This window comes from Scyliorhinus canicula, chromosome 9 (assembly GCF_902713615.1).
Source record: "Scyliorhinus canicula chromosome 9, sScyCan1.1, whole genome shotgun sequence".
NCBI lineage: Eukaryota > Metazoa > Chordata > Chondrichthyes > Carcharhiniformes > Scyliorhinidae > Scyliorhinus > Scyliorhinus canicula.
Window position 1 is genome coordinate 106,098,848 of NC_052154.1, and position 1,153,433 is coordinate 107,252,280.

The 1,153,433-nt window shown below is 48.6% G+C and overlaps 5 protein-coding genes across 5 annotated transcripts in view; all 5 read right to left on the reverse strand.

The window, feature by feature from the left end:
* Positions 1-22,980: 22,980 nt before the first annotated feature.
* LOC119970934 (astacin-like metalloendopeptidase) lies at positions 22,981-174,431 on the reverse strand. Its single transcript, XM_038806044.1, has 11 exons — positions 174,368-174,431; positions 169,135-169,151; positions 165,173-165,321; positions 154,099-154,277; positions 130,335-130,416; positions 123,390-123,514; positions 88,304-88,422; positions 55,518-55,740; positions 55,307-55,416; positions 37,447-37,678; positions 22,981-26,724 (listed from the first exon to the last, which is right to left on the reverse strand). Exons 1-11 carry the CDS (start codon positions 174,429-174,431, stop codon positions 26,585-26,587), a joined length of 1,440 nt encoding a protein of 479 aa, XP_038661972.1. The 3' UTR covers positions 22,981-26,584.
* LOC119971593 (low choriolytic enzyme-like) lies at positions 165,252-302,569 on the reverse strand. Its single transcript, XM_038807372.1, has 8 exons — positions 302,495-302,569; positions 287,781-287,891; positions 276,276-276,372; positions 276,170-276,197; positions 243,652-243,729; positions 204,206-204,361; positions 174,368-174,485; positions 165,252-165,330 (listed from the first exon to the last, which is right to left on the reverse strand). The coding sequence occupies exons 3-7, from the start codon at positions 276,333-276,335 to the stop codon at positions 174,433-174,435; spliced, it is 375 nt and encodes a 124-aa protein (XP_038663300.1). The 5' UTR covers positions 276,336-276,372; positions 287,781-287,891; positions 302,495-302,569; the 3' UTR covers positions 165,252-165,330; positions 174,368-174,432.
* Positions 302,570-326,558: 23,989 nt separating this feature from the next.
* On the reverse strand, positions 326,559-965,600 carry LOC119971594 (astacin-like metalloendopeptidase). Its single transcript, XM_038807373.1, has 14 exons — positions 965,487-965,600; positions 887,269-887,364; positions 887,092-887,119; positions 858,259-858,336; positions 769,920-770,075; positions 706,150-706,270; positions 671,228-671,406; positions 626,011-626,092; positions 560,811-560,935; positions 538,644-538,762; positions 435,867-436,089; positions 435,654-435,763; positions 364,128-364,359; positions 326,559-328,871 (listed from the first exon to the last, which is right to left on the reverse strand). The coding sequence occupies exons 2-14, from the start codon at positions 887,347-887,349 to the stop codon at positions 328,768-328,770; spliced, it is 1,638 nt and encodes a 545-aa protein (XP_038663301.1). The 5' UTR covers positions 887,350-887,364; positions 965,487-965,600; the 3' UTR covers positions 326,559-328,767.
* Positions 965,601-990,084: 24,484 nt separating this feature from the next.
* LOC119971596 (embryonic protein UVS.2-like) lies at positions 990,085-1,119,457 on the reverse strand. The gene is made up of 5 exons (XM_038807376.1): positions 1,119,386-1,119,457; positions 1,094,937-1,095,159; positions 1,094,725-1,094,834; positions 1,033,943-1,034,174; positions 990,085-990,867 (listed from the first exon to the last, which is right to left on the reverse strand). Exons 1-5 carry the CDS (start codon positions 1,119,446-1,119,448, stop codon positions 990,755-990,757), a joined length of 741 nt encoding a protein of 246 aa, XP_038663304.1. The 5' UTR covers positions 1,119,449-1,119,457; the 3' UTR covers positions 990,085-990,754.
* LOC119971595 (low choriolytic enzyme-like) overlaps positions 1,119,029-1,153,433 on the reverse strand; it is a 312,743-nt gene continuing 278,338 nt past the window's right edge. The window contains exons 10-11 of the mRNA XM_038807374.1: positions 1,133,691-1,133,809; positions 1,119,029-1,119,597 (exon numbers count right to left, since the gene is read on the reverse strand). Coding sequence (XP_038663302.1) covers positions 1,133,728-1,133,809 — 82 coding nt within the window. The 3' untranslated portion in view covers positions 1,119,029-1,119,597; positions 1,133,691-1,133,727. The remainder of the gene's footprint in view (positions 1,119,598-1,133,690; positions 1,133,810-1,153,433) is intronic.

The following is a 1,153,433-nucleotide window of genomic DNA, read 5'->3' on the forward strand; positions in this document are numbered from 1 at the left end:
CAGAGATGAGGAGAAATTTCTTCAGCCAGAGAGTGGTAGGTCTGTGGAATTCATTGCCACAGAGGGCGGTGGAGGCCGGGACATTGAGTGTCTTTAAGACAGAAATTGATAAATTCTTGATTTCTCGAGGAATTAAGGGCTATGGGGAGAGAGCGGGTAAATGGAGTTGAAATCAACCATGATTGAATGGTGGAGTGGACTCGATGGGCCGAATGGCCTTACTTCCGCTCCTATGTCTTATGGTCTATGGACCAGTGTGATAGATTAATACTGTATGCCGTGTCCTTTGGAGATATATTAGGTCTAAACTGTCTAAACAGAGTCCATTGGAGATATGTGTTGGATTAATACTGCACACAGTGTTCATTGGAGCCATGTGTTAAATTAATACAGTATACAGTGCCCATTGGAGGTAGGTGTTAGATTAATATTGTATGCAGTGTCTATTGGAGCCATGTGTTACATTAGTACTGTGTACAGTGCCCATTAGAGGTATGTGTCAGATTAATACGGTAAAGAGTGTTCATTGGAGGTATTAGTTTAATACTGTGTGCATTGTCTATTGGAGCCAAGTGTTGGATTAATACAGTATGAATTGTGTATTGCAGCCATGTGTTACATTAATACCATATGCATTGTCCATTGGAGGTATATTTTATGTTAATAAAGTGTGCATTGGAGTCATGGGTTTGATTAATGCTGTATACAGTGTCCATTGGAGATATGTGTTTGATTAATACTGTGTAAAGTGCCAATTCAAAGTTTGTGTTTGATTAGTACTGAATATACAGCCAATTTGAGGTTTGTCTTAGATTAATATTGTATTCAATATTATTGAGTTATGTTTTAGATTAATACTGTATAAAGCATCCATTGGAGTTATTTTAGACTAATGCCGTATACAGTGTCAATTGGAGCCATATGTTAGATTAATACAGTAAAGAGTTTCCATTGGAGGTATGTGTTAGATTAATACGGTGTACAGTATCCATTGGAGTTATGCCAGATTATTATAGTATACAGTGTCCATTGGAGGTATTTTATAATTAATACTGCATATCATGGGGCTAGGGGCTGGTTTAGCTCACTCAGCTAACTCGCTGGCTTTTAAAGCAAACCAAGCAGGCCAGCAGCACGGTTCGATTCCCGTGCCAGCCTCCCCGGACAGGCGCCAGAATGTGGCGACTAGGGGCTTTTCACAGTAACTTAATTGAAGCCTACTCGTGACAATAAGCGATTTTCATTTAGGGGCTGTTTAGCACAACTCTAAATCGCTGGCTTTGGAAGCAGACCAAGCAGGCCAGCAGCACGGTTCGATTCCCGTGCCAGCCTCCCCGGACAGGCGCCAGAATGTGGCGACTAGGGGCTTTTCACAGTAACTTAATTGAAGCCTACTCGTGACAATAAGCGATTTTCATTTAGGGGCTGTTTAGCACAACTCTAAATCGCTGGCTTTGGAAGCAGACCAAGCAGGCCAGCAGCACGGTTCGATTCCCGTAACAGCCTCCCCGGACAGGCGCCGGAATGTGGCGACTAGGAGCTTTTCACAGTAACTTCATTTGAAGCCTACTCGTGACAATAAGCGATTTTCATTTCATGTCCTTTGGCGGTATATGTTAGATTAATACTGGATGCGGTGTCCATTGCAGTTACATTCGATTTATATTGTATATAGTGTTCGTTAGACATGTGTGTTAAATTAATACTGTATACCTTGTCCATTGGAGGTTTGTGTTTGATTAATACTGTATACAGTGTCCATTGGAGGTTTGTGTTAGATTAATTCTGTTTACATGTGTGCTTTGGAGGATTGGTTTAGATTAATACTGTATAAAGTGTCTATTGGAGATATGGGTTTCATTAATGCTGTATATACAGTGTCCATTGGAGCCATGTGTTACATTAATACTGTATACAGTTTCCATTGGAACCATGTGTTAAAATACTACTGAGCCATTTGTTAGAATACTACTGTATGCAGTGTCCATTGCAAGTATGCGTTAGATTAATACTGCATAAGGTCCATTAGAGCCATGTGTTAGATAAATACTGTATGAGATCCCCTTTGGAGATATGTGTTAGATACTGCATACAGTATCCATTCGAGCCATGTGAAAGGGGGGTTCTGAGTTGAGACCCCTTAAAACCGGATAGCTAGGATAACACTAGAATAGTTCTACATAAGTTAGTTTATTGAGGATTGAAACTAATCATAATCATAGAAAGTATACCCAATAATCATTATTAACTATTAAACATTAGAACAAAGCAGTAACAAATATTTAAACTCTTGCTAATAGTAGTGGCCGCAATGTATGATGGGATTTAAGCTAGCTAACTTGACCAAATTCCTAAGACAGAAAGAATCAGACAGAAATAATGTGGTCAGCAATAACACGGCCAGCTCAATAAGCAGTTATCAGTATCTTCAGCATCCTGTCCTCAAACAGAGAATGGTACAAGCACCAACTGAGATAAGAGAAATGGGAGTAGGGGAGGGACCTGAAAAACAAGATGGCCAGGGAACAGGATTGGGTTAAATCATGAGCTGATCACACAGTTACTATGTTGCCTAAAATAAAATTCATTGGTCAAGGTAAAATCGACAGCTACAAGGATTAGATCGAGCTTAATTGGGATGGGCTACTGATTTTTGGAAATTGTATAACTGTTGAACCTAGAGTAATGTAAAGCAGAGTGGTTTTGGCATTTATCCAAATCACTGTCCCTCATACGTTGACCAATCATGGAAATTGCAGCCATCTTAACCAGAGTTTCTGTCTCCGCGTGTCTTTGCGTTTAGCTGAGCCATAACTAAGAGCGGGGATCCCCACGTGAAAGCTAGCTCAAAACGCAGTCCCTGAAAACACTTCTGCACCATGTGTTAGAGTGATGCTAAATATATTGTGTACGGTGCCCATTCGAGGTTTGTGTTCGATTAATACACAATGCAGTGTCCATTGGAAATATGTGTTAGATTAATATTGTGTAGTGTCCATTGGGGCCATGTGCTAGATTAAAATGGTATACAGTGTCCATTGGAGGTATCTGTTGGATTGATGCTGTATACATGTGTTACATTAGTACTGGAGACAGTGTCCACTGGAGGTATGTGTTGGATTAATATGGCATACAGTGCCCATTCTTACATTTGTACTGTATACAGTGTCCATTGGCGGTATGTATACAGTGTCCATTGGAGGCATGAGTTTATTACTGTGTGGAGTGTCCATTGGAGCCATGTGTTAGATTAATACTGCTGCTATGGGCCAGGGGTTAGAAACTCTAAAGAATATTATGTTCACCTGACCTATAACTTTTTGTTGAATTTGGCAGGGATGAAGACAAGAGCCTTCACTTGAGGTGTGATTCAATGGTCTTCGGAGACATTTTAATCAAAATAAGCTTTATTCTAACAACTTAGTTAACATTTATATTAACACACAGCAAGAATTTTTATCAATTACAAACATAAAGATACCCCACAGCTACAGTAATATATGTATAACACTTCATGAATTCCCCCTTAATTATTCCAATTCATGGGCAACAAGGTGGCACAGTGGGTTAGCACTGCTGCCTCACGGCGCCGAGGTCCCAGGTTCGATCCCGGCTCTGGGTCACTGTCCGTGTGGAGTTTGCACATTCTCCCCATGTTTGCGTGGGCTTTGCCCCCACAACCCAAAGATTTAAAAAAAAATTTTTTTTTTTTAAATTTAGTGTATCCAATTATTTTTTCCAATTGAGGGGCAATTTAGCATGGCCAATCCACCTACTCTGCACATTTTTGGGCTGTGGGGGCAAAACCCACGCAGACACGGGGAGAATGTGCAAACTCCACACGGACAGTGACCCAGAGTCGGGCTCGAACCTGGGACCTCAGCGCCGTGAGGCGGTTGTGCTAACCACTAGGCCACCGTGCTGCCCCACAACCCAAAGATATGTAGGATAGGTGTTGGCCATGCTAAATTGCCCCTTAATTTGAAAAATGAATTGGGTACTCTAAATTTAAAAAAAAATAATAAAACTGTTCCAATTCAAAAACAAAATCACATAAACCAAAAACCCCTTTTCAAGGCCGTGGCCCAGCACTATGCATTCTCACTTGAATAAGACTGGCTTTTCCTGAGATTCTGACACCATCTCACCAGCAGGTTTAATGCCTTCCGGAAAGCAAACTATGTCTTTCAAGTACCAAAGCAGCAAGTAGCTATAATCAATGTTTTTTTTTGGAACAACTCTTTAAAATGAAAAAAGAGTGACAGGCCAACACACTTCTGTTCTCTGTCTGAGTCTACAGCAGCCAAACGTGAAAACGAAATCAAAAACAGCTCACAGAGCCATAGTCCAGCCCCACCCACACAATGACATCACATGTGATAAGACAAAAAAAACTTTCTTAAAGGGACACTCCCATGGCACTGCGTACATTGCTCATTTGAGCCATGTGTTAGATTAATACTGTATACAGTGTCCATTGGTGGTATGTGTTAGATTAATATGGCATTGTGTCCATTGAAGGTATGATTTAGTTTAATACTGTATGCAGTGCCCAATGGAGCCATGCGTTAGATTAATACTGTGTACAGTGCTCATTGGAGGTATGTGTTATATTAATACTGTATACAGTGTCCATTGGAGCCATGCATTAGATTAATAATGTATACAGTGGCAGCACGGTGGCACATTGGTAGAATTGATGCATACGTAGGTAGGCATCTACCTACTGACGACCTGGGTTCGAATCCCGGCCCTGGGTCACTGTCCGTGTGGAGTTTGCACAATCTCCCCTTTTTTGTGTGGCTTTCACCCCCACAGCCCAAAGATGTGCAGGGTAGGTGGATGGGCCACGCTAAATTGCCCCTTAATTGGGAAAAATAATTGGGTACTCTACATTTATAAAAAAAAATGTATATAGTGTCCATTGGAAGCAATAATGTATAGTGTCCATTGGAGATATGTATTAGATTTGTACTGTATAGTGTCTACTGTAGCCATGTGTTAGCTTAATACTATATAGTGTCCATTGGAGCCATGTGTTAGATTAGTACTGTATACCGTGTCTATTGGAGGCATGTGTTACATTAATACTGTATGCAGAGTCATTTGGTACCATGTGTTAAATTAATTCTGTATACTCTGTCCATTGGAGATACATATTAAATTAATACTGCAGTATGCAGGGGCTGGTTTAGCACACTGGGCTAAATTGCTGGCTTTTAAAGCAGACCAAGGCAGGCCAGCAGCACGGTTCAATTCCCGTACCAGCCTCCCCGAACAGGTGCCGGAATGTGGCGACTAGGGGCTTTTCACAGTAACTTCATTGAAGCCTACTCATGACAATAAGCGATTTTCATTTCATTTCATGCAGTGTCCATTCTAGCCTTGTTTGATTAATACTGTATAGTTTCCATTGGAGCCAGATGTTACCTTTAAACTGTATACGGTGTCCATTTAAGACATGTTAGATTAATACTGCATACAGTGTTCATTGGAGGTAAGTGTTAGATGAATACTGTATACATTAGCTCTGTTGGCTCAACATCGGTTTGTGATGCGAAACGAGGCTAGTAATGCGGGTTCAATTCCGTACTGGATGAGTTTATTCATTAAAATGCCTTCTCAACCTTTCTTCTTCTGAAGGGAAAGCAACCTATGGTCATCCGGGACTATGGCGACTTTACCTTTACTTGGTTACCATTTTATGCTTATTTCTGTTTTTTGAACAAGGCATTCTTATCTAGAATTCTTACATTACCATCCCACCCCTTAATTTTTATTGACTGTGATATTCGGCGGAATTCTCCCTTCCTGAGACTAAGGGCTGGATTCTCGATTTCTGAGACTGTAGGCGGGATTCTCTGTTTACCGACGGCGAAATCGCAAAACGTGATTGGGCGGATAATAGCTTCTGACGCCAAAATTGGTAGATGCCGATCAGTTCCAAATTTCTAGAGGTGCACATCTCCAAAAATCTGTCCTGGTCCACCCACGTCGATGTTACCACCAAGAAAGCACAACAGCGCCTGTACTTCCTCAGGAAACTAAGGAAATTTGGCATGTCCACATTAACCCTTACCAACTTTTGCAGACGCACCATAGAAAGCATCCTATCTGGCTGCATCACAGCCTGGTATGGCAACTGCTCGGTCCAGGACCGCAAGAAACTTCAGAGAGTCGTGAACACCGCCCAATCCATCACACAAACCTGCCTCCCATCCATTGACTCCATCTACACCTCCCGCTGCCTGGGAAAAGCGGGCACCATAATCAAAGACCCCTCCCACCCGGCTTACTCACGTTTCCAACTCCTTCCATCGAGCAGGAGATACAGAAGTCTGAGAACACGCACGAAGAGACTCAAAAACAGCTTGTTCCCCGCTGTTACCAGACTCCTAAATGACCCTGTTATGGACAGACCTCATTAACACTACACCCTGTATGCTTCATCCGATGCCGGTGCTTATGTAGTTACAATGTATACCTTGTGTTGCCCGATTATGTATTTTCTTTTATTCCCTTTTCTTCCCATGTGCTTAATGATCTGTTGTGCTGCTCGCAGAAAAAGACTTTTCACTGCACCTCGGTACACGTAACAATAAACAAATCCAATCCAATCCAAGGTGCCTTTTTCACACCAAATCGGGATTGTCCAGCACTCCAAAAATGGTGTAACTGTGTCACTCGCCGTGTGGGGTGGAAGTACAGTAGGCATATCATTAGCGGGCCTGAAACCCGATGCTCCGGGGCCTCCGCGATTCACCACCGCCGATGGGCCGTGTTCCCGACGGCATGGTTCACTTGTGGTTATAAAAATCGTGAACCTGGCTGCTGAGCGAGAGAGAGGAGGTAGGAAAAGGCATGGAGTGACTGCGAGTTGCCGGCCCGGACACTGGCCGTGCTGGTTATGGCGAGGGCCCAATGCTAGGGCCGGGGAGGGGAAGGGGGGTGAGGGAGGGCCGAGCAGCCAGGGTTCCCCCGCATGGGATGGAGGCGGTGCCCAGGATCAACCGCCACCATAATGGCCATCTTGCTGACTACCCACACCGTTCCCTGGTTCTACAGTGACACCAGCCGATTGGGTAAGCCTCCCTGCCAAACGGCAACCACCCATCGGGGGACCACACAGGGCCACACCCAAGGTAGGCCCCAGTGAAGGAAGTGCTAGCCAACGGTGCCCCTGGTAGCAGCGACGAGCGGCAGAACCGGGGGCACCGGTGGGGCCGGATACTGATGGGGCAGGGGTGCGGGAGTGGAGGGAGAGGGATGGGACATGCATGGATGGGGCCCGCTGTGCCAACCGGGGTCACCATGTGGCCCATGGAACTTGGACAGGCACGGGGGTATGCACCATGCTAACATGTTGGCCTTTCACCTTCTGCAGAGAATGGCATTCGGACACCAACCCGCGATGCTGGCTGCTGTGGTGATGACCGCAGCCCGAGAAGATGGCATGTGGCCGCGTGAGTGGAGTTGGCTCAGAGAGGAAGGGGAAGCTGCAGCAGAGGAGCAGGCTGCAGAGGGGCAGGTGGGGGCCGCATAGGCTGGAGAGCCAGCCTCCCAACAGGCCGAGAAGGAAGAGGGGGAGTCATGGAGGAACCGCATGAGGCCTTGTGTACCGTAACTGCTGGACCAGGCTTGCAGACAGAGACTGCGGACGAGCAGAGGGTCTGTGAGACACATCTGCAAGATCATGGCACATCTGGCACCGCAGGGGTATGAGGGAGGACACCCGCTCCAACGACTGTTAAGGTGACGGTCGCCCTCAACTTTTATGCAACGGGGTCGTTCCATTCGCCGATTGGGGATGTGTCCGGGATCTCGCAGACATCGGTGCACAGGTGCAACCATGCCGTAATATGGACCATGCCCACCAGGATGTCCGGGCAGCGGGGTCCACTGCCGTCAACGGGACTCCCTGGACCCAGGGTGTGATCGAGGGGATACATGTCACCCTGCAGATAACAGGCCACAATGGACTAACAGAAAGGGGTTCCACTCCATGAACATCCAGCTGCTCTGCGATCAACAAATGCGCATCATGCACATCTGTGTCCGGTACCCGGACAGCATGCATGTCTCGTTCATATTGGCGCACCCGACATGCTGAAGGGGCACCCACCACACCCTACCGGCTGTGGGGTTAGCTGCTGAGCGGCAAGGGTTACCCGCTGCAGTCGTGGCTGATAGCACCTATCCAGAAGCCACAGACTGACACAGAAACCAGATACAATGGCGCCCTTACAGGGTGTGATCGAGCGGTGCTTCGGCATCCGAAAATAGGCATCAGGTGCCTGCATCATTCTGAAGGGGCCCTCCAGTACGAGGCTGGGAGAATCGTGGTGGCCTGCTGTGTCCTCCAAATATAGCACAGGAGAGGGGCGATGTGCTGGAGTAGCAGGTTGATGAGGAAGGAGGATGCGGGTGAGGTGGATGATGAGTGGGACATGAGTCCCAGGCAGGCATGGAAGGCCGTACGCCATCGCCAGAGCCACGCGCACCGATCGTCCCATTGCGACATGGTTCACCGATTAGATGGGTTGCTGGCTAGGGGCACAGACACCACCATCACAGACCCACACCCCCTAAACTGCCACGCCTTCAAACCACCCGTCTGCACACCCCCTCCATGACACATACCTGTGGTGCTATGAGCTGGGGCTGCTGGGTTGGCATTGACAGCGGGTCTGGTCCATGGGATGGAGGATGATGACAACCCCTTCTTCGATGAGCTCCAGTGCTACACATCGCATGATAATGTCTGACCCATGCCCACAGTAGCACCTTCCACCTGGGTTATGGCTCCATGCGAGCTGGCTAGGCCTTCCCACTGCCCTGTCGAATCCCTGGGGTGGGATTTCTGGGGATGGTCAGGGTGGATGGGTGGGTGGGGAGCACAGTCCACCATGGGGCCTGCACTCGTCTCCCAATGCCAGTCCCCCCGGCCAGCACTGACCGAACCACCTCCACACCCATCAGACAGCGCACCGAGGCAGGTTTCAACGGTGTTAACAGGTGTTTATTGTGGAGAAATATATACAATCTGTGCTTTAGCCCCATAACTCAACTGTGCCCTGAACCCATGCCAACTTAACTAGTGTCTAACCTTCTGGCCTTAAGGACCCATACTCTACGTCGAGGAGTACCCTAGATGATACAGCAGGAGTGGAGACGACCTGCTGTGACTCCGGCCCTGTATTATGCGCCAGTATTTAGAGAACCCCAAAGTGTATCATGGAGTTCACCTGACCCACAACATTTACTAGATTGTGCTATGGGGAGCAAACGGCCCACTCTACAAGTGTGGACGAGCAGAAATGGAAAAGTATATTTTTAAGCAAAACAATGTTTATTCTATGAAGTCAAGTTAACCTTTTTAAAACATGCAATGAATATCTTAGCAACCATTAATTCAAATACAACCCCAAAGAATACAACACTAAGTAATCCTTTCAGCTTTCCTTTTAACATCCATAAGACTTAAAAATCTTTTATCAGAAGCACATCAGGTTCAAATCACAACTGTTATTAGTTTTAAATCACCAGGATTGATTGACAGTCTTTAGATTACAGAGATTTTAATACACCTTCTGGCTGTGACTGCAGCTATCCAGCTCTGAAAACGAAACTAAAACACACCCTGCAGTAAACAGCCTAAAACAAAAGTAAAAAGCTGACAGACAGCCCAGCTCCACCCACTCCCTGACATCACTGTAGTAATGAACACCCATTTCGCAAAAGTACTCTCACTACAGATACTTATGTACACACCCATTTATAAACACCCATTTCTTAAAGGTACTCTCATATGACACCTCCCCCCAATAAAAAAAATAAACCATCAACTTCATGGTTGGCTTCATTTTTCACCCGTTTCACTATCCTTTAAGAAATGCACACAGTAAATACACTTTTTTGTTTCAAGAAACAACACATGCAAACAGGTATAATAAAACAGTCCATTTTTTTTTCATTTTTCTTCCTCCAACTGAAATCCTTCTCGATTGGTAGGTTCTTTAAACAAGATCCGTCAATTTCTCTATGCCTCGGCATTTCTCTTTAAAGTCAAATACTTTAGTTCAATCTGATCACAGAGACCCTTGTAATTCACCAACATAAGAGCATTGGTTATCACAGATTTTCAGACAGCCAAATGCCTGTTGCCACTCCTCTGTCCACTGGAATTTGTTACGCTTCTTCAGCAAGTCCATCAGTGGAGTAATCACGCAACAAAACTTTTGCACAAATGTTTGATCAAATCCACTCATGCCAAGAAATTGCATTATTTCCCTTCGTCTTGAGAGTATTGAAAACTCCTCAGTAACTGTTGGTTTCACATCCCGTATGACCATTCAACCCTCTCTAATTGTATGGCCAAGGAAAGTGACTTGGGCTTTTCCAAATTCACTTTTGGCTGGGTTTATCACCAAACACGCCTCCTGAAGTTGATCGAATAACTCCATTAGATGTTTCAAATGTTCTGTCCATATCTGGCTGAAAATGGTCAGATCGTCGATGTATACCGCACAATTGGGTAATCCTGAAACGACTGTTAGTTAACCGTTGAAATGTGGCTGGGGCGTTCTTCATGCCAAATGGCACAACTTTAAATTGGTACATACCATCTGGAGTCACAAAAGCTGAAATCTCCTTCCCCCTTTCGGATAAAGGTACCTGCCAGCAACCTTTAAGTAAATCCAATTTGGAAATAAAAGCTCATTGGTCCACTTTTTCAATGCAATCCTCCAAACGTGGGATAGGATAAGAGACTATTCTTGTAACTGCACTAATCTTTCTATAGTCCACACACAACCATTGGGTACCATCTGGTTTAGGTACCAGCACTATGGGTGAGCTCCATTGGCTGCAACCCACTTGAATTCTGCCATTTTTAAGCATACTCTCAATCTCTTTGTCAACTTGTGCCAATTTTAAAAGGTTAAGTCTGTATGCATGCTGTTTGATTGCAACAGCGTTTCCCACATCTACATCATGTATAGCCATTTTGGTACTTCCCAATTCATCTCCACAAATATGCCCATGTGATATCAATAACTCTTTCAGGTCAGTTTGTTTTTCCTCTGGAAGATAACTAAACAATTTATTCCAATTTTTATCAACATTTTCGTTTTCCAATTTAATTTGAGGGATGTCAAATTCCAAGTCATCTGGATTTGGTTTGTCACTTTGAGTTAGAATCATTAAAACCTCCTCCTTTTTCTTTCCTTCCCTTTCAAAGTACCTTTCGCATATTCACATGACACACTCGATGAGCCTTCCTTCTATCTGGTGTTTTTAACCACATAATTCACCTCACTTAATTTCCTTTCAATCTGATAAGGTCCACAAAACCTTGCTTTTAAAGTTTCACCTACCACTGGTAACAACACAAAAACTTTATCTCCACTGGTAAAACTACGAACTTTGGATTTCTTGTCCGTTACCCGTTTCATCGCATTTTGTGCAACTTTTGATAATGAAGTGAAAATCGCTTATTGTCACGAGTAGGCTTCAATGAAGTTACTGCGAAAAACCCCTAGTTGCCACATTCCGGCGCCTGTCCGGGGAGGCTGGTACGGGAATTCACCAAATCACCTAGCCAATTCACCTGCTCTATTTAATTGTTCCCTAAAATTTGTTACCTAAAATTTGACACGTAATCCAATAATGTAAGTTGATTTCACACTCACCAATTATTCCTCAATCAATTTAAATGGTCCTCTAACCTCATGACCAAAAATTAGTTCAAAAGAACTAAATTTGGTTGACTCATTCGGTACATCAGTAATTGCAAACAGTACAAATGGCATTCCTTTGTCCCAATCCTCTGGATAATTGTGACAATAAGCCCTCAACATTGCCTTTAATGTCTGATGCCACCTTTCTAATGCTCCCTGCGATTCTGGATGGCCCGCAGTTGATTTAAATTGTTTTATTTCTAAGCTATCTATAACTTCTTTGAATAACCTTGAGGTAAAATTTGATCCTTGATTATATTTTGTGGGTAGTCCATATCTAGTAAAGAATTTGAGTAACTCCTCCACAATCTTTCAGCTGTAATATTATATATTGGAATGGCCTCTGGAAACATAGTAGACACATCCATTACAGTCAAAAGATATTGATTCCCACTTTTCATTTTAGGAAGCGGTCCTACGCAATCAATTCAGATCCTTGGAAAAGGTTCGTCAAATGCTGGAATGAAAATCTGCTTGAGGTTTCCCTATCGCTTGACATGTGTGACATGATTGACAAAATTTAACTCCATCTTTATGTAGTCCAGGCCAATAAAAATGTTTCTGGATTTTAGATTGAGTTTTCCTTATTCCCAAATGACCTCCCACTAATAACTAGAGTAAGATTAGGGCCAATCAAGGATAGTAGTGGAAAGTTGTGTGTGGAATCAGAGGAGATAGGGGAAGCGTTAAATGGATATTTTTCGTCAGTGTTTACACTGGAGAAAGACAATGTTGTCGAGGAGAATACTCAGGTTCAGTCGACCAGGCTAGATGGAATTGGGGTTCAAAAGGAGGTGTTAGCAATTTTGGAAAATGTCAAAATAGATAAGTCCCCTGGGCCAGATGGGATTTATTCTAGGATTCTCTGGGAAGCCAGGGAGGAGATTGCAGAGCCTTTGTCCTTGATCTTTATGTCGTCTTTGTCGACAGGAATAGTGCCGGAAGACTGGAGGATAGCAAATGTTGTCCCCTTGTTCAAGAAGGGGAGTAGAGACAACCCTGGTAATTATAGACCTGTGAGCCTTACTTCGGTTGTGGGTAAAATGTTGGAAAAGGTTATAAGAGATAGGGTTTATAATCATCTTGAAAAGAACTAGTTGATTAGCGATAGTCAACACGATTTTGTGAAGGGTAGGTCATGCCTCACAAACCTTATTGAGTTTTTTGAGAAGGTGACCAAACAGGTGGATGAGGGTAAAGCGGTTGATGTGGTGTATATGGATTTCAGTAAGGCGTTTGATAAGGTTCCCCACGGTAGGCTATTGCAGAAAATAAGGAAGTATGGGATTGAAGGTGATTTAGCGGTTTGGATCAGTAATTGGCTAGCTGAAAGAAGACAGAGGGTGGTGGTTGATGGCAAATGTTCATCCTGGAGTTCAGTTACTAGTGGTGTACCGCAATGATCTGTTTTGGGGCCACTACTGTTTGTCATTTTTATAAATGACCTGGAAGAGGGTGTAGAAGGATGGGTTAGTAAATTTGCAGATGACACGAAGGTCGGTGGAGTTGTGGATAGTGCTGAAGGATGTTATAGGATACAGAGGGACATAGATAAGCTGCAGAGCTGGGCTGAGAGGTGGCAGATGGAGTTTAATGCGGAAAAGTGTGAGGTGGCTCACTTTGGAAGGAGTAACAGGAATGCAGAGTACTGGGCTAATGGCAAGATTCTTGGTAGTGTAGATGAACAGAGAGATCTCGGCATCCAGGTACATAAATCCCTGAAAGTTGCCACCCAGGTTAATAGGGCTGTTAAGAAGGCATATGGTGTGCTAGCCTTTATCAGCAGGGGGATTGAGTTTCGGAGCCACAAGGTCATGCTGCAGCTGTATATAACTCTGGTGCGGCCGCACCTGGAGTTCTGCGTGCAGTTCTGGTCACCACATTATAGGAAGGATGTGGAAGCTTTGGAAAAGGTTCAGAGGAGATTTACTAGGATGTTGCCTGGTATGGAGGGAAGGTCTTACGAGGAAAGGCTCAGGGACTTGAAGTTGTTTTCGTTAGAGAGGAGAAGGCTGAGAGGTGACTTAATAGAGACATATAAGATAGTCAGAGGGTTAGATAGGGTGGACAGTGAGAGTCTTTTTCCTTGGATGGTGATGACCAACACGAGGGGACATAGCTTTAAATTGAGGGGTGGTAGAATAAGGACAGATGTCAGAGGCAGTTTCTTTACTCAGAGAGTAGTAGGGGTGTGGAACGCCCTGCCTGCAACAGTAGTAGACTCGCCAACTTTAAGGGCATTAAAGTGGTCACTGGATAGACATATGGATGAAAATGGAATAGTGTAGGTCAGATAGGCTTCAGATGGTTTCACAGGTCGGCGCAACATCGAGGGCCGAAGGACCCGTACTGCGCTGTAATGTTCTATGTTCTATGGTACCTCGTGCAACTCACAACACCTCTTTTCTGTAACCTACTGGCAACACTACTTGATGAACTTCTGCCCAGTTTTCATCCACTTGCTCCTGTAAAAGTTTCAATTTTCTCATCAAGACATCACTTTTACAGAAATAACACTCTGGTATACACTCAGATTCCTCTTCCCTATATGCTTTCTGATGCATCCATTTTATTTCTATATATTTCTGTTGTAACTCCACTAATTGTCCTGAACTAAAAATATCTGCCTCAACCTCCACCTGTTCTTGTTCTTTATCAACCATCTGATCAAAAATCGTTTCTGATAAGTGCACTTCAACTTCATCTTCATCCTTTGGTTTCTCCTTTTGTCTTAACCTGTGACTTTGCGACTTTGTTACTACACAATCCGGAAAAATCCTAGGATATTCGTCTTACAACACTTCAGTTGTCTGATTCTCCACTGGCTTATCAACCACCATAGGCATCACTCCCACCTGCGATCCAGCTATATGATTACCCAAGATAAACTGTATTCCTGGACAAGATAGTTTCTCTATTACTCCTACTACCACTTCACCACTCTTCAGTGGACCTTCCAACCTTACTTTATATAATTAAACACTACTCCTCTCACCCTGAATTCCACATATTACCAACTTTTCTGGCAACATTCTTCCCAAACTACATAACTCCTCATCTCTTACCATGAAAGACTGACTAGCTCCCGTATCTCTTAAAATTGTGACTTCTTCACCTACTCCTCCTGATACACATGGGTAAACTTTACCCACACAAGTAAATTCGTTGAAGAAATCTGGCACCTTCTTATCAATCACCTCTTGATCAGGCTTACAATCTTTTGCACCTCCTTCTCTTCACTTCGGCTTTCCTTTACCACTTGCACAAACCCCACTGTCTTATCCTGTTTGACCACATCAGCCTTCCCAGTGCTTTTCTTCAAGCACCAACACTGTGATTTTACATAGTCTAGTTTATTACAATAAAAACATTTGAAACTTTTCACGTCTCTTCCACCCTCCTGGATTTCTTTTCTAGTCTGAGGTACACTCTCCTTATTATCTCCCATCAGATCACCAGATACTTGAGTATTTCTCATGTCCCCAGTTTCTATCCCTCACCGGCTGAAACTGATGTTGTAAACCAAGCTTTGATTTATGAACTAATTCATAATCATCTGCCATTTCTACTGCTAATCTTGCAGTTTTAACCCTCTGCTATTCCACATGAGTTCTCAATGCATCAGGAATTGAATTTTTAAACTCCTTCAAAAGTATAATTTCTCTCAGAGCTTCATACTTTTGGTCTATTTTCAAAGCCCTTATCTACCTATCAAAATAACTCTGTTTGATCCTTTCAAACTCCATGCATATTTGACCAAATTCTTTCCTTAAATTTCTAAACCTTTGTCTGTCGGCTTCAGGCAATAGTTCATATGCAACTAAGATGGATTTTTTCACCTCCTCATACCTCCTCTGGTAGTGATGCAAACACTTCACCAGCCCTACCTATCAGATTTGTTTGAATCAGTAATACCCACATGTCCTGGGGTATGTCATTTGTTCAGCTACCTTCTCAAATGAAATGAAAAAGGATTCTACCTCCTTCTCGTCAAACCTTGGCAATGCTTGGACATATTTAAATAGATCCCCACCAAGCCTTCGACTTTGACGCTCTTTCTCACTATCCTCATCACTATCCACCAACTGTATGATTCCCTTTACGTCTGCCAATTTTAACTGACTGTCATGTTTCATGGCCATTTTCTGAAGTTCAAACTCTCTCTTTATCTTTTTCCCTGATCTGTATCTCCCTTTCCCTTTCTTTTTGTTCTGCTCGGGCTATTCTTTCTGTTTTCCTTTCTTCTATCTCTTTTTCCTCTCTCTCTCTCTTTCTCTTTCGTTTTCCTCTCTCTCTCTTTAATATTTAAGCTGCTTTAATTCTTTCTCATGTCCCATTTATTTAATTTGTAACTGAATTTTTGCCATATCAAATGAGTCAAACTGTATCTCAGGCAACTTTAAATGCTTAGCCACAAGCATAATTACCTCATCTTTTCGCGTTCTGTCAGGTAATGTTAACTGCAATGTTTTTTGCCAAACTTAACAGTCTGCTTTTAGTCTCTGTGCCTAAGGTACTGCGTGTGACTATCTCCACCCCCAAAAGCTTCTGAGCCTCTGAAAGAGCCATTGTCCGCAACACATTCCCTATTTAAACTGAAATACCATACCTGAAAAGAATCCACAATATGCTCACCCCTCACTGTCTTTAAATTCACCTAGCCAATCCAATAGACAGACTTTTATCCCCCTCGAGTCCCCAATTTGTTATGGGCCAGGGTTAGAGAACCCCAAAATGTATCATGAAGTTCACCTGACCCACAAATTTTAATAGATTGTGCTATGAGGAGCACACGGCCCACCCTACAGGTATGGTACCGCAGAAATGGAAAAGTATTTTTTTAAGCAAAACAATGGTTATTCTATGAACTCAAGATAACCTTTTTAAAACATACAGTGAACATCTTAGCAACCATTAATTCAAATACAACCCCCAAAGAATACAACACTAAGTAATCCTTTAAGCTTTCCTTTTAAATATCCATAAGACTTAAAACATCTTTTACCAGAAGCACATCAGGTTAAAGTCACTACTGTTATTAGTTTTATATCACCAGGATCGATTTACAGTCTTTAGATTACAGAGAGAGACTCTAATACACCTTCTGGCCGTGACTGCAGCTATCCAGCTCTGAAAACGAAACCAAAATACATCCTGCAGCAGTCTAAGACGAAAGTAAAAAGCTGACAGAAAGCCCAGCTCCACCCAATCTCTGACATCACTGCAGTAATAAACACCCATTTCTTCAAGGTACTCTCAGTACAGGTACTGATATACACCCCCATCTATAAACACCATTTCTTAAAGGTGCTCTCATTTGACACCTGTGACAAGGGTCCTCGTTGGCGCACGTCTCCTGGGTAAGCCCAGCCGATGCTCTGGCATCCCGGGTGGCGTTGTGCCATCCTGTTCTGCCCGCTGCCACCAGATACACCAGGGACAGGAGGGGGGAGTCTGAGGTGAGGCGCTTTTCCAGCATCTGCCCTGCGGGGGTCACTGGCACGGGCACCAGCACCTCCTCCTCCCTCACGGTGTCCGATGGCTCCTGGGCTACTCCATGGAATGGGGGTGCGAGCAGAGCCATCTCCTGAGGCCTTCCCACCACCTGGCACTATCATTCCTGGAGACCCACTCTGTTATGAACGAGGGTTTGCACGTTCGCGGCCATGGAACACAGGGTGTGGACTATCTCCGTCTGGGACTGTGTTACTAACACTGAGGGTCTGTGCCATATCACCTGTGCCATGGAGCACAGGTGACTCGGCCACCTCCCTCTGGGTCTGGGCCACATCCCTCTGGGTGTGGGCCACATCCCTCTGGGTGTGGGCCACTTCCCTCTAGGACTGGGCCACCTCCATCTCCATAGGGGCTGGTTTAGCTCACTGGGCTAAATCGCTGGCTTTTAAAGCAGACCAAGCAGGCCAGCAGCACGATTCGATTCCCGTACCAGCCTCCCCGGACAGGCGCCGGAATGTGGCGACTAGGGGCTTTTCACAGTAACTTCATTGAAGCCTACTCGTGACAATAAGCGATTTTCATTTTCATTTCATTTCATCTGGGCCACCTCCCTCTGGGACTGGGCCACCCCTCCCAGTGTCTGTGCCATGCCGGCCAGCGCCGGGACAATGCCAACAACATTCTCAGCCATGGCCTGCTCTGACTGGGCCACGTTAAGGAGCGACGCTTCAATGTCCAGATGGCTCTGGCACATGGCTGCCCGTGAGAAGGCAGCCCTGTCCTGGGCCTCGGCTCTGCCTGCACAGAATGCCCCAGCCCGTGCATACTCTTACCCATTTCTGACACTGTCGCCCCCATTGCCTCCACCGTGGATGCCACCTGTGCGGTGTCGGCCTGGGTAGCACGCATGACCGGCATCACCCCCTGCTCCTGCCGCAGATGGACTCCTCCACCTGCGCCCTCAGGTGCTGTAGGTCGGCCGTCATCCTCTCTTGTGGTCCCTGGATCTCTTGTTGCATCTCCACAGTGGCTGGGACTGGAAGTTCCAGGTGCCCCGGACCCATCTGGACGGCCGCTGGTTCCTGGGGTCGGCCTGTCCTCCGACCGCCCAGCCACTTGGCTGCTCATACCTCCACCTGCAGTACCGGATGCAATGTGTGGTGCGCATCAGAGAATGTCCTCGGAGCCTCCTCACTAATATGCCCAACTGAGGTGATAGTCTCTGAGGTGGGGGAGGGTGTTGGAGACAGCTATGATGGAAAGTCCCTGTCCTCCGACCCAAGCTCCAGGGTCTCCTGCGTCTCGGGCAGAGGCCTGCTGTTTGGGCTGCTCTCCCTTTCAGTGCTCGGCCGTCTGGGGGGCACTGGCTCTTGCACAAGCAGGGGGCGGGGGGCTCCGGATGCATCGGCCTCATCTCCGGCAGGTCTTGTAAGACTCAACAACATATATGGTTAGACAGCGGGCCGAGGTTGCATGGAGGTTGTTTAAGGGTGAAGGGGGTGAGGGACTGAAGGGGGGTGAGGGGTGTGAAGGGGGTGAGGGGGGTTGATGGGGGGTGAAGGGGGAAGCAGGAGGAATAGGGTGGCACCATGCCACCTGAGACGCTCGAGCAGTCGCTCGCCCATCCAGGACTGGCGGCCCCAGAAGACGACCGCCAACGGGGACCTAGGTCGCAGGGCAGGAGTCACAGCAGGCCGCCTCTACTCCCATTGCACCCTCTGAGAAATCACCAAGACGTAGCCTTAGGTCCCGTAAGGCCAGAGGTTAGACACTAGTTAAATTGGCACGGGTGCAGAGCACAGTTTAGTTATAGGGGCTAAGGCACAAATCTGAACATTCGTTGTCAAATTAAACACCTGTTCCCACTGTTATATCCTGTCTCAGTGCTCTGCCAGATGGGTGTGAGGCGTGGGCTGGTCTAGGCTGGTTAGGGGGGGGCGGGGGATAGGGAATGGGCGGATGTTAGGTGGGGAATGGGCGGACGTTGTGGGTGCCCTGCGCTGCCAACCATCCTCGCCCCAGAGATTCAACGGCATTGTGCGATGGAAAGGCCAGCTCGCATGCAGTGATCACCCAGGTGGACAGTGGAAAGTGCTACCGTGGGCAGGAGTCAAATGTTCTCAAACATCTGATGTGGAGCACCAGAGCTCATCGCAGGCCAAGTTGTCATCAGCCTCCATCTCACGGACAAGACCCGTGGTGTGGCTGCCAACACAGGGCCTGCACTCCATCGTGCGGCTGCCATGTATCACAGAGGGGGTTGCAGGCGAGAAGATGACCGTGGAGTGGTGAAAGGTGTGTTGGGATGGGATGCGGCATCCATACCCAAGGCCAGTGAACCCCTCCTCTCCCCTCTCCCCCCCCCCAAGTTGGTGAACCTGGAGGCGATCAGAGAATTCTGTGCGCATTGGCCCAGTCGCACACATCATGCGGCCTCCCGTTCCTGCCTAAGCGCCATGTCCTGCTCATCCTCCCCCTCCCTGGAGCCTCCTCGACAGACGAGGCCTTGCATTCCTCCTCCTCCAGCACATATCTCCTCTGCTGTGTGATGTTGTAGGACACAGCAGGCCACCACGACGAGGCAACCCTCTCAGCATCATGCTGGAGGGCCCATCCAGAGCAGTCCAGGCACCTAAACCGCAACTTCAGGAAACAAAAAGACTACTCGATCATGCTCCTGCTTGCTCTATTGGTGTCGTTATAGCGGGTCTCTGCGTCGATCTGTGGCCTCCGGATGAATGTCATCAGCCACGACTGTAGTTGATAATCCGTCGCCCAGTAGCCTACCACCCAGTTCGAGGTACGTCTCGAACATGTCAGGTATCGTCGAGTGTGCTAGGATGAAGGCATTGTATACATTGCTTGGGTATCGGGCGCAGACGTGCATAATATGCAGCTGATGGTCACATATCAGCTGCACGTTCAAGTGGAAACCGTTTTGGTTGGTGTAGAGCAGCCTGCCATATTCAGGTGCTCATAGGGGGACATGCATTCTGTCGATCTCCCCCTGGACACGGGACATCCCATCGAAGGCCGGGCATCCTGGTGGGCTCGGTCCACATTGAAATGGATGCATTGAGCCGACTGGGCATACAGGGCCTCCGTGACGGCACGGATGTGCCTGTGCACCGGGACTTGTGAGATCCCTGACAGGTCCCCACTCGTGGCCTGGAAGGACACTGTCGCAGAAAGACTACCGGGCGTGGGCATCCTCTCCATACCCCCGCAGTGCCAGGTGCGCCATGATCTGGCATATATGTTGCACTGTATCCCTGCTCAGCCAGAGTCTTCAACGGCATACCGGATCTCCATTCTGGGCAGCTGCCTCCTGTTCCTCTGCTGCAACTTCCTCTTCCTTGAGCAACTCCAGCTCGCAGAGCCACAGGGCATCCCCCTGTGGCGAACAGCAGGAAGGCACCACTGCTGGTTGAATTTCAATATCCACTGTGTGCAGGAAGTGAAAGGCCACATTTTAGGATAGTGCATATCACGGTGCTCATCCATGTCTACTGGGCTACATGGTGGCCCAAGCTGGCACTGCAGACTCTGCCCCTGTATGTCCCCTCCCTCCCTCCCTGCACCCCTGGTTCTGTCAGTGGCCAGCAGGGGTACCGTCAGATACCACTGCCCTTGCCAGTGGTACACTCTGCGGCCCTGGCCCGGCACCCCTGCAAGGGCTACAGTGGACGTTGCTCTGTGTGGGCCACCATTAGGTGGTGGCTAGGTGGGTGGGGGGTGGTGGGTATGGGCACCCATACGCCCGGTGTCACTCTGCAGAACCATGGGCCAAGGTTGTTGGTCAGTGGGGTGTGCAGCAATATGGCTGCCTTGCAGGCAATAATAATGGCAGTCCATGCCCAGACATCACCCCAGTCCCGTGGGGGGTCACCCCAGCCACTCGGCTTGTTCCCCGTCAACCCTCTCCCCAGTCCTGGCAAGGCAGCCCCACACCCCAGCTAGCTCGGCCAATGCCCGACCTGGCAGCCCATAGGCGCGCCTCTCTGTGTCCTACCTCCTCTCTCTCTCCCTCATCAGCCACAACAACAGTTTCACGATTTATAAAAGGACAAGTGAACCGCACCGTCGGGAACTCGGCCCATCAGAGGCAGAGAATCGTGTAGGCCCTGGACAATATCGGGTTGGACCGCTAATAACATGCAAATTCTATTTACTGCGTGTACGTTCTGGACTGCATTGCGCCTCTGTCGAAGTGACAAAGAGTTGCAATTTGGTGTCAAATCGGTACCTGCCATGATTGTGGTGTCGGAACCTATTCTCCACACAATCATGTTTTGCGATTTCGCCGTCAGCCAATGGAGATTCCCACCCATGGTTTGTGGGGAAAAAGGCTTTGAAGTAGACGTTCAGCCATGATCATATTAAATGGCAGAGCAGGCTTGATGGGTTAAATGGCCCACTCCTACTCTGCTCCCAGATAAATTTTTCTTTTGCATACAAGATTAAAGTTTAACTTTTGAGAAATGTAGATTTTCAAATGTAAACACTTCTAATATCAAAATTATTTTTGCATGAGAAGAATTTGAATTATCCAACAGTACATATTAAGAATTATAAACGAAACTGCACAGGAGGCAGTTTTAGCTTCAAACAGATATGACGTTAGTAGCAGATAATGAAGCAATTTTGAATCTAAATCATAGAAGTTACAGTGCAGAAGGAGGCCATTCGGCCCATCGAGTCTGCATCGGCTCTTGGAAAGAGCACCCTACTTAAGCCCATACCCTATCCCCATAACCCAGCAACTCCATCTAACCTAAGGGAAATTTACCATGTTACCAATTTATCCACCTAACCTGTACATCTTTGGACTGTGGGGGGAAAGAGCACCCGGAGGAAACCCACGCAGACATGGTGAGACGGTGCAGACTCCCCTTTGTTCTTTGGAACATTGCAGTCGGCCAACGACAGACATGTGAACATGGGAAAAATAATAAGTTAAAATTGCAGTCGGCTAACGACGGACGTGTGGACATAGGAAAAAATGATAAGTTAACGGTCAGGGTCACTAAGCAAAGGTGTTCCACAAAACAGTCAGCCAGTCTGCATTTAATCTCCCCAATGTGGAGGAGACCACATTGTGAGCAGTGAATACGGTGGACTAAATTGAAGGAGGTGCAAGTGAACAGTTGAACTGCTTCAACTGAAAGGAGTGTTTGGGGCCTTGGATGGTGAGGTTGGAGGAGGTAAAAAGCAGCATAGTAGCATAGTGGTTTGCACTATAGCTTCACAGTGCCAAGGTCCCAGGTTCGATTCCTGTTTGGGTCACATAATCTACACACAAGGTGAAAGGAATCATCAACAGTAGCATGTTGCAGTTTTAGTTCCCCAATTTGAACCTAAACCGTCTCAAGTTGTGATGGGTTCTCATTCACACCTCACAAGACTTTACTTCCTTTGATCTCACATGGAGTGTAAAATGGTCATTCAATTTTAACTTGCCGTCTTTCTGTTGGGCATGTTAAGATAAAATCAAATTTTAAACGTGAGCCATAGATTGGAGATATTTTGGGGAACTTTATTTTCTTAGATCTTTCCCCTTCAGAGATTGAATGGTTTAGGTCAAGTCCATTGTAAAACAAATAGCAGATGTCTTGTGAAAAGAATGCGATTTATCGGACAAATGAGATTTGATTATTCCATATTTTCTTGCATGTTTGTGTTTTGAAATTTTTAGAACAGAAAAGGTCATCCCATTGTTTGAAGTGACATTTTATTAGCAAATTATTTTATCACTAAAATATTACAAACTCCATATTTATATAGAATAAAGTGGGCACAGTTGGTTATTCGATCTAAGCAATTAAATGGCTTCACCTCCACTTGGAATAGACTCCAGTAGCATGAGAATTTTGATATGCTTTCAACAGCAATATCCTTGGAGCTAAACGTTCTGTTGAGTTTGGAGTCAAAGGGACTCAAAGAAAACACAAGTTGACTTCTCCTTCCCTTGGGAATTGGATAAAGGAAAAACAATATAATGCCAAATAATTAACTACAAAGTATAACTATTGTTTTTCAATTACTGCAATTAAAATAAAGGCAAGTGCTTGAGGAATACTACACATGAAAGCTCCCAAAAGTGACTACAGTTAATTTCGGATTCAAGCCTCTTCACACTCTTGCAAGTATATTTGGCTGAGAAAGGCAAAGGTTCTGACAAATATTTACAGCAATGATCCTTATGGTATCATATTAAGAGTCCTAATTTTAACCTAACCCACCCATTGGGAACAGGGTTGATTCAGTCCATAAGGCATAAATCTAGCTTTCGTCCAAAATCCAACCTACTCTCATGGGTAGGTTAGATTAATACTTAAACTTAGTAGTACTCTTTCCTGTTAAACTGAGGGTTTTGTCAATATTCCTTGAAGAAAGTACAATACCCTAACTAAATTTTCTTAAGTCCCTAAAAGGCCAGTGGAGAATTTCCTATCACTGACCCAATGTAGTCTTGCAGTGACCCTGGCTCAGTTTTCTGAATCATGGTATTATTGGGTGTATCAGAAGACTTCTGGCTGATTTTCCACGATGAAGTGAGAGCTGGATTAAAAAGTGAATGCAATGCGATAATAAGATTGCCTTTTCAGTATTGTAATAAATTGAAGGTAGTGACCTCCAAGATTTGCCCTGACCAATGATTGAATGTCTCAATAAACACCCAGGCCTTCATCATGTGTGATTATGGAAATGGAAGGCTCCATTTGTGACATGTGAAGCCATTCCAACCACTTCTCTGAAATGATCACCATGGTTGTCCTGGAGAGCTTCGGAATTGGGTAGACAACAGGGAACAGGCTGAAAAATTGGTTTCAGCATCTCCCCAAGCCATCAGCACCTGCTTGTGGGAATGGAGAAGGAGCAACAAAGGGAAATTGCAATCTGGGCAATAGTAACTACACCATCCAATTTTCTTTCTTTTACGTGAAGGAGAGCAGAGGAAACCAAAATACTTTAAGTGGGGAAAGGTGTACAGGCTCTGATGAATTTCTTTAATGTGCAATCATATATAACTTGTGGGTCTATTTATTAGACATCAAAATATTCTTAGTGTCATTTTGGGAAATAAAACTTCATCCTTTAAATAACCACATTGATGCATTTTACTTGGATACGGGATATTGGGATGGATTCTCCGTCCCGCGATGCCCGGATCGGGTTTCCCGATGGGATGGAAAATCGAGTGTCGGGTGAAAATCGGGATCGAAGACGATCCGATCATGATGTTCTGACTTCTTGCTGACACCAAGATCGAGCTCCACGGTCGCGCAGCAGCGGCAAGATGTAAATGAATGCAAATCGGTCTTAATGACCCAGTTGCATCCATTTAGTGGGCCTGGCACCCTATGCTCTGGCCTTCCATGATTCTCCGATCCCCACATCCAGGAATCACGTGGGCGCGGATTACTTGTCTCTACCAGTGTGGCCCTGGAGTGGTGGACCTCGCGGTGGGCCAAGGAGTAACTCCTTCAGGGAGTTGCCCCGGAGTCCATCCGAGAGCCACCACTTCCCCCTTCACAATACATTGCCTGCTCACCCCTCCGCTACTAGACACCCCATCCCCGAGACACCCTTACTAGGGACACTCCCCCAGGGATCCCACGAATAGGGTTACCCTCCCCCAGGGACTCCCTAACTAAAGGGACCCCTAATTAGATCAACCCCCAAAGAGACCCATAACTAAAGGGACTCCTCACAGGGTCCCCCTAACTAGAGGGACCCTCCACTGAGACTCACAAATTATAGGGGCTCCAGAGGATCTCCTGACTGTAATAACCCCCCACGGGGACCCCCTAACTAGAGTGAACCCCCACATAGACTTCCTACCTAAAGCGAGCCCCCACAGGGACCCCCTAACTAGAGCGACCCCCTACATTGACCTCCTAACTAAAAGAACCTCTACATGGACCCCCTAGTTAGATGGATCCTCCAGAGACCCCAAACTAAAGAGACTCCCTGGGATCCCCTGACTGAAGTAAGCACCCCAAGGAGCCCCCTAACGAGAGCGACCCCCCACATAGACTACCAAAATAAAGGGAGCCCCGAATATGAACCCCCTAACTAGAAGGATCCTTCACAGGGACCTGCTGACTAGAGGAACCACCCACAGAACACTCCCACCCCACAGACCCCTGTATGGAAGCTAGAGGGCAGTCCAGAAAGTGACATTGAAAACTGTTACAGGTATAACACTCACATTTAAGCTCTACATATCCATTCCTCGAAGGAGAACAGCTATGACCTGTGTTTCAACCCTTCAGATCCATTAGATACAAGCCATTCATAACTTTCTTGTCGGGGGCTATGATTGATAGCTTGTAAAAAAAATCTTCAGCTTTGATCCATTCCTATTCGTTCACACTTCAGTGGTAGGTGGTGACAACCCAGTATTTGCAAACATTGACCACATCAAAGAGATGTAAGTGCATTCCAATTATCCAAGCATGCAATTTCACTTAATTTACCTATCTTTGATGTGGTTAATGTTTACAAACATATGTGTGTATGTGCGTGTGTGGGGGACCTGTAGAGGGGATTCCTTTAGGCAGGGGCCCCTATGAGGAGTCCCCCTGTTACAGGGGTCCCTCTGGGGGGTGTACCCTGTTACTGCAATCCCTGGGGGATTCTCCCTATTCCAGTATCTCTGGTGGGACACCCCATTATTGGGGTCCCTGTGGCTGGTCCCCCTATTATAGGGGTCTCTCAGTGGTCCCCCTATTACAGGGGTCCCTGAGATGGGGACAGGTCAGGTCACCCCTGTATTTGGGGTTGGGGGGCACCCTGGCAATCTGAGGGGCTGTTGTGTGGTGGATGGGGAGCGGCTGATTTACGGTAGGGGAAATGAGGCCAATTTGCGGTGAGGTGGGGGGAGGTGGCCAGCCACAGGAACTCAATATCAGGCCGCCCACTCAAGATGACAGTCTGATGGCGGGAGTCCCTGGGAATCCGTCATATTCCACGCCATGCATAAATGCGCATAACATGGAACACTGAATTCCATCCCGCTTTATGACTGCAGGGGGATCGTAAAATTAGTGCAATTCAGTGCCGGAGGGGTCTCCCAAACAGAGACACCACCCATAGTCTCCCAAATGCAGAATTCACCCCATTGTCTTATGACCGACAATGGCAGATTCATATAAAATTTCATTCCTGGCAAATTGGATGGAATTGTTACCTCACTGAAAGCAAACACATAAATATTTTTGCTTTAATATCGAAGAGTGATTTCAGATGAATTTAAATTTTGAATGATTATGTTACATCTTTACCCTTTTCAGGGGTGTTCTCAATTCTTTGCATCAACGTGCATGAAGGCATGAAAAATATATATATGTCGAGTGTTGCTCAGGCCTACGGACATAAATTTTCTACGATCTAGAAACATCGAACAGTGGAAAAATAAATGTGACTATGGTGATTTTTATCAGTGAAATGAGCAGCATGAATGTAACATTGTTGCAGTAACTCCCCTCATCAGAGGATCCAGAAACTGTAGGAGGATTTTTATCTGGAAATAAAAGTAAAATATGTGAATTGTTTTCAAAGCATGATCATAGATTTTTAACAGAAAAAAATGGAATGCTAAAACATGAGACAAGAAATCCTGCAAATTCTCAATTGGTCTACAGATTTGGATAAATATTCTAGTTTAAGCTGAATCAGTTTTTTAACCAAAAGTTCACCATAAATTAGTTGCTGCTGTGCACTCTGTACTCCTGTTTATAAAGTCCAGATTCTTAAACCGTATTTAACCTGTCTGACACTTTAAATTTCTGTAGACACCCCAAATCCCTCTGCTCTTAAACCCTCTCCAGAACTGTATCCTTTATTTTATATTGCCACTTCTTGCCCTTCCTCACAAAGTTGGTCACTTGATTCTCTGCCTGAAAAGTTTTCTGTCACATGTCCACTTATTCAATAAGTTTGTCCACATCCTCTTGAAGCTGTCTACAACCTCTTGCGAGTGTGTGTAGTGGGGAGTTGGGGGGTGCGGTGAGATGAAGGGAGGTTCTCAGCAAAATATGTAAATTAGAATGCCAGTGGTGTGCTCAGCGACCCCCATCCGGCACCACACTGCATTGGAAACTGTGGGCATTGCACTTGGGTGGGCTGTGTGATGCCTTGCCGGAGGGTGACAGCCGGTTTGGGAGAGTGACATGGAGGAGGGTAGGGTACGGGCGTGGGGGCACCCATACGGCCAGTGTCACTCTGCAGAACCAAGGTCAAGGTGGGTAGTCAGTTGGATGCGCTGCGATACGTGCCTGGACACTGCACCTGTTTCATGATCTTTAAAAGCATAAGTGAACCTCGCTGTCGGAAATTCCAGTGAGGTGGTTGAGGTGGAGAATACCGGGTCATATCTGCTAATTTTTTTTTTCTTTTATAAATTTAGTGTACCCAATTCATTTTTTTCCAATTAAGGGGAAATTTAGTGTGTGCAATCCACCTACCCTGCTCATATTTGGGTTGTGGGGGCGAAACCCACGCAAACACGGGGAGAATGTGCAAATTCCACACGGACAGTGACCCAGAGCCGGGATCGAACCTGGGACCTCAGCGCCGTGAGGCAACAGGGCTAACCCACTGCACCACCGTGCTGCCCTTTCATATCCGCTAATGATATGCCAACAGCGTTTACTGTGCATGCGGAGTGGAATGCATTGATGCCGCCGTTGAGGCACCGGAGAATTGCGAGTTGGCATGAAACCAGCGCAAACCATGATTCCGGCATCAGAACTGATACTCCGCCGAATCGCATTTCGCGATTCCGGCCTCAGCCACCGGAGAATCCTCTCGCTGACTGAAAAACAGACGTTACCTGGTAGAAACATAGTTCGTGAAATAAAAATAGAAAATACTGGAAATATTCAGCAGGTGAAACATAATTATGTCTTGTTACGACACCCTGAGCAATTTCACGGTCAATTCCAGCCCCACTTACCTGGAGTCACAGCATAAGTGAATTAATCAATAACTCTTGTAAAAATACCCAAAGTTTTTGACCCTTGGCTGCTGAATAATTACAGTCACCAGGTTTGTAAGTTGAAACATAATGGGCTGGACTGTCCATCGGTGGGATCCTCCACTTTTCTGGCAGTGTACTCAAGCCCACGGATTTCCTTGAGGAAATCCGCATATCCAACAATAGACTGCAGGAGTCATAGACTTCACAATGGAGTCATTCTATTTCAGCATCAACTCACAGCAATGTGAACATTGGATTTACTTTTCAATTGCAGGTATTCTACCTGGAGTTGGTTTACTTGGGGACTGCCTTGGTGCCCTCGGAGATGACATGTTTGGTCAGTTCCCCCGGCAGCAGGAGGCAGAATGCAGGCAACCATAAGGAGGCATGTGCTGCATATATGCCAGATCATTAATGAAAGCCTCAAATGTGTTTTCTTCAGTTTACATAGATAATGAACCAAAGGACATCGAATCATAACTCATGTGCAAGTCAAGATTGATCAGTACGCCAGTCAGGGATTGGGGGAGTGAGTTTGGTAAATTGGCACTTGCCATTAATGCATTCAAATCTTCTCCAGTTTTTGTAGAATTTAGATATTGAGTGTCAGTGTTCTGTAAGACTGCACTTCTGCTACAAGGCTAGTCGTGAGACCATGACAGTGGGATTATGTGAAAGGAAAATCATGCTTAATCAAATCATTGAAGTTCTTTGAAAGAGAAATATTATTTTTATACTCATTCATGGGTGTGGGTGTTTATTGATGTCTCGCACCAGGCGTTTACCTAGAGAAAACGAGTTCGTTCCCCACACAGACAAACCCTGGCTGCAGACCTGCAAGTAGGCAGTGAAGTTTGATCCCGTTGTCTCGCTCTTGGAAAAGCAACAGGAGAGCATTTCCGCAGTTTTCTTAATGACTGAGTAACCCTCTTCAAGTTCAACTTTGCTCATCGAGCAATGGGGTAAGGGCGAGAAAAGGTGGCCTTAAAATAGTCTGTTCCATCACCAATCTTGCTGAAAAACTGAATTCAGCAGGCTCATCCACAAGCAGTCAGAAAATCAAAGTTTTAAACTGAATTTCGGAACATGGACTGTACAAATCTTCATGGATAATGAGCAAAACAATCGACCGGAATGCATAACTGCCTTTGTTGCCCGTGAATTCAGAAACTTAAACATTGACATCGCTGACAGACCCAAAGAGCAGGCGAAAGGTTGCTGAGGAAATGTGGCGATGGTTACACCTTCTTCTGGAGACAAAAACTCGAAGATCAGTCCCGGATGCATGGAATTAGTTTTGCCATGAAAAATCAACTTGTCAACTCTCAGAACTCACTGTTGGCATCAACAAGTGCCTCATGACCCTTCATCTACAACTTGCCAAGAAGCAGCAGGCAATGGCCGTGTTTGCCTGTGGCCCAACACTTGAAGCCAATGATGAGTCCAAAGAAGGTTTCTATTCCACCAAGTTCAAGGCTTCCTGGAGACCTGTCTTCCAACAGCAGAGAGCAGCTTTTGAAACAGAGGATAAAAGAGAGCATGGGGCTCGAGGCCTTTGTAGTATCTGATGCACAAGAAACACTCATTGGAGGCCTGGGATTTTTATATTGTGGAGTCTTCCCTGTTAAGGGGGAAACATCATCCCAATTACCAGGGGAGTTCATATTCGTTATGAGTTAATGGGAACTAGATGATGCACACTCCCCTACTTTCCATGGGGCCATAATACCTTTCAGCTACCTTCAGGCAGCAGAGAGCATCTGATCTGCAAGGGACACTCTTTCGGGACAGAGGATAAATGAGAGGTTGGGGCTCAAGGCCTTCGCCTACCTTCAGGCAACGGAGAACATCCAACCTGTGGCCACTGTTAAGTCAGCGTGCTGAGTTTGAAAGAAAATCCAAGAATGACTTCACAGGAAAGTGCTAAGCTGATTGGTTGGTGAGTAACTGATGTCCGGCACTTGTCTAAAGAGCTGAAGCTAAAAATAAAGTATTTGTTGGGAAGAGTATTACTTCTAGATTTGCTCGAGTCCAAGGCATACATTTTTACTTTAAAGACATGTGAAGGATCTCTTATTTTCAAATAAAAGATGATAGTCCGGTGGTAGTGCGAGATTGAGTTTTATTGCAAAAATTTAGTTAGTGCACTTCAAACCTACAAAAATACAAAACAGAAAAAACAGAAGCCCAGCAGGGTATAAGGAAGAAAATAACGGAAAGAGAATAAAGGTGAAGAAAGTGGGCAACACACGCCACTACGTTTATATCAGCATGATTTTATACCGACCCACTCTCTGCTCCCTATTGGCTTATAAGTTTTGAATTGTGACTTCTGAATAGTGGTCTTTAAAATCACTCACATTGGTATCTAACTTACTGGCTGTGCCCACTTTGTTACACTGTCACACTTGGAGTCTGGATTCTGCAAAACTGATGTGTTCCCACGGTATACTTTCTGTCATGTGAGAGTACCTTTAAGAAATGGATGTTTAAGCAATGTACTTTTAAGAAATGCAGTGATGTCAGAGTGTGGGTGGAGCAGGGCTTTAGCTCAGCCATTTTGAAGTTTTTAGTTTCAGTTTGAGAGAGCAGCTGAAAAGTGCCTGGCTGGTTTTCTGAGAGCTGCAGGAAGGAAAAGAGCTGGTCTGGTGATTTCTGCAAATCCAAAGACTAGAAATATATTGAATGTAACCTGTTGTGCTCCTATTTTTGAAGGGGTGAAGTCTTTTGGATGTTTAAAAGAACAGTTTGCAGGATTGGGTAGTGTATTATTTTCGGGGTTATCTTTGAAGTAAGGGGTGTTAAGCGATCCAATGTTTATTTTAAAAGGTTAAGTTGGAATAAACATTGCTTTGTTTTAAAAACCACATGTCCATAATTGTAATACCACACCTAGGGAACAAACCGTGTGCTTCAAAAGCAACAATCCATTAATGGGGGGGGGGGGGGGGGGGGGGGGGGCGTTGGTTGGACTCCATGATACATTTTGAGGTTCTGAAAACACCTCTCCCATAACATTTCCCACAGGCACAATATATTCAAAACTTGTTTTTTAACCATTTCCTTACACGTGTCAGGTGAGGACAGCCGAGTGGAATGTGTGGCCTGTCGCATTTGGGGGGGTCTTGGACCCGATCAGTGTCCTCAATGACCACATGTGTGGGAAGTGCTCCCAGCTGCAGAAATTGAAACTCGGGATTTGGAGTTTGAGCAGTGGCTGGAGACATTGGCACAAAGGCAAGGCTGAGTGTTATGTGGTACCACGTTTAGAGAAGTAGTCACACAACAGTTCAAGGGACAGCAGGAAAATAAAATGGACGACCATCAGGCAGTCCAAGAGGAACAGGCACGTAGTGCAGGAGTCCCCTGGGGCCCCATTCACAAATCGGTATTTGTAGGGAAATAGTTAAAAACCCGAAGAAATGGACGACAGCACATTTGGACCTATGAAAGTTGCTTTGGTTGCTGGTTTCAAACCAGAATTGACAAAAATGCTAAAGATTACCCTGTCCAGGTGGGAGACCAGATCTTTGCAGCATTAGTAGATCGGTGTAACCAGTTAGACCGGGATATGGGAGCTAAACTCCAAGCCATGCAGGCAGGGGGGAAAACCAACGATTCTAGCGACAACAATACCCAAGAAAAATGACCTGGAATGTGTTATCACTGTGGAAAAGAAGGTATTTGGGTGAAAAGGTGTAAAGAAAAAGGCAGGCAGAAAGGACGACAGGGAAAGAGCCCGACATCCAATCGAAGCAAGGTGGTGAGGATGGCTGGTGCAAAGATTTAAGCAGCTTACACTACAGCAACAGAAGGAGTTGCTGGAAGTTGAAAAAAACGAGGAGAGCCTACCCTCGATCTCCCAACACCTCTCCTGGCATTGATTCAACAGCAAAGGTATGGATTGTATATCACTATGAGGGTGGGTGACCAAGATATACACTGTCTCCTGGATACACGGGCTGAATTAAAATGTTTACCCTGAAGATACAAAAACTCTTTATCTCTAAATGCAAGATACAAGTTGCCCATGGGGCTGGGGGTCAGCATTTTGTCATCAGAAGAACCCAACCCATACTCATTGGACTTGGCCCACACAAATTGACCACACCAATCTCGGTGGTCCCAGTGAGAGAAGTCATTCTGGGAATGGATGTAGTAACTCAATTGAATTTCTAGTTGCATTTTGAAGATGGCCAAGTCACACGGTCTATCAGGAGCCTGAAGAAAGAGGAATTGGAAGAGCACCCAATATGGGCCAAATATAACAATGATTGTGGCCTACTCTGGATGGAACCGGCATCATTTACTGGGATTGCACAACCGTGCAGCAAGCTGTACCCCATCAGCCTTTGCTGGCATCTTGCCAGTCATCCAACAATTAGAGGAGCAAGGTGTGTTGATAAAAACACATAGGGCTGGATTTTCCGTTAGCCGATGCCGAAATAGGGAAAGGCGATTGGGCGGAGAATTGGTTCCGATGCCAAAATCGGGGCAGGCGCCGATTTGATGCCAAATCGTAATGCTCCAAAATCTCAACAGCGCCGTCAATGCTTTCTGGAATGCACGTGCACTAGATACCATTTGCATATCATTACTGGGTCAGGCTTTGTAATCTTTAGGGCCTCCGTGATTTTCTGCCTCCGATGGGCTGAGTTCCCGGTGCTTTTAAAAATCGTGAAACCGGCACGCGGAGGGGGAGAGAGGATGTATGGAAAGTATCCAACATCGCCATGGTTTGCTGTGCTGCTGGCTGGAGGGCTTTTGCCAGATCTGGGATGAGTGTGTGTGAGGATTGTAATGTGTATGTGGCTGCAGCTTGTCAGCCTCCCGAGTATCAGTCATGGACACGGCGGCTGCACCGGTGTGTTCGATTGTGTTCCACAGGGCATGGTGCCGTGCTAGCCCTTAATCGTAGCGGAATTGGACCAGGTGCGGAACCAGATTTTTTGTGGAAAAGTCCACGAATTCTGTGTTGGCGTCAACACTTAGGGCTGGATTCTCTGATTTTGAGGCCATGTCCAGAGCATAATAATAATAATCGCTTAATGTCACAAGTAGGATTCAAATGAAGTTACTGTGAAAAGCCGCTAGTCGCCACATTCCGGCGCCTGTTCGGGGAGGCTGGAACGGGAATTGAACCCGTGCTGCTGGTCTTGCACTGCATTACAAGCCAACTGTTTAGGCCACTGTGCTAAACCAGAGCATGTAGTGGGATTGAGGGTGATTTGGTGGTGAATGTAGGGATGAGGGTGGTGTGTTGGTGAGGCTGAGGTGTGGTTGACACACATAGTATAGGGAACCGTAACTAAGCGGGATGTCACTTCCTTGCCTGTGGCCAGACTGCACCTAAGTGACCTCCCTTTCCTCCGGGCCGCTGATCACGTCCAGAGCCCTCTGCTGTGCCACGGTGAAGGGCTGCAGGTCCTGCGGGCACCCTCCTGTCTTCTCCCACTCCCAGCGGCTGTGCGAGCCCTTGGGGGGGAAACATAAAACCACAGCTTTAGACAGTCCGACGTGTGCGGCCCAGGGGGTGGGTACCTGGTGGCCTCAGTGGAGAGGGCACCCAGCCATGGTGGCCGGTATAGGTGCCAGCATGTTGTGGCAGCAACAGGATGGGTGTTCAGCTGCCCTCCATGTGGGGGTTGAGGTTATGGTTAAGGGTGTGTGGGATGGAGGTTAGTGCCAGGGGCACAGTGCTGCCTACTCACCCTGGCCGCTCTGAGGAAGTTGTGTTTTTTGCAGCACCGCTGGCCGATCCGGACTACTTTGCCCACGGCGCTGACCGCTTCTGTCACGTGCGCCCAGGCATGACAAACAGCTGCGGCTGGCAACCTCCTTCCCAGGCCGGGGTACAGGGTCATCCGCTTCTCCTCTACAGCGTCCAGGTGGGTCTCAACCTCTGTGTCTGCAAAACGTGGGGCAGCGCGTCTTGCTGCCACCTTGTTGGCTGGGATGGCGTTTGTGGGGAGTGAAGTGTGTATATATGGCTGCAGCATATCAGCCTCCTGGGTGTCAATCGCGAAACTGGTGAATTGAGCACCATTTCTCATTGGAATCGATTGTGTTCCACATGACGCCGGTACTAGCCCCTTAACCGTAACAGAATCGGTCCAAGTGTAGCGCCAGTTTTGCTGTCGTGAAAGTCCATGAATTCTGCTTTGGCTAAGTGCAGAACGAAGCAACATCACACCACCCGGAACACCCGAGCAGTAGCCGGGCCCATCTTGGCTCGGTCACCTCAGAAGACACCCACCAACGGGGACTCAGGTCACAGGGCAGGAATCACAGCAGGGCGCCCCCACTCCTGACGTACCATCTGGGGATCTACCTGGGTGTAGCGCTAGAGCCCGTAAGGCCAGAAAATTAGACACCAGATAAGTTGTCACGGGTGCAGGGCACGGTTTAGCAGGAGGAGCTGGGGCACAAATCTGTATGTGTTCACATTAAACACTTGTGCACAGTTTGAGGACCTGCCTCAGTGTTCTGTTAGAAGAGTGTGAGGAGTAGGTTGGTCTGGTCTGGCTGCAGAGGGGGAGTGGGTGGCTGGTACAGGTGCGCTTGGCCCAGGGTTCAGCCAGCTCTCATCGCTCTGGTGTCCACCACTCCACCCACACCCGCCACCCCCATGCTCGCAACCCCAGGGTTTTGAGGGGAATGTGTGATGGATTGGCCTTCTCATATGCAGGGATCACCCAGGGGAATGGAGGAAAGTTATACCATGGGACGGAGTCAGATGGATCACCGCCATCACAGACAACCTGGTGGTCCTGGTCCAGATTGAAGGGGATATAGTCCAATGCCCAAGCACATATGGGATCCATCACAGCATGGATGCACCTGTGTGCGTATGTTTCTGAGATCCCACACAGGTCCCCGCTGGAGCCCTGGAATAAAAGTTCAGGGCAACCTTAACCTTGGTGGCCACTGGGAGCAGATGTCCACTTCCAAACTCCGGTGGTGCCAGGTGTGCCACCAAAATGCACAGGTGGCATATGGTCTCATGGGTTAGCCAGAGTGTTCGGCAGCACAAACAGTCCAGCAACTCCTCGAAGGACAGGAGCCAATGGTAGAAACATGCTATGAACTGGTGCCACCTTCGTATCTCTTCCTTTGCCTGTTGGACGGCCAGCATTTGAGCACAACCAACTGACCCTGCTTTTCTGGTCTGGTGCAAGCTCCTCTTGTGGAGGGTCCTTCCTGAGCTGGCCCTTCTCCTCCAGACTCCATGAGTCCGCAACATCAGCAGTGGCCAGGTAGAGAGTGGGCATAGCTGGCTGTACTCAGAAATTCATTCTCTGCAGGGGGTGGGGAAAAGAGACAGAAATGTTAGCAAGTTGAGTATCCCCTTAACCATCCAAAGCCACCAGGTTACATGGCGACTCTGAGTTGTACTGTAGTGTCTCCGTCAACATATCCCATCCCCCAATCCTGACCCGGCCCCCTTGATATGATGTCGTTAGCACTGCACCCCTGTCCTTATTAGTGAGTGGCACCTGGCCTGTGATGTGCGGATTCCCTTTCCTCACCACTCATCCATGTCAGCAGGGGTATGGTGGCTGCTGAAACCCATGTCAGCAATAGTCTCTGTGATCTGTCTTGTTTCCTTCAGTGGGATCTACTATTGGTATCCTCACTGGAAGGCTGAATGTTATCCTGCCAACAGGTGGCAACCGGGTGAGCGATGGAGAAGGTCACCGAGTGTCACCAATTGCCTTCATGCTTGGAGGTTTGTGTGTGGGCAGGTCCGACAGTTGAGGGTCAGTGAGGGATGTGTGCATCTGCTGATGCCTTAGCTGCAGTGTGATATGGGTTCAGGATGTAACACACTAGTTGTGACAGAAAGCTGGCCAGGTTTTCTGGCCGGGAACAGGATGGACGGGAGCAGGGATGTGGCGCACAGGTAGTGCTTGGGGACAGCTTGTGGGGCTGAGGGGTGGGCTAGCTGATAGTGTCACAGATGAGGACTCTGCCCTGAGGGAGGCGGTGTGTCAGGGAGGGTGCTAATGGCCATGGTGCATGTGTCCTTTGTTTGGGTGAGCTCTGCTATTCCTGTGTTCTTTGTTGGGTGAGCTTTGCTATTCCTGTGTTCTTTGTTGGGTGAGCTCTGCTATTCCTGTGTCCTTTTTTGGGTGAGCTCTGCTATTCCTGTGTTCTTTCTTTGGGTGAGTTCTGCTATTCCTGTGTTTTTTGTTTGGGTGAGCTCCTGTCTTCTTTGTTTGGGGCTGCGCTTCTGAGGAGTACACTGAGGAGTCAATCCATGCCAATAACGACTTTGTATGGATCCGCCGATGCGGTGCACAAAGTTTGATAACGCCGTCAGCAGAAATGGGAGCATGTCGGAATTAGTGCCAGGCGAAATCGTGATTTTTCACTTACACGCTAATCTTTGCCCAATCACAATGAGAATCATAAAATCCCTACAGTGTAAGGAGGCCATTCGGCCCATCAAATCTGAACTGACTCTGAATAAGCACCCCCCACCTCAGCCCATCCCTGTAACCCCACCTAACTTGCACATCCCTGGACACTGAGGTTTATCATGGCCACTCCACCTAACTGGCACAGCTTTGGTCTATGGGAGGAAACCGGAGAACCTGAAAGAAACCCACGCAGACACAGGGAGAAAGTGCAAACTCCACACAATCACCCAAGGTCGGAATTGAACCCGAGTTCCTGGCGCAGTGAGGCTGTAGTGCTAAGTACTGTTCGGCATTCTCACTGCTGGCATCGGGAAGCGGAGATTTCAGCACCTGATTTTTGTGAAATTTTACCCAAATAGAATCTAGACACTTCCAAGAGAAGGTTTTGTGAGAAGAAAAACTCAGTATTTCTCATAGAAGAATAGAATTTCTCGTAGATTCCCTACAGTGCAGAAATCAGCCATTCAGCCGATTGAGTCTGCACCGGCCCTTGGACAGAATACCCTACTTAAGCCAAGGCCTCCACCCTATCCCCATAACCCAGTAACACCACCTGACCTTTTGTACACTAAGGGGCAATTTATCATGGCCAATCCACCTAACCTGCACATCTTTGGACTGTAGGAGTAAACCGGAGCACCCGGAGGAAACCCATGCAGACACAGGGAGAAAGTACAAACTCCACACAGTCAGTCACCTGAGGCTGGAATTGAACCCGGGTCCCTGGAGCTATGAGGCAGCAGTGCTAACCACTGTGCCATTGTGCCGCCCGGGGTAACATTGATTTCTGTGATCAAGAGCATGCATTATTACTGTAAGCTTTTATGTTTTGAATACTTACTCTCAATACTTTTATAGGTAATTTTAAATCCATAGTTGAAATTTGCCCGGGTGTGTTGAAATTCTATCACAACTGCACGTCCAAAGGAGATCACATTTACTGGTAATGACACTTTATCACAAAATCTTGCAGCAACAACAGGAGGAGTAGAAGTAACATCATAAATGATCAAATGATTTTGCTCACAGTTTGTGGTGTTCAGAATGTGAAGTCTTTCGAAGTTCAAGACTATCTGTCAAATAAAAGAACAGTAAGAATTTCAGATATGTCTTCATTTGGAATGATGCTTTCCAACAATGCCTGCATGACAGATTCGAAGATATTTTATGTCAATGGGGTAGTTTCTAGTTTGGGTGTAATCAGTGCTCAAATTTTGCTAAGTCTCTTTTTTACCCTAAGAGTCCACTCAAACTCTTTGCATTTGACCAATGCAAAATATGCCCTTGGCAGGAAAAAAATTATAACTTAATAGCCCAAATCTACAGGTCAGTGATATTTAACACATTGAAATGTCACTGTCTGGGTCACTGTCTGTGTGGAGTCTGCACGTCCTCCCCCTGTGTGCGTGGGTTTCCTCCGGGTGCTCCGGTTTCCTCCCACAGTCCAAAGATGTGCGGGTTAGGTGGATTGGCCATGCTAAATTGCCCGTAGTGTCCTAATAAAAGTAAGGTTGGGGGGGGGGGGGTTGTTGGGTTACGGGTATAGGGTGGATACGTGGGTTTGAGTAGGGTGATCATGGCTCGGCACAACATTGAGGGCCGAAGGGCCTGTTCTGTGCTGTACTGTTCTATGTACTGTTCAGGGGCCTCACGGTAGCATGGTGGTTAGCATCAATGCTTCACAGCTCCAGGGTCCCAGGTTCGATTCCCGGCTGGGTCACTGTCTGTGTGGAGTCTGCACGTCCTCCCCGTGTGTGCGTGGGTTTCCTCCGGGTGCTCCGGTTTCCTCCCACAGTCCAAAGATGTGCGGGTTAAGTGGATTGGCTATGCTAAATTGCCCGTAGTGTAAGGTTAATGGGGGGATTGTTGGGTTACGGGTATACGGGTTACGTGGGTTTAAGTAGGGTGATCATTGCTCGGCACAACATCGAGGGCCGAAGGGCCTGTTCTGTGCTGTACTGTTCTATGTTCTATGAAACACCATGAGATCCGACCTTTTTGTGATTTTTCAGCCGGGACTTCTGGGCCTGGACGAAGCATTGATGGGACAGCGCAACCACCCATGAAGACGCCAGTCGAGCACAAGAAAAGATGGACGATGAGATGACACATCCCATTATCCCAACAGTAGCTGCCATATTCAGCTATGGCAGCTACTGTTGGGAAAGTTAAGTCTTTAAAGTCCTGAAGTCTTTCAGTAGGTGAGTGAGGTAGTGAGTGGATGAATGGGTGAGTAGATGAGTGGATGAAGAATAAGTGGGTGAGTGTCTGAATAGGTGAATGGATTAGTAGTTGCCTGAGTGAAAGGGTGAATGAATGATTGGATATATGGATGAGTGAGTGGCTAAGTGGGTAATTAGGACATAACTGGGACATAAATAGGGAGAAGGGTGGTTGTGTTGGCTGGAAACATAGAAAATAGGAGCAGCAGTTGTCCATTTGGCCCTTCGGACCTGTTCAGCCATTCAATATGATCATGGCAACATAATCAAGGAAATATGATTGATCGAGGAAAAATGATTGATCCATGACATGCGGAAGTACACTCCATGGTTCAGGGCATGAATTGCATGGTGCAGAGCATTAACTGCATGAGACAGGCACTTGTGAGCATCCACAAGTGCCAGAGGACAGCAAGGTTTCTGTATCTCACTTTAACTGCTCTGTATCCATGGGGGATCCCAGGGGCCCCCAAGCACTCACAGGGAGGAACTCAGACAACAGGGCATGGTAGACTGCAGGCTGCCTCAGTTGTCGATCCTGGGGAAAATACCTCAACGTAGCGGTAATGTTAGAACATAGAACAGTACAGCACAGAACAGGCCCTTCGGCCCTCGATGTTGTGCCGAGCAATGATCACCCTACCCAAACCCACGCATCCACCCTAATTGTAACCCAACAACTCCCCCCCCTTAACCTTACTATTAGGACACTACGGGCAATTTAGCATGGCCAATCCACCTAACTCGCACATCTTTGGACTGTGGGAGGAAACCGGAGCACCCGGAGGAAACCCACGCACACATGGGGAGGACGTGCAGACTCCACACAGACAGTGACCCAGCCGGGAATCGAACCTGGGACCCTGGAGCTGTGAAGCATTTATGCTAACCACCATGCTACCGTGCTGCCCAAAGGTTAAAGGTAGGAAGGTTAAGAAATTCTAATCACAGTGTGGGAATAAGTGATGTTAGGCACGATAAAATAATGAGCACTGAGTAACCATTCTATAATGTATTATATATTGTCATGTGAGAGTACCTTTAAGAAATGGGTGTTTTTAATAAAATAGTTGTAGTGGATGCAGCTTTAAGAAATGGCCGTTTATCAGTGATGACAGAGTGCGGGTGAAGCTGGGCTGTCTGCCTGCTTTTACTTTCGCTTTGGGCTGTCTGCTACAGAGTGAGTTTAGTTTCACTTTGCAGACTTGGAGCTGCCTCCAGCAAGACAAGGTGTGTTTCTGATTTCTTTCTGTATGAAAGGAATGTCTTCAGATCACTGGCTAATTGAACAGTGATAGCTGCTCTCAGTAATGAATTTAAACCTGATTTCTGTGTTAAAAAGGGTCTTTTGTCTTATGGATGTTAATAAGGAAAGATTAAGGTTTATTTATCGAATATTGTATCTGTGGGGAGGATTGGTGTTGATAGTTGTCAAGATGTTTACTGTGGATCGATAAAGTGTTAACTGGTTTCAAAAATAAACATTGTTTTAATTTAAAAGTACTGTGGAGTTCTTTTGCATCACACCTGCAGAGTGGGCACGTGTGATCCCCATAACCACAATCTATTCAAAGTTGTGAGTCAGGTGAACTCAATGATACACTTTGGTGTCCTCTAAACCCTGGCACATAACAAATTGGGGGCTCGAGGGGGATAAAAGTCTACCTATTCGATTTGCTTAGTGAACTTAAAGACAGTGAGAGGTGAGCATATTGTGGATGCATTTCAGGTGTGGTATTCCTTTTTAAGTAGGAAGTGTATTGTGGACAATGGCTCTTTCAGAGGTTCTGAAGTTTTTGGGGGTGGGAGAATCGCGGGAGTGCCGGGCGATTCCCGCCACGCCACCCTGGCACCCGTTTGTAGCAGGCGAGCGATGATTCTCCGGCCCTGATGGGCCGAGTGGCCTTCCCAATCCGACGGGTTCACGCCGGCGCTAACCACACCTGGTCGCTGCCGGCATGCACAGTGCATGAACGCTGTGTGTGTGGCCTGTGGGGGGAGGAGGGAGGATCGAGGGAGGGGCGCTCAGTAGGGGTCTGGCCCGCGATCAGTGCCCACCGATCGGCGGGCCGGCGTCTCTAAAGGATGCACTTTTTCCTCCACTGCCCCGCAAGATCAATCCTCCATGTCTTGCGGGGCGCCCGCGGGGAGGACGGCAACCGCGCATGCGCGAATTGGCGCTGGCCAACCTGCGCATGCGCGGGTGACGTGTAATTTACGCGGCGCCGCTTTCAAGCGGTGCCAAGGCCCGACGCGCAAAATTGACACGGCACCGCTCCTAGCCCCCTGGGGGTGGGAGAATAGGGGGCGAGGAGCAGCCTCCGACACCGGACTGAAACACTGCGGTTTTCACTCCGGCATCGGTACTTAGTCTCCCGATGGGAGAATTTCGCCCATGAACTCCGAGATCTCTCTGCTCCTCCACAATCTTCAGAACCTTGCCGTTAGCCCTGTAATCCGCATTCAAAATTGTCCTACCAAAATGAATCAGCTCACACTTATCAGGGTTAAACTCCATCTGCCACTTTTCAGCCCAGCTCTGCATCCTATCAATGTCTCTTTGAAGCCTACAACAGCCCTCCACATTATCCATTACTCCACCAATCTTGGTGGCATCAGCAAATTTACTAACCCAAACTTCAACTCCATCATCCAAATCATTGATAAAAATCACAAATAGCCGAGGACCCAGCACTGATCCCTGTGGTACACCGCTGGTGACTGGGCTCCAGGATGAAAATTTACCATCTACCACCACCCTCTGTCTTCTATGTGATAGCCAGTTACTGTTCCAATCGGCCAAATTTCCCTCTATGCCATGCCTCCTTACTTTCTGCATTCGCCGACCATGAGGCACCTTATCAAACTCCTTACTAAAATCCATGTATACAACATCAACTGCTCTACCTTCAACTATATACTTAGTTACCTCTTCAAAGAATACAATCAAACTTGTGAGGCAAGACTTATCCCTCACAAATCCGTGCTGACTATCCTGGATTAAGCTGTATCTTTCCAAATGATCATAAATCCTATCCCTCAGGACCCTTTCCAATAAATTACCGATGACCAAAGTGAAACTAACCAGCCTATAATTCCCAGGGTTATACCTATTCCCTTTCTTGAACAAGGGGACAACATTCACTTCTCTCCAGTCTTCTGGCACTATTCCTGTAGACAGTGAGGACATAAAGATCAAAGCCAAAGGCTTTGCAGTCTCATCGCTCGCCTCTCAAAGAATCCTAGGATATATCACATCAGGCCCAGGGGACTTATTTATCCTCAGGCTTCTCAAAATTTCTAACACATGTTCCTTCCGAATATCTACCTCCTCCAGCCTACCAGCCTGTATCGCACTATCCTCCTCAACAACATGGCCCCTCTCCTTTGCGAACACTGAAGAAAAGTATTCATTTAGGGCCTCTCCTATATCTTCAGACTCCATTCATACGTTCCCACTACTGTCCTTGACCGGCCCTAACTTCACCTTGGTCATTCTTTTATTCCTCACAGAAGTGTAAAAAGCCTTGGAGTTTTCCTTGATCCTACCCGCCAAGGAGTTTTCATGCCCCCTCCTAGCTCTCCAAAGCCCTCTCGAGCTTCTTCCTAGCTATCTTGTATCCCTCAAGTGCCCTAACGAAACCTTGTTTTCTCATCCTTACATAAGCCCCCTTCTTCCTCTTGACAAGACAGTTAACCTCTTTTGTAAACCATGGTTCCCTGACTCGACTATTTCCTCCCTGCCTGACAGGGACATACCTATCAAGGACGTGCAGTATTTGCTCGTTGAACAAGCTCCACATCTCAATTGTGCTTATCCCTGACAGTTCCTGTTTCCATCTTATGCTCCCCAATTCTTGCCTAATCGCATCGTAATTACCCTTCCCCAGTTATAAACCTTGCCCTGCCGTATGTTCCTATCCCTCTCCATTTCTATAGTGAAAGTCACCGAATTGTGGTCACTATCTCCAAAGTGCTCTCCCACAACCAAATCTAACACTTTGCCCGACTCATTACCCAGTACCAAATCCAATATGGCACCGCCTCGTCGGTCTATCCACATATCGTGTGAGGAAACCCTCCTGCACACACCAAACTATTCCATCCCCATCCAAACTATTCGAATTATAATGGTTCCAATCAATATTTGGAAAGTTAAAGTTACCCATGACAACTGCCCTGTGACTACCGCACCTATCCAAAATTTGCATTGCAATCTTTTCCTACACATCTCTGTTACTGTTTGGGGGCCTATTGAAAATTCTGAACAAAGTGATCACTCCTTTCCTATTTCTAACTTCAGCCAACACTAACTCAGTGGACAGATGCTCCTCAAACTGCCTTTCTGTAACCATTATACTATCCTTGATTAACAATGCAACTCCTCCCCCTCTTTTACCACCTTCCCTAATCTTACTAAAACATCTAAACCCCAGAACATCCAACAACCATTCCTGCCCCTGTTCTATCCACGTCTTTGTAATGGCCACAACATTGTAGTCCCAGGTACCAATCCATGCTTCAAGCTCACCAACCTTATTCCTGATGCTCCTCGCATTGAAGTAGGTAGATACACTTCAAACCACCTTCATGCTTGCAGGTCCACTCTTGTGACCTTGGTACCTTCCTTAGTACTGCACTACCGTCAACTTCCTGAACTCTAGCACGTTATCTCCTGGACGACAAATCAGTTTCCCATCCCCCTGCAAAATTAGTTGAACCCCCCCCCGGCTGAAGAGCTGTAGCAAATTTCCCTTCCAGGATATTGGTGCCCCTCTGGTTCAGGTGTAACCTGTACTGTTTGTACAAGTCCCACCTTCCCCAGAATGTGCTCCAATTATCCAAGTAACTGAAACCCTCCCTCCTACACCATCTCTGTCGCCAAGTGTTTAACTGCACTCTCTCCCTGTTCTTCACCTCGCTAGCACGTGGCACTGGCAGCAAACCAGAGATGACAACACTGTCTGTTCTGGCTCTCAGCTTCCACCGTAGCTCCCTGAATTCCTGTTTTACATCCCCATCCCTTTTCCTACCTTTGTCGTTGGTACCGATGTGTATTACAACTTGTGGCTGCTCCCCCTCCCCCTTAAGGATCCTGAAAACACAATCAGAGACATCACGGACCTTGGCACCCGGGAGGCAACATACCAACCATGAGCCTCTACCGTTGCCACAGAACCGCTTATCTGTACCCCTAACTATAGAGTCTCCAATAACTAATACTCTCCTGCTCTCCCCCTTCTCTTCTGAGCCACAGGTACAGTCTCAGTGCCAGAGACCTAGTTACCGTGGCTTACCTCTGTTGGCACCCCCCCCCCACCCCGCCGACAGTATCCAAAACAATATACCTGTTATTGAGGGGAACAACCGCAGTGGATCCCTGCACTGACTGCTTCTTACCCCCCCCCTTTTAAACGTCACCCAGCTACCTTCATTCTTAGGAGTAACTACATCCCTGTAGCTTCTATCTATAACCGACTCTGCCTCCCGAATGCTCCTCAGTTCATCTAGCTCCAGCTCCAGTTCCCTAACAGTCTTTGAGAAGCTGGAGATGGGTGCATATCCCACAGGTGAACTCAGCAGGGCCACTGACGAGTTCCTCATCTCGAACATCCTGCAGGAAAAACATTGCACTGCCCTCTCTGCCATCCTTTCCATTTATCCACTTGAAAATTACAGAGAGAAAAAAAAGCTTACTTGATTTCCACACTCCCCGCAGGTTAGAGGTGATGGAAGGGTGGAGAGATGAAAAGGAAAGAAAAGCTTACCTCACCAACTCACCACACAGTCTTTTTTTTTGGTTAGGGGCGGAGGATGGGTGGGAGACACTACCTGTGTAGTGTCTCTCCTCCGTTTGAACCTATGGCTCCTGTACTGTTTTAAAATCTCCGGCTCCTCTCCTGCGCTTTTAAATCTCTGGCTCCTCTTCTGCTTTTAAATCTCCGGCTCCTCTCCCGCACTTTTAAATCTCCGGCTCCTCTCCCACGCTTTTAAATCTCCGGCTCCTCCCGCTTTCAAAACTCTGGCTCCTCTCCCGCACTTTAAAATCTCTGGCTCCTCTCCTGCTTTTAAATCTCCCGCTCCTCTCCCGCTTTTTTGGGTAATGTTTATCTTGGGTAATGATATAGCTGGATTGCAGGTGGGAGAGATGCCTACTGTGGTTGATAAGCCAGTGGAAACTCAGACAACTGAAGTGTTGAAGGACTAATATCCTGGGATTTTTCCAGATTGTGTAGTAACAAGGTCACAAAGTCACAGGTTAAGACAAGAGGAGAAATCAAAAAGTGAAGATGAGGTTGCAGTTCAATCAGAAACGATTTTTGATCAGATGGTTGAAAAAGAACAAGAACAAATGGACGATGAGGCGGATATTTTTAGTTCAGGGAAATTGGTGGAGTTCCAACAGAAGGATATAGAAATAAAACGGATAAGAAAGCATACACAGAAGAGGAATCTGAGTGTATACCAGAGTGTTATTACCATAAAAGTGATCTCTTGATGAGAAAATGGAGACCTTTACATATGCAGGCAGATGAAAAGTGGGCAGACATTCATCAAGTAGTATTGCCGGTAGGGTATAGAAAGGACGTGTTGCGAGTAGCACATGAGGTACCAGTGGGAGATCATTTGGGAGTAAGGAAAACTCAAGCTAAAATCCAAAAACATTTTTATTGGCCTGGACTACATAAAGGTGTAGTTAAATTTTGTTGATCATGTCACACATGTCAAGTGATAGGGAAACTTCAAGCAGTAATAAAACCAGTGCCCTTAATACCCATTCCAGCATTTTAGGAACCTTTTACAAGGGTCTTAATTGATTGCGTAGGGCCGCTTCCGAAAACGAAAAGTTGGAATCAGTATCTTTTGACAATAAGGGATGTGTCTACTAGGTTTCCAGAGGCCATTCCTGTATGTAATATTATAGCTAAAAAGATTGTGGAGGAGTTGCTTAAATTCTTTATTAGATATCGATGCAGAAAATGCTGTTCCAATTAAAAAACATCCAAATAGACTTAACCCTTTGAAATTGGCACAGGTAGACAAAGATATTGAGGGTATACCTAAAAATTGCATAATTGAAGTGGGTTGCAGCCAATGGAGCTCACCCATAGTGATGGTACCTAAATCAGACTGTTTCGGTATGGACTATAGAAAGTGTTGCTAAATGTTGCTAAGTGTGCTTTACACTTAATTGCTCTGTTTTATTTTTTAAAAAAAATTTAGATTACGCAATTATGTTTTCCAATTAAGGGGCAATTTAGCATGGCCAATCCACCTACACAGCACATTTTTGGGTTGTGGGGGCGAAACCCACGCAGACACGGGGAGAATGTGCAAACTCCACACGGACAGTGACCCAGAGCTGGGATCGAACCTGGGACCTCAGCGCCGTGAGGCGGTTGTGCTAACCACTAGGCCACCGTGCTGCCCATTGCTCTGTTTTATAACCTTTGCTCTAGAGTCGCCAGGTGTCTTTATGATACCATCACGAAATTCAAGTTGAAGCGCTGATCAATAACTTAATACACCAGTTATTAAGGTTCAAATCAAACACATTTATTATATACACAGTCAATCGCTACTCATGCATAAAATACTACTCACTAGACTATTTCTAACACTAACAGGCCAATACGTAGCTTTGGAAAAGGGATCGACTAGGTCAGGGGAACAATTGGCCTCTCGTTCGAACCTGAGTCTGCAAGGTTCAAAGCTGGTATGGACTAGTGGTTAGGAGCGCCTATCTCATAGCGTGCGTTGACTGGACACTTACTTGGTTGGTGCAGCTGCTAGGCACGTCTCTCCGAGTTGAGAGTCACGGTCGAATTCTTTGAGAGCTGCCAAGAAGCTGTTAGGCCGGTCTCTCCTCGCTGAGAGCCAAATGCCAAGAAGAACAAATTGAACTTGGGGACTCTACTTTATAGTCCCCAGGGGCTTCGCGCCCTTTTGGGCGGACCCCGTACCTGGTTCCAAGTGATTAGACTGAGTTCTGATCACTTGGATCGATTTCTCCAATATTGGAGCTGTCCCTGATCGCTGGACGGTTCCTAAGTGTCCGTTGGCCTTCCTTTGTCTTGGCTCCTGTTGGCGCCGAGGAGTCTGGTTTGGTCTTGATTACTCTTAATGTTATCAATTGTTCCCGGGGATCGCTCATTACTATGCAGATGGTTTTTGGTTTCGAGTCTATCTGGGTTCTGCAAGTCCTAATATACAGGAAATTTCGCACCCGCTTGTTTTTCTGTCTTTGGCTGAATTTCCCTGCATTCTTAGCGAATCTCCATTTTAAAGTCGGGAAGTGGCCAACCCAGGTGGCTACAAAAGGTGTGTGGACTATAGAAAGGTTAATGCAGTTACAAGAATGGACTCTTATCCTATCCCATGTTTGGAGGATTGCATTGAGAAAGTGGGACAATCAGTTTTTATTTAAAACTGGATTTACTTCAAGGTCACTGGCAGGTACCTTTATCCGAAAGGGTGCAGGAGATTTCAGCTCTTGTGACTCCAGGTGGCATATACCAATTCAAAGTTATGCTTATTGGCATGAAAAACGCCACAGCCACATTTCAACGGTTAAGTAACAAAGTTGTTTCAGGATTACCCGATTGTGCGGTATGCATCGATGATCTGGTAATTTTCAGTCAGACATGGAAAGAACATTTAAAACATCTGATGGAGTTATTCGATCAACTTCAGAAGGCGGGTTTGGTGGTGAACCTTGCCAAAAGTGAATTTGGAAAAGCCCCAAGTCATTTTCCTTGGCCATACAATCGGACACGGCAAAATTGTCCACGGGATGTGAAACCAAAAGTTATTGGGGAGTTTCCAAATCCCTTGACACAAAGGGAAATGCGATTTATTGGCATGAGTAGATTCTACCGAAAATTTGTGCCAAATTTTACCCGTGTGGTTCTTCCATTGACGGACTTCCTAAAGAAGCGTAGCAAATTTAAATGGACAGCTGAGTGTCAACATGCATTTGACTGCCTGAAGGCTGTGTTAACCAATTCTTCTTCGTTGGAGAATTACAAGGGACTCTGTGATCAGATTGAACGAAAGTATCTGACTTTAAAGAGAAATGCTAAGGCGAAGAGAAATGGATGGATCATGCAGGGACCTTCTTGTTCAAAGACACTATCAATCAAGAAGGATTCCAGTTGGAGGAAGAAGAACTAAAATAGACCATGTTATTATAAATGTTTGCGTGTTTTGTTTTGTTAAAAAAAAAGTATATTCACTGTCAATATTTCTTAAAGGAAAGTGAAAAGGTGAAAAATGAAACCATCTTGAAGTTGATGGTTTATTTATTTTTTCTTGGGGGGAGGTGTCATGTGAGAGTACCATTAAGAAATGGGTGTTTATCAGATAGCTGAGGTGGGTGTACCTTTAAGAAATGGGTATTTATTGAATGGCTGCAGTGATGTAAGAATTTGGGTGGAGCTGAGCTGTCTTTCACTTTCGTTTTTGAGCAGGCACCTACAGGGTGTGTTTTAGTTTTGTTTTGAGAGCTAGACAGCTGCAGTCACAACAAGAAGGTGTATTAGTCTCTCTCTCTGCAATCTAAAGACTGTCTCCAGATCATTTGGTGATTTAAAAATAATACCTGTTTCTGTAGAGAAGTTAAACCTGATGTCTTTCTGTAAAAAGAGTATTTTGTCTTATGGATGTTGCAAGGAAAGATTAAGGGTTACTTATAGAATATTGTATCTGTGGGGATGATTGGTGTTGATAGTTGTTATGATGTTTTCTGTGGGTTGAAAAAGTGTTAACTGTTTTCATAAATAAATTGTTTTAATTTAAAAGTACTTTCGCTCTCTGTTGCACCACACCTGCAAAGTAGGCCCGTGTGATCCCCAAAACCACAATCTATTAAAAGCTGTGGGTCAGGTGAACTCCATGATACACTTTGGGGTTCTGTAAACCCTGGCCTATACCAGGGTAGGGGGGGGGGGGGGGGGGGCTCCTTGCTAGAGCAGTTGGAGAGGGTTTAAACTGATATGGCAGGGCAGTGGGAACCTATGTAAGGATTCAGAGCAGGTGGAATCAAGAACAAGAGAAAACATCAGAAAGGAGAATAAGAAAAGTGATGGACAGAGAAATCAAGGGCCTTTATCAGATAATGGCACTGTAGAAAATAGTTGGGAAGGAACAGGGTACGTTAAAAGGACTAGCCTTAAGGACTTGTACCTGAACACACGGGGCATTCAAAATGAAATGGATGAATTAGTTGCGCAAACTGATGTAAAGGGATATAATGTATTTGGGATTACAGAGGGATGGCTCCAAGGTGACCATGGATGGGAACTAAACATTGAGGATAATTCAGTTTTTAGGAAGGACAGACAGAATGGAAAAGGTGGTGGAGTTGCATTGCTGATTAAAGAAGATATTGATACAATATTGATGAAATAAATCATTACAGATGATGTGGAATCTGTCTGGGCTAATTAAGAAACGTCAAGGAGCAAAAAACATTCATCGGAGTGGTATGCAGTCCGCCAAACTGCAGTGGTAATGTTGGGAATAGCATTAGACAGGAAATTAGATATGCCTGTGATAAAGGAACATCTCTGATTATGGGTGACTTTAATCTGTATATAGATTGGGTGACTCAAATTAGTCACCGTACAATAGTGGAAGAATTTCTGGAGTACATATGGGATGGCTTTCTCGACCAGTATGTTGAGGAACCAACAAGGGAACAGGCCACTTTGGACTGGGTGTTGTACAATGAGAAAGGATTAGTTGGCATTCTAGTTGTGAGAGAACTCTTGGGGATGAGTAACCAAATATAGTAGAATTCTTTATCAAGGTAAATAGTGAGGTCGTTGATTCTGAAACCAAGGCCTTGAACCTCAATAAAGGTAACTATGATGGTATGAGGCATGAGCTGGCTATGATGGACTGGGAAACATTACTAAAAGGAAGGACAGTGGACAGGAAATGGCAGGCATTCAAGGAATGAATCTGTGAACTCCAAAAGTTGTTTATTCCTATTTGGCACAAGAGTAAAAAAGGGCCCTGTGGCCAAACCATGGCTTACAGGGGAATTTAGAGATAGTATTAGATTCAAGAAAAAACAATAGAGCTGAGGATTGTGAACAGTTTAAAATTCAGCAAAAGCAGACCAAGTGATTGATTAAGAAGGGGAAAATACAATTTGAAAGTAAACTAGCGGTGAACATAAAAACCGACTGCAAAAGTTTCTTCAGGTATGTGAAGAGAAAAAGATTAATAAAAACTAATGAAGGCCCCTTACAGTCAGAAACAGGAGAACTCACAACAAGGAACAAAGAAATGACCGAGGAACTAAATTTGTACTTTGCTTCTGTCTTCACAAAGAAAGGCAAAAATACTGTACCAGAAGTTCTGAGAAGCACAAGTTTTAGTGAAGAGTTAAAGGAAATTAATATTAGTAAATAAATGGTTTTGGGGAAATCCATGGGATTGAAGGTGGACAGATCTCCAGGGCCTGATAATCCTCCATAGTAATTAAGGGAATGGCCCAAGAAATAGTACATCTATTGGAGATCATTTTCCAAAATTCTTTGGATTCTGGAATGGTCCCTACAGATTGGAGGGTAGCGAATGTTGCCCTGCTCTTTAAAAAGTGAGGGAGAGAGAAAACAGGGAACCATAGACCAGTGAGCCTAACATTGGCAACAGGGAAGTTTCTGGAGTCCTTTATCAAGGATTTCATAGCACAGCATTTGGAAAGCAATGGTAATCAGACAAAGTCAGCGTGGATTTATAAAAGGAAAATCATGCTTGACAAATCTACCAGAATTCTTTGAAGCTGGAACTAGTAGAGTTGACCAGGGAAACCGGTGGTTTATTTAGACCTTCAGGACGTACGACAACGCAAAATCGCCGAGCAGAAACTTATAACCAAGTTCCATACACATGAGTACAGCCTCAACCGGGACCTTAAATTCATGTCACATTACATTCATCCCCCACCATCTGGCCTGGGCTTGCAAAATCCTACCAACTGGCCTGGCTTGAGACAATTCACACCTCCGGAAGTTGAAGCACTTGTCAAGAGGAAGAAGAAGGCTTATGTTAGGATGAGACATGAAGGTTCAGTTAGGGCACTTGAGAGTTACAAGTTAGCCAGGAAGGACCTAAAGGGAGAGTTAAGAAGAGCGAGGAGAGGACACAAATAGTCGTTGGTGGATAGGATCAAGGAAAATCCTAAGGCATTCTATAGGTATATCAGGAACAAAAGAATGACTAGAGTAAGATTAGGGCCAATCAAGGATAGTAGTGGAAAGTTGTGTGTGGAATCAGAGGAGATAGGGGAAGCGTTAAGTGGATATTTTTCATCAGTGTTTACACTGGAGAAATACAATGTTGTCGAGGAGAATACTCAGGTTCAGTCGACCAGGCTGGATGGAATTGAGGTTCACAAGGAGGAGGTGTTAGCAATTTTGGAAAGTGTAAAAATAGATAAGTCCCCTGGGCCAGATGGGATTTATCCTAGGATTCTCTGGGAAGCCAGGGAGGAGATTGCAGAGCCTTTGTCCTTGATCTTTATGTCGTCTTTGTCGACAGGAATAGTGCCGGAAGACTGGAGGATAGCAAATGTTGTCCCCTTGTTCAAGAAGGGGAGTAGAGACAACCCTGGTAATTATAGACCTGTGAGCCTTACTTCGGTTGTGGGTAAAATGTTGGAAAAGGTTATAAGAGATAGGGTTTATAATCATCTTGAAAAGAACAAGTTGATTAGCGATAGTCAACACGGTTTTGTGAAGGGTAGGTCATGCCTCACAAACCTTATTGAGTTTTTTGAGAAGGTGACCAAACAGGTGGATGTGGTGTATATGGATTTCAGTAACGCGTTTGATAAGGTTCCACACGGTAGGCTATTGCAGAAAGTAAGGAAGTATGGGATTGAAGGTGATTTAGCGGTTTGGATCAGTAATTGGCTAGCTGAAAGAAGACAGAGGGTGGTGGTTGATGGCAAATGTTCATCCTGGAGTTCAGTTACTAGTGGTGTACCGCAAGGATCTGTTTTGGGGCCACTGCTGTTTGTCATTTTTATAAATGACCTGGAAGAGGGTGTAGAAGGATGGGTTAGTAAATTTGCAGATGACACGAAGGTCGGTGGAGTTGTGGATAGTGCTGAAGGATGTTATAGGATACAGAGGGACATAGATAAGCTGCAGAGCTGGGCTGAGAGGTGGCAGATGGAGTTTAATGCGGAAAAGTGTGAGGTGGTTCACTTTGGAAGGAGTAACAGGAATGCAGAGTACTGGGCTAATGGCAAGATTCTTGGTAGTGTAGATGAACAGAGAGATCTCGACATCCAGGTACATAAATCCCTGAAAGTTGCCACCCAGGTTAATAGGGCTGTTAAGAAGGCATATGGTATGCTAGCCTTTATCAGTAGGGGGATTGAGTTTCGGAGCCACAAGGTCATGCTGCAGCTGTACATAACTCTGGTGCGGCCGCTCCTGGAGTACTGCCTGCAGTTCTGGTCACCACATTATAGGAAGGATGTGGAAGCTCTGGAAAGGGTTCAGAGGAGATTACTAGGATGTTGCCTGGTATGGAGGGAAGGTCTTACGAGGAAAGGCTCAGGGACTTGAGGTTGTTTTCGTTAGAGAGGAGAAGGCTGAGAGGTGACTTAATAGAGACATATAAGGGGCAGCAGGGTAGCATGGTGGTTAGCATAAATGCTTCACAGCTCCAGGGTCCCAGGTTCGATTCCTGGCTGGGTCACTGTCTGTGTGGAGTCTGCACGTCCTCCCCCTGTGTGCGTGGGTTTCCTCTGGGTGCTCCGGTTTCCTCCCACAGTCCAAAGATGTGCGGGTTAGGTGGATTGGCCATGCTAAATTGCCCGTAGTGTCCTAATAAAAGTAAGGTTAAGGGGGGGGTTGTTGGGTTACGGGTATAGGGTGGATACGTGGGTTTGAGTAGGGTGATCATGGCTCGGCACAACATTGAGGGCCGAAGGGCCTGTTCTGTGCTGTACTGTTCTATGTTCTATGTTCTATAGTCAGAGGGTTAGATAGGGTGGACAGTGAGAGTCTCTTTCCTCGGATGGTGATGACCAACACGAGGGGACACAGCTTTAAATTGAGGGGTAGTAGATATAGGACAGATGTCAGAGGCAGTTTCTTTACTCAGAGAGTAGTAGGGGTGTGGAACGCCCTGCCTGCAACAGTAGTAGACTCGCCAACTTTAAGGGCATTTAAGTGGTCACTGGATAGACATTTGGATGAAAATGGAATAGTGTAGGTCAGATAGGCTTCAGATGGTTTCACAGGTCGGCGCAACATCGAGGGCCGAAGGGCCCGTACTGCGCTGTAATGTTCTATGGATCTGTAAAGACTTAATTACCTGCAAATGCTCGCATTGATAGCATCGTATTGCATCTTTGACTTTGTCTATATATATGTTTCTGGAACATACCTCTTCATTCACCTGAGGAAGGAGCAATGCTCCGAAAGCTAGTGATTTGAAACAAACCTGTTAGACTTTAACCTGGTGTTGTAAGACTTCTTACTGTACGCAAGAGGCTGAGACCAGTGCAGTTCTGCCTTTCTACCACCAGATGGAGCTTTCACATCCATTTGAGAACAATGCAGCTCTGATTCCGGAATGAGCAGTTTTTCCTGGCCTGATTACTGCACAAGAATCTGGCAGTTTTATCACAAATGCTCCCACCTGAAGCTTCAATTCTTCAGCCCCTGACACACATAGTTCGAAGGTTACTAACCTTTGGGAAAATGGCTTGCATGTTGACATTCAGGATCTATTTCCCAGTTCTGATGACTGTCTATACTTCTTTAAACAAGAAAGTCTCTGACCAGACTAATAACCAAACTCTGCAATCTCGGACTTGACCCCTCCCTGTGCAGCTGGATCCTTGACTTCCTCACCAACAGACCACAATCTGTCAGGATAGGTAACAACACCTCCTCCACAATAGTGCACAACACCGGGGCCCCGCAAGGATGTGTGCTTAGTCCTCTACTGTACTCCCTACACACACGACTGTGTGGCGAGTTTCAACTCCAACTCAATCTGTAAGTTTGCGGATGATACGACTGTGGTGGGCTGTATCTCAAACAACAACGAATCAGATTACAGAAGGAAGATAAATCACTTGGTTGCATGGTGCACCAAAACAACCTCTCTCTCAATGTCGGAAAGACCAAGAAACTGATCATCAACTTCAGGAAGCGTAGCACGACACACACTCACATCTGCATCAATGGCTCAGAAGTGGAGATGGTCAACAGCTTTATGTTCCTAGGTGTCACCATCACAAACAGTCTGTCCTGGTTCACTGACATTAATGCAACAGTCAAGAAAGCCCAGCAACGTCTCTACTTCCGATGGAAGCAAAAGAAATTTGGCATGTCTGCATCGACTCTCACAAACCTCTACAGATGTGTGATAGAGAGCATGCTATCCTGCTGCATCACAGCCTCTTATGGCAACTGCTGGTCCAAGATCGCAAGACACTGCAGAGTATGGGGAACTCAGCCCAACGCATCACACAAGTTTGCCACCCCCACATTGATTCTATATACACCTCCCACTCCCAGGAAGGCAGATAGCATTATCAGAGACCACTTTCACCCAGGCATTGGCTTCTTCCAGACCCTTCCATCAGGCAGAAGGTACAGAAGACTGAAGACCCGCACATTCAGACATAGGAACAGCTTCTTCTCCACAGCTATAAGACTCCTCAACGACTACCCCTTGGACTGATCTGTTCCCTGTAAGGACATTATTCACGATCCCTATGCTGCTCTTGCTCATGTTTTTGCTTTGTTTGGCCCCTTGTTCCCCACTGCAACCAATCACTGTTTGTTGATGTACCATTGTCAATGTTCTCTGTTGGTTATACTTTGTCTACTATGTACGTACTGTATTCCCTCAGCCGCAGAAAAATGCTTTTCATTGTACTTCAGTACATATGACAATAAATCAAATCAAATCAGAGCATGGCATTCCAGTGTTTGCCTGCTGCCCACCACAACCTTTTGGCTTCACAACCTATTCTCCGCCCCATCGCCTTTTAATAATAATAATCAATTATTGTCACAAGTAGGCTTCAATGAAGTTACTGTGAAAAACCTCTAGTCGCCACATTCCGCCGCCTGTTCGGGGAGGCTGGTACGGGAATTGATTCTCCTGGCTGCATGATCCCGATATGCCTGCTCTTAGCAGCCGCAAGAGCTTACGTCCTACAAATGTTTCCTGAAAACTGCCCTGCTACTTAACTGTAAACTGGTTTAGCTCAAATTATTTTGGACTTATTTCAACTTATTTAGCAATATTTAAATTAGACCTGGTGGTTAAAATTCCCAAATGTGATCTGGTGGGTAGAAAATTAACTTGCCAGTGATTTCGCAACAATGCTGCTTGATGGTAAAATTTTATCTCCCACCCATCATGGCCCGCATGTTTGAGAAAGAAGTAATGTTCTTCATGATCAAATTTTTCAGTATACTTGATTCAGACCTGATACTTTCTTTTCACCAGCAGGACCCAAAAACAATAAACATCTTTGCGTTGGAAAGATCTACCCTCAATTTGTCCTGTTCTGGTTTTCAGCATAAGCCCACATCTAACTGGAAAATAAAATATATGAAAATATGTTATGACAAAATGTGCAGAAATACACAAATACATTTATAATTCAGCATGTAGGACTGCATTTTAAGAATATTACTGAATCTATAGCGGGCAGCAAAACCAGACGCTTGTAATTTCTGGTTGGAGGTGAATGTAATAAATAGTTCATTTCGACTTGACATCACAGCTGGATTCTCTGCACCACAAATTGGCCCATCAAGGATTCGTGAATGCTTATTGGCACCGTCATAAATATTTAACTGATCTGCGCTGCACCCTCCAAGTTCTCGTATCTTAAAGAAAGTAAATTCCAAGAGAATCTATAATAACAAAATGAAATCATGTAAGAAAAATTTGCAATTTCTACAGTGAACAATTATTGTATACAGTGGCACATTTCATCGAATCATCTTACTCTAATGTGATATTTGAGGCAAAGGTGATTTTTAGTTCAGATTAATGGGTACTTATTTCTGTTGTTAGAATGCACCTTGCTAATTAAACAAACATCTCGGGCGGGATTCTCCGTTTCAGAAAGTAAGGGCTGGATTCTCTGAATTTGAGGTTATGTCTGGAATATGTGTCTAGTCTTTTTTTTATAAATATTTTTATTCTCCTTTTTCACATTTTCTCCCAAATTTACACCCACCAACAATAAACAATAATCAGTAACGAATACAATCTCAATCCCCATATCAACAACAATCCCATCCTCCCACCAAACCTCCAAACAGCAGCCCACATGTTAACAAAAGCAAATAACGAAAAGGAATCAGGAATCACCCATAGTCACCATTAACACACACAGCCACCCTCCCCCCAACCCTCCCAACCCCCTAATGTTCGCTGTGATCCAATTCTCAAAAGTGCATAATGAATAATGCCCATGAATTATAGAACCCCTCCATCCTTCCCCTCAGTTCAAATTTGACCTTCTCAAGAGTCAAGAATTCCGGCCGCGTCAGATAGTGTCCCCCTGCAACCCCAATCACCATCACCGGACCACCCCCCATCAGTCCTCCCAGCCCCCATCAGTCCCCCCAGCCCCCGTCAAAGCCCGCCCGGCCAGCGGAACGGCTCCCTCCTGACTGTGGCGGCGCTGGACACAGTCCGCAGCTGCCACGCAAGGTCGACAGAAACTTAGAGCACAAGTGATCAACGCCGTCGGGAGTTCGGCCCATTGGGGGTGGAGCATTGGGGAGGACCTTCAGGTGATGGCCTGAGGCTGTCCCAAAGGCGTGCAGCGTACTCCTGATGCTGATTTTTTTGGAGGGGTCGGAGCCTCCAAAAATAGGCGCTGCTCCCGATTTCAACATCAAAAGGGATTCTCTGCCCGAACGCCGAATGCCATTTCGGCGTCGGCTAACGGAGAATCCTGAAACCTGAACTGAATAGGTGGTCTTCTGCGACAACTAAATTGGCACAGGTCCCAGAGCATTCATGATCCGTGAATGGGCTAGCACCGGAGCAACATGAAACTCGATTGATTCCAATGAAAAACAGTGTCCGATTTGCCGGGGTCAGAATTGACACTCGAGAGGCTGAGAAGCTGCAGCTGCATATTGGCACTCCGTTCCCCACACACACTCATCCCAGCCAACACGACGGCAGCACAAAGAGCGACACCTCGGTTCGCGGACACAGAGCTGGAGACCTTGCTGGACGGCGTGCAGGAGAGTCGGGCCACTCTGTTCCGCAGGATGGGAAAGATGCTCCCACCCCCTGACATTCACAAAGGCCACCAGCTGCCCAGCCCCTGTGTTGCACGCATCCATTGCCTAGTACTCACGCTTTCTGCATCCCCCCGCCACGCCAGGAAGTGACGTGTAACTGCAGAGAGAGAGAGGACTGGAGAGGACTGCTGGACCTGCGGCCCTCACCATCGTGGAGCAATGGATACTGGACCTGATCGGTTGGCATGGACAGAGGGCAGTCGCCGAGGCCGAAGTCCGCATCGGGCAAGCAAGTGAGCCCTCGCTGAGTTGTGGTGTCCATATGGCATGTGCAACATGACCGCCACACTCCTCCGGACCACCCCCACACCAACTCCTCACTAACCCCACACCACCCCAAGCCGCGATCCAATCATGCGTCATGTCTTGTGTATTGCCGGATCACCTGGTGTCCCACACCCCCGACCGCAAATGGATTCCAGTGATGAGTCGGCAACAGACAGCGAAACAAACCCCCAAATGCCAGACTAGAACACCCTCGAGCACCATTCCAGGGACGCCACTGACTTTCTGTCACAGCTGTCACAAACGCTCTCCACTATCCCAGAGACACTCACCCTGGTGGGCATGTTTCTGAAAAGATTCCTGGGGCAACATCTGGTGCGCAACGGTACAACAGGTGGAGCTAGTAACCCTAAGGGGTGGATGTTCGGAGGGCGGCCTGACCCCAGCACTAGCTGCCGTCTAGACTGTCAAAATATACATCTATGTATATAATGGAATGCAGACAGTCAGTGATTGACACGCAGGATGACCAGTAAGCACACAGAACTGAGCAGCCAATCACCAGACAGGACAAGACCACTATAAAGCCAGAGGGCACCAGTTTTCCCGCTCTCTCGGGACCCAGCCTCTGAGACAGTCAGAGCTCGTGAGCTAGCCAGTGCAAACATCATGTGGTAGCTAGTAAGTCTGGTCAGGCTGGTGTCAGGTCTCCATTCAAGTCAGCATAGTATCAACCCACAGTTGAACATGTATAATAGTTGAGATGTTAAATAAAATCGTGTTGCATCTCATCAAGTGTTGGAAGTCTGTCTTTTGCCACACTGCATCAAATGCAGTCCACATCGACCCAGCCAGCCCAACATCATGGTACCAGGTAGTGATGCTGAAAATTGACGGACCTACCTTGAGTGAATCAGCATTGACCAGCAAACAGCCATCCGGTGACATGGAAAACGTCCACCCTCCTCTGCAGCTCCGCATCGCCGGCAACCTCAGTGCAAATTGGATGATCTTCAAACAAAAGTTCCAGCTCTCTCTCGAAGCCATCGACCTCGAGGCCGCATCGGACACCAGAAAGATCGCACTATTCCTCTCCACAGCTGGGGACCACGGCATCAACATCTACAACGCCCTTACATTCGCTGAAGGCGAAGACAAGACGAAATTTAAAATAGTCCTGCTGAAGTTCGATAGCCACTGCGACACTGAGGTGAATGAGAGCTTTGAACGGTACGTTTTCCAGCAGAGGCGTCATGGTAAGGATGAACCTTTTCAATCCTTTTTGACCCATCTCCGCATCCTCGCGCAGTCACGTAACTATGACTCGACAACTGATTCCATGATCCGGGATGTTGCTCGTTTTACTGGAGTGTATTAACACACCTCCGTTAAAGGCCGTGTGCTTAACTGCTATGGCTCTGTGTATGTAATTATGCTCAGGAGTCGCCAGGTGCCGTATTTAGACACCTCACAAGTATATCAAGGTCAGGTTCAAAGTAATAAATCTGTACACCGATTAGTAAGTCCAAACGATTGATATTTATTATGACAAATATAATAAATACACATGCATACGCTAAAGAGACTAACTTACTTCTAATACTAAACAACTAAAATACTTATCTAGACAGGAACAGGCAAGGTCAGGGTGCAAGGCCTTTGTCCCGTTCTTGGTCTGCAACTCTCAGGTACTTAAAGTTGTCAGGGTCTAGCAAAGTCTGGATCCCGTAGCGATCGTCGTAGTGGCACTTACAGTTCGATGGCTGATGGCTCAACGGCTGGTGATGGAACTGGAGTCAGGATGCGATGTATCAGCAAAGCGAAGCCGGAGCGATGAAAACAGCAGAGAGCCGGAGCCAAAAACAGACCGAACCATGTGCGGGGTCTACTTTTATAGGTCCCCCAAAGTCCGTGCCCCTTTGGGGCGGTCATTTACCTGCCATGTATCGATTGGGCCTTTTCCCAATCGATATCTTCCAAACCCCCCAATCTGAGGGTCGCTTCTCGATGGGTGGGGCGGTGCCTATGGTTCTTTGTGTTGGATACTATGGTGCCGTTCTGTCTGGGCGTCTACTCAAAGTATCCATTCATACTTAAATGTTTCTATTGTGTGGGGTCTGGATCTGGATCACCTCATTACTGTGTAGATCTTGTTGCCATTTACACCTTTGGCTGACACTCTGCACCTGGCCACAAACTGGTTTCTGTACGTGCAGAATGCTAATTAGTCTTCTGCAAACTGCTTGTCCTTGCTAAGACTGTTTTCTCCCTGCAGCCTTAGCAGTTCTCCATTTTGTAGCCCAGTGTCCATCTTAGGTGGCTACAGGGATCAGATCGTTTTCGGGGTCCACTCCGAGTCCCTTCGCCAGCAGCTCCTGAAAGTCAAGCAGCTCATCATGGCCGTTGAAACATGCGTTCTCCACGAACATGCTAACAATCGGTACTCGCACATCAGGCAGAAATGGCAAAGGTAACCTCCCACGAGGCGGAACGGGTGCAGGTCATCGCACAAATGCAGGACCGAAATATCAACAAGAGTGGCCATTTTGCGCGCTTTTCCCGGGCCCCTGCGCATGCGCGCCACGATCGAGGGGACGGCGAGGCAGAAGACCAACCCGTGCAGGTGCATACGTCGTTCGACCGCACTGTGCATGCGCATTGGCGCACGGAACGCGCTGACATTGGCGGCAGGATGTGTACGAATTGTGATCTGCCCATTTAAAGCGCCAATGACCGGCAAAATCACGACGGTGTCTACAGTGTGGCAAGCTTAGCCACTACGCAGCCCTTTGCAGATCTGCACCGCTGCCCAGCATCCAGTGATCCCAGCCACGGTGCAGAAGCGTCTGTTCCACGCAGCAGGTTTTGCCGGATGTCGATCCCAACAGATCCTGAGGCTGAGTGCCTCAAATCCCCATACCGGGTGGGCACCATTGCAAAGCATGTGCTGCCTCTCTCCAAGATAGTGAAGCACCTCTCGATCCTCAGCGTGGATCCCGACGATGAGTGGTGTGCTATCCTCACAGTCAACAAGGCTCGCATCTGGTTCAAACTGGACACCGGCGCATCGGCGAACCTCACCTCGAAATCCGATCTTGACACCATCCGCATCAAACCGAGCATTCTTCCACCGGTCTGCCAGCTCCTTGACTACAATGACAATGCCATAGCTGCCAGTGGCTCATGCCAACTCGGAGCTTCCAATAAATCATTTAAAGCGACACTGCGATTTGAGATTGTAGGACCTGACAGAGCATCCTTGCTTGGTGCGCAGGCCTGCAAACTCCTGAACCTGGTTCAGCGAGTCCACACCATGTCATCGTCACAGCCAACGGCCTCACCTGATGAAAACTTCCAGGCTGAAATTGATGACATCATCACACAGTACCACAGTGTGTTCGTCGAATGGGCACACTCCCATACCGATACAAAACCCTGATCAACCCAAACGCCACCACTATGGTTCACGCACCACGTCGGGTGCCGGCACCCCTCAAGGACCACCTCAAGCAGCAGTTGCAGGACCTCCAGGACCAGGCCATCATATCACAGATCACAGAACCTACCGACTGGGTCAGCTCCATGGTCTTCATCAAGAAGCCTTCAGGGGAGCTTCGAATCTGCATCGACCTCAAAGATCTAAATCGCAACATCATGAGGGAACATTACCCGATACCAAAACGAGAAGAGTTGACCTGCGAGGTGGCTCATGCCAACCAAATTATTTACGAAGCTGGACGCCTCCAAGGGGTTCTGGCAAATACAGCTGGACGCATCCAGTCGCAAGCTGTGCACATTCAACACCCTGTTCGGTCGCTACTGCTACAACCGGATGCCTTTTGGCATCATCTCTACCTCAGAGGTATTTCACCGCATCATGGAACAGATGATGGAGGGTATTGAGGGGGTGCGCGTATATGTTGACGATGTCATAATCTGGTCCACAACTCCTCAAGAATACATCGATCGCCTCAAGTAGGTCTTCCACAGAATCTACGAGCATGGCCTCTGACTCAACAGGGCCAAATGCTCGTTCAGTCAACCAGAATTCGTCGCCCGCCACAAAGACTAAACTCATAGACTGAACTTTTGCAAAATTTTGTTACCTCATTGTTTTGACCTCTGTAAATATAGTTTCTACTGTTTCATCTGCCCTATATCTGCACTAGCGACACCTTCCTATGTATATAAGTTCATTTTAGCACATTCTGTATATAGTCACGCACATATACACGTCCACACGCACATTCACTTTACTATTTATTATCTGAACAGAAACGATGTAAAAAAAAAATTGGGGCGGTGGGGGAGATGTCATAATATACATCTAAGTATATAATGGAGTGCAGACGGGCAGTGATTGACACACAGGATGACCAGTAAGCACACTACAGAGCAGCCAATCACCAGACAGGACACGACCACTGTAAAGCCAGAGGGCACCAGTTTTCCCGCTCTCTCGGGACCCAGCCTCTGAGACAGTCAGAGCTCGTGAGCTAGCCAGTGCAAACACCATGGGGTAGCTAGTAAGTCTGGTCAGGCTAGTGTCAGGTCTCCATTCAAGTCAGCATAGTGTCAACCCACAGTTGAACACGTATAATAGTTTAGATGTTAAATAAAATCGTGTTGCATCTCATCAAGTGTTGGAAGTCTGTCTCTCGCCACACTGCATCAAGTGCAGTCCACATCGACCCAGCAAGCCCAACACATCACAGACTGGTCTCGAGCTTCTGGAAAGGGTGGTCCCATCGATAACTGAGATGCAGGCACAGAGCCAGGGACTGAATGTGGGGCTGTCAGCAACCATCCGGCATCTGCAGGTGCAATTGGAGGAGTCAAACTGCCTGCTGTGGCAGGATGTTAGGGCGACCATGCATGCCACCCAGGCTAACACCGCAAGAGTACATCCATGGTGGAGGCCTTGAGGGCGAAGGTATCGTCCATGGATCAAGATGTCCAAGGCCTACAGCACTCTGTGTGGGCGGTGACAGAGGGACAGGACAGAGCTGCCTTGTCACAGGCAGCTATGCACCAGGGCTACCTGGATATTGCAGCACCTCTCCAGAGCTTGGCCCAGTAGAGGGGGTTGCAGGCAGGGGGATGTGGGGGTGAGATGGGATTTTTGTGCCGTTGGCCTGGCCCCGTCAGTTACCCTGGAGGCAATTAGAGCTTCCCATGCACGCCACCCAGGCGCACACGTTGTGCAGCCTTCTTTGTCTGTCAGGGCCCTATGCCCGGCCCATCCTGGCCCTCCTCCGCATCGTCCTTGTCGGATAAGGCCTGGTGTTCATCCCCCTCCGTTGCGCGATGTTTTGGAAAGTGCAGCAGGCCACCATCGTGTGGGTTACCTTCCCAGCACTCTATAGTCATTTGAACCGCATCTTCAGGATGCCGATGCACGTTCGATCACACCCCCGATCACTGCCTGAGGATCATTGTAGCGGGTCTCCACGTTGGTCTGTGGCCTCCGGATACGTATCATCAGCCATTACGACTGCTGATAATTTCTGTCGCCCAGGAGTCAACCCCTTGTTGTGTTCTGTGGTCTTGCTGTTGCAATGATGCGCACAGAACATCTCGTTGTTTAACGAGAACAATGATTTATTGATGAACATGTGGAAAGATAACAAACAGATAACTATACAGATAAGGTTACTAAATGAGTTTGGTGAACTCTCCTGGAGTTGCTCTGTGTGCGACTTTCCTGTGTACACCTTACTACAAACTGGAGAGTTTTTCACATTACATGACCAATGTCTGACGCCACCAGCTGGTTGGAGGTCTGCGGTGAATGTAATTCACACTGTAATACATATTATACCATGTCACTGTTAGCTCGACATACGAGCAGTTGCGTTGCCCTACCACTAGGGGGAGTAGCACTGGGAATGCATAGGAGTTTGTACAGGGCTCCACCCTTGGCTCCACCCACGGCTCCTCCCCCTGGACTGCTGTATAAAAGATTGATGCCGAGAGCCGGCCGACCAGTTCATCCAGAGTTCATCGTGTTACAGGCTGGCTCTGTTGTAATTAGATTAAAACCACTGTTCATATCTTAAAGCACGTGTCTCGTGAATTGATGGTCTCATCAATTTAATCTACTTAAGAAACAGTAATGAACGACTATGGAATCAGCCTCAAGCCTGAGCGATTGGAACTCAACCCACAGGAGGCAGAGGCAAAAGAAATTTTTTCGCACTGGCTCCGATGTTTTAAAGCCTACCTGGCTGAAGCAAACACAGCTGAAACAACGGAGGAGCAGAAACTGAGCCTACTGCACGCAAGGGTGAGCCACAGAATTTCCATTCAACTAAACTGTATCGGCTCATATACTGAAGCCCTAGCACTACTCGACAAAATGTATGTGAGGCCTGTAAATGAGGTCTATGCATGACACGTGTTTACTACTCTCCGCCAGCGGCCTACGGAATTGCTAGAAGAATTCCTAAGAGAACTAAAAACTCTATCTCGAGACTGTAATTATCAGGCTGTAACTGCTGCAAAGCATAGAGAACTTGCTGTCCGCGATTTCTTTGTTGCGGGCCTAAAATCGAATTACGTGCGCCAGCGACTGCTGGAAAAGGGGGCCCTAAATCTTGAAGCGACTGTTGAACTTGCCACAACTATGGAGACCTCTTTTCGCAGCCTCACCTCGTTCCCCGCGGATCCCGTGACCCTGTCATGGGCCCCCGACCAGCAACTCCCCCAGGCCTGCGCCGCGCGGCCGCCCAGCCACAATGCTGCCCCAGCCTTTGTGGCCAGCCCCAGCACCCGCGAGAGCTCAAGTGGTGGTCGTCAAGACAGGGGAAAAATTCCGCATGGTCGTAGACTATAGTCAGACCATTAATAGGTTTACACTCCTCGACGCGTACCCCCTCCCCAGGATTGCAGACATGGTTAACCAGATCGCCCAGTATCAGATTTTTTCCACGGTGGATCTGAAGTCTGCATACCACCAGCTCCCAATCTGCCCGGAGGACTGCCACTACACGGCATTCGAGGCCGATGGCCACCTCTTCCATTTCCCCTGGGTTCCCTTCGGCATCACAAATGGGGTTTCGGTGTTCCAACGAGCAATGGACCGAATGGTGGATCAGTACGGGCTGCGGGCCATGATCCTGTACTTGGATAACGTTACCATCTGCGGCTATGACCAGCAGGACCACGACGCCAACCTCTACCGTTTTCTCCAGACGGCTCAGGAACTAAATCTACCATATAACAAGGAGAAATGCGTTTTCCGCACGACCAGACTAGCCATCCTCGGCTATGTCGTGGAAAACGGAGTCCTGGGCCCCGACCCGGACCGTATGCGCCCCCTCTTAGAACTCCCTCTCCCTCATTGTCCCAAGGCCCTCAAATGGTGCTTGGATTCTTTTCCTATTACACCCAGTGGGTCCCTCAATATGCGGACAAAGCCCGCCCACTCTTTAAGGCCATACTATTTCCCCTGTCAGCTGAGGCGCGCCATGCCTTCAACTGCATCAAGGAGGACATCGCCAAAGCGGCCATGTGGGTGGTGGATGAATCCACCCCCTTTCAGGTTGAGAGCGACGCCTCAGAGGTAGCTCTTGCAGCCACGTTAAATCAGGCAGGGAGACCAGTCGCACTTTTCTCCCGAACCCTCTCTGCTTTGGAACTCCGACACTCAGCAGTCGAAAAGGAAGCACAAGCCATTGTGGAGGCTATTCGTCACTGGAGGCACTACCTCGCAGGTAGGAGGTTCACCCTCATCACCGACCAAAGATCGGTTGCCTTCATGTTTGACAACTCGCAAAGGAGCAAAATGAAAAACGATAAAATTCTGCGGTGGAGGATCGAACTCTCCACCTATAGTTACGATATCAAGTATCGACCAGGGAAGCTCAACGAGCCCCCAGATGCCCTGTCCCATGGGACGTGTGCCAGCGCACAGAGTGACCGCCTAAAAGTCAGCCACAATGACCTCTGCCACACGGGGGTCACCCGGCTCGCCCACCACATTAAAGCCCGGAATCTACCTTTCTCCACTGAGGAGGGAAAAGCTGTCACCAGGGATTGCCCAATCTGTGCGAAACTGCACTTCTATAGACCAGACAGGGTCCACCTGGCCAAGGCTTCTAGGCCCTTTGAACGCCTCTCGATCAATTTCAAAGGGCCACTCCCCTCAACTAACAGGAACGTTTACTTCCTAAACGTTATAGACGAGTTCTCCCGCTTCCCCTTCGCTATCCCGTGCCCCGATATGACCTCCCACACTGTCATTAGGGCCCAGCATAGTATCTTCACCCTGCTTGGTTTCCCCAGCTACGTACACAGCGACAGGGGTTTGTCCATTATGAGCGACGAGCTGCATCAGGACCTGCTCGACAAGGGCATCGCCTCGAGCAAGACTACCAGCTATAACCCCAGGGGGAACGGGCAGGTGGAGAGGGAGAATGCGACGGTCTGGAAGACCGTCCTACTGACCCTCCAGTCCAGGAATCTCCCAATCTCCCATTGGCAGGAAGTCCTCGCTATTAGGTCCCTCTTATGCACTGCGACCAACCAGATCCCTCACGAGAGGCTCTTTAGTTTTTCCAGGGGCACCACCACAGGGGTCTCACTCCCGGCATGGCTGAAGACACCGGGCCCTGTACTCCTCAGGAAGCATGTCAGGGCGCACAAAATTGATCCCCGGTAGAGAAGGTGCGCCTGCTCCACTCGAACCCCCAGTACGCTTTCGTAGAGATCCCTGACGGCCGTCAGGACACCGTATCCCTCCGGGACCTAGCACCCGCAGGATCCAGCACCCCCACCATCACTGCAGAGGTACCCCTCACTCGACACCCCACCCAACTGCCCCCCTGCGCCCCTGTGCCTACTAGCTCGCTACATTTGTTTCGCGCACCCACACTGGCTAGCTCCCAGCGCCCCCCAATCCCCAGTCGAACCAGACAGGTACGGAGCTCGGACGGAATCACCCCCGGAGTCCGCCATCGTACCCCAACCCACAACACTCATCCAGCCACCACAAGAGGCTGCAACCCCGGTGCTCCGCAGATCGCAGCGAACAACTCGACCACCGGACAGACTCAACTTGTGAACCACCACCCCCGTCGGACTTGATTTTTTTGTAGGGGGTGAATGTGGTGAATGTAATTCACACTGTAATACATATTATACCATGTATAAGCTCGACATACGAGCAGTTGCGTTGCCCTACCACTAGGGGGAGTAGGCACGTGTCTCGTGAATTGATGGTCTCATCAAGGTCGTATTACTAACTATGTACAAAACTATTCACAGGCATGTCACCACACCCCTCACCCGGGGTGTGCGCCTTGGAGGAGTCAGGAACCGTCGAGTGTTCCAGGGTGGAAGTGTGTGCACTGCCCGGGTATCAGGTGCAGACATGCATGATATGCAGCGCGTGGTCACACTCCAGGTGCAAGTTCATCGAGTGGAACCCCTTTTGGTTTTTGAAGACCAGCCCGTCTTGGACAGTGTTATTAGGGGAACATGCCTCCTGTCGATCACCCTCTGGAACTGGTGCATCCCGGCGATGGCGGTGAACCCCATTTCCCTGGTGGGCTGGGTCCATATTGAATTTGATATCTTGTGCCTTTTGTGCATATAGGGCATACGTGACAGCGCAGATGATGCACCGAGCTCTGTGAGATTCCGAACAGGTCTCCACTCGGCACCTGGAAGGACCCCATGGCGTAAAAGTTCAGGGTGACTGTCACCTTACAGCCATCAGGACTGGGTATCCTCCCCCATACCCCAGAGGTGCCTGGTGCGCCATGATCTGGAGACAATTCGCAGTCTTCCTGCTCAGCCTGAGTCTTCAACAGCATACCCGGAACGGCAGGTCTTCAAATGACAGGCGGTGTCAGTGCATACAAGGCCTGAAGTGGAGCCTCCATCCCACCTCCTCCTCAGCTTTCCATCCTCAACAGCTGTCTACTGTTCCTCTGGGGCAGTCTCCACTGCTGCCAGGTCCTTCCTGCGCAGTTCCTCAGTGCATACCCCAGGGCCGCGGCGGATGGGATGAAGGCCACCATTCCTGGTTGTATTCCAAAATCCATTGTCTGTATTTACAGATTTGTGCCCTAGCCCCAATAACTGAGTTGTGCCGTGCACCCATGCCAACTTAACTGGTGTCTAACTTTCTGGCCTTACGGGCACCAACACCACACCTAGATGCATGCCCAGAAGGTACAGCAGGAGTGGAGGCAACCTGCTGAAACCCCTGCCCTACGGTCTGGGGCCCCATTGGCGGGCATCTTCTGGGGCGACTGGTCCTGGCCCGGCTGCTGTTTGGGTACCCCAGATGGCATGGTGCCATCCTGCACTGCTTGCTGCCCACCAGATCACCAGCGAGAGGAGGGGGTGGGGAAAGTCCAAGGTGCTGCGGTGTTCTGGCTTCTCCTCTATGGGAAACCGGCATGAGCCCAGATCACCTCCTCCCTCGGAGTACCCGATGGCCTCTGGGCTACTACATAGGATGTGGATGCCAGAGGTAACACCTGAGGCTCCCCCGCCAACTGGCGCTGCCAGTCCTGGAGGTCCGCTGTGATCTCGACCTCAGTCCGCACACTCGCAGCCATTGAGCACAGGAAGTGGACCATCTCCCTCTGGGACTGGGCCACTTCCCTCTGTGTCTACTCCACATCGGCCAGCACCACATCGGCCAGAACCTAGGTAATACCGACGACGTTCCCAGCCATGTCCTGCTGTGACTGGGCCATGCTCAGGAGCTCCGCAGCAATGACCAGGTGGATCTGGCACATGGCTGCCTGTGAGATGGCAACCCTGCCCTGGGCCTCGGCCAGCACCTGCACGGAAAGCCCCAGGCCTTGGATATGCTGATCCAAAACCGTTGCCCCCTATGCTTCCACATCGGACGCCACCTGTGCGGTGTTGGTCTGGGTGGCATACATGTCAAAACCACCTCCTGCTACTGCATGTGGTTGGACTCCTCCAACTGCATCAGCAGGTGCTGAGGAGGTTCTGCAGTTTTTACGACATTGCTGGCCAATCCGCACGATGTTTCCCCCGGCACTGGCTGCCTCTGTCACCTGCACCCAGGTGTGATGAACGGTGGTGTCTGGCAGTCTCCTTCCTGGGCCAGGGTACAGGGTCTTCCTTTTCTCCTCCACGGCGTCCAAGAGGGTCTCGAGCTCTGCACCTTGGCGCCGCATTCTCACTGCCGTCTTGTTGGCTTGGATGGTGTCTGTGGGAAGTGAAGTGTATAAATGCAGATGCAGCTTGTCAGCCTCCTGTGTGTCAATCGTTAAACCGGCAAATATGGCATAATTTCTCATTAGTATTGATTGTGTGCCATGTTGCGCCGGTGCTAGCTGGTGCCAGTCGCAGAATCGGTCCAGGTGCGGCGCCAGTTTTGCTGCCGATAAAGTCCACGAATTCTGTGTTGGCGTCAACATTATGGGGCGGGATTCTCCGTTTGCCGACGCCAAAATTGCGAAACGCGATTGGGCGGAGAATAGTTTCCAAAGCCAAATCATGGTCATTGCCCGTTTGACGCCAAATTGGGATGCTCCGGCACCCTGAAAATGGCATAAATGCATCGCTCACTGCGCGGGCTAAAAGTTTAGTAGGCCTGACACCTGATGCTCTGGGGCTTCCGCAATTCACCGCCTTTGATGGGCCGATTTTCTGACAGCAGTATTCACTTGTGGTTATAAAAACGGTGAACCTGGTGGCTGAGTGAGAGAGATGTTAGGAAATGGCATGGGATGACATCGGGCTGCTGGACTGGACACCGATCGTGCTGTCTGCAGCGGGGAAGGGGAAGGGGGGCAGTGAACAGGCCGAGCACCCAGGGTGCCCCCCTCCCCACAGGCACCCACCGCCATTACAGTGGCCACCTTGCTGACCACCTACCCCGGCCCCTGGTTCTACACAGTGACTCTTAGTGCACACCTCCCCAGCAAACTGCGCCCCCTCCCCCCTCCTCAGCCCCTAGCACCCTGCCCAATCGGCAGCCACCCACTCGGATCTACCCAGGGCCACACCCAAGGCAGCCCCCAGTGAGGGCAGTGCCAGCCAACGGTACCTCTGGCAACAGGGACGGGTGCTAGGACGAGGACCACCAATGGGGCCAAATACCGACAGGACAGAGGTGGGGGGGACATCCGTGGAAGGGGCCCGCAGTGCCAACCGGAGTCACCATGTAAGCCATGGAACCTGAATGGGCATGGGAGTATGCACAATGCTAACATGTTTGCCTTTCACTCCTGCAGAGAATGGCATTCGGACACCAAACCGCGATGCTGGCCGCTATGGTGATGGCCGCAGCTCTGTAAGATGCTCGGCGGCCGCAATAGCGGGTGCTGCTCAGCGAAGAGGGGGAAGCTGCAGCAGAGGAGCGGGCTGCAGAGGGGCAGGTGGCAGCCATGCAGGTTGGAGGGAGGGCCACCCAACAAGCCGAGGAGAAGGAGGATTTGCCATGGAGGCGCCGCACGAGGCCCTGTGTGTACCGCAACCGCATGTCATTCGAAGATCTGCCAGATGGAGACTGCAGATAAGCAGAGGGACTGTGAGACACATCTGCCAGATCATGGCACACTTGGCACCACAGGGGTATGAGGGATGACACTCGCTCCCAGCGACCGTCAAGGTGATGGTCACCCTCAACATCTATGCAATGGGGTCATTCCTGTCGCCAAGTGGGGACCTGTCCGGGATATCAGACATCGGTGCACAGGTGCATCCATGCCATCATGGATCCCCTATGTGCAAATGTGTACCAGTATATCCTTTTCCATGTGGACTACAGCGGGTCTGGTCCATGGGATGGTGGATGATGACAACCCGCTATACGATATGGAGCACTGGAGCTCATCGCAGGTTGGGGTGGGGTTGGGGTGCTGGGGATGGTCTGGGCAGGGGGGTGGGAAGGGAGGTAGGGTGGGGAGCAAGGTCTACACACTGGGCCTGCACTGGTGCACCACCCCCACTCACCCTGACCACCATTGACTGGCCCACCCCTACACCCATCAGACAGAACACCGAGGCAGGTTTCAACGATGTTAACAGGTGTTTATTGTTGCGAAATATATAATCTGTGCCCTAGCCCCTATATCTCAACTGTGCACTGCACCCGTGCCAACTTAACTGGTGTTTAACTTTCCGGCCTGACGTTACGCCTAGGTGGTTCACCAAATGGTACAGCAGGAGTGGAGGTGGTCTGCTGTGCCTCCTGCAATGTGACAAGGGTCCCCGTTGGCGCACATCTCCTGGGGTGACCTGGATGGGCCTGGCCGCTGCTCAGGCGTCCCGGGTGGCATGGTGCTGCTCTGTTTGCCCGCTGCCCACCAGATGTACCAAGGTCAGGAGGGGGGGCGGGAGGAGTCTGAGGTGCTCTGCTGTTCCGGCACCTCCCCTGCGGGAGGTCACCAGCACGTCCCCAGCACCTCCTTCTCTTTTGATGTCTCCCAGCTACTCCATGGGATGGGGGTGCGAGTGGAGCCATTCCCTGAGGTAACCCCCCTCCCCTGCCACATGGCGCTGCCAGTTTTGGAGGTCCGTTCTGGTCTTGAACAGAGTCTGCACATTCAAGGCTGTGGAGCACAGGGCGTGGACAATCTCCATCCGGGACTGTGCCACCACCCTGAGGGTCTGTGCCTCATCATGGGTACGGTGCTCTTTCCAAGGGCCGGTGCACACTCGATGGGCCGAATGGCCACCTTCTGAACTGTAAATTCTGTAATTCTATGATAAGCCAGTGACTGGGTCACTTCCCTCTGGGTCTGGGCCACTTCCCTCTGGGACTGCGACACCTCCCTCTGGGACTTGGCCACCCCACCTAGTGTCTGCGCGACGCCGGCCAGCGCCTGGGCAATGCTGCCGACATTCTTAGCCATGGCCTGTTCTGACTGGGCCATGCTGAAGAGCGCCGTTGCAATGCCCAGGTGACTCTGGCGCATGGTTGCCTGTGAGAGGGCAGCTCTGTCCCGGTCCTCGGCCCCTGCCTGCACAGAATGTCCCAGGCCTTGCATACTCTGACCCATATCCAACACTGCCGCCCTCATTGCCTCCACCGCAGATGCCACACATGAGGTTTTGACGTGGGTGGCATGTATGACCAGCACCACCCCTGCTCCTGAATATGGATGGACTCTTTCACCTGCGCCCGCAAGTGCTGGAAATCAGCCATCAACCCCTCCTGTAGTCCCTGCGTTTCTGCACCTGCATTCTGGCTGGGATTGGAAGTCCCAGGAGCCCGGGACCCGTCTGCACGGCATCTGTTCCTCAGGCCGGCCTGCCCTCTGACTGTCCGGCCCCTCAGCTGCTCCTGGATGGGGTTCGGTCTCTGGATGAAACGGTCCCATCTTCAGCAGGTCCTGTACGACACAAGACAACATGTATAGTTAGAGAGTGGGCCGGGAGGTGCGTAGTCAAGGTGAAGGGAGTGAAGGAGCTGGGGCTGAAGCAGGTGAGGTGTCTGATGGGGTGAAGGAGGTGTGTGGGGGTGGTTTGCACATGTGTGTCATGGAGATCCGCAAACAAGTAGGGTCTTGCTTGCTCTCCACCGCAAACCTCCACGTCGGTGTCGTAGTCACCACTGTTGTATTATATTGCATATACTGCTCTGCATACAAGGGTATTGCGGTAAGGCCCCGGTACTCCAGGTACGGGGGTAGATCCTTGCCTGCTGGCTCCGCCCTGTAGGCGGAGTATAAATGTGTGTGCTCACCAGGCTGCAGCCATTTCAGCAGCAGCTGTAGAAGGCTGCACATCTCTATGTAATAAAAACCTCGATTACTCTCTACTCTCGCCTCGTCTCGTCGTAATTGAAAACAATGAATCTCCGCCTCAAGCCTGATCGCCTGCAGCTGCACCCTCAAGCAAACAACGCCAAGTCAGCCTTCACACATTGGCTAGCCTGCTTCGAGACATACATAGAATCTGCGACTGACTCACCCGGAGAGGCACAGAAGCTCCAGATCTTCTACACGTGCCTCAGCTCAGACATCTTCCCCCTCATCCGGGACGTGCCGACAGACGCTGAGGCCATGGCGCAACTGAAGGAGAACTACACGCAGCAGACCAACAAGATCTATGTCAGGCACCTCCTCGCCATGCGGTATCAACTCCCTGGTGAGTCTGTGGAGGATTTCTGGCGTGCCCTCCAAATCCTAGTGAGAGATTGCGATTGTCAGGCCGTCTCGGTCTCTGAACATTCAGACTTGCTACTTAGAGACGCATTCGTCACAGGCATAGAGTCGGCCTACATCCGCCAGCGACTCTTAGAAGGGGCTACCCTCGATCTCGCGGCGACTAAAAAACTAGTACTCTCGCTCACGGTCACTTCGTGCAAAATTCCAAGCGTATGTCCTCGACCGTGCGGCTCACCCCTCCTAGACATCGTCAGGAAATGTCCTACCGTGCACCCTGTCAGCGACCATCCCCAGCCAACCCCAGGGCTGCGCCGCGCAGCAACCAAGCAACCCCGCGGGACCCAAGTGCTACTTCTGTGGACAGTCAAAGCACTCCCGACAACGCTGCCTGGCACCGAGCGCTCTGCAAGGCCTGCGATAAGAAAGAACACTTTGCTGCTGTGTGCAAGGCCTGCTCGGTCACCGCCGTTGTCCCGGCGCTCCCCATGTGCGACCCCCGGGTGCTGCCATCTTCCTCCCCGCAGACCACGTGCAGCCCGTGGGCGCCATCATCTTGCTCCCCTCACAGCACATGTGGCCCGTGGGCGCCGCCATCTTCCTCGTCATCTTGCTTGTCTCACACATGTGGCCCATGGGTGCTGCCATTTTGCCCGACACAGGACACGTGCGGCCGGTGGGCACCGCCATCTTCCCCGCCTCAAGATCACTGCTCGTCAGACACCTCATCGAGCCGCTCATCGCCTGCAACCGCCACCGACCAACCACGCCTGGCCTCCGTTACGACCGACCAGACACGACCGCACAACCTCACGACTGCGTCGGTGACGGTGAAGATCGATGGGCACAAGGTTTCCTGCCTTCTGGACTCCGGGAGCACTGAGAGCTTTATCCATCCCGATATGGTAAGACGCTGCTCCCTCACGGTCCACCCCACCAACCAGAGAATCTCCCTGGTCTCCGGCTCCCACTCCGTGGCCATCCGGGGGTACTGCACTGCCACCCTCACCATCCAGGGCATAGAGTTCAGTGGCTTCTACCTCTACATCCTCCCCAACCTCTGCGCTGCCCTGCTACTCGGCCTGGACTTCCAGTGCAACCTCCAGAGCCTAACCTTGAAACTTGGCGGGCCCCTACCACCCTTTCCTGTATGCAGCCTCATGACACTTAAGGTCGACCCACCTTCCTTGTTTGCGAACCTCACCCCGATTGCAAACCCCGGTCGCCACCAGGAGCAAACGGTACAGTGCCCAGTGTCATGTGAGAGTACCTTTAAGAAATGCATGTTTAAGCAATGTACCTTTAAGAAAATAGTGATGTCAGAGAGTTGGTGGAACTGAGCTCAGTTCGTCCATTTTGAGGTTAGTTTTGGGAATTTTTAGTTTCAGTTTCAAGAAACCCTGGGTGTGGCTGTGAGCTGCATTGCTGGTGATCTCTGCCATGAAGGACTATCTCTTAATCCTTTGGTGAAATCGGAATTGTAAAAAGGTCTCAGTATTGAATATAAATCTAATGTGCTTCTTTTTGAAGGATTTGTTAAGTCTTTTGGATATGTAAAGGAACAGTTTTCAGGATTGGGTAGTGGTGTATTATTTTCGGGGTTATCTTTGAAGTAATGGGTGTTAAGAGAGCCAATGTTATTTAAAAGGTTAATTTGAGTTCATGGAATAAACATTGTTTTGTTTTAAAAACCAAATGTCCATAATTGTAATACTACACCTGGGGAACAAGCCTTGGGCTTCAAAAACAACAAACCGTTAAAGGGGGGGGGGGGTTGGTTGAACTCCATGATACATTTTGGGGTTCTGAAAACACCTCTCCCATAACAATTGGGGGCTCGAGGGGGATAAAAGTCTATCTATTGGATTGGCTTTTGTGAACTTAAAGACAGTGTAGGATTGTTGCTTTTCCGGTGTGGTATTTTAGTTTTGGTGTGTTGTGGACAATGGCTCTTTGAGAGGCTCTGAAGTTTTTGGGAGTGGAGACTGTCACACGCAGTACCTTACGGACAGAGACTAAAAACAGGCTTTTAGAGTTGGCTAAAACATTGCAGTTAACATTACCTGACAAAATGCGAAAAGATGAGGTAATTATGGCGGTGGTTAAGCACTTAAAATACAACATTTAATGAGATACAGTCTGACTCGTTAAAAATGGCAAAAATTCAGTTGCATATTAAACAAATGAAACATGAGAAAGAATTAAAGCAGCTTGAATACAAAAGAGATACAGAGGAAAAAGAGTGAGAAGAAAGGAAAACAGAAAGAATAGCCCAAGTAAAAAAAAAAGAGAAATGGAGGTACAGATCAGGGAAAAAGATAAAGACAGAGAGTTTGAACTTCAGAAAATGGCCATGAAACATCACAGTCAGGTAAAATTGGCAGACATAAGGGGAAACGTACAGTTATCCTGGATAATAGGATGAGGACAGTGAAAAAGAGCGTCTTTGTCGAAGGATTCGAGGGGATCTATTTAAATATGTCCAAGCATTGCCAAGGTTTGACAAGAAGGAGGTGGAAGCCTCTTTCATTTCATTTGAGAAGGTGGTTAAACAAATAAAATGGCCCCAGCACATGTGTGTATTACGGATTCAAACAAAGCTGGTAGGTAGGGCGCGTGAAGTATTTGCATCATTACCGGAGGAGGTATCTGGGTCATATGAGGTGAAAAAATCCATCTTAAGTGCATATCGACTAGTGCCTGAAGCCGACAGACACATGTATGAAGCTCTCAGAGAAATTATACTTTTGGAGGAATTTAAAAATTCAATTCCTGATGTAGTGAGAACTCATGTGGAAGAACAGAGGGTTAAAACTGCGAGATGAGCAGCAGAAAAGGCAGATGATTATGAATTAGTTCATAAATCAAAATTTGGTTTCCAACATCAGTTTCAGCCTGTGAGGGATAGAAACTGGGGACATGAGAAGTACTCAAGTGGTAAAGGTAATGGAGAGCTGATAGAAGATAATAAAGAGAGTGTACCTCAGACTAGAAAGGAAATCCAGGAGGGTGGAAGAGACATGAAAAGTTTCAAATGTTTTCACTGTACTAAACTAGGCTATGTAAAGTTAGTGTTGGTGGTTGAAGAAAAGCGCTGGGAAGGCTGATGTGGCAAAACAGGATAAGACAGTAGGGTTTGTTAAAGTGGTAAAGGAAAGTCCAAGTGAAGTGAAGGAGGTGCAAAAGGTTGTACAGCCTGATCAAGAGGTGATTGATAAGAAGGGGCCGGATGTCTTTAAAGAATTTCCTTGTGTGGGTAAAGCTTACTCGTGTGCACCAGAAAGAGCAGGTAAAGAAGTCAGAATTTTAAGAGATACAGGAGTTAGTCAATCTTTAATGGTAAGAGATGAGGAACATAAGAACATAAGAACTAGGAGCAGGAGTAGGCCATCTGGCCCCTCGAGCCTGCTCCGCCATTCAATGAGATCATGGCTGATCTTTTGTGGACTCAGCTCCACTTTCAGGCCCGAACACCATAACCCTTAATCCCTTTTTTCTTCAAAAAACTATCTATCTTTACCTTAAAAACATGTAATGAAGGAGCCTCAACTGCTTCACTGGGCAAGGAATTCCATAGATTCACAACCCTTTGGGTGAAGAAGTTCCTCCTAAACTCAGTCCTAAATCTACTTCCCCTTATTTTGAGCCTATGTCCCCTAGTTCTGCTTTCACCCGCCAGTGGAAACAACCTGCCCGCATCTATCCTATCTATTCCCTTCATAATTTTAAATGTTTCTATAAGATCCCCCCTCATCCTTCTAAATTCCAACGAGTACAGTCCCAGTCTACTCAACCTCTCCTCATAATCCAACCCCTTCAGCTCTGGGATTAACCTTGTGAATCTCCTCTGCACACCCTCCAGTGCCAGTACGTCCTTTCTCAAGTAAGACCAAAACTGAACACAATACTCCAGGTGTGGCCTCACTAACACCTTATACAATTGCAACATAACCCCCCTAGTCTTAAACTCCATCCCTCTAGCAATGAAGGACAACATTCCATTTGCCTTCTTAATCACCCTTTGCACCTGCAAACCAACCTTCTGTGACTCATGCATTAGCACACCCAAGTCTCTCTGCACAGCGGCATGCTTTAATATTTTATCATTTAAATAATAATCCCGTTTGCTGTTATTCCTACCAAAATGGATAACCTCACATTTGTCAACATTGTATTCCATCTGCCAGACCCTAGCCCATTCACTTAACCTATCCAAATCCCTCTGCAGACTTCCAGTATCCTCTGCACTTTTCGCTTTACCACTCATTTTAGTGTCATCTGCAAACTTGGACACATTGCCCTTGGTCCCCAACTCCAAATCATCTACATAAATTGTGAACAATTGTGGGCCCAACACGGATCCCTGAGGGACACCACTAGCTGCTGATTGCCAACCAGAGAAACACCCATTAATCCCCACTCTTTGCTTTCTATTAATTAACCAATCCTCTATCCATGCTACTACTTTACCCTTAATGCCATGGATCTTTATCTTCTGCAGCAACCTTTTGTGTGGCACCTTGTCAAAGGCTTTCTGGAAATCCAGATATACCACATCCATCGGCTCCCCGTTATCTACTGCACTGGTAATGTCCTCAAAAAATTCCACTAAATTAGTTAGGCATGACCTGCCCTTTATGAACCCATGCTGCGTCTGCCCAATGGGACAATTTCTATCCAGATGCCTCGCTATTCTTCCTTGATGATAGACCTTGTTAATACAGGAGTTATGTAGTTTGGGAAGAATGTTGCCAGAAAAGGTGATAATATGTGGAATTCAGGGTGGGAAGAGCGGTGTTCCATTATATAAGGTAAGGTTGGAAAGTCCAGTGAAGAGTGGTGAAGTGGTAGTCGGAGCAATAGAGAAACTATCTTGTCCAGGAATACAGTTTATCTTGGGTAATGATATAGCTGGATCTCAGGTGGGAGTGATGGCTACTGTGGTTGATAATTCAGTGGAAAATCAGACACCTGAAGAAGTGTTGAAGGACGAGTATCCTGGATTTTTTCTGGATTGTGTATTAACAAGGTCGCAAAGTCACAGGTTAAGACGAGGAGAAATCAAAGAGTGAAGATAAAGTTGAAGTACAATTATCAGAAACGATTTTTGATCAGCTGGTTGAAAAAGAACAAAAACAGGTGGAGGATCAGGCAGATGTTTTTAGTTCAGGAAAATTGGTGGAGTTACAGCAGAAATATATAGTAATAAAACGGATTTTATCAGAAAGCTTACACAGGAGAGGAATCTGAGTGCATACAGGAGTGTAATTGCCATAAAACTTATTTCATGATGAGGAAATGGAGACCTTTACATATGCAAGCGGATGATAAGTGGGGTGATGTTCATCAAGAGGTATTGCTGATAGGGTATAGAAAGGAGGTGTTACGAGTTGCACATGAGATACCAGTGGGAGGTCATTTGGGAGTAAGGAAGACTCGAGCTAAAATCCAAAAACATTTTTATTGGCCTGGACTACATACAGATGTAGTTAAATTTTATCGATCATGTAACACATTTCAAGTGATAGGGAAACCTCAAGCAGTGATAAAACCAGCGCCCTTAATACCCATTCCAGTATTTGAGGAACCTTTCACAAGGATCTTAATTGATTGCATAGGACCGCTTCCTAAAACGAAAAGTGCAAATTAATATCTTTTGACGAAAATGGATGTGTCTACGAGGTTTGCAGAGGCTATTCCAGTCCGTAATATTGAAAAAATACTCAAAAGATTGTGGAGGAGTTACTTAAAATCTTTTACTAGATATGGATACAATCGGATCATGGACTAAATTTAACCTCAAGGTTATTCAAAGAAGTGAAGGATAGCTCAGGAATCAAACAACTTAAATCAACTGCATACCATCCAGAATCGCAGGGAGCATTAGAAAGGTGGCACCAGACATTAAATAAAATGTTGAGGACTTATTGTCACGATTGTCTAGAGGATTGGGATAAAGGAATTCCATTTGTATTGTTTGCAATTAAGGATGCACCAAATGAGTCAATCAAATTCAGTCCTTCAGAACTAATTTCTGGTCATGAGATAAAAGGACCACTTAAATTGATTAAGGAAAAATTGGTGAGTGAGAAATCAGAACTTACATTATCACATGTCAAATTTTAGGGAACAATTAAATAGAGCAGGTGAATTGGCTGGACAGCATTTGAAAGTTGCACAAAATGTGATGAAATGAGTCGGGTCAAGAAATCCAAAGTTTGTAGTTTTGCCAGTGGAGATAAAGTTTTAGTATTGTTCTCAGTAGTAGGTGAACCTTTAAAAGCAAGGTTTTGTGGACCTTATCAGATTGAAAGGTAATTAAGTGAGGTGAATTATTTGGTAAAAACGCCAGATAGAAGGAAAACTCACCGAGTGTGTCATGTGAATATGCTTAAAAGATACTTTGAAAGGGAAGGAGAGCAAAAGGGGGAGGTTCTGATGAATCTAACTGAAAATGACAAACCAAATCCAGATGATTTTGAATTTGACATATTTTAAATGAAATTGGAAAACGACAATGTTCTGACAAATTGGGTTAAATTGTTGAGTTACCTTCCAGAGGAAAAACGGACTGACCTGAAAGAGTTATTGATATCTAATGGGGAAGTTTGTGGAGATAAGTTGGGAAGCACTAAAATGGCTATACTTTGATGCACGATCAATGACCACTAAAGCAATGTTGTAGTCCAACTGAAGGCTTTAATAAACTAGATGTTTCCCCGAGCAGGTCAGGTACAGAAAGGAAGCTGCTGCGGCTGCATGGGCTCTTATGCCCCACCTTGCAAGGCGGAGCTACCATCCAGTCTCAACCAATAGACAACATGCATTATCCACCAATGGTATTCCAGCATTCCACCAATAGAGCATAATACCTCTAACCAGACTACCACATTCACCCCCTGTCAAAAAAAGAGTCCGGCGGGTGTGGTGGCTTGAGATAACAACTTTGTAACATGGTAGGATGTATGGTTATGGAGGTACCGTAATACCTCCGTACAGTGTTTGTCTTATGATCGTAACTACTTACAAAATATTTTACAATTTTAAAATTAACTATATGCATGTTACAGTGAAGCAATCAGTCAATTGGGGGCCCTGGTTGTCCTCTGTGATCGTCGAAGCTTTGGTGGTGACGCCGGTGGAGTTTCGGGCGTCTGTGACTCCGGGAGCGTGGTTTTGGTCTCTGTGGCAGCTTCAACACCCCTAGATGGCGCTGCTGGGGAGGCTGATTAACCTGGGAAGGGAGCATCTGTGGAGTGCGTCGGTGGGCGGGGGGGCCCAGGCGTGGCCGGCAGAAGAACCGATCCTGCAGGGAAGGGAGCGGCTGTAAGGTGCACCGGTGGGATGGAGGGTGAGACTGGTGGCAAGGGTGTGCGCGGGGATCCGGCGGGCGCCTGGTCTCGTAGGTAGACCGTGTTTTGTCGGACGTCGGGGTACTCCACGTAGGCGTACTGGGGGTTAGCGTGGAGAAGATGGAGCCTCTTGACCAACGGGTCCGACTTGTGTGCCCGCACGTGTTTTCGGAGCAGGATGGGCCCGGGAGCTGCCAGCCAGGTCGAGAGCGAGGTGCCGGAGGAGGACTTCCTGGGGGAAACAAGGAGACATTCGTGAGGTGTTTGATTGGTCATGGTACAGAGAAGCGACCGGATGGAGTGGAGGGCATCCGGGAGGACTTCCTGCCAGCGGGAGACTGGGAGGTTTCTGGACCGTAGGGCCAGTAGGGCGGTCTTCCAGACCGTTCTGTTCTCCCTCTCTACCTGTCCGTTACCCTGGGGGTTGTAACTGGTTGTCCTGCTTGAGGCAATGCCCTTGCTGAGCAGGAATTGATGCAGTTCGTCGCTCATAAAGGAGGATCCCTTATCACTATTTATGTAAGTGGGGAACCCGAACAGTGTAAAGATGCTATGGAGGGCTTTGATGACGGTGGTTGTGGTCATGTCGGGGCAGGGGATGGCGAATGGGAATCGGGAGTACTCGTCTATCACGTTCAGGAAGTACGTGTTGCGGTCGGTGGAGGGGAGGGGACCTTTGAAGTCTATGCTGAGGTGTGCAAAGGGACGGGAAGCCTTTATCAGGTGCGCTTTCTCTGGTCGGTAGAAATGCGGCTTGCACTCCGCGCAGATTTGGCAATTCCTAGTGGCTGTCCTGACCTCCTCGATGGAGTAGGGCAGGTTGCGGATCTTAACAAAATGGAAGAAGCGAGTGACCCCCCGAGTGGCAGAGGTTCCTCGTGGAGGGCTCGGAGGCGGTCCACTTGTGCGTTGGCACATGCGCCGTGGGGCAGGGCATCAGGAGGCTCGTTTAGCTTCCCAGGACGATACAGGATCTCGTAGTTCTAGGTGGATAGTTCGATCCGCCACCGCAAGATCTTATCGTTTTTTATCTTGCCCCGCTGTGCATTATCGAACATGAAGGCGACCGACTGTTGGTCCGTGAGGAGAGTGAATCTCCTGCCGGCCAGGTAATGACTCCAATGTTGCACAGCTTCTTCTCTGGCCTGGGCCTCCTTCTCGACTGAGTGGCGGATTTCGGAAGCATGGAGGGTACGTGAAAAGGCCACGGGTCTACCCGCTTGGTTTAGGGTGGCCGCCAGAGCTACGTCAGACGCGTCGCTCTCGACCTGGCAGGGGAGGGACTCGTCGATGGCGTGCATCGTGGCCAATGCAATGTCTGCTTTGATGCGGCTGAAGGCCTGGCGGGCCTCTATCGACAGGGGAAAAACTGTGGATTGGATGAGAGGACGGGCCTTGTCCGTGTAGTTGGGGACCCACTGGGCCTTGGAGCAGTGAGGGAGGGGGAACTCCATAAAGGGGTGCATGTGTTCAGGGTCGGGGCCTATCACTCCATTTCGCACTACGTAGCCGAGGATGGCTAGACGGCCGGTGCTAAACACGCATTTGTCCTTGTTATATGTAAGGTTAAGGATCTTCGCGGTCTGGAGGAATTTTCGGAGGTTGGCGTGATATTTTCGAGATACGGGAATGTTGCCCGTAAACCGTATCGGTCAACCATTCGGTCCATCTCTCGCTGGAAGGCCGAGACCCCGTTTGTGACACTGAAGGGAACCCTTAAGAAGTGGTAGAGTCGTCCATCTGGCTCGAAGGCAGTATACTTGCGATCAGTCGCGCGGATGGGGAGCTGGTGGTAGGCGGACTTAAGATCCACCGTGGAGAAGACCTTGTATTGCGTGATCCTGTTGACCAGGTCGGATATGCGGGGGAAGAGGGTACGCGTCCAGCTGCGTAAACCTGTTGATGGTCTGACTGTAGTCGATGACCATCCTATGCTTCCCCCCGGTCTTTACCACCGCTACTTGAGCTCTCCAGGGACTGTTGCTAGCTTCAATGACCCCTTCCCTCAGTAGCCGTTGGACCTCTGACCTAATTATGATCCGGTCCTGGGCACTGTACCATCTGCTCCTGGTGGTGACAGGTTTGCAATCCGGGATGAGGTTCGCAAACAGGGAAGGCAGAACGACCTTGAAGGCAGCACGGTAGCATGGTGATTAGCATAAATGCTTCACAGCTCCAGGGTCCCAGGTTCGATTCCCGGCTGGGTCACTGTCTGTGTGGAGTCTGCACGTCCTCCCCGTGTGTGTGTGGGTTTCCTCCGGGTGCTCCGGTTTCCTCCCACAGTCCAAAGATGTGCGGGTTAGGTGGATTGGCCATGCTAAATTGCCCGTAGTGTCCTAAAAAGTAAGGTTAGGGGGGGGGGTTGTTGGGTTACGGGTATAGGGTGGATACGTGGGTTTGAGTAGGGTGATCATTGCTCGGCACAACATCGAGGGCCGAAGGGCCTGTTCTGTGCTGTACTGTTCTATGTTCTATGTCGCGAGGCTGCAGACAGTGAGAGGAGGTATAGGGCCGCCGAATTTGAAAGTTAGACTTTGGAGGTTGCACTGGAAGTCTAACCCTAGGAGTCTGGCCACGCAGAGGTGGGGAAGGACGTAGAGCCGGTAATTTTTGAACTCCCTTCCCTGGACCGTGAGGTTTGCTACACAGAACCCCTTTATCTCTACTGAGTGGGAACCGGAGGCCAGAGAGATGTTTTGATTAACGGGGTGGACGGGGGGAGAACAGGGCCTTACCGTGTTGGGGTGTATGAAGCTCTCTGTGCTCCCAGAGTCGATTAAACAAGACGTCTCGTGTCCGTTGACTAGCACCGTCGTTGTAGCAGTTGAGAGTGTTCGAGGCCGGGACAGGTCCAGGGTCACCAAGGTTAATCATGGCAGCAGCTGGGTATCCTCATCGGGCGGTGTGTGGTCACCTGTACTGAGGTCCTTGGAGTCCATCCAAGGCGGCACCCACTGTCCGCACATGGCTGAGGGTGTACAAAATAGCGGCGCCCATCCATCGCACGCGGCGTTAGCGGAACAAGATGGCGGTGCCCGGAGGCCACACGTGGCCCTAGAGGAGGAAGATGTCGGCGCTCGCTGGCCGCATGGGGCCCGTGGAGAGGGTTGTAGTGGCGATCCGCAATCGCTCCCGGAGACCGCAGTGACCGCCTGGGCCTGGCATACTGCCATGAAGTGGTCCTTTTTGCCACAGATGAACGGGCTGGGCAGCGCTGTCGGGGGTGTTTGGCCTACCTGCAAAAATAGCAGCGGGGCCCCCCAGGGTTGCCGGACCGTCTTGCAGCGCAAGCTCGTGGGGGAATGGGGGGAGCCTCGGAGTCTGCTGTAGAGGGATTCCACGCTCCCCGGGGGCTGCCGCATGGTCTGGGGCGTTGGCGCGGCAGTTTCGGGAGGCCACATCCAGGGAGCTGGAAAGGGCCCGTGCCTCCTTGTGACTTAGAGTTTCTTTCTCCAGTAAACGCTGGCGGATTTGAGAGGACAGCATACCCGCAATGAAATCATCCCGAATCAACAGTTCAGTGTGGTCGTTTGCTGAAACTTGCGGGCAGCTGCAGTTTCTCCCCAACACCAGGTAGAATTCATCCACGACCCACCAGGACTTTGTCGCCTCGTCGCCAGTAGACCTGATTTACAGGGCGAATGTAATGTCCTTTCAGCAATTCCATCGCGGTATCGAAGTCGACCGTGTCCTCGATGAGCGTGTAGACTTCTGGGTTCACCCTCGACTGCAGGATCTGCAGTTTCAGTTCCCTCATGGGTGTGTTTTCTACCGTTCCAAGGTAGTTGTTGAAACACGCCAGCCAGTGCTTGAAAGTTGCCGCCGAGTTTACTGCGTGGGGGCTGAGTGTCAGACACTCCGGCTTGATTCGGAGCTCCATTCTTTAAATCTAGCTTATTAAATTGATGCACAATCAATGACCACTAAAGCGAGCTTTTAGTCCAACTGAAGGCTTTAATAAGCTAGATGTTTCCCCCAGCAGCTCGGGTACAGAAAGGAAGCTGCTGGGGCTGCACGGGCTCTTATACCCCGCCTTGCAGGGTGGAGCTACCATCCAGTCTCGACCAATAGACAACATGCATTATCCACCAATGGTATTCCAGCATTACTAGGTACCGTAATACCTCTAACCAGACTACCACATACATGATGTAGATGTGGGAAATGCTGTTCCAAACAACGTCCATATAGACTTAACCCGTTAAAATTGGCACAGATTAACAAATAAATTGAGAGTGTGCTTAAAAATGGCATAATTAAAGTGGGTTGCAGCCAATGGAGCTCACCCATAGTGATGGTATCTAAACCAGACGGTACCCAACGATTGTGTGTGGATGAGTGAAAGATTAATGTAGTTACAAGAACGGACACTTATCCTATCCCACATTTGGAGGATTGCATTGAAAAAGTGGGACAATCAGCTTTTATTTCCAAACTGGGTTTACTTAAAGGTTACTAGTAGGTACCTTTATCCGAAAGGGCGAAGGAGATCTCAGCTTTTGTGACTCCAGATGGTATATACCAATTCAAAGTTATGCCATTTGGCATGAAAAAAGCCCCAGCCACATTTCAACGGTTAACTAACAAAGTTGTTTCAGGATAACCCAATTTGTGGTAAACAGTGATGAACTGGTAATTTTCAGCTAGACATGAAAAGAACATTTAAAACATCTGATGGAGTATTCAATTGACTTCAGGAGGCGGGTTTGGTGGTAAACCTAGCCAAAAGTGAATTTGGAAAAGCCCAAGTCACTTTCCTTGGCCATACAATCGGACGGGGTCGAATGGTCACACTGGATGTGAAAACAAAAGTTATTGAGGAGTTTCCAATACTCTAGACATGAAGGGAAATAATGCGATTTCTTGGAATGAGTGGATTTGATCGAACATTTGTGCCAAATTTGTTCCACTGATGGACCTGTTGAAGAAACGTCGAAAATTTCAGTGGACAGCGGAGTTTCAACAGGCATTTGACTGCCTGAAAGCTGTGATAACCAATACTCCTGTGTTGGAGAATTACAAGTGACTCTGTGATCAGATTGAACTAAAGTATATGACTTTAAACAGAAATGCCGAGGCATAGAGAAATGGATGTGTCATGTGAGAGTACCTTAAGAAATGTACCTTTAAGAAATGGGTATTATCAGTGATGTCAGCATGTGGGTGGAGCTGGGCTGTCTGTCAGCTTTTTACTTTTGTTTTTGAACAGGCTGCAGGGTGTGTTTTAGTTTCGCTTTCAGAGCTGGATAGCTGCAGTCACAGCCAGAAGGTGTATGAATCTCTCTGTAATTTAAAGACTGTAAATCGATCCTGGTGATTTAAAACTAATAACAATCGTGACTTTAACCTGATTTGCTTCTGGTAAAAGGTGTTTTAAAGCTTATGGATGTTAAAAGGAAAGCTTACAGGATTACTTAGTTTTGTATTCTTTGGGGGTTGTATTTGAATTAATGGTTGCTAAGATTTTCACTGTATGTTTTAAAAAGCTTAACTTGAGTTCATAGAATAAACATTATTTTGCTTTAAAAAAATACTTTTCCATTTCTTCTGTACCACACCAGTGGAGTGGGCCGTGTGCTCCCCATACCACAATCTATTAAAAGTTGTGGTTCAGGTGAACTCCACAATACACTTTAGGGTTCTCTAAACCCTGGCCCATAACAGATGGATCATGCAATGACCTTCTTGTTCAAATAGACTGTCAATCAAGAATGATTCCAGTTGGAGGAAGAACAAAAATGGGCTATGTTATTATTAAATGTTTGCATGTTTTGTTTCATTTAAAAAAATGTATATTCATTGTCCATATTTCTTAAGGAAAGTGGAAAGGTGAATAATGAAACCATCTTGAAGTTGATGGTTTATTTCTTTTTCTTGGGGGGAGGTGTGAGAGTACTTTTAAGAATGGGGTATTTATAAAAATATCTGCAGTGGATGTACCTTTAAGAAATGGGTGTTTATCAGTGATGTCAGAGTGTGGGTGGAGCTGGGCTGCCTGTCTGCTTTTACTTTCACTTTAGGCTGTTTGCTGCAGGGTGTGTTTAGTTTTGTTTTAGATTTAGAAAAGCTGCAGTCACAGGAAGATGTAAATGAATCTCTGCAAGCTTATAAATGTTCATGTGGTGATTTCAAAGTGGTAACTTCTCAGTAGTGAAGTTAAACCTTTCCTTAAAAAGGATTCCTGTTTTGTCTTATGGATGTTGCAAGGAAAGAGTAAGAGTTACTTGTAGATTACTGTATTCTTTGGGGGATTTATTGGCGTTGATAGTTGTTAAGATGTTTACTGTGGGTTTATAAAGTGTTAACTGGTTTCATAGATAAACATAGATAAACAGTGTTTTAATTTAAAAGTACTGTTAGATTTCTGTTGCATCACACCTGCAGAGTAGGACCGTGTGCTCCACATAACCCCCATCTATTCAAAGTTCTGGGTCAGGTGAACACCATGATACAGTTTGGGGCTCTCTAAACCCTGGCCCACAACAACTGTATTTTCCTGATCAACTGATCTATCAATGTTTCTTTTGTGATGAATGTCGGAATTGGTACATATATTGCTTATAAAAATCTGGGGCAGTAATGGTTAAACGTCTGGGCTATGATGTGTGTGTGACTGCTGCAGTAATTTTCTTTTTTTTAAACTCCTGGTTTTAAAGACAAGTGGACACTATTAATGCAGAAAGTGTAATTAAAGGATTGTAAAAGTAATATCATCATTCACCTGAGGGCAGAGATCGGTATTTAGCATTCAATTTTACAGTAAAAATCATTTAGAGTCAGGCCCATATAGTTAATTGTAACGCAATCTAACAATAATTCAAATGTTTATTTTAAATTAATTAATTAGTGCTTAAATGTCACCCAGCGAGGTGCAGTCTGTGAGATGTGGCAGATCTGTGACGCTGGAGCTGGGATTTCCTGCGCAGTGCGGGTGTGAGAGGAGGAGGGGATCGTCGCTTCCCGGTCCTCCGACCTATGAGGGGCTTGCAGCCGCGCCACGCAAAACGCCCAGCCTTCTCCAAATAAATGGTCGGAGAATTGCATGGTCCATGGCGCCGGCCGTGTGCGGACCTGACCTGCCAGGTAATTCTCCCTGGATACCCCCTCGCCAACGCCTACCAGTCCTCCCAGCCCTCACTGAAGCCCATCCCCCCCCCCCCCCCCCCCCCCCCCGGCCAGCAGCACAGCTCCCGCCTGATTGTGGCAGCTCTGGGCACAGACTGCAGCTGCCATGCCGGGTTCCCGCATGTCCCCCGTGCTGTCGTGAATCCGACCCATTGGGGGCGGAGCATCAGGGGAGGACTTTCAGGTGACATCCTAAGGCCGTCCCAATGGCATGTGGCGCGCGCTGCGAAGAAACCATTTCAGAGCGGGCGGAGCATGCGCAACATGCATAAAATAGGCGCCGCCCCCGATTTCATCGTAAATATGGATTCTCCACCTGATCGCCGATTCTGAAATCGCCATCGGGAAACGGAGAATCTCGCCCATAGTTTCCCAAACGGAGAATTCCGCTAATTGCGTTTAGACTTAATAAGTTGGACATCACCCAATTAGTAGGATAGAGATTATGTAGTTAATAGAAAGGGCCAGGGGTTAAAGCAGTCAGGTGGTGAGATTACAGTTAAAGAAATTGCTGTGAACAGGACAGGAATTTTTTGCCAAATGCTGGCAAGTTAAACAGTAGTTTGACACAGTCAAGAATTCACAGGCTGTTTCCTGAAGGGTCTCTCTCTCTCAAAGCAGTGTCTCCAAGACACCTCGATAGAGCAAGTATTCCTGTGTTTGCTAATAGTATTTGAAAGTATATATTGAGCTGGGATATTTGCTTCATTGGAGGTAACAAGAATAGCCGTTAGAAGTTAGCATTTCACTTTATTGTTAAGCATTAACAACTACTAATTGTAAGCTATTTCTTGTATGATGTTAACGTTAGTTTAATTTTGTATTAATAATAACGTTTGCTTTAATGTAGAATATCCCTATTTGTGTGTCGAGTCACTTCTGGTGTGAAGTAGTCTTGTCCCATGGTCTTAAAAATTAAATTAAATATTGGGGTTTCTGTCCGGCACCCTACCAAATGTTGGGGTCTGGTCTGGGGTTGGTAATACTTAGCAATTTCATCCTATCAGCTACACTGCTTTCTCTAATGCCTATATCTGCGTCCTCAGCAAATTTGGACATTGGTTTTCTATTCTGTTATAAAATAATAGAGAATAGCTGAGGTTTTGCGAGATCTCTGTTAATATTTCCTCTTTTGTTATTTCCCTTACCAATCAATGCTACTGGACTGACATCCAAACAAACTACATTTCATCACAATTATCCCACCAGGCTGCACTTGAAAACTTCTCAACTCCTTTAAGTTGAATCTCCTTCCCCTTCCAAAGATTTCTAACTCACTAAGGCCGTGGTGGCTTTAATATTTCTTTACATTTCTGATGACGTTGTTTTTCAACTTTTACATACCTTATAACGGCGAACAACCCTAATTATCCACTTGCAATCAGCATTGTTAGGATAAAGTCCTGGGAAATTTGGAGAGGTAAAACTTCCAATTCTGGTTGCGAGCATGTATGCACATACATCTGAAAAAAGAAAATTAAATGTGTTCATGACACCATTGGCTTGAACTTAAATCTGGTTAGGAAATTCGATACCTGGATAATTTCTAGGTCCCATTCCAGTTCTACATTTTCATTGAACCATGCCACATGTAGACATTGTAAGTGCTGGGTCTGAGGTTGACATTCTGAGCAAGTGCGAATGGAGCCGCATGTTTTTTTAAAAAAAATTCCAAATAAGGAGCATTTTAGCCTATCCCAAACATCATTGGGTTGTGGGAGTGAGACCCATGCAGACACGGGAAGAATGTGCAAACGCCACACGGACTATGACCCATGGCCGAAATCAAACCCGATGTCATAATATACACCAGTATTTCATGGTGCAGACACATACTGATGGACATACACTGGGACCAATCAACATGCACAAACACTGCCGCCAACCACCAGTTAGTACACACACACTATAAAGGCAGAGGACTCCACGGTTCCCGCTCATTCTGGATGCTGCCTCTCAGGAGAACAAGAGCTCATCAAGTTTAGCACAGACTCACACCACTTGCTGAGAGATTCAACTAGTTCAGACAGGCTTAGGTCTCTAGTTAAACTAGCATAGTTTAAACCCACAGTTCTCGTATGTCGATTACTTAATAGTTAGTTAATAAAATAGAATTGAACCTTCCTCAGTGTTGGTGGTATATGTTAACCTCGCAAGTCTACATTATCCAACACTTCATGGTACCAGGAGTTGAGGGATGTTAGTACTTCTGAGACCTACCTACCAGTGATCAGCCTTCCACCAGTCTCACGCCATCTTGCGGAATGGACACCGTTCGCCTGCCGCCGCCCCTCCGCATTGCCGGGAACCTGGGTTCCAATTGGAAGATTTTTAAACAGCGTTTCCAGCTGTACCTCGAGGCCATGGACCTGGAAGCTGCCTCGGACGCATGGAAGTTTGCTCTCTTCCTCTCCACAGCCGGGGACCATGCCCTCCAAATCTTCAACTCGCTCACCTTCGCTGATGGGGAGGATAAATCGAAGTTCAAAACAGTCCTCTTAGTCCGACAGCCACTGCGAGGTCGAGGTAAACGAGAGCTTCGAGCGATACGTGTTTCAACAGCGAATTCAGGGTAAGGACAAACCTTTCCAGTCCTTTATCACCCACCTCCATGTCCTTGCACAGTCCTGCACCTACGGGTCCACCTCTGACTCCATGATCCGTGACAGGATAGTTTTTGGTGTCCAATCTGAGCCCCTGCGCCAGCAGCTACTAAAAGTGAAGCAGCTCACCTTGTCCACGGCCATTGAGACCTGCATGCTCCATGAACACGCGTTCACGCGATACTCCCGCATCCAGGCCGCTGAAACGGCGCGGCAAGCTCCCAAAGAGGCAGAACGGGTCCAAATTATAAAATCTCTCCAGGGCCTGGGTCTGGACGATGGTGGACATTTCGCGCGCTTTTCGCTGACTCCCGCATGGTGATGTCGAGGACCGTTTTGCGCAGGCGCGCACCCCGCTGGATCACCCCGCGCATGCGCGGTGGCTCAACGAACATGCCGACGCAATGGCGTGCGGCAACTGTGGCTCCGCCCACTTAAAGCGGCAATGTCCTGCGAAGACCCGACGCTGCCTGCAGTGTAGCAAACTGGGCCACTATGCTGCTCTGTGAAGGTCCTCCCTGCCTGCTGCTTTCAGGAGATCTGCCCAGCCCCACAGAGATGTCAGGGCCATTCAGCCTGCTATCAACGAACCTGCTCCAGATCTCTCGTCCGGCTTTTCCAGCGATGACCTGCAGGCCCCATTCCAAGTTGGCATCATAACCATGAACAGGATGTCTCCTAAGTGCGGCACCAAACCTATCCACACTCACAGCATCTACCCGGATGATGAGTGGTGTGCCACCCTTACAGTCAACCGGTCCCCTGAGGTTCTGCCTGGACACTGGCGCCTCCGCCAATCTCATTGCGTCATCTGACCTTCGCAAACTCTGTGTCCAACCTGCCATTCGCGTGTCAACTGCTTAACTACAATGGGAATGCCATCACTGCCAGTGGATCCTGCCAACTCGAGGTGACACATGGTGCTCACACAGCTGTTCTCTCGTTTGAAATCGTTGCTGCCTCAAAAGCCTTCTTGCTTGGTGCGCAGGCATGCAAGCTGCTCCACTTAGTGCAGAGGGTTCACTCTCTCTCTCCCAGCGAGTTGTCTGCATCTTCTGACACAGACTTCAGGGCGCAACTCGACTCCATCATCCAGCAATACCACGACGTCTTCGAGGGCATGGGCACACTCCCGTATACATACAAGATTCTACTCAAGCCCAGCGCCACGCCTGTGGTACACGCACCTTGCAGAGTCCCAGCGCCCCTTAAGGACTGCCTCAAGCAACAGCTCCAGGACCTCCAGGACCTAGGGGTTATATCCAGAGTCACGGAACCGACCGACTGGGTAAACTCCATGGTCTGCGTTAAGAAACCGTCCGGCGAGCTAAGGATCTGCATAGATCCTAAAGATCTTAATCGGAACATCATGCGGGAGCACTACGCGATTCCGAAACGTGAGGAACTCATGTGCGAGATGGCCCACACCAAATTCTTCACAAAACTCAACGCCTCAAAGGGTTTCTGGCAAATCCCGCTGGATGAATCAAGCAGAAAGCTGTGTACATTCAACACACCCTTTGGCAGATACTGCTACAACCAAATGCCATTCGGCATCATCTCCGCGTCCGACGTTTTCCATCGAATAATGGAACAGATAATGGAGGGAATCAACGGCGTCCGGGTATATGTCGACGACATTATAATCTGGTCCACCACCCCGCAGGAACACATCAGCCGCCTCAAGCGCGTCTTCAAGCGCATTCACGAGCATGGCCTCCGCCTCAATAGGGCCAAATGCTCCTTCGGCCAGTCGGGCATTAAGTTCCTGGGTGATCACATCTCCCACTTGGGGTGCGTCCGGATGAGGACAAGATTGCAGCAATCACGTCCATGAAAATGACTGAGGACAAGAAAGCGGTCCTCCAGTTCCTGGGCATAGTGAATTTCCTTGGGAAGTTCATTCCGAATCTTGCCTCGCACACCACAGCCCTCAGGTTCGCAAAACTACGGACTTCCAGTGGCTCCCTGCCCACGTGCTCGAGTGGAGGGAACTGTAAGCCAAGCTTTCCACGGCCCCAGTGCTGGCCTTTTTTGACCTGACCAAAGTGACTAAAATCACTACTGGTGCCAGTCAGTCTGGGATTGGAGCCGTGCTCCTGCAACGAGATGAGGCCTCATCATGGGCCCCCGTTGCGTATGCGTCACGGGCAATGACCCCCATGGAACAGCGCTACGCGCAAATTGAGAAAGAGTGTCTCGGCCTTCTGACCGGTGTCGTGGAACTTCACCAGACATGTACTCTCTACTCGTAGGCAACTCCCTGGTGAGTCTGTAGAAGATTTCTGGTGTGCTTTAATTCCTCTGGTCAGAGACTGTGTCTGTCAGGCCGTCACGGCCATGGAACATTCGAACATCCTCATGCGGGACGCTTTCATTACGGGGATACGGTCAGACTTTTAGAAGGGGCAACACTCGAACTCGCAGAAACAAAAACTGCGCTATCGATGACGGTCGCCTCGCACAATCTTCAAGCCTATACCCCCAGCCCCGCGGCCCACCCCTCCTACTCATCGTGGACTCCACAATCGGCCGCCTCACAGGGGACCCCACTCAGCCAACCCTACGCCCATGCCACGCACCAGCCAGCCAACCCCTGGGGCCCCCGATGTTACTTTTGCGGGCAACAGAAACACCCATGCCAACGCTGCCTGGCCCTTTGCAAGGCCTGCGGCAAAAAGGGGCACTTTGCTGCGGTGTGCCAGGCCCGCGCAGTCGCCGCTATTGCCACGAACCCCCTCACGTACAGTGGGCACCGCCAAATCCCCCTCCTCGGACCACGCGCGGCCAATGGGCGCTGTCGTCTTCCCCTCCTCGGACCACTTGCGGCCAGTGGGCGCCGCCATCTTCCCCTCTTTGAACCACGTGCGGCCCATGGGCTCCGCCATCTTTATCAACCCACGACACGTGCGGCCCATGGGCGCCGCCATCTTGTGACCCCAAGATAATCAGGTGCCGCCATCTTGTCTCCCAATGGCGCATTGGTGCCACCATCGTTCCAGGACCCGTGCCCCCTGGCACCCCAACGTTCGGCACCAGGGACTACCAGCCGCGACTCGCCTTGGTCACGATTGACCTATCTCGTCCACAAAATCTACCGCCTCACCAAGCGTGAAGATTGATCTCCTGCCTGCTGGACTCCGGGATCACCGAAAGCTTCATCCATCCAGATACGGTAAGGCGCTACTCTCTCACGGTACACCCCGCCAATCAGAGAATCTCCCTGGCCTCCGGAACCCACTCCGCGGTGATCCAGGGGTACTGTATAGCTACGCTCATGGTCCAGGGCGTAGAATTCAGCGGCTTCCACCTCTACATCCTCCCCAACCTCTGCGCTGCCCTGCTACTCGGCCTGGACTTCCAGCGTAACCTCCAGAGCCTAACACTGAAATTTGGCGGGCCCCTACCACCCCTTACTGTGTGCAGCCTCGCGACCCTAAAGGTCGACACACCTTCCCTATTTGCAAACTTAACTCCAGATTGCAAACCCGTCGCCACCAGGAGCAGACGGTACAGCACCCAGGATAGGGCCTTCATCAGGTTCGAAGTCCAGCGACTGCTTCGGGAAGGCATTATCGAGGCCAGCAGCAGCCCCTGGAGAGCCCAAGTGGTAGTGGTGAAATCTGGGGAGAAACACAGGATGGTTGTGGACTACAGTCAGACCATCAATTGGTACACGCAGCGCTACGCGTACCCCCTCCCACGCATATCTGATATGGTCAATCAGATTGCACAGTGCCGGGTCTTCTCAACTGTGGACCTGAAATTCGCCTACCACCAGCTCCCCATCCGTGAGGCGGACCGCCCAGACACTGCCTTCGAGGCAGATGACGGCCTCTACCATTCTCTCAGCGTTCCCTTCGGCGTCACCAATGGGGTCTCGGTCTTCTAAAGGGAGATGGACCGAATGGTCGACCGGTACGGGTGTGGGCCACTTTTCCGTACCTAGATAATGTCACCATCTGCGGCCACGATCAGCAGGACCACGATGCCAATCTTGCCAAATTTCTCCACATCGCCTCCCTCCTCAACCTCACCCATAACAAGAAGTGGGTATTTACCACAAACCGCTTAGCCATCCTCGGCTATGTGGTCCAGAACGGAGTTCTGGGGCCCGATCCCGACCGCATATGCCCCTCTTGGAGCTCCCCCTTCCCCACTGCCCCAAGGCCCTCAAGCGCTGCCTGGGGTTCTTTTCTTGCTACGCCCAGTGGGTCCCACACTATGCGGACAAGGCCCGCCCACCCATCCAGTCCACCCTTTTTCTCCTGAAGGCCGAGTCTCAACAGGCCTTCAACCGTATTAGAGCCGACATCTCCAAGGCCGCGATGCATGCAATCGACGAGATGTTGCCCTTTCAAGTGGAGAGTAACGCATCAGACGTCGCTCCAGCCGACACGCTCAATCAGGCAGGTAGGCCCGTGGCATTCTTTTCCCGCACCCTTCATGCCTCCGAAATTTGGCACTTCTCCGTCGAAAAAGAGGCCCAGACCATCGTTGAAGCTGTGCGACATTGAAGGCATTACCTGGCCGGCAGGAGATTCACCCTCCTCACTGACCAACGGTCGGTAGCTTTTATGTTTAACACACAGATGGCAAGATTAAGAACAATACAATCTTGAGGAGGAGGATCGAGCTCTACACCGACAACAACAAGATTTTATATCGCCCCGGTAACCTCAACAAGCCCCCAGATGCACTATTGTGAGGTACATGTGCCAGCGCATAAGTAGACCGACTCCGGACCCTGCACGACAACCTTTGTCACCCGGGAGTCACACGATTGTACCACTTAATGAAAGCCCACAATCTGCCCTACTCCATCGAGGAAGTCAGAATAGTCACCAGGGACTGCCAGGTCTGTGCGGCGGGCAAACCGCACTTCTAGTAGCCGGACCGCACGTGCCTGCTGAAGGCCTCCCGTCCCTTTGAACGCCTCAGCGTGGACTTCAAAGGGCCCCTCCCATCCACCGACCGGAACATGTATTTCCTCAGTGTGGCCGATGAGTACTCCAGATTCCCCTTCGCCAGCCCATGCCCTGACATGACGTCTGCCACCCTCATCAAAGCCCTCAACACCATCTTCGCTCTGTTCGGCTTCCCCGCCTAAATACACAGTGACAGGGGATCCTCATTCATGAGCCATGAATTGGGTCAGTTCCTGCTCAGCAGGGGTATCGCCTCCAGCAAGACGACCAGCTATAACCCCCGGGGAAACGGGCAGGTGGAGAGGGAAAATGGGATGGTCTGGAGGGCCGTCCAGCTGGCCCTACGGTCCAGCTATCTCCCGGCCTCCCGCTGGCAGGAGGTCCTCCCCGATGCACTGCACTCCATTCGGTCGCTCCAAAGCACTGTGACTAACGACACATCCCAGGAACGTCTCTTTGCCTTCCCCAGGAAGTTCACATCCGGGGTGTCGCTCCCGACTTGGCTCGCAGCTCCAGGACCCATACTCCTCCATAAGCATGCATGACTCTAGAAGGCGGACCCGTTGGTGGAAAGGGTGCAGTTACTCCACGCTAACCCACACTATGCCTATGTAGCATACCCCGACGGCCGCCAGGATACTGTCTCCCTCAGGGACCTAGCACCAGCAGGTTCCACACACATATACCCCTCAGCCCGGCGCCACCCTCCCCTCCCCCGCGCACCCAGCAGCACCCCCCCTCAGGACCATCCATCCTTCCGCTGCCCACGGCCGAGGCTGAAGAGGATTTCGGCACGCTCCCGGAGTCACCGAGGATCAGACCACCACCGGAATCGCTGCCACCACTGCGTCGCTCCCAACGTTACAGCAAGGCCCTGGACCGGCTAAACTGCAAGTAGTTGGGGACTGTTAAGGCAGCTTGTACTGGACTTTAAAAAAAAATTTTTTTGCCTCTGTATACTAAACTTGTTCTGTACGTAGGTCTCCGTCACCTCCGCCGGACTCAATTTTAACAAGGGGTGAATGTGGTGATCACCACTGTTGTATATATTAGGAGGTGTGTGTCAAAACCCTGTACTACAGGTACGGGGGTAGTCCCTGCCTGCTGGCTCCGCCCAGTAGGCGGAATATAAATATGTGTGCTCCCCATACAGCAGACATTTCGCCAGCTGCTGTAGGAGACCACACATCTTGGTGTAATAAAGCCTCAGTTGTATTCAACTCTCGTCTTTGTGCAATTGATCGTGCATCAATGATCCCTGATTGTTGGTGGGTGAGTGATGGGACTGTGGTTAAATGAGCAGTGTGAGATTTGGTGATGCAGTGGTCAGGAAACACCTTTTTATTATGATCCCGGACCAGACCCCAGCAGCTTCTAGGATATCAGACAGAAACCCCAATATTTTAGTTAATTTGTAAGATACTTCGCTCCAGGAGTGATTCCATGAACGAACAGAGATATCTGTTTCTGAGACTAAATGTAGCTGTAGCTGTACAAAACCTTGGTCAGGCCACATTTGGAGTACTGTGTGCAGTTCTGGTCACCTCATTTTAGGAAGGATGTGGAAGCTTTGGAAAAGGTGCAAAGGAGATTTACCAGGATGTTACCTGAAATGGAGAGTAGGTCTTACGAGGAAAGATTGAGGGTGCTAGGCCTTTTCTCATTAGAACGGAGAACGATGAGGGGCGACTTGACAGAGGTTTATAAGATGATCAGAGGAATAGATAGAGTAGACAGTCAGAGACTTTTTCCCCGGGTGGAACACACCATTACAAGGGGACATAAATTTAAGATAAATGGTGGAAGATATAGGGGGGATGTCAGAGGTAGGTTCTTTACCCAGAGAGTAGTGGGGGCATGGAATGCACTGCCTGTGGAAGTAGTTGAGTCGGAAACGGTAGGGACCTTCACGCGGCTATTGGATAGGTACATGGATTAGGGTAGAATAATGGAGTGTAGGTTAATTTGTTCTTAAGGGCAGCACGGTAGCATTGTGGATAGCACAATTGCTTCACAGCTCCAGGGTCCCAAGTTCGATTTCGACTTGGGTCACTGTCTGTGTGGAGTCTGCACATCCTCCCCGTGTATGCGTGGGTTTCCTCCGGGTGCTCCGGTTTCCTCCCACAGTCCAAAGAAGTGCAGGTTGGGTGGATTGGCCATGATAAATTGCCCATAGTGTCCAAAATTCTATGATTAACCTAGGATAAAAGTTCGGCACAACATCGTGGGCTGAAGGGCCTGTTCTGTGCTGTATTTCTCTCTCTCTGCTGTCCTCTTCACAGATAAATTTTTAAATCCCTGTTTTGAGAGAAACTGCTCTTGTTCACAGACAGATCAAAACTCACTGTTTTTACAGCAGGTGCTGGTCTGTCCACATCCCAATCTAAAACTGAATTTCAAAACTGAAAACTCAATCCGTGACTGCTTCAGTCCCGGGCTCCTTCCACTAAGTACATCATCTTACTAAGCTAAACACAATGGGCTGGATTCGGCGAGGTGGCATTCGTGTACTTTCACAACAGCAGAACTGGCGCTGAACCTGGACCAATTCAGCAACTGTGGTGGGGCTAGCACCAATTGATTCCAATGAAAAATGGTGTGGGATTCGCCGGGTCCATGATTGACACGAGGGAGGCTGACAAGCTGCAGCCGCAAATACACGTTACAATCCACACACACGCTCATCCTAGCCGACAGGATGACACTGGTTGCGCTGGAGTGTGCCCATTCCTAGTGATGGGTTGGCTGCGGCCAGAGGGCACCTAGGGGAGTACCCTGGGGGGGACACCAAAATGACCTGTGGCACTTAGTTCACAGTGGGCCTTCAGTGGCATGCGCAGCAGCATGTCTACCTTGCAGGCCGCGTCAATGGTGCTCTGTGCCCGTCCACGCTGACCCGAGTCCACCTCCAGGCCAACTCCCGCTACATCCCCTGGCCTTGGCAGAAGCACCCCCCCCCCCCCCCCGGCCAGCGGCACAACTGTCAGCAAACTGTGGCAATGTTTGTCACTTTCCGTATCCCCTCTCTCTCCCACATCAGCAAGGACGCGGTTTCACAATTTTGAAAAGGACAAGTGAACCTCGCAGTCGACAATTCGGCCCATTGTAGGCAGAGAATCGTGGAGGCCTCAGAGAATACCGGGTCAGACCCGCTAATGATATGCAAGCAGTGTTTACTGTACGGGCGTTCTGGAACGCATTAACGCCCCTATCGAGGCAACAGAGAATTGCGATTTGGTGTGAAATCAGTGCCTGCCACCATTTCGGCATTGGAACCGATTCTCTGCCGAATTGTATTTCACGATTCCGCCGTCGGCCAATGGAGAATCCTGCCCATCATGTCCATTTATCTATTCTCCAGGGAACCCTCTTTATATGACCAAAATTCCGTTAGCCCAACTATTAGAATGGTTTAATTGCACCTCTGTCTCAAAAAGCCAGCTGCCTTTCAAACCAGGATTTTTTAAAAACATGAATGCAGAATGAACCAGAATTTTAATCCTTACTGCACCAACTACATAGAATACAATGGGCGGGAATCTCCATTGCCCGACGTCGATAACGTAATCGGTGATCGGATGGAGGATCGACTCCGATGCCCAAATCAGGGCCGGTACCAGTTTGACGCCGGTCAGCCATGCTCCGCCCCCTCCAAAATGGTGACATCGTGTCACACGCATTTGCAATGGCGTTGGCCGATCGGCAGACCCTCCCATGATGCCCCATCTCTGATGGGCCAAGTTCCTGACCGCGCGGACAGGAACCTGGCGTAGCAGCTGCAGACTGTGTCCAGCGCCGCCACACTCGGCCGTGATCCATGCCGCTGGCCGGGGTGAGGAGGGGGACTTCCGCGAGGGCTGGCGGGGCAGGTGGGGGGTGGCCAGGGGGTAGACTGTGGGGTCGGGGATGGCGGGTCAGTTCCGTATGACACGACCGTTGCAGGGACGCAGCTATTTTCCAGACGTTTTTGGTGCGGGACATGGGAGTTTCACCTGGCCCCGCTACTAGCCGGTCCTGGAATCGGTGAGGGGTCGGCACCGATTCTTTTGTTGTAAAACGCCCGTGAATTCTCGGTTTGAGTGGGCACTTAGCCGCTGAAACTTAGCATCCAGACCAATATACTGCAGTTCCTACATTCATCACAATTGGAAGATGCATGTATGATCACATGTGTGAGATCATTGAATCTTTTTCAGTAATTTAGTCAGGCCCTCAGGGCTAGATCTTAGGAATCGCCTTCCTTGGCCAACTGCTCGTTTCTCAGAATGTGCCATAAATCACAGAACTGTCACGACACAAAAGGCCATTTGGCCTATTGTGGCTGCAAATGACCATTACAGAATCCATATAGAAGCCCGACAGGGCAGAAGGAGGCCATTCAGCCCATCGAGTCAACATCGGCCCTTGGAAAGAGCAGCCTATTTAAGCCCACATTTCCACCCTATGCCCATATACCAACCTAAACTTTTTGAACACTCGAGGGCAATTTAACATGTCCAATCCACCTAATCTGCACATCTTTGGACTCTGTAAGGAAACCGGAGCACCCAGAGGAAACCCACGCAGACACAGGGAGACAGTGTAAATTGCACACAGGTACTCACCCGAGGTCGGAATTGAACCCGGGTCCTGGAGCTGTGAGGCAGCAGTGCTAACCACTGTGCCACTCTGCCGCCATACGATTTAGTGCCACTCTCATGCCTTTTTCCCCTTACACATTGTTTACAATTACATAATCATCTAATGCCCTCTTGAATACCTCGATTCAACCTGCCTCCACCATACTTAAAGGCAGCGCATTTCCGACCGAACCCATTCACTGTGTGGAAAAGCTTTTTCTCACAGCCCATTTACTTCTTTTGCAAATCACTTTAATTTGTGCCCGCTCGTTCTTTTTCCTTTTATGAGCAGGAAGTTGCTCTCCATCTACTCTGTCCAGCCCCCTCATGATTTTGAACATCTCTATCAAGGTTATATCTGCTCTGCTGCTCTATTGACCAGTCCTCTTTTCCCAACTCTTCCTGACACTGTTCTCGTATCTGCTGTATGACAATTGCAGTTTCCCTTCAAGAGTGGCAGGCTTTTAAGAAATAAAGGCCAGCTGTGTGTCATGCTAACCATGCATGCACCTAGGCTGAACATGCAACAATTCAGCAGCATGTTTCATGCTGGGTTGCACTCTGTAATCAAGTTGATGTCAGGAAGCCCAGATTTTGTATGTTGCTTGCCTCATTGGGGCTAGGTGTAGGGTAATCACGCATTGCAAATCCAACCTGTGGTAACTTGAGACCACAAATAAGGTAGTTGAATGCATTATTCAAAAGAAGGAACTTTTAAAAATTAATAAATAACAAAGTTTGACAATAACGGTAGCGAACAGTAGTAACAGTAATACGTATGATTTGCCATCAATAAACACACGACGAGTGATGAACGTAACTGAGGCTTTAATACATGAAACAGAAAGCCTCCTGGCCTCAGATCCCAAACTGGATCAGAGGCGGAGACCAGCCACCTTCATACCGGCTCGAGGGGAGGCGGAGCCATCGGCAGCGGTTTATCACCTTATACATAATACAGTGGCCATTACAACAATACACGTATTATACATTATAGTGGTTTACCACATTCACCCCTTGTTAAAAAAGAGTCCAGCTGGGGGTGAAGTAGGCTTGAAGATCAAGTCTGTCCGGGGATTGACCATCCGCCGTGATCGCCTCAGTCCCGGCAGTGGTGTGGGCACCGGTGTTGAGACCTGCGCGTCCGGGAGTGTGTTGTCCTCTTCTTCACCCAGTTGTTTAGTCGGTGGAGGGAGTGATGGTCGCCGGTGGGCCTGCGGGCACCAGGTCTTGAGGTGGGTGGGTAGAGGTGGGGGAGACAGTGTCGGGTCAGGGGTGGTGGTGATGGTCACTGGTGAACCTGTAGGTGCCAAATTCTGGAGGGAGACTGTGTCCTGTCACCCGTCCTGATGTCGGCATATTGTGTATTGGCATGGAGGAGCAGGACCTTCTTGATGAGGGGATCTGATTTATGCCTCCTCACATGCTTCCAGAGGATGACGGGCCCTTGGACTGTCAGCCAGCAAGGGAGCGGGACCCCAGAGGTGGACTTCCTGGGGAAGGCAAACATACGTTCGTGCGGGGTTTCGTTGGTGGCAGTACACAGGAGCGACTGGATGGAGTGGAGAGCATCGGAGAGGACCTCCTGCCAGCGGGAGATCTCTAGACCGTAGGGCCAGGAGGATAGCCTTCCAGACCGTCACGTTCTCCCTCTCCACCTGTCCGTTGCCCCGGGGGTTGTAGCTGGATGTCCTGTTGGAGGCAATGCCCTTGCTAAGCAGGAACTGACGCAGCTCGTCCCTCATGAAGGAGGAACCCCAGTCGCTATGGATGTAGGTGGGGAACCCAAACAAGGTGAAAAGACTGTGCAGGGCCTTGATGACGGTGGCGGAGGTCATGTCAGGGCATGGGATGGCAAAGGGGAATCTTGAGTATTCATCAACAATGTTGAGGAAGTACACGTTACGGTCAGTGGAGGGGAGGGTCCCTGCAGGGAGGGGCCCAGATGCTGAGACGCTCAAAGGGGCAAGAGGCCTTTACCAGGTGCGCTCTGTCTGGCTGATAGAAGTGCGGTTAACACTCTGCACAGACCTGGCAGTCCCTGGTCACGGTCCTGACCTCCTCGATGGAGTAAGGCAGGTTTCAAGCCTTAATAAAGTGAAATAATCGGGTGACCCCCGGGTGGCAGAGGTCATTGTGGAGGGTCCGGAGTCAGTCTACCTGTGCGCTGGCGCATGTACCGCGGGATAGGGCATCTGGGGGCTCGTTGAGCTTCCCAGGTCGATACAAGATATCATAGTTGTAGGTGACGAGCTTCATCCTCCACCTCAGAATCTTGTCATTCTTGATCTTGCCCGCTGTGTGTTATTGAACATGAAGGCAACCAACCGTTGGTCAGTGAGGAGAGTGAATCGCCTGCCGGCCAGGTAATGCCTCCAATGTAGCACAGCTTCTACAATGGCTTGGGCTTCCTTTTCAATGGAGGAGTGACGAATTTTGTAGACATGGAGAGTACGGGAGAAGAAAGCCACGGGCCTGCCCGCCTCATTGAGGGTAGCGGCCAGAGCAAAGTCCGACGCATCCCTTTCCACTTGGAACGGGATGGACTCATCCACAGCGTGCATCACGGCTTTGTCAATATCTGCCTTGATGCGGTTGAAGGCCAGGCGGGCCTCAGCCGTCAGGGGAAAAGCAGTGGATTTAATAAGTGGACGGGCCTTGTCCGCATAATTGGGGACCCACTGGGCATAGTAGGAGAAGAATCCCAAGCATTTCTTCAGGGCCTTGGGACAGTGGGGGAGGGGGAGTTGCATGCGGTCGGGGTCGGGCCCTTGGACTCCGTTTTCCACAACGTAGCCGAGGATGGCCAGGCGGGTTGTGCGGAAAACGCATTTTTCCTTATTGTAAGTGAGGTTCAGGAGTTTAGGGGTGTAGAGGAAGTGTCGAAGGTTTTCGTCATGGTCCTGTTGGTCATGGCCGCAGATGGTTACATTGTCTATGTATGGGAACGTGGCCCGCAGCCCATACTGGTCAACCATTCAGTCCATTTTTCATTGGACGACCGAGACCCCATTGGAGACACCGAAGGTAACCCTGAGGAAGTGGTAGAGGCGGCCATCTGCCTCAAAGGCAGTGTACTGGCGATCCTCCGGGCGGATAGGGAGCTGGTGGTATGCGGATTTCAAGTCAGCTGTGGAGAAGACTCGATACTGCGCAATCTGATTGACCATGTCAGATATGCGGGGGAGGAGGTAAGCATCGAGCTGCGTGTACCGGTTGATGGTCTGACTGTAGTCGATGACCATCCGGTGCTTCTCCCCAGTCTTGACGACCACCACTTGGGCTCTCCAGGGGCTGTAACTAGCCTCAATGATCCCCTCTCGTAGGAGTCGCTGGATCTCTGACCTGATTAAGGTCCTGTCCCGGGCACTGTATCGCCCGCTCCTAGTAGCGATGGGCTTACAGTCCAGGATGAGGTTAGCGAAGAGCGGGGGTGGTGTGACTTTAAGGGTCGCGAGGCTGTTGACGGTGAGGGGGGGGGGGGGGGGGGCAGGGTCTGCCGAACTTTAAAGTAAGGCTTCGGAGGTGGCACTATATGTCAAGCCCCAGTAATAGGACAGCGCAGAGATGGGGAGGACGTAGAGTTTGAAGGTAGTGTACTCTAAGCCCTGTACAGTAAGGGTCGCAACACATTACCCACGGATTGCTACTGAATGTGATCCGGAAGCCAGGGAGATTTTCTGGATCGCGGGCAAGATTGTGAGGGAGCAGCGCCTTACTGTGCTCCTGGGGTCAAAAAGACATGCCGTCTCATGTCCGTTGATCTGGACGGTCATCGTCGATTTTGTGAGGTGATGAGGCCGGGACTGGTCGAGTGTGATGGAGGCGACATCGGAAGGTGGTTGGTAGGTCGGTCGCAGTAGTGGCGGCCAGCGTACGACCGGGTGAGCAGGGCTCCTGGGAGGCTGCGGAGTGGTCCCAAGATGGCGGCCCCCGTGGGTCGCGAGTGGCATTGCAGATGGCATCAAAGATGGCGGCCCCCATGGGGTCGCACGTGGCAGCTGAAATCGAAGATGGTGGCGAAGATGCTGGCGTCCACGGGTCGCACATAGCGGGTAGCGCAGCAGCTGGGGGCGGCCCCGACAGGCAGTAGGCAGCGCTGCTAGGCTTAGGAGCTTTCGGGAGAGATCGGGCCTGCCAGGCTTTCGCAAGTGGCCCTTCCTCCCACACCCGTTGCAAGTCGCGTTCCATGCAGGGCAGCGTTGTTTTGGATGATTACCCTGGCCGCAAAAGTAGCACTTCTGGCTTCCGGCATTGGCGGGCTGCTGCGTGGCACAGACTTGCGCCGTGCCCGGGTCTGGTGATGGCGGCGCCCACGAGGACCACGAAGGTGCCACGTGGTCGGAGGTGTAGGCCTCCATGTTCTGGTAGGCCACCTCCAGTGAGTTGGAGAGCTGCACTGTCTCTGAGAGGCCGAGTGTACCCCCTTCTAGCAATCGCTGGCGGATGTAGTTTGACCTCACGCCTGCGACATAAGCGTCCCTGACCAGCAGCTCCGTGTGTTGGGTAGATGATACTGCCTGACAGTCTCAGTTCCGGCAGAGTACCCACAAGGCACACAGGAATTCTGCTAGTGATTCCCCCGGGCGTTGTCGTCTCGTGGAAAAAAGGTGCCTAGCATGCACCTCGTTAACAGACTTAACATATAGTGTCCCTTCAGCAGCATTATTGCCTCCGTATACGACGGGGCGTCCCTGATAAGGAGAAGACTTACGGGCTCATCCGTGGGTGGAGGATCTGCTTCTTTTGGAGGACGGTGAAGTCTTCGGTGAAGGATCCGAGATACACTTCGAAGCAGCTTAGCCTGTGTTCGAACGTTGCTGTGGCATCAGCTGCCTGTGGGTCCAGCTCCAGGCGATCCGGCTTGAGTTATGAATTCATACTAGATGTTTAGTGTATTAAATTGATATGCCATCAATAAACACATGACGAGTGGTGAACGTAACTGAGGCTTTAATACACGAAACAGAAAGCCTCCTGGCCTCAGATCCCGAACTGGATCAGAGGAGGAGACCAGCCACCTTTATACCGGCTCGAGGGGAGGCAGAGCCATCGGCAGTGGTTTACCACCTTACACATAAAACAGTGGCCATTACCACAATACACGTATTATACATTACATGGTTTACCACAATGTATGAAAACAGGGGCAATAGAAAAACAGGTCTTGCTTATAGGTCACCCTCTTGCAGACTGAAAGCCCACCAAAACTCGCACATGCTCAGAACCCTTAAAAGATACCAGTAAACCAATTATATCGGAGAAAGGCTTATAAGAACACTCTATACTCAAAATGACAATCTGTAACACTCTTCCGCTCATGAGGACAGAAATACAACAAAAGTAATGTCTTAACTGTATGGAAGACTGCCAGGAGCTTTGCGATTGTGTCGCGATCTACGCAATACCTTTGGTTAATTTGTAATGGTTCAGCTGGAATCAGAGGTGAAGAGGTACATTGAGAATCTGAACATGAACCTTCCTCTTCTACTCCTCCAGCAGAGTCAACGAGAAAACACGGAAACACAGGAACAGCTTCCTGGTGAAAGCCCACAGCAGCATTACCTTCTGCCATATTATCTGCATTTCTGACTCAGTCATAGCGTAAATGAATATGTTCTTGGTCTGCGAACAACTTTTTCATGTTGCAGTTTCACGACCCAAGATACTGGATCACTTTGGTTCAAAATTATTCCCGGTGCAGAATTCCGAAGACGGCATGCGAAAGCAAGTTACACAAAAAGTGGCTCCTGCCAGGGGTGTTGCATTTTGAACCCTTTTGTCTGTTTTTTTTTGAGATTTTGTGTTCAACCCAGCAGGTTGGTGTGCAGAAGATAGTCAACAGAGGAATGTTAAAAGCCTCGGCGAAAAAGGCCACAGGAAATAAACACCCGGCAGATAGCCCGACAAAGGAAACAGGGGAAAGAAAAGATGGCAGAGGTGGCAACACCCATCACGTTAGAAACACAGGCAGGGGTGATGGTGCAGGAGTTGGAGAAGTTTGGACAGCAATTTGAGCAGCAAGGAAAGGAGATTAAAGAGTCATTTGAAGCCATCATCAAGGAGGCACTGGGCCCAATATGAGAGCAACTGGGCAAGGTGGCCAAAACTGTGAAAGAGCTAGGGTAGATCCTGAAGGGCATGAAGTTCAGCTTGGCACATTGGAAGCTGAAATGCTGGTTGTGGTGTAGAGGAATGAAGGCATCAAGACTAAAGTTCACATTCTGGAGAACAGGTCTAGGCGCCTGAATCTCAGAGTGGTGGGTTACCGGAGGGAGCAAATAGCTCTAGGCTAACCAAGTATTTTGCAGAAAGGTTTTCTCAATTGGTATGGCGGAGGGAATGAAGTGTTCTCCTCTCCGGAATTGGACAGGGTTCATCCGGCTCTGTAGCAGAAGCCACAGGGCCAAATGAACCTCCACGGCAGTGATCGTCAACTTTCACAGTTTCAGAGGAAGAAGTGGGTCCTGGGCTGAGCCAAGAAGAATTGGCACATTGATCGGGATGGGCACACAGTGCACATCAATAAGAACATTGGCACGGAGCTGGTGAAGCAGCAGGTAGCCTTTAATGAGGCGAAGGAGATACTGTATAACAAGGGTGTGCAGTTTGGGGTGGTGTATCCAGCGAGACCAAGAGTTCCGTTGAACTCAAAGGATCACTATTTTGTCACACCGGAGCAGGCTGAGGCCTTCATCAAGGATAAAGGTTGGGACGAGCTTCAGGAGGGCTGATGGGATTGTATATGTGAAAGTTAGGTCAGGTTGGTTGTAAATATTACAATATATTGTGTTATATCTTTGTTCTTCTTTTTCATGGAAGTCGGTGAGGGGACTTTTCTTGGGGCCAGGGTCATGGGGGATGGTAAAGCAGGTGGAATGATATGGTGAATGGAGGGAAGGGAGAGCATGGGAATGATGCTGGAATTTGGATAAGGGTGTAGGGGGAATGGGCTAGGGGGATGGTGCGGTTGGCCTTTTGTGGGTGGGACCTTGCTAGCTCTTAGAGGTAGGTTAGTGGACAGGAGTGGTATTGTGGAGGGGTTGCGACTTGTTGGACCGGCTTGGCAAAGCTCGATGAGTCTAGAATGTTTGTTTGGGAGGGGATAGGGTTAGCTGAGGAGGCAGTCTGCCAGCTTGGGGAGGGAGGGAGTAGGAGTGGGGAGAGGAGGTCACGCCATGGGCAAAACCGTCCGACTGACCAGATTTCCGGAATAAACTGCACAACTTCGTCAGGGCAGCCAGGGTGTGTAGTCAGCACTGTGCCCCTGGCACTAATCTCCGTCGAACACGCCCGTAACCCCACCCCCTGCAAGACGACCGAACCCCCACCCTGCATTACATGCCGGCATCATACCGGCCACCATGGTCGGCTGCCCTGGCCACTGAAGCCACCAACAACTCACCTTCTGGGCTGCATGCGTCAGACGGTCTAACGCTGTACCCTTTCCGCCCCGCACCTTCCCCCCACAGGAGAAGGCCACGCACAACCACTGGAAGTGGAAGAAAATTGGAGGGGGACCGCCGGACCCTCGCTGCAGCAGAGCAGAGCAGAGGGCACTGGACATGGTCAGTGGTCCCGAAGGAAGGGCAGTCGCCAGGGCAGAGGTTGAAATCACGCGAGAAAGTGAGACCCCATTGATTTGCTGTTCCCTATGGCCCATGTGTGGCCTGCTCAACCCCTCCCCACACCAGCATCCTCACATCACTCCCACACCCACCACCAACCCCAGAACCCTCTTCACCACCACCACCACCCACTTCCCAACAGACCCCCACTTCTCCCCCTCCGGCCCACGATGCAATTATGCATCTTGTCTTGTTTCTTGCAGGAGTTGCTAGTGATGGGGCAGGCCATTCTGTCCCCTCCCCCTATCCCAGCCACAGCAGCATCCTGTATGTCGACCAGTGAGGAGGACGAGACTGACTAGGATAGGAGCTCTCGCCCCGTATGCCTAGACACCCCGGAGTTTGAGTTCGGGGCTGACAATGACTTCCCGTCACCGCTGTCTCCAACAGCCTCTACCCTTCCAGAGATACTCACCTCAGTTGAGCAATTTAGTGAGGCTCTTGGGGCAACATCTGGTAAGCATCACACAGATGCACCGGTACATCAGGTGGAGGTAGGAATTCCCAGAGGGGCAGACGGTCAGAGGGCGGCTGCTGTCCAGATGGATTTCTGGCTTCTGGAACAGACGGTCCCATCAATCGTGGAAATGCCGTCGTGGAGCCAGGGACTACAAGAGGGGTTGTCAACAAGCATTCAGCACCTGCAGGTGCAGTTGGAGAGTTCTAACCACCTGCAGGAGCAAGAGGTGGTGCTGACCATGCGTGCCACCCAGGTCAACACTGCTTGAATGTATTAGGATGAAGGTGCTGCGCACACTGCCTGGGTGGTATCGGGCACTGACGTACATGATGCACATCTAATAGCTGCACGTTAATTGAATGGAACCTCTTTCGGTTTGTGAAGAGTTAGTTGTCATCTGCAGGTGCCCATAGGGCAATATTCATCCCGTTGATCACCCCTTGGACCCGGGGGATCTTGGCGATGGCAGTGAACACAGCGGCCGATTGCTGAGACCATCGGTGGCATTGCCCAGGTGCTGGCCAACATGGCCCAGATCCAGAGGGAGGTGGCCCAGTCCCAGAGAGAGATGGCATAATCACTGGCTTATGTGCCACATGCCCAAAGGTGGTGGCACAGTCACAGCGTGATGTGGCGCAGTCTCAGACGGAGGTGGTCAACTCCCTGTGCTCCACGGCCATGAGAATGCAGACCCTGGTCAAGACGAGAGCAGGTCTCCAGGACAGGAAGTGTCAGATGACAGGGGAGCCTCATGGTTTAGTTCCGCTCACATCCCCTTGTCAAGGAGTAGTCCGGGAGCTATCAGGCACCCTGAGGGAGGATGAGGCGATGGGGCCCCGACCGGTGATTCCCACAGTGGAGGTGCCAGAACACCCTAGCGCCTTGGACTCCCCTCTCCTGTCCCTGACGCATCACACGGGCAGTGGGCAGAACTCGGAGGCACCACGCCAACTGGGACACCCAAGGAGCAGCTGGGCCCATCCAGGCCCAGTCATAGAACATAGAACAGTACAGCACAGAACAGGCCCTTCGGCCCTCGATGTTGTGCCAAGCAATGATCACCCTACTCAAACCCATGTATCCACCCTATACCCGTAATCCAACAACCCCCCCCCTTAACCTTACTTTTTTTTAGGACACTACGGGCAATTTATCATGGCCAATCCACCTAACCCACACATCTTTGGACTGTGGGAGGAAACCGGAGCACCCGGAGGAAACCCATGCACACACAGGGAGGACGTGCAGACTCCGCACGGACAGTGACCCAGCCGGGAACCGAACCTGGGACCCTGGAGCTGTAAAGCATTTATGCTAACCACCATGCCACCATGCTGTTCCAGAAGACGATTGCCAAAGGGGACCCCGGTCAATGACGGGAATCACAACAGGTCGCCTCCATTCCTGATGTAAAGTCTAGGGCTCCACCTAGATTTAGTGCTGGAAGCGAAGGCCAGAAAAGTAGATAACAGTTAAGTTGGCAAGGGTGCAGGGCACAGTGTAGCATTAGTGGTTAGGGAACAAACCTGCATATATTTGTTCACATTAAACACCTGTGTACAACATTACAACCGGTCTCGGTGCTCTGATGAAAGGGTGTGAGGTGTGGGCTGGCCGCAGACGGGTGCGAGAGTGGAATGGGTAGGGGTTATGGGTGAGCTTAGCCCAGGGTCAGCAGTTCAGCCAGCGCTCACTGCTATGGTATCCCACCCCCAACCCCCCTACCTTCCTCCGCCAGCCCTAGTATTCGATGGGACCACGATGGAATGGCCAGCTTTCATGTAGGGACCACCCAGGTGGACGGTGGTAAGTGCTATTGTGGGCAGGTGTTAGACATCGCCGAACAAGGCAGAGCACCAGGGCTCATCCAGGAGCGGGGTGTCATCATCCTCCATCGCATGGGCCCGACTCGTGGTTACTGCCAACCCAGGGCCCGTACCCCGTGGTGAGGCAGGTTGGGCGGAAAGGCGTTGTGCAAGAGATGCGGTGTCTGTGCCCCTGTCCAGTCACCCCCCTACTCGGTGCACCTGGAGACAATTAGAGCGTCCCGTGCATGTTGGCCCAAACGCACACATTGTGCGACGTCCCGTGCCTGCCTGGGCCCCATGTCCTGCCCATCCTTGCCCTTCCCTGCATCCTCCTCATCGGATGAGGACTGACGTTCATCCTCCTCCTCTAGCGCATTGCCTCTCTGCTGCGCAATGTTGTGGAAGATGCAGCAGGCCAACACGATGTGGGCAACCCTCCCGCGCTATCCAGGCACCTGAATCGCATCTTCAGGATGCCGAAGCACTGCTCGATCACGCCCCAGGTCGTTGCCTAAGCGTCGCTGTAATGGGTCTCCGAGTCAATCTGCGGACTCCGGATATGTGCCGGCACAGGGAGGCCTCAAGCAAGTGCATCTTTGCACCTCCTTCTCCTCGACTTGTTGGACTATTATGCATCTTCACCAACTGCCTCCTGTTCCTCTAGGGCAGGCTCTGCTGCTGCAGGGTCCTCCTCCCTAAGGAGCTCCGGGTCGTACAGCTACAGTGCATCCCCCAGCACTGCAGCGATGAGGAAAGTAACCATGCTGGTTGAATTCCAATATCCATTGCTTGCAGGGGATGGAAGGGCAACGTGCTAGCATGGTGTGTATCCCCATACCTAACCAGGTCTAAAGAGCGACATGGTGGCCCCGCATGTCGCCCTCTCCCCATTGATGCCCGGCAGCGTGGCGTCCCCACCCCTGCGACCAAGGGTACCAGCAGTTGGCACTGCCCTTGCTAGCGGTACGCTTCGTAGTTCCCAGCCAGCACTCACCTGTACGGGCTAGTGGGTTTTTTCCTTAGGTGGGCTGCATGCTGCCTCTCCAGCAGGTGGCGTCCATTTGGGGGTGGTGGTATGGTGGAGGGTGGGGATGGGTCTGGGGTGAAGTGCGGGGGTGGTGGGTTGGAGGGTGGGGTGCTGGGGTGGAGTGTAGGAATTGCGGTACGGGAGTGGTATTCCGCAGAGCCATGGGCCACTGTGGGTGGTTAGCAGGACGACAGCCGGGAGCATCGGAGTGGGTGGAGGTTAGGTGTAGGGCTGCTGTCGGACTTGGGGGTTCGGTGTGAAGATATTGAGGGCCATACGGATTATGTACAACACAACGATAGCAGGATGGTCTCACCCTCGGCTTCGTGGGAAGCGCTGAAGGCAGTGATCAGAGAAGAGATCATATAAGGCATATGTGGATGGAGAGACGAGGGAGAAGTGACATAAACTGGTGGTTGAGTTTCCAGGGGTGATCGTGGATATTCAAGGGACCCAATCCTGGAGCTCTTGGCAGGCAGGAAAAAAACTGCAATTGCAGTTTGACCTGCTGTCCACGAACAGGGTGGTGCGCCAAATGAGGCGAGGAAAAGGAAAGGTGTATGAGTATGGAAAGACCAGTTGTCTCTTTGTTCACCAACTAAGGTGCAGAAGATGACCGGAGAGATAGTTCTGGTTCGGGATTTGGAGGGCAGGCTGGTCACTGTCTCGGATAAGGTGAATGAAGAGTGCCTTTTATGAGAGGTTTTACAAGTCGGAGCCACTGGAGGATGAGTGGGGAATGGCAGAATTCCTGGGTGGTTTTGAGTTTCCCAAGGTGGGGGAGGAATTGCGGGAGGATCTGTAGGTGCCACTGGGTTTGGAGGAGGCACATGTGTCTCTGATGGAATTCTATAAGAAGTTTGGTTCCGTTCTGCCACCTCGTGGCGCACTTCGCCCCACGTGGAACGGGAGGACGACATGCGATACGGGTATTCGTCAAGGTGACGGTGGCCCTAAACTTCTACGCTACTGGTTCCTTCCAGGCTCCGAGCGGGGACCTATCTGGGATATCACAGGCATTGGTCCACAGGTGCAGCTGGGACGTGACCGACGCCCTGTTCGCCATCGCGGACCGTTACATTACATTCCCCGAAGACCGAGCACATCAGGAAGCACAAGCCCGTGGATTCGCCAAGGTGGCCGGGATACCGATGGTCCAGGGAGTGATCGATGGCGTTCATGTCCCCATGCACCCGCCTGCATGCAACAGGTAAGTGTTCACCAACAGGAAGGGCACATACTCCATGAACATCCAGGTGGTCTGCGACCCCCACATGAGTATCAGGCATGTGTGGGCAAGGTTCCCCGGGAGTGTGCATGATGCCTACATTCCCGCGCAATCATTCATCCCCGCAATGTTTGAGGGACGCCCCTCCCGGCTGAGGGGCTGGTTTCTGGGCGACAGGGGTTATTCGTTGAGGTCATGGCCGATGACGCCGATACGGAGGCCTCAGACCAACGCGGAGACCCTATACAACGAGGCCCATGCAGCAACCAGGGGTGGTGGAACAGTGCTTCGGCCTGCTGAAGATGAGATTCAGATGTCTGGACCGCTCCGGAGGGGCCCTGCAGTACCGGCCCGACAGGTTCGGTTGCATAGTTGTGGTATGCTGTGCGCTGCACAACATTGCTATGCAGAGGGGAGATGCCCTGGTGGAGGATTCGGAGGGAGAAGCCGATGGCAGCGGTGCTAACGAAGAGGAGGAGGATGAGGAGGAGGAGGTGGAGGAGGATGGCGTGTAGCAGGGTGGGTCGTGGGGCGCAGGACAGACACGACCCGGGTGCTGGTAATGTCCAGGAGGCTGCACAACGGCACCGTCGAGGACAGCGGGCACGTGACACGTTGGTATCCGCAAGGTTCACGCATCGCGTGGGAGGGGATCGCTGAACACTACCACTTGCATCGTCAGTCGTGCACACGGACAGCACACAACCCCCACCCCCCCCACCGGAACCCCCGCTCTGCGTGCACTGCTCCAACTCGACATCACCTTACCACTGCGGCACGACGGTACAGCACTACATTGATGACATTGTCAGCGGGTGTGATCAGTGCCATGTTGAATGATGACAGCCCGATCTGCGATGAGCTGTGAGCTCAGAATCGTTAGACAAAGTCTGACTCATGGCAGTAGCTGAACCATCCATCTCGGTGGTGGCTGCGTTCGTCAGGGACACTCCATCACGTGCCCGTGTGGGGTAGCTGGCGTCGGAGTGCCAAGGACTACGGTGTTCGACTGTGGGAGGGGGGTGGGGGGGGTGGGGGGGGGGGGGGGGACGGGGAGAGAGAAAGGGACTGCACACCCGGCACCAAAGTTTAACCGCTCGTCAACCCCAGCGACACTCGGTCACCATCAGGAGCCCCGTGGCACCGGATATAGCACAGAGTCTTACAAGTTAGGTGCAACAGTGAGTTTAATGGTGAATGGTATATACAGATGCCCTAGCCCCTACAACTAAACTGTGCCCTGCACCCGTGCCAACTTACTATGTGTCCAACTTCCTTGCCTTATGGGCCCTACCACTACGTCTAGGTGAATCCCCAGATGGTATAGCGGGAGGCGGACTGCTGAGAATCACACCCCGCAACATGGCTCCCCGTCGGCACTCGTTTCCTGGGGCGACCCGGCCTTGATGGGCCAGGCTGCTCAGCGGGCATGTTGAATGACGTGGTCCCACCCTGCTCTGCCCGCTGCCCACCAGATGCGCCAGGGACGGGATGGGGGGAGGCCGAGCGTTCAGGGACACCCCGTGATGGAGTTAATGGGACGGGCACCAGAGCATCCTCCTCCCTCGCGGAGCCTGGTGGCCCCCGGGCCTCACTGTGGGACGGAGGTGCGATCGGGGAGGTGCCCCGTCGCCCCACCAACACCTGGCACTGCCAGTCCTGGAGGCCTGCAACGGTATCGACCAGGGTCCGAATGTTCACAGAGACGGAGTCCAGGGAGTGAAACATTTCTGCCAGGGACTGTGCGACCTCAACCTGTGAGTGTGCAACGCCATCCAGCACGTGCGTCAGGCGGTCGATGCTCTCCGCGACTGACTGCTGGGACTGTGCCATGGCCTGCTGGGAGTGGGCCATGACCCGGTGAGACTCGGCTAGGGCCCGTAGCGCGCCAGCAATGTCGTTTTAGCTCTGGCGCATTGCTGCCTGTGAGAGGGCAGCCCTCTCCTGGGCCATGGATGATGCGTGCACATGAAGCCCAACACCTTGCAGAACTTGAACCATGGCCGAAACCGTTTTACCCATTGCCTCGACCGCGGATGCCACCCGTGTGGTGTCAGCCTGGGTGGCTGAGATGAGCGGCACCACTCCTCCAACTGCGTCTGCAGCTGCTGGAAGATGTCCCTCATCCCATCATTGTGTCCCTGGGTTTCAAAATGCATCGGCTGTCCAGGTGGGTCAAGTAAATCCAGGAACCCGGGAACCGTCTGGGCGGCAGCTGGATGCTGGACCTGGGCTGCCCTCCGACCGTCTAGCCCCTCGGCTGCTCCGAACTCCACCTGCTGTACCGGCTCAGCTGTGTGGTGCACAGCAGACTGTGACCCAGGAGCCTCATCACTTAATTGCCCAACCGAGGTGAGTGTGTCTGGGATGGTGGATGGTGTAGGAGACAGCAATGCCGCAAGCTCTAGGTCCTCGTCCGTCAGTTGTGTCCTGGTCCCACTCATGGCCCGGCGCAGGGCGCACGCGGCCCATGTACAATTCAGCAGCGGGTGTGTCCGTTGACTGCGTCGCCGTCCTCTGTGCGTCTGGGTCCACAGACCCGGTCCTGTCCTGTCTCACGGCAAGAACTCCGGGCAACGGACAGCCATGATAGTCGTCGCTGTCTGTCCTCTGTACGTCCCCCTCCAGAGTCCCGGATTTAGAGGATGGCCATCCTGGCCGACCTCCTGCCACCCTCTGGCGTGCGATCCTCGGTGCGGGTATCGGTGCAGATGGTCGGCTCTGTGTGGCTCAAGACAGCCCTGGACGTTCGTCGGCTGGCCCTGGGGAACAGAATGATACGGGGTTAGTTAGACACGCTCGGCCGGGTGTAGGGTGGTCCAGTGGGCAGAGTGTGAGGGGAGAGAGGATGGGTGGTCCAGTGGGCAGAGTGTGAGGGGAAAGAGGATGGGTTGGGGGGGGGGGGGGGTGCAGGGTTGTCTCACTTGCTTCTGTGCCTCCAACCTCGCATTGCGCGACCTCCCAGGTGGCGGACCCCCCAGCGAGGTCCAGTGCCCTCTGCTCAAACACTGTTAGGGGGTACAGCACGGGCGAACCCCCTCCAGTTCTGTTACGCTATTGGCTGTTGTGCGCAGTCTTGTCCTGTGGGGAGGGGGGGGTGCATGGATAGAGCATCACAATTAGGTGGGTATCATCAGGGCGTTCAGATATAGGCTACGTTAATGCTGGGTGGGGGGAAAGTTAGAGCCACACCATGGCATCTCTCCAGGGGTCGCAGCGCTCATGTGGGTCTGTTACAACATTGTTCACCCCCCTCCACTCAATCTCACCCCGCCTCCTCCTCATGTCCGGGGGGTGGGGTAGGGGTGGTGAGGGGCATGTGGGGGGGGGGGGGGGGATGGTTGTGACCCAGGGGCACCCTCGTGGCACTTACCCTGGCAGCCCTGGTGAGGTCGTGGAGCTTCTTGCGACACTGCTCCCCGGACCGAGGGGTCTGCACCACAGCACTGACTCCCGTGCCAACCTCACGCCAGGCCTGTCGCACAGCGCTAGAAGGGTGGCGATGCCCTCGTCTTCGGCAGAGGATGCCCCTGCGCTGCTCCACCTCATCGAGGAGGGTCTCCAGGTCCGTAACCTCAGTGCGGCCCTCCGTGGCTCCGTCATTTTCCTCCTTCTTCTGCTGCGGGCCTTTCCGTGCGCGGATTGCGACTTTTAAGACGCGGTGCGGCATCATTCGGGCGTCGTGCGCTGACAACGCGCATTTCACGCCATGACCCCCGTGTTCCGCGCGGCTCCGATGCTAGCCCATTTTGGGGCCAGAATCGGTTGCGATCGGGGCCGTTTTGCGCCATCGTGAAGCTCAACGGAGTTCATGACGGCGAGGTCGCTCCGGCGCGGCATCAGAAAATCGCACCCATGATGTGGAGGTGCCGGCGTTGGGACTGGGGTGAGCATAATAAAAAGTCTTAGAAAACCAGGTTAAATTCCAACAGATTTGTTTCGAACACTAGCTTTCGGAGCACTGCTCCTTCACCTGATTTCACCTGAGGAAGGAGCAGTGCTCCGAAAGCTAGTGTTCGAAACAAATCTGTTGGAATTTAACCTGGTTTTCTAAGACTTTTTACTTTTCTGAAAAAGATAAGGACCCCACAGAGTGCGAGTTGTATCGTCTGATCCCCCTGTTGGATGCATATACCAAGTTATTGGCCAAGGTGTTGGCATTAAAGCAGGAGGAGCCTTGCCTTCCAGAGGTGATGGGTGAAAACCAGACCACGTTTGTGAAGGGACGGAAGTTGTCATCCAATATGAGGTAGTTGTTGAATGTGGTGCTTACCCCTATGGCCGGGCCAGAATCGAAGATAAACATATCATTTGATGCGGAGGTTTTTGACCGGTGGAGTGGGGACTGGGGACACCTCTTTGCGGTGTTGGAGAGGTTTGGGTTTGGTCTTGGGTTTATGCCGTGGGTAGGCTGCTGGATGTGGCCCCGTTGAAGTTGAACATAAGGCAGAGTGAATATTTTGTGGTTGGTGCACCCAGAGGAATACTAGATTAGGGAGGGGGTTGCTGTTTCAGTTAGCGGGAACTAGTTTTCGATACTTGGGGGTCCAGGTGGCTGGGGACTGGGGGAGGCTCTGGAACGTGAATTATACAAACCTGGTGAGTAGAGTGAAGGTGACGTAGAGAAGTGGGATAGTCTCTCATTATCTTTGGTGGGATGGGTCTAAAATATCTTGCCAAGATTTTTGTTTTTATTTCAATGTCTCCCAGTGTTCCTGGCCAAGCACTTTTATCGTACAGTTGAGCGGCTTGTTCCAAGCTTTATTTGGGCAGATAGGGATTCAGAGGGGGTCTTTTAGAGGGAGTGACAAGCAGGGATCTAGCGCTGCAACTCCGCCAGCATTTTAAGGTGGGTGGCAACCTCAAGGCTGGCTCCCATTTATGCTCATACCTGTTTGAGTCAGTAAGGCCGGATGACAGATTTGGGGAATGGAAAGAGAAAGGGCTGGAGAGAGTGAACAATTTATTCCTGGAGGGGCGGTTTGCCAACCTGGAGGAATTGAAGGGGAAATTTGGGTTGTCAGCTCGGACATGTTTAAGTACCTTCAGGTGCGGAGTTTAGTTAATAGATTCTTCCCCAAGAGGTATTGCTGATTGTGCCTCTGCCGTTCTCGCCAGCCAAGTACACCACGAGCTCTGTGGTGGTGGCAGTCCTGCAGGTGTGGGGCAGAATCTGAGGTTGGAAGGTGCCTTGGTGTGAACACCAATTTGCGGCAATCACAGATTTGCACTGGGGGGTTTGGACGTGGGGTTTCTGGGGTGGCAACAAGCAGGGATCGAGCGGTGTGGGGTCCTGTTTGTGGGGGCAGCTTTGTAAGTTTAGAGGACTTGAAGGAGAAATATGAGCTGCCCAGTGGGAACAAGTTCCGATACTTACAGGTCTGGGATTTTATGAGGAAGCAGGTGCCGTCCTTTCCCGTTTTGCTGCTCCCGGGATTACAGGATCAGGTGGCATTGAAGGAAGGAATGGGGGAGGGCAAGGTGTCTGATATCTACAAGCATCTAATGGACTGGGGAAGAGAAACGGAAATGAGAGGATGAACGGGGGCGGGGGGGGGGGGGTGAAATGGAGGCTGGGTTGTGGGAGGAGGCTCTGAGGAGGGTGATTGCATCTTGGTCAGCCTTATCCAGTTTAAGGTAGTTCAAAGGGCACATATGACGGTGGCCAGGGTGAGCTGGTTCTTTGAAGGGGTTGAGGGCAGGTGTGGGAAGGCACGGAGAGGCCCGTGAACCATTTTAACATGTTTTGGCATGTCTGAAAATTAAGGAGTTCTGGCAGGGGTTCACGACGTAATGTACAAGGTGCTGAAGGTGAAATGTAATGAGTGTACCTTTAAGAAATGGGTGTTTATCAAATAGCTGCAGTGATGTCATTGTGTGGGTGGAGCTGGGTTGTGTCTCTGGCTTTTACTTTTGTTTTGAGCTGGAAGTTGTTTGTGGCTTTGTGTTTTACATTCATTTTAGGCAGCTGAAAGCTGAATTCAGACAAGGAAGGTTCATTTTGTCTCTCTCTCTCTGTATGTTAAAAGGTGTCCAGATCACTTTATGATTTAAAAGTGATAATTGTCTTGTGTAAAGAATTTATACCTATTCTTTATTAAAAAGGGTGTTTGGCTCATGGATGTTGTTAGGAAAGTTGTTAAAGGTTACATACAGAGTAGCGTATCTATGGTGGGGTAGTTGTGTTGGTAGTTGATAAAATGTTTACTGTATGTTTATAAAATGTTAACTGAATTCATAGAATAAACATTGTTTTGTTTAAAAATACTTAAGGTCTCTGTTGCATAACACCTGGAAAGTAGGCCCTTGTGCTCCTCACAACCAAAATCTATTAAAAGATGTACGTCAGGTAAAATCCATGACATACTTTGGATTTTTCCAAACCCTGGCCCATAACAGAAGGTAGCCCAGAAGTGGTGATATTTGGTGTGTCGGAAGGCCAGGAGTCCAGGGGGCGAGAGAGGACGATATTTTGGCCTTTGCCTCCCTGGTAACCTGGGGATGGATTTGCTGGAGTGGAAGGACTCAGATCCATCGAAACCGGAGGTACGGGTGAGTGACCTGGAGGAGTTCCTAAGGCTGGGGAAAATCATGTTTGCCTTAAGAGGGTCAGTTGATGGGTTTGACCTGAGATGGAAGCCATTCATCGATTCCTTCAAGCAGAATTGAGGTGTCAGCGGGTGAGGGGGGTTTAAAGGGGTTAAAATGGGGAAGGCAGGAGCAGAATGGCAGGGAGGGTGTGGCATATGAGTAGTTATTTATTTATTATGAGGTACCTGTTTGTTCCTGTGTTGGTTTGTGTTTAGTGTTCATACAAATGCCTTAATAAAATTATTCAAAACAAAATAGATTGTTCTCAGATTTCCTGGTGATGCCAACATCATCCTTCTTGGAGAGGATTCTCTCCTGTTCAGGGTCAGAGGAGGGCAGTGGGTAGGCATGTGTGAACGGGTCAGGGGGGGAAGAGTTGAGTTCGGTGGAAGGGATAAAGGCTAAATTGGGTGGAGGAATTGGGGCCAATAGTGGAGGACAAGGGATGGAGTGAGGCGTTGTGGAGGGTGAACACCACGTCATCGTGTGCCAGAATGAGCCGAGTCTAGCGAAAGGTAATGTTTCGATTGCCCCTCACTAATGCTAGGATGAGTCAGATTTTTGAGGGGGTGGAAGATAGATGTGAGCACTGTTCGAGAGGGCCCGCACACCACACATGTTCTGGTCCTGTTCCAAGCTGTTGGGTTTTTGGCGGTCCTTTTCTAGCACCATGTTGGTGATCCTAAATATTAAGCTGGAGCCCTGTTCTTTGGTGGCTATCTTTGGTGTTTTGGATATGCTCGAGCTGCGGACTGGACAGATGTCCTTGCCTTTGCCTATAAATGGAGGGGGGAGGGGGTAGTGAGTAGGGGGGATTTTTGTTTCATGGATTGAAGGGTTGTTTTGGGGGATTGTATTTGGTTTAAGGGTTGTTGTTTGTAATATTTAGTAATTTTGTATAATATGTTAAAACTTTAATAAAAGCGTTTCCAAAGAAATATTTTTTCCAGTTACCACCTCTGGTTAACACCAACGTTCCTAATGTAGGGACGTTGGTGGTATGTAGGGGAGGTCATGTACTTGGTAGCTGCCAACAGAGTACTTGTTTTTTGCCCTTTTTCTCAGCTCCCTGGATTTTTTGATGGACACTCTTCCTATAAGAAAGTAGTGGGGTCCAAGGGTGGAAATGTCAAAAAAGGCTACAGCCAAGGAGTTTAAAAGTGGAAATTCTTCAACGGACTTGGAGGCTTTGCATCAAACTTTAGCATCCTCGAAACGTACCTCATGGCACTCGTGCTTTGCACTCCTTCAGGCTGGCTGATGATGCGCATGTTCTGCCTTCTCGGCCTGTTTTCTTGCTCTTCTATCTTTGTTCTCAGCATCTTGCAAAGGTCTCCTAAGAGTCCCAGCTCCGCCTCCAATACCACCACCTGATCGCTGTGGTCCGACATCACCCTCTCCATCTCTCGGATCTGCGACACTTGTGCATCCAAACAGCTTTCAACCCTTTCCATCGAGCCTTCAGGGGTGCCACAGCCCCTTCAATGGCTTTCGATCTGCATTTCTTTTCTTTGTTGATGGAGCTCTTCCCTGACGAAAGCCATCAACTGTTCCATCTGGAGCTTTCCAACCTGCACTGGCCCTTCCCCGTCCGCCATCTATCCAATAGCTACTGCGCCACAGGTCTCTTCCAACTCATTGGTCAGGTCTTTTGCAATCATCTGCCATGTTTGGTAACCAGCAGACATGCAACACCTGGGGTGGGGGAGGGAATCTTCTCCTCCGACCTTCAGCTACACTTCTTTGTGGTGTGTGGTGTGTGGTGCACAGCAGACTGTGACCCAGGAGCCTCATCACTTAATTGCCCAACCGAAGTGAGTGTCTCTGGGATGGTGGATGGTGTGGGAGACAGCAGTGCCGCAAGCTCTAGGTCGTCGTCCGTCATAAAATCAGCTGTGTCCTCGTTCCAGTCATATTCGAGCGCAGGCTGCACGCGGCCCAAGTCTGGTTCCACCTCAGGTGACTCTGTTGAGTGTGTCGCCGTCCTTTGTGCGTCCTGCTCGGGGGTCCGGGGTTGGGAGTATGGCACTCCTGGCTGACCTCATGCCACCCTCTGGCGTGCGGCCCTGGGTGCGGTGGTTGTGGCAGATGGGCGCCTGTGTGTGGCACCAGACAGCCCTGGACGTTCGTGAGCACGTCCCAGGGAACAGAATAATACGGGGTTAGTTAGACACGCTCGGCCGGGCGTAGGATGGTCCAGTGGGTAGAGTGTGAGGGGACAGAGGATGGGGGGTCCAGTGGGTAGAGTGTGAGGGGACAGAGGATGGGGGGTCCAGTGGGTAGAGTGTGAGGGGACAGAGGATGGGGGTCCAGTGGGTAGAGTGTGAGGGGACAGAGGATGGGGGGTCCAGTGGGTGGAGTGTGAGGGGGACAGAGGATGGGCTGGAGGGGGGGTTGTCATGCAGGGTTGTCTCACTTGGTTCTGCACCTCCAACCTCGCATTGCGCGACCTCCCGGTGCCAGGTTCCCCCAGCAAGGTCCAGTGCCCTCTCTTCAAAGACTGCCAGGGGGTGCATGATGGGTGAACCCCCTCCGGTCCTGTTCCGCTCCCGGTTGTTGTGAGCAGTCTTGTCCTGTTGGGGTTAGATCATCACAATTCAGCAGGGAACGTCAGGGCGTTCAGATATTGGCACAGGTTGAGGGGAAAGTTGCAGCTTCACCATGGCATCTCTCCAGGGGGTTGCTGCGCTCATGTGCGTCTGTGGCAACTTGGTTAACCACCCTGCACTAACCACCCTCCACTCACTCTCGCCCCCCCCTCCCCCTCGTGCCCGGGGGGGGAGGTGGGTTGTGAGGGACATGGGGGGGGGGGGGGGATTGTTGTGACCCGGGGGCACCCTCTTGGCACTTACCCTAGCAGCCCTGGTGAGGTCGTGGAGCTTCTTCCGGCACTGCTCCCCAGACCAAGGGGTCTGCCCCACAGCACTCACTGCCATGCCCACCTCATCGCACAACGCTGGCAGGGTGGCGATGCCCTCTTCTAGGGCAGATGATGCCCCTCCGTTGCGCCACCTCATCGAGGAGGGTCTCGAGGTCAGTCTCCCTGAACCTCGGCGCTGCCCTCCGTGGCTCCGTCATTGTCAGGCCCTCACTGGTTTTGGTCGCTCGCGCCCTTTTACGACGCGGAGCGGCGTCACCCGGGCGCCATTCTGGCGTCATTCGGGGGTCGCGGGCTTTTGCCGTCATTCCCCACGTGGTTCCCGCGGCCCCACTCCTAGCCCATTTCCGGGGCCAGAATCGTTCAGGAAATGGGCTGTTTAGAGCCGTCGTGAAACTCGGCCGGGTTCACAACAGCCTTCCCGATTCATCGCGGGAGCGGAGAATTCCGCCCTTAGTCTCCCGTTCGGAGAACCCTGCCCCAAAACTTTTCATTTCAGTTCATTAGGGGTTATTGCTTGAGGATTTGGGCTAAACCTTTTAGGAATGAGGTAAAGAGAAGTTTCTTCACCCAGAGAGCGGTGAATCTGTGGAATTCACTACCACAGAAAGTAGTTGAAGCCAAAATGTTGCATAATTTCAAGGAATTAGATATAGCTCATGTGGATAAATGAATCAAGGGATATGGCAGGAAGGCAGGATCAGGGAATTGAACTTGATGATCAGCCATGATTATAACGAATTACGGACCAGGCTCGAAGATACAAATATCCAGCACCTGCTTGTACTTTTTAAAAAAAATAAATTTAGAGTACCCAATTATTTTTTCCAATTAAGGGGCAATTTAACGTGGCCAATCCACCTACCCTGCACATCTTTTGGGTTGTGGGGGCGAAACCCACGCAGACACGGGGAGAATGTGCAAACTCCTCACAGACAGTGACCCAGGGCCGGGATTCGAACCCAGGTCCTCAGCGCCGTAGGCAGCAATGCTAACCACTGTGCCACCGTGCTGCCCCCCACCTGCTTCTACTTTTGATGGATGTTTCTATGTACCTTCCATTCCACATCTCAAGGATCCTATTCCATCCATGTTTATGTCCCTGGAAGAATGATCAAGTCCATGCCAAACTCCCTATTCGATGGTCCGAAGCCTCAATAATGTCCCTCGGAGACCAAAGCCTCAATGGGGATGAAACTGCCCACCTTTCTAAAGCTGCTTCACAGAGGTGCCAAGTGTGTGAAGCTCCACTCACTTTGTGATGCCTATGATTCCTCAGGGACCACATACTGAGCAACGTCCTAAAGGTAAGACCTGACTTATGCATGCCACTCATTTTCACACAGGCTTCAGGCCAATATAATTTTCCACTGGCGTGATGCAAAATTGGAAGACATCACGAGATTCTGGTAAGCAGCTGAATTAATGAGCATTCATGAGATGTTAATGCATGCAAATTGCATTCATGCACTCGTTAGTGGGATAACTAACCAGCCATTAACCCTCCATTGGCAGAATTGCAAACTGTTTTTACACTGGGGAGTTTGTGACTTTTTGGTCCCCACTAGATTCTGCTTTCCCACCCACAAAAAGACATGCTGCGAGAGGGATGGGAATATTCCATCCATAGTGCCCAACCTCAAGTGTAATTCTATGATTGGACAACACTTGCTGAACAATTCAGATTGTGCTAAGAATTGCACCGACTAGTTTAGGAGTATCAGTTCATCTTGCAATTCACTTACGGGAGTTAAAAGCTACATGTATTCAAATGTTGGGGGGGGGGGGGCACGGTAGCACATGCGTAGCACAGATGCTTCACAGCTCCAGAGTCCCAGGTTCGATTCCTGGCTTGGGACACTGGCTGTGCGGAGTTTGCACTTTCTCCCTGTGTCTGCGTGGGTTTCCTCCAGGTGCGACGGTTTCCTCTCAGTCCAAAAATGTGCAGGTTAGGTGGATTAGCCATGCTAAATTGCCCTTAGTGTCCAAAAAGATTAGGTTGGGTGGGGTGACTGGGTTACTGGGATAGGATGAGGGTGTGGGCTTAGGTAGGGTGCTCTTTCCAAGGGCCGGTTCAGACTCGATGGGCCAAATTACCTCCTTCTGCACTGTAAATTCTATGATAAATTCTATGATAAACACAGGACCCTGTCCTTTGCAGATACATAGCACATTTCCAGTCTTTTTCAGCTGAACAAAAAAGAGTGGGGGAACCACTGTTCTCCAGTTCATTCCTCATGGAAATGCCTTAACCAATAAGAGTCAATCCATGGAAATGTCTTGATAATCTGTCTGGTATGAATTTAAACAAAAGCTTGACAGTTACAGTTCCATGGAGTATTCTCCTTGACAATACCTCTGCCAATCAAAGTTCACTTGCCAACCAATTAGTATTCCGTTCTCATGCAGTTTAAATTGTTGTTCCCTTTACAATTGCTATTCTTGCATAGCTGGCCTGATAAGTGCAAGATTAAAAGCTTTAATAGCAAGACTATTTTTTCAGCAATACTCATGTACTCATGTTCTGTACTATTAAACAACCACAAGGTTAAATGATCAGCTTCAGGGGGTATTGTAGCTCCTTTTGTGAAAATTACACCGGTTCCAGAGATCTGACAGAAAATGTACTTTAATGAGTATACCTTAAATTTTACACATACCGCAGTTATACAATTTGTTAATCTTAGCAACATCTTTGTTGGAAATCCCTCGCATATGTCCAATTTCAACGCTTGGATCTGGTATTGGTAGGATAGTTGGAAACCCATTTCTGGAAAAAACTGTTCTAGAATAGAAAATAATATAAGTTATTTACATATCATTATTTATGCTCTTACTTTGATCTGTTATGGGAGTGGCGGTTTCAGAACCCCAAAATGTCTCAAGGAGTTCAACCAACCTCTCCCTTTAATGGATTGTTGCTTTTGAAGCACGGCTTGTTCTCCAGGTGTGGTATTACAATTATGGACACGTGGGTTTTTAAACACAAAACAATGTTTATTCCATGAATTTAACTTAAACCCTTTTAAATAAACATTGGATCCCTTAACATCTCTTACTTCAATGTTAACCCCAAAAATAATACAACACTAAATAATCCTTTAGTTGATCCTTTAAACATCCAAGAGACTTAACACCTTTAAACAGAAACACATCAGGTTAAAGACATTAGTATTATGAGTTTAAATCACCCAAATGATTCAGAGATAGTATTTCATGGCAGATATCACGGCAAATCCAGCTCACTGCAAACATAGACACACCCAAGCTCTTTTTCTCAAAACTGGCTTTTACTTTCAAACAGCTCACAGCAAACCAGCCAGGCATTTTTCAGCTGCTCTCTCTCAAACTGAAACTAAAAGCAGAAGTGAGCTCAGCTCCCCCCACCCTCTGACATCACCTCAGTAATATGAGCTGCTGCATTTCTTAAAGGTACACTGCTTAAACATCCATTTCTTAAAGGTACTATCACATGACAGATCTTCAGTGGAAGAATTGTGAATTTTTGGGTGACTTGGGTTGCCAAAGGCAGTTCAATTTGGATGGGTGTGAGGTCATCCACTTTGTTTTCAAGAAAGGTAAATCAGATACTTTCTAAAATGATGAGAAACTACAAACTGTTGTGGAGCAAAAACATTTTGGAGTACAAATGTGAACATCATTCAAACCCTGTGAACGGGTACAAAAAGGAACCAAAAAAACTGATGAATTGTTGACTTACATGTCAAGTGACGAGTATAGAAAGGGATTCATGTTATGTTTCAAGTTCTATAGACCTATGGTGAGGGCACATCTGGAGCATTGCATTCAGTTTTGAGCATTGCAGCTCAGAAAGAATATAGGAGGTGCAGCAGAGATTCACCAGAATGATACCATGGCTTACGAGAACAGGCTATTCGGCCATATTGAAGGGTAATATAATCATGGTGCTTCAAATGTTAAAGGGAATTGATAAGGTGAAGCTGGAGAAACTATTGTTAGTAGATGAATCAAAATTGTGTGACATAGAGTTAGGCCTTCCAGCATAAGAACATGTGAACATATAAATTAGGAACAAGAGATAGGCAGTCGCACCCCCCCCACCCCCCCCCCCCCCCCCCCCCCTGTTCTGACCTTCAATAAGATCATGGCTGCACTGATTGTGGCCTCAACTCTACAAATCTAGCTACATTAAATAATCTTTCACTCCTTATTATTCAAGAATATATGTATCGTTCCCTTAATAATATTAACTGACCACGACCCTCCAGGGAAGAGACCACACTCTGCAAGAGAAAACAAATTCTCCTCATCTTGTTATAAATGGGAAATCCCTTATTTTAAAACTGTCTCCCCTAGTTCTCTCACAAGGGGAAATATCCTTTCAGCATTCAGCCTGTTAATTCCCCTCAGGATCTTATATGTTTCAATAAGACACATGTTTCAAGAACAACTTGCATGACCTTTAATGTAGAAATATACATCAAAACACATTGATTATCAAGCCACATAAGTAGGTATTAGATGTTGATCAAAACTTGGTCAAATCGATAGGTTTTAAGGTGTGACTTAAAGGAGGAGAAGGAGGTAGAGATGTGGCGAGGATCAGGAAGAACATTCCAGAGTGTAGGGCTTGGGAGGCTGAAAATTCTGCCATAAATGGTGGATTACTTAAAATCTGAGATGTGCAAAGGCCAAAATTAGAAGAGCACATAGATCCTTTTCCTCTGAGAGTTGTAGGCTTGATGAGGTTACAGAGAAAAGGGCCTTGAAGGGATATAAATAAGAAAGAGTTTTTTAAAGTTGAGGCATTGTCAGGCCAGGAGTCCAGATTACTGAACATAAGATATTGAGCATCATTTCACATTAAGGCAGTATTTGATCAAATGTGGCAACCAAGGAGTCCCAGCAAAATTGACATCACTGGAATCAGAGGGAAAACTCTCCACAGGAGTCATCCTTGCACAAAGGAAGATGGTTCTGAAGATGGAGGTCAATCATCTCAAAGATCATTGTTGCAGGAGTTGCTTATGGTAGTGTCCTAAAGGTTCAATCACCTTCAGCTACGTCATCAATTACCTTCCGTCATAAGGTCAGAAGTGGGGGTGTTTGCTGATGACACCATTTGTAACTCCTCAGATACTGAAGCAGTCCTTGTCCAGCAGGACCTGGACAATATGTAGGCTTAGGCTTACAAGTGTGAAGTAATGATTGTGCCGCACAAATTCCAGGCAATGACTACCTCCAACAAGACAGACTCTAACCATTGCCCATTGACATTAAATCACATTCCCATTGCTGAATTCACTGCAATCAAATTCCTGGGGGTTACCATTGACCAGAAATTTAACTGGACCAGGCCTATAAATATTGTGGTGAATAGTGCTAAGGCTGTGCATTTGGTGCAGAGTAACTTACTTCCTACTCCCCAATGTTTGTCCACTGACCACTTTCCTGGTTGAGTGTAGCTCCAACAATGCTCAAGAAGTTCACCATTATTCAGGACAAAGCAGCCTGCTTCACTGACAACCCATTCACCACCTTAAAAATTCACTCCCTCAACCACCGACACACAGTAGCAGCAATAGAAACAATCTGCAAGATGCACAAAAGCAACTCGCCAGGCTCCTCAGACAGCATCTATCAAACCAGCAGAAACATGGGAACACCGTCATCAAGTTCCCCTTCAGGTTACACACCATCCTGATGAGGAAATATATCACCACTCCTTTACTGTTAATAGCTCAAAATCCTGGAACTTCCTTCCTAACAGTATTGTGGTACCCCTACGACACATGGACGACAAACAGTTAAGAAGGCAAATCACTACCACCTTACCACGGGCAATTAGGGACGGGGACTAAATGCTGGCTTAGGCAACAGTTCTCACATCCCATGAATAAATTTTAAAAAGGTGATTGGTTAATGGTAATTTGTGATAATTAGGAAACGGTGAGCTATAATTTTGGAAGAGTTCAGTTTTACAAAGGTTGTAATTTGGGAAGTCGGCCAAAAATGTAGATGGCCTGATGAATGAAGAGGATATGTGTTTTTAAGATTAGCTCTTGGTCAATAGGTTGCCAAGTTGAAAATAGTTTCTTTAGTTCTCACATTCTGGCCAGGGAGGGTGATGGAACCAAAAACATCAGCCTTCCATACTCCCTAATTCCTGCTTAATGTGATTGTGAATTGTAATGGATTCCACTCCTCAATGCACAGCTTGCACTTAACCACTTGTAGCACATCCCAATGGTCCATGCTTGATATGTTGACAGCAGTTTTGACACCTTCCCCCTTAGCCAATTCACTGTCCTGCCTTTATTCCAATCGACTGTCAAGTTATACGTTGGCTACTTGGTAACCACAGCTATCCGCTCTGGATATGGTTCATGAAACCCGTCAGGTAGCGAAGCAGGATTATTGAAGGATCTATCCTTACTACCACATGAGTAACAAGAAACAGGAGGAGGAGGTGCAAGAAGGATAGGAATAACAGAAGTATCAACTCTCAAAGCCCCTAGCTGTCACAGATTTCAGAGAGGAGTTCATCAAAGGACACTTCACCCTAGTCAACTGTGCATTTCCAGTCCAACAATCCTTATCACTATCATCCTTAGCATAACCATGTGATAATCTTCCTTCAGACCAGACTATCCCACTTCACTACAAATTTAAACAAGACCAGCAAATTTAGTATAAATGATAAATTCATCATTGTTCCTTTATGAACAGGAATAATGATGAATTATTCTCTTGTAAACTCTTGACCATGCCTTTTCATCATCTTTCCCTAGGATTCTCCAGGGGATAGGCTTTGGAACTTGCAAGGCTACTCGCTTCGACTGAGTACATTTTAGGAAGCCATTGTGAATAAGCAACTGGGCTTTACGTACTGCTTGCAAACTGCAGAAGCTTGTGTGGCTGAGAGCAGTCGGGGCCTAGCTAACTGTGTGGTACTCACTTTTTTCATTATTAATTAGATATTTTTCAAACCTAGTGTTAGTCAGGGGTTTAGAGTCTGAAACAAAGGTTGGAGGGTTGGAGTTGGGGCTTTGAAATCTGGAACTGAGAAAATGAATCAGCGGTCGGGGACCTGGAGGCCAGCAGACACACGATCTGGCAGCAATGATCATTGGAATTTTGCTTGGGGTAAATACATTTAGTTTGCACGATCCAAGATTGGTTGTTTCAAAAAACCAGTGCTGCACATGCACCAATTGCATGATGGGTGTGACAACTTAAGACTTCTTAAGGGCTGTTGGAGCTGCACTTAACAAGGCAAGTGGAGAAGTACTCCATCACGTTCCCAATTGCCTTGACAGACTTTAGGTAGTCAGGAGATGATCTATTCTCCACCTCATTCTGAGCCTCTGGCCTATTCTGATAGCCACAATATTTATATGGCTGGTCCAGTTCAGTTTTCGTCAATGTCAACCTTCAGGATATTGATAGTGGGGAATTCAGTAATGATAATGCAATTGAGTTTCAAAGGAGGATCGTTAGATTCTCTTTTGTTGGAGATGATCACTGCTTGGAATTTGTGTGGTATGAATTTTACTTGACATTTGTCAGCTCAAGCCTGGATATTTCCCAGCCTTGCTCATTTGAAAATTGACTGATTCAGTGTCTGGAGTTGTGAATGGTGCTGAACATATGCGCAAGCTTCAGCGAACACCCCCACTTTTGGCCTTATGATGGCAGGAAGGTCATTGGTGAAGCAGCTGAAGACAGCTGAGCCGAGGACACGATCCTGAGAAACTTCTGCAGCGATATCCTGGAGCTGAGGACTGACTCCAAACAACCACAACCACCTTCCTTTGTGTGGAGATGCTGGCGTTGGACTGGGATGAGCACAATAAGAAGTCTTACACCACCAGCTCAAAGTCCAACAGGTTTGTTTCAAACACTAGCTTTCAGAGCTCTGCTCCTTCCTCAGTTGAATGAAGAGGTAGGTTCCAGAAACATATATATAGACAAAGTCAAAGATGCAAGACAATGCTTAGAATGCGAGTCGTTGCAGGTAATTAAGTCTTTACAGGTCCAAAAGGAGCAACTGGAGAGAGGGATAATCACAGGTTATTGTGCCTGGAGGCGCAAATGCTTTAGGATACTTACCCAATGCCTTCACCTCTGCATGTTTAATTGCTTCCAACATTCCACCCACAAGCAGAAGTCCTGCGGACATCCTGTCTCACAATCAGGACCTGCAACATCATAATAAACTTCTGCTCCTGAGTAGTAAATTTCCAAATTGGTTTCCAACCCCATCTTAAAGTCTACCTCCAAAAAACTGGGACGATTCCATGCAATATTCCAGATGAGGTCAAACAAATGTTTTAAAAAGGTGACCTTTTCTTAGGTTGCCTGGACCCCAAACTCTGGGATGCCCTCTCCACATCTCCTTGCTCATCTCTCCTTTAAGACACTCCTTACAAGCTTCCTCTCTGACCAAGTTTTTTGTCATCTGACCTAATATCCCCTCATGTGACAATGGGTAATGCTATTTTTTAAATAATAGTCCAGCATTGGGACATTCAGCATATTTATATTGATATATCAAAATAAGGTTCTGTTGTTATTCACCATAACTTATTTGTTTTTGCAATCAATGCCTCTTTTATAAAGCACAAAGTATCCCATATGGCATTTTTTACCACTTTCTCAACCTGCTCTGTCATCTTCAATGATTTGTACACATATATCCCCAAGTCTCTCTGTTCCTGATACCCTTTTAGAATTGCACATCCGAGTCAATTTCATTAATATTTCCAAAGTGTGGTGGTATGACTAGGTTTACGTTACCTCAGAGTAGTGCTGCCATTGGCTCAGGCAGGTCATGTGTCTCTCTGCCAATTGGTTGAGGCTAGTCATGTGACTGCTCGCCGATTGGCCGAGAGGCCGGTAGCCCCTCCTATGAGGCGGGGTATAAGAACCCGTAGCAGCCGGCAGTCAGCCTTTCTCTGTAAGTCGACTGCCGGGCACACAACTAGTTCATTAAAGCCTGATATTTGGAACTTCTTCACGACTCGAGTCCAATTGATGGTGCATCACAAAGAAAAACAATTGGTCCTAATACTGATCTGGGAAATCCCACTGTGTATTTTCCTCCAGTCTGAGAGCTACTCAGTTAATTTTGCATCCATTTTACCGCTGTTATTTTTATTCCAAAGGGTTCAAATTTGCTGGTGAGCCTATGATGTGACATTTGATCAAAGACGTTTTGGAGGCCCACGCACAACATATCAACCTCATTACCCTATCAACCCTGTCTGTTATTTGGTCCCCATCAAAATCTAAATAAATTTCAAAACAAAATTACAGTAAACAGATTTAAACACTGTTGAAGTCCTGAACATTTGTTAATGACTGAAATAGAGCAGCATATTCTTCACATGAGTTGTCACTGAGATAACCCTGGAAGACTGCCTGCAAAGGGACAATTAGAAAGGAATAAAGGGATTGTTCCCTCCCTGATATCCACATTAAAAGCCATGTGCCTATCAGACTAATCAATCTTGTGAAAGATTTAGCAGTTAAATATTTACATGCAGGAAGAGGTGAGAGAGAAGGATGGGCATGATTTTGTGTATATCTATATATAGATAAAAAGTTAGTCTCACACTCACTTGCCATAGTGCATAACTGAATCGTAATCATATTCTGTGCCCAAATTATTCGTCTGCAATACGTCAAAATTATATTGTAGATCTGTAAAGAAAACATATTAAGCACTCATTAAAATGAGTCTGATTAGTTTGTTATGACACCCTGGGCGAGTGCATGGTCAAGTCCAGCCCCACAGATCCTGGAGTCGCAACATAAGTGAATAAACCAATAATTTGTGTTTAACTCTTGATTGCTCCAATGAGTTACAGACACTAAGCAAAACATTAACAGACAGTTTATTAATATTAAGAGGGACAGATGAATGAATATATATATATACATACATAAAGAAATAACAGAACAATGGTTTACCAGTCTACCTAATTCCAAAACCAGGTCCCACCCTCCACCCAGACGCACAAGACAAACACAAGGGAAGGGCTGGAGAGGATAGAAAAATAGGGTTAAAGGAAAATTTTGAGATGAGTCTTCACTGCTGTGGTTGTGACCTCTCCTTCCACAGATCTCTTATGCAGGACTGTTTTCCTTCTGTGTCTTTTAATTAAGAGAGCCTTCACAGATTTAGCTAGTCTGTAAAAATCGTCAGGTATCGACGTGCTGTTAGGTGAATTGGACATTCTGAATTCTCCCTCGGTTTACCCAAACAGGCACCGGAATGTGGTGGCTCGAGGCTTTTCACAGTAACTTTATTGCAGTGTTAATGTAGGCCTACTTGTGACAATAAAGATTATTATTATTATTCTTTCTGGACATATCTGACTGGCTCCATCAATCACAGGACACGATAGGAACTGGTTGAGTATCCTACATTCACCGATTGGCTGCTTGCCAAATCTCAAATCGACATCACAAGTTCTGCAATAGTGCCGAAAGGGACGTTTCTGGATCAGTAAATCGGAACAGGGGCGTTCCAGCTCTATCTAAAATCTGTAGTTTAACCAATAGAAATCCGAAATGGGGTCGCCATGTTGTAGTAGCTAACCAGAAGACTGCAGATCCAATCAGGCAGCAGGATGGGGATTAAAAGGGAAAGACAGACAAAATGTTAGAACATTATTTAAATGTCCTAACATACCTCCCCCTGAAAAATAAAACATTAGGACAAGGGTGTTTCATTATGAGGCATGCAAGACACATAACATCAACACATACCTGTACAAACTAGCCCCAATATAATTCTCCTGCCAGGTTTCGGCATAAGTATAATCTAACTTTTAAACACACGATAAAATACTTGCACTCACATTATGGTCTCCAAGAAATATATAAACAGTCGTTACAAGAAACGATTGCAACAACGAACGTGACAAAAACCTCTTGCGTTCTGGGTTTAAAATGTCTCTGTAAATGCAAGGAGTGAACAGTTCAGGGTGGCCAGTTCCGATTCGCGCTCCAACCTGGCTGTTGACTTCCCAGACTCTCCTCTTTGTTCCGTGAATTACATCAGGGTTGTGAGTTCCTGCAACATGTCCAACATGCATTGCTTTTCAGTTTCTAACTGAACCAGTCTCTGTGGTTCTGGTCGCTACAACGGTGATTTTGGTGATTCAAAAGGTTTGAGGTCCTCACCAGGGGTAATTAATGGAGTGACTTCTGGTGCTTCCATGCAGCTTAGTCTATACTCCATTGGCACCTTCACTATATCGGTTTCTTGCTGACCCTCAGATAACGCTAAGGAGCCTTCCTGATTGTCTCATGAACTTCTACACAAACTTTGAATGTTTCCTACAACTAGACTATGAGTAGAGTTGTCAACACTTTGAATGGTGTAGTGGGTTCACTGTTCACCAATAGATTCTTCTCACGTCATCCATCTTACATTCTCCCTTGGCCTTCACAGGGTCACCATCAGCAACAACAGCTAATGGCGACTCGACAGGCATTATTCCCTGGGCGAAAACTGTTATCCCCTCATCTGAGTTTTCATAACCACTGCCAGCATCTCTATTGTCGGAATAAGAGGAGGGGCATTGCTGATTCCATGAACATTTTGGGATTTCCTGATCTCTGTGGTTGCAGAACCATTATAGGATTTGCCAACCACTTTCCCCTTAACTCCCAAAAAAGATTGATGGCCAACTACTTCACCTTTCTGGTTATCATCTCTGCTACCTTGAAGAGGTGTGGTACACCTTCAAAAGGATATGGAGCAACCAGCCACTCGCTTGGTGTCTCTCCCCAGTCCCTACTGTCCTCGTCCTGACTAACTGACGCTGTGCAGTAAGGGAAAACCTGCTCCGGGAACTTCCTTCACCTGAAGGGAATGGCATTAGAGTTATCACAAGTGGTGATAAACTACCTTTTGGCAAGTCCAATTCACCTACCTCCTCTCAGTTACTACCTCCTTTACTAGCTTCAGAAGAATTGCTTGGCAGTGGTCAGTCAGACCCAAGGTCAAAGACAAGACTGTCATCTGACTCTTCCTCCCTACTAACACTCTTGTGTTATGGGCCAGGGTTTAGAAAACCCCAAAGTGTATCATGGAGTTCACCTGACCCACGACTTTTAATAGATTGTGGTTATGTGGAGCACAAGGGCCTACCTTACAGGTGTAGTGCAACAGAGAGTTAAAGTACTTTTAAATTAAAACAATGTTTATTTATGAAACCAGTTAACATTCAATAAAACCACAGTAAACACCTTAACAACTATCAACACCAATAAATTCCCCATAAAATACACTATTCTATAAGTAACTCTTAATCTTTCCTTGCAACATCCGCAAGACAAAAAAGAACCCTTTATACAGAAAGGCATCATGTTTAACTTCTCTACTGTGAGCAGTTACCACTTTGAAAATTACCAAATGAACATTTTTTAGCTTGCAGAGATTCATACACATCTTGCTGTGACTGCAGCTTCTACAAATCTAAAACAAAACTGAACATCCTGTAGCAGACAGCCAAAAGCGAAAAGCAGACAGATAGCCCAGCTCCACCCACACTTTGACATCACTGATAAACACACATTTCTTAAAGGTACATCCACTACAGCTATTTTATAAACACCCATTTCTTAAAGGTACTCTCACATGACACTCGCAACAAGTATTCACCATCACCTCATAACCGGACGTAGGACAAAGTCAAAATCTTTGTCTGCGTCCTCCTCCTTATCAACTTTCAAGCAATTGGTAATCAGAACTGAAATAGAAGTCAAGACTCTCGTCTAATTCCTCATCCTTACGGTCACCTTTAGTCTGAAAATGCTCAGGACCTGGTTCACTACCATGATCACTTGAAACAGGCTCAACGGCCATCAACATCTCTTTCTACAAGCCATTTATTGCCCAATGAGCTTTCCTAGCTCCTGCATGCCCATCAGTCGCAATTTCAGGCGCTAACTGCAGAACTTCCTTCGGCCTCTCTGTAACCATGGATGAAGCTACAACCTTCACTATCGCTAAATCATTCCCCAAAACTAAATCTATTCCTTCCACTTGGAATTCCTGAACCACGCCAACAACTACTGGGCGCTGACAATAAATTACGTTCCAATTCAATTTTATACAATGGAACTGGGATGCAACTTTCACCCACCCCAGCAACAAATACCTCAGCTTTCACTGAGCTCTCTAGAGGAAAGACCAAATTCTTCTACAGCACAAGAGTTTGAGTAGCCCCTGTGTCTCTTAAAGTGGTTATGGGTTCCATCTTTCCACCACCGGATGGAGCTGGATACATACAGGATGTTCAGGTCAGTGCAATATCAATCATCGGCCACCAGATGGTGTGGCACCAGGATTCTCAAATCAGTGTTAATTCCACTCCTCTACCACCAGATAGAGCTCTATCACCTTGTGAACGTACCACAGCTTCCTTCCTGGGTAAACAGTTTTATTCCCCTTTGCCTGAACTCAAAGCCAAAGGCTCAGCAATCTCCTCCCTAGCTTCCCAGAGAATCCTAGGATAAATCCCATCCGGCCCAGGGGACTTATCTATTTTCACACTTCCAGAATTGCTAACACCTCCTCCTTATGAACCTCAAGCCCTTCTCGTCTAGTAGCCTGTATCTCAGTATTCTCCTCAACAACATTGTCTTTTTCCTGCGTGAATACTGATGAAAAATATTCATTTAGCACCTCTCCTGTCTCCTCGGACTCCACGCACAACTTCCCACTACTGTCCTTGACTGGCCCTACTCTTACCCTAGTCATTCTTTTATTACTGACATACCTAGAGAAAGCTTTAGGGTTATCCTTGATCCTACCCGCCAAAGACTTTTCATGTCCCCTCCTGGCTCTTCTTAGCTTTCTCTTTAGTTCCTTCCTAGCTAACCTGTAACTCTCGAGCACCCTAAATGAATCTTCATGTCTCATTTTTACATAAGCCTCCTTCTTTCTCTTGACAAGTGATTCAACTACTTTAGTAAACCACGGCTCCCTCGCTCGACCACTTCCTCTCTGCCTGACAGGTACATACTTATCAAGGATATGCAGTAGCTGTTCCTTGAACGAGCTCCACATTTCAATTGTGCCCATCCCCTGCAGTTTCCTTCCCCATCCTATGCATCCTAAGTCTTGCCTCATCGCATCATAATTGCCTTTAACCCAGGTTCGATCCCGGCTCTGGGTCACTGGATATGTGGAGTTTGCACATTCTCCCCGTGCTTGCGTGTGTTTCGCCACCACATCCCAAAGGTGTGCAGGTTAGGTGGATTGGCCCTGCTAAATTGCCCCTTAGTTGGAAAAAATTAATTGGGTACTCTCATTTTTGCTAAAATTAAAAAAAGGGTGGTGCTATGGCTGAATTTTATGAGGGTTCTCACTTTTGTCTTTTGCTTTTGCTCCCAGTTCGCCTCAGCACTGGTGCAGTCCTGCTCCTTTCCGATTAGTTTGAGGGCTCTTTCCTCAAATGGTGTACAGCTTAGGACAGAATGTGAAAGTTTGATGAGAAGGAGTTTGATGCAGGAGGGAGGGCAGTACTTGTTTGCTTTTCTAACTTTTCCACCCTGTCGGAATTGGTGTCTGCTGTTCTTCAGGGGAAGAGGTGAGCTGTTGGTGAATATCCGCTAAGTGATCAAGGTCTATTTTCTGAAGGTTTAAATTTGTCCTGCAGTTTGTGACAAAATTAATATTTACAAGAAAATAAATAATTGAATGTTATTAGTTATAATTAGTTAAATACTGAAAGTATGGCAGGGCAGGTGATGTGTTAAGGTTGCAGCATGTGGGAGTTCATGGATACTGGTGTTATCCAGAACAAGCACATCTGCAATAATTCTCTGTGGCATGAGGAGCTTTGGTTCAAAGTAATTGATCTGGTGTTTGAGCTGTAGACACTGCAACACATCAAGGAGAGAGAGGGAGAGAGAGTTTTACGTGGACACTTTATTTCAGGAGGCGGTCACACCCCTTAGGACTGAATCGTCTGGTTTGGGAAGAGGTCAGGGACAGGAGGGTGTGACTGCAGCTGGAAAAGATAAGGGGACCTGGGGGGCAGGAGTGTCAGCCAATGCAATTGTCCAAAAGATTTAGCTTGTTTGGATGAGTGTGGGGGCTGCAGGGTAGATGAGCTAACTGACCAGCAGGTACTGGTAACCTCTGTAGCCTGCGTACTGGTATCCAACCTGTGTTCCATTCAGAACACGAATGGATGACACCTTTTCCTGGTATCCATGAGCATGGAAACTTTTTATATTGTTATCAATAATTTCTTTTTTTTTCCAGTAAAGTTAGGGGGCTGGGTTCTCCGTTTTAGTCGTTAAGTGCTGGTGCAGGCGCTGCATGTGTGGTCTTTTACAACTGAAAAACTAGTGCGAATCACTGACCGATTCTGGCGCCCGTGAGGGGCGAGCACTGGCCCCAACTTCCCATGCCGAAAACAGGCGGAGAAAGGACGGGTCCTAGGCCGTGCATGCGCACGGCTGACGAACTGCAGCGGACACGCCGGCCGTGTGCAGACCTAAACCGCCATCCGAGACTCCACAGCCCACCCCATGGCCACCCGCCATCAATCCCCCAGCCCTCGCAGACCCACACCCCCCCCAGCAGCCAACGGCACAGATCCCGGCCTAGTGTTGCAGCGCCAAACACAATCTACAGCCGCATGCCAGGTTCATGATTTTTGGGACCACACGTGTCCCGCGCCGTCAGGAACTCAGCCCATCGGGGACGGCGCATCACGGGTGAGCTAGCCGATGAGGCACCAAGGACACTGCGACTGCATGCGTCACAATGATGCCATTTCAGAGGGGGCGGAGCATGGCTGATCGGCGTCAAACTGACGCCAGCCTCAATTTTGGCATTAGAGCTCATTCTCCTCCATCCGATCACCAAACATGTTTTCGGCACGTTTCTACAAAGTACAATCTGTGTTCTTGTCGTCCAGTTTCACAGGTTTGAAGGAAGCAAGATTATCACTCTAGCAACTGTTTGTCCAAGTATCCCAGGAGGGAAATTCTCCTTCCTCAAGTACAAATTGTTTATCCTTCCTGCCTGTCTGCTTGCAGCCAACCACAGTCCAGCGTGGATCACAAGAGATCCAACTTTTCACAATTCAGTTTCTTTCAATTGGGACATGACTGACCATGGTACTTTGGTACAGGAAGCCATTCAAGTGGGGGGAACACATAAGAAGGTAGTAGTAATAGTGGACAGTAAATTGAGGGGGATTGACACTGTTCTTTGCAGCAAGGAGCTACTGTGTTGCTTGCCTTGTACTAGAGTTTGGGACTCCAGGCTTCAGAGAAACTTTCAGTGGAGGGGGAGGATCCTGTTGTTGTGGTCCATGTGGAGGCTAAAGGCTTAGGCAGTACAAGGAAAGAGGTTTTGCAAGGACAGTTTGAAGAGCTGGGAATTAAATTAAACAACACAACTTCCAAGATGTTGGGCAGGACTCTCTGTTTTAGAGACTAACTGCTGATGCCGGGACTGAATTGCGGGTGTTCTATAGTCCTGATACAGTGCCAGTCCCAGAGCCATGTGGAACTAGTGTGATTGTAATGCATGCCAGCATGTGATTCGCTGGGGTCAGGATTCTCACTCGAGAGCCTACAATCTGAAGCCACCTCTAAGCACTTCACTCCCCATACAACTCTCATTCCAGCCATGAAGATGCTACCCCGAACAGTGGCACCGAGATTCACCAAACCAGGGCTGGAGACACTGCTGAATGCCGCGGCGGATAGTCGGGACACCCTGTTCCCCGGGGTGAGAAGGGGGCTGCCACACGCCAACACAGCCTAACAATCGACGCCGGCCCCCGGATCGCCCGGCCCAGTTCCCGGAGCTCCCGACCCAACCACCGACGACGAGGTCCAGCACAACTCAATCTCGAGAGGCCCGCCCAGCGATCCAACACAGAGAGGCCCGCCCTACCTGGAGATGGAAGAAAGGAAAATCCACGTGGAGGCCCGACCGGGCCTATTTCAAGACCCAACCCCAGGAGCAGCCAAGAAAGGAACAGACCACGGGACCCAGCCCAACCGACCTCAGGAAACCCCTGCCCACAACCCAGGCCCCCAAAATGGCAGAGACCCCACGTGAGGACCCGAAAGCACTGCAAGGTATTCCCGGGCGCGCAGAATGCCGGGACCCATCCGGATCGCAAATATGCCCCCCCCCAGCAATTCCACTACCTCAGTGCCCGGGACCCTACCAGATGCGACCCCGGAAACGTAACCAGCGCCCTGGCCCTGCTAGCACCCCGGCCCCCGCCAGTCACAACCCCGGAAGCGTAACCAGCGCCCTGGTCCCCGCCAGCGCCCTGGACCCCGCCAGACGCAACCACCTACCTTGCACAACGTCAGACGTCTCCAATTGGATCCCAGGACCATCCAGCCGCAGTCGCCAACCGAGGAAACGAGAGAAACGTGGCGGTCTGCAGGTTAGACTGAAGCAACGCGGTTTCAAGACACCCCTCTCCCCAGCATATTCCTGGCAAACATTCAAGCGATCGAAAACAAGTGGGATGAACTTAATGCTGGACTTACCTCTCAGAGGGAAGTAAGAGACTGCTGCGTGCTCAGTTTCACAGAGACATGGCTCAACCCCGCCTCACCAGACTGTGCCATGCAATCTGAAGACTTCCCAATTCATGGCGGGGACCGCACAACGTCATCAGGCAAAGCAAAGGGTGGAGGGGTTTGCATCCTCATCAACTCCCAGTGCTTGGATGCAGCAACCTATTGCTCCCCGGACCAGGAATACGTGACCGTGAAGTGCCGTCCAAACTATCTTCCACGCGAGTTCACTTCAGCCATTACACAGCAGTCTTCATCCCTCCCCAGGCAGAAGTGAGGAAGGCGCTGGATGAACTGTACGCAGTTATAAACAACGGTGAAACAGAACACCCGGTGGCCTTGTTCATCGTGGCCGGAGACTTCAACAAGGCCAACTTCAAGAATGTACTGAGAAAATTCCACCAGCTCATCTCCTGTCCCACCAGGGACAACAACACTCTTGACCACTGCTACTCAAAAATCCAGGGCGTCTACCATTCCATCCCTACTGAAGGACAGAGCTGAAGCGTTCAAGGCAGACGACCCTGTCCTATACAAGAAATCCAGGTATGACCTCCGCAAAGCCATCCGAGATGCCAAGAGAGAATATCAAACTAAGCTAGAGTCACAGACAGACTCTCGGCGGTTGTGGCAAGGACTAAGCAACATAACGGGCTACAAAGCGAAGCCGAGCAGTATCTCTGGCAGCAGTGCACCCCTCCCCGATGAACTTAACGCATTCTATGCTCGGTTTGAGCAGGTAACCAACAACCCGCTATCGAGTGCCCCAGCAACCCATAATTCACCCATACCCACCATCACAGTTTCCGAAGTCAGATCGGCCTTCCTGAAAGTGAACCCACGGAAGGCGATGGGCCCGGACGGGATCCCTGGTCGTGCACTCAGAACCTGCGCGGACCAGCTGGCAGAGGTTTTCACAGACATCTTTAACCTATCCCTACTCCACTCCGAGGTCCCCACCTGCTTCAAGAAGACCACCATCATACCGGTACCAAAGAAGAACCAGGCAACGTGCCTCAATGACTACCGCCCGGTGGCCCTGACGTCAGTTGTAATGAAGTGCTTTGAGAGGCTGATCATGAAGCGCATCACCTCCATACTCCCGGAATGCCTTGACCCACTTCAATTCGCATACCGTCGCAACCGGTCCACATCAGATGCCATTTCCCTGGCCTTACACTCATCCCTAGAGCATCTCGAAAACAAGGACTCCTACATCAGACTGCTATTTATTGACTACAGCTCCGCCTTCAACACCATAATCCCAGCCAAGCTCATATCAAAGCTCCAAAACTTAGGACTTGGCTCTCCACTCTGCAACTGGATCCTTGACTTTCTGACCAACAGACCACAGTCAGTAAGAATGAACACCAACACCTCCTCCACAATAGTCCTCAACACCGGTGCCCCGCAAGGCTGCGTACTTAGCCCCCTACTCTACTCCCTGTACACACACGACTGCATGGCAAAACTTGGTTCCAACTCCATCTACAAGTTTGCTGACGATACGACCATAGTGGGCCGGATCTCGAACAACGACGAGTCTGAATACAGGAGGGAGATAGAGAACATAGAACATAGAACAGTACAGCACAGAACAGGCCCTTCGGCCCTCGATGTTGTGCCGAACAATGATCACCCCACTTAAACCCATGTAACCCGTATACCCGTAACCCAACAATCCCCCCATTAACCTTACACTACGGGCAATTTAGCATGGCCAATCCACCTAACCCGCACATCTTTGGACTGTGGGAGGAAACCGGAGCACCCGGAGGAAACCCACGCACACACGGGGAGGACGTGCAGACTCCACACAGACAGTGACCCAGCCGGGAATCGAACCTGGGACCCTGGAGCTGTGAAGCATTGATGCTAACCACCATGCTACCGTGAGGCCCCTAATGGAGTGGAGAACCTAGTGGAGTGGTGCAATGACAACAATCTCTCCCTTAATGCCAGCAAAACTAAAGAGCTGGTCATCGACTTCAGGAAGCATAGTACTGTACACACCCCTGTCAGCATCAACGGAGCTGAGGTAGAGATGGTGAGCAGCTTCAAATTCCTAGGGGTGCACATCACCAAAAATCTATCCTGGTCCACTCATGTCGACGCTATCACCAAGAAAGCACAACAGCGCCTTTACTTCCTCAGGAAACTAAGGAAATTTGGCATGTCCACATTAACCCTTACCAACTTTTACAGATGCACTATAGAGAGCATCCTCTCGGGCTGCATCACAGCCTGGTATGGCAACTGCTCGGCCCAGGACCGCAAGGAACTTCAGAGAGTCGTGAATACCGCCCAGTCCATCACACGAACCTGCCTCCCATCCATCGATTCCATCTACACCTCCCGCTGCCGGGGGAAAGCAGGCAGCATAATCAAGGATCCCTCCCACCCGGCTTACTCACTTTTCCAACTTCTTCCATCGGGCAGGAGATTCAGAAGTCTGAGAACACGGACGAACAGACTCAAAAACAGCTTCTTCCCCACTGTCACCAGACTCCTAAACGACCCTTTTATGGACTGTCCTCATTAATACTACACCCTGTCTGCTTCATCCGATGCCAATGCTTATGTAGTTACATTGTATATATTGTGTAGCCCTATTATGTATTCTTTTGTACTTTCTTGAATTCTGTTCAATTCCCTTTCTTCCAATGTACTGAATGATCTGTTGAGCTGCTTGCAGAAAAATACTTTTCACTGTACCTCGGTACACGTGACAATAAACAAATCCAATCCAATCCAATCCAATCCATCCTCTGACCGAACTTTGGGAAATCAAACCATAAGACGGTGCTCCTTCTCCCGGCATACAAGCAGAAACTCAAGTGGGAGAATCCAGCTAAGATCCAGCTAAGACTCGGGATCTGCTGATGACCCCCGCCCTCCACTGTAACTCCACAAAACCACAAATCACATGCCCAGGGATGACACTGACCTCTCATCACTGTTGTCACTGGCACCCTCCACCAATGTAGAGGCACTGTCCTCGGTTGGACACTACAGGGAAGAGAGTCCTGGACACTATCTGATGCACAGCGCACACATGTAGCGGTACATCAGATGGAGTTAGGAACCCCTGAGGGGGCATACGGTCAGAGGACAGCCCGACCCCAGGGACAAGCTGTCGTCCAGACAGGTCTTGCGCATCTGGCAAGGGCAGTCCCTTCAATGCCGGAGATGCAGAGCTCAGGACCACAGCAGGGGGTTTCAGCAACCATCCAGTGTCTGCAGGTGCAGTTGGATGAGTCCAACAGCCTGCAGGGTCAGGAAGCGGTGCTGAACAGGTGTGACACCCAGGCTAACACTGAACAAAGAACAAGGAAAAGTACAGAACAGGAACAGGCCCTTCGGCCCTCCAAGCCTGCGCGAATCATGCTGCCCGTCTAAACTAAAATCTTCTACACTTCTGGGGTCCGTATCCCTCTATTCCCATCCTATTCATGTATTTGTCAAGTTGCCCCTTAAACGTCACTATCGTCATTGCTTCTACCACCTCCTCCGGCACGGAGTTCCAGGCACTCACTACCCTCTGTGTAAAAAACTTGCCTCGCACATCTCCTCGAAACCCTGCACCACGCACCTTAAACCTATGACCCCTAGTAATTGAACCCTCGACGCTAGGAGAAAGTCTCTGACTATCCACTCTGTCTCTGCCCCTCATAATTTTGTAGACCTCTATCAGGTCGGCTCTCAACCTTCTTCATTCCAGTGAGAACAAACCAAGTTTATTCAACCTCTCCTCACAGCCACTGCCCTCCATACTAGGCAACATCCTGGTAAGTCCCTTCTGCACCCTCTCTAAAGCCTCCACGTCCTTCTGGTAGTGTGGTGACCAGAATTGAACACTAGACTCCAAATGTGACCTAACTAAGGTTCTATACAGCTGCAACATGACTTGCCAATTTATATACTCAATGCCCTAGCCAATGAAGGCAAGCATGCCGTATGCCTTCTTGACTACCTTCTCCACCTGTGTTGCCCCTTTCAGTGACCTGTGGACCTGCACACCAAGATCTCTCTGACTGTCAATAGACATGAGGGTTCTACCATTCACTGTATATTCCCTACCTGTATTAGACCTTCCAAAATGCATTACCTTACCTCACATTTGTCCGAATTAAACTCCATCTGCCATCTCGCCGCCCAAGTCTCCAAATGATCTAAATCCTGCTGTATCCTCTGACAGCCCTCATCGCTATCCGCAATTCCACCAACCATTGTGTTGTCCGCAAACATACTAATCAGACCAGTTACATTTTCCTCCAAATCATTTATACATACTACAAACAGCAAAGGTCCCAGCACTGATCCCTGTGGAACACTACTAGTCACAGCCCTCCAACAAGAAAAGCACCTTTCCATTACTACTCTCTGCCTTCTATGACCTAGCCAGTTCTGTATCCATCTTGCCAGCTCACTTCTGATTCAGTGTGGCTTCACCTTTCGTACCAGTCTACCACGAGGGAACTAGTCAAAGGCCTTACTGAAGGCCATATAGACAACGTCCACTACCCTACCTGCATCAATCACCTTTGTGACATCCTTGAAAAACTTTATCAAGTTAGTGAAACACGACCTCCACTTCACAAAACCATGCTGCCTCTCGCTAATATGGCCCCCTGCTTCCAAATGGGAGTAGATCCTGCCTCGAAGAATTCTCTCCAGTAATTTCCCTACCACAGACTTAAGGCTCACTGGCCTGTAGTTCCCTGAATTATCTTTGATACCCTTCTTCAACAAAGGAACAACATTGGCTATTCTCCAGTCCTCCGGGACATCACCTGAAGACAGTGAGGATCCAAAGATTTATGTCAAGGCCTCAGCAATTTCCTCTCTTGCCTCCTTCAGTATTCTGGGATAGATGCCATCAGGCCCTGGGGACTTATCTGGCGTAATATTTTTCAAGACGCCCAACACCTCGTCTTTTTAGATCTCAATGTGACCCAGGCTATCTACACACCCTTCGTCAGACTCAACATCCACCAATTCCTTCTCTTTGGTGAATACTGGTGCAAAGTTACCTGCACAGGTGACGTCCAGGATGGAGGCCTTGGGGAGAAGTTACCGCCATGGGTTAAGATGTCCAAGGCTTGGGATCCTCTGTGTGGGCGGTGGCCAAGGCACAGGACAGGGTGGCCATGTAACAGGCAGCCATGTACCAGGGCCACAGTCACAACGGGTGCAGGCGTTGAGGGCATTGGCCTGTGTTGGATGGTCTGAGGCGGTCCTCGAGTGACTTGGTCCAGTCCCAAAGGACTCCCACTCCATGGACACTGAGACCCTGATCGAGAAGAGAGTGGGCCTCCAGGACTGGCAGCGCCTGGTAACGGGGGAGCCCCCGGAGTTCGCTCCAGCCACACGCCTATCCCAAGGAGTAGCCCAGCGGCCATCAGGCATCCTGAGGGAGAAGGAGGAGATGGGGCACGTGCCGATAACTCCTAAGGTAACACTCTGCCGCCACCTGCCAGTAGGGCATCACACAGCCAACTCAAGGGCAATGCCCACTGTAGCCCCTATGGATTTACTGTCCGGGGAGAGTGGTGAAAATGGCCAGGGACGTGGACACCTCATCCTCCTCCCCCACTACCACATCCTGTCTGCAACCCCCTCCATGATACATACCTGCTGCACTACAGGGTGCTTGCGCTGGATTGGCAATAACACCAGATCAGGTCCATGGGATGGAGGATGATGACAATCCGCTCTGCGATGAGCTCTGGTGCTCCGCATCATTCAACAATGTCTGACTCCTGCACACATTAGCACTTTCCACCATCCACCTGGGTGATCCCTGCATGCGAGCATGCCATTCTATCACACGGTGTCATAGAATCCCTGGGGTGACGGTGATGGGGACGGTTGGGGGGTGGGGGAGGCTGGGAATCCCGGGCCACCCTCAACATCTGCCCATTTGCCTCTCTCTGGCCAGCCAAGACCAACCCACCCCTCACACCCATCTGACAGAGCACTGAGATTGGTTGTCAGTGGTAACAGGTGTTAAATGTGAACAAATATTTACAGATTTGTGCCCTAGACCCAATCACTACACTGTGCTCTCCGTGCCAACTTAACTAGTGTCTAACTTTCTGGCCTTACGAGCCGTACTGCTTTGTGTTGGTGGATCCAAGACAGTACATCAGGAATGGAGGCGACCTGCTGTAATTTCCGCCCTGCAACCTGGGTCCCCATTGGCGGCCGTCTTTAGGGGCGACCGGGCCTGGATCAGCCCAGCAGTTGCTCAGGTGTCCCAGGTGGTGTGGTGCCACCCTGTTCTGGCTGCTCCCCACCAGATGCACTGTTAGCAAGAAAATAATATATAGATTAATAAAAGATGTTCTCGGTCAAAAGCAACACATTGGGAGTGGGAAACCGATAGGCAAAGGCTCAGCCAGAAACCTTAAGAAAACTTGCACTCAGGATAATTTAATCATCTTACAGGACATTATAATAATGGGGAACGCACGTCACAAGACTATGGCCCAAGCTTGTCTGCAGGAGATTCATTGTTCTACCCAGAGCAGGGAATACAAACCCACTCATCAAGGAGTAACGGCAATATTTCAGGTTAAGAGGAACATTTTGAACATGATTTGGTAAGTTGTAAAACCCATTATATGAGTAAATTGGTTTCCCATTAAGGGGCTCAGGAAACATCTCCGCCAATACTTACTGATCAGATTGTAGTGTATGAAATTGATCGATGACGTCAATGCTTATCTGTAACTGTGAGTAAACTTACAATACATATGCATAAAATCCCTGTAAAAAGCAGAACAGACTCATGCTAACTGAAGGCAACAACATCTTCTGGATTCTCATGTTGTGCACACAGCCATGTTTCAGATGAACAAAAGTTTTACCATGTGGTTACAAATGGACTGAGCATTTCTTCCCTCCAACACTAATAAAGATTATTATGCATGTGGGAATTGAAATGTGTACATGCGGCTGCAGCTTCTCAGCCTCCCAAGTGTCAATTTCAGACCTGGCAAATCCATGACTGGTTTTCATTGGAATCAATAATGTTCCACATGGCGCCAGTGCTAGCCCCTTAATCGTAGCTGAAATTCTATGATTCTATGTATGATAGCCTAGCTATCAAAATATACACACATCAGGAGGATACCTGACACAGCCATTTCTTTATGTTTAAGTTAAAATGTAACTTACGTCAGCCTGAACTTCTACTGCACTGAAGTCTCACAACAATCCAACTCTGATGATTCCTTTCAGATTCATTTCACTGAAACATAGTTATAGAAAAGACTCATCTCCACAGTATGACAAGTCTAAACATTCGTCATGGCTAAACCCAGACACAGAGCCTCTTGCTGCTTGGGATTAATTTCCCAAATTTAGAATAAAAATCTGGAACTAAAAGTCTAATGATAAACATTGTCGATTGTGGTTCTGGTTCACTAACGACCGTCAGGAGAATGAATTCTGACATCTATTCTCACCTGTCGGTTCTACATGTGACTCCAGACCCACAGCAATGTGGTTGACTCTTAAATGACCTCTGAAATTGCCTAGCAAGCCATTTAGTTGCATCAAATTGCTAAAAAGTCTAAAAGGAACTAAACTGGATGGACAACCTGACATCAACACATGTATCGGAAACAGCAAACTCAGCTCTGCTGACCCTGTGAAATCCTTCTTACTACCATTTGGAAGCTAGATGGGTTGGCTAATTGAATGCAAGCAACATCCTGACAAAGTTATTCTCAAAGAATCACATCTTACAGATAATGCCCCAGACACCACCATCACCATCCCTCAGTATGTCCTATCTCAACATCACGACAGACCCAGCAAGGTGGTAACACAGAAGGGAGTTACCCAGGGAAGAATGACTCCGGATCATGGTATAGAACATAGAACAGTACAGCACAGAACAGGCCCTTCGGCCCTCGATGTTGTGCCGAGCAATGATCACCCTACTCAAACCCACGTATCCACCCTATACCCGTAACCCAACAACCCCCCCCCCCCTTAACCTTACATTTTAGGACACTACGGGCAATTTAGCATGGCCAATCCACCTAACGCGCACATCTTTGGACTGTGGGAGGAAACCGGAGCACCCGGAGGAAACCCACGCACACACGGGGAGGACGTGCAGACTCCGCACAGACAGTGACCCAGCCAGGAATCGAATCTGGGACCCTGGAGCTGTGAAGCATTTATGCTAACCACCATGCTACCGTGCTGCCCACTCCCTCTATCTTGATGATAATTATGAACCACACCCCCTCAGCTGATGAATCAGAACTCCTCCACATGGATCACCACTGAGCACAGCAAGAGGGTCATAATGTACTCTGGATGGGGGACTTCAATGTCCATGACCAAGAATGCCTTGGTAATATGATTACCAACCAAAATGGCTGGTTCCTGAAGGAAGCAACTGCTAGACTCGGTCTGTGGGAGGTGGTATTAGAAAAACAAGAGGAAAAACATACATGACCTCAACCTCATCAGCCTGCCTGCTGCAGAGCATCTATCCATGATAGTATTCATAGGAGTAACCACTGCACAGCCCTTGTGAAGATAAAGTCCCATCTTCAAATTCAGGATACCCTTCATCGTGTCATATGGTACCATCACCATGCTAAATTCCGAACAGACTGAGCATCTCAAGGCTGGACATCCATGAGGCACTATAGGCCATCAGCAGCAGGCTCAAAATTGTACTCAACCACAATCTGTAACATCATGGCCCGCATATTCCCTGCTCTGACAATACCAGTGAGCAAGGAGGTCATCCCTGGTTCAATGAATAGTGCAGAGATGATGCCAGAAGCACCTGGCATATCTAAAAAGGAAGTGTAAAACTGATGAAGCTGTTAAACAGCACTACATGTGTGACTAACGGGATTACCCTTAGTGACCAAAAAAGGTTCGGAGGGGTTATTGGGTTCTGGGGATAGGGTGGAAGTGAGGGCTTAAATGGGTCGGTGCAGACTTGATGGGCCGAATGGCCTCCTTCTGCACTGCATGTTCTATTAGCAACATGTGATAGACAGGGCAAAGCAATTCCACAACCAATGAATCAGATCCAAGTTCTGCGATCCTGCTGCATCCAGTTGCGAATGATGGCAGACAACTAAACAACTCACTAGATGACAAGGTGGCATTAATATTCCCATCTTCGATGATGGGTGCAGCACAACAGTGCAAGATGTAAGGCAGGCTGAAGCATTTGCAACAATCATCAGAGAGAAGTACCAGGTGAATGATCCATCCTGACCTCTTCCGAAGGACCCCAGCATTACAAGTGTCAATCTGAAGCCAATTTGATTCACTCCACATTATATCAAGAAACAGCTGAAGGCACTGGGTACTGCAAAGGTTATGGGGCCTTGACAATATTCTGGCAACAGAATTGAAGACTTGAGCTCCAGAACGTACTGTGCCCCTGTCATGTGAGAGTACCTTTAAGAAATTGATGTTTATAAATGGGTGTGTATATACGTATCTGTAGTGAGAGTACCTTTAAGAAATGGGTGTTTATTACTGCAGTGATGTCAGACAGTGGGTGGAGCTGTGCTGCTGGTCAGCTTTTTACTTTCGTTTTAGGCTGTTTGCTGCAGGGTGTGTTTTAGTTTCATTTTCAGAGCTGGAAAGCTGCAGTCCCAGCCAAAAGGTGTATTAGAGTATCTCTCTATAATCTAAAGACTGTAAATTGATCCTGTTGATTTAAAACTAAAAACAGTAGTGACTTTAACCAGGTGTGCTTCTGGTAAAAGGTGTTTTAAGTCTTCTGGATGTTAAAAGGAAAGCTTAAAGGATTACTTAGTGTTGTATTCTTTGGGGGTTGTATTTGAATTAATGTTTGTGAAGATGTTCACTGAATGTTTTAAAAAGGTTAACTTGAGTTCATAGAATAAATATTGTTTTGCTTTAAAACAATACTTTTCAATTTCTGCTGTCCCACTCCTGCAGAGTGGGCCGTGTGCACCCTATACCAGGAGGGTGGAAAATAAATGAAAAATGTCAAATGTTTTCGCTGTTATTAGCTAGGCCATGTAAAGTCACAGTGTTGGTGGTTGACGAAAAGCACTGGGAAGGCTGATGTGATCAAACAGGATAAGACAGTGAGGTTTGTTGAAGTGGTAAAGGAAAGCCCAAGTGAAGTGAAGGAGGTGCAAAAGATTGCACAGCTTGATCAAAAGGTGACTGAGAAGAAGGTGCCGCATTTCTTTAAAGAATTTACTTGTGGGTAAAGTTTACTCATGTGTATCAGGAGGAGCAGGTAAAGAAGTCACAATTTTAAGAGATACGGGAGCCAGTCAATCTTCAATGGTAAGAGATGAGGAGTTACGTAGTTTGGGAAGAATGTTGCCAGAAAAAGTGGTAATATGTGGAATTCAGAGTGAGAGGAGTAGTGTTCCATTATATAAGGTAAGGTTGGAAAGTCCAGTGAAGAGTGGTGAAGTTGTTGAAGGAGTAATAGAGAAACTATCTTGTCCAGGAATACAGTTTATCTTGGGTAATAATATAGCTGGATTGCAGGTGGGAGTGATGCCTATTGTGGTTGATAGGCCAGTGGAAAATCAGACACATGAAGTGTTGAAGGACGAATATCCTGGGATTTTTCAGATTGTGCAGTGACAAGGTCGTAAAGTCACAGGTTAAAACAAGAGGAGAAATCAAAGAGTGAAGATGAAGTGCAATTATCAGAAACAATATTGATCAGATGGTTGAAAAAGAACAAGAACAGGTGGAGGATGAGGCGGATATTTTTAGTTCAGGAAAATAGGCGGAGTTACAACAGAAAGATGTAGAAATAAAACGGATGTATCAGAAAGCATACACGGAAGAGAAATCTGAGTGTATACCAGAGTGTTATGACCATAAAAGTAATGTCTTGATGAGAAAATGGGGACCTTTGCTTATGCAGGCAGATGAAAAGTGGGCAGAAGTTCATCAAGTAGTATTGCCGGTAGGGTATAGAAAGGAGGTGTTGCGAGTTGCACGAGGTACCAGTGGGAGGTCATTGGGAATAAGGAAAACTGAAGCTAAAATCCAGAAACATTTTTATTGGATTAGACTACATAAAGATGTTGTTTTTGTCAATCATGTCACACATGTCAAGTGATAGGGAAACCTCACACAGTGATAAAACCAGCAACCTTAATACCCATTCCAGCATTTGAGGAACCTTTCACAAGGGTCCTAATTGATTGCGTAGGACCGCTTCCTAAAACAAAAAGTGTGAATCAATATCTTTTGACGATAATGGATGTGTCGACTAGGTTTCCAGAGGCCATTCCAGTACATCATATTACAGCTAAAAAGATTGTGGAGGAGTTACTTAAATTCTTTACTAGGTATGGACTACCTACAGAAATACAATCAGATCAAGGATTGAATTTTACCTCAAGGTTATTCAAAGAAGTTATGGATGGCTTAGGAATAAAACAATTTAAACAACTGTATACCATGCAGAATCACAAGGGAGCGTTAGAAAGGTGGCATCAGACATTAAGGACAATGGGCTTATTGTCAAGATTATCCAGAGGATTGGGATAAAGGAATCCCATTCATACTGTTCGCAATTAGGGGTGCTCCAAATGAGTCAACCAAATTCAGTCCTTTTGAACTAATTTTTGGTCATGAGGTAAGAGGACCGCCTGAGGAAAAATTGGTGAATGAGAAATCAGAACTTACATTATTGGATTATGTGTGAAATTTTAGCTAACAATTAAACAGAGCAGGTGAATTATCTAGACAACATTTGAAAGTTGCACAAAATGTGATGAAACGCGTCGCGGACAAGAAATTCAAAGTTCGTAGTTTTGACAGTGGAGATGACGTTTTAGTGTTGTTACTCGTGGTAGGTGAACCTTTAAAAGCTAGGTTTTGTGGACCTTATCAGATTGAAAGGAAATTAAGTGAGGTGAATTATGTGGTAAAAACACTAGACAGAAGGAAGACTCACCGAGTATGTCATGTGAATATGCTTAAAAGGTATTTTGAAAGAGGAGAGAAAAAGGAGGAGGTTTTAATGATTCTCACTCAAAGTGACAAACCAAATTCAGATGACTTGGAATTTGACATACTTCAAATTAATTCGGAAAACGAGGATGTTCTTAAAAATTGGGATAAATTGTTGAGTTGCCTTCCAGAGGAATAACAAACTGACCTGAAAGAGTTATTGATATAGCGTGGGCAAGTTTGCAGAGATAAATTGGGAAGTACTAAAATGGCCATACAATCGGACAGGGTTGAATAGTCACACAGGATGTGAAACCAACAGTTATTGGAGGAGTTTCCGATACCCTCAAGACGTAGGGAAATAATGTGAGTTCTTGGCATGAGTGCATTTGATTGAACAATTTTGTAAAGGATTTGTGGCGTGATGCTCTACTGATGGACATGCTGAAGAAGTAGCACATTCCAGTGGACAGCGGAGTGTCAACAGGCATTTGACTGCCTGAAAGCTATGATAACCAATGCTCCTATGTTGGAGTATTACAAGGGTCTCTGTGATCAGATTGACCTAAAGTATCTGACTTTAAAGAGAAATACCGAGACATAGAGAAATGGACAAATCGTGCTGAGACCTTCTTGTTCAAAGAGACTATCAATCGAGAAGGATTTCAATTGGAGGAAGAAGAACAAAAATGGACTATATTACTATAGCTGTTTGTGTGTGTTGTTTTTTAAAATGAAAAAATGTACTTACTGTGAGCATTTCTTAAAGGATAGTGAAAAGGTGAAAAATGAAACCATCTTGAAGTTGATGGGTTTTATTTTCTTGCGGGGAGGTGTCATATGAGAGTATTTTTAAGAAATGGGTGTTTACTACTGCAGTGATGTCAGAGTTCGTGGAGCTGGCCTGTCTGTCAGCTTTTTTACTTTTGTTTTAGGTTGTTTGCTGTAGAGTGCGTTTTAGTTTCGTTTTCAGAACTGGATAGCTTTAGTCACAACCAGAAGGTGTATTAGAGTCTCTCTCTGTAATCTAAAGACTGTAAAACGATCCTGGTGATTTAAAACTAATAACAGTAGTGACTTTAACCTGATGTGCTTCTGGTAAAAGGTGTTTTCAGTCTTATGGCTGTTAAAAGGAAGGCTTAAAGGATTACTTCTTGTTGTATTCTTTGGGGGTTGTATTTGAATTAACGGTTGCTAAGATGTTCACTGTATGTTTTTAAAAAGGTTAACTTGAATTCATAGAATAAACATTGTTTTGCTTTAAAAAATACTTTTCCATTTCTGTTGTACCACACCTGTAGAGTGGGCCATGTGCTCCCCATAGCACAATCTATCAAAAGTTGTGGGTCAGGTGAACTCCATGGTACACTTTGGGGTTCTCTAAACTCTGGTCCATAATACCCCTAGCCAAGCTGTTGCAGTACAGCTGCAGCACTGGCATTTACCAGGCAATGTAGAAAACAATCCAGGTACGAAAGACAGTGTAAATCCAACCCGGCCAATTACAGTCCCATAGGGGCTGTTTAGCTCACTGGGCTAAATCGCTGGCTTTGAAAGCAGACAGCAGCACGGTTCGATTCCCGTAACAGCCTCTCCGAACAGGCGCCGGAATGTGGCGACTAGGAGCTTTTCACAGTAACTTCATCTGAAGCCTACTCGTGACAATAAGAGATTTTAATTTTCATCAGTCTACTCCCAGGGCAGCACGGTAGCACAAGTGTTTAGCACTGTGGCTTCACAGCGCCAGGGTCCCAGGTTTGATTCCCTGCTGGGTCACTGTCTGTGCGGAGCCTGCACATCTCCCTGTATCTGTGTGGGTTTACTCTGGGTGCTCCGGTTTCCTCCACAGTCCAAAGATGTGCAGGTTAGGTGGATTGGCCATGATAAATTGCCCTCAGTGACCAAAAAAGGTTAGGAGGGGTTAGTGGGTGACCAGATAGGGTGGGTGAGGACTTAAGTGGGTCGGTGCAGCCTCGATGGGCCAATGGCCTCCTTCTGCACTGTACATTCTATGTTCTAATCATCAGTAAAGAGATGGAAGTGGTCAGTAAAAAGGCTACCATCCGGTATTTGCTTAACAATAACCTGCTTAGGTGCTTTCAGACACTCAGCTTCCCACTTCAATACAGACTTCAACCATGAATAAAATGCTGTACTTCAGAAATGACGTAACAGTGACGGCTCTTTGACATTTATCATCTATTAAGGGTAGAATCAAGGAAACCTACCAAAACTGGAGAGAATGGTAAACAGGCGGAAAACATTCTGCTGGTTGGAGCCATTGCTTTCACAAAGGAAGATGGTTATGGTGGTTGAGGGTAAATTTCTCAGCTCCAGGACATAATTGCAGGAGTTCCTCAGGGTACTGTCCTCAATTGCCTCATCAATGACCTTCCTTCCGTCATAAGGTCAAAAGTAGAGATGGTCATTGATGATTGCACAACATTCAGCACCATTTGCAACTCCTCAGATACTAAAGCAGTCCATGTCCAAATGCAGCAAGACCTGCATAGTGTCCAGGCGTGTGTTAACAAAGCAAGTAACATTTAGGTCACCCAACTGCCAAGTAATAATTATCTACATCAAGAGAGAACCCAACCATCACTCCTTGACATTCAATTACATAACCATCAGTAAATCCTCCACTATCCATATCCAGGTTACAATCAACCATATAAATACTGTGGCTACAAGAGCAAGTCAGAGGTTAGGAATCCTGCATTGAGTAACTCACCTCCTGACTCCACAAAGCCTATCCCTCATCTACAAGGCACAAGTCATAAATGTGCTAGAATACTCTTCACTTACCTGGATGAATGCAGCTACAACAACACTCAAGAAGCTCGGCCCCTTTTAGGACAAAGCAACTCACGTAATTGACACCCCATCAACAAACCATTCTTGTGGAACCATTCTTGTAAAACTCTTCTGCACTCTCTCTAATGCGTTCACACCCCTCCCTCCACGACCGATGAATAGTGGTAGCAGCATGTAAAATCTACAAGACACGCTGCAGCGACTCACCAGAACTTCTCAAACAGTACCTTCCAAACCAACGATCGCTAGCATCTTAGAAGGACAAGAGCAGCAGGCACCTAAAATTCCACTCACCATCCTGACTTAGAAATATATCACCGTTTCTTCACTTTCGCTGGGTTACAATCCTGGAACTCTCTGCCTAACAGCACTGTGGGGGTGTCTACACAGGGACTCCAGCGGTTCAAGAAGGTGGTCCATCACCATTTTCTGAAGGGCAACTAGGGATGGGCAATATGTGTTGGCCTAGTCAGCAACAAACATCCCATAAATGAATAAGAAAAAAAAAAAACACTATTTGGGCGCACGGTGTCACAGTGGTAAGCACTGCTGCCTTCAACACCAGTAACCCGGGTTCAATTCCGGCCTCGGCTAACTGGCTGAGTGGAGTTTGCACTCCTTATCATGTCTGCGTGGGTTTCCTCCGGGTGCTCCAGTTTCCTCCCACAGTCCAAAGAAGTGCAGGTTCGGTTGATTGGCTGCAAAAATTGCCCCTTAAGTGTCCAAAAGGTTAAGTGGGGGTTACTGGGTGATGGGGATAGGGTCGGATCTAGGCCTAGGTAGGATACTCTTTCCAAGAGCCGGTGCAGACTCGTCGGGCTGAATGGCCTCCTTCCACACTGTAGAGATTCTATTCTAAGGCACCAAATTTTGCCTGTTCCGAATATTCAACAGAAAAATAAATTAACACCAAGTTTTGCCTGTTCCAAATATTCAACAGCAAAAATAAATTAAGTTGCAATTTAAGTTAATGCCCACAAATGTTTGGTAAATATATACCAAGAATGAAACTGGATATTTAAATTTTCTTACCAGGCATAACATTCTCCAAAAATACCCTGACATATCTATTCCGGTCACTCCTACAATGCTCATGGTGGAAACCAAGTGCGTGTAGAAATTCATGTTGTATCACACCAAAATATATACACTCAGGTACTTGCAGTGATAATGTTTGTGCATTTCCGCCGTATCCTATAGATGCAAAGCACCTAAGAAAACAAAGAGTTAAAAACAAATGAATTTTGGTACATCAGCTATTAAGACAATACCAAAATTTGACAAAATTAACCTGTGCATCTCAATAGGACAGTTGGCAAATACACGTGTTGGAATTGATTCATACAAACTGCAAGAATTTCTGGTTTAATTGCCTACTCTGTGATTTTGTCCAATGATGGGTACTACAAATGCCTTTACAGTTCCCGAACATAGAGTAAAAAACTACCTGTTCCTGTTCTTGACCAGCAGCAACTCAACCTTATTTCTATTTATATTAAACACAGGCTTCACGATGATGCTTCACATAGAATCACAGAATAGTTACGTTACAGGAGGCCGTTTGGCCCATCGTGCCTGCACCGGCTCTCCAAACGACCATCATGACTTAGTGCCTATCTCACTTCGCATTTGCTTCTTTTGCAAGTCCCTTTAAATCTTTGCCCTCTCATTCTTGATCCTTTTTGGACTTCCGGTTGCGGCTATGACCAGCTAAGTCGCACGTTTGGCGGCTCCTGCTACAAAGGTGTTTTCGGGCCGATTGGAGGGCCCCAACGGCGCTGTAAGGACAAATCCCGGTGGGGGAAGGCTCCCTGAGGAGAACCAGACCAACTTTATGGTCGGTACCCGGAGTGGGGTGGTGAAAAAAGCAACAGCAGCTCCCCAAAAAAAGCGGGGGAAGAAGACCAAAATGGCGGCCGGTGGCGCACCCGAGGAATGGAGGAAATGGGCGGAGGAGCAGCAGGCCGCTCTCCTGCGCTTCTTTACGGAGCTGAAAATGGAGCTCTTGGAGTCAATGAATGCGACGACCACCAGGCTGATGGGAGCCCAGGCGACCCAAGAGGCGTCGATTCGGGAGCTGCAGCAGGAGATGACTGTGAGGGAGGAGGAGGCCACGGTCCTCGTGGGAAAGGTAGAGGTGCACGAGGCACTCCACCTGAAATGGCAGAGCCGTTTTGAGGAGCTGGATACCCAAATGAGGCGGAAGAACCTGAGGATCTTGGGCCTGGCAGAAGGCCTGGAGGGGTCAGACCTCCCGGGATACGTAGCAGAAATGCTGAGCTCCCTAATGGGGGCAGGGGCCGTCCCTTCGCCCCTGGAGCTGGAAGAGGCCTACAGGGTCATGGCTAGGAAGCCAAGAGCAAATGAGCCCCCGAGGGCGGTGCTGGTGCGGTTCCAGCGACTCAGCGATCGTGAGAGAGTGCTGGAGTGGGCCAAGAGGGAAAGGAGCAGCAAGTGGGAGAATTCGACGGTGAGGGTCTACCAGGACTGGAGTGCGGAGGTGGCTAAGCGGCGGGCCCGGTACAACCGGACGAAGGTGGTGCTACATGCAAAACGGATCAGGTTCGGAATGCTGCAGCCAGCGCGCTTGTGGGTCACCTACAGGAACCAACACCACTATTTTGAGTCCCCAGAGGAGGCGTGGGCCTTTGTACAGGAAGAGAAACTGGACTCGAATTAGACCCAGGGGGTACTTGCCGGCCGTAACCGCTCGGGTACTTTCAGCTGAACAAGCGGTTTTTTTTTTCGGCTGGGTCGGAACTGGGCAACTCTTATTGGAACGGTTTCCTTTGTTTTTCTTCTTTCCTTGTTTGGATCTTGAACTCTTGCTTTGGGTTTTTCTTCTGATGTTTTTTCCCCCCTTTGCCAACTTCCCTTAGTTATTGTTATTGTGGTTATTCATGGTTATTTATGGTTATTTATACTGCTTGGTAGAGGGCGACTGTTAAGTACATTGTTATTTGTTATCTATCTGTTATTTATAATGTTAAGTTGGGGAGGCGGGACGGGGGGGGAGAGCAGATCGGGGATATGGGCTCCTAGGGGGGGTTCTTTACAGGCATGGACGGGGAGGGGGGTGGAACTGAAGATGGCGGGGTGGGGTGTGGCAGGGCGAAAGCGCGGGCTTTCCTCTGTTTTCCCGCGCGCGGGGCAGAGGAGGGGGGAGGGGAGGAGTGCGGGGCGTGGCTAGCAATGGCGACCTTTCCCGCGTTGGAGCGGGGCCAGGGAGGAGTGGCAAGGGGGGGGAGGCCCCCCCCCCCCCGAGCCGGGGGGAGTCGGAGTGTGGCAGGAGCAGCCGGGTCAGCGCAAACCAGCTGACTTACGGGAGTACGATGGAGGGTACATCGCGGCTAGGAGGGGTCCTAGCCTGGGGGGGGGGGGGGGGGGGGGGGGGGGGAGGAGGAGGAGGGGGGTTAGGGAGGGACACCGGGTTGCTGCTGGAAAGACCAGAAACGGGAAGTGGAGGACTGGAGAGGTGGGGGGAGGGGGCCATCGCCATGGGGAGCGGGTCAGAAGGGGAGGGTCGACCCGGGGCGAGCAGGGAACAGGACATGGCTAATCGGCAGGGGAAGGGGGCGGGTCGTCCCGCGACCCGGCTGATCACTTGGAACGTGAGGGGGCTGAATGGGCCGGTCAAGAGATCAAGGGTATTCTCACACCTGAAGGGACTGAAGGCTGATGTAGCAATGTTACAGGAGACCCATTTGAAGGTAGTGGACCAGGTACGCCTGAGAAGGGGGTGGGTGGGACAGGTGTTCCACTCTGGATTGGACGCAAAGAACCGGGGGGTGGCGATTCTGGTGGGAAAGAGGGTGTCGTTCGTGGCGGAGGAGGTGGTGGCGGATAAGGAGGGTAGGTATGTGATGGTGAAGGGTAAGCTGCAGGGGGAGAAAGTGGTGATGGTCAACGTATATGCCCCGAACTGGGATGACGCGGGTTTTATGAGGCGCCTATTGGGCCTCATTCCGGGACTGGAGGCAGGGGGCTTGATCATGGGGGGGGACTTCAACACAGTGCTGGACCCCGGGCTAGACAGATCGAGCTCAAGGACCAATAGGAGGCCGGCAGCGGCAGAAGTGCTGAGGGGGTACATGGAGCAGATGGGAGGAGTAGACCCATGGAGGTTTGGTAGGCCGAGGGCGAGGGAGTATTCCTTTTTCTCCCACGTCCATAGAGTGTACTCCAGAATCGATTTCTTCGTGTTGAGCAGGGGGCTGATCCCGAGGGTACGGGAAGCTGAGTACTCGGCCATTGCGATCTCTGATCATGCACCACATTGGGTGGATGTGGAAATGGGGGAGGCGCGGGACCAGCGCCCGCTGTGGCGGCTGGATGTGGGGCTGTTAGCGGACGACGAGGTGTGTAAAAGGGTCCGGAAGAGCATTGAGAGCTATCTGGACTTGAATGACACGGGGGAGGTGCAGGTGGGGATGGTCTGGGAGGCCCTGAAGGCAGTGATCAGGGGAGAGCTGATCTCCATAAGGGCACACAGAGAAAGAAAGGAGAGGCAGGAGAGGGAGAGGCTGGTGGGGGAGCTATTGGAAGTGGATAGGAGATATGCGGAGGCACCAGAGGAGGGGCTGCTGGGAGAACGGCGCAGCCTGCAGGTCAAGTTCGACCTGCTGACCACCAGGAAGGCAGAGACGCAGTGGAGAAGGGCACAGGGCGCGGTCTATGAGTATGGGGAAAAGGCGAGCAGGATGCTGGCACACCAGCTTCGCAAACGAGATGCGGCTAGGGAGATTGGGGGAGTGAAGGAGAGGGGCGGGAAGGTAGTACAGAAGGGGCAAGAAGTGAATGGGGTCTTCAGGGATTTTTACAAGGAGTTGTATCGGTCTGAGCCGCCGACGAGGAGAGGGGGAATGGAGGACTTCCTAAACAAATTGAGGTTCCCAAGGGTCCAGGAGGGGCTGGTAGAAGGGCTGGGGGCGCCAATAGGGCTAGAGGAGCTAGTCAAGGGAATAGGTCAGATGCAAGCGGGGAAGGCGCCGGGGCCAGATGGGTTCCCGGTGGAATTCTACAAGAAAAATGTGGACTTGGTGGGACCGGTACTGGTACGAGCCTTTAATGAGGCGCGAGAGGGGGGGGGTTCTGCCCCCGACAATGTCGCAGGCTCTGATCTCCCTGATACTGAAGCGGGATAAAGACCCCGTGCAGTGCGGGTCCTACAGGCCTATCTCGCTTCTGAACGTGGATGCCAAGTTGCTGGCAAAGATCCTGGCAGCTAGAATAGAGGATTGTGTGCCAGGGGTAATCCATGAGGACCAGACGGGGTTCGTGAAGGGGCGGCAGCTCAACACGAACGTGCGGAGATTGCTGAATGTAATTATGATGCCGGCAGTGGAGGGGGAGGCTGAGATAGTGGTAGCGCTGGACAGGAGAAGGCATTCGATAGGGTGGAGTGGGAGTACCTGTGGGAGACGTTGGAACGGTTTGGGTGTGGGGAAGGGTTTATTAAGTGGGTGAAGTTGCTCTACTCGGCCCCGACGGCGAGTGTAGTGACAAACGGGAGGAGGTCGGAGTATTTCGGGCTCCACCGAGGGACCAGGCAGGGATGTCCCCTATCCCCCCTACTTTTCGCACTGGCGATCGAACCGTTGGCGATGGCACTGAGGGGTTCAGGGGGGTGGAGAGGACTGACTAGGGGAGGGGAGGAACATCGAGTATCGCTGTATGCGGATGATCTACTGCTGTACGTGGCAGACCCAGAAGGGGGAATGCCGGAGATAATGGAACTATTAGCAGAGTTTGGGGGACTTTTCGGGGTACAAACTAAATTTGGGCAAAAGCGAGGTTTTTGTGATACACCCGGGGGACCAGGGAGAGGGTATTGGGAGACTCCCCTTCAAGCGAGCAGGAAAGAGCTTTAGGTACTTAGGGGTGCAGGTGGCAAGGAACTGGGGGACCCTCCACAAGTTGAACTTTTCCAGGCTGGTGGAACAGATGGAGGAGGAATTTAAGAGGTGGGACATGGTACCGCTGTCGCTGGCGGGGAGGGTGCAGTCAATCAAAATGACGGTCCTCCCAAGGTTCCTGTTTTTATTTCAGTGCTTGCCCATCTTCCTCCCTAGGGCCTTCTTCAAAAAGGTGACGAGTAGCATCATGAGCTACGTGTGGGCGCACGGCACCCCAAGGGTGAGGAGGGTCTTTTTGGAGCGGAGTAGGGACAGTGGGGGGCTGGCACTACCCAATCTCTCGGGGTATTACTGGGCGGCAAATGTGTCAATGGTGCGCAAGTGGATGATGGAAGGGGAGGGGGCAGCTTGGAAATGAATGGAGAGGGCGTCCTGTGGCAACACAAGCCTGGGGGCCCTAGTAACGGCACCATGGCCGCTCCCCCCCACGAGGTACACCACGAGCCCGGTGGTGGCGGCCACCCTCAAGATATGGGGGCAGTGGAGGCGACACAGGGGGGAAATGGGAGGTCTGTTGGCGGCGCCAATAAGAGGGAACCATAGATTCATCCCGGGGAACATCGACGGGGGATTTCAGAGCTGGTACAGGGTGGGCATACGGCAGCTGAAGGACCTGTTTATAGAGGGGAGGTTTGCGAGCCTGGGAGGGCTGGAGGAGAAGTTTGAGCTCCCCCCGGGAAACATGTTCAGATAGTTACAAGTGAAGGCATTTGCTAGGCGGCAGGTGGAGGGGTTCCCCCTGCTCCCCAGTAAGGGGGCGAGTGATAGGGTGCTCTCGGGGGTCTGGGTCGGAGGGGGGAAGATATCAGACATCTACAAGATAATGCAGGAGGCGGAAGAAGCATCAGGGGAGGAGCTGAAAGCCAAGTGGGAAGGCGAGCTGGGAGAGCAGATAGAAGACGGGACGTGGGCGGATGCACTGGAGAAGGTCAATTCTTCCTCCTCGTGTGCGAGGCTGAGCCTCATTCAATTTAAGGTGCTGCATAGAGCTCACATGACGGGGACAAGGATGAGCCGGTTCTTTGGGGGGGGGGGAGGGGAGGGGGGGGGGGGGGAGGGGAGGGGGGAGGGGAGGGGGGGCAGCAATGGTTGTGGGGGGACATGCACGACTGTAACGCGGGCAAGTCTGCTCGCTGCTCATGTCTGAAACTGTAGGCTGCCTTGTTTGTTAAGTTGTTGCTTGGGGGGGGGGGGGGGGGAGGACTGGTGCGCGCGAGAGGGGGGGCGAGGGAGGGATATTTGCCTAGAGGGATTGTGTTGTAAATAATTTAAAAATTAGTAGGGGTAAATGTTTGTATGGAAAAACTCTTTCAATAAAAATTATTTTAAAAAAAAAAAATTCTTGATCCTTTTTATGTGTGGGAACATTTTCTCCTTATCTACTTGTCGAGCCCCCTCATTATTTTGAGCATCTCTATCAGATCTATTGTAATACACCTTCTCTCCAAGGAGACGAGTCACAATCTGAAAATGAAATGAAATGAAAAATGAATGAAAATCGCTTATTGTCACAAGTAGGCTTCAATGAAGTTACTGTGAAAAGCCCCTAGTCGCCACATTCCGGCGCCTGTTCGGGGAGGCTGGTACGGGAATTGAACCGTGCTGCTGGCCTGCTTGGCCTGCTTGAAAAGCCAGCGATTTAGCCCAGTGTGCTAAACCAGACCCAATCTCTCAAATCTATCCTCATAATTGAAATGTCTCACCTGTGGAACTATTTTTGTGAACCTCCTCTGCACTCTCTCCAATGCGTTCACATCTTTCCTATATTGTGATGCCCAGAACTGCACACAATATTCCAGGTGAAGTCAAACTAGTGTTTTGTATATGTTCGGCATAACCTCCCTGCTCTTGTACTCTATTCCCCAATAATAAAACCTGGAAGACTATATCTTTTATTGATTGCTCTCTCCACCTGCCATGCATCTGTCCACTCCACCAATATTTCCTTTTGAAAATTTGCCCTTTTGAAGTTTATCGGAGCCCCGAAAAGATAAGTCAAAAGTAGTTTCTTTCCTACTCCAGTTAGGAAATACAGCAACAAGGCAACACTCCAGGGCCCAAACGGGACCATCCTAGATGTTGGCTTCCTCTTGGGAGGCATTACAAGTGACCAAAATATGCTTTAAGGGGTTGTAGTGGGTCAACAACCCTGATGACGACAGTCACTGCTTCACCTTGGCGAAAGCTTCCTTGTGGCGTTCTCCATGCCCACACCTTGTGTTTTTTCAATTGCGCATGCAAAGGCGCAAGGCTGGTGGCCAAGTTATGGATAAATTTCTCAAAATAATTCACGAGTCCTTAGAACGACCGCAATTAGGTCGAGCTCTCAAGTGTGGGGGCTTTTTTGGTTGCACGCACCTTCTCTTATACTGGGTGCAAGCCATCTTGGACGACATGGTGCCCTAAGTACATGACCTCTTTTGCATTAAAACACATTTTGCTCTCAGAGGGAATGGTGCCTGCGGAGGGAACGGTCTCGGTCAGCAATCCGTAGAGACTGTTCCCTCAGAGATAATCTAGTTCACACTTCCCCCATACCCAACAACTCTCCCATCACTCATGGGACCTTACCATGCAATCGCAGAAGGTGTAACACCTGTCTCTTTTCCTCTTTCATGCTAAACATCCCAGGCTCAAAACACACATTCCAGGTTAAGCAGCCTTTCACTTACACCTTGTCCAATTTGGTCTATTGCATTCGCTGCTCCCAGTGTTGTCGCCTCTATATCGGATAGACAAAACGCAGACTGCGTGATCGCTTTGCTGAGCCCCTTCGGTCTGTGCGCATTCAGGACCCTGATCTTCCCGTTGCTTGCCATTTTAACACAAGACCCTGCTCCCATACCCACATGTCTGTCCTTGGCTTGCTACACTGGTCCAGTGAAGCTCAACGCAATCTGGAGGACCACCATCTCATCTTCCGGTTAGGCACGCTACAGCCTTCCGGTCTCAACATCGAATTCAACAACTTCAGATGATTAGCTCTACCCCACCTTGGCCCATTCATCAAATTTCATATTAACAGTTTTTACCATTTCTTTCCTTCTTCTCTTTCTTTATATATATATTCACTCCCCCATCTTATCCACCTTTCGTTACCCTTCCCCCCGCCACATCTACATCTGTCACAGTTTATCCTCTGATGTTAGTTTTTCTGCAGTTTGGCCTTTCACACCTTTTGTTCTCTCTGTGGACTGTCATTAGCACCCTTTCCCCTTGGTTTCTATGGCTATTAGCAGCCCGTTTGCCTGGGTTTCTGTGGCTATGACTGATTCTCACTCCACAGTATAAATGTTTCCCACTTTCTCTGTCTTTTGCTTTGACAAAGGGTCAACTGGACTCGAACTATGAGCTCTTTTCTCTCCCAACAGATGCTGGCAGACCTGCTGAGATTTTCCAGCATTTTCTTTTTAGTTTTGCTCTCTTAAGGTGGACGGACACCTGTCTTGGAAAACAGACTGACTTCCAGCAAGATGGTCAGGTGCTACTTTCGGTGGCTCCGGTGACCAGGGTGACATCCAAGTAAACTGCTACTCGCAGTAGTCCTTGGAGATGTTCTTCATGACTCTCTGAAAAATAGCGCAAGTCAATGACATCCTGAATAGCAACTTTGTATTTTCGTAGAGGACTCTGTGGGTATTAATGGTCACAAATTCTATGGAAGACATGTCTACATCCAATTTGAGGAGTCATGCGTGACTCAAGTCGAGATTAGGAAGAGTGTTCTCCAGTCAGCTTTGCATAGAAGTCCTCTATTTATGGCATCAGGTATCTGCCCAAGAAAGAAGCCTTGTTCACTGTTAGCTTGAAATCCCCCACACAAGCAAATGGTTTTATCTGGTTTCAGTACTGAGACTACAGGCCTACCCAATCTGAAAATTGTACCGGCCGGATGATTCCATTGCTTTCCAAGCAGTTGAGGTCATCATCTACCCTTGTCATCAATGTGTAGGGAACTGAGCGGGCCCTGAACCACTTCGGTTGAGCCGCAGGATCTACATGAATCGTGGCCACGGTACCTTTAATCTTACCCAGGAACTCCTAGAAAACCTCCGATACTTCCCCAGGACTTTGTATAAACCTCCAGTGCACATCCAGAAAATCCACTGCCAGTCCATAAGGAGCCTCTGCAGCCAATCACGGTTCAGCAGACTTGAGCCGGGGCCCCGTAGTATTATCAAGGGCAACCTAACGGACTGCAGTTCGTCGACAATGGGTCATTGTTGTATCCGTGATGGCTAGTGGTTCCCTTGTGTGTGTTGCCAACTTCACCTCGGTATCACTCACGTTCAAACCCTGGATTCCCGTCTTGATTTTTTCGAAATTCTACCGTCCTATCACTGAGACCGCAGCACCTGTGTTTACTTCCATTACTAGTGGGTGACCATTCACCTTGATGGATGTGGGAAACCTGCGGTCAGATGATGCAAATTAATTGTACGCACTTGACTTCGTCGGGTTGCTCCAGGTGGAGGATCCTTGGTGCTGATTGATTAGATTTATTGATTGCTTCATTGATTTATTGGGGACCTTTAAGAATAGATGCCGTATAATTTTTACATTCAGTACTAAAGCAGAAAATGAAATATCCACAAAGCCAAAGTCATGGTTGAAGATAAAAATATGAGAATTGCTGAACAAAGCTAATATTGTTTCAAAAGACACTTTCAGAAGGCCTTCGTAATGAATAGACCATTGTTCTGCAACAAATTTAGTAATAAAAATGCATCAAAAGCAAGGTTATTGCAAGCATATCTTTAAAGAAATGTCACACATGGCAGATGCACGTAGACATTTAATTAATTTGATGGACATTAGTGAATTTTGAGTAATGACCAATGCCTGGATAACATATAAAGCTTCAACTGAGAATTAGAACCAATGAAAGTAAATAAGGGACTAAACCAAAGAAAAAGATTCCCTTAAGAATGTGGTCCGTATGACTGAGAGGAGAAGAATTTTAGCCATCCAAGATCCTTGAAGCATCAGTGAAAATTACTTTCAAAAAGGCCTTTGTTGAAATGGCTTTTCTTTTATAAATCTGGATTTACTTCTATCTTGAAACTCTTCAGTATCTCAATAACGTTTCAATGTACTCTTAACAGTTTTTCAATTTCATGTTGTGCAAACGTACCAAGTGAACTATTGAAAATAAAGAATGCTTGGACATCTCAAACCGGACTGAGTACCTTATCCTGAGTAAGAGATAAGAGGCGCTTTCAGTGTTCTCAATTCAGATGGGGATATCTTGATTAATAAGAGGATTAGGGATTATGGGGAGAAAGCAGGGGAATGGAGATGGGCTACATTTCAGCCTTGATCGAATGGTGAACCAGTCTCAATGGGCCAAGTGGTCTAACTCTGCTCCTTTATCCTATGGTCCTTTCTCTGGATGGGCGTGTCCCTTGACCAGGGTGACGTGTTTGTTGGCTGACCTGCCGTTGCTGGTCCATGCGGTTCCTCCAGCCACCGGTGCCACACCTCTGTGGGTCCTTTTCAAGTGGTTCAGTGGAGATGTCTCTCCTAGCTGCAGCGACCTTCATCCAACAGGCCTGACCGTGATGGTGTTTAGGCAACGGCTGGATCTCAGAGGTTCGGTTCCTGGGGGGGGCGCCACCTATCATCATGGGGGACATCCTACGCTATCCTCCTCCATCCCTGATGTCCTCTGGGCACCCTTCTCCATACTCTCCCATGACAGGGAAATCTCAATGCTCTTTTAAGGTCCGCAGACCGTTATGCCAGCAATTTCCGCTGGATCACCCTCCACACACAAGGCTGTCTCATAAAATTTTCAGTAGGGATGGCCTGTAGTCGCAGTGCTCTTGCGTAAGTTTACGTAAGCATGACAAAAACTCAGAAATGGACTCCCACAGGGTTATCGTGTCCATATTGAATCGGTATCTTTGGACAATGACCGACAGTTTGGGGTCATAGTGGTTCATTAGGAGCGCCACCAATTCATCAAACGTCTTGGGGTCTGGGGCCACAGGATAGGTTAGGTTCTTTATGACGCTGAAAGTGGTGGTCCCACAGGCAGTCAAAAGAATCACCTTCTGGCGGTCATCCCCACTAATAACGTTCGCTGTGAAAAAATCACGCATATGCTCCTTGTACCAAGCTCAGTCTTCCAAGCTCTTGTCAAAAGCATCGAGTCTAACGAACAGTGACACTTTTGAAACAGTCCTAACCTTGCTCTTCTTTGTTGCGATGCAGCCGTGACTCGAATGTCCAGCAATGCTGCCTGTAGTTCCACACCAGGCCGGGTCGCCCCAGGAGACGTGCGCCAATGGGACCCTTCTTGCAGGGCTAGAGTCACAGCAGGCTGCCTCCACTCCTGCTATCCTGTCTGGGCAAGGCCAGAAAGTTAGACACCAGTTAAGTTGGCACGGGTATAGGCCACAGTTAAATTATAGCGGCTCGGGCACAAACTGTGTATATTTATTCACAATTAACACTGTTAACACCGCTAAAACCTGCCTTCGTGCTCTGTCTGATGGGTGAGGGCCGGGGAGAGTGGGGGGTAGGGGACCAGTACAGGCTTCGTGGGTGGACCGTGCTCCACACCCTCTCCCCCACCCCCCCACCCCGACCATCCCCAACACCCCAACCCCAGGGATTCAACAATTATCCCGACTCTGTCTCCTCTCCATCAGCCAGTCTTCTATCCAACCTAAGTTACCCCTAATCTCATGTGAATGAACCTTCTGTGCGGCACCTTATCAAACACTTTCTGGAAGTCCAGATACACTACATCTACAGGATCCCCATTATCCACTTTGCTTGTCACATCTTCGAAGAACACAAGCAAATTAGTCAAACATGATTTGCCCTTCATAAAACCATGCTGACTCTGATGGATAACGCTTCGGCTTTCCAAACGTCCTGATATTACGTCCTTGATAAATGATTCCAACAACATCTTAAACTAACTGGTCTCTAATTTCCCACATTCTGCCTCCCTCCCTTTTTGAATAAGGGTGTTACGTTAGCATTTTTCCAATCCACTGGTACCTTTCCATGTTCAGGGAATTTTGGAATATTATAACCAATGGATCCACTATTTCTGCTGCCACGTCCTTTAACATACTAGGATGCAGGCAATCAGGCCCTGGGGACTCAATTGCCTGCCCTCAATCCCAAGAGCTTGTTGAGTACTGTTTCCCTATTGATGCTGATTGTTCCAAGTTCCACTCTTTCTATTACCTTTGAATTGCCCTTTCCGACAGGAATGGTATTATGTCCTCCTCATGAAAACTGAAGCAAAGTACTGACTTAGCATCTTTGTCATTTCTGTGTTCCCCGCAATTAACTCACCGATTTTATCTTCCAAGGGACCAACATTCACTTTAGCGACTCTCTTCCCTTTCATGTACCTGTAGAAGATTTTGCTATCCTTTTTGCTCTTCTGCGCTAGTCTTCTTTTCGTGATTTGCCTTAGTTCTTTTTTATTACCTTTTTAGCAACCTTTTGTTTATGCTTGAAAGTTACAAAGTAGTACACTGCGCTAGCTTTCAAACAGCAGAACTGACTTTTTGGCACCTGAGAAATCGGAGGGACTCAGTTCGATTGGTTAACTTGTGGTTGTATTCTGCCTGGTAACAGGCAGTGATTGGGTACTACCCAAGTGGGTTGGTTTTTAGAGAACAAAGGAAAGGACATTGGATCATGGATGCTTAGAGAAGAGGCTGTGATGGGGATGTGCTGTGGTGGGGATGTGCTGAGAAGTCGCACATCAGGTTGCTGTCCTCCCGCGAACCTGTAAAATAGGCACTTTTTGCTCGTAAAACACCCGCAAGCAATACAAATCATCCCCACACCACTAACAAAACAAAGAAAGAAGAAAATATACCGAACAACAGCCAGCCCAGAGAACGAGTGGAGACCAGGAATGGAAAAAGCCTGGACAAACAACAATCAACTGATCCGACCAGCAAACGAGGTGGAAAAACCCGGACTTCGCCAGAGCAAGAGGCACCGACCCGCCGCATGAGAAGCTCCCCACACAGGGGATGAATGGAGTGTTATGGGAGAGGTGTTTTCAGAACCCCAAAATGTATCATAGAGTTCAACCAACCTCTCCCTTTAATGGATTGTTGCTTTTGAAGTACATGGCTTGTTTTCCAGGTGTGGTATTACAATTATGGACACGTGGGTTTTTAAACACAAAACAATGTTTATTCCATGAATTCAACTTAACCCTTTTAAATAAACATTGGATCCCTTAACATCCCTTACTTCAATGTTAACCCCGAAAATAATACAACACTAAATAATCCTTCAGTTGATCCTTTAAACATCCAAGAGACTTAACACCTTTAAACAGAAACACATCAGGTTAAAGACATTAGTATTATGAGTTTAAATCACCCAAATGATTCAGAGATAGTCTTTCATGGCAGATATCACGGCAAATCCAGCTCACTGCAAACACAGACACACCCAAGCTCTTGTTCTCAAAACTGGCTTTTCCTTTCAAACAGCTCACAGCAAACCAGCCAGGCACTTTTCAGCTGCTCTCTCTCAAACTGAAACTAAAAGCAGAAGTGAGCTCAGTTCCCCCCACCCTCTGACATTGCTTCAGTAATATGAGCTGCTTCATTTCTTAAAGGTACATTGCTTAAACATCCATTTCTTAAAGGTACTCTCACATGACAGGAGGATGTTCCTCCCAAGAGAGTTGAAGGAATATCGAGAAGAAACAAAATCAGACAAGCTGCGGTGAATGGTGCGCTGGCCGAAGGTCTGGCAACCATCCAGGTGGCCCTGGACAAAGCCAAAAAACTGGAGGCCTGGGAGGCAACAATTAAACATCTGGAGGGGGATGCGACGGTCCAGAGAGAAATCGGATCGTCGCCCTGGAAAATGAGGTAGCAACAAGGCAACCTGAGAGGAAAGGTTGAGGATCAGGAGAACCGATTGAGGCGGCAGAACCTGCGATTTGTGGGCCTACCGGAAGGGATTGATGGTAGAAACCCCACAGACTCATGTGGCCAAATACTGGGTAACCTGGCGGGAAGGGACAGCTTCCCCAACCCACCAGAAATCGACAGAGCATACCAGTCACTCCGACCAAAGCCCAAAACCTGGTTACAGCCAAAAACAATGTCAGGAGAGAATCCTGGGATGGGCCAGGTAGTCCACAAACTGCTGCTGGGAAGGTCACAAGAGGGCCTAATTTAACAAAGCGAAGGCCGTGCTGTATAGAAATGGCATGAGATTTGGAATGCTGTACCCAATCAAGCTCTGGGTCATGCATCACGGCAGGGAACACTTTTTTACGGTACCTGCAGGTGTTTACAAGTTCATCGAAGAGAACAGACTGGAGAAGCGGCAGCGATGAACAGCCTGCAGAATGGGACTCTTAGAATGCAATGTTTTAACAAAAAAATAAGTTATCTCCCTTTTACAGTCTGTAGAGCCAACATAAGAACTAGGAGCAGGAGTAGGCCAGCTGGCCCTTCGAGCCTACTCCGCCATTCAATGAGATCATGGCTGATCTTTTGTGGACTCAGCTCCACTTTCCCACCCGAACGCCACAACCACAAGATCAAGCCGCTACGTCTTGCGGGGCAGCGGAGGGGAAGGCGGCAACCGCGCATGCGCGGGTGGGGTTACGGGGATAGAGTAGAAGTGTTTGTGGTGTTCTTTCCAAGGGCCGGTGCAGAGTCGATGGGCCAAATGGCCTCCTTCTGCACTGTTCATTCTATGATTTGGGGCAGCACGGTGGCGCAGTGGTAGCACTGCAGCCTCACGGCGCTGAGGTCCCAGGTTCGATCCCGGCTCTGGGTCACCGTCCATGTAGAGTTTGCACATTCTCCCCGTGTTTTCATGGGATTCGCCCCCAGAACCCAAAGATGTGCAGGGTAGGTGGACTGGCCACACTAAATTGCCCCTTAATTGGAAAAATGAATTGGGTACTCTAAATTTATATTTAAAAAGATTTGATGGGGGAGGACAGGAAAGGGGGCCTGCTAGAACTGTGAGAGGTCATGGAGAGTATTAGCTCCATGCAGGGGGAGAAGGCGCCAACCAGACGGTTTCCCAGCGGGCTTCTACAAAGGATTTGCAACAGCACTGGCCCTATACCTGTGGGAGATGTTCACAGATTCATTGCCAAGGGGCACACTGCCCCACCTAAGGTAGCACAAACCTCAATCTCGCTGATACCTAAAAAAAGACAAAGACCCAAAAGAATCTGGGCCGGGATTCTCTCAGTCCACGCCGGGTCAGAGAACCACTGTGGTCTGGCCCGCGATCGGGGCTAACCGATCAGCAAGCCGGCCTCTCGGCCCATAACTCACCCATACCCACCAACACAGCTTCCGAAGTCAGATCGGCCTTCCTGAAAGTGAACCCTCGGAAGGCGATGGGCCCGACGAGATCCCTGGTCCTGCACTCAAGAGCCTGTGCAGACCAGCTGGCAGAGGTCATCCCGGACATCTTTAACCTGTCCCTCCTCCACTCCGAGGTCCCCACCTGCTTCAAGAAAACCACCACCATACCGGTGCCAAAGAAGAACCAGGCAACGTGTCTCGATGATTACTGTCCGGTGGCCCTGACTTCAGTCGTAATGAAGTACTTCGAGAGGTTGATCATGAAGCGCATTACCTCCATACTCCCTGAACGCCTTGATCCACTGCAATTCGCATACCGTCGCAACCGGTCCACAGCAGACGCCATTTCCCTGGCCCTACACTCTTCCTTAGAGCATCTCGACAACAAGGACTCCTACATCAGACTCCTATTTATTGACTACCACTCCGCCTTCAACACCATGGCCGAAATTCTCCGACCCCCCACAGGGTCGTAGAATCGCCCGGGGACCCGATTGAAAATCGCGCCCCCACCGTGGCCGGAATTCTCCGCCACCCATGAATTGGCGGGGGTGGGAATCGCGCCGTGCCGATCAGCGTGCCCACCACACCGATCGACGTGCCCCCTGCGGCGATTCTCCGGCCCGCGATGGACCGAAGTCCCGCCGCTGAGAGGCCGGCCTCTCCCGCCGCCGTGGTTTCAACCACCTCTGGTGGCCGCGGGATTGGCGGCGGAGCAGGCCCCCCGGGGGGGGGGGGGGGGGGGGGGGGGGGGTGAGAGCCCCCGCCCCGCTGGGTAGGGGAGAATCCCGGCCCATAATCCCAGCCAAGCTCCATATCAAGCTCTAAAACTAGGACTTGGCTCCCCATACTCCCGGAAACACCTTGACCCACTTCAATTCGCATACCGACGCAACTCCGGTCCACATCAGACGCCATTTCCCTGGCCCTACACTCAACCCTAGAGCATCTCGAAAACAAGAACTCCTACATCAGACTCCTATTTGTTGACTACAGCTCCGCCTTCAACACCATAATCCCAGCAAAGCTCATATCAAAGCTCCAAAACCTAGGACTTGGCTCCCCACTCTGCAACTGGATCCTTGATTTTCTGCCCAACAGACCACAATCAGTAAGAATGAACAACAACACCTCCTCCACAAAAGTCCTCAATACCGGGGCCCCGCAAGGCTGCGTACTTGCCACATACTCTACTCCCTGTACACACACGACTGCACGGCAAAATTGGGTTCCAACTCCATCTACAAGTTTGCTGACGATACGACCATAGTGGGCCAGATCTCGAATAACGACCATAGTGGGCCAGTTCTCGAATAACGACGTGTCAGAATACAGGAGGGAGATAGAAAACCTAGTGGAGTGGTGCAGTGACAACAATCTCTCCCTCAATGCCAGCAAAACTAAAGAGCTAGTAATTCACTTCAGGAAGCAAAGTACTGTACACACCCCTGTCAGCATCAACGGGGCCGAGGTGGAGATGGTTAGCAGTTTCAAATTTTAGGGGCGCACAACGCCAAAAATCTGACCTGGTACACCTATGTCGATGCTACCACCAAGAAAGCATAACAATGCCTCTACTTCCTCCGGAAACTAAGGAAATTCGGGTATGTCCACATTAACCCTGACCAACTTTTACAGATGCACCATGGAAAGCATCCTATCTGGCTGTATCAAAGCCAGGTATGGCAACTGCTCGGCCCAGGACCGCAAGGAACTTCAGAGAGTCGTGAACACCGCCCAGTCCATCACACAAACCTTCCTCCGATCTATTGACTCCATCTACACTTCCCGCTGCCTGGGGAAAGTGGGCAGCATAATCAAAGACCCCTTCCACCCGGCTTACTCAGTCTTCCAACTTCTTCCATCGAGCAGGAGATACAGAAGTCTGAGAACACGCACAAACAGACTCAAAAACAGTTTCTTCCCCGCTGTTACCAGACTCCCAAATGATTCTCTTATGGATTGACCTCATTAACACCACACCCTGTATGCTTCATCTGATGCCGGTGCTTATATAGTTACATTGTATACCTTTGTTGCCCTATTATGTATTTTCTTTTATTCCCTTTTCTTCCCTTGTACTCAATGATTTGTTGAGCTGCTCGCAGAAATATACTTTTCACTGTACCTCGGTACACGTGACAATAAACAAATCCAATCCAATCTAATGGTGACATGCATGGGCGACTGCTAAGGGAGGCCAATGGACGAGACAAGAGAGAAGTGAGAGGAGGACCTGGGGTTTGAAATAAGGTGGGGACTCTGGAACTAAGCACTGCACAGGATCAACTCCACCTCCACATGCACAAGGGAACAGAGTGCTAACGGCAATCGCCAGAGAGAACAAAAAGTGTGAAAGGCCAAACAGCAGAGAAACTAACACCAGAGGGTAAACTGTGACAGATTCTCCATCCCTTTCTCTCAGCTCCTTCGCCTCCGTCGAATTTTTCTTTCTTTATATATATTCCCCCCACCCCGTCTTATCCCCCCTTTCCTTACCTTTTGTCCCCTTTGCTTCCACTTCTCCTCCCCCACATCTATATCTGTCACAGTTTACCCTCTGATGTTAGTTTCTCTGCTGGGACCAGTTTGAGGCACTTTTGCTAGTGCCCCTCCCATTCTCGCCAGGCCAGGTACTCCAGGAGCCCAGTGGATTCAGTGTTGAAGGTATGGAACCTATGTTGGCGGCATTTTAAAATGGAAAGCACGTCCCTGTGGGCACCGGTTTGCGTCAATCATAGGTTTGCCCTGGCAGGATTGGATGTGATGTTCCGGGAATGGTGACAGGTGGGGATAGACTACTTTAGGGATTTATTTGTTGGAGGGAAGTTTGCGGACCTGGAGGAGACATATCACCTATCGAAGGGGAATGGGTTCAGGTATCAAGTTAGGAACTTTATGAGGAAGGGGGTGACTTGTTTCTGGCGCTGTCACACCGGTGCTGCAGGAAAAACTTCTGTCCGAGGAGGAAAGGTCGCGGATATATATGAGGAGCTGTTAAAGAGAGAGAGAGTGCCCCGATGGAGGAGGTTAGGCAAAATGGGAGAAGCTGGGGCTGGAGTGTGGAATGAGTTTTTGCAGAGGTTAATGCGTCCTTGTCATGTGCAAGACTAAGTCTCATCCAGTTTAAAGTGGTACACAGGGCCTACCTGACCATGTCCAAGATGAATTAGTTATTTTCAGGGGTGGAGCATAGGTGTGCAGGGAGGCGGGAAACCCATTTCATATATTTTAGGTCTGTCCGAGGTTGAGGGAGTTTTGGACGGTATTTGCAGATATGATGTCAAGATTATGGGGGCAATGGTAGCTCCCAGTCCGAAGGTAGTTTTTGGAGTGTCAGAGGATCCAGGAGTGCAGTTGGGAAGAGAGTCCGATTTCTTCACCTTTGCATCCTTCATAGCCCAGAGACGGATTTTGATGTGTTGACGGGAGTCTAAGCCGCCGAGCGTAGGAGTGTGGATGAGCGATTTGGCAGAGTTCCTGCACCTGCACATAGAGATAATCAAATTTGCCATTGGGGGTGCAAAGGAGGTGCAATGTCGGCGCACACGCGGACAGCAGAATGACCCGTTGCTTTTCAACCGGAACCATATCTAGCCCTGAAAAGTACTTCCACCTGCTCTACATATTAAGCCAGCCTTCCAACTGCAGGGTCAAAAGAATTCAGCTTCCCAATATAAAGGCATTTTGGCCTGTCGGTGGTTTACCCTCAAACTGTGGTGGCTGCTAACAAGCAGGTTCTTTCGGGTCATTCATTTTCCTCTATAATAAATTTATGTAGCAGAAGCCCCCTTCACACCCCCCTTTTGAAGCCCCCTTTTGAAATTTTTCAAAAACCATATCTCCCTTCACAAAAACTATGTTCATTCTGCCTGGTTGCATAAGGATTTTGTCTTGCTCCTAACCCCTTAATAATGGATTCTATAATTTTCCCAATAACAGGGGTTAAACTATCTCTGCAGCATATCCTTCAGGACCGCAGGTTGCAAACCATCAGGTCCAGGGGTCTTGCCAGCCGTTATTTTTCCTAGCATGTTTTCTTTTGTAAATGATTTGGGGCAGCACGGTAGCATAGTGGTTAGCATAAATGCTTCACAGCTCCAGGGTCCCAGGGTCCCAGGTTCGGTTCCCGGCTGGGTCACTGTCTGTGCGGAGTCTGCACGTCCTCCCCCGTGTGTGCGTGGGTTTCCTCCGGGTGCTCCGGTTTCCTCCCACAGTCCAAAGATGTGCGTGTTAGGTGGATTGGCCATGATAAATTTCCCGTAGTGTCCTAAAAAAAAAGTAAGGTTAAGTGGGGTTGTTGGGTTACGGGTATATGAAATGAAATGAAAATCGCTTATTGTCACGAGTAGGCTTCAATGAAGTTACTGTGAAAAGTCCCTAGTCGCCACATTCCGGCGCCTGTCCGGGGAGGCTGGTACGGGAATAGGGTGGTATAGGGTGGATACGTGGTGTTTGAGTAGGTGATCATTGCTCGTCACAACATCGAGGGCCGAAGGGCCTGTTCTGTGCTGTACTGTTCTATGTTCTATGATTTAAGTTCTCCCTTTTGCTATCTAAATTTCTTATATTCTTTCTTTTTTTGTCTTCTACTAAACGCTGTATACAAAATACTTATTTAAAGTCTCTGCCGTGTCCTTGTTTCCCATTGGTAATTTCAGTCTCAAAGAGACCAACACTCACTGTCCTCACTTCCTTTTTATAGATTGGCTTTACTGTCTATTTTCATATTTATTGCTATTTTTTGTCTCTTGCGTTTTAACTCATCCTTTGCTGGTTTCTAAATTTTCCCATTCTGTTTAACTAGGCTTTTTAACTAGCTCTAGTAGAGATCAGAATCTGACAATTAACCTGGATCATAACGTGAGAAAAACCCCCACTTACCCCATTTGCACAAAATTCCAAAGTTAGCACTCAGATTTCAAAGCGCTCTATCCTCGACTCATTCTGTGCTCCCATACGTGTACTCTCTTAAACTTTAATCTGCCATTTAAAATTTTCACTGAATACAATAAAATGTTCATTACAGATTTTCATTTTGTAACTTACCCTTTTTCTGAATTACAGAAATATAGGCAGTTTCTCTTTTACGCCTACGGTAAACTTTATGCATGTTAAAGAGCAATCTCATCGAGAGATTTTTTGATTTTCCATCTGCTGAATTCATCTACAATTAAAGAACAAAATGAAATAATAGAGTTATCTAACACCATCATAACAAACTTGACAAACATATTATTCACAATCTACTATGTAATTTACAAGTGCTTCAGTGTCAGAGGTGCGATCTTTTTGACTGAGTGGTGACACGGTGACAAAGAAGATCATGTGGTCGGAGTTAATCCCTGGGAGGGTGGCAAAGCAAAAGTGTTGAGGTAGCTACGAAGTTAGTGAATAAACTACTGTCTGTTAAAAGCCCTTGTCAGTGATTCGGGAACACAACACATCTGCATGGTGTCAGGATGTTGGCAGTATGGCACAAGGACTTGGTCGCATTGATTGCACTTGTCTTTGATCACAGAATCCATACAATGCTGAAGAAGGCTAGTTGGCCCATTGAGTCTGCAACGATCCTTCGATAGGCTTACTTAGGCTCAATCCCCCACCTCATCCCTGTAACCCCACACAACTACTGGACACTTAGGGTAATTTAGCATGGCCAATCCAACTAGCCTGAACATCTTTAGACTGTGGAGGAAACCCGACGGAAAATCCACACAAGACGGGAGAGTGTACAAACTCCACACAGGCAGTAACCCAGGGTCAGAATTGAACTCAAGTCCCTGTCGTTGTGAGGCAACAATGCTCACCACTGTGCCACCGTGCCGCAAAAATATTATGGACAGTTGGGAAAAGTGGCAATATTTACTGTGCAGTCTGGTAAGTTGGAAAAGGTACAGGCTTGTGCTTTATAAAAATTTAGCGGGTACCGAGATCATCGAAAGATTCAAGTCATTTGATTTCCAGACAAAGGAGAAAAAAAGGACCCTGAAATAATCCTAAAAATGTCTGAGAATATGTCACCCAATAAAAAACATAATGCTCGATAGACATGTGTTCCATTCAACAAACCAAAGAGCAGATGAATCAATACAATCTTACACAGCTACCTTCCACTGCACACAGTGAAATTTCAAGTTTCATACAGTGGACCAGAATGTAAGGTCACTACTAGGTCTTCAGGACAGCATTACATTGGAGTTCATTCAACGTGGTCCAGTAGTGCATGCTCTACAACTCCAAGCCCCAAAGCTGACAGTACACAAAGGTCTTTTCAACTGTGACATTATTGATAAACTGTATACCACATGAGACTAGTTGGTCCCACCAACAGCCTATGCTCCGTGAAGAGTACCAACAGCATAAAGCAAAAAGTAGTTAATGAGCTGCATTGGATGACAGCACGAAAGATTCAAAAGTTCTATGAACTTCTATAGACGAGGCCACAAAATGGGTTTTTGCAATGGAAAAGAATTATCACATGGTCAGGATACGCATTGCCCCAGTACACTTGAATAAGGTGCGGCTCAGACCTCATCACTCCATGAAGACAGTAAAACAGTGATAGCAAGGGCAGCATGGTGGCACAGTGGTTAGCATTGCTGCCTACGGCGTGATGGACCCGGTTTTGAATCACGGCCCTGGGTCACGGTCCGTGTGGGAGTTTGCACATTCTCCCCGTGTCTGCGTGGGTTTCACCCCCATAATCCAAAAAAAATGTGCAGGATAGGCAGATTGGCCACGCTAAATTGCCCTTAATTGGAAAAAATAATTGGGTACTCTAAATTTATTAAAAAATACAGGTGATAGCAGATGTGCCAAATTCTAAGATATTCAGCATTCTCAATGTGAAATGTGCATTCTTGCAGATCTCATTAGATCAGGAAATCTTGAAACTAACCACATTCATGTTTCCAATAAGTAGATATAATATTCTCCAAATGCCCAATGGGATCTCCACTGTTGTAAAGCCTAATAAAGATGAGACAAAGGCTCTGCTATAGATGCCCATTCCTGTGGGCAAGCATGGTAGTGGTGTCTTGGTCTGACAAATTATCTTTCTACATTTATCCCATGTTGTAGTGAGGTCACTGGACTGCTTTATCAACTTCTTCACCAGGACGTTGAATGGTGCTGGGGAGGACATCACACAGCAACTTTCAACAGACACAAACAAGCAGTCGCAGAAGCACCAGTGCTGCAATACTTTTTGTTGTTCGATCATCCATACTTACATCAACATGTGGCTCCCGAGCACGGCTTGGCACAGTCTGCATCCAGAACGTTCTTTTGCTTTAAGTGCTCTCACTGACATTGAGACTCAACTGCCAGGGATCTGGCCTAGGGAGTCTTACCAGGTGGAGGGGATGAGGAGGTGATCCAGGGGCTTCCCTGAGGAGGGTCGAAAATGGCAGGTGGCGGGGGGGGGGGGAAGAGAACTGAAAGGGGGAGGAAAGATTGGAGCAGCCAGACCAAGTGGCGCCCCGATCTTCAAGGAGCCTTTCCTGTTGAACTTGCCAGCAGGAAATGTCTCCAAGTGCAGCATCAGCAGAAACTCCCCACGGTCCAAATACACGGCAAAGGACATTGAATAGCTTGGTGTTTCTCAGCATTGCAGCCACCAGAAAATTCACTCATTTTTTTCCGGTTAAATCGCACCCTATGTTGTCCCACCAGAGATGAATTCGGAACTGGTTTGTGCTCCCACTGTGATAAACAATCCCTTGCCATGCAAATTTATGCATGATGGTGGATTCTGATGGGAATCCCGCGATTGAGCTGCTATTATGAGTGGAGGCTGGCCTCCCTCACGATGTACTTTCCCCCCCCCTCGGGATTTTCTAGGCCACTCCACCTCCACAGAACGATCCCGATCCCTTCCTCCACACTCCCTCGCCCCACTAAAGACCCCCCGGTGAAAGGGACCCCATCCTAGAAACCCCCTTAATTGCCAGGACCCCTGCCTGGAAGCCACCCCAATAATAGAAGCGACTGCCTGGAAGCCACCTACAATTACAGAGAGCTTTGCTTGGAGTCCCCTGCCTCAATTACAGAGTCCCTGCTTGGAAGCTCCCCCATAAGAATGGCCTTGCCTGGAAGCAAGGAAGCAGTCAAGACAGAAGCAATAAAGGGGGCAGCACGGTGGCCCTAGTGGTTAGCACAGCTGCCTCACGGCGCTGACTACGGTCCCAGGTTCGATCCCGGCTCTGGGTCACTGTCCGTGTGGAGTTTTGCACATTCTCCCCGTGTCTGCGTGGGCCTCGCCCCCCACAACCCAAAATGTGTAGAGTAGGTGGATTGGCCATGCTAAATTGCCCCTTAATTGGAAAAATAATTGGGTACTCTAAATTTATTTAAAAAAAAGACAGAAGCAGTGAAAAAAATCATTGCTTTAAAACTCTCCTGTGCTATACACGTGCTGGTTCAGGCCGAGGAAGCACCACCTGTAAATGTGTGACCTCCGCCAGCTTTCATGCACAGGAGAAGGTTTTGAGCTAGGCGAAGCAGAATCGGGACATGAAGTGGGAAGGTGTTAGTAGATCCTACAGCGGGAGCTGGTGAGAAGGCGGACGGCCTTTGGACGGGTGAGGATCAGAGTGGTCTACGCAGCAAAGCTGTGAGGGACTCACAATGCAAAGGACTTTTACGTTGAGACAGCAGAGGCATTCATAAAGGCTGAAGGCCTGGACTGAGAAGAGATTTGGAATGTGGACTTGGATGGTGTGGACTGGGAGCTTCTTCTTTGATTTTTTCATGGGGGGGCAATTATGTGCTTCTGTTTTCTTCTTATGGGTCTGTTTCTTTTATGTTCGGTGGATGCAGTCCCCCCATTTGTTTGTATGGCTGGGGGGGTTGGAGTTGGCTTTTGGTGGGAGTGTGGGGTGGGGTTTGGAGGGTATCAGGGTATGGGGGGCCAGGGTTGCCAAGGGTATGGTTGGGAGGAGGAGATGGTTCCACGAGAGCAAACCAAGGTGGCTAGTGAATGGGAGTGTGGTGGGGGGAGCGGCTGCAGTCACTGGAGTATGGTCGGGCAAGTTTTAATGGACCTGGGAGGTGTGAACAGGGTGGGGAGGCACTGATACTTGGTGAGGTGTTTGCAAAACGGAATAGGTGGGGGGATTCTGGGAAGGGGGTGGGGGGTGACAAGTGACTAAAGACAGGGCGTGTCCTGCTGGATGGGCTCGGCCTGGGGTAATGGTGATGGTGGATAGCAAGGTGAGAATGGTGACATGGAACATGAGGGGCTGGGGGACCGGTGAAGAGAGCGAGAGTTTTCTCACACTTGAAGAGTTTGAAAGCTGATGAGGTGATACTAAAAGAGACCCCTCCAAGAGTGAAGGGCCAGATGAGGTTTAGGAAGGGTTGGGTGTTTGATTTGGGGATTGATTGTGGGGCTCGGGCGTGGTGATTTTGGTGGGCAAGCTGGTAAGGTTCCAGATGGAGAGGGTGATGATGCTGGTCAGGGCAGCGCAGGCACATGAATAGCTGCTTTGGAGGGGAGGTTGGCCGGCGCCTGGTTAACATGTATGCCCCCAATTGGGATGATGCGGGGTCATGAAGAAACGCTGGCGGCTATCTTGAATCTGAATACCCATGTGGTTTGATTTTGGGCGGGAAGGATGGAACACAGTGCTGGGCTGCCAATGGACATTTCCCAGTCCATACTCACTGGCCGGGGGTGGGGGGGGGGGGGGGGGGGGGGGGGGGGGGGGGGGGGTGGTTTGCAGGGATGACTGGTGGAGATATGGGTTACCCAAGGAATCAGTAGTATCTGTTTTTCCCCCGGTGCACAAGGTGTCCTTGAAGATTGACTTCCTCAAGGGAAGGGCTGTTGTTTGGAGTTCAGAGGCAGAGTAATCAGCAATTGTGAATTTCAGATCATGCCCCACATTGGATGGACGTGGAACTGGAGGCGGACGGAGAGAGTACAAGGGGACTTGGATCCGGGGTTCTTGGCAAAGAGGAAGGAGTTGAACACGAGGTTCAACCTGTTGTCCACGACAAAGCAATGCGTCATCTGAGAAGTGCAAAGCACTGCCTATGAGTTGGATAGAAGGCAGGTCGTATGTTGGCAGGCCAGCTCTGTAAGCAAGCTGCAGCGAGGGGAACTAGTTTGGTTTTGAGATATGACGATGAGCGGGGTGGTTGGCCCCGGAGTGGATTAACAAGGTATTTGAGGAGTTTTATCGGGACTAGTACAAGTCAGAGCCACCAGAGGATCAGTGAGAGATTAGAGCTTTTTTGGGGAGGTTAGAGTGCCCGAGGTTGGCGTAAAATGGAGAACGCGGGGCTGGAGGAGCCAATGGGGGTAGCGGAAGTGAAGGCGGGCAATCGGGAAGATGCAGGGATGGCAGCGGGGTTCATGTAGGGGGTCAGGTTGCGGGGGCTGGCAAGGCGCCACTCTCGCTGGCTCCACGGAAGTATTCATGGAGGTCCGGTAATGGTGGCTACGCTGAATATTGGAGGCAGTTACGGCAGCACTTCAGGTTGGGAGGAATGGTCAAGGGTGATGTTGATTAGGATAATCACGGTTTTGAGCCTGGAGACGACGGAAGCAATGTTCCGGGGTTGGAAGGAGAGGGGGATCAAGGAAGATGAATGATTTGTTTCTTTGAGGTGCTTTGCGAGCCTTGGAGTAGGTGAATGAGAAGTTTGGGTGGTGCGGAGGAGGATTTCCGGTACATGCAGGCGGGAGAATAGCTTCCAATGCCAAAGTCGTGGTTTTGATGCCAAATCAGGAAGTTCCGGCACCTTGAAACTGCTGTAAATGCATTGCTCGCCCGCGCAGCATTAAGATACCGTTGGCATATCATTAGCGGGCCTGATACCCCTGTTCTCCAAGACCTCCGCGATTCAACCACTTCCAATGGGCCGAGGTTCCCGACGGCGTGATTCATTTTGGTCCAAAAAACCATGAACCTGGCATTATGGCTGCTGAGCAAAAGACGAGAGTGGAGTGGCTGCGAGCTGCCGGCCCAGACACTGGCCAAGCTGGCTGGGGAGGGGATACCTCTGCCAAGGCCAGTGTAGGGAGGGGACAGGCTTGGGTGGTCCCCCCCCCCCCCCCCGGTGCCCCACACCCCCCCACACAGAACGGGGTTGGGCCCCAGGCACCGACTGCTATTAGGTGGCCATCTTTCTGCACCCCCACTGCCCACCCACCTCGGGCCCCGGTTATAGTGACACCGGCCGCATGGGTGCGCCCACCCCCCGCACCCAACCCCCTCGCTACAGCGCACCCCGTCCACCCATCCGCCACCCTGTTTGTGTGGCCGGATCTCAACACGCGCGTCAAGGGCAACCACAACTCGCAGGGTCTCACTTGCTCATATATGACTGCACTCAACCCCGGCAACAGGTCTCTTTCCTCTGTGCCACCGGCCACGTTCAGGGGTTCTCCTGGCCGGGGGGGTGGGGGGGGGGGGGGGGGGGAATTAGTGCCACGGGCACAGACCAGCCAACTGGCCACTCTGGCCACCCTGAGGAGGTTGTGGCATTTCTCGCGACACTGCAAGCCAGTCTGGGCGATGATGCCCATGGTGATGACCGCCTCTGCCACCTCCATCCAGGAAGGGCAAATGGCAACGCCTGGCGGCCTGCCTCCCGAGCCAGGGTATAGGGTCATCCTTATCTTCTCCACGGCGACTAGGAGGCCCTCCAGTTAACCGTCCCTGAACCGTGGCACTGCTCTCCTTCCAGCCATTTTGTTGGCTGAGACAATGTGTGTGTGTGTGTGTGTAGGGGGGCGTTTCTGGTGGCTGCGGTGTGTGAGCCTCATGAGTGCCAATCACGGATGCGATGAATCCCGGCACCGTTTTTCTGGGAACTGATTGCGTTCCACGTGGGTGCCGGTGCTAGCCATTAAAAGTAGCTGAACTCAGTGCAGGCGTTGCGGCCGATTTTCTGTTGTAAAAACGCCACACATCCCTCTGCTGGCATCAATACTTAGTCTTCTAAAGGGAGAATCCAGCCCATATTCAGGGTGTAGGACCTGCCGGAATTACAGATGGGTGCAGAGGCAGAGCTCTTAGCCTTCACCTCGCTGATTGCTCACAGGTGGGTCTTGTTCAGGTGGAGGTCAGCTTCTCCATCCTGTAACTCGGCGTGGCGGGAGCCTGCTGGAATTTTTAACTCTGGAGGAGGTGAAATTTGCCCTGAGGCGGGTGGGCAAGGGGTTTGTTCATTTTGCATTTTGGAGAGTTGGTTACCATCGACTGTAGAGGGCATTGGGCAGAGGAGGGATTTTGCTGGGTGGGGTTTTAATGTATTCGGCGCGTTTATTTTTTTGTAAAATGTTGAAAATTTGGAATAAAAATACTTTTTGAAAAATTCCTGGGAAGAGAAAACTAGTCAGCTGGCTTTAAACCCCCTCAGATCTTTGATCTGCAAGTCTTTCACTCAGATCTCTTGGTGAAAACTGTTTAACTCGGAGGGTGATTGACAGCTTCCACCCATACACTGCGTTATTTGCATTGTTAAATTACATCCGCTTTGTGCTTAAGTGGCTCTTCAAGTAGTCAGTGTGAACTAACCAGTTAAGTGCTTTAGGTGCTCTCACTTCCTCTTTTTCTCTGCACAAAGCACTTAACGGTCTTTGATGTGGTCCAGGAGCTGTCAGTCATAGCTCAATATAACAATTGTGGTTAGTTTCACAGCCCATTTTAATGAGATCTCGCAAACGTCATGATCTGAATTCCCACCCACAATGGTGGGACCCAAACCCGCATAGTCAAAAGAGCTTAAAAGCTCACTTGGTTAAGGCAGCACAGTGGCACAGTAGGTTAGCATTGTGGTCTCACGGCGCCGAGGTCCCAGATTCGATCCCGGCGCTGGGTCACTGTCCGTGTGGAGTTTGCACGTTCTCCCCGTGTTTGCGTGGGTTTTGCCCCCACAACCCAAAAATGTGCCAGCTAGGTGGATTGGCCATACTAAATTGCCCCTTAATTGGAAAAAATGAATTGGGTACTCTAAATTTATTTTTTAAAAGTTCACTTAGTTTAGCTGCCACCAGATCTAACTGGCACCCGGCATCTATCAGCCTTGCTGAAGAAAAAAAACAGCTGACTTTTTCTAGAATTGACTCACGTCAACCACCTGGGTGGATACACCAGTTTTTACCAGACAGAAATCTATTGCATCTAATTTACAGCTGTTACAAAGCATTGCAATGTACATAGAACATAGAACACTACAGCGCAAGTACGGGCCCTCGGCCCTCGATGTTGCGCCGACCTGTGAAACCATCTGAAGCCTATCTGACCTACACTATAGAACATAGAACACTACAGCGCAGTACGGGCCCTTCGGCCCTCGATGTTGCGCCGACCTGTGAAACCATCTGAAGCCTATTTCACCTACACTATAGAACATAGAACACTACAGCGCAGTACGGCCCTTCGGCCCTCGATGTTGCGCCGACCTGTGAAACCATCTGAAGCCAGTAACACAAAAAAGGGCATCGGCTCAACAGATTGATACAAATGTTCTATACCAGCCTCCTGTCACCCTTCTTCATCTACACTCATCAGCATATTGTTGCATTCCATTCTCCTTAATGTGTTTATCTAACTTCCCCTTAAATGTTAACTATCCCGTAAAGAGATGTGCTGCTGGCAGCTTAGTATGGCAATCAATCTTCGGACTTGAGGAGTCTACTAGCTGTGCAAAGTAGGCTAGTGAATCTCAAACTCTGACTATTTATCCCAACTGTTCTTTTTGATAATGGCTGGGATTTTCTATTCTTGTTTTTGGCAGGCACCATGGTGGGTGAGAGTGGACTATATCGCAAGAATGAAAGAAACAGTTCTGTGACATTGTTAAATGAGTTTGCTATAGTGTCTTTGAGCTTACAATGGCAGTTTGCATTTCCCGCCGCACAACATCGGGAACATGTTTAGCGTATTCATTAAAAAGGATGCTTCCTGGAATTCTCCCCCCCCATGCTGAATCAATAGAGCATGCAACGTGCAATTAGTCCGACATGTTTCACAGCACCCGGCGACATGCACATTGTACAAATGTACTTTGACATTCGCTCGCCTAATTCGCAGAAATCTCAAGGCATAGAGGATTGATTGCCATGCCAACAGCACATCTCTTTAAGGGACAGTCAACAGGCAGAGCACAGCAATATTAAGGCAGGTGTAGCTTTGAGTCTGCTGCAACACCAATTCAACAGTATCATATTTGGGCAGACACATGACTCAAACGCAAGCCTGGGGTGGTGCTTGACGGTTGTATTGTGTGACTGAATTGAGAGGAGAATGGAGAACGAGCAGAAAAAAATATTAAGAAGGACAAACTCAGCTACTGAGTTCTGAGTGCCTTTTGGACAATTGGGTCATTGCACTGGGGGGGTCAATTAAGGGGCCACCAACAGATATGACTATTCGCTGATGAGGAGAAATGCCTCACTGAGACAGGTAATGAATGAAGCCTTCATTCACAATGCAGGAATCAGGAAAGATACCAATGAAGGGCACTCGTGCGAGACTAATACCGATAGGTGGCATTAATCGATCATCTTGTTTTAACTCCTTGGTCGCAGCTTTGAAATTCCCCTGAGCAAGAAAGAAGTCTAGAGCAAATGGGTAACTGGACAGACCTAAGATGCTGGTTATAATCTGTTCACAGAATGTTCATGAGAAGCCTCAGCCCACTGTCTCTATTGTTCTCACCCCACCCATTGCCCATTAATCTCAGTATCTGATGAAACAATTAATGCCAAAGAGTTGAGTTTCCTCATCCAAAGGAAGAGGAGAAAGGGTAACCTTAAAATACAACATGCAACAGCAGGATTTCTGGAGTGAATAGTCAGCTGTGGTCTATTCAAGCCGTTGAACACACAGTGACTCAATAGTCATGGAAAGAAATAGGGGGCGAAATTCTCCGCACCCGCGGAAAGTCGGCAAACCGTCGTAAAAATCGGGACCGTTTTACGACGGTCGCGAAGGCTTCATTTCCCGACGGATTCACTTCCTGGAAATGGGCTAGTAGCGCGGCCGCGTCAATTACGTGCGTGATGACGACGGAACGCGACGACGACACGAACCCGCCCATGTGACGCAGCCCGACGCCGTAAAAAGGCGCGGGCGACCACAGAATCTGTCGGGCAGGATGTCGGAGCCGAGGAGAGCTACTCCTCGCTTTGTAGATGCAGACGTCGAGGCGCTGCTCGATGCCGTGGAGCAGAGGAGGGGCATCATCCGCCCGCGGAGAGGGCATCGCCAACCTGCCAGCACGGTGCGCCAGGCCTGGCGTGACGTGGCTGCTGCCGTCAGTGCTGTGGGGCAGACCCCTCGCTCAGCAGAGCAATGTCGAAAGAAGCTACACGACCTCACCAGGTCTGCCAGGGTAAGTGCCATGAGGGTGCCCCCTAGTCACAACCATCCCTCCCCCTTAACTGCCCGGGGGGGGGGGGGGGGGGGGGGGGGGGGGGGGGGGGAGAGAGGGATTGGGGCAGAGTTATTTGAGGGTGGTTCACAAAGTTGTCACAGACCCAGCGCTCTGGCCCGAGGAGAGATGCAATCGTCTGATGACAACTTGCCCCCCCCAAACTGTGCCAGTATCTGAACGGACTGCTGATACCTACCGTTTTGTAATGATATACCTATGTTCCCTCCCCCAACAGGCCAAGGCCGGTCATAACCACCGTGAGCGGCACAAGACTGGAGGGGGTTCGCCCAACATGCACCCCCTCAGCACCTTTGAACAGAGGGCACTGGACCTTGTTGGGGGGTCTGCCACCCGCGATATCGCGCAATGCGAGGTTGGCGGAACTGCAGCAAGTGAGACAACCCTCCCTGACAAACACCCCCCCCTCCCCCATCCTCTGTCCCTTCACAAACCCTGCCCACTGGGACACCTCCCCCATCCTCTGTCCCTTCACACACCCTGCCCACTGGGACCGTCCAGCGGCCTGCCGATGCAAATCGAAATAACCCGTCTCATTCTCTTCCCTAGGGACGTGATGCCGAACGACCAGGGCCGTCTGGCTGCAGACGGAGACAGGAATCTGCCGCCACCTCACCCGGGGGCCTCACAACAGAGGGTGCTCCGATCAGCGGGCAGCCCTATCCGCCCCAACCCAATCTGCGGACCAGGACGCACAGAGGGTTCGAAGTCCACCACCACCACCAGAAATGGCCAGGGACAACCCTCCTGTCGCTGAGCAGCCCCACACCATGGACGAGGCCCTAAGCATTGAGAGCGTCGGGCTTGCGGCACTGCTTTCTCCCACCACATCCATCATCCCAGAGATACACACCCCGGCGGGCCTATTTAGTGATGAGTCTCCTGGGGCACAGTCTGGTTGGCACATCACAGCTGAGCAGGTACAGCAGGTGGACGTCGGAGCAACAGAGGGCCCGGACTCGCGGAGGCCAGACCAGGCCCAGGATGCAGCTGGCTCCCAGACGTTTTCTGAGTTCCTGGAGTTTATCAACCCACCCGCACAGCCGATGCCTCAGGAAACCCAGGGAAACAATGACGGGATGAGGGCTTCCTTCCAGACTCTGCAGACGCTGTTAGAGGAGTCGAACCGCGTCCAAGAGCAGAGAGTGGTGCCGCTCATGGCAGAGACCCAGTCCGACACCGCACGGGTGGCATCCGCGGTGGAGGCAATGGGTCAGGTTATGCAAGACGTTGGGGTTAATGTGCACGCGTCATCCTCGGCCCTGGACAGGGTTGCCCTCTCACAGGCAGCAATGTGCCAGAGCCAAAACGACATTGCCGGCGCCCTGCGGGCCATGGCCGAGTCTCAGCAGGTCATGGCCAGTCGCAGCACGCCATGGCACAGTCCCAGCAGTCGATAGCACAGTCCCAGCAGTCGCTGGCACAGTCCCAGCAGTCGCTGGCACAGTACCAGCAGTCAGTCGCAGAGACCATCAACCGCCTGACACATGTGCTGGATGGTGTCGTGCACACACAGGTTGAGATCGCACAGTCCCTGGCGGGAATGTCTAACTCCCTGGACTCCGTCTCTGCAAACCTTCGGATCCTGGTGGATACCGTTGCAGGCCTCCAGGACTGGCAGCGCCAGGTGTCGGTGGTGCGTCGGGGAACCTCCCCGCTCGCACCTCTGTCCCAAAGTGAGGCCCGGGGGCCACCGGGCTCCCCGAGGGAGGAGGAGGTTTCGGGGCCCGTCCCATTAACTCCATCACGGGACGTCCCGGAATTCTCGGCCTCCCCCCGTCCCATCCCTGGTGCATCGGGTGGGCAGCAGGCAGAAGCAGGGTGGCACAATGTCACCCGAGACGCCCGCAGAGCAGCCTGGCCCATCAAGGCGGGTCGCCCCAGGAAACGCATAGCCAAGGAGAAACGAGTCGAGGGGGGCGATTCGCAGCAATCCTCCTCCACTCCTGCTGTATCATCTGGGGATTCACTTAGACGTAGTGGTAGGGCCCGTAAGGCAACTAAGATAGACACTGAGTAAGTTGGCACGGGTGAAGGGCACAGTTTTAGTTGTAGGGGCTAGGGCACTGTAAATAATTGTTAATATTAAACGCACTGTTCCACCTTACTTGTAATACCGTGTGATTGTTCCACAGCCACAGGAATCGTGATGGTGACCGTGTGTCGCTGGGGGGTGACGGGTGGTGAAACCTCGGTGCCGGGTGTGCAGTCCCTGCCCTACCCCCCTCCCACAGCTAGCCCACGCGGGCACGTGATGGAGTGTCAGTGACGAACCTCAGCGGCCACCAAGGTGGATGGTTCAGCTATTGCCATGGGTCAGACTCTCTCTAACGATTCTGAGCTCACAGCTCTTCGCAGAGCGGGCTGTCATCATTCCACATGGCACTGATCACACCCGCTGACACAGCCATCAATGTTGTGCCATTCCGTCTGTACCCAGTGATAAGCGTCATGTCGAAGTGGAGCAGTGTACACTGAGGGGGGGGGGGGGGGGGGGGGGGGGTGGGGTTGTGGTGGTGGCAGTTGTGTGGTGACCCTCTGCATGACTAGCGATGCAGGTGGTGGTTTGGTGTTCATCGGGGACGTCACATGCGATGCGTGAACCGTGCTGCCACCAGGGCGTCGCGTGCCCGCCGGTCCTTGCCGGGTCCGTCGTGCCGCCTCCTGGACATCACCAGCACCTGGGTCGTGTCTGCGTGCTGCACCCGCCACTCCACCAGCGTCCTCCTCCTCCTCCTCCTCTGTGCTGGCACCACTGCCACTAGCTTCTCCCTTCCGCCTCCTGCAACAGGTCATCTCCCCTCTGCATCGCGATGTTGTGCAGCGCACAGCAGACCACTACACTGCGAGCGACCCCTGTCGGCCTGGTACTGCAGGGCCCCTCCGGAGCGGTTCCAGGCACCTGAATCTCATCTTCAGGAGGCCAAGGCAGCGCTCCACCACACCCCTGGTTGCTGCATGGGCCTCGTTGTATCGTGTTTCCGCATTGGTCTGAGGCCTCCGTATAGGCGTCATCAGCCAAGACCTCAGCGGATAACCCCTGTCACCTAGCAACCAGCCCCTCAGCCGGGGGGGACGTCCTTCAACATCGCAGGGATGAACGACTGCGCTAGTAGTAGGAGTCATGCACACTCCCTGGGAACCTTGCACAGACGTTCATGAACCTCATGTGGGGGTCGCATACCACCTGGACATTAATGGAGTATGTCCCCCTCCTGTTTGTGAACACTTCCTTGTCCACAGCAGGCGGGCGCATGGGGACGTGAACACAGTCGATTGACCCCTGAACCCTCGGTATCCCGGCACACTGGCAAATCCACGGGCTCGTGAGTCTTGACTTGCTCGGTCCTCGGGAAAGGTGATGTAGCGATCGGCGATGGCATAGAGGGCGTCGGTCACATCCCGGATGCACCTGTGCACTGATGACTGGGAGATCCCAGAGACTCCCCGCTCGGAGACTGGAAGGAGCGGTAAGCATAGAAGTTCAGAGCGACCGTCACCTTGATGGCTACCGGGATCGCGTTGGCCTCCCCCCGTTCCACGTGGGGCGAGGTGCGACAGGAGTGTTCGCAGATATGTATCACCGTCTGCCTACTCAGCCGGAGTCTTCTCCTGCAGGTGATGTCCGGCATTGTTAGGAAAGAGACCGGACCACGGTACACCCTCGGCTTTGGGTCGTCGCCTCTGACGCCGTGGCTGCCACCCTCACTCTCTCCTCTTCCTCTTCCTCCTCCTCCTCCCCCTCCTCCTCCCCCCCCCCCATGCTGCTCGACGACTGGCAACTCCTCGGCCCTTCCCTCTGCTGCTGCAGCTGGCCCTGCAGCCACTGCGGGTTGTGGGGGTGGATGCTGCTGCATCTCCAAATCCAGTAGAGCGGCCCCAACCACTGCGCAGAACATAGCCGTTCTGTTCCCATGCATCGTGCTAACCTACAGAAGGGTGGTAGGAGGCAGAGAAACGGGACATGTTAGACGGACGTTAGTCGACACCTCTCGGCAGCCGCCAGCCATGGGATACCAGTGTGTCCCGGTGGCCTGGTCGCGCTGCTGACACGCGGTCAGCCTAACCCCTGTCACTTTCTGCATCCACGCCAGTAAACTATGGCCTCCTCACGGGTGCGTCAGTGGCCTGTGGCCCGGAAGCCACAGGGGAACCAGCGGCCGTGTCCTCGTCACCCTGTAAACCATGGCATGCTGGAAGACATTTGTTGCGGGGTTGGACGGCTCACTCTCTACCTAACCCCCCCCCCCCCTCCGTCGCCCCCCACTGCCTCCCCCGTCGCCCCACTGCCCCCTCCGTCTCCCCCACTGCCCCTCCGTCTCCCCCACTGGTGCCCCGTCCGTCGTCCCCACTGCCCCCTCCGTCCTCTCCCACTGCCCCCTCCGTCTCCCCCACTGCCCCTGTCCGTCTACCCCACTTGCCCCCCACCTTCCGTCTCCCCACTGCCCCCTCCGTCCTCCCCCACTGGCCGCCCCGTCTCCCCCACTGCCTCCCCCGTCTCCCCCCCACTGCCCCCGTTCTGGACCCCCTCCCGTTCCCAGGGATGCCTTCCCCGTTGTGGCCAGACTCGAGCGGTGCGCTCAGCGGTGCGCTGAGCGGTGCGCAGAGTGGTGCCCTGACCTCCTCCAAGCAGTCGTCAGCCAGGCCGACTGGTTGACGAATTTAAAAAGCAGGTGTGTTTCACGACATCCAAACAGGGCGCCATGACGTCGGGACTTCGGCCCATCCGGGCCGGTGAATAGTGGGGGGGCTCTCAGTGGCGAATCTGGTCGTGTCAGGGGCGGGAAGGAGGCGTTTGTCGGGAAACGCGACTCCGACAATTTGCGGGGTTCGGAGAATAGCGGGAGGGCGTCGGAACAGCGTCGCCGTAAAAATTTCCGACGCCCGCTATTCTCCGAACCGTCGTGAGTCCGGAGAATCGCGCCCAGGACTTTTGGAGGCTCATGGAACCCCAAGTTTTTTTCTCTTAACATTGCAGAGAGACCACCACGAAGATGGAGATTGGATTTATTGCTGCTGGCAGACAGGCAGGACAGACAGAAGAAAAGACAATGATGGGAGCAGCAGGCTCTCTATTGTCAAGAGCTTCATTCTCATAAGCAAGGGGTAGCAAGGAACCCGCCACACTTTAGAGGAGAAGGCTGACAGAAATGTTGTGGAAGTGCCTAACAAGACTGAGGCTATCGAGGACATTCATATCTTTCCTGCAATTGAGCAAGAGACAGTGCCACTGATGCCTCCACATGTCCACAGATCTAGTGGCTCACAAATGCCTGATTCAAGGAATTGACAACACGGGGACTGGGAAGACATCTCGTCAGTGGCTCTGCAAGTCACGGCCACCCTTTACGACACTATTGGCTCTTTGCAGGACTCAACTGGGAACCTATGTGGGATCTCTCATGCTTCTACACAAGTGCATCCAGGAGGTATCAAAGTCCACAATTATGTACACTGGAGCTGGTTTAGCTCAATAGGGGCTGGTTTAGCTCACAGGGGCAGGTTTAGCTCACTCAGCTAAATCGCTGGCTTTTAAAGCTGGCTTTGGGCAGCACGGTAGTATGGTGGTTAGCATAAATGCTTCACAGCTCCAGGGTCCCAGGTTCGGTTCCCGGCTAGGTCACTGTCTGTGCAGAGTCTGCACGTCCTCCCTGTGTGTGCGTGGGTTTCCTCTGGGTGCTCCGGTTTCCTCCCACAGTCCAAAGATGTGCGGGTTAGGTGGATTGGCCAGGCTAAATTGCCCGTAGTGTCCTAAAAAGTAAGGTTAGGGGGGGGTTGTTGGGTTACGGGTATAGGGTGGATACGTGGGTTTGAGTAGGGTGATCATTGCTCGGCACAACATCGAGGGCCGAAGGGCCTGTTCTGTGCTGTACTGTTCTATGTCTATGTTCTAAAGCAGACCAAGCAGGCCAGCAGCACGGTTTGATTCCCGTACCAGCCTCCCCGGACAGGCACCGTAATGTGGCGACTAGGGGCTTTTCGCAGTAACTTCATTGAAGCCTACTCGTGACAATAAGCGATTTTCATTTTCATTTCACTTTGCGAGAGATGAAGCAACCCAAGACACCAGAGCAGTGGGATTTGCAGCGATTTCCAGTTTCTTACGGGTGCAGGCTACCATTGATTGCACTCATGTGGTTATAATATCTCCCTGGCAGCAGGCACTGTAATACATAAATAGCAAGTGCTCCACTTGCTTAATGCGCAGTTGGTCTGCGACCACAACAGACAAATTCTATAAATAGGGCATTGAGAAATGTTGAATAGCGGAGCAGGCCTGAAGTGCCAAATGCCTGTTCCTGCTCCTAGTTTCTATGTTTAAGTTTGCGTGCGGTTTCCTGGAAGCATTGCTAATTCCTGCACCTTAAGCAGATCACAGATCCCAAACGTTTTTGAGGGACAACACAGTATCCAGGGTTGGCTCCTCGGGGACAAAGGGTAACCGCAAAGGATGTGATGCACGACGCCTGTGGCCAAAATCCGCATCTGAGAGAAGGTATATCAACACTGATGCCACTACCCGTATATTGGTGGAGTACACCATAGCTATGTTAAAGATATTCCGATGCCTGGACATATCTGGCAGGTCATTGTAGTACACTCTCCACAGGGTCTCACGGATAAATATGGCTTCACAAACTGGTGATGTAAAGGAGGAGGAGTTGGCAGATGCCGATATGGAGAAGTTATAAATCTCCTCCAATGAGAGATACATTGAAGGGGCTGGGGTGCTGAGCTCAAGGAAGCCAAAGTTGCAGGGGAAGAGGCCATAGCACAGGCCAGATGAGAAAGGAGTGCAGATGAGGTTCTCAGTCACTTGATTCGAGGAAGAGGATGAAGAGTGAGACTGAGTATCCACTTGAACAAGTGACTTCATCATGAACCCACATGAACACCCCGTCCCTCTCTTTTCATCCATTCAGACAAGTATTTTTAAAATGTATTCCAGTCTATTTTAATTTGGCTAACACTGTCCTGAGCCATGTCTTTTGCGATGGTTAGCACCCGTTATGCTCCCAATAATTCTTAGATCTCCAAAAACTGCCCCTACATCTTCTTGTTTCACCAACATCCATAGTGGGGCAGTCTGCTACATCCTGTTGTCTGATTTTTTTCAGCAAGTCGTTAGCACTGTGGCTTCACAGCGCCAGGTTCCCAGGTTTGATTCCCCGCTGAGTCACTGTCTGTGTGGAGTCTGCACGTTCTCCCCGTGTCGGGATTTGGATGTGCTGGACACCACTGGAGACACCTGACTGGTTGGCCTCAGGGTGTATACCTCCTGATCCTCTTCCCCCTGAACGACTCCTTGAGGAGAAGGGGCACCTGGTGTGAGATCGAGGTGCCCCTCCCCCTTACATGGCCACAGCTGAATGCCACCATTAGCTACAGCGATGGAGTGCTCCCCCTCCTGTATTGCATGATCAATGTCCTGGACCAAGGTCTTCATGGCAGCAATAAAACTGCCAATGTTGACATTGATGTGTGGGCATGCTGGCACTGTCTAAACATGGATGGATTCCTCCATCATATGTTGAAATCTGAGGAATGCAGGTCACATCCTTTCCTGATATTCCCGAGACTGTTGCTGTAGTTCTGACAAATGCACAAGCACCAAATCCTGAGGCTAGTCATCTGACTCTGCAGAATCTTGGACCCCAGCAGTCCTCAGAGTGCCAGAGTCTTCTGATGTCCCTGCCTCTGTGTGCTATTGACCAGAATATGTGCGGTGCTCATCAGATTGAGAAGCCGAGCCTTATTTAGTCGAAGGCCCAACGAGGTACGTCTCTCTGTGATAGTGGAAGGTATGGATGAGTGCTGTGATGGGTCTTCGAACATGCTGGCTTCAGAACTCAAGCTGAAAGCCATTCTTGTGGGTGGCCTCGGGAACTGCCTACGAAAGAGTGTAGAGAACATTAGTGCATGGCAATGAACAGAAAAGAGGACAATGCACACACTGTTATTGTCAGTGGGGTGAGCTGGTGCAGGACATTCACTTGGCTGTTCACCTCCTCACAATCGCCACAGTAATGGTCCATGTCCTCGGCCTGCGCAATTGCTTGCTCCTCAAAAAGGAGTCATGACCCTAATGTCGACCATTCCATCCCCTGCCTAGAGCACCTCCGTATTTTTATAAGCCAAATTGTCTTGCATGAAAACGGATAGAGTGTGAGCAGGACAAATGGGTGGCATTCTTGTATGACAAGTAGAGTAATGAACGTGATGAGGATATGAGGTCATGAGGATATGAGCCTGATGGAGATGTGAGAGTGTCTGAAAGTGAGTGAGTTAAGGGTAATGACATGATGGACTTAGCCTGGCAGCACGGATGAGAACATTCATCCTCTTCCTATATTGGTTGTCGACCTCCTCTGAGTAGAAATGGCACTGACTGCCTTTACAAGTGCTTCCCAAGCCGAAGTAGTGAGGTTGGTGGACCTGCAGCTACCAAGGGGTAAAGGACATAGTGGCAGTCCTCCACAGCATCCAGCAGGTGACCCAGTGAGGCACCACTAAATTTTGGGGCTGTAGTCCTCGTCATTTTTTGAGCCTGGAGCAATCCTGCAAACAAGAAATGTGCTCTGGTGTGCTTTAAAGATGGCACCCGGAGCGAGGAAGGTGAAGGTAATGTGAGGGTAGGTGAATCAACAATCTGGTGGGTTTCATGTGCCTGCATAATTAATTTCTACTGTGGTACCGGGGGAGGCTTGGTTGCTTCTGGTGGTGATGCCGAGTTTCTCAAGCTTCCTGTTCTTGGTGTGCATATAGGTGGCGTAGTATCGTTGTCTCATGTTTGGTGGTGTTCCGCAGCTGGTCTGCTTGTCCTGAGCGAAAGTTGAGAATATGGCCTCTATCTTGATTTCCAGGTTGCGGCATCTGCTGTAGAGTTGGTGTACGAGGTGGTTGAGGAGTGTGAGAGAGGTGCAACGGCAGAGTCTCTCAGCGTAGTCTGTGTTGTCGGTCGACTTGAGTGGGTTTGTGTCTGTAGCCCTTTCGGGATCTTGTCTGCTTTCTTGCATCTTTGTAGAAACTTAATGTCAGTGTCTATATGCATGATCTTCTTGGAGATCCTCTCCACTTTGAGCCAGCAGTTTGCAGTGTCGATGGTAGCCATTATGTGGAGATGCCGGCGTTGGACTGGGGTGAGAACAGTAAGAAATCTTACAAACCTGTTGGACTTTAACCTGATGTTGTAAGAATTCTTACTGTGCTCACCCCAGTCCAACGCCGGCATCTCCACATCAAGCATAATTAATGATCTCTGCAGCTTTCAATATGATCCAAAAGCCCATCACTGTGAGCGGCTATGCAAAAATGGAAAATTCCACCCAATGAGTTCCGCATTCCAAGAATAATCTATGATGTGGAGATGCCGGCGTTGGACTGGGGTGAGCACAGTAAGAAGTCTTACAACACCAGGTTAAAGTCCAACAGGTTTGATTCAAACACGAGCTTTCGGAGCGTAGCTCCTTCCTCAGGTGATTCACCTGAGGAAGGAGCTGCGCTCCGAAAGCTCGTGTTTGAATCAAACCTGTTGGACTTTAACTTGGTGTTGTAAGACTTCTTACCAAGAATAATCTAGGCCAAGACATTGCACAGAATTCTTTATTGGCTTTAATAATTTCTATCTTATATGAAAGACTAGTTCCAGTCACTAATGATGGTGGACAATTAAACTACTGGAGGAAAAGGCTCCTTAAATATTCACCAAGTCAATAATGGGGAATCTTTGCACATGAAAAGAAAAGGCTGAAGTACTGCAACAATCTTCAGCTAGATGTGTAAAACGGACAATCCATCTCAGTCTCTTCCGAAGTGATCCATTCCAGTGATTTTAAGAAATGGCTAAAGGTACTGGATACTGCAACGGCTATGGCCTTGATAATATTCTGGTAATGGTACAGAAAATTTGTGCTCAAGAACTACTTGTGTCCTTAGCCAGGCTGTTCCAATGCAGCTCCAACACTGGCATCTACCCGGCAATGTGGAAAGTCTTCCACTTCATGTCCTGTCCACAAAAAGCTGCACAAATCCAACTTTTCCATTGGTGTAAACAAAGAACAAGGAGCAGGATTAGGCCATCTGACCCTTTGAGCCTGCTCCGTCATTCAATAAGATCATGTCTGATCTTTTTGTGTACTCAGCTCCATTTAGCCACCCCTAACCCACCTTAATTCCTTTACTGTTCAAAAATCTATCTCGCTTTGCCTTAAAAACATTCAAAGAGGTAGCCTCAACTGCTTCACTGGACAGGGAATTCCATAGATTCACGAGCCTTTGGGTGAAGAAATTCCTTCTCAACTCAGTTCTAAATCTGCTCCCCTTATGTTGAGGCTATGCCCCCTAATTCTATTTTCACCCACCAGTATCCTGTCAATCATCAGCAGTCATGGAAGGTGTCATCGAGTGTACAATCAAGCAGCATACATATAGCAATAATCTGCTCATTGTTGTTAAGTTTGTGTTCAGCCAGGGCCACTCAGCTCCTATCCTAATTACAGCCTTGGTCGTAAAATAGATAAAGGAGCTGAAATCAAGAGGGAGGAGAGAGTGATTGGCCTTGACATCAAGGCAACATTTAACCAAGTGTGTGAACTCAATGTGTATCAATGGAGACATGGGCGGAACTCGTCACTGTTTGAGTCAGACCAAGCATAAAAAAAGACAGTTCTTTTGTAGTCAGTACCAGGACATCGCTGTAGAAATTCTTTAGAGTAGTGTTCTAGGAAGAACCATCTTCAGCTGCCTCATCAATGACCTTCCATCCATCATAAGGTCAGAAGAGGGGATGTTGGCTGTTCATTTTCTGGTCAATTCAACGGGGCCTCACGGTAGCATGGTGGCATCAATGCTTCACAGCTCCAGGGTCCCAGGTTCGATTCCCGGCTGGGTCACTGTCTGTGTGGAGTCTGCACGTCCTCCCTGTGTGTGCGTGGGTTTCCTCCGGGTGTTCCGGTTTCCTCCCACAGTCCAAAGATGTGCGGGTTAGGTGGATTGGCCATTCTAAATTGCCCGTAGTGTAAGGTTAATGGGGGGATTGTTGGGATACGGGTTACGTGGGTTTAAGTAGGGTGATCATTGCTCGGCACAACATCGAGGGCTGAAGGGCCTGTTCTGTGCTGTACTGTTCTATGTTCTATTGCATAATGTTCAGCACCATTTTTAATTCCTCAGATACTGAAGCATTCTGTGTCCATGTGCAGCAATATCTGAACAACATTCAGATTTGTGCTGATGAATGGCAAGTAACATCCATGCCATGTAAATGCCAAGAAGTAGCAAAATACAACAAGGGCAAATCTAACTGTTTCCAATTGACATTAAATAACATGGCCATTGTCAACCTCATTATCAACATCTTAGCAATTAACATTGACCAGAAACTGAACTGGATCAGCCAGATAAATAATGTGGCTGCCAGAGCATATCAGAGGCTGGGAATTCTTCAGAGTAACTCACTTCCTGACACAGCAAAACCTACCATCAATCTACAAGTTACAAGTCAGAGTATGACTGAATACTCTCTGTTGGTCTAGTGAATGCAGCTGACACTCCAAAAGCTTGACACCATCCAGGGCAAAGTAGCCCACTAGATTGGCAAAATTCCATCAAGCATCTGAAACATCAGGGGTTTGCTAACGTCATGTCAGAGGTATTAAAGCTGAGGGTGGTGCCGAGTCCAGAGGTGGCAATCTTTGGTGTGTCGGATGATCTGGGAGCCAGGGGGTAAGCGAGGCCGAGGTCCGAGCCTTTGCCTCCTTGGTGGTCCGGAGACGGATCCTACTAGGATGGAGAGACCCGGAACCCCCGAAGTCGGGGGTGTGGGTTAGCGACATTGCGGGGTTTCTCAGACGTGAGAAAATTAAATTCGTCTTGAGGGTATTGTTGCAGGGTTTTGCTCGGAGGTGACAGCCGTTCATCAACTTTTTAAAAAAAAAATTTAGATTACCCAATTATTTTTTCCAAGGGGCAATTTAGTGTGGCCAATCCACCTACTCTGCACATTTTTGGGTTGTGGGGGCGAAACCCACGCAGACATGGGGAGAATGTGCAAACTCCACACGGACAGTGAACCAGAGCCGGGATCGAACCTGGGACCTCAGCGCCGTGAGGCAGCTGTGCTAACCACTAGGCCACCGTGCTGCCCTTCCGTTCATCAACTTTAAGAGAAATTAAGCTGTCAGTGGGGGAGGGGGGAGAGAGAGATAAGGAATGGGGGGGGGGGGGCGAGTAAGGGCAGGAGAACCAACGGAAGGGGGGCTGGGGAAGGTGGCACTGTCTGTCTAATCGATGTTGGCTGGGGTTTGTTACTGGGGAGTTTGTTGGTTCAATTGTTCTTGTTGAAATCTGACATAGAAAATTGTTAACATTTGTAAATGCCTCAATAAAATATTTTCTAAAAAAAAAAGCATCTTAAACATTTGCTCCCCACCATCAATGCAGTGGCAGCAGCATTGTGTACCATCTACACAAGATGCACTGCAGCAACGCACCAAAGCTGCTTTCACAACACATTCCAAACTCACACGCTATACAACCTGGAAGAACAAGGACCACTTATGCATGGGAATACCATCACTTACAAATTACCTTCGACTTGTGCTCCAGAATTCGCCTCAACATTAGCCAAGCCGTTCCAGTACAGAAATAATGCCAGCATTTATGCAGCAGTGTCGGAAAAGTGCCCAGATAAGTCCTTTCAACAAAAAACAGACAAATCCAATCCGGTGCATTAGTTAGTCTGCTCGCTTATCAGCAAAGTGATGGACAGTGCCATCAAACAGCGCTTGCAGAACAATAACCTGTTCACTGATGCTTAGTCTTGATTTTGACAGGGCTACTCAGCTTCTGATCACATTCTAGCCTTGGTCCAAACATGGACAAAAAGCTAATTTCTAGAAGTAGTGAGTGACTGCCCTTGACATAAAGACAGCGGTTGAAGTGTGGTATTAAGGAGCCCGAGCAAAATTGAAGTCAATAGAAAAAGAGGAAAACTCTCCACTGATTTTAGTTATAACTAGCATTAAAAATGATGGTTGTGGTTTTTGGAGGCCAATGATCACCACACCAGGACTTTGCTGGAGAAGTTCATCAGTGTAGTGTCCTTAATCCAACCATCTTCAGTTGCTTCATCGATGACCTTCCCTCCAAAATAAGGTTAGGAGTGCGGATCTTCATTGATGATTTCAGTGTTCAGTACCATTTAAAACTCATCAGATACATAAGCAATCCAGGTCAATGAAGACCTGGACAATATTTGACTTGGGTTGATGAGTGGCAAGTAATAGTCATGCCACACAAATACCAGGTATGAGAGAATGTAGGGCGCGATTCCCCGACCTCACGCCGTTTCGGAGAATAGCGGGCTGCACCTGTTTTTCATGCGACGCCGGTCTGACGCGCTCCCGCTATTCTCCGAAACGCGCAAAATTTTCACATCAGCTTTCCCGCTTAAAAACTGGGCAAACCCCCCGATACGGCCAAAATGCCGACTATGCGGCCCCCCGCTATTCTCCGGCCCGTATGAGCCGAAGTCCCGACGTCGTCACGCCAGGTCATGACGCCAGCTATCACACCTGCTTTTTAAAGTCGTCAGCCAGTCATGCTGGCTGACGAGAGGAGCGAGGAAGTGAGTGGACCACCGCAGTCTGGCCAGACCGGGGAAGGCATCCCCGAGAACGCAGCGACCAGTGGGGGGGAAGGGGGGGGGAAGGAGAGGGGGGTTGGGAGAGGGTGGGGAGGGAGAGGGGGGAGAGGGAGAGGGAGGAGAGCGAGCGAGAGGGAGGGAGGGAGAGAGATGGAGGGAGGGGGGAGAGGGGGAGGGAGGGGAGGAGGGGGAGGGAGGGGGAGAGGGAGGGAGGGGGGAGGGAGGAGAGAGGGAGGGAGGGGGGAGAGGGAGGAGAGGGAGGGAGGGGGAGAGGGAGGGAGTGACTCGTCCACCCCCGGTTACAAAATGGCAGCCGTCCTGCCATGGCATGACGGTCACGAGGACACGGCCACTGGTTGCCCTGTGGCTTACGGCCACAGGACACTGACACACCGGTGAGGAGGACGTAGTTAATTGCCCTTTGGATGCAGAAAGTGACATGGGGTTAGGCTGGCCGTGTATCTGCAGCGCGACCAGGCCACCGGGACACACAGGTATCCCGTGGCATGCGGCTGCCGAGGTGTCGAATAACCTCCGTCTAACATGTCGTTTCTCTGCTCCCACCACCCTTCTGTAGGTCAGCAAAATGTATGCAAACAGAACGGCTATGTTCAGCGCAGTGGTTGGGGCTGCTGCACTGCAGTTGGAGATCAAACAGCGTCTACAGCCAAAACCCGCAGTGGATGCAGGGCCAGCTGCAGCAGCAGAGGGAATGGCCGAGGAGTTGGGGGGGGAGGAGGAGGAGGAGGAGAGAGTGAGGGGGCAGCCAGGGCGCCAGAGGCGACGACCGAGGCCTAGGGTGTACCGTGCCCGGATGTCTTTCCAGACAATGCCGGACATCACCTGCAGGAGGAGACTCCGGTTGAGTAGAGAGACGGTGACACATATCTGTCACCTCGTGTCGCACCTCGCCCCATGTGGAACGGGAGGAGGACACGCGAACCCGGATGCCGTCAAGGTGACGGTCGCTCGTAACTTTTATGCGACCGGCTACTTCCAGTCTCCGAGCGGGGACCCCTCCGGGATCTCCCAGGCATCGGTGCACAGGTGCATCCGGGATGCGACCGACGCCCTCTATGCCATCGCCCGATCGCCACTCACCTTTCCCGAGGGCCGAGCAAGACAATATTCACGAGCTCGTGGATTTGCCAATGTGGCCGGGATACTGATGGTGCAGGGGGTAATCGATTGTGTTCACGTCCCCATGCGCCCGCCAGCAGGGGACAGGGAGGTGTTCACAAACAGGAGGGGGACATACTCCATAAATATCCAGGTGGTATGCAACCCCCACATGAGGATCATGCACGTGTGCGCAAGGTTCCCCGGGAGTGTGCATGACGCCTACATTCTGGCGCAGTCGTACATCCCTGCAATGTTTGAGGGACGGCCCCCCCGGCTGAAGGGTTAGTTGCTGGGCGACAGGGGTTATCCACTGAGGTCTTGGCTGATGACGCCTATACGGAGGCCTCAGACCAACGCGGAAACCCGATACGAGGCCCATGCAGCAACCAGGGGTGTAGTGGAGCGCTGCCTTGGTCTCCTGAAAATGAGATTCAGGTGCCTGGACCGCTCCGGAGGGGCCCTGTAGTACCAGCCCGAGAGGGTCGCTCATATTGTTGTGGTATGCTGTGCGCTGCACAACATCGCGATGCAGCGGGGAGATGCCCTGGTGGAGGAGGCGGAGGGAGAAGCCAGTGGCAGTGGTGCCAGCACAGAGGAGGAGGAGGAGGAGGTTGGTGGAGTGTTGGACGCAGCACCCAGACACGAGCCGGCTGCTGGTGATGCCCAGGAGGCTGCACGATGGACCCCGTGAGGACAGCGGGCACACGACGCCTTGCTGGCAGCCAGGTTCACGCGTCGCGCGCTACGTCACCGCTGAACACCAAAACCTGCATCGCCAGTCACGCAGAGGGTCAACACACAACTCCCACCACCACCACAACCCCCCCCGTACCCCCGCTCTGCATACACTGCTCCACTTCGACATCACCCTTACCACTGCGGCAAACGGTATGACACAACATTGAGCTGAGAACTCAGAATCGTTAGACAAAGTCTGACTCATGGCAATAGCTGAAACATCCATCTCGGTGGTCGCTGAGTTCGTCAGGGACATTCCATCACGTGCCCGTGTGGGGTAGCTGTGGAAGGGGATGGGGGGAAGGGACTGCATACCCGGCACCGAAGTTTCACCGCTCGTCCACCCCAGCGACACTCGGTCACCATCACGATTCCTGTGGCAACGGAAAAATCACAAGTTAGGTGCAACAGTGAGTTTAATGGTTAACACTATGTACAGTTGCCCTAGCCCCTACAACTAATCTGTGCCCTTCACCCATGCCAACTTACTTTGTGTCCCTCTTCGTTGCCTTACCACTACGTCCAAGTGAATCCCCAGATGATACAGCAGGAGTGGAGGACGACTGCTGCGAATCGCCCCCTTCGACATGTCTCCCCGTCGGCACTCGTTTCCTGGGGCGACCCGGCCTTGATGGGCCAGGCTGCTCTGCGGCCGTTTCGGATGATGTAGTGCCACCCTGCTCTGCCCACTGCCCACCCGATGCGCCAGGGATGGGACGGGGGGAGGCTGAGCGTTCCGGGACGTCCCGTGATGGAGTTAATGGGACGGGCCCCGGTACCTCCTCCTCTCTCGGGGAGCCCGGTGGCCCCCGGGCCTCACTTTTGGACGGAGGTGCGAGCGGGGAGGTGCCCCGTCGCCCCACCGACACCTGGCGCTGCCAGTCCTGGAGGCCTGCAACGGTCTCCACCAGGGTCCGAAGGTTCGCAGTGACAGAGTCCAGGGAGTGAGACATTCCCGCCAGGGACTGTGCGACCTCAACCTGTGAGTGCGCGACGCCATCCAGCACGTGTCAGGCGGTTGATGCTCTCCACAACTGACTGCTGGGACTGTGCCATTGCCTTCTGGGACTGTGCCATGGTGTGCTGCGACTGGGCCATGACCTGGTGAGACTCGGCCAAAGCACGCAGCACCTCAGCAATGTCGTTTTGGCTCTGGCGCATTGCTGCCTGTGAGAGGGCAGCCCTGTCCAGGGCCGAGGATGACACTTGCAAATTAAGCTCAACGCCTTGCAAAACCTGGCCCATGGCGGAAACCGTTTCACCCATTGCCTCAACCGCGGATGCCACCTGTGCGTTGTTGGCCTGGGTGGCTGCCATGAGCGGGACCACTCCCTGCTCCTGGATGCGGTTCGACTCCTCTAACTGCGTCTGCAGCTGCTGGAAGACAGCCCTCATCCCGTCATTGTGTCCCGGGGTTTCGAGATGCATCGGCTGTGCGGGTGGGTCAAGTAAATCCAGGAACTCGGGAAACGTCTAAGAGCCAGCTGAATTCTGGGCCTGGCCTACCCTCCGACAGTCGGGCCCTCGGCTGCTCCGACCTCCACCTGCTGTACCTGCTCAGCTGTGTTGTGCGAACCAGACCGTGACCCAGGAGCCTCATCACTGAATTGCCCAACCGAGGTGAGTGTCTCTGGGATGGTAGATGGTGTGGGACATAGCAGTGCTGCAAGCTCGAGGACCTCGTCAGTACAAATGTCCTCGAGGTCATCGGCCCAATGATGAGCGGCCGCAGGGCGTTCGCGGCCCATTTATCCCTCTCCCTCTGTCACCGTCCTCTGTGCCTCCTGCTCTAGATTCAGTTTGGGAGGATGGCACCCTTGACTGTGCTCCCGGCACCCTCTGGCGTGCGGCCCTGGGTGCGTGGTGGTGGTGGCAGACGCTTCTTTGCCTGAAGGCAGACGGCCCTTGTTGTTCAGCAGCACGTCCTAGGGAAGAGAATGAAATGGGGTTATTTAGAAACGCACGGCCGGGCGTTACGGTCCAGTGGGCAGAGTGTGAAGGGACAGAGGATGGGGGGGGGGGTGGGGGGTGTCCAGTGGGCAGAGTGTGAAGGACAGAGGATGGGGGGGTGGGGGTTGTCATGCAGGGTTGTCTCACTTGGTTCAGCACCTCCAACCTCACATTGGGCGACCTCCCGGGTGGCAGATCCCCCAGCAAGGTTCAGTGCCCTCTGCTCGAACGTGGTCAGGGGATGGAAAATGGGCGAACCCCCTCCGGTCCTGTTGCGCTCCTGGTTATTGTGAGCAGTCTTGTCCTGTTGCGGGGGGCATAGATAGATCATCAATTCGGCAGGTATCATCAGGGAGTTCACATATTGGCAAAGGTTGGGGGGGAAAGTTGTAACTAAACCATTGCATCTCTCCAGGGGGTCACAGCGCTCATGTGGGTCTGTGACTACTTGGTAAACCACCCTCCACTCACTCTGCCCCCCTCCCCCTCATGCCAGGGGGGAAGTGGGTGATTAAGTACATGGGGGGAAGGATTGTTGTGACCCTGGGTGTCACTCTGCCCCCCTCCCCCTCCCCCTCATGCTAGGGGGGGGGGGGGGGGGGGGTGATTAAGTACATGGGGGGGAGGAGGATTGTTGTGACCCGGGGGCACCTTCTAGGCACTTACCCTGGCAGCCCTGGTGAGGTCGTGCAGCTTTTTGCGGCACTACTCCCCAGACCGAGGGGTCTGCCCCACAGCACTCACGGCAGTGCCCACCTCACGCCAGGCCCGTCTTACAACGCTCGCAGGGTGGCGTTTCGAAGTCTGCCTCTCCGAACCTTGGCACGGCCCTCCGTGGCTCCGACATCTCCTCCCGTTGTTGTGCTCGCTCGCGCCTTTTTACGACGCAGAGCGGCGTCACGTGGGCGTCATTCGGGCGTCGCGGACTTTTGCCGTCATTTCTCAGGTGATTCCCACGGCCCCGTTCCTAGCCCATTTCCTGGGCGTGAATAGCTCGGGAACGGGGCCGTATCGGGCCGTCGTGAAACTCGACCGATTTCACGACAGCCTTCGCGATTTTCCGCGGGAGCGGAGAATCGCGCCCGTAACCTTTCCAATTAACATGGCTTACTACCCCACTATCGACATCCTGAATGTGACCATTAACAAAAAAACTGAATGGAATTTGTCAAAAAATAATGTGGTTACAAGGGGTTAGGAACTTTGCAGCACTGAACACACCTCCTCACTCCCCAAAGCGTTTCCACCATCTACAATGCAGAAGTCAGGAGTGTAATGAATAGTCACAATTTTCCTGAATGCTTAAGAAGCTCAACACCATTCCAGGACATAGCAGCCCACTTGATAGGGATCCCATCCATTACCTCGAACATTAACTTCCTCCACCATTTGCACACAATAGCAACAGGGTGAACCATGTGTAAAATATATTGCAGAATCCCACTGAAGCTCCATTGACAGCACTTTTCAAACCCACAACCTCTAACAGCTCAAAGGATAAAGGCATAAAAAGGATTGGAACATCATCTGAAAGTTTTCATCCAAGGCACACACATTCTGACTTGGAACTACATCGCAGTCCCTCACTGTCATTGGATTAAAAAACTGAAATTAACTTTCTAAATAGCATTGTGGGTGTGCCTTTAGCACACTGACTTCAGCGGCTCAAGAAAAGACTCACTAATGCAATTAGGAAAGGGCAAATGTTGGTTTTTCCAGTGAAGCTCTCATCTCATGAAAGAATGGAGAAAAAAATCTGGTGATACAGAACAAATGCCTAGATTCACTGCATCTGTTCCCAGTTCAAGTATCTACATGGTACAGAGTGGAGTTCAAAGCTGGGAGCTTGCTCAGTCTGCATAGTTAAGGCTCATTGGTTTAACTGAATCTTCAGAGAAATCCTTTGTCCTGTTTCTTAAATACATAAATAAACATGAGTGGCCCAAGATCAATACTAGGCTTCTATGGTTGTTCTATTTGTTTATCATCAAGAGAAAATATTAATGAAAGTAGCTTACCGTATCCTCTACCGAGTCTATATGGCACATAAACATTTCCATCTGTTGAAGACGGCCAGAAACAACTTCTTGGTCCGTTGTTACAAAACATAACACTTCTGGGAGCGTCAACCAGAATATCACCATGTTCAATTATTTGATTTTTTGTACGCTTAACTGCAAAGTGAGAAAGGCTAATTCAATGTTACAATTATTGTCAATTGTTAAAATATTAAACATGAACATCGACTACTCTTATCAAAGCTATGAAGGGATAACTAACTATATTGAATCATCCAGTCACAAGTTGATCCAACCTCCAAACAATGCAATCTAAAAGTTGATCCGTGTTTGTAAGGCTGTCTCCAAAATAGAAAGAAATTACAGAAATGTTAGTTGCTTTCCATCATTTAAATAGATGTATTTTTTAAATTTTAGAGTACCCAATTCATTTTTTCCCCAATAAAGGGGCACCTAGCTTGCACAATTTTGGGTTGTGGGGCCAAACCCCCGCAAACACGGGGAGAATGTGCAAACTCCACACGGACAGTGACCCAGAGCCGGGAACAAACCTGGGACCGCAGCACCGTGAGGCCACAGTGCTAACCCACTGCGCCACTGTGCTGCCCTCATTATTTTAATATTAATGGTGAAAGTCTTCACACAAAAAGTATAAATCATTGTGAATTAACAGATTAAAACCATCTGTTTCAATCATCTGTTACCATGCATAACATCCTCTTTCATCAACTCAACAGTTAGCAATGTGGGAAATAAATAGTCCAGCGGCCGGATTCTCCATTCCTGAAACTCCGGTGCAGGATTAGTGGAGCTCTACGTCAGCAAAACTGGCGCCGCATCTGGACCAATTCACTGACCATTGAGGGGCTAGCAGGTGCCACATGGAACATGATCGATTCCAATGGGAAATAGTGGTGGAATGGCCAGGGTCAGATTGGCACTCGAGAGGCTGACAAGCTGCAGCCACATATAAGCACTCCACTGCCCACACACACTCATTCCAGGCAACAAGGTGGCACTGGTTGTGCTAGAGTGGGCCCATCCCCTTGGGCAGATGCGCCATGTCGAAGGCAAGTGTTACTGCCTGGCATCCAAATCAGACTATGAGACCTGGACACCTTTCCTGAACACTGGGGATGTCAAAACCGAGCTGAGCTTCGGCAATGGGGATATCCCTGCAGCCAGAGGGTAGGTGTGTGGATCGGGGAGGAAATCTGAGCCAGGTTCCAGTAATATTCATGGCAGGGGTCTGGAGTCTAGAACCCAAGGGCGCCTGCGGTGGCTGGGATGGGTGTGCAGGGCGGAGTCCCCAGCTCAACCAGCCGGTTGGATGGCACCCTGAGAGAAGGCGGGGAATGAAAGGGTGGTGGAGACTTGGGGGACCCGAGGATCCCAGGGTGGAAGTCCTAACTTGTCAGTCTTTCACCCTTACCAATTTCTTACAGATATCACATCATGGATGATATTGTGGATCCCACAGCAGAAGCCCTCACGGTGCTGGTGGCAAGCCGGTTTCCACACACCAGAGAAGGCAGCGACAGTAGCGGCAAAGGAGACTCGAGGCAGTAGCCCACGTGCAGGAGCCCACCCCACACCCTGACAACCCAGCTGTCCATAAGGCCGAGGAGGGATTTAAAGCGGGAGGCCGGCAACTGCTCAAGGTGTCCAGGCATCACTGGCCGTTGGCTCTGCCTCAATAAGGGGATGGTGCAGCACCTGTGCCATGTCTTTGCGGACTTGGTACCACATGGAAGAGGAGGGTACCCACTCACGATGGCCATGAAGGTCACCCGAGCCCTGAACTTTTACGCTTCGTGTTCATTCCAGGGCTCGACCGGGAACATGTGTATCATTTCCCAACCTAGAGCCCACAAGTGCATCGTGAAGTCACTGATCTCCTGTTGGCCCGGGCAGCTGACTGTATAAACTTTGACCTGGACCAAGCCGATAAAGATTCCCGAGCAGCAGGCTTCGCCACCATTGTCAGGATGTCCGGGTTCAGAAAATAATAGATGGAACAGATGTCACCCTGCCCGCACCGGGCAGTCCAGAAGCACTCTTCATTAACAGAAAGGGGTTCCACTCCCTGAACGTTCAAGTTGTGTGCGACCACCACCTCAACATCATGCACATGTGCGCACGTTTCCCGGTGGTTGTGCACAACAGCTGCATTCTGAGGCAGTCAGAGATCCCCAACGCCTTCGAGGATCACCCCAGGATGAGGAGATGGTTATTGGGGGATAAGGGTGCCCACTGAGGTTCTGGTTACTGATGCCAGAATGAAGGGCAATGTTGCCACCCAGGCTGTCATTCAACGGTGCATCGGACTGCTGAAAATGCGGCTCCTATGCCTCAAGCACTCTCGTGGTACATTGCAGCACACCCCCAGTCACCCACTTTGTTGTGGTCTGCTATGCCCCACCATACCCTGACACAGCAGCAGGGCAACATGCTGGAGGTGGAGGAGGAACATGCCTCGTCCAAGGAAGAGCCGGATCAGAAGGGGATGGAGAGTGAGCTCGGGAGCAGCTGATGGTGCTGCCCCCCTCGGCACCCTCAGCGATACCTCTCTGGGATCAGAGTGCCTCGGCAATGTCCACCTCTGTTAGGAAAACGTTCCTCAGCAACAGAGATATAGAACATAGAACAGTACAGCACAGAACAGGCCCTTCAGCCCTCGATGTCGTGCCGAGCAATGATCACCATACTCAAACCCACGTATCCACCGTATACCCGTAACCCAACAACCCCACCCCCCCCCCCCCCCCCCCAACCTTACTTTTAGGACACTACGGGCAATTTAGCATGGCCAATCCACCTAACCCGCACATCTTTGGACTGTGGGAGTAAACCGGAGCACCCGTAGGAAACCCACGCACACACGGGGAGGACGTGCAGACTCCGCACAGACAGTGACCCAAGCCGGGAACTGAACCTGGGACCCTGGAGCTGTGAAGCATTTATGCTAACCACCATGCTACCGTGCTGCCCCAGATGTACTCTTCTGCGCCTTGACAATTCCCACCTGAGACTGGGACAAGCTCTGCAGCTTCTCCGTAAAGTCCACCCGCATCAGTCACACGTCCCACACTGACCGGAACATGCTGTCGCGGCACTCAGCCTATGCCGAGCAATGCTTTGGACACCATCACTCATGGTGCTGACGTCGTGCTCCAAGCTTTCCACTTTGGTTGCTACCCTAGCAGTGCTAGCCTCGATGCCATGCATTGCTCACATCATCTGCTGCACCCGTAGCCTTTGGGACTCCTCCAATCAGCTGTTGACGCGCTGAAATGTCACTGACATCCCCTTCTGAATCTAACGGCTGCAGCCAAGTGTCTGCATTAGCTCCGGGATAACCTTGCCCAGAGGCTTGGCATTGGAGTGGGACCCAGCTGGGTCCTGGTGTCAAACAGACCTTTGACTGTTTTTGCCCGTGGATATTCCTGCCTCCATCTGATGTGCATCAGCAACTGTGTGGTGCTCACCAGATTGTGCCCCTAATGTACCATCAATTACCACGAGACAAGAATGATGAAACAATAGAGGCTTTATTGCACAAGATGTTGTGCCTACGGCAGCTGGAACCAGAATGGGAGTGCCATAATACAATCAATATATCACTAGTGGTGTTTACCACAGCCCCAGAAACCAGTCTACTACATTCACCCGTTGAGGTGAGTCCCTGCATTGATGGGTGGTGAGGATGATAACTGTGACACCTCAATGGTACCATCCTCTGAAGTGTTCTCTTGGAAGGCGGGGGTGAGGGGTAGGCCAGATGGGCCGGCACCATCAGATGGAAACCCTGCAGGAGAATAGACATGTGGTCGGTGGGAGGGAAGGATCATTATGTCTGACATGAACAAGTCATATGTAACAGGTCACCTGGGTGAGGGCCGGTGGATCCTGACCTCTGTTGCTCAAAGGGCGATGTTGGTGGCCGCTCGATCGTCGGTCACCCCCCCTGACCTCCGGGGCCCATTCCTCACAAGGGGTGATGACTCTTATGTCTGGCACTCCGCCGCCCGTCTGGGCCCTTTCCCGCCTATTATGGGCGAACTTCTCCGGCAGGGTCGGGGAGAGGACATTGTGAGCTGCATGCTTCATGCATCGTGGGCGGGATGCTATGGCAGGGACAGGCGTGGCCACCCCAGCTGGTCTTGGGTGTGATGTGCTGTTGGGTGCCAGGGTGTGCTGGGGCACAGGCACGGTATTGTGCGAGTGAGGGGGCGGGTTGCGGTGCCAACCGTCAAGTCATCAGGAAGTTGGCGGTAGTGACAGATGGGACCAGTGCCGAGGGGCCAATATCAACTCATCTGTGCGGTCCATTGGAGGTTGTTGAGTTTCTTGCGGCATTGGGTGGCTACAGAACCTTCTATCCCTTTATCCAAATGATTAACACAAATTGTAATATTTGGTGCTCAAGGACCGAACCTTGTGGCACTCTACCAGTTACGTCTTGCCATCCAAAAAGACCCATTTATCCCATCTCTGTCTTCTATCCAAGCTAATAAATTGCCCCCAACCTCATTGGATCTAACCTTGTGTCCTAACCTTCTGTGTGGCCCCTTATCAAACGTCTTCCAGAGTACAAATATACGACATCTACAGAACCCCCATCATCTACTTTGCTTATTACATCTTCTAAGGGCTCCAGCAAATTAGTCAAACATGATTTACCCTTCACAAAACCATGCTGACACTGAGGTATTGCATTTTGACTTTACAGATGTACTTCCTCAATAATGGATTCTAACAATTTTCCAACAACAGATGTTATACTAACTGGTTTGTAATTTCCTACATCATTCAGCCTCCTTCTCTTTTTGAATCAGGGCATTACATTAGTATTTTTCCAATCCACTGGAACCTTTCCCGTGCCCAGGGAATTTTGGAATATTGTGACAATGGATCTACTTCCTTCGCTACCACTTTCTTTAACACCGCAAGATGAAGGCAATCTGGCCCTGGGGACTTGTCTGTCTGTAATCTCAACAGTTTGTTGTGTACTGTTTTCCTATTAATGCTGTTAGTTCTGAGTTCCACCCTTTCTAATACCCCTGAATTACCAGTTCCTATAGGGATGGCACTAGTGTCCTCCACAGTGAAACGGAGGGAAAATATTAATTTAGCATCTCTGCCATTTCTGTGTTTCCCACCATTAACTCTCTGATTTCATCTTACAAGGAACCAACATTCACTTTTATGACTCTCTTCCCTTTTATGTACTAAGAGAAGCTTTTAGTATGCTTTTTGATATTTTGCATTAGCTTTCTTTCGTAATTTGCCTTAGTTCTTTCTATTACGTTTTTAGTAACCCTTTGTTTATGTTTGAAAGTTTCTCAATCTTCCAACCTGCCACTGGCCTTTGCAATAAGATATACTTTAGTTTTTGTCTTCATATTATCCTGAACCTCCTTGCTTTGCCACGGATGCTTTTTTTTAACCACTCTTACCATCTTTCTTGCTCTCTGGAATATATTTTAGTTGTGAGGAATTGAGTATCTCCTTAAACAACTGCCACTGCTCATCATGTGCCACCAGCTAGCCTTCCTGCCCACTCGACTCTGGCCAAATCTGTCCTCACATCTGTCCTTACCTTTCTTTAATTCCAGAATGCTGGTTTGGACTCCACTTTCTCACCCTCAAACTGAATTTTGAATTCTATCATACTATGGTCACTATTCCCTAGAAAATCCTGAACTATGAGTTCATTAATTAATCCCTCCTCATTACGCAATCCAAATCGAGAGTAGCCTGCTGCCTGATTGGTTCCACAGCATACTATTCCACAATATAATCTCTAATACAGTCAATGAACTCTCCCTCGAGACTACCCATGCCAATTTGATTAATCCAGTTTTTGTGCATATTACAATCACCCATGCTTATTGCAGTACCTTTCTTACAAGCCCCCATATTTCTTGGTTGTGGAACAACTGTTTGGGGACAGAGGCTCCTACAAAGGACTTCTTCCCTTTGTTATTTCTTATTTCTACCCAGACTGATTCCACATCTTGAACTCCAGTGCTTATGGCATTTCTCATTACATCACTGATCCTTTTCTTCACCAGCAAAGCTACATCACCTTATTTTGCTTTCAGTCTATCTTTCCGAAATGTTGACTACCCTTGGATATCCAATTCCCTCACCTGGTAAATTTGTTCCATTGTCAAATTTCCCGACACTTTTCTAATTCCTTGTTGCAAAAATACACCCGGCCGTTCTGTCCCTCACTTTTATTTTATGGTAACCATCCGCTACATCACTTACCTGCACTCTTACTTCCTCATTTAATTTTGGTTTTCTAATTTTCATTGCAGTTGAACCCCCCCACCTCTGCCCCGTTCAGTTTAAAGCCCCATCTACAGACGTAGTTGTGCGATTCGCCAGGACTCTGGTCCCAGCATAATTCACATGAAGGCTGTCTCATCGGAACAGGTCCCTCCTCCGTCAGTGCTGGTGCCAATGTTCCATAAATTCAAACTTATTCCGTTTTTTAAAAATAATTTTTATTCAAACTTTTCACATATACATGTATTACAGAAAGGAAAAATAGAACCCCCCCCTTTACACAAATAATAAAACAGAAGTGCATAAATAAACAAACACGAACATACACCTCCCCCCCCCCACCCGGGTTGCTGCTGTTGCTCACCATCTCCTAACGCTCCGCCAGGAAGTCTAGGAACGGCTGCCACTGCCTGAAGAATCCTTGCACAGACCCCTTAAGGCAAATTTCACCGTCTCCAATTTAATAAACCCTGCCATGTCGTTAATCCAGGATTCCACGCTTGGGGGCCTCGCATCCTTCCACTAAAGCAGAATCCTTCACCGGGCTACCAGGTGCCTCCTGCACTCCTGGCTCATCTGACACCCTAAATATTACGAGCCCCCAGCCTGGCTTAACCATGGAATGCACAACCCTTGACGCGGTCTTCGCTACGCTCCTCCAGAACTCCTCCAGTGCTGGGCATGTCCAGAACATGTGGGTGTGGTTTGCTGGACTCCCCAAACTCCTCACGCATCTGTCCTCACTTCGAAAAATGGCTCAGCCTTGCCCTGGTCACATGCGCCCTGTGCAGCACCTTAAATTGTATCAGGCTGAGCCTTGCGCAAGGGAAGGAAGAGTTTACCCTTCCCAGGGCATCTGCCCACATACCCTCATCGATCTCCTCCCCCAGCTCCTCCTCCCACTTACCTTTTAGCTCCTCCACCAAGGCCTCCTCCTCCTCCTGCATCATCTGATAAGTTACCGAGATCCTATCCTCTCCAACCCACACCCCCGAAAGCACCCCGTCCTGGACCCTGCGCGCCAGCAGCAGAGGAAACTCCACCACCTGCCGCCTAACGAACGCCCTTACCTGCATGTACCTGAAGGCATTTCCGGGAGGGGGGGGGGCACGAATTTCTCCTCCAGCTCCCCAAGGCTCGCAAACTTCCCTTCAATGAACAAGTCCCCCATTCTCCTAATACCTGCCCTGTACCAGCTCTGGATCCATTTTCCCCAGGACAAACCGATGGTTCTCCCATATTGGGGACCACACAAAAGCCCCCACCTCCTCCCCTGTGACGTCTCCATTGCCCCCAGATTTTGAGGGTCGGCGCCACCACCGGGCCTGTAGTGTACCTCACTGGATAAAAGCAAATTATTGCGGATACTGGAATCTGAAACGAAAGGGAAAATGCTGGAAAATCTCAGCAAGTCTGGCAGCATCTGTAGGGAGAGAAAAGAGCTAACGTTTCAAGTCCGATGACTCTTTGTCAAAGCTAACAGACAGAGCGAGTGGGAAATATTTATACTCTGGAGTGAGAATGAAAGATGAGTCATAGCCACAGAAACCCAGGGAAACCGGGTGCTAATGGCCACAGAATCCAAGGTGAAAGAGTGTTTCCCCGCTGTTTGACCTTTCACATCTTTTGTCCTCTCTGGGGACTGCCATTAACACTCTTTCCCCTTTGTTTCTGTGGCCATTAGCACCCAGTTTCCCAGGGTTTCTGTGGCTATGACTCATCTTTCATTCTCACTCCACAGTATAAATATTTCCGGGTGCGGTACGTTTCAGCGCCGCCGTTTCAGCGCAGCTGTTTCAGTGTTGCCGTTTCAGCGCCGCCGTTTCAGCGCCGCCGTTTCAGCGCAGCTGTTTCAGTGTTGCCGTTTCAGCGTTGCCGTTTCAGCGTTGCCGTTTCAGCGCCGCCGTTTCAGCGCCAGGACATTTCAGCGTCAGAAAAAAAAAATTCTCCAATGTTGTCATATAGTTATGACAGAATTTTTTTTGGCACCAAGCAATTTACAAATCTGTAAGTTCATAAAATGAAATAAAACTCAAGTGTTAACAAAATGTTTTTATTGTAAAAGATCCACTTATAAAGATCCAAAAACAGTACATTAAAACAATTTACAAATCTGTAAGTTCATAAAATCAATCATTAAAAAGAAAGTTCATTGGACATTCATTGGATATTCATTGGAAAAAACACATTTAGTTTGTTAAATTGTGCCCTATTGAACGAAGGTAGTCAATTTCATTCCTGCTGCCATATTCGGAAACAATTTTCAATATTCTCTCATCAGCTTTTCTATATTTAAGTAATTTTAATTGAGGTTCATTGCCAGCTAAAAGTTTCTCGAAGTGCTCGTCTCTTCCCTTTTGAACATGCTTAAGGACATCAATGAACTTCCAGATAGTTGGGTGTGACATTAACAGTTCACTTTTCAATCTCCTGTTGGCCGCCTCAGCATAGTTATTTGTTCTGTCATCCCCATCTAATGTTCTTTGATACATATTCCACATCTCGGTAGGAAATAAAGGACTTCGTCTGCCTGCTCCTCGGCGATTAGGACGGCCGATATAATTGTCTTCGAAATAGTTTAAAACCGGAATTAACTCCTCTGGTAAATTACCTGCTAAAGAATCCACGTGACTGTCAAGGTCGTCAACTGGCAAAACATAGGGCAGTTATCATTTTCGAATGTAATGCAAAATCGGGATTGCTCTTATATAAACGCATGAGACCAAAACCACTTATCTGCCTAAGTATATTTTGAGACAGATGAAAAAGGCAGCCTCTTACTTCTATATTGGGGAAGGAGTCTTTCATGGCGGTAAAAGCAGCGCGTTCAAAATCACAATTGATAATGGCAGGTTCTGCGTTTGTAATCATCTCTTTTACCGTCGCAAACAACATCATATAGGTCGCATACTGTTTGTTTTGTAAAAGCGCGTACAATACAGGGTGAACTCCGTTATTTTTCCTAACCATGATGATATAAACTTGATAAAATAGGTGTGGTGCTACCGCAAATGTTCCGTCAGCATACCAAGTCGTGGAAGTTGCCATGGGTTCTAACCAACTCTCTCTCCCAAATATAATAATCCGTTCGTTGTTCGTACCACTATCCTTTAAACATAAATTTTCCTCGGTTTCTGGGGTGGGTTTATACATCATGTATTCATGAGGTAACTGAAGCTCTTGAATCGATCTTGGATTATCGGGGACCTGATTAACTTCGTCTCGTTTTCTACGAATAATTTTTCGCATTGCCTGCCTGTTTGGTAACTGTGCCATACCTGCCACGGACATTTTTTCAATGCACTTGTTGATAATCGTACTTGGAGGCTCACAAGTCTTTTCAGCCCGGAATCTCGCATCAGTTATGACCTTTTCCACTTCGATAGCAACTGCAGATGGGGGATGAGTATGTTCGCTGATCTTTTCGATCACCTCGCTTTCTAATGTGTGAATGCGGGCCTTGCACCTACCATCCTCATGGCATCGCCAAAACTTAACTTGCTTTTGTTTCTTGCTTTCTTTGTCGAAACGATATATAAAACCTTCATGACAGAACTTCTCTCTGCCTCGCTTGCTTTTCACTGATTCAGCCATGGGTTTAAAGATATGGAACTTACCAAATTTACCAAAAGAAATTTACCAAATAACTAAGTAAGTATAAAAACTTGTTAACAAAGCTCTAACATTATCTAAACAGTAATCATAATAAAACTCCAACAAAATCTAAAGACAGTTAGAACGATGAAACGACCAAATAACTTAAGTGTAAAAGCTGGTATACCTGTGTCATACCTGTGACCACACTCAAGAATGATTTCTGAATGAATGAGCGCTGAAACGTCCTGGCGCTGAAATATTTGGCGCTGAAACGTCCTGGCGCTGAAACGTCGGCGCTGAACTGTCCCATTCCCAATATTTCCCACTCTGTTAGCTTTGACAAAAAATCATCGGACTTGAAACGTTAGCTCTTTTCTCTCCCTACAGATGCTGCCAGACTTGCTGAGGTTTTCCAGCATTTTCCCTTTCGTAGTGTACCTCATCAGAGGGAGCGGCAGCGGTGTCGTCACCAGCACCCCCAGGCTCGTGCCCACACAGGATGCCATCTCCAACCTCTTCCATGCCGCCCCCTCCCCCTCCATTACCCACGTACGTACCATCGCCACATTGGCAGCCCAATAGTACCCGCAGAGATTAAGCAACGCCACCCCGCCATCCCTGCTCCGCTCCAGAAGCTCACCCTCGGAGTCTTCTTCGCCCACACAAACCCCATAATACTCCTGTTAACCCACTTAAAGAAGGCCTTAGGGATCAAGATGGGGAGGCACCCTACCTGCCAGGGAGAGCGGCAGCATATCCCAGCTTTTGAACACCTCGCCATTTGCTCAACCAGCCTCGTTAAGTTGAGCTTATGCAGGGCCCCCCAGCTTCTAGCCACCTGAACCCGCAGGTATCTAAAACTCCTTTCTGCCCTTTTTAGCAGAAGCTCACCAATCCCCCTCCCCGAACCCAAACCTCCTCAACGCCTCCCACAGGTACCCCCATTCCACACTATCAAAGGCCTTCTCCGCGTCCATAGCCGCCACTATCTCCGCCTCCCCCTCCACCGCCGGCATCATAATTACATTCAGGAGCCTACGTACGTTGGTATTCAGCTGCCTCCCTTTCACAAAACCCGTCTGATTCTCGTGTATGACCCCTGGAACACAGTCCTCAATCCTCATGGCCAATATCTTTGCTAGCAGTTTCGCATCCACATTAAGGAGTGAACTCAGCCTATCACTGTAAGGGGTCCTTGTCCCGCTTCAGAATTAGAGAAATCAGCGCCCTAGACATCGTCGGGGGCAGGACCCCCTCCTCCCTTGCTGCGTTGAAAGTCCTTACCAGCAGCGGGCCCAACAGGTCCACGTACTTCCTATAGAATTCCATCGGGAACCCATCTGGCCCCGGTGCCTTCCCCGTCTGCAGACTCGCCAGTCCCTTGACCAGTTCCTCCAACCCAACCGGCGACCCCAGCCCCGCTACCTGCCTCTCCTCTACCTTCGGAAACCTTAGCCTGTCCAGAAACTCCTCCGATGGGGGCTTAGACCGATACAGTCGCTCGTAGAAGTCTTTGAAGACCACATTAATACCCACCGCACTTCGCATCGTGCTCCCCTCTCCCTCCCTCACCCCCCGCTTCCGAAGCTGGTGTGCCAGCATCCAGCAAGCCTTCTCTCCGTACTCGTACACCGCCCCTTGCGTCTTCCTCCACTGCACCCCTGCCTTCCTGGTGGTCAACAGGTCAAACTCAGCCTGGAGGCTGCGCCGCTCCTTAAGTAATCCCTCCTCAGGGGCCTCTGAGTACCTCCTATCCACCCTTACCATCTCCCCCACTAGCCTCTCCCTCTCTCTCCTCACCTTCCCTTCTTTGTGGGCCCTGATGGAGATCAGCTCTCCCCTGACCACTGCCTTCAGCGCCTCCCTAATCACCCCTACCTGTACCTCCCCGTTATCATTGGCCACCAGGTACCTCTCTATACCCCCAGACCTGCCCGTACTCCTTCTCATCCGCCAACAACCCCACCTCCAAGCACCACAGCGGGCGCTGGTCCCTCTCCTCCCCCAGCTCGAGGTCCACCCAATGCGGGGCATGGTCAGAGATGGCTATCGACGAATACTCCGTGTCCTCCACCCTCGGAATCAGCGTCTGCTCATTACAAAAAAGTCAATCCGAGAGTAGGCCTTATGAACATGGGAGAAGAATGAGAATGTCCTGGCCCCTGGCCTCGCAAACCTCCACGGACCCACTCCTCCCATCTGGTCCATAAACCCTCTCAGCACCTTGGCCGCCGCCGGCCTCCTGCCCGTCCTAGACCTAGAACAATCCAATGCCGGATCCAGGACCGTGTTGAAGTCCCCCCCCCATTATCAAGCCCCCGTCTCCAAGTCCGGGATCTGGCCCAACATGCACTGCATGAACCCCGCATCGTCCCAATTCGGAGCGTATACATTTACCAAAACCACCCGCACCCCCTGCAGCTTACCACTCACCATCACATACCGACCACCATCACATACCGTCTGCCACGATGCTCAACACCTCAAACGACACCCGCTTCCCTACAAAAATCGCCACCCCCCCGATTTTTGTGCATCCAGCCCCAAATGGAACACCCACCCTACCCACCCCTTTCTCAGCCTTACCTGATCTGCCACCCGCAGATGCGTTTCCTGGAGCATGACCACATCTGCCTTCAGCCCCTTCAGGTGCGCGAACACACGGGCCCGTTTGACCGGCCTGTTCAGGCCTCTAACGTTCCAGGTTATCAGCCAGATCAGGGGGCTGCCCGCCTGCCTGCCCCTCCCCCCGCCGACTAGCCATAACCCTTTCCAGGCCAGCCACGAGCCCGCGCCCCCCGCACTTCCCGTTCCACCCAGCGGCAGACCCCTGCCCAGTCTTCCTCTACAGACTCCAGCTTCCCCTTGGCCATTCCGGCAGCAACCCGGTCCCGGTCCCCCCCCCCGTCCCCCCCCCCCCCCCCCCCCCCCCCCAAGCTAGGTCTCCCCCTAGCTGCATTGCTCACCACATTGCACTCCCGTGAGTCAGCCGACTCCTGCTGACCCCGGTCAATCCCGCCTCTCTGTCGACCCCCCCAGTGTGGTATCTCACCTCCGCCCTCCTTTCCATCAACGGGCTCTCCCCACCTCCCAACTCCACCCCTTTCCACTCAGCGCGGGAAAATGCCCGTGCTTTCCAGCACTGGTCCCGCCCCTTTCCGCCCTTAGCGCGGGAAAAAGCCCACGCTTTCCACCCACTCGACTCCGCCTCCTCTGGCAAAGCTCCCTTTCCAGGCCCAATCCCAATTCCCCCGGCCCGAGCCTCCCCCCCCGCAAGGGGCCCCATCCCCATTTCCAGCCACCGACGCCCACAGGCTTATACCTGCCACCCCACCTACGACAGACAGAGAAGAACCATTGCCCAACCAAACCACAAAATCCCCCAAAACACAAGACAACAGTCCCACCGATTCCCCCTCAGTGACCCCTCATCCCCGGCCCTCAAACTGAGTCCAGCCTTTCGGCCTGAATGAAGGTCCACGCCTCCTCTGACATCTCAAAATAATGGTGACGGTCCCTGTAGGTGACCCACAGTCGTGCCGGCTGCAAAATGCTGAACTTCACCCCTCTCCGGTGCAGTACCGCCTTAGCCCAATTGTACCCGGCCCGCTTCTTAGCCACTTCCGCGCTCCAGTCCTGATAAATCCAGACCTGCGTTCTCCCACCTGCTGCTCCGCTGTTTCTTGGCCCACCTTAACACACATTCCCTGTCCGCGAACCGGTGGAACCGTACCAGCACCGCCCGCGGCGGTTCGCTGGGCTTGGGCCTCCTCGCCAGCACTGGATGGGCCTCCTCCAGCTCCAGGCGCCCATCAGCTGTTCAGCAGTGACCACATAGGCACCCACATCCGATCCTTACAGCCCCTCCGGGAAACCCATAATCCGCAGATTCTTTCTTCTCGACCGGTTCTCCATGTACTCAAGCTTCGCCTGCCATTTAAGGGCAGCATGGTAGCATAGTGGTTAGCATCAATGCTTCACAGCTCCAGGGTCCCAGTTTCAATTCCCGGCTGGGTTACTGTCTGTGTGGAGTCTGCACGTCCTCCCCGTGTGTGCGTGGGTTTCCTCCGGGTGCTCCGGTTTCCTCCCACAGTCCAAAGATGTGCGGGGTTAGGTGGATTGGCAATGCTAAATTGCCCGTAGTGTCCTAAAAAGTAAGGTTAAGGGGGAGTTGTTGGGTTACGGGTATAGGGTGGATACGTGAGTTTGAGTAGGGTGATCATTGCTCGGCACAACATCGAGGGCCGAAGGGCCTGTTCTGTGCTGTACTGTTCTAACTTCTAAATTTCATATGGAGCGCCTCGTGCACCTCCATCTTCACTGCCAGGCCCAAGATCTCGTCCTCATTCTCCAAGACCTTTTTCCGGACCTCCCGGATCGCCGCCCCTTGGGCCGTCAGGGTCTCAAGCAGCCTGTCAATTGACGCCTTCATCGGCTCCAGCAGCTCTGCCTTCAGCTCCATGAAGCATCGCTGGAGAAACTCTTGCTGCTCCTGTGACCACTGGGCCCACGCTGCCTGGTCTCCAAACCGCCACCATCTTGGTCTTCCTCCTTTGGACTTTTCTCTGCTCCAATTCCACTTTTTTCGCCGCTCCACTCCTGGTCCAATCCATACAGTGCCGGGGGAATATTGCTGTCCCCTTCCCACACAGGGAATCGTCGAAAAAGTACCGTTGGGAGCCCTAAAAAGAGCCCAAAAGTCAGTTTCTAGCGGGAGCTGCCGAACGTGCGACTTAGCTCCGCATAGCCGCAACTGGAAGTCCCCATTCAAACCTATTCCTCCCACACCAACCTTCAAGCCTCACATTTACCTCCTTAATCTTGTTGATTTTATGCCAACTAGCTCTTGGCACAGGTTGTAAACCAGAGATTATTACCTTTTTGGTTCTACTTCTAAGTTTAGCCCAACCTGCTCATATTCCCTGAGCAGAACCGGTGTCCTTATTCTACCTGTTGTTCGACCAGAATAACTGGATTTTTACCCTCCCACTCCAAGTTCTGCTACAGCCCAAATGAGATATCCCGAATCCTGACACCAGGTAGGCAGCACAACCTCCGGATTCTCAACCTTGATCATGGAGAACAGTGTCAATGCCCCTAACTATACCATCCCCAATTACAACATTTCTTTTCTGTACCCCCACTTGAATACCTCCCTGCTGTGTTCAGTCTCATCCTCCCTGCAGTCCCCATTCCTGTTCACACAGGGAGCAAGAATTTTGAAGCTGTTGGACAAGGACAAGGGCTGAGCTCCTGTGACTCTACCTCCTAGATCCCTCTGCCTGCCTCACTCAAAGCCACATCCTCATGTCTCTGAACACTGGCCAAATTCAAGGTATTTAATCTAAGGGATGTGACTGCCTCCTGAAACACAGCGTCCAAGTATCTCTCCCCCTCTCTGTCATAGCGCCCAAAGTTCAGACTCCAGCTCATCAACTCAGAGATGGAGCTTGAGAAACCAACATCTACTACAGATGTGGGCATTATTCACCACAATGGGGTCCACTAGCTCCCACATCATGCAGGTACAACACATCACCTGGCCCTCAATCCTTATTTAATTAGTTTTTAATTCACTTTTTTAAATTTTCAACTGGTTTCTAGATCTCTTATTGCCTTGATCTGAAAGCAACTTATAATCAAATGTAGCACATTATTCCCTATTAACCAATCAAATCACAGCCTTCCTCTGATGTCACTGTTCAGATTTTTCCCCCCAATTCGAACACTTAGGGTGTATCACTCATCTTCCCAGCTCTCCAGTTTTCTCCCACTCCGCTCCCGATGTGAAGCTTAGCAGGGGAGCTCATATTCCAAGAGCCCCACGGGAGATCGATCGGGTCTCATGGGAGTCATAACATCACTCCTCCCTAAAGTCCGCAGCAAGTCCCTCTGGCATAGAGGGTGGGAAAGGCTGTCTTCACCACATCACCCACGTTTGTGCCTCCGGCTGTTAGGGGCTGGGTTAGGAGGTGCGTAGCTTGATGGGGAGTGTCACTTTTGAACCCATCGTCTGGGGGCGCAGTCGCTGATCGTTCCTGGCGAAGCTGTCTTCCGAATCCATGGATGCCTGAGTCTCCATGTCGGACTATGAGTCCTCCACCTTGCACATCTCAGTGATAGGGCTCCTTGGAGGTCTTGCCCCAGCTCCCCCCTTGCTGGGCAGGCAGGACAAAAAACAGCTCATCCAGTGGGGTCGGTCCTAACGATTGCGCCCTGCTCCATAGGTGGCCCACATGCTTTCGTACTGTCCCCTGCTCCATAGGTGGCCCACATGCTTTCGTACTGTCCCCTACTGTGTTTCTATCATGTAAGATACCAGTCCCATTCGTTCCACCACAAACCATGGTATTAGGACATTATTGTAAAACCTTTTGTCTGACCTGTGCTCCATTTTGATCCCCACCCTGCTGCCGACTTTGTTCTACAGTCTTCTGGATAGCTGCTACAGCATTACTCCAGCCTTTAGCATTTCTGTTTAAATTACAGTCTTTGGACACTGAAACACTCTGTCCTGATGGACTAATCCAAGACGTCTCTTTCGTTTCTGTGAGAAAACCTGTGATGTCTATTTGAAAGACTTGGCAAGCAGCCAATCCATGAATGTGTAATTCTCAGCCTTCTCCTATTGTTGCCAGTGATTGGTGTAGCCAGTCAGAAACATCTAGGAGGCAGGTCTTCTGAAGATTTCCATCTTTTGTCATCAGTTCTGTGAAGGAAGCTCAATTAGATGGTCGGGAAGAATCCCCCTGCCTCTCTTCTAGCTGAAACTGTGGAGACTTTCTTGTTTAAAAGGGCACAGACTGCCATCAGAACTGGGAAAGAGATCTTTTGAATGCGAAAGTGCCAGACGTTTTCCACGAAGTCAGTTACACTCTTGCATCTTGTCTGAAGGGCTGGGAAGAGAACAAGTTTGAAGTTTAAGGTGAAAACATTCATGATAATGTAACCAGAGTTTTGTACATAAATGAAAGTTTGCTGATTCCACAGTTAAAGTCCAGTAATTTCTCAGGGCGACGGAAGCTCCAACTGGTGGTAGAAGACCAGAACTGCGTGGATGTGAACATTCTGTGCAAAGCACTTGGAATCAGAACGCAAGCTCCCCAACAGGAAGCTTCGTCCTCTACGCTGAGCTCTTGCCACTTGGCCTTCAAAAACCGACAGTTCAGTCGGCAGTATCCTTTCCCGACTTCTTTGCAAAACGACATGACGCAACTTCGCCGAAACCGGGTCCTTCTGCGTCCAGTCACAAACTTGTGCGGTGGTGACTGACAAGGTCACTGGTGGTGATAGGGGGGGAGGGGGGGGGGGGGGGTTACATGTCAGCAATTGGAGTCATCTCAAAACATCCGCATTTGCAATCTGTATGCCTGGGAAAAACTCGAACAAGTACTTATATGCCGCTAACAGGAGGGCACAATACTCTGTTACAGGTAGATGCTATTGGCGGAATTGTCTTATCCTCTTGAACCAGCTTGAGAAATGGCTTATGATGCCTTACAATCATGAAACGATGACCGTAAACCTATTGTGGACATTCTTCACCACAAAAACGATGGCCATCCCTTCTTTCTCAATCTGAGTATGACAGTCGCTGCTTCACCTTGGTGAACGCTTCTTCTTGGATTGCTCTCCATACCCAATCGTCATGCTTTTCAACAGCCATACATCAGTGCAAGGATGGTTGCCAAGTTAGGGATGAATTTCATGCTATAGTTTAGAAGTCCTGAAGAACGACTTCCAGTGATGGAGATGTGCTGAGCAGTCGCACATCAGGTGGCACTCCTCAGAAAGACAGAATAACAGGCACTTTTAGCTGAATTTAGCCCCAAAAATCAGATAAAAACATCCCCCACTCTGAACAGTACAAAATACAGCAAGGATGTCAGGAAGCAACAGTCTGAGAGGCTGCAGAGACACCACAAACGGAGGCAAGGGACAGGAGCATCGAGCAAGCAGACCAGCAGACCCACAAGGCAAGCAATCCATGGCCATTCCCAAGAGAGGGAGGACAACGACCTGAAAGATGAACTGCCCCCTTCTCTGTCAGGTAATGGATGGATGGATAAAGACGCCCCTCACCAGGGAACCGAAGGAGACGAGGGATGACATTAAGGCCGAAGTAAAGGTGTCTGTCAAGGTAGCGGTGGCACTGGCCACTATGAAGGGGGGCCTCGACAATAAAGTAATTGGAGACCCAGGACAGCACAATAAAGGAGCTGGTGAAAGCCTTGACGGATCAGAGCGACCGAATCGTCACCTTAGAGGCCGAAATTAAGAGGTTGGTAGCGACCCAAGGGAACCTGAAAGGGAAGGTGGCGGACCAAGAAAATTGGTCAAGGCGAAAAAATCTTAGAATAGTGGGCCTGCCAGAAGGAGTTGAGGGCCCAAATGCTGGGTAACCTAGTGGGAAGAGACAGCTTCCCCAAGCCACCAGAGATCCACAAGGCCCACAGGTCGTTCGGCAAAAGCCCAAGGTAGGAAGGCAGACGAGATCGGTCATTGCCAAGCTGCACAGATACCAGGACTGGGAAAGGAGCCTTTGCAGGGTCAAACAACGAAGGCTGCAGCTGGGAGGGCACAAAATCAGAGTCTATCAGGGCATTGGGACAGACCTGGCAAAGCGCAGGGCGGAATTTAATAGGACAAGTCAGCCCTATACAAGAATGATATTAAATTTGGGATATATATCTCAGGCGGCACAGTAGCACAGTGGGGAGCTACTGTGGTCCCAGGTTTGATTCCCAGCTTGGATCACTATCTGTGTGGAGTCTGCACGTTGTCTATGTAGGTTTCCTCCAGGTACTCTAATTTCCTCCCACAAGTCTCAAAAGATGTGCTTGTTAGGCGAATTGGGAATTCTGAATTCTCCCTCAGTGTACCCGAACAGACGGCAGAATATGACGACTGGGGGATTTTCACAGTAACTTTATTGCAGTATTATTGTAAGCCTACTTGTGACACTAATAAAGATTATTATTATTGTATCCAGCCAGGCTCTGGGTAAAATACCAGGGCATGGAACATTCTTTCACTACTCCTTCAGAGGCTGTCGAGTTCAACCAAAAAAACAGACGACACAGACAACAAGGGAGACAGCGATAAAGAAGTCAGAGAGAGGCAGAGAAAAACCAATGGACAATTTTCACAGGGCTGCATCGCCTCGATATGAATAGGGGAGTCAGTTTGCAGAAAGGAGGGGCAAGTGCAGCAGAGTGCTGGAGAGGGTGAGGAGGAGATAGAGGGGATACCAACATAGCTGGGGTAGGGAGTCAGATCAATTCCAGTAAGAGGGATGCCACACTAGCGGGAAAGCTAGTGCCAGGAATTATTAGTGGGGGGTGGGGGTGCAGTGCATCTCCCACCTGGGAGAAAGTGCCTGACTAAGCAGGGGGAGAACAAAACATCAAGGGGAGGGAAAGCAGGGGGGTAAACAGGAAGAGGCAGAGCGTGAGGGAGGTTATGGAGGGGGGAACTAATCTGCAGGCGTGACAAAATGGGGGGAGGATGGGGAAGGGCTCTCGAATGACTTCCGCAGGTTACTCTTAGAAACATGGAACAATATGGCACTGCAAGCAGCCACCGAGGGTTCCTGAACAAAGTGAAACCACGGAGTGCAGGAGCTCACTCACATGGCGGCCATGTTAGGTGACCCCTTGACAAAGGTAGACCCTGGAGTGAAAGGGGAGTATCCACAAGATAAGCAGAGTTTATCCCGCAGAGGCAGAAAAGTTAAAAAACCCATCAGAATAGTCACCTGGAACGACAGGGGACTTAACGGCCCAGTGGAAATATCCAGAATCTTTGCCCACCCGAAAAGTATGAAAGCCGACGGCCTTCTTCCAATAGACGCACCTGAGGGAGAAGGACTGACTGCGACCAAGAAAGGGATGGGTGGGGCAGACATACCATCCATGTTATGGGATCGAGAGCTAGAAGAGTAGTCATACTGATAGGTAAGAGGACGGTGTTCATTGCAACAACAATGGTTACGTATCAGGGGGGGCTGTATTTCAGTGTCAGCGGGACACCTGTGGTCCTGGTCAACGTGTTCGCACCCAACTAGGATGAGACAAATACTGTGGCAGAAATCCCTAACATAGACACCCACAGACTAATCATGGGGGGTGGTGGGGAACACTATGTATAGGACCCACTGACAGAATGATCAAACTCCAAAACGGGGAAAACGGCAGAGATGGCAGATGAGATCGGTCATTGCCAAGCTGCACAGATACCAGGAAATGGGGAAAACGACTCCCTAAAAGCACAGGCTCAGCCTTAACCTTTCCTGTCTCTTGTTCATGATTGTAGTTTTCTACAAATGTGAATACACCACAGCGATATGTTCAATTGACTGCATTTGTTATTTTATGACACTCTCATAATAACAAGTGACTATTCAAGTTTACATCTGCGAACAAATCAAAGTACACAACTAAGACTCATAATATACACATTGGACTTACTTGTATAGGTACATACTTTTATATAAACAGACTTTGCTACTTACAACCAGGCGCTACGATGGAAGAATCAATCCAATCTAGTCTTTAAGATTCAAGCTGGTACATTGTAAATGTTATAATCTGCCTGAATCCTATTGGCTGGGGACAATTGGTTATCCTATGATGTATTTTAGGGTCTAACAACTAAACAGAATAACATAAATTAACTGAGGGACAAATTAAATGGGGCCGCCCATGGTAGGAGCACTGTCCAAAAATAACAAAGCGAAACGGAAACTTAACAACGTCAAATCAAAATGTGAAAAGACAGGCCGTGGTTACCCCATGATGTGTTTTAGGGCTTAACGACTAAATAGACTGAGGGGACTTCCGGCAGCGGCTATGAAGGAATAAGTCGTACATTTGGTGGCTCCCGCTCAGGTCGGACTTTTGGACTTTTTCCCCCGATCTTTTACTGGACTTTATTTGAAAAATTGATGACAGAGGCAATTGTGAACTGAATTCCTACATCGATGCAAGGAGAGGAGGAATAGACGTGCTCGCAAAGGCAGAAACAGAAAGACAGAGAAGGCCTGGGCTGAAGCTGCACCGGGAGGAAGCATAGCGAAGGACCGGACCTCTGGCTTGTCGACCCAGCAGTCAACAGAGCAGCTGATGCAAGTTTCGCAGGAGGGCTTCGCCAAGCAGAAGCAGGTCTGCTTGGACCCAATTAAAGAGACAATTTCACAGCTGGAACTTAGATTGGATGCCCAAGATCGAGCAATCCAGAAAGTAGAGAAGGTGCTGGCTGACCAGGAGGAACATCAAACTGCGGTGGAGTTGGAGGTGGGGATGCTGAGAGACCAGCAGAAAGAACTCCTGGACAAGGTGGAGGACCTGGAGAACAGGACCCGCTGGCAGAGCCTTCAGATCGTTGGGCTCCCAGAGGGATCTGAAGGAACGTACGCTGGGGCATATATAGCTGCTGGGGGATGGGGCATTCCCTCGACCCATAGAGGTGGACAGGGCTCACAGAGCACTCGCGAGGAAGCCGAGAATGTGAGACACCCCCCCCCCCCCCACCCCACCCGAGGGCATTGCTGGTGATATTCCACAGATATCTGGATAAGGAGCGTGTTTTACAGTGGACCAAGCAGGCACGGAGCTGCAAGTGGGACAACAGCGGATCTATCAAGACCTGAGTGCAGAGGGAGCCAGGAGAAGAGCGGGATTCAATCAGATCAGGTCAACCCTTTTCAAGAAAAAGGTGAAGTTCGGGCTGTTGTACCCGGCCCGCCTCACGATCACATAGGAGGAACAGTATTTCTATTTTGAGTCGCCTGAAGAAGCGCTGGACTTCGCGAAAAGGAAAGGGCTGTCGGACTGATGTCAGAGCTGAGTGAGGTAAAAGTTTGTATTTGCACTGTTTGGGGATGGAGGTGTGTTTGTTCAGATGCTTGATGTTTTTGTGTTATTCCTTGTGTCTGAATAAAGTTCGTAGTTTTACAGTTGAAGTAGATGCTTTATTTTGAGTTTGTTCTCTCGCCAGCACTTATACTATGTTACTGCCTGTCTGTGTCCTGCTCACCAGCTGCCGTTCCTATGACGAATTCTTGACTTCCTGTTTGTCTGTATTTATACATATCCCGTGCTCCCTCTCGTGATTTCTTAGTTGGATTGCATTTATATTGACCCCTTGTATATATACACAGATATGTAGATCATTACATCTCCCTTTTTTCTTTTACATATTTTCTGTAGTGTTAAAGAAACTTGTACAAAACAGTTAGATTACTTATGGTAGGTATATCTATACAAGTGGTGATGATATTGGTTATTATACAAAGACAATTAATATTTATGAATCCAATCTTAATAAAAACATTTATGAATCCAAACTTTATGAATTTGTTCGGTTGAGCTTTTTTCTGTTGTTGACGTGGTGATATTGATATTGTAATTTCTTTATGAATGTCGTCAAGTGCGCTTGTGTTTTAAGTAACCAACAAGTCATCACGAGGTAGTCAAATGGTCGAACCACTGATTTTTACTGACGTGGACTTTTCTCTGTGCTTGTGGTATCGATTTAGTGTGTCATCTGGCTTGAAAGCTGGTGTGCTTGTTTGTTCTGGAGCAAATGTGAATTTAAGAGATTTGTTGGGTCATGCCATAGTATGTTTGTATTCTTGTCATTGTTTTGGAGTGTGTTGTTGCATTGTCCTTCATGTCCAGAGTTGTGCGATGTTGTACAGGTTGTTGTTTCATTGTTGTTTCTGTTGTTTTCATCTTTGTTGTTTTCGTTGTCATTCTTGTTGTTGTTTCTGTTGTGCTTGTTGTTTGTTTTTGTTGTTGTTCTTGTTTTTATAGTGCATGTTGTTGCTGTTGTTGTCTTTGTTATGTTTCTTGTTGTTTTTGTTGTTCTTGTAGTTTTTGTTTTTGTTCTTGTTGTGCTTCTTGTTGTTTGTGGTCTTGTTCTTGTTGCGCTCAATGACTGCTCCGTGTGGATAATATTGGTGTCAGTGTCCTCTGTGGTATTTGCTGTTTCATTGAGCGTTTCTTCTTGAGGATTCTGAGAATGAAGTGATGTTGCATTGATCTTGGTGACATCAGTCATCTGTGGTGGACTTGATTCCTCTTCTTTGCTTCCTTGGTGCTCCTCTTCTGGAGTCATTTCTGGTTCATTTGCTTCATCTGTGATCTCTTTGTGCTCCTCTTCTGGAGTTATTTCTGGTTCATTTGAAACACCTTTGATTTCTTGGTGCTCCTCTTCTGGAGTGAAAATCTTCACAATTTCATTCTCTTGTGTGTCTTGGTGCTCCTCTTCTGGAATCAAAATCTTCAACATTTGATTTTGTTGTGTATCTTGGTGCTCCTCCTTTGGAGTCAAAATCTTCAAGATTTAATTTTCTTGTTGGTAGTTTAGAGTGGATGAGGTTTCAATTAACGTGGTCTCACGGGACTCATGAGTAGCCATACTCTGATTGTTGAGTGCTTCTGTACAGACAAGCTGAGATCTATCATTCTCGTTGTGATCCTGCACATCCTGTATGTTGATTGTGCTCACATTGTCACTGTTTTTGCATACAGTGGGTAGACTTATATTGTTTTCTTGTTGATTATGTGAGCTTGGTAGACTTTCATAGTCCGCTTCTGGTTTCTCAGATACGGTGGGTAGACCTTCATGGTCTTGTTCATGCATGGCGTTCACTATGGAGTCTTTAATTGATTCCATTTTGGTGTCTGTCAACAAGCTCTTTGTGGAGGCTTGAATCACTCTTTTTGTGGAGTCTTTCATCGCTCTGTGTGGAGTCATGCAGTGTTCTCTCTGTGGAGTCGATCTGCGCTCTAGCAATAGAGTCAGTCAGTACTCGCTGTGTGGCGCTGTGTTCTTCTTGGATATTTGACAGGTTTCTGTCATCCAATATATCGACAATCTGCCATTGCATCATGGTATTGGATTCATCTACCATGAGTAGAGTCGTGTGGAGCTTTGCAACCGTGTCTGAATAACGCAGCCACGTCCGAGTAGTATTGTTCGATAAACAAATCATCTCTTTTTGTTTCTGAGTTGTTATCATTCCCTTCATGTTCAATGAACAAATCATCTTCTTTGGTGTTGGATTTGTCATTGTGCTCTTCACTTTGGGTGGTACAAACTGCTTGTTTCAGGGTGCTGTAAAAGTTATTTTCAACTGCTGGTAGAAGTTCAGGCAATGTTGTGCCTTTTGAGTTGAATTTGGTGTTTTGTGCCTTTAAAAGTCTTGTTTGAGCTTTTCGGGCATTTCCCCTTTAAGTGGGCGTGGTCTGATGGTGTCATGATGCTCGTGACATAAAGCATAGGAATCGATTGCGCATGCTCAAATTTCCCGTAACTGCGAGCTTTTCTTCAATTGCGCATGCGTGACTTGCGCATGCGCAGAACCATCTTAGAATGCTGCGACTTGTGCATGCGCAGATCGTTTTGCGAACAATGTTCTGCTGACTGCGCATGTGCTGTTTAACGGTCTTCCTGCAAAACAGCTGATTTGAACTGCGCATGCGCAGACCCAGATATGCCTCTTTTGTTCCTCGGGCAGTTTAAAATGTGCTCAGATGCCATTTGTACTGATTTAGACCCGTGGAAAAGAACTTTAGTGGTGTTTTTTCTAGGAAAACACTTAAAGTTATCATTTTCTTGCAATCTGCACTTAGCACTCGCGATTTCCAGCGTTAAACCTTTCTGTTCTGGTAATGATTGGTTGAGTTTCGCATCACTCATCTCCTGTGCATTTTAGTCTCCAAGCATTGTATGTCTTATAGCAGCACTGATACTGCTGTCACAGTACTCTTCAAATGTTTCAGTATTACTTCTAATTTGGTGTTGTCTTAACCTCTCAAGTATTTAAAGCAATTATAGATTTCTCTAGCTTCATGTCCCGCTGTTGCGAGTAGCGGCGCTATTTTCATTTTTTCTGAGGCTACTTTCAAATCATAAGCTATGATATACATGTCTAACATTTGTTTAAAACCTTTCCAGCTATGGCTGAAATTACCGGTTGTGTTCAGCTGCGGTGCAGTTCCAACAAATTCCATGAAATCAGCTAAGTCTTCCCACGTCGAATGTTCGGTATGAGTTTTCTTGTCATTTTGATATTTTTTTGTCTGCATCTTGTGTAATCTTATAGTAAGCGTTCTGAAATCACCTGGTAACATGTACTATTCCTAGTGTCTGAATAAAGCTCATAGTCTTATAGTTGAAGTAGATGCTTTATTTTGAGTTTGTTCTCTCTCCAGCATTTATACTATGTTACATCTGAGCTGCCTGTCTGTGTTCTGCTCACCAGCTGCCATTCCTGTGAAGAGTCCCTGTTTGTCTGTATTTATACATCTTCTGTGCTCCCTCAAGTGATTGCTTAGTTGTATTGCATTTACATTGACCTCTGGTATATTTATATATACACAGATATGCAGATCACTACACTTTTGTTTGACCTTTTCTTCTCTGAGTTCAACTAGGGTTTTTTTCATCTCTGTTGGACATTTGTGTTGGGATTGTTTTTCATTTGAATATGTATGTATGAGCAGGAGGGTGGTGGCAAAGGGACAATAGGTGAGAGATGGTCTGGCGCCAGGGAGTGCCACCAAGCTAGGTGGGTGGGCTAGCTCATGGAAGGGCGGGGGAGGGGGTGAACAGACGTTAGGCATTATCAAAGGGGTTGATTTATTTAGTGCTGTTACTGGGGGGGGCGGAAAAATGTTCTGCTAACGAGGGAGGGACTGTTGCTGAGGGACAGAGTGGAGGTCGGGGGCGGAGGCTGCCTGGGGGCAGGCCAGTGGAGGCACGGGGCGCAGGCCACGGGCTGGTGACTGGCCCAAGAGAGGGGATGGCTGGGGGGGTCGATGAACCCCCCAACTAGACTGATCGCTTGGAATGTAAGAGGGCTCAATGGGCCAGTCAAGAGGGCACGCGTGTTCGCGCATTTGAGGAGACTAAAGGCGGAAGTGGTAACGTTGCAGGAGACGCATCTTGTAGCTGATCAGATTAGGTTAAGGAAAGGTTGGGCCAGACAGGTTTTCCACTCGGGACTGGACTCAAAGACATGGGGGTGTGGACCAATGGAGATTTGGGCAGCCAAGAGTAAAAGAGTTCTCCTTCTACTCACACGTGCATAAAGTGTACTCCCGGATCGATTTCTTCATTCTGAGCAGGGGTTTACTGATGGGGGGTCGCGATCCTGATCAACAAGCAAGTGGTGTTTGAGGCAGGTAGAATAGTTTCAGATGGGGGAGGCTTTATGGTCAGTGGGAAATTGGAGGGGGTGCAGGCGGTATTAGTAAATGTATACGTGCCAAACTGGGACAATGTGGAGTTTATAAAGAGGATGCTGGGGAAGATACCGGACCTGGATTGACATAAGCTGGTCATGGGAGGGGACTTCAATACAGTTATTGACCCTGGTTTAGACCGGTCAAGCTCAAAAATGGGCAGGATGCCAGCAATGGCGAAGGAGCTAAAAGGGTTCATGGAGCAGATAGGGGTGTGGACCCATGGAGATTTGGGCAACCAAGAGTAAAAGAGTTCTCCTTCTACTCACACGTGCAAAAAGTGTACTCCCGGATCGATTCTTTCATTCTGAGCAGGGGTTTACTGGTGGGGGTGATGGACACAGGGTACTCGGCGATCACAATCTCAGACTATGCCCCGCATTGGATTGACCTACAGGTTAGTAAAAACAGTAATCAGCGCCCGCACTAGATGTTAGATGTGGGGCTTTTAGCGGACGAGGTGGTGTGCGGGCAGTTGAGGAAATGTATTCAGAATTACCTGGAGGTCAATGACACGGGGTAAATTTCAGCAGTGGTGGTCTGGGAGGCATTGAAGCCGGTGGTTAGAGGGGAGCTGATCTCTTACGGGCCCACAGGGAGAAGTACACAGGACAGAGACGGACCGACTGGTAAAGGAGATACTACAGGTCAACAGGAGGTATGCGGAGACCCCAGAGGCAGGGCTTCTAAGGAAACGACGGAGGCTACAGACAGAGTTCCGCCTTGTCAACCACAAGGAGAGCGGTGGAGCAGCTGAGAAAGGAGGGGGGCGATCTATGAGCACGGAAAGAAGGTCAGCAGAATGCTTGCACAGCAGTTTAGAAAGAGGGAGGCAGCCAGGGAGAAAGGGAAAGTAAAGGATGGAGATGGGAACCTGGTGGGAGACTCAGCAGGGGTGAATAAGGTGTTTAAGGATTTTTATAGTCGGCTGTATGGGTTCGAACCCCCACCGGGGTCAGAGCGGATGAGGCACTTCCTCGGGGGGCTGAATTTCCCGAAGGTGGACGGGCAGCTGGAAGAAGGGCTGGGGGCCCCGATCAGGAGCGAAGAGATAGTGGAGGGTCTGAAGGCCATGCAATCGGGTAAATCCCAGGGCCAGGCGGGTACTCAGCGGAGTTCTACAAAAAGTTCTCTGGCATACTGGGGCCACTGTTGAAGAGGACATTTGTGGGAGGTGCTGGGACGGTTCCGATTTGGACAGGACTTTATTGACTGGGTCAGGTTGCTGTATCAGGCTCCTGTGGCGAGCGTACGGACAAATAGAATGACACCGGACTATTATAGGCTACACCTGGGGACGGGGCAGGGGTGCACCCTCTACCCACTGTTGTTCGCGCTAGCTATAGAGCCACTGGCAATTATGCTGAGAGCCGCAAGGGGCTGGAAGGGGTTGGTCCGGTAGGAAGTGGAACACAGAGTCTCACTTTACGCAGGCGGACCCAGTGGGGGGACTGGAGGAAACCATGAGGATTCTGGGGGAATTCGGCCGGTTCTCGGGGTACAAACTAAATATGGGGAAAAGCGAGATGTTTGTGATCCAGGCAAAGAAAAAGTGGAAGTGATTGGGGGAACTTCCGTTTTGAGCAGTAGGGAGAAGTTTTAGTATCTAGGCATCCAAGTGGCGCGGGAATGGGAACGGCTACACAAACTTAATCTGGCCCGTCTGGTGGATCAAATGAAGGAGGATTTTCGGAGCTGGGAGGGTCCAGTGAAGATGATGGTCCTTCCGTGTTCCAGTGTCTCCCCATCTTTATTCTGTGCTCCTTCTTTAAACAGAGTTAACAGAGTTATCACGGGCTTTATATGGGCGGGTAAAAAGGGGGATGATTGAGCAGAGCCAGGGAGAAGGCAGGCTGGCGCTGCCAAATTTCAGTAACTATTATTGGGTGGCGAATATAGCCATGATCAGGAAGTGGGTGGTGGGGGGAGGGTCGGCATGGAGCGCATGGAAGCGGCTTCATGTAAGGGCACCAGCTTGGGGGCGCTGATAACGGAGCCTCTGCCATTCCCACCGAAACGGTACTCCACCAGCCCCATGGTGGTGGCAGCTCTGAGAATCTGGGGGCAATGGAGGAAGCATGTCGGAGTGGAGGGAGCATCGGTCTGGTCCCCAATCTGTAATAACCACCGGTTTTCCCCAGGAAAGATGGACGGGGTGTTTCAGAGATGGCAGAGGGCAGGAATTGAGAGGATGGAGGATATGTTTATAGGAGGCGGCTTTCCTAGCTTGAGGGAGCTGGAGAAGAAATTCGGATTGGCGAGGGGAAATGAATTTAGGTACCTGCAGTTTCAGGAGTCCTACATAGACAAGTCTCAACCTTCCCGCTCCTACCAGCAAAGGGGATTCAGAAAAAGGTAGTTTCAAGAGTGGGGGTGGGAGAAGGGAAGCCGCCAACATCTATAAGGAGCTCATGGGGTCAGAGGACATGCAGACTGAGGAGCTGAAGCGCAAATGGGAAGAGGAGTTAGGAGGAGAGATAGAGGATGGTCTCTGGGCAGATGCGTTGAGTAGAGTCAACGTGTCCACAACATGCGACAGGCTCAGCCTGATACAGTTCAAGGTCGTTCACCAGCTCACATGACAATGACCCAGATGAGCAGGTTCTTTGGTGTGGAAGCCAGGTGTGGAAGGTGTGTGGGGGAGCCAGCGAACCACGTCCACATGTTTGGACATGCCCAAAGCTCAGAGGATTTTGGCAGGGGTTTGCAGACATCATGTCCATGGTGCTAAAAACAAGGGTGGCACCGAGTCCAGAGGTGGTGATTTTCGGGGTGTCAGAAGATCCGGGAATCCAGGAGGAGAAAGAGGCAGACGTTCTGGCCTTTGCTCCCCTGGTAGCCCGGAGACGGACACTATTAGCTTGGAGGGACTCAAAACCCCCGAAGTCAGAGACCTGGCTTATTGACATGGCTAGCTTTCTCTGTCTGGAGAAAATTAACTTCGCCTTGAGAGGGTCACTGTTAGGGTTCATCTGGAGGTGGCAACCGTTCGTCGACTTCTTTGCAGAAAATTAATCGTCAGCAGAAGGGGGAGGGGGGTTAGTTTAGTTTAGAGTAGGGGGTTAATAAAGGTGGGACCTGCAAAGGAGGTTGTAGGCTTTCCTTTGCACTATGTTTATAGACTTGTATATATTGTTTATTTTGTCGTTGTTGTGAAACCAAAAATACATCAATAAAATTTTATTTAAAAAAATAAATTAACTGAGGGATAAATTAAAAGGGACCGCCCCTGGTAGGAGCACGGCCCAAAAATAACAAAAAGAAACGGATTTTTTTTTTTTTTTATAAATTTAGATTACCCAATTATTTTTTCCAATTAAGGGGCAATTTAGCGTGGCCAATCCACCTACTCTGCACATTTTTGGGTTGTGGGGGCGAAACCCACGCAGACACGGGGAGAATGTGCAAACTCCACACAGACCGTGACCCAGAGCCGGGATCGAACCTGGGACCTCAGCGCCGTGAGGCGGTTGTGCTAACCACTAGGCCACCGTGCTGCCCTTAGAAACGGAAATTTAACATCAAATGAAAATGTGAAAAGAATAAAATACATCATGGTTATCCCGGGGGGGGGGGGGCGTGGCAATCATTAGTAGGTGCTGTATAAATTGAGCTAGCCAGTGTGTTACCGGCTATCGAAGGAAGCAGTAAACTGCTACGGCGTATATATTGTTGTACATAAAGTTACTTCCTGTTTGACTCTCCAAACTCATGCTGGATTCTTCTTGGCCCTCACAAAAGTATATTTCCTCACAGCTACTAATGCACAAGAACCTCTCATACTAATGTGTTCCAGCTGTCTTTATTTATAGGATAATCAATGTAACATGTCGAACTAGCAATTCCCTTCACAAGGTAATTGCCATACACAGCGATTAATAATACATTGACAGACTTGTGATTGATTCTGCGAATATCACTGCAGTCCAGCTATGTATCTTCTTGGGCAATGCTTAACCCATTTCTCTCCCACAATCACAAGTTCACATCAGCCCAGAGAAAATCAGGCGCAAGAGACATGCCTAATTTAGAACCATGTTGTTTGGAAAATGTGCAATGTAACATAAAATCGCTGAACTCCATTTTAACGCAGGTGGTCATTGCTTCTTCAGCAGGCACTGCCTTGATGTCTAGAGAGATTCCGTGCATAGTCTTGTGTGAAATGTATCTGGATCCTGCAATGGGACTGTCTGCATCATCAGCAGCTCCCTGAAGATCAGAACGCATCTACCTTGAAATATTAGGATGCTTTCCAGCATGCCAAATTGCTTTCTATCAAACAGAACTAGACATTTGCCTTTTTGCGTGGTACTGGATCAATACCATGGTGTACAGAAAAGCACACCATCCTTGTCCATTTTTTATATATACAAGCCACTCCCCCAACTACGTGTAGATAGCCCAGCCAAGATAGAGCTTTGGCCTCGAGAATTTAACACCTATCTACCAGGCAAGCCCGAAAGCACGGCTTCTCCAAGGTTCTACTGGAATGCATGGTGTCCCTGTTTCAGCCTTAACATCGCAGAACAGAATTTCCAGCCAATGCCAAGCTTGCAATCTCACCAAATAAGATTGGCAGATTCTGCATGAGGAAGTTATGTAATACTTGCAAAATAACCCAGATACCTTTCAGCTGCTACTTCACCTACCAATTGCAAGCTTTGAAAGCCCACATGACACGACAATTCGATCATATGTCCGTAAATGCACATTGTATGTCACGGTACCATCACCGTACATCATCTGCGTTCTCATCCACAAATATATAGCTGTAAGTATGACACATGCGCAATCATTGTGAGAAACGGATTCCTGCATTAGGGAAAGGAAACATGGACCAAGACCACCCAACTCTCTAAATATGCACCAGGAATAACCCCATAGACATGGCAAGCACTTAAACAACAACCATTCAGAGTCTTTCCAGAATTTTCCTTCAGCTAATTGTCTTAGGACCCTCGTGACAGAACTCACGAGACCCAAAGTCTTGCAGGCATCTAAGTATTCATCCAGCACAGCACATTTCCGCAAGAGTCAATGTAAAATTCCTCGGTGGCTGGCGAGCAGAGCCATAATTCAGTTAGCTGCCTTACAACTCCCAGTAGCAGGCAGCACATAAAATCAACGGGAAACCCCCAAGTCAACAGAAAGTTCAGTCATTTAACAAATACACTGTGTCCCTTACCACATCTAACTGGTCTTTACTCATCCAAAGCCATAAGACCATAAGACATAGGAGCAGAATTAGGCCACTTGGCCCATCGAGTCTGCTCCGCCATTCAATCATGGCTGGTATTGTCGCATCCCCATTCTCCTGCCTTCTCCCCACAACCCCTGATCCCCTTATTAATCAAGAACCTATCTATCTCCGTCTTAAAGACACTCAGTGATTTGACCTCCACAGCCTTCTGCGGCAAAGAGTTCCACAGATTCACCACCGTCTGGCTGTGGGCCGACGGGCCTGTTCTGCGCTGTAATTTTCTATGTTCTATGTTCCTCATCTCCGTTTTAAATGATCATCCCTTTAATCTGAGATGGTGTCCCCTGGTTCTAGTTTTCCTGCAAGTGGAAACATTTGTAGCTATCTGGGATGGCCACTTACAGCTAGGTACAGAGAAACTCGCAGAGCCAGGCGGATAAAATGGACAACGCAAAACCCAGGCAGGCTCAGAGCCTGAAATGTATATTTGCAAGCAAGAAGTCCAGATGGTATCGAAACTCTGATCAATTAGCATTTTGATGGGGCCGATTAGCATTTGATGGCCCATCTTCACCAGAACAAAGGACTGGTACTCGAGCGACCGGTACAGTCCCAGACATTTCGGTGCAACTCCCTGTTCACGGGTAGCGTAAACAACAGGGTCAGTGACCGCTTGGGACACGGCCAGCCATCCAGATCCCCACCCACTTATTGGTTAGGAATCGAATGGCGTGATCAGGGATCACCCAGTTAGTGGAGTCCAAACTGAAGGACTGCCCAAAAGAGCGCGAAAACCTCCAAGAATAAGAAGAAGAGTTTGTCATATGTTTGTCCTCTCTTGGACTTGACGCCCGGGCCATTATCATTTCCAAGTACTGCAAGTCCATAACAAGTCCAAGTTCAATACTCGCTACCAGACCAATGAGCCTAGTTGAGCAGCAGTTACTTCTCCAAACTCAATAGTTCAGAATCGAACAGTGGCCACTGTTCCTCTGACCTAAGCCAGGTGCCTGAAGTTAAGTACAGATTGCCTTAGTCGATATGTGTAGTTAACTAGTATGTTTATGTTGCATGACTAATTGTGTGAATAAGGTACCCTTGACCTTGAACTAACTAACTGGTGTTTGGTTCTTTGATCGATAGCTGGTTGAACCTTGTGCTGGTATCATCTGATACCTGGTGACTCTGAGCATTAGAACATAGACATCAAAAGAAAATAGAGCAAACGCACTGATTGCCATAATTGGAACAGAGCCATAGGAAAAGGCAGAGGAAAAGAAAAGGCAACACATCCTCTCCAGGCCTCGCAGTATCTTGTATGTTTCAATAAGATCCCCTCCAATCCTTCTAAACTCCAACGAGCATAGACCCAGAGTCCTCAAACGTTCCTCCTACGACAAGTTCTTCATTCCAGGGATCATTCTTGTGAACCTCCTCTGGACCCTTTCCAAGGCCATCACATCCTTCCTTAGATATGGGCCGCAAAATTGCGAAAATACTCCAAATGGGGTCTGACCAGAGCCTTATACAGCGTCAGAAGTACATCCCTGGTCTTGCATTCTAGCCCTCTTGACATGATGCTAACATTATATTTGCCTTCTTAACTGCCGACTGAACCTGCACATTCACCTTAAGAGAATTGCGAACAAGAACTCCCAAGTCCCTTTGTGCTTCTGCTTTCCAAAGCATTTCCCCATTTAGGAAATAGTCTATGCCTAAATTCCTCCTTCCAAAGTGCATAACCTCACACTTTTCTACATTGTATTTCATTTTGTCACTTCATTGCCCAATCTCCTAGCTTGTCCAAGTCCTTCTGCAGCCCCCTTGCTTCCTCAAACTACCTGCCCCTCTACAGATATTTGTATCATCTGCAAACTTAGCAACCGTGCCTTCAGTACCTTCATTAATGTATATTGTAAAAAGTTGTGGTCCCAGTTCAGACCCCTGAGGCACACCACTAGTCACCGGCTGCCATCCTGAAAATGATCCCTTCATCCCCACTCTCTGCCTTCTGCCAGTCAGCCAATCCTCTATCCATGCCAGGATCTTACCCTGAACAGCATGAGCTCTTAACTTATTTAACAATCTCCTATGCGGCACCTTGTCAAAGGCCTTCTGGAATTCTAAATAAATCACGTCCACTAGTTCTCCTTTGTCTAACTTGCATGTTACCTCCTCAAAGAACTCTAACAGATTTGTCAGACCGACCTCCCTTTGACAAAGCCGTGCTGACTCAGTCCTATTTTACCATGCACTTCCAAGCCCTCTCCATGTCATGGACGACATCTTGATCTATCTCGTGTACCTGCACAGATCTATTAGGTATTTCACAACCCGGTCCACTGTCTTCCCAAGATAGTAACATAAGCTGCATTCATGGTACCTAAGCCTATTTGGCATGGCAGCACATGGGGGAGCATCTACAGAGCAACAAAGTGGAACTAGTCTGCTGAGCCCCACTACTGGTTTCCATTCAACACCTTCCGCACACTATTTCCTTGCTTCCATTACAACTTTCTCCAGAACATCTCCATTCTCGGCTCACACTTTCCAAACTATATCCCATCGAGAATAAGATTTAAAGTTCTTAGCATTTTTTTTTGGGGGGGGGGGGGTACTTATTGATCATGAAATTAACTGGCCACAATGAATATTTTGAAGAGTTAAATACTCGAAGGCCATCGAATTAATAATGGAGGAAAAGTTTGTTCTGTCACGAAATGGCTAACCTCCCTTCGTTAAGCTCCTGTAATAGGTCCACAATATATAGCTTCAACATTATCATCAGCTAATTTCTGATGCTGTCCCATCTACTGCAGGTTTACTCGTATTTCAGGTCTCTAGAACAGATTCTGCATCTTTGCCTTCAAGTCCGAGGTGACAAAAATGTTGCCAATGTAGGCAGTAGAAGTGAAATCATATAACATTGAGGCAAAATATTCTTCCCAGAACAGCCATCGTGCCACAAAGAGTATTTATAAGTCCCATACGATGCTTCACAACAGCAGAGGGTAACAAGTGTCTCATGGTTAATGTCAAAACATTACATCCGTGGTTGTAATCAGAGATCCATCCGGGAAAGAGCAGCTCATTCAATGTTTTGTGGAAAATGTTTCCTACCATTCGCTCAGTTGCCTGACTCCAACTTACATCTATCCTCTGGACGTAATCCTTTATTTATACCTTGAGCATCCACCATCTCTCCATGGTGCTATGTGCCTGTCTTGCCAGCATCCTACTGATGGGGAAAATGAACAAGAGATTAGCGATTGTTAATAGGGTCGTCTTGAGACAGAAATTTGCTGTCGGCCACTGGAATAGGGATTCAAGCCTTACCGGTACAATGGAGCGTACTGCAGATTCATCCGCTGTCTCAGTGGATCAGCATCCATTTCCTTTTCAAGATACCCATCAGTGTAAGAGAGGATGGAGCTCCACCCTCCAGGGCCAACATCTCACTGTCTGAAGTCATATCCCCAAACCTTTGGTGAGCTACCCATTGATTCTGGAGGGAATGTCACTTCATCCTTTCTGTCCGACATCTCATTGTTCAGAGCTTCCTTCTGCTGATCCTCTCCTCTGATGCCCAATGCATCAGAATCGGATGCCACTGGGCCTCATTGCGACCGCTTTGGTGTCCAACATTCTGGATGTTCCTGATGTTGCTGACTTTAGTTTTCTGTCGCTTCGGGTTCCAGCTGTGCTGCATCATGTAAATGCTCATGGCCTTGTGGGCTTCTGAAAGTGCCTGCTCTTTTTGTGACTATGATACATTCCTCCCTGTGGAGAGTAGATTGTGGAACTGAGTGGCATGATAGAATATACCAGCCCCTGAGCACACATTTTTAAAGGCTAGCTCCATGCCTGGTTAAAGAAAGTCTTGCTGAAGTGGAGTGTTCTGAGGGAGAAAGACTGCAAAGTCAGTGACCCCATTCCTGAGGTTTGAAGAGATTAAATTGTAATTTAGTTATCACAATGTGTTTTCAGAATGCACAGCCATGTGCCCCATATAATTACCTGTCTTGAGAGTGTCGCCTGGATTGTAAGTTTCAGTGCAATTCCTGCAGATACACACACTAGTCAGAAGGGGGCATTTATCCTCGGGCCACACATTGCGGCAAATGTTCCAGTTTTAGTGCATGGCATTATCTGGCAGCAGAAAACTTGTACACATGCAAGGGAATCAAAGGGTCTCGGGGTAGATCGAAATGTGGAATATGAAACACACACTGATCAGCCACAATCTCATTCAATGGGGGAGCATTTTCGTGGGGACATGTGGCCCACTTCTGAACCTATTGCATACATTTATATGTTTGTTATGAATGCTTCAGCAAGCTTACAATCTTGAGCCGATCTTAATTCCACTGGATGCATGGGGGCAAGCTGTTTTGTGTAACACATTGTGCCTTGACCCCATCCACTGAATAAGAAATCAGGGTCAGCCCAAATATTGGCAGCTCATAAAAGTGCAGAATTGCATCAACCCTGTAATTTCACTGCATTCATTGGAGCCATATTCCCCATGGTTTAAACATGTTGAAATTGAGCCTGGCCACTAACGCTGAAATTAGCATCTCTTGAAGCACATAATCGTGTCAACTTTGTTACATGCATGAGGGTAACATTCCACCCAGTTTAAACACATTGAACATGACCATGGCCACTAAGCCAGAAATTGACGGCTCAACAAGCACAAAATCATGCCAATCCTGTGAGTTTCACGGCATTCCCACGGCGCAAATTCACCGGTCTCTACGCAAGCTGAGGCCTTAATAAAGTATTGGAAAGATCAGTGATTCCAATCGCACGATCTTATGATTTTGATTGCATTCATTGAGGGGCACATTCATAGTTTTAACACATTGACCCATCGCCAAGCGGCCGCTCACCAACTGCAGAACTGCACCAACGCTATGAATTTCACTGAATTCATGGGAGACACATTGTCTATAGTTTAAATACGTTTAAATTGACTCATCCACTAACCTAGATATTGGCGGTTCACAAAGCAAAGGATCGCGCCAACCCTGAGAATTTAACTACATTCATGGGCACACATTATCCGTCGTCTTGGCGCACTGGATATTTTGGTGCCAAGAGGAGGGAGGGCATATCTTTGCTGCATTGGTCAGGTACTGCATCTTGTGCAGGGCATGGTCAGTCCTTCATTTACAGTCACAGGAGACATCGGCAATCTGTAAATGGGAAACTGATCAGTAAAAGGAGCACATTCTATGATCTCATGAGGCGAGTCGAAGTGGGCACTGCACAGGCACTCAGGATGGGGGGGGTGGGTGATGTGACTTGGGACTTGGGACATCCACAGAAACTGTTCGGGGGAGGACAGGGATATCTAACAAAAATGACGGGTTCCAATGTTAAAGGGAAGGCATGAAGGTGATCAGAAGGAGAGCGTGCATAGGAGGCTCGTCAGAACCATAAGTGGGACTTTGGTGAGGAGGGGTTAGAAGTTGGTCTCATAGTAGAAATGGAGCAGCACTATTCTGTCAGCAGATGTATTGTTGGCATTGTAGGATAACCTTGGAAACAAGTCACTGGGGAGGGGTCTGAGGGCTTGTGGAAGAAGTCAAGTTCTGCACTTTTGGGCCAATTGAAGGAACACCCTAATAATGTTCTGATGATCAGGTTAGGAACAGTCAAATGTCAATTGAATGCGCAATTCACATGGCCAAGCTGTCCTACAATTTCTTAACTTTATTGAAATGAAATGAAAATGAAATGAAAATCGCTTATTGTCACGAGTATCCTTCAATGAAGTTACTGTGAAAAGCCCCTAGTCGCCACATTCCGGCGCCTGTCCGGGGCGCCTGATACGGGAATCGAACCGTGCTGCTGGCCTGCTTGGTCTGCTTTATAAGCCAGCGATTTAGCCTTGTGAGCTAAACCAGCCCCTATTGCATGTACCGTATGTGTTGTTTCTTGTATCTTAATAAAGCTCGTAGTCTCAAAGTTGGAGAAGATGCTTTATTGTGAATTTGTTCTGTCTTCAGAGCTTAACTTACAGCTACCTCAAATGCTACCTGCCTGTCCTGCTGCCAAGTCCCCCTTCTGTAAAGTGTGTCCTCACTTCCTGTCCCTCTGTATTTATAGCTCTCCCGTGCTCGCTCAGTTGTATTTCATCCTACACTGATACACAATCACCACATCGTAGATTTATTTTCCTTCTGCTTGCACCTCATAATTCATTTCAAGTAGTTGTTTTAAAAAAACATTTAATTTTTTAATCTATTAATGGACACTCCCTAACAGCAGTTACTCCTAAATTAATCAACTTAATGGTTTTCCTCTGATGTCATTGGTTGCCCATTTTTCAAATACAGGCAGCTTCTGAAGGCTTATGATCACGCTAGTCCAATTTCCCTCTGTTCCGCGAAGATAAGTGAAGATCACTAGTTTGTCCTCCATATATCCACTGGTCCAGTTCCTCCTTGCTCCATGAAGGCACAACCCGTAAAAGAATAATTCTCTGGTCTATTCTCTGGTGCCAGCTGATACATAGATGCCTATTTTATCCAATCTTCTATCTCCTCTCAAACCTCCAAATAAGTATTTTTTTAAATTCAGTTTCCCTTTTAAAAGGTATTGTAAGATGAACATTCATGTAATGTCAATTTCAAGGCAACTAGTTCCTGGACCCCTGTGTGTTGTCAGGGGGATGTCCTCAAATCATTATTAGAAGGGTATGCTGGGAAAACATTGCACCCTTAATCCTCAATTGACAGCAATGATTCAGGGCAGCTCATCAGCAATGATACACTTGTGGCTTTTGGGCCTCCTCTCTGTTGGATGGTGAAAACCAAAACATGCATTTCAGGATGACAGCCCTTGGCTGGCTCACATTTCATTTGCGGTATTGTTCGTATCATTAGATGGCATCGAAAGAGCAAGAATTGCCTCAAATTGCTGTCATTCTTCAGTGGACTTCAGGCTGACAGATTTAGCAGGACATTGCTGACCACAGCCAAGACCAAATCTGAGTGAGTCATAATATTAGAATGCCTAAGTGTGAATGCAGTACCCGTCCTCTCAGCAATCGTTTGACTATCATTTGAGATGACTGATAGGTGTGACAAATGGAGGAATTTTAGGAATATTGGATTTTAGTACTGGGCAATTTAAGGGTTAAAAGCCTGGGGATATAGTGTATTTGATTGCGGTGGTCATGTTTTTTTTAAATCCAATTTTGCAGGGCCTGGGAACTTTTAGGAACCAAATGGTGAAATTGACCATGGGAACATGTTTTTCAGTCAGGATAATGCACTGTGGTTTGACTGGGGATGTCCCGGGAAAGTTTGTTTGCTTTTCAGCTTGGGGAGATGATGTGATTGCTGGGTGGAGCTAAGAAATTCAGAGAGATTTTGAGAAAACTTTTGGAGAGAGTTGAAGTTTGATCTGGCAACCCTTGTTTTGACTACAAATAAAGTTTTCTCTCCCAGTATGGTAGGTTAAAAAATGAGTAATAATAGTTAAAGTAGAGCAGTCTTATCTGAAGACAAGGAAGAGGTTGAAGCAACCCAGTTGCAACAATATTTGAAGCTATTCAGCCAAAGTTTGAAGAGGTTCTAACAGGAGCCAAATCCGTTTTATAAAGCAGGTATAACTCTATGCCCTGCTGATTTTAAGATAGACTGAGAGCTGTGTGTTTCTTTTCTTGTTGCTTAATGATAAATTGAATAGTGTTAAGGGGTAATTGGAAGCAGTTATTTTCAGGTGTGAAGTTCAAAAGTTACCTATCCTGCACATCTTTGGGTCATAGAGGTAACACCCATGCAGACACAGAAGATAAAGATCGAACCCGGATCCGCGGCGTTGTGAGGCAGTAGCACCACCGTGCCGCCCCGTCATTCTTTTGATGATGTTAAATTTATGCTCTCTAGTTATTGACTGGCTGACCTTTCAATAATTCCCAAATTAAACAACTTTGTCATTTTAAATTTTTTCCAGACCTCTTCCATCTTTTCCATTCTAATGAAAACAGTGTCAGTTTCTTGAGTTTCTCCCACTTATTCACTTATTCATCCTAGTACCTTAATATCATTCAATAATTGATTAAATTCAAACCAAACTTTTCTTACTTAGTTCTTCATTGGTTTTCAAAAGTACACTGAACACATCTGGCTCATCCGTGTCCTCTTGTTCCCATGTCGAGGCATCTGTAAAATGGATTTAAAATAATAAAATATTGTTTGATTTTATGATCTCAGACTGTACAATGTTACACAACAGTCCATTCCCCCATGTGGTATATTGTAACCTATTTGGTCCAAACTTTAGAAACTGGAAACATCAGTTTTATGCATGTCTGGAGCAGCCTCGTATAATTGTGAGGTGACTTGGTTCAGGCAGAGGCAAGAAACTGTAACTCAGTCACTGACTGATATGTCTGGTGTGCAGGAGAACCATGACATTTTACAGCAAACTGGGAATATGAGTGATGTCTTCAAAGTTTGCTTTGTTCCTGCTCCTGTTAAACAGGCTCCTTATCCCTAGCTGGCAACTGTTTCACTCATACTGACAATGTGACAAAAAGTTGGACAGAGGGGCTGATTACTGTGGGTGTATGTGCGTATGCGTGTGTAAGTGCATGTGGCAGGAGGGAGAGGGGTTAATTGCTGGGTGTGTGTTGAAATGGGGTTACTTTGGAAAATAGTTAGTATGCACTAGTGTAGAGGGTTCAGGTTAGGTAAGAACTTGAAGTGACTGCAAATGTCTTTAAATGCATACCGTCAATGCATTCGAATTTACAAGTCTTATAGAATATTTATAAAGGAATATATTGTTTAATTGTTTATGAACTTTATTCTATGTCCCTGTGCAAGAGTGCAGCAGTCCAGATTTTCAAATGGATGGATTTGATCACATGCACTTTTATATCTTGATTTTGACACGTTTATGTCGCGCAAACATATTTATATCTTGTTCACACATTTTTGGTGAACCATTCTAATAGTATTCGATGATGCAGAAAATTTCAAAAATCAGAAATATCTTAGGCCCAAGCATTCCAGATTGGAGAGATGACAAAGTACCTCTCAACATTCTGCCAATGTTATTTTTCAGCTTTAAATATTGAAAGAAAATATTATTTGCTGACTGTGTTCTATCTCTCTTGGCATGCTAATACTTCCTTACAATACCTAATACTAATGTCCTATTGTTTTATGATAAAATAAGTATTGAAAATGCCACAACACTGACATAGTAACAAAATATACAATTGTATGTTATTTCCCACTGCCAGTCCCAAATCACTTTGATTGTATTCCTGAATCGCATTGCTAGTCTCAAGCCACTCGACTGGTACCATGTTTTGTTACCTGTGTGGTAGGTAACATGTGCTCCTCAGTCCTTGGTTAGTGATAAGGTATTCTGAATCCCGATGAAGAAGGTTCAAGCTCTTCCAGTCGTAACAAAAGGTTTATTGAGTAACTACAACAATATTTACATGAGTTCTTTAACTTTGATACTAGTGAGAAGGTTAACAAGATCTAACTATGGTAACTATACGTAACTCCACTGGCCATCTAAACTACTCTGCTGTTGCTTTGATCACAGTGCACCCAAGAGAGAGAGACCCAATGTGGCTGCCTTTTATACCCTTGTTGGTCCAGCCCTCTCGTGATCATGTGGTGCTACTGATTGCGCATTAACCCCTTGTATACATGCACACAGAGACAGTAGAGATATCCAATGCGGGGAGTATGTGGGACGAGAGCACGTAGGGTGCTCTGACGGTCTGGATCCAAGGTCTTGATCAGTCTGTTGAGTTGGCGGATGTGTTCCTTGGTCGAATCTGCGGGTAACTGTCTGTAGTATTCCTGGTTGTTGAGTAGTACTTCATACTTCATTGCAGTAGTCCGTTCTGTTCAGTATGACGGTGGCCCCTCCTTTGTCTGCTGGTTTGATAACGATGTTGCGGTTGGTCGTGAGAGCGCGGATGGCATTGCATTGTGCTTGGGTGACATTCACATGTCTTGTGAATGCGACTAATTAATCTGGCATTGATGCGACTCCTGACGGCTTGAGCATACATGTCGAGTCTAGGGCAGCAGCCTTCGGGAAGGGTCCAATTCAACTCTTTCCTCTTCTGTTGCCGCAATGCAGATCTCTCGGTCTGCTGTTCTGGTTCATTGGTAGTCTCCTTGGGTTCGCTGTTGGCCTCTTGGGATCTGTGGATGAATTCCCGGAGCCTCATTCGCCTGATGAATTCCTCCGTGTCTGCCGTGAGGCTGATGGAGTCCATTTTAGTGGTGGTGCAGAAATTGAGCCCTCTGCTGAGGACTTCGATTAGGAAAATTGGATGACAAATATCGTGGGCAATTCAGGGTTGAAAAATGTTTGGCTGCAGTTGTCAAGTTGTAAAAAAAAATGCTGTTGCAAAACCTTGTTTTTTTTAGCAGCCAAAGATGAACAAAGTGCCTCACACTGTGAATTGTTGGTCCATCACAGGAAAAGGAAGGCCACAACTGCAGGGTGAGAGTGAAGACCAGAAAGGTCCCACCGGACCTGCGGTCCGTCACCGCAGGAGAGCGGCGGGCACTGGACCTGGTCGGCAGTCACCAAGGTGGAGGCCAACATTCTGGAAGCAAGATGCCTCCGATGGATTGCAGAGTCCCCACAACACGTGTGGCACCGGGAGCCCACGCAAAACACATTATTCAGGATCCTTGTCCTTTTTTGATTAACAGAGATGGAAGCTTGTGACAACGTGGGCGGAGGGGGAGGGGGAGCCTCTCTCCAGCGTCTCATTGTACATTTGTACTGTCAACAGACCCAGCAGTGCACCAAGACGTTTATCATATTCGGCTGAGAATCTGTCTAGTTTCAGAGCCTTCCCAGCATCGAATTCACACATCCCAGCAGCTGCCGCAGACCTACCGGAGCCCCCAATCCTTGCGCCCTCACCTGACCAACCATCGGAAACTCCAACGCATCCAGGAATCTATGTCTCAGTTCGTCCCCCAGTGGCGGTGCCGATTGATATAGCCTTCGATAGAAGGACGCAAAGATTTTAGTAATCCCTGCTGGGTCTGTGACCACCTCTGCCCTCCTCGCTCCGAAGTCTACCTATTACCCTAGCAGCCGTCTGCTTCCTTAGTTGATGGACGAGCATCCTACCAGCCTTCTCCCCATGTTCGTATAAGAAACCCCTGGCTCAAGGCAGCTGTCTCACTGTCTCCTCAGAGGTGACCAGATTAAACTCCATCCTGTACTTCAGTACTTCATCCTGTGGATCCAGGAATCTGCAATCAACTGCTAAGATCGCCTCCACCAATCTCGATTGTTCTTCTCACTCCACCCTTAGCCTATGCCTATGCGCCTGGATCGAAATAAGTTCCCCCCGAACCACAGCCTTCAACGCCTCCCACAACACCCCAGACCTCACGTGTCATTCTCATCCATATAATTACGAATGACCCCTTCCAACCTCTGACATAATCCTTTATCCGTAAGGAGACTGATGTCCAATCGCCACTGGGGTCTACAAGTGGACGTATTTTCCGCCCACAGGGTCAGACACCACGATCGCCAAGTACTCTGTCCCCGCAACTCAAGGAATCAACGACTTGTCTAAAACGAAAAAAATCTAATCGGGAATAACACTTGTGAACGTGTGGAAAGAAAACTCCCTCGCCTTAGGCCTCACAAAACGCCATGGGTGTATGCCCCCTCCACGAGCAGCATGAATTTCGACAGCTCTCCATCCATCACCAATGTCTTCCCAGGCTTGATGTGTCTAATTTCGGGCCCAAGACTGTATTAAAGTGTACCCCTAGGATGGGTCTGTGCAAATCTAGGTCTGGGATCATGGGCAGAACCCACCTCATAAAGTCCACAGCGTCCCAATTTGGTGCATATATATTGCACAGTACCACTGGGGAGCCCTCCAATCACCCACTCCCCAAAATCTACCATTTGGATCAGCAATTAACCTCTTCAGTGAAAGACACCCTTCTACTTATTACTACGGCCACCGCTCTCACCTTCATATCCAGTCCAGAGTGGTACACATGGCCAACCTATTCCCTTGTCAATCTTATCTGGTCTGCCACCTTCAAATGTGTCTCCTGGAAAAACATCAAGACCGCCCACAGGCTCTTTAGATGAGCAAATATGCGCGACCTTCAATAGGACCATTCAAGGCCTTGAACATTCCAAGTTACCATCGAGTGAGAGAGCACCCCCCCCCCAACTCCCGTCCTCCGACAATCAGCCATATTTTTGCTTGAGCTAAATCCACCAGGTCCTCAAGCTGCACCTTATGCGGCCACCGCCAGGATTTCACTGCCATCGACTCACATATCACAGCACCTGAACAAAACTCAAACCGTCAGCTATCCCATTACCGCTTCCCACTTCCTACCCTCCATTTAAACCAAATGAAAGAAATATACAACACTCTACCCTCCTCACACCATTTTGTCTCCCACATCTCTTTCATTTACTGGTTTTCACACCAGCATGGTGGCCCCCGCACGAAGCACACAACTACCCTGAATCCGCCAAAACACTTATATCCGATCCCAGACAAACGAAAAGGAAAGTGCCCAAGTTAGTAGATATTCCTCCTCCCATCCTTCCCATCTCCCCAGCTCGTGAGCACCAGTCCCGCCTCACTTGAACAAAAATGAAAACCGAAAGGAGAGTGATGGATAAACAAGTAACAGTATTAGAATACACAGCAATCAAACAAATAACACAAATCAAGATCAAGAACATTTGAACAATTTAACATATTTATAAATTCCCAATCCCTTAGTCTCAAAGAAACCGATCTACCTCCTCTGGGGTGTTCAAGAAGTATTCCAGTTTACGGAAGGTGATCCACAGACGGGCCGGATATAGCACTCCAAATCTCACACCTGGTGGAGTACTGCCTTAACTTTATTAAAACCGGGTCAGCATTTAGCTCGTTCCGCACCCCAATCGGGGTATATCCTAATTCCGCTCCCCTTCCATGCGTTCTTCTTCACCTGCCTGGCCCACCTCAGAATTCTTTCCTTGTCCAGGAATCGATGGAGGCGCACCCAAATCACCCTCGGTTGTTCAACTGCCTTCAGTTTCCTTCTCAGCGCCCTGTAAAATTAAAAACCTCCTCACCTACCAGCTTCCTCACCATCTGTGCCACATACTCCAATGGTTGCAACCCTTCCAGCCCCTCCAGGACACCCACTATTCCGGACATTCAACCCTCACTCTCGGTTCTCCAGCTCATTTACTCTATTCCGTACCTTTTAAAAACTGCCAGCAATCAGGGAAAGCCATTGTTCCTCGTGTTCGGTGACAGACTCCTCCATTTTTTGGAGCAAAGCGCCCTTTGACTTCAACCACTGCTCAACTCTCCCCGCTGCTGCTTTTATCGGGTCAATGGCCCTTTCCAGGTCTTGACCAGTTTCCATCCTCTGCTTCTGAAATGATACGGTTAAAACGTCCACTGTGCCACAGACCATTGGGCCGGGAGCACAGGCTCCGGGCCGGCCTCCACCAAGCCTTCAGCCATGCTCTCCAGAGCCTCGCACTCTTTTATTTTTGCAAAAATCCATGTTGGACCGCTCGAGAAGTTTGTCAGCACCTTCACTGAGTTGAGCTCAGACTTCGGGATTGCGTTAAAATGTCCGATCGGGAGTTTTAGGTAAAAGAAAAAAATTCCTCGTGTGGGAGTCACCAAGTGCAAGGGCGTCTACCACATGGTCGCCACCGGACGTCCCTCACCAATACTCCCACCTGCGCCCTAACCATGCGCCTTTTGTCTTGCAGGATCACCCAAGGGTGAAGGGCCATGGAGTGTCTCCACCCCTGGCCGCAAACCTAAGACTCACCTAGCGATGAGGCAGGACCTGCTGGCCATGTAAACGCCTAACCGCAACCTCGCGACACCCCATAGAACACGTCCGGGGACAACACCGACTACTCAGTACTCTCCACTACCCCAGAGACACTCATCTCAGTTAGGCACTTTACTAAAGAGGCTCCTGGGGTACTATCTGGTGTGCACCACACATGTGCTGAGGTACATCAAGTCAAGATAGGAACCCCCAAGGGAGCGGATGGTCGATGGCCGCAGAGCCAAGGACTACATGAGGGGGTATCAGCAACTGTCCAGCACAAGCCGGTGCAGTTGGAGGAGTCCAACTGCCTGCAGGGGCAGGAGGTGGTGTCGGCTATGTGTGACACCCAGGCCAAAACCGCATGGGTGGCGTCGCGGGGAATACCTTGGGTGTGATGGTATTGGCCATGAGTCAGAATATCCAGGGTCCGGGGCAAATGGGTTGTGGCTGAGGCAGAGGACAGGGCAGTCATGTCACTGGAATTCATGTACCAGGGCCACATGTACATTGCAGTAGCGCTGCAGAGCTTGGCCCAGTCACAACAGAATACAATACAAGAGCAGGATCCAGGACTGGCAGCTCGAGATGACAGCGGAGCCGCTGAAGCTCGCACCAGCTGGACCCCTGTCCCAAAGAGTAGCCCGCGGGCCATTAAGCACCCCAAGAGAGGAAGAGGTGATGAGGCTCCTCCTGCAGTGGAGGTGCCGGACAGGTGTGAATTCCTCACACCTGTCCCTGGCGCATTCATTGGGAAGCAGGCTGAACAGGGTTGCACCAGTGACACCCAGAAGACAGCCAGGCCTATTCAGGCCCAGTCGCCCCAGCCCAGAATCCGTCCACACCCCTGCCACCCCACCTATTTGATGGGAACGTGAGATGGAATAGTCAGCAAACATGCAAAGATTACCGACGGACAGTGGAGAGTGCTACTGAGAGCAGGAGTCCAACGATGCGGAGTGGGTTGTCATCATCTTCCATCTTATGGACTGGACCCGCTGATACACTTCAGCACTGGAAGCACGGATGGGGGGTGCAGGGAGGGTGCACTTTGGCACAGGTAGAAAAAATGGTGGGGGGGTGCAGGGGAGGAGGTTATTGGATGACTGGGCGAGATTGTCGAGCCATCAATGCCAAGTCTCCTAAGTGGCCCTGGTGGTGATGACAGCGTCCTGTGCACGGCGGCCCAGACGCACACGCTGTGCAACTTCCAATCGCTGCCCAGGCCCCATGCCCTGCCCATCCTGGTCCTCTTCCACATCCTCGTCGGAAGAGGCCTCGCGTTCATCGTCCTCCTCCAGCATGTTGCCCTGTGCTGTGGATGTTGTGGAGGATACAGCAAGCCACCAAGGTGCCCCCCCACCTCCCCACCCAGAAGTACGACTGGCATCCCATGGCTTCACCTTTGGGAACATGTCTTTGCTCCTCCCCCTTATCCCAGCGTCCATGGCGTCTGATTCCCGATTTTAAATACCACAAGTGAACCACGCTGTCATTAATTCCTCCTGGTAGAGACCCGACGAATGCTGGGGCAGTTCAGTTAATAATATGTCAATGGCGCTTAGTTTACCGTTTGGATGCCCACATCGGAGAACGCATTCATGCCATGATCGCGGCACCAGAGAAAGGAATCCATGCAGTGCTCGGCGTAGCCTTGATTTTCAGCTGAAGCATTAGTATCCGCCCAATCGTGCTTTCCTCCATCCCTGCATATAGAATTCCGCTGAAGGTGTTTTCCAGCTTCGGGATATGAGTTCATTGCTGGATGGAGCTCAGAAATGCAGAGACAGTGAGTTTGGACATGCTTTGAGAGAGAGAGACTCGGAATCCACAATTCTTTCCAAGTAGGATAGTTAAAAAGACTAATAATACTTTAAAGTAGAAGTCTTGTCTGAAGACAAGGTAGAGGCTGATGTAACCTAGTTAAAGTAGCTATTTGAAGATATTCAGCCAGAGTCTTAAGGGGTTCCAACCGGACCTAGTCTACTTTATAAAGCAAGTATTACTCTACCAGGCATTTTTAAAGTGGGCATCGCAATGTGCAATGGCCGCAGCAGCCGGATTTTAACAATGCCAGCTGCGAGCGGCTTTAGAAATGAAGGCCACGATTGAATAAAAAAAATGCATGTGTGCCGGTCATCAATGCGCATTGCCCGGAGCCCAGAAAGAAACACCACCTCCTCCTGACGTCAATACGCTGACCCTGGAGAAGATTTATTTTTTAAATTCCATGCAGTTTTCCTGCCTGAAGCGAGGCAGAGAGTAGGTCACGCGTCCAGAATGCTGGTGTCACATGCTTTGGTCGTGATTGCGATTCCTCCATTTTTTTCAGCAGCAAACCAGCAACAGGTCTCTAAAATTTAAAATGGATTGTTTTGTAGGAACAGAGGGTCAGAGACACAAACAGTCCAGGATCTCACAACTAAACTGCTGGAGGGAGTGGCTCAGGAGAATACACAGCCTGACAAAGCAGTAGTGGTGTGAACTGTTCAGGAGAGTCCACACTAGGACAAAGCAGTGCTGGTGTGACCTGTTCAGATGGATCCACAACAGGACAAAGTAGTGCTGGTGTGAGCTCCAGAGGCTTTGGTGAACAGCCCATTAAGAAGCTGAAATCAAGCGCAAGTAGTATAAAGACAATCTTTTACAGTATGGGTTTATTAATTGTGCCAATGCAAATCAGGATGCAAGGTCCATGTGTGTTATATGCAGTGAAGAGCTGGCAAATGAAAGTTTAAAACCCTCAAAACTTCAAAGGCATTTGAAGTTCGAAGAACGCATGCCACGTTCGAGGTCAAAACTCTTGATTTTTTCCAAAGGGTGCAACGAAAACATAAATCATCAGCTGAGAGCAGAGAGATTAATTCTGTAGCAGAGAGATTAATTCTGCTACATCATTACATATAGTTTGTACAGTCATAATTGAGAGGTTCGTTGAAAAAGTGAAATGCATCCGACCTGGTGATAACACAGTGGCTCACCGAATATGTGATATTGCTGAGAATTTAGAAGCCCAGCTTATTTCTCGTTTAGAAATCAGCACAGGAGTTCTCAATACAATTGGATGAAAGTAAAGGGCCATGATTCTCCGACCCCGCGCCGAGTCGGAGAATTGCCGGTGAAGCCGGAAATTCCCGCCACACCACTCCGACACGATTCTCTGGACACTGGAGAATCAGCGCCAGTCGTGCACGCGCGGTCAAAGCCGCGATGGTTGGGGGCCATTGAAAGAGGCCCCCGCAGCGATTCTCCATGATCGACTGCCCGAGAACCAGCCAGCATGTTTCCAACCTGGTTCCACCCAGCAGGAGCTCGTCATGCAGCCGCGCTGGCCGTCCTCGTGGGGGGCAGGGGGATCAGACTCCCGGGGGGGGGGGGGGTCCTCCACGAGGGCCAGGCCCACAATCGGGGACTACCGATTGGTGGGCACGTGTGATCCGGGAGGGGCCTACCTTCTTCCGCACTGGGCCGCTGTGTCGCTACGCCATGTTGCACGGTGCAGTTGCGGAAACGGCACCACATACATGCACCGCCGCGGAAACAGCCGCCGTGCGCATGCGTGGACCCGCGCCGGCAATGCACTGCCGCATATCGGCGCCGGAGCTACGTGCAGCTCTCCAGCACCGTGCTGGCCCCCTGAATTACTGGGCCAAGAGACCCATTGACGCCGGCTTGAAACACTCCGATGTTTATGCCTGCATCAACACTTAGCCGGAATTTTGGCGAATCCCGGCCCAGATTTTGCAACCTTGCTAGTTTACGATAGGTATGTTTGGCACAAGGAATTTGTTGAGGATTTGCTATGCTACCTGACTTTATTAACCCACACAAATGGCGCAGAGATTTTTGAAGCATTGAATAGTTTTGTGGTTAGAAAGTGCGGGCTTGGAGACTTCCGGTGGCAACTAGGAGGGAGTAGGTCGCACGTTTGGTGGCTCCCGTTTCGGTCGGACTTTTGGGTCTTTTCCCCTAACTTTTTTGCGCTTTTGAGCGCAGAACTGGAAAGCAATAGTACTCAGGCACTGAACCCATACAGAGTTGTAAGGACTTAAGAAGACGGAGGGACGTAAACAGCAGAAGAAGTGGTCGAACAAGGGCACGGTGGAAGCTGTGAGAGAGACCAATATCGCCAGTGTCCAGAGCAAGGCGCCGACAGCTCAGCCTACAATGGAGCAGCTACAGGCCATGCAGAACGGCTTTTTAGCTATGAAGCGTGATAATTTGGAGCCACTCGAGAAATCGATGGACCTATTGGAAAAAAGGCTGGATGATCAGGCTGAGAAGCTCCAGAAGCTGGAGAAGACGGTGGAGGAGCAGGCCGACTTTCAAATGGTGGCGGACGTGGAGATTCGGAGGTTGAGGGATCAGCAAAAAATGTTCCTGGAAAGACTGGAGGACCTGGACACCAGATCCCGCCGGCAGAATATAAGAATTGTTGGCCTCCCGAAGGGGGCTGAGGGGCTGGATGCTGCCACGTATGTTGAGGGTATGTTTCAGAAGCTGCTGGGGAACGAGGTGTTCCCTTGCCCGCCAGTGGTGGATAGGGCACACAGAGTGCAGGTGAGGCAGCCGCGATGAGGGGGTCCTGCACAAGCGATGGTGGTCCGGTTCTACAGGTACCTTGGCAAGGAGCGGGTTCTGTAATGGGCCAAGAGCACACGAAGCTGTACCTGGGACTATAGTACCCTGGGTGTTTACCAAGACCTGAGCACTGAGGTGGCCAGGAGGAGGGGAGGCTACAGGCAGGTGAAGGAGATTTTGTATAAGAACAAGGCGAAATTCGGACTTCTTTTTCCGGCGCGACTGTGGGTCACGTATAAGAGTCAGCACCACTGTTTCGAGGAACCAGAGAAGGCAATGGACTTTGTTGAGAAGCAAGGGCTGGCTCTGAGCTGAGGACTCTTGGTAGAACTTTTAAGTCTATTTTCTTTCTCTCTTGCTTTGAGAGATGCTTGCAAGTTTGGACCCTTTCTTTTCATTATTTTGACCTTTTTAGGTTGATGTGTTTTGATTGCGTTGTGTTTTTCTTGTTCTTTTCCGTGGTTTCCCTGAATGTTTCCTTTTTGGGTTTCTTATTTGGTTGGAGGTTTGGTAGGGAGAAAATAAAAAAAGAAAAAGGTGTGGTTATGATGGGGGTTTCGGGGGAATTTTTTTGCAATCTTTTTCTGTGTGTGGAGGGGAAGGGCCTGGTACTTCTTATCTCTATCTGTTTGATTTAAATTGCACTATTGTAGGGGATGTCTTTGACTTGTATGGAGTATGTGTTTGATCAGGGCTGGTTTGGGGAAGTGGTTATGGATGGGCTGGGGGGAGGGGAGCCAGGGAACAATGGGTGAGAGACATGCTGGCATCGAAGCTGGGAGCCACCAGGCTAGCTGGGTGGGCTAGTCAACGGAAGCCAGGTGGTGGTGGTGGTGGTGGTGGTGGTGGGGGGGTTCATATAGTTAGACTAGAGCAGGGGACGGGTGGTAGGATGGTGTTACTGGGGGGGGGGGGGGGGGAGCTGATTTGCTGACGAGGATGGAAACTGAACATGGCAACAGTGAGGAGGTCATGGGGGGGTGGAGCCAGCCAGGAGGCGGGCAAGAGGAAGCGCGCTGGGGCTGGCCAAGGAAAGGGGATGGCTGATCGACAAAGGGGGGGGGGGGGGGGGGGGGGGGGCGGCGAAGTGCCCCCCCCCCAACCAGGCTGATCACCTGGAATGTTAGAGGGCTAAACAGGCCAATGACGAGGGCGCGTGTGTTCCCGCATTTGCGGGTTCTAAAGGTGAAGGCAGATGTAGTCATGCTGCAGGAGACGCACCTGAAAGTGGCAGACCAGGTTAGGTTAAGGAAGGGCTGGGTTAGTCAGGTCTTTCATTCGGGGCTCGACACTAAGACGAGGGGGGTTGCGATCCTGATTAATAAAAGGGTTCAATTTGAGGTGGAGGGTACTTTTGCGGATGGGGGCGGCAGATTTGTTATGGTTAGGGGTAAGCTCGAAGGGGTGAGACTAGTCTTGGTCAGTGTGTATGCCCCTAACTGGAACGATGTGGGTTTTATCAGGAGGTTGCTAGTTAAGATCCCTGACTGGGACTCACGCAAACTGATCACTGGTGGGGACTTTAACACAGTCCTGGAACCGAGCCTGGATCGGTCGTCTTCAAAAACGGTCAGGTTGCCAGCGACGGCAAAGGAACTGAGAGGGTTCATGGAGGAAATGGGGGGAGCTGATCCGTGGAGGGAGGGCGAGGGCGTTTTCGTACTACTCCAAAGTCCATAAGGTGTATTCCTGAATTGATTTCTTTGTCATGAGTAGGGACTTGTTGGCTGAGATGGTGGGGGCAGAATATTCGGCAATTACCATATCGGGCCATGCTCCGCACTGGGTAAATCTACAGATTTGTAAGGATAGCTTTCAGCACCCACAATGGAGGTTGGAAGTTGGATTGCTTGCGGACGAAGCGATGTGTGAGAGACCCAGGAAATGCATGCAGAATTACCTGCAGGTAAATGACACCGGAGAAGTCTCAGCAACAGTGCTCTGGGAGGCACTGAAGGCAGTGGTGAGTGGGGAGCTGATCGCAATCCGGGCTCATAGGGACAGGACAGAAACGGATCAACTGGTTCAGGAAATTTTACGGACGGACAGGAGCTACGCGGAGTCCCCGAGACCAGAGAGGGAGATAGGAAGGATAGCAGATGGGGAGGTAAATCTGGTGGGGGACCGGCCAGGGCTGAACAATGTGTTTAGGGGCTTTTATAGTAAGCTGTACACTTCGGAACCCCCCAGGGGACCGGAGTGGATGAGGCGATTCCTGGACGGACAGACCTTCCAAGAGTGGGTAGAGGATTGGTAGACGGACTGGGGCCCTGGTAGGTCGAAGAGGTATTGGGGGCCTGAAGGTCATGCAGTCGGGTAAGGCCCCGGGGCCGGATGATATCTGGTGGAGTTTTACAAAAAGTTTGCCGAGATAGTGGGGCCGGTATTGGTCAGGGTTTTTAACGAGGGCAACACAGAGGGGTCCTACCCCCGACGATGCTGCAGGCCACTATTTGCTTATTCTGAAACGAGATACAGACCCGGAGGCTTGTGGGTCTTACAGGCGCTAAGTTACTGGCCAAGATCTTGGCGACTAGAATTGAGGACTGTGTACCTGACGTAATTGCGGAGGACCAAACTGTGTTCATAAAGGGTAGGCAACTAGCAGCCAATCTAAGAAGGCTGCTTAATGTGATTATGATGCCCCCGGAGAACAGAGATGCAGAGATAGTGGTAGCTACGGATGCAAAAAAGGCTTTTGACCAGGTTGAGTGGGACTATCTGTGGGAGGTGCTGGGAAGGTTTGGGTTCGGGGAGGAGTTCATTGGCTGGGTTTGGCTGTTATATCAGGCCCCAGAGGCTAGTGTAAGGACGATCAGGATGGCATCAGATTATTTCAGACTGCACCACGGGACAAGACAGGGTTGCCCTCTCTCCCCACTGCTGTTCGCGCTGGCCATAGAGCCGCTGGCAATTGCTCTGAGAGCTTCAAGGGACTGGAAAGGGCTGGTCCGAGCCCGGGGGGGGGGGGGGGGGGGGGGGGGGGTGGAACATAAAGTCTTGTTATACGCGGATGACCTACTGTTATACGGATCGGACCCAATGGTGGGGATGGGCGGGATCATGGAAATCCTGAGGTAATTTGGCCGGTATAAATTGAACATGGCTAAGAGCGAGCTGTTTGTAATTCCGGCGAGGAGGCAGGAGAGTAGGCTGAAGGGGTTTTCGTTCAGACTGGTAGGAGAAAGCTTTAGATCCTTGGGATACAGGTGGACGGGACTGGGGAAGGTTGCATAAGCTCAACTTGCCCCGATTGGTGGAACGAGTGAGGGAGGCAGTTCGGAGTTGGGATGCGCTCCCGCTGTCACTAGCGGTGAGGGTGCAGACTGTTAAGATAACAATTCTCCCGAGATTCTTGTTCATATTTCAATGTCTCCCTATTTTCATCCCGAGGTCCTTCTTTAAGAGGCTGAATAAAATTGTCCTGGGATGCGTCTGGGCGAAGAAATCCCCGAGGGTGAGGAAGGTGATGCTCGAAAGGAACAGTGGGAAGGGGGGACTGCCGTTGCCAAACTTTAGCAATTACTACTGGGCGGCCAACATAGTGACGATAAGGAAATAGATGGTGGGTACGGGGTCGGTTTGGGAGCGGATGGAGGCTGCTTCATGCAGGGCCACCAGTTTGGCAGCCCTGGATAAGGCGCCTCTGCCGCTCCCGCCGGCGCGGTACTCCACCAGCCCTATAGTGATGGTGGGTCTGTGGATCTGGGGCCAGTGGAGGAGGCATATTGGGGAAGTGAGAGCATCGGTGTGGACCCCAATCTGCGGGGGGAGGAGCTCGGGAGGGGGGAGTGGGGGGGGGGGGGGTGATAGAGGACAGTATTTGGGCAGAAGCTCTGGCAGAGTAAACACGACCGCAACATGCGCCAGGCTCAGTCTGATCCAGTTTAAGGTCGTGCATCGGGCCCACAGGACAGTGGCCCGGATGAGTAAATTCTTCGAGCTGGAGGACAAGTGTGCCAGATGCGTCGGTGGGCTGGCTAATCACGTGCACATGTTCTGGTCGTGCCCGAGACTCAGGGGGTACTGGCAGGGATTCACGGACATCATGTCCCGGGTTTTGAAAACTGGGGTGGTAATGAGTCGAGGTGGCAATCTTTGGGGTGTTGGAGGACCCGGGAGTCCAGGGGGAGAAGGAGGCCGACATCTTGGCCTTTGCTTCCCTGGTAGCCCGGTGATGAATACTGTTGGCATGGAGAGACTCAAAGCCCCCGAAGACTGAAGCATGGTTTTCAGACTTGGCGAGCTTTCTCGGTCGAGAAAAGGTTAAGTTCGCCTTGAGAGGTTCACTATTAGGGTTCGCCCAGAGGTGGCAGGCATTCATTGACTTCTTTGCGGAGAATTAATCGTCAGCAGGGGCGGGGAAGGGAGGGGGTGGTAGGTCCTTGCGAGAATTGAGTCGTGGTTTGCACTATGCATTATTTGCTTTTTCTTTTGTGCAGTACTATACAATGTCATTGTTTTATATGCCAAAAATACCTCAATAAAATTGTCTATTAAACAAAAAGAAAGTGCGGGCTTGACTGGGTTCGTTGCAGAGGAATCACATGCGATGGAGCAGCCAACATGACTGGGAAAACAGCAGAGTTATAATAAAGGAAGGGTGCTGGTCAGGACATTGTTTGGAATCGTTGTTTTATTCACTGTGAGGCACTGGCATAGAAAGGGATTCCATCTGATCTTGAAGTGGTGTTGAAAGGAATTTTGAAAGTTGTGAATTTCATTAAGCGCAGTGCACTCAAAACCAGACGTTTTGAGACTCTGTGTTCCGATATGGGGGCTGAGCACACACATTTATTGTTCCACACAGAAGTACAGTGAGTAGCACCTGACCCCTTGACAGCCAGAGTTTACGAACTGAGGCAAGAAATCCACACTTTCCTTATTGAGAAATTGCCCTCGCTGGCTGATTTGTTGCTGATGAAACTTGGATGCTCACTATGTCTTACCTTGCAGGCATCTTTTCAATTCTGAATGAACGGAACCTCAAATTGCAAGGGAAGGATGATGATTGTTTTTGGCACTGTGAAGAAATCACAGCTTTCCAAAAGTCATTGAAACTTTGGCAATTGCGAGTGCAAAGCCAAAATTACTACATGTTCCCCACACTGCTATGACACATCAAGGAAAACAGCATTTGTAAGGAAACTTAAATGGACTGACAAGTCAGTTGCATTTGGCTGCGTTGATCAACAATTTTGGTCGCTACTTTTCAGAGGAGAAGTTTAAGATTTTGGGAAAGAGGCGAGTGAAAACCCCTTTGAGTTTGAGACCCAGAATCAGTTGTTATCTTGCAGATGACTCCGAATGAAAAAACTGAACTTCTGCACCTCGGCTTTGACAGCACATTAAACAAATGGGACAAGTCAATGAGGCTGTCAACATTCTGGAGTAGCGTCACCGAGGAGTGTCCGGAGCTGAGTAAAACAAGCATTGTGTTGCTTTTGCCCTTCACAACGACCTACATCTGCGAGGTTGGATTTTCCATCATCACAAAGATGAAGACAACACAAACAAACGGGCTGAATCCTGCACCCGATGTGCGCATAACCTCTCCTCCTATGAACCTGATTAGAGTGAGATCGTGAGGGCCAAGAAGTTCACCCCTCGCATTAAAGGTAAGAGAAAATGGTGGGTCGCTAATGTCGGCCGGCGTGAGTCCCAAAATAAAAATGGATTCCTGGAAAAGATTTTTGATAAATGCCCTGCTAATTTTAAAATGGGTTAAGAGCTATATGTTTCTTTTCATATTGTTCAACAGGAAATTATATTGTTATGTTAAAGGTTATTGTAAGCTGTTCTTTACAGATGCGAAGTTAAAAGTTTAATATTGTATTCCTAATAAAGTCTTGTTTCAGAAATACCAAAGCCTTAGTTTTTCATGCAATCACTTCTGGAGCGAATCATTCTTTCCGTACAGTCTGAAAATAAACCAAATATTGGGGTTTTGGCCCAATATCCTAACCACTGTTGGGGTCTGGTCTGGAATGGTAACAACATTTAATGCATTGCTCATTTATTAGCATCTTCTTTTAACTGGACAAAAGACAATAAATTCAGACAAACAAAACCATGATAGGGAAAGATGACGAAATCCATAATCCCTCATGGAGCCAGGTCCCTATCTTTAAAATTGTGGAAGCAAATAATTATGGACCTGGGATGATGATTATCCCTTGGCCTCAATGGCAGGATACAGCATTCAACATTGAGTTCAAGAAAACGTGGCAGCCCGTTCTCAAAGAACTTAACAGGAATCTTACCCTCTACTCCCTCAGCTGGACCGATGACTCGGATATTCTTTCCCTGACCTTAAATCCTCTCGGATTTCTGCCGTGCTACCCAGCTGGTTCTCCAAGGATTGAATTCGAGCTTCCGCCGAGGAAGCAACATGTTCAAAGTTCAAGATTCCCTTCCTTATTATCAAGTATTTTATTGGTATTCTGCAGCTCAACCTCATGAGCCCATAGATTTTGAGTCAGCATGCCGAGCCTGGGATCAATAATTCATATAATATGACCACAAGACACAGGAGGTCCTATGAGTCTGCTCTGCCATTCAATCATGGCTGATATCCCCATTCTCCTCATAACCCCTGATCCCCTTATTAATCAAGAACCTATCTATTTATCTCAAAGATTTGGCCTCCACAGCCTACTGCAGCAAAGAGTTCCAGGTTCACCACCTCTTTATCTCTGTTTTAAAGGATCGTCCCTTCAGTCTGAGGCTGTGCCCTCGGGTTCTAGTTTTCCCTTCTAGTGGAAACAACTTCTCCATGACCAGTCAATCTACGCCTCTCAATAACCTGCAATTTTCAATAAGATACCCCCTCATCCATCTAAACTCCAACCCTTCCAACAAGTACAGACCCAGAGTTCTCAACCGATACTCATCTGACAAGCTCTTCATTACAGGAATCATTCTTGTGAACCTCCTCTGGACCCTTTCCAAGACAGCACACCCTTCCTGAGATGTGGGGCCCAAAACTGCACACAATACTCCAAATGGGATCTGACCAGATCCTATACAGCCTTGGAAGTACATCCCTGTCATTGAATTCTCGCCCTCTCGACATGAATGCAAACATTGCATTTGCCTTCCTAACTGCTTACTCAACCTCCACGTTAACCTTAGGAGAATCTTGAACTCGCACTCCAATGTCTCTTTGTGCTTCTGATTTCCAAAGTCTTTTCCCATTTAGAAAATAGTCCATGCCTCAATTCTTCCGACCAAAGTGCACAACCTCACTTTTCCACATTGTATTCCATCTGCTATTTCTTTACACACTCTCCTAGTCTGTCCACGTCCTTCTGCAGCCCCAAGTCGGCGGTCAACATTTTTACCACATCCAAGGGTGCCTCGGAGAGCGTGGAGTCGAGACACCTCATGTGATCAGGTAACCATAATTGAAAGGGCATCTCCATCTTGCTGAATCTGCCTGTGCTCTTAATCGATGGATTTCTTAATATTTTTCAGCATATTCTTACCGGTACTCATCCAGAAATCTTCCAGAGTCGTAATATCAATTATTAGCTCAAGGATTAGGCAGATGTGTGCCGGGCAATCAGGATAAATTACTGATTTATAACTAAGTGCCGCCAAAGCCTGTGGAAAAGCAGCTACTCCTGTGCCTGCATCACGTAGTTCCCCCCGAACAAGAGGTAATTTTATTGAAACATAAATATTCTGAGGGGGCTTGACAGGATCGGAGCTGAGAGAGAGTTTCCTTTCATGTGAGCTTTCTATTTAAAACTGAAATGAGGTGCAATTTCATCTTTCAGACCCATGCTAATCTTTAGAATTCTCTTTCCCAGTGAGCAGTGTACACTGGATCATTGAATATATTAGGGGCAGCACGGTAGCATGGTGGTTAGCATAAATGCTTCACAGCTCCAGGGTCCCAGGTTCGATTCCCGGCTGGGTCACTGTCTGTGCGGAGTCTGCACGTCCTCCCCGTGTGTGCGTGGGTTTCCTCCGGGTGCTCCGGTTTCCTCCCACAGTCCAAAGATGTGCGGGTTAGGTGGATTGGCCAGGCTAAATTGCCCGTAGTGTCCTAATAGTAAGGTTAAGAGGGGAAGTTGTTGGGTTACGGGTATAGGGTGGATACGTGGGTTTGAGTAGGGTGATCATTGCTCGGCACAACATCGAAGGCCGAAGGGCCTGTTCTGTGCTGTACTGTTCTATGTTCTATGTATATTCAAGGTTGTATGGAACATATATTTTTTATACAAGTGAGTCAAGGGTTATTTGGGACAGCAGGAAATTGACTTTAAAGCCATAATCAGATTAGTCATGATCTAGCATTGGAAAGGGTGCAAAGGAGATTTACCAGGATGCTGCCTGGATTGGAGGACAGGTCTTATGAGGAAAGGTTGAGGGAGCTAGGGCTTTTCTTATTGGAGCGAAGGAGGTTGAGAGGTGACTTAATTGAGGTGCATAAGATGATAAGAGGGATAGATAGAGTGGACGTTCAGCGACTTTTTCCTTGGGTGGATGTAGCTGTTAACTATAAGGTTCATGGTGGAAGACATAGGAGGGATGTCAGAGGTAGGTTCTTTACTCAGAAAGTGGTTGGGGCGTGGAACGCACTCCCAGCTATGGTAGTGGAGTCGGACACTTTAGGAACTTTCAAGCAGTTATTGGATAGGCATATGGAGTGCACTAGAATGATTGGGAGTAGGTTGATTTGATCTTAGTTTCAGACTAGTCTGGCATAACATCGTGGGCTGAAGGGCCTGTACTGTGCTGTACAGTTCTATGTTCTAACTGAATAGTAGCACAGACCCGAGGGGCCGAATGGCCTGCCATGCTCCCATTTTTTCTGATCTGAGGAAGCTGCCTGGACACTTGATAATGAAGATTGCTTTCCCCAAGAATATCTCTATCAGTTTGTTTCAATTGGATACAAAGCAGAGGGGTCTCATGGATGGGCTTTGGGCTCCAACTCTGGGTAGCTATCTCATGCTGGAGGCTCCTCAAGCACACACAGGCCACATAAAAATAGTAAAACAGTATCCTTCCACTGATGTCAAAGAATTTGCAGAATTGTGATGATTTCCAACCACTATTTGTTCTATTTTCCAGGAACAAATCATTCTCACTCCGGCCTGTCCTCCATCCTATGTAGTAGCACGGGGGCCAGTGAGCACCTCGAGTAAGGAGGAAGTGATGGGGCCCATGCAGGCATCTTCTGCAGGGGTGGAGCTGAAACACCTCATCGCTTCTGAACCCCCCCCCCCCCCCCCCCCATGAGACACTGGCGCATCTCATGGGCAGCAGGCAAAACAGGCTGACACATCGTCCAGACAGAGGCCTTCCAGAGGACGCCAGTCAAGTCATCACATGGCAAAAAGTGAGAAAAGCAGCAGGCTGCCTCCACTTATGATGTGCTGTCTGGGATGACATGTCGAAGAAACAAAAAGCTACAAAAGAGTAGAATGATAGATGGTACTTAAGTTGGCACGGGTGTAGAATAGAGTGGAGTCATAAGGGGGGACATACATATTGTAAATACTTAATATTAAACATTTCTGCATCACCAGTCCGATCTGCCACCATGTGGCTCACATCAATACATTTACTGCTTTCCTACCAGAAAAACCAGGAACAATTGCCACAACTCAATCTGCATCATTAACACCTTTAAGACAGCATTCAAAGGATTATACACAAACTGACAAAGCAGACATACAAATTAGGAGCAGATGTAGGCCACATGGCCCTTCAAGCCTTCTCCACCATTCAATAGGATCATGGCTAGTTTGACTGTAACTTCCTGCTTTTTCCTGGTAACTTTCACCCACTTGCTGACCAAGAATCTAGCTACCTCTGCCTTGAAAAGATTCAAAAACTCTGCTTCCACTGCCTTGAGGAAAGGCGTTCCAAAGACTCAGTACCCTGGGACAAAAAATATCTTCTGATCTCGGTCTTAAATGGCAACCCCTTATTTTTAAAACAGTTGTGGATTCACTAACAAGAAGAAATATCCCCTTTACATCTACCCTGCCAAGACCCCTCAGGATGTTATATGTTTCAATCAAGTTCCACTTATTGTTCTAAACATCAGAGGATGCAAGCCTAGCCTGTACATTACTGATATTAGCATACCCGTGACTCTGTTCATCCAAGTTTTCTAAAAAAAAGTAAAAGTTAATTTGAGTCAGGATTCCATTCTGGGAACGTCCCGTCCAATAGTAACACCAAGCAGGATCGTAGCATCATACAAATAACTTGGATGAAAGATTGAAGGCATGATTGTTATATCTCTGAATACTAAAAAATATTTTTTTTATTAACAAAGTTTTCAATATAGCATCTTTACATTTATAAACTTAAAAAAGTTAACAATATTTCAGCCTTTTTACACCCACCTCAACCCAAAGGAAACATCAACCAATCTCCCTATAACCCACCGCATCTGACAGTGACCAACTCCCTGAAATAGGTAATAAACTGCTGCCACTTCAGGTAGAACCTTTCAGCTGACCCTCTCATTACATAGTTGATTTTTTTTCCAAGTGCAGAAGCTCCATAAGGTCGTTTAATCATGCCACGTTAATGGGGCAAAGTGGGTGGGGCTGAAGACTTGCATGCATAGAGGGCAGCACGATGGTTAGAACTGCTGCTTCACAGCACCAAGGACCCAGTTTGATCCCAGCCCCAGGTGACTGTCTGTGCGGAGTTTGCACATTCTCCCCGTGTCATAGAATCAGTCCTGGTCCTGCCCAGGGGTAACCTGTCCAGTTTTTATAGGTCCCACCTACACCAGAACCGGTTCCAATGTTTCAGGTATCTGAAACCCTTCCCCTCACACCACCTCTTCAGGCACGTATTCATCGGATATATTCTGCTATTTCTACTCTGACTAACATGTGGCACTGGTAGTAATCCTGAGATCACTACCTTTGAGGTCCGACGACTCAACATTCTTCCTAACTCCCGATATGCTGCTTTCAGGATCTCATTCCTTTTTTTATTGATGTCATCTATACCAATGTATACCAAAAATACTGGCTGTTCACCCTCGCCCTCCAGAATGTTCTGTAACCGCTGCAAGACCTCCTTGACCCTAGCACCAGAGAGGCAACACACCGTCCTGGAGTCCCTCTCACGGCCACAGAAACGCCCATCTATTCCCCTTACAATTGAATCCCCTATGACTATTGCATTCCCACACATTTTATTCCTTCCTTCTGCAGCAGAATCAACCTTGGTGCCACAAATTTGTTTTTTGTTGCTTTCCCCGGAGGGGTCATTCCCCTCAATAGTATCCAGAGCGATATATCTGTTTTGTAGGTGATGCACAATCAATTGCACAAAGACGGGAGTTGAATACAACTGAGGCTTTATTGCTCTAAGATGTGTGGCCTCCCACAGCAGCTGGCGAAATGGCTGCTGCACGGAGGACACACATATTTATACTCCGCCTACTGGGCAGAGCCAGCAGGCAGGGACTACCGTCGTACCTGTAGTACAGGTCCTACCATACATCACCTAATATAGGTGCAACAATGGTTTACCACACTAGGATAATGGCCACAGGAGATTTGTGCACTGCTTGCCTCCCTAGCTCTCTTGCTCTGCCTGGTAGTGATCCATTCCCTGCCTGCCTCTGGAGTCTGATCCTGTGGTGAGACCACCTGTCTATACATGCTATCCATGAAACACTCAGCCTCGCAAATGCTCCATAGTGTCCCCAGCCTCCTCTCCAGCTCTGAAAATCGCGCTTCGTGGAGCTGCAGCAAGAGACACTTCCTGCACACATGGGAACTGGAAACCTGCCTGGTCTTCCACATGGAGCAAGAAGAGCAGACCACGGGTCGGAGCTCCGCCAACATGTCTTACCCTTTAAATAAAATTTATCATTTATCATTTGAATGTCAAATAATATTAACTAGTGTAAACCAATATTAACTAGGGCCATTCTTCTCTGCTCCTTGTTATTCTCGAATATATAAATATACTCACTGAATCAGCTCTTTGTATTTCCTGGTTCTGCTTTCAGATTCACTTATCGTTTATCCTCCAAGCTTGGGTACCCTAACTATTATCTTTTTCAGTTATTTAAGTTACAGATATTTGGACACAGTCTCTAATAGCAGTTACTCACCCACCAAGCAGCTTACTGCTTTCCTGTGATGTCACTGATGATTTTTCTTTCTTCAAACACAGTGCACTGACTGAATAGCTCCTGAGCCTTGTGAAAGATATCCCGGAGCTCTCTGCTACCCTACGGTGAATCCAGCTTCCAGCTAAAGTTTGGCTTCCACCAAACAGAACCCGCATTCAGGCTATTAAGGAAGCGATGGCAAGAGCATCCAACTTCACCCCGCCTACAGCTTCAGTAAATCTGAGATCCCAAAAATAGCCAGCAAACAAACACAAGAATTCGAAACATGGTGCTGAAGAAGGAAACCCAGAAACTCACAAGCTCAGTGCAGGACCAGAAAATGTGTATTATGTGCCGGGCCCCTTGAGCACTGCTTGCACCTATTCTCTACGTCCATGAAAAACCCACACATTCGTGCCTCAGTCAACTGTGCCCTATGCACCGTCTTGAATTACATCAGGCTGAGCCTAGCCCACAGGGAGGTAGAGTTGACTTTATATAGAGTCACACTCCAGACCCCTCCCTCAAACGCCTGTCTCAACTCCTCCTCCCACTACCTTTTTATCTCGTCCACCAGCACCTGCTCGTTCAAAACCAGCCGACTACAGATCTCTGACACCCTCCCCTACATCAACCACCGAGAGAGGTCTGCCCATCACCAAGAATGGGGGGGGGGGGGAGGAAGCAACCCCCTTGCGCACAAAGTTTTGCACCTGGTAGGACTGAAACTATTAGCTCAAAGAAGCTTATACTTCTCCAGCCACTCCTCAAAACTCGTGAACTTACAACCTGAAAACAAGTCACCAAACTGCTCTTGCCACTCCTCCCTCACAAGCCCCAAAGGACAAATCCAAAACTGCCAGTGCAAAATGATAGTTCCACAAATTAGGGAGAGCATCGACATGGCACTCAGTGCCGTCTAAACTGACCCCATGGGCGGGATTCTCTGATGCCGCGTCAGCGACAGTGTCCGTGCCGTCGTGAACCCCGTCACGTTTCACGACGGCGCGAACGGGCCGTTTGCAGCATCAATTCAGGCCCCGAAAAGGGGCCAGCAGCACCGCCGCAAGAAACGCGGTGGGCGTGGTGCCAGAGCGGCATTGTCAGTGCGCGAAGCCCGGCGCTGCGTCACATTATGTGCGTGATCTGTGTACAGGCTCCGACACAGGAGAGATGGCTGCGCCCCCACCCACCCTCCACCACCCACCCCTCACCCACCCCCACCCCCACTCTGAAAACTGAATACGGGGGGGGGCCCGGAGAATCGCCAAACTTAGCCCCTCGGGCGATTCACTGGGCGGCGCGGCGCCAAACTCAATTATTCCGTTCTCGCCCGTTGGGAGACTGGCGTTGGACCGGCGTCGCTCGAAAATCCGGCGGGAATGGTGATTCTCCCAAACGGCGCATCATGGGAGAATCCTGCCCCATATCTTCAAGGTAGCCACCACCACTGGACTGGCAGTCCATTTCATTGGGGAAGACAGAAGGGAAGCCGTGACCAATGCTCTCAAACTGGTGGCTTTACATTCATTCCTCTCCCCCCACATGGACCCTGTCCCTCTTTACCAGCTTCGCACCTTTTCAATGTTCGCCACCCAATATTAATATAACTAGTTGGACAATGCTAGGCCCACTGACTGCCTAACCCTTGGTAAAACGTCCATACAGCCCATGGGGTCCAGCCCGCTCAAACAAAAGATGAGATCATCTGATTGACTCCCACAAAAGAAAGATTTCAAAAGGAAAACTGGAAGGCATTGATACAAAAATAAATTTCTTGGGAGGATATTAATTTTGACCAACTGAACCCTCGCTGCCAAAGTCAGCGGGAGGTTATCCCAACTCTGTCAAACTGTAGTCAAACTGTATCTCAGGCAATTTTAAATGCTTAGCCACCGCCATAATTACCTCAACTTTTCTCATTTTGTCAGGTAATGTTAACTGTAATGTTTTTGCCAAATCTAACAGTCTGCTTTTAGTCGTAAGGTACTGCATGTGACCGTCTCCACCCCCAAATACTTCAGAGCCTCTGAAAGAGCCATTGTCCACAACACACTCCCTACTGAAACTAGAATACCATACCTGAAAAGCAACCACAATATGCTCACCCCTCACTGTCTTTAAGTTCACTAAGCCAATCCAATAGATAGACTTTTATCCTCCTCAAGCCCCCAATTTGTTATGGGCCAGGGTTTAGAAAACCCCAAAGTGTATCACGGAGTTCAACTGACCCACAAGTTTTAATAGATTGCGGTATGTGGAGCATACGGCCCACTCTACAGGAGTGGTACAGCAGAAATGGAGAAGTATTTTTTAAAAGAAAAACAATGTTTATTCTATGAACTCAAGTTAACCTTTTTTAAAACATACAGAGAACATCTTAGCAACCATTAATTCAAATACAACCCCCAAAGAATACAACACTAAGTAATCCTTTAAGCCTTCCTTTTAACATCCATAAGACTTAAAACACCTTTTACCAGAAACACATCAGGTTAAAGTCACGACTGTTATTAGTTTTAAATCAACAGGATCGATTTAGTCTTTAGATTAGAGAGAGATTCATACACCTTCTGGCTGTGACTGTAGCTATCCAGCTCTGAAAACGAAAGTAAAACATACCCTGCAGCCAACAGCCTAAAACAAAAGTAAAAAGCTGACAGACAGCCCAGCTCCACCCACTCTGACATCACTGCAGTAGGAAACACCCATTTCTAAAAGGTACTCTCACTACAGATATTTATATACACACCCATTTATAAACACCCATTTCTTAAAGGTACTCTCACATGACACCAGGTCCCGTTTGTATACCAAGAAGGAGCCAAACCTCTCCAGCAGCTTTAGTATCCCCTCTGTACTGTAGAGTGGGTCTGTCGCATATAGCAACAGATCGTCTGCATATAACGATATCCTATGCGCCTCTCCCTCTTCCCCTCCACTTCGTGGATGACCTCAATACAATGGCCAGGCACTCAATTGCCAAGGCAAACAATAGCGGGGTCAGTGGACATCCCTGTCTCATGCCTCTAATCATTTGGAAACATTTAGAATTTAACGCGTTTGCATGGACGCTCGTGGTGTGGGCCCTATACAAGAGCCGCATTGTCGCACAGTGTTTAGCACAGTTGCTTCACAGCGCCAGGGACTCTGGTTTGATTCCCAGCTTGGGTCACTGACTGTGCGATGTCTACATGTTCTTCCAGTTTCTGCGTGGGTTTCCTCCTGGTGCTCTGGTTTCCTCCCACAAGTCCTGACAGGCGTGCTTGTTAGGTGTATTGGTCATTCTGAATTCTCCCTCTGAGTACCCGAACAGGCGCCGGAATGTGGCGACTAGGGGATTTTCACAGTAACTTGATTGCAGTATGTTTTTTTATAAATTTAGAGTACCTAATCCATTTTTTCCAATTAAGGGGCAATTTAGCATGGCCAATCCACCTAGCCTGCAAATCTTTGGGTTGTGGGGACGAAACCCACGCAAACTCCACACGGACAGTGGCCCAGAGCCAGGATCGAACCTACGACCCGGCGCCGTGAGGCAACAGTGCTAACTACTGCATCATCATGCCACCCATGGAACCAATCACTTCACTTGTCAGACAAAAAACTGTCCCTCGTCAACCCATCGGTAGCCAGTTAGCCAATCGAACTGACTTTCTCCAAGACTGGTTCCTAAGATTCACTCTACGCCAACGACTCTGGTTTATCCTCTCAAAATTACAAAAACTGGGCTAACCCACTGCACCACCGTGCTGCCCTATCGATTGCAGTGTCAATGTAAGCTTACTTGCGACACTAATAAAGATTATCATCATAAGAGCCGGGTCCAAGAAATAAATTTATGCCCAAAACCAAACTTCCCCCAAACTTTGAACAAATAGCCCCGCTCCACCCTATCAAACGCCTTCCCCGCATCTAGAGAGATTCTTTTCTCTTGTGGGAGAATAGAGAACTGGGGAGTTGTTTAAAATTAAGGGGCGGGTTTCTCCGGTCTCCGACGCTGAAATCGTGTTCGGCGATCGGCTGGAAATTCCACGTTGGTACCGTAATTGGGGGCGGCGCAGCTTTCGCTATGTTCCGCTCCCTCCAAAATTGCGTACTTGAGGAGTATGCCCCATGCCATATGGATGGCCTCAGGATGTTACCCGAGGCCCTCCCCCCAATGCTCCACCCCGACAGGCCGATGTCCCGACGGCATGGGTCTCTCATGCTATTTTTTTTGTTGGGAAGTCAGCGTGGTGGCTGCGGATCGAATCCAGTCCCGCCAGTCGGGGGAGAGCCGATCCGTGGGCAGGGGGGTGTGGTGAATGTGGTTCACACTATATATAGTTGCCAATATCACTCCTGTATATATGTTAGTTATCAACCCGTTGTAAGATCAATGCTGTATATAGTTGCCAATATAACTCCGTGTATATATGTTCACTATCCACCATTGCAAGTGCAGTTGCACTATCCAAGTTCCTTTCCCCGTTCCCTATGTGGCTGCCCCCTTGCGCCCCCGATTCTGCGAGTTCACCCCACCAGTCCCGAGCGCCAGCATCAGCCCGCCCCCCGCGCCCCCAGTCTCCATTCAACCAGGAGGTGAATGAGGCTCGGACAAGACTCGCCCCGGAGCCGGCAACCGTACCCCAGACCTCGACGCCCGCCCAGCCACCGCAAGAGGCTGCAACCCCGGTGCTCCGCAGATCAAAACGGACAATTCGTCCACCGGACAGACTGACTCTTTGAGCCATGACCCCCGCCGGACTTGATTTTTTTAACAGGGGGTGAATGTGGTGAATGTGATTCACACTATATATAGTTGCCAATATCACTCCATGTATACATGTTCGTTATCTACCCGTTGTAAGATCAATGCTGTATATAGTTGCCAATATAACTCCGTGTATATATGTTCACTATCCACCATTGTAAGTGCAGTTGCACTATCTGACCACCAGGGGAGTCGCTCTGGGAGTACGCGAGAGTTTGTAATGGGCTCCTCCCTTGGCTATGCCCAGGACTCCTCCGCTTGGGACAGATGTATGAAGATCAGTGCCTTAGAGGCAGCCTGCCAGTCATCTGGAGTTCAACGACGAATAGGCTGGCTCTGTTGTAAGTGTATTGAAGCCTCTGTTCAGATCCAACTACAGGTGTTTGCTGAATTGATGGTTCCATCAGGGGGCACATTGACTGGGGCTGGGATACTGGTGGGGGTGGTCCAGGGGTGGCGAGCCTGGCGAAAGTGGGGTACTCTTTGGCAGACCGGGTCCACGTGCGGCCGGCGCCATGTTGCACAGCGCAGTCGCTGCAGGCCGCCACCGTGCGCATGGCCACAGACCCGGCAATTCTCCGGCATATTGGCAGGTAGACCCGGGTGCTCTACGCTCCGTGCCCGCTATCCCCCCACCAGACAGGGGATCTGTGGCCTTTTTGCGTCATTTGTCCAGTCAGAAAAGGCCACCGTTTCCACGCGCGGCGTCAGCACTTAGTCTCAGAATCGTAGAATCCAGCCCCGGTGTCACTCATTCAAGACAGACAAGGAGTATTTCAGAGATGCTCATTTTTGGAATTCTCTTTCTGAAAAGGCAGTGCTGAGTCTCTGAATATTTTTAAGGCAGAGTTGATTCTTGATAAACAAAGCAGTGAAAGGTTATCAGGGATAGGCAGGAATGTGGGGTTGTGATCAGCCATGATCTACTTGACTGGCGGAGCAAGCTCAAGAGGTTGAATGGCCCACTCCTGCTCCTAATTTCTCTTGCCGAGTGGAACAATTGCCAACATTGAGCCGAAATACATGATGGCAGAAGAGGAGAATGGCTAACACTGGGCCTTGAAGCATGGTGTGAGTGGTCACACATTCGGCAGCTCCCGCTTGTGATGGTGTTTGTGGGCCTTTTCCCCAATTAACGGCGGATGTTTTTCTTTCAAATTTAGAGTACCCAAATATTTTTTCCAATTAAGGGGCAATTTAACGTGGCCAATCAACCTAACCTGCACATCTTCGGGTTGTGGGGCGAAACCCACGCAGACACAGGGAGAATGTGCAAACACCTCACAGACAGTGACCCAGGGCCGGGATTCAAACCCAGGTCCTCAGCACCGTAGGCTGCAATGCTAACCACTTTGCCACGGTGCTGCCCTAACGGCGGATGTTTTGATGGAAAAAGGTTCAGGAGTGGTGGAGGAAGAGTTTATTTCACCAGTGGATGGATTCGTAGACCAGAAGTGACTTTAGACAAAAGTAGTTGTTGGAGCAAAAACCTTTTCTTGTGACACAACGAATGACGGCAGAAGGCAAGGGATCGGCCCGACCTTCTCAAAGGTCTATGGAGCAGCTGATGGACTTCTTGAATGAGCAGTTCACCCAGCACAGAATGGAATCTCTGGAGGACCTGGCAAAGACAGTGGACCCGCTTAAGGCGGGATTCGACCGCGTGGAACTGAGGTCAGAGACTCAAAGCCAGGCGATCCAGAAGGTGAAGGAGACTGTGGGGCAGCATGAGGAGCAGTTTGCTTTGTTGGCAGGCGAGATAGGATGTTGCGAGATACTCAGAAGCGGCTTCAGGAGAAGGTGGAAGACCTGGAAAACCGCTCCCGGAGACAAAACCTGAGGATTGTGGGGTTACCGGAGGGCAATAAGGGAGCGGACGCTGGCTTGTATATAGCCAAAATGCTGGAGATGTTGCTGGTGGAGGAGGTCTTCGAACGGCCCCAGGAGGTGGATCGGGCACATAGGGCGCTGATGAGGAAGCCGCAGGGTAACGAGCCATGATGGCGATGGTGGTGTGGTTTAACCGGTTCCTTGTTAAAGAACAGATTTGAGGTGGGCCAGGCAGACAATGTACCTGGGAGGGCAACAACCTCAGTGTGTACCAGGACCTCGGTGCGGAGCTGGCCAAGAGGAGAGTGAAGCCTCCCTCTTTAAGAAGGGGGTGAAGTTCTGGATGCTGTACTCGTCCTGCTTCTGAGTGACCTACAATGGTCGGGAGTATTGCTTTGGGACACCAGAGGAAGCAACGGAGCTTGTGAGAGACAATGGACTGGCAGGAGTGGGAGGACATTGAACTTTGGAGGTGGTGTTTGGGGAGGTTGGTTCCCCCAGACCCCCCCCTTGCCTGTTGGTGAGGTTGGGTTAGGGGGTTTTCTCCCTTTTTTGTTGTTTTTCCCCCCTTGTGTTTTGTTTTTGTGCAAAGATTATGGTTGTAACGTTATCCCCAGCAGGGGGATGCGCTGTTTTGGGGGGATGGGAGAGGTTCGTGGGCAAGTGCATTGAGTTATGTTTTTTCTCTGAGGGCTATTATTCTGTTGTTTTTTTTCTCTGTCTTTGATTGTTGATAGTTGTTTGCACCAAGGTCGCACTCGAGCGGAAGGGGGGGGGGATCAGTGGGGGTTCGGATGCTAGGCGCCATGGCGGGTTTGCCAGGCTAGCTGGGAGGGCTAGTTCGCGGAAGCTCAGTGGGGGGTGAGCAGATGATTAGTGTGTTGATGGGGGTTGATATTGTGGTTGTGTGTGTGTGTGGGTGGGAGTGGGGGGTGGGGGGGGGACTTTTGGATTTCAGTAAGAAGGGGGTTGATAACGGTGGACATCCGAGGGCAGGCCACGGGCTGGAGGCTGGCCCAGGAGGGGCTACTTGATCGGCAGGGGGATGAGAAAAAGAGACCCCCAACCAGGCTGATCACAAGGAATGCGGGTGAAAGCCTGGCGCCGGAATGGGTAAATGTGCCTGAGGGGGGCGTCCTTCAGGCAGAGAGGAAGCGGTGCTACCTCGGAACAAACCTCCCCCAGTAGTTGGAGGAGGAGCTCCATAGGGAGGTAGGGCGGGACAGTGGACAAAAAAACCCTCTCGGCAGTGGCCTCAAGAGGGTCCACCATCACATAGATCCTGACCACCTCGAGCCCCTTTTAAAGGACAAGGTGAACGGCCCTCTCAGCCCCAAGGAAGAACATGACTTTCCCGTACATTTGAGAGGCTGCCATAATGGCCGAGGGTCTGATCACCCCGGCCATCGCACAAACGCACACCTCCATGGTAACAGTGGGGTGAGTGTAGCACTTTACGCCCAGCTTTCGAGTCAGCAACCGGAAAGGTGGCGGGGCTGCGTGAGCAGTGGAGGCCAAAGAGCCACCACCCCTGCATACGTAGCTCTGATCGGCCCTGCCACTGCCGTAGGTGGAGTGGCCATCAGGGCAAGTGCCACACCCATTCCAATGTGGGCTTTGTTGCGTTAGAATTTAATTGACGAAATAGGCAGTGGGAAGGGGGGATATTAGGGGAAGAGCGAAGTGGAATGACATACTCTCCCGCTAGGAAGATGGGGAAGTGAGGCAAGGAAAGGAAGAGAGAACAAGGAATAGAATCATAGAATTTACAGTGCAGAAGGAGGCCATTTGGCCCATTGAGTCTGCACCGGCCCCCGGAAAGAGCACCCCACCCAAGGTCCACACCCCCACCCCATCCCCACAACCCAGCAACCCCACCCAACACTAAGGGCAATTTTGGTCACTAAGGGCAATTTAGCATGGCCAATCCACCTAACTTGCACATCTTTGGACCGTGGGAGGAAAACGGAGCACCCAGGGGAATCACACGGGGAGACTGTGAAGACTCCGCACAGACAGTGACCTAAGCTGCGAATCGAACCTGGGACCCTGGAGTTGTGAAGCAATTGTGCTAACCACAATACTACCGTGCTGCCCTACAATGCTACCGTGCTGCACTGACTACAGTGGGGAGAGGTGAGCAACACAGAAGGGTGGGGTACCGTTGATGGAATGGTGCCCAAGGTGAGAGACTCCGGGTGATGCTGGAGGGTGGGAGGATTGGGGATCTTCAGACCAGAAAGGGGTCCAGCAAAAACACAGCCCTTCCTCCCACCCTAGGTCATCACACTAAGATACGTGACACTGGTTTGAATAAATCTTAGGCCCACGTAGGACTCAGCAAAATGCAGTCTGTGCCCTCACCCCAAAACGACCACCCAACCGAACTGATTTCCTCCCCAGGAGGGGCCCAGCACCCACTCGATATCCCCGTCCCAGAACAAGCTCACCAGATGGAATGAGGAAGGCCAGATGGAATGAGGAAGGCCTAACAGTTGGGAGACACTGAGCAGGGCCGGGCCCTCAGCCCTCAGCAAACAAACAGTCCAAAGGGGCTTTACTCCCATTTTGTTTTTGCAGCCACCTTCCTCTTGTTGTTCCTTCCCTCCTTCTTTCCTTCTCTCCTTCCTCTCTCCCCCTCCTTCCTTCCTCTCTTCTTCCTGCAGGCAATTCAGGAACAACCAGCACTGGAAGCAGCACTCTCAGCAACAGAGACAGAGAGCAGCTGCAACAACTCAAGGTGGATTGACCACGTTAAATTGCCCCTTAATTGGGAAAAACAATAGTTGGGGACTCCAAACATTTTTTTTAAAGGTATAATAAACTTGTATTGATCCAGCTGGCAGTGAGTATACAATTCTCTCTGCACTCGTCAGTTAATGCCAGCAGAAGGTGCTGACTGTATGAAAAGCTAGGTCCTCAGTTTCCAGTGAAAATTAAGAATGGTCATCCTGAACTAGGCCTGGCATTTATGATAAAAAGGAACTGATTATCAATAGACATAAGCATGTATTTTCTTTTTAAAGGAGATGCTGCGCCAAGACATTTCTCTCCCTCCTCCTCCCAAATTAGCAGTATCTTGATGTATTCGAAGCTTGGATAACTGAGACTTTTTTTATTATTTCTTTAAGTGAGGAGGTATGAGTACTGATTGGGGCTTTGCGCATTTTTGTTACTCCGCATGATGATCAAGCACTCCTAGATCAAGGATAAGCCAGTACTGCTTTTTGTTCCCAAACAAAAAGCAAATCCAACTTCAAAAGAGTATTTTCCACTTTGCACACAAACCCCAACCCCAAGCTTCTCCCAATAGGTTTGCTAATATTGTGCCAATTCTTGGAGACTACACAGCCTGATTTAGGCAAAGAACATTTCCTATCTGTAAGGCAGTTGACTTGTGATCCAGCTCTCCAGGAGCCTAAAACACTTCAATTTGTACTACTTCAATTCCTACATACATTCAAAGCTGATAATAGATGAAAAATACAAACCTTGTATGGTTAAATTCATATTGTCCACCTGCAGGAAAAGAAAAATGTGTTACAAGGGTAAGCAAACAGATTAGTAAAAATATATTTTATCTTGTTTGTCTCTTACCAATGTTAAATGGGTGCGAGTCAAAGTTAAGATCAAGAGCACTGCAATGGTAAAGTCCATTCTTTGTTCTTAGTGCTATGTGAACCTCCCGCTGTACCTGAACATAATGAAAAAGAGTTAGTTAAATGTCATTGAAATGCAGCAAGGTCTGGATACCATTATGGCTTGTGCTAAAGAGTGGCAGATAACATTTGTGCCACATGTGTCATGTAATAACCACCTCCAACAGGAGAGAATTTAAGTATCTCCATTGACATTCAATGGCATATCACTACTGAATTCCCCACCATCTACATCAATGGAATGTGTGAACAAAAACTGCAAAAAAATATGAATTTATCCTGTGGAAAAATGGTCTGCACTGAAAGCTAGTAAAGTGTCAATCATCCAGACTCTTGGAAGTATCAAAAAACACAAAGACTTGAAACAATTACTTAGATCAACAAACTCTTTTTTTTAAAATAATTTTTATTGAAAAATTTCGATTTTATACAACATTGACGCACCTTAGTAAAATACCGAAAATAACAATAATATTAACAATCATATACATTCGCCCCATCCCCATGAACAGCCCAGCATTTTAACAATGCAAATTAACACACTATAAAGTTAAAGAATAAACACTACAATAATGCACACACACCCCCCCCCCCCCCCCCACCCCGGGTTGCTGCTGCTGTTGACCAAGTTACCTATCTCTGAGCCAGAAAGTCCAGAAAACGCTGCCATTGTTTATAGAACCCTTGTATTGATCCTCTCAGGGCAAATTTGACCTTTTCCAATTTTATAAATCCCGCCATGTCACTGATCCAGGTCTCCACGCTTGGGGGCCTTGCATTCTTCCATTGTAACAGAATCCTTCGACGGGCTACTAGGGACGCAAAGGCCAGGACACCGGCCTCTTTCGCCTCCTGCACTCCCGGCTCTACCGCAACTCCAAAAATCGCGAGTCCCCACCCTGGTTTGATCCTGGATCCAACCACCCTCGACACCGTCCCCGCCACCCCCTTCCAGAATTCTTCCAGTGCTGGGCATGCCCAGAACATATGGGCGTGGTTCGCTGGACTCCCCGAACATCTGGTGCACCTGTCCTTACCCCCAAAGAACCTACTCATCCTAGTCCCGGACATGTGGGCCCAGTGCAGCACCTTAAATTGGATGAGACTAAGCCTCGCACACGAGGAGGAAGAGTTGACTCTCTCCAAGGCCTCCGCCCAAGTCCCGTCCTCTATCTGCTCCCCGAGTTCCTCCTCCCATTTAGCCTTCAGCTCCTCCACTGACGACTCCTCCACCTCCTGCATTACCTTATAGATGTCAGACACCTTCCCCTCTCCTACCCACACCCCCGAAAGCACTCTGTCCATCGTCCCCTGCGAGGGCAGCAAAGGGAATCCCTCTACCTGTCGCCTAGCAAACGCCTTTACCTGCAGGTATCTGAACATGTTCCCTTGGGGAAGGCCAAATTTATCTTCCAGTTCCCCAAGGCCCGCAAACCTCCCGCCAATAAACAGGTCCCTCAATTTGCTGATGCCCGCCCTTTGCCACCCCCTGAATCCCCCATCCGTGTTCCCCGGGATGAACCGATGGTTGCCACCCAGTGGAGCCTCCACCGAGCCCCCTGTTTCCCCCCGATGCCGTCTCCACTGTCCCCAGATTCTTAGGGTCGCCGCCACCACCGGGCTCGTGGTAAACCTCTTAGGGGAGAGCGGCAACGGTGCCGTTACCATGGCACCCAGGCTCGTACCTCTACATGACGCCATCTCCATTCTTTTCCACGCCGCCCCTCCCCCCTCCATCACCCATTTATGCACCATTGACACATTGGCTGCCCAATAGTACCCCAGAAGGTTGGGCAGCGCCAGCCCGCCTCTATCCCTTCCTCGCTCCAGGAACACCCTATTCACTCTCGGAGTCCCATGTGCCCACACAAAGCTCAGAATACTGCTGGTCACTCTCCTAAAGAAGGCCCTGGGGATAAATATGGGCAGGCACTGAAAAAGGAACAAGAATCTCGGAAGCACCGTCATTTTGACGGACTGTACCCTCCCCACCAACGACAATGGCAGCATGTCCCACCTCCTGAACTCCTCCTCCATCTGATCTACCAGTCTGGTGAAGTTATGCTTGTGAAGAGTCCCCCAGTCCCTGGCCACCTGCACCCCCAGGTACCTAAAGCTCTCCCCTGCCCGCCTAAGCGGGAGCCTACCAATTCCTTCCTCCTGGTTTCCAGGGTGCACTACAAACACCTCGCTCTTGCCTAAGTTTAATTTATAACCTGAAAAGGTCCCAAACTCGGCTAGCAACTCCATCACTCCTGGCATCCCTCCCACCGGGTCCGCCACATACAGTAACAGGTCGTCGGCATACAACGACACCCTATGTTCCTCTCCACCTCGCACCAAGCCTCTCCACCTCTCTGAATCTCTCAACGCCATCGCCAGCAGCTCGATTGCCAGTGCAAACAACAAGGGGGACAGGGGGCAACCCTGCCTGGTCCCTCGGTAAAGCCGGAAGTACTCCGACCTCCTCCTATTCGTGGCCACGCACGCCATTGGGCCTCATATAGCAGCCTTACCCATCTAATGAACCCTTCACCAAATCTAAACCTCCCCAACACCTCCCACAGGTACCCCCACTCCACTCTATCAAAGGCCTTCTCCGCATCCAGCGCCACCACTATCTCTGCCTCCCCCTCAATCGCCAGCATCATTATGACATTCAACAATCTCCGCACATTCGTGTTCAGCTGCCTTCCCTTCACGAAACCTGTCTGGTCCTCGTGCACAACCCCTGGCACACAGTCCTCTATCCTGGTGGCCAGGATTTTTGTCAGGACCTTAGCATCCACGTTGAGGAGAGATATGGGCCTGTATGAACCACACTGCTGGGGTTCTTGTCCTTCTTTAAAATTAACGAGATCAGCGCCCGCGACATCGTCGGGGGCAAAGTCCCCCCTTCCCACGCTTCGTTGAGTGTCCACACCAGCAAGGGGCCCACTAGGTCCACAAACGTTTTATAAAATTCCACCGGGAACCCATCCGGCCCCGGTGCCTTCCCTGACTGCATCTGCCCGATCCCCTTAACTAGCTCCTCCAGCTCAATCGGCGCACCCAGCCCCTCCACCTTCTCCTCCTGCACCTTCAGGAAAGAAAGCCTGTCAAGGAACCTCTCCATTCCCCTCCTCTCCCCCGTTGGCTCCGACCGGTTCAGTTCCCCGTAAAAGTCCTTGAAGACCTCATTCACCTCTACCCCCTTCCGCACCACATTCCCACTCTTGTCTCTCACTCCAGCAATATCCTTAGCCGCATCCCGCTTACGGAGCTGATGAGCCAGCATCCTACTCGCCTTTTCACCATGCTCGTACACTGCCCCTTGTGCCTTCCTCCACTGTGCCTCCGCCTTTCTAGTGGTCAGCAAATCAACTTTAGCCTGCAGGCTGCGCCTCTCCCCCAGCAGTCCCTCCTCTGGTGCCTCTGCATACCTCCTGTCCACCTTCAGCATCTTCCCCACCAGTCTATCCCTCTCACTCCTCTCGCTCCTCTCCCTGTGTGCCCGGATGGATATCAGCTCCCCACAAATTACTGCCTTCAGGGCTTCCCAGACCATCCCCACCTGAACCTCCCCCGTATCATGCACCTCAAGGTACCCCTCAATACTTGCCCGGACCCTCCTACACACCTCCTCCTCCGCCAACAACCCCACATCCAACCGCCACAACGGACGTTGGTCCCGCACCTCCCCCATCTCCAACTCTATCCAATGCAGAGCGTGGTCGGAGATTGCAATGGCCGAATACTCGGCCTCCTCCACTCTCGGAATCAGTCCCCTACTCACCACATCCGAGAGTAGATAGATCAACAAACTCTGCAACTGACCATCTCTTGGGAGCAACTGGTCTTACTTAAAAAGATGTTTGTGTTCCCAGCCAAGTTTTTTCACAAGGATTTTCACAGTAACTTAATTGCAGTGTTAATGTAAGCCTGCTTGTGACAATAAAGATTGTTATAAGTTACCAGTACACCTGATAACCAGAGCAAATATTGTTTGATTGACAGTTCAAGCTCTCTGATCTTTGCAGTCAATTTCACAATGTCTCTTAAGACCAGTTAATGGTTTCAATTATTTGTCATCTTTGAAACTTCAAAATTTGTTTATGATTCTTTGGTTTACTTGCTAGTACTTCAGTTATTTTTCCCCCAAGCAGAGGTGAAAGTGAACAAAGAATCTCAAAAATGTATTTTTTTTCTTCCACATACCACTTTTCATTGTGAACATTGGTTGTCAAAAGCATGCAGTTGGTCAAAGGGCATAGAAGTGCCAGATCCAGGCATAGGTAGAATGAGCTTTTGAAATTGCCTTTTAAAAAGCCACCTGATGCATGCTATGGTTCACCACTCTGTTAAGGAGCCATGAACCAGACTCTTTAAAAACCCTGACTTTGTTATCAAACCTGCTGTCAAGGGTGGTGCTGCTGTTGGATGACACACTGACTGTTACCTTGCAGAGGCAAGTGCCAATTTTCAGCAAATTCCTACTTCCACCCCCTTGACTATGACTCCACCATCAAACATCAAGCCATTGCTTCCAGGACTGTCACCTCTGGAGATTCCACTTCCACAACTTCCAATCTCATGATCCTCCAACCCCACTTCCCAAAATCCATAAACAGGATTGCCCCCACCGTGTCAGCCTGTTCCTGCCCCATTGAATGCATCTGTTCCTACTTTGACTCCATTCTCACGCCCCTTTCCAGGCCCTTTCCACCTACATTTGGGATTTCTCCAATGCCCTATATCAGGGTTATGCGGGTTGTGATGGGTGTTGGAACATAACATAAGAATTAGGAGCAGGAATAAGCCATCTGGCCCCTCAAGCCTGCTCCGGCATTCAATGAGATCATGGCTGATCTTTTGTGGACTCAGCTCCACTTTCCAGCCCGAACACCATAACCCTTAATCCCTTTATTCTTCAAAAAACTATCTATCTTTACCTTAAAAACATTTAATGAAAGAGCCTCAACTGCTTCACTGGGCCAGGAATTTCATAGATTCACAACCCTTTGGGTGACAAAGTTCCTCCTGAGTTCAGTCCTAAATCTACTTCCCCTTATTTTGAGGCTATGTCCCATAGTTCTGCTTTTACCCACCAGTGTAAACAACCTGCCCGCATCTATCCTACCTATTCCCTTCATAATTTTATATGTTTCTATAAGATCCCCCTTCATCCTTCTAAATTCCAACGAGAACAGTCCCAGTCTACTCAACCTCTCCTCTGAATCTATCCCCTTCAGATCTGAGATTAACCTAGTGAATCTCTTCTGCACACCCTCCAGCGCCAGTACGTTCTTTCTCAGGTAAGGAGACCAAAACTGAACACAATACTCCAGGTGTGGCCTCACTAACACCTTATACAATTGCAGCATAATCTCCCTAGTCTTAAACTCCATCCCTCTAGCAATGAAGGACAAAATTCCATTTGCCTTCTAAATCACCTGTTGCACCTGTAAACCAACTTTTTGCGACTCATGCACGAGCACACCCAGGTCTCTCTGCACAGCAGCATGTTTTAACATTTTATCATTGAAATAATAATCCCTTTTGCTGTTATTACTACCAAAATGGATAACCTCACCTTTGTCAACATTGTATTCCATCTGCCAGACTCTAGCCCATTCATTTAACCTATCCAAATCCCTCTGCAAACTTCCAGTATCCTCTGCACTTTTCGCATTACCACTCATCTTAGTGTCGTCCGCAAACTTGGGACACATTGCCCTTGGTCCCCAACTCCAAATCATCTGTGTAAATTGTGAACAATTGTGGGCCCAACACTGATCCCTGAGGGACACCACTAGCTACTGATTGCCAACCAGATAAACATCCATTAATCCCCACTCTTTGCTTTCTATTAATTAACCAATCCTCTATCCATGCTACTTTACCCTTAATGCCATGCACCTTTATCTTATGCAGCAACCTTTTGTGTGGCACCTTGTCAAAGGCTTTCTGTAAATCCATATATACATCCATTGGCTCCCCATTATCTACCGCACTGGTAATGTCCTCAAAAAATTCCACTAAATTAGTTAGGCACAATCTGCCCTTTGTGAACCCATGCTGCGTCTGCCCAATGGGACAATTTCCATCCAGATGCCTCGCTATTTCTTACTTGGTGATAGATTCCAGCATCTTCCCTACTACCGAAGTTAAGCTCACTGGCCTATAATTACCCACTTTCTGCCTGCCTCCTTTTTTAAACAGTGGTGTCATGTTTGCCAATTTACAATCCACCGGGACCACCCGAGAGTCTAGTGAATTTTGGTAAATTATCACTAGTGCATTTGCAATTTCCCTAGCCATCTCTTTTAGCACTCTGGGATGCATTCCATCAGGGCCAGAAGATTGTCTACTTTTAGCCCCATTAGCTTGCCCATCACTACCTCCTTAGTGATAGCAATCATCTCAAGATCCTCACCCATCATAGCCTCATTTATATTAGTCACTGGCATGTTATTTGTGTCTTCCACTGTGAAGAGCGACCCAAAAAACCTGTTCAGTTCCTCAGCCATTTCCTCATCTCCCATTATTGAAACTCCCTTCTCATCCTCTAAAGGAACAATAGTTACCTTAGCTACTCTTTTTTGTTTTATATATTTGTAGAAACTTTTACTGTCTGTTTTTATCTTGTGAGCAAGTTTACTCTCATAATCTATCTTCCTCTTCTTTGTGGCTTTTTTAGTAGCTTTCTGTTGCTCCCTAAAGATTTCCCAGTCCTCTAGTCTCCCACTAATCTTTGCCACTTTGTATGCTTTCTTTCTTCAATTTGATACCATAAAGTCTTTGCTCCCTGTCTACCGTAGCTAGCTCTTCTCTCATCACATTGTAATCTCCTTTGTTTAAGCACAAAACACTAGTGTTTGATTTTACCTTCTCACCCTCCATCTGTATTTTAAATTCCAGCATATTGTTATCGTTCCTTCCGAGAGGATCCCTAACTATGAGATCATTAATCAATCCTGTCTCATTACACAGGACCAGATCTAGGACCACTTGTTCCCTCTTAGGTTCCATTACATACTGTTCTAGGAAACTATCGCGGATACATTCTATAAACTCCTTGTGGTAGTCGGTATTAGGGGTATTACGGTACCTAGGTTGGAGGTACCCGATGCTGCAAGACAATTGGTGTTGGAGGTACCTGATCCTGTAAAACCATTGGTGAAGCTTGCCTGCTGATTCCGCCCAGTAAGGCGGAGTATAAGAGTCTGTGTCTCCCTAACCGCTGCACTCTGTACACTCGCTGCTGGGGGAAACATTTAGTCCAATAAAACCTTCAATTGTCCTCCAACCTCGCTTCAAGAGTTACTGATCGTGCATTAATTTATTGGACTAGATTTGAAGAATGGAGCTCCGCATCAAGCCAGAGTATCTGCAACTTAGCCCCCACGTGGCAAATTCAGCAGCGACCTTCAAACACTGGCTGGCGTGCTTCAACGGCTACTTCAGGACGGCCACAACTACACACACGGAGAATCAGAAACTGCAAGTTCTCCACTCAAGGGAGAAATCTACACACTCATTGAGGATGCGGACGATTTTGAGGCCGCGATGGCCTTGTTGAAAGGACACTACATCCGCCCAGTAAATCAGGTTTATGCCCGACATCTGCTAGTGACTAGACGACAAATCCCGGTGGGAAATCGCGAGACAAATTCTACCACGCACTCCTGGTACTAGGTAGGAACTGTGACTGTCCGCAAGTTTCAACCAACGACCACACCGAACTTTTAATTCGGGACGCATTCATTGCAGGTATGCTGTCCTCCCAAATCCGTCAGCGGCTGCTAGAAAAAGAGACATGGGCCCTCGCAAGCTCCCTAGATGTGGCCTCCCGCAACGCCTGAGCATACGTCCCCAATCGCGTGGCAGCTCCTTGGGCAGCATGGAACCCACCCGCGGCCGGTCCCGATGCATCGCCCATCCCCCCACAAGCTTGTGCCGCACGGCTGCCAGGCAATCCCGGGGGGCCCCGCTGTTATTTTTGTAATTTTGCGGGCAACCAAGCAGCCCCGGCAACGCTACATGGGCCGCTCCGCCATTTACAAAGGCTGTGGCAAAAAAGGGCATTTTGTGGCGGTATACCAGGCCCGGGTGTTCGCCGCTGTTTCCGAGAGCGAACCGGGACCGCCGCCACAACTCCCATCGCAGGCCACGTGCGTCCAATGGGCGGCAGCATTTTTGATCCCGCGTGCCACGTGCAGACCCCGGGCGCTGCCATCTTGGTTCCCAGGGACCACGGGCGATACATGGGCGCCGCCATCTTGCCCACCCCCAGCCATGTACGGCCCATGGGCGCCCCCACCTTGGCTGGAGTCGCAGGACCCCGATTCGGATGACCGCACACCACACGAGGAAACTCAGCTTCTACCACGACTCACCTCGGTGACTCTGGACCAGTCTAGGCACCAAACTCTTTCAACCGCCACGACGACTGTGCTCATCAACAGACACAAGACATCCTGCCTGATCGATTCGGGAAGCACAGAGAGCTTCATACACCCCAACACAGTAAAGCGTGCTTCCTCCCCATACACCCAGTTAATCAAATAATCTCCTTGGCTTCCGGGTCTAACTCTGCAGAGATCATGGGGTACTGCATAGCTATCCTCACAGTCCAGGGAAGAGAATTTAAGAATTTTCGACGTTACGTCCTCCCTTAGCTCTGCGCTGCCAGGCACCCGGGATTGGACCTCCAATGCAACCTCCAGAGCTTAACCTTTAAATTCGGCAGCCCTATACCCCTCCCTGTCTGCAGCATCGCGACTCTCAAGGTCGACCCACCTTCCCTTTTGACAAATCTGACCCCTGATTGCAAACCCGTCGCCACCAGGACCAGGCGGTACAGTGCCCAGGACCGGACCTTAATTAGGTCGGAAGTCCAGCGGTTACTGAAGGAAGGTATTATTGAGGCTAGCAACAGCCTCTGGAGAGCACAAGTAGTGGTTGTAAAGACCAGGGGGAAGCACAGGATAGTAATCGATTATAGCCAGACCATCAACAGGTATACGCAGCTCGCGCGTACCCTCTCGCCCGCATATCTGATTTGGTCAATCAGATTGCACAATACAAGGTCTTTTCCACGGTGGACCTCAAATCCGCCTACCATCAACTCCCCATTCGCCCGGACGACCGCAAGTACACTGCATTCGAAGCAGATGGGCAGCTCTACCACTTCCTAAGGGTTCCCTTCGGAGTCGCAAATGGGGTCTCGGTCTTCCAATGGGAGATGGACCGAATGGTTGACCGGTACAGTTTGCGGGCCACATTTCCGTACCTTGACAACATCACCATCTGCAGCCACAACCAGCAGGACCACGACACCAACCTCCGCAAATTTCTCCATACCACCAATCTCCTTAACCTGACCTATAATAAGAAGTGCGTATTTAGCAATGACTGTCTAGTCATCCTCGGCTACGTAGTGCACGATGGAGTCATAGGCTCCGACCCCGAACGCATGCGCCCGCTAATGGAGTTTCCCCTCCCATAGTGCTCCAAGGCCTTGAAACGTTGCCTGGGGTTTTTTTCATATTATGCCCAGTGGGTCTCCAATTATGAGACAAGGCCTGCCCACTAATCCAAGCCACGGTTTTACCCATCGGCAGAGGCTCGCCAGGCCTTCAGTCGCATAGAAGCAGGCATCACAAAGGCCACGATGAATCCCTTCCCTTCCAAGTCGAGAGCGACGAGTCCGATGTAGCTCTGGCGACCACCCTCAACCAAGCGGGTAGACTCGTAGCCTTCTTCTCACGCACCCTCCATGCTTCAGAAATCCGTCATTCCTCCATTGAAAAGGAGGCCCAGAAAATTGTAGAAGCTGTGCAGCATTGGAGGCATTACCTGGCCGGCAGGAGATTCACGCTCCTCACTGACCAACGGTCGATAGCTTTCTTGTTCAATAATGCACAGCGGGGCAAAATAAAGAACGATAAGATCTTACGGAGGAGGATCGAGCTCTCCACCTACAACTATGAGATCTTGTATCATCCCGGGAAGCTAAACAAGCATCCTGATGCCCTATCCCGCGGCACATGTGCCAACGCACAAGTGGACCTCTGCCACCTGGGGGTCACTCGATTCTTCCACTTTATCAAGACCCGCAACCTGCTCTACTCCATCGAGGAGGTCAGGACCGTCACCAGGAACTGCCAAATCTGCGCGGAGTGCAAGCCGTAGTTCTACAGGCCAGAGAAAGCGCACCTGGTGAAGGCTTCCCACTCCTTTGAACGCCTCAGTATGGACTTCAAAGGACCCCTCCCCTCCACCGACCGCAACATGTACTTCCTGAACGTGACGGTTGACGAGTACTCCATGTTCCCATTTGCCATCCCCTGTCCCGACATGAGCGCGGCCACTGTCATAAAAGCCCTCCACAGTATCTTCACCCTGTTCGGTTTCCCCGCCTACATACACAGCGATAAGGGGTCCTCCTTCATGAGCGACAAACTGCGTCAATTCCTGCTCAGCAAGGGCATTGCCTCGAGCAGGACGAGTTATAACCCCCAGGGAAACAGGCAGGTGGAGAGGGAGAACGGAACGGTCTGGAAGACCTTCCTACTGACCCCAGTCCAGGAATCTCCCAGACTCCCGCTGGCAGGAGGTCCTCCCCAATGCATTACACGCCGTTCGATCACTGCTGTGTACCACAACCAACGAAACACCTCATGAATGTCTCCTTGTCTTCCCTAGGCGGTCCTCCTCCGGGACATCGCTCCCAACCTGGCTTGCAGCTCCTGGACCCATTCTGCTCTGCAAACACGTGTGGGCGCACAAATCAGACCTGTTGGTCGAGATGGTCCACCTCCTTCACGCTAACCCTCAGTACGCCTATGTGGCGTACCCCGACGACCGGCAAGATACGGCCTCCCTGCGGGAACTGGCGCCCGCTGTATCACCCCCCTCACCAACTCCTCCCTCCCTCCCACTGGAGCACCCCACAGCTGCCCCCTTCCCAGGTGGATCGGTCCTTCCACTGGTCCCACCCAGGGGTGATGAAGCTACTGAAGAAGCCGGAGTCACGTTCCCGGAGTCACGGATTCCCGGGCTGGCGCCTGCATCACTGCCGAAACTGCGGCGATCACAGAGGACAACCAGGGCCCCCGATCGACTAATTGTTTCATTGTGAAATGTACTTGTAATTGAATGCTGTAAATAGTTGTGTGACATGTAATAAGGCAAGATACTGTACCACCGACGGGTACCGCCATAACCTCCACCACTGTATAACACGAGACGACAACCGCCCCGGACTCTTTTACTTTTTTAAACAGGGGGTGAATGTGGTAGTTGGTATTAGGGGTATTACGGTACCTAGGTTGGAGGTACCCGATACTGTAAGACTATTGGTGTTGGAGGTATCTGATACTGTAAGAACATTGTTGAAGCCAGCCTGCTGGTTCCACCCAGTAAGAGTCTGTATCTCCCCAGCTGCTTCATTCTGTACCTGCCCTGCTGGCTGAAACATCTAGTCCAATAAAGCCTTCAATTGTACTCCAATCTCGCTTCGGAAGTTATTGATCGTGCATCACTCCTCCTCAAGGCTGCCTTGACCGACCTGGTTAAACCAATCGACATGTAGATTAAAATCCCCCATGATAACTGCTGTACCATTTCTACACGCATCAGTTATTTCTTTGTTTATTGCCTGCCCCACCATAATGTTACTATTTGGTGGCCTATAGACTACTCCTATCAGTGACTTTTTCGTCTTTCTATTCCTGATTTCCACCCAAACGGATTCAACTTCATCCTCCATGGCACCGATGTCATCCCTTACTATTGCCCGGAATTCATCCTTAAATAACAAAGCTACACGACCTCCCTTACCATTTACTCTGTCCTTCCGAATAGTTTGATACCCTCGGATATTAAACACCCAGTCTTGACCATCCTTTAACCATGTTTCAGTAATGGCCACTAAACCATAGTCATTCACTTTTATGGCATCAATTCATTGACCTTATTCTGAATACAACGAGCATTCAGGTAAAGTACACTTATGTTGCCTTTTATTCCTCTGTTTTGAATCTTAACACCTTGATCAGTAACCTCTCCTAAGTTATATTTCATCGCTTAACTTTTCTCCTAATTTTCCTTGTTGTTGAACCCATATCTTCATGTAACAACCTGCCGCATCGCTCACCATTTACATTTTTACTTCCTGTTTTATTCCTTTTAGTATTACTGGGCCTATTTACTGAGCTCCCCTCAGTCACTGTACCTTGTACTGTCCCCCTTTTTGATTTTTGACTATGGCTTCTCTGCCTTACACTTTCCCCCTTACTGCCTTTTGTTTCTGTCCCTGTTTTACTTTCTTCAAACTTCCTGCATTGGTTCCCATCCCCCTGTCACATTATTTTAAATTCCTCCCCAACAGCTCGGGCAAACCCCCCCCCCCCCCCCGCCCCGCCCCGGACATCGGTTCCAGTCCTGCCCAGATGCAGACCATCCCACCTCCCCCAGAACCAGTTCCAATGCCCCAGGAATTTGTATTGCTCCCTCTTGCACCATCTCTCAAGCCACGCATTCATCCTATCTATCCTGATATTCCTACTCTGACTAGCTCATGGCACAGGCAGAAATCCTGAGATTACTACCTTTGAGGTCGTACTTTTTAGTTTAACTCCTAACTCCCTGAATTCAGCTTGTAGGACCTGGTCCCGTTTTTTCCCGATATCGTTGGTGCCTATGTGCACCACGACAGCTGGCTGTTCACACTCCCCCACAGAATGTCCTGCAGCCGCTCCGAGACATCCTTGACCCTTGCACCAGGGAGGCAACATGCCAACCTGGAGTCTCGATTGCATCCGCAGAATCGCCTGTCTATTCCCCTTACGATTGAGTACCATATCACTACAGCCCTGCCATTCTTCTTACTGCCCTGCTGCGCAGCAGAGCCAGACACGGTGCCATGAACCTAGCTGCTGCTGCCTTCCCCTGGTGATCCATCTCCCTCAACAGTATCCAAACCGGTATATCTGTTTTGCAGGGAGATGACCGCAGGAGACACCTGCACTGCCTTCCTACTCTTGGTCTGTCTTTTGGTCACCCATTTTCTACCTGTGGTATGACCAACTCGCTAAACGTGCTATCCACGACGTCCTCAGCATCATGGATGCTCCAAAGTGGCGGCTTCAGAGCCGCCAAGCGGTCTAACAGGAGCTGCAACTGGACACACTTCTTGCACGTGAAGGAGCCTGAGACAGTGGACGTGTCCCTGAGCTCCCACATCGCACACGAGGAGCATGACAGGGGTCTGGTTTCTCCTGCCATGTCTTAAACCTTCTGTTAACTTATACAACTACAATTCCAAAAAAAAACAAAGAAAAACATAAATATACCAATGAAAAGAAAAAAAGAAAAACTACTTACCAGTCACTTACCAGGGATAAAAAGCACCTCCTCCCCACCCAGCTTCGAATTCCCACCTAGCTTCAAATTCCCAAACTCACTCTTGGCTGTGTCTCACTCTGGCTGTGTCTTCTCTGGCTCACTGGGAGAACTCAGTGGAGGGGTCACGGAGCGATCAGTGGCAGCGTTACCATAGTGATCCAGATTGGTGGGAGATTCGTCCAAGGCCACTGCCAGCATTTTTATTGAGAATGGTAGCTCCTTTTAAATGAGAAAGAAAGGAGGTTGTGTGCAATCTGCCAGCCATAAGCGGCAGCAGTAAGCATGTCACGCACCTTGCACGTACATTTGGATGTCGAGCGCCCTATATGTACGTATTTTTTGGTGCCAAATTATAGAAACTTGTTCCAGTTTCTAGCTGCTAGCAAGCAAGGCAAGAGGACTGCGAAGATGAACTGTTTTGTTATAAGTAAGAGGCTGCCAGACACAAATAGGCAGTGCACCTACTGGCCAGGATCCCACATTGAAATCAGTTAAATCTGCTGGAGAAAGCTACTCGGAGTCCATGCAAGGGCAGAAGTGCTAGCTCTGTACAGACCTCCAGGGCCTCTGGTTAACAGCCGACAAAGAATAAACTTAACTTGGGAACAAAGTAGTATCCAGTTGATTTCTTGAGGCATGCTTTTGCCAACTTGTGCCAATGCAAATGAAGATGCAAAACTCATGTTTTCTGATATGCAGAGAAATATTGGCAAATGACTGAAGTTTCAGATTTTGAAAGACAAGTGGTGGGCGAAAAATTCCTTTGAGGTTCAGACCCCAAAGTCAGTTATTAATTTGCAGCTGCCTCTAAATGAAAAGACAAAGCTGCTGTACCTTGCATGTGACAGCACATTAAAAACATGCCAAAAGCCCATGAGGCTGTCAGCATTTTGTAGTAGCATCGCCCAGGAGCATCCAGTGCTGAGTAAAATAAGCATTCTCTTGCTTTTGCCCTTCACAATTACCTATATGTGCAAGATTGGATTTTTCGTTCTCACAAAGATGAAGACTGCACAAAAGACCTGGCTGAATTCTGCACCTGATATGCTCTTTCCCCCTCCTTCTGTTAACCTAATTGGAATGAGATTGTGAGGACCAGCAGGCTCATCCTTCACAAGAAAAAGTAAGAAAACATGCCATGTGTCGTGAAGGTCGGCCGGCATGGGTCCAAAGGTTGGCAACAAGTGGATCCCAGGGGGGGAAAAAGAAAGTTTGAAAAACACTGCCATACATCACATAGGGTTTTCACAGTAACTTGATTGCAGTGTTCATATAAGCCTACTTGTGACACTAATAAAGATTATTATTATTATAAATGTTTCATTTTTTGGTTCCCTTGGCTTGCCCCAATAACAACCATCTTTTCTTCACTATGGGCATCCAATTCCTCTACACTCTACCTCCCACCAATAGGCTCTCAGGGGTTTCCATTTTTTTCCTTGGGCAAAGCTGTGAGCATTCTCTGTCCAACATTACTCTTCTCTGCCGAGCAAAACTAGCTTTCTACTCACCAATTTCTCCTTTACTCATCCTGTTTGCTGCAAATAAAAGGTATGTGGCTATGGATACCACGTGGGCCTCAGTTATACCTGTATTTTTGTGGAGTATGTGAAACATTCCTTGTTCCACTCCTTTCCCAGAACTCTTTCTCCGTTACATTGATGACTATATTGATGCCGCTTCATGATCTTGTCTGGAGCTGAAAAATGTTATTGATTTTGCTTCCAGTTGCTATCCCTCTCACCTTCGCATAGTCTATTTCTATTTCTGGCGATAGACTGACTATCAATTAATTAAAAACATTACAGCTACCTCTAATACATCTGTTTCCACTCCCACTCCCGGTAACGGCTCCATCCCATTCTCAAAAACATGTGGACATGAGAACATGATGTGGAATTTCAAAAACAGCCCTTGGAACGTCTACCTTTTCCTCAACTGAGGTTTCTCTTCCCACCATGGTTGACAAGACACTCAACTGTGTCTGACCCATCTCCCACACCTCTGCCCTCACCCTCTGTTTTCACCCCACAAATCTCTTGACATTTCTGAAAACTCCAGCATGATCCTACCAATTAACACACAGGCCTCTCAACCCATCAGCATTCTGCAAGGTCTACTCCCGCTATGACACCCTGGTCCACTCCTCCATTATTTTCGGCGCAATTACAGAAGGTGTCCCTTCACTGCCTCCCTCCTCGCTGTCCAAGGGCCTAAATGCATCTTGCAGGTGAAGCAGCATTTTAGGTGAAGCAGCCCAGGGCTAAATCGCTGGCTTTGAATGCAGACCAAGCAGGCCAGCAGCACGGTTCGATTCCCGTAACAGCCTTCCCGAACAGGCGCCGGAATGTGGCGACTAGGGGCTTTTCACAGTAACTTCATTTGAAGCCTACTCGTGACAATAAGCGATTTTCATTTCATTTCATTTCATTTGCACCTCCTTCAATTAGGTTTACAGTATTCACTGCTCCCAATGAATCTCCTTTATACTGGAGAGAATAAACGTAAATGTGACCCAAACCTTCCAGTCACATGGCATTTCAATTCTATATCTTGCTCTCATGTCCACATATCCGTCCTCTTCCTGCTGCAATGCTCCAGTGATGTCCAATGCAAACTGGAAGAACAACATCTTCCTTTCCGATTATGCACTTTGCAGCATTCTGGATTGAGTTCAACAACTTTAGACTGTGAACTTTCACCTCCATCTTGACCCCCCCCCGCCATTTTGTTTTTGGTTCCCTTAGGTTTCCCAAATAAAACCCCAGTCCTCCCCCACAGCACCTCCTGTCCCTTATTATTCAGCTTTTCTTCCACTGAGCACTGATCTTTCTCTTTTTAATATTCCGCTTTTTTACCTTTTGCCACTTTGAACACTTCTGTCCTTAATGGTGCTATTAACAGCCCCTTTGTCTTGACATAAATGTCAATCTTTCCTTGGCTCAAACCTATCCCTGACCTTCCATTCTGCCCCATCCTCCCTCTCATAATTCATGTTGAAGTGTTATATTCGTGAAGAGGTTTACACAACAGAGAGGTCCCTTGGCGCATCTTGTCTCTGCTGGCCATCAAGGACCTATATTTTTAAATCCCATTTTCCAGCCTTGCATGCTTTGGCGTTTCAAGAGTTCATCTAAATGCTTCATGTTGTGAGGGTTCCTATCTCAATAACCCTTTCATGCAGTGAGTTCCATATTCTCACCATACTATGGGTGAATCTACTCCAACTCCCCTACCCACTAACTTACATATGCCCCCAGGTTATTGACCCCTCAACTAAGGGGAAACATTTGTTCCTATTTATGAACTTCATAATTAATTCACCTCAATTAGATGCTCTCTCAGCTTTGTCTGTTTTAAGGAAAACAACTCCAATCTATCCTGTCACTCTTGATAGTTGAAATGCTCCAGCCTCAGGGACACCCGATACCCTTTCTAGTGTAATCACAACCTTCCTATAGTGTGACGACCAGAACTGCACACAGTACTCCAGTTGTGGCCAAAACATTTTGAAAAGCTCCATCATAAACTCCCTGCTCTTATATTCTATGCCTTTGTGAACAAAGGCAAACATGTTTTCTACCCACCTACTTGATCTACCTATCCTGTTGCCTTCAGAAACCTATTGTTATGACACCCTGGGCTAGTGCGGTCAATTCCAGTCCATCATGCTCTGGAGTCATATCACAATTGAATTAACAAATAATTCTTAGAATACCCAATGTCTTTGCTCATTGACTGTCCAATAATTCCACTAACCAGCTTTGTAGGTTTTAATACAATTACTGTTTATATATAACAAAAACATTAATTAGATATTTAGTAAATATCTCTGGTTAGCAGTCATTTAACTCATGACTCCCACTTTTACACACACATATACACACACAAAAGACCGACAAAAATGGGGGGGTGAAAATAATAAGGATGAAAGGCAAAAGATAACTCTTTGCTTCAGACAGTGGTTTTTTAGCAGCTTTGCTTCAGCGCCGGCCTTCAGTTCAAGGCTTTTATTGTGGATTCATTTAGGTAACTGTGGTTTTAAAGAATGCAGTACTCACAACCTTTAGCAACTTTCTGGAGTTATATTGCTCATAGCATTTCCTGCAAAGGCATCTTCTATCACATCAAACTTTGCTTTCAGTTCATGATTTGTCTTCAGGCCTCTGTAGTTCCAAGAGAGAGCACCCAGAGGTTTTCTGGAGAGTACGTCAGCCCTCACAGTGGCCTTCAGGAGAGAGTTAACAGGATCTCTTTCACCGAGCTGTCAGAATCAAAACCGAAACCAAACTCAAGCCTTGGAACTCTAAAAGAACATCCCAGTGGATTATGATCCAATCACCATTGAGCAGAGCAAAGCCTCCTGGGTCAAATCATTTGCCAACAAATAAAGGGATAAATCGGAAGGCTCCTTACATATTGGACTTGCACCCAAAGTGCTTTTGTACTTCCTGGAGTCCTACCATTCATTTTGTATTGCCTTGCCTTGTTAGTCCTCCCAAATACATCTCCTCACACTTTTCAAACTTAAATTCCATTGGCCACTCTTCTGACCAGCCGACCTATATCACCTTGCAAATGAAGACTTTCTTCCTCGCTATTTACTGCACCACCAATTCTTGTGTCACCTGCAAACTGATTATTTTTTTAAAATTTAGAGTAGCCAATTATTTTTTCCAATTAAGGGGCAATTTAGCATGGCCAATCCACCTAACTTGCACATCTTTGGGTCGTGGGGGTGAAACCCACGCAGACACGGGGAGAACGTGCAAACTCCACTCGGACAGTGACCCAGGGCCAGGATTCGAACCCAGATCCTCAGCGCCGTAGGCAGCAATGCTAACCACTGTGCTACCGTGCTGCCCCGCAAACTGATTATTAACCTACACTACAAACTGAAAGGGACCCAGCACCGATCCCTGCACTACACCACCGGGCACAGGCTTCCAGTCACCAAAACATCCTTCAACTATCACCCTCTGCCTCCTGCCACTAAATCAATTTTGGATCCAATTTGCCAAATTGCCTGGGACCCCTTGGGCTCTTCTGTCTCCCATGCGAGAGCTTGTCAAAAGCCTTACTAAGGGACTTCCGGTTGCGGCTATGACCAGCTAAGTCGCACGTTTGGCTGCTCCTGTGAGGAAGGTGTTTTCGGGCCGATTGGAGGGCCCCTAACGGCGCTGGAACGGCAATTCCCGGTGGGGGAAGGTTCCCAGAGGAGAACCCTGAAAAATTTATGGTCGTTACCCGAAGTGGGGCAGGAAAAAAAGCGGCAGCAGCTCCCCGAAAAAAGCGGGGGAATAAATCCAAAATGGCGGCCGGCGGCGCACCCAAGGACTGGAGGAAATGGGCGGAGGAGCAGCAGGCCGTTCTCCTGCGCTTCTTCACGGAGCTGAAAGTGGAGCTGCTGGAGTCGATGAACGCGACGACCACCAGGCTGATGGGGGCACAGGCTACCCAAGAGGCGTCAATCCGGGAGCTGCAGCAGGAGATGGCTGTGAGGGAGGAGGAGGCCACGGTCCTCGTGGGAAAGGTGGAGGTGCACGAGGCACTCCACCTGAGATGGCAAAACCGATTGGAGGAGATGGATACCCGCATGAGGCGGAAAAACCTGAGGATCCTGGGCCTGGCAGAAGGGCTGGAGGGGTCGGACCTCCAGGGGTATGTGGCAGAAATGCTGGGCTCACTGATGGGGGCAGGGGCCGTCCCTTCGCCCCTGGAATTGGAGGAGGCCTACAGAGTAATGGCCAGGAAGCCAAGAGCAAACGAACCCCCGAGGGCGGTGCTGGTTCGGTTCCAGCGATTCAGTGACCGGGAGAGGGTGCTGAGGTGGGCCAAGAGAGAGAGGAGCAGCAAATGGGAGAACTCGACGGTGAGGATCTTTCAGGACTGGAGTGCGGAGGTGGCAAAGCGGCGGGCCCGGTTCAACCGGACGAAGGCGGTGCTGCATGCCAAGAGAATCAGATTCGGGATGCTGCAGCCAGCGCGCTTGTGGGTGACCTATAAGGACCAGCACCACTATTTTGAGTCCCCGGAGGAGGCGTGGGCCTTTGTCCAGGAAGAAAAGCTGGACTCGAACTAGAACCAGGGGATACTTGGCGGTCGTTGCCGCTCTGGTACTTTAAGCAGGACACGTGGCTTTCTTTTGGTTGGATTTTCACTTGGCCGTATTTTTGGACCCTTTTTTTTCTCTATACCAGTTTTTTCTCTCTTTTTTCTGTTATTTATAATGTTATGTTGGGAGGGCGGGGTGGGGGGGGGGGGAGTGCCGGGGGTATGTGTTTCTTGTGGGGTTTTTGGTTGTTTTGTATTTATCGGTGTGAGATCGGGGACGGGGGTGGAACTGAAGATGGAGGGGCGGGGAGGGGCAGGGCGAAAGCGCGGGCTTTCCTCTGGTTTCCCGCGCACGGGGCAGAGGAGGGAGGGGGGTGGGAGTAAGGGGCGTGGTCAGCAATGGCTCCCTTTCCCGCGCTGGAGCGGGGTCAAGGAGGGGTGGTAAGGGGGGGGACGTCCCCCATGCCGGGAGGAGCCGGAGTGTGGCAGGGGCAGCCGGGTCAGCGTAAACCAGCTGACTTACAGAAGTACTATGGAGGGTGCATCGCGGCTAGGAAGGGTCCTAGCCTGGGGGGGAGGGGGGTGGGGGGGGGGGGGGGGGGGGGAGGGGGGAAGGGGGGGCTACCGGGTTGCTGCTGAAAAGGCCAGGGAGGAGAAGTTGAGGACTGGAGGGGTGGGGGGGGGGGGGGGGGGCGCCATCGCCATGGGGAGCGGGTCAGAAAGGGAGGGCTGACTCGGGGCGAGCAGGTGACAGGATATGGCTAGTCGGCAGGGGAAAGGGGCGGGCTGCCCTTCGACCCGGCTGATCACTTGGAATGTGAGGGGGCTGAATGGGCCGGTCAAGAGAACGAGAGTAATCTCGCATTTGAAGGGACTGAAGGCGGATGTAGCAATGCTACAAGAGACCCATTTGAAGGTGGCGGACCAGGTCCGCCTGAGAAGGGGGTGGGTGGGACAGGTGTTCCACTCAGGACTGGACGTAAAGAACCGGGGGGTGGCGATCCTGGTAGGGAAGAGGGTGTCGTTCGTGGCGGCGGAGGTGGTGGCGGATAAAGAGGGTAGATATGTCATGGTGAAGGGTAGGCTGCAGGGGGAGAAAGTGGTGATGGTTAACGTGTATGCCCCGAACTGGGACAACGCTGGCTTCATGAGGCGCCTACTGGGCCTCATTTCGGACCTGGAGGCAGGGGGCCTGATCATGGGGGGGGACTTCAACACAGTGCTGGACCCCGTGTTGGACAGATCGAGTTCAAGGACGAGTAGGAGGCCGGCAGCGGCAGAAGTGTTAAAGGGGTTTATGGAGCAGATGGGAGGGGTGGACCCCTGGAGGTTTGGGAGGCCGAGGGCGAGGGAGTATTCCTTTTTCTCCCATGTCCACAGAGTCTATTCTAGAATTGACTTTTTTGTATTGAGCAGGGGACTGATCCCGAAAGTACGGGAAGTGGAGTACTCGGCCATAGCGGTCTCAGACCACGCGCCACACTGGGTAGATTTGGAAATCGGGGAGGTGCGAGACCAGCGTCCGCTGTGGCACCTGGATGCGGGGTTGCTGGCGGATGAGGAGGTGTGTAAGAGGGTCCGGAAGAGCATTGAAAGATATCTGGATATTAATGACACGGGGGAGGTGCAGGTGGGGATGGTATGGGAGGCCCTGAAGGCGGTGATCCAGGGGGAGCTGATCTCCATACGGGCACATAGGGAAAGGAGGGAGAGACTGGAGAGGGAGAGGCTGGTGGGGGAGCTTCTGGACGTGGATAGGAGATATGCGGAGGCACCAGAGGAGGGGCTGTTGGGGGAACGGCGCAGTTTGCAGGCTAAGTTCGACCTGTTGACCACCAGAAAGGCGGAGACACAGTGGAGAAGGGCGCAGGGCGCGATTTATGAGTATGGGGAGAAGGCGAGTAGGATGTTGGCGCATCAGCTCCGCAAGCGGGATGCGGCTAGAGAAATTGGGGGAGTGAGGGAGAGGGGTGGGAACATAGTGCAGAAGGGGCCAGAAGTAAATGGGGTTTTCAGAGACTTCTATAAGGAGCTGTATCGGTCAGAGCCGCCGACGAGGGGAGGGGGGATGGAGGGCTTCTTGAACAAACTGAGGTTCCCCAAGGTCCAAGAGGAGCTGGTAGAGGGGCTGGGGGCGCAGATAGGGTTAGAGGAGCTAGTCAAGGGGATTGGGCATATGCAGTCGGGGAAGGCGCCGGGGCCAGACGGGTTCCCGGTGGAATTTTACAAAAAATATGCGGATTTGGTGGGCCCTGTGCTGGTGCGAGCCTTCAACGAGGCATGGGAGGGGGGGGCTCTGCCCCCGACAATGTCGCAGGCACTGATCTCTCTGATCTTGAAGCAGGACAAGGACCCCGTGCAGTGTGGGTCATATAGGCCTATCTCGCTCCTGAATGTGGACGCCAAGCTGCTGGCAAAGATCCTGGCTACCAGGATAGAGGATTGTGTGCCAGGGGTGATACACGAGGACCAGACGGGTTTTGTGAAAGGGCGGCAGCTTAATACGAACGTGCGGAGACTGCTAAACGTCATCATGATGCCGGCAGTGGAGGGGGAGGCGGAGATAGTGGTGGCATTGGACGCGGAGAAAGCATTTGATAGGGTGGAGTGGAAGTACCTGTGGGAGACGCTGGAACGGTTTGGATTTGGGGAGGGATTTATTAAATGGGTGAAGCTGCTCTATTCAGCCCCGACGGCAAGTGTAGTGACGAATGGTAGGAGATCGGAGTATTTTGGGCTCCACCGGGGGACCAGACAGGGGTGCCCCTTGTCCCCCCTGCTCTTCGCACTGGCAATTGAACCGTTGGCGATGGCACTGAGGGGCTCAGGGGGGTGGAGAGGGCTGACAAGGGGCGGGGAGGAGCACCGGGTATCGCTATACGCGGACGACCTGCTGCTATACGTGGCAGACCCAGAAGGGGGAATGCCGGAGGTGATGGAACTGCTAGCAGAATTCGGGGACTTTTCGGGGTACAAGCTAAACTTGGGTAAGAGTGAGGTATTTGTGATACACCCAGGGGACCAGGAAGAGGGAATCGGGAGACTCCCGTTGAAGAGAGCAGGAAAGAGTTTTAGATATTTAGGGGTGCAGGTGGCAAGGAACTGGGGGACTCTCCACAAGTTGAACTTCTCCAGGCTGGTGGAACAGATGGAGGAGGAATTTAAAAGGTGGGACATGGTGCCGCTGTCGCTGGCGGGCAGAGTGCAGTCCGTTAAAATGACGGTCCTCCCGAGGTTTTTGTTTTTATTTCAGTGCTTGCCCATCTTCCTCCCTAGGGCCTTCTTCAAAAAGGTGACGAGCAGCATCATGAGCTACGTGTGGGCGCACGGCACCCCAAGGGTGAGGAGGGTCTTCTTGGAGCGGAGTAGGGAGAGTGGAGGGCTGGCATTACCCAACCTTTCGGGGTATTACTGGGCGGCTAATGTATCGATGGTGCGCAAGTGGATCATGGAAGGGGAGGGGGCAGCTTGGAAACGAATGGAGAGGGCGTCCTGTGGCAACATAAGCCTGGGGGCCCTAGTAACGGCGCCATGGCCGCTCCCTCCCACGAGGTACACCACGAGCCCGGTGGTGGCGGCCACCCTCAAGATCTGGGGGCAGTGGAGGCGACACAGGGGGGAAGTGGGAGGTCTGATGGAGGCACCGTTAAGAGGGAACCATAGATTCATCCCGGGGAACATGGACGGGGGATTCCAGAGCTGGCACAGGGTGGGCATCAGGCAGCTGAAGGATCTGTTTGTAGATGGGAGGTTTGCGAGCCTGAGAGAGCTGGAGGAGAAATTCGGGCTCCCCCCGGGAAACGTGTTTAGACATTTGCAGGTGAAGGCATTTGCTAGACGCCAGGTGGAAGGGTTTCCCTTGCTCCCCAGCAGGGGGGCGAGCGATAGGGTGCTCTCGGGGGTCTGGGTCGGAGGGGGGAGGATATCGGACATATACAAAGTAATGCAGGAGGCGGAGGAGGCATCAGTAGAGGAGCTGAAAGCCAAGTGGGAGGGGGAGCTGGGAGAGCAGATAGAGGATGGGACATGGGCTGATGCCCTGGAGAGGGTTAATTCTTCCTCCTCGTGTGCGAGGCTTAGCTTCATTCAATTTAAGGTGCTACATAGAGCCCATATGATGGGGACAAGGATGAGTCGGTTCTTTGGGGGTGAGGACAGATGTGTCAGGTGTTCGGGAAGTCCAGCGAACCATGTCCATATGTTTTGGGCATGTCCGGCACTGGAGGAGTTCTGGAAGGGGGTGGCAAGGACGGTGTCGAGGGTGGTGGGATCCAGGGTCAAACCAGGATGGGGACTAGCGATCTTTGGGGTTGGGGTGGAGCCGGGGGTACAGGAGGCGAGAGAGGCCGGAGTACTGGCCTTTGCGTCCCTAGTTGCGCGAAGAAGGATACTGATACAGTGGAAGGACGCGAGGCCTCCAAGCGTGGAAACTTGGATTAATGACATGGCAAGCTTTATTCAGTTGGAAAGGGTCAAATTCGCCCTGAGAGGGTCGGTACAAGGGTTCTTCAGGCGGTGGCAGCCTTTCCTCGACTTTTTGGCTCAAAGATAGGGTACAGAGGTCGCAGCAGCAGCAACCCGGGGGGAGGGGGGGGGGGGGGGGGGGGGGGGGGGTGGCAACAACGGGTGTGGTGGGTTATTTAAGGTTGTAATGCGGGCAAATTTGTTCGCAGTTCATGTTTGATGTTGATTGTTGCTTTGTTTGTTTTTGGGGGGGGGAGGGGGGGAGGGACAGCGCGCGCGGGGGGTCGGGCGGGGGGGGAGATATTTGTTAAGAGGGAATATTTTGTAATAGTCTATGGTTAGTTGGGGTAAATATTTTCATGTAAAAAATCTTTTCAATAAAAATTATTAAAAAAAAAAAAGCCTTACTAAGCCCATGTTGGCTACATCAACTGTGCTACTTTCATCTACACACCTCGTTAACTCCTCAAAAAATTCAATCAAATTTCTAAGACATGATCTCCCTTTGGCAAAGCTATGCTTTGACTACCCTTCATTAATCTTTACCTCCCTAAGTGGAGATTAACACTGTCCCTTAGAATTTCTTTGCAATAGAATCCCTATCACTGATGTTAGACTCACCGGCCTACAGTTACCTAGTTCTTCTCTACTTGAATAACCGTACCACATTTGCTGTTCTCCAGTCCTCTGGCACTTTGCCTATGGCCAAAGAGGACTATGGATTTATTGTCATGTGTACTGAGGTACAGTGAAAAATATTTTTCTGTGTACAGTACAGGCTGATCGTTCCTTGTATGAAAAAACATAGGACATACGATAAATACACAATATAAATAGGTAGGCATCAGGTGAAGCAGATAACGGGTGAAGCATACGGAGTATAGTGCCACAAACAGTATAGAAGATGTGTAGAGAGGAGTTCAGTAACTGTTGCCATACCAGGCTGTGATGCAGCCAGATAGGATGCTTTCTTTTGGGGCAGCACGGTAGCATGGTGGTTAGCATAAATGCTTCACAGCTCCAGGGTCCCAGGTTCGATTCCCGGCTGGGTCACTGTCTGTGCGGAGTCTGCACGTCCTCCCCGTGTGTGCGTGGGTTTCCTCCGGGTGCTCCGGTTTCCTCCCACAGTCCAAAGATGTGCGGGTTAGGTGGATTGGCCATGCTAAATTGCCCGTAGTGTCCTAAAAAAACAGTAAGGTTAAAGGGGGGGGGGTTGTTGGGTTACGGGTATAGGGTGGATACGTGGGTTTGAGTAGGGTGATCATTGCTCAGCACAACATCGAGGGCCGAAGGGCCTGTTCTGTGCTGTACTGTTCTATATTCTATGGTGCATCTGTAAAGATTGGTAAGAGTCAATGTGGACATGCCGAATTTCCTGAGGAAGTATGCTGTTATGAAGATGCTGTTATGCTTACTTGGTTGTAGTGTCGACATAGGTGACCAGAACAGATTGTTGGTGATGTGCACACCTAGGAATTTGAAGCGGTCAATCATAGCCACCTTTCTAGGGATCTTTGATTATGATACCCACTTTCCCAAAGCAGTAGGAGGTGGGTTCATGTGATGGACTGTGATGTGTTCACGACTCTAGTTTCTTATGGTCTTGGACCGAGCAGATGCCATACCAGGCTGTGATGCAGCCAGATAGGATGCTTTCTATCGTGCATCTGTAAAATCAGATCGCAGACGATCTGATCACGCACCTCAAAAGGGCGGGTAGGTGGTCCATGCCAGCTGCCGGTGGCTGCAGACTTAGCTCTCCGATTAGTTACTGATAGCATAGAGTCTGGGTACTGTTTCTGGGCTATAATTCGAAAGTTTCTGGGCTATAATTAGTCACGCTGCCAGGGATATAGCAGAGGGCAAAGAATGGTTGTCAATGATACCAGATATCATTAATGCCATTTTCGACGCTTGCATCTACCGAATTCAACTTATTTAAAATCAATGGAAACCAGGACTTGATGTTTCCACATAACGCAGACCGGTACACACATTGGTGGCCATGTTACAGGAGACACAAAGGCACTGCCATGGAGTAGGCAATCAGGGCACCCCCGCCATTCTTAAAAACCTCACGAACAACCCATTTACTGCTAACATCTTTTGAATTGGATGGAGGATAATAGTGAAATGGAGAAGAGTAGATGGATGAGGGAGAAAGAAAAACATTTTGACCAGAAGTTGAAGCAGTAAGAGAGGCTTCTCAACGAACTTTAAAATCGGACAGCGCTGACAGAAACAAACCCGAGGTGGTCTCCAGCTGTTGGCGGTTGTGTGGAGCTGGGAACACACACCCAGCACGGCCCGAGCTTCCCCGCTGACTGGCTCCCTCGCGCTCGCGCCTCCTGCCGTTTGCCGCCCTCTCGCTCTCGGCCGTTTGCCGCTTTTTCAAAAATAAATCGGCGCTGGCGCGCGGAGGCAGCAGCTCCCGCCTCAATCGGCCCCAGAGTGGCCACCGAACTCAGCAAACCCGAAAGGGGAAAAAAAGCGATTTGACTGGGAATTCAATGCAGTAAACACAAGAAATGTGTTATAAACTTGAGTTATTACTGGAAGTATAAACCAGAAAAATCTACATATGATGTTCGATGGTCACTGACATGACTCCGCAAACATTACCACTCAGACCAAACATCAACTCTCGGATACAGAGCAAATCCTGCCCTGTAGTGTTCTGAGTGTTTACCCTTCTGAGATTAAGGATTCAAAATTAGGAAACGCAGCACCAAATTGGGCAGAGGGGATTAAATCTAATTTTACAGTCCCCTGCTGGTCCATTTGTGTGCCTTAAAGATTGGCTGCTTCAATGATTCAAACTGGCGATTGTTTATCCAATTGAATGTATTGATTAAAGAACAGTGCAATAAGCGTGGTGTAAATGAACTTTCAAATAAATATTTTAGGAAGTATCACAGAAGACATTAAGATATAAGACTTGAGGGGCAGCACGGTGGCCAAGTGGTTAGCACAACCGCCTCACAGCGCTGAGATCCCAGGTTCGATCCCGGCTCTGGATCACTGTCTGTGTGGAGTTTGCACATTCTCCCCGTGTCTGCGTGGGTTTCGCCCCCACAACCCAAAAATGTGCAGAGTAGGTGGATTGGCCACACTAAATTGCCCCTTAATTGGAAAAAATAATTGGGTAATCTAAATTTTATTAAGAAAAAAGATATAAGACTTGTCTGACGCCGGGGACCGGTGTTTAGAAATGTGAATGGTGAGGAACCATACTGACTTGCTGCAGTGCATCTTGTACTGCACTCTGCTGTCACTGTGGTTGTGATGGGTGTAAATGTAGACACTGGCAATGGGTTACCAATCAAGTGGACCCTTTAAGGACAGTGTTGAGCTTTTTAAGTGTTGTTGGAATTGCATCAATCCTGGGTAGTGTGGAGAGTATTTGATCACACTCTTGATGTGTGTATGGTAGGAAGGCTTTGGGGAGGGTCGGCAGGAAAATTATTCACCCCAGTATTCCCAACATCTATCACCTTGCAGTTATGGTATTAGCTTTCTGGTCACTGTTAACCCCCAAAATGTTTATGGTGGGGAATTCAGCAAGATCATGTGAGAGATGATCGCACAACCTATTACAAATGTTCCCAGTAGTTGGCTATTTTTGTAAGTGGACTGACTTCAGTAATTTTTCTGCACCAAATTCTAACAAGCAGGTGCAGTTGAACAGAAGAAACAAATAAGTTACAACACAGGAAGAAGCTATGAGCTGGTGGCTCTGTCTTGCAACTGCCAGTTTACTTTATATTACTGCATTGCATATATTTATTTCCCTTTCACATTAAATATTAGTTTCTGCTTCGTATTTGTCCCACATTGGTCAGACAGATGATGAGGTGAAGCAGTCGAATTTCTGTAGATTTAAATGATGATCGCTTCTGCTGTCACCTGTTAAGGTGGCCATGATAGGATGGATCCACTTGGTGGTTCAATTGACCAAGGATTTAAGCTGAACCTAGCAACGATCCACAACAGATAGCAGTCCCTCGTCTACTTAACCTCGCTTCTCAGTTGCCTGTTTTTTTCTTTCACATCAATGATGAATTTAATTACCTTTGTTCCCAAAAAATTGGATTATTGAACGACTAGATGAATAGATGTTCAAAGTTCTTCCCTCAACCCTTATCTTTCCTATCACATGAAATATTTTGCTCATCTCTTGTAGGAAAAATGACCATGCAGAGTCTAAAACTAGAGGGCATAGGTTTAAGATGAGAGGGGAGAGATACAAAATGGTCTAAAGGGGCAAGTTTTTCACACTGTGTGGTGAATATCTGGAGCAAGCTGCCAGAGATAGTAGTGGAAGTGGAAGGGTACAATTTTGTCTTTAAAAAGCACTTAGACAGTTATATGGGAAAGATGTGTAGCCATCTGGGATGGCCACTTACAATAAGGAACAGGGAAGGTCGCAACGCATAACGGAAAAAATGGACAATGCAAGATTCAGGCAGGCTCAGAGCCTGAATGTATGTTTGTGAACGAGGAATCCGGAAGATATCAAAACCCCCAACCGATTAGCATTTTGATGGCCCATCTCCGCCAGACAAAGGACTGATACTTGAGCGACCGCTATCATCTCAGACATTTCACGCCACTCCCTGTACTCGGGAAGCGTAAACAACAGGGTCAATGACCGCTTAGGACACGCCCAGCCATCAAGGCGCCCGCCCTTTATTGGTTAGAATCAAACACAGTGATCAAGAATTACCCAATTAGTGGGGTCCAAACTGAAGGACCGCCCAAAAGAGCGTGAAAACCCCCAAGGATAAAAAGAGAGACCACCATATGTTCGGCCTCTCTTGGACCTGGCGCTCCGACAACGTCTCCTTCCAAGTGCAGCACCACCAGAAGGAAGTTCAAGTTCAAAGCCCGCTACCAGGTGGATGAGCCTAGCTGAGCAGCAGTTACTTCTACAGACCCGATTGACCCAGAATCAAACAACGGCCACTGTTCCTCTGACCTAAGCCGGGTGCCTGAAGTTAAGTACAGGTTGTCATAGTCGATAGGTGTAGTTTAACTAGTAGTGTCTATGTTGCATGATTAATTGTGTGTGTAAATAAAGTACCCTTGAACTTGAACTAACTAACTGGTGTTTGGCTTTTTGATCGATATCTGGTTGAACCTTGTGGTGGTATCATTTGATACCTGTCGACTCTGAGCAATATAATATTGATACCTAAAAAAAGAAGGGCAACCTCATTGATTGCCATATATACAGTAGGTAAAAAAAGGCAACAGATGGGTATAGAGGGATATGGGCCAAATGCGGGCAATTGGAACTAGCTTAGTGGTAAAAACTGGGAGGCATAGACAAGTTGGGTCAAAGGGCCTTTATCCATGCTGTAGACCTCTATGACACTATGACATCCAGGCAGCTTGTTTAAATATCGGTCATTATTACTTCTCACAAGCTCTTATCAGACGTATTCAAAGCCCTGTTTCTGTGTTACATTTTTGACCAGATTTTGGCCCTTATTTCAAAAACATTGTTCATCATGGCTAACGTTTCCCTGTGTCAGCTGAAGCAGATTGCTGGGGGAGCTTAAATGAGAGAACTGGGACAAACGTTATTTTTTATTATGCTAGATTTTGTCGGATTTAATGAGGCAATTAGACCATTTGTTCTTATAGGTCCCTTGCTGTTCATACTGTGGATTAAAAGCAAATGACTGCGGATGCTGGAATCTGAAACCAAAGAGAAAATCTCAGCACGTCTGACAGCATCTGTAGGGAGAGAAAAGAGCTAACCTTTCGAGTCCAGATGGCCCTTTGTCAAAGCTATAAAGCAGAGAAAGTAGGAAATATTTATACTGTGGAGTGAGAATGAAAGATGAGTCATAGCCACAGAAACCCAGGGAAATGGGGTGCTAGGAGCCACAGAAATTATGGGGAAAGAGTGCTAATGTCAGTCCCCAGAGAGAACAAAAGGTATGAAAGGTCAAACAGCAGAGAAACTAACATCAGAGGGTAAACTGTGACAGATGTAGGTGTGGGGGAGGGGAAGGGGGAAACACAGGGGAGAAAGGGTAAGGAAAGGTGGATGAGATGGGGGAGGGGGTTTAAATATAAAGAAAGACAAGAAAGAAATGGTAAAAGACAGTTAAAATGAAATGGGTTGAAAACAAATGGGTCAAGGTGCAGTAGAGCTAATCATCTGAAGTTGTTGAATTCGATGTTGAGACCGGAAGGCTGTAGTGTGCCTTACAGGAAGATCTATGTTTGTCCTCCAGTTTGCGATGAACTTCACTTGAACATTGCAGCAGGTCAAGGACAGACATGTGGGCATGGGAGCAGCGTCTTATATTAAAATGGCAAGCAACGGGAAGATCAGGGTCCTGAATACGCACAGACCGAAGATGCTCAACAAAGCGATCACCCAGTTTGGTCTCTCTGATATATAGGAGACCACATGAAATGAAATGAAATGAAAACGAAATGAAATGAAAATGAAATGAAATGAAAATGAAATGAAAATGAAAATGAAAATGAAATGTATTGGGAGCAGCGAATGCAATACACCAGATTGAAAGAGCAGACACATACTTCCCTTGCTCACTTCCAACTGTAGGACCTGCCCCCACACAAGCCTCAAGAATGGAGGTGATTGGTGGCACAGCACAAGCAGTTGCTGTTCTGCTGGCGGGATAACACACGGCCACCCAGTAAGGAGACCTATAGTAGACCCAATGGGTGAAACAGAGCAGGGTCTCCTAAGGAGCCACCGATATCCGTTGACAGGGATGGGTGGTGAGGAGAGAGGATCCCTCATCACAAGCTAATTGCCACTCACTGATGGGGACAGACGTGCAGCGTGGACAGCAACATATCGAGGGGTCTGGGTGAGAGGGGGTTAAACGTGTTGAGGGGGGCACTACAGGACAACTCAGGGACATTATGTAACCTGATGACTTTGAATAGTCAATGGAATACCCACCTGATGAACGTTTCTGTTCCCCCCACCAAATATCGGAGTACAGACAACTATGCTCGCTATCTACCTGTCCATTGCAGGCGCAGGAGGCTGAAGGAGCTGGACCAGCTCAGGGAGGACACTGCATGAGAGGAGCCTGCCCCAGAAGAGAAAGAGCCAGCCAGTGAGGCTCAAGTGCCAGATGTACAATACGTGAAGGAGGAGGTGTGAAAGAGGTGCGATATCAGGGCACGAATGTACCACTGACGGCTGTCCTTCAAGGAGCTGCCGGACCACCTGTGCTGGCTAAGACTTCGGTTAACCAGTGAGATCATGTGACACCTGTGTTATATGGTGCCGCACCTGGCATCGTGGGGGTTTGGAGGAGGACATCCGCTCCCAGTGGTCGTCAATGTGGTGGTTGCCCCGAAAGTTTACGTCTCTGGATCATTCCACGGCTCAAGGGATTTGGCAAAAGCCTGCACACAGGTGCATCTGTGCTGTGATGGATCCACTATGCTCCCAGGCATCAGAATATATCACTTCAATCTGCACCAAGCCCACCAGGATGCCCAGGCAGCAGACTCACCACCATTGCCAGAATGATCCAGAGTGATTGCTGAAATGCATGTCCCCTTCCGAGCACTGGTTCATTAGGGGTTGTCCTTGATCAATAAGAAGGGGTTCCACTCCCTGAATGTGCTGTTGGTGTGCGACCACCAGCTGTATGTCTGTGCCCGATACCTAGTGCCTAGGTGCATCTGACTACACAATGTATACATCCTGGCACACACAGATGCCTGGCACCTTTGAGCTGCTTCCTTGGGTGAAGGATTGGCACTTGTGCGACAAGGGTTATCCGCTGAAGTCATGGTTGATGACACCTTTGTAGAGGCCCCAGACCATCACGGAGACCCATTATATCGATGTCCATGCAGCAACCAGGAGCGTCATTGAACGGTGCATCAGCATTCACAAGATGTGCTTCCAATGCCTGGACTTCTCTGGTGGGGCGGTCCAAAAGAGCCCCAGGACGGTCTCGAGCATTGTGCTGGCGTGTTGGCCAGGCAACAATATGTAATGGCTGAGAAGTCTACGTTCGTCGATTGGTTGCTTGCCAAGTCGATCAAATCAACATCACCGTTTCTGCCACAGAACTCAAAGGGGACCTCTTGGTCATGTCCATCAAAACAGGGGTGTTTCAGTGTTCCCAAAATCTGGAGCTTAAATGGAAATCGCAGTGTTGCAGTAGCTAGCAAGAAGATGGTGGATTGACAGCAGTCAGGACAGGGATTGAAAAAAATACAAGCACCAAGCAGACAAAGGTTTTATGACAGAAATTTCAAACAAAAAGCCTTGAACTGAAGAAAGGTGTGCCCCAAACAACCAGCTGAAACATAGACTCTTATCCTTTTGACGTTTATCATTATTTTACACCCTTTGTCCCCCCCCCCCCCCCCCCCCACCCCGAGTTTGTTTGTCTGTCTTGTATGTGTGTAGAAGGTGGGGCAAATTTAAGTGGAGGGAGGGTTCGGAATTAGATAATAATTGACCTGTTATATTGGCTGCATGTTTAATCATAGTTATTGTTATTAATAAAATTAATTGTCTGGCATCTTTGACTTTGTCTATATTTATGTTTCTGGAATCTACCTCTTCATCCACCTGAGGAAGGGGCAGTGCTCCGAAAGCTAGTGTTTGAAACAAACCTGTTGGACTTTAACCTTGTGTTGTAAGACTTCTTCCTGTGCACACCCCAGTCCAACGCCGGCTCCTCCACATCACCATTAACATTGTCAATGAAAATTGAATTTCTGTTACTTTAACATCGTCAGCATTGGTTGAATTTCTGTTACAGTTAATGTTGTTGATGTCTGTTGAATTTATTTTACTCTTAACCTTGCCAATTCGATCTATATATAATGTTGGCTGCATGTGTATGAGGAGTGTATTGTATATTTAAAATGTGGAGCTGGAGTCCACATTGCTACAGTCCCTCTTATTCCATGAACTTTTCTTATTCCAGGGGGGAATAACTTTTCTTACAAGACTGTTGTGTAGCACTGTATCAAATACATTTTGAAATTCCATATCCAGCATATCTACTGTATCATCCTCATTGACCTGTTTGGTCACCTCTAGAAAAAACTCCAGCAAATTAGTTAAACACAATTTCCCCTTCAGAAATCCATGGTGGCTCTTCCTAATTAACCTACATTTTCCCCATCTGTGACAAATAATTTTCTCCCAATTATTTTTCTCCAGAATCTTGCCCACAGTTAAACTGACTGGTGTGTAATTGCCAGACTTATCCTTGCAGCCCCTTTTAAATAAGGGTGTAACATTTGCAATTCTCCAGTATTCTGGCACCTCCCTTGAGTCTGGAGAAAGCTGGAAGATTATGGCCAGCGTCCCTGCAATTTTCATTCACTCTTCCTTCAATATCATTGGATACATCTCTTGCAGTCTGATGTGTTGGGTATGCTGGGCCTGTAAGGACTGTGTTTACCAGAGCAGTGAGAGACTGATTACGGGCTCTGTATGTCTCAGAGGCTGCATCCAGAATGATCTGGAAAACTAGTGCCCTCTGGCCGTGTCCTGTCTGGTGATTGGCTGCTGTGTTCTGTGTGTTGATTGGTCTTTCAGTGTGTCAATCAGTGTGTGTCTATGCACCATCATATACGTGTGTGTATATTATGACATCTCCCTTTTAAAAAAAAAACACATGTGTACGTGGCAATAAATAGTGTGGTTTGTGAATGTCCCAGACTATGTGGGGAATATGTGAGCATATTTACAGGGCCATATACAAAATTGCTAACATATTTACACGGGAAGGTGTCTAGTGGACTGTGTGTAACATAACACAGAACATGAATAACAGTATGTACAAACTAGTGAATGAATAAACAGGGTAACGAAACAATCAGTCCATGAGTTTAGAGAGTTCATAAATTCAGGCAGTTCATAAATTCAGTCTCTGTGGCGGGCGACAAATTCTGGTTGACCACCTCAAGGGTGGGTCAGGGGCCGCCTGCTCTGGAACGGGTGGGACTGTGTCAGTCGCAGAGGGTGGCAACAGAAAAGGTAGATCTGCGAGCTCTTGGACGGGCCTGTCCTGAGGGCGAGGTACATAAGAACATAAGAACTAGGAGCAGGAGTAGGCCATCTGGCCCCTCGAGCCTGCTCCGCCATTCAATTAGATCATGGCTGATCTTTTGTGGACTCAGCTCCACTTTCCGCCCCGAACACCATAACCCTTAATCCCTTTATTCTTCATAAAACTATCTATCTTTACCTTAAAAACATGTAATGAAGGAGCCTCAACTGCTTCACTGGGCAAGGAATTCCATAGATTCACAACCCTTTGAGTGAAGAAGTTCCTCCTAAACTCAGTCCTAAATCTACTTCCCTTATTTTGAGGCTATGTCCCCTAGTTCTGCTGTCACCCGCCAGTGGAAACAACCTGCCCGCATCTATCCTATCTATTCCCTTCATAATTTTAAATGTTTCTATAAGATCCCCCCTCATCCTTCTAAATTCCAATGAGTACAGTCCCAGTCTACTCAACCTCTCCTCATAATCCAAACCCTTCAGCTCTGGGATTAACCTAGTGAATCTCCTCTGCACACCCTCCAGCGCCAGTACGTCCTTTCTCAAGTAAGGAGACCAAAACTGAACACAATACTCCAGGTGTGGCCGCACTAACACCTTATACAATTGCAACATAACCTCCTTAGTCTTAAACTCCATCCCTCTAGCAATGAAGGACAAAATTCCATTTGCCTTCTTAATCACCTGTTGCACTTGTAAACCAACCTTCTGTGACTCATGCACTAGCACACCCAAGTCTCTCTGAACAGCGGCATGCTTTAATATTTTATCGTTTAAATAATAATCCCGTTTGCTGTTATTCCTACCAAAATGGATAACCTCACATTTGTCAACATTGTATTCCATCTGCCAGACCCGAGCCCATTCACTTAACCTATCCAAATCTCTCTGCAGACTTCCAGTATCCTCTGCACTTTTTGCTTTACCACTCATCTTAGTGCCATCTGCAAACTTGGACACATTGCCCTTGGTCCCCAACTCCAAATCATCTATGTAAATTGTGAACAATTGTGGGCCCAACACGGATCCCTGAGGGACACCACTAGCTACTGATTGCCAACCAAAGAAACACCCATTTATCCCAACTCTTTGCTTTCTATTAATTATCCAATCCTCTATCCATGCTACTACTTTACCCTTAATGCCATGCATCTTTATCTTATGCAGCAACCTTTTGTGTGGCACCTTGTCAAAGGCTTTCTGGAAATCCAGATATACCACATCCATCGGCTCCCCGTTATCTGCTGCACTGGTAATGTCCTCAAAAAATTCCACTAAATTAGTTAAGCATGACCTGCCTTTTACGAACCCATGCTGCGTCTGCCCAATGGGACAATTTCTATCCAGATGCCTCGCAATTTCTTCCTTGATGATAGATTCCAGCATCTGGCCTATAATTTCCTGCTTTCTGCCTACCTCCTTTTTTAAACAGTGGCGTCACGTTTGCTAATTTCCAATCCACCGGGACCACCCCAGAGTCTAGTGATGTCTGTTGACCTGGCAAAGCATGGCCAGGAAAGGGGGAGGGGCAGTTGCTAGGACGAGAATGCTGAGTGAAAGGGGCCCTCCAAGGGCTGAAGAATGTGAAGTAAGCCCAGTGCTGAGGAATGTGAAATGAGCCGATCAGGATATATGGCCAGGTCAAGAAGTGTATAGGGATAGCCTATGGGAATTTTGCATTCATTACTGTTGCCTTATTTGGTCGTATGTATGGGAAATTTGATGCAACTTGAATGTGTCTGTACAGAAATGTTTTGTCCCTTTGTTCACTCGCTCTTGAAGATCCAGGAGACAAGGTTGTGTCCTGCTCTCCCAATAGAGTGAGTCACCCAGCTAGCTGGTTAAAATAAACAATAATTGATACCTGCAAATCCGCCTCAAATTTTATTGAGACCAGACTGACAGCAAAAGAATCAGGATTGTCAGCATTGGCCGCTTTGCACAGGAGTCGTTTGACAACGTGCACCCCCTTCTCAGCTTTGCCATTAGCCTGGGGGTAGTGGGGACTGGAGGGGACATGCGTGAAATTATATCGACGGGCAAAATTGGACCACTCCTGACTTGCAAAACACGGGCCATTGTCGGACATAGCCATGAATGGGATGCCATGGCGAGCAAAAGTCTCCTTGCACGCACGGATGACCACTGCTGACGTGAGCTCATGTAGCGTAATTACCTCTGGGTAGTTAGAGAAGTAGTCCACTATGAGGACATAGTCCCGGCCTAGTGCATGGAAAAGATCAATGCCAACCTTGGTCCAGGGGGACGACACCAGTTCATGTGGCTGCAAGGTCTCCTTTGGCTGAGCTAGCATGTTGAGCAGTTGAGAACGGCATTGACAATTTCCTGGTTGATGCCAGGTCAGTATACTGCCTCACAGGCCCACCGGCGGCACTTCTCCACCCCCAGGTGACCCTCATGGAGCTGCTCAAGGACGAGTTCCCGCATACTGTGTGGAATGACGATCCTGTCCAACTTGAGCAGAATTCCATCTACCACTGCCAGGTCATCTTTGATGTTGTAGAATTGCGGGCATTGGCCCTTGAGCCATCCGTCTGTTAGATGGCGCATGACGCGTTGGAGCAGAGGATCATTGGCTGTTTCACGACGAATCTGGATGAGTCGATCATCCGTGGCGGGCAGGTTAGATGCGCAGAACTCAACATGAGCATCAATTTGGCACACGAAGCCCGATGGCTCGCAGGGCGTAGTGACAGAACGGGAGAGTGCATCGGCGACGATGAGCTCCTTACCCGGGATGTGGGCCAGTTCGAAGTCATACCGCCTGAGTTTAAGAAGGATGCATTGCAGGCGCGACGTCAGATCATTAATGTCCTGTGGTCCGTTTCGACCATAAATTTAGGGAGTCCATAGACGTAGACATGGAATTTGACAATTCCCGTGAGAAGGCCCAGGCACTCTTTTTCGATTTGCGCATGGCGTTGCTCGGTGGGCATCATTGCACGCGATGCGTATGCGACTGGAGCCCATGAGGAGGCCTCATGAGGAGTACTGCTCCAATACCGGACTGGCTCGCATCAATGGAGATCTTCGTCTCCTTGGCAGGGTCGAAGAATGCCAATACTTGGTGAGTTTCGCCCTGAGTTCTCGCCATTCTCCCTCGTGAGTGGGGAGCCATTGGAATTCGGTTGTCTTCTTCACCAGATTGCAGAGAGCCATGGTGTGGGATGCGAGGTTGGGGATTAACTTTCCCAGGAAGTTGACCATGCCCAGGAAGTGGAGGACCACCTTCTTGTCCTCTGGTGTCTTCATTGCATTGATGGCCGACACCTTGCCTGCATCCCGCTGCACGCCAAACTGTGAAATATGGTCGCCGAGGAATTTAATTTCTGTTTGACCAAAGGAGCATTTGGCTCTGCGTCAAGTTGAATCTGCCATACCCCTTGGATGCGTCCAGCTTTGTGAAAAGTTTGGCGGGAGCCATCTCGCAGGTGAGTTCTTCGCGCTTTGGGATACGGTAGTGTTCCCTCATAATGTTGCGGTTCAGGTCCTTGGGGGTCAATGCAGATGCGTAGTTGGTTTCTTAACACACACCATGGAGCTGACCCAGTCAGTTGGTTCTGTTACTTTAGATATGACGCCCTGGTCCTGGAGGTCCTGCAGCTGCTGCTTGAGGCGGTCCTTGAGGGGTGCCGATACCCGGCGAGGTGCGTGAACCACAGGCGTGGCATTTGGCTTTAAAAGAATTTTGTACGTGTATGGGAGTGCGCCCATGCCCTCGAAGACAGTGTGGTATCGAGTGATGATATTCTTCAGTTGTGTTTGAAAGTCGGCGTCCGGAGATGCTGAAGCCTCAGCAGGTGACATGGAGTAAACCCTTTGGACGAGGTTTAGGATCTTGCATGCCTGAGCACCGAGCAGGGAAGCTTTAGTGCACCCTACAGGGTGGGGGCAGAGTGGTGTTTAAGGAACGGTGCGACACCACAAGCTGGCATGAGCCGCTGGCAGCAATGGCATTGCCATTGTAGTCGAGAAGCTGGCAAGCGGATGGCAGGATGGTTGGCTTAACTTGGAGGCTGTCAAGGTCCGACTGTTCAATGAGGTTGGCTGAAGCGCCGGTGTCCAGCCGGAATCAGATGCAAGATTTGTTGACCGTGAGGGTGGCACACCACTCATCGTCCGGATCAATGCTCAGCACCAGGAAGGACTTGGCTTTTCTCTTCTGAAGCACCTTGTGCTTGGTGATGATGCCCACCCGGAATGGTGATTTGAGATCATCGATGTCAGGGTCCGGAGCCATGTCGGAGTTGGAATCGGTGACCGATGGTTGGACGGTCCGGACGTCCCTGCGCAGCTGGTGGGAGCGACGAGAGGTAGTTGTTTGAGCAGACCTGCATAGGGCTGCATAGTGGCCAAGGTTGCCACACTGGAGAAAGCGTCGAGATTTTGCGGGACATTGCCGCTTTAAGTGGGCGGAGCCACAGTTGTTAAACGTCGTGACATCAGAACGCTCAGTGCGCCACCACGCATGTGCGGTGTGGTCGTACGTAGTGCGCGCCTGCGCAGTTCGGTCTGCGGCCTCGCCGTCTCCTCGGTTGTTGCGCGCATGTGCGGGAGCCGGAGAAAAGCGCATGAAATGGCCGCCCTCATCCAGGCTCAGGCCCTGGAGCTGTTTTACGGCCTGTACCTGCTCTGATTTGTGGGGGCCTTGCCGCGCCGTCTCTGCCGCTTGAATGTGCGAGTATCGGTTAGTGGCATGCTCATGCAGAACGCAGGTTTCGATGTCTATAGCGAGGGTGAACTGTTTAACTTTGAGGAGCTACTGGCATAGGGGGTCCGAGTGCATACCGAAAACGATCTGGTCGCGGATCATTGAATTGGAGGTGGAGCCGTAATTGCAGGATTGCGCGAGGATGCGAAGGTTCATCCTTACCCTGCAGACGCTGTTGAAAGACGTAGCGTTCAAAACTTTCGTTGACTTCGATATCACAGTGGCTGTCGAATTTGAGCAGGACTGTCTTGAACTTGGACTTGTCCTCACCTTCAGCGAATGTGAGGGAGTTGAAAATATGGATGGCGTGGTCCCTGGCCGTGAAGAGGAAGAGAGCAATCTTCCTGGCGTCTGAGGCAGCTTCCAGATCTGTAGCTTCGAGATACAGTTGAAACCTTTGTTTAAAAATCTTCCAGTTCACACCGAGGTTGCCGGCGATGCGGAGCGGCGGGGGAGAGCGGACGCTGTCCATACTACCAGATGGCTGATCGCTGGTCGAAGGCAGGTTATTTTAGGGTAGGTCCATCAAATGCTAACATCACGTACTGGTACCATGATGTGTTGGGTGTGCTGGGTCTGCGAGGACTGCGTTTACCAGAGCAGTGAGAGAGACAGGCTACCAACACTTGTAGAAGTACAATTCTATTTTATTTAACTATGAGCTGTTAAACATACTTGCACTGTGGGTCAACACTATGTTAGGTTGACTGAAGACCTATGGCTAACCTGACCAGACTATACTTCTAGCACATGGTAGATGTTCATGCCACTGATTATGGGCTCTGTCTGTCTCAGAGGCTGCATCCTGAATGAGCGGGAAAACTAGTGCCCTCTGGCTTTATAGTGGCCGTGTCCTGTCTGGTGATTGGCTGCTGTGTTCTGTGTGTTGATTGGTCTTACAGTGTGTCAGTCAGTGTGTGTCTATGCACCATCATATACTTGTGTGTATATTATGACACCGTCTTGGTGCCTTGTCAACAATCTATTTAAAACTCTTTCCTTCACAATTTTGAACCCTTCCAGAGACAGAGGGTTGGATACCCCGGTCACCCAGCTGCATGTTTCTCGGTGGCACGCCGCTCTCTGGCAATGGGATTCACTATTCCCACCGCTTGTCAATGGGATTTCTCATTGAAGCCACTGGGAAACCCATGTGCGGGGATGTGCTGCTGGTGGGAAAAAAGAATTTCAATGGCCATCAAATTCCGGCCAGGGTTTCCTCATCTGTCATCATTGCCTAGATAACGGCTAACTGCTCGATAAAGAATGATGCAAAATATTAATTTAATACCTCAACTATATCCTCTGCCTCCATGAGTAAATACCTTTTTCTTTCGGCCCCAATCAGCATTCGTGCTCTTGTTACTACCCTTTTACTATTTATGTCTATAGAAAACCCATCGGTAGCCAGTTAGCCAATCCAACTGACTTTCTCCAAGACTGGTTCCTAAGATTCACTCTACGCCAACGAGTCTGGTTTATCCTCTCCAAAATACAAAACCTGGGAACACACTGTCCTGGCAAAACTCTTCTGCTTTAAGGCACATCTTGATTATGGGTTCATGGACCAAAAATAATAAAATAAATGGGTAGATAGGAAATAATGTCATAGGCACAGTATTTATTTTTTATTTGAATTTATCTCCTTTTTCATTCAGGAAGCTCTGGAATTACTTGCTCTATCTTTTCCTTTTGAGGGAATATACCTTGCCTGTGCCTGAACTATTTCTTTTTTGTAGGTCGCCCATTGTTTGACTACATTTTTTCCTGCCAGCCTTTGGTTCCAGTCCATCTCATCCAGCTCTGTTTTTGTACCTCGAAGTCAGCTCCCCCCAGTTAATTTTTCTTACTTTGGATTGCCTATTGTCTTTTTCTGTCATAATCACCTGACATTACAAGAATCGTTGTTTCCTAAATCTTCCCCCACTGACACTTGATCTACTTGTCCCACCTCATTTCCAATCATCAGGTCCAACTGTGCATCTTTTCTTGTTGGATTGGATACATACTGCTGTAGAAAGTTTTCCTGAAAACAATCTCAGAACGTATGGCCCTCTCCACCCTTTACCGTACCACTGCCCCAGTCTACATTTGGGTAATCAAAGTCGCCCATTATAAATTAGTCCGGAATATTTGCGTCTGCTTTCTCTGCTGATTTGTTTTTCTCCATCCTTCCCACAAGTTGGTGGTCTATAGACTACACTACTCTTTTGTTCCTTAGCTGTAACCAAATTGATTCTGTCCTTAAACCCTCTGAAAAGTCCTCTTTCTCCAGCACTGCTGTACTTCCCTTAACCAATACCCCCACCCCTCCTTCCCCACCTTCCTATCCAAGAATATTCAACACTCAGTCTTGCCCTTCCTTGAGCCAGGTATCTGTTATTGCAACAGCATAACATTTCCACATTGTAATCTGCGCCTTCAACTCACCAATCTTATTAATTACACACCATTCATTCACTCGTCATTCGCAGTAACACTGATGTAGAGGACATCACTTTCTCCCTTACTCTGACTTCATCTATTAACTTACTATTCTCTATACGAGTGTTATCTGTCCCTCCTAATGTTTTGTGCACTGTGGCATTCCCTCCAATATTCTCTCTTTGCTCTCAGACCCCTACTGAGTTGGTTTAAAGCCCTCTCAACAGCACTTGCACGTGCAGATGAAGATAAAAATAAATACAACATGGTGCTACAAAAATTAATGATCCCGATTTTTTTATGAGCGCTACATGTTAAGAAAACGGCCGCAGTTAAGAGGAGAGTCAGTAGATTCCAAAATTTGGGACAGAAATTAAATCCATGCCAACCTCAGGGACACAATCATCTCCACCATCTTCAAGAAAGGAAACAAAGCAGATTGTGGTAACTACCGAGAAATCTCCCTCTCCTCCATCGCTGGGAAGCTCATCACCAGAATCCTCGCTAGCTGCCTTCTCCTCGTCTCTGAAGAAATCCTTCCGGAAAGCCAGTGTGGCTCCTGAACAAACTGTGGAACAATGGACAGGATTTTCACAACTCAACAACTTCAGGAGAAATGCCAGGAGCAACATCAACCATTGTACATGGCATCATTGATCTGACCCATGCTTTTGACTCAGTCAATCAGAAAGTGCAAAGGAAGACCCTGTCAAACGCCAGCTGTCCAGAGAAATTCACCAACATCCTCCGACTCCACAATGTCAGCAAGAGTCCTCATTGACGGAAGTACGATAGAAACCTTCAAGGTTAAGAATGGAGTCAAGCAGGGTTGTGTTTTCGCCACCACCCTATATTCATTGCCACCATTCTTCATCTTGCCAAGAACCAGATTCCCAGTGATGTTGACTTTGTCTGCAGGATGGATGGAACCATTTGAATTCTAAGAAGAAAACGACACTGACATCGCTCACGGAACCTCAGTATGCGGATGATAACACCATCTCCGTTCTCTCAGAAGAGAATCTCTAAGCCATGCTTGGTGCCTTCATGGAAACAAACTGAAGAATCGGTCTCAGCCTCAACCTCAAGAAGCCCCAAGTCCTATACTAACCCACCCCAAGACAAGATCTGGTCTCTCGCTCCAACAAGATCAACTGAGAAATCCTCCCAAATATGGAACACATCCCTACCTGGGAAGCCACCTCTCATCTCAGGCAGAGATAGAACATAGAACATAGAACAGTACAGCACAGAACAGGCCCTTCGGCCCTCGATGTTGTGCCGAGCAATGATCACCCTCCTCAAACCCACGTATCCACCCTATACCCGTAACCCAACAACCCCCCCCCCCCCCCCCCCCCACCTTACTTTTAAGGACACTACGGGCATTTTAGCATGGCCAATCCACCTAACCCGCACATCTTTGGACTGTGGGAGGAAACCGGAGCACCCGGAAGAAACCCACGCACACACGGGGAGGACGTGCAGACTCCGTACAGACAGTGACCCAGCCGGGAACTGAACCTGGGACCCTGGAGCTGTGAAGCATTTATGCTAACCACCATGCTACCGTGCTGCCCAAAGATCTGACATCATATTCAATCCTCGAGTGCTACCTTTGGATATCGAAGGATGACATTCTTCAATTACTGCAACATCCATGCTAATACTAAGACTCTTGTGTACAAGGCAGTGGTCCTCCCAACTCTTCTATTTGGCTCAGACACTTGGACTATGTACAGATGCTAGCTCAAGCCCCTGGAGAGGAACCATTAATGCTGACTGACATTATCCGCATCAGCTAAGAGGACAGGCATCTAACAGCATAATTTAAGGAGCAACAAGGGGAACAACATCGAGGCCATGTTCATCTCAAACCAATTTTGCTGGGCTGGCCATGTGCTTAGGATGCCAGAGTCCTGACTGCCAAAGCAAATCTTCCTTAACCCAGCTCCAGAAAGGCACCCAAACAAGAGGACGAGAAAGGAAGCACTTGAAAGACACCCTGAGGGCTTACCTCAAGAAATGCAACATAAATGTTAATGCCTGGGAGACCCTTGCTCAGAAGAAACCTACCAGGAGAAACATCCCATTTTAAGGGGCACAATTCTCCGAGAACATCCAACGGCAAGAGGAGGTCTGGAAAAGGAGCCTGAGAAAGAAATGCCACCAATCTCTTGTCCAAGAACAAATTCCACATCCCAGAAATATCTGCCAAGTTTGCAGTTGGAGATGCGACTCCAGGATTGGGCTCATCAGCCATGCAAGGACCATAGAACTCATGATCAGTGACAAAGAGTTTCTTAGATGGACAATGATACTCATTAGCGAGTGATCATCGAAGAGGAAGGCATCATGACAAACAGTCCCAATGATTATTGATATTTTAAGTGGATTGCATTATGAACTTTATTGCCTACAACATTTTACAATTTCTACCTTCTGTGTTCAGGTCCGGCTAGAGGTTTCTGTCACACGCAGAGCACAAGATGAGCCTTACTATTGCAATGCTGTTAACCCTATCCCTTATATGCATTCATTTAATATTGGTAAGAGATGAGCAAGATAAAGTGTCCTTAATTTGCACTTTCTTACTGGCTATTTATACTTATTGACTGGCTATTGTAACATACTTTTCTTTTCCTGCAGGTAGACAATATGATTACAAGATACGTTGCTTGTATAAATTTGTTTTTTCACTTATTTTCAAATTAAAAACAAAATTATAAGAATGTATAAATTAATTAATTTTTAAAATTATTTTGGAACTACACTTTTAAAATGATATCAAAGCCTTTGAAAGGATGCAGAAGGAATTAACTAGGATGAGAGACTTCCCGACCTGAAAATGTTAACATCATTTTGCTTTCAAATGAGCACCATTGATTCAATTACGACTTGGCATCAACAGCTCTAATTTTCGAATTTGGAATGAATCTGACATCAAATTTGATAGTGTTCTCAAAGCGATCTAGTACGTTCAAAGCTTTCTTGCATGCTCAAAGCTATCAATTGTGCTCAGCAGCCTGCATTGAATAATACTTAAATAATATCTGAATTTATTCAATTTTTCATTTCGTCCAAAACATTATCCTGCCATGCATTGCATGCTTCAGAGCACCACTTGATCCTCATCAGTGCAGAATTCATCTTAGTCCCGGAATCTGTGCTTTCCACCCGTTCACTCCCCAAATCTCTAAACTTTCACTCCTTCCCAATCTCACTACCTAAATTCTCTCCTTCCCACTGCATTCTCTGGGTTTAAACTCTTCCCCCACCCACGTCTCTACACTCAGGGTCTAAACTCCACTCCCATCTCCCCCAAGTCTCTACTCTCTCCCCTTTTCGCTGTTGTCTTCAAACTTCCTCGCCCCTCCCCAGCCTCCAAATCTCTCCCACTCCCTGCATTCTTCCCCTCCAGCCTCTCCCTGCCCCTCAAAGTCTTCCCTCTCCCTACAGCCTCCAAACTCTTCCTGTTCACACCCCAGTCTCCAAACCTTCCCTTTCCCTCCAGATTCTCTCCCTCAACCCAAATTCCCCACTCCCTTCCAGCATTCCCCTTCCAACCTATCATCCTTCATTCCAAATGCTCCCACTCTATTCAGCGTCTAAATAATCCCTTTCCCTCAAGTCTCTTCCCCCTCCAAATTCTTTCCCCCTGCAATGTGTTCCCTAGAAATCCTTTCCCCCACCACTCCAGAATCTCTAAGTTTCAAGCTCTCTCCCCACCCACACTTCGCTACCTCCAGTCTCGAGGTTTTGGGGCCCTGCTGCACTTCAAGACCTTGGTCCTCCTGAATTCTCTTTCTCTTCCCCTTGGCCTCACTCCCTCACCCCGACTGATTTCCCTCGACTCCTGTCTGACTTCCCTATGAAGCCAAGGTCCATGCTGTACCTACACTGACTTCAGATTTGCAGAAAAACTGGACCTGTCACTTGCGGTTTCCATCTGGCCCTAAAAACAGAGATTTTCAGTTGGTTGGGGGAGGAGGAAGAGAAGAGGTGAGGGGATGGAAAGGGGAGAAAGAGGGAAAATGGGAAGAGTACAGGGGAGAAGAAAAGAGGAAGCATTGGGGAAAAGGGACAGGAAAGAGCAGGAGGGATGACTCGGTTTGATTGATTTGGCCGATGGCCAAAGAATTGGCCCAAATGGCTGTGGTCGGCCTGGTAACGGGTGGTCCTTTGATCTGATCCCACTGAAATACGTTCAGAGCTTTAAGGTGTTGGTCGTTCTGGGTGAGTGTGCTTAACACTCAATTTGGCTCTGTTTCTTTACTTAGCTCTGGAGTTGCCAGGTGTCGTTAAGATACCGCCACAAGGTCAAGGTGAAGTTCAAAGCAATAAAACCATACACCAATTAGTAAGTCCAAACAACTGAGTTTATTATAATACAATTATAATAACTACCCATGCACGCGCTAAAAGGATTAAACTTATTCCTACCGCTAAATAAACTAATACTTATCTCGAAGGAACTGCTGGGTCAGGGAACGAGGTCTCTTGCTCTGCTCTGGTCTGCAGACTTCAGGTTGGTATAAGTTAAAAGGGGTCAGGAGTGTCTATCTCTGGTAGCGATCGTTGTGAGGCACTTACTTGTTGGCGGCTGCTGTCCGAACCCTCTCCTCTCTCTCATTCAAGGTTTTCTTGGCAAAAGCTGGTCGAGGTGCTGGTCCACGGAGGAGTGTTGGTCAAAGAGAGAGAAGGGCTGGAGGGCTGGATCAGAAGACTGAACCATGTGTGGGACCTGTCTTTTATAGGTCCCAGGGGATCCGCGCCCCTTTGGGCGGACTCCCTTACCTGCTTGGAATCGATTGGGTCTCTTCCCAATCGATATGTTTGAATCCCCCTATAATGGGACAGTTCCTCGGTCACTGGGCCGATTCTTGGGACTTATTGTTTTGGGCTTCTTTGGCGCCAAAAAGTCTGGCCTTCCATTCAATGTATCGATCTGTGTTTAACTTGTTTCCATTGTATCTGGGGATCGCCCGGTATCGCCTCATTAGTATGTTAACTGGTTTCTTTTCACAGTACTGTCTGGTTTCTGCAGCAGTCAAAACTGGTTTCTGCAGCAGTCCAAATATACAAGTGCTTTGCAAGCTGCTTGCTTTACAACATGTCCATTTTCCCTGCATTCCTTGCAATCTTCCATTTTGTGTTGGGCAGTGGCCACCCCACATGGCTACAAAGGGTTGAGTTTTGATTTCAGTTTATCTCCTGATTACTCAGAGGAACAAATACTGTCCTCTCCCCGCTCCGTTTTTCTTCAGAAAGGCTGTGTTTCTGAACTGGCAGGGAACCTGGATGAATCTATGTACAGGAGAAACATTACAGGCTGTGCCAGCAGAGTCCAGAACCAACCAATTCACCCTTCATAAAAAGCTGTTTTAATACATTCTGAAACTAAAGAGAAGGTCATTACAGGCAGCAAAACAAGGAGTTTAATCTCCAAGCTGGTTGTGAGGAAAGTGTGATAAAGAACCACCATTGGAGGCAAGGACTCTTATCTTTTGGCCTTCATCCTTATTATTTTTATCCTCCCCCCCCCCCCCCCCCCCACTGTTTGTCTGTCTTGTGTGTGTGTATGGGTAGATGGTGGGACAGTTAAAGTGGGCAGTAGGTTAGCTTGTTGTTATCTAGTTTTATTTATTGCATGTTTCCTCATTACTCCTGTTATAAATAAACAGTAATTGTGTTTCAACTTAAAAACCTGCTGACAATTATTGGGCAGCTAAGGGCCAAAGACTGGAAATTTTTGTAAGAGTTGGTGGTTAATTCCCTTGTGTTGTGACTTGCAGACGAGTGGGGCTGAAATTGATCGCGTACTGCCCAGGGTGTCATAATACTGTGTGAGACAAACTCTTTCTTCTGTACTTCCTTGGATTTCAGATTGCAAATAAAATGGACACCTGACCTGAATCGCCTTATTACCATTGGGTGGGTGAAGACAAAATCAGTGTTTAACTATGAGTTGTGAGTTGAATTCATATTCTGGAGATTTTGTTAATTTCCTTCAGAGGTCGGAGAGACATTTTTGGGAGTTTTATATTCTTTGACGTTTCTCCTTCAGAGAAAGGATAGTTTACGTAAAAGTGTGGTAGAACAAACTTGTTTTATACTTGTCTTGAGAAAGGAATGTAATTAATTGATGAAATAAACTTTGCTTATTTTGTATTTTCTCACACTTTTGTGTGTTTTGAAAACTATAAAACAGAAAAGGTTATATCAATGTTTAAAGTTATGTTTTATTAGCAAATAATTTTATATCCATGGCATTACAAACTCTTTATGAGCAGAGAAACACGTGAACACAGCAGTGTTAATAAATCAAAGCATTGAAACATGTTGCACCTCCACATGAAATCAACCAAGGCTTCATCAATCTGCGGATTCTAATTTAATTCCAAAATTTGAACCAAAAATCCTGTCCCATTTGAATTCAAAGGAACTCAAAGAAAACACATGGGTGAGATTCTCCATTTCAGAGACTAAGGGCGGGATTCTCCGTTTTAGAAACAAAGGGCGGGATTCTCCATTCGCGGGATCCTCAGTTTTGCCAGCAGCCGACTCATGCGCCGTGGATCTCACCACCAGGATGTGAGAGGAGCGCTGCAAAAAACTGTACGACTTCCTCAGGGTAGCCAGGGTGAGTGGGCAGCACCATGCCCTTGGCACTAGCCCTGGACCCAAATACCTGCAACTGCCCCCCCCCCCCCCCCCCGCTCCCTCCACCCCCCACCGGAGGGCAACCGAACCCCTACACTGCACCACATGCCAGCATGCACACTGGCCACTATGGCCGGGTGCCCTCGCCACAAAGGCCCCAGTTACCAACCTCCTGTTCTGCATGCATACAACTGAGTAACACTGTGCACTTTCTATATTCCCCCCCCCCCCCCCCCCCCCCCGCATCACCACTGCCCCACTGCCCAGGATAAGACGGCCCACAACCGCAGGGGGAGGGAAAAGATTGGAGGGGGACTGCCGGGCCAACAGCCAAGACGGAGAGAAGGCAGTCACCGGGGCGGGCAGAGGTTGTTATTGCATCATCACCCCCATCCCTGCCCACACCACCCCAACATACCCCCACCCACCTCCACCACCACCACTCACACACCAGCCCGCGATTGGATTTCCTGGTATTGAGAAGGGCCCTTCTGGTGCATCCTGCCCCTGAGCACAACCCAAACCCCAAGTGGATAACAGTGAGTAAGAGGTCAAGGACAGCGATGGGAGCCCTTGAACCGCAGCCCGAGACACCCTGGAATACCAGTACGGAAATGACACTGACTTCCCGAATCAGCTGTCTCTAACACCCTCCACCATCCAAGCGCCACTCACCTCAGTTGGGCACTTTAGTTAATAGGCTCCTGGGGCACTGTCTGGTTCACACTACACACATGCTGCTGTGTTTCAGGTGGAGGCAGAAACCCCCAGGGGGTGGATGGTTGGAGGGAAGCCTGATCCCAGGAATTAGCTGCTGCCCAGGCGGATTTCGGGCTTCTGGAAAGGGCAGTCCCATTGATAGTGGAGATGCAACCAGGGACTGCATGAGGGGGTGTCAGCAACCCTGTAGTCCAACTGCCTGCAGAGGCAGGAGGTGGTACCAACCATGCGTGTCACCCAGGTCAACACAGCACGGGTGGCATGGGTGGTGCTTTGGGGGTGAAGATTTTGGCTATGGGTCAAGATTTCCATGGCCTGATGGGGCATGTGGTGCAGTGGTTAGCATTGCTACCTCACGCCGCCGAGGGCCTGGGTTTGATTTCGTCCCCGGGTGATTGTATGTGTGGAGTTTGCACTTTCTCCTTGTGTCTGCAAGGGTCTTACCCCCATAGCACAAAATATGTGCAGCATAGGTGGATTGACCTTGCTATATTGCCCCTTAATTGGAAAAAAAGATTTCCAAGGCCTGGGGCACTCTGTGCAGGCGGTGGCCAAGGCCCAGGACAGGGCTGCCCTCTTACAGGCAGCCATGTACTAGGACCATCTTGACTATTCAGAGATGCTCCAGAGCATGGCCCAGTCACAGATGGTCATGGCTGAGGGTGTTGGCGGTCTTGCACGGGCACTGGTGATGTGGCACATACCCAGAGGGAGGTGGCACAGTCACAGTGTGGTCCACTCCATGGCTGCGAGCATTGAGAGCCTAGTCATGACGGGAGTGGACCTCCAGCACTGGCAGTGCCAGGTGATGGGGTTGCTTCAAGGGTTGGCCACATCCCATGGAGTAACCCGGGGGCCATCGGGCACCAAGTGGGAGGAAGAGGAGATGATCGGGCCTGTGCCGGTGACTCCCACAGGGGAGGTGTCTCGGCCTCCCTCCTACTGTACCTGGTGCAAGTGATAGGTAACGAGCAGAACAGGGTGGCACCATGCCACATGGGTCACCCGACCAGCAGCCGGGTCCATTCAGGCCCGGTCGCCCCAGAAGTCGGCCTCAAAAGGGGACTTAAGTCACAGGGCTGGAATCGCAGCAGGCCACCTCCACTCCTGAGTTACTGCCTGGGATCTACCTAGGCATAACATTAGGGCTCGTAAGGACTGCCCCCGCATGTCCTGCTCCCCCCTCCTCCCCATCCTCCAACCTACCACCTGCTGTTTCCCCAGCACTCTGCATTCTGCAATGCACCACTGGCTATGGCATCCTTCCCTGCTGACAGGTACCCGGCCCTACCGGAGAGGGTACTGGTGCATGGCCTTTTCCATGCCAGCTGTATGCTCCGTTGCCCCATTCGGCATCCTCCAGTGGGCATTGCCCTTGAACGGGCCGCATGATGCCCCACCGGCGGGTGGTGCTCATTTGGGGGGGTAGAGATGGAGTTTGAGGGTGGTGGGTGGGGGTTGGAGTGCTGGGGTGGTTGGTTGGATGGTGGAGCATGGGGATGGTGGGGGAGACGGTTGGGGGGTGAAGTGCGAGGATATGGGGTGGGCATCCATATTCCAGGTGATACTCTGCGTAACCACGGGCCAGAGTGGTCGGTCACCGGGGTGCACGGCAAGTGGGGTCATCCCGAGGTCACTCCCATGGCTCATCCCCAGGTCACTCCCGTCACCACCTCCCCCCCCCCTCAGGACTGGTGGACCCTCTCCCCCCCGCCCCCCCCACTCCAGCAGCCAGCCCCAGCGGCTGAATAAGCAACCAACATTCACACCTCTGCATGTCCTACCTCCTCTTTCTCCCTCAGCAGCCATGGTGACTGTTTCTCGATTTTTAAAACCCCAGGTGTTACTCACTTACCGCATTGCGGTGGCCCTGGACAATACCAGATAAGGACCGTTAATGATATGCTAACGGCATTTACTGTACATGCAGAGTAGAATGCATTGACGCTGCTGTCAAGGCAGCGGAGCATAGCATTCTGACAGGCGCCCAGCGCTGACCACGATGTTCACCACACACGTGATTCTTCGCCCAATCGCGTTTTGCGATTACGGCGTTGTTGGACGGAGAATTGGTTCTTTGATCTCTCCTTCTCTTGGGATTTGAGTAATGGGAAAAAATGCAACACCAAATAAATAGTTACAGAACACAAATCTTATATTTGCAATTGAAAAGGCAGGCGCTGGAGGAACATTGCTTATGATTTGCCCCAAAAGTTATTGTACAGCTAATTATGGAGACAATGCCTCCAGATTCCCTCTCAAATAGATGTGTCTGATAAATATTTGTCGGTGTAATTTTATACTATTTCACCAAAAGTCCTTGTTGTAACCAAACACAATTGCTGGGTACAGGACTGATTTAGATCAGAGACTGTATCAAACGTGATTGAGTTTACTCTTCCTTGAAGTCAACGGAACATTAAATTGGGCAGGACAAAACAAAAACACCAGAAGATCTGGGTTAAAATTGATGCTGAATAGTCATCGGCCGCCTAGATCTTCTGTGAAGTGGTAATCACCATGGGGTTTCTGCTGTCCTCAAATGTTTCAATGCCTTGCTTTAGCATTTCCTGGGTAACAGCCCACGAAACTGTCCGAATCCAGTTCTTATTCAGTGCTGGAAACCTTTGTGAAGGGGAGCAAGAGAATTGCTTGTCAGAAGTTCAAAGTTCTTTGCAATTCCCATGGTTGTCAGCACTTTTGAACTTCATCCCGGTCCCAGCATGTCGACATTCCAGAGACTGAAAGAAGCTAAAAATCTTGTTTGACCTTGCAGAAAGTACGCTTATGCTCGATTTTCTAAATCTGTCCAGAAAGTACCACAGAAGGACCTCTGACCAATGACTCAGTGTAACTTTGTCATGGGTATCATGAGCTGGTTTGAAAAGACTCCTGGAAGGGTTCCCATGTGCAAGTGACAACCTGACAGCCTGATAATTCTGACATTCTGACATTCCAGACAAATGAAGCTAGTTCAGTTGCAGAACTGCCCAGACACATTGGAAGATTTTGAAGGGAGCATTAAAAGAATGCACAAAGATTTGACTGGAACAATGATGGGAAGCTTCAAAACACATATCAGTTTTTATTATGTAACGTACCAGAATAAAAGGAAACCCCAGCAGAAATTTGGCTTTAGTTTTGTGTGCAGGATTTCCGAGGGGGAAGGGAGGAGTTATGGTCTGGTAATCAATCCAGGACAATCCTGTGGGGGATCAGGCTGTTGATGATGTTGACGCAGGAAGTCCCCAAGTTAACCAAGGGCTGTTGAAGGTGGGGAAGGGTCTTTGTGTGCCACAGGGGTGATGTTGGCTATGCGATACTTATGGAGGGTGTGAGGAAGCAGCCCTGAGTGAACAGGCTGTGCTGGAAAGGCATTTACCTCTTCTCACTTCATTTTAAAATGGGGTTACCTGACCCCATTTCATCTCTATTAGAAGTGGGTAGATTTGAAGCAGTTTGGGTTCCAGAATTCTAAAATGTTCACAGCTCAGCATGCCCCAACACATCTATTTCTGGTGGTTACAATTCCCATCTATCTTTCCATTTGTATGATGTGGTGCCATTACTGCCAATAATTGGAAAAATTTGACAGCAGATCTACTAGGTAAGAAATTATGAAATAATATTGTCGGAATACTTAGTAGATTCAACTGAAAATTACCCCACCTCCGACAACGAGAACAGATCAGTTAAAAATAAAATAGTCGGCTGTTACATTAAAATGGAATGAGCGATTTCATATGAATATAGATTTCTGATGAATATTCTGTAATTCTAACACCTGCAAGTGAACTTCCAGGGTTGTTCTGAATGCGATGGATGAAAATATACAAAACCCCAAAAATACATTTAAACAGAGCATTGTCAAAACATACGGTAAACTTTGTACAATCTAGAAATGAGGAAAATGGTGAAATAATTGGTTTGATAATTATTTTACATAAAATATGCTCTCCATGAACATAACAGTGAGATGAACAGCACAAGAGCAGGATTATTGGAGTGACTCCCCTCAGAAAAGACTCGAGGAGGATTTCTATCTGAAAAAAGAAGAAACAAAACTTGGGAACTATTTCCAAAGATTTTCAAAGTCTGAATATATTGAACTTGATAATACATTTTAGCAAAGATAAATAAACACTGAATGCTGAAAATCTGAAACAATAATCCAAAAACTGTAGGAAAAGCTGTAAATGCTCAATAGGTGAATCAATATCTGGAAAGGAGCATTTATCAACATTTCTTGTCTGCATTGACTAGTCTACTGTACATTAGCGATAATGTGTTTATAACAAAGACAGAAACACACCAGTTTATTTCAATATTATAAAATAAAATTAGTCTAAATTTAAATTTTCTACAGAATTGGGAAGTGTCTTGTAATGAAGTACTTTCACAGACTCCAGTGGAAACACAAAAGAAAAACTGTGCAACAGTACAGCAGCCACAAGGCTGCACCAAGTCTCCTACATTCTTGTCTCCAACAGAGATCTCCACCCTTTCGATGATTACCCACTCTCAGTTCAAATTGCTCCCCCATGGCATGTGACTCTTACTCTGCTGTGTTTCCCTTTAAGGGACAATCATCACAATTCACAACATGTTCCCAGTAGGACAGGACTTCAGCTTACCTTGAACCCTCCGTGATTCTCTGGCATTAAAATCAGTTAAATGTTGTATGTGGCTTTTTGGCTGGATTGAGAACAAATTTTTGTCCTGACAAACATTGGAAGTGCAAGTGTTTCGGAAATTTTGATTGGTCTACCTCAACAACATTCTATTCACTGGTACCACTCCTGAAGATTGTATGACTAGCCTGGAAGATGCATTAAAGAGGTTTTGGGTTGCGGGGCCCATCTCACATGTGGAAAATGTATTTTCCAGGCCTCAGAAGCGACGTGTCCAGGATGAGTGTTGGTGCATAAGGGTTGCATCCCCTGGAACAAAAGATCAAATCCATACGTGAAGTCTCTGCAGCCAAATATGTCAGTTAGATCAAATCCTTTCTCAGTATGGGAAAATATTATGGAAGATTCATTTTAAATTTAGCCACATTAGCACCATTACATCAGTGACTAAAGAAACATCAGCAGTGACAATGGAGGGAGCTCCAAGAGAAAGGTTTTCAAGTGGTAAAGTAAGCCTTAACTTACAGTCCTTGAACCTCTTGCTTCATTTTGACCTGGAAAACCAATCGTGCTCACATGTCCTGCGTTCCCTTACGGCAAAGGGGCACTATTATCCTATGTTATTATGTTATTATCCCATATTCCCCCTATGTTAGGGGGCTGGTTTAGTTCAGTGAACTAGACAGCTGGTTTGTGATGCAGAACAAGGCCAGCAGCGCAGGTTCAATTCCCGTACCAACTGAAAATTCTGAATTCTCCCTCTGTGTACCTGAACGGGCATCGGAATGTGGTGACTAGGGGCTTTTCACAGGAGCTTCATTGCAATGTTAATGCTAATGTAAGCCTAGTTGTGACAGTAAAGATTATTTATTGGGCAGCATGGTAGCACAGTGGGTAGCACGGTTGCTTCACAGCTCCAGGTTTGATTCCCGGCTTGGGTCACTGTCTGTGCGGAATCTGCATGTTCTCCCTGTTTCTGCATGGGTTTCCTCCGGATGCCCCGGCTTCCTCCCACAAGTCCCAAAGATGTGCTGCTAGACAATTTGGACATTCTGAATTCTCCCGCTGTGTACCCGAACAGGCGTCAGAATGTGGCGACTAGGGACTTTTCACAGTAACGTCATTGCTGTATTAATGAAAGCTACTTGTAACAATAAAGATTATTATAAAAAATATTATTATTATCCCACAAGATGGGAGATGGTTCTGAGAGACCTATCGTCTCTGCCTTAAGGACACTTTCAGAAGTGTACAGATTGTGAAAAAGGGCTTACAGTTATTTATGATGTGAAGAAATTTCACCAATATCTATATGGATGGTGATTTGACATAGTAATCGATCTTAAACTATTACTGGGACTTTTAAGGGCAGGCAAGCCTATACCACCCACAGCCTCGGCTAGAATGCAACGTTGGGCCTTGCTGCTGGTGACCTAGAATTATGCTTTCCAACACCGACCTGGCACACAAAGTGCGAATGCAACTGCATTGAGTCATACTTTGGTTCTGTCTTCACAAAAGAGGACACAAGTCAGAAATGTTGGAGAATGAAAGGATAGTGAGAAGGAAAACTGAGAGAGATCAACATTAGTAGAGAAATGGTGCTGGGAAAATTGATGGGATTGAAGGCGGATAAATCCCCAGGGCCTGAGAATCTGCATCCCAGAGTGCTTAAGGAGGTGGCTCTGGAAATAGTGGATGCATTGGTGGTCATCTTCCGGGATTCTATAGACTCTGGAACTGTCCCGGCAGATTGGAGGGCAGCTCATGTCACTCTGATATCCAAAAAGAGAGGTAGAGAGAAAGCAGGGAACTATAGACCAGTAAGCCTAACATCGGTAGTGGGGAAAATGCTTGAATCCATCACCAAAGACTTTATAGGAACATTTAGAAAGCAGTGGTAGGATCAGTCAGAGTCAGCATGGATTTATGAAGGGAAAATCATGCGTGACAAATCTGTTAGAATTCTTTGAAGATGTAACCAGTACAGTTGACAAGAGGGAGCCAGTCGATGTGGTATATTTGGACTTTCCGAAGGTGTTTGACAAAGTCTCGCATGTGAGATAATTGTGCAAAATTAAAGCGCATGGGATTGGGGGAAATGTATTGAGGTGGATAGAAAACTGGTTGGCAGAGAGGAAACAAAGAGTAGGGATTTATGTGTCCTTTTAAAATTGGCAGGCAGTAACTCATGGAGTACCACAGAGATCGGTGCTGGGACTCCAGCTATTCACAATATATATTAATGATTTGGATGAGGGAACAAAATGTAACATCTAAAAGTTTGTAGATGATACTAAGTTAGGTGGGAGGGTGAATTTTGACGAGGATGCAGGGATCCTACAGCATGATCTGGACAGGATGGGCAAGTGGGCAAATCAATGGAAAATGCAGTATAATTTGGATAAGTGTGAGGTTATTCACTTTGGAAGCAAAAAGAGGAAGGCAGATTACTACCTGAATGGTTGTAAATTGGGAGAGGGGAGTGTCCAGTGGGACCTGGGTGTCACAAGTCTGCTTCAAGTGAAGTTACTGTGAAAAGCCCCTAGTCGCCACATTCCGGCGCCTGTTCGGGGAGGCTTTGACGTCCTGAGCCTCTATGTACAACAAGCAAAGTTGTTGCATCAACAGGGGGGCGTCACGGTAGCACAGTGGTTAGCACTGTTGCTTCACAGCTCCAGGGTCCCAGGTTTGATTCCCTACTTAGGTCACTGTCTATGTGGAGTCTGCATGTTCTCCCCGTGTCTGCATAGATTCCCTCCGGGTGTTCTGGTTTCCTCCCACAAGTCCCAAAAGACGTGCTGTGAGGTAATTTGGACATTCTGAATTTTCCCTCGATGTACCCGAACAGGCACCAGAATGTGGTGACGAGGGGATTTTCACAGTAACTTCATTGCAGTGTTAATGTATGCCTACATGTGACAATAAAGATCATTATTAAAGATTTAAAGCCCATGAGTACCTCTCCGCGGGCAGCTGTGGAGACGACCCAAAATGTGGATGATCACTCCCCTCGCTCTGGTGCAGATCACCGCAGCTGACAGATTCCTCCGAGAAACATCACAGATTATGATTTAGAGGGAGAGACACCCGACCTCCACACCTGGTACAGATAACCCCTTTTACAAATGGTGGTGAAAATACTGTGCGAACATACTCAGACAAGGATTGCCAAAACAGTGCCTTTTGCTACCGCGGAGAGACAAATGTAACAAAATTGACCAAATATTAAATTAAGAAAGATGCAGATGAATACGAGGTTTCATTAACCAATTCTTTAATTCAGTTCTGAGTCAAGGTCCAATTATAAGCTTGCAGTTCGGTGGCAATCCAATTCAAAACAAATTAAAAGTGAACTGTTGAGATTCCTTTCATACTTGGTTAAGTAAGGAAATTGAAATCAGTTTAAAGGAAAATAAAGGATAAAGGAAAATAAATTGAAGCACAAACATTAACTATTTCAACGGGCAATTAATTGTTTTTAAATTGCACTGAAGCTTGTGTGTCTAACTTATTCATCATAAGGTTTAATTGTGCATTTAAGTCATATATTGAAGAAGAATGGAGGATCTTGTTTATTATTTTACCCAAGAGGGTGTGAGCTTGAAGTGTTCTGTCTCTTTAAGAATCCGTAGATGCGAGAGAAAGCTGAGGATTGATGGTTTGAGATTTACAAGCTGTGTATTTCGTTTGTTTTGTGTGGATGTTTGTGAAGTTGTGTCATTGTTAAGGTTTATCATCTGGGGAATTAACCTGGAGTTTTTATTTATAGATATTCTGAAAGTTTACTACAGAACCAAAAGGATGCTTAAATAATTAATTTTGGTCATTGTTGCTGCAACAAGTTTCGCTTCTTGTGGATTCATGATATTTGCGTGATGTATGTTTCAAAATTTAATGTTTCTGCCTGATAATTTCAGTGATTTGAGTCAAACAGCTAACAAAACCTGGAATCATGTTTTTCTGGCCAGAATCATTTCAATAGATTTCATAAAATTTACAGTGCAGAAGGAGACCATTCGCCCAACCTGGGAAACGAACCCGGGTCCCAGGCACTGTGAAGCAACAGTGTTAACCACTATGCTACCGTGCCACCCTGATTCCAGGATATTTTTGATAAACATGTGGGAATTTTAATCTGGATACAAATTCACACATGTAAGAATGAGATCATTTTAATTCAATATGGTTAATTGGAATTTGGGATTTTTTTTTAATAAACAATTTTATTGAGGTAGTTTTTGGCTTTGTAAACAGTTACAGACGTCAACAGAAAGAAAGCAAAAAAGGCAAAAATGTGCAAACATCCACATACATTCAATACTTCAATCGTAACATACTGCACAAGCCCGTTCCTCTCCCACCGGTACTACCCGCCATTTTATCCCTCCTACTCTACTCTACACTACACCCCCCCCCCCGCCCCCTGCTGACGCTCACTCTCCCGCAAAGAAGACAATAAATGGTTGCTACCTCCGGGCGAATCCCTGTACAGATCCCCTCAAGGCGAACTTAATTTTTTCCATACCCAGGAAACTTGACATGTCCGCAAGCCACAACTCAGTCTTCGGGGGCTTTGAGTCCCTCCACGCCAATAGTATTCGTCGCCGAGCTATCAGGGAAGCAAAGGCCAAAACATCGGCCTCTTTCTCCCCCTGGACTCCCGGGTCTTCCGAAACCCCAAATCTTGCCACCCCTGGACCCATCGCCACCCTTGTTTTTAGCACCCGGGACATGACGCCCGCAAATCCCTCCCAGTACCCCCTAAGCTTAGGGCATGCCCAAAACATGTGAACGTGGTTCGCTGGTCCTCCCGCGCACCTAGCGCATTTGTTCTCTATCCCAAAGAATTTGCTCATCCAAGCCACCGTCATGTGGGCCCAGTGAACGACCTTAAATTGAATCAGCCCGAGCCTGGCAGATGTTGCGGTCGAATTTACCCTACTCAGGGCCTCTGCCCACAGCCCGTCCTCCATTTCCCCACCTAGCTTCTGCACCCATTTAAGTTTCAGTTCCTCCGTCTGGGACCCTTCCTCCCTCATGAGCACCTTATAAATATCAGAGACTCTACCCTCCCCTTATTCCCCCTGAGAGACTATTCTGTCTTGGATCCCCATTGGCGGGAGGTGTGGGAAAGATGGGACCTGTCTACGAACAAAGTCCCACGACTGTAGGTACCTAAAATCATTTCCCCTTACCAGCCCAAATTTCTCCTCCAAGCTCCTCAAACTCGCAAAGCTCCCTTCCAGGAACATAACCCCCACCCCTCCCACCCCCGCCCGCCGCCATGCGCGAAACCCCCCATCCATACTCCCGGGGGCAAACCAATGGTTGTCGCAGATTGGCGCCCAAACCGACGCCCCCATCTCCCCCACATGCCTCCTCCACTGACCCCATATCCGCAGGGTCACCACCACTACCGGGCTGGTGGAGTACCTGGCCGGCAGCAGCGGTAGAGGAGCCGTGACCAGGGCTGCCAAGCTGGAGCCCCTGCACGAAGCCACCTCCACCCACTCCCAGATAGACCCCGTACCCACCATCCACTTCCTTATCATAGCGATGTTGACCGCCCAGTAATAATTAATCAGACTCGGCAAAGCCAGCCCTCCCTCGCTGCGGTTCCTCTCCAGCATCGCCTTCTTCACCAGTGGGGATTTTCCCGCCCAGACAAAGCTCATGATCATCCTGATAACTCTTTTGAAGAAGGACTGTGGGACAAAGATCGGGAGGCACTGGAAAACAAACAGAAATCTAGGGAGGATTGTCATCTTTACCGTCTGCACCCTCCCTGCCAGCGACAGCGGGAGTGCATCCCATCTCCGAAACTCTCCCTTCATTTGCTCCACCACCCTGGCCAAATTTAACCTGTGCAGCCTGCCCCGGTCTCGTGCCACCTGTATTCCCAAATACCGGAAATTTTTCTCAACCAGCCTAAACGGTAGCCCTCTCAATCTGTTCTCCTGGCCCCTTGCCTGTACCACAAACATTTCACTCTTGGCCGTATTTAATTTGTATCCTGAAAACTGGCCGAACTTCCTCAACATTCCCAGTATACTTCCCATCCCGGCCACTGTGTCCGACACGTACAGGAGCAGGTCGTCTGCGTAAAGAGAGACCCTATGTTCTACCCCGCCCCTCACCATCCCCTTCCATCCCTCTGCGGCTCTCAGCGCAATCGCCAGCGGCTCTATGGCCAGCGCAAACAGCAGCGGGGAGAGCGGGCAGCCCTGCCTGGTCCCTCGGTACAGCCGAAAGTACTCCAACACTTCTCTGTTAGTCCTGACGCTGGCCTTCGGGGCCTGATATAATAATTTGATCCAATCCACCAGTCCCTCCCTGAACCCAAACCGTCCGAGCACCTCCCATAGATAGTCCCACTCCACCCTGTCAAAGGCCTTCTCGGTGTCCATCGCCACCACTACCTCCACATCCCTGTCCGCCGGGGGCATCATTATCACATTAAGTAATCTTCTCAGGTTGGCCGCCAGCTGCCTACCTTTCATGAACCCAGTTTGGTCCTCCCCAGTCACCTCCGGTACGCAGTCCTCCATTCTAACCGCCAGTACCTTTGCCAGGAGCTTGGCGTCTACATTAATCAGGGAGATTGGCCTGTAGGACCCGCACGCCTCCGGGTCTTTACCCCGCTTCAATATCAGTGATATAGTGGCTTGCGACATTGTCGGCGGCAGGGTCCCTCTGTCCCTTGCCTCATTGAAAACTCTCGCCAAGACCGGGCCCACCAGCTCAGAAAACTTCCTATAGAACTCTACTGGGTATCCATCCGGCCCCGGGGCTTTCCCCGACTGCATGACCTTTAGGCCCCCCAATACCTCCTCCACTCTAATCGGGGCCCCCAGCTCATCCACTCGCTCCCCACCTACTGTTGGGAATGTTAACCTGTCCAGAAACCTTTTCATCTCCTCCGGTTCTTCCGGCGGCTCTGAAGTATACAGCTTGCGATAGAAGTCCCGGAATACCTTATTCAATCCTGCCGTGTCCTCCACTTTGCGCCCCTCCCCATCCATCACTCTACTTATTTCCCTGGCCGCCTCCCTCCTCCTGAGTTGCTGCGCTAACAGTCTGCTAGCCTTTTCCCCATGCTCGTACACCACACCCCTCGCCTTTCTAAGCTGTTCCAAGGCCCTACTCGTGGATAGTGCCCCCAGTTCCACCTGTAGTCTCTGCCTCTCCCTGAGTAAAACCTCCCCCGGGGACTCCGCGTGCTCTTCATCTATCCGACCCATTTCCCTGAACAATCTATCCATCTCTGCCCTGTCTGCCTTGGCTCTGTGGGCCCCAATTGAAATCAGCTCCCCCCGCATTACTGCCTTTAGCGCCTCCCACAGGGTCGCCGCTGAGACCTCCCCCGTGTCATTCACCTGCAGGTAATTTTGCATACACCTCCGAAGCCTCTCACAGGTCTCCTCCTCCGACATCAGTCCCACGTCTAGCCTCCATTGCGGGCGTTGGTAGCTCGCCCCCCCCCCCCCCCCCCCGATCTGCAGGTCTACCCAGTGGGGGGCATGGTCTGAGATAGTAATTGCCGAATATTCCATGTTCTTTACCTCCCCTATACAATCCCTGCTTAGTACGAAGAAATCTATCCTAAAATATACTTTATGGACGTGCGAGTAAAACGAGTAGCCCCTTCCTGTCGGCTGTCTGGCTCTCCAGGGGTCCACTGCCCCCATTTGCTCCATAAACCATTTCAGCTCCCTTGCCATTGCTGGGAGTCTACCCGTTCTGGGACACGACCGATCCAAAGCCGGGTCAAGGACCATGTTAAATTATTAGCCTGCGAGAGTCCAGGTCCGGGATCTTCCCCAGCACTCTTTTAAAGAAGTCCACGTCATCCCAGTTCGGGGCATATATATTCACCAGCACCACTCTTCTCCCCTCCAGTCTGCCCCGTACCATCAGGTGTCTGCCCCCCCTGTCTGCGGCTATGCCCTCCGCCTCAACTTGCACCCGCTTGTTGATCATGATTGCCACCCCCCTGGACTTCGAGTCCAAGTCAGAGTGGAAGACCTGGCTAATCCAGCCCTTTCTTAGCCTGGTCTGGTCAGACACTTTCAGATGTGTCTCCTGCAACATAATTACGTCGCCCTCAGAGCCCGCAAGTGCGCGAACACCCGCGCCCTCTTAACCGGCCCATTCAGTCCCATTCATCTCCAGGTGACCAGCCTGGTCGGGGGGCAAAACCCATCCCCCTCCCCGAACGCTGGTCAGCCATAGCCTTTCTCGGGCCTGCCCCCGGCCCGTGCGTTGCGCCATTCCTGGCCCGCCTGTTGGCTGCCTCCACCCTCGACCTCCTTTCCAGTGCCTATTTCAAGTCCCTCCCACGTCAGCAGAACCCCCCCCCCCCCCAAAAACATCCCCCGATACCCCCACCCCTGCCATCCACTGGCTGTGATCTCCCCCCCCCCCCCACCTGAATCCCTTGACTAGCCAATCTGCTAGCCCGGTGACTCAACACTCCGTCCTCCTCCCCACTCCCCGGCACCCCATCCCCCTCTCCAACCCACTGGAGCAAACTCACTTGCACAGGAAGGCATGGACATCAACAAAACAAACAAAAACAAGAAAAAAACAAAACCCCGCAACCCACGTCCTTGGCCCCTCTTGCTGACCGGCCCCCCTTCGTTACCATGCCGGCTCCAGTGTCCTCCACGAGCTGCACAAAAAGTACAAATCCGCCCAACAAGGAAAAAACAGAAAAAAGAGGAAAAAACAAAAACATAAGAGAAAAAAAATACAAAAAAAAACACAAACCAATGTCCATGAACAAAGGAAAGAATCCCAAATGTTCTGCTTGGCACCTTTGACCCAGCAAACCGTTGAACAGCAGTCCAGGCCTATTCAGCGTACTTTCCTACGGTAGTCCTCGGGCCCTAATTTGCGTCCGTGGGGCCTCTTTTCGGGACCAGCCCCTGATCCCTTGCAAAGTCCATCGCTTCTTCAGGCTCGGAGAAGTAGTGGTGTTGACCCTGGTGCGCGACCCATAAACGAGCCGGAAACAGCAGACCAAACTTCACGTGCTTCTTGAACAGCACCTCCTTGACATTCTTAAAGGCTGCTCGCTGCCGAGCCACCTCCTGGCTTAGGTCCTGGTAAATGCGGAGGACACTGTTGTTCCACACGCTGCTCCTGGCGCTCTTTGCCCACTGCAGCACCCGCTCCTTGTCCACGAACCTGTGGAACCTAATCACCATTGGGCGGGGGGGGGGTCCGCCTGGCCGCCCCTGCCTCGCCTGCACGCTGTATGCCCCCTCCAGCTCCGACGGTCGCGGAAAGGCTTCGGCCCCCATCAGCTGCATCAATAGGTCTGCTACAAACGCTGCGGCATCAGCTCCCTCAGCCCCCTCTGGGAGGCCGACCATCCTCAGGTTGTTCCTGCGGGCTCTATTCTCCAGCTCCTCCACTCTGTCTAGCAGTCTTCTCTGCCGCTCCTTCAGCCCGTCAACGTCTAGCGCCGCAACCGTCTGCGCATCCGCCTGCTCCTCCACCGCCTCTCCCAGCTCCTTAACTTTAACATCTTGAGCATCCAGCCTCTGGTTCAGCTGATCCACCACTTTCTGGATTGGGTCCAAGCTGTCCCGCTTCAGCGCTTCAAAACTGGACTTCATTACCTGGAGCATGTCATCCAGCGTCTGCTGGATTGCTGAGTCCAAGGTCCATGTGTCAGCCATCTTAGGTTCCAGGTAAGTTTCTTCAGGTCCTAGTCTCTGTCCCTTTTTCTCTCTTTTCTTCTGCCTCCTGGACTCCCGCTGTTCCATGTGCCGCAGCCCGCTCCTCAGCACTTTCGCTGCCGCCTTCCTTCTGGTCCCGCTATCGCGGGGAATCTGCCCCTAAACGCCTGCCAGAGTGAGAGCCCGCCAAATGTGCGGCTCACTCGGACATCGCTGCCACCGGAAGTTCCGGAATTTGGGATATTTGAAATAATTATAGTCAATCCTGTGTTGGATTGATAAAGATGCGGAAATTCCTTGTCAGGTTCAAAATGTTATTCCTGACACAACTTACACAATGAAAAAGAAAAACTAATTCTGAGATCAAGAGAAAGAAATCGTGTATGTAATGATATGTGTAATGTAGGGAGTGTAAAGGCTTAACAAGATGATGTCAATGTATCTCAACACTAGATGGCACGACAGACACTGCGACTTTTAACCACCTTGAGGGTCTCAACAGGGAACATTACATGGTACCATGTTGCTTACTAAAGTAATTTAGCTACAACTAGTAAGAATCTAAGAAATAAATTTAAAACAAAATTGTGCTCAGATTTCGAATGTAAGACTCTTTGCCAGTTTATTACATCTGCTCATCCAGACAAGTTGAGACCTCATGGAAAAACTGCAGACTCTGAAACAGTTACGGATTTCTGGTAATATTGGTGTTAATTGGAAAACTTTGAAGCAGCACTTTGAGCTTCACCTATCTGCCTCTGATATAGAAACAGCTCGCTATCAGGTAGCATTATTTTAATAATGGCTGGAACACAGGCGATTGAGCTATATAATTCCTTCCATTTTTACACTAATGATGCGGAAAAAAAATTTAATGTGATGATTGAGAAATTCGACCTTCACCGCAAAGCTCAGATTAATGAGACTTATAAGCGATATTTGTTCAAAAAGCGGGTTCAGAAACAAGGCAAATCCATCGATTGTGACTAAAGATGGAGAACTGCAATTTTTCAATCCTTACAGAGTCTCTGTTGCGGGACCAAATCATTTTTGGCAATAAGAATGAAAAATTGAGAGAACGTTTGCTTGGACAGAAAAGTTTAACGTCAGGAGATATAATTGAAATGTTCTGTGTGAGTGAACGTGCACAAAATTGGTATGCAGATATTCTGATTTGAGAAAGTGGCTCAAAAAAAGAAAACGTGGCTGATGCAATTGAGGCTGTTGCACACTCAAGAAGACAGCATGCTACAGTTGATGGCTATTTTGTATATGATGGACGCAATGTCATGATGTGTAGACATTGTAGATAGGCCCACCCACAAAGAAAATCCCCAGTATTCAAAAAAATCTGTTCCAAATGCGGTAAACAGAATCATTTTGCTGCGCAGTGCCGTTCAGCGGCAGTTTAAAAAATCAATTTAATTCAAAAGAAATATGAATGTTCAGAGGATTAATACGAATAAAGATACAGCAAATATGGTGAAACCTGATACTGTTACAAATGACTGTTGTCTTGAAGATACATTCTTTGTTGGCATTGTTGACAAGTACCAGACAACTTTGAAGTGCAATTCTTCGCCACAGATATTGCATCCTATAAAATCAATCAGCTCAGAAGATGAATGGGCCATTCCATTACACGTTAATGGCTCCGAGATTGTGTTTAAACTTGACACTATTGCAGATGCTAATTTAATTTTTTTTTTTAAATTTAGATTACCCAATTATTTTTTACAATTAAGGGGCAATTTAGCGTGGCCAATCCACCTACTCTGCACATTTTTGGGTTGTGGGGGCGAAACCCACGCAGACACGGGGAGAATGTGCAAACTCCACACGGACAGTGACCCAGAGCCGGGATCGAACCTGGGACCTCAGTGCCGTGAGGCGGTTGTGCTAACCACTAGGCCACCGTGCTGCCCGAGATGCTAATTTAATTAACAAATTTTATTTATCCAAGCTACTTAGGCTTCCTAAGGCTCAAGACACCGACTGCCAGTTATGTGACTACAATGGTAGCACGATTACTTCCTTGGGTTCATGCTATCTCTTGATAAGAAACAAAGACACAAAGTTGCCATTGCGATTTGAAATTGTTCATGTTAGACGTTCATCACTATGAGGTGTACAAGCGTGTCAAGACTTAAAACTTGTGCAGTCTTCAAACCTTCACAGCACTGACAAACCTCCTGCCCCTGTGTAAGAAGACATTGAGGACAGACTAGCAAAGTTTCCAGATGATTTCAGAGTATGGGTATTCTATCTTTTAAATATAAAATTCAACTCAAAGCGAATGCTAAACCGGTGGTGCACCCTCCGAGAAGAATTCCTGCTCCGTCATGTGACTGTCTCAAGCAATAACTTGAAAGAATGCAACATCTCGAGATTATTTCCAATATTACAGAACCTATAGATTGGGTCAGCTTGATGGTGTGCGTGAAAAACCCAATGGTGACCTCAGCATTTGTATTGATGTAAAATATCTGAATATGAACATCAAATGGGAACACTATCCTATACCAAAGCGTGAAGAACGAACCAGTGAAATGGCTCATGCCAAGATATTCTCCAAACTTGATACTTCAAGAGGATTCTGGCAAGTTCAACTGGGCAACACAAGTAAAATATTGTGTACCTTCAACACGTCGTATGGTCGTTATTGCTTTAACAGGATGCTATTTGGTATAATCTCAGCATCAGAAATCTTCCATCGTTCCATGGAACAGATGATAGAAGTATAGATAGAGTTTGTGGACATGTGATGATATAATATGATCATCTAATCGTCAAGAACGCAATGCAAAACTCTTGCAGGTGTTACAAAGAATACACAAATACGGATTAATGCTGAATCGGACCAAGTGTCAGTTTGGTGTCTCAAATTTAAAATCTCTGGGTGACCAAATCTCTGAAAATGGTGTGCAACCAGATGATGACAATGATGTTGGGCGCTCTGAATCCGTGAAACACATACAGGCCACCAACATTTAAAATAGTACAACACTATTTTATTAAATTATAAACTGCAAAACATACTATTACTGTGGGTTACATGATGCTAGATGAACTAGAAACCTGTGCCTGTCCTAACCAGTCGAATAACTCAGCACGTGGTGAGAGTCTGTGCTGTAACTTATAAGCACTTGTGCTTCTGAGAGGCTGCATCCCGAATGAGCGGGAAAACTGATGCCCTCTGTCTTTATAGTGAGTGTGTTCTAACTGGTGATTGGCTGCGATGTTTGTGCATGTTGATTGGTCCGAGTGTATGTCCATCAGTGTGTGTGTCTGCACCATGATATACTGAAGTATATTATGACATCCCCCCTTTTACAAAAAATGTTGTGTATATGTGACAATAAATAGTGTGTGAAGAATGTTCCTAACTACATGTGTGGTGCAAAGACGTACTTACAGAACTATGTACAGGAAACAAAGCTATATACAAGGGAAGGTGCCTGGTGCAGAAAACTAGTATGCAACAAATTGAATGAGAACAATGCTATATACAAACCAAGAGAAAACGAGTAAACAAGGCAGGGAAACATCTCAGAGAGTCCATACATTTGGAAAGTTCATAAATTCAGTCTCTGAGGTGGGCGACGAATTCTTGTGGACTGCCTCAAGGGTGGGTCGAGAGCTGCCAGGTCAAGAGCTGGGTGGGCTACAACACAGTCAGGAGGAGGCAGAGTGATCGGGAGCTCTGCACAGTCCATGGCAGGGTCAGCAGGAGAGCGATCCAGAGGATCCCGTTGCGATCATGGAACAAAGCGAAGGGCACGCCGATTGCGGCGCAGAATGGATACATCTGGTAGCCGAACCAGGAAGGAGCGGGGGGCCACCTGCCTAAGGACAACAGCAGTTGCAGACCAGCCACCATCCGGGAGATGGACGCGAACATTGTCGTTCGGCTCGATAGCAGGGAGATCAGCAGCACATGAATCGTGTGTCGCCTTTTGCTGCGCCCGAGACGTCTGCATCTTGCGAAGAACTGCAACATGGTCGAGATTTGGTACATGGGTAGACGGCACCGTCGTCCTCAGGATGCAATTCATTAACAACTGTGTGGGCGACAAACCAGTGGAGAGCGGGGCGGAGCGATAGGCCAACAGGGCTAGATAGAAGTCAGACCCAGCATCAGCAACCTTGCAGAGGAGCCTCTTAACTATGTGAACCCCCTTTTCTGCTTTGCCATTGGACTGAGGGTACAGAGGACTGGATGTCACTTGGGTGAAATTGTACCGCCGGGCGAAACTGGCCCATTCCTAGCTGGTGAAGCAGGGGCCATTGTCCAACATCACCGTGAGCGGGATGCCGTGCCGAGAAAATGTCTCTTTGCACGCCCGAATGACAGCGGACAAAGTGAGGTTGTGCAATCTGATTACCTCTGGGTAATTTGAAAAGTAATCGACAATCAGAACATAGTCCCTACCCAATGCGTGGAACAGGTCGATGCCCACCTTGGCCCAAGGTGACGTAACCAACTTATGGGGCATTAGAGTCTCCCGTGGTTGGGCCGGCTGAAAGCGCTGGCAGGTGGGGCAGTTGAGTACTGCGTTGGCGATGTCATCATTGATACCGGGCCAATACACAGCTTCACGGGCCCTTCGGCGACATTTTCAATGCCCAGATGGCCCTCGTATAACTGTTCCAGGACAAGCTGGCGCATGCTGTGCAGCATCACAATGCGGTCTAGCTTCAGGAGAACCCCTTCAACGACTGCCAGATCGTCTCGAACGTTATAAAACTGCGGGCATTGGCCCATGAGCCACCCGTCCGTCATGTGGCGCATGACACGCTGTAGCAGGGGGTCAGCCGCTGTCTCACGGCTAATTTGGATCAGGTATTCATACGATGCAGGTAAATGGGAGGCTGCGAACTCAACCTGGCCGTCGACCTGGCAAACGAACCCCTCAGGATCACATGGAATGATGACTGACCTGGAGAGGGCGTCCGCAACGATGAGGTCCTTGCCTGGGGTATACGCGAGTTGGAAATCATACCGCCGGAGATTGAGCAGGATGCGCTGGAGGCGAGGTGTCATGTCGTTCAAGTCCTTCTGTATTATATTGACGAGCGGGCGATGGTTGGTCTCGAAAGTGAATTGGGGAAGCCCATAAACATAGTCGTGAAACTTCACAACACCGGTCAGAAGGCCCAGGCACTCCTTTTCTATCTGCGCGTAGCGCTGCTCCGTGGGGGTCATTGCCCGTGACGCATACGCAACGGGGGCCCATGACGAGGCCTCATCACGCTGCCAAAGCATGGCTCCAATGCCAGACTGACTGGCGTCCGTAGAGATTTTTGTCTCTTTTGCCGGATCAAAGAAGGCCAGAACTGGGGCCGTGGTTAGTTTGGCCTTTAGTTCCCTCTATTTGAGTTCATGGGCAGGGAGCCACTGGAAGTCCGTCGTCTTCCTGACCAGGGTCCTGAGAGCTGTAGTATGCGAGACGAGGTTAGGGATGAACTTCCCTAAAAAGTTTACCATCCCCAAGAACCGGAGGACCGCTTTCTTGTCGTCTAGCGTTTTCATGGCAGTGATTGCAGCAACTTTGTCCTCATCCGGCCGCACACCCAAATGGGATATGTGGTCCCCTAGGAATTTGATATCTGACTAACCGAAAGAGCATTTAGCTCTATTGAGGTGGAGGCCATGTTCGTGTATGCGTTTGAAAACACGCTTGAGGCGATTGATGTGCTCCTGCGGGGTGGTGGACCAGATTATAATGTCATCGACGTAGACGCGAACACCTTCGATTCGCTCCATCATTTGTTCCATGATTCTGTGAAACACCTTGGACCCCGAGATGATCATAAATGGCATTCTGTTGTAGTAATATCTTCCAAAGGGAGTATTGAATGTGCATAGCTTTCTGCTAGATTCATCTAGCTGGATTTGCAAGAAGCCTTTTGAGGCGCAAGCTTTGTGAAGAGCTTGGCTTGAGCCATTTCACATGTGAGTTCTTCACGCTTGGGAATTGAGTAGTGCTCCTTCATGATATTTTGATTAAGATCCTTAGGATCTATACAAATTTTTAATTTGCCGGACGGCTTCTTTACACAGACCATGGAACTCACCCAGTTGGTTGGTTCCGTGATCCTGGAGATCATTCCTTGGTCCTGGAGGTCTTAGAGCTGTTGCTTGAGGCGGCCCTTAAGGGGCGGTGGAACCCTGCGAGGTGCATGTACCACAGGCGTGGCGTTCGGCTGAAGTAGAATCTTTTATGTATACGGGAGCGTGCCCATGCCCTCGAAGACGTTGTGGCACTGCTGGATAATGGCGTTGAGTTGCGCCCTGAAGTCGGTGTCAGGATAGGCCAGGCAGACACATCAATGGGAGAGAGAGAGAGAGTGAACCCTCTACACCAGGTTCAGCAGCTTACATCCCTGCGCGCCAAGCAAGGAGGCTTTCGAAGAAGCAACGATTTCAAACGACAAGGCGGCTGTGTGAGCACGATGCGTCACCTCCAGTTGGCATGAGCCGCTGGCAGCAATCGCATTTCCGTTGTAATCAAGCAGTTGGCATGCAGCTGGCAGGATGGCTGGTTTGACATGAAGGCTTTGAAGGTCAGACCGTGCAGTGAGATTGGCGGAGGCACCGGTGTCCAGGCGGAACCGTATTTGGGACCGGTTGACCATAAAGGTGGCACACCACTCATCTCCGGATCGATGCTGTGTATCGGAATGGGCTTGGTGCTGTGCTTTGGAGACATCCTGTGCTTTGTTATGATGCCGACTTGAAAAGGGGCCTTCAGGTCATCGCTGTCAAAGTCGGGGGACAGGTCTGGGACAGGCTCGTTGATTGTGGGCTGAATAGCCCGGACATCCCTGCGAGGCTGGCTGGAATGACGAAAACTAGCAGGCTGAGTTGATCTGCATAAAACAGCATAGTGGCCAAGTTTGCCACACTGCAAACATCGTGGGGACTTGGCGGGACACTGCCGCTTTAAGTGGGTGGGGCCACAGTTGCCGCACGCCATTGCGTCAGTGCATTCATTGCGCCACCGTGCATGCACGGTGCGATCCTGCGTGGTGCGCACCTGCGCATTACGTTCGTCGATGTCGCCATCACCTTGTTCGGTGCATCCAAGTGCGGGAGCCCGCAAAAAGCGAGCAAAATGGCCGCCTTCAACCGGGCTGAGGCCCTATCGTGATTTGATGACTTGGACCCGTTCTGCCTCGTGGGGAGCTTGCCGCACCGTTTTAGCCGCATGGATGTGGGAATACCGATTGGTGGTATGTTCGTGGAGCACGCAGGTCCCAATGGCAATCGCTAGGGTGAGCTGCTTGACCTTAAGAAGCTGCTGGCGAAGGGGGTCCGACTGAACACCGAAAGCGATCTGGTCACGTATCATGGAGTTGGAGGTGGACCCATAGTTGCAGGACTGCGCAAGGATATGGAGGTGGGTTATAAAGGACTGGAAAGGTTTGTCCTTACCCTGTAAGCGCTGCTGAAAGATATAGCGCTTGAAGCTTTCGTTCACCTCGACGTTGCAGTGGCTGTCAAACGTTAGGAGGACCGTCATGAACTTAGATTTATCTTCCCCATCGGCGAACGTGAGAGAATTGAAGATGTGGATGGCGTGGTCCCCGGCTGTGGAGAGGAAGAGAGCAATCTTCCGGGCGTCTGAGGCAGCTTCCAGGTCTGTGGCTTCAAGGTAGAGCTGGAAGTGCTGTTTGAAGATCTTCCAGTTGGACCCCAGTTTGCCGGTGATGCGGAGCGGTGGCAGGCGGACGCTGTCCATGTTGCAGGATGGCTGTAGACTGGTGGAAGGCAGATCACTGGCAGGTAGGTCTCAGAAGTTCTAACATCCCTCAACTACTGGTACCATGACGTGTTGGGCGCTCTGGATCCGTGAAACACATACAGGCCACCAGCACTTAAAATAGTACAACACTATTTTATTAAATTATAAACTGCTGAACATCATGTGGGTTACACGATGCTGGATTAACTAGAGACCAATGACCGCGAAAAGTGATGCCCTCTGTCTTTATACTGAGTGTGTTCTAACTAGTGATTGGCTGTGGTGTTTGTGCATGTTGATTGGTCCTACTGTATGTCCATCAGTGTGTGTGTCTGCACCATGATATACTGGTGTATATTATGACAGACAAGATTACCGCTATCCAGAAAATTTGGTGGTACTACCAAGCCACTCTTGGTGATGGACATTGAAGTCCCTCACTCAGAGCATATTCTGCACCTCAGTGCTTCCTCCATGGAGGAGTACTGATTCATCAACTGATGATAACAATATTTATTAGGCTCGGAAGCCTAAAGAGCTCGCAGCCCTAGTGTTGAGATTCTATCATAGATTCCATTGCCTTAATTCATCCTGATAACACAAAGGAAGTATGGTCATTAATTGAAAAGCAGAATACATTGCTCTTTCTGAGGGGATGCAGATTTCAAATGTACTGAGTTGACATCTACTATGTGCTAGTGCAAGGGATTTCCCAGAAGATTTACTTGGATCCAGACAATTCTATCACACACAGATCTTCTCTCAATCCCACACAATTCCTCCTGGGGTATGGGGGCTGAAGAAGGTGGTATGGGGCTGAAGGAAGGCGAATGGGGAGGGTGACGGTTGGAGGATGAAGGGGGATGGAAGTGAGAGAGGGGAAATGGGGTAGAGGAATTTAAACGGCTGTGATCTGATACTCATGCACCCCTGGGGCTGGGTTTTACAGTTGCGCACCTCCAATCCAGCTCCGCCAGATTTCTCAGATTCAAACTCTTGAACACTGGGCACCAACTGCTACTATACATGTCTGAACTCCTAGCAGGCACTGCAAGAAGGCTGGATCTCCCTCTGTTTGCATCCTGTCACTCCTTGCTGCGCAGTAGCGCAGTGCCACAAGCTGCATGGATAATATGGTGATTGTGTCAGGAAAGAGTTGCTCCTTCCTCTGTGATTGGCTCAGCAGAGTGATTGACATGTAAATTATGAAAGGGATATCCATGCAGTTCTGTCCCTGAAAGGTTGTGACAGAATTGCTCATCATTTTGGGGTCTCCTTTTATTTGGAGGTCTAGGTGTGGTGTCTTTCATTGTAAATCCATCCCCGCTTTCATATGCAGCAATCTTATTCATCATGGGGAGGATATCACATCAACAGGAAATGTGATTCAATAAGGTGGGAAGTGAAATATGCACTGAGGATGGCGAGGGGTAGGGTCGTGTGATATGCTGCTCTCAGGCCTTTGTCGGACTTCATTATTGTGGACTTTGAGGTCTCCAAGGGACCTTGGGCCTGGTGTGGAGTTCACTTTTCTCGGATCCCCCTTGCTGGGGTTTAAGTGATGGTTCCTCAGCGGGATTACCTTTCTGGTATGGCAGCATGAAGTGGGTGGAAGTGGAAAGATCGATAGGGTCAGCACAGGAGGCGACTGTGAGGTCCCAGGGAAGGGTCCATTGAAATACGAGGCTGCATGGGCAGTGTTGGGGACACTGACAGGGAGTCGTGATTAGCTCCATGTGGACAATATAACCTGATACTGAGGAAATGACAAGTGCAGTCACATTGATCCCCAATCCTCAAGCTATAAAGTTCAGCTTCAGGGTATCAATTGTGTGGCTGTGTAATGCCACTGGTCACAAAGTCCAGGTTCTCAGGGATGTAATCATGTGTGGCTGACTGCTGAGGATGAGAGGCTTGTTTGATCCATAACCCATGAGAGCTGGGGAAATAAAGTTGCAACTTAAGGATGAAGCTGACTGCATTAAGTAAATCAGGTGATGTATTCATGTGCCCCTCAGTCCTCACACTTGGGGATTTAAGTGGGCCAATGAGGCTATCCAAGGTGGATGCTTATCTGTTAAGTGGAGTTGTGAAAGGCTAGTGTGGGGACATGGCCATTTCATGAGAGAGGATGGAGTGAGGCTCATTGGGAAAGTGCTCATATAGGGGAATGTGGATGTTCCAAGTCTTGAAAGTCTTGAAAGGGCGATGGGTCAGGAAATTCTCAGGACTCTTCGATGCTCATATAATTCTGTTTGCTTCCTTTCAGTTTTTTGATTGAGAGGATGATGGAGTCAGTGGAGCTGGCAGTGCAAATGATTGCAGTGGACCAGCAGCAACAATGTCAATATATGGATGCACGTGTCAGGCATCCATATTCATGTCAGGCATCTTTGCCCTCTGACCCAGCAGGTGGCCTGTTCACAGCATTCCCATTTGTCTCCCTGCAGGATAAGCTTACTCAAAATTGCCGTGAGTGGGCAAAGATGTGCGTGGCAGAGCTTCACATATTGATTCTTTTTGAGGAGAGAGCCCTTAGTTGGTCGGATGGAACAGGAGAGAGGCTGGCCTGTGTGGAGAGCAAGGTGGACAGAAGAGAGAAAGGTGAATAACAAGTGCACTTACACACAGCTGCCCACATTCACTTGAGTTTCTAATTCACTTGAATTAGACCTTAGTGGGATTCTCAGGTCCGCCAGTCATATTTTCTGGCATAAATTCTCCGTTCCCCCAGCCTGCCAATGCAGTTTCCCATTGTGGCCACATCACGCTGTCAGGAAATCTGTGAGCGTGGTTGTGCTGCCAACAGACTGGAGGATACCGCCGATGGAGAATACCACTGCTTGTATTTAATCATTGCACCTGGCTGCGGACATCAGACTTTGATATGTGCATTGGTGAAGGGAGGCGTGGGGCGCAAAAGGCGCCAGACATATGGGCAGCACAGTAGCACAGTGGTTAGCACTATTGCTTCACAGTGCCAGGGTCCCAGATTTGAGTCCCGGCTTGGGCCACTGTCTTTGTGGATTTTGCACGTACTCCCTGTGTCTGTATGGGCTTCCTCCGGGTGCTCCGGTTTCCTCCCACAAGTCCCGAAAGACGGGCTATTCGGTAATTTGGACATTCTGAATTCACCCTCTGTGTACCCAAACAGGTGCCGGAAAGTAGCGACTAGGGGCTTTTCACAGTAACTTCATTGCAGTGTTAATGTGAGCTTACTTGTGACAAAAAAGATTATTATCATTACAAGCCGGTGTTAAAGACCCTGGGGCGTTGCGAGCCCTAAGGCCCTTGTTCTGTGGGTAGAGTTGAGGAATCGCAAAGGTAAAAAGACCCTGATGGGTGTTATGTACAGGCCTCCTAGCAGTAGTCAGGATGTTGGGCAGAAAATAAATCAGGAGATAGGAAAGGCATGTAAAAAAAGGCAATATTACAATAATCATAGGGGACTTCAGTATGCAGGTGGACTGGGAAAATCAGGTTGATAGTGGATCCCAAGAAAAGGAATTTGTGTAATGTCTTAGAGATGGTTTTTTGGAGAAGCTTGTGACAGAGCCTACTAGGGAACAGGGAATTCTGGATTTGGTGATGTGTAATGAGGCAGACTTGATTAGGGAACTGAAGGGGAAGGAACCCTTCAGGAGCAGTGACCATAATATGATAGAATTTACCCTGCAGTTTGAGAGGGAGAAGCTGCAATCAAATGTAACAATTTTACAATTAAATAAGAGTAAATAAGTGTAACTACAAAGGCATGAAGGAGGGGATTGCCAGAGTTGATTGGAAAAGGAACCTAGCAGGGAAGACAGTGGAACAGCAATGGCAGGAGGTTTTGGGGGTTATTAGGGAGGCACAACAGAAATTCATCTGGAGGAGGAAACATGCTAAGGGGAGGACAAGGCATCCATGGCTGACGAGGGAAGTCAAGGACGGCATAAAAGTTAAAGAAAAAACATACAAAGTAGGGAGGATTAGTGGGAAGCCAGAGGATTGGGAAGCCTTTTATAGTGAGCAGAGGTCAACTAAAAAAGCAATAAGGGGGAGAAGATGAAGTATGAGTGCAAGCTAGCTGGTAATATAAAGGAAGATAGGAAGAGTATTTTTCAATATGTAAAAGGTAAGAGAGAGGCAAAAATAGACAATGGACCACTGGAAAATGTGACTGGAGAAGTAATAATAGGAAACAAAGAAATGGCAGACTAACTGAACAGTTACTTTGCATCAGTCTTCATGGTGGAAGACACCAGTGGGATGCCAGAGCTCCAGAAGAACCAGAAGGCAGAGGTGAGTGCAGTGACCATTAGTAAGGAGAAAGCTCTTGGGAAACTGAAAGGTCTGAAGGCGTATAAGTCACCTGGACCGGATGGACTACACCCCACGGTCCTAAAGAGATAGCTGAGGAAATTGTGAAGGTATTGGTGGTGATCTTTCAGGAATCACTGGAGGCAGGAAGGGTCTCAGAGGACTGGAAAGTGGCTAATGTAACACCACTGTTTCAGAAGGGAGGGTGGCAGAAGATGGGAAATTATAGGCCGGTTAGCCTGACTTTGGTCACTGGTAAGATTTTAGAGACTGTTATTAAAGATGAGATCGTAAAGTACTTGGAAGTACATGGTAAAATAGGACTGAGTCAGTACGGCTTTGTCAAAGGGAGGTTGTGTCTAACAAATCTGTTAGTGTTCTTTGTGGAGGTAACAAGGAAATTAGACAAAGAAGAACCAGTGGACGTGATTTATTTAGATTTCCAGAAGGCCTTTGACAAGGTGCCGCATAGGAGACTGTTAAATAAGTTAAAAGTCCATGGTGTTAAGGGTAAGATCCTGGCATGGATAGAGGTTTGGCTGACTGGCAGAAGGCAGAGAGTGGGGATAAAGGAGGCTTTTTCAGGATGACAGCCGGTTACTAGTGGTGTGCCTCAGGGGTCTGTGCTGGGACCACAACGTTTCACAATAAACATTAATGATCTGGAAGAAGGAACTGAAGGCACTGTTGCTAAGTTTGCAGATGATACAAAGATCTGTAGAAGGTCAGTTAGTACTGAGGAAGCAAGGGGGCTTCAGAAGGATTTGGACAAGCCAAGAAAATGGGCAATGAAGTGGCAAATTAAATACAATGTGGAAAAGTGTGAGGTTATGCACTTTGGAAGGAGGAATTTAGACATAGACAATTTTCTAAATGAGGGAAATGCTGAGGAAATCAGAAGCACAAAGGGACTTGGGACTCCTTGTTCATGATTCTCTTGAGGTTAATGTGCAGGTTCAGTCAACAGTTAAGAAGGCAAATGCAATGTTAGCATTCATGTCAAGAGGATTAGAATACAAGACCAGGGATGTACTTCTGAGGCTGTATAAGGCTCTGGTCAGACCCCATTTGGGGTATTGTGAGCAGCTGTGGGCCGCGTATTGAAGGAAGGATGTGCTGGCCTTGGAAAAGGTCCAGAGGAGGTTCACAAGAATGATCCCTGGACTGAAGAACTTGTCGTATGAGGAACGGTTGAGGACTCTGGGTCTATACTCGTTGGAGTTTAGAAGGATTAGGGGGGGATCTTATTGAAATTTACATGATACGAAAATATGAGAAAATATCAGCCATGATTGAATGGCGGAGCAGACTCGATGGGCCGTCTGGCCTAATTCTGCTCATATGTCTTATGGTCTTATGGTGCCAATGCACACTGCATGCTCCCTTTCCAGGCACACGTGGCCACGAATGAAGCCGCAAAAGAGGGGCAAACAGTGGGGCTTGGCGATCCACTTGCTTGTCCATTGCAACTTTCGTCAGGCCCAAGAACAGGTTCATGGGGATGCCCTCCTCCTTCCTTGCCCCTCTCTGCATTGGGAGCCCATAGATAAGGAGTATGGGACTGAAGTTCAAACAAAACTTTAATAAAAGGTTTGATAGAAAACTGAAAAGGGGGTGCAACTTAAAATGTGGACATGGGCCATGGATCCACAATGTCGCAAAAAAGGCAGGTATCTTGGGAGTCCATGAACCGGGCACAACGGCGATTGTATAGGATCCTAGGTCCCCAAGATTGAGGAGGAGGACTCCTCTGTAGAGGGACCTTCGGTGAGACTGCCTTGGATTTGACACTATGAGGAGCTGATGGTAGTCAGGGTTAACTCCTGAGGGCCAATCTGTGTAGCCAACATTAATCTCAGCATATTAACTTTGCATAATTGGTTCCCACTTCCGGGAGTAGCAGTGCTAATAGGCATCCTGGTTATTCAAGTGATATATCAGGGAGCTTTTCACTATCATCTTTACTGTCATGCTCCTATCTTCCATCTTGTCTATTTACTGTCATCCCCCCATACTTTAACTTACCTGATAATTATTCATCGGGGTCAGCCAATACACCGCCCCCCCCCCCCCCTCTCCTTCATACCATACCCACCCAATCCAATGAGGCCCCCCCAGTAGCATTGTCTACTTGGGTCACAGTTACCCAGCCCATCTGGCTAAGCTGCATGGCAATAAACATCCCACCAACCAAATATGGTCAGCTTTGACAACTGGACTCGAAACGTTAGCTCTTTTCTCTCCCTGCCAGACCTGCTGAGATTTTCCAGAATTTTCTTTCTGGTGTCCTGCACCACCCTGGAACCAAATACCCCCATCCCGGACTCAAACACCACAGAGTAAAGACTCAAATACCAAAGAGTACAGACTCAATACCACAGAGAACAGATTACTGACCATCAATAATTGAGTTATATTTCAAGAAGAGCAAACTTACTGACCCCGCGAGTCAGGCAAATGACCCGCGACAGCTGCCTTCTTCATTTTCAAACACAGCTCTCCACGTTAAGCTGCCCAGTGCCTTCTCTCTCCTTGGACCCCTGGTACTCAGTGGAGACATTTAGCTCACCTCATACTCATTCTCAGAGGTCATCGCGCCATGTTTCTGTTTTTAAAAAGCAGTAGTGATTCACACTGGTGTGATCTCTTGTCTCCACTATTTAGTTTAAAGCCATTTTATTATATCTCTGGTTTGTCACAAAGAGAAAAGGTATGTAAATGCCGCACATTTTTGGTTTTTACAAATATCTTGAGAGGTTTATAGGGTATGTTACTCATAGAATCTAAGATGGCGAATTGAAGCCAGCGCAAAACATTGTCTGCTGACGCCACTACAAATTACATGACTTCCCACCAACACGGATGTATTCTGTGATACTTAACACCATTCTACTGTTCAGGTTGTATAATCCATCAAAATACAGATCTCTTTTCAGATGAAAAACACAGTTGCAATGAAGACCATCAAAATGGTACACCTCCCACTTTCCCCTGAACTTGTGCCAATGCCCCATGAATAAATATCCATCTCTTTCACACCAATCTTTGTCACACTTTCAAATCTGTAATTTTATTTTGACTAATTCACTTGTGGCTCAGGTAGTAGTTCACACATTATCACTTTTGTAGTTCTACTTCTCAATTGAGCCCCTAGCTACTTCCCCATTCTCCCCCTCCCTTCCTTCCCCCTCCCCCTCCCTCCCTTCCCCATTCCCCCTCCCTCCCTTCCCTACTGTGATTTATTCGCGAGCATGCCCAAATTCCTCTGCGCTGTAGATTTGTGCAGTCTTTCTCCATTTAAATACAATTCAGCTCCTTTATTCTTCCCAGCAAATTATATACCATCACATTTTTCTAAACTAAATTCCATATGCCAAGTTTTTGCCCATTCACTTAATTGGTCTATGTTCCTATGTTGACTCTTTATGTCATTCTCACCTCTTGCTTTCCCATCTATTTTTGTGAGATCCCCAAACTTGACAACAGTGCATTCACTTCCCTTGTCCAAGTCTTTAAAATATATTGCAAATAATTTAAGGAACTCACTTTCAACTGATTGGCAGATAACTGCCACTGCCAGGCAACTCACTATTTCAAAGTTATAGGCTATGTGATGAATGTAGGAATTTTGTATATATATAGTATTATCTGTATTTGGTGCAGTAAGGGTTAGTGTGTATGTGACTGCTGCAGTAATGCTTTTTTTAAAATCGTGTTTTACAAGACCAGCAGACAGTTTGGCTGGAATACTGCAAATTAAAACTTTGCAAAAATGAAATCATCATTAATTCCAACCATGTATGTGGAATTTTGTTTATATAAAGACGTTTGCCTGGGGAGTAGATAATTATAAACATTGTGTTTAGCTCCAGTAAGATGATATAGTTAATGGGAAGAGCCAGTGGCTGTAACAGTAAGGTGTTGAGTTTCAGTTTGGAGTTCAGTTTTGATCTGTCTGTGAATAGACTAACAGTTTCTCTCAATTAAGTTTAGTTAAAAAGATTTGCCTGTGAACAGAACAGCAGTTCCTGAAAAAGGTGGCAGATTAAACAGTAGTTCGACACAGGCAGGCTCTTCAAACTGATTCCTGAAGAATCTTTATCTCTCCCAAAGTGGTTTATCCAATGCATCTCTGTACAGTAAGTATTCCTGGGCTGGCTAACTGTATTTTAAAATGAATTTTGACCTGAGATGGATTTTGCTTTAATGGAGATAAAAGATAGCAGTCAGGAATTACTGTTTCATTTCATTATTAAGCATTGTTTTAACTGCTTAATTATAAGTCAACGTAAGAAGATGAAGGGCCTAATGGGAAATGCCAGTACTGTCTAAATATGAGTTAATCTCTGGGTGTTGGCTGGAAGAGTCCTTACAAGGCTTTGAGTTCGGCTGCAAAATTTCAATTATCCTCACTGAGAGTGAGGACAATGTCTTTTATAATGTTTAGAAGGGAAGCCATTTGAACCTGCATGTACATCTATGTTGCACAGAATAGCAAAGACATAATCAGACACTAGAATGAATATTCAATAAAGAGTGAACTAAAAAGCACATTTTAATATTAGGCATCTTCCTGTTTAACCTGTTTATTCCCTTATTTCCCCTTTCTTTGATTTTTTGCTGTTACACTGTGTGTTCATGAAAAGCTGTCTTTGAAGCAAGTGGCCTGTGCCTTTAATTCAAGCAGAGGATTCCACCAGCAGGAGAGATTGCTGCTAGTCTATGTGAGTTTATACTGGAGCTGGAGACTGATCAGAACCAATGGCAGAGATTGGCTGGGAGTTATTGAATCATAGAATTTACAGTGCAGAAGGAGGCCATTCGACCCATCGAGTCTGCACCGGCCGTTGAACCAAACCTTTTTTTTTGGACACTAATGGGCAACTTAGCATGGCTAATCTACTTAACCTGCACATCTTTGGGATGTTTGAGGAAACGCAGACACGGCGAGAAAGTGCAAACTCCACACAAATAGTCACCCGAGGCCGGAATTGAACCCGGGACCCTGGATCTGTGAGGCAGCAGTGCTAACCAAAATGCCACTGTGCCACCTGTTGGTTTGATTGATTTGGCTGGTGGCAAATGAACTGGCCCAAAAGGATGTGCTCTGCTAGGTAACAGGTAGTGATTAGATCTGATCCCACTGGAATGTTTTTCAGAGCTACAGTATTGAATTTGGTTTCAGCTTTGATCTTGGCAATGCAAGAAAGGACCTACTATCCTCTCTGTTTTTTTCCAGAAAGGTTATGTTTCAGAACTGGCAGAGAGCCTGTGTGAATCTATGTACTGTCAGACTCCAGAACTGACCAACTCGCTCTACAGAAAGATAGAGGTCGATGGACCAAGTGGCCGCCCGCTTTTTTGCCGGTCCCACCGGCGTAAATTAGAGTAGGTCCTTACCAGTGGGACTTGGCGGAGTGGGCGGCCTCCAGGGTTCTCGAGGTGGCACGGGGGGAATCTGGCCTCGGGGGTTGCCCCCACAGTGGCCTGGCCTATGATCGGGGCCACTCTATTCCTCCGCGTCAGCTGCTATTCCTCCGTGATGGCCGATACGGAGATGAACTCCCCCCCGCACATGTGCTGGGATGACACCAGCACACTCTGGTGCTCCTGAGCATGCGTCAACTTGCGCCGGCCGACAGAGGCCCTTCGGCACCGGTCGGCATGGCGCCAAGCTCCTTCCCTGCCGGCCGGCACGGTACTAACCACTCTGGGATGGGCCTAGCCCCTAAAGGTGCGGAGGATTCCACATCTTTGGGGCGGCCCAACGCCGGAGTGGTTCACGCCACTCTTCGGCGCCAGGACCCCCCGCCCTACCGGGTAGGGGAGAATCCCACCCAAGATGTCTCTCCAGAAAGCCTGTGAGTAGTACATTTTCTAAACTGTGGGACCCTGAATGAGTGACCCTACAAAGAACATCATTACCAACTGCAAACTAGAGATTCCAAACTGCAAGCTTGCTGTGAAGAAAGTGTGCTAAAGAACCACCATTTGAAGCAAAGACCTTCTTTTGAATCTGTTGACTTTCACCCTTATTATTTTTTCCCCTCTTTCCCTTCTTTGTGTTTGTCTGTTTTGTGTGTGTGGGTAGGGGGTGTGACAATTAATGTGGGTAGTAGGTATTAGCTTGTCATTACACAGTTATATTTGCCACATATTTCATGATAGCTCTTGGTATAAATAAACTTACAAACCTGGTGACTGCAATTATTGGGCGGCCAAGGACCGAAGACTTTGGGTATTTTTAAAAGAATAATTGGTTAATTCACTTGTGTTGTGATTCCAGGGCACATAGGTGTTTAACAATAATTTCTTCCATAACATAAGAAAATGTTCATAACAGGGGCTGTTTAGCACACTGGGCTAAATCACTGGCTTTGAAAGCAGACCAAGGCAAGCCAGCAGCACGGTTCGATTCCCATAACAGCCTCCTCAAGCAGGCGCCGGAATGTAGCGACTAGGGGCTTTTCACAGTAACTTCATTGAAGCCTACTCGTGACAATAAGCGATTTTCATTTTTTCATTTCATTTTTCATTTTTACCTTCAATATTTGCAAATCATGAAGCCTGTCAGTATGTTTTGATCTCTGACAATCTCAACAAATAACAATGATGCAGACATGAATGGAATGAAATTAGTTTTTGCCTTACTTACAAGTGAAATAAAAATTTAGAAAGCCACCTGTGCTATTGTGCTCTCAGTAAGTCTTATATTAATGGCAATGGAATTGGACATAGAGGTTGTGGCCATGATGCAGTCTCCCTTTTTGACAAGGAAGCTCATGTGTAGCCTGCTTGTAGCTGCAGCATTATCAGCTGATGGCAGGTTTCACCACTAATAGGTATTCTCCACTGCAGAATCAAACTTCATTCCTGTGCATGCTGCCAGAATATTAAATTTAAATTGCAATTGCATGTGAAATAGGAAAGAATAAAAGAGCAAAAGTGATGCACACTTTCGGTTCCACAGTAAGGAACAGCAAGCCACTGAAAAATTCCACTCCATGTCAAAATTCTTGAGTCAATTGATGAGTTGGGTACTCTGGATCTGTCGAGACTGCGTTTACCTCAGCAATAACACATACAGGCTACCAACACTTGAAATAGTACAACACTATTTTATTAAGCTAGAAACTGTTGAACATACTTTCACTGTGGGTCGACACTATGTTAGATTAAACTAAAGACCTATGCCTATCCTAACCAGTCTATGCTCTCAGCACATGGTAAAGATCTGTGCTACAAGCTGTGAGCTCCGTCCTTCTTAGAGGCTGCATCCCGAATGAGCGGGAAAACTGGTGCCCTCTGTCTTTATAGTGAGTGTGCTCTAACTGGTGATTGAATGCGGTGTTGTGTGTGTTGATTGGTCTTGCAGTGTGTCAATCAGTGTGTGTCTGCACCATGATATACTGATGTGTGTATTATGACATCAATGACCATCAATGCCAAGAAATGAAACTTGTTGGCAGATCATTATGGGTTGCCTGCCAAGAACTGCCTATTACTGCAATCCCGGATGTGCCATATCATAAGTGTTGGGAGAGATCTACAATGGTTAGCAGTGTGGGTTTTCATGTTCCCAGGCTAGGGGCGCGATTCTCCGACCTCACGGCGGTTTGGAGAAAAGCGGTTTTTCGCGGTTTTTCACGCGACGCCGGTCTGACGCGCTCCCGCTATTCTCTGAAACGCGCAAAATTTTCACTTCGGCTTTCCCGCTGAAAAACTCGGCAAACCCCCCGATACGGCCAAAATGCCGACTATCCGGCCCCCCGATATTCTCCGGCCCGGATGGGCCGAAGTCCCGACGTCGTGACGCCAGGTCATGAGGGAGGGGGGAGAGAGAGGGAGGGAGGGAGGGGGGAGAGGGAGGGAGGGGGGTGGGGGGAGGGAGTGAGGGGGGTGAGGGAGGGGGTAGGGAGGGGGGAGGGGGAGAGAGAGGGAGGGAGGAGGGAGAGGGAGGGAGGGGGAATGGGGGAGAGGGAGGGAGGGGGAGAGAGAGGGAGGGAGGGAGGGGGAGAGAGGGGGGAAGGGGGGAGAGAGAGGGGGACAGGGGAGAGAGAGTGAGGGGGAGAGAGAGGGAGGGAGGGAGGGGGAGAGGGAGGGAGGGAGTGACTCATCCACCCCCGGTTACAAAATGTCAGCGGCCCTGCCATGGCATGACGGTCACGAGGACACGGTCACCCGCTATTCTCCGGACCGGATGGGCCGAAGTCACGACGTTGTGACGCCAGGTCATGACGCCGGCTATCACACCTACTTTTAAAAGTCGTCAGCCAGTCATGCTGGCTGGCGAGAGGAGCGAGAAGGTGAGCGGCAGACCGGGGAAGGCATCCCCGAGAAGGCAGCGACCAGTGGACGGGAGGGGTGGGGTGGGGGGGGGAGTGGGGGGGATGAGGGGGGAGGGAGGGGGGAGAGGGAGGGAGTGGGGGTGGGGGAGGGAGGGAGGGGGGAGAGAGAGGGAGGGAGGGAGGGGGAAGAAGGAGGGTGGGGGAGGGAGGGGGTAGGGGGACAGAGAGGGAGGGAGGGGGAGAGAGAGGGAGGGAGGGAGGGGGAAGAAGGAGGGTGGGGGGAGGGAGGGGGTAGGGGGAGAGAGAGGGAGGGAGGGAGGGGGAGAGGGAGGGAGGGGGAGGGGGTGAGAGGGAGGGAGGGGGGAGAGAGAGGGAGGTGGAGAGAGAGGGAGGAGGGGGGAGAGAGAGGGGGACAGAGGAGAGAGAGGGAGGGGGAGAGAGAGGGAGGGAGGGGGAGAGGGAGGGAGGGGGGTGAGAGAGGGAGAGAGGGAGGGGGAGAGGGAGGGAGGGGAGAGAGAGGGGGGAGGGGGGAGAGAGAGAGGGAGGGGGGAGAGGGAGGAACTCGTCCACCCCCGGTTACAAAATGTCAGCCGCCCTGCCATGGCATGACGGTCACGAGGACACGGCCGCTGGTTGCCCTGTGGCTTACGGCCACAGGACACTGACACACCGGTGAGGAGGACGTAGTTAATTGCCCTTTGAATGCAGAAAGTGACCAGTGGTTAGGCTGGCCGTGTATCAACAGCGCGACCAGGCCTCCGGGACACACAGGTATCCCGTGGCACATGGCTGCCGAGGTGTCGAATGACCTCTGTCTAACATGTAATTTCTCTGCCCCCCACCACCCTTCTGTAGGTTAGCACAATGTCTGCGAACAGAATAGCTATGTTCAGCGCAGTGGTTGGGGCCGCTGCACTGCAGTTGGAGATCGAGCAGCGTCCACAGCCACAACCCGCAGTGGATGCAGGGCCAGCTGCAGCAGCAGAGGGAATGGCCGAGGTGTTGCCCGTCGTCGAGCAGCATGGGGGGGGGGGTGGAGGAGGAGGAGAGAGTGAGGGTGCAGCCAGGGCGCCAGAGGTGACAACCGAGGCCTAGGGTGTACCGTGCCCAGATCTCTTTCCAGACAATGCCGGACATCACCTGCAGGAGAAGACTCCGGTTGAGTAGAGAGACGGTGATATATATCTGTCACCTCGTGGCGCACCTCGCCCCACGTGGAACGGGGGGAGGACACGCGATCCCGGTTGCCGTCAAGGTGACGGTCGCTCTTAACTTTAATGCGACCGGCTCCTTCCAGTCTCCGTGTGGGGACCTCTCCGGGATCTCCCAGGCATCGGTGCACAGGTGCATCCGGGATGTGACCGACGCCCTGTATGCCATCGCCATCCGCTGCATCACCTTTCCCGAGGACCGAACAAGTCAATATTCACGAGCTCGTGGATTTACCAACGTGGCCGGGATGGCAATAGCTGAATCATCCATGTTGGTGTTCGCTGAGTTCGTCAGGGACACTCCATCACGTGCCCGTGTGGGGAAGCTGTGGGAGGGGGTGGGGGGAAGGGACTGCACACCCGGCACCGACGTTTCACCGCTTGTCAACCCCAGCGACACTCGGTCACCATCACGATGCCTGTGGCAACGGAAAAATCACACAGTCTTACAAGTAAGGTGCAACAGTGAGTTTAATGGTTATCATAATGTTCAGATGCCCTAGCCCCTACAACTAATCTGTGCCCTTCACCCGTGCCAACTTACTTTGTGTCCCTCTTCATTGCCTTACAGGCCCTACCACTACGTCTCAGTGATTCCCCAGATGACACAGCAGGAGTGGAGGAGGACTGCTGCGAATCGCCCCCTTCGACATGTCTCGCCGTCGGCACTCGTTTCCAGGGGCGACCCGGCCTTGCTGGGCCAGGCTGCTCCGTGGGCGTTTCGGATGACGTGGTGCCACCCTTCTCTGCCCGCTGCCCACCCGATGCACCAGGGATGGGACGGGGGGACGCCGAGTGTTCCGGGACGCCCCGTGATGGAGTTAATGGGATGAGCCCCAGAACCTCCACCTCCCTCGGGGAGCCCGGTGGCCCCCGGGCCTCACTGTGGGACAGGGGTGCGAGCGGGGAGGTTCCCCGTCGCACCACCGACACCTGGCGCTGCCAGTCCTCGAGGCCTACGACGGTCTCCACCAGGGTCTGAAGGTTCGCTGAGACGGAGTCCAGGGAGTGAGACATTCCCGCCAGGGACTATGCGACCTCAACCTGTGTGTGCGCGACGCCATCCAGCATGTGTGTCAGGCTCTCCGCAACTGACTGCTGGGACTGTGCCATGGCGTGCTGCGACTGGGCCATGACCTGGTGAGACTCGGCCAGGGCCCGTAGCACGCTGGCAATGTCATGTTGGCTGTGGCGCATTGCTGCCTGTGAGAGGGCAGCCCTGTCCAGGGCCGAGGATGACGTGTGCACGTGAAGCCCAACGTCTTGCAGAACCTGACCCATGGCTGAAACCGTTTCACCCATTGCCTCGACCGCGGATGCCACCTGTGCAGTGTCGGCCTGGGTGGCTGCCATGAGCGGCACCACTCTCTGCTCCTGGACGCGGTTTGACTCCTCTAACTGCGTCTGCAGCTGCTGGAAGACAGCCCTCATCCCGTCATTGTGTCCCTGGGTTTCGACATGCATCGGCTGCGTGGGTGGGTCAAGTCTGGGAGCCAGCTGGGCCTTGGCTGCCCTCCGACCGTCCAGCCCCTCGGCTGCTCCAACCTCCACCTGCTGTACTGGCTCAGCTGTGTTGTGCGAACCAGACTGTGACCCAGGAGCCTCATCACTTAATTGGCCAACCGAGGTGAGTGTCTCTGGGACGGTGGATGGTGTGGGAGACAGCAGTGCCGCAAGCTCTAGGTCCTCATTCGTAAAAATGTCCTCGGGGTAATGGCCCCAATGATGAGCGGCCGCAGGGCGTTCGCGGCCCATGTCTCCCTCTCCCTCTGTCACCGTCCTCTGCGCCTCCTGCTCCACAGTTTTGGTTTGGGAGGATGGCACTCCTGACTGTCCTCCTGGCACCCTCTGGCGTGCGGCCCTGGGTGCGGTGGTGGTGGTGGCAGATGCTCTCGTCTTTGCCTGGACGCAGATGGCCCTGGTTGTTCGGCAGCACGCCCTAGGGAACAGAATGAAACGGGGTTATTTAGAAACGCTCGGTCGGGAGTAGGACGGTCCAGTGGGCAGAGTGTGAAGGGACAGAAAATGGGGGGTGGGGGTGTCCAGTGGGCAGAGTATGAAGGGACAGAGGATGGGGGGGGGGGGGCAGTGGGCAGAGTGTGAAGGGACAGAGGATGGGGGTGTGTCCAGTGGGCAGAGTGTGAAGGGACAGAGGATGGGGGGTGGTGGGGGTTGTCATGCAGGGTTGTCTCACTTCGTTCTGCACCTCCAACCTCGCATTGCGCGACCTCCCAGGTGGCAGATCCCCCAGCAAGGTCCAGTGCCCTCTGCTCGAACGCGGTCAGGGGGTGGAAAATGGGTGAACCCCCTCCGGTCCTGTTGCGCTCCTGGTTATTGTGAGCAGTCTTGTCCTGTTGCGGGGGGCATAGATAGATCATCAATTCGGCAGGTATCATCAGGGCATTCACATATTAGCAAAGGTTGGAGGGGAAAGTTGGAACTAAACCATTGCATCTCTCCAGGGGGTCGCAGCTCATGTGGGTCTGTGACTACTTAGTTAACCACCCTCCACTCACTCTGACCCCCTCCCACTCCCCCTCGTGCCAGGGGGGAGGTGGGTGATTAAGTACATGGGGGGGGGGGTGATTGTTGTGACCCGGGGGCACCCTCTTGGCACTTACCCTAGCAGCCCTGGTGAGGTTGTGCAGCTTTTTGCGGCACTGCTCCCCAGACCGATGGGTCTGCCCCACAGCACTGACTGCCGTGTCCACCTCACGCCAGGCCCGTCGCACAACGCTCGCAGGGTGGCAATGCCCTCTTCTAGAGCAGATGATGCTCCTCCTCCGCTCAACCTCATCTAGGAGGGTCTCGAGGTCTGGCTCTCCGAACCTCGGGGCGGCCCTCCGTGGCTCACTCATCCTCTCCTCCTCCTCCGTTGTTCTGGCCGCTCGCGCCTTTATACGACGCGGAGCGGCATCATTCTTGCCGTCATTCGGGCGTCGCAGGCCTGTGGTGTCATTTTGCACACGATTCCCACGGCCCCGCTCCTAGCCCATTTCCGGGGCGTGAATAGCTCGTGAGCGGGGCTGTATCGGGCCATCGTGAAAGTCGGCCGATTTCACGATGACCTTCGCGATTTTCCGCGGGAGCGGAGAATTGCGCCCTAGGAGTCTCTCTTTCAAATTGGTGTCCAATGGTTGACTTCTAGAAGTGGACATTGGGTGAGAATTGATTGGGAAGCTCTCCTTTAGTTGACTTTATCTGCTAACACTCCATATAAAACCTCATGTGTGGAGCCAATTTATAGCAAATGACTCCAGGTATCTGAGAAAACCGGTTAAAAAAAATGAACACCTTTAGGAAGCAGCGAACTTAGTGGAGTTAATTAATGAAAAAAGCTTACGTAAAAAAGTTTTATTCCAAAGTTGATTTCTGTAACAACAATCAAGACACATTGAGTTTTATAAGCTTGTGTGTTTTGAACACTTACTCACAACACTGTCATAGGAAACTTGAAATGCACGTTTAGTTCTTGACGGTTTGTGTCGGAATTCTATCACAAGTGTACGTCCATAGGAGGTGAAATTTGAAGGCAATGTCGTATCATCACAATATATTCCTGCAATGCGAGGAGGAGTTTGAGCAGCATCACGAATGAGCATGCTATTTTCTGTACAGTTGATGTCATCCTTGAGATTAATTCCTTTTAATTTCATTCTTACCTATTAAAAAATAAGAACATGAAAATGTTATGCTAGTTTTCAAATATATTTTACACTTTCCAGCCATGACTGTATGACAAATTTAAATCAATTTAAATCAAGATATTTAAAATATTTGAATCAATTTAAATGACTGCTAAAAGGTACGTCACATAAGCTAATGATATCCTGAAAATCTCTTTATAGTATCCTGCTGCAGATCAGGAACAGTGAAATTTCGTACTACAAAGGAATTTGATCTAAACATATTGGGTGGAATCTCCAATATTTTGGCAAAAAGTCAGTTTCAGCGGGAAAACCAGAGAGAATCCTGCCTGTGTCATCGGCGAGAAATCGTGCCGTACCTTCAGGTGCATAAATAAAAATTTCCATAAGTTTAAAGAAAATATTTTTATCCAAGTTTTTTATCTTAACAAACAATGCAACAAAACCAAGGAAATGGTGCAGTTCCACAAAAATGTTTCAACATACATAGATACAGAAGGGGACACGACAACAGCAATATGGTTGGGCCATTAAAATCCATTTGACTCAACTTGGTGCTCATATACGCACTACCAGAGAACCAGGAAGGGAAAGGGTAAGTGGCTGGATTCTCCATTTTGGGACTATGTCCCCTCGCCGGCGTTAAATCGGTGGTCTTTTACGCCAGGAAATCTGGCGTAAAACAGCTACCGATATCCCATTTTACTAGGGGCTAGCATGGAGGGAGCTCTAGCTGCCGATATGGCCCTCAGCATTTCCGGTTTTGAGGCCGCACATTCGCACAGCGCTGCTTGCAGCAGCCGCGCCGTGCTTCATGGCGGTCTCAGCCCGCGGACCTAGACCACTAAAGTAGTGCCCCCCTTTGGCCGCTCACACGCCCTGAACCGCCCTCCCACAGTGCCCCCAGCCCTGAATGAAGCCTCCATGCCCAGGGATCAGCCCTCCCCCGATTGTGGCGGCCCTGGACTGAGTCCGCAGCCGCCACGCCGAGTTCACGAACGGTGTGTGAGCACACGTAACCCACGCCGTCGGGAGCTCGGCCGGTCGGGGACAGAGCATTGCGGGGGGTTGGGCCTCAGATAATGGCCTGAGGCCGTGGATAATTGGCGTGACGTACTCTTAGAGTGCTGCTTTCCAGGAGGCAGAGAATTTAAGAACCGGTGCTGCTCCCGATATGGGCGTCAAAACGGATTCTCCGGCCCGTCGCAAATTCGATTTTGACATCGAGGAGCAGAGAATCCAGCCCCAGGTCTTCAAAACATGGTAAAATTATGAACACCTTTCCACACAGCGATTGATCACAGAGACCTTGAGAATTCACATTAAGATCTTCACACCATATTTGGGCACGCACCACAACATCAGATCTTCCTCAACTCCAGAAACACCAGAGGCACCCATAACACTGTAACATCCTTCCCTTGGATATCTGACCCATCTGTACCCCTACAGGAATCAATAACGGATGCTTTAACCCCACCACAGCAAAAATAAAATATTACAAAGAAATTTGCAAAACCCTGATTCAAGAAGGATATTTTACATATACCACAAGAAGCAACAAATCGCAAATCTCTGGCTCAGGACAGATCGATCATCTTTCCACATATTTATACATATTTATACAGAGACAACTAGCAACTATTCACATCACCAATTCAGATTATAATTAGTGCCATCAATGCCTCCCATCAAAGTACTAAGGCAGAGAAAAGCAAAGGAAAACTACCAGGAGCAGAGTCTCTCAGAGTAAAAAGGAGCAGGACACAGCCACAGGCCCACATTCTTCTGATGCACACCCTCAATCTTATGATGAAGAAGAGAGAAAACTGCTCATTCAGACAAAGGAATTTCACAACTATAAGGAGGGTAATAGGATATCAACCATAGTACAGCTCCTGACCCAGGCCCACACCCATGTGCACTTAGGAATCAGTCGACAAAGGATACTCAAAGCACATCAAGGCTCAGATTCTCAGGATGTCTCCAATAAGTGCCTGCGAGAAGGGACGTTCCAAGCATAAGGGGGCAATAGGATGCCAGCCCCACAGTCCTCGATCTGGCATAGTCCAGCATATTCTTGCACATAGGAGTCAGTAACCCCAGAATACCTAGCACCCAGCTGGCCCTGCTCATCAATAACCGCACCTTGGGCAATGCACCAGCCCCACTGACACCAGAAAAATCACGTCGACCTCAAGCAATGAGATCCCACCACTGAAGAGAAGAGGAACCATCAACACATCTATTAATTGGGCGTCTTTGGAGGAGACCTAATTCTCTCCCCACCAATATGATAAGGGAAATCCCCCCTTAACCCAACAGACAAAAACAGGACCCCTAAAGGGGCTCTGTTCACCCAGATAAAGAGAAGAAACCGTCGAAGAGGAGGAACATCCGAATTAACCAAGGAGTGTTAGACACAAACAGGAGTGTATGCTACTGCAAGAAAAATACTAGGGGATGGAGCAGCGCTGCATCAACAGAGGCAAAGACACTGTCTCCCCATGGAAAACCCACTATGAGGAGATTTCCACAAGTTTAATGTCATGCCTGTGGTGGCCTGCCTCTGATTCACTTGCCCTGACATCATATGAGATCATCAGTTGGGGTCACTTCTTTTAAAAGCCTCCCCAGGTTCCAAGCCCAATCCGGGGGATGACGGTCCAGAAGATAGTACCAAGGTTTTCAGAAGGAGTCCTTCCCAAGATGTGGCATGGGGTGGGGCAGAGGTGGGAAATCCTGTACCTTGAAAAGGGCAGACAGCCTGCCAGCAAGGCTGCTGGCCCCACAGAGGAGGAAGTGGTATTGCAAGTGAGATAATGGTGATGAGAATCCAGTGCAGGATGAAGACCTGCTTCATGCCAACATGGTCACCATGCAACTACTCATAGACTCATCACACTGCAACTGGTAGTTCACTCACTGCCAACTCACAGGGTCCCATTACGTGCTCTCCCACAACCCCCTTATCCCTCCAGTCTCCTTGTCACATTCCAGCTCCCGCTCACCAACCATGCGTGCCAGGCTTCATTACCATCTGAACCAGCATGCGTCATGCTACACTCTCTCTTTCTGTCTCATTGCAGGACAAGTTTCAGCATAATTGATGGCAGTAGGCACAGCTGGCTGGAATGATGCCCGAGTTGAAGAACCTCACTCTGGTGAGCTAGCTGGAGAGGATCAGGACCATGGCCGTGCTGAGACGAGGTGGGGGCAAGAGATAAAAGTGGGAACTCTCAACAAATCTAACCATGGCATCAGCCTCATAATAATAATCTTCATTGTCACAATTAGTCTCACATTAATACTGCAATGAAGTTACTGTGAAAAGCCCCTCGTTGCCACATTCTGGCGTCTGTTCGGTGTTGCACGTTTTACTATGGGCGTAAAACGCGTTTATTGGAGTGTATTAACACGCCTCCGAGTTCGACGTGTGCTTAACACTACTAGGCTCTGTTCTATGTAATTATTTAGCTCTGGAGTCGCCAGTTGCCGTATAGGCAACGTCACAAGTATTCCAAGGTCAAGTTCAAAGTAATAAAGACGATACACCGATTAGTAAAGTTCAAACGATCAATATTTATTATACAGTTATAATAAATACTCATGCACACACTAAGAGACTAAGCTATAACTAAACTTAAGTGAACAGAATACTTATCTAACAGGAACAGGCAAGGTCAGAGAACAAGGCCTTCGTCCTGGTCTGGCACTGCAGCCTTCAGCAAGCGTTCTGGTACTTGGGAGTCTAGTGGGCTTGGATCGCGTAGCGAGCGTTGAACTTACGGTTTCGGCGGCTGGTGCTCAACGGCTGGAGTCAGGATGCAAGATGTCAGTCAGAGCCGGAGCACGGGTTTAACAGACCGGGCTCTGTGGGGGATTTGCTTTTATACCCCTCTCTAATGTCCTTGCCCCCTTCTAGGCGGGCTCTACCTTTCGGTACCGATTGGAACGTTTCCAAACGGCTACCTTCGAAATCCTCCAATGCGGGGCTTTCCTCGATGTTGGGGGGTGGTTTCGATATTCTTTTACTCTGGTGCCATCCTGTCTGCTCCACCAATTAAGTGCTACATTGAGATGGAAATGTTGCCATTGTGTGTGCCTGGATCTGGGCTGCCTCATCAGAATGTTAAGCGCTTTGCCATTAACACCTTTGGCTTGGAGATCTGCACCTGGCCAGAAAACTGGTTTGCTGCTTGCAAAATGCTAATTAGTTGAGAGCAGGCTGTCTGTTCTTACTAAACAGGCTTTCCCTGCTGTCTTCCATTTTAGTTTGGCTCAGTGTCCATTTTGCGTGGCCAGCATGGCTACATTCCCTCCTTGTGATCCTCACAATCATACTATTGTGAAGGATCACCTATGTACTTTGCCTTCCTTGTGTTCTCTGACCTCCTGCCAGTTCCTGTTCTACTCTGTTCCTAAACTATGGGAAGAAGAAAAAAAAATTTTAACTAACATCTCTACTTGGCCCTATGTCAAAGGGACATGCATTACTACAACTGGGAACCTCTACCTATCACTATTAACCTTAACCTTAACTTAACATTTCATCACTCTAAAATCTTAACCATTCACACCACAACATCACACTTCCCAACTCGGCAGTCGAGTATGGAACAATATAATACATGGCTGAATTTTATTTACAGAGTGTTGTAATCAGTGAGGGGTTGAGGGGTTTGGTGGAATCCGAAGATGGGGGATTGAACTCTATAGATGGGTGAGGTGCTGGAACGAGAGGCTCTCCTCTTCCATTTCCTCAACCTGAGGGTCTGCACTAGGATGATGAGGATCGCGATCACCAACAGTGATTCGATTATATAGGACATGGAGTACCACGTCATGAATTTAGTACACCAGGTCTGAACCTCGCTGATCAGAGCTGAGCACTGGGGGTTTGCTGTAATTGAAGCATTTACGGTGGGGGTTGTGGGGGAAACGTGTCTTGTTTCCACACATATACATATGACATTAAACAGTAATAAGTGGGCTTCCATCATTTTGCTGTTCTTCCTCTTTCTCTTCCTTCTTCCTCCGGTATTGACAATCCTGGCTTCGACCTCTGTCTCGTCCTTTGAAACCTTTGGGATCAAGCACAGTATCTGTCACTACACAGTTTAAGACCTTTACTTGTTAGTGCATCTGTCTTTCAAAACCCAATTGACCCTTTAAAATGACTGGCTAAGTCACACCCTGTGACTCCCCTCATTTTTTTTTCAAAAAGCGAATTTAAAGACCAGCATACACCTAACAATCCTTCCTTCTGCGAGCCGTCTCGCAGGCTTTGCTGATTTACCATCCGAATGTTCCCGGATGTAAATAGCATGTGGGATGGCGGCCGAAGGGCTACCTAACGTAAAATGAAAACAAACTTGGAAACAAACATCCGAATGAGTTGCGTATGGGCCGCGACGGGTACGAGTTGGATGGGATCCCCGGGTAGGGCGTGCTGTGCCATACCCGAGCTTGGCTGACCAAGGGTTGGTTCTCAGACAGGGCGGGTCCTCAGTGCCGTTTGTCCACTGCCTGAGTAACCTGGAAAAAACGGGTACGAATGTGTTGACCATGACTTGCAGCCTCTATTTCGCCGAATAGAGGGGCACCTAAAAAACCAAGGGAGCCAAGATGCTCCAACTGAGGACATCTCTGAAGTTCTCAGAGATATCTGCAGATAAACTATTTGGCGTGTGGCCTTACAACTTTGGAAAAGATCTCCAATCAAACCGAAGTTCTCAAAGGTATCTGCGGACAAGCTAACGTGTATGTGAGGTGGTCACAATCTTTTCAGCTGAAAAGAAGATGTCCATCCTCCAGCTGAACAATGTACAATCCTGAGACAAACAAACATAAAACGAAGACAAACATACGTGCAGGTTCCATCAGAAAGGACATCGTTTCCCTCAAACGATTCCTATCTTACATCATCTGGACACCTCACTTTGATTCGGCCTCTGTGAACAGGGTCACAAAGGGGTTGCCGTGTCGGGAGTCAGACACCGTGTCGTCCTGCTCTCCCGGATCCCACACCCTTGTGTGGATCAGGCATGCTATTTTGGAATTGTGTGACCGGGGGTCACTTTCATCATTGCGGACAAGTCTGTAGGAATTGTCCCTGTGCCATTGTGTGGTGTCGAGTGTGTTGTCGGGGTAGTCGGGGTCGGGTGGTGGTTCTGGATTTTTGAGGTAGGTGACTTCCATGGGGTCACTGGAGTTGGGGTCGTAGTTGGTGCAGTGTGGGCTGTATGGCTGTGTGCTGTCGCTGTCTTCAGAGTCAGTGTCAGTCCTGCTGTCTCTGCTGTGGCAGCTTGTGGGCGTGTCGGGGCGTGGTCTGTAGTGGTCTGGGGGCGGAGTCTTGGGCGAGTCCGTGGATGAACTGGTCTGTGAGGGGGATGGTGGAAAAGTGTCTCTGGTGGGCGGGGTGAAGTGTTCTGCTGCATCCAGCAGGACATGGTGAGCATGGTTAGACTGTGTCCCATATGCCTTAAGCTGGTTAATATGGAACCACGCGGTCTTCCCATTAGGATATTTTATCCTGTAAACGGAGGGGCTAATTTTGTCCGAAATTGAGTAGGGACCGGAATATTTTGGAGCCAAAAAATTGCTGGGGTTATAAACAGATAACATTACCTGTTGCCCAACCTGGAATTCTGTGGTGTGGACGGTCTTATTGAAACAGGCAGTACGTTGCTGTCGGCGTTTCCCTAGCTGGACTGCGGCTGCGATCTGTGCAGACCTCACAGTCTCAACTAGATCTTTAACTGCCTTTTCATGTGTGAGGGCCGTCACTTCGGGGCTTGTCATGTCCAGTCCTAAAAGGAATTCTGTACCTTTCATAGGGCGTCCGGTCATGAGTGTATGTGGTGTGTATCCTGTAGATGTGGAGACAGTGTTCCTTATGAACATAAGTGCAAAGGGGAGCACTGAATCCCATGTGGAATTATTCTCTTGAACCATTTTCCTAAGGGTAGTTTTTAGGGTCCGATTCATGCGCTCCACAATCCCGCTGGACTGTGGATGATACGCAATATGGAAGTTCTGTTTGATTCCGAATATTGTCAGGACGTTCCTCATGACCCGTCCTGTAAAGTGAGATCCCTGGTCCGAATCGATACTTCGGGGTAAACCCCATCTCGTGAAGATGTGGTGGGTCAGGATCTTTGCAGCTGTCTTTGCTGTGTTTGTTCGTGAGGGAAATGCCTCTACCCATTTGGTAAAGGTATCTATCACCACCAGAACGTATTTATAGCCATTCCTACAAGGGGGCAATGGACCTATAAAGTCGATCTGGAGGTTTGTCCAAGGGCCGTTAACTGGGCGAGTATGCCGAAGTTGTGCTTTCTTAGAATACCGCTCCGGGTTATTCTGAGCACAAATAAGGCAATTCTCTATGTAATGTGTGACATCAGTCCTGAGATTAGGCCACCAACAGAGTTGCCTGAGGTGCCTCGTTGTTGCATCAATTCCCTGATGCCCGTGTCCGTCATGGAACAAGGCAATCATCTGATTCCTGTCCTGTTGTGGGACCACATAAAGTTGGTCCTTAATGATCACACCCTCATGTGTGGTCAGTGTGTGTTTAAAGTGCTCGTACGCAGGCACAAAGTTTCCCTTGAAAACCTCCCTGAGGTCTCCGTCCTGTTTCTGTGCTGCCACGAGATCTTTAACCTCTGTTTGTGAGACATGTACTGCGCTCACAGGGGCGCTAGCTGGTGCGCTAGCTGGGGGGGTCCATAAGTGTCCTCTCCTGGAACCTGCCTTAGCCAATGCGTCGGCTTTTACATTCCCAGGGGGTGATGACCTATGGTGGCTGCGAACTTTTATAATGCCGAAGGTCCTGTCCTTCGCTTTCTCTAGGATATGCTGGAGTAAGGGGGCTGATGGAAGGGGTTTTCCGTCTGCGGATACAAAACCTCTTGTCCTCCACAGGGGCAGAAAATCTGTTAGGCTATTGCAGACATATAAGCTGTCTGAATATATGTCTGCTGGGCTGGGGAAAGAATCGGGGTGGTCCACTATATACGCTATGGCTGCTAGCTCTGCTGCCTGCGCGCCTAAGTGACCTGGTAACTTAAGAGCTATCTCTTCGAGAGCGCGCCCCTGCGCGTCCTCGACATAGATGCCGCATCCTGTGATACGCTCACCATTTAAAACTGTGGAGGAACCGTCTACATAAATCCTCAAGGGTCCACACGTGTCTGTGGGCTGGGGGCTTTGTTTTGGGTTCCCTATCTTCCTGGGGGGTGTTTTTGCTAAAAAGGGTCCTGTGTTATGCAGGGGAGCTACAATTTCACAGTCATGGGGCTGTCCGGGATATTGGAGGTTGTCTGCTAAATATGTGTGTGTGCGTGTCCGTTTCACTGTAATGTCCCGTCCTTGTAAAAGTAGGGTCCACCTAGCTGCCCTAATCTGGCTAACTGAACCGTCCTTCAGTCGACCGTCTAGTAGTAGCTGTGTGGGTGTGTGTTTGGTTAGAATGGTGATGGGGTTTAGTCCGGTTATGTATGAAAAGTACTGTACTGCCCAGAAGACAGCAAGGAGGTGCCTCTCACAGGCTGAAAATCCTTGTTCTACCGGGTCTAACAGTCGGGAGGCATAAGCCACTGGTCTTAGCTGCTCGTGCCGTTCCTGAAGCAACACGGCCGAGAGGGTTAGATCTGTGCTAGCTACCTCGATTGCGTACGGTGAAAGTTGGTCTGGGACTAGCAGCGCGGGTGCTGCACTAAGGGCTCGTTTCAACTCTTCCACAGCGCCTGTATGCTGCGGAAGCCATTCCCAGGGGGCTCCTTTCTTAAGGAGGTCTGAAAGTGGGGCGGCTTTTGTCGCGAATCCGTCTATGTGGTTCCGACAATAGCCAACCAGTCCTAAAAACGACCGGAGGGCTGAAACATTCTGGGGAAGGGGCAATTTGACGATCGAATCAATTCTTTTGAATTCGATCTCGCGTTTGCCGTGCGTGATGACTGATCCCAAATACATCACTTTACTTTCCAATATTTGGGCCTTTTTCGGGTTAACTTTACAGCCAATTTCAGTTCAGAGTTCTAGGAGTTCGGCCAGAAGCGAAATGTGCTCTGCCTTTGTGTCTGTCTGCAGTAGTAGGTCGTCTACATACTGTACCAGACATTCGGGTCGGGAAAATTTCTCTAATCCACTTGCCAGCTGTCGGTGGAAAATGGAGGGTGAATTGTGGAATCCTTGTGGGAGGCATGTCCACGTGTACTGCTGAGTTTTAAAAGTGAATGCGAATTTGTATTGGCACGCTTTTGCCAATGGTATTGACCAGAATCCGTTACTGATGTCCAATACCGTGAAGTACTTGGCGTTGAGACCCTGCTTGAGCATGGTCTCGGGACTAGTAGCTACCGTTGGGGCTACTGCGGGGGTTACTTTGTTGAGTTCCCGATAATCGATGGTCAGACGCCATGATCCATCGGGCTTCCTCACTGGCCAAATAGGGGCATTGTTGGTGGAGGCTACCGTTCTCAGTACACCTTGGTCCAACAAGCTACCTATAACCTTTTCTATTTCCACCTCTGCTTCAAGGGGAAATCTGTATTGCTTTTGCGGTCGGGGGTCCTGTCCGGTAACATGAACTTGTCCAGTCATTCTGCCACAGTCATGACGGTGACTTGCAAATGCTGTCCTGTGTTTGTTTAGTAGGGCCTTAATTTGTCTGTCGGTGTGGAGCGTAGTCAGGTCGAATGAGTACTCTCCCACTGCGCTAATCCGATTAGCGTAGTCTCCTACTGTGAGGGTGGCTGGTGCTCTGTCTGATCTCGCCATTCGCCAGACACACTGGTTCACTGGGTCGAACAACAAGCTATGAGCGTTCATAAAATCTATCCCCAGGATGTGTTCTGCTGTCCTGGGAAGATTTACTAGAACTACGGGGTGCCTTGTGCTAATGTTCCCTAGCTGGATCGCTACGGGTGCTGTGATATGTCCCTGCTGCGAGTGTCCGGTGAACCCGCTAAGTGTGATGGTGGAGGTGGTCGGCCACGTGTCTGAGTGTGCCGTGGTTGTGGAGTTAATGGTGGTGCGGGATCCTCCTGTGTCCCACAGTAACTCTATGGGCTTCCCTTTGACTTTTGCTGTGACTACGGGCCTCCCTGATGAGTCCCATAGTGTGTCACAGACCCAAGTGGGGGAGCCCGAACACCGTCAGTTCGTCTCGTCCACATTGGTGGGTCCTGACTGTACTATCACATTGTGGATGGGTTTTGCCTTGTTGCGGTTCAGAGTGCCTGTCTGCTGGCCTCTCTGAGATCGCTGGGGTGCATTACACTCTTTTGCCCAATGCCCTAACTGTCCACAGTTATAGCATTCCTGTCCTTTCTGTTGAGGGCTGCTCTTTCCTTCGTTTACCCATGCGGGCTTCTGGTGCTCTCTGACTGCTTGGATATCTGCAGCAGCCTGAGCCTCTTCTGGGGATCTAACTTTTCCTCTTCCCTGAAGCGATTGCTCCCAAGCGCGGGACAATCTTTTCAGGACCCATTTTTCGTTATGGGCCTCTTCTGAGGGGTCGTAACTATTGCAAGCGCTCTGTCCTGCTTCTGTTGCATGTGAGATAATTGTGCGCGTCCACTTAACCATGTTTTCGCGGGTTAAATGCGCTCTATCTAGCTGTCCGAAAACTGCGCTGAAATGAATCCACAGCCTTCCTGCGAATGCTGTGGGGTGTTCGGATCTCTTCTGCCTGCACTTATTCAATCCTTCTACGGGGTCACCTCTATTGTACCCGATGGCATCTAAAATGGCGGTGTGCATCTCCTCTAGGCTGCCTCCTGCCACGTTCTGTGGGTCGGGGAGGGCTGCTACTACGCTCTGGTCTAGGCTCAGCACGGTGAGCTTAACCTGCTCTCTCTCATCCAGGCCGTACATGGTAGCCTGCTGCTTTACTTTAGCGAAAAACTGGTGGGGGTCTGCGGTGGGGAGGAACGGAGTGATCTTTTCACAAGCGTCCCTTAGCTGGGTTACTGTTAAAGGGGTGGTGTAGGTTATGTCTGGGGCGCCTTCTGATTCGGCTTTTCTCTGCGTGGTTACGGGATTCATGGGTGCGGTTATGGTCTGAGCTGTGGGGGGTTGGGGTGCCTGTCGTTTCTGCTGAGCTGCGGGCGCACATGTTCCCTGAACATAACGCTGCGCTGTCTCGCTTAATTCCTGCCAATCTGGGGCGTTTTCCCCATCTAACTGTGCTCCAAAGGTGCTTTGGAAGCCATTCTGCACCGAAAGCAGAGATTGCAATTCCGCAATCTGTTTCCTGCATTTCGCGTGGTCAACTGTGCTTTGTCTTTGTTCGGTCGTTGCAGCATGGAGTGCTCTCAAAGCTGCTTTGAGATCAGAACATTGCCTCTGCAATGCCTCCACCTGCTTCTCCGATTCCTGTCTTATCAGAACGGCACGTTGCACGTCCTGATAGGCTTTCTCATACTGGGTCTGGGAACTGTTCAGATGAGCTAGACAAGACTGGTGAGCCCTCTTGGCATCATCCACCTCTCTATCCTTCTCTGCCAACTTCCCTTTTAATTCCAGGTTTTCTTTCTCGATGTCCCTGACATCGACCTTACTCATCCTATTCCTCTCTTCTAAATCTGTCCGGAGCGTCCTGATGACCTCCTCTGCGCCTCGCAACTGTGCCAAACAGGACACAATCGCCATCGGCTTGCGTGCTTTACCTAAACTCTTTTTTGTGTATTTGAGAGAGGTTTTCCCACCAAGTATGACCTATACTCCCGGGACCTGTCTCCTCATTTGCACAAAACTCTTTCCAAAGGGGCCATCCCTTTCCTTGTAAATATTTGCGGAGTTCCAGCTCCCACGTGGGACACTGGCCTACTCTGCTACTGCTGCTGGTCGCTGCGACCACAAACTTTGCTGGATCCATCAGACGTTCCATTGCCTGCATGGCCATTTCCTCTGACTCTCTTTGTATAATTTGGAACAGGGGGTTGCTGGGGTGGTGTTTCGAGAAACGGGTACGGCTTACGCTATGTTCCGTTAACAAAACTACCGAAAGTTTGTCGCAACAAAAAGCTTTCAGTTTTACCTTACAGCCCTGTTAGTACGCATGCACTAAACACACTTCCGAATTTCGCTTATTATTTTGAACACCTTGAATACTTGTGATCTCTTTCTTTCTCTGCAATTTGGAGTTCTAATTCAAATTTCAGGGTCCTGGACACTGTGGTGTTTCCACTTACAACAGGGTCCCGGCGGATGTCGCCACTAAATGTTGCACGTTTTACTATGGGCGTAAAACGCGTTTATTGGAGTGTATTAACACGCCTCCGAGTTCGACGTGTGCTTAACACTACTAGGCTCTGTTCTATGTAATTATTTAGCTCTGGAGTCGCCAGTTGCCGTATAGGCAACGTCACAAGTATTCCAAGGTCAAGTTCAAAGTAATAAAGACGATACACCGATTAGTAAAGTTCAAACGATCAATATTTATTATACAGTTATAATAAATACTCATGCACACACTAAGAGACTAAGCTATAACTAAACTTAAGTGAACAGAATACTTATCTAACAGGAACAGGCAAGGTCAGAGAACGAGGCCTTCGTCCTGGTCTGGCACTGCAGCCTTCAGCAAGCGTTCTGGTACTTGGGAGTCTAGTGGGCTTGGATCGCGTAGCGAGCGTTGAACTTACGGTTTCGGCGGCTGGTGCTCAACGGCTGGAGTCAGGATGCAAGATGTCAGTCAGAGCCGGAGCACGGGTTTAACAGACCGGGCTCTGTGGGGGATTTGCTTTTATACCCCTCTCTAATGTCCTTGCCCCCTTCTAGGCGGGCTCTATCTTTCGGTACCGATTGGAACGTTTCCAAACGGCTACCTTCGAAATCCTCCAATGCGGGGCTTTCCTCGATGTTGGGGGGTGGTTTCGATATTCTTTTACTCTGGTGCCATCCTGTCTGCTCCACCAATTAAGTGCTACATTGAGATGGAAATGTTGCCATTGTGTGTGCCTGGATCTGGGCTGCCTCATCAGAATGTTAAGCGCTTTGCCATTAACACCTTTGGCTTGGAGATCTGCACCTGGCCAGAAAACTGGTTTGCTGCTTGCAAAATGCTAATTAGTTGAGAGCAGGCTGTCTGTTCTTACTAAACAGGCTTTCCCTGCTGTCTTCCATTTTAGTTTGGCTCAGTGTCCATTTTGCGTGGCCAGCATGGCTACATCGGGTACACTGGGGGAGAATTCAGAATGTCCAATTCACCTAACAGCACGTTTTCGGTACTTGTGGGAGGAAACCGGAGCACCCGGGGGAAACCCACCAGACACGGGGAGAACGTGCAGACTCCGCACAGACAGTGACCCAGCCGGGGATCGAACCTGAGTACCTGGCGCAGTGAAGCCACAGTGCTAACCACTGTGCTATTGTGCTAAAAGTGCAGGAAAAAGATACAGGAAAAGAAATAGAAATGAAAGGGAAAGAGAGAGGTTTTCAAAAAGAATTGGAAATGACGAAAATTGACTTGGATCAATGGCAGAAATGGAAAAGGAGAAAAAGAGAACAGTGTCATATCCCAAATGGGATTTACGGAGTGGGAATGATTATTTTCCCTGTGGTTGTGTGGTAATGAGATCATGGGAACATAAAATGAGACAAAAAAGGAGGAGTTAAGAACACAGGATGAGAAAATTATGATAAGGTTATCGGATATATATTTAATAAGCTGAATGAAGTTGGAAAAGATGAAGGGAAAGGAACAGATATGCTTAGCTCAGAGATTGATAGAATTACAGAAAAGCGATTCCAAATTAATACAAATCTATTAAACAACTTGGAATTGGAGGCTCAGTGCATTCCTGAATGTTATTATGTAAAATATCGCATATTAATGAGAAAATAGCATCTCACGCTTATTAGTGCAGGTGACAAATGGGCAGAAATACATCAAATTGCACTACCTCCTGAGTATAGGAAAGTAATTCTCAGGATAGCTTTGAAATTCTATTAGGAGGGCATCTAGAAATAATGAGAATACAAAAGAAGATACAGAAACAGTTTTACTCATCGGGACTGTATAAATATGTAGTTACATTTTAATGATCATGTCACACATGTCAAGTAATAGGGAAACCACAAGCTGCAATAAAGCAAACACCTTTGATTCCTTTTCCAATTTTCGAAGAATCTTTTACAAGACTTCTAGTTGACTGCGTTGGACCACTTTTGAGAAGGTGAAGTGGAAATCAGTAATTGTTAACTATTAAGGATACATCCACTGTCAACCCTGTCGACCCTGCAAAGTCTTATTTACTAACATCTGGGGACTTGTGCCAAAATTTGGAGAGCTATCTCACAGTCTAGTCAAGCAACAGCCTGACATAGCACGCTCACAGAATCACACCTCACAGACAATGTCTTAGATACCACTCTCACCATCGCTGGGTATGACCTGTCCTGTAAGCATAGAACATAGAACATATGGTGCAGAAGGAGGCCATTTGGCCCATCGAGTCTTCACGGACCCACTTAAGCCCTCACTTCCACCCTATCCCCGTAACCCAATAATCCCTCTTAACCTTTTTGGACACTAAGGGCAATTTAGCTTGGCCAATGGCAATTTAGCACAGACCCAGCAGAGGTGGCAGCACAGTGGCATACCGTCGAGAGAGAGTTGCCCTGGAAAGTCTTCAACATTGACTTTGGACCCCCTCATAGCTTCAGGTCAAACATGGGAAAGGAAACTTCTTGCTCATTATCATGTACTATCCACCCTCAGCTGATGAACCAGGACTCCTCCCTTTTGAACACCACTTCATATAAGGACACATAATGTACTCTGGGTGGGGGACTTCAATATCCATCACCAGTAGTTGCTCGGTAACAACACGACTAACTGAGCCGTCCGAGTCCTAAAGGACAGACATCTGGATTGGGTCTGCGACAGGTAGTGAGGGAACCAACAAAAGGTAAGAAAAAACTAGATCTTAACCTTATCAACCTTCCTATCATAGATGCATCTGGCCATGACAGTATCAGTAGGAGAAACCACAGCTCAATGTGGAGTCAAAGTCTTGTCTTCATTGAGGATACCTTTCATCATATTGCGTGGCACTATCATTGTGCGAAGAGATAGATTCTGAACAGATCCAGCAACTCAAGACTGGGAATCCATGAGGCACAGTGGGCCATCAGCAGCAGCAGAATTGTACTGAGCCTCAATCTGTAACCTCATAGTCCGGCATATCCCCCACTGTATCATTACCACCAAACCAGGGGCTCAACCCTGGTTCAATGGTGAGTGCAGGAGGGCATGCATGAAGCACCACCAGGCGTACAAAAAAAAAGAATAGTCAATCTGAGGATGAGGCTCCATAAATATCCCCATCTTTAATGATGGAGCAGGCCAGAACATCTGTGCAAAAGACAAGGCTGAAGCATTTGGCCAGACGTACCAAGTGGGTGATCCGGCTTGTCTCCTTCAGAGGCCCCCAGCATCATAAATGCCAGCATTCAGCCAATTGAATTCACACCACATGATATCAAGAAACGGCTGAAGGCTCTGCATGCTGCAAAGGTTATGGGCCTGACAATATTCCGGCAGTAGTACTGAAGACCAGTGCTGCAGAATTTGCCATGCCCCTAGCCAAGCTGTTGCAGTACAGCTACCCGGCAACGTGGAAATATGCCCAGGTGTATCCCTGAAGACAAAAAGCAGGATAAATCCAACCTGACCAATTACCACCCTATCAGTCTACTCTCAATCATTAGTAAAGTGATGGAAGGGGTCATCTAATGCGCTGTCAAGCTGCACTTACATAGCAATAACCTGCTCATTGGCAGTCAGCTTGGGTTCCTGATATCTAGATGGATAAAGAACTGGCTGGGCAACAGGAGACAGAGAGTAGTGGTGGAAGGGAGTGTCTGAAAATGGAGAAGGGTGACTAGTGGTGTTCCACAGGGATCCGTGCTTGGACCACTGTTGTTTGTGATCTACATAAATGACCTGGAGGAAGGTATAGGTGGCCTGATTAGCAAGATTGCAGATGATACAAAGATTGGTGGAGTTGCAGATAGAGAGGAGGACTGTCAGAGAATACAACAAAATATAGATAGATTGGAGAGTTGGGCAGAGAAATGGCAGATGGAGTTCAATCCAGGCAAATGCGAGGTGATGCATTTTGGAAGATCAAATTCAAGAGCGGACTATATGGTCAATGGAAGGGTCCTGGGGAAAATTGATGTACAGAGAGATCTGGGAATTCAGGTCCATTGTACCCTGAAGGTGGCATCGCAGGTTGATAGAGTGGTCAAGAAGGCATACAGCATGCTTGCCTTCATCGGACGGGGTATTGAGTACAAGAGTAGGCAGGTCATGTTACAGTTGTATAGGACTTTGGTTAGGCCACATTTGGAATACTGCGTGCAGTTCTGGTCGCCACATTACCAGAAGGATGTGGATGCTTTGGAGAGAGTGCAGAGGAGGTTCACCAGGATGTTGCCTGGTATGGAGGGTGCTAGCTATGAAGAAAGGTTGAGTAGATTAGGATTGTTTTCGTTGGAAAGACGGAGGTTGAGGGGGGACCTGATTGAGGTATACAAAATTATGAGAGTTATGGACAGGGTGGATAGCAACAAGCTTTTTCCAAGAGTGGGGGTGTCAGTTACAAGGGGTCATGATTTCAAGGTGAGAGGGGGAAAGTTTAACGGAGATGTGCGTGGAAAGTTTTTTACGCAGAGGGTGGTGGGTGCCTGGAACGCTTTACCAGCGGAGGTGGTAGAGGCGGGCACGATAGCATCATTTAAGAGGCAACTAGACAGGTATATGAACGGGCGGCAACAGAGGGAAGTAGACCTTGGAAAATAGGAGACAGGTTTAGATAAAGGATCTGGATCGGCGCAGCCTGTTCCTGTGCTGTAATTTTCTTTGTTCTTTGTTCTTATCATTGCAGCCTTGGTTCAAACATGGACAGAAGAGCTGAACTCCAGAGGTGAGGTGAGAGTGACTGCCCTTGACATCAAGGCAGCATTTGACCGAGTAGGGCATCAAGGAGCCCTAGCAAAATGGAGTTAATGGGAATCAGGGGGATAACTTTCCACTGCTTGGAGTCATAGTTAGCACAAAGGAAGATGATTGCAGTTGTTGGAGGTCAGTCATCTCAGCTCCAGGACATCACTGCAGGAGTTTCTCAGAGTAGTGTCCTATACCGACTACCTTCAACTGCTTCATCAATGACCTTCCTTCCATCACAAGATCAGCTGCGGGGATGTTCACTGATGAACCATGTTCAGCACTGTTATATTACGATATTGTAATATATGTATTACTCTTTCTGTCTAGCCCAGTTGTTGAAATATAGACGTAGTCTTCAGGTGATGATAAAGTAATTTAATGAGTAATATGAAATAATCTCGTGAATTCTTTTTACTTGATACTGAACTTGTAAGTAAACAATTAACTGTAGATTAAACTATTAAATAAGATAATGCTACATACTTATATCTATTAACTTCTTCACTCTAGCTGTCTCTCTTCTGTACTCTCTGCATTCCTGACACACTCTCCTCTAGGAAAGGGTAGGAAAACCTTTTTATAGGTCCTGATAGTGTGGCCATCTAGTGTTCAATTGCTTAACATAGTCTGACCATGTATTACTACATACATAAATCACTACATCCCCTTTTTAAAAATGTTCTTGTGTACACAAAATAAAATTTTACATTAGAAATGCAGTGGTTTACATAGTACAGCAAATACTAGAATCACTTTAAAGTTCACAGATTGAGTCTATTTGGTTTTCTTCTACTTCTGGTAGATCTTCTTAATTTCAACGATGAGATAGAAGTTTTTATGTTCTTGCTCAGTGATGGAATAGAATGTTGTTATTGTTCAACATGTCTTGAAACAGATTGATGTAAATCAAGATCAGGAAAAATTGATGTGTGAACCTTAACTTGTGAAAGATCACGACAATTTCTTCTCATTTGTACATCATCTGATATTTCTAACAGATACGATCTAGGTGATAACGGTCTGAGAACTCGAGCACTGCCTGATCAACCTCCTTCAGGAAGTCTGATGCGAACAGTATCATCTGCTTCAAGAGGTTTCAGATTATCGGCATGTTGATCATAGTACTGTTTCTGTTTTTGTACGTCATGTTGATGAGGATCAGTGATATGCAGTTGAGGTAATGTTGTCCTAATGCTTCTATTAAATAACATTTTTTGCTGGAGATAATCCTGAGGTCAATGGTGATGATCTGTAAGTTAATAAAGCTAATAATTAAACTTAATAATTGTTTGATAATATGAATGCCTTTTTCAACCTTTCCGTTAGACTGCAGGATGTGAGGGCTTGAGGTAATCTGGCCGAAATTGTATGTCGTAGCAAATTCGTTCCATTCCCAGCTGGTAAAACATGGACCATTGTCAGACATTATGGTTTGCGGTATTCCATATCTCACAAAGATTTTTTTTGCATGCTTTAATAACAGCTGTGGATGTGCGATCAGTCAGTTTCATGACTTCTGGAAAATTTGAATAATAGTCAATGACTAACATGTAATCTTTGCCAAATGTATGAAAAAGGTTTACAAAAAGGTCTACATTTACCATGGTGACGTCATAGAACATAGAACAGTACAGCACAGAACAGGCCCTTCGGCCCTCGATGTTGTGCCGAGCAATGATCACCCTACTCAAACCCACGTATCCACCCTATACCCGCAACCCAACAACCCCCCCCCCCTAACCTTATATTTTATAGGACACTACGGGCAATTTAGCATGGCCAATCCACCTAACCCGCACATCTTTGGACTGTGGGAGGAAACCGGAGCACCCGGAGGAAACCCACGCACACACGGGGAGGACGTGCAGACTCCGCACAGGCAGTGACCCAGCCGGGAACCGAACATGGGACCCTGGAGCTGTGAAGCATTTATGCTAACCACCATGCTACCGTGCTGCCCCATGCTACCGTGCAACCTCATGCTGTTGCAATTTTTCTTGCACCGTTGACTTTGATGATTTTGGCAAGTAGAACATGACATGATCATATCTGTGATATCTGGATTAATACCTGGCCAATATGGAGCTGACCTCGCTCTTCGTTTGCACTTCTCGATGCCGAGATGGCCTTCATGAAGTTGACTTAGCATTTCTGACTTTAGACTCTCTGGAATGACAATTCTGTCATGTCGCAGTAGAATACCATCTAATATCAACTGTATACTCTGGTATTGTGGACAGTGACCTTTTGGCCATCCATTCTGAAAGTGATGAATTACTCTGGTCAAAGTGGCATCCTCTGTGTCTCATTACATATCTGTTGAAGTTTGTGATTGGACACAGGAAGTAATTCTCTGAACAGTTGTAGATGAGTATCAATATCATTAATTGATTCTGTTGGTTCGATACCTGTGTCAATTGATCTTGACAGAGTGTCTGCTATGATTAACTCTTTACCTGGAGTATAGATAAGGTTAAAATCATATCTGCGCAATTTCATCATGAGCCATTGTAGTCTACGCGTCATATCATTAAGATTCTTGTCGATAATGTTAACAAGTGGACGATGGTTTGTTTCCACAGTAAATTTTGGTAAGCAGTACACATAATCATGAAATTTTGTAATTCCAGTAACAAGTCCAAGACACTCTTTTTCAATCTGGGCGTACCTACACTCAGTTAATATCATTGATCTGGCTGCATAGGCGATGGGAACCTAGTTGTTGTGGTATTGTGGTCGCCTTGCTGTAACTAAACGGCACCTATGCCATTCTGACTGGCATCAGTCGAACTTTCTGTGGGCTTGGTCGGGTCGAAAAATGTCAAGCTTGGAGCCTGGATCAGCTGTTGTTTAAGATCTAACCATTCTTCATTGTGACGCTGAGTCCATTCAAAATCAGTGTTTTTCTTGATGAGCTAACATAATGCAATAGTTCTGGTTAAAAGATTTGATATAAATTTGTCTAGGAAATTCACAAACTCAAGAAAGCGCAAGACAGCTTTCTTGTCTTTTGTTGCTGCATTGTTTCAATGGCTTGAATTTTATCATCGTCAGGTTTGATACCATGTGCTGTTATGTTGTCACCAAGAGATTTTAGTGATGAGGTGGCAAACATACACTTTGATTGGTTAAGCTTCAAACCATACTTATAGATTCTCTTGAAAACTTTTCTGAGTCATATCATGTATCCTTCTGCTGTTGTAGACCAGATGATTATGTCATCGACATAAACACGAACATCTTCAATGTTCTCTGTTATTTGCTCCATTATGTGATGAAATATTTCTGATGCAGAAATAATCCCGAAGGTTTTGAAACAATATCTCCCAAAAGGTGTGTTGAACTTGCAGAGGAGCTTGCTGGAGTCATCAAGCTGAATCTGCCAAAATCCTTGTGAGGCATCTAATTTGGTGAATAATTTGGCATTGGACATTTTGTAGGTGATTTCCTCTCTTTTAGGTATTGGGTAATGCTCTCGACGAATGTTTCTGTTGAGGTCTTTAGGATCCATGCATATCCTTATGTCACCAGATGCCTTCTTCACACAGACAAGGGAGCTCACCCAATCTGTTGGTTGTGTCACTTTTGATATCATTCCTTGAGATTGCAGCCTCGTAAGTTCAGCTTTCAATCCTTCTCTGAGAGGTACTGGTACTCATCTCGGTGAATGTATCACTGGCTTAGCATCTTTTTTAAGAAGAATTATGGCAATGTGCCCATGCCATGAAAAACAGCAGGGAATTTTTTCAATAATTGTTGAATGTCATCTTCTATTGTAGATATCTCAGAAGTATTCCGGAAGATTCTCTGAATTAGCTGTAAATCTTTACATGCCTGAGCAGCCAATAGCAAAGATCAGTGATCATCCACTATTTCAAATCTCAGCTTTTTGTGAATGTCCCTGATGCTAGCATTTAGATAACATGAGTCATGTGAAATTATTTTATTTCCATTATAATCTTTCAGTGAACATTCCGCAGGCACTATGTCGTAGTCAACTGTGATAGTAGACAAGTCCTTTCAGTTGAGTAGATTTGCTGAAGCACCTGTATCTAACTTAAATGTTATTAGGCTATTGTTGAGATATACTGTTGTCATCCATTCATTACTAATGATGTTGACTTGCTGATTCTTTGTTGCATGAAGATTTTTATTAGTTGTGTTAAGAGCTTCCTTAGTTGCTGGAAGATCTGAGAAGCACGGTAGCATGGTGGTTAGCATAAATGCTTCACAGCTCCAGGGTCCCAGGTTCAGTTCCCGGCTGGGTCACTGTCCGTGTGGAGTCTGCACGTCCTCCCCGTGTGTGCGTGGGTTTCCTCCGGGTGCTCCGGTTTCCTCCCACAGTCCAAAGATGTGTGGGTTAGGTGGATTGGCCATGCTAAATTGCCCGTAGTGTCCTAAAAAAGTAAGGTTAAGGGGGAGGGAGGGGGTTGTTGGGTTACGGGTATAGGGTGGATACGTGGGTTTGAGTAGGGTGATCATTGCTCGGCACAACATCGAGGGCCGAAGGGCCTGTACTGTTCTATCTATCGTTTTAGTTTGCATATCTGTCTTTGTTGATGCTTCAATCACTCTGACAAAGAAGGTATTTTCCAATGAGAAAATTTCATCATCTTAGGAAAAGTCTTGCGATAAATTGACTTTTTCATCTTTTTCAAATGCTCTCACATTACAATTCTTTTAGTGTGTAGAAGGGAGATAATTTGCTGAAGGCTAGCACTGAGAAGCACAATGATTCATCTTTGAACATCTCAAACATCGTTTTCCAAAGACTGGGCAGTCTCCCTTCAAATGGCTGTTGCCACATCTGTGATACGTCATCACGTTGTCGCCATAACGCATCAGTGACGTTCACGCTTGCGCCGATCTCTTTTGCGGAGTCTCGCATTTCTGTGCGAAGTGCTCATGTCCCGAGTTGGAAAATGCGTGCGCAAGATAGCTGCCATCTCGAATGTGCTTCTGTGCTGCCTGCAACACCATTTTAATTTTCTCAGCCTCGTGGTGGACTTTTGCGCCTTTTTCTTTTGGATAAAACTCTAGGTATTGACATTCACTTTGTTCAATAGAGATTTTTCAATAGCCATTTTTAATGTAAGATAATTTTGATGTAATAAGGCCTCTCTTAAGGATTCATCTGTTTTACCATTGACAATTTGATCTCTCACAAGAGAGTCATGCAGATCAGCACAATTACAAGTCTGAGCGAGGAGTTTTAGATCAGTTATGAAGTTATTAACAGATTCTCCAATGTTTTCCTTATGAAATCTAAATCGCTCCAATATTTTGTTTGTTTGCTTCTGCAGTGATCATCGCATTTGGCGATTATATGTTCAAATTTAGATTTATCTTCGCCTTCAGCAAAAATAAATGAGTTGTGGATTTCAATTGCTTGTTGTCCTCCTCGAGACAGAAGCAAAGCAATTCGTCTAGCTTCTGAAGCAGTATTGCCATGTGAGAGTGCCTTTAAGAAATGGATGTTTAAGTAATGTACCTTTAAGAAATGCAGTGATGTCAGAGTGTGGGTGAAGCTGGGCTTCAGCTCAGCCATTTTGAAATTTTTAGTTTCAGTTTTTGGGAGAGAGCAGCTAAAAAGTGGCTGGTTTGCTGAGAGCTGCTTGACAGGAGAAAGCAGTTTGAGGAGAAAGCTGGGAGTGTCTGTGTGTTTTGCAAAGAGCTGCAGGAAGAAAACACAGAGCAGGCCTGTGGATGTCTGCAAATTTGTCCAATTTGTCTGCAGATTTATCCAAAGACTATAAATATATTGAATGTAACCTCATGTCTGTTGTTACAGGTGAAGTCTTTTGGATGTTTGGAGGAACATTTTGAGGGATTATTTAGTGCTATATTATTTTTGGGGTTATCTTAGAAGTAAAGGGTGTTCAGAGATCCAATGTTTATTTTAAAAGGTTAAGTTGAGTTCATGGAATAAACATTGTTTTGTGTTAAAAACCATGTGTCCATTATTGTAATATCACACCTGGGGAACAAGCCGTGTGCTTCAAAAGCAACAATCCATTAAAGGGAGAGGTTGGTTGAACTCCATGATACATTTTGGGGTTCTGAAGATTCCTCTCCCATAACAGTATCTAAATCACTAGCTTCCAGATAAAGCTGGAATTGTTGCTTAAACAGTCTCCAATTAAGATTAAGGTTACCAGTTGTCTTCTGATGTCTGGGAGCCTGCACTTGGTTCATCGAAAATAAATTCATTGTCGATGATTCTGTTTTTGCGATGACTTCACCAGTCGAATAGTTGGTATCGGAACTTTATCTTCTTTGTTTGAATTTACTTCATAGTCATTCTTAAAGCTTATTCTGATTTGGTACCATGTTATATTACGATATTGTAATATATATATATATTGCTCTTTTTGTCTAGCTGAGTTGTTGAAATATAGACGTCGTCTTCTAGTGATGATAAAGTAATTTAATAAGTAATATGAGATAATCTCATGAGTTCTTTTTACTCAATACTGAACGAGTAAACAAACAAATAACTGTTGATCGAACTATTAAATAAGATAATGCTACATACTGACATCTATTAACTTCTTTCTAGCTGTCTCTCTTCTGTACTCTCTGCACTCCTGACACACTCTCCTCTAGGAAAGAGCGGGAAAACCATTTTATAGGTCCTGATAGTGTGGTCATCTTGTGTTCAATTGCCTGTACTTGCTTAACATAGTCTGATCGTGTATTACTATATACAGAGATCACTACAAATACTATTTGCGATTCCTCAGACACTGAATCAGCCCATATGCAGATGCAGCAAAACTTGGAAAATATCCAGGCTTGTACTGACATGGCAATGGCAAGAAACATTCACGACACACAAGTGTCAAGCCATGACCGTCTCTAATAAGGGAGAATCAAACCATCACCCTTGACATTCAATAGCATTACCATCACTGAAACAACACTATCAACATCCTGTGGGTTACCATTGACCAGAAAATGAACTGGACTAGCCATATAAATACTGTGGGTGCAGGAGCAGGTCAGAGGTTAGGTGTCCTGTGATGAGTAGCTCACAACTTGACCCCAAAGCCTATCCACCATCTGCATTGCACAAGTCAGGTGATGGAATATTCACCATTTGCCGAGATGAGTGTAAGTCCAACAGTCAAGAAGCCGACACCATCCAAAACAAAGCAGCCCGCTTGATTGGTACCCCTTCCACAAACATTAACTCCCTCCACCACTGAAGCACAGTAGCAGTTGTGTGTACAAGATGCACTGCAGGAACTCACCAATGCTCCTTAGGTAGCAGCTTACAAATCCACAACCATTGCCATCTAGAAGGACAAGGGCAGCAGACACATGGGAACTCGGCTCCTCCCTCTGCGACTGGATCATGAACTTCCTCACCCACAGACCACAATCAGCAAGGATAGGCAAAAAGACCTCCTCCACGATCATCCTCAACACCGGTGCCCCACATGGCTGTGTCCTCAGCCCCCTACTTTACTCCTTATACACCTGTGACTGTGTGGTTAAATTCCCCTCCAACTCGATTTTCAAATTTGCTGATGACACTACCGTAGTGGGTCAGATTTCAAACAATGACAAGACAGAGTACAGGAACGAGATAGAGAATCTGGTGAACTGGTGCGATGACAATAATTTCTCCCTCAATGTTAATAAAACAAAGGAGATTGTCATCGACTTCAGGAAGCATAGAGGAGAACATGCCCCTGTCTACATCAATGGGAACGAAGTAGAAAGGATCGAGAGCTTCAAGTATTTAGGTGTCCAGATTACCAACAACCTATCCTGGTCCCCCCATGCCAACACTATAGTTAAGAAAGCCCACCAACTACTAATTTCTCAGAAGACTAAGGAAATTTGGCATGTCAGCTACGCTTCTCACCAATCTTTACAGATGCACCATTGAAAGTATTCTTTCTGGTTGTATCACAGCTTGGTATGGTTCCTGCTCTGCCTAAGACCGCAGGAAACTACAAAAGGTCATGAATGTAGCCCAATCCATCACGCAAACCAGCCTCCCATCCATTAAGGATCCCACGCATCCCGGACATACGCGCTTCCACCTTCATCCGTCAGGAAAAACATACAAAAGTTTGAGGTCACGTACCAACCGACTCAAGAACAGCTTCTTCCTTACTGCCATCAAACTTTTGAATGGACCTACCTCGTATTAAGTTGATCTTTTCTCTACATCCCAGTTATGACTGTAACATTACATTCTGTAGTCTCTCCTTCCTTCCCTATGTACGGTATACGTGGTCTGTATAGCATGCAAGAAACAATACTTTTCACTGTACACTAATACATGTGACAATAATAAATCAAATGAAATCAAACATCACTGCCTGGATGTTGCTCTCCAAGTCACTCACAATCGTGACTTGGAAAGCTATCACTGTTCCTTTACTGTCGCTGAGTCATAATCCTGAAAATCCCTCTCTAACAGCACTGTGGGTGTGCTTACACCACATGGACTGCAATGGCTCAAGAAAGCAGCTCACCACCACCTTCTCAAGAGAAACCAGGGATGGGCAACAAATGCTGGCCCGGCCAGTGAAGCTTACATCCCGTAAGAATGAATTAAATAAAACTAAATTCCTGGAGCCATAACATTAAGAAACATTGTAGCCAATAGACTGGTTGAGGAATTCGTCAAAGTCTTTACTTGTGGCTTACCAAAAGAGATACAATCATATCAAGGGTCAAATTTGGTCGGGATTATTTAAAGAGGTCATGAATGGTCTGGAAATAAAACAATATAAATCATCGGCGTATCAACCGGAGTCACAGGGAGCATGAGAGAGGTGGCATAAAACTTTGAGAACTTTTCCCTCAGCTGCCCCGGCCGTGGTACTGCCGTGCCAATCGGGCCCCCTGGTGCCCGTTTCACGACGGCAGCAAGCAGGTGTGTTTTCTGCCGTGTTGAAACGGGCGTGAAGGCCCGGCCGCTTGGCCCATCGGCCTCGGAGAATCGCCGCTCACCGTAAAAAACGGCGAGCGGCGATTTGTGGCATGGGTCGGGCGTGGGGGGGGGGGGGAGGAGAATAGCGGGAGGGCGTGAAAAATGTCGGGAGGCCCTCCCGCTATTCTCCCACCAGGCGTGTGGGGCGGAGAATCGCGCCCCACATCTTTGGACTGTGGGATGAAACCGGAGCACCCTGGGGAAACCTACACAGACATGGGGAGAATGTGCAAATTCCACACAGTCACCCAAGGTTGTAATTGAGCCCGGGTCCCTGGTATTGTGAGGCAGCAGTGCTAACCAATATGGCTGAAAACATGAAGGCACTGGGGCTGAAAGGATGCATGCATCGGGGCTCAAAGGGTGCATGCACTGGTGTTGAATGGTGAAGGCACTGGGGCTGAAAGCACACAGGCACTGGGGCTGAAAGGATGCTGGCACTCGGGCTGAAAGAGTGAAGGCATCATGGTTGAAAGGGTGCAGGCACTAGAGCTGAAAGTGTGTAGGCATTGGAATTTTGTTAGAAAAATAGATTTAGAGTACCCAATTCATTTTTTCCAATTAAGTGACAATGTAGCCTGGCCAATCCACCTACCCTGCACATGTTTGGGTTGTGGGAGTGAAACCAAGGCAAACACAGGGAATATGTGCAAACTCCAAACAGACAGTGTCCCAGAACCAGGTCCTCAGCTCCATGAAGCAGCTGTGCTAACCACTGTGCCACCGTGCTACCAATACAGGCACTGGAATTGAAGGATTCAGGCACTGAGGCTGAAATGATTCAAGTACTGGGGCTGATGGGGCTGTAATAATCTCCATGAGACCCATGGGGCATGGACTGATTGAATGTGAACTCTCCACTGGCTGGGACTGATGTACTGCCTGCCACTTCAGAGCTTCGCATTAATTTACTTAATAAACCACTGAGTTTGAAACCTCCTCAGAGCTCCTGTGATTTTAACACTGGCAACGAGGAAAAATTGAACTACAGGCTGTAAATCTGGACATCTGGATCACGGTTGAATTTTGCTACAAGGGAACAAATTTAAATATGCCACACTTTGGGAGGCTTATGCTTTCGACACAAGTATAGAAGACTGGGCCCAACACGTTGAGCAGATGCTTTTTCAGGGTGAACATTTTTGGTCTAAAACGGTGCAGGCACTGCGGCTGAAAGGATGCAGGCACTTGAGCTTAAAGGGTGCAGGTACATGAGCTGAAAGGGTGAAGGCACCAGGGTTGAATGGGTGAAGGCATTGGGGCTAAAAGAATTCAAGGCAGAGAATTGAAGGATACAGGCACTTGGGCTGAAAGGGTGAAGGCACCAGTGCTAAAAAGTGAAGACACTGGGGCTAAAAGGGTGCAGGCCCTGGCACTGAAAGGATGCAAGCACTGGGGCTGAAAGGTGAATGCATTGGGGCTAAAAGGGTGCAGGCACCGGGGATGAAAGGATGCAGGCACTGGGGCTGAAAGAATGCAGGCACTGGTGCTGAAAGGATGCAGTCACCGGGACTGTGAAGATGCAGGCACCAGAGCCAAAATGGTGCAGGCTCCGTGGCTGAAAGGATGCAGGCACTGGTGCTGAAAGGATGCAGGCACTGAGGTTGAAAGGATGCCGGCACTAGGGCTGAAATGGTGCAGGCTCCGTGGCTGAAAACATGAAGGCACTCGTGCTGAAAAGGTGAAGGCACTGGGGCTGAAAGGGTGAAGGGACTGCGGCTGAAAGGATGCAGGCCCCGGGGCTGAAAATATGAAGGCACGCGTGTTGAAAGGGTAAAGGCACCGGGGCTGAAAGGGTGAAGGCACCGGGGCTGAAAGGGTGCAGGCAGTGGTGTTGAAAGGGTGCAGGCAGTGAAGTGTTGGATAATGTAAACTTGCGAGGTTAACATATACCACCAACACTGAGGAAGGTTCAACTCTATTTTATTAACTAACTATTAACTAATCGACATACAGGGGCAGCACGGTGGCGCAGTGGTTAGCCCTGTTGCCTCACGGCGCCAAGGTACTAGGTTCGATCCCGGCCCTGGGTCACTGTCCGTGTGGAGTTTGCACATTCTCCCCGTGTTTGCGTGGGTTTCACCCCCACAACCCAAAGATGTGCAGGCTAGGTGGATTGGCCACGCTGAATTGCCCCTTAATTGTAAAAAATTAATTGGGTACTCTAAATTTATTAAAAAAAACTAATCGACATACGAGAACAGTGGGTTTAAATGATGCTAGTTTAACTCGAGACCTAAGCCTGTCCGAACTAGTTGAATCTCTCAGCACGTAGTGTGAGTCTGTGCTAAACTTGATGAGCTCTTGTTCTCTGAGAGGCAGCACCTAGAATGAGCGGGAACCGTGGTGCCCTCTGCCTTTATAGTGTGTGTATTCTAACTGGTGATTGGCTGCGGTGTTTGTGCATGTTGATTGGTCCCAGTGTATGTCCATTAGTGTGTGTCTGCACCATGATATACTGGTGTATATTATGACATCCTCCCCTTTTAAAAAATGTTGATGTGAATATGCGATAATAAATAGTGTGGGTGTGTGAAGAATGTGCCTAACTAAGTGTGAGGTGCGAAGACATATGTACAAATCTATATACAGGAAACAAAGCTATATACAAAGGAAGGTGCCTGGTGCAGATGATTAATATGCAGGAACTTGAACAAAAAACAATGCTATTTACAAACCACTGGAGAACGATTTTAACAAGGAAGAAAAAAATTCTCAGAAAGTCCACTTATTTGCAGAGTTCATAAGTTCAGTCTCTGAGGTGGGCGACGAACTCTGGTTGACCGCCTCAAGGGTGGGTCAATAGCTGGCACGTCAGGAGCTGGGTGGGCTGCAGCACAGTCAAGGGGAGGCAGAGTGACCGGAAGCTCTGCACAGTCCATGGCAGGGTCAGCAGAGGAGCTGGTCGGAGGATCCTGTGACGACTGTGGATTGCGGCGCCGAATGGATCTGTCCGGTAACCGGATCAGGAAGGAATGGGGGTCCACCTGCCTGAGGACAACAGCAGGTGCAGACCAGCCACCATCTGGAAGATGGATACGAACCGTGTCGTGTGGCTGGATGTCGGGGAGATCAGCAGCACATGAGTCGTGTGTGGCTTTTTGTTTCGTCTGAGACATCTGTATCCTGTTGAGCATGGGAACATGATCGAGGTTGGGGGTGAGAATTGATGGCACCATCGTCCTGAGGGTGCGGTTCATCAGTAACTGTGCAGGCGACAGCCCAGTGAAGAGCGGAGTGGAGCGAAAGGCTAACAGAGCAAGATGGAAGTCAGAGCTGGCATCAGCAGCCTTGCAGAGTAGCCTCTTGAGTATATGAACCCCCTTTTCCGCCTTGCCATTGGACTGAGGGTACAGGGGACTGGACATGATGTGTGTGAAGTTGTAGTGTCGGGCGAAGCTGGCCATTCCTGGCTCGTGAAACAGGGGCCATTGTCTGACATTACTGTGAAAGGAATGCCATGCTGGGCGAACATCTCCTTGCACGCCCGAATAACAGCCGAAGATGTGAGATCGTGCAATCTGATGACCTCCGGGTAGTTGGAGAAGGAGTCAATGATAAGGACGTAGTCCCTGCCCAATGCGTGGAACAGGTCGATGCCCACCTTGGTCCAGGGCGATGTGACTAACTCATGGGGCATCAGGGTCTCCCTTGGTTGGGCAGGTTGAAAACGCTGGCAGGTGGGGCAGTTGGGTACCGCATTGGCGATGTCATCATTAATGCCCAGTCAGTAGACAGCTTCCCTGGCCCTGCGCCGACATTTTTCCACTCCTAGATGGCCTTCATGCAGTTGCTCCAGGACCATGAGCTGTGCGGGCTCATGATGCGATCCAACTTCAGGAGCACCCCATCAACAACCGCCAGGTCATCACGGGCATTGTAAAATTGTGGGCATTGGCCCTTGAGCCACCTGTCTGTCTTTAAGCACATTACACGCTGCAGAAGGGGGTCAACCCCTGTCTCGCGGCGAATTTGTACCAGGCGTGCATCCGATGCTGGCAAGTGGGAGGCTGCGAGTTGAACTTGAGCACCGATGTGGCAGACGAACCCTTCGTGATCGCACGGAGTGGTGACCGACCTGGAGAGGGCGTCGGCCACGACAAGGTTTTTGCCAGGGGTATAGACGAGTTGGAAGTCATACCTCCATAGCTTGAGTAGGATGCATTGGAGGCGAGGCGTCATTTTATTCAAGTCCTTTTGTATAATGTTGACAAGTGGACAATGGTCGGTTTCAACAGTGAACTGCGGAAGTCCATATACGTAGTCCATATACGCAACGGGGGCCCATGACGAGGCCTCATCTCGTTGCAGGAGCACGGCTCCAATCCCAGACTGACTGGCATCAGTAGAGATTTTAGTCCCTTTGTTTGGGTCGAAAAAAGCCAACACTGGGGCCGTGGAAAGCTTGGCCTTCAGTTCCCTCCACTCGGGCTCGTGGGCGGGGAGCCACTGGAAGTCCGTAGTTTTGCGAACTAGGTCTCTGAGGGCTGTTGTGTGTGAGGCGAGATTCGGGATGAACTTAGAACATAGAACATAGAACATAGAACACTACAGCGCAGTACGGGCCCTTCGGCCCTCGATGTTGCGCCGACCTGTGAAACCATCTGAAGCCTATCTGACCTACACTATTCCATTTTCATCCATATGTCTATCCAGTGACCACTTAAATGCCCTTAAAGTTGGCGAGTCTACTACTATTGCAGGCAGGGCGTTCCACACCCCTACTACTCTCTGAGTAAAGAAACTGCCTCTGACATCTGTCCTATATCTCTCACCCCTCAATTTAAAGCTATGTCCCCTCGTGTTGGTCATCACCATCCGAGGAAAAAGACTCTCACTGTCCACCCTATCTAACCCTCTGACTATCTTATATGTCTCTATTAAGTCACCTCTCAGCCTTCTCCTCTCTAACGAAAACAACCTCAATTCCCTGAGCCTTTCCTCGTAAGACCTTCCCTCCATACCAGGCAACATCCTAGTAAATCTCCTCTGAACCCTTTCCAAAGCTTCCACATCCTTCCTATAATGTGGTGACCAGAACTGCACGCAGTACTCCAGGTGTGGCCGCACCAGAGTTATGTACAGCTGCAGCATGACCTTGTGGTTCCGAAACTCAATCCCCCTGCTTATAAAGGCTAGCACACCATATGCCTTCTTAACAGCCCTATTAACCTGGGTGGCAACTTTCAGGGATTTATGTACCTGGATGCCGAGATCTCTCTGTTCATCTACACTACCAAGAATCTTGCCATTAGCCCAGTACTCTGCATTCCTGTTACTCCTTCCAAAGTGAACCACCTCACACTTTTCCGCATTAAACTCCATCTGCCACCTCTCAGCCCAGCTCTGCAGCTTATCTATGTCCCTCTGTATCCTATAACATCCTTCAGCACTATCCACAACTCCACCGACCTTCGTGTCATCTGCAAATTTACTAACCCATCCTTCTACACCCTCTTCCAGGTCATTTATAAAAATGACAAACAGCAGTGGCCCCAAAACAGATCCTTGCGGTACACCACTAGTAACTGAACTCCAGGATGAACATTTGCCATCAACCACCACCCTCTGTCTTCTTTCAGCTAGCCAATTACTGATCCAAACCGCTAAATCACCTTCAATTCCATACTTCCTTATTTTCTGCAATAGCCTACCGTGGGGAACCTTATCAAACGCCTTACTGAAATCCATATACACCACATCAACAGCTTTACCCTGATCCACCTGTTTGGTCACCTTCTCAAAAAACTCAATAAGGTTTGTGAGACATGACCTACCCTTCACAAAACCGTGTTGAGTATCGCTAATCAACTTGTTCTTTTCAAGATGATTATAAACCCTATCTCTTATAACCTTTTCCAACATTTTACCCACAACCGAAGTAAGGCTCACAGGTCTATAATTACCAGGGTTGTCTCTACTCCCCTTCTTGAACAAGGGGACAACATTTGCTATCCTCCAGTCTTCCGGCACTATTCCTGTCGACAAAGACGACATAAAGATCAAGGACAAAGGCTCTGCAATCTCCTCCCTGGCTTCCCAGAGAATCCTAGGATAAATCCCATCTGGCCCAGGGGACTTATCTATTTTGACATTTTCTAAAATTGCTAACACCTCCTCCTTTTGAACCTCAATTCCATCTAGCCTGGTCGACTGAACCTGAGTGTTCTCCTCGACAACATTGGCTTTCTCCAGTGTAAACACTGACGAAAAATACCCATTTAATGCTTCCCCTATCTCCTCTGATTCCACACACAACTTTCCACTACTATCCTTGATTGGCCCTAATCTTACTCGAGTCATTCTTTTGTTCCTGATATACCTATAGAAAGCCTTAGGGTTTTCCTTGATCCTATCCGCCAACGACTTTTCGTGTCCTCTCCTCGCTCTTCTTAACTCTCCCTTTAGGTCCTTCCTGGCTAACTTGTAACTCTCAAGTGCCCTAACTGAGCCTTCATGTCTCATCCTAACATAAGCCTTCTTCTTCCTCTTGACAAGTGCTTCAACTTCCTTAGTAAACCACGGCTCCCTTGCTCGACAACTTCCTCCCTGCCTGACAGGTACATACTTATCAAGGACACGCAGTAGCTGTTCCTTGAAAAAGCTCCACATTTCGATTGTACCCATCCCCTGCAGTTTCCTTCCCCATCCTATACCTCCTAAATCTTGCCGAATAGCATCATAATTGCCTTTCCCCCAGCTATAATTCTTGCCTTGTGGTATATACCTATCCCTGCCCATTGCTAAAGTAAACATAACCGAGTTGTGATCACTATCACCAAAGTGCTCACCTACATCTAAATCTAACACCTGGCCGGGTTCATTACCCAGTACCAAATCCAATGTGGCCTCGCCCCTTGTTGGCCTGTCTACATACTGTGTCAGAAAACCCTCCTGCACACACTGCACAAAAACTGACCCATCTATAGTACTCGAACTATAGTATTTCCAGTCAATATTTGGAAAGTTAAAGTCCCCCATAACAACTACCCTGTTACTCTCGCTCCTGTCAAGAATCATCTTTGCAATCCTTTCCTCTACATCTCTGGGACTATTCGGAGGTCTATAGACAACTCCCAACAGGGTGACCTCTCCTCTACTGTTCCTAACCTCGGCCCATACTGCCTCAGTAGACGAGTCCTCAAGCGTCCTTTCTACCGCCGTAATACTTTCCTTGATTAACAATGCCACACCCCCCCCTCTTTTACCATCTTCTCTGTTCTTACAGAAACATCTAAATCCTGGAACCTGCAACAACCATTCCTGTCCCTGCTCTACCCATGTCTCCGAAATCGCCACAACATCGAGATCCCAGGTACCAACCCATGCTGCAAGCTCACCCACCTTATTCCGGATGCTCCTGGCGTTGAAGTAGACACACTTCAAACCAGCGTCCTGCTTGCCGGTGCCCTCTTTCGAACTTTTAACCCTATCCCTGACCTCACTTCTCTCAACATCCTGTACACTGGGGCTACAATTTAGGTTCCCATCCCCCTGCTGAATTAGTTTAAACCCCCCCGAAGAGCACTAGCAAATCTCCCTCCCAGGATATTGGTACCCCTCTGGTTCAGGTGAAGACCATCCTGTTTGTAGAGGTCCCACCTACCCCAGAATGAGCCCCAATTATCCAGGAAACCAAAACCCTCCCTCCTGCACCATCCCTGTAGCCACGTGTTCAACTCCTCTCTCTCCTTATTTCTCACTTCGCTAGCACGTGGCACGGGTAACAACCCAGAGATAACAACTCTGTTTGTTCTAGCTCTCAGCTTCCACCCTAGCTCCCTGAATTTCTGTCTCAAATCCCCATCTCTCTTCCTACCTATGTCGTTGGTACCTATGTGGACCACGACTTGGGGCTGCTCCCCCTCCCCCTTAAGGATCCCAAAAACACGATCAGAGACATCACGAACCCTGGCACCTGGGAGGCAACACACCAACCGTGAGTCTCTTTCGTTCCCACAGAACCTCCTGTCTGTTCCTCTAACTATGGAGTCCCCAGGAACTTCCCGAGGAAATTCACCATGCCGAGGAACCGGAGGACCGCTTTCTTGTCCTCGGGCGTTTTCATGGACGTGATTGCAGCAATCTTGTCCTCATCCGGACGCACCCCTAAGTGGGAGATGTGATCACCCAGAAACTTAATGTCCGACTGGCCGAAGGAGCATTTGGCCCTATTGAGGCGGAGGCCATGTTCGTGAATGCGCTTGAAGACGCGCTTGAGGCGGCTGATGTGTTACTACGGGGTGGTTGAGCAGATTATAATGTCGTCGACATATACCCGGACGCTGTCGATTCCCTCCATCATCTGTTCCATTATTCGATGGTAAACTTTGGACGCGGAGATGATGCCGAATGGCATTCAGTTGTAGCAGTATCTGCCAAAGGGTGTGTTGAATGTACACAGCTTTCTGCTCGATTCATCCAGCTGCATTTGCCAGAAACCCTTTGAGGCGTCGAGTTTTGTGAAGAGTTTGGCGTGGGCCATCTCACACGTGAGTTCCTCATGTTTCGGAATTGGGTAGTGCTCCCGCATGATGTTCCGATTAAGATCTTCAGGATCTCTGCAGATCCTTAGGTCGCCGGACGGTTTCTTAACGCAGACCATGGAGCTTACCCAGTCGGTCGGTTCCGTGACTCTGGATATAACCCCTTGGTCCTAGAGGTCTTGGAACTGTTGCTTGAGGCAGTCCTTAAGGGGCGCTGGGACTCTGCGAGGTGCGTGTACCACAGGCGTGGCGCTGGGCTTGAGTAGAATCTTGTATGTGCCCATGCCCTCAAAGACATCTTGGTATTGCTGGATGATGGAGTCGAGTTGCGCCCTGAAGTCTATGTCGGAAGATGCAGACACGTCGCTGGGAGAGAGGGAGTCAACCCTCTGCACTAAATGGAGCAGCTTGCATGCCTGCGCACCAAGCAAGGAGGCTTTTGAGGCGGCAACGATTTCAAACGGGAGAACAGCTGTGTGAGCACGATGTGTCACCTCAAGTTGGCAGGATCCACTGGCAGCGATGGCATTGCCATTGTTGTCAAGCAGTTGACACGCAGATGGTAGGATGGCATGCTGGACACACAGTTTGCGAAGGTCAGACGACGCAATGAGATTGGCGGAGGTGCCAGTGTCCAGATGGAACCTCACAGGGGAACGGTTGACCGTAAGGGTGCACACCACTCATCATCTGGGTCGATACTGTGAATGTGGACGGGTTTGGTGCCTAGCTTAGGAGATATCCTGTTCGTGGTTATGATGCCAACTTGGAATGGGGCCTGTGGGTCATCGTAGGCAAGGTCGGAAGAGAGATCTGGAGCAGGTTCGTTGATCGCAGGCTGAATGGCTCTGACATCTCTGCTGGGCTGGGTGGACCTCCTAAAAGAAGCAGGCAGGGATGACCTGCACAGAGCATAGTGGCCGAGTTTGCCACATTGCAGGCAGCGTCAGGTCTTCGCGGGACATTGCCGCTTTAAGTGGTTGGAACCACAGTTGCCGCACGCCCTTGCGTCGGCACGTTCGTTGTGCCACCGCGCAAGCGCGGGGTGATCCAGCGAGGTGCGCGCCTGCGCAAAACAGTCCGTGATGTCACCACGTTCGTTGCGTGTCTGCGCGGGAGTCCGCGAAAAGCATACGAAATGGCCGCCATTGTCCAGATCCAGACCCTGGAGAGACTTTACTATTTGGACCTGTTCTGCTTCGTAGGAAGACTGCCGCGCCGTTTCAGCGGCCTGGATGCGGGAGTATCGCGTGGAGGCGTGTTCATGGAGCACGCAGGTCTCAATGGTCGTGGACAGGGTGAGCTGCTTCACTTTTAGTAGCTGCTGGCGCAGAGGCTCAGATTGGACACCAAAAACTATCTGGTCACGGATCATGGAGTCAGAGGTGGACCCGTAGGTGCAGGACTGTGCAAGGACATGGAGGTGGGTGATAAAGGACTGGAACGGTTCGTCCTTACCCTGAATTCGCTGTTGAAACACGTATCTCTCGAAGCTCTCGTTTACCTCGACCTCGCAGTGGCTGTCGAACTTTAAGAGGACTGTCTTGAACTTTGATTTATCCTCCCCATCAGCGAACATGAGCGAGTTGAAGATGTGGTGGGCATGGTCCCCGGCTGTGGAGAGGAAGAGAGAAATCTTCCGTGCGTCCGAGGCAGCTTCCAGGTCCATGGCCTCGAGGTACAGCTGAAAGCGCTGTTTAAAAATCTTCCAATTGGAGCCCCGGTTCCTGACAATGCGGAGGGGCGGCGGCAGGCGAATGGTGTCCATTCTGCAGGATGGTGTGAGACTGGTGGAAGGCTGATCACTGGTAGGTAGGTCTCAGAAGTACTAACATCCCTCAACTGCTGGTACCATGAAGTGTTGGATAATGTAGGCTTGCGAGGTTAACATATACCACCAACACTGAGGAAGGTTCAACTCTATTTTATTAACTAACTATTAAGTAATCGACATACGAGAACAGTGGCTTTAAACGATGCTAGTTTAATTCGAGACCTAAGCCTGTCCGAACCAGTTGAATCTCTCAGCACGTGGTGTGAGTCTGTGCTAAACTTGATGAGCTCTTGTTCTACTGAGAGGCAGCACCCAGAATGAATGGGAACTGTGGTGCCCTCTGCCTTTATAGTGTGTGTATTCTATCTGGTGATTGGCTGTGGTGTTTGTGCATGTTAATCGGCCCCAGTGTATGTCCATCAGTATGTGTCTGCACCATGATATACCGGTGTATATTATGAAGGGTGAAGGCACTGCAACTGAAAGGGTGCAGACCCCAGGGCTGAAAACGTGAAGGCACGAGTGTTGAAAGGGTGAATGCATTGGGGCTGGAAGGGTGAAGTAACTGGGGCTCAAAGGATACAGACACTGTCATGATGCGAAGACATGCACATAATGAGATACAGACAGGCAGCTAATGAACACAGGGAACAGGACATAACCAATCAGCAGGCAGAACACTTGGGGGTGGTTTCCCACTATCAAAGGCACGAGGCACTCACACTCTGCCTCTTTCCACTGGGGACATCTGCAGAGCGAGTCAGGGTGTATATATCACATAACACATCCAGCACGTGGCTAAGACCTAGTCTGCTTCAGTCAGACCGAGTAATCACACTGAGGTTAGCAGAGAGTCGAACTCACAGAGGACTGTGCTAACTGTGTGACAGGTTCAATAAATCAGATTGAACTAACTTCAAGGTCTGGAGTATCTTTCAGTTAAAGCTGCATCCAGTTGCAGCCTGTGTTATCTCAGCGTGCTTAACACGACAGGCACTACGGCTTAAAGGATGCAGGTACTGGGACTGAAAGGGTGAAGGCATCTGGGCTAAAATGGTGCAGGCACTGGTGTTGAAGGGTAAAGGCACTGGGGCTGAAAGGGTGCAGGCACGTGGGCTGAAATGGTGCAGGATCCGGGTATGGAAACATGAAGACAATAGCTGTGGTGAATTATAAACCTAGTAATTCACTCTGTGTTGTATTATATGTATTGTGTCCTTGTGGGCTCTGTTTATGAGTCGTTGCGCGGCTCTGCCCATAGGGGGAGATGAGGAGTTTGTACTGGGCTCCACCCTTGGCTCCGCCCATGACTCCTCCCACTAACCGGAAGTATGAAGCTCTGCAGTCGTGAGCCTGCTGCCAGTTCATCTCGTCGCAGGCAGACTGAGTTGTAAGACTATTAAAACCACTGTTCACTTCCAATCACGTGTCTTGTGAATTGATGGTCACATCAATAGCGCTGAAAGGATGCAGGCACTGGGGCTGAAAGGGTGAAGGGAATTGGGATTGAAAGGGTGCAGGCACCGCGGCTGAAAGGATGCAGGCACTGGGGCTGAAAGGGTGAAGGCACTGGGGCTGAAAGGGTGAAGGCACTGGGGCTGAAAGGGTGCAGGCACCGGGGATGAAAGGGTGAAGGCACTGGGGCTGAAAGGGTGAAGACACCGGGGCAGAAAGGGTGAAGGCACCGGGGCAGAAATGGTGCAGCCACTGCGGCTGAAAGGATGAAGGCACTGCGGCTGAAAGGGTGAAAGCACCGGGGCTGAATGGGTGAAGGCACCGGGGCTGAAAGGGTGCAGGCCCCGGGGCTGAAAGGGGGCAGGCACTGTGGCTGAAAGGGTGAAGGCACCGGGACTGAAAGGGTGAAGGCACCGGTGCTAAAGGGTGCAGGCCCAGGGGCTGAATGTGAAGGCATGAGCGTTGAAAGGATGAATGCATTGGGGCTGAAAGGGTGAAGGCACCGGGGCTGAAAGGATGCAGGGCTGGGGCTGAAAGGGTGAAGGCACAGATGTGTTATCTGCGTTGGTCTAACATTGACTGCAACTGGATGCAGTAAAACGAGAAACAGGAGATGGTCCAACACTGTTTTATTGAACCTGCTGTTTGCTGTACATAATCTGCTGTGGGTTGACACTCTATTAACCTAACTGATAACCTCCTACTGGCTTGACCAGACTAGCTCTCTATCACATGGTGATGATGTTCATTGGCCTGTGCACTGTGACTATCTCCCCAGCCATGTACTGTGAGAGAGGGAGAGCCTTAATGCCCTGTGGGCTTTATAGTGGTGGTGTCCTGTCTGGTGATTGGTTGTTCTGTGTCGTGTGTGTCCATTGGTTATCCGGTGTGTCAATCACTGCCTGTCTGCATCTCACGATATACATGAGTGGATATTATGACATCTCCCCCTTTTAAAATAAATTTTGGAACGTGGCTGTTTATGCATGCATAACTATGTACAAGTGGGGAATTAATGAACATATGTACATGGGAAGGTGTCTATCGTGCAGATACAGAGCAAACTGAACAAAATTTACAAGATTTAAGTCTATAGATTCAGTCTTTGTGGTGGGCGCCGAATTCTCATCGATCGCCACAGAGGTGGAGGGGGGGACGCCGGCACCTGGACAGGTGGGATGGCTGCCATCTCGGTGGCCTCATGGACAGGTGGGATCGCTGCCAGATCAGTGGCCTCGTGGTGCAAGACGTTCGGAGGAGGCATGATGACATGCGGAGAAGTGCGGTCGGGTTATGGGCAGGGACCTTTACGCAGCGCCCTCCTGTTGCGCCGTAAAATGGAGCCATCAGCCATTTGGACAATGAAAGACCTGGGAGCAGCCTGTCTGACAACGACAGCTGGAGCTGACCAACTTCCCTCAGGCAGCTGAATGCGAAAAACAGCGCAGGCAAATCCGTGGCATGAGCATCATATGTGATCTTTTGCTGGTCCCTGGATCACTGCACCTTCTGCAGCACTGTGAGGCGGTTAAGATCTGGAACATGGATGGCTGGAACAGTCGTCCTCGAGTTGCGGTTCATAAGCAACTGCACCGGAGACAAACCAGTCGACAGAGGGGTTGCCCTATATGCCAATAGCGCCGTTTGATTACAGGTAATGGGGACTGGAGGTGATGTGTCTGAAGTTGTAGGATCGTGCAAAATCGGACCACTCCTGGCTGTAAAAACATGGACCGTTGTCACTCATTACTATGAGTGGTATCACATGCCTGGCAAACGTCTCTTTGCAGGCTTTGATGATGGACTTGGACGTGAGGTCTGACAATTTCACCACTTCCGGGTAACTGGAGAAGTAGTCAGCCAAGAGCACGTAATGACGCCCATTGGCGTGAAAGAGGTCTACCCCCACTTTAGGCCACGGAGAGGTCACAATCTCATGCTGTTGCAGTATTTCCTTGGGCTGAGCCGGTTGAAACCTCTGGCAGGTTGGGCAGTTGAGAACCGTGTCGGCAATGTCCGGGTTGATGCCCGTCCAATAAACCGCCTGCCGAGCTCTGCGTCGACATTTTCCGACCCCAAGGTGACCCTCATGGATGTGTCCGAGCACCATAGCTCGCGTGCTTTCAGGAATGACGATCCTATCCAGTTTAAGGAGGATTCCCTCAATGACCATTAACTCGTCCTTAACGTTAAAGAACTGGTGACATTGCCCCTTTTGCCAGCCATGGGCGAAGTGTTGCATCACCCGCTTCAGTGGAGGATCCTTGGCAGTTTCTTCACGTATTTGGACCACTCGTTCATCAATGGCTGGCAGGCTGCTGGCACACAACTGCACCTGTGCCTCCATGTCGCAGATGAAGTCGCCCTGTTCACACGGCGTGGTGATGGATTGGGATAGGGCATCCGCGATGATCAGCTCCTTACCCGAGCACTCTTTTTCGATCTGGGCATACTGTTGCTCAGTGCAGGCGTCATGGCCCTGGAGGCATATGCCACTGGTGCCCAGGATGAGGAGTTGCTTCGCTGGAGGAGCACCGCCGCCATGCCGTCCTGGCTAGCGTCAGTAGATATCTTGGTGTCCCTGGTTGGGTGAAAGAACGCCAGTACTGGGATGCAGGGAAGCTAGAAACAAACGTCTGACACAGGAGATGATCCAACACTGTTTTATTTAATTATGGAATGCTGTGCATGTTCAGCTGTGGGTTGACACTCTACTAATCGAACTGATGACCTCTTACTGGCTTGACCAGACTTACTAGCTACCTCATGGTAATAGTGCTGACTAACTTGTGCATTCTGTCTGTCTTGAGCCCTGTGGTCTTTAGAGTGGTGGTGTCCTGTCTGGTGATTGGTTGTTCTGTGTTGTGTGTTCATTGGTCATCCTGTGTGTCAATCACTGCCTGTCTACATCTCATTATATACGAGTGGATATTATGACAGGCACTGGGCAGAAATGGTGCAGGCACTGCAGCTGGAAGAATGCAGGCACCTATGCTGAAATGGTGCAGGCACTGGTGTTGAAGGGTAAAGACACTGGGGTTGAAAGGGTGCAGGCACTTGGGCTGAAATGGTGCAGGATCCGGGGCTGAAAACATGAAGGTCCTAGCGCTGAAAATATGCAGGCTCTGGGGTTGAAAGGGTGAAGGAAATTGGGATTCAAAGGTGCAGGCACTAGGGCAGAAATGGTGCAGGCACTGCGGCTGAAAGGATGCCGGCACTGCGGCTGAAAGGGTGAAGGCACCGGGGCTGAAAGGGTGAAGGCACCGGGGCTGAAAGGGTGCAGGTACTGCGTCTGAAAGGGTGCAGGTACTGCGTCTGAAAGGGTAAAGACACCGGGGCTGAAAGGGTGAAAGCACCGGGGCTGAAAGGGTGCAGGCACTGGGGCTGAAAGGGTAAAGACACCGGGGCTGAAAGGGTGCAGGCACTGGGGCTGAAAGGGTAAAGACACCGGGGCTGAAAGGGTGCAGGCACTGGGGCTGAAAGGGTAAAGACACCGGGGCTGAAAGGGTGCAGGCACTGGGGCTGAAAGGGTAAAGACACCGGGGCTGAAAGGGTGAAGGCACCGGGGCTGAAAGGGTGAATGCACTGGGGCTGAAAGGGTGAATGCACCGGGGCTGAAAGGGTGAATGCACTGGGGCTGAAAGGGTGCAGGCACTGGGGCTGAAAGGGTGCAGACACTGCGTCTGAAAGGGTAAAAACACCGGGGCTGAAAGGGTGAAGGCACCGGGGCTGAAAGGGTGCAGGCCCAGGGGTTGAACGTGAAGGCGCTAACGTTGAAAGGGTGAATGCACTGGGGCTGAAAGGGTGAAGGCACCGGGGCTGAAAGCATGCAGGCACTGGTGTTGAAGGGTGAAGGCACTGGAATTGAAAGGATGCAGGCACTGTGGCTTAAAGGATGCAGGCACTGGGGCTGAAAGGTTAAGGCACCGGGGCTAAAAGGGTGAATGGACCGGAGCGGAAAGGGTGAAGGCACTGGACCTGAAAGGGCGAAGGCACCGGGGCTGAAAGGGTGAAGGCACCAGGCCTGAAAGGGTGATGGCACCGGGCCTGTGATGTACCATCAATTGAACGCGAGACGAGTTGCTGAGCAAAAGTATGGCTCTAATCAGCTAGATGTTAGCCCTGCGGTCGATTACAGTAAATGGACGACTGCCGGGAGTACTGGGTATTTATAGCGGGGTTAACTCAGCCTCTTGACCAATCGGGGAGCCGTCACATGACTGGTCTCAACCAATCGGTCGAGAGGCACATGACCGACCAGGGCCAATGGTAAGCAGGTGTTCTGCACCAATGGCAGGCAGCTATGCTAATCATACCACCACAACCTGAAAGGGTGAAGACAGCGGGCCTGAAAGGGTAAAGGCACCGGGGCTGAAAGGGTGCAGGCCCAGGGGCTGAATGTGAAGGCACGAGCGTTGAAAGGCTGAAGGCATTGGGGCCGAAAGGGTGAAGGCACCGGGGCTGAAAGGATGCAGGCACTGGTGTTGAAGGGTGAAGGCACTGGATTTGAAAGGAAGCAAGCACTGCGGCTGTGATGAATGTTATCAGTAGCTGCTATAACGGTACCTTACCTTTAATGCATTGGCCCTTTAAGACCGGGCTTGGAACCCTGAGGGTCTCCGCCTCTGGCTCCGCCCCCAGGAAACGGTATGTAAGATGAGGCTCACTCGGCAGCATGTGATGAGCACACTTCTCGGCTGCTGTTCAGTTCTCAGATGATTAAAGCCTTTGAATTACCTATCTTCTCTCCTGTGTCGTGATTGAGGGTATCTCAATTTAATCATCCGACACATCAAAATGGACAGCGCTCTAAAGCCGGAGAAACTCAACCTGGACGCTCGGTCGCCGGAAGCCCCGGAAATTTTTAAATATTGGCTGCGGTGTTTTGAGGACTATATTGACTTCTCAGCGACTGATGTCGAGGGCGCTCGCAAGCTGCATTTACTACATGCCCGGGTGGGCCACTGACTCTTCTCCGCGATCGAGAACGCTGCAAATTACGAAGCTGCGGTCGAGGTACTGACAACACGCTTCGTGAAGCCGATTACTGAGGTACACGCCGGACATTTGCTCTCAACCTGCAGCCAGCGTTCCGGGGAAACTCTGGACAAGTACGTGGAGAGACTCACTGCGCTCGCGAGGAACTGCAACCATAAAGCAGTGACGGCAGAAACACACATGAACTTGCATATTCGCGATGCCTTTGTGTCCGGTATCAGGTCCTCGTACATCCGGCAGCGGCTCCTAGAAGATGGGGCAAAGGATCTCCAAAGCACGGTAATGCTCGCCTCTTCTCTAGAAACGGCCCACCGTAACCTCCATACATACTCCACGGACCTTTCAAACCCCTGTCGATCCCCTCCAGACTCGGCCACGCTACAGGCCTGCGCCGCGCAGCGATCCGCTCACTCCGGGGGTTCCCCATGCTATTTCTGTGGGCAAGGACAGCACCCACGGCAACGTTGCCCGGCCCGCTCCGTGATCTGCAACGACTGCGGGAAGAAAGGGCACTTCGCTAAAGTCTGCCTGGCTGGCCCCAAAGGCCACAAACAAAATCCTCACCAGGCCCAGAAATTAAACTCCCGGCCTCACAGGCCCCGCAACGCGGCCGCGGGGTGGATAGACACGCCCACTTCCAACGCGTCATCGACCTCGTGTGGGTCATGGCAGCGGCCATCGTGGCGGCGGCCATCTTCGAACCCCGGCACGTGCGACCGACGGCGGTGGCCATTTTGTGACTCCAGGCGGCCATTTTGTGAGTCCGACTTAACCGAGGACTCTGATTACCCGCAACTAGGAGCGATCACGCTCGATCAATCGCGGCCGAAACACCTGCATAACTCAATGATGCGTGTGTGAATCAACGGCCAAGACACTCCCTGTCTATTCGACTCCGGGAGCACGGAGAGCTTTATCCATCCAGACACGGTAAGACGCTGCTCCCTGCGCATCCACCCCGCATCCCAAACTATCTCCCTCGCCTCTGGGTCCCATTCGGTTCAAATCACGGAGTATTGTGTCGCTGACCTCGCAATTCAAGGCGCTGAACACACCCGTTTTAAACTTTACATCTTTCCTCAACTCTGCGCCCCCCTGCTGCTCGGTCTGGACTTTCAGTGCAGCCACCGGAGCCTGACACTGAAGTTCGGCGGACCCCTGCCCCCACTCACGGTATGCAGCCTGGCGACACTCAAAGTTGCGCCACCCTCCCTATTCGCGAACCTCACTCCCGACTGTAAGCCCGTCGCCACCAGGAGTCGCCGGTACAGTACCCAAGACATGGCTTTTATCAAGTCAGAGGTTCAGCGGCTACTAAAAGAGGGTGTCATAGAGGCCAGCAACAGCCCTTGGAGGGCTCAAGATTGGTAGTCCGCTCCGGGGAAAAGCAACGAATGGTAGTGGATTATAGCCAGACCATAAACCGCTTTACGCAACTCGATGCTTACCCACTTCTCCGCATAGCAGAAATGGTGACTCACATTGCCCAGTATCGGGTATTCTCCACGGTCGTCCTAAAATCGGCCTATCATCAACTCCCTATCCGCCCAGAGGACCGCCCCTACACGTCTTTTGAAGCAGCCAGTCGGCTGTTTCACTTCCTCAGGGTCCCTTTTGGTGTTACAAACGTAGTCTCAGTTTTCCAGAGGGCGATGGATCAAATGGTGGACCAGTACGGCTTACGGGCTACCTTCCCGTACTTGGACAACGTCACCATCTGCGGCCATGACCAGCAGGACCACGACGCAAACCTGAGGAAGTTCCTCCAGACTGCCCGGGCCCTCAACCTCACGTACAACAAAGAGAAATGCGTTTTCCACACAACCCGATGAGCCATCCTCGGCTACGTCGTGGAAAACGGGGTCCTAGGCCCAGACCCCGACTGCATGCACCCCCTTAAGGAACTCCCCCTCCCCCGTATCCTCAAGGCACTCAAACGGTGCTTGGGGCTTTTCTCCTCTTACACCCAGTGGGTCCCCAGATATGCGGACAAAGCCCGGCCACTCATTAAGACCACGGTGTTTCCCCTGACGGCTGAGGCCCAGTCGGCTTTCAACCGTATCAACGCCGGCATCATCAAGGCCGCCATGCACGGTGTGGATGAAGCCATTCCCTTCCAAGTAGAAAGCGACGCATCAGACGTCGCCCTGGCTGCTACCCTCAACTAGGCGGGCAGACCAGTAGCGTTCTTCTCCCGATCCCTCACCGCCTCGGAAATCCGGCACTCTGCAGTCGAGAAGGAGGCACAAGCCATAGTGGAGGCCGTGCGACACTGGAGGCACTACCTAGCCGGTAGGAGGTTCACCCTCGTCACCGACCAACGGTCGGTCGCCTTTATGTTCGATAACGCACAACGGGGCAAAATAAAGAATGACAAAATTCTGAGGTGGAGGATAGAGCTCTCCACCTATACGTACGATATTAAATATTGCCCGGGGAAGCTCAATGAGCCCTCAGATGTCCTGTCCCGCGGCACGTGCGCCAACGCGCACAAAGACCGCCTGAGAGCCATCCACGATGACCTCTGCCACCCGAGGGTCACCCGGCTTGCCCACTTCATCAAGTCCCGCAACCTTCCCTACTCCACAGAGGAGGTCAAGGCCACGACTAAGGCATGCGAGATCTGTGCGGAATGCAAACCGCAATTCTATCGACCAGACAGGGCCCGCCTGACAAAGGCATTTGGGCCCTTTGAACGACTAAGTGTGGACTTCAAAGGGCCCCTCCCATCCACCAACTGCAACATTTCCTCACCGTGATCGATGGGTTCTCCCGCTTCCCTTTTGCTGTCCCCTGCCCCGATATGACCTCGGCGTCCATGATCCAGGCACCGCACAGCATCTTCACACTGTTTGGTTTCCCCACTTATGCTCGTAGTATTCGGAATAAAGTAAATGAGTTGGTGGCACAAATCATCATAAATGACTATGATTTAGTGGCCATTACTGAAACATGGTTAAAGGATGGTCACGACTGGGAGTTAAATATCCGAGGGTATCAAACTATTCGGAAGGACAGAGTGGATGGTAAGGGAGGTGGTGTTGCTCTGTTATTTAAGGATGACATCCGGGCAATAGTAAGGGATGACATCGGTGCTATGGAGGATAAGGTTGAATCCATTTGGGTGGAAATCAGGAATAGTAAGGCGAAAAAGTCACTGATAGGAGTAGTCTATCGGCCACCAAATAGTAACGAGATGGTGGGGCAGGCAATAAACAAAGAAATAACTGATGCATGTAGAAATGGTACAGCAGTTATCGTGGGGGATTTTAATCTACATGTCGATTGGTTTAACCAGGTCGGTCAAGGCAACCGTGAGGAGGAGTTTATAGAATGTATCCGCGATAGTTTCCTAGAACAGTATGTAATGGAACCTACGAGGGAACAAGCGGTCCTAGATCGTGTCCTGTGTAATTGGACAGGATTGATTCATGATCTCATAGTTAGGGATCCTCTCGGAAGGAGCGATCACAATATGGTGGAATTTAAAATACAGATGGAGGGTGAGAAAGTAAAATCAAATACTAGTGTTTTGTGTTTAAACAAAGGAGATTACAAGGGGATGAGAGAAGAACTAGCTAAGGTAGACTGGGAGCTAAAACTTTATGGTGGAACAGTTGAGGAACAGTGGAGAACCTTCCAAGCGATTTTTCACAGTGCTCAGCAAAGGTTTATACCAACAAAAAGGAAGGACGGAAGAAAGAGGGAAAATCGACCGTGGATATCTAAGGAAATAAGGGAGAGTATCAAATTGAAGGAAAAAGCATATAAAGTGGCAAAGATTGCTGGGAGATTAGAGGACTGGGAAATCTTTAGGGGGCAACAGAAAGCTACTAAAAAAGCTATAAAGAAGAGTAAGATAGAGTATGAGAGTAAACTTGCTCAGAATATAAAAACAGACAGTAAAAGTTTTTACAAATATATAAGACAAAAAAGAGTGGCTAAGGTAAATATTGGTCCTTTAGAGGATGAGAAGGGAGTTTTAATAATGGGAAATGAGGAAATGGCTGAGGAACTGAACAGGTTTTTTGGGTCGGTCTTCACAGTGGAAGACACAAATAACATGCCAGCGACTGATAGAAATGAGGCTATGACAGGTGAGGACCTTGAGAGGATTGTTATCACTAAGGAGGGAGTGATGGGCAAGCTAATGGGGCTAAAGGTAGACAAGTCTCCTGGCCCTGATGGAATGCATCCCAGAGTGCTAAAAGAGATGGCTAGGGAAATTGCAGATGCACTAGTGATAATTTACCGAAATTCACTAGACTCTGGGGTGGTCCCGGTGGATTGGAAATTAGCAAACGTGACGCCACTGTTTAAAAAAGGAGGTAGGCAGAAAGCAGGAAATTATAGGCCAGTGAGCTTAACTTCGGTAATAGGGAAGATGCTGGAATCTATCATCAAGGAAGAAATAGCGAAGCATCTGGATAGAAATTGTCCCATTGGGCAGACGCAGCATGGGTTCGTAAAAGGCAGGTCATGCCAAACTAATTTAGTGGAATTTTTTGAGGACATTACCAGTGCAGTAGACAACGAGGAGCCGATGGATGTGGTATATCTGGATTTACAGAAAGCCTTTGACAAGGTGCCACACAAAAGGTTGCTGCATAAGATAAAGATGCATGGCATTAAGGGTAAAGTAGTAGCATGGATAGAGGATTGGTTAATTAATAGAAAGCAAAGAGTTGGGATAAATGGGTGTTTCTCTGGTTGGCAATCAGTAGCTAGTGGTGTCCCTCAGGGATCCGTGTTGGGCCCACAATTGTTCACAATTTACATAGATGATTTGGAGTTGGGGACCAAGGGCAATGTGTCCAAGTTTGCAGATGACACTAAGATGAGTGGTAAAGCGAAAAGTGCAGAGGATACTGGAAGTCTGCAGAGGGATTTGGATAGGTTAAGTGAATGGGCTCGGGTCTGGCAGATGGAATACAATGTTGACAAATGTGAGATTATCCATTTTGGTAGGAATAACAGCAAACGGGATTATTATTTAAACAATAAAATATTAAAGCATGCCGCTGTTCAGAGAGACTTGGGTGTGCTAGTGCATGAGTCACAGAAGGTTAGTTTACAAGTGCAACAGGTGATTAAGAATGCAAATGGAATTTTGTCCTTCATTGCTAGAGGGATGGAGTTTAAGACTAGGGAGGTTATGTTGCAATTGTATAAGGTGTTAGTGCGGCCACACCTGGAGTATTGTGTTCAGTTTTGGTCTCCTTACTTGAGAAAGGACGTACGGGCGCTGGAGGGTGTGCAGAGGAGATTCACTAGGTTAATCCCAGAGCTGAAGGGATTGGATTATGAGGAGAGGTTGAGTAGACTGGGACTGTACTCGTTGGAATTTGGAAGGATGAGGGGGGATCTTATAGAAACATTTAAAATTATGAAGGGAATAGATAGGATAGATGCGGGCAGGTTGTTTCCACTGGCGGGTGACAGCAGAACTAGGGGACATAGCCTCAAAATAAGGGGAAGTAGATTTAGGACTGAGTTTAGGAGGAACTTCTTCACCCAAAGGGTTGTGAATCTATGGAATTCCTTGCCCAGTGAAGCAGTTGAGGCTCCTTCATTACATGTTTTTAAGGTAAAGATAGATAGTTTTTTGAAAAATAAAGGGATTAAGGGTTATGGTGTTCGGGCCGGAAAGTGGAGCTGAGTCCGCAAAAGATCAGCCATTATCTAATTGAATGGCGGAGCAGGCTCGAGGGGCCAGATGGCCTACTCCTGCTCCTAGTTCTTATGTTCTTATGTTCTTATATCCACAGCGACCGGGGCACATCGTTCATGAGCGATGAGCTGCGTCGATATCTGCTCAGCAAGGGTATCGCCTCGAGCAGAATGACGAGCTATAACCCGCGGGGAAACGGGCAAGTGGAGAGGGAGAACGCAAAAGTTTGGAAGGCCGTCCTCCTAGCCCTACGGTCAAGGAGTCTCCCAATTGCCCGCTGACAGGAGGTCCTACCCGATGCCCTACATTCCATTAGGTCGCTCCTCTGTACGGCCATGAACGAGACCCCTCACAATCGTTTGTTTGTCTTCCCCAGGAAGTCCACCTCTGGAGTCTCGCTTCCACATTGGCTGATGACTCGGGGACCAGTTCTACTCCGGAGACACGTGAGGAGCCATAAAACAGATCCAATAGTCGAGCGGGTCCAATTGCTACACGCAAACCCTCAATACGCCTATGTCGAGCACCCCGATGGCAGGCAGGACACCGTCTCCCTGCAAGACATGGCACCCGCTGGCTCTCCCACCGACCCCGCTGGCTCGGCCACCGACCCCGACGCTATCCCCACCAACCCCCCCCTCCTATCGACGCTCCCCTCCCCGCACCGACCGCCGACAGCCCCCCCCCAGAGCGCCCCCTGCCCCCCAGCCGGTGCCGGCACCGATCACCCTAGTCATCCCGTTATAACTCCACTTCACCCCCGACGGACTATGTGTTTTTTTTTAAACAGGGGGTGAATGTGATGAATGTTATCAGTAGCTGCTATAACGGTACCTTATCTTTAATGCATTGGCACTTTAATTACCGGGCGTGGAACCCTGGGGGACTCCGCCTCTGGTTCCGCCCCCAGGAAATGGTATATAAGATGGGGCTCACTCGGCAGCATGTGATGAGCACACTTCTCGGCTGCTGTACAGTTTTCAGATGATTAAAGGCTTTGAATCATCTATCTTCTCTCCTGTGTCGTGATTGAGGGTATCTCAGCGGCTTAAAGGCTGCAGGAACTGGGGTTGAAAGGTGAAGGCCCCGGGTCTGAAAGGGTGCAGGCACTGCAGCTGAAAGTGTGGAGGCACCGGGGCTGAAAGGATGTGATGGACATCAATTCAGTCGAGGCGCTGAGTAGTAGTGAACCGATGGCTTTAAGAGACTAAAAGTGTGCCAACCTATAGCTCCTCCCGCACTGCAAGACTGCCCCAGCTCGACGGGCTTTGTACCTCCTCAGAGGGGCGGAGCCACAGGCGCAGCCAACAGCAGCGCCAACAACAACATTCCAACAGTACAACAGCAACAACCAATAACAGAACAGCAATATAAGTAATATATACAACAGTGGAGATAATGATAGTACTAGAACAGTAGAACAATAGTGAACATATATACAACAGCGTGACGTAGCCATACGTGGCTCACCACATTCAACCCCCGTTAAGAAAAAAAGTCTGACGGGGGTGAAGTGGACTCACAAGTTCAGTCTCACAGGAGGATGACTTGTTCGCTGCGAATGCCTCAGCTCTGGCTGCGGCATGGACACTGGTGTCGAGACTTTCGGCTCCGGGAGCACATCGTCTGCACAACAGGATCCCAGATAGGCTGACGACGCAGAGGCAGGGCTAAAGGACCCTGAGGGAGATATTGGTGAAGGTGTGGGTGGGGAGGTGAATGGGGAGGTGGCTGGGAGGGGCACGGTGATGATGGGCGCGGGGGTACCCACGGGAGCCAGGTCCCGGAGGGAGACTGTGTTCTGTCGCCTGAGGGTTCGCGTGGAGAAGCTGAACCCGCTTGTCCAGCTGATCGGCCTTATGGCTCCTTGTGTGTTTCCGTAGGAGGTCCGGCCCAGGTTTCATTAACCAGGCCGGGAGCGAGTCCCCGGAGGTCAACGTCCTGGGAAAGACAAATAGGCCTTTGTGAGGGGTCTCGTTTGTGGCAGTACACAGAAGCGACCGGATGGAGTGGAGCGCGTCAGGGAGGATCTCCTGCCAGCGGGAGACTGGGAGACTTCTGGCCCTTCACAACTTGATTCTTCAAGGAGGGGATAAATGCGTGAGGAGGAGTTGGAGAAGCGGCATATTTCCTTGGATGAGAATGTTGAGTAGACGATGAAGAGGAGGTCCCGAAGAAGGTGGATGTCGGCCATGAGGCAGTGGTGATACCTCCAGACCAGGTAGGCGCGCCCTGGGCATACTCATAGCTGCCCAATTCATGGATGGTGATGAGCGTATCCTATCATTCTAATATCCCTTCTCTGAGCATTGTTCTCCTATCTGACTGCTGACAGTGCACACCCTCACTGATCAGGCTTGTGTCATGGGGAGGGAGCAGTTACACAGTCTCCACATTGCAGGAGGATGATGGTGACTTATAGTGAGGCACAAATCCTCAAAGAGCTACTGAGAATGTCTGACTACTATTTGGCAGATGGCAGCTTGCTTGCACTCAATGACGTGGGACTTATCATGATGATGTCGTGAGTCGAGTTTCACCCATCCTGATCGAAGGTACTTCTTAGTGATCTGTGCCCTTGAGGATCAGTGTCACAGGAGGCTGAGGCTAATGGAATGTGGTGGCAAGCAACAGGACAAGATCTGCAGAGAGTACACATGGGCAGCACGGTAGCAAAGTGGTTAGCACAATTGCTTCACAGCTCCAGGGTCCCAGGTTCAATTCCCCGCTGGGTCACTCTCTGTGCAGAGTCTGCACGTTCTCCCCGTGTGTGCGTGGGTTTCATCCGGGAGCTCCGGTTTCCTCCCACAGTCCAAAGATGTGCAGGTTAGGTGGATTGGCCATGATAAATTGCCCTTAGTGTCCAAAAAGCTAAGTGGGGGTTGCAGGGATAGGGTAGATACGTGGGCTTGAGTGGGTTGCTCTTTGTAAGGGCCGGTGCAGACTCGATGGGCCGAATGGCCTCCTTCTGCACTGTAAATTGAGTAATGGTACATTGTGGGATGCGTCCTCATTCCCTGAGAACAGTTTACTGTGGCAAGATGCTACCAGTGCATTGACACCTTAGAAGAAGCATATGGAGGAAGCTCTGGGCTTAGCAGCCAGCCTTTCTGTGGTACAGGAATTAGATTTTCTGACCAGCACAACAGGGAGACCTCATCAGAACAAGGAGCCACAGAAAGGGTACAATAAAGAAATATTTATTTCTGGAGGTGGCATTATCTACAAGTGCCTAACATCTATGCTCAGACTGTGCTACTAGACATTTGTAATCTTCTAACCCTGCTGCCAAGTCGCAGTGCTGCCCCAAGATCCTGAGCAGTCATGGAGGCAGCCTGCTGTCTACCATGCCTTGTTGTCTGTGATGACCTTGCCAATTGTCCAATGGAGGGCCGAGATCTGTGGGAAAAGGGTCTGCTTTTGAGGTCCTGTTGTGTGACAGTGCCATTCTCCTCGGCCTGTGGAGCTTGAGCTCAAGCGGTCACAGGTAGAGAGGATTCTGATGGGTAGGCCATTCCTGTAATCATCTGGATGGATGGCCCTGGGGTACTTAGCAGCTAAGTCTCCTCCGTATGTCTCCCAAAGGTCCTCTGGCCTCCTCCCAGGAATAGAGGGGCAGCTGGAGTGAAGTCGAAAAGCCCCGCCACCTTCTTACTTGACATTCGTGGATGCCCACAAGTGTACCATGGAGTGCATAGCCTGCAGAAGTGCAGGACAGACGTCTTGCACCAAGATCTCCACCGCAACCGCAACCCTTGCTGTGTTGACCTGGTTGTCTTGGAATGTCAGCACTATCTCACACTAATGGCAGTGGAGTCCTCCATTTTGCCTTTCAATTATGGAATGGAGCTGACAACCCTCACTGAGGTTCCTAATTTTGCTTTTAGAGCTCCAGCAACTGAGGCCTGATTGAGTCCAGAGCACGTCCACTGACTGGGCCTCAGCAGATTCCTGGCCTCCAGCAATTTGTGAGTGCCATCACACTGGGACATTCCTGGTTCAGTCTGCTGTGAATCAGAAAGAGTGACTCTCTCCCAGTATTAAGTGCACACGGGTATTCCTCTCTAATATTTTCCCTTGGTTCCCACACTGCTGTCAAGTTAGTTTAAAGCCCTTCCAAAAACAAGCAAAACATCCCCTCTGTTCAGGTGCAATCTGTCTCACTTATACATGTGCCATTTTCTCAAGAGCCAGGCCAAAAGTCCCAGGAATCTAAAGACCTTCCTCCTGAGCCATCTTTCCAGCCACACATTAATGTGCAGGATTGGGTTGTAGATACTAATCTGTAACTTGTAAGTAGCTGATGATCCCCATAAATGGCATTGGTGGGGATCTTTCCAACTGGATTTGGATTTAGATTTATTGTCATGCGTACCAAGATAAATGTAATGGTATGTACATGTGCATATAACTAAAGGGTTAATTATAAATCTAGCTGTAACACTACCTCTAGAAGGCATCACTAGATCCACCTATAAGTATCAACTCCCAGAGGACCTTGATCTCTTTCAACCCAGGAATGTTTAGTAAGTAGTAGTGTATGAAAGATAGCTCTCAGTATAATTAGTATTTATAGTTGTGAATCAGTTAACACAATCATATTTAATTACTTGATTTCTAGAGATAGTTCTGTCGAGTGTTGAACTCTGATATAATCAAGCGTTACTTTAATAAATTAATTTGCTTACGTTGAAGACTCGTGTTTTCTTCCGGATCAGAGCATCTGCATCAACAGCAACTAGTAACAATACATATTACTAGACCCAGTAATATAACAGTACAGTGAAAAGCATTGTTCTGCGTACTGTCCAGGCAGAACTGCTGAACGTATAAATTGCATATAAATTATAAAGATAGCTGGAACATTGATCTCCAAAATAGCAGCCCTAGCATCATCAAATCTGTGATACAGTCCAACTGACTGATCTGCCTATTCTGCAACTGTCTTGATAAAATAGTGGGTGGGATTTGGGGTTTTTAACCCCACCGCAGTTTGTATTCGGGCAACACAAGGGGTTGCCGGTGGCCGGATCTTTCAGTCCTGCTGATGTCCAGGCAATTTTCTGTTGCTCACTGAGCACACCACTAGGCAACTCGCCGTAGGAATCATCATCAGTGGGACTGGAATATCGCCAGTGGGAAGGACCTGAAAATTCACACCTGTGTCTTACACAGCTAAGTGTGAGGTTGCCGCACAACCAATTTGGAAGCAAAGTAGCACTTTGAGTTTAAAATATAAGTGCTGCAGAGTTGAATTTTGGCAGCATTTGATTCTTAACTATGTTTGCCTTCTTCAAATGTGTGTGCATACACCTTCAGTTTTCTCTGTTCCTGGAACCTCTTTAGAATTGTACTATTTAGTTTATTTTTCCTGTTATCATTTTTATAAAATTAGTAAGTTCACATTTCTTTGTGACATACTTTATATGCCATTTGTCTAGTCATTTTATATATCGGTATCTTCCTTTATCTGTTATTATTTTCCTTGCTGTTCACTGTACTTCAAAGCTCATTGCCATTGGAAAACATTGAAATTAAGCTCTGTATAAACAAAGTTGAGGTCATTAATATATGTTGGTGATCCCAACACCAGCTTTTCAGGAACACAACTGTACACTTTCCTTCAGCACGAAAAACAACTGTTAACTGCTATTCTCTGCTTTTCATCCCATGCTAATTTTGTATCCATGCACTGACTGTCTCTTTAATCCCGTAAACTTCAAATTCACAAGCAAGTCTTTTATACGGTACTTGATTGAAAGCCTTTTCAATGCCACACAGAACATTAACTGCACTGCCCTCATTGTCGTGATCTCTGTATGTGTTAATATATGTTCAGTTAATTTTAAATAAGTACAGACAAATGATCACTAGATGGCAACACTGACAGGACCTACAAAAAGGAGTTTCCCGCTCTTTATTAGTGTGTGTGAGCTAGTGTGTGTAGAGAACAGCTAGAGTGAAGATGTGATTAGATCAGAGTGCAGTGTATTATAATTATAATTGTTAATTTAATATATACTGACTTACTTGTTTACTAGTTTAGTATTAAAGTGAAAGAAATCACTTGTTTATTATATATTCTTCAATAAACATTTTGTCATCATCTGGAAGACTTTGACTATTTCTCATCAGAATTCAAGAAAACTCGGCAAGACAAAATACCTAATATTTATGTTACAATTTAGTAATATAACATGCTACCAGGAGTTTAAATATAACATGGTACCATGTCAAAACAAGCTTTAAGAAAGACTAGTCAGAAAATTAGAAAGGAAAGATAAAATTCCGATACTAACTGTTCGACTGTGGAAGGCATCACAGCAAATGGACCCTCGACAACAAATCAATTTGATGGACCAAGTGCAGGCTTCCAGACATCTGAAGACTACTGGTATCAAATCTTAATTGGAAGTTATTTAAACAACTATTCCAGATCTATTTAGAAGCTCACAATTTAAATACAACCCCTGAAGCTAGACACATAGCTTTCCTCTGTCCCTGGCAGGTCAGAAAGCTATTGGAATTTCTAATTCATTTATTTTTGCTGAAGGCGAAGATAAAAGTAAATTTGGGGTGATTGTCGAAAAATTTGATGATCGTTACAAAATGCAAAACCAATGAAATTTTGGAGTGATTCAGATTTCACAAGCGTTCACAAAAGAATGGAGAATCCATCACTAGCTTCATCACAGATCTTAAACTTCCAGCCCAAACTTGTAATTTTGCTGATTCGCATGACTCGCTGATCAGAGATCAAATCGTTTATGGAATAATGGACAAACGTCTCAGAGAAACTCTATTATGGCAAAATGATTGAACTTTAAAAATCGCTATCAAAAAGTGCATTTCAAATGAGCAGAGTAAAAATCAATACTTAGAATTTTATCCACGAGAAAAAGGCGCAAAAGTCCACCACGAGGTTGAGAAAGTTAAAATGGTATCGCAGGCAGCAAAGAAGCACATTTGAGGCGGCAGCTACCTTGCACACTCACATTCCAACTCAGGACATGTGCAGTTCATATTGAATTGTGAGACACCACAAAAGAAGTCTGCGCATGTGCGAATGTCACTCATTAGTCAGCGAGATGACATCATGACATGCGACAGATGTGGTAACGTCCACTGAAAGGGAAATTGGCCTGTTCAAGGAAAATGCTGTTTAAAGTATTCAAGATTAAACCACTTTGCTTCTCAGTGCCAATCATCAGCAAATCTTCTCTCAACCACACAGAAAAGTATTATAATGTAAACCATGAAAGAATAAATTCACAACAGAATTTTTTGGTCAAAGATAGAACATAGAACAGTACAGCACAGAACAGGCCCTTCGGCCCTCAATGTTGTGCCGAGCCATGATCACCCTACTCAAACCCACATATCCACCCTATACCTGTAACCCAACAACCCCCCCCTTAACCTTACTTTTTTTTTATTAGGACACTACGGGCAATTTATCATGGCCAATCCACCTAACCCGCACATCTTTGGACTGTGGGAGGAAACCGGAGCACCCGGAGGAAACCCACGCACACAGGGGGAGGACGTGCAGACTCCACACAGACAGTGATCCAGCCTGGAATCGAACCTGGGAACCTGGAGCTGTGAAGCATTTATGCTAACCACCATGCTACCCTGCTGCCCCCATGAAAGTTTTTCTTTGGAAGACACATTTTTTATTGGAATCAATGAAGCATCAACAAAGACAGATCTTCAAGAAACAATAAAAAATCTCCATGCAACAAAGAAGGTTCCTCAGAAAGTAAACATCATTAGTAATGACAATGAATGGACAATGACTGTACATATTAACAACAACCCTATAGTTTTTATGCTGGACACTGGTGCTTCTGCCAATTTGCTCAACTGTCAGGATTTATCATCCATCCAAGGGGATTACAGCATTTTACCTGCGGCATGCACACTTAAAGATTACAATGGCAATCAGATTGTGTCACATGGTTCATGTCATTTAACAGCTCTCAACAGAGACATTCAGAGAACATTATGATTTGAGATAGTGGATGACCACAGATCTTTTTTATGAGGTTCTCAGGCATACAAGGATCTTCCTTAACACGTCTGAGACATCTAGATTAGAAACTGACATTCAACAGTTAATCAGAGAATACCCTGATGTTTTTCATGGTATGGGCACATTGCCATATCAGTATAAAATTCTGTTAAAATTGGATGCAAAGCCTATAATCCATCCACCCAGAAGAGTAACAGCACCTCCAAGAGAAAGATTGAAAGAAGAACTAACACAATTGCAATCTCAAGGAATTATGGGCGAAATTCTCCGCACCCGCGGAAAGTCGGCAAACCGTCGTAAAAATCGGGACCGTTTTACGACGGTCGCGAAGGCTTCATTTCCCGACCGATTCACTTCCTGGAAATGGGCTAGTAGCGCGGCCGCATCAATTACGTGCGTGATGACGATGGAACGCGACGACGACACGAACCCGCCCATGTGACGCCGCCCGACGCCGTAAAAAGGCGCGGGCGACCACAGAATCTGTCGGGCAGGATGTCGGAGCCTAGGCGAGCTGCTCCTCGCTTTATTGATGCAGACGTCGAGGCGCTGCTCGATGCCGTGGAGCAGAGGAGGGGCATCATCCGCCCGCGGAGAGGGCATCGCCAACCTGCCAGCACGGTACGCCAGGCCTGGCGTGACGTGGCTGCTGCCGTCAGTGCTGTGGGGCAGACCCCTCGCTCAGCAGAGCAATGTCGAAAGAAGCTACACAACCTCACCAGGTCTGCCAGGGTAAGTGCCATGAGGGTGCCCCCTAGTCACAACCATCCCTCCCCCTTAACTGCCCTGGGGGGGGGGGGGGGGGGGGGGGGGGGGATTGGGGCAGAGTTATTTGAGGGTGGTTCACAAAGTTGTCACAGACCCAGCGCTCTGGCCCCGAGGAGAGATGCAATCATCTGATGACAACTTGCCCCCCCCAAACTGTGCCAGTATCAGAACGGACTGCTGATACCTACCGTTTTGTAATGATCTACCTATGTTCCCTCCCCCAACAGGCCAAGGCCGGTCATAACCACCGTGAGCGGCACAAGACTGGAGGGGGTTCTCCCAACATGCACCCCCTCAGCACCTTTGAACAGAGGGCACTGGACCTTGTTGGGGGGTCTGCCACCCGCGATATCGCGCAATGCGAGGTTGGCGGAAACTGCAGCAAGTGAGACAACCCTCCCTGACAAACACCCCCCCCCCCCCCCCCCCCCCCCCCATCCTCTGTCCCTTCACACACCCTGCCCACTGGGACACCTCCCCATCCTCTGTCCCTTCACACACCCTGCCCACTGGGACACCTCCCCATCCTCTGTCCCTTCACACACCCTGCCCACTGGGACACCTCCCCATCCTCTGTCCCTTCACACACCCTGCCCACTGGGACACCTCCCCATCCTCTGTCCCATCACACACCCTGCCCACTGGGACACCTCCCCATCCTCTGTCCCTTCACACACCCTGCCCACTGGGACACCTCCCCATCCTCTGTCCCTTCACACACCCTGCCCACTGGGACCGTCCAGCGGCCTGCCGAGCAAATCGAAATAACCCGTCTCATTCTCTTCCCTAGGACGTGATGCCGAACGACCAGGGCCGTCTGGCTGCAGACGGAGACAGGAATCTGCCGCCACCTCACCCGGGGCCTCACAACAGAGGGTGCCCGATCAGCGGGCAGCCCTATCCGCCCCAACCCAATCTGCGGACCAGGACGCACAGAGGGTTCGAAGTCCACCACCACCACCAGAAATGGCCAGGGACAACCCTCCTGTCGCTGAGCAGCCCCACACCATGGACGAGGACCTAACCATTGAGAGCGTCGGGCTTGCGGCACTGCTTTCTCCCACCACATCCATCATCCCAGAGATACACACCCCGGCGGGCCTATTTAGTGATGAGTCTCCTGGGGCACAGTCTGGTTGGCACATCACAGATGAGCAGGTACAGCAGGTGGAGGTCGGAGCAACAGAGGGCCCGGACTCGCGGAGGCCAGACCAGGCCCAGGATGCAGCTGGCTCCCAGACGTTTTCTGAGTTCCTGGAGTTTATCAACCCACCCGCACAGCCGATGCCTCAGGAAACCCAGGGAAACAATGACGGGATGAGGGCTTCCTTCCAGACTCTGCAGACGCTGTTAGAGGAGTCGAACCGCGTCCAAGAGCAGGGAGTGGTGCCGCTCATGGCAGAGACCCAGTCCGACACCGCACGGGTGGCATCCGCGGTGGAGGCAATGGGTCAGGTTATGCAAGACGTTGGGGTTAATGTGCACGCGTCATCCTCGGCCCTGGACAGGGTTGCCCTCTCACAGGCAGCAATGTGCCAGAGCCAAACCGACATTGCCGGCGCCCTGCGGGCCATGGCCGAGTCTCAGCAGGTCATTGGCCAGTCGCAGCACGCCATGGCACAGTCCCAGCAGTCGATAGCACAATCCCAGCAGTCGCTGGCACAGTCCCAGCAGTCGCTGGCACAGTACCAGCAGTCAGTCGCGGAGACCATCAACCGCCTGACACATGTGCTGGATGGCGTCGTGCACACACAGGTTGAGATCGCACAGTCCCTGGCGGGAATGTCTAACTCCCTGGACTCCGTCTCTGCAAACCTTCGGATCCTGGTGGATACCGTTGCAGGCCTCCAGGACTGGCAGCGCCAGGTGTCGGTGGTGCGACGGGGAACCTCCCCGCTCGCACCTCTGTCCCAAAGTGAGGCCCGGGGGCCACCGGGCTCCCCGAGGGAGGAGGAGGTTTCGGGGCCCGTCCCATTAACTCCATCACGGGACGTCCCGGAATTCTCGGCCTCCCCCCGTCCCTTCCCTGGTGCATCGGGTGGGCAGCAGGCAGAGCAGGGTGGCACAATGTCACCCGAGACGCCCGCAGAGCAGCCTGGCCCATCAAGGCCGGGTCGCCCCAGGAAACGCATAGCCAAGGAGAAACGAGTCGAGGGGGGCGATTCGCAGCAATCCTCCTCCACTCCTGCTGTATCATCTGGGGATTCACTTAGATGTAGTGGTAGGGCCCGTAAGGCAACTAAGATAGACACTGAGTAAGTTGGCACGGGTGAAGGGCACAGTTTAGTTGTAGGGGCTAGGGCACCTGTAAATAATTGTTAATATTAAACGCACTGTTCCACCTTACTTGTAATACCGTGTGATTGTTCCACAGCCACAGGAATCGTGATGGTGACCGAGTGTCGCTGGGGGTGACGGGTGGTGAAACCTCGGTGCCGGGTGTGCAGTCCCTGCCCCTACCCCCCTCCCACAGCTAGCCCACGCGGGCACGTGATGGAGTGTCAGTGACGAACTCAGCGGCCACCAAGGTGGATGGTTCAGCTATTGCCATGGGTCAGACTCTCTCTAACGATTCTGAGCTCACAGCTCTTCGCAGAGCGGGCTGTCATCATTCCACATGGCACTGATCACACCCGCTGACACAGCCATCAATGTTGTGCCATTCCGTCTGTACCCAGTGATAAGCGTCATGTCGAAGTGGAGAAGTGTACACTGAGGGGGGGGGGGGGTTGTGGTGGTGGCAGTTGTGTGGTGACCCTCTGCATGACTAGCGATGCAGGTGGTGGTTTGGTGTTCATCGGGGACGTCACATGCGATGCGTGAACCGTGCTGCCACCATGGCGTCGCGTGCCCGCCGTCCTTGCCGGGTCCGTCGTGCCGCCTCCTGGACATCACCAGCACCTGGGTCGTGTCTGCGTGCTGCGCCCGCCACTCCGCCAGCATCCTCCTCCTCCTCCTCCTCCTCCTCCTCCTCCTCCTCCTCTGTGCTGGCACCACTGCCACTGGCTTCTCCCTCCGCCTCCTGCAACAGGTCATCTCCCCTCTGCATCGCGATGTTGTGCAGCGCACAGCAGACCACTACAATGCGAGCGACCCTGTCGGCCTGGTACTGCAGGGCCCCTCCGGAGCGGTCCAGGCACCTGAATCTCATCTTCAGGAGGCCAAGGCAGCGCTCCACCACACCCCTGGTTGCTGCATGGGCCTCGTTGTATCGTGTTTCCGCATTGGTCTGAGGCCTCCGTATAGGCGTCATCAGCCAAGACCTCAGCGGATAACCCCTGTCACCTAGCAACCAGCCCCTCAGCCGGGGGGGACGTCCCTCAAACATCGCAGGGATGAACGACTGCGCTAGTATGTAGGAGTCATGCACACTCCCTGGGAACCTTGCACAGACGTTCATGAACCTCATGTGGGGGTCGCATACCACCTGGACATTAATGGAGTATGTCCCCCTCCTGTTTGTGAACACTTCCTTGTCCACAGCAGGCGGGCGCATGGGGACGTGAACACAGTCGATTGACCCCTGAACCCTCGGTATCCCGGCCACACTGGCAAATCCACGGGCTCGTGAGTCTTGACTTGCTCGGTCCTCGGGAAAGGTGATGTAGCGATCGGCGATGGCATAGAGGGCGTCGGTCACATCCCGGATGCACCTGTGCACCGATGACTGGGAGATCCCAGAGACGTCCCCGCTCAGAGACTGGAAGGAGCCGGTAGCATAGAAGTTCAGAGCGACCGTCACCTTGATGGCTACCGGGATCGCGTGTCCTCCCCCCGTTCCACGTGGGGCGAGGTGCGACAGGAGTTCGCAGATATGTATCACCGTCTGCCTACTCAGCCAGAGTCTTCTCCTGCAGGTGATGTCCGGCATTGTTAGGAAAGAGATCCGGACACGGTACACCCTCGGCTTTGGTCGTCGCCTCTGACGCCGTGGCTGCACCCTCACTTTCTCCTCTTCCTCTTCCTCCTCCTCCTCCTCCTCCTCCTCCTCCTCCTCCCCCCCCCATGCTGCTCGACGACTGGCAACTCCTCGGCCCTTCCCTTTGCTGCTGCAGCTGGCCCTGCAGCCACTGCGGGTTGTGGGTGTGGATGCTGCTGCATCTCCAAATCCAGTAGAGCGGCCCCAACCACTGCGCAGAACATAGCCGTTCTGTTCCCATGCATCGTGCTAACCTACAGAAGGGTGGTAGGAGGCAGAGAAACGGGACATGTTAGACGGACGTTAGTCGACACCTCAGCAGCCGCCAGCCATGGGATACCAGTGTGTCCCGGTGGCCTGGTCGCGCTGCTGACACGCGGTCAGCCTAACCCCTGGTCACTTTCTGCATCCAACGGCCAGTAAACTATGGCCTCCTCACGGGTGCGTCAGTGGCCTGTGGCCGGAAGCCACAGGGGAACCAGCGGCCGTGTCCTCGTCACCTGCACACCATGGCATGGTGGCAGACATTTTGTTACGGGGTTGGATGGCTCACTCTCTACCTAACCCCCCCCCCTCCGTCGCCCCCCACTGCCCCCTCCGTCTCCCCCACTGCCTCCCCCGTCTCCCCCACTGCCCCCTCCGTCTCCCCCACTGCCTCCCCCGTCTCCCCCCCACTGCCCCCGTTCTGGACCCCCTCCCGTACCCAGGGATGCCTTCCCCGTTGTGGCCAGACTCGAGCGGTGCGCTGAGCGGTGCGCTGAGCGGTGCGCAGAGTGGTGCCCTGACCTCCTCCAAGCAGTCGTCAGCCAGGCCGACTGGTTGACGAATTTAAAAAGCAGGTGTGTTTCACGACGTCCAAACAGGGCGCCATGACGTCGGGACTTCGGCCCATCCGGGCCGGTGAATAGCGGGGGGGCTCTCAGTGGCGATTCTGGTCGTGTCAGGGGCGGGAAGGAGGCGTTTGTCGGGAAACGCGACTCCGACAATTTGCGGGGTTCGGAGAATAGCGGGAGGGCGTCGGAACAGCGTCGCCGTAAAAATTTCCGACGCCCGCTATTCTCCGACCCGTCGTGAGTCCGGAGAATCTCGCCCTATGTTCCAGGTAACACAGCTGATAGATTAGGTCAGTTCCCTGGTCTGTGTGAAAAAACCATCAGGAGATATCAGAATTTGCATGGATCTGAATGATCTTAACAAGAATATACGTCGAGAACATTATCCGATACCTAATACCGATACCTAGAAGAAATCACATCTTAAATGCAAAATGCAAACATTTTCACGAAGTTGGATGCCTCACTAGGTTTCTGGCAGATGCAGCATGATGACTCAAGCAAGCTTCTCGGTACATTCAACACACCTTTTGGAAGGTACGGCTTTAATAGGATGTCCTTCGGGATCATCTTTGCCTCAGATATTTCATCAAATTATGGAGCAGCTGACCGAGAACATTGATTGTGTTCGAGTATATGTTTGAGTCTACGGTCTACCACTGAAGACGAGCACATTGCGAGGCTTAGGAAAGTATTTAAACGCATACATTTAAAGTTAAACCAATCAAAGTGCACATTTGCAGCCTTATCATTAAAATTTCTTGGGGATAGCATCACAGCCAATGGTATCAAACCAGATGACGAGAAGATTGAAGCCATTAAGGAAATGCAGCAACCAAAAGACAAGAAAGCTGTACTGAGGTTTCTTGGTTTTGTCAATTTCCTCGGCAAGTTCATATCCAATCTATCTTCCTTAACTATTGAGCTACGTCAATTAATAAAGAAAAACATTGACTTTGAATGGACTCCACGTGACAATGCAGAATGGCTGGACCTTAAACAACAACTAATAGGGGCTCCAAGCTTGAACTTTTTCGACCCAACAAAGCCCATGAAAATCTCGACTCATGCAAGTCAAGGAGGCATAGGTTTAGTCTTACTCCAGCAAGATGACCACAACAACTGGGTACCAATTACTCAAGAGCCATGACAACAACAGAGTGCAGATATGAGCAAATCGAGAAAGAATGCTGAGGGCCCGTAACTATATTTTCGAAATTTCATGAGTATGTTTATGGTCCACCTAAATTCACAATTGAAACTGACCATCAACCTCTCGTAAATATCATTGATAAAAATCTCAATGATATGAACCCAAGGTTACAGAGAATGATGATGAAATTAAGGAGATATGATTTCACTCTCATCTATACTCCTGGTAAAGAGTTAGTCATTGCAGACACACTTTCGAGATCTAGCAACGCAGAAATTCAACCAATGGAATCAATTAATGATATAGAAGCTAATTTACAACTATACAGAGAAACACTTCCTGCAACAGATCAAAACTGCAGCAGATCCATGATGAAACACAGAAGGATGAAACCTTATGTAGAGTGACACATCATCTACAGCAAGGATGGCCAAAAGGACACAGTCCACAACACCAAAGTATGCAAGCTGAGCTGACAATATTAGATGGCATACTACTCAAAAATGATAGAATTGTCATTCCAGAAAGTCTCAGGTCAGAAATGCTAATCAAACTTCATGAAGGACATCTCGGCACTGAGCAGTGCAAACAAAGAGCTAGGCAAGCTGGGTATTAACTAGGATATTGCTGAAATGATTATGTTATGTTCAACATGTCAGAAACATCAACCATCCCACTGCAAAGAAACCTTACAACAACATGACATTACTACGTCACCAGGAGTGAAAGTAGAAATAGACTTATTTTGTTCATTTGGAAAAGACTACATTCTAGTGATTGACTACTAGTCCAATATTCCGGAAGTAATGAGATTACCTGATCTCATCTCTACAGCTGTGATCAAAGCATGTAAATAAATCTTTGTGAGACATGGCATACCGCAAACTGTTATGTCTGATAATGGTCCGTGCTTTGCAAGCTGGGAGTGGATGGAATTTTCAACAACATACAATTTCAGTCATGATATGTTAAGTCCTCATTTTCCAAAATCAAATGGATAGGTGGAAAAAAGGTGTACATATAGTAAAACAACTATTGAGTAAAGCTAGAGATTCTCAATCGGATTTTTACTTAGCTTCATTATCCTACCGAGCCTCTCCATTAAACTCAGGCTTATCACCAGCACAAATGTTATATAATTGTGTCATTAGAACCACATTATCTCAAATTCATGTTGATGATCCTGATCAACTGGATGTTTTGAAGAAAATTCATCATCAGAGTGAGAAACAAAGAAATTAAGACGACCAACATGCAAAAACATTTAAACCTTTCGTAGCAGAAAATATTGTAGGAATCAGACTACCTGATGGAGGTTGGTCTGACACTGCTATGGTTCTGAGACAAATCTCAACTAGATCCTATCTGATCAAAACTTCAGACAGTGGACTGATTAGAAGAAATCAACGTGATCTTTTAAAAGTTCAAGTTCACAAACCAATTTTTCCAGATCTAAACTTAAACAAGTCTGTAACCAGACATGTTCAAAACAACAATCTGTTCAACCAGAACAACAGAATATTAAAGTTTCTACCTCTCCAATCAAACTGAGAAGATCTACAAGACGTAGAAGACAACCACTTCACAAGAATTTATGAACTTTTAAGTGATTCATAATTTTCTGTACTATGCATGGCAGAATACTGGATGTCTCATGCACAATTTTTTTTTTTTATGTAAATAGAAAAGTGTAACACAAAAAAGGGGGATGTATGATCTCTGTATGTGTTAATACATGTTCAGTTAATATTAAGTAAGCACAGACAAATGATCACTAGATGGCAACACTAACAGGACCTCCAAGAAGGAGTTTCCCAATCTCACAAGTGTGTGTGAGTTAGTGTGTGTGGAGAACAGCTAGAGTAAAGACGTGATTAAGATTAGAGTGCAGTGTATTATAATTATAACTGTTAATTCAATATAAACTTACTTATTTGTTTACTAGTTTAGTATTGAAGTGAAAGAACTCACTTGTTTATTATATATTACTCAATAAATATTTTGTCATCATCTGGAACACTTTGACTATTTCTCATCAGAATTCAAGACAACTCGGCAAGTCAAAAGAGTAATATTTATATTCCAATTTAGTAACACTCATCACTTCTTTCCATTATTTCATCAATTTAATCAAGCTAGTCAAACATGACTTGTTCTTTACAAATTCATGCTCATTTCCATGCATTACTTTTTGAAGAAACATTTAATCTTGTCCTGAATCACTGACCTGAATTTCTGCAACTCAGTCAGAAAATCTATCAAGTTGGTAAATCCCTCACTGCAACTACCATGATAGAAATGTCCCTAATTCATCCTGGGGTGACGGGCCAGAGGGGGCAGGTGGAGGTAAAAGGTGACTGGGGTGGGGGGTTGGGGGGGGGGGGGGGGGGGGGGGGGTCGTGCAGGACAGAGTTGCCCCATTGCCTCAAAAAGGGAACATCAGCACCCCAGGCACAGTGACTGTTTTGGCAAGCTGGGTAAAAGACCTCTCTCGACATTCTGGGTCTTTGTCCTAGTTGTACTGTGGCATTTTAATCCCTTGAGCCGACAAAGCCACTCAACATCCCATCCCTTCCCATGTCAGTTCTATGCCAACTCATACTCCCCCACCCCCCCCCCCACCTCTATGACTCCTTACAGCACTCACGCCAACCCATACCAACCCATGCCCCTTTTCACCTTCCATAGCTATCTAACAGATTTGTCAGGCATGACCTCCCTTTGACAAAGCCGTGCTGACTCAGTCCTATTTTACCATGCACCTCCAAGTCTTTGCGATCTCATCTTTAATAGCAGACTCTAAAATCTTACTAATGACCAAAGTCAGGCTAACCGGCCTATAATTTCCCGTCTTCTGCCTCCCTCCCTTCTTAAACAGTGGCGTTACATTAGCCACTTTGCAGTCCTCTGGGACCATTCCTGCCTCCAGTGATTCCTGAAAGATCATCACCACTGACTCCATAATTTCCTCAGCTATCTCTTTCAGGACCCTGGGGTGTAGTCTATCCGGTCCAGGTGACCTATCCACCTTCTGACCTTTCAGTTTCCCCAGAACCTTCTCCTTAGTAATGGTCACTGCACTCACCTCTGCCCCCTGATTCTCCTGGAGCTCTGGCTTTCCATGTGTGTCTTCCATCGTGAAGACTGATGCAAAGTAACTATTCAGTTCTTCTGCCATTTTTTCCAGTGGACCAATGTCTATTTTTGCCTCTCTCTTACCTTTTATATATTGAAAAAAAAATCTTCCTATCTACCTTTATATTACTCGCTAGCTTGCACTCATACTTCATCTTCTCCCCCATTATTGCTTTTTTAGTTGTCCTCTGCTCGCGTTTAAAGACTTCCCAATCCTCTGGCTTCCCAGTAATCCTCGCCACTTTGTATGCGTTTTCTTTAGTTTTTATGCTGTCCTTGACATCCCTCATCAGCCATGGATGCCTTGTCCTCTCCTTAGCATGTTTCCTCCTCCTTGAGATGAATTTCTGAAATGCCTCCCTAATAACCCCCAAATACCCTTGCCATTGCTGTTCCACTGTCTTCCCTGCTATGCTCCTTTTCAAATCAACTCTGGCCAGCTCCTCCCTCATGTCTTTGTAGTTACCTTATTTAATTGTAATACCGTTACATTTGATTGCAGCTTCTCCCTCTCAAACTGCAGGGTAAATTTGATCATATTGTGGTCACTGCTCTCTAAGGGTTCCTTCACCTTAAGTTCTCTAATTGAGTCTGCTTCATTACACATCAACAAATCCAGAATTGCCTATTCCCTCGAAGGCTCTGTCACAAGCTGTTCCAAAAAAACATCTCTTAGACATTCCAAAAATTAGTTTTCTTGGGATCCACTACCAGCCTGATTTTCCCAGTCCACCTGCATATTGAAATCTCCCATGATTATTGTAATATTGCCTTTTTTACATGCCTTTTCTATCTCCTGATTTATTTTTTGCCTCACATCCTGACTAGTGCTTGGGGGCCTGTATATAATTCCCATCAGGGTATTTTACTTTTACAATTCCTCAACTCTACCCACAAAGATTCTATGCCTTCCGATCCTATACCGCTCCTTGCTATAGATTTAACTTCATTCCTTACTAACAATGCAACCCCGCCCCATTTGCCCATCTGCCTGAACATTCGATAGGATATATATCCTTGGATATTTAGATCCCAGCCCTGATCCCCTTGCAGCCACGTCTCTGTAATGCCCACAACATTATACCGGCCAATTTCAATGTGCACAACAAGCTCATTTACCTTGTTGCGTATACTGCGCGTATTTAGGTACCCTAATGGTACCTTTTTGATTTTTGACTATGGCTTCTCTGCCCTACACTTTCCCCCTTACTGCTTTTTGTTTCTGACCCTGTTTTACTTCCCTCTGACTTTCTGCATCGGTTCCCGCCCCCCGCCACATTAATTTAAACTCTCCCCAACAGCACTATCAAACACCTCCCCAGGACATTGGTTCCATTCTTGCGCTGGTGCAGACTGTCTGGTTTGTACTGGTCTCACCTCCCCAGAAACGGTTCCAATGCCCCAGGAATTTGAATCCCTCCCTCTTGCACCAGCTCTTGAACCACGCATTCATCCAATCTATCCTGACATTCCTACTCTGACTAGCTCGTGGCACGGGTAGCAATCCATAGATTACTACCTTTAAGGTCCTACTTTTTAGTTTAACTCCTAACTCCCTGAATTCAGCTTGTAGGACCTCATCTCGTTTTTTACCGATATCATAGGTGCCTATGTGCACCACGACAGGTGACTTTTCATCATCCCCCCCCCCCCCCGCCCCCAGAATGTCCTGCAGCCACTCCGCGATATCCTTGACCCTTGCACCAGGGAGGCAACATACCATCCTGAGGTCTCGATTGCGTCCGCAGAACTGCCTGTCCATTCCCCTTACAATCGAGTCCCTTATCACTATAGCCCTGCCATTCTTCTTCCTGCCCTCCTGCACAGCAGAGAGAGCCACAGTGCCATGAACCTGGCTGCTGCTGCCTTCTCCAGTGAGCTATTTCCCCTAACAGTATCCAAATCGGTATATCTGTGTTGCAGGGAGATGACCGTAGGAGACACCTGCACTGACTTCTTACTCTTGCTCTGTCTTTTGGTCATTTTCTCTCTCCCTCAGTAATTTTCACCTGTGGTGTGACCAACTCGCTAAACATGCTATCCACAACGTCCTCAGCATCGCGGAAGCTCCAAAGTGAGTCAATCCGCAGCTCCAGAGCCATCAAGCGGTCAAACAGGAGCTGCAGCTGGACACACTTCTTGTACATTAAGGAACCAGGGTCAGTGGGCATGTCCCTGAGCTCTCACATTGCACACGGGGAGCATGACACGGGTCTGGGATCTCAGCCATGTCTTAAATCTTAGGTTAACTTATACAACTACAATGCCAAAAGACCAAAGAAAACAAAAAAAATAGACAATGAAAAGAAAAACTACTAACCAGCAGGTCCTCTCTTGGCCAATCTAATCACAACCCTCCTGTGACATTACTTTTCAGTTTCTCTACGCTCCTTACTAAACACCCGCGCTTTTAAATCTCAGGATCCTCTCCCGCGCTTTTAAATTTCAGGCTCCTCTCCTGTGCTTTTAAATCTCCGGCCCCTCTCCTGCTTTTAAATCTCCGGCTGCTCCCCCACGCTTTTAAATCTCCGGCTCCTCTCCCGCTTTTACATTTATCGTATACTCCTTTCTCATGTTTCATTTCCATTTTTAGATCGTAACTCATCCAGGGAGCAGCAGTTTTCCAGGGCCGGGATTTTCCATTTTCGGGACAAAGTCCCACGCCCGCCAGGAAACGGGCGATAATCACTCTGGACTTTTTCCTTCAAAGTCCGGGGAGATTCCCCGTTTTCCAGGGGGCTGGCAGGGCCCAACGTGCGTCCCGCAGCTCTGGCTGCAGGCGGGGCCCTGCTGTCCAGACCATGTGGCCAAGCATGCATACGCTAGCCGCAAGAGGATCCACGCATGCGCACAGCGGCCCACTTTGGCATGGGCACTAGCGACATGCCGGACCCACACAGTAGAAAGGAAGGTAGACCCCCCCCCAGATCGTGATGGCCTGCTGATCGGTGGCCCCTGATCGTGGGCCTGGCCCCGCTGAGGCCCCCTCCAGAGTCAGATCCCCCTGCCCCCCACCAGGACTGCCACCACGGCCGCAGGTCCGAGCTCCCCCCCCGGGTGGTACCAGATGTGAACCATGCCGGCGGGAACTCAGCCAGTCAACTGTGGAGAATCGCCGCGGGGGCCACTTCCAACGGCCCCCGAATGGCTCCGCATCGATTGCGTGTCGGATTTCGGGGGTGAACGGATATTTTCTGCCCTGCGCTAGGCACAATTCCGGCATGGAGGGTCAGAGAATCCCGCTCCGATCTTTCCTTTCCCCTAACGGTAATATGTCTAGCTGGTATTCAAACTATTTCCTCATTGACAGCATCCCATTATGAATTTACTGTTTAACGTATCAGTCTTTGATTTAATCTACCGATGCCAGATTCCTTTCCAACTCACTGAAATTAACCCAACAACAGCTGAGTTCTTAACTATTCTAAACTTAATGATATTGTAATCTTAGTTTTTCAAAATATTCTTCACTGAAAACTTTGCAATTGTTCTCTAATTCTAACCACATAAATTCTGCCTTTAATTATTTCCTGGAATCAACTTCAAATGCTCCTTTGGTCAAAAGAAGTCCAGCTTCCAGGGATCAATTTTAACTCTATGTGGTTTGACAAAAACATGCCTGAGCAGGTTTATTATTCATAATAAACTCATAGGGGCTGGTTTAGCTCAGTGGGCTAGACAGCTGATTTGTGATGCAGAACAAGACCAACAGCGCGGGTTCAATTCCCGTACCTGCTGATAATTCTAAATTCTACCTCTGTGTACCCGAATAGGTGCTGGAATGTGGTGGCTAGGGGTTTTTCACAGTAACTTTATTGCAGTCAAAAGAGAAAATACAGGAAAATCTCAACAGGTCTGGCAGCATCTGTAGGGAGAGAAAAGAGCTAACGTTTCGAGTCCAATTATTCTTTGTCAAAGCTAACTGACAGAGAAAGTGGGAAATATTTATACTGTGGAGTGAGAAGGAAAGAGGAGAAAGGTAAAGGAACAGTGGATAAGATTGGGGGGGGGATTAAATATATATTAAGGAAGAAAGAAATGGTAAAATACAGTTAAAATGAAATGGGATGAAAACAAATGGGTCGAGGTGGGGTAGAGCTGATCTTCCGAAGTTGTTGAATTCAATGTTGGGACCGGAATGCTGTAGCTTGCCTAACCAGAAGATGAGATGTTCCTCCAGTTTGCATTGAGCTTCACTGGAACATTGCAGCAGGCCAAGAACAGACGTGTGGGCATGGGAGCAGGGAGCAACTTTCTTCTCTTTGCTTCCCCCTTCCCCTCCCCCCACATCTACAGTTCACCCTCTGAAGTTAGTTTCCCTGCTGTTTGACCTTACACGTCTTTTGGCCTCTCTGGGGACTGCCATTAACACTCTTTCCTCTTTGCTTCTGTGGCCATTAGCACCCGGTTTCCCTGGGTTTCTGTGGCTATGACTCATCTTTCCTTCTCACTCCACAGTATAAATATTTCCCACTTTCTCTGTCTGTAAGCTTTGACAAAGACATTGGATTCCAAACGTTAGCTCTTTCCTCTCCCTACAGGTGCTGCCAGACCTGCTGAGATTTTCCAGCATTTTCTCTTTCGTTTCAGATTCCAGCATCCACAGTAATTTGCTTTTAACTTCATTGCAGTATTAATGCAAGCCTACTTGTGACAATAAAGGTTATTTATTTTATTTTTTAAAATTTTTACCTTTAATACCCTTTGCAACCTTAACATGCTGGTTTCTGTGTATGGCTATGGAACCTGCTTAAAGCACACAGAATGTTAAAGGTATTTTCGAATCATGGTTGTAATATTCTCATAGGGCATCGACTATATTTTACACAGGTCTGACCAGGGAAGCCTGATGAAAGCAGGTCAATATCGGTCGGGAATAACTAAGACAGAAACATTTTTTTGGTGGGAATAGGAGGTTCAGGTTGAGATTTTCCTTAACCCTTTTCCCACCACTCATTTGGAAGCTGGTTCTGCTAGCTCTGTTCAGGGACAGGAGCATTTAAATAAGGACAGTGGTCAAAGTTGCCAATTGATCACTGGCTATCATTAATGGACCGTTTACCTTCCAGAACGTTGCTCCAAGTTTATATCCACCCTCACACTCCAACTATTGAATATATACAGTGTGTCGTCAAAATTTTCAGTGTGCTATTTTCAAACCTGATGAAATCTTTTTAGGAGCACAACCCAATAACAGAGCACATCCTTGGAGCGAAGCGACCTGCTCCTGATATTTCCAATTCTGGCCGATAACATTTTCCCACATGTAACTAGATTTTAAAAAGGAATATAAAATTATGAGTTAAAATGCATATTGATACACAAATACCTTTATAGTTAAGAACAGAAGAAAATTGTTTTTAAGAATATTACTGAATTTATATTTGGCAGCAAAACCAATTGCTGTTATTGTCCGGGTGGATTTGAATGTAATCAATAATTCGCGTGCTGTTGATATCGCAGCTGGATTCTCTGCACCACAAGTCGGTCCGTCCAGGACTTTTGCATTGTTATTTGGACCATCATAAATTGCTACATGATCTCCGAAACATCCTACAAACTCATATACTTGAAACGTAGAAAATTCCAAGAGAATCTACAAAAAACATTAAATCACATAATCAAAATCCAATTAATTCTGTGGGGAATCAGTTATATTTAATGGTACATAGAACATACAGTGTAGAAGGAGGCCATTTGGTTCATCAAGTCTGCACCGACCCACTTAATCCCTGACTTCCACCCTATCCCCATAACCCCAATAACCCCTCCTAATCTTTTTGGTCACTAAGGGCAATTTATCATGGCCAATCCACCTAACCTGCACATCTTTGGGAGGAAACCAGAGCACCTAGAGGAAACCAATGCAGACATGGGGAGAACGTGCAGACTCCGCACAGACAATGACCCAGTGGGGAATTGAACCTGGGACCCTGGCACTGTGAAGCCATAATGCTACCGTGCTGCCCTTATTACAGAAACATTCCAACATTATCAAGGGGAGGCGGTGATACAGTGATATTGTCACTGGATGAGTAATCCAGAGACATTTGAATCAAAATCGAGAATTTAAAAATAGAATACCAGTGGAACTCCTGTCCTGGGAGGAATGTCTCTTCAATAGCCCTTCAACACTCGTAAAACACAGCCTGTCTCTTACGCAGCAGTGCCTTCAGAAGCCCCACCTCTGCCAGTCAGTGAAGCAATAGGGACCACCCCCAGTGTAGGATGTGCTATCCCGAGAGGAGAAAAAACAGTTATAGCCACAAGCAGGTCGGTAGCAGCCTCACCCCCATTTAAAAGCAAAAACAATTAAATCAAAACAGTTGAAAAAGGAAACCCTAAAAGGAATTTTTGACTCTAAGTGGTTAACTGAGTCAGATTTAGAATCTGCAGAATCATCGGCCTCTGACAGTGATTTAGTGAGGAAATTATCAAAGAATTACTACTTAAAATAAAAAATAAAGTCTCAGAGAACAAAAGGCATACAATTAGCCCCTTTAAAATAGAAACAATTTAAGTTTGAATTAGTACAATCAGTTTCTTTAGATGGGGATAAAAAAGTTACTCGGGCCAAATATGCCAAACGGTTAGTCCACCAACCAGATTAAAATCACTATTAAAAAACGCAACCTATATCAATAGAATTTGGCCCATATTAATTAATTTCTTAAATTTAGATAGGTCCAGTGGATCAGGCCATTCTGGGTCTGGTTATCTTATCCCAATTAAATTTTTCTTTGTAATTTGAAAATGGGGCAACACGGTGGCACAGTGATTAGCACTGCTGCCTCATGGCGCCGAGGTCCCAGGTTCGATCCCGGCCCTGGGTCACTGTCCGTGTGAAATTTACACATTCTTCCTGTGTTTGCATGGTGTTCACCCCAGCAACGCAAAGATGTGCAGGGTAGGTGGATTGACCACGCTAAATTGGCACTTAATTGGAAAAAATGAATTGGGTACTCTAAATTTATAAAATAAAAATAAATAAAACATTGGAAACTGGAAAAGTAACATAGTCCATCGGGACTTTCAAAAAAGATCAGCTTTACGATCATCCAATTTGGGCTAAAGATAAGAATGATTGTCGTTTATTACATATGGAGCCGGCATCATTCACTTGTAGTGCTCCACCATGTACGAAACAATATCCCATCAATCCATCTCCAATTGAAGGAATAATGCCTATTGTGAAGCAACTAGAAGAAAGAGGGGTATTGATCAGAACACATAGTTCATCAAATAGCCCAGTTTGGTCTGTAAAGAAAGCAAATGACAATTGCCGCCTAACAATTGACTACAGAAATGCAAACCTGTGCATTAATAAGAAAGCTTCTTTGGTGGCTGATCCTTCTACTATTTTCAGTGCCCGATCACCAGACTTTGAGTGGTTCTCAGTCATAGAAATGGCCAATGGCTTTTGGTCAGTACTGATAGCAAAGGAGATACAACCATGTTTGCTTGTACTATCCAACCTGGACAGGATTACCAAGGCTTTCATAATAGTCTTACTGTATTTCACATGGCTTTACAGAATCATTTGAGGGAATTGCCTGAACTACCCTCCACAATGAAAATCACTTATTGTCACAAGTAGGCTTCAAATGAAATTACTGTGAAAATCCCCTAGTCGCCACATTCTGGCGCCTGTTCGGGGAGGCTGATATGGGAATTGAACCGTGCTGCTGGCCTGCCTTGGTCTGCTTTAAAAGCCAACTCTTTAGCCCTGTGCTAAACCAGCCCTCAAACAGAGGATGAAAAATCGACAATGATGGGATTCCAATCCACGCGTGCAGAGCACAATGGATTAGCAGTCCATCGCCTTAACCACTTGGCCACCTCAATTATCCAGTATGTAGATGACTTCTTGTTAGCTACTATAAAGGAAGAAGTCTTAAAACACCAGGTTAAAGTCCAACAGGTTTGTTTCAAATCACTAGCTTTCGGAGTGCAGCTCTTTCCTCAGGTGAATGAAGAGGTGGGTTCCAAAAAGACATATATAGACAAATTCAATGATGCAAGATGACACTTTGAATATAAACCATTTAGTCTTTAGACTTAATAACCTGCAAAGATTCGCATTCAAAGTATCATCTTGCATCACTGAATTTGTCTATATCTGTTTTTGTGGAACCGACCTCTTCATTCACCTGAGGAAGGAGCAGTGCTCCGAAAGCTAGTGATTCAAAACAAACCTGTTGGACTTTAACCTGGTGTTATAAGACTTCTTACTGTGCCCACCCCAGTCCAACGCCGGCATCTCCACATAAAGGAAGAAGAGCATGAGAAAGATTTACATGTTCTTTTAGATCATAGTCCGAGGGGGCGTAAAGCTAATTTGGCTAAAGCACAAAGTGCTCAACGTGAAGTTACGTATCTAGTTAAGAAAATTTCAAAGGGAAAAAGAGAACTTACCCAAAATAGAACAGAGGCAATGTGAGCTGCAAAAAACCCCACTACTATTCAAGAATGAAGATTTTTTCTAAATTTGTTCAATTTTAATAAAGTTGGATTGATTCATATGCACAGTTAGTACAACCATTAAATTACCTCCTAAACGGAAAGGAAATTAAAAGAAGAAATCATATTTACAACAGAACAGGCAGAAGCTTTTGAGGATCTAAAACAGGTCTTTTGCTCAGCGCCAGCTTTAGGCATTCCAAATAGTGGAAAACAATTTGCCCTGTTTGTTTCCCCCTACCGTCCCTGCCTCTCTTCATGCTCTAATAGATACCAGGAGGGGTGGATTGTATGTATTAATTAGGGTTGGCAATATTGAAGTGAATTGGGCTGGATTCTCCCAAAATTAGGCTAAGTGTTGATGCCACAGTGAAAATCGTGGAGTTTCACGACGGCATCATCGGGTCCTCAGGTGGAGCTATCCAACGGCCCACAAGGGGCTCGCACGGGGGAATCGTGAAACACGCAAGGGAGCGGCCGAGGGAGACATCACGGATTCCGTCATTGACGCGACGCCGCGGTTGCACTTAATAATTCTCCCCCCCCACACACAGCGTCGCAGGCAAGATGGCCTCCAGGAGAGAAGCGGCCCGATTTTGGGACGTCGCATTGGAGACCCTCCTGGATGCCGTGGAGGCGAGGAGGCTGGTGTTGTACCCTGGGCCTATATAGAGGTTGGCAGGCACCATTGTTCGGTGTGCCTGGGCGAAGGTGGCAGAAGCCATCAGCGCTGTCGGGGCTGTGACCCGTACTGCAGACCAGTGCATAAAAAATCTGCACAACCTCCTCAATGCCGCCAGCGTGAGTACCAAGCACTGTGCCCCTGGCACCAGCCACCCAACCCCCCCATACACATGTGACCCGTCCACTCCCCCAGGGGGACGATCGGACCCCCACCCTGACCCACATGACTGCACTCACCCATGCCAGCCGCAAAGGCCATGTGCCCTGTGTGGTGAATGTGATTCACACTATATATAGTTGCCAATATCACTCCATGTATATATGTTCGTTATCTACCCATTGTAAGTGCAGTTGTACTATCCGACCACCAGGGGGAGTCGCTGTGGGAGTACGCAAGAGTTTGGAATGGGCTACTCCCATGGCTCCGCCCAGGACTCCTCCCCCTGGGACCGATGTATAAAGATTAGTGCCTTAGAACCTGCCTGCCAGTTCATCTGAAGTTCAACGACGAATAGGCTGGCTCTATTGTAAGTGTATTAAAGCCTCTGTTCAGATCCAACTATACGTGTTCGCTGAATTGATGGTTCCATCAATTTAATACACTTAAGAAGCTGCCGAAGTAAAGCATGAAATCCGCTCTGAAACCAGGACGTCTAGAACTCGATCCGCAAGATGCAGAGGCGAAAGAAACGTTCTGCCACTGGCTGAAATGTTTTAAGGCCTACCTGGCCGAAATCAGCACCGCTGAAACTACGGAGGAACAAAAGCTCAGCCTACTGCACGCGAGGGTAAGCCACAGAATTTCTACACAACTAAATCCAGCCGGTTCCTACACCACAGCACTGGCGATTTTGGACAAAATGTATATTAGGCCCATGAACGAGGTCTTTGCCCGCCATGAGCTCACGACTCGCCGACAACGGTCTACTGAAACTTTAGCTGAATTTGCATGCGAGTTGACCAATCTCTCAAATGACTGCAATTACCAGGTCGTAACCGTGGCCGAACATAGGGAGCTTGCTGTGCGGGATGTTTTTGTAGCGGGCCTTCAATCTAGCTATGTACGCCAGAGACTATTAGAAAATGGGGCCCAGGACTTAGAGACTACCGTAGAGGCTGCTATCACAATGGAAGTTTTCTTCCGCAGCCTCAACTCATTTCCCGCGGACCCCGCTAACCCTGCATGGGCCCCCAACCTGAGGACCCCCAAGCCTGTGCCGCAAGGCCCTCCAGCTATCGCGCTGTCACAGCCGGTCGCCCTACTGTCCCAGTCAAATACTCAAGCTATTCAGCTGCTCCAGCTAATTACTCAGCTCCCCCAGCCAGCTACTCAGCTCGCCAAACCAGTTATTCAACTGCTCCAACCTGCCACTTCTGTGGACAAAGCCAGCACCCGCGGCAGCACTGCTCAGCCCGATCCGCGACCTGCAGCAGCTGTGGGAAGAAAGGCCACTATGCTAGAGTGTGCCTCGGCAGAAGGGCCCCAGCCCTCAACACCCCAACAGTCCAAAAACATCGCCCCCAGCACCAGCAGGCCCGTGGGGCCCGAAACGCTGCAGCCTACGCTCAGGCTCCGCCCCCTCCCGCCACGTGCGATCCATGGGGGCCGCCATCTTGGCAAACCTCCACCATGCGGCCGGCCACGTGCGATTCATGGGGGCCGCCATCTTGGATGCTATCTTCATCACCACCCACCACGTGCGATCCACGGGCCCTAGCTGCATCCCCAGATTCAAACAGCTCATCGGAGGAGTACGACTTCCCCGGGCAGTCACCACATGGCCCGCAACTCAGCGCAATGTTCCTGCATCAAGCTCGCCAGAACGCAGCGGCATCTACTCGACAGGACGCCCGATCGGGAGAATTCGACTCCCCCGGGCACCCACCACGCGGCCCGCAACTCAACACGGTCACCCTCGACCAATCTCGCCCCAAGCATCTGAGAAATTCGATGACGGAGGTCCAGATCAACGGGTACAACACGTCGTGTCTCTTCGACTCCGGGAGCACAGAGAGCTTCATACACCCAGAGCTGGTAAGACGCAGTTCCCTCCCTATTTATCCCATCAACCAAACTATCGCCCTTGCTTCGGGCTCTCATTCCATCCAAATCCAAGGCTGCACTACAACAACGCTAAAGATTCAAGGCGCTAGCTATTCCAAATTTAAACTGTATGTCTTGCCCGACCTCTGCGCGCCACTCCTCTTAGTCTTGGATTTCGAATGTAACCTCAAGAGTCTCACCCTCAGCTTCGGCGGGCCCCTGCCCCCACTCACTATCTGCAGCCTTGCCACGCTGCGCATCACCCCCCCTCCTCTCTTCACCAACCTCACCCCGGATTGCAAACCGGTAGCCACCCGCAGCAGGCGGTACAGCCTGCAGGATAGGGTATTTATCAGAACGGAGGTCCGAAGGCTGCTCAGTGAGGGGATCATAGAGGCCAGTAACAGTCCCTGGAGAGCTCAGGTGGTGGTCGTCAAGACCGGGGAAAAATTCCGCATGGTCGTCGATTATAGCCAGACCATCAATCGCTTTACGCTCCTAGACGCGTATCCCTCCCCAGAATTGCAGACATGGCAAACCAGATCGCCCAATATCGGGTATTTTCCATGGTGGATCTGAAGTCTGCATACCACCAGCTCCCAATCCGCCCGGAGGACAGCCACTACACGGCGTTCGAGGCCGATGGCCACCTCTTCCATTTCCTCCGGGTTCCCTTCGGCGTCACTAACGGGGTTTTGGTGTTCCAACGAGCAATAGACCGAATGGTAGACCACTACGGGCTGCGGGCCACGTTTCCGTATCTGGATAATGTTACCATCTGCGGCCATGACCAGCAGGACCACGACGCCTTCCTCCACCGTTTTCTCCAGACGGCCCAAAAATTAAACCTTACATATAACAAGGGGAAATGCGTGTTCCTCACAAACAGACTAGCCATCCTCGGCTACGTCATGCAGAACGGAGTCCTGGGCCCAGACCCGGACCGCTCTTAGAACTCCCCCTCCCCCATGGCCCCAAGGCCCTCAAACGGTGCTTGGGGCTCTTTTTGTACTACGCCCAGTGGGTCCCCCAATATGCGGACAAAGCCCGCCCACTCTTCAAGGTCACACTATTTCCCCTGTCTGCTGAGGCGCGCCAGGCCTTCAGCTGCATCAGGGACGACAAAGCCAAAGCAGCCATGCGGGCGGTGGATGAATCCACTCCTTTTCAGGTTGAGAGCGACGCTTCAGAGGTAGCGCTAGCAGCCACTTTAAATCAAGCAGGGCAGCCTGTTGCATTTTTCTCCCGTACCCTATCCGCTTCAGAACTCCGACACTCCTCAGTCGAGAAGGAAGCACAAGCCATCGTGGAGGCTATCCGACACTGGAGGCACTACCTCGCAGGTAGGAGGTTCACCCTCATTACCGACCAACGGTCGGTTGCCTTCATGTTCGACAACACGCAAAGGGGCAAAATTAAAAATGACAACATTCTTCGGTGGAGGATTGAACTCTCCACCTACAATTACGATATCAAATATCGACCGGGGAAGCTCAATGAGCCCTCGGATGCCCTATCCCGCGGGACATGCGCCAGCGCGCAAATCAGCCGCCTAAAAGCCATCCACGATGACCTCTGCCACCCAGGGGTCACCCGGCTCGCCCACTACATCAGAGCCCGAAACCTGCCTTTCTCCAACGAGGAGGTAAAAGCGGTCACCAGGGACTGCCCGATCTGTGCGGAGTGCAAACCGCACTTGTATAGACCAGACAGGGCCCACCTGGTCAAGGCTTCTAGGCCCTTTGAACGCCTTGCGATCGATTTCAAAGGGCCACTCCCCTCCACTAACAAAAACATTTACTTCCTTAACATTATTGACGAGTTCTTCCGATTCCCCTTCGCCATCCTGTGCCCCGATATGACCTCCCACACAGTCATTAGGGCCCTGCATAGTGTCTTCACCCTGTTCGGTTTCCCCAGCTACGTGCACAGCGACCGGGGTGCGTCCTTTATGAGTGATGAGCTGCGTCAGTACCTGCTCGACAAGGGCATCGCCTCGAGCAGGACTACCAGTTACAACCCCAGGGGGAACGGACAGGTGGAGAGGGAGAACGCGACGGTCTGGAAGACCGTCCTACTGGCCCTCAGGTCCAGGAAGCTCCAAGTTTCCCAATGGCAGGAAGTCCTCCCCGACGCGCTCCACGCAATTAGATCCCTCCTGTGTACAGCTACCAACCAAACCCCCCACGAGCGGCTCTTCATTTTTTCCAGGGGCACTACCACAGGGGTCTCACTTCTGGCGTGGCTGAGGACGCCAGGCCCGGTTCTCCTAAGGAAGCACGTCAGGGCGCACAAGACCGACCCCATTGTTGAAAAGGTGCGCTTGCTTCATTCCAACACACAGTACGCATTTGTTGAGTTCCTGGACGGTCGCCAGGACACAGTATCCCTCTGGGCACCCGCTGGATCCAGCCCCCCATCTACCCCCACCGAGGAACTCCTTTCCCTGTTCCCTATGCGGCCGCCCCCTTGCGCCCCCGATTCTGCGAGCTCACCCCACCAGTCCCGAGCGCCAGCACCAGCCCGCCCCCCGCGCCCCCAGTCTCCATTCGACCAGGAGGTGTATGAGGCTCAGACAAGACTCGCCCCGGAGCCGGCAACCGTACCCCAGACCTTGACCCCCGCCCAGCCACCGCAAGAGGCTGCAACCCCGGTGCTCCGCAGATCAAAACGGACAATTCGTCCACCGGACAGACTGACTCTTTGAGACATCAACCCCGCCGGACTTGATTTTTTTAACAGGGGGTGAATGTGGTGAATGTGATTCACACTATATATAGTTGCCAATATCACTCCATGTATATATGTTCGTTATCTACCCATTGTAAGTACAGTTGCATTATCCGACCACCAGGGGGAGTCGCTCTGGGAGTACTGGGCTTCTCCCTTGGCTCCGCCCAGGACTCCTCCCCTGGGACCGATGTATAAAAATCAGTGCCTTAGAGCCAGCCTGCCAGTTCACCTGAAGTTCAATGACGAATAGGCTGGCTCTATTGTAAGTGTATTAAAGCCTCTGTTCAGATCCAACTACACGTGTTCGCTGAATTGATGGTTCCATCACCCTGTGCACCAATACCATCAGATACCCAACCCCAAGGCTGCATGCGTGGACCGTCTAACACTGTTGCTGTTTGTGTTTTCGCCTCCCCCGCCAGGAACAGTCAGCGCATAACCAACGGGAGCGGGAGAAGACTGGAGGGGAACACCAAAACTGAGTCCCCTCACCTTGCGTGAGCAGAGGGCACTGGACATTGTTCGCGGGGCGGAGGAGAGGGAGGTCGCCGATGTGCAGGTCGGAGGCGTGTTACCAAGTGACACTTCCCTGCCTGGTTGTGGCTCCTCAAGACACTGTGTGCCCACCCCAACCGCCCTCACCTAACACCCCGACCCCCCTCACCCCGCACCCCAACGCCCTCACTCCACATCCCAACCCCACTCACCCCACACCCCAACCTCCTTCACCATCTCATGCCTTATCCCCGTCCGGCTGTCCAACCATACATGCTGTTGTGTCTTACATGACCAGCCAGTGATGGGTCCGGCCCATCAGGGGCCCCCAACCAATGCCAAGTCTGGTGCCCTCCAAGAACCCAAGCACCGACGGGCAGAGCAGCCAAATCAACAGCCCTCTACCCGAGACGACCCAGGACACCACGACCTGGGACAGACACACAGGGGACAGACACATAGGGGACAGACATACAGTGGACAGACACACATGGAATAAACACACAGGGGCAAACACAGGGCACAACGACCTAAGGGACAGACACACAGGGGGCAGACACACAGGGGACAAACATACAGGGGACAAATACACAGCGTGTCGCGTCTTTTCGTCCGACGTCACTTCGTCCAACGACACTTCGTCCACGTCTTTTGGTCCAACGTCTTTTTGTCCGCCCGTCTTTTGGTCCAACGTCTTTTTGTCCAATTATCCAATTACAAATTAACTCCGTATAAGCCATTTAATTGATAAAATGCAAGTACAATACAGCAAGTGAATTTAATTGCTAAAATGCAAGTAATTGATAAAATGCAAGTAAAATGCAAGTTGAAAAATGCAGTTAAAAAATCTAAAAGTTTACTAATTACTTAAAATTCCCGAAATTAATTAAAATTGATGTAAATTGTAAGCAACATTCCTCAAGAAATCAATTTTTGTTGTAGAATCATATTCAACGACCAATCTTTTGAGGCGTTCAGTTATTTTCTTATATCGCGTGCATGAAGTCGACTGATCTCCCCGAAGAATTTGAGCCTTTTTGCCTATTATGAACCCTTCCTCTTCCTTCAGAGTTTTGATTAACCTCCAGATATTCAAATGAGCTCCACCCGCCGAACGCTTTATCGCAGAATGAAACCCCTCAGCAGCATTATTTGTTCTCGGTAGATCTTGTAGAACACGCTGATTAACATTCCATACAGCTGCCGGGAATGTAGGTGTTTCTCTCCTTCGTCTGGCACCACGTCCTCTCACAATGCCTATGTAAGTCAAGTCAAAGTAAACGATGAATTCAGCAGGTATTTCTTCATCGTCTATCAAATCTTCATAAGCCTCTTCGACATCTTCAACGGGGAGGAAAGCTAATGCTGAAAAACATCGAATTTTAAGACAGAATTCAGAGTCTGTATTGTATTTTTCTTTGAGGCCTAAATCGGTAATTTTTCGAAACACAGATTGGCTCAAATGAAACAAACATGCCACGACAGATGAATTAAGGAATGATGAATTAATTGCCTTGTGAACTGCAACTTCGAAGTCTGCCATGATATCAATCGGATCTGCATTAGGTTGCATAATTTTCAATTGGTCAAAGAATAATTCGTATGTCTGCTTTCTTTTATTCGGCAGTAATGCAAAGACCCGTGGAAAACTGCTTCCTTTAACTTGTACATGAATGCAGAACAGTTGAAACCACTGTTGTGGCACAATCTTGAATGTCCCATCGCATGACCAATGACGATATGATGCTAAATCCTGAAGAGCACTTTCTGATGCGAATACTAGTAAGCGCTGTTGATCCTCGGCGCCCGAATCGTATCTCAGAAACTGTTCGCCATTGTCAAGTTTACAATATTTGTCAGGTATTTCAAAACCGTGTCTAGCCGCTGGATTAGCGGGAAATCCAGAATTTTTTTGTCGGCACCTTTGAATAGTCCTTGACACGACGGGCAACCTAGGGAGTTGAGAGCAGGTATTTTCTGATAGCTGCGTAAACTTGGCCGCTAGTATGCTACGCGAACTTGCTGCTATGTTTTCCACTGCTTCATGCTTTATTTCTGCAACTGCTTTTCTAGCATTTAATGAATCAACATCAGCTGGATGAAGGTGCTCATTAGAGAAATAAATAATTTTTGGCTCATTGTTTTCCGTTACCGTGTGAATCCGCACTGAACATAGCCTTCTTTTCTCACATCTCCAGTATTCTTTTCCTAGGTTTGGACTGCTCGAATGAAAATCGTAGATATAGTTATTTCCATCAGCTACCTTCCTTTTACTCTTCGTTGACACAATGAACTTTGCCATTTCGGGATGGGCGAATTAAGAAAGAGAACGATAATATCTATCCTTTAACGAGGCTCGTTAAAGGAAAGAGACCGGTAATAAAAATCCTTTATTGCATATTATACCTTGCTATGTGCATTACAGAAGTTTCTATTTACAAAAAGTTAATGTGGGGAGTGGAGTGGAGTGCTACTAAGCAAGTTACAAAAAGCCTTTGACAAAAAAAATCATCCGACAAAAAAACGTAACAAGTCACAAAAAGTCTTTGACGAAAAAAATCATCGGACAAAAAGACGTTGGACCAAAAGACGTGCGGACAAAAAGACGTTGGACCAAAAGACGTGGACGAAGTGTCGTTGGACGAAATGACGTCGGACGAAAAGACATAAGCACCATACACAGGACACCATAACCCAGGAGACCCCGGACTTTGCGTCCAATGAGGACATTGACTTTCCGTCACTGCTACCTTCAACACCATCCACTATCTCTAGACTATCACCTCATTTGGCCAATTTAGTGAGGAGACTTCTGGGACACTCACTGGTGCTTACCACACAGCCGTTCCAGTACAGCAGGTGGAGGTAGGAGCAGCTGAGGGGCCAGACAGTCGGGTCCAGCAACCAGCTGCCACCCAGACGGGTCCCGGGCTCCTGGAATATCCATTCCCAACCATAGTTCCGGTGCAGTCAGAGACCCAGGGACAAGAAGAGGAGATGATGGCCAGCTTCCAGCACCTGCTGACGCAGGTGGAGGAGTCCAACCACGTACAGGAGCAAGGAGTGATGCCGGTCATGAGTGCCACCCAGGCCGAAACCACACGGGTGGCATCCACGGTGAAGGCAATGGGGGCAACGATGTCGGACACAGGTCAGAGTGTGCATGGCCAGGGGCATTCTGTGCAGGCGGTGCCCATGGCCCAGGAGAGGGCTACCCTCTCACAGGCAACTATGTGCCATAGCCAGCTGCAGATTGCAGCGGCGCTCCTCAGTGTGGCTCAATCAGAGCAGGCCATAGCTGAGAGCATTGGTGCCATTGCCCAGTTGCTGGCTGGCGTCGCAGAGACTCAGAGGGGGATGGCCCAGTCCCAGACAGGGATGGTCCACTCACTGTGCTCCACAGTAGCTAACATAGAGAACCTAGTTGATACCAGAGCAGGCATCCAGGACTGGCAGTGCTAGGTGTCGGGGGAGCCTCGGGGTATGGCTCTGCTCACACCCCAGTCCCATGGAGAAGCCTGGCGGCTATCGGCCACCCGAGGGAGAAGGAGGTGCTGGGGCCCGTGCCGGTGACTCCTGCAGGTGAGGTGACAGAACAGTGCAGCACCTCGGACTCCCCCTCCCCCCCTCCCCCCGCTCCTGTCCCCGGTGCATCTGGTGTGGGCAGCGGGAAGAACAGGGCGGCCCCATGCCACCTGGGACATTCGATGAGCAGCCGAATCCATCCAGGCCGGGCTGCCCAGGATACGTGCGCCAATGGGGACCCTTGTCGCAGGGTAGGAGTCACAGCAGTCCACCTCCACTCCTGCTGTACCGTCTGGGGAACCACCTAGGTGTAGTGTTCAGGCTTGTAAGGCCAGAAGGCTAGACATGAGTTAAGTTGGTACGGGTGCAAGGCACAGCTTAGTTATAGGAACTAGGGCACAGACTTCACATACCTCTCCACATTAAACACCTGTTAACACCATTAAAAGCTGTCTCTATGCTCTGTTTGATGGGTGTGTGGGAGGTGCAGTCAGTGATGGCCACTGTGGGTGAGAGGTGGTTGATGAGTGAGGCCCAGTGGATGGACCGTGCAGCACCCCCCCTCCTCCGGACCGTCCCCACCACCCCGTCCCCAGCTATTCAACAGGGCCATGTTATAGACTGGCCAGCTTGCATGCAGGAATCACCCAAGTGAGAGGTGCTACTGTGGGCATGAGTCAGATATTGTCTAACGATGTGGAGCTCGGCGCTCATCCTTCATCCCATGGACCAGATCCGGTGTCACTGTCAACCCAGTGCCCCCCAGTTCGTTGTGCCGCAGGTATATATAATGGAAGGGGGAATATGCATGCAGCTGGTTCGGTGCTTTGGGGGGTGATGGTGGTCGATGTTGTGGGAGGTGAGGATGGTTGGTGCTGTGAGACCTGAGTGTGGTTGGTGCTGTGGGAGGTGAGGGTGGTCGGTGCTGTGGGAGGTGAGGGTAGTTGGTGGTGAAGGGGTGTGGTATTTGTGTTGTTCCTTGTCTCTGAATAAAGCTCGTAGTCTTAAAGTTGAAGTAGATGCTTTATTGTGAGTTTGTTCTCTCTCCAGGCCTTAACTTATGTTACATCTGAGCTGCCTGTCTGTTCTACTCCCAGCTGCCATTCCTGTGAAGTGAATGGACACAGAGAACAGGACATGACCAGTAAGCAGGCAGGACTCTCAGGGGTGGGATCTGACTGCAAAAGACACAAGGCACTCACACTCCACCTCTTTCCACTGATGAACATCTAGAGAGTCAGTCAGGGGGGTTGTTACAATCACACACCTCCACCACGTGGCTAAGAGCTAGTCTGGTTCAGTCAGACAGAGTAACCACACTTAAGTTAGCAGAGAGTCGAACTCACAGAGAACTGTGCTAACTATGCTATAACTTCAATAAGCCTGATTGAACTAACTTCAAGGTCTGGAGTATCTTTCTGATCTAAGCTGCATCCAGTGTTGGACCAATGTACCTAACACGACATGATACCGGGAGACTACTAATTTAAGGTGGCTTACCTCAGTTCGTTCCGTGACAACCAGCAAATGTATCCCGGCACCATGGAAAAGATTCAAGCTCCTCACCAGCTCAGGACCTCCGGCAATCTCAGTGCCAACTGGCGGATATTCAAGCAAAAGTTTCTGCTGTACATCGAAGCTTCAGACCTCGAGGGTGCGCCTGATGCAAGAAAGATCGCACTTCTCTTAACAGCGGGTGATCAATCCATCGAGCTCTTCAACTCGTTTAACTTCACCGAAGGCCAGGACAAGACAAAGTTTCAGACCATCCTGGACCCCCTGGACTCCCATGAATGTAGAATGCATTAATGCCGCTGTTGAGACACCTGAGCATGGCATTCTGTCGGGCGCACAGCGCCAGCCACTCCGCCCAATCGTGTTTTCCGTTTTTGCCGTTGACTGACGGAGAATGCCAACCAGTGTTTCCCAAATGAAGAATCCTGCCCTTTATTTCTCACTCTGTAACCATCTTTGATTTTGTAAGTTTTGAATGAAGTCCTGTAATTAGCTTTTGTAACTCTTTAGCTCTTTAAATTTTAATATCTGTCAGTTCAGTGTACTATGTCACATTTAGCAGACCAATCACTTTCAAACACTAACACATACATCGACTTTGTGAGATTTAAAAATAAAGTAACTCTTTCTGATTAACGACAGATGAGTAATGGTAACCTTCGAACAACTGTCCAAAACATAAAGTTACTGGTTGGGGTCTCATTTAATACCAACTAAATGAGATTTTGAGACAATGGGCTTCGAGTATAAAAAATTATTTTACCTTAGCAGGAAGTAACACAAACACATATTAATGAGAGGGATGGTCCTGCAAATAATAAGCACCTTAGAAGGCCAGTTAAGGGACTATGAGAAATGATATCAATAGATGACCGTCATCTTTGAAAAAACAAGTGGAAACTGAGCATGAGCAACGAGACCAATCATAGATTGATCACATATCCCTGAAGCTAATTAATAATTAGCATAGCCTCATGTAGGTCAATTGGTATGCAATAACGTCATTGATCACATGGCCAACAATCCTTAGGGAGTGGGAGGTGGGAAGTTTATTTTCTGTTGCACCTTGCCTCTGTATGGACATTTGCATGTTTTTCATGCTGCGCTGGAAAGTTGGAACCAGTACGCACAGCGGATGCATTACTATTTCCGGTCAAACAATGTCACCGAAAACGAGCGGCAGGTGGTCATTTTGCTCACCGCCTGCGGCCCGCATACGTTTGGGATGATTAGGAGCCTTACGTACCCAGCTGCACCGGACACCAAGTTGTTTGATGAACTTGTGAACTTAGTGGGGCAACATTTTAACCCAATCCTATCCACGATAGTCAAATTACCGGTTTAATACCACTGAGAAGACCCCAGGAAAATCCCTTGCAGAGTTTTTATCCAGGCTGCGCAGGATTGCGGAGTACTGTGACTATGGTGAGACCATGTCAGAAATGTTGCGTGACTATTTGGTTTGCGGTATTAATGATGCAGCAACCCAGAAAAAGTTGTTAGCTGAGCCAACATAGACTTTTCAACAGGCCATTCAAATAGTACTGTCCCGAGAGAGCGCAGAACGGGGAGTGCAGGATCTACAGGGAATGGAGGTGCACGCCTTGGGGCGCAACACCTTCTGTCCAAAAGCATCTCCCTGCACCCCTGCGGTACCTTGGGCGAGGCTGCATCCGGATCGACACCAGTGCCTGCTGGACGTTCCTCCCTGAAGGACCGCATCAAGCAATTCCTCCCTGAAGGACCGCATCACAGGCCAGGTTGGCTACCTACACGGGGGAACCATTGGACATTGCAGGAACTACGATGACCCCCGTTCTTTATGGATGCCAGGAGGGGCGTTCCCCACTTATCGTGGTGCGTGGCCATGGGCCCAGCCAGTTGGATCGGGACGGGTTGTGCCATTTGCGGCTGCAGCACATCCTCCAAACAGGTTCTGGAGGGTTGACTGAGGTACTAGGATGGTACCCAGATGTATTCCAGCCTTGTTTGGTGAAAATAAAATCCAAAATAGTATCCAAGTTGAACCAGGAGCCATGCTGCGCTATTTCCGGGCGTGCCCAGTGCCTGATGCCTTGCTCGAGAAGGTAGAAGGGGAGCTCACTCATTTGCAGTCCTTGGGTATTATCAGGCCCGTCTATTTCGCTGACTGGGCAGCACCAATTGTACCTGTAACAAAGCCAGATGCCACAGTTCGCTTATGTGGCGACTATAAACTTACAGTGAATACGGCTTCCCGGCTTGACCGATATCCAATGCCTCGCATAGAGGATCTCTACGCAAAGCTTGCAGGCGGACTCTCGTTCACGAAATTAGATATGAGTCATGCCTACCTACAGTTGGAGCTGGACCCTGCTTCCTGGCTATATGTAACTGTTAATACACACCGGGGCCTGTATGAATATACATGGTTGCCCTTTGGGGTATCTTCTGCCTGCGCTATTTTTCAACGTGTCATAGAGGGCAACTTGAAATGAAATGAAAATGAAATGAAAATCGCTTATTGCCACAAGTAGGCTTCAAATGAAGTTACTGTGAAAAGCTCCTAGTCGCCACATTCCGGTGCCTGTTCGAAGAGGCTGGTACGGGAATTGAACCATGCTGTAGGCCTGCCTTGGTTTGCTTTCAAAGCCAGCGATTTAGCCCTGTGCTAAACAGCCCCGAGAGAGGTTTACCACGTGTCGCTGTCAACTTTAGGCGACGTTTTGATTGCAGGGACGTCAGAGCAGGAACATTTGGAAAATTTGGAGGCTGTCCTTAGACGCTTTTCAGAGGCTGGAGTCAGTTTATGTCTTTCAGGCGAAGGAAGTAGTCTCCCTGGGTTATTGGGTGGACCGCGAAGGTTTGCACCCCGTTGCAGAGAAGTTGCTCGCAATTCAAAAGGCCCCCGCCCCGACTGACACTTTGCATCTTCGTTCTTTTCTCGGCCTCGTAAACTATCACGGGAAGTTCCTCCCCAATTTGGCAACTACGCTGGCCCCGTTGCACTTTCTGCGAAAGACGAATCGCACCTGGGTTTGGGGTCAGCCGCAAGAAACTGCTTTCCGGCCGTTAAGCAACAATTGGCGTCGTCTGGGTTACTAACCCACTATGATCCTGGAAAGCCTTTGCTCATCACGTGTGATGCATCCCCGTATGGTATTGGGGCTTTCCTGTCCCACAAGGTGGAGAATGGGGCCAAGTGGCCGATAGCTTTCACCTTCCTCCCATTGACTGCAGCGGAAAAGAAGTACGCGCAGATCGAGATGGGGGGCCTGGCAGTGGTAAAACCCAGATGGAGCCAGTCCTGTCAAAGGTTCGGCACATAGTCCTTATGGTGGGCAGCATAGACAGCTCCCAGGTGAGTTGCGGGCATTTTCCTCCAAGCTGTCAGAATTTAGCATGGAAGACGGTATGCTCTTGTGGGGGACGCGTGTGATTGTCCAGGAAAAAGGACAGGAGCTGATATTAAGGGACTTGCACAATCGGCATCCGGGCGTGACCAAAATGAAAATGTTGGCCCGGAGTTATGTCTGGTGGCCAGGCCTCGACACCGACATTCAGAAGATGACCCAAAATTGCTCCATTTGCCAGGAGCATCAGAAGCTTCCGCCGGCCGCGCCCCTACTTCACTGGGAATGGCCAGGGCAGGCTTGTGAGCGCTTGCATGCAGATTTCGCCGGCCTTTTTCAAGGATCCATGTTTCTTCTATTAATCGAAGCCCACTCTAAATGGCTAGAGGTGCATAAGATGGTTGGCACAATGTCCTGCGCAACAATCTAGAAGATGCGTTTGTCTTTCAGTATGCATGGCCTCCCTGAGGTGCTGGTCACGGACAACGGCTCTCTGTTCACAAGTTAGGACTTTGCGAGGTTCATGAAAATGAACAGCATATGCCATAGTCGTACCGCTCCATACCACCCGACTTCCAATGGGTTGGCGGAGCGCGCAGTGCAAACATTCAAACGGGGCCTAAAGAAGCAGTCTTCCAGGTCTATGGACATGAGACTGGCTCGTTTTTTGTTTTCATACAGGACCACTCCACATGCGGTGACTGGGGTAGCTCCCGCGGAACTCCTAATGAGCCAGAGACTTCACACCTGCCTTAGCATGGTTTTCCCGGACATTGGCGCAAAAGTACGCCGCACACAAGAATGGCAGGGACATGGTTTTTCTCGGCATCGGCCGATTCGGCAGTTTGCATCTGGGGACCCAGGGTTTGTTCAAAATTTTGCTGATGGTGCCCAGTGGGTCCCTAGCGTTATCTTTCGCCGAATGGGCCCTATCTCTTACCAGGTGCAAGCCCAGGGTTGTCTCCAGCGCAAGCATGTAGCCCACTTTCGGTCCAGAAGACCATCACTTCCAAAGATTCCCCACCCCCGGAGCTCACTTCTACAGCCACAGAGACCAGACACCGTGGAGAGTATTCCTCACACATTTCCTCTGGTGCCGCACTCAAAGCCTTGCGCAGGTCGTTGCGGAACCGCGTGGAGATAGAGGCGCCGAGATGACGGAGGCAGCGGACTCCGACTCTGAGATGGAGACACAGGATGCCTCAGAGGAGAAGTCCTCGGCCCACGAGTCGTGGATGTACAACTTTTACAGGAGCATTGGTTATCACAGCTTTCAGGCAGTTAAATGCCTGTTGAAAGTCTGTTGTCCACTGAAATTTTTGACGTTTCTTCAGCAAGTCCATCAGTGGAGCAACCACGCTACAAAACTTTTTCACAAATGTTCGATCAAATACACTCATGCCAAGAAATCGCATTATTTCCCTTCGTCTTGAGAGTATCGGAAACTCCTCAACAACTATTGGTTTCGCATCCCGTGTGACCATTCGACCCTGTCCGATTGTATGGCCAAGGAAAGTGACTTGGGCTTTTCCAAATTCACTTTTTAGGCTAGATTTTCACCAAACCCGCCTTCTGAAGTCAATCGAATAACTCCATCAGATGTTTTAAATGTTCTTTCCATGTCTGGCTGAAAATTACCAGATCATCGATGTACACCGCACAATTGGGTAATCCTGAAACGACTTTGTTAGTTAACCATTGAAATGTGGCTGGGGCGTTTTACATGCCAAATGGCATAACTTTGAATTGGTATATACCATCTGCAGTCACAAAAGCTGAAATCTCCTTTGCCCTTTCGGATAAAGGTACCTGCCAGTAACCTTTAAGTAAATCCAGTTTGGAAATAAAAGCTGATCGTCCCACTTTCTCAATGCAATCCTCCAAAAGTGGGATAGGATAAGAGTCCATTCCCTTAACTGCATTAACCTTTCTATAGTCCACACACAACCTTTGGGTAACGTCTGGTTTTAGTACCATCACCATGGGTGAGCTCCATTGGCTGCAACCCACTTCAATTATGCCATTTTAAAGCATACTCTCAATCTCTTTGTTAACCTGTGCCAATTTTAAAGGGTTAACTCTATATGGATTTTGATATTGGGGCAGCAGGGTAGCATGGTGGTTAGCATAAATGCTTCACAGCTCCAGGGTCCCAGGTTCGATTCCCGGCTGGGTCACTGTCTGTGTGGAGTCTGCACGTCCTCCCCCTGTGTGCGTGGGTTTCCTCCGGGTGCTCCGGTTTCCTCCCACAGTCCAAAGATGTGCGGGTTAGGTGGATTGGCCATGCTAAATTGCCCGTAGTGTCCTAATAAAAGTAAGGTTAAGGGGGGGTTGTTGGGTTACGGGTATAGGGTGGATACGTGGGTTTGAGTAGGGTGATCATGGCTCGGCACAACATTGAGGGCCGAAGGGCCTGTTCTGTGCTGTACTGTTCTATGTACTGTTCTATGTTCTATGGATGTTGTTTGATTGGAACAGCGTTTCCCACATCATGTACAGCCATTTTAGTACTTCCCAATTTATCTCTACAAACTTGCCCATGTGGTATCAATAACTCTTTCAGGTCAGTTTTTTTCCCCTCTGGAAGGTAACTCAACAATTTATCCCAATTTTTAAGAACATCCTCATTTTCCAATTTAATTTGAGGTATGTCAAATTCACAGTCATCTGGATTTGGTTTGTCACTTTGAGTTAAAATAAATGTTATTTCTTTCTATCCTTCAACTCGTGCTGGATTCTTCGTGGCCCTCACAAAACAACTCTAGAGTACAAGGAATCAGCAACATGCTAAAGACACTCACAAAAATCAGTATTATTCTAAAAGTATTTACACGAGAGCAAAACAAAAATAAACCACCACCACCCCCTCCTGGCCCCACATCGGTGGAAAGACGCCCAACCGAACAGCACAGACCAGCACAAAAGGACACATTGATGCCCTGCCCTAACAGCAGCCCCATATCATTGGAAAGGCGCCCAAACGGGCAGCGCAGACCACCGGGAAAGGACATACCGAAATGGGGAATGGCAGAAGAGTGAGAGAACTCCCTTTACAAACAAAAGACAAAATATGGAGCAACTGCAAGAAACCCAATAAACCATTAAGTACAAGGCAAAGCCACCAGCACTCAAGCCAGTGCATGTCCCCCCCCCCCCCCCCCCCCCCCCCCCCCCCCCCACCTTTCCTGCCTTCAACGACAGCCCCACATCACTAGCACTGGGAGGGACTCCTCAACTCAGGTGCACAGAAGCAGATGGCCGCCCACAGCTGGCAAGCACCCAGCTGCCAAGCACAAAATATACTACAGAAGTACAATAACAGCCATGGAATCCCGCAACAATAAAACTGTAGCGATAAAACCCTGTTTGTGCCAAAATGACTGATCAGGCATGATGGGTAGGTTTTGGTCAACTTGAAATGAGACCTGTTACCTTCTGACCACTGACCTATTTAGAGTCTGCATTACACCAATGGAAAGATTGCAAAATTCTAAGCAGAACGTGAGTTGACACATTTAACCACAATGTTTGAAGAATGGATCTGTGGTTAGAATGAAGAAGTCATTCGACAGTTTGAAGTAGGTCATGAGTCTGACCAATGTTACGGGTCAGAAAGAGTATAAGCGTCGAAGATTCTGGGCGAAATTCTCCGCCCCCCACGACGGGTGGGAGAATAGCGGGAGGGCCTTCCCGACATTTTTGCCGCCCTCCCGCTATTCTCCCCCCTCCCCGCCGAAGTCCCGACCCGAATCGCTGCCGCCGTTTTTTTACGGCCGGCAGCGATTCTCAGCTGTTAGATGGGCCGAAGTCCCAGCCCTTTCCGCCGTTTTTACGAACGGCAAACACACCTGGTCTTGCCGTTCGTAAAAACGGCATCACAAACTCGCTATTAATAACCATGGCACCGATTGGCACGGCTGTACCACGGCCGTGCCAAGGGTGCCATGGGCCCGCGATCGGTGGGCACCGATCGCGGGCAGCGGGCCCGATGCCCGCGCACTACTTGTCCTTCCGCCGCCCCGCAGTATCCATTCGCGGGGCGGCTGAGGGGCAACCCGGCCCGCGCATGCGCGGGTTTCGCGCAAAACGCGATGACGTCACCCGCGCATGCGTGGGTTGGAGTCTTCCAAACTGCGCATGCGCGGCTGACGTCATATGACGCGTCAGCCGGCGCTAACTCCGGCAAGCGGGCTTAACGATTTTCGTTAAGCCCGTCTTGCCGGAGCCTACGGCATCGGGCTGCTAGCCCCGACCGGGGACCAGAATCGGTCCCCGGTCGGGAAGGGGCGCGCTGCCATAAAACCCGCCCGGGTTTTACGGTAGCTTTACGATTTCTCCCGTTTTGGGAGAATCGCGCCCTCTGTTTCAGCGATGACCTCAGGTCAACCGATATGAAGGCACTAACCCTAAATTGAGGCTTTGAGAATAGAACAGACCTCCAATAAGAATCTTGGCCAATTCATTTCAAAAGGATAACATCTGATTATGTCTGAAGCGGTGAGCTTTGTGACAAATTATGATCAGTTGTAGAGCATAAGATTTGAATAGATGGTGTGTTTGTTGAAAGTTTAGTGAATAAATCGTGTTGAATCAAAGTTCAGTGCAGAGTGTTTGTTTTATACGTAACTGTTTGACTTCTCGTGTGAAGATACAGAGATCAAGGTGCAACAGTTTGGCGTCCCTGGGTGGGTTCTGAAGGACGTAAAAAAAATTACCTCGAGTCAGAACCAACCTTTATCTTGTGAATTCAGCCTGAGCTGGAAGTTAAGAGGCCAAATTCCCCATGTTAAGCCCAGGGTATAAATTGAGTTTAATGAGTGACGGATATCCAAATTTGTTCAAATTGAGCAAGAAAATGAGCCTTTACTTATCTTGTTTTAAATTCCAATTGTTGGGCAAGCAAGTGAGTTGTGTTACGGCCCTTGTTTTAAATTTGGAGCTTGACAAAACAACTCTAGTAATCAGAATGACTGTATTAGAGGTGCACCTGAGAGAACAATGGCCCACGTAGGTCAATTATGCAGAAATACCACCGTCGGGTCTCGGTGTTTCCAGCGAGAAGTATTAAGCCACCAGAGATGATTTGGAGAACAGAAAAAGAAAGCTAGTGAAACCGATTTCTAATGCCAGCTCTTTGCGGCAGCTGAGGGAGTGCAATGATGAACATGATAGATTAAGACATTAAATAGTAAAACTGAAACAAGAAAAGAAAGATTTAAAAAATTGACAGCAGAACAAAAACACAAACGACAAAGTGATCTGTTAAATATGGGACAGTTTCAAGCTCAGTGGTAAGGGCTTTCCAGGAAAAGGATAGAGCACTTAGTGGAAAGGAAGTCGATCGCAAGAAAATAGCAAAATTACAGAGCAAAATGTAAGTTAAAAAGCAGTAATCACTGTGCTGCGTTTGGATACCGTCTGGAACAGACATGACGCTGCAGACCACTCTGTCGAAGGGAAAGTGAGAAATTAGAATCCCAGTTACAAATGCAGAGAGGCAAGATATGTGCCTTTGAGGAAGTCAGTCGTGATGAGGATAATATTAACTGGGGTGACCTCGAAAAAGAAGCTAGTCGATATACTGATGAAATAGACTGGGAGCACACCCTCTATGGACTGACACTCCAGAACCCCCTGAACCTGGTGTAGAAGTTCTGATTGGCAGCACGGTGGCTCAGTGGGTTAGCACTGCAGTCTCACGGCGCTGAGGTCCCAGGTTCGATCCCGGCTCTGGGTCACTGTCCGTGTGGAGTTTGCACATTCTCCCCGTGTTTGCGTGGGTTTCACCCCCACAACCCAAAGATGTGCAGAGTAGGTGGATTGAATATGCTAAATTGCCCCTTAATTGGAAAAAATTAATTGGGTACTCTAAATTAAAAAAAAAAAGAAGTGCTGATGAACCCGATAACTACCCAAAAGACAAAACCCCAGGTTGTGGGTGGACCCACTATTTATAATACACCATATACAGTGCACCAATTATCAGAAAGAGTTCCCAAAATATCAGAATTCAGCCTTAAAGACGATCCATATGAATTGTTTAAAAAAAACAGCCAGCAAAAAATATTACATGGATTAGATTACAATGAAGAAAATAAATTGCTGTTGACGTGTTTAGAATCAGCAGTTCTCTCAGCCTTACGTAACCCTCAGAATCGGGTGTAGGTACCTGAGACAAAATGAGAGCTGCTGTGGGAAGCGATAGGCATGATCACGTAGGTAATTTCAGCAAGTGTAGCCAAAGAAAGGGAATTCAAACAAATAGGTTGTGGGTTCATTTTAACGCGGTCTATGGACAAAATTTATTCAGTCACAACTTAGCTGGATGTCTAGGTCAGTGGACAAGGATCCTCGTAATCCATTCTTCAGAAGGATCAAGAAATTTGATGGAATTATTTTATCCCACAGATCCAATTCATAATGAAACCTGGATACTTAGGAGAATGACTAGAGCTTGGGAAATGGAGAGAAAACAAGATCTCGGAAAATAAACGAGACAAAATACCCTCCAGAACCAAGACCCCATGAAATTAGGGGTAAGGTAGAGGAAGAGGAGGTTACCAACAGTTCCATGGGACTCCCAAATCCATATAACAAACAGAACTCTGGACCACAAAGAGGGGGACACCAAGGACCTATGGGACAAAAGGCAGCCTGCCCCACTGATCAGTGTTATACTTGTGGTGGCAAAGGGCACAATGCAAGGGATTGTCCATTGTCCCTAGGCAACAATCCATCACAGGGGCCACAGATCAGAAGACCACAATAGCCCCTAGAGGGACCATAAAGAAATGTTCAGCCAATGGCACCTCTGTACTCCGGTGACTATTATCTGGCCCCTCAGGAGCAAGGAATAGTGCATGATGGTGACAGGTGTTATGGGCCAGGGTTTAGATAACCCCAAAGTCTATCATGGAGTTCACCTGACCCACAACCTTTAACAGATTGTGGTTTGGGGAGCATACGGCCCACTCTACAGGTGTGGTACAATAGAAATGGAAAAGTATTTTTTAAAGCAAATTAAAGTTTATTCTATGAACTCATGTTAACCTTTTTAAAACATACATTGAACATCTTAGCAACCATTAATTCAAATACAACCCCCAAAGAATACAACACTAAGTAACACCTAATAACGTCCCAAAGAAATCCAGAAGGCAGAAGAAACACCTTTCAACAGAAGCACATTAGGTTAAAGTCATTACTATTATTAGTTTTAAATCACCAGGATCGATTTACAGTCTTTAGATTACAGAGAGAGATTCATACACCTTCTGGCTGTGACTGCAGCTATTCAGTTCTGAAAACAAAACTAAAACACACCCTGCAGCCTGCTCAAAAACGAAAGTAAAAAGCTGGAAGACAGCCCAGCTCCACCCACTTTCTGACATCACTGAAGTAGTAAACACCCATTTCTTAAAGGTACAATTCTTAAACACCCATATCTTAAAGGTACTCTCACATGACACAGGCCTCTACTGTTTGTGTCTGTAATGCCAAGTGGAATAGTGTAGCATGTCCACTCGTACAAGGACAGGTAAGTGGACACCTGTCAAATTTTTATGGGATACTGGAGGTTCCCGTACTACCCTTAATACAGCCCATGGGATTGATCCATCTTGGAAAAATAAAAGAACAATAATATTAACTGGATTCACCGGCCCCTCTCAGAAAGTATTTGAATCTCAAGCATTAAAATTTAGATTAGGAAACATTGTATGTTATCACCAGGTATTTTAGTAAAATTACACCCGAGGCAGAACACATATTAGGCTCAGACTTTATGAAAAATGTGGTTTATCATTTGGCCCTCTAAATTGTTGTGTTTGGTACATGGGACACCCTGAAAAGCCCCCCACAGAAATATCTGCCGGGAAATACAGCGAAATAAATTATGCAATTGGCCAATTATAGGTTAAGATCCAGGAGATGTCAAATTAAGAAGACATTCAGAAAATGATAGACGAAAATAGAAATAGAAAGGCCTTCGCAGTGAGCAAGCATGACTGCGGTAGAATACAAGGCAAGAATACAAGGCAAGAAGGCGCAGATCCCAATCTGCAAAAGCAGTTTGTCTTACCGAAGCCAGCTGAGCAAGAAATTGCAACAGTAATTGCAAATATGCTCCATCAAGTGTTTTTACGAAAAATAGCTTCCACGATTATCTCATCAATCTGGCCTGTTAGGAAGCCAGATGGCTCTTGGCATTCAACATGACAGCTACATATTCAAAAAAACGTCTTCAAGGTAAAGATGAATCTTTCAATGCCTTGAGAGGATTGTTATCACTAAGGAGGGAGTGATGGGCAAGCTAATGGGGCTAAAGGTAGACAAGTCTCCTGGCCCTGATGGAATGCATCCCAGAGTGCTAAAAGAGATGGCTAGGGAAATTGCAGATGCACTAGTGATAATTTACCAAAATTCACTAGACTCTGGGGTGGTCCAGGTGGATTGGAAATTAGCAAACGTGACGCCACTGTTTAAAAAAGGAGGTAGGCAGAAAGCAGGAAATTATAGGCCAGTGAGTTTAACTTCGGTAATAGGGAAGATGCTGGAATCTATCATCAAGGAAGAAATTGCGAGGCATCTGGATAGAAATTGTCCCATTGGGCAGACGCAGCATGGGTTCGTTAAAGGCAGGTCATGCCTAACTAATTTAGTGGAATTTTTTGAGGACATTACCAGTGCAGTAGATAACGGGGAGCCGATGGATGTGGTATATCTGGATTTCCAGAAAGCCTTCGACAAGGTGCCACACAAAAGGTTGCTGCATAAGATAAAGATGCATGGCATTTCGGGTAAAGTAGTAGCATGGATAGAGGATTGGTTAATTAATAGAAAGCAAAGAGTTGGGATAAATGGGTGTTTCTCTGGTTGGCAATCAGTAGCTAGTGGTGTCCCTCAGGGATCCGTGTTGGGCCCACAATTGTTCACAATTTACATTGATGATTTGGAGTTGGGGACCAAGGGCAATGTGTCCAAGTTTGCAGATGATACTAAGATGAGTGGTAAAGCGAAAAGTGCAGAGGATACTGGAAGTCTGCAGAGGGATTTGGATAGGTTAGGTGAATGGGCTTGGGTCTGGCAGATGGAATACAATGTTGACAAATGTGAGGTTATCCATTTTGGTAGGAATAACAGCAAACGGGATTATTATTTAAACGATAAAATATTAAAGCATGCCGCTGTTCAGAGAGACTTGGGTGTGCTAGTGCATGAGTCACAGAAGGTTGGTTTACAAGTGCAACAGGTGATTAAGAAGGCAAATGGAATTTTGTCCTTCATTGCTAGAGGGATGGAGTTTAAGACTAGGGAGGTTATGTTGCAATTGTATAAGGTGTTAGTGCGGCCACACCTGGAGTATTGTGTTCAGTTTTGGTCTCCTTACTTGAGAAAGGACGTACTGGCGCTGGAGGGTGTGCAGAGGAGATTCACTAGGTTAATCCCAGAGCTGAAGGGGTTGGATTATGAGGAGAGGTTGAGTAGACTGGGACTGTACTCGTTGGAATTTAGAAGGATGAGGGGGGATCTTATAGAAACATTTAAAATTATGAAGGGAATAGATAGGATAGATGCGGGCAGGTTGTTTCCACTGGCGGGTGACAGCAGAACTAGGGGGCATAGCCTCAAAATAAGGGGAAGTAGATTTAGAAATGAGTTTAGGAGGAACTTCTTCACCCAAAGGGTTGTGAATCTATGGAATTCCTTGCCCAGTGAAGCAGTTGAGGCTCCTTCATTACATGTTTTTAAGGTAAAGATAGATAGTTTTTTGAAGAATAAAGGGATTAAGGGTTATGGTGTTCGGGCCGGAAAGTGGAGCTGAGTCCACAAAAGATCAGCCATGATCTAATTGAATGGCGGAGCAGGCTCGAGGGGCCAGATGGCCTACTCCTGCTCCTAGTTCTTATGTTCTTATGTTCTTAACTAGCCTCCTCCTGCTAGCGCTATCCTGCAATTTTGGTGATATTGCTGACTCCATGATCAGAGACCAAATCATATTTGGAGTTCACTCTGATCCTCTGAAAGAGCAGATCTTAAAAATCAAGCATATGACCCTGCCAGTCACGATTGAAACATGTACAGTGCATGAGCATGCAAAAAATCGGTATTCTCAAAACAAATCGGTTGAAAATGAGAAACTTGCCTGGAAGGGCAGCAGGGTAGCATGGTGGTTAGCATAAATGCTTCACAGCTCCAGGGTCCCGGGTTCGATTCCCGGTTGGGTCACTGTCTGTGTGGAGTCTGCACGTCCTCCCCCTGTGTGCGTGGGTTTCCTCCGGGTGCTCCGGTTTCCTCCCACAGTCCAAAGATGTGCGGGTTAGGTGGATTGGCCATGCTAAATTGCCCGTAGTGTCCTAATAAAAGTAAGTTTGGGGGGGGTGTTGGGTTACGGGTATAGGGTGGATACGTGAGTTTGAGTTGGGTGATCATGGCTCGGCACAACATTGAGGGCCGAAGGGCCTGTTCTGTGCTGTACTGTTCTATGTTCTATCTTTGAAGACAGTGGCCATCTTACACACTTTTCCCGGACCCCCGGCATGCGCGATGCGAATGGGATAGCAAAGTGACCGACATCTACACTGCGCAGATGCAGACATCTGCTGACCATGTTGCGCATGTGCGACAACATACACCGCGTCATGAAGCCAATGTCATGACATGCCCGAACTGTGGCAACACCCATTTAAAGGGACACTGACCTGCAAGAGGCAGGCGATGTTTAAACTTCAGGAAGCCTGGATGCTATGCAGCCTTATGAGGCCAGCACTCCCAATTTCGATGACGGCACATCAGGAATGTGCAACGACGATGACAGGATTCTGGTCCTGGCAGTACAACGGATCGAGAGGACGAGTGCCTGGAGTCCGCCTACCGAGTGGGCATCATTACCACATGTGAATATGCCTGTAGCCATCTGGAATGGCCACTTCCAACTAAGCACAGAGCAACTCACAAAGACTGATGGGTAAAGTGGACAAGCCAAGTGTCAAGCAAGTTCTGAGCCTGAAATGCATATTTGTCAGCAAAGTCCAGACGGTATTGAAACCCCGTCCCTTTAGCATGTTAATCAGGCTGATTAGCAGGTGATAGCCCATCTCCCCCAACACAAAGGACTGGTACTCCAGTGTCATGTGAGAGTACCTTTAAGAATGTTTAAGCAATGTATCTTTAAGAAATGGAGCAGTTCATATTACTGAAGTGATGTCAGAGTGTGTGTGGAGCTGGGTTTTTAGCTCAGCCATTTTGCAGTGTTTAGTTTCAGTTTGGAGAAAAAGAGCTTGGGTGTGTCTGTGTTTGCAGTAAGCTGGATCTGCGGTGATCTTTGCCATGAAAGACTATCTCTGAATCACATGGGTGATTTAAACTCATAAAAGTAATGTCTTTAACCTGATGTGTTTCTGTTGAAAGGTGTTAAGTCTTTTGGAGGTTTGAAGGAACATTTTGAGGGATTATTTAGTGTTGTATTATTTTTGGGGTTACCTTTGAAGTAAGGGGTGTTAAGAGATCCAATGTTAATTTTAAAAGGTGAAGTTGAGTTCATGGAATAAACATTGTTTTGTGTTTAAAAACCCACGTGTCCATAATTGTACACCACACCTGGACACCAAGCTGTGTGCTTCAAAAGCAACAATACATTAAAGGGAGAGGTTGGTTGAACTCCATGATACATTTTGGGGGTCTGAAAATGCCGCTCCCATAACAATTTGGGGCTCGAGGGGGATAAAAGTCTATCTGTTGGATTGGCTTTTGTGAACTAAAAGACAGTTGCTTTTCCGGTGTGGTATTTTAGTTTAAGTGTGTTGTGGACAATGACTCTTTCAGAGGCTCAGAAGCTTTTGGGGGTGGAGAATGTCACACGCAGTATCTTACAGACAGAGACGAAAAGCAGACTGCAAAAACATTGCAGTTAACATTACCAGACAAAATGCAAAAAGATGAGGTAATTATGGCGGTAGTTAAACATTTAAAGTTGCCTGGGAGAGAGTCTGACTCATTGGAAATGGCAAAAATTCAGTTGCAAATTAAACAAATGGAACATGAGAAAGAATTAAAGCGGCTTGAATATGAAAGAGAGAGAGAGAGAGGAAAAAGAAAAAGAGAGAGGGAGGAAAAAGAAAGAGAAGAGAGAGAGAGAGAGGAAAAAGGAAAGGAGAGAGATGAAAGGATAATAGAAAGAATAGCCCGAGCAGAACAAAAAGAAAAAGAAAGGGAGGTACAGATCAGGGAAAAAGATAAAGAGAGGGAGTTTGAACTTCAGAAAATGGCCATGAAACACAAAAGTCAATTAAAATTGGCAGACACAAAGGGAAACGTACAGTTGGATGATAGTGATGAGGATAGTGAGAAAGAGCGTCAAAGTCGAAGGCTTGGTGGGGATCTATTTAAATATGTCCAAGCATTGCCAAGGTTTGACGAGAAGGAGGTGGAAGCATTTTTCATTTCATTTGAGAAGGTAGCTAAACAAATGAAATGGCCACAGGACATGTGGGTGCTACTGATTCAAACAAAGCTGGTAGGTAGAGTTTGTGAAGTGTGGTATTTTAGTTTAAGTGTGTTGTGGACAAGAAGACAAGAGGAGGTATCTGGAACATATGAGGAGGTGAAGAAATCTATCTTAAGTGCATATGAGCTAGTGCCTGAAGCTTACAGACAAAGTGTTAGAAATTTAAGGAAAGAATTTGGTCAAACATACATGGAGTTTGAAAGGCTCAGAGTAATTTTGATAGGTGGATAAGGGCTTTGAAAATAGACCAAACGTATGAAGCTCTCAGTGAAATTATACTTTTATAGGAGTTTAAAAATTCAATTCGTGATGTAGTGAGAACTCATGTGGAAGAACAGAGGGTTAAAACTGCGTTATTAGCAGCAGAAATGGCAGATGATTATGAATTAGTTCATAAATCAAAGGTTGGTTTCCGACATCAGTTTCAGCCGGTGAGGGATAGAAACTGGGAACATGAGAAATACTCAAGTGGTAAAGGTAAAGGTGATCTGATGAGAGACAATAAAGAGAGTGTACCTCAGATTTAAAAAGAAATCCAGGAGGGTGGAAAAGGAATGAAAAGTTTCAAATGTTTTCACTCTAATAAACAAGGCCATGTAAAGTCACAGTGTTGGTGGTTGAAGAAAAGCATTGGAAAGGCTGATGTGGTAAAACAGGATAAGACAGTGGGATCTGTTGGAGTTGTAAAGGAAAGCCCAAGGGAGCGAAGGAGGTGGAAACGATTGTCCAGCCTGTTCATTAAGTAATTGTTAAGAAGGTGCCAGATGTCTTTAAAGAATTTACTTGTGTGGGTAAAGTTTACTCATGTGTATCAGGAGGAGCAGGTAACAAAGTCACAATTTTAAGAGATACAGGGGCTAGTCAATCTTTAATGGTAAGAGATGAGGAATTATGTAGTTTGGGAAGAATGTTGCCAGAAAAGGTGGTGATATGTGGAATTCAGGGTGAGAGGAGTAGCGTTCCATTATATAAGGTAAGGTTGGAAAGTCCAGTGAAGAGTGATGAAGTGGTAGTAGGAGTAATAGAGAAACTATCTTGTCCAGGAATACAGTTTATCTTGGGTAATGATATAGCTGGATCGTAGGTGGGAGTGATGTCTACTGTAGTTGATAAGCCAGTGGAAAATCAGACAACTGAAGTGTTGAAGGATAAATATCCTGGGATTTTTCTGGATTGTGTAGTTACCCGGTCACAAAGTCACAGATTAAGAAAAGAGGAGAAATCAAAGAGTGAAGATGAAGTTGAAGTGCAATTATCAGAAACGATTTTTGATCAGGTGGTTGAAAAAGAACAAGAACAGGTGGAGGATGAGGCGGATATTTTTATTTTACGAAAATTGGCGGAGTTACAACAGAAAGATGTAGGTGTAAAATGGATATATCAGAAAGCATATACGGAAGAGGAGTCTGAGAGTCTACCAGAGTGTTATTACCGTAAAAGCGATGTCTTTATGAGGAAATGGAGACCTTTACATATGCAGGCGGATGAAAAGTGGGCAGAAGTTCATCAAGTAGTATTGCTGGTAGGGTATAGAAAGGAGGTATTGCGAGTTGCACATGAGGTACCAGTGGGAGGTCATTTGGGAGTCAGGAAAACGCAAGCTAAAATCCAGAAACATTTTTATTGGCCTGGACTACATAAAGATGTAGTTAAATTTTGTCAATCATGTCACACATGTCAAGTATTGGGAAACCTCAAGCAGTGATAAAACCAGCACCCTTAATACCCATTCCAGCATTTGAATAACCTTTTACGAGGGTCCTAATTAATTGTGTAGGACCGCTTCCGAAAACAAAAAGTGGGAATCAATATCTTTTGACTGTAATGGATGTGTCTGCTGGGTTTCCAGAGGCCATTCTAGTACATAATATTACAGCTAAAAGGATTGTGGAGGAGTTACTTAAATTCTTTACTAGATATGGACGACCCACAGAAATTCAATCGGATCAAGGATCAAATTTTACTTCAAAGTTATTCAAAGAAGTTATGGATAGCTTTGGACTAAAACAATTTAAATCAACTGCGTATCATCCAGAATCGCAGGGAGCGTTAGAAAGGTGGCATCAGACATTAAAGACAATGTTGAGGGCATATTGTAAAGATTATCCAGAGGATTGGCAGAAAGGAATTCCATTCGTATTGTTTGCAATTAGGGATGCACCTAAGGAGTCTACCAAATTTAGTCCTTTTGAACTAATTTTTGGTCATGAGGTAAGAGGACCACATAAATTGATTAAGGAAAAATTGGTGGGTGAGAAATTGGAAATTATACTATTGGATTACGTGTCAAATTTTAGGGAACGATTAAATAGAGCAGGTAAATTGGCTAGACAACATTTGAAAGTTGCACAAAATGTGATGAAACGGGTAGCGGACAAGAAATCCAAAGTTCGTAGCTTTGTCAGTGGGGATAAAGTTTTAGTGTTATTACCAGTGGTAGGTGAGCCTTTAAAAACTAGGTTTTGTGGACCGTATCAGATTGAAAGGAAATTAAGTGAGGTGAATTATGTGATAAAATCACCAGATAGAAGGAAGACTCACCAAGTGTGTCATGTGAATATGCTTAAAAGGTACTTTGAAAGGGAAGGAGAGAAAAAGGAAGTTTTAATGATTCTAACTCAAAGTGACAAACCAAATCCAGATGATTGTGAATTTGACATACCTCAAATTAAATTGGAAAATGAGGATGCTCTTAAAAATTGGGATGAATTGTTAAATTACCTTCCAGAGGAAAAACGAACTGACCTGAAAGAGTTATTGATATCACATGGACAAGTTTGTAGAGATAAATTGGGAAGTACTAAAATGGCTATACACGATGTAGATGTGGGAAATGCTGTACCTATCAAACAACATCCATATAGACTTAATTCTTTAAAATTGGCACAGGTTAACAGAGAGATTGAGAGTATGCTGAAAAATGGCATAATTGTCGTGGGTTGTAGCCAATGGAGCTCGCCCATAGTGATGGTACCTAAACTAGACGGTACCCAACGGTTGTGTGTGGACTATCGAAAGGTGAATGCAGTTACAAGAACGGACTCTTACCCTATCCCACATTTGAAGGGTTGCAAAGTGGGATGATCTGCTTTTATGATGCTATTCGGCAAGATTTAGGATGTATAGGATGGGGAAGGAAACTGCAGGGGATGGGTACAATCGAAATGTGGAGCTTGTTCAAGGAACAGCTACGGCGTGTCCTTGATAAGTATGTACCTGTCAGGCAGGGAGGAAGTTGTTGAGCAAGGGAACCGTGGTTTACTAAGGAAGTTGAAGCACTTGTCAAGAGGAAGAAGAAGGCTTATGTTAGGATGAGACATGAAGGCTCAGTTAGGGCACTTGAGAGTTACAAGTTAGCCAGGAAGGACCTAAAGGGAGAGTTAAGAAGAGCGAGGAGAGGACACGAAAAGTCGTTGGCGGATAGGATCAAGGAAAACCCTAAGGCTTTCTATAGGTATATCAGGAACAAAAGAATGACTAGAGTAAGATTAGGGCCAATCAAGGATAGTAGTGGAAAGTTGTGTGTGGAATCAGAGGAGATAGGGGAAGCATTAAATGGATATTTTTCGTCAGTGTTTACACTGGAGAAAGACAATGTTGTCGAGGAGAACACTCAGGTTCAGTCGACCAGGCTAGATGGAATTGAGGTTCAAAAGGAGGAGGTGTTAGCAATTTTAGAAAATGTCAAAATAGATAAGTCCCCTGGGCCAGATGGGATTTATCCTAGGATTCTCTGGGAAGCCAGGGAGGAGATTGCAGAGCCTTTGTCCTTGATCTTTATGTCGTCTTTGTTGACAGGAATAGTGCCGGAAGACTGGAGGACAGCAAATGTTGTCCCCTTGTTCAAGAAGGGGAGTAGAGACAACCCTGGTAATTATATAACTGTGAGCCTTACTTCGGTTGTGGGTAAAATGTTAGAAAAGGTTATAAGAGATAGGGTTTATAATCATCTTGAAAAGAACAAGTTGATTAGCGATACGCAACACGGGTTTTGTGAAGGGTAGGTCATGTCTCACAAACCTTATTGAGTTTTTTGAGAAGGTGACCAAACAGGTGGATCAGGGTAAAGCTGTTGATGTGGTGTATATGGATTTCAGTAAGGCGTTTGATAAGGTTCCCCACGGTAGGCTATTGCAGAAAATAAGGAAGTATGGAATTGAAGGTGATTTAGCGGTTTGGATCAGTAATTGGCTAGCTGAAAGAAGACAGAGGGGGGTGGTTGATGGCAAATGTTCATCCTGAAGTTCAGTTACTAGTGGTGTACCGCAAGGATCTGTTTTGGGGCCACTGCTGTTTGTCATTTTTATAAATGACCTGGAAGAGGGTGTAGAAGGATGGGTTAGTAAATTTGCAGATGACACGAAGGTCGGTGGAGTTGTGGATAGTGCTGAAGGATGTTATAGGATACAGAGGGACATAGATAAGATGCAGAGCTGGGCTGAGAGGTGGCAGATGGAGTTTAATGCGGAAAAATGTGAGGTGGTTCACTTTGGAAGGAGTAACAGGAATGCAGAGTACTGGGCTAATGGCAAGATTCTTGGTAGTGTAGATGAACAGAGAGATCTCGGCATCCAGGTACATAAATCCCTGAAAGTTGCCACCCAGGTTAATAGGGCTGTTAAGAAGGCATATGGTGGGCTAGCCTTTATAAGCAGGGGGATTGAGTTTCGGAACCACAAGGTCATGCTGCAGCTGTACATAACTCTGGTGCGGCCACACCTGGAGTACTGCGTGCAATTCTGGTCACCACATTATAGGAAGGATGTGGAAGCTTTGGAAAGGGTTCAGAGGAGATTTACTAGGATGTTGCCTGGTATGGAGGGAAGGTCTTACGAGGAAAGGCTCAGGGAATTGAGGTTGTTTTAGTTAGAGAGGAGAAGGCTGAGAGGTGACTTAATAGAGACATATAAGATAGTCAGAGGGTTAGATAGGGTGGACAGTGAGAGTCTTTTTCCTCGGATGGTGATGACCAACACGAGGGGACATAGCTTTAAATTGAGGGGTGATAGATATAGGACAGATGTCAGAGGCAGTTTCTTTACTCAGAGAGTAGTAGGGGTGTGGAACGCCCTGCCTGCAATAGTAGTAGACTCGCCAACTTTAAGGGCATTTAAGTGGTCACTGGATAGACATATGGATGAAAATGGAATAGTGTAGGTCAGATAGGCTTCAGATGGTTTCACAGGTCGGCGCAACATCGAGGGCCGAAGGGCCCGTACTGCGCTGTAGTGTTCTATGTTCTATGTTCTATGTTCTATTTCCAACTTCCAGACTTGGAAAGAACATTTAAAACATCATATGAAGTCCTTCGATCGACTTCAGGAGGCAGGTTTGGTGATGAACCTCGCTGAAAGTGAATTTGGAGAAGCCCGAATCACTTTCCTCGAGGAGTTTCCGATACCCTCAAGACGAAGGGAAATAATGCGATTTATTAGCATGAGTGGATTTGATCGAACCTTTGTGCAAAGGTTATGTGGCGTGATTACTCCACTGATGGACTTGCTAAAGAAACATCTTTAAACATCGAAAAAAATTTCAATGGACAGCGGACTTTCAACATGCATGTGACTGCCTGAAAGCTGTGATAACCGATGCTCCTGTACTGGAGAATTGCAAGGGACTCTGTGATCAGATTGAACTGAAGTATCTAACTTCATAGAGAATTGCCGAGGCGCAGAGGAATGGATGGATCATGCATTGACTTTCTTGTTCAAAGAGACTGTCAATCGAGAAGGATTTTGGTTGGAATAGGAACGGGAAAGATGGACTTTATTATTATGCCTCTTTGCGTGTGTTGTTCTTTTTTGTGAAACGAAAATGCACAGTTACTGCTTACATTTCTTAGTGGATGGTGCAAAAGTGAAAAATGAAACCATCTTGAAGTTGATGGTTTATTTTATTTTCTTGGGGGGAGGTGTCATGTGAGAGCACCTTTAAGAAATGAATGTTTGACCAATGTACCTTTAAGAAATAGAGCAGCTCATATTACTGAATTGATGTCAGAGTGTGGGTGGAGCTGGGTTTTTAGTTCAGCCATTGATACATTTTGGGGGTTTGAAAACTCCACTCCCATAACACCAGCAACAGGGACAGTCCCAGACATTCCGGTGCCACTCCCTGTCCAAGGGGAACACAAACAATGGGGTAAATGACCGCTTGAAACACGCCCAGTCATCCAGATCCCCGCCCACTTATTGGCTAAGGAATCGAACGGAGTGATCAGGAAGCACCTAATTGGTAAGGCCCAAATTGACGGACCGCCCAGAAGAGCGCAAAAGCTCCGCAAGTATAAAGGAAGAGTTCGCCATATGCTTGTTCTCTTTTGGCCTTGGTACCCCCATCATGGTCATCGGCAATCGCAGCAACACCAGAAGCAAGTTCGAGTTCAATGCCCACTACCAGACGGATGAGACCAGCTGAGCAGCAGTTACCCCTTCGAACCCAAGAGATCCAGAATTGAACAGTGGCCACTGTTTCCTGACCTAAGCCGGGTGCCCGAAGTTAAGTACAGGTTGTCTTAGTAACAGAAGTAGTTACCTAGTCGTGTTTATGTTGCATGATTGATTGTATGTAAATAAAGTACCCTTGACCTTGAACTAACTAACTGGTGTTTGGCTCTTTGATCGATAGCCGGTTGAAACTTGTGGTGGTATCATTCGATACCTGGCGACTCTAAGCATTCGGAAATAGACAATCTAGAAAGAAGGCAAATTCACTGATTGCCCTAATTGGAACAGAGCCAGAGTAAAGAACATAGTAAAGAGAAATCGGCAACAGTTATTGGCGACATCTGATGGGACTCGACCCAGAAGTGACCGTGTCACTCCGAGAGAACCCACAAAAACATTTGAATTAGAATCTAAATTGGCAAAGTAAAAGAAACCACAAGCGAAACCAGTACCGATCAAACCTCCAGAATTCGGGAGTGTGTAATTTGCATACGTTCTAACAAATGGATATAAGGTAATCTCGATAGATTTTGTTGCGTGAAACTTTCAGGAGTTGCATAAACCGGAAAATAGCTTGAGCCGTACCCGTGTTTGCACCATCGCTTTATTTCCCCTTGTTCCAAATTTACAGTAGAAAGAAGTATTTGTAGGGATGGCCATGAAGGCAATGGATCGCCTTCTGCATCCACATGAGCCCGAGGTTGCAGCGACCAATAGATCAGAACAGTGTCCCATTTGGGAGGAAGGGATTAGGAAATACCGAAAGGGGAAAGGATGGCCCCTATGGTCGGAATTTTGCTCCAATGAAGAGACAGGTCCTGGCAGCATAGGACAGACTTGGTGGGACAGCCTGACCGAGATCCATAAAAAGAGTTTGACTGAGGTTCGCAATCCGATGGCAATCGTGTCCTGTCTAGCACAATTGCGAGGCACAGAGGAGGTCGTGAGGACAAGCAAGCAGATTGAGGAGAAGTAGAGTGGGAGATTTAAGTGAAAGCGAGAGATTAAATGTACAGCTTCGGGAGCAGTTAGTGGCGAAAGACAAGGAAATGGATGATATCAAGAGGGCACATCAATCTTGTCTCGCCCACCTCAGCAGCTTCCAAATCTAATACGATAAGGCCTACCAGGACACTCAATATGCTGTAATGGTAAGAGAAGAGACAGAGAACCAGATACAACAGTTAAGGAAACAGTGCGATGATTTGAAGGCAGCCCTCCGTGCACTCCACAGTTCCACCACGGAACAGAGGCCGAGTTCGGTGGATCATGCCAAATGCAGGCAGCAAATTGCAAAGTTGCAATCCCTGCTAACATTTCAAAATGGGTTTAGAGACACCTTTGGCCCACAGCTAGACCAGGAAGATGTCCACGATTGGCAGGAACTCAGTGAAATGGCCCAACGGTACGCAAGTGAGACCGAGAATCAAAATAGAGTCCCCTAAGCCCCGAAAAGAAAAGCACCCGCACCACGAACTACACAAGCAGCACCCAACCCAATGAACCCGATTACCACGCAGTGCAGGGTTACCATGGAAGGCCAACCCGATTTTGTATACACCACCCCATTATCGATCGCCCAGTTATGAGATGCCCGTGAGAAGATAGAGACTTTCCATCCCACATCAGACCCACACCACTTTTGCAAGTCAGTGAAACAACGGACCCTCATGTACGGTTTAGACGAGTTGGAGCAGGTTAAGCTCATAGTTATGTGCTTACACCCCTCAGTTAGTTCAGCCCTTCTCGACCTACAAAATGTAGGAGGAGGTAGCCTCCAAGAAATGAAAACGGCCATTTCAGACGCCATAGGATATAACAGAGGAGATCCGGTAGACAGACTCAACCGGTGCAGGCAGAAAAAGGGAGAGCACCAAACAGCGTTTGTTGGATGCCTTTGGATCCATTTACTGCGGTATTCTGTGAGTTAGACCGCACCCATTTATCAGTAGACAATACGGACAAATGGACCCATACATTAGTGGCGCACGCCACAGAGGCAGGGCAGAAAGCATGCGCCAATATTGACCCCTCAGACCCAGCGCACAATTAAGTGTGGGTTCTGAAACGATTGTCCAGAGCTTTGGAACAGTCGGTACAGAAAAAGACAGAGCATGAGAGAGTAGATGCCACCATGAATCCAGTAAGGGCACGCCAAGACCCCGCATGGGTAAATGAAGGCAGAGGTACAGCGTCGCATCCCAAGACACAGGAATGCTACAATTGTGGACACGAGGGACATTACGCCCGGGAATGCGATGCCCCCACCCCCCCCGAAGCAGAAAAGGAATCAGCACCCAAATGCCACCCCCAGAAACAATACCCGACCCATTCACAGAATTAGCGCCCAACCAGATAATTCAGCCATGAATGGCACCGATTGACGGTGTTCGGGCTCCCCAACTTGGGTCTGTGATATCCTTTGGGATAAGTCCGGAAGACCGGTCGTTGCAGGCTCAGTCCAGGGACACCCCGTAGAGTTCAAACCACGTTAAACTTCTCCACCATGTACCAGAAAAAGATATGGCCCACTACGGACACCATTACCCTGAGTGGCTTTACAGGTCACCTCCAGCAGGGACACATCACAGCCCCTGCGGACGTACAGCTTGGTAATATCAAGACAAAACACTCGGTTGTTTTAGTTGATTTGCCTCAGGCAGCAGAACACACCCTGGACATCAATTTCATGAGTGCACACAACCTTTCATTAGACCCAGTCAATTGATGCATATGGAAAATGGCGAGAGCAGCGCAAGCCCCCGCCTCGCTCACAGCAGGAGATTATACCCATGGAATCAGTTCAGTAGGAAAGTACTGGTTTGATCCACAAACCTACCATAGACAAAGCGGTTAGAGAAGTCTTGAAAAGACATAAAACAGCGTTTTCTCAGCACAAGCACGACTGCGGCAAAATCCCAGGAGTAGTAAACATTACAGGTCCCGATCCCAAGCCCCAGAAACAGTACCGTTTCCCCCAGAAAGCCAAGGGAGAGGTAGCCAAGGTAATTCAAATCTTATTGAATCAAGCAGTGATTCAACCCGTCGCATCGACGAATAATGCCCCGATTTGGTCAGTGAGGAAACCCGAAGGATCATGACGACTGATCATCAACTACTGAGAATTGAACAAAGTAACTCCCCTAGCAGCCCCCACCGTTGCCACGAGTCCCAAGACCATGTTTAGATAGGGACTCCAGTCGAAAGTTTTTTCCGTACCATACCACTGGACAAAGCATGCCAGTATAAATTTGCGTTCACGTTCCAGGGACAGCAGTACACATGGACGTGCCTTCATAAGGCTTCTACAACTCCCCCTCCATCTTTCACAGACAATTGGCAAACGGATTATCTAAATTTTCCCGCCCTGAATGCCTTGTTCAGTATGTGGACGACTTGTTCCTACAGACTGACACCAAGGAAGAGCAGATCTCGCTTCTTTCTGAATTATTATTAACTCCTTACAACGATTGGATGCAAAATTAACCCCAAGAAAGCCCAAATCCTTCAGGAAAAGGTCACTTATTTAGGTACAGTCATCAAGCATGGGAAGCGTGAAATAGAACTCAAATGGATTGATTCCATCGTAAATTTGCCCTTGCCCAAGAACATTACAGCCCTCTGGTCATTTTTAGGACTGGTTGACTATTGTCGGAACCATATCGACGGATTCGCCACAAAAGCAGCCCCACTCTCCGAGTTACTAAAGAAACAGGCCTCATGGAAATGGCTTCCACAGCACCAGGGTGCTGTGGATGCATTGAAATGTGCCCTGAGCACAGCCCCCGCTTTGCAAGCCCCAGGTCCACACTCCCCATACGCGATAGAGGTAACGACCACCGACCAAACTCTTTCGGCCGTACTCCTGCAGGAAAGACACGATCATCTAGGACACATAGCCGACACCTCATGAATCTTAGATCCAGTCGAGCAAGGATTTTCAGCCTGCGAGAGGCACCTGCTGGCAGTTTTATGGACGGTACAGTACTTCTCGTACATAACCGGACTCAACCCAGTAACCATTTTGACCGAGCACACCCCAACAGAGCTTTTGTTGGACAGCAGATTAAAGGATGGCACAGTAAGCCAAATTCGAGCAGCGCGATGGACCCTACAGGGACGCTACATTACTGTGAAACGGACAAAAACGCACACATTTCTGGCAAATAATTTGCACTATGCAGGAACCCCACATGAGTGCGAGATCATAGCCCCCAAGCACAGCACAGGCCCCTTTATTCCAAAGTCGGTACCAAAAAAGACAGGTATCGGACCCCAGCCCACAGACAAAGCACTGAGAATTTGCAGAGGACGGAGAAATTATCCGCCCACTCAGCCCATCGACCACAGGCTGTGAGGGTGCTCGCACTGTGACACAGAATTGTTTTTTTTCGAATGTCTTGTCTCCACAAATGGTTGTTTAAAAAAAAAAGAGGGAGTCACATGTGGTGACTATTCTAATGGGACATTGGCGATAAGGAGAAACAGACAGATATACGAGATATTAAACAACACGATGATAATAGACAGTATGCTTGTTCCCTTAGACAGGTACAAAGATACCTGACAGCGAAGGAAAACCGGAACAAGATGAAGGCGACCCTGATGATCGGCATCATGATCGTCGCTGGAATGCGTCCAGTTGTGCGCATTACCGACCTCCACCTCCCTCACCACACAGGCCCCAAACATGACTACCCAGCACAACACCCCCAGCCCGGACACTACACCCCACATAGACCCAGCCCCGATATCCACACATGGTGTGAGAACCTCAACAAGTGGTATTCCCCGTCATACACAGTGGAAGCCTTATGAGTAATAACCATATTGTACAGTGTCATCCAGACAATTAGATTGCGGAAATGGAGACGGGGAGCCTCCCGCCCCCCAGTATATACATTCAGAGCCCCTTTCCTCGGACTCCAGCAAACCCCACACTCTTTCTGAACCTTTTCTTTAATAAATTCCGCGGTTGTTGTTTTCGTTAATAAAGTTTATTTTTCTGTGAATGTAAGTGTCAGTCATAGGAAAAAATGCGATGCTGCTATCGAATTTGTTTTGTATTGTAACATAAGTTTTTGGATTGTAAATAACAGCATGAGTGTAGTCCAGTTCAAGGCAGTTAGAGGTTCCTCTTCTGCTGAATGTTAAATGGCCCCCTAGAGATTCTTAGACATATGTTGTTTAGGGAAATTAGGTAAATGTTTTTGGACCCATAGGACAGAGTAGAGTAGAACCTGTCCTTGGTTAAGGGTACCCGGCATCCCAAGAGAACAAAGAAGACCCAGTATTGTGATACTTCACGCTTTGCGTTGTGGATCAAGAGGACGGAGTGTAGCCATCTGAGATGGTCACTTCCAACTAAGCACAGAGCAACTCGCAAAGACTGATGGGTAAAATGTACAAGCCAAGAGTCAGGCACGTTCTGAGCCTTAAATGCATATTTGTCAGTAAAGTCCAGACGATATTGAAACCCCGTCTCATTAGCATGTAAATCAGGCCGATTAGCAGGTGATGGCCTATCTCCCCCAACACAAAGGACTGGCACTCCAGCAACCGGGACAGTCCCAGACGTTTCGGCGCCACTCCCTGTCCAAGGGAAACACAAACAATGGAGTCAATGACCACTTGAGACACGCCCAGTCATCCAGATCCCCACCCACTTATTGGCTAAGGAGTCGAACAGAGTGATCAGGGATCACCAATTAGTAAGGCCCAAATTGAAGGACCGCCCAAAAGAGCGCGAAAGCCCCGCAAGTATAAAGGAAGAGTTCGCCATATGCTCGCTCTCTTTTGGCCTTGGTACCCCCCTCACGGTCATCGGCAGTCGCAGCAACACCAGAAGCAAGTTCGAGTTCAATGCCCACTACCAGACGGATGAACCCAGCTGAGCAGCAGTTACCCCTTCGAACCCAAGAGATCCAGAATTAAACAGCGGCCACTGTTTCCTGACCTAAACTGGGTGCCCAAAGTTAAGTACAGGTTGCCTTAGTAATAGGAGTAGTTACCTAGTCGTGTTTATGTTGCATGATTGATTGTATGTAAATAAAGTACCCTTGAATTAACTAACTGGTGTTTGGCTCTTTGATCAATAGCCGGTTGAAACTTATGGTGGTATCGTTTGATACCTGGCGACTCAAAGCATTCGGACATAGACAATATAGAAAGAAGGCAAATTCACTGATTGCCCTAATTGGAACAGAGCCAGAGTAAAGAACATAGTAAAGAGAAATCGGCAACCTGCCACACCTAACTCATCTCGCATTCGGTCTGCCAGCTCCTGGACTGTAACGGTAATGCCATCACGGCACTGGGGTCCTGCCATCTACTCGTCTCTAACCGGTGTACCCATGCACGGCTAAGGTTTGAAATTGTCAAGCCGAACAGGGCATCCCGACTGGGCGCGCATGTCTGCAAAAAGCTAAACCTGGTGCAGCGGGTTTATTCAATTACATCCTCCAATGTGGATCTTCAAGCTGGCATTGACGACATCCTCACTCAGTATCCAGATGTGTTTGACTGGATGGGTACTTTGCCATATCGGTACAAGATCCTACTGCGACCTGATGCCAAGCCAGTGGGCCATGCACCACGCTGGGTCCCGGCTCGGCTGAAGGAGCGCCTGAAGGAACAGCTCAAGGAGCTGCAGCAGCAGGTGCTCATTTCCAGGGTAACTGAACCGACTGACTGGGTCAGCTCGATGGTGGTGGTTAAAAAACCCACTGGCGACCTGCGCATCTGCATTGATCCCAAGGATCTCAACCAGAATATAATGCGTGAACACTACCCCATCCCGAAGCGAGAGGAATTCACCAGTGAGATGGCACATGCACGGTTTTTCACGAAGTTAGATACGTCACATGGATTCTGCCAAATCCAGCTGGATGAGTCTAGCAGAAGGCTCTGCACCTTCAACACACCGTTTGGCAGGTACTGCTATAACTGTATGCCGTTCGGCATCGTCTCGGCATCGGAGATATTTCATTGCATCATGGAGCAGATGATGGAGGGCATCGAATGGGTTCGTGTGTACATGGACGACGTCATCATATAGTCCCTGAGGAGCATGTTTCACGTCTCCAGCAGTTATTCCGCTGTGTCCACGCCAATGGCCTGAAGCTGAACAGGGCCAAATATTGCTTTGGCATGATGACACTCAAGTTCCGAGGAGAACAGATCTCTCAGCAGGACGTGTGCCCCGACACAGACAAGGTCAAGACCATCGCAGCCATGAAGCTCCCGGAAGACAATAAGGCAGTATTGCGCTTCCTGGGCATGGTCAATTTTTTGTGCAAGTTCATCCCAAACATGGCCTCACACAACACGGCCCTATGAAACCTTGTGAAGAAGTCCACTGCCCTCTGCCGACATTCACAGTCGAGACAGATCTCAGGCCCCTGGTCCACATTATCCACAAGGACCTTAATGACATGATGCCTCGGTTGCAGCGCATCCTCCTCAAACTCAGAAGGTACGACTTTGACCTGGTCTACACGCCTGGCAAGGAGCTCATCATTGCCGATACACTGTCCCACTCCAACACCGTGCCTCGTGAACCACTGAACGTCATCCGGCAAATTGAGCCACAGGTCGAGTCACAGGTGCAGCTGTGTGCTGGCACCCTCCCGGCATCTGATGAGAAGATGATTCATATCTGTGAGGAGACAGCCAAAGACCCACTCTTGCAGCGTGTTATGCAACACCGAGCCAATGGCTGTCAAAAAGGGCAGTGCCCTCAATTTTTCAATGTAAAGGACGACCTGATGGTGATTTTTGGTATCCCCCGCAAACTGGGCCGGATTTGGGGCAGCAGGGTAGCATGGTGGTTAGCATAAATGCTTCACAGCTCCAGGGTCCCAGGTTCGATTCCCGGCTGGGTCACTGTCTGTGCGGAGTCTGCACGTCCTCCCCCTGTATGCGTGGGTTTCCTCCGGGTGCTCCGGTTTCCTCCCACAGTCCAAAGATGTGCGGGTTAGGTGGATTGGCCATGCTAAATTGCCCGTAGTGTCCTAATAAAAGTAGGGTTAAGGGGGAGGTTGTTGGGTTACGGGTATAGGGTGGATACGTGGGTTTGAGTAGGGTGATCATGGCTCGGCACAACATTGAGGGCCGAAGGGCCTGTTCTGTGCTGTACTGTTCTATTGTAATTCCACACAGTCTCCAGAGCTTGGTGCTCCGTCAAATCCATGAGGGCCACCTGGGTGTGGAAAAGTGCAGACGCAGAGCCAGGCAGGCTGTCTACTGGTCCGGGATGAGCCAGGACATTGCGAACATGGTCCTTAACTGCGCGACCTGTCAACGCTTCCAGCCAGTGCAGAGTAAGGAGACACTTCAGCAGCATGAAATCGAAACCTCTCCATGGTCCAAGGTTGGCATCGATATCTTTCATGCAAATGGTTGTGATTACATGTTAATCATTAATTACTTTTTCAATTACCCTGAAGCCGTGAAGCTTTCAGACTTCACATCTCGGACAGTCATCATGGCCTGTAAGGAGACGTTCTCCAGGCATGGTATCCCACTCACTATCATGAGTGACAATGGCCCGTGCTTCAGCAGCCATAAATGGTCTCTGTTTGCCCAGTTGTTTCAATTCAAACACGTCACTTCGAGCCCACACTATCCGCAGTCAAACAGAAAAGTTGAGAAAGGGGTGCACATAGCGTGGTAGTCACCACTGTTTGTATATAGTACGTATATGAGAGTTAATACGGTAAGGCTCGTGTACTACAGGTACGGGGTAGATCCCTGCCTGCTGGCTCCGCCCAGTAGGCGGAGTATAAATGTGTGTACTCACCGAGCTGCAGCCATTTCGCCAGCAGCTGCAGGAGGCAACACATCTCTGCTTAATAAAGCCTTGGTTACACTGTACTCTAGTCTTGTCGTAATTGATAGTGCATCAATTTATTACACAGAGATTTTCCAGCGATGGAACTACGCATCAAGCCAGATCGCGGCGACCTCGTGGCGACCAAGTAACTCGCGACCTCACTAACGGTGGCCTCCCGTAATGTACAAGCGTACGCCCCCGACCGCACGGCACCCCCCTCATGGACGTCGGGATCCCACCAGCGGCTGCCCCCAGCCAACCCCAAGCCTGCGCCATGCGGCAGCCATCCAACCCTGGGGGGCCCAAGTGCTATTTCTGCGGGCTGACAAAGCACCCCTGGCACGGAGCGCAAGCTGCAAGACCTGCGGGAAGAAGGGACATTTCGGGACATTTTTGTCCCCGCAGCCCATGTGCGGCCTGTGGGCGCCGCCATCTTCCTCGCATCAGACCTCGTGCGGCCCATGGGCGCTGCCATCTTTAACCCCACCCACCATGTGCGCCCCGTGGGTGCCGCCATATTCGGGGCCATTTTGGACGGCGCATCAGGACCCCGGCTCGTCGGGCACCTCATCTGGCCGCTCATCGCCCGCAACCGCCGCCGACCAGCCGGGGCCCACCAACACCAGCCGCAGCTCGCCTCCATCACGCTCGACCAGTCCCGGCCACACAACCTCGCAACCGCGACAATGACGGTGAAAGTCAATGGCCACAAGACACCTTGCCTTCTCGACTCCAGGAGTACGGAGAGCTTCATCCACCCCGCAACGGTAAGGTACTGCTCCCTCGTGGTACACCCTGTTACCTAAAGAATCTCCCTGGCCTCCGGATCCCACTCCGTGGAGATCCGGGGGTACTGCATCGCCACCCTCACCGTCCAGGGCTTAGAGTTCAGCAACTTCCAGCTCAACGTCCTCCCCAACCTCTGCGTTGCCTTGCTACTCGGCCTGGACTTCCAGTGCAACCTCCAAAGTCTAACTCTGAAATTTGGCAGACCCCTACCACCCCTCAATGTATGCGGCCTCACGACCCTTAAGGTCGACCCACCTTCCCTATTTGCAAACCTCACCCCGGATTGCAAACCCGTCACCACCAGGAGACGGTACAGTGCCCAGGACAGGACCTTCATCACATCGGAGGCCCAGCGACTACTGCGGGAAGGCATCATTGAGGCCAGCAACAGCCCCTCGAGAGCCCAAGTAGTAGTTGTAAAGACTGGGGAGAAACACAGGATGGTCATTGATTACAGTCAGACCATCAATTGGTACACGCAGCTTGACGCGTGCCCCCTCCCACGCACATCTGATATGGTCAATCAGATTGCACAGTATGGGTCTTGTCTACAGAGGACCATAAATCTGCCTACCACTAGCACCCCATCCGCTAGGCGGAACATCAATACACTGAATTCAAAGCAGACGGCCGCCTTTAAGACTGCCTTAGGGTTCCCTTCGGCATCACTAATGGGGCCTCGGTCTTCCAACGGGAGATGGACCGAATGGTTGACCAGTACGGATTGCGGGCCACCTTCCCGTACCTAGATAATGTCACCATCTGCGGCCACAACCAGCAGGACCACAACGCTAACCTGTTCAAATTTCTCCACACTGCCAAACTCCTGAACCTCACGAAGAACAAGGAGATGTGCGTGTTCAGCACCAACCGCTTAGCCATCCTTGGCTATGTGGTGCAAAATGGAGTTCTCGGGCCCGAACCCGACCGCATGCACCCCCTCATGGAACTCCCCTTCCTCTACTGCCCCAAGGCCCTCAAACGATGCCTGGGGTTCTTCTCTTTCTATGACCATTTGTTACCTAACTATGTGGACAAGGCCCGCCTACTCATTCACTCCACAGTTTTCCCCCTGCCGGCTGAGGCCCACCAGGCCTTCAACCGTATCAAGGCCGACATTGCCAAGGCCGCGATGCATGCGGTCGACGAGACCCTCCCCTTTCAAGTCGAGAGCCATGCATTAGACGTCGCTCTGGCTGCCACCCTCAACCAGGCAGACAGACCCGCACCCTCCATGCCTCCAAAATTCAGCACTCCTCTGTCGAAAAGGAGGCCCAAGCCATCGTAGAAGCTGTACGGCATTGGAGGCCTTACCTGGCCGGCAGGAGATTCACTCTCCTCACTGACCAATGGTCGGTTGCCTTCATGTTCAAGAACACACAGGGGCAAGATCAAAAATTATAAAATCTTGAGGTGGAGGATCGAGCTGTCCACCTACAATTACGAGATTTTGTATCGCCCTGTAAAGCTCAATGAGTCCCCCGATGCCCTATCGCGAGGTACATGTGCCAGCCCACAAGTGGACCGCCTCCGGGCCCTACACGATGGTCTCTGTCACCTAGGGGCCACCCAGTTCTTTCACTTCATAAAGGCCCGCAACCTACCCTACTCCATTGCAGAAATCAAGGCGGTCACCAACGACTGCCAGGTCTGCGCGGAGTGCAAACCGCACTTCTACCGGCCAGACCGAGCGCACCTGGTGAAGGCCTCCCGTCCCTTTGTATGCTTCAGCATGGATTTCAAAGGGCCCCTCCCCTCCTCCGACCGAAACACGTACTTCCTGAACGTGGTCGATGAATACTCCAGATTCCCCTTTGCCATTCTATGCCCCGACATGACGTCTGCCACAGTCATCAAAGCACTCACTGGGGGTCCTCCTTTATGAGTGATGAGCTGCATCAGATCCTGCTCAGCAAGGGCATTGCCTTGAGCAGGACAACCAGCTACAACCCCCGGGGAAACGGGAAGGTAGAGAGGGAGAACGGGACGGTCTGGAAGGCCATCCTGCTGGCCCGACGGTCTAAAAATCTCCCGGTCTGCCGCTGGCAGGAAGTCCTCCCCGAGGCCCTCCACTCAATCCGATTGCTACTTTGCACTGCGACTAATGAAACCCTCCATGAACGTCTCCTTGCCTTCCCTAGCAAGTCCTCCTCTGGGGTTTCGCTCCCAACATGGCTGGCAGCTCCAGGACCCGTCCTCCTCCGCAAGCATGTGCGGCTCCCCAAGGCGGACCCGTTGGTTGAGAGGGTACAGCTGCTGCATGCGAACCCGCAGTACGCCTACGTGGCGTACTACGATGGCCACCAAGGCACAGTCTTCCTCGGGGACCTGGCACCAGCTAGTTCCCCACCACCCTCCAACTGCCCTAGCGCCACCCATCCTCCCCCCCAGCGGACCTCACCACAGCCCCTGGTCCAGGACGATCCGTCCTCCCATTGGTTCCACCAGGGGATGAAGATGAGGACTACACGCTCCCGGAGTCACAGGCGACCAAGCCAGTGCCTGCACCACCACTGGGACTGCGGCGCTCACAACGGAGGATCAAGGCACCCAACCGGCTAAATTTGTGAACTTTCACCAAACCATACACTTTAAAAATGCTCACATACCATGTAAATAGTTTCTCCACCACCCCCGCTGGACTCTTTTTTAACAGGGGGAGAATGTGGTAGTCACCACTGTTTATATATAATATGTATGTGAGAGGTAATACGGTAACAGATTTGATCTGCAGGGGAAGAAGGCTGAATCAGCATGAGCAATCTGGGTCGCTGGGCGGTGCTCAAAATAATTTTCGTAAGCAGCCACGAACAGAACTTAGCGCTGAATCCTTGCAGTCATCGTTGGCAGAATCACCTTGTCTTCACAGAACAGACCTAGCAATGGCTTGTGATATGTGACGATACCAAAATGGCGACCATAGACATATTGATGAAATCGCTTTACACCGAATATCATCGCTAGACCTTCTTTTCTGATCTGGGCATATTTTTCTTTAGCCGCAACCAGCGTCTGGGAGGCAAAAGCGATTGGACGGTCACGGCTGCCACCCAACTGATGAGACAGAACTGTCTCAATACCATACGGTAAAGCATCGCATGTGACGTTCTGAAGATTAAAATATATCAACACACCCAAAAAAGACAAACGGCACTTCACCTTTTTAAAATGCCGCATCCTGGGCCTTAACCCAAGCCAAGGCTTGCACTACTCCGAATGGAAGCTGGATGTACTCATAGAGTTCCTTGTGCATATTAATTATGATGTATTCCTGAGAATATTGACCAAGATCCAGCTGTAGATAAACTTTGCTCACGTCCAATTTTGTGAATGTACAGCCATTGGCCAATGTTGCATACAAATTCTCGATGCGCTGTCACGGTCTAATCTCAAAGCTGTGTTCACCGTCAATTTATAGTCGTCGCAGAGGCAGACTACCTTCTCTGACTTTACTATGTGGACCATCAGCGCCACCCAATCAGTGAAGCGTACAGGCCGAAATATGGCCAAACTTTTGAAATGCCGACTTTAGCGTAGGGAACTGGGAAAGCCCGAAAATATTGCTCCAGTATCCAGTTTCGTTTCAAGCATATGACCATTCATTTGTATTGTAACACGAATAGGGGGCACACACAGCACGACAAAACAGTTCAGCTGTATCTCAACCTCATCTTCTACTCTTCTGGGTCATCCATTGCAAGGCCCAGCCTGGGGGCTGATGACTGCCTCAACCAGAGCGCCCGGAGCACTGGCCCTCCTGCTGCCTGAGGGTAACCTGGACTGGTGTCCACATATCGCACACAGGCCGGAATTGTCTTTAATCGAGTCTGGAGAAATTACACGTCTTGGCGTAGGCTGTTTGCCCGCCCAGAGGTCAAAGTCACAGCGGTGTTTGGTCGGGCCGCGGGAATACCATGTGAGGGGTGACACCCCAAAACGTTCACCTTCATCCCTTGTATTTCTTGGATGCTGCGTTCCGTGCTTTCTTGGAACAGGGAGATCTGCAGCACCTGCTCAAATGTTAGGGGGACTTCGTACAGACATGTCTTTCTGAGTTTCCATATTATTGATACTACAGACCAAGAAATGGCAAAACTATTTCATACTCACAAAACCCAGCTCTCTTCCATAGCTGAGTTTCAAGCTCAGCGACGGACTCAGCGTTGGACATCTTTGCACTATTAAACTGATATCTTTGAATGATTATCGACTGGATTGGGTTAAAATGTTGTGCCACAACCGTCATGAGCTGGTCTAATGTTTTCACAACCGGCGTGCCGGGTATGTGAGACTCCGGATCACCCTGAAAACACGCAGGCCATCAATAGTATGACCGTCTGGTGCTCGTTCTCCATGATATTTTTGGCCCGGAGAAATTACGTATTTGTTCAGCGTATTGGTTCCAGTCTTCAACACCGGCATCAAATGCATCTAACTGCCCAAAGTGAGACTGGATAGTCTGGAGTTGTTTAATAATTACTGTGAAAAGCCCCTAGTCACAACATTCCAGTGCCTGAAGAATCAAACTCACAAGTTAATTGATTAGTTACTGAATAAATTATTTGTTATCACTGGACGACTTTGAGTATTCATCACCACCAAAGTTAGGTACAACACGACATAAACAAACGAGTAACATGTATTACTCCAAGTAATATAACATGGTACCAGAAACTAGGGGTGCGATTCTCCGCTGCCCACGACGGGTCGGAGAATAGCGGGAGGGCGTCCCCGACATTTTTCACGCTCTCCCGCTATTCTCCTCCCCCCTCCACGGCTGCCCCACGACACGAATCACTGCTCACCGTTTTTACGGCGAACAGCGATTCTCCCCAAGTTCCCGATGGGCCAAGTTCCCAGGCCTTTACGGCCGTTTTTACGGCAGCAAACACACCTGCTTGCTGCCGTCGTAACAACGGCCGCAACATGCCTGTTCTGGGCTTCCAGGGCCCCGATTGGCACGGCCGTGGTACCTGTGATCGGGCCTGTGATCGGCGGGGCGGCCGAGGGAGATGACGGCCCCGCGCATGCGCGGGTTGGATCCGTCCAACCCGGCATGCGTGGCTGACGTCATCGTGCGCGTCAGCCAGCATGACGCTTGGCACGCGGACTTAGTGACGGTCGCCAAGGCCGCGATGCCGTGCTTCACGGGGCCCCGCTGCTAGCCCCGCCCGAGGGGGAGAATTGGGTCCCGGGAGGGGACGCGGAGGCTGCCGTGAAACACGGCCAGTTTCACGGCAGCCTTTACGATTCGCCGCATTTGCGGAGAATCTTTGTAAGAGAATCTTACAAAGATTACTGGTAAGATTAGGCAAGGAAAGGGAACAATCCAGTACCGACTATTCAACTGTGGAAGACTTTGCAGCAATTGGATCCTCAACAACCAATCAATTTGAGCAGACAGCTACAGTGTGTTTTTGTTTTGTTTTCAGAGCGGGATAGCTGCCGGCAAAGCAAGCAACTATATAAGGATCTCTCTCTGCAATCTAAAGACTGTCTCCAGATCATTTGAGGATTTCAAAGTAATACCTGTTTCTGTTGAGAATTTAAACCTGCTGTCTTTCTGTAAAAAGGGTCTTTTGGACTTATGGATGTTGTTCGGAAATTTATGAAGGGTTACTTATAGAATATTGTATCTGTGGGGATATTTGGTGTTGATAGTTGTTAAGATGTTTACTGTGGGTTTATAAAGTGTTAACTGGATTCATAAATAAACATGTTTTTTGTTTTAAAAGTACTTTAGATCTCGGTTGCATCACACCTGTAAAGTAGGCCCGCGTGCACCCCAAAACCACAATCTATAAAAGTTGTGGGTCAGGTGAACTCCATGATACACTTTGGTGTTCTCTTACCCCTAGCCCATAACAGCAGGTTGCAAAAAAACAGCGAACCGATCACAAGCTTTGTCACTGAATTAAAACTGCTGGCACAAACATGTAATTTCGCTGATTTGCATGATTCATTAATAAGGGATCAAATTGTTTACCAACTTAAGGATGAAAGCTTGAGAGAAGCATTATTGAGACAAAATGATCTAATGCTCAAAATCGTGATCGATAAATGTATTTTGCATGAGTAAAGCAAGAATCAATATTTGGAGTATTATCACTGGGAAAAGGGCGCGAAAGTCCACCACGAGGTTGAGAGTGTAAAAATTGTGTCGCAGGCAGCAAATAAGCACATTCGGAATGGCAGCTATCTTGCATGCGCACACTCCAGCTCGGGACATGCGCAGTTCATACAAAGATGCGGGACTCAGGAGAAAAAATCTGCGCATGCCCGAACGATGCATCATGCATCAGAGAGATGACATCACGATGTGCTACTGATGTGTAACGCCCACTTAAATGGGAACCTTGCACAAGGATAAAGATGTTTAAAGTGCTCCAAGCATAATCACTCTGCTTCCCAATGCAAGTCAACAGCGATATAGCAGCCTCAAACATAGAAATAACAAATTAATGTTCGCAGCATTGATAAGATGTGGAATCACAAATCTAAAAAAGATTTTTCAGACGAAGAGGAGAATTTTTCCTTGGAGAACACTTTCTTTCAAGGAATCATATACAAAATAGAGGAACCTCAAGGAACGAAAAAGGCTCAACAAATAAATTACATTGACTCCAACAGTGAATGGACATCGACATTGCAAGTAAATAATTTCCCATCCAATTCAAATTTGACACTGGCGCTCCGGCGAACTTAATGACAAGCAAAGATCTTGCATCAATTCCAGGGTGATAACTGCTGCATGTAAGTTGAAATGGCAACCAGATTGCTTCAAGAGGATCGTGCCATTTGAAAGTAGTCAACAAGAAGGTCAAGAAAATATTACGTTTCGAGATCATGGATGACCAGAAACCTTCACTGTTAGGTACTCAAGCCTGCAAGGACTTGCGGCTTGCCCAAATAATATTCATGAATACTGAAGACACATCAAGACTGGACGGTGACATCCAGCAACCCCTCAGTGAATACCCTGAAGTATTTTGGGGTATGGGCACATTGCCGTACCATTACAAAATTTTGCTCAAGAAGGATGCAAAACCTGTCATTCATCCGCCAAGGAGGGTGTCAGCTCCACTGCACGAAGGCTGAAAGAAGAATTACAATGATTACGATCTCAAGGAATCATCCCAAGAGTCACGCAACTGACTGACTGGGTCAGCTCATTGGTCTGTATCAGAAAACCATCAGGTGATCTCAGAATCTGTATAGATCCCAAGGATCTAAACAAGAATATCCGTAGGGAACACTACCATATCCCTAAGCGAGAGGAGATAACTTGTGAGATGGCAAACGGTCGCAATTTTACCAAACTCAACTCTTCACAAGGTTTCTGCCAGATGCAGCTAGATGATTCAAGTAAATTACTCTGTACGTTCAATGCTCCATTTGGATGCTACTATTTTAATCACATGCCTTTCGGGATAATCTCAGCTTCCAAAATCTTTCACAGAATCATGGAGCAGATCACGGAGGATATTGAAGGTGTCAGAGTAAATGTTGATGACATTATCATTTGGTCGACTATGGAAGAAGACCATATTGCCATGTTAAGAAAAGTGTTTTACAGGATCCACCAATATGGATTGAAACTCAATCACAAAGTGTACCTTTGTACGTTCATCTTTAAATTTCTTGGGTGATACAATATCAGCTGAAGGTATCAGGCCAGATAACGAAAAAAAATTCTGCAATCCAGAACATGCAGCAGCCAAAAGATAAAAAAGGTGTGCTTCGATTTCGAGGATTTATTAACTTCTTCGGCAAGTTCATATCCAACTTGTCAATGAGGATGTCAGCTCTATGAAACTTGGAGCTCACCCCATCAAGAAGAATGGGGAGATCTCAAGCATCAACTGATGAAAGCTCCAATTCTGACCTTATTTGACCCAACCAGACCGACAAAGATCTCCACCGATGCCAGTCAACATGGAATTGTTGCAGTGCTTCTGGAACAAGACAACCTAGCAAATTGGGTTCCAGTAGCATGCACGTCCAGAGCGATGAGCGCCATGCAGTGCAGGCATGCACAAATTTAAAAGAGTGTCTTGGATTGATCACAGGCATCACAAAATTTCACCACTATATGTATGGGCTTCCTATGTTCATCGTAGAAATGGATCACAGACCACTAGTCAATATAATTGAGAAAAACCTAAATGATAGGACTCCTCGTCTGCAACGGATAATGATGAAGTTGAGGAGGTATAACTTCACACTTGTCTACACTCCAGGAAAGGACCTCATCATAACGGACACACTAGATCCACCAATACTGAAAGCTCACCTCCTGAGTCCATTGACGATATTGAAGCTCAACTGCAGTTGTACAAGGAGAATCTTCCGGCATCTGACGAGAAGTTGCAGCAAATATGTCAAGAGACGTAAAAAGATGCGACCTTGCTCCGAGTAATACATGATCTCCAGCATGGTTGGCCAAAGGGACACTGTCCACAGTTCCAAAACATACAGACAGAACTGATTGTAGTGGATGGACTGCTACTCAGAAATGACCAGATTGTCATTCCGCTAACTCTCAGGTCAGAGATGCTCAGCAAGATTCACGAGGGACATCTCGGGATCGAGAAATGCAAGAGAAGAGTACGGCAGGCTGTATATTGGCTTTGGATAAATAAAGAGATGACTGATATGGTAATGATGTGTGCCACGTGTCAAAAACATCAACCGGCACAATATAAGGAGACACTCCAGCAGCATGAGTTAACTACGTCACCATGGCCGAAAATAGGACTTGATTTGTTCCATGCAGCAGGTAGAGACTATGTTCTCATCATAGACTACTACTCCAATTTTCCTGAAGTGATGAAACTTCCGGATCTCACTTCCTCATCAATAATTAAGGCTTGTAGGAAGACCTTTTCGAGACATGGGATTCCACGAACGGTGATGTCCGATAATGGTCCTCGCTTTGCGAGCTGGGAGTGGACAGAATTCTCCAAACAATACAATTTTAACCATATCACCTCGAGTCCACACTTTCCTCAGTCAAATTGCAAGGTTGAGAAGGGTGTGCACATTGTAAAACAACTGATAAGCAAGGCGAAGGATTCGACATTTTACTTGGCTTTGCTTTCCTATTCTCATGTGTGAGTACCTTTAAGAAATGAGTGTTTATCAATAGTTGCAGTCAGGTCAGAGTGTGGGTGAAGCTGGGCTGTCTGTCTGCTTTACTTTCGCTTTGGGCTGTCTGCTACAGGGTGTGTTTTGTTTTGTTTTGCATCCAGCAAGACAAGGTGTGATTCTGATTTCTTTCTGTATGAAAAGATTGTCTTCAGATCACTTGCTAATTTAACAGTGCAAACGGCAGGCCGCTCGGCCCATTCGGGTCGGAGTATCGGCGGTCGCCGTGAAAAACGGCGAGCGGCGATTCTTCCGAGCGGAGGGTGGGAGAATCGCGGGGGGCGCCGGGGGGGAGTGTCGTGAGTCTCCCGGCCCTCCCGTGATTCTCCCACCCGGCGTTCGGAGCGGAGAATCGCGCCCATTAGCTCTCTGTTGCACCACACCTGTAAAGTAGGCCCGTGTGCTCCCCACAACCACAATCTATTAAAAGTTGTGGGTCAGGTGAACTCCATGATACACTTTGGGGTTCTCTAAACCCTGGCCCATTACACTATAGAGCCTCACTATTAAGTTCGGGACTGTCTCCGGCTCAAATGCTTTTCAATCGTGATGTGAACGTGTGATTACGCACACTACAAATCTGCAATACAGATCAATCGTATGTACTGAGTAAGATAAAACAACAACACAACAAACAACGACAGTATTATGATCTATCTGCAATTCCACTGAAACTGATATTGTTCGACTTTGACACCCAGAAGGAGGATGGCCTAAGACTGCCACAGTAATCAGACAAGCGCCACGTTCATATATTGTCAAGTCTGCAGAGTGTGTACTACTTTGACGAAATCGGCTAGACCAATTAAAAATACAAATTCCAATGGCAGCACGGTGGCGCAGTGGGTAGCACTGCAGCCTCACGGCACCGAGGTCCCAGGTTCGATCCCGACTCTGGGTCACCGTCCATGCGGAGTTTGAACATTCTCCCCGTGTTTGCGTGGGTTTCACCCCCCACAACCCAAAGATGTGCAGGGTAGGTGGATTGGCCATGCTAAATTGCCCTTTAATTGGAAAAAAGAATTGGGTACTCTACATTTATTTTAAAAAATACAAATTCCTGAAACTGTATTTATCACATTGAATTTACATGACTCACTTACACAGCAGCACTTGAATGTCAAAAAACCTGCTGACATTGATCAGGACATTAAAACCTCAACTACTCAAAGTTTACCGAGAAGATCAAGCAGAAGAAGATGTAAACCCAATTGTTTAAATTTGTGAACTTTGAATTGATTGATTCATTGGCTCTATATAATGCATTGCAAACTGCATCATTTCTTTCTGTAAAATTTTCTTTACAGCATATAGAAAATATGTAACACAAAAAAGGGAGATGTGGTAATCTCTATATATGTATATACATGAAGGGTTAATGTGTAGTCAGCACAGTCAGAAGATCACTTGAGGGCAACACCAACAGGGAGTATAAATATAAGCTCAATCTGTTTCCCTGCTCTCTTGGTGTGTGTTGTGGCTGGAGAACAGAAGCGTATAGTTAGCTCAGAGTGCAAGTATAATATTCATAATTCATCCAATTCTATCTTGTTTAATTTAACTACTTGTAAAAGTATTGAAGAATCAAACTCACAAGTTAATTGATGAGTTACTCAATAAATTATTTGTTATTACTGGACCACCGAGTATTCATCATCATAAACAAATGAGCAACATATATTATTCCAAGTAATATAACACCCACCACCCACTGTGGTCTAATAATTTTTTCTTTTCTTAAAAAAGAAATTTAAAGTATCCAATTTTTTTTTCCAATTAAGGGGCAATTTAGCATGGCCAATTCACCTACCCGACACATCTTTTTGGCTTGTAGAGATGACACCCACGCAGACATGGGAAGAATGTGCAGACTCCATGCGGACAGTGACCTGGGGCCGGCATCGAACCAGGTCCTCAGCACCATGAGGCAACAGTGCTACCCACTGTGCCAGCATGCCGCCCAGGCTGTGGTCTAATCATTGTGTCCTCTCTTGACTCTTGCAGGACCTGATGGTAATGGGGCGCATCCATCTGGTGTCCCCCGCTCCCAGCCACAACCAGAGCAGCGACAGAGGGTAGCAATATGGACAAGAACCATCAACCCGAGTCCCAGGCCACCCCGGATGACACTGACTTCCAGTCACAGCTGTCTCCAACACCCTCCACCATCCCAGATACCTCACCTCGGTTGGGCACTGTGGTGAAGAGGTTCCTGGGACTCTGTCTGGTGTGCACCAGACAAATACTCAGTACAGTAGGTGGAGGTAGGAACTCCCAAGGGGGTGGATGGGCTGAGGGTGGGCTGACCACAGAGACTGGTTGCCTTCCAGACAGGTTTTGGGCTTCTGGAATGGGCAGCCCAAGAGATCGTGGTGAAGCAAGCACAGAGCCAGGGACTACATGAAGGGTTGTTGGCGAGCATCCAGTACCTGCAGGTGCAGATGGAGGAGTCCAACCACATGCAGAAGCACCCAGGCCAACACCGCATAGATTGTGTCCACGGTGGAAGCCTTGGGGGCAAGCGTTTTTGCTATGGATCAGGATGTCCAAGGCCTGGGGTAATCTGTGCAGGTGGTGCCCGAGCCCAGGACAGGGCTGCCCTCTGCCAGAGTCACCTGGATATTGCAAAGAGGCTCATGAGCATGGCCCAGTCACAGCGGGCCATGGCTGAGAGTGTCGGTGGCATTGCCTAGGCACTGATCGACAGAGGGAGATGGCGTAGTCACTGGCCTATTTGGCACAGACCCAGAAGGTGGTGGCACAGTCGCAGCATGATGTGGCGCAGTCCCTGATGGAGGTGGTCCATGCCTTGTGCTCCATGACCACGGGCATGCAGACTCTGATGGGCCGAGAGTTGGCCTCCAGGACTGGCAGCGCCAGGTGGTGGGGGTACCTCAGGGGATAGCTCTGCTCGTAACCTCAGGGCAATCAGAAACCCCGAGAGAGGAGGAGCTGATGGGGCCCGTGCCGATGACTCCCGCAGGGGAGATACCTGAACACTGTAGCACCTTGGACCCCTGCCCCCCTCCCGCTTCTGTCCCTGACTCATCTGGTGGGTAGCTGGCAGAACAAGGTGGCACTATGAGACCTGAGCATCAGCCTGAGCATCTTCCGGGTCCATCCAGGCCACCAACGGGGACCAAGGTTGCAGGGCAGGAATCACAGCAAGCCACCTCTAATCCTGATGTACCATCTGGGGATCCACCTAGACCTAGTGTTAGGACACCAGAGGATGTCCAGGAGCTTCTCTGGGATGGTGGAAGGTGTTGGAGAGAGCTGTGAAGGTGAATCAGTGTCATCTTGAGATCCGGGATGTGCTGGGTTTCGGATGCTGCCGTCCGTACTGCTGTCATTGTCACTGGTTGGCACAGGAGGGGGGTCAGGCCGTGGCACTGGCTGGGAACCAGATGCACCAATCCCATCACCAGCAGATCCTGCAACACACTAGACATGGCGCAGGATCAGACCTCGGGCCGGGATGTGTGGGCTGAGGGTGGTGTGGGTTAGGTTTTGAGGACGCCGAGGTTCATCTCTATTGTCATCTTGTTGGTTGGATTGGTGTGTGTGGGGAGTGAAGTGTGTATATGCGGCTGCAGCTTGTCAGTCTCCTGAGTGTAAATCACGAAACCGGTGAATCCCACATCAATCTCATTGGAATCGATTGTGTTCCATGCGGCGCCGATGCTAGCCCCTAAACAGTTCTGAATCGGTCAAAGCGTGTCGCTTGTCACGGGGGACCGCAACTAAGCAGGGTCTTACTTCCTCGCCCGTGGCCGACCTCCACCCTGCCGACCTCTTTTCTTCTGGGCCGGCGACCACATCCAGGGCCCTTTGCCCAGCGATAGTGAGGGGCCACAGGCCCGGTCAGTTTTCTCCTGCTTCCGGAGGTTGTGGAAGGCCATCTCCTGAGGGGACACGCTGTTAGACCATCTGACGCATGCAACCCAGAGGGTGGGTAGCTGATGGCCTGTGGCCAGTGGCCCCGGCCATGGCGGTAGGTATGGGTGCTAGCATGTGGTACAGGGTGGGGGTTCGGCCGCTCTCCTGGTGGGGATGGGGGGGAGGGTTAGGGGTGTGTGGTACAGGGGTTGGTGCCAGGGGCACAGTGCTGCCTATTCATCCTGGCCGACCTCAGGAGGTTTTGTAGTTACTTCTTGCACTGCAGTCCGGAAGGTGTTGCTCACAGCATTGACCACTTCTGCCATCTATGCACAGGCACGGGGAATGGCAGCAGTTGGCAGCTTCCTTGCTGGGCCGGGTACAGGGTGGCCTCCCTCTTCTCCACTGCGTCCAGGAGGGTCTTGAGCTCAGAGTTTGTGAACTATGGTGCCGTGTGTCTTTTGTCATCTTGTTGGTTGGGGTGGTGTGTGTGGGGAGTGAAGTGTGTATATGTGGCTGCAGCTTGTCAGTCTCCTGAGTGTAAACCACGAAACCGGTGAATCCCACATCAATCTCATTGGAATCGATTGTGTTCCATGCGGCGCCGATGCTAGCCCCTAAACAGTTCTGAATCGGTCAAAGCGTGTCGCCAGTTTGGCTGTTGTGGGAGTCCACGAATCCTGCCCTGGCGACAACACTTAGGGTGCGATTCTCCAACCCCACACCGCGTGGGAGAATCGTGGGAGTTCTGGGCGAATCACGCGACGCCCCCCTTGCACCCGCACGAGATTCTCCCACCCCCCAAAACGGCGTGTCGCGTTTTCCGGGCGAGCGCCGATTCTCCGGCCCGGATGGGCCGAGCAGCCTGCTGAATCTAACTGGTTCACGCCAGCGCCAACCACACCTGGTCGCTGCCGGCGTGAACAGCGTGCGACCGCTGCGTGTGGGGCCTGTGGGGGGCGGAGGGAGAATCGAGCACCGGGGGGTGCTCAGGAGGGGACTGGCCCACGATCGGTGCCCACCGATCATCAGTCCGGCGTCTCTGAAAGACGCACTCTTTTCCCTCCGCCACCGCGCAAGATCATTCCTCCATGTCTTGCGGGGTAGCGGAGGGGAAGGTGGCAACCACGCATGCGTGAGTTGGCACCGGCCAACCTGCGCATGCGCGGGTGACGTAATTCAGGCGCAGCCGGCGTCATTCCCGTACCAGCCTCCCCGGACAGGCGCCGGAATGTGGCGACGAGGGGCTTTTCACAGTAACTTCATTGAAGCCTACTCGTGACAATAAGCGATTTTCATTTTCATTTCATTCAGGCGGCGCCGCTTTGATGCAAGGGTCAAGGCCCGGCGCACAAGATTGATGTGCCGCTGCTCCTAGCCCCCCGGGGGAGGGGGGGGGGGGGGAGAATAGGGGGCGCGGAGCGGCCTCTGACGCCGGAGTGAAACACTCCGATTTTCACTCCGGCGTCGGCACTTTGTCTCCCTTTGGGAGAATTTCGCCCGAAGGATTTTGGATTTTGGATGTCAGCCAGCAATGCTAGCCATCTACTTGGCAACTATTGCGGTTGCAGATTCACGGTGGGGAGAGGGCCATGCCAGTCCAGCGAAGACACTGCACGAGATGAGCCTGGACCAGAACAGCAGGGCCATCCACTGGGGCTGAAGTGCTGACTGTCCACCAGGCTGAGGAGGAGATGTGAAGGCTGCACTACATCAGGACACGTGTGTACCATCGCCACTTGTCCTTCGAGGAGTTGTCAGACCACATGTGCCGTTGATGACTGTGGTTCACCAGGGAGACCGTGTGCCACCTGTGCCAAATGGCGTTCCTGGCATTGCAGTGGTATTCACTCCAAGGGAGTCGACAAAACAAAATCAACAAAGCAATTATTTCTGAAGAAACCACAGGAACAAGTATGATTTTGCAGCAGGAAAATTGCAGCAAACTCTCATCTGTGCTTCTATCAACACACACAGCCAATGTAGTGTAGTTGTTCAGTTTTATCACACCCATGGATGATCCCAAACCCGGAGATACGTCCATGTCCATGACTGCGGCCGGGACTACTGACTCTTTAGATGTCCTAGCCTGGGAACAGCCCTCGAAAGCCGAATATATAGCAGCCGGTGTAACAGACTGCGGAGTGTCGTCTTCATATGGAGCATCTTGGCGGGTTTGTGGGCGCAGCGGCAGCCTCCATCATTGACACTGCTGGCTCAGACGGTGGTAATATATTCATGTTGATCTCAGAATCAGTGTTCAGTGGATCCTCGTCCCGCATTTCAGTGTCCTCTATGTCCGAGACTGGTTCCTCTATGACAGGTGCACCCAGGAGCAATGTAGGCGACTACGTTGGAGGTGTCAGTTCAAGCTGGGGGAGGTATTGACAAAATCCCCGGAATCAGATCCTGTATCTCTTGGATGCATCCTGGGGAGTGATCCACATGCCGGTTCTATTTGTGTCCTTGTGCCTGTATTCCGAGACTGGTTCTGTTTGGGCCAACACGACGTGGCTATGTCTCCAAAATTCCAGATGTACACTGAGGCTCCCACCACGAAGGTGCTTCAGGGTGAACACCGTCCAGCATTAGCTTCAGCTCTATTCTGACACTGGCAGATTTTCGAGCCAATGTCAACAATTCGGCTGGAGCGACTCCTGTCGTATGTGGCGGTCACAAAAAAGAAACTGCCAAGTCGCATCTCCCAAGACCCCAAGGTTTGTTTATTCATCTCATTTTTAAAAGATTGTGTGGCACGTTTTGCCAATCCATTTGATGCGGGGTGGTACTGCGCAGTGTGTACATGTTGTATCCCATTGGCAGCCATGAACGACCCAAATTCTGCACTGGTAAATGCTGTCTCATACCTGAGACCAGCACCTCCGCTACCCTGTGCATGTTGAACGATTGCCACAGCCTGACGATGGTGGCTCGAGTTGTAGTGCCCTGCATTTTGTAGACCTCCGTCCACTGAAGTGGGCCTCTACGATGATGAGGAACATCAGGATCATTCTGGAATGGTCCTGCAAAATCGATGGGGAGATGGGACCAAGGGCAGCCCGATTATTCCCATGGGCGAAGTGGTGCCGCTGGCAGAAGATTCTAGTGCTCTGCTGGGCCACATTATCAATGTCATTTCCTGGTCACCATAGGTAGCTGCGGTCGAGCATCTTCATTTTTGACCATATCCAAGGATCCTAAGCAGAGCCGTTGACAATGATCTTTTTTGTCCTCACTGTCAATAGGGGTGGTACCAGGGGATTGGAGAGTAGTGAATGTCGTGCCCCTGTTCAAAAAAGGGAATAGGGATAACCCTGGGAATTACAGGCCAGTTAGCCTTACTACGGTGGTAGGCAAAGTAATGGAAAGGGTACTGAGGGACCAGTTCTGGGTCCTCTACTGTTTGTGATTTTTATTAATGACTTGGATGAGGGAGTTGAAGGGTGGGTCAGTAAATTTGTAGACGATACAAAGATTGGTCGAGTTGTGGATAGGATTTCTGAGCATCTGGAAAGACTACTTGATTAGGGATAGTCAGCACGGATTTGGGAGGTGTAGGTCTTGCCTCACAAGTCTTATTGAATTCTTTGAGGAGGTGACCAAGCACGTGGATGAAGGTAAAGCAGTGGATGTAGTGTACATTGATTTTAGAAAGGCATTTGTTAAGGTTCCCCATGGTAGGCTTATGCAGAAAGTAAGGAGGCATGGGATAGTGGGAAATTTGGCCAGTTGGATAACGAACTTGCTAACCGATAGAAGACGGTGAGTGGATGTGGTGGTGGATGGCAAATATTCAGCCTGGAGCCCAGTTACCAGTGGCGTACCGCAGGGATCAGTTCTGGGTCCTCTGCTGTTTGTGATTTTCATTAATGACTTGGATGAGGGAGTTGAAGAGTGGGTCAGTAAATTTGCAGACGATACAAAGATTGGTCGAGTTGTGGATAGTGAGGAGGGCTGTTGTCGGCTGCAAAGAGACATAGATAGGATGCAGAGCTGGGCTGAGAAGTGGCAGATGGAGTTTAACCCTGAAAAGTGTGAGGTTGTCCATTTTGGAAGAACAAATATTAATGCGGAATACAGAGTTAAACGTAGGGTTCTTGGCAATGTGGAGGAGCAGAGAGATCTTGGGGTCTATCTTCATAGATCTTTGAAAGTTGCCACTCAAGTGGATAGAGCTGTGAAGAAGGCCTATGGTGTGCTAGCGTTCATTAGCAGAGGGATTGAATTTAAGAGCCATGAGGTGATGATGCAGCTGCACAAAACCTTGGTAATGCCATATTTGGGGCACTGTGTGCAGTTCTGGTCGCCTCATTTTAGGAAGGATGTGGAAGCTTTGGAAAAGGTGCAAAGGAGATTTACCAGGATGTTGCCTGGAGTGGAGAGTAGGTCTTACGAGGAAAGGTGAGGGTGCTAAGCCTTTGTCTCATTAGAACGGAGAAGGATGAGGGGAGACTTGATAGAGGTTTATAAATTGATCAGCGGGATAGAGTAGATAGTCAGAGACTTTTTCCCCGGGTAGAACAAACCATTACAAGGGGTCATAAATGTAAGTTGAATGGTGGAAGATATAGGGGGGATGTCAGAGGTAGGTTCTTTACCCATAGAGTAGTGGGGGCATGGAATGCACTGCCTGTGGAAGTAGTTGAGTCGGAAACATTAGGGACCTTCAAGCGGCTATTGGATAGGTACATGGATTACGTAGAATGATGGGGTGTAGATTAATTTGTTCTTAATCACAGAAAAAAGTTCGGCACAACATCGTGGGCCGAAGGGCCTGTTCTGTGCTGTATTTTCTATGTTTTATGTTCATTGTCCATTGTTTTCGTCTTGGAAGAGTGCCGCTCTTCTGCACTCGGGAATCACGACACGAATTCCCCATAATATGACACTGTCCTTGATACTCAGTTTGGGAATTTTATTAGTGAACACCTTCGGGTCCCTAACAGCAGTGTTGGCCCCATATTGGATTAAATGCCACACCCGCAACAACTGCAGGTCTGTTTGAGTCCAGCTGTGGATTTGGGAGGCTGTAACGAGCAAAGAATCTATCTCTTCATCAGCCGATGTCGGTGTAGGCGTTGTGGTGGGAAGGGGGAGGCGGCTGAAAGCATTGGTGTGAGATATTCTGGATCTGGAACAGTGTTCCAAAAGATACTGATCCCAAATTTACACCCAACAATGAACAATAATTAGTAACAAATGTGGTCAATCCCCATATCAATAACAACGATCACATCCTCCCGCCAAACCCCAAACATTGGCCAAAATGTTAACATAAGCAAATTACAAAAAGGAATCAGGAATCACCCATAATCACCATTAACACAAACAGTCCCCCTCACCCCAATTCTCCCAGCTCCCAACCCCCCTAATGTTCGATGTGATCCAATTCTCGAAAGTGCACAATGAATAACGCCCATGATTTGTAGAACCCTCCATCCTTCCCCTCAGTTCAAATTTGACCTTTTCAAGCGTTAAGAATTCCAACAGGTCCCCCCGCCACGCCAGGGCACAGGGTGGAGAGGTTGATCTCCACCCTAACAGGATCCGCTTTCGGGCAATCAACGAGGCGAAGGCTACAACATCTGCACCACGCCCGTTTCCAACCCCGGCTGGTCCGACACCCCGCGTATGACCTTCCGAGGGCCCGGGTCCAGGTTCACATGCACCACTTTAGAGATTGCCCTCAACACCTCCTTCCAGTCATCCTCCAGTTTTGGACAGGACCAAAACATATGAACGTGGTTTGCGGGACCCTCCCAGCAATGTTCACACACATCTTCTACCCCCCAAAGTGCTGGCTCATCCTCGCCCTTGTAAGGTGCGCTCTATACACCACCTTCAGCTGCATCAGCCCCAACCTCGTGCATGAGGTGGAGGCGTTCATCCTCCGGAGCACCTCACATCAGAACTTCTCCTCCATATCCTCTCCCAACTCTTCTTCCCACTTTGCCTTGATTCTTTTTAGCGGCACCTTCTCCTCCTCCAAAATAGCCCTGTAAACTGTTGATACTACTCCCTTCTCCAGTCCCCCTGTCGTCAGCACCTCCTCCAGCAATGTGGAAGCCGGCTCTACTGGGAAGCTCAGTATCTCCTTTTTGGCAAAGTCGTGAACCTGCATGTATCTAAATACTTCCCCCTGCTCCAGCCCATACTTCGCTCCCAGCTCCTTCAATCCCGCAAAATGACCCCCAGGAAATAAATCTGTTAGTGTCCTAATTCCTTTCTCCTTCCATCTCCGAAGATTTCCATCCCACTTCCCTGGCTCAAATCTATGATTCCGCCGAATCGGCATTTCCCTTGACCCTACCCCCAACCCGAAGTGCTGTCGAAACTGCCTCCAAATTCTCAACGAAGCTATTACTACTGGACTCCCTGAGTATTTCCCTGGGGCCGTCGGGAGCGGCGCTGTCGCTAGCGCCTTCAATCCCGTCCCCCTACCCAAATTGTTCTCTATTCTGATCCATTGGGAGTCAACCCCTCTGACCCAGCTCCGTACCTTCTCCACATTCGCGCCCAGTAAATAACACATCAGATTCAGAAGGCCCAAACCCCCTGCCTGCCTTCCTCTCTGTAGAAGCACCTTTTTAATTCTGGCCACCTTTCCTCCCCATATGAACGAGGTAATTATCCCTTCAATCTCTCTAATAAATGCCTTTGGCAGGAAAATCGGCAGGCATTGAAAAAGAAACAGGAACCGCGGCAGCACATTCATTTTAACCGCCTGGACCCGACCCACCACTGAGAGAGGGAGACCATTGCCAAATCAGCTTTCACCTTCCCCACCAAACTAGAAATGTTGTAACTACGGAGCCCCCCCCCAATCTTGAGCAACCTGCACCCCCCCAGGAATCTAAAGTGAGTCCCTGCCTTATGGAATGGCAGCCCCCCACCACCCATGCCCCTACTCCTGTCGAGACACCACTAAATATTCACTCTTGTTGAGATTTAATTTGTACCCTGAGAAAGAACCAAACACCCAAAGCAGCTCCAGTGTTCCAGCTGTTGACACACTTGGTTCTGACACGTATAATAACAAGTCATCGGCATATAAGGACACCCTATGCTCTATCCCCCTCCGCACTATCCCTTTCCATACCCCCCAACTTCTCAATGCGATGGCCAATGGCTCAATCGTGAGTGCAAACAGCAGGGGGGACATCCCTGCCTCATCCCACGGTAGAGAGGAAAGTATTCTGAGCTGATGTTATTTGTGTGGACACTGGCCCTCGGCTCTTTATATAATAACTTCACCCAGTCCACAAATCTGGGTCCAATTTCAAACCGCTCTAGAACTACCATCAAGTACCCCCATTCTACCTCGTCAAACGTTTTCTCAGTGTCCAATGCCCCAACCATATCTGTTTCCTTCCCCTCCGCCGGTACCATAACCACGTTCAATACCCTCCTAATGTTCGAAAAGAGCTGCTTCCCTCTCACAAACCCCGCCTGATCTTCACCTATCACCTTCAGGAGGCACTCCTCTAGCCTACCTGCCCGTTCCTTTGCCAATATCTTTGCACCCACGTTTAAAAGTGATATGGGCCTATGCGACCCCACACTTAGTCGGATCCTTATCTTTCTTAAGTAACAGGAAAATCGATGCCTGCCCCAAAGTTTGTGGTAACAACCCCTTCCCTATCGCCTCCTCAAACATCCCCACCATCAGCGGTACAAGCTTATTAATCTGATCTGGAGCTACCACCAATTTATGGTGACCTTTCTTCAGCAGGCGGAGAAGGGAAGCCAAAAATCTTGCGAGGTTTGGAATAAATTTTCTGTAGTAATTCACTCGGCCCAAAAGCAAGTGGAATTTGGTCGGTCCGTGTGGCACTGGAGCCTGATGAATGGCCTGTGCTTTGTCCTCCATCGGATGACACGACTGTCTACACGATAACCAAGGTACGTAACTTAGGTTGCATTGAATATGCATTTTTCTCTGCGGATGCGGACCCTTGCTTCCTCAAAATGCTGGAGGACCTCGTCCAAATTTTCCAGATGCTCCCAATCCAATGAACCTTGATCAAGATGCCGTCAAGGATCGAGGTGCACTGCCACTCTCAGGAGTCCTTGCAGGAAGTTTTCTATTACCCTCTGGAAGATTATGCAAGCAGAGGAAATCTCAAAGGGAAGCCTGGTATGCTCATAAAGTCCTTGGTGTGTATTGTTGGTAACAAACCTCCTTTAATCCGGGGTCGGATGCAGCTGCAGTTATACATGGCTCATATCCAATTTGGTAAATGTGTGACCACTGCTGAGCTTGGCATACAGGTCCAAAATGCGAGGGACAGGGTAGCATTCCAGGCGAGAGACATGGTTGACCGCCGTTTTGTAATCTCAGCAGAGTTGGGTGGAGCCATTGGGCTTCAGCATCGGCTCGACTGGTGCCACACAGTCAGAGAACTGGACAGGGCTTATTATTATTTTCAACCCTTCCTGTCTGTCTCGCCCCGCAACCACCTTGGAATGTAACATGTTGGAACTCGTTGGACCCGGAAATATCTCGGCTGGGTATTTTGGTTAATGCTCGTGTGGGCTACCGCCCTCTGATGCTGCCAAATCCTTTTCAGAATACGGTGGGGAATCTGGTCAGAACATCCTCAGGTCCATGTGGGTGTCATAGAGTTATAGAGTGATAAAGTCATAGATGTTTACAGCATGGAAACAGGCCCTTCGGCGCAGCTTGTCCATGCTGCCCAGTTTCTATCATTAAGCTAGTCCCACTTGCCCGCATTTGGCACATATCCCTCTATACCCACCCTGCCCATGTAACTGTCTAACTGTTTTTTAAAGGAAAAAATTGTACCCTCCTCTGGCAGCTCGTTCCAGATGCTCATCACTCTCTGTGTGAAAACATTTCCCCTCTGGTCTCTTTTGTATCTCTCACTTCTCATCTTAAACCTATGCCCTCTAGTTCAAGACTTCTCTACCTTTGGGAAAAGATGTTGACTATCTACCTTATCTATGCTCCTCATTATTTTATAGACCTCCATAAGTTCACCCCTCAGCCTCCTAATCTCCAGAAAAAAAGGCCAAGCCTATTCAGCCTCTCCTTATAACTCAGACCATCATGTTCTTGTAGCATGCTTGTAAATCTCTTCTGCACTCTTTTTAGTTGATAATATCCTTCTTATAATAGGGCGACCAGAACTGAACACAGTATTCCATGTGTGGTCTTACCAATGTCTTGCACAACTTCAACAAGACGTCTCAACTCCTGTATTCAATACTCTGACCAATAAAACCTAACATGCTGAATGCCTTCTTCACCACCCTGCCCACCTACGACTCCACCTTCAAGGAGCTATGAACCTGTACCCCTAGACCTCTTTGTTCTGTAACTCTCCCTAACTCCCTACCATTAATTGAGTAGATCCTCCTGATCTGATCTACCAAAATGAATCACCTCACATTTATCCAAATTAAACTCCATCTGCCATTCATCGGCCCATTGGCCCAAATGGTCAAGATCCTGTTGCAATCTTACATAACCTTCTTCATTATCCACTGTGCCACCAATCTGGGTGTCATCTGCAAATTTACTAACCATGCCTCCTACATTCTCATCCAAAACATTAATATATATCACAAATAACAGTGGACCCATCATCAATTCCGGAGGCACACCACTGGTCACCGGCCTCCAGTTTGAAAAACAACCCTCCACAACCACCCTTTGGCTTCGGCAGCAAGCCAATTTGGTATCTAATTGGCTACCTCACCCTGGATTCTGTGAGATTTAAACTTTTGCAACAACCTACCGTGCTGTACCTTGTCAAATGCCTTGCTAAAGTCCATGTAGATGTCGACTGCACTGCCCTCATCTACTTTCTTGGTTCCCCCTTCAAAAAACTTAATCAAAATCGTGAGACATGACTTTCCCCTTACAAAGCCTGCTGACTCCCTAATTAGCCCTTGCCTGTCTAAATACCTGTAGATCCTGTCCCTCAGAATAAGTTCCAACAATTTACCTGGCATAGAAGTAACGCTAACTGGCTTGTTCCCAGGCTTATCGCTACTGCCCTTCTTAAACAAGGGCACAACATTTGCTTCCCTCCGATCTTCAGGCAATGTTGCTGTTGATGATTCAAATATCTCAATTAAGGCGCCGGCAATTTCCTCTGATCTCCTTGACCCCTTTCTCCATGTTTTCATGGGAGATGACTATCTCCATGGTACGTTGCAATACCAGGTCAGTTACCCCCAGACGTTTTATTTATGTGTCGTCATGACGAACTCCATATAGGAATCTGTCTCGCAGTGATTTCTTTAAATTAATTTACGGGATGTGGACGTCGCTGGTTAGGCCATCATTTATTGCCCATCCCTAGTTGCCCTTCAGAAGGTGGTGATGAGTTTGCTTCTTGAACCGCTGCAGTCCTTCAGGTGTCGGTACACCCACTGTGCTGTTAGGGAGGGAGTTCCAGGATTTTGTCCCAGCGACAGCAAAGGAATGGCAATATATTTTCAAGTCAGGATGGTGAGTGACTTGGAGGAGAACCTCCAGGTGTTGGGGTTCCCAGGTATCTGCTGTTCTTGTCCTTCTAGATGGTAGTGGTTGTGAGTTTGAAAGGTTTTGTCTCAAGAACCTTGGTGAGTGACTGCAGTGCATTTTGTAGATGGTACACTAGGCTGCCACTGTTCGTTGGTGGTGGAGGGTTTGTGCATGGAGGAGCAATCAAGTGGGCTGCTTTGTCCTAGATGGCATCGAGCTTCTTGAGTGTTGTTAAAGCTGCACTCATCCATGCAGGTGGAGAGTATTCCATTACGCTCCAGTCTTGTGCCTTGTAGACAGCTGACAAGCTTTGGGGAGTCAGGAGGTGAGTTGCTCGCTGTAAGATTCCTAGCCTTTGACCTGCCCTGGTAGCCACAGTATTATTGTGGCTAGTCCAATTCAGTTTCTGATTAATGGTAACCCCCAGGATATTGATTGTGGGGGATTCAGCGATGGTAATGCCATTGAATGTCAAGGGGCAATGGTTAGGTCCTCTCTTGTAGGTGATGGTCATTGCCTGACACTTGTGTGGCGTGAATGTAACATGCCACTTGTCAGCCCAAACCTGGACATTGTCCAGGTCTTGCTGCATTTGGATATGGACTGCTTCATTATCTGAGGAGTCTGAATGGTGATCAACATTGTGATCCACAAACATCCCCACTTCTGACCTTATGATGAAAGGCAGGTCATTGATGAAGCAGCTGAAGATGGTTGGGCCGAGGACTCTACCCTGAGGAACTTCTGCAGTGATGTCCTGGAGCTGAGATGATTTGTTAAGCTTGGTGCAAAATTCTGATAATTTTCTGAGGCAAGTCACAAGCTAGAGTTCGATTCCGTCTGGGTCTGAGTGGCCGTGTGAATTCAGAACTTTTGGATGATTAATGGCAGTTGTGAGTATAGATGCCCTTCACTTAGACCATCAACGTGGTGAATGACCAGGTGTTCGGCAGCTGTGAGTGGTGAGGCCCTTAATGATGCTGTATGTGGACCATTGTCTGCCGCTCATCCTGCCGATCCTATTATTACAAAAGAAGTCCTGCGTTCTTTCGACTGTCCTCAATCATTGGCTTCTGCCTGAAAAGGCTCGTGCTTGCAAATATGAGGCATCTCAGCGAATGGATGAGAGGCCTCTCTAAGCCTAGATGAAGTGGCTCCGGCGCATAGCATTTGGTGTTGGTGGCAGCTCCACTTTATACTCGTGACCAATGCAGAATCCACGAGACAGCACATATGAATCAGCCAGGTAGAAAACAAAAATTCTATTTATTCACAGTGTTACACCCTTCACTTCCCGAAGGGTCTCATTCCTGAACTGTTTCCATGCTGGGGTTTTTATATCAGAGAGTTGAGCTTGCAATTAAGGAGTAAACACCTTCCCCTGATTGCGGGGGTGGGGGTGGGGGGGGGGGGGGGGGGGTGGAACTCATATCCAGAGGAGGTCATCTAGAATCTAATTGTCCTTATATTGTGACCTTCTTGAGGGTTATATCAGCAGGCAAGCAAAATTTGATTCAATTTAATTGTTCATCACCTGTTTGATTGTTGACGGGGAAAAAAAGGAAAAAGGGAGCAGAGGTCAGATTTGAAGCCCATCCCTAATTGCCCTTGATAAGGTAAGCTGCCTTCTTCATCTACTGTAGTCTATTTGGTATAGGTACACACACGGTGCTGTTAGGGAGACGTTCTAGGATTCTGACTCAGTGACAGTGTTGAGGTTTCATTCCTCTTTATACAACAAAATGCTTTACGGGGACATTCCAGAGAACTATTAACAGTCAACTACACTGGGTCTGCAATCACATGTGGGCCAGACCAGTTAAGAACAGCAGATTTCCTTCTCTCTACAACATCATGAATCAGATGTCTTTTGCAGCAATGATTTTGCAGAATCCATAAGGGAGAGACGGCAGGAACACATGGTTGAGTAGAAATGGTGCACACAAAACTACGAAGGACTATGGGCTGGATTCTGATTTTGCAGTTAAGTGCCGTCGTCGGCATGTGAACCGTGGCGTTTCACAACAGAAAAATGGTGCAACAGCTGCACCAATTCAGCTACTTTAAATGGGCTAGCACCTTCACCACGTGAAATGCAAAGAATTCCATGGAAAACGTTGCCGGATTCGCCGGGCCCGTGATTGCTCATGAGGCTCACACACCGCAGCCGTACCTCCCCACACGCACACTGTCCCAGCCAATAAAATGGCTGGAAGGAGAGCGGCGCTACGGTTCAGGGACACTGAGCTGGACATCCCCATCAACGCCGTGGTGGGGAGAAAGGTGACCCGATACCCCAGCCCAGGAGGAAGGCTGGGTACAGGCGGCAAGTGCCGTGGGTACAACATTGCCCGGACTGTTTTGGAGTGCCAGAAGAAACTCCACGACCTCCTCAGGGCGACCAGGGTGAGTCGGCTGCTCTGTGCACCTGGCACTAACCACGCCACCCACACACACACCCGTAACCCGGCCCCTCCCCCCCCCTACCCCGGGGGTCAGCCAAAGCCCCACCCTGCCCCACATGCCAGCATCCATACCATCCACCATGGCCGGGTCCCTGGCCACTGAGGCCACCATCCACTCAACCCCTGGGCTGCATGCATCGGACCGTCTAACGGTGTCGTTGTATGTGATTCCCTCCCCTCCACCCCCCAGGAGAAGGCCGCACACTACCGCGCGAGTGAGAGAAGACCGGAGGAGAGACCATGAGACCTGCGACCCTTCACCATGTCCGAGCAGAGGGCACTGGACGTGGTCGGCGGCCCGAAGGAAAGGGAGGTCACCGAGGTGGAGTTTGGCGGTGGGCGAGGAATTGAAACCCCGCTTAGTTGCGGATCCCCATGACACGTGTGGCGGCACCCCCCCCCCCCACACTCTGCTCACCCCCTCAAACCACACGCTCTTTACCCACTTCACCCCCTAACGCCGCTCAACCAGCACCCCACACCCCCCCTCAACCCCACCTATCTGGTGCGCAACACACATCACATCTGGTATAGCAGGTGGAGGTAGGAGCAGCTGAGAGGCCGGTCAGAGCACAGGCCGGCCCCGGGAACCAGCTGCCGTCCAGACAGGTCCCGGGCTTCTGGAACATCCAGTCACAGCCACAGTGCAGATGCAGTCAGAGACCCAGGGACCACAAGAGGGGATGACGGCGGGCATCCAGCACCTGCAGGCGCAGTGGAGGGGTCCATCCAGGGGGTGGTACCGGTCATGCATGCCACGCAGGCTGACACCTCAGGGATTGCACCCACAGTGGAGGCATTGGGCGCGAAGAGTTCAGCTATGGAACCGTGTGTCCAAGGCCTGGGGTATTCTGTTCAGGTGGTGGCCGAGGCTGCCGTCTCCCAGGCAGCCATGTGCCAGAGCCACCGGGACATTGAAGCAGCACTCCTCAGCATGGCCAATTCACAGCAGGCCATAGCTGGGAAAGTCAGCGGCATTGCCCAGGCATTGGGCGGCATTGCCCAGGCACTGGGCGGGGTGGCCCAGTCCCAGAGGGTGGTGGCCCAGTCCCAGAGGGAGGTGGCCTAGTCACTGGCTGATGTGACACAGACCCACAGGGTGGTGGCACAGTTGTAGAGTGATGTGGTGCAGTCCCAGACGGAGTTGGTCCACTCCCTGTGCTCCATGGCCTCAAGCATGCAGACCTGGTTGAGACAAGAGCGGATCTCCAGGATTTGCAGAGCTAGGTGGTGGGGGGGCCTCAGGGGATGGATCCGCTTGCTTCCCCATTCAATGGAGTAGCACGGGGGCCATCGGGCAACCCGAGGGAGGAGGAGGTGATGGGGCCGTGCCGGTGACTCCCGCAGCACATCAGATTCCTCCCCTCCTGCCCCTGGTACTTCTGGTAGGGCAGAACAGGGTGGCACCATGCCACTCGGGACACCCAAGCAGCGGCCGGGCCTATCAAGGCCGGGTTGCCCCAGGAGACGCGCGCCAACAGGGACCCTTGTCGCAGGGCAGGGGTCACAGCAGGCCACCTCCACTCCTGCTGCGCCATCTGGGGAACCACCTTGGCGTGGTGTAAGGCAGAAAGTTAAACACCAGTTAGATTGGCATAGGTGCAGGGCACAGTTTAGTTATAGGGGCTGGGGCTCAGACTATATATTTCCGCACAATAAACACCTGTTAACACCGTTAAACCTGCCTCGGTGCTCTGTCTGATGGGTGTAGGTGTCGACTGGTCCCCCCCCCCCCTTCGCCTCCCCTCCCCCAATCGCCCCCCGCCCCCCCCCCCCCCCCCCCCCCCCATGCTCTGACTTTCCCCAGCACCCCCAGCCCAGGGATTCAACAGGCCTGTGTGATGGCCAGCTCGCATGCAGGGATCACCTAGGTGGAAGGTGCTACTGTGGGCATTGTAGTGATCTGGGGTGAAATTCTCCAACCCCACGCAGGGTCGGAGAATCGCCCGGGGGCGCCGATATTCCCGCTCCCGCCATGTTCAAAATTCTCCCGCCCGCCATAAAACGGCGTTCTTCAAATCCCGCCGCCCGCCTCGGAGAACGGCTGGCGCCAGCGGGATGCCATTGTTTTTTTAGGCTTAATTATTCTCCGGCCCTGATGGGCCGAAGTCCCGCCGACGTGGCCACTGGTCACGTCGGCGAAAATCAAAGTTGGTTTATAACGGCGTCAACCATTGATGATGGTTGACGCCGTTCAGTTATCTACATCGAGTGTCCGGGGGGGGGGGGGGGGGGGGGGTTGTGAAGAGAGAGTGAAATCACTTACATCGCATGCCGGGGGGTAGCGGAAGGGGTAGGGGGGGGAAGGGGTGGGGGGGTAGGGGTAGGGGGGTATGGGTAGGGGGGTAGGTGTAGGGGGGTAGGGGTAGGGGGTTAGGGGTAGGGGGGGTGTGGGGGTTGGGGTGGGGGGGTTAGGGGGTAGGGGTAGGGGAGGTTGTGGGGGGGTGGGGGGTGTGGGGGGTAGGGGGTAGGGGTGGGGGGTTGTTGGGGGTGGGGGGTGGGGGGGATTGTTGGTGGTGGGGGGTGGGGGGGTTGTTGGTGGTGGGGGGTTGTTGGGGGTGGGGGGTAGGGGAGGCTGGGGGGTAGGGGTAGGGGGTAGGGGTTTGTTGGGGGTACGGGGGGTGTTGGGAAGAGAGAGAGAGATAAATCACTTACCTCGAGTGCCGGTGGGTTGGGGGGGAGGGTTTGTGAAGAGAGAGTGAAATCACTTACATCGCGTGCCGGGGGGTCGGGGTAGGGCTGGGTGGTTGGGGTAGGGGTAGGGGTGGGTGGTCGGAGTCGGGGGAAGGGTGGATGGTCGGGGTAGGGGTGGGTGGTCAGGGTAGGGGTAGGGGTGGTTGGGGTGGGGGGTAGGGGTGGTTGGGGTTGGGGGTAGGGGTGGGGGGTGGGGGGGGAACTCAAGGTTCTGCAAGATGGCATAATTAAGTTCAAACATTTGGAGTAATAAATAATGAGGATCACCAAGAATGCAGCAAATTTTTTTCTCTCTCTCTCTCAGATAGGCACGCAGCACAATATACTCGCATTTTAAAAAAAACAAGTAATTCACATTTATTCCAGCCGTGTTGGTTGCGGACTCTGCCACCCCTATAGTTTACTCGTTGAAGAGAGAACAAACTCATAGTTAAATTGTTATCGTTACTCAATAAACAGTCTTTGCTTTATTTGAAGACTTTGAGTCTTTATGAACATCGAGTATATGACCAGCTTGGCAGAAAACAAATGAGTAACAAGATATTACACAAGGTAATATAACAGTCATGAGTCAGATGTTGTCATACGATGTGGAGCACCAGAGCTCGGGGCAGCTGTGGAGAAAAGTGAACTGATTAGATTTCTTTCAAACTTCGTGAAGTAACAGAATTTTAATTGGTTTGGAGGGGAAAAAAGACGAGGAAAATAAATTGGAGCACGAAAGTTTACTATTTCAGCTGCTATTGATTGGTTTTAAATTGCCTCAAAACACGTGTGTAAATTGCTTGATACAAGATGAAATTGTGGATTTGTGGAAATTCAATAACACCAGTTAAAAGTAGAAATTTTAAGCATGCTGTCTAGGAATTTGGAACAAATGTGAGAATGTTATTGTGCACATAACCCCTGTGAGGGAACAAAGGTTTGGTAGATCATAATGTATTTGAGTGAAATGCCTTTGAGATTTAAATTTACTAAAGGATAGGTTATGCCTATGAAATCAGGTGTTGAGGATTGGCTTAAATGAAAAGAAAAAGATAGATGAATCAAATAAATAATTTAAGTCTTATAATGAAAAAGGGGAGAGTGTCAGCTTGCAGTGCAGCAAGAGAAGGCTGATGACTGTGAACTTTAGGAGCAAAAGTATTGTGCTTCGTTTGTTTTGGGGAGTTTCGTAGAGTAATGTTATCATTAAGGTTGATCTTTCTGAGGAATTAACCTTGAGCTTTTTTAAATTACAGATGCCAGAAGTGTAGAGAAGAAAATGCAAAGACATTTATGCAATTCATGTTGGTTATTTTCATTTCAAAACATTGCTGTCTGAAGTTGCGATTTTTGAAATTTAATCAGGGGCCTCACGGTAGCATGGTGGTTAGCATCAATGCTTCACAGCTCCAGGGTCCCAGGTTCAATTCCCGGCTGGGTCACTGTCTGTGTGGAGTCTGCACGTCCTCCCTGTGTGTGCGTGGGTTTCCTCCGGGTGCTCCGGTTTCCTCCCACAGTCCAAAGATGTGCGGGTTAGGTGGATTGGCCATGCTAAATTGCCCGTAGTGTAAGGTTAATGGGGGGATTGTTGGGTTACGGGTATACGGGTTACGTGGGTTTAAGTAGGGTGATCATTGCTCGGCACAACATCGAGGGCCGAAGGGCCTGTTCTGTGCTGTACTGTTCTAAATTCTAAATCATTTAAGTGATTTAAGTCCAAACAGTTGACAATAACCTGCAGGCGTGTTTTCTGGTCAGAGGCATGATTCCAGGAGATTTTTCAACAACATGTGGGAATTTTAATCTGGATACAAATTCACACATGTAAGAATGAGACCATTTTAATTTAATAGGATTGATTGGAGTTTGGGATATCTAAAATGATTATGGCTGATTCGGTGTTGGATTGATTTTGTGTTAAAACATTGGGTCAGATTGAAAAATAACGATTCCTGACACAACAGATACAACTGGGAAAAAAGGAAACACATTTTGAGGTGGAAAAAATTGGGTGTAAAGTAGCAATTAATGACATCCCTCATCATGTTTCTAGTGAAGTCAAACAAAGGAGGGTGGTGACGTAATGACATCCAGTTGAAAACTTTTACTCCGCCTCTTTTCATACAGCAGAGTCATAAGTGACTTGTAATAGTGCAGCAATAATCGGCATTGTTGTGTTATGGTACTTCGGATAACACAGGCTGCTACTTGATGCAGTCTTAACTAAAGGATGCTCCAGACTCTGAAATGAGTTCAACGTGTTTATTGAACTCATTATGGATACAGTTTATTAACACAGTTCTCAAATGAGTTCGACTCTCTGCTAATCTAACTGTAGTAACTCAGTCTAACTGTACCAGCTTGCTCTAAGCCACATGCTGGGGTGTGATGCTGCTGATCATCCCTATCTAACTCTCCAGATGTCTGTCTGTGGAAAGAGGCAGGGTATGAGTGCCTCATTCCTTTTATAGTGTTTATTTCATGCCCTCTTGTGGTGATGCCACCTCTGAGTGTCCTGACTGCCCATTCGTTGTGTCCTATTCAGAGTGTTCATTGGTTGCATGTTTGCATATCATGACAGGCATGATTTAAAATCTAGTGGAAGGGTAAGCAACCCTTGCAAAACCCCTGCAACATTTAACAAAGGTGGGGGGAAAGGCTAGCAAAGACAAAATAGAGTGGGGGGGAAGGAGGAGTTGCAGGCATTTTCCAATCTAAAACAAGCAATGGTGAAGGTGCCCGCCTCAGTAAGCCATTCCACATCTTCTGCCAGGAGGATAGTGGAATGCAGGATGTTGTAGTAGCCAAGAGGAATGGGGATAAATTAAGAACAGTCGGATATTACTCCGCCCAAATGGATGTGGCAGCCGCAGGCATGCACCGATGTGTGCGGACCTTAGTGTGTGCTTCCTGGGCAATAAATGCATCAGAACCCATCACATTGACGGGTATGTCATGTGAGAGTACCTTTAAGAAATGGGTGTTTTTTATAGAATAGCTGTAGTGGGTGTACCTTTAAGAAGTGGGCAGCACGGTAGCATGGTGGTTAGCATCAATGCTTCACAGCTCCAGGGTCCCAGGTTCGATTCCCGGCTGGGTCACTGTCTGTGTGGAGTCTGCACGTCCTCCCCGTGTGTGCGTGGGTTTCCTCCGGGTGCTCCGGTTTCCTCCCACAGTCCAAAGATGTGCGGGTTAGGTGGATTGGCCAGGCCAAATTGCCCTTAGTGTCCTAAAAAATAAGGTTAATGGGGGTTGTTGGGTTACTGGTATAGGGTAGATACGTGGGCTTGAGTGGGGTGATCATTGCTCGGCACAACATCGAGGGCCGGAGGGCCTGTTCTGTGCTGTACTGTTCTAAAAATGGGTGTTTATTACTGCAGTGATGTCAGAGTGGGGGGTGGAGCTGGGCTGTCTGTCTGCTTTTACTTTCGCTTTGGGCTTGCAGCTACAGGGTGTGTTTAGTTTTGTTTTGAGAGCTGGCTAGCTGCAGGCAAAGCAAGCAGCTGTAAGGATCTCTCTCTTCAGGCTGCAGAATGACTTCAGTTCATTTGGGGATTTCAAAGTGGTACATTGTCTCAGGAGAGAAGATAAACCTGATATCTTTCTGTAAAAGGTTTTTTTTTGTCTTGTGGATGCTGCAAGAAAATATTAAGAGTTACTTATAGGGTACTGTATTCTTGGGGTATTTATTGGTGTTGATAGTTGTTAAGATGTTTACTGTGGGTTTATAAAGTGTTAACTGGTTTCATAAATAAACATTGTTTTAATTTTAAAGTACTCTAAATCTCTGCTGCCTCACACCTATAAGGTAGGCCCGTGTGCTCCCCATAATCACAATCTATTAAAATTTGTGGGTCAGGTGAACTCAATGATACACTTTGGGGTTCTCTAAACCCTGGCCCGCAATAGGTAAGATAATCCTCCATAGCCCTCATACTATTGTTCAACTCTTAGAGGCTGGAAGACTGAAGGGTGTCTCGGATAATAGATGCTCAAAATGGGAAGTTAATATTTCACCTGGGGCCAAACATGTGGAAATTTGTAAAGATATAAGGGAAAATCCCGCGATAGGGTTAACGATACAAGGAACGGAGCATGAATGCGTTGTGGAAGTTAGGGTGGACACTAGTGGAGGCTTGGCAGAAGAGCAACTTGTGTGAAAGAGGATCAGCGACTTATATTTGGATGGAGCAAGGAAGTATATAGGAGGAGAGCCCCGCACGGCATGGGCTGGAGTGGGTACTGAAGGTGAATAGATTGCAGAACAGATCCCCGGGAACCACTCAGCACAAATAGCAGAATTAAACCTTTAATGAAGGCCCTGAAATGGGGCAAGGGAAAGCGAATCAATGTGTACACTGACAGTAGGTACGCTTTTGGCGTAGTTGGATTTGGATTTGTTTATTGTCACGTGTACCGAGGTACAGTGAAAATTATTTTTCTGTGAGCAGCTCGACAGATCATTAAGTACATGGAAAGAAAAGAGAATAAAAGGAAAATACATAATAGGGCAACACAAGGTATACAATGAAACAACATATGCGCTGGCATTGGATGAAGCATACAGGGGTGTAGTGTTAATGAGGTCAGTCCATAAGAGGGTCATTTAGGAGTCTGGTAACAGTAGGAAAGAAGCTGTTTTTGAGTCTGTTCGTGCTTGTTTTCAGACTTCTGTATCTCCTGCCCGATGGAAGAAGTTGGAAGAGTGAGTAAGCCGGGTGGGAGGGGTCTTTGATTATGCTGCCCGCTTTCCCCAGGCAGCGGGAGGTGTAGATGGAGTCAATGGATGGGAGGCAGGTTTGTGTGATGGACTGGGTTGTGTTCATGACTCTCTGAAGTTTCTTGCGGTCCTGGGCCGAGCAGTTGCATACCAGGCTGTGATGCAACCAGATAGGATGCTTTCTATGGTGCATCTGTAAAGGTTGATAAGAGTTAATGTGGACATGCCGAATTTCCTTAATTTCCTGAGGAAGTACTGGCGCTGTTGTGCTTTCTTGGTGGTAACGTGGACGTGGGTGGACCAGGACAGATTTTTGGAGATGTGCACCCCTAGGAATTTGAAACTGCTAACCATCTCTAGCTCGGCCCCGTTGATGCTGACAGGGGTGTACACAGTGCTTTGCTTCCTGAAGTCAATGACCAGCTCTTTAGTTTTGCTGGCATTGAGGGAGAGATTGTTGTCGCTGCACCACTCCACTAGGTTCTCTATTCCCCTCCTGTATTCCGACTCGTCGTTATTCAAGATCTGGCGCACAATGGTCGTATCATCAGCAAACTTGCAGATGGAGTTGGAACCACATTTTGCCACGCAGTCGTGTGTGTACAGGGATTAGAGTAGTAGGCTAAGTACGCAGCCTTGCGGGGCCCCGGTATTGAGGACTATTGTGGAGGAGGTTTTGTTGTTCATTCTTACTGATTGTGGTCTGTGGGTCAGAAAATCGAGGATCCAGTTGCAGAGTAGGGAGCCAAGTCCTAGGCTTTGAAGCTTTGATATGAGCTTGGCTCGGATTATGGTGTTGAAGGCGGAGCTGCAGTCGATAATTAGGAGTCTGATGTAGGAGTCCTTGTTGTCGAGATGCTCTAGGGATGAGTGTAAGGCCAGGGAAATGGCGTCTGCTGTGGACCGGTTGCGGCGGTATGCAAATTGCAGTGGATCAAGGCATTCTGGGAGTATGGAGGTGATGCGCTTCATGACCAACCTCTCAAAGCACTTCATTATGACTGAAGTCAGGGCCACCGGATGGTAGTCATTGAGGCACGTTGCCTTGTCCTTCTTTGGCACCGGTATGATGGTGGTCTTCTTGAAGCAGGTGGGGACCTCGGAGTGGAGTAGGGACAGGTTAAAGATGTCTGCGAACCCCTCTGCCAGCTGGTTTGTGCAGGCTCTGAGTTCACGACCAAGGATCCCGACCGGACTCGTTGCATTCCGAGGGTTCACTTTCAGGAAGGCCGATCTGACTTCGGAAGCTGTGATGGTGGGTTTGCATGAGTTATGGGCTACTGGGGCACTCAACAGCGGATTGTTGGTTTCCTGCTCAAACCGAGCATAGAATGCATTGAGTTCATCTGGGAGGGGTGCGCTGCTGCTGGAGATCCTCTTCAGCTTGGCTTTGGCGCCCGTTATGTTGTTTAGTCCTTCCCACAACTGCCGAGAGTCTGGCTGTGACTCTAGCTTGGTTTGATATTTTCTCTTGGCATCTCGGATGGCTTTGCGGAGGTCGTACCTGGATTTCTTGTACAGGTCAGGATCGTCTGACTTGAACGCCTCAGACCGGTCCTTCAGTAGGGAGTCAATCTCATGATTGAGCCATGGTTTCTGGTTGGGGAATGTACGTACTGCTTTCTTTGGCACGCAGTCGCCACACATTTGCAGATGGAGCCTGTGACGGTGGTGGCACACTCATTTAAGTTGGTCACTGAGTTCTTAAATATGGACCGGTCCACAGTCTCTCAGCAGTCACATAAGAGCTCTTCTGTTTCCTCGGACCAGCACTGCATGATCTTCTTAGCTGGATTCTCCCGCTTGAGTTTCTGCTTGTAAGCCGGGAGAAGGAGCACCATCTTATGGTCTGATTTCCCAAAGTGCGGTCGGGGGATGGAACGGTAGGCGCCCTTGATTTTTGACGAACAGTGGTCAGGAGTGTTGTCGCCCCTGGTGGGACAGGAGATGTGCTGGTGGAATTTTGGCAGTGCCTCTTGAGGTTGGCCTTGTTGAAGTCTCCGGCCACGATGAACAAGGCCTCCGGGTGTTCTGTTCCGTAGTTGTTCATAACTGTCTCCAGTTCATCCAGCGCCTTCCTCACTTCTGCCTGGGATGGGATGTAGACCGCTGTGATAATGGCTGAAGTGAACTCACGTGGAAGATAGTATGGGCAACACTTCATGGTCAGGTATTCCAGGTCCGGGGAGCAGTAAGTTGCCACGTCAAAACACCAGGAGGAGTTGATGAGTAGGCAAACGCCTCCACCCTTTGCTTTGCCTGATGACGCGGTCCGCCCATTGAATTGAGAAGCCTTCAGATTGTATGGCACAGTCTGGTGAGGCAGGGGTGAGCCATGTCTCTGTGAAACAGAGCACACAGCAGTCTCTTACCTCCCTCTGAGACGTAAGTCCAGGATTAAGTTCATCCCACTTGTTTTCGATTGCTTGGACGTTTGCCAGGAGTATGCTGGGGAGAGGGGTCTTGAAACCGTGTTGCTTCAGTCTAACCTGCAGACCGCCACGTTTCCCTTGCTTTCTCGGTCGCCGGCTGTGGCTGGATGGTCCTGCGATCCGAAGGGAGAAGTATGACCTTGTGGAAGGTAGATGGTTGCGTCTGGCGGGGTCCAGGACGCTGGCGGAGACCAGGGCGCTGCTTACATTTCCGGGGTCGCGTCTGGCAGGGTCCCGGGCGCTGGTTGAGGTCAAGGGATTGCTGGGTGGGCATGTTTGCGATCCGGATGTGTCCTGGCGTTCTGACACGGAAATACCTTGCAGCGCATTCAGGTCCTCATGCAGGGTCTCTGCCATTTTGGGGGTCCTGGGTCATGGGCTGGGTCTTCCTGAGGCAGGTTGGGCTAGAACCTGTGGTCTGTTCCCTCCTTCGGCACTCCTAGCATCGGGTCCTGAAGTAGGCCGGTCGGGCCTCCACCTGGATTTTTCTTTCTTCCATCTCCAGGTAGGTTGGGTTGCTCTCTGGGTTGGGTCGCTGGTTGGGCCTCTTGGGGTCGAGTTGGGCCAGGTCTCATCGTCGGGGGTCGGGTCGGGAGCTCCGACCGACATAGTTCATGACTATATGACAGCTTGGAGTAGGCGAGTGTTTGTGAACTCTAATAGAGGTCACATACAGCATGAGAATTTAATCAAGCACTTGATCCTGGCCGGACAACAGCCCGAAGAAGCAGCCGTGATTCAGGTCCAATCCCAACGGAAAATTGAGAATTATGCACAGCAAGGTAGTAGTTGGGCCGATGAGGCAGCGAAAGACCTATTGGAGCAGGTCATTGGAGCCATCCTCAAAGTTTGGGAATGGTAGAGCGTATGAGTCGAACCTTAAAAAAAACAGCCTAGCCCGGCTCTAGGTCACTGTTCATGTAGAGTTTGCACATTCTCCCCGTGTTTGCGTGGGTTTCTCCCCCACAACCCAAAGATGTGCAAGGTAGGTGGATTGAACACGCTAAATTGCCCCTTAATTGGAAAAATGAATTGGGTAAAACAGCCTAGCCAAAGCTATATTGCAGGAAGGGAATAATTGGGTATGAGCCCTGCCTGCAATTCTGTTGCGCCAAAGAGCCACCCCCATCTGGGGAACGGGTCTAGCCCCTTTTGAGTTAATGACAGGAAGAGCAATGCACCTCCTGGAGGAGGTGATAACTGGAGAGGCGGAACATGAGATAAGCAAAGGCACTGTACTCCAATGCAGGAGAGATGTGGTGAACCGTCTTCATGTCCTTAAGGGTCAGGTAATTGCACAGCAACAGCATAGAGATTGGACCAAACTGACGAGAAAGGATACCCCAAAACTACCAACACCAGGGGATAGGATAATGGTTAAACTCATGACATGTAAAATGGGACTAGGGGTTCAATGGGAGGGACCCTTTGCAGTAATCATCGCTGGACAAACATGTGCCTTGATAGAGGAGAAACCCAGTCACGGTGGCAGCACTGGACACAGTTGAAACCATACCCTCATGATAAGTCCCATAGTCACTAGGATTGAGAGAACCCTTCGGTGGGTCAGCGAACCCAAGGAGCAGGGGGTAGCCATGGCATTGGCAGCTGCTGCACTTGTAATTAGAATTATCTGGATTTGTAGCTACCAGAGTGGCTTAGGTTATGGGACAAAGGCACGGAGAGGATGTATACAAGGAAGGAGTGGAGATGATGAGAATGATATAATACTAATTGAGCGCCAGAAGGTATTTGTTTATACCCACAGGATTCGTTTGCTAGCACACTTTGGGGCCCCACTTCATCTCTGGTTACAGCCATCAACATCGACCGGAAGGAGCTGGACATTGCTGAAGCAAAAACCAATGATCTCATGTATACTAATGTCACGCGGGTGCATTGGGATGCTGCAATTTTTATAAGAGATACAAAGGGAAGGAGTGGTATAGGTTTTAATTCTGACAGGACTTGGGATTTCTGCACAAACGGGACTCTATATGTCCCCAAGAGCAGCTGAGACGAATTACTTGCAATTCCAAAATACCTAGGCCCTATATCCATTGGGAACCCAGGATCAAGGGAATTACAGGTGATATGGAAAGCTGGGATGCAGGACCTTTGCCACCAGACAAGATGACCTTTTTAAAATGACCGATCAGAAAACGTTAAATGCCCTCGATGGCCCAAATCGCCCAATTGTGAAATATAAAGTTATAGGGGACAATCTGGAGATTCACTGTCGATCCCTGCCTGGCACCTAACCTTACTAAAGATCATGAGATGATATGTGATAGACTAACAGCTTTCAGGGAAGTGCGGACGGCAGCCAGGCAGCACAGGACCCCGAGAATAAGGTGGGATATTGTCGGAAGCAAGGAAATAGGAGGACAGTGCAGCTGAACACATGGCTAAACTGGTGTTGTAGGAGGGATGGTTTCAGAGTTTTGGAACATTGGGATCACTTCCGGGGCAGGTGGGCTCTGTACAAGAAGGACAAATTGCATCTGAACTGGAGGCGCACCGATATCCTGGCTAGGAGGTTTGCCAGAGTCACTCGGGAGGATTTAAACTAGTATGGCAGGGGGGTGGGAACCAGAATGTGAGATTAGAAGGTAATTACTGAAGGAGAAATAGAGAACCAAAATAAAAGGACAAAATCACCCTCAGGCAGAGCAAAAAAGATGACACGTGTGAAAAGCGAAGTGGTCAATGCAGGATTGACGGTATTGTACTTAATTGCTCGCAGTATACGGAACAAGGTAAATGAGCTTGTGGCAAACTATGAAATTTGCCGGTACGATGTTGTGGGCATCTCAGAGATATGGCTGCAAGGGGATCAGGGCAGGGATCTAAATATCCAAGGATATGTGTCCTATCGAAACGATAGGCAGATGGGCAAAGGGGACGAGATTGCATTGTTAGTAAGGAATGAAGTTAAATCGATAGCAAGGAGCAATATAGGATCAGAAGGCATAGGATCTCTGTGGGTAGAGATGAGGAACCGCAAAGGTAAAAAGTCCCTGATGGGAGTTAGGTACAGGCCCCCGAGCAGTAGTCAGGATGTGGGGCCGAAAATAAATCGGGAGATAGTAAAGGCACGTAAAAAAGGCAATATTACAATAATCATGCGGGAATTCAATATGCAGGTGGACTGGGAAAATCAAATTAGTAGTGGATCTCAAGAAAAGTAATTTGTGGAATGTCAAAGAGATAGTTTTTTGGAGCAGCTTGTGCAAGAGCCGACTAGGAAATAGGCAATTCTGAATTTGGTGATGTGTAATGAGGCAGACTTGATTAGGGAACTTAAGGTGAAGGAACCCTTGGGGACCAGTGACCACAATATGATGGAATTTACCCTGCAGTTTGAGAGGGAGAAACTTCAACCAGATGTAACGGTATTACAATTAAATAAGGGTAACTACAAAGACATGAGGGAGGAGCTGGCCAGAGTTGATTGGAAAAGGAGCCGAGCAGGGAAGACAGTGGAACAGCAATGGTAGGAGTTTTTGGGAGTTATTCGGAAGGCACAACGGAAATTTATCCCAAGGAGGAGGAAACATGCTCAGGGGAGGACAAGGCATTCATGGCTGACGAGGGAAGTCAAGGACAGCATAAAATATAAAGAAAAAGCATCCAAAGTGGCGAAGATTAGTGGGAAGCCAGAGGATTGGGAAGCCTTAAAAAGCGAGCAGAGGACAATTAAAAACACAATAGTGGGGGAGAGCTGAAGTATAAGTGCAAGCTAGCTAGTAATTTAAAGGAAGATAGGAAGAGTTTTTTCAATATATAAAAGGTAAGAGAGACGAAAAAATAGACATTGGACTACCAGAAAATGTGGCTGGAGAAGTAATAATAGGAAACAAAGAAATGGCAGACGAACTGAATAGTTACTTTGCATCAGTCTTCACGGTGGAAGACACCAATGGGATGCCAGAGCTCCAGGAGAACCAACGGGCAGAGGTGAGTGCAGTGACTATTCCTGAGGAGACGTTTCTGGGGAAACTGAAAGGTCTGAAGGTGGATAAATCACCTGGACTACACCCCAGGGTTCTAAAAGAGATAGCTGAGGAGATTGTGGAGGCATTGGTGGTGATCTTTCAGGAATCACTGGATGCAGAAAGGGTCCTAGAGGACTGGAAAGTGGCTAATGTAACACCGCTGTTTAAGAAGGGAGGGAGTCAGAGCGGGAAATTATAGGCCGGTTAGCCTGACTTCAGTTTTGGTAAGATTTTAGAGTCCATTATTAAAGATAAAATCGAAGAGTACTTGGACGTTCATGATAAAATAGGACTGAGTCAGCATGGCTTCGTCAAGGGGAAGTCATGTCTGACAAATCTGTTCTTTGAGGAAGTAACAAGGAAGTTAGACAAAGGAGAACCAGTTGACGTGATTTATTTAGATTTCCAGAAGGCCTTTGGCAAGGTGCCGCATATGAGACTGTTATATAAGTTAAGAGTCCATGGTGTTAAGGGTAAGATCCTGGCATGGATAGAGGATTGGCTGACTGGCAGAAGGCAGAAAGTGGGAATAAAGGGGTCTTTTTCAGGAGGCAGCCGGTGACTAGTGGTGTAACTCAGGGGTCGGTGCTGGGACCACAACCTTTCACAATATACATTAATGATCTGGAGGAAGGGACTGAAGGAACTTTTGCTAAGTTTGCAGATGATACAAAAATCTGTAGAGGGACAGGCAGTATTAAGGAAGAGGGGGCTGCAGAAGGATTTGGACAGGCTAGGAGAGTGGGCAAAGAAGTGGCAAATGGAATACAATGTGGAAAAGTGTGAGGTTATGAACTTTGGAAGGAGAAATGGAGGCATAGACTATTTTCTAAATGGGGAGATGCTTAGGAAATCAGAAGCACAAATGGACTTGGGAGTCCTTGTTCACAATTCTTTTAAGATTAATGCACAAGTTCAGTCGGCAGTTAGGAAGGCAAATGCAATGTTACATTCATGTCGAGAGGGCTAGAATACAAGACCAGGGATGTACTCCTGAGGCGATATAAGGCTCTGGTCAGACTCCATTTGGAGTATTGTGAGCAGTTTTGGGCCCCGTATCTAAGACAGAATGTGCTGGCCTTGGAAGGAGTCCAGAGGAGGTTCACAAGAATGATCCCTGGAATGAAGAGCTTGTCATATGAGGAATGGTTGAGGACTCTGGGTCAGTACTCGTTGGAGTTTAGAAGGATGAGAGGGGATCTTATTGAAACTTACAGGATACTGCGAGGCCTGGATAGGAGTGGACATGGAGAGGATGTTTCCACTTGTGGGAAAAAGTAAAAGCAGAGGACACAATCTCAACTGAAAGGGACAATCCTTTAAAACAGAGGTGAGGAGGAATTTCTTCAGCGAAAGGGTGGTGAATCTTTGGAAATCTTTGCCACAGAAGGCTGTGGAGACCAAATCACTGAGTGTCCCTAAGACAGAGATAGATAGATTTTTGATCAACAAGAAGATATGGGGTTATGGGGAGAAGGCGGGAGGATGGGTATGAGAAAAATATCAGACATGATTGAATGACGGATCAGACTCGAAGGGCCGAGTGGCCAATTCTGTTCTTATGTCTTATGGTCTCATGGATCCCACCGGATAAGGGTGGGGACCAGGCAGAAGCTTACCACCACCAATGTGGCACCAGCGAGCTCTGGCTCGGTTACAACCACAAGTCCAAGGACAAACCCCAAGCCGGAATGTGATGAGCATATCACTAGCCACACTATGGGACACAGGTTAGTTCTAACCCCCACTGATGAATCAGTGACGATAGTACCAGGATCTGAACATGTAAAAGTTATGATTAATCTTGCCAGCCTACACTTGCCAGCCTATTTCTATGGTCAAGGATTGTTTGTAGCCTTGGAGAGGGAGATTTTGGATGGGAGCGGATTGAAAACACATAAGCGACAACAGAGAGACATAGTGGAACAAGCGGTTGGAGGATATGGGGCATGAGTTTCGACTGTCAACATCCTTAACATTGCACAGATGAGTGAAGAGATTGAGATTATGAAAGGGCAAATGACAGCTGCAGTTAAGGACATATACGTTGATGCCAAAACGGCTACAGACCTTAGTCAGCAAGTCAATCTTTTAGTGTGGAAAGAACTTAAACAGTTGCAACCATATCAGACAACAATTAATGAGTTAATTAAAGACAGAGTGCTATCTCAAAGGAAGTATACCGAGTGGAGGCATGTAATATGTATACAGCACACTTATTGCAAAGCCTTCAGGCCAACTACTCCAGCTGGATGCACATTAGAACATAGACATAGAACAGTACAGCACAGAACAGGCCCTTCGGCCCTCAATGTTGTGCCGAGCAATGATCACCCTACTCAAACCCACGTATCCACCCTATACCCGTAACCCAACAACCTCCCCCTTAACCCTACTTTTATTAGGACACTACGGGCAATTTAGCATGGCCAATCCACCTAACCCGCACATCTTTGGACCGTGGGAGGAAACCGGAGCACCGGAGTATCTAATTGGGTGAGCAATGATCAATTGAAGGCTTGGGTAAAAACGAGTACCAGACTCCTGAACACCTCAGGGAGTTGACATTGGCGAGTCACGTTCCCTTTGCCAATGATAGCCACACTCTCCTAGTGGGAATTATTTTGAATATTCCCAGGGCAGGGGATAACAGTACTCATGAACTTCTTCAGGTGAACAACTTGGGACATTATGAGAATGGCGTGTTAATTAAACTAAAGGATTCCCCGGAACATACAATTCAAAGGGCAGATAGGATGTACTCTATCGACCTCCGGGTGTGCAAAGAAGGGGGAAATAATTGGTTGTGCCCAGAGAAAGCTATCAGTATGGAAGAATACTGCGGGTACACCACATATGAGAACTGTATTGCAGCGGTCGAAGTAAACAACCAGACTGTGTTTAATAGTGCTCAGTACATGGTCAATTACTACATTGTGATGTCATACAACAACTATACCAAGCGTGGCGTTGTGTGTGAATTGCCTGGGCAAAATGTTGTTCTAACCAATTTATCTGAGTCTGTTCCATCATGAACTGACTCCATGCAGGGATGTATCCATCGTGGAAGCAGATGACATCGAGAGAACTGACGATAACCAACGGATTTGCCAATACGTCCAGAAGGGACTTCCACACATCCCACACTTGCGGGCCGACTGGGAAGGACTTCAGAAGGCGGCAATGCTGCCTCTGGAACTCGGAGCGGGAGCTCATTACAACTCGCACCGAGAAAGCTGAGGAATTGTTGAGATCACAGAACTTTTTCTCTAAAATATGAAATTGGGCAACGAATACCAATATCCATCCATGGATATGCATTATCATAGAATTTACAGTGCAGAAGGAGGCCAACCGGCCCATCGAGTCCGCACCAGCTCCTGGAAAGAGCACCCTACCCAAGGTTAACACATCCATCCTATCTCCATAACCCAGTAGCCCACCCAACACTGAGGGCAATTTTGGACACTATGGGCAATTTATAATGGCCAATCCACCTAACCTGCACATCTTTGGACTGTGGGAGGAAACCGGAGCACCCGGAGGAAACCCACGCAGTGACCCAAGCCGGAATCGAACCTGGGACCCTGGAGCTGTGAAGCAATTGTGCTATCCACAATGCTATCGTGCTGACCCGATTATATCGCACATTGTTGTAATTTTGCAGCTGTTTATATTGCTCATTTTTTTTTATTACATTCTGTTGCCGCATTAGAGAGTGTAGAAAGACAGTCGCCCCCTAGATAAAAGGAACTGTCACAGCTCTTACCACACCTAGGCCAGACTCCAACAAGTTCAGTATGTCTATTCAATGGCCTATTCTTTGGCTAGCCAAGGGGGGATTAAAGGGAGTGTCCAGCGATGAGACCTCTTAAAACTGAATAACTAGGATTCCACTAGAGTAGTTCTACAGAAGTTAGTTTATTAAGGATTGAGATTAATTACAGAAAGTATACCCAGTCGTCATTATTAACCATTAAACATGTATTTTAGGACATAGCAATGATAATCATGTCGGCTCTGGCGACAAGCAGTGGCCAAAAGGAATCATGGGATTTAGGCTAGCTAACTTGCCCATGTTTTTGAGACACACGAGGTGTGTGCTCAGCAGATTACATAGTGGACGTAGTAGACAGGTTTTATCAGTGGCCCCCAATATCCTCTGGCACAATCCATGAAGTAAAGAGGATGCCAGTTCTGATATCCTGCCCCTGTGAAACAATGGGTGGACAGGATCTCACTGCGATATCAGGGTGGAGAGTCCAGGAAAAACAATGGACACAGAATCTTGGTAAACAACAGGTGACAGGTTGGGTTACATCATGGGTTGGTCACAATTTTATTGGATAGTTTGAACATGACAGCTTCTGGGATTGGATCGAGTCCAACTGGTGCGGGCTATTGATATTTGGAAAAAAAATAATTGATGTGCTTTTATCAGTGTTCAGTAGATCGATCTTGGCATTATCCAGGTCCATTTCTCATGGATACAAAACCAAGTTTGGGATAATAAAAGTCGTCTCAGCCAGGCTGTTGTATGTCTGCTCTGTTTATTAAGCTAAGGCCTAACAACGAGGGAGAAACCTCACGGAAAGGTTGGCTCAATACTCAGGCCTTGGAAAATGCTCCAACATCATGGACAGACCCACTGTCACTGCCAACACAAGGCTCACAGCTCGTAGCGCCACTGGTATGTATAACGGAGGGGTGTGCAACTGGACAGTTTGGCGGTGTGGGAAATGAGGGGGTGTGGGTCTGGAATGTGGTGTCCATGCCCTGGCCAGCATCTCCACACCTCTCCACTCCATCCCTCCTCGTTGGTAAACCTGGAGGTGATCAGAGCATCACGTGGACGCTTACCCTGACCTTTGTGCGGCCTCCGATTGCCTGCCCAGGCCCCAGGTCCTGCTCATCGTCCCCCTCGCCCGCATACTCCTCATCGGATGAGACCTGCCCTTCCTCCTCATCCTCCTTCTCCAGCACATCGCCCCCTTGCTGTGTGATGTTGTGGAGGATGCAGCAGACCACCACGATGCAGGCGACCCTATCAGCATCATACTGGAGGGCGCGGATGCACCTGTGCACCGAGGTCTGTGAGGTACCGGACAGGTCCCCACTCGGCGACTGGAAAGACTTTGTCAAATAGAACTTCACTTTGACGGTCACCAGGAACGGGTGTCCTGCACCAAATCCACGGGGTGCCAGGTGTACATATGCCAGATGTGTCGAACTGTCTCTCTGCTCATCCGGCATGCCCGGTCCGACAGGTCCTCGAAAGACAGGCGGCACCAGTACACACGAGGCCTCATACGGCACCTGCTTGGCACCTCCTGCTACTTGGTCTGTTGGGCGGGCGGCCTTTCAGCCTGTGCGGCTGCCACCTCCCCTTCTGCAGTTTACCCCTCCTCTGTACTTGGGACTACACAGATGGTGGCCATCACAGAAACTTGGATAGAAGAGGGGCAGAAATGGTTGTTGGAGGTCCCTGGTTATAGATGTTTCAACAAGATTAGGGAGGATGGTAAAAGAGGTGGGGGGGGGGGGGGTGGCATTGTTAATTAGAGATAGTATAACAGCTGCAGAAAGGCAGTTCGAGGGGGATGTGCCTACTGACGTAATATGGGTTGAAGTTAGAAATAGGAAAGGAGCAGTCACCTTGTTGGGAGTTTTCTATAGGCCCCCCAATAGCAGCAGAGATGTGGAGGAACAGATTGGGAAACAGATTTTGGAAAGGTGCAGAAGTCACAGGGTAGTAGTCATGGGCGACTTCAACTTCCCAAACATTGAGTGGAAACTCTTTAGATCAAATAGTTTAGATGGGGTAGTGTTTGTGCAGTGTGTCCAGGAAGCTTTTCTAACACAGTATGTAGATTGTCCGACCAGAGGGGAGGCCATATTGGATTTAGTACTTGGTAATGAACCAGGGCAGGTGATAGATTTGTTAGTGGGGGAGCATTTTGGAGGTAGTGACCACAATTCTGTGACTTTCACTTTAGTAATGGAGAGGGATAGGTGCGAGCAACAGGGCAAGGTTTATAATTGGGGGAAGGGTAAATACAATGCTGTCAGACAAGAATTGAAGTGCAGAAGTTGGGAACATAGGCTGTCAGGGAAGGACACAAGTGAAATGTGGAACTTGTTCAAGGAACAGGTACTGCGTGTCTTTGATATGTATGTCCCTGTCAGGCAGGGAAGAGATGGTCGAGTGAGGGAACCATGGTTGACAAGAGAGGTTGAATGTCTTGTTAAGAGGAAGAAGGAGACTTATGTAAGGCTGAAGAAACAAGGTTCAGACAGGGCGCTGGAGGGATACAAGATAGCCAGGAGGGAACTGAAGAAAGGGATTAGGAGAGCTAAGAGAGGGCATGAAAAATCTTTGGCGGGTAGGATCAAGGAAAACCCCAAGGCCTTTTACACATATGTGAGAAATATGAGAATGACTAGAGCGAGGGTAGGTCCGATTAAGGACAGTTGCGGGAGATTGTGTATTGAGTCTGAAGAGATAGGAGAGGTCTTGAACAAGTATTTTTCTTCAGTATTTACAAACGAGAGGGGCCATATTGTTGGAGAGGACAGCGTGAAGCAGACCGATAAGCTTGAGGAGATACTTGTCAGGAAGGAAGATGTGTTGCGCGTTTTGAAAAACTTGAGGATAGACAAGTCCCCCGGGCCTGACGGGATATATCCAAGGATTCTATGGGAAGCAAGAAATGAAATTGCAGAGCCGTTGGCAATGATCTTTTCGTCCTCGCTGTCAACAGGGGTGGTACCAGAGGATTGGAGAGTGGCGAATGTCGTGCCCCTGTTCAAAAAAGGGAATAGGGATAACCCTGGGAATTACAGGCCAGTTAGTCTTACTTCGGTGGTAGGCAAAGTAATGGAAAGGGTACTGAGGGATAGGATTTCTGAGCATCTGGAAAGGCATTGCTTGATTAGGGATAGTCAGCACGGATTTGTGAGGGGTAGGTCTTGCCTTACAAGTCTTATTGAATTCTTTGAGGAGGTGACCAAGCATGTGGATGAAGGTAAAGCAGTGGATGTAGTGTACATGGACTTTAGTAAGGCATTTGATAAGGTTCCCCATGGTAGGCTTATGCAGAAAGTAAGGAGGCATGGGATAGTGGGAAATTTGGCCAGTTGGATAACAAACTGGCTAACCGATAGAAGACAGAGAGTTGTGGTGGATGGCAAATATTCAGCCTGGAGCCCAGTTATCAGTGGCGTACCGCAGGGATCAGTTCTGGGTCCTCTGCTGTTTGTGATTTTCATTAACGACTTGGATGAGGGAGTTGAAGGGTGGGTCAGTAAATTTGCAGATGATACGAAGATTGGTGGAGTTGTGGATAGTGAGGAGGGCTGTTGTCGGCTTCAAAGAGACATAGATAGAATGCAGAGGTGGGCTGAGAAGTGGCAGATGGAGTTTAACCCTGACAAGTGTGAGGTTGTCCATTTTGGAAGGACAAATCTGAATGCGGAATACAGGGTTAATGGTAGGGTTCTTGGCAATGTGGAGGAGCAGAGAGATCTTGGGGTCTATGTTCATAGTTCTTTGAAAGTTGCCACTCAAGTGGATAGAGCTGTGAAGAAGGCCTATGGTGTGCTAGCGTTCATTAGCAGAGGGATTGAATTTAAGAGCCGTGAGGTGATGATGCAGCTGTACAAAACCTTGGTCAGGCCACATTTGGAGTACTGTGTGCAGTTCTGGTCACCTCATTTTAGGAAGGATGTGGAAGCTTTGGAAAAGTTGCAAAGGAGATTTACCAGGATGTTGCCTGGAATGGAGAGTAGGTCATACGAGGAAAGGTTGAGGGTGCTAGGCCTTTTCTCATTAGAACGGAGAAGGATGAGGGGTGACTTGATAGAGGTTTATAAGATGATCAGGGGAATAGATAGAGTAGACAGTCAGAGACTTTTTCCCCGGGTGGAACACACCATTTCAAGGGGACATAAATTTAAGATAAATGGTGGAAGATATAGAGGGGATGTCAGAGGTAGGTTCTTTACCCAGAGAGTAGTGGGGGCATGGAATGCACTGCCTGTGGTAGTAGTTGAGTCGGAATATTTATGGACCTTCAAGCGGCTATTGGATAGGTACTTGGATTAGGGTAGAATAAGGGAGTGTAGGTTAACTTCTTAAGGGCAGCACGGTAGCATTGTGGATAGCACAATTGCTTCACAGCTCCAGGGTCCCAAGTTCGATTTCGACTTGGGTCACTGTCTGTGTGGAGTCTGCACATCCTCCCCGTGACTGCGTGGGTTTCCTCCGGGTGCTCCGGTTTCCTCCCACAGTCCAAAGATGTGCAGGTTGGGTGGATTGGCCATGAAAAATTGTCCAAAATTCTATGATTAACATAGGACAAAAGTTCGGCGCAACATCGTGGGCTGAAGGGCCTGTTCTGTGCTGTATTTCTCTAATCTAATCTAATCTCTCCGAGCATCTCCCACTCAAGCAGCCGTAGGGAATCTTGCAGAGCTGCGAACATCACCACTGCAGCCAGGATTGCTGGTTGAACACCAAAAGCCATTGTCTGCATGGGGTGAAAGGCCAACATGTTGGCTTGGTGCAAACTCCTGTGCTCAACCAGGTTCGGTGGTCTACAGGTGGCCCCAGTTGGTAGTGCAGGCTCTGCCAACGCAATTCCCCTCTCCATCTCCGCACCCCACCACAGCAAGACAGTTGCCGTAATGGCTGTCGGTGCCTGGGCACCGTCCCAGTCCTATGTCCGAGCATCCAGGCTGCTCGGTCTGTCCTCCCCTTCCTCTCCCCTCCCTCTCCCCTCCCGCGACCCTGGCAGGTGGTCCCCCGCCACAGCCAGCCCAGCTGGTCTTCAGGATGGCAGCCCACAATCACTCCACTCCGTGTCCTACCTCCTCTCTCTCACTCAGCAGCCATGACGTCAGGTTCACGATTTTTGAAACCACAAGTGAACCATGTTGTCGGGAACTTGGCCCAGCGGACGCGGTGAATCTTGGAGGCCACGGAGAATAGGGTGTCAGGCCCAATAATATGTCTACTGTACTTTAACGTTGCGCAGCTAGCGACGCATTTACACCATTTTTGGGGTGCCGGATCATCCCGACTTGGCATCAAACCGGTGCCGACCACGATTTCGGCATTGGAGGCTATTTGCCGGCCAATTGCGTTTCGCGATTTCAGTGTTGGCAAGCGGAGAATCCCACCCCCTATATAACTCCTCTTTCTAAAGGGCCACCCTCCCTGACCTGCACCCAGGTCAGGGTTTTATATTATGTGGTTTTCTCTTGTTCATGGTGTCATAATATACATCCGGGTATATAATGGTGTCCAGACAGACAGTGATTGACACACAGGATGACCAGTGAACACACAGAACACAGCAGCCAATCACCAGCTAAAACACAACTACTATAAAGCCAGAGGGCACTAGTTTCCCTGCTTTCTTGGGATCCAGCCTCTGAGACAGTCCGAGCTCATGAGCAGCAACTAGAACAAACACCATGTGGTAGTGAGATAGTCTGGTCAGGTTAGTCTCAGGTCTCCAGTCAAGTCAGCAGAGTGTCGACCCACAGTTACAGCATGTATTATAGTTAAGAGTTCAACAAAATCGAGTTGCATTTCTTCAAGTGTTGGAAGCCTGTCTCTCTCTCTACTGCAGTAAACGCAGTCTTCGTAGACCCAGCTTACCCAACACATCATGGTACCAGTGAGTCATGCTTGAGTTTGACGGACCTACCTTGAGATAATCTGCCTTTGACTAGCGATCAGCCATTTGGTAACATGGACAGTGTCCGCCCTCCTCCGCCGCTCCGCATTGCCGGCAACCTCGGTGCAAACTGGAAGATTTTCAAGCAGAAGTTCCAGCTGTATCTTGAAACCACCAACCTCGAGGCCGCATCGGATGCCAAGGAGTTCGCTCTCTTCCTCTCAACTGCCAGGGACCACGCTAACCACATCTTTAACTCACTCACCTTTGCTGAAGGCGAGGACAAGACGAAGTTTAAAACAGTCCTGCTGAAGTTTGACAGCCACTGTGACATCAAGGTCAATGAGAGTTTTGAACGCTATGTGTTCCAGCAGAGGCTTCAGGGTAAGAAGGAACCTTTTCAGTCTTTTTTAACCCATCTCCGAATCCTCGCGCAGTCATGCAACTATGGCTCCTCTTCCGATTCGATGATCCGGGATCAGATCGTTTTTGGGGTCCACTCCGATCCCCTTCGCCAGCAGCTCCTAAAAGTTAAGCAGCTCAGCCTTACCATCGCCATTGAGAACTGCATCCTCAATGAGCAACCAGTACTCCCATATCAAAGTGGCAGGAACGGCACGGCAAGGCCCCCACGATGCAGAACGGGTGCAGGCCATCAAACAAATGCAGGGCCTGAGCCTGGATGAGGGTGGTCATTTTGCACGCTTTTCCAGGGTTCCAGCGCCACAGCAAAGGGGACGGCAAGGCGCATGTCATCTGACTGCACTGCGCATGCGCGGTGACGCACGGAACGTCCTGACGTCCATGACGTGTTCCAACTGTGGCTCCACCCATTTTAAACGACAATGTCCCGCAAAATCTCGACCCTGTCTCCAGTGTGGCAAGCTCGGCCACTATGTAGCCCTTTGCAGATCTGCTCCACTGCATTCGGCGATCCCAACCACATCGCAGGAGCATCCGGTCTGTACAGCGACCCATCGCAGACTCCGACCCCGATAGTCCACCAGATCCCGACACTGAGGGCCTCACATCCCCATTCCAGGTGGGTGGGTTCACCAGACACAAGCTGCCCTTCTCAATAATGGAGAAACAACTCCCTATTATGAGCATTGATCCGGACGACGCGTGGTGTGCCACCCTCACGGTCAACAAGACTCGCATACGCTTTCGGCTGGACACCGGCGCTTCGGCAAACCTCATTTCAAAGTCTGATCTTGACACCATCCGCGTCAAGCCAAGCATTGATCCACCGGCCTGCCAGCTCCTCGACTACAATGGCAATGCCATTGCTGCCAGTGGCTCATGCTGACTTGCGGTATCCCATCGTTCTTCCAAAGCAACACTGCGCTTTGAAATTGTAGGGACCAGCAAGGCTTCCCTGCTCGGTGCTCAGGCCTGCAACCTCCTGAACCTGGTGCAGCGGGTTCACAGCATGTTGCCCACGGGGGCAACGGCGTCGCCAGATGCTAACTTCAAGGCCCAACTCGTTGAGATCATTGCACAATACCACAGCGTCTTCGAAGGTATGGGCACACTCGCTTACCGATACAAAATCTTGTTGAAGCCAAATGCCACACCTGTGGTTCACGCACTGCGTCGGGTGCCGGCACCCTTTAAGGACCGCCTCAAGCAGCAGCTGCAAGACCTCCAGGACCAGGGCGTCATTTCTAAGGTCACGGAGCCCACGGACTGGGTCAGCTCCATGGTTTGTGTCAAAAAGCCATCAGGGGAACTTCAAATCTGCATCGACCCCAAAGATTTGAACTGCAACATCATGAGGGAACACTACCCAATAACTAAATGAGAAGAGCTAACCAGCGAGATGGCTCATGCCAAATTTTTTACGAAGCTGGATGCCTCCTAGGGGTTTTGGCAAATACAGGTGGACGCGTCCAGTAGAAAGCTGTGCACATTCAACACCCCGTTTGGTCATTATTGTTACAATCGCATGCCCTTTGGCATCATCTCCGCCTCGGAGGTGTTCCACCGCATAATGGAACAGATGATGGAGGGCATCGAGGGGGTGCGAGTATATGTCGATGACATAATCATCTGGTCCACAGCTCCCCAGGAGCACATCGATCACCTCAAGCGGGTGTTCCGCAGGATCCACGAGCATGGTCTCTGATTCAACAGTTGTTTGGTTGCTCTGAAATCAAGTTCCTTGGCAACCACATCTCGCAGTTTGGCGTGCAGCCAGATGCAGACAGGGTTGCGGCGATCAACGCCATGAAGACCCCGGAGGACAAGAAGGCGGCCCTCCGCTTCCTAGGGATGGTCAACTTCCTTGGGAAGTTTATCCCCAACCTTGCATCTTTGGGCAGCACGGTAGCATGGTGGTTAGCATAAATGCTTCACAGCTCCAGGGTCCCAGGTTAGATTCCCGGCTGGGTCACTGTCTGTGCGGAGTCTGCACGTCCTCCCCGTGTGTGCGTGGGTTTCCTCCGGGTGCTCCGGTTTCCTCCCACAGTCCAAAGATGTGCGGGGTTAGGTGGATTGGCCATGCTAAATTGCCCGTAGTGTCCTAAAAAGTAAGGTTAAGGGGTGGGGGGTTGTTGGGTTACGGGTATAGGGTGGATGCGTGGGTTTGAGTGGGGTGATCATTGCTCGGCACAACATTGAGGGCCGAAGGGCCTGTTCTGTGCTGTACTGTTCTATGTTCTATGTTCTACACCACAGCTCTTCGACATCTCGTCAAAAAAAACACCGATTTCCAGTGGCTACCCGCTCATGAGCATGAGTGGCGTGAGCTCAGGGCGAAACTCACCAAGACCCCAGTGCTGGTTTTTTGATCCCGCCAAGGAGACAAAAATATCTACTGACGTGAGCCAGGCTGGCATTGGGGCAATGCTTCTCCAGCGGGACGATGCCTCCTCCTGGGCCCCAGTCGCATATGCCTCTAGAGCCATGACGCCCACTGAGCAACGATACGCTCAGATCGAAAAAGAATGCCCTGACCTGCTCACAGGGATCGACAAGTTCCATGATTATGTGTATGGCCTCCCCAAATTCACGGTCGAGACGGACCACAGGCCGTTGGTTCACATCATCCAAAAAGACCTCAATGGCATGATGCCGCGGCTGCAACGTATCCTCCTCAAACTCCGCCTTTACGATTTCGACCTGATGTACACCCCGGGCAAAGAGCTCATTGTGGCCGATGCACTCTCCCGATCCATCACCACGCCATGTGAACAGACCGACTTTGTCTGCCAGATAGATGCGCAGGTGCAATTCTGTGCCTCCAATCTTCCGGCCACTGACGAAAGGGTCGTCCAAATTCGTCAGGAGACGGCCAAGGATCCTCTACTCCAGAGGGTCATGTGACACCTCACGGATGGTTGGCAGAAGGGGCAGTGCCCCCAGTTCTATAATACGAAGGATGATCTGGCGGTGGTAGACGGCATCTTAATGAAGTTAGACAGAATTGTGATCTCACAGAGCATGCGAGAGTTGGTCCTGAGCCAAATCCACGAGGGTCACCTCGGGGTCGAAAAGTGACGCCATCATGCCCGAGAGGCAGTATATTGGCCAGGCATCAGCCAAGATATCGCCAACACGGTCCTCAATTGCCCTACGTGTCAAAGATTCTAGCCGGCTCAATCTAAGGAGACTCTACAGCCGCATGAATTGGTGACCTCCCCATGGTCCAAAGTTGGTGTTGACCTGTTCCATGCCAAGGACCGCGACTATGTCCTCCTTGTGGACTACTTTTCCAATTACCCCGAGGTGGTTAAGTTATCTGACCTCACGTCAGCAACGGTAATCAAGGCATGCAAGGAGCTGTTTGCCCGGCATGGCATCCCACTCACGGTGATGAATGACAACGGTCCCTGCTTCGTCAGCCAGGAGTGGACAGAGTTTGCCCGGCTGTACAATTTTCAGCACGTTACATCCAGCTCCCACTACCCCTAGTCGAATGGGAAGGCTTAAAAAGGGGTCCACGTCGTTAAAAGACTGTTGTGCAAAGCTACTGACTCGAGTTCTGATTTCAACCTGGCGCTGCTGGCCTACAGGGCGACTCCTTTGTCCACTGGACTGTCGCCAGTGCAGCTCTTGATGAACCGCACACTGCGCACGATGGTGCCGGCTATCCACGTTCTGGACCTTGACAATTTCCCGGTCCTGCAGAAGATGCAACAGTCTCGGGCCCAATTCAAGTCAGCGTACGACGCCCACGCCACAGATCTCCCCGACCTGATCCCTGCCGACCGAGTTCGTGTTCAGCTACCTGACGGTGGCTGGTCTGCCACAGCTGTGGTGGTCAAGCAAGTGGCCCCGGGATTGTTCCTCGTTCGCATGCCTGATGGGTCTTTTCTTCGGCGTAATCGGCGGGCTCTGCGTCATCTTCCGCGACCGCCACCTGATCATGATGTCCCGCCTCGCTCACCGGTTCCTCAGGACACGCTCTTCCACGAGGCCACCGATCTGCCGGTTATTCTGCCGTCCTCTGCATTGGCAGCAGCTCCGCCTGTTCAGGCACAGGCAGCCCCTGAGCGCACGGAGCTATCGCCTGAGGCTGAGGCTCCCCCACCACGAGGCGCTGCCAGTCCTGGAGCCCGCTCTGATCTCGACTAGGTTCTGCATTCTGGTGGCCATGGAGCACAGGAAGTAGTCCATCTCCGTCTGGGATTGCACCACATCACCCAATCACTGTGCCACCACGTTCTGGGTCTGTGTCACATCAGACAGTGACTGAACCATCTCTCTCTGGGACCGGATCACCATCCTCTGTGTCTGTGCCACATCGGCCAGCATCAGGCCAATGCCCCTGACATTACCAGCACTGGCCTGCTGTGACTAGGCCATGCTCAGAAGCGTCGTTGCAATTTTCAGGTGGCTCTCGCACTTGGATTGCTTGTGAGGTGGCAACCCTGTCATGGGCCTCGGTCAGCGCCTGCACAGAATGCCCCAGGCCTGGGACATGCTGATCCTTAGCCAAAACGGTTGCCTCCCAAGGCCTCCACCACCGATGCCACCCATGCCGTGTTGGCTTGTTTGGCACGTATTGTCGGCACCACCTCCTGCTCTTGCAAGCGGCTGGACTGCAGGTACTGGATGCTTGACAACAACACCTCATGTTGTTCATGGCCCTACGACTGCATCTCCACAATTGATTGGACTGCCTGTTCCAGAAGCCTGAAACTCATCTGGGCGGCAGCTAGTTCCTGGGTTGGGCAGCCCTCTGACGGTCTGCCTCCTCGGGCGTTCCCAGCTCCACCTGCTGTACTGGATCAGCTTTGTGGTGCGCACCAGATTGTGGCCCGGTGGCCTCTTCACTAAAGTGCCCGACTGAGGTGAGTGTCTCTGGGATGGTGGAGGGTGTTGGAGACAGCTGTGAGGGGAAATCCATATCATCCTCAGACTCGAGCTCCAGGATGTCCTGCGTCTTGGGCCGAGGGCTACCGGCTGAGCTGCTCTCATTGTGAGTGCTCAGCTAATGGGGGGGCTCCAGCTGTGGCATTGGCTGGGGGTGTGGGACACCATACGGTCCTACCCCATCTCCTGCAGGTCCTGCAAGACTCAAGACAAGATGCATGATTAGATTGAGAGCCGGCGGGGGGGGGGGGGGGGGGGGGGGGGGGGGGGAAGGGGGGGGGTGGTGGGAGTGAGGGTGGTGTTGAGGGGCTGTTGAGGGTGGTGGTGAGAGTGGTGTGAAGGTGGTGTAAGGGTGAGGGGAGGGTGGTGGTGAGGGTGGGGGTGGGGATGGTGTGAAGGTGATGTTGACGGGGTGATTACACGCGTGCCACGGCTCCGCACCATCCAAAACGGTATCATCAGGGAGTACAGCACACATCGTTGGGACGGCCTCAGGATGTTGTTATGGATTTAGAGAACCCGAAAGTGTATCATGGAGTTCACCTGACCCACACCTTTTAATAGATTGTGGTATGGGGAGCAAACAGCCCACTCCACAGGTGTGGTACAGCAGAAATGGAAAAGTATTTTTTAAAGAAAAACACTATTTATTCTATGAACTCAAGTTAACCTTTTTAAAACATGCAGTGAACATCTTCGCAACCATTAATTCAAATACAACCCACAAAGAATACAACACTAAGACATCCATAAGACTTTTAAAAAAACTTTAAACAGAAGCACATCAGGTTAAAGTCACTACTGAGAGCAGTTATTAGTTTTAAGTCACCAAAGGATCAATTTACAGTTTGTAGATTACAGAGAGAGAGAGAGACTCTAATACACCTTCTGGCTGTGACTGCAGCTACCCAGCTCTGAAAACGAAACTAAAACACACCCTGCAGCAAACAGCCTAAAACGAAAGTAAAGAGCTGACAGACAGCCCAGCTCTACCCACACTCTGACATCACTGATAAACACCCATTTCTTAAAGGTACATTTCTTAAACATCCATTTATTCAAGGTACTCTCACATGACAACATTACCTGAAGGGCCGGGTTCTCGACGACATGGTTCATTTATGCTCTCAGTTTTCATGAACATCACGTGGCGGCTGTGGACTGTGCCCAGCGCTGCCACAGTCAGGGGCGGGGGAGCCGTGCCGCTGGCTGGTCGGGAGGGGCTTCGGCGAGTGCTGGGGGGTACTGGTGGGGGGTTGTCCGGAGGTGGCGAGGGGGGATCCAGTGGAACACTGGCAGGTCGGGTCAGCACACGGTCGGCGCCACCGCTGCAGGTCATGACATGCGCATGCGCAGCCATGTACCCGGCCATTCTCCGGCCGTTTTTGATGCGGGAGCTAGGAGTTTTACCCAGCGCTGCTGCTAGCCCCTCCTTGATCCCAAAATCGGTGAAAGTTCAGTGCCGATTTTGCCATTGTAAATCATCACAGTTGCCACGCCCGCTTTGGCACATAGCCACAGAATCGGAGAATCTAGCTCTTAGTCTCAGAAATGAAGAATCCAGCCCCAAGATGTTTATCGAATTCAAGTACCACCATCTGCCATGATATGATTCAAACCCAGATTCGCAGAGCATTACCCAGAATACTGGCCCAGCGACATTACCACTATGCTACCACCTTCACTGTGTTCTGCCATTTCGGAGTGTCTGGTGTAATGAAAACTTGTTTTGTATTTACTTGATGATATGTCCAATCTTCAAATAATTATTAGAGGCTTCTAGTTCGAAATGTTCCATTCACCGGACTGATAACACTAATTGTTACAAGTGCAACCAAATACAGAAAAAGAGGACTTGAATATCTATGAATATTTCTCCTGCATCTTTCTTTAATTCCCTTATCAACTATATTGCTGCTACTCCCTGTACATGTTATATTGTGCATCTTACCATTGAGCCTTTACACACCTTGAATTTACTGTGTGCCCTAATTATCCAATTACAGTCAGCATTGTTAGGATAATAGGAAGGGAAATTTGGCGATTCAATATTTCCAGTCTCGGCTATAAACATGTTTCCACATATATCTGAAAAACAGGGAATTTAAAAGGGTGGTTATCACAATTTCTTTCCAAGCATATACACACTGATAGGGAATCACTCTGTCAGCCATTGAGACATTTTTAAAAATCCAGCTGTTAATTTGTGCAAATCACTGAAGATCCATGGCCAAACAAGGGAAAGTTTACCTCAACCAAACAGGATTGTGTATTTGTTATAACGTGAGGTCATACAACAAGGTGGTGTTCAATCACAACGGCGACTTATTAACAAGGAAGGACATTATACACACAGAACAACACAACTCCAAGGCTTACTCTGATGATAGCCGTTACCTGGGTCTGCGCCCTGACACCCAATAGGCCCATATTCGCATGCTCCATTCTTACAAGTTCCATGCAGGTGACAGAGCCCAAGACGGATTGCCCCTTAAAGGGACCACACTATCACAGCGCTGTATTAACAGAATCATTCAGTAAAATCAGATGTCACCAGGGAGTTGGTCTGACCACATCCAGCGTACTGAACCAAACTGTGATCCCTTCAAATGATATAGGAGCTAATCAAATGATTCCAAGCTTAAAAAACTTTGGGCGGGATTCTCCATTTCAGACAGTAAATGGACTTCTACTGCAGCAAAATCAGTGCCGTTCTGGAGCAATTTAACAAACGCTAATGGACTAGCACCAGCATCACGTGGGACATGATCGATTCCAATGAAAAATGGCATTGGATTTGCCGGGGATAGGATTAAAACTTTTTTAAAAAAATAATTTTTATTGGAATTTTGTACAGAAAATATAAAATATAACAACGAACAATGAAATGCAACAAAATAACCCATAAAAACTGTAACACCCCCCAGACCGTATCAACGCATGTATCACCTCCCCCCCACCCCCCCCAACCCCAACAAGAGAACTTAAAAATAAATTAAAATTAAATAAACAAACATAGTCATCGTCTCCCCCCCCCCCCCCCTTTTCCCTCCCCCTTCACCCCCCCCCCCCCCGGATTGCTGCTGCTACTGTCCCAGTACCCTATCGTTGAGTCAGAAAGTTGAGGAAAGGTTTCCACCGCCTAAAGAACCCTTGTATCGATCCACTCAGGGCGAACTTGACCTTCTCTAGCTTAATAAAACCCGCCATGTCATTGACCCAGGTCTCCACGCGTGGGGGCCTCGCATCCTTCCATTGTAGCAAAATCCTTCGCCGGGCTACTAGGGACGCAAAGGCCAGCACACCGGCCTCTTTCGCCTCCTGCACTCCCGGCTCCACCCCAACCCCAAAAATCACGAGTCCCCAGCCTGGCTTGACCCTGGATCCCACCACCCTTGACACCGTCCTTGCCACCCCCTTCCAGAACTCCTCCAGTGCCGGGCATGCCCAGAACATATGGGCATGGTTCGCTGGACTCCCCGAGCACCTGACACTCCTGTCTTCACCCCCAAAGAACCTACTCATCCTTGTCCCAGTCATGTGGGCCCAGTGCAGCACCTTGAATTGGATGAGGCTAAGCCGCGCACACGAGGTGGAAGACTTAGCCCTCTCCAGGGCATCAGCCCATAGAACATAGAACATAGAACAGTACAGCACAGAACAGGCCCTTCGGCCCTCGATGTTGTGCCGAGCAATGATCACCCTACTCAAAGCCACGTATCCACCCTATACCCGTAACCCAACAACCCCCCCTTAACCTTACTTTTTAGGACACTACGGGCAATTTAGCATGGCCAATCCACCTAACCCGCACATCTTTGGACTGTGGGAGGAAACCGGAGCACCCGGAAGGAAACCCACGCACACACGGGGAGGACGTGCAGACTCCGCACGGACAGTGACCCAGCCGGGAACCGAACCTGGGACCCTGGAGCCATGTCCCGTCTTCGATCTGTTCCCCAAGTTCCCCCTCCCACTTAGTTTTCAGCTCCTCTACTCTTCGCCTCCTCCACCTCCTGCATAACCTTGTAGATATCAGATATCTTCCCCTCTCCGACCCAGACCCCCGAAAGCACCCTGTCACTCACCCCCCTCGCGGGAATGGAAGGGAACCCCTCCACCTGCCATCGAGCAAATGCCTTTACCTGCAGATACCTGAACATGTTTCCCGGACACATTGGCCGCCCAGTCGTACCCCGAGAGATTGGGTAACGCCAGCCCCCCCCCCCCCCCCCCCCCCCCCCCCCATCTCTACCCCGCTCCAAGAAGACCCTCTTCACCCTCGGGGTCCCATGTGCCCAAACAAAGCTCATGATGCTGCTGGTCATCCTTCTAAAAAAGGCCCTAGGGATAAAGATGGGCAAACACTGGAAGAGGAACAAGAACCTCGGGAGAACCGTCATTTTGACGGACTGCACTCTACCCACCAGCGATAGCGGCACCATGTCCCACCTTTGAAATTCCTCCTCCATCTGCTCCACCAGCCTGGTAAAATTAAGCTTATGGAGAGTCCCCCAACTCCTGGCCACCTGCACCCCCAGGTATCTGAAACTCTTCACTGCCCTCTTAAACGGGAGCCTCCCAATTCCCTCCTCCTGATCTCCCGGGTGTACTACAAATACCTCGCTCTTGCCTAAATTTAACTTATAGCCCGAGAAGCCCCAAATTCCGCTAACTGCTCCATCACCCCCGGCATTCCCCCTTCTGGGTCCGCCACATACAACAGCAGGTCGTCCGCATACAGCGATACCCGATGTTCCTCCCCACCCCGCACCAGACCCCTCCATCTCCCTGACTCCCTCAACGCCATAGCCAGAGGTTCAATCGCCAGTGCAAAGAGCAAGGGGGACAGGGGGCACCCCTGCCTGGTCCCACGGTAGAGCCTAAAGTACTCCGATCTCCTTCCATTTGTAACTACACTCGCCATCGGAGCCGCGTAGGGCAGACTCACCCATTTGATGAATCCCTCCCCAAATCCGAACCGCTCCAGCACCTCCCACAGGTACCCCCACTCAACTCTATCAAACGCTTTCTCTGCGTCCAGCGCCACCACTATCTCCGCCTCCCCCTCCACTGCCGGCATCATGATAACATTTAGCAGTCTCCGCACATTCATGTTGAGCTGCCGTTCCTTGACAAATCCTGTCTGATCTTCGTGTATCACCCCTGGCACACAATCCTCTATCCTGGTGGCCAGGATCTTCGCCAGCAACTTGGCGTCAACATTGAGGAGCGAGAGGGCAGCACGGTGGCCTAGTGGTTAGCACAACCGCTTCACAGCGCTGAGGCCCCAGGTTCGATCCCGGCTCTGGGTCACTGTCCATGTGGAGTTCGCACATTCTCCCCGTGTCTGCATGGGTTTCACCCCCACAACCCAAAAATGTGCAGAGTAGGTGGATTGGCGACGCTAAATTGCCCCTTAATTGGAAAAAATAATTGGGTAATCTAAATTTATTAAAAAAAAACATTGAGGAGCGAGATAGGCCTGTATGATCCGCACATCAAGGGGTCCTTATCCCGCTTTAGGATCAGAGAGATCAGTGCCTGCGACATCATCGGGGGCAAAGCCCCCCCCCTCCCATGCCTCATTGAAGGCTCGCACCAACAGGGGTCCACCAGATCCGCATACTTTTTATAAAATTCCACCGGGAACCCATCCGGCCCCGGGGCCTTACCCGACTGCATTTGTCCAATCCCCCTGACGAGCTCCTCCAACTCTATCGACGCCCCCAGCCCCTCTACCAGCTCCTCTTGAACCGTTAGGAAACATAGCCTGTTCATGAAGCTCTCCATCCCCCCTCTCCCCATCGGAGGTTCCGACCAGTACAGTTCCTCGTAGAAGTCCCTAAAGACCCCATTTACTTCTGTCCCCTTCTGCATTACATTCCCACCCCCATCCGTCACTCCACCAATTTCCCTAGCCGCATCTCGCCTACGGAGCTGATGCGCCAACCTCCTGCTTGCCTTCTCCCCATACTCATATACCGCGCCCTGCGCCCTCCTCCACTGTGTCTCCGCCTTTCTGGTGGTCAACAAGTCAAATTTGGCCTGCAAACTACGCCGTTCCCCCAGCAACCTCTCCTCCGGTGCCTCCGCGTATCTCCTGTCCACATCCAGGAGCTCCCCCACCAGTCTCTCCCTCTCCTTCCTCTCCCTCCTTTCCCTATGGGCCCGGATGGAGATCAGCTCCCTCCGGATCACTGCTTTCAGAGCCTCCCAGACCATCCCCACCCGGACCTCCCCCGTGTCATTGGTATCAAGATACCCCTCAATACTTCTCCGGACCCTCCTACACACCTCCTCATCAGCCAGCATCCCCACATCCAGGCGCCAGAGCGGGCGCTGGTCCCGCGCCTCCCCCATCTCCAGATGAACCCAGTGCGGAGCATGGTCTGAAATCGCTATGGCCGAATACTCGGCATCCTGCACCCTCGGGATCAATCCCCTGCTCAGGACGAAAAAATCTATTCGGGAGTTTAGTCGATAGGATTAAAACTTGAGAGGTTGACAAAACTACATATTAGAACTCCACCTCCCACACACACTCATCCCTGCCAACAAGGTGGCAGCACAAAGAGCAGCTCCCTGGTAGGCGGACGCAGAGGTTACGACCCTAGTCGATAGAGGAGAGGCGGGTTACCCTGTATGCCAGGATGGGTAGGAAGCTGCCACCCACTGTCGTACACCGGGCCTGGGCACAGGTGGCAGAGGTTGTGAGCGGCGTGGGCCTCACCACTAGGACTGGACATCAGTGCCACAGAAAACTGCAGAACTACCTCAGGGCAGCCAGAGAGATTAGTCAGCACTGTGCCTCTGGCACCAACCTCCAGCCAACGCATCTGTAACCCCCTCGCCTCCACCTGGAGGGTGACCGGACCCCATCTGCCGGCGGCCAGCATCCCCACCCTGCACACATACCAGCACCCGTACTGCTGGCTGGCAAGGCCGGGTGCCCTGACCATCAAGGCCATCAGCTACCCACCCCTGTGCTGCATGCGTCTGGCTGCCTAACACTGTGCGATTTCTGTCTACCCCAATCAGGAGAAGGTGACCCACAACCACTTGGAGAAGGACACCACCGGACCTGCTTCTCCTCACCGTAGTGAAGTAGTTGGCACTGGGAGTGGTCAGTTGACCTTGAGAGAGGTCAGTTACCAAGGTAGAGGGTAGCATTGGATGAGCAAGTGAGATCCCGCTGAGTTGCTTTTTCCCATAGCACGTTTATTACCACCCTAGCAGCACCCCCAGACCCCCCCCCCAATACCTCCACACCCACTCACACCTCCCCACACCTTTACACTAACCTCACAAATCCCCCCACAGCCCCACTCCACCACCACCACTCCGACACCATCCCACAATCCCCTCCATCAACACCCACCACCCCAACCTAAGATCCAATCATGTGCCGTGTCTTGCGTATTGCAGGATCACCTGGCGATGAGGCGGGACCTGAAATCCAACGCCAAGTGGATAGCAGCGAGGAAGATCACATGCACAGTGATAGCAGCCCTTGAACCGCAGCCCGAGACATCTTGGAGCACCAGGACAGGGGCTACAGTGACTTCCTGACGCAGTTGTCTCCAACACCCTCCACCATCCCAGAGACACTCACCTTCATTGGACATCTTGGTGAAATGGCTCCCGGGGCACTACCTGGTGCGCAACACACACATGTTGTAGGACAGATTCTGGAGTTAGGAACACCCGAGGGTGCGGATGGTTGGAGAGCGGTCCAACCCCAGGGTCCAGCTGCCATGCAGATGGGTTTCGTGAAAGGGTAGTTCCATCGATAGTGGAGATGCAGTCACAGAGCCAAGGACTGTATGAGGGCTTGTCAGCAACCATACAGCGCATGCAGGTACAGTGGTGGAGTCCAATGGCCTGCGAGGGCAGGAGGTTCCAAATATGCATGCCACCCAAGCCAACAGCACATGGATGGCGTGCGCTGTGAAGTCCTTGGGGGACAATGTATCAGGCTTGGGTCATGATATCGAAAGGCCTTGGGCACTCTGTGCCATGTAGCCAATTAAAATTAGGGGCTAAAATTAGCCCCAATTAGGGGCTGGTTTAGCTCACTCGGCTAAATCGCTGGCTTTTAAAGCAGACCAAGCAGGCCAGCAGCACGGTTCGATTCCCGTACCAGCCTCCCCAGACAGGCGCCGGAATGTGGCGACTAGGGGCTTTTCACAGTAACTTCATAGAAGCCTACTTGTGACAATAAGCGATTTTCATTTCATTTTCATTTTCAAAAGAAATCACAAAATATCTCTGAGAGATTATAATGGTTCAAGCATTAAATGTTATGGTGCTTGTGACCTGAGTGTGGTGATGAAGAACACAGTTTATTCCATCCCGTTATATATTGTTTCCAAGGGCTTGAATTCATTATTAGGTGATCAGTCCTGTGAAGAATTAGCTCTAGTGCAGTTGGTATACAGCATCCACAAAGGATTGGAGCAGCACTCCAATAATTTTGAGCAAATTGTTTACAATTTCAGCAATGTGTTCACAGGTTTTCGTGGACTACCATTCACCTACAAGATGCAACTCAAAGAGAATGCAAAACCTGTGATGCATGCACCAAGTGGAATCCCTGCACCTCTTCAGGATTGCCTCAAAAAGGAGCTAGACAAAATTAAAAGTAATAAGAAAGATAGAAGAACCTACCAATTGGGTAAGTTCCATGGTATGTGTAAAGAAAAAAAATGGTGATATTTGCATATATATAGACCCCAAAGATCTTAAAGAGAATATCAAAAGAGAACATACCAAATAGCAAAGTGTGAGGAAATCACATCTGAGATGGCTGGTGCACAATTATTTATGAAACTTGATGCATCTGAAGGTCTCTGGCAGCTAAAGGTAGAGGAACAAAGTACAAAGTACTGCACTTTAATACACCATTTGGACGGTATTGCTTTCTGAGAATGTAATTTGGTCTAAGAAGGGGTATGGTTGATCAGCGGGGAGGCGGGAGGGGGGAAACCTCCGACCAGGTGGTCACAAGGAACATGAGGGGGCTGAATAGGCCAGTCAAACGGTCACGTATTTCTGCGTATCCGAGGAGTTTCAAGGCAGATGTGGCCTTTTTACAAAAGACACATCTGAAGATTGGGGACCAGACAAGGTTAAGGAAAGAGTGGGTTGGACAAGTGTTCCATTCGGGGTTGGATATGAAGATGCTGGTCAATATGCTGATGGGGTTTGAAGTGGGGAATATCGTAGTGGATTCGGGGATGTAGAGATTTGTGATAATAAGTGGGAAATTGGAGGGGATGCCAGTAGTCCGAGTTAATGTTTATGTCCCAAATTGGGATGATGTGGAATTTATGAGGAGAGTATTGGGGAAGATCCCGGACCTGGACTAGCACCGGCTGATTATGCGGGGGGGGTGGGGGGACTTTAACACGGTCATTGACCCAGGGATGGACTGGTCGAGTTCGAGATCGGGGAGGGTGTCAATGGCGCCCATGAATGCAATGGCGAAGGAGCTGAAGGGGTTTATGGAGAGCATGGGGGGAGTGGACCCATGGAGGTTTGGGAGGCTGAGGGCAAAGGTGTTTTCATACTTTTCCCATATGCATAAGGTCTACTCGCAGATTGATTTTTTGTGGTGGGTAAGTCACTGCTGGTGGAGGTGATGAACTTGGGATATTTGACGATTGTGATCTCGGACCACGCGCCACATTGGGTGGACTTGCGGGTGGATCAGGGGAGTAGGGCTCAGAGCCCGCAGTGAAGGTTGGATGTGGGGCTGCTAGCCGAGGAGGAGGTGGGTGAGCGGGTGAGGGCAGCCATCCGGGGTACGTGAAGCTAAAAAAAATAGGTGAGGTCTCGACCGCCATGAGATGGGAGGCACTCAAGGCAGTGGCCAGCGAGGCGTTTATATCAATTCATGCCCACAGGGAGAAGGAGGAGTGGCCAGAGATGTCAAGGTTGGTGGACAGAAGGTACACGGAGGTCCCGGAGGCGGGATTGTTGAAGGAGGGGCAGAAGCTCCAGATGGCATTTGGATTGGCGTCCACAAGGAAGGCAGTGAGCAGTTGCGGAGGGCCAGAGGGGCAGTGTATGAGTATGGTGAGAAGGCTAGCTGGATGCTGGCCCACCAGCTCAGGAAGCAGGAGGTGGCAAGGGAGATTAGCAGGGTGAAGGACGGCAAGGTTGGAGTGGTATTGGATTTGGGTGGGGGTGAATGGGGTGTTTGAGGAGTTCGATAGGAGGCTTTATGAATCGGAACCCCCGGCTGAGGGGATGGGGATGTGGGATTATTTGGACGTGCTGGAATTCCCCAGTGTGGAGGATGGTCTGGTAGAGGAAAGCCCCTCTCTTGGATTGGTGGAGGTGCTGGAAAGTTTGGGGGTAAATGCAGGCAGGAAAGGTCTGGACAGTTTCCCAGTAGTTTTATAAAAAGTTTTTCGGTGACCTGTGAGCCTTGCCGGTGAGGAGATTTAATGGGGCAAGGGAGAAGAGTGAGCTCCCCCCTACGTTGTCGCAGACCTCTGTCATAATATCCACTCATGTATAATGAAATGCAGACAGGCAGTGATTGACACACAGGATGAACTATGAACACACAACACAGAACAACCAATCACCAGACAGGACACCACCACTACGAAGCCCACAGGGCATTAAGACTCCCACTCTCTCAGGACCCAGATACTGAGACAGTCAGAGTGCACAAGTTAGTGGGCGCTACTGCCATGTGGTAGCTAGTAAATCTGGTCGAGCCAGTCAGAGGTCATCAGTAGGATTTGTAGAGTGTCAACCCACAGCTGAACATGTACAGCAGTTCATAGTTAAATAAAACAGCGTTGGATCATCTCCGGTGTCAGACGTTTGTTTCTAGCATCCCTGCATCCAGTTGCAGTCAACGTCGAAACAAACTGCCTAACACCTCACCTCAATATCTCTGATCCTGAAGAAAGACAAAGACCTGGAGCAGTGAGGGTCCTACCATCCAATATCACTGTTGAATGTCGATGCCAAGTTGCAGGCTAAGATTCTGGCCTCTCAGATTGAGGACTGAGGTGATAGAGGGGGACCAGACAGGATTTGTAAAAGGGAGGGACATGCCGGCCAATATCAAGCACCTGCTAAATGCCATAACAATGCCCCCGGAGAGAAGAAATATGGAGGTGGCAGTTGCTATGGACACGGAGAAGACCTTTGATCAGTTGAGTGGGAGCATTTGTGGGAGGTGCTGGGGCAGTTTGGGTTTGGGCAGGGGTTTGTATATTGGATTCGATTGTTGTACTAGGCACCAGTGGCGAATGTAAGAATGAATAGGGTGAGCTTGAGGTACTTTACGTTGTACCGGGAGTGCACGCAGGGATGCCCCCCTCTCCCCATTGCTCTTCGCCTTGGCGATAGAGCCACTGGCAATGGTGCTTAGAGCATCTATGGGTTGGAAAGGGATTGTGCAGGTGGGGTGGAGCATAGGGTGTCCCTCCATACGGATGACCTGCTGCTGCTTGTATCAGACCCACAATAGTACTCCCGTACTATGGCCATTGTGGTGAAATTCGGCCAGTTTTCGGGGTAGAAGTTAAACATGGGAAAGAGTGAGGTCTTTCCAATTCAGGCGAGGGGCAGGAGAGGAGGCTGGGCAAGGTTAATGGGGGTGAATTTTAGGTGTCTAGGTGTCCAGGTGTTGCAGAGTTGGGAGCAATTACGCAAGTTGAATCTGGCTCGGTTGATGGAGCAAGTGAAGGGCGAATTCAAAAGGTGGGATGTGGTTCCATTGTCATTTTCACTTAACTATTCCTATCGGGGCGTCCTCCCAATTCCTTATATATAGTTGGCGGAGCAGGTGCAGTCCGTAAAGATGACAGTGCTCCCTAGGTTTTTGTTTGCATTCCAGATAGTCCTTATTTTTATCCCCAAGGCCTTTTTTAAGAAGGTTACCTCGTTGATATTGGGATTTGTGTAGGTGCGGAAGACTCTTCCGGTAAAGAAGGCGCTGCTTGAGCGGGCCGAGGGTGGTTGGCCCTGCCAAACTTAATGAATTATTTTTGGGAGGAAAATATAGCCAAGGTAAGGAAGAGGGTAGTGGGAGAGGGGTCAGTTTGGGAGCGGATGGAGGTAGCGTTGTGTAAGGGTAATAGTTTGAGAGCGTTGATTACTGCGCCTTTGCAATTCTTGCCGGCCAGCTACTCCACGAGTCCGGGAGTACTGGCAGACCTGAGGGTGTGGGACAGTGGCGACAGCACCTGAGGCTTGAGTGGACCCCTATCTGTGGGAATCACAGATTTGCTTCGGGGGAGCAGTACGGGGGGGGGGGGGGGGGGGGGGGGGGGGTTCAGGGTTGTCGGTGGGCGGAGATTGAGCAGTTTGGAGATTCGTTTGTGGATGGCAGGTTCCAGAGTTTGGAAGAACTGGAGGAATGTGAGTTGCCCAGTGGAAACAGGTTCCAATACATACAGGTGCAGAACTACGTGAGAAAGCAGGTGTCATCCTTTCCTGATTTTCCGCCCCAGGCTTGCAGGACAAGTTGCTGTTGTTATGGGCCCCGGTTTAGAGAACCCCAAAGTATATCATGGAGTTCACCCGACCCACAACTTTTAATAGATTGTGGTTATGGGGAGCACACGTGCTCACCTTACAGGTGTGATGCAACAGAAATCTACAGTACTTTTAAATTAAAACAATGTTTATTTATGAAACCAGTTAACACTTTATAAACCCACAGTAAGCAACTTAACAACTATAAACACCAATAAATCAACAAAAGAATACAGTACGCGATAAGTAACTCTTAATCTTTCCTTGCAACATCCATAAGACAAAAAAACCCTTTGCACAGAAAGACATTAGGTTTAACTTCACTACTGAGAATAGTTACCACGTTGAAATCACCAAATTGACATTCATGAGCTTGCAGAGATTCATACAGATCTTGCTGTGACTGCAGCATCTCCAAAACTGAAACAAAACTAAACACACCCTGGAGCTGCAAGCCCAAAGTGAAAGTAAAATCTGACAGACAGCCCAGCTCCACCCACACTCTGACATCACTGCAGTAATAAACACCCATTTCTTAAAGGTACACCCACTACAGCTATTCTATAAAATACACTCATTTGTTAAAGGTACTCTCACATGACACCTCCCCCAAAGAAAACATAATAAACAATCAACTTCAAGAAGGTTTCATTTTTCACCTTTTGACTTTCCTTTAAGAAATATGGACAATGGATATACGATTTTTTTTTAACAAAACAAAGCACGCAAACATTTAATAATAACATAGTCCATTTTTGTTCTTCTTCCTCCAACGGGAATCCTTCTCAATTGACAGTCTCTTTGGACAAGAAGGGGCAGGATTCTCGCAAACTGACAGGGCGGGCAACTCCGGAGCGAAGGAGTGGTGTGAACCACTCTGGCGTCGGAGTGGTTTGCGCACCTTCAGGGGCTAGGCCGGCGCCGGAGTGGTTTGCGCCGTGCCGGCCGGCGCGGAAGGGGCTTGGCGCCACACCAACCGATGCCGAAGGGCCTCCGCCAGCCGGCGTGAGTTGGCGCATGCGCGGGAGCACCAGCGTGTGCTGGCATCATTCCAGCGCATGTGCAGGGGGGTTCACCTCCGCGTCGGCCATCGCGGAGGTCCACAGCAGCTGTTGCGGAGTAATAGAGTGCCCTCACGGCACAGGCCTGCCCGCGGATCGGTGGGTTCTGATCGCGGGCCAGGCCACCGTGGAGGCCCCCTCCGGGGCCAGATCCCCCGCACCCCACCGAGGACCCCAGAGGCTGCCCGCGGAACCCGGTCCTGCCGGTAAGTACCTGTTGTAATTTACACCAGCGGGACCAGCCGGAAACGGGCAGCCTCTCGGCCCTTTGCAGGCCGGGGAATCACCAGGGGGTGCTGCTGACAGTGGCGCCGACCAGCGCGGCGTGATTCCCTCCTCCACCAAATCCCCAGCGCTGGAGAATTCGGCAGCCGGTAGTGGGGGGGATTTACGCCGCCGCCGGGTGATTCTCCACCCAAAGTCTCTGCACAATCCATCCATTTCTCTATGCCGCGGCATTTCTCTTTAAAGTCAGATACTTTAGTTCAATCTGATCACAGAGACCCTTGTAATTCTCCAACACATGTTCAGGCAGTCAAATGCCTGTTGAAACTCCGCTGTCCAGTGAGATTTTTGACGTTTCTTCAGCAAGTCCATCAGTGGAGCAACCATGTGACAAATATTTTGTACAAATGTTTGAACAAATCCACTCATCCCATGAAAACGCATTATTTTCCATCGTGTCTAGGGTATCGGAAACTCAGCAATCACTTTTGTTTTCACATCCTGTGTGACCATTCAACCCAGTCCTGTCGGATGGCCCAGCAAAGTGACTTGGGCTTTTCCAAATTCACTTTTGGATAGGTTTACCACCAAACGTGTCTCCTCAAACGTGTAATCCATCAGATGTTTTAAATGTTCTTTCCATGTCTGGCTGAAAATTACCAGATCGTCGATGTATACCGCACAATTGGGTAATCCTCAAATGACTTCCTTAGTTAACTGTTGAAATGTGGCTGGGGTGTTTTTCATGCATAACTTTGAATTAGTATCTACCATCTGGAGTCACAGAAGCTGAAATCTCCTTTGCCCTTTTGGATAAAAGAATCTGCCAGTAACCTTTAAGTAAATCCAATTTGGAAATAAAAGCTGGTTGTCCCACTTTCTCAATGCAATCCTCCAAATGTGGGATAGGATAAGAGTCTGCTCTTGTAACTGCATTAACCTTTATATAGTCCACAAACAAACCGTTGAGCACCGTCCAGTTTTGGTACCATCACTATGGGGGAGCTCCATTGGCTGCAACTCACTTCAATTATGCAATTTTTAAGCATACATTCAATCTCCTTGTTAACCTGTGCCAATTTTAAAGGGTTGAGTCTATATGGATGTTGTTTGATTGGAATAGCATTTCCCACATCTATATAGCCATTTTAGTGCTTCCCAACTTATCTCCACAAACTTGCCCATCAATAACTCTTTCAGGTCAGTCCGTTTTTCCTGTGGAAGGTAACTCAACAATTTATCCCAATTTTTAAGAACATCCTCGTTTTCCAATTTAATTTGATGTACGCCAAATTCACAGTCATCTGTATTTGGTTTGTCACTTTGAGTAAGAATCATTAAATCCTCCTCCTTTTTCTCTCCTTCCCTTTCAAAGTATCTTTAAAGCATATTCACATGACAGACTCAGTGTGTTTTCCTTCTATCCGGCTGTCATGTGAGCGTACCTTTAAGAAATGGGTGTTTATAAATGGGTGTTATATAAATATCTGTAGTGAGACTACCTTTAAGAAATGGATGTTTATTACTGCAGTGATGTCAGAGAGTGGGTGGAGCTGGGCTGTCTGTCAGCTTTTTACTTTTGCTTTAGGCTTTTTGCTGCAAGGTGGGTTTGGTTTCATTTAAGTTTTGGAGAAGCTGCAATCACAGCAGGATGTGTGTGCATCTCTGCAAGCTTATGAATGTTAATTTGCTGATTTCAACGTGGTAACTGTTCTTAGTCGTGAAGTTATGCCTGATGTCTTTCTGTTAAAAGGCGTTTTTAAGTCTTATGGATGTTAAAAGGAAAGTAAGAATTACTTAGTGTTGTATTCTTTGGGGGTTGTATTTGAATTGATGGTTGCTGAGATGTTCACTGTATGTTTTAAACAGGTTAACTTGAGTTCATAGAATAAACATTGTTTTGCTTTAACAAATATTGTTGGATGTCTGCTGCACCACACCTGTAGAGTGGGCCGTTTGCTCCCCATACCACAATCTATTAAAAGTTGTGCGTCAGGTGAACTCCATGATACACTTTGGGGTCCTTGAAACCCTGGCCCATTACAAATTGGGGGCTCGAGGGGATTAGTTTAGTGAACTTAAAGACAGTGAGGGGTGAGCATATTGTGGTTGCTTTTCAGGTGTGGACAATGGCTCTTTCTGAGGCTCTAAAGTTTTTGGGGGTGGAAGAGGTCACACGCAGTACCTTACAGACAGAGACTAAAAGCAGACTGTTAGATTGGGCAAAAACATTGCAGTTAACATTACCTGACAAAATGTGAAAAGACGAGGTAATTATGGAGGTGGCTAAGCATTTAAAGTTGCCTGAGATACAGTCTGACTCATTGGAAATGACAAAAATTCAGTTGCAAAAAATGCCACCTGAACATGAAAAAGAATTGAAGCAGCTTGAATGCAAAAGAGATAGAGAGGAAAAAGAAAAAGTGAGAGAGTTTGAACTTCAGAAAAGGGCAATGAAAGGGTGATGGATCTTGTTGGGATAGAGAGACTCGGAGCCTCTGAAGCTGGGGGTATGTGTCAGCAACTTTGCGGATTTCCTTAGATTGGAAAAAATGTAATTTGTCCTGAGGGGATTGATGTAAGGGTTCGCATGGAGGTGGAAACCATTCATTGACTTCTACCAAGACAGTTAAGTCAGCAGTTGGGGGAGGGGGGGGCTCAGAGATAACAAGAAAAAGTGGAGGCAGAGGGGGTGGGGGTATGGTAGGGAGGGCGGGTTGCGCTTGTTGGCTATTCATTCAGTTTTGCTGTGTTCTCCTGTTTGTTATTTGTTGGTTATCTTTTTTATCTTGGTTGTAGTTTTATTTGATGTGTAGTTATAATAAAAATATTTAGAAAAAAAGAATCTGACAAAGACAAATTCCAAGCAATTCGCAACATGCCCAAGCCACACGACAAAAAAGCCATCTTCCAAGTGACGGGTTTGATCAATTTCGTAGGGAAATTCATTCCAAACCTGTCAGCAAAAACAACACATCTACATGATCTCTTGGATTCCACTTGGACTGAGCAACATGAGCAAGCGAGGAAGAACTCAAGACTTCACTAGCCACCATGCCAATTGTCACACTTTTTGACCCATTTAAGCAGATTAAAGAGTAAACAGACGCTCCAAAAGATGATCGGGGAGCAGTTTTTCTGCAACCTGAGCATGACGATTGGAAGCCAGTTGAATGTGCATCACGATCCATGACGACAACAGAGCAGAGGTACGCTGAAAACAAAATAGAATGCCTATGTGTATGGGCTTCCAACTTTCACAGTTGAGACAGATCATCGCCCTTTGGTTAACATAATCAAGAATCTTAACCAAATGTCTCTGCACATTCAGAGGTTGATGATGAAATTACAACACTATGATTTCAATCTCATCTACACGCCAGGCAAACATTTGTTCTCAGCAGATGCATTATCGAGAACGCAGATACAAAATATTTGCAGTGAAATTGCTGTAGATGTAGGTCTGCATGTCAATCCTATTTTCATACTACTGCCAATATCAGATACAAAACTAAGTGAGATCTAAGATGAAACCAGGAAGGATCAAACTCTTCAAGTGGTGTTGAGAAACATCAACTCACACTGGCCCAGAGGTCAATGTACTGAGTTCTCCAATATAAGTTCGAAACTCAGCATCATTAATGGAATGGTACTCCATTTGAACACTGTAGTTGTATCTCAATCTCTTCGCAAGGATGTACTAAGAGGACATCTCGGGATTGAGAAGAGAACTTGTGACTGTTTACTGGCCAGGAATGAACCAGGATATTGACAGGATGGTCAGTTGTTGTGGCACATGCCAGGCGCATCGTTCCAAGCAACCAAAAGAACCTATGCAAATATCCGATTTACCTACGGCACCATGGCAGAAAATAACTATGCATCTCTTTCACCTACGAGGGAAAGATTATTTAATTATCAGAGACTATTTTTCAAACTATCCGGAGATATCTCTACTGTCATAACGGCAAGCAGCGTAATACTGCATACCCAGTCAATTTTTGCTAGACACGGAATTCCTCAAGTCATCGTGAGTGGCAACGGTCCTTGTTTTGACTGTAAAGTGTGGCAACACTTCGTAGTCATGTATAATTTCTACCAAGTCACGTCAAGTCCATTGTACCCACAAGCCAATGGCAAAGCCAAAAAAGGTGTGCATATGGTCAAGCAATTGTTGAAGAAGGCAATGGACAGCCAATCTGATCCAGATCTCGCACTATCGAGTTACAGAGCGTCACCATTGTCACATGGTAGATCGCCAGCAGAGTTATTCATGAATAGAAAGTTGCAGACCACACTTCTATACTTGGAAAAGAAGGAAGAGAATGCAGTAGTACTGCAGGAAATGCAAAACATTAAAGCAAAGCAAAAGCAGTTTAATGATAGAGTGTCGAGAACATTTCCACTTCAGGGCCTCACGGTAGCATGGTGGTTAGCATCAATGCTTCACAGCTCCAGGGTCCCAGGTTCGATTCCCGGCTGGGTCACTGTCTGTGTGGAGTCTGCACGTCCTCCCCGTGTGCGCGTGGGTTTCCTCCGGGTGCTCTGGTTTCCTCCCACAGTCCAAAGATGTGCGGGTTAGGTGGATTGGCCATGCTAAATTGCCCGTAGTGTAAGGTTAATGGGCGGATTGTTGGGTTACGGGTATGTGGGTTTAAGTGGGATGATCATTGTTCGGCACAACATCGAGGGCCGAAGGGCCTGTTCTGTGCTGTACTGTTCTATGTTCTATGTTCTAGGGTGTGATGATATTGTGAGAATAGAAGATTCAGACAATTGGTTGAGAAAAGCCATTGTACGTGAAGAAATAACACTTCATTCTGTAATGTACAGACAGAGGAAGGATTGGTTTCAAGGAGAAATCATTGCGCGCTCTTGAAAACCAGCGATTGTGACATCATAAATGTAAGAATTGCAAGGGTTATGAAATGCCTAAATTAACCACTAGAGGGAGCTAGATGTACAAGTATATAAGACATTGATGCTAAGCCTTTTGCGGAGAGAAGTGAAGTATATACTGAAGAAGAGAGAGTGTGAATGTGAGCAGATCATAGTTAATGTAATAGTGTAGAGATTAGTAGTAGGTGAGTGTAGATTATATGTTAATTATCAACCATGTATTATAGAGGAGTAAGTGTTGAATAGAACATAGAACATAGAACAGTACAGCACAGAACAGGTCCTTCGGCCCTTGATGTTGTGCCGAGCATTGTCCGAAACCAAGATCAAGCAATGCCACTCCCTGTCATTCTGGTGTGCTCCATGTGCCTATCCAATAACTGCTTGAAGGTTCCTAAAGTGTCCGACTACACTATCACAGCAGGCAGTCCATTCCACACCCTAACCACTCTCTGAGTAACGAACCTACCTCGGACATCCCTTATATATCCCCCACCCTGAATCTTATAGTTATGCCCCCTTGTAACTGCTACATCCAGCCGAGGAAATAGTCTCTGAACGTCCACTCTATCTATCCCCCTCATCATCTTATAAACCTCTATTAAGCCGCCTCTCATCCTCCTCCGCTCCAAAGACAAAAACCCTAGCTCCCTCAACCTTTCCTCATAAGACCTATCCTGCAAACTAGGCAGCATCCTGGTAAATCTCCTTTGCAGCCTTTCCAATGCTTCCACATCCTTCCTATAATGAGGTGACCAGAATTGCACACAATACTCCAAATGTGGTCTCACTAGGGTCATGTACAGTTGTAGCATAACCCTGCAGCTCTTAAACTCAAGCCCCCTGTTAATAAACTCTAATGAACTATAAGCCTTCTTCACGGCTCTATCCACTTGAATGGCAACCTTCAGAGATCTGTGGTCATGAACCCAAGATCTCTCTGTTTCTCCACATTACTCAGAACCCTGCCGTTGACCCTGTAATCTGCATTCAAATTTTTTCAACCAAAATGAATGACCTCGCACTTATCAGGGTTAAACTCCATCTGCCATTTTTTGGCCCAGCTCTGCATCCTATCAATGTCTCTTTGCAGCCTACAATAGCCCTCCACCTCATCCACTACTCCACCAATCTTGGTGTCATCAGCAAATTTACTGACCCACCCTTCAGCCCCCTCCTCCAAGTCATTGATAAAAATCACAAATCGCAGAGGACCCAGCACTGATCCCTGTGGTACACCGCTGGTAACTGGTCTCCAGTCTGAAAATTTTCCATCCACCACCACCCTCTGTCTTCTATGCGATAGCCAGTTACTTACCCAATTGGCCAAATTTACCTCTCTCCCTTACCTCCTTACTTTTTTCATGAGCCGACCATGGGGAACCTTATCAAACGTCTTACTAAAATCCATTTATACGACATCAACTGCTCTACCACTTAGTTACCTCCTCAAAGAATTCAATCAAATTTGTGAGGCAAGGCGTACCCTTCACAAATCCGTGTTGACTACCCCGGATTAAGCTGCATCTTTCCAAATGGTCATAAATTCTATCCTTCAGGACTTTTCCATTAACTTACCGAACACCGAAGTAAGACTAACTGGCCTATAATTACAAGGGTCAATCCTATTCCCTGTCTTGAACAGAGGAACAACATTTGCCACTCTCATAATCTAATTAAGTCGTGTTTATAAATGTATAGTTTTGTTCAATTTTGTAGTCTTTGTGAACACTACCCAAACCACCCTGAATTTAGCAACACAAAGAACACCACATGGTACCACATTGCTCAGCATAGGGGCGAAGTGCTGGAGGAGGAGGATGAGGAGGAAGGGCAGGCCTCATCCAACGAGGAGGATGCAGGGAATGGTGAGGATGGGCAGGACATGGAGTCCGGGCAGGCACAGGAGGCCACACGAGTGCGTCTAAGCCAACACGCACAGGACGCTTTGATCACCTCCAGGTTCACTGACTAGGAGGGGGGGGGGGGGGGGGGGGGGGCAGCCAGGGGCACGAACACCGCATTCCAACCCCACACCCCCTCACTTCCCACCCAGCCAAACCTCTGCTTGCACTCCCTCCGTTATACATACCTGCAGCGCTGTGAGCTGGGGGCCCTGAGTTGGCAGTAACAGCAGGTCTAGTCCATGGGATGGAGGGTGATGCCAACCCACTCTGCGATGAGCTCTGGTGATCCACATTGTCTGATAACATCTGACCCCTACCCACAGTTGCACCATCCACCTGGATGTTCCCTGCATGCGGGCTGCCCCTTCCATCGCAATGTTGCACCGAATCCCTGGGGTGGCGGTGGTAGGGACGGTCGGGCAGTGGGGGAGAACGGTCCACCCACAGGGCCTGAACCATCACCCCCTGCCCCCTACCCCCGGCCAGCCCAGACCAGCCCACCACTCACAGCCATCAGACAGGGCACCGAGGCAGGTTGTAACGGTGGTAACAGGTGTTTATTGTGAACATATATTTACAAATTTGTGCCCTAGTCCCATTGACTGCACTGTGCCCTGCACCCATACCAACGTAACTGGTGTCTAACTTTCTCGCCTTACAGGCCCTAACGCTATGCGTAGGTGGTTTCCCAAACAATACAGCAGCAGTGGAAGTGGACTGCTGTGACTCCTGCCTGTGAGGTGGGTCTCCTTCTTCACGCTTTGTCTGGGCCGTCCCAGCCTGAATGGGCCCGGCCGCTGCTCGGGTGCCCCAGGTGGTGTGCTGCCACCTTGTTCTGCCAGCTGCCCACCAGATGCGCCAGGGAAAGGAGTTGGGGGGAATCCGAGGTGCTAGGATGTTCTGGCACCTCCCCTGCAGGAGTCACCGGCAGGGCACCATTATCTCCTCCTCCCTCCGGGTGCCCGTTGGCTCCTGGGCTACTCCATAGGATGGGGGTGTGAGCAGAGCCATCCCCTGAGGCTCCCCCGCCACCTGCCGCTGGCAGTTCTGGAGTCCCGCTCTGGTCTTGACCAGGGTTCGCACGCTCATGGCTACGGAGCACAGGGAGCGGACCATCTCCATCTGGAACTGCGCCATATCACGCTGTGACTGTGCCACCACTCTCTGGGATTGGGCCACCTCCCTCTGTGTATGTACCACGCCAGCCAGCGCCTGGGCAATGCCGCCGAAGTTCCCAGCCATGGCCTGCTGTGACTGAGGCATACTGAGGAGTGCCACTGCAAAGTCAGGTGGCTGTGGCATATGGCTGCCTGTGAGAGGGCAGCCCTGTCCTGGCCTGGGCCACCACCTGCACAGAATGCCTCAGGCCTTGGACACGCTGGACCACAACTGAAACCGTCGCCTCCAAAGCCTCCTCCATGCGGTGCTGGCCTGGGTGGCATGCATGGTCAGCACCACTTCCTGTTCCTGCATGTGGTTGGACTCCTCCGCCTTTGCCCGCAGTTGCTGGATGCTCACTGACATCCCCTCATGTAGTCCCTTGGCTCTCTGACTGCACCTGCACTCTGGTTGGAAGTGGATATTTAAGAAGCCCGAGACCCGTTAAACAGTGGCTTGTTCCTGGGATTGGACTTCCTTCTGACCATCCGCCCCTAGGGTGTTCCTATCTCCACCTGCTGTACCGGATCAGCTGTGTAGTGCGCACCAGATAGTATCTCTTCACTACACTTCCCAACTAAGGTAAGTGTCTCTGGGAGGGATGGTGGAGGCTGTTGGAGAGAGCTGTGACGTAAAAACAGTGTCAACCTTGGGACCCGAGCTCTGGGGTATCCTGAGTCTTGGTTGGAGGGCTGATGTCTGGGCTGCTCTCCCCGTCAGTGCTTGGCTCTCCAGGGGGCACTGGCATTGGGGACGGGGCCGACGGATGAATCTCCGGCAGGTCCTGCAAGACACAAGACAACATGCATATTGGTCTGTGGGCGGGGGGGTCAGTGGCGGTGGGCGGGGAAGGATGAGGGTGGTGTAAAGTGAGAGTGGTGTGGGGGTGACGGTGGAGTAGGGTGAGGATGGTGTAGGGTGAGGGTGGTGTGTGGTGGGCATGGTGTAGGGCGAGGGCAGTGTAGGGTGAGGGTGGTGTAGGGTAAGGGTGGTATGGGGTGAGAGTGGTGTGTGGTAAGGGTGGTGTCGGGGTGGGAGGGTGTGGAGGTGAGGTAGGGGTCTCGACACATGTGTCACGGGGAACCATAACACAGCACGGTGAGGAGGTGGGTTACGGGTGCGTGTGGGAGCGGCGTCAGTGCCAGGGGCACAGTGCTGCCAACTCACCCCAGCCACCTCAAGAAGGTCATGCAGTTTTTCCCTGCAGTGGTTGCTGGTCCGGACAACATTTCCCATGGCGCTGACTGCCTCTGACTCCTGCGGCCAGGCATGGTGGACGACGGCGCCTGGTGCCCTTCCTCCCGGGCTGGGGTACAGGGTCATCAGTCTCTCCTCCACTGTGTCCAGGTGAGTCTCCATCTTGGCGTTGGTGAACCGTGGTGCTGCTCTCCTTACAGCCATCTTATTGGTTGGGACGGTGTGTGTGGGAGGATCGTTTATGTGTGGCTGCGGTTTGTCAGCCTCCTGAGTGTCATTCACGGACCTGGCGAATCCGGCACCATTTTTCATTAGAATTGATTGTGTTCCATGTGATGCCAGTGGTAGCCCATTCGTGGTATCGGAATCGGTGCAGGTGTGGCACTTATTTTTCCGTGGTGAAAGTAGATACATGCTCCTCTGGCATCAACACTAATCTCAGAAGTGGAGGATCCAGCCCAACATCCCTGCATCTAGTCTATCCAGTCTGTCAGAATTTTATTCATTTCAATTAAGACCCAACTCATTCTTCTAAATTCCAGTGATTACAGGCTCAATCGACCCAATCTCACATCATACAATAATCCTGCCATGCCAGGAATTGGTCTGGTGAACCTTGACTGCACTCCCTCTTTGGCCAGTATATCCTTTCTCAGATAAAAAGACCAAAACTACACAATAATCCAGGCACGGTCTCACTCTATTTGTAGTATAAACCATTTAGACCATAAGACCATAAGACATAGGAGTGGAAGTAAGGCCATTCGGCCCATCGAGTCCACTCCGCCATTCAATCATGGCTGATGGGCATTTCAACTCCACCTCCCAGCATTCTCCCCATAGCCCTTAATTCCTCGCGACATCAAGAATTTATCTATCTATCATTTATCTATCTATCATTTAGGACTGAGATGAGGAAAGATTTCTTCACTCAGAGAATAATGAACCTGTGGAAGGCTGTAGGGGCCAAGCCACTGAATGTATTCAAGAAAGAGATAAATACATTCTTAGATATTAATGGCATCTAGGGGTGAAAGTGGGAATATGGCATTGAGATAAGGATCAGCCATGATCATATTGAATGGTGGAGCAGGCTCGACTCCTGCTCCTAGTTTCTCTATCGGGAAGGTTCACCAGTCGCCACAGAAAATCAACTGAAATTAGAACGTATTTTACACATACCGCACTTATACAACTTGTTGATCTTTAAAACATCTTTGGTGGAAAGCCCTCGGATTTGTCCAAGTTTCATGTAATTTTCTGGTTTTGGTGCCATTGTAGCCTTTGAATTATTTGAAAAAGCTTTCCTGCAATAATGAACAATAAAGTTAGTTACTTATCACTGCATTGTTTATAATTGGAACTTCAATTACTAAACAGACTTTAGTGTGTAAAGTAGGAGGCCTTGTGGTGCAGTGATCACTGCTGGACCAGAAATTCCAGGTTTGAATCTACTCCCGGACTTGTTGGCTATGGAAGGAGCTTTCAGCATGGCTCAACGGGCTGATAATCAGATTGGAAATCCTTCCACTTCTTACCCCATGTGGTGGTATGATTTGCATAGCTGTCTGCCATTGGTGCAGAACACCGGCTTACCATTGGCCCTGGTCAGTCATGTGCCTCTCGACCGATTGGTTGACAGCAACTCGTCTCACGTGCAATTGATGGCTTATCACTTCATAATTCCCCAAAGGGTAAAAAACAGTATGGGTGTGAAAATACGCTAAACAGACAACAATGTGCAAAATATGAAGTCATATTTTAGGGCCAAGAATGTTTGGCCCCAAACCAGGATGTTTTCTAAATGGTGAGAAAATGCAAGCTGTTGCGAAGTAAAGGGATTTGGCAGTCCCAAGTACACATACGCCAGATCAGTACAAATGAGCTAGTATATTGAGGGCCCTCTTTGGCATTTCACAATGTTATATGGAGGTGAGAATGACCAATAATTTCTGTTCAGTTTGTGTGAGATTGCGCAGCCATCCAATTAGACCCATTTCATTCTAAAACGTCCTTTTTCAATTAGGCAGTCATTTAATTTTAGAACTTACTGTTCCATCTGCTGGTCTACCTATCCAGCAATGCATTTTGCATCAGAAAGAAATCATTGATTAAAGCATTCTCCATCCCTGGTTTTAGACCATAAGAAATAGGAACAAGAATGGACCATTCAGCTCTTCAAGCCTGTTCTGCCATTTAATTAAATTATGGCTGATCTAACACTCACTAAGCTCCACTTTCCTGCCTTATATCTGGAACCCTTAAATCACCTTCTGGGTAAACAAATGTTCAAGGACTCAACCTCTACAGCTTGCTGGGTTAAAGAATTTCAAAGATTCAGCATCCTTTGAGAGAAGAGATTCTTCCTTAAATCCACCTTAAATGAGCACTTTCTTTTTCTGCGACTATGCCCTCTGGTCAGACACTCTCCCAGGGGCGGAAATATCCCCCAACATTTTCCCTGTCTAACCTCCTAAGAATATGTTTCAATAGAACCACCCCTCATTCTTCTGAACTCCATGGAACCGGTCCAACCTCTTTAAACTTTCCAAGTATGGTAGTCCCTCCATACCCAGGATCCATCCTAGTAAAACCCTTCGGCAATGCCTCCACTGATAATAGAACGATACAGCGCAGTACATGCCCTTTGGCCCTCGATGTTTCACCGACATGGAAAAAAAACTAAAGGCCATCTAACCTACACTATGCCCTTATCATCCATATGCTTATCCAATAAATTTTTAAATGCCCTCAATGTTGGCGAGTTCACTACTGTTGCAGGTAGGGCATTCCACGGCCTCACCACTCTTTGCGTAAAAAACCCACCTCTGACCTCTGTCCTATATCTATTACCCCTCAATTTAAGGCTATGTCCCCTCGTGCTAGCCACCTCCATCCGCAGGAGAAGGCTCTCGCTGTCCACCCGATCTAACCCTCTGATCATTTTGTATGCCTCTATTAAGTCACCTCTTAACCTTCTTCTCTCTAACGAAAACAACCTCAAGTCCATCAGCCTTTCCTCATAAGATTTTCCCTCCATACCAGGCAACATCCTGGTAAATCTCCTCTGCACCCGTTCCAAAGCTTCCACGTCCTTCCTATAATGAGGCGACCAGAACTGTACGCAATACTCCAAATGCGGCCGTACTAGAGTTTTGTACAACTGCAACATGACCTCATGGCTCCGGAACTCAATCCGTCTACAAATAAAGGCCAACACACCATAGGCCTTCTTCACAACCCTATCAACCTGGGTGGCAACTTTCAGGGATCTATGTACATGGACACCGAGATCCCTCTGCTCATCCACACTACCAAGAATTTTACCATTAGCCAAATATTCCGCATTCCTGTTATTCTTTCCAAAGTGAATCACCTCACACTTCTCCACATTAAACTCCATTTGCCACCTCTCAGCCCAGCTCTGCAGCTTATCTATGTCCCTCTGTAACCTGCAACATCCTTCCGCACTGTCTACAACTCCACCGACTTTAGTGTCGTCTGCAAATTTACTCACCCATCCTTCTGCGCCCTCCTCTAGGTCATTTATAAAAATGACAAACAGCAACGACCCCAGAACAGATCCTTGTGGTACGCCACTCGTAACTGAACTCCATTCTGAACATTTCCCATCAACTACCACTCTCTGTCTTCTTTCAACTAGCCAATTTCTGATCCACATCTCTAAATCACCCTCAATCCCCAGCCTCCGTATTTTCTGCAATAGCCGACCGTGGGGAACCTTATCAAACGCTTTACTGAAATCCATATACACCACATCAACTGCTCTACCCTCGTCTACCTGTTCAGTCACCTTCTCAAAGAACTCGATAAGGTTTGTGAGGCATGACCTACCCTTCACAAAACCATGCTGACTATCCCTAATCATATTATTCCTATCTAGATGATTATAAATCATATCTTTTATAATCCTCTCCAAGACCTTACCCACCACAGACGTTAGGCTCACCGGCCTATAGTTACCGGGGTTATCTCTACTCCCCTTCTTGAACAAGGGGACCACATTTGCTATCCTCCAGTCCTCTGGCACTATTCCTGTAGCCAATGATGACCTAAAAATCAAAGCCAAAGGCTCAGCAATCTCTTCCCTGGCTTCCCAGAGAATCCTAGGATAAATCCCATCCGGACCCGGGGACTTATCTATTTTCACCTTGTCCAGAATTGCCAACACTTCTTCCCTACGCACCTCAATGCCATCTATTCTAATAGCCTGGGTCTCAGCATTCTCCTCCACAATATTATCTTTTTCTTGAGTGAATACTGACGAAAAGTATTCATTTAGTATCTCGCTTATCTCCTCAGCCTCCACACACAACTTCCCACCACTGTCCTTGACTGGCCCTACTCTTACCCTAGTCATTCTTTTATTCCTGACATGCCTATAGAAAGTTTTTGGGTTTTCCTTGATCCTACCTGCCAAAGACTTCTCATGTCCCCTCCTTGCTCGTCTCAGCTCTCTCTTTAGATCCTTCCTCGCTTCCTTGTAACTATCAAGCGCCCCAACTGAAACTTCATGCCTCATCTTCACATAGGCCTCCTTCTTCCTCTTAACAAGAGATTCCACTTCTTTGGTAAACCACGGTTCCCTCGCTCGACCCCTTCCTCCCTGCCTGACTGGTACGTACTTATCAAGAACATGCAATAGCTGTTCCTTGACCAAGCTCCACATATCCAGTGTGCCCAACCCTTGCAGCCTACTTCTCCAACATACACATCCTAAGTCATGTCTAATGGCATCATAATTGCCCTTCCCCCAGCTATAACTCTTGCCCTGCGGGGTATACTTATCCCTTTCCATCACTCATGTCAAGGTCACCGAATTGTGGTCACTGTTTCCAAAGTGCTCACCTACCTCCAGATCTAACACCTGGCCTGGTTCATTACCCAAAACCAAATCCAATGTGGCCTCGCCTCTTGTTGGCCTGTCAACATATTGTGTCAGGAAACCCTCCTGCACACATTGTACAAAGAACGACCCATCTAATGTACTCGAACTATATCTTTTCCAGTCAATATTTGGAAAGTTAAAGTCTCCCATAACAACTACCCTGTTACTTTCGCTCTTTTCCAGAATCATCTTCGCCATCCTTTCCTCTACATCCCTAGAACTATTAGGTGGCCTATAGAAAACTCCCAACAGGGTGACCTCTCCTTTCCTGTTTCTAACCTCAGCCCATACTACCTCAGAAGAAGAGTCCCCATCTAGCATCCTTTCCGCCACCGTAATACTGTCCTAGACTAGCAGCGCCACACCTCCCCCTCTTTTGCCCCCTTCTCTGAGCTTACTAAAACACCTAAACCCCGGAACCTGCAACAACCATTCCTGTCCCTGCTCTATCCATGTCTCTGAAATGGCCACAACGTCGAAGTCCCAGGTACCAACCCATGCTGCCAGTTCCCCCACCTTATTTCGTATACTCCTGGCATTGAAGTAGACACACTTCAAACCACCTACCTGAACACTGGCACCCTCCTGCGAAGTCAAATCTGTGCTCCTGACCTCTATACTCTCAATCTCCCGTACCCCAAAACTACAATCCAGGTTCCCATGCCCCTGCTGAATTAGTTTAAACCTCCCCAAAGAGCACTAACAAATCTCCCCCCCAGGATATTGGTGCCCCTCAGGTTCAGATGTAGACCATCCTGTCTATAGAGGTCCCACCTTCCCCAGAAAGAGCCCCAGTTATCCAGAAATCTGAATCCCTCCCGCCTGCAACATCCCTGTAGCCACGTGTTTAATTGCTCTCTCTCCCTATTCCTCATCTCACTATCACGTGGCACGGGCAACAACCCAGAGATAACAACTCTGTTTGTTCTCGCTCTGAGCTTCCATCCTAGCTCCCTAAAGGCCTGCCTGACATCCTTGTCCCCTTTCCTACCTATGTCGTTAGTGCCAATGTGGACTACGACTTGGGGCTGCTCCCCCTCCCCCTTAAGGACCCGGAAAACACGATCCGAGACATCACTTACCCTTGCACCTGGGAGGCAACATACCAAACGTGAGTCTCTCTCGCTCCCACAAAATCTCCTATCTGTGCCCCTGACTATTGAGTCCCCAATTACTAATGTTCTACTCCTTTCCCCCTTCCCTTCTGAGCAACAGGGACAGATTCCGTGCCAGAAGCCCGTACCCCATGGCTTACCCCTGGTAAGTCCCCCCCCCCACAAGTATCCAAAACGGTATACTTGTTACTCAGGGGAACGACCGCAGGGGGTCCCTGCACTGACTGCTTCTTCCCAGTCCCTCTTACAGTTACCCATCTATCTCCAGTCTTTGGTGTAACTACTTCCCTGAAGCTCCTATCTATGACCCCCTCTGCCTCCCGAATGATCCGAAGTTCATCCAGCTCAAGCTCCAGGTCCCTAACACGGTTTTTGAGGAGCTGGAGTTGGGTGCACTTCCCACAGATGAAATCAGCAGGGACACTGACGGCGTCCCTCACCTCAAACATTCTGCAGGAGGAGCATTGTACTGCCTTCCCTGACATCACCTCTAGATTTAAAAAAAAACAAGAAAAAGAAAAAAGAAAGGAAGAGCTTACCTGATATTACCTCAAACCCTGCTCCCGCTGAAAGTTAAGCAAATTTAAAGGCACTCACTCACCTTCACGACAGGCCCCTGCTCCCGCTTCCCAACCACCGTGGGGTGGGGGGGTTGGTTAGAGGAGGAGGTAGGGTGGGAACCACTCACAAAGTGTTTCGGGTTTAACTGTCACTTGCCAACAGCCCCTCCACAAACCACCTTCAACTTAGGCTGACCGCACTGTACGTATGCAAATTCCCCCAGAACAGCTGATCAGTAGCTCTGCTCTGCTGCCCTCTGCTGGATGCTGAGGGCAGCAGAGAGGGCAGCTAATGAGAGGACTATTCCCCCATTTTGCCAGTGTCAGGCTCCAACTGAAAACTGGTATGTTACTTTCAAAGGAACATAGGATCAGGAGGGATATCACGATGGTGCAGTGGTTAGCACTGCTGCCTCACGGCACCGAGGACCCGAGTCACTGTCCATGTGGAGTTGCACATTCTTCCCGTGTCTGTGTGGATCTCAACCCCACAAACCAAAAAGATGTTTGGCAGCACGGTAGCATGGTGGTTAGCATAAATGCTTCACAGCTCCAGGGTCCCAGGTTCGATTCCCAGCTGGGTCACTGTCTGTGTGGAGTCTGCACGTCCTCCCAGTGTGTGCGTGGGTTTCCTTAGGGTGCTCCGGTTTCCTCCCACAGTCCAAAGATGTGCGGTTTAGGCGGATTGGCCATGCTAAATTGCCCGTAGTGTCCAAAAAGGTGGGGTTGAGGGGGGGGGGGGGTTGTTGGGTTGCGGGTGTGGGGTGGATGCGTGGGTTTGAGTGGGGTGGTCATTGCTCGGCGCAGCATCGGGGGCCGAGGGGCCTGTTCTGTGCTGTACTGTTCTATGTGCAGGCTAGGTGAATTGGCACGCTAAATTGACCCTTAATTAGAAAAAAAAGAATTGGGAATCCTAAATTTCTTTTTTTTAAATCATAGAAACAGGAGTAGACCATTCATGGACCTGACTTTGGCCCATAGCCCTTGATATCTTTGCTTAACAAAAATCTATCACAGATTTAAAATTAATAACTATTCTAGCTTCAACTGCTGTTTGTGGGAGAGTTCCAAACCTCTACCACCCATTGAGTAGTGCTTCCTAAAATTTCTCCTGAGCTGTCCAGCTCTCCAGCTGAGTCCACGGAGATTTGGGCTCCTTGTAAAAGGACGCCTCGATCAGTGCTGAAGTAGAATTTCCCTCTCCCACTGTGGAGGTATTGGGGTCTCTCTCCCCCCACCCACAGCCAAAATACAAGGGATCTCCTCCCCCACTGCCCGCCACCATGGAAGTTTCATCGGCCTTTCTCCCCTTATTACCTTCCATGCCCGAAAGTTCCTTCCTCAATCCTTTAGGTGCTCTGCCCCCCAAGCAACACACATAACGGGACTCTGCCAACCTTGCAGTGCCATCCTAATAATAATAATCTTTATTGTCACAAGTAGGCTTACATTAACACTGCAATGAAGTTACTGTGAAAAGCCCCAAGTCACCACATTCCGGCACCTGTTCAGGTACACAGAGGGAAAATTCAGAATATCCAAATGACCTAACAGCACTAGTGGGAGGAAACCGGAGTGCCCGGAGGAAACTCATGCAGAATTGGGGAGAATGTGCAGACTCCTCACGGACAGTGACCCAGCCGGAAATCGAACCTGGGACCCTGGTGCTGTGAAGCCACAGTGCTAACCACTGTGCCTCCGTGTTGCCCTTTGCTAAAAGGCAGTGCCACTGGACAGTAAAGTTATGTGTGTTAAGTTTAAACATTCAGTGAGGGATATCATTTGGAGGGGAAGTGGTTAATTAAATTGAAATTAATTCAAAAACATTATAATCCGGTCCTTGCCCTTTGTTGGCATGAACCTTGTGATGTCACTGACAAACGGCATGATAATCGGGAAATGTGACCATGTCAGCAAGATTTGCAGTGGGGCAGCACGGTGGTGCAGTGGTTCACACAACTGCCTCACGGCATCAAGGACCCAGGTTCAATTCCAGCTGTCCATGTGGAGTTTGCAGGTTCTCCCCGTGTCTGCATGGGTCTCACCCCACTACCAAAAGTTGTGCACTGTAGGTGGATTGGCTGCTCTAAATTGCCCTTTAATTGGAAAAAAAATAACTGGGTACTCTAAATTTTTTTTTTAAATGGCCACAGAGAGCAGCAAGGTGGCGCAGTGATTAGCACTGCTGCCTCATGGTGCCGAGGTCTCAGGTTCAATCCTGGTTCTGGGTAACTGTTTGTGTGGAGTTTGCACATACTCCCCGTGTTTGCATGGGTTTCACCCCAGAACCCAAAGATATGCCAGGTAGGTGGATTGGTCAAGCTAAATTGTCCCTTAATTGGAAAAAATTAATAGGGCACTCTAAATTTAAAATAAAAGTGGCCACATTGTACCCTGTTCGTTCCTACAAATCATTAATATATATTCTGATGAGCTACAGTCCCAGCACTGATTCCAGTGACACTCCACTGCCCTCTAACCTGAGAAAGATCCCCTTGTCACTACTCACTGCCTCCTGTTGGTTGCTTTTTTTGTTGTGGAAGTGGTGAAACATCTCAGTCCGATTTAATTTGAAGGCAACAAGAAGTCATTAGGAGGGCAATGTTCATAGTTCAGCCAGTGTTCAGGTCTTCTGCAGTACGCAGCAGAGATTCATAAAGTCTCTTTAAACCATATTCTACTTTTGTACAACTCTTCAGGCTGATCCTCGTAAAATCTGCATTGCCTATCCTATTGTGCACAGTAAGAAGTCTTACAACACCAGGTTAAAGTCCATCAGGTTTGTTTCAAACACGAGCTTTCGGATCACTGCTCCTTCCTCAGGTGAATTGTAGGAAAACATCCAATAGACTGTTTCCTTGTTAAAGGTACCTTGGATGCAATTTTTCCATTGTGTTTTGCCTGGCGTTGATCAGGGAGAGCCAAGTGCATCGCGGGAGAGGCCTAAATTGAGATACGTTCTGGGCAAGAACGATTTTGCTATTTACCCAGGCTAACTCCTGATGGCGAGGTTCACATCTAAAAATGGTGAAAAGCTCACTAAACCGAAATTGTGCTCATTTCAATATCATTGGGTGTTGGGAAATTGAAGGGTGGTATGCGGGACTAATGCCAGTGGAGAGGTGGTAACCTTCCCTGCAGCTCGTCAGAGGTTGTTCATCTTCTTCCTACATTTGATGGCGGTCATCCTGGTCATGCTGCCTGCACTCACGGCAGCTGCCATTGCCTCCCAGGCAATATTGCTAACCTTGCTGCTAGTTCTCTGACCACCCCCCTTAGCACAACAGGGTTCTCTGCCTCTCATCCACCGCGTTGAGAAGCCTGGCCATCGGCATCCCCAAAGTGAGGTGCAGGTCTCTGTGCTGTCATCCTTGTGTCTTTACTGGGAGTGAGTGCTGAGAGAGCATTTAAACAGCTCCCCGCTGTCAGCGGTGAGTAGCTGAGGTCCATGCGAGTTGGGCAAATAAGACAGCGAGGGAGTCAGGCCTGGTGAGATTTAAGTGTGGGGTCGTTTTTTGCACTCAGTGCAGGTCAATATAGGTCACGAGCTCACCATTACAGCCAGCGCAAAACACCCCATCAAACCCGTCCTAAATTACACTGAGGGGTGGATTCTTCCATCTCGCTCGCCGCAAGAATGCCACGGGCAAGACGCGAACAATGGAGAATCCAATGGAGCATTGAGGGGGGGGCAATGCCCTGAGGCCATGGATAGGTGGCGTGGCGTCCTCTCCGAGTACAGCAATTTGAAGGCGCGGAGCATTGCAAAAGCGACACCGCCCCAGTTTCTGTCGGGAATTTGGATTCTCCTGCCCGGTGTCAGCGACCAGAGAATCCAGCCCGTGGCATCCAGTCAGAATTAAGATTAGTGGCTGGACTCGCCGTTACTCAGACTAAAGACACTGGGGCAGGAGTAGTAGACATCCATGACAGCAAAACTGGTGCTGCACCTGGACCATTCAATAACTGTTAAGGGCGTCCAACAAAACTGATTTCAATGAGAAATGGTGCGGGATTCACCAGGTCCGGGATTGGCACTCAAAGGCTGACAAGCTGCAGCCGCATAAACACGCTTCACTCCCAACACACATCACCCCAGCCAACAAGATGGCAGCAAGCAGAACGGCATCCCATTTGATGGATGCCGAGCTTGAGACCCTGCTAGACACCATGGAGGAGAGGCAGGTGACCCTGTTCTCTGGCCTGGGAAGTAGACTGGCAGCTGCCACGTTTGCTGTGCCTGGACACAGGTGGCAGAGCTGGGCAGCAACATAGCAGCAATGTCCAGACCGGCCACTAGCGCAGGGAAAAACTACACACCGCCTCAGGATAGCCAGGGTCAATAGGCACCACTGTCTGGTGCACATCTGGCACCAATGCCCTTCCCACACACCCATAACCCAATCCCCCCACCCGGTAGACGACGGAAGTTCCACCCTGTGCCACATGTCGGCATCCATTCCAGCCACTATGGCTGGACACTGAAGCTACCAGCTACCCATTACCTGGGCTGCATGATTTGGACTGTTGAGCTCTGTGCATTTTCTGTTTTCTAACCCCCCACCAGGAGAAGGCCGGCCATAACCGCCGGGCGAGGGAAAAGACTGGAGGGGAACCGTTGGACCTGCGGCCCCTCACCGCAGCAAAGCAGAGAGCACGGGACTTGATCAGCGGGCCTGAGGAAAGGGCAGTTGCTGGGGTAGAGATTGGTTTTGGGCGAGGACGTGTGGCCACGCTGGGTTGAGTTTCTTGTTCAGGAATGAGTTAAGAGACATTCCAATTAGATGTTCCATTGATGTTAAGTATCCAATAATTGACCCTGATATGTAACGAGGTTGCAGGTGACACTTGCTTGGTGTGAAGTGTGTTCTATTCCTTGTCTTGTTCTCCAAGATAGCCAGATATGTAATGTTGACAAAGAATATAAAACCAAGAAGTTTAAATCCAAACTAATTTATTTCACTAAACTTGATTAGTTTTGCACACTTTACTGAATATTTAAACTACACTCTAACTCAACCTCATACTATTCTGCTCCAATTAAATCTCCATCAGCTTCTCCCAGGATACCTAGAGATGTTGCATTTTATATGGTCAGTCAGTGACGCCATCTGGTGCTGGTATACATGTAATCCCACTTGTTAACCCTTTACTATACGTGTACTATACATATCATTACAGTGTGGTGATAGAGTTTGTATAGAATGTGTTCAAGGAAAATAACGGTGTCTTGGGAAAGGAGCAGAACTCTTGACTCTTTACTGAACAGCAGCCAGAAGCAAACAGTGGTAGCAGAGGATGGTTACTGTGCATTTGTAAAGGGTTGAAAAATACAGCTTTTCCAGAAGAAAAAAAAATCTGCATCAACCAGGGAGTGAGTGAGAAGAAAATAAAATATATATATGTGGTTGAACCTAGAATAAAGATGTCCAGATATGACTATCTGCCATTATTTTCTGAACTGTGCTAGAATGACCAATATGGATAAGCTCCTGGTTTTCACAGGAGTTAAGTTTGCAGATAATGATACCTTATTGAATCAGATGATAGAGGCCTTAAAGACGTTTCTGGGGAAACATTCAATTCCTATGGCTCTTATGACACAAATGGGTCAGTCAGCAATAAAGCAGACAATGGAAGATACGCTACTGACAGGATGGTAAGATCGTACGGCTACAAACAGGTTACGAGAGTATGGAAGGAAATCGGCACCCGTAAATTATGAGAACAGTAACCCATTTAAAACCAATAACAAAAGGAGGGACTGGGAGAATGGTGATAGGAAAATGAACCCCAGAAATGCCTGGGGTATGATAAATCAATGTTTTTGATGTGACTCTCAATACCATTGTGCTTTCAACTGTCCAACACATTATAATAGCGTTTGAAGCTACACACGACACGGAAGAGTCGGAAGAGGAAAAAGATAGTGAGCAGAAAGAAGGCATCGTCCTATTAACGAGCAATTTTACCCCGGTAACGAGAGTGTTGGTTGCAAAATTCTTCAATTGTGCTGTATTGGACAGTGGCTGCACATCTACTGTGTGTGGAATTGATTGGTTAAAATGTTGCCTGGACTCTTTGAATGCTGCAAATCATAACAAGAATTTGAAAGTGCCACAAGTTTCAGGTTTTGGGATGGTAATACCCTGAAGTCACTGAAAAGAGTGGCGATCCCTTGCAATATTGCCGGAGTGAATCATTTCATTTGCACAGATGTTGTATCAACTGAGATACTTTTGCTTCTGAGCAGACCGTCGATGAAGAAAGCACACATGAAACTGGATATGAAACAGGATGAGGCAACAGTTTTTGGAAAGACGTGGACTACAATTTACGCAGTCGGGACACTATTGTATTCCACTCCTGACAAATAATATTTCAGGTGCAGTTGTTAAGGATGTGTTATTGTCAGCTGGAAATGGGACTTTAGCTGATAAAAAGCTTGTTGTATTAAAGCTGCATAGGCAATTTGTGCATACGTCACGTTGGAGGCTGAAAAATGTATTAAGGGATGCAGGGGTAAGGGATGAAGACGATACTAAGCTGATAGAACAGGTTAGTGATCGCTGTGAGGTTTGTAGGATGTACAGAAGGACATCATCACAACTGATAGTAACCCTACCTTTATCCAGGAATTTAACAACATTGTGGCCATGGACCTAAAGATCTGGGATAAAGCTAACAATACATTTATTTTGCATTTTTTACAATTAACGACCAGATTTAGTCAATCAACCACTATACAAAGTAAAGAAAAGAGAGTAATCCTGAATCAGATCATTGAAAAAATGGATAGGGACAGTAATGGGCCGACTGACAAAATTCCTGATAGACAACGGGGACAATTTGCGAATGTTGCGTTTCGGGATATGTGTGAAAAATCTGAATATCACATTTATGAATATGGCTGCAGCCAGCCCATTTAGTAATAGTGTGTGTGAAAGAAGCCAATCTGTAAGAGATGACATGCTTCAGAAAATGTTGGCAGATAGACCAAATTACAAATTAAATTCAGCCTTAGCATGGGCGGTACATGAGACGAATTTGTTGCAGATGGTTTGGGGCTATAGTCCCTATCAATTAGTGTTTGGTAGAAATCCTAAAATTCCGTCCATTTTGGATGACCAGCCTCCAGCTTGGGAAGGGACTACAATTAGCTCTGCCTTTGCTGAGCATTTATCATAGAATAGATTTATCATAGAATTTACAGTGCAGAAGGAGGCCATTTGGCCCATCGAGTCTGCACCGGCTCTTGGAAAGAGCACCCTACCCAAGGTCAACACCTCCACCCTATCCCCTTAACCCAGTAACCCCACCCAACACTAAGGGCAATTTTGGACACTAAGGGCAATTTATCATGGCCAATCTATCTAACCTGCACATCTTTGGACTGTGGGAGGAAACCGGAGCCCCTGGAGGAAACCCACGCACACACGGGGAGGATGTGCAGACTCCGCACAGACAGCGACCCAAGCTGGAATCGAACCTGGGACCCTGGAGCTGTGAAGCATTTGTGCTATCCACAATGCTACTGTGCTGCCCGTAAATGCATTACATAGCAGTAGACAAGGTTTTTTGGAAGCAGAAGTCTCTGAAAAGATTTGCAGAACTTTAAGGCATAATGCACGGCGTCAAATACCATTTTTCAGCAAGGAGACATAGTATACTATAAGAGAGACAATTTTAATGAATGGCAAAGCCCAGGGAAGATCATAGGCATAGATGGCAAAACAATTGTTTTGCAACATGGCAATCAGACTATTAGGGTACATTTATCAAGGATAATGGATACAGATTACAAATTTTGAAATTTAGACAGAGCAGGCGGACACGATGAGGAACCAGGTCATCTAGTATGCCTGAAAATTTACAGAGCTTTGTCTTGAGTGTGTTCAAGGAAAATAAAGGTGTCTCAGGAAAGGAGTAGAACTCTTGACTCTTTACTGAACAGCAGCCGAAGCTAACAGTTCTCTGTGACACATGTATCAACCTGCCCCAACACTACCCTCACCCTCACACTACCTCACCCTCACACCCACTGCACCCCGTCACCCCCACTTCACACACATCACAACCACCCCCATTCCCTCCATGCCCACTGTCTAACCATGCATCTTGTCTTGTGTCTTGCAGGAGCTGTTGGTGTTTCCCCACCCCAGCACAGCCACAGTCAGAGCACCGAGTGTAATAATAATCTATAATCTTTATTAGTGTCACAAGTATGCTTCTTTTAACACTGCAATGAGGTTACTGTGAAAATCTCCCAGTTGCCACACTACAGCGCCTGTTCGGGTACTCTGAGGAAGAATTCAGAATGTTCCATTCACCTACGAGCATGACTTTCGGAACTTGCGGGAGGGAACCGGAGAGCCCGGAGGAAAGCTATGCAGACACGGGGAGAATGTGCAGACTCCATACAGGCAGGGACCCAAGCCAGGAATCAAACCGGGGTACCTGGCGCTGTGAAGCAACAATCCTCACCACTGTGCTACCGTGCCGCCTAAAGGGTGGGTGTCCTGAGATGACACTCTTAAACCTAAATAGCTGGGATAGCACTAGTATAGTTCTACATTAATTAGTTTATTAAGGATTGAGATTAATCATGGAAAGTATACCCAGTAATCATTATTTATCATTAGACATGTATTTTTGGGACACAGCAGTAATAAGTATTCAAACACTTGCTATAAGCAGTGGCTACAATGCATGATGAGATTTAAGCTAGCTAATGTGCCCATGTTTTTGAGACAAACAGGATTTGGTAGAAGTAGTGTTGGTCAGCAATAACACGGTCAGCTCAGTAAACTTCTTATCAGTGCCCCTAATGTCCTGTCTTAGACAATCCATGGTGTAAAGAGGAAGCAACTTTGCCATCCTGCCCCTAGATGAATAATAAGGTCGGCAGGAACTGGCTGTGACACGTAAGATGGAAATGGACAAAAACAATTTTATAACGGACAAAGTATCCTGGTAAACAACAGGTCCTGGTAAACAACAGGTGGCAGGAGCTAAATCATGAGCTGATCACAGTCATCATTTTACTCAGAGTAAATTTTACTGGTCAATATAAAAGTGACAGCTTCAAGGATTGGATCAAGGGGTGGGCTATTGAATTTTGGAAAATTGTATAACTGTTGCACCTGAATCAGTGCCAGACACAGTGATTTTGGCATTTATCCAGATCTCTCTCCCATGTACATGGAACAAGCTTGGAAAAATAAAGCCTTCTTAACTGGAGTTGATGTGTGTGCAATATGTGTGTTCAGCTTAGCCTTAACTAAGTGGAAGGACCCCCAAGTGAAAGCTAGCTCAATACTCAGGCCTTGGAAATGCTACTACAAAGAAAAAACTGGGCTACCATGCTGCCCATAGGAGGTGCCAACCAGTGACGAGGACACCGCTCGGATGTGAGTGATTGACCCGAGGCCCAGGACACCCCAAATCTCGAGTCCGAGGATGTCATGGATTTCCCATCACTATTGAGTCCAACAGCCTCCAGCATCCCAGAAACACTCACCTTCGTTAGGCATTTTAGTGAAGAGGCTCCTGGGACACTACATGGTGTGCAGCACACACATGCTCCAGTACAGCAGTTGGAGGTAGGAACTCCCGAAGGACCGGACGGTTGGAGGGCAGGTCGAACCCAGGGACTAACTGCCATCCAGATGGGTTTCAGGCTTCTGGAATGGACAGTCCCATTGGTTGTAGGGATGCAGTATCAGAACCAGGGACTACATGCGGGGTTGTCGGCGAGCATCCAGTACCTATATGCGCAAGTGGAGGAGTCCAACCGCATGTAGGAGCAGGAGGTGGTGCTGGCCAGCAACCCAGGCCAACAACGCACGAGTGGCATTCCCGGTGGAGCCCTTGGTGGGATGAGGGTTTCGGCTATGGATCAGCATGCCCAAGTCCTTGGACAGATCTGTGCAGCTGGATGTCAAGGCCCTGGACAGGGCTGCGCTTTCACAGGCAGCCGTGTGCCAGAGCCTCCTGGACATTGCAACGGGGCTCCAGGGCTTGACCTAGTCACAGTGGGTCATGGCTGAGTGCATTGCAGGCACTCACCAATGTGGCACAGACATGGAGGAAGGTGGTCGGGTGAGATGGCGGAATCACTGGCTGATGTGGTACAGACCCAGATTGTGGTGGCATAATGAATGGGTGCAGTGGTGCATGTCTCATACAGAGGTGTCCACAAGCATTTAAACCCTGGTTGAGATGACAGCAGGCCTCCAGGACTGGCAGTACCATGTGGTGGGGAACCTTAGGGGAGAGCTCCGCTTGCACCCCTGTCCCATGGTGTAGCCTGGGAGCCATCGGGCACTGTGAGGGAGGAGGAGGTGAAGGGGCAATTCCAGTTACTCCCACTGAGGAGATGCCGGAACCCTACAGCACCTCAGACTCCACCCCTCCTAACCCTAGCGCATATTATGGGCAACGGTCAGAACAGGGCGGCACCACGCCACCTGGAAGATCCAAGTAGCAGCTGGGCCGATCGAGGCCCAGTTGCCCCCAAAGGATACCGCCAAATGGCACCCAGGACTCAGGGCGTGAATCACAGCAAGCTGCCTCCACACCTGATGTACCATCAGGGGGTCCATCTACACATAGCATTAAGGCCTGCAAGGCTAGAAAAATAGACCACAGTTAAGTTGGCACAGGTGCAAGGCACAGTTCACTGTCAGGGGCTAGGGAACATACCCGTATATATGTTTTCACATTAAACACCTGTGTACAATGTTACAACCTGCCTCGGTGCTCTGTCAGACGGGTGAGAGGGTGGGCTGGTCTGGCCGCAGAGGGAGGCCGTGTTGGGGGGTAAATGGGCGGATGTTAATGGTGGGCTGGCTCAGGGGCCACAGTTCATTCAGTGCTCACCACTCCATTGTCCTTCCCTCATGCCATAACCACCCTCCCCCCCCCCCCCCCCCCCCCCCACCTTCCCCATGTACTCCACCCCAGGAATTTGATGGTACCGTGCGGTAGAATGGCCAGCTTGCAGGTAGGGATCAAACAGGTGGATGGTAGAAAGTACCACTGTAGGCAGGGGTCAGACGTTGCCAGAGTAATGCAGAGCACTAGAGCTCATCGCAGAGCGGGTTGTCATCATGCGCCATCCCATGGACCATACCCGTTTTTACTGCCAGCCCAAGACCCACACCCCATTGTGTGGCAGGTAGGTAATCATGGAGGTGGTTACAGCTGGGGTGGTGATCGGCTGGGGAGGGGAGGCGGGTGGGGGGAGGGCAGGGTGTTTGGGTGGGGTGCAGCGTTCATGCCCCAGGCAAGCCCCCACTCTCCACACCCCCCACCCTGTCGATGAACTTGAAGGCAATCAGAGTATCCTTTGCACATTGGCCCTGGCGCACACGTTGTGCAGTTTCCTGCTTGGGCCTCATGTCCTGTCCATCCTTGCCTTTTCCTGCATCCTCTTCGTCGGACGAGGCCTGCCGTTATCGTTCTCCTCCAGCACATCGTCCTCTCCTGCATGATGACGTGGATGATGCAACAGGCCACCACAATACAGGCGACTCGCTCAGCGCCATACTAGAGGACCCTCCAGAGCACCTGAACCGTATCTTCAGGATGCTGAAGCACTGCTCGCTCGATCACATTTCTTTCGCTTCATGAGCATCGTTGTAGCAGGTCTCCGTGTCAGTCGGTGGCCTCCGGATAGGTGTCATCATCCATGACAGCAGTGGATAAGCCCTGTCGCCCAGGGCTCAAACCCGCAGTCGGGAAGGTGCCTTGAAGAGGCTGGGAATCGTCAAGGGTGTCAGGATGAAGGCATTGTGCACACTTCCTGGGTATCGGGCGCAGATGTGCATGATGCGCACCTGATAGTCATGCACCAGCTGCACGTTCATCGAGAGGAACCTCTTTTGGTTTTGTAGCCACCTAAGATGGACACTGGGCTACAAAATGGAGAACTGCCAAGGCTGCAGGGAGAAAACAGTCTTAGCAAGGACAAGCAGTTTGCAGAAGGATAATTAGCATTCTGCACGTACAGAAACCAGTTTGTGGCCAGGTGCAGAATCTCAGCTAAAGGTGTAAATGGCAACAACGATTTACATAGTAATGAGGTGATCCAGATCCAGGCCCACACAATAGAAACATTTAGGTATGAATGGATACTTTGAGTAGACGCCCAGACGAAACGGCACCATAAGTATCCATCACAAAGCACCATGGAGACCGCCCCACCCATCGAGAAGCGACCCTCAGATTGGGGGGTTTGGAAAATATCGATTGGGAGAAGACCCAATCGATATACAGCAGGTAGAGACCGCCCCGAAGAGGCACGGACTTTGGGGGACCTATAAAAGTAGACCCCGCACATGGTCCGGTCTGTTGTTTTTGGCTCCGGCTCTCTGCTGTTTTCATCGCTTTGCTGATACATCGCATTCTGACTCCAGTTCCATCACCAGCCGTTGAGCCACCAGCCATCGAACTGTAAGTGTCACCACAACGATCGCTACGTGATCCAGACTTTACTAGACCCTGACGATTATAAGACCCTGAGAGTTGCAGACCAAGAACGGGACGAAGGCCTCGCTCCCTGACCTTGCCTGTTCCTGTCTAGATAAGTATTTTAGTCGTTTAGTTTAGAAGTAACTTAGTCTCTTTAGCGTATGCATGTGTATTTATTATATTGGTTATAATAAACACAATCGTTTGAACTTACTAATCAGTGTACAGATTTATAACTTTGAACCTGACCTTGATGTACTTGTGAGGTGTCTAAATACGGCACCTGGCGACTCCTGAGCAGAATTACATACACAGAGCTGTAGTAGTGTTAAGCACACGGCCTTTAAACGTAGGCGTGTTAATACACTCCAATAAAACACGTAACACTCAAGTAAAACAATTCAACATTTAGTGGCGACATCCTGACGGGACGCGGTTACAAGTGGCACCCCCACTCCGTCGAGGACCCTGAAATTTGAATTAGAAATCTGAGTAAAGAAAAAGAAAAGAAATCACAAGTAATCAAGGTGTTCAAACGAATAAACGTAATTCGGAAGTGTGTTTTGTGCATGCGTACTAACAGGGTTGTAAGGAAAACCTGAAAGCATTTTTGTTGCGACAAACTTTCGGGAGTTTTGTGAACGGAACATAGCGTAAGCCTTACCCGTTTCGTGAAACATAACCTCAACATCCCCTGTTCCAAATTAAAGTGAGTCAGAGAAAATGGCCATGCAGGCAATGGAACGCCTCATGAACCCAGAACGGTTTGTGGTCGCAGCGACCAGCAGTAGCCAAGTAGGTCAGTGTCCCGTTTGGGAGCTGGAACTCCGCAAGTATCTGCAAGGAAAGGGATGGCCCCTTTGGAAAGAGTTCTGTATGAATGAGGAGACAGGTCCCGGAAGTATAGGACATACTTGGTGGGAGAACCTCTCTCAAATTCATAAGAAAAACCTTAGTAAAGCACGCAAGCCAATGGCAATCGTGTCCTGTTTGGCACAATTGCGAGGCACAGAGGAGGTCGTTCAGATGCTCCGGGCAGAATTAGAAGAGAGAAATCAGATGAGCAAAGTGGATGTCAGGGACATCAAGAAAGAGAATATGGAACTTAGAGGGAAGTTGGCAGAGAAAGGTAGAGAGGTGGATGATGCCAAGAGGGCACACCAGTCTTGTCTAGCCCATCTCAGCAGTTCCCAGACCCAGTACGAAAAGGCCTATCAGGACGTGCAACGTGCCGTCCTGATAAGAGAGGAATCAGAGAAGCAGATAGAGGCTTTGCCGAGGCAATGCTCTGACCATAAGGCAGCGTTAAGAGCACTCCATGCTGCCACCACAGAACAAAGACAGAGTACAGTGGATCATGCGAAGTGTAGAAAGCAGATTGCGGAACTGCAATCTCTGCTTTCAGTGCAGAATGGGTTTCAAAGTACCTTTGGAACAAAGCTAGATGAGGAGAATGCCCCAGACTGGCAGGAATTAAGTGAGACAGCGCAACGTTATGTTCAAGGAACATGTGCGCCAGCAGCGCAGCAGAAAAGACAAGCACCCCAACCCCCCACAGATCAGATAGTTACCGCACCAATGAATCCAGTCACCACCCAAAGGAAAGCGACCACAGAAGGCGCACCCGATATCACCTACACCACCCCCTTAACTGTAACCCAACTCAGGGACGCGTGTGAGAAGATCACTCCGTTTCTCCCCACCGCAGACCCCCACCAATTTTTCGCGAAAGTGAAACAGCAGGCAACCATGTACGGCCTGGACGAGAGAGAGCAGGTTAAGCTCACGGTTCTGAGCTTAGACCAATCGGTAGTAGCAGCCCTCCCCGACCCACAGAACGTTGGCGGAGGCACCCTAGAGGAAATGCACACCTCCATTTTAGATGCCATAGGGTATAACCGAGGTGACCCAGTCGAAGAAATTAACAAGTGCCGACAAAAGAAAACCGAGCACCCCACAGCATTTGCAGGAAGGCTGTGGATCCATATAGAACATAGAACATAGAACAGTACAGCACAGAACAGGCCCTTCGGCCCTCGATGTTGTGCCGAGCAATGATCACCCTACTTAAACCCACGTAACCCGTATACCTGTAACCCAACAATCCCCCCATTAACCTTACACTACGGGCAATTTAGCATGGCCAATCCACCTAACCCGCACATCTTTGGACTGTGGGAGGAAACCGGAGCACCCGGAGGAAACCCACGCACACACGGGGAGGACGTGCAGACTCCACACAGACAGTGACCCAGCCGGGAATCGAACCTGGGACCCTGGAGCTGTGAAGCATTGATGCTAACCACCATGCTACCGTGAGGCCCCTAAACGCAGTTTAACGCAGTTTTCGGCGATTTAAATAGAGCCCATTTGAACCGTGAAAACATGGTTAAATGGACGCGCACCATAATTTCCCATGCCACAGATGCAGGACAGAGTGCTTGCAACAGTTATGACCCCTCAGAAGAGGCCCACAATGAGAAATGGGTCCTGAAAAGATTGTCCCGCACTTGGGAGCAATCAGTTCAGGGCAGAGGCAAAGTAAAGTCCCTAGAGGAAGCTCAGGCTGCAGCGGACATTCAGGCAGTGAGAGCACACCAAAACCCCGCATGGGTAAATGAAGGAAAGAACAGCCCTCCACAGAAGTCGCAGGAATGCTACAACTGTGGCCAGTTAGGACATTGGGCTAAGGAATGCAATGCACCCCAGAGATCACAGAGAGGCCAGCAGACAGGCAATCTGAATAGAAACAGACATAGCATAGGGATCCAGTCAGGACAGACCAATGTGGACGGGACGGACTGACGGTGTTCGGGCTCCCCCACTTGGGTCTGTGACACTCTTTGGGATCAATCCGGAAGACCGGTAGTCACAGCTAAGGTTAGAGGGAAGCCCATAGAGTTACTTTGGGACACAGGAGGGTCCCGCACCACGATTAATTCCACCACCACGGCACAGGCAGACACGTGGCCGACCACCTCCACCATCACACTTAGCGGTTTCACAGGACACTCGCAGCAGGGACACATTACAGCACCCGTAGCAATCCAGCTAGGGAATATTTCCACCAAACACCCCGTCGTTCTAGTAAATCTTCCCCGGACAGCAGAACACATACTGGGGATAGATTTTATGAATGCCCATAGCCTGTCGTTCGACCCAGTTAACCAGTGTGTCTGGCGAATGGCAAGATCAGACAGAGCACCCGCTACTCTCACAGTAGGAGAGTACGCTAATCGGATTAGCGCAGTAGGCGACTATTCATTTGACCTGACTGCACTAAACACGGACAGACAAGTAAAAGCAGTATTACACAAACACAGGACAACATTTGCCAGTCACCGGCACGACTGCGGCAGAATGACTGGACAAATTCACGTTACCGGACCTGACCCCCGACCACAGAAACAATACAGATTTCCCCTAGAAGCAGAGGAGAAATACAGAAGGTAATAGGTAGCTTATTGGAGCAAGGGGTGCTTAGAACAGTAGCCTCCACCAATAATGCTCCTATTTGGCCAGTGAGAAAGCACGACGGATCATGGCGTCTGACCATCGATTATCGGGAGCTCAACAAAGTAACCCCAGCAGTAGCCCCCACGGTAGCAACAAGTCCCGAGACCATGCTCAAACAGGGACTCCACTCCAAATATTTCACGGTATTGGACATTAGCAATGGCTTCTGGTCAATCCCATTGGCAAAGGCGTGCCAGTACAAATTTGCCTTCACTTTCAAAGCACAACAGTATACGTGGACATGCCTCCCACAAGGATTCCACAATTCCCCCTCCATTTTCCACCGACAGCTGGCGAATTGTTTAGAAAACTTTTCCCGCCCCGAATGTATGGTACAGTATGAGGACGACCTATTACTGCAGACAGACACAAAGGCAGAGCTCATTGCGCTTCTGGCCGAGCTCCTGGAACTTTTAACCGAGATTGGATGTAAAGTTAACCCAAAAAAGGCCCAGATTTTGGAAAATAAAGTGATGTATTTGGGTACAGTCATCACACACGGCAAACGCGAGATCGAATTCAAAAGAATTGATTCGATTGTCAAATTGCCCCTTCCCCAGAATGTTTCAGCCCTCCGGTCGTTCTTAGGACTGGTTGGTTATTGTCGGAACCACATCGATGGCTTCGTGACAAAGGCAGCCCCACTCTCAGTCCTCCTTAAGAAAGGAGCCCCCTGGGAATGGCTTCCGCAGCATACAGAGGCTGTGGAGGAGTTAAAGAAAGCCCTTAGCGCAGCACCCGCGCTACAAGTCCCTGACCAACTTTCCCCCTATGCAATAGAGGTAGCGAGCACAGATCTGACCCTCTCGGCCGTGTTACTTCAGGAACGGCACAAGCAGCTAAGAACAGTGGCTTATGCCTCCCGACTTTTAGACCCAGTAGAACAGGGATTTTCAGCCTGCGAGAGGCACCTCCTTGCAGTTTTCTGGGCAGTGCAATACTTCTCCTACATTACCGGACTCAACCCCATCACCATTTTGACCGAGCACACCCCCACACAGTTACTCCTAGACGGTCGACTGAAGGACGGTTCAGTTAGCCAGATTAGGGCAGCTAGGTGGACACTACTCTTACAAGGACGCGACATTACGGTAAAACGGACCCGGACACACACAGTTTTAGCCGACAACCTCCAATATCCAGGACAGCCCCATGAATGTGAAATTGTAGCACCCCTACACAACACAGGACCCTTCATAGCGAAGACACCCCCCAGGAAGATAGGGAACCCTAGACAAAGCCCCCAACACACAGACACGTGTGGCCCACTAAGGATATACGTGGACGGTTCATCCACGGTTTTAGATGGTGAGCGTATCACTGGATGCGGCATCTATGTCGAGGACGCGCAGGGTCGCGCACTCGAAGAAATAGCTTTAAAATTGCCAGGTCACTTAGGCGCGCAGGCAGCAGAGCTCGCGGCCATAGCTTATATAGTGGACCACCCCGATTCTTTCCCCAGCCCGGCGGACATATATTCGGACAGTCTATATGTCTGCAACAGTCTAACAGATTTTCTACCCCTGTGGAGGACACGAGGTTTTGTCTCCGCAGACGGGAAACCCCTTCCATCAGCTCCTTTACTCCGCCACATCCTAGACAAAGCAAAGGATAGGACCTTTGGCATTATAAAAGTTAGAAGCCACCATAGGTCATCCCCCCCGGGAATGTAAAAGCCGACGCACTGGCTAAAGCAGGTTCCAGGCGAGGACACTTTTGGACACCCCCAGCTAGCGCACCAGCTAGCGCCCCTGTGAGTGCAGTTCAAGTCTCACAGACTGACATTAAGGATTTAGCAGAAGCACAGAAACAGGATGAGGATCTCAGGGAGATTTTTAAAGGCAACTTTGTGCCTCAGTATGATAAGTTTAGACACGCTCTGACCACACATGAGGGTGTGATCATCAAGGACCAGCTTTATGTGGTCCCGCAGCAGGACAGAAACCAAATGATTGCCTTGTTCCATGACAGACACGGACATCAAGGAATCGACACGACCACGAGTCACCTCAGGCAGCTCTGTTAGTGGCCTAACCTAAGGACCGATGTAACCCATTACATTGAGAATTGCCTTATTTGCGCCCAGAATAACCCGGAGAGGTATTCCAAGAAGGCACAGCTTCGGCATACTCGACCAGTTAATGGCCCCTGGACAAACCTCCAGATCGACTTTATAGGACCATTGCCCCCTTGTAGGAATGGCTATAAATACGTGCTGGTGGTAATTGATACCTTTACCAAATGGGTAGAGGCATTCCCCTCAAGAACAAATACAGCTAAGACAGCTGCAAAGATCCTGACCCAACACATCTTCACGAGATGGGGTTTACCTAGAAGTATTGATTCGGACCAGGGATCTCACTTCACAGGACGTGTCATGAAGAACGTCCTGACCATATTCGGCATCAAACAAAATTTTCATATTGCGAGAACGTACTAGCGCTGGAGGGTGTGCAGAGGAGATTCACTAGGTTAATCCCAGAGCTGAAGGGGTTGGATTATGAGGAGAGGTTGAGTAGACTGGGACTGTACTCGTTGGAATTTAGAAGGATGAGGGGGGATCTTATAGAAACATTTAAAATTATGAAGGGAATAGATAGGATAGATGCGGGCAGGTTGTTTCCACTGGCGGGTGACAGCAGAACTAGGGGGCATAGCCTCAAAATAAGGGGAAGTAGATTTAGAAATGAGTTTAGGAGGAACTTCTTCACCCAAAGGGTTGTGAATCTATGGAATTCCTTGCCCAGTGAAGCAGTTGAGGCTCCTTCATTACATGTTTTTAAGGTAAAGATAGATAGTTTTTTGAAGAATAAAGGGATTAAGGGTTATGGTGTTCGGGCCGGAAAGTGGAGCTGAGTCCACAAAAGATCAGCCATGATCTAATTGAATGGCGGAGCAGGCTCGAGGGGCCAGATGGCCTACTCCTGCTCCTAGTTCTTATGTTCTTATGTTCTTATGTATCACCCACAGTCCAGCGGGATTGTAGAGCGCATGAATCGGACACTAAAATCGACCCTTAGGAAAATGGTTCAAGAGAACAATTCTACATGGGATTCAGTACTCCCATTTGCACTCATGTTTATCCGAAATACGGTTTCCACATCTACAGGTTTCACCCCACACACACTCATGACCGGACGCCCTATGAAAGGTACAGAATTCCTTTTAGGACTGGACATGACTAGCCCCGAAGTGACGGCCCTCACCCATGAGAAAGCTGTTCAAGACCTAGTTGAGACTGTGAGGTCTGCACAGATCGCAGCCGTCGTTTAACTAGGGAAACGGCGCAGACAAAGCACAGCCTGCTTTAATAAGAACGTACACCCCACAGAATTCCAGGTTGGGCAACAGGTAATGCTATCTGTATATAACCCCAGCAGTTTTTTGGCACCAAAATATTCCGGCCCGTATTCAATTTCGGACAAAATTAGCCCCTCAGTTTACAGGATAAAATACCCCAATGGAAAGACCGCGTGGTTCCATATTAACCAGCTAAAGGCATATGGAACACAGTCTAACCATGCACACAATGTCCTGCTAGACGCAGCAGAACACCTCGCCCCGCCCACTAGAGACACGTTTCCACCATCCCCCTCACAGACCAGTTCTTCATCGGACTCGCCCACACCTCCGCCCACTGACCACAACAGACCACGCCCCGAAACGCCAACAAGCTGCCGCAGCAGAGACAGCGATACAGACACTGACTTTGAGGACAGCCACAGCACACAACCCTACAGCCCACACTGCAGCGACTATGACCCCGACTCCAGTGACCCCATGGAAGTCACCTATATCAAATATCCAGACCCACCACCCGACCCCGACTACCCCGACAATGCCCATTCAAGTTTAGACCCAACACTTTGGCACAGGGACAATTCGTACAGACTTGTCCGTAATGACGAAAATGACCCCCGGTCACATAATTACAAAATTGCATGCCTGATCCACACAAGAGTGTGGGATCCGGGAGAGCAGGACGACACGGTGTCTGAATCCCGATACGGCAACCCCTTTGTGACCCTGTTCACAGAGGCAGAGAAAAAATGAGGTGTCCAGATGATGTAAAATAGGAACCGCTTGAGGGAAGTGATATCCTTTCTGATGGAACCTGCACGTAGGGGGCAGCAGAGCAGAGCTTCTGATTGGCTGTTCCGGGGAGATTTGCATACGTGCAGTGCGGTCAGCGTAAGTTGAAGGTGCACCTGCATCAGTGACCCAAGGAGTTCGACGGAAGTCAAGCATCCAGCAGGGGGCAGCAGAGCAGAGCTTCTGATTGGCTGTTCCGGGGAGATTTGCATACGTGCAGTGCGGTCAGCGTAAGTTGAAGGTGCACCTGCATCAGTGACCCAAGGAGTTCGACGGAAGTCAAGCATCCAGCAGGGGGCAGCAGAGCAGAGCTTCTGATTGGCTGTTCCGGGGAGATTTGCATACGTGCAGTGCGGTCAGCGTAAGTTGAAGGTGCACCTGCATCAGTGACCCAAGGAGTTCGACGGAAGTCAAGCTACCCGAGACACTACACGTGTAGTGTCTCCCACCCGCCCTCCTTCTCTAACCTAATAATAAGACCCATTGGGGTGAGCAGGTGAGTGCCTTATTACATTATTATTTTTCTTTTTCTTATTTGTTAACCAGAACTAGGTTGAAAAAGACTATAGCAGAGGTATCCAAGTTTGTTTTTTTTTTAAACTGAAATTTATACAAAGTAATAAATTAATTAACTAATCAGAGATGGCTGGGCAGGTGATGTGCTGTAGCTGTATGATGTGGGAGCTGGCTGTTCCCCTTGTGAATGGCAATGACCACATCTGCAGCAAGTGTTGGTTGCTGGAAGAACTCCGGCTCAGAGTTGATGATCTGGAATCTGAGCTTCAAACACTGCGGCACATCCGGGAGGTGGAGAGTTACCTGGACACTTTGTTTCAGGAGGCAGTCACACCTGGGAGATTAAGTAATTCACATTCAGTAAGTGATCAGGGATTTCAGAGTGTGACTGTTAGTGAGGCAGGCAGGGGGAACCTGAGTTCAGGAGTGCAGGAGCCTCAGCCCTTGACCTTGTCCAACAGGTATGAGACTCTTGCTCCCGTATGGATGAGGAAAAGGGCTCTGGACAGGATGAGCCAGCTGACCACGGTACCATGGTGCAGAAGGCCATTCAAGAGGGGGGAGTAAAAAGACAAGTAGTTGTTATAGGGGATTCTATAATTAGGGGGACAGATAGTATCCTATGCAAGCCGGATTGGGAGTCTCGCATGGTGTGTTGCCTGCCCGGTGCCAGGGTGCGGGACATCTCTGACCGGCTTGAAAGGATATTGGAGCGGGAGGGGGAGGATCCAGTTGTTGTGGTCCACGTTGGGACTAACAACATAGGTAAAGCTAGGGTGGAGGACCTGTTCGGGGACTATCAAGCACTAGGAAGAAAATTGAAATACAGGTCCTCAAGGGTCATAATCTCCGGATTACTGCCCGAGCCACGTGCCAATTGGCATAGGGACAAGAAAATTAGGGAAGTAAACACGTGGCTAAGGGATTGGTGTGGGAAAGAGGGATTCCACTTCATGGGACATTGGCATCAGTTTTGGAACCGGGGGGATCTGTACCGTTGGGACGGTCTCCACCCGAACCGATCTGGAACCAGTGTTCTAGCGAAGAGGATAAATAGGGTGGTCAGTAGGACTTTAAACTTCTGAGTTGGGGGGAAGGGAAAGTGAAAGCGACAGGGAGCATGGAGTTAAATGGCAAGATACGCAGGAGGATAACATGTAGGCAGGTGGATTTAAGCTTGAGGCAGACTAGGAATTCAACAAAAAGGAAGGATAACTTTGGACATCTTAGGACTTCCAATATCTGTAATGATAAGAAAGTTAGCATTAAGGCACTTTACCTGAATGCTCGTAGCATTTGTAACAAAGTAGACGAACTAATGGCACAGATCATCGTGAATGATTATGATGTGGTAGGCATCACAGAGACATGGCTGCAGGGGGTTTAGGACTGGCAGTTAAACATCCAAGGATATACAACCTATCGAAAAGACAGGGAGGTGGGCCGAGGGGGTGGGGTTGCCTTGTTAGTTAAGAACAAAATTAAATCTATGGCACTAAACGACATAGGGTCGGATGATGTGGGGTCTGTGTGGGTAGAACTGAGGAACCACAAAGGCAAAAAAACCATAATGGGAGTTATGTACAGACCTCCTAACAGTGGTCAGGACCAGGGGCGCAACATGTACCGGGAAATAGAAAAGGCATGTCAGAAAGGCAAGGTCACGGTGATCATGGGGGACTTCAATATGCAGGTGGATTGGGTAAATAACGTAGCCAGTGGATCCAAAGAAAAGGAATTCATGGAATGCTTACAAGATGGCTTTTTGGAACAGCTTGTCATGGAGCCCACAAGGGAGCAGGCTATTCTGGACCTAGTGCTATGTAATGAACCAGACTTTATAAAAGATCTTAAAATAAGGGAACACTTAGGAAGCAGTGATCATAATATGGTTGAGTTCAGTCTGCAGTTTGAAAGAGAGAAGGCAAAATCGGATGTAATGGTGTTACAGTTAAATAAAGGTAATTACGAGGGCATGAGAGAGGAACTGGCGAAAATCGACTGGAAGCAGACCCTAGTGGGGAAGACAGCAGAGCAAAAATGGCATGAGTTTGTATGCATAATTGAGGACACTGTACAGAGGTTCATCCCCAAGAAAAGAAAGATTATCCGGGAGGGATTAGACAGCCATGGCTGACAAAGGAGGTCAGGAAATGTATCAAAGAAAAAGAGAGATCCTATAAAGTGGCCAAAAGCACTGGGAAATCAGAAGATTGGGAAGGCTACAAAAACAAACAGAGGTTAACAAAGAGACAAATAAGGAAGGAGAGGATCAAATATGAAGGCAGGCTAGCCAGTAATATAAGAAATGATAGTAAAAGTTTCTTTCAATACATAAGAAACAAACGACAGGCCAAAGTAGACATTGGGCCAATTCAAACTGATTCCGGAAGGCTAGTGATGGGAGACGAGGAAATGGCTGGAGAACTTAATAAGTACTTTGCGTCTGTCTTCACAGTGGAAGACATGAGTAATATCCCAAAAATTATAGAGGGTCAGGGGGCTGAGTTGAGTATGGTTGCCATTACAAAAGAGATGGTGCTAAAAAAGCTAAAAGGTCTTAAAATTGACAAATCTCCTGGCCCCGATGGGCTACACCCTAGAGTTCTGAGGGAGGTGGCTGAAGAAATAGCGGAAGCGTTGGTTGAGATCTTCCAAAAATCACTGGAGTCAGGGAAAGTCCCGAACGATTGGAAGATCGCTGTTGTAACCCCCTTGTTTAAGAAAGGATCAAGACAAAAGATGGAAAATATTAGGCCAATTAGCCTAACCTCGGTTGTTGGTAAAATTCTAGAATCGATCGTTAAGGATGAGATTTCTAAATTCTTGGAAGAGCAGGGTCGGATTAGAACAAGTCAACATGGATTTAGTAAGGGGAGGTCGTGCCTGACGAACCTGTTAGAATTCTTTGAGGAGGTGACAAGTAGGTTAGACCAGGGAAACCCAGTGGATGTGGTCTATCTGGATTTCCAAAAGGCCTTTGATAAGGTGCCACACAGGAGGCTGCTGAGTAAGGTGAGGGCCCATGGTGTTCGAGGTGAGCTACTGGCATGGGTTGAGGATTGGCTGTCTAACAGAAGGCAGAGAGTTGGGATAAAAGGTTCTTTATCGGAATGGCAGCCGGTGACCAGCGGTGTCCCACAGGGTTCAGTGTTGGGGCCGCAGCTGTTCACAATATATATTAATGATCTGGATGAAGGGACTGGGGGCATTCTAGCGAAGTTTGCCGATGATACAAAGTTAGGTGGTCAGGCAGGTAGTGCTGAGGAAGTGGGGAGGCTGCAGAAGGATCTAGACAGTTTGGGAGAGTGGTGCAGGAAATGGCTGATGCAATTCAACGTGAGAAAATGTGAGGTCTTGCACTTTGGAAAAAAGAATCCAAGCATAGACTACTTTCTAAACGGTGAGAAAATTCATAATGCCAAAGTACAAAGGGATCTGGGAGTGCTAGTCGAGGATTCCCTAAAGGTAAACATGCAGGTTGAATCTGTGATTAAGAAAGCGAATGCAATGTTGTCATTTATCTCAAGAGGGTTGGAATATAAAAGCAGCGATGTGCTACTGAGCCTTTATAAGGCTCTGGTTAGGCCCCATTTGGAGTACTGTGTCCAGTTTTGGGCCCCACATCTCAGGAAGGACATACTGGCACTGGAGCGTGTCCAGCGGAGATTCACACGGATGATCCCTGGAATGGCGGGTCTAACATATGATGAACGGCTGAGGATCCTGGGATTGTATTCATTGGAGTTTAGAAGGTTAAGGGGAGATCTAATAGAAACTTACAAGATAATACATGGCTTAGAAAGGGTGGACGCAAAGAAACTGTTTCCGTTAGGCGAGGAGACGAGGACCCGTGGGCACAGCCTTAGAATTAGAGGGGGTAAATTCAGAACAGAAATGCGGAGACATTTCTTCAGCCAGAGAGTGGTGGGCCTGTGGAATTCATTGCCGCGGAGTGCAGTGGAGGCCAGGACGCTAAATGGCTTCAAGGCAGAGATAGATAAATTCCTGATGTCGCGAGGAATTAAGGGCTACGGGGAGAATGCCGGTAGGTGGAGTTGAAATGCCCATCAGCCATGATTGAATGGCGGAGTGGACTCGATGGGCCGAATGGCCTTACTTCCACTCCTATGTCTTATGGTCTTATGGTCTTATGTTTTGTTTGTGAGTTTATGTTTGTTTGATTTAATGTTATTGGTTCAGTTGGAGGTTGGACACCTTCTTTTCAGCTGAAAAGCTTGTGACCACCTCGCACGCACTTTAGCTTGTCCGCAGATACCTTTGAGAACTTCGGTTCCCAACCCAATGGTTTGATTGGAGACCTTTTCAGCTGTAAGGCTTGTGACCGCCTTACACGCACACTAAGTTTCTCTGCTGAAATCTCTGAGAACTTCAGCTCACTGTTTTCAGATGTTGGAGCATCTTGGCTCCTCCCTTGTTTTTAGGTGCCCCTCTATTCGGTGAATAGAGGCTGCAAATCCACGGTAAACACATTCTTGCCCGTTTATTCCAGGTTACTCAGGCAGTGGACAAACGGCACTGAGGATCCGCCCTGTCTGAGAACCCACTTTGGTCAGCCAAGCTCGGGTACGGCACAGCACGCCTTACCCGGGATCTCATTCAAATCTTACCCGTAGCGGCCCATACGCAACCCATTCGACCTTTTGTTTCAAATTTGTTTTCATTTTTCGTTAGGTAGCCCTTAGGCCGCCATCCCACATGCTATTTACATCCAGGAACATTCGGATGGTAAATTAGCAAAGCCTGCGAGACGGTTCGCAGGAGGAAAGTTGTTAGGTGTATTCTGTTCCTAAAATTCGCTTTTGAAAAAAAAAAATGAGGGGAGTCACAGGGTGTGACTTGGCCAGTCATTTTAATGGGTCAATTGGAATTAGAGGACAGATACACTAACAAGTACGGATATTAAACTGTGTATTGACAGATACTGTGCTTGATCCCATAGCTTTCGAAGGACGAAAGAGGGTTCACAGCAAGGATCGGCCATACAGGAGGAAGAGAAAGAGAACAAAGAGAAGACCATGATGGAAGCCTACCTATTACTGTTAAATGTTGTATTTGCACATGTGGAAGCAAGTCACGTTTCCCCCACAACCCCCGCCGTCAATGTTTCCCTCACACCAACTTCCCCGTGCTCAGCTCTGATCAGCGAAGTTCAGACCTGGTGCACAAAATTTATGACATGGTATTCAATGTCATACGTGATTGAATCACTGCTAGTGATTGCAATCCTCTGCGTAATTGTACAGACCCTCAGGTTGTGGAAATGGAGAAGGAGAGCCTCCCGTTCCTGCCCCTCAACCATCTACGGAGTTCAATCCCCTATTTTCGGTTTCCACCAATCCCCCCAGCCCCTCAATGAATAAAGCACTATGTTAATAAAGGATACCCATGTATTATATTGTTCTGAACTCGACTGCCGAGTCAGAAAGTGATATGTAATGTTGTGCGAATGGATAAGGTTTTTAGACTGTAATAAAATGTTTAAGGATAAGGATAATAGTTGTGATAGGTAGAGGTTCCCGGTTTTGGTAATGCATGTCCCCTTTGACATAGCGCCAAGTAGAAATGTCAGATAAAAAATTTTCTTCCCATAGTTAAAGACAGAGTAGACGCCCAGGAACTTGCTGAGGTCAGGGAACACAAAGAGGGCACCCAAAAGCACTCGAAGCAACGTGCATAGGTGATCCTTCACAATTTTATTGTGAGGATCACAAGGAGGGAATGTAGCCACCTAAGATGGACAGTGGGCTACAAAATGGAGAACTGCTAAGGCTGCAGGGAGAAAACAGTCTTAGCAAGGACAAGCAGTTTGCAGAAGGATAATTAGCATTCTGCACGTACAGAAACCAGTTTGTGGCCAGGTGCAGAATCTCAACTAAAGGTGTAAATGGCAACAACGATTTACATAGTAATGAGGTGATCCAGATCCAGGCCCACACAATAGAAACATTTAGGTATGAATGGATACTTTGAGTAGACGCCCAGACGAAACGGCACCATAAGTATCCATCACAAAGCACCATAGAGACCGCCCCACCCATCGAGAAGCGACCCTCAGATTGGGGGGTTTGGAAAATATCGATTGGGAGAAGGCCCAATCGATATACAGCAGGTAGAGACCGCCCCGAAGAGGCACGGACTTTGGGGGACCTATAAAAGTAGACCCCGCACATGGTCCGGTCTGTTGTTTTTGGCTCCGGCTCTCTGCTGTTTTCATCGCTTTGCTGATACATCGCATTCTGACTCCAGTTCCATCACCAGCCGTTGAGCCACCAGCCATCGAACTGTAAGTGTCACCACAACGATCGCTACGTGATCCAGACTTTACTAGACCCTGACGATTATAAGACCCTGAGAGTTGCAGACCAAGAACGGGACGAAGGCCTCGCTCCCTGACCTTGCCTGTTCCTGTCTAGATAAATATTTTAGTCGTTTAGTTTAGAAGTAACTTAGTCTCTTTAGCGTATGCATGTGTATTTATTATATTGGTTATAATAAACACAATCGTTTGAACTTACTAATCGGTGTACACATTTATAACTTCGAACCTGACCTTGATGTACTTATGAGGTGTCTAAATACGGCACCTGGCGACTCCTGAGCAAAATTACATACACAGAGCTGTAGTAGTGTTAAGCACACGGCCTTTAAACGGAGGAGTGTTAATACACTCCAATAAAACACGTAACACTCAAGTAAAACGTGCAACAGTTTGTTTAGAGAGACAGGTGCTCATAGGGTGACATGCATCCTGTTGATAATCCCCTGGACTTGAGGCATCTTGGTGATGGCGGTGAAACCCGCTGCCCAGGCATCCTGATTGAGTCGGTCCACATTGAAATGGATTTATTGTGCCAACTTGGCATACAGGACCTCAGTGACGGCACGCATGCACTTGTGCACTGATCTCTGTGAGAGCTTAGACAGCTCCCCATTCGTCTCCTGGAAGGATCCCATGGCGTGAAAGTTTACTGCGACCATCACCTTGACGGCCATCAGGAGCAGGTAACCCCTCCCATTCCTCCCGATGCTATGTGTGCCATGATCTGGTAGATATGTTGCACTGTCCCCCTGCTCAGCCGGCGTCTTCGACAGCATGCCCGGTCCAGCAGGTACTCGAATGACAGGTGCTGCCGGTACACACTAAGCTTCATGCAGTGCCTCCTTTGCATCTCCTCCTCCTCCTCCGCCTGTTGGGTGGCTAGCTCTCCATCCTCAGCGATTGACTCCTGTTTTTCTGGGGCACGCTCCACTGCTGCAGTTCCCTCTTCTTCAACAGCTCGTACAGCCTCAGTGCTTCTCCCAGGACTGATGAGGAGGAGGAAGGCCACCATTGCTGGTTGAATTTCAAGTGCTCAGTCCTCTACTGTACTCTCTATACACACATGGCTGTGTGGCAAGATTTAACGCCGACTCAATCTATAAGTTTGCGGATGATACGACTGTGGTAGGCCGTATCTCAAATAACGACGAATCAGACTACAGGAGGGAGATAAATCACTTGGATGCATGGTGTACCGAAAACAACCAAGGAACTGATCATCTACTTCAGGAAGCGTAGCATGACATACACTCCCGTCTGCATCAATGGCTCTGAAGTGGCGATGGTCGATAGCTTTAAGTTCCTGGGGGTCACCATCACCAACAGTCTGTCCCATTCCACTCACATTCATGCAACAGTCAAAAAAGCCCAATGTCTCTACTTCCTACGGAAGCTAAATTAATTTGGCATGTCTGTATCAACTCTCACAATCTACACAGATGTGCGATGGAGAGCATCCTGTCTGGCTGCATCACAGCCTGGTATGGCAACTGCTCGGTCCAAGATTGCAAGAAACTGCAGAGTGTGGTGAACTCAGCCCAACGCATCACACAAGCTTGCCACCCCCACACTGATTCTGTATACACCTCCCGCTGCCTCAGGTAGGCAGACAGCATTATCAGAGACTCCTCCCACCCAGGCATTGGCTTCTTCCAGACCTTTCCATCAGGCAGACGGTACAGAAGTCTGAAGACCTGCACATCCAGACATAGGACCAGCTTCTTCCCCACAGCTACAAGACTCCTCAACGACTCCCCCTTGGACTGATCCGTTCGCTGTAAGATCACCATTCACAATGCCCTATGCTGCTCTTTCTCATGTATTTTCTTTGTTTAGCCCCTTGATCCGCACTGTAACCGATCACTGTTAGTCGATGTACCAATTGTAAATGTTCTCTGTTGATTATTCATTTGTCCACTATGAACGTACTGTGTACGTTCCCTCGGCCGCAGGAAAATACTTTTCACTGTACTTTGGTACATGTGACAATAAATCAAATCAAATCAAGAATATTGTCTGCAGGGGATGTTAGCATAGTGCGCACCCGCGTGCTCAACCAGGTCCACTAGGCTGCACAGTAGCCCCGGTTGGCACTACCGACCTTGCCCCCGCAAGACCGACACCCTCCCCAACCCAGCACCTCGGACCCGTCGGTAACAGGCACCGTGGGCAGTACGGTAGCACAGTGGTTAGCACTGTCACTTCACAGCTCAAGGGTCCTCGGTTCGATTCCTGGCTTGGATCACTGTCTGTGTGGAGTCTGCACGTTCTCCTCGTGTCTGCGTGGATTTCCTCCGGGTTCTCTAGTTCCTCCTATAGTCCAAAAGACGTGCAGGTTAGATGGATTGGCAATGCTAAATTGCCCTTAGTATCCAAAGGGGTAGGGTGGGGTTGCAGGTTTACGGATATGGGGTGGAGGGCTGGTGAAAACTTGATGGGCCCTCCTGTATTCTATGTCTACTGCTAGGGCTACCGTCAGCTTGAGCTGTCCATGCCAGCTGTATTCTTTGCCGTCCCCGTCTGGCACCCCATCTTGGGGCCACTGAGGGCATTTGCCATGGATGAACCGCGTGATGGTCCGCTGGTGAGTGGCGGCCAATTGGGGGGTTAGTACGGAAGAGTGTGGGGTCAGGGGGTGGTGGGGTGGGAGATTGGGGGCTGGGGCATGGGGAGCAGGAGCATTCATAGGGCAGTGTCACTCTGCAGAACCAAGGTGGGTGGTAGTGGGGTGCGCAGCAAATGGCTGCATTCCAGGCCGTGACTACGGTGGTCCGTGCCTGGGAACTACCCCAATCCCATATGGGGGGTCACCTCCACCCGATGGCCCACACCCCTGTCCCACCCATCCCCTGCTCCCTGGCCTGGCAGGTCCCCCCTCCCTGCCCAGCCAGTCTGGTCAATGTCAGGACCAGCAGCCCACTATTGTTCCTCTCCATGTCCTACCTCCTCTCTCTTCCTCATCAGCCATGGCGCCAGTTTCTCAGTTTTTAAAAGCACAAATGACCCACGGCATCGGGAATTCCCCTTTGGTTGCAGAGAATAGCGGAAGCCCCGGAGAATTATATGCCGAAGGCGTTTACTATGTGGGCAGAGTGGAATGAATTTCCGCCGCTGTCAAGGCACCGAGAGAATTGTGATTTGCCGTGAATCCGGTGCCTTCCATGATTTTGCCGCCCAATCATGTTTCCCAATTCCGGCGTCCGGTAGCGGAGAATCCCACCCAGTGTTTTGTTAATTTATTTTCCTTCAAGACAAGGATGGTGGTGAACTTACCTTTCACTTAGAGGTTGATGCCTCCAAGCCCCAGTAACTTTAAATCAGATGGTTGAATTCTGACTTTGTCAAGCCAATTTGGAAGCCAGTGCAATCTATCCGATAAGACAGAGGCTATTCTGTTCTGTGGCTTTAAATTTCCAGCTTCACAGATTCGGTTTTTTAAATTTCCCCTCGAATATCATCAGGTTAGAAAGACATATCCCGATTTCTTGGAGCTCAAACTGGCTGGGAACATGTTCTAATTTTCTGCCCTTGAATGTTAATTCTGATTAACTGTTTAAAATAGTGCCGCAGCAAAAACATGCAGCTCCCCCTACTCGGCGGTGTTGGTGGTTGTGCTGTCTGCTCACATCACATACTAAATTTAGCTGTAATAGGTCTCCCATCCCCTTGGGGGCTTTTGTATGGTACTTTTGGTTGGCTCTGCTCCTGACCTTGAGTCTCCATACTGGACCAGCTGCTCCCAAGCCTTGACAATTGCACCACAATTTTGGAATCACAACTCGGCCTCCTTGGAAACCTGTTCAGACTTCTCTTGGCTCTGATCATCTTTTGATTGTAACAAGATGGAGCGCATTACCATTACAGTGCAGTGTCTTATCATCTTGTCTTTTTAGAATCATAACCACAGGAAATTGCTAACGGACATGGATCACTAATTTTGTTTTTGTAGAAAATATTTTATTGAGGCATTTATAATTTTAATAATTTTAAATATCAAATTTCAACAAGAACAAAAACATAATATAACCAACAAACCCCCAGTAACAATCCCCAGCCAACATGGCTTACACAGACAGTGCCACCTTCCCCAACCTCCCCTCTGTTGGTTCTCCTTCACTTGCTCGTCCCCCCCATGCCTCCCCTCCCCCTCCGCTCGCTCACCCCCCAACCCGCTGCTTAGAGCTTAATTTTTCTTGAAGAAGTTGATGACCGTCTGCCACTGAGAGTGGGGGACTCAATTACTAGGGGTCGCGAGTTCAAGGTGAGAGGGGAAAAGTTTAAGGGAGATATGTGTGGAAAGTTCTTTACGCAGAGGGTGGTGGGTGCCTGGAATGCATTGCCGGCGGAGGTGGTAGAGGCGGGCACGATAGCGTAATTTAAGATTCAAGGACAGCATGGCAGCATCGTGGATAGCACAATTGCTTCACAGCTCCAGGTTCCCAGGTTCTATTCCAGCTTGGGTCACTGTCTGTGCGGAGTCTGCACGTCCTCCCCGTGTGTGCGTGGGTTTCCTCCGGGTGCTCCGGTTTCCTCCCAGAGTCCAAAGATGTGCAGGTTAGGTGGATTGGCCATGATAAATTGCCCTTAGTGTCCAAAATTGCCTTTAGTGTTCGGTGGGGTTACTGAGTTATGGGGATAGGGTGGACGTGTTGACCTTGGATAGGGTGCTCTTTCCAAGAGCTGATGCAGACTCGATGGGCCGAATGGCCTCTTTCTGCACTGTAAATTCCATGATAATCTATGATAATCTAGACAGTTGGGCAAGGAGCAGAGGGATACTGATCCTTAGAAAATAGGTGACAGTTTTAGATAGAGGATCTGGATCGGCGCAGGCTTGGAGAGCTGAAGGGCCTGTTCCTGTGCTGTAATTTTTCTTTGTTCTTATCCTGTAGCCCCTGGCGCGGCAGGTGCAGGAAGGTCGAAACACTGCTTCGCACAAAATCCCTCACTTGTAAATACCGGAACCCATTCCCATCTGGCAACTCAAACTCATCCTCAAGCTCCTCCAAGCTCAGGAAACCCTCATCAATAAACAGATCTGCAAATCTCTCGATCTCTGCCCACTGCCACCTCCGTCAACCCCTATCCAGGCAACCCCGGGGCGAACCAGTGATTATCACATATCTGTGCCCACACCAATGCCCCTCCAACCCCATGTGCTGCCTCCACTGTCCCCACACCCTCAGGACTGCCACTACTACCGGGCTTGTGGTGTACCTGGCCGGTGAGAATTGCAGAGGTGCCACTAAAAGTGCCCAGAAACCCGTGCCCCTACATGAGGCTGCCTCCATCCGCTCCCAAACCGAAGCCTCCCCACTACCCACTTCCTGACCATCGAAATATTCACGGCCCAGTAATAATTGGTAAAATACGGAAGAGCCAGCACCCCCCACGCCCTGCATCAGCAGCACCTTCTTAACCCACAGGGTTTTACCCGCCCAAACAATTCCCAAGATCACTGCATTTACTTTTTTAAAGAACGCCTCGGGGATAAAAATTGGAAGGCTCTGGAAAACAAACAAAAACCTCGGCAGGACCGTCATTTTAATTGTCTGTACCCACCCCGCCAATGACAACGGGAGCGCGTCCCACCTCCGAAAGACCCCCTTATCTGATCTACTAACGAACCCAAATTCAGCTTATGCAGCTGCTCCCACTCCCGCACCACTTGGATATCCAAATGCCAAAAGCTCCCTCCCACCACCTTGAATAACTTATGACCAATCTCTTCGCCTGTCCCCTCACCTGAATTGCCAAGACCTCGCGCTTACCCATATTCAATTTATACCCCGAAAACTGACCAAATTCCTCTAATATCTCCATAATCCCTCAAATCCCCCCCAGCAGGATGGATATGTAGAAAAGTAGATCGTCCGTGTAAAGCGCGACCCTGTGCTCTATCCCCCCAGCGTACTATCCCCTGCCAAACCCTCAACATTCTCAGTGCCATTGCCAATGGCTCTATAGTCAAGGCTAACAACAATGGAGAAAGTGGGTAATCCTGCCTCGTCCCCTAGTGTAACCTGAAATAGTCTGATCCCCCCATGTTCGCCCGCACACTCAACACCGGTGCCTGGTATAGCAACCGGACCCAGTACACAATGCCCTGCCCAAATCCAAATGGCCCAGGACCTCCAATAAATATTCCCACTCCACCCGATCAAAGGCCTACTCTGCGTCCATGGCCATCACCACCTCAACCTCGCACCCCTCTGGAGGCATCATAATCACATTGAGTAACCTCCTTATGCTGGTTGTCAAATACCTCCCCTTAACGAACCCCTTCTGGTCCACCCCTATTATCCCTGGGACGCAGTCTTCGATCCTCGTGTCTGGGATCTTCGCCAGTAGTTTGGCATCTACATTTAAAAGAGAGATCGGTCTGTGTGACCCACAACTTTCCGGGTCCTTATCACGCTTCAAAATGAGGGAGATCAACGCCTGTGACAACATCGGGAGAGCACTCCCAACTCCTTTGCCTCATTGAAGGCCCTTACCAATAACGGTCCCAACACACCCGAGAACTTCTTGAAAAATTTCACTGGGTACCCGTCTGGTCCCGGGGCCTTACCCGATTGCATTGCCTCCAGCCCCTCCACTACTTCCATCAGCCCAATTGGGGCTCACGGGCCCTTCACCAGCTCCCCATCAACCTTTAGGAATTCCAACCCTTCCAGAAACCGCATCATCCCTTCTTCCCCGGCTGGAGGTTCCGACTCATACAATTAATTTACCATAAAGTCCCTAAACACCCCATTCATTCCTGTTGGATCCAGGAACATTTTCCCACCTGTGTCCTTAATTTTTGCAATCTCTCACCGCCTTTTGCTTCCTTAACTGGTGCGCTAACATCCTGCTTGCTTTCTCCCCAAACACACATACCGCCCCTCTCAACCTTCTCAACAGCCTTACTGCCTTACCCCGATAACCACCCGAATTCTATTTGCAACCTCTGCCTTTCCTTTAGCAGCCCTTCCTCTGGGGCCTCTGCATATCTCCTGTCCACCCACAGGATTTCTCCCACTAGCCTTTCTATCTCTGCCCACTCTGCCTTCTCCCTATGTGCCCGAATCAAAAACTTCACCCTGACTACTGCATTCAGTGCCTCCCAGATCATACCTGCTGAAACGTCCCCCGTGTCATTAATCTCTATATAGTCCTGGGTGGCCTTCTTTACCCGCTCGCAAACCTCTTCCTCTGCCAACAGATCCACATCCAGCCTCCATTGCGGGCACTGGGACCCCACTTTGCTCACTTGTAAATCCACAGTGGGGCATGGTCTGACACCACCGACACCATCGTTGAATACTCGATATCCACCACCCTTGCCAACAGCATCTTATTCAACACAAAGAAATCTATTTGGCACACACCTTGTGCACATGGGAGTAAAACTTAAATGCTTTCGCCCTCGGCCTCCCAATTCTCCACGGATCCACCCCTCCATGTGTTCCGTGAACCGCCGCAACTCCTTGGCTGTTGCCGAAACGCTCCCCGACCTCAAGCTCGACCGGTCCAGTCTCAGATCCAGGATTGTATTATAGTCCCCCCCACCCATAATCAACCGGTGAGACTCCAGCACGCGCCTCATAAATTCCACATTGTTCCAGTTCGGGACATAGATGTTTACTAACACCACCGGCATCCCCTCCAGCTTACCATAAAGTACCTTTCCCCAGAGTCAGCCACTATATTTCACATCTCAAACGCCACCCACCTATTGACCAAAATCACCACCCCTTTCGTTTTAGAGTCCAATCCCGAATGAAATACTTGCCTAACCCATCCCTTCCTCTGCCTAGTCTTGTCCTCCACCTTCAGATGAGTCTCTTGTAGCTTGGCCACATTGGCCTTCAATCTTTTTAAATGCGCGAACACATGGGCCCTCTTGACTGATCCATTGAATCCTCGCACGTTCCACGTGATCCGCCTGGTCGAGGAAACCCTATCCACCCCCAAAGTCCCTCTTGGGCCAGCCTCCAGCCGGCGATCCGCATCTCCCCTGGTCCGCCTTCGGGCGCCTACCATCATCGATCCTCCTCCCCTTACACTTTAAAAGCTCTACCCCTATCGGCAGTACATCCCCCCGCTCCCCCACAGTTACCCCAGCAACAGCCATCCCTCCACCAACCTTACACTCACCACCCACGGCCCGGTGGTTAGCACTGCTGCCTACGGCGCCAAGGACCTGGGTTTTATCCCGGCCACGGGTCACTGTCTGTGTGGAGTTTGCAAATTCTCCCCGTGTCTGCATGCGTTTCACCCTACAACCCAAAGATGTGCAAGTTAAGTGGATTGCCAACCCTAAATTGCCCCTTAATTGGGAAAAAAAGAATTGGAAACTCAATTTTTGTTTTTTACGTTATGGCTCCCAGAGCATATGAGTGTACTTACCTTATGTTTCCTATGTTTTCCACGCAATATCAAAGCCATTTTGTACTTTTCAGACAATCTCCCTCAGAGCTCCCATTTTTTGTCCTTGCGGTGGACCTTAGATATATTGGAAAGGCTTGCAAGGGGCATTCTCAGTCGTTAGTGACATATGTCTTACACTGTCCCCTCACCATGGTATTTATCGGATATGATTTTCAGCGTGGAAAAATGAATTTTCTTTCTCCACCAGTTATCACTCGTGAGCCACTGATCTGTGGCTACAGGTTTTTAAAATTCATTTACGGGATGTGGGCATCGTTGGTTAGGCCAGCATTTATTTCCCATCCCTAATTGCCCTTCAGAAAGTGGTGGTGAAATGCCTTCTTGAATCGCCTTGATGTGTAGGTACACCTACTGTGCTGTTAGGGGGGAGAGTTCCAGGATGTTGCCCAAGTGACAGTGAAGAAACAGTGACATATTTCCAAGTCAGTGTGGTGAGTGACTTGGAGGGGAACCTCCAGGTGGTGGGGTTCCCAGGTATCTGCTGCTCTTGTCCTTCTAGATGGTAGTGGTTGTGGGTTTGGAAGGTGCTGTCTAAGGAACCTTGAGGAATTCCTGCAGTGCATCTTGTAAATTGTACACACGGTTGCCATTGTTCGCTAGTGTTGGAGGGTTTGAATGTTTGTGGAAGGGAGAGCAGACTCTGCTTTGTCCTGGATGGTGCTGGGCCTATTGAGTGTTGCGCAGGAAGAAGTCTTACAACACCAAGTTGAAGTCGAACAGGTTTGCTTCAAATGATTCCCCTGAGGAAGGAGCTGCACTCCAAAAGCAAGTGATTCAAAACAAACCTGCCTGACTTTAACTTGGTGTTGTAAGACTTCTTACTGTGCCCATCCGAGTCCAATGCTGGCATCTCCACCTATTGAGTGTTATTAGAGCTGCACTCATCCAGTCAAGTGGAGAGTATTCCATTACACTCCTGACTTGTGCCTTGTAGATGGTGGAGAGACTTTGGGGGGTTCAGGAGGTGAATTACTCACCATGGGATCCCTAGCCTTTGACCTACTCTGGTAGCCACAGTATTTCTATGGCTTGTCCAATTCAGTTTCTGGTCAATGGTGATCTCCAGGATGTTGATAGTGGGGGATTCAGCAATGGTAATGCCATTGAATATCAATGGATGATAGTTAAATCCTCTCTTGCTGGAGATGGTCATTGCTTGCCACTTGTGTGGCATGAATGCTATTTGCCACTTGTCAGCTCAAGCCTGGATACTGTCCAGGGCTTTCTGCATTAGGACGTGGACTGCTTAATTATCTGAGGAATCACGAATCATGAATGGTGCTGAACATCGTCCAGTCATCTGTGAACAGGCCCACTTCTGACCTTATGATGGAATCAAGGTCATTGATGAAGCAGCTGGAATGTTTGTTCCGAGGACACTACCCTGAGGAACTCCTGCAGTGATGTCATGGAGGTGAAATGATTGACCACCAACCATCCAAACCATCTTCCTTTGTGCTAGGTATGACTCCAACCAGAATTTTCCCCTGATTCCCATTGACTTCAGTATCCCTAGGGCTCCTTGATACTGTGCTCAGTCAAATACCGTCTTGCTGTCAAGGACATTATCTCTCACCTCACCTCTGGCATTTAACCCTTTTGTCCATGGTTGAACAAAGGTTTTAATGAGGTCAGGAGCTGAATGACATTGGTGGAATCCAACTGAGCATCTGTGAGCAGGTTATTGCTGAGTAAGTGCCACTTGATAATACTGTTGGTGACCCCTTCCATCACTTTGCTGATGATCAAGAGTAGACTGATGGGGTAGTAATTGGCCTGGTTGGGTTTGTCCTGTTTCTTGGGCACAGAACCTACCTGAGTAATTTTCCACATTGCTAGGGAGATGTCAGTGTTGTTGCTGTACTGGAACAACTAGGCAAGAGTAACAACAAGTTCTGAAGCACAATCTTCAGGACCATTGCCAGAATATTGACAGGGCACATATCTTTTTCAGTAGCCAGTGCTTTGAGTCATTTCTTGTTGTCAAGTGGAATGAATTGAATTGGCCAGGGAAGGCCAAGATAGCTCATCCACTCTGCAATTCTGGCTGAAAAGTGTTGTGAATGGTTTAGCCTTATATTTTGCACTGATGTTCTGCGCTATTCCATCACTGAAGATGGGGGTATTTATGGAACCTCCTCCCCGGTGAGTTATTTGTCCACCACCATTCACAGCTGGATACGGCAGGACTGCAGACCTTAGATCTAATCCAGTGGTTCTGGGGTTGCTTGGCCCTGTCTATTATTGGTGCATTGGTTAGCATGCAAGTAGTCCTGTGTTGCAGCTTTACCAGCTTGGTACCTTATTTTTAGGTATGCCTGGTACTGTTTCTGGCATGCCCTCCTGCACTCTCCATTTAACCAGGGTAATGGTAGAGTGGGGAGTATGCCGAGCCATGAGGTTACAGATTCTGGTTGAATACAATTTTATTGCTGCTGATGACCCACAGCACCTCATGGATGCCCAGTCATGGGTTGCTGGATCTGTTCGAAGTCTATTGCAGTTCGCATGGTGGTAGTGAAACAGAACATAATGGAGAGTATCCTCAATGTGAAGATGGAATGTTGTCTCCACAAGGACTGTATGGTGGTCAATCTTACCGATACTGTCATGGACAGATGTATCTGCGGAAGGAAGGTTGGTGAGGATGATGTCAAGTGTGTTCTTCCCTTCTGTTGGTTCCCTCACCACTTGCCGCAGTACCAGTTGTCAGAGTCCTTCCTATTTTTCCCAGATTTCCCCTTTCTTTTGTTTTGAAATTTAATTTTTGATCCATTAGTGATTAATGGATATATATGTCTTTTGAATTAAGCAGCAGAGAGAATCAGGAATTCAGAAGTTACAGGAGGGAACACTCCTCTAGTCTCTGCTAGTTTGAACAGGAGCTTCAGACTTTTCAGCAACAGAGAGAGAGATGGGGTGGAACTCGGTTTGATGGATTCACTGGGACCCAATGCATGGTCCCAAAAGTCCATCCTCTGCTCAGTAACAGGTGGTGATTGGATCCACCCCAGTGGGATGATTGTCAGAGACCCAAGGAGATCCGTTTAACTCTTGGAAGCACAGGGACAAGTACTCTCGCTGTCAACTCCTCTGTGTTTTCACCTGAAAGGCTGTGAGTGCTATATTTATGGAACTGCAGAGAACCTGATTGAATCTGCAGGAAAAGCATTACAGGATGGAAACAAATACCAGGACCCTCTGTCTCTCTCCAGAAAGCCTGTGAGTGTTGTAGTTCAGAAACTACAGAGGCCTGAATGAATCTACCGTAAAGTCTCAGACTGAAAGAAGAGTTTGAAGAGGAGTAGGGTGCTGGAAACAACCATCTGAAACAAAGACTTGTTCTCCCTCTTGCTTATGATTTTCTACTCCTTTCTTCCCATCTACGTTTGCCTGTCTTGTGTGTGTGTGTTTGTGTATTTGTAGAGGTTGGGAGGAAGGAGGTGGGGTGGCAGAGGGGAAGGGGGGGCAAGTTAAAGCAGTGAATTAGGAATTAGATAATTGTTAACAAGTTGTATTTTCTGCATATTTAATTACAGTTCTTGTTGTTAATAAGAAGTAATTGTATTTATATTTACAACTCTGGTGACTGCAATTATTGGGTTGCCAAGGACTAAAACTTTGGGTATTTTTCTGATAATTATTAATGAATTCACTTGTGCTGTGACCCTGGGTCAAGTGGAACCGGAATTGAACTGGGAATTCAACTGGGAAGTTGTGTGTGGAGGCTGAGGAAATAAGCGAGATACTAAATGAATACTTTTCGTCAGTATTCACTCAGGAAAAAGATAATGTTGTGGAGGAGAATGCTGAGACCCAGGCTATTAGAATAGATGGCATTGAGGTGCGTAGGGAAGAAGTGTTGGCAATCTGGACAAGGTGAAAATAGATAAGTCCCCGGGGCTTGATGGAATTTAACCTAGGATTCTCTGGGAAGCCAGGGAAGAGATTGCTGAGCCTTTGGCTTTGATTTTTATGTCATCATTGGCTACAGGAATAGTGCCAGAGGACTGGAGGATAGCAAATGTGGTCCCTTTGTTCAAGGAGGGGAGTAGAGATAACCCCGGTAACTATAGGCCGGTGAGCCTCACGTCTGTTGTGGGTAAAGTCTTGGAGAGGATTATAAGAGATACGATTTATAATCATCTAGATAGGATAGTCAGCATGGTTTTGTGAAGGGTAGGTCATGCCTCACAAACCTTATCGAGTTCTTTGAGAAGGTGACTGAACAGGTAGACGAGGGTAGAGCAGTTGATGTGGTGTATATGGATTTCAGTAAAGCGTTTGATAAGGTTCCCCACGGTCGGCTATTGCAGAAAATACGGAGGCTGGGGATTGAGGGTGATTTAGAGATGTGGATCAGAAATTGGCTAGTTGAAAGAAGACAGAGGGTGGTGGTTGATGGCAAATGTTCAGAATGGAGTTCAGTTACGAGTGGCATACCACAAGGATCTGTTCTGGGGCCGTTGCTGTTTGTCATTTTTATAAATGACCTAGAGGAGGGCACAGAAGGTTGGGTGAGTAAATTTTCAGACGACACTAAAGTCGGTGGAGTTGTAGACAGTGTGGAAGGATGTTGCAGGTTACAGAGGGACATAGATAAGCTGCAGAACTGGGCTGAGAGGTGGCAAATGGAGTTTAATGTGGAGAAGTGTGAGGTGATTCACTTTGGAAAGAATAACAGGAATGCGGAATATTTGGCTAATGGTAAAATTCTTGGCAGTGTGGATGAGCAGAGGGATCTCGGTGTTCATGTACATAGATCCCTGAAAGTTGCCACCCAGGTTGATAGGGTTGTGAAGAAGGCCTATGGTGTGTTGGCCTTTATTCGTAGAGGGATTGAGTTCCGGAGCCATGAGGTCATGTTGCAGCTGTACAAAACTCTGGTACGGCCGCATTTGGAGTATTGCGTACAGTTCTGGTCGCCTCATTATCGGAAGGACGTGGAAGCTTTGGAACGGGTGCAGAGGAGATTTACCAGGATGTTGCCTGGTATGGAGGGAAAATCTTATGAGGAAAGGCTGATGGACTTGAGGTTGTTTTCGTTAGAGAGAAGAAGGTTAAGAGGTGATTTAATAGAGGCATACAAAATGATCAGAGGGTTAGATAGGGTGGACAGTGAGAGCCTTCTCCCGCGGATGGAGGTGGCTAGCACGAGGGGACATAGCCTTAAATTGAGGGGTAATAGATATAGGACAGACGTCAGAGGTAGGTTTTTTACGCAAAGAGTGGTGAGGCCGTGGAATGCCTTACCTGCAACAGTAGTGAACTCGCCAACATTGAGGGCATTTAAAAGTTTATTGGATAAGCATATGGATGATAATGGCATAGTGTAGGTTAGATGGCCTTTAGGTTTTGACTTCCCATGTCGGTGCAACATCGTGGGCCGAAAGGCCTGTACTGCGCTGTATCGTTCTATGTTCTATGTTCTATGAACACGCACTAGCTCAGGATGTTTTAATACGGGTTAGCAGCTATATCGGACTCCGATATGAAGACTCAGCCATCGGAAGTTTCTGACAGTGAGCATGCCAGTGAGTAGCCACCATTAGTGGTTCCCCCGACGGTGATCAGCAATAAAATGGCCTTCGTCGTTGAGATGTACGCCTCTTGATCTGGCTGTACAGGTGCAAGAAGCACACCTGTGGACGAAAACGAGCAGACGCCTTCCTACTGCATCTTCCTCGGAATGGTCTTCCAATTTTGGGAGGGAGGGAAGTTATAACCTGCACAAAACCTACAGGAACAGACAAATTAATCTCTCCATGAGCTTTGTAGAATATGAGCTCCCCACTGAGGGGCGGAGTAATGGATTTTATCATAAAACCGGCCCAAATGGGATCCAAGCTGGGTAGCCCGGCTGGAAACTGGAATGTTCATATAGTTTGATTTGCAATAAAATACGTTTCTTCAAGCCTCTATATTTGGACACCACTGTAGCCATTAAACTGAAATTGCCAGCTTCTAAGACCATAGGAAATAGGAACAGGAGTTGGACATTGAGCACTTTGAGCCACTCCGCTATTTAATAAGACCATTGCTGATCTAACACTCATTAAGTCCTCGCTCCTGTTGTATCTCTGTAACTCTTTATTCATCTACTGATTAAAAACCTACAGATCCCAGCCTTGAAAATGTTCAAGGACTCGACCATCATAGGTTCCTAAGGTAAAGAAACACAAATGTTTCATCACTCTTTGATGGAAGAAATTTTTCATCACATCTGTCTAAAATGAGCACTCCCTTATTCTGTGACTATACCCTACAGTCCTACACTCTCCATGAGTGGAAAAATCCTCCCAACATTTAACCTGTCTAACCCCCTAATACGTCTCAATCAGATCATCTCTCAGTCTTATGAACTCCAAGGAATACAGACCCAGTCAGTTTAATCTTTCCTCATGTGGTGGTTCTTCCATACCCATAATCATCCGAGTAAATCTCCTCTATACTGCTCCAATGATAACATATCTTTCCTTAAATAAGGGAACCAAAACTGTGCACATTATTCAAAATGTGGCCTCATCATTAACTTGCACTAGTTTCAGCAGCACCTCTACTTTTATACTCTAGCTCCCTTGAAATAAGGACCGCCAAGTCCCTTTGTGCTGTAGATTTCTGTAGTCTCTTTCCATTTAAATAATAATCCGACTCCTAATTCTTTCTTCCAAACTGAATAATCTCACATTTTCCTACACTGAATTCCTTTTGCCAATTTTCTGTCCACTGACTTAACCTGTCAATATCTCCCTGAAACTAGTTATATACTTTTACCATCCTGTCTTCTCCCCAAATTCACATCACCTGCAAATATGGTAACAGCGCACTCTGTTCCTTCCTATTAATTAATATATATTGTGAAAAACTGCTGTTCCAGCACTGATCCCTGTGGCACTCCAGTGATTATTTCCCTTCAACCTGACAAAGAACCCTTCTTGTTACTCACCATTTACTGTTTGTTAGCCAATCCTCTAACCTATTTTGCGTAGTGTACGGAACCTCTTTTAAATCCTTGCCTGATCCTGGTTTCCCTTTTTCTGTCTTACTGGCTGCTTTAATATTACACATTTTGGTTTTCAACTTCATACTTTAGATTTAACCTGAAACACCCTGGTCTAAGCTGTAATTTGAACTGGCCCAGAACTCCCTCTTAGTGCAGTGTGCTGTGTGGCAGGGTCCTGTAATGTCACCTTGATGGACTGGCTGGAAGCCAATTAGCTCTTCTGAAATTCTGGGTCTTTTTCTATTCTTTTTGTTTTTCTTTTTTTATATAAATTTAGACTAACCAATTTATTTTTTCCAATTAAGGGGCAATTTAGCATGGCCAATCCACCTACCCTGCACATTTTTTGGGTTGTGGCGGTGAAAACCATGCAAACACGGAGATAATGTGCAAACTCCACAGTGAACGAGAGCTGGGATCGAACCTGGGACCTCGGTACCGTGAGGCAGCAAGACTAACCCACTGCGCCACCGTACTGCCCTGTCTTTTTCTATTCTTGATTGTGATTGGTGGATCCCTTCAGAAGCTTCTAGAAGGTTTCTGGAAAAGAGGGGAGGTTCCATTTTAGCTTTCTGATTAGATCGAGAATGCAGCACACAGCAAGTCTGGACTCTCTTTATTATCTCTCTGCCGGACAATTTAAATTGCTTCCAGCCAGCCTGTGAAAAGATCCACTGGAAGCTAAAGCAGATCTCTCACCTGAGGACTTGTGATTAAATACCTTCCTCTTTCTGCACAACCTGGAAGATGTTGGAAGTAGTCATTTCTGTTCTGATTAGACAACTATCTCACCTGCTGGATTCTTGCTGAGGGTTCAGGATAAAGAGAGGAGCTGTTTGAAAACCCTATTAAAACCTCATGTTGAGAACTGTAGATTTAACTCAGTGAGGATAATAGTCAATCTGGTGGATTCTAGCTGGAATTGCACAGGCCTGAGGGGAAGTGTGAAAGCCCAGGTCAGTGGAAGTTAAGGTGACTCTGGAGGAAGTTTTACAGCCTGAGAGTTCTAACCGAAGGTGGATCCTAACCAACCAACAGTTTGTAAAAGCACACGTTCAGAGAAGATCATCACTGACACCTGCCACAACCTCACTGCGAAGATACGCATCTCTCACTCATAATTTAATCCTATTTTTAACCTTTCCTACCCTCGCCACCATGTGTCTGTCTTGCGTGTGTCTGAGTGGAGAATGGTACGAGGTTACGGAAATAATTAGTAGCAGACGTTACTATCTTTTACCATTATATGTTTATCTCTTCTCTTGGTTGGAAATTAACAGTTCTTTTGTATTTTACTTACAAATCTGGTCGCTGGAAGTCATTAGAGCAGTCGAGGGCCAAGAATCTCACAATCTTTACATGAATTATTGATTAATTCATTCATGTTGGAACTCCGGGATCTGCGGGGCTGGAATTGACTGTACACTCACCCAGGCTGTCGTAACAGTAAAAGCCTTTTGGGTGGTACCTTATCAAATGCTTTTGAAAATCCAAATGTACAACATTGGCTGGTTCTCTTCTACTATCGCTGATACTTCCTTAAACGGCCCTAGTAAATTTGTCAAACATAATACCCCCTTCACAAAACTGTGCTAACTCTACTTCATCAGTTTATGACTTTCCAAATGCACTACTCTATTTCTTTAATAATTAGTTCTAATATTTTTGCAACAACTGAAGTTAGAATAATTGGCCTGCAGTATCCTGTATTTTATCTCCTTCCCTTTATGGGCAATTTTCCAATGCTTTGGCAAAGTTCCAGAATCTAAGACGTTTGGAAAATAAATCATAAATTGCAGTACCCTTTGTTAGTGCCACCATGACACCTGGGCATCCTTGCACTGCCACACTGGCAGTACCCCTGTTAGCTTGGGAGTGCCAAGGTGTCAGCCTGGCAGTGCCAAGGTTCCTGCATTCCAGGAGGACGGCCAGGGGACCACCGTGCATTATCCCGGGCCGCTGAGGAGCCTCTGATGGCCTGGGAGACAACCCCAGGTGCACTCTACATGGCCCATGTTTGCGTGAACCAGTACTGAACCAGTACTGAATGGTGCATGGCTGTGGCCTCTATTGGGAGGACGGTAGATCTCAGGAAGCCAGTAGATACTGGGTAAGTAGGCCTTAAGTAGGTTTAAGACCTACTTATGCAAGTGCAGAACAAAAAGAAAGAGAGAGGGAGATACAGATCAGGGAAAAAGATAAAGAGAAAGAGTTTGAACTTCAGGAAATGGCCATGAAACATGACAGTCAGTTAAAATTGGCAGACATAAAGGGAAACGTACAGTTGGATGACTGTTATGAGTATGGTGAGAAAGAGCGTCAAAGTCGAAGGCTTGGTGGGGATCTAGTTAAATATGTCCAAGCATTGCCAAGGTTTGGCGAGTGGGGGGGGGGGGGTACTGGAACTTGGTGCAGGAGCCAAGGTTGAACAGGTCACGACCATGCTTGCTGGTCCTAACAGGGGGGGCAAAGGCATTGGCTGAGCTAATGGTGGAAATGGGAGGTTTCTGCACCTGAGGGAACAGGAGTACTCGTTTTTCTCAGCAGTCTATAATTTATACTTGCGGATCGACTTTTTCATGATGGGGAAGGCTTTGCTGGTTGGGGTTAAGGGGTCGGAATACTCGGCAATTGCAGTGTCAGATCATTTTCCGCATTGGGTGAATATGGTACTGGAGAAGGGGGTAGCACAGAGGCCGGGGTGGAAATTAGATGTGGGACTTTTGGGGGACCAAGTGTTCTGTGACAAAATTGAAAAGGTAACTAAGGAATATGTTGGTTTCAACTGTACGGGTGAGGTGTCGAAAGCAGTTGTCTGGGAGGCTCTAAAGGCGGTGGTGAGGGATGAAGTAATTTCGTTTAAGGCCAGGGTGGACAAAGAGGAGAGGTTGGAGTGGCAGAGGGTAATAGATGAGATGTTGGAGGTAGATCGGAGTTATGCAGAAGATGGGGACCCAGTAAAGCTGGAAAAGCGGAAGGAACTACAGGCGAGCTTTGAACGACTATCTACCAGGAAGGCGGTGCGCCAACTGAGCGGAGCAAGAGGTGCAGTTTACGAACATGTAGAACATGTATGTAGCAGGTCAGCTCCGGAGGGAAGCACCAGCAAGGGAAATTGTTGAGGTGAGGGATAGATCAGTATTCGGTTTTGAACCTTGTGGTGGTATCAAAAAGATACCTGCCGACTCTTAAGCAAAGGTAATTAAAACAGAGCATATTAAGGAAAGCATGACGAGCAATGTTTACTGGCGTCTCCGCCGGAACTCGACTTAGAAGTGGCCCCACGACTCCGAGCGAACCCAAAATTTGAATTAGAAATCCAATTAGAAACAGGAAAACCACAAGTGTTTAAGCAGTACTGATCAAGCCTCCAGAATTCAGAAGTGTGTTAATGCATGCATACTAACAGGGATATAAACTAAACCTGAGAGATTTTGTTGCGTAAAACTGTCGGGAGTTTTGTAGGCCGGAAATTAGCGTAAGCCATACCCGTGTTTACATCACCGCTTTATCACCCCCTGTTCCAAATTTAGTAGAGAACCCAGAGATAGGAAAGGTCGCAATGAAGGCAATGGAACGCACTATGAACCCACAGGAATTCAAGGTCGCAGCGACCTGTAGAGTAGGACAGTGTCCCGTTTGGGAAGAGGAAATTAGGAAATACCTCAAAGGGAAAGGATGGCCCCTTTAGAGCGAATTTTGCGCAAATTAAGAAACAGGTCCCTGGGGTAGAGGACATACTTGGTGGGAGAACCTGACAGAGATCCACAAGAAGAGCATAGGAAAAGCTCGCAAGACGATGGCAATCGTGTCCTGTCTGGCACAATTGCGAGGCAAGAGGAGGTCGTTCGGATGCTCCGTAGAGAGATCGAGGAGAGAGATAGAACTAGTAAGGTAGACGTGAACGAGATTGAGAAGGAGAATAAAGAGTTAAGAGAGAAGTTAGCAGCAAAAGACAGAGAGATGGATGATGCCAAGAGGGCACACCAGTCTTGTCTGGCGCACTTAAGCAGCTTCCAGACACAGTATGATAAGGCCTACCAGGACACACAACGTGCGGTCTTGGTAAGACAGGAAACCGAGCAGCAGATAGAAACATTGCAGAAACAGTGCAATGACTTAAAAGCAGCCCTACGAGCACTCCATGCTTCCACAACGGAACAAAGGCAGAGCTCCGTAGACCACGCAAAGTGCCATAAGCAAATTGCAAAATTGCAATCCCTGCTTTCTGTTCAAAATGGCTTTCAGAGCACATTTGGACCCCAACTAGACCAGGAAAACAGCCCAGATTGGCAGGAATTAAAAGAAACAGCCCATAGATACGTACATGGAGCATGTACGCAGGCGAAACCCCAGAAAAGAAGAGCACCGCAACCCCACACTGAACAGGCAGAACACACCCCCATGAACCCAGTAACCACACACCGCAGGGCCGCAGCAGAAGGAGAAACAGATTTTCTGTACATAACCCCCTTAACCGTGACCCAGTTACGGGATGCATGTGATAAAATTACACCATTCCTCCCCACTTCAGACCCCCACCAATTCTTCGCTAAGGTTAAGCAGCAGGCCATCATGTACGGCCTGGACAAGAGAGAGCAGATAAAACTCACAGATTTAAGCCTCGACCCTTCAGTCGTGGCAGCCCTTCCCAGCCCACAGAATGTAGGAGGAGGCAACCTAATAGAGATGCACACAGCGATCCTTGATGCGATCGGCTACAACAGAGGAGACCCGGTAGAAGGCCTAAATAGATGTAGGCAAAAGAAAACAGAACACCCCACAGAGTTTGCTGGACGCTTGTGGATTCATTTCACAGCAGTTTTTGGTGAATTAGCCCGCGCCCATTTGTCCCCAGATAACATGGCAAAATGGACTTGAATCCTGGTCTCCCATGCAACAGAGGCAGGGCAGAGAGATTGCGTGAATTACGACTCCTCAGATGAGGCCCACAATGAGAAATGGGTTTTGAAAAGGTTATCCCGTGTTTGGGAGCAATCCATTCAGAACAAACGCACAGTTAAGAAACCCGAAGAAGAGCAGGCAGATGCAGACATGCATGCAGTTAAAGCGCACCAGAAGCCCGCATGGATAAATGAGAGTAGGAACAGCCCACCCCAGCCCAAATCACAGGAGTGTTACAACTGTGGACAGTTAGGACACTTTGCACGAGAGTGCAACGTGCCACAGAAACAACACAGAGGGCAACAGACAGGCACCCTGAATAGAAATCGGGCAAAGCCTATACATAGTGTTAGCGCCCGTTCAGACCATGCAGACATGAACGGCACAGACTGACGGTGTTCGGGCTCCCCAACTTGGGTCTGCGACACCCTTTGGGATAAGTCCAGTCGACCGGTCGTAGCAGGCAAAGTCCAGGGTCAGCCCATAGAATTTCTTTGGGACACAGGAGGGTCCCGCACCACACTCAATTCCTCCACGATGTTACAGAGGGACACGTGGCCCACAACAGACACCATCACCCTCAGTGGCTTTACAGGTCACTTACAACAGGGACACATCACAGCCCCTGTAGTAATACAAATCGGTAACATAACCACCAAGCACCCCATAGTGTTAGTTTATCTGCCCCACACAGCAGAACATATTTTAGGGATCGATTTTATGAGCTCCCACAACCTTTCATTTGATCCAGTCAATAAATGTGTCTGGAAAATGGCAAAGGCATCACGAGCCCCCGCCACACTCACAGTAGGAGAGTATGTAAATAGGATTAGCTCAGTAGGAAATTACTGGTTCGACCCGCGAACCAGTAGTGCAGACAACAGGTTTGGGCAGTCCTGCAAGAACACAAAGCAGCATTTGCACAGCACAAGCATGACTGTGGCAGAATGGCTAGCTTTATGCAGATTACAGGTCCTGACCCCAGACCCCAGAAGCAGTACGGATTTCCCCAAGGAGCAGAGGGAGAAATCTCTAAAGTGATAGACAGCTTATTAGCCCAGGGCGTACTGAGATCAGTAGCCTCCACTAATAATTTGGCCCATCAGGAAACTGGATGGATCATGGCGACTGACCATTGATTACCGGGAACTGAAGAAAGTAACCCCACCAGCAGCCCCCACCGTAGCCACAAGTCCTGAGACAATGCTCAAGCAGGGACTCCAGTCACGATTCTTTACGGTTTCGGACATTAGTAACGGCTTTTGGTCCATTCCATTGTCTAAAACGTGCCAGTACAAATTTGCCTTCACCTTTAAAGGACAGCAGTACACGTTGATGTGCCTTCCACAAGGCTTCCACAAGGCTTCCACAACTCCCTCTCCTTTTTCCACTGACAGCTGGCAAATGGATTAGCAAAAGTTTCCCGCCCCGAATGTCTGGTCCAGTATGTAGACGACCTGCTACTACAGACAGACACAAAAGCAAAGCACATTTCGCTTCTCGCAGAACTCCTAGGACTCGTAAAAGAAATTGGCTGTAAGGTTAATCCCAAAAAGGCCCGTATTTTGGAAGAAAAAGTGATATACTTGGGAACAGTTTTCACACATGGTAAACACAAGATTGAACAAAAAAGGATTGACTCGATCGTCAAATTGCCCCTTCCCCACAATGTCTCAGCCCTCCGGTCATTTTTAGGACTTGTTGGCTACTGCCGAAACCATATCGCCACTAAAGCAGCGCCTCTTTCTGACCTTCTCAAGAAAAAGGCACCTTGGGAATGGCTTCCACAGCATACAGATGCCATGGATGCTTTAAAAAGAGCACTCAGCGCAGCTACAGGTCCCAGACCCCCTATCCCCGTACGCTATCGAAGTAGCAAGCACCGACCGAACCCTTTCGGCCGTGCTCCTCCAGGAACGCCATGACCAGTTAAGACCCATGGCATACGCCTCATGAGTGTTAGACCCTGTCGAGCAAGGATTTTCTGCCTGTGAAAGGCACCTGCTCACAGTTTTTGGGTAGTACAGTACTTCTCATACATCACAGGACTCAACCCCATCACCATCCTCACTGAACACACCCCAAAACAGCTTTTGTTAGACGGCCGACTTAAAGATGGCAGTCAGCCAAATCCGAGCAGCCCGTTGGACCCTTCCTTTACAAGGACGGGACATCACAGTAAAACGCACAAAGACCCACACCTTCCTTGCAGACAATTTACAGTACCCAGGCACCCCTCATGAATGTGAGATTATCTCCACACAGCACAACACAGGCCCATTCATTCCAAAGACACCTCCCAGGAAAATAGGTAGCACACCCCAGAGACCACAGCCCACAGACACGTACGCACCCCTAAAATGTTATGTGGATGGCTCCTCCACAGTTTTAAATGGCAAATGTATAACAGGTTGCGGCATTTATGTAGAAGACGTGCAGAGACGCGCCCTAGAAGAGATTTCCCTAAAGTTGCCAGGACACTTAGGCTCACAGGCAGCAGAACTAGCAGCAATCGCTTACATTGTAGACCACCCCGACTCGTTCCCCACCCCAGCAGACATCTACTCAGACAGCCTGTATGTCTGCAATAGTTTGACGGAATTCCTACCCCTGTGGGAAACAAGAGGATTTGTTTCTGCAGACGGAAAACCCCTACCATCAGCCCCATTACTCTGCCATATTTTAAAGCAGGCAAAGGACAGGAAAAATGGAATTGTTGAATTCCGCAGTCACCACCGTTCTTCCGCCCCTGGTAATGTTAAAGCAGACGCCCTAGCAAGGGCAGGTTCTAGATATGGTTATTTTTGGAATCCCCCCGAAAGCACCCCAGTACACGCAGTTCAGGTCACACAGACCAACAGCCAGGATTTAGCACAGGCTCAGAAACAGGATGAGAAACTCAGGGATGTTTTAAAGGGAACCTTCCCAGCCCCTTATGACAAATTCAAGAATTCCATGACCACACATGATGGTGTGATTCTAAAAGACAGCGTTTATGTAGTTCCAGAGCAGGATAGGAACCAACTCATTTGTCAGTTCCATGACAATCACGGACATCAGGGAATTGAACCCACTTTAGCCCACCTCAGACCGCTCTGCTGGTGGCCAAATTTAAAAGCCGATGTAACACACTACGTAGAAAATTGCTTAATCTGTGCCCAGAACAATCCGGACAGATACGCAAAGAAGGCTCAACTTAGCCATACCCGCCCCATAAATGGACCCTGGACCAATCTCCAGATAGATTTCATAGGACCTCTACCTTCTTTCAGAAATGAATATAAGTATGTATTGGTGGTCATCGACACCTTCATGAAATGGGTGGAAGCTTTTCCATCGCGCACCAATACGGCAAAGACAACGGCAAAAATCCTAACCCTCCACATCTTTATAAGGTGGGGATTCCACCGCAGCATAGAATCCGATCAAGGCTCCCATTTTACAGGACGAGTTATGAAAAACGTCCTCACAATTTTCGGTTTAACCCAGAAGTTTCATATTGCATACCACCTCCAGTCAAGTGGTATCGTCGAATGCATGAATAGGACACTAAATGCCACCCTTAGGAAAATGGCACAGCAGAATAACAACATCTGGGATTCAGTTCTCCCATTTGTGTTAATGTTTGTAAGATCCACGTCCACAGGATACACCCCCCACACTCTCATGACCGGACGCCCCATGAAAGGGGGTTTGAATTTGACCAGCCTCGCAGTGACAGACCTCAGACACGAAAACACTGTACAGCAGCTAATAGAGAATGTTAAAGCGCCCAGCTCGCAGCAGCTGTGAGACTGGGAACACGGAAGGAACAGAGCAAGGCTTGTTTTGATAAAACAGTGCATGCCACTGAGTTTGCAGTAGGGCAGCAAGTGATGCTTTCCCTCTACAACCCGAGCACATTCCTTTCACCAAAATACTCAGGTCTGTACTCCATTTTGGACAAAGTAAGCCCCTCTGTGTACAAAATCAAATATCCTAATGGAAAGTCTGCATGGTTTCACAGAAACCAGCTCAAGGCTTATGGCTCGCAGAACAACCACACGCACCACATCCTGCTTGCAGCAGCAGATGACCATGCCCCGCCCATAGAAGACGCATTCCTACCGTCCCCCAGCCACTCCAGCCCATCCTCAGACTCAACTTCGACTCCGCCCCCAGACACACAACTCCGTCTCTCCCCGCCCCCAAACAGCAGCGACAGTGACAGTGACTGCGACAGCACTGACGACAGCCACAGCACACCACGTTACCACTATCCCCCTGTACCAGGCCCCACTCCCAGCGATTCCGAGTATGATTCAAGTGATCCCTTTGACATCACCTACATCAAAGCCCCTGACCCAGACCCACCGCCCGTCGATTACAGATTGAAACCTAGCAGCTCAAAACTAGACACACGATTCTGGCATCGAGACAATTCGTTCAGGCTCATCCAGAACGATGAGATGGACCCCAAGTCACCCCACGCAGCTTTGGCAAAGTTACTCCAGTCGAGAGTATGTCAGCCGGGAGAAGATGATGACATTGAGTCTGACTCCCACCAAACGAACCCCTTTGCAACTCTGTTCGCTACTGAGAACTGAGGTGTCCACATGATGGTTAAAAAGGAACCGATAGAGAGATACTGTGTCCTTTCTGATGGAACCTGCACCATGTTTGTTGCATGTTTGTTTGTATGTGTTTGTTAAGTGTTCAATGTTTAGTATTTAAACAGCTTTTCACAGCCCCGCCACCATTTCTTTAATGCCTCCTGGCAGTTAATGGAGCAAGTTTGTCCACGGACACCCGCCTAGTTTGTCCGCAGAAACCTCTGAGAATTTCCCAGACACTGGTTCGTAACTGCTCTTCTGATTTGACGGTAGAAGCATTACTGCAACACCCCACGACGACCACATTCGTACCCGTTCTTGCCGGTTGCTCAGGCAGTGGAGAAACGGCACTTATCCCCGCCCTTCCTGAGGACCCGCCTCTGATCAGCTACGCTCGGGTAGAGCACACACCGTCCTACCCGGGGATTCCATCCATTTCTTACCTGCCGCAGCCCATACGCACCTCATTTTGGCTCTTTTATTTCAAATGATTTTTGGTTTGTTTCCCAGCGACCCTTTGGTTGCTTTCCTCATGCTATTTACATCCTCAAACATTGGGATGGTAAATCGCACAGGCTGCAGGACGGCTCGCACTGTGTCAATATTTTTCCAGAATGTCTTGTACAGAAATTCGGTTTAAAAAAAAATGAGGGAGTCACAGATGGTGACCAATTATAAAGGGTAATTGGCAACAAAGGACAGACAAACACACAAGATCTTAAGCAAGATAATAACAGATATGCTTGTGTTCACAGGAATCCAGAAGCTCAAAGAAGACCAGAAGAGAAGAAAAGAAGAGAAGAGAAGGAAAGATGAAGACGACCTCCATCTTTGTTACATGGATACTAGCAGGATCCCTTCGGTAAGCTAACCCCCTCACCCCTACCCCACAGGCCATCAATGATTCACTCCCACACAGTACACAGAGCCCAGTAACGGTCAGCAGCACCCCAACCTGGTGTGATAAGTTTATCACTTGGTATTCACTCTCATATGTTGTAGGAGCACTTTTAGCACTGGCGATACTTTGCAGTGTCGTGCAGACCATTAGAATGAGGAAATGGCGAAGGAGAGCCTACCGCTCTCGCACCCCGGTATACAGAATTAGATCCCCTATCTTCGGTTTCCAACAGACCCCCGAACCCCTTGACAATGATTAAAGTGCATCCGTTTTATTTGTTTTGTGTGTGTTCGTTTGTTTCAATAAAGAAATGTGATCTCTGTGTTTGACTGCCAAGCCAGAGAAATTTGTATGCTGCTATTTTGTACAGTTTAAAATGTTAGGATATTTTTGAATTGTTTGTTTGAGGATAGTCTATTAAGAATAGTAAATACGTTCCAGTTTTATTTTGTAATGCATGTCCTTAATGCCATAGCGCCCCGTAGAGTTTTGATGATATATGTATGTAAAATTGTTTAGGTAAAAATATGTTGCATAGTTTAGGTCAGTGTAGAGCATAGTCATGCCCGGCTTGGTCAGAGAACGAAGACAACACAGTAACGTGATCCTTCACGCTTCGTGTTGAGGATCATAAGGAGGGAGTGTAGCCATCTGGGGTGGCCACTTCCCGATTTCAAAATGGACACTTGCAAAGAGTACAGGGAAAATTGGACAGTGCTAAGAAAACAAGCAGGTGCAAGGTTTGCCCGTGGATTGGAACTTGAAGCTCCCAGACAGAACTGATACTACAAGCCATTAGCATAGTAATGAGCTATCTCCGGGGACAAAAGAGAAACATTTAAGCATCGGTACCAGAGCAGACTCCCCGGCGCCAGTGGAGACTAAAACAAAGGCAGGCTAACGGCCACCTAGGGCCCACCCAGTGATCAAGCAACGACCCCTTTATTGGATAGAATCAATACAAATGATTGGGACATGGTCCAATTAATTGGGGCCAAGTTCAGGAACCACCCAGAAGGGCGCGAAACCCTTTGGGGTATAAAGAGGAGTCCCCAAAGACAGATCGCTCTCTTCTTCTTCACCTTCATCTTGGCCTTGGCTCTCAGCGACGAGAGACCCGCCAAGCACCAGTCAAGTAAGTCTAAGATCAACGCACGCTACGAGATAGGCGCTCCAAGCTACTATTCTATACCAGTTCAAAGCCAGCAGTATCAGAACCGGACAACGGCCATTGTTCCTCTGACTGAGTGGGCACCCGAATCTAAGTATAGGCTTTTAATAGTAGTTGTAGTTTAGTGAGTAGAGTTTGTGCATGAGTAATAATTGATTGTGTGTGTAAATAAATACGCATTGATTTCAAACCTACTAACTGGTGTATCGAGTCATTGATCAGTATTCGGTTTTGAATCTTGTGGTGGTATCAAAAAGATACCTGCCGACTCTTGAGCAAAAGTAATTAAAACAAATTAAGGAAAGCATAACGAGCAACACTGTTGCTAAAAAAAGATAAGGATCCGACTGATTGTGGGTCGTATAGGCCCATATCGCTTCTGAATGTGGACACAAAAGTATTGGCGAAGGTACTGGCGGGTAGGCTGGAGGAGTGCCTCCTGATGGTGATAGGTGAAGATCAGAAGTGGTTTGTGAGAAGGAGGCAGCTCTTTTCCAATTTTAGAAGGGTATTGAAAGTCGTTATGGCACCGGCAGAGGGGAAGGAAACAGCTGGTTGTGGCACTGGACGCTGAGAAGGCATTTGACCGGGTAGAATGGGGGTACTTGATGGCAGTTCTGGAGTGGTTTGGGATTGGACCAAGATTTGTGAACTGGGTAAAGCTACTATATAAGGAGCCAAGGGCGAGTGTCTGCACAAACAACATCAGCTCGAGATACTTTTCTCTCCACCGTGGGACGAGGCAGGGATGTATTACGTCCCCCCTGCTGTTTGCACTCGCGACTGAGCCGTTGGCTATCACATTAAGAAGTTCGGGTATATGGAAAGGAATAGTGCGGGGGGGGGGGGGGGGGGGGGGGGGGATAGAGAATAGGGTGTCTATATATGCCAATGATTTGCTGTTATACGTGTTGGAACATTGGAGCTGCTTCAAGCATTTGGGTCTTTCTCAGGGTACAAACTAAATCTATACAAGAGTGAATATTTTTGTGGTGTCACGGCTGGGGGTGGGGGCAGGGGTGGGGGTGCTGTCATTCCGTAGGGCAGGTACCCGGGAGTGCGGGTTGCCCGGGAGTTGGGGGGGGTGGTGCTCCGCAGGTACAACATTTCTAGTTTGGTGGGGAGAGTAAAAGCTGATCTGGTAAGGTGGGATGGTCTCCCTCTTTCGCTGGCGGATCGGGTACAGGCAGTTAAAATGAACGTGCTGCCACGATTTCTGTTTATTTTTCAATGCCTGCTGATTTTCCTGCCAAAGGCTTTTTTTAGAGAGATTGAGGGAAGGATTACTTTGTTCATATGGGGAGGGGAGGTGTCCAGAGTTAGAAAGGTGCTGTTACAGAGGGGAAGGCAGGCAGGGGGTTTGGGTCTTCCAAACCTGTTGTATTACTACTGGGCGGTTAATGTGGAGAAGGTGCGGAGCTGGGTCAGAGGGGTTGATTCCCAGTGGGTCAGAATTGAGGAGAGTTTAGGCAGGGGGTTGGGATTGAAAGAATTAGCAACAGCGCCGCTCCCGATAGCCCCGGGGAAGCACTCACTGAGTCCGGTAATAATAGCTTCACTGAGAATTTGGAGGCAGTTTCGGGAACACTTCAAGTTGGGGGCAGGGTCAAAGCAAATGCCGATTCGGCGGAACCACAGATTTCAGCCAGGGAGATGGGATGGAAATTTTCAGAAATGGGAGGAGAAGGAGATTAAGACATTAAAAGATTTGTTTCTTTGGGGTCGGTTTGCAGGGCTGAAGGAGCTGGAAGCGAAGTATGTGCTGGAGCAGGGGGAAATGTTTAGATGCATGCATGTTCGAGATTTTGCGAGAAAGGAGATGCAGAGATTCCCGGTGGAGCCGGCCTCCACGTTGCTGGAGGAGGTGCTCACGACAGGGGAACTGGAGAAGTGTCAGCGGTTTACGGAGCTATTTTGGAAGAGGAGAAGGCGCCACTGGAAGGCATCAAAGCAAAGTGGGAGGAAGAGTTGGGAGAGGGTATGGAGGAGGGGTTCTGGTGTGAGGTGCTTCGGAGAGTGAATGCCTCCCCCTCATGTGCGAGGTTGGGGCTGATACAGCTGAACGTGGTATACAGGGCACACCTCACGAGGGCGAGGATGAGCCGATTCTTTGAAGGGGTAGAAGATGTGTGTGAATGTTGCGGAGGGGGCCCCGCTAATCACATGCATATGTTTTGGTCCTGTCCAATGCTCGAGGATTACTGGAAGGAGGTTTTTAGGGTAATTTCTAAAGTGGTGCGTGTGAAACTGGACCCGGGCCCCCGGGATGTCATATTCGGGGTGTCGGACCAGCCAGGGTTGGAAACGGGTGCGGAGGCAGATGTTGTAGCCTTCGCCTCGTTGATCGCCGGAAGGCGGATCCTGATGGGTTGGAGAGCAGCCTCCCCGCCCTGTGCCCTGGCGTGTCGGGGAGACTTGTTGGAATTCTTGACTCTTGAGAAGGTTAAGTTTGAACTGAGGGGAAGGATGGAGGGGTTCTACAATTCATGGGCATTAAAAATCATGCACTTTCTAGAACTGGATAACATTGAGCATTAATTGGGGGGGTGGGAGGGGTGGGGGGAGGGGGGTGGTTTGTGTTAATGGTGACTATGGGTGATTCTGGATTTTTGTCATTTGTTTATGTGAACATGCGGGCTAATGTTTGGGGTTTGGTGGAGGATGGGATCGTTGTTGTTGATATGGGGATTGACATATTTGTTACTGATTATTGTTGGTGGGTGTAAATTTGGGAGAAAATGTGAAAAAGGAGAATAAAAAATATTTAAAAAAAAACAATGGACGCGATTCTCCGCTGCCCACGACGGGTCGGAGAATAGCGGGAGAGCGTCCCCGACATTTTTCACGCCCTCCCGCTATTCTCCCCCCCCCCATGGCCGCCCCATGACATGAATCGCTGCTCGCCGTTTTTTACAGCGAACAGCGATTCTCCCCAGGCCGATGGGCCGAGTTCCCAGGCCTTTACGGCCGTTTTTACGGCAACAAACACACCTGCTTGCTGCCGTCGTAAAAACGGCCGCAACATGCCCGTTCTGGGCATCCAGGGCCCCGATTGGTACGGCAGTACCACGGCCGTGCCAAGGGGGGCATGGGCCCGCGATCAGTGGGCACCGATCGTGGGCAGTGTGTCCGTAACATACACACTCTTTCTCCCTCCGCTGTCCCGCAGGATCAGTCCACGGGGCGGCCGAGGGAGATGACGGCCCCACGCATGCGCGGTTTGGAGCCGTCCAATCCGCCCATGCGCGGCTGACGTTATTGTGCGCGTCAGCCGGCGTGACGCTTGGCGCGCGGACTTAGCGACGGTCGCTAAGGCCGCAATGCCATGGTTCACGGGGCCCCGCTGCTAGCCCCGCCCGGGGGGAGAATCGGGTCCCGGCAAGGGGCGCGGATGCTGCTGTGAAACACGGCCACTTTCACGGCAGCCTTTACGACTCCCCGCATTTGCGGAGAATCGCGCCCAATAAATCTTAAGGTGAAACAGTAAATAATCTGCTCTGAAATCTTGAACTTATTAACTTATTGATGTATACAGCAGTGCATGTTTCTCATTCATTGAAACAGTGCAGACTGTTGGTAGAATGATCTCATTCTGAAGCAAAGTGGCTCCAGCAGGGCCTGACCCACCAATCAGAATGGTATGATCCTGCTTGAGATTCTGAGCTTGAAACCTCTTTAATTATACACAGGTGAGATCTCCTCTGACTCTCCTGGTGGTCTGACAGCTGATTGATCTTCATTCCCTTAGCTGACAGGTTCCAACGTTCTGTTGCCATATTTTAAACAAGTCCAGAACACTTGTATCAATCTCTCCAGCCTATCTGCCTTCACCACTCCCTGCCTCGCCTTGCACTCCCACCCCAGTCGAACTTCGGACTTTTATTGTGGTGGTTGCATGAATGTCATAGCACAGTGTTTTCCAGATAGATGCTGGAGTGTGGCACCAGGAGGGGAGGGAGAACCCTGTGCTCACCAACCCCAGGCGTAGGACTGAACAAAGATGGTGATACAGGAGGGTCCGTGGGTTCAGCAGTACTGGTGTAGGATGTCAGCAATATAGAGGCAAAGAGATCTGTTCCTCTATTCAACCTTACCCTGAGCCCATCACCTGCGAGGTACTCATTGATGTGTTGGGTACACTGGATCTGTGGAGACTGCGTTTACCTTAGCAGTTACATAGACAGGCTACCAACACTTGTAATAGTACAACTCTATTTTATTTAACTAAGAGCTATTAAACATACTTGTACTGTGGGTCGACACTATGTTAGATCGATTGAAGACCTATGCCTAACCTGACCAGCCTATACTGCTAGCACATGGTGGATGTTTGTGCTACTTACTGCGGGCTCTGTCTGACTCAGAGGCGGCATCCCGAATGAGCGGGAAAACTAGTGCCCCCTGGCTTTATAGTGACCGTGCCCTAACTGGTGATTGGCTGCTGTGTTGTTTGTGTTGATTGGTCTTGCAGTGTGTCAGTCAGTGTGTGTCTCTGCACCATCATATACTGATGTGTATATTATGACACTCATGTCCTTCTTGGACCTCTACTCTCCATCTCTGGAATTTTCATCCATCCACACCAGTGAACAATGTGGTATTCCTTTCACTCCCCTTCGTTGTGAACTATTCATGCAGGCTTGTTGGGGCTCATCTTCCCTCCCCTCGATCTTCCCCCTGTCTTTCATTGTTCTTATTTCGAAACCACCTCTTTACCCCTCCTCTTGCCATTGTGAGCTCTCTCCCTATCTTCCACTCTTCTCACAGCCCTCATTCTGCCCCCCTTGCCTCCGTCAGACCTCCACCACTCCCTGCCTCGCCTTGCACTCCCACCCCAGTCGAACTTCGGACTTTTATTGTGGTGGTTGCATGAATGTCATAGCACAGTGCTTTCCAGATAGATGCTGGAGTGTGGCACCAGGAGGGGAGGGAGAACCCTGTGCTCACCAACCCCAGGCGTAGGACTGAACAAAGATGGTGATACAGGAGGGTCCGTGGGTTCAGCAGTACAGTGCTGTCCATGAAGAGCAACTCATTCTGGAAATGGAGGGCAGGAACTAGTCTGCCTCAACAGAGTGTTGAAGAGTGCTTCAGGAGCAGGGTAGTACTATGACAGAAAGATTTGTTGCACTCACCTCAAACTCTCTTGCCAACTGAGGGCCGTCATGTGCACAGTAGTCTTCAGTGATCAGGTTTGACACCAACATGATTTTTCCTGGCTTGACAAAGATTGGAAGGCCTGATGGCACCAATGGGCAACTGTTTTAATAAGCATTTGTGGGATGCAAATGAATGCAAATGGTGTTCATGACACTTGTCAATGGGATGGCCAACACACCATTAATCTGCCATTTGGGAGAATTGTAACATAATGTTAATTATGTTGGCGATTTCTAACTTTTAGTCTTCTGTCAGATTCTCTGCACCCTACCATGAACAGATCAGGAGAATTTTGCACGAAGTCTGACCTGGAAAATTAACTGCATGGGGATATTTGGACTTAATTAGTCTTTGAAAACAACATTAATAGCTAAATACCTGCTCATTGATCAATCCTGTGTGAGAGTTCACTTTTTTAAAACAAATTTAGAGTACCCAATTCTTTTTTCTAATTAAGGGGCAATTTAGCATAGCCCATTGACCTACCCTTTACATCTTTTTGGGTTGTGGGGGTGAGATCCACACAGACAAGGGGAGAATGTGAGAACTCCACATGACAATGACCCGGCGCCGGGATGGATCCTGGGTCCTCAGCGCCGTGAGATAGCAATGCTACCCATTGCAACACTGTGCTGCCCTGTGGGAGAATTCTTAATTAAATTATTTACAAACAGCTGACTCAAACTCACCTGCTATAGTGCATAATTGAGCCATAATCATATATTATGCCCTGATTATTTGTTTCCAGCAGATTAAAATTAAATTTGAAACCTGTAAAAATAAAACAGTCAAAATTAATTCAAAAAGAACTGTTTTGCATTTCTCCATAATGTTCACTGAGAAAACTGTCTTTTAACTTCATCCAACAAAGTGGTCATGGGAGAAAAGAGAAATCCCTTGAAGAGATGGCTACCAATCACCAGGCAAAGTCACAGAGGCTATATAACCAATCCCAATTTGTTAAGAAGCAATTCCAGATTCACCACTCTCTGGGTGAAGAAATGTCTACTTATTTCAGCCCTAAAAGGTTTACCTCTTATCCTCAAAATATGACTGCCACTTCCGGTGGCGGCTATGAGGGAGTAAGTTGCACATTTGGTGGCTCCTGCTCTGGCTGGACTTTTGGAGTTTTTCCCTGACTTTTTTGTGGTTTTGAGTTTTGCCTTTGAAGGCGCAGATAATTTGGCTCTGGATCCACACACTGGTGCATAGAACGGAGAACCCTAAGGGACCGAAAAGGAAGAAATAAAAAGATAAGCAAGGGCTGGATGGAGGTCGCGGCTGAAGACAACATGGTTGATGTTTGGACCCCTGCTGCAACGGCCCAACCATCGACGGAGGAGCTGATGCAGGTCATCCAAGAGGGCTTTGCGAGACAGAAACGGGACAGTCTTGACCCGATAAAGGAGTCGATCGATCAGCTGGAGCGCAGGCTGGATACCCAGGATCGAACGATTCAGAAGCTGGAGAAAGCGCAGGTGGACCAGAGGAGCACCAAACGGTGGTTGAGCTGGAGGTGGAGATGCTGAAGGATCAGCAAAAGAGGCTACTGGAGAAGGTGGAAGATCTGGAGAACAGAGTTCGCCGGCAGAACTTAAGAATTGTCGGTCTCCCTGAAGGGGCTGAGGGGGCTGATGCTGGCGGGTTTGTGGGGAGTATGTTTCAGAAGCTTCAGGGTGAGGGGGTTTTTCCCCACCCGTTGGAGGTGGACAGGGCGTACAGGGCAATGGCTATGAAGCCGCGGCCGGGGGACCCCACATTGGCGATGGTGGGCCAGTTCCACAGATTTTTGGACAAGGAGAGTGTTCTCCAGTGGGTCAAGCGTACGCGGAGCTGCAAATGGGACAATAGCATATTGGGTGTCTATCAGGACCTGAGTGGGGAGGTGGCCAGAAAGAGGGCAGGCTTCATTTAAGTGAAGGCAATCCTGTTTAAGGTGAAATTTGGTCTGCTATACCCGGCGCGTCTTTGGGTTACGCACGAGGACCAGCACCATTATTTTGAGTTGCCCGAAGACGCGATGGAGTTTGCCAAGAAGAAAGGGCTGGTGCTGAACTGAGAATTTTTTGGTTTTAAGTTGCAACTTTTCTGATGATGTTTATACATTTTGATTGTCGTTTTTCTTCTGTTTTGAGTTTGGGTGAAGATGGGAGAAGTAAAAGTTATTTGGTTCTATGGGATTTCGGTGTTTTGGTGTGGGTGGCTGGTGGGGGCTTTTTACTTTTTATTATTTTGATTTGCACTAATGGTGGGGTTCTTTGTTGGTTTTTCATTTTGGGTTGTCTCCCATTGTAATTGGCCGATTGTTTGGGGTCGATTTGATGAGGGAAGTGGTTTTGATTGGCGGGGTAGGGGCGTAGAGAACAATAGGTGGGAGACTCCTTGGCACCGGAGGCAAGGGCTACCAGGCTAGCTGGGTGAGCTAGTCTATGGAAGCACAGTGGGGGTATGTGTATATGTTCAATATATGGCAGGTGTTAGGTTACAAAGTGGTGTTGCTGGGGGGCGGGGGGGGGGGGGGGGGGGGGGGGGGGGAGTTACTCTGCTGATGAGGAAAGGACTTAGGTTTTGGGTCAGAGAGGAGGTCGGGGCTGGGGGTTTCCAGCAGGCGGGCTGATGGAGGCGTGGCGCATGGCCTGGGAGTGGGCCCAGGAAAGGGGATGCCTGATCAGCAGAGGCGGGGGGGCACGGTGCCCCCCAACTAGGCTAATCACCTGGAATGTTAGAGGGTTGAATGGGCGGGTCAAGAGAGCACGTGTGTTTGCGCATCTGAGGGCTCTCAAGGTGGACGTGGTGATATTGCAGGAGACACACCTGAAAGTGGCGGATCAAGTCAGGCTAACGAAGGGTTGGATCAGTCAGGTCTTTCCTTCGGGGCTGGACACCAAGACCAGAGGGGTGGCGATTTTAATCAATAGGCGGGTGCAATTCCAGGTGGGCAGTATAGTCTCGGACGGGGGGGGCCGTTATGTCATAGTGAGCGGCAAGCTGGAGGGGAGGAAGGTAGTCTTGGTTAACGTGTACGCGCCAAACTGGGACGATGTAGAATTCATAAAGAGGGTACTGGGGAAAATACCTGACCTGGACTCGCACAAGTTGGTGATGGGATGGGATTTTAATACGGTTATCGACCCCGGCCTGGACTGGTCGTGTTCGAAAACGGGGAGGGTTCCAGCAATGACAAAGAACTGATAGGGTTCATGGAGCAGATATGGGGGGGGGGGGGGGGGGGGGGGGGGGTTCGACCCATGGAGATTTGGGCAGCCGACAAGAAAGGAGTTTTCTTTTTATTCGCATGTTCACAAGGTTTATTCCCGGATTGGCTTTTTCATTTTGAGCAGGGATTTACTAGTGAGGGTGGTGGACACGGGGTATTCGGCCATCACTATTTTGGATCATGTCCCACACTGGGTGGAACTGCAGATTAGCGAGGAGAGCTTCCAGGGCCCGCAATGGAGACTAGACGTGGGCTTGTTGGCGGACGAGGCGGTGTGCGAGAGGCTGAGGAAGTGCATGCAGAACTACCTGCAGGTCAATGACATGGGGGAAGTCTCAGCAGCGGTGGTCTGGGAGGTGCTAAAAGCAGTGGTGAGATGGGAGCTGATTTCGATCCGGGCTCATAGGGACAGGATGGATAGGGCAGAAGCGGACCGACTGGTTAAGGAGATCCTACAGATAGAACGGAGGTATGCAGCGACCCCGGAGGTGCAGATATTAAGGGAACGTAAGAGGCTGCAGGCTGAGTTTGGGGTGCTGTCGACAGGTAGGGCAGTGGAGCAGCTTAGGAAGGCGAGGGGTGGGTGTACGAACATGGGGAGAAGGCCAGCAGAATGCTGGCACAGCAGCTTAGGAACAGGGAGGCAGCCAGGGAAATAGAGAGGGTGGTTGATAGGGATGGGAATTTGGTCGGGGACTCGACTGGGCTAAACAGGGCATTCAGGGACTTTTACAATAGACTCTGTCGCTCGGAACCCACTACGGGGCCTGAGGGGATGAGACGCTTTTTTGACGGACTGACCTTCCCAAGGGAGCTGGTGGATGGGCTGAGGGCCACGATTAGGGCCGAAGAAATAGTTGAGGGCTTGAAGGCAATGCAGTCGGGTAAAGCCCCGGGGCCGGACGGGTATCCGGTGGAATTCTACAAGAAATTCTCGGGGATATTAGGGCCGTTGCTGGTCATGGTTTTCAATGAGGCAAGGGACAGAGGGGTGCTGCCCCCGACGATGTCACAGACCACTATTTCATTGATATTGAAGCGGGACAAGAACCCGGAGCTATGCGGGTCATACATACCGATCTCACTGCTTAATGGGGACGCCAAGTTGCTGGCCAAGGTTTTGGCCTCTAGGATTGAAGATTATGTGCCGGATGTGATTATGGAGGATCAAACTAGGTTTTTCAATGGCAGGCAGTTGGTGGCCAATATAAGAAGGCTGCTCAATGTGATGATAATGCCCCCGGAGAGTAGGGAGGTTGAGGTAGTTGTGGCCATGGATGCGGAGAAGGTGTTCGACCGGGTGGAGTGGTACTATCTATGGGAGGTGCTGGGGTAATTTGGGCTCTGTCTGGGCTTTATCGACTGGGTTAGGCTGTTGTATCGGGCCCCGGAGGCTAGTGTAAGGACGAATAGGATGACCTCGACCTATTTTAGACTGTACCGGGGGACAAGACAGGGATGCCCCCTCTCCCCCACTGCTGTTTGCGTTAGCTATACAGCCGCTGGCAATTGCTCTGAGAGCTTCAAGGGGCTGGAAGGGGCTGGTTCAGGGGCGGGGGGGGGGGGGGGGGGGGGGAGGGAGGGGGGAGCGAGATGTTTGTAGTCCAGGCAAGGGCTCAGGAGGGTCGGCTGGGGGAATTACCTTTTAGGTTCGTGGGGGACACTGCCACTGAGGGGGATCCAGGATAGGGATACAAGTTGCACACGACTGGGGCCGGTTACACAAGTTGAACTTGTCCCGGTTGGTTGATCAGATGAGGGGCGAGTTTTGGAGATGGGATGCGCTACCGCTGTCGCTGGCTGGGAGGGTGCAGATGGTTAAGATGACGGTCCTTCCGAGATGGGGGGTTTCGAGTATGGCGAAGGGTGGGAATTGAGAGGATAGGGAACATGTTTCTGGAGGGGAGCTTCCCTAGCTTGAGGTGGCTGGAGGAGAAGTTTGGGTTGGCAAGAGGGAACAATTTCAGATATTTACAGGTTCGGGACTTCCTGCGCAGGCAGGTATCATCCTTCCCACTCCTGCCACTGAGGGGGATCCAGGATAGGGTAGTGTCTTGGGGATGCGTGGGAGAGGGTAGCGTTTCGGACATCTACAAAGAACGTACGGTGGCGGAGGAGGTGCAGACCGAGGAGCTGAAGCGTAAGTGGGAGGAGGAGCTTTGTGGTGAGATGGAGGATGGCTTATGTGCAGACGCGTTGAGCAGAGTCAACTTGACCGCTACATGCACAAAGCTCAGCTTGATCCAATTCAAGGTGGTCCACCGGGCCCACATTACAGTGGCCCGGATAAGTAGATTCTTTGGGGTAGAGGACAGGTATGTAAAATGTGCAGGCGGACCAGCGACCATATCCACATGTTCTGGGCGTGTCCAAAACTTAGGGGTATTGGCAGGGGTTTGTGGACATCACGTCCAGAGTATTGAAAACAAGGGTGGCAATGAGTCCAGAGGTGGCAATTTTTGGGGTGTCGGAAGACACGAGAATCCAGGAGGAGAAAGAGTTAGATGTTCTGACCTTCGCTTCCCTGGTAGCCCGGGCACGGATATTATTAGCTTGGAGGGACTCAAAGCCCCCGAAGTCGGAGACCTGGTTAACCGACATGACGAGCTTTCCCGGCCTGGAGAAGATTAAGTTTGCCTTGAGAGGGTCATTGTTAGAGTTCGCCCTGAGGTGGCAACCATTCATCAACTTCTTTGCGGATAATTAATTGTCTGGGGCGGGGGGGGGCGGGGTGCTGCTGCTAGGGTAGCGTAGAATAGGGGGTTAATTAGGCAGGTCTCGGAGAGATGGGAGTCGGTGTTTGCACTATGTTCATTGTTCTTTGTGCATTGTTTTTATACTGTTGCTATTCGTAATGCCAAAAATACCTCATTAAAATTGTTTGTTTAAAAAAAAAATGATTGCCATCGGGAACATTCTTTTTGAATCTGCCCTGTCAAATCCTATTGGAATGAAATAAATCAGGGAGGATTATTAAAGTGCCAAAAGAAACCATGATGGCAGCTGAAGAGGTGCAAAAGTGTACGCATCCTGTTCACAGGTTGGTTGATAAACAGATGTCAGATCTTTTTAAAGAATCTATTTATGAGGATAAGTTTTACTCACGTGTACAAGGTGAAGTAGGTAAGGAGGTTAAATCTTCAGGGATACAGGAGCAAGTCAATCTTTAACAGTGAGGTCTACAGAGATATGCAGGCGGAATTCTCCGCTCCCGGGAAAAATCGGGAGGGCCGTCGTGAACTCGGCCGAGTTTCACGATGGCCTCGGAGGCTGCTCCTCGCCCCCTATTCTCCCCTCCCAGCGGGGCTAGGAGCGGGGGTCCGTAAATCTCGCGCGCGGGGGCGTCGCGCCGAGAATGACGCGGCCGGCACGCCTAATGACGTCAGCCGTGCATGCGCAGGTTGGCCGGCTCCAACCCGCGCATGCGCGGCTGACGTCATGACGCTGACGGCACGAACCCGCGCATGCGCAGTGGCCATCTTTCCCCTCAGCCGCCCCGCAAGACGTGGCGGCTTGATCTTGCGGGGCGGCGGAGGGGAAATAGTGCGTCCAATTTGTACGCCGGCCCGACGATCGGTGGGCACCGATCGCGGGCCTGTCCCCTCCCGAGCACAGTCGTGGTGCTCTTTCCTTTCTAGGCCACCTACAAGCCCCAAACGGGCTTCTCACTCCCGTTTCATGACGGCAGCGACCAGGTGTGGTTGCCGCCGTCGTGAAACGGCCGTGAAAAACGGCGAGTGGCGATTCTTCCGAGCGGGGCGTGGGGGGGGGGGGGAATCGCGGTGGGTGCAAGGGGGGCGTGAATTATGGCGGGGGGGGCCCTCCCGCGATTCTCCCATGAAGCGTGGGGAGCGGAGAATCGCGCCTGTAGTTTAGAAGGAGTATTGTCAGAAAAGGAGGTAATATGTGGAAGTAGAATTCTGTTCTGTAAGGTAAGAGTGTTTGGTGAAAAGTTGTGAAGTGGTGGTAGGAGTAATAGTGAAATTACCTCTTTCAGTGTATCCTGGATAATGAAATAGCTGGATCACAGGTAGTGGAAAGGTTGGTGGAAAGTCAAACAGTGGAGGTGCTGCAAGAAGCATATCCTGGGGTGTTTCTAGATTGTCTAGTAACAAAATCACAAAGCCACAGGTTAAGAGGAATTAATTAAATTATTTACCAGATACGGTCTTCCAAGAGAAATCCAATCAGATCAGGGATCAAATTGCATGTCAAAGTTATTGAGTGAAGTTATGTACAATTAAGGGATAAAGCAATTTAAATTGACCATGTATCATCCAGAATCGTAGTGAGTGTTGGAAAGGTGGCATCAAACATAAAATACCATCTTGAGGGCTATAGTCAGGATTTTCCAGAGGATTGGGATAAAGGAATTCCATTGGTACCATTTGCAATTAGGGACATAACTGATGAATCAACTAAATTTAGTCCATTCAAAATGAATTTTGGTCAAGAGGTAAGTGGTCCACTAATTTATTAAGGAGAAATTGGTGAGTCAGGGTTATGAGGCTGCAGTTTTGGACTATGTGACAGACTTTACGGAGAGATTAAATAGGGCTGGTGAGTTGGCTGGGAAGTATTTAAAGAGTATCATAGCATGTGATGAAAAAAGAGGCAGATAAGAAATCAAAGACTCACAGTTTTGTTCGAGGGGAGAAATTAATAATGTTATTACCTGTGGTAGGTGAATCATTAAGAGCAAGATTGAGTGGACCTTACCAAATTGAAAGGAAATTGAATGAGCTGAATTATCTGACAAGAACGTCAGATAGAAGGAAAACTCAGAGGGTATGTCATGTTATTCTGCTCAAAAGGTATTTTGATAAGGAAGGGAATCAGGAGGATGTATCAGTAGTTATAACTCAGCGGGAAGAGCTAAATCTAGAGGATTCTGATTTGAACATTCCTCAAATTAGATTGAACAATAAGAAATTTGGATACATAACTGAGTTGCCTTGCAGAGGAAATTCAGAGTGATCTGAAAGAGCTATTATAATCACATGGAGTTATATGTGGGCAAAAATTGAGAAGTACAAGGTCGATTAATTATCATGTGGATGTAGAAAGTTATGTTCCTATTAAGCAACATCTATATAGACTGAATCCACTCAATTTGGCATAGGTTCAAAGAAGATTGAAAGCATCCTTCCAAATTATACCATTCAAGTAAGTTGCAGTGATTGGAGTTCACCTACACCTATTGTGCTACTTCCAAAACCTGACAGAACACGATTATAGAATTTACAGTGCAGAAGGAGGCCATTCGGCCCATCGAGTCTGAAATGGCTCTTGGAAAGAGCACCCCACCCAAGGTCAACACCTCCACCCTATCCCCATAACCCAATAACCCCACACAACACTAAGGGCAATTTTGGACACTAAGGGCAATTTATCATGTCCAATCTACCTAACCTGCACATCTTTGGACTGTGGGAGGAAACCGAAGTACCCGGAGGAAACCCACGCATACACGGGGAGGATGTGCAGACTCCGCACAGACAGTGACCCAAGCCGGAATCGAACCTGGGACCCTGGACCTGTGAAGCAATTGCGCTATCCACAATGCTACCGTGCTGCCACGATTATTCTGTATAAATTATCAGAGAGTCAATGCAGTAACAAAGTCAGATTTGTATCCTATTACTCATTTGGAACACTATTGAAAAGGTGCAACAGCAAATTTAATTCCCAAAATTGACCTACTAAAAGGATGCTGGCAAGTACTTTTATTGGAAGGGATAAAGGAAGCTTTAGCTTTTATAATGGCAAATGGTCTGTACCAATTTAAAGTTATGTTGTTTGAGATGAAAAATGTGGCTGCAACATTCCAAAGGCAAATTAATGAGGTCATATCTAGACTGAAGAATTGTGCATTGTACATAGACGACCTGGAGGTGTTTAATCAAGCATGGAAGGAGCCTCTGGAACATTTCAAGAAATTGTTCATCGATTCGATGGCATGGTATGAATTTGACTAAAAGTGAGTTTGCAAAAGTCCAAGTCACATTCTTAGGCCATGGTCAGATGGCCCAAAGAACATCAAAATGAAAGTAATTGGGTAGTTCCCCAAGCCGTCAATGAGAAGAGAAGGTTTGAAATTTCTGGACATGAGTGATTTCTATAGAAAATCTGTGCCAAATTTTAGCTGTATGGTTGCTCCACTGAAAAAGAACAGGAAATGTAATTCAACGTCAGAATGTCAGGTGGCATTTGATAATTTGAAAACTGTCTTGACCACAGCAACAGATTTAGTGACACCAAATTATCACAAACAATTTAAGGCTGCCATTGATATGAGTGTCATGGGCATTGGTGCTGTATTACTATTACTATATGAGGATACCTAATGTATAGAAAGGCCTGTTGGTTATTTTCAAGGAAACTGAATATACATCAAAAGCAATATTCGACAATAGAAAAGAAATTTTGGGTTTGTTATTGGCATTGCAGCATTTCAACATTTCTTATAATTTATCAGAGACAACTATTTATACCAACCATAATCCATTAAGCTTCTCAAAAAGTTTAAAGATCAGAATGAAAGACTATTTAGATGGCTCTTACTTCTACAATAATTTAACCTAAAAATGATACATGTAGCAGCAAGAGAACGGACTTGCAGATGCATGGTCGCAAGGTGGCAAGCACTAGTGCCTCACAGTGTCAGGGACAGGTTTGATTCTGACCTTGGGTTACTGTCTGTATGGTGTTTGTGCATTCTCATGTGTCTGCGTGGGTTTCCTTCAGGTGCTTCGGTTTCTTCCTAGAGTCCAAAGATGTGCAGGTTAGGTGGATTGGCCATGCTAAATTGTCCCTTAATGTCCAAAGGTTAGGTGGGGTTATGGGGATAGGGCAGGTGAGTGGACCGAGGTAGGTTGCTCTTTCAGAGGTATGGTACTGACCCGATAGGCAAATGGCCACTGTAGAGATTCCACGACAAATACACTGTAGGGATTCCACGACTTTGAAATGAGAGAACAATGGAATATCTAATGTGGATAATGCTTTGGAAAATGAAGTCATCTTTTCATGTTTCTCGTTAATATTTTATGGGAGGAGGTGTGATGCATATAAGCAATTGTCATTCTTTTACAGTAATATTATTAAAACCTAGGTTAGAATTCATACAGACAGTATGCCTGCTACAGTTGTGATTAAAAGTGAGATAATCAGTGATTTTATTTACAATGCAAGTGTTTTTATAATAGATATTAATGCCATTTTACATATTTATAGGTAGAGATAATGCAATTTTGTAACAGTTTGAGCCTGTATAAATAAATCGAGGCCCGTCTTGTAACAAGAGACAAGAGAGTGCTTATATGCTTTGAGTGCAGTTTGTGTAGCTAATTGAAGGGGCCAGATCTGTCTGGATAAAGGAGTTGCTTCAAAAACTCTCAGCTGAGAAGGTTTCCAGCTTGATCCGAAAAAACAGGTTTCTTTCTCCAAGGTTTCTGCACCAAGATAAGCGAGTAAAACCAGGTTGTCAACTTTATACATAAGTTGTATTTGAAATATATGGGTTGCTTAATTGGAATGTGGAGGTTTCAGAAAGAAAGTTAAGATGTACCTGTTAACTGTAAAACTATTTATTTGCTGCTAATGTGCTTAATTTTGTGTTCAAATTAAAGTTTGTTTTCATATAAAAGCTGTTTTTTGGTCAGTGTTATCAGTCCTGTGATGCAGTAACATTTCCTTATAGTTTTACCAAATGAAATAGTTGTGTTCCCATCTTGGATCTTAACCAAAATTGGGGTTCTGTTCTGGATCCATAACACATGGAAAAATTGAAAATGGTTTCAGACGCTCAAAGAGCCCAATAGGAGAGTCTATTACTTCCCACAAATGGGCAGATTACAATAGTTAGGGACAAGGGAATTAACCCAGTGGGATGTATGAATGTTGAGGGAAAGGACCATGTTTGTGATGTGCAGATGGGAGATGAGGAAGTGAAGAGCCGTTAGAGGGGGCCAAAGTGACCTGTTTGTCTATAGCTTATGGTAGAGTAAATATAGAGCCAAGAACAGGATGGGTGATAGTTGAACAAGGACAAAATTAAAAGTGGAATCTTTTTGAAGGATCATGAGAAAAACGATGATGATAAGAAATAACTGACATTTAAAGGGATTTTAAGAAGGCAATAAAAAAAGCAAATGCACAGTTTAGTTGATTTTTATACATATAAGAACAAAGGGCGTGATTCTCTGCAAGTGCGGAGAGTCGTAAAGGCTGCCGTGAAACCGGCCGTGTTTCACGGCAGCCTCCGCGCCCCTTCCCGGGACCCGATTTACCCCCTCGATCGGGGCTAGCATCGCGGCCCCGGGAAGAACGGCAGCGCGGGTTTAGCGAACGTTCGCCAAACCCGGCCGCCAAGACTCACGGCGGCTGATGCACACGATGACGTCAGCCACGCATGCGCGGATGACGTCATCGCGCATATGCATCAAACCCGCGCATGTGCGGTCCGTCATGCCCCTCAGCCGCCCCGTGGACTGATCCTGTGGGGCGGCGGAGAGACAAAGTGTGCGCGGGAATCGGACCCGCTGCCCGCGATCGGTGCCCACCGATCGCGGGCCCATGCCACCCTTGGCACGGCTGTGGTGCGGCCGTGCCAATCGGTGGCATGGTTGTGCAGAATGGCACTTTGCGGCTGTTTTCACGAACTGTGATAGCAGGTGTGTTTAAATTCGTGAAAACGGCTGTAAAGGCCTGGGAAATCGGCCCATCGGCCAGGGGAGAATCGCTGCTCGCTGTAAAAAAACGGCAAGCAGCGATTCGTGTCGTGGGGCGGCCGTGGGGGGGGTGGGGGGGGGGGGGGGGGTGCGATCCTAAATTAATATTTCTCATTGGTATATTGGTATTTAAGGGACAGGACCAACAGGCATTTAGAGAGACAAGGACTGATTAGGGACAGTCAGCATGGATTTGTGAGTGGAAAATCATGTCTCACGAATTTGATTGAGTTTTTTGAAGGGGTAACCAAGAAGATAGATGAGGGCAGTGCAGTTGACATTGTCTTCATGGACTTTAGCAAGGTCCTTGACAAGGTGCCGCAGCATAGGTTGTTGCATAAGGTTAAATCTCACATGATCCAGGGTGAGGTAGCTTAATTGGATACAAAATTGGCTTGACGACAAACGACAAAGGGTAGTTGTAGATGATGTTTTTCAAACTGGAGGCCTGTGACCAATGGTGTATCTCAGGGAGCAGTGCTGGATCCACTGTTATTTATATTAATAATTTGTATGATGAGTTAGGAGGCATGGTTAGTAAGTTTGTAGATGACACCACCAAGATTGGTGGCAGAGTGGACAGTGAAGAAGCTTACCTAGAATTGCAACGGGAACTTGATCAATTGAGCCAGTGGGTGGATGAATCACAGATGGAGTTTCATTCAGATAAATGTGAGGTGATGCGTTTTGGCAGATTGAATCGGGGCAGGTCCTACTCAGTTAATGGTTGGGTGTTGGGGAGAGTTATGGAACAAAGAGATCTCGGAGTACAGGTTCATGGCTCTTTGAAAGTGGAGTCACAGGTGGACAGGGTGGTGAAGAAGGCATTCGGCATGCTGGGTTTAATTGGTCAGAACATTGAATACAGGAGTTGGGACATCTTGTTGAGGTTGTACAGGACATTAGAAAGGCCAGATTTGGAATACTGTGTCCAGTTTTGGTCACCCTAGTATCAAAAGTATATTATTAAACTATAAAAAGTGCTGAAAAGGTTTACTAGGATGTTACCAGGACTTGATGGTTTGTTTTATAAGGAGAGGCTGGATAGCCTGGGACTTTTTTCCATGGAGCGTAGGAGGCTTGGGTGTGATCTTATAGAGGTCTATAAAGTAATGAGGGGCATAGATAAGGTAGATAGTCAACATCTTTTCCCAAAGGTAGGGGAGTCTAAAACTAGAGGGCATAGGTTTAAGGTGAGAGGGGACAGATACAAAAGGATCCAGAGGGGCAATTTTTTCAGAGGGTGGTGAGTGTCTGGAACAAACTGCCAATGGTAGTAGTAGTGGAGGGTACAATTTTATCTTTTTAAAAACATTGAGACAGTTATGAGTAAGAACATAAGAACATAAGTAAGATGGGGGTAGAGGGATATGGGCCAAATGAGGGCAATTGGGACTAGCTTAGTGGTAAAAACTGGATGGCATTGACAAGTTGTGCCAAAGGGCCTGTTGCCATGCTGTAAACCTCGATACATTAATGAAACTCTGTCACACTAACAGCACTGTTATTTGAATTTGGGACAATTCTGGGATGTGAAAAATGCAATGTAATTTAGCAAGATACTTTAAAAAATAATGTCATTTAAGAACAAGCAATCAAACATGCTAATGCTGGAATCAAAATGTTTGATTGCTGTTTCATAGATGTGAGAATATTTTATTGGACTTGTCCAGAGCTCATGATTGGGATAGGATAGTAACTAGTGGGATGCATCAAACTGGGTACGATTCAGTAATAGAGGGTAGAAGGTAGAGACAGGAAATCAAGACAGCAGATGGGAATTGGGATATTGGGTGCAATTCAATGGACTATTTCAAACTGGCATTGCTGTATATTCTAGCGAAAGGAAAGTAAAGAAAGTATAGAAGTATAGATAGTTAATTGATAGTTTTTTCTGGGTGCTATTTGTGCCCTTGTCTAAGTTGTTTTTATTTAACAGAACAAAATTTGATACTCCAGCCACCAAGCAAAGCAATTGGACCACACATGGAGAAATAAGCAATAACATTGAGATCTTTTGAGATCACAAGGAATTCAAGAATGTGTAGCGTGACACTTGGCGCACTGCAGTAATGCATTGAAGAATAGTAATCAGGCATGCACACTACTTGACAAAAAACATGGCATGAAAGGTTATTAGGATCTGAGTGAAAAAACACAATTAAATGATCATGGCATTGACACACACTCCATAGAGCAGTGTTCTTCAAAGTCGGGGGCGCGACCCGCGGGCGGGTGTCGGGAAGGTCGCGGAGCCTTTGTCCATGGCGCTCCCGATCGCACAAATCCCCGCACAGCAGCAGACTTTTCATAACGCCGGCTGCAAGCGACCACCAACATGCTAAGAAAAAATTGGCCACATTTGTGCATACGCGCCGATAATCGGGCACGCACGCACAGTGCGGCCTCTATTCTTTTAAACGGTTGCAGCTTTTTGTTTTACAAGTTTTTATTCATTTATTCATTTATTTTATTCATTTAATTTTATTTTTTCATTTATTTTATTCATTTTCTTTTTTTCCAAGTTCTGTGGGTGGTTTTATTTAGTAAAATTTTACAGGAAAAATATTCAGAACTTTGGACAGATGGAGACTCCATACTTTCTGACACCGGAAGGCTTCACCCTCATCCAACAGGTTCCATTGGAGGAGCGTGTACGAGGGCCAAAGAACCCAAAACCATTTCCTCCATTTTTTGTCAGCAGCAAACAAGGTAAGAGAAAATGGTGGGTCGCGCAAGTCGGCCGGCGTGGGTCGCGAAAGTCGGCCGGCGTGGTTCGCGAAGGTCGGCCTGATTGGGTCCGGAAGGTTGGCTGGTTGGTAAAAATGGGTCCCCGGAAAAAAAGTTTGAAGAACACTGCCATAGAGAAACCGATTTTCAAACAATTGGGATAGAATCAAACACATTCATACCTGTTAAAATTAGCAAAATGAAACTGAAAGGGTAAATAATTGGGATTGGAACAATTAAGGGCATGGTAGCGAGTAAACCTGGTGAGGAGTATCCTGGATACAGATGAATAGAGAGCTGGAGAATGTTTTCAGTCCATGTGTAGACGTCAGTTTGATTAACATAACAATAATAATCTTTAGTATTGTCACAAATAGGCTTACATTAACACAGCAATTAAGTTACTGTGAAAATCTCCTGGTCGCCACACTCCATGCCTGTTCGGATACACTGAGGTAGAATTCAGAATGTCCAATTCACCTAACAAGCACGTCTTTCGGGACCTGTGGGAGGAAACCCACGTAGACACAAGCCGGGAATTGAGCCCGATTCCTGCCCAAACCCTGCCTGCCCACTGCGCTCCTGCCCCCATTCATCCTGCTCTGACAAGTAGACATAACCGGTGTGTTGCACAAAAGACTCACACCACAGCTATAGTCCGAATGGATGCCCAAGGCGTTGGCCAAGCTCCACCTGTGAGCCCTACCCGCATGCATACCACTAAGCATGTCATTGACGCACTGCGCCCATTCCCCTTCCCTCTACACAGGAGGGCACAGGACAGTGGCCTTAGAGCAGGGGTGTCAAACTCAAATACACCGTGGGCCAAAATTTAAAAATCAAGACAAGTCGAGGGCCGGACTGGTTCTATGTTTTTTTGCAAAACTTATTGAAATGAACTTATTGAACCTGGAACTAATAAAGCTTAGGTTATTGCCTATAAAAACAACATTAAATATTAAATAAATAAAAAAATTAGTTGCATTTATTTCTTATTGCTTTATCTGGAGCTTTTCCAGAGTGATTTCTAATTAAAACATTTTTCCACATGCCAACACTTTGTGATTCACACTATACCTGAATAAACTCGGCATCAGCCATATCATACGCCATAGGCGCTTCAATTGCTGGGGCCAGCTTTAATAGTAATTAGATATTATTAGGGCAGCACGGTGGCCTAGTAGTTAGCACAACCGCCTCACGGCGCTGAGGTCCCAGGTTCGATCCCGGCTCTGGGTCACTGTCCGTGTGGAGCTTGCACGTTCTCCCCGTGTCTGCGTGGGTTTTGCCCCCACAACCCAAAAATGTGCAGAGTAGGTGGATTGGCCACGCTAAATTGCCCCTTAATTGGAAAAAATAATTGGCTAATCTAAATTTAAAAAAAAGTAATTAGTTATTATCTCGCGGGCCAAAGATAATTCCACCGCGGGCCGGATTTGGCCCGCGGGCCTTGAGTTTGACATATATGCCTTAGAAGGCACTGCTGGCAACTGAAACCCCTGCTGACAGAGAGGACTAGCAGGGTCAGAAGTCTCCAGGTCCCAGGCACTGACAGGACCAGGGGTACGATGTGGTTGGTAAAGTTTCAGGCGGAATGGCAGGGTATGGGGGTGGGTATAAGGAGGGGGGATGGGTGCAGGGGGACATGCTGGGGAAGGGGCTGCAGTGCAAGCCAGGGCCACCGTGCAGGCATGTTTGACCAGGTTGGGGACTGTAGTACCTGCCATGTTAACATGTCTGCCCTTTACCTCCTGCAAGGAATGCAGTTTGATATCGAGCCAGGACTGGTTGGAATCTGCCTAGCTGGCACAGCCCTAACGGTTTCACTGAAGCTGCATGAGCAGGAGCTGCTTGGGAAGGCCTTTCAGAACAGGAGCCTGCCACAGAGGAGCAGGAGCCAGCTGGTGATGATGGAGAGCAGGCTGTCCAATAGGCCAAGGAGGAGGTGGGACGGACTCATGCATTAGGCTGTGTATACCGGCAGGGTCTGTTGTACAAGGACTTGCCAGACTAAGCGTGCCATCGCCGACTGTGTTCCAAGCACTAAGTGCATTCCAATCACTCAAGCATATGCTTTCACTGCATTTGCCTCTCTTTGATGTGGTCAATCATAGAATCTATGGCACGGAGACAGGTCCTTCGACCCAAACTGATCCATGCCAACCAAAAAGCCCAACTCAGCTAACCCTATTTGTGTTTACAAGCATTGGGGTTTCACTGCTTAGGCAAATGAACCGTGAAGGGAGATGAATGAAATAAAATTGCAGATGGTTCTGTGGTATTGTGTGAAGCAAATAATGGCATGATGGGAAAACTAGTCAAGTCTTCTTGGTACAATTGAATTTAACCTAAGACACAGATTCAGAATACACATAGACAGCATGACTCTGAGAGTCTAGATAAGGCTTGGAGCTAGAAGTAGTCTTAATACATAACAAGCTGAACAACTATTTCTTCCTGTTCCTAAACAACTTCTTCCCTTTCTTAAAACAAAGACAAGATAATGATATGAAACTCAAGTCCCCTGGAGGTCAGCAAGGTGCCGCCATTGTAACGATTATTACTTATGTTTTACTTTTGATCAAATTCCTAACCGAGTTGTATTCATGTTATCTTGATCCTATAATGTATAAGAATCGCCTTCTTTTCTGTACTATCGCAGACTTGGGATGGACTCCGCAGTTTGTAATTGACTGCCTTCCGACTTTCCAAGTTTCTGCCATTTACTGCTAGCAGTTCTAATTAGTGAATAAAGTTCAGTTTTGCTTACCTAATGAATGCTGTTTGAATTTCTCTATCACAGTCAAGACGCGGGGAAAATATAAAATACAACAGTTCGTAGCAGCAACAATCACAGACCACTACTCAAAAGTTAAGAATTGCTTGCAGCTAATGGATTTGTGGGAACCAGACGCAGGTCACAATTGTTCTCCTTCAACAAATGGACACATGGATCTGCAAGGTAAGTATTACAGCTGTAATTCTTCTCACTGCACCTGTCTGGACTGCTCTACAGCTTCCAAACAAGGGTCTATTTTCTGGTAGGGTGCGGGGTCTGTGTGGGGGAAGGATTTGTGGCGGCATGCCTCTTTAGGCAGGGATCCCCTATTACAGGGGTCTGTTACAACAGCCTGGGTCGTGCATGGTCAATTCCAGCCCTACAGACCCTGGAGTGTCAACATAACTGAATTAACTAATAATTCATTTTTCCTTCAAATCTTTAACCCTTGATTGTTCCAATGAGTTCAGACACCAGGGGCTGGATTCTTCGATTTTGAGACAAAGTGCTGACGCTGGCGTGCAAACAGTGGTGTTTTATGACAGCTGCTCATGACATGGGCTGCATGTGTCAGACTGTCTAACAGTGTCGTTGTTTGCATTTGCGCCCCCCCCCCCTCCCCCCCCACCCCCCACAGCAGCAGGCCGTGCACAACTGCTGGGAATGGGAGTAGACCGGAGGGGGCCCATCAGACCTGCATGGTGCCCCAGCAGAGGGCACTGGACATAATCGGTGGCCTGGAGGAAAGGGCGGTCGTCGATGCGGAGGACGGCGGCTTGAGAGCAACTGAGGCCCTGCTTAGTTGCGGATCCCCATGATACATGTGTGGGCATCCCCTCCCTCACACCCCCGTCAGCCCCCTCACTCCCCCACCCACCACCCACCACCCATACCCCATGCCACCCCACCCCCACCCCCCTTCCCCACGGGCTCCCCCCCACACCCGGCTCGCAGTATAACAATACATAGAACATAGAACAGTACAGCACAGAACAGGCCCTTCGGCCCTCGATGTTGTGCCGAGCCATGATCACCCTACTCAAACCCACGTATCCACCCTATACCCGTAACCCAACAACCCCCCCCCCCTTAACCTTACTTTTTAGGACACTACGGGCAATTTAGCATGGCCAATCCATCTAACCTGCACATCTTTGGACTGTGGGAGGAAACCGGAGCACCCGGAGGAAACCCACGCACACACGGGGAGGACGTGCAGACTCCGCACAGACAGTGACCCAGCCGGGAATCGAACCTGGGACCCTGGAGCTGTGAAGCATTTATGCTAACCACCATGCTACCGTGCTGCCTCCTGTCTTACAGGAGATGGGGCCGCTCCATTCAGGACCCCCCGCCCCAGCCAATGTAAGAGCCAGTGCCCCCCCAGATGGCCGAGCACTGATGGGGAGAGCAGCCCGAACCCCAGCCCTCTGCCCGAGACCCAAGAGTTCGGGTCGGAGGAGGACAAGTACCTTCTGTCACAGCTGTCTCCAACATGCTCCACCATCTCAGAGACTATCACCTGGCATGGGCACATTAGCGAACGGTCTTCTGGGACACTACCTGGTGCACACCACATACCCCATCCGGTACAACAGGTGGAGGGAGAAGCATCCAAGGGGCTGGATGGTCGGATAGCAGGCCGGTCCCAGGAACCAACTGCTGTTTAAATCGGACCCGGGCTCCTGGAACAGCCTATCCCAGCTACAGTGCATGTGCAGTCAGAGACCCAGGGACTAGAGGGCAGGATGATGGCCGACTTCCAGCACCTGCGGGCACAGGTGGAGGAGTCCATCCACATTCAGGAGCAGTGGGTGATGCTGGTCATGTGTGCTACCAAGGCCGACACCGCACGGGTGGCGTCCAAGGTGGAGTCAATGGGGGCGCCGGCATCAGATGTGGGTCAGCGTATCCAAGGCCTGGGGCATTCTGTGCAGGTGGGGTCGAGACCCAAGATAGGGCTGCCCTCTCACAGGCAGCCATGTGCCAGAGCCACTTGGACATTGCAGCGGCGCTCCTCAGCATGGCCCAGTCACATCAGACCATGGCTGAGAACGGCAGCGGCATTGCCCAGGCATTGGCTGGTGTGGCGCAGACACTGGGCGGGGTGGCCCAGTCCCAGAGGGAGGTGGCCCAGACCCAAAGGGAGGTGGCCCAGTCACTGGCTGATGTGGCACAGACCCTCAGGGTGGTGACACAGTCACAGCATAATGTGGTGCTGTCCCAGACGGAGATGGTCCCCTCCCTGTGCTCCATGGCCACGAACATGCAGACCCTGGTCGAGACCAAAGCAGGCCTCCAAGACTGGCAGCGTTAGGTGGCAGGGGAGCCTCAGGTGATAGCTCCGCTCGCATCCCTGCCAAATGGAGTGGCCTGGGGGCCATCGGGCACCCCGAGGGAGGAGGAGGTGCTGGTGCCCGTGCCAGTGACTCTCGCAGGGAAGGTGCCGGAACTGCACAGCATCTCGGACTTCCCTCCTCCTGCCCCTGGGACATCTGGTGGGCAGCGGGCAGAATAGGGTGGCACCATGTCACCTAGGACGCTGAGTAGTGGCTGGACCCATCCAGGGGAACGTTGTCACAGGACAGGAGTCACAGTGAGCCGCCTCCACTACTGCTGTATTCGCTCAGAAACCACCTAGGCATAGTGCTTGGGCCCGTATGGCCAGAAAGTTAGACACCAGTTAAGTTGGCACAGGTGCAGTGCACAGTTGAGTTGTCGGGGCTGTCATAATATACATCCATGTATATGATGGAGTGCAGATAGGCAGTGATTGACACACAGAATGACCAGTGAACACACAGAACACAGCAGCCAATCACCAGACAGGACACGACCACTATAAAGCCAGAGCGCACCAGTTTCCCCGTTCTCTTGGGATCCAGCCTCTGAGACAGTCAGAGCTCGTGAGCAGCAGCTAGTACAAAAACCACGTGGTAGTCAGTTAGTCTGGTCAGGCTAGCCTCAGGTCTCCAGTCAAGTCAGCATAGCGTCAACCCACAGTTAAGCATGTAATATAGTTTAGTTGTAAAATAAAATTGTGTTGCATCTCATCAAGTGTTGGAAGCCTGTCTCTCTCTACACTGCATCAAACGCAGTCCACATAGACCCAGCTTACCCAACACATCAGGGGCTAGGACACACACTGTACATATTTCTCCACAATAAACACCTGTTAACACCATTGAAACCTGCCTCGGTGCTCTGTCTGATGGGTGTGGGGGTGGGTCGGTCAGTGCTGGCCAGGGGGAGTGGAGGGTGGGCGACCAGTGCAGGCCCCATTGGTGGACCGTGCTCTCCACCCTCCCTCCCTCCTCCCCTGCCTCAACCGTCGCCAGCACCCCCACTCCAGGGATTCGACAGGACCGTGTGATGGACTGGCCAGCTCGCATGCAGTGATCACCCAGGTGGAAGGTGCTACTGTGGGCATGAATCAGACATTGTCATACAATGTGGAACACTGGAGCTCATCGCAGAGCGGGATGTCATCATCCTCCATTCCATGGACCAGTCACTGCCAACCCAGTGCCCCCAGCTCGTCGTGCCACAGGTACGTGTCATGGAGGGGGTGTGCATGCAGGTGGTTAGATGGTGTGGGAAGTGAGGGGGTATGGGTCTGTGATGGTGGTGCCCATGCCCCTGGCTAGCAACCCCCCTCCTCCCTTATTCGATGAAACGTGAGGCGATGAGGGTGCCTCGTGCGCGCTAGCCCTGGCGATGGTGTTTTGCAGCCTCCCATGCTTGCCCAGGCCCCATGTACAACTCATTGTGTTCCTCCCCCATTTCCTCCTCCGCCTGCCCTTCCTCCTCATCCTCCACCAGCACATCACCCCTCTGCTATATTGTGGAGTACGCAGCAGGCCACCACAATGCATACGACCCTCCTCGCCTCATACTGGAGGGCCCTTCCAGAACGGTCCAGGCACCTGAAGCACATCTTCAGGACTCCTGATCATTGTATGGGCATTTTTGTATCGAGTTTCCCCGTTGATCAGTGGCCTCCGGATAGGCGTCATCAGCCACGACCGCAGCAGGTAACCCTGCCGTCAAGCAGCCAGCCCTGCAGCCGGGGGGGGGTGCCCCTCAAACATGTCGGGGATTTCTGAGTGTGCCAGGATAAAGGAGTCGTGCACACTGCCTGGAGACCGGGTGCAGACGTGCATGATGCGCACCTATTAGTCGCAGACCAGCTGGATGTTCATGGAGTGAAAGTCCTTCCTGTTGGAGTACATCAGCCTGTTATCCGCAGATGGCCATAGGGCGACATGCATGCCATCGATCACCCCTGGACCGGGGCATCCTGGCGACGGCAGCGGACCCCGCTGCCCGGGCATTCTGGTGGGCACAATCCACATGGAACAGGATGTACTGGTCTGCCTGGGTATATAGGGCCTCCATGATAGCATGGATGCACGTGTGCGCCGATGTCTGCAAAATCCCGGACAGGTCCCCACTTAGCGACTTGAATGACCCTGTCGCACAGAAGTTCAGCGCGACCATCACCTTGACAGTCACCGGGAAGGGGTGTCCTCCCCCATACCCCTGGGGTGCCAGGTATGCCATCATCTAGCATATGTGACTCTCAGCGCCTCTGCTCATGTGCAGTCTCCATCTGCATGCCGGTATGGCAGGTCCTCAAATGACATGTGGTTGAGGGACACACGCGGCCTCATCTGATCTCCCCTTGGCACCTTTTCCTCCTCCTCCTTGGCCTGTTGGGCAGTCGGCCCTCCAGCCTTTGTGGTTGTCACCTGCTCCTCTGAAGCCCGTTCCTCTGCTGCAGCCTGCGCCACCTCTCTGAGCAGATTTTGCTCAAGCTACCGCAGGGCACCTTGCAGAGCTGCAGCCATCACCACAGCTGCCAGCATCGCGGGTTGGTGTCCGAATGCAATTCTCTGCAGGGGGTGAAAAGCCAACATGTTAGCATGGAGCATACTCCCGTGCCCATCCAGGTACCATGGGCTACATGGTGGCCCCGGTTGGCACTGCGGGCCCCACCTATGCATGACCCAGCCCATCCCCGCACCATTGGTACTCCTGGTCCTGGCGTCTGTCCCTGATACCAGGGGTACCGTTGGGATGGCCCTGCCCTCATTGGGGACTGCAGTGGGTGTGGCCCTGGGTAGTCTCCCGGTAGGAGGCGGCTTGTTGTGTGGGGTGTTCGGGGGCAGGGTAGGGCTCGTCCATACTTCCGGTATCACTGTGTAGAACCAGGGGCTGGTGTGGGTGGTCAGCAAGATGGCTGCTGTAATGGCGGTCGGTGCCTGAGCATCCCGATTTGGCTTCAAACAGACGACGACCGCGATTCTGGCTTTGGAAGCTATTCTCCGCCCAATCACGTTTCACGATTTTAGCGTTGGCTCCAGATTTACAAGTAAAAGATTGATAAACTGTTTATTTATAACAAAAGTAAAAGGTGAACATATAAAGCAAATAATTTGCAGTATGGTCTCCCAGTCCACCCATTCCTCAGAATCCCGGTCCACCCTCCACCCAGACCACACGAAAGAAACACATGGTGAAGAGAAAGGAAAATGGTTAGACTAAAGGGAATAGGAGGAAAAGGTTTCATATGAATATTCGCTGCTGACATTGCGGCCTCTGTAGGCACCAGTCTTCTCCGAATGCGATCCTCTGGGAAATTGGTCCACCTAAGAGATTTAGGCAGGTGCAATTCTGACCTCCGACCACAAGATGGAGTCACACAGGAGATTCAGGTCAGTGCAATTCTTACCTCCGATCACTGGATGGAGCCTCACACAGAATATTCAAATCAGTGTAATTCTGACCTCTGACCAGCAGATGGAGCCGCTCGCTCCCTGATATATTACTGAAAATTCAAACCAGTGAATTTTACAATGTTTTCCATTTGCCTGATCTCAGCACAGAAACACCAGGTATATTATAAAGGATGTTCACAGATTGTGTTCAGATAGAAAGTTAAAGAATCACAGACCTGGTTGAGAAACTGCTTGCAATTTTACACTCCAGAAGTTCCCTTTCAGGGTTCTGAATCCAGTCTGTCTTTCAAAAAGGAATGCCTTCACAGATCTGACTCGGAAGTTTTAAAATCGCCTGGCACAGAGAAATCAGCAAAAAGAGAAGGAATCTTCCAGCTGTTTCCTGATCTGTTGGTTCTCAGAACTGAGGAGAAAATGAAGCTCTCCAGATGACTCACCTCTCTTCCGTAAGATTCTGAATGGCTCCACCAACCGCAAGCAACAACAGGGGATAGTTTAGAATCCAGCCACACTGATTGGCTGCTTGTCAAGTCCATCAAACTGTCACAGGGCTCCCTGTGGGGATTCTCCCCATCACAAGGGTCCTGGGGGCTCTCCTAATTACAGGGGTTCCAGTGTGTGGGGTCTCCCTATCGTAAGAGTCCCTGTGGGTATCTCCCTATTAGAGGGGTCCTGGGGGAATGGGTCTCCCCTGTACTTGGGGACAGGGGGGCACCCAGGTAATCCGGGGGTTGAGAGCTGCTGTGCAATGTGAGGGGGGTTGGGGGGCCGATATGCGATGTGGGGCGGGGGCACCAGACAAAACTAGTCTGACGCCCTCCTTCACCAGGGTCTTCGGTGGATTCCTTGGACTTTGGAGGGGAAGGGTGTGTATTGGGCCAGGGTTTGGAGAACCCCAAAGTGTATCATGGAGTTCACCTGACCCACAACTTTTAATAGATTGTGGTATGGGGAGCAAACGGCCCACTCTACAGGTGTAGTACAGCAGAAATGGAAAATAATTTTTTAAAGCAAAATAATGTTTATTCTATGAACTCAAGTTAAACTTTTAAAAACATACAGTGAACATCTTTAGCAACCGTTAATTCAAATACAACCCCTAAAGACTAAGTAATCCTTTAAGCTTTTCTTTTAAATACCATAAGACTTAAAAACAAAACCTTTAAGAGAAGCACCTCAGGTTTAACTTCACTACTGAGAACAGTTACCACGTTGAAATCAGCAAATGGACACTCATAAGCTTGCAGAGATTCACACACATCATGCTGTGATTGCAGCTATGCCAAAACTAAACTGAAACCAAACCGACCCTGCAGCAAAAAGCCAATAGCGAAAGTAAAAAGCTGACAGACAGCCCAGCTCCACCCACACTCTGACATCACTGCAGTAATAAACACCATTTCTTAAAGGTACTCTCACTGCAGATATTTAGATACACACCCATTTATAAACACCCATTTCTTAAAGGTACTCTCACATGACACCTCCCCCCATGAAAATAAATAAATCATCAACATCAAGATGTTTCATTTTTTACCTTTTCACCATCCTTTAAGAAATGCACACTGTAAATATACTTTTTCGTTTCATAAAATAACACACACAAAAAGGTATAATAATATAGTCCATTTCTTTTTTTTCCCTCCAACTGGAAACCTTCTCGATTGATAGTCTCTTTGGACAAAAAGGTCTTTGCACAATCCATCCATTTCTCTCCACCTCGGCATTTCTCTTTAAAGTCAGATACTTTCGTTCAATCTGATCACAGAGTCCCTTGTAATTCTCCAACACAGGAGCATTGGTTATCACAGCTTTCAGGCAGTCAAATGCCTGTTGAAAGTCCTCTGTCCACTGAAATTTTCGACGTCTCTTCAGTAGAGCAACCACACAACAAAACTTTTTCACAAATGTTCGACCAAATCCACTCATGCCAAGAAATCGCATTATTTCCCTTCGTCTTGAGGGTATCGGAAACTCCTCAACAACTATTGGTTTCGCATCCCGTGTAACCATTCGACCCTGTCCGACTGTATGGCCAAGGAAAGGGACTTGGGCTTTTCCAAATTCACTTTTTCGGCTTGGTTTTCACCAAACCCGCCTCCTGAAGTTGATCGAATAACTCCATCAGATGTTTTAAATGTTCTTTCCATGTCTGGCTGAAAATTACCAGATCGTCGATGTGTAACGCACGATTGGGTAATCCTGAAATGACTTTGTTAGTTAACCTTTGAAATGTGGTTGGGGCGTTTTTCATGCCAAATGGCATAACTTTGAAATGTTGTGTACCATCTGGAGTCACAAAAGCTGAAATCTCCTTTGCCCTATTGGAGAAAGGTACCTGCCAGTAACCTTTCAGTCAATCCAATTTGGAGATAAAAGCTGATTGTCCCACTTTCTCAATGCAATCCTCCAAATGTGGGATAGGATAAGAGTCCGTTCCTGTGACTGCATTAACCTTTTTATAGTCCACATACAACCGTTGGGTAATGTCTGGTTTTGGTACCATCACTATGGGTGAGCTCCATTGGCTGCAACCCACTTCAATTATGCCATTTTTAAGCAGTCTCTTAATCTATTTTTAAACCTGTGCCAATTTTAAAGGGTTAACTCTATATGGATGTTGTTTGATTGGAGCAGCATTTCCCACATCATGTATAGCCATTTTGTTACTTCCCAATTAATCTCTACAAACTTGCCCACAAGCTATCAAAACCTCTTACAGGTCAATCCGCTTTTCCTCTGGAAGGTAACTCAACAATTTATCCCAATTTTTAAGAACATCCTCAATTTCCAATTTAATTTGAGGTATGTCTAATTCACAGTCATCTGGATTTGGTTTGTCACTTTGAGTTAAAATAAATGTTATTTCTTTCTATCCTTCAACTCGTGCTGGATTCTTCGTGGCCCTCACAAAACAACTCTAGAATACAAGGAATCAGCAACATTCTAAAAACACTCATAAAAATCAATATTATTCTAAAAGTATTTACAAGAGAGCAAATCAAAAATAAACCACCACCTCCTGGCCCCACATCGGTGGAAAGGTGCCCAACCGAACAGCACAGACCAGCACAAAAGGACACATTGATGCCCTGCCCTAACAGCAGCCCCATATCATTGGAAAGGCGCCCAAATGGGCAGCGCAGACCACCGGGAAAGGACATACCGATACGGGGAATGGCAGAAGAGTGAGAGAACTCCCTTTACAAACAAAAGACAAAATATGGAGCAACTGTAAGAAACCCAATAAACCATTAAGTACAAGGCAAAGCCACCAGCACTCAAGCCAGTGCATGTCACCCCCCCCCCCCCCTTCCCCCCCCCTCCCCCCCACTGTCCCTGGCTTCAACGATAGCCCCACATCACTAGCACTGGGAGGGACTCCTCAACTCAAGTGCACAGAAGCAGATGGCCGCCCACAGCTGGCAAGCACCTAGCTGCCAAGCACAAAATATACTACAAAAGTACAATAACAGCCATACAATCCCGCAACAATAAAACTGTAGCGATGAAACTCTTTGCCAAAATGACTGATTGCAGGCATGATGGGTAGGTTTTGGTCAACTTGAAATGAGACCTGTTACCTTCTGACCACTGACCTATTTAGAGTCTGCATCACACCAATGGAAAGATTGCAAACTTCCAAGCAGAAAGTGAGTTGACACTTTAACCACAATGCTTGAAGAATAGATCTGTGATTAGAATGAAGATGTCATTCGACAGTTTGAAGTAGGTCATGAGTCTGACCAATGTTACGGGTCAGAAAGAGTATAAGTATCGAAGATTCTGTTTCAGCGATGACCTCAGGTCAACCGATATGAAGGCACTAACCCTAAGTTGAGGCTTTGAGAATGGAACAGACCTCCAATAAGAATCTTGGCCAATTCAGTTCAAAAGGATAACATCTGATTATGTCTGAAGCGGTGAGCTTTGTGACAAATTATGATCAGTTGTAGAGCATAAGATTTGAATAGATGGTGTGTTTGTTGAAAGTTTAGTGAATAAATCGTGTTGAATCAAAGTTCAGTGCAGAGCGTTTGTTTTATACATAACTGTTTAGCTTCTCATGTGAAGATAGAGAGATCAAGGTGCAACAGTTTGGCGTCCCTGGGTGGGTTCTGAAGGAAGTAAAAAAAATTACCTAGAGTCGGAACCAACCTTTATCTTGTGAATTCAGCCTGAGCTGGAAGTTAAGAGGCCAAATTCCCCATGTTAAGCCCAGGGTATAAATTGAGTTCAATGAGTGACGGATATCCAAATATGTTCAAATTGAGCAAGCAAATGAGCCTTTACTTGGGCAAGCAAGTGAGTTGTGTTATGGCCCTTGTTTTAAATTTGGAACTTGTCAAAACAACTCTAGTAATCAGAATGACTGTATTAGAGGTGCACCTGAGAGAACAATGGCTCACGTGGGTCAATTATGCAGAAATACCACAGTTGGGTCTCGGTGTTTCCAGAGGGAAGTATTAAGCCACCAGAGATGATTTGGGGAACAGAAAAAGAAAGCTAGTGAAACCGATTGCTATTGCCAGCTCTTTGAGGCAGCTGAGGGAGTACAATGATGAACTTGATAGATTAAGACATGAAATAGTAAAACTGAAACAAGAAAAGAAAGATTTAGAAACATTGACAGCAGAACAAAATCACAAACGACAAAGTGATCTGTTAAATATGTGACAGTTTCAAGCTCAGTGGGAAGGGCTTTCCAGGAAAAGGATAGAGCACTTAGTGGAAAGGAAGTCGATCGCAAGAAAATAGCAAAATTACAGAGCAAATAGGGCAGCACGGTGGCCTAGTGGTTAGCACAACTGCCTCACGGCGCTGAGGTCCCAGGTTCGATTCCGGCTCTGGGTCACTGTCCGTGTGGAGTTTGCACATTCTCCTCGTGTCTGCGTGGGTTTCGCCCCCACAACCCAAAAATGTGCAGAGTAGGTGGATTGGCCACACTAAATTGCCCCTTAATTGGAAAAAATAATTGGATAATCTAAAATAAAAAAAATAAAAATTACAGAGCAAAATGTAAGTTAAAAAGCAGTAAACACTGTGCTGCATTTGGATACCGTCTGGAACAGACAAGACGCTGCAGACCACTCTGTCGAAGGGAAAGTGAGAAATTAAAATCCCAGTTACAAATGCAGAGAGGCAAGATATGTGCCTTTGAGGAAGTCAGTAGTGATGAGGATAATATTAACTGAGGTGACCTCGAACAAGAAGCTAGTCGCTATAATGATGAAATAGACTGGGAGCACACCCTCAATGGACTGACACTCCAGAACCCCCTGAACCTGGTGCAGAAGTTCTGATGAACCCGCTAACTACCCAAAGGACAAAACCCCAGGCTGTGGGCGGACCCACCATTTATAGTACACCATGTGCAGTGCACCAATTATCAGAAAGAGTTCCCAAAATATCAGAATTCAGTCTTAAAAACGATCCATACGAATTGTTTAAAAAAAATAGCCAGCAAAAAATATTACATGGATTAGATGACAATGAAGGAAATAAATTGCTGTTGACGTGTTTAGGATCAACAGTTCTCTCAGCCTTACCTAACCCTCAGAATCGGGGGTAAGTACCTGAGACAAAATGAGAGCAGCTGTGGGAAGCGATAGGCGTGATCACATAGGTAATTTCAACAAGTGTAGCCAAAGAAAGGGAATTCAAACAAATAGGTTGTGGGTTCATTTTAATGCGGTCTATGGACACAATTTATTCAGTCACAACTTAGTCTAGGTCAGTGGACAAGGATCCTCGTAATCCATTTATCAGAAGGATCAAGAAATCTGATGGAATTATTTCATCCCACAGATCCAATTCATAATGAAACCTGGATACTTGGAGAATGACGAGAGCTTGGGAAATGGAGAGAAAACAAGATCTAGGAAAACAAACGAGACAAAATACCCTCCAGAAACAAGACCCCATGAAATTAGGGGTAAGGTAGAGGAAGAGGAGGTTACCAACAGGGAGCCCCATGGGACTCCCAAATCCAGGTAACAGACAGAACTCTGTACCACAAAGAGGGGGACACTAAGGGCCTATGGGACAAAAGGCAGCCGGCCCCACTGATCAGTGTTATACTTGTGGTGGCAAAGGGCACAATGCAAGGGATTGTCCATTGTCCCTAGGCAACAATCCACCACAGGGGCCACAGATCAGAAGACCACAATAGCCCCAAGAGGGACAATAAAGAAATGTTTAGCCAATGGCACCTCTGTACTCCAGTGACTATTACCCTGGCCCCTCTGGACCAAGGAATAGTGCATGATGGTGTCAGGTGTTATGGGCCAGGGTTTAGAGAACCCCAAAGTGTATCATGGCGTTCACCTGACCCACAACTTTTAGTAGATTGTGGTATGGGGAGCACATGGCCCACTCTACAGGTGTGGTACAGCAGAAATGGAAAAGTATATTTTAAAGCAAAACAATATTTATTCTATGAACTCAAGTTAACCTTTTTAAAACATACATTGAACATCTTCGCAACCATTAATTCAAATACAACCCCCAAAGAATACATTAAGTAATGCTTAATAACTTCCCAAACAAATCCAGGAGGCAGAAGAAACACCTTTCAACAGAAGCACATTAGGTTAAAGTCATTACTATTATTAGTTTTAAATCATCAAGTCTTTAGATTACAGAGAGAGATTCATACACCTTCTGGCTGTGACTGCAGCTATCCAGCTCTAAAAACAAAACTAAAACACACCCTGCAGCCTGCTCAGAAACAAAAGTATAAAACTGACAGACAGCACAGCTCCACCCACTCTCTGACATCACTGAAGTAGTAAACACCCATTTCTTAAAGGCACAATTCGAAAACACCCATATAGAACATAGAACATAAGAACATAAGAACTAGGAGCAAGAGTAGGCCATCTGGCCCCTCGAGCCTGCTCCGCCATTCAATGGGATCATGGCTGATCTTTTGTGGACTCAGCACCACTTTCCGGCCCGAACACAATAACCCTTAATCCCTTTATTCTTCAAAAAACTATCTATCTTTACCTTAAAAACATGTAATGAAGGAGCCTCAACTGCTTCACTGGGCAAGGAATTCCAGAGATTCACAACCCTTTGGGTGAAGAAGTTCCTCCTAAACTCAGTCCTAAATCTACTTCCCCTTATTTTGAGGCTATGTCCCCTAGTTCTGATTTCACCCGCCAGTGGAAACAACCTGCCCGCATCTATCCTATCTATTCCCTTCATAATTTTAAATGTTTCTATAAGATCCCCCCTCATCCTTCTAAATTCCAATGAGTACAGTCCCAGTCTACTCAACCTCTCCTCATAATCCAACCCCTTCAGGTCTGGGATTAACCTAGTGAATCTCCTCTGCACACCCTCCAGTGCCAGTACGTCCTTTCTCAAGTAAGGAGACCAAAAATGAACACAATACCCCAGGTGTGGCCTCACTAACACCTTATACAATTGCAACATAACCTCCCTAGTCTTAAACTCCATCCCTCTAGCAATGAAGGACAAAATTCCATTTGCCTTCTTAATCACCTGTTGCACCTGTAAACCAACCTTCTGTGAATCATGCACTAGCACACCCACGTCTCTCTGCACAGTGGCATGCTTTAATATTTTATCGTTTAAATAATAATCCCGTTTGCTGTTATTCCTACCAAAATGGATAACCTCACATTTGTCAACATTGTATTCCATCTGCCAGACCCTAGCCCATTCACTTAACCTATCCAAATGCCTCTGCAGACTTCCAGTATCCTCTGCACTTTTCGCTTTACCACTCATCTTAGTGGCATCTGCAAACTTGGACACATTGCCCTTGGTCCCCCAACTCCAAATCATCTATGTAAATTGTGAACAATTGTGGGCCCAACACGGATCCCTGAGGGACATCACTAGCTACTGATTGCCAACCAGAGAAACACCCATTAATCCCCACTCTTTGCTTTCTATTAATTAACCAATCCTCTATCCATGCTACTACTTTACCCTTAATGCCATGCATCTTTATCATATGCAGCAACCTTTTGTGTGGCACCTTGTTAAAGGCTTTCTGGAAATCCAGATATACCACATCCATCGGCTCCCCGTTATCTACTGTACTGGTAATGTCCTCAAAAAATTCCACTAAATTAGTTAGGCATGACCTGCCCTTTATGAACCCATGCTGCGTCTGCCCAATGGGACAATTTCTATCTAGATGCCTCGCTATTTAGAACATAGAACATAGAACGATACAGCGCAGTACAGGCCCTTCGGCCCTCAATGTTGCACCGACATGGAAAAAAACTAAAGGCCATCTAACCTACACTATGCCCTTATCATCCATATGCTTATCCAATAAACTTTTAAATGCCCTCAATGTTGGCGAGTTCACTACTGTTGCAGGTAGGGCATTCCACGGCCTCACCACTCTTTGCGTAAAAAACCCACCTCTGACCTCTGTCCTATATCTATTACCCCTCAATTTAAGGCTATGTCCCCTCGTGATAGCCACCTCCATCCGCGGGAGAAGGCTCTCGCTGTCCACCCTATCTAACCCTCTGATCATTTTGTATGCCTCAATTAGGTCACCTCTTAACCTTCTTCTCTCTAACGAAAACAACCTCAAGTCCATCAGCCTTTCCTCATAAGATTTTCCCTCCATACCAGGCAACATCCTGGTAAATCTCCTCTGCACCCGTTCCAAAGCTTCCACGTCCTTCCTATAATGAGGCGACCAGAACTGTACGCAATACTCCAAATGCGGCCGTACCAGAGTTTTGTACAGCTCCAACATGACCTCATGGCTCCGGAACTCAATCCCTCTACCAATAAAGGCCATCACACCATAGGCCTTCTTCACAACCCTATCAACCTGGGTGGCAACTTTCAGGGATCTATGTACATGGACACCGAGATCCCTCTGCTCATCCACACTACCAAGAATTTTACCATTAGCCAAATATTCCGCATTCCTGTTATTCTTTCCAAAGTGAATCACCTCACACTTCTCCACATTAAACTCCATTTGTCACCTCTCAGCCCAGCTCTGCAGCTTATCTATGTCCCTCTGTAACCTGCAACATCCTTCCGCACTGTCTACAACTCCACCGACTTTAGTGTCGTCTGCAAATTTACTTACCCATCCTTCTGCTCCCTCCTCTAGGTCATTTATAAAAATGACAAACAGCAACGGCCCCAGAACAGATCCTTGTGGTACGCCACTTGTAACTGAACTCCATTCTGAACATTTCCCATCAACCACCACTCTCTGTCTTCTTTCAACTAGCCTATTTCTGATCCACATCTCTAAATCACCCTCAATCCCCAGCCTCTGTATTTTCTGCAATAGCCGACCGTGGGGAACCTTATCAAACGCTTTACTGAAATCCATATACACCACATCAACTGCTTTACCCTCGTCCACCTGTTCAGTCACCTTCTCAAAGAACTCGATAAGGTTTGTGAGGCATGACCTACCCTTCACAAAACCATGCTGACTATCCCTAATCATATTATTCCTTTCTAGATGATTATAAATCGTATCTTTTATAATCCTCTGCAAGACTTTACCCACCACAGATGTTAGGCTCACCAGCCTATAGTTACCGGGGTTATCTCTACTCCCCTTCTTGAACAAAGGGACCACATTTGCTATCCTCCAGTCCTCTGGCACTATTCCTGGAGCCAATGATGACCTAAAAATCAAAGCCAAAGGCTCAGCAATCTCTTCCCTGGCTTCCCAGAGAATCCTAGGATAAATCCCATCAGGCCCCGGGGACTTATCTATTTTCACCTTGTCCAGAATTGCCAACACTTCTTCCCTACTCACCTCAATGCCATCTATTCTAATAGCCTGGCTCTCAGCATTCTCCTCCACAATATTATCTTTTTCCTGAGTGAATACTGACAAAAAGTATTCATTTAGTATCTCGCTTATCCCCTCAGCCTCCACACACAACTTCCCACCACTGTCCTTGACTGGCCCTACTCTTACCCTAGTCATTCTTTTATTCCTGACATACCAAAGAAACCTTTTGGGTTTTCCTTGATCCTACCTGCCAAAGACTTCTCATGTCCCCTCCTTGCTCGTCTTAGCTCTCTCTTTAGATCCTTCCTCGCTTCCCTGTAACTATCAAGCGCCCCAACTGAAACTTCACGCCTCATCTTCACATAGGCCTCCTTTTTCCTCTTAACAAGAGATTCCACTTCTTTGGTAAACCACGGTTCCCTCGCTCTACCCTTTCCTCCCTGTCTGACTGGTACGTACTGATCAAGAACACGCAATAGCTGTTCCTTGAACAAGCTCCACATATCCAGTGTGCCCAACCCTTGCAGCCTACTTCTCCAACCTACACATCCTAAGTCATGTCTAATGGCATCATAATTGCCCTTCCCCCAGCTATAACTCTTGCCCTGCGGGGTATACTTATCCCTTTCCATCACTAATGTAAAGGTCACCGAATTGTGGTCACTGTCTCCAAAGTGTTCACTTACCTCCAGATCTAACACCTGGCCTGGTTCATTACCCAAAACCAAATCCAAAGTGGCCTCACCTCTTGTTGGCCTGTCAACATATTGTGTCAGAAAACCCTCCTGCACACATTGTACAAAGAACGACCCATCCAATGTACTCGAACTATATCTTTTCCAGTCAATATTAGGAAAGTTAAAGTCTCCCATAACAACTACCCTGTTACTTTCGCTCTTTTCCAGAATCATCTTCGCCATCCTTTCCTCTACATCCCTAGAACTATTAGGTGGCCTATAGAAAACTCCCAGCAGGGTGACCTCTCCTTTCCTGTTTCTAACCTCAGCCCATACTACCTCGGATGAAGAGTCCCCATCTTGCACCCTTTCTGCCACCGTAATACTGTCCTTGACAAGCAGCGCCACACCTCCCCCTCTTTTGCCCCCTTCTCTGACCTTACTAAAACACCTAAACCCCGGAACCTGCAACAACCATTCCTGTCACTGCTCTATCCATGTCTCTGAAATGGCCACAACATCGAAGTCCCAGGTACCAACCCATGCTGCCAGTTCCCCTACCTTATTTCGTATACTCTTGGCATTGAAATAGACACACTTCAAACCACCTACCTGAACACTGGCACCCTCCTGCGAAGTCAAATCTGTGCTCCTGACCTCTCTACTCTCAATCTCTCGCACCCCAAAACTACAATCCAGGATCCCATGCCCCTGCTGAATTAGTTTAAACCCCCCCAAAGAGTACTAACAAATCTCCCCCCCAGGATATTGGTGCCCCTTAGGTTCAGATGTAGACCATCCTGTCTATAGAGGTCCCACCTTCCCCAGAAAGAGCCCCAGTTATCCAGAAATCTGAATCCCTCCCGCCTGCACCATCCCTGTAGCCACGTGTTTAATTGCTCTCTCCCTATTCCTCGTCTCACTATCACGTGGCACGGGCAACACCCCAGTGATAACAACTCTGTTTGTTCTCGCTCTGAGCTTCCATCCTAGCTCCCTAAAGGCCTGCCTGACATCCTTGTCCCCTTTCCTACCTATGTCGTTAGTGCCAATGTGGACTACGACTTGGGGCTGCTCCCCCTCCCCCTTAAGGACCCGAAAAACACGATCCGAGACATCACTTACCCTTGCACCTGGGAGGCAACATACCAAACGTGAGTCTCTCTCGCTCCCACAAAATCTCCTATCTGTGCCCCTGACTATTGAGTCCCCAATTACTAATGCTCTGCTCCTCTCCCCCCTTCCCTTCTGAGCAACAGGGACAGACTCCGTGCTAGAGTCCCGCACCCCATGGCTTACCCCTGGTAAGTCGTCCCCCCCACAAGTATCCAAAACGGTATACTTGTTACTCAGGGGAACGACCGCAGGGGGTCCCTGCACTGTCTGCTTCTTCCCAGTCCCTCTTACAGTTACCCATCTATCTCCAGTCTTTGGTGTAACTACTTCCCTGAAGCTCCTATCTATGACCACCTCTGCCTCCCGAATGATCCGAAGTTCATCCAACTCCAGCTCCAGTACCATAACTCGGTCTTGTCGGAGCTGGAGCTGGCTGCACTTCTTGCAGGTAAAATCAGCAGGGACACTAACGGCATCCCTCACCTCAAACATCCTGCAGGAGGAACATTGCACTACCTTCCCTGCCATCCCACTTAATTTCAACCTTGATGATAGATTCCAGCATCTTCCCTACTACCGAAGTTAAGCTCACTGGCCTATGATTTCCTGCTTTCTGCCTACCTCCTTTTTTAAACAGTGGTGTCACGTTTGCTAATTTCCAATCCACCGGGACCACCCCAGAGTCTAGTGAATTTCGGCAAATTATCACTAGTGCATCTGCAATTTCCCTAGCTATCTCTTTTAGCACTCTGGGATGCATTCCATCAGGGCCAGGAGACTTGTCTACCTTTAGCCCCATTAGCTTGCCCATCACTACCTCCTTAGTGATAACAATCCTCTCAAGGTCCTCACCTGTCATAGCCTCATTTCTATCAGTCGCTGGCATGTTATTTGTGTCTTCCACTGTGAAGACCGACCCAAAAAACCTGTTCAGGTCCTCAGCCATTTCCTCATTTCCCATTATTAAAACTCCCTTCTCATCCTCTAAAGGACCAATATTTACCTTAGCCACTCTTTTTTGTTTTATATATTTGTAAAAACTTTTACTGTCTGTTTTTATATTCTGAGCAAGTTTACTCTCATACTCTATCTTACTATTCTTTATAGCTTTTTTAGTAGCTTTCTGTTGCCCCCTAAAGATTTCCCAGTCCTCTAATCTCCCAGCAATCTTTGCCACTTTATTTGCTTTTTCCTTCAATTTGATACTCTCCCTTATTTCCTTAGATATCCACGGTCGATTTTCCCTCTTTCTACCGTCCTTCCTTTTTGTTGGTATAAACCTTTGCTGAGCACTGTGAAAAATCGCTTGGAAGGTTCTCCACTGTTCCTCAACTGTTCCACCATAAAGTCTTAGCTCCCAGTCTACCTTAGCTAGTTCTTCTCTCATCCCCTTGTAATCTCCTTTGTTTAAACACAAAACACTAGTATTTGATTTTACTTTCTCACCCTCCATCTGTATTTTAAATTCCACCATATTGTGATCGCTCCTTCCGAGAGGATCCCTAACTATGAGATCATGAATCAATCCTGTCTCATTACACAGGACAAGATCTAGGACCGCTTGTTCCCTCATACTGTTCTAGGAAACTATCGCGGATACATTCTATAAACTCCTCCTCAAGGTTGCCTTGACCGACCTGGTTAAACCAATCGACATGTAGATTAAAATCCCCCATGATAACTGCTGTACCATTTCTACATGCATCAGTTATTTCTTTGTTTATTGCCTGCCCCACCATATCGTTACTATTTGGTGGCCGATAGACTACTCCTATCAGTGACTTTTTCGCCTTACTATTCCTGATTTCCACCTTAATGGATTCAACCTTATCCTCCATAGCACCGATGTCATCCCTTACTATTGCCCGGATGTCATCCTTAAATAACAGAGCAACACCACCTCCCTTACCATCCACTCTGTCCTTCCGAATAGAACAGTACAGCACAGAACAGGCCCTTCGGCCCTCGATGTTGTGCCGAGCAATGATCACCCTACTCAAACCTACGTATCCACCCTATACCCGTAACCCAACAACCCCCCCCCCCCAACCTTACTTTTTTAGGACACTACGGGCAATTTAGCATGGCCAATCCACCTAACCCGCACATCTTTGGACTGTGGGAGGAAACCCTTCGCAGCGAGCAAGCATGACTGCGGTAGAATACAAGGCAAGATTTTGATAGAAGGCGCAGATCCCAAACCGCAAAACCAGTATGGCTTTCCGAAGCCAGCTGAGCAAGAAATTGCAACAGTAATTGCACATTTGCTCCATCAAGTGGTTTTACGAAAAATAGCTTCCACGATTACCTCACCAATATGGCCTGTTAGGAAGCCAGATGGCTCTTGGCATTTAACTATAGACTATAGAGAACTTAATAAGATAACCCTGTTAACCCTGCCAATGGTTGCAATTATCCTCAAAGTATGATGAAACAGAGCCCTCAGGCAAGATACTTTACAGTTTTCGATGTTAGTAATGGACTCTAGTCAATTCCACTGAAAAGGCAGTGTCAGTACAAATTCACCTTTACATTCCAGGACCAACAGTACACTTGGACATGCCTACCTCAAGGGTTCCACAATTTACCCTCAATATTTCATCAAAGGTTGGCACAAGCCCTAACTAGATACGCAAAACCAGAATGCCTCGTACAGTAAGTACGTCTTCAGACAGAAACCAGGGAGGAGCATTTGCAATTGCTCAGTGAATTATTGAACCTTTTAAACAAATTGGGATTAAAAAGTCCAGATCATGAAATCACAGGTCCCCTACCTGGGAACAACCATTACATATGGAAAACGGGAACTCGAAGAAGGTAGAATAAAAACCATTACCAAGTTGCTATTGTCAACTACTTTGATAACACCCAGATCATTTTTAAGCATCTAAGGTTACTGGAGAAATCACATTGATGGATTTGCTACCAAAACTGCTCCCCTATCAGACCTATTAAAGAAAAACTCCCCCAGGAATGGAAAGAACAACATAATCGAGCAAAAGCAAGCTCTAGCTATGGCACCAGTCCTACAGTTCGTTGACCCTGAACTATGTTTTGTGCTAGAAATAGTAGCCACTGAAAGTACCATTTCAGCAGCCTTATTGCAGGAATGTCATGAAGGATTGGGACCTATTGCATATGCATCTAGGTTACTAACGCCTCTGGAACAAGGCTTTACAATCTGTGAAAGACATTTACTAGCAGTATTTTGGGCTGTGCAGCACTTCGTATACATAATTACATTAACTCAGGTTACCATTCTAACAGAACATACCCCACTCCAATTCTTATTGGATGGAAGAATAAAAGATGGTACAGTGAGCCAAAATTGTATTGCCCAATGGACTCTGATGCGCCAGGGATGGTGCATAGCTATAAAAAGATCCAAAATACCCACCCTCATAGCAGATAATTCAAAGTATAGTGGCGAGCCACACGAATACCAAATTTTGACAGCAAAGGAGCCCAAGGGCCCCTTTGTGCCAAAACAAAACGGGGGAGGTAACAAGGAAAAAACCACCCACCAAACAAGCACTAAAACAAATGACAAAACAGCAGAGGAAGAGAAAGGTTTGTGACCGAAGGACACCCAAACCCATCAATTAAATATTTTTATAGATAGTACCTCTATGGTGGAGGATGGCGTCTATAAAACAGGATGCGGCATCTATGTGGAAGATTCAAAGGCAATGTCAAACATGAGTTAGCACTTAAACTGCCCTGCACTATGAGTGCAGAAGCAGCTGAACTCTGTAAGTTTCCACCAAGATTTTCCAACCCCTGCAGACATCTATCCAGACAGAATGTATGTGTGCAACAGCCTAAGAGATTTCTTACCCCTGTGGGAAGCCAAGGGCTTCATATCTGCAGATGGTAAAGCTTTGCCCTCTGCACCACTCCTTAAATACATCTTATCACAAGCCTAAGGCCGAGATTATGGTGTCATTAAGGTAAAGGGCCATCACAGGTCTTCTCCTGCCTGAAACGTAAGAGCAGATGAGTTTGCAAAAAAGGGTACCAGTGACGAGATCTCATGGCAAACCCCTACTCTTGAACAAATAGAACAAATTGGTGCATAGCCACTAACCATTCAAGATCGAGGAACTTGAAGCAGCCCAAGGGGAAAATAAATTAGAAATTAAGAATGGCCTGGTACTAAAAGAAGGAAGGTACGTGGTACCTATCCAAGATAGAAACCAAATCATTAACCAGTGTCATGACGGGCACGGACATCAAGGAATTGACACAACCACTGACAGAATTGGAAACTTATGTTGGTGGCCAAATTATTTCAAAGATGTGCAACATTATATAGAAAATTGTTTAGTGTGTGCACAAAACATTCCATACAATTATGCAAAGAAAGGGGAATTAAGGCATACCATACCCATGGAAGGACCATGCCAAATTTACAGATCCATTATGTAGAACCTTTGCAACCCTGCAAAGGCGGGTACAAATACATCCTCATGGTAATTGAAGCAGTTAGCAAATAGGTAGAAACCTTGCCCACCAACACAAATACAGCCAAGATCACAGCCGAGACCTTGGTACAACAGGTGTTTAGCCATTGGGGGTCTGCCCTGCTGTATTGAATCTGACTAAGGTACTCACTCTACAGCTCAAATAATGCAGAACGTAATGGCACTATTATGGCCGTTGTTAGCACAGTTGTGTCACAGTACCAGAGACAAGTTCGATTCCCAGCTTGAGTCACCGTGTGTGCGGACTCTACACGTTCTCCCCATGTCTGTGTGGGTTTTCTCCGGGTGCTCCGGTTTCCTCCCACAAGCTCCAAAAGACACACTTGTTAGGTGAATTGGACATTCTGAATTCTCCCTAGATATACCTGAACAGGCACCTTAGTATGGCGACTAGGGGATTTTCACAGTAACTTCATTGTAGCGTAAATGTAAGCCTACTTGTGACATGAACTAAGATTATTTTTATTATCAGAAGTTCCATATAGCCTATCACCCACAATCCAGCGGGATAGTTCAAAGAATAAACAGAACACTAAAAACAATGATTTGGAAAACAGTACAGCAAAATAACTCAACATGAAATGTGATGCTGCCATTTGCACTAATGATAGTAAGAAATACTGTATCCAGTGTGGTGATGTGCATGTGCACATCAATATATATTGTTATCAGTACAACCTCTGACCAGCAGGTAGTGATAGACATCCACCATGTGACTGGAGAGATTCGGCAGTTGGTAGTAAGTCGTACTAGAAGTAGCTCCAGGGGAATTCACAGAATTAATGTATTCATTACTGTCTGTATTATAGTTTGTTAGTTATCTTTCCACATGTATGTTAATAAATAATCTTACTAGTTAAAGAACTAGATGTTCTGTATGCCTCATTACCATGGCCATAACACAGAACACAACATGGTATCAAGAGTGCTGAACAATTAAAGATAACAATGAGGAAGACAGGATGAAACAGGCTGAAGAAAGAAAAAATAAACTTCTTCCACCTACCTGGTGAACTACGGCCAGCTGGAACTCAACGCACAGAAAGACTATGAAGTTAGAGATGGAAGGTTTGAAGGCACCCCACCAGCTTCAATTCACCGGTAATGTCGATGAACATTGGTGTGTTTTCAAGCAGCAATTCGGACTTAATGTTGCAGCCCTTGGCTTGCAGGCACAGCCTGATGAGAGGCTTATTGTGTTGTTGCTCTCAGTAGCAGGTCTTCAAGCAATAGAAGTATGTAATACCTTCACCTTCGATAGTGAAGAGGAAAGCAAGAAATTCGATGAAGTAATAAAGTACTTAGATCGGCATTTGCCTCCAAGGAAAAATGAACGTTTGAACGTTATATATTTTGTACGTGTACCCAAAAAGCAGCCAAATCTTTTGATAAGTTTTTAACTGACTTGTGGTTGCTGGTTCAGTCATGCAATTTTAATACTTTAAAGTCGTCAATGATCCGCAGTCAGATAGTGTTCGAGATATCATATGACAAGGTACGTGAGAGGTTACTGAGGGAAGAAGATCTTAAATTATAAAACGCTATTAAGGTTTGTCATGCAAGTGAGCAACTGCACCATAGGTTAGTACACACAACCTGAAACATTTTGGCACCAATCTGGAAGAAGACGCCAGTGCCATTAACAGTCAATAAAGAAATGTAGTCTCAGTGCGGGCTGCCATTTTGAGCAGGCGATCGGATCCTCCATTTTCTGGCAGCAATGCGGCAATCGACATTTGCCACGCCAATGTCCTGTGCTTGTTACAACTGTCAAAAAACAAATCACTTTGCTAGGTGATGTTTCTCACGTCCAACAGTTGACCAAACAGGGCCAATTAACTGAGTCAATTAGATAACCTGGCTGCTGTGGACATGATTTTGACAGAGGACATGAATAGTCCAACCAAACAAAACAGCAAATTTTCCTAACCATTTGCATCCATAGTGATGTGGATGTGAATACGATAGAAGATAGATGGATGATTCCATTGATGGTTAATGAAACGCTAATCAAATGCAAGCTCAACATGGGAGCAAGGGCTAACCTGATCACTTTGCCAGCATTAAAAGGACTAAAAATTAAACCAAAAATGGTTCAATGATCAGTACTACTGAAGGACTACAATGGTTGTCAGATCACAATGTTAGGAGTATGTGAGCTTGCAGTAACTGTCAAAAAGAGAACGTGTATGATTGCATTTTCCATAGTGGAGACAGAGCGCGAATCGCTCATAGGGGCGGAAGTGTGTGAAGCGCTTGGGCTCGTTTAGGCGGGTGTACAGTGCAGAAAGCATGGTACCCTCCAACATGTATCCATTGAACTCATCATCCAGGATTTACCGCAGATATTTCAAGGCTTTGGCACTCTGCCTTTTACGTACCGCATCAAATTGAAGGAGAATACAAAGCCAGTCGTACATGCGCCGAGATGTGTACCTGTTCCACTGAACGACAAACTGAAGGTTGGGTTAGACAGAATGACGGTCCCAGGAATTATCAGACTCATAGAGGAACCTACAGACTGGGTTAACTCTATTGTGTGCGTTAAAAAATAATAATGACCATCTGGATATGCATGAAACCCGAAGACCTGAACCTTAACATTATGAGAGAGCACTACCCGATTCCGAAGAGGGAGGAAATAATATGCGACATGTTTCAGCAAGTTGGACGCGTCACAAGGCTTCTAGCACCTCAAGATGACCAAAGCGAGCAAAAAGCTGTGCACATTTAACACACCGGGCTAAATTCTCCGACCCCCAGCGGGGTCGGAGAATCGCCTGGGGCCGCCGAAAATCTGGTCCCTGCCATGGCAGAGATTCTCCGCCACCCGGGAAGTGGCGGTGGCGGGAATCACGCCACTCCGATCTGCGAGGCCCCTGCGGTGATTCTCCGGCCGAAGTCCCACCGCTGGGAGGCCTCTCCCGCCGCCGAGGTTTGAACCACCTCTGTAACGACAGGATCAGCGGCCCGGGCAGGCCCCCGGGGTCCTGGGGGGGAGGGGGGGGGGGCGGGGTGATCGGACCCCGGGGGGGTGCCCCCACGGTGGCCAGGCCCGCGATCGGGGCCCCCCGCTCAGACTCCGGGCCAGTGCCCTGGGGGCACTATTTCTCTTCCGCGGCCGCCACGGCCTCCGCCATGGCGGAAGCGGAAGAGAAACCCACATCGCGCATGCGCCAGTGGTGACGTCAGCGGCAGCTGGCTGCTGACGTCACCGCCGGTGCATGCGCCGACTGGCGAAAGCCTTTCGGACAGCCCCGCTGCCGGGGGCGCCGGTTTTTTGCGCCAGTCTTCTGGTGCCAACCGCTCCGGCGCGGGGCTGGCCCCTGAGTGATTGGCGCCACTCCCCTATGCCGGGACCCTCCGTCACACCGGGTAGGGGAGAATCCAGCCCACCGTTTGGGTGCTACTGCTTCCTGAGGATGCCATTTGGCATAATTTTGGTGTCGGAAATTTTCCATTGTGCCATGGAGCACATTGTTAAAGGGTTACCAGGCATCCGAGTCTATGTGGATGACATAATAATCTGGTGGTCCACACGCGATGAGCATGATAGAAGGTTTCTCAGAGTCCTACAACGGATAAAGAAAAATGGCCTGAAGCTTAATAAAGCAAAAGCTTAAAAATGTCAAATTAGGGTTGACACCATTACCTTCTTGGGGTACATACTCTCAGCATAAGATGATAACGTGAAAATAAAAGCAATTTTTGTCACGAGAGTGTCCCTTTTAAGAAATGTTTTTGTCTTATCACATGGCTTCAGTGATGTCATTGTGTGAGTGGAGCTGGGCTGTGGCTGGGTGAGTTTTACTTTCGCTTTGAGTTTGGACTGATTTGAACTGCACAGGTGGAAAGAAGTTTTTCTCTATCTTCATTTTAAAAGCTGTTTCCAGACTGCTTGGCAATTTAAAAGAGATAATTGCTTTCTGGAAGGAATTCAAACCTGCTGTTTGAAAACGGGAACAGAGTATCAATAACAAGTCTTATACCAGTGAGAGTGCTGTGTGCAGGTCTACGCATTAAAAAATATGTTTCTGGTTTTACTTGGATTTTGTTATTAAGTTAGAACAGTTAAGGGGGGATTTATTAAGGGTTATACATGGATTACTTCATGTTTGTAGTTGATAAAAATTCTTACTGTCTGTGTTTATACAAATGTTAATTGAATTTGTAGAATAAAGCTTGTTTGTTGATTAAAAGTGCCTAAGAACTCTGTTGAAAAACACCTGAAAGGCAGACTCTTGTGCTCCTCCTAGCCACATTCAATAAACAGTTGTAGGTCAGGTGAACTCCATGATATACTTGGTGTTTTCTAAACCTTGGCCCATAACATTTTGATGATGCCGTGTCCCACAGATAAAAGGCATCCTATGGGTACCAGGGATGATCAACTTTGTTGGCAAATGGAGTGAGGCGAATGGATTTCTACTGCGACAGCACAGGATTGTGATTCCTTGAGGCCACTCATGCTTAAGAAGCTCCATGAAGGGCACCTGGGCATTGAGAAGTGCAAGAGCAGGGTAAGGGATAAAGTTTATTGACGAGGCATCACCCAAGACATTGCAGCCATGGTCGACAGCTGTGACATATGTCAGAAGTTCCAGTGCAGGCAGAGCAAAGAGCCGAAGCACATGGATGAAATCATCACAACTCCTTGGCAGAAGGTGGGCATGGATCTTTTTCACTTCAATGAAAAAGATTACCTTTTGGTTATCGACTACTTCTCTAATTATCCGGAGGTAGCACAGTTAGCGAACTTGACTGCTCAGTGTGTCATTCAACATGCAAAAGAGATTTAGCATGTGCACATTGTTAAACTAGATTAAAGTCCACTATGTTTGTTTCGAATCACTAGCTTTCAGAGCACAGCTTCTTCATCAGGTGAGTGAAGAGGTGGGTTCCACAGCCACATATATGGACAAAATCAATGCCGGCTTCTCCACAACATTGTTGAAAGCATGAAAAGCGTGACAAATAATTCTCTTTTCTCTGAGGGAAATAGAAGCCAGTGTCACTCGGCTCCTGACCTCATTACAGCCTTGGTTCAAACATAGACAAAAGAATCGAATGCCAGATGTGAGGTGAGAGTGATTTTCCTTGACATCAAGGCACCAGTTGACCAAGTATGGCATCAAGGAGCCCCAGCTACACTGGAATCAAAGGGAGTCAGGGGAAAAGGCCTCTACTGATTAGAGTCATACTTAGCACAAAGGAAGATGGTTGAGCTGCTTGAAGGTCAATCATCTCAGCTGCAAGACGCCACTGCAGTTCTTCAGGGTAGTGTCCTCGGCCCAACCATCATCAGCAGCTTCATCATTGACCTTCCTTCCATCATAAGGTCAGCATCAGGGATGCTCACTGATCACTGCACAATGTTCAAGATTATTCGTGACTCCTCAGAAAATGAAGCAGTTCACATCCAAAGGCAGCAAGACCCAGAAAATATTCAGGTTTGCGCTGACAAGTGGCAAGTAACATTCACACCACACAATTGCCAGCAATTATTTTCTCCAACAAGAGAAGATCTAACCATCGCCCTTTGACATTCAATGGCATTACAATCGCTGAAACCCCCACAATCAACATCCTGCATGTTACCATTGCGCAGAAACTGAGCTGGACTAGCCATATAAATAGTGCGATGACCAGAGTAGGGCAAAGGCTCAGAATCGTACAGTGAGTATCTCATATCCTGATTCCCCAAAGCCTGTTCACCATCTACAGGGAACAAGTGGAATGCTCTCCACTTGTCTGGATGAGTGCAGCTCCAACAACACAAGAAGTGTGACACGATCCAGGACAAAGCAGCCCGCTTGATTGCTACTCCTGCCACAAATATTCAATCCCTCCACCACCAATAAACAATGGCATCTGTGTGTACCATCTCCAAGATGCAATGGAAGACCTTAGCAAGGCTCCTTAGGCAGCACCTTCCAAACCTATGACCACTGCCATATAGAAGGACAAGAGCACCAGATACCTGGGAACACCACCACCTGGAGGTTCCTTTCCAAGTCACTCACTATCCTGACTTGGAAACATATTGCTGTTTCTTCACTATCGCTGGAGCAAAATCCTGGAATATTCTCCCTAACAGCACGCTGGGTGTACCTACGCTTCAGGGACTGCAGCGGTTCAAGAAGGCAGCTGACCACCATCCTGAAGGGCAACTGGAAATTGGTTATAAATGCTGGCTTAAGTGCAATACCCATATTTCATAATTTAATTTTTTTAAATTTCCACATGCTATGCCTAAAAATTTGGAGTCTGAGCCGAAACTTGTACTTCAAAATCTCACGAGAATCAAATTATATTAATTTACTCTACAGAAGTTAGTTATAGAAAACATCTTGGCTACTTGCACTTTAAATTTGTGCTCCATCTGAAAGAACTTGTGTTGAGGCTAAACTTCACACTCTCTCCTGGACTCACAGTTTGAAATTGATTTCTCTCTACTTGTTTAAATTTGCAAAGTACAATTGTCAGAGGGAAAATAATAGCAGCTAACAGGAAAGCAGTTCCTATCAGTAATAATAATGATAATAATAATAACAGCCAAAACAAAATTTGAAGGAGATATGGCTCAACATAGAATAGACACATTAATGCTTATTTTAGTACATATATACTGACATTCAAAAAATATTTTAAATTTTCTTACGCGGAGAAATATTCTCCCAAAAAATTGTGATATAGTCATCACGGTCGTTCCTGCATTGTTCATGTTGAAAACCAAGTGCGTGTAGGAATTCGTGTGCTATTATACCAAAGAGCATACAGTCTGGTATTTTCAGTGACATGTGCCGCATATTTGGTCCATATCCCGTTGTCGCAAAGCACCTAAGAAAAGAAAGTGTGAAGAAAATGAACTTTTCCAGTTAAAAATTAAAAGGTGCACCACATGTGGTTCACAATGCACACATCTTACATTTACTCAATAAAAACAGCCAAAAGAGCCTTCAGTTCTTTCAAAATATCAATTGGTGTGGTTAAGTGTGTCAAGTGAACATCTATATTGTCTTACTTCCACAAATAATTCTTCACCATTTCTTCTTCTTGAAATTTCAAATGAACATCATCAACCCTCAGAGAAGAAGATTCCTCAAGGACTCAGCCCACCTGCGGGCACATCCACACCCCGTAAATGCATTGCAGGCACCAGCGCAGAGGGCCATGGGATTGATATCTTAGAAAGTTGATTTGTACCAACCGAATTTCACAGCATCAATCAGAATGAGCAAATATTGAGACAGCTGAGGATATGTGCCAGAGGTTGCTATCCTCCTCAATTAAAGAAAAATCATGGCATGTGGACATTGCTGGCTCATTGAGCATCATTGCCCATCCCAAATCACCCTTGAGAAGGTGGTGATGAGCTGCTGTCTTGAACTGTTGCAGTATATGCGGTGCAGGTAGACCAAAGTACTGTGAGGAAGGGAGTTCCAGGATTTCGACTCAGCCACAGTGAAAGAATGGTTAGAGCTGAATGGCTTGGATGAGAACTTTCAGGTGGTGGTGTTCCCATGTGTCTGCTGCCCTTTTGCTTCTAGATGGTAGTGGTTGCAGGTGTGGAAGGTTTTACCTGTGGAGTCTTGGTGAGTTCTTGTAGATGGTGCATACTGCTGTCAATGTGTGCCAGTGATGGAGGACTGAAAGTTTGTGAATGGGTTGCCAATCAAGTGGGCTGTTTTGTCTTGCACCGTATCGAGCTTCTTGAGTATTGTGACGCTTGTACAGCCACAGGCCATCCCGCTGAACTGCGGCTAACTGTAGAGCATTCCATCACACTCTTGACTTGCACCTTGTAGATTGTGAACAGTCTTTGGGGTGGTCAGAAGTGAGTTTAGCGCCATAGGGCTCCTAGCCTCTGAAAATCTTTTGTAGCCATAGTATTATATCGCTAATCTAGTTCAGTTTCTGGTCAATGGAAGCCCCAGAATGTTGATAGTGGGGTTTTAGTGATGGTTATGCAACTGAATGTCAAAGGGCGATGGTTTGTATCTCTCCTATTGGAGATGGTCATTGCCTGGCACTTGTGTAGTGCGAATGCTACTTAAAATTGTCCAGCCCAAGCTTGGATATTATCTAGTTCTGGCTGTATTCGGATAGGACTGCTTCAGTATCTCAGGAGTCGCAAATGGTGCTGCACAATATGCAATCATCTGCAAACATCCATACTTCTGACCTTATGATGGAAGGAAGGTCATTGATGATGGAGCTGAAGATCGATGGTGCGAGGATACCCAACTGCAAATTCTGCATAACAGGAAAGAGGCGCTTACCTGTGAGAGCCAGCAACAAAATCAACAATTCTTAAAGCACAGGTTCAAAACTGAAAGGTGTTGAAAATCCTGTGCGGGATTTCCATTGGCTGACGCTTAAATCGGGAAATGCAATTGGGCGGAGAATAACCTCTCACTCCAAAATCGCGGCAGGTGCCGGTCTGACGCCAAATTGCAATTCTCTGGCACCCCGAAAATGGCGTATATGCGGCACGCGGCGTCTAAACGCCATTTGCATATCATTAATGGACCCATCCACCACCTCTAATGGGCCAAGTTCCTGACGGCGCGATCCACGTGTGCTCTCAAAAATAGTGAACCTGGAGCGGTGGCTGCTGAGAGTCAAAGAGAAGAGGTAGGACACGGAAAGGAGTGACTGTAGGCAGCCGGCCTGGATACTGGCCATGCTCGCTGGAGCGCGGGGGCTGGGGACGTGGAGGGAACAGGCACCAGCCGCCATTATGATGGCCATCTTGCTGCACACCCACTGATTACCCACCTTGGCAACTGGTTATACAGTGACCCCACCGTATGGGTGCCTCCAACCCCACTCCCCAACCCCCGCGCCCCAATCTCCCCCCCCAACCGGCTGCCACCCACTAGCAGACCACCCAGGGGGACACCCATGGTGGCCCCCAGTAAGGGCAGCGTCAGCCAGCGGTACTCCTGGCTTCAGGGATGGGCGCCTGGGCCAGAGCCCCCCACGGTACCGGCAACCAATGGGGCAGGGGTGAGCATGTGGGGGCAGAGGCGGTTGAACCTGGCTGTATCCCAGGCTGAACCTGGGAGTATGCATCATGCTAAGTGTTGGCCTTTCACCCCTTGCTGATAATGACGTTTGGAGTTCAACCAGAAATGATGGCCGCCGCAGTTCAGCGGGATGCCCTGTGGCTGTATAAGCGTCAGCCACTTGAAGAGGAGGATGAAGCTGCAACAGCGGTGCGGCCTGAAGAGGGGCAGGTGGCAGCCGTCCAGGCCAGAAGGCTGGTTGCCTAACAGGCCGATGAGGAGGATGTGCCAAGGAGGCATCGCATGAGGCGTCGTGTGTACTGGCACCGCCTGACATTCGAGGACCTGCCAGACTGGGCATGCCATTGAAGACTCTGGCTGATGGCACACCTGGAACTTTGGCTGCCCTGAGCGTCTACGCCAAGGAGTCCTTGCAGGTGCCAAATGGGGATCTGTCCGGAATCTGACAGACCTCGGTGCACAGGTGCATCCGTGCTGTCACGGAGGCCTATATGCCCAGGCGGATCAATACACCCATTTCGATGTGGACCAAGCCGACCAGGATGCCCAAGCAGTGGGGTTTGCTGCCATTGCCAGGATGCCTGGATCTAGGGGGTGATCAACGGGATGCTTGTCGCCCTATGGGCACCTGAGGATAACAGGGCACTCTACACAAACTGAAAAGGGTACCAGCCAATGAATGTTCAGCTGGTCTGTGACAATCAGCTGCACATCGTACACCTCGGGCAGTGTGCTCGATGCCTTAATCCTGGCGCACTCTGCAATTCCTGACATGTTCAAGAGCCCCCCACCCACCTGGCTGAGGGGTTGGCTCCTGGGTGACAGGGGTTACCCACTGCGGCCGTGGCTCATGACACCTATTCTGGAGCCACAGACCGATGCGGAGACCAGCTACAACGTCGCCCATACAACGATCAGGGGTGTGATCGAGCAGTGCTTCGACCTCCTGAACATGTGGTTCAGGTGCCTGGACTGCTCTAGACGGGCCCTCCAGTATGATGCTGAGAGGGTCGCCCGCATTGTGGTGGCCTGCTGCATCCTGCATAACATTGCACAGCAGAGGGGCGACGTGCTGGAGGAGGAGGAGGGCAGGCGTCGTCCGACGAGGAAGATGCGTGGGAGATTAGGCAGGTCATGGGGCCCGGGCAGGCACGGGAGGCCGTACGACTTGTGCTCCAGGGTCAATGCACACGGGAAGGTCTGATGGCCTCCAGGTTCACCGAGTAGGGAGGGTGGTGGTGGGTGGAGGGGTGGATAGACACGGGCACGGACACTGCATCCCAACTCCACAACCCCTCACTTCCCATCCTGCCAAACACCCCATTTGCACCACATCCGTTATACATACCTGCAGCACTAAGAGGTGGGAGCCCTGGGTTGGTGATAGCAGCGTACGGTCCATGGGATGGAGGGTGATGACAACCTGCTCCGCGATGAGCTCTGGTGCTCCGCATCAAATGACAACATCTGACCTCTGACCACAGTTGCACCGTCCAACTAGGTGATCCCTACATGTAAGCTAGCCATTCCATCCCAAGGTCGCACCATATCGCAAGTTTATACATGGCATAGAATACGAGGAATTCCAGGGGAATCCCACTATCGGGCCACCATCTTGAATGGACAGCCCAACAGTGAGGTCCCGCAGCTGACCTCTGTAATAAGGGGACCCCCACAGAGACCCCGTAATAGAGTTCCCTGTGGGTAGTCCCTCTATTACAATGGTCCCTTTGGGTAATCCCCCTATTACAGGGTCACTGTGGGGCCTCCCCTATTACAGTGGTCTCTGTGGAGGTCACCTTATTACAAGGGTCGCTGTGGAGCTCCCCTATTACATGGGTCTCTGTGGGGGTCCAAATGGGCCCCCCTATTACAGGGGTCCCTTTAGGGCCCCCCCTATTACAGGAGTTCCTGTGGGGGGTCCCCAATGGTAGGGATTCCTGGGGCATCCCCCGATTACAGGAATGCCTGGGTGTATCTCCCTATTACAGTGTCCCTCTAATACAGGGATCCATGGGGGGGGGGGCATCCCCCATTATATCGATACCCAGGGGCCCCCCCCTTATGGGAGCCATGAAGATTTAAGCATAAGTTCGTTGAGTCAAACAGAAAGTAACTTTGATTAACAAAAATATTTACACAGCACCAGTATTCATTGCAGGTTCTCTCTCCAGCCGATACATAGATTTCATAGAATTTTTCAGTGCAGATACCATACTGGCCAGCTCCATTTATACAGCTGCGCGGTTAAAAACGTCTTTGCCCCCATATTGGGGAGAGTTCATATTCCCCAAGATTCAAGGGGCAACCAATTGTCCCCACCCAATCGGATCTGATCAGTTTACAGCAGGGGCCCCAGGGAGACACTGGGAGTGGGCAAAGGGCAAGGTGGTCTGGTAGAGGAGGCATGGGATAGCAATGCATTGTTTGGGGGTGTGGTGTTCTTGCCCTTGGATGGGCCCTGGCGTAGTGGACCATTGCCCCCTTGGACCACAGCAAGGTCCACCATGTAAGGGCCACGCTGGGAGTGACCACAAGTGGTCCATGTCATCGTGATTCATAGCTGCAGGGTTTGGAAAAATCATAGAAGGCTGGTGAATAGGACGCCAGACCCGCTAAATAGATGCAAATAGGTCATTAAAACACATTTGCATTTATTTACATGCTCCCCTGGCATGCGACGTGGACTTTGTTTTCACCGACATGCACGAGCATCATGTCAGAGCATAACGTTCAAATCTGCCATTGTTCTGCCCAACTCTCCAATCTATCTATATTCTGCTGTATTTTCTGACGGTCCCCTTCATTATCTAAAACTTCACCTATCTTAGTGTCATTTGCAAACTTACTAATCAGACCATCTACAGTTTCCTCCAGATCATAGAATTTACAGTGCAGAAGGAGGCCATTTGGCCCATCGAGTCTGCACCGGCAGTGACCCAAGCCGGGAATCGAACCTGGGACCCTGGAGCTGTGAAGCAATTGTGCTAACCACTATGCTACCGTGCTGCCCCATTTATATATATTACAAACAACAGCGGTCCCAGTACTAATCCCTGTGGAAAACCACTAGTTTCAGATCTCCATTCTGAAAAACTCCCTTCCACTGCGGCTCTGTCTCCTGTTGCCAGGCCAGTTCTTTATCCATATAAAAGCAAATCACTGTGGATGATGGAATCTGAAACAAAAGAGAAAATGCTGGAAAATCTCAGCAGGTCTGGCAGCATCTGTAGGGAGAGAAAAGAGCTAACGTTTCGAGTCCGATGACTCTTTGTCAAAGCTAACAGACAGAGAAAATGGGAAAGGGGCTGGTTTAGCTCACTGGGCTAAATCGCTGGCTTTTAAAGCAGACCAAGGCGGGCCAGCAGCACGGTTCAATTCCCGTACGAGCCTCCCCGTACAGGCGCCGGTATGTGGCGACTAGGGGCTTTTCACAGTAACTTAATTGAAGCCTACTCGTGACAAGAAGTGATTTTCATTTTCATATTTATCCTGTGGAGTGGGAATGAAAGATGAGTCATAGCCACAGAAACCCAGGGAAACCGGGTGCTAATGGCCACAGAAACCAAGGGGAAAGAGTGCTAATGGCAGTCCCCAGAGAGAACAAAAGATGTGAAAAGTCAAACAGCAGAAAACTAACATCAGAGGATGAACTGCAGATGTGAAATGAAAAATGAAATGAAAATTGCTTATTGTCACAAGTAGGCTTCAAATGAAGTTACTGTGAAAAGCCCCTGTTTCACAGAGACATGGCTCACCCCCGCCTCACCGGACTGTGCCATACAACCTGAAGGCTTCTCTATTCACCGGGCGGACCGCACGGCATCTTCAGGCAAAGCGAAGGGTGGAGGGGTTTGCCTCCTCATCAACTCCTCCTGGTGCTTGGATGTGGTGACCCTGGCGACCTACTGCTCCCCAGACCTGGAATACCTGACCGTGAAGTGCCGCCCATACTATCTTCCACGTGAGTTCACTTCAGCCATTATCACAGCGGTCTACATCCCACCCCAGGCAGAAGTGAGGAAGGCGCTGGATGAACTGTACACAGTCATAAACAACCATGAAACAGAACACCCGGAGGCCCTGTTCATTGTGGCCGGAGACTTCAACAAAGCCAACCTCAAGAGTGTACTGCCAAAATTCCACCAGCACATCTCCTGTACCACCCGGGGCGACAACACTCTTGACCACTGCTACTCAAAAATCAAGGGCGCCTACCGTTCCATCCCCCGACCGCACTTTGGGAAATCTGACCATAAGATTGTGCTCCTTCTCCCGGCTTACAAGCAGAAACTCAAGCGGGAGAATCCAGCTAAGAAGGTTGTGCAGTGCTGGTCTGAGGAGACAGAAGAGCTCTTACGTGACTGCTTGGAGACAGTGGACTGGTCCATATTTAAGAACTCAGCGACTAACTTAAATGAGTATGTCACCACCATCACAGACTTCATCAGCAAATGTGTGGACGACTGCATGCCAAAGAAAGCAGTACGTACGTTCCCCAACCGGAAACCATGGCTCAACCGTGAGATTGACTCCCTACTGAAGGACAGATCTGAGGCGTTCAAGGCAGACGACCCTGTCCTATACAAGAAATCCAGGTACGACCTCCGCAAAGCCATCCGAGATGCCAAGAGAGAATATCAAACTAAGCTAGAGTCACAGACAGACTCTCGGCGGTTGTGGCAAGGACTAAACAACATAACGGGCTACAAAGCGAAGCCGAGCAGTATCTCTGGCAGCAGTGCACCCCTCCCCGATGAACTTAACGCATTCTATGCTCGGTTTGAGCAGGTAACCAACAACCCGCTATCGAGTACCCCAGCAACCCGTAATTCACCCATACCCACCATCACAGTTTCCGAAGTCAGATCGGCCTTCCGGAAAGTGAACCCACGGAAGGCGATGGGCCCGGACGGGATCCCTGGTCGTGCACTCAGAACCTGCGCGGACCAACTGGCAGAGGTTTTCACAGACATCTTTAACCTATCCCTACTCCACTCCGAGGTCCCCACCTGCTTCAAGAAGACCACCATCATACCGGTACCAAAGAAGAACCAGGCAACGTGCCTCAATGACTACCGCCCGGTGGCCCTGACGTCAGTTGTAATGAAGTGCTTTGAGAGGCTGATCATGAAGCGCATCACCTCCATACTCCCGGAACGCCTTGACCCACTTCAATTCGCATACCGTCGCAACCGGTCCACATCAGACGCCATTTCCCTGGCCCTACACTCATCCCTAGAGCATCTCGAAAACAAGGACTCCTACATCAGACTCTTATTTATTGACTACAGCTCCGCCTTCAACACCATAATCCCAGCCAAGCTCATATCAAAGCTCCAAAACCTAGGACTTGGCTCTCCACTCTGCAACTGGATCCTTGACTTTCTGACCAACAGACCACAGTCAGTAAGAATGAACACCAACACCTCCTCCACAATAGTCCTCAACACCGGTGCCCCGCAAGGCTGCGTACTTAGCCCCCTACTCTACTCCCTGTACACACACGACTGCATGGCAAAACTTGGTTCCAACTCCATCTACAAGTTTGCTGACGATACGACCATAGTGGGCCGGATCTCGAACAACGACGAGTCTGAATACAGGAGGGAGATAGAGAACTTAGTGGAGTGGTGCAACGACAACAATCTCTCCCTTAATGCCAGCAAAACTAAAGAGCTGGTCATCGACTTCAGGAAGCATAGTACTGTACACACCCCTGTCAGCATCAACGGAGCCGAGGTAGAGATGGTGAGCAGTTTCAAATTCCTAGGGGTGCACATCACCAAAAATCTATCCTGGTCCACTCATGTCGACGCTATCACCAAGAAAGCACAACAGCGCCTTTACTTCCTCAGGAAACTAAGGAAATTTGGCATGTCCACATTAACCCTTACCAACTTTTACAGATGCACTATAGAGAGCATCCTCTCGGGCTGCATCACAGCCTGGTATGGCAACTGCTCGGCCCAGGACCGCAAGGAACTTCAGAGAGTCGTGAATACCGCCCAGTCCATCACACGAACCTGCCTCCCATCCATTGATTCCATCTACACCTCCCGCTGCCGGGGGAAAGCAGGCAGCATAATCAAGGATCCCTCCCACCCGGCTTACTCACTTTTCCAACTTCTTCCATCGGGCAGGAGATTCAGAAGTCTGAGAACACGGACGAACAGACTCAAAAACAGCTTCTTCCCCACTGTCACCAGACTCCTAAATGACCCTTTTATGGACTGTCCTCATTAACACTACACCCTGTCTGCTTCATCCGATGCCTTGCTGATGTAGTTACATTGTATATCTTGTGTTGCCCTATTATGTATTCTCATAATAGGGCTCAATATTCATAATATTCTCAATGTATTTTCTTGAATTCTGTTCAATTCCCTTTTCTTCCCATGTACTGAATGATCTGTTGAGCTGCTTGCAGAAAAATACTTTTCACTGTACCTCGGTACACGTGACAAGAAACAAATCCAATCCAATCCAATCCAATCCCTAGTCGCCACATTCTGGCGCCTGTTCGGGGAGGCTGGTACGGGAATTGAACCGTGCTGCTGGCCTGCGATTTAGCCCTGTGCTAAACAGCCCCTGTAGGGTGAGGGGAAGGGGGAAGCAAAGAGGAGAAAGGTGAAGGAAAGGTGCATAAGATTGGGGTGGGGTGGGGGGGGGATTAAATATATATTAAGAAAGAAAGAAATGGTAAATGACAGTTAAAATGAAATGGGATGAAAATAAATGGGTCGAGGTGGGGTAGAGCTGATCATCTGAAGTTGTTGAATTCGATGTTCAGGCCGGAATGCTGTAGCGTTCCTAACAGGAAGATGAGATGTTGTTCCTCCAGTTTGCGTTGCGCACAGACCAAAGATGCTCAGCAAAGTGATCCCCCAGTCTGTGTTTGGTCTCTCTGATATAGAGGAGACCACGTTGGGAGCAGCGAATGCAGTAGACCAAATTGGAAGAGATGCAAGTGAAACGCTGCTTATCCTGCAATGAGTTTTTGGACCTGGGATGTTAAGCATGGAAGAAGTAAAGGGAGAGGTAACTCTTTGCTCAGCATCTTTGGTCTGTGCGCATTCAGGACCCTGACCTTCCTGTTGCATGCCATTTTAACAAAAGACCCTGCTCCCATGCCCGCATGTCTGTTCTTGGCCTGCTGCAATGTTCCAGTGAAGCTCAATGCCAACTGGACGGAATAGACTTGCTTTTGGGGAATGATTTGGCAGGAGTAAAGGCTGTAGCTTCACCCATGATTACAAGGGGCAGATTCTCCGTTTCTGAGTCCAAGTGCTGAGTCTAAATGTTGATGCCAACGGAGAACCCATGGACTTTCACGTCAGAAAAATCAACGCCATACCTGCATCGATTCTGCTACCAGTGAGAGGCTTGCACCGGCACCACGTGGAACACCATCAAAACCCACAAAAAATGGTGCGGGAATCGACGGATCCATGATGGACACTCGCAGGGCTGACAAGCTGCAGCCGCGCTTAATCAATACACCCCCCACACACACTGATCGGGGCCAAAAAGATGGGAATGGGTGTGCTGGAGCGCCCATACAGCTGTCAGGCACTATTCTCCGCCCGACCGCACGCTCCGATTTTGCGGTCGGTTGACGGAGAATCCTGCCCAGGGAATCTGAGGGAAGTACTAGAGATAGCACAAGAAATATCAATGGGAGGACATGTGGCCATTAGGAAAACTCATTGGGTATCAAATGGCTCAAAGAAAAAAACACTAAAAGACATTATTCACAGATTAAATAACAATGGGAGTGAATTTGGTTATTGTGCTTATTGTGATGAAATTATCTCTCCGAGAATGATTGCTCACAGAAGTTTGTCAAAGAATAGACAGCCAGATCGGTTGGGGCCTGAGGTCATCCAGGCCACTAAGTTTAAAGCGGGCTGTCAGTGGCATGCGCAGCTGCATGGCTGCCTTGCTGGCTGCGGTAATGGTGTTATGTACCAGTCCACCCTGACCCCACAGCCCACCTCCTGGCCTCCCCTCACTACTTCCCCTAGTCCTGGCAGAAGCCCCCCGGCCGTGGCACGGCTGTCGGCGAAGTATGGCAGTGCTGGACAGTGTCCGTACGCCCCTTATCTCTCTCACCAGCCACCATGCCAGGTACACAATTTGTGAGAGCACACGTAGACTGCGCCGTCGGGAGCTTGGCCCATCAGATGCGGAGAATCGCGGGAGAGCCCGCTAATGATCTGTGAACGGTGTTTCAACTACGTGCAGTGTGCGTCGCATTGACGCCGTTTTCGAAGGGGTGGAGCATACGATTTGGCGTCAAACCGGCGCCTGCCGCAATTTTGGTGTCAGGAGCTATTCTCCGCCCGACCGTGCGCCCCGATTTTGACATCGGCTGACGGAGAATTCCGCCCAGGGAATCTGAGGAAAGTACCAGAGATAGCACAAGAATTATCAATGGGAGGACATGTGGGCATCAGGAAAACTCATTGGGTATCAAATGGCTCAAAGAAAGAAACATTAAGCTATTCACAGATTAAATAACAATGGGAATTAATTTGATTCTGCTCATCGTGATGAAATTATCTCTCCGAGAATGATTGCTCACAGAAGTTTGTCAAAGAGTAGACAGCCAGGTTCTGAGAACACCGAAACTGAAGATGATCCTAAGAAGGAGGGGTGCGAATCTAATAGTAATAACCATGATGAAGATGGAGACGAGAGTTTTGAATCCGAGTTGGAATCAGATTATGAACAATTGCTTCCGAATAGACTTGTCACTAACTAATCTTAAACAAATGGCAAGTAATTATTCCAAAGCTGAGAAAGAAGACAGCAAATCAGAATAAGAAAGTAAATTGGACTTTTCTCAATGTAATTTATTGTTGTGAATTTCAGGAAACCATTGCCATTCATGTCAGGTGCGAATATTTCCCAGAGCATGCCAGTTTCAAATGGAATTATACACAACAGCATGGCATCAGCTATTCAGGATGAGGACAGCAATGACTGTGAAATAACGCCAAGTAAATTACTAATTAACCAACATCCTTTTAAAAGCCCACAATGCCTTGTCAAAGTAAAGGAAACAAATAGCAAAGGAGGTGAAATAATCAGCGATCCATTCCTTTTGAAGATGAGGAGGAAATTGGAGAAAGAACCATGCAGTGATTCTGCAACCACATTTGTTACCAAAACAGAACGTTAAGGGAACCAATAATGTACTATCGTCTGATTCTGAAAGTAAAGAAGAAAAGTTGAAATCTGGACAGCACAAATTATTTCGGTCCTTGTTACTAAATGGAGATACGGCTGTGATCATGAAGTCTCTGATGAGGAGATAAAGCTGTAAAGAATGGTGCATATTAAGCCATCTTACATTGCGAAGACTGAACCCTCAGCTTTACTTGTAGCTGAAAGCAACTATGTGAAGGAAAAAAGAGAATGTAAAACTGGAGGGGTTGAGGAATATTTATTGATCAAAAATTAACCAAATATTTCCCTCAGTTTTGATAATACTGCTGGTAGATTGACTGCAGAGGATCCATGAAATTTGGCGAAATATTCATTGGACAATCAGAAAAACTGGCTGCAGGGGACCTCCGGTGGCAGCTATGGAGTGAAAGGTCACACATTTGGCAGCTCCTGCTCATGTGGCTTTTACGCCAGATTGTTGCAGGAATTTTGTAAAGTAAAGGTGTAGAAGCAAGAACAGAAGGACCCCTAGCTTATGGAGATGTGGTCCAGAAAAATCGGAAAAGGCGGAACAAGAAGGTGGTGGCGAGTGAGGAGCAGATATCGAGTGTGGAAATGGAAGATTCGCAGGGTCCGGCCCCATCAGCTCAGTGATCAATAGCCCAGTTGATGAGCTTCCGAAATGAGAAGTTCACCCAACAATGTAAGTAGTGTGTGGAGGTCCTGGCCTGGGTGGGGGACTCGATCAAGGCGGTGGTTGACCGCATGGAGGCGAGACTGACAACTCAGGGATAGGCAATCCAGAGGCTGGAGGAGCTGGCGGCGAAACATGAGAAGCAGTCCACCTCGATGGCAGCAGAGATTGGGATACTGCAAGACCAGCAGAAGTGACTGCTGGAGAAAGTGGAGGACTTAAAGAACCATTTTCGGAGGCAGAACATTCGGATCGTGGGTCTGCCGGAGGGAAGAGAAGGATTGGATGCTGGTGCATATGTGGGGAAGACTTTGGAGAAGCTGCTTGGAGAAGGTGCGTTTGACAGACCGTTGGAGGTGTACCAGGCACACAGGGCGCTAATGCGCAAGCCCCAAGGGGGATGGTGGTACGACTGCATCGGTTCCTGGACAAGGAACGTATTATGAGGTGGGCCAGGCAGGCCAGGCGATGTATGTGGGAAGATGTTGAGATCCGGGTATACCAGGTCCTGGGTGCAGAACTCACAAAGTGGAGGACGAGCTTTAATAAGGTCAAATCGGCCCTGTATAAGAAGGGTATAAAGTTTGGGACTGCTGTACCCGGCCCGCATGTGGGTGACTTATGAGTGCCGAGAACTGTACTTTGGCTCGGCGGAGGATGCAGTAGACTTCACGAAAGAGAATAAACTGATAGGAGAAGGAGGACCTTGAACTTTGACTGCAGGGTACTGAGCGATGCTTTGTAAAACTTTTAACTTTTGATTTGCGATGTTCGGACTTATTTTGGAGGTTCTGATTGTTCTTTTTATTTTTCGGTTCTGTTTGGGGTTAGGTTAGTATATAGTACTTTGTAAAGTTAGGAGGGTTAGGCCTTTGTGCTCAGATCTTGGGAGAGTTTGTTTGTTTGTTTTTGCTTCTTGCCTTTGTTTTGATTGTTTGAACTAAGAGCCAAGGTGAGGGGAACCAGCAGGGGTAAGATGCTAAGCGCCAGGGGCGGGGGCTGCCAGAGTAGCTGGGAGGGCTAGTTCACATAAGCAAAGTGGGGGGTGAGCTGAAGAGCGATGGGGGGGATGGGAGGGGAGGTTTGATGGGGGGGTGGGGACTAGGCTGCTAATGGGAGAGGACTTTCAAGGTGGTGGAAGAGAAGGGTTGATGGTGGTAGTTACCTGAGGGCAGGCCAGGAGAGGTATGGGATATGGGCCAAAGACTGGCCTAGGAGAGGTTATGGTTGATCGGCGGGGAGGGAGGGGGCGGGGTTCCCCCAACCAGGCTGGTCACATGGAACATTCGTGGACTGAATGGACCTGTCAAAAGGGCCCGTGTGTTTGTGCACTTGAGCCAATTGAAGGCGGACGTGGCTATGTTGCAGGAGACGCATTTGAAAGTGGGGGACCAGATTAGGTTGAGGAAGGGATGGGTCGGACAAGTGTTCCATTCGGAATTAGACTTTAAAACAAGGGGGGTGGCAATCCTGGTCAATAAGCGGGTGGCTTTCGAGGTGGGGAAGATAGAGGCGAACCCGGGGGGGTAAATTTAGTATGATTAGTGGGAAGATGGAGGGAATGGCGGTGGTATTCGTCAATATATATGTCCCAAACTGGAATGATGTTGAGTTTGTTAGGAGGGTGCTAGGGAAGATTCCGGACCTGGATTGACATCGACTGATTATGGGGAGACTTTAACACAGTCCTGGATCTGAGGCTGGATCAGTCGAGCCCATGTCTGGAAAGGTGTCAGCTATGGAAAAGGAGCTGCGGGGGTTCATGGAGCGCATGGGGGATTGGGGTTCCATGGAGTTTTGGGAGGCCAAGGAGTAAGGAGTTTTCATTCTACTCCCATGTGCATAAGATGTATTAGCGGATAGATTTCTTTGTGCTAGACAAAACATTGCTGGCTGAGGCGGTAGATACTGAATATTCAGCAATCGCGGTGTCAGACCACGCCCCACACTGGGTAGACCTGCAAGTTAGCAAAGGAAAGGCCCAGCGGCCGCAATGGAGTTTAGATGTAAGGCTGCTCACAGAGGATAAGGTGTGTAAGCGGGTGAGGGAGGCCATTCGGGGATACATAAGGATCAAGGACACGGATGAGATCTCGGCAGGGGTTGTGTGGGAGGCACTGAAGGCGTTTATTAGGAGGGAACTTATTTCAATTTGGGCCCATAATAAGAAGACTGAACGGGCGGAGTTGGACAGGCTGGTAGGCAAAATTTTACAAGTGGACAGGAGGCATGCGGAGTCTCCGGATGATGGGCTCCTGAGGGAGCGTCAGAGACTACAACTGGAATTTGGGCTCCTGGCCACAGATGAGGCGTAGGGACAACTGAGGAGGGTTAAGAGGACGGTCTGTGAATATGGGGAAAAAGCCAGCAGGATGCTGGCGCATCAGCTGAGGAACCAGGAGGCGGCGAGAGAGATTGGGAAAGTAAAGGATACAAGGGGGAAGGTGGTGGTGGATCCGGCGGGGATGAACGATGTGTTTCGGGAATTTTACAGTAGATCACATAAATCGGAACCCCCAGCCGCGGAGGAGGGTATGAAGTGATTCTTGGGGGGACTGGAGTTCCCGAGGATAGATGAGAAGTTGGTGGAAGGCTTGGGAGCCCCAACTGGGCTTGGGGAGGTTAGAGACGGGTTGGGTCGATGGAATCGTGTAAGGCCCCGGGACTTGATGGATATCCGGTTGAGTTCTATAAAAAGCTTTCCGGGTTGCTGGGGCCACTCCTAGTAAAGGCTTTTAATGAGTCTAAGGAGTTGAGAGTGCACCCCCCAACTTTATCGCAGGGATCGATTTCACTTATTTTGAAGCGGGATAAGGATCTGGAGAGTTGTGGGTCGTGTAGGCCGATCTCCCTTTTAAATGTGGATGAAATTTCTGACAAAGATCTTGGCCACGCACATAGAGTATTGTGTCCCAGGGGTAATAGGGGAGGACCAGACGGGATTTGTGAAGGGACGTCAACTGACGTCCGATATTAGACGGCTCCTAAACGTGATAATGATGCCAGCAGAGGGGTGCGAGGTCGAGGTGGTGGTGGCCATGGATGCAGAAAAAGCCTTTGATTGGGTAGAATGGAAGTACCTGTGGGATGTTCAGGGAAGGTTTGGGTTCGAGCAGGGATTTGTGGATTGGGTCCGGTTGCTATATCAGGCACCAGTGGCAAATGTAAGAACCAACTGGGTTTGGTCAGGGTATTTTAGTCTGTGTAGGGGGACAAGGCAGGGGTGTCCACACTCCCCACTACTGTTTGCCCTGACCATAGAGACATTGGCAATGGCGCTTAGGTCATCGAACATTTGGCGGGAGATAGTGAGGCGGGGGTGGAGCTTAGGGTCTCGTTCTCTGCAAACGATTTGCTTCTTTATATAACAGACCCGTTGGGGGAATTGCAGGAATTATGGGGATACCGGAGGAATTTGGTCGGTTCTCAGGTTACAAATTAAACATGAGCAAGAGCGAGGTCTTCACGATCCAGGCAAGGGGGCAGGAGAGGAGAATGAAGGAGATGCTTTTAAAGTGGTGGGAAGGAGTTTTAGGTACATGGGGATTCAAGCGGCAAGGGACTGGGGTCAGCTCCATAAGTTAAATTTGGGCAGCGCGATCATGCAAATGAAAGGGGACTTCCACAGGTGGGACGTGCTCCCGTTGTCATTGGCGGGGAGGGTACAGATTGTGAAGATGACAGTCCTCCCGAGTTTGCTGTTTGTGTTTTAATGTCTCCCAATCTTCATCCCTAAGGCATTTTTCAGGAAGACGAATGCAGCGATCTTAGGTTTTATATGGGCTGGAAAAGCCCTGAGAGTCAAGAAGGTCCTACTGGAACGGGGCGCAGGAAGGGGGGCTTGGCCCTTCCAAAGTTTATTAATTATTATTGGGAGGCTAATATGTCGATGGTTAGGAAGTGGGTAGTGGGGGAGGGGTTGGTGTGGGAGCGAGTGGAGGCAGCATCTTGTTAGGGCACGGGTCTGGAGGCTCTGTTAACGGCACCTCTGCCGTTCTCGCCAGCTCTGTACTCCACGAGCCCAGTGGTAGTGGCAGCTCTGAGAGTGTGGGGGCAATGGAGGCAGCACATGAGATTGGAGAACGCGTCGATGTGGTCACCGATCTGTGATAACCACCGGTTTGCCCTGGGGGCTGGACGGGGGCTTTAGGAGAAACTGCAGGCAGGGATTGCGAGATTTGGGGATCTCTTCATTGAGGAGGGCCTCCCGAACCTGGAGGAGCAAGAGGAGGAGTTTGAGTTGCCAAGTGGAAACGGATTTTGGTACATGCAGATACGGGACTTTGTCCGGAGACAGGTTCCAGGCTTTCCTCGCCTCCCCCTAAGGAGACTACAGGATAAGGTGATATCAAAAACAGGGCTTGGGGAGGGGAGGGTCTCGGAAATATATAAGGAATTGATGGAGTGGGAATGGGTCCCAATCGGGGAGGTGAAGAGGAAGTGGGAGAACACGTTGGGGGGAGGGGGGGGGGGGGGGGGGGTTGGAATTCAGACTATGGGAAAAGACCCTGAAGAGGTCTTTGTGTGCCAGGCTTAGCCTGATCTAGTCCATAGGGCTCATATGACTGTGGCCCGGATGAGTAGGTTTATCAAGGAGGTGGAGGACAGATGTGGGTGGTGTGGGGGTAGCCCGACGAATCAAGTACTCATGTTTTGGGCGTGTCTGAAGCCGAGGGGATTTTATCAGGGATTCTCAGATGTCATGTCAGAGGTCCTGGAAGGGAGGTTTACTCCGAGTCCAGAGTCGTAATATTTATTGGCGTGTCGGAAGATCCGGGTTCCCGGGGGGGGGGGGGGGGGGGAGAGAGGCTGACGTTTTGGCCTTTTGTTGTGCTTCTTTTCCTATACTCTTTTCTCTGTCCTTTCTGTGGCTCTGTTCCAATTATGGCAATCAGTGAATTTGCTCTTCTTTCCATGTTATCTATGTCTGAATGCTTAGAGTCGCCAGGTATCAAATGATACCACCACAAGGTTCAACCGGCTATTGATCAAAGAGCCAAACACCAGTTAGTTAGTTCAAGGTCAAGGGTACTTTATTTAAACAAAATTAGTCATGCAACATAAACACTATTAGGTAACTACACCTATCGACTAAGACAACCTGTACTTAACTTCGGGCACCCGGATGAGCTAATACAACAGTGGCCACTGTTCGATTCTGGATCTATCGAGTCCGAAGGAGTAACGGCTGCCCAGCTAGGCTCATCCATCTGGTAGCGAGCTTTGAACTTGTACTTGCTTCTGGTGTTGCTGCACTTGGAGATGGCCGTGACCTGGGTACCAGGACCAAGAGAGGGCTAACATGTGGAGGACTCTTTTTCTTATACTTAGAGGTTTTCGCGTTCTTTTGGGCGGTCCTTCGATTTGGGTCCTACTAATTGGGTGATCCCTCATCACTCTGTTCGATTCCTTACCCAATAAGTGAGCGAGGATCTGGATGGCTGGGCATGTCCCAAGCGGTCACTGACCCCGTTGTGTGCGTTTCCCTTGAGCAGGAAGTGGCGTCGAAATGTCTGTGACTGTATCGGTTGCTGGAGTACCAGTCCTTTGTTTTGGTGAAAATGGGCCATCAAATGCTAATCGGCCCCATTAAAATGCTAATTGGATGGAGTTTCGATACCGTCTGGACTTCTTGCTTGCAAATATGTATTTCCAGCTCTGAGCCTGCCTGAGTCTTGGCTTGGCCATTTTACCCGCTAGGCTTTGCGAGTTTCTCTGCACCTAGTCGTAAGTGGCCATCCCAGACGGCTACACTCCGTCCTCTTGATCCCCAACGCCAAGCGTGAAGGATCACAATACCGGGTCTTCTTTGTTCTCTGAAATGCCATGTACCCTTAACCAAGGACAGGTTCTAATCTACTCTGTCCTATGGGTCAAAAACATTGACCTAATTTTCCTTAAGCAACACATACCTTAAAATTTCTAAGGGACCATTTAAAATTCCATTAAAAGAAAGGGGAACCTCTAACTGTCACTAACTAGACGACACTCATGCTGCTATTTAACAATCAAAGAACATATCTTACAATACAAAAAAATCTGATAGCAGCATCACATTTCAGAGAAGTAACTTTATTAACAAAAACAACCGTGGAATTTATTAAAGAGAAAGGTTCAGAAAGAGTGGGGGCTTTGCTGGAGTCTGAGGAAAGGGGCTCTAAGTGTATATACTGGAGGGCGGGAGGCTCTCCACCTCAATTTTCGCAATCTGATTGTCTGGATGGCGCAGCACAATATGGCTATCACTAGTAAGGCTTCCATTGAGTATGACAGGAAATACCACTTAACGAGATTGTCACACCATGTGGGGGTATCGGTGGCTGGGTCTATGTTTGGTATAGTGTCCAAGCTGAGGGTGTTGTGTTGGGTATTCGTGTTCGGGGCCTGTGTGGTGAGGGAGGTGGGGGTAGGTAACGCGCGCAACTGTACTGTTCCAGTGGCGATCATGATGCCAATCGTCAGGGTCGTCTTCATCTTGTTCGGGTTTTCCTTCACCGTTGAGTATCTTCGTATCTTCCTAGGGGAACAGGCATAGTGCCTGGTTGTAATCTTGTTGTTCTCTGTCCTCTGCAAACTTGCTTTTCCAACAAAGTATTTCTGACATGTAAATAGTACGTGGGGGATAGCAACCGGTGGGTTGCCGGAAAGGGCAAAAGTTGTGGCAAAAAGCATTCTTTAAACCACAGGGAAGACAAAGAACATCAAAAGAGTTTTGAAAACAATTATCCAAATGGGGTGGTGCGTATGATCCGCGGCGGAGCAAGAATGGGTGGAATCCCCGGGTAGGGCGGTGATCAGTGCCGTTGCTCCACTACCCGAGCTTGGCTGACCAAATGTACAGGGGGTCCCCAGGCAGGGCAGGGATAAGTGCCGTTACTCCACTACCTGATTGACCTTTCAAGAGCGGTAAGAATTTGTAAATATATGGGCTCCAGACAAACTTGTTTCTTTAAATGCCATGTGGCGTCGGAAGAGTAGTTATGACTGTATCAAGAAAGCATCCGTGAGGATGACACACAAAATCGTACAAGAGAGAATGAACAACTAAACATAAAAGCGGGCAGGTTCCATCAGAGTATAGGACCATCGTAAATCTAAAAATCGGTTCCTGACTCTCATCATCTGGACATCTCAAGGTTCCATTCCAAAAAGATTTTCAAAGGGGTTACCATGGTGGGAATCAGGCTTGGAGTTGTCACCATCCCCCGGGCGTCAAACTCGTTCATGGAGTTTGCGTGCTAACGCGACGTGTGCTGATGTGAGGTCCATTCCTTGTCAGACAACAGGAATTATCACGGTGCCAGTGTTTCATGTTCCATAGGAGGTTGCAAGGGGGCTGTTGCTATCGTCGGGTGGCAGGTCAGGTTCCGGTGTGGGCAAATAAATTGTTTCAAAGAGTCTGAGCGTATCTGGGTCGAGGTCTGGACCTTTGTTCGGGTCTCTCAGGGGCTTCAGTTGTGCTGTCATTGTCGCTGTCGCTAGCAGCCGAATCAAGCATCAGGGTGAAATTCGATTCTGGGGGCGTGGTCAAGGTCATGTCTGTGGACGTGCTGCTGCTGCTGGGGGAGGGGGAACTTGGGTTGTCATGGGCAGGTCCTCATTGTCTGCCATCGCCAATGAGAAGTAGTGCGAGTGGCTGCACTGCATTCCATAAACCTTCAGCTGATTTACATGGAACCATCCTGATTTTCCATTCAGATATGTGATTTTATAAACTGAGGGGCGTATTTTGTCCGAGATTGAATAGGGTCCTGCAAATTTAGGGGAGAGAAATGAGCTGGGGTTGTATAAGGTGATCATTACTTGCTGTCTGACTGTATACTCTGTCGGGTGTACTGTTTTATCAAAGCAGGCCTTACTCTGCTTTTGTTTAGCGCCTAGTCAAACAGCTGCAGTGAGCTGTGCTGCTTTAATATTGTCTTACCATGTGCTGGACTGCTTTCTCATGGGTCAGGGCGGTGACTGTGGGGCTGGCCAAATCAAGTCCGAACAAGTATTCGGTACCCTTCATGGGTCGTCCAGTCATGAAGGTGTGGGGGGTATATCCTGTTGAGCTCGACACTGTGTTCCTAATAAACATCAGTGCGAATGGAAACATTGTGTCCCATGTTGTGTTGTGCTGCTGCACCATTTTTCTAAGTGTGGCCTTTAGTGTCCGATTCATGCACTCCGCAATGCCGCTGGACTGCGGGTGATAGACAACGTGGAATTTTTGCTCAAATATCGTCATCACATTTTTCATGACCCTGCCCATAAAGTGGGAACCTTGGTCCAACTCAATACTACGGGGGAGTCCCCATCTCGTAAAAAATTTCTCTGTTAAGATCTTTGCTGTGGCCTTGGCTGTATTTGTTCTCGAGGGGAATGCTTTGACCCATTTCGTAAATGTGTCCATAACCACTAACACATACTTGTATCCATTTCTGGAGGGGTGGAGGGGAACAATATAATCCAATTGAAGGTTTGTCCACGGGCCATTTACAGGGCGGGTGTGTTGTAGCTGGGCTTTTCTCGCATATCTATCGCGGTTGTTTTGAGCACAAATTAAGCAGTTTTCAACGTAATGGGATACGTCGGTTTTCAAATCAGGCCACCAGCAGAGGGGTCTGAGGTGGGCAAAGGTGGATTCAATCCCTTGGTGTCCATGTCCGTCATGGAACTTACAAATTACCTCATTCCTGTCCTGGGTGGGGACTAGATAAATTCCATCTTTTAAAATGATTCCCTCATGGACCATCAAAGAATTCCATAACTTTTCGTAGGGAGCTGGGAAATTTCCTTTTAAAATTTCCCTCAATGTCTCGTTTTCCTTTTGTGCCTGGGCTAAGTCTTGGATGTTGGTCTGTGAGACCTGAACTGTGTGTACTGGGGCACTCTCGGGGGGTTGCCAAAAGTGGCCATGTCGTGAACCTGCCTTCGCTAGGGACGTCAGCTTTCACATTCCCGGGTGGGGAGGAACGATGGTGCCTTCTTACTTTGACAATGCCATATTTCCTGCCTTTAGCTGTCTGAAGGATATGTTTGAGCAGTGGGGCTGAGGGTAGAGGTTTTCCGTCGGCGGAATAAATCCTCTCGATTCCCACAGGGGTAGGAATTCTGTTAGGCTTTTGCAGACGTACAAACTGTCCAAATATATGTCTGCAAGGCTCGGGAACAAATCTGAGTGCTGGACAATGTAAGCAATGGCTGCTAACTCGGCTGCCTGCGAACCTAAGTGGCCAGGCAACTTTAAAGCTATTTCTTCTAAAGCGCATCCCTGCACGTCCTCTCCATAAATACCACAGCCGGTTATCCTTTTTCCCTCAAGGACCGTGGAGGAGTCATCGACATAAATTCTCAGTGCTTTGTGGGCTGGGGTCTGATACCTGTCTTTCTTGGTGCCGACTTGGGAACAAAGGGGCCTATGCTGTGCTTGGGGGCTATGATCTCGCACTCATGTGGGGTTCCTGCATAGTGCAAATTATCAGCCAGAAACGTGTGCGGTTTTGTCCATTTTACAGTAATGTTGCATCCTTGTAGGAGTAGGTATCATCGCGCTACTTAGGTTTGGCTTACTGTGCCGTCTTTTAGTCTGCCGTCCAATGAAAGCTGTGGCGGGGACTTCCGGTGGCAGCTATGAGGGAGTAAGTCGCACATTTGGTGGCTCTCGCTCCGGCCTGACATTTAGACCTTTTCCCCCGACTTTTTTGAACTTTTGAGCGCTGGAGTGGAAAACAATAGCACTCTGGATCTGAATCCATACAGAGTTGTATGGACTTAAGGAGTAGAATGCTTCACAGCTCCAGGGTCCCAGGTTCGATTCCCGGCTGGGTCACTGTCTGTGTGGAGTCTGCACGTCCTCCCCCTGTGTGCGTGGGTTTCCTCCGGGTGCTCCGGTTTCCTCCCACAGTCCAAAGATGTGCGGGTTAGGTGGATTGGCCATGCTAAATTGCCCGTAGTGTCCTAATAGATAGATAGATAGATAGAGAAATACAGCACAGAACAGGCCCTTCGGCCCACGATGTTGCGCCGAACTTTTGTCCTAGGTTAATCATAGAATTTTGGACAATTTTTCATGGCCAATCCACCCAACCTGCACATCTTTGGACTGTGGGAGGAAACCGGAGTACCCGGAGGAAACCCACGCAGTCACGGGGAGGATGTGCAGACTCCACACAGACAGTGACCCAAGTCGAAATCGAACTTGGGACCCTGGAGCTGTGAAGCAATTGTGCTTTCCACAATGCTACCGTGCTGCCCTTAAGAAGTTAACCTACACTCCATTATTCTACCCTAATCCAAGTACCTATCCAATAGCCGCTTGAAGGTCCCTAACTTTTCCGACTCAACTACTACCACAGGCAGTGCATTCCATGCCCCCACTACTCTCTGGGTAAAGAACCTACCTCTGACATCCCCTCTATATCTTCCACCATTTATCTTAAATTTATGTCCCCTTGTAATGGTGTGTTCCACCCGGGGAAAACGTCTCTGACTGTCTACTCTATCTATTCCCCTGATCATCTTATAAACCTCTATCAAGTCGCCCCTCATCCTTCTCCGTTCTAATGAGAAAAGGCCTAGCACCCTCAACCTTTCCTCGTATGACCTACTCTCCATTCCAGGCAACATCCTGGTAAATCTCCTTTGCACCTTTTCCAAAGCTTCCACATCCTTCCTAAAATGAGGTGACCAGAACTGCACACAGTACTCCAAATGTGGCCTGACCAAGGTTTTGTACAGCTGCATCATCACCTCACGGCTCTTAAATTCAATCCCTCTGCTAATGAACGCTAGCACACCATAGGCCTTCTTCACAGCTCTATCCACTTGAGTGGCAACTTTCAAAGAACTATGAACATAGACCCCAAGATCTCTCTGCTCCTCCACATTGCCAAGAACCCTACCATTAACCCTGTATTCCGCATTCAGATTTGTCCTTCCAAAATGGACAACCTCACACTTGTCAGAGTTAAACTCCATCTGCCACTTCTCAGCCCAGCTCTGCATTCTATCTATGTCTCTTTGAAGCCGACAACAGCCCTCCTCACTATCCACAACTCCACCAATCTTCGTATCATCTGCAAATTTACTGACCCACCCTTCAACTCCCTCATCCAAGTCGTTAATGAAAATCACAAACAGCAGAGGACCCAGAACTGATCCCTGCGGTACGCCACTGATAACTGGGCTCCAGGCTGAATATTTGCCATCCACCACAACTCTCTGTCTTCTATCGGTTAGCCAGTTTGTTATCCAACTGGCCAAATTTCCCACTATCCCATGCCTCCTTACTTTCTGCATAAGCCTACCATGGGGAACCTTATCAAATGCCTTACTAAAATCCATGTACACTACATCCACTGCTTTACCTTCATCCACATGCTTGGTCACCTCCTCAAAGAATTCAATAAGACTTGTAAGGCAAGACCTACCCCTCACAAATCCGTGCTGACTATCCCTAATCAAGCAATGACTTTCCAGATGCTCAGAAATCCTATCCCTCAGTACCCTTTCCATTACTTTGCCTACCACCGAAGTAAGACTAACTGGCCTGTAATTCCCAGGGTTATCCCTATTCCCTTTTTTGAACAGGGGCACGACATTCGCCACTCTCCAATCCTCTGGTACAACCCCTGTTGACAGCGAGGACGAAAAGATCATTGCCAACGGCTCTGCAATTTCATTTCTTGCTTCCCATAGAATCCTTGGATATATCCCGTCAGGCCCGGGGGACTTGTCTATCCTCAAGTTTTTCAAAACGCGCAACACATCTTTCTTCCTGACAAGTATCTCCTCAAGCTTATCAGTCTGCTTCACGCTGTCCTCACGGGGGCCTCACGGTAGCATGGTGGTTAGCATCAATGCTTCACAGCTCCAGGGTCCCAGGTTCGATTCCCGGCTGGGTCACTGTCTGTGTGGAGTCTGCACGTCCTCCCCGTGTGTGCGTGGGTTTCCTCCGGGTGCTCCGGTTTCCTCCCACAGTCCAAAGATGTGCGGGTTAGGTGGATTGGCCATGCTAAATTGCCCGTAGTGTAAGGTTAATGGGGGGATTGTTGGGTTATGGGATTACGTGGGTTTAAGTAGGGTGATCATTGTTCGGCACAACATCGAGGGCCGAAGGGCCTGTTCTGTGCTGTACTGTTCTATGTTCTGTTCTATGTTCTATGTTCCTCTCCAACAATATGGCCCCTCTCGTTTGTAAATACTGAAGAAAAATACTTGTTCAAGACCTCTCCTATCTCTTCAGACTCAATACACAATCTCCCGCTACTGTCCTTAATCGGACCTACCCTCGCTCTAGTCATTCTCATATTTCTCACATATGTGTAAAAGGCCTTGGGGTTTTCCTTGATCCTACCCGCCAAAGATTTTTCATGCCCTCTCTTAGCTCTCCTAATCTCTTTCTTCAGTTCCCTCCTGGCTATCTTGTATCCCTCCAGCGCCCTGTCTGAACCTTGTTTCTTCAGCCTTACATAAGTCTCCTTCTTCCTCTTAACAAGACATTCAACCTGTCTTGTCAACCATGGTTCCCTCACTCGACCATCTCTTCCCTGCCTGACAGGGACATACATATCAAAGACACGCAGTACCTGTTCCTTGAACAAGTTCCACATTTCACTTGTGTCCTTCCCTGACAGCCTATGTTCCCAACTTCTGCACTTCAATTCTTGTCTGACAGCATTGTATTTACCCTTCCCCCAATTATAAACCTTGCCCTGTTGCTCGCACCTATCCCTCTCCATTACTAAAGTGAAAGTCACAGAATTGTGGTCACTACCTCCAAAATGCTCCCCCACTAACAAATCTATCACCTGCCCTGGTTCATTACCAAGTACTAAATCCAATATGGCCTCCCCTCTGGTCGGACAATCTACATACTGTGTTAGAAAAGCTTCCTGGACACACTGCACAAACACTACCCCATCCAAACTATTTGATCTAAAGAGTTTCCACTCAATGTTTGGGAAAAACATAAAAGTAAGGTTAAGGGGGGGGGGGTTGTTGGGTTACGGGTATAGGGTGGATACGTGGGTTTGAGTGGGGTGATCATGGCTCGGCACAACATTGAGGGCCGAAGGGCCTGTTCTGTGCTGTACTGTTCTATGTTCTATGTTCTAAGGGAGCGAAAACAGGTGAAGAAGGGGCTGAACAAAGGCGGTGTGGAAGTTCAAGCGGGGCGAAAGATGGCCGACGAACGGACCACAGAATGGTCGGTCCAGACAGCACTGGACAACATGCTGAAGGTCATGAAAGAGAGTTTTGCAGCGCTGAAGCGGGATAATCTGTAACGGCTTCAGAAAGCATTTGAGCGGCTGGACCAAAGGCTGGACACCCAAGATAAGAAGGTCCAGGCCCTGGAGAAGGTAGTGGGGGAGCAGGTTGATTTCCAAATGGTAGCGGGCGTGGAAATTAGAAAGTTGAAGGAGCAACAAACAAGGCTTATTGACAGGCTGGAGGACCTGGAAAATAGGTCTCGCCGGCAGAACCTAAGAACCATTGACCTCCCGGAGGGGGCCGAGGGAATGGATGCCAAGGCATATGCGGCAGACATGCTGCAGAAGCTGGTGGGGGATTATTTCTTCCTGCGTCCGTTGGAGCTGGACAGGGCAAACAGAGTGCAGGCAAGGCAGCCACAAGGGGCGGGCGATGGTGGTCAGGTTCCACAGGTTTGTGGACAAGGAGCAGGTTGTACAGTGGGCCAAGAACACAAAGAGCTGCACATGGAACAACAGTGTTCTGCGCATCTACCAAGAACTGAGCCAGGAGGTGGCCAGAATGAGGGCAGCATACAGACAAATTAAAGAGATCTGTACAAAAAGGTGAAGTTCGGGCTACTTTTCCCGGCATGTCTTTGGGTCATGTACCAGGAACAGCAACATTATTTTGAGGACCCCAAGGACGCGATGGACTTCGCAAAGGGACATGGACTGGTGCTGAACTGAGGACCCATGGACTGAAGTTAGAGTGTTTTAAGTGAAGTTTACATGTTTTCTTAGATTTCCCTTCTGTTTAGTTATTTGGCTCTGCACATCCTTTTAGTCACAATTCCGGGTGCTCTTCATTTGTTATTTGTGTCCTCTTGTGTATGGAAGTGTTGCTGGGAAACAACGGGAGTCAAAGTTATTCGGTGATGGGGGGCTTTATGGGTTCCTTTTGCTATTTTTCTTTTAATGTTCAGAGGGGGTAGTTGGTAGCGCCCACCTTTTTACACAACTTGAATTGCACTATTGTTGTGGTGGTTCTTTGTTCATTTATTTTCTTTTTTCCCCAGCTCGAACAGGGCTGATCTGGGGAAGTGGTGTTGAGGGGCAGGGGGAAGGGAGAGGGGGAACAATAGGTGGGAGACAGGTTGGCATCGGAGTGGAGAGCCATCAGGCAAGCTGGGTGAGCTAGTCAACGGGAGCGAGGTGGGGGGGGGGGGGGGGGTGCATACAGCCAGTATATGGCAGGGGTCGGGTTACAGGGGTTTGGTGCTAGGTGGGGGAGGGGTGGGAAGTTGATCTGCTGACGAGGGAGGGAGCAGACACAGATAACAGTGAAGAGGTCGGGGGAGGGAGCTGGCAGGAGGCACGCCAGGGGAGGCACGGCACATAGACTAGGGGTGGGCCCAAGAAGGGGGATGGTTGATCGGGGTGGGGGGGGGAGAGGAACAAGATGCCCTCCAACCAGGCTGATCACATGGAACGGTAGAGGGCTAAACGGGCCAGTCAAGAGAGCACGTGTGTTCGCGCATTTACGGGCTCTGAAGGCGGATGTAATTATGCTGCAGGAGACACATTTGAAAGTGGCAGACCAGATCAGATTAAGGAAGGGCTGGATTAGCCCGGTCTTCCATTCAGGGTTTGACACTAAGACCAGAGGCATTGCAATCATGATCAACAAACGGGTTCAATTCAAGGAGGACAGCACAGTTGCGGATGGGGGTGGCAGATTTCTCATGGTCTGTGGTAAGCTTGTGGGGGTGTGGGTAGTCCTAGTGAATGTATATGCTGGGGAAAATTCCCGACTTTGACTCGCACAAGCTGATTATGGGTGGAGACTTTAATACAGTCCTTGATCCTGACCTGGACCAGTGATGTTCCAAAACGGGCAGGGTCCCGGCAATGGCAAGGGAACTGAGAGGGTGTATGTAGCAAATGGGGGGGTGAACCCAAGGAGAGTCAGTCGGAATACGGGGAAGGAGTTCTCATTTTATTCACATGTTTACAAGGTTTATTCTTGAATCGACTTCTTTATTATGAGCAGGGATTTTCTGGAGGAGATGAAGGATACAGAACATTCGGCGATCACTATTTCGGACCATGCTTCACATTGGGTCGACCTGCAGTACTGCAAAGAAAGTTACCAGCGCCCACAATGGAGGTTAGAGGTGGGATTGTTGGAAGATGAGAGGGTGGGGAAATGCATGCAGAACTACCTGCAGGTCAACGACACAGGGGAAGTCTCAGCAGCGGTGCTTTGGGAGGCGCTGAAGGCGGTGGTGGGAGGGGAACTGATCTTAATTTGAGCCCTTCGGGACAGAACAGACAGGGTGGAGATGGACAGACTGGTTAAGGAGATTATACGGATGGACAGGGAATATGCGGAGTCCCCGAAGGCAGAGCTACTTAGGGAACGACGGAGACTGCAGGCGGAGTTTGGGGTGCTATCTACAGGTAAGGCCGTAGAGCAGCTTAGAAAGGAAAGGGGCGCAGTTTATGAACGTGGGGAGAAAGCCAGTAGAATGCTTGCACAGCAACTTAGGAAGAGGGAGGTGGCCAGGAAAATAGGAACGGTAGCTGACGGGGAAGGAAACCGGGTTGGAGACCTGGCAGGACTGAACAAGGTATTCAGGGACTTTTACAGCAAGCTTTATATCTCGGAACCTCCCACGGGGCCGAAGGGGATGAGGCACTTCTTCGATGAGCTGACCTTCCCAAAAGTGGGCAGGGGGTTAGTAGAGGGGTTGGGTGCCCCGATTGTCTTTTCATGAAAGCCAACATACCATTTCCCTTCTTTACTGCTTGCTGTACCTGTGCGCTTACTTTCATCGACTGATGCACAATGACACCAAGGTCTCCACATTATACTGCATCTGCCATGCATATGGCCACTCACTCAACCTGTCCAAATTCCATTGTGGCATCTCTGCATCCTCCTCACAGCTCACCCACCAACCTAACTTTGTATCATCTGTGACTCGAGATAATGGGCTGGGGTCTCCGTTTCAGTGGCTAAGACCCGGCTCATCGGAGAATTCGAAGGAGTTCTACGACGAAAGAATCAGCACCAAACCCTGACCCATTATGGGACTGGTGAGGGACTAGCAGCGGCACTGGGTGAAACTCCAGGCTCCCCCGTTGAAAACGGCCGGAGAATGGCCGGGTCCCTGGCCGTGCATGCGCATGGCTGACAACTTGCAGCGGTTGCAGCCTCTAACATGTCGCCGGCCTTGCATGGACCTAATCCGCCATCCATGACCCCAGAGGGCAACCCCTGCCCCCCCCCCCCCCCCCCCCCAGCCCCCCCAGCCCTTGCGGAAGCCAGCCCAGCCACCAGCACGGATCCCGGCAGAGTATGGCGGCGCTGGACACAGTGCACAGCCGCCACGCCTAGTTCCCGACCGCTGAGACCACATGTGTCCCGTTCCGTCAGGAACTTGGCCCATTAGGGGCAGTGTATCATGGGAGGGCCTGCTGATGACGTGCCAACACCGTTGCAATGGTGTGTGACGCGATGACGCCATTTCAGAGGGGCGGAGCATGGCTGACCACTGTCAAACTGGCGTCAGCCCCAATTTGGGCGTCGGAGTCCATTCTGCGCCCGATCGCCAATTACAATATCGGCGTCAGGCAATGGAGAATCCTGCCCAATCCATTTAGTTCCCTCGTCCAAATCAGTAATACATAATGTGAACAGTTGGGGTCCTAGCACAGATCCCTGCGATACCCCACTTGTCACTGCCTGCCAATCGAAAAAAGACCCATTTATTCCAAGATTGTGCTTCCTGTCTGCTAACCAGCTATCTATGCATCTCAAGACGCTACCTGCAATCCCATGCGTTTTAACTTTGCATTGTAATCTGCTCTGTGAGACCTTGACGAAAGCCTTCTGAAAATCTAAATAAACAACAACAATGTCACCCTCAATGTCAGTAGAACGAAGAAGCGAGTTGTCGTACACACCCCTGTCTGCATTAATGGTGTTGAAAAAATAAAATGAAAATCGCTTATTGTCACAAGTAGCCTTCAAATGAAGTTACTGTGAAAAGCCCCTAGTCGCCACATTCCGGCGCCTGTTCGGGGAGGCTGTTACGGGAACTGTTACGACTGAAGCACGGCTGACAGTACCTTGGGCTGTTTGCTAGATCCGGCATTGATTGCTAGTCTGAGTTCAATGATCAAATTCTCTGGTTGAGACCATTATCCACTGTCCAAAATTAGTCACAAATGTTTACGTTATAAATTTAGAGTACTCAATTATTTTCTTTCCCCAATTAAGGAGCAATTTAGCATGGCCTATCTACCGCATCATTTTGGGTTGTGGGGGTGAGACCCACGCAGACACGAGGAGAATGTGCAAACTCCATTTGGACAGTGACCCGTGGCCCGGATCGAACCCGGGTCCCCAGTGCCATGAGGCAACAGTGCTAACCACTATGCCACCGTGCCGCCCTATTACTCGCAATTGTTTTAGTTCTCTAATTTGGAGCATTTGGAAGAAAGTTAGCTGACTATCCGAGTACTTGGGTCTCTGAGACCCTCAATGGGCTGGTAATTTCGAAAATTTGCCTGGTTCTTGGCATATGTGAGAATGGGTTTTGCGACGTCTTTGTTTTTGTGCAGATGGAGATACCAATGGTTTTGAGAACTCGGTTAGTTCTCTGAGTCCACCACAATGTAAGATATACAGAGGTTCCAGAAGTTATAGAGGTTCTAGTACATAATAAATAACACTGGAGGGGATTAAATTTGTGTATTTCCCTGAGATGAATGAAATGAAATGAAAATCGCTTATTGTCACGAGTAGGCTTCAAATGAAGTTACTGTGAAAAGCCCCTAGTCGCCACATTCCGGCGCCTGTTCGGGGAGGCTGTTACGGGAATCGAACCGTGCTGCTGGCCTGCCTTGGTCTGCTTTCAAAGCCAACGATTTAGCCCTGTGCTAAACAGCCCACAGAGGTGGAGATGGTTCAAATTCCTAGGTGTACACATCACCACCAATCTGTCCTGGTTTACCCACATCTGCGTTATGACCAGAAAAGCACCACAGCGGCTCTACTTCCTCAGAAAACTAAGGAAATTCGGCATGTCCACATTGACTCTTACCAATTTTTACAGATGTACTATAGAAAGCACCATATTTAGTTGCATCATAGCTTGGTATGGCAACTGCTCAGCCCAAGACAGTAAGGAACTGCAGAGTCGTGAACACAGCCCAATCCATGATGTGAACCCGCCTCCCATCTTTGACTCTGTCTACACCTTCTGCTACCTTGGGAAAGCGGGCAGCACAATCAAAGACCCCTCCTACCTGGCTTACTCACTCTTCCAACTTCTTCCATCGGGCAGGAGATGCAAAAATCTGAGAACACACACTAATAGATTCAAAGACAGCTTCTTCCCTGCCATTACCAGACTCCTGAATTACCCTCTTCTGGACTGAACTGATCTATCTTGAAGTGTGTCTTTGAAGTGTGTCTACTTCAATGCCAGGAGTATACGAAATAAGGTAGGGGAATTGGCAGCATGGGTTAGTACCTGGGACTTTCGATGTTGTGGCCATTTCAGAGACATGGATAGAGCAGGGACAGGAATGGTTGTTGCAGGTTCCGTGGTTTAGGTGTTTTAGTAAGCTCATAGAAGGGGACAAAAGAGGGGGCGGTGTGGCGCTGCTAGTCAAGGACAGTATTACGGTGGCGGAAAGGATGCCAGATGGGGACTCTTCTTCCCAGGTAGTATGGGCTGAGGTTAGAAACAGGAAAGGAGAGGTCACCCTGTTGGGCGTTTTCTATAGGCCACCTAATAGTTCTAGGGATGTAGAGGAAAGGATGGCGAAGATGATTCTGGAAAAGAGCGAAAGTAACAGGGTAGTTGTTATGGGAGACTTTAACTTTCCAAATATTGACTGGAAAAGATATAGTTCGAGTACATTAGATGGGTTGTTCTTTGTACAATGGGTGCAGGAGGGTTTCCTGACACAATATGTTGACAGGCCAACAAGAGGCGAGGCCACATTGGATTTGGTTTTGGGTAATGAACCAGGCCAGGTGTTAGATCTGGAGGTAGGTGAGCACTTTGGAGACAGTGACCACAATTCGGTGACCTTTACGTTAGTGATGGAAAGGGATAAGTATACCCCGCAGGGCAAGAGTTATAGCTGGGGGAAGGGCAATTATGATGCCATTAGACATGACTTAGGATGTGTAGGTTGGAGAAGTAGGCTGCAAGGGTTGGGCACACTGGATATGTGGAGCTTGTTCAAGGAACAGCTATTGCGTGTTCTTGATAAGTACGTACCAGTCAGGCAGGGAGGAAGGGGTCGAGCGAGGGAACCGTGGGTTACCAAAGAAGTGGAATCTCTTGTTAAGAGGAAGAAGGAGGCCTATGTGAAGATGAGGCATGAAGTTTCAGTTGGGGCGCTTGATAGTTACAAGGAAGCGAGGAAAGATCTAAAGAGAGAGCTCAGACGAGCAAGGAGGGGGCATGAAAAGTCTTTGGCAGGTAGGATCGAGGAAAACCCAAAAGCTTTCTATAGGTATGTCAGGAATAAAAGAATGACTAGGGTAAGAGTAGGGCCAGTCAAGGACAGTGGTGGGAAGTTGTGTGTGGAGGCTGAGGAGATAAGCAGGATACTAAATGAATACTTTTCGTCAGTATTCACTCAGGAAAAAGATACCTGAACAGGTAGACGAGGGTAGAGCAGTTGACGTGGTGTATATGGATTTCAGTAAAGCGTTTGATAAGGTTCCCCACGGTCGGCTATTGCAGAAAATACGGAGGCTGGGGATTGAGGGTGATTTAGAGATGTGGATCAGAAATTGGCTAGTTGAAAGAAGACAGAGGGTGGTAGTTGATGGGAAATGTTCAGACTGGAGTTCAGTTATGAGTGGCGTACCACAAGGATCTGTTTTAGGGCCGTTGCTGTTTGTCATTTTTATAAATGATCTGGAGAAGGGCGCAGAAGGTTGGGTGAGTAAATTTGCAGACGACACTAAAGTCGGTGGAGTTGTAGACAGTGCGGAAGGATGTTGCAGGTTACAGAGGGACATAGATAAGCTGCAGAGCTGGGCTGAGAGGTGGCAAATGGAGTTTAATGTAGAGAAGTGTGAGGTGATTCACTTTGGAAAGAATAACAGGAATGCGGAATATTTGGCTAATGGTAAAATTCTTGGCAGTGTGGATGAGCAGAGGGATCTCGGTGTCCATGTACATAAGATCCCTGAAAGTTGCCACCCAGGTTGATAGGGTTGTGAAGAAGGCCTATGGTGTGTTGGCCTTTATTGGTAGAGGGATTGAGTTCCGGAGCCATGAGGTCATGTTGCAGCTGTACAAAACTCTGGTACGGCCGCATTTGGAGTATTGCATACAGTTCTGGTCGCCTCATTATAGGAAGGACGTGGAAGCTTTGGAACGGGTGCAGAGGAGATTTACCAGGATGTTGCCTGGTATGGAGGGAAAATCTTATAAGGAAAGGCTGATAGACTTGAGGTTGTTTTCGTTAGAGAGAAGAAGGTTAAGAGGTGACTTAATAGAGGCATACAAAATGATCAGAGGGTTAGATAGGGTGGACAGTGAGAGCCTTCTCCCGCGGATGGAGGTGGCTAGCACGAGAGGACATAGCCTTAAATTGAGGGGTAATAGATATAGGACAGAGGTCAGAGGTAGGTTTTTTATGCAAAGAGTGGTGAGGCCGTGGAATGCCCTACCTGCAACTGTAGTGAACTCGCCAACATTGAGGGCATTTAAAAGTTTATTGGATAAGCATATGGATCTTAATGGCATAGTGTAGGTTAGATGACCTTTAGTTTTTGACTTCCCATGTCGGTGCAACATCGTGGGCCGAAGGGCCTGTACTGCGCTGTATCGTTCTATGTTCTATGTTCTATCTGTGCATCTTCTCTACTGTTGTATCACTATACTCAGGATTCTTCATCTGATATATATGTCTATATATTTACATTGTGTATTTATCATTTATCCTAAGTTTTTTAATGCATAGAATGATCTGCCTGGACTGTATGCTGAACAATACTTTTTGCTGTACCTCAGTACATGTGACAATAAATCTAAATCTACCCTGGGATGAAGATTATCAGGCCCTGGAGATTTGCCCGCCTTCAATTCTATTAATTTCCCCAAAACAAATTTACTAATACAAATTTCCTTCAGCTCCTCTGAAACTTGTGTTTGGCAGAACTTCTGGTACATTATTCATGTCTTATGAATAAAGTGCGAATTTGGTTCCCCAGCCATTTCTAGTTCCCCATTATGAATTCCCCCGTTTATGACAATAACAGGCCTACATTAGTTTTTATAAATCTTTTTCTCTTTACATACCTATAGAAACTTTTTATTGGTAAGTTTTTATGTACACGCTAGTTTGCTTTTGTGTTGTATTTTCCCTTCATAATCAATCCCTTGGTCCGCCTTTGTTGAATTTTAAACTGTTCCCAATCCTCAGGTCTATAGCTTTTTCTTGATAATTTATATGCCTCTTCTTTGAATCTAATACTACCTCTAATTTCCCTTGTAAGCCATGGTTTGGCCACAGTTCCCTTTCTACTCTTGTACCAAATAGGAATGAACAACTTTTTGTTCCTTGAATGCCTGCCATTGCCTGTCCACTGGCCTTCCTTTCAGTAATGTTTCCCAGTCCATCATAGACAGCTCATGCCACAGACCATAATAGTTACCTTTATTAAGGTTCAGGAAACTGGTCTGAGAATCAACTACCTCACTATCCACCTTGATAAAGAATTCTATCATATTATGATCACTCATCCCCAAGGATTCTCTCACAACTAGATTGCCAAATAATCCTTCCTCATTGCACAACATCCAGTCTAAGATAGCCTGTTCCCTTCTTGGTTTCTCAACATATTGGTCCAGAAAATCATCCCATAAACATTCCTGAAACTCCTACTTTATTGCACTATGACTAATTTGCCTTACCCACTCTCAATGCAGATTAAAGTTACCCATAATCACAGATGTTCTATTATCACATGAATCTCTGATTTCCTGCTAACGCTATTCCCAATATTACCACTGCAGTTTGTTGGTCTGTAGACCACTCCGACGAATGTTTTTGCCCCTTGGTATTTGTTGACTTGACCCAGACATTTTTCACATCATCTGTGCTCACATCTTTCCCCAATATTGTGTCTTGCAATCATTGGTCATTTAGTTTGGATTCCCTCTGTTATATCCCTTTCACAGTCTCATTAATTTGCATTTGTCCATGTTAAATGATAATGTCACTAATCCATTCATCCTTCCATTTTATCCACATGGCTTGCTATTTGATATGTGTGTTCCCTGTTGAAAGAAGGCACTGATGCACTGGGTATCTGAAATAAATTCTCTTTGTGCAGTTTTATTTTCCCGTGATGTATATGAGTTCTGCCTTCTGGCTGACAACAGGAACACTTCTACCATTTTAAATTCTCAGAAGCATATGCATTAACATGTTCTGTACACATCTGTATATTTTCTCTTACCCAGATTTGGAATAAACTGATATATAGGCACGTTCACGGCCCCGTTTATAATAAAACTTTATGCATGTTACAGAATTAATCTCATCCAAAGCTCTTTTTATTAGTTTTCTGTGTTCTGCAGCTGCAATTAAAGAACAAAACAAACAAATAGAGTGTGTTTATATCAACAACATGACTAAGTATGACAGACATATTATTTAAAATCTAAAAGATAATTTCCAAAAATGAAACTGAAGAAATTAGAATAACGTGTGTGAAAAAATAAATATCCTTTGTTTGAATGGCCACAATGGACAAAGCTACCCAGCTTTATTAACCTCTCTCCCAGTTTCCCATTACTACTTTCAGAACTAACCTTCTCACCTGACTGGCCTCGGTGCAACAACCCCACTTATCTGCTTCACAGGCTTTCATCGTTATTCCTGCTTGGGACAGGCTGCTGCCCTAGAAGTGGCTACTGCACACAGTGATGCTGCTTAGGCTGAAGACTTGCTGACATTCTGATAGGCTGCCAGCTAAGAGGCAGGACATCATGCCCTGTGAGGTAGCATGTGGGGAGGAAGCTTTGACCCTGCCTAACCATGTAAAATAGTGTCTTGGCTTCCACAACTGCGATAGGTGTCACCTCTGATTTTAGCTTGTGGTCAGGGCCACTGCCTCCATGTTAAATCTCAGCCAAAAAGAATGATTACAACTGCTTCTACAAAACAGGATAAACCTGCATGAAGCGAGACAATATCAGTGCTGTTTATGGCACTTGAAAAGCTTATAATGCAGGCAAAACCTACTGTTCCTTCATTCTACTTTGCTCTGTCCATGGATGAAGTAAGGTACACTTGTCTATTGGTGCAGCAAGCCTCAATGATCACCCTGATACAACAGTGCACAACATACTGAAATATTTCACTGATGTTATCTCTTGCAGCATAGAACATTCCCCATGGTGTAAAAGTTTTAGCCACAATAACTTCCAACAGCTACAGACATTACTGCCCAGAACATTATCTAAGGCAACAGTTGTGGCCACAGAAGCTGATTAACTTCCACAGGAAAGTTGAGGGAGTGACCCGCTTTGCATCAGATACCTTCTCCCAACAGCACCTTCTCTCTTTCATAAAAACATAGAATATAGGAGCAAGAGTAGGCCCTTCAAGCCTGCTGTTTCACATAATTTAACCACTCTCTTTAATGCTCCACTTCACAAAAGAGACAAAAGCAGACTTGAACCAGCAAATAAATGCTCCCAGAACCCAGTATTCAGTTGCGAAATGGAGGAAATTGCCAAAAATAAGCTTAGAATGTAAAAAGCGGCACACAGATAAGCCAGCAATTGATGACAACATACCAGACGCCAGTGTAATTCTCCGTTTCAGAAACTAAGTGTTTGACACCGGGACTGTATCGATGGTGTTCTACGACAGCAAAATTTGCGCCGTTCCTGTCATAATATGCACACATGTAAATATGTAAATATGGTCACATACTTTGTATATAGTCAGGCTCCTACGCACACACACACACACTCACTATTTATTGACCTACACACATTTTTTAAAAGTGAAAAAAAAACAGGGGGATATGTCATAATACACACAGGTATATGATGGTACAAAGACAGGCAGTGATTGACACACAGGATGGCCAATGAACACACAGAACACAGCAGCCAATCACCAGACAGGATACGAACACTATAAAACCAGAGGGCACTAGTTTTCCCGTGCTCTCTGGATCCAGCCTCTGAGACAGTCAGAGCCCATGAGAAACAACTAGAACTTTCACCATGTGCTAGTAAGATAGTCTGGTCAGGTTAGCCTCAGGTCTCCAGTCAAGGCAGCATAGTGTCAACCCACAGTTAAAGTATGTATGATAGTTAAGAGTTCAATAAAATAGAGTTGCATTTCTTTAAGTGTTGGAAGCCTGTCTCTCTCACTGGTGCAGTAAACACAGTCCTCGCAGACCCAGCTTACCCAATACATCCTGGTACCAATGAGTCATGCTTCAGTTTGACGGACCTCCCTTCAGATAGTCTGCCTTTGACCAGCGATTAGTCATCCGGTAACATGGACAGCTTCCGCCCTCCCCCGCCGCTACGCATCGCCGGCAACCACGGTGCAAACTGGAAGATTTTTAAGCAAAAGTTCCAGTTGAAGCCACCGACCTCGAAGTTGCATAGGATGCCAGGAAGATTGCTCTCTTCCTCTCTGCAGCCGGGGACCACGTTATCCACATCTTTAACTCCCTCACCTTTGCTCAAGGCGAGGACAAGACAAAGTTTAAAACAGTTCTGCTGAAGTTCGACAGCCACTGTGACATCAAAGTCAACGAGAGCTTTCAATGCTATGTGTTCCAGCAGAGGCTTCAGGGTAAGGATGAACCTTTTCAGTCCTTCTTAACCCATCTCTGTATCCTCGCGCAGTCCTGCAACTACGGTTCCACTTCCGACTCCATTATCCACGACCAGATCGTTTTCGGGGTCCACTCTGATCCCCTTCGCCAGCAGCTCCTTGAAGTTAAGCAGATCACCCTTACCATCGCCATCGAGACCTGCGTCCTACACGAGCATGCTAATAACCAGTACTCCCATATCTAGGCGGCAGAGACGGCTCGGCAAGGCCCTCACGATGCGGAGCGGATGCAGGCCGTAAAACAGATCCAGGGCCTGAGTATGGATGAGGATGGCCATTTTGCACGTTTTTCCCGGGTTTCTGCGCATGCGTGCCACGACCAAGGGGACGGCAAGGCGGCGACCGAACTGTGCAGGTGCGCACATCGTTCGACCGCACCACGCATGCACGGTGGCACACAGAGCGTCCTGACGTCGGCGCAATGATGTGCAACAACTGTGGCTCCGCCCATTTAAAGCGGCAATGTCCCGTGAAATCTCGACTCTGTCTCCAGTGTGGCAAGCTTGGCCACTACGCAGCCCTGTGCAGATCTGCTCAACTGCCCGACACACAGCGATCCCAGCCGCAGCGCAGGAACGTCCGGTCAGTACAGCAACCCGTTGTAGACTCCGACTCTGACATGGTTCCAGATCCCGACACCGAGGGCCTCACATCCCCATTCTGGATGGGCATCATCCCCAAGCATACGATGCTTTCAGCCAAAAAGCTAAAACAACTCCTAGTGATGAGCATTGATCCGGACGACGAGTGGTGTGACACCCTTACGGTCAACAAGGTTCGCATACGCTTTTGAGGCTGGACACCGGCACTTCAGCGAACCTCATTTCAAAGTCCAACCTTGATACCATCCGCATCAAGCCAAGCATTCTTCCACTGGCTTGCCAGCTCCTCTACAATGGCAATGCCATTGCTGCCAGTGGCTCATGCCAGCTTGTGGTATCCCTTCACTCTTCAAAAGCAACCCTGCGTTTTGTAATTGCAGGAACCAACAGTGCTTCCTTGCTCGGTGCTCAGGCCTGCAAAATGCTGAATCTTGTGCAGCGGGTTCACACCATGTCATCCGCTGAGGCAACGGCCTCGCCAGATGTCAACTTCCAAACCCAATTAGATGACATCATAGCACAATACCACAGCATCTTCGAAGGTATGGGCACACTCCCCTACTGGTACAAGATACTACTGAAGCCGAGTGCCACACCTGTGGTTCATGCACAGTGTCGGGTGCCGGCACCCCTTAAGGACCGCCTCAAGCAGCAGCTCCAAGACCTCCAGGACCAGGTTGTAATTTCTAAAGTCACGGAACCCACGGACTGGGTTAGCTCCATGGTTTGTGTCAAAAGACCGTCAGGGGAACTTCGCATTTGTATCGACCCCAAAGATTTGAACCGTAACATCATGAGAGAACATTACCCTATACCTAAACGAGAAGAGCTCACCAGCTAAATGGCTCACGCCAAGCTTTTCACGAAACTGGATGCTTCCAAGGGGTTTTGGCAAATGCAGCTGGATGCGTCCAGTAGAAAGCTGTGTACATTTAACACCCCGTTCGGTCGTTACTGTTACAACCGGATGCCCTTTGGCATCATCTCAGCCTCGGAGGTGTTCCACTGAATAATGGAGCAAATGATGGAGGGCATCGAAGTGGTGCGAGTGTATGTCGATGATATCATTGTCTGGTCCACCACTCCTCAGTAGCACATCGATCGCCTCAAACGAGTGTTCCATAGGATCCTCGAGCATGGCCTCCGACTCAATAGAGCCAAATGCTCGTTCGGTCAAGCAGAAATAAAGTTCCTGGACGACCATATTTCACAGTTCGGTGTGCAGCCAGATGCAGACAAGGTGTCGGCTATCAACGCCATGAAGACCCCGGAGGACAAGAAGGCGGTCCTCCGTTTCCTAGGGATGGTCAACTTCCTTGGGAAGTTTATCCCCAACCTTGCATCACACACCACATCTCTCCGCTATCTTGTTAAAAATACCACCGAATTCCAGTGGCTCCCCGCTCATGAGCGAGAGTGGCGTGAGCTCAGGGCGAAACTCACCAAGGCCCCGGTACGGCGTTTTTCGACCCCGCCAAGGAGACGAAGATCTCCACCGACGTGAGCCAGGCTGGCATTGGGGAAGTACTCCTCCAGCGGGACGAATCCTCCTCCTGGGCCCCAGTCATATATGCCTCTAGAGCCATGACACCTACTGAGCAACGATACGCTCAGATTGAAAAAGAGCATCATCCAGAAAGACCTCAATGATATGACACCACGGCTACAACGTATCTACCACAAACTCCACCGCTACGATTTTGACCTGGTCTGCACCCCAGGCAAGGAGCTCATTGTGGCCGACGCACTCTCTAGATCCATCACCACGCCATGTGAGCAGTCGGACTTTGTCTGCCAGAGAGATGCTCAGGTGAAGTTTTGTGCATCCAACTTTCCGGCCACTGATGAAAGGGTCGTGCAGGTTCGTCAGGTGAAGGCCAGGGATCCTTTACTCCAGCGGGGCATGCGCCATCTCACGGATGGTTGGCAAAAGGGGCAGTGCCCACAGTTCTATAATGTAATGGACGATCTAGTGGTAGTGGACGGCATACTGATGAACCTGGACAGGATAGTAATCCCACAGAGCATGCGAGAGCTAGTCCTCGGCCAAATCCACGAGGGTCACCTGGGAGTCGAAAAGTGTCGCCATCGGGCCCGAGAGGCAATATATTGGCCAGGCATCAGTCAGGATATGGCCAACACAGTCCTCAATTGCCCAACGTGCCAAAGGTTCCAGCCGGCTCAGCCGAAGGAGACTCTGCAGTCTCATGAACTGGTGTCCTCCCCATGGTCCAAAGTTGGTATTGATCTCTTTCATGCATAGGGCCGAGACTATGTCCACCTCGTGGACTACTTTTCTAACTACCCCGAGGTTGTCAGACTGACTGACCTCACATCAGCAACAGTCATCAAGGCATGCAAAGGGACCTTTGGACCATGGCATTCATTTACAGTTATGACTGATAATGGTATCGTGCTTCGTCAGCCAGGAGTGGACGGATTTTGCCCGGCAGCACAATTTTACGCACGTCACTTTAAGACCCCACTACCTCCAGTCGAATGGGAAGGCTGAAAAGGGGTCCACATTGTTAAAAGACTGTTGTGCAAAGATGCGGACTCGGGTTCGGATTTTAACCTGGCGCTGTTAGCCTACAGGGCGACTCCTTTGTCCGCTGGCCTGTCTCCAGCACAGCTGCTAATGAACTGTACACTATGGACGACGGTGCCAGCTATCCACATCCCGGACTTTGACAATTATCCGGTCCTGCAGAGGATGCAACAGTCTTGGGCCCAATGCAAGTCGGCGTACGACGCCCACGCCACAGATTTCCCTGCTCTGGTCCCTGCTGACCGGGTTCGTGTTCAGCTGCCTGACGGTGGCTGGTCTGCCATAGCTGTGGTGGTTAAGCAAGTGGCCTCGAGGTCGTTCCTCGTTTGCATGCATGATGGCTCCTTTCTTCGGCATAATAGGCGGGCACTGCAGCTGCTTCCACATCCGTTACCTGAACGTGATGTCCCGCTTCGCATGCTGGTTCCTCAGGACGCGCCCTTCCTCGAGGCCACTGATCTGCCAGTTCTTTTACCGACCCCTACATTGGACGCAGTTCCGCCCGTTCCAGTGCAGGCGGCCCCTGACCCACCCTTGAGGCGGTTAAACAGAATTTGTTGCCCGCCACAGAGACTGAACTTATAGACTGAATGTTGCATTACTTTATGATCCGTATACACATCTGTACATATTGTTTCTTCCTAATTTGTTCTCTGCCCTCTATCTGCACGAGACACCGTCCCATGTAAATATGGTCACATACTTTGTATATAGTCAGGCTCCTACGCACACACACACACTCACTATTTATTGACCTACACACATTTTTTAAAAGTGAAAAAAAACCGGGGGGATATGTCATAATACACACAGGTATATGATGGTGCACAGACAGGCAGTGATTGACACACAGGATGACCAATGAACACACAGAACACAGGAGCCAATCACCAGACAGGACACAAACACTATAAAGCCAGAGGGCACTAGTTTTCCCGCTCTCTTGGGATCCAGCCTCTGAGACAGTCAGAGTCCATGAGAAACAACTAGAACTTACACCATGTGCTCGTAAGATAGTCTGGTCAGGTTAACCTCAGGTCTCCAGTCAACTCAGCATAGTGTCAACCCACAGTTAAAGTATGTATGATAGTTAAGAGTTCAATAAAATCGAGTTGCATTTCTTCAAATGTTGGAAGCCTGTCTCTCTCACTGCGGCAGTAAACGCAGTCCTCGCAGACCCAGCTCACCCAACACATCAGTTCCAAGAGCAATTCAGCAACCGTTAATTGGCTAGCATCGGCGTCACGTAGAACACAGCCGATTCCAATGAAAAACGGTGCCTGTTTTGCCTGAGTTGGGATTGACACTTGGAAGGCTAACAAATAGCAACAGCATATAAGCACTCCACTCCCCAAACCCACTCATCCTAGCCAACAAGGTGGCAGCAAGGAGAGCGGCACCACGGTTCACGGGTACTGAGACAGAGACACTGTTGGACGCTACGGAGGAGAGACAGGCCACCCCATGCCCCAGGTGGGGAGGTGGTTGCCAACTGCTACTGAGTGCCAGGCCTGGGCGTAGATGGGAGAGGCCGTGATCCCCGTGGGCAACACCGCCAGGACCGCCAGCAGTGCAGGAAGAAACTGCGTGACCTCCTCAGGGCGGCCAGGGTGCGTAGGCAGCATTGTGCCCCGGCACTCATCCCGACGGATGCACAAGTAACCCCACACATCGCCCGCCGCCCCGCACCTTGAGGGCAACCAAACCTCATCCCTGCAAACATGCCAGCATCCATACTGGCCGCTATGGCTGGGTGTCCTAGCCACGATGGCCATCAGCTATGCACCCCCTTTGTTGAATGCATCTGACTGTCCAACACTGCCTTTTCTGTCTCTCTGCCCCATTATAAGTTGGCCCACAACCTGGGACAGGGAGAAAACCGGAGGTGGACCATTAGACCTGTGGCCCCTCACCGCAGCTGAGCAGAGGGCACACAATCTAATTGGTGGGTTCAGGGAGAGGGCAGTCACCGAGGAGGAAGTCGGCATCGTGGGAGCAAATGAGAGCCCGTTGAGTTGCGGTTGCCCATGATATGTGTGTCACCACCCCCACATCCACCACCTCCACCACCATCTTTCTCACACCCCCCACCCTGCCCTTTACCACCCCACACACTGCCACCTCCACCACCACCCCAGCCTGCGGTCCAATGATGCATCTTGTCTTGTGTTTTTCAGAATCTCCTGGCGATGAGGCAGGCCCATTTGGTGTCCCACTCAACCGCAGTTCCAGGAGGAGACTAGCAAGAAGGAGGAGGAGGAATCGGAAATCGATGGGAGCCCTCCGATGCATCAGTCCGGGTAAGATACTGACATCCCATCGCATCTGTCTCCATCACCCCCCACCAAGCCAAGGCACTTGCCTCAGTTGGGCACTTTAGTAAAAAGGTTCCTAGGGCACTATCTGGTGCACTATGGTACAGCAGTTGGAGGGAGGATGGTCCGAGGGTGGTCTGAACCCAGTGACTAGCTGCTGTCCGGATGTGTTTCGGGCTTCCGTAAAGGTCGGTTCCATCTATAGTGGAGATGCAGTCACAGAACCAGGGACTGCATGAGGGGGTGTTGGTAATCATCCAGAACTTGCAGGTGCAGTTGGAGGAGTTGAACTGCCTACAGGAGTAGGAGGTGGTGCGGACCATGCGTGCCATCCAGGCCAACAACTCACAGCTGATGTCCACGGTGGAGGTCTTGCGGACAAAGGTTTAGGCCATAGATCAGGATGCCCAAGGCCTGGGGTACTCTGTGCTGAGGCCCTATCTTAGGCTCTATCACAGGAAGCCAAGTACCAAGGCCAGCTGGACATTGCAGCAGCGCTCGTGAGCATGGCCTACTCAGAGCAACTCATAACAGACAGCATCAGCTGCATTGCCCAGGTGCTGGCCGACATGCCTCATACCCAGAGTGAGGTGGTGCAGCCGCTGGCTGATGTGGCACAGACTCAGGAGGTGGTGGCACATTCGTAGGGTGTTGTGGTGCAGTTCCAGAGGGGGGGGGGGGGGGGGGGGGGGGGGGGGTGGTCCTGTACTTCATGAATACGAGCATCTGGTCCCTGTCAGGGCGGGCGTGGGTCTCCAGGATGGGCAGTGCCAGGTGGCAGGTGAGCCTCAGGAGATAAATCCATATTTAACTCCATCCCATGGAGTAGCCGATTGGGCACCAATAAGAAGGAGGAGGCGATAGGGCCCGTGCCGCTGGTTCCCGAAGACTACAGCACCTTGGACTGCCCCTCGTTCCTGGCACATCTGATTGGCAGTGGACAGAATATTTTTGTTTTTAAAGTATTTTTATTAAGGTTTTGCAGAATTTTTCATAATAAAACAGTAGTAACCATGATAACAAAACAAACTAGAGTGAACATTAACAGTGTAAAAAGAGAATATACAATAACAATTAAATAGATTTTACCCCACGAGACCCAGTCTTCCCACACCATCCTAATGAAGCACTCACCTTCCTGCATCCGTCCCCCCCACCCGCCCTACGGATTGCTGCTGCTGACATTTAAATTTTCCTCGAGAAAGTTGACGAGCGGCTTCCACCTCCGAGAGAACCCTAGTGTAGACCCTCTTCAGGCAAACTTTATTTTCTCGTGGCTGAGAAACCCAGTCATGTCAGTAACCCAAGTCTCTACACTCGGGGGCTTCGAGTCACTCCACATTAATAAAATCCGTCTCCGGGCTACGAGGGAGGCAAAGGCCAAGACGTCGGCCTCTTTCGCCCCCTGAACTCCTGGGTCTCCTAACACTCCAAAGATCGCTATCTCTGGACTCGGCACCACCCATGTGTTAAGCACCTTGGGCATTGTCCTCGCGAACCCTTGCCAGAACACTCTTAGCTCCGAGCATGCCCAAAACATGTGGACATGGTTTGCAGGGCTGCCCTTGCACCTCATACAACTGTCTTCTACCCCAAAAAACTTGCTCATTCTCGCTGCCGTCATGAGTGCCCGGTGGACCACCTTAAATTGAATTAGACTGAGCCTGGCACGGCAGTGGACAGAATATAGCGGTTTAACACCAACTGGGACACCTGAGCAGCAGCCGGACGCATCCAGGCCTGGTCGCTCCAGAAGACGGCTGCCAAAGGTGACCCAGGTCTTAGAGTGGAAATCGCAGCTGGCCATCCCAACCGCCTGGGGATTCACCTAGGCATAGCATTTGAGCCCATGAGGTTAGAAAGGTAGACACCAGTTAATTTGGCACGGGGCAGTACAGAGGGAAGCATTAAGCGCTAGGGCACAAAGCAGTGTCCCATTAAACACCAGTTCACAACGTTACAACCTGTCTCGATGGTCTGTCAGAAGGTTGTGAGGGATGGGCTTGTCTGGGCTGGCCACCGTGGGATGGGGGGGTGGGGGTGGGCAGTCATTACCGATGGGCTTTTCCCTGGGTTCCCGGTTCAGCCAGTACTCACCCCCATCCCTCTCCATTACCCATCCACCCCCAGCCCCCGCCTTTTCGACCAAAAGATTTCAGTGTGATGGAATGGCCAGTCCGCATTGAAGTACCACCCAGGCGGATGGTAGAAAGTGCCACCTTGGGCAGGAGTCTGACGTTTTCAAATGGTGCGTGCATCAGAGCTCATTGTTGTTATCATCCTAGGGTTCTCATCAACCCAGGGACCGCATCCAGTAGTGAGGCAGTAGGAATTACAGAGGGAAATAGAAGGGGGGGGGACGCAAGGTGGGTCTTCATGGAAGGGGCTGGCCGGCCGAGAGTGTGGGGGAGGGCTGTGGGGATGGGATGGCGGGTTTCCTCCTCCATTCCCAGCGGTGCCAGGTGTACCATGATCTGGCAGATATGACGCACGGTCAGCGTAATTTGAAGGTGGTTTGTGAAGGGGTTGTTGTCAAGTGACAGTTAAACCCAAAACACTTCCTCAGTGTTTCCCTCCCTACCCCCTCCTCTAACCAAAAAAAAACAACCGTGGTAGTCGGGCAGGTACGTTTATCTCTGTAAAAACTTACCTTGAAGGGTGACATCACAGCTAAGCAGTGACCTGATTGGCTGGTAAGGAAAGTGCTCCAATTAGCAGTAGCTGGGCGAAATTTAACTCTTCGTGTGTTGGTGAGTATTGTGATTGGTAAGTAAAATCTTTATTCCTTTCATTTATTAATTATTTGATATTATATTTGTAGTCAGTTAAGGTAAAGGGTAAAAATGGCAGGAGATCCCAGACCCGTGTTATGCTCCTCGTGCTCAATGTGGGAGTTCAGGGACGCAGCCGATGCCCCTGACTCCTTCATGTGCGGGAAGTGTGTCCAGCTGCAGCTCCTGTTAGACCGCATGACGGCTCTGGAGCTGCGGATGGACTCACTTTGGAGCATCCGCGATGCTGAGGAGGTCGTGGATAGCACGTTCAGTGAGTTGGCCACACCGCAGATTAGGATTGGTCAGGGAGACAGGGAATGGGTGACCAAAAGGCAGAGAAAGAGCAGGAAGGCAGTGCAGGTGTCCCCTGCGGTCATCTCCCTCCAAAACAGGTATACCATTTTGGATACTGTTGGGGGAGATGACTCACCAGGGGAAGGCAGTAGTAGCCATGCTCATGGCACCGTGGATGGCTCTGCTGCACAGAAGGGCGGGAAAAATATTGGCAGGGCTATAGTCATAGGGGATTCAATCGTAAGGGGAGTAGACAGGCGTTTCTGTGGTCTAAAACGAGACTCCCGAATGGTATGTTGCCTCCCGGGTGCACGGGAAGTCTCAGATCGGCTGCAGGACATACTGAAGGGGGAGGGTGAACAGCCAGTTGTCATGGTGCATATAGGCACCAACGACATAGGTAAAAAACGGGATGAGGTCCAACAATCGGAATTTAGGGAGTTAAGAGACAAGTTAAAAAGTAGGGCTTCAAAGGTAGTAATCTCAGGATTGCTACCAGTGCCACGAAACAGTCAGAGTAGAAATTTAAGAATAGTCAGAATGAATATGTGGCTTGAGAGATGGTGCAGGAGGGAGGGGGTTCAGATTTTTGGGACATTGGAACCGGTTCTGGGAGCGGTGGGACCATTACAAATCGGATGGTCTACACCTGGGCAGGACTGGAACTAATGTCCTCGGGGGTGCTTTTGCTAACACTATTGGGGAGATTTTAAACTAATGTGGCAGGGGGATGGGAACCAGATTAGGAAGTTAGAGGTCAGTAAAGAAGCAGCAACTAAAGCCAGTAAGGTATGAGACAATTAGCTCAATGTGACTAAGGGGAAGAGTAGACAGGGAAGAGATGATGATCGCAAAGGGACAGGTGATCTGAGGTGCATTTGTTTTAATGCGAGAAGTGTAGCAGGTAAGGCAGATGAATTTAGGGTTTGGATTAGTGCCTGGGAATATGATGTTGTTGGTATTACTGAGACTTGGTTGAGGGATGGGCAAGGCTGGCAACTAAATATCCCAGGGTATAGATGTTTCAGGAGGAATAGAGAGGGAGGTAAAAGGGGTGGAGGAGTTGCATTACTGGTCAGAGATGATATCACAGCTGTGATTAAGGAGGGCACGATGAAGGATTCAAGCACTGAGGTAATATGGATAGAGCTAAGAAATAGGAACGGTGCAGTAACATTGTTGGGACTTTACAATAGGCCTCCCCAAAGCGAGCATGAAGTAGAGGTACAAATATGTAGACAGATTATAGAACAATGTAGGAGCAGTAGGGTGGTTGTGATGGGAGATTTTAACTTCCCCAATATTGAATGGGACTCATGTAGTGTTGGAGGAGTAGATGGAGCAGAATTTGTAAGGAGCATCCAGGAGAGTTTTTTTAGAGCAGTATGTAAATAGTCCAACTCGGGAAGGGGCCATACTGGACCTGGTATTGGGGAATGATCCCGGCCAGGTGGTTGACGTTTAAGTCGCCGATTACTTTGGGAAGAGCGATCACAATTCCATAAATTTTAGAATACACATGGACAAAGATGAGAGTGGTCCTAAAGGAAGAGTGCTAAATTGGGGAAAGGCCAACCATAACAAAATTCGGCAGGAGCTCGGGAATGTGGATTGGGAGCAGCTGTTTAAGGGTAAATCCACATTTGAAGTGTGGGAGTCTTTTAAGGAAAGGTTGATTAGAGTGCAGGACAGACATGTTCCTGTGAAAATGAGAGATAGAAATTACAAGATTAGGGAACCATGGATGACGGGTAGAATTGTGCGACTAGCTAAGATAAAAAGGAAGCATACATAAGATCGAGGCGACTCAAAACTGATGAAGCTTTGGAGGAATATCGGGAAAGTAGGACAAATCTCAAACGCGTAATAAAGAGGGCTAAAAGGGGTCATGAAACATCTTTGGCTAACAGGGTTAAGGAAAATCCCAAAGCCTTTTATTCGTATATAAGGAGCAAGAGGGTGAGACTTCCGGTGGCTGTGATGAAGTAGGAAGCCACACATTTGGGAGCTCCCATTTTAAACGGACTTTTCGGCTCTTTTTAGAGCCCAAAACGGAAATTTTTCAACGTCTCCCGGTGGGGGAAGGTGTGCTGAACGACTTTCCCCGCAGTCCATGACTCGAACTCGGAGTGGAAAGGGGGAAAAAGCAGCAGCAGCTCCCCAGAAAAAATGGGGGAAGGGATCCAAGATGGCCACCGGCAGAGCTCCAGAGGAGTGGAAACAGTGGGCCCAGGAGCAACTAGCTGCTCTCCTGCGCTGTTTCACAGACTTCAAGGCTGAGGTACTGAGCTCTCTGCAGGAAACAAACAGAAGGCTGTCGGAGATTCAGACCACCCAGCGTGTTGCCATCAAGGAGTTGCAGATGCTGGCCACTGAACGAGAGGAGGAGGCAGTGGTCCTCGTGAGTAAGGTGGAGGGGCACGAGGCACTCCACAAGAAGTTGCATGAACGCTTCGAGGAGCTTGATCACCGCATGAGGCGGAAAACCCTGCGGATCTTGGGCCTTGCGGAGGGGCTGGAGGGGTCGGACCTGACAACCTATGTGGCTATAATGCTGAACTTGCTAGTGGGGGCCGGGTCTTTTCATCTGCCCTTGGAGCTGGAGGGAGCACACAGAGTACTGGCCAGGAGGCCTAAGTACAATGAACCCCCGCGTGCGGTGCTGGTGAGGTTCCACCGGTTCAGTTATCGGGAGTGTGTGCTGCGCTGGGCCAAGAAGGTGAAGAGCAGCAAGTGGGAGAATGGGGTAGTACAGATCTACCAGGATTGGAGTGCGGAGGTGGCTAAGCGGCGGTCCGGATTTAATCGGACGAAGGAGGTGCTTTACAGGCAAAAGATAAAGTTTGGAATGTTGCAGCCCGCGCGCCTGTGGGTAACGTATTCAGACCGGCATTATTATTTCGATTCCCCGGAGGAGGCGTGGGCCTTCGTGCGGACGGAGAAACTGGACTTGAACTAGGGGTTTGGGGTTGCGGGGTCGGTTGTAATATCTTAGCGCTGGATTCTGCTGTTGCTATGTTGTTTTTTTTTTGTACTTTTGCAATTTTGATATGGTTATTTATGGGGGTGTTGTTCTGCTATGTTTTTTTCTGCTGTGGGGCATTGATTGAGTTGTGTATCTTGCGGGGAGGGTCGGGGGGGGTTTGTTGTATTCTATGTCGGGTTGGGGGTATGGAGTGGGGCTGTTATTTGGGAGCTGCATCAGAAGGGTGTGGTGGGGCAGTGCGAAAGCGCGCGTTTTCCTCTGGTTTCCCGCGCTGCGGGGCTGGGGGGCGGAGACGGTGATGGGGGAGGCGGGGCCTTAACTGGTTCTTCCCTGCACTGGAGCGGTGCCTGGAGGAGGGATAGATTGGGGGATGATCCCACTTTGGTAGGGGTCGGGTTATTGGCGGGAGTTTCCGGGGTCAGCAGAAGTTAACTGACCCACGGAAGTACAATGGAGGACGGTTCGCAGCTGGGAGGGTTCCTGGCCTGGAGGGGAAGGGAGGGGGGGAAAGGGGAATACCGGGTTGCTGCTGGTAGGGTCAGGAAGGAGCTGGTGGGGGCTGGGGGGACAGAGGAGAGGTGTTGTCGCTGTGGGGACTGGGTCAGGCAGGGGGTGCTGGCCTGGGACGGACTATGGATAGTCAACGGGGGAGGGGGGCGGGACGCCCTCTGATCAGGTTGGTCATCTGGAATGCGAGAGGGTTGAAAGGGCCGGTGAAGCGGTCGAGGGTACTGGCTCACCTGAAGGGGCTAAAGGCAGATGTGGCAATGCTTCAGGAGACCCACATGAAGGTGGCGGACCAGGTCCGCCTGAGGAAGGGATGGGTGGGGCAGGTTTTTCACTCTGGGTTGGATGTGAAGAACCGGGGAGTGGCGATTCTGGTGGGGAAAAATGTGTTGTTTGAGGCATCGGAGGTGGTGGCGGATAAGGGGGGTAGGTATGTTATGGTTAGGGGCAGGCTACAAGGAGAGAAGGTGGTACTGGCTAGTGTGTATGCCCCAAATTGGGATGATGCGGGCTTTATGAGGCGTATGTTGGGACGGGTCCTGGATCTGGAGGCGGGAGGTCTGATCATGGGGGGGGGGGACTTTAATACGGTGTTGGATCCTTCACTGGATCGGTTCAGCTCTAGGATGGGTAGGAGGCCGGCGGCAGCCAAGGTACTGAGAGGGTTTATGGATCAGATGGGTGGGGTGGATCCATGGAGGTTTGTGAGGCCAAGGGCACGCGAGTACTCTTTCTTCTCCCACGTACATAGGGTCTACTCTCAGATAGATTTCTTCGTGGTGAGTCGGGGATTGATTCCGAGTGGAGGAGGCCGAGTATTCGGCCATTGCAATCTCCAACCACGCTCCGCATTGGATAGAGTTGGTGATGGGGGAGGTGCGGGACCAACGTCCGTTGTGGCGGTTGGATGTGGGGTTGTTGGCGGAGGAGGAGGTGTGTAGGAGGGTCCGGGCAAGTATTGAGGGGTACCTCGAGGTGAATGATACGGGGAGGTTCAGGTGGGGATGGTCTGGGAAACCCTGAAGGCAGTGATTCGTGGGGAGCTGATATCCATCCGGGCACACAGGGAGAGGAGCGAGAGGAGTGAGAGGGATAGACTGGTGGGAAAGATGCTGGAGGTGGACAGGAGGTATGCAGAGGCACCAGAGGAGGGACTGTTGGGGGAGAGACGCAGCCTGCAGGCTAAATTTGATTTGCTGACCACTAGAAAGGCGGAGGCACAGTGGAGGAAGGCACAAGGGGCAGTGTACGAACATGGTGAAAAGGCGAGTAGGATGCTGGCTCATCAGCTCCGCAAGCAGGATGCGGCTAAGGAAATTGCTGGATTGAGAGACGAGAGTGGGAATGTGGTGCCGAAGGGGGTAGAGGTGAATGAGGTCTTCAAGGACTTTTACGGGGAACTGTACCGGTCGGAGCCAACGGGGGAGAGGAGGGGAATGGAGAGGTTCCTTGACGGGCTTTCTTTCCCGAAGGTGCAGGAGGAGAAGGTGGAGGGGTTGGGTGCGCTGATTGAGCTGGAGGAGCTAGTTAAGGGGATCGGGCAGATGCAGTCAGGGAAGGCACTGGGGCCGGATGGGTTCCCGGTGGAATTTTATAAAAAGTTTGTGGACCTAGTGGGCCCCTTGCTGGTGCGGACACTCAATGAAGCGTGGGAAGGGGGGACTTTGCCCCCGACGATGTCGCGGGCGCTGATCTCGTTAATTTTAAAGAGGGACAAGGACCCCCAGCAGTGTGGTTCATACAGGCCCATATCTCTCCTCAACGTGGATGCTAAGGTCCTGGCAAAAATCCTGGCCACCAGGATAGAGGACTGTGTGCCAGGGGTTGTGCACGAGGACCAGACAGGTTTCGTGAAGGGAAGGCAGCTGAACACGAATGTGCGGAGATTGTTGAATGTCATCATGATGCCGGCGATTGAGGGGGAGGCAGAGATAGTGGTGGCGCTGGATGCGGAGAAGGCCTTCGATAGAGTGGAGTGGGGGTACCTATGGAAGATGTTGGGGAGGTTTGGATTTGGTGAAGGGTTTATTAGATGGGTAAGGCTGCTATAGGAGGCCCTAATGGCGTGCGTGGCCACGAATAGGAGGAGGTCTGAGTACTTCCGGCTTTACCGAGGGACCAGGCAGGGTTGCCCCCTGTCCCCCTTGTTGTTTGCACTGGCAATCGAGCCGCTGGCGATGGCGTTGAGGGATTCAGAGAGGTGGAGAGGCTTGGTGCAAGGTGGAGAGGAACATAGGGTGTCGTTGTATGCCGATGACCTGTTTACTGTATGTGGCGGACCCGGTGGGAGGGATGCCGGGAGTGATGGGAGTTGCTAGCTGAGTTTGGGAACTTTTCAGGTTATAAATTAAATTTAGGCAAGAGCGAGGTGATTGTGGTGCACCCTGGAGACGAGGATGATGGAATTGGTAGGCTCCCGCTTAGGCGGGCAGGGGAGAGCTTTAGGTACCTGGGGGTGCAGGTGGCCAGGGACTGGGGGACTCTTCACAAGCATAACTTCACCAGACTTGTAGATCAGATGGAGGAGGAGTTCAAGAGGTGGGACATGCTGCTATTATCATTGGCGGGGAGGGTACAGACCGTCAAAATGACGGTGTTTCCGAGGTTCTTGTTCCTCTTTCAGTGCCTGCCCATCTTTATCCCCAGGGCCTTCTTTAGGAGAGTGATTAGCAGTATTTTGAGCTTTGTGTGGGCACATGGGACTCCGAGAGTGAAGAGGGTGTTCCTGGAGCGAGGGAGGGATAGAGGCGGGCTGGCGCTGCCCAACATTCTGGGGTACTATTGGGCAGCCAATGTGTCAATGGTGCGTAACTGGGTGATGGAGGGGGGGAGGGGCGGCGTGGAAAAGAATGGAGATGGCATCATGTAGAGGTACGAGCCTGGGTGCCATGATAACGGCACCGTTGCCGCTCTCCCCCAAGAGGTTTACCACGAGCCCGGTGGTGGCGGCGACCCTAAGAATCTGGGACAGTGGAGACGGCATCGGGGGGAAACAGGGGGCTCGATGGAGGCTCCACTGGGTGGCAACCATCGGTTCATCCCGGGGAACAAGGATGGGGGATTTAGGGGGTGGCAAAGGGCGGGCATCAGCAAATTGAGGGACCTGTTTATTGGCGGGAGGTTTGCGGGCCTGGGGGAACTGGAAGATAAATTTGGCCTTCCCCAAGGGAACATATTCAGATACTTGCAGGTGAAGGCGTTTGCTAGGCGTCAGGTAGAGGGATTCCCTCTGCTGCCGTCGCGGGGGACGATGGACAGAGTGCTTTCGGGGGTGTGGGTCGGAGAGGGGAAGATGTCTGACATCTATAAGGTAATGCAGGAGGCGGAGGAGTCGTCAGTGGAGGAGCTGAAGGCTAAATGGGAGGAGGAACTTGGGGAGCAGATAGAGGACGGGACTTGGGCGGATGCCTTGGAGAGAGTCAACTCTTCCTCCTCATGTGCGAGGCTTAGTCTCATCCAATTTAAGGTGCTGCACCGGGCCCACATGTCCGGGACTAGGATGAGTAGGTTCTTTGGGGGTGAGGACAGGTGCACCAGATGTTCGAGGAGTCCAGCGAACCACGCCCATATGTTCTGGGCATGTCCAGCACTGGAAGAATTCTGGAAGGGGGTGGCGGGGACGGTGTCGAGGGTGGCTGGATCCAGGGTCAAACCAGCGTGGGGACTCGCGATTTTTGGAGTTGCAGTAGAGCCGGGAGTGCAGGAGGCGAAGGAGGCCGGTGTCCTGGCCTTTGCGTCCCTAGTAGCCCGACGAAGGATTCTGCTACAGTGGAAGGATGCAAGACCCCCAAGTGTGGAGACCTGGATCAGTGACATGACGGGATTTATAAAATTGGAAAGGGTCAAATTTGCCCTGAGAGGATCAATACAAAGGTTCTATAAACGATGGCAGCCTTTTCTGGACTTCCTGGCTCAAAGATAGGTAGCTTGGTCAATAGCAGCAGCAACCCGGGGGGGGGGGGGGGGGGGGGGTGTTCCTTACTGTAGTGTCTATTCTGTAACTTTATATTGTGTTAATTTGCGTTGTTGTTAAAATGCTGTGTTGTTCATGGAGGTGGGGCGAATGTTTATGATTGTTAATATTATTGTTATTTTTAGTATTTTACTATGGTGCGTTATTGTTGTATAAATTCAACATTTTTCAATAAAAATTATTTCAAAAAAAAAGGAGCAAGAGGGTAACTAGAGAAAGGATTGGCCCACTCAAAGACAAAAGAGGGAATTTATGCATGGAGTCAGAGGAAATGAGTGAGCTTCTTAATGCGTACTTTGCATCGGTATTCACCAAGGAGAGGGACATGATGGATGTTGAGGCTAGGGATGGATGTTTAAATACTCTAGGTCATGTCGGCATAAGGAAGGGGGAGGTTTTGGGTATTCTAAAAGGCATTAAGGTGGACAAGTCCCCAGGACCGGATGGGATCTATCCCAGGTTACTGAGGGAAGCGAGGGACGAAATAGCTGGGGCCTTAACAGATATCTTTGCAGCATCCTCGAGCACGGGTGAGGTCCCGGAGGACTGGAGAATTGCTAATGTTGTCCCTTTGTTTAAGAAGGGTAGCAGGGATAATCCAGGGAATTATGGACCTGTGAGCTTGACGTCAGTGGTAGGCAAACTGTTGGAGAAGATACTGAGGTATAGGATCTATTCACATTTGGAGGAAAATAGACTTATCAGTGATAGGCAGCATGGTTTTGTGCAGGGAAGGTCATGTCTTACAAACCTAATGGAATTCTTTGAGGAAGTGACAAAGTTAATTGATGAGAGAAGGGCTGTAGATGTCATATACATGGACTTCAGTAAAGCATTTGATAAAGTTTCCCATGGCAGGTTGATGGAAAAAGTGAAGTTGTATGGGGTTCAGGGTGTACTAGCTAGATGGATAAAGAACTGGCTGGGCAATAGGAGACAGAGAGTAGTGGTGGAAGGGAGTGGATCAAAATGGAGAAAGGTGACTAGTGGTGTTCCACAGGGATCCGTGCTCGGACCACTGCTGTTTGTGATCTACATAAATGACCTGGACGAATGTATAGGTGGTCTGATTAGCAAGTTTGCAGATGATATTAAGATTGGTGGAGTTGCAGATAACGAGGAGGACTGTCAGAGAATACAACAAAATATAGATAGATTGGAGAGTTGGGCAGAGAAATGGCAGATGGAGTTCAATCCAGGCAAATGCGAGGTGATGCATTTTGGAAGATCAAATTCAAGAGCGGACTATATGGTCAATGGAAGGGTCTTGGGGAAAATTGATGTAGAGAGAGATCTGGGAGTTCAGGTCCATTGTACCCTGAAGGTGGCATCACAGGTTGATAGAGTGGTCAGGAGGGCATACAGCATGCTTGCCTTCAACTGATGGGGTATTGAGTACAAGAGTTGGCAGGTCATGTTACAGTTGTATAGGACTTTGGTTCGGCCACATTTGGAATACTGCGTGCAGTTCTGGTCGCCACATTACCAGAAGGATTTGAATGCTTTAGAGAGGGTGCAGATGAGGTTCACCAGGATGTTGCCTGATATGGAGGGTGTTAGCTATGAAGAAAGGTTGAGTAGATTAGGATTGATTTCATTGGAAAGACAGAGGTTGAGGGGAGACCTGATTGAGGTCTACAAAATTATGAGACATATGGACAGGGTGGATAGCAACAAGCTTTTTCCAAGAGTGGGGGTGTCAATTACAAGGGGGTCACGATTTCAAGGTGAGGGGAGAAAAGTTTAAGGGAGATGTGCGTGGAAAGTTTTCTTACGCAGAGGGTGGTGGGTGCCTGGAATGCTTTGCCAGCAGAGGTGGTAGAGGCGGGCACGATAGCATCATTTAAGATGCATCTGGACAGATATATGAACGGGTGGGGAACAGAGAGAAGTAGACCTTGGAAAATAGGCAACAGGTTTAGATAAAGGATCTGGATTGGTGCAGACTGAGAGGGCCGAAGGGCCTGTTCCTGTGCTGTAATTTTCTTTGTTCTTGTTCTTTGTCCCCCTGCTCAGCCGAAGTTACATAGAACAGTACAGTGCAGCACAGAACAGGCCCTTTGGCCCTCGATGTTGTGCCGAACAATGATCACCCTACTCAAACCCACGTATCCACCCTATACCCGTAACCAAACAACCCCCCCCCCCTTAACCTTACTTTTTAGGACACTACGGGCAATTTAGCATGGCCAATCCACCTAACCCGCACATCTTTGGACTGTGGGAGGAAACCGGAGCACCCGGAGGAAACCCACACACACACGGGGAGGACGTGCAGACTCCGGACAGACAATGACCCAGCCGGGAATCGAACCTGGGACCCTGGAGCTGTGAAGCATTTATGCTAACCACCATGCTACCGTGCTGCCCAAAGTCTTCCATATTTCTTCAGCATGCCCAGTCCGGCAGGTCCTCGAATGATAGGCACCGCTGGTATACTCGGGGCTTCATGTGGCGCTTCCTTTCACCTCCTCCTCCTCCTCAGGCTCTACATTCTCACTGGCTGGCTCTTGTTTTTCTGGTTCTCTCTCGAGCAGCTTCAGCTCGTACAGCCTCACTGCATTCCCCAGGTTCCAAAGTCCATTGTCTGCAAGGGGTGAAAGGCACACATGTTAGCATGGTGCCTACCCCTGTGCCCAACCAGGTCCAACGGGCTTTACGGTGGCTCTGGTCGGCACTGCAGACCTCCCCCACATGACACCCTCCCACACCGGCCGTTCCCTCTCGAACCCTGCCCTTCATCCTTTACCCTGTTGGCTCCAGACATTACGGGGGCCTGGGGCCCTTGTGCCAGTCGTACTGGTGGCTGGCCCTACCTCTGCCGGCAGTAAGCTCCGCGGCCCGCATCTGGCAGCCTCCTGCAGGTGCTGTGGATGTTGCCCTTGGTGGGCCGTATGCTGCCTCTTCAACGGTTGCCAACTGGTTGGTGCATGAGAGTTGGAGGGGTGGGACATGGGATGGTGGGGTGAATTGTGGGAGTTGGCGGTTATGGTTGGAATGTGGGGGTGGTGACACCCATATTGCCGGTGTCACTCTGCACAACCTGGGGCCACGGCGGAAGGTCAATGGTGCACAGCAAGCTGGCTGCCTTACAGGCCGTGACAATGGCAGTCCATGCCTTGACTCCCCGGTCTCATGGGTGGACACCCAGACCCCATCCCCTAATCATTCCCCATCAGCCTCCGAGCCTGGCGAACATCCCCCACCTCTAGTCAGCCCTGTCAGTGGCAGGACCAGCAGACCACATTTGTGCATCTCCTCTCTCTTCCTCATCAGCCATGGTGCCTGTTCCTGATTTAAAACCACAAGTGAAACCCGCCGCCGATAATTCCCCTCGGCAGAGGTGGAACATCATGGAAGCCATGGAGAATACCGGTCAGGCCCACTAAAGATATGCCAGTGATGTTCACTGTATAAATGGTGTAGAATGCATTGACGCCACTGTCGAGGCAATGGAGTATGGCGCACTGCATGATTTTGGCTTCACGACCAAATTTCCTCCCAATCACGTTTCGCGATGCCGACATTGGCCAACGGAGAATCTGCCCATCCTCTTTAAATATTATTCCTGTTGGGTCCTTGCTGATTTTCAGTGCAATGTTTTGCGGGGAAAGCTTAACATACAACTTAAGACTTTTAGTGCCTTAAATGTACATCTTACCCTTTGGCAAAATAATTTTTTTTGTACGAATATATTGATGTCTGCACTTTGGGGAATAGTAAGGGAAGTGATTGAAAGATTCCCGAGTTGATTATCAGCCTGTTGAACCACATCACGAATGCTCCTTCTATGGCTAACAGGTCCTGGCATTGAACTCAAACCCAGAACTTCTGGTCCAGCGGTCAGGATACATCCACCGCACCTCAAGGCCTGCTGGCAAAATCATGAAATCAACTGTTTTTCATAATTATGGCCTCGATTGGACTCCTGCAAATTTTGAGCTTTGCTTGCCAAATTTAGATGATTCAGTAGAATTCTTATTTACAGCCCATAAAGGTCTTGAAACAAACATAATGGAAGGAAATAGCCTTGGCACAAGTGCTTCTTTTCAACATGCTGCACAACCCCAGGAGTTGATTGTGCAATGATATACTGCAGAAAGTATTTTTCCCAGTTGTAGACATTTGTCTTTGCTACGTTGAACTTTATATCCAGTCCATCAGCATTGAGCAGAATGTACTGTGTGGGCCCTTTCTGTTGATCTCCTTTTTTCCCATTCTGCTGTTATCATTTTTGATCCGTGGATATTTAATGAATATACTTTTAAGTCAAGCAGAGGAGTTGAGGAACTCAAAAGTTACAACATAGTACACTGTGCTAGTTTTCAAACAGAACTCAGACTTTTTGGCACTTGGTTTGATTGGTTGACTTGTGGCCAATGAATTGGCCAAAAGTCCATTATCTGCCTTGCAACAGGCGGCAATTGGGTCTTACCCGAGTGGGATGGTCTTTCGAGAACCAAGGAAAGGAAGTCAGGTCCTGGATGAGAAAGGAAGCTGCTCTTTCTTACTCCCTCTTTCTCCAGAAAAGCTGCAAAGCTGCTGCGATTCTGAACCTACCAATAGCCTGGATGAATCTACAGTGAGAACCATTACAGACTAAGAGCAGAAACCTTGAACTGAAAGTTTGGACAAAAGGAAGATATGCTAGAAGACAACCATCTAAAGCAAAAACTCTTATCCTTTTACTTTGATCATTATTTTTAGACCCCTCTTTTCCTCTCAATGTGTGTTTGTCTTGTGAGTGCATGTAAAGGATGGGGATGAGTTAAGAGAGCAGTTAGGAATTGCATGATTGACAACCAGTTGTATTTGATGAATATTTAATTGTAGTTATTGTTATTCATAACAAATAATTGTGTTTAAATTTACAAACCTGATGACTGTGGTTATTGGGCATCCAAGGGCCAAGGACTTTGGGTGTTTTTCGTTCATTTCAATTGTGTTGTGACTCAAGTGGGGATGGAATTGATCGTTCACTTGCCCAGGGGCTCCTAAATTATTCCGTTTCAGCATCCATTGGTTTTTAAATTATTGCAGGGCTTTTCATTTTGTCTCCAACTCTTTATCCAGGGGTGCATCCAATATGTTAACTTCTTCTAATATAAATGAAAGCTCCCAGATATCAGTCCTAAATTTTATAACCTCTTGTCCTCATCCAGTAGTTTAATTTAATGTGATACTCCAGATACAGTTTGAAATCTTAACTAGCAAGGTTAGATCACTTCTCATGTCTTATTTTCACATGGAAAAACGGAAAATTTTCCAGCCCTTCTGAATAAATTTGATTTCTAATGCTAGTTAATAGTTTCATGACTCTTCTCTGTATTCCTCCAAAGCTTGAATGTCTCTTGTATATGTCAATCATCAAAATTAATGTAACATTCAATCTATGATCTGGCCAAAGTGTAGCAGAAGTTTTACTCTACTGCTTTAGTTTTAGAAAATAGAAGCAGGAAGAGGCCATTCAACCCTGCTCCACCATTCATTGTGATCACAGCTGATCGTCAAGGTCAATACCTTGAACCCACCTTGCCCCCATCCCTTGATCCCTTTAGCCCAAAGAGTGATATCTAATTCCTTCTTGAAATTACACAACTTTTGGACTCAGCTACTTTCTGTGGTTGTGAATTCCACAGATGGACCACTGTTTGGTGAAGAAATTTGTCCTCACTTCAGTCCCTTTTCCTCAAACTATGATCCCGAGTTCTGGACTCCCTCACCATGAGGAAAATTATTTCTGAATCTACCCTGTCTAATCCTGTCAGACTTTTTTAAGTTTCTATGAGATCCCACTCCCTCTTCTAAACACCAATGAATATCATCCTCACCAACTTAAGTCTCTCCTCATGACAGTCCCGCCATCCAGGAATCAGTCTGATAAACCTTCACTGCATTCCCTCCATAGCCAGAATATCCTTCCTCAGATAAGGACACCAAAGCTGCACACAATACTCCAGATATGGCCTCACCAATGCCCTGTAGAATTGCAGTAAAACATCTCTATTCCTGTACTCACATCCTCTCGCTATGAAGGCCAACATACTATTTGCCTTCTTTACTCACTGCTGCACCTGGGTGCTTACTTTCAGGGACTGATGCACAAAGACACCAACGTCTTACTGAGCATCCACAACTCTCAATTATGTATGTTAACATACTATGTTGATTTATACTCTACTCAATAAGCATGTTAAGTATCGGGTCATAAGGTCTTTTTCAACCTCCTTATATATTTGTTATGAGCCAGGGTTTAGAGAACTCCAAAGAATATCATGGAGATCAGCTGACCCACGACTTTTACTAGATTGTGGTATGGGGAGGACACGGCCCACGGTGTGGTGCAGCAGAAATCTGACAGTATTTGTTGAACCACAATTCTATGAACTCAAGTTAACCTTTTTAAAACATAGTGAACATCTTAGGAACCATCAATTTAAATACAACCCCAAAGAATGCAACACTCTAAGTTATCCTTAAACTCTCCTTTTAACATTTATAAAACAAAAACCCTTTTTACAGAAGCACATCAGGTTTAAATTCTCCACTGAGGGCAGTTATCACTCTGAATTCACCAAATGATCTAGAGATAGTCTTTAGATGACAGAGAGATCAAAATTACACCTTCTTTGGTTGGGTGCAGCTCCAACACTAAAACTAAACTAAAAAACACAGATACACCCAAGCTTTTCCTCAAAGTGAAACTAAAAAGCAGAGCCAGAGTTCAGCTCCACCCATACTCTGACATCACTGCATCCAATTGAGCAGAAAAACATTTTTTAAAGTGACATTCCCATGACCCCTCCCCCTAAGAAAAAAACCCCACAATTTCAAGATTGTTTCATTTTTCACTATCCTTTAAGAAATGCTGACAGTAAATATACTTTTTCGTTTCAAAAAACAACTGTCATGAGAATGTCACTTTAAGAAATGTTTGTCTGCTCATGTTACTGCAGTGACGTCAGAGAGTGGGTGGAGCTGGGCTGTCTGTCAGCTTTTTACTTTTGCTTTACACTTTTTGCTGCAGGGTGGGTTTGGTTTCATTTTAGTTTTGGAGAAGCTGCATCACAGCAGATATGTGTGAATCTCTGCAAGCTCATGAATGTCCATTTGCTGATTTCAACGTGGTAACTTTTCTCAGTAGTAAAGTTAAGCCTGATATCTTTCTGTACAAAGGGTTCATTTTGTCTTCTGGATATTGTTTGGAAATTTATTAAGGCTTACTTGTGTTGTATTCTTAGGGGGTTGTATTTGAATTGATGATTGCTCGGATGTTCACAGTATGTTTTAAAAAGGTTAACTTGAGTTCATAGAATAAACTTTGTTTTGCTTTAAAAAATACTTAGCCATTTCTGCTGTACCATGCCTGTAGAGTGGGCCGTGTACTCCCCATACTACAATCTATTAAAAGTTGTGGGTCAGGTGAACTCCATGATACACTTTGGAGTTCTCTCAAGTCTGGCCCATAACAAATTGGGGGCTCGAGGGGGAAAAAAGTCTATCTATTTGATTGGCTTAGTGAATTTAAAAACAGTGAGGGGGGAGCATATTGTGGTTGCTTTTCAGGTGTGATATTTCAGTTTAAATGGGGAGTGTGTTGTGGAAAATGGCTCTTTCAGAGGCTCTGAAGTGTTTGGGGTTGGAGACAGTCACATGCTGTACCTTACAGACAGAGACTAAAAGCAGACTGTTAGATTTGGCAAAAACATTGCTGTTAACATTACCTGACAAAATGCGAAAAGAGGTGGTAATTATGGTGGTGGTTAAGCATTTACAATTGCCTGAGATACAGACTGACTCATTGGAAATGCCAAAAATTCAGTTACAGATCATGCAACTTGAACATGAAAAAGAATGAAAGCAGCTTGAATATGAAAGAGATAGAGAGGAAAGAGAGAGAGAGTTTGAACTTCGGAAAATGGCCATGAGATATGACAGTCAGTTAAGATTGGAGGATTTAAAGGGAAATGTACAGGTTAATGATGAGGATAAAGAGAAAGAGCGTCAAAGTCGAAGGCTTGGTGGGGATCTATTTAAATATGTCCAAGCATTGCCAAGGTTTGATGACAAATAGGTAGAAGCCTTTTTCATTTCATTTGACATGTGCCATAGGACATGTGGGTATTACTGATTCAAACAAAGCTGGTAGGTAGAGCTAGTGAAGTGTTTGCATCAAGACTGGAGGAGGTATCTGGGACGTACGAGAAGGTGAAAAAATCCATCTTAGGTGCATATGCACTAGTGCCTGAAGCCTACAGACAAAGGTTTTGAAATTTAAAGAAAGAATTTGGTCAAACATACATGGAGTTTGAAAGGATTAAACAGAGTAACTTTGATAGGTGGATAGGGCTTTGGAAATAGACCAAACGTATGAAGCTCTGAGAAATTATGCTTTTGGAGGAGTATAAAAATTCAATTCCTGATGTAGTGAGAACTCATATGGAAGAACAGTAGTGTTCCATTATTTAAGTTAAGATTGGAAAGTCCAGTGAAGAGTGGTGAAGTAGTAGTAGGAATAATAGAGAAACTAACTTGTCCAGGAATACAGTTCACCTTGGGTAATAATATAGCTGGATCGCAGGTGGGCGTGATGCCTACTGTGGTTGATAAGCCACTGGAAAATCAGACAACTGAAGTGTTGAAGGACGATTAACCTGCGATTTTTCCAGATTGTGTCGTAACAAGGTTGCAAAGTCACAGGTTAAGACAAGAGGAGAAATCAAAGAGTGAAGATGAAGTTAAAGTGCAATTTTCAGAAACAATTTTTGATCAGATGGTTGAAAAAGAGCAAGAACAGGTGGAAGATGAGGCGAATGTTTTTAGTTCAGGAAAATTGGCGGAGTTACAACAGAAAGATGGAGAAATAATACTGATGTATCAGAAAGCATACACGGAAGAGGAATCTGAGAGGATACCAGAGTGTTATTACCGTAAAGTGATGTCTTGATGAGAAAATGGAGACCTTTACATATGCAGGCGGATGAAAAATGGGTCAAAGTTTATCAAGTAGTATTGCCAGTAGGGTATAGAAAGGAGGTGTTGTGAGTTGCACATGAGGAACCAGTGGGAGGTCATTTGGAAATAAGGAAAACTCAAGCTAAAATCCAGAAATATTTTTGTTGGCCTGGACTACATAAAGATGTAGTTACATTTTGTCAATCATGTCACACATGTCAAGTGATAGGGAAACCTCAAGCAGTGATAAAACCAGCTCCTTCAGGTCAGTCCGCTTTTCCTCTGGAAGCTAACGCAACAATTTATCCCAATTTCTAAGAACATCCTCATTTTCCAATTTAATTTGAGGTATGTCAAATTCACAGTCATCTGGATTTAGTTCATCACTTTGAGTTAGAATCATTAAAACCTACTCCTTTTACACTCCTTCACTTTCAAAGTATCTTTTAAGCATATTCACATGACACGCGTGGTGAGTTTTCCTTCTATCCGGCTTTCTTGCCACATAATTCACCTCACTTAATGTCCTTTCAATCTGATAAGGACCACAAAACCTTGCTTTTAAAGGTTCACCTACCACTGGTAACAATGCTAAAACTTTATCTCCACTGGCAAAACTACAGAATTTGGATTTCTTGTCCGCTACCCGTTTCATCACATGTTGTGCACCTTTTAAATGCTGTCTAGCCAATTTACCTGCTCTATTTAATTGTTCCCTAAAATTTGACACGTAATCTAATGTAAGTTCCAACTGCTCACTCACCAATTTTTCCTTTCTCAATTTAAGTGGTCCTCTTACCTCATTACCAAAAATTAGTTCAAAAGGACTGAATTTGGTTGACTCATTAGGTGCATCCCTAATTGCAAACAGTACTAATGGAATTCTTTAACCCCAATCTTCTGGAAAATCTTGACAATAAGCCCTCAACATTGTCTTTAATGTCTGATGCCACCTTTCTAACGTCCCTTGCAATTATGGATGGTACGCAGCTTATTTAAATTGTTTTATTACTAAGCTATCCATAACTTTTTTGAATAATCTAGAGGTAAAATTCGATCCTTGATCCGATTGTATTTCTGTGGGTCGTCCATATCTAGTAAAGAATTTAAGTAACTCCTCCACAAGCTTTTTAGCTGCAATATTGCACACTGGAATGGCCTCTGGAAACCTAGTGGACACATTCATTATAGTCAAAAGATATTGATTCCCACTTTTTGTTTTAGGAAGCGATCCTAAGCAAATAATTAGGATCCTTGTAAAAGATTCCTCAAATGCTGGAATGAGTATTAAGGTCGCTGGTTTTATCACTGCTTGAGGTTTCCCTATCCCTAAGTGGGACATAAACAACAAAAGTTAACAACAGCTTTATGTAGTCCAGGCCAATAAATTTTTTTTGGGATTTTAGCTTGAGTTTTCCTTCCTTGCAAATGACTTCCCACTGGTACCTCATGTGCAACTCGGAACACCTCCTTTCTATATCCTACGGCAATATCACTTGATGAACTTCTACCCACTTTTAATCCGCCTGCATATGTAAAGGTCTCCATTTTCTCATCAAGACATCACTCTTACGGTAATAACACTTTGGTATACTCTCAGATTCCTCTTCCGTTTATGCTTTCTGATACAATCTGTCTGTTGTAACTCACCAATTTTCCTGAACTAAAAATATCTGCCTTATCCTCCACCTGTTCTTGTTCTTTTCCAACCATCTGATCAAAAATTGTTTCTGATAATAGCACTTCACCTTTATCTTCACTCTCTGATTTCTCCTCTTGTCTTAACCTGTGACTTTGCAACGTTGTTACTACTGAAAAGAAATCGCAGGATATTCGTCCTTCAACACTTCAGTTGTTTGATTTTCCACTGGCTTATCAACCACAGTAGACATCACTCTCACCTGTGATATCATTACCCAAGATAAACTGTATTCCTGGACAAGATAATTTCTCTATTACTCCTACCACCACTTCACCACTCTTCACTGGACTTTCCAACCTTGCCTCATATAATGGAAGACTACTCTTCTCACCCTGAATTCCACATATTACCACCTTTTCTGGCAATATTCCTTCCAAACTACATAACTCCTCATCTCTTACCATCAAAGATTGACCAGCGCCCATATCTCTTAAAATTGTGACTGCTTTACCTGTTCCCCCTGATACACGAGTAAACTTTACCCACACAAGTAAATTCATGAAAGAGATCTGGCACCTTCTTATCAATCACCTCTTGATCAAGCTGTACAATCGTTTGCACCTCCTTCACTTCACTTGGGCTTTTCTTTACTACTTTAACAAACCCCACCGTCCTATCTTGTTTTACCATATCAGACTTCCCAGTGCTTTTCTTCCACCAACAACACTCTGACTTTGCATTGCCTAGTTTATTACAGTGAAAACATTTTTAACTTTTCATGTCTCTTCTACCCATCTGGATTTCCTTTTTAATCTGAGGTACACTCGCCTTATTATCTCCCATCAGATCATCTTCACCTTTATCACTTGAGTATTTCTCATGTCCCCAGTTTCTATCCCTCACAGTCGTAAACCAAACTTTGATTGATGAACTAATTCACAATCATCTGCCATTTCTGCTACTAATCTCGCAGTTTTAGCCTTCTGCTCTTCCACATGAGTTCTCACTACATCAGGAATTAAGTTTTTAAACTCCTCCAAATGTATAATTTTTATGAGAGCTTCATACGTTTGGTCTATTTTTAAAGCCCTTCTCCACCTATCAAAGTTATTCTGTTTGGTCTTTTCAAACTCCATGTATGTTTGACCAAATTATTTCCTTAAATTTCTAAATCTTTGTAGGCTTCAGGCACTAGTTCATATGCACCCAAGATGGATTTTTGCACCTCCTCATACGTCTCAGATACCTCCTCTGATAGTGATGCAAACACTTCACTAGCTCTACCTATCAACTTTGTTTGAATCAGTAATACCCACATCTCCTGTGGCCATTTCATTTGTTTAGCTACATTCGCAAATGAAATGAAAAAGGCTTCTACCTCTTTCTCATCAAACCTTGGCAATGTGTGGACATACTTAAATAGATCCCCACCAAGCCTTTGACTATGAAGTCTTTCGCTTCATCCTCATCACTATCCTCCAGCATGGTAGGGGCAGCACGGTAGCATTGTGGATAGCACAATTGCTTCCATCCGCCAATCTTAACTGACTGTCATGTTTCATGGCCATTTTCCAAAGTTCAAACTCTCTCTCTCTCTTTCCCTGTCTTCTCTCTCTTTCTTTTTCCTCTCTCTCTCTTTATTTTTCCTTGATCTGTATTTCCCTTTCTCTTTCTTTTTTTCTGCTGGGGCATTCTTTCTTTACTCCTTTCTTCTCTCTCCTTTTCTTTTGACTCTTGTCTCTTTTTTCTTTTTCCTCTCTATCCCTTTTTCCCTGACCTGTATCTTCCATTCTCTCTCTTTTTGTTCTGCTAGGGCTATTTTTATTTTCTCTCATTTCCTATTCAAGCAGCTTTAATTATTTTTCATGTTCAAGTTGCTTGATTTGTAACTGAAGTGTCACCATTTCTAATGCGTCAAACTGTATTTTAAATGCTCAGCTACCGCTGTAAGTACCTCATCTTTTCGTACCTTGGCAGGTAATGTTAAATGAAATGTATTTGCCAAATCTAACAGTCTGTTTTTAGTCTCTGTCCGTAAGGTAGTGCGTGTGGCTATCTCCACCCCCAGAACGTCTGAGCCTCTGAAAGAGCCATTGTCCACAACACACTCCCTACTTAAACTAATGGGTTAGGTACGTTTTGGCGCAGCCATTTGGGCGCGGCCGTTTTGGCGCCAACCGTTTTGGCGCCGGCTGTTTTGGCGCCGGACGTTTTGGCGCCAAAATAACATTTCTTTATTTGTGAATTAGCCTCAGGTGAGTTGGCTGCTGGTGCGGGTGCGTTGAGTTGGGTGCTGGTGCGTTCTATCACCATCTTTTTATATATTTTGTAACTAAACCAATTTGCATACCCATATGATGGCTGAGGCAGTATCAACGAAACGTGGTAAAGAAAAATTTGTTCATAACGGATTCCTTTACGTCTTTGACAAAACAAGCAAAGGTAACAGCGAAGTGAAATTTTGGCGTTGTGAGCAAAAAAACCGGTGCAAAGCACGTCTCCATACTAAAGCTGCAAACGTGGTGAGGCAGCTGAACAGCCATTCGCATGATGCTTCTGCTGCACAAGTAGAGGTTGCACTCGTGAAAACTAAAATAAAAAAGAGAGCACAGGAAACCCTTGAGGCACCGACTGTAGTTGTTAATGAATGTTTGACAGACATATCCCAAGCTAGTCTACCAGCCATTCCTAATATATCTGCTTTGAGGAGAATGATAAGCAGAAAGCGTAATTATGTATTGAACGCCCCCACCAATCCAAGTGAGTTACAACAATTGATTGTGCCAGAATGCTACAGGATATATGTCCCTCAACCAGGAGTGGAAGAAAATTTTTTACTTTGTGATAGCGGACCAGGTCACGACCGGATATTAATCTTCGGAAGACAGAGCTGGCTACAGCACTTATTGACATCTGATATGTGGTTTGCAGATGGCACATTCAGTATTGCTCCCAGCCTCTTTTCTCAGATATATGTAATTATGGTAAAAAAACACGGAGGAGTTACTCCTACGGTTTATGCTCTTTTGCCCAACAAGCAACGCACCACATATACGAGAATGTTCACATTATTGAAAGAAATCGAACCCAACTTGAAACCCAGTTCAATCGTCTGTGATTATGAACAAGCTGCGCAGAGTGCTATGAAAGACATATTCCCTGATGTTCAAATAAAAGGATGTTTTTTTCATTTAGCTCAAAATATGCAAAAACATCTAGCTAGTATGGGGTTCCGTAGTTTGTATAACACTGATCCAGATTTCGCGTTAAAAGCTAAAATGATTATTGCCATTGCCTTTGTACGTTTGAACAAAATCGATAAATATCTGGATGCTTTAGCGACCCAACTGCCGCAAGAACTTCAAGATTTACTCAACTGGTTTGAAGATACATATGTTAGTCGTCTGAACAGACGAGGAAATGGTAGACAAACACCTTTATTTCGCCCTGAGATTTGGAACCTTTATCAGAGAACATTAAACGGGGAAGACCGCACAAACAATAATGCGGAGGCAGCCCACCGTCGATTGAAATATGAACTTGGCATGCATCATCCCACCATATGGAAACTAATTGATGGCCTGCGTAAAGTACAGAAAGGTAGAGATGCATATTATGAAAGGTTACTAGCCGGCCATGAACCGCCACAAAAACTAAAAAAGTATAGAGATGCAGATAAAAGAATACATGAAACTGTTCTTAAATTTGAAAACATGGATGCTATCGAGTACTTGAGGAGCCTTGCTCATAATTACCAAATGAACTAAACTAAAGGTTTTTTAACTTAGTTTTTAAACTAAATGAACTAATTTAAGGTTTTTAATTTACAATAAAGATAAAAGAATACATGAAAGTGTTCTTAAATTTGAAAATTTGAGTACTTGAGGAGCCTTGCTCATAATCACCAAATGAACTAAACTAAATGAACTAATTTAAGGTTTTTAAATTTACTTGCAACAATTTGCAACAAGTTACTAGCCACAAAAACTAAAAGAATTTCTGTCGTCTGCGCCCAAACGGCCGCGCCAAATTGGCTGCGCCCAATTGTCCCATGGCGCCCAAACGGCTGCGTCCAAACGGCCGCGCCAAAACGGCCGCGCCCAATTGTCCCATCCCCTAAACTAATATACCACACCTGAAAAGCTACCACAATATGCTCACCCCTCACCGTCTTTAAGTTCGTAAAGCCAACCCAATAGATAGACATTTATCCCCCTCCAGCCCCCAATTTGTTATGGGCCAGGGTTTAGAGAACTCCAAACTATATCCTGGAGATCACCTGACCCATGGCTTTTATTAGATTGTGAAATGGGGAGCACACGGCCCACTCTCCAGGTGTGGGGCAGCAGAAATCTTATCTGTATTAAACTTAATATACCATTGCACCAGCTAATAAATTTTTTCCAACTAATTATGCAATATCTGCTGCCACCTTAATGGATCTTTGGATGAGCATTGTGGAAGGCATGTACATTCCTCTATTACTGTTCAGGCTGTTCTTCATGGGATCAACATTGATGGCAGCTTTCCTGAAGATGTTAGTGTGGTCTCAATTTAATCGCAACTAATCTTTTATTATCAAGAAAAAAGATCAGTTGCATGTTGCTTACAACCAAGTTTTCAGAGAATGGAATATTTTCTTGTGAAGTAAGTCGAGTGGTAAGTGCAGGTGCTTGACAAACAAGTTGGATATCAACTTCTGGTGGTGGCTATGCAGTAGGTGGCCCTGCACGAAGTGGCTCCTACCCGAAGACGGACTTTAAAGCCTTTTCTGCCCGATACTCGGTATCATTAAAAGGTTGCAGCATCACAACAGCCTTTCTACTGCAGCGAGGTATGTCCAAAATCGACAAACTGAGAAGGAAAATGCACTCTTCAGATCAGGAGAGTGCACGAGGTGCTGGAAGGTAAAAAATGGCAGATGACCCTGTACTGTGGCCGACAAGAGCAGCTGTAAGAGTTTATTTCAGCTGAATTCAGGATGCAGAGATTGGCGGCCTCGGAGGACCTTGCGAGCACTATGGAACCGATTAATAAAGGCCCTGGAGAGAAGAGAGCAAAGTCTGTAGTCACAGAGGGAGATGATCCAGAAGTAGAAAAATCAGTGGCCGATCACGAGGATCGGATTGCTTCTTTAGAGGCCGAGGTTATGGTAATGGTGCATGCGCAGAAAAGCTGCAGGAAAAAGGATCGTGGGTCCACCTGAAGGCATGGAAGGTTGAGTGCTACGGAATTTCTGGCCAAAGTGTTTGCGAAGCTGGTGGGGGAAGGAATCTTTGATCACCCTCCCAAAGTGGATCGAGCATATCGGTCGCTGGGGAGAAAACCAAAAGCAGGAAAACAGCCACATGTAATTACCTCGAGGCTGCAATGACACCCGAGCAAGAAAATCCTTAAATAGGCCAAGAAGACCTGTAAATGTTCCTGGGAAGTTCACACTATCCGTATCTTCCAGGACCTTGAAGCAGAGCTGGCCAAGACAAGGGCTAATAAAGACAACTCTGTTCTTTTTAAGAACAAAATTCAATTTGGCATGTTATACCCGGCTTGTTTGTGGGTAACATGGAGGAAGGGAACATTAGTTTGACACAAAGGAGGAGACAGGCAAGTCCATAAAAGATCATGGTTTGGTGGTGCATGAAGACACTGGTCCTCATGCACCACCTGTAAGACCGAAATGTGGTATTGTTCTCGGGGGAATTTAGTTATTATTGTTATTCACTGTACACGTTTTATAAATAAATAGTCATGTCACCTTGTAGCATTTACTGTTTTTATTATTCACTCATGTAGTTCTGGAGTCTTGTAGCATTTGCTGCAGTTTATTATTCACTCTGTACTGTTAATATGCAATCGTAGAGCTTTTTAGTATTCACCGTTGTTATTGTTATTCACTTTGCACGGTTGACAATCATAATATGCAATCATAATAATTGCATATGTTAATATGCAATCATAGAGCCTTTTAGTATTCACCATTGTTATTGTTACTCACATTGCACTGTTGACACAGTTATAATGTTTTGCAACTTTTACCGCCTCTTGTTCGAGGTCTAAATTTTAGGGGCAGGATTCGCTGTCCCACCAGCCCCGTTTTCCGGCGCGTGAGCCCCTGCTGCAGCAGGATCCTCTGTTCCGGTGGCCCGGCCAATGGGGTTTCCCATTGTGGCTTGCCCATACGAGGAAAATTTGGCGGACAAAGGATTCTCAGGGCAAGTGGTCACTGACCCAAGGAAGGTGAATGGAATATTCGACTTTCTGAAGAAAAACAGGCTCCGCATGCACGGACAGCATCTTGCCACCCGCCATCCAACGGATTTGCCGAACAGGCAGTATACACATTTAAGCTCCCCACCAGCACAATGACAAATGCCCTGGTAGGACGTTATTCTAGATTAAACTCAGGGTCATCTTCTGGAGAACACTTCATTGACATATCACCTCATCAGTCAAAGGAAAATCAGCCCAGACTCTGGCTCTTGGATGCCTGCAAGAGACCTGCAACCTGCTCAGCTCCAGCCTCTGCAAGTGACTGCCAGCTCAATGGTGGACATGCAAAGGCAGACAGCGGAACATCAGGCAGAGGTTCAAGAATCATTCAGTGGGCTAGAGCATACAATGGAGGAGTCCGTCTGTGTTGCCTGATGTCATGGCTCCAACATGCTAGCACCTCAAGATCACCATGGAAAGATTGGAGACCACCATGGCGACCTTAGTCCAGCAGATATGGTAATGATTTTCACTTGGCCCTGCATACAATGGACACTCATCCTGGTGAAATGCAGGTGACATGGGGACGCGCAGCTTGACACCTCTTCAGGTGTCCCATCTCTTTCAAGAAACAGGCCAAGGCCCTCTGCCACTAACAAGGAGGATGAGCATTAGATGGACATGCTGAGGGCCTCCACTCAAGACTCTCCAAGGTGTGCAGCCACTGACAGCTTCCTCTACCCGTGCCCACAGACACTCCAGCTGCGCAGTCTGGTTCAGGCACTTGTCTCTGATCAGGAGATCATTATCAGGCTGGAACATACCATCCCTTGGACCACCAGAGGACATCTGCTGAGGTCATCACAGACCTCAAAGCAGAGCAGTCATCAGGCTGCTTCCACCTCTGCTGCAGATGTTAGGGCTGCACCAAAGCGTACCAGTATGGTTCAGAAAATTAAAAAAATGTTGATGTAATTTCAGGCTTGGGGCTGTGCTTTCACTGTAAATAAATTGTATTTGTTGAAAATTATTGGATAGATGAATTTTCTGGTGAACTGTGAATTTGTACTTTGGAAATATATTGGCGGTATTCTCCGTCAGCCGATGGCAGAATTCTGAATCGCGAAAAATGTGACATCATCGATAATCGAGGTTGACACTGGGCGCCCATTGGAACACTTTGTTAGCGGCGTGTAAGAGGTCCACACTGTGCACTGCCTGGTCATGCAAAATGTCCAGTAACATGAAAAAACATCTCATTAACGTGCCCGACCCGGCATTCTCTGGCCTCTCACGATGCCCTGGCCCCACCAGGCAGATGGGACGCTGGCAAGGTTCATTCGTGGTATTTAAAACGTGGCTGCCAAGGGAGAGAGATTAGGCAGGAAATGTCCCCAGAAGCTCAACATTGGCAAGACAGTTGTGCCAACAGCTTGCGGGTGTCTGGCAGGTCTTGGGGGAATAGCAGGGGAAGACCAGGGGATGGGCAATGGGGTCCCCCCAGGACTGGGGTGTCCGGGCGTGGAGCCCCAGTGCCGCAGCTTACAAGGCAGCCACCAGGCTACACACTTCACAGACTGCCCACTGTGGCCGTAGATGCACTATACATCGCTGGCCATATGGGTGCCCCTGCACCCCCTCCCCCCACCAACCACTAGGAGCCCACAGACCCTTGTCGACCCATCAATGGAATGGCCATGATCCAGTATAGTCCATAGCTCACCGGGTGTTGGCACATCCCAGTACACTCATCCAAGGCGTTATCCCAGGCAGTGCATCAGATGTCGAGGTGGCTTACTCCGTTCCCTGCCCTGTGACCCGAGTTCCCCTTGGCAAACGTTCTCTGGAACAACTGAACCGGATGGACCTGGCAATCGTCCAAGTGTCACAGGTAGTGTGGTGCCATCCTGTTCTGTCTGCTGCTCATCGGATGCGCCAGGACTGGTGGGAGGATTCAGAGGCGCTGAGGTGTTCCAATATCTCTCCTGCAGGAGTCACCGGCAATGTTGGCCTGGGTGTCACGCATGGTTGGCACCGCAGGCAGTTGAACTCCTCCAATTAGAAGGCGAATGGAATTTCGTCCTTCATTGCTAGAGGGATGGAGTTTAAGACTAGGGAGGTTATGCTGCAATTGTATAAAGGTGTTAGTGAGGCCACACCTGGAGTATTGTGTTCAGTTTTGGTCTCCTTACTTGAGAAAGGACGTACTGGCACTGAAGGATGTGCAGAGGAGATTCACGAGGTTAATCCCAGAGTTGAAGGGGTTGGATTACGAGGAGAGGTTGAGTAGACTGGGACTGTACTCGTTGGAATTTAGAAGGATGAGGGGGGGGGGATCTTATAGAAACATAAAATTATCAAGTGAATAGATAGGATAGATGCAGGCAGGTTGTTTCCACTGGCGGGTGAAAGCAGAACAAGGGGGCATAGCCTCAAAATAAGGGGAAGTAGATTTAGGAGGAACTTCTTCACCCGAAGAGTTGTGAATCTATGGAATTCCTTGCCCAGTGAAGCAGTTGAGGCTCCTTCATTAAATGTTTTTAAGGTAAAGATAGATAGTTTTTTGAAGAATAAAGGGATTAACGGTTATGGTGTTCGGGCTGCAAAGTGGAGCTGAGTCCACAAAAGATCAGCCATGATCTCATTGAATGGTGGATCAGGCTCGAGGGGCCAGATGGCCTACTCCTGCTCCTAGTTCTTATGTTCTTATGTTCTTAATTACACCTGCAGTTGCTGGATGGTTGCTGACATCACTTCTTATAGTCCCTGGTTCAGCGCCTGCATCTCCAGCATTGATGGGACTGCCCTTTACAGAAGCCTTAGACGTGTCTGGACAGCAGTTCGTCCCAGGGGTCAGGCTGCCCTCCAACTGTCTGCCACCTCTGGGGTTCCTACCTTCACCTGATGTACCGCTGCACCAGAGTGTGTCCCAGGAACTCCTTCGGTATAATGCCCAACTGAAGCAAGTGTCTCTGAGATGGGAGAGGCCGGTGTCAGCAGAGACGAGAAGTCATTGTCATCTCTGGACTGATGCTTTGGTACATTGCTGAGTTTGTTGCTGTGGACGGGGGACACCAGCAGGCCCTGCTTTGTCGCCAGGCGAATTGCAGGGTTGCGGCAGGGGATTCCAGATGGATCCGCCTCTTTGCATGTGATCCTGCAAAACAAAAGAGAAGACGCATGGCTAAATCATGAGTACAGGTGGTGTGGGGGTGCTCACGTGCCACAGAGATATCATCATTCACAGAGGGCTCACTTGGATCTCCGATATCAACCTCTGCTTCATTAGCACACATACTGTTGAGCTAAAGAGAAATTAATATTTACAAGTGTGCAATAGGCCAACGCAAAAACGAGAAGAAACACGCAAAACAGAGGGAAAGAAAGAACACCAGATCGTCAAAAAAGGATTCGAAATATTGCCATATTTGGCCCCTCCCACCGAGGCTTTGGATCCTATTTGGCTGTTCTGCCTTTGTTGGGCTCCCAATGGGCTCTACCGTGTATTGCCCAGAGTGCTGATATTGTTTATTTTATTCCCACTTGTCCTTGAGCCCGTCCTTTGCGGCTATGCCGCATGTGTTCTGTGGTCATTTTAATGGGTTTTTGCCCCTCCCTACCCCGCTTTGCTCCCTTGCCCCCCTCTGTTTGGCTTTCATGGCTCGTCTGTACCTCCCCTCTGCTCCCCCCGCATCTCCAACCTTACATCCATATAATGTGGAGCATGGTCACAAATTACAATTGCAGAGTATTCCACTCCTCCTACCCTTGGAAGCACTGATTTTCCCGCTACAAAGAAGTCCATCCTGGTGTATACCCTGTGTACCTGGAAGAAGAAGGAGAACTCCTTCTCCCACAGGTGTGTGAATCTCCATGGGTCCACTTCCCCCATCTGTTTCATGAACATACCGAGTTCCTTCACCCATGTTTGATTTTGTTTCCCCAATTTGGGGTTTGGTCTGTCTGTCCATGGATCCCTCAACAGTTAAAATCACCCCTATGATGAGTATCTCGGGAATTTCTACATGGTCTTCTTTATGAATTTCATGTCGTCCCAGTTGGGAGCGTTCATGTTAACCGGGTCCACTGGAGCTCATTCCAGGTTCCCACCAACCGTGATGTACCGTCTCCCTGGGTTGTAACCGTCCTCGTCGCTGTAAACATCGTCCTCTTATTTAACAGTATGGCTCTTGTCCTATAGCAGGAATGGTATGTCTGTCCCACACAACCCTTTCTTACCTGCAGTCGATCCTTCTCCCTTAGGTGTGTCTCTTGGAGGAAGGCTATGTCTGCCCTCACACTTTTCAGGTGAGTGAAGACTCTGAATCTTTTCACTTGGCCATTAAGTCCCCTGATGTTCCAGGTGACTATTCTAATGGGGGTTTTCTGTCCCCCCCACATCCTGCGGGGTCAATCGTACTTAACTTGTGGATGCACCCCTACACTCAGGGTTTCCCTTTGTCAGGGGACTGTCCAAAATGGTCATCATGACCATAGTAGCCAGCCTAGTACCTTTTCCCTGCTGGTTCCTTTGTCCTTCCACGGAGTCTACTTCCACCCCTCTTACCCCCTTTTCCCTGATAGAGTCTTCCCTCCCCCCCCCCCCCCCCCCCCATTTACCGCCCTTGATAACTATCCCCTTTTTTGCAGTGTTCTTTCCCCCCATCCACCAGGCATTCTTCCCGGCTGGAGGTGTGCCACAGAACCCTCCCCCTCACTCATACTTCCTAGCTTACCCACTATTATGGTGGCCCCCCTCCTGGGGTCAGTCTAAAACTTCTCCTTTGCCTGTTGTATGTCTGTTCCCTCCTCTTGCTCCTCACCCCCTCTTGCGCCCTGCTGCTCTCACTCCCACCTTTCTGAGCCTTAGCTCCAACATTCAGAACGAGGCAGTGCAGTCCCACGCAAACAGTCTCTCAATGTTCCAATTCCACCAGGATATCTGGTTCAATGCTAGTTCTGCTGCTGTCTTCCCAGCCCAGGCTTGTGGACAAGTTCATCTGCATGCACCGGTAGGGTGAAGTAATGTTCTCTGCCTTGGAAGGTGACCCAGTGATTGGCTGGCTACAGCATTCCAAATTTCACACTGTTCTTATACGGGGCTGCCTTGGTTCTGTTGAATTCCACCCGGCCTTTGCAGGTCTACTGTAATGTCCTGGTATATCCTGATCGAGTGTCCCTCTCAGTTGCAGGGCCATGTCTTGTCTGCTGCCCACCACATCCGCAAGGATGAGGGGCAGGCCGAGATGCTGTGGTGTTCCGGCACCTACCTCGTCCTTTCTTGGGAGGCCTGATGACCCCCAGGCTACTCCATGGGTTCGGGGTGAGAGTGGAACTATCCCCTGAGGCTCCCACACCACGTGGCACTGCCAGTCCTGGATGCCGAAGCCTATGCCAACCAGGGTCTTGATGCTCGTATCCATGGAGCACAGGGAGTGGACCATCTCCCTCTGGGGCTGCGTCACATCACTCTGCGAAGGTGCCACCACCATCTGGGTCTGTTTTCACATCAGCCAGTGACTGTACCACCTCGCTCTGGGTCTGTGCCACATCAGCCAGTGCATGGGCAATGCTGTTGACGCCCTCAGACATGGCCTGCTGTGACTGGGCCATGCTCTGGAGCGCTGCTGCAATATCCAGATGGCCCTGGAACATGGCTGCCTATGATAGGGCAGCCCGGTCTTGGGCCTTGGCCACCACCGGCAGAGTGCGACAGGCCTTGGACACCCATTATCGACACCTTCGCCCCCAAGCCACCTGTACGGTGTTGGCCTGAGAGGCACGCATGGTCTGCACCACCTCCTGCTCCTGCAAGCGGTTTGACTCCTCCAGCTGTACCTGCAGGTGCTGGATAGTTGCTAACACCACCTCATGCAGTCTCTGGCTCTGTGGCTGCATCTCAACTATCGTTGGGACCACTCTTTCCAAAAGCCCAAAACCCGTGCAGACTGCAGCTAGTCCTTGGGGTTGGGCCGCTGTCCGAAGACCACCCTCTCGGGGGTTCCTACGTCCATCTTCTGTACTTCAGCACGTATGTGGTGCGCACCAGATAGTTCCCTAGGCACCTCTCCACTAATATACCCAACCAAAATGAGTGGGTCTGGGATGGAGAACAGTTTTGGAGACAGCTGAGACAAGAAGTCAGTGTTGTCCCTGGATTGGTGCTCCGCGGTGAATTGGGCATGGTTCAAGGGCTCCCATCCATGTCCGTGTCCTCCTTTCTGCTCTCTTCCTGGGGTTCGGCTTGTGGTTGGGGCCAGGGGCGGGAAACACCAGAGGGGCCTGCCTCATCACCAGGTGATCCGACAAGACACAAGACATGACGCACGTTTGGACCGTGGGTAGGGGTGCCGGGTGGTGGTTGAGGGGGACAGTGGAGGTGTATGGGGCCGTGGGGATGTGTGAGGGGTGGTGATGGGTATGGGGGATGATGACACACCTGACATGGGGAACGTGCTCGCCTGATGCTGACCTATGCCTCGGTGACCGCTCTCTCCCCCGGCCCGACGATCAGGTCCAGTGGCCATGCTCAGCTGCAGCGATGAGCCGTAGCTATTTCCCAGAGGATCCCTCTCCGGTTTTCTCCATCTCTCGGCGGTTGTGCGGCGCCTTCTCCTGGGATGGGGGGGGGGGGAAAGAGACTGAAAACACACAATGTTAGACATTCGGGTACATACAGCACAGCGGGTGGTTAGCTGGTGGCCCTCGTGGCCAGGGCACCCAGCCATGGCGGCTGGTATGGGTGGCAGGTGGTGCAGGTTCGGGGTTCAGTCGCCCCACCCCTGGGGTGGTGTCACGTATGTGTGGGGCAAGGGTTAGTGCCAGGGGCACAGTGCTTTCTGACTCATCCTGGCTGCCCCGAGGAGGTTGTGCACGACCTCTCCCACCTGTGCTCAGGCCCGGTGGTGGGTGGCACCCTGGGATACAAGATAGTCCGCCTCTGTTCCACTGCCTCTAGTCGTGCCTCCAGCTCAATGTCCGTGAATTGAGGTGCCGCTCTTCTTGCTGCCAATCTTGTTGGCTGGGATGAGTGTGTGTGGGGAGTGGAGTGCTTATCTGCGGCTGCAGCTTGTCTACCTCTTGATTGTCAATACTGAGGAGGGAGTGGCGTCGTAGTGGTATTGTTGCAGGACTAGTAATCCAGAATAATCCTCTGGGGACCTGGGTTCAAATCCTGCCATGGCAGATGGTGATATTTGAATTTAATAAAAATCTAGAATTAAATGTCTAAAGGTGATCATGAAACCATTATTGATTGTCGTAAAACCCATCTGGTTCACTTATGTCCTGTTGGGAAGGAAATCTGTCATCCTTACAAGGTCTGGCCTACATGTGGTTCCAAGCCCAAAGCAGTGTGGTTGTCTTTCACAATAAATGCTGGTCCAGCCAGCGACACCCACATCCCATGAGCGAATTTTAAAAAAAAAAAATTTGACTCTGCGAATCAGACACCGTTGTTGATTGGAATTGGTCATGTTTCATGTGGCTAGTGCATTAACAGTCGGTGGATTGGTCTCGAAACAGTATTGCTGTCGCTGAACTGATTCAGTCCCAGCATCAAGACTTTGTTTCTGCAAGGAAAATTCCACCAGTGGTATTTGGAGACCTTTGGAGGTTGGTAAGGTGTGAATGAAATAATGAAACCAAAATAGCTGTGCTCCACTCTTTGAAGTGGTATACCAATGACCTTCCATAATAAATGAATGAAATCCATTTGACAAATGATGAATGGCATTCATTGTTAATCCATGCCAGCCCTTCACTGGTGGAATGGCAAATATGATGCAGCTGTACCCACTCACTTTTGCCTTCTCTCTCCAAGACTGTAGACTGGTATAAAAGGTGAAGTAACACGGAATTAGAGGTGAGCTGACAAGATGGATACAGAACTGGCTCAGTCATAGAAGACAGAGTGTAGCGGTGGAAGGGTGCTTTTCTGAATGGAAGGCTGTGACTACTGGTGTTCCGCAGGGATCATGCAGGGGCCTTTGTTGTTCTTAATATATAGAACTGATTTGGAGGAAAATTTAGCTGGTTAGATTAATAAGTTTGCGGACTACACAAAGATTGGTGGAGTTGCAGATAGTAAGTGGATTGTCAGAGGATACAGATTGGTTGGAGACTTGGACTGAGAAATGGCAGATGGTGTTTAATCCGGACAAATGTGAGGTAATGCATTTTGGAAGGTCTAATACATGTAGGAATTATACACCAAATGGCAGAACCCTCAGGAAGATTGACAGGCAGAGAGATCTGGGCGTACAGGTCCACAGATTTCTGAAAGTGGCAACGCAGGTGGAGAAGGTAGTCAAGAAGGTATAAGACATGCTTGCCTTCATCGGTTGCGCATGGAGTATAAAAATTGCCAAGTCTTTCTGTAGCCGTACAGAACCTTAGTGGGGTCACATTTGGAATATTGCGTATATTCTGGTCGCCATATTACCAGAAGGATAAGGATGCTTTGGAGGGTGTACAGAAGAGGTTTACTACGATGTTGCCTGGTCTGGAGGTATTAGCTGTGAGGAGAGGTTGGATAATGTTACGACCCCCACAGGGATCACAACCTATATTGTATACAGTTCCCCTCCTACATGTCGAAGTGGTAACTCCCCAGGTGATTGGCGGGGGTGGAGCCTTCCCTAATTGGGAGAAGTCTCACAGGATATGAACCCTCATCTGTGAGCAGGTCAGAGAGGGCGACACTGCAGGATAGGGAGTAGTCGTATAATAACAGCGTTTGTGAATGGAGTAAATAAGCCTAGTTGTATCATGCATACCTGATGTCGTATGAAGTCCTTACCTTCATCGATCACACCAGCAATGAGGATAAAGTGGAGCTGTGGCAGCCACGGGATTTATCATTACCAACCAGCTTCATCTAGGCTTGGAACGACCTACATCCCTTGCGGAACAATGGCACTCATTGGTAAGCTGAAAATATTTGATGCTGACACCAGAGATTGGTCCCAAAGTCAAGCAGATACAACTGTTTTTTTGGACAAACGCTATAACGGGGGATGAAAGGCAGACAGTCACACTGCTAACCGTCATGGGTGGTCCAACCTATGCTCTAATTAAAAGCTTCGCCACCCGGACAGCTCGGGCACACTGTCGGCTTGGCCAAACTGGACTTGCCCTCGATCTTGGTCCGGATGTATCATTTTCACATGGCCTCGCAGGCTCCGACCGAATCCAACGGGGAGTTTTTGGCACGCCTGTGGATGCTCGCTGCCCCTTGTAAATTTGGAGCTATCTTGGCCAAATCCCCACCAGACCGTTTTGTCTGTGGGCTATGGGACCAAATGACACAACGTAAATTACAGATGGAGACTCCGCTGACGTTACAGAGAGCAGTAGACATTGCACTCTCCAGGGAGAGTGATGAAAAATGAAAATTGCTTATTGTCACGAGTAGGCTTCAATGAAGTTACTGTGAAAAGCCCCTGGACGTGCCCTCCAGGAACTCCAGGGCCTAGCGGTTCTCACTATCGGCTGTTGACAGGTCCACCGGCCGTCCCCAACCAGAAGTGATTAGACAGGGTTATCGCGAGGAGGAACCCACAGCAGATTCCGCGGCCATCGCCGCGACTTGCCCTGGAGTGACGACGGTGCTTCTCCCGACCCAACGTTCCAGGAAAGCAGCCGCCAAAATTAAGCAGGACGCTGCGATCAGGAGCAAGGCTCCTGGAGACCATATGAGGACATTGTACCCCAGAAACAGAATGATGAGTGGCTGGACATACTATGTGGAAGACCCTGAAGCAGAAGACAATCTCCTTAAGCTGCACTGAGTTCCGTGCCCCAGGACCGCATCTATCTGGTTTACACTACAGATGAATGGGCACCCCACCGAGATGGAACACGACACCTCGGCGGCGGTTTCAGTAATCGGTCATCGGACGTTTGCTGCAATCCTGACTGGCCTCCAGATGCTGGAGCAAGGGAGCCAGGTTTGTTACACCTGGAGCCCTTGGCCATCGAGGGCAGTGCCATTGTACCCATAGTATATGGGGACCAATCAGCATGCCTGCCATTAGTGGTGACAGATCCAGCCTGCTGGGCCATGTTTGGCTACTTCACTTGTGGCTGGACTGGTAGTAAAACCAGATGTACCCCCACGGGCCAGAAGGAGAGTGACCAAGTTCCCGTAGTCTCCGCCGAGGGTCTCAGCGTTAGCTTCTGGCTGCTGTTCAGTAAAGAATTAAGAGTTTTGCTCCTTTCCCAAGACACCTTTATTTTTCTTCAACACACTCTGTACAAAACGTTATCACACCCAACAAGGGCCACCTGCAACCCTTTACATATCAGATTGGATACTTAACATCAATGAGACATCTAATTGGAATGTCTCTTAACCTATTCCTCAACAGTCTCCCCTTCCTTGGAGAAAAAAATAATTTGGTGAAAACAAAATTACAAGAAACTCAAAAACACACACAATTTCCCCCCTCTTTTTTCATTTTTTTTTGGGAAGGAAAAAAAATAGTCACAGAAACAGGCGTCCTTCATCAACAACATCCAAAATTTTCTGTGTCTTTTTGTGAAACCCGACCATGACTATTTGCTATTGGGATGATGCTCTCCAAATAAGATTGCTGACGAAAGTTGCACCTAACTCAGTCTGTCCGATTTCCAGGCCAATATATTTAAATGCACCAGAAGCCTGACTTCCAACCCTGAATTCTTTTCTCAACCCAGAGAGTTCAATAGCTTCGAAGTCACTAGTCCCACCCCACAAGAAATCATCGACATACATCATAAAGATGCCAGAAAGATTTCCTTTATAGACCCAGTAAAACATTGCCGGATCTGCTTTCAACTGGCAACAGCCTAACTTTAACAAAACTGACCTTACCGAAAAATATCAGACTCATAGATGCATTATTTAATTCATGCACACATTTGTTCAACTTCCAGAGTGCCCTTCTGTGTAAGCTACTTCTTTAAGAGGATGGAGAAAAAAAGTCTCTCTGAAGCTGATGCCTCTGCAAAAAGGCAGCTTTTATATCTATAGATTTGCATTCCCATGCCTTTGTGGCTATTAGAGCCAAAAATATCTTTAAATAACCTTTCCTGCCACAGGTGAATCTACCCTTAAATCCTGATCTTCTAGGTTTTCTTTAAATCCCCTTGCCACAAGCCTGGCCTCTACCTTATAAGTTCCATCCGGAAGAACCTTTTCCATGTAAATCCATTTGTGGGATAGAGCTCTTTGTCCCCTTTCCGGCACTTCCGTGTATACCCCAAATTCACTCCAAATATGCAGTTCTTGCTGTTTGGCACGTGTGATAACTTTTTCATCTAATTTATTGGAGGCCCAAAATCTCATGAGCATGTGGGCTTCTACTCCTAGTAGCATCATCGTCTTACCCATGTTCCGAGACCCTGAAAAACTACGTCCCCTATCCTGCCAGGTATCTTGTTCTGTACTGCTAGATCTTTCCTTTCTACTGTGGGATGTCCTTTCAGTAGTTCTCGACCTTTTATTGTGAACCTGTTCACTATCCAATGTGCTATCTAAACTGGCACTGTGTTTCTGTGCCCTCCATTTTTGAACTTCGGGTTCCCAATCCATTGTCTTGACACCCTCCCCTGTATGCTGTACATTCAACCAGTGTTTATACTTTCCAGTGTCCTTCCCTGCCTACTAATAACAGTTGCATCCTTCCATTGACTAGACCCTTCAGGCAAGTAAGTCACTTTTGTACCAACTTTTGGCAGCTGTCCTATCGGAAAGATTGCCTGTTCTAATTCATCAAGAGTATTGTGTTCCTCTACATAAACTCTGTCTATATTAGTTAACTGGTCCTCATAATTCTGTAACACGTGCATACCAGATGATACTGGTTCCTCATCATATCTGTCTACTGTGTCTAAATTTAAAAATGTGTAATCTGTACCCATTATCCTTGATGAATGTATCCTTATAATTGTTTTGCAACATGGCAATCAGACTGTTTTGCCATCTATGCCTATGATCTTTCCTGTGCCTTCCCATTCATTAAAACTGTCTCTCTTATAGTATACCAAGTCTCCTTACTGGAAAACGGTATTTGATGGCAGTACATTATGCCTAAAAGCTCTGCGAATTCTTTCAGAGACTTCTGCTTCCAAAAAAGCTTTTCTGTTGCTATGTAATGCATTTAAATTTTCAGCAAAGGCAGAGCTAATTGTAGTCCCTTCCCAAGCTGGAGGCTGGTCATCCAAAATGGATGGAATTTTAGGATTTCTACCAAACACCAATTGATAGGGACTATAGCCCCCAACTATAGCCCCCAACCACCTGCAACGAGTTCCTCGCCTGTACTGCCCATGCAAATCTGGTCGATCTGCCAAAGTTTTCCAGAGCATGCCATCTATTACAGCATGGTTTCCTTCACACACACCATTATCAAATGGGCTTTCTGCAGCAGTATTCATAACTGATATTCACGTTTTCACACATATGCCTAAACTCATCATTAGCAAATTCTCCCCCATTGTCTGCAAGGAATTTTGCTCATTCCTGTCCCTATCCATTTTTCCACAGTTTGATCCAGGATTACTCTTTTCTTTACTTCGTACAATGGTTGATTGACTAAATCTGATCGCTAAATCTACAAAATGCGAAATATATTGTTAGCTTTATCTCAGATCTTAAGGTCCATGGCCACAATGTCATTAAAATCCCTGGCCAAAGGTAGGGTTACTATCAGTCGTGATGGTGTTGTTCTGTACTTCTTACAAACTTCACAGTGATCACTAACCTGCTCTATCAGCTTAGTATAGTCATCATCCATTACCCCTGCATCGTTTAATAAATTTTTCAGCATCAAAGGAAATGGGTGTGCAAATTGCCTATGCAGTTTTAATACAACAAGCTTTTTATCAGCTAAAGTCCCATTCCCAGCCCCCAATAACACATCCATAACATCCACACCTGAAATATTATTGGTCAGTAGTGGAATACAATAGTGTCCCGACTGTTGCCTTATCCTGTTCCATGTCCAGTTTCATGTGTGCTTTATTCATCGACGGTCTGCTCAGAAGCAAAGGTATCTCACATCTGCACTAATGAAATGATCCACTCCGGCAAGAGATCACCACCCTTTTCAGCGACTTCAGGGTATTATCATCCCCAAATCGGAAACTTGTGGAACTTTCAAATTCCTTAACTTAGTTATGATTTTCAGCATTCAAAGAGTCCAGGTAACATTTTAACCAGTCAATTCGACACACAGTAGATGTGCAGCCACTGTCCATTACAGCAAAATTGAAGGATTCTGCAACCAACACTCTCATTACCGGAGTAAAACTGCTCGTTAATAGGACAATGCCTTCTTTCTGCTCACTATCTTTTTCCTCTTCCGACTTTTCCATGTCACGTGCAGCTTAAAACACTATTAAAACGTGTTGAACAGTTGAAATATGGTATTGAGAGTCACACCGAAAACATTGATTTATCATACCCCCAGGCATTTCTGGGGTTCATTTTCCTATTACCATTCTCCACATCCCTCCTCCTGTCAGAGGTTTTAAGTGGGTTTCTGTTCTCATCATTTCCTGGTCCCGATTTCCTTCCATACTCTCGTAACCTGTTTGTAGCCACACGATCTCGCCATCCTGTCAGTAGTGTATCTTGCATAGTCAGCTTTATTGATGACTGACCCATTTGTATCATAAGAGCCACAGGAATTGAGTGTTTCCCCAGAAACGTCTTTAAGGCCTCTATCATCTAATTGATGAAGGTATCATTATCTGAAAACTTAAATCCTGTCAAAGCCAGGAGACTATGCATATTGATTACTCTAGAACAGTCCAGTAACTTAAATGCCAACATTGACTGTGGCTAGAGATATCCTCTGTTTTATGAAATATATCAAACTCTAATCAGTCTTCAAACGCTCTCAATAAGGCATCCTTTTGATAAATCTTACCCATAAAACGCAATAGAATCTCCAAACCTTTTTCTGAATCTAACCGTTCCAATTCCAGTTCAGAAAACACTTTGCTTCAGGTTTTAGTCTTCTAAGGTAGAGAAAGAGCCAATGCCATACCTTGTTTCCTCTTGCCCAAGGCTTAGTCCATATAACAACTGCACTTCTCCATTGGTCATATGATCCCCTTTCAGAAAATAATGGCAGATAGTCATCTTTATTCTAGGTTTCAGCCGTATTTTTCTTTTCTCACTCGCTCCTCGGTTGATGCAGATTTTTTTTTTCTGGAAAATCTGTATCGTTCAACCCTTTACAGTAGCCATCCTCTGCAATCAGTTAGCTTCTGGCTAGTGTTCAGTAAAGAGTTATGCTCCTTTCCCAAGACACCTTTATTTTCCTTTAACACACACTGCACAAAACTCTGTCACAGCATCACACCTAACAAGGACCACCTGCAACCCCTTTACATATCAGTGTCAATTATTGGATAATTAAAATCAATGAGACATCTAATTGGAATGTCTCTTAACCCATTCCTTAACACTCAGTGCCATAAAGGAAGCAATGACCCCTGATCAGCATGGATGAGGATGCTCAACCCCGCTTTTTACGTGCCCGCCCAATACGTTCAGCATTGTCCCCCAAGGTCGGCCACGAGCTAGATGGATTCGAGCATTTGGGCATCATCTGCCCCATTCACTTCGTGGTTAGGGCCACACCAGTGGTCCTGATATTGACGCCCGACGGATCCATATGACTCTATGGCGACTACAAAATGACCGTGAGCCGGGTATCTTGCCTCGACCGTTACCCAGTTGTGCGTATCGAGGACCTATACGCTAAGTTCAGCGGGGGAAAGACTTTCACGAAGCTCGATATGAGCCACATATACCTGCAGCTGGTACTGGATTCGGGTTCCCGAAAATTCATACCAGTTAACACCATCGGGGCTATACAGGTATATCCGGTTCCTGTTCTGGGTTTCCTCAGCCTGCGCGATTTTTCAGCACGTCATGGAAAATATCTGACAGGGTTTGCCAAGAGTGGCCATATATCTCAATGATGTCCTAATTACAGGCACCTCCAGAAAGGAAAACATGGAGAATCTCGCCGAAGTCCTCGAGAGGTTTGAACAGGCCGGGATCTGCCTCCCTGAGGTCACTTACTAAGGTTACAGGCTGGACAGCCAGGGTCTCATGCAGTGGAGTACAAGGTGCGGGCAATCCAAATAGCCCACATCCCTTGTGACCAGACGGAGCTCTGCTCTTTTTTAGAGTTGGTAAACTAATCCGGAAAATTTGTCCCCAGAATGGACATGCTGCTCAACCATCCCACCAGCTCTTAAAGAAAGAGCAGTGATAGGACTATGACCCCTTGCACCAGCAAGCCTTCCAGGGGGTCAAGCGGTGTCTATCGGCAAATGAACTACTGACACTTTGACCCAACGAAGCCGGTTCACCTCATCTGCGATGCCCAGCCTTACGGCATTGGAGCTGTCATGATGCACCGGATGCCCGACGGCTCAGAGTGGTTCATAACCCTTGCATCCTGCATGCTCACAGATGCCAAACGAAATTAGGTGCAGGTTGAGAAGGAAGGTATGGCCATTGTATTTGAGGTACAGAAGTTTCATCAGTACGTTTAATGGTACGCCTTCATGATTTACCCATCAACCTCTTCTGGGTTATTTAAAGAGGATAGGCTGATTGCATCTCCTCGGGTCCACTGGTGGGCTTTGCCACTAATCGCCTACAAATACACCATGGAGCATCGCCTTGGCACAAAAACACCACACACCAATGCATTAACCTGCCTGCCCCTCTCCACAAAAAAAAACATCACCTGCTTCGGCTGCGGAAGTAGTCGCTGCCCTCCACTTCATGGACACGTTGCCGTTTTTGGCTGCTCTTATTAAGGAGTGGACCCAGACAGACTCACAATTTTCATGGGTCCGGCACATAGTTCAACACGGGGCGCAGCATAGAGCACCCCAGGACGATCCGAGGGTCTACACCACAAAGCTACTGGAGCTGAGCGTAGAAGACGGCGTTCTTTTGTGGGGAAAGTGAGTGGTTGTCCCCGAGCAGGGTCACACGTCCTTGTTGAAGGACCTCCACAATGGACCCCCAGGGATTGCCAAAATTAAGGTGCTAGTTTGTAGCTACGTTTGGTGACCCGGAATGGACTCAGAGATTGAAAGAGTGGCCCAACACTGCGGGCTGTGCCAGGCGCACCAGAAGGCCCCTCCAACGGCCCCGATGCACGCATGGGAATGACCGGGGAAACCATAATCCTGTGTCTGTGTGGACTTCAACAGCTCGTTGCAGGGGGCCATGTTCCTTATCCTGGTAGATGTCCATTCCAAGTGGCTCATGGTCCACCGGGTACAAACCGCGACTACATAGACGTCAGTAGACAGGCTACAACACATCTTTAGCACACACAGGATACCCGAAGTCCTGGTGACTAATAATGGGACAGTGTTCACCAGCCAAGACTTTGCATCATTCACGGCCACAAATGGAATCCGGCACGTGAGGACTGCCCCATACCACCTGCCATTTAGATGATTGATGCAGGTAGGGCAGTGGATGTTGTCTACATGGGCTTCAGTAAGGCCTTTGACAAGGTCCCTCGTGACAGACTGGTACAAAATGTGAAGCCACACAGGCTTCATGGGTGAGCTGGAAAGATGGATACAGAACTGGCTAGGTCATAGAAGGCAGAGAATAGCAATGGAAGGGTGCTTTTCTGATTGGAGGGCTGTGACTAGTGGTGTTCCGCAGGGATCAGTGCTGGGACCTTTGCTGTTCGTAGTATATATAAATGATTTGCAGGAAAATGTAACTGGTCTGATTAGTAAGTTTGTAGACGACACAAAGGTTGGTGGAAATGCGGATAGCGATGAGGACTGTCAGAGGATACAGCAGGACTTAGATCGTTTGAAGACTTCGGCGGAGAGATGGCAGATGGAGTTTAATCGGACAAATGTGAGGTAATGCATTTTGGAAGGTCTAATGCAGGTAGGGAATATACAGTGAATGGTAGAACCCTCAAGAGTATTGACAGTCAGAGAGATCTAGGTGTACAGGTCCACAGGTCATTGAAAGGGGCAACACAGGTGCAGAAGGTACTCAAGAAGGCATACGGCATGCTTGCCTTCATTGGCCAGGGTATTGAGTATAAGAATTGGCAAGTCATGTTGCAGCTGTATGGAGCCTTAGTTCGGCCACACTTGGAGCATAGTGTTCACTTCTGGCCGCCACAGTACCAGAAGGATGTGGAGGCTTTAGAGAGAGTGCAGAAGAGATTTACCAGGATGTTGCCTGGTATGGAGGGCTTTAGCTATGAGGAGCGGTTGAATAAACTCGGTTTGTTCTCACTGGAACGACAGAGGTTGAGGGGTGACCTGATAGAGGTCTCAAAATTATTAGGGGCATAGACAGAGTGGATAATCAAAGGCTTTTCTCAGGGTAGAGGGGTCAATTACTAAGGGACATAGGTTTAAGGTGCGAGGGGCAAGGTTTAGAGGAGATGTATGAGGCAAGTTTTTTACACAGAGGGTAGTGGGTACCTGGAACTCGCTGCCGGAGGAGGTGGTAGAAGCAGTGACGATAGTGACATTTAAGGGGCATCTTGACAAATACATGAATAGGATGGGAATAGAGGGATACAGACCCACGAAGTGTAGAAGACACTGCTGGACCTGGTGAGACATGGCTGACTCGCTTCCTCTTCAGCTCCGTAGGACACCACCGCATGTCACCTCCGGGTTGCACTGGCAGAATTGCTCATAGGACGATGGCTCAGAACTCGCCTCAGCCCCCTATTCCCCAGCATCAGCGCACATATCTGCTAACGGCACAACAGCTTAAAGGCGGATCGCATCAGATCTCGCAACTACACACTCTCTAGCCGGATGAAGCGATCTAGTTGCAGAATTACAGCGCCGGAGCCACATTGACCCATGGCGTAGTCCTCTGAGTGACGTGCCCTGTCTCCTTTGCAGTCCAGATGCAAGTGAGTGAAACCAACTGTCACCATGACCACAGTCGACAAATCAGGCAGGGATTGCTAGAACTGAATCAGGGTGCCCTGATCAGGGTAGGGGACAATCCCCTCTACAGCTGAGGAGGACCCTAAAGCAGTGCTCACCATTGCCGCTGCCTGTTAGACATTGGGAAGCTGAGGTACCCAATGCACTCACGGGGCCATCCAATTACGATGACAACCGACAATTTCGCCAACATGGACACCGGCCCACCCAACAACATCCTGGCGCTGGTTGCGTCAACACGTTTGCTAGCTTAGCCACTCCCGCCTCAGCATTCTTCTCGAAGAATGAGTGCCTCCCGGACCGACCTTACCGCCACTGGACCACTATCCACTTCTCAAGCGGTCAATGGAACCACCACCTAAATTAATGGATGTTTTGCCAGACTTGGGAGGGGGAGGGGTGTAACGACCCCCTCAGGGGCCAAAACCTATGCTGTATGAGGTTTCCCTCCCACACATTGAGAATACCAACTCCCCAGATGATTGGTGGTAGGGGGGGAGCCTTCTTCCTAATTGGGAGAAATCTCGCCGGATATAAACCTTGACCTGGGAGCAGGTCAGAGAGGGTGACACTGTGGGGTGAGGAGTAGTGTAATTGCAGTATTTGTGAGTACAGTAAATGAACGTAGATGTATATTGCCTACCGACGATGGCGCCAACATGGACACCAGCCCACCCAACAACATGAATCCTGTCCACTGTCACAGCACATACAGGTGGGTGTGCATCCCAAGGAGCCCACAGCCCAACTTAGCGGTCCTCATACACTGCCTCATACCGCTCCCAAACAGAACGGATCTCACATTTGCTTTTGCACACCACTATCGTTCTACGTCCCCAAGATGGTGCTGCTACACATGCAGTTCAACAGCAACTCTGTCCTTCCCTCACTGTCCATGTGCGTCCGATTTACCTGAAGCCTCAAGGTACAGGTACAAATACCTCCCTGTTATTCTCCAGCCTCCCCTACTTTTTATGGTGGCCACAAAGGACATGGGGGATCCTCAGTCTGTAAATAAAATGGTATGGAATTGGAAGACGGGCCTTGGGAAAATTATGACATTGGTGACGAGGAGTAAACAAGTTGTTTACTCTGAGCAACCTTAATTGTCGAGAATAAGCAGCTTCTCTGGTAAGAAGAAAAATAGCCTCTTATTGGTAAACTTGATCCTATGGCTGATGAGCGAGAACCAGTGTCACTGAATACTTTGCCTGTCAAGGGAGCTGGCTCATAACTTCTTCTTCAGCATTTGATGCCATGGAAACTTGGAGGTCATCCACTGCCTGTGGTGGTAAAAGTCAACTTAGATGCGATGAGCTCCTTCCAGGATGACCTGGAAGCGAAGCATTACACACAAGTACATTCAGGAGGCAAAGGACACAATTTTTGTGAGGGCACACACCTTCAGCCATTTTAACTAGTATCAGGCAAGCCAATGGTGTAAGAGCCAGGGGATTTGTGCAGATGTCTAGCTATCCACAAGAGCAGGATGCCATCGACTGCACTTGGTTCTCAGATCCCAGGGCTTCAGGGAATGCAGTCCATGAGCCACAAGAGCTTCCAGCCCCTGAAGGTTCAGCTTGCCTGTGACCACACAAAGCAAATACTTTGGGTGTGTGCTGGGTTCCCTGGAAATGTGCATAACTCTTACATTTCAGAGCTCTGACATGTTTCAGAGTTCACATTGGCTACAGGGTTGATTCCTCAGGGACAAGGGATACCCAGGGAGGAGCGTATTGATGATGCCTTTGTGGTGGCCACAATGTGCAGCTAAGGTTAGATACAATGAGGATCATGCTACTTCATAGAATTTACAGTGCAAAAGGAGGCCATTCGGCCCATCGAGTCTGCACCGGCTCTTGGAAAGAGCACCCTACCCAAGATCAACACCTCCACCCTAGCCCCATAACCCAGTAACCCCACCCAACACTAAGGGCAATTTGTCATGGCCAATCCACCTAACCTGCACATCTTTGGACTGTGGGAGGAAACCGGAGCACCCGGAGGAAACCCACGCACACACGGGAAGGATGTGCAGACTCCGCACAGACAGTGACTCAAGCCGGAATTGAACCTGGGACCCTGGAGTTGTGAAGCGATTGTGCTATCCACAATGCTACCGTGCTGGTACTATGTGCACTTTGATGGAGAAGACCAGAGCAATGCTGAAGATGAGGCTCCAGTGCCTGGATTGGTCAGGTTGAACCATGAGGTACAATCTGCAGATGATGCCATACATCAAGGTCACTCGCAGTGTCCTGTACAACCTGCACATAAACAGGGGGAGGAACTGCATGAGAAAGAGATGGATGAGCAGCACTATTCCTTGGATAAGGAAGATCTTGAACTGGACAAGAATGAGGAGGTCCTGTAGGGAGAGGATGTCAGCAATGGGGCAGTGGTGAAGGCCAGATCAGCTTAGGACGTACTTATTGCTGCTGGATTCATGAGGGGTGATGAGGGTAATCACTGAGAATGACCCATCAATCTCAAGCTCCTTCTATGAACATTGTTCTCACGTGTGACTTATGGCGGCAAACATCCTCAGTGATAAAACATGTGGCATGGGGAGGGACCAGTTGCCCATTGTCCCATCGGAGGATGATGGTGATTTGCAGTGAACACAGTCCAAAGATCCTCAAAGAACTCCTATGAAAGTCTGATGACAGCTCACTTTCTTTCAATGACCAGAGTCATATCATGGCAATGTCACACTAAGAGTTTCACTCCTTGGTCGTCTGTCCCCTTGAGGCCCAGAGACTGAGGCAGATGGAATATAGGGGCAAGAAGCAGGGCAAAATGTGCAGAGAGCACATATTGACAATGAGTGGTGATAGCCCTACACATTGTGGGAGATGTCCTCATTCCCTATGAGAAACAGGCATGACTAATGTGTTCGGTCACAGCCAATGTGCTGGTAATATTGCATAAAGCACATGGAGCAAGCTCTGGACTGAGCACTCAGTCTTTCTCTGGTACAAGAATCAAGTTTTCTGGTCGGCACTACAAGAAGACATTTCATCAAAACAAGGATCCATAGAAAGAGCGCAATAGCTTCGTTTTTTTGGAAAGGTGTACACTACCTACAAGTGCTAAATGCCATTGCCCATATTGTGCAACTAGACTTTCTTAACTTTTTTCACCTTGCTGCTATATCTTGGTGCATCTCCAGCATCCACAACAGTGGTGCCACACCCTGTTGTCTGTGATGACTTTACTGGGCGTTCTCTAAAGAGCCGGGGCTTGAACCCCACTCTCCCACTGCATCCAAGGAGGAATCAGAAAACTTGAGGCAGGCTTCCTTGAAGCCATCAGTTGACATTTATCAAGGTGATGTGGCTGGTGAAAGTTGGGATGGCCTTAAAATGGAGCACCCCCAACATTAATGCGCTGACGTGATGGCAGGGTGGGCGAATCAGAAGGCACCCGCCACTGAACCTGCCTGAATCAAATGGTATTACATTTATTTTGCCGAAGAGCCATACAATACGGCACAAATATTCACCATGACCACCTGCGGGCTCAATGTCGCATTTCCTGCCTGTCATCGACCTTTTCCAAAGTTTGGGAAAATTCCACCTATACTGTTGGGGGTGATGCAGTCACGTATATTGCAGATTGGCAGATTAGCAGCAGTCAGGATATTTCCAGTTGGCAAACAGTGACTATGGAGTGTCATAGCGATCAGTGCTGTGGCCTAAATGATTTACCATTTCTAGTAAAGTCCTGGATGAAAGGACTGACTCTATTATAGGCAAATTTTAAAATGATATAAAGATAGGACATAGAACATCGAACACAGAACACAGAACATAGGTAGGAAAGCAAGTTCTAAAGAGGATACAAAGGGCAGAATTTTACACTCCTGCCAGCAGCAGAAATCATAGTGGTCAGGGGGGCAAAATTTGCCAGGAGGTCAAAATCAGTTTCCTGAAATCCGGAAATTAGTTTGGACCTCCTTACTTTCATGATGACTTAGAGGCAGATCAAGGGTCCCACATAACAATTTCAGGAAACCCATTTACAACTCACAAATGCTCATTAAAGGGCCAGCACCTCACCAAATATAATGCCCCAACAGTGGGAATTTAGAATCCTCATTTTCACTTCCTAAGTGGTGGGCAGCTGGTGAGGTAGACATTTTCCTGGAATTTGAGGTCGGTGGATGCTGCTTTGCCTTCCTTTCATATCACCACTGAGGTATATTGGCTGCCTGTTGCACAAGCTGTACCAAGGCTGGGCACAGGGACAGCTGAGACTGAGGAGAAAGGTAATATCAAGAGCAGTGGCTGTCTGGGAGGCACTTCCTGTTTCCCCAAAAGGTTTGTTGTGCTCTTCATGGATAGTAACTAATGCGTTGAATAGCACAAGAACTCGTGTTTTAGCCACCAAAGTCTCCAGGAGTGACTATGACTTCTGCTACCTTATTGAGTCTCCAGAATGGAAAATCTAATCCAAAGTGTCTGCAAAGGGATATAGTTGGTGTATAAATGGGTAAAAGTTTGGCATATTGAAAATGTGAGGTCATCCATTTTGGCACAATATGCTGGGACTTCATCCTACCCACTCCCAGAAGAGCCCAAAAGTTCAAATATTCATTGAGAAATTGTCCTGTAACTTAAACCACTTGAAAGCATAATTTAAGTCTCAAATTTTTGATAATTCCAACTGTCTTGCCAGAATAGTTACCCAGAAAAGTTTATTCCGGGGTAACTATATACTGGCACCCCCACCTCCAACAGGATCCCCAAACCACCTAACCCCATACCAATGACCACCTCCTGATGACCCAATCCCAATGACCACCCAATCACCCTAACCGACAGTAACCGACACTTCGTAGACTAACGAGCCTCCTACACTAACCACCCAATATCCTTGACTGACCCTTCTCGCTGACCATCTGACTCTCACCCCTCATTGATCACCTGATCTACATCCCCGCAATGAACACCTGATAGCGCAGACTGACAGACTGATGTCCCCAACTAATCCAGCCACCTTCCCTACCTCACTTCTGACCACCTTCCCAAGTGACCAAACCCCCACTGACCACCAAGCCCCCTCCTAAGTCCTCCAATCCCACCAATCTACCTTCTCCCTGGTTCCTGGAAGTGGCTGAACCTTTAAACTTACCTGCTTTAAGACAAATAGTCATAAAAAGGGTGCAAGGCTTCCTTATCTCCTTCAACTGAAGGCCTCAGGAATGTGGTACACTACCCAGCTCTAGCCTGAGCTGGAACTTCCGGTGAGAAAGAAGTGGTTGAATTTTCAGGTAAGTAACTAGGTGCGGAAATTTTAGATATTTTTTCAAAGTGTCGGTTTCAATGAAGGAACTGGAGATATCGTGGCAAAAGAAAATTGGTATTGCTGCCTCACAGCTTCAGGATCCCAAGTTCAATTCTCACCTCAGGTGTCTGTGTGGAGTTTTCACATTCTTCCCGTTTCTGCGTTGGTTTCCTCCGGGTGGTCTGGTTTCCTCCCACAGTAAAAAGATGTGCAGTTTAGGTGAATTTGGCCATGCTAAATTGTCCCTTAGTGTTCAGGAATATGAAAGTTAGGTTACGGGGTTACGGGTACAGGGCAGAGTGGATCGGTGCAGACTCGATGGACCAAATGACATCCTTCTGCACTATGGGGGTTCTATGAAAATATTTTACAGGAGTTTCACGCCGCGCGTATGGTAACCTGCCTCTGATTCATCCACCCTGGTAAAATTCAATCTCAACAATCAGGTGGGCACACCTTTTGAACACTTCCTCAGCACTCTCTAGCACTTGTTCCAAGTCCAAGTGGGGGTTTGGCAGCCAGGAATTCAGCCCCATGATTCTCTGTGCGAGGCCTCACCAAGATGCTGGATGGGGTTAAGTAGAGTCATGAAATCCTCTGCCCACGAACAGGCAAATGGCCAAACAACAAGGTGACCAACCCTGCATGGGAGGCAGTGGCAGCTCTAGTGAGCCAAAGAGGATAGGGATTCAGTGCAGGAAGAACATGAATGACCTTTTTCATGCAGCTAGGATAAATCACCCTTCTCGAGTGTTCACTGTCACCCATTAACACACCCATCGCACTTCCACGTAGATCTCACTCCCAACCTGCACGGTAGCACAGTGGGTAGCACTGTTGCTTCACAGCTCTAGGGTTCCAGGTTCAATTCCCGGCTTGGGTCACAGTCTGTGTGGAGTCTCACGTTTTCCCTGTATCTGCGTGGGTTTCCTCCGGGTGCTCCAGTTTCCTCCCACAAGTCCCAAAAGACGTGCTTGTTAGGTAATTTGGACATTCTGATATCTGCCTCTCTGTACCGAACAGATGCCAGAATGTGGCGAATTGGGGCTTTTCACAGTAACTTCATTGCTGTGTTAATGTAAGCCTATCCGTGACAACAAAGATTATAAATAAAGCACTATAGACCAATAGTTCCAAGATATTAACTTGGCAGTGACCAACAAGTGCTCGGCAGATACACGCCTGTTATCTGTGGTTGCAGTCTGGAGTCACTGTTCGTTGGTTATCAATCTGGTTCTCTTCTGGCTCTGATATTCCTTCTGTTGGTAGCTTGGGTGGTCCCCTTCGTTGGCTGGTAGAAGTCACTGCTTGTGATGGCTGTTGCTCAGGAGAGAGAATGAGGGCTATGCAGCAACTTTTATCCTGCTCGGATTTTGTGCCCTTTCTGTGTGGTCGCTAGGTCATTTGTCAATCAATTGATCAGGGCTCGATCAGCCTGATTGATGGAACCATCAATTCACGAGACACGTGCTTTCAGATATGAACAGTGGTTTTAATCTACTTACTTCAGAGCCAGCCTGTTACCCGTTGAACTCTCGATGAACTCAGGCTGGCTCTGGACACGGTTATTTATACAGCAGTCTAGGGGGAGGAGTCGTGGGAGGAGCCAAGGGTGAAACCCTGTACAAACTCCTGAGCATTCCCAGAGCTACTCCCCCTAGTGGTCGGATAACGCTACTGCGCTTACAATCGTATTGGTAAATACAGTGTGAATTACCAAGTTACATTCACCACATTCATCCCCTGCAAAAAAATCAAGTCCGGCGGGGGTGGTGGTCTACAAAGTAAGTCTATCCGGTGGTCGAACTGTCCGCTGTGATCTGCGGAGCACGGGGGTTGCAGCCTCTTGCGGTGGCTGGATGGGTGTTGTGTGCTGGGGTACAATGGCGGACTCCAGAGAGGGTTGGGTCCGAGCTTCATACTCTTCTGGTTCGACCGGGGACTGGGGGTGCTGGGGGCTGGCCGGCGTGATGCACGGAACTGGTGGAGCGAGCTCGTGGGCTCGGGAGCACGAGGGGGCGGCAGCATGGGGTGTAAGGTGAGGGGTCCTTCTGTGGGGGTAGAGGGGGCGCTGGATCCAGCGGGTGCCAGATCCCGGAGGGATACTGTGTCCTGTTGGCCGTCAGGGAACTCGATGAAGGCGTACTGGGGGTTGGAGTGGAGCAGGCGCACCTTCTCAACAAGGGGGTTGGTTTTGTGTGCCCTGACGTGTTTCCTCAGGAGTACTGGGCCCGGTGTCCTCAGCCATGCCGGAAGTGAGATCCCCGTGGTAGTGCCCCTGGAAAAAATTAAGAGCCTCTCGTGAGGGGTCTGATTGGTCGCTGTGCATAGGAGGGGCCTAATAGCGTGGAGCGCGTCTGGGAGGACTTCCTGCCACTGGGAGACTTGGAGCTTTCTAGACCGGAGGGTCAGTAGGACAGTCTTCCAGATCGTCGCGTTCTCCCTCTCCACCTGCCCGTTCCCCTGGGGTTGTAGCTGGTAGTCCTGCTCGAGGCAATGCCCTTGTCGAGCAGGTATTGACGCAGCTCGTCGCTCATGAAGGACGAACCCCAGTCGCTGTGTACGTAGCTGGGGAAACCAAACAGGGTGAAGATACTATGCAGGGCCCTAATGACTGTGTAGGAGGTCATGTCGGGGCACGGGATTGCAAATGGGAAACGGGAGATCTCATCTACGACGTTTAGAAAGCAAACGTTCTTGTTAGTTGAGGGGAGTGGCCCTATGAAATCAATCGCGAGGCGTTCAAAGGGCCTAGAAGCCTTGACCAGGTGGGCCCTGTCTGGTATATAGAAGTGCGGTTTGCACTCCGCACAGAACGGGCAGTCCCTGGTGACCGCTTTTACCTCCTCATTGGAGAAAGGCAGGTTTCGGGCTCTGATGTAGTGGGCGAGCCGGGTGTCCCCCGGGTGGCAGAGATCGTTGTGGATGACTTTCAGTCGGTCAATCTGCGTGCTGGCGCATGTCCCGCGGGATAGGGCATCCGGAGGCTCGTTGAGCTTCCTAGGTCGATACTTAATATTGTAATTATAGGTGGCGAGTTCGATCCTCCACCAAAGAATTTTATCATTTTTTATTTTGCCCCTTTGCGAGTTATCAAACATAAAGGCAACCAATCGTTGGTCGGTGATGAGGGTGAACCTCCTACCTGCGAGGTAGTGCCTCCAGTAACGAATATCCTCCACAATGGCTTGTGCTTCTTTCTCAACTGAGGAGTGTCGGAGTTCTAAAGCGGAGAGGGTACGGGAGAAAAATGCGACTGGTCTCCCTGCCTGATTTAGTGTGGCTGCTAGAGCTACCTCTGGGACGTCGCTCGCAACATGGAATGGAGTGGATTCACCCACCACCCGCATGGCCACTTTGGTGATGTCCTCCTTGATGTAGTTGAAGGCCTGGCGTGCCTCAGCTGACAGGGGAAATCGTGTGGCCTTAAAGAGTGGGCGGCCTTTGTCTGCATATTGAGGGACCCACTGGGCGTAGTAGGAGAAGAAGCCCAATCACCATTTGAGGGCCTTGGGGCAATGGGGGAGGGGGAGTTCTAAGAAGGGGCGCATACGGTCCGGGTCTGGGCCCAGGACTCAGTTTTCCACGACGTAGCCGAGGATGGCCAGTCTGTTTGTGCGCAAAACGCATTTCTCTTTGTTGTAGGTGATGTTTAATTTCTGTGCCGTCTGGAATAAACGGTGGAGGTTGGCGTCGTGGTCCTGCTGGTCAGAGCCGCAGATGGTGACATTGTCCAAGTACGGAAACGTGGCCCGCAGCCCGTACTGGTCCACCATTCGGTCCATTGCTCGTTGGAACACCGAGACCCCATTAGTGATGCCGAAGGGGACCTGGAGGAAATGGAAGAGGCGGCCATCGGCCTCGAATACCGTGCAGTGGCGGTCCTCCGGGCGGATTGGGAGCTGGTGGTATGCAGACTTCAGATCCACCGTGGAAAAGAGCTGATACTGGGTGATCTGATTTACCACATCTGCAATCCTGGGGAGGGTATACGCGTCGAGGAGTATAAATCTAATTATGGTCTGACTATAGTCAACAACCATGCGGAATTTTTCCCCGGTCTTAACGACCACCACCTGAGCTCTCCAGGGACTATTGCTGGCCTCCATAATCCCCTCACTGAGAAGCCTTCGGACCTCTGATCTGATAAATTCTGTGGCTCACCCTCTCGTGCAGTAGACTTAACATCTGTTCCTCTGTTGTTTCAGCTGTGCTCGCTTCTGCCAAGTAGGCCTTAAAGCACCGCAGCCAGTGGGAGAAGATTTATTTTGCCTCTGCATCCTGTGGGTCGAGTTCCAGGCGTCCAGGCTTGAGGGCTGATTCCATGATCGATCCTGACTGTTCTTAAGTAGATTAAATTGATGGAACCATCAATTCACGAGACACGTGCTTTCAGATATGAACTCTGGTTTTAATCTACTTACTTCAGAGCCAGCCTGTTACCCGTTGAACTCTCGATGAACTCAGGCTGGCTCTGGACATGGTTATTTATACAGCAGTCTAGGGGGAGGAGTCGTGGGTGGAGCCAAGGGTGGAGCCCTGTACAAACTCCTGAGCATTCCCAGAGCATCTCCTCCTAGTGGTCGGATAATGCTACTGTGCTTACAATAGTATTGGTAAATACAGTGTGAATTACCAAGTTACATTCACCACACTGATCGATCAAGTCCAATCAAGGGTTGCCACATCAATTTTGGGGTGGGAACTCAATGGCCATGTCTGCAAGTGTTGGGGGCAGGTAGGCCTTTTCAAAGAAGGAGTTTAGGTGCCGCTGTGTCTGGTAAACAAGTGTTATTGACAGGACTGTTCTACTGGCCCATCTGAGCTGGCCTGGAGATGGCCTTTTGCCAATGTTGTTTGCAACAACCTGCAAAGTATTTTGAAGTCTGCAAAGCTTGGACTGCGACTTTGTTTAACTGCTCTGCAGCCTGCTTGCCTGCTTGTACATAAACCTCACCACTTTTCCCAGCATCCCATGCTGGACGCCAATTTAGGTGGCCACAGCATTATCAGAGGGGTTCTGGGAAGATTGGGATCGGAAATCTTGTTGGGGCAAATCCCATTTTTGGCCTCTCGTGAAATTTAGCAGCGATGTCTGATTTACACCTGCAACTAATGGGATTCAAAGCTAAGAGCCGTCACCTTCAGTATTGCTTAGCTTAATCATATCATCAGAGAACCCTTCATTCAGCTTCTTAATAAGATACTTAAATAATCATGAATGCACCAATCCCCCATAAGCTTATATAAATCATTTTATTTGTCTACCAGAGATTAATATTAAACAAACTTACTGTATGATTTCTCAATAATATATGGTACATAAACATTCCCATCTTTTGAAGCAGGCCATAAGCATTTCCGTGAAGCATCCTTACATACTTGAGCATTTCTGGTGGTACCAACGAGAATGTCTCCGTGCTGGATTACTTTACTTCCCGTACGTTCTACTGCAGAATAAGATAGACAATCACATATTAAATATCTAGAGTTGGTAATGCATAATAAATATTCATTGTTGCTGTCCATGCAATCAAGTAGTAACTAACTTTGTATCAGGTCATATCATCCATCTTTGCAAGTTGATCCAACTTTCTAAACAATGTCACCGACAATAGATAACCCTCATATATGTCTCTAAATTTTCTCCCAAATGGAAATACATTACATGACAACACAGTTTAATTTTTCCAGTTCAAATATTAATGGTGTTATGGGCCAGGGTTTAGAGAATCCCAAAGGGTATCATGGAGTTCACCTGACCCACAACTTTTAATAGATTGAGGTATGGGGAGCACACGGCCCACTCTACAGGTGCAGTACAACAGAAATGGAAAAGTATTTTTTTAAAGCAAAGCAATGTTTATTCTATGAATTCAAGTTAAACTTTTTAAAACATACAGGGAACATCTCAGCAACCATCAATTCAAATATAACCCCCAAAGAATACAACACTAAGTAATCCTGAATAAATTCCCAATCATCCATAGGACTTAAAAAAACACATTTTAACAGAAGCACATCAGGTTCAAATTTACTGCTGGGAACATTTATAATTTTGAATTCACCAAATGATCAAGAGATAGTCTGTTCATGGCAGAAGGAACAACAGTATATCTCTGGCTGACTGCAGCTCCAATACTCTCTGACATCACTACAGTGATAAACACCCATTTCTTAAAGGTACTCTCACTACAGATAATTATATACACACCCATTTATGAACACAATTCTTAAAGGTACTCTCACATGACAATGGAGCAATATCCTCACAGATTTTGATTTGAATGATTAAACTATCCACAAATCTGTGCAAAATAAAAATGAAAGTGAAATACTGCAGATGCTGGAAATCTGAAATAGGAACAGGAAATGTTGGATAAACTCAGCAGGTCTGGAAGCATCTGTGGAGACAGTCCTTATGACCAATTTCCCCCACCCCCCCCACAAAGTCAGTGAACCTGGAGGCAATCATATATCGAGTGCGCACACATCGAGTGGTCTTGCATGCCTGCTTGGGCCCATGTCCCATCCACCCTCGCCCTCCCGCATCCTCTTCGTCAGACGAGGACTCATGTTCATCCTCCTGCTCCAACACATCACCCCTCTGCTGCGTGATGTTGTTGAGGACGCAGCAGGCTGCCACGATGCAGGTGATCCCCACAGCATCATACTGGAGCGCCCCTCCAGAGCGGTCAAGGCACCGCAACCACATCTTCAGGAGGTCTGAAGCATCGCTCGATCAATCACGCACCTGGTCGTGACATGGGCATTGTTGGAGCGGGTCTCCGAATCGGTATAATCAGCCACGACTGCAGTGGATAACCCCTATCGCCCAGAAGCCAATACCCCAGCCGGGCGGGCGTCCCAAAACATGTCAGGAATCGTTGAGTGTGCCAGGATGAAGGCATTGTGCATACTGTCCGGGTAACGGGCACAGACGTGCATGATGGTCACATGTCAGCTGCACGTTCATCAAGCGGAACTCTTTTCCGTTTGTGTAGAGCGGCCTACCTTACGGAAATCCAGCCCTCCCATCTAAGGACAGCCGCCGACCCAGGAAACGGGGAAAATGAGCTGGTCTGAAGGTGAGACTTAAATGATGTGGCTTCAAGACCCCTCTCCCCAGCAGATTCCTGGCGAACGTTTAAGAGATTGAGAACAAGCTGGATGACCTCAATGCTGGACTTCCCTCCCAGAGGGAAGTGAGGAACTGCTGTGTGCTCTGCTTCACCAAGACATGGCTTACTCCGGCCACACCAACCCGAAGGCTTCTCAAACCACCAGATGGACCGCACAATGGCCTCAGGCAAGTCGAAAGGCGGGGGTATTTGCCTCCTCACCAACACCTCCTGGTGCTCGGAGGTGGTATCCCTAGCGTGCCACTGCTCCCCAGACCTAGAATACCTGACCATGAAGTGTTGCCCTTGCTACCTCCCACGTGAATTCACCTGTGTACTCATCACAGCAGCCTACATCCCACCCCAGGCGGAAGTGAAGAAAGCACTTGACAAACTACACTCCACCATCAACAACCAAAAAACAAATCAATCTGAAGCCCTGACAATCGTGCCTGGAGACTTCAACCAGGCCAACCTCAGGAAGGTTCTACACAAACTCCATCAACAAACCTCCTGCCCCACCAGAGATGCAAACACCCACTGGACCACTGCGACACGAGCATCAATTCCCCGCTCCATTCCCCAACCAGACTTTGGCAAATCCGACCACAAGTCGGTACTTCTACTTCCAGCTTACAAACAGCAACTCAAGCGTGCTGAACCATTCAAGAAAACCTTGCAGTGCTGGTCCAAGGCATCAGAGGACACCCTCCGCTTGGAGTCTGTGGACTGGTCCATATTCAAGGCCGCGGCAGCTAGCCTGGACGAGTACACAATCACTGTCACAGACTTCATCACCAAGTGTGTCGTGGACTGTGTACCAAAGAAGACAATACGGGTGTTCCTCAATTGGAAACCTTGGCTCAACCAAAAGGTCCACTCCCTGCTAAAGTCCCGGACGGAGGCGTTCAAGTCTGACGACCCTGACTTACATAAGAAATCCAGGTACGACGTACGGAAAGCCATCAGGGATGCCAAAAGACAATACCGGATCAAACTAGAGTCCCAGGCCAACGACACAAACCCATGCCCTGGTTTGTAGCCTGTGATCTCATGTAAACCCTGCCACAGGGCGTACATGAGATCACAGGATACAAAGCAAGGCCAGGTGGAATCTCTGGATGCCCCTCCTCGATGAACTGAACAGGTTCTATGCCCGCTTTGAACAGTCAGCCAATACATCAGTACCACCCGGCCCAACAGCCTTGGATACACCCCATACCCACTATTACAGCCTCGGAGGTAAGAGTTGCCTTCTTGAAAGTAAACCCACGGAAAGTGATGGGCCTCGACGGAGTCCCTGGGCGAGTACTCAGAGTCTGTGCTGACCAGCTGGTGAGTGTATTGGCAGATATCTTCAACATCTCACTCCTCCGCTCTGAGGTCCCTACCAGCTTAAAAAAAGACCACAATAATACCAGCACCAAAGAAGAACAAGGTGGTTTGCCTCAATGTCGACCGACCGGTGGCCCTGACATCTGTTATCATGATATGCTTTGAGTGGCTAGTCATGACACGGATCAATGTTAGCCTCCCAGATGCTCTCCATCCATTACAGTTCGCCTACCGTGGAAACTAATCCACAGCAGATGCTATCACTCTGGCTCTACAATCAACTCTCGAGCATCTCCACAACAAGGACACCTACGTCATACTGCTGTTCATAGATTACAGCTCCGCCTTCAACACCATTATCCCAACAAGACTAATTACCAAACTCTGCAACCTTGGACTTGACCCCTCCCTTTGCAGCTAGATCCTTGAATTCCTCACCAACAGACCGCAATCTGTCAGGATAGGTAACAACAAGCCCTCCACAATAGACCTCAACACTGTGGGCCCCGCAAGGATATGTGCTCAGTCTTCTACCGTATTCCCTATACACACACGACTGTGTGGCAATATTGAACTCCAACTCCAAGTTTGCAGATGATACTACTGTGGCAGGCCGTATCTCAAGCAATGACGAATCAGACTACAGAAGGGAGATAGATCACTTGGTTGCATGATGTACTGAAAACGACCTCTCTCTAAATGCTGGAAAGACCAAGGAACTGCACAACTACTTCAGGAAGCGTAGCACAACACCCACCCCCCACTCCGAAGAAGAGATGATCAATAGCTTTAAGTTCCTGGGGTCACCATGACCAACAGTCTGTCCTGGTCCACTTACGTTGATGCAACAGTCAAGAAAGCCCAACAGCATCTCTATTTCCTCTGGAAGCTAAAAAAATTTGGCATGTCTGCTTCGACTCTCAGAAACTTCTACAAATGTGCCATAGAGAACATCCTATCTGGCTGCATTACAGCTTGGTATGGCAATTGCTCGGCCCAAGATCGCAAGAAACTGCAGAGTGTGGTCACATAAGCTTGCCATCCTCCCATTGATTCTGTATACACCTCCCGCTACCTCAAAATTGCAGACAGCATTGTCAGAGACCCATCCCACCCAGGCTTTGCCCTCTTCCAGACCCTTCCATCAGGCAGAAGATACAGGACTCAAAAGCGTGATGCACTCCCCCGGCAACTGGAACATTTCCAGTACCGGAGCCAGCATGTGTGCAGGAAGCATCTCAAGCTGCTGCTCCTCGAAGCCCAGGTTTTGGAGCTGAAGTGGCAGCTGGGAACACTGTTGAGCATCTGCGAGGCGGAGAGCATCATCATACCGCAGGTTATGAATCCACAGGCAGGAAGGGAATAAGTGACTACCAGGCAGGGCAAGAGGACTAGGTAGGTGGCCATTCCCCTGCAAAGCAGATATGCCACTTTGGATACTGTTGGGAGGAATGGCCTCTTAAGGGTAAGCAGCAGAGCCAAATTTGCTGCACCTCAGTTAGATCTGCTGCATGGCAGAGGAGTAAGAAAAGTGAGAATGCAATTGTAATAGGGGAATTAATTGTAAGGGGTTCCTGTGGCCACAAACGAGACTCCAGGGCTGTATGTTGTCTCCGTGGTGCTGAGGTCAAGGCTGTCTTGGAGCGGCTACAGGACATTCTGGAGGAGGAGGGTGGGGATCCAAAAACAGAATAAAGGGAATTAGTAAGTAAGTTGAAAAGTAGGGCCTCAAAGGTGGCGATCTCAGGACTACTACCAGTGCCACATGCTAGTTAGAGCAGAAATAGCAGGATATGTTGGATTAAAACATGGCTGAAGTTTTGCGACACGCCGCTCGGAGAATCGCGGGTCGCCGTTTTTCACGCCCTCCTGCTGCCTCACAGCGCAAGGTACACGGGTTCGAATCCGACCTCGGGTGACTGCCTGTGTGGAGTTTGCACATTCTTCCCGTGTGTGCGTGGGTAACCTCTGGGTGCTCTAATTTCCTGCCACAGTCCAAAGATGTGCAGGTTAGGTGGATTGGAGATGCTAAATTGCCTCTAGGTGGGGTGACAAGGATATGCTGGGGGATTGGGCCTAGGTTAGGTACTCTATCAGAGGGTCGGTGGAGACTTGATGGGCTGAACGGCCTCCTTTTGTACTGTAGGGATTCTATGATTCTATTCTATGATTTCTGAGATATTGAAACTGATTCTGGGGGAGTGGGACAAATGCATACTGGACTGGCTGCACCTGGACAGGATCGGGACTGATATCCTTGGGGGAGTATTTGCTCGAGTGGTTGGGGGTGATGTAAACTAAAATGGAAGAGGATGGGAACCTATGCAAGGAGTCAGAGGATGAGGAAACAAGTATAAGAACAAAATACACAAATTGGCCAAAACAAAACAGAAGATCTGAAGATGAGGAGAAGTTTTGAATTCAGCAAAGGCGGAAAAAAGGATTGATTAAGAAGGGGAAAATAGAGTAAGCTTGCATGGAACACAAAAACTGACTGGAAAAGATTCAATAGATGGGAAGAGAAAAAGATTGAAGATAAATGTCAAAAGCAGGGGAATTTATAATGAGAAACAAAGAAATAGCTCACCAACTGATCACATACTTTGATTCTGTCTTCATAAAGCAAGGCACAAATCAGAAATGTTGGGGAACTCAGAATTTAGTGAGTGCGGAACTGAAGTAAATACGTCGTCTTTGATAACAAAACCCCCTTGACGACCACGTGGAAACTTTCATTTATCTCCCCGTTGAACTTGTGGAGCATGAGGTCCCCAGTTAGGGGGCGGAGGCCCACCACCTGAGGCTAGTTATGGGCAAAGTTAAAATCAGGCCCAGTGAGGTAAGACCTCCCAGCGAGGGTTGCACTGGGAGTGAGATGCTGCATTATGCAGACTGTTATAACCTGACTGATTACTACTGGCTGGAGACTAATGGGAATCCCATAATTCTTAGTGAATATGAGCTTCCCCAATAAGGAGGGCGGAGAAATCATTAGCAGAGTCACCTGCATAAATAGAGCTGGCCAGTGTGGAACCAGCTAGAGAGGAGTGAGCAGTGGTGGAGTACTGCTGCTGTTGTATATATGTAATTGTAAATGGAGTTATTTCTTTTGATTCTACAAACTCGTGCTGGATTCTTCGTGGCCCTCACAAAACAGACCATTGTAAATACTTTTCATGACGGCACCGTGGTGCAGTGGTTAGCACTACTGCCTCATGGCGCTGAGGATCCGGGTTCGATCCCGGCCCTGGGTCACTGTCCGTGTGAAGTTTGCACATTCTCCCTGTGTCTGCGTGGGTCTCACCCCCACAACCCAAAAAGATGGGCAAGGTAGATGATTTGGCCAAGCGAAATTGCCCCTTAATTGGAAAGAATGTTTTGGATACTCTGAATTTATTTTTATAAATAAGTAAATACTTGCAAATAAATCTATCTTACTTTTACCATCAGCCTCCTCTGTGCCATTACACTGGCGATGAGGATAAACGGAAACTCCGGACTTACCAATCGGTTAGCCTAGCCACTGGAGGTTCGCTGTGGGGATAGCAAATAAAATGCCGTTATTCTGAAAACTACAAGGCTCCAATGCAGGTTTGGAGGATAGAAATCAGTGTGCAGAATGCATGATATACTTCTTCCAGACAAATGCAATATTGGGGAAGACCAACAGAAGATTCTCCTCCTGACAACCTGCAGGGCCCAGACATTTGAGATTGTTGAAGATAGATTGAGAGAGAAGTTTTCAGACAAAGGGTACCCTGGCTTAGTAGGAATTATTTGTAGGAATAGATATTGTTACTCACTATACGATCAGAAAGAACAGACATGCAGCTCCATCATGTTAACAAAGGTTCAGAATACTGAAGACACAAAATGACTGTTAGCTGAGTTGGCCACATTGCTGAACACAATTAGCTGGGTAAGTCACAAACTGGGATAAACAACAGAGACAATTAGTACAGACAGAAGGAATGTTCAGGGAGATAATGGTGGCTGATACTAGTAGATGCACTTTCTCCCCGTGTCTGTGAGTTTCCTCTGGGTGCTCCAGTTTCCTCCCACAGTCCAAACAAGTGCAGGTTAGGTGAATTAGCCATGCCAAATTGCCCTTTGGTGATAAGGATAGGTGGGGAAACTGGGTTACGGGGATAGGGTGGAGGTGTGGACTTAAGTAGGTACTTTTTCCAAGGGCCGGCGCAGACTCAATGGGCCGAATGGCCTCCTTTGCACTGTAAATTCTATAATTCTATGATCTAGGGTCTTAAATGGAAAACAGATATGTAGGATTAAGGGAGGCATTCACAGGGAGTGATAAGAAGGCCCATAGAACAAGGGGTATTGTCGACTCAAGGACTCCAGATGGAGACAGAGAAGATAATTTTAACAAGGTACCATAAGTTGTGTCCATGAGGTCATGGGCTGATCATGTACAAACCCACCTCACCTAATGCCGAATTTCATTGAATATGTGACTCATGTATGTAATCTATAATCAATATTATTTGAAAAGGTGCTGTGTATTTCCTTGAAAAATGTGTAAGAATGGATGTTTTTCCTTTGTTCGGCGAAGAGAGGCAATGGGCTTTAACAGACGTCATCTCCCCGCCGGCGTAATCAACCATTTGATGCGTCTCTCCACCGGTGTAATAAACTGTTTGACGCGAGGACCATCCCTGAGTGTTGAGTGATTTCTTCGGGATTTTCTCCCACTAACAGGGATTATAAAGTGTTTGACTTACCCGGCTGCGCTGGTCTCCAGGGGCGGAATTCTCCGCAACGGCCGACGCCGTCGTGAAACCCGGAGTGTTTCACGACGGCGTCGGAGGCTGCTCCTCACCCCCTATTCTCTCCCCCTTGGAGGGCTAGGAGCAGCGTTTCGTGAAACTCGGCCGCCGGGCCTTGATGCTGGCGTCAAGGCGGCGCACCGATAATGAAGCGATCGGCGGTGCCAAATGATGTCAGCCGCGCATGCGCAGGTTGGCCGGCGCCAACCCGTGCATGCGCAGTTGCTGTCTTCCCCTCCGCTGCCCCGCAAGATGTGGCGGCCTGATCTTGCGGGACGGCGGAGGGGAAAGAGTGTGTCTCTTGGAGACGCCGGCCCGACGATCGGTGGGCACCGATCGCGGGCCAGTCCCCTCCCGAGCACGGCCGTGGTACTCGATCCCCTCTCCGCCCCCCACAGGCCCCAAACTTACCATCGCGCAATGTTCACGCTGGCAGCGACCAGGTGTGGTTGCCGCCAGCGTGAACAGGTCGGGAACGGCAGGCCGCTCGGCCCATCCGGGCCGGACAATCGTGGGTCGGCGTGAAAAATGGCAACCCGCGATTCTCCGAGCGGCGTGTCGCAAAACGCGACGTGTCATTTTGGGGGGGGTGGGAGAATCGCGGGGGGTGCCAAAGCGGCCCTCCCGCGATTCTCCCACCCGGCCTGGGGAGCGGACAATCACGCCCCAGGTCTTTTGGTGAATTGGTTGCTATGATTTATGACTACAATGACCCCCAAGCCTTCCGTATTTATGCAATGGTCTCATTTTAACACGGCGGTGCACTGTCCTGGTGAATCAATTATAGCCTTCTTGACCTGTAGTACCACCCGGCTATGTGCGCGGGCCACCTCTCTCGGAGGGACCAGCTCGCGCGTGGTATTAGCAATACAACCACGCAGCTGAAGCTGTGAGCCAAAACTTCTTTTGATTTGAAGCAGGCAATTGAGCTTGTCTTTCTCGTGAGCACGCAGAGAAAGGTGTGCAGGAACTGCAGGGCTCCATGGCAGTGGTGTCATTGGGCCACCCTCCTTTTCGGGTTTCCTAATGGTCAGGGAACGGTGCAGAACCAGCCAGACTTCCTCAGTCAGAGCAATCCCCGAGACAGGTCTGTGGCAGAGTTTGGGTCTCGGACTGTCGCTGCCCTCTGAGACACTTCGCCCGAAGATGAAGGTGAGAACTAAACACCTTGCTAACATTGTGGTCGAGGGACACATGAGGGCAGGGTCACCATGCGCAGGGCATATCATCCACGAGGACTGCCGAGGCAGTGGCAGACTGGGTCTAAAAATATTGGTTGCCAGGAGACAAAGGGGGCCCACCCACAACTACAATGCTATCATTTAATTTTCATAACGAATAAATAAAATTTTCAAAAAATACAAATGGAAAAAAGGTACAATTAAAATTTTTGTGGAAAAAATTTGTATTTCTTAGTAATTACAGTGTACATGTACTGTACATATTACTGGCAGTAGATACCAAATGTAAATACAGAACGTGATAATTGAATTTTTTATTAATTTTTTTAAATTTTAAGTAATTGGTTGATATTTTTAAATAGTTTACTGCACAATTTACACATTAACAGATAGTTCAAAAGCACAATAGAGCATTGTATGCAGTCCACTATATTAAGCCATGATGTGGAGATGCCGGCGTTGGACTGGGGTGAGCACAGTAAGAAGTCTTACAACACCAGGTTAAAGTCCAACAGGTTTGTTTCAAACACGAGCTTTCGGAGCACGGCTCCTTCTTCAGGTGAATGGAAAGGCTTGTTCCAGAAATGTTTATATAGACACAGTCAGAGATGCCCCGGAATGCGAGCACCTGCAGGCAATCAAATCATCAAAGATGCAGAGAGAGAGGTAACTCCAGGTTAAAGAGGTGTGAATTGTCCCAAGCCAGTTCAGTCGGTAGGCCTCTGCAAGTCCAGGCTTGTTGGTGGGGGCCGAATGTAATGCGACATGAATCCCAGATCCCGGTTGAGTCCGCATTCATGCGTGCGGAACTTAGCTATAAGTTTTTGCTCAGCAATTTTGCGTTGTCGCGTCTCCTGAAGGCCTCCTTGTAGAATGCTGAGTCCGGGTCAGCATTCTACAAGGAGGCCTTCAGGAGACGCGACAACGCAAAATTGCTGAGCAAAAACTTATAGCTAAGTTCCGCACGCATGAATGCGGACTCAACCGGGATCTGGGATTCATGTCGCATTACATTCGGCCCCCACCAACAAGCCTGGACTTGCAGAGGCCTACCGACTGAACTGGCTTGGGACAATTCACACCTCTTTAACCTGGAGTTACCTCTCTCTCTGCATCTTTGATGATTTGATTGCCTGCAGGTGCTCGCATTCCGGGGCATCTCTGACTGTGTCTATATAAACATTTCTGGAACAAGCCTTTCCATTCACCTGAAGAAGGAGCCGTGCTCCGAAAGCTCGTGTTTGAAACAAACCTGTTGGACTTTAACCTGGTGTTGTAAGACTTCTTACTGCACTATATTAAGAGCAATCGTTTGTGTTCGCCAGTTGATTGTGCGAATCTGCCAATAATTGCTTCTGCATCCAATTCATCTAACAATTCCTTTTTAAATGGATAGCAACATGTATGATTCCAAATTCTCCTCAGACAGCGAATTTCTTAACCTTGTCTTTATGATCTTTAGCTTTGAAAATGTCCTCTCACATTGGACTTGAGTAACTGATAATGTGCAGATGACTTTATAAAGTCCATAAAGGTTATCATATGCCTTGTCATGAAGTCTGTTGGATGCCAGAATTTTTAGTACACACGATGGGCAAGTGCTGCAAATTTTACAATTGTTGCAACTGGAATCCATATTCTCACCATCATTATGCAATAGCTTTAATACATCAAAGTTTGATGCAAAAGAAAACAATTCCAATATTACTTGATCTTTGCTGATTTGTGGAAACAGCTTAATGCTTCATCTTCAAGGCCCTTCTCTGCAATAGTTTTAAACTTTGCTGGGTCCAAGCAGAACAAATCTTTATACAACTGTTTGTGTTGTACAAAGCATGATTCTAGTGACTGGACAATGCAATCCATTATTAGGTTAAACACATTTACTCGAAAATCAGCTAGAGAATCTGAGGAATTTCTTTCATCATCAATAAGCTCATCTGCCATTCTTTTCTTCTTCCTCTGCCTCTTAACTGGCAATGCTGTTTCCAATGCATCAATTTCCAATTTTTGATTTTCATCCATATTCATCTGTGAAATCCTGTCATTACATTTATTTACAAATTCCAAAGCCTTGCTGTGAACGTTATCAAATGTTCTTGTCTGTTCCTTCAACTTTGTTGTAGCTGAATCTACCAAACTCCATGCAGTAAACATATCTAAACCACTTGTCTATAGATAACTTGATAACGGGGTTGTAGTTTCAAATATATACAGGTAAATGCTGTCAATATGGTTTCAAACTTTAGAAGACTTTGAAGTAAAACATTTGCTTCATGTTTTGTTTTTGCATCAAACTTTTCTGAATCTTGTATCATTGATAAGCATGCCAATAGATTTACGAAACTACTGGCAGCGGCATCATCAAAACGTCCAAATATAGTTTTTGCTGCATTGGATCTTCCTGACCATCTGGTCTCACCAATTAGCTTTAATCATTTCATTTTTTCTAGTCCTAGATGTTTTCCAACAACTTCTATCCATACAGCCATTCTCTTGTATGATGCTTTCACAAAAGTTGTTATATTCTGGAGCAAATTGAAAAAAGAAACTGCAGGCACACAACATTTTGTTGTTTCAGTTATCACCAAATTCAAGACATGGGCATAGCACCATACATGAACATGTTGATCAGCTACATCAGCAATTTTACTTTGTAAACCATTATACTGGCCATGGTAACTTGCAGCGCCATCTGTGCTATCAGATAAACATTTTTGGGGGTCAATTTTAAGATGCTGTAAAGTTTGAATCAATAGATCAAAAAGTCCCTGTCCTGTACCATCATTACTTGGCACAACTGAAAGTAGTCGCTCACAGATAATACCTTTAAGCACATAAGAACTAGGAACAGGAGTAGGCCATCTGGCCCCTCGAGCCTGCTCCGCCATTCAATGAGATCATGGCTGATCTTTTGTGGACTCAGCTCCACTTTCCGACCCGAACACCATAACCCTTAATCCCTTTATTCTTCAAAAAACTATCTATCTTTACCTTAAAAACATGTAATGAAGGAGCCTCAACTGCTTCACTGGGCAAGGAATTCCATAGATTCACAACCCTTTGGGTGAAGAAGTTCCTCCTAAACTCAGTCCTAAATCTACTTCCCCTTATTTTGAGGCTATATCCCCTAGTTCTGCTTTCACCCGCCAGTGGAAACAACCTGCCCGCATATATCCTATCTATTCCCTTCATAATTTTAAATGTTTCTATAAGATCCCCCCTCATCCTTCTAAATTCCAATGAGTACAGTCCCAGTCTACTCAACCTCTCCTCATAATCCAACCCCTTCAGCTCTGGGATTAACCTAGTGAATCTCCTCTGCACACCCTCCAGTGCCAGTACGTCCTTTCTCAAGTAAGGAGACCAAAACTGAACACAATACTCCAGGTGTGGCCTCACTAACACCTTATACAATTGCAACATAACCTCCCTAGTCTTAAACTCCATCCCTCCAGCAATGAAGGACAAAATTCCATTTGCCTTCTTAATCACCTGTTGCATCTGTAAACCAACCTTCTGTGACTCATGCACTAGCACACCCAAGTCTCTCTGCACAGCGGCATGCTTTAATATTTTATCGTTTAAATAATAATCCCGTTTACTGTTATTCCTACCAAAATGGATAACCTCACATTTGTCAACATTGTATTCCATCTGCCAGACCCTAGCCCATTCACTTAACCTATCCAAATCCCTCTGCAGACTTCCAGTATCCTCTGCACTTTTCGCTTTACCACTCATCTTAGTGTCATTTGCAAACTTGGACACATTGCCCTTGGTCCCCAACTCCAAATCACCTATGTAACTTGTGAACAATTGTGGGCCCAACACGGATCCCTGAGGGACACATACCGAATAATAATGCTAAACTGATTGATGGATGAATTATCTTGTGTTGAATCAACCTGAATAGAATAATATTTTGCTTGAGAAACTTCATGACGAATTCTTTCTTGTATCATATTCTTCATAATTTTGATTAACATGTTTATAGTTGTTTTACTCAGGTATGTAACAAGTCCACCACGGTCTTTACTTTGAGTCTTTCCTTGTTGCTCTAATTGTTTGATTCTTTGTTTAGACTTGTTTTGCACTGCAGGAATGTGAGCTGCCATAATGGGGTCATATTTTCCCATCAACTGCACTGTAGGTAAAAAATTGCCATGATTCAGAACCTCATTATCTAGAGTGTAGGCCGATTCATTTCTGTGACCTCGAAAAGGAAGTGCTTGCTTGCCTAACATCTTTATGATGTCTATAATTCTCATTACAATACTTCTCTGCTTCAATACTTCTTCTTTCCTTTTAAATAGTGATGCTGCAAAAAATGTATCTAAGGTGCCATCATTAACCACACTGATATATTGCTGAGCATTTCTGACATGTGTTGTTGTCGATTCATGTAAAATCAAGCTCTGGTTAATACACCTGTCGTCACTAACGCCACATACAAAGGGTGATGGATTACAAGTGTTGGGAAACTCAAAGGCTAAGCAGTATGAACAATATAAGCATCTATTTTCGTTATATGTTAGCTATTTTCATGGGACTGAGTCATTCATAATTTTACAAACGAGCATCAAATGGCAGATCATCAAGTGACTGAAGTGGATGTTCAGCAAAAAACTGTTTTAGCTTTGCTCGTGATGAATATTGGAAGATTCCAGTAATTGATCTTTCATTTTCTTGCGTAGGTTCATTTACAGGATGTGCTTCAGAAACCAAGTCATTTATGCTTGAAGGAATATCTGATTCCCTGTCACTAGTTGAAGCTATGTGTTCAGATGTTGCAACTACAGGCAGTACAGATACCGGAACAAGGAAGCCAGAAGAAATATTGGGCCTGGGTTGATTAGTAATGGATGCACTTGTATTTGTCTCTACATTCAAAGTAGCTCTTCTCTGTTCTTGTAACTCGCATGTCATTGCATCATCACCATGAGCATTGTTTCTTGCTTCTTGATTATTTGTTGCAGAACTGGATATTGATGTGGATTGTGCTTGTGGTATTATAAACTCTGTAATAGGCCTGCACCGCTTGGCTGATTCCTTCCTTTCTGCTTCTTTTTGTTCTTTGCGTTTTAGTGACCCAGATTTATGCTTTTTCTTTTCCATGCTGGTAGGGGTAATATTCCTGAAATAAAAACTTAATAAAAATAGCCCACATTGGGAAAAATGAATATTGATGATTGCAAGAATAACTTGAAGGAACGCCAGATAAACCCCTGCTTGATAACAAATATAAAATAACTTACTTACACTTCAATAGGCTATGTTCATTAGTCAATACTACTGTGGCCTATGCAGCTTCAGAAGAGGAGACAATCTACTGTCCAGTGTTCACACCAGCAAGCAACTGAGACAACTGTTGAAACTTAGAAGTTTGGTCCGACTATAGTAAGACTTTAAGAATGGTCCCACGACCAAAGTTAACATGTCCAGTTTGATACCAGTGTAGTGTTACAAGTCGCAACCCTTTGAGTTTACCAATCATGGCTTATCACTTCAATATCTTTGACCTCATGATTCACGGTCAAAGGTACCGCTTCTCCTTTTCGGTGACCTCACTACGCTGTGCTTGATATTCTTTCAAGTTGCCGACCATCTCAAATCACGAACTGTAACTTTATCTTTAAATTCACACACTCTTGCTGACAACGTGGATTTCCAACTATGTCCGACCCAGGTGAACCAGCCCCCCCCCCCCCCCCCCCCCCCCCCACTCCACTCCTTTTCACATCCATTTTACACTGCTTCGTTCCTTCATACACTGAGTGATTATTTGTTTGTTTCTTTATTGCATTTTTATTTGCTTTGCTCTTATTAAAAACAATTATATTTTATTAAGTTAGAATACAAATCTCAGGAAAGAAGTTTGAGATTTATTTATCTAATTAATTATAATTTTTAAGGACCCTTCAGAGATTCACGGGCCCCTTCTTGGCTCTCCGGGCCCCGGAACGATGTACCAGCTGAACCAAGACTACTGCTTGATATCTTTTGAAGTTACCGACCATCTCAAATCATGAATTGTAACTTTATCTTTAAATTCACACACTCTTGCTGAAAACATGGAATTTCCTTAATTATGCCCGACCCGGGCCCCCCTATTCCACATCCTTCCACTACCTCCCCTGCTTCTTTCCTTTTTATGCACTGCTTATTTGTGTCCTGTTCTCTTTTTTTTCTTATTCCTGTTTATTACTAAAACAGTTGTCTGTGTTTGTTTCTTTATTGCATTTTTATTTGATATAGGGGGCCCACTTGCCATCGGGCAAGCTGACACCCTGGCCAGTCCGCCACTGTGCCGAGGTTACCCCCGACAAGGATCTTGCACCAGGGCACCCCAGTAGAGGACGACTGTTTGTTGCAATTGAACTGTGTCTCAGCTTCGTGGGCCGCTCCAAACTGGATGGCCCTTCAGGTAAATAGGCACTTGGTGCCAATGGAAATGGGCACCAGGACTTCTGTCTCCATTGTATACCCCGTTTTGATGGCTTTGCATCGGGATCATGCCATTGAAATCATGAGTTACCAGAGCGAAGTTGCTAACCTATACGGGGGGGAGCCACTGAAGATCGTGGGGACAATCGTGACTCAGTAACGTATGGGTAGCAGTTGGTCCGCCTTCCTTTGGTGGCTGTGAGGGCCAGGTCCCAACATGTTAGGTAGACACTGGTTGAGAATCCTCCAGTTCGACGGCAAAGGATCTTTTGGATGTGCACTGGGAGTCTCCACAATGTGCTGGGTAAATACCCTGAGTTGTTCCAGGAGTTTCTGGGCAGGATAAAGAGTGCCAGAACCCATATCTACGTGGATCTTGCTGCTCGACACCCAGACTTCAGGACGAGGCCTGTCCCTTATGCACTGATCCCGAAGATCAATGCAGGGCTATGACGCCTGCAGGCTCTGGGGGTTATACGCCATGTTCGGTTTGCAGAATGGGCCACACCTGTGCTGCCAGTGATGAAGCCTGATAAAACTGTCTGGCTTTGTGGGGATTTGAAGCTCACCGTCAAGATAGCCTCATGTCTGGACCAGTACCCAATGCCCCGGGTTGAAGATTTATATGCCACATTGGCTGGAGGATGCTCCTTCACCAAGCTGAACATAAGCCACGCATACTTGCAGGTAGAGTTCGACCCGGAGTCCAGAAAGTATACCACCATCAATACACATCGGAGATTGTTTGAATATGCCCGCCTTCCAGTGGGGGTTTCATCGGCCCCACAATATTTTTGCATGTGATGGAAAAGATCTTGCAGGGCTTGCCGAAAATAGCCAACTATTTGGACTATGTACTGATCACCGGATCCACAGAGCATATGGCGAATCTCCTCCAAAAGTGCTCTGGCATTTTGCCCATGTGGGCATTAGACTGAAGTGCAGTAATCCTCTTTTTCATCCTGAAGCAGTGACCTATCTGGGTTACCGAGTGTACAGCGGTGGCCTGCAACTGGTAGAGGATAAAGTTTGCACCATAAAGGTGGCCCCAACCTCAAGAAATGTCACTGAGCTTTGGTCCTTTTTGGATCTAGTCAATTATTATGGGAAGTTTATTGCCAACCTGGACACTCTCCTACCTCCGTTCCATACTGTTGAGAAAGGCTGGGAGTGGTGCCGGGGCACTTCTCAGGATGAGGCATTCTTTGCCATTAAGAGGTGTCTCTCTTCAAAACAACTTTTTACGCGCTATGATCCAACTAGGCCTCTCATTTTAAGGTACGATGCTTACTCTTATGATATCAGGGTGATGCTGGACCATGGATGGAACAACAGCACGGAATGCCCCATTGTGATCGCCTCATGGACCCTGGCGGACGCTGAGCGCCATTACGCACAGGTAGAAAAGAGAGGTTGGGCTGTGATTTTCAGCATTAACAAGTTCCGTCAATATTTGTATGGGTGACATTTCTTTATCATAATGGACCATAAGCTGTTGCTCGGTCTCTTCATGGAGGATAAGAGCATCTCACCAATTGCATCGGCCAGGATCAAACATTGGGCGCGTCTCCTTTCTGCATTGAATACTCTTTCCAGCACCGCCTGGGTACCAAGATTGCCCATGCTGTTGCCCTCAGATTTTTGCCGTTGGCCATGAGCGCTCCCAATTGTGGCAGATCAGTGCTTGCCCACCTGTGGCAGATTAGATGATTGCGACGCTAAATATTATGGACACCTTGCCAGTGTCAGCTGCTCAGGTGTTTGCATGGACACAGTGAAGCCTGGAGTTTGCAAAGCTTCGGTTCATGCTGCTGAGCAGCAGTACAACAGAGGACATCCCAGCAACTCTTCTGCCTTTTGCTCAGAGGTTCTCTGAGAAAAGTTTGGAGGATAATGTTATATTGTAGGGAAATGGTGTGGTCATCCCCTCGCAGGATCAGGAAGCCCTGTCATCGGACTTACATAGTGGCCATGCGAGAACAGCGAAAGTGAAAATATTGGTTCAGATACATAGTGCCCATACTGGGTTGTCAAAAATGAAGATGTTGGCTCGGAGTTATGATTGGTGGCCGGGTATCGATGGGGCATCAAGAGACTTGTGAAAAGCTGCCCGGTGTGCCAAGACCTTTCGAAACTCTTGCACACTTGGGAATGGCGGGTCATCCATGGATTCACCTCCATGAGTACATTGGGGACTGTTCATGGGTTCATGTTCCTTGTGCTCGTGGACACCCACTCAAAGTGGCTGGAAGTGTGCAGGCTGACCTCCATGACATCTAGGGCCATAATTGAGAAGCTCAGGCACCTTTTCAGCACCTATGGAGTCCTGGAAGTCCTGGTGATGGACAATGGCACACCTTTTACCAGTGAGGAGTTTGCCGTTTTTATGCAGCAGAATGGTATATGACTGCCCCATATCATCCTTCCTCCAATGCATTAGCAGAGTAGTCCAGAGATTGAAACATGGATTGAAGAAGCAGTCGACAGGGTCCATGGATACTCCAGCGATTGGCACTTTTCGTATGACGCCGCATGTGACGACCGGGACTGCACCTGCGTGGTTTTTGATAGATCGGCAGTTCAGGACTCGGCTGAGTCTGAATTTTCCAAGCCTCAGTACCAAGATCAAGCGGCAACAAGAATCACAGAAGCAGTGCCATGGTTTAAGGGCTCTGGAGCAGGAGTTTCACACTGGGAATTTAGAACAGTACAGCACAGAACAGGCCCTTCGACCCTCGATGTTGTGCCGAGCAATGCTCACCCTACTGAAGCCAACGTATCCACCCTATACCAGTACCCCCTCCCCCCTCCCTCCCCCATTAACCTTATATATTTTTTTTTAGGACACTAAGGGCAATTTAGCATGGCGAATCCACCTAACCCGCACATCTTTGGACTGTGGGAGGAAACCGGAGCACCCGGAGGAAACCCACGCACACACGGGGAGGACGTGCAGACTCCGCACAGACAGTGACCCAGCCGGGAACTGAACCTGGGACCCTGGAGCTGTGAAGCATTTATGCTAACCACCATGCTACCGTGCTGCCCTTTTGCTGCATTCTGCTGCATAAAAACGGCAAACTCCTCACTGGTAAAAACGTTGGTGATGGAGCTTTGTGGCTTCCTGTGGTGGTTCTCAAATGGATGGACTCGGTTTCCTCTTTAGTTTGGGTTCAGGAGAAGACCCTTAAGAAACATTTGGACCATTTAACCAGGCGTGAGATCTCCTGTCAGAATACCAGACCGGCATTGGAAGCCACCTCTCAGGTTGAGGGCCCAGCCATCTAGGATACCGCACCCGGTCCAGCACGAGGATGATGACTTGGGTTCCGACATAGACATGGATGTGTTCGCGCCAGCGGATGACACCTTGTCTGGCACTGAGATACAGCTGTAGCTCTTCGGTGGTCAAGCAGGAAGTGGCATTCGGCTACTTGATAGGCTCTACCCGACCCGAGCCGTGGAGACACAGCTACAGGTGAGTTGGTGCAGAAAGTGCCCTCCCTTGATGGCTGAAGAGGAACTTTCGGACTTTGGGGGGGGAAGGGTTACAACCTCCACGAGCACCATGAAAAAACTTTAATTGATCTCCCCGTTGGACTCGTGGAGTACAGATTCCCCAGGTCGAGGGTGGACGCCAACACCTGGGACTTATTTTGAACAAAGATTAAAAGCAGGCCCAGATCCATTTTTCGAGCTGAGATTGCTCTGGGAGTGAGATGCTACCATTATAAATACTTGGAAATAAATCTATCTTACGTATATCATCAGCCTCCTCTGCATCATTACAGCAGGGAAATCATGTTGGGGAAATTGATGGGATTGATGGCCGTTAAAACCCCAGGGCCTGATAATCTACATCACAGAGTACTTAAGGAAATGGCACTCGACCATAAGACCATAAGACATAGCAGCAGAATTAGGCCATCGCTGTATTGGTGGTCATCTTCCAAGATTCTATAGACTCTGGAACAGTTCCTACGGTTTGGAGGGTAGCTAATGTAACACCACTATTTAAAAAAGAAGGTTGAGAGAAAACAGGGAATTATAGACCAGTTAGCCTGATGACAGTGGTGAGAAAATTCTAAAGTCCTTTTTAAAAGATTTAATCAAGAGCACTTGGAAAACAGTAGCTGGATCAGACAGAGTTAGCATAGATTTCCGAAAGGGATATTGTGCTTGACAAACTTACTGGAATTCTTTGAGGATGTAACGAGTAGTGTTGATGCAGGGAATCCAATATATTTAAACTTTCAGAAGGCTATCGACAAGGTCCCACATTAGAGATTAGCATGTAAAATATAAATCTATGGGGCTGGAGGTAGTTTATTGAGATGGAAAGAAAACTGGTTGGCAGACAGGAAACAGAGTCGGAATAAACAGGTATTCTTCCAAGACTAGTGATGTACCACAGGGATCAGTGCTCGGACTCCAGCTATTCACAATGTACATTCATGATTTTGATGAACTAATTGTAATGTCTCCAAATTTGCAGGTGACACAAAGTTGGGTGGAGGGTGAACTGTGAGGAGGATGCAGAGATGTGTCAGTATGATTTGGACAAGTTGAGTGGGCAAATGCATGGCAGATGCAGTATAAGGATAAATGTGAGGTTATCTACTTTGGCAGCAAAAACAGAAAGGCAGATTATTATCCGAATGGCTACAGATTGAAAGAGTTGGTAACAAGCAGGTTAGATGAAGTCAATGTAATATACTTGGATTTCCAAAAAGCGTTCGACAATGTACCACACAAAAGGCTACTTAATAAGATAACAGCCTATAGTGTTGGAGTCGTATATAGTATGGAAAGAGGATTGGCTTACGAATAGAAAACAGTGAGTTAGAATAAGAGGGGCATTTTCAAAATGGCAACCTAAAACAAGTGGAGTGCTGCAGGAATCTCAACTGGGGCCCCAATTTGGAGTAGTAGTATTGCCACTGAATGAGTGCTCCATAGATCCAGGGTAATGCTCTTGGGATCTGGGTTTGAATCCCACCATGGCAGATGGTGATATTTGAATAACAATTCTTGAATTACAAGTCTAAAGATGACCACAAAATCATTGTTGATTGTGATAAAATCTCATGTGGTTCATTAATGCCCTTTAGGGACGGAAATCTGCTGTCCTTGCTTGGTCTGGCCTGCATGAGACTCCAGACTCATAGCAATGTGATTAACTCTTAAATGCCCTCAGGGATGGGCAATAAATGTTGGCCCAGCCAGCAACACGCAAATCCCATGAATTAATAAGAAGAAAACAAATTTACAATATATATTAATGACGGGGCAGCACGGTGGCGCAGTGGTTAGCACTGCTGCCTCACGGCGCTGAGGTCCCAGGTTCGATCCCGGCTCTGGGTCACTGTCCGTGTGGAGTTTGCACAATCTCCCCGAGTCTGCGTGGGTTTCACCCCCACAACCCAAAGATGTGCAGGGTAGGTGGATTGAACACGCTAAATTGCCCCTTAATTGGAAAAAATGAATTGGGTACTCTAAATTTATAAAAAAATATATATATATTAATGACGATGATGAAGGGAGTGAGTGCACTATTGTCAAGTTTGCGGATGACAGAAAAATAAGTGGGAGAGCAAGTGGTCAGAATGACACAAAGAGTCCACAGAAGGATATGGACAGGTTATGTGAGTGAGTAAAAACTTGGCAAATGGAATTTTATGTTGGAAAATATGCAGTAACGCACTTTGGTAGGAAGAATTAAGGAGCTAGATATTATTTCAATGGAAAAAGACTGCAGAAAACGGCAGCACAGGGGGATTTGGCAGTCCTTGTGTATACATCACAAAAACTAGCATCCAAGTTCAGCAGGAAAAAGTGAAGGCAAATTGAATATTGAAACCAAAAAGAAAAGGCTGGAAATTCTCAGCGGGTCTGGTAGCATTTGTAGGGAGAGAAAAGAACTTTGTCAAAGCTTTGACAGAGTCATTGGACTCGAAACGTTAGCTCATTTCTCTCCCTACAGATGCTGCCAGACCTTGCTGAGATTTTCCAGCATTTTCTTTTTGGTTTCAGATTCCAGCATCCGCAGTAATTTGCTTTTATTAAATTGAATATTGATCTTTATTTCAAAGGGAATGGAGTATAAAGATAGGGAAGTCTTATGAAAACTAGTTAGGCCACAACTGGAATACTGTGAACAGTTTTGGTCCCCTTACCTAAGGAAAGATATACTGGCATTGGAGGCAGTCCAGAGAAGGTTCACGAGGTTAATCCCGGGTATGGAGGGATTTTCTTATGAGGAGGGGTTAAGGAGGTTGGGCCTGTACTCATTGGAGTTTAGAAGTATGAGAGGCGACCTTATTAAGATAAGAAAGGATTCTCAGGGGGCTTGACAGGGTAGATTTAGAGTCCGCTATTAAGGATGCGATTGTGGAATATTTGGAAGTGCATTGTAAAATAGAGCCGAGTCATCAGGGCTTCTTCAAGGGGAGGTAATGCCTGGCAAATCTGTTAGAATTCTTTGATAATGTAACAATGAAGTTAGACAAAGGAGAACCAGTGGATGTGATCAATTTGAATTTCCAAAAGGCCTTTGACAAGGGGCCGAACAGGAGGCTTCTAAATAAGATAAGAGTCCATGGTGTTAGGGGCAAGATACTGGCATGATTAGAGGATTGGCTGACTGGCAGAAGGCAGATAGTGGGATAGCGAGTCTTTTTCAGGATGGCAGCCGGTGGCTAGTGGTGTTCCGTGGGTTCTGGTTCAGCTCAGTTGGCGAGATAGCTGGTTCAAAGAAGACAATACGGGTATTCCCCAATCGGAAACCCTGGTTCAACCAAAGGGTTCATCCCTGCTGAAGTCCTGGATGGAGGTGTTCAAGTCTGATGACCCTGACCTATATAAGAAATCCAGGTATGATGTACAGAAAGCCATGGAATATTGTGAGCAGTCTTGGGCCCCGTGTCTAAGGAAGGATGTGCTGGCCTTGGAGGGGTTCCAGAGGAGGTTCACAAGAATGGTCCCGGAAATGAAGGACTTATCATATGAGGAGCAGTTGAGGACTCTGGGGCTATATTCGATAGAGTTCAGGAGGAACAGGAGGGGGGGATCTCATTGAAACTTGCAGAATACTGAGAGGACTAGATATAATAATAATAATCTTTATTGTCACAAGTAGGCTTCCATTGCAATGAAGTTACTGTGAAAACCCCCTAGTCGCCACATTCCGGCGCCTGTTCGGGTACACAGAGGGAGAATTCAGAAAGTCTAAATTACCTAACAGCATGTCTTTCGGGACAAGTGGGAGAAACACGGAGCACCCAGAGGAAACCAACGCAGACACGGAGAGAACGTGCAGACTCCGCACAGACAGTGACTCTATTTTCACTTCTACCTCTTATGGTCTTCCGGAATATTCAACGAGACCTGGGTATCCTTGTACACCAGTCATTGAACGCAATCATGCATGTGCAGCAGGTGGTAAAGAAGACATGTTGGCATTTATAGTGAGAGGATTCAAGTACAGGAGAAGAGATGTCTTGTTTCAGTCATGCAGGGCCTTGGTGAGACCACACCTGGAATATTGGGCTGGATTCTCTGCCAGCGGGATGCTCCATTTTGCCAGCAGCCCAGGGGGTTCCCGACGTCGTGGGCCTGCCCCACAATGCGAAACACCATTGACCGGCTGGCGTAATGGAGCATCGAGCCGGCGGGGTGAAATAGAAATGCGGCGTGGCGGGGAGGAGAATCCAGCCCATTGTGTGCAGTTTTGATCTCCTTATCTGAGGAAGAATGTTCTTGCTATGGAGGGAGTGCAGCAAAGCTTTACAAGACTGATTCCTGGGATGGCGGGACTGATGTATTGGGAGAGATTGAGTCAGTTAGGATTGTATTTGCTGGAGTTCAGAAGAATGAGGAGGGTATCTCATAAAAAACAATAAAATTATAACTGGACTAGCTCAGTTGACTGGACAGCTGGTTTGTGACACAGAGCAAACTCAGCAGCGTGGGTTCAATCCCTGTACTGGTTGAGGTTATTCATGAAGGCCCTTGCCCCTCGCCTAAACTGTGGTGATCCTCAGTTTAAATCACCACCCCCTCAAAGAGGAGTGGGGACTATGGTGACTTGACACTTTTTTTTACACTAAGTTTCATGAACAGTCACAATCAAAATGAATAGTGAAGCAGGTTCGAAGAGCTGAATGGTCTAATCCTGCTCCTATTTTCTATGCTTCAAGTACATAAAAAGGGCAATTATAGTGGCATGAAAGTAGAGCTAGCAAAAGTGAACCGGCAAATTAGATGAAGGGATAGGTCAATCGGGATGCAGTGGCAGACATTTAAAGGGATATTTCAAAATGCACAAGAATAGATCCAATCCAGTGAGAAAGAAAAATTCCAAGGGGATGATCGCCATCCATAGTGAACTAAAGTAGTTAAAGATCGTATCAAATTTAAAGAAAAAGCAACAAATTGCACAAGAATGTGTGGCAGGTCAGAAGATTGGCCTGATTATAAAAAAAGGGCAGGGAATCATTAAAAGTTTAATAAAAGGAGGGAAAAATTAGAATACAAGAGAAAGATAGCTAGAAACATAAAAACAGAATGTGTTCTACAGATACAAAATTAAGTTAATAAATGAGCTTTGGTTCTATCGAATGAGTCTGGGGACGTCATAATGCAAAATAACATAGAACATAGAACATAGAACAGTACAGCACAGAACAGGCCCTTCGGCCCTTGATGTTGTGCCGAGCAATGATCACCCTACTTAAACCCACGTAACCCGTATACCCGTAACCCAACATTAACCTTACACTACGGGCAATTTAGCATGGCCAATCCACCTAACCCACATAGTGGCTGTTTAATTGAGCAGGCATATTTAATTGGTCTTTGATATGTTGGGTAAGCTGGATCTGCGAGGACTGCGTTTACTGCAGCAGTGAGAGAGACAGGCTTCCAACACTTGAAGAAATGCAACTCGATTTTATTGAACTCTTAACTATCATACATACTTTAACTGTGGGTTGACACTATGCTGAGTTGACTGGAGACCTGCGGTTAACCTGACCAGACTATCTTACGAGCACATGGTGTAAGTTCTAGTTGTTTCTCATGGACTCTGACTGTCTCAGAGGCTGGATCCCAAGAGAGCGGGAAAACTAGTGCCCTCTGGCTTTATAGTGTTTGTGTCCTGTCTGGTGATTGGCTCCTGTGTTCTGTGTGTTCATTGGTCATCCTGTGTGTCAATCACTGCCTGTCTGTGCACCATCATATACCTGTGTGTATTATGACATATCCCCCCGTTTTTTTTTCACTTTTAAAAAATGTGTGTAGGTCAACAAATAGTGAGTGTGTGTGTGTGTAGGAGCCTGACTATATAAAAAATATGTGAACGTATTTACATGGGAAGGTGTCTAGTGCAGATAGAGGGAAGATAACAAATTAGGAAGAAACAATATGTACAGATGTGGAAACGGATCACAAGGTAATGCAACATTCAGTCTATAAATTCAGTCTCTGTGGCGGGCGACGAATTCTGGTTGACCGAACGAGCATTTGGCTCTATTGAGTCGTAGGCCATGCTCGTGGATCCTACGGAACACTCTTTTGAGGGATCGATGTGCTCCTGAGGAGTTGTGGACCAGATAATGATATCATCGACGTAGACTCGCACCCGCTCGTGCTCTCCATCATTTGCTCCAATATTCAGTGGAACACCTCCGAGGCGGAGATGATGCCAAAGGGCATCCGGTTGTAACAATAACGACCGAACGGGGTGTTAAATGTGCACAGCATTCGACTGGACGCATCCAGCTGTATTTGCCAAAACCCCTTGGAGGCATCCAGCTTCGTGAAAAACTTAGCGTGAGCCATTTTGCTGGTGAGCTCTTCTCGTTTAGGTATAAGGTAGTGTTCCCTCATGATGTTACGGTTCAAATCTTTGGGGTCGATGCAAATGCCAAGTTCCCCTGACGGTCTTTTTAACACAAACCATGGAGCTTACCCAGTCCGTGGGTTCCGTGACCTGAGAAATGACGCCCTGGTCCTGGAGGTCTTGCAGTTGCTGCTTGAGGCTGTCCTTAAGGGGTGCCGGCACCCGACGCGGTGCATGAACCACAGGTGTGGCATTCGGCTTCAGTTGTATCTGTATCGGTAGGGGAGTGTGCCCATACTTTCGAAGACGCTGTGGTATTGTGCTATGATGTCATATAATTGGGTTTGGAAGTTGACATCTGGCGAGGCCGTTGCCTCAGCGGACGAGATGGTGTGAACCCGCTGCACAAGATTCAAGATTTTGCAGGCCTGAGCACCGAGCAAGGAAGCTCTGTTGGTTCCTACAATTTCAAAACACAGGGTTGCTTTTGAAGAACGATGCGATACCGCAAGCTGGGATGAGCCACTGGCAGCAATGGCATTGCCATTGTAGTCGAGGAGCTGGCAGGCCGGTAGAAGAATGCTTGGCTTGACGCAGATGGTGTCAGGGTCAGACTTTGAAATGAGGTTCGCTGAAGCGCCAGTGTCCAGCCTGAAACGTATGCGAACCTTGTTGACTGTAAGGGTGGCACACCACTCATCGTCCGGATCAATGCTCATCACTGGGAGTTGTTTCACCTTCTTGGCCGAAAGCATTGTATGCTTCATGATGATGCCCATCCGGAATGGGGATGTGAGGCCCGCGGTGTTGGGATCTGGAACCATGTCGGAGTCGGAGTCTGCAATGGGTTGCTGTACTGACCGGACGTTCCTGTGCTGCGGCTGGGATCGCTGTGTGTTGGGCAGGAGTTGAAAAGATCTGCACAGGGCTGCGTAGTGGCCCAGCTTGCCACACTGGAGACAGCGTCAGGATTTTGTGGGACATTGCCGCTTTAAATGGCCGGAGCCACAGTTGTTGCACGTCATGGCGCCGACGTCAGGACGCACCATGCGCCACTGCGCATGCGCGGTGCAGTCGAACGATGTGCGCACCTGCGCAGTTCGGTCGTCGGACTCGCCGTCCCCTTGGTCGTGGCACACATGCGCAGGAGCCCGGGAAAAAGCACACAAAATGGCCGCCCTCATCCAGACTCAGGCCCTGGAGCTGTTTTATGGCCTGCATGCGCTCCGCATCGTGGCGGCCTTGCCGCACCGTCTCTGCCGCCTTGATATGGGAGTACCGGTTGTTAGTGTGCTCGTGTAGGACGCAGGACTCGATCACGATGGTAAAGGTGATGCACCATCAATTGCACGCGAGGCGAGTGATTTACCAATGTCTGGCTTTAATTAACTAGAACACAGCCTGGCGATCGTCTACAGTGGAAAAGGCCGATCGTCAGGCTTCTGAGCATTTATACCTCGTTGATAGAGGCGTGGTTAACTCAGCCTCTCGGCCAATCGGTCGAGAGGCACATGACCGACCAGGGCCAATGGTAAGCCGACGTTCTGGCCCAATGGCAGACGAGTATGCAGATCATATCATCACATTCACCCCTTACGGAGAAGGAAGGGGGGGGGGGGGGGGTGTGAACGAGACCCGGGGTGGGGGGGGGGAAGAACTGATGATATGAGTAGCCGTCGGGAGAATAATTTTCTCTCCGTACCCTTGTCGAATTTGGGGGCTTGCCACTGGCCCAGACATAACAATATTTACAAAAGGAAGTCCATGGGACCGTAGAACTCTAGATGGATTCGATCAGTCGTTTGGTGGTCCTTGACGTCCTGGCCGAGCGCCGTAGTGGAGGAGGAGTCGTCGGATCGGCTGATGGTCCTGCTGATGTCCTGGAGTCCGGGAGCGATAGACCTCGAGTAGTCTCCGTCACCTGAGCTGGCCGTGGAGACGCCATGGATGAGGGATGGGGAAGCTGAGTGGGGTGCTGGGGTGAAAAAGGGGAGGGGGGGTCTGTGGTGGGGGGGGGCTGCACGCCGGCGGGTGCCAGGTCCCGGAGGGAGACCGTGTCCTGCCGACCGTCGGGGTACTCCACATACGCATACTGCGGGTTAGCGTGGAGTAACTGGACATGCTCCACCAACGGATCGGACTTGTGCACCCGCACATGCTTCCGGAGCAAGATGGGTCCGGGGGTGACCAGCCACGTCGGGAGAGGGGATCCAGAGGACGACTTCCTGGGGAAAACAAGAAGACGCTCATGAGGTGTCTGATTAGTTGCAGTACAGAGGAGTGAGCGGATAGAGTGCAGTGCATCGGGGAGCACCTCTTGCCATCGGGAAATAGGGAGATTTCTAGACCGGAGGGCTAGTAGTATGGTCTTCCAGATGGTACCATTCTCCCGCTCGACCTGTCCGTTACCCCGGGGGTTATAGCTGGTCGTCCTGCTAGAGGCGATGCCCCTGTCAAGCAGGAATTGACGCAGCTCGTCGCTCATAAATGAGGACCCCCGATCGCTGTGAATGTACGCGGGGTAGCCGAACAGTGAGAAGATGGAGAGTAGGGCCTTAATGACGGTCGATGTGGTCATGTCGGGACAGGGAATGGCGAAGGGGAAGCGGGAGTGTTCGTCGATAACCGCCAAGAAGTAAATGTTGCGGTTGTTAGAGGGAAGGGGCCCCTTGAAGTCAATGCTGAGACGTTCAAAGGGGCGGGATGCTTTGATCAGGTGTGCGCGCTCGGGGCGGTAGAAGTGCGGTTTGCACTCGGCGCAGATGTGGCAGTCACGGGTTACTGTCCTGACTTCCTCGATAGAGTAGGGCAGGTTGCGGGCCTTAATGAAGTGGTGTAGGCGGGTCACCCCTGGATGGCAGAGGTCTGCGTGGAGGGAGCGGAGGCGGTCTATCTGCGTGCTGGCGCAGGTACCGCGGGACAGGGCATCAGGAGGCTCATTGAGCTTCCCAGGACGATACAAGATATCATAGTTGTACGTGGACAACTCGATCCGCCACCGTAAAATCTTGTCATTTTTGATCTTGCCCCTTTGTGCATTATCAAACATGAAGGCTACTGACCGTTGGTCTGTGAGGAGGGTAAACCTCCTGCCGGCCAAATAGTGCCTCCAATGTCGCACGGCTTCGACTATGGCCTGGGCTTCCTTTTCCACAGATGGGTGGCGGAGTTCGGAAGCCTGGAGAGTTCTGGAGAAGAAGGCCACGGGTCTGCCCGCTTGGTTCAGGGTGGCCGCCAGAGCTACTTCTGAAGCATCGCTCTCGACCTGGAAGGGGAGGGCCTCGTCGATGGCACGCATCGTGGCCTTTGCGATGTCCGCTTTGATGCGGCTAAAGGCCTGGCAGGCCTCTGTCGACGGCGGGAAGGTCGTGGTTTGCATGAGGGGACGGGCCTTGTCCGCGTAGTTGGGAACCCATTGGGCGTAGTATGCGAAGAACCCTAGGCAGCGTTTGAGGGATTTGGGGGTATTTGGGAGAGGGAGTTCCATCAGGGGGCGCATGCGTTCGGGGTCGGGGCCTATCACTCCGTTACGCACTACGTAGCCGAGGATGGCTAGACGGTCGGTGCTAAACACGCACTTATCCTTATTGTACGTGAGGTTAAGGAGTTTTGCGGTTTGGAGGAATTTCTGGAGGTTGGCGTCATGGTCCTGCTGGTCGTGGCCGCAGATGGTGACATTATCAAGGTACGGGAAGGTAGCCTGTAATCCGTACTTGTCGACCATTCGGTCCATCTCCCTTTGGAAGACCGAGACCCCATTCGTGACGCCAAACGGAACCCTAAGGAAGTGGTAGAGGCGCCCGTCAGCCTCGAACGCGGTGTACAGTCGGTCACTCGCGCGGATGGGGAGCTGGTGGTAAGCGGACTTAAGGTCCACAGTTGAGAAGACCTTGTATCTCGCGATCTCGTTTACCATGGTAGAGATACGGGGGAGAGGATACGCGTCCAGTTGCGTAAACCGATTGATGGTTTGGCTATAATCGATGACCATCCGGTTTTTCTCCCCCGTCCGGACCACCAGCACTTGGGCTCGCCAGGGACTGTTGCTGGCCTCGATGACCCCTTCCGTCAGCAACCTCTGGACCTCGGACCTGATGAAGGATCGGTCCTGGGCGCTGTACCGTCTGCTCCGTGTGGCGACGGGTTTGCAATCGGGGGTGAGGTTAGCAAACAGGGAGGGAGGGTCTACTTTGAGGGACGCGAGGCTGCAGACAGTGAGGGGGGGTATAGGGCCGCCGAATTGAAAAGTCAAGCTCTGCAGGTTGCACTGGAAGTCCAGTCCTAGGAGTGCCGGTGCGCAAAGGTCAGGGAGGACAAGGAATTTATAATTTTTAAAAACCTTCCCTTGGACCGTGAGGTCCGCGATGCAGCACCCGGTGATGTGGACGGAGTGCGAACCTGAGGCTAAACCGATTTTGCGTGTTACGGGATGGACAGGGAGCGCGCAGCGTCTTACCGTGTCAGGGTGAACGAAGCTTTCCGTGCTCCCGGAGTCCAGCAGGCAGTCCGTCTTGTGGCCGTTGAGGTGGATCAGCGTAGTCGTTTTGGCGAGCGTGCGTGGATGAGACTGGTCGAGTTGAACGGCCGCGAGCCGTGGAGAAAATCCGTCGTCGCTGTCCGAATCCATGCTGGAGGGACCTTGCGTGGCAGATGTGGAAGTCGGTGGCCAGGATCCATATGTGGGGTGAACGGCCGCGAGCCGTGGAGAAAATCCGTCGTCGCTGTCCGATTCCATGCTGGAGGGACCTTGCGTGGCAGATGTGGAAGCCGGTGGCCAGGATCCCCAGGTGAGGTCTGTTCCCCAAGATGGCGGCGCCCAGGACCCGCACGTGGGGTCGGGGCCCCAAGATGGCGGCGCCCAGGACCCGCACGTGGGGTCGGCACCCCAAGATGGCGGCGCCCAGGAAGCCCTCGTGGCCGCTGGAGGCGGAGCTAGCGTTCCCGGCGCTGTGAGCGGAGAGGCGCGCAGGCCGGCTCCAAGAGGTGAGTGACCGGCATCAGCTGCGGGGATGCACAAGCCGGCTCCAGGACGCCGGCTAGGTGCATCAGCTGTGGGGATGCGGAAGCCGGCTCCAGGACGCCGGCTAGGTGCATCAGCTGTGGGGATGCGGAAGCCGGCTCCAGGACGCCGGCTAGGTGCATCAGCTGTGGGCGGAGGTAAGGCGCGCGGGCCGGGTGCGGGGGGCCGGGGGCGGGGGGGAGCCGAGTCGCGCTGCGGGCAGGCAGGGACCGGGGGGCCCGGAGAGGCGAGCCGGTCGGGCGCCGGGGCCCGGGGGTGGGGGGAGCCGGGGTCCGGGAGCGAGGGAAGCAGGGCCGCTGCGGGCAGGCAGGGACCAGGGAGGCCCGGAGAGGCGAGCCGGTCGGGCGCCGGGGCCCGGGGACGGGGGGGAGAAACGTGCGCGGCGGGCAGGCAGAGGCCTGGAGGGGCCGGGGAGGTGCGCATGTCGGCCGGCGGGGCGCGAGTCGGTAGCAGCTGGGGCGGCCCTGGGGGAGAGAGGGAGGCACACAGGCCGTTTGCAGAGGCCTGGGGGAGGGGGGGAGAGCGCTGTGCAGCTTCCAGAAGCGCTGCAGCCAGCGTTTTGGCCTGGCAGACCGTGGAGTAGTGGCCCTTCTTCCCGCAGCTCTTACAGAGGGCGGAGCGGGCTGGGCAGCGCGAGCGAGGGTGCTTAGCGTACCCACAAAAGTAGCAGCGGGGCCCCGCGGATTTATCGGGGCGCCCCGCGGCACAAGCCTGAGGGAGGCCGGGAGCGGTGGGTAGCTGGTGGGAAGCGTGCCAGGAGGCGGCCTGGCCAGGGTCATAGGTGCGCGCGCTTTGATCTGCGACCTCCAGGGAGGCGGAGAGAGTCAGTGTCTCCGTTAAACTGAGTTCGTCTCTTTCCAGCATCCGCTGGCGGATCACGGGGGACAGCATCCCAGCCACGTAAGCGTCTCTGACGAGTAGCTCCATGTGCTCTGTAGCGGACACCGCTTCACAGGCGCAACCTCTCCCCAGGGCACAGAGGGCCCGGGCGTATTGGTCTAGAGACTCACCGGGGACCTGCTTTCTGGTGGCCAGCAGATGTCGAGCGAATACCCTGTTGATGGGTTTGAGGAATTGTCCTTTTAGCTTCCGTATAGCTTCATCATAGTCTGTTTCGTCTTCGATTATTGAGTAAGCGGCAATACCCACGCTGGAGTGGAGGACGTGCAGCTTCTGTGCCCCGGTGGGGGGGGGTGTAGATGCCAGGAACCCTTCGAGGCAAGTCAGCCAGAGCTTAAAGAGTTCTGTAGAGTTCAGAGTTTGCGGGCTGATGCGGAGGCATTCGGGCTTGATGCGGAACTCCATCTTCAAAGTTGTAGTTAATTAAATTGATGCACCATCAATTGCACGCGAGGCGAGTGATTTACCAATGTCTGGCTTTAATTAACTAGAACACAGCCTGGCGATCGTCTACAGTGGAAAAGGCCGATCGTCAGGCTTCTGAGCATTTATACCTCGTTGATAGAGGCGTGGTTAACTCAGCCTCTCGGCCAATCGGTCGAGAGGCACATGACCGACCAGGGCCAATGGTAAGCCGACGTTCTGGCCCAATGGCAGACGAGTATGCAGATCATATCATCACAAAAGGTAAGCTGCTTAACTTTAAGGAGCTGCTGGCAAAGGGGATCGGAATGGACTCCGAAGTCGGAAGTGGAGCCGTAGTTGCAGGACTCTTCTTGGGGACTCTTCTTCTGAGGTAGTATGGGCTGAGGTTAGAAACAGGAAAGGAGAGGTCACCCTGTTGGGAGTTTTCTACAGGCCACCTAATAGTTCTAGGGATGTAGAGGAAAGGATGGCGAAGATGATTCTGGAAAAGAGCGAAAGTAACAGGGTAGTTGTTATGGGAGACTTTAACTTTCCAAATATTGACTGGAAAAGATATAGTTCGAGTACATTAGATGGGTCGTTCTTTGTACAATGTGTGCAGGAGGGTTTCTTGACACAATATGTTGACAGGCCAACAATAGGCGAGGCCACATTGGATTTGGTTTTGGGTAATGAACCAGGCCAGGTGTTAGATCTGGAGGTAGGTGAGCACTTTGGAGACAGTGACCACAATCCGGTGACCTTTACGTTAGTGATGGAAAGGGATAAGTATACCCCGCAGGGCAACAGTTATAGCTCGGGGAAGGGCAATTATGATGCCATTAGACATGACTTAGGATGTGTAGGTTGGAGAAGTAGGCTGCAAGGGTTGGGCACACTGGATATGTGGAGCTTGTTCAAGGAACAGCTGTTGCGTGTTCTTGATAAGTACGTACCAGTCAGGCAGGGAAGAAGGGGTAGAGCGAGGGAACCGTGGTTTACCAAAGAAGTGGAATCTCTTGTTAAGAGGAAGAAGGAGGCATATGTGAAGATGAGGCGTGAAGTTTCAGTTGGCACGCTTGATAGTTACAAGGAAGCGAGGAAGGATCTAAAGAGAGAGCTAAGACAAGCAAGGAGGGGACATGAGAAGTCTTTGGCAAGTAGGATCAAGGAAAACCCAAAAGCTTTCTATAGGTATGTCAGGAATAAAAGAATGTCTAGGGTAAGAGTAGGGCCAGTCAAGGACAGTGGTGGGAAGTTGTGTGTGGAGGCTGAGGAGATAAGCGAGATACTAAATGAATACTTTTCGTCAGTATTCACTCAGGAAAAAGATAATGTTGTGGAGGAGAATGCTGAGACCCAGGCTATTAGAATAGATGGCATTGAGGTGCGTAGGGAAGAAGTGTTGGCAATTCTGGACAAGGTGAAAATAGATAAGTCCCCCGGGCCTGATGGGATGTATCCTAGGATTCTCTGGGAAGCCAGGGAAGAGACTGCTGAGCCTTTGGCTTTGATTTTTATGTCATCATTGGCTACAGGAATAGTGCCAGAGAACTGGAGGATAGCAAATGTGGTCCATTTGTTCAAGAAGGGGAGTAGAGACAACCCTGGTAACTATAGGCCGGTGAGCCTCACGTCTGTTGTGGGTAAAGTCTTGGAGAGGATTATAAGAGATACGATTTATAATCATCTAGATAGGAATAATATGATTAGGGATAGTCAGCATGGTTTTGTGAAGGGAAGGTCATGCCTCACAAACCTTATCGAGTTCTTTGAGAAGGTGACTGAACAGGTAGGCGAGGGTAGAGCAGTTGATGTGGTGTATATGGATTTCAGTAAAGCGTTTGATAAGGTTCCCCACGGTCGGCTATTGCAGAAAATACGGAGGCTGGGGATTGAGGGTGATTTTTTTTTTTGAATTTTTGAACAGTACAGCACAGAACAGGCCCTTCGGCCCTCGATGTTGTGCCGATCAATGATCACCCCACTCAAACTCACGTATCCACCCTATACCCGTAACCCCGTAACCCAACAACTCCCCCTTAACCTTACTTTTTAGGACACTACGGGCAATTTAGCATGGCCAATCCACCTAACCCCCACATCTTTGGACTGTGGGAGGAAACCGGAGCACCCAGAGGAAACCCACGCACACACGGGGAGATGTGGATCAGAAATTGGCTAGTTGAAAGAAGACAGAGGGTGGTGGTTGATAGCAAATGTTCAGAATGGAGTTCAGTTACGAGTGGCGTACCACAAGGATCTGTTCTGGGGCCGTTGCTGTTTGTCATTTTTATAAATGACCTAGAGGAGGGCACAGAAGGTTGGGTGAGTAAATTTGCAGATGACACTAAAGTCGGTGGAGTTGTAGACAGTGTGGAAGGATGTTGCAGGTTACAGAGGGACATAGATAAGCTGCAGAGCTGGGCTGAGAGGTGGCAAATGGAGTTTAATGTAGAGAAGTGTGAGGTGATTCACTTTGGAAAGAATAACAGGAATGCGGACTATTTGGCTAATGGTAAAATTCTTGGTAGTGTGGATGAGCAGAGGTATCTCGGTGTCCATGTACATAGATCCCTGAAAGTTGCTACCCAGGTTGATAGGGTTGTGAAGAAGGCCTATGGTGTGTTGGCCTTTATTGGTAGAGGGATTGAGTTCCGGAGCCATAAGGTCATGTTGCAGCTGTACAAAACTCTGGTACGGCCGCATTTGGAGTATTGCGTACAGTTCTGGTCGCCTCATTATAGGAAGGACGTGGAAGCTTTGGAACGGGTGCAGAGGAGATTTACCAGGATGTTGCCTGGTATGGAGGGAAAATCTTATGAGGAAAGGCTGATGGACTTGAGGTTGTTTTCGTTAGAGAGAAGAAGGTTAAGAGGTGACTTAATAGAGGCATACAAAATGATCAGAGGGTTAGATAGGACGGACAGTGAGAGCCTTCTCCTGCGGATGGAGGTGGCTAGCACGAGGGGACATAGCCTTAAATTGAGGGGTAATAGATATAGGACAGAGGTCAGAGGTAGGTTTTTTACGCAAAGAGTGGTGAGGCCGTGGAATGCCCTACCTGCAACAGTAGTGAACTCGCCAACATTGAGGGCATTTAAAAGTTTACAGGATAAGCATATGGATGATAATGGCATAGTGTAGGTTAGATGGCCTTTAGTTTTTGACTTCCCATGTCAGTGCAACATCGTGGGCCGAAGGGCCTGTACTGCGCTGTATCGTTCTATGTTTTATGTTCTACGACTGTGCGAGGATACGAAGATGGGTTAAGAAGGACTGAAAAGGTTCATCCTTACCCTGAAGCCTCTTCTGGAACACATAGCGTTGAAAGCTCTTGTTGACTTCGATGTCACAGTGGCTGTTGAACTTCAGCAGGACTGTTTTAAACTTTGTCTTGTCCTCTCCTTCAGCAAAGGTGAGGGAGTTAAAGATGTGGATAACGTGGTCCCCGGCTGTAGAGAGGAAGAGAGCGATCTTCCTGGCATCCGACATGGCTTCAAGGTCGGTGGCTTCAAGATCCAGCTGGAACTTTTGTTTGAAAGTCTTCCAGTTTGCACCGAGGTTGCCAGCGATGCGGAGCTGCCGAGGGAGGGCGGTCCATGTTACCGGATGGCTGATCGCTGGTCAAAGGCAGACTATCTCAAGATAGGTCCGTCAAACTCGAGCATGGCTCACTGGTACCATGATGTGGCGGGTAGGCTGGGCCTGCGAGGACTATGTTTACTGCAGCAATGAGAGAGACAAGCTTCCGACACTTGAAGAAATGCAACTCGATTTTATTGAACTCTTAACTATTATACATACTTTAACTGTGGGTTGACACTATGCTGACATGACTGGAGACCTGAGGCTAACCTGACCAGACTATCTTACTACCTGGTGTATGTTCTAGTTGTTGCTCACGGGCTCTGACTGTCTCAGAGGCTGGATCCCAAGAGAGCGGGAAAACTAGTGCCCTCTGGCTTTTAGTGTTCGTGTCCTGTCTGGTGATTGGCTGCTGTGTTCTGTGTGTTCATTGGTCATCCTGTGTGTCAATCACTGCCTGTCAGTGCACCATCATATACCTGTGTGTATATTATGACAGTCTTCACGTTAGAAGATAATAGAAACAGAAAATAGAAGTCTTCCAGCCCTTCGAGACTGCTCTGCCATTCATTATGATCTTGGCTGATCATCCAACTGAAAAGACTGTTCCCGCTTTCCTCCATATCCTTTGATTTATTTCACCCCAAGATCTATAAGCTTACTTGTGACAATGAAGATTATTATTATCTAACTCCATGTTTAAAACATCCAGGGCGGGATTCTCCGGTATGCCCGCTGCATTTTTTTTACCGCCCCCCCACCCCAGCCATCTACAGCGTGATTCTCCGTTCCCGCAGCCGGCCAATGGGGTTTCCAATTGTGGCCACCGCACATCATTGGGAAACCCGCAGGCGTGTGTGCGTTGCCGGCGGACCGGAGGAAAATGTTAGAAGCTATTGGGCTATCAGCTTTGACTCGCATCGGAAAGAGATGGCCTGCGGGAATTGGAAGAATTTAATGCATACTTTCTCCTGAAAATTGCTCCCAATGATCACTGGAACTGCATTGGGCCTACATCAAAAGACTCCTTGCAGCCCTCAGCACAGTCCAGATCTGACAAATTGACAGAGACCATGCCAGTTTTTTTTTACAGCACTAGTTGCTGTAAAACAGGTAACCTGGAACTACAAAAAGGTTATGATGCAGAGAAGCCATTCAGACCATGTCTACACCGGCCAGGAAAGAGAATAAAGAAACTAGCCACTCATTTTAATCCCAATTTCCAGCACTTGGTCCACAGCCTTGCAAGTTGCAGCACTTCAGATACAGATCCAGGTAGCCTTTAAGTGAGTTGAGCATTTCAGCCTCAACTACCAACTGAGGTAGTGAGTTTCAGATGCCCACTACCAGGTTTTTCGCATGTCCCCTCTAATCCTTCTACACAACTTAAGTCTGTGCCCTCTGGTAATTGACCACTCAGCTGGAGGAAACAAATTTTTCCGGTCTACCCAATCCAGATCTCTCCATAAGTTTTTACATCTCAATTAGGTCATCACTTCGGGAAAATAACCGTAACCTACCCAATCTCTCCTCATAGCTACAATTTTCAAGCACTGGCAACATTCTTGCACACCTCCTCTGTATTCTCTCTTCAGAACAATTTTGAACTTCCTCTAATGTGACCAGATCTGTACACAAAGTTTAAGCTGTGGCCTAACTAGAATTTTATACAGTTCAATCATTACATCTGCTTTTATATTCAATACTTCGCCTAATAAGGGAAAGTATTTCATATGTTTTCTTGTCCATTGGTCCTGCCACTTTCAAGGACCTGTGCACATGCTCTCCAACTTCCTCAACCATCTGTAAAAGTTGGTAAGAGTTTATGTGGACATGCCGAATTTCCTTAGTTTCCTGAGGAAGTACAGGCGCTGTTGCACTTTCTTGGTGGTAGCGCTGATGTGGGTGGACCAGGACAGATTTTTGGAGATGTGTACCCCATGGAATTTGAAACTGCAAACCATCTCCATCTCCACCACAGCGCCACTGATGCTGACAGGGTTGTGGACAGTACTTTGCTTTCTGAAGTCAATGATCAGCTCTTTAGTTTGCTGGCATTGAGAGATAGATTGTTGTCGCTGCACCACTCCACCAGGTTCTCAATGCTTCTTTCTCCACAAGGGGTGAATGTGGTGGTATGGATATGAGCACTGCCATTAGTGCAGAGCACTGGCTTCCCATTGGGTCTGGCTGGTCATGTGCCTCTCGTCCGATTGGTTGGGACTAGGCATGTGACTGCTCTCCACCCCACCCTCTCCCACTGCCCCGTCAGTGTTCAGCACCATTGGTGCCCCCGGTCCTGGTGCCCCTCCCTGCTGCCAGGGGTACAGTTGGCTGGCACAGCCCTCACTGGGGGCTGCCTTGGGTGTGGCCCTGTGTGGTCCCCCGGTGGGTGGCGGCAGGTTGGGTGGGGTATTTTGAGCCGGGGGAGTCATGCTGTTGCAGCAGGTTGGGTACAGGGGTGGGCGCACCCATAAGGCCGCTGTCACTGTGAAGAACCCAGGGGCCAAGGTCGGAGGTCAGTGGGTGCACAGCAAGGTGGCACCGTAATTGCGGTTGTTGCCTGGGCACAGCCCCAGTCTTGTGGGGGCACCCCGGCTGCTCGGCCTGTCACCCCCTTCCCCTCCCTTTCCCTGGCCCTGGCCAGTGTTGGCAGACCACAGTCACTCAACACCATTTCCTACCTCCTCTCCCTCACTCAGTAGCCACGATTTCTGAGACCACAAGTGAATCACGCCGTCAGGAACTCGGCCCATCGGAGGCGGTGAATCACGGAAGCTCCGGAGCATAGTGTGCTAGGCCCGCCAATGATATGTCAACTGTATTTTAACCTCGCGTGCGAGCGACACATTTACGCCATTTTCGGGATGCCGGAGCATCCCAATTTTGTGTCAAACCAGTGCCTCCTGCGTTTTTGGCGTCGAAGGCTTCCACGTTCGCAAAGCGTTCCACGATTTTGGCATCGGCAAGCGGAGAATCCCGCCCTCGGTGTTGATGCCGGAGCATGATAAGTGGACTTCTGCAACAGCAAAATTGGAGCTGCACCTGGGCCAATCCACCAACCATTAAGTAGCTTGCACCGGCGTAATGTGGAACATGATCGATCGCAATGAGAAACGGTGCCAGATTTGCCGGGTTCGGGATTGACACTGAGGAGGCTGATGGGCTGCAGATATACACGCTTCACTCCCCACTCACACTCATCCCAGTCAATAAGACAGCAGCAAGGGGAGCGACACCCCGTTTTACGGACGGTGAACTGGAGACCCTACTAGTCGCTGTGTAGGAGAGGAGGGTAATCCTGTACCCAAGGGTGGGAACGACGCTCCAAGCTGCCGCCATTCGGCATCCCTGGATGGTGACAGAGGCTGTGAGCGCCATGGGCAACACCGCTAGGAATGGCCAGCAGTGCCAAAAAAAATAATTGCTTGACCTCCTTGGTGGCAAGGGTGAGTCGGCAGCACTGCGGCCTGGCACCAACACCCGTTCCACACACCCGTAACCCCACCCACCCAACCTGGAAGAAGGCCGAACTCCCACCCTGCACCACATGCTGGCACCCATACCAGTCACCATTGCTTGGTGCCCTGGCCACTAAAGCCACCAGCTAGCCACCCCCTGGGTGGCATGCGTCGGACTGTTTCCCATTCCACTCCTCAAGAGAAGGCCGCTCATAATTGCCGTGAGAGGGAGAAGACTGAAGGGGGACCACCGGAACTGCTTACCCTTACTGCACAGGAACAGAGGGCACTGGATGTGATCGGTGAGCCTGGAGAGAGGGCAGTTGCAGAGTCGGAGGTAGACATCGGGCTAGGAAGTGAGACGCCGCTGAGCTGCACTTCCCAATGGCAAGTGTGGCGGCGGGGATGCACCTGTGCACCCAGCTCTGTGACATCCCGGACAGGTTCCCCACTCGGTGCCTGGAAGGACCAGGTGGCGTAAAGGTTCAGGGCGATCGTCACCTTGACGGCCACTGGGAACGGGAGTCCTCCATCATTACCCCGTGGTGCCAGTTGTGTCATGATCTTGCAGATATGTCGCACTGTCCCCTTGCTCAGTTGGAGTCCCTGATGGCATGCCCAGTCTGGTAGATCCTCAAATGACAGACACTACCGGTACACAGGAGACCTCATATGGTGCCTCCTGCCCAAATCCTCTTCCTCCTGTTGGCCGGCTGCCTCTCCATCCTCACCGGTTGCATCCTGTTTCTCTGGGGCAGCCTCCACTGCTGCATGATCTTCCTCCTCGAGCAGCTCCAGCTTGTACAGCCTCAGTACATCTCCAAGGGCTGCAGTGACAGGGATGAAGGCCACCATTCCCAGTTGAATTCCAATATCCATTGTATGCAGATGGTGAAAGGCCGACATGTTAGCATGCTGTGCATCCCATGACCAATCATGTCCATCGGGCTACATGGTGGACCCGGTTTGCATCGCAGACCTGACCTCGCATGTCTCCCCCCCCCCCCCCCCCCCCCCGTCCCGCCCCACCCTCGTCCCCCATCTCCACACCCCTGGCCCATCGGTGCCCAGCACCATGGGGACCTCTGGACTTGGTGCTCGTCCCTGCTGCCAAGGGTACCGTTTTCTGGAGTTACCCATTCCAGCGGCGGCCCCTATCTGGCACCCCTCCTGTAGGGGCTAGTGTGGCCGTAGCCCTTGGGTGAGCCACAGGATGCCCTGCCAGCAGGTGGTGGCCAATTGGTGGGGGTGGGGAATGGCGTAAAGTGGGATGTGGAAATGGTATGTTGGAGGGTGGTAGGCTGGGGTACAGGGGGCGGTGAGGTGGGGGCTTCCATACGGCTGGTGGCACTCTGCAGAACCCCAGGCCACAGGGGTGGTCAGTGGGGTGTGCTGCAAGATGGCTGCCATGCAGGCCACGGCAATGGCGGTCCATGTCTGGACACCCCGGTCGAGTGGAGGACACCACGGCCCCATGGCCCATCTCCTGGTCACTTCCCACCCCCACACCCCCGTAAAGCCAGCCCAACCAGTGACCAGGACCAGCAGCCTATGATCATGCCTCTGACCTTCTCTCTCTCCCTCCTTCATCAGCCACAGTGCCTATTTCCCAAATTTTAAAAGCACAAGTGAATCTCGTCTGTCATGAATTCCCCCTGACGGTGGCGAAGGATCGCGGAGGCGCCGGAGAATACCGGATTAGGCGCGATAATGATCTGAGAACAGCGTTTACTGTACATGCGGAGCAGAACGCATTAACGTCGCTGTTGAGGCACTGGAGAATTGCGTTTTGGTGTGAACCCAGCACCGGCCATGATTTTGGCATCAAGATTTTCCCGATTTCGGCATCTGCCCACGGAGAATCCTGCCCATGATGTCTGAGTTATTTCTCTCTTTCTTTGATTTCTGATCCCACAAGAGCCTTCACTTTCTTTTGTATGAGTCCTTCTTGTTGATTCCCTATTTCCCCTTCATTTATTTTGATGCTATTATCGTTTTGATCCATGGGTGCTTAATGGACATGTAGCTTTAAATCATTCCATTTTCCTCAACTAATGTGCCCAAAGTCATAACTCTTTCAAACGACACAGATGCTATTCAAACTCTCTTACTGGAGAAGGATTTGTTTTTTTTTGCTGGATAGTTGAATGAAAGTTAAGGATTGATTCTCTGTCAGCTGACGCCTGAATCGTGAAGCACAATTGGGGGGAGAATTGGTCGTGACCCCAAAATTGTGCCAGGGGCCGCGCGCACATCAAAATGACATGATCCAGTGCCTTAACAGCGGTGTCAATGCATTCTACTCGACAAATACAGTGAATGCCATTATTTGGCAGCCCTGACCCAGCATTTCCCGGGGCTTCCCCGGTGTGTCGGGATGGGTGAGGTTACGGATGTTCAGGTCAGGTTGAGTCACAGACACAGTTCTGCCTGCTCACCCTGGCCATCCTGAGGAAGTTATGCAGTTTCTTGCAGCACTGCTAGCTGGTGTTGGCCATGGCACTCACAACCTCTGGCACCTGCGCCCAGACCCGATGCATGACAGCAAGTGGCAACCGCTGGGGTACAGGGTAGCTTGCCTCTGCTCCATTGCATGCAGTATGGTCTCCAATTCTGCGACTGTGAACAGGTGCTGCACTCCTTGCTGCCATCTTGTTGGTTGGGTCGAGTGTGTGTGGGGAGTGGAGTGATTATGTGCAGCTGCATTTTGTTAGCCTTTCGAGTGTCAATCCAGACTCCGGAAAATAAGACACCCTTTATCATTGTAATCGGTCGTGTTCCACATGGCACCAGTGCTAGATCATTAACAGTTGATGAATTATTCTGGGAATGGTGCCAGTTTTGCTGTCGAGAACACCACCGATTCAGTCCTGACGCCAATACTTAGTTTCTGAAATGAAGAATTCCGCCAAAGGTATTAGTGAAGAGGATACATGAAGATTATATCCCGATTCAATTGTGTAAAGTACAATTGGAGTGTGATTTTGTGTCAAGTCTAGTAGTGTTTGGAGTGAAGGTTGTAGCTTCACCCACTAGCGGAATGGAGTGTAGTGGTTAAGGAGTTACCAGTGGACAGAGTAGACTTACTTTTGGGGAATGTTGTGGCAGGAGTGAAGGTTGTAGCTTCACCCATGATTGCAGAAAGTCTGAGGGAAGTACTTCGGATCGCTCATGGGAGACCAATGGCAGGACAGGTGTGAATTAGGAAAATTCATTGGGCATTAAATGACTCAAAGAAAGAAATGTTAAGAGATATTAATCACACATCAAATAGCATTGGTACTGAATCTGATTCTGCTGATCCTGATGAAATTATCTCCATAAGATTTATTCCTCACAGAAATGTGTCAAAGATAAAATCCAGTCGAAAACATAGATTCTGAGGACTCCAAGTCTGAAGGCGATCTGAAGAAAGAGCAGGACAAATCAGATAGTAATAACAGTGATGAAGATTCAGATAAAAGGTCTGAATCTGATTTGGGTTCTGTCATATGAGTGCCCCTTTAAGAAAGGTTTGGTCTCATATTATGAGACTTGTAACACGGCTTCAGTGATGCCATTTGTGGGTGGAGCTGGGCTGTGGCTGTCAGGTGATAGGGTTTTTTCTTAGGTTTCAGGTTTTGTGTGGTTGCTTTGGATTGCAGAAGGAAAAAGAAGTGTTTTCATTCTCCGTTTTCATTTTACAAGCTGTTCCCGTAAAAAAGCGCATTGGGTGCGGCAAATTGCCTTGGTAACTTTAAACTTCGAGTTGCTTTCCGGAAGGAGTTTGAATCTGCTGGTTGGAACTGGATCAAAATTTCAGGGAAAAGACCAGTCCCATTCAAGTGAGAATAGTGTGCTGGGCCACGCTCTTGAAAAGGGTTTTGGTTTATTGGATATTGTTACTGAATTGGAACAGCTAAGGGGGATTCATTAAGTGTTATATACATAGATTACTGTAGTTGTTGTGTTGTCTTTATGTTGTAATTGATTTTTAAAAACCTTGCTGTGTTTATATATATATATATATAAATACACATGTGTTAACTACATTCTTAGAATAAACCTTTTTTGATTAAAGCGCCTCGGAAGTCTGATGAATCTGAAGTGAAGGCTTTTGTGTTCATCCTAGCCAAATTCAGCATCGAGGTTATAGGGCAGGTGAACTTCATACTGCACTTTAGAGTTTCTAAGCCCTGGCCCAGAACAGTTCTGATTATGAAGAAATTATTTAAAAACTGCTACCGAATAGACCTGTCACTTACTGATCTTGAACAGCCGTTAAGAGATTCTTCCAAAGTTAGGAAAGGAGATAGCAAATTGAAAGAAAGTGAATTGGACTTTCCTAAATGGAACTTGTTAGAGCCTCTTGCAATAAATCCATTGCCATTCACTGCAAGTGCAAACATTTCACAGAGCATGCCTGTTTTGAAAGAAAATATACACAATAGCATGGCATCAGTCATTCAGGATGAGGACAGCAATGACTCTGTAGTGACACCAAGAAAACAGCTTATTATACCACATCCTTTCAAAGATCAACAAAGCCTCGGCAAGGTAAAGGAAGCAAATAGTCAAGGAGATGAAATATTAGTGATCAGCTCCTTTTGAAAATGAAGTGGAAGGTGGATGAGGAACCGTATAGTGATTCTGCAACCGCATCTGTTCACAAAAAACAGAATGTTCATGGAACCAACAATGTGTTATCCGCAAATTCTGAAAGTGAATGCAAACGATTGAAATCTGGAAAGCACAAATTGTATAAGTCCATATTAAGAAATGGATGTAAGAATTGTAATTACAAAGACTCCAATGAAGGAGTAAAACATGTAAAACCAAGAATCGTGCATATTAAGTCAACCAACTGGGTGAATATTGAACACTCAGCTTTATTTGTCACTGCAAGTAACAATGTGAAGGCAAAGAGAGGTTACAGAAACAAACAAAAACACTATGGTCCACAGAATGACCTTTGATTTCGTCGAGACGATCTTACCTGATCAAATGCGAGTGATTAGACTGTTAGCAGAATACGAGAGAGAAGAAAATCGATATGGCGAGTTTTATCTACTCATACCGTGGGCCCATTTCCTTTTTCCCCTTCCGAGAGCAGTCCAATTCTGATTTCACAGATGAAAGGCAAGCATCTAGAGAAATCCCCGATTTTGGCACCAAATGTTAATCCCTGATTCTTTGTTGCCAGTCTGGACTCAATAAAATCTGAGATGGATTAGCAGGTATCAATTATTGTTTTATTTCCACCAGCTTGCAAGGCTGACTCACTCGTGGGACATTAGAACACACACAGCTGTCTTCTAAAGTTCCCAAAAGTTAGTGAGAGCTAAGACAAAGAAATCACAGCACATATTGATTGAATTACATCAAGATTCGCATACAAGCTTCCCATAGGCCAATGTATACACCTTCTGACCTGGCCATATATCCTGATTGGCTCACTTCGCATTTTCCCAATCCTGGCCTCTTGTTACCCAGCATCCTTTTCACTATTCTCTCCATGAGGCAAAGCTCCCCTCCCCCTTCCTAGCCATGCTGTGCTCATCCCTTTGTTCTCTGTCTGTGAACTCATTACCCTCAGGGTCCTACTGTCCATCATATTCGTTTGTTCACTTCCTCACCTCAAGGTCGAGGATGACTTGCTTCCTTTCCGTAGAGATGGATTCTGCGGTGGCTGAATAGCCCAATCCTGGATCTGAAGACTCTGCCACAGGTTTAGCAGGTGGCATTTGATGAGATGGGTGAGACTGTCTGTATTATTCTGCTGTTTACACTTCACTTCCGTGTGCTCCACCCTACGACTCTCGATGTGATTGACACCTTCACGGATGATTCGTCTCGGGTTTGTGCATTCTAAGGCTAGTGATTTCCACGTGCCGATATGAGTGTTGCATTTATTTAGGGAGGCTTTCAGAGTGTCCTTGAAGCATTTCCTCTGCCCTCCAAGCGATTGCTTACCATTGTTTCGGAAGTCCTGTATCGGATATGCAAGAAATGTCCATCACAGCTGATCGAGGGTAACCAGTGCCTCGATACTGAGGATATTAGCCTGGGAGAGGACGCTCACATTTGTACGCCTATACTGCCAATGGGTTTGCAGGCTTCTGCGGAGGCAATGTTGGTGAAACCTCTCCAGGGATTTGAGGTGTCTGCTGTATATTGTTCATGTGTCTGATGCATACAGGAAAGTGTGGACCACAGCTGCTCTGTAAACGATGAGCTTGGCACTTAGATTTGAGGTCTCAGTCTTCGAACACTCTGTTCCTCAAGCATCTTAAGACTGCACTGGTGCATTGGAGTTGATGCTGGATTTCACCATCAATGTCTGCTTGTTCCCAAGGTATGGGAAATGATCCACATTGTCCAGGGGCTCATTGTGGATCTTGATGGCCGGAGGCAGTTTTGTATGGCAGGAGAGGACCAGTAGAGAGATATTCAGTCTGAGACCAATTCTCTCATATGCCTTGGTGAAAGCATTGGCGATGGTATGTAGCTTGGCCTCTGAGTGCGCACACACACACACACACAGACGTAGTCTGCGTACTGCAGCTCAATGACAGACATTGATGTAGTCTTGGTTCTGGCCTGGAGGCATTGGAGGTTGAACGGTTTCTCGCTTGTCTGGTAAGTTAGTTTCACTCCATCGGAGAGCTTCAGGGGGATGGAGTGCAGTGCTGCTGCGAGGAAGAGGGAGAAGAGCATTGGTGCGATGGTGCATTCTTGTTTGACCCCAGTTTGCACACGTATTAGGTAGGTCTGTGGTGGTTCCATTGATGAGGATCACGTCGTCGCGTAGTAAACGGAGAATGGTAACGAATTTCTGTGGCCAGCCAAATTTGAGGAGGATGTTCCACAATCCCTAACGGTTAACAGAGTAGAAGGCCTCTGCGAAGTCAAAGAAGGCCATGTACAGAGGTTGATGCTGCTCCTTGCACATTTCCTAGATTTGTCACACGCTGAAGATCATATACATTGAGCCTCTTGACGGGTGGAAGCCGCACTGAGACTCAGGGATGAGCTCTTCAGCCACTGGTCAGGAGTATTTTCGCAAAGACCTTTTACATGGCGGAGAGCAGTTCATCCCTCTGTAATTTCCACAGTCGGACCTGTTTCCTTTCTTGAAGATGGTCACAAAGGGGCTAGTTTAGCACAGTGGGCTAAACAGCTGGCTTGTAATTCAGAACAAGGCAGCAGCGCAGGTTCAATTCCCATACCGGTCTCCCCGAACAGGTGCCGGAATGTGGCAACTAGGGGCTTTTCACAGTAACCTCACAGAAGCCTACTTGTGACAATGAGCGACTATTACTATTATTAATTAAGGTATCTTTGAGATCATCTGGCATGTTCTCTTCCTTCCAGGCAAGAGTGATGATGTTGCGGATTCTTGTCAAGAGTGCCTTTCTGTTGCATTTTAATACTTCTATGGGATTCCTTCTGAGCCGGAGGCCTTTTTGTTTTTCAGCTTACAGATGGCTTTTACTTTTTTTAGTTTAAAGTACACAACTTTTTTTCCAATTAAGGGGCAATTTAGCGTGGTCAATTCACCCACCCTGCACATCTTTGAGTTGTGGGTGTGAGACCCAGACAGACAGGGGAGAATGTGAACACTCTCCAGGAGAATGATTTGGGGCCTCACAGATCATTCTCAACCTCACAGGAACTGGGGTTGTGCAGGTTAGCGTGTTGCGGAAGAGTGTCGAGGGCACTTGCGTCGAAGGCTGTGTCTTGGTTGAGTAGCTTCTCAAAGTGATCTTTCCAGCAGGCATTAACTGCCTCTCTGTCTTTAATGAGCGCCTCTCCGTTTTAGGTCTCAGTGGTGTGGGTCCCTGGGTAGTCGTAGGACCATAGACGGTTTTCATTGCGCTGAAGAAGCTGCACATTTCGTGATTATCGGGAATTGTTGAGTCTCCTGCACTCTTTTCACCCACCGGGTTACCTGCAGGCTTGTTTCTTCCCATTTAAGTTTTGGTGGAGCTGCCAGTTCAGTAATGCCTTGCGTTTGTGGTCAAGGAGATTCTGGATCTTCTGGTCTTCTCAGCGATGCAATCTTGTTGTTTCCTGGCTGAGAGAGGGTTTTAAGGTGGACCAGACGCTGTGGGCGTTCTGCGGATCTGGCTTGTGGTCGTTGCCAGGTTAGATGTGAGGTGCTGAATGAGTAGCTCTTTCTTCTGAGGGTCTTTGAGTCCAGCGACATTGAGTCTCCTGCAGCAGAGTTTTTCTTCCTGTGCTGGTTTGGGGCCAGGGTGTTGGAGATGACAGAACGGATTTGTCGCTGGTAAGTTCAGCAGTCACCGGCTCCAGTCGTGGCGCTGGTGATGTGGACATCTTTGCGGTCCCTTGCTCGGTCAATGATGTAGTCTATTAGGTGCCAATGCTTTGAGTAGAGTTGTTGCCATGAGATCTTCTGCTTGTCCCTCTGGTGGAACAGGGTGTTCGCGATGACAAGGTTATGTCTAAACATTGATAAGGGGCTAGGGCACAATCCTGTATATATATGTTCACAACAAACACCTATGCACAATGTTACTGCCTGCCTTGGTGCTTAGTCAGAAGGGTGATCTGGGCTGGCTGCAGTGGGCTGGGGGGTGGGATGAGTAGAGGTTGTGGGTGGGCTAGGCCCAGGGACCGCAGTTCGGCCAGCGATTGCCTCACCGGTGTCCCGTTCCCACCGTCCCATCTCTGCCATCCCAGGGATTCAATGCGACCATGTGATGGAATAGTCAGCTCGCATGCAGGGATCAACCAGGTGGAAGGGGTTGGCCGGCCCGGGGACAGGGGGTGGTAGTTGGAGGTTGGAGGAGGGGGATGTGGGGAATGGGATGGAAAGTCCGTGCCCCTGACCAGTCCCCCAAGTCGGTGAACCTGGAGGCAATCAGAGCGTCCCATGCGCGTTATCCTGGCGCTTGCATTGTGCGGCCTCCCATGTCTGCCCGGCCCCTTATCCTGTCCAACCTTGCCCTCCCCCACATCCTCCTCGTTGGACGAGGCTAGGCATTCATCCTCCTCCTCCAGCACGTCACCCCGTCTACTGCGCAAGGTTGTGGAGGATGCAGTAGGCCATGGTATGGCATATATGTCGCACTGTCTCCCTGCTCAGCCGGAGTCTTCAACAGCATGCCAGTACACATGAGGCCTCATGCAGAGCCTCCTTTGCAACTGCTCCTCCTCAATCTGTTGGACAGCTGGCTAGCCATTGTCACCCGGCTGCCTCCTGTTTCTCTGGGGCCAGCTCTGCTGCTGCAGCGTCCTCCTCCTCGAGCAGCTCCAGCTAGTACAGCCACAGTGCCTGCAGGGCTGCGGTGACTAGCAGAAAGGCCACCATCGCCGCCATGTTAGCATGGTGCGTACCCCTGTGCCCAACCAGGTCCAATGGGCTACATGGTGGCCCCAGTTGGCACTGCGGAATCTGTCGCCCTCCCCCCACTCATCCTCCCCCATCTCCGCATCCCTGGCCCCATCGGTGCCGGGCACTATGGGGCCTCTGGCCCCGTCCTACATCTCTGCTGGAGCTGCAATGTCTGGTGGCACCTGTAGAGGTTAATGTGGGCATTAGCCTTGGGTGGTCTTTGTGCTGTCCCACCAGTCAGTGGCTACTGTTTGGGGAAGGTGGCATGGTGGAGTGTCGGGGCTGGGGGAGGTGGGGTGGTTGGTGAGGGGAGTGGAACGAGGGGCTGATGGGTGGGCACCCATTCGGCCAGTGTCACTCTGCAGAACCACAGGCAAAGGAGGGCGGTCGGTGAGGTGCAGAGCAAGATGCTTGACTTGCAGGCCGCAGCAATGGCGGTCCATGCTTTGAAACTCTGGTCCCGTGCAGAGTCACCCCAGCCCCACGGCCGGTTCCTTGGTTCCCCCCTTCCCTCCCCACCCAGCCAGCCGGCGAGTGTCAGGACCGGCAACGAAGATCGTGCCTCTGCATGTCCTTTCTCCTCTCTCTCCCTCATCAGCCACGTGCCTGTTTCCCGATTTTTATGAGCACAAGGGAAGCTCACCATCGGGAATTCCCCCAGCAGAGTCGAAGCATCGCGTAGGCCCCGGAGAATACTGGGTCAGACCTGCAAATGATATGCAAATGGCATTTACTGTATGTGCGGAGTAGAACGCATTGACGCTGCTGTTGAGACACTGGAGAATTGTGATTTGGCATGAGCTCGTCGCCCGCCATGATTTTGGCGCAAGACCGATTCTCTGCCCAATCACCTTTCCTGATTTTGGTGTCAGCCGACAGAGAATCCTGCCCAATATTTCCAATTTTGCTGCTGACTCAAAACTAGGTTAGAATCTAAGTTGTGAGGAGGATGCAAGGTATCTTCAAGGGGACTCCGACATGCTAAGCAAAACAACAACTTTGCAAATGGAATATAATGTGAATGATTGTTCAGTTATCCGCTTTGGTAGAAAATACATAACATTTCTTAATTGTGATATACATGGGAGTCCTTTTGTTCATGAGGCACTAAAATTTAGTATATTAGATCGCAAACAATTAGGAAGGAAATAGTATGTTGGCCTTCATCGCAAGGTGATTTAAGTGCAGGAATAAAGATGTTTTGCTGCAATTGTACAGAGGCTTAGTGAGCATGCACCTAGTTAGTGTTATGTACAGTTTTAGTTCCTAATCTAAGGAACGCTATGCTTGCTATGGAGGGAGTGCAACGGAGATTCACCAGACTAATCCCTGGAATGGTGGAATTGTCTCAGGAGGAGAGATTGAGGAAACTGGGCCTGTATTTTCTCGAGTTCCAATGTGGGAGAGGTGATCTCATTGAAACTTGCAAAATTCTTACAGGATATGACAGGGTAGCTACAGATGGGATGTTTCCCCTGGCTGCTGAGTCTAGAATTAGAACATTCAGTTTGGCCATTCAAGTCTGAGATTCTAGTGAATCCTTGAAACTCTTTGCCACAGAGGGCTGTGGAAGATTTATCATTGAGTTAAAAACAGAGAGCAATGGCTTAGCAGGGGAAGTCTCATTGAGGTAGATGGTAGATGATCAGTCATGATCAAAGTGATCTAGTGTTCCTCACAGGAAGACAAAAATATTTGCTGACCTGTCCATGCAACAGATATGAGGTTACAACTAAAGGGCCTTTGAACCTGCAATGCGACAGGCAAATGGAACAAAGGTTGCAGAGGCCAAGCTCTGTACGAAGTTCACTTGGATCTGTAATCCCCCATGTTACTTGATAGTGGCTCGATAGCAGGTCAACAATACATGCAGCAACTAGATGGAGTATTCTCCTGCATGTCACATAATTGAATCCTCAGGCGGGATTCTCCGTCTGCCGATGACGAAATCGCAGAAACATGATTGTGCAGAGAATCGGTTCCGACGCCGAAATCGTGGGAGCGCAAATTTGACAGCAAATCGCATTTCTCCATCACCTCGACAGTGGCGTCAATGCATACCAGAACGCATGTACAGTAAACACTGTTTGCATATCATTTGCGGGCCCGATCCGGTATTCTCCTGGGCCTCCTCGATTCTCCTGCCCCGATGGGCCGAATTCCCGATGGTGCGGTTCACTTCTGCTTTTAAAAATCGTGAAACTGACATCATGGCTGATGAGGGAGAGAGAGGATTAGGACATGGAGAGGCGCCACCGAGGGCTGATGGGCTGGACACTGGCTAGCCTGGCTGGGGTGGGGGGGCCCTGCCAGGGTCAGAGGGCATGAGAAGGGAATGGGCCATGTGGCCAGTGTGATCCCCAAAGGATTGGGGTGGTGCCTAAGCATGACTACCATTGCCGAAGCCTGCAAAGCAGGCACCTTGCTGCGCACTCCATTGACCACCTTCCTGCTCTCTGGTTCTGCAGGGTGCCACCAGAGAATGGGTGCTAAAACCACCCACCTCTGCACTCTCCGCCATGCCCCCCACCACCCAAATGGCCACCATCTGCCGGCGGGACACCAGAAGGCCTACCAGGGTGAGGCACCCTCAATTACGACGCGAGAGCGAGGTTGGTAATCAAAAGGCTTTATGTCTACAGAGAACTGAACAGCATCCGAGAGAAGTGTGCTCACCACATGGAGCCTTATCCTATATACCGTTTCCTGGGGGCGTAACCAGAGGCGGAGTCCCCCAGGGTTCCAAGCCTTTTAAAGGGGCAAGGTATTAATGGTCAGGTACCGTTTACGGCAGTTATTAATACCGTTCATCACACAGGGCAACGCTACTGTAGTCCCTGGGGGGTCGTCATTCAGGGGCCGCAGAACGTACCGCTAGCAAGGGCAGTGCCAGCCGACAGTAGCTATGGCAGCAAGGGCGGATGCCAGGGCCAGAGTTCCCACGGTGCCGGGCACCGACGGGGCCTGGGGTGTGGGGATGGGGTAGGGAATGTGGGGGCACAGCCCACAGGACCTGGTTGGGCATAGGGGCATACACCATGCTAACATTTCGGCCTCTCACCCCCTGCAGCCAATGGATATTGCAATCCAACCAGCAATGGTGCAAAGGAGGCATTGCATGAGGCCTCGTGTGTACCGGTAACGCCTGTCATTCGAAGACCAGCTGGACCAAGCACACTGTCGTAGACTCCGGCTGAGCAGGGAGACAGTGTGACATATCTGCCAGATCATGGCATCTGGCACCCCGGGGGAATGGGGGAGAACACCCGCTCCTGGTGACCGTCAAGGTGACGGTCCTCCTGAACTTTTACGCTATGGGGTCCTTCCAAGCACCCGTCTGGGATCTAACAGAGCTCGGTGTATAGATGCATCCGTGCCGTCACAGAGGCCCTATATTTTTTTTAAATTTAGAATAGCCAATTATTTTCTTTTCCAATTAAGGGCCAATTTAGTGTGGCCAATCCACCTAACCAGTACATCTTTGGGTCATTGACCCAAGGCCGGGATTTGAACCCAGGTCCTCAGCGCCGCAGTACGGAGGCCTTATATGCCCAGTCGGCACAATACATCCATTTCAATGTGAACCGTGTCCACCAGGATGCCCGAGCAGCGGGGTTCGGCACCACGGAGCAGCACGGTAGCATTGTGGATAGCGCAATTGCTTCATGGCTCCGGCTTAGGTCACTGTCTGTGCGGAGTCTGCACATCCTCCCCGTGTGTGCGTGGGTTTCCTCCGGGTGCTCCGGTTTCCTCCCACAGTCCAAAGATGTGCAGGTTAGGTGGATTGGCCATGGTAAATTGCCCTTAGTGTCCAAAATTGCCCTTAGTGTTGGGTGGGGTTACTGGGTTATGGGGATAGGGTGGAGGTGTTGACCTTGGGTAGGATGCTCTTTCAAAGAGCTGGTGCAGACTCGATGGGCCGAATAGCCTCCTTCTGCACTGTAAATTCTATGATTCCCCGGGTCAAGGGGAAAATTGACGGGATTGCATGCCCCTGTGAGTATCTGCAAATGATTGGCCGCTCTACACAAACTGAAAGGCGTTCCACCCAATGAACGTAGAGCTGATATGATACCATCAGATGCGCATCATGCACACCTGCGCCCGATACACGTGCAATGTGCATGACGCCTTCATCCTGGCACACTTGACGATTCCTGACATGTTCCTGACCTCCCTGGTTGGGGGTTTGGCTCCTGAATGACAAGGGTTATCCACTGCGGTCATGGCTGATGATGCCTCTCTGGAAGCCACAGACCAACACCGAGACCTGCTACAACGACGTCTATGCAGCGACCAGGGGTGTGATCAAGAGCTGTTCAGTGTCCTGAAGAAGCTGTTCAGGGGCGAAATTCTCCGACCCCCAGCAGGGTCGGAGAATCGCCTGGGGGCGCCGAAAATCCCGCCCCTGCCGTGGCAGAGATTCTCCGCCACCCGGGAAGTGGCGGCGGCAGGAATCTCGCCACTCCGATCGGAGCGGCCCCTGCGGTGATTCTCCGGCCCGGATGGGCCGAAGTCCCGCTGCTGGGAGGCCTCTCCCGCCGCCGAGGGTTGAACCACCTCTGGAACGGCGGGATCAGCGGCGCGAGCGGGCCCTGGGGTCCTGGGGGGGCGATCGAACTCCGGGGGGTGCCCTCACGGTGGCCTGACCCACGATCGGGGCCCCCCGCTCAGACACCGGGCCAGTGCCCTGGGTGCACTATTTTCCTCCGCGGCCGCCACGGCCTCCGTCATGGCGGAAGCGGAAGAGAACCCCACATCGTGCATGCGCCGGCAGTGACGTCAGCAGCCAGCTGCCGCTGACGTCACTGCCGGCGCATGCGCCGACCGGCGAAAGCCTTTCGGCCAGCCCCGCTGCCGGGGGCGCCGGTTTTTTGTGCCAGTCTTCTGGTGCTAACCGCTCCGGCGCGGGGCTGGCCCCCAAAGGTGGGGAGAATTCCACACCTTTGGGGAGGCCCGACCCCTGAGTGGTTGGCGCCACTCCCCTACTCTCTGTCACGCCGGGTAGGGGAGAATGCCGCCCAAGGTGCCTGGACCGCTCCAGAAGAGCTCTCCAGAATGAAGCTGAGTGAGACCTGCTGCGTCCTCCACAACATCGCGCAGCAGAGCGGTGACATGCTGGAGGAGGAGGATGAACACCGATCCTCATCTGACAAGGGGGATGTGGAGGAGGGCGAGGGTGGGCAGGACATGAGGCTCAGGAGGCAACATGACGAGTGCGCCAGGGCCAAAGCGCACGGGACACGATTACAGGTTCACCAAATAGGAGAGGGGGAGGGAAACATGCCATGGGCACGGACACCAAATCCCACACTCAGACACTCCCCCCTCTCCTCCCCCTGGCCACCCCCCCCCCCCCCCCCACTACCCCCCCCCTCTCCCCCACACACACATACACACACCTACAACCCTTCTGAGATACATATTGCCACACTACAGGGTGCGGGCCGTGGGTTGGCAATCATTGGGTCTGGCCATGGGATGGAGAATGATGACAACTCGCTCTGTGAAGTGCTCTGGTGCTCCGCATCGTATGTCAACATCTGACTCCTGCCTACAGTAGCACTTCACATCATCCACCTGGGTGATCCTTGCATGCAAGCTGGTCAGTCCATCATATGATCCCATTGGATCCCTGGGGTGACGGTGGTGGGGATGGTCTGGGGGGAGAGTGGAGAGCCAAGCCCACTCACAACTTCCACCCATTCTCCCCATCCATCCCCCCGCACCTCCTCTCTGGCCAGCCCAAACCAGCCCATCCCTCATACCCAACTGACAGAGCACGGAGGCAGGTTGTAACAGGGGAGGGGAGTGGGGGGGTGTCCGTGGCACTGCGGTGTTCCTGCACCTTCCCTGTGAGAACCACCAGTATGGGCTACATCACTTCGCCCTCCCTCGGGGTGCCTCCATGGGAAGAGGTACGAGCAGAGCTATCCCATGAGACCTCCTCAAAATCTGGCGCCTGCAGTCCTGGAGGCCCGCTCGAATCGAGACCAGGGTCTGCATGCTCGCGACTATGGAGCACAGAGAGTAGACCATCGTCATCTGGGACTACGACACACTACACATTGATTGTGCCACCACCTTCTGTGTCACATCAGCCAGTGACTGTGCCATCTCCCTCTGGGACTGGGCCACCTCCCCCTGTGTCTGCACCACGTCGACCAGGGCCTGGGCAATGCCGCCGACATTCCTGCACGTGGTTGGATTCTTTCAACTGAACCTGCAGGGACTGGATGCTTGCTGACAACTCCTCATATGGTCCCACACTCTGCGACTGCATCTCCACGATCGATGGGATTGTCCATTCCATAAGCGCGAAACCCGTCTGGACGGCATCTAGTTCCTGGGGTCGGCCTGCCCTCCGACTGTCCGCCCCTTCAGGAGTTCATACCTCGACCTGATGTACCAGATCAGCTATGTGGTGCACATCAGATAGTGTCCCAGGAGCCTCTTCACTAAAGTGCCCAACTGAGGTGAGTGTCTCTGGGACAGTGGAGGGTGTTGGAGACAGCTGTGACCGGAAATCAGTGTCATCTTCGGACTCGGCTCCGGGGTGTCTTGGGTTGCAGGCATATAGCTCCCGTTCGTGCTGCTCGCCACACGGGGTGGGGGGGGGGCGCATGTCTGCGCGGTGGGGGGAGGAGTGCTCAGGCTGTGGCAGTGGCTTGAGGCAGGGTCACCTGATGGACCTGCCCCATCACCAGCTGGTTCTACAAGACACAAGACAAGATGCATGATTAGACCACGGGCTGTAGGGAGTGGGGATGAGGGTGGGGGTGAGAGTGGTATGGGGTGAGAGTGAGAGTGAATTTGGGGTGAGGATGGGGGTAGTGTGGGGGTGACGGTAGGAGTGAGAATGAGGGTGGTGTTGGGGTAAAGGTGGTTGGTGTGAGGGTGGTGTGGGGGTGAGGATGGTGTGGAGTGGTGTTGCGGTGGTGGTTTACACACATAGCATGGGGAACCGTAACTCAGCGGGGTCTCACGTCCTCACCCTCAGCCGATTTCCAACCCAGTGACTGCCATTTCCTCTGGGTTGCTTGCCACGTCCAGGGCCCTCAGCGCAGCCACAGTGAGGGACCGTAGGTCCAGCGGTCCCCCTCCCGTTTTCTCCCACTCCCGGTGGTAATAGACGGCCTTCTTCTGGGGTGGGGGGGGTGGGGGGGGGGAACAGAAAACACCAGTTTTAGACAGTCCGAGGCATGCAGCCCAGGGGGCGGGTAGCTGGTGGCCTCAGTGGTCAGGGAACACGGCCACAGCGACCAGTATGGGTGCCAGCATGTGGTGCAGGGTGGGTGTTCAGACACCTTCTGGGTAGGGGGAGTTGGGTTATAGGTGTGTAGGACGGGGTTAGTGCTAGGGGCACAGTGTTGCCTACTCACCATGGTCACCCTTGAGGTTGTGCGGATTTTTATGACACTGCAGGCCGGTCTTGATGGTGTAGGTCATGGCACTGATGGCCTCTGCCACCTGCGCCCTGGCACAGCGAATGGCGGTGGCTGTCAGCCGCCTTTCCGGGCCGAGGTACACGGTGGCTTGCCTCTACTCTACCGCGTCCAGCGGGGTCTCCAGCTCAGCGTCCGTGAAATGGGGTGCTGCTCTCTTCGGTGTCATCTTGTTGGCTGGGATGGTGTGTGTGGGGAGTGCATTGTGTATATGTGGCTACAGCCTTTCATCCTGTGAGTGTCAATTGTGAATCCGGTGAATGCTGCACGATTTCTCATTGGAATCAATTGTGGTCCACGTGGCGCCGGTGCTAGCCCGTCAACAGTCACCGAATCGGTCCAGGTGCGGTGACAGTTTTGCTGTCGTGGAAGTCCATGAATCCTGCCCCGGCATCAACAATTAGCCTCAGGAACGGAGAATCCCTCCCCTCACCTGTGTGCCCTGTAGCAGAATCCAACTGTGACCTCTTCCTCCACTGAGCTACCATGTAAATTACCCTTTCCCCTGACCAAGCTGCAGCTCAGTCATGCTTGGTGACTCTAACCCTAAGGTACATGCATGCCATTATCTGTGCTGATGGCAAGAAATGTCAATGCAAGGGAAGTGTATTTCAGTGCAATGCTATTTCCCTCTCTCTTCTTGCCCAGTGTAATTTGCTGCACAAGCAGCAGTTTTTGTTTCTGCAGGCAGGAAATCAGAAAGGGGAAGATTGAGGTGAGGGGAGGTAGTTGTAAAGCAAGACTTCTGTAATCATACAATCTGCAACTTGTATATCATGCCAGATAGCAGGATAGGCTGAGCTGGGAGTACAGAAAAGGCATAAGACAGTAATATATCATCATCTTCAGTATCGTCAGTGATGTTGGATGCTATGGGCTCTGTGATTAAATCGTAGCAATTTATGGCACAGAAAGAGGTGATTCAACCTATTGTGTTTGAGCTGGCTGAACAATAGCAACTTTTGGTCTTGTAGACATGTACTCGTAGTGTCATAATCTCAGTACTTTCTCAATATTTTATTTTCATTATTTCATGGAATGTGGGTGTCGCTGGCTGAGCCAGCATTTATTATCTCTCCATAATTGCTCTCTAGAGGGCATTTAAGAGTCAACCACATTGCTGTGGATCTGGAGTCACATGTCGGCCAGACCAGGTTAGGATGGAAGATTGCCTTCCGCAAAGACATTAGTCAATCAGATGGGTTTTTACGACAATCGAGAATTGTTTCATGGATTTTTGATTCTCTGTTCCTTCATGACGGCAGGATTCACTATTCCCGTAGTGGATGGAGATTTGGCTGAGTGCCAAATTCTCCATCATCACTGGCAGTGATAGCTAGGTGGGCTCACAATGGAGAATCCTGCCCATGGTTGTCATCAGATTTCAATTCCTGATTTTTATTGAATTCAAATTTCGCCATCTGCTGTCGTTGGATTCAAACCTGGGTCCCCAGTGCATTTCCCCGAGTTTCTCAGTTATTGGTCCAGTAACAATGCTACTACACCACCGTCTCCCCCAATGATGAGGGTTTCTACCACTGCCACTCCGACAGGCAATAAGTTAGACACCCTTACCACCTTCTTGGTGAAAACGTTTCGCTTCCACTCCCTACTAATCCTTACGCTAATTACTTTAAAGATGTGCATCTTGGTTATCACCATCCACTGTGAAGAAAAGTTCAGGAGAAATCAATGCTAAGGCTATCAAGCAACTCCATGGTCAACTGAGAATAATTAACTTGGGGCAGCAGGATGGGCCAATGGCGATATTTATGCACATTGTGATCACCAATTCCATACAGTAGGATAAGAGAACCAAAAAACAAAATTATTCACAGTAATTTAGGATATTGTTCCAGGGAATTGCTCTCTGAAATCAAAGGCAATCATAGAATCATAGAATTTACAGTGCAGAAGGAGGCCATTCGGCCCATCGAGTCTGCACTGGCCCTTGGAAAGGGCACCCTACCCAAGCCCACACCTCTACCCTATCCCAGTAACCCAGAAACCTCACCCTAACTTTTTGGACAATAAAGGAAATTTAGCATGGCCAATCCATCTAACCTGCACATCTTTTCATTGTGGGAGGAAACCCGAGCACCTGGAGGAAACCCACGCAGACACGGGGAGAACGTGCAGACTCCAAACAGACAGTGACCCAAGCCGTGAATCGACCCTGGGACCCTGGAGCTGTGAATCAACTGTGCTAACCACTGTGCTACCGTGCTGCCCTATCAAATAGCTCCAGCTCACAGTGCCTAAGTCACACATCTGCCAATACCTAATTCTATACAAAGTGTTATGGGCCACGGTTTAAAAACTCCAACGTGTTTTATGGAGTCCACATTTATGTTGAATTTGGCTAGGATGAGCACAAGAGCCTTCCTTCCAGGTGTTATTCAACAGACTTCTGAGGCGCTTTTAATCAAAAAAACAACTTTATTCCAAGAATTTAGTTAACATTTGTATAGACACACACAGCAAAAAAAGTTATCAATTACAAACATAAAGACCTCACACATCTACAGCAATCTATGTATAACCTTTAATGAATATCCCCATAACTGTTCCAATTCAGAAACAAGATGCCATAAAAAAAAAACTCTTTATAGGTAGCTATAATCAATGGGTTTCTTCCTTTGAACAACTCTTTAAAATGAAAATAGAGAGACAGGCCAAAATACTTCTGTTCTCTGAGTCCACAGCAGTCAAAATCTAAAGCGAAAGTAAAACTCACAGGGCCACAGACCAGCTCCACCCACAATGGCATCACTGAAGCCATGAGATAAGACAAATCCTTTCTTTCAGGGACACTCCCATGACAAAGGTTATGTAGGCCACTAGAAGCCATTGGAAGATAGAAGGTAAAACATTGGCAAAACAATGTGTGGCAACTAAATACATTAGTCAAACTCCCCTCAGGTGAAATATGCAGAAGCAGAGAGAGAAAACTCTTAAAAGACAATATCACGTAATGTTACACAATATATGATTTATTTCCAAGCAAGAGGGAAACATTTTAAATCTATAAGGTTTGTGCCATACATGTACATTTATATTTGTGAAAACGTTGAAGCGTGTGACAACAGAAGTTAATCTTTGGGAATCTCCGTCAGCGAGATCCTGGCAGCACATCCACATCCATGAGTTTCCCGATGGCGTGGGATGGTCGTAATGGGAAACCCCATTGGTCGGCCGCTGGAACAGATGATCCCGCTGCCGGCGAGGACGAGCCAGAAAAGGGGACTGGCGAGACAGAGATTTCCGCAGAGTATCTTTAATTTTATAACACATAAATAAGTCTTCTAGTCTACTGGAGGAAAGGAGTTGGTCATTCACTCCTGTTCCCTTCTATATACTCTGCCATATCCTGACAATTATTTTTCACTATCTGTACACTTCCGTTTAAAACTATTCAAATTCTGATTGCATTATTGTGTCCAGTTGGTTATTCCATGTCGAAACGTCTTTTATATAAGAAAATGTCTCCCTTCATTGTTTAGGTGATGATCTTCAAAAAAATATTCTCTTATTTTTGATTCACTGCCCAGTCATAATTTTTAATAATTCAGGTATCCTCTTCACCTTATTTGCTCTGATGAAACAGTCACAACTCCTCTGAACTCTGCTCATCTATATAATCTTCGTGAATCGCTTTCATACTGCATATATTAATAATTTGCTGGTAAACAGTACACTGTCAGAGAACTAGTGGATACCCAATGCAATTCCTATAAGGGGAATTAAACGCGTCCATGGAATTACAGACCAATCAGCTTAACATCAGTGATGGGAAACTGCATCGAGGAATGAGAAATATTACCACGAATTCAGTATGAATTTCAAAAGAAAAATTTCAGTTGACCAACCTTATAGAATTTTTGGATTCAATGACAGGAACAGTAGACAATGACAATGCAGTAAATATAATTTATCTGGATTTTTAAAGGTATTCAATATGGTGCCCATCATAGACCAAAGAATTGAGTCAGCGAATGCACTATCAGTGATAAATGACAGCATGAATGAGTGCACTACACCACATGGACTGGACTGCAGCTTGCCTCCACCTTTTCAAGAGCAATTAAAGGATGGGCATTGAATGCTGGCTTAGTCAGCGGAGCCCACATCCCTTAAATTAATGATGAACAAAAATGAATCGCAGAAAACTGTGAGTGAGAGTAAAGGACAGTCATTTAGAGTGGCATAAGATAGGAAGTGATGACCCACAGAGATCAGTAGTAGGACTATAGCTGTTCACAACTTACATTAACAAACTTGACAGGGGTTTTTTTTCGGGGGGGGGGGGTATTCAATACTGAGGAATACTGCAAAGATTACAGGGAAATATTAGTGAATATGGTTTCTGTATTACAAAAATAATATGGAGATTATAGGCTGGGTTTTTCCAGACCCAGCAGCGGGGATTCCTACCTGTCATGGCAAGTCGCCATTCTTGCCAGAGGTTAGCATAAAGCTATTCTGCATAGTATTAATGGGATGTAAATGAAGGCCCGACCAAAATATCACCATCACCATTCCCCCTGCCCCCCCCCCCCCCCCCCCCCCCCCGCCCCCCTCCCTCCAACAATCCACACTTCTTCCAGCAGGATATTATGCTGGTCCAGAACTCATTCAGACCAAAGTAACATGAACATGTCAATGCACACCAAGAAAAGGTCTGGGCTATCTGGCACAGTAATCGGAAGATGGAAGCCTTGAATGTCCATAGACCCTTGAACACCATGTGAACAGTGGGTGAGTGCAGCATCTGTTTTGCAGATCTTTTCGCTGCAGGAACCTCCAGGACTTATACCTTCTTGTTGAAGGAGTTTCCAGAATGTGGAATTTGTCACTGCAGTACCTTCCAGGTTGTAAATCTTCTCCCTGCAGGAGCTGATCTACACATTACTGTTGGTTGGCTGCACGAGATACTGTTGAGCAATGATGATTTGTACTGGGGTATAGGAATAGATAGCAAGGAGAGGAATGAAGAGATGGGGTGGATGTGGCATCTTTGAGTGACCCAGAAAAGGTTGGAGATGGTAAAGGATTGAGAGAATGGGTTGTGGAATGGGTGAGATGGTAAGGAGGAGGAGGGTGGGAGCCTTAGTAGTGGATGGGGGTCAAGGTGTGCAGGTATGATTGGGCTTGCGGAGTGGGGGAACAGGGGAAAGGGTCTATGGTGTCAACTGATGAGTTGTGGGAGCCTTACTGAGGGAATTGTTGATGAAAAGGGATCTTGAAGATTTTGGGGGCAATAGGTGCAGTAGGTTGGGAGAATGAGGGTGCTGTGAAGGTATGCTGAGGGTTGATGGAGGGGATATGGAAATAAAACTAGATTTTTCAGGTTGGGAGGATGAGGGGGCATGCTTTTTGTCACGGGGGTGGACTCCGCATCAGGGCTGGAGGCAGCCTGCTGACCAATTCACTCAGTTGTCTTCGATGACCTTGGCAATCGCCATCTGGTGATCAGAGGCTTGGAGGGCCCTAGCTTACTTCAGCCATCCTGCTGTGGGGCAGCTTCTCTGCTGCCAAAGAGTATGAATCTGAAGAGGCAGGCAAAGGGGATTCCAAAAAGTTTAATGCACTCAGAGTTCGGTGTGGTTCCAGAAGTGTCCAATAGCTACTCCTCCTCCCTTTGGGTGCTCGAGAGCCCCTACCTGACTCCTTGAGGAGAAGAGACACCTGTAAAGAGGTTGAAATGCCACAACCTCTTCATGTGTAAATAACCTGGTCTTGTTTTCCCAGTTTCTCCATTACGTTCACCACCCTCCAAGGAGACCTCCATGCACACATAGGTCTGAACATCTTCAATAGAGAGCAGGCAGATGGACTCCTCTACCTCACATGCCACTCCACCGCCTCTCACAGCAACCCCAGTTACACACCTGGAAGACACTCTGGGGCAGCTTGCAGTGAACGGAACAGGTACCCCAGGCCGATCCCAGAGACTTATCTGACTTGGTTGTCGCCAATGACTCTTTCCCAGCAGTCCTCCGAATACTGGTGAGCTTGGTGCTTCCTCCTGTTGCAGACACGTGTGTGCATTAGTGGAGTGTATAGATGGCTGCTGTGAAAACACTACAGGTGCACTGGAGAACCTTCTGGACAGGGTTCCTCTTCTGGCCTTCCCCTCTTCCTGTTGCCGCCTATAAGTGAGAGAGGAGAGTGCGAGTGACTGCATGATCTGCCTACAACACTGAGGAATGCAAACCTTAGGTTTCAATGTGATTACGTTATGCATGTATCCTTGTTGCCCGTCAACCTCTCCGACTGCAACGGCTCATTCCAGTTCCTCATCTGCCAGCTGGGCTGCCTGCTCCTCGAGCTCAGCAAGGTTCTTCAGATCAGGCTGCTTCCACGCCCACTGACTCTTTCTATTCTTGTACCTTAACTTTTCCTGTGCAAAGGATTGAAAGTACTTGGGCTTCATCTATATTTCTCATGCTTCCACTCTTCCAAATAACCCCTGGATTGTTAGGCACATGGCGAATGTTGTGCAGGCTGTCGACAAGGCAACCCTCCCGTGCTCCACTACATTGAGCAGAATTCAAGGGAAGCACCACTGAACCTGGTGGTTGGAGGTCCCATTGATTAACAGGCCATCCCATCTTTCAACAGTGAGTACATGACAAAGAGGTTGATGCCCAAGTGCCTTTTAAATATGGCACCCAGATATGATATGAGTCATCCAGCCCGCCCCAATGCGTAATAGATTGGAAAATTCTTGACTATATAATTAATTAGGTTAACATTCGAACAAGAGAAACATACATAGAAAATAGAAGCAGAAGGAGGCCATTCAGCCCTTCGAGCCTGTTCCACCATTTATCATGATCAAGGCTGATCATCAAGTGTAATAGATTGATCCAGCCTTCCCTCCATATCCCTTGATCCCTTTAGCCCGAAGAGCTATGTCTAACTCCTTCTTGAAATAAGTAGGCCATTCAGTCCATTAAGCCTGCCCACCATTATTAAGATCATGGCTGATCTGATAGTAACTTCAAAACATCATCCCTCCCAACCCCAATAATCTATCGCCCCTTGCTTACCAAGAATCTATCACCTCTGCCTTAAAAATATTCAAATATTCTGCTTTTACCACCTTCTCAGGAAGAGAGATCCGAAACTCACAAAATTTCACCCCATCTTTGTTTTATAAGGAACAAAATCAGAAAATACTGGACAATCACAGCAGGTTTGACATCATCTGTGGGGAGAGAAGGGAGCTAACATTTTGAGTCTGGATGACTCTTTGTCAAAGTTGAGTCATCCAGACTCAAAACATCAGCTCCCTTCTCTCTCCACAGATGCTGTCAGACCTACTGCGATTGTCCAGTATTTTCTGATTTTGGTTCAGATTCCAACAGCCACATTAATTTGATTTTATCTCCAATTTATACGGGTGATGTTTGTTTTTATTTTTAAATGGTGACCCCTAGTTCTAGATTCTTCCACAAGAGGAAACTTCCTCTCCACATCCATTCTGTCAGGAGTCCTCAGGATCTCTATGTATCAACCAAATCACCTCTTATTTTCTAAACTCCAGCGGATACAAGCCAAGCCTGTCCAACCGTTCCTCATAAGACAACCCATCTATTCCAGGTATAAATCTGGGAAACCTTTTCTGAACTGCTTCAAACGCATTTAATTCCTTCCTTAAATAAGGTGGCCAATACTGTACACAGTACTCCAAAAATGGTTCCACATCTATAAAATTCAATCACGGGAGGTGGGTGCCTTACAGTGCCAGGGCCCGGGTTTCATTCCGATCTTGGGTGACTGTCTTTGTAGAGTAAGAAGTCTTACAACACCAGGTTAAAGTCCAACAGGTTTGTTTAACCTTTAACCTGGTGTTAAACTTCTTACTGTGCTCACCCCAGTCCAACGCCGGCATCTCCACATCATGGGCGGGATTCTCCGATAATCGGTGCGATGGCCGGGACCCAGGCGCCAAAAACGGCGTGGATCACTCCGGCATCGCCCCCCCCCCCCCCCCCCCCCCCCCCGCCAAACGTCATGTATTCTCCGGGCCCAAATGGTCTAGCAGCGGCGTGACCCCTTTCGCGACGGTGTCACCCGCTGTGGACGCGGCACATCAACACCACCCGGCATCACAGCACAAAAGACAGCCTCTCCCCCCCACCCCCGGGAAGATGTCCAAACATGGCCTTCCGCCGCACAGCCCTGAGGTTCCAGGAGCGCGACACCGAGGCACTCCTGGACGTTGTACAGGAGAGGAGGGAGGCCCTGTACCCCGGACATGGCCGCAGGGCCGCCCCACGCCTCAGCCGGCGCCTGTGGAGGGAGGTGGCAGAGGTCGTCAGCACGGTGGCTATGACAACGAGAACCGGCAACAAGAAGGTCAACAACCTCATCAGGGCAGCAAGGGTGAGTCCCCCCATCCCCTCCCATGAGCGGCGCACACCCATGTGCAACTAACCCTAACCCTACGCTTGACCTTGACCCTAACCCAACCCTAACCTTGACCCTGACCGTACCCTTGATCTTGACCCTGACCCCCTCCTACCCTTCCTCTACCTTAACCCTAACCCCAACCCTAACCTTAATGTGTTGCAGCCTCTGCCAATATATGCACAACTGCTGTTGTGCAGTCATATACCTGTCTAACACTGTTGCCCTTTACCTTTGCCCCCCACCCGCCCACCCCCCACAGGAGAAGCGTGCACACAACAACAGGAAGCGTCAGAGGACTGGAGGGGGCACAGCTGATGAGAGACTGCTCTCCGTCCATGAGGAAAGGGCCCTGAAACTGGCAGGCGGACCTGAGGACCGAGAGGTTGCTGATGCAGAGGTTGGAGGCCCGCCAGCAAGTGAGCCACCCACGGCCCTTCCCCCTCCCCCATATCCCCCCTCCCCCATAACCCCCTCCCCATATCCCCCCCTCCCCCACATCCCCATATCACCTCTCCCCATATCTCCCCCTCCCCATAACCCCCTCCCCCATATCCCCCTTCCCCATATCCCCTCTCCCCATATCCCCCCTCCCCCATATCCCCTCTTCCCATATCCCCCACCCCATATCCCCCATAAACCCCCGCCCCATACCCCCCTCCCCCATATCCCCCATATCCCCGATCACCGCCCGCGTGTCTAACCATATATGCTGCCGACCACCCGCAGGATGCCCCAGGGCGGCCGCGGGAGAGGGAGAGACCCCGCCCCTCTGGCCTGCGATGCCCGCAGGATGCCCCAGGGCGGCTATGGGAGAGGGAGAGACCAGGCCCCGCTGGCCTGCGATGCCCCAAGGCCCCCCCCAGGGTGGCCACGAGAGTGGGAGAGACATAGAGCACCACGGAGACGACGCCCGCGTCTCGTGCGGGTGCGGCGACGCAGGCGTGTGAGACACAACGACGAGGGGAGCAGCCAGAAGCCCCCGTCGCAGCCGAGCCAGGACAGCACTATCCAGGACAGCGCTATCCAGGACAGTACTATCCCGGACAGCCCAAGCCAGGACACTGCCACCCATGAGAGGGGACGACAAGACAGTGACACAGAGCGGACGGGTGGAAACGAGACGCCACCCCAGGGGACCATGGGCTCGGAGTCTGCCAATGCTCAGGAAACAACGACACTGCTTCCTCCAACAAACTTCACCATCGCAGAGGCACTCACCTCGGTTGGGCACTTTAGTGATGAGGCTTCTGGTACACTCACTGGTGCACACAACACAGCCGTACCAGTAGAGCAGGTGGAGGTAGGAGCAGCAGAGGGGCCGGGAGGTCGGAGGGCATCCTGGCGCAAGCAAACATCTGGCGTCCAGACGGGTCCCGGTTCCTGGAGTTACCACACCCACCCATAGACCCGATGCAGCCACTAAACCTGGGACAAAGGAAGAGGATGATGGCTGTCTTGCGGTGGCTACAGACGCAGGTCGAGGAGTCCATCCGCGTCCAGGAGCTGGGAGTGGTGCCGGTCATGCGTGCCACCCAGGTCGAAACCGCACGGGTGGCGTCCGCGGTGGAGGCAATGGGTGCGACGGTGTCAGACATGGGGAGCAGTATGCAAGTCCTGGGGCTTTCCGTGTAGGCAGCGTCCGTGGCCCAGGACATGGCTTCCCTCTCACAGGAAGCCATGAACCAGGGCCAGCGGCAGATGGCAGAGCGCTCAACGCCGTGGCCCTGTCTCAGCAGGCCATGGCTGAGGGCATCGGCGCCATTGCCCATGTGCTGTCCGGTGTCGCCCAGACAGAGACAAGGATGGGCAACTCCCTGAGCTCCATGGCTGCAAACCTGCAGACCCTTGCCGATACCAGCACGGGCCTGCAGGACTGGCAGTGCCAGGTGCCCGGGAGGCGTCGGATGGCCGTTCCGTTCGCACCCCCGACCCATGTAGAGGCCCGGGGGCCATCGGGCACCCCGAGGGAGGAGGAGGTGCTGGGGTCCGTCCCGGGTCCCCCTGTCGGGGAGGTTCCGGAACACCGCGGCACCTCGGATTCCCCTCCCCCCCTTCCGTCCCAGGTGCATCTGGTGGGCAGCGGGCAGGACAGGCTGGCAGCTCGCCATCCCAGTCGCCTGAGCCACAGCCTGGCCCATCTAGGCCGGGCCGCCCCAGGAAACGTCCGCCAAAGGGATCCGAGTCACAGGGCAGGAATCACAGGAGTCCACCTACAGTCCTGCTGTACCGTCTGGGGAACCACCTAGACGTAGTCAAAGGGCCCGTAAGGCCAAACAATTAGGCACTAAGTTGACACGGGTGAAGGGCACAGATGGGTTTTCGGAGATAGTGCATGTGTATGGACAGTTTGTAATTAAAATCACTTTCTCACCTACAGAAACTGCCTTTTTGCTCTGTCCGAAGCGTGCTGGGGTGTCATGTACGTTGAGCACCAGTGTGTGTGTGTGAGGGGTGGTCTTACATCGGCCCCAGGTGAGTGTGCCCCCCCTCCACCTGGACCGCCCTCTCCATCCCCCGGGCAGAGGATGGGACCATGCGCTGCAGTGTCACGGCCACATGCAGGGATGGTCCGGGTGGATGGCGGTACTGTGGCCATAGGTCAGACATTGTCCAACGATGTGGAGCCAGGAGCTCATTGCAGAGCATCTCATCATCATCCTCCATGGCCTGCAATAGACACCTCCACCGGCACCCGTGTGAGCCCGGCCCCGACGTGCCACAGGAAGATGTGCAATGGAGGGGTGGTGTGCATGTGGGTGGGGTGGGGATGGTTGGTGGTGGTTGGGGGGCTGGGGGGGGGGGGGGGGGGGGTGGTTAGGGTGTTGGTGCTGGGTGAGTGAGGGGGGGGGGTGAGGGTGGTCGGATGTTGCCATGGTGTGCGGTATGTGGCCATACTCGCCGATTCCCACACCCCCTAGTCAGTGAACCGGGTGGCTATCAGCCTGTCCCATGCTCGCTGGCCCAGCCGGTAATGGTAGGCAGCCACCCGCCCATGTCCAGCCTGTCTACACTGACAATTGCCCCCATCTCCCTCATCTGGGGAGGTCTGCGCCTCTTCCTCCTGCTCCTCCACTCCCCCCTCCTCTGGCTGCGGCACATCGCCCCTCTGCTGGGCGATGTTGTGCAGGACACAGCACACCACAATGATGTGGCCGACCCTATCTGGCGGGTACTGGAGGGCCCCCCCAGAGATGTCCAGGCACCTGAAACGCATCTTCAGCAGCCCAAAGCACCTCTCTATCACACCCCTGGTCGCTGCATCGGCATCGTTGTAGCGATTCTCCGCGCCAATCTGTGGTCTCTGTATAGGTGTCATCAGCCACGACCGCAACGGGTAACCCCTGTCGCCCAGCAACCAGCCCCTCAGCCGAGGGTGGAGTCCCTCGAACATGCCGGGGATGTAAGACCGCGGCAACACGTATGAGTCATGAACACTGCCCGGGTACCGGACGCAGATAAGCAGGATCATCATGCGGTGGTCGCAGACCGCCTAGATGTTCATGGAATACGTGCCCTTCCTATTGGTGAACATTGCCCTGTTGTCTGAAGGTGGCCGCACGGTGACGTGCATCCCCTCGATCGCCCCCTGGAGCATGGGAAAACTGGCCACAGCAGGGAAGCCCACAGCCCGGGCATCCTGGCTTGCCCGGTCCACAGGGAACCGGATGTAGCGGTCCACAATTGCATAAAGGGCGTCTGTCACTGCCCGGATGCACCGGTGCCTGACAGGTCCCCACTCGGTGCCTGGAATGACCCCGTGGCATAAAAGTTCAGGGCCACAGTAACCTTGACGACACGGGGAGAGGGTATCCTCTCCCAGTGCCATGCGGTGCCAGGTGTGCCAGCAGATGGCAGCCACAGTTTCATGGCTCTCCTCCTGCATTCCCGGTCCGTGAGGTCCTGGTACGACGAACGGGGCCGCTACACACAGGGCCTCCTCGGGCGTCTCCGTCGCTGTGGCGCCACAACATCCTCCACCCTCTCCCCGTGCTCCTCCTCTTCGTGCTCCCCCTCCTCCTTCTCGTCCTGTCGGGAGGGTGGCCCTCTAGGCTGGGCAACTGTCGCCTTCCCCTCTGCGGCAGCCTGCGCCGGCTCTCTGCCACGCTCCTCCTCTTCCTCCTCCTGGGCAACATGTAGAATAGCGGCTGCCGCCAAGGTGACCAGCACCCCCTCCCCGTCACTCGCACTCTCATCCCCCCTCTCCCCGGCACTCTCCCTCCCCCATCCCCGGCACTCTCCTCCCGCCCCGTCCCCGGCCCTTGCACTCTTACAGCTCTCGCACTCTATTTCCCCCCTTCCCGGCACTCGTACTCTCCTCCCACCCCCCCCCCCCCCTCTCCCCGGCACTCGCACTCTCCCTTCCTCCCCCCCCTTCCCTGGCACTCGCACTCTTACGGCTCTCGCACTCTCCTCCCCCTTCCCCTCCCCGGCACTCGCACTCCCCCCCCCCACCACTCACACACTCCTCCGCCCCCGCCCCCCCCATCCCCGGCACTCGCACAGCTCTCGCATTCTCCTTCCCCCCCGCCCCCCGGCACTGTCCCCCCCCCCCTTCCCAGCACTCGTCCCACTCTCAGCACCCCTCCCCCAACCCCCTCTCCCCCTGCCCCCTCTACCCCCACCCACAGACTGCGGCTACGCTGGCTTCTCCAGAGATCACCCCCCACGCCGGTGACAAACCTCCACGCTGAACGGCGTCAACCATCGGCACTGGTTGACGCCGTTAAATACCTATCTTGATTTACGCCAACGTGCTCACGTCGGCAGACCTCGGCCCATCCGGCTGGGAGAATACGGGCAGCACCGGGACCCATAGCCTCCCGCCGGCCCCCACCATTCTCTGAGGCGGGCGGCGGGATTGGCGCCACGCCGACTCTTTGCCCGTCGGAGAATTCAGAACACGGCGGGGGCGGGATTGACGCCAGCCCCAGGCGATTCTCCGACCTGGCGGGGGGTCAGAGAATCCCACCCATGTCTTTGTAGAGTTTTCACATTCTCCACGTGTCTGCGTCGGTTTTCTCTGGGTGCTGCGGTTTCCTCCCACAGTCCAAAGATGTGCAAGTTAAGTGGATTGGCCATGCCAAATTGCTCCTTCGTGTCTAAAGCTTAGGTGGTGTTGTGGAGGGGTGGGCCGAGGGAGGGTGCTCTCAGACTCGATGGGCTGAATGGGCCCTTCCCACTGTCAGCATTCTATCATTCTATATGCCGCTAGCTGGGTCAGCAGTTATCACCAAGCCGCAACTTTTGCATCCAATTCCCCTCGTAATAAATGGGAATATTCTGTTTGATTTCATAATTATTATCTGTACGTGCATACGAATTAGCCATTTTGTGATTCATAAACTTGCACACTCAAATTCCTCTGCACCTCAGAGCTATGTAATCTCTCACCATTTAGATGATATGCTTCGTAACAAAATGGACAAATTTTTCCACATTATACTCCATTTTCCAGATCTTTGTCCATTCTCTTGATCTATCTACATACTTTATAGCCTTCTTGCGTCCTTTTCACTTCTTTCCCACCTACTACAATTCACTCCACATGATTTCAAGAAACGGCTGAAAGCATTGGATACTGCAAAGGCAATAGGCAGTAGTACTGAAGACTTGTGCTCCAGAACTTGCCATACCCCTAGCCAAGCTGTTCCAGTCCAACTATAACACTGGCATCTACCCATGCAATGTGGAAAATTGCCCAGGTGTGTTCTCTACACAAGAAACAGGACAAATCCAACACAGCCAATTACCGCCTATCAGTCTACTCTCCATCATGAGCAAAGTGATAGTAGGAATCATCAACAGTGCTATCAAGCGGCACTTACTTAGCAACAACCTGCTCACGGTTGTACAGTTTGTTTCTGCCAGGGTCCCTTAGTTCCTGACCTCATTACAGCCTTGGTTCAAACATGGAAAAAAGATCTAAATGCCGGAAGTGAGGTGAGAGCGACTGCCCTTGACATCAAGGCAGCATTTGACCAAGTATGGCATCAAGGAGCCCAAGCTAAACTGGAGTCAATGGGAATAGGCGGAAAACTCTCTGCTGGTACAAAGGAAGATAGTTGTGGTGGTTGGAGGTCAATCATCTCAGCTCCAGGACATCACTGGAGAAGTTCCTCAGGGTAGTGTTCGAGGCTGAATCATCTTCAGCTGCTTCATCAATGACCTCCCTTCTATTATAAGGTCAGAAGTTGACTGCACAATGTTCAGCCCCGTTCGCAACTCCTCAGATAATGAAGCAGCCCAAATCCAAATGCAGCAAGACCTGGACAATATGCAGGCTTGGGCTGACAAGTGGCAAGTTGCATTCACGCCGTACAAGTGCCAGGCAATGATCATCTCCTGCAAGAGAGAATCTAACCACCTCTCCTTGACATTCAATGGCATTATCATTGCTGAATCCCCTATAATCAAAATCCTGGGTGTTACTATTGATCAGGGACTGAACTGAACAAGCCACGTAAAGACCGTGGCTACCAGGTCAAAGCCTCGGAATCTTGCAGGAGGAATCTTATCTCCTAACCCCCAAAGCCTGCCTGTCCTCTACAAAGCACAAGTCAGGAGTGTAATAGAATACCCTCCACTTGCCTGGATGAGTACAGCTCCAACAACACTCAAGAAGCTCGACACCATCCAGGACAAAGCCTGCTTGATTGCCACCCCTTCCACAAACATTCAACCCCTCCACCACCAATGAACAGGGACGTGTGTACTATCTAAAAGGTGCACTGCAGTAACTCACCACGGTTCCTTAGACAGTACCTTCCAAACCCACAACCACTACCATCGAGAAGGACAAGAGCAGCAGATATCTGGGAACTTCTCCATCTGGAGGTTCCCTTCCAAGTCACTCACCACCCTGACTTGGAAATATATCGCCATTCCTTCACATTCGCTGGGTCAAAATCTTGGAACTCTCTACTCAACAGCAAGTGGGTGTACCTACACTCAAGGACTGCAGCGGTTCAAGAAGGAAACTCACCACCACCTTCTGAAGGACAACTAGGGATGGGCAATAAATGCTGGCCTCACCAGCAACGCCCACATTGCGTAAACAAATAAAAAATAACTCTTATGTCTTCAGCCAATTTTGCAATCATCCCTTCAAACCTATCATCTAAGTCATTCACATAAATTGAACAGACGAGGTCCCAACATGTAACACCACTTGTTACATCTTGCCAACCTGACAAAGACCCATTGATGCTATTTTCTGCTTCCTGGTACACAACCATTCTTCTTGCAATGTCAATAATATGAGCATTTATTTTCCGCAATAACCTTTGATGTGGTATTTCATCTAATGCCTTCTGGGAATCTAAGCACAGTACATCCACCAGTTCCACTTTACAAACTGTACAACTGTGAGAAGTTTGTTGCCAAGTAAGTGTCGCTTGATAGCATTGTTGATGATTCCTTCTATCACTTTGCTCATGATGGAGAGTAGACTGATAGGCGGTAATTGGCTGTGATCGGTCTTTCACAAAACCGTGTTTTCTCTGCCTGATTATTGTGAGCCCTACTATAACTTCTTTAATAATAGCATCTCACATTTTCCCTGTAACAGATGTTAAGCTAATTGACCTATAGGGTCCGATTTCCCGGAAAACTTTCTCACAACCAGCAAGCTTCCCGGTGCACGACCCAGTGAGGCAGGCAACGCAATTCAAAGGTGATTGAACCACTTAATGAGGTCTCACGGGCTTCTCACCTCAAATGACAGTTCACCAGCTGATTCGCTGGAATCGTGCTTGCCAGTGCCCCATTAACAAGGCCGAGCAGCACTTAAGCTGCACCTGTTCAGCTGACCACAGCCAGCTCGTAACAATGGCGCCGAGGAGACCAGCCCCAAGATTCAGGGATGCTGACCTGTGGAGGCTCCTGGACGCGATGGAAGCCAGGGGGTCCCGGAGGGTGAGCCACAAGGCTGCCAGTGCTGCCTCGGACAAGGTGGCGATAGCAGTCAGCTCGGGGAGTGTGCCCTACTGTGCTGGAAGAAGGTTAACGACCTACATTGGGCAGCATGAGTGAGTAGACAGAACCATCACACCCTCCCACACCCGCTAAGGGAGCATCCACACCCCCCAAACCCCCCAGGCAACCCCCAGCCCTCCCTCCACCCACCCCTTCAAACCTCCCCCAACCCCAACCGTCCCTTCACTACCACCACCGCGGTTTGATTCCCGGCTTGGGTCGCCGTCTGTGCGGAGCCTGCACATTCTTTCCGTGTCTGCATGGGTTTCCTCCGGTGCTCCGGTTCCCTCCCATAATTCCCGAAAGCTGTGCTTGTTACATGAATTGGGCATTCTGAATTCTCCCTCAGTGTACCCGAACAGGCGCCGAAGTGTGGTGACGAGGGGATTTTCACAGTAACTTCATTGCAGTGTTAATGTAAGCCTACTTGTGATACCAATAAAGATTATTATTATTATTCTCCGGCAGGTCCTCCTCTGACGGCGTTGGCCCATCCCAAGAGAACACCTCGGAGGAGAGCTCTGAGGATGCAACAATTATAGTCGTGTCAAAGCTGTCATCCCCACCCTCAACTTGTGCAGATACACACACCTCGGTGGGAGATATTAGTGGACAGGCTTCTGGGGTACAATCTGGTGAGCACCACACTGCTGATGATGCACATCTGGTGGAAGCAGGAACCCCCATGCGAGATAGCAGTCGGAGGGTTGCTGTATCCCAGGACCTACCAGGGTCCCAGCTTGATGCTGAGCCTCTGGAACAGGGTTACCCAGAGCTGATGGAGACAACAGGGAGCGGGCAGGACATTCAGAGGGAGATGTCAGTGTCACTCCAGCAGATTGATTCCTGATTCGAGGAGTTCCAGAGGCTACGGGCGCAGGAGATATCGCCGGCAATGAATGGCATCGAGGCCAACACTGCTAGGGTGGCGACCGCAGTGGAGAGTCAGGTGCACGACGTTGGCACCATTAGTGAAGGTGTCCAAGGCGTCACTCAGTCGGTGACGGTCATGGCCGAGGGTTTTGTCAGAGTGCGAACCTCGCTGGGGGATGTCACCCAGTAACAGGCTGACCTTGATGAGGGTCTGCGGGACATGTTCCGCTCTCAGGTGGGCATGGAAAAGGTGCTGCGGAGCTAGTCCCAGTCACAGGTGGGCATTGGCGAGGCACTGCAGAGCATGTCCCAGTCACTGAGGAGCATCGCCGAGGGTGTCGACACCATGGTGTAGACATTGGGGAACCACCAGGGTTGGCAGAGTCAGATGACACAGAGGCAGCCGGGGTCCGAACCAGCTGCCCCTCCGTCCCAAGGTGGACCCCAGGGCCCTATGGGCACTGAATGGGGGAGTGGGCGCTCGGTGCCTACCCGGACCGGTGCATGGGGCGGCAACTGTGGCCACCAGCTCCCCCAAGTTCCATCCCTTTGATGAGGCCGCATCCCATACCAGCCTCCTCGAACAGGCACCGGAATGTGGCGACTAGGGGCTTTGCACAGTAACTTCACTTGAAGCCTACTTGTGACAATACCCGATTTTCATTTCATTCATTCATTTCACCTTGGGGTCAGCATGAATACCCAAATACCTAAACCTATCCCTCGCTTCTGTAATTTGCATCTCCCCTAAATTAGCCCGCTGTGTCATGTGAGAGTACCTTTCAAAAATGGGTGTTTTTTCATAGAATAACTGTAGTGGGTGTACCTTTAAGAAATTGGTGTTTATTACTGAAGTGATGTCAGAGTGTGGGTGGAGCTGGGCTGTCTGTCTGCTTTACTTTCATTTTTGAGCAAGCTGCTACAGAGTGAGTTTTTAGTTTCATTTTCAGAGAGAAGAGCTGCAGTGAAAGCCAGCAGATGTGAATGGATCACTCTGCAAGCTAAAGAGTGTTCATTTGGGTGATTTCAATGGGATAACTGCTCTCATTAGAGAATTTAAACCTGATATCTGTGTTAAAAGGGTCTTTTGTCCTCTGGATGTTGTTTGGGAATTTATTAAGGATTACTAAGTGTTGTATTCTTTGGGGGTTGTATTTGAATTGATGGTTGCTAAGATGTTCACTGTATGTTTTAAAAAGGTTAACTTGAGTTCATAGAATAAACATTATTTTGCTTTAAAAAATACTTTTCCATTTCTGCTGTACCACACGTGCAGAGTGGGCTGTGTGCTCCCCATTCCACAATCTATTAAAAGTTGTGGGTCACGTGAACTCCATGATAACCTTTGGGTTTCTCAAAACCCTGGCCATAACAGCTGTCCCAGCTTATTCACCGGGAAACACTCGCTTTTCCCTACATTCAGTTTGCACCCCGAGAACCCTCCAAACCTTCCCAGCAGGCCTATTGTTATGGGCCAGGGTTTAGAGCGTCCCAAAGTGTATCATGGAGTTCATCTGACCCACAACTTTGAACAGATTGTGGTTATGGGGAGCGCACGGCCCTCCTCTGTAGGTGTGATGCAACAGAAATCTACAGTACTTTTAAATTAAAACACTGTTTATTTATGAAACCAGTTAACACTTTATAAACCCACAGTTAACATCTTAATAACTATCAACACCAATAAATCCCCCAAAGAATACAGTTCTCTCTAAGTAACTCTTTATCTTTCCTTGCAACATCGATAAGACAAAAAAATAATCCTTTTTACAGAAAGGTTTAACTTCACTACTGAGAAGTTACCACTTTGAAATCATCACATGAACATTCATACACTATTCTTGCTGTGACTGCAGCTTTTCCAAATCTTTTTTTTTTATAAATGTTTTTTTATTGAGTTTTCATAGTTTATATATGACAAATTACAAATTATTAGAGAGAAAAAAAGAAAACACAAAAATTTAAACATGTATATTTACAGGTAAGCATCTTCATAACAACAATTGTGGCCGCCCCCTTTAGCCGGCATACATATTTTACATTCCCCAATATGGCCGAGGCACATGTTTATAGGCATTTATTTATAGTTTGGTTTTGGGCCTTAGCTTGCCATCAAACCCCCATAATGAACCCATAACCCCCCCCCCCCGGCTACCTTCCCGCGATTCCCGTCCATTTTCCCCTGATTCTTGGCCACCCGACTATTCTTCCTCTTGTACGTTGGCCACAAACAGATCCCGGAACAATTGCATGAATGGCTCCCACGTTCTATGGAAGCCGTCGTCTGACCCTCGGATGGCGAATTTGATTTTCTCCATTTGGAGAGATTCCGAGAGGTCGGACAGCCAGTCTGCAGCTCTGGGCGGTGCTGCTGACCGCCAGCCAAACAGGAGTCTACGGCGGGCGATCAGGGAGGCAAAGGCAAGGGCGTTGGCCCTCCTCCCCGGGAATAGATCTGGCTGGTCTGAAACCCCGAAGACCGCCACTATCGGGCATGGCTCCACCCTCACCCCCACCACTTTGGACATAGCCTCGAAGAAGGCTGTCCAGAACTCCACAAGTCTGGGGCAAGACCAGAACATGTGGGCGTGGTTGGCCGGGCCTCTTTGGCACCGTTCACATCTGTCCTCCACCTCCGGGAAGAACCTACTCATACGGTTTCTCGTTAAGTGGGCTCTATGTACCACTTTTAGTTGCGTCAGGCTGAGCCTTGCGCACGTGGAGGTGGAGTTGACCCAATGCAGTGCTTCGCTCCAGAGTCCCCACCCTATCTCCATCCCCAGGTCGTCCTCCCATTTCCTTCTTGTTTCGTCCAGTACGGTGTCGTCCCTTTCTACCAGTCGGTCATACATGTCGCTACAGTTCCCTTTCTCTAGGATACTTGCGTCCAGTAGGTCTTCCAGTAGTGTCTGTCATGGCGGTTGTGGGTATGTCCTTGTCTCCTTTCGTAGGAAGTTTTTGAGCTGCAGGTACCGTAGCTCGTTCCCCCCAGCCAGCTGAAATTTCTCTGTCAGTTTGTCCAGTGTTGCGATCCTGTCGTCCGTGTATAGGTCCCTGACTGTCAGTGTCCCCCCGTCCTGCCTCCACCTTTTGAAGGTGGCGTCAGTCAGTGCTGGTGTGAACCTATGGTTGTTGCAGATGGGAGCCTTGTCCGACATTTTGGTCAGGCCAAATTGCTACCGCAGTTGGTTCCAGGATTGGAGGGTGGCTGTCACCACTGGGCTGCTGGAGTGTTTTTTGGGTGGGGATGGGAGTGCTGCCGTGGCGAGGGCCCGGAGGCAGGTCCCCATGCAGGAGGCCTCCTCCGCACGCACCCACTCGGCTTCTGGCTCCTGGATCCATCCCCTTACTTGCTCGGCTGTTGCCGCCTGGTGGTAGAATTGTAGATTCGGGAGGGCTAGCCCCCCCCTGGATTTTGTTTTCTGTAGGACCTTCTTTGGGATCCTAGCATTTTTACATTTTTACCCCCCCCCCCCCCCCCATACGAACGCCGTGATAAGTTTGTCCAGCGCTTTGAAAAAGGCCTTGGGGATGTAGATCGGAATGGATCTAAACAGGAAGAGGAACCTGGGCAGTACGTTCGTTTTGATCGTCTGGACTCTCCCCGCGAGGGAGAGCAGGAGTGTGTTCCATCTTTGCAGGTCAGCTTTTCCAAATCTAAAATGAAACTAAACACATCCTGCAGCAAACAGCCTAAAGCGAAAGTAAAAGCAGACAGACAGCCCAGCTCCACCCACAATTTGACATCACTGATAAACACCCATTTCATAAAGGTACATCCACTACAGATATTTTTATAAACACCCATTTCTTAAAGGTACTCTCACATGACACCTCCCTCAAGAAAAAAAAAACCCACCAACTTCAAGATGGTTTTATTTTTCACCTTTTCACTATCCTTTCAGATATATGGACAGTGAATATACATTTCTTTTTTTTAACAAAACAGAACACACAAACATTTATAATAACACAGTCCATTTTAGTTCTTCTTCTTCCACTGAACCTGCTTCCATTCATCACATTCGTGACAAAGCATTGGCTATCACATTTTATCGTCCTGCCACATGGTACTATTTTTAAATGAAATAACTGTGACAATAAACTCCATCGAAACAGTCTTGCATTGTTAATCCGGATTCGTTCCAAAAACATCAATGGATTATGATCAGTATAGATAATGGTGTCAGAAGGATTGCTGGTCACATAAATGTGAAAATGCTGCAAAGCCAGCACCAAACTCAAAGTCTCCTTCTCAATCGTTGAATACATTTTCTGGTGAGAATTCAATTTCTTTGAAAAATAACCAATAGGCCGCTCTAGTCCTTCATCATCATCTTGGATAAGCACTGCTCCTATGTCCACATCATTCGCATCAACAGCCAATTTGAATGGTTTGGTATAATTTGGGATGGCTAACACAGGAGCAGTGGTTAACACAGCCTTCAGGCCATCAAATGCCTGCTGACACTCCACTGTCCACTTAAATTTGCTACACTTCTTTAGCAAGTCCGTCAGTGGAGCAACCACACTGCTAAAATATGGCACAAATTTCCGGTAGAATCCATTCATACCCAGAAATCGCATTATTTCCTTTCATGTCGAGGGTATTGGAAACTCCCCAATAACTTTTGTTTTCACATCCCGTGGGACCATTCGACCCTGTCCGATTGTATGGCCAAGGAAAGTGACTTGGGCTTTTCCAAATTCATTTTTGGCTAGGTTTACCACCAAACCCGCCTCCTGAAGTCGATTGAATAACTCCATCAGATGTTATAAATATTCTTTCCATGTCTGGCTGAAAATTATCAGAAATCGATGTATACCGCACAATTGGGTAATCCTGAAACGACTTTGTTCGTTAACCATTGAAAAGTGGCTGGGGCGTTTTTCATGCCAAATGCAATAACTTTGATTTGGTATATATGCCATCTGTAATCACAAAACCTGAGAGCTCCTTCACCCTTTCAGATGAAGGTACCTGCCAGTAACCTTTAGGTAAATCCAGTTTGGAAATAAAAGCTGATTGTCCCACTTTCTTAATGTAATCCTCCAAACGTGGGATAGGATAAGAGTCTGTTCTTGTAAATGCATTAACCTTTCTATAGTCCACACACAAATGTTGGGTACCATCTGGTTTAGGTATCATCAGTATGGGTGAGCCCCATTGGCAGCAACCCACTTCAATTATGCCATTTTTAAGCTTTCTCTCAATTTCTTTGTTAACCTGTGTCAATTTTAAAGGGTTAAATCTATATGGAGATTGTTTAATTGGAACAGCATTTCCCACATCTACATCATGTCTAGCCATTTTGGGGTTTCCCAACTTGTCTCCACAAACTTGCCCATGTGATATCAATAACTCTTTCAGGTCAGTCAGTTTTTCCTCTGGAAGGTAACTCAACAATTTCTCCCAATTTTTAAGAACACCCTCGTTTTCCAATTTAATTTGAGGTATTTGAAATTCAAAATTATCTGGATTTGGTTTATCACTTTGAGTTAGAATCATTAAAACCTTCCCCTTTTACTCTCTTTCCCTTTCAAAGTAACCTTTTAAGCATATTCACATGACATACTCAGTGATTTTTCCTTCTATCTGGCGTTCTTACCACATAATTAACCTCACTTAATTTCCTTTCAATCTGATAAATTCCACAAAACCTTTCTTTTAAAGGTTCCCTGACCACTGGTAACAATAATAAAACTTGATCTCCACTGGAAAAACTACAAACTTTGGATTTCTTTTCCACTACCTGTTTCATCACATTTTGAGCAACTTTTAGTCGTTCCCTAAAATTTGACACCTAATCCAATAATTTCTCTCACCAATTTTTCCTCAATCAAGTTAAGTGGTCCTCTTACCTCATGACCAAAAATTAGTTCAAAAGGACTGAATTTGATTGACTCATTAGGTGCATCCCTAATTGCAAACAGTACGAATGGAATTCCTTTATCCCAATCCTCTGGATAATCATGACAATAAGCCCTCAACATTGTTTTTAATGTCTGATGCCACCTTTCTCACGCTCCCTGCGTTTCTGGATGGTACGCAGTTGATTTAAATTGTTGGGTACCGTCTGGTATAACTTCTTTGAATAACCTTGAGGTAAAATTTGATCATTGACCCGATTGTATTTCTGTGGGTAGTCCATATCTAGTAAAGAATTTAAGTAACTCCTCCACAATCTTTTTAGCTGTAATATTACATACTGGAATGGTCTCTGGAAACCTAGTAGACACATCGATTATAGTCAAAAGATATTGATTCCCTTTCCCGCGGCACCTATGCCAACGCACAAGTGGACTGCCTTCGAGCCCTCCACGCGGACCTCTGCCACCCGGGGGTCACCCGCTTCTTTCACTTTGTAAAGATCCGCAACCTGCCCTACTCCATCGAGGAGGCCAGGACAGTCACTAGGGAATGCCACATCTGCGCGGAGTGCAAGCCGCACTTCTACCGCCCCGAAAAAGCGCATCTGATAAAGGCTTCCCGTCCCTTTGAACGCCTCAGCATGGACTTCAAGGGTCCCCTCCCCTCTACCAACCGCAACACGTACTTCCTCAACTTGGTTGACGAGTACTCCCGCTTCCCGTTCGCCATCCCCTGCCCCGACTTGACCACACCCACCATCATTAAAGACCTCCACACCATTTTCTCCCTGTTCGGATTCCCCGCTTACATTCATAGCATAGCACTCCTTTATGAGTGACAAACTGCGTCAATTCCTGCTCAACAAGGGAATTGCCTCAAGCAGGACGACCAGTTACGATCCCGGGGTAACGGATAGGTCGAGAGGGAGAACGGTATGGTCTGGAAGACCGTCCTGCTTGCCCTACGATCCAGAAATCTCCCAGTCTCCCGCTGGTAAGAGGTCCTCCCAGACGCCCTCCACTCAATCGGGTCACTACTTTGCACATCTACCAATCAAACGCCTCATGAACACCTTCTTGTCTTCCCCTGGAAGTCTTCCTCAGGTACCCCGCTCCCGGCCTGGCTGGCTGCCCATCCTGCTCCGGAAACACGTGCGGGTGCACAAGTCGGATCCGTTGGTCGAGAGGATCCAGCTGCTCCACGCTAACCCGCAATACGCGTATGTGGAGTACCCCGACGGCCAACAGGACACAGTCTCCCTACGGGACCTGGCGCCCACTGGATCCCCGCCATCGCCCCCGGCACCAGCTCCACCCCCCCTCCAACCGCAACTGCTCCCTGCAGGCGCTCCCTTCTCTCGCCCGTCAACCTCCTCACCCGCGCTGCCTACAGGACCAGACGCACCCCCCACGGCCTGGCCCTCACCAGCTCCGTCTAGGGTTATGGAAACCTCCAAGAGGACCAGCTCATCGCTCCCGGAGTCATGGACGCCTGAATTTCCAACGTCTCCGACGAAGCTCCGCAGGTCGCAGAGGACATCCAAGGCCCCCGATCGGCTGATCGAGTCGATATGAACTGTTAATTAACTTTTTTTTTGTTCTCTCGTTTTCCAACTCTGTAAATAATTACCGTGTGCTATCACATTCCTGTATATAGGTACGGGCCCCTGGGCAGCCGCCGTTGGAGAGGTATAATCCCATATCACTAGTCATACTACCAGTATCTTGTCCCACCCGCACGGGACGCCCCCCCCTCCTTCCCCGGCTTCTCAACAAGCACACGCCCAACCCCCCCTACCCCCAAACCCCGGTTCCTTTCTCAACAAGGGGTGAATATGGTAGTATGACTAGAGGTGCTACGGTACCTGGGAGTGTGAGCTGCTATCGGTGTAGAAGGCTGGCCCATTGGCCCAAGTATTGTCTTCTCATTGGTCGAGAGGAAGGTAGCTCCGCCTACGAGACGGAGTATAAGAACCCGTGTTTCCCAGCTCCATCGTTCTTTCTGTAAACTAGCTGCTGGGCACACTTCTTGTAGATTAAAGCCTTTGATTCGGACTACTCCTTCGTTTCTGTGTTCATTGATCGCGCATCAGGCGGAGAGATGGCAGATAGAGTTTAATCTGGACAAATGTGAGGTAATGCATTTTGGAAAGTCTAATACAGTGAAGGAATATACAGTGAATGTAGAACCCTCAAGAGTATTGATAGAGAGAATTAGGTGTACAGGTGCACATGTCATTGAAAACAGCAACACAGGTGGAGAAGGTAGTCAAGAAGGCATACGGCATGCTTGCCTTCAATGGTCAGGGCATTGAGTCTAAAAATTGGCAAGTCATGTTGCAGCTGAATGGAACCTTAGTTAGGCCACACTTGGAGTATAGTGTTCAATTCTGGTCACCACACTACCAAAAGGATGTGGAGGCTTTGGAGAGGGTGCAGAAGAGATTTAACCAGGATGTTGCCTGGTATTGAGGGCATTAGCTGTCAGGAGAGGTTGAATAAACTCGTTTTTTTCTCACTGGAACTTCAGAGGTTGAGAGGCAACTTGATAGAGGTCTACAAAATTATGAGGGGCATAGACAGAGTGGATAGTCAGAGACTTTTTCCCAGATTAGAGATATCAATTGCTAGGGGGCAGAGGTTTAAGGTGTGAGGGGCAAGGTTTAGAGATGTGCGAGGCAAGTCTTTTACACAGAGGGGAGTGGGTGCCTGGAACCCACTGCCGGAGGAGATGGTGGAAGCAGGGACGATAGTGACGTTTAGGGGGTGTCTTGACAAATACATGAATAGGGATATGGATCCCGGAAGAGTAGAAGATTTTAGTTTGGACAGGCAGCATGGTCGGCGCAGGCTTGGAGGGCCGAAGGGCCTGCTCGTGTGCTCTACTTCTCTTTGTTCTTTCTTCTCTGGTGACTGCAATTTCCTGAGTTCCTCCCTCCCTTCCGTTTCCTGGTTTACAGCTGATTTTGTGATGTTACTTGTGTCCTCTATAGTGAAAGCTGATGCAGAATACCTGTTGAATTCATCTGCTATCTCCTTGTTTACCATTATCAATTCTCCAGACTCACTTTTTATAGAACCAACACTCACTTTGCTAGCTTTTCGTATTTAAACATTTACAATCACTCTTACTATCTGTTTCTATATTTCTGGCTAGTTTTCTTTTGTACTCTAATCTTGACCTCCCTATTAATCTTTTAGTTATCTTTTACTGTTCCTTATATTCTGTCCAATCGTCTGACCTATCACCTGTTTTTGCACAATTAAGTGATTTTTCTTTATGTTTGATACTATCTGTAATGTTTTTAGTTAAGCATAGATGATGGGTCCGTCCCTTTGGCCTCACACCAGCCTCCATGGTAGGAAACATTCCCAGTTCCCATTTCTGCCATGGGACCTAGGCTTGGAATGGAAAGTCCCAGTCTTGAGAGGGTGCAAAGGCCTGATTCCAAAAAGGATATAGAAAGAGTGCATAGAGGAATTACAAGAATGATATCAGAAATTTACATATGAATATACATGTCAGAAAAGGACTGAGAGGTCGGGTCTCTGTCTGTTGTAAAAATAAGCCTTATGATTGACCTTATAGTGGTCATTAAAATTATAAAAGGTTTTGACTGAATGGATACTGAATAAAAGTTCCATCTTATGGGGAAGAGCATAACTGGGGGCTAATATAAGATCATCATCAAGAAGCTCACGCAGGAATCCAGATGAAATTTCTTTACCCATCAGGAATTCAGAAGAAATGTCTCCACCCAAGGAGTGGTGAAAATGTGTAATTCGTCAGGTGGGAGTATTTGGAGCAAACAGTATAAATGCATTAATCTAGAAAAGCTGAATTGGGAGAAATGTTTACATGGTTAAGATAGTAGATTTAGCTGTGGAACAGTAGGAAGAGGCTCAAGTGGAGCATGAACATCAGCATGGACTTGTTCGGCTGAATGGCCTGTTTCTGTGCAATATATTGCATCTAATTCAATGTATCATTTCCATGACCTTGACACCATGGGCGCGATTCTCCGATGTCACGCCGATTGGGAGAATAGCGTGCCGTGCCGTTTTTTCCCGCGACACTGGTCCGACGCACTCCCGCTATTCTCCCAACCGGCCAAATTTGTGTCATCGTGTTTCGCGCAAAACACGGAGAATCGGCCGATGTAGCCAAAATGGCGATTCTCCGGCAGCCCCGCTATTCTCCGACCCGGATGGTCCGAAGTCCCGACGTCGTGACGCAAGGTCACGCCGTCGCCGTCCACACCTGCTTTTTAAAGTCGCCAGCCAGTTGTGCTGGCTGACGAAGAGTGAGGAGGTGAGCAGACCGTCCTGGAGTCTCCGCATACTGGGGAAGACTTCCCCGGGAATGCAGTGGCCAGTGGCGGGGGGGGGGGGGGAGAAGGAGAAGCGGGGTGGGGGGAGAGAGGGAGAAATGGGGTGGGAGGAGAGAGGGAGAAGTGGGGGGTGAGAGGGAGAAGTGGGGGGGGAGAGGGAGAAGTGGGGGGGAGAGAGGGAGAAGTGGGGGGGGAGAGAGGGAGAAGTGGGGGGGAGAGGGAGAAGTGGGGGGGAGAGAGGGAGAAGTGGGGGGAGAGGGAGAATTGGGGGGGAGAGAGAGGGAGAAGTGGGAGGGGGGGAGAGAGAGGGAGAAGTGGGAGGGGGGGAGAGAGAAGGAGAAGTGGGAGAGGGAGAGAGAGAGGGAGAAGTGGGGGGGAGAGAGAGGGAGAAGTGGGAGGGGGAGAGAAAGGGAGAAGTGGGAGGGGGGAGAGAGAGGGAGAAGTGGGAAGGGGGGGAGAGCGAGTAGTGGGGGGGGGGGGGAGAGAGAGGGAGTGAATGGAGTGGGTCGTCCACCCCCCGGATGCAACATGTCAGCCGCCCTGCCATGGCAGGACGGTCACGAGGACACTGCCGCTGGTTGCCCCGTGGCTGATGGCCACAGCCCACTGACGCACCGGTGAGGAGGACGTGTTGTTAACTGACCGTTGGACGCAGGAAGTGACCAGGGTTTAGGCTAGCCGCGTGTCAGCAGCGCGACCAGGCCACTGGGACACACAGGTATTCCGTGGCAGGCGGTTGCCGAGGTGTCGACTAACCTCCGTCTAACATGTCGTTTCTCTGCCCCCCACCACTCTTCTGTAGGTGACCATAATGTATTCTAACCGAACGGCTATGTTCAGCGCAGTGGTTGGGGCCACTGCACTGCAGTTGGACAGGAGGAGGAGGAGGAGGAGGCATTGATAGTGGACCCAGGGCGCCAGAGGCGACGAGCAAGGCCCAGGGTGTACCGTGGCCGGCTCTCTTTCGAGACAATGCCGGACATCACCTGCAGGAGGAGACTCCGGTTCAGCAGAGAGACAGTCGCACATATCTGCCAACTCGTGTCGCACCTCGCCCCACGTGGAACGGGAGGAGGAAACGCGATACCGGTTGCCGTCAAGGAGACGGTGGCACTTAACTTTTATGCGACCGGCTCCTTCCAGTCTCCGAGCGGGGGCCTATCTGGGATCTCGCAGTCATCGGTGCACAGGTGCATCCGGGATGTGACCGACGCTCTGTATGCCATCGCCGACCGCTACATCACCTTTCCCGAGGACAGAGCATAATCAAGACGCACGAGCCCGTGGATTTGCCAATGTGGCCGGGATACCGATGGTCCATGGGTCATTGATTGTGTTCACGTCCCCATGTGCCCGCCTGCAGGCAACAGGGAAGTGTTCACAAACACTTGTTCACATACTCCATGAACATCCAGGTGGTATGCGACCCCCCACATGAAGATCATGCACGTGTGCGCAAGGTTCCCTGGATTTGTGCATGATGCGTACATTCCTGCACAGTCATTCATCCCTGCTATGTTTGAGGGACGCCCCCCCCCCCCCCCCCCCCCCGGCTGAGGGGCTGGTTGCTGGGCGACAGGGGTTATCCACTGAGGTCTTGGCTGATGATGCCCATACGGAGGCCTCAGACCAATGCGGAGACCCTTTACAATGAGGCCCATGCAGCAACCAGGGGTGTGGTGGAGCGCTGCTTTGGTCTGCTGAAAATGCGATTCAGGTGCCTGGACTGCTCCGGAGGGGCCCTGCAGTACCAGCCTGAGAGGGTCGCTCGCATTGTCGTGGTCTGCTGTGCGCTGCACAACATCGCGATGCAGAGGGGAGATGCCCTGGTGGAGGAGTCGGAGGCAGAAGCCACTTGCAGTGGTGCCAACATGGAGACGGAGGAGGAGGAGGAGGAGGAGGAAGAGGAGGAGGAGGAGGTTGGTGGTGCGTCGGGCGCAGTACGCAGATACAACCGGGGTGCTGGTAATATCCAGGAGGCTGCACGACGGCACCGGCGAGGACAGCGGGTACGCGACGCCTTGGTGGCAGTAAGATTCACGCGCGCGAGGGCACCGCTGAACACTACCACTACCACCTGCATCGCCAGTCGTGCAGACGGTCAGCACACAACTGCCACCACCACCACCACAACCCACATCACCGCTCTGCGTACACTGCTCCACTTCGAGATCACCCTTACCACTGCGGCAAAACGGTACGGCACGATATTGATGGCTGTGTCAGCGGGTGTGATCAGTGCCATGTTGAATGATGAGAGCCCGCTCTGCGATGAGCTGTGAGCTCAGAATCATTAGGCAAAGTCTGACTCATGGCAATAGCTGAGCCATCCATCTCGGTGGTCGCTGAGTTCGTCAGGGACACTCCATCACGTGCCCGCGTGGGGTAGCTGTGGGAGGGGGTGGGATGGAAGGGACTGCACACCCGGCACTGAAGTTTCACCGCTCGTCAACCCCAGTGACACTCGGTCACCATCACGATCCCCGTGGCAACGCAAAAATCATACAGTCTTACAAGTTAGGTGCAACAGTGAGTTTAATGGTGAATATTATGACCAGATGCCCTAGCCCCTACAACTAAACTGTACCCTTCACCCGTGCGAACTTACTCTGTGTCCCTCTTCATTGCCTTACAGACCTTACCACTACGTCTAAGTTAATCCCCAGATAATACAGCAGGATGGAGGCGGACTGCTGAGAATCACGCCCTGCGACATGTCTCCCCGTCAGCACTCGTTTCCTGGGCCAGGCTGATCCGTGGGCGTTTCGGATGACGTGCCACCCTGCTCTGCCCGCTGCCCACCCGACGCACCAGGGATGGGACGGGGGGAGGCCGAGCGTTCAGGGACGCCCCGTGATGGAGTTAATGGGACGGGCCCCAGAACCTCCTCCTCCCTCGGGGAGCCCGGTGGCCCCCAGGCCTCACTGTGGGAAGGTGCGAGCGGGGAGGTGCCCCGTCGCCCCACCGACACCTGGCGCTGCCAGTCCTGGAGCCCTGCAACGGTATCGACCAGGGTCCGAAGGTTCGCAGAGATGGAGTCCAGAGAGTGAGACATTCCCGCCAGGGACTGTGCGACCTCAACCTGTGAGTGCGCGACGCCATCCAGCACGTGTGTCAGGCGGTCGATGCTCTCCGTGACTGACTGCTGGGGCTGTGCCATGGCCTGCTGGGACTGTGCCATGGCCTGCTGGGACTGTGCCATGGCGTGCTGGGACTGGGCCATGGCCTGGTGAGACTCGGCCAGGGTCGCGCGGTTGTGTAGCGCGCCGGCAATGTCGTTTTGGCTCTGCCGCATTGCTGCCTGTGAGAGGGCAGCCTTGTCCAGGGCTGAGGGTGACGCTTGCACATTAAGCCCAACGCCTTGCAGAAGCTGACCCATGGCCAAAACCGTTTCACCCATTGCCTCGACCGCGGACGCCACCCGTGCGGTGTAGGCCTGGGTGGCTTCCATGAGCGGCACCACTCCCTGCTCCTGGACGCGGTTTGACTCCTCTAACTGCGTCTGCAGCTGCTGGAAGACGGCCCTCATCCCGTCATTGTGTCTCTGGGTTTCAAAATGCTTCGGCTGTCCACGTGGGTCGAGTAAATCCAGGAACCCGGGAAACGTCTGGGAGCCAGCTGAATGCTGGGCCTGGGCTGCCGTCCGATCGTCCAGCCCCTTGGCTGCTCCGACCTCCACCTGCTGTACCGGCTCAGCTCTGTGGTGCACACCAGGCCGTGACTCAGGAGCCTCATCACTTAATTGCCCAACTGAGGTGAGTGTCTCTGGGATGGTGGATGGTGTGGGAGACAGCAGTGCCGCAAGCTCTAGGTCCTCATCTGTCATAAAACCAGCAGTGTCCTCGTCCCAGTCATATCCGAGTGCAGGCTGCACGCGGCCCAAGTCTGGTTCTCCCTCAGGTGACTCTGTTGAGTGTGTCGCCATCCTGTGCGCGTCCTGCTTGACGGTCCCGGGTTGGGAGGATGGCACTCCTGGCTGACCTCATGCCACCCTCTGGCGTGTGGCCCTGGGTGCGGTGGTCGTGGCAAATGGGCGCCTGTGTGTGGCAGCAGACGGCCCTGGACGTTTGTCACCACGCCCTAGGAAACAGAATAATACGGGGTTAATTAGACATGCTCGGCCGGGCGTAGGATGGTCCAGTGGGTAGAGTGTGAGGGGACAGAGGATGGGGGATCCAGTGGGTAGAGTGTGTGGGGACAGAGGATGGGCTGGGGGGGGGGGGGGGGGGGGGTTGTCATGCAGGGTTGTCTCACTTGGTTCTGCACCTCCAACCTCGCATTGCGCGACCACCCGGGTGCCAGATCCCCCAGCAAGGTCCAGTGCACTCTGTTCAAAGACTGTCAAGGGGTGCAGAATGGGTGAACCCCCTCCGGTCCTGTTCCGCTCCCGGTTGTTGTGAGCAGACTTGTCCTGTTGGTGGGGGGGGCATAGATAGATCATCACAATTCGGCAGGGAACATCAGGGCGTTCAGGTATTGGCACAGGTTGGGGGGAAAGTTGCAGCTACACCATGGCATCTCTCCAGGGGGTCACAGCGCTCATGTGGGTCTGTGACAACTTTGTTAACCACCCTCCACTCACTCTCGCTCCCCCCCTCCCCCTCGTGCCTGGGGGGAGGTGGGTGATAAGGGACATGGTGGGGGGGGGGGATTGTCATGACCCGGGGGCACCCTCTTGGCACTTACCCTGGCAGCCCTGGTGAGGTCGTGGAGCTTCTTCCGGCACTGCTCCCCAGAGCGAGGGGTCTGCCTCACAGCACTGACTGCCGTGCCCACCTCACGCAAGGCCCGTCGCACAACGCTGGCAGTGTTGCGATGCCCTCTTCTAGGGCAGATGATGCCCCTCCGTTGCTCCACCTCATCGAGGAGGGTCTTGAGGTCAGTCTCCCCGAACCTCGGGGCGGCCCTCCATGGCTCCCCCTCACTTGTCGTCGCTCGCCCCCTTTTACGACGCGGAGCGGCGTAACTCGGACGTCATTCGGGGGTCGGTGGCTTTTGCCGTCATTCCCCACGTATTTCCCGCTGCCCCGCTCCTAGCCCATTTCCGGGTCCAGAATCGATCGGGAACGGGGCCGTGTCGAGCCGTCGTGAAACTCGGCCGAGTTCACAACGGCCTTCCCGATGCCACGCGGGAGCGGAGAATCGCAGCCCAATTACTAAAGTTTAGCACTGCCAATATACCTTATATCACAATATCATTCAATTTAATGGTAAATTAAATAAAACAGCACCCATAATCATTTAAATATCTGAATAATTGTGATCGCTACAATCGTAACCAAAAACATTTCTTACTCAGTCCTTTGTTGACTTTCCATATTATACTGAATATATCTGACTCACTGTCATCCCATTGTTCATTTTTTAAGGCATCTGAAATGAATCAGAAGTAAAAATTAGGTATCAGTTCATGAAACTAAATGATATTTTATCTTGCTTATACAGAAAAGTCTATTATCCTTCGTGAAGGAATTATGACCCCCCTGGGCTAGTTTGCGGTCAATTTCAGCCCCACTTGACACAGAATGGCATAGTAATTGAATGATTCTGAGAAAAATAACCAAAGTCTTTGGCCCTTGGCTGCCCAATAATTACGGTCACCAGGTTTAAACACAATTACTTTTTATTGATAACAAGAACAATAATGAAAAATGCAGCAAATACAATTGGTTAATTATTATGTAATTCCTTTTTTTAAATTTCGAGTAGCCAATTCTCTTTTTTTCCAATTAAGGGGAAATTTAGCATGGCCAATCCATCTGCCTTGCACATCTTTGGAGGTTGTGGGGGTGAGACCTACGTAGACATAAGGAGAATGCGCAAACTCCACATGGACAGTGACCTGGGCTGGAATAGAACGAGGGTCCCCGGTGCCATGAGGCAGCAGTGCTAACCACTACGCAACAGTGCTGCCCTCTATTACGTAATTCCTAAACCCCCACTTTAACTTGCCCCCACCCCTCTATACACATACACACAAGACAGACAAACACAGAGTCAAGGAGAGGGGTGCAAATAATAAATAAAACGAAAAAGAGTCTTTGTTTCAAGTGGTTGTCTTTAAACAGACCTTCCTTCAATGTTAGTTTTCAGATCGAGGTCTCTGTTTACATCCTGTAATGGTTTCACTGTGGATTCATTCAGATTCTCTGTAGGTTCAAAAAATGCATCAACTCACAGCCTTTCTGGACACAGACGGAGAGACCAGGGGCTGAATTCTACCTTCCTGTGGCTAAGTGCCAACGCCGGCATGGAACCTGTGGTATTTCACAATTGGCAATCAACACAAATCCCTCACCGATTCCAGTACCGGTGAGGGGCTAGCACCGGTCACATAACGCGCCCGCGCATCGCGCAGAAACTGGCCAGAGTATGGCCAGGTCCTGGTGCGCGCATGCGCACGGCTGATGACCTGCAGCGGTCACAGCATACAACATGGCGCCGGCCTTGCGCATAACCTAACCCTCAAACCCCGAGCCCCTGGCCACCCCCCACCATTCCCCCCAGCCTTTGCAGAAGCCCCCCCCCCCCCCCCCCTCCCCCTGGCCAGTGGCATGGAATCCAGCCGAGTGTGGCGGTGCTGGTCACAGTCCGCAGCCGTCACGCCGGGTTCCTGCACAGTTGGGATCACACGTCTCCTTTGCAATCGGAAACCCGGCTCATCGGGGGCAGAGCGTCACGGGTGGGCTGGCTGATGACACGGCAATGGCATTGAAACGGTGCGCGTCACACGGCCACCAGTTTGGAGGGAGCGGACCAGCGTTAAACAGGCGCCGGCCCCGATTTAGGCATGAAAATCCATTCTCCGTAGCGTACAGCCGAACACGATTTTGTCTGTCCTTACGTATCCAGGTCTCAACTCTGTTTTCCTCAGGTCTCTGGAAATCATTCCACTCAGGCAGGATCCAATCACCACTTGTCCCACCCCATCTCTCGGGTTCCACAACATCTGGGTTCTGTTGTCCAAAGGTAGCAGCACCATATACTATGTTGCAACTTATTAAATTCCTCATTCTCGCTGCTGCTTGACTTAAAGATACATTTAAAAAATGTTTTTATTCATTTATGGGAGAGGACGTCACAGGCTGTGCTGGCACTTTTGCCCATTCCTAATTGCCTTGAGTTAAGAGTCAACTACATTGCTGCGGATCTGGAGTCACTTGGAGGCCAGATCCGGTAAGGATGACAGATTTACTTCCCTAAAGGACATTAGTTACCTAGATGGGTTTTTACGGCAATCAACAATGGTTTCATTGTCACCATGAGACTTTTAATTCTAGATTTTTATTGAATTAAAATTTCACCATCTGCACTGGCGGGATTTGAACCTGCCCTGGAGCATTACTTTAGGTCTCTGGTTTACTGGTCCAGTGACAATACTAGTCTAGTTACAATACCACTACGGCACTGCATCCCCGATGTCCATGTATGTCCATTAAGAGTCCATGGGTCAAAAATGATAATGGCAAAAATAAAGAAAGGGGAAATAAGGGAATTATCTGTAAGGAATCTTACATACCACCCTCCCAAAAAGGAATGAAACATCAGTGCACAAACATTTCATTATGAGATAAAGTCCCCATAGTTCCAGATGACCATAGGCCGCTTCCCCTGTGAGGAGGAGGGTTGACTGGTGGTAATTTAACCTGAGGATCACCACACCTCAGGAGAGGAGCAAGGTTGAGTAAGCAGGGCCTTCATGCACAACCTCAGCCAGTATGGGAATTAAACACATGCTGCTGGCCTTGCTCTGCATCATAAACCAGCTGTCGAGTCAAGTGAGCTACACTGGTCCCCAAATAAAGTCACTGTAGTTCCAGATGAGCACAGGCTAGTTTCCCCAGTGAGGATTAGAGCTTATAGGTGGTGATATAACCTGAGGATCACTACACCTCAGGTGAGGAGCAGGGTTGAGAAGCCAGGGCTTTGATGAATAACCTCAGCTGTTATGGGAAATGAACCCGCACTGTTGACCTTGCTCTGCATCATAAACCAACTGACCAGCCAAATAAGCAAAATCGACTGTATGCAAGATATGGGGTACGCAAGGCAAAAATCACAAACACATATCCTTTAATCCATCCCCATTATATATGTTCTCTTCCCAGTTTCTACATTGGTAACTAGTCACCTATGTGTGACAAACCATCCACAATCATATTAGCCTTTTGTGATAATATTTTGATCGTAATATTTCGATAGTAACTCGCCCACACCCTGGGCGAATGTGCAGCCAACTCCTCAGATCCCAGATTCGCAACAAAAGTGAATTAACGACTAACTTGTGTATTTTCCTGTGATTTTTGACCCTTGACTGCTCCAATGAGTTACAGGTACCAGGGGCGCGATTCTCCGCAAAGGCGGCGGGTCGTGAAGGCTGCCACGAAAACGGTCATGTTTCACGGCAGCCTCCACGCCCCCGTCCGGGACCCGATTCTGCTCCCCGGTCGGGGCTAGCATCGCGGGCTTTCGTTAAGCCCGCGCACCAAAGTTAGCGACGGCTGACGCATTGATGATGTCAGCTGCGATTGCGCGGATTGGACGACTCCAACCCGTGCATGCGCGGATGACGTCATCCGCGCATATGCGTTAGACCCGCGCATGCGCGGTCGGTAATGCCACTCAGCCGCCCTGCGGACTGATCCAGCGGGGCGGCGGAGTAACAAAGAGTGCGCGGGGTAAGTACCCGCTGCCTGCGATCGGTGCCCACCGATCGCGGGCCTATGCCACCCTTAGCACGGCCGTGGTGCGGCCGTGCCAATCGGTGGCATGGTTGTGCAGAACGCCGTAAAAAAACGGTGAGCAGCGATTCGTGTCGGGGGGTGGGCGTGGGGGGGGGGGGGAGAATAGCGGGAGGGCGTCGGACCAGCGTCGCCGTAAAAATTTGCGCCGCCCGCTATTCTCCCCCCGTCGTGAGTGCGGAGAATCGCACCCCAGATTTGTAAGTAAAATATTAGCAATTCTGTTTATTTATTACTAAATTAAAAGTTCAAAATATGGTGGTAATAATGGAACAATGATCAGTTTATCTAATTATTCCCCAAATCCTGATCCATCCTCCACCCAGACACACATAAGCCAGACACACGGTTGGGGTCAGGAAAGGATTGAAATTAGCAGGGATTAAAAGGGCGTGAGATGGTTCTTTGCTGCTGAGGCAGCAGTCTTTGTAGCCGGTGATCATCCAAGGTCACGAAGTGTTGAAATCATTCGTTGATTTGGATCTTCAAATGGTATCTTCAATGAGAATATGCCGGCTGTAGAATTCTCTATGGGAAGTCATTTTAGGGAACTGTCCTCTACCAGACTGGCCCTCACACTCACCAAGATAGTAATAGAATCTTTCACTTGAGGATTTTAAACAGGTTTTTAAAAAACCCTCTGTTCCTGCCTGGTTGCGCTGGACTGGAACCTCCCACAGGCTGAAGTGACTGTAGAGAAAACAGTTTTAAACCAGGCCATCAGTTGAGATAAATCAGATTCAGCTCCCCAACGTCTGAAGCAGAAGTGGAACTTTCACACACCTGGCTGCATAGAGAGAGTGTCTTAAACCTACCCCTTCAGACAGAGACTCATCAGATCAGAGATCAGGGTTTGTACTTTCCGGCTTCTTGATCCACTGAAAACTAACTTGGAGAAACAGTCTCACAGAGAATGCCGAGCTCAGCTGAGGAGAAAACCAAGCCTCCAACTGGGGTTTTTGAGAGAGATACACCTCCATCAGGGAGAGAGAACTTAAAGCCTTCTTCAGCTCTATCTCAAAAACAAAAATGAATCTGAGAGCCAGCCTACCTGTCTTCGAGAAGCTTCTGAAGAGTTCCAGCAATCACAATTAAAAACAAGGGTTGTCCCGAAAATCTAACAAAACCAATTAGATGCTGGCCAAGCTTTAAAAATGGATCACTGCTGATATCTCTTGGTTTTTTAAAAATTGAAATGAAAAGGGAAATAAGAGTCTGACGAGGATTGTTATGGGCAAGGGTTCAGAGAACCCCAAAGTGTATCATAGAGTTCAAATGACCAACAAGTTTTAATAGATTGTGGTATGGTGAGCGCACAGCCCACTCTACAGGTGTGGTACAGCAGAAATGGAAAAGTATTTTTTTAAAGCAAAACAATGTTTATTCTATGAATTCAAGTTAACCTTTTCAGAACATACAGTGAACATCTTAGCAACCATCAATTCAAATACAACCCCCAAAGAATACAAAACTCAGGAATGCTTAAGCTGTCATTTTGACATCCATAAGACTTTTTAAAACACCTTTAAACAGAAGCACAGCAGGTTAAAGTCACTACTGAGAGCAGTTATTAGTTTTAAATCACCAAAGGATCTACAGTCTTTGGATTACAGAGAGATTAATACACCTTCTGGCTGTGATTACAGCTATCCAGCTGTGAAAATGAAATTAAAACACAACCTGCAGCAAACAGCCTAAAACGAAAGTAAAAAGTTGACAGACAGCCCAGCTCCACGTACTCTCTGACATCACTGCAGTAATAAACACCCATTTCTTAAAGGTACTCTGACTATAGATATTTATATACACGCCCATTTATGAACACCCATTTCTTAAAGGTACTTTCACATGACACGTCCCCCCAAGATAAAAAATAAACCATCAACTTTAAGATGGTTTCATTTTTCACCTTTTCACTATCCTTTCAGAAGTACACACATTAAATGTACGTTTTTGTTTCAAAAAACAACACACGCAAACAGGTTTAATAACATAGTTCATTTCTGTTCTTCTTCCTCCAACTGGAATCCTTCACGATTGACAGTCTCTTTGAACAAGAAGGTCCCTGCACGATCCATCCATTTCTCTGCACCTCGGCATTTCTCTTTAAAGTCAGAGACTTTAGTTCAATCTGATCATAGATTCCCTTGCAATTCTCCAATATAGGAGCATTGGTTATCACAACTTTCAGGTGGTCAAATGCCTGTTGAAACTCTGCTGTCCGCTGAAAGTTTTGACGTTTGTTCAGCAAGTCCATCAGTGGAGCAATCACGCTACAAAGCTTTTTCACAAATGGTCGATCAGATATACTCATGCCAAGAAATTGCATTATTTCCCGTTGTGTCGAGGGTATTGGAAACTCCTCAATAGCAGGGTAGCATGGTGGTTAGCATAAATGCTTCACAGCTCCAAGGTCCCAGGTTCGATTCCCAGCTGGGTCACTGTCTGTGTGGAGTCTGCACGTCCTCCCCCTGTGTGCGTGGGTTTCCTCCGGGTGCTCCGGTTTCCTCCCACAGTCCAAAGATGTGCGGGTTAGGTGGATTGGCCATGCTAAATTGCCCGTAGTGTCCTAATAAAAGTAAGGTTAAGGGGGATGTTGTTGGGTTACGGGTATAGGGTGGATACGTGGGTTTGAGTAGGGTGATCATGGCTCGGCACAACATTGAGGGCCGAAGGGCCTGTTCTGTGCTGTACTGTTCTATGTTCTATGTTCTAACTGTTGGTTTCACATCCCATATGACCATTCAACCCTGTCGATTGTATGGCCAAGGATTGTGACTTGGGCTTTTCCAAATTCACTTTTGGCTAGGTTTATCACCAAACCCGCCTCCTGAAGTCGATCGAATAACTCCATCAGATGTTTTAAATGTTCTTTCCATGTCTGGCTGAAAATTACCAGATCGTCGATGTATCCCGCACAATTGGGTAATCCTAAACAACTTTGTTAGTTAACCGTTGAAATGTGGCTTTGAATTGGTATATACCATCTGGAGTCACGAAAGCTGAAATCTCCTTTGCCCTGTCAGATAAAGGTACCTGCCAGTAACCTTTAAGTAAATCCAGTTTGGAAATAAAAGCTGATTGTCCCACTTTCTCAATGCAACCCTCCAAACGTGGGGTAGGATAAGAGTCCGTTCTTGTAACTGCATTAACCTTTCTATAGTCCACTGCCTGGGGATCCACCAAGGTGTAGCATCACGGCCTGTAAGGCCAGAAAGGTAGACATCAGTTAAGCGGATGAAGCACATAGTATAGCGATAGAGGCTAAGGCACAAATCTGTGTATATATGTTAACTGTTTCACAGTAAATACCTGTATCAATGTTTCAATCTGCCTCGGTGCTCCGCTAATAGGGTGTGAGGGATGGGATGGGCTGGGCTGGTTGCATGAGGGTGGGGTGGGGGGGTTAGATGGGACTTGTGGGATGGAGTTGGGCCAGGGACAACGCTCACTTCTGAAGTGCCCCACCCCCATTCTTCTCCACCTCAACCCCCCTGCCTGCCCCCCGCCCCCCCCACAACGCCTCTTCAACCCAAGGGTTCGGTTGGACAGTGTGATGGAATAGCCAGCTCGCGTGCAGGGATCACCCAGGTGGACGATGGAAAATGCTACTGTGGGCATGAGTCAGATGTTGTCAAATGGTGTGGAACATCAGAGCTCATCGCAGAGCGGGTCATTATCACCCTCCATCCCATGTGATCAGACCCGCTGTTACTGCCAACCCAGGGCCTGCACCCTGTAGTGAGGCAGGTAGCAATCATGGAGGGGTTACAAGGTGGGAGAGTGGTGCAGAGTTGGTGTTCATGGGAGGGGTTTGATGGCCGTGGTGGGAATTCTTCAAGTGCTATATTGGAGGGTCGGTCCAGAGAGGTCCAGGTACCTGAACCACATCTTCAGGATGCCAAAGCACCGCTTGATCACGCTCGGTTACGGCAAACGCGTCGTAGCGGAACTCCACATTGGTCTGTGACCTCTGGACAGGCGCATAAGCCATTACCACAATGGATAACCGTTGTTACCCAGCAGTCAACCTCTCAGCTGGAGAGATCAGAAACTGTCGCATGGGCCAGAATGAAGGCGTTGTGCACACTGCCCGGGTATCGGATGCAGGCGTGCATAGAATCATAGAATTTACAGTGCAGAAGGAGGCCATTCGGCCCATCCAGTTTGCACTGGCCCTTGGAAAGAGCACCTTACTTACGCTCGCACCTCCACCCTATCCCCGTAACCCCACCTAAACTTTTTGGACACAAAGGTCAATTTAACATGGCCACTCCACCTAACCTGCACATCTTTGGACTGTGGGAAGAAACCGGAGCACCTGGAGGAAACCCACGCAGACACGGGGAGAAAGTGCAAATTCCACACAGACAGCCTGTGTCCCCGGCTCTGGTCCCTCTGTGGATGGCTTGGATGTTCCTCTCCTTGGCTGGTGAAGATATCAATGCTGCGGCCGTCGGTGGTCGAGAGAGCGAATGGCGGAGCAGACTCGAAGGGCCGAATGGATTCCTCCTGCATCTATTTGCTCTGTCCCAGTGCAACATCTGGGCTGCAGACTTTGTATATTTGCAAGCTGCAGAGTGTCTGTGTCCTGTATTGCCCAATATCCCATCGATCTTTGTGGGCGGCCATTTCAGAAGGCCAAATGTCCCTCCTCTTGCTCCTTAATGCGAAGTGTGGTGATCACAGACTCGGACCAATACCTGCCCTGCCTCCACAGTCACCTGTCCATCAGGTAAGACCCTAACTCCACATGCACAAATCCCTAATACATAATATATGAATAACAAAGGCAAAGATACATTACATAACGGACTTAATACAGTTAGAAAAATGGAAGTGTCTGTAAGATACAATTAGCAGTCTGATACAAAGGTGGAAAAATATCGTAAACCTAATACAAAGATGGAGAAATAGTTTCTGGTACAATTTGCAGAAAATATCGGCGGCACTGGAGATTGATGTACAGGCTGGTCTTAAGAATTTACAGCTCTACAAAGGTCAGATACAAGCCAACTTGGATACTCAGTGCAGAACAAGCATGGCTCCCCGTGGATCTTTAGTTTGGTTGAATTAAAGGAGCCCAGAGGCAGCACAGTGGCGCAGTGGTTGGCATTGCTGCCTCACGGCGCTGAAGTCCCAGGTTCGATCCCAGCTCTGGGTCACTGTCCGTGTGGAGTTTGCCCATTTTCCCCGTGTTTGCGTGGGTTTCGCCCCCACAACCCAGTGCAGGGTAGGTGGATTGGCCATGCTAAATTACGCCTTAATTGGAAAAATGAGTTGGGTACTCTAAATTTAGAAAAAAAACATTTAAAAAAAAGAATTAAAGGAGCCCATGCAGTAAACATCGGTCCCTTGTCCGGCGCTTCATGATCTCTGCTGTCCACCTACGGAATTGGACCTTGAGGATGATGAGGTAGATTAAGGTAAACAGGAATAGGATGTCAGCCAGGTGGGAGAGGAGTCGAACAATGGGGTATTTCTGAAGGTTAGAGCCCCAATCCCAGGAACCATCCCACCAAGTGCTGGCTTTGAGTTCTGCAATTCTTGGGTGACATTCTGGGTTTGCTGTCTCTGGCAGTCCTGGGGGATCGAGCATAGTTTATGTTATTATTGCATGCTTAATGTCTGCGTTCATTCTATCATATTGTCATTATCCGTGCCACCCCTCCTTATCTTTTTTCATTTAAATTATGTTCAAACCCAACACAGCCTTCTCTTGGCTGAGGCTTGGAGTGATCGGAATCTGACTTCGACCACTTCTTTCTTAACGCAAACATATACTGGTTGGGGTTTGGCTTAACCAGCTGAACGTCAGGACAGCCAGTTGTATAAAGATTATTCCCGCGAACACTGAGCTTTGACCTGAGGAGGGGGGGGGGGGTCAAATTGTAGGGCAGCCCGATTCCGTCATAGCAGCAAATACCATAGGGTTGTTAAGTGTAAATAGCACGTGGGATCGGTCCAAAGGGACCTCTGTAGAAGAGTGAAGAGGAGGATAGGTTGTGACCTGAGTCACTGAAAACATTCTTCGTCCCACAACCAAACGATGAGGTGCAGAGCAATGGTTTTGGTTTGCGATGCGACCATCAATTCACACAAGACAGAGAGTTGAGTGAACAGTGGCTTTAATCAACTAGAACAGTGCCTGCCTGTGACTGCTCTGCACTGAGAGCAGCCTACAGGGCAGCTGCTCCATATACCTCCCCTCAAGGGGGCGGAGCCCACAAGGGCACCAACATGATACAAGCGGTGTAATACAGTACAATGGTCCATAGGTGGAGCCCACCTGGGCAACAGCATAGTACAATGTAATACAGTGGTGAATGGTTACCATAATACATTTACCACATTCACCCCCTGTTAAAAAAATTGAAGTCCGGCGGGGGTGAAGGACTCACAGGTTGAGTCTGTCTGGCGCCCAGATCGAGCGCTGCGATCGCCTGAGCTCTGGTTTCGCAGCGGACACGGGTGTCGAACTCGTCGATGCGGGCATGGGTGTTGAACGCGTAGATGCGGGCACAGGTGTGGACTCCGGGAGCGTGTCTTCTGGAGCTTCATCCCTGCAGGTCGCCAATGGGGGGAGGGGTATGGGAGGGGGTGTGGTGGTCCTCTGGGTGGATTGGGAGCTGGTGGTATGCAGACTTCAGATCTAGCGTGGAGAACACCCGGTAGCGTGCAATCTGATTAACCATGTCTGCTATCCGGTGAAGGGGGTACACATCGAGGTGCGTATACCAGTTTCTGGTTTGGCTGTAATCTACAACCATCCGGTTCATTTCCCCGGTCCTGACAACCACCACCTGGACTCTCCAGGGGCTTTAACTGGCCTCGATGATCCCTTCCCGCAAGAGCCGCTGGACCTCGGACTTGATAAAAGTCTTGCCTTGGATACCATACCGCCTGCACCTGGTGGCGACGGGTTTACAGTCGGCGGTGAGATTCGCGAATCGCGAGGGAGGGTTGACCTACAGGGTCGCGAGGCTACAAACGGTGAGGGGGGGGTAGGGGCCCGCCGACGTTCAGGGTCAGACTCCTGAGGTTGCACCGGAAGTCCAGTCCCAACAGAAGAGGAGCGCAGAGATCGGGGAGTACATACTCCCCGAAGTCTACGGACCTGTGAGTCTGGGAGCCGGGCCTGTGATTTGGAGGACTTGGACCTGGACAGGCAGACTTTGGCAAAGTGTCCTTTCTTGCCGCAGTCACTGCAGCTCACGTTCCGAACCGGGCAACACTGCCTGGGGTGCTGGTTCTGTCCGCAAAAGTAGCTGGGCAGCCCCCCGGGATGGGTGGGCAGCTGCACGGCACAAGCCTGGGGAACTCTCTGGTCGGGTGTCCACGAAGGGTCGGGTGGTCGGAGGGGAAAGCGTTGAGGCATTGAAACGCTACTTCAAGGGAGGTGGCTAGTTTTACCGTCTCTTCTCGGTCGATGGCGCGCTTCTCAAGCAGGCGCTGTCTGACGTAGTTGGACCAGACGGCAAGTTCCATGTGCTGTGGGGCCGTGAGGCCCTTGTAGTTGCAGCTTCGCGCGAGGACTTTCAAGTCACGTAGGTACTCCTCCAGCAATTCCCCGGGGCATTGGCGGCGAGGAGGTGCCGCGCGAACACTTCATTCATCAGCCTCATGTATTGGGGCTTCAGCATCGCAAGTGCGTCTGCGTGTGTGGTCTCGTCCTCGATTTTCTCGGAGATTCGATGGCTCACCCGAGCATGGAGGAGGCTCGTCTTCTGTTCGTCGGTGACAGAGGGCGAGGAGGAGGCGGTGAGGTAGGCCTCGAAACATCGGAGCCAGTGTGAAAAAATCCCTTTGGCTTCCGCGGCCTGTGGGTCGAGTTCCAGTCGGTCAGGTTTCAGGGCTGCTTCCATCGCGATGTTGTAGTTGATTAAATTGATGCGACCATCAATTCATTGGCTTTAATCAACTAGAACAGTGCCTGCCTGAGACTGCTCTGCACTGAGAGCCACCTACAGGGCAGCTGTTCTATATACCTCCCCTCAAGGGGCGGAGCCAGGGGTGGAGCCCACAAGGGCACCAACATGATACAAGTGGTGTAATACAGTACAATGGTCCATAGGTGGAGCCCACCTGGGCAACAGCACAGTACAATGTAATACAGTGGTGAATTGTTACTGTAATATGTTCACCACAGTTTGAGACCTGCCCAAGTGTTTGGTACTTTTAAGTATCGATTCCAGATTCCAGTCGGAGGGAAAGATGGGTTAGGGGTGAGACAGGTGCGTAAGGGCAACGGCGGCGAAGAATGTGTGGGGTCCCTGGGTAGAGGAGAGGAAATGCCTTTACTCCACGACCCAAGAGTTCTGAATGGTTCTGTGGGCCCCGGGTAGGGCAAGGGAAATGCCGTAACTTCACTACCTGAGTGCGTTGAAGAACAGGACGGTGTGTATTCCTAGGAAGAGGCTACTTTCTAGGTCTGAACAGAACCGCCAGAAATGTAATGGCGATATGTCGGGTTTCCAATGACAGCTAACAGGACGAGGATGTGTGGTTGGTGAGGGACTACCTCCTAGTCTGTGATAGGTGGGGTTATCCCCATGCACAGCGAAGGTGAAGCTCGGACTCTGATTGGGGGGAGGGAGAAAATGGTCACGGAGTGAATATAATCATGGGTTGATCCCCGTGAAATACTCTAGGGGGAAGAGAGCAGGTACTGTACATACCAATTTCTCTGAGTAGTGGAGGACAATCGTGGAGTTGTGTGGCAGGCACACGATGTAGCCTGTTATCCGTGGACAGAAAGACAGCTCTGCACGAGTGCTGATGATGAAGGTGCTCTCAGAGTATGACCAATGAGAGGTGAGGGACAGTTAGAATTGCAAATAACTGCAGGGAGGAGAAGAAGGGATGGGGAGATGAAGATGAAACAATGCACAAAGGACACTCGCTTGCGTGGAGCACAGATGATGGGGCAGGATCCATCAGGAAATCGTGTACCATGTTTATTGGGAGGCTCCACACACTTCAGAACATTGCGCCCCGCAGTTGTTCTTGTAATGCCCTCATGAGAGGTTCATCTATGGAATCATCTACCTCCCCAGGTCGCCAGACCCACGTCTGCCGATTGCTTGCATTCATTGGGTTCAGGGTTACTGTATCCAGGTTCTCGAACCCTTCGGCTACTCTTACCAACTGTCTGGGTGGTCACGTTGTTAATTCCTGATTCTTTGTGGCCAGACTGGACTCAATAAAATCTGGGATGGATTAGCAGGTATCAATTATTGTTTTATTTCCACCAGCTTGCAAGGCTGACTCACTCGTGGGACATTAGAACACACACAGCTGTCTTCTAAAGTTCCCAAAAGTTAGTGAGAACTAAGACAAAGAAATCACAGCACATATTGATTGAATCACATCAAGATTTGCATACAAGCTTCCCATAGGCCAATGTATACACCTTCTGACCTGGCCATATATCCTGATTGGCTCACTTCGCATTTTCCCAATCCTGGCCTCTTGTTACCCAGCATCCTTTTCACTATTCTCTCCACGAAGCAAAGCTCCCCTCCCCCTTCCTAGCCATGCTGTGCTCATCCCTTTGTTCTCTGTCTGTGAACTCATTACCCTCAGGGTCCTACTGTCCATCATATTCGTTTGTTCACTTCCTCAACGTGTCCAATAGGGATATTGGGGAGTGTGAATGGTTGTGGGGCGGTTGCGTTGTGGGTGGGAACTGCTGTGATGCATTTTGTGAAGGTGTCAATGATAACTAGTACATATTTAAATCCACTTCTGCATGGTGGGTGTGGGCCAATGTAATCCACCTAAGGATTCGTCCTGCGACCCTCCAGAAGACAGGTGTGTCCTCTTTGTCCCTTCCTGGAGTAAACGTTGGGATTATTCTGGGTGCAAATGAGCAATCCTCAATGTAATGAGTGACATCCTCCTTTAGTTCTGGCCACCAACATAATGTTTTCAGGTGGTCCGTAGTGGTCTCCATGCCCTGGAGCCTGTGTCCATCATGGTTTGCGTCCTGAGTAGGGACCACATCATTTCTGTCCTTTAAACAAATCGTGTATGGTCAGCTCGCCCTTCCATATATCGTAGGGGAGCGACAATTGCCATTCAGAATTTGTTCTAGGGAATTGTCTGTGCTTTGGGACTGAGCTAGGTGGGCTATGTTAGCCTGGGAGACATTAACTGCATTCATCGGATCACCTCCTGGTGTCTGCCAGAAACATCCATTACGGGCACCGGCTCTGGCTAGGGTGTCGTCCTTGCAGTTGCCGGGTGGGGAGGTGCGGTGATGGCTCTTCACCTCAACAATGCCGTAGGTGCGGCCAGCGTAGGTGTGGCTTCTTATAGTTTGGCGCACGTTTCTCATGCACTTCTCTCAAGTCTTCCCACCAAGAGTGTACTACTGCCCCAGGACCTGTCTCAGTGCCTGATCAAAAGTCTGACCACATGGGCCAACCTTTCCCTTTGGTATATCTCCGTACTATCCCCTCCCATATGGAACACCTCTTTGCTCCTGTCTTCTGTGCCTCTCCATCTCTACCTGTTGTCTGAGCTGCCATATTTAAGTTAGGGGGTAGAGGGTCGATTGGGCAGCAGGTACGATTTGTGGCTATGTTCCGGCCCTAATCCCTCTGAATCTGCGTGCTGATTTGCAGAGTTCACCCTTCCTGTCTTGCTAGGTGCGCATACAGTTAGTACACAATTCCGAAATTTGGTGATTTGTCCAAAACGGAGTTTACACCTGTTGTTTATTTATAAATAATCGTCAGGAATATAGACCTTTATATTCCCTTAGATTTACTTGGAATTCTGGGGCAGGATTCTCCGACCCCCCGCAGGGTCGGAGAATCGCTCGGGGCTGGCGTCAATCCCGACCCCGCCGTGGCTCTAATTCTCCGCCACCCGGGAATCGGCAGGGGCGGGAATCGCACCGCGCCAATCGACGGGCCCGACGGAATCGACGCAATGGGCCGAAATCCCACCACTGACAAGCCTTTCCCGCCGGCGGAATTCAAAGCGCGTCTGGTGCCGGTGGGATTGGCAGTGCGGGCGGGCGCTGGGGTCCTAGGGGGGGTGCGGGGCGCTCTGGCCCCGGGGGGTGCCCTGGCCCGCGATTGGGGCCCACCGATTGGCGGGCGGGCCTGTGCCGTGGGGCCACTCTTTTTCTTCCGCCTCCGCCACGGTCTCCACCATGGCGGAGGCAGAAGAGACCCCCTCCCTCACGCATGCGCCGGGATGACGTCAGCAGCCGCTGACACTCCGGTGCATGCGTGGACCTCCGCCAGCCGGCGAAGGCCTTTCGATCCCTGCTGGGGGGGGCGCCAAAGGCCGTTCACGCCGGCCGGCGGAGCAGAAACCACTCCGGCGCAGGCCTAGCCCCTAAAGGTGCGGAGAATTCCGCATCTTTGGGGAGGCCCGACACCGGAGTGGTTCTCGCCATTCCACAATGCCAGGACCCCTCGCCCCGCCGGGTAGGGGAGAAAGCCCTGGTCTTTACATGGTCAGTTGCCTTCCTAATTCGGGCTCATGCTAAATCTCCAGGAATATAGGTCCTCTGGGATCTTTCGGAGCAACAATTGTTACTTCCAGTCGAATACCACCAGAGTCGCCAGATTTGTTGTACCTTCTCAACCACAGTGTGTCTCCAACCTATATACGATGGACATAAGTTGTATAGTACAATACTAGTATATTACCCACACACAGTTAATATTATTCAATCACACACATACAGGTTGAACTCCAAACTAATACACAAGAAAGATCAACTTAAATTCCAGGTGACTAGCAAGTAAAGAGCAGATATGGCCTCATCTGGAATCCGTCGTCTGGCAGTGCTGGATGTTTGTTGCAGGTCGTCTGTGTCCTCGGCTCTGGTCTCTCTGTGGATGGTGTGAATAACCGCCTTCTTGGTCAAGGTGAAGGTATCACCGTTGTTGTTGTCAGTGGCCAAGAGAGAAAATGATGGGCTACGCACCACCTTTTATCCCCTAAAGGTTTTGCACGCTTTTGGGCGGTCTCAGGTAGATGTCCAGCTCGATCACCCTGATTGGCAGCTAAACGTTCCAGGATTTAGATGTTTCAGGCAGGATAGAGGGGGATGTAAAAGGGGTGGTGGAGTTGCGCTACTGGTTAGGGAGAATATCACAGCTGTGCTACGGGAGGACACCTCAGAGGGCAGTGAGGCTATATGGGTAGAGATCAATAATAAGGGTGCAGTCACAATGTTGGGGGTTTACTACAGGCCTCCCAACAGCCAACAGAAGATAGAGGAGCAGATAGGTAGACAGATTTTGGAAAAGAGTGAAAACAACAGGGTTGTTGTGATGGGAGACTTAAATTTCCCCAACATTGACTGGGACTCACTTAGTGCTAAGGGCTTGGACGGGGCAGAGTTTGGAAGGAGCATCCAGGAGGGCTTCTGAAAACAATATGTAGATAGACCAACTAGGAAGGGGCTGTACTGGACCTGGTATTGGGGAATGAGCCCGGCCAGGTGGCAGAAGTTTCATAGGGGAGCATTTAGGGAACAGTGACCACAATTCAGTAAGTTTTAAAGTGCTGGTGGACAAGGATAAGAGTGGTCCTAGGGTGAATGTGCTAAATTTGGGGAAGGCGAATTATAACAATATTAGGTGGAAACTGAAGAACCTAGATTGGGGCGGATTTTTGAGGGTAAATCAACATCTGGCATGTGGTAGGCTTTGAAATGTCAGTTGAAAGGAATTCAGGACCCGCATGTTCCTGTGCGGAAGAAGGATAAATATGGCAAATTTCGGGAACATTGGATAGCGAGAGATATTGTAGGCCTTGTCAAAAAGAAAAAGGAGACCTGTGTCAGGGCTAGAAGGCTGGGAACAGACGAAGCCTGTGTGGAATATAAGGAAAGTAGGAACGAAGTGAAGTAAGGAGTCAGGAGGGCTAAAAGGGGTCACGAAAAGTCATTGGCAAATAGGGTTAAGGAAAATCCCAAGGCTTTTTACACGTACATAAAAATCAAGAGGGTAGCCAGGGAAAGGATTGGCCCACTGAAGGATATGCAAGGAAATGGGCGAGGTACGAAATGAATAGTTTGCATCAGTATTCACCAAAGAGAAGGAATTGGTGGATGTTGAGTCTGGAGTAGGGTGTGTAGATAGCCTGGGTCACATTGGGATCCAAAAAGACGAGATGTTGGGCGTCTTGAAAAATATTAAGGTAGATAAGTCCCCAGGGCCTGATGGGATCTGCCCCAGAATACTGAAGGAGCCTAGAGAGGAAATTTCTGAGGCCTTAACAGAAATCTTTGGATCCTCACTGTCTTCAGGTGATGTCCCGGAGGACTGGAGAATAGCCAATGTTCTTCCTTTGTCTCCTGGAAAAGCTAACGCTTTTCCAGGAGACACATCCGGAGTAAGACTCATCCAGAGTAGGGATTGAAACTTGGTAATTTGGTGCAGTGAGGTAATTCGGTGCAGAGTGTGAGGAGGTGCTTTTTAACCCTGGTAAGTGACTGGTAAGTAGTCTCTCTTTTTCTTTTCATTGTCTAATTTATTTATTTTTATTTTGAAATTCTAGTTGTTTAAGTTTACCAAGGGTTTAAGACATGGCAGGAGATCCCAGACCCATGTCATGCTCCTCGTGTGCGATGTGGGAGCTCAGGGACACGTCCACTGTCCCTGGCTCCTTCACGTGCAAGAAGTGTGTTCAGTTGCAGCTCTTGTTAGACCGCTTGACGGCTCTGGAGCTGCGGATGGACTCACTTTGGAGCATCCGCGATGCTGAGGAGGTCATGGATAGCACGTTTAGCGAGTTGGTCACACCGCAGGTGAAGGTTACTGAGGGAGATAGAAAATGGGTGACCAAAAGAAAGAGCAAGAGTAGGAAGGCAGTGCAGGTGTCCCATGCGGTCATCTCCCTGCAAAACAGATATACCGCTTTGGATACTGTTGAGGGAGATGGCTCACCAGGGGAAGGCAGCAGCAGCCAGGTTCATGGCACCGTGGCTGGCTCTGCTGCACAGCAGGGCAGGAAGAAAAATGGCAGGGCTATAGTGATAGGGGACTCGATCATAAGGGGAATAGACAGGTGGTTCTGTGCGCGCAATCGAGACTCCAGGATGGTATGTTGCCTCCCTGGTGCAAGGGTCAAGGATGTCTCGGAGCGGCTGCAGGACATTCTGGGGGGGGGAGGGTGAACAGCCAGCTGTCGTGGTGCACATAGGCACCAACGATATAGGTAAAAAACGGGATGAGGTCCGACAAGCGGAATTCAGGAAGTTAGGAGTTAAACTAAAAAGTAGGACCTCAAAGGTAGTAATCTCAGGATTGCTACCAGTGCCACGAGCTAGTCAGAGTAGGAATGTCAGGATAGACAGGATGAATGGCTCGAGAGATGGTGCAAGAGGGAGGGATTCAAATTCCTGGGGCATTGGGACCGGTTCTGGGGGAGGTGGGACCAGTACAAACCGGACGGTCTGCACCTGGGCAGGACTGGAACCAATGTCCTCAGGGGGTGTTTTCTAGAGCTGTTGGGGAGGGTTTAAACTAATGTGGCGGGGGATGGGAACCGATGCAGGAAGTTGGAAGGTAGTAAAACAGGGACAGAAGCAAAAGGAAGTAAGGGGAAAAGTGCAAGGCAGAGAAGACATAGTCAAAAATCTAAAAGGGCGACAGTACAAGGTACAGTGACTGAGGGAAGCTCAGTGAATAGGCCCAGTAATAACAAAAGGAATAAAACTGGAGATGTTAAGATTCAAAACAGAGGTAAAAAAAACCAACATAAGTGTACTTTACCTGAATGCTCGTAGTATTCGGAATAAAGTAAATGAGTTGATGGCACAAATCATCGTAAATGACTATGATTTAGTGGCCATTACTGAAACATGGTTAAAGGATGGTCACGACTGGGAGTTAAATATCCGAGGGTATCAAACTATTCGGAAGGACAGAGTGGATGGTAAGGGAGGTGGTGTTGCTCTGTTATTTAAGGATGACATCCGGGCAATAGTAAGGGATGACATCGGTGCTATGGAGGATAAGGTTGAATCCATTTGGGTGGAAATCAGGAATAGTAAGGCAAAAAAGTCACTGATAGGAGTAGTCTATCGGCCACCAAATAGTAACGTGATGGTGGGGCAGGCAATAAACAAAGAAATAACTGATGCATGTAGAAATGGTACTGCAGTTATCATGGGGGATTTTAATCTACATGTCGATTGGTTTAACCAGGTCGGTCAAGGCAACCTTGAGGAGGAGTTTATAGAATGTATCCGTGATAGTTTCCTAGAACAGTATGTAATGGAACCTATGAGGGAACAAGCGGTCCTAGATCTTGTCCTGTGTAATGAGACAGGATTGATTCATGATCTCATAGTTAGGGATCCTCTCGGAAGGAGCGATCACAATATGGTGGAATTTAAAATACAGATGGAGGGTGAGAAAGTAAAATCAAATACTAGTGTTTTGTGTTTAAACAAAGGAGATTACAAGGGGATGAGAGAAGAACTAGCTAAGGTAGACTGGGAGCTAAGACATTATGGTGGAACAGTTGAGGAACAGTGGAGAACCTTCCAAGCGATTTTTCACAGTGCTCAGCAAAGGTTTATACCAACAAAAGGAAGGACGGAAGAAAGAGGGAAAATCGACCGTGGATATCGAAGGAAATAAGGGAGAGTATCAAATTGAAGGAAAAAGCATATAAAGTGGCAAAGATTGCTGGGAGATTAGAGGACTGGGAAATCTTTAGGGGGCAACAGAAAGCTACTAAAAAAGCTATAAAGAAGAGTAAGATAGAGTATGAGAGTAAACTTGCTCAGAATATAAAAACAGACAGTAAAAGTTTTTACAAATATATAAAACAAAAAAGAGTGGCTAAGGTAAATATCGGTCCTTTAGAGGATGAGAAGGGAGTTTTAATAATGGGAAATGAGGAAATGGCTGAGGAACTGAACAGGTTTTTTGGGTCGGTCTTCACAGTGGAAGACACAAATAACATGCCAGCGACTGACAGAAATGAGGCTATGACAGGTGAGGACCTTGAGAGGATTGTTATCACTAAGGAGGGAGTGATGGGCAAGCTAATGGGGCTAAAGGTAGACAAGTCTCCTGGCCCTGATGGAATGCATCCCAGAGTGCTAAAAGAGATGGCTAGGGAAATTGCAGATGCACTAGTGATAATTTACCGAAATTCACTAGACTCTGGGGTGGTCCCGGTGGATTGGAAATTAGCAAACGTGACGCCACTGTTTAAAAAAGGAGGTAGGCAGAAAGCAGGAAATTATAGGCCAGTGAGCTTAACTTCGGTAGTAGGGAAGATGCTGGAATCTATCATCAAGGAAGAAATTGCGAGGCATCTGGATAGAAATTGACCCATTGGGCAGACGCAGCATGGGTTCGTAAAGGGCAGGTCATGCCTACCTAATTTAGTGGAATTTTTTGAGGACATTACCAGTGCAGTAGATAACGGGGAGCCGATGGATGTGGTATATCTGGATTTCCAGAAAGCCTTTGACAAGGTGCCACACAAAAGTTTGCTGCATAAAATAAAGATGCATGGCATTAAGGGTAAAGTAGTAGCATGGATAGAGGATTGGTTAATTAATAGAAAGCAAAGAGTTGGGATAAATGGGTGTTTCTCTGGTTGGCAATCAGTAGCTAGTGGTGTCCAAGTTTGCGGATGACACTAAGATGAGTGGTAAAGCGAAAAGTGCAGAGGATACTGGAAGTCTGCAGAGGGATTTGGATAGGTTAAGTGAATGGGCTAGGGTCTGGCAGATGGAATACAATGTTGACAAATGTGAGGTTATCCATTTTGGTAGGAATAACAGCAAACGGGATTATTATTTAAATGATAAAATATTAAAGCATGCTGCTGTGCAGAGAGACCTGGGTGTGTTAGTGCATGAGTCACAGAAAGTTGGTTTACAAGTGCAACAGGTGATTAAGAAGGCAAATGGAATTTTGACCTTCATTGCTAGAGTGATGGAGTTTAAGACTAGGGAGGTTATGTTGCAATTGTATAAGGTGTTAGTGCGGCCACACCTGGAGTATTGTGTTCAGTTTTGGTCTCCTTACTTGAGAAAGGACGTACTGGCGCTGGAGGGTGTGCAGAGGAGATTCATTAGGTTAATCCCAGAGCTGAAGCGGTTGGATTATGAGGAGAGGTTGAGTAGACTGGGACTGTACTCGTTGGAATTTAGAAGGATGAGGGGGGATCTTATAGAAACATATAAAATTATGAAGGGAATAGATAGGATAGATGCGGGCAGGTTGTTTCCACTGGCGGGTGACAGCAGAACTAGGGGACATAGCCTCAAAATAAGGGAAGTAGATTTAGGACTGAGTTTAGGAGGAACTTCTTCACCCAAAGGGTTGTGAATCTATGGAATTCCTTGCCCAGTGAAGCAGTTGAGGCTCCTTCATTACATGTTTTTAAGGTAAAGATAGATAGTTTTTTGAAGAATAAAGGGATTAAGGGTTATGGTGTTCGGGCCGGAAAGTGGAGCTGAGTCCGCAAAAGATCAGCCATGATCTAATTGAATGGCGGAGCAGGCTCGAGGGGCCAGATGGCCTACTCCTGCTCCTAGTTCTTATGTTTAAGAAGGGTAGCAAGGATAATCCAGGGAACTACAGGCCGGTGAGCCTTATGTCAGTGGTAGGGAAATTACTGGAGAGAATTCTTCGAGACAGGATCCACTCCAATTTGGAAACAAATGGACGTGTTAACGAGAAGTAGCATGGTTTTGTGAAGGGGAGGTCGTGTCTCACTACTTGATAGAGTTTTTCGAAGAGGTCACAAAGATGATTGATGCAGGTAGGGCAGTGGATGTTGTCTATATGGACTTCAGTAAGGCCTTTGACAAGGTCTCGCATGGCAGACTGGTACAAAAGGTGAAGTCGCACGGGATCAGGGGTGAGCTAGCAAGATGGATACAGAACTGGCTAGGTCATAGAAGGCAGAGTCGCAATGGAAGGGTGCTTTTCTGATTGGAGGGCTGTGACTAGTGGTGTTCCGCAGGGATCAGTGCTGGGACCTTTGCTGTTCATAGTAAATATAAATGATTTTGAGGAAAATGTAACTGGTCTGATTAGTAAGTTTGCAGAAGACACAAAGGTTGGTGGAATTGCGGATAGCGATGAGGACTGTCAGAGGATACAGCAGGATCTAGGTTGTTTGGAGACTTGGGCGGAGAGATAGCAGATGAAGTTTAATCCAGACAAATGTGAGGTCATGCATTTTGGAAGGTCTAATGCAGGTAAGGAATACACAGTGAATGGTAGAACCCTCAAGAGTATTGACAGTCAGAGAGATCTAGATGTACAGGTGTTCAGATCACTGAAAGGGGCAACACAGGTGGAGAAGGTAGTAAAGAAGGCATACAGCATGCTTGCCTTCATTGGCCGGGGCATTGAGTATAAGAATTGGCAAGTCATGTTGCAGCTATATAGAACCGTAGTTATGCCACACTTGGAGTATAGTGTTCAATTTTGGTCGCCACGCTGCCAGAAGGATGTGGAGGCTTTAGAACGGGTGCAGCAGAGATTTACCAGGATGTTGCCTGGTATGGAGGGCATTAGCTATGAGGAGTGGTTGAATAAACTTGGTTTGTTCTCACTGGAATGATGGAGGTTGAGGGGCGGCCTGATAGAGGTTTACAAAATTATGAGGGGCATAGACAGAGTGGATAGTCAGAGGCTTTTTCCCAGGGTAGAGGGGTCAATTACTAAGGGGCATAGATTTAAGGTGCGAGGGGCTTGGTTTAGAGGAGATGTACGAGGTAATTTTTTTTACACAGAGGGTACTGGGTGCCTGGAACTCGCTGCCGGAGGAGGTGGTGGAAGCAGGGACAATAGTGACATTTAAGGGGCATCTTGACAAAAACATGAATAGGATGGAAATAGAGGGATACGGACCCAGGAAGTGTAGAAGATTTTAGGCAGGATGATCGGCACAGGCTTGGAGGGCTGAAGGGCCTGTTCCTGTGCTGTACTTTTCTTTGTTCTTTGTTCTGATCGATCTCAACCAATTAGGGGTGGATACTTTGATGGCGGGGCGGGTCCCAGTTGGCTATGGCCGTTAGTTTCGAAGGCACGTAGGCCTTCCCAAAGAAGGAAACCGACGGCAACATGTCTGCCACATAATTAGTTTCTACCTGGACCCATTGTCCAGGGACGGCCTTTTGACTGCCTTTTCCCTATGACAGTTTCTGCAAATTCCGGGCTACAGCCTTTGTATATTTCGAAGCTGCAGCCTTTCTGTGTCTCGGTGTTGACCAATTTCCCTTCGATCTTTGCAGGCAGCCATTTAAAATGGCACACCCCTCCCCCCCTCACACACCCCGGGCCCGCTGTCTAATGATACATGTCGTCTTGTACCTTACAGGACCTGTCAGAGATGGGGCCGGTCCACCTGGAGTTGCTCGCCCCCAGCCAATGCCAGAGCCGGTGCTTCCCCAAACGGCCGAGCACTGACAGGGAGAGCAGCCCGAACACTAGCCCTCTGCCTGAGACTCAGGACACCCCACAGCTTTCCGTCACTGCTTTCTCCAACACCCGCCAGCCTCCCAGAGATCACCTTGGTTGGGCACATTAGTGACGAGGCTCCTGGGACACTATCTGGTGCGTACCACACATCGCATCCGGTATAGCAGGTCGAGGTAGGAGCAGCCGAGAGGCCTGACATTCAGAGGGCAGTCCGGTCCCAGGAACCAGCTGCTGTCCATACGGGTCCCGGGCTTCTGGAACATCCAGTCCCAGCCACAGTGGAGGTGCAGCCAGAAACCCAGGGACCACAGGAGGGGATGACGGCAGGCACCCAGCACCTGCAGGCGCAGGTGAAGGAGTCCATTCGCGTGCAGGAGCAGGGGGTGTTGCCGGTCAGGTGGCGTCCGCGATGGAGGCATTGGGGGTGACGGTGTCAGCTATGGGTGTCAGCTATGGGTCAGCATGTCAAAGGCCTGGGGCATTCTGTGCAGGCCCAGGACAGGGCTGCCCTCTCATAGGCAGCCATGAACCAGAGCCACATCAACATTGCAGCGATGCTCCTCAGTATGGCCCAGTCACAGCAGGCCATGGCTGGGAACACGGCGGCATTGCCCAGGCGCAAGTCGGCGTTGCACAGACACTGAGTGAGGTGCCCAGTCCCAGAGGAAGGTGGCCCAGTCCCAATGGGCGATGGCCCAGTCACTGGCTGATGTGGCACAGTCACAGCAAAATCTGATGGAGTCCCAGACAGAGATGGTCCACTCCCTATGCTCCATGGCCGCGAGCGGACAGCCCTGGTCGAGACCAGAGTGGGCTTCCAGGACTGGCAGCATCAGCTGGCGGGGAGGGTCTCAGGGGATGGCTCCACTCGCACCCCCGTCCCATGAAGTAGCCCGGGGTCCATCAGGCACCCCAAGGGAGGACGAGGTGATTGGACCCATGCTGTTGACTCACACAGGGGAGTTGCTAAAACAGCGCAGCACCTCAGACTCACCCCCCCCCCAACCTTTTCCAGACATTTCTTACATTGCCAGTCATGTCCAGCTGAGGTGGGTATCCATGCCACATCCTCGAATTAGCGATGTCTTCCCAAGTCAAATGTCCAGTAGGAGATTTCCATGCCATTTTTCTTTCTGTGTCTGCAGCTGAGTTGTCCTGTAGTAAGCGTCTGAAGCCACTGCTGGTACCATGTGTTGTTCCTCGTGTCTTAATAAAGCTCGTAGTCTCAAATGTGGAGAAGATGCTTTATTGTGAATTCGTTCTCTCTTCAGAGCTTTACCTACGGCTACCTCAAGTGCTACTAGCTGGTGTGTCTGTGCCCTGTTACGAGTTCTGCCTTCTGTGAAGTGTGTCCTCACTTCCTGTCCCGGTGTATTTGTATGGCTCTCCCGTGCTCCCTCTAGTGTTTGCCCAGTTGTATTGCATCTAGTTAACTTGTGATCACCACATCCCCCTTTTTCTCTTTACATATTTTCTGTACATCGTTAAAGAAAATTGTACATCCTGTCCCGGTGTATTTATAGCTCTCCCTCTAGTGTTTGCTCAATTGTATTCTATCTAGTCAATCTACGATCACCACATCCCCCTTTTTCTCTTTACATATTTTCTGTACATCGTTAAAGAAAATTGTACAAAACAGTTACTTATGATATGCGTATCTATACAAGTGATGGTGCTATTGCATATTTTACAAAGCCAATGTATTTATGTGTCCAATCTTAATAAAAACATTTATGAGTCCAAACTTGATGAATTTGTTCAGAGTTTTTTTTCTTTTTGTTGTTGATGACGTGGTGATATTGATATTGCAACTCCGTTATGAATGTTGTTGGTGTTCCTTGTTATTTTAAGTAACCAATGCGTCATCCCGAGGTGTTTGCATGGTCACATCACTGATGTTGACTGGCATGGACTTTTTTCTGTGCTTGTGGTATTGATTTATTATCTCATCCGCCTTGGATGCTGGTGTGCTTGCTTGTTCTGGAGCAGATGTGAGTTTGTGCGATTCGTTGTCATCCCATGACATGTTTGTAGTCTTGTCATCGTTTTGCAGTGTGCTGTGGCATTGTCCTTCATGTGCCGAGTAGTACCATTGTGTGCAAGTCGTTGTTTCATTGCTGTTGTTTCTGTCGTTCCTGTCTTTGTTGTTTTCGTTGCCGTTCTTGGTGCTGTTTTTGTCATCGCTATCTTTGTCATGCTTCTTGTTGGTTTTGTTGTTCTTCATGTAGTTTTTGTCATTGTTGTTGTAGTTTTTGTTGGTGCTGTCGTTGTTCTTGTTTCTGCAGTGCTTCTTGCGATTTTTGTTGTTCTTGTCGCGCTTCATGTTGCTTTTGTTCTTGCAGTTGTTCTCGTTTCTGCTGTGCTTCTTGCTATTGTTGTTGTTCTTGTCGCGCTTCATGTTGCTTTTGTTCTTGCTGTTGTTGTTCTCGTTTCTGCTGTGCTTCTTTTGGCTTTTGTTTTTCTTGTTATGCTCTATGAGTGCCCCGTGTGGATAATTTGAGTCATTGAACATTTCGTCTCGAGAATGGTGAGACTGATCTGATGTTGCATCGGTGCTGGTGACATCATTCATTTGTGGAGGATTTGATTCCTCATCTTTGCTTTCTTGGTGCTCCTCTTCTGGAGTCAACTTCTTCTCGATTTCATTTGACGCGGTCTCTCTGGATTCTTGGCGCTCCTCGTCTGGAGTCAAAAACTTCATGATTTCAGTTGACGTGGTCTCTCTGGACTCTTGGTGCTCCTCTTCTGGAGTTAAAATCTTCATGATTTCTGTTGATGTTGTCTCACTGGACTCCAGGTGCTCCTCTTCTGGAGTCAAAATCTGCATGTTTTCTTTCGGCGTTGTCTCTCTGGAATGTTGGGTGGCCCGACTCTGTGCTTCTGTACAGACAAGCTGAGAACTGTCAGTCTCACTGTGATCCTGTACGTCGAGTGTGATCACCTTGTCACTGTTTTCGCATGCAGTGGGTAGAGGTACATTGTCTTCTTCCTGTTCATGTGAGCTTGGTAGACTTTCATAGTCTGCTTGTGGTTGCTCAGATACGGCGGGTTGACCTTCATGGTCTTGTTCATGCATGGTGTTCGCCAGGGAGTGTTTGCTTGCCTCAAGTGCTACTAGCTGGTGTGTCTGTGCCCTGCTACGAGTTCTGCCTTCTGTGAAGTGTGTCCTCACTTCCTGTCCCGGTGTATTTGTATGGCTCTCCCGTGCTCCCTCTAGTGTTTGCCCAGTTGTATTGCATCTAGTTAACTTGTGATCACCACAGTGGTGAGAGGGTGTGGGTCTGGGATGTGGTGTCCGTGGCCAGAAACCCTCCCCACTCCTCCTCCCTCTTAGTAGGTGAACCCTGAGGCCATCACGGAGTCTGGGCGCATTGGCCCTGGCAATATTCGTGTGGCCTCTCGTGCCTGCTCATCGTTCCTCCTTCCCCGCATTCTCCTCGTCGGACAAGACCTGCCCTTCCTATTCATTGTTCTTCTCCAGCATATTGCCCCTCTGCTGTGCAATGTTGTGCAGGATGCAGCAGGCCACTACGGTGTGGGTGACCCTTTCAGCATCATACTGGAGAGCCCCTGCAGAGTGGTCCAGGCACCTGAAGCACATCTTCAGGATTGCTGTATGGGCATCATTGTAGCGGGTCTCCTCGTCTGTCTGTGGCCTCCGGATAAGTGTCATCAGCCACGGCCGCAGCAGGTAGCCCCTGTCGCCAAGAAGCCAATCCCTCAACCGGTGGGGGGTGACCCTCGAACATGTCAGGGATCACTGAGTGTGCTAGGATGAAGGAGCCGTGTACACTTCCCAGGTATCGGGCGCAGAGGTGAATGATGCACAGCTGATGGTCACAGACCAGCTGGATGTTCATCAGTCGTACCCCTTTCGGTTAGTGTACAGCAGCCTGTTATCCGCCGGTGCCCGCAGGGTGACATGTATCCCGTTTATCACCACCTGAACCCAAGGTATCCCGGCGATGGCAGCGAACCTCCCTGCCCGGGCATCCTGGTGGGCTTGGTCCACATGGAACTGGATGTAGTGATCCGCCTGGGCATATAGGGTCTCCATGACGGCACAGATGCACCTGTGCACCGAGGCCTGTGAGATCCCAGACAGGTCTCCATTTGGTGACAGGAAGGACCCCGTGGCATAGAAGTTCAGGGCGACAGTCACCTTGATGGTCACCGAGAGCGGGTATCCTCCCCCATACACCTGAGGTGCCAGATGTGCCATCATCTGGCAGATGTGTCGCTCTGTCACTCTGCTCATCCGCAGGCTCCGATGGCATGCCCGGTCCAGCAGGTCCTTGAATGACAGGTGGCGCCGGTGCACGAGGGGTCGAATACAGTGCCTCCTTGGCACCTCCTCCTCCTCGACCTGTTGGGCGGCCGGTCAACCCAGGTTGTGTGGCCACCACTTGCCCCTCTGCTCACCGTTCGCTGCTGTAGCTTCCCCCTTCTCTCTGAACAGCCACAGGGCATCTCAAAGGGCTGCGGCCATCACCACAGCAACCATCATTGCAGGTTCATGTCCAAATGCCACTATCTGCAAGGGGTGGAAGGCCAATATGTTAGCATGGAACATACGCCCGTGCCCAACTAGTTTCCAAGGGCTAAAACGTGACCCAGGTTGGCACTATGGGCCCTGCCCATGCATGTCCCTCCCCCGCATCCCTGCCCCGTCGATATCCAGCTCCCTGTCCTGGTGCCCGTCCCTGCTGCCAGCGGTACTGCTGGCTGGCACTGCCCTCACTGGGGGCTGTCTTGGGTATGGCCCTGGGTGGCTCCTCGGTGAGTGGCCGCCGGTTGGGCGGGGTGTTTTGGCCGGGGGGGGGGGGGGGGGGGGGGGGGCTCACTGTGACGGGGGTGGGCGCACCCATACGGCCGTTGTTGCTGTGTAGAGCCAGGGGCCGGGGTGGGTGGTCAGTGGGTACGCAGCAAAATGGCCACCGTAACAGCGGTCTGTGCTCGGGGTCCGCCCTAGTCCCGTGGGGAGCACCCCGGCTGCTCGGCCCGCGCCCCCACTTCCCCCTCTCCTCCCCCCAGCCCTGGCAGCTCCCACCCCTCCCCGCTGCAGCAGGCACGGCCAGTGTCCGGGCCAGCAGCCCGCAGACATTCCACGTCATTTCCTATCTCCTCTCTCTTGCTCAGCAGCAAGGACGCCAGGTTAATGTTTTTAAAAACACAAATGAACAACAGCATCGGGAAATTGGCCCATCAGAGGCGGTGAATCGCGGAGGCCCGGAGAATAGGATTTCAGGCCTGCTAATAATATGCTTACTGTAGTTTCACCCCGTGCAGCGAGCGACACATTTACGCCATTTTCGGTGTGCTGGTGCATCCAGATTTGGTATCAACCCAACGCCTACCCCGATTTTGGATTCGGATGCTATTCTCCACTCAATCGCATTTCGCAATTTCGGCATTGGTAAGCGGAGAATCCCGCCCACCATACATCATAGGCAACCATTTAATGCCAATTCTCCACTCTTTCCGCAGAGCCCTGCAATTTTATTTCCCTTTTGAATCATTAATTTAATTCTCTTTTGAATGCTATTATTTAATTCTGCTTCCACCATCCTTTCAGACAGGGCATTGCAATAATAACTCGCTTTTTAAAAAATGTTTCCTGTGACATTGCTGATTCTTCTTTATTGCAAACCTCAAATCTGTGCTCTCTTATTACTAATGCATCCACCACTTCCTTATTTATTCCATCAAAACCATTCTTGATTTTCAGCACTTTTATCAAATCTCCTCTTAACCGTCTCTCGAGAAGAGATTTTCCATATAACTCTTGTCCTTTATTCCTTGTACCATTAAACTAAATATTTGCTTCAATATTATTCCTATAATGTTGTATCCAGAATAATCTTTACTTTTCAATTCATTCATCCATTCTGCTAGTTTTGTTCATTGACTTTCACAATAAATATAACTGAAAGGTTAATCAAAAAACAAACCTTGCATGGTTGAATTCACAGTGTCCACCTGCAGGAAAAGAAATATGTGTCAAATGTAACTGAAAGGTCAAACAAAAACAAATCTTACTTGGTTGAATTCGCAATGTCCACCTGTAGGAAAAGAAATATGTTATGAGGAAAATAAAATAAGTAAATATAAACAATATTTATTCTTACCTGTACTAAATGGATCCATATAAAGAATAAGGGCAACAACACTGCAATTGTGAAGTCCATCTTCTGCTCTTTATTCTCCATGAACCCCAAGCATACCTAAACAAGGCAAAGATAGACTATGTTTAACATTGTAGACAATAAAGTGCACAGTACAATTTACTTAAAATACAGATAATCACTTGCTATCCTACAACAACAGAGGCTGGTTCGGATTACTCGTGATAGCTGACACGAAACCAGGAAAAGCGTTGGCACATGGGAATGTCCAATTTCAACATGAATAAGTCACATTTGACACGGAAGCATCAACTCAGTTTCTCTCCACAGATGCTGCCAGATCTGTTGGGTTTTTCCAGCAGAATATGCATGTCCTATTTGGTATTTTCTTCCACAACAGCCCACTTTCATCTTCTCTACCGCTTCTCAATGCAGACTTGCAGCACTTTGGGACTTATGCTATTGCTGCATGGTTAACTGCTGGAGCCTGTCAAATGAACTTTGCATTATGCAGGCCAAAATGTGTTTTAAAACGATCAAACTATCCTGTGCTGGTTGAAAATCCTCTGGAAGGCAAAGGAGAGCCCCCTTCGTTGTCTCAATTATCACCAGTAACAACAGCACTATAAGTTTTGCTACCTTTTGTATGGTGGCACATTTCAAACCCTTTCTTTCTAATGATTGAACCATTAACTGGGGTCCTCTGTTGCTGGTGCGCGGCCCACTGTTTTAGTAATTTCCCATTTCTTCAAAGTATGCATATCTATTACTTTCAAAAGTGAACCTGGCGGTACAACTACCACAAATATAAACACTTATTGTCACCTTTTGAGCAAGTGTCATCATTTTTCTAAGATGCTCACTATTTGATTCTGTTGAGTTCACAGAAGCGGCCACACAGGAAGCATAAGGAATAGAACATAGAATTTACAATGCAGAAGGAGGCCATTCAGTCCATCGACTCAGCACCAGCTCTTGGAAAGAGCACCCTACTTCGGCCCATGCCGCCACCCTATCCCTGTGATCCAGTGTCATGGGACTGTACCTTAAGACTTGTTTGTCTTCTCAAATGGCTGCAGTGATGTCATTGTATGGGTGGAGCTGTACTGTGGTTCTAGTTTTTACTTTTGTTTTGAGCTGAAGCTGTTTTGGCTCTGAGTTTTACTTTTGGTTTAGATAGTTGGAAGCTGCATTCAGACAAAAGAAGACTTCTCTGGTCTCTCCGCATGTTAAAAAGGTGATTCCAGATCACTTGATAACTTCAAAGTAATAACTGTGCTCTGGAAGAAATTCAAACCAACTGTCTTGGGTAAAAGGGTTTTTGTCTGGTCTATGGATGATGTTACTTGAATGAAACAGTAAAGGAAAGTTATTAAGGGTTAAATATAGAGTATTGTAGCTGTGTGGGGTATTTTTGTTTGTAGCTGGTAAAAAGCTTACTGTGCGTGTTCATAAAATGTTAACTGAATTCGTAGCATAAACTTTGTTTTTGATTTAAAGTGCTTAAGGCCTTCTGTTGAACACAATCTGGAAAGTAGGCCCTTGTGCTCCTCATAACCAAAATCTATAAACAATTGTAGGTCAGGTGAACTCCATGTTATACTTTGGTGTTCTATAAACCCTGACCCATAACTGTTGCCCATCTTAACCTGAATGAAAGATTTATTTACAGAAGAACAAAGACTCTATGTACATGGTCAGAGAAGGGTCTACCCACGACCAGCCCACAACTAAGCCGAGGTTTTTATATTCAGGTTTGCTCCCCCACTGATGACTGGGCTCCTCCTCCTCAATGGGGAAGCTGATATTCTACGAGACCCATCGGGAACCTAATCAGTCCGGTCCCATGGCTCTCATGTAGGTTACAACATTCCTACGCCGCCACCCTAAGTCCAAAAACATGTCTGACAAAGGTAGATGTGTAGGAGGAGCCCTGCATCTCTCTGCCTGCAGCTGCCTGTCTGGAATCATCAGGGCAGGACCAGTGATGTATAGCAGTTAGATGATCATCATTGTGGTGCCACCAATGGTGGCCGGTTGTCAGGAGACCTGTCACTGAAAATATCCAGTGGTTACATCTGCGATTCAGTGTCTGAATCCTTTGCATCCAGCATCTCAGCGCTGAAACCCCCTGGGACGGTTTCTGTGGTGACAACAGTGTTGGGAGTGTCCAGAGTCTGGGCCAAGCCCTCCAAGAGAGCATGGCACAACATGGAGCTCCCGCTGCAGTGATAATGAAGGTGCCTATTTGACTGGTCCAGTATAGGAACCCAATATGACACCGGTCCATCTGCCGACTGATAGCACCCGGAACCAACTTGGTTCCACCTCAGAAAAGAGTGTTCCGTTGTAGATCAGTACCTATGGAATGCCATGCGTGAGTACTAAAGGAGAGACTGAGCTCCTCGACCTTGAAGTTGGCGATGACGTCCTCTGGATGTCCAGCCACTTTGATGTGCATCGATAGGTAGGTGGAACATGGACCGCTGAAAAGGACTAGCAAAACAGGCATGGAGGCATACCCATGGGCGACCTGCCGACTCCCAGGGAAGGGGTGCTGCAGGAGGGAGCTTTTGCTGTTTCTGGTACTGTCATGGGAGTGTCCCTTTAAGAAATATTTTTGACTTATCACATGGCTCCAGTGATGTCATTGTGTGGGTGGAGCTGGGCTGTGGCGCTGGGAGTTGGTTTTACTTTTGTTTTGGTTTAGGCTGTTTTGTGGCTCTGAGTTTTTTGCTTTCATTTTCACATTTGGCTGCGGCATTCAGATTGATCTTCATTTTAAAAGCTGTTTCCAGATTACTTGATAACTTAAAAGTGAAAACTGTTTTCTGGAAGGAATTCAAACCTGCTGTTTTGGGAAAGGAAACAAGAATATCCATACCTGGTCTTGAATACTGTGTGCTGAACCACACATTTGAAATGGGATTTCTTGTTTATAGGATCTTGTTATCAAATTGGAACAGGTAAAAGGGGACATTTATTAAGGGTGATACATAGATTACTGTAGCTGTGTGGGGGTATTTATGTTTCCAGTTGATAAAAATGCTAACTGTGTGTGTTGATAAAAATGTTAACTAAATTCATAGAATAAACTTTGTTTTTGATTAAAGTTCTTCAGGCCTCTGTGATTAACACCTGAAAGGCAGGGCCCTTGTGCTCCTTGTAACCAAAATCAATAAACAGTTGAAGGTCAGGTGAACTCCATGATACACTTTGGAGTTTTCTAAACCCTGGCCCATAACAGACACACTCTGCTGATTGGCCCTGAACTACACAATTAATGCCAGCAGCAGCTTGTGATCGGTAAAACTGTGAATCAACGCCCCATAGGCTTTGTTGCAGAAGCTTCACTAGCAGTTATTCAACTATAGTGTTCTTCACTCCCCAACTAACTAGATGACACTCAAAGTTAGAGTTCCAGCTCATTAATTTATTTATTCATACTGTACCAGGGGAGCTAAGCTACCACATAATGGCTTGCCAGCTCCCCCGAGTATAGAAAATGCAGGTCAATTATACTTTTCTGTTATCTCAAGTAATTAACATTCACCAATCAAAATAATATATGTCCATTCACAACTAACAACTAGGATTACCTGGTACACTATATATGAGCACAACTACCAATCATAATCAAAGCATGTGCATGGGCGGCACAGTACCACCGTGGTTAGCACTGTTGCTTCACAGTGCCAGGGACCCGGGTTCAATTCTAGCTTGGGTCACTGTCTGTACGGAGTCGGTACGTTCTCCCCGTGTCTGCGTGGAATTCCTCCCACAAGTCCTGAAAGACGTGCTTGTTTGATGAATTAAACATTGTGAATTCTCCCTCAGTGTACCCGAACAGGAGCCGTAGTGTGGGGACTCGGATATTTTCACAGTAGCATGTCTATGCGATACACCCAGGATAGCCATGAAGGCAATGTTGTGGTGTGGTGAGTTTTATATTTTAATTTCTCTGATGATACTCTCCATGCTCGAACGGCACTGAGTAAAAGATGTGTCTGAACCCAGGGGCCAGACGACCATTACAGAGTATGGGGATGCCCCAGGGATGTGAGGGACTGGGGAGGTACACGGTCTCGCAAAGGGAAATAGTTGTAAGATTAGTCTTAGAAATCCAGATCTCGCAATGGCAGCAAGCATTGAGAAAACAAGGATAAGGATAAGTTCCTACCGACTCTCCACTGTGCAGTAGGAAATGGTGAGAGGCTCAGGCTAGTAACATGTCAATACTCTAGGGTTCTGCCATTACTGTATATTTACACCTGTATTAGACCTTCCAAATGCATTACACTTTTCCAAATCTGCTCCTCTATCCCCTGCTGGCTTTTGGGATGCCTGCAGTAAACCCTCAACATTGTGGCTGCACCGTTTCTATTCCTGAGCTTTACCCATATTTCCTCACTGCATGAGGCCTTTGAGGTGTCCTCCCGCAGTATAGCTGTGATATTCAATTTACAACCTGTGTGTTTCATTTTTTTATGTGGATGTTCATAGAGTCATGTTATCGTTAAGGTTTATCTTTCTGGCGAATATTAACCTTAAGGTTTTTTTATTACATATACTTTAGAAGTTGACGGACAGAAACTGCAAGTATATTTTCATAATTCATTTTTCTTATTGATGTTTTAAAGTACTTGATATGTTTCACTGCTTGGTGTATGAAGATATTAGTGTTTGTCTGAATCCAAGCATTGATGTTTCTGTCTGAAATTGTAATCTTTGCAAACATAGTTTTAGTGATTTAAGTCCAAACAGCTAACCTGGAATCATTTTTTTTTTCTGGCCAGAGGCATGATTGCAGGATATTTGTGAATCAACATGTGGGAATTTTAATCCAGATACAGATTCACACATGTAAGAATGAGATCATTTTAATTTAATATGATTGATTGAAGTTTGGGATATCAAAAATGATTATAGCTAATCCTGTGTTGATTGATCATGTGTTAAAACTTCTTGTAAGGTTAAAAGAAAATTATTCCTGCACAACTGAAACAGCGAAAAGAAGGAAAAAAATTCTGATATTGAAAAAAGATGTAAAATCGAGAATATTAACAAAGTGGTCCCCAATTGAGTTTCTGGTTAGGTCGAAACAAAGGGAGGTGGCGAAGTAATGGCGTCCGTTGAAAAATTTACTCCACTCCATTTTTAAACTACGACATGTTAACAACTGAATGTGTATTTTATCTTTTTTACAGGGATTGGGAATTGAAATTTTAATTGTCAATATATACAGACTAATTCACCATTTTGCCCCAAGGAGAATGGATATTTTGTGCTTTACTTTACAGGTAGCTGCAAGTGGAACAAGATTGGAGTGGCTTCAAGAATTTGAGAATTTATTTGTAGACTTTAAATAGTACCGCAATAGTCGGCCAGATTTAAATCTAGTGTGTGTGTGCTTGGGGGCGGGTGGCGGATAGTTAGTGCGAAGTCATAAAAGGCAGAATTAGATGAAAAGTGCGAGGGTGCATTCACTAGTCTTTGACAAGTCCTAGCAACAGCGGCGGAATTCGAATTACCAGGTTTTACTTGCCCCCTTCCACATACATGGCCATAATAATGCGAATTACTACATTGCCGTACTGGCCCGGGAGGAAGGTTGTCAGGCGCCACCGTTCGCCTGCATCGGTGCAAACAGCAATCGCCAAACAGCGATGTTGTGCCGAAGTCTTCTGGACTGCCATCCATTGCAGAAAGAAACTGCACGACCTCCTCAGAGTCACCAGGGTGATAAGAACATAAGAAATAGGAGCAGGAGTAGGCCATCTGGCCCCTGAGCCTGCTCCACTATTCAATGAGATCATGGCTGATCTTTTGTGGACTCAGCTCCACTTTCCGGCCCTGAACACCATAATCCTTAATCCCTTCATTCTTCAAAAAAACTATCTATCTTACCTTAAAAACATTAATGAAGGAGCCTCAACTGCTTCACTGGGCAAGGAATTCCATAGATTCACAACCCTTTGGGTGAAGAAGTTCCTCCTAAACTCAGTCCTAAATCTACTTCCCCTTATTTTGAGGCTATGCCCCCTAGTTCTGCTTTCACCTGCCAGTGTAAACAACCTGCCCGCATCTATCCTATCTATTCCCTTCATAATTTTATATTTTTCTATAAGATCCCCCCTCATCCTTCTAAATTCCAATGAGTACAGTCCAGTCTACTCAACCTCTCCTCATAATCCAACTCCTTCAGCTCTGGGATTAACCTAGTGAATCTCCTCTGCACACCCTCCAGTGCCAGTATATCCTTTCTCAAGTAAGGAGACCAAAACTGAACACAATACTCCAGATGTGGCCTCACTAACCACCTTATACAATTAGAACATAGAACAAAGAACGATACAGCGCAGTACAGGCTCTTCGGCCCACGATGTTGCGCTGACATGGGAAGTCAAAAACTAAAGGCCATCTAACCCTACACTATGCCATTATCATCCATATGCTTATCCAATAAAATTTTAAATGCCCTCAATGTTGGCAAGTGCATACTGTTGCAGGTAGGGCATTCACGGCCTCACCACTCTTTGCGTAAAAAACCTACCTTGACCTCTGTCCTATATCTATTACCCCTCAATTTAAGGCTATGTCCCCTCGTGCTAGCCACCTCCATCCGTGGGAGAATGTTCTCACTGTCCACCCTATCTAACCCTCTGATCATTTTCGTATGCCTCTATTAAGTCACCTCTTAACCTTCTTCTCTCTAACGAAAACAACCTCAGTCCATCAGCCTTTCCTCATAAGATTTTCCCTCCATACCAGGCAACATCCTGGTAAATCTCCTCTGCACCTGTTCCAAGCTTCCACGTCCTTCCTATAATGAGGTGACCAGAACTGTACGCAATACTCCAAATGCGGCCGTACAGAGTTTTGTACAGCTCCAACATGACCTCATGGCTCCGGAAACTCAATCCCTCTACCAATAAAGGCCAACACACCACAGGCCTACTTCACAACCCTATCAACCTGGGTGGCAACTTTCAGGGATCTAGTACATGGACACCGAGATCCCTCTGCTCATCCACACTACCAAGAATTTTACCATTAGCCAAATAGTCCGCATTCCTGTTATTCTTTCCAAAGTGAATCACCTCACACTTCTCTACATTAACTCCATTTGCCACCTCTCAGCCCAGCTCTGCAGCTTATCTATGTCCCTCTGTAACCTGCACATCCTTCCACACTGTCTACAACTCCAACCGAATTTAGTGTCGTCTGCAAATTTACTCACCCAACCTTCTGTGCCCTCCTCTCGGTCATTTATAAAAATGACAAACAGCAACGGCCCCAGAACAGATCCTTGTGGTACGCCACTCGTAACTGAACTCCATTCTGAAAATTTGCCATCAACCACCACCCTCTGTCTTCTTTCAACTAGCCAATTTTCTGCTCCCACATCTCCTAAATCACCCTCAATCCCCAGCCTCCGTATTTTCTGCAATAGCCGACCGTGGGGAACCTTATCAAACGCTTTACTGAAATCCATATACACCACATCAACTGCTCTACCCTCGTCTACCTGTTCAGTCACTTTCTCAAGAACTCGATAAGGTTTGTGAGGCATGACCTACCCTTCACAAAACCATGCTGACTATCCCTAATCATCTTATTCCTATCTAGATGATTATAAATCATATCTCTTATAATCCTCTCCAAGACTTTACCCACAACAGATGTGAGGCTCACGGGCCTATAGTTACCGGGGTTATCTCTACTCCCCTTCTTGAACAAAGGGACCACATTTGCTATCCTCTCGTCCTCTGGCACTATTTCTGTAGCCACACTGATGGCATAAAAATCAAAGCCAAGGCTCAGCAATCTCTTCCCTGGCTTCCCAGAGAATCCTAGGATAAATCCCATCAGGCCCCGGGGCCTTATCTATTTTCCCTGTCCAGAATTGCCAACACTTCTTCCTACGCACCTCAATGCCCATTTATTCAATAGCCTGGGTCTCAGCATTCTCCTCCACAACATTATCTTTTTCCTGCGTGATACTGACGAAAAGTCAGTGACGAAAAGGCATAGCCTCAAAATAAGGGAAGTAGATTTAGGGACGAGTTTAGGAGGAACTTCTCACCCAAAGGGTTGTGAATCTATGGAATTCCTTGCCCAGTGAAGCAGTTGAGGCTCTTCATTACCTGTTTTAGGTAAAGATAGATAGTTTTTTGAAGAATAAAGGGATTAAGGGTTATGGTGTTCAGGCCGGAAAGTGGAGCAGAGTCCACAAAAGATCAGCCATGATCTAATTGAATGGCGGAGCAGGCTCGAGGGGCCAGATGGCCTACTCCTGCTCCTAGTTCTTATGTTCTTATTTAGTATCTCGCTTATCTCCTCAGCCTCCACACACAACTTCCCACCACTGTCCTTGACTGGCCCTACTCTTACCCGAGTCATTCTTTTATTCCTGACATACCTATAGAAAGCTTTTGGGTTTTCCTTGATCCTACCTGCCAAAGACTTCTCATGTCCCTCCTTGCTCGTCTCAGCTCTCTCTTTAGATCCTTCCTCGCTTCCTTGTAACTATCAAGCGCCCCAACTGAAACTTCACGCCTCATCTTCACATAAGCCTCCTTCTCTTAACAAGAGATTCCACTTCTTTGGTAACCCACGGTTCCCTCGCTCGACCCCTTCCTCCCTGCCTGACTGGTACGTACTTATCAAGAACACGCAACAGAAAAAGTTTGCAAAACAAAATTGCAGCATAACCTCCCTAGTCTTAAACTCCATCCCTCAAGCAATGAAAGACAAAATTCCATTTGCCTTCTTAATCACCTGTTGCACCTGTAAACCAACTTTCTGTGACTCATGCACTAACACACCCAGGTCTCTCTGCACAGCAGCATGCTTTAATATTTTATCATTTAAATAATAATCCCGTTTGCTGTTATTCCTACCAAAATGGATAACCTCACATTTGTCAACATTGTATTCCATCTGCCAGACCCTAGCTCATTCACTTAACCTATCCAAATCCCTCTGCAGACTTCCAGTATCCTCTGCACTTTTCGCTTTACCACTTATCTTGTTGTCATCTGCAAACTTGGACACATTGCCCTTGGTCCCCAACTCCAAATCATCTATGTAAATTGTGAACAATTGTGGGCCCAACACGGATCCCTGAGGGACACCACTAGCTACTGATTGCCAACCAGAGAAACACCCATTTATCCCTTTTCTATTAATTAACCAATCCTCTATCCATGCTACTACTTTACCCTTAATGCCATGCATCTTTATCTTATTCAGCAACCTTTTGTGTGGCACCTTGTCAAAGGCTTTCTGGAAATCCAGATATACCACATCCATTGGCTCCACGTTATCTAGCATTGGTAATGTCCTCAAACAATTCCACTAAATTAGTGAGGCACGACCTGCCCTTTTTGAACCCATGTTGCGTCTGCCCAATGGGACAGTTTCTATCCAGATGCCTCGCTATTTCTTCCTTGATGATAGATTCCAGCATCTTCCCTACTACTGAAATTAAGCTCACTGGCCTATAATTGCCTGCTCTCTGCCTACCTTCTTTTTTAAACAGTGGTGTCACGTTTGCTAATTTCCAATCCAACGGGACCACCCCAGAGGCTAGTGAATTTTGGTAAATTATCACTAGTGCATTTGCATTTTCCCTAGCCATCTCTTTTTAGCACTCTGGGATGCATTCCATCAGGGCCAGGAGACTTGTCCACCTTTATCCCCATTACCTTGCCCATCACTACCTCCTTAGTGATAACAATCCTCTCAAGGTCCTCACCTGTCTTAGCCTCATTTCTATCAGTCACTGGCATGTTATTTGGGTCTTCCACTGTGAAGACTGACCCAAAAAACCTGTTCAGTTCCTCAGCCATTTCCTCATCTCCCATTATTAAAACTCCCTTCTCATCCTCGAAAGGACCAATATTTACCTTAGCCACTCTTTTTGTTTTATATATTTGTAGAAACTTGTACTGTCTGTTTTTATATTCTGAGCAAGTTTACTCTCATAATCTATCTTACTCTTCTTTATAGCTTTTTAGTAGCTTTCTGTTGCCCCCTAAAGATTTCCCAGTCTCCTCGTCTCCCACTAATCTTTGCCAATTTGTATGCTTTTTCCTTCAATTTGATACTCTCCCTTATTTCCTTAGATATCCACGGTCGATTTTCCCTCTTTCTAAAGTCCTTCCTTTTTGTTTGTATAAACCTTTGCTGAGCACTGTGAAAAATCGCTTGGAAGGTTCTCCACTGTTCCACCATAAAGTCTTTGCTCCCAGTCTACCTCAGCTAGTTTTCTCTCATCCCATTGTAATCTTTGTTTAAGCACAAAACACTAGTATTTGATTTTACCTTCTCACCCTCCATCTGTATTTTAAATTCCACCATATTGTTATCGCTCCTTCCGAGAGTATCTCTAACTATGAGATCATGAATCAATCCTGTCTCATTACACAGGACAAGATCTAGGACCGCTTGTTCCCTCGTAGGTTCCATTACATACTGTTCTAGGAAACTATCGCGGATACATTCTATAAACTCCTCCTCAAGGCTGCCTTGACCGACCTGGTTAAACCAATCGACATGTAGATTAAAATCCCCCATGATAACTGCTGTACCATTTCTACATGCATCAGTTATTTCTTTGTTTATTGCCTGCCCCACCATCACGTTACTATTTGGTGGCCTATAGTCCTATCAGACTACTCCTATCAGTGACTTTTTTGCCTTACTATTCCTGATTTCCACCCAAATGGATTGAAACTTATCCTCCATAGCACTGATGTCATCCCTTACTATTACCCGGATGTCATCCTTATAACAGAGCTACACCACCACCCTTACCATCCACTCTGTCCTTCCGAATAGTTTGATACCCTTGAAATTTAACCCATCCTTTAACCATGTTTCAGTAATTCCCACTAAATCATAGTCATTCACGATGATTTGTGCCATGAACTCATTTACTTTATTCCGAATACTACGAGCATTCAGGTAAAGTACACTTATGTTGGTTTTTTTACCTCCGTTTTGAATCTTAACATCTCCAGTTTTATTCCTTTTAGTATTACTGGGCCTATTCACTGAGCTCCCCTCAGTCACTGTACCTTGTACTGTCGCTGTACTTTGGCTTCTCTGCCTTACACTTTCCCCTTTACTTCCTTTTGCTTCTGTCCCTGTTTTACTACCTTCCAACTTCCTGCATCGGTTCCCATCCGCCTGCCACATTAGTTTAAACCCTAATGAGGCAGCGCTATGCATGGCACAGCCCCTCTACCCCCCACACACATGACCTGGACCCCCTCCGGGGGACGGTCAGACCCCCACCCTGCTCCACATGCCAGCACCCATGCAAGGTGCAATGGCCAGAAGCCCTGGCCACTGATACCATCAGCTACCCAACTCCTGGGAACTTCTAACAGTGTCGTTGTTTGTGTTCCCCACCCCCAGGACATGGCCGCACACAACTGCTGGGAGCGGGAGAAGATCCCTCACCATGCCCGAGCAGAGGGCACTGGATTAGGTCGGCGGCCAGGAAGAGAGGGAGGTCGCCGATGAAGTGACACCCCCTGTCAAGTTGCGGATCCTCATGACACATGTGTGCCCCTCTCAACCCCCCCACCCCCCCTCAACACACCCCTTACCCTCCCGTCACGCCCCCCCCCCCCCAAACGACCCTCACTCCCTCGTCTCACCACCGTCAACTGTCGAACCATACATGATTACATAGATTACATAGAATTTACAGTGCAGGAGGCCATTCGAACAATCGAGTCTGCACCGACTCTTGGAAAGAGCACCCTACCCAAGCCCATACCTCAACCCTATCCCCATAACCCAGTAACCCCACCTAACACTAAGGGCAATTTGGACCCTGATAGCAATTTAGCCTGGCCAATTCACCTAACCTGCACATCTTTGGACTGTGGGCGGAAACCGGAGCACCCGGAGGAAACCCACGCACACACGGGGAGAACGTGCAGACTCCACACAGACAGTGACCCAAGCCGGGATTCGAACCTGGGACCCTGGAGCTGTGAAGCATTTGTGCTAACCACTATGCTACCATGCTGTCTTGTGTCTTACAGGACCTGCCGGAGAGGGGCCCGGTCTATCCCACCCCCAGCCAGTGCCAGAGCCCGGAGGGAAGAGCACCGATGGGGAGAGCAGCTTGAACACAAGCCCTCTGCCCAAGACCCAGGAGACCCCAGAGTTCGGTTCAGAGGACAACACTGACTTGCCGTCACAGCTGTCTCCAACACCCTCCGCCATCTCAGAGACTATCACCTCGATTGGGCAAATTAGTGAAGATACTCCTGGGACACAATCTGGTGCGCACCACACAGTCGGCTCGGCACAGAAGGTGGAGGTAGGAGCAGCCGAGGGGCCGGACGGTCGGAGGGCAGTCCAACCCCAGGAACCAGCTGCTGCCCAGATGGGTCCCGGGCTCCACCTTCAGACCTTTCAGTTTCCCCAGAACCTTCTCCTTAGTGATGGCCACTGCACTCACCTCTGCCCCCTGGTTCTCCTGGAGTTCTGGCATCCCACCGGTGTCTTCCACCGTTAAGACTGATGCAAAGTAACTATTCAGTTCATCTGCCATTTCTTTGTTTCCTGTTATTACTTCTCCAGCCACGTTTTCCAGTGGCCCAATATCTATTTTGCCTGTCTTACCTTTCATATATTGAAAGAAACTCTTCCTATCTTCTTTTATATTACTAGCTAACTTGCACTATTTCATTCTCTCCCTTTTGCTTTTTTAGTTGTCCTCTGTTCGCTTTTAAATGATTCCCAATCCTCTGGCTTCCCACTAATCCTTGCCACTTTACATGCTTTTTCGTTTGCTTTTATGCTGTCCTTGACTTCCCTCATCAACCATGGATGCCTTGTCCTGCCCTTAGCATGTTTCCTACTCTTCAAGATGAATTTCTGCTGTGCCTCCTGAATAATCCTCAAAAACCCCTGCCATTGCTGTTCCACTGTCTTCCCTGCTAGTCTCCTTTTCCAGTTAACTGTGGCCTTTGTAGTTACCCTTATTTAATTGTAATACCGTTACATCTGACTCCAGCTTCTCCCTCTCAAACTGCAGGGTAAATTCTATCATATTGTGGTCCCTAGGGGTTCCTTCACCTTAAGGTCCCTAATCAAGACTGCCTCAATATACATCACCAAATCCAAAATTACCTGTTCCCTAGTGGGCTCTACCACAAGCTGTTCCAAAAAGCCATCTCTTAAACATTCCACAATTTATTTTTCTTGAGATCCACTACCAACCTGATTTTCCCAGTCCACGTGCATATTGAAGTCGCCCATGATTATTGTGAGATTGCCTTTTTTACATGCTTTCTCTATCTCCTGATTTGTTTTCTGCCCCTCATCCTGACTACTGCTAGGGGGCCTGTACATAACTCCCATCAGGGTCTTTTTACCTTTGTGATTCCTCAACTCTACCCACACAGATTCTTCTGAATTCTATATCGCTCCTTGCTAACGATTTAACTTCAACCCTACCCCCTTTGCCCATCTGCCTGTCCTTTCGATAGGAGACATATCCTTGGATTTAGATCCTAGCCCTGACCCCCTTGCAGCCATGTCTCTCTGATGCCCACATCGTACCGGCCAATTTCAATGTGCGCAACAAGGTCATTTCCCTTGTTTCGTATACTGCGTGCAATAAGGCACAATACCCCCAGTTCTGCATTGACCACTTCCCTCTCACAAGTGTCACCTTTTTTGTTCTGCCTGAGTGTGATGTTCTATTATTTTTGTTCTCTATTTCCCTTTCAGTTATGACACCTTCTAAGCTAAAGCTCTGTTCCCAACCCCCTGCCATATTAGTTTAAATCCTTCCGAGTGACACTAGCAAACCTCCCAGCTAAGATATTGGTGCCCCTCGGGTTTAGATGTAACTTGTCCTTCTTGTACAGGTTGCACCAGCCCCGGAAGAGATTCCAATGATCTAGAAATCTGAAACCCTCCCTCCTACACCACTGGTTTAGCCACGTTTCCAGATGCACTATCCTCCTATTTCTAGCCTCACTTGCACGTTCCACAGAGAGTAATCTGAGATTACAACTTAAAGGTCCTGCTTTTTCGCTTACTGCCTAACTCCCTGAACTCCTTCTGCAGGACCTCATCACTCTTCCAGCCTATGTCATTAGAACCTATGTATACTATGACCTCTGGCTGTTCACCCTCCCCTTCAGGATGTCCTGTGTTCATTCAGAGACATCCTTGACCCTGGCACCAGGGAAGCAACACACCATCCTGGAGTCTCTTTCACTTCCACAGAAGTGTCTATCTGTGCCCCTTACTGTAGAATCCTATATAACTATCATTGTCCTGCACTTTGCCCTCCCCTGCTGAGCAACAGAGCCACTTGCGGTGCCACTGTTCTGGCTGGTGTTCTGCCCCAACAGTATCCAAAAAGGTACACCTGTTAGAGAGGGGGACATCCACAGAGGATTCCTGCACTGACTGTCTGCCCTTTCTCGCATTCACCCATCTGTCTGCCTGCACCTTGCAATTTGGGTGTGACCACATCTCTATAACTCCTATCTATGACGCTTTCCGCCACCTGCATGCTCCTAAGTGCATCCAACTGCTGCACCAACCAAACACCAGTCTGTGAGGAGCTGCTATTGGTTACATTTGCTGCAGATGTTGTCAACCAGAACGCTGGAAGCATCACAGATCTGCCACATCTCACAGTTGGAGCACTGCACCCCACTGAGTGACATTTATGCACTAGTTAATTAATTTAAAATAAACACTTGAATTATTGTTAGATTGAGATACAATTAACTATATAGACCTGACGCTAGATTTTATTGTAAAATTAAATGCTAAATACTAATCTCTGCCCTCAGGTTTAGTTACTCCACTGTCTACTTAATCAATTAGATTTAATTACTTTTTCAATGTTTTTTTTTCCAAATTTAACAGATTCCCAACCAGCCAATCAGGTCACAGCTTTGCTGTGATGTCACTTCAGTTTTCCCCGCCCCCTCCCACAATTTGAAAAGGTATTAAGGTATTAAAATCACTTAACTATCCAGGATGTTCTCTGAATCTCTCCCTGCAGATTAAGTTTCAGGCCAGAAGAAAGAAAACAAAATGGTAGGGACAAAGCATTTCCTACCACTCTGCACCGAGTTACCTCGATTCTCCGACCCGGCCAGAACCGCACGAACGAGGCATGCGCCGTGCGGGCCGGAGAATAGCCAGCAGTGGGGTTCCCCGTGCCTGCAACGATACTGCAGTCAAGTCGGCGTGATTCTAACATCCTTTAAAACAGTGTCAACCAGTCGTGCTGGCTGACGCTGACGAAGAATGAGGTAGGGGCCGGCGTGGGGGGCGCCAGAGATGTCAAGACGGCGCAGCCGTGGCTGTGGGGGTGCCGTTGTTGGGGGTGGAGCCAGGACGGGGGGGGGGGGAGTGTTGAGGGGGGACTGTCAGGGTTAGGACGTGTCGTGGGGGAGGGGGGGGAGTGTTGAGGGCGGGGGGGGGAGAGTGTCGTGGGGTGGGGATGTCGGGGGGTGGTGGGGTGAGTACCGGGGGGAGTGCCGGGGGCGTTCAGGAGGGGGAGTGTAGGGGAGGTGGGGGGAGGGGGGGGGGAGTGCCGGGGGCATTCGGGTGGGGGAGTGTCGGGGCGGGAGTGTCAGGGGAAGAAGGGAGCGACGGGGGGTGAGGTGGGGGGTGGTGGTGGGGGTGGAGTGCAGAGGGGGGGGGGGGGGAGTGTGGGGGGGGGAGGCAAGGGGGGGTTATGTGTGGTTAGGCGCCAGCTGGCAACAATGGCGACCATGTATCCCATGGCACCTGGTTGTGGAGGGGGGTATGTGCAATGATGAAATGTCGTCTACCCCAAACCCCTGCAGACCGTTATGTTTGACTATCACCCAGCGATATTGTCCGCCGTGTCGGGAGCCGCTGCCCTGCATGAAGCCCTATGGGAGCTGGAGCAGGGGCATGACAGGGAGGTGCCGAAAGCTACTGCAGATGTGTGTGCCGCAGAGGGGCAGGTGGCAGCCGCTCAGGCTGGAGGGCGCCCGCCCGACAGGACGAGGAGGAGGAGGCGGTGCCACGGCGACGGAGACGCCCGATGAGACCTCGGGTGTACCGCGCCGCATGTCCTTCCAGGATCTCCCAGATAGGTTGTATAGGAGGAGACTCCACGAGTCGGGAAACTGTCGCCCATATCTGCCACCTGATGGCACACCTGGCACAGCGTCAGATTCGGGGTGGACATCCTCTCCCGGTGGCCGTCAAGGTAATTGTTGCCCTGAATATTTATGCCACGGGGTTGTTCCAGTCGCCGAGTGGGGGCATCTCACAGGTGGGTGCACAGGTGCATCCATGTAGTGACCGACGCCCTGTACGACATTGCGGACCAGTATATTCAGTTCCCTCCAGACCGCGCCCACCAGGATTCCAGGGCAGCAGGCTTTGCCAGGATTCCCATGGTCTAGGGGGCAACTGATGGGGTGCATGTTGCACCATGGGATAACACCGTGCTTATGAATAGGAAGGGGTACTACTCCAAGAATGTGCAGGTGGTCTGTGACCACCTGATAAGGATCCTACACGTCTGCACCCGGTACCCGGGCAGTGTACATGACACTTTTATCGTGGTCCAATCGTTCATCCCCGCCATGTTCGAGGGACAACAACCCCAGTTGCGGGGCTAGTTGCTAGGCAACAGGGGTGCCCCTTGCGCTCATGGCTGATGATACCTCAACAGAGGCCACGCACTGACGAGGAGACCCGCTAGAATGAAGCCCATGCAGCGACCAGGTGTGTGGTCGAGAGGTGCTTCAGCTGATGAAGATGCGCTTCAGGTGCCTTGACCGCTCTGGTGGGGCCCTCCAGTTCCCATCAGAGAGGGTCAGTCGCATCGGGGGGGGGGCGGAGATTATCTGAGCATGGGCATGGACGGCACAGTACGGCACCACCCTACCACCTCACCTCATCCACCACCAACCACCCTCACCCCGCCCATCACCGACCACTCGCATGCACCCCACCCATCTTTGACGCATCCACCTGCAACACAATGGTCGGGGCTCACATGGTCGCCAATGATAGCCCGCTCTGCGATGAGTTCAGAGCTCCACATCGTTAGACAATGTCTGACTTATGGCCACATTAACACCCTCCACCTGGGTGGCCCCTGCATGCGGCCTGGACACTGCATTGCATAGCCCTGTCATCTGGCTGGAGGCGGGGTGGTGAGTGCGACCCGGGGGGGGTGGGGGGCACACGCTACACTTAAAGGAGCTCAAAGTCTCATCACCCCTCACCCACACTGGTGCTCATTTCCTACCCACCCCGCATGCTTCGGACAGAGCATAGAGGCAACTTCCATTTGTGTAAAAGTGTGTTTAATTACATAATGTCATATCATGTGCCCTAGCCCCGATAACTAGTCTGTGTCCTGCACCCGTGCCAACTCACTACGTGTCTACCTTTCTGGCCTTACATCTAGGTGTTTCCCCAGACGGTACAGCAGAAGTGGAGTCGGACTGCTGTGACTCCTGCCATGTGACTCGGGTCGCCATTGTCGGTCGTTTCCTGGGGCGGCCCGACCTGGATGGGCCAGGCTGCGCCTCGGGCGACCGAGCTGGCGTGCTGCCACCCTGTTCGGCCCGTTGCCCATCAGATGCATGGGACGGAGGGGGGGTTGGTTTCCAAGGTGGCGCAGTGCCTGGTGGTCCCCAGGGTTCTCCTTGGGACGGGGGTGCAAGCGGATCTAACACCCAAGGCACCCTGGCACTGCCAATTCTGGAGGCCCGCTCTGGTATCGACCACGGTCTGCAAGCGTGCGCCATGGTGCTCAGGAAGTGGGCCATCCCTGCCTGGGACTGCGCCATCTCCCTCTGGGTCTGGTCCATCTCCCTCTGGATCTGGGCGATGCCGGCTAGCACCTGGGCAGTGACGTGATGCTCTCAGCCATGGCCTGCTGAGACTGGGCCACGGTGCTGAGCCCCACTGCGATCTGCAGCTGGCTCATGGCTGCCTGTGAAAGGGCAGCCCTGTCGTTGGCCAGGGACGCCGCCTGCACAGAATGCCCCAGGTCCATCCCTGGGCCTTGCATACTGCGACTCATGTACGACACCGTCGCCCCCATTGCCTCCACCGCAGGCGCCACCCGTGTGGTGTTGGCCTGGATGGCACGCATGACCAGCACCACTCCCTGCTCCTGCACGCGGTTGGACTCCTCTACCTGTGTCTGCAGGTGCTGGAAACTGACCACCATTCCCTTCACTCGTCCCTGAGTTCCTGACTGCATCAGGTCTGTGGGTGGGTGTGGAAACTCCAGGAACCCGGGACCTGTCTGGGCGGCAGCTGGTTGCTGGGGCTGGGCTGCCCTCCAACTGTTCGTCCCCCAGGCTGCTCCTACCTCCACCTACTGTACCGGAACGGCTGTATGGTGCTCATCAGTGAGTGTCCCAGAAGCCTCATCGCTAAAGAGCTGAACCAAGGTGAGAGTCTCTGCAATGGTGGAGGGTGTAGGAGATAGCAGTGGCGTTATGTCGATGTCCTCATCGGACCCGAAGTTCGGGGTCCCCTGGGGTGGTGTGTCCTGTCTGTCCGTCCCGTGTGTTGGTGTCCTGTCTGTCTGTCCCCTGTGTGCTGGTGTCTTGGGTTGGTATGTCCTGTCTGTCCGTCCACTGTGTACTGGTGTCCTGGGTTGGTGTGTCCTGTCTATCCGTGTCATCGCTGTAGGTTCCCTGTGTCGTGGTGTCCCGTCTGTCTGCCCCGTGTCTCCGTCCCTGGGTTGTGGCGTTGTGATTCGACTGGGCCAGAGGGCTGTTGCTGTGGCTGCCCTCCCCGTCACTGGATGAATCCCTGGGGTATTCCCGCCCTAACACTGGCTGGGGGTGGAGTATGTCTGATGGGCCAGGTCCATCCCTGGGGCGTTGCCATCCTCGTGCTGGCTGGGGGTGGGGTGCATCTGCTGGGCCGGGTCGATCCTTGAGGTGTTGCCACCCTGGCACTGTCTGGGGGCGGGGTGCATCTGGGCTGGGTTGATCACCGTGTGGTCCTGCAAGACACAATACAGCGGATGTGGCTGAAGGGGTGAGCGAGTGGGTGGGGGGAGCGTTTGAGGGGAGGCGGTGGGGGTGTGGGACGGGGTAGGGGCCAAGCAGGGGGGGGTCTCACTCGGTGGCGGTCGGCATGGGAAACCTCCCGGTACTCGGGTCGCCTGCAATCTCCAGTGCCCTCTGTTCATGGACGGTGAGGTGGCGCAATTCAGGTGGACTCCCTCTGGTCCTTTTCCACTCCCAATGGTTATGGGCGCGCTTCTCCGGGGGGGGGGGGGGGGGGGGGGTGGCGCACAAAAAGATCAACAGTGTTAGGTAGACAGATACATGCAGCCCAGCGGTTGGGTCTATGTTGGCCTAGGTTCACAGGTCGTCATCCTGCCAATGCAACTGGCATGGGTAAGTGCAGCCATGTGGGTCACAGCTAGGGTTGTACCATTCCCTCTGCGGAGGGGGGGCGGTGTCACATGTGGGGGGGTTGGTGCCATGGGCACAGTGCGTGGTACTCATTCTGGCTGCTCTGACTAGATCGTTCAGCTTTTTGCGGCATTGGCTGCCTGTCCTGGGTGTAATACCTACGGTGCTGACTACTTCGCCCACCTCCCTCCACATACGCCAGGCGGTGTTGGCTGCGGTCTGCGGCCGTCTCTGGGGTACAGAGCCTCCGTCCTCTGCTCCACAGCATCCAGGAGTGCCTCGATATCCTCGGTCCTGGAACCTTGGCGCTACGCGGGGGCGGACTCTGTCGGCCTGTGTGTGGGCGTGGCGCGTATTTGACTGCGATGTGGAACAATGTCGATTACACCGCATGCGTTTGTGACGTGGTCTGGGCACGCCGTCGCGCTTCCCGTGACGCCCGTGCTGGCCCCTTCCGTTGCGCAGAATAGACGCACTTTTGGACCCGTTGATGCCAGTGTGGAGCTCTCCGGTTTTTAGGCCAGCGCAGCACTTTGCTGGGGTTTCGGAGAATCCCGGCCCCTGTGGACAGCACCATATTGTGGCCGGTGAATAGGAATTGTGTACTTAGCTCTATCTGGTGGCAGACAGATGGTACTGCGTGCCCTGAAAATCCTTGAGCAAACCTATTTCCCAGCGACCGCAACCACAGCAGCCAAGAGCCATCTCAAACCACCCATTATTCCCCTTTTTTTTTATCCTCACCAAACCTTACCTTGTGACTGGATGGAAGGTGAGAAGGGGTTTAGCAATAGGTACATCAGCAGACTATTGTCCTGGTTTCTTTATAAATATTCACCGTTTCCTCTTATTATTAATTATTTTTTTAATAAATATTTTTATTCCCCATTTTCACATTTCCTTCAAAATTTACACCCCACCCACAGACATTAAACGGTAACAAATACAAAATCAATCTCCTTAACAATAACAACAATCCCATCCTCCCATCACCCTAAACAACGGCCCACCTGTCAATATATGCATCCAATAAAACAAACCCTCCCATGGTGGAAACAAAAAGAACAGAAGAACTAGGAGCAGGAGTAGGCTATCTGGCCCCTCGAGCCTGCTCCGCCATTCAATGAGATCATGGCTGATCTTTTGTGGACTCAGCTCCACTTTCCGGCCCGAACACCATAACCCTTAATTATCTTCAAAAAACTATCTATCTTTACCTTAAAAACATTTAATGAAGGAGCCTCAAATGCTTCTCTGGGCAAGGAATTCCATAGATTCACAACCCTTTGGGTGAAGAAGTTCCTCCTAAACACAGTCCTAAATCTACTTCCCCTTATTTTGAGGCTATGCCCCTAGTTTTGCTTTCACCTGCCAGTGGAAACAACCTGCCCGCATCTATCCTATCTATTCCCTTCATCATTTTATATGTTTCTATAAGATCCCCCCTCATCCTTCTAAATTCCAACGAGTACAGTCCCAGTCTACAATGGAGAACAATGGAGAAAAAGAAAAAAAGGAGTCCGGGACCGCCCATGGTCACCATAGAGTCCACTCCCCCACCCGAGTGAAAGTCCCACCACTTCCCTTGTCCAAATATATACATTGGCTCCTTTAGCCCATACGCCCGCACGCAGTGCAACCAAAAAAAAGAAAATACAGTCATGAGGTTACATCGGCACGTGGCAATTTCACAATTCTGACACAGTCCTTCTGCCTTCGCAAACTCCTCTGTTGCTTCTGCCGTTCCAAAATAAAAGTCCTTGAGCTTGTAAGTCACCTTCAGCTTCACTGGATATACAATGCCACACTGCACCTTGCTAATGTACAGTGCCCTCTTCACCCGATTAAAAGCAGCCCGCTTCCTCGCCAGCTCCACCGTAAAGTCCGGGTATACACGTATAACAGCTCCAGCCCACTGCACCACCCGCTTCTGCTTGGCCCAGCACAGGATCTTCTCCTTCACACTGTACCTACGGAAGCACAGAGTCACTACCCTTGGCGGCTCACTTGCCTTTGGTACAGGCCTCACCACACCGATCAGCCCAATCCAGTTCATAACGGGAGGGATCCTCCCCCTCCCCCGATAGTTTCGCCGCATCGCAGCAAAATACTCAGTCAGCCTCGACCCTTCAACTCCTTCGGGCAGCCCACAATCCTCAAATTCTGTCGCCTGGATCTGTTTTCCAGGTCTTCCATTTTTCCTCACAGTTCCTTGTTAATCTCCATCACCTTCCGCATATCCTTCCCTATTGTTGCTCATTTTAAATTAGTGTGTTTAACACTCCTCCAATAGAGGCAGTGTGCTTAACACTCGTTTGGCTCTGTTTCTTATTTCTATGCTCTGGAGTTGCCAGGTGCCAGAAGAGACACCGTCACAAGTGCTAAGGTCAAGTTCAAGTCGATAAAGTCATACACCGATTAGTATGTCCAAAACAATTAGAGTTTATTATAACAGTTATAATAAATACTCATGCACACGCTAAAAGACTAACTTACTTCTACTATTAAACGACTAATACTTATCTAAGTAGGAACAAGCAAGGTCAGGGAACAAGGCCTTTGTTCCTTTCTGGTCTGCAACTTCTGTTCGCTAATAGTCGGCAAGAGTATAAGTAATGCCTGGGTCACGTAGCGATCGTCGTTGGCACTTACTGATCGATGGCTGCTGCTCGACGGCTGGTGTAAAAGACAGGAGGCTGGAGTCGGAGGCCGGAGACAAAACAGGCCGAACCATGTGCGGGACCTTCTTTATAGGTCCCCAGAGGTCCGTGCCCTTGGGCCGGGCTCTCTCACCTGCTGGGGATCGATTGGGTCTTTCCCAATCGATATGATTCGAACCCCCTATCCTAGGGTCGTTCTTTGATGGCTGGGGTGGTTCTTAGAGCTTATTGTCCTGGTTTCGTTGGCGCCATCCTGTCTGCTTAGCTATTGAAAAGTATCGATAGATACTTAAATGTATCTATTGTATCTGGGACTGTCCCGGTATCACCTCATTAGTATGCAGATCATTTTCCCATTTACAGCGCTGCCTTGGCTCTGCAGCTGTGGGGAAACTGGTTTTTGCACGTATCTGAATGCTGAAAGCTTCTGAAGCTGTTTGCTCTTTACTGTTCGTTTTTTCCTGCAGTTTTTGCAGTTCTCCATTTTGTGTTACTGGTGTCCATCTTAGATGGCTACACTATCGAGGTAATTTGATCACCGTGCTGTAATAATATCTCCCTCCACTTCCTTCAGCTTCCGCACCCTTGCTTCCGCACCTCCACCACTGCGCTCGCCACTGCTGTCGTCACCGGGGAAATCGCCTCCTCCACCAGCACACTCAAAACCTCCCTCATCTCCTTCCTCATTGTCTCCATGTATTTTGTAAACTGCCTTTCGAAATCCGCAGCCATCGCCTTACTTATTTCTTCAGCCGTAAGCAGTGCGGCCTCTCCTGGTGCTCCATCTTTCATTTCTTTACCGACCCCACGGTGACCTTCTACTCCCCGACGGACTTTCAGCTGTTTTCACGGCTGTTTTTTATTGGCCCTCGACATATCCCTTCCCTGTGCCTTCTCCTGACCTTTATCGCCTTCGCTGCCCCTAGGACCGGGCATCAATCCCCGACAATGCCGTTCCCGAACGGGAGCCCTCCAACGAGCGCTGCCTCCCGGCCACCGTCACCGGAAGTCCCCATTAATTATTAATGGTTTACTTATAAATCTGCAGCGGGATTCTCCGGTGGGATCCTCTGCTTCACCGCAGCGCACCCACACCCTTGGGTTTCCTGACAGTCTGGGATGGCCGCAACAGAAAACCCCTTTGGTCAGCTGCAGGAATGGAGGGCGCGCGTGCCGGAAAACAGGGCTGGTGGGTCAGAGAATCCTGACCCTGGTGTCTGTAACTATTAGAGCAGTCAAGGTTCAAAGATCTTCTGAAAATATTGGTTTCATTCTGAAAATTATTGGTTAATTCATTTATGTTGGAACTTTGAGGCCTATAGGGCTGGAATTGACCGTGCACGAGACCAGGGTGTTGTAACAGGATCGGGTCTTGTGTCGGTTACAACAGGTTCTGATTCACTTTTTTTATGTACAGAACTGTCCAAGATTAAAATTACCCAGATACTGCTCTTTGATCAGGAATTAAATCACAGCAACAAGGATCACCTATGTGCCAGCAGCGGCAGATGATGCACACCAGTGCACACCTTCTACTGCAAACATTAGGTCACAGTCACCTTGTTATCTTTATTCTGGCAGGGTTTATGGTGTTTTTTGAAGTTGCCTTCATTTTTTGTCGAAACTGTGGGTATGCAAATATTTGGACCTGCAGCAGACAACCTGGTGTAAAGAGACTTTTGCTTGGGTAAACAAAACCGCAAAGAGGAAACAGTGAGACTTCACAGTAAAAAAAAAAAATACATTTAGAGTACCCATATTTTTTTCCAATTAAGGGGCAATTTAGCGTGGCCAATCCACCTATCCTGCACATCTTTTGGGTTGTAGGGGTGAAACCCACGCAGACACGGGGGAGAATGTGCCGGGATTTGAACCCGGGCCCTCAGCGCCGTAGGCAGCAATGCTAACCACTGTGCCACCGTGCTGCCCTTTCACTGTAAAAATTAAATCACAAACTCCATATTCTGCACAAGAGATTATATTGTGAGGCACTCCAGCTCTCGGACACAAAGTATTCTTTTATTCGGACATTTCTTTTTGTTAAACAATCTGACCAAAGATGACATGCAACCACCTAATGAATTTTTTTAATTTCCTTTCTCTCCAGGTTTATTCCACATTACTCACAATTTTCATATACGCCCCATACAATGAACAATTTTCTATATAACATTTAATAGATATTCTATTTTCAGTATGATTTACAGTCCGGAATTTAATCTAAAATTTTGAGAAACAGAATCCTGGGCAGGATTCTCCAATAATGGGGTTATGTCCCCACGCCCATGAGAAAATAGGCGCAAATCCTTTTTCTAGAAAGTCTGGAGTGATTCTCCGTTTTTAAGGGGGCTAGCAATGCGACCCACACAGTGGGCCTGGGTGAAAAAGTAGCCCCCCCCAGATCGCGCTTGCTCGCCGATTGGAGCCCCCCCCCCCGGGGACGGATCCCCCCCCCCCCGCCCCCTACCAGGATGGCCACCGCAGCCGCGACTCTGAGCTCCCGCCGGGTGGAACCATACGTGAACTACGCCGGCGGGAACTCGGCCGGTTGTCCGCGTAAAATCGCCACAAGGGTCTCTATCAATGGTCCCGACCGGCGCCGCATCAACAGCACTCACGCGACTGCCGGTGATTCTCCAGTCGGCAGAGAATCATGGGAAGGCGTCGGAATTGGTCGCGGGTCCGGCGCCCCATTCTACGCCCCCGCACGTGCAATTGCGGCGCAGAGGCTCAGAGAATCCCGGTCCCGATCTTTTCTGATTTTGTTTTGAAAATGATGATGACATCACCTTTCTTATCCACCATATTTTTATCTCCTAAAGACGTATACAGACACGGTTCAGGTCTACCATCTTCTTTGGCAAGTCTGAGACATGTGGGTACCATGGAGGGCTAGTTAGAAAGCCAACTTTAGTTCTCTAGTGTATTGGTTCCATGTCTCTTCCATTACTCCTACGACTGCCCATGTTCTCATACATCATGCCACTCATTTCCCTTACAGTCCCGTACTCCATCATATGTCCTTGACCATTCATTACCCCTCCATGTCTCTTGTGCATCCTCGATAGCTACTTACCCAGTTTCCACTATGGGCAGAACTCAGGAGCCATGTAATAGCAATGGATCTTTGAAAATAATGAGAAACAAATGCTTCTAACAGTCTCCTTCTGCTCTCTGCCATGTTTGGCTGTAAGACAAGACGATTGGACTTATAAAGTCTTCACTTTCAGGCAATAAGTGCGGTTCTGGGGATGTGAAGTGTCGGGGTCTTTTGCTCTGTGTCTGACAATGTTGTCTACAGAGACACTACTGTGCTACAGAACACACGTAGTTTCCACTTTTGGGGAAGGACAAACACAAGAGGAGATGGGGAAACAAAGGCTGTGGAAGAGCAAACAGAAGGGGGGAAATGAGGAAGGGAGGCCGTACAGGCAAGGCAGTGGGCAAAAGGGCAAGGGATGACAGAAGGGGCAATGAGGTGAAGGATGACATACAATGGAGGCAGAAGGAAGACCAAGGGTAGGAATCTGGAGCCTGAAAATGCAGATTCTCCAGTCCCCCGGCCCAGTGTTTCCTGGCAGTAGAATTCACTACTCTTGCCACTGGTCAATGGAATCTCCCATTGAAACCACCGCACGCCGCTGAGAAACCTGAGAGGGAGGGTGCGCTGCCAGCTGAAACAGTGAATTGCAAAGATTGAAGAATCCCAGCCCAAATCTTTCAATGGAAGGGGGTTGGTGCAGAATCCGGAATAGGACCATACATAGAAATATTAGACTTTAAAAAGGACCCGAGTTGTATAATTTAATTATATGCAGCTGAGAATGCACAACTAGCCACTGATAGAAATAGCTGCTAGAAGTTCTCTGGACCAATGGGCTTGAAGACAAGGGTCTGGTAAGAACTATCCAAAGTCTGATTACCATCCCTGCTAAGGACTGAGGAACATGACGTCTACCTTCTGGGAAGCATGGTGACACAGCAGTTAACATTGCTGCCTCACAGCAGCAGCTACTTTGGTTCCATTTTAATCTTGGGTGTCTGCGTAGGTTTCCTCTGGATAATGTGGTTTCCACCCACAGTGCAAAGATGTGCAGGTAGATGAATTAGCCATGCTAAATTGCCCCTTAGTGTCTAAAGATGTGCAGGCTAGGTGGATTGGCCATGATCAATTCGCGGGGTTACGGGGATAAGGCGGGGGGGGGGGGGGGGGGGGGATCGGACCTCGGAAGAGTGCTCTTTTGGAGGGTTAATGTGGACTTGATAGCCCAAATGGCCTCTTTCTGCACTGTAGGGATTCTATGGATTCTTATCTCAAGGTCTCTGGGTAAAATGGCTGAGTACATACCAGTTCCCTTGGAATACACATTTGGTATTAAAAGCCTGCCTGCATCCAAATTCCACCTCTTTCTCTCTGCCATCTGTCTGTTGGTCAGTTTCAGTGCTTCCTTATGTTAGCCAAAGAAATGAAAACAACAAATAGTGGGATAAATCAGAAATGCAATTCCTTAAAGGGATATTGCATCAAAGTAAACAGAATCTCAAATAAAATTTAAAACATCAAAATAAAATGTGATTAAAGGGGGGGGGGTTATGCATCCATGTCCCCATGGTGCCCATCGGACACAGAAAGCCTCAATGGTGCCAGCAGAAACTGCATGATTCCTTTGCAACGACACTGGCAATGAAAATAGCCATGGAAAATGGGCAGTCAGTCAGGGCAGACAGTTCCGCAGTCCATCACTAGCCCCCACCTCCACCGTTGTCTGCACCTATTAATGGCCAGCTTGGCTACGCCCATAAGCAGGCTCACAAGGAGGTTTTCCCCATGCCCTAACCCCTCCGCACTGGGTGCCCTAGGATGTGGAGCATGGGGCTGAAGTGCAATTGGTCAGTCTGTGTGTGGTGAGGAATAGCAGCTGCAAATTTCCTTACATTGAAGGCAGGACCATGGCAGGACCTGCCAGCTTTGCAGAAACATTGAAACCCTTTCTGACCGTGAAAATCCATCAAACAGCAGGACCAGAGCTATAAAATAACTCAAATCTCTCCCAAACTACAGGACACCTGAACTGAAAAATCAACTATTCGCCTTTGCCGAAACTATACTGAAAACAATCCTAAATGGCCACAGCGCAACAATCCTAAACGCATCAATATCTACTCCTCACAACTCAAGGACTATTCGTATAACCTTTTTATATATATATTTACTTACTATTGGGCTCAATTCTGATTTCTAAACTGTTTCAATGTAGATGCATGTGTTTTACCATTTCTCCTTCTCCCATCAGGAATTAATAAACTTACGCTATCTTAACTGAAGAAAGCCTGGTTAAATTAGCTCCTTCTTAAACATAACTATTGGGTCTGGGAAAGGTATCCGGGGGAAAGAGAACCTGGTTAAACATTTGTTCTTACCAGCAGAGGGGGGGGGGGGGGGGGGTTGAATAAAGACACGGAGCCAGTCATCCCTCCTCACCCGTGTTGGTGATAATTAGGGGGTATCCCAGCTGGAAGACAATAAATCACCCAGAACAATAATTTTGGAGGACCCCACCTGGGGGTGGTCATAGCACTCTTCTTGTTCTTTTATTCCAAAGACTTCAATTTTGCTGATTAGCTGGGTGGCATGATGGTGCAGTGGTTAGCACTGCTGCCTCACAGCACTGAGGAGCGAGTTCAATCCCGGCTCCAGGTCACTGTCCGTGTGGAGTTTGTACATTCTCCGTGTCGGCGTGGGTCTCATCCCCACAACCAGAAGATGCAGGGTAGTTGATTAGCCACGGCTAAATGGCCCCTTAATTGGAAAAAAACATTTTATACTGACAAGGTTATGTGGCTTTTGGAGGTCATTAACTGCTTCACCCTCCACAATAACCACTGATACTCGGTGTGGTCTCGAGACTGCAAACTAGTGGGAATGATTTAGGGGAACAAATCTGCAGGAAAATTACAGAGATGCAAACATTATAGCCTAATTATGATGGTGGACTTTAATTACCAATGTGGACTGGGATAATGGTGGTGTAAAGAACAGAGAGGGACAAACCTTCCAGATTGTCAGGAAAAATTTCCACAACAGCACGTGTCCAGTCAAACAGGAAACGGGGCCCTTTTGGACCTGGTTGTTGGACATGAGGTGGGCCAAATAGGTCAAGTGTCAGTGGGAGAACATTTAGGAGACAGTGATCATTATATCGTAAGGTTTAGGATGCTGGAAAAAGACAATTGGCATTTCAGAAATAAATTAACTGAGTGAGAGTCAACTTCAATGGGGCAAGAACAGAGCTGGGTGAGCGACGTCCATTGTGACGAGGAATGTTCCTGGTTCAACTGGTCCATGGGTACTGGGTTTCTGTAGGGAGTCCATCATGTCGCGACAGAAGCTGGGCGGACCTTGTACGATGGGTTTCAAGATGCCCTTGATGTAGCCAGAGAGGTTCTCACACAGGGTCCCATTGCCTGAAACGATAGGACAGCCTGGTGAATTGGCCTTGTGTATTTTCGGGAGGCAGTAGAGATCTCCAATGTGGGGAGTACGTGGGATGAGAGCACATAGGGTGCTCTGAAGGTCTGGATCCAAGGTGCACATGGCATATCACATATCTGGCGCCTGCCACCTACGAGGGCGACACCTGGTTGGCCTACTACTGCCAGTGGACAGGTGCCCACATCTAATGGCCATGCCCCAACCACCAGCCTCCCAACCCCCACCCAGCACACCCTCTGCTCCCAGCCCAGCTCATCCCTCATACCCTTCAGACAGAGCACCAAGGCAGTGTGGATAATTGGTGAACAGGTGTTTGTGATATACACAAGTTTTGCCTTAGCCCCTAAATCTAACATATGTGCTTCACCCGTGCTGGTGTCCAACTTTCTAGCCTTGCATGCTCTAACTCTTCGTCTAGGTGGATCCGCAGGTGGTACATCAGGAGTAAAGGTGGCCTACTGCGATTCCTGCCCTGTGACCTGGGTCCCCTTCGGTGGCTGTCGTCTGGAACGACTGGGCCTTGATATGCCCGGACGTTTTCCGGGTATCATAGGTGATGTGATGCCATCTGTTCTGCCCGCTCCCCATCGAATGTGCCATGGGCAGGTGAGTGGATACAGAGGTGCTGCGGTGTTCTGTAACCTCCTCTGTGGAAGTCACCGGCATGGGCTCCATCATCTCTCCTCCCTTGGCATGCCCGATTTCCCTCGGGCTACTCCATGAGACGAGGTGGCGCCGGAGCCTGCTCTGGGGGCTCCTATATCACCTGCACTACCAGTCCTACAGAGCCGCTCTATCTCGACCAGGGTCTACGTGCTCGCAGGCATGGAGCACAGGGGCTGTGCCACATCTCTCTGCAACTGTGCCGCGTCACTCAGGAACTGTGCCACGTAACTGTGCCAGGTCCTTTTGTGTCTGGTTTAGGTCAGCCAATGTCAGGCCAATGCTCTCAATGCCAACAGCCATGTCCCATTGTGATTGGGCAATGCTTTGGAGTGCCATAGCAATGTCAATGTGGCCCTGATACTTAGCTACCTGTGACATCGCTGCCCTGTCGTTTGCCTTCGCCACTGCATGCAGAGTCCCCAGGCCTTGGAGATCTATGCCCATGGCCAATACCGTTACACCAAAGGCCTCCACTGCAGACGCCATCCGTGCGGTGCTGGCATTTGCATGCAAGGTCGGCACTTCCTCCTGCCCCTGCAGGCAGTTGGACTCCTCCAAATGCACCTGTAGATGGTGGATGGTTGCTGAGACCCCTTCATGTAGTCATCAGCTCTGCGCCTGCATCTCTAACGTTGATGGGACCATCTTTTCCAGAAGCGCAAGATCCATCTGGATGGCAGCTAGTCCCTGGGGTTGGGCTGCCCCCTGATCGTCCACCCTCTTGCGGGTTCCTACCTCCACCTGATGTATCGCTGAAGGGGTGTGGGGTGCACTGGATTGCGCCCCAGTAGCCTTTTCACTAAAGTGCCCAGCCAAGGTGAGTGTCTCTGAGATGGTGGAGGGTGCTTGTGCTTATGATAGTATTGATGAGAAGTCCGGGGCTCCATAGTGTTACGGGGTCTGGCAGCATCTGTAGAGAGAGAAGGGTGTTAACGTTTCGAGTCTGAATGACTCTTTGTCAAAGCTGGAGGGAACTGGAAATCAGGACAGATTCTACTGTTGGGGTGGGGGATGGAACAGTGGGGTTGGATCGAGTGTTACAAGTCAGTTCCAGTCCAACAGACTCTGGAGTCCCAACATAAGTGAATTAACCAATAATCTGTTTTCCTGAAACCTTTAACCCTTCACTGCTCCAGTGAGTTACAGGTATCAGATTTATGAGTAAAACATTAACAAACTGTTTATTTATAACAAGAGTAAAATATGAACATATGTTGGAACGATGGACTATTAGTCTACCTATTCCCAAAACCCCGTCCCAATCTCCACCCAGACACACATGAGACAAACACACGGTGAAGGGGTAAGGGAAGGATGAAAGTAACAGGATTTGGAGGAAAAGGTTTGTGATGAATCGTCGCTGCGAGGTTGTGGTTTCTGTAGGCGTCAGCGTGCTGCGAATGTGATTCTCTGGGAAATTGATTTAACCGTGAGATTCAAGTCAGTGCAATTCTATCCTTCGACCACAAGATGGAGCCTCACATAGGAGATTCTGCTTGATGCAATTCCATCCTTCAACCACCAGATGAAGCGGCTGTCTCCCTGAGATATTACTGGAGCTCGATCCCTGAGTTTAAATTAGATCATGTCTCCCTTTTCTTCGGTCTGATCTCCAGGCAGAGACTTTGGCTGTATCCTGAAGAGTCCTCAGATAGGGCTGTTCTCAGCCATTCAGAGGATAAACTGTAACAGACCTGTTGGGGGAACCTGTTTTCAGCCTTCCAAACCAGTAATCCCCTTCACAAGTCTGTCTACTGCCTGCAGTCTTTCAAATAGCAGTGCTTCACAGGTCTGGCTGGAGCCCTTAAATCACCTGCACCTGCCAGAGAGAGAACACAGAGAGGCGTGCCTTCAACTTCTTGCTGCCTGAACCTTTCCACAGACTCAGGACAAAATGGAGCTATTCAGTACCCGACTTTCTTTCAGTTGGTTCTGAATGGCTCCACAGTTGCAATGAGAAGAGGCGATGTCTCAGAATTCCATACGCACTGATTGTCCTTCCATCCAAAAACTGACATCAAGATCTGTGCCAGAGCATAAAGGGGAAGTCCTGGACTAGTTCATTAGACCAGGGGCATTTCAGTTTGCCTAAGTCTGTAGCTTAAGCAAGTCCTCCATGTGGCAAGCAGCCACAAGAGCACAAAATGGACAAGTTTTACAAGAGTATCTGACAAGAGGGCCAGTGATAGGTGGAAATTGACAAGATGTCATGGACAGAAAGACAAAGGAAATGCACCTCTGCTCTCACCCCTTCCCGTCCCTCCCAGAATCAGTCTCTGCATTTAAGAATTGGCATCCACCAATTCCGCCAACTCCAGCATGATTCCACCACCAAACACATCTTCCCTCACTCCATCATCAGCAATTCACAGGGGACTGTTTTCTCTGGGATACCCTGATCACCTCCTCCATCACCCAACCGCTCACTCTCTCTCCCACTGCACCCTTCAAATGCAATTGCATAAGGTGTACACATGCCATATACTTCCTCCCTGCTCATCATACAAGGGCCTAAACCCCACTTTTACAATAGGCTAACACTTCACCTGCACCTCTGCAGTCTGGTCTATTGGCATTGCTGCTCTCAATGTGGTTTACTCTGCATGGAGACTAAACGCAACTGGGTGACCCGCTTTGCAGAACACCTTTGATGCTGTCCGCAAGCAGGACCAAGATTTTCCTGTCGCTTGACATTTTAACTCTCTGTACTGCTGTCATGTCCACTAGTCCGTCCTTGGCCTCCTGCCATGTTCCAGTGAAGCTCAGCGTAAACTGGAGTAACTGGCACATTTCCGATTAGTCCACATTACAGCCCTCCGGTTTCAACATTGAAGTTGTCAACAACTTCAGACTGTGAACTCTCTCTCCCCACCTTCAGCCCATTTTTATTCTATCAATTTATTTGTCTCCCCACCCCACTTGGGCCATCTGTTCCCTCTTCCTCGTAGCCCTGACACACTGCTTACCTCTGTTCTGCCATTAACACATTCATCTTTATGTGCCACTGTCAGCACCCTTCTTAGCCTAATCACTCAATTTACATTCTCTTTGTCTTTCTGTCCATTGTTGTCAATCTCCACCTAGCCCTGGTCCTCTACCCAGCCTCACTGGCCGAAATCCTCCCCCCCCCCCCCCCCCCCCCCACCCCAACAACACCCCATCCAAACAACAGTATAAATCTGACCCCATTCAGGCAAAGAGTCATCCAGCATCGAAACGTTAGCTTCCTGTCTCTCTCCACAGAAGCTGTCAGATCTGCTGAGATTGTCCAGTATTTTCTCTTTTTGTTTCAGATTCCAGCATCTGCAGTAATTTGGTTTATCTTGTATCCATGTGGAGTTGGTTTCAATCTCTAACTGAGATTTTATTTTGCTCAGAGAGGGCTACAGCGTGGAGATAAATATGTCTGAAAAAGGATAAAGCATTGTTTAGCAATGGAGGGAAGGGCTTTCCTTTGTCCTTAGATTTAATTGGAAGTCAGAGCAGTTGGAGCCAGATCACTGTGAAGTGGACAACTCTTAAACCTGCCAAAAGCTTGACAGGACAAGGGAATTGCAATGATTCAGTTTTCTAAGCAACACGTTTACAGACAGATAACCAGGAATTCGGATCAGGAAGAATTTCAGAAGTCATGGAGATAAACAGAACAGATAAAAATGGGAATAAGAACAGATTACTGTTCAGGAAAGTCAGAGTTTAAAAGGCATCGGTTGTGAGAGGCCAGAAAAGATAAGCAGTGCTAAGGTTGTGAGACATTACTTAAAAAAAAATAATCGAGTCAATCAGTGGCTGATCTCAGAAGCCTTAACGACAAAGAAATCATTAAGGGATTAGCATAACATCCTGGACTGAATTCGCTGGTAAAAGTGGAGGGGGAGTTCTGTCAAAAGAGGCATTTGGGGAAATGGACTAGATTTTGAACTGTAAAACCGCCAAGGGAAAGCATTATTATGGGAGAAGATTTTAAAGCTTGCTTAGGGGAGTAAGTTTGGAATTTCTTATAAGACAATCATCTGTGGGAATCCTGAGAGACATACTACAAACATTCACTGAGTGAGTCTGCGTATGACCACAGTGTGTCTTTGAGTATGGAAAGGGATTTGGTGTCTGAACGAGATAATTGTTGTGGGGGGGGGGGGGGTTTCAGTGATGATACCTCTTAAACTGAATAGTTAGCTGCCACCAGAGTAGTTTTACAGAAGTTACTTTATTCAGGATTGTAGATGAATTAAGGAGGAGTACCGGAGTAATCATTATTGACCATTAAACATGTATTTTAGGACATAGCAGCAATAAGTAATCAAATAGTGAAACCAATCCAGGGTGCTGGTTCTGTGTTGCTCACAAACAATCAGCACAGGATGCTGAGATTGCACATAGCTGTCAGGACGAGGATCCTCGCATCAATCATGGGTTGCTTGTGATTCTATTGGGTGAAGTTTAAACATTGCTTGCAATTCTATTGGGTGAAGTTTAAACATTGTTTGCGATTCTATTGGATAAGTTTAAACATAGCAACTTCAGGGATTGGATTGCGTCCAACTGGGAAGGGCTTTTTGAATGTTGCATATGTGCTGAGTTTGTGTCTTGTTCTGTAGAAGGATCTTGGCAGCTATCCAGGTCTTACCTCTCATGTACATGAATGCAAGGTTGGAGAAAATAAAACTGTCTTCAGATTGTTGATGTGTCTGCTGCTCTTTGTACGAGTTGAGCCACACGAGACTCAATACACAGGCCTTGAAAACGCTCCTATATGTAGTTCAAGATGTACATTATAATGTGTTAATCTTAAAACCTGTGTGTAATTTTTATGATAAGAGGGGAATAAAGGAATATTTATTCTAATCCATTTTTAATAAATGTTTTCTTGTTTTTAAAACAATTAACGCTCCGTGACTCTTCCTCCATGTTTTATGTACAAAAAAGGAAAAGTTACGGGGCTGGATCCCCGTCCTAGAATCTAAGTGCTGACACCGGGACTGGATCAGTGGGTCTTCTATGATCCCGATAGCAGCACCAGACCCGAAGTAATTCAGTACCAGCGCCACATGGAACTACTGCAATTCCAACCAATGTTGGCATCGGATTCACTGCTGACGGGATAGGCACTTGAGAGCCTGACAAGCTGGAACTGCATATAAGCGCTCTACTCCACACACTCTCCAGTCAAGAAGGTGGCACCATGAAGAGCAGCCTCGAGGTTCGCCACACAGAACTCAAGACACTGCTGAATGCCGTGAAGGAGAGGATGGGACACCCTGTTCCCTGGAACCGGATGGAGGCTGCCACCCACGGATTTCTACCAGACCTGGTGTGCATGTGGCAGAAGCCATGAGCCCCACCGCAAGGACTGGGTAGCAATGCAGGAAGAAGCTGTACAATCTCCTCAGGGCGGACCAGGAGAGTCACCACCCTGACCCCCTGGCACTACTCCCTATCCCCACATCCCTACCCAACCCGAATGCGCCCCCCACTAAGAGGGCAGGTGGGCAGCAATGGGCGAGGATGGACAGACCCCCCATGCCAGACATGGTGCAACATCATCACCCTAGACATACAAACTCCCCCATTGGGCAACAAAACCCCAACCGCTGGCAGTTCCCTTGTACCCTACCCTGCACGACATGATAGCATCCATATCTGAATTTGCCCTCTATCCGTAAACTGTGAGTGTGCGTGAGGTGGGTACCTGGTCCATAGGTGCTGGACAGCATGGGCTAGGTCTCCTGTGGTGGGGCCTAACTGGTGGGTGACCCACCTCACAAACCCCACTCCCCCATCCTCCTCGGTCCAGTCCCACCATCTTGGAACGTCTATGAGCCTGTGCCGTGGGCTAGCACGCATGCAGGGATCCTCTGTGCAGACAGTAGAATATGACACTGACTGGGGTGACTGTGTGGTGCAGTAAAGCTCATCACGGAGCGGGTCGTCATCATTCACCATCACTTGGACCAGACCCGTTGGTAATGTCGACCAGGCCCACACCCTGTGGTGCAGCTAGTGGGGGACTCGGAGGGCATTTGGAATGCTGGGGTGGAGCAGATGGGTCTGGGATTCAGGGCGGCGGTTAACTTGTCTTTGGTCAGGCCCCCGGTGACCCTGGAGGCAACGGGGTTGTGCTTGCGCGACTGCCCTGGCGCACACACCAAGCGGCCATCTGTGCCCCGAGTCCTGGCCAATCTGGCCCTCCTCTTCATCGGACAAAGCATGCCGTCCTCCAACTCCTCCAGCCCTTATGCTGCGCAATGTTGTGGAGGACGCAACAGACCACCACAATGCAGGAGAACCTGCGGGTGTAGTGGAGGGCACCACCCCAGAGCGGTCCAGGCACCTGAACCGCATCTTCAGGACGCCGATGCACCGCTCGATCAAGCCCCTGGTTGCATGCAATGACATTGTTCTGGCGTCTTGACCTCTATAATGCCTGTTATCTAGCAACCAGCCCCTCACCGAGGGAGTACCTTCAATGACCCTGGCACCTGACGAGTGTGCCAGGGTGAAGATGCTGTGCACGCTGCCTGGCTATCGGGCACAGGCGCATACTATGTGCACGCAGTGATCACACACAAGCTGCATATTGAGGGAGTGAATGCTCCCCCTCATGCAGCAGTGCCCACGGCATCATGTGTCCCATTAGTCACCCCCTGGACCTGGGATATGTTGGCAAATCCTGCCTGCCTGGGTAACCCGGTGGGCTCGGTCACGGCACGGATGCACCTGTGCATGGAGAACTAGGAGACCCCTGACAGGTGCCGTTCAGCACCTGTAAGGACCCCATTGTGAAGAAGCAGGTGAAGTTCCCCCATGCCCCTGCGGTGCCAGATGCGCCATCATCCGGCACATGTGGTGCAGTGTCCCAGCTCAGCCGGAGTCTTCGTGGCACACCAAGTCCGGCAGATCTTCGAATGGCAGGTGCTGCCTGATACACACGGCCTGATGCAACACTTCTTTCCCACCTCCTCCTCGGCCTGCGACATGGCCAGCTCTCCATCATCTTGCCCTTGTGCCGCTGGGACAGTCTCCTGTTCTGCAAGGTGCTCCCGAGCAGTTCATGCGCGTACGCCTCAGGTCATCCCCTACAGCTGCGGTGGTTAGGCAGATGCCAACAATACCTGGCTTTAATTCAAAATTCATTTTCTGCAGGGGGCAGAGGACAGACATATTGGCATGGTGAGTATTCCCTGTCCAGCCAGGTTCAACAAGGCCACGTGGTAGTCCTGGCCTGCACTGTGACCCTTGCCCCCAGCTTATACCACCACCCCACCTCCATCCACTTTCCCCTCCTGGTTCGAGCCCTGACCCTGGCTTTTGTCCCCACCTTCCTGCCGCCTGCACTGCATTCCTGCATTCCTTGCCTTACCGGCGCTCAAGAAACGGCTGATGGTACTGGATCCTGCAAAGGCTATGGGTCCTAACAATATTCCGTAATAGTACTGAAGACTTGTGCTCCAGAACAATGCTGTTCCAGTACAGCTACAAAACTGGCATCTGCCCGGCAATGTGAAACAATGCACAGGTGTGTCCTGCACACAAGAAACAGGATGAAAGCAACCCAGCCAATTGCCACCTTATCAGTCTCCTCTCCGTCAAAGTAGTGATGGAAAGAAGTCATCAACAGTGCTATCAAGCGGCACATACTCAGCAATAACCTGTTCACAGACGCTCAATTTGGTTCTGCCAGGTCACTCAGCTCCCGACCTCATTGGCAGCCTTGGCACAAAACATGGACAAAAGAACTGAATGCCAGAGGTGATAAGAGAGTGACTGCACTTGAATTCAAGGCAGCATTTGACCGAGTATGGTGAAGGGAGTGTCCAAAATGAGACCCCTTAAAACTGAATAGCCAGGATAACAGTAGAATTGTTCTACATAAATTAGTTTATTAAGGATTGAGATTAATCATAGAAAATATACCCAGTAATCACTTTAGCCATTAAACATGTATTTTTAGGACATAACAGTAAGAAGTATTCAAACACTTGCTACAAGCATTGGCCACAATGCATGATGGGATTTAAGCTAACCGACTTGACCATCTTTTTGTGACAACAGGATTAGGCAGAAGTAGTGTGGTCAGCAATAACAGAGTCAGCTCAGTAAACAGTTCTTATCAGTGCCCCCAATATCGTGGGTTGGATTCTCCAAATGTGAGGCTATGTCTTCAGGCTGTCGTGGGAATGGTGCCGTTTTATTTCCGAATATTCGGTGCAAAACGGTGTTATGGGAGAGGTGTTTTCAGAACCCCAAGGTGTATCATGGAATCCAACCAACCCCCCCCCCCCCCCCCCCCTTTAATGATTGTTGCTTTTGAGCACACGGCTTGTTCCCCAGGTATGGTATTACAATTATGGACACGTGATTTGTAAAACAAAACAATGTTGGATTCCATGAATCAACTTAACCTTTTAAAATAAACCTTGGATCTCTTAACACCCATTACTTCAAAGATAACCCCGAAAATAATACAACACTACCCAATCCTGCAAGAGGGGCTGGTTAGCACACTGGGCTAAATCGCTGGCTTTTAAAGCAGACCAAGGCAGGCCAGCAGCATGGTTCAATTCCCGTACCAGCCTCTCTGAACAGGTGCCGGAATGTGGCGACTAGGGGCTTTTCACAGTAACTTCATTGAAGCCTACTGTGACAATACGCGATTTTCATTTTCATTCAAACTGTTCTTTTAAACATCCAAAAGCACTTCACCCTTCAAAAATAGGAGCACAACATTCAATTATTTATAGTCTTTGGATTTGAAAAAATCACCAGACCAGCTCTTTTCCTTCCTGCAGCTCTCAGCAAAACACACAGACACTCCCAGCTGCTCTCTCAAGCTGAAACTCAAAAATTCAAAATGGCCGAGCTGAAGCCCAGCTCCACCCACACTGACATCACTGCATTTCTTAAAGGCACACTGCTTAAACATCCATTCTTAAAGGTACTCTTACATGACACCCCAAGAAAAAAAACCCCATCAACTTCAAGACGGTTTCATTTTTAACATTGCACCATCAATTACGAAATGCACACAGTAAAAATACTTTTCATTTAAAAAAAACAGCACGCGCAAACAGACATAATAATATAGTCCATTTTTCTTTGTTCTTTCCTCCCACTGAAAACCTTCTCGATGACAGTCTCTTGAAACAAGAAAATGCATGATCCATCCATTCGTCTACTCCTCTGCATTTCTCTCAGAATCAGATACTTTAGTTCAATCTGGCCACAGAGCCCCTTGCAATTCTCCAATGCAGGAGCATTAGTAATCACAGCTTTAAGGCAGTCAAATGCCTGTTGAAAGTCCCCTGTCAATGAAATTTTTAACATTTCTTCAGCAATTCCATCAGTGGAGCAACCACGCAACAAATCTTTTGCACAAAGGCTCAATCAAATTAATTCATGCTAAGAGATCGCATGATTTCCCTTGTCTTGAGGGTATCGGAAACTCCGCAAGGAAGTGATTCGGGATTCTCCAAATTCATTTTCAGCTAGGTTCATCACCAAACACGCCTCCTGAAGTTGATCGAAGAACTCCATACGATTAAAATGTTCTTTCCATGTCTGGAAGTTGGAAATAATAGCAGATTGTCCCACTTTCTCAATGCAATCCTTCAAATGTGGGACAGGGTCAGAGTCCATTCTTTTTTTTTTTAAATAATTTTTATTGAGAAATTTTGATTTTATACAATAACGCACCTTAGTAAAATACCGAAAATAACAATAATATTAACAATCATATACATTCGCCCCATCCCCATGAACAACCCAGCATTTTAACAACAACGCAAATTAACCACACTATAAAGTTACAGGAGAAACACTACAATAATGCACCCCCCCCCCCCCCCCCGGTTGCTGCTGCCATTGACCCAGTTACCTATCTCTGAGCCAGGAAGTCCAGAAAAGGCTGCCATCGTTTATAGAACCCTTGTATTTATCCTCTCAGGGCAAATTTGACCTTTTCCAATTTTATAAATCCCGCCATGTCACTGATCCAGGTCTCCACGCTTGGGGGCCTTGCATCCTTCCATTGTAACAGAATCCTTCGACGGGCTACTAGGGACACAAAGGCCAGGACACCGGCCCTCTTTCGCCTCCTGCACTCCCGGCTCCACCCCAACCCCAAAAATCACGAGTCCCCACCCTGGTTTGACCCTGGATCCAACCACCCTCGACACCGTCCCCGCCACCCCCTTCCAGAATTCTTCCAGTGCTGGGCATGCCCAGAACATATGGGTGTGGTTCGCAGGACTCCCCGAACATCATTCTTGTAATTCACCTTTCGATAGTCCACACACAACCGTTGGGTACCATCTGATTTAGGTATCATCACTATGGGTGAGCTCCATTGGCTGCAACCCACTTCAATTATGCCATTTGTAAGCATACACTCAATCTCTTTGTTAACCTGTGCCAGTTTTAAAGGGTTAAGTCTATATGGATGATCGGAACAGCATTTCCCACATCTACATCATGTATAGCCATTTTAGTACTTCCCAATTTATCTCTACAAACTTGCCCATGTGATATCAATAACTCTTTCAAGTCAGTTCGTTTTTTCCTCTGGATGATAACTCAACAATTTATCCCAAATTTTTAAGAACATCCTCATTTTCCAATTTAATTTGACGTATGTCAAATTCACAGGTCATCTGGACTTGGTTCGTCACTGAGTTAGAATCATTAAAACGTCCTCCTTTTCTCTCCTTCCCTTTCAAAGTACCTTTTAAGCATATTCACATGACACACTCAGTGAGTCTTCCTTCTATCTTGTGTTTTTACCACATAATTCACCTCACTTAATTTCCTTTCAATCTGATACGGTCCACAAAACCTAGCTTTTAAAGGCTCCCCTATCACTGGTAACAACACTAAAAATTTATCTCCACTTGCAAAACTACGAACTGTGGATTTCTTGTCCGCTACACGTTCCATCACATTCTGTGCAACTTTCAAATGTTGTCTAGCCAATTCGCCTGCTCTATTTAATCGTTCCCTAAAATTTGACACATAATCCCAATAGTGTAATTTCCAATTTCTCACCCACCAATTTTTCCTCAATCAATTTAAGTGGCCCTCTTACATCATGACCAAAAATTAGTTCAAAAGGACTAAATTTGGTAGACTCATTAGGTGCATCCCTAATTGCAAACAATACGAATGGAATTCCTTTATCCCAATCCTCTGCATAATCTTGACAATACGCCCTCAACATTGTCTTAATGTCTGATGCCACCTTTCTAATGCTCCCTGCGATCAGGATGGTCTGCAGTTGATTTAAATTGTTTTATTACTAAGCTATCCATAACTTCTTTGAATAACTTTGAAGTAAAATTTGATCCTTGATCCGACTGAATTTCTGTGGGTAGTCCATATCTAGTAAAGAATTTAAGTAACTCCTCCACAATCCTTTTAGCTGTAATATTACGTACTGGAATGGCCTCTGGAAACCTAGTAGACACATCCATTATAGCCAAAAGATATTGATTCCCAATTTTTGTTTTAGGAAGCGGTCCTACACAATCAAAAGAACCCTCGTAAAAGGTTCCTCAAATGCTGGAATGGGTATTAAGGGTGCTGGTTTTATCACTGCTTGAGGTTTCCCTGTCAATTCACATGTGTGACATGATTGACAAAATTTAACTACATCTTTATGTAGTCCAGGCCAATAAAAAAGTTTCTGGATTTTAGCTTGAGTTTTCCTGATTCCCAAATGACCTCCCACTGGTACCTCATGTGCAACTCGTAACACCTCCTTTCTACACCATACCGGCAATATTACTTGATGAACCTCTGCCCACTTTTCATCCGCCTGCATATGTACAGGTCTCCATTTTATCATCGAGACATCACTTTTACGGTAATAACACTCTGGTATACTCTGATTCCTCTCCCATATATGCTTTCTGATATATCCGTTTTAATTCTACATCTTCTGTTGTAACTCAGCCAATTTCCTGAGCTAAAATATCCGCCTCATCCTCCACCTGTTCTTGTTCTTTCTCAACCATCTGATCAAAAATCGTTTCTGATAATTGCTTCATCTTAACTCTTTGATTTCTTCTCGTCTTAACCTGTGACTTTGACACTACAAAATCCAGAAAAATCCCAGGATATTCGTCCTTCAACACTTCAGTTGTCTGATTTTCCACTGGTTTATCAACCACAGTAGGCATCACTCCCACCTGCGATCCAGCGATGTCACTACCCAAGATAAACTATCTTGTCCAGGAATACAGTTTATCTATTACTCATAATACCACTTCATCACTCTTCACTGGACTTTCCAACCTTATCTTATATAATGGAACACTACTCCTCTCACCCTGAATTCCACATATCACCACCTTTTCTGGCAATATTCTTCCAAACTACATAATTCCTCATCTCTTACCATTAAAGATTGACTAGCCCCTGTATCCCTTAAAATTGTGACTTCTTTACCTGCTCCTCCTGATACACATGAGTAAACTTTACCCCGCACCTTCTTAACAATTGCTTCTTGAACGGGCTGCACAATCTTTTGCACCTCCTTGGTCAAAAGACAAATCCCACTGTCTTATCCTGTTTTACCACATCAGCCTTTCCAATACTTTTCGTCAACCAGCAACACTGTGACTTTACATGGCCTTGTTTATTAGAGTGAAACATTTGAAACTTTTCATTTCTTTTCCACCCTCCAAGATTTCATTTTTAATCTGAGGTACACTCCCTTCATTGTCTCCCATCAGATCACCTTTACCTTTACCACTTAAGTATTTCTCATGTCCCCAGTTTCTATCCCTCACCGGCTGAAACTGATGTCGGAAACCAATCTTTGATTTATGAACTAATTCATAATCATCTGCCATTCCTGCTGCTAATCTTGCAGTTTTAACCCTCTGTTCTTCCACATGAGTTCTCACTACATCAGGAATTGAATTTTTAAACTCATCCAAAATTATAATTTCTCTGACAGCTTCATACGTTTGATCTATTTTCAAAGCCCTTATCCACCTATCAAAATTACTCTGTTTGAGCCTTTCAAACACCCTGTATGTTTGACCAAATTCTTTCCTTAAATTTCTAAACCTTTGTCTGTAGCTTCAGGCACTAGCTCATATGCACTTCAGATGGATTTCTTCACCTCCTCATATGTACCAAATACCTCCTCCGGTACTGATGCAAACATTTCACTAGCACTACCTACCAGCTTTGTTTGAATCAGTAACACCCACATGTCCTGTGGCCATTTCATTTGTTTATCTACCTTCTCAAATGAAATGAAAAAGGCTTCCACTTCCTTCTCGTCAAACCTTGGCAATGCTTGAACATATCTAAACAGATTCTCACCAAGCCTTTGACTATGACGCTCTTTCTCATTATCCTCATCACTATCATCCAACTGTACGTTTCCTTTTACGTCTGCCAATTTTAACTGACTGTCATGTTTCATGGCCATTTTCTGAAGTTCAAACTCCATCTCGTTTATCTTTTTCCCTGATCTGTATTTCCCTTTCTTTTTGTTCTGCTAGGGCTCTTCTTTCTTGTCTCCTTTTCTCTTTCCTCTCTCTCGCTTTCTCTTTCTTTTTCCTCTCTCTCTCTCTTTCTCTTTCCTCTCTCTCTCTCTTCTCTTCCTCTCTCTCTCTTTCACTTTCTTTTTCCTCTCTCTCTTTCATATTCTAGCCACTTTAATTCTTTCTCATGTTCCATTTGTTTAATTTGCAACTGAATTTTTGCCATTTCCAATGAGTCAAACTCTTTCTCAAGCAACTTTAAATGCCTAACCACCGCCATAATTACCTCATCTTTTCCCATTTTGTCAGGTAATGTTAACTGCAATGTTTTCGCCAAACCTAACAGTCTCCTTTTAGTCTCTGTCCGTAAGGTGCTGCGTGTGACCATCTCCACCCCCAAAAATCTCTGAGCCTCTGAAAGAGCCATTGTCCACAACACAGTCCCCACTTAAACTAAAATACCACACCTGAAAAACAACAATCCTTCACTGTCTTTTAAGTTCACAAAAGCCAATCCAATAGATAGACTTTTAGCCCCCTCGAACCCCCAATTGGTATGGGAGAGGTGTTTTCAGAACCCCAAGATGTATCATGGAATCCAACCAACCCCCACTCCCCTTAAATGGATTGTTGCTTTTGAAGCACACGGCTTGTTCCCCAGGTGTGGTATTACAATTATGGACACGTGGTTTTTAAAACAAAACTATGTTTATTCCATGAACTCAACTTAACCTTTTAAAATAAAATGTCTTAACACCCATTACTTCAAAGTTAACCCCGAAAATAATACAACACTCCCAAATCCTGCAAACTGTTCTTTTAAACATCCAAAAGACTTCAACCTTTCAAAAATAGGAGCATAACAGGTTACATTCAATATATTTATAGTCTTTGGATTTGCAGAAATCACCAGACCAGCTCTTTTCCTTCCTGTAGCTCTCAGCAAAACACACAGACGCTCCCAGCTGCTCTCTCAAACTGAAACTAAAAACTTCAAAATGGTCGAACTGAAGCCCAGCTTCACCCACACTCTGACATCACTGCATTTCTTAAAGGTACATTGCTTAAACATCCATTTCTTAAAGGTCATCTCACATTACAATGGCCACCGATCCTCCGTGTAGTTTGGGGCTAGCATGCCAGCAGCATAGAGCATTAGTCTCTCGCTCCCAGAGAATTTCCGGGTTCGTGGCCGCGCATGCGCACAGCCCATGGTCCGGCCTGCGAAATAGTGCCCCCCGTTTGGCAAGATCGTGAGCCCTGGATCACCTCCCAACAGTGTCCCCAGCCCCTGGCAAAGCCCCCCCTGCCTGCAGACCGCCCCTCCCCGACTGTGGCGATGCAGGACTAAGTCCACAGCCATCACGCCGGGTTCCCAACGGGTGAGACCATGAGAGACCCACGCCCTAGGGAACTCGGCTTGTCGGGGGCGAAGCATCGGGGGCTGAGCCTCAGACAATGTCCTGAGGCCGTCGATATGGTGCGAATGCGCCGCTTTAGAGGGGATGGAGCATCACGAAAGCGGCGCCGCCCCTGATTTGGTCGGAATCAGGTATTCTCCAGCCAATCGCCGAACGCGATTTTGGCGCCAGCAACCAGAGAATCCCGCCTATCCTGTCTTCGACATTGCACGGTGTAAAGAGAAACCGACTTTGGCTTCCTGTTCTCGGATGACCAATGGGATAGGCAGGAACTGGCTGCGATAACTAAAATGGGAATGTCAGGAAAACAAATTCATAATGGACACAGTATCCTAGTAAACCACAGGTGGCAGGATGGGGTTAAATTACGAGCTGATCACAGTCATCATTTTGCTTAAAGTTAATTTCACTGGACAATATAAAATTGACAGCTCCAAGGATTGGATCAAGTCCAACTGAGGTGGGCTATTGATTTTTGGAAAACTGTATAATTGGCCTGTTTGTACAAGTGGCAGCAGAGTGATTTTAGCATTTTTCCATATCTCGCTCCCATGTCTGCAGATCTATGTGTTCAGCTGAGCTGTAATTAAGAGGGAGGAACCCCACATAAAACCTAGCTCAGTAGTCAGGCCTTGGAAACGCTCATAAATTTGGCATCAGGAGTTCCAGCTAAACTGAAGTCAATGGGAATCAGGAGGAGAACTCTTTGTTGGTTGGAGTCATACCTGGCACAAAGTAATATGGTGTTCGCAGGTCAATCATCTAGCTCCAGGACATCACTGCAGGGGCTCCTCAGGGTAGTGTCCGAGGCCCAACCAACTTCAGCTGCTTCATCTGTGACCTCCCTTCCATCATTAGGTCTGAAATGGGGATGTTTGCGGATGACTGTGCAACATTCAGCACCATTCACGATGCCTCAGACAACAAAGCAGTCCATGTCCAAATGCAGCAAGACATGGGCAATATCCAGCCTTGGGCTAACATGGTTGCTTCATAGCATCAGGGTCCCAGGCTCGATTCCCGGCTTGGGTCGCTGTCTGTGCAGAGTCTACAGGTTCTCCCCATGTCTGCGTGGATTTTCTCCGGGTGCTCCAGTTTCCTCCTACAAGTCCCAAAAGATGTGCTGTTAGGTAATTTGGACATTGTGAATTCTCCCTCAGTGTACCCGAACAGGAGCTGGAGCGTGGCAACTAGGGGATTTTCACAGTAACTTTATTGCAGTGTTAATGTAAGCCTACTTGTGACAATAATAAAGGTTATTATTATACAAGTGGCAAGTTACATTTACATTCGCACCACACAAGTGCCAGGCAGTGACCATGTTCTACAAAAGAGGATCAGCCCATCACCCCTTGATATTCAATGGAATTAACATCCTGGGCGTTATCATTGATCAGAAACTGAATTTGCGAGGAATCCTAGTGACTCACCTCTTGACCTCCTAAAGCCTGTCTACCATCTACAAGGCACAAGTCAGGAGTGTAATGAAATACTCTCCACTTGCCTGGATGAGTGCAGCTCCAATAACACTCAAGAAGCTCAACACAATCCAGGGGCTGGTTTAGCAGGGGCTGGTTTAACACAGTGGGCTAAATAGCTGGCTTGTGAAGCAGACCAAGGCCAGCAGCGCGGGTTCAATTCCCCGTAGCATCCTCCCCGAACAGGCGTTGGAATGTGGCGACTGGGGGCTTTTCACAGTAACTTCATTTGAAGCCTACTTGTGACAATAAGCGATTTTCATTCATTTCATTTCACTATGAAGGCAAAGCAGCCCGAGTGTTTGCTCCTCTTTCCATAAACATTAAAACCCTCCAACTCCGGTGAACAATGCCAACCATCTGTGCCATCTACAAGTTGCAGCAATAACTCACCAAGGTTCCTTAGACTGCACCTTCCAAACCCACAACCATCAAGAAGGACAAGAACAGCTGATACCTGGGAACCCCACCACCTGGAGGATCTCCACCAAGTCACTCACCACCGACTTGGAAATATATTGCCGTTCCTTTACTGTCGCTGGGGCAAAATTGTAGAATTTTCTCTTCAGCACAGTGGGTATACCTGCACCTCAAGAACTGTAGCAGTTCAAGAAGGCATTTCACCACCATCTGCTGAAGGGCAACTAGGGATGGGCAATAAATGCTGGCCTAACCAGCGACGCTCACATCCCGTAAATTATTATTTATTTTTTTAAAAGGTGGGGCTTAGTGGCGGCTGGTGTTATTGCTGGGTGAGATGGCTGGTGGTGCCATGGTGTGGCATCCTTCCTGGGGGATGGGAGCATCCATGGGGGACACAGTGGGGTCTGCAGCCAGAAGACTGCCTTGTTGGCCGTGGCAATGGCGGCCCACAGTCGGCCACCCCGGTCCCAGAGGCAGCACCCCGAACTCACAGCGCATCACCTGGTCACCTCTCACAACTTTGCCGGCCCTGGTAGATGCTCCCCTCAGCCGAAGGTACGGCTGGCAGCCCACAGTTGCGCTTTTGGGAACTCGACTTACCTCCTCTCACACCCTCAGCAGCCACGATTTCCCCATTTTAAATACCACCAGTGAGCCACACCGGCGTCGCTTCCCTCAAGTAGAGGCAGAGCATCATGAGGGCGAAGAATATCGGGTCAGGCCCATTAATGATATGTTAACGGCCGTTACTGTACAATTTGCATGCCCGCATTGGCATGTGACGTGGAATGCATTCATGCCACTGTCAAGGCACCGGAGCATGACATTCCATTGGGCACCTGTCGCTGGCCTCGATTTTTGGCTGATGTGCGATTCTCTGCCCGGTTGAGTTACATGATTCCAGCGTTTCTGGACGGAGAATGGAACCCAGGCTCAAAGGACCGTTGGCGCCCATGGTCCTTGGAACCAGGGTTCCATTCTGGCAGCTTCTCACCCAATTGTACCATCAACTGGGATGGTAGGCTATGGTAACAGAGGAAGAACCTCCATCAGAGGAAAGAGTTGAAATTAATAAAAAGGAGGTGTTGCATAGCCTGTGCATATTTAAAGTTGAAAAGACATCTGAACCAGGTGAGATGCATCCCAGGATATTGAATGAAGTGGGTGGAAATTGCAGGGGCAGGGATTTTCTGCTCCCAATCATATCGGGCATATTGACGGAGTGTCAAACCTCTTAAGAGGCCCAAATTGCATTTCACATTCATAGAATCTACAGTGCATAAGGAGGCCATTCCCCCATTGAGCTTGCACAGCCCTTTGAAACAGCACCCTACTGAAGTCCACGCCTCCACCCTATCCGTAACCCTGTAACCCCACCTAACCTTTTGGACATTAAGGGGCAATTTATCATGGTCAATCCACCTAACTTGCACATCTTTGGACTGTGGGAGGAAACCAAAGCACCCGGAGGAAACCCACACAGATACGGGAGAAAGTGCAAACTCCATACAGACAGTCACCTGAGACCGGAATTGAACCCAAGAACCCTGGAGCTGTGAGGCAGCAGTGCTAACCATTGTGCTATCGTGCCATTCACTGGTGGAAAGTCTCACCTTGATTGTCCCCACCCCAGATTCCCCGCTTTGCAACACTGGGAACCTAATTTCAATGCATTTACATCTCATCATCAGGCCTTCCCGCAGCACACCCGCTCTTCCCCACTCCACCGCCTTTCAAAAGTCCACCCATGGTGATGTGACTTCACAATGGCTCAAATCATGATAGCTTTCAAAAGATGGAAACATGGCAAGCTCACCTCGGAGGAAAGTTTGGAGGTGAGCACGCAACTTATCACGCAGCTTGGGTACCATTAACTGAGAGGGAAGAGTGGGCACCGTCAAGGGGTTACCAGCAAAAGCCTCAGGTGCAAGGGGTAACAGCAAAGGGGAGAGGGTGAACCGGCAAAGTGGAAAGTGTGAACCAGTAAAAGGTAAAGGGTGAACCAGAAAAGGGGAGAGGATGAACTCATGACATTCTGATGTCCAATGAAATTTCCTGTGCTTTTTTAAAGGTTCAATCAGTAGAACAACCACACTACCAGAATTTGGCATGAATTTTCCATAGAAATTACTCATGCCCAGAAATCTCAGAACTTCTCATTAATGGTGTTGGGAACACTCCAATAGCTTTGTTTTCACGTTCCATGGAACCATCTGACTATGTCCAACAGTATGGGCAAAGAATGTGACTTAGCTTTTGCAAACTTACTTTCAGTCAGGTTTACCATTAAACCATCCTCTCATAGTCGATCGCACAATTCCTTCAAATGTTCCAAATGATCCTTCCATGTTTGGCTGAACACCACCAGATTGTCTATGTATACTGCACAATTCTTAGTCAGGAAATTACCTTGTCATTTTGTCTTTTAAATGTTTCTGCCATATTCTTCATTCCAAACTGCAAATCTTAAATTGAAACAGACCATTTATTACAGAAGTCAAAACTTCCTTTGCTTTTTATGATAAAGGTATTTGCCAGTATCATTTTCGGTGATTAAATTTGCTTGTCCCACCTTTTCAAAACAGTCTTGCAAAAAACGAATAGGATACAAATCTGACTTCTACACTGACAATTGTTGTGTGCAGCACAGTAGCACAAGTGGCTTCACAGCACCAGGGTCCCAGATTCGATTCCCCGCTGGGTCACTGCCTGTGCGGAGTCTGCACGTTCTCCCCGTGTCTGCGTGGGTTTCCTCCAGGTGCTACGGTTTCCTCCCACATTCCAAAGACATGCATGTTAGGTGGATTGGCCATGATAAATTGCCTTTAGTGACTAAAAAAGGTGGGGAGGGGTTATTGGGTTGCGAAGATAGGGTGGAAGTGAGGGCTCAAGTGGGTTGGTGCAGACTCGATGGGCCGAATGGCCTCCTTCTGCACTGTTTTCCTCGAGTCCACACACAATTGTTGTGTTCCATCTGGTTTTGGTACCATCATAATAGATGAGCTCCAACTGCTGCAACTCACTTCAATTATATAATTCACGCATGCCTTTAATTATCTTTTATACCTTGCCAATTTCAGTGCATTAAATCTATACAGATGTTGCTTGGAATAGAATTTCCTCCATCTACATCATGTATAATTACTTTTGTATTGTACTTCCGAGTTTGTTCCCACATAGAGCTTTATGTGACAGTAATAAGTCTTTCAGGTCACTCTGATTTTCTTCCTGAAGATAACTCAATAATTTAAACAAATTTCTTAATACTTCCTCATTGTCTAATCTAATTTGAGGAATGTCAAATTCAGAATAATCTGGATTTATGACTGCTCCCCGAGTTATAATGGCTAATATCTGCTCCTTCTTTCCTATGAAATACCTTTAGAGCATATTAACATGACATACTCCGTGAGCTTTCTTTCTATTGGGTGTTTTTATCAAATAATGTACCAGTCAATTTTCTTTCGATTTGATAAGGCCCACTAAATATTGATTTTAATGGTTCACCTGCCACTGGTAACAATACTAATACTTTCTTCCCACAATAAAGGTACAAATTTTTGATGTATTATCATCTCTTTTTTCACCACATGCTGTGACAATCTTAAATGCTTTCTAGCCAACTCAACAGCCTTAGTTTATCTCTCCCTAAAGTTTGTCCAACAAGGTAGTCTTAGAAAACTGACACCAATTTCTCCTTAATCAATGACCTCATGACCAAAAATCAATTTAAATGGACTCAATTTAGTTGATTCATTCCTAATTGCATATAGCATAAATGGAATTTCTCTGTCCAAATCCTCTTGATAATCCTAACAATCGGCCCTCAAGATATTTAATGCCACCTTTCTAATGTTCGCTGTGATTCCGGATGACACATAATTGTTACAAATTGCTTTACTCCCAAGATATCCATCACTTCCCTCAATAACGTTAACTTAAAATTGGATCCCTGATCTGATTGGATTCCTTTCGGTAGTCTGCATCTGATAAAAAAACTAGTTAACTCCTTTACAACCCTGTTAGCTGCAATATTTCGTAATAGAATGACTTGCGGAAATCTAGTAGGCACAAGTTATGGTCAACAAATTTAAATTTTCCCTTTCATCTCAGGAATGGCTCCCAAACAATCAATCAGGTTGCGAGTCAAAGTTTCCTCAAATGCCTGAATGGTTATTCAGGGTGCTGGCTTAATTAACATAGAACACAGAACAGTACAACACAGTACAGGCCTTTCAGCCCACAATGTTGTGCCGACCATTTATCCTAATCTAAGATTAACCTAACCTACACGCCTTCAATTTACTGCTGTCCATGTGCCTGTCCAAGAGTCACTTAAATTTCCCTAATGACTCTGACTCCACCATCTCTGCTGGCAGTGCATTCCATGCACCCATGACTCTCTGTAGAAAGAACCTACCTCTGACGTCTCCCCTATACCTTCCTCCAATCACCTTAAAATTATGGACCCTCGTGACAGCCGTTTCCACCCTGGTGAGAAGTCTCAGGCTATCCACTCTATCCATGCCTCTCATCACCTTGTACACCTCTATCAAGTCACCTTTCTTCCTTCTTCGTTCCAGTGAGAAAAGCCCGAGCTCCCTCAACCTTTTGTCATGAGACCTGCCCTCCAGTCCCAGCAGCATCCTGGTAAATCTCCTCTGCACCCTCTCCAAAGCATCCACATCCTTCCGACAATGAGGCGACCAGAACTGGACACAATATTACAAGTGTGGTCTAATAAGGGTTTTATAAAGCTGCAGCAAAACCTCGCGGATCGCAAACTAAATTCCCCTGTTAATGAAAGCCAACACACCATACGCCTTCTTAACAACCCTATCAACCAAGCTGGCAACTTTGAGGGACCTATGGACGTGGACCCCAAGATCCCTCTGTTCCTCCACACTTCCAAGAATCCTGCCTTTAACCCTGTATTCAGCATTCAAATTTGACCTTCCAAAATGAATCACTTCACATTTACTTAGGTTGAACTCCATCTGCCATTTTTCAGCCAGGCTCTGCATCCTGTCAATTTCTTGTTGTAACCTGCAACAGCCCTCAACACTATCTACAACTCCATCAACCTTCGTGTCATCAGCAAACTTATTAACCCACCCTTCCACTTCCTCATCCAAGCAATTTTTAAAAACCACAAATAGCAGAGGTCCCAGAACAGGTCCCTGTGGGACACCACTGGTCACCGACCTCCAGGCGGAATACTTTCCAGCCACTACCACTCGCTGTCTTCTTTCAGTCAGCCAATTATGTATCCAGACAGCCAAATTTCCCTGTGTTTCAAGACCCCTAACTTTCTGAATGAAGGCATTTGGAGCCAGAATCGGTTGTCCCCGCGCCCGTTTCACGACGGCGCGAACACTTTGTCTCAATTTTGGAGAATCGTGCCCCCTATCTCTCAGAACCCTTTCCAATATTTTGCTCCCCACAGAGGTAAGGCTGACGGGTCTATAATTCCCAGCTATTTCCCTATCCCTTTCTTTCACAGGGGAACAACATCCCTCCAATCATCTGGTACTACTCCAGTGGAGAGTGAGGACACAAAGATCATCGCCAGCGGCGCAGCAATCCCCTCCCTCTCTTCCCCTAATAATCTTGGGTATATCCCGTCAGGCCCAGGGGACTTATGTATCCTGATGCTTTTCAAAATTTCCAGCACATCCTCCTTCTTAATATCAACCTGTTCAAATCTATTAACCTGGTTCAAACTGTTCTCATGAGCAACAAGATCCCTCTCTCGAATGAATGCTGAAGCAAAATATTCATTTAGGGCCTCCCCCATCTCCTCAGACTCTAGGCACAAGTTCTCTCCACTATCCCTGATCAGCCCTACTCTCACTCTGATCATCTTCTTATTTCTCACACAAATGTAGAATGCCTTGGGGCTTTCATAATAGTTCCCGCCAGGGCTTTTTCATGCCCACTTCTAGCTCTCCTCAGTCCATTTTTGAGTTCCATCCTAGCTACCTTGTAACCCTGTAGAGCCGTGCCAGATCCTTGCTTCCTCAACCTCATGTAAACTTCCTTCTTTCTCTTGACTAGAAGCTCTACTTCTCTTCTCATCCAAGGCTCCTTCACCTTACCATTCCTTCCTTGTCTCAGTGGAACAAAACTATCCAGCACTCACAGCAAGTGCTCCTTAAACAAACCCCACATTACTGTTGAGCATTTCCCACTTTATGCTCCTCTGCTCCTGTCTAACAGCAGTATAATTTCCCATCCCCCCAATTAAATACCTTCCCATACTGTCTGTTCTTATTCCTCCCCATGACTATGCTAAAAGTCAAGGAGTTGTGGTCACTGTCACCGAAATGCTCTCCCATCGAGACATCTGACTGGTTCATCGCAGAGCACCAAATCTAATATGCCCCCCCTCCCCCCCATCTACGTATTGTGGTAGGAATCCTTCCTGTACACACCTGACAAACTCTGCTCCAACCAAACCATTTGCAGTAAGGAGGTTCCAGTCAATATTAAGCAAGTCAAAGTCACCCATGACAACAACTCTGTTACTTCTGTCATGTGAGAGTACTTTTAAGAAATAGGTGTTTCTGAAATAGCTGTAGTGGATGTACCTTTAAGAAATGGGTGTTTATCAGTGATGTCAGAATGTGGGTGGAGCTAGGCTGTCTGTCTGCTTTTACTTTTGCTTTTGGCTGTCTGCTCCAGGGTGTATTTAGTTTTGTTTTAGATTTGGAGATGCTGCAGTCACAGCAAGATGTGTATGAATCAGGGCAGCACAGTCGCACAGTGGGTTAACCCTGCAGCCTCACGGCACCGAGGTCCCAGGTTTGATCCTGGCTCTGGGTCACTGTCTGTGTGGAGTTTGCACCTTCTCCCCGTGTTTGCATGGGTTTCAACCCCACAATCCAAAGATGTGCAGGCTAGGTGGATTGGGCACGCTAAATTGCCGCTTAATTGAAAAAAATGATTGGGTACTCTAAATTTATTTTTAAAAAGATGTGTATGAATCCCTGCAAGCTAAAGAATGTTCAATTGGTGATTTCAAAGTGGTAACTGCTCTCAGTAGAGAAGTTAACCCTGATGTCTTTCTGTAAAAAGTGTTCTTTTTTGTCTTATGGATGTTGCAAGGAAACATTAAGAGTTACTTATAGAATAGTGTATTCTTTGGGGGGTTCATTGGTGTTGATAATTGTTAAGATGTTTACTGCGGGTTTATAAAGTGTAAACTGGTTTCATAAATAAACATTGTTTTAATTTAAAAGTACTGTACATCACTGTACATCACACCTGCAATATAGGCCCGTGTGCTGCCCATAAACACAATCTATTAAAAATTGTGGGTCAGGTGAACTCCATGGTACACTTTGGGGTTCTCTAAACCCTGGCCCATAACACTTCTAATTACCACTTGAGGTTTTCCTATTACCTGTCATATGTGACGTACTGAAAAATTCAACTACACCCTTCTGCAGTCCAGGTCAATAAACATGTATTTGTATTTTTCTTATAGAATAGAACAGTACAGCACAGAACAGGCCCTTCGGCCCTCGATGTTGCGCCGAGCAATGATCACCCCACTCAAACCCACGTATCCACCCTATACCCGCAACCCAACAACTCCCCCCCTTAACCTTACTATTAGGACACTACGGGCAATTTAGCATGACCAATCCACCTAACCCGCACATCTTTGGACTGTGTTTGCTTGAGTTTTCCTTCCTCCTCATGCGCTACTTGCAAAACCTCCTTCATGACCCACCGGTCATACCAATTGATGAATCTCTGTCAATTTCTCACCTGCCTGAATATGTAATAGTGTCCACTTTCTCATTAATATATTATTTCTAATGTAATAACACTCTGGTATACACAGGTTCTATTTCTTTTTTTTTTTTAATAATTTTTATTGAGAAATTTTGATTTTATACAACAATAACGCACCTTAGTAAAATACCGAAAATAACAATAATATTAACAATCATATACATTCGCCCCATCCCCATGAACAACCCAGCATTTTAACAACAACGCAAATTAACACACTATAAAGTTACAGAATAAACACTACAATAATGCACCCCCCCCCCCCCCCCCCCCCCCCCCCCGGGTTGCTGCTGCTATTGACCCAGTTACCTATCTCTGAGCCAGGAAGTCCAGAAAAGGCTGCCACCGTTTATAGAACCCTTGTGTTGATCCTCTCAGGGCAAATTTGAGCTTTTCCAATTTTATAAATCCCGCCATGTCACTGATCCAGGTCTCCACGCTTGGGGGCCTCGCATCATTCCACTGTAGCAGAATCCTTCGACGGGCTACTAGGGACGCAAAGGCCAGGACCCCGGCCTCTTTCGCCTCCTGCACTCCCGGCTCCACCCCAACCCCAAAAATCGCGATTCCCCACCCTGGCTTGACCCTGGATCCAACCACCCTCGACACCGTCCCCGCCACCCCCTTCCAGAATTCTTCCAGTGCTGGGCATGCCCAGAACATATGGGCGTGGTTCGCAGGACTCCCCGAACATCTGGTGCACCTGTCCTCACCCCCAAAGAACCTACTCATCCTAGTCCCGGACATGTGGGCCCGGTGCAGCACCTTAAATTGGATGAGACTAAGCCTCACACATGAGGAGGAAGAGTTGACTCTCTCCAAGGCCTCTGCCCAAGTCCCGTCCTCTATCTGCTCCCCGAGTTCCTCCTCCCATTTAGCCTTCAGCTCCTCCACTGACGACTCCTCCACCTCCTGCATTACCTTATAGATGTCAGACACCTTCCCCTCTCCTACCCACACCCCCGAAAGCACTCTGTCCATCGTCCCCTGCGAGGGCAGCAAAGGGAATCCCTCTACCTGTCGCCTAGCAAACGCCTTTACCTGCAGGTATCTGAACATGTTCCCCTGGGGAAGGCCAAATTTATCTTCCAGTTCCCCCAGGCCCGCAAACCTCCCGCCAATAAACAGGTCCCTCAATTTGCTGATGCCCGCCCTTTGCCATCCCCTGAATCCCCCATCCGCATTCCCCGGGATGAACCGATGGTTGCCACCCAGTGGAGCCTCCATCGAGCCCCCTGTTTCCCCCCGATGCCGTCTCCACTGTCCCCAGATTCTTAGGGTCGCCGCCACCACCGGGCTCGTGGTATACCTCTTGGGGGAGAGCGGCAACGGTGCCGTTACCATGGCACCCAGGCTCGTACCTCTACATGACGCCATCTCCATTCTTTTCCACGCCACCCCTCCCCCCTCCATCACCCATTTACGCACCCTTGACACATTGGCTGCCCAATAGTACCCCAGAAGGTTGGGCAGCGCCAGCCCGCCTCTATCCCTTCCTCGCTCCAGGAACACCCTCCTCACTCTCGGAGTCCCATGTGCCCACACAAAGCTCAGAATACTGCCGGTCACTCTCCTAAAGAAGGCCCTGGGGATAAATATGGGCAGGCACTGAAAAAGGAACAAGAACCTCGGAAGCACTGTCATTTTGACGGACTGCACCCTCCCCGCCAACGACAATGGCAGCATGTCCCACCTCCTGAACTCCTCCTCCATCTGATCTACCAGTCTGGTAAAGTTATGCTTGTGGAGAGTCCCCCAGTCCCTGGCCACTTGCACCCCCAGGTACCTAAAGCTCTCCCCTGCCCTCCTAAGTGGGAGCCTACCAATTCCTTCCTCCTGGTCTCCAGGGTGCACCACAAACACCTCGCTCTTGCCTAAGTTTAATTTATAACCTGAGAAGGTCCCAAACTCGGCTAGTAACTCCATCACTCCCGGCATCCCTCCCACCGGGTCCGCCACATACAGTAACAGGTCGTCGGCATACAACGACACCCTATGTTCCTCTCCACCTCGCACCAAGCCTCTCCACCTCTCTGAATCTCTCAATGCCATCGCCAGCGGCTCGATTGCCAGTGCAAACAACAAGGGGGACAAGGGGCAACCCTGCCTGGTCCCTCGGTAAAGCTGGAAGTACTCCGACCTCCTCCTATTCGTGGCCACGCACGCCATCGGGGCCTCATATAGCAGCCTTACCCATCTAATGAACCCTTCACCAAATCCAAACCTCCCCAACACCTCCCATAGGTACCCCCACTCCACTCTATCGAAGGCCTTCTCCGCATCCAGCGCCACCACTATCTCTGCCTCCCCCTCAATCGCCGGCATCATAATGACATTCAGAAATCTCCGCACATTCGTGTTCAGCTGACTTCCCTTCACAAAACCTGTCTGGTCCTCATGCACAACCCCTGGCACACAGTCCTCTATCCTGGTGGCCAGGATTTTTGCCAGCACCTTAGCATCCACGTTGAGGAGAGATATGGGCCTGTATGAACCACACTGCTGGGGGTCCTTGTCCTTCTTTAAAATTAACGAGATCAGTGCCCGTGACATCGTCGGGGGCAAAGTCCCCCCTTCCCACGCTTCGTTGAGTGTCCGCACCAGCAAGGGGCCCACTAGGTCCACAAACTTTTTATAAAATTCAACCGGGAACCCATCCGGCCCCGGTGCCTTCCCTGACTGCATCTGCCCGATCCCCTTAACAAGCTCCTCCAGCTAAATCGGCGCACCCAGCCCCTCCACCTTCTCCTCCTGCACCTTCGGGAAAGAAAGCCCGTCGAGGAACCTCTTCATTCCCCCCCTCTCCCCCGTTGGCTCCGACCGGTACAGTTCCCCGTAAAAGTCCTTGAAGACCTCATTCACCTCTAGCCCCTTCCGCACCACATTCCCACTCTTGTCTCTCACTCCAGCAATCTCCTTAGCCGCATCCCGCTTACGGAGCTGATGAGCCAGCATCCTACTCGCCTTTTCACCATGTTCGTACACTGCCCCTTGTGCCTTCCTCCACTGTGCCTCCGCCTTTCTAGTGGTCAGCAAATCAAATTTAGCCTGCAGGCTGCGCCTCTCCCCCAACAGTCCCTCCTCTGGTGCCTCTGCATACCTCCTGTCCACCTCCAACATCTTTCCCACCAGTCTATCCCTCTCACTCCTCTCGCTCCTCTCCCTGTGTGCCCGGATGGATATCAGCTCCCCACGAATTACTGCCTTCAGGGCTTCCCAGACCATCCCCACCTGAACCTCCCCCGTATCATTCACCTCAAGGTACCCCTCAATACTTGCCCGGACCCTCCTACACACCTCCTCCTCCGCCAACAACCCCACATCCAACCGCCACAACGGACGTTGGTCTCGCACCTCTCCCATCTCCAACTCTATCCAATGCGGAGCGTGGTCGGAGATTGCAATGGCCGAATACTCAGCCTCCTCCACTCTCGGAATCAGTCCCCTACTCACCACGAAGAAATCTATCCGAGAGTAGACCCTATGTACGTGGGAGAAGAAAGAGTACTCGCGTGCCCTCGGCCTTACAAACCTCCATGGATCCACACCACCCAATTTGGGGCATACACACTAGCCAGTACCACCTTCTCTCCTTGTAGCCTGCCCCTAACCATCACATACCTACCCCCCTTATCCGCCACCACCTCCGATGCCTCAAACAACACATTTTTCCCCACCAGAATCGCCACTCCCCGGTTCCTCATATCCAACCCCGAGTGGAAAACCTGCCCCACCCATCCCTTCCTCAGGCGGACCTGGTCCGCCACCCTCAGGTGGGTCTCCTGAAGCATTGCCACATCCGCCTTTAGCCCCCTCAGGTGAGCCAGTACCCTCGACCGCTTCACCGGCCCATTCAACCCTCTCACATTCCAGGTGACCAACCGGATCAGAGGGCGTCCCGCCCCCCTCCCCCGTCGGCTAGCCCGTTGACTGCCCGCCCCAGGCCAGCACCCCCTGCTCGACCCCGTCCCCATAGCGACAACCCCTCACCTCTGTCCCCCCAGCCCCCACCAGCTCCTTCTTGATCCTACCAGCAGCAACCCGGTATTCCCCTTTCCCCCCCTCCCTTCCCCCCCAGGCTAGGAACCCTCCCAGCCGCGAACCGTCCTCCATTGTACTTCCGTGGGTCAGCTAACCTCTGCTGACCCCGGAAACTCCCGCCAATAGCCCGACCCCTCCCGAAGTGGGATCATCCCCCAATCTATCCCCCCTCCTGGCACCACTCCAGCGCGGGGAAGAACCAGTTAAGGCCCCGCCTCCCCCGTCACCATCTCCACCCCCCAGCCCCGCAGCACGGGAAACCAGAGGAAAGCCCGCGCTTTTGCACTGCCCCACCACACCCTTCTGACGCAGCTCCCAAATATCAGCCCCACTCCATACACCCACTCCGGCATAGAATACAACATACCCCCCCGACCCTGCCCTCAAGATACACAGCCCGCACGAAGGCCCACGCCTCCTCCGGGGAATCAAAATAATAATGCCGGTCCGAATAAGTTACCCACAGGCGCGCGGGCGGCAACATTCCGAACTTTATCTTTTTTCTATAAAGCACGTCTTTCGTCCGATTAAATCCGGACCGCCGCTTAGCCACCTCCGCACTCCAGTCCTGGTAGATCCGCACTACCCCATTCTCCCAATTGCTGCTCTTCACCTTCTTGGCCCAGCGCAGCACGCACTCCCGATCACTGAACCGGTGGAACCTCACCAGCACCGCACGCGGGGGTTCATCTTCCTTGGGCCTCCTGGCCAGCACCCTGTGCGCTCCCTCCAGCTCCAAGGGCAGATGGAGAGATCCGGCCCCCACTAGCGAATTCAGCATTACAGCCACATAGGCTGACAGGTCCGATCCCTCCAGCCCCTCTGCAAGGCCCAAGATCCGCAGGTTTTTCCACCTCATGCGGTGATCCAGCTCCTCAAAGCGTTCCTGCCACTTCTTGTGGAGTGCTTCGTGCCCCTCCACCTTACTCACGAGGACCACGGCCTCCTCCTCTCGTTCAATGGCCTGCGTCTGCAACTTCTTGATGGCAGCACCCTGGGTGGACTGAATCTCTGACAGCCTTCTGTTTGTTTCCTGCAGAGAGCTCAGTACTTCATCCTTGAATTCTTTAAAGCAGCGCAGGAGATCAGTTTGTTGTTTCTGGGCCCAGAGTCTCCATTCCTCTGGAGCTTTGTCGGTGGCCATCTTGGATCCCTTCCCCCGTTTTTTCTGAGGAGCTGCTGCTGTTTTTTCCACCTTTCCACTCCGAGTTCGAGTCATGGACTGCAGGGAAAGTCGTTCAGCACACCTTCCCCCACCGGGAGACGTCGAAAAATTTCCGTTTTGGGCTCTCAAAAGAGCCGAAAAATCTCTTTAAAACGGGAGCTTTCAAATGTGTGGCTTACTGCTGCATAACTGCCACTCGAAGTCCACAGGTTCTATTTCTGATGCAAGTGCTTTATCTCTGAATCCTTTTGTTGTAGTTCCACCAATTTTCCTAAACTAAAGATATGTACTTCACCCTCCACCTGCTCTTGTTCTTTAGCAATATCTGGTCAAAGATTATTTCTGATAACTGAACCTCAGCCTCCCTATCTTCATTCCCCTAAATTTCTCCTCCTCTTGTCTCAACCTTTCGATTTGAGGTTGTGTTACCACACAATGTGGAAACACCCCAGGGTATGTTTTGAAACACCTCAGTTGATTGACTTTTCACTAGCTTTTCAAACACAGTAGGTATCTCTCCCACCTGTGATTCTGCTATATTATTACCCAGGATAAAATGTACCTCCGAAAAACAGGTATTTTTTCCATTATTTCCACCACCATTTTACCACATCACCAGACTCTAACCTTACATGACATAATGGAATACTGCTCACTTGGCCAGTAATCCCACTTTGACTATCTTTTCTAGCAATACTCTTTTTAAACTACATTAATCCTTAATCCTCAACATTAAAGATCGACTTGCTCCCTTACCTCCTCCACATTGTACACGAGTAAACTTTACCCTCACAAGTAAACTATTAAAAGATCTGACACCTGCTTATCAGCTACCTCCGAACCGACTATACAATTTCATTGCAGCCATGGTTTCTTTTGCCACTTTAATAAACCCCACACCTGAATCAGCTGAGGAAGGAACAGTGCTCCGAAAGCTCGTGTTTGAGACAAACCTGTTGGACTTTAACCTGGTGTTGTAAGACTTCTTACTGTGCTCACCCCAGTCCAACGCCAGCATCTCCACATCTTTTCTTAAGCAACCAACATTGCAATTTTGTGTGCAACTTTATTACAATGAAAACATTTAAGTTTTCTTATCTCTCTTCCACCGTCATAAGTTCTCTTTTTAACCTGAGGCACAATCTCTTTAATATCTACAACTAGACCTCTTTACCTTGATCACCTGTGAATTTCTCATTTCCCCTGTTTCTCTCCTTCAGAGATTGAATTTGATGTTGAAAACTAAACCTTGATTTCCGAACTAATTCAATATCATCTGCCATTTCTGCTGCCTGCCGAGCAGTATTAATGGTTTGCTCTCATTACTGCGGAAAGTAAATCATTGTCTGTGCGGAGTCTGCACATCCTCCCAGTGTGTGCGTGGGTTTCCTCCGGGTGCTCCGGTTTCCTCCCGCAGTCCAAAGATGTGCAGGTTAGGTGCATTGGCCATGATAAATTGCCCTTAGTGTCCAAAATTGCCCTTAGTGTTAGGTGGGGTTACTGGGTTATGGGGATAGGGTGGAGGTGTTGACCTTGGGTAGGGTGCTCTTTCCAAGAGCCGGTGCAGACTCGATGGGCCGAATGGCCTCCTTCTGCACTGTAAATTGTATATGAATCCTTAAATTACTCCAAAATAACCGTTTCTCTGAGAATTTTGTATATTAGGTCTATTTTGAGTGCCCTGATCAACATATCCAAATTATTTTGTTTGATTCTTTCAAATTCGACGCCAAACTCTCAGGTTCATTCCTTACATTTCTGAATTTCTCTCTGTAGACTTTTAGCACGAGTTCATATGCACTTAGAATGGGTTTTCTCACCTCAATATAATCCCTAGATATCTCTTCTAATAATGATTAAAATATTTCACTTGCTCTACCTATCAACTTTGGTTGAACTAACAATACTCACATGGTTTTTGGCCACTTAAATTGGTTAGCTACTTTCTCAAATAAAATTTAGAAAAGGCTTCTATATCTTTCACGGCAAATGTTGGCAGTGCTTGAATGTATTTAAACATATCCCCACTCAGCTTTTGAGAAGGAAGGGTTATCTCTCGTCTAGTTTCCTCAATATCTGCATTTAACTGCCACTTTTTAAATTAATAACCTATTTGCAGTTCCATTATCTGAAGTTCAAAATCTCTTTGTATTTTGCTTCTACCATTGCTACTCTCCTTCTTTCTCTGTCCGACATAGATACATATAAGATAGGAGCAGGAGGAGGCCTTTAGGCCCTTCGAGACTGCTCCACCATTTATCACGATCATGGTTGATCATCCAACTCAACAGCCTAATCCTGCTTTCTCCCCCGAGCCTTTGATCCCATTCACCCCAAGTGCTGTATCAAGCCGCCTCTCGAATATATTCAATGATTTAGCATCAACTACTTCCTGTGGTAATGAATTCCACAGGCTCACCACTCTTTGGGTAAATAAATGTCTCCTCATCTCTGTCCAAAATGGTTTACCCTGAATCCTGGACTGTGACCCCTGGTTCTGGACACACCCACCATTGGGCACATCTTCCCTGCATCTACTCTGTGTAGTCCTGTTAGATTTTTGTAAGTCTCAATGAGATCCCCCCTCATTCTTCTGAGAACAATCCTAATCTAGTTAATCTCTCCTCATATGCCAGTCCCGCCATCCCTGGCAACAGTCTGGTAAACGTTCACTGCACTCCCTCGAGAGCAAGAACATCCTTCCTCAGAAAAGGAGACAAAAACTGCACACAATATTCCAGGTGTGGCCTCACCAAGGCCCTGTATAATTGCAGCAACTCATCCCTGTTTCTGTACTCAGAACCACTCACAATGAAGACCATTAGCCTTCTTTACCGCCTGCTGTACCTGCATGCTACCTTCAGCGACTGGTGCACAAGGACACCCAGGTCCCGCTGCACAGTCCCCTCTCCCAATTTACAATCATTCAGGTAGTAATCTGCCTTCCTGCTTTTGCTTCCAAAGTGAATAACCTCACACTTATACAAATTATACTGCATCTGCCATTGATTTACCCACTCACCCAACTTGTCCAGATCATCCTGGAGGATCTCTGCATCCTCATCACAGTTCACCCTCCAACCCAACTTGGTATCATCTGCAAATTTTGCGATGTTACATTTTATTCCCTCATCCAAATCATTAATATATATTGCGAATAGTTGGGGTCCCAACATCGATCCCTGTGGCACCCCACAAGTTACTGCCCGCCAATTTTAAAAAGGACCGATTAATTCCTACTCTTTGTTTCCTCACTGCCAACCGGTTTTCGAACCACCTCAATACACTTCCCCCAATCCCATGCGCTTTAATTTTGAACAATGATCTCTCATGCGGGACTTTGTCAAACACCTTCTGAAAGTCCAAGTAGACCACATTGACTGGCTCTCCCTTGTCAACTGTACTGGTTACATCTTCAAAGAATTCCAACAGATTTGTCAAGCCTAATTTCCTTTTCATAAATCCATGCTGACTCTGACTGATCCTGCCGCTGCTTTCTAAATGGTCCGCTATAATAATGGATTCATGAATTTTCCCCACTACCGATGTTAGGCTTACTGGTCTATAATTCCCTGCTTTCTCTCTACCTTCCTTTTTGAATATTGGAGTGACATTGGCTACCCTCCAACCTGCAGGGACTGTTCCAGAAACCCAGATGACCACCAATGCATCCACTATCTCCAGAGCTACCTCTAAACACTCTGGGATGGAGATTATCAATCCCTGCGGATATATCCGCCTTCAATCCCATCAGATTTCCCAGCACTATTTTTCTACTAATATTGATCTCCTCAGTTCCTCCCTCTCACCAAACCTTTCATTCTCCAACATTTCTGGTATCTGATTTGTGTCCTCTTTTGTGAAGGCAGAACCAAATATGTATTCAAACGTTCAGCCATTTCTTTGTCCCTTATTATGCATTCCCCTGTTTCTGTCTGTAGGGGGCCTACATTTGTCTTTACCAGTCTCTATCTCTTCTGCCATTGTCATTTTTCTTTTAATTCCAATTAAAGTTGCCTAATTTATTTATCATGTTGCAACATTAAATTTGTAATTGAATTTTAGCTAATTCCAATGATTCAGACTGTGGGCTGGATTTTCCGATTCTGGGGCTATGGCCCCACGCCGGTATTAGAACGGTGGTGTTTAGTGCCAGAAAAAATTATGTGAAATGGCCACCGATTCCCCGTTTTGCTGGGTGCTGGCATTGTAGAGCACCCGGCTCTAGCTGCCGATACGGCCCGGAGAATTGCTGGGCCCGTGGCTGCGAATGCGCACGGCGGCAGCTTACAGCTATATGGCGGTTGCGGTGTCGGGCCACAAAATAATGCCCCCATATGGCCGGCTCGTGGGCTCTGGACCATCCCCTCTCCCCCACAGTACCCCAGCCCCTAATAAAGTCCCCCTCCCCCGACTGTGGCAGCACTGGACTAAGTCTGCAGCTGTCAGACCGAGTTCCCAAAGGTTGAGCCCCACCCAAACTCGGCCGTTTGGGGGCAGAGCATCGGGGGTGGGGGGGGGGGGGGGGGGGGGGGGGAGGGGGTTGGGGAGCAGGCCTCAAGCAATGTCCTGAGGCTGTCAATACGTGGCTTTGGAGGGGGTGGAGCATTGCAAAAGCCGCTCCGCCCCCGACTTGGCCTGGAACTGTGATTCTCCGGCCGATCGCCAAAAGCGATTTCGCCGTCGGTGATCTGAGATCCAGCCCTGTGTCTCTAGTAAATATAAATGCTGAGCTATCGCTTTAATTATCTCCACCTACCTCACCCATATAGGTAATGTCAACTGCAGCTTGTCCACCAAGTCCAAAAGCTGTGTTTTAGCGACCATTTTTAAACCACCCAGAGTGACATCTTCAGGAAATTCTTAGCCACAATTTAAACTGACAAGAGTATCAACACCTGAAAGAAAGTACCAGTCCCTCACACACTGTTATGACACCCCAGGCAAGTACGTGGTCAATTCAAGTCCTATTCATTCCGGAGTCAAAGCACCTGAGAATTAAGCAATAATTCTTGTAAAAATTCCCAAAATTCCTTTAGCTGCCCAATACCAGGTTTATAAGATAAAACACAATTACTGTTTATTTATGACAAGGATAATGATGAAATACACATCAAACACAACTGGATAACAAGTTACCCTACTATTCTTTTACTGTTCCTATCTCTACCCACACACAGACAGACAAACACAGAATGGGGGTGGGGTGGGAGGGGTGAAAATAATAAGGATGAAGTTCAAAAGATAAGAGCCTTTGCTTTCAATGGTGTTTCTCTAGCACGCTTTCCTCACAGCTAGTTTGGAGATTAAAGTCCTTGGTTTGCAGCCGGTAAAGATCTTCTCTGTAGATTAGAAATGTATTACTCACAGCCTTTCCTGCAGAGTACGCTTTGCTTTACATCAAACTGTGCTTCAGACAGCACGGTGGCACAGTGGTTAGCACGTCTGCCTCACGGCAACAAGGTCCCAGGTTCGATCCAGGCTCTGGGTCACTATCCATGTGGAGTTTGCACATTCACCCCCTTGTTTGCGTGAGTTTCGCCCCACAACCCAAAGATTTGCAGGCTAGGTTGATTGACTATGCTAAATTGTCCCTTAATTGGAAAAAAATGAATTGGGTACTTCACTGGCAATCACATCCTCTCTTCCAAGCTGTGGGTATAATTTTAAGTTAAATGGTTGTGGGAATAAACAACATCTAAACAGTCTTGCATTTAGATCTTAAAAATTCTCCTGAAACTTCAATGGATTATGGTCTGTATAAACAATTGTCCCTGATGAATTATTAGCAACATGAATGACAAAATGTTGCAACGCCAAGACCAAACTCAGTGGGCGGGAAACTCTGTTGGCTGACGTGGAAATCGCAAAACATGATTGGGCAGAGAATTAGTTCCGATGCCAAAATCGCAATTTTCTGTCACCTCAACAGCGGCGTCAATGTAGCCCGCAACGCACGTACAGCAAACACCATTTGCATGTCATTAGCAGGCCTGACCCGGTATTCTCTAGGACCTCCGTGATTCTCCACCTCCAATTTGCCGAGTTCCCAGCAGCGCAGACTTGCGCTTTTACAAATCGTGAAACTGGCGTCAAGGCTGATGAGAGACAGAGAGAGGAGGTAGGACACAGAGAGGAGAGACTGCGGGCTGACGGGGCGGGGACTGGATAGGGTGGGTGGGCGGGGGTGGGGGGCTGCCAGGGCTGGGCGAACAGTGACTCCCCACGAGACTAGGGCGGTGTTCAGCCACGGACCGCCATTGCTGCAGCCTGCAAGATAGCCATCTTTCTGCGCACCTCACTCACCACGCACCTTGGCCTCTGGTTCTGCAGAGTGACACCGGCCATCTGAGTGCCCCACCCCTGCACCCCACCTCCGCCATAGACCAACCTCCGCCCACCCGGTCGCAACCCACCAGCGGGGCACCAAGCGGCTCACCCACGGGCCACACCCACTGCAGCTCCTAGGGGGAGCGTACCACTGGCAAGTGCAGCACCAGCCAACGATACCCCTGGCAGCAGGGAGGGGCGCCAGGATAAGAGGCCTCCACGTTCCCGGGCAATAATGGGCCAGGGGTGCAGAAATGGGGGGGAGAGGGGGGGCAGAGAGCACATGCAGGGAGAGAACCCACAGTGCCAACTGGGGCCACCATGTAGCCCTCTGGACCTGGTTAAAGGATTTTTAAAGCACAAGTGAGCCGCGCCGTCAGTATTTCGGTCCATCGGAGGTGGACAATCGAGGAGGCCCTGGAGAATACCAGTTGGCCCGCTAATAATATGCAAACGGTGTTTACTGTACGTGCGTTCTGGTTATTTAAAAATAAATAATCTTTATTTTCAGAAGTAGGCTTAAATTAACACTGCAATGAAGTTACTGTGAAAAGCCAAAAGCCTCCACATTCCGGTGCCTGTTCGGATACACAGAGGCCGAATTCAGGGGCGGAATTCTCCCAAACCCCCCATCGAGTTGGAGAATCTGCGGCGCCGCACAAATCGCACCACCCCGCAATTCTCCGGTCGGCATGCCAATTATCCGAGCTGGATGGGCCAAGCGGCCGTGAACAAAACGCCAAGTCCCGCCGGCGCCATTTTAACCTGCTGTGGGCCGGCAGGACCTCAGCACTGAAGGTGCAGCCTGTGGGGGGGGGGGGGAGGTCCGACCCCAGGGGGGGGCCTCCGTAGGGCCCCTCTGTCCACCCCTGGCTCCTTTCCTCCGTGCTGGTTCCTCTAGCCCTGTGGCATTTGGCGCCGCCGCGGGGAAGAAGGCCCTGCGCATGCTCTTGTTGGCGCAGGCCCAACTGCACATGCGCTTGTTGGCGCTGGCTCAACTGCACATGCGCTGACCCCACGGTGCCGGGTTCAGACCGGGACCGGCAACTGGGGCGGCAGAGGCCGCTCCAACACCGTCCTAGCCCCCTGTGGGCCGCAGAATGGGGTCCCGGAACGGGGGTCGACGCCGGAGTAAAATACTCCCGTTTTTACTCCGGCGTCGGCACTTAGCCGCCCGTTGGGAGAATCCCGTCCCGGAATTCTCAGCTGGTGATGCACCATCAATTACGACAAAGACGAGTTGTGGAACAAAACTGTGGCTTTAATAAGCTAAACGTGAACCTGCTGGCAACTGATCCCAAACTGGGACAGAGGTCGCCCACCTTTATACAGAGCCTGAGGGGAGGAGCCACAGGCGGAGCCAGCAGAGACAACAAATATATATATAATACAGTAACAGTGGTTTACCACTATATATAATACAGTAACAGTGGTTTGCCACAATATATATAATACAGTAACAGTGGAGGACAGATGTGAACGGTGCCAAAGAGGCCCGGCCAACCACACCCACATGTTCTAGTCTTCCCCAGACCTGTGGAGTACTGGACAGACTTCTTCGAGGCTATGTCCAAAGTGGTGGGGGTGAGGGTGGAGCCATGCCCGATAGTGGCGGTCTTCGGGGTTTCAGCCAGATCTATTCCTGGGGAGGAGGGCGGACGCCCTTGCCTTTGCCTCCCTGATCGCCCGCCGTAGAATCCTGTTTGGCTGGCGGTCAGCAGCACCACGCAGAGCTGCAGACTGGCTGTCCGACCTCTCGGAATCTCTCCAAATGGAGAAAATCAAATTCGCCATCCGAGGGTCAGACGACGGCTTCCACAGAACGTGGGAGCCATTCATGCAACTGTTCCAGGACCCGTTTGTGGCCAACGAACAAGAGGAATAATAGCCTGGTGGCCAAGAATCAGGGGAAAATGGACGGGAATCGGGGGAAGGTAGCCAGGTTTGGGGGGGGGGGGGGGGGGGGGGGGGGGCTACCGATTCGTTCTGGGGGTTTGTTCTCATGGTTTTATGCTTATTTCTTTTTCTTGTTAATTTATTGTTTTTGTATTGGAGGGGAGGGGTTACTGTTTTTCTCTGTTGTGATAAAATTTGTTGTTGAAAACGTGAATAAAAATTATTTCAAAAAAATATTTTAAAAAAAGATAGAGCAAGGCAACGTGGGGTGGGGGGGGTGGGAGGGGTGAGGGGTGTAGGGGGTGAGTGCTTCATTGGGATGGTGTGGGAAGACTGGGTCGCGTGGGGTAATGTCTATTTAATTGTTATTCTATATTTTCTTTTTACACTATGTTAATATTCACTCTAGTTAGTTTTGTTATTATTGTTATTACTGTTCTTTTATGAAAAATTCTGCAAAACCTGAATAAATATACTTTTTTAAAAAATATAGTAACAGTGGTTTAGCACATTCACTCCCTGTTAAAAAAAAAGAGTTCAGCGGGGGTGAAGTGGATTTAAAGATCGAGTCTTTCGAGGGCTTTGACCTTCCACCGTGAACGCCTCAGTCCCGGCTGTGGTGTGGGAACTGGTGTCGAGACCTGCATGTCCGTTGTGGTGTTGTGCGAAGCAAATAATGTCATGATGGCAAAACTAGTCAAGTTTCTTGGTACAATGAAATTTAAACTGACTTGGCATAACCTAAAGCACATACAAGCAGAAAAGGTCAACTTGACCTGAAAACTTGCTGACTCTAAACTCGGATAAAACTCAGTCGTCATACCCCAGAGCAGTCTAAATACACAAGATAAGCTAGAACTAGTTTCTTTCGATACTTAAACAAGTCTGCTCCGTTTCTTAAACATGCGACCAAAAGACAAGATAAGGATATAAGACCCCGAGTCCTCTAAAGGTCAGAAAGGTGACGCCAGTTTAAGGATTATTACTTATGTTTTACTTTTGATCACATTCCTGACCAAGCTGTATTCACGTTATCTTGATTTTATAATGTATAAATGTAGACCTATTTGTCTGTAATAGCGCAGGCTTGGGACGGACCCAGCAGTTTGTATTTGACTGCTTTCCGACTCCAAGTTTCAGCCATTTCTGCATGCAGACAGTTGTAATTCGTAAATAAAGCTTAGTTTTGTTTTCTTAACGAGCGTTGTTGAATCTTTCGATCACAGTCCGGAAGCGGTAAAAATATTAACTACGACATTTGGCGCTGCGAGAAAAAATCCAATATCCTGAGTGATCTGCCGTGAGGGACTAAGAAAAAGTGATTGAAGCCACGACCGGAGTAAAGAGACAGACGCCGGCACAAGGTAAGATTAACTTTGGTCTCTCTCTCTCTCTCGGATTGCTGGCTCGACCCCTCATCCCTGACATAAGTAACTAAACAGGTGACGGTGCTCGAATCTAAATTTGACTGTGAGTAAAGTGTTTTAGGGTCAGGGACCCGATTGTTGTTTACCTGAGGTCAGGGACCTCCTACTCTTGTTTTCAAATCCAGGTCAGAGCTGACACTGACATGCAGGAAGCAGCAGCCTACCAGACCCATTACTGCACAAAAAGCCGAGCTATTCGCCCTTACTCGAGCATGTATTTTAGCCACAGATAAAAGTACTAATGTTTACACTGATTCTAGGTATGCCTTTGGCGAGACCCACAATGTCGGCCGCCTCTGGCAACAGCGAGGTTTTCTCACCTCTGCGGGAACTCCCATTCAAAATGCTCTTTGGGTTAAAAATCTCCTCGATGCTGTTCAGCTTCCCCGTCAATTGGCAATTATTAATGGGAAGGTGGCCACTCCTGTTCAATTAGGAAATGCCCGTGCTGATTCAGCTGCTAAAGCTGCAGCTTCATCAACCTCTTTAATTGTTCCCAGTGGGGCTAATCATGCTCTAAACCAGGTCCCTGCTTTAAGGACGAAGGGCATGCCAGAGATAGCTGAAGTTCAAAATTTACAGAGGGACGCCTCTGATTCTGAGCGAACACTATGGAAGTCAATAGGGTGTTCACACTCCTTGACACGAGACCTCTGGCTTACTCCAGTTGGTCAAGTTTGTATTCCGAATTCTTTATTGCCGGTACTTGTTGATTATTTGCATTCTTGTACCCATCTTGGCAAGGAGGGTACAGCTCCTTGAGAGCTTGAGAGTACAGCTACTCCTAAAAACTTGGTGGCACCCAGATTTGAATACAGCAGCGCAAACGCGGCTGGATCGATGCGTCATTTGCATGAAACATAATAAGGGTAAAGGTATTAAATGCCCTCCAGGAACCACTCCCAGTAACCAGATGGCCCTTTCGCTTGTATACAGCTTGATTTTATCGAATTGCCAAAAGCACAGTGCTATAAATATTGTTTAGTAATAATCGATGTGTTTAGTAAATGGATTGAAGCCTTCCCCACCACTAATTGTACGGCACATACAGTAGTGAAGTTGTTGTTAACAGAAGTCATTCCTCGTTTTGGGGTACTCAAAATGGTGAGCTCAGACAATGGACCCCATTTTGGAGCTCGGATCAATACTGAATTGTGCGAAGCACTCGTAATTAAACAGCAACTGCACTGCGCGTATCACCCGCAGGCAGCAGGAATTGTGGAAAGAGCCAACGGGACTTTAAAAGAAAAATTATCTAAATTAACTGAAGAAACTGGGTTAAATTGGCTAAAAGTATTACCCTTGGCACTGTTTCACATGCGAGTGACTCCCCATTCGCGGACCGGACTCTCAGCTGCAGAGATAGTCTATGGTCGGCCAATGAGGACTCCCTGGAATGCCCATGAAAAACCCCTAGAGGGAGTAGACCGCCATGTGATGGGGGAAGAAATGCAGAACTATTTGAAGCAATTAACACTTTCTCTGAAGTTTCTCCACTCACAGGTAAAACAGGCACATCTCCCAGTAACGACAGGGACAGCCCCTCGATATCCAGTGATCAAACCCGGAGACCACGTGTTGGTGAAAAACTGGGACAGAAAGAAACTAGGACAACGCTGGAGCGGACCCTTCCTCGTACTACTGACGACACCAACTTCGGTCAAACCTGAAGGACGTGCCATTAGGATACATCTATCCGATTGCAAGAAGATAGTTTCCAACCCAGACGAGAACACAGGACGAAGATCTTCAGTATAATTTTTGGACTCTCTGGACTATTTAGCCTTAATGGCCACTCGGTAGTAAAAAAACGAACTAAACGAGATCTGCCTTCCAATACCTATTTACATATGTCATATCTTTATGCCGAAAAATTGAATATAAGCAAGTGTTGGGTTTGTACCCACATCCCCGTCCATTCGAGGGAAGGAATACCTCTCCAATCCCTCCCCTTTCATACCGCAGAGACAGTTGAATGGATTTTACGACAAATATCAAACAGGGATCAGGGGAGATAGGGGGAATATGGAAATATGGAAATCTGCTGGCTGTGACATGACTAAATTTTCAGCTTCGTATCAACCTACCTATAATCATGCCCTGACTCCACCCTCCCTCACTGTCCACTCGTATAATGTTCAAGGTTCCATATGTTTTAATAAATCAGGGAAAGGAAAGTTAATGGGGCAAAGTAGGTGCAACCTTACAATTGACTGGCAAAGACCGGTACCAGGCCTTTCCAACAAGGGCAGGTTTAACTGTGATTGGTCCAGGGTATGGAATATAACCTCTAACAGTTCATGGAGACAGACATCCCCAATCCCCTGGATGACATCAGCTGATCATTTTACAGCCTACAATGGAACCTATTTCATATGCGGCACTAAAGCATATCCGTGGCTCCCCATTGATTGGACAGGATCCTGCTTTTTGGGATATGTCGTACCCCAAATGCGTCACCTACCCACCCTTAAGCACTCCCCCTCGCGAGCAAAAAGAACTATTTCTAAAATGGAACAGTTCCTTATGATGGCCTTTCCCTTGTACGGAACGGGCAAGGCACCCAACGAACTGATCTACATGGCCTCAGCATTGGAACATCTGGCAAACGTAACGGCAACAGAAGCCAGGGACACTGGATAGGCACTGGCCGAGGTCTCAGCTGAGCTAGTGACTGTCCGGACCGTGACATTACAAAATCGATTGGCTTTGGATTATCTGTTAGCCTCGAAGGGAGGAACATGCGCTATTGTAGGTCAAGAGTGCTGTACTTATATTCCAGATGGCTCTGAAAATATCACTAACCTGGTCGACCATATTAAGAGACAGGCTGCTCAAATTCAAGAGATTGGCAGTGAATTTCATGACTATAACCCGCCAGGTTGGCTAGGGTGGTTGGGTCATGGATTATTTGACTGGATCTTTAAGGCCTTCATTCTACTACTACTAATGCTACTAGGGATAGGATTGCTTGGTTGCTTGTATAAATGCATTTTCAATTGAATCATGGATATACCTATTTAGCTAGTTGTCATGATATGACAAAAGGAGGGAATGTGGTGTTGTGCGAAGCAAATAATGGCATGATGGGAAAACTAGTCAAGTTTCTTGGTACAATGAAATTTAAACTGACTTCGCATAACCTAAGGCACAAATACAAGCAGAAAAGGTCAACTTGACCCGAAAACTTGCTGACTCTAAACTCGGATAAAACTCAGTCGTCATACCCCAGAGCAGTCTAAATACACAAGATAAGCTAGAACTAGTTTCTTTCGATACTTAAACAAGTCTGCTCTGTTTCTTAAACATGCGACCAAAAGACAAGATAAGGATATGAGACCCCGAGTCCTCTAAAGGTCAGCAAGGTGACGCCAGTTTAATGATTATTACTTATGTTTTACTTTTGATCACATTCCTGACCAAGCTGTATTCACGTTATCTTGATTTTATAATGTATAAATGTTGACCTATTTGTCTGTAATAGCGCAGGCTTGGGACGGACCCAGCAGTTTGTATTTGACTGCTTTCCGACTCCAAGTTTCAGCCATTTCTGCATGCAGACAGTTGTAATTCGTAAATAAAGCTTAGTTTTGTTTTCTTAACGAGCGTTGTTGAATCTTTCTATCACAGTCCAGAAGCGGGAAAAATATTAACGATGACACCGTGAGCGTGTCGTCTTCTTCTTTTTTGTCTAGTAGTTGAGGCGGTGGAGAGGGATATGGTGTAGGGGCGGGGGTAGTCGTGATGGTCGCTGGGGGGCCTGCGGGTGCCAAATTTCGAAGTAGCCGAGTAGCGGTGGAGGGATACGGTGTAGGGTCGGGGTGGTGGTGGTGGTCACTGAGGAACCTGCGGGTTGCAAATCCCAAAGGGAGACTGTGTCCTGCCGCCCGTCATGGTGTGCCACGTAGGCATATTGTAGGTTGGCATGGAGAAGAAACCTTTCAATCAGGGATCCGATTTATGACTCCTCGCATGTTTCCAGAGGACGGGCCCTGGGACTGTCAGCCAGGACGGGAGCGAGACCACTGAGGTGGACTTACTGGGGAAGACAAACATTCTTTTGTGAGGGGTCTCATTGGTGGCAGTGCACAGGAGCGACTGGATGGAGTGGAGCGCATCGGGAAGGACCTCCTGCCAGCAGGAGACTGGGAGACTTTTAGACCGTAGGGCAAGAAGGACGGCCTTCCAAACTGTCGCGTTCTCCCTCTCCACCTGTCCGTTTCCCCGGGGATTGTAGCTGGTAGTTCTGCTTGAGGCGATGCCCTTGCTAAGCAGGAACTGATGCAACTCATCGCTCATGAATGGAGGTTGGGAAACCGAATAAGGTGAAGAGACTGTGCGGAGCCTTGATGACAGTGGCAGAGGTCATGTCAGGGCATGGGTTGGCGAAAGGGAAACTTAAGTACTCATCAATAATGTTGAGGAAGTACACGTTACGGTCAGTGGAGGGGAGGGGCCCTTTGAAGTTGATGCTAAGGTGCTCAAAGGGGCGGGAAGCCTTTAGCAGGTGCGCTCTGCCTGCCCGATAGAGGTGTGGTTTGCATTCCGCGCAGACCTGGCAGTCCCTGGTCATGATCCTGACCTCCTCGATGGAGTAAGGCAGTTTGTGGGCCTTGACGAAATGAAAAAAACGGGTGACCCCCGGGTGACAGGTGTCATTGTGGAGGGCCCGAAGTCGGTCTACCTGTGGGCTGGCACATGTACTGCGGGTAGGGCATCTGGGGGCTCATTGAGCTTCCCGGGTCGATACATGATATCGTAATTGTAGGTGGAGAGTTCGATCCTCCACCTCAGGATCTTGTCATTCTTGATCTTACCCCGCTGTGTGTTATTAAACATGAAGGCAACCGATCATTGGTCAGTGAGGAGAGTGAATCGCCTGCCGGCCAGGTAATACCTCCAATGTCGCACAGCTTCCACAATGGCTTGGGCTTCCTTTCCGATGGGGGAATTTCGGAGGGCTGGAGGGTACGGCAGAAGAAAGCCACGGGACTGCCCGCCTGGTTGAGGGTAGCAGCCAGGGCAAAATCAGACGCATTGCTCCCCACCTGGAAGGATGGACTCGTCTTCTGCGTGTATTGCGGATTTGGCAATATCTGCCTTGATACGGTTGAAGGCCAGGCGAGCCACAGTTGTCAGGGGTAAAGTGGTAGATTTAATGAGTGGACGGGCCTTGTCATCATAATTGGGGACCCACTGGGCATAATAGGAAAATAACTCCAGGCATCTCTTCAGGGCCTTGGGGCAGTGGGGGAGGGGAAGTTCGGGGGGGGGGGGGGGGGGGGCACATGCGGTCGGGGTCGGGCCCTAGGACCCCGTTTTCCAAGGATGGCTAGGTGGGTTGAGCGGAAAATGAATTTCTCCTTATTATATGTGAGGTTAAGGAGCTTAGCGGTGTGGAGAAAATGTTGGAGGTTAGCGTCATGGTTCTGCTGGTCATGGCCGCAAATGGTGACATTATCCAGATACAGGAACGTGGCCCGCAGCCCGTACTGGTCAACCATTCGGTCCATCTCCCGTTGGAAGACCGAGACCTCATTGGTGACGCCGAAGCGGACCCTGAGGAAGTAATAGAGACGGCCATCTGCCTCAAAGGCAGTATATTGGTGGTCCTCCGGGCGGATAGGGAGTTGGTGGTAAGTGGACTTCAAGTCAACAGTGGAGTAGATTCAATACTGCGCAATCTGATTGACCATATCAGATATGCGGGGAAGTGGGTAGGCATCGAGCTGCGTGAACCGGTTGATCGTCTGACTGTAGTCGATGACCATCCGGTGGTTCTCCCCAGTCTTGACGACCACTACTTGGGCTCTCCAGGGGCTGGTACTGGCCTCTATGATCCCTTCCCGCAGGAGTCGCTGGACCTCTGACCTGATAAAGGCCTTGTCCCGGCCACTGTATCGTCTGCTCCTAGTAGCGATGGGCTTACAGTCCGGGGTGGGGTTAGCGAAGAGCGGGGGGGGGGGGGGGGGGGGGGGGGGGTGTCAGGGGTCCAACGAACATCAAGTTAAGGCTTTAAAGGTAGCACTAAAAATCAAGACCCAGTAATAGGGCAGCGCAGAGATGAGGGAGGACGTAGAGCTTGAAATTAGTGTACACCCCGCCCTGTACCGAAAGGGTTGCGACACAGTACCCTGGATCTCCACGGAATGTGATCCGGAAGCCAGGGAGATTTTCTGGGTCGCGGGTAAAATTGGGAGGGAGCAGCGCCTTACCGTATCTGGGTGGATGAAGCTGTCAGTGCTCCCGGAGTCAAACAGGCAGGCATCTCGTGCCCGTTGATCCGGACGGCCATCATGGATTTAGTGAGGTGATGAGGTCGAGACTGGTTGAGGGTGATGGAGGTGAGCTTCGGAAGGTGGGTGAGCTGGTCGAGAGTAGCGGAGGCCAGCGTACAACTGGGTGAGCAGGGGTCCCGGGAGGCAGCAGGGTGATTCCAAGGTGGCGGTCCCCACGGGTTGCATGTGGCGGGTGGCATCGAAGATGGCGGCCCCCATGTGTCGCACGTGGCGGGTGGTGTTGAAGATGGCGGCCCCCATGGGTCGCAAATGGCGGGTGACATGGTAGATGGGGGCAGTCCCGACAGGCAATACGCAGCGCTGCTGCTGCTGGGTCTGGAAACTTTAGGAACAGGTCGGGTCTGGCAGACTTTGGCAAAGTGACTCTCCTTTCCACACGCGTTGCAGATCGAGCTCCGTGCTGGGCAGCGTTGTCTGGGGTGCTTACCCTGGCCACAGAAGTAGCATCTGGGGCCTCCGGAGTTGGCCGATTCGCGGCACAGGCTTGCGAAGGACCCGGGTCGGGTGATGGCAGCACCCACGATGTCCACGAGGGTGCCGCGTGGTCGGAGGTGAAGGCATCCATGTTATGGAAGGCCACTTCCAGTGAATCCGAGAGCTGCACTGTCTCTTGGAGGCCGAGTTCACCCACTTCTAGCAGGCGCTGGTGGATGTAGTTAGATTTTCTGCCAGCGACATAGGCAGCAGCTCCATGTGCTGGACAGCCGATACCACCTGACTACAGTTCTGGCCGAGTACCCGCAAGGCGCGCAGGAATTCGGCCTGATTCTCCAGGGCGTTGACTCCTCGTGGCAAGGAGGTGCCTAGCGTACACCTCATTTACTGCCTTTACATACTGCCCCTTCAGCAGCGTTATTGCCTCCGCGTACGAGGCAGCATCCCTGATCAGGAGGAAAACCTGCGAGCTTACCCGGGCGTTGAGGACTCGATGTTTGTGGATGTCGGCGACGGTGTCGCCGGCAGATTCGAGGTAAGCTCCAAAGCAGCTTAGCCCGTGCTCGAATGTCACAGTGGCGTCGGCTGCTTGAGGGTCCAGTTCCAAGCGATCAGGCTTGAGTAATGCATCCATCTTAAATGTTTAGCTTATTAAATTGATGTACCATCAATTATGACAAAGACGAGGGGGGAAATTCTCCGACCCCCGGCAGGGTCGGAGAATCGCCTGGGGCCGCCGAAAATCCGGCCCCCGTCGTGGCAGAGATTCTCCGCCACCCAGGAAGTGGCGGCGACGGAATCTAGCCACTACGACTGGCGAGGGCCCTGCGGTGATTCTCCAGCCCGGATGGGCCGAAGTCCCGCAGCTGGGAGGCCTCTCCCGCCGCCGAGGTTTGGGCCCCCGGGGTCCTGGGGGGGGGGCAGGGGGCGATCGGACCCGGGGGGGTGCCCCCACGGTGGCCAGGCCTGCGGTCGGGGCCCCCCGCTCAGACTTCGGGCCAGTGCCCTGGGGGCACTATTTCTCTTCCGCGGCCGCCGCGGCCTCTGCCATGGCGGAAGCGGAAGAGAAACCCACATCGCGCATGCACCGGTGGTGACGTCAGCGGCAGCTGGCCGCTGACGTCACCGCCGGCGCATGCGCTGACCGGCGAAAGCCTTTCGGCCAGCCCCGCTGCCGGGGGTGCCGGTTTTTTGCGCCAGTCTTCTGGTGCCAACCGCTCCGCCGCGGGGCTGGCCCCCAAAGGTGGGGAGAATTCCCCATCTTTGGGGAGGCCCGACCCCTGAGTGGTTGGCGCCACTCCCCTACGCCGGGACCCTCCGTCACACCGGGTAGGGGAGAATCCAGCCCGAATTGTGGAACAAAACTGTGGCTTTAATAAGCTAAACCTGAACCTGCTGGCAACTGATCCCGAACCGGGGCAGAGGTCGGCCACCTTTATACAGAGCCTGAGGGGAGGAGCCACAGGGGGAGCCAGCAGAGACAACAAACAATATATACAATACAGTAACAGTGGTTTACCACAATATATATAATCCAGTAAGTGGTTTACCAGAGCTGGTACAGAAATACCCGTACTGCTGGTCTTGTTCTGCATCACAAACCAGCTGCCTAGCGCACTGAACTAAACCAGCCCCATATAACATCAAATTGGCGCCCACCACGATTTCAACGTCAGAACCAATTCTCCGGCCAATCGTGTTTCCAAATTTCAGCCAATGGAGAATCCCAGAAGTCTCAGGAACGGAGATAGCAGCCACAAAACCTCCCGAACATAGGGCGTGATTCTCCGAAACCTGGAGAAATCATGAGGCTGGCGTCAAAAATGGGTGGGTTTGACGCCAGCCTCCGCCCCCCCGACCGGGAACCGATTCTGGTCCCCGGTTGGGGCTAGCATGCCGCGGCCGTGAACTCCGGCATCGCGGGCTTAACGAATTTCGTTAAGCCCGCTTGCCAGAGTTTGCGACGACTGACGCGTCACATGACGTCAGCTGCGCATGCGCGGATTGGAAGACTCCAACCCGCGCATGCGCGGATGACGTCATTGCGCATTTGCGCGAAACCCGCGCATGCGCGGGCCGGGATGCCCCTCAGCCGCCCCGCGAATGGATACAGCGGGGCGGCGGAAGGACAAAGAGTGCGCGGGGTAAGTACCCACTGCCCGCGATCGGTGCCCACCGGTCGCGGGCCCATGGCACCCTTAGCACGGCCGTGGTACTGCCGTGCCAATCGGTGCCATGGTTCCCAAGATCCCAACTTTACGGCCGTTTTTACGAACGGTCAGACCAGGTGTGTTTGACATTCCTAAAAACGGCCGTAAAGGGCTTGGACTTCGGCCCATCGGCCAGCTGAGAATCGCTGCTTGACGTAAAAAAACGGCGGGCAGCGATTCGTGTCGGGAGGCAGGCGTGGGGGGGGGGGGGGAGAATAGCGGGAGGGCGTCAGACTAGCGTGGCCGTAAAAATTTACGACCCCCGCTATTCTCCGCACCGTCGTGAGTGCGGAGAATCGCCCCCTATACTTTTTCAGATTGGAAATTCTGACTGAGAGTCTGGGCCAGGCAGTAAGACGAGAGACATTAAAAAGGTAACTTCTGTCATTTTTCTGCATAACAGGACAACAGTGAAATGGAGGAATGGATGTAGGAGAAACAGAAACATCTTTACGAGGTCTTATATTTTTGTTTCAACACCGGAAAGGAGCTGCGAGAATCCAAACAAACTTTAAAATCGGACAGCGCTGACAGAAACAAACCCGAGGTGGTCTCCAGCTGTTGGCAGTTGTGTGGAACTGGGAACACACAACCAGCACGGCCCGAGCTTCCCCGCTGACTGGCTCCGCACTCGGCTTTTCTGCCTTTCTGCCCCTCCGCCGCCGCCGCCGCCTCCTCCTATCAGACTCGCGCTCGCGCCTCCTGCCGTTTGCCGTCCTCTCGCTCTCGGCCGTTTGCCGTTTTTTCAAAAATAAATCGGCGCTGGCGCGCGGACGCAGCAGCTTCCGCCTCAATCGGCCCCAGAGTGGCCGCCGAGCTCAGCAAACCCGAAATGCACCCCACCCCCGGCCCTGAGCACCCCGCCCAACCAGAGGCAACCCACCACGAGTCCACCCAAGGCAGCCCCCAGCGAGGGCAGTGCCAGCCAACGGTATCCTTGGCAGCAGGTAGGCACCGACGGGGCCGACAGGACGGGTGTGGAGCGGGGCCAACCAGGGCCACCATGTAGCCCATGGAACCTGGATAAGCATGGGTGTATGCGCCTTGCTAAAATGTTGGCTTTTCAACCCCTGCAGAGAGTGGCATTCGGACACCAACCCGCAATGCTGGCCTCTGTGGTAATGGTCGCAACCCTGCGAGGTACCCTGCGGCCGCGTGAGGGAGGGGGAAGCTGCAGCAGAGGAGCGGCCTGCAGAGGGGCAGGTGGCGGCTGCACAGGCAGGAGGACCGGCCTCCCAACAGGCCGAGGAGGGGAAGGAGGCGCTGCCTGAGGCCCTGCATGTACCGCAACCGCATGTCGTTCGAGGACCTGCCGGACCGGGCTTGCAGATGGAGACTGCGGATAAGCAGAGGGACTGTGGCACACCTAGCACCGCAGGGGTATGGGGAAGGACACCCACTCCTGCTGAATGTCAAGGTGACGGTCGCCCTGAACGGCTGCGGGTTTGGCTGCTGGGCAACAGGTGTTTCCTGGTGAGGTGGTGGCTGATATCACCGATCCAAAGGTCACAGAACGACGCGGAGATACGATACAACAACGCCCTTCCAGCCACCGTCCTAAAGATGCACTTCAGGTGCCTGGACTCCAGTACGAGGCTGGGAGGGTTGCCCGTATCATGGTGGCCTGTTGTGTCCTCCACAATATAGCCCAGTAGAGAGGCGATGTAATGGAGGAGGTTGATGAGCAAGGGTAGGCCTTGTCCAATGAAGAGGATGCAAGGGGGAGGGGGTGGGCGATGAGCAAGATATGGAGCCCAGGCAGGCATGGGAGGCCACTCAATGCCATCACCAGGGGCAGTGCGCATGGGACATCCTCATCGCGGCATGATTCACTGACTAGCGGGGGAGGGGGGTTGCTGGCCAGAGGCATGGACAACACCATCACAGACCCACACCCTTCACCTCCCACACCATCAAACCGCTTGCACACCCCCTCCATGACACATACCTGCATCGCTATGAGCTGGAGGCCCTGGGTTGTTAGTAACAATGGGTCTGGTCCATGGGATGGGGGATGATGACAACCCGGCTGCGATGTCCTCCGGTGCTCCACATCATATGAAGTGTCTGCCTTATGCCCACAGTAGCACCTTCCACCTGGGTGATCCCTGCATGTGAGCTGGCCAGTCCATCACATGGTTCCATCAGACACCCATCAGACACACCACCGAGGCTGTTAACAGGTGTTTATTGTGTGGAAATATAGACAGTCTGTGTCCTAGCTCCCATTACTCAGCTGTGTCCTGCACCCGTGAAAGTGTCTAACCTTCTGGCCTTACGGGCCACAACACTGCAGCCAGGTGGTTCCCTAGATGGTGCAGCAGGAGTGGAGGCGGCCTGCTGTGACTCCTGCCCTACCAAGTGTCCCCGTTGGCGCATGTCTCCTGGGGCGACTCACCCTGGATGTGCCTGGCCACAGCTCGGGCATCCCGGGTGCCACCTTGTTCTGCCCGCTGCCCACCAGATGCACCAGGGACAGGAGAGAGGAGGTGCTGCAGTGTTCCGGCACCTCCCTGCAAGGGTCACTGGCACCGGCCTCAGTGTCCCTTCCTGCCTCGGGATGCTCGATGGTCCCGGGAAACATGGGATGGAGGTGTGAGGGGAGCTATCCCAGCAGCCCCCCACCACCTGGTGATGCCAGTCCTGGTGGCCCCCTCTGGTCTCAACCAGGGTTTGCATGTTCGCGACCCTGGAACACAGAGGGTGGACCATCTCCATCTGTGACTGTTCCACCATCCTGAGGGTCTGTGCCACATTGGCCTGTGACTGTGGGCCACCTCCCTTGGGACTGGGACACCTCCTTCTAGGATTGAGCCATCTGCCCAGTACCTGCACCACGCTGGCCAACACCTGGCAATGCCGATGTTCTCAGCCATGGCCTGCTGTGACTGGGCCACGCTGAGGAGCACCCCTGCAATGTCCAGGTGGCTCTGGCACATGACTGTCTGTGAGGGAAGCCCTCTCCTGGGCCTCAGCCCCCGCCTGCACAGAATGCCCCAAGCCTTGCATACTCTGACCCATGTCTGACACTGTCGCCCCCCTTTGCCTCCACCGCGGACGCCACCCGTGCGGTGTCAGCCTGGATGGCACGCATGACCAGCACCACCCCTTGCTCCTGCACGTGGATGGACTCCTCCACCTGCACCCACAGGTGCTGGAAGCCGGCCATCATCCCCTCTTGTGGTCCCTGCATCTGCACTGTGGCTGGGGCTGGATGTTCCAGAAGCCCAGGACCCATCTAGATGGCAGCCGGTTCCTGGGGCCGGCCTCCCCTCCGACCGTCCAGCCCCTCAGCTGCTCCTACCTCCACCTGCTGTACCGGTGCGATGTGTGATGTGCACCAGATAGTGGGTCCCAGGAGCCTCCTCACTAATGTGCCCAACCAAGATGATTGTCTCTGAGATGGTAGAGGGAGTTGGAGACAGGTGTGACAGAAAGTCCGTGTCCTCTTCTGACCCGAGCTCCAGGGTCTCCTGAGACTCGGACAGAGGACTGGTGTTCGGGCTGCTCTCCCCGTCGGTGCTCGGCTATCTGGGGGACACCGGCTTTGACACTGGGGGTCTCCGGATGTACCTGCCCCATCTCTGGCAGGTCCTGTAAGACACAAGATGACACGTATCATTAGACAGTGGGGGGGGGGGGGGGGGGGGGGGGGTGAGGGGGGGAGGTGGTAAGGATGAAGTGGGTGAGGAGGGGGTGAACTGGGCTGAGGGTGGTGAGGGATGAGGGGGATGATGGAAGTGAGGGGGTGTATCCGCACATGTGTCTTGGGGATCCGCAACTAAGCAGGGTCTCACTTCCTCGCCCGCCGCCGACTTCCAGGTCGGTGACTTCCCTTTCCTCCGGGCTGCTGACCACATCCCGTGCCCTCTGTTCGGGCATGGTGAGGGGCCACAGGTCTGGTGGGTTCCTTCCGGTCTTCTCCCGCTCCCGACGGTTGTGCACGGCCTACTCCTGAGGGGGGGAGGGGCAAACACAAACAATGACACTGTTAGATGTTCCGTGGCATGCAGCCCAGGGGTTGGATAGATGATTACCTTAGTGGCCAGGGCACAAGGCCATTGCGGCTGTCGATGCTGGCATGTGAGGCATGGTGGGGGTTCAGTGGTCCCCAGGGGGGAAGGTCGGGTTACGTATGTGGGGGGGAGGGTGAAGGGTTGGTGTCAGGGGAAAGCACTGCCTACTCACCATGGCAGCCCTGAGTAGGTTGTGCAGTTTCTTCCTGCACTAGATGCCAGTCCATGCAAGGTTGCCCACGGCGCTGATCGCGTCTGTCACCTGCACCCAGGCACGGTGAACACCGGTGCCTTGCGGTCTTCCTCCAGGGTCAGGGTGCAGGATCATCCACCTCTCCTCCACGGCGTCCAGGAGGGTGTCAAGCTCAGCGTCCCTGAACCGTGGCGCGGCTCTCCTTGCAACCATCTTGTTGACTGGGACGGTGTGTGTGGGGGGAAGGATCGTTTAAGTGCAGCTGTGGCGTGGGAGCATCATGTGCGCCAGTCACACATCCAGCGAATTCGGCGCTGTTTCGCATGGAACCGGTTACGTTCCACAAGGCGATGGTGCTAGCTCATTTAGAATTGCTGAATCGGTGCAGTTGTTGTGTCGTTTATCCTGTCATAAAATATCACTGTTCCCAAGCCAGTGTCAGCAATTAGTCGCAAAATCGGAGAATCCAGCCCAATATGTCTACTGTAGTTTAAACCCGCATGGCGAGCAACGTATTTTCGCCATTTACGAGGTGCCTGAGCTTCACGATTTGGCGTCATACCGACATCTACCCCGATTTAGGCATCGGAGGCTGTTCTCCATCCAATTACATTTGGCGATTTTGGCATCGCCCTTAGTCTCAGACTCCGTACCTTTCACATGTTGATTAACTGACTGTTGTGGTAAAATATGTGTCACACACTGTTGGTTTTCCCATTGTTCACCAGGACCCTTGCTCTCGTTGATTGATAGACACAATGGGTGAGATTCTCCGCTGCCTAATGCCGGAATCGGGAAAAGGGTTTGGGAGGAAAATCAGTTCTGCATGGAGTCCGTGACCTCCCCCTCCGATCCTGCGTCTCAGGAACATAAAATCCCTTTGAACACCTTTATCTTTGAAGTAAATTACTTCTTTATTGGACAATAATATAAAATCCCCAATGTTTTTAATTTTTTTAATCGTCATTGTCATAAGTAGGCTTACAGTAACATTGCAATGACGTTCTTGTGAAAAGCCCCTAGTTGCCACGATACGGTGCCTGTTCGGGTACACAGAGGGAGAATTCAGAATGTTCAAATTACCTAAAGGCACATCTTTCTGGACTTGTGAGAGGAAACTAGAGCACCCGGAGGAAACCCATGCAGACACAGGGAGAACATGCAGACTCCATACAGATAGTGACCCAAGCCGGGAATTGAACCTGGGACTCTGGAAAGGTGAAGCAATAGTGCTAACCATTGGTGTTTATAACTATTACAGGGAGGTTCTATCATACGCTGCATCAATCGCATGACCTTCCTTTGCTGCCAGTACAAATTCACAAGCACAGGTTAAATTGCTAATACTTATACAATTTCTAGTGAACCTGTGAAGAATGTTACTACTCCATCGCACTAGCCAGGCATAAGTGGGGAATCGGACTCCTTCTTCAAGCTGAAGGCTTGAGGTTTCTTCATTCTGCAATGTTGTTCTTCGAGGTTTCACTGATGAAACTTCAATCCCTGCTTCTTTGTACGATTTTTCCAATTTCTCAAAGGTTTGTCAGTTTTATGACTCTCTTTGCTGAGGTGCTGTTTCACAGATCCAGTAAACAGGACCAATTTGTTCAGACAGATCCCAGTAATTGCTGGTATTTGGTCAAACCATAGCAGCTACTAATGTTTTATGGCCTGCTATTCTTCATACTTGTTTATCTCTCATCCAGCCTCTGTCTGGATGATTGTTCCCAGACCTTGATCCTCTCGCTCATTGAACTGATAATGATCTGCAGTGAGACCTGCTGTCCAGCATCCTCTTGTTGAAACTGCATTCCGAGAAAGCCTTCAGAAAGCCTCTGATTTATTTACTTTCTTTGTTACTTGGCCACATTTCCATCAGGTTACAGTGTGTCTTAGAATTTGCCCCCATTTCCCAGTAGGCTTAGGGCCATGGTGACACCACAGAACATTTTCGAACGTCCCTTGAATTAGAAAACCAGCTGCTTGGGACCCAGGCGGCACAGGAGGTGTCGATTCGGGAGTTGCAGCAGCAGGCCGCTGAGAGGGAGGAGGAGGCCGTGGTCCTCGTGGGGAAAGTGGAGTTGCACGAGACACTTCACAAAAAGTGGCAAGACCGCTTGGAGGAGCTGGACGTTTGCACGAGGCAAAAGAATTTGAGGATCCTGGGCCTGGCGGAGGGCTTGGAGGGGTCGGATCTCCCGGCGTATGTGACCACGATGTTGAGCTCGTTGATGGGAGCGGGGTCCTTCCATTTGCCCCTGGAGCTTGAGGGAGCTCATCGAGTGATGGCCAGGAGGCCTAAGGCAAATGAACCCCCGTGGGCGGTGTTGGTGCGGTTCCATCGGTTTAGTGACCGGGAGTGTGTGCTGCGCTGGCCAAGAAAGAGAGGAGCAGCAAGTGGGAGAATTCGGTGGTGCGAATCTACCAGGACTGGGGTGCGGAGGTGGCAAAGCGGCGGGCCGGGTTCAACCGGACGAAGGCGGTGCTGCATGCCAAGCAGGTCAGATTTGGAATGCTGCAGCCTGCGCGTCTGTGGGTGACATATAAGGACCGGCACCACTACTTCGAGTCCCCGGAGGAGGCGTGAGCCTTTGTACAGGCGGAGAAGCTGGACTCAAACTAGGGTCCGGGGACACACTATGGCCATTGCTGTTTTCGCTGTTGCTGTTCTTCACTTTCGACAGGTGTTATTTTTATGCTGGTTTTCTTTTTGCTCTGTTTCCGGGTGGGTTTGTCTATTGGGTATGGGTGTGGGGTATGTGGGGAACGTTGGGGGTATGTGCTTTATATGTTCTCTTCTGTACGGGGCTGGGGGTTGGGGTGAAACTGGATTTTGAGGAGCTGTGTCAGAAGGGTGGGGTGTGGCAGTGTGAAAGCGCGGGCTTTCCTCTGGATGTCCGCGCTGCGGGGCGGGGGGGGGCGGAGCTGGAGGTGGGGAGCGTGGCCTTCACTGGTTTTCTTTCCCCCGCTGAAGCGGTGCCAAGGAGGTGTGGCAAGAGGGGGATGACCCCATGCCGGGAGGAGATGGGTTTTGGCGGGAGCTGCCGGGTCAGCAGAAGTCAGCTGACTCACGGAAGTACCATGGAGGGTGCGTCGCGGCTAGGAGGGGTCCTAGCCTGGGGGGGGTGGGGGGGGGATACCGGGTTGCTGCTGGAATGGCCAGGAAGGAGCTGGTGTGGGCCGGGGGGGTAGAGGAGAGGCGTTATCGCCATGGGGAACGGGTCAGGCGGGGCGAGCTGGCCTGGGGCGAGCAGTCGATAAGCTATGGCTAGCCGGCAGGGGAGAGGGGCAGGTTGCCCTCTGATCCGGCTGATTACCTGGAACGTGAGGGGACTGAATGGGCCGGTTAAGAGAACTAGGGTATTTTCTCATCTGAAGGGGCTGAAGGCGGACGTGGCTATGCTCCAGGAGACCCACTTGAAGGTGGCGGACCAGGTTCGTCTGAGGAAGGGGTGGGTGGGGCAGGTTTTTCACTCAGGATTGGATGCGAAGAACCGGGGGGTGGCGATTCTGGTGGGGAAGAGGGTGGTGTTCGAGGCGGCTGAGGTGGTGTCGGACAAGGAGGGCAGATATATTATGGTGAAGGGTAGGCTGCAAGGAGAGAAGGTGGTGCTGGTAAATGTATATGCCCCGAATTGGGATGATGCCGGCTTCATGAGGCGCTTGTTGGGCCGCATTCCGGACCTGGAGGCGGGGGGCCTGATCATGGGGGGAGACTTTAACACAGTGCTGGATCCCACACTGGACAGGTCCAGTTCAAGGACGGGTAGGAGACCGGCGGCGGCCAAAGTGCTGAGGGGGTTTATGAACCAGATGGGAGGGGTGGATCCCTGGAGGTTTGGGAGGCCGAGAGCGCGGGAGTATTCCTTTTTCTCCCATGTCCATAGGGTCTATTCCCGAATAGATTTTTTCATCCTGAGCAGGGGGTTGATCCCGAAGGTGCAGGATACAGAGTATTCGGCCATAGCGATTTCAGACCATGCTCCGCACTGGGTTGATCTGGAGATGGGGGAGGCGCGGGACCAGCTCTGGCGCCTGGATGTGGGGATGCTGGCTGATGAGGAGGTGTGTAGGAGGGTCCGGGGAAGTATTGAGGGGTATCTTGATACCAACGACACGGGGGAGGTCCGGGTGGGGATGGTCTGGGAGGCTCTGAAAGCAGTGATCCGGGGGGAGCTGATCTCCATCCGGGCCCATAGGGAAAGGAGGGAGAGGAAGGAGAGGGAGAGATTGGTGAGGGAGCTCCTGGATGTGAACAGGAGATACGCGGAGGCACCGGAGGAGGGGTTGCTGGTGGAACGGCGTAGTTTTCAGGCCAAATTTGACTTGTTGACCACCAGAAAGGTGGAGACACAGTGGAGGAGGTCGCAGGGCGCGGTATATGAGTATGGGGAGAAGGCGAGCAGGATGTTGGCGCATCAGCTCCGCAGGCGAGATGCGGCTAGGGAAATTGGTGGAGTGACGGATAGGGGTGGGAATGTAGTGCAGAAGGGGACAGAAGTAAATGGGGTCTTTAGGGACTTCTACGAGGAACTGTACTGGTCAGAACCTCCGATGGGGAGAGGGGGGATGGAGAGTTTCATGAACAGGCTATGTTTCCCAAGGGTTCAAGAGGAGCTGGTAGAGGGGCTGTGGGCGCCGATAGAGTTGGAGGAGCTAGTTAGGGGGATTGGACAAATGCAGTCAGGTAAGGCGCCGGGGCCGGACGGGTTCCCGGTGGAATTTTATAAAAAGTATGCGGATCAGTGTCGCGGGCACTGATCTCTCTGATCCTGAAGCGGGATAAGGACCCCTTGCAGTGTGGATCATACAGGCCTATCTCGCTCCTCAATGTTGACGCTAAGGGCAGCACGGTGGCCTAGTGGTTAGCATAACCGCCTCACGGCGCTGAGGTCCCAGGTTCGATCCCGGCTCTGGGTCACTGTCCGTGTGGAGTTTGCACGTTCTCCCCGTGTCTGCGTGGGTTTCGCCCCCACAACCCAAAAATGTGCAGAGTAGGTGGATTGGCCGCGCTAAATTGCCCCTTAATTGGAAAAAATAATTGGCTAATCTAAATTTATATTAAAAAAAAAAAAAATGTTGACGCTAAGTTGCTGGCGAAGATCCTGGCCACCAGGATAGAGGACTGTGTGCCAGGGGTGATACACGAGGATCAGACAGGATTTGTCAAGGGACGGCAGCTCAACACGAATGTGCGGAGACTGCTAAATGTTATTATGATGCCGGCGGTGGAGGGGGAGGCGGAGATAGTGGTGGCGCTGGATGCGGAGAAAGCATTTGATAGAGTTGAGTGGGGGTACCTGTGGGAGGTGCTGGAGCCGTTCGGACTCGGGGAGGGATTCATCAAATGGGTGAGGCTGCTCTACGCGGCTCCGATGGCAAGTGTAGTTACCAATGGAAGGAGATCGGAGTACTTTAGGCTCTACCGTGGGACCAGGCAGGGGTGCCCCCTGTCCCCCTTGCTCTTTGCACTGGCGATTGAACCTTTGGCTATGGCGTTGAGGGAATCAGGGAGATGGAGGGGTCTGGTGCGGGGTGGGGAGGAACATCGTATATCACTGTATGCGGACGACCTGCTGTTGTATGTGGCGGATCCAGAAGGGGGAATGCCGGGGGTGATGGAGCTGTTAGCGGAATTTGGGGGTTTCTCGGGCTATAAGTTAAATTTAGGCAAGAGTGAGGTATTTGTAGTACACCCGGGTGATCAGGAGGAGGGAATTGGGAGACTCCCATTTAAGAGGGCAGTGAAGAGTTTCAGATATCTGGGGGTGCAGGTGGCCAGGAGTTGGGGGACTCTCCATAAGCTTAATTTTACCAGGCTGGTGGAGCAGATGGAAGAGGAATTTAAAAGGTGGGACATGGTACCACTATCGTTGGCGGGTAGAGTGCAGTCCGTCAAAATGACGGTTCTCCCGAGGTTCTTGTTCCTTTTTCAGTGTTTGCCCATCTTTATCCCTAGGGCCTTTTTTAGAAGGGTGACTAGCAGCATCATGAGCTTTGTTTGGGCGCATGGGACCCCGAGGGTGAAGAGGGTCTTCTTGGAGCGGGGTAGAGATGGGGGGGGGGGCTGGCGTTACCCAATCTCTCGGGGTATTAGTGGGCGGCCAATGTGTCGATGGTGCGCAAGTGGATAATGGAGGGGGAGGGGGCAGCATGGAAACGGATGGAGAGGGCGTCCTGTGGAGATACAAGCCTGGGGGCCCTGGTAACGGCGCCGTCGCCGCTCCCTCCTACGAGGTATACCACGAGTCCGGTGGTGGCGGCTACCCTCAAGACTTGGGGGCAGTGGAGGCGACATAGGGGAGAAGTGGGGGGCTCGATGGAGGCTCCGTTAAGGGGGAACCATAGGTTCGTCCCGGGGAACATTGATGGGGGATTTCAGGGTTGGCACAGAGCGGGCATCAGACAGCTGATTATTGATGGGAGGTTTGCGAGCCTGGGGGAGTTGGAGGAGAAATTTGGGCTTCCCCCCGGGGAACATGTTCAGGTATCTTCAGGTAAAGGCATTTGCTAGGCGGCAGGTGGAGGGATTCCCTTTGTTTCCCGCGAGGGGGTTGAGTGACAGGGTGCTTTCGGGGGTTTGGGTCGGAGAGGGGAAGATATCTGATATCTACAAGGTTATGCAGGAGGCGGAGGAGGCGTCAGTAGAGGACATGAAAGCTAAGTGGGAGGGGGAACTGGGGGAACAGATCGAAGACGGGACATGGGCTGATGCCCTGGAGAGGGTTAATTCTTCCTCCTCGTGTGCGCTGCTTAGCCTCATCCAATTCAAGGTGCTGCACCGGGCCCACATGATTGGGACAAGGATGAGTAGGTTCTTTGGGGGTGAAGACAGGTGTGTCAGGTGCTCGGGGAGTCCAGCGAACCATGCCCATATGTTCTGGGCATGCCCGGCACTGGAGGAGTTCTGGAAGGGGGTGGCGAGGACGTTGTCGAGGGTGGTGGGATCCAGGGTCAAGCCAGGATGGGGACTCGTGATTTTTGGGGTTGGGGTGGAGCCGGGAGTGCAGGAGGCGAAAGAGGCCGGTGTGCTGGCCTTTGCGTCCCTAGTAGCCCGGCGAAGGATCTTGCTACAATGGAAGGATGCGAGGCCCCCAAGCGTGGAGACCTGGATCAATGACATGGCGGGTTTCATTAAGCTAGAGAAGGTCAAATTCGCCCTGAGAGGGTCGGTACAAGGGTTCTTTAGGCGGTGGCAACCTTTCCTCGACTTTCTGGCTCAACGATAGGGTACAGGGACAGTAGCAGCAGCAACCCGGGGGGGAGGGGGGGAAGGGGGAGGGAAAAGGGGGGGGGGCGGACAATGACTATGTTTGTTTATTTAATTTGAATTTATTTTTAAGTTCTTTTGTTGTTCATTGGGGTTGGGGGGGTGGGGGGATGGGATACATACGGTCTGGGGGTGTTACAGTTATTATGGGTTATTTTGTTGCATTTCATTGTTTGTCGTTATGTTTTATATTTTCTGTAAAAAATTCCAATAAAACTTATATTTAAAAAAAAAAGAATTAGAAAACCATTGCAGTAAATGTATGATCAATATGGTGCTGGATTACGTAGGCAATGACTGCAAAGTTGACTTCTGTATGTGCAGAGGGCAGTCATATGACCATGCAGCTAATCTGGCAGGAAGGTATAATGGCATATACTGGGCATTCACTGAAACTTGTTTTTATGCTGTTGTTAATTGTTCTCATTTTTGAATCCTGATTCTTCCATGAAAAAATATATCTCTGACAAGAGGTGGGAAGCGCATGCAAAGGCTATTTTAGCCATAGCTGAGAGATGTTAAATACCGTATATACTCGCGTATCATTCGATCTTGCGTATCGTGCGACCCCTAAATTTTCGTCCCCAAAACATGATTTTATGCTATACCTCATGGATCATGCGAGTCACTTTTTTGGAAATTAATTTTGGAAACTAAAACTTCCAAATGGTATCATTGTGTGTGGTTTCTGCAGAGTGGATTCTGCTGTGAAAGCTGTTCGCGATTCGAACAGCTTTCCAGCTGGCTTTACTAGCGTCGTTCTGCCACTTGACGTTTCCATTCATAAAAACATGAATGGAAACGTCAAGTGGCTGAACATATTCCCATCAGAATGCTGTGGTCAAAATCTGAAGAGTAGTATTCTGATGGGAAGATGTTCAGCCACTTGACGTTTCCATTCATGTTTTTATGAATGGAAACGGCAAGCGGCAGAACGACGCTAGTAAAGCCAGCTGGAAAGCTGTTCGAATCGCAAACAGCTTTCACAACAGAATCCACTCTTCCCATCTTCCCATCAGAATACTACTGATTGTGACCACAGCATTCTGATGGGAAGATGTTCAGCCACTTGACGTTTCCATTCATGTTTTTATGAATGGAAACATCAAGTGGCTGAACATCTTCCCATCAGAAAAAACAGCAAGTAAAACACCCGTGAATTTTGTATCTCGCGTATCATGCGACCCCCCAAATTTAGGCTACAATTTAGGTGCTCAAAAGTCGCATGTTACACGAGTATATACGATAATTATTTTTTTAAAATATTTTTGTTAACGTATTTTGCATATGTACATCGAAATATCAGAAAACCAGAAATCCAAAGGAAGTAAGAACACAGGCCCAAAACAACCCAATACCAAATCCACAACTCTCCCCGGCCGCCTTACTCCACCTGCTGCCATCCCCGGCACAAACCTAAGGTTATCGCATATCAGCACCCACAGAGGCATGCCTTCCAACCCAAAATGTTGCCTGCATTGGTTCGAAACGCGCAACGCTGAGGCCATCACCGAGCTCACAGAATACCGGACCGGCGAAAACGGAAGGGGCGTCAACAACAGTGCCTCAAACCCATCTCCCTGCACAAGCAGCCTCCATCCGCTCCCACACCGACCTCTACTCCACTGTCATTTCCTAACCATTGTAATATTCTCCGCCCAATAATAGTTCATCAAACTTGGCAATGCCAGCAGAACACCCCCTCCCTTTCTCCAAAAACACCCTCCTCACCTGCGAGGTCTTCCCCGCCCACACGAACCCTACATCCTGGCCACAGCAGGGTCTCCTGGGCACCAGGCTCCTGACACAGACCCCAGGCACACGCTGGGAATGTCAACTGAACTAGGAGCTGGTTCCTCTTCCACCCTTAGGTTGCAGGGATGTCCCCAGGGCTGCGGCCCAGCCCCTGGTGTTCAAATGTTAGCTGCTGCCGCTATGGTGTTCTTGCCTCAGGGGTAGGGCAAAGTACCCAGGTTCACCGGCTGATTGGGGTACGAGACTTTAATAACCGCCTGCTTTAACAATGACTAGCTTTCAGAGCATAGTTCCTTCATCACCTGATGAAGGGGCTAAGCTCCGAAAACTAGTGATTCCAAATAAACCTGATGGACATTAACCTGGTGTTGTGAGACTTCATAACATATGGACTATTGCAACATATGGACGATGGGCAGGAGATCCCTGCTCATGTCATGAGCTTTATCGGTGAGGGTGTGTGTGCCCAGCAGTCAGACAGGACAGCAATACTAATAGGAAGGATTTCAAGATTATGGAATGTGATCAGTGGCCCTAATCATCACCATCTATGAATCATGTGTCAATAATCAAGTCCCTAGCTCGCATGCCCCTTTTGACCATTGCCACTGTGTTATGACATTCTGGGCGAGTGCTCGGAGACTCCGGAGTCCAAACATAAATGAATTAACCAATAATTTGTGTATTTCCCTGAGATGAATGAAATGAAATGAAATGAAAATCGCTTATTGTCACAAGTAGGCTTCAAATGAAGTTACTGTGAAAAGCCCCTAGTCGCCACATTCCGGCGCCTGTTCGGGGAGGCTGTTACGGGAATCGAACCGTGCTGCTGGCCTGCCTTGGTCTGCTTTCAAAGCCAGCGATTTAGCCCTGTGCTGCTTCAGTGATTTACAGGCACAAGATCTATAAGTAAAACATTTAAAAACTGTCTTTTATAACAACAGTAAAGCATGAACATAAAATGGAAATAATGGAACAATGGTCTACGAATCTAACTATTCCCTGATCCCACCCTCCAGCCAGACACACAAGGTAGACACACAGTGGTGGGGGTAGGTAAGGTTAAAAAAAATGGGGGTTGAAAAGGATAAGAGATTTGAGGATCTTTGCTGCTGAGGTTGAGGTATCCATGAGTGATCATCATCCCTTCAGAATGCGAAATGTTCAACCATCGGTTTGTTTTGGATCTTCAAGCTCAGGCTCGATTCTATGGTGGTGGGTTCCTCTCTAGGGGCACACTTTAATTTGTGTTGAGCCGATCCTTACCCAAGGAGGGAGCATTTCAGGTCTACTCAGTTTCTGATATGGGCCAGGTTCAGAAGACTCACCAGAGTTTATCTCAGTTGAACAGAATATCAAGCAACAGTTTTCACAAGGTCTTCGAGTGGTCTGGTACCTCTAATCGAGAGGAGTCCAGAAAGTTTAACTTCCCCAGCTCTATCTCCAAGCTTTGAGGACTCACTTTTTTATTACACTTCTTGGCAGTATGTTATGATATGCTACTGAATGCAATGTATGTTACTCAATCCTGTTGGTGATGAAGTTTTCTGAATCTTGACGAAAAAGACTCGAAGTTGTCCAGTAGTAACAAAAGGTTTATTGAGTAACTAAAACAATTATTTTGTGAGTTCTTTAGTATTAATACTAGTAGTAAGGTTAACAAGATATAAATACAGTAACTATGTTCAACCACACTAACACTCTGAGCTAATTTATACTCTAGTCCTGGTCACAGTATACCCAAAAGAGAGGGGGAGAGGCACAATGCGATTGTTTTTATACCCCTGTTGGTACTGCCCTCTAGTGATCATCTGATGCTACTGATTACAAATTAACACCTTATGTGCATGCACATGCAGAGATCACTACACTCACTAACTGGTCTGTTTACCTGAAGGGAATGTTAGGACATTGTTGTAAAACCTTTTACCTGTCCTGTGTTCCCTTTTTATCCCTGTCCTGCTGCCTGATTGGATCTGTGGCCTTGTGATTAGCTGCTGCAACATTACTGCGCCATTTGGGAATTCTGTTAAACTACAGATTTTGGCAGAGTGGAAACATGCCTGTCCTGATATATAAGGCTAGGGTGTCCCCTTTAGGCTCTGTGGTAGAAGCTGTGATGTTGCTTTGCTAGACTTGGCCTATTGTTGCCTGTGATTGGTGAAACCAGTCAGAACCTTCCATGAACGTCTTCTGCAGAGTTTTGTTTCAGTTTGGTGAAGGGAGCTCATTGTAAGGCAATGGAGAATCTCCCTCTCGCTCATGGCCAGACAATTTTTAAAAGGCATTCTGGCAAAATCAGTCATGATTCTATTGGTTTAAAAGAGCAGACAGCCATCAGAACAGGAAAAGAGATATTTTGAATGTTAAAGTACCAGCCATTTTTCCACAGGTCTGTAATATTTTCCCAAAGTGGCACAGGGGTTAGTACTGCTGCCTCACAGCTCAGGGACCCGGGTTCAATTCTGGTCTTGGATGACTGTCTGTGTGGAGTTTGACTTTCTCCCCGTGTCTGTGTGGTTTTCCTCTGGTGCTCCGGTTTCCTCCCACACTCCAAAGATGTGCAGGTTAGGTAACTTGGCTATGCTAAATTGCCCTTAGTGTCCAAAAGGTTAGGTGGGTTCTTGGGTTACAGGGATAGAGTGGAATCGTGGGCTTAGGTTGGGTGGTCTTTCCAAGGCTGGTGCAATTGGCCTCCTTCTGGGTTGTAAATTCGATAACCTTCTAACTCTGTGTCTGAGAGCTCAAAATTGAAGCTTAAAGTGAGCATATTCGCGATAAAACCGCCAAAGTTCTGCCCAGATATTAGGAAAGTGAAAGTCTGTTAATTCCACAGGTAAAACCCAGTAATTTCACAGGGAGCCAAAAGCTCCACCTGGTGGTAGAAGTGATGTGGAAATGCCGGCGTTGGACTGGGGTGAGCACAGTAAGAAGTCTTACAACACCAGGTTAATGTCCAACAGGTTTGTTTCACTAGCTTTCGGAGCACTGCTCCTTCCTCAGGCGCATGAAGAGGTATGTTCCAAAAACATATATATAGACAAATTCAAAGATGCCAGACAATGCTTGGAATGCGAGCATTTGCAGGTAATCAAGTCTTTACAGATCCAGAGATAGGGGTAACCCTAGGTTAAAGAGGTGTGAATTGTCTCAAGCCAGGACAGTTAGTAAAATTTTGCAAGCCCAGGCCAGATGGTGGGGGGTGAATGTGATGCAACATGAATACGAGGACCCGGTTGAGGCCGCACTCATGTGTGTGGAACTTGGCTATAAGTTTCTGATCGGCAATTCTGCTTTGCCGCGCGTCCTGAAGGCCGCCTTGGAGAACACTTACCCGGAGATCAGAGGCTGAATGCCCTTGACTGCTGAAGTGTTCCCCGACTGGAAGGGAACATTCCTGCCTGGTGATTGTTGCGCGATGCCCGTTCATTCGTTGTCGCAGTATCTGCATGGTCTCGCCAATGTACCACGCTTCGGGACATCCTTTCCTGCAGCGTATGAGGTAGACAACGTTGGCCGAGTCGCACGAGTAGCTGGTAGGTGGTGTTCTCACATGTAATGGTGGTATAAGTGTCGATGATCGGGCACGTCTTGCAGAGATTGCCATGGCAGGGTTGTGTGGTGCCATGGCCGCAGTTCTGAATGCTGGGTAGTTTGCTGCAAACAATGGTTTGTTTGAGGTTGCGCGATTGTTTGAAGGAAGTAGGACCTTGAATTTGTCTGTACATATGTTTCTGGAACCAACCTCTTCATTCACCTGAGGATGGAACAGTGCTCCGAAAGCTAGTGTTTGAAACCAACCTGTTGGAGTTTAACCTGTTGTTAGACTTCTTATTGTGGTGGTAGAAGAGCAGAATTGCACTTATCTGAACATCCTGTGTACAGCACTCACTGATGGCCAGTGATGGGAAATGCACTGACCTGAAAATCCATCTAGAAAGATGGAACAGTAATAACCTGGAAATCTTTGAACCAATCAATTCCCAGAAGCTACTATCATGACAGTGAAGTCTCACCTCAAATCTTTCCCTTTAATTCCCATTATATTTTATCCTCTCTATCCCTTTAAAAACTTACCTTGAAGGGTGACATCACAGCAAAGCAGTGACCTGATTGGCTGGCAAGGAAAGTGCTCCAGTTAGCAGTTGCTGGGAGAAATTTAACTCTTCGTGTGTTGGTGAGTATTGTGATTGGTAAGTAAAATCTTTATTCCTTTCACTTATTAATTATTTGATACTATATTTGTAATCAGTTAAGGTAAAGGGTAAAAATGGCAGGAGATCCCAGACCCGTGTTATGCTCCTCGTGCGCAATGTGGGAGTTCAGGGACGCGGCCGATGCCCCTGACTCCTTCATGTGCGGGAAGTGTGTCCAGCTGCAGCTCCTGTTAAACCGCATGATGGCTCTGGAGCTGCGGATGGACTCACTTTGGAGCATCCGCGATGCTGAGGAGGTCGTGGATAGCACATTTAGTGAGTTGGTCACACCGCAGATTAGAATTGGTGATGGAGACAGGGAATGGGTGACCAAAAGGCAGAGAAAGAGAAGGAAGGCAGTGCAGGTGTCCCCTGCGGCCATCTCCCTCCAAAACAGGTATACCGTTTTGGATACTGTTGGGGGAGATGACTCACCAGGGGAAGGCAGTAGTAGCCAGGCTCATGGCACCGTGGCTGGGTCTGCTGCACAGAAGGGTGGGAAAAAGACTGGCAGGGCTATAGTCATAGGAGATTCAAATGTTAGGGGAGTAGACAGGCGTTTCTGTGGTCGAAAACGAGACTTCCGAATGGTATGTTGCCTCCCGGGTGCTCGGGTCAGGGATGTCTCCGATCGGCGGCAGGGCATACTAAAGGGGGAGGGTGAACAGCCAGTTGTCGTGGTGCATATAGGCTCCAACGATATAGGTAAAAAAAGGGATGAGGTCCTACAATCAGAATTTAGGGAGTTAGGAGATAAGTTAAAAAGTAGGACCTCACAGGTAGTAATCTCAGGATTGCTACCAGTGCCACGGGACAGTCAGAGTAGAAATTCAGGAATAGTCAGAATTAATACGTGGCTTGAGAGATGGTGCAGGAGGGAGGGGTTCAGATTTTTGGGACATTGGAACCGGTTCTGGGGGCGGTGGGACCATTACAAACCGGATGGTCTACACCTGGGCAGGAATGGAACCAATGTCCTAGGGTGTGCTTTTGCTAACATTGTTGGGGAGGTTTTAAACTAATGTGGCAGGGGGATGGGAACCAGATTAGGAAGTTAGAGGTCAGTAAAGAAGCAGCAACTAAAGCCAGTAAGTTACGAGACAATAAACTCAATGTGACTAAGGGGAAGAGTAGACAGGGAAGAGATGATGAACGCAAAGGGACAGGTGTTCTGAGGTGCATTTGTTTTAATGCGAGAAGTGTAGCAGGTAAGGCAGATAAACTTAGGGCTTGGATCAGTACCTGGGAATATGATGTTATTGGTATTACTGAGACTTGGTTGAGGGAAGGGCAAGGCTGGCAACTGAATATCCCAGGGTATAGATGCTTCAGGAGGGATAGAGAGGTAGGTAGAAGGGGTGGAGGAGTTGCATTACTCATCAGAGATGATATCACAGCTGTGATTAAGGAGGGCACGATGGAGGATTCGAGCACTGAGGCAATATGGGTGCAGCTGAGAAATAGGAAGGGTGCAGTAACATTGTTGGTACTTTACTACAGACCTCCCAAAAGCGAGCATGAAGTAGAGGTACAAATATGCAGACAGATTATAGAAAAATGTAGGAGCAATAGGGTGGTTGTGATGGGAGATTTTAACTTCCCCAACATTGAACGGGATCCGTGTAGTGTTGGAGGCGTAGATGGAGCAGAGTTTGTAAGGAGCATCCAGGAGAGTTTTTTAGAGCAGTATGTAAATAGTCCAACTCGGGAAGGGGCCATACTGGACCTGGTATTGGGGAATGATCCCAGCCAGGTGGTTGATGTTTCAGTCGGTGATTACTTTGGGAATAGCGATCATAATTCCGTAAGTTTTAGAATACTCATGGACAAGGACAAGAGTGGTCCGAAAGGAAGAGTACTAAATTGGGGAAAGGCAGAGTATAACAAAATTCAGCAGGAGCTAGGGAATGTGGATTGGGAGCAGCTGTTTAAGGGTAAATCCACATTTTAAATGTGGGAGTCTTTTAAGGAAAGGTTGATTAGAGTGCAGGACAAACATGTTCCAGTGAAAATGAAAGATAGAAATGGCACGATTAGGGAACCATGGATGACGGGTGAAATTGTGAGACTAGCTAAGATGAAAAAGGAAGCATACATAGGATCGAGGCAACTCAAAACTGATGAAGCTTTGGAGGAATATCGGGAAAGTAGGACGAACGCGCAATAAAGAGGGCTAAAAGGGGTCATGAAATATCTTTGGCTAAAAGGGTTAAGGAAAATCCCAAAGCCTTTTATTCGTATGTAAGGACCAAGAAGGTAACTAGAGAAAGGATTGGCCCACTCAAAGACAAAAGAGGGAATTTATGCGTGGACTCAGAGGAAATGGGTGACATTCTTAATGAGTACTTTGCATCGGTATTCACCGAGAAATGGCAGATGGAGTTCAATCCAGGCAAATGCGAGGTGATGCATTTTGGAAGATCAAATTCAAGAGCGGACTATATGGTCAATGGAAGGGTCTTGGGGAAAATTGATGTACAGAGAGATCTGGGAGTTCAGGTCCATTGTACCCTGAAGGTGGCAACGCAGGTTGATAGAGTGGTCAAGAAGGCATACAGCATGCTTGCCTTCAACGGATGGGTTATTGAGTACAAGAGTTGTCAGGTCATGTTACAGTTGTATAGGACTTTGGTTCGGCCACATTTGGAATACTGATTGCAGTTCTGGTCACCACATTACCAGAAGGATGTGGATGCTTTGGAGAGGGTGAAGAGGAGGTTCACCAGGATGTTGCCTGGTATGGAGCTATCTATGGCATAGTGCTAGCTATGAAGAAAGGTTGAGTAGATTAGGATTGTTTTCGTTGGAAAGACGGAGGTTGAGGGGGGACCTGATTGAGGTCTACAAAATTATGAGAGGTATGGACAGGGTGGATAGCAACAAGCTTTTCCCAAGAGTGGGGGTGTCAGTTACAAGGAGTTACGATTTCAAGGTGAGAGGGGGAAAGTTTAAGGGAGATGTGCATGGAAAGTTTTTTACGCAGAGGGTGGTGGGTGCCTGGAACGCTTTACCAGCGTAGGTGGTAGAGGCGGGCACAATAGCATCATTTAAGAGGCATCTAGACAGGTATATGAACGGGCGGGAACAGAGGGAAGTAGACCTTGGAAAATAGGAGACAGGTTTAGATAAAGGATCTGGATCGGCGCAGGCTGGGAGGGCCGAAGGGGCTGTTCCTGTGCTGTAATTTTCTTTGTTCTTTGTTATCCCTTACTTTTTGTCTGTCTTGTGTGTGTCTGGGTGGAGGGTAGGATGGGGTTTTGGGATTCGGTAGACTGCTGGACAATTGCCCTGTTATTTCTTTATATAATCATCTTTTCCTTATGTTCTTAATAAACAGTTTGTTAATGTTTTACTTATAACTTAGTGTCTATAAGTCATTGAGCAGTTAAGGGTTAAAGATCTGAAAACACAAATTAATGGTTAATTCACTTTTGTTGGGACTCCAGGGTCTGTGAGGCTGGAATTAACTGCTCACTCACCCAGGGTGCCATAATATAAATTGGGGGCTCATCTGAAACAGTAGACAGTGAATTTGGGGTGCAGAGTAAATTATAAAGAGACATCAGGTTTGTAGTAATCAAGCAAGTTAGCAGTGGAGGATGCTGAGCAATTTCTCCAGGGGGAAGGTTTAAATTTGGTTCACTTAATAGAGCTTCACAAAGCCAACCTGGTTGAGTTGGCCAGTGAATCACAAATGGTAGTACCAGCATTTGTCAATTTACTTTGTCAATTATTCTCATTGTCTACTCTGTACATACTGTGTACATTTCCTTGGCCGCAGAAAAACACTTCTCACTGTACTCTAACAGAGAACGGATCAAAAAGGGATAATGCTCCGTTGCAGGTGATAGCATTAACTGGACTTCGGAGACCCAAGGTAAAGACAGTTGTATGAGAAGATGTAGAGACAATAGTAGTTAAGAGATATACCCGTTTTGTGTCTAAGGGGAATGTCGCCCCAAGGGGAAGGTGGATGGCAAATCGTTCAGATGTTCTGTGACCACTGAAGCCAAGAAAATCCAATCTGGTCGTCGAGCCAGTGCTGTCCCTTATTCTGATTCTGAAAGTGGAGATGCTGGTGGTAGTTACAAAAACTCTGATGAGGATGCAACAGTTGCCTGTTGGGACAATGAACTTTGAGAGGACAGACCCCTCAGCAGGCCTTGTTGCTGAAGGTGGCCATGTGAATCCAAAGAGAGAATGTAAGGTTGGTGGGGTAGAAAAGAGTGAACCCACTACTTTATTTAGCGTTTACAATCCTACTCATAGTATAGACCCTCAAAGTTGATTCCAAAATTCATCAGACACTCAGGAAGACGTGTTAGTGTTAGAGGGACAGCAAGAGACAGGTCTAGGACAAGTGCCAAAGGAGTGTACACAAAGTTGGAGGGAAGCACCAAAAGGCACTCTGTCCACTACCCATGGGATGGACCTCAAATCTTTTGAACCACCAAAGCCACCTTTATCTCAACTACACCCACAGAGACTGGTTCAGTTAGAAACTGAGGGGTTATGCATGCTGGACATGTTTCAGGAACATGCAACCCTGTTGTGGTCGATGTAATGCCGAGGAGCATCTGGTACGTCGATGAACATGTTGAAGTGCGCATCGCTGCTGGCCGCTCTGTACATTTATGAGCTGCCAATTACTTGTGTCTACAGAAACAATAAAAACCAGAATGCATGAATTTTTTTGTCAGAATCATTGTTGCAATAGTTTGCTGTAAAGGCTATGGGCGCGATTCTCCGCTCCCCACGCCAGGTGGGAGAATCGCGGGAGGGCCGGGCGAATCACGCCACGCCGCCCTGGCACCCACCGCAATTCTCCCACCTCCCCCAAAATGGCGTGTCGCGTTTTGCGTGACGCCGCTTGGAGAATCGCCGCTCGCCGTTTTTCACGGCGGCCGGCGATTCTCCGGCCCGGATGAGCGGCCTGACGAACCCGACCGGTTCACGCCGGCGTCAACCACACCTGGTTGCTGCACGTGGCACAGTAGTTAGCACTGCTGCCTTGCAGCTCCAGGGAGCACCTGGAGGAAACCCACGCTAACATAGGGAGAACATGCAGACTCCACACAGACAGTGACATAAGCCGGGTCCCTGGAGCAGTGAAGCAACAGTGCTACCCACTGTGTGATCAGGCTATGTGCGGGATACGTGGATTGGCCATAATACATATTACCCCTTAGTGTCCACATGGTTAGATGGGGTTATTGGGTTGTGGAGATAGGCGTGGACTTAAGTAGGTTCCTCTTTCCGAATGCTGATGCAAACTAGATGGGCCGAATTACTTCCTGCACTGTACATTCGATGATTTTAAGAGGTATTCTAGTTAAATCTGTGGAGGCTTTCTTGTTTTAAAGGGCACAGACAACCTTCAGAACTGGGAAAGAGATCTCTTGAATGTGAAAGTGTCAGTCATTTTCCCACAGGTCGGTAACCTTCTAACTCTGTTTCTGAAGGATTAGGAAGAGCTCAAAATTAAAGCTTAAGTAAAAAACAAAAGGAGATCTGTCAGGCCCGTCAGTGGAACAAGGCCTGAGAGTTACCCTGTCATCAGTTCCTCACCGGATCAAGAGATAAAATGGACCAAAAATTGAACACACATTCCTTCCCACCCCAGAGTGTGGCTGCAGCCTCCCTGCCCTTCAAACTATGGTCTTTGATTGAGGAAGCAGCTTTTTACGTTCTGCTGCAACCATTCAGTTGCTGGAAAATTCAGAAAACTCCAGCTGACACTGCAAGAATGGAAAAACAAGATTAGCAGCTTAATTTTCAGCTCAACTCATTTGTTTTAAATTGGAAACTACAAGATTGCCTTATTTGTGTCTCAGCATAATCTCCAATGCATTGTAAATTTTGCATGATGAATATAATTGATGTTAAAAAAAAGATTGAACAAAATTCAGATGATTGTGAAAGTTGAAAGTAACAACAAAGAATTCTGTAAAATACATGAACAATGAAATTGAATTTTGGCACGGTTATATATGGTCAGTAATAACCTATGATAAAATGAATATTTAGATTGTGGCTAGCAAAGCTATTTGAGGAAATTCCTTGGTATTGAAATTGCTAAAAATGAATGCACAATACTGGACAGTGCTCTCAACGAAGGATATCTATATTTTACAAAATAGGAAAATTTATGCCTTGTGGGACCTTAAACTGCAGCACTTGGCGCTTTAATGCCCAAATTCTAACCAAACCTACTGGGTTAGAGCAAACAAGTTTGCACCCCACTAGATTCTGGGGTAGAAATTTGTCTTGGTAACGGTACAAAATAGGTGTTATCAAATCGGTTGCTCTTACATGTATAGTTTAATATTCAGTCCCATTAATGATAATGGAATTGGCTATCAGGCACTGCGCATAGTGGATGACCTATTTGAAAGTGCCTATTTTGTGCTCCCGACTCTGACCAACTTCTATACCCTTGCCTCCTTCAACTTCAGATAATGTATAAAATGGGCATCCAAACTGGTCCTTGGTGGATTAGTCTAAAATCAAAGTTTTCATTTGAGTTTATCATTTGGATTCCTTTTCTGTAGCTTTTGTTAATTGCCTTCAGAAGTTGTGAAGTGCTTTTTAAAAAATCTTTCTTTGATCACACCATTATCTGCTTAAGAACAATTAGGAATTAAAGATCACATCGTCTGAAAGAATAAAATAAGACTGAATGATTTGAGTAGAGTCCATGGTCGAGTAAATTGTGGATGTCTTGTAAAGGGAATATGATTCATGGGATGAAAGGGCTTATTTTATATTTTCTTGCTTTCAGGTGTGTTTTTCTGAAACATAAAAGATCTTTTCCAAAGTGACATTTCATAGCAAATAATTTAAAAAACCAAAATATGGGAAATTGTTCATCTGCACAACATTCAGTGAACAATTTAGTAAATCAAAGCAATGGACACTTTTTCACCTCCACGTGAAATCAGTCATGCTTCCTTGTGAACGAACAGGTATTAGCCAAAGGAATTTAAAAATACATTGATCTTCCCTTTAGCATTGCGTAAAGAAAAATAATGTAACATCAAATAACTGATTACAAAATACAAACCTGTTTTTTCAATTGCTGTAATGAAAGTAAAGGCAAGTGTTGAGATACACTGCATGTGAATGGTCCAAATCATTACTGTACAGAGAATTTTGGAGGTAAGAGCATTTCCTCTCAAGTATATTTTTCTGACATTGCCACAGCTCTATTAAATATTTACAGACATAAATCTTATTTTATATTAACAGTCCTGATTTTTATATAACTCAACCAGTGGGAACATGGTGTTTCGATCAGAGACTTGTTTTACGCCCGATGGATTTTACACATTGAAGTTGATGGAGCAATAAATTGGCCATGACATAAAACTAGCGTCTGACACAAATCTGCCCAATTCTCACTGACAGGTTAAGTTAGAATCAAGGCTCAGCAGTCATTGCTTACCTTATTCTGTTAGCACACAGTGAGGAAAGCCTATCTCAGGTGGATTTTCCTATTTCTTTCCTATACTGGGCTAGGGGAAGACTTTGGATCAGTTACTTAATGCAACCTTGTCCTCACCCTGGCTTGGTTTCCAGATAATGTTGAGGCAGCAGGCCCATAATGCTGATCTGGGGAAGGTAATGCTGTTGGAAGAGAAGCAGGTTTTCTTTGTGGGCAATGGGGGGAGGGGGGGGGGGGGGGGGGTGGCAGTCCTATTCTTCCTGGCCCTAAAACAATGTTGAAAATGCATGTACCTTTTTCATGCAGCAGTCTTCAGTCTTTTTAGCTATTGGATAAAATATGGGTGACAGACAGTCTATGAGCCTTGCAGGCTTATTATCATATTTAAACAGCTAAGCTAGCTCCTAGGAGTGGCTTTAGTTGGTGGTCGCATTCCTGCTTCTGTTAAAATAAGAAGTGGTTGGGTTTGAGGCAGGTTGGATTCAGGTTGAAGAATTTTAATATTTTCACTGCCCACCCAACCTACCTTTTAGTGGTTAAAGATAACCTCTCCCTCTTATTTATATCTTTATGCATCACTCCTGCCCCTAGTCAGATGGGTTCTACCCAGGAGTACTAACTATGAAATTACGTTGTGAAAAGAGTAGGTATACGTAACAGATTTGTTTGAAACTTCCTTCATGACAACTTGAACAGAGTTGCTAATCCATTAAAAATAAATCAGGTTAAATAAGTGAGCAGGATGGCAAATGAAAATTGATTTCAGATAAATGTAGATTTTGGGTTCTGTATTCAGAGCTGTTCTAACTGCTAGGGATGAACCCGCAGAAACCCACGAAAAATACATCTGAACTGAGCAGTGGCAAAATATTTGGACAAAAATTTCCTACAAACTAGAAATGAGAAAATGCAAAAGCAAACAGTATTCTGATTACTTCACAAAAGAATTGTTCTCTGTGAAAATATTAATGAGATGAATGGCACAACGACAAACTTATTGCAGTCAGGCCCCTCATGAGAGGATCCAGAAAACAAGGGTGGATTTTCATCTGCAAAAGAAAGAAACAAAATTTGGGAGCTGTTCTGAAAAATTCCCAAGATCTGAATACATTGAATTTGCTAGTATAACAGAGACAAATAAGCATTGAATGCTGCAAATCGAAAAATGAGAACTGCAAATACTCAGTAGGTTAGTCAGCATCCGGACGGGAGTATTTACTTAACCTCTCTTTTAGATAATAACTGGTCTACTGTATATTTGGAAACATTATAATGACAAAAGATATACACACATCTGTTTATCTTCATGTTATAAAAGAAAATGAGCCTAGATTTTCATTTTCTGTGGAAATTGGGACATGTCTCCAGTAGGAGAGGACTTCCGCCAACCCTGAATGATCATCTGATCTTCAAGTTATTGTAATATTGTATGGAGGCTCCTTGGATGAATTGGGAACAGTTTTGATCTGACAAGATTTGGAGACCTGCTCTGCACAGAGGAAGCTTGTAGGCAGTTCTAATGCTGCCTGTATGAGAAATAAAACTGTTTCAGAAATTTTCAGTTTCTTCTTTCACTTATACAAATCATTGCTTCATGAGAACAGGCCATGCTAGTAAGCACACAGAAGCTGAATAGCAGAGTAAAAATGTGAGTTGCTGTTCTCAGCAGCATCTGACTGCCAATGAGAGAATTATTTCCGTAGAATCCGCAGAGTGACCACAAGGAAACAGTAGGTAGGAGACAAAACTGGGTGTAGTGACATTTGCATTTCTCTACTCCACACCCCAAAGGGTTCTCCCACCCCGACCTTCATTTAGCCCGGGGTTTTTAAACTACACAGGATCAGGCTCTCCTTGCTAAGGGGAAGCCCTTCCCCAATAATGGGGAAGTTGAGGTCATGGGGAACCTAATAGTCTGTACCGCGTGACCTCCATGAGGGTTGCTAGCAGGGTGGCCTCAATCAGAGCCCTCCTCACCAGCAATGGTGTGACACCCGTCCCTTGCCATTTTCCTATTACTAGGCCTGGGATTATATGTCGGAGAAAGCTGCTGCTGGAGCCGACGGTTTCAAGGCTGTGTTTCACGCTTGCTATCAGTCTTTGCTGATTTTGGGGAAAATTTCGTCATTTCTTTCTATATCCCATATACCTCAAGGACTCCATCTTCCATTAACACCATAGGTCTTGTTTGTAAATAGTGGCCTGCATCGGCTGATGTCCCACTGCAAGGGGTAAAAAGGAGGCACTTCCACTTTGCCAGGTGGCAGGTCCCCAGGGAGACATATTCCAGAGCAGTGAACAATCACAGGGCTGTCAGGCAGCAATTTTGAACAGTTGTTTTACTATTCTGACTTGTTTCCCAGCTTTCCCATTCGATAGGGGCTATAACGAACTAGATGTGACGTGTTGGAAGTTACAGCTTCATTATCCGTCACGACTTTCAGGAGTATGCCATGTCGAGCAAATACAGACTTTACAGCTCTTCTGACTGAGTGAGCAGAAGAATCCGTCAACGTTGTGACTTCAAGATAATTGGAATAGTAATCTATGATTATCAGATAATCATTTCCTCTGAAACAGAACAAGTCCATCCCAACCTTTGACCATGGGTTAGTGACAATTTCACTCGATGCAAATGTTTCTTTGCATTGGGATGGTTGATGTATTTGACAGACACTACAATCTTAAAGGTAGTTGTCAACATCTTTATTGATACCTGGCCAATATACTGATTGCCTGGCATGTCTTTTACATTTCTCTATCCCTTGATGCCCTTCATGTATCCTTTCTAGAATACTTCTTCGTAGGCAGGTCGGTATGACAATTCTGTTTCCTTTCAACAGGAATCCATTGACAACAGTCAGGTCATCTTGACACTTCTAAAACTGTTATAGTTGCTATCAGGCTATCTTTCTCTCAGATGTTTGATCACTCGCTCAAGTATTGTATCTTTTTCAGTCTCATCCCGAATTAAGCTTAGGTGTCCATCAGACACTGGTAAGATGTCTGCACTAAACGTGGAAGTACAAGCCAGATTTATCGCAGACATGTTACCAGTGTCTGATGGACACCTAATGTGTCTGCGATAAATGTGGCTTGTACTTCCACATTTAGTATGACTCCTGAAGCTTTCTCATCATTGTAATTCGTATCTCTTGACAATGCATCTGCTACAACTAGGTCTTTGCCCTGAGTATAGACTAAGGTAAAATCATATTTACGCAGCTTTATCATCATCCTTTGGAGTCTCGGCAACATGTCGTTGAGATCTTTCTTTATTATGTTGACCAAAGGATGGTGATGTATTTCCATAGTGAAATGCGGTAGGCCAAAGACATAATAATGGAACTTGCTTTGCCAGTCAGTGAACCAAAGCATTCTTTCTTTATTTGTGTGTATCTCTGTTCTGTCGGAGTCATGGCATGTGATGCATATGGAACTGGTTTTCACAGATCATTTTTTGCTTTCTGTAATAAAACTGCTCCAATCCCATTCTGACTGGCATGAGTTGAGATCTTGGTTTCCTTGGTGGGAATCAAAAAACACTAAGGCCAGAGCTGTAGTTAGTGACAAATTAATGTCTTTCTATTCAGCTTCACGCTGAGATGTCCACAGAAAGTCAACCTTCTTTTTAATAATATTTCTTAATGCTGTTGTTCTACTGGACAGATTGGGAATAAACTTCCCCAGAAAATTTACGACACCCAGCATCCGTAGAATTGCCTTCTTATCTTTCGGTATTGGCATCTGACCAAAGGCATGAATCTTAGCTTGATCCAGTTGTACACCTTCTTTTGAGATGACATCACTGAGAAACTTTAATTTCCGGGTGCAAAATTGGCATTTCTTTGTCCAACTTCAAACCATACGAATTAACTCTTGTCAGGACTTTCATTAGTCTTTCACAGTGGTCTTCAGGAGTGTTGGTCCATATGATCACATTATCCACATAGACTCGAACACCTGGCATTCCTTCACTTATTGTATCCATTGCAGGTGGAAGATTTCCGAAGCTGATATTATGCCAATAACCTGTTAAAACAGTATCGGCCAAAGGGAGTGTTAAATGTACACAATTTTCTGCTTTTACTATCTAGTCATAGTTACCAGAATCCTTTGGAGGCATCCAGTTTTGGAAAGTACTTGGCATGAGCCATTTCTGCTGTGATTTCTTCTCTTTTAGGTATTGGGTGGTGTTCTTTTTTGATCTTTCGGATCTATACATATTCATAAGCCCCATTTGGTTTGCACGCACACAGCAGAGAACTTATCCAGTCTGTTGGCTCAGTCACTTTTGATCTGATTTTGCATTGTTCCATTCTAACACATCCTTTAGACAGCCCTTTAATGGCACTGGAACTCTTCTGGGCACATGTATCACTGGCTTAGCATCACTTTTGAGTTTAATGTTGTACGTGAATGGTAAGGTCCCCACCACTAAATACATACTTGAACTTGCTCAGTATTTCCTCAAATCTATCATTGAGGGAGCCATTTAATGAATTGGCTGTGTGAGTTCTTTGCACCAAATTTAATTCAATGCATGCATCTACACCAACTAATGATGATTTTGTAGCATCAATAATTTCATATTCTAATCGCATGCAGATGTCACAGTTCTGTACTGTGAGGCAAGAGGAACCTTTCATTGCAATTGCATTCCCGTTGTAGTTTGTCAGCCGACATTTGGACTTCCTAATCTTTGGAAACTTATTTACAAGTAATGGATCTGCCTCTGTTATGACGTTTGCATGTGCACCCGTACACAGCTTAAATTGAACATCAGACCCATTATCATTAAGTGTGACAATCCAATCTTTTATTAAATATGATAGTTGAAGTATTGTCTTATCATCAGTGTCCAGTTTATTAACTCTTGTAATCACTTCTACCATGAAGGTATCTTGCAGAGTATACTTAGAGGAATCGGAATTTGACGTAAACATTTTTTCTTCCTTTTTCATTTTTTACTCTCTACTTTTTCATATCTATGGTATGATTTTTTAGAGTCTTTTGCCGGTATCGCTGATGTAAAACAGCATTGGGAGGCAAAGTGATTGAGTTTTCCGGATCGTGAGCATTCTTTTTCTTTTGCAGGACAATTATTTCTATAATGGGCGTAGCCGCAACGTGTGCACATCATCACGCCGCTTGCATAATTTTCAAAATGGCCACCATCAGTGCCGCACTGTATTTTAAACTGAGTCACTGAGTTAATTGTGTCGGCCATGTTTTCCAAATTCACGCCTTTTTCTTGAGCCCTAAACTCTACATACTAGTTTGTGGCTTGTTCACTAGCCTTGCAGAGATTTATAGCTTCTTCTAATGGCAAAATTGGTCTTCCAATTAAATGTTCTCACAACCACTCATCATATACACCAAACACGATCTGATCCTGAATTATTGAATGCATTACTGAGGAAAAGTTACAAAACTGCTCTCTGAGCCTTAAATCAGTGACAAATGAATCAATTGATTCCCTTTTTAGCTGCAGCCTTTTTAAAAACATGTAGCGCTCGTACGTTTCATTCACTTGAGATTTACAATAAACATCAAATTTGTTCATGACCCGCTCATATGTTTTCTTATCCTGTCTGTCTTCAAACTCAAATGAATTATATAATTCAAATACGGCTGTCCGGCTAAATTTAGGAGGAGCATGATTTTTCAATGATAAGGAGCTGATTCTAATGCGGAGGCAGATAAAAATACTTAAATTGCTGTTTCATAATTTTCCACTTTAGACTTAGTTTACTGGTCGTCCTGAAGTGTTCAGGCTTTTTCAGACCTTCCACCTTACGATCAGTAACTTGGATCTGACTTTGAGATTCTGCTGAGTAGCGTGATTGTTCTTTTCTTCTTTGAAGCAAATCTGATTTTCTAATCTTTCTGCTCTACTTTTAGGAACACACTCCTGGTATCATGTGGTGTTCTTTGTGATTCTTATTATCAGGATGGATGTCATAGTGTTCACAAAGACCACAGAAGCTAGATTCAATAACAAAGCTAACATTTATTACACTGCTTATTAAAGCTTGACTACTTACTCCTATAGCAAGCAATAATCTAGTAATCTACAATCTAAATTCTATTAACACTAGTCTCTACTCTCTATCTATAATAACAGTACACTGTATTGTCTAGACCTCTCCTCTTCACTCACTCCAGCCCTCTCCCAGAAGGCCGGGAGTCAGTGCTTTATATAGTTCTGCATCTAGCTCCATCTAGTGGTCAAATATGATAGTACATTAACCCTTCATATTCTAGAAATTCTACATAATGTCACAGCCACGTTTCGGGGTCAGCACATGGGTCAGGGCAGCGCGGCTGTGCATGTTCTGTCACCAAGTGAGCTGGGAACCTCTGGCCGCAGAGCCCCCAGAGGATGCCCATCAAAGGCATCAAAGGCCACAGGATGAGATAAGCAGCTGGCTGCCTCCAGCTCAGATGTGAATCCTGGGGACACACCTAGACGTAGTGGTAGAACTAGGAGGACCAGACATGTTGAGCATCACTGAGGGCATCGTGGTTAGGGGTTAGATAGGGGGTATGGTTGGGATGGGGTAGGGGGTTGGGGGCCCGGCACTATCAGGAATGCGGTATTGTGCAGCACATTAAACAACGTTTTGCACCTTCTCAAAGAACTCCAGCAGATTTATCAATTGTGTTCTTCCTATTTCACATCTAAATTAACTACTTCAAATTATTTTCTCTTCAGCTAAATATTTAGTAATGTCACCTTTAATAAAAGATTCCAAACATTTTTCTGCTACAGATGTCAAATGAACTGCCCATAATTAACCAGGCCATCTGTTTCCCTTTTTGAAAATTAATATTGTTACAACTGTTCTGGGCCAGAGTTTAGAAAACCCCAAAGTATATTATGGAGTTCACCTGACCTACAACTATTCATTGATTTTGGTTACGATGAGCACAAGAGCTCATGGCTCGGCACAACATCGAGGGCCGAAGGGCCTGTTCTGTGCTGTACTGTTCTATGTTCTATGTTCTAAGAGCCTGTCTTTCAGGTGGTATTCAACAGATTTTTTAGGTGCTTTTGATAAAAAAAACAGCTTTATTCTCAGAATTTAGTTAACATTTGTATAAACACACACACAGTAAAAATTATTATCAACTACAAACATAAAGACCCCACACAGCTACAGTAATCTATGTATAACCCTTAATGAATTCCCCCTTAATTGTTCCAATTCAATAACAAAATCCAAGTAAAACCAGAAATATTTTTTTAAGGGTTGGCCCAGCACACAGTACTCTTACTGGTATAAGACTTGTTATTGATACTCGGTTCCCCTTTTCACACAACAGGTTTGAATTCCTTCCAGAAAGCAATTATCTCTTTTAAGTTATCAAGTAGTCTGGAAAAGCTTTCAAAATGAAGATAGAGAAACACATCTTTCAACCTGTGTAGTTCAAAACCATTCCAAAACTCAAAGCAAAAGTAAAACCCAGAGCCACAGCTCAGCTCCACCCACACAATGACATAACTGAAGCCATGTGATTAGACAAAAACATTTCTTAAATGGACAATCCCATGACACAACACCCTGAGTTGATGTGCGGTCAATTCCAGCCCCACCGACACTGGAGTTCCAACGCAAGTGAATTAGCCAATAATTCGTATAATGTTTCTGAGATATTTGGCCCTTGACTTATGGGCACCAGATTTGTAAGTGAAACACAACAACTGTTTATTTATACCAAAAATAGAGATAAGACATGCAATACTTATAATAGAATAACTGCCGGCTAATCTACTACTCCCCCTTTTACCGACCCACCCTCTATCCAAATACAAACAAGACAGACACACACAGAGGGAGGGAGCAATAAAAATCATCGGAATGAAAACATGAAAGGGAAGACGGGCACCCTTGCTGTGGAATTTGAAATCGTTGCAGCACTGGGCTGGCTATCCAGGATGTGGAGTGATTGAAACCAGCGGTTGGATTACTAATGAGGATCTTCTGGCAGCCACATTCAATTAGAACTCCCATGCTGTAAGATCCCCTCTGGGGAGTCACTGAAGCATTTATTAACCTGGGCCTTCACTTCAAAAGATCAGCCTGAGGCCTGTGCAATCCTTATTTGTGTCCTACTCCACCAGAATGTCTAAAATCCTTCCTAAGATAAGAGCAGAGTTCCCACACAAGTGGCCCGACGCCGGCTTCAATAACGATGCAAACCACTCTGGCGTCGGGCCAACCAGAACATCGGAAAACCTCAACCCGGAAGGGGCTAGCAGCGCCGTAACGCCAATCATGATGGCGTCACGTGTCGCAGCACAAAAGACGCCCCACCCCCCGCCGGAGACCCGGAAAAATGGCTGCCCACCGTGCAATGCCGAGGTTCAGGAGCACGACATCGAGGTGCTCCTGGACACAGTAGAGAAGAGGAGGGAGGCCCTGTACCCGGGACATGGCCTCAGGGTCGCACCACACCTCAGTGTCTGTGAAGGGAGGTGGCAGAGGCCATCAGCGCCGTGGCCATAATAGCCAGGACAGACATCCAGTGCCACAAGAAGGTCAATGACCTAGTCAGGACAGCCAGGATGAGTACGCCACCACCAATGGGCTGGACAGCCCTAGCTGAAACCGACATGGCTGCACCCACCCATGCAGGCTGCATTGGCAGGATGGGGTGTGAACCTATGCCAACATATGCACAACCGTTGGTCCGCATGTATATGTCTGCCTAACACTGTTGCCCTTTATCCCTGTCACCCTCACCCCCCTCCCCCCCACAGGAGAACCGTGCTCATAACAACTGGGAGCGTGAGAGAACTGGAGGGGGTCCACCTGAATTGCGCCCCCTCACCGTTCATGAAGAGAGGGCCCTGGACCTTGCGGGCGGACCCGAGGACTGGGAGGTTGCGGATGCAGATGTCGGGGGCGCACCACCAAGTGAGACCCCCCCACTGCCTGCCCCCTTTTCCCCCTTCCCCATCCCCCCTTTCCCCATCCCCCTTTCCCCATCCCATTTCCCCATCCCCCCTTCCCCATACCCCCTTTCCCCCTTCCCCCTTTCCACATCCCCCTTTCCCCAAACCCTCTTTCCCCTCCCCATCCCCTTTCCCCATCCCGTTTCCCCTCTTCCCCTTCCCCCTTTCCACATCCCCCTTTCCCCAAACCCCTTCCCCATCCCCCCTTTCCCCATCCCACCTTTCCCCCTTCCCCATCCCTCCTTCTCCCATCCCCCTTCCCCCACCTTTCTCCCTTCCCCATCCCCTTTCCCAATCCCACCTTTCCCCTTCCCCATCCCCTTCCCCCATTTTTCCCTTTCCCCACCCCCTTCCCCTATTCCCCCACCCCCCTTTTCCCATCCCCACTTCCCCCACCTTTCCCCTTCCCATCCCACCTTTCCCCTTCCCCCTTTCCCCCTCCCCCTTCCCCCATCCCCCCTTTCCCCATCCCCTTTCCCCCTTCCCCATCCCACCTTTCCCCATCCCCCTTTCCCCCTTCCCCCATCCACCCTTTCTCCTTCCCCATCCCCTTTCCCCACCCCCTTTCCCCATCCCCCCTTTCCCCCTTCTCCCATCTCCCCCTCCCCCATTCCCACTTCCTCCAGCCACCCTTTTCCCATCCCCCATCGACGTCTGAGTGTCCAACCATGCATGCTGTATTGTGTATTGAAGGACCAAACGTCGAACCACCCGTCCCTGCAGATGCCGACCGCCCCCAGGACGTGCCAGGGCGCCCACGAGACAGAGATAGACCCGCCCCGTCGGACATATGATGCCCCCACCCAGTGCCAGGGCACCCACAAGACAGGGATAGACCCAGCCCGACAGACATACGACACCCTCACCCAGTGCCAGGGCACCTGCGAGCCAGGGATAGACGCGTCCTGACAGGCATACGATGCCCACACCCAGTGCCAGAGCACCCACGAGACAGGGATAGACCCGGCCCGACAGGTATACGACGCCCACACCCAGTGCCAGGGCACCCGCAGGACAGGGATAGACGCGGCCCGAGAGGCATACAACGCCCACACCCAGTGCCAGGGCTCCCACGAGCCCGGGATAGACCCGGCCCATCAGGCATACGATGCCCCACCCAGTGCCAGGGCACCCACGAGACAGGGATAGGCCCGGTCCGACAGGCATACGACGCCCCCAACCAGTGCCAGGGCACCCATGAGCTAGGGATAGACCCGGAGCGGCAGGCGTAAGCCGCCTCCATCTAATGCCAGTGCGGCGACGCCGGTGAGACACACCCAGCAACGAGGAAGGCAGCCACAGCAACAGCCCCCCGCCCCAGTCGACCCGGGAAACTGACGCACAGGACACAAGCACCCAGGAGACCCACATACAGGACATACCCACCCAGGACACACCCACCCAGGACACTGACGCACAGGACACTGACGCACAGGACACCCACACACAGGGAATGGATGGACAGGAAACACCACTCCAGGGGACCCTGGACTTCGGGTCGGATGAGGAGCACGACACTATGCCACTACTGTCTCCTACACCCGCCACCATCACAGAGACACTCACCTCGTTTGGGCACTTTAGCGATGAGGCCTCTGGTACACTAACTGGTGCGCACAAAACAACTGTCTTGGTGCAGCAGGTGGAGGTAGGAGCAGCCAAGGGACCGGAAGGTCGGAGGGCAGCCCGGCAGCAACCATCTGTCGCCCAAACAGTTCCTGGAGGTACCACACCCATAGACCCGATGCAGTCATGGACCCAGGGATGATCGAAGGGGGAGACGACCGGCTTGCGGCAGCTGCAGATGCAGGTGGAGGAATCCACCCGCGTTCGGACCAGGGAGTGGTGCCGGTTATGCGGCCTCCCAGGCTGACAGCGCATGGGTGGAGTTTGTAGTGGAGGCAACGGGGGCGACGGTGTCAGATATGGGGAGCAGTGTGCAAGGCCTGAGGCTTTCCGTGCAGGCAGCGTCTGTGGCCCAGGACATGGCTGCCCTCTCACAGGAAGCCATGAGCCAGAGCCAGCAGCAGATCGCAAAGTCGCTCAACGCCGTGGCCCAGTCCCAGCAGGCTGTGGCCCAGTCTCAGCAGGCCATCGCTGAGGGCATCGGCGTCATTGCCCAGGTGCTGGCCGGCGTCGCCAGACACAGACAGGGATGGCCAACTCCCTGAGCTCCATAGCTGCAAACTTCCAGACCTTGTTGATACCGGGGCGGCCTCCAGGACTGGCAGCGCCAGGTGCCGGGGGGGCGTCAGATGCTGGATCCGTTCGCACACCTGACCCATGGAGAGGCCTGTGGGCCATCGGGCACCACGAGGGAGGAGGAGGTGCTGGGGCCCGTTCCAGGTTCCCTGCAGGGGAGGTCCCAGAACATTGCAACACCTTGGACTCCGCCCCCGCTTCTGGCCGGGTGCATCTGGTGGGCAACGGGCAGGACAGGCTGGAAACTCGCCATCCCAGTCGCCCAAGCCGTGGCCTGGCCCATCCAGACTTGGCTGCCACAGGATACACCGCCAAAGGGGTCCCTAGTCACAGGGCAGGAATCACTGGAGTCTGCCTCTAGTTCTGCAGTACCGTCTGGGGAACCACATAGGCGTAGGAATAGGGCCCGCAAGGCCAAAAAATTTGACACTGAGTAAGTTGGCACGGGTGAAGGGCACAGATTAGTTATAGGGGCTAGGGCATGTGTTTTTCATTAAGATCACTTTCACAACTATAGAAGCTGCCAAGTCCTCTGTTTGATGCGTGCGGGGATGTGGTGTGACGTGAGTGCCTGTGTGTGTTGAGGGGTGATAGGACGTTGGCTTCAGGTGAGTGTGCCCCCCCCCCCCCCACCGGATCGCCCTTGCCACCCCCCTGGGCAAACGGCGGGACCATGCGCTGCAGTGTCAAGGCCACATGCAGGGACGGTCCAGGTGGAGGGTGGCGCTGTGGCCATGAGTCAGACATTGTCTAACAATGTGGAGCCTGGAACTCATCACAGTGCGGGTTGTCATCATCATCCATGACCTGCAATAGACATGCCTCCACCGGTGACCGTGTGAGCCCGGCCCGTTGTGCCGCAGGTGGATGTGCAATGGAGGGGTGGTGTGCATGCGGGTGATGTGAGGGTGGTTGGTGGTGGGTGGGTGGGGTGAGGTGTTTGGTGGTGGGTGGGTGGATGGGGTGAGGGTTGTTGGTGGCGGGTGGGTGGAGTAAGGGTGATAGGCTGGTGTCATACTGCGCTGTCTGTGCCCATACCCGGCGATTCCCACACCCCCCTCGTCTGTGAACTGGGCGGCTATCAACCCGTCCCGTGCCTGCTTGCCCAGCCTGTCACGATGGGTAGCCTCCCATCCATGTCCAGCCCGTCTGTCCTGTACATTGCGCCCATCCTCCTCATCTGGGCAGGCCTGCCCTTTGTCATGTTACTCCTCCCCCTCCCCCTCTTCTACCTCCAGCACATCGCCCCTCTGCTGGGCTATGTTGTGCAGGACGCAACAGACCACAACGATGCGGCCGACCCTATCCGACCAGTACCGTAGGGCCCCTCCACAGCGGTCCAGGCACCTGAAGCGCATCTTCAGCAGCCCAAAGCACCTCTTGATCATACCCCTGGTTGCTGCATGGGCATCATTGTAGTATTCTCCGCGTCAGTCTGTGGCCTCCGTACAGGCGTCATCAGCCACGACCGCAACGGGTAACCCTTGTCGCTCAGCAACTAGCCCCTCAGCCAGGGGGGAGGCGTCCCTCGAACATTCCGGGGATGAACGATTGCGCCAATACAAACGGATCATGTACACTGCCCGGGTACCGGGCGCAGACGTGCAGGATCCTCATGCGGTGGTCAAAGACCAACAGAATGTTCATGCAGTAGGTCCGCTTTCTATTCATTAACACGGCCCTGTTATCAGCTGGTGGCATGCATCCCATCGATCGCCCCCTGTACCATGGGCATCCTGGCCATGGCAGCGAAGCCCGCTTCCCGGGCATCCTGTTTGGCCCGATCCAAAGGGAATCTGTTGTAGCGGTCCGCGATGGCACACAAGGCGTCCGTCACTGCACAGATGCACCGGTGCACCGCCGACTGCGAGATGCCCGACAGGTCCCCACTCGGCGACTGGAATTACCGTATCGCGGAGAAGTTCAGGGCCACCGTAACCTTGACAACCACCAAGAGAGGGTGTCCTCCCCCAGTGCCACGCGGTGCCAGGTATGTGATGAGATGGCAGATATGGGCAACGGTTTCCTGGCTCATCCTGAGTTTCCTCCTGCATGTCCGATCCGTGAGGTCCTGGTATGACATGCGGCACCGGTACACACGGGGCCTCACCGGGCGTCTCCATCACCCATGGCACCACCACCTCATCCTCCTCCTCCTCGTCGTGTCGGGCGGGCCTCCCACAGCAGCCTGGGCTGCTGCCACCTGCCTCTCTGCGGCAGACTCCGCCGCCTCCCTGGCACGCTCCTGCTCCAGGTCCCACCGGACAACATGTAGAAAGGCGACTCCCGCCACAACGGCAAACATCGCTGGGTGATGCCCAAACATTACGGCTGCAGTTGGTGGGGGATAGACGACATATCATCATTCTACATACTGCCCTCCACAGCCAGGTTCCATGGGCTGCATGGTCGCGACTGTTTCCACCTGGCCAGGCAACCCCCCGCCCCCGGCAGTCACCCTGCCCAGCCGCCTCCTCCCAGCGACTTACCCTCCTCCCCACACCCCCGGCACTTACACTTAGGGGCTGTTTAGCACAGGGCTAAATTGCTGGCATTGAAAGCACACCAAGGCAGGCCAGCAGCACAGTTCAATTCCCGTACCAGCCTTCCCGAACAGGCGCCGGAATGTGGCGACTAGGGGCTTTTCACAGTAACTTCATTTGAAGCCTACTTGTGACAATAAGCGATTTTCATTTTCATTTAATTTCATTTCCCCGGCATTCATTCTCCCTGGCACTCACACTCCCCCACCACTCCCTGGCACTCACACTACCCAGTCCCCCCTCCACGGCACTCACCCCCCACCCTCGGCACTCACACTCCCCGGCATTCACCCTCACCCCCTCCCCGACACTCATCCTCCCCAGCCCCCTCCTCCCCGGCACTCACCCCCCCGGTCATTGCAGCATTGATGCACGATCAATTGCACAAAGACTTGAGTTGGATACAGCTGAGGCTTTATTGCTCTCAGATGTGTGGCCTCCCACAGCAGCTGGCAAAATGGCTGCAGCATGGAGGACACACATATTTATACTCAGGGACTACCAATGTACCTGTAGTACAGGTCCTACCATACATCCTCTCATAGAGGTGCAACAGTGGTTTACCACATTCACCACTGGCGGGGGTGGTGGAGAACTATATACAACAAATGGTCTTTACATTTACAATATTCGATAGAGAGAAAAAAGAAGTGTCTTTGGAAGTCCAGTGGACCCGTTAGAGTTTTAACCGGTCCAGGGCCTTGATGTGCCGCTGGAAGCGACGTAGTGGCGGCGGCGATGCCGATGCTGGTCTGATGTCCGGTGACTCCGGGAGCATGCCGGAATCCTCTTCATCTTCGGGCGTGGGCAGGGGGAGGACGGATGGTCCTGGAGGTGTTGCTGCTGGGAGCGCCGGGGGAGGGGAGGGTGGCACCGGGCCGGGAGGGTGTGTGTGTGTGTGTGTGGAACCTGCCGGTGCCAGGTCTCTGAGGGAGACAGTATCCTGGCGGCCTCCGGGGTATGGCACGTCAGCATACTGGGGGTTTGCATGGAGCAATTGCACCCTCTCCACCAACGGGTCCACCTTGTGGAGTTGGACGTGCCTACGGAGCAGGACTGGTCCTGGAGCTGTGAGCCAAGTCGAGAGCGACACCCCGGATGTGGACTTCCTGGAGAAGGCAAAAAGACGTTCATGAGGTGTATTGATAGTGGCGGTGCACAGTAGTGACCGTGCAGTGTAGTGCATCAGGGAGGTCCTCATGCCAGTGGATGCCAGGAGATTCCTGGACCGTAGGGCCAGTTGGACGGCCCTCCATATTGTCCCATTCTCCCTCTCTACCTGTCCGTTTCCCTGGGGGTTGTAGCTTGTCGTTTCTGCTGGAGGCGATACCATTGCTGAGCAGGAACTGATGCAGCTCATCACTCATGAAGGAGGATCCCCTGTCACTGTGAATGTAGGCGGGGAAACCGAACAGAGCGAAGATCGTGTTGAGGGCTTTGTTGACGGTGGCAGACGTCATATTGGGGCATGGGATGCCGAAGGGGAATGTGGAGTACTCATCGACCACACTGAGAAAATACGTTACGGTCGCTGGAGGGGAGGGGCCCTTTGAAATCCACGCTGAGGCGCTCAAAGGGGCACACGGTCCAGCTGGTAGAGGTGCGGCTTGCACTCCGCACAGACCTGGCAGTCCCTGGTGATTGTCCGTACTTCCTCGATGGAGTAGGGCAGAATGTGGGCCTTTATGAAGTGTTAAACGGATGTGCAAAGGAGTGGGGGGGGGGGGGGGGGGGGGGGGAGCTGGTTCACCCGGGTCGGACATAGTTGGAAATCCACGTTTTCAGCAAGAGTGTGTGAATTTAAAGATAAAGCTACAGTTCGTGATTTGAGATGGTCGGCAACTTGAAAGGATATCAAGCAGTACATAGGGTCGTGAGGTCACCGAAAAGGAGAAGCGGTACCTTTGACCGTGAATCATGAGGTCAAAGATATTGAAGTGATAAGCCATGATCGGTAAACTCAAAGGGCTGTGACTTGTAACACTACACTGGTATCAAACTGGACACGTTAACTTTGGTTGTGGGACCGTTCTTAATGTCTTACTATAGTCGGACCAAACTTCTAAGTTTCAACAGTTGTCTCAGTTGCTTGCTGGTGTGAACACTGGACAGTGGATTGTCTCCTCTTCTGAAGCTGCATAGGCCACAGTAGTATTGACTAATGAACATAGCCTATTGAAGTGTAAGTAAGTTATTTTATATTTGTTATCAATTAGGGGTTTATCTGGCGTTCCTTCAAGTTATTCTTGCAATCATCAATATTCATTTTCCCAATGTGGGCTATTTTTAATTAAGTTTTTATTTCAGGAATATTATCCCTACCAGCATGGAAGAGAAAAAGCATAAATCTGGGTCACTAAAATGCAAAGAACAAAAAGAAGCAGAAAGGAAGGAATCAGCCAAGCGATGCAGGCCTATTACAGAGTTTATAATATCACAAGCACAATCCACATCAATATTCAGTTCTGCAACAAATAATCAAGAAGCAAGAAACAATGCTCATGGTGATGATGCAATGACATGCGAGTTACAAGAACAGAGAGGAGCTACTTTGAATGTAGAGCCAAATACAAGTGCATCCATTACTAATCAACCCAGGCCCAATATTTCTTCTGGCTTCCTTGTTCCGGTATCTGTACTGCCTGTAGTTGCAACATCTGAACACATAGCTTCAACTAGTGACAGGGAATCAGATATTCCTTCAAGCATAAATGACTTGGTTTCTGAAACACATCCTGTAAATGAACCTACGCAAGAAAATGAAAGATCCATCACAAGCACAGCTAAAACAGTTTTTTGCTGAACATCCACTTCAGCCACTTGATGATCTGCCATTTGAAGCTCGTTTGTATGAGGGGAAAATTATGAATGACTCAGTCCCAAGAAAATGGCTAACATATAACAAAGAAAATAGATGCTTATATTGTTCATACTGCTTATCCTTTGCGTTTCCCAACACTTGTAATCCATCACCCTTTGTACGTGGCTTTAGTGACTACAGGCGTATTAGCCAGAGCTTGACTTTACATGAATTGACAACAACACATGTCAGAAATGCTCAGCAATATATCAGTGTGGTTAATGATGGGACCTTAGATAATTTTTTGCAGCATCACTAATTAAAAGGAAAGAAGAAGTATTGAAGCAGAGAAGTATTGTCATGAGGATTATAGACATCATAAAGATGTTAGGCAAGCAAGCACTTCCTTTTCGAGGTCACAGAAATGAATCGGCCTACACTCTAGATAATGAGGTTCTGAATCATGGCAATCTTTTAGCTACAGTGCAGTTGATGGCAAAATATGACCCCATTATGGCAGCTCACGTTTCTGCAGTGCAAAACAAGTATAAACAAAGAATCAAACGATTAGAGCAACAAGGAAAGGCTCAAAGGAAAGACTTGTTACATACCTGAGTAAAACAACTATAAACATGTTAATCAAAATTATGAAGAATATGATACAAGAAAGAATTAGTCATGAAGTTTCTCAAGCAAAATATTATTCTATTCAGGTTGATTCAACACAAGATAATTCATCCATCGGTAAGTTTAGCATTATTATTCGGTATGTGCTTAAAGGTATTATCTGTGAGCGACTACTTTCAGTTGTGCCAAGTAATGATGGTACAGGACAGGGACTTTTTGATCTATTGATTGAAACATTACAGCATCTTAAAATTGACCCCCAAAAATGTTTATCTGATTGCACAGATGGCGCTGCAAGCTACCATGGCCAGTATAATGGTTTACAAAGTAAAATTGCTGATGTGGCTGATCAACATGTTCATACATGGTGCTATGCCCATGTCTTGAATTTGGTGATAACTGAAACAACAAAATGTTGTGTGCCTGCAGTTTCTTTTTTCAATTTGCTCCGGAATATAGCAACTTTTGTGAAAGCATCATACAAGAGAATGGCTGTATGGATAGAAGTTGTTGGAAAACATCTAGGACAAGAAAAAAATGAAACGATTAAAGCTAATTGGTGAGACCAGATGGTCAGGAGATTCCAATGCAGCAACAACTATATTTGGACGTTTTGATGATGCCGCTGCCAGTACTTTCGTAAATCTATTGACATGCTTATCAATGATACAAGATTCAGAAAAGTTTGATGCAAAAACAAAACATGAAGCAAATGTTTTACTTCAAAGTCTTCTAAAGTTTGAAACCATATTGACAGCATTTACTTACTTGTATATATTTGAAACTACAACCCCGTTATCAAGTTATCTACAGACAAATGATTTAGATATGTTTACTGCATGGAGTTTGGTAGATTCAGCGACAACAAAGTTGAAGGAACAGACAAGAACATTTGATAACGTTCACAGCAAGGCTTTGGAAATTGTAAATAAATGTAATGACAGGATTTCACAGATGAATATGGATGAAAATCAAACATTGGAAATTGAGGCGTTGGAAACAGCATTGCCAGTTAAGAGGCAGAGGAAGAAGAAAAGAATGGCAGATGAGCTTATTGATGATGAAAGAAATTCCTCAGATTCTCTAGCTGATTTTTGAGTAAATGTGTTTAACCTAATAATGGATCGCATTATCCAGTCACTAGAATCACGCTTTGTACAACACAAACAGTTGTATAAAGATTTGTCCTGCTTGGACCCAGCAAAGTTTAAAACTATTGCAGAGAAGGGCCTTGAAGATGAAGCATTGGAAGGTATTATTAAGCTGTTTCCACAAATCAGCAAAGATCAAGTAATATTGGAATTGTTTTCTTTTGCTTCAAACTTTGGTGTATTAAAGCTATTGCTTAATGATGGTGAGAATATGGATTCCAATTGCAACAATTGTAAAATTTGAAACACTTGCCCATCGTGTGTACTAAAAATTCTGGCATCCAACAGACTTCATGACAAGGCATATGATAACCTTTATGAACTTTATAAAGTCATCTGCACACTATCAGTTACTCAAGTCCAATGTGAGAGGACATTTTCAAAGCTAAAGATCATAAAGACAAGGTTAAGAAATTCGCTGTCTGAGGAGAATTTGGAATCATACATGTTGCTATCCATTGAAAAGGAATTATTAGATTAGATGCAGAAGCAATTATTGGCAGATTCGCACAATCATCTAGCGAACACAAACAATTGCTCTTAATATAGTGGACTGCATGCAATGCTTTATTGTGCTTTTGAACTATCTGTTAATGTGTAAATTGTGCAGTAAACTATTTAAAAATATCAACCAATTACTTAAAATTTTAAAAAATAAATAAAAAATTAAATTATAACATTCTGTATTTACATTTGGTATCTACTGCCAGTAATATGTACAGTACATGTACACTGTAATTACTAAGATATACACATTTTTTCCACAAAAATTTTAATTGTACCCTTTTTTCCATATGTATTTTTTGAAAATTTTATTTATTCGTTATGAAAATTAAATGATAGCATTGTAGTTGTGGGTGGGCCCCCTTTGTCTCCTGGCAACCAATATTTTTAGACCCAGTCCGCCACTGACTATGGGTGATCCCTAATTCCTTTCTGTCATTTGTTTGTGTGAACATGTGGGTTAATGTTTGGGGTTTGGTGGGAGGATCGGATCGTTGTTATTGTTATGGGGATTGACGTATTTGTTACTGATTATTGTTTATTGTTGGTGGGTGTAAATCTGGGAGAAAATGTGCAAAAGGAGAATTAAAAATATTTTTAAAAAAAGGTTGTTTGATTTACGTCGGCATGACCCGTGGTCACGTCGGTCCTCGCTATTCTGCGAGGCGCGCAGCACGATTCCTGTCGGCACGATTTTTTGGCTGCCGGAGAATATCGCAGGGCGGGATTCACGCCCCCCCCCCCCCCCCCCCCCCCCAAGCAATTCTCTGACCCAGCAGGGGGGTCGGAGAATCCTGCCCAAGATTTCAAAAAGGGCTTGTTTTGTGAGGGCCACGAAGAACCAACACGAGTTTGTAGCATCAAACAGAAAGGCACTTTATTTATCACACTATATGCCACAGCACAAGTAGTTCACTACTGGTTTCCTCTGTAGCTGGTACAATTGGCCAGTTCTATTTATACAGTGACACTGCAAACGATTGCCCCAACCTCACATTGGGGGAGCCCATATTCCCCAAGGGATGTGGGGTAACCAATTGTCCCCAGCAAATAGGAACCGGGCAAGTTATAACAGATTTTAACCACTGACCCTGCCTGCAGCTGGTGCTGGACTGAATTTTCTTTGCAGCTCAAATTGGCTGTGCAAAGAGAAATGTCTTTACTCTGGACTTTCAGAAATAAACCATCAAGTGTGAGAGAAATCAATGCTGTGACCCTCCAGCTTTTGTCCAAAACTAAACTAAAAACTGGAAACATAGCCTCACAGAACAAGGAACTTTCCAGAATGGTCAGCAACAAACAACATAGTTTGCCAGCTAAGCCCCAGCAATCTGAAACAGCTCTTTGGCTGCCAGCCAGTTCCATCAAAAGATGCCATCACTGATATCAGACCAAGCAGCATATCCTGTTTATTAAATTAAATTAAAGTTGAAGTCCATTTTAAAAGCACAGGTTCCATTAATTGTCCGGATACCAAAATTGAAATAACAGAAAAACAGAAATTAAAAGGAAAAATTGGAAAAATAATTAGCAGGACTTCCTATTACTCTTTCCATCTTATTGTGTTTCTTGACTGTATTCAATCAGATCGCAACATTGTTTTCCTTTAGTTTAACAAACTTCTTGAAATCTTGGCTTTTTATGATAACCCGCACAAGGACCATGGGGATAACTGATTGTTCTCCCTATGGGCTTTTAAGAACATGGGTGGGTTCCACTAGTGCGTGTGTGGAGGCCTGTCCAGGGGCCCATTTGCGGGACCTTTAAGTGCAGCTCCCAGACCAACCGTTCCTGATAGTTCTGGGCTGGAATGTTTGTTTTGTGTGCCATTGTAGTGGCTTTATTTTGTGGTACAACACCCTTGGGGGGGGGGGGGGGGGGGTGCGTGGCCATTTTCAGCCCACAGACCCCAGAGTCCCAACATAAATGAATTAAACAATTAACTTCTCCAATGAGTTACAGATACCAGATTTATAAGTGAAACATTAACAAACTGTTTATTAATAAAAAAGAGGAAAAGTTGAATATATAAAGAAATAACAGAACAATGGCCTACTAATCTACCTATTCCCATCACCCCATCCCACCATCTTCCCAGACACACACAAGGCAGGCACAGGGTACAGGTAAGAGAGGTTAATAAAACGGATTGTAATGAACTCCAATTGGCTTTATTGGTTGGCCAATTGGAGTATGAGCTTCCTCAATGATAGCTCATTGAGGGGGCCCATATAATCACCCGTGTAGGCTTTGTGAGCCAGTCTTAAGTTGACTGGACTGCTAGCAGCACTGTTTGTAGCTGCTCCTGTAATATCGTTATTGTTAATAAATATTGGTGTGGTGACGGAACTCCTGCCTCCCGTGGATTACTACAGTGGCGACGAGGTAAACTAAGAATTTTGCGGAGACCAGCTGCTGCACTCGGAGGGTAAGCCTTGCCATTTTTTTTTAAAAGCCGTTTTTTGGGAGGTTAGAGGCATTCGACCCGGCTATTGAGGACTGGTCCCAGTATGTGGAGAGAATGTGTTACTTCTTCAGGGCAAATGATATACTGAAGGACGATAGGAGACGGCTTATCCTGCTGTCGGCATGCGGACCCTCAGCTTTCGCCATTAAACGTAGTCTGACTTATCCCGATGCGCCGGACACGAAAACTTTCCAAGAAGTAACGGAATTGGTGAAAGCACTACGACCCAAAACCACCCCTCATTTTGCGTAGGTACAGATTCTACACAGCTAAGCAGGAAGACAGGGAGTCAGTCACGAATTTCTTGACCCACCTGAAAAGGCTGGCGGAAAAATGTGAGTTTGGCCCGACGCTAACTGAAATGCTTCGGGACCGGTTAGTGTGTGGTATAAACGACTTCACAAAACAGAAACGACTGTTGGCGGAAACAGAGCTGGACTGCAGGCAGGCGTTACAGCTCGCACTGTCCCTAGAAAAGGCAGCAAGTGGGGTGCAGGAACTACACGGCACGCCAATGGAGGTAGATAACTGTGAGAGAGACTACCACAACGGATCCTGCTACCAGATAGCCGCACTCAGGAAAAACCTGAGGAATAGAGGGAAAAAGGAAAACCCCAGAACTGCCCCCAAGTCTGCCAGGACTAACTGGAGACAGAGGGAAGTACCGGCTGAGGCCCCCCCAACAGAGAAGGACCGTTTCTGGCACGAGACAGAGTGGGGTAACAATGACAGAAACCCTAGAAGGAGGTGGCAAAAGAGGAATAGCAGGTGGGGATGCAGGGAAGTACACAACCTAGACATTGTATTCTTCTCTTTGAAATTAAGGTATTTTTTGAGTCATCGGTTATCGGTATAAAAGACAGACAGACAGCGCACACAGTAAGCTAGCACTTTTCCAGGAGACACATCCGGAGTGAGACTCATCCAGAGTGGGGGATTGAAACTTGGTAATTTGGTGCAGTGAGGTAATTCGGTGCAGAGTGTGAGGAGGTGCTTTTTTTACCCTGGTAAGTGACTGGTAAGTAGTCTCTCTTTTTCTTTTCATTGTCTAATTTATTTATTTTTATTTTGAAATTCTAGTTGTTTAAGTTTACCAAGGGTTTAAGACATGGCAGCAGATCCCAGACCCGTGTCATGCTCCTCATGTGCGATGTGGGAGCTCAGGGACACGTCCACTGTCCCTGGCTCCTTCACGTGCAAGAAGTGTGTTCAGTTGCAGCTCATGTTAGACCGCTTGACGGCTCTGGAGCTGCGGATGGACTCACTTTGGAGCATCCGCGATGCTGAGGACGTCGTGGATAGCACATTTAGCGAGTTGGTCACACCGCAGGTGAAGGTTACTGAGGGAGATAGAAAATGGGTGACCAAAAGAAAGAGCAAGAGTAGGAAGGCAGTGCAGGTGTCCCCTGCGGTCATCTCCCTGCAAAACAGATATACCGCTTTGGATACTGTTGAGGGAGATGGCTCACCAGGGGAAGGCAGCAGCAGCCAGGTTCATGGCACAGTGGCTGGCTCTGCTGCACAGTAGGGCAGGAAGAAAAATGGCAGGACTATAGTGATAGGGGACTCGATCGTAAGGGGAATAGACAGGCGGTTCTGTGGACGCAATCGAGACTCCAGGATGGTATGTTGCCTCCCTGGTGCAAGGGTCAAGGATGTCTCGGAGCGGCTGCAGGACATTCTGGGGGGGGAGGGTGAACAGCCAGCTGTCGTGGTGCACATAGGCACCAACGATATAGGTAAAAAATGGGATGAGGTCCTACAAGCAGAATTCAGGGAGTTAGGAGTTAAACTAAAAAGTAGGACCTCAAAGGTAGTAATCTCAGGATTGCTACCAGTGCCACGAGCTAGTCAGAGTAGGAATGTCAGGATAGATAGGATGAATGCGTGGCTCGAGAGATGGTGCAAGAGGGAGGGATTCAAATTCCTGGGGCATTGGGACAGGTCCAGGGGGAGGTGGGACCAGTACAAACCGGACGGTCTGCACCTGGGCAGGACTGGAACCGATGTCCTAGGGGGGGTGTTTTCTAGAGCTGTTGGGGAGGGTTTAAACTAATGTGGCAGGGGGATGGGAACCGATGCAGGAAGTTGGAAGGTAGTAAAACAGGGACAGAAGCAAAAGGAAGTAAGGGGAAAAGTGCAAGGCAGAGAAGACATAGTCAAAAATCTAAAAGGGCGACAGTACAAGGTACAGTGACTGAGGGGAGCACAGTGAATAGGCCCAGTAATAACAAAAGGAATAAAACTGGAGATGTTAAGATTCAAAACAGAGGTAAAAAAACCAACATAAGTGTACTTTACCTGAATGCTCGTAGTATTCGGAATAAAGTAAATGAGTTGGTGGCACAAATCATCGTAAATGACTATGATTTAGTGGCCATTACTGAAACATGGTTAAAGGATGGTCACGACTGGGAGTTAAATATCCGAGGGTATCAAACTATTCGGAAGGACAGAGTGGATGGTAAGGGAGGTGGTGTTGCTCTGTTATTTAAGGATGACATCCGGGCAATAGTAAGGGATGACATCGGTGCTATGGAGGATAAGGTTGAATCCATTTGGGTGGAAATCAGGAATAGTAAGGCGATAAAGTCACTGATAGGAGTAGTCTATCGGCCACCAAATAGTAACGAGATGGTGGGGCAGGCAATAAACAAAGAAATAACTGATGCATGTAGAAATGGTACAGCAGTTATCATGGGGGATTTTAATCTACATGTCGATTGGTATAACCAGGTTGGTCAAGGCAACCGTGAGGAGGAGTTTATAGAATGTATCCGCGATAGTTTCCTAGAACAGTATGTAATGGAACCTACGAGGGAACAAGCGGTCCTAGATCTTGTCCTGTGTAATGAGACAGGATTGATTCATGATCTCATAGTTAGGGATCCTCTCGGAAGGAGCGATCACAATATGGTGGAATTTAAAATACAGATGGAGGGTGAGAAAGTAAAATCAAATACTAGTGTTTTGTGTTTAAACAAAGGAGATTACAAGGGGATGAGAGAAGAACTAGCTAACGTAGACTGGGAGCTAAGACTTTATGGTGGAACAGTTGAGGAACAGTGGAGAACCTTCCAAGCGATTTTTCACAGTGCTCAGCAAAGGTTTATACCAACAAAAAGGAAGGACGGAAGAAAGAGGGAAAATCGACCGTGGATATCTAAGGAAATAAGGGAGAGTATCAAATTGAAGGAAAAAGCATATAAAGTGGCAAAGATTGCTGGGAGATTAGAGGACTGGGAAATCTTTAGGGGGCAACAGAAAGCTACTAAAAAAGCTATAAAGAAGAGTAAGATAGAGTATGAGAGTAAACTTGCTCAGAATATAAAAACAGACAGGAAAAGTTTTTACAAATATATAAGACAAAAAAGAGTGGCTAAGGTAAATATTGGTCCTTTAGAGGATGAGAAGGGAGTTTTAACAATGGGAAATGAGGAAATGGCTGAGGAACTGAACAGGTTTTTTGGGTCGGTCTTCACAATGGAAGACACAAATAACATGCCAGCGACTGATAGAAATGAGGCTATGACAGGTGAGGACCTTGAGAGGATTGTTATCACTAAGGAGGGAGTGATGGGCAAGCTAATGGGGCTAAAGGTAGACAAGTCTCCTGGCCCTGATGGAATGCATCCCAGAGTGCTAAAAGAGATGGCTAGGGAAATTGCAGATGCACTAGTGATAATTTACCAAAATTCACTAGACTCTGGGGTGGTCCCGGTGGATTTGAAATTAGCAAACGTGACGCCACTGTTTAAAAAAGGAGGTAAGCAGAAAGCAGGAAATTATAGGCCAGTGAGTTTAACTTCGGTAATAGGGAAGATGCTGGAATCTATCATCAAGGAAGAAATTGCGAGGCATCTGGATAGAAATTGTCCCATTGGGCAGACGCAGCATGGGTTCGTTAAAGGCAGGTCATGTCTAACTAATTTAGTGGAATTTTTTGAGGACATTACCAGTGCAGTAGATAACGGGGAGCCGTTGACAAGGTGCCACACAAAAGGTTGCTGCATAAGATAAAGATGCATGGCATTAAGGGTAAAGTAGTAGCATGGATCTGGGAGTGGTTAATTAATAGAAAGCAAAGAGTTGGGATAAATGGGTGTTTCTCTGGTTGGCAATCAGTAGCTAGTGGTGTCCCTCAGGGATCCGTGTTGGGCCCACAATTGTTCACAATTTACATAGATGATTTGGAGTTGGGGACCAAGGGCAATGTGTCCAAGTTTGCAGATGACACTAAGATGAGTGGTAAAGCGAAAAGTGCAGAGGATACTGGAAGTCTGCAGAGGGATTTGGATAGGTTAAGTGAAAGGGCTCGGGTCGGGCAGATGGAATACAATGTTGACAAATGTGAGGTTATCCATTTTGGTAGGAATAACAGCAAACGGGATTATTATTTAAACGATAAAATATTAAAGCATGCCGCTGTTCAGAGAGACTTGGGTGTGCTAGTGCATGAGTCACAGAAGGTTGGTTTACAAGTGCAACAGGTGATTAAGAAGGCAAATGGAATTTTGTCCTTCATTGCTAGAGGGATGGAGTTTAAGACTAGGGAGGTTATGTTGCAATTGTATAAGGTGTTAGTGCGGCCACACCTGGAGTATTGTGTTCAGTTTTGGTCTCCTTACTTGAGAAAGGACGTACTGGCGCTGGAGGGTGTGCAGAGGAGATTCACTAGGTTAATCCCAGAGCTGAAGGGGTTGGATTATGAGGAGAGGTTGAGTAGACTAGGACTGTACTCGTTGGAATTTAGAAGGATGAGGGGGGATCTTATAGAAACATTTAAAATTATGAAGGGAATAGATAGGATAGATGCGGGCAGGTTGTTTCCACTGGCGGGTGACAGCAGAACTAGGGGGCATAGCCTCAAAATAAGGGGAAGTAGATTTAGGACTGAGTTTAGGAGGAACTTCTTCACCCAAAGGGTTGTGAATCTATGGAATTCCTTGCCCAGTGAAGCAGTTGAGGCTCCTTCATTACATGTTTTTAAGGTAAAGATAGATAGTTTTTTGAAGAATAAAGGGATTAAGTGTTATGGTGTTCTGGCCGGAAAGTGGAGCTGCGTCCACAAAAGATCAGCCATGATCTAATTGAATGGCGGAGCAGGCTCGAGGGGCCAGATGGCCTATTCCTGCTCCTAGTTCTTATGTTCTTATGTTCTTATGTACTGGCGCTGGAGGGTGTGCAGAGGAGATTCACTAGGTTAATCCCAGAGCTGAAGGGGTTGGATTATGAGGAGAGGTTGAGTAGACTGGGACTGTACTCGTTGGAATTTAGAAGGATGAGGGGGATCTTATAGAAACATTTAAAATTATGAAGGGAATAGATAGGATAGATGCGGGCAGGTTGTTTCCACTGGCGGGTGACAGCAGAACTAGGGGACATAGCCTGAAAATAAGGGGGAGTAGATTTAGGACTGAGTTTAGGAGGAACTTCTTCACCCAAAGGGTTGTGAATCTATGGAATTCCTTGCCGAGTGAAGCAGTTGAGGCTCCTTCATTACATGTTTTTAAGGTAAAGATAGATAGTTTTTTGAAGAATAAAGGGATTAAGGGTTATAGTGTTCGGGCCGGAAAGTGGAGCTGAGTCCACAAAAGATCAGCCATGATCTAATTGAATGGCGGAGCAGGCTCGAGGGGCCAGATGGCCTACTCCTGCTCCTAGTTCTTATGTTCTAGACACCCCATCCTCCTCCGAAGGAGAACAATTATATAATAATGCAACGAAGAAAGCAGAACCCATTAAGATTAACCCACGGGTGAGCGGGCGGCCGACAATAATGGAAATAGACACGGGTGCGGCCGTATCAGTAATGGGAGTGGCAGCATTTAGAAAAATCAAAGATGGACTCCAGCCACTAACCCTAACAAAAACATCGACGAAACTTAAAACCGACACGGGGGAACCCCTGGAAGTTTGAGGCACGACTCATGTACCCGTGGAATATGAGAAACAATTGCTCAGATTACCGTTGACGATAGTAGAGGGCTCCGAACCGAGCTTAATTGGACGTAACTGGCTGAAAGACCTAAAATTCGATTGGATGAAAATTTTCCAGAGTGGAAGCGGGCAGTTGAGTGGAGTACTCCAAAAATACCCGGAGGTCTTCCAGGAAGGTTTGGGGGAAATCATAGGCGCCAAAGCAACTTTGCACGTGGACCCAGAAGCCCTTCCGAAATTTTGTAAGGCCATGCCGGTACCTTTTGCATTAAGGAAGAAAGTAGATGACGAAATAGAAAGGTTACGGCGGGGCGGCATTATCAGACCAGTACAGTTTTCTGAATGGGCTGCATCGGTGGTACCAATTTTTAAACCAGACGGCTCGATACATCTCTGTGGAGATTTCAAAGAGACAGTAAACAAATATGCACTGCTGGACAAATACCCAATCCCGAAAATAGACGACCTATATGCCAAATTGGCAGGTGGGCCTTTGTTCACGAAACTGGACATGAGCCACGCCTACCTGCAGTTAAAACTGGACAAGGGCTCCCAGAAGTTCGCTACGATCAACACCCTGAAGGGCCTTTTTCGTTATACTAGGCTACCTTTCGGAGTGTCATCAGCCTGCGCTATATTCCAGCGTACGATGGAAAATAATCTGCAGGGACTACCGCAGGCGGCGATTTATTTGGACGATGTCTTAATCACGGGTAGGACAAACAGGGAACACTTGAGGAACCTGGAGGAAGTGCTCAGGCGTTTCGCAAAGGCAGGCATACGGCTAAAAAGGGAAAAATTTGTTTTTCTGGCCCCACAAGTGACGTACCTGATGAGTCAGGCTTACACCCATTAGAAGACAGAGTAACGGCAATAAAAGAAGCCCCAGCTCCCACCACGGTCCAGGAGTTACGATCATTTCTAGGGTTGGTAACCTATTATGGAAAATTTATTGAAAATAGGGCGTCCATCCTATAACGCCTCCACCAGCCAATAAAAAAGAGGCAAGAATGGAAATGGTCCACCCGTCAAAACCGAGCATTTAGGGACATTAAGGAACAGCTGTCATCCGAAAATGTCCTAGAGCATTATGACCCAAGGAAGGAGTTGGTGGTCACGTGTGATGTATCCCCCTACGGGGTAGGAGCCGTCTTAGCCCATAGAGGAAGGAATGGGGAAGAACGGCCAATAGTCTATGCTTCGAGGACCTTGGCGATGGCTGAGAGGAAGTACGCCCAAATCGAGAAGGAAGGAATGGCGGTGATATTCGCAGTAAAATCATTTCACCAGTATCTGTACGGGCGGAAATTCACCATAGTGACGGACCATAAGCCGTTATCAGGGTTAATAAAAGAAGACAAGTCAATACCCCCCGATTGCATCAGCTAGAATCCAATGCTGGGCGTTGCTACTGGCGGCGTATAGGTACGTTCTGGAGCACAGACCGGGAACGCGAGTAGCAAATGCAGATGCTTTGAGCAGACTTCCCCTGCCGGACACTCCGCCGCAAATACCAAAAGTAGAGGAGACAGATATGACTCTAAATTTTTTGGACACCCTACCAGTAGACGCACAACATATTCGGTTGTGGACGCAAAAAGACCCAGTTTTAGCCAAGATGAAGCATTTACTGCTAACAGGGGAACTGGAAAGACCAGTGGAGCCCCAGGTGCACCCATACTGGAGCAGAAGGGACCAAATAACCGTAGAAGACGGTATCCTATTATGGGGAGCCCAGGTAATCGTCCCAGCTCAGGGCCGTCAGGCAATCTTAACCGAGTTACATCACGGACACCCAGGGGTGTCTAAAATGAAGATGCTAGCTCGAAGCTACGTTTGGTGGCCAGGTTTGGACACAGACATAGCAGCCTTGGTACGTCGGTGCCAGGAGTGCCAACAGGGGCAAAGAGTGCCACCAGCGGCGCCATTGCACCCGTGGGAATGGCCAGGCAGACCGTGGACCCGCCTGCATATTGACCACGCCGGGCCTTTCATGGGCTCAATGTTTTTGGTGATAGTGGACGCCCACTCCAAATGGTTGGACGTCCACCGGGTAAACACACCAAGCACAGCATCGACAATTGAAAAGCTCAGGGCCTCGTTTGCAACACATGGACTACCGGAGGTATTGGTGTCGGACAACGGAACGGCATTCACAAGTGGGGAATTTGGAAAATTCCTGAAGGAAAACAGAGTCCGACACATCAAAACGGCCCCTTACCATTCAGCGACCAACGGCCTGGCAGAGAGAGCGGTCCAGACACTTAAAGCGGGACTCAAGAAGCAGCCGCAGGGTCAATGGGCACAAAGCTCTCCCGCTGGCTGTTTGATTACAGGACCACACCGCATTCCACAACGGGCATACCGCCAGCTGAACTCTTAATGGGAAGGCGGCTGCGAACGAGGCTAAGTCTCCTTTTCCCAAATTTAACGGGGAAAGTGGAGAAATAACAGGAGGCCCAACGCAGGTGGCATGATAATAGTTGGCAGCAGAGACATTTCCAGGTGGGGGCACGGTTTGGGTCAAGAATTATGAGAATGGACCAACGTGGGTCAAAGGCACGGTAGAGTCCTAAACAGGGCCCATATCCTATGAGGTTTCAATAGGAGGTCAGGTGCCGAAGAAACACCTAGACCAAATAAGGGCAGCGGAACCACAACTGGAGACAGGCAAAGCAGGACCGCCTCAAGCTGGGATAGCCCAGACGGAAAGGATACCCACACCCCAGCCCCGAGCAATTTCTCCAGACCCCGTCATCCAGTCATCAGAGTTGGAGATGGACACGCTCGAAGAGGCCGCCACGACACCTCTCCCCAAGGAGGAGGAAGAACAACTTCCAAGGAGATCGTCAAGGAAAAGACGGGCACCTATAAGGTACACCCCGCCCACTTCGGAGAACGACCCGGCGGACGATACAGAGGTGACAGACCCAGGCATGAGGAGCAGGAAGAAGCTCAGAGGAATGCCAGCTGGCAGGAATTCCTCGGACCTTGTGGGGGAGGGGTGTAATGAACTCCAATTGGCTTTATTGGTTGGCCAATTGGAGTATGAGCTCCCTCAATGATAGCTCATTGAGGGGGCCCATATAAGCACCTGTGTAGGCTTTGTGAGCCAGTCTTAAGTTGACTGGACTGCTAGCAGCACTGTTTGTAGCTGCTCCTGTAATATCGTTATTGTTAATAAATATTGGTGTGGTGACGGAACTCCTGCCTCCCGTGGATTACTACACGGATATTAAAGGGAATGGTTTGAGATGACTCTATGCGGCTATGGTTGTGGCCTCTGGGAAATAGATTGACATAAGAGTTCCAGATTGGTGCAATTCCACGCTTCTACCACCGGATGGAGCTTAGTACAGGATTCGGGTTGGTGCATTTCCGCCTTTTTCCCCCAAATGGAGGTTCTACACAGGATTTAGGTTGATGCGCTTCCACCCTTGTATTACCAGATGGAGTTTTTTGCCTCCTTGAGATATTGCTAGGCTTTAAATCTGACAGTTTAGAGGCCTTTCATTGATTTCAGTGCGCAAATGCGGGCTGTATTTTAAAGAATGCTTTCAGTTTGAGCTCTTCCCAGCCTTCCAGAGAGAGGATTAAGACCTGGTAAGTGACTGCTTGTTTTCTTACTCCATAAAACATCCACAACCTTGAGTGCTGTCTACCTTCTCACTAGGAAAGCCTTCACAGAACTAGCTTGGAGGTTTTAGTTATCACCCGGCCAAGGGAGAGACAGAGGCAGCAGAGAGAGATAGTACCTTCCAGCTGCAACCTGGCTGAAACTTTCCCATGAAGACAAAATAGAGCTCTTCACATGACCCGCCTTCCTCCCTGGCAGATTTTGAATAGCTACACTAATCACTGGCAGCAACAGGAGATGGCTGAATTCACCGATTGGCTGCTTGCCAAGTTGATCAAATCGACATCACAGGTTCTGCCACAAAGGGGCGTCTTAGCCTGGTTCCTTAGACCAGGGGTGGAAGTTTTATGGAGTAAGAAAACAAGCAGTCCAAAGATTGTCATGTAAACAGAAATCCCAAAGGGTGCGGTAATGTTTTTGCAGCCAACCAAAAGACTGGATTAAAGCAAGCAGTATGACGGGGATAAAAAGAGAACACACAAAGAAAAAAGATTTTACATATGTGTCCTAATATTTCAGTTTAAAATAAATCAGTTAGGCCTTTCACATTGTGCCTGCTTGAATTATTGCATTGGTGACAATGATTAAGCATGGGACTTGGAGCAGTATTTTTGAAACTACACAACGACAACTCTGGTGAGAAACAAAGCAAAAAAAGTCCCCAGAAATTCACTTTTTTGGGAAGCTCAAGCCTTATGACTGGCCAAGTATGCCGAACACATGCACTACTTCTTTCGCGCTAATGGCACAGAAGGGAATGACGTAGAAGGGAATGACAGACATAAGGAAATCCTTTTGACAGCATGTAAGTGGGCAATGAAACAGCCAGGATAACAGTGATGGGTTCAAGTCTGGAAACCCCAACAAAGAACCTGTGTTTGTGGGGCTGAGCGGAGATCAAAATAAAATAATCCTGTTTTGAACAGGTAGAGGAGAAGGCTTTGAAAACTGACAGAGAGGTCGTGAAATTTGCCACCGAGGCAGGCTTTAGAAAAGGGTTCTGAACAAATGTTTCTAACAACACTTGTAAATTCAAGTGTTGCCTTTGTCTGCTGTGTAAGTGGCATAGGAGCTGCATGTTCTGCTTAAATTGCTGTTTAATGAGAACTAGTATGCGAAGGTTAAAAAACCTCATCTATTATTGTTAGGGTTAAAGGTTAGAAGTTTAAATATTGTTATTTTTTTCTTTTGTTTTAATAAAATATGTTCATAAAATAACCAAACCCTATTTCTTTTTTTTTAAATAATTTTTATTGAAAAATGTTGTATTTATTATATAACCACAACGAACAGCAATAAAATACCAACAATAACAGTCATAAACATTCACCCAACCTCAATGAACAACAAAACATATTAACAACAAATTAAATTAACACAATATTAAGTTAAATAACCATAGAAAAAATAAACACCCCCCCCCCCCCCCCCCCCTCCCCGGTTGCTGCTGCTATTGACCAAGATACCTATCTTTGAGTCAGAAAGTCCAGAAAAGGCTGCCACCGTTTATAGAACCCTTGTACTGATCCTCTCAGGGCAAATTTGACCCTCTCCAATATTATAAATCCCGCCATGTCACTGATCCAGGTCTCCACACTTGGGGGCCTCGCATCCTTCCACTGCAGCAAGATCCTCCGATGGGCTGCTAGGGACGCAAAGGCCAAAACACTGGCCTCTTTCGCCTCCTGCAATCCCGGCTCCGCCGCAACTCCAGAAAACCGCGAGTCCCCAACCTGGTTTGACCCTGGATCCAACCACCCTCGACACCGTCCCCGCCACCCCCTTCCAGAATTCTTCCAGTGCCGGGCATGCCCAGAACATATGGGCATGATTCGCTGGACTCCCCGAACACCTGCTGCACCTGTCCTCACCCCCAAAGAACCTACTCATCCGAGTCACAGACATATGGGCCCGATGCAGCACCTTAAATTGGATGAGACTAAGCCTCACACATGAAGAGGAAGAGTTAACCCTCTCCAAGGCATCCGCCCAAGTCCCATCCTCTATCTGCTCCCCTAGTTCCCCCTCCCATTTAGCCTTCAGCTCCTCCACTGACGACTCCTCCACCTCCTGCACTACCTTATAAATGTCAGACACCTTCCCCTCTCCGACCCACACCCCCGAAAGCACTCTGTCCATCGCCCCCCACGAGGGCAGCAAAGGAAATTCCTCCACTTGTCCCCTAGCAAACGCCTTTACCTGCAAGTATCTGAACATGTTCCCTTGGGGAGCCCAAATTTATCTTCCAATTCCCCCAGGCCCGCAAACCTCCCGCCAATAAACACGTCCCTCAATTTACTGATGCCCACCCTATACCACCCCCTAAATCCCCCATCAGTGTTCCCCGGGATGAATCTATGATTTCCACCTAATGGAGCCTCCATCGAGCTCCCCCCGTTTCCCCCCTTTGCCGTCTCCACTGTCCCCAGATTCTTAGGGTCGCCGCCACCACCGGGAGTCCCCGTTTCCCCCCTATGCCGTCTCCACTGTCCCCAGATTCTTAGGGTCGCCACCTCTATTTCTTATACTATCACTCCTGGAACGAATCGATCTTTCGCATTGTGTAAAACTTAAAATAGTTCTGGTTATGGTCCAGCCTCTTCGCCACACTTGGGAGTTGACCAACAGCAGGCCCGATGTTCAGCATTATTCAGAGTTTAACTTATGCTGTAGCCTCTGACACTAAAATGTACAACAAGCTTGCAGATCTAGTAAAGAACCATTACAATCCAGAGCTGTTCGTAATCCTCCAGCATAACTGATTCAACATGGCTGGGAAGACGCCTGGGGAACCTGTGACAGAATTCCTGGTTAGATTAAAGAAGCTGGCCAAATACTGCGAGTTTGGCCAATCCCTGACCGAGATGTTACCTGACCAGCGAGTGTATGGGATCAATAATGTCATGATATAAAACAATTGTTGGCAGAACACACCCTAGACCTCATAGGGTACTATCCTTGGAGAATGCTGAGAAAGGGGTCCAAGAACACCAAGGGATGATGGACAGTGGCATTCTCAGGCTGGTGCGGGGAGGACGATCATTCAGAAAAGCCAGCGTTCCCAACGAAGGCTCCCACATGTCTCACCCACCACCACCTCAACATTCTGGCATCTTAAAAGACAATAGAATAACCCTAGAGGTAACAAGGAAGCCTCACCAGAGGTGTACAAATGTCAGCTGCAAAGCTGCTCTATGATTGGTCAAACAATCTAGACAAGGCTTCCAGAATCAGTAGGATGCTGAAGCCCAGGCCAGGGCCTTGCAAGTCTATCAGCCCATAGATGATAAAACGATGCAGCTAAACTGCATTATCACCCCTAAGGTTGCCCCGATAAAGATCAGGGGTGGGATTCTCCGCTCCCGGGACTAAGTGCCCGCGCCGTCGTGAATTCCGTCGCGTTTCACGATGGCGTGAACAGGGCCCGGGCACGACCTATTCTGGCCCTCACAGGGGGCCAGCACGGCGCTGGAGCGGTTCATGCCGCTCCAGCCTCCTTACGTGGCGCCAAATGGGTGCCGCGCCAACCCACGCATGTGCATTTGGGGCAGCTCATTCCTGCACATGCGCAGTTGGGCCGCTCCATCCTGCGCATGCGCAGGGAACTTCTTACCTGCGCCGGTCCCTCACCAACATGATGCCAGGGTTCTGGGGCCGGCCGCGGAAGGAGGTAGGCCCGGGGGGGGGGAGGAGGGGTGGCCCACCAATCGGTGGGCCCCATCGGAGACCCCCCGGTGAAGGAGCCCCCCCCCCCCCCCACACCCACAGGCTGCCCCCCCCCCCCCAGCGTTCCATTTGCCACAAATTTTCCGAGCGGTGTGATTCTCGCGGCGCTAGGTTCGGGGGTGGGGGGGGGGGGAGAATTGCGTGCAGGTGTTGGGGCGGCGTGGCGCGACTCTCGCAGCACCCCGGCGATTCTCCCACCCGACATGGTGGGAGGAGAATACCGCCCAACACTCTTGGTCAACGGCCATTCCCAAGAAATAGAGGTGGATACAAGAGCTGTCGCCTCCATCATCGGGGAACAGGCCCTCTGGCATATTGAAAATAGGCATCTTACCTCTAGGTCTGCGAGACATCAGATTGGTCACATATATGGGGTAACGGTTGAGGATTATCAGGACCACTATAATCCCGGTTACCTTTGGGCAGAAGACGGTCCGACTCATGTTCATATCTGTACAGCGACCAGGTCCCAGCCTCTTGGGCAGAGGCTAGCTCAGAGGATCTATCTGGACCAGTTACAAATTTTAAAACTAGGAACTGTTGGGTTTTCCAAGAAGGCTTTGGTAGAATAAAGGGAGCAAGGGCAAAGATTTATGGACTCCGACACCCTACCCAATTATTTCAGGGCATGGCTAGTTCCATATGTTTTACTTACCAAAGTAGAGACTGAGCTCGAGCGGTTCAAGAGCCGCGGGACAATACAATCAATGCAGTTTGCAGAGTGAGCTGCACCGACCCTGAGAAACACGATAACATTTAAATCTTTCCTAAGCCTCGTAAACTAATTATAATCCCAAATTTGGCCACTTTTGTCACTCCTGCACACACTGTTAAAAAAACACCAGAAGTGGTCATGACGGATACCGCAAGTTGTAGCCTTCAGAAAGGTCAAGCAGCAAACACCTTGGCTCATTATGAGACCAAGAGAGAAAAAGCATTACCGTGGGCAGCACGGTATCACAGTGGGTAGTACTGTTGCTCCACGCTCCAGGGTCCCAGGTTCAATTCCCAGCTTGGGCACTGTCTGTTTGCAATCCGCACGTTCTCCATGTGTCTGCGTGGGTTTCCTCCGGGTATTCCAGATTCTTCCCACAAGTCCCAAAAGACATGTTATTAGGTGAATTGGACATTTTGAATTCTCCCTCTGTGTACCCGAACAGGCGCCGGAATGTGGCATTCACAGTAACTTCATTGCAGTGTTAATGTAAGCCTACTTGTGACAATAAAGATTATTATTAACATGTGATGTCTCTCAATATGGAGTAGGGGCATTCCTTTTCCATTGATGGGATGATGGCACGAAGAGACCTAGAGCATATGCATCCAAAACCTTGGTGGATTCAGGAAGAAGCTATTTTCAGATTGAAAAAGAGGGATTGTCTGTCCATTTTGGGGTGAAAAAATTCCACCCATTTGTCTGCGTCCAACATTTCACAATCATAAAAGACCATAAACCCCTGCTGGGCCTTTTCAAAGAGGATAAAGTTATTCCCCCATCGCCTTAGCCCTGATTTAATGTTGGCATTATTGTTAGTGGCCTGCAAATACTCTCTCTCTCTCTCTCTCTCTCTCTCTCTCGCATCACCCAGGAGCACACATTGCCAATGTGGATGTCCTGAGACTCCTCCCATTTCCCACTCGTTTGGCCCCTCTGTTAGCATTGGAAGAAGTAATCAGGCATAGTCCAGAAGAACCCCACACAGGTAAAATTGCATTGTATGGTCTTCAGTGGCAGAATCTGAGGACACCTTGCAGATGACATGAAGCCCTTCCTTACTAAGCGACAAGAGGTGAGTGCAGAAGTTGGCATCATCCTGTGGGGAGACCGAGTAGTCGTTCCTCATCAAAGTCGAGGCCCAATCCTGATGGAATTACACAATGAACACCCGTGATTGGGGAATTGAACAAACGAATGTGATATAAAATGGGATAATTAGTTAGAATAATGTAGAGGATAGAGCCGGTCTGATGGTAGTGAGTTAGCAGGCAATGAACAAAGAAATTAAGCAAAGCATGGCCAGGAAGGGAGGAGGGGAGCCTCGTGCAGAGATGGTGAAAAGAATGCTGGGTAACAAGAGGCCCCAGGGTTGAGGAATGCGAAGTGAGCCAATCAGGATCTATAGCCTGGTCAGGAGGTATAGGATGACCTATGGGAATCTTGTATGTGAAACTTGATGCCATTTGAATGATATGTATAGAAGATCTCTTTGTCCTCTGTCTAACTCTGTTCTGGAAGTTTCAGGAGACTGTATGTGTCCTGAGTCTCTATAGAGCGGGTCAGCCTTGCAAATTGTTTAAAAATAAACAATACATTACCTACAGATCCCTCTCGAGTTTGATTGAGACCAGACTGACAGCAAAAGAATCAGGATTATCATGATATCCAAGATGGAAATGCTCACAAGGAGCTATGCCTAGTGGGCACGATATGGACATCGGGAAACTGATGAAGAAGTGCTCCTCATGCTAGGAGAACCAGAAGCTCCCATCTTCAGCCTCTTTGCACGCCTGGGAATGGATAGGAAGACCATGGGTACAGGTCAGTGGTGTGCAGAGGGGGGGGCCGACGGTGCATTGGCCCCGGGCATCCATTGGATGGGGGCATCCAATCACAGAAGGAAAATTTTTTTTTTATTTTAAAAAAAAATTAAAAAAATTTTTTTTTTTAAATTTAGATTACCCAATTATTTTTTTCAATTAAGGGGAAATTTAGCGTGGACAATCCACCTACTCTGCACATTTTTTGGGTTGTGGGGGCGAAACCAACGCAGACACAGGGAGAATGTGCAAACTCCACATGGACATTGACCCAGACCCGGGATCGAACCTGGGACCTCAGTTCCGTGAGGCGGTTGTGCTAACCACTAGGCCACCGTGCTGCCCCAGAGAAGGAAATAAGATAGTAATTTTAAAATTTCAGCGGTGATAAATCAATTTTTGGAGGCTCACCACACTGCAGAGGCAGTTGTTAGCCCTATATTCCTTTAACATGGTGTACCCTTTCTGTCTAGAGAAAATGGTCCTTTTCCCCATCCCCCCACACGCATGCGGATGATGTACGTGGTGCAACCATCAAAAGCAACAACCAGACGTGGCTGTTCGTTCCTGCGTTTCCTCAAGTCATAACTCGTCTTTTCTTCAGCTTTTTGTGCATCTAGATTAGTTCTTTTACCTACTCAGGTCAGTGAATAGCTCTAGAACAGGTGCAACTACGGTTTTTATAGGTTTTTTGGTGTTATTTGATGAAATATTTACGTGGGATGTAGTAAGAGTGAAGCCTGGATGATCAGAGGACTGCTATGGCATTTAATCTCGGAATAGGAGACATTTATTCCTTAACATGCTAATATTCGAATACAGATACCACTAATTTGCAAGTCTATGATATAAATTGCACAAAATTATCAGTGGAGAATCAGTGTGAAATAATTTGATACGAAGGAACAAAGAAATGAAATATGGTTTATCCGTCTGCAACTGACCGATTGTTTACCATTTTCTTCCCATTTTCTCATGCGTCTTACGGTTTTTGAGATAGAAAATGAAATGTTACGAGTATGTCGTGTACAACCGAGTGGAGCACAGAACAGGAAAAAAAAGAGGGCCAGAGTCAAAGAAGAGTCCCATCAAAGAGGGGCATTAGATGCATGGATAAAAAGAAGTAAAGAAGAAGTAGGAGAACCTGGAGAAGTAAAAGATGATGTGGGTGCAGAGAAGGATTTTTCTGATACGGATTCAGCTCGGTCAGAACATAATACTCTCTCTCCTCAGTCTCGTTGTCAGGATGCTGATCCATGTGAAGAAAATAAAGAAGATATTTGAATATTTTTGCAAAGAAGCGATTTTGGCTGTTTGAAGAAACCGATTCCAGATCATTTGAAGATGACAATATTACAACATGGCCCTGAAAGATATCAGAATAAAAGTGGTCCATTTGCTGAGAAGGATGGGAGATCATTTTCCAAACAGTGGTTTGATAAAGTTTCCACAAACGGAGAAATTGTGGAGAGAAAATGGTTGTTATACTCTCCATATCGGAAAGCATGCTACTGTTTTGTTTGCTTTTTGTTTTCAAAGGAGCATTTGTCGTCTGTGTCAAACTTTGGAAAGGAAGACGGTTTCTCCACTTGGAGAAAATTAAATCCAACAATACCTGACCATGAGAAAAACCCTTCTCATAGAGCTCACATGAGGGAATACCTGAACCTTGTAGTTCGACTCCATCATTCAACTACGATAGATGCTGAACTTCAACAGCAAATGTCTGCTGAAAAGAAAAGATGGAAAGCTATAACTGAACGGATTGTCGAGGTTATATCCTTTCTGGCAAAACAGAATCTGGCCTATCGTGGACATCGAGGAGAAGGAATATCTGGGTTATCAGAGCCAGGGGAGACAGTCAGTGAAAATACAGGAAACTTTCTAGCAACAATCAGACTTTTGGCCAAATATGATGACATCTTAGCAAAACACTTGCAGAGAGGGAAAGAGAAACCAAAAAGTGTCACCTACTTGTCCAACAGAATTCAAAACAAAATAATCAATCTTCTTGGTGAAACTGTCAAGAAAAATATAATTTCCGAAATTAAAGACGCAAAATATTTTAGCATAATGTTGGATTCAACTCCAGATATTGCCCATGAAGATCAGGTTTCTGAAATTCTGCGTTACGTTCATATTGATGAAAACAGAAAAGTAGAAATAAAGGAGACATTTCTGGGATTTTTTCAAGTCAACAAGAAAGATGCAGTCAGCCTGGTAAATAAAATTCAGGAAAAATTGGAAGAAGACAAAATTTCCATGAATGACTGTCGTGGTCAAGCATATGTTAATGCAGCAGTTATGGCTGGAGTGAGAGGAGGTGTTCAACAAAAAATTCTTGAAGTTAACCCAAAAGCTGTGTTTGTGAACTGCGAGAACCACAGCCTCAATTTGGCCTGTGTCCATGCAAGTGAGGTGCAACCTGTTGTTGTTACATTTTTTGGCATTCTAGAAAAACTCTTTACTTTTTTTTCTTCATCTACTTCTCGTTGGGAAGTGTTAAAATCATTTGTCACTCGGACTGTGAAAAGACAGTGTGACACAAGATGGAGTTCCAGCCATGATGCTGTGCAAGTAATCCACGAAGAGTGTGACAACATTATTGCAAGCCTTCAACACCTGCTGGAAGGAGAATTTTCAAGGGAAACTAAATCTGATGCAGGATCGCTACTGAACTCTATTCAACAGTTCCCATTTATAGCTTTATTAAATTTTGGTACTCAGTTTTATCATCAGTGGAGAAAGTCTCAAAACGTTTGCAGGATCCGAAAATGGGGTTCCATGAAGCTTCTTGTGATCTGAGAGGACTTATTCATATCTTGAATTTGAAGAATGACGAAATTATCCACAATGCAATAGATTTAGCCAATGAATATTGTGAAAATTGGGGAATACCAATTGCACGAACAAGGAGAAGAAGAATAATGCCTGGAGAGTCAGCAAGAGATAGTGGACTGACGGCACAAGAAGAAATGAATAGAGTAATGGTAGAGATTGTGAACAGATTAAAAACTGAAATTGAAGACCGCAGTGTCCGTCTTCAAAGACTCAGTGACCGATTTTCTTTTCTTCTGAACTTGAATTCAGGAGTGATTGAAGATGAACAAGAAAGAGAGAAATTAAAAAAGGAATGTTCAGACTTTGCAAATTATTATGACAATGATGTGGTTGCAATTCAGTTATATGACAAAATTATTGATTTTGTGATGCTCCTTCGAGCTGGAGGGAATAGAGTTCCCCCTGATCCTAAAGATGCTCTAGAGTCTTTACTGCAGTATGGGAGGGATGTCTTTCCGACGCTGTGTGTTTCATATAGATTACTGCTTACAATCGCATTTTCAGTCGCAAGCTGTGAAAGGTCATTTTCAAAACTGAAATTAATAAAAACATATCTGAGGTCTTCTATGTCACAGGAGCGACTGACCAACCTGGCTTTAATAAGCATTGAAAAAGAATTTAGGGCAGCAGGGGTAGCATGGTGGTTAGCATAAATGCTTCACAGCTCCAGGTTCCCAGGTTCAATTCCTGCCTGGGTCACTGTCTGTGTGGAGTCTGCACGTCCTCCCCCTGTGTGCGTGGGTTTCCTCCGGGTGCTCCGGTTTCCTCCCACAGTCCAAAGATGTGCGGGTTAGGTGGATTGGCCATGCTAAATTGCCCGTAGTGTCCTAGAAAAAGTAAGGTTAAGGGGGAGTTGTTGGGTTACGGGTATAGGGTGGATACGTGGGTTTTGAGTAGGGTGATCATGGCTCGGCACAACATTGAGGGCCGAAGGGCCTGTTCTGTGCTGTACTGTTCTATGTTCTATGTTCTAATTTCTCACAGCTGATGTAAAAAGTGAAGTAGTTCAGGTGTTTTGTGACAGGAGGTATCATTTGGGGAAAAGAACTTAATAAATTTGATTGATTTATATTAAAATCGAATAAAGCGTTTATTTCATGTTTCATCTGTGTTTATATATTCAAAATGTTTTCCTTTCTCATAATATTTCTCAGTATATTAGGCCTTATACTTGAGTCTTTGGGGCATACAATCAAGATTTGCCCCGGGCATCACCAGACCTCTGCACGCCACTGGCCCCCCCAACAGGACAAGACTGCACACAACAGCCGGGAGCGCAACAGAACCGGAGGGGGTTCACCCATCATGCACCCCCTGACAATGTTCAAGCAGAGGGCACTGGACCTTGCTGGGGGATATGCCACCCGGGAGGTCGCGTAATGCGAGGTTGGAGGTGTAGAACCAAGTGAGACAACCCTGCATGACAACCACGCCCCCAGCCCATCCTCTGTCCCCTCACAATCTACCCACTGGACCCCCCATCCTCTGTCCCCTCACACTCTACCCACTGGACCCCCCATCCTCTGTCCCCTCACACTCTACCCACTGGACCCCCCATTCTCTGTCCCCTCACACTCTACCCACTGGACCATCCTAGGCCCGGCCGAGCTAACTAACCCCGTATTATTCTGTTCCCTAGGGCATGCTGATGAACATCCAGGGCCATCTGGTGCCACATACAGGCGACCATCCATGACAACCACCACACCCAGGGCCGCACGCCAGAGGGTGGCAGGAGGGCGGCCAGGAGTGCCATCCTCCAAATCCGGGACTCTCGAGGAGGACGCACAGAGGACGGCGACGCAGTCAACGGACTTACCTAACGCTGAACCAGACGTAGGCCACGTGCGCCCTGCACTGGGATATGACTGGGACCAGGACACTGGTGAATTTTTGATGGACGAGGACCTAGAGCTTGTGGCACTGCTGTCTCCCACACCATCCACCATCCCAGAGACACTCACCTCGGTTGGGCAATTAAGTGATGAGGCTCCTGGGTCACGGTCTGGTGTGCACCACACAGCTGAGCCGGTACAGCAGGTGGAGGTCGGAGCAGCCAAGGGGCTGGACGGTCGGAGGGCAGCCCAGACCCAGCATCCAGCTGGCGGCCAGACGTTTCCTGTGTTCCTGGATTTACTCAACCCACCTGGACAGCCGATGCATTTTGAATCCTAGGGACACAATGACGGAATGAGGGCCATCATCCAGCAGCTGCAGATGCAGTTAGAGGAGTCAAACCACGTCCAGGAGCAGGGAGTGATGCTGCTCATGGCAGCCACCCAGGCTGACACCGCACGGGTGGTATCCGCGGTAGAGGCAATGGGTGAAACTGTATCGGCCATGGGTCAGGTTCTGCAAGGCATTGGGCTTCACGTGCACGAGTCATCCATGGCCCTGGAGAGGGTTGCCCTCTCACAGGCAGCAATGCGCCAGAGCCAACATGACATTGCCGGCGCGCTACGGGCAAATGAAGAGGGACACATAGTAAGTTGGCATGGGTGAAGGGCACAGTTTAGTTGTAGGGGCTAGGGCATCTGTACATAATATTCACCATTAAACTCACTGTTGCGCCTTACTTGTAAGACTGTGTGATTTTTCCGTTGCCACAGGGATCGTGATGGTGACCGAGTGTCGCTGGGGTTGACGAGCGGTGAAACTTAGGTGCCGGGTGTGCAGTCCCTCCCCCCCCCCCCCCCCCCCCCCACTCCCACAGCTACCCCACGCGGGCACGTGATGGAGTGTCCCTGACGAACTCAGCGACCACCGAGATGGATGGTTCAGCTATTGCCATGAATCAGACTTTGTTTAACGATTCTGAGCTCACAGCTCATCGCAAAGCGGGCTGTCATCATTCAACATGGCACTGATCACACCTGCTGACACAGCCATCAATGTCGTGCCATACCGTTTTGCCGCAGTGGTAAGGGGTGATCTCGAAGTGCAGCAGTGTACACGGAGCGGGGGTGTGTGGGGGGGGGTAGGAGTTGTGTGCTGACCATCTGCACGACTGGCGCTGCAGGTGGTAGTGGTAGTGTTCAGCGGTGCCGTCGCACGCAACGCGTGAATTTTGCAACCACCAACACGTCGCGTGCCCGCTGTCCTCGCCGGTGCCATCGTGCAGCCTCCTGGACATTACCAGCACCCGGGTCGTGTCTGTGTGCTGCGCCCGACGCACCACCAACCTCCTCCACCTCCTCCTCCGTGTTGGCACCACTGCCAGTGGCTTCTTCCTCCGACTCCCCTCTGCATTGCAATGTTGTTCAGCGCACAGCATACCACAACAATGCGAGCGACCCTGTCGGGCTGGTACTTCAGGGCCCCTCCGGAGCGGTCCAGGCACCTGAATCTCATTTTCAGAAGACCAAAGCAGTGCTCCACCACACCCCTGGTTGCTGCATGGGCCTCATTGTAAAGGGTCTCCGCGTTGGTCCGAGGCCTCCGTATGGGCGTCATCAGCCAAGACCTCAGTGGATAACCCCTGTCGCCCAGCAAACAGCCCCTCAGCCGGGGGGGCCGTCCCTCAAACATAGCAGGGATGAATGACTGCGCAAGAATGGACGCATCATGCACACTCCCAGGGAACCTTGCGCACACGTGCATGATCTTCATGTGGGGGTCGCATACCACCTGGATGTTCATGGAGTATGTCTCCCTTTCAAGTTAAAAATCTTGATTTGTTGCCCATCAATGCCCAAGAAGTAGTATTCGTTCGTGTATTCATTTTGGGTTGAAAGCTAAGGACTGCATATCAATGCACTCCCAAATGAGCAAGTTTATAAGAGCTGGGGGAGGTCTGCAGAATAATTTATTTCCATGCTCCTGGATTAGGAAATGGAAAATAGGCCAGGATTTCCTCTACCAATCACTGCGCTGTGACTCTTTTCAAAATTGCATGGACATTTGATGAAAAGTTGGATGCAAAATTCTCTCAGTGTTGATTTGATCCTCTAATTGACATTTACTATCAGAGCTTATATTTGCTGATAGCTACTTGGTGGCAAATTAATCCTGGTATCTGTTGAACCCACCCAACTAAAAACTAAACTGGCATAGAACAAAGCACATTTAGTGGAGAAAATTTTGAAAAAAACTGCATTAAAGTATAAAAACATGCTCCATGATACTGATTTCTCAGACAACAATGAGGATGAATTATTTTCTATGTGTGTCTGTTTAGAATACTTACTCGCAAGACGTTCATAAGAAATTTTAAATCCCTGGTTTGTTGGTGACTTCTTGTGCAGAAATTCTATTATAACTGTACGGCCAGTGGAGGTTACCTCCAATGGCAATGGCACTTCATTACAATAGTTTCCTGCAATGGCAATAGGAGGTTGACCAGCATCATAAATGATCAGGCTGTTTTCTCGACAGTTTGAGGTGTGTTGAAGGTACAATTCTTCAAGTTTCAATGTAATCTGTTGAAGAATAAGAACATTATAAAGTATAATGTTAGTTTTCACAAATATTTTAATCTTTCAAGCCATGGGTTGATGACAAATGCAAATGGAATTTGAAATATTTTCATAAATTTTAAACCAATGTGAAAAAGTGCAGCTAGCCTGCTGATGATATGCTGAAATATTAGTTATAACCTATTGGTTCCAATGAGGAACCTGTAAGAATTTGATCCAATCATACTTTATTATCCAAACCTAGATTGTAATCTATTAAAAAAGGCACTCTGGCAAATTCTATTTTATGCAGTTGAAGCTAAAGCACTGTTACATTAATGACTCTGGAGATTGTTATCACAAACACACTGCCCTTAAATTCAATTACCCTCAAACAGGCACAAGGATTGCAATTTGCGATTATTTCAGGACCATATTGAATACAGTGCAAGTTCCAAACATTATGCTGCCTGCTCATTCCCATTATTTCCATCACTGCAACGTTCATTACCGGCACACATCAACAGGGATCCAATGCCATAGGTGCTTAGAATTGCTTAAACTCAGCCTGTTAAAGCTTTAACCTTGTTCAAGCTTTAACCCTGTGAAAGGCAGGGGGTGTTATGGTTGCTAGTCGTTAGTTCATTATAATAAGAATAACCTTTATTATAACAATTATGCTGACATTAACACTGCAATGAAGTTGGGGAGCATCTGTAGGGAGAGAAAAGAGCTAACGTTTCGAGTCCAATGACTCTTTGTCAAAGCTCTGACAAAGCTTTGACAAAGAGCCATCGGACTTGAAACTTTAGCTCTTTTCTCTCCCTGCAGATGCTGCCGGACTTGCTGAGATTTTCCAGCATTTTCCCTTTCGTTTCAGATTCCAGCATCCGCAGTAATTTGCTTTTATACTGCAATGAAGTTGCTGTGAAAAGCCCCTAGTCGCCACATTCCGGCGGCTGTTTGGGTAGACCGAGGGAGAATTCAGAATGTCCAAATTACCTAACAGCACTTCGTTTGGGACTTGTGGAGGAAACCGGAGCACCCAGATGAAACCCAAGCAGACACAGGGAGAACGCGAAGACTCCACACAGACAGTGACCCATGCTGGGAATCGAACCTGGGTACCTGGTGCTGTGAAGCAACAGTGGTAACCACTATACTACCATACCACCATATTGTGCAATATGGTGCTCTGTAAGAATCACATGAACTGTTGGAGCATTTTCAGATGCTAAGTGGGGGATCTCCCCTCTTAATTCCAGCTCAGCTACCACAAAGACTAACGGAGAGAGCAGCTCTGGTTAAGACGGCTTTAATTTCCAAGCTTGGCCAACGTATGAGGGAGAGTGATTTGGATAGGTGCCAAAACCAACTTTGCTTAATATTGCTTTAGATTCAGCAGTTATATAATTTCCAAAAGTCAGCAGCACAGCCTCAGTTGGACTCGGTCCAATTCTTGCAGCTATAGATTATACCGTGACCAATGAATTTTATTTTAGGCAGCCTGGTAACTTCATGATCAGCTTATGGTGTAGTCATGTCTGCTCATTGGCCATCTGTTGTTTTCAAGACCCCCTCATCCATTTTCCTTCCCTCCCATCTCCTCTTAGCATAATGTGGTTCCCAACTGTACGATTGTCTATCTGTGTACGGGATATCTGGAGTTGCTGTTGAGAACTACATCCTCTGGATGTGTTTCTGTTGACCACATTTTATGATTCTGCCTTTCTCAGGAATGTGGTCAATATAGCGAGCTTAAATCCCACCATACATTGCAGCCACTACTATTAGCAAGAGTTTAAATGCTTGTTACTGCTATGTTCCTAAAATACATGTTTAATGGTTAATAATGATTACTGGATATCTTTTCTATGCTTAGTTTCAGTCTTCAATAAATTAACTTATGTTGAGCTATTTATGCTAATACTTATGCTAGTATTATTCTAACTATCTGGTTTGAAGGGGTCTCATCTCAGGACCCCTCTTTCAAGAACAAAGAACAGAAGTAGACCACTCAGCCTCTTGAATCTGCTTTGCCATTTAATAACATTATGGCTGATGTGTTAGTAACCTCAAATCTGCATCCTGCCTACTCCTGATAACTTATCATCCACTTGCTAACCAAGAATCGAGCCACCTCTGGCTTAAAAGTATTCAGAGTGCTTCCACTACATTTCCAGAAAGAGAGTTCCAGAGACTCACAATCCGCTGAGTGAAGAGATTTAACCCAATCTCTGTTTTAAATGGGCAACTCTTATTTTAGGACACTGACCTCGAGTTCTTGATTCTCCCACAAGAGAAAACATACTCTCCATATTCACCCTGTCAAAACCTCCAAGTCTTTTATTTTTCAATCAAGTCATCTCTTCTGAACCCCAGAGGATAATCCCTAGACTGTTCAATCTTTCCTCACAGGAACTACCCACCCATTCGAGATATTTGTCTGGTAAACTTTCACTGAGCTGCTTCCAATGCATTGACATATTCTTTATGTTAAGAAAACAAAGGTCGGGTGGCACAGTGGTTAGCACTGCTGCCTCGTGGCACTGAAGGTCCGGGTACAATCCTGGCCCTGGGTCACTGCCCATATGGAGTTTGTATATACTCTCCGTGTCTGCATGGGTCTCCCTCACAACTCAAAGATGTACAGGGTAGGTGGATTGGCCATGCTAAATTGCCCTTTAATTGGGAAAAAAAATGAATTGAGTACTCTAAATTTTAGGTAAAAAAATAAATAAAAAAAGGAAAACTAAGGTATCTTTAAGAGAATTATATTTTCATTGGTAAATATTAGAAATAAGTGGATTTAATTTAGTGTTCCTATGTCAGGAAGGGTAAACCGATAGTTAGATTCCTGCAGAACAGAGATGTTTGTATGTGTGGGGTTTTGGTTCAATTTTTGGTTTCAATTCATACTGTGCTTTTACTGAGAAGTTACGGTGTGAAGAATACATATAAACTGGGCAGAAGCATGAAATTGTTGCTCAGGAACCTGGAGCCCCTTTTATGGTGAAAGCCATTTTGAATTCAGTTATGGCTGAATCTGTTTGCAGTTGGAGACAGGACACCAGGGAGTGAAAGGGTGTGATCCTCCTCCACATTGCTCTGGATAAGCAGCACGCCACAGCACAGCATGGCGGTTGAAAGGTGGAAGACCTCGCTCGCGAGACATTGCAAGGGCGCCACACACAATGGGCGGGATCACTTTTTAGTAAATCTGTATAATAGAGCAAGGCAATAAGTCTTACTCTAATGTGTAGATTCCCAAGGTACCTGAGACTTTGGTATTCAACCCTTCACCTAGAGATGTCGGGCGGATATCGTTTCGTACAGGCCCCACAAACAGGTACCTGACGGAATGCCACTTGTGGGCATCTCCAAGGGGATCGGAGGCTCCCAGCTGCATACCCTTTAGGCAGGGTGGTGCCTTGGCACTGCTGGTGCCACCTGGGTATCCTGGCAATGCCAGCCAGGCACTCTGGCAGAGCCACCTCGGTGCAGGGGTGAGTGGAGGGAAAGCGGGCTGAGTGGGTGGGAACAGGGGGTAATGAGGGTAGTTGTGAGGGGGGAATGGGAGTGAAGCGGGCAACGGGGTGAGCGCTGGAGACAGAGGTGAGTGAGGGAGATGGGGCTAAGCTGGTTGGGGGGAGAGGGTTGAGTGGAAGCAGGAGTGGGGGAGGAATAGGGGTTTAGAGGAGGTGGACAAGGAGTGAGTAAGGGGATGGGGTGAATGGGAAGTAGGGTTAATTGGGGGCAGGTGGTGAGGGGGGAATAGAGGTTGAGTGGAGGGATCAGAGGATTCACAGGCTAGTCTGACTATGAGACTGACTTCTGGTGCTGGGCCATAGACCTCTTGGAAGGGCTGCACAGAAGGGAGAAAAGGGAAGCCGTGGTTCCAGAGCGGTTGGATCAGGAAGGAGGTGGAGGTGGAATTTATCATGGACTAACGGTTCCACACAACCACATGGTGGGAGGGATAGGCAAGAAGAAGACATCAATGATCAGGACCCTGTTGCAGCTAAGACCATTCAGCTAGAGCTCACATGACATGCTTGGAGTTAGACTCGTTACGCAATTATACCCACTCAAGTAACACTTTTTGAAAGTGTCAATAAGGGCTCCACCCTTGATGCATGGACTTCCAAAAGGAATGCTGCTATGGCGTGAGGCCATTCCCCAACAGAATAAACAAATATATCCTCTTAGAAAGAAGACATCAATGATCAGGACCCTGTTGCAGCTAAGACCATTCAGCTAGAGCTCACATGACATGCTTGGAGTTAGACTCGTTACGCAATTATGCCCACTCAAGTAACACTTTTTGAAAGTGTCAATAAGGGCTCCACCCTTGATGCATGGACTTCCAAAAGTAATGCTGCTATGGCGTGAGGCCATTCCCCAACTGAACAAACAAATATATCCTCTTAGAGAGGTGCGCATGGCACACTGCCTGATGATAGAGCTCCTGTATAATGGTATCTATAATCGAAGGTGAGTAAAGGGTCAACAAGATGATGTTCATTTATATCAACACGAGATGGCATCACTAAGTAGTCTTATAAAAGGCCGTGTATCTCAGCATTCTGGGAGAAGGATCGTGTGAGGTTGAGTTAGAGTGTTGGTTTTATCAGAGAGACATAATAGATTACTGTAACATAGATTCAGTACTGTTATTTTGTTAGCTATTACTCAGTAGAGCGTGTGAACCATTTAAAGTAGAGTAAAATAAACTAGCTTTGTTTAAAAGACATAGCTTAATGTTCTTTGTAAACACTATGACTTTTGGCTATCTTAGAGAACAATACAAGGAACATTACAGACATGTCCATTGGCCAATTCCCCCATGCGTAAAATTGAGTGCAAGCTCTTGGAGTCAAGCTTCTGACAATGCTGGCACCTGAGATGAGAAGTCAGGTTGCAATAGTGCCCAAAGCTGTTGCTACTCAAAACAAATTGTCTGGGGCTGGTAAGGGGTCTTCCCAAGCAGCATAACAACTAAGGGCTGGCACCAATGCTGTGGTAAGGACATGAGTCAATTTACTTTGAAAGGCGGCTGCAGACTATAGTAGTCCTGAAAAGAAAAATAGTAACTGCCTGCAGTAAATGTTTGTGACTTGAAAGATTTCAGCTCTGAATCATTGAGGAGGCTGAGCTGGAGACACTGTGACAGATCAAGAAGGGAGAAAGTTACCTGGATGCTTTGTTTCAGGATGTGGTCACACCTTGAGGACAGGACCTTCTGGTTTGGAAAGTGGTCACAGACAGGATTATATGACTACAGCTTATGCAGCAAAGAGAATCCAGAGGGTGAGAGTGCAGGAATGTCAGCCTCTGCAATTGTACAAAAGGTTTGACGTTCCATCAGTTAACTTGGGCGAGGGGTTGAGCTGACTAGCCATGGAACTGCGGTACAGGAAGCCATTCAGGTTGGGGGGGGGGGGGGGGGAGGAGCACACAAGAACAAAGCAGTAGTGTGGAACAGTAAAGTGAGGGGGAATTGACACCGTTCTCTGCAGCAAAGAGCCTGAGTTCTTGTCTGCCTGATGCCAGGGTTTGGGATATCTGTTCTGGGCAGGAGAGGAGTTTTTAGTGGTAGGGGAGGATACTGTTATAATGTTCTGTGTACTTTCCAATGACATAGTAGAATGGGGAAAGAGGTTCTACATAGAAAGTTTGAGAACTTAGACCCTAAATTGAACAGAACCTTTAAGGTTATTATCTCTGGACTATCACTGATCTGTAGCAAATTGGCATCGGGTAATGTAATAGCCTGCATGGGACTTATCCAGCTGGGGATGATTGTTTTCCCATGTTCATTGGGCTGTGCGTTAACCCAAGACTGGTATAAAAGGCTGTAGAGCCGGCTAAAAAGGAGTGAAGATCCAGTGAGTTGCAACTGGGCCCTGTGCACATGCTGCTGTTTGCCGGATAAATGCATTTTATTGAACTCGTCAGACTCCCCAATCCTTTACCAAACTGGTGACATGGGTACATTGGGGCTGTTGGTGTGCTGCCTGTTCAGCTGAGGCACCTCCCCAAAATTTTCTTTTCAATTTTGGACTAAGGTATGGAGTATCATTGCTGAGTTGTTTATTTGGATCCTATGAGGTTGTGGAAGGCAAGCAGCAGGCCAAGATTCTGTCGCCTGTTTGTGGAGCGCGTATGCTGGGAGTGATCAGGGGTCTAACATGTCCTGCTGTATTGGATGTGATACCGACCAAACAGCTTCTGGTGCTAAATGCCCAACATATCTGTCCATTTCCACCTCACATTGTTTCACGATTCTGGCTTGATGGGGTGGAGTGTCCACCTGGGAGTCTATTTTAGATTTTGCTGCCATCCTTTTGGAATGTCATTTAGGTTGTGAGTGCGTCGTCATGTTTGAAAGACCGTTCCATGACCACTGGGACTGCGGGATGTTCTGCCTGACAGTGCGGCTGCAAATTTTGTGCCTGAAGACGCTGATGGGTTGCTGTGCACGTTGCAGAATCTGTTGACGTTTAGTTGACTGCAGGCTCTGTATGAGAATTCTGGTCCTGTGGTAGCGTGTGCGGGACTCCGCTTTTTTCTTGGATTTCGTTTTATGTGTGTGCACGATATGTACTGTAAAAACTTCAGAGCGGCTGTTCCTGAGCATTTCGGTAGGAGCTGCACATCCCCTTTTTCCACACTGGCACTGTGATGGGCGTTCAGGTGATATGTGATGTAGAGCTGGGCGTTGCCTGATGCCGCCTTCCCCACCTGGGGTCTCTACAGATGGAAGGTACGTCACGCAGATTGGGCCTTGGGTTGAAGGGTCAGGCACCATGGCGTGCACCGCTCCAGGGTTCAGATGTTCGCGTCTTCACCCCCTGCGTGACTGGTGGGGGTGTGGGGCCAGATGTAATGATTGGCTGGGTACATGCTGGCCCATCAGCTCCCCTGTTCTGTGGTGCCTTGTTTATATTGAACATTTGTTTTGATTTTTGTTTGTTGTCCGACCACCGTGGGTGTTGCACTGGTTTTTGTCCCCTTCTTTTTCCTCATTTAGTTTTTCTTATCGTCTCCTCCCCATGGTCGTCCTTGTGAGGTGGAGGGGTATAATAATCTACGTATGACACATCCAGCTGGGGATGATTGTTTCCCAAAGCTCATTTGACTGTGAGTTAACCCAGGACTGGCATAAAAAACCGGCCACTGTACTGCCGGTTAAAAAGGTGCGAGGAGCCGGTGATATATAACTGGGCCCTGAAGAAAATTCCAAAAGTACGAAATAATCAATGGTCAAAAGACAGGGAAGAAAAAATGTAATAACTATCACCAGAAAAGAAGTACGAGAGTAACAAATGAGGCTAAAAGGACAATAAGTCCTGATGGATTGCATCCTAGGATATTAAAGGAAGTAGCTCCAGAAATAATTGATGCACTGGTAGTAATCTTCCAAGAATCTTTCAATTCTGGACAAATCGCAGGAGTTTAGAAAATTAAAAAAGGGAGACAAAAAAAAACAGGCAACTCTAGGCCAGTTACTCTAACATCTGTCATTGGGAAAATGTTCATGTCCATTATAAAGCATGTAATAGTAGAGCATTTAAAAATACATAATATAACCAAACAGAAGTCAGCATGGCTTCACGAAGGAAAACTCATGCCTGACAAACTTATTAGAAGCCTTTGAGGTAGGAACAAACAGAATAGAAGAAGGGGAGCCAGTAGATATAATATACTTGGATTTCTAAAGAGCGTTTGATAAGGAACCCCACAAAAGACTGATGAAAAAGATCAGAGTCGATGGTATTGGTGGTCATATATATAGAGAGGGTTGGCTAACAAATATAAGACAGAACTGGGATAAGAGGAGAATTTTCAGGATAGCAACCTGTAACTAGTGGAGTGCCACAAGGATCAGTGCTGGGGCCAGAATTGTTTATTATACATATCAATGACTTTGACAAGGGAAATGAATGTCAAGTTTGCAGTTGACACAAAAATAGGTGGGAAGGCAAGTGGTGAGGATAATGAAAGAATCTACAGAGGAACAGAGGCAGTTTACGTGAATGGACAAAAACTTTGTAGATGGAATATAATGCTGGAAATCGTGAAGTTATGCATTTTAGTAGGAAGAATAAAGGAGCTGCATATTACAATATGACACCCTGGTTCCATCAATCGCAAGGAACAACAGGAGATGACTCTGAATTCTGGATTCATTTATTGGCTGCTTACTAAATCCTTCAAACTGACATCACTGGCTTTGCCACAGACCTGAAGGGGAAGTCGTGGGTTAATTCATCAGACCAGGGGTGTTTTGGTTTTCCTAAAGTCTGTAGCTTAAGCAAAAATCCCAATATTTCAGCAGCTAACAAGAAGGCTGTAGATTAATGGCAGTCAACAGGGCAGGAATTAAAAGAAAACATTGAACTGGCAAAGGTTTTACAACAGTATCCTAACAATTATTTAAATAGTGAAACACTTCGGACAGCTACAGCACAGCAGGATTTAGGTGTCCTCATGCATAAATTATAAAAAGCTTACATGCAAGTTCAGTAGGTAATTAGGAAGGCAAATGGAATATTGGCCTTTATTTCCAAGGGAGCGGAGTATAAAAATAGGTAGGTCTTGCTAAAACTATACGCGGCACTAGTTTGACCACACCTGGAATACTGTAAACAGTTTTGGTCCCCTTAGCTAAGGAAAGATATATTGGCATTGGAGGCAGTCTAATTCACTAGGTTGATCCCGGGTCATAGTGTCATAGAATCATACAGCACAGAAAAGGCCCTTTGGCACATCAAGTCTGCACCAGTCAAAAACAACTACATAACCATTCTAATCCCATTTTCCAGCACTTAGCTCATAGCCTTGTATGCCCTGGGATCGCAAGTGCACATCTAAATACTTCTTAAATGGTATGAGGGTCTCTGCCTCTTAGATGTTATGAGGGTCCCACTCTTATAGGCACAAAGTCCAAAACTCCACCACCCTCTGGGTAAAAAGGTTTTCTCTTCACATCTCCTTTAATCCTCCTGCCCCTTACCTTAAATCTATGCCCCCTGATCATTTACCCATCCACCAAGGGGAAAGTTTCTTTGTGTTTACTCTATGCCCCTCATATTTTTATACATCTCAATCATGTTCCCTCTCAGTCTCTTCTACTCAAAGGAAAACAATCCAAGTCAATCCAATCTCTCTTCATAACTAAAACTCTCCAGCCCAGGGCAATTCTGTAAATCTCCTTGACCGGGGGTTGGGTTCAGCGATGATACCTGTTAAAACTGAATCGTTAGCATGCCACGAGAGTAGTTTTCATAAGTTGTTTTATTAAGGATTGAGATGAATTATAGAACTGAGTAATCATTATTAACCATTAAACATGTATTTTTTAGGACATAGCAGTAATAAGTAATCAAATGGGATTTAGGATAGCTAACTTGACCAAAAGGACATTACTGCTGACATCTTGTCTTTGTGAAACAATTCAGGCTGCTGGTTCTGTTGTTCTGCTTCTCACAAATAGTCGGTAAGTTGCTGGGATTGTAAGCAGCTGTCAGGATGAGGATCAATCATGCACTGCTTGCGATTCTATTGGATATGTTTAAAAGAGGCAGCTACAGGGATTGGATCACGTTCAACTGGGGTGGGCTATTGATTTTTGAACATTGTATAATTATTGTGTTTGGGTCTTCTTTCAGCAGAAACAGGTCTTGGCCGATATCCAGTCTGTCTCCGTGTACACGTAACAAGCTGATTAAATAAGCCATCTTTGTCCAGGTTGTCATGTTTGTTCCTCTCTGTACTGAGCTGAGCCACAGGGAATCACCCCACGTGGAAGCTGACTCAATACACAGGTCTTGAAACCACTCCTATATCATTTGGCGCTGTGAGCTCAGACGTACACAGGAGTCTGGCAGAATGATCTGCCTCCTAAATACGGGTGAGTACATTTCAATTTACCACACGGTAGATAGAGGAGTTACGGATCAGGCAGTCGGATCCAGAAGTTGTGCAAAAGTTGCGAGTAGGTAGCAGTGGACCACACGCAACACTGAGAACGCGCTAATGTTGGGTGGGCAAAGACGACTTTTGTGCCACGCAGATGAGCAGAGCAGGATAAACCAGCGGCCGTTGAAAAGATTGGAAAGAGTAGGGCCCCACGACGATTCGATGCAGGCCAAAACAGTGAACCCCAGAGGGGCTCAGAGTAAGTGGCCAGTCAGACAAAGCTGGTGTTATTATTCTGAGATTGTACGTGTAACAGGATTTGAAACCCTACTGTGTCGAGCAGCTGTGGATAAAAGGGGAGGTAAAAAACAAAAATAACAACAAAGATACATGAATTGAGCACAAAAGTTAACTGTTTAGCATGCTATGATTGGTTTTTAAATTTCCCCTAAACATGTGTGTAATTTACTATTTACAAGATTAAATTGTGGATGTATGGGAATTCAATAACGCCAGTTAAAGTAGAAATTCTAAGCATGCATCACCCTGGCCCTGATGAAATACATCCCAGAGTGCTAAAAGAGATGGCTAGGGAAATGCAGATGCACTAGTGATAATTACCGAAATTCACTAGTCTTTGGGGTGGTCCCGGTGGATTGGAAATTAGCAACATGACACCACTGTTTAAAAAAGGAGGTAGGCAGAAAGCAGGAAATTATAGGCCAGTGAGCTTAACTTCGGTAGTAAGGAAGATGCTGGAATCTATCATCAAGGAAGGAATAGCGAGGCATCTGGATAAAAATTGTCCCATCTGGGCAGACGCAGCATGGGTTCATAAAGGGCAGGTCATGCTAACTAATTTAGTGGAATTTTTTGAGGACATTACAGTGCAGTAGATAACGGGGAGCCGATGGATGTGGTATATCTGGATTTCCAGAAAGCCTTTGACAAGGTGCCACACAAAAGGTTGCTGCATAAGATAAAGATGCATGGCATTAAGGGTAAAGTAGTAGCATGGATAGAGGATTGGTTAATGAATAGAAAGCAAAGAGTGGGGATTAATGGGTGTTTCTCTGGTTGGCAATCAGTAGCTAGTGGTGTCCCTCAGGGATCCGTGTTGGGCCCACAATTGTTCACAATTTACATAGATGATTTGGAGTTGGGGACCAAGGGCAATGTGTCCAAGTTTGCAGATGACACTAAGATGAGTGGTAAAGCGAAAAGTGCAGAGGATACTGGAAGTCTGAAGAGGGATTGGGATAGGTTAAGTGAATGGGCTAGGGTCTGGCAGATGGAATACAATGTTGACAAATGTGAGGTTATCCATTTTGGTAGGAATAACAGCAAACGGAATTATTATTTAAACGATAAAATATTAAAGCATGCCGCTGTGCAGCGAGACTTGGGTGTGCTAGTGCATGAGTCACAGAAGGTTGGTTTACAGGTGCAACAGGTGATTAAGAAGGTAAATGGAATTTTGTCCTTCATTGCTAGAGGGATGTAGTTTAAGACTAGGGAGGTTATGTTGCAATTGTATAAGGTGTTAGTGAGGCCACACCTGGAGTATTGTGTTCAGTTTTGGTCTCCTTACTTGAGAAAGGATGTACTGGCACTGGAGGGTGTGCAGAGGAGATTCACTTGGTTAATCCCAGAGCTGAAGGGGTTGGATTATGAAGAGAGGTTTAGTAGACTGGGACTGTACTCATTGGAATTTAGAAGGATGAGGGGGGATCTTATAGAAACATTTAAAATTATGAAGGGAATAGATAGGATAGCCGGGGCAGGTTGTTTCCACTGGCGGGTGAAAGCAGAACTAGGGGACATAGCCTCAAAATAAGGGGAAGTAGATTAGGACTGAGTTTAGGAGGAACTTCTCACCCAAAGGGTTGTGAATCTATGGAATTCCTTGCCCAGTGAAGCAGTTGAGGCTCCTTTCATTACATGTTTTTAAGTTAAAGATAGATAGTTTTTTGAAAATAAAGGGATTAAGGGTTATGGTGTTCGGGCCGGAAAGTGGAGCTGAGTCCACAAAGATCAGCCATGATCTAATGAATTGCGGAGCAGGCTCAAGGGGCCAGATGGCCTACTCCGCTCCTAGTTCTATGTTCTTATGTGATGGGAACAAAGATTTGGCATTCATAATGTGTTGAGTGAAATGCCTTTGAGATTTAAATTTACTAAAAGGATTGGTGATGCCAAAGAAATCATGTGTTGAGGATTTGAAATGAAAATGAAATGAAAATGGCTTATTGTCACGAGTAAGCTTCAATGAAGTTACTGTGAAAGGTCCTAGTCGCCACATTCCGCCGCCTGTCGGGGAGGATGGTACGGGAATTGAACCGTGCTGCTGGCCTGCTTGGTCTGCTTCAAAAGCCAACGATTTAGCCCAGTGAGCTAAACCAGCCCCTTGGATTAAATGGAAAAGAAAGATAAATGAATCAAACAAACAGTTTAAGTTTAATAATGAAATAGGGTAGTGAACCTTGTTAATTACTTTAACCGAAGAACAAAAGCCTGCTGTGAACTTTACAAGCAGAAGTATCGTGTTTCGTTTGTTTGGAGGAGATTTTGTGGAGTAATGTTATTATTAAGATTTATCTTTTCTGAGGAATTATTATTTTCATTTCAAAACACTGCTGCTGAAGTTGCGTTTTTTTATGTTTAATCATTTAAGTGCTTTCAAGTCCAAACAGTTGACAAAAACCTGTTTTCTTGGCCAGAGGACAGGCGGAATTCTCCGCTCCCCACGCGGCGTGAGAGAATCGCGGGAGGGCCTCCCGACACTTATCACGCCCCCCTGCGGCACCCAGCGATTCTCCCCCCCCCCCCGCCACCCCGCTCGGAAAATCGCCACTCGCCGTTTTTCACGCCGAACGGCGATCTCCGAGCCTGATGGTCCGAGCGCCGGCCCTTCACCAGGTATGGTTGCTGCATGGTGAAACGGGCGCCGATGCCTGTTTGGGGCATCTAGAGGCACGATTGTCATGGGAGCACCACGACTGTGCTCGGGCGGGGACAGGCCCGAAATCGGTGCCCGCCGATCGTCAGGCCAGCGTCCAAACGGACGCATCTTTCCCTCGGCCGATTTCACGACGGGCCATCCGATTTTTATTGGGAGCGAAGATACCTCCCATGTTATCCTGAACACCCATGTGGGAATTTTAATCTGGGTATAAATTCACACATGTAAGAATGAGGCCATATTAATTTAACAGGATGATTGATTTGAGATATCTAAATGATTATGTCGGATTCTGTATTGGATTGATTTGTGCTTAAAACTTGGGTCAGGTTGAAAAATAATTATTCCTGACACAATTGATATTGGTCGGAAGAAAAGAAACAAAGTTTGAGGGACCAAAAATGGGTGTAGATTAGAGACTGATAAAAATCCCTCCTCGTGTTTCTGGTTAAGTCAAACAAAGGAGGGTGGTGACGTAATGACGTCCAGCTGAAGGCTTTTACCCCGCCTCTCTTCATACATCAGATTTAATGTTGCCTGTTCACAGCTGAAGGTGTTTTTTTTTACAGGCATTAAGAATTTTAACTTTTATTGACAGCTGAAGAGGTTTTCTTTTAACAGAATTGCAAATTTTAATATTGACTTGTCTGAATGGATCTTTTGTGTTTTACTTTCTAGGTAACTGCCAGTGGAACAGGATTTGCAGTAGCTTCGAGGATTTGAGAATTTCTAAGTGACTTTTCAGTAGTGCAGCAATAGCTGGCATGATCTAGTGGAGGGGTAAAGCAACCCCTTGTGAAACCCATCCAAGATTAGCAAAGGGAGGAAGGACTAGCAAAGACAAAGTAGAGTGCTGGGAGAAGATACAGGCTTTTCAATCCACACAAGTTAATGGAGAAGGGGTCCACCCTGTGGTGGCTGGGCTTTAGTAAACCATTCACACTCTCCTGCCAGACGGGCTAGTGGGAATATAGGCCGACGTAGTAGCCCAGAGGCATGGGGATGAATTAGACCAGTGGAATATTACTCTCTGCCCAATGGAGATCAGTAGCCACAGGCATGCACCGATGTGTGCGGGTCTTGGCTGTGCACTTCATGGGCAATAATGCATCGAACCCCATGACCTGATGGGTAAGCTAATCCTCCCTATCCCTCACACAATTATTCAACTCTTAGAGGCTGAAAGACTGAAGGGTGACTTCGGGTAGTAGATGCTCAAAGTGGGAAGCTAATATTTTACCTGGGGACAGACATGTGGAAATCTGTAAAGATATTAGGGAAAATCCACGATAGAGGTTAACAACACAAGGAACGGAGCATAAATGTGTTGTGGAAGTAGAGGATGGGCACTAGTGGAGGCTTGGTAGAAGAGCCACTAGTGGTGAGAGGGAGTGAGCAACTTGTATGTTGATGGAGCGACTCACTGTGTACATTGACCGTTGGGACGCTTCTGGCGTAGTTCATACCTATATGACAGCTGGAGTAGGCAGGGGTTTGTGACCTCCAGTGGAGGGACACATATAGCATGAGAGTTTAATCAGTGACTTGATCCTGGCTGCCAGACAGCCCTTAGAAGTAGCCGTGATTAAAGTCTAGGCCCATCGGAGAATTGAGAATTATACGCAGTAGTAAGATAACAGTTGGGCCGATCAGGTTGCGAGGAGGACCTATTACAGCAAGAACGGGTGGAGGATGCAGACTCCAGGAATAGCAGCTGGGAGGCTGCAGGCAATGTTGATATTGATGTCAGGCAGGTGCAAGAACAAGCACTAGTGGAGGAAAGGGGGGGGATGGAGAAATAACAGGAGATGGATGGGCCATGATGGAATCTGGAGGAGATGGGGAACAATAAAAGCATCCGTGGCTGTGCAACAATCCCTGTTGTGGCATATACCATGGACAAGCACACACAGGGAGAGACAATATGATCAAGCTGTTAAAGCAATGTTGGTGGTGGAAGGGAATGGACAGGGATGTGGTCAAATTCTGCCAGCGATGGATACAGTGCACCCTGGTAGAACCAGGCCATCCCTGCCAAGATAAATTGCAAGTCAGCCCCGGCCCAAGGGACATGGGAAAATTGCAACTAGATTATACTGGGCCTTTGCCTCAGGTACAGGGTAGAACATACTGTTGGTGATTGTAGATCAATTCACCGCGTGGGGGGAAGCATTCCTGTGTCAGGATGCCACCGCTAGGTACCCGTGGCTTTTACTATTGGCTAATGAAATAATACCAAGGTGGGGGTGCCACTTCAACTGGATTCTGACCAAGGGGCCCCATTTTCACGGGGAAGTCATGAGGGAGGCTTGTGGGGTTTTTGGCATCCAGCAAAGATTCCATATCCACACCATCCTCCAAGCTCGGGAATGGTAGAGTGGATGAACCAATCCTTGGAAATAGCCTAGCCAAAGCTCTATTGCAGGAAGGGAATAATTGGGTACGGGTCCTGCCAAATTGTTGCGACAAAAGAGCCACTCCCGTCCGGGGAATGGGTCCAACCCCTTTTGAGTTAATGCCAGGAAGAGCAATATGCCTCCCGGAGGAGGTGATAACTGGAGGAGTGGAACTTGAGATAAGCCTGCATGCCCTTAAGGGTCAGGTAATTGCACAGCAACAGCATAGAGGATTGACCAGACTGACTGGAAAGGATACCCCTTCACTACTGACACCAGGGGATAGGGTCATGGTCAAACTCATGACAGGTAAAAGGGCCAAGGGGTTTGATGGGAGGGACCCTATGCAATAATCATCACTGGACAAATATGTGCCTTAATAGACGAGAAACCCGGTCCGCGGTGGCGGCACTGGACGCAGTTGAAATCATACCCTCATGAGTCATCCCATAGTCACAAGGATTGAGAGAACCCTCCGGTGGGTGGCGAACCCAAGTAGCCATAGCATTGCCAGCTGCGGCACTTGTAATGGGACTTATCTGGATTTGTAGATGGGTCACCACAGTGGCTCAGGAAATGGGACTCAGGAACAGAGAGGATGGATACGAGGAAGGAGTGGTGATGATATGATTGATATAATACTAATTGAGCGCCGGAAGATGTTGTTTTATTCCTACAGGATTCTATTGCTGGCACACTTTCTGATCCCATCTCATCTCTGGTTGCAGCCATTAACATCGGGCCAACTCGCCAGGGACGCGGAAGGAGCCATACATTGCTGAAGCCAAGCCCAGTGATCGCATGTATACTAATGTCACGCGGGTGCATCGGGATGCTGTTAATGTTATGAGAGATGCAAAGGGGAGGAGTGGTGTAGGTTTTTATTATGATGACACGCAGGAATGTATGCACAAACAAGACTCTATATGTCCCTGCGGGCGGCTTATACGAATTCGTGCAAATCCGAAATACCTGGGCCCTATATCAGTTGGGAACCCAGGTTCATGGGAGTTACAGGTGATATGGAAAGCTGGGATGCAGGACCTTTGCCCCAAGGCGGGATGACATTGTTTTAAAAATATACGATCGAGGAATGCCATCGATGGCCCAATTCACCCTATTGTGAACTTGTAAGTATGGGGGACTGTCTAGTAATTCCACTGTGTGTATCCCTGCCAGGCACCTAACCATACTGACAAACCCTGAGACGATATGTGAAGATTAACAGCTTTGTATTGGGGAAGTGAGGTAGGCAGCCAGTCAGTGCAGGAGTCCGAGAATCAGGTGGGATATTGTAGAAAAGCAAGGACTTCACAGGGTATGGGTGGGAACCAGGCCAAAGCCTACCGCCATCACTGTGACACCGGTGAGCTCTGGCTCGATTACAACCACGAGTCCAAGGACAACCCCAGAAGCCCGGAATGTGCTGAGCATATCACTAGCCACACTGTGGGACATGGGTTAGTCTGACCCTCACTGATGACTCAGTGATGATGATGAATCAGTGCCGATGAATTATAGGATATGCGACATGTAAGAGTTATGATTTGATGTCACCAATCTACACTTACCAGTCTATTGCTGTGGTCTAGGATTGTTTGTAGCCTTGGAGAGGGGGATTTTGGGACGGGTGTTGATGGAAAATACGTTAAGCGACAAAGAGAGACTTAGGGGAACTGACCGCCCTTAACATCGCGGAGATAAGTGAAGGGATTGAGGTTATGAAAGGGCAAATGAGAGCTGCAGTCAGGATATATACCAGGATGCCGAAACGGCTACAGTCCTTAGCCAGCAAGTCAATCAGCTTGTGTGTAAGACACATAAACAGTTGTAGCCATATCAGACAACAATTAATGAGTTACGTCGTATATCAAGCGAGGGCATTGTATGTGAATTACCAGGGCATGATGTTGTTCTAACCACTTTATCTGAGTTATTACCATTGGCCGACATGAACAGAACTCCCATACAGGGATATGTCCAGTGTGAAGCGGATGACCTCGAGTGACATGACAATGACCAGCGGATTCACTGATATGTCCAGAAGGACTTCCACATTTCCCGCGCTTGCGGGCCGATTGGGAAGGGCTCTCGGGAGGCAGGCAACATCAATGACCACCTCGGAACAAGGAGCTGGAGCTCATCCAGACTCACGCCGAGAAGGCTGTGGAACTGTTCAGTCACAGAATATTTACTCTACAATATGGAATTGGGGATATGAATGCCAATATCCATCCATGGATACTTATAATATCGCACGTTGTTGTACTTTTGCGGTTGTTTATATTGTTCGTCTTATTATTATGCTCTGTGCCTCAGATGCTGCATTAGGAAATGGCAGACTACCTGTTTCCCCCTAGTTAAAGAGGAAACTGTTACAGCTCTTACCCTGTTGAATATTCCACACATAATAAATAAACCAGGGGGGTTTAAACTAATTCAGCAGGGCATGGGAACCTGGATTGTAGTTTTGGGGTACGGGGAGATTGAGAGTAGAGAGGTCAGGAGCACAGATTTGACTTCGCAGGAGGGCGCCAGTGTTCAGGTGGTGGTTTGAAGTGTGTCTATTTCAATGCCAGGAGTATACGAAATAAGGTAGGGGAATGGCAGCATGGGTTGGTACCTGGGACTTCGATGTTGTGGCCATTTCAGAGGCATGGATAGAGCAGGACAGGAATGGTTGTTGCAGGTTCCGGGGGTTTAGTTGTTTTAGTAAGGTCAGAGAAAGGGGGCAAAAGAGGGGGAGGTGTGGCGCTGCTAGTCAAGGACAGTATACGGTGGCAGAAAGGATGCAAGATGGGACTCTTCTTTCCGAGGGTAGTATGGGCTGAGGTTAGAAACAGGAAAGGAGAGGTCACACTGCTGGGAGTTTTCTATAGGCCACCTAATAGTTCTAGAGATGTCGAGGAAAGGATGGCGAAGATGATTCTGGAAAAGAGCGAAAGTAACAGGGTAGTTGTTATGGGAGACTTTAACTTTCCTAATATTGACTGGAAAAGATATAGTTCGAGTACATTGGATGGGTCGTTCTTTGTACAATGTGTGCAGGAGGGTTTTCTGACACAATATGTTGACAGGCCAACAAGAGGGTGAGGCTACTTTGGATTTGGTTTTGGGTAATAAACCAGGCCAGGTGTTAGATCTGGAGATAGGTGAACATTTGGAGACAGTGACCACAATTCGGTGACCTTTACATTAGTGATGGAAAGGGATAAGTATACCCCGCAGGGCAAGAGTTATAGCTGGGGGAAGGGCAATTATGATGCCATTAGACATGACTTAGGATGTGTAGGTTGGAGAAGTAGGCTGCAAGGGTTGGGCACACTGGATATGTGGAGCTTGTTCAAGAAACAGCTATTGCGTGTTCTTGATCCGTACGTACCAGTCAGACAGGGAGGAAAGGGTTAGAGCGAGGAACCGTGGTTTACCAAAGAAGTGGAATCTCTTGTTAAGAGGAAAAAGGAGGCCTATGTGAAGATGAGGCGTGAAGTTTCAGTTGGGGCGTTCTGCTAATTACAGGGAAGCGAGGAAGGATCTAAGAGAGAGCTAAGACGAGCAAGGAGGGGAAATGAGAAGTCTTTGGCAGGTAGGATCAAGGAAAACCCAAAAGCTTTCTATAGGTATGTCAGGAATAAAAGAATGACTAGGGTAAGAGTAGGGCCAGTCAAGGACAGTGGTGGGAAGTTGTGTGTGGAGGCTGAGGAGATAAGCGACGATACTAAATGAATACTTTTCGTCAGTATTCACTCAGGAAAAAGATAATATGTGGAGGAGAATGCTGAGATCCAGGCAATTAGAATAGATGGCATTGAGGTGCGTAGGGAAGAAGTGTTGGCAATTCTGGACAAGGTGAAAATAGATAAGTCCCCGGGGCCTGATGGGATTTATCCTAGGATTCTCTGGGAAGCCAGGGAAGAGATTGCTGAGCCTTTGGCTTTGATTTTTAGGGCATCATTGGCTACAGGAATAGTGCCAGAGGACTGGAGAATAGCAAATGTGGTCCCTTTGTTCAAGAAGGGGAGTAGAGATAACCCCGGTAACTATAGGCCGGTGAGCCTAACGTCTGTGGTGGGTAAAGTCTTGGAGAGGATTATAGAAGATACGATTTATAATAATCTAGATAGGAATAATATGATTAGGGATAGTCAGCATGGTTTTGTGAAGGGTAGGTCATGCCTCACAAACCTTATCGAGTTCTTTGAGAAGGTGACTGAAGAGGTGGACGAGGGTTAGAGCAGTTGATGTGGTGTATATGGATTTCAGTAAAGCGTTTGATAAGGTTCCCCACGGTCGGCTATTGCAGAAAATACGGAGGCTGGGGATTGAGGGTGATTTAGAGATGGGGATCAGAAATTGGCTAGTTGAAAGAAGACAGAGAGTGGTGGTTGATGGGAAATGTTCAGAATGGAGTTCAGTTACGAGTGGCGTACCACAAGGATCTGTTCTGGGGCCGTTGCTGTTTGTCATTTTTTAAATGACCTAGAGGAGGGCGCAGAAGGATGGGTGAGTAAATTTGCAGACGACACTAAAGTCGGTGGAGTTGTAGACAGTGCGGAAGGATGTTGCAGGTTACAGAGGGACATAGATAAGCTGCAGAGCTGGGCTGAGAGGTGGCAAATGGAGTTTAATGTGGAGAAGTGTGAGGTGATTCACTTTGGAAAGAATAACAGGAATGCGGAATATTTGACTAATGGTAAAATTCTTGGTAGTGTAGATGAACATAGGGATCTCGGTGTCCATGTACATAGATCCCTGAAAGTTGCCACCCAGGTCGGTAGGGTTGTGAAGAAGGCCTATGGTGTGATGGCCTTTATTGGTAGTGTGATTGAGTTCCGGAGCCATGAGGTCATGTTGCAGCTGTACAAAACTCTAGTACGGCCACATTTGGAGTATTGCGTACAGTTCTGGTCGCCTCATTATAGGAAGGACGTGGAAGCTTTGGAACGGGTGCAGAGGAGATTTACCAGGATGTTGCCTGGTATGGAGGGAAAATCTTATGAGGAAAGGCTGATGGACTTGAGGTTGTTTTCGTTAGAGAGAAGAAGGTTAAGAGGTGACCTAATAGAGGCATACAAAATGATCAGAGGGTTAGATAGGGTGGACAGTGAGAGCCTTCTCCCGCGGATGGAGGTGGCTAGCACGAGGGGACATAGCCTAAAATTGAGGGGTAATAGATATAGGACAAAGGTCAGAGGTGGGTTTTTTACGCAAAGAGTGGTGAGGCCGTGAATGCCCTACCTGCAACCAGTGAACTCGCCAACATTGAGGGCATTTAAAAGTTTATTGGATAAGCATATGGATGATAAGGGCATAGTGTAGGTTAGATGGCCTTTAGTTTTTTTTTTTCCATGTCGGTGCAACATCGAGGGCCGAAGGGCCTGTACTGCGCTGTATTGTTCTATGTTCTATGTTCTATAAGCCGGACTCCAATAAATTCAGTATGTTCCTTTAATTGCCGATCACTTGGGCTAGCCAAGCGTCAAAACGGGGGATTGAAGGGAGTTCAGCGATGATACCTCTTAAAACTGAATTGATAGCATGCCACTAGAGTAGTTTTACATAAGTTGTTTTATTAAGGATTGAGATGAATTATAGAACTGAGTAATCATTATTGACCATAAACGTGTATTTTTAGGACACAGCAGTAATAAGTAATCAAATGAGATTTAAGATAGCTAACTTGACCAAAAGGACATTACTTCTGACATCTTGGGCAGGATTCTCCCCTACCCGGCGGGGCGGGGGGTCCTGGCGTAGCGGAGTGGTGCCAACGACTCCGGCGTCGGGCCTCCCCAAAGGTATGGAATTCTCCGCACCTTTGGGGCTAGGCCTGCGCCGGAGCGGTGGCACCACGTCGACTGGCGGCAAAACCGGCACCAATGGCCTTTGACACTCACCGCCTGGCGCCGGGGCTGGCCGAAAGGCCTTCGCCGGTTCGCGCATGCGCCGGTGGTGACGTCAGCGGCAGCTGCTGCTGACGCCACACCGGCGCATGCGCGCTGGGGGATTCTCTTCTGCCTCCACCATAGTGTAGGCTGTGGCGGTGGCGGAAGAGAAAGAGTGCCCCACCGATCGGTGGGCCCCGATCGCGGGCCTGGCCACCGTGGGTCACCCCCGGGGTCCGATCGCCCTGCGCCCCCCCCCCCAGGACCCCGGGGGCCTGCTCGTGCTGCCGATCCCGCCGCCACCAGGGGTGGGTCAAAGCTCGGCGGCGGGAGAGGCCTCCCAGCGGCGGGACTTTGGCCCCTCGCGGGCCGGAGAATCGCCGCAGGGGGCTCGCCGCTCGACGTGGCGCGATTCCCGCCCCTGCCAATTCCCGGGTGGCGGAGAAATTTCTGCCACGGCAGGGGCGGGATTATCGGCAGCCCCGGGCGATTCTCCGACCCTGCGTGGGGTCAGAGAATTTCGCCCCTGGTCTTTGTGAAACAATTCAGGCTGCTGGTTCTGTTGTTCTGCTTCTCACAAACAGTCAGCAAGTTGTTGGGGTTGTAAGCAGCTGTCAGGATGAGGATCAATCATGCACTGCTTGCGATTCTATTGGATATGTTTAAAAGAGGCAGCTTCAGGGATTGGATCGTATTCAGCTGCGGTGGGCTATTGATTTTTGAACATTGTATAATTACTGTGTTTGGAGCTTTGTGTGGCAGAACAGGTCTTGGCCGATATCCAGCCTGTTCTCCGTGTACACGTAACAAGCTTGATTAAATAAACCATCTTTGTCCAGGTGTCGTGTTTGTTCCTCTCTGTACTGAGCTGAGCCACAGGGAATCACCCCACGTGAAAGCTGACTCAATACACAGGTCTTGAAACCGCTCCTACACTCCTCTGCACCCTTTCCCGTGCTATCACATCTGTCCTATAATGTTGGTTCCAGAACTGCACACAATACTCTAGCTGAGGCCTAACCAACATTTTTCACAGTTCCAGCGTAACCTTCCTGCTTTTCAACTCTATGCCTCAATGAACAAAGGCAAGTATACCATATGCCTTCTTAACCACTGTATCCACCTACTCTGCTACCTTCAGGGACAGGTGTACATGCACATCAAGATCCCTCTGATCCTCGGTGCTTCCTCGAGTCCTGACGTTTATCATGCAGCCCCTTGCCTAGTTTGTCCTGCCCAAGTGCATCACCTGACACTTATCTGAAGTGAATTCCATTTGGCACTGATAAATCCATCTGGCCAGTACATCTATCTCCTCCTGTAATTGAAGGCTATCCTCCTCACTATTTACCACCTCACCAATTTTTGCATCATCCGCAAACTTACTGATCAATCCTCCTACATTCATAAGTAAATCATTTATATAAACCACAAAGAGGAAGGGCCCCAACACTGATCCATGGGGAACCTTACTTGACTCAGGCTTCCAGTCCGAAAATACACCTCGACCATCAGCTTCTATTTCCTGCCACTCAGTCAATTTTGGATACAATTTACCAAATTTCCTTCGATCCCTTGAGCTCTTAGCGATCAGTCTCTCATGTGGGACTTTATCAAAAGTCTTGCTGAAGTCAAAATAGACTATGTCAAATGCATTTCCCTCATCTACATACCTGGTCATCTTTTCAAAAAAGTCAATCAATTTGTTATAGAAGGATTTGCTAATGAAGAGTGGTTGAATAGGTCAGAGCTGCACTCAATGGAGTGGAGTTTAGAAGAATGACAGGCAATATTATGAGACATAAAGGATTCTCAGGGAATTTGACAGGGTAGATGCAAAGAGTTTTCCCCTTGTGGGAGGGTCTGAGACCAGAGACCATAATCTCAGAGAAAGGGATCGCCCATTTAAAACAGAGACGAGGAGAAATCTTTTCTCTCAGTGGGTAGTAAATGTGAAGAATTCTTTACTGCAGAGCACTCTCGAGGCTGGGTCATTAAGTTTGTTCAAGACTGAGATAGACAGGTTTTTAATCAGTAAGGGAATCAAGGGCTCTGGGGATAAGGAGGAAAATGCAGTTGAAGATAAGCACATCAGGTCAGTCATGATCTCATTGATTGACGGAGCAGACTCAATAGGCAGAATTGTCTACTTCTGCTCCTTCATCTTCAGGTCTTATGGTCGCTTTGATACTGCAGTGTGGAGACCATTAGGAACATTGAGCCTGGTGATCTTACTAACTGTCATTCTCCATGGTTAGAAGCAGGAGAAAAAAGGAAGATGTTAATAGCGTTGCTTGGCTTGCCAAAGGCAGGAGCAGAACGGGCACAGGAAAGGGTGGCAGGGCCTGCTCTGCACACCAAGGATACACTCGTAGGTATCTTGGTAACTCCAGAGTCTACAGATGATGGCTCATTTTACTGAAATTTTCGGAGAAACAGTGTCGCGAAAGACTATGCATGTTGGTGGAACTGGTTGGTCACATCTGCCACCTGCTGAAGGATTTGGCAGCACCGGGGCTTGGACGGCATCCGTTGCCAGTGTCATTGAAAGTTGCTGCGGTGCTCAGCTTTTACAGCAGTAGATCGTTCCAGGATTCCACAAGTGACCTCTGTGGGATTTCGCAAGTCTCCGTGCACAAACAAATCCTGGAGGCCTTGGACAGAATCTTCGGGGCACACAACGTTAACCATTTTGACCAGGATTAAACAAGTCAGGAAGCAAGATTTGCACAGATTTTTGCTTCTCCACAGGTGCAGGGTTCATTGACTGTACTCACATGGCACTGTGGCACACGCTGGCAACTGCAAGGGATGTTGAACTTTCATCTGGTCTGTGACCACACCAAATGCATCCTGCGGGCTTATACAGCCACTCTCAAATTCCTGGCATCTATCAGGGACCAAAAAGGCTGCAGGTTTGGCTCCTCGGAGATAAGAACCACCCACTGAGGCCACAGAGTACAGCTGAGACAAGGTGCAATGAGGCTTATGCTGCAACTTCTACTTTGGTCGAGCATACCAGAGGAATGCTGAAGATGAAGTTTTGGTGCTAGGACTGGTCTGGTGGAGCCCTGTAATACAATCCACAGAGGGTGCCATGCATTGTGGTTATCTGCTGCATCCTGCACAAGCAGGTGCTGTAACAGGAGGCGGAAATGCCTGAGGAGGAGAGGGAGGAGTGGCACATCTCTTCTGATGAAGGGGATGTTTAAGGGGATGAGGCTAAGAAGGTTCTCAAGAAGAAAGATGTTGGCCACCATGCTATGGTGATGCCCAAACACGGCAAATGAATGCTCATTAACACTAGATTCATGGAGGGTGATGAGGACATCCAGTGAGATCACCCTGTTATCTTCACATTGCATATGTGAGCATTGCACCCCTCTGTGACTGATGGCAGTGCAAATAACCTCCTGCCATGGAGAGACATCTGTTGCCCATAGTCCCTACTTTCCATGAGAATGATGACAACTTGCAGTGGGGACAGAACATAGATTCTCACAGACCTTATGTGAATATCTCACTCTGGTCTGGCTGAAGACAGCTCGCTTGCAGAGATCTGGCGGGGTGGGGCATCAGGGGGCAGGGTCGGTAGTGCAAACTGGAACCACCATGTAGCCCATTGGAGCTGGGCAGGGGCAACACACCATGCTAACATTCTGCAGGCAATGGATATTGATGGCCTGCCTCCGACTTGACGCAGCCCTGATGGATGCACTGAGGCTGTATGAGCTGGAGCTGGCCAAGGAGGAGGACCATACAACAGCAGAGCCTACGTGAGAGGAGCAGGAGGCATTCATTGAGGATGGACAGCCGGCTGCCCACAGGATGAGGTGAAGGTGGGAAGGAGGCACCGCATGAAGCCTCGTGTGTACCAGCAGTGCCTCGCATTTGAGGACTGGGCATGCTGTTGAAGATTCCAGCTGAGAAGGGAGACAGTGAGACATAATTGCCAGATCATGGCTGATCGAGTATAGGTTTATTTCTAACTTTATTCATATCGAGGCTAGTTGAATGCATATAGATAAAGAAGCAAAGTATTGACTGTGGGAAGCCAGTCACAGCCATCAATCTGCATTGGTTTCCGGATTGCTCCCACAGTCCAAAGATGTGCAGGATTGGCCACGATAAATTGCTCTTATTGTCCAAAAAAGGTTAGGTGGGGTTACTGGGTCACGGGGATGGGCTTAAGTAGGGTACTCTTTCCAAGAGCCGGTGCAGACTCGATGGGCCAAATGTAAATTCTATGATTCTATGATTTTCCATTGTAGTCACCACTGTTGTATATATCACGTATGAGAGGTAATACTGTAAGACTCCTGTACTACAGGTATGGGGGTAGATCCTTGCCTGCTGGCTCCGCCCAGTAGGCGGAGTATAAATGTGTGTGCTCTCCGAGCTTCAGCCATTTCGGCGGCAGCTGCAGGAGGCTACACATCTCTGCTTCATAAAGCCTCGAAGTAGATGGCCTACTCCTGCTCCTAGTTCTTATGTTCTTATGATTACACTCTACTCTCGTCTCATCATAATTGATAGTGCATCAATATATTAAGCAGAGATTTTACAACGATGAACCTCCGCATCAAGCTGGATTGCCTGCAGCTGCTCCCTCAAGCAGACAACGCAAAGTCGGCCTTCGCACATTGGCTAGCTTGCTTTGAAACCTACATTGGATCTGCGACAGAACCACCCTCAGAGGCACAGAAATTCCAGATCCTGTACACGCGGCTGAGCTCCAATATCTTTCCTCTCATCCGGGACGCGCCTACCTACGCTGAGGCCATGGCACGACTGAAAGAGAACTACACCCAGCAGATGAAAAAAATCTACGCCACGCACCTCCTGTCCACGTGGAAACAATTCCCCGGTGAGTCTGTGGAAGATTTCTGGCCATGCCCTGCACGCCCTGGCGAGGGACTGTGATTGCCAGACCATTTTGGCCGTTGAACATTCCGAACTCCTAATTAGGGACGCTTTCGTTACGGGCATAGGGTCGGCGTACTTCCGCCAGCACCTCTTAGATGGGGCTACCCTCGACCAAGAAACTCGCAATCTCACTAACGGTCGCCTCCCGTAATGTACAGGCGTACGCTCACGACCGCATGGCATCCCCCCTCCTGGACATCATTAACCCCACCAGCGAACACCCCATCGTGGACCCCACCAGCGACTGCCCCCCGCCAACCCCAAGCCTGCGCCGCGCGGCAGCCAGCCAACCGCAGGGGACCCAAGTGCTACTTCTGCGGACAGACAAAGCACCCCCGGCAACGCTGCCTGGCACAGAGTGCACTCTGCAAGGCCTGCGGGAAGAAAGGACATTTCGCTGCTATGTGCCAGGCCGCTTGATCGCTGCTGTATCCAAGCCCATTGTTCCTGAACCCCCCACGTGCGACACGTGGGCCCCGCCATTTTTGCCCCCACAACCCACGTGCAGCCCGTGGGTGCTGCCATCTTGCTTGCCTCAGGACACGTGCGGCCCGTAGGTGCTGCCATCTTCCCCCCATCAGGCCTCATGCGGCCCGTGGGTGCTGCCATCTTTACCGCCACCCGCCACGTGCGCCCTATGGGCGCCGCCATCTTCCCCGCCTCAGGACACCTGCTCGTCGGGCACCTCAGCGGGCCGCTCATCGCCTGCAACCGCCGCTGACCAGCCAGGGGCTTTCCAACACCAGTACAGATTGCCTCCATCGCGATCGACCAGTCCCGGCCGCACAACCTCGCAATCGCGTCGACGACGGTAAAGGTCGATGGCACAATACATCATGCCTTCTTGACTCCGGGAGCACAGAGAGCTTCATCCACCCCGATACGGTAAGATGCTGCTCCCTCGCAGTGCACCCCATTAACCAGAGAATCTCCCTGGCCTCCGGATCCCACTCCGTGGAGATCCAGGGGGACTTCCCCCACCACCATCACCATCCAGGGCGTACAGTTCAGTGACTTCCGGCTCTACGTCCTCCCCAACCTCTGCACTGCCTTGCTACTCAGCCTGGACTTCCAGTGCAACCTCTAAAGTCTAACCCTGAAATTCGGCGGGCCCCTACCACCCCTTACTGTATGCGGTCTCACGACCCAGGTCTGAGGTCCAGCGGCTGCTGCGGGAAGGCATCATCGAGGCCAGCAACAGTCCCTGGAGAGCCCAAGTGGTAGTTGTGAAAACTGGGGAGAAAAACAGGATGGTCATTGACTACAGTCAGACCAGCAATCGGTACAGGCAGCTCGACGTGTACCTCCTCCCACGCATATCTGATATGGTCAATCAGATTGCACAGTACCGGGTCTTCTCGACAATGGACCTCAAATCTGCCTACCACCAGCTTCCCATTCGCAAGGCGGAACGGCCGTACACCGCATTTGAAGTGGACGGCCGCCTTTACCAACCCTTAGGGTTCCCTTCGGCGTCACTAATGGGGTCTCGGTCTTCCAACGGGAGATGGACTGAATGGTTGACCAGTACGGACTGCGGGCCACCTTCCCATACTGGATAATATCACCATCTGCGGCCACGACCAGCAGGACCACGATGTTAACCTTTGATGGCAAATATTCAGCCTGGAGCCCAGTGGCGTACCGCAGGGATCAGTTCTGGTCCTCTGCCTTTTGTGATTTTCATTAATGACTTGGATGAGGGAGTTGAAAGGTGGGTTAGTGAATTTGCAGACGATACGAAGATTGGTGGAGTTGTGGATAGTGAGGAGGGCTGTTGTCAGCTGCAAAGAGACATAGATAGGATGCAGAGCTGGGCTGAGAAGTGGCAGATGGAGTTTAACCCTGAAAAGTGTGAGGTTGTCCATTTTGGAAGGACAAATATAAATGGAGAATACAGTGTTAACGGTAGGGCTCTTGGCAATGTGGAGGAGCAGAGATCTTGGGGTCGATGTTCATAGATCTTTGAAAGTTGTCACTCAAGTGGATAGAGCTGTGAAGAAGGCCTATGGTGTGCTAGCGTTCTTTAGCAGAGGGATTGAATTTAAGAGCCGTGAGGTGATGATGCAGCTGTACAAAACCTTGGTAAGGCCACATTTGGAGTACTCTGCAGTTCTGGTTGCCTCATTTTTGGAAGGATATGGAAGCTTTGGAAAAGGTGCAAATGAGATTTACCAGGATGTTGCCTGGAATTGAGAGTAGGTCTTAAGAGGAAAGGTTGAGGTGCAAGGCATTTTTTCATTAGAACGGAGAAGGGTGAGGGGAGACTTAGAGGTTTATAAGATGACCAGGGGAATAGATAGACAGTCAGAGACTTTTTTCCCGGGTGGAACAAACCATAAGCCCCCTGATGCCACATCCCGAGGTACATGTGCCAGCACACAAGTGGACCAACTCCGGACCCTACACGACACTCTCTGTCACCCAGGGGTCACCCGGTTGTTTCACTTCATAAAGGCCCACAATCCATTGAGGAGGTCAGGGCTATCACCAGAGATTGCCAGGTCTGCACGGAGTGCAAACCGCACATCTACCGGCCAGACCGCGCGCATATAGTGAAGGCCTCCCGCCCCTTTGAATGCCTCAGCGTGGATTTCAAAGGGCCCCTCCCCTCCACCGACCGAAACACGTACTTCCATGACGTGGTCGACGAATACTCCAGATTCCCCTTTGCCGTCCCATAGCCCGATATGACGTCTGCCACTGTCACCAAAGCACTCAACACCATCTTCGCCCTGTTCGGTTTCCCAACCTACATCCACAGCGACTGGGGTTCCTCGTTTATGAGCGATGAGCGGCGTCAGTACCTACTCAGCAAGGGCATCGGCTCGAGCAGGATGACTAGCTACAACCACCGGGGAAACGGGCAGGTGGAGTGGGAGAATGGGATGGTCTGGAAGGCCGTCCAGTTGGCCCTACTGTCCAAGAATCTGCCAGTCTCCCGCTGACTGGAGGACCTCCCCGACGCCTTCCACTCCATCCGATCGCTACTTTGCACTGCGACTAATGCAAACCCCCATGAACGTCTACTTGCCTTCTCCAGGAAGTCCACCTCCGGGGTTTCGTTTCCAACTTGGCTGGCAGCTCCAGGTCCCGTTCTCCTCTACAAGCATGTGCGGCTCCGTAAGGCGGATCCATTGGTCAAGAGGGTACAGCTACTCCATGCAAACCTGCAGTACCCCGATGGCCGCCAAGACACAGTCTCCCTCAGTTTGGTCCCCTCCCCCCTCTGCCCGGTGCCACCCTTCCTCCGGCCAGCACACTCACCACAGCCCCCGCTCCAGGACGATCCGTCCTCCCCTTGGTCCCACCCGGGGATGAAGATGAGGTCTACACACTCCCGGAGCCACCGGGACTGCGGCGCTCACAACGGAGGATCAAGGCACCCAATTGGCTGAATTTGTGAACTATCCCCAAAATGTTAACCTATGCATGTAAATAGTCTTCCACCACCCCGCTGGACTCTTTTTTTAACAGGGGGTGAATGTGGTAGTCACCACTGTTGTATATATCACCTATGAGAGGTAATACTGTAAAGCTCCTGTACTACACGTACTGGGGTAGGTCCCTGCCTGCTGGCTCCGCCCAGTAGGCAGAGTATAAATTTGTGCGCTCTCCTAGCTGCAGCTATTTCGGCAGCAGCTGCAGGAGGCTACTCTGCTTAGTAAAGCCTCAATTACACTCTACTTTCATCTTGTCGTAATTGATAGTGCATCACTCATGTAATCAATTAACTATAATATTCCATTATATTCAGCACTGAGAATTGTTCTCTGTCCAATCAACTAATCAATTGATAGGGTTTCCGCCTGCTATGAGACATAGAAAAATGTGAGAAAACATATCCAGTACTTTTCCTAAGACTGAGCATGCAAACGCTAAGCTACTTTTGATAGGAACCAGTCAATCTTAAGTAATGCCCAATGTTTGATGAGCAAGTTATCCTCTAAGTAGCAGACATGCATTTGAACAAACCTAGGGCGCGATTCTCCGCAAATGTGGAGAGTCGTGAAGGCTGCCGTGAAACCGGCCGTGTTTCACGGCAGCCTCCGCGCCCCCTCCCGGGACCCGATTCTGCTCCCCGGTCGGGGCTAGCAGCGGGGCCCCGTGAACCTCGGCATCGCAAGCTTAGCGAACTTCGCTAAGCCCGCGCACCAAAGTTAACGGCGGCTGACGCGCATGATGACGTCAGCCGCGCATGCGCGGATTGGACGGCTCCAACCCGTGCATGCGCGGAAGATGTCATCACGCATATGCGTGAAACCTGCGCATGCCGTTATGCCCCTCAGGCGCCCCGCGGACTGATCCAGCGGGGCGGCGGAGGAACAAAGAGTGCGCGGGGTTCGGACCCGCTGCCCATGATCGGTGCCCACCGATCGCGGGCCCATGCCACCCTTGGCACAGCCGTGGTGCGGCCGTGCCAATTGGTGCCATGGTTCCCCAGAACGGCACTTTGCGGCCGTTTTCACGAACTGTGATAGCAGGTGTGTTGGAGTTCGTGAAAACGGCCGTAAAGGCCTGGGAAATTGGCCTATCGGCTAGGGGAGAATCGCTGCTCGCCGTAAAAAAACGGCGAGCAGCGATTCGTGTCAGGGGGCGGCCGTGGGGGGGGGGAGAATAGCGGGAGGTCGGGAAAAATGTCAGGAAGGCCCTCCCGCTATTCTCCGACCCGTCGTGGGGGGCGGAGAATCGTGCCCCTAGTCTCAGCTGAGAATTAGAAGCCAATGAACCTAAATGAGGGGTTAAACCAGAGGTAAGAATTCCCTTAAAAGTAGGATCTCATGGTCGAGGTCTTTTGTTCTTGAACTCGTGAGTCATATATCTGTTTGTTTGTATTTCGTGATTTCTTTTGCTTTTGCCATGTGTGTGATTTTTAAAAATGTATTTTTTGATATTTTGTTTCTAAGTTTTTATTCAGTCATTATTCAAATGTATACCAGTAGTGATTAACAACAAAATCATATTTTTGACACCTCCCACCTACTGATTCTTATTACAAAGTAAAATAAGAGTCCCAATAATGGCACACTTGGCACGTGGGAGGAATGAGAGAGAGCACCTACTCCCGGTGGCCAACAAGGTGACAGTCGCCCTGAACATTTATGCAATGGGGACCTGTCCGGAATCTCATAAATCTCAATGCACAGCTGCATCCACACCATCACAGACATCCTACGTTGCCTGGTCAGCACAACACATGAATTTCAATGTGGACTGACCCCCCAGGATACTCGGGCTGCATGGTTCGCCACCATCGCCGAGATGCCCCTTGCCCAGGGGGTGATTGATAGGATGCATGTCACCTATGAGCACCTGCAGATGACAGGCCGGTCTTCACAAACCAAAAGGAGTTCCACTCGATGAATGTGCAGCTGGTGTGCGACCATGAGATGCACATCATGCATGTCTGTGCCTGATACCCAAGCAATATGCACGATGCCTTCATCCTGGCCTACTCGATGGTTCCTGGCCTCTATGGTGGCCTGCTGCATCAGGTAGCAGAGGGCGGCGTGCTGAAGGAGGAGGATGAACATTAGTCCTGGTCCGACGAGGTGGATGCGGGGACGGTGTTGGGATGGGCATGGGTAGGACATGGGACCCGGGTAGGCATGGGAGGCCGCACAAGGTGTGCTCCTGGGCCGACACGCACTGGACGCTCTAATTGTCTCCAGTTTCACCGATGAGGGGGACCGTCCAGCAGCACGGGCATACCATCCCATCCCCACTACCTTCCCCCCACGACCACGCCTTCCCAGGATCACCCCCTTTTTCCACACACACCACCAACCTTGCAACCCCCTCCATGATTCCTATCTGCCTTGGGGTTGGCAGTAACAGCGGTTCTCGTCTATGGGTTGGAGGTGATGATGACCCACTCTGCGATGAATTTTGGTGCTCCGCACCATTTGCCAACATATGACTCCTGCCCATGGGAGAACATTGCACCATCCACCTAGGTGACCATTGTATGCGAGCTGCCCATTCCTTCACATGGTCACACTGAACCCCTGTGTGACAGATGTGGGGATAGAGGGGTGTGGGCTAATGGGGGTGGACCACGGGACTGGTGAACGCTGACTTTTGTGGGGACCGTGTTCAAAGCACCTCCCCAACCCTCTGCCATGCACCCCTCACCTCCCGAGCTCCCTCTGCAGCCAGCCCAGTCCAGCCCATCCCTTACATTTCTAACAGAACACCAAGGCAGGTTTTAACCTCGTGAACATGTGTTTAGTACCCGAGCCCCTATCGCTATCTTATGTGCTGCTCACGTGCCAACCTAACAGGTGCCAATCTTTCTGGCCTTACAGGCTCTGATGCTTCGTCCAGGTGGATCCCCAGGTGGTACATCAGAAATGGAGGCAGCCTGCTGTAATTCCCTTCCTGTGACCTGGGTTTCCTTTGGCGGCCGTCTTCTGGGGAGACCAGGCTTGGATGGGCCCAGCTGCTGCTTGGGTGCCCAGGTGGTGTGATGTCGTCCTGTTCTGCCCGCTGTCCACTTGATTGACCAGGGACTGGAGAGGGGGAGTCCGAGGCACCTCGCCTGCGGAAGTCACCTGCATGGGCCCCATCACCTCCTCCTCCCTCGGCTATTCCATGGGACGGGGATGACGAGCGAGGCTACCCCTGAGGCTCCTACGCTCCCTGTCGCTGCCATTCCTGGAGGCCCGCTCTCGCCTCGACTAGGGTCTCTATGCTCGCGGCCATCTCCTTCTAGTACTGCGCCACATCAGCCAGTGACTATGCCACCACCTTCTGAGTCTGTGCCACACCAGCCAGTGACTGCGCCATCTCCCTCTGGAACTGGGCCACCTTCCTCTGTGCCACGTCAGCCAACTCCCAGGCAATGCCGCAGCGCCCTCATCCATGACCCGCTTTGACTGTGCCAGGCTCTGGAGTGCCACTGCAATGTCCAGATAGCTCTGGTACATGGCTGCATGTGACAGGGCATCCCTGTCCTGGGCCTCGGCCACTGCATACACAGATTGTCCCAGGCCTTGGACATCTTAACCCATGGCCGGAACATTTGCCCCTTAGCGATTCACCATGGATGCCACTCGTCCAGTGTTGGCCTGGGTGGTAATCCTGGTCAGCACCACCTCCTGTTCCTGCACAATGTTCAACTCCTCCAACTGCACCTGCCAATGCTTGATGCTTGCTGACAGTCGCTCATACAGTCCTGGCTCTGCGATCGCACAGCCACAATTGATGGGACCATCCATTTCAGAAGCCCAAAACCCATCTGGACAGCAACTAGTCCCTCGGGTTGCCTCACCACCCCGACCATCCACCCCTCGAGGATTCCTACCTCCACCAGATGTGCCACAGTGTGGTAGTCACCACTGATGTATATATTGTATATACAGGATTTCAATGTAAGTGCTTGATGGTAAGGCCCTGTACTACAGATACGAGGGTAGTTCCCTGCCTGCTGGCTCCGCCCAGTAGGCGGAGTATAAATATGTGTGCTCCCCATACAACAGCCATTTCAGCAGCTGCTGTAGGAGGCCACACATCTTAGTGTAATAAAGCCTTTGATGCATCTAACTCTCGTCTTTGTGTAATTGATCGTGCATCACACAGCATGTTTGTGGTGTGCATCAGGAGCCTCTTCACTGAAGTGCCCAACTGAGCGAGTGTCTCCTGGATGGCATGGGTGTTGAGTCAGCTGTGATAGAAAGCCATTGTCTTCCCTGCAATTGAGCTCCAGGGTGGTACAGGTTGCGGTCAATGGCTCCAATCACTGTCCATTGCTGCTCACAACTTGTGGTTGTGGTCTGGGGAAGGCGCACCCCAGGGGCCCCGTGCCATCACCAGGAGCTCCTTCAAGATGCAAGAGAAGTCATGATTGGAGTGCGGGCGAGGGATGAGTGTGGTGGTGGGGGGAGGGGGTGTGGGGAGCACTTGTGATGGAGAGGGGCCGTGGGGGTTGTGATTTTGGAGCGTGTGTGGGGGGAGGACTGGGTGGTGATGGGTGTGGGAGTGGTGGAGGGATGGTGGTGGTGGGGTGACACATGTACCATGGGGAAACGCAACACAGGGGGTCTCACTTCCTCAACTGATGTCAACCTCCACCTTAGTGACTGCCTTTTCTCTGAGCCCACCGACCACATCCAGTGCCCTCTGTTCCGCTGCGGAGAGGGGCCGCAGATCCAGAACGGAGGGCAGGTCTCAGGAACAGAGAATCCGGCCCTATGTGTTGACATCTCATCATCATGAATCCCACACCACCCCCTTACCACTTCCACACCACTTCACCTCCCCACCATCCCCACACCACCCCAACCCACGATCCAATCATGTGTCATGTCTTGTGTCTTTCAGGATCACCTGGCGGTGAGGTGGTCCCCTGCCTCTGACCCCGACCCCAACGTCAAGCGTTTTACAGCAACGATGTGGCAATGGACAGCGTCGCGAGCCTACAAATGCCAGCACAAGACACCCCGGTGCACCAGGGACAATACCGACTTTCCGTCGCAGCTGTCTCCAATACCCTCCACCATCCGAGAGACACTCCGTCGGTTGGGCACTTTAGTGAATCACATCCCATTACCAGCGGTGCATCAGTTGGAGATAGAAACCCTGATGTGGCGGGCGATTGGAGCGTGGCCCGGCCTAGGGACAAGCTGCCACCTTGATGGATATTGAGATTCTGGAAAGAGTCCAGCACGGTAGCATGGTGGTTAGCATAAATGCTTCACAGCTCCAGGGTCCCAGGTTCGATTCCCGGCTGGGTCACTGTCTGTGTGGAGTCTGCACGTCCTCCCCCTGTGTGCGTGGGTTTCCTCCGGGTGCTCCGGTTTCCTCCCACAGTCCAAAGATGTGCGGGTTAGGTGGATTGGCCATGCTAAATTGCCCGTAGTGTCCTAAAAAAAAAGGACGGTTAAGGTGGGGGTTGTTGGGTTACGGGTATAGGGTGGATACGTGGGTTTGAGTAGGGTGATCATTGCTCGGCACAACATCGAGGGCCGAAGGGCCTGTTCTGTGCTGTACTGTTCTATGTTCTATGTTCTATGTTCCTATTGATAATGGAGATACAGACACAACGCGGGGCTGACATGAGGGGGTGTCAGCAACTATCCAGCACCTGCCGGTACAGTTATAGGAGTCCAACCGCCTGCAGGGACAGAAGGCGATGCTTACTGGACTGACAGTGCCAGGTAGCAGGGGAGCCCCGGGTGTTTGTTCCGGTTGCACCCCCGCACCAAGGAGTAGCCCGGGGGCCATTGGGCACCCTCGGGAGAAGGAGGTGATGGGGCCCGAAGTGGTGACTCCTGCAGGGGACATAGACATAGAACATACAGTGCAGAAGGAGGTCCTGAACACTACAGTCTTGGACTCCTGCCCCCTCCTGTCCCGGGTGCATTTGATGGGCAGTGGGAAGAACAGGTGAATACCCCTGTCTACATCAATGGGGCCGAGGCGGAGATGGTTGACAGAGTCAAATTCCTGGGTGTGCACATCAGCAAAAATCTTCTCCTGGTCCACCCACATCGACGCTACCATCAAGAAAGCACAACAGCGCCTACACTTCCTCAGGAAAATAAGGAAATTCGGCATGTCCACGCTGGCTCTTACCAACTTTTACAGATGCACCATAGAAAACATCCTATCTGGCTGCATCACAGCCTGGTATGGTAACTGTTCTGCCAAAGACCACAAGAAACTACAGACAGTCGTGAACACAGTCCAGTCCGTCACACAAACCTGCCTCCCATCCATTGACTCTATCTACACTTCCCACTGCCTTGGGAAAGTGGGCAACATATTCAAAGACCACACATACCTGGCTTACTCACTCTTCCAACTGGCAGGAGATTTCAAAGTCTGAAAACATGCACTAACAGATTCAAAAACAGCTTCTTCCCCGCTGTTACCAGGCTCCAAAACGACCCTCTTATGGGCTGACCTGATTAGTACTACATTCCTGTATGCTTCACTCGAAGCCTATGGGCGGAATTATCCGCAAGGCCCGCGCCGTCGTGAAACCTGGAGAGGTTCACGACGGCGTCGAACGCCTCTCTTGGCCCCCTATTCTCCCCTACCCGGGGGGATAGGCAGGCCGTACCGGGAAACTCGGCAGCCGGGCCTTGTCCCTGGCTTCAAGGCCCGGCACACCAAGAATGACACCGCGGCGGCGCCTAATGACGTCAGCCGCACATGCGCGGGTTGGACAGCTCAAACCCGCGCATGCACGGTTGCCGTCTTTCCCCTCAGCCGCCCCGCAAGACGTGGCGGCTTGATCTTGCGGGGCGGCGGAGGGGAAGGGTGTGTCCCCTTGTGACGCCGGCCCGACGATCGGTGGGCACCGATCGCGGCCAGTCCCCTCCCGAGCACGGTCGTGGTGCTCGATCCCCGATCCGCCCCCCCTAGGCCCCACACTTATCTGTGGCGCCATGTTCATGACGGCAGCAACCAGGTGTGGTTGCCGCCGCCGTGAACAGGTCGGGAACGGCAGGCCACTCAGTCCATCCGGGTCGGAGAATCGCGGGCCGCTGTGAAAAACAGCGGCCCACGTTTCTCCGAGCGGCGTGTCGGAAAACCGGACACGCCATTTTGGGGGGTGGGGGGGGGGGGGGGGGGTGGGAGAATAGCGGGAGGTGCCGGAGAGGACTTCCCGCTATTCTCCCACCCATCGTGGTTGCGGAGAATCGCGACCTATGTATTTACATTGTGTACCTTGTGTTGCCCTAGTATATATTTTCTTTTTATTTTATTTTCTTGTCATGTACTAAATGATCTGTTTGTGCTGCTCGCAGAAAAATACTTTTCACTGTACCTCGGTATGCGTGACAGTAAACAAATCCAATCCAGGTGGCACATGTCACCTGGTATAACCGAGTGCTTGCTGGGCCCATCCAGGCCCGGTTCCTCCAGAGGATGGCCGACAAAGGGGACCAATGTCACAGGGCAGGAATTGCAGCAGACTGCCTCCACCCCTAATATACCACCTGGTAATCCACCGAGCCATAGTATTCGGGCCCGTAAGGCCAGAAAGGTAGACACCAGTTAAGTTGGCACGGGGGTAGCATAAAGGATAGTGTTAGCGGCTCGTGTACAAACAGTTGTAGAGCTGTTTACCTGTTGTTATCAAAATAAACACCAGTGCACAGAAGTTCCAATCTGCCTTTCTGCGCTGTCAGCTGGGCTGGCTGAAAAGGAGGCACTGGAAGGTGGAGGATGATCGGAGGACGTTGAAAGTGGGCATGGGCCTGGTCCCCTAGGTCGGACACTGCATATCATCCTGGTACCCTGCCCTGCCCCTCCCTCTCATCCACAACCACCCCCATCCCTCCCGGCACCCTGTCCTTACCGTTGCCACCTCAAGGATTCAGTGGGGCCATGCAATGGGTTGGCCTGCTCGCATGCAGGGATCACACAGGTGTACGGTGGAAAATGCTACCATCGGCATGAGTCAGATCCTATAATGACATGGAGCACCAGAGTTCATCACAGACAGGGTCGTCATCATCCTCCACCTCATGCAGACCCGGTGTTACTGCCAACCCAGGGCCTGAGCCCTGTGGTGAGGCAAGTAGCAATCATGGAGGGAATTGCATTGGGGTTGGGGGTGGGGGAGAGGGCAGAGTGTTGGTGCAGGATGGGTGGTCATGGGAGGGGGTGATCAGGGGTCGGCCGAAAGGGCGGGAGGGTTGGGGAGTGGAGCATAGGGTCACGTGTTCTTGCCGTTTGCCAGGCCTCTTACTCAGTGAATCTGGAGGTGATTAGAACTTGCCCTGCCCACGCGTTGTGTGGCCTCCTGTGCCTGCCCTAGTCCTGTAGACTGCTCATCCTCCGCATCCTTCTCATTGGACGAGACCTGGAGTTTATCGTCCTTCTTCAGCACAGTGCCCCTCTGCTGCCTAATGTTGTGGAGGACGCAGCAGGCTGCAACAAGGGGGAGATTCTCCTAGCTCTATACTAGAGGAACCATCCAGAGCCATCCAGGCACCTGAACCGCAGCTTCAGGATGTTGATGCACTGCTCGATCACACCCCTGGTCACAGCATAGGATTCATTGTGGTGGATCTCATCATCCGTCTGTGGCCTCTGGATATTTGTCATCAGCGATGACCGCAACGAATAAGCCCTGTTGCCCAGGAACCAATCCCTCACCCTGGAATGTGCCTCGAGGGTGTCAAGAACCGTCAAATGTGCCAGGTTGAAGATGCCGTGCACACTGCCCAGGTATTGGGTGCAGATGTGCATGATGGACAGCTCATATTCACCCACCAGCTGCACGTTCATTGAGTGGCACTCCTTTCGGTTTGTGAAGACTGGCCCGTCATTCACCAGTGCGTGTAGGGAAAGATGCATCCCGTCGATCACACCCTGGATCTAGGACATCCCAGTGAGGCCGGTGAATCCTACTGCCCTGGCACCCTGGTGGGCTCAATTCACATTGAATTTAATATATTGTGCCGACCGGGCATATGGGACCCGCCTGTGCAACGAAGTTTGTGAAATCCCTGACAGGTGCCCAATTGGCGCCTGGAAGGACCCCAGTACATAAATGTTCAGTGCGACCGTCAGGTTGATAGCCACTGAGTGCGGGTGTCCTCCCCTACTCCCTCACGGTTCCAGGTGCACCATGATCCGGCAGATATGCCATACAATCCCCCTGCTGTTCCCCCTGACCCTACGCCATCCACATCGCATCCCTGGCTCCGACGATGCCTGGCACCTACGGTGGCCTCTAGTCCCAGCACCCATCCCTGCTGGCAGTGGTACTGGTGGCTGGTGCTATCCATTAGCAGAGGTATGCTCTTGGGCCCCCGCCTGTCGCCCTCCTGTAAACAATCATAGAATTTACAGTGCAGGAGGCCATTTGGCCCATCAAGTCTGCACCGGCCCTTAGGAAAGAGCACCACACTTAAGCCTACTCCTCCACCCTATCCCCATAACCCCATTTGGACACTAAAGGGCAATTTATTATTACCAATCCACCTAATCTGCACATTTTTGGACTGTGGGAGGAAACTGGAGCATCTGAAGGAAATCTACGCAGACACAGGGAGAACGTGCAGACTCCGTACAGACAATGACCCAAGCCGGGAATCGAACCTGGGACCCTGGAGCTTTGAAGCAACTGTGCTAACCACTGTACTACCGTGTAGGGGTTACTGTGGGCGATCTCCTTGGGAGAGTTACATGATGCCCCGCTGTGGGTGGCGCCTGTTGGGGAGGGGGTTAATTGGTTGGAGCACCCATACAGCTGATGTCACTCTTTGCAACCACGAGCCACGGTGGCGGTCAATGAGGCGCGTAGCAAGATGGCTGTCTTGTAGGCCGTGACAATGGCGATCAATGCCTGGACATCCTGGTCCCAGGAGACTTCACCCTGATCCCATGGCCCATCCCCTGGTTTATCCCTGCTAATCCCTCCCCACCCCTGGCAGACAACTACCGCCCCAGCCAGCCTTGCCAGCAGCTGGTCTGGCAGCCCATGGTCACGCTTCTGGGAACATGACCTAACTCCTTCCTCTCCCTCAGCAGCCATGGTGCCTGTTTCTCAATTTTTAAAACCACAAGTGAAACTCGTCGTCAGTAATTCCTCATGACGGAGGCCCCGGAGAATACTGTGTCAGGCCAATTCATGATATGCCAATGGCTTTTACTGTACTTGTGGAGTAGAGCACATGGATGCGCAGTCGAGGCACTCCCGGAGTGGAGCATGGCATTCATCAGACACCTGGCGCCAGCCACAGCTTTCGGCTCTTCGTGCCCAGTCGCATTTCACGATTCCTGCATCGCTGGATGAAGCATTCCACCCATAAGATCGCAAGGGGTCTTGACAGGGTGGATGTCTTCTCTTGTGGGAGAATGTAGAACCAGGCGTCACTGTTTAAAACTAAGGGGTCGACCACTTGAACATAGAACATAGAACGATACAGCGCAGTACAGGCCCTTCGGCCCACGATGTTGCACCGACATGGGAAGTCAAAAACTAAAGGCCATCTAACCTACACTATGCCATTATCATCCATATGCTTATCCAATAAACTTTTAAATGCCCTCAATCTTGGCGAGTTCACTACTGTTGCAGGTAGGGCATTCCACGGCCTCACCACTCTTTGTGTAAAAAACCTACCTCTGACCTCTGTCCGATATCTATTACCCCGCAATTTAAAGCTATGTCCCCTCGTGCTAGCCACCTCCATCCGCGGGAGAAGGCTCTCACTGTCCACCCTATCTAACCCTCTGATCATTTTGTATGCCTCTATTAAGTCACCTCTTAACCTTCTTCTCTCTAACGAAAACAACCTCAAGTCCATCAGCCTTTCCTCATAAGAATTTCCCTCCATACCAGGCAACATCCTGGTAAATCTCCTCTGCACCCGTTCCAAAGCTTCCACGTCCTTCCTATAATGAGGCGACCAGAACTGTACGCAATACTCCAAATGCGGCCGTACCAGAGTTTTGTACAGCTGCAACATGACCTCATGGCTCCGGAACTCAATCCCTCTTCCAATAAAGGCCAACGCACCATAGGCCTTCTTCACAACCCTATCAACCTGGGTGGCAACTTTCAGGGATCTATGTACATGGACACCGAGATCCCTCTGCTCATCCACACTGCCAAGAATTTTACCATTAGCCAAATATTCCGCATTCCTGTTATTCTTTCCAAAGTGAATCACCTCACACTTCTCTACATTAAACTCCATTTGCCACCTCACAGCCCAGCTCTGCAGCTTATCTATGTCCCTCTGAAACCTGCAACATCCTTCCACACTGTCTACAACTCCACCGACTTTAGTGTCGTCTGCAAATTTACTCACCCAACCTTCTGTGCCCTCCTCTAGGTCATTTATAAAAATGACAAACAGCAACGGCCCCAGAACAGATCCTTGTGGTACGCCACTCGGAACTGAACTCCATTCTGAACATTTGCCATCAACCACCACCCTCTGTCTTCTTTCAACTAGCCAATTTCTGATCCACATCTCTAAATCACCCTCAATCCCCAGCCTCTGTATTTTCTGCAATAGCCGACCGTGGGGAACCTTATCAAACGCTTTACTGAAATCCATATACACCACATCAACTGCTCTACCCTCGTCTCCCTGTTTAGTCAACTTCTCAAAGAACTCGATAAGGTTTGTGAGGCATGACCTACCCTTCACAAAACCATGCTGACTATCCCTAATCATATTATTCCTATCTAGATGATTATAAATCGTATCTCTTATAATCCTCTCCAAGACTTTACCCACAACAGACGTGAGGCTCACCGGCCTATAGTTACCGGGGTTATCTCTACTCCTCTTCTTGAACAAAGGGACCACATTTGCTACCCTCCAGTCCTCTGGCACTATTCCTGTAACCAATGATGACATAAAAATCAAAGCCAAAGGCTCAGCAATCTCTTCCCTGGCTTCCCAGAGAATCCTAGGATAAATCCCATCGGGCCCCGGGGACTTATCTATTTTCACCTTGTCCAAAATTGCCAACACTTCTTCCCTACGCACCTCAATGCCATCTATTCTAATAGCCTGGGTCTCAGCATTCTCCTCCACAACATTATCTTTTTCCTGAGTGAATACTGACGAAAAGTATTCATTTAGTATCTCGCTTATCTCCTCAGCCTCCGCACGCAACTTCCCACCATTGTCCTTCACTGGCCCTACTCTTACCCTAGTCACTCTTTTATTCCTGATATACCTATAGAAAGCTTTTGGGTTTTCCTTGATCCTACCTGCCAAAGACTTTTCATGCCCCCTCCTTGCTCGTCTTAGCTCTCTCTTTAGATCCTTCCTTGCTTCCTTGTAACTATCAAGCGCCCTAACTGAAACTTCACGCCTCATCTTCACATAGGCCTCCTTCTTCCTCTTAACAAGAGATTCCACTTCTTTGGTAACCCACGGTTCCCTCGCTCGACCCCTTCCTCCCTGCCTGACTGGTACGTACTTACCAAGAACACGCAATAGCTGTTCCTTGAACAAGCTCCACATATCCAGTGTGCCCAACCCTTGCAGCCTACTTCTCCAACCTAAACATCCTAAGTCATGTCTAATGGCATCATAATTGCCCTTCCCCCAGCTATAACTCTTGCCCTGCGGGGTATACTTATCCCTTTCCATCACTAACGTAAAGGTCACCGAATTGTGGTCACTGTTTCCAAAGTGCTCACCTACCTCCAGATCTAACACCTGGCCTGGTTCATTACCCAAAACCAAATCCAAAGTGGCCTCGCCTCTTGTTGGCCTGTGTAAGGGAATTTGTACTGGATATTGTATGAGTTAGGTACCAAGTTTAGAATCATAGGTTTTAGTGAAATGATAAAGTAGATTTAGGTGAGTATTGAGATGAGTGTGTAACCCAGGGTAACTTTGTGTGACCTAATGTAATCAAGTATAGCTAATGTAATCAAGTATAGCTAAGGTAATCAAGTATAGCTAATGTAATCAAGTATAGTTAATATGATTAAAGCAGAAGACCCAGAAAAAGACTATAGCTTTACCTAACATTTAAAATACAACAGTCACTTGGGAAAACAATGAACACGGCTCAGGGCTTAACTAAAATGGTTGGCCATAAATAAGGGCCATAAAAAGACAGGAATGAAGGAAGCCTGTTTTTGTATACATTCGGCCTTGGTCAGCAAAAACCACGACACAAGCAGGAAAGTTTACAGAGACGAGATAAGGACTGACTTATGGCTACCATGGTTGACGAAGCAGAGAGAGAAACGACCAGTCTTGACTGAGACAGATAGAGGCTCACTATAAACAGTGGTGGCCAAAGTAAGGAAAGCAAGATAAGAGGGCTGTAAATTAAGATAAGAGTTTGAATCATGGAGTTAAAATGTACATAAAGGCGGTAAGCACTGAAGCTTCTTTAGATTGCTCCGGACAATCTCAGCTCTGTTTTTCTCATGCTAAGAAAAATAAAGTTCACTGCTTGGAAGATCGCTCCTCAGACTCTCTGTGTTTTAATATTTGAATAGGTACAAACAAATTGTCGTCCTGGGGAACCACGACAAAATTGGCGCTGCGAGAGCAGGGTTGGTGAGAGATCGCCCAGAAAAGCATCTGGAAGGAGTGGCGGAGGCGAAGGTCCGACCGGGGCTGGACATCCCAAAGCCGGCATTCTGACAGCAAGGTAAGCAGATTTGTATTGCACGTAAATCCTTGTTGTCAGAAAAGGGATCTCGAGGCCCGGCGCACTCAGCTCTTTGCTGGTCTTGAATCTCCCCAACCACAAAGATATCCTGCGTGACTAAAACCAAATTGGGTAAAATAGTTTTGAGAGACTGAGTCTGATCTGAAGAGTAGAGTTTTGCATGCAAAGCGCACTGTGAATACTGTATTGTCTGTGAGTGGGTAAAAAGGGAGACGAGAAAAAGGCCGAACGCTAAGGTAATGCAATTAGGTTAAGTCAACCGGTTTGGAGCGGGTTTTTCCAGGATACGACTTGCCCAGAAGAGAGTAAGTGTGGGAAAAATCTGCCAGTCCAAACCTACCCAGGACCTCGGGTAACGGACGTCAGCCGAGAGGGAGAGAGATCAGTGAGAGATCACTCTCTGACCTAATACGGTAGTCAAAAGCATAGGAGGGGAACCTAACCCCGGAGGGGGGGATTAACAGCTAGAATAGAGAAAGTAAAAGACCAATTTGAACAAACTGGTCTGAGACAGCAGCGTGGAGGACAGAAATAAGAAGGAGAGTCGGAACACAGGTAGGGTAATAACTAACAACGTGGAAAGGTCACACTGACAAAACCGCCTAGCGGAAAGAGTGGTATAATCGATTGGGAAGGAAGATTAGTCAGGGAATTAAGAAAGGAAAATAACAAAAACGGAAGCAACACTGGATTGGGGAGAAATTACACATATAACTAACTTAAAAGAGGTAGAGAACGAGTGGCCGTATGTAAAGTGGGAAAGAATAGCCGATAGGAATTGGATAGACGAAATAAACTTGGAAACTCTAGGGAAATTAATAAAGGAATCTGATCGATATAGGGTTTCTATAGATATAGACGAGCACGTAAAAACCTACTACCCTCTAGCCCGGGAAAGGAAGATAGAGCCGGGACAGGGGACTACGGGGAAGTGGATATCGAGACCCCGGTTAGAATTACAGATATTGTCAAGGGACACCCAAGAGAAAGGTAAACAGGGGACTGAACACGGAAAAACGACACAGCAAGTAATAATCACTGTGACACCTAACTCTGACGGATTAAGTGATAAAAATTGTGACAGTAATCCGAAAAGACAAGTAATGGCACACCAAATTAAAACACCAGTGGAAACATTAGGGGATAAATTCCCAGGTCTCAGGGGAGACATAGAACACGTTTCTAAAAAATGGGCCAAAAGAACAAGTAAAACTAATACACCGTGGCCGGAGGAAGGCACATGGTGCGTAGAGAGATGTGAGGACCAGAAGTGAATGATAAAGAAATACAAAATAAAAGATAAATCTAAGAAAAGAAAGGAGAAGCGAGAAAAGGAACTAGAGATACTGGCATTGTTTGAAAAGGAAGGGAAAGAATGATAGAAGAAAAGATGAGGGAAAAACAAGTCCTGATCCTTGCGAGGGTGAAAGTGAGGCGTCACAGGGAAAAATAGAAGGAAAGAGGGTCAAAGCCAGCAGAAAGGAAAGAGAAAGAAGAAGAAGCATAGAGGAAACATGTGGGAAAAGGCGCAAAGAGGCAGAAAGACGAGAAAAGGGGGAAGCGGAGATGGAGGCCAGCCCATCGTAACCTATAACATTTCTGCCTTCCCACTGCCCATAAACCCAGAAGCCCACAGCCTAAATTATCAAAACCGATACGCCCTACAAAATCAGACTGACTGGAATAAAAATGGGAAAGGACAGGGAGGTGGTAGGCCACCCTTTCAGAATCAGAGAGGACAGGGACAGGTTAATTATCAAACTCCGAGACAGGGACCACTGCCTGGCCCTCCAGGTGTGTGCTGGGGGTGCGGGGAGACAGGTCACATAAAAAGGAATTGCCCGCGGAATTCCACCAGACAGGGAGAAAACCAGCAACAGGCAGGCCAACAGCTGATCCAAGGGTCGCCGAACAGCGTCCCGATGTTTCAAGGGCCGGGGAACCATCAGAGTTTCGCATAGAGAGGCCCAGAGAACCCCGAAATGGTAGGACAGTACGTACAAATAACAGAAACCGCAGAGCAGGAACCTATAGTTAATGCTAGAGTAGGCGGGATCGAGGTCCCCATGATGATAGACACCGGTGCCACCTGTACGTGCATACAAACGAAATATGCGGATCACCTACCATTGTCAAACCGGTTTGTAAAAACTGTGGGGTTCTCGGGGAAAATAACACTAGCTCAAATGACGATGCCGGTGCCTATTACCATTGGAAATAAAACTACCCATGTACCTATTTTAGTATATGATAAAACTCCTTTAAATCTATTGGGAAGGGACGCAATCCTAGGTCTGGGACTGAAATTAGAATGTACCGAACAAGGAATTGATTTGATGGGAATGTATTCACTTGAGGTACCAGGAAAGGAAGGGGTTAATGTATATTGGCTGGGAGATATAGAGGAACAAATTAAAAAACAGATCTGGACAGTCTGGGGAAAACTTATAGACACTTGGGTTCCACAAGCCAAGTGGCCGAGAACAGAATTACATAGTACAATGATATTTGATGAAGGACAGGCACCTGAAATACAAGAGAAATGGGAAAAGGAGGCAGGACGAGAACAGGAAATAAAGTCAGGAAGTATTTTAATTGGACTAGAGGGAGTGGCCCTCGCAATCGTTAGGAATGAATGGATTGACAAATGGTTCTCTGTACCTGGGGCGGAGCCACATGTCACATTGAAAGTTAATCCGGGATATAGATCAAAGGACCTAGGACCCATGGTGTTAAGAGCGCAAGACTTAGAATTTGTACAGACAGACAGTGCGGATATTTGGACGTCCAGCGATGGACAAATGACGAAAATAATTTTGGATGTTAGGATGCTTGGGACACCAAAGCAGATAACAATAGGAGTGCAAAGTGAGAAACAGGAGCGGGAATGGAGAGAGAGTTTAGAGCAGGATTTGAACTCCCTCCCACAGGAGTTGTGGTCCAGACAGGACACGGATGTAGGGAGGGTTAAAAACGCTAATCCAGTTGAAGTCAGATTAAAGACAGGACGCCAGGGGCCCTATAGACCACAATACCCAATCAAGACAGAAGCAATTGAAGGAATTAGAGAAACGATTAAGGGATTGATAGAAGCAGGGGTATTAAAGGAAACCCGGAGTAGGTGTAATACCCCGCTCCTACCAGTAAAGAAGGCGGACGGAGAAAAATGGAGATTGGTGCATGACCTAAGGGCAATTAATGAGGTAGTGGAAGATATGCCCGTAGAAGTTCCAAACCCTTACACCTTGCTGACAAATATACCACCTGAAAGTAGATGGTTTACTGTAATCGACCTATGTTCAGCATTTTTTAGTGTGCCACTAGCTCCAGAAAGTCAGTATCTCTTTGCATTTACGTACGAGGGGAAACAATACACATACAATAGAATGCCCCAAGGATTTAAACATTCCCCACATGTATTCAATCAGGTGTTGAAAGCAGAGTTAGAAGGAATACAGTTGGAAGGAACACTGCTACAGTATGTGGATGATTTACTATTATGCACAGAGACACAAGAACAATGCAGGAAGGATAGTTTAAAACTTTTGAAAAGACTAGCAGAGGGGGGTCATAAAGTATCCTGGAAGAAGCTGCAGCTGTGCCAGAGAAAGGTAGAATACTTGGGGAGAGAAATATCAGCAGGGCAGAAGGGGATAGCTTCACAGCAAATAGAAGCAGTACTGAAAATTCCGAAACCACAGACGGTGGGACAAATGATGACATTTTTGGGAATGACAGGCTTCAGTTCAGAATGGGTGGAAAACTATGCAGAAAAAACGCAGGCACTACGAAAGATAATGAAGGAGGCAGGGTGTGACGAATTAAAAGCCAAACTAAAATGGGACAAAGATGCGCTAGAAGCATTTGAGAATATAAAGAGTGAAATGGCACAGGCACCAGCATTGGCTTTACCGACCTATGACAAGCCCTTTGATTTATTTGTGAGTAACAGAGAAGCCGGATTTGCTACAGCAGTGTTAACACAGGAAAGTTGCAAGGGAAGGCGAAGGCAGACTGTAGCATATTATAGTACCAAGCTAGATGACGTAGCAATGGGATACCCGCCGTGTTATCAAGGCCTGGCAGCAGCGTGGTGGGCGTACGGAAAGGCAGCTACGGTCACAATGGGATATCCGATAAACATACATGTATACCATAAAATAGCTGAATTGATTGAAAAAGGGAAGTTTGTTCTGACGCCGGCTAGAATTCACCATTTTCAAATGCTGACCACATTCCCGGACATTACGATAGTAAAGTGCAATAGGGCCAACCCAGCTGACTATATGCCATTGCCACATGAGGGAGAGGAGCATGAGTGTGTGAGAGAGACAAGAGCGTTTATGAAACTGAGGAAAGATCTGAAGGCAGATAGGTTAAACACAGAAGAAAAGAGAACGTTGTATGTTGACGGCTCGTGCCATAGGGATCATAGGGGAAATCATGCTGGCTATGCAGTAGTTGAACAGAAAGGGAAAACATTTGAGGTAGTGGAGGCAAAAGAATGTGAGCAGCCATGCTCAGCCCAGTTAGCGGAGCTTGAAGCACTGACCAGAGCATGTGAATTAGCAAACGGGGAAGCAGTGGAAATTTATACTGATTCGGCCTATGCCCACGGGGTTTGTCACCTGTTTGGGGCAATATGGAAGCAAAGGGGATTTATGAAAAGCGGAGGAGGACCAATTCAACACGAAGTTCAAATCAGGGCTTTAATAAGGGCTATGATGGGCCCAAGGGAATTAGCCATAATTAAGTGTCAGGCGCATAAAAAGGGAACAGATAACATCACACAGGGAAATACCAAAGCTGACAAGGCGGCTAAAGAAGCATCAGGATACATTGAGGCTACGATAGCCCCAGTAGAAATAGCAAGGCCGCACCCAGGGCCAGGTGTGGGGAATATCGAACCTCAAATCACATTAGAAGATGTGGCACAATTACAGGAAGAAGCCCCTGTAGCAGAAAAAACAATGTGGAGAGAGAGAGGAGCATTACAGGGACAACATGACAAAATATGGAGAAATGGGGAAGGGTTGATCATAGCACCCACATCGTTACTAACCGTACTAATTAGTGAAGCACACGGGGTGGATCACTGTGCGAGAGGAGAAGTGGCTAGGAAGATTAAGAAGGAAGGATTCTGGTCACCATACCTGCAGAACTCAATTGACTACATACTGGGTCTGTGTGAGGTGTGTGCTCAGAATAATATCAGGAAAGGCATTACTGCCCCAATAGGGCACATACCCATTCCAGAAGGGCCGTTTAAACATCTATGCATGGACTATGTGGATATGGGAAAGGTGGTAAGAGGAAAAAGATACATGCTAGTGATTATTGATAGATTCAGCAGATGGATAGAAGCAACGCCATCCAAAGATCAAGGATCTGGAACGGTAATTAACTTCCTGTCAAAAGAAATTATCCCAAGATTTGGCATACCCATGCAATTAAGTTCAGACAATGGATCTGCTTTTATAGGGAGGGCACTGAGAGAGACACTCTCAGCACTCCGTATAAAGCAGAGGTTTGGATGTGTGTATCATCCTCAATCCCAAGGAATGGTGGAGAGAGCAAACGGAACCCTCAAGGCTAAAATAAGCAAAATCTGTAGTGAGACAGGAAAAAACTGGATAGATGCTCTGCCATTGGCTTTAATGCAGTACAGGAGTCAGGAAAACAGAATCACACATTTAAGCCCGCATGAGATGATGACAGGAAGAGTAATGCCGGTGCCAAAGATCGGGGGAACAGGGGGCCCCACATTGGAGTGTTTAGATCAGGATGCAAGAGAGTATGTACGACAATTAACTTTTATACATAGAACTATTTTTGAACAGGAAAAGGCCAAGGAGGAGGAGAGCCCTGCCACGGAACACCAGATCACACCGGGAGATCAAGTATACATCAGAAAGTTCCGGAGACGTTGGCATGAACCCAGACGAGAAGGGCCGTTTGAAGTCACCAGAGTATCTCCCACGGCGTTGCAAGTAGAAGGCAGTACACTGTGGTATCACTTGAACCATTGTACCAGAACGGTACCCGGGGTAGGGGAGAGAAGGGAGACTGAAGTTAGAGGTAGGACGGATAGAAGTAGCAGCGAGGAAGAGATAGAACTACACGAGGAGAATCGTGAGGAGGAGGAGCAGAGCCAAAGTACAGCAGAAATAATAAATGATGATGAGAGTGGTTCTGTGCATGAGCTGGCTGATGATACAAATGTCCAGCCTGAGCCTGTTAGTCACGGTGCCGAGGGAGGTGAGGACGGGGAAAGGGCCTCGTTCCCCACATGGGACTTGGAAACTGTTTCCCTGGGGGACTTCCTTGACCCGTAACAAGGGAAAGCGGGATGCAGATGATATAGGGGTGCGGAATCAGGAAGGTAGAGTATTAAGACAAACAAGACGTAGGCGATCAGTGAGTACGGATACTATTTGGGAGAAAGGAGGGGTCTGTGTTATGTTTGGAGATCAGTGTTGCACATTTATCCCTAACAACACTGATCCAGAGGGGTCATTTACACGGGCCATGAATAAGTTGAAGAATCTTAGGGCAGAAGTGAAAGAAAATGCTGGGTTTGGGCATGAAGCCTGGAATTGGTTGGATAGGATGTTCGGAAGATGGGGGGCATGGTTCGCCAAAGCTGGAGCTGTAGCAATCACAATCGTAACCGTTCTAGGACTCATATTTTGTTGTTTTCTACCCGCCCTGAGATCCTTCCTTACCAGAGTTGCAACACGGCAGATGATGGTTACAAGCAGCTCACGCTCGCGAGGAAAAACAGAGGAACGGGAAAACCTTGAGCTGCCTCCGATGAGCGGATTCACCATGACCCTGGTCGAGATGGAAACTCGTCACTCTGTGAAAGGACTATAATAATGGACGATTGCTTTGTACCAACAACAGCACCTGACTGAAATTCGCAAGAGACTTGGAGAACTTAGTCTGTACACAGGAATCAGTCTTTTTTCCTTCCCTTGACAAGGGTGGGAAGGTTTTTGGCTGATGACTGTCAGGAGCAAGCAATCTGGGGGAGCGACCCGAGAATTAGAACCTGGATAGATGAATTATGATAAAGAAGAATTAGGGACATTGTTCCCTGCCCAAAGTATTCGGCTCCTCCACATTGCCTGCAAAAAGTGTTTAAAATAAATTGTAAATGGGATCCAGTAAGGGGATTATTTGAGCTTGGTAACTTGTGTGAGGCTAGGGAATAGCCTCAAAGGGGGGACATGTAAGGGAATTTGTACTGGATATTGTATGAGTTAGGTACCAAGTTTAGAATCATAGGTTTTAGTGAAATGATAAAGTAGATTTAGGTGAGTATTGAGATGAGTGTGTAACCCAGGGTAACTTTGTGTGACCTAATGTAATCAAGTATAGCTAATGTAATCAAGTATAGCTAAGGTAATCAAGTATAGCTAATGTAATCAAGTATAGTTAATATGATTAAAGCAGAAGACCCAGAAAAAGACTATAGCTTTACCTAACATTTAAAATACAACAGTCACTTGGGAAAACAATGAACACGGCTCAGGGCTTAACTAAAATGGTTGGCCATAAATAAGGGCCATAAAAAGACAGGAATGAAGGAAGCCTGTTTTTGTATACATTCGGCCTTGGTCAGCAAAAACCACGACACAAGCAGGAAAGTTTACAGAGACGAGATAAGGACTGACTTATGGCTACCATGGTTGACGAAGCAGAGAGAGAAACGACCAGTCTTGACTGAGACAGATAGAGGCTCACTATAAACAGTGGTGGCCAAAGTAAGGAAAGCAAGATAAGAGGGCTGTAAATTAAGATAAGAGTTTGAATCATGGAGTTAAAATGTACATAAAAGGCGGTAAGCACTGAAGCTTCTTTAGATTGCTCCGGACAATCTCAGCTCTGTTTTTCTCATGCTAAGAAAAATAAAGTTCACTGCTTGGAAGATCGCTCCTCAGACTCTCTGTGTTTTAATATTTGAATAGGTACAAACAAATTGTCGTCCTGGGGAACCACGACACCTGTCAACATATTGTGTCAGGAAACCCTCCTGCACACATTGTACAAAGAACGACCCATTTAATGTACTCGAACTATATCTTTTCCAGTCAATATTTGGAAAGTTAAAGTCTCCCATAACAACTACCCTGTTACTTTCGCTCTTTTCCAGAATCATCTTCGCCATCCTTTCCTCTACATCCCTAGAACTATTAGGTGGCCTATAGAAAACTTCCAACAGGGTGACCTCTCCTTTCCTGTTTCTAACCTCAGCCCATACTACCTCGGAAGAAGAGTCCCCATCTAGCATCCTTTCCGCCACCGTAATACTGTCCTTGACTAGCAGCGTCACACCTCCCCCTCTTTTGCCCCCTTCTCTGAGCTTACTAAAACACCTAAACCCCAGCACCTGCAACAACCATTCCTGTCCCTGCTCTATCCATGTCTCTGAAATGGCCACAACATCGAAGTCCCAGGTACCAACCCATGCTGCCAGTTCCCCTACCTTATTTCGTATACTCCTGGCATTGAAGTAGACACACTTCAAACCACCTACCTGAACACTGGCACCCTCCTGCGAAGTCAAATCTGTGCTCCTGACCTCTATACTCTCAATCTCCCGTACCCCAAAACTACAATCTACGTTCCCATGCCCCTGGTGAATTAGTTTAAACCCCCCCAAAGAGCACTAACAAATCTCCCCCCCAGGATATTGGTGCCCCTCAGGTTCAGATGTAGACCATCCTGTCTATAGAGGTCCCACCTTTGAGATAGAGATTACTTTTTTCCCTCAGATGGTGTAAGTCTTTCTAATCCTCTTGCTCAAATAGCATGAAGGGAGAGTTTTAAAATATTTTTAAGGCAGTGGTAGAGTGAATCTTTGATAAGCAAGTGATAAAATGTTATTGGGGGTAAGTAGAAATGTGGAGCTAATGTTAAAATCAGCACAGCCATGATGTTATTGAATGGCAATGCAAATCAAAAGGCTGGGTGGCCTACTCCTTGCATTCTCATTTGTACATTCTTTTCCATTACAGTCCTCAGCACATACATAAATGTATCAAGGACAGATGCCCAATACTTTCATAGAATATTTTTTTTTCATAGAATTTACAATGCAGAAGGAGGCCATTCGACCCATCGAGTCTGCACCGGCTCTTTGGAAAGAGCACCCTACCCAAGGTCAACACCTCCACCTTATCCCCATAACCCAGTAACCCCACCCAACACTAAGGGCAATTTATCATGGCCAATCCACCCAACCTGCACATCTTTGGACTGTGGGAGGAAACCGGAGCACCCGGAGGAAACCCACGCACACACGGGGAGGATGTGCAGACTCCGCACAGACAGTGACCCAGCCGGGAATCAAACCTGGGACCCTGGAGCTGTGAAGCAATTGTGCTATCCACAATGCTACCGTGCTGCCCCTACAGAAAGGCTCATCATTATGTGAAGTTCACTGTTGATGAAGCTAGCCAGGCTACTGGATTTCTTGGAGTTCAAGCTGCCAGAAGCTTCCTGAAAGGACCTTTTTTTCACACGTTGTTTTGGGAGCTGCATGGCATTAGGCTGTGATATTCATCAACAGGAACGGCTTCCACTGCCAGAAAGTTTAACTGGTGCATGATTAGCACAAGCATATCATGTATGTTTGTGCCATGTACCATGGGAATTCCTATCACTCTTGCATGCTGTGTCACTCCCTTGCATATTCAAAGGGCCTCCACCATTACAGGGTTGGCTGCTTGGGGTAAGGGGGACCTGCTTAAATGATGGCTATTGACACCTTTGCATTGTCCTCAGAGTGCCACAGAAGAGAGAGACTAAGTGGTGCACAGCTCAACATGATCCCTCATTGAACAGGCTATTGGAATTCTGAAGATGCAGTTCTGAAGTTTGGACCATTCAGGTGGTGCTCTACAATATTCTTTAAAGAAAATGCCCTGCATAATCAATGAGGATAAAGGAACTTAAAGTGCAAGCTTCCACCTGAGGACACCATCAACGATGCATGATTTTTATTCATTCATGGGATGTGGGTGTCACTGGCTGGGTCAGCAGTTATTATCTATCCTTATTTACCCTTGAACTGAATGACCATTTCAGGGGGCATTTGTTGTAGTGATATGCCTATGCACAGTTCTGTATATAGTTAGCAATTCATAGAATTTACAGTGCAGAAGGAGGCCATTCAGCCCATCGAGTCTGCACCGGCTCTTGGAAAGAGCACACTACCCAAGGTCAACACCTCCCCTATCCCAATAACCCAGTAACCCCACCAAACACTAAGGGCAATTTTGTACACTAAGGGCAATTTTGTAAACTAAGGGCAATTTATCATGGCCAATCCACCTAACCTGCACATCTTTGGACTGTGGGAGGAAACCGGAGCACCCGGAGGAAACCCACGCACACACGGGGAGGATGTGCAGACTCCGCACAGACAGTGACCCAAGCCGGAATCGAACATGGGACCCTAGAACTGTGAAGCCATTGTGCTATCCAAAATGCTACCGTGCTGCCCAATGCGACCTCCAACCTGCTGATGGCGACAGAGATCGATCACATGACCCAGTACACACACCAGCTGGTAGTAAGTCGGATGGTAGCACAGGGTGGCACGGCAGCACAGTTGGGAAGCACGGTAGCACAGTGTTAGCACTGTTGCTGTGCACCTCCAAGGTCCCAGGTTCGATTCCCGGCTTTGGTCACTGTCTATGCTGAGTCTGCACCTTCTCCCCATGTCTACGTGAGTTTTCTCCGGGGGGCTCCACTTTCCTCCCACAGTCTAAAGATGTGCAGGTTAGGTGGATTGTTAAATTGCCAAAAAAAACGTTAGCTGGGGTTACGGGGATAGGGTGGAGGTGTGGGCTTAAGTAGAGTGCTCTTTCCAAGGGCCGGTGCAGACTTGATGGGCTGAATGCCTCCTTCTGAACTGTAAATTCTATCCAAAAAGAAGATAGTAGCACTTAGAGTAGCTCCAGGAGAATTTATTGAATTAATTTAGTAGCCATCGTCTGTATTATAGTTAATCAGTTATCTTTTCCACACGCTTGTTAATAAATCATCTTTACAGTTAAACAACTATATTTTCTGTGTACATCATTACAACGGTTATATCACAGAACATAATATTTGTTTTTTCAAGAGTTGGTCTGGAGTCACATGCAACCCAAACCAGGTAACGACAGCAGATTTTCTTCCTTGAAGGATATTAGTGAACCTGATGAGTTTTTAAGACAATCAGCAGTGGTTTCATGGTCATCATTAGACTTTAATTCCAGTCTTTTATTGAATTCAAATTTCACCATCTGCTCTGGTGGGATTCAAACCAAGGTCTCCACGACATTATCTTGGATCTCTGGATTATTCATCCAGTTGCAGTACCACTGCCTCTCTACTGGAGAAGACATGGAAGACATACAATGTCACACTGATAGCTACAAGATTCCAGGAGGAGTGTGAGAATGGATATTGCGTTTTTTTATATTTTGGGGGAAAAATAATATTATTCTGTAAAGATGGCTATTTTGTGTGCATGTGTATGTATGTGTATGCCTAAATGATTTAATTAAACTTGGAAAGATTATTGGAGACCTTTTGACTGGAAGAGTTGAGGGAAAGAACTAAACGTACCAGAAGGTGGCATTTGTAAGGAGACTTGCCTGGCCAAGCGGTTATAAGCAAATAGGATAGGTTAAAACATCTGCATTTGGAGGTACCTAAGAATTTGTTGTTTTCAGTTGTTAAGTTACAAAGAGAAGAAGGGTTCCACAGTTTGCAATGGTTTCATGAGTAAACAAGGGAAGGTTATTGTGGTGAATGTAACTCCGTAATTCACACTGTATTGTATATACATGAGACCATGCATTTGTAAGCCATCGTACCCCAACCCACAACACTCGTCCAGCCACCGCACGAGGCTGCAACCCCGGTGCTCCGCAGATCGCAGCGGACAGTCCGACCACCGGACAGACTCAATCTATGAACCACCACCACCGCCGGACTTGATTTTTTTGTAGGGGGTGAATGTGGTAAATGTAACTCTGTAATTCACACTGTATTGTATATACATGAGACCATGCATTTGTAAGCGCAGTTGCATTGCCCGACCACTAGGGGGAGTAGCGCTGGGAATGCTTAGGAGTTTGTACAGGGCTCCACCCTTGGCTCCACCCACGACTCCTCCCCCTGGACTGCTGTATAAATACCAATGCTCAGAGCCAGTCGTTCAGTCATCGAGAGTTCAACGCGGAACAGGCTGGCTCTGTTGTAAGTAGATTAAAACCACTGTTCATATCTTAAAGCATGTGTCTAGTGAATTGATGGTTCCATCAGTTATTAAATGTTATTTGACCTCAAAGTGGGGACCAACAAAAAAAGCGTCCAAATTCTCCGCAACAGAAACTAAGTGCTGACACAGGAACTGAATCGGTGGCATTGTGCAACAGCAAAATTGGCGCCATTCCCAAATCAATCCATCGACCGTTAATGGGCTAGCACCAGCACTCTATGGCCGATTCCAATGAGCAATGATGTGTGATTTGGCGGAGTCGGGATTAATTCTTGAGAGGCTGCAGCCGCATATAAGCACTCCACTCCCCACATACACGATCCCAGCCAACAAGATGGCAGCAAGAACAATGGCACTGCATTTCACCAACGCTGGGGTGGAGACCCGACTGTATCCCAGGATGGGAAGGCGGTTGCCACCCACCGCCGTGCACCAGGTCTGGGCGCAAGTAGGAGAGCCATGAGCGCCATGGGCAACACCACCAGTACCGGCCAGCAGTGCCAGAAGAAATCTGCACAACCTCCTCACGACTTTAGAACTTTAGAACAGTACAGCACAGAACAGGCCCTTCAGCCCTCGATGTTGTGCCGAGCAATGATCACCCTACTCAAACTCACGTATCCACCCTATACCCGTAACCCAACAACTCCCCCTTAACCTTACTTTTTAGGACACTACGGGCAATTTAGCATGGCCAATCCACCTAACCCCGCACATCTTTGGACTGTGGTAGGAAACCGGAGCACCCGGAGGAAACCCACGCACACACGGGGAGGACGTGCAGACTCCGCACAGACAGTGACCCAGCCGGGAACCGAACCTGGGACCCTGGAGCTGTGAAGCATTGATGCTAACCACTATGCTACCGTGCTGCCCCCTAAACGACGTCCAGGATGAGTAGGCAGCACCCTGTCCCTGGCACTAACCGCTGTCTCACACATCCGTAACCCCACCCTTCCGCCCTTAAGCGGCAGGGAGGGTAGGGGGGCTACATCGCCCCTCCAGCACCTGCCAGCACCTATACCGGCCACCATGGCTGTCTCACGCCCCCCCCCCCCCCACCCTCCCAAGAAGAAGGCGGTGCACAATGAACAAAAGAGGGGGAAAAAAATGCAGGCGGGGACGCCGGACCTGCAACCACTCGCCCCAGCTGAGCAGTGAGCACTGGACCTGATTGTTGGACCTGGGAAGAGAGCTGTCACCGAGGCACAGATTGGTATTGGGCGAGCAAGTAATACTCTGCTGAGTTGAGGTGCCCCAGAGCACATGCATCACTACCCCCACCCCCAACAGCACCCCTCCACCCCCACACTAACCCGTCAATCACCACCACCCCCACACTTTACCATCACCACCACCTCCATAACCCCCTCCACACTGTAACACCACCACAATCACCTCCACACTAACCCCTCCATCACCATCCTCACACCCTCCCCACATTGCCCCTCTACCACCACACCCACCCCAACCCTCAGTCCAATCATGCGTCTTGTCTGAATGAATGTTGCAGCTGAAACTCAACACCTGCTCACGATTATAATGCATAAAGGTCTTTTCCATAATAAGAGATTAGCTTTTGAGATAACATCGACATCTGCTCATTTCAATGGTCCACAGACCATATCCTTAATGGTTTATAGGAGGCGCAATGATACATTGATGACATACTAATTCAAGGTACCAATGAGCAGGAACACTAAAGTAACTTAGAAAAACCTTCAGATGCATGGTCTTCATGTAACGAAAGATAAGTGTGACTTCTTTAAAACATCTGTTCAACATCTCGTCCATGTGATCGATTGCAAGGGTTTACACAAGGTGAGGAAATGAACAGAAAGGCATAATGGATAGTTGGGCCAAGTTAGGAGTAACATTTTACTGCAGTAGAATAAGGAGTTAGGTTGGGGACTTTTAAACATCAACTGGGATTCAAGGCAGGAAGAGGGGGATGGGCAGTCACTAAGACCATTTCTTTGTTGCCAAGGATACTGGGAAAAGGGGTCTCAGGCCAGGTTAAGGAATGTGGGGAAAGCCTATGGGAGCTTTGCATTTGTATCGTTGCCTTATTTGGTCGTATGTATGTGAAACTTGATGCAACTTGAATGTATATGAAATGAGATGTTTTTCCTTTTGTCCGGCACTCTGGCTGTTGAAGAGGCAGGAGACTGGTGGTGTTCTGCTCTCCCAATAGAGTGAGTCACTCAGCTAGCTGGTTAAAATAAACAATAATTGATACCTGCAAATCTGTCTCAAATTTTATTGAGCCCAGACTGGCAGGAAAAAAATCAGGATTGTCAAAGGCACCCAAGAAGATGTATACTACAATGGAAGCTCCCCAGCCAACAGTTAACAACATTCCTAGGGTTAATTAAGTATTATGGGAAATTCGTCTTGAATTTAGCAATCCTACGCAAACCATTCCACGCTTTATTGTGCACAAAACAAGCATGACAATGGACACCAGAATGAGAAAAATCATACTCACCAATTACGCAAGCACCGAAGAAGTCAGAAACATTGGTATATTTCAAATTGAAGTTACCACTACGACTTGCCTGTGATGTTTTGATGAACAGAGTTAAAGTGGTGGTGTCAAATATATGATTTTCAGAGGAAGAAAGACTAATAGCTTTTGCTTCACATGCCTCAACAAGTGCTGAATCAAACTTTGTTTAGTTGGAGAAGGAGATTTTTTTTGGTGTGAGAAAATTTCACCTATATGGTCTATATGGTCATCACTTCATGTTGTTGGCAGATCACAGGCCCTGAACAGCTACTTTTGAGCCACCTCAAGGTATGTCTTCATAGGCAGCACATAGATTCTAATGACGGTCTTTAATGTTAGCTGCACATTTCTACAAGATCAAATACCGACAGTCAGAGAGTTTTTCCAATGCTGATGCGTTGTCACGTTTGCCTTTGTCTGCTGGTTAGATACTACCCAGAAGTGGAAATATCTTTTACTGTGCTCAGATAGAACACATTCCAGTGATTGCAGCTCACATCCAATGACATGCCAAAAATGATCCTGTGATGGGGATGATACTGGAAATGGTATTAAAGAGGAAGATTGAGGGTATGCATCCTGCATTAAAACTGTATATTTCCAGGGAGCTCGAGTTGACGTATGAAGCAGGATGCCTGTTGTGGGGGATGAGAATAATTATTCCTCCAAATTTGCGACAAATAGTGCTGGGAAAATTACACAAAGGACATCCAGGTACAGTTTGATAAAGGAGCCTGCATGTACTACTTTTGGTGGCAGGAAACAATGCCCATATAGAGGAAAAAGCATTACTGTGCCAGTCATGAGCATGTGTAAGAACGCACCACCGTTGTCTCCACTATATCCTCGGGAAAGGCCGAAAATGACTTGGCAACATCTACATATTAACCTTGCTGGTCAATACAAGGGGCACAGATTCATGGTCATTATAGATGCACACTCCAAGTGGCCTGAGGTGATCCTGATGAAGTCAATAACCATGGAACAAACAGTCAAAAAACTTGATAAGATTTTTGCCAGATTTGGGAAACCAGAGCAAGTTGGAAGTGAGACTGGTCCACAGTTTACATTCAGGAGTTTGAGGATGAGTGGTATCCAGCACATAACATCAGCACCTTACCACCCATCTACGAATGCTTTAGCAGAAAGGACTTGTTCAGACCTTGAAGCATGCACTGAAAGTTTCCAAGGATCGAGGTTCATTACTTTGCCACTTAAATGGTTTCATGGCAACGCATCACAACCCTAAACATGCAACTACACCAAGTTTCCCAGCTTTACTACCAATGAAGAGGTAGCTGAGAACTATATTTGATCTACACTTACCGCAGGAGACGTCCACGATAGTAGAACGTCCAAGATTGTAGAACACAATCAGCAGTCAGAGAGCATGAGAAAAGGTAATTGAAGAAGGTGCTTGTTTAAATAAGGATTGCAAGTTTTGGCACACAGGTATACCACTAGTGAGAAGTGGATTCCTGCAAATGTATTGGCTCACACTGGACCAATCTCTTATACAGTACAAACTGGAGATGATATGATATTACCGTGATATAACATGCAGATCAGTTGTTATCTACACATATCTATGTGCCATACCATGAATGACATAACAGCCTCAAGAGAAAACATCATCTATACAACCAGATCGTGTGACCGTAACTTCTGGTTCATCCGCTGAAGCAGAGATTGCCGAAGAATCCCCTGCTGCTATTAGTCTTCATAAAATAGACTGTAACGTCTTCCAGTGTAAAGACATCCATAAAAGAACCTGAGAATACATCTGAGGGCGAGAACAACTAAATCCCTGAAGTATGCAGGCAATCAGTGCAGAATTGATGCTCACCAGGTTGGTTTCCTATTGGCATTATTACCACTGTGTAATAATTTAATGCCTGCCTTTGTATATATGTTTTCATGACTATGTAAAAATACTACAGTCAATTGTTGTGTTGGACCTTAGAATTAAAGGGGGAAGGTGGTTATATGTGGGTTAATATTTCTTGTGTTGTTGCATGGTCACTTTAAAAATTGAGTCACATGCTAGTTTGTGATGTCATCGACTACTTCACAGGCTAAGCGTCATTCTAGACTAAGCCTTTGTCCAAGTAACAACCATCTAATAAACCCTTGTTGATTATTGCGTTCAACCCACACGTTTCAGCATTTACATTCTTTTAATTATTGAATTATCATAGAATTTACAGTGCAGAAGGAGGCCATTCGGCCCATCGAGTCTGCACTGGCTCTTGGAAAGAGCATCCTACCCAAGGTCAACACCTCCACCCTATCCCCATAACCCCGTAACCCCACCCAACACTTAGGCCAATTTTGGACACGAAGGGCAATTTATCATGGCCAATCCACCTAACTCTGCACATCTTTGGACTGTGGGAGGAAACCGGAGCACCCGGAGGAAACCCACGCACATACGGGGAGGATGTGCAGACTCCACACAGACAGTGACCCAAGCCAGAATCGAACCTGGGACCCTGGAGCTGTGAAGCAATTGTGCTAACCGCCATGCTACCATGCTGTCCTGCAAGTGCAAAACACAATACGTACCTTATACAATCTTTTTACCAGCAGGACCCAAAAACAGTGCATATTTCTGGTACGATAAGGTTTGCTCTTAATTATTCCTGTTTTGGTCATCAGCATACGGCCACAAGTAACTAGATTTGAAAAAAAGTACAAAATAAAGAGTTAAAAATTACAGTGATGGGTAAGTACATTTGTAATTAAGAAAGCAAGATTGTTCATTTTAAGATTATTACTGAATTTATAATTGGCAATGAAACCAGTTGCTGGTAATATCCGGGTGGAGATGAATGAAATAAATAACTCATTTCTTGTCGATATCACAGCTGGAGTTTCTCCCCCACAAGTCGGACCTTCAAGGATATCTGCATGAATACTGGAACCATCATAAATTGTTAAATGATCACCAATGCATGCTGCAAATTCTTGTATCTGAAGTTCAGAAACTGTCAAGAGAATCTATTAAAAAAATTAGATCACAAAATTAATCCAATAATTTCCATGAAAATCCATAACCCCATACAATGCCACATTTCACAGGAATATATTTTTGTGCTACATTTGGAACAAAGATGATATTTTAATGCTGCATAATGTAGGGTTGTCAAACTCAATTTAGATTGGATCGGATTGGATTTATTGTCACGTGTACTGACGTACAGTGGAAAGTACTGCTCTGCGTACAGTCCAGATAGATTGTTCCATACATGAAAAAAACATAGGACATACATAAATACACAATGAAAATACATAGGAACAGGCATTGGGTGGACATACAGAGTACCACTCAGTACAGAAGATGTGTGAAGAGATCAGTTCAGTCCATAAGAGGGTCTTTCAGGAGTCTGGTAACAGTGGGTAAGAAGCTGTGTTTGAACTTGTTTGCGCATGTTCTCAGACTTTTGTATCTCCTGCCCGATGGAAGAGATTGGAAGAGAGAATAACATGGGTGGGAGGGGTCTTTGATTATGCTGCCCACTTTCCAAAGGCAGTGGGAGGTGTAGAAAGAGTCAATAGATGGGAGGCGGGTGTTCCTGATGGACTGGGCTGTGTTCATAACTCTCTGAAGTTTCTTCGGGTCTTCGGCCGAGCAGCTGCCATGCCAGGCTGTGATGCCAAATAGGATGTTTTCTGGGTGTATCTATAAAAATTGGTAAGAGTCAATGTTGGCATGCCGAAATTCCTTAGGTTCCTGAGGAAGTATAGGCATTGTTGTGCCATCTTGGTGATAGTGCCGACATGAGTGGACCAGGACAGGTAATTGGTAATGTGCACACCTAAGAATTTGAAACTGTCAACAATCCCCACTTTGGCACCAATGATGCAGACAGGGATATGTACGATACTTCGCTTGCTGAAGACAATGACCAGGTCCTTAATTTTGCTCACATTGAGGGAGAGATTGTTCTTGTTACATCATGCCACTGGGTTCGCTGTCCCTCCTGCACTCTGACTCATCATAGTTTAAGATCCGACCCATTACAGTGTGTCATCAGCAAACTTGTAGATGGAATTGGAGACACATTTTGCCACGCAGTCATGTGTGTATAGGGAGTATAGTATAGGGCTAGGTATGCAGCCTTGCGGGACCCCGGTATTGAGGACTATCGTGGAGGAGGTGTTGTTGTTTATCCTTACTGATTATGGTCTGAAAGTCGAGGATCCAGTTGCAGAGGGAGGAGTCAAGCCCTAGGTTTTGGAGTTTTGCTATGAGCTTTGCTGGGCTGGTGGTGCTGAAGGTGGAACTGTAGTCAATGAATAAGAGTCCGACGTAGGCGTCCTTGTTATTGAGATGCACCAGGAATGAGTGCAGGGACAGGGAGATGGCATCTGCTGTGGACTGTTTGTAGCGGTATCTGAATTGCAATGGATCAAGGCATTCTAGGAGTCTAGAGTTGATGTATTTTCTGATTCTGGGAGTATGGAGTTGATATGTCTCATGAATTTACACGCTGGACCTGATCTATCAACCTGACACCTGGCAAGGGAGGGTCACAAGCAGCAAAAAGTATTCAGATACACTGGCGCTGAAATTAACATGCATGGCACTGTTTCTTTCGGCATACCATGGTTAAGCATAGATCTTGCACCTGATCTGCTGCTCCATTGGTCATTATCATTTTTAAGCCTGCCCAATGTCAGCCGGCAATTAGAGACACATCAATTAAAGTATGCAGGGAGGGGTCTTACTGAATGACTATTCTATCAAACTTGTGAAAAACTAGGTACAGTATGCACCTTGTCAGGTCAGAAATGTTTTCCAGTTCTATGGTATCCTAATGAATGATCCTTAAAGAGGCCGCTGGAAGTCACTGAAGAATTTAAAAAAATACTTTGTTCATAAAATTTGAACAAGTGAACAAGATAACAATTCAAATTTAACATCATATAAAGTGCAGCATAGTTAAATGTTTGTGACTATTGTACAAGACAATCTGAAATGCCTCACTGCACTTTCATTTAGAGGTCATATTTACAATATACATTTACATTTTATATCAAATATTCTCTGGTGTATATAATTCAAGGTTTTAAGTGGGTTCTATCCCCGTGGTGTATTAGGGCAGCAGACCCCAACACTTGCTTTTTCCTCTTGAGTCTTTGCAGCAGCTACCACAATTTTTACTGCCTCCCTCACATGCATCTTCAGAAGACTTAGGAATCATAATGTGAATAGCTAGCGGGAACTGCCACGAGCTTCCAGGCACTTGGCCCAGCAAGGTCGGCAATGTAATACGACGTTAATTGGTCCACTTAATTGATGTGTTAGGCAGGTTGCTTCAACGTTGACTGCAACTGGATGCAGTGAAGCTAGAAACAGATGTCTGACACAGGAGATGATCCAACACTGTTTTATTTAACTAGTGGACTGTTGTACATGTTCAGCTGTGGGTTGACACTCTACTAATCCAACTGATGACCTCTTACTGGCTTGACCAGACTTACTAGCTACCGCATGGTGATAGTGCTCACTAGCTTGTGCACTATGACTGTCTCAGGAGCTGGGTCCTGAGAGAGAGAGTCTTAATGCCCTGTGGGCTTTATAGTAGTGGTGTCCTGTCTGGTGATTGGTTGTTCTGTGTTGTGTGTTCATTGGTCACCCTGTGTGTCAATCACTGCCTGTCTGCATCTCATTATATACATGAGTGGATATTATGATATTAATAAGGCCCCTTCGGCTTCACGCTGCAACGGAATGCTCACTAGCTGATTTTCCGTGACCATGCTCACCAGCCCCCCACTAACAAGGTCAAGCAGCACTTAAACAGTTCTTGCACAGCCAACCGTGCTCAGCTCGCAGTTACGGCGATGAGACACCCGGCCTCCAGATTTGGAGACGTGGACCTGGGGAGGCTCCTAGATGTGGTCGAGGGCAGGAGGGATTTCCTGATCCCCCGAGACTCTCAGAGAGTGATCCACAGGGCAGCGGCTGTCAGCTCGGGAAGTGTGAGCAGGTGGACAGGCCTCCAGTGGCGCAAGAAGGTCAACGACCAACACCGGGCTGCCAGTGTGAGTTGACATCTCCCCGATACCTTCCCTCCCCCACGCAAACAGTCCCCCGACTTTCTCTTACAACCCCAACCCTCCCTTTATCCTCCTTTCTTCACCTACCCCCAACCCTTCGTTCACACCCTCCCCCCACTACGGTGAACCGCATGTCTGGCTAACAAAGCCCTCTCTGTTCCTATGCAGGAGAAGCTGTCCCACAATCATCGGAGAGAGCCCAGACTGTTGGTGGGGCGCCAGACATAAGAATTCGCAACATCTTCGAGGAACAGGCCCTGGAGGTGACAGGGTGGATGAAAATAGTGCAGTCACCACCGTGGAGGTCGGTACACGCTGCAGAAGTGAGGATCCATCAGGACCCCCCCGGAGAACTGGCCAAACGTGAGTTGTTAATGCCATTCACACTGACCTATCCCTCCCACTGACTACGTCTTCATTCTCCTGCAGGACCTCCAGCCGACAAGCCATTTCCATCTGGGTTGCTCCCCCCACTACCTTTCAGAAGAACACCTCGGAAGAGAGCTCTAAGAGTACAACAAATGATATGTCACAGCTGTCATTCCCACCCTACACCGTGGCAGAGGCATGTACCTCGGTGAGCAACGTTGGTGGTCAGGCTTCTGGGGCACCTCATAGTGAGCACCTGATAATGCACCTCATAGTGGAGGCAGTAATGCCCAGGCGAGACAGCAGTTGAAGGTCTGCTAGATTCTAGGACCCAGCTGGGTCCCAGTCAGATGCTGAGCCTCTGGAACAGGTTTACCCGGAGCTGATCCAGACTTCAGGGTTCAGCTGGGACATCCGGGGGGAGATGTCAGTGACATTCAAGCATAATCGATTGGAGGAGTTCCAGAGGCTACCGGCGCAGGAGATATCGCCGAAAATGCGTGGCAACGAGGCCAACACTGCTGGGGTGGCAACCACAGTGGAGAGCCTAGTGCACAACGACAGCAGCATTAGTGGAGGCGTCCAAGGCGGGGTGCCAATGGTGGTGACCATGGCTGAGGACCTCGGTACAGTGTCCGACTCGGTAGATTCTGCACTGTAAATTCTATGATTCTCTTGTGACCCAGAACCAGACAATTCTTGATAAGGTGTTGAGGGACATGTCTCAGGTGGGAATGGTTAAGGTGCTGCAGAACATGTCCCAGTCACTGAAAGCATCGGCAAGGGCATCAGCACCATGGTGCAGACATTGGGGAGCCGTCAGGGCTGGCAGGGCCAGATGATGCAGGGACAGCTAGGGCTCAATCCAGCTGTCCCTCCATTCAAAGCTGAACCCCAGAGCCCTATGGGCACCCACCAGGAGTAGGAGACAATGACTGACAGCCTGATCTCCATCCTATAGACTGGTAACCGTAGCCACCATCTCCCCTGAATTCTATCTCTTCTGACGAAGAAGCGTATCATAATCAGCCCTCGGAACAGGGTGACACGGCTGTGCATGTGCCGCCATCAAGTGCGGCAGAGAGCCTCAGAGCCCTTGAGGATGCCCGCCGGGGAATTGAAGACCACAGGATGTGGGAAGCAGCTGGTTGCCTCCACCTCTTATGTGCACAGGGAATACACCCAGACACAGTAGTAGAGCAAAGAAAGCCATGCACATTGAGGATCATTGAGGGGGCACTGTGGGGGGCGGGGGGTGAGTGGGAGGGTAGGGATGGGGGTGGGGCATTGGAGTTGGGGAGGGAGGCGAGGACAGTGGGAATCGTACAAGACACATTAAAATACCTGTGGTGAATGTGTAACCACTATAAATTGACACTGTACAGTACTGTGTCCCTGTGGGCTCCATCTGTGAGCCGTTGCACGGCTCTGCCCACAGGGGGAGATGAGGAGCATGTACAGGGCTCTGCCCTTGGCTCCGCCCCCAGCAGGAAGTATAAGTGCTGCGGTCCTGCGAGTCCGCCCTCAGTTCAGCATAGTCGTAGGCAGGCTCAGTTGTAAGCCAATTAAAGCCACAGTTTACTTCAACTCGTGTCTCTGAATGAATTGATTGTCGCATCAATTTAATCGACTTAAAAACTGCTGTGGAATCAGCCCTCAAACCTGACCGACTGGAACTCGATCCACAAGCTGCAGAAGCAAAGGAAATTTTTTTACACTGGCTTCGGTGCTTCAAGGCCTACGTAGCTGCTTCGACTACCTCCTCTGTTACAGAAGAACAGAAACTCAGTCTTCTCCATGCACAGGTGAGCCATCGTATTTCAACTTATCTTGATGTAACTGACTCTTATACTGAGGCCCTCGCGATACTTGACCGCCTGTACGTGTGGCCCGTGAATGAAGTCTACGCGCGGCACATCTTTACAACTCGCCGCCAGCGCCCTGCAGAGTCGCTAGAAGACTGTCTGCGTGACCTTAAAGCCCGAGCACAAGAATATAACTTCCAGGCCGTGACAGCCTCCGAGCATATGGAACTCGCCGTCTGAGACGTGTATATTGCAGAGCTCCGATCCAATTATGTGCAGCAGCGTCCTCTCGAAAAAGAGGCCCAGGACCTGGAGGACACGGTAAAATTAAAGTTTAATTCCAAAAGTAAAATTCCAAAGTTTAAATGCGTTCTCGGCCAATCACGAGACCCCATCGTGGACCCCCAACCAGAGACTGCCCCAGGCCTACGCCGCGCGGCCATCCGCCCACCACGGGGGGCTATCGTGCCACTTTACCGCCCAGCCCGAACACTCCCGGCAGCACTGCCCGGCCCGCAACGTGACCTTCAGCAGCTGCGGGCGGAAAGGGCACTTTGCTAAGGTCTGCCTGGCCAGAGCTAAAAACTCGAACTCAAACCCTAACCCGAACACTCGCTCCTCCGACTCACAGGCCCACAGACACCGCAATGTGGCAGCATGTCTGCCGCCTCCGCCTCCGCACAACATGTGCGACTCACGGAGGCCGCCATCTTGGCAATCCTCCCCCACGCGGCCGGCCATGTGCGATTCATGGGGGCCGCCATCTTGGGCGCCATCTTCCTCGCCGCCCGCCACGTGCGATCAACGGGGGCCGCCATCTTGGCCATCTCCCGCTACGCCACTCGACGACTACGACCTCCGCAGACAGTCATCACGGGGCCGCTCCAGCACCGCCGACCACTCCACCGACTACCCACAGCTCAGTTAAGTCACTTTGGATCAGTCGCGGCCAAAGCACCTCAAGAGTTCCATGATGTCCATCCAGATCAACGGATATGAGACACCGTGCCTGTTCGACTCCGGGAGCACTGAGAGCTTAGTTCACCCAGATCTGGTAAGGTGCTGTTCGCTCTCGATATTTCCGACACAGCAAACAATCTCCCTCACTTCGGGGTCGCACTCCGTTCAGATACAGGGGCGCACTATTACGACGTTAACAATACAGTGCGCCAACTGCACCAACTTCCAACTCTATGTACTCCCAGACCTCTGCACCCCCCTCCTCCCAGGACTGGATTTCCAGTGCAACCTCAGGAGCTAACACTCAGCTTCGGCGGACCTCTTCCCCCACTCACTATATTAGGGGGCAGCAGGGTAGCATGGTGGTTAGCATAAATGCTTCACAGCTCCAGGGTCCCAGGTTCGATTCCCGGCTGGGTCACTGTCTGTGTGGAGTCTGCACGTCCTCCCCGTGTGTGCGTGGGTTTCCTCCGGGTGCTCCGGTTTCCTCCCACAGTCCAAAGATGTGCGGGTTAGGTGGATTGGCCATGCTAAATTGCCCGTAGTGTCCTAAGAAAAGTAAGGTTAAGGGGGGGTTGTTGGGTTACGGGTATAGGGTGGATACGTGGGTTTGAGTAGGGTGATCATGGCTCGGCACAACATTGAGGGCCGAAGGGCCTGTTCTGTGCTGTACTGTTCTATGTTCTATGTTCTATATGCAGTCTAGCAACTCTAAAAATCGACCCCCCTCCTCTCTTCGCTAATCTCACCGCCAACTGTAAACCAGTGGCCACTCGCAGCAGGAGGTATAGTCTGCAGGGTGTTTATCAGATCCGAAGTCCGGCGTCTGTTACGTGAAGGAGTCATAGAGGCCTGTAATAGCCCCTGGAGAGCTCAGGTGGTGGTCGTCAAAACCGGGGAAAAGATCCGGATGGTAGTTGATTACAGCCAGACCATTAACCGGCTCACGCACCTCGATGCGTACCCCCTCCCCTGGATTGCAGACATGGTAAATCAGATCGCCCAGTACCGCATATTCTCCACGGTGGATCTGAAGTCTGCACACCACAGCTCCCAATCCACCCGGAGGACCGCCACGACACGCCGTTCGAGGCCGACGGCTGCCTTTTCCATTTCCTGCGGGTTCCTTTTGGCGTCACGAACGGGGTTTTGGTGTTCCAATGAGCAATGGACCGAATGGTGGACCAATACGGGCTGCGGGCCACGTTTCTGTTCTTGGATAACGTCACCACCTGCGGCCTTGACCAGCAGGACCACGACACCAACCTCCACCGATATCTCGAGACCGCCCAAAAACTCAATCTCACATATAATAAGGAGAAATGCGTTTTCCGCACAACCAGACTAGCCATCCTCGGCTACGTCGTGGAAAACGGCGTTCTAGAACCCGACCCCGACCGTATGCAACTCTTACAACTCCCTCTCCCTCACTGTTCCAAGGCCCTCAAGAGGTGCCTTGGATTTTTCTCATACTACGCTCAGTGGGTCCCTCAGTATGAGGACAAAGCCCGCCCACTATTTAAGGCCACACTTTCCCACTGTTAGGCGAGGCTCGCCAGGCCTTCAACTGCATTAAGACGGACATCGCCAAAGTCACCATGCGGGCAGTAGATGAGTCCGTCCCATTCCAGGTGGAGAGCGATGCTTCAGAGGTCGCTCTCGCTGTCACTCTGAACCAGGCAGGTAGGCCAGTAGTGTTCTTTTCCCGAGCCCTCTCCACTTCGGAACTTCGACACTCCTCAGTCGAAAAGGAAGCCCAAGCCATTGTGGAAGCCATACGGCACTGGAGGCACTACCTCGCTGGTAGGAGGTTTACCCACATCACCGACCAGAGATCGGTTGCCTTTATGTTTGATAACTCACAGCGGGGCAACATCAAAAATGACAAAATCTTGCGGTGGAGGATCGAACTCTCCACCTATAATTATGACATTGTATGCCGTCCTGGGAAGCTCAACGAGCCACCAGATGTCCTGTCCCGTGGCACATGAGCCAGCGCGCAAGACGGCTGACTACAGGCTATCCACAATGACCTCTGCCACCCGGGGGTCACCTGGCTTGCCCACTACATCAAGGCCCGCAACTGCCTTTCTCCACCAAGGTTAAAGCTGTCACCAGGAATTGCCCGATCTGCGCGGAGTGTAAACCACACTTCTGTAGACCAGAAAAGGCCCACCTGGAAAAAAGCATCCCGGCCCTTTGAATGATTGAGTATTGATTTTAAAGGGCCCCTCCCTTCGACCAACCGTAACATCTACTTTCTCAATATTATAGATGAATTCTCCCGTTTCCCGTCCCATGCCCCAATATGACTTCCCATACAGTCATCAGAGCCCTGCAGTGTCTTCACTCTGTTCGGTTTCCCCAGCTACGTCCACAGTGACAGGGGTTCGTCCTTCATGAGCGACGAACTACGTCAGTACCTGCTCGGCAAGGGCATCGCCTCGAGCAGCACTACCAGCTATAACCACAGGGGGAACAGGCAGGTGGAGAGAGAGAACGCGACGGTCTGGAAGACCGTCCTACTGACCCTACGGTCCAGGAATATTCCGACCTCCCACTGGCAGGAGGTCCTCCCCGACGCGCTCCATGCAATTAGGTCCCTCCTTTGTACTGCCACAAACCAGACTCCTAATGATCAATTATTTTTCTTCCCTAGGGGCACTACCACGGGGGCCTCGCTTCCATCCTGGTTGAGACCGGGCCCTGTCCTCCTTCGGAAGCACATCCGGACACATAAAACAGACCCCCTGGTAGAGAGGGTCCTGCTCCTGCACTAACCCCCACTACGCGTTTGTCGAAAACCCCGATGGCCGACAGGACACCGTTTCCCTCCGGGACCTGGCACCAGGACCTACTACCACTACCGCCGAGGTACCCCCCGCACTATACCCCACCTGACCTTCCATGCCCTGCGCCCCTGCACCTACTTGCTTCCCGTCCCCCCTTCCACTTGTCACACCGGTCCGCAGGAACGAAGCAATGGAAGAACCATCCCCGGAGTCCACCCTCGGATTCGCACCGAACATCCTTCCACAGCCATCCGAAACGCTGCTCCGTCAGTCTCAACGCACGATTCGAGCGCCGGACCGACTGAACATATAGACCCGTCACCCCCGCCGGACCTGATTTTTTAACAGGAGGTGAATGTGGTGAATGTGTAGCCACTATAAATTCACACTGTACATTAGTGTGTCCCTGTGGGCTCCATCTGTGGGCCGTTGCGCAGCTCTTCCCACAGGGGGAGATGAGGAGCATGTACAGGGCTCCGCCCTTGGCTCTGCCCCCGGCAGGAAGTATAAGTGCTGCGGTCCTGCGAGTCCGCCCTCAGTTCAGCATAGTCGCAGGCAGGCTCAGTTGTAAGCTGATTAAAGCCACAGTTTACTTCAACTCGTGTCTCTGAATGAATTGATGGTTGCATCAATACCCTCACCACAACCAGTATGATGCCGCTGGCTCTTTGTTCTGTGATGCAGGCCGACCCCCAATCCCATCCCCCCAAACGCCCCAGACAGGGATACTGGCCCCCTCCCCCTAGCCCACCCCACCCGGTATGCCCTGCCCATGCACACCCAGACGTGGCAGAGTGGGGCCCTGCTCACTGGACACCACACCCCAGACACCTGAACAGAAAGAATGTCGCAAACTCCGACAGAGGACATGTGACCGGAGCTGGGGCCCAATCCCCTGGATGTTCGGTGATTGGTTTCTGCATCTGTGATGCTGCCTCCCAAAGTGTTCAAGGACAGTGCCAATGCATCAGTTTGATTGGAATACTCGCCAATGAGTATTAGGGCAGCACGGTAGCATTGTGGATAGCACAAATGCTTCACAGCTCCAGGGTCCCAGGTTCGATTCCGGCTTGGGTCACTGTCTGTGCGGAGTCTGCACATCCTCCCCGTGTGTGCGTGGGTTTCCTCCGGGTGCTCCGGTTTCCTCCCACAGTCCAAAGATGTGCAGGTTAGGTGGATTGGCCATGATAAATTGCCCTTAGTGTCCAAAATTGCCCTTCGTGTTGGGTGGGGTTGCTGGGTTATGGGGATAGGGTGGAGGTGTTGACCTTGGGTAGGGTGCTCTTTCCAAGAGCCGGTGCAGACTCGATGGGCCGAATGGCCTCCTTCTGCACTGTAAATTGTGTGTGGGAGTCCCAAATTTCTACATGGCCCGCCCACCCACTGGTATGCACTTGGGATGTGTGACATGCTCACTTTTTTTTCCATTTAGAGTACCCAATTCATTTTTTCCAATTAAGGGGCAATTTAGCGTGGCCAATTGACCTACCCTGCACATCTTTGGGTTGTGGGGGCGAAACCCACGCAAACACGGGGAGAATGTGTGATGTGTTGGGTAAGCTGGGTCTATGTGGACTGCGTTTGATGCAGTGTAGAGAGAGACAGGCTTCTAACACTTGATGAGATGCAACACAATTTTATTTAACATCTAAACTATATTACATGCTTAACTGTGGGTTGACACTATGCTGACTTGACTGGAGACCTGAGGCTAGCCTGACCAAACTAACTGACCACCACATGGTGTTTGTACTAGCTGCTGCTCACGAGCTCTGACTGTCTCAGAGGCTGGATCCCAAGAGAACGGGGAAACTGGTGCGCTCTGGCTTTATAGTGGTCGTGTCCTGTCTGGTGATTGGCTGCTGTGTTCTGTGTGTTCACTGGTCATCCTGTGTGTCAATCACTGACTGTCTGCACTCCATCATATACATGGATGTATATTGTGACATCTCCACCCCTTTTTCTAAAAAAAAATGTGTTCAGGTCATAAATAATGAGGTGTGTGTGCGTGAAGACGTGTACAATTAATTGACTACATACAGAACATGCTAACTTATATACCTGGGAAGGTGTCTCGTGCAGATAGAGGGCAGATAACACATGAGAAAAAAACGATATGTACAGATGTCAAAACGATGAGATAACAAGGTAATGCAACAGTCAGTCTATAAATTCAGTCTCTGTGGCGGGCGGCAAATTCTGGTTGACCGCCTCAAGGGTGAGTCAGGGGCCACCTGCACCTGGACAGGCGGGACTGCCTCCAATGCGGTGGTCACAGAGGTCGGTAGAATATCTGGTAGATCGGTGGCTTCGTGGCAGGGCACGTCTGGAGGAAGCAGCGTGCGAGGCGGGACGTCACGGTCGGTTGGCGGGCATGGAAGTCTGCGCAGTGCCCGCCTGTTGCACCGGAGAAAAGAGCCATCAGGCATGCGAACGAGGAATGATCTCGGGGCCACTTGCTTGACCACCACAGCTGTGGCGGACCAGCCACCGTCAGGCAGCTGGACACGAACTCGATCAGCAGGGACCAGCTCGGGGAGACCTGTGGCATGGGCGTCGTATGCCGATTTGTATTGGGCCCGAGACTGCTGCATCCTCTGTATGACTGGGAAGTTGTTAAGGTCCGGAATGTGAATGGCAGTGTCCGGTTCATGAGGAGCTGTGCTGGGGACAGCCCAGTGGACGGAGGGGTCGCTCTATATGCCAACAGCACCAGGTTGAAATCGGAGCCCAAGTCAGCAGCCTTACACAATAACCTTTTTACGATGTGGACCCCTATTACGGCCTTCCCATTCGACTGGGGGTAGTGGGGGCTGGATGTGACTTGCTGGGCAAAAGTTTCCTTGCACGCCTTGATCACCGCCGCCGACGTGAGTTCAGACAGTCTGACCACTTCGGGGTAATTGGAAAAGTAGTCCACTAGGAGGACATAGTCATGACCCTTGGCATGGAACAGGTCAACACCGACTTTGGACCATGGGGAGGTCACCATCTCATGTTGCTGTAGAGTTTCTTTAGGCTGGGCCGGATGGAATCTTGGGCAATTGAGGACTGTGTTGGCGACGTCTTGGCTGATGCCCGGCCAGTATACTGCCTCTCGAGTTCGTCGCGTTTCTCGACCCCCAGGTGACCCTCGTGGATTTGGCCGATAACCAAATCTAGCATGCTCTGTGGGATCACAATTTTATCATGCTTCATGAGGATGCTGTCTACCACCGTCAGATTGTCCTTGACATTCTAAAACTGGGGACACTGCCCCTTTTGCCAACCATTCGTGAGGTGCTGCATCACCCGCTGGAGCAGAGGATCCCTGGCCATCTCCTCAAGAATTTGAATGACCCTGTCATCAGAGGCCGGAAAGTTGGAGGCACAGAATTGCACCTGCGCGTCTATTTGACAGACAATGTCAGTCTGCCCACACGGTGTAGTGATAGTCCTGGAGAATGCATTTGTAACAGTGAGCTCTTTGCTGGGGTGTAAACCAGGTCAAAATCGTAGTGGCGTAGCTTGAGAAGGATGCATTGTAACCATGGCGTCATGTCATTGAGGTCCTTTTGGATGATGTGAACCAATGGCCTGTGGTCCGTCTCAACCGTGAATTTGGGGAGGCCATAAACATAATCGTGGAACTTGTCGATCCCTATAAGGGGGCCCAGGCATTCCTTCTCAATCTGAGTGTATCGTTGCTCAGTGGGCGTCATGGCTCTGGAGGCATATGCAACTGGGGCCCAGGAGGAGGAGTCATCCCGTTGGAGGAGCACTGCCCCAATACCATCCTGGCTCGCGTCAGTGGACATTTTTGTTTCCTTGGCGGGGTCGAAAATGCCAGCACCGGGGCCTTGGTAAGTTTCGCCCTCAGCTCACGCCACTCTTCCTCATGAGCGGGTAGCCACTGGAAATCCATCGTTTTTCTAACGAGATGGCGGAGGGCTGTGGTGTGTGACGCCATGTTGGGGATGAACTTCCCAAGGAAGTTGACCATCCCTAGAATGCGGAGGACCGCCTTCTTGCCCTCCGGGGTCTTCATGGCGTTGATCACCAAAACCTTGTCAGCATCCGGCTACACGCCTTGCTGTGAAATGTGGTCGCCAAGGAATTTGATTTCTCATTGACCGAATGAGCATTTGGCTCTGTTGAGTTGGAGGCCATGCTCGTGGTTCCTGTGGAACACCCGCTTGAGATGATCGATGTGTTCTTGAGGAGTTGTGGACCAGATTATGACATCGTCAACGTACACTTGCACCCCCTCAATGCCCTCCATCATTTGTCCCATTATGCGGTTGAATACGTCTGAGGCAGAAATGATGCCAAAGGGCATTCGGTTGTAGCAGGAGCGACCGAACGGGGTAGTGAAAGTGCACAGCTTGCGACTGGACGCGTCCAGCTGTATTTGCCAGAACCCCCTGGAGGCGTCCAGCTTCATGAAGAATGTGGTATGAGCCATCTCGCTGGTTAACTCTTCTCGTTTTGATCTTGGGTAATGTTCCCTCATGATGTTGCGGTTTAAATCTTTGGGGTCGATACAGATTCAAATCTCCCCTGATGGCTTCTTGGCGCAAACCATGGAGCTAACCCAGTCCGTGGGTGCCGTGACCTTTGATATGACGCCCTGGTCCTGGAGGTCTTGCAGCTGCTGCTTGAGGCGGTCCTTGAGGGGTGCCGGCACCCGACGTGGTGCGTGAACCACAGGGGTGGCGTTTGGCTTCAGTAGGATTTTGTATCGGTATGGGAATGTGCCCATACCTTCGAACACGCTATGGTATTGCACTATGATGTCATCGAGTTGAGCCTGGAAGTTTTCATCAGGTGAGGCTGTTGCCTGTGCGGATGGCATGATGTGGACCCGCTGTACTACATTCAGGAGTTTGCAGGCCCGAGGACCGAGCAGGGAAGCTCTGTCGGGTCTTACGATTTCAAATTGCAGCGTCACTTTCAATGACCTATTGGACACCGCAAGCTGGCATGAGCCACTGGCAGCAATGGCATTGCCATTGCAGTCGAGCAACTGGCAGGCCGGTGGAAGAATGCTTGGTCTGACGCGTATGGTGTCGAGGTCAGATTTTGAAATGAGGTTTGCTGAAAGTCCGGTGTCCAGCTTGAAAAGGATGAGAACCTTGTTAACAGTAAGGGTAGCACACCACTCGTCGTCCGGATCAACGCTCAGGAATGGGAGTTTTTTCATCATCATTGAAAGAGGCAGCGCATGCTTTGTGATGATGCCCACCCAGAATGGGGATAGGAGGCACTCAGTGTCAGGATCTGGTGGGCTGTCGAGGTCGGGGTCTGTCACGGCCTGCTGTACCAAACGCACGCTCCTGCGCTGTGGCTGGGAAGTGGAGTAGATCTGCAAAGGGCTGCGTAGTGGCCAAGCTTGCCACACTGGAGACAGCGTCGTGATTTTGCCGGACATTGCCGCTTTAAATGGGCGGAGCCACAATTCGGACATGTCATGACGCCGACGTCAGCATGTTCGGTGCGTCAACACGCATGTGCAGTGCGGTCGAACGACGTGCGCACCTGCACAGGCTGGTCGTCGGTCTCGCCATCGCCTCGTTCGTGGGGCGCATGCGCTGGAGCCCGGGAAAAACGCGCAAAATGGCCACTCTCATCAAGATTCAGGCCTTGCATTTGCTTGATGGCCTGCACCCGTTCTGCATCGTGGAGGTTTAGCCTTGCCGTTTCTGCCACCCTGATGTGCGAGTACCGGTTGTTAGCGTGCTCGTGGAGAATGCATGTTTCGATGCCGATAGTGAGGGTGAGCTGCTTAACTTTCAGGAGCAGCTGGCGAAGGAAATCGAAATGGACCCCGAAAACGATCTGATCCTGGAATCAGTTGTCGAGCCATAGTTGCATGACTGCGCGAGGATGCGGAGATGGGTTAAAAAGGACTGAAAAGATTCATCCTTACCCTGAAGCCTCTGCTGTAAAACGTACCATTCAAAGCTCTCATTCACCTCAACTTCAGCAGGACTGTTTTAAACTTCGTCTTGTCTTTGCCTTCAGCGAATGTAAGGGAGTTGTAGATGTGGATAGCGTGGTCACCGGCTGTAGAAAGGAATAGTGTGATCTTCCTGGCATCTGATGCGGCCTCGAGGTCGGTGCCTTCAAGATAGAGATGGAACTTCTGTTTGAAAATCTTCCAGTTTGCACCGAGGTTGCCGGCGATGCGGAGCTGCGGTCGAGGGCGGACGCTGTCCATGCTACCGGATGGCTGATCGCAGGTCAAGGCAGATTATCTCAAGGTGAGTCCGTCAATTCTCAACATCCATACCTGCTACCATGATGTGTTGGGTAAGCTGGGTCTATGTGGACTGCGTTTGATGCAGTGTAGAGAGACATGCTTCCAACACTTGATGAGATGCAACACAATTTTATTTAACATCTAAACTATATTACATGCTTAACTGTGGGTTGACACTATGCTGATTTGACTGGAGACCTGAGGCTAGCCTGACCAGACGAACTGACTGCCACATGGTGTTTGTACTAGCTGCTGCTCACGAGCTCCGACTGTCTCAGAGACTGGATCCCAAGAGAGCGGGAAAACTGGTGCCCTCTGGCTTTATAATGGTTGTGTCCTGTCTGGTGATTGGCTGCTGTGTTCTGTGTGCTCACTGGTCATCCTGTGTGTCAATCACTGCCTGTCTGCACTCCATCACATACATGGATGTATATTATGACAATGTGCAAATTCCACATGAACAGTGACCCAGAAACGGGATCGAACCTGGGACCTTGACGCCATGAGGCAGCAATGCTAAACATTGTGCCAACGTGCTGCCCGTGACATGCTCACTTAAATAGGATTGCCAATTCCCTATTAACAAAAGCCTTAAGCCACATGGCCAAAGGCCTCCGCAGTCAGTGGGAGTTATGGGTGCGGGCAGACAAGAAGCGACGAGGGGTGCCTCCAGAACTGGAATTCACAATCCAGGACTGGTATGGAGGATCTGTGCATGGTTTCCCACCCTCACCAGCCCTGTTCTCCACCCCACCCCAGACCCGCTATCCCCATGGTGGCCCACTGCATCTCCCTGGTTGTCCCCCCCATCCCCCTCTGAGCACAGGGGCAGCAAAACACATGCCCCAAAATTGCTTGTGAGCGAAGGCGGCACTCACCTCCGAGGGTCCCTGCAGCAGCCCTTCCACCAGGTTCATGTTTTTCAAAAGGAGTACTCATCTGCTCCAGCTTGACCACGGAAGGCCCTTGGATATAGGGTGGCTCCCGTTAATTGAATGGAATTCGGGCTTAAGTGGTAATTATTGGTTTCTCACAACGCTATGGTGGGATTCGATTTTGGCGACAGCAGTGGGCCGGTTGCAATGCATACGGTTTGGCGTCTGGCCTCGTTCCCGCTTCTGGCCTCTCTCACTATTCAGCGGTCTCCTCGAGCTCATGCTCGAGCGAAACATGGCCACTGAATCACGACCTCAGAAGCGGGCTGCTCTTTGCACTGGAAGACTAAGAGCGCAATTTAGCCATCGCATTGCTGCCTGCAAGGATCTGGGCACGCCTGTTAAATAGCGGGACAGGCCAAAGTCGAGGGGCTGGATTTTCCGTTGTGCTGACGGTGTCATGAAAAGTGTGGACTTTTACGACGGCAAAAACAGCGTGACAGGTGCACCGATTCACCAACTAAAAAGGGGCTAGCACATTTGTAACATGGAAGGCCACTATTTGCACACGAAACGGCGCTGGATTCGCTGGTTCCATGATTGCCGCGCAGCTGCAGCCGCACCTAAGTGGTTCTTCCCCCCCAGCACACACACCGTCGCAGGCAACATGGCTGGAAGGAGAGCAGCGCCGCGGTTCCAGGATGTAGCGCTGGAGACCCTCCTGGATGCTATGGAAGAGCAGCGGCTGATCCTGTACCCTGGCCCGGGAGGAAGGTCATCAGGCACCGCCGTTCGCCGTTCCTGGGAGCAGGTGGCAGACGCTGTCAGCGCTGTGGGCGAAGTCGCCCGGACTGCCATCCAATACAAAAAGAAACTGTACAACCTCCTCAGGGCGGCCAGGGTAAGTAGGCAGCGCTGTGCCCCGGCACCATCCCCCCACACACGTCACCTGGGCGGTGGGCCCCCACCCCTGGGGGAAGGCCAGACTCCCAACCATGCCCCACATGCTAAACTGCCCTTAGTGTCCAAAAATGTTAGCTGGGGTTACTGGATTATGGGGATAGGGTGGAGGTGTGGGCTTAAGTAGAGTGCTCCTTCCAAGAGCCAGTGTATACTCGATGGGCCGAATGGCCTCCTTCTGCACTGTAAATTCTACGATTCTATGCCTGTATCCATGCCAGCTGCAATGGTCGGGTGCCCTGGCCACTGATGCCATCATCTACCCAACCTCTAGGCTGCATGCGCCGGACTGTCTAACAGTGTTATTGTTTGTGTTTCCGCCCCCCTCCCCCCAGGACAAGGCTGCGCACAACTGCCGGGAGTGGGAGAAGAACGAAGGGGGACCACCAGACCTGCGGTTCCTCACCGTGCCTGAACAGAGGGCATTGGATGTGGTCGGCGGTCCAGAGGAGTGGGAGGTCGCCGAGGCGGAGATCGGCGGTGGGCGAGGAAGCGAGATCTCCTGCCTAGTTATGGATCCTCATGACACGTGTGCCCCCCACCCACTCACGCCTCACTCCCCTCATCCTCATGACTCACCCCCGTCCGGCTGCCTAACCGTACATGTCGTCTTGTGTCTTACAGGACATGCCGGAGATGGGCCCGGTCCATCCGGGGCACCCCGCACCCAGTCAGTGCCAGAGCCGGTGGCCCCCAGGATGGCAGAGCAACGATGGGGAGAGTAGCCAGAACACCAGCCCTCTGCCCAAGACTCAGGAGACCCTGGGGTTTGGGTCAGAGGAGGACACTGACTTTCCGGCACAGCTACCTCCAACACGCTCCACCATGGCAGAGGCTATCACCTCGGTTGGGCAAACTAGCGAAGAGGCGCCTGGGACACAATCTGGTGCGCAACACACAGTCAATCCGATACAGCAGGTAGAGCTGGGAGCAGCCAAGGGGCTGGATGGCCAAAGGGCAGTCTGGTCCCAGGAACTAGCTGCTGCTCACACGGGTCCCGGACTCCTGAAAAATCCAGTCCCACCCATAGTGCAGATGCAGGCAGGGACCCAGGATCTACGGGAGGGGATGACGGCAGGCATCCAGCACCTGCAGGCGCAGGTGGAGGAGTCCATCCGCGTGCAGGAGCTGGGGGTGGTGCTGGTCATGCGTGCCACAGGCCGAAACAGCACAGGTGGCATCCACGGTGGAGGTAATGGGGGCGACGGTGTCTAATATGGGTCATGAGTGTGCAAGGCCTGGGGCATTCTGTGCAGGCGGGGGCCGAGGCCCAGACAGGTCTGCACTCTCATAGGCACCATGTGCCAGAGTCACTTGGAAATTGCAGCGGCCCTCCTCAGCGTGGCCCAGCCACAGCAGGTCATTGCTTAGAGCATCGGCGGCATTGCCCAGGTGCAAGCCGGCGTGGCGCCGGCACAGACGGAGGTGACCCAGTCTCAGAGGGACATAGCCTAGCCCAGAGGGATGTGGCCCACCCTTGAGGGATATGGCCCACTCACTGGCTGATCTGGCACAGACCCTCAGGGTGGTGGCACAGTCGCACAGTGATGTAGCGCAGTCCCACACGGAGATGGGCCATTCACTGCGCTCCATGGCCGCGAACATGCAGAGCCTTGTCGAAACCACAGCAGGCCTCCAGGAATGGCAGCGCCAGGTGTTGTCTGGGCCTCAGGGGATGGCTCCGCTCACAACCCCATCCCATGGAGTAGCTCGGTCACCTCGAGGGAGGAGGAGGTGCTGGGGCACGTGCCGGTGACACTCGCAGGGGAGGTGCTGGACTTGCGCAGCATCTCGGAATCCCCCCCTCCTGTCCCTGGTGCATCTGGTGGACAGCGGGCAGAGCAGGGCGGCATCACGCCACCTGGGTCACCCCAGCAGCAGCCAGGCCCATCCAGTCCTGGCCGCGCAGGAGACAGGCGTCAACGGGGACCCTCGTCGCAGGGCAGGAGTCACGGCAGTCTGCCTCCGCTCCTGCTGTACCGTCTGGGGAACTACCTTGGCGCAGCGTTAGGGACTGTAAGGCGAGAAAGTTAGACGTCAGCTAAGTTCGCACAGTTTTTTTTTTAAATTTAGAGTACCCAATTATTTTTTCCAATTAAGGGGCAATTTAACGTGGCCAATCCACCTAACCTGCACATCTTTGGGTTGTGGGGGCGAAACCCACGCAGACACGGGGAGAATGTGCAAACTCCTCACAGACAGTGACCCAGGGCTGGGATTCGAACCCAGGTCCTCAGCGCCGTAGGCAGCAATGCTAACCACTGTGTAAGTTCGCACAGTTAAAGGGCACAGTTTAGTTTAAGGGGCTAGAGCACACACTGTGTATACCTCTTCACATTAAACACCTGTTGAAACCTGCCTCGGTGTCCTGTCTGATGGGTGTGGTGGTGGGGCGGTCAGTGCTGGCCAGTGGGGTATGGGAGACGAGTGAAGGCCCAGTGGGTGGACCGTGTTACTACCCCCCTCCCCCCCCCCCATACCCCGACCGTCCCCAGGGTTTCAACGGCTCTGTGCGATGGACTGAACAGCTCGCATGTAGGGATCACTCAGGTGGAAAGTTCTACTGTGGGCATAAGTTAGACATTGGATAGGATGGGGGAGTGGGCCTGGGTAGGGAGCTCTTTCAGAGGGTTGGTGCAGATTCGATGGGCCGAATGGCCTCCTTCTACACTATAGGAATCTTACGGTTCTATGGTTGTTTAGCACTCCTTTTTTAAAAAAAATGAATCCGGTTCAGTGGCTGCTGATTAGGTGAGTAGTCATATCCATTTTCTGGCATGCAGTTCAAGGGCACTGGATCTGTGAGGCCTACACACCATAGAACATAAAACAGCACAGCACAGAACAGGCCCTTCGGCCCTCCATGTTGTGCCGAGCATTGTCCGAAACCAAGATCAAACTATCCCACTCCCTGTCATTCTGGTGTGCTCCATGTGCCTATCCAGTAACCACTTAAACGTTCCTAAAGTGTCCGATTCCACTATCACAGCAGGCAGTCCACCCTAACCACTCTCTGAGTAAAGAACCTACCTCGGACATCCCTCCTATATCTCCCACCGTGAATTTTATAGTTATGCCCCCTTGTAACAGCTACATCCACCTGAGGAAATAGTCTCTGAACGTCCACTCTATCTATCCCCCTCATCATCTTCCAAACCTTGATTAAGTCGCCTCTCATCCTCCTCCGCTCCAAAGAGAAAAACCCTAGCTCCCTCAACCTTTCCTCATAAGACCTATCCTGCAAACCAGGCAGCATCCTGGTAAATCTCCTTTGCACCCTTTCCAATGCTTCCACATCTTTCCTATAATGAGGTGACCAGAACTGCACACAATACTCCTATTGTGGTCTCACCAGGGTCATGTATAGTTGCAGCATAACTCCACGTAAACTCAAAGCCCCTGTTAATAAACTCTAACACATTATAAGCCTTCTTCACGGCTCTATCCTCTTGAGTGGCAACCTTCAGAGATCTGTGGACATGAACCCCAAGTTCTCTCTGTTCCTCCACATTACTCAGAACCCTGCCGTTGACCCTGCAATCCGCATTCAAATCTTTTCTACCAAAATGAATCACCTCACAGTTATCAGGGTTAAACTCCATCTGCCATTTTTCGGCCCAGCTCTGCATCCTATCAATGTCTCTTTGCAGCCAACAGCAGCCCTCCACCTCATCCACTACTCCACCAATCTTGGTGTCATCAGCAAATTTACTGACCCACCCTTCAGCCCCCTCCTCCAAGTCATTGATAAAAATCACAAATAGCAGAGGACCCAGCACTGATCCCTGTGGTACACCACTGGTAACTGGTCTCCAGTCTGAAAATTTTCCATCCACCACCACCCTCTGTCTTCTATGTGATAGCCAGTTACTTATCCAATTGGCCAAATTTCCCTCTATCCCACACCTCCTTACTTTTTTCATGAGCCGACCATGGGGAACCTTATCAAACGCATTACTAAAATCCATGTATACGACATCAACTGCTCTACCTTCATCGACGCACTTTTTTTTACCTCCTCAAAGAATTCAATCAAATTTGTGAGGCAAGACTTACCCTTTACGTATCCGTGTTGACTACCCCGGATTAAGCTGCATCTTTCCAAATGGTCATAAATCCTATCCTTCAGGACCTTTTCCATTAACTTACCGACCACTGAAGTAAGATTAACTGGCCTATAATCACCAGGGTCATTCCTATTCCCTTTCTTGAACAGAAGAACAACATTCGCCACTCTCCAGTCCTCTGGCACTATCCTCGTGGACAGTGAGGACCCAAAGACTAAAGGCTCTGCAATTTCATCCCTTGCCTCCCAAAGAATCCTTGGATATATCCCATCTAGCCCACGGGACTTGTCGACCCTCAGGTTTTTCAAAATTGCTAATATATCCTTCCTCAGAACATCTACCTCCTCCAGCCTACCCGCCTGTATCACATTCTCATCCTCAAAAACATGGCCCCTCTCTTTGGTGAACACTGAAGAAAAGTATTCATTCAATGCCTCTCCTATTTCTTCTGACTCCATGCACAAGTTCCCACTACTGTCCTTGACCGTGCCCTATCCTCACCCTGGTCATTCTTTTATTTCTCACATAAGAATAAAAAGCCTTGGGGTTTTCCTTGATGCGACCCGCCAAGGACTTCTCATGCCCCTCCTAGTTCTCCTCAGCCCTTTTTTTTTTAGCTCATTCCTTGCTCCCTTGTAACTCTCAAGGGACCCAGCTGAACCTTCTTTTCTCATCCTTACATACTCTTCCTTTTTCCTCTTGACAAGACATTCAACCTCTTTTGTGAACCATGGTTCCCTCACACGGCCATTTCCTTCCTGCCTGACAGGGACATACCTATCAAGGACACCCAGTATTTGTTCCTTGAACAAGCTCCACTTTTCATTTGTGCCTTTCCCTGACAGTTTCTGTTCCCACCTTATGCTCCCTAATTCTTGCCTAATTGCATCATAAATCACACCATCTTTAAATATTGTGCAAACCCATAACAAGGGCAACAGCAATTGCTGTCTGCCTGTCTTACCAAATACTTCCAGGGCAGAACCCTGTTCTTGGTTCCATGCTGAAGGTCACTTTAACTCCCTTTGGCTGTGAGCAGCAGAAGGTTGTTGCTGATAAGGATTTGGCCTTGTCAGTTGTGAGACCACTTCATTTAGTTTACGGGGATCGGGTGGAGGTGAGGGTTCAAGTGGGATTCTCTTTCCAAGAGCCGGTGCAGACGCAATGGGCCAAATGGCCTCCTTCTGCACTATAAATTCTATGATCTATGATCTCGCCCATCAGTTACGACGCCGGTTTCATGATTTTCAAAAGCACAAGTGAACCATGCCGTCAGGAACTCAGCCCATCGAAGGCGGAGAATCGCGGTGGCCCCAGGGAATACTGGGTCAGGCCCGCTAATGATATGCAAACCGTGTGTAATGTGCGTTCCAGACCGCATTGGTGCCGCTGTCGAGAATTGTAATTTAGTGTCAAATCGGCGCCTGCCGCTATTTTGGCTTTGGAACCGATTCTCTGCTCAATCCTGTTTTCTGATTCCATCGTCAGCCAACGGAGAATCCCATGCCTGAATTTTCAGCTGATGGGGAAGGAAGGAGGCTCACCATTGATTAAAAAGTCAGTCTCACTGAAAGAGCGACTGATCTCAGAAAGTAATCGGAGAGCGGCTCCCCATTTTAAACATATATGAAACCCCTTCTGCACACACAACACAGCTTTAAACTTAGATCTGATTAACAAGGTTCAGAGTAACAGAAATTCAACCAATACTGACAACATCAGTAGGAACAGAAATTCAAGGTCCATTGGTAATTGTAACAGTGACAGACATTAAACATGCATCCGATTCAGAACGTTAACCCTGAGGTTGCTCTCTTTGTGTGATCATTGACTCCGTGCTTTCTATGAACTGTACTTGACCAGATGCATTTTGCTCCTCATTAGGATAGATGGAGTTCCAAAACCCACACCCGTCGCCCCAGCGCTGAGTTCAGAATGGGGCAAACATAAATCAGCTTTGTAACAATGGATCAGTTGAAAGACGGGAGATCCCCAAAGGAGACACAGGAATTATCTGCTAAATTTTGTATACGGTGTAATGATATGTATATACGTAGATAAGTACATCTCAGGGTAACACAACCATTGGAGGGCACCACTAGTTCCCAGTATTAGAACTCCAAGGATCTTGGGGCTCTTCCAATCAGAGATTTCTTGACAGTAGATTGTGAGAGAGATAGATCACAGCATCGTTCAGCACTTGCAGTTTAAGTTGGTTATTACTTCAATGTAGATTATTTGATTACTATTTATAGTTCTGTGGAGTGTGCAAACTTAATATTAATCAATCGTTATTCAATAAATCAGTTTTGCTTTAAGTTAAAGATTGGTGGTTTCTTCAGAATCACACCATCAGACCATTCTGGATTACAAAGCTAAGAGTAACAGTATATGACCAAAGAGTAATATAGCATGGTACCAGGTCAATGGTTACAGAAACTAGCTAGCGTAATCTAGTAAGATAAGAGAAAAGAAAAAACTGAGAAGCTATTCGACTTGCAAAGCATCATCCTCAGACTACAGAATCCAGGATCGATGAATAAAGCTCAAGCTCGACATTTAAGAATCACCGGTAACCTGAATGAAAACTGCTGTTTGTTCAAGCAGCAATTCCAAATGTATTTAGTAGCTTCCGATTTGAATAATGCTACCAATGCTCGTAAAATTGCTTTGCGACTAACTATGGCTGGTCCACATGCAAGTGAGATCTATAATTATTTCCAGTACACGACGGTTCAAGATAAAACAAAGTTTAATGGAATTCTTGCAACATTTGAGAGCCATTGTAAAATCTAAACTAATGAAATGTTTGAGCGTTTCATATTTTAAAAGATTGCAAAACATAAATGAATTGTTTAACAGCTTTGTTACTGATCTGAGACTACTAGCACAATCCTGTAACTTCTCCGCCATGAATGATTCTATGATTAGGGACCAAATCGTGTTTGGTATTAATGATGAACAGCTTCGAGAAAGATTACTTCGGCAAAAGGATCTAACTCTAGAAATTGCGATTGAAATGTGTGTTTATCAACAATCAAAAAATCAATAGTAAGAGGAGTATCTCTGTGAAAAAGGCGTGAATATTCACCACGAGGTAGTGTGTTAAGGCAGATGAAGAAGATCCACGTTTCGGATGGCAGCCATCTTGCATGCACGCATTTTAACCCTGCACATGCGCACTTCATCAAAAGATGCAAGACGTCGAAAGCCGATCTGTGCATGCACAAAGTGTCGTGCGTAATGATGTCAACATCATGACGTGTTCAAGGTGTGGAACCACTCACTTTCAAAAAAAATGCCCTGCAAGAGGAAAACAATGCTCACAATGTAGCAAATTAAACCATTTTGCTGCTCAGTGCAGATCCTCACTTGCATTTAAATCTGCCAAACCCAATTCAAGACAGGTTAATGTATGATGTGTTGAATCCAAGGAAGACGATCTCGAACATAATTTTTCGACTGTTACAGGTGGTTACTCTCTGGAAACCACTTTCTTTGTAGGAATCATAGAAAAATTTGATAACTCCAGGGAAGTAACATCACCTTCCAAATTAATAAACTCCATTAATTCGGACACAGAATGGGACACAGTATTGAAAGTAAACGACTGTCCAATTAAATTCAAGTTGGATACAGGCGCTTTAGCTAATTTGCTTACAAAGCGTGATCTCACAATTCTTAAGCAAACCCCTAAGATATTTCCAGCAGCCTGTAGATTAAAAGCTACAATGGCAATTCAATCTCATCAATTGGATCATGGCTTTTTGATAGTTTCCAACAAGGATTTTGTGACTCCCCTGGTGCATCGGGTGGGCAGCGGGCAGAGCAGGGTGGCACCACATCATCCGAAACGCCGATGCGGGAGTGTCCCTGACGAACTCAGCGACCACCGAGATGGATGGTTCAGCTATTGCCATTAGTCAGAATTTGTCTAACGATTCTGAGCTCACAGCTCATCGCAGAGCCGGCTGTCATCATTCAACATGGCACTGATCACACCCGCTGACACAGCCATCAATGTCGTGCCATACCGTTTCGCCGCAGTGGTAAGGGTGATCTCGAAGTGCAGCAGTGTACACGGAGCGGGGGTGCGGGGAGGGGGGTGGGGGGGGGTGTGGTGGTGGGAGTTGTGTGCTGTCCGTCTGCATGACTGGCGATGCAGGTGGTAGTGTTCAGCAATGCCGTTGCACGCGACGTGTGAATCTTGCAGCCACCAAAGCGTTGCGTGCCCGCTGTCCTCGCCGGTGCCGTCGTGCAGCCTCATGGACATTACCAGCACGAGGGTCGTGTCTGTGTGCTGCGCCTGACGTACCACCAACCTCCTCCACCTCCTCCTCCGTGTTGGCGCCACTGCCAGTGGCTTCTCCCTCCGACTCCTCCATCAGGGCATCTCCCCTCTGCATTGCAATGTTGTGCAGCGCACAGCATACCACAACAATGCGAGCGACCCTGACGGGCTGGTACTGCAGGGCCCCACCGGAACGGTCCAGGCACCTGAATCTCATTTTCAGAAGACCAAAGCAGCGCTCCACCACACCCCTGGTTGCTGAATGGGCCTCATTGCAAAGGGTGTCCACGTTGGTCCGAGGCCTCCGTATGGGCGTCATCAGCCAAGGCCTCAGTGGATAACCCCTGTCGCCCAGCAACCAGCCCCTCAGCCAGGGGTGCCATCCCTCAAACATAGCAGGGATGAATGACTGTGCAAGAATGTACGGATCTGCACACTCCCAGGGAACCTTGTGCACGCGTGCATGATCTTCATGTGGGGGTCGCATACCACCTGGATGTTCATGGAGTATGTCCCCCTCCTGTTTGTGAACACTTCCCTGTTGCCTGCAGCCGGGTGCATGGGGACGCGAACACCATCGGTATCCCGGTCACGTTGGCAAATGCATGGGCTCGTGCTTCTTGATTTGCTCGGTCCTCGGGAAAGGTGATGTAGCGGTCGGCGATGGCAAACAGGGCGTTGGTTACATCCCGGATGCACTTGTGGACCGATGCCTGCAATATCCCGGATAGGTCCCCACTCGGAGACTGGAAGGAGCCGGTAGCATAAAAGTTACATGCCACCGTCACCTTGACTGCAACCGGTATCGCGTGTCCTCCTCCTATTCCACGTGGGGCGAGATGCGACACAGGGTGGCAGATATGTGTGACCATCTCTCTGCTGAACCGGAGTCTCCTCCTGCAGGTGATGTCCGGCAGTGTCTCGAAAGAGATCCGGGCAAGGTACACCCTAGGCCTCGATTGTCGCCTCTGGCGCCCTGGCTCCAACATCAGTGTCTCCTCCTCCTCCCCCCCCCCCCCCCCCCCATGCTGCTCGACATCAGTGCCCGCATCCTGTGCCATCCTCAGCGTTTGGGGGTCAATGTTCCCCTCGGCATTCCCCTGGACATACTGGCCATGAGCACCTGCGGCCTGTTCGGCGACGACGGGCCACTCCGCGGCAATTCCCTCCGCTGCTGCAGCTGCCCCTGCATCCACTGTGGGATGTCGCTGTGGACGCTGCTGGATGTCCAACTGCAGTGCAGCGGCCCCAACCACTGCGCTGAACATCGCCGTTCTGTTAGAATACATTATGGTCACCTACAGAAAGGTGTTGGGGGTCAGAGAAACGACATGTTAGACGGAGGTTATTCGACATCTCGGCAGCCGCCTGCCACGGGATACCTGTGTTTCCTGGTGGCCTGGTCGCGCTGCTGACATGCGGCCAGCCTAACCCCTGGTCACTTTCTGTGTCCAACGGTCAGTTAAGAACGTCCTCCTCACCGGTGCGTCAGTGGGCTGTGCCCATCGGCAACAGGGCAACCAGCGGCCGTGTCCTCGTCACCGTCCTGCCATGGCAGGGCGGCTGAGATGTTGCATCCGGGGGTGGACGACCTCCCCCCCCACTCCGGGACGGTCCGCTCACCTCCTCACTGCACGTCAGCCAGCACGACTGGCTTTAAAAATCAGGTGTGGATGGCGACAGCGTGAACTGGGGTCACGCCGTCGGAATAGCGGGGGTTCCGGAGAATCGCCATTTTGGGTGCATCGGGCGATTCTCCGGGTTTTTGCGCGCAGATCACGACGGAACAGATTTGGCCGTTTCGGAGAATAGCGGGAGCGCTTCAGACCGGCGGCGCGTGAAAAACTGGCGCGACCCGTTATTCTCCCAACCGGCGTGACATCGGAGAATCGCGCCCCATATTTTTGAACATGGGGCGAAATTCTCCGACCCCACGCAGGGTCGGAGAATTGGCGGGAAGCGGCGTTATTTCCGCTCCCGCAGGTTTTCGAATTCTCCCGCCGGTAAAAAACCGGCGTTGTGCAAATCCCGCCGGCAGCCTGTGAAAACAGCTGGCGCCGGCGGGATTTCATTTTTTTTGCACTGACCTTAAATCAGTGATGATGGTTGACGCCGTTCAGTGTCGGGGGTGAATGCGCGTGGGGTGGGTAGCGGCATTGGAGCGCGGTGGGGGGGAGCGGTGGGGGGGGCGGCATTGGAGCGCGGTGGGGGGAGCGGTATTGGAGCGCGGTGGGGGGGCGGCATTGGAGGCATTGGAGCGCGGTGGGGGGAGCGGTGGGGGGGAGGCACTGGAGCGCGCGGTGGGGGGAGCGGTGGTGGGAGCGGTGGGGGGAGCGGTGGGGGGGGCGGCATTGGAGGCATTGGAGGCATTGGAGCGCGCGGTGGGGGGAGCGGTGGGGGGAGCGGTGGTGGGAGCGGTGGTGGGATCGGTGGGGGGGGCGGCATTGGAGCGCGGTGGGGGAGCGGTATTGGAGCGCGGTGGGGGGGCGGCATTGGAGGCATTGGAGCGCGGTGGGGGGAGCGGTGGGGGGGGGGAGGGATTGGAGGCATTGGAGTGCGCGGTGGGGGGAGCGGTGGTGGGAGCGGTGGGGGGATAGGGGATGGGGAGGAGGTAGGGGAGAGAGGGGTGGGGAGGTGGGGGTGTTGGGAATAGAGAGATCAATCACTTACCTCGAGTGCCAGTCGATTGGGGGGGGGAGGTGTTTGTTAAGAGAGAGAGATCAATCAATTACCTCGAGTGCCGGTCGATTGGGGGGGGGAGGTGTTTGTTAAGAGAGATAGATCAATCAATTACTTTAGTGCTGGTAGATTGGGGGGGGGGGGGGGATGGATGGGGGGGGGGATGGATGGGGGGGGGATGGATGGGGGGGGATGGATGGGGGGGGATGGATGAGGGGGGGGAATGGATGGGGGGGGGTTGTTGTGGTTGGGGTGGGTGATGAGGGCAGTGATGACATGGTTGTCTTCCCTGCCACAACCCCCCACCCCCTGCAGGCCATGTTTTTCAATCAGCCTGTGATGTTGGCCGCCGTAGTTGCATCCGCGATTGTACAAGTCGCCCTGGAGGAGGAGGAGGAGGAGAACGAGGAGGAGGAGGAGAACGAGGAGGGGGAGGAGGAGGAGGAGAACGAGGAGGAGGAGGAGGAGAACGAGGAGGAGGAGGAGGAGAACGAGGAGGAGGAGGAGGAGGAGGAGGAGGAGAACGAGGAGGGGGAGGAGAACGTTGTGGTGGCACATAGATGGAGACGTCTGAGGAGGCCCCGTGTGTACAGATCCCGTTCATCGTTCCTGGAACTCACAGACCGGGCATGCAGGAGACTCCGGATGAGCCCTGAAACCGTGGCACACATATGCAACCTGATGGCTCACCTGGCACCGCGTGGCACTGGGGGAGGACATCCTCTCCCCGTGTCACTCAAGGTTACAGTGGCCCTCAACTTTTACGCCACGGGCTCATTCCAGGCGCCGACTGGGGACCTGTCTGGCATCTCACAGGCATCGGTGCACCGGTGCATCCGGGCAGTGACAGACGCCCTTTATGCCATCGCGGACCGCTACATCCGCTTCCCCATGGACCAGGCGAACCAGGATGCCCGGGCCGTGGGGTTCTCTGTCATGGCTGGTTTTCCCATGGTCCAAGGGTTGATCGATGGGATGCACGTAGCCGTGCGGCCACCTGCAGACGACAGGGCCGTCTTCACAAACAGGAAAGGGACATATTCTGTGAACACCCAAGTGGTCTGCGACCACCGCATGATAATCATGCACGTTTGCGCACGGTTCCCGGGAAGTGTTCATGACTCATACGTGTTGTCGCGGTCGAACATCCCTGGAATGTTCGAGGGACGCCACCGCCGGATGAGGGGCTGGTTGCTGGGAGATAGGGGTTACCCGTTGCGGACGTGGCTGATGACGCCTGTACGGAGGCCACAGACTAACGCAGACAATAGATACAACGATGCCCATGCAGCGACCAGGGGTCTAATTGAGAGGTGCTTCGGGATCCTCAAGTCGCGATTCCGGTGCTTGGACATCTCTGGGGGGGCCCTCCAGTACCCGCCAGATAGGATCGGCCGCATCATTGTGGTGTGTTGTGTCCTGCACAACATTGCCCAGCAGAGGGGTGATGTGCCGCACACAGAGGAGGGGGGAGTGGAGGAGCGGGAGGAAGAGCCTCAGACTTCCCCAGACGAGGGAGATGGGGGCAATGGTCAGGGCAGACGGGCAGATCATTGGCGGGTGGCCGCCCGACCTCACCGTCTAGGCCAGCGAGCACGGGACAGGCTGATAGCCGGCCGGTTCACAGACTAGGGTGGTAGCGATTCTGCAAGCATGGCGACGTTCCACACGCCTTTGCAACATCCGATCACCCTCAACCCCCCCCCCACCCACCCACCCAACACTCTGACTCCCCCTCACCCGCCCAACACCCTCACTCCCCCTCACTAACCATGCACCAAGTCCCAACACCTCACCAACCATTCCCACATCACCTGAAAGTACAACACCCCTCCATTGCACATCCACTGCGACACAATGGGCAGTCATCACAAGGTTGCCGATGGAAGCGTGTCTACTGCTGTCCATGGAGGATGATGACGTCACGCACTGCGATGAGCTCCTGACTCCATTTCGTCGCTCAATGTCTGACCCATGGCCACAGTACCACCAGCCTTCCGGACCATCCCTGCATGCGGCCGTCACACTGCAGCGCTCGGTCACATCCTCTGCCCAGAGGGATTGAGAGGGCGGGCAAGGTGAAGGGGGGGGGGCCACACTCACCTGAGGCCGACATCAGACCCTCCACAAACACTGGCACTCAACCTACATGACACGCATCGGACAGAACACAAAGGCAGCCTCTGTAGGTGCGTTAGTGATTTTAATAACAAACAGTTCAAACATGTGCCCTAGACCCTGAATCTACTGTGCCCTTCACCCGTGCCAACTTACTAAGTGTCTACTATCTTGCTTTTACGGACCCTTTTACTACGTCTAGGTGCTTCCCCAGACAGTACAGCAGGACTGGAGGTGGACTCCTGCGATTCCAGCCCTGTGACTTTGGATCCGTTTAGCGGACGTTTCCTGGGGTGGCCCGGCATAGATGGGCCAGGCCGCGGCTCGGGTGACTGGGATGGCGAGCTGCCAGCCTGTCTTACCCGCTGCCCACCAGATGCACCTGGGACGGAAGGGGGGGAGTCCGAGGTAGTGCGGTGTTCCGGGACCTCCTCTACAGGGGGACCCGGTACAGAGCACAGCACCTCCTCCTCCCTCGGGGTGCCCGATGGCCCCCGGGCCTCTACATGGGTCGGGGGTGCGTCTGGAACAGCCATCCAACGCTCCCCCGGCACCTGGCGCTGCCAGTCCTGGAGGCCCGTGCTGGTACTGACAAGGGTCCTCAGATCTGCAGCCATGGAGCTGAGGGAGTTGACCATCCCTCTTTGTGTGTCGGAGACGCCGGAGAGGTGATTGATAATGACACTCATGCCCTCAGCGATGGACTGCTGAGACTGCACCATGGCCTGATGAGACAGAGCCACAACGTTTAATGCCTCAGCAATCATCCGCTGTGTCTGGTTCATGGCTTCCAGTGAGTGGGAAGCCACGTCCTGGGACACGGACGCCGCCTGCACGGACAGCTCCAGAGCCTGAATACTGCGACCCATGTCAGACACCGTTGCACCCATTGCCTCGACCGCGGACGCCACCCGTGCGGTTTCGGTATGGGTGGCACGTATGAGCGGCACGACTTCCTGCACCTGGACACGGTTGGACTCCTCCACCTGCGTGTGCATCAGCTGCAAGCCGGCCCTCACCCTCTTCCTTGGACCCAGGTTTGTTGATTGCATGGGGTCTATGGGTGGGTCCGTTGACTCCAGGAACCCAGGACCAGTCTGGGCGGCAGATGTCTGCTTGCGCCAGGATGCCCTCCGACCACCCGGCCCCTCTGCCGCTCCTACCTCCACCTGCTGCACTGGGACGACAGTGTGGTGCTCACCAGCGAGTGACCCTAAGGAATCATCACTAAAAAGCCCAGCCGGGGTGAGTGTGTCTGCGATGGTGCAGCGTGCTGGAGAAAGCTGTGCCGGTAAACTGTGCGCATTGTCCGATTGGCTGTCTGATGACGGCTGGGGTTCCCCCATCTGTGGGACCCGTCCACTGTCCTGGGTGGCAGTGTCCTGCCCTTGGGTGTCCATTTGTCTGTGCGTCGGGGGCCTCTGGCTTATCCCCTCATCGCGGCGTCTTCTCAGCACTCGTCGCCGGATGCGCCCGTCACGCGAGCGTACATGACAGATGACCACACGTCTCCTCTGCCGCACAGGGGCATCCTGTGGCCGTTGCAGGCCAGAGGGGCCGGGTCGCTCCCTCTCCTGTGGTCTCAGTGGGGCATCCTGCGGGCGGGGGGCATCCGCGGTGACGGGTGCCTCGATGTCTGGACCTTCAAGACACAAAACAGCATGGTTAAGCACTCAGATCGGGGGATATGGGGAGAGGGGATTGGGGGGGGGGGGGGATATGAGAGAGGGGGAAGGGCCGTGGGTGGCTCACTTGCTCGCGGGCCACCGACCTCTGCGTTGCCAAACGCCCGGTCCTCGGGTCCTCCTGCCATCTCCAGGGCCCTCTCCTCATGGACCGTGAGTGGTCTCTCCTCTGCACTGCCCCCACCACTCGCTCGAGACCTCCTGTTGAACGAAAGCTTCTCCTGTTGAAGGGTGGGTAGCAGATGTAGCAACAACAGTGTTAGACACGAAACCAATATTCAATTTGCTTTCCCAATAATCTAGTTTACTGCATGCTAGCTTTTTTTCTTTAATGCTTGGAGACCCCCAGATCCAACGGTTTTGCAGCTTTCAGCACTCTTTCTTCATGTTAATCATATGCAGCTCATTTATTCCTCCTACCGTAGTTCTGAACGTTATATTTTACTTATTTATATCCCGTCTGCCATTTGTTGGCTAACTAACTTAATCTGTCCAAATTCCTTTGTAGACTTGTGCCTTCACACCAGTTGATGTGTCTGCCACGATTATGGCAGAAGCGATTCCACTTCCCTCATGAATATAAATAGCAATGTCAACCTCATCATGGTTTCTAAAAGCAGATGCTGGAAATGAATTGGTGTTGATGTAGTGTCCTGATAGAAGCGCCAGTGTCGGAGCCTTTAAGGACGTGCAAAGGGGCCAGCACCGGTGCCCAGTGGAAATCTAGCTATTCTAACTCAGGCAAACATTGAATTTGGTTCAGTCCTGACTGGCACCCGAGAGCTTGATTAGTTTGTACTTCCTTTAAGCATTCCTCTCCCCACACACTTGGGGAGCCAGGAAATAGGACCTTAAAGAGTTGCACCGACATTCGCAACTGTAGAGCTACAGACACAGCTGAATGCCATGCAGGAGAGTTGGGACAACCTGTTCCCTGGACAAGGAAGGAGACAGATTCCAGCCGGTGTTCAGAGGTTCAGCGTCACGGGCCCCACTCCAAGGAATCGTCATCAGAGCAGTCATAATCAGCTCAATGTCCTTGGGTCGGTCCATATCAGTCACCAGCCCATATCCCCTGGCAACGGTGATGACACATTAGGGATGGTGACCAGGTCAGACTGGAGGTCAGGTTCAAGGTCAAATTCAGACTGGAGGTCAGGTTCAAGGTCAAGTTCAGACTGGAGGTCAGGTTCAAGGTCAAGTTCAGAATGAAGGTCAGGTTCAAGGTCAAGTTCAGACTGGAGGTCAGGTTCAAGGTCAAGTTCAGAATGAAGGTCAGGTTCAAGGTCAAGTTCAGACTGAAGGTCAGGTTCAAGGTCAAGTTCAGACTGAAGGTCAGGTTCAAGATCAAGTTCAGAATGAAGGTCAGGTTCAAGGTCAAGTTCAGACTGGAGGTCAGGTTCAAGGTCAAGTTCAGAATGAAGGTCAGGTTCAAGGTCAAGTTCAGACTGGAGGTCAGGTTCAAGGTCAAGTTCAGAATGAAGGTCAGGTTCAAGGTCAAGTTCAGACTGGAGGTCAGGTTCAAGGTCAAGTTCAGACTGGAGGTCAGGTTCAAGGTCAAGTTCAGACTGGAGGTCAGGTTCAAGGTCAAGTTCGGTATGAAGGTCAGGTTCAAGGTCAAGTTCAGACTGGAGGTCAGGTTCAAGGTTAAGTTCAGACTGGAGGTCAGGTTCAAGGTCAAGTTCAGACTGGAGGTCAGGTTCAAGGTCAAGTTCAGAATGAAGGTCAGGTTCAAGGTCAAGTTCAGACTGGAGGTCAGGTTCGGGTTTCAATGTCACGAGGAGGGGACTCACCCTGGCTGCCCTGACGAGGTCGTTTATCTTCTTATGGCACTGAGTGCCTGTCCTTGGGGTGATTCCGGCAGAACTGACCACCTCAGCGACATCCCTCCACAGACGACTACGTCGGCGCGGGGCGAGCCTGCGCCCATCTCGGGGGTAGAGGTCCTCCCTCCTGGCCTCTACAGCGTCCAGGAGCGCTTCCAGGTCTTGATCCTGAAATCTCGGCGCTGGTCTACGGGACGCCATGTCCGCACATCTGGCGGGGGGTGGGCGAAAGCGCTATTTGTTTCCGGGTTCGCCGGGCGCCGTTGATGACGTCGCCCGACGCGTCACTTGCGGGGCGCATTAACATGACGCGTTTAGCGTCAGTCAGCTGCTAGCCCCTCCGGGAACGGAGAATAGCGGCCTTAAAGAAGGCCCCGACGCCGGCGTGAGTAGCACCGATTTTTTTCGCAGGCAACCCGTGTTACGAAGGGCTACGGAGAATCCAGCCCCAGGTGTGCGATGTGACACTGACAAGATTGCAGCCATACATGGAATGAAAGTCTCAGAGGACGAAAAGTGGTGTAACCTTCTCAGACAAATTCATACCAAATCTATCAACCAGAACAACAGCTCTTAGGAACCTAATCAAAATGTCAACCTCTTTCGAATGGACAACTGATCATCAAAAAGAGGATTAATGACTGCACCTCTTTTATCATTTATCGATCCGAACAGGGAGATGAAAATTTTGACTGATGCGTGTCAGGACGGAATAGAAGCAGTACTGTTGCAAAAAGACGACAGCTCACCTTGGGTCCCTGTCGCATATGCATCCAGAGTGATGACACCAACAGAATGTCGGTATGCTCAGATTGAAAAAGAGTGTCTTGGACTACTAACCGGCATATTGAAGTTCCATGACTATGTCTATGGACTCCCCACTTTCACTGGAGAGATGGATCACAGACGTTTGGTGCATATAATACAGAAGGATCTCAACGACATGACTCCACGACTCCAGAGAATTTTGATGAAGCTCAGAAGTTACAACTTCAACCTCATCTATACACCAGGAAAAGATCTGGTGCGGGATTCTCCGATATCGCGGCCAAGTGTTGACGGCGGCGCCAAAACCGTGCACTGCTCCGGCGTCTAAAGCCAGCCCTGCATGCGCTTCGTTGCTGTCTCCGCGCCAGTGCGGAGCAACATGTCGGCGACCGAACAGCGGGCCCGCACGGAAGGAGGTAGGCCCCCTCCAGATCGCGACCGCCCGCCGATCAGAAGCCCTCTTCAGAAAGTGAACCTTTTGAGTTCATACAGCATGTTCAATCTCAAGTACAGCGGTGTGCAGAAAAACATCTGGCCTCAGATGAAAAGCTCAACCTCATCCGAGAAGAAACAAAGGATGCAATGCTGCAATGCGTCATACACCATATCAACAATGGGTGGCCGAAAGGTCATTGTCTTCAATTTAAAAATGTTCAAGCAGATTTGACAATTGAGAATGGGCGACTGCTTCGACTTGATCAGATAGTCATAACACTATGGGCGAGATTCTCCCAAAACGGGAGAAATCGTAAAGCTGCCGTAAAACCCGGGCGGGTTTTACGGCAGCGCGCCCCCTCCCGACGGGGGACCGATTCTGGTCCCCGGTCGGGGCTAGCAGCCCGACGCCGTAGGCTCCGGCAAGACGGGCTTAACGAAAATCGTTAAGCCCGCTTACCGGAGTTAGCGCCGGCTGACGCGTCATATGACGTCAGCCGCGCATGCGCAGTTTGGACGACTCCAACCCGCGCATGCGCGGGTGACGTCATCGCGTTTTTGCGCGAAACCCGCGCATGCGCGGGCCGGGTTGCCCCTCAGCCGCCCCGCGAATGGATACTGCGGGGCGGCGGAAGGACAAGTAGTGCGCGGGCATCGGGCCCGCTGCCCGCGATCGGTGGGCACCGATCGCGGGCCCATGGCACCCTTGGCACGGCCGTGGTACTGCCGTGCCAATCGGTGCCATGGTTATAAAAAGCGAGTTTGTGACGCCGTTTTTACGAACGGCAAGACCAGGTGTGTTTGCCGTTCGTGAAAACGGCGGAAAGGGCTGGGACTTCGGCCCATCTAACAGCTGAGAATCGCTGCCGGCCGTAAAAAAACGGCGGCAGCGATTCGGGTCGGGACTTCGGCGGGGGGGTGGGAGAATAGCGGGAGGGCGGCAAAAATGTCGGGAAGGCCCTCCCGCTATTCTCCCACCCGTCGTGGGGGGCGGAGAATTTCGCCCTATGTCTCAGACCAATGATTCTGAACCAAATTAATGAAGGTCACCTCGGCATTGAAAACTACAAGTGAAGGGCGAAACGAGCAGTATACAGTCCAGATATTAATCGGGACATCACTGACATGGTACTTGGATGTGAGACGTGTCAAAACTTTCAGCCTGCACAATGCAAGGAGAAATTACAGCAACATGAGTTGGAAACCTCTCCTTGGGCCAAAGTTGGTACAGACCTATTTCACTCCACTTGTGATTATGTTCTGATAATCAACTAGTACTCGAATTGTCTGGAGGTTTTGTAGTTACCCGATCTGACATCCAAATCTGTCATCAAAGCAAGCAAAGAAACTTTCACCAGGCATGGAATACCTACCACTGTCATATCAGACAATGGACCATGTTTTTACAGTAACGACTGGGCAGAGTTTACATGACTTTACAACTTTAAACATATTACATCGAGTCCACATTACCCACAGTCGAACAGGAAAGTAAAAAAAGGAGTACACATAATAAAACAAGTAATAAATATAGCTTTGGATTCTGCGTCAGACATCCATCTTGCGCTACTATCCCACAGAGCAACTCCTCTTTCAACTGCACGTCACCTGCACAAATGTTAATGAACAGAGATTTGAGAACAACATTACCAGCAATACAACGTCCAAATCCAGATCATTGCCAGTAATACAGAAAATGAAACAGCAACATGCATGTCAAAGAACGTACTATGATATGCATACAACCACCCTGGACGCATTGCTTCCAGACGATACCATCGGGATCAAGGTACCTGATGGAGGTTGGTCTGCGCCTGCCAGAATCATCAGACAAGTAACACCACGTTCATACATAGTTCAGATGGCTTCGGGAATCATACTTCGAAGAAATCATCGAGCACTTCAAAAAATTAAGCTACCCACAAAAAGTTTTTCAAGACTTACAACCTAATGAAACAATCTTTTATGATACGTTAACCAACACTCAAAGTTGTGATGACACACAAAGAACTGTAAAAACCTCATTGTCACCTCCTTGTGCATTAAGAAGATCAACGAGAAGAAGAAAACCTAATAGACTGAATTTGTAAATAATTTAGTGAACTGTGTGATCATTACTCATTTTGCCATGTACATAGATACACCTATCATGTTTCGTTATAATATTATTCGACATTTTTCCTTTTGTTACACATAAGAAAAAAATGTTTAAAAAGTGGGATGTAAAGATTTGTATACATGAAGACAAGTGAAGGGTTAATTATTACATCTCAGGGTAACACAACTACGAGAGGGCACCACTAGTCCCCACTATAAATATGAGAACTCAAAGGATCTTGGGGCTCTTCCAACTAGGAGTTTCCAGACAGTAGAGTCTAGAGATACATCACAGCATAGTTCAGCACATGTAGTTTAAGTTAGTTATTATTTAATATAGATTACTTGATTGCGAGTTATAGTCCTGTGGAGTGTGTGAACTCAATATTAATCAATCGTTATTCAATAAATCAGTTTTGCTTTAAATTAAAGATTGGTGGTTTCTTCAAAATCACACCATCAGACCATTCTTGATTACAAAAGCAAAGAGTAACGGTATATTACCAAAGAGCAATATAACATTCGGGAGTCCTCGAGCTACAAGTTGCTGACTGAGGTACTTGTGGAAATATTCCACTGACCAGTCATTTGGCTTTAGGTAAGATATGCAGGCCTGGAAAAAAGAACGTGAAGCACTATCGGAAACTAACTCTTTGCAGAAGGAGTATCTTCTGGAAAGAAATTGAAAGATTATTTTATTTTTTTTAACCTCTTCAGTTGTTGGTGCTGACTCACCTGGCCGATCAGCTGCTGCAGAAACGTGAGTCGCTGCTGGAGGCTGCGTCGGTGGCGGTGAAAGTAACAGTGACCCAGAGGGGCAAGAAAGTCCACGGCACTGGGCTCTACATCAGTCTGATGTGGTCATACACCGTACTGTAGCAAGAATTTACCCAGGGAGGAAATGGGAAAAACGTCAGGCGTCCTTTGGGGATCATTTTTGGAGACCATTTGGGGACCCATTTTACATAATCCTGCGACTTCGCGACACCTTCTTTGAAAAGCACTGCTCTAAATTATTAATTTCTTCGTAGACTCTGCTTCTTCCTGAAATTTTAGTAACCTCCAAAATGGCTCAGTGAAAATATTGGAAACGATCAGAAATGTAGGAGTTGCCACAAATACTTTATTTCAAGACTGAATCACTGCATCTTATTTATCTGCATCCTACAATGTTAGGTAATGGAGCTTCATGGTTCAGTACTGGACTGTGTTCTGCTATTTGGAAACACCTGGTGTAAGGCTAGGTCTGCGTAGCATTTATTTAATGATATATCAAATCTGGAAATTATTAATAAGCGACATTCACTGAAAACTGTAAAAGTTATTAAATTTGCTACCACTGATAGCATACAGTATGACAAGCACAAACAAATTCAGAAAAAGGAGACTTCAACAATTCTGAATACTTAGACTGGATTGTTCAGTTGTCTTAATAAACAATGTTACTTCTCCTGCAACTTTTTAACTTTGTGAATGAGCTGTTGAGCTTTTGCATACCTTGAACTGATAGCGAGCCCTAATTATCCATTTGCAGTCAGCATTGTTCGGATAAAGATCTGGGAAATTTGGAGAGCTTATATTTCCAGATGGAGCTATTAACATGTTTCCACATACATCTAAAAAAAATGCAAGTTAAAGGGGCAATTATCACGAAATATATATTCAAGACATGCATTACACAATATACGGGTATAATCATCGACATGGAATGATCCTGAAAGTCATTGAGAGAGAAAATAATCTGGATGCTAATTGCATAGACCACTTAATGTCCTTGGCCAAAGTGAAGAAGTTGGAACTAAATCAAGCAGGAGATTGTATTGTATTAAAAGAATCAATTCAAGACAAATTAGATACTGCCATACTGTTGTTTAGACGATATGATGACCCTCACAAGGACCACTGGGGAACAGTTTATCTCTTGAGCTAAAATAAATCTGTTTAACCTTCATTGTGTCTCCTGGATTACTACATTGGGCACGAGAATCAAGTATGAGAATCGGTGCGGCACAGTGGCATAGTGATTATCACTGCTGCCTCATGGCGCTGAGGACCCAGGTTCGATCCTGGCCCTGGGTCACTGTCTTTTTGGAGTTTGCATATTCTCCCCATGTCTGCATGGGTCTCACCCCCACAACCCAAAGATGCGCAGTGTAGGTGGATAGGGCACGTTAAATTGCCGCAAAATTGGAAAAAAACATTAATTGCGTACTTTAAATTTATTTTTTGAAAAGAACGAGATTCTGAACAGCCTTCGTTGAAACTCCGGGAAGGAATGAAGTGCGGGGATCACCTGGAAATTCCTCTATTCAGAAAACCCGAGCTATCTGATGTGGATGCAGAGAACTGGCCCCAGTACGCCAAATGGATGCGCTTTTTTTGCCCGAATGGCATAGAAGTTGTCGACCATCACAAGGTAATCCTTCCAACTATATGAGGAGCTCTGACAAACATCATTAAGATTTTGTCAAACCCAGCAGCCCTGGACTCAAAAACCTGAATAAACTGGGAGAGTTAGTGGCAAACACTATAATACAAGATCAATAGTTCTCCAGCGTTACTGATTTAACATGACTGGAAAGACCTTTGGGAGAAACTGTGACAAAATTCCTGATGAAGCTCAGGAAACTATCAGAACACTATGAGCATATGCAATCCCTTCCTAACATGGTATGCAGGATAAGCAACATCGCAATACAGAGAAAGCTTTTAGCAGAACTGGCATTGACCCTGAAGAATGTTGAAAAGGAGCCCAGTGCAGTAGTGTGCTCAGTGTAGGAAAAAACCCTGTCCATAAAGACCAGTTTCCCCATTGAGAGAACTCATGTGCTGAATTTGGGTGCATTTGAGTGCTATAGTGAGGGTTTGGTGACTGAGGAATATTAAGGGTTCATTTTTATCTAAAGTTTAGTCTTTCTTTTATTTAGTTAATTAACTTAAAAGTTGTTGTTTGGTTTAGAAGAAGGTGAATTTTTAATCAGCTTCAAACAAAGGTTCTACTTGTAGCTACTTGCAGCTGGAGCTTGTTAATTAGTTATTTGGATTAGGCCAGTTTTCAGAGGTTAGATTCACAGTATAAAGGTGAGCCAGCTACAGTGCATACTTTGTTTGCGCTGAGTGCTGAATTTGGGTGCATTTGAGTGCTATAGTGAGAGTTTGGTGACTGAGGGATTTAGGTAAGGATGGAGCAAGGTGTTCCTTTCATTTCATTTCCTCAAAGAGCGAGAAGGGAGCTGTGAGTTTACAGAGGGCAGCTGACTGGGAGCAGAGTCGGAGGGCAGAGTTCCAGTTGGTCCACAGGGGAGCAATATTCTGTGAGGTAAGAGGTGATAGAGACTAGGGCAGGTGCATGCTCCTCCTGTAGGATGTGGGTGGTGAGGGATACCACCGGTAACACCATTGACTATACCTGTGGGAAGTGCACCAAACTCCAGCTCCTCACAGACTGTCTTAGGAAAGTGGAGCTGGATGAACTTCGGATCATCCGGGGGTAATAGAGAAGAGTTACTGGGAGGTAGCCACACCCAAGGTACAGGACAAGAGTTGCTGGATTACAGTCAGGGAAAAGAAAACAAATGGGCAGACAGTGCAGGGATCCCTCGTGGCTGCTCCCCTTCAAACCAAGTATACCATTTTGGATGCTGTTGGTGGGGGGTGGGGGGTGACCTACCAGGTCTCTGGCACTGAGTTTGGCTCTGTGGCTCAGAAGGGAATGGGGAGAACAGAAAAGCAATAGTGATGGAAGACTGTCATGTGAGAGTACCCTTTAAGAAATGTGTGTTTAAGAAATATACCTTTAAGCAATGGAGCTGTTCATGTTACTGGAGTGATGTCAGAGTGTGGGTGGAGCTGAGCTCTACTTCTGCTTTTTAGTTTCAGTTTGAGAAAAGCTTGGCTGTATCTGTGTTTTTCAGTGAGCTGCTCTGCTGTTGATCTCTGCCATACAAAGACTATCTATGGATCATTTGGCCAACTCAGAATTGCAAAAATGTCTCAGCATTAAATGTAAACCTAATGTGCTCCTGTTTGAAGGTTTGTTTAGTCTTTTGGGTGTAAAAGGACAGCATACAGGTTATTTAGTGTTGTATTCTGGGGGGGGGGGGGTGTATTTGATTTATTGGTTGCTAAGATATTCACTGTTTGTTTTAAAAAGATCAACTTGAGTTCATAGAATAAACATTGTTTTGTTTTAAAAACACTGGTCCATGTTCTGCTATACCATACCTGTAGAGTGAGCTGTGTGCTCCCCATACCATAATCTATTAAAAGTTGTGGATCAGGTGAACACCATGATACACATTGGGATTCTCTAAACCCTGGCTCACAACAATTGGGGGCTCGTCCGGGATAAAGTCTATCAATTGAATTGGCTTAATGAACTTAATGACAGTGAGGGGTGAGCATTTGCGGTTGCTTTTCAGGTGTGGTATTTTGGTTTAAGTGGGGTGTGTGTTGTGGACAATGGCTCTTTCAGAGGCTCTGAAGTTTTTGGGGGTGGAGATGGTCACACACAGTACCTTACGGACAGAGACTAAAAGTAGACTTTTAGATTTGGCAAAAACATTGCAGTTAACATTACCTGACAAAATGTCATTATGGTGGTGGCTAAGCATTTAAAGTTGTCTGAGATACAGTCTGACTCATAAGAAATGGAAAAGATCCAGCTGCAGATGAAGCAACCTTTTCATAGAATTTACAGTGCAGAAGGAAGCCATTCGGCCCATCGAGTCTGCACTGGCTCTTGGAAAGAGCACCCTACCCAAGCCCATATCTCCACCCTATCCCCATAACCCAGTAACCCCACCTAACACTAAGGGAAATTTGGACCCTGAGGGCAATTTTAGCCTGACCAATTCACCTAACCTGCACATCTTTGGACTGTGGGAGGAAACCGGAGCACCCGGAGGAAACCCACACACACACGGGGAGAACATGCAGACTCCACACAGACAGTGACCCAAGACGGGATTCGAACCTGGGACCTTGGAGCTGTGAAGCATTTGTGCTAACCACTATGCTACTGTGCTGCCCGGTAGCATAGTGGTTAGCACAAATGCTTTACTTGAACATGAAAAAGAATTAAAGCAGCTTGAATATGAAATGAGAGAAAAAGAAAAGGAGAACGAAGAAAGAAATAAAGAAAGAATAGCCCGAGCACAACAAAAAGAGATAGAGGAAAGGGAAAAAGAGAGAGAGTTTGAACTTCAGAAAATAGCTATGAAACACATCAGTCAGTTAAAATTGGCAGATGTAAAGGGAAACGTACAGTTAAATGATAGTGATGAGGATAGTGAGAAAGAGCGTCAAAGTCGAAGGCTTGGAGGGGATCTGTTTAAATATGTCTAAGCATTGCCAAGGTTTGACGAGAAGGAAGTGGAAGCCTTTTTCATTTCATTTCAGAAGGTAGCTAAACAAATGAAATGGCAACAGGACATGTAGGTATTACTGATTCAAACAAAGCTGGTAGGTACAGCAAGTGACGTGTTTGCATCACTATCGGAGGAGGTATCTGGGACGTATGAGGAGGTGAAAAAATCCATCTTAGGTGCATGTGAACTAGTGCCTGAAGCCTCCAGACAAAGGTTTAGAAATTTAAGGAAAGAATTTGGTCAAACATACATGGAGTTTGAAAGGCTCAGAGTAATTTTGATAGGTCGATAAAGGCTTTAATAGACCAAACGTATGAAGCTCTCAGAGAAATTATACTTTTGGAGGAGATAAAAAATTCAATTCCTGATGTAGTGATAACTCATGTGGAAGAGCAGAGGGTTAAAACTGTGAGATTATCAGCAGAAATGGCAGATGATTATGAATTCATTCATAAATCAAAGCTTGGTTTCCGACATCAGTTTCATCCCGTGGTTGATAGAAACTGGGGACATGAGAAATACTCAAGTGGTAAAGGTAATGGTGATTTGATGGGAGATAATAAGAAGAGTGCACCTCAGATTAAAAAAACAAAACCAAGAGTGGAAAAGAAATGAAAAGTTTCAAATGTTTTCACTGTAATAAACTGGGCCATGTAAAGTCACAGTGTTGGTGGTTGAAGAAAAGCACTGGGAAGGCTGATGTAGTAAAACAGGATTTGACAGTAGGGTTTGGTAAAGTGGTAAAGGAAAACCCAAGTGAAGCGAAGGAGGTGCAAAAGATTGTACAGCTTGATCAAGAGGTGATTGATCAGAAGTTGCCAGATGTATTGAAATAATTTACTTGTGTGGTAAAGTTTACTCATGTGTATCAAGAGCAGCAGGTAAAGAAGTCACAATTTTAAGAGATACGTGAGCTAGTCAATCTTTAATACTAAGAGATGAGGAGTTATCTAGTTTGGGAAGAATGTTGCCAGAAAAGATGGTAATATGTGGAATTCAGGGTGAGAGGAGTAGCGTTCCATTATATAAGGTAAGGTTGGAAAGTCCAGTGAAGAGTGGTGAAGTGGTAGTGGGGGTAACAGAGAAACTATCTTGTCCAGCTTTTATCTTGGGTAATGATATAGCTGGATCGCAGGTGGGAGTGATGCCTACTGTGGTTGATAAGCCAGTGGAAAATCAGACAACTGAAGTGTTGAATGACGAATATCCTAGGATTTTTCCAGATTGTGTAGTACCAAGGTCACAAGGTCACAGGTTATGACAAGAGGAGAATTCAAAGAGGGAAGATGACGTGGAAGTGCAATTGTCATAAATGATTTTTGATCAGATGGTTGAAAAAGAACAAGAACAAGTGGAGGATGAGACGGATATTTTTAATTCCGGAAAATTGGCTGAGTTACAACAAAGAAGTATAGAAATAAAGCGGATGTATCAGAAAGCATACATGGAAGAGGAATCTGAGTGCATACCAGAGTGTTATTACCGTAAAAGTAATGTCTTGATGAGAAAATGGAGACCTTTACATATGCAGGCGGATGAAAAGTGGACTGGAGCTCATCAAATAGTATTGCCGGCAGCGTATGGAAAGGAGGTGTTGCGAGTTCCACATGAGGTACCAGTGGGAGGTCATTTGCGAATAAGGAAAACTCAAGCTAAAACACAAAAACATTTTTATTGGCCTGGACTACATAAAGATGAAGTTGAATTTTGTCAATCATGTCTCACATGTCAAGTGATAAGTAAACCTCAAGCAGTGATAAAACGAGCGCCCTTAATACCCATTCCAGCATTTGAGGAACCTTTTACAAGGGTCCTAATTGATTGCATAGGACAGCTTCCTAAAATGAAAAGTGGGAATCAATATCTTTTGACTATAATGGATGTGTCTACTATGTTTCCTGAGGCCATTCCAGTACGTCATATTACAGCTAAAAAGATTGTGGAGGAGATACTTAAATTCTTTACGAGATATGGACTACCCACAGAAATACAATCGGATCAAGGATCAAATTTTACCTCCAGATTATTCAAAGAAGTAATCGATATCTTAGGAATAAAACAATTTAAATCAACTGTGTACCATCCAGAATCACAGGGATCATTGGAAAGGTGGCATCAGACATTAAAGACAATGTTATGGGCTTATTGTCACGATTATGCTGAGGATTGGGATAAAAGAATTCCATTCACACTGTTTGCAATTAAGGATGCTCCCAATGAGTCAACCAAATTTATTCGTTTTGAACTAATTTTTGGTCATGAGGTAAGAGGACCACTTAAATTGATTCAGTAAAAATTGGTGTGAGAAATCGGAGATTACATTATTGGATTACATGTCAAATTTTAGGGAACGATTAAATAGAGCAAGTGAATTGGCTAGACCAATTTTAAAAGTTGCACAAAATGTGATGAAACGGTAACGGACAAGAAAACCAAAGTTTGTGGTTTTACCAGTGGAGATAAAGTTTTAGTATTGTTACCAGTTGTAGGTGAACCTTTAAAAGCTAGGTTTTGTGGACCTTATCAGATAGAAAGGAAATTAAATGAGGTGAATTATGTGGTTAAAAACACCAGATAGAAGGAAAATCACCGAGTGTGTCATGTGAATATGCTGAAAAGGTACGTTGAAAGGGAAGGAAAGAAAAATATGAGGTTTTAATGATTCTAACTCAAAGTGACAAACCAAATCCAGATGACTGTGATTTCAACATACCTCAAATTAAATTGGAAAATGAGGATGTTCTTAAAAATTGGGATAAATTGGTGAGTTACCTTCCAGAGGAAAAACAAACCGACTTGAAAGAGTTATTGATATCACATGGGCAGGTTTGTGGAGATAAATTGGAAGTACTAAAATGGTGATACATAATGTAGATGTGGGAAATACAGTTCCAATAAAACAACATCCATACAGACTTAACCCTTTAAAATTGGCAGAGGTTAACAGGTGACTTGACAGAGGTGTACAAGGTGATGAGAGGCATGGTTAGAGAGGACAGCCAGAGACTTCTCCCCCGCGTGGAAATAGCTGTCACAACGGGACATAATGTTAAGGTGATTGGAGGAATGTATAGGGGAGATGCCAGAGGTAGGTTCTTTACACTGAGTGGTGATTGCGTGGAATGCACTGCCAGCAGAGATGGTGGAGTCAGAGTCATTAGGGACATTTAAGCGACTCTTATGCTGATGCTTTTCAAAATTTCTGGGGGCAGTGGGACTATTATAAATCGGATGGTCTACACCTGTGCAGGACGGGAACCAATGTCCTCGGGGGTGCTTTTGCTCATACTGCTGTGGAGGTTTTAAACTAATGTGGCAGGGGGATGGGAACCAAGGCTGGGATTCTCCCCTACCTGACGGGGAGGGGGGGTCCCGGTGTATTGGAGTGGCGTCAACCACTCCGGCGTCGGTTCTCCCCAAAGGTGTGGAATTCTCCGCACCTTTGGTGTATAAGGAATTCTCCGCACCTTTAGGGGCCAAGCCCTCACATTGAGAAGCTAGGCCCGTGCCGGAGTGGTTGCCCCTCCGCCGACCGGCGCGAACGGCCTTTGGCGCCCCACCAGCCGGGGGCAAAAGGCCTTAGTGCACGCATGCACCGGTGCGTCAGCGGCTGCTGACCCCGGGGGTCAGAGAATTCCGCCCCAGATTACAAAGTTAGAGGTCAGTAAAGAGGCAGCAACTAAAGCCAGTAAGGTACGAGATAATAAACTCATTGCGACTAAGGGGAAGAGTAGACAGGGAAGAGATGATGAACGCAAAGGGACAGGTGGTCTGAGGTGCATTTGTGCGAGAAGTGTGACAGGTAAGGCAGTTGAATTTAGGGCTTGGATTAATACCTGGGAATATGATGTTAATGGTATTACTGAGACTTGGTTGAGGGAAGGGCAAGATTGGCAACTAAATATCACAGGGCATAGATGCTTCAGGAGGGATAGAGAGGGAGGTAAAAGGGGTGGAGGGGTTGCATTACTAGTCAGAGATGATATCCCAACTGTGATTAAGGAGGGCACTATGGAGGATTCGAACATAGGCAATATGGGTAGAGCTAAGAAATAGGAAGTGTGCAGTAACATTGTTGGGACTTTACTACAGGCCTCCCAAAAGCGAGCGTGAAGTTGAGGTTCAAATATGTAAACAGATTATAGAAAAATGGGTGGTCGTGATGGGAGATTTTAACTTCCCCAACATTGAATGGGACTCATGTAGTGTTGGAGGCGTAAATGGAGCAGAATTTGTAAGGAGCATCCAGGAGAGTTTTTTAGAGCAGTATGTAAATAGTCCAACTTGGGAAGGGGCCATACTGGACCTGGTATTGGGGAATGATCCCGGCCAGGTGGCTGAAGTTTCAGTCGGTGATTACTTTGGGAATAGCGATCACAATTCTGTAAGTCTTAGAATACTCATGGACAAAGACGAGAGTGGTCCTAAAGGAAGAGTGCTAAATTGGGGAAAGGTCAAGTCGAACAAAATTCAGCAGGAGCTAGGGAATGTGGATTGGGAGAAGCTGTTTAAGGGTAAATCCACATTTGAAATGTGGGAGTTTTTTAAGGAAAGGTTGATTAGAGTGCAGGACAGACATGTCCCTGTAAAAATGAGGGATAGAAATGGCAAGATTAGGGAACCATAGATGACGGGTGGAATTGTGAGACTAGCCAAGATGAAAAAGGAAGCATAAATAAGATCTAGGCGACTTAAAACTGATGAAGATTTGGAGGAATATCGGGAAAGTAGGACAAATCTCAAATGCGCAATAAAGAGGGCTAAAAGGAGTCATGAAATATCTTTGGCTCACAGTGTTAAGAAAAATCCCAAAGCCTTTTATACGTGTATAAGGAGCAAGAGGGTAACTAGAGAAAGGATTGGCCCACTCAAAGACAAAAGAGGGAATTTATGCGTGGAGTCAGAGGAAATGGGTGAGATTCTTAAGGAGTACTTTGCATCGGTATTCACCAAGGAGAGGGACATGATGGATGTTGAGGTTAGGGATGGATGTTTGGTTACTCTCGGTCAAGTCAGCATAAGGAAGGGGGAAGTTTTGGGTATTCTAAAAGGCATTAAGGTGGACAAGTCCCCTGGTCCGGATGGGATCTATCCCAGGCTATTGAGGGAAGTGAGGGACGAAATAGCTGGGGCCTAAACAGATATCTTTGCAGCTTCCTTGAGCGCGGGTGAGGTTCCGTAGGACTGGAAGATTGCTAATATTGTCCCTTTGTTTCAGAAGGGTAGCAGGGATAATCCAGAGAATTATAGACCTGTGAGCTTGACGTCAGTGGTAGGTAAACTGTTGGAGAAGCTACTGAGGGATAGGATCTATTCACATTTGGAAGAAAGTAGACTTATCAGTGATAGGCAGCATGGTTTTGTGCAGGGAAGGTCATGTCTTACAAACCTAATAGAATTCTTTGAGGAAGTGACAAAGTTAATTGATGAGGGAGTAGCTGTAGATGTCATATACAGGGACTTCAGTAAAGCATTTGATAAAGTTCCTCATGGTAGGCTGATGGAAAAAGTGAAGTCGGATGGGGTTCAGGGTGTACTAGCTAGCCGGATAAAGAACTGGCTGGGCAACAGGAGACAGAGAATAGTGGTGGAAGGGAGTGTCTCAAAATGGAGAAGGGTGACTAGTGGTGTACCACAGGGATCCATGCTCGGACCACTGTTGTTTGTGATATACATAAATGATCTGGACGAAGGTATAGGTGGTCTGATTAGCAAGTTTGCAGATGATACTAAGATTGGTGGAGTTGCAGATAGCGAGGAGGACTGTCAGAGAATACAGCAAAATATAGATAGATTGGAGAGTTGTGCAGAGAAATGGCAGATGGAGTTCAATCCAGGAAATGCGAGGTGATGTATTTTGAAAGATCCAATGCAAGAGTGGACTATACGGTCAATGGAAGAGTCCTGGGAAAAATTGATGTACAAAGAGATCTGGGATTTCAGGTCCATTGTACCCTGAACGCAGGTCGATAGAGTGGTCAAGAAGGCATACAGCATGCTTGCCTTCATCGGACGGGGTATTGAGTACAAGAGTCGGCAGGTCATGCTACAGTTGTATAGGACATTGCTTAGGCCACATTAGGAATACTGCATGCAGTTCTGGTCGCCACATTACCAGAAGGATGTGGATGCTTTAGAGAGGGTGCAGAGGAGGTTCACCAGGATGTTGCCTGGTATGGAGGGTGCTAGCTATGAAGAAAGGTTGAGTAGATGAGGACTGTTTTTCATTGGAAAGACGGAGGTTGAGGGGGGACCTGATTGAGGTTCACAAAATTATGAGATGTATGGACAGGGTGGGTAGCAACAAGCTTTTTCCAAGAGTGGGGGTGTCAATTACAAGGGGTCACGATTTCAAGGTGAGAGGGGGAAAGTTTAAGGGAGATGTGCGTGGAAAGTTTTTTACGCAGAGGGTGGTGGGTGCCTGAAACGCTTTGCCAGCGGAGGTGGTAGGGACGGGCACGATAGCATCATTTAAGATGCATCTAGACAGATATATGAATGGGCGGGGTACAGAGGGAAGTAGATCCTTGGAAAATATGCGACAGGTTTAGATAAAGGATCTGGATTGGCGCAGGTTGGGAGGGCCGAAGGGCCTGTTCCTGTGCTGTAATTTTCTTTGTTTGCATACAGACACCTGGACAGCAGTAAATTGAAGGGGTGCAGGTTAGTTTAATCTTAGATTAGGATAAATGGTCGGCACAACATCGTGAGCTAAAGGGCCTGTACTGTGCTGTACTGTTCGATATTCTATGTGCCCACCCACCTCCTGTTCGCCACTCAGTCATGCCGCTCAAGAATATGGATGCATGGTCGAGAAATCCCCAAAATATTTAGGAAGCTTCCCCAGAGGACTTGAGAAAATAGATGCAAGGCTGCTGTTTGTGTGGCTGAAGAACACGCCCAAGGCAAGGCTGCCAAAATCGACAGTATGCGTGCCACCCACGTCATAAAAGAAAGCCACCTCAGGCCCGGCCTTACAAATCCACTAGCCTGAATAGGATGAGAAGATACAGTTGAACTGTAACACTCCCCCAGTGGAGTGGGGGACCAGGTCAATGGTCACTCTCTGGAAATGGAAGAATGGAAGTGGACATAGGAGCCGTCATCTCCATTGTTCGATAACAGGCTTTCAGGCATCTCCAAACAGGCATCATACCCGAGCCTGTGAAACACCAGGCTGGCCACGTACACGGGGAAACAACTAAGGATTATCGGAATCACAGTGACCAGAGTTACCCATGGGCAGTACATGGTCCTACTCCCTCTGATAGTCGTATGAGGGTCAGGGCCTGGTCTTCTGGGAAGAGACTGTCGCCAATGTATCCATTTGGGATGGTGGATAATTTTCAAAATGGGAACTGACAGTCTATATGAGGTCATCGGAAAATACAAGCTATTTTAGGAAGGCCTCGTAAAAATGTAGGAAATTCTACAGCAATTAAGCAACATCCATATTGATTGAATCCACTTCAAAGTTGGCAAAGGTTCAAAAGGATATTGAAAGCATGCTTAAGAATGATATTACGGAAGTGAATTGCAGTTATTGGGGCTCACCTATTATGATGATTTCAAACCCAGATGGAATGCAGTGATTCTCTGTGCATTATAGGAAAATCAATTGAGATTAATGTAGGAATTTCAGAAATATATTTTATTGTATGTATCTGGTGCAGTAATGGTTAAAAGCCTGGGTTAGTGAGTGTGTGTCAACTGCAGTAATGTTTTTTAACAATCCTCTTTTAACAGACAGGCCAACACTGTGGCTACAGAAGGATAATTAAGGCATTGTAAAATCAGATAATCCTTACTTCAAACCATGCTTATATTTAATAGGGCGAGCCTCCTGGGTTTTTGTTATGATTTCTGGAGAGTAGGTAACTTAAACTTAAATAATTAGGCCATGGGATTTCGGAGGGATGGGGATTTTGTGAGGCAACAGTGCTAACCATTGCATTACAGTGCTGCCCATCCTTACTCCTAAGTTATCCATAACTTCCCTGAATAACGAATCCATGCTTCACACATTAATAGAGCTCATTCTGGTTGAGATTAATTCCTGTGAGATGTTTGCTGCCATTTTTATTTTTGGTTGTCTTTTTAGTTTAACAAACTATGGCAGCTCACAAAGGCTCACGAGGAGTTAAATGAAAACACTATTCTTACCAAGGTGTATGCCAAAGATTTCAATGTTTCCAAATGTTGTGTATGTGCCGCAATCCCCACCCACTCAGGGAAAAGTATTCTCTTTTTGTCTATTACTTTTAGCACAATTACAGTACAATGGTAAATTTTTCTTCCCAAGCTTGTGAGGGAGCTAATACATACAGGGGAACCAGGTTTTGCTGACAAAGACGATTCAGTTATCAACAGGTTACCTGCTGATGACCCTTTCAGGATGGTATCAACCCAGTTAAAACAGGAACCAGGACCGGGATTCTCCCCCAACCGGTGGGTGGGCCGTACCGGTGCTGGAGTAGTTGGCGTTGCGCCAACCGGTGCCGAAGGGCCTCCGCCAGCCGGCGTTAGTTGGTGCATGCGCCGAAGCGCCAGCGTGTTCTGGTGTATGCGCAGAACCGCTGGCGTGATCCCTGCGCATGTGCAGGGGGTTTCTTCTCCGCGCCGGCCATCACAGAGCTTTACAGAGGCCGGCGCGGAGGGAAGGAGTGTCCCCATGGCACATGCCTGCCCTTAGATCGGTGGGCCCCGATCGCAGGCCGGGGCTGGATCCTCCCCCCAGAAGACTCCGCAGGTCCCCCTCAGAGCCTGGTCCCGCCGGTATGGACCTTGTCCATTCCACGCAGGCGGGACCGGCTGAAAATGGGTGGCCGCTCGGCCCATCGGGGTCCGGAGAATCGCCGGGGGGGGACCGGCGCGACGTGAACCCCACTCCCGCCAAAAAATAAGCCTCGGAGAATTCGGCAGCCGGTATGAGAACGGCGGGTTGGGATTCACGCCGCTCCCCAGCGATTCTCCGCCCCAGAATCCTATCAACTACCTTAACTCAGGATGGCTCAGTTATGTTTTACACGTTATCATCCTAAGGAATTGGAAATGAGATATAGTCACACCCACTATTTTAAGGTTAGTAGGACATATTGATACTCCAACATTGATACAGGTCACTTCTGGTTCCTCCCTATTGACAGGCCTACACATTTTTACCAATATTAGGAATTTCTCAGACCATTGGTACCCAGATGTTGCTCACTTAACATCTTATAATGGTACTTATGTTTTTTGTAACCTCCGGGCCTACCCTTGGCTTCCATGTTTTTGGTCAGGATTACGTTATCTGGGGTATGTTATCCCCGCTATTCCTCATTTCCCTTCTCTATTAGAGGTAACAGCGGTAAGAAGTAAACGTGCCATTCCTGCATGAGATAGATTTCTTGCTCAGTTCATTCATTTTTATTGGGATGCCAAGGTAACCAGAGAGTTTAATAAAATGGCAGTCATCATAGAAAAGGTAGCTAATGACACGTCCATAGCCCTGTTCAAGATTTCCACTGAAACGTCAGCGATCTGTACTGTGGCCTTGAAAATTGAATGGCTCTTGATTATATTCTCGCCGAGAAAGGTGGGACATGTGCTCTGATGCATCAGAATTTTGTACTTATATTCCAGAAAACTCCAGAGATTACTCATTTGGAAAAATACATTCAGAAAGCGGTTGAAAAACGTAAGCAACCAAAGTCCAGCACCCTTTGGGGTTGGGCTACTGGTTGGCAAGGGTCCTGGTGAGCCTCAGAGGTGTATGGTTTGGTCATTTGTTTTGCAATGTATGTTATTTTTTTGACAACTAAGTGTATCTGTAAGAAAATGTCAAGAAGCCCTGAAACAGTCCATATGTGTTCACATACATAAATATCTTTGCAAGATATGAGTGCTTACTACTAGCTTATTACTAGCTTTAAATGCTTGTAACTATTTTAATAATTGCCCATTCCAGTGTTGAAGGCTGTTCCTAAGCAAAGGGACCATCAAAGATCATTGTAAATGTGTTTCTTTTAGCTTTTGTTTCTTTGTTGCATTTTCCTTTTCACTTTACTTTTTGCCTTACTCTACTTTATTTTAATTGATTTATTCTATTGGGTTTAGAATAATCAAAAGGCTCGAATGATAGGTTATTGATTTATTGATTCATTGATGTCTTTAGGAATTGATTGAGTGGTTAGCTAGAGAATGGAATTATTCAAAAGGTCATGACTGTGAAAAGATCGCCATTGTTTCAAATAATGAATAAACTATTGAACTTTATGGTCATGTCTGCAGAAATTCAGACATTGTTTCAACGAATGTTTTGTATAATGAATAGACCATTGTATTCCAGTGCATTTATAAATAAGAATGTATCAAATAATTTGTAATTAGTTACAGCAAGGTTGATGGCTAGCTGTGGAGTGAGAATCCCATTATCGTAAGGTGGCGCACAAAGACACTGAATTATTCCTGATGGAAACCAGTCAATTTTAAGTAATGGGAAATGTTTAATTAATAAATTGTCCTCTAAGTAACAGACATCTATTTGAATAAACCAGGAGATCTCAGATGAGAATTAGAAACCAATGAGAATAAATGAGGGCCTTGACCATAGAAAAGGATCCCCTTAAAAGAGTAAGACCTTGTGGTCAAAGACTCGTTCCTGACTTCCTGCCTTCCCGAACATTTGAATCATTCCATTTGTTTATTTTTAAGTGATTTCTGTTTTGACGATTAATTAACTCTTTTCCCTGTATTCGAATATTTTGTTTTTAAGTTTTGATTTAGTTCTTATGTAAGTGTGTTGAAGTGAATAATTAGCAATAAAGTTGTATTTTGGACACCTCCAATCAATTGGACAATCAACTCTTATTAGAAGATAGAATAAGAGATCCTACAGGCAGCAGGGATAAGCCAGGTTATTATAGGCCAGTTAGTCTTACATAAGTGGTTGAAAATTATTGGGAAAACTTCTAAAGGGCAGGATTAATCAACACTCGGAAAGTCATGGACTGATCAGGGATAGTCAGTAGGAATTTGTCAGTGGGAAGTCTGTCTAATTAAATTAAGTTTTTTGAAAAGGTAACTACATACATTGATGAGGGTAGCGCAGTTTTATATGGTTTACATGGACTTAGTCCACATGGAAGGTTGGTCCAAAAGGTGAGAGCCCATGGGATCCAAGGCAAGTTGGCAAATTAGATCCAAAATTGGCTTGTTAATAGGGTGATAGTAGAGGACTGCTTTTTTGATTGGAAGTCTGCGACCAGCGGTGTACCACAAGGATCGGTGCTGGTCCTCTGGCTGTTCGTTGAATATATTGACTGGGATCTGATTGTAGAAGGTACAGTTAATAAGGTTGTAGATGGCCTGAAAATTGGTGGCCAAGGTAGTCTTAGCCTACAGATGGATATTGATCAGCTGGTAAATTGGGCTATGGAAGATGGAATTTAATCCTGGTAAGTGTGAGGTGATGCATTTTGGGAGGTCTAATAGGGGTAGGATAATCACAATCAACGGTTGTTCCCAAGGGGAGTATTGAAGTACAAAGGGACCTTGGTGTACAAGTCCATGGATTCCTGAAGGTGGCAGCACAGGTAGATAAGGCGGTGAAGAAGTCATATCGAATGCTTGCTTTCATTTGCCGGGCCATAGAATATTGGAGCAGGGAGGTCTTGGTACTTTATAAAACATTGTGTTCTTGATAATACAGAAAAATGTGTCATTTGAAACATGGAAGTCTGGCAATATCTGGTTTGAGAGGGTACAGGGAAAGATCCCACAAAAGGTTAATAGCAGCTGCAAAGAGCAGGGTTGTAAAATGCAGATTCTTGCTCACAAGCAGGTTTTAGCAAACACACAGGTTTCATGTGGTAAGCTAAAACAATGGCTCACACCTTCATGGAATGTAACTATCTCAGGAAGCATCTGAAAAAGCATGGATGAGAGTTTCAATTGCATTAAGTAACAAATGTTTAAAACAGGCAAGTCTTTCAAGTCAAATTTTCAAGTTAAATTTTAGCATACAGCTAAAAGCAAAGTTTCACACCTTAATTGAAATAAACTCTCTTAGTAAACAGCTGGAAAGGATGGAAGATGCCCAGTCGAATTTGGTGTCAATTTTAAAGTGTAAAATTCTACGAACATCAAGTCAATTAAAAGAAAATTGGAGACGACCTGTCTACGAGAAACATCATTTAAGTCAAAATCAAAGGCAAAGTTATGAGCTGGGGACAATTGGAAAATTAAACGATTCGAAATCACAGAAATAAAAGTTAACTATTGAAACCAAAGCATTTTTTAATCAGATCTGAGGGGAGACGATATGCCCAAAATGAATAATTAGTTGTAGTAAGATGTTTACATCAAAGATACTTTTAAACTATCAAAGTGAAACAAGTCCATTTACAATAAAGTCGTTAAAACTTAATAACTCTCAGAAAGAGAATATAAACCCAGGGAGCAGAAGCAGAGAAACAGCAACAGGAGAGAAGGGGAGGAGAACTCAGAGAGAGAGAGAGAGAGAGAGCTCGGTCATGGGAAAGACAAGGCAAGCAGCCAAGTTTAAACAGTTATATATCTAAGAAAGACTAGAATTTAAACAGGAGTCAGAGTCAGCTTAGAGATAGCTAGCAGAGCCAGCTCTCACAGCTCGGTACATGGGAAGAATAGAACACAGCAACCGAGTTCACCAGCGAATACAACTCAAGAAGACCAGATTTTAAGAAGATCGATTGCCAAGGTGGGCCTGAAGCAACCAGCAGCCAGAAGCAAGATCTTTTTTCCTTTCTGTAAAGAAAGTGTTTGCAGCTTTTAAAAGAAAAAATATAATAATAAAAATAACTTAACCTGAAAAAGTGGTTATTAGCTTACTTCACTTCCTTAATAACGCAGGACCCAGGACATCAATGCTATTAAGGGGTAAGTAGGTAAAATTCTTCGGTGAAGGTATGGGTTATACCGGGGGATAACTTGAAAAGATAGTTTGACCTGAATAGCACCCACAGAAGCCTGCATTGGAGTCAGGGAGTGAGAATCCCTGTTCACCATTTAGAATATCGACCTTTTTTTGGTATAGGGGGAATTCTAAGAATAGTGGTGAGTTTTAACTTCATGGCGCCCAGCGTGGAGGCCTAGAATATTAGAAGTTTCTAGGTAAAGTGAGCCTAGAATATTAGAAGTTTCTAGGTAAAGCGAGGCTAGAATATTAGAAGTTTCTAGTTAAGCAGAGTAGGGGCTAGAATATTAGAAGTTTCTAGTTCCCAAGAAACGGTTGGAATATTAGAAGTTTCTAACCGGCACAAAGGCTAGAATATTAGAAGTTTCTAGTCTATGTGTGTGTCAGACTTTACCTGCCGAGTTTAGTCTGGAAAGTCATGTGTGATTGGCTTTTGTAAGGATATTCTGTGGATCGAGGGGACTGAAGCTCAGGTTGGGTGTGAAAATCAGTAGACTAGAAGATACTGACCCTGAGAAAAAGTCTGCAAGACATTTTGGTGATAGCACTAAAATCTTGCATCCGTTACTGGTAAAAGAGGCCAAAGAATAAATCATCCTCAGAGTAAGGCAGATTGTGCGGATATTTTCTGGAAAATAGGGACGCTTAGAATCTTCAGAAACCAATAACCAATCGACCCTTAACTAAAACAGGAAGATAGTGCCTTAGTCAGCCTTGGATAGGGCCCAGATAGGGTACTTATCCTTAATTTCAGAGTGCACCTGAAAGGGACAACCAGGAACAGAAAAAAAAATCCAAAAAATGGCAATTAGGGTAATTCTCTTGCCCTGGAATACAGTCAAGAGAGTTGAAACAATGAAACAAGAGTAGAAAAGCTTAACAGAGGCAAAAAAAAACTCCTGCAGAAGTGAAACTTATCAGCATGGAGGGGTCTCAATTTTTGTTAAGAGTAACTAAAACCCTGCAGAATAGAGGTCCAAGATCTCAGTGGATAAATGTGTGTTTAATAAGGATTTGTGAAATCCTGCAGAGTAAAGATCCAAGATCTGTGTGGATGAATGAGTGTGTGTATGTCTAATAAGGAATTGTGAATTTCCTTTAATGTTTGTATTTTGTAAAGCCGATTTTCACATAAATTGGAAGTTATAAATGGCAGGCAGAAATGTGATCAATATTATGGGATAGTAAATCAGTATGTTCAGAACTAAATTGGTCTCAGAATAAACAGATAAAGAGTTTGTGGTGGGCAGCAGTCAGCTGCTGCAGACTTTCAAATTGCTGGGTTGAAATTGACACTGCATGGCTCCGCAGGGTCCTAGTGCCCGCTGATCACAAACAGTCACTAGCAGAGATAATGATGTTTAGAATGTTAAATACATTGAAGAAGGAGCTTTAGAGAATAAAGATATTGGACCAGAAGTTAGATTAGGAGAATTAATTGCAGTACCAGGAAATTAGAATCTGATTGCAGGAAAAGATTAAATACAAATTGATGCAGAAAAATTAAGATATTAAAACCAATTGATAATGCAGAGGAAGTTTGGGTGAAGCTACCAACTAAGACTGCAGGGAAAATCATCCATGAAGCTGTAAAATGTAAAGATAAGATCATTCATATTCTGGGTAAACATACAGTTGAATTAGAGAAGCATGGTGTCTGGAGCAAAAGAAATGGTATCACAATTAAAACACATGATCCAATTGGTGGGAAGACAGTGAATTAAAACCTGTTAGCAGCATTGATTAGACAGATAATAAAGTAAAAATGTCATGTTCGGATCTTGCTTTCATAAAAATCCGGTCGTAATCAAAATAAGGTAATTAAAGTAAATATAGTAGCAATATCAGGAAAGTATCAGGGTAAGGTTTTGACCAGATTGGATCACAGGGTGAGCAAAAGAGGAGGAGTTTGAGATTCTTCGAATCTCACTCAGGGGTGCAATGACAGAAAGAGGCTTAACGGGCTTTAATTGCATAATGTACATCAATGATAAGGAAAATAAACCAGTTCAAAAAGAAATGGCGGCAAAAGAAATCCGGAAGTCCTGGAGAGGGCACTTCTGGGATAATCCAAATGAAAATAAAAAGTACAAATTAAAGAATAGGGCCCTCTCCACCCTTGATCTGTTCATTTGATTTTTCAGATGGAAAAAATAAATAACAAACCAATTCACAAGAAAGAAGAGAACTACGCTCCAGAGAAGAATCTTTTAGACAGGATTGGGGGGAAACTAATGATACAATTGGCTACATATTTGAGGGAATTAAATGACAGAACCCGGAGGAAAACGTTACGGGTTAGAAACAAATCAAAATATCAAATTATTACTGGACAGTGAAACCTCCGGTCAGACATCTCTAACTGGACATTAGCTGATGGATGATCTGTGGTCTCCATGGGGTATGTACTACGCGGTGGAGTTATTAAGGGTCTCGGCAGACAGCAGCGACTGACGAGGAACCCCAACATGATAAATGACAATCATTTAAGAATTTTTGTAGCTTGATACCACGGCGGGAAAATTGTTACCAATGCAGCAAAACAATATTGCATTGAAGAGCTGTAATCGTTATTAAAGAAAGAAATTTCATGTAAATTGGTAGGGACTGCTATATATATATATATGATAAGGGGGGTAGGTGTGCCATTAAAGAACTTGATCCGCATTTCTAAACTGTGTGAATGTTTTAATAGAGGGGTAGTTTAGTGTGTTTTCTTGATTTAACTACATAGAACATTACAAATAATATTGATGTTGTTTATATGCCATATTTAGTATGTAATGACTATTGGTCCCAAAGCCAAGAAGGAATGTTTCGATATTGATATTAAATTGTGATAACAGTTGCCAATATGTAAAGTTGTAGCACACAGTCTATTTGTGTGGTTAGGTAATGAGTAATATGTTAAGATAAGACTTAATTTTTTTTTTA

What these genes read in the sequence shown, in the direction of transcription:
- LOC119971594 (XM_038807373.1), bottom strand. Translation starts at nt 887,349, where the DNA reads ATGGAGAATAAAGAGCAGAAGATGGACTTCACAATTGCAGTGTTGTTG. An exon ending in CAACAAGTTGTATAAGTGCG is followed by an intron (nt 538,763 to 560,810) that starts GTATGTGTAAAA and finishes CCTGTTTTTCAG; the next exon opens with ATATATGTGGAAACATGTTT. An exon ending in TCCTAAAAAGATTTCATCAG is followed by an intron (nt 364,360 to 435,653) that starts GTTTGAAAATAG and finishes ATTTTTTAATAG; the next exon opens with GTAAGAATGAAATTAAAAGG.
- LOC119970934 (XM_038806044.1), bottom strand. Translation starts at nt 174,431, where the DNA reads ATGCATAAAGTTTACCGTAGGCGTAAAAGAGAAACTGCCTATATTTCT. An exon ending in TAACAAATTGTATAACTGCG is followed by an intron (nt 88,423 to 123,389) that starts GTATGTGTAAAA and finishes TTCTTTTTTCAG; the next exon opens with ATGTATGTGCATACATGCTC. An exon ending in GGGTTGTTCGCCGTTATAAG is followed by an intron (nt 55,741 to 88,303) that starts GTATGTAAAAGT and finishes TTGTTATTATAG; the next exon opens with ATTCTCTTGGAATTTACTTT.
- LOC119971593 (XM_038807372.1), bottom strand. Translation starts at nt 276,335, where the DNA reads ATGGACTTTACCATTGCAGTGCTCTTGATCTTAACTTTGACTCGCACC. An exon ending in CTCGCACCCATTTAACATTG is followed by an intron (nt 276,198 to 276,275) that starts GTAAGAGACAAA and finishes CTTTTCCTGCAG; the next exon opens with GTGGACAATATGAATTTAAC. An exon ending in GAAAACCAATGAAGAACTAA is followed by an intron (nt 204,362 to 243,651) that starts GTAAGAAAAGTT and finishes CTCACTTTGCAG; the next exon opens with TTAAGCGTACAAAAAATCAA.
- LOC119971596 (XM_038807376.1), bottom strand. Translation starts at nt 1,119,448, where the DNA reads ATGCAAGATGGCTGCCATCCGAAACGTGGATCTTCTTCATCTGCCTTA. An exon ending in CCTTAACACACTACCTCGTG is followed by an intron (nt 1,095,160 to 1,119,385) that starts GTGAATATTCAC and finishes TTTTTTTAATAG; the next exon opens with ATTCTCTTGACAGTTTCTGA. An exon ending in CATTGCCAATTATAAATTCA is followed by an intron (nt 1,094,835 to 1,094,936) that starts GTAATAATCTTA and finishes TTTCAAATCTAG; the next exon opens with TTACTTGTGGCCGTATGCTG.